General features: G+C 32.8%; 9 protein-coding genes across 13 annotated transcripts; 4 read left to right on the top strand and 5 right to left on the bottom strand.

The window, feature by feature from the left end:
* Nucleotides 1-25,597: 25,597 nt before the first annotated feature.
* On the top strand, nucleotides 25,598-26,509 carry LOC146996254 (uncharacterized protein F54H12.2-like). The gene is made up of 2 exons (XM_085821398.1): nucleotides 25,598-26,150; nucleotides 26,238-26,509. The coding sequence occupies exons 1-2, from the start codon at nucleotides 25,598-25,600 to the stop codon at nucleotides 26,507-26,509; spliced, it is 825 nt and encodes a 274-aa protein (XP_085677524.1).
* Nucleotides 26,510-65,580: 39,071 nt separating this feature from the next.
* LOC146996253 (uncharacterized) lies at nucleotides 65,581-126,520 on the bottom strand. Its single transcript, XM_085820560.1, has 2 exons — nucleotides 126,399-126,520; nucleotides 65,581-69,654 (listed from the first exon to the last, which is right to left on the bottom strand). Exons 1-2 carry the CDS (start codon nucleotides 126,501-126,503, stop codon nucleotides 68,929-68,931), a joined length of 831 nt encoding a protein of 276 aa, XP_085676686.1. The 5' UTR covers nucleotides 126,504-126,520; the 3' UTR covers nucleotides 65,581-68,928.
* Nucleotides 126,521-171,715: 45,195 nt separating this feature from the next.
* cN-IIIB (cytosolic 5'-nucleotidase IIIB) lies at nucleotides 171,716-229,876 on the bottom strand. The gene is made up of 9 exons (XM_085820559.1): nucleotides 229,847-229,876; nucleotides 228,873-228,971; nucleotides 217,253-217,322; nucleotides 211,589-211,635; nucleotides 200,877-200,962; nucleotides 196,980-197,069; nucleotides 195,513-195,675; nucleotides 193,196-193,396; nucleotides 171,716-184,192 (listed from the first exon to the last, which is right to left on the bottom strand). The coding sequence occupies exons 2-9, from the start codon at nucleotides 228,969-228,971 to the stop codon at nucleotides 184,091-184,093; spliced, it is 858 nt and encodes a 285-aa protein (XP_085676685.1). The 5' UTR covers nucleotides 229,847-229,876; the 3' UTR covers nucleotides 171,716-184,090.
* A 61,599-nt stretch (nucleotides 229,877-291,475) lies between these two features.
* Nucleotides 291,476-547,944, top strand: LOC118198163 (BMP-binding endothelial regulator protein-like). Of its 5 annotated transcripts, none has more exons than XM_085820555.1 (16): nucleotides 291,476-292,084; nucleotides 415,070-415,158; nucleotides 461,248-461,350; nucleotides 466,682-466,764; nucleotides 479,498-479,591; nucleotides 485,425-485,507; nucleotides 485,632-485,731; nucleotides 487,409-487,515; nucleotides 511,611-511,760; nucleotides 517,109-517,265; nucleotides 522,473-522,660; nucleotides 526,005-526,143; nucleotides 526,467-526,654; nucleotides 534,294-534,460; nucleotides 538,524-538,657; nucleotides 546,105-547,944. In XM_085820555.1, the coding sequence occupies exons 1-16, from the start codon at nucleotides 292,009-292,011 to the stop codon at nucleotides 546,281-546,283; spliced, it is 2,037 nt and encodes a 678-aa protein (XP_085676681.1). In that variant the 5' UTR covers nucleotides 291,476-292,008; the 3' UTR covers nucleotides 546,284-547,944. The 5 variants fall into 5 exon arrangements, with proteins under 5 accessions (XP_085676681.1, XP_085676682.1, XP_085676680.1 ...); XM_085820556.1 differs by having other exon boundaries at nucleotides 485,632-485,743; nucleotides 526,482-526,654; XM_085820554.1 differs by having other exon boundaries at nucleotides 485,632-485,743.
* A 1,695-nt stretch (nucleotides 547,945-549,639) lies between these two features.
* Nucleotides 549,640-601,346, bottom strand: LOC118198162 (uncharacterized). Its single transcript, XM_035369776.2, has 6 exons — nucleotides 600,889-601,346; nucleotides 600,483-600,556; nucleotides 574,247-574,323; nucleotides 569,824-569,868; nucleotides 564,843-564,896; nucleotides 549,640-564,348 (listed from the first exon to the last, which is right to left on the bottom strand). The coding sequence occupies exons 1-6, from the start codon at nucleotides 601,099-601,101 to the stop codon at nucleotides 564,269-564,271; spliced, it is 543 nt and encodes a 180-aa protein (XP_035225667.1). The 5' UTR covers nucleotides 601,102-601,346; the 3' UTR covers nucleotides 549,640-564,268.
* A 227-nt stretch (nucleotides 601,347-601,573) lies between these two features.
* Nucleotides 601,574-659,553, top strand: LOC118198164 (polymerase delta-interacting protein 2-like). The gene is made up of 11 exons (XM_035369781.2): nucleotides 601,574-601,729; nucleotides 601,811-601,871; nucleotides 614,932-615,029; nucleotides 615,917-616,025; nucleotides 621,405-621,474; nucleotides 621,639-621,746; nucleotides 628,156-628,292; nucleotides 641,732-641,758; nucleotides 644,038-644,163; nucleotides 653,869-653,948; nucleotides 659,250-659,553. Exons 1-11 carry the CDS (start codon nucleotides 601,629-601,631, stop codon nucleotides 659,326-659,328), a joined length of 996 nt encoding a protein of 331 aa, XP_035225672.1. The 5' UTR covers nucleotides 601,574-601,628; the 3' UTR covers nucleotides 659,329-659,553.
* Nucleotides 659,554-664,103: 4,550 nt separating this feature from the next.
* Nucleotides 664,104-740,879, bottom strand: LOC118198165 (deubiquitinase DESI2). Its single transcript, XM_035369782.2, has 6 exons — nucleotides 740,726-740,879; nucleotides 740,292-740,358; nucleotides 728,301-728,373; nucleotides 709,366-709,459; nucleotides 690,520-690,661; nucleotides 664,104-681,717 (listed from the first exon to the last, which is right to left on the bottom strand). The coding sequence occupies exons 2-6, from the start codon at nucleotides 740,325-740,327 to the stop codon at nucleotides 681,535-681,537; spliced, it is 528 nt and encodes a 175-aa protein (XP_035225673.1). The 5' UTR covers nucleotides 740,328-740,358; nucleotides 740,726-740,879; the 3' UTR covers nucleotides 664,104-681,534.
* Nucleotides 740,880-741,295: 416 nt separating this feature from the next.
* On the top strand, nucleotides 741,296-910,743 carry LOC118192638 (WD repeat-containing protein 27-like). Its single transcript, XM_085820553.1, has 23 exons — nucleotides 741,296-741,523; nucleotides 743,569-743,695; nucleotides 777,610-777,734; nucleotides 816,248-816,349; nucleotides 816,642-816,693; nucleotides 819,175-819,336; nucleotides 834,183-834,270; nucleotides 835,424-835,524; nucleotides 835,609-835,691; nucleotides 838,513-838,682; nucleotides 845,979-846,043; nucleotides 846,859-846,946; nucleotides 848,715-848,816; nucleotides 852,975-853,081; nucleotides 858,148-858,243; nucleotides 858,763-858,917; nucleotides 866,424-866,557; nucleotides 875,626-875,718; nucleotides 878,495-878,618; nucleotides 885,094-885,191; nucleotides 906,497-906,599; nucleotides 906,734-906,835; nucleotides 910,609-910,743. The coding sequence occupies exons 1-23, from the start codon at nucleotides 741,380-741,382 to the stop codon at nucleotides 910,666-910,668; spliced, it is 2,481 nt and encodes an 826-aa protein (XP_085676679.1). The 5' UTR covers nucleotides 741,296-741,379; the 3' UTR covers nucleotides 910,669-910,743.
* Nucleotides 910,744-974,030: 63,287 nt separating this feature from the next.
* On the bottom strand, nucleotides 974,031-1,046,157 carry LOC118182551 (protein MEMO1). The gene is made up of 9 exons (XM_085820552.1): nucleotides 1,045,945-1,046,157; nucleotides 1,034,062-1,034,146; nucleotides 1,033,124-1,033,192; nucleotides 1,009,036-1,009,148; nucleotides 1,001,000-1,001,111; nucleotides 1,000,704-1,000,840; nucleotides 995,149-995,225; nucleotides 983,380-983,484; nucleotides 974,031-974,396 (listed from the first exon to the last, which is right to left on the bottom strand). Exons 1-9 carry the CDS (start codon nucleotides 1,046,003-1,046,005, stop codon nucleotides 974,259-974,261), a joined length of 897 nt encoding a protein of 298 aa, XP_085676678.1. The 5' UTR covers nucleotides 1,046,006-1,046,157; the 3' UTR covers nucleotides 974,031-974,258.
* Between the last annotated feature and the right edge of the window lie 107,276 nt (nucleotides 1,046,158-1,153,433).

Genomic DNA, 1,153,433 nt, shown 5'->3' with positions numbered 1-1,153,433 from the left:
CAATAGATAGAACGAAGTCCGGTCAATTAAAGGGGTAACTGTCAGTTTGGCCAGTCTGCCATATGCTATTAATTGTGATATTGGGTGCTGAATTTGTTAATGTAAGCGAGGATTTGAAAAGCAAGTTAAAACAAAATCACTTCCAAACAAATTCTGAAAGTATGACTAAATCGCAACGCTTTGAAGAGCCAGGCACATTAACAATCCTACAGGAGGGGTTTTGTTCAATCAGTTTTAAAATCAATTGAAAGGAATTTCGATGTGATTTGCGCTTTTCTGATAATTATTTCTTTTTAATAACAAGCAATTGATATATATATTTATATATATACACACAGAGAGAGAGAGAGTGCAGGAAAGAAGTAATGAAAAAGGCCGACACATATTTCGAAATCAGTGCAATTAAATGTACTTAACATAGCTCGGAGGAAGAACCCAAAACGTTTTGTTCGCCAGCGCGAAGATTTTACAACTTTAAGATGTCTGTCTGCTGCGTTTGATGGACTTCACCTTTTTATGTTTTCCCCTGGGGTTTTAGGAAGGTAAGAATGCATCGTGAGCCTGTGCCGGTGTTGCACGTTTGAGTCTGAATTACGAATATGACGATAGGATTGCTCTCAGACTAGTGATGCTTTTGAATGTACGGCATGAGACTGAGTGTCGCCTACATATATTCCGACCTATAAACGGTACTCACACAGAAGTAAACTGAAACATTTTGAGTTATTATTTCCAGCTATGTAAACCGCAGTGCAATAAACATGTCAATTTTGGATGCAACGCAATAAACATATTAATGTCGTTCTTTTTATCACGTTCCTCCGGGACACTATGCATATGTGATGAAGCAATGTTTAATGCAATACATACGTAATGAAGCAAACTTAGATGTAATGAGGCTGTAGAAATATTAATCACGTAGCATGCTAAATATTCATCTTCCTTTTAAGAAACATGTTGCGGTCACAGCAACTTGACACACTACTCGTGCCTATTTCAAAACGTTTACATTTTTGCAAAGGCGTAACTAGGGTTTTCAGCGCCCGGGGACAACTGAAAATTTTGCGCCCCTTTCTCTGTGCCAAGAACGGAAAAATTTCATTCTAAAATTTCGTAACATCAATTTGGCGCCTCCTGAATGCTGCGCCCGGAGACAGATGTCCCCCCTTGCCCCACCCTAGCTACGCCACTGCATTTTTGATAGCTTTTAGTAAGAAGAGAGCAGCATGCAGTAGTCCAACTAGGTCGAAGTGCAGAAAGCAAGTGACTGGTTTGAATTTTAGTTCCATTTACATCACCAGCGTTATATAAGTCATATGACATTGATTTAGTCTCAAAATGACACAGTGGAGAGAAGATAACTGTTTTTAGAGTAGAAAGGGAAAATATCAGATTTAAATTAAGCATTAAAGGGATACTGCTAATTTAAATTATGATTTATATCTACATATTTTTTCATTTTACATATATATGTAATGAAGAAAAGTTATATGTAATGATGTAAGAATTTTGATTGCGTTGATATTGAAGATGTTGCTTTTGTAGATGCTGATCCATAATGAACAGCAACGTGGCAATCAAGGCAAATTAAATGTTCCTTTTTATTTCGGTAAACATTTCATGGCCACAAACAAACTGACACACAACTCCTACCTCTTCAAGAACATTTTGGATAGCTTTGCGGTTGAAAGAGAAGCAGCAAGTAGCAGTCTGTCTAGGCTGCAAGTGCAGAAAACAAGTGACGGGATGAAATCTTAATTCAGAATGAGTTAGGTCAGTTTTCAATGGATTTGATTAAATCAGGATTTCTCAAACGGGGTCGCGGGACCTGCAGCAGGGAGTCGCCAAAAAGTTTAGCAGTTTTGATATTTCTTTAACTTATTATCATAATTTTACATTTACCAAATATTTTTACACAATGTATCCGAAAATAGGTAAAGATAAGACAATACAGACAAAGAAAAAAAAAAAAAAAAAAAAAAAGAAGAAGAAGAAAAAAAGAAAGAAAACGTTTCGACGTATTCTTTTTATAATATAAACGTTCATTTCCCTTGCTTTGCACGTGACGCTGTCATTTCGTCTGTTACTTATTTAAAAACTTTCACCTTGTTCTATGTCTTAAAATTAGAAATTAAAGTTAATGACCTAAAACTGCAATAGTATATTACAGTACAAGTGAAAAAATTGACAGTTTCATTCACGCGTGTGTCGGATTTGCGCAATAATTATGGCGTCCCACAAAATTTTTGTAAATATTATGGGGTCTTGGGGGTCGCGAAGAAATATCGATAAAAAGGGGTCGCGAATGAAAAAAGTTTAAGAAACCTTGGATTAGATAATTAATAAACATGTGAAATTATTATTAGCTGTTTTAGTTCCATTTACGTCATATGACATGGATTAGTGTCAAAATGACACAGTGCCGGAAAAGGTATTACTATTTTTAGAACAAACAGAGAGGGGAAATACTCAAATTAAAATTAAGCACTAAGGGGCCATTATAATTTATATTTACATAGTTCTTAACTTTCTTACATATTTATATGTAAGATATAAATTACGAAGCAAAATTATAACAAATTACTAATTTAATTCAGCAACAGCTCTTTTAATTTCCAATTTTATTTGCTCACGTCCCCCCTTCAAAGAATCTGTTATGCGTCTTAGTTCTCTTGCAATAATCCGCAATGCTGTAAACTCCTCCCCAGTTGCTGTTCAGTGTTCAAAGTAAGCCCGCAGAGCTTGTTAATAATCCAGCTTCTCAATACGCAGTACTTTTCTCTCCTGCTGTCGCTTCTCAAGCAATTAATTAATTGATAGGATATATCTAAGGAAAAAGATGTAGGGCCTATTTTTGGCGTTGTTATATTAAAAGTGATAAGCATTGCAATTTACGTTGCTAAAAATTCACCATTTCCAATAGATTTTATTTTTTGTAAAGATGATACTGTACAAAAGAACTGGAGTTAAAAATTTGGTAACAGACATGTAATATACTGTTAGAAATGCACTTTATTCATCACTCTAATGGCATAAAGTGACATTTTTTATAAAATATTATTAAAATGCGTATAAAGATAAAAATTTCTTTTCGAATTAATATTATGATCAGAAATGCGTTTGTATAATATGGAAGATAAAAAGATGCCAAGGCTCCTTGAAGCAAAAGCTTCTTTAGCTTAACTTGTAGAGAATAGAATTGTTAAAAGAAAGCAGCAACACCAGTACAAAAAAATTATTAACAATTTTTTATATTTAAATCGTTTAATTTAATAGATAAATAATTATTTGTCGAAGTTCAAATGAAAAATTTAATATCATGATGTCTGAAATGACAATAGCTTTTACATTTGACGATTTGCAAGATGCCATGAAAGACTAATGCAATTACATCGTAATGTGCCTTGATAAAAAAAAAGCCTAGATTCCAATTTCTAACATCAACAGAAATTTTACTAATTTCTTAATGCCCCACACTCCCACGTTGCCCCCATTCTACACGCTTTGAGTTAAAGAAGTGCTGAAAATCAGAAATGATCGAATGGCAATCCGAGACCTCTTTAACTTGTCAATGAATTCTGGGTACCGAAAATTGTTAACATAAATGCTAAGATGTTTTTATTTCGCCTATTTAAAAATATATATTTTCAGCAAACATCAAAGTATTTTAATACTTTTGCTTCTTGATGAAGGCAGATTCATATCAAAGTTCCCTCGAAATGCACATAGTTTTTTTTATAAAATCAAACCTCAGCTTGAATTTTGCTAAATTTTAAAATCCAACTGTCTTCAAAGTATTTAAACGGTACAATGAAAACGAAATAAACTTATCTTTAAATTTGCATAACTTACTTAAATAGGTCAAACGGATCAACGAGTGGATTCCTGTAGAACGTCAAAATTCGGGTTCTGATGATAAACGTAACAATATGTTTAAAGAGCGAGATTGTAATTCTAGATGTAGCATGTGACATTTTATAGCTGTTTCTCATATTACTGCAGCTACAAATAATTAAATTTTATAATTATGTTTAAGAATTTGAAAATGAAGTCTCGGCTATTCCATTCATTCATACTTTCGGACGTTTTCTATGCACACTTCTGAAATTATGACAACCTGTATGCGTAATAAATCAAATAAATACAGTAAAAAGGGGACAACTTAAAAAATAAAAGTCTATTTCGTATCACTCGAAAACTGACTGTTTTTAATACAACTTGTTTCCGCTTTATCTAAACTTCTAGTTATAGATATTTATCTTGCCTAATAGCAAAATGCTTTACAAGAAATCTCTGCAATACAGCTGGAATCCGTTAATCCTTGCTCTTTCATGTATATTAATCTCACTTTTAAAAACCTTTTCACGACGTCAATTCTAAAACAAAACCCTACTGTACATACTGATGCCGATAAACTCTATATTTTTAATTCAACCTTTAAATTATAAAAACTGATTAAATACATTCACTGCTTAACTCTTTCCACAAAAGGGAAATTCCTTTCCTCTTTTTTAGCTCAACTACAACTCCAGTATTCACAGCTGCTACTACTTCGTACTAGCACACTGCCATGATCTCAGTTATTTGGTCATATGATCATCGTGACGTAATTTATACAACATGGTATTTAATTTGAAGGTGGTGTCATCTGGTGGTCAAATGTACAATTTTAAACTATGATACAGAGAAGATGTAAAATAATACAAACGCATCATGGCTGGTTTAAGAACTTTTGGGCTCCCTCCGCCACGGTCAGACTGTTACACAAATTATTATTATCAATCATTTTATTTTGAAAGTTTATTAGCAATTGTACAGTATTTTCACTTGTGAATAATTTTCAAAATAACAGAATAGAAATTTATTAAAAAAAAAACTGTAATGCAACATTTTTATAATATTAATCTTATATAACAAACAAATCTAGCATAATTTCACTAAATTCAATATTGTAAACACTTTCTACATGGAAAATGTTTAAAAAATAAAGTGTCCTTAATATATGGATATAGCCAGGACCGAGCGAGAGGGATGCAAACTATCTTACACCGAGAAAACGAAACTAAAATATGGCTAGAATTCATGCATGAGTCAATCCGTGGATAAAATTGCTGCGCACTGGGTATGTTGGTTTAAGAGAGTTTATTTATTTATCACAAGGCCTAACAAGATAGATGCCATCGTGGAAGACTTTCTGAGGAGAACTAGCTCATAATACACATTAGATATGGGGAAAATCATGAAAATGCCCATGCAGTCAGTCAGTGCATTCTCCCGGATTCGAACCCTGGACCGAAATACCATTATTCAGTAACGTTACCGTACGGCCGCTGATGGGTTCAGTTTAAGAGAGAATTGTTAATGTGTATAAATGTTTTCGGTTTTTCTCGTGTATTATAACGTGAATAATATTATAAATACCACTGTAATCCAACTACGCACTTTTTTCTATGCTTGCTAACGCTTAATTAACTCACATCTGTTTTGAAGTACGTACCTCCTATTGTTTAAAATGTAATACGTCATAGTTTTCCAAATTGCACTTTTAACCCTCTGAGCACTTTTCCTAATGCACAAATCATAATGCACTTTTAATTATGTGCAGAGTCGTAGCTAGGGTTTTTCAGCGCCCAGGGACAACTGAAGATTTCGCGCCCCCTACTGCTTGCCAAGGATGGAAAACATTTAATTCTAAAATGTCGTAACATCAGATTGGCGCCCCTTGGATTCTGCGCCCGGGGACAGATGCCCCCTCTTACCCCCCTCTAGCTACGCCCCTGATTATGTGTCTCCAGAATTGCTTTATTCGAGAATAAATTAACGCTGATTTCGCCCACGTCTTTTTCTGCCAGTCGATTACAGCTGTTCCCAAGTTATCACACTGCAATCAGTCGACAGGATTCGAAATCCATCGGAGTTCCAGCGGAATTCAACATAATTTTATTATTGAATACAGTAATTCTAGAAGCACATCACACACGATTATGGGTGCAATATACACACTCCAAAATTTTGAAAGCTGTGATGTATTACATTTTAAACAACAGAAGATCCTGCAGGGCGGCAATCAAATTTGAGTTAATTAAGCATGAGAAAGCATAAAAACTTAGCGAGCAGTTGCATTGCAGTGCTATTTATAGCAAAATTTTTCTTTAATGTGATTGGCTAAGAATTATACGTAATCCAGAAGGTTAAGATGTCATAATACGGAATTAAGTTTCAGATATGATGCAGAAAAAAGCAAATGCTATTTTTAGAATAGAGAGAAGGAAATGCTCAAATTAAACAGAAGAATTAAGAGGCTATTGTTAACTTACTGTATAATTCCTAGTTACTTAATTTTTATCTTGCATATATACCAGAGGTTTATCTCAGTATCAAAATTTTTCAAATTACAAAAATCATGAAATCAGTGCACCGTCAAGTACACGAAAGGAATTGTAGAAGACTCTAGGGATAAAAATCTTAGAGCTTTCTGCAAAGAGAAAAAGCTGGATATATGAATGGTCCAAAAATGGCGATCAGAGTACAATAATCTGAGTCAATAGGTCGACGAGGGGAATGCCAAGAAGTATAAATGTGGATCAGGCTGGCAACCATAATTTCCTAAACTAGAATATATTATCTGTGAATGGATGCCTGGATAGAAGTGTTTGGTTGGTCGCAAGGTTCATATTAAAGCATTATCCCTTGCAATGGCACCACAGCTAGACTGCAATGGCGCTAGGTGAATTCAAAGCATCACAACACTGGGTGGGTGGCTTCCTTCAGCGATATGAACGGTCTCTTAAAAAGATCGACAATACTGTTCAAATTGAAAGACACGGCAGTGATTAAACGTGTACTTTCATTCAAAAGTTTCGTTGATCCCATCGATTTCTCTAAGTACCAACACCAGAATATGACTGCTGTACATGAAACTGCAGTGTTTATGGGTCAAGGGTTTCAAACTACCATTGATCGAAGGGATGTCTATGCGATGTATACTTCCAACACTGGTTATGAAAGTGTACGTATAATACGTATTTTGGTAATTCGTCTTGATGGAAAGAAACCCACCCCCTCTCAATCATCTCTAAGGGAAAGTAAGAGGAAATCAAACGTCTTTCAGGTATTTATGTTCTTGAAACTTTTGGTGCACACAAGCAGCAATAAGAAATTCAGTCGATTTGTTTCTACCACTTGTTTTGCAACGTGGCCAAAGAAGTATGCTAGTGCGGGATTCTGCCAGCTCTCACAGTGTTAAAACCATGAACTTCTTTGCAGAAAGAAGAATTGATCAAATAATGATTCCAGCCGAAATGACTGCATATCTCCAAATTCTTGGTATTGCAATAAACAAACTATTTAAAGACCAGTTGCGCACGGAAATCAATGATGACATTGAAAATAGAATGGCGAAAAAGCAATAAGCCTTAAAATGAAAATGCCTTAAAAGCAGACTAGACAGAGAAGAAGAGTTCATTTGAGGAAAGCTCTGTTGCTCAACATGAGAGGTACTACCAATTGTCTTAGAGGGAATGAAGTTGCAAAACAATTCAAGCCGTTATTCGTGATTTAGAGCTTTATGACGATCTATGTTCCAGAAGATGACAATATGGCTGTATTAGAATAAATTATTTTGGTACATTTTTGAAAGTTTCTTGAATGTGAATAAATGTATTTCTTGAACGCAAAAAAAATGTTAATTATCGAGATGAAAAGTAAGACATTCCATGAAAATAAGTTGTAGTGTATCTTTTGCAACAAATTTACTATCAGACCGGGTCTTATTTTCGGGAAGACACGGTATTTTTTCTCGCATATTTTCCCTCTTCCCGTATTATGCCCCTTATCGTTTTTATTACAAAGTTCTGAAAACTTTTGAAGTGTTTACGTAATTTACCCCTTTCTCAAGGCGTTCATGTCCTAAATTGTAAAAAATGGATTCCTTTACGTAGTGGTCGTTTTCGTCTTACTAATTGATTTGCTCGTGGAATTTGGGTAGATGGACTCTGAGTGATGAAACAATAATAGTAAAGAGCTTCAAGAAAGCGGAAATGCCTATTACTCTTCATGGTTCCGAAGATGACTGCACATCGAAAACAGATTGAACACGATAATGACGACCTGCAAGCTCTAGCAGACGACACAAGCAGCAGTTCGAGCAGCATTAAATGATTTGAGCTGTAAGGAGTAGTAGCGGAGAGCAGTAACAGTATGCAACATTACAAAAAAAAAAAAGTAGAAATGAACATATTTTTTATTAAATAATGTAATGTTAGTATTACTATGTATTTTTATTTAAATATAGGTATCTTTTCAATAAATGATATTGTGATAGTTACAGGTAGCTTATCCACGGATAATTTTTCCTTGTTATATTTTTATTATAACCGCATCTTCAAAATTAAATTATTCACCTAATTTTCCACTTTCGCACCAAAAAACTAGTAAAATAAGGGAGAGGAATACGCAAGTAAATATGGCATTATTTAAATACTCCGTAAAATTCCATTTATTATTTTGTTTAGTAAAATTTTATTAGAAATTTATTAAAAAATCATAAATAAATTTATCGTAAAATTCATTTTTGGCAGAACCATTTTGGTGGCCACAATTCAGCAATTGCTGTAAATTCAGCAATTGCCGCCGGTCCGCAAGAAATATTTGCTGGTCCTCGAAATATCCAGCTATCTGTTCAAAATCCAAAGTATCATCGGCTGACAACCGATGTTACAACAGCACCTACATTACAATAACAATAGTTTACTATTTTAGAAAATAATATGATCGATGATGATTTATTTATGTGAAAAAATTGTGCCAATGGGTCGAATTATTAAACGTACCGGTCCACGAGAATGTACCGAAATATTTTATCGGTCCTTGGAGTAAATCCAGTTGAGAAACACTGGACTATGCGACATCGCTATGAATAGCCAATCACCTCTACTTTGTAAGAGAGGCATAATGATGGCTCGATGGAATACGCGGGTGAAAAGTGCAGTTGGTTGCACTACCCTAGCTTCAGCGATTTCAAAAGGGTGTTTTCTATCCAATTGCCCAAGCAGTCATTAGCTGACATGTTCTGCAAGGTATACAGATGCTTCCTTGGTCACCAAGGTGTCCAGATCTCATACAGATCGAGCAATTGTGGGACGTGACTAGCCGTCGTTTGCTTGATCTGCTCCAGCTTAAGCATATGGTCGGTCACCCATACCTAGCGTTGCCACCTCTTGGCTGTCAAAATTCGGGAGAGGAAAAAAAATTCCGGGAGAAGAAAAAAAAGTTTTTTTTCAGTCGGAACTGAAAAAATCTCTGCCTCCTTAATCTCGTTTAAAAGCATTTTTTAAGCTGCCGGAGCAAGCACACTCTCGCAAATACTTGTTCATTTTGTTCTACCACAAGAAATCGTTTTTGGCAAAGAAGAATCTGGAAATAGAGTGCTATACGATTTGTGCAATCCTGTCTATTAAAAGTGTGATGGTGCTTAATCCTATGACAGACTGAAGTAATTTAAATTGCTGATATATTGTCCTGTTCTTCTGAAGATTTCTTCACGAAAAAGTTCGAAACCGATTGCGAAGAATCCCTATTCAATATTAACGACTGGTGTTTCTTGCTTTGGGAATGTACAGTTAAAGCTCTAACATCCTCGTACTTAATATTAATCGTTTTCCGACATACTTTACATTATTCTCCGTTAAAGTTAATCAAATTGAGTTAACTACATGTCTTGAAACGACGTCGAATATTTTGTCTTTTTTTTTTTTTTTTTTTTTTTTTTTTTTTTTTGGAGGGGGATACTTGTTTTACTTGCAGAATGAGAATCGGGGTTTTTTTTTTCCCCAACTACATATTATTATGAAAGCATTTAAATAATTTCAAAATACGCACTTGTTTGTAGATAGCTAGCTAACTACAGATTAAGAATGGATTGAAAATGAGAGGGTGAGGGGCGGTGAGGGCGCGTGCGCGCGACACGCCGGCATTAAAAACCACGACTCATCATTTAAGGCGCTTACTCAACGCTCAACGTAGATCGCTGTTGCAAAGAATATGTGTTGACATAGGCGTTCTTTGGCTGCTGTGCGCGGTCGTGTGATTTTCGATGCTCTCAATCATTTCGTCCGTGCATATTGTGTCGTTATTTTCGAGAAACTTGATATTCTGGGAGAGTAATATTTATTTTAAATTCCTTCCGGGAGTTTTTAATTTTCAGTACTCAATTCTGGGAGAGGCCATACCTCAGGGAACTCTCTACATGCTGATTTCATCTGTATGTTGAAGATCTGTTTCTTGCATCACCGCAAGAGGTGATTCCTATTTCGCAAGAGGTGATTTTCTATTCATTCTTTCATGGTGTTGCATTTTTTGTCAAAAGCAGTACATTTTATATCATCAGTTTACGTCATATACACCCAGGAGTGGGGATGCACATGGAAATATTCAGACTGCACAGTATTTCCAGTACGAACGAAAACATGTCAACAACAACAACAACAACAAAAAAAAAAAAAAAAAATTACATAAGATTGAAAGACTAAATGTACATTAAGTATATAAGTAATGTTCATATCAAACGGTGTTTCAAGATAAATAGGAGAACCATTATTGGGTAACATGAAATCAGCTCTAGTTTTTCGATTATTTAAGACTATAAGGAATAATTAAACGGCTGACAAAGATTTGGAGATTAATTGAAATCATATGCTCACACAAAAGAAGCTACATCAATAATCTAACAAGTTTAATAATTTGAAAATATGTAACACAATACAAATTACTTCGAAAAGGCTGTCACTCATCCACATATATTTTTTTTTAATCGTAGATCTCTTTCTTTTAAAAAACTGTGGGGCTACAACAAAATTAGAACATACTGCAATATATACAGTAGAACAGGATTTCCAAGCCTATGCTCGCGGGCACCATGGCGCCTGCCGATCGTTTAACGTGTGCCCGCCGCTGTGCGATCACAATAAAAATGTCTTAATTTTCAATAAAATCTTTTATGAAAGTTTTCTCATTTTTAATGAATTTTTAATTGCGTCCAACACAGATACTAGCACAAAACGAAATGCAACCGATCTTGTTTTTTTTTTTTTTTTATGTTTAAGTTTTATTAACTCTATCATCTAAAAAACCATCTAAAAAAATTGAAACCTTTAGTGTCATCACTAGAAAGTACTACTACTACCACCACTCTTGTACAAAGCTCAGATCGCACAAATTTACAAGTGTTAGAGAAAAAACTCAATCAGGATGTTGGGGTTTTAATTTTTGAATTTAATAGTTAAAAATACTTTGCTTCTTTGCGTACCACCTATTTTTTTTCTTGCGTACCACCAGTGGTACGCGTACAACCGACTGAGAACCTCTGCTCTATCCTATAAATTCACCTTGAAAAAGTGAATGGCGCCCGGCATCCAACAGATATTCTAAAATGTGCTCTTAAGGACAAAAAGGTTCGGGACTCTTGCAGCAGAATTTCGTCTCTCCCAATTAAAAATACAGATGAACTCAATTTAGACCGTATACTTTTTTTTTGCGCAATTTTGATAATCATTTTGAGTGTTTAAAGATAAAAATAAACATATGATATTAAGCGATAGCGTGTGTTAATAGAAGTGATGTTAATCAAAAATTATATATATATAAAACTGTGCTTTCATTACAAGTATCGCTTTTAACTTACTGAACCAGTGTTCAAGAATGAAGTTGAGAAAATTCAGTATAATTATTACTAGGCTAAGTGCAAAAGTTCTTTGAAAAAAAAAATCTAATGCCTAATACAAATAATCATAAATTTCCAGTTTTCGAAATTCATTCTTAGAACACTGTCTACATCGTGGTTGTCACTGGCAAAGATATATGAAGTGTTTTTAAAATTGATCGAAATCAATGAGGGCAACTTAACTGACTCGAAGTTTAACTGACGCCATCCAGCAATGCACGCAGTTGCATACAGCCATTTCCTGAAGAGAGATTATATCAGATTTCATGTTTTTATGCAGGATAATGAGGTCATTTATTTTCATTATAAAATACGAATTTAATTCTGGACAGTAAAAAAAAATATTTCAAAAAAAAAAAAAAAAAAAAAGGAAAAAGGAAATGACTGGTTTTCTAACTCTACAATTCAATGCTATTTTCCCTCATCCCTCCCGCTTAAGTAAGATTCCAATTAAGAAAGTTTCAAAGTTTAGTTAAGGGGCTATGTTTTATCACGTCAAATCACAAAATTTGCACGCGTAATAAGAACAAAACTGATAGCTGTACTTTTTCATAAACAAGAACATAAATCTCAAATATGCAGCTATAAGAAAAATATAATAAAAAAAGAAAAGGTAATCTATTTCACGAGCAGGAAGTTCAAATATAAGGAATGGAATCCACGGCATAATTCGTTATGTTAAATGAAACCCAATTTTAATATCCTGAATGAAAAAAAGTCAGAAACGGGGAATTCCCCTTTCTTTCGCTTTGTGAAAAGTTTCTGTAAAACCTTTCGTTAATTAATATGGCGTACAGGAATAATTACCGCTTATTTGTTTGAGAAGATCGTTTTTTAAGCATATTAAATCATACACAATAACGCGTTAGACCTAAAAGCAAGAATACATGATATGATAAATACTAACCTCTTACGAATGTTGTGTATAGTGAGTGTACAGAGCTTCTTGCAAAAATTGTGAGAACAATGAACACAGTGCAACTTGATCAGAGGTGTCGGAGATACTTTTAAACGACGGAGGTTTAGGGGTCGTTATTGCGAAATCATACGACTGGGTACTTACTGTCAGATGACAAATGTTATCAATTGTTATAACTGCTCGTCTTGGTGTTGAAAGCAGAGATTTGCCACATGTTCTGGATGATGTGAAAGGCTTGAAATACGACGGCATGATCGACGGCTTAGAGTGAGATTTTTCTTTTTTTTTTTTTCTTTCTAGCTTGCGGTTCTTTGTTTGCAATGGTATCATTCTGGAAACGTGCCTTAAACCTGTGTGCTTTTTCAAAATTAAAGCCACACTTTTTTTACTCAATAACAATACCCTCGCAAAAACAACAGCAAATCTCATCTTTAAGGTAATCATTTAAGGTAATCGGGAAAGATACTAATTAATGTACCGTATCTTCCGATGCGAACCTTGAAGTTTTAGGCCAAAAAATATTCTCTAGAAAATCTAATGGACTTATAAGCCGGATATAAAGTATCACAACGGCTTCTTCTAAAGTTAACGATTATATTGATAAAAGTAATTAATTACAAATTTATCATTCCAAATCAAATATTAAGCAAAAGCAAATATTAAGCAAAAGTACTTTTACTTACAAAGTTTGAGAAAAGGAAAGTATTATTCTATGAAAATTTCACGAACGGACTACAAAAACAACAAAATAAAAAAAAAAAGAAAAGGCAGCCGCCCTTTAAGCTTTCGAACAATTTTTTAAAATAAATATATGCAGATGAAATTTTTTATGTACTGATTTGAGACGCAGATTTTAAGGATCATTATCATCTGAAATTAAAATGTTTAAGCTGAATAATAAGCTCGTGTTGCAACTATAGCATCCTTATTTATTTTCCTTCTATAAACGGAATACAACGAACAAGACCCTATAAGGTATTTCTCCCAAATTCTTGGCGTGCCTTCGTGGTGTAGTGGTTCTGCAGGCTGGGCCGGTATCCAGAGGCCCGTGGTTCGATTCCCGGCGAAGGCGTTGCATATTTTTCATCTTTCCTGCTTCCAAAATACCTAATGTCTCTACAACCCTAATACATATACTCTAGTTTTAATATATAGTCTGGATTCAGCCCAACTAAGCCCCTGCCCGTGATATGCACCATAATTGTCGATTTTCTTAAATCCCCTTTACGACATTTTCGAATACAGGCACTTATAAATTTTTTAAGTATATTTCAAATTCGGCAGACTTTACAACAAACAGTCTTTCCTGCCTCCTCGCCGCTTTATATAAGTTTTTATTTTATACCAGGCCTCGACAACCTATGAAATGGACCACTGAGATATCCATTTTATAATTTCAAGTGACCCACCCGAGTTCCGAAATTAAAGTGTAATATGTAAAAATAAATGATGAAACATACTTGACGAATACATAAAATACTTGAAAAATACATAAAAATAACCCGAAATAAATAACAACAATGACATTTTTGTTCGATAATTAAGTTGCAGTAACGAACACTAAAAATAAAAATTCTAACATACTTTCAAGGACAAATAGATAAGTTTCGCAACGCCGATCCATAATTCGTAACTCCAAAAAACTAACTTTGCCATTTTGTGCGCATTCGGTTCAACTTATAGAGTATTTTCACACATGAAATTTCTTTTAAGTAAGAACAGGAGCAGCTTAAATAACAAATATTCAGATGCTTGAATTCGTCTTAAAACGGCTAACTTTAAGCCAAACTTGACTAGATTCAAGTCACAATTTCAGCCCAGTTCAGTCACCAAAAGCTAAACACAGAATGAACTACTAGTGTTCAGCGATTTATCTCAACAGAAGTCAAAAAACGTTAGTTTGTATTAAAATTTCAAGAAATATGAACTTCCTATCATCAGAGGAAATTTAAATACTCTGATGAAGGGAAGCGAAATAAAGAGAAATAATGAATAAAGGAAGGGTTTAGTTGTACTTCCGACATAATCGTCAGAATACGAAATGACGATTAAATTCAACAAATATCGAGGGCTAAATAATAAAATTCGAATGACTAAGTGGAGATATTTCCCACATATGAGGTTAAAAAAAAAAAAAAAAAAAGAGAGAGAGAGAGAGAGAGAAAGAAAGAAAGAAAGAAAAGAAAGAATACTGAACTTGCAGAAAATATAAAGAAGCCATTTAATAGAAGTACATTTTCTCCATTAACATGAACTCATTGGATACTGCTAACATGTAGAAGAGGAACAACTGAAAGTACGGGCTTATTGGAGGGGGGGCAAATGATTTATATTTCAAAATGCTACATTTTGCAAACCACTGCAAATTTTTTTTTAAAAAAATAAATAAATAAAAATTGCATGAAATAATGCATGAAAAAGTAAAAGCCTTTCAGATTTTAGTCATAAGACGACATCTTTTTGATATGCCCTTCTCACGTTAACGATGCACGCCCAAACAGTAATTTGGTTTCGTCCACACGCGTTGTCATTTCTTCGCTGATGGCAACCAAACTGTCCTGGGGATCCTCTAATGTTATTGACAGTACAAGCAAATAAACAATACCTTTAGAATGCACATAAAGAGAAAAAATCCGATGTGTACACCATACAACTTCCTTGTACGGAATATTAAATTATACGCACTTTTTCTTGTATTTCATTTAAACTTATTGGATTGAATTAAATCTACTTCGTCGATAGCGCATAAACCATAATAGAATAAATGTACTCTTTAAAATTCACTATATTTGTTTACCAAAGAGACACTCTGGCGCTAGGTTCACTTAACAGAAGAATTATCTAATCGTTCCCACATGTTTTATTCAAATACTATAATAAATCTAGAACGATGTATAAAAGAAATTAAGCAAACAAAAAATGTTTTTCACAGACGATTTAGTATTTCTCATTCAATTAATTCAGTTCGCACTTCGCGACAAGGCAAAAATACATAAAAACTCAAAATATCTATATTAAAAATTACGAAGTAAATCTTAAATACGTATTTCCTCGAAAAAATTCCAGAAAGGATTAAGCAGGATTTAATTCGCAATAATAAATGAAGGCGTTATCTTTGTTGTTGCAAAGGTTAGTCTGTCTAGATTGGCAACAAATCTACTATTCTGCTGTTTCAAGTGAAACAAATATGTCCGACATGTTATTTAAAAATTAGGCTTAACCGCACTTAAACAGCTTTTAAATTGTTGATAATTGTACAAATATTGCTTGCACATTTACTAAAGGCATAAAAACCTTAACCGGAAGAAAAGAACAACATAATTCAGTCATTTTTAAAGCAAAATATGCACAATTTACAAACATATAAGAGTAAACAAACTGAGATCACAGAGCCGGGTGACAGAGTGGATATATATATAAATATATTTATATATGTTCTATGCGGCCAAAATACGAGGTGCAAATCTGCATGTTATAGCAGTCCTATATACAAAATTTCAACGTTCTGAGGCTACTCGTTTTTGAGTTATGTGAGATACATACGTACGTACAGACACCACGAAAAATTCTCTTCAGAATTCATTTTAAGGCAGCTTTATAATTTTTTTGGAGGAAAAGAGGCTTTTATTCTGTCCTTACGTACAGATGTCAAGCAAAAACATCGTTAAGTTGCATTCGATAGCAGTCAAAATGGATATTTTCGTTGAAATATGCTGCCTGAAACTTTTACATACAGTATTGCAGTACTTCCTTTTTACTTCGTACAAGGAAGTAAAAATACTGGTGTTGGAGGATCTTGCTAGCCATGTGCACAGTGTTAAGTAACATTGCTCATGTGTACTAATCCAATGACGCGGGAGCTTATCATTCAATTAGCTATGTTCGTGTGCCATTGAGGTGGCCTATGAGGCCCGTCTTGTTGGAAAATGAAATTGTTTTAAACATCTTTCATTTAGGGAAATAACCGTGTAAGGTATATCCTAATTTTATAACAGTTATTTTTTAGCTCCTTTCCTGTCTCTTCTAGCTTCATCTTACAATTCCTTACCAGAATGAGTTTTTAGAAAATGCGAATGAGTAGCAGAGAGTATTTAAGTCAAAATTCATTGACTTCGATAGAGAGAATTAGGATTCCTGAATAGCGCGCGTTTGCATTTTGGCTGCGTCTCTCTAAGCTGTTACTAGGCTCGGCCGTATAGCCCTTGATAGCTTCACTAGCTAATTTAATATTATTGGTCAAATAGTTTAGAAATTGTGTTAGCTTCGACTAAATTTCTTTATTTAAGTTCTTATTTCTTACATTTTTGTGTTTAAGCTAAAGTGACCAGGTTTTTAACACTGGTAAAGCAGGACGCTATTTACCGGAAGGGGGGATTTTTGATTAAAAATTTGGTCTATATGGAGCAACACAAATTCTCATAGAACGCAAAAATGGTATTGTAATATTTTTAAATTTCAGCATAAGTACAATTTACAAATATAATACATTAAAAATTACGTATAGTATTAATTTATTCTTTGGCATATTTCTCATTTGAGTAAATTCTTTTAGTATATTGCTGTCGTTTTTGTTGAATAACTTTTGGACAACTTGTGATGTACAAGAGTTGAAGGAATGATTGTGATTATTACCATGAAAAGACAAAAGTCCTTTTGCTAATGCTAATTTCTTTTCTTCGTCTGCATAAATTGTTTTCCGAAAGAATTCTTGCATTTTGGAGGAAGATGCAGTAGTGTTTAAATATCTTTTATGTTTCTGTGTCCCCAAGTGCTTTGAGATATCATTCTTCCAGCCGAGCGAAATAGAAAATTTACCATTACATTTCTCACATTTTACCATGTAATCGTTTTTGGTTTTTTAACAAAAGGAAATTCACTTCTTAGATCATATTTGAATTTGCATCCTCTGTTCTTACTCATTATGTTAAACATCTAAAGAAGTAATTTATTATAAATTATATTATAAATTTTTATCTACATATATTACTGAAAAACACAGTAAGTAGGTACATAATTATATGAACATATTTTATTGTTAGTTTATTAATTAAATTAATTTGTTTTTTATAAAGTAACTATATTAAAATTTTAATCCTTTATTTCTTTCTAAGTAATAACAATACTGTTGCAACTCAACTCTTGCTGATATCCGATGGCTGAGTGACGTCATCTCGAACTATGAACTCTCGTTTAGAGATCGTACGAGAACTCGGAGAGAAGTCGCACGCTGCGTCGTGCGAAAATTAAAACCTTTTCCATTGTGTAAATATTCTGTAACCCGTTTGCGTCTTCATTAAAATATATTTTGCTTAAAGAATGTATTTATCATTTATGGATTATTCCCTTCAAGATTTTGCAGACAGAGATGCACAGAGAAGATCAATTCAACCAGTGGCCCTGGTAGAACCCATTGGGACAAGGTAAGCAGTTTTGTTTTACCTTGATTAATTAGTTAGGTTTAATCCTAGTATCCGGTGCATACGGGATTTGGCTACTTTTGGCGAGTAGTATGAGCAGTAAAAACGAGACATGAGTAGTCAACGGGTCATTCAAGATACATAGTATAGTGTAGTATATACACACATACTAGTGTATATAGACGTTCTTTGGATAAATTTTGGTGTTGGTGATAATTTTCAAAATCGCGCCAAGGCTGCACCGTATACTAGGATTTTACCAATTAGTTAGAAATAACGATAAGGATAATAAATAATATCAAATACTAACTTATATTATTTTTCCTCTGAATTTGCCGTAAGTCGTAAGCGTAACTTTCCAAGTTGACGCTAGACCTTTCGCGGTCACTATAAAATATAAATAATAAGAGCTAATAAATTAAATTCAAGAAAATTTATGTGTTTATGAAATAAATAAATAAATTACGTACTAAATGATCTGAATAGCTGATTTGCTGACATCACTTGTTTAACTAGCACTAGCACGCAGTACGATGTGTATCGTCTGAGAGACAGTTACAAAATATTTTCATTATTGCCAATACCAAAAAAAGCCATTAAGTCCAAACAATGGTGGTCGAATTCTAACAACTGATCAACAATGCGAACTTTGATAAGCCGTTCTCGATAATCATTTGCTAACAATTAGTTGTTATTATTAAAATTTAACATCATAAAATTAACAAAAATAATCTAAGACTCATATCCTCGCGAAATAGCCATATGTCCGCAAAAACCGTATTCTTCCGCTGTGCCGTAGCTTGTCGTGCATTCTTTCCAAAAATCGGGACTTTTTTAAAATGCCGTGGGATGCGGGAAAATTTGTTAAAAATCGGGACTCTTTCGCCAAAAGCGGGAAGTCTGGTCACCTTGGTTTAAGCAAAAGTGGAGGCTTTGTTGTACGTCCCGAGAAAGGGACCATCTGTCAACTTTATTTTGAGCAATAAAGGATAATTAACCCTTTTTGAGTTTACGTTTCTATTTTTGGACTTAAGCGATTATTCTCTTAATAGTTCACTAGATTCCTCAAACACTTAGTTAAGAAAGATAAAAGTGAGGATCTCCACGACCGCAACCGTACCATATTAACATACATCCCATGTCCTGCAGAATTCTTTGGGGGTGAGGGTCCTTTCACCTTTATCAAATGGCGCAAAAGACATTTGGTGAGTTCTGATTTTGCTCAACGACAGCATGACTTATTAAATTCCTATTGCTAGATGTAATAATCTGGCCCTAAATACTGAAACATCCGCCAATAACATGCTTCAATTACAGCGCCCGTCGCAAAATTTTCCAGGTTGTTGGCTGCAGAAAATTAAGTCCGCAGCTAGCCTGATTTTAATTTGTGCGCGAAATTTTTCTCTACTGTTTCGTTAGAAATATTGGGCTCTTGCCTTGTAAAGAATGTCCACAAACTATCGATACTCATGTACATCTGAAGACCAAAATAGAATTGAAATACCAACTCCGGAATTTTGAAGTTCAAATCTGCCCGTCAAGTTAAAAGGAAACTTTTCCTCTTCATATCGGAACTCGCAACAATTATGGGGGGAAAAAAAAAAGAATTTTTAGACGATACTTTTGAAGACTAAAAAACAATATTGCATTGGATCAAACACATGCAAAATACAGCGAAAGCTATTTGCGAGTAATCGATTTAAGAAAATGTTTTACAAACAGTGTCTACGGAAAATAATTTCTCAAGGTTTAATCCTTTTACAATAGAAAACCGGTCAAATAATAAATAACTAAATAACAGAAATAGAATTGGCACCACAAAGAGCCCATGAAGTACAAAATAAATAATTAATACTAAATTTAAATAAAAGGAATATTTAAGGAGAGTTTCCCGAAATGAAGTGGTTAAAAATGGAAATGTATGTATATATATATAATTTATTTACTAAAATAAAATTGATTACATTATCTCCTATATATATATATATATATATATGAGTATGTGTGTGCATGTCTATGATGATAATTTAGTTCCCTGCAGATAATTTATACGTTTTTTGAACTTTTAAATTTAAGTAACATTTGTGCAATTTTTGTACAGTACTGTTTGTATAACACAAAAATATTTTGCAAAGTATTGCTTATATAACACAAAATCTAAACCTTGTAAATGTGTAAATCAATTCATATCATTACAGAATTAGTTAAAAGATTAAATTTCTGTTGTTAGTTTTAAAATTTTATTTCTGAAATTAATGCTTTTAATTATTGTATATGTGCCCCCTAATAAGAGAAATGATTTCTTAATTATAATTAAAGTCTGTCTGAAAGTCTGTTTATTTTTATATAAATAATTTTTAAAAATAAAAACGGTACTTAAATTTTTCACTAGGAAAAAAATTCATATCAGTTCCGGAAGCTTTTACAAAGGCTGTTCGCACATTTTTTAGACGATTTTGGTAAGCGGTAATAAAAACTCGTTTACTGCAAAAGAAGTAATTGGAATTGTACTATATTTTTAAAAGCCAAAATTATCGTCTGTGGCTTGAAAGTTTTGTTTTTACTCAAAATGGCGAATTTAGCAAAGCAGTGATTTTAATCCTTTTACAATAGAAAACCGGTTAAATAATAAATAACAGAAATAGAATTGGCACCACAAAGAGCCCATGAAGTACAAAATAAATAATTAATACTAAATTTAAATAAAAGGAATATTTAAGGAGAGTTTCCCGAAATGAAGTGGTTAAAAATGGAAATGTATGTATATATATATAATTTATTTACTAAATTAAAATTGATTACATTATCTCCTATATATATATATATATATATATGAGTATGTGTGTGTATGTGTGTGCATGTCTATGATGATAATTTAGTTCCCTGCAGATAATTTATACGTTTTTTGAACTTTTAAATTTAAGTAACATTTGTGCAATTTTTGTACAGTACTGTTTGTATAACACAAAAATATTTTGCAAAGTATTGCTTATATAACACAAAATCTAAACCTTGTAAATGTGTAAATCAATTCATATCATTACAGAATTAGTTAAAAGATTAAATTTCTGTTGTTAGTTTTAAAATTTTATTTCTGAAATTAATGCTTTTAATTATTGTATATGTGCCCCCTAATAAGAGAAATGATTTCTTAATTATAATTAAAGTCTGTCTGAAAGTCTGTTTATTTTTATATAAATAATTTTTAAAAATAAAAACGGTACTTAAATTTTTCACTAGGAAAAAAATTCATATCAGTTCCGGAAGCTTTTACAAAGGCTGTTCGCACATTTTTTAGACGATTTTGGTAAGCGGTAATAAAAACTCGTTTACTGCAAAAGAAGTAATTGGAATTGTACTATATTTTTAAAAGCCAAAATTATCGTCTGTGGCTTGAAAGTTTTGTTTTTACTCAAAATGGCGAATTTAGCAAAGCAGTGATTCGAAGGCTACATTTACGCTCTTTCCGAAGACAAATATGTATACTCCGTTATCCAAAAACGATGTGAGAGTCATGGTTTTGTGATATCTAAAACGTCGATAGGTAATATCATCAACAAGAAAGGAAAAAAAAAAAACGTCAAATTGGAGCCTCAAGTGGGACAAAAATTCCAAACAAGTATCCAAGGAAAAAACGGACATCTTTCGACTATTGCAAAGTCACGTTATTTAATGTTAAAAGAAAATCCCCTTAGTTAAGGAAAGTTGCAAAATCATTAAAATGCTCGATGTCCACTGTAAACAAAATGATAAACGTTGATTTAAATCTTAAGAAAGCGAAAAAACGCAATGTGCATCGTCTTCTTCCAAAGCATATCGCTCAACGCAGGACACGCTGCAGAATTCTATATGAGAAACACTTATCCAAATAAAAATGGAAAACAATTGTCACAATAGATGAAGCGTAGGTGTATTTAAATGATTGTAACAAAAAAGAGCCATTCATTACCATAAAAGGGGAGGAAAAAATTTAAGTACATTGTTCAAAGAATCGAAAGAAAGTTTTTCTAAGGGATTCGTGATTGTTGCTGGTTTTTCTTATAATGGCAAGTTAAAAATAAAGAGAGTGCAAAAAAATGTCAAGATTAACTCCAAATACTATCAGGAACATATTTTATCGCCAATTTTTCTGAATGAAATACCATCGCTTTACCCACATTGCCATCAATCTGAGACTCCATCAGGACAAAGGTAGCAGTCATACATCAAAATCCACTGTGAATTTCCTAAAAGAAATGGAACAAAAAACTGGTATAAAGGCCATAACCTTCACTGATATCCCTACTAAATCTTCCGATGTGTCACCTATGGATTTTTGTGCTTACGGACTTTTAAAAACTGCGTTGTCCCAAAACCCTAACAGGACTCTGGAAAGCTGTTCGGGAGGAATGGGATAGAATACCTCTTCTGCCACTTCAAAAGGCGTTATTATCCTGGAAATTGCGGTGTCGAAAGATAGTTCAGAATAAGGGATGTCAAATAGAACATTTAAAACACAAGAATTTTATGTAATTTAGTTTCGTGAACACAATATACATCGTCTAAAAAATGTGTGAACAGCCTCTGTATTCCCCCAGTAGATAGAAAATGGGGGTTCTGCTGCACGCGGTGTGCGGTGTGGGCGTGGCCAATGACGTCACACAGAGGGCGGGACCAAAGGCAACGTCATCACACTAGGAGGCGTGGTCACGAGTGGAGTTGAGGTGTTCGTAGACTACTGATTGAGTTGTAGACCTCCTGCTTTTCATTTAAAGTTAGTTTTTTTAATTTGGCAACGGAGTCATGGCGTCCTCTAGGGACGAAAAAAGAAAATAATCTGTTTAGAAATTGCTCATGGCGTCCTCTACGGACGAAAAAAGAAACTAATTTATTTTATAAATTTCTTTTTTAAAAAAAAATATTCTATTATTCAATTCTATTTAAAAAAAAAATATTCTATTATTCAAAATATAGAATTGAACTCTCAAACAAAATATCTCACCAGCTCAGTAGTTTGAAGATTTTAACCATTAAGCTGACGAGATACATTTAGATTTAGGTAAAAAAAAGCCTATATAAGAAAATGGAATTTGAATTAGCTCATCAATTGCAATTATGCCTGCCCCAGGAGAAGCCACCGTTACGGTGTGTTTATACACTGTTTTATGTGTTATTTTATCATCCATCTATATTTTTACAGAATTTCATAAAATTCCTATTGATTTTACGCTACGTCTTAACGACAGTGGGAATTTATCATTATCCATATGAAGAATAATTCAATAGGTTATGAATACGAATTTATCGTATCAGGATCCGGCTCATGTTGCAAGTTTTGGTGGTGTTGAAGCTTTACATCGTGCTGCAGGAGGTAAAGTTTCCAGGAAAGAGATTCAAATATGGTTAGAGGGAGTAGATGCGTACACGCTTCACAAGCCGATTCGCCGAAAATTTCCAACGAATAGAGTAATCGTGTATTCTATAGATCAACAATGGCAAGCTGATTTAGTGGATGTTTCACATTTACGTGATCATAATGATGGTTATCGATATATATTAACCTGTATTGACATATTATCCAAATATGCATGGGCTGTTCCTCTGAAACAAAAGAGAGGAGAAGATATTGTGAAAGCGTTTCAAAAAATAATGAGCCAACGTAAACCAAAATTACTTCAAACGGATCAGGGCACCGAATTTAAAAATAAAGTGTTTATAAAATTTTTAAAAAGAAATCAAGTTAAACTTTTCAATACATTCAATACTACTAAAGCATCCGTGGTGGAAAGGTTTAATCGCACTTTGAAAACAAAAATGTGGAAATACTTTACGACTCGAAATACATATAAATATGTAGATGTCTTGGACAAATTAATAGAAAGTTATAATGCTACTTTTCATTCAAGTATAAAGCGAGCTCCCATAGAAGTCAATTCAGAAAATGAGAGTGATGTATGGTTTACCTTGTATGAAGATCATCCTTCTAACGTTTCTAAATGTATATTTGCTGTAGGAGATGTGGTACGTGTTTCCAAACTAAAGCTTACTTTCGAAAAAGGTTATGAAACCAATTGGACGGAAGAACTATTTGTGGTGACAGAGTGTCTTAAAAGACATCCAGCCGTGTATAGAATTAAAGATTTACTTGGAGACTCAGTAAAAGGAAAGTTTTATGCACAAGAGTTGCAGAAAGTGAGACTGAAAGAGGAATATCGCATTGAAAAAATTTTAAAGAAACGTATGCGTAAGAAACAGACAGAATACTTTGTAAAATATCGCGGTTATCCCGACAAATTCAATCAATGGATTCCAGCTTCTAATTTACTCTCGATATAAAGTGTGAGAAAATATTGTATCCGAATCATTTGTGAAAATGAGTTTCTACGTAACACTTCCGAGCGATAGCTCTATGAATTATTTCCCCGAAAATAAAATTTCACATTTTATAACACGTTTACCTGTTCCCATTGAATTAAAAGGTATGTGGGAAGTTGGTTTGGTTGAATTGCTATATCCGCACACATGGCACAATGTGAATGCAGACAATAACTTAATTGGATTTGTTTTAGAGAAAGATGGTGAAATGTTAGGTCGTAGATTACCTCCAGGATGTTATGAAACAGTACCTGATATTTTAAAAGCTATTTATATTAAAGAACATCAAAACAAAATAATTTTTAATTATAACCCAGTAACAAAACGAGTGAAAATCAAAGTGAAAATCAAAGTGAAAAATAACGCTAAAGTGATTTTACATGATGGGTTAGCACAAATGTTAGGTTTTGAACCTATGGAAATTACATCTACAGATGATAGTTCCGAAACTGTTGTAGAAAGTCCTTTTGCAGCCGACCCCTGTGCACATTATCGTGTATTAATGATATATACGGATATTGTAGAACCTCAAATCGTAGGAGATGTTTTAGCTCCTCTACTTCGAATTGTAAGAGTAACTGGTAGCGATGGAGAAGTGGTGAGTGTACTATTTGATAGACCTCATTATTTACCTGTGAATCGGAAAATGATAGACACTTTGGAAATCGATATAAGAACGCATATGGGAGCATTTACGCCATTTGAACGAGGAAGGTCATACGTGAAACTTCATTTCCGTCAAAAATACTTGTCATAATGTATGTACCTTATCAGTGTTGTCAAAAATCTTTTGAAGATTATTATGTACAACAAACAGGACATGGATTGAATTATTATCAAGGTAATCTTTATCAGAGAGGATACGGATTAGGGGGTCTATTCAGATCCTTCTTTCGCGCTGCCGTACCTCTTATTAAATCAGGAGCCAAAGCAATTGGAAAACAAGTATGGCATAGTGGACTGAATTTGTTAAATGATGTATCACAAGGACAAGATGTAAAAGAGGCTGCTAAGCGTCGACTGAAAGAAGCCGGAAATATATTAACGGATAAAGCTGCTACTAAAGTGAAGAACATGATTGGTTCTGGACGAGTCAATAAAAAGCAGAAACGTAGGAAAAAGCGTACCATTTCTCACCGATCAAAGAAGGTGAAAGCACAGGATATTTTCTCTTAAAAAAAAAAAAGTATGACTTCTTATATTCATCGAGACTCTCCCGTTTGCGTCAAATCTGAATTAGATTTATTTACCATTCCTCCTACGCAAACAGCTATAGAAAAAGGACAGTTTGTGGAATATCACCCTCTCGCAAATATACGAGATGGAGGACCTATCGAATTTAATATTTCTGGCAGTGGTGAAGACTATATTGATGTAGCTGCTTCTTATATACACGTGAAAGTTAAAGTAGTTAAGGCAGACGGATCCAGTTTAACAGACAAAGAACCGGTTGACCCTGTAAATTTATTTTTACATTCTCTCTTTTCGCAAGTAGATGTAAGTTTAAATGAAAGAAACATTTCATCTGCGACAAATATCTATCCCTATAGAGCCTTCATCGAAACATTATTGAATTATGGGGAAGATGCAAAGAAAAGTTTACTCACCTGCGAAGGATTTTTCCAAGACACTTCACCTAATAAAATAGATGTCTTAGCTCAAGATGCGGATGCTGGACTAAAAGCTCGCGGTGAACTTATAAAAAACAGCCAAAGTGTGGATTTGATAGGACAATTACATTGTGACATTTTTCAACAAAATCGACTCATGTTAAATTTAGTTGATGTGAAAATTAAAATGGTGCGTAGTAAATCTGCTTTCTGTCTAGTTTCTACTGAGAAAGATGCCGATTATAAAGTGATCTTGGATCATGCTTCTTTGTTTATCAGAAAAGTAAAAGTAAACCCTGGAGTCTCTCTCGGACATGTAAAAGCGTTGGAAAAAAGTTCTGCTAAATACCCTATAGATCGAGTATTATGCAAAACATATTCAGTATCTAAGGGAAGTTGGTCTTCTATGCAAGATAATGTATTTTTAGGATTGATGCCCAAGCGAGTCATTATTACTTGTGTAGAAAATGCTGCAATGAATGGACAATAATCAATGAATCCCTTTCTGTTTGCCCATCATCATGTCAACTTTATATCGATTTATGTAGATGGACAACCCGTTCCATGTAAACCAATGGACCTTGATTTCGAATCTAATCATTATGTGCGTGCTTACCACAGTTTATTTTCTGGATTTAATCGCGACAAAGGCATCTATTTATCTCGAGAAGAATTTGTTAAAGGACATGTGTTATATGCTTTAATTCTTTTTAATTTAACTCCAGATATGTGTGATGGATCTCATTTTAACTTACAGCATCAAGGCAATTTGCGAGTAGAAATTAAATTTGCTAAAGCTCTCTCTATGACTCTCTCGGTGCTAGTCTATGCAGAATTTCAAAACGTGATTGAAATAACAAAATCTCGTCATGTACTATGCGATTTTGCTAATTAAGCAATGGGCAGCCTTGAAATAAACAGAGCACTCTCTCAGAATGCAAAGACACAAAAAGCATTTCTGGGAGTTTTTGCAAGTGATCGACTCCCTATCGAGATCAAGAAATATCCAAGTTGCTTTATAGCTAATGTAGATCGTGCATCTGAATCCGGTAGTCACTGGTTAGCCTTTTACATTTCATCCCCACAGCATTTAGAATTTTTCGATTCCTATGGACATGACCCATCCTATTTTCCTGGACCGATAGCCAAGTATGCAGAACGATTTTCACAGATGGACTTTAATTCGATGACTCTCCAAACTAATGCAACAGCAGTATGTGGTCAATATTGCATATACTATTTACATTGTAAATGTCGTGGACAATCTCTCAATGATATATTGTTATCTTTCATACCTCAACATATATCTAATGATATTAAAGTATATAATTTTGTAATCAAGAAATTTCATGTAAGATCTTCTTTCTATCAATAAATACATTTAAACTTTATACATTATGTGTCTTGTCTCATTTAATATGGAATTTCCAAAGCTACAACATCCTTTCACAATGGTGATTTCGGGACCCACTGGATGTGGGAAAACCTATTTTGTACGAGAACTGTTAAAGTATAAAGAGGAAATGTTTTCAACGATTCCCGATAAAGTAGTATGGTGTTATGGAATTTACCAACCTCTGTATAATGATATACCGAATGTTACTTTTGTCGAAGGTTTACCAATTAAATATCAAGAATATTTAGGTTCCAACACATTATTCATCATAGACGATTTGATGAGCGAATGTGGGAATGATAAACGTCTGACTAACTTATTTACGAAAGGAAGTCATCATTTAAATTTAAGCGTTATTTTTATCACACAAAACTTTTTTCACAAGGGAAAAGAAATGCGTGAAGTGACTTTAAATGCACACTATTTGATTTTGTGTAAAAACAGAAGAGATGTCAGTCAAATCGTACATTTAGGAAAACAGCTCTTTCCGCGTCATTTAAAGTTTTTTCAAGAAGTATATGAAGATGCAACCAAGAAACCTTTTTCTTATTTATTCATTGATCTGAGCAGTGAAACTCCGGAAGAATTACGTTTACGCACCCAAATTTTACCTAACCAAGTACAGTATGTTTATCAAATGAAACATTATTAAAAAATAATAAAAACAACAGCTTTATAAAATGCATCATCATTTTATAAAATGACGCTGGTCAAGAAACAGCTAAGACAGTTACAGCTGTTAAACATTTGTCCGTTAAAGTTACGGAAACAGCTATTAAAGAAAATTAATATCAATTGCATAAAAGCTATATGCGAATGTAGTTTAAACATACTCAAAGGAAACGTTCCATTGTCAGAGCAACAAAAGAAGTCTCTCTGTAAGCATAAAACAACTTTACGAAAATCAGGAAATCGTAAGATTTCTCTTGTGAAGAAACGGAAATTAATTTTACAAAAAAGAGGTTTTCTAAACGTTTTGATTCCTGCTGCTCTCAGTGTTCTTACAGGACTAATCAATGGAGTTCACTAAGAAATATGTGTTAGTTCCAGAAGAGATGATGACAAAGCATACCATTTCTGATAAACAGTTAAGTGAGTTGGATAAAGCCATGATGCATATTTTAAACAGTTCAGTTGACGATCGTGAGAAATTGGTGCGTTATTACGAACTTTTACAAAAGAAATTGAACTTAAAGGAATACAATTCACCCTTTAAACCTCCTAAAGACGATTCACAAAATTCTTTAGACGATTCAGCTGAGATCAAGAAAGTGAAAGAGGAAGAAGCCCCCTCATCTGTGACAGACGGCGACAAACAGATGACTGTAACTAATTATTCTACTGTTATCTTAGACAGTGTACCTTTACGAATGAGAAGAAAAGCACAAAATGCATTAGCTATTTTAAAGCGACATCCTGATATTCTTAAGTGGAATGATAAAGGCGAGGTACTTTATCATAAGGAAAAAATTAAGCACTCAAATATTATAGACTTATTCAATATCCTTTTTACAACCAAAAAGAAAAAGATTAATATTCCTGCTAAAAACGAATTTTTAAAAGCCTTGACTGAAATCAACATGCCAATGGATTATATCAAAAATGAAAATTTACAGAATCATGATGTTAATATGAAAAAAAAAATATTGCATGTTAAATCTGTAAAACATATACGTTCTCCACGAAAATGGGAACCTTATTAAATGAATAAAATTATTATTTTTACATATAGACTCTTTCTTCTCTCTACAATCAATATTTGTTTTACATCGTTTTTAAATGTTATGAAAAACATTCATTTCACCAAGAAGCTTTTACCTTTCAATACATTTATTTTCAAAGAATAAATTTCTGTATTATACATAAAATATACTTGGAATTTTCTTTCATTAGTTAATATCAAATTAACAGCAATATCCATTTACTGACATTTGATATACACGTTTGCTTTAAAATTAAAACTAAAATTTCAATATATTTCTATTAAAAACATAAGGAAAAAAAATAGTCATAACATCAACCAAACACAGAAATTTAAATAGAATAGCTGTACTTATATTAATGCATTTTTATAATCTTCATAACATTTCGATTCAAAAAGCCTATCACAAAATAAATGAACAATTTTTTTCTGCCTTAAAGAATCTCTTATATTTTTAAAATTAATACATAAAAATATATCTTCACCAATATAATTCATCAACACTTATCGTAATACATTCTTGTCTTGTCTTGTTTGGGAAGGACAGTCTGTCCGGCGTCATATGTATATTACGTTATCATGGTAAGATAGGTTAATGGAAAACTCTGATAATCACTGAAAACTTATTTGAAAGAGTTGTTATGCTTAAGTTTGACATTACATATATGCATAAGGGGAATCTTAAAAGCATCATCCACTTATCATGATAGAGTAATGGAAAATTTCTAAAACTCTGATAATCATATGCGAAAGAATGTATTATCTTAAGGTTGTTGTTGCTATTCCAAGTTTGACAATACATACAGAAGTGAAGGAAGATCCTTGATAAGCGTTGTAGACTTCACGTTATCATGATAAGGGTTAATGGAAGTTGAAATCGTATTCGAAAGAAAGGGTTATCCTGGTTCAGATTACACAAATCTGGAATGTTGGAAAACATTCTTTAATCCCTATAAAACGCTGTGTCAGAAATGGAAGAAGTCAGTTCGCTCGACAATCTCGGAAAGAGCAAGTCTTCCTGATTAATATTTTCTAAATTGAAAATGTCAACTTTTGAAAATGATGTTGCTGGAGATCTGATAATCAGTATGGTTCCGGAACATGTAAGTTTTTTTTTTTATATATAAAATATTTTATTTTGCAAAAATTATTTTAGCGTGGATCATTCCTTCAGGACTTTTTATGTGAGGGAAAAATTTTAAAATGGATTATTACAGATTAAGTTTTTCAGTTTGTTAGGTATGTTTTACATGATTTACGGTGTGAATTTTTAGTATCAGTGTATGTTTTGAAGTTTTAGTACCTCATTCGAAAGTTTAAACTTATAACGTGAACTTAGTTAACGCTGATAAATGTTTCTTGAAGAGGTATTGATATTTAATTACATGTGTATAGTTGTGATTTTTATATTACATTTTCAGTTTTATGTATTGCATATAATTTGTAAAGTTGTTGTGTTTTAAGAAAGGTAGCGGTACGGTATCAGAAAATGCAGTATGTTAACAATAATCCTTCTCCGTTACACGCTTAAGACATGAATGAATCTTAAATTCTGAAATAACTATGTTTCTCAGTACTTGAAATGCAACGTAAATCCATGTATACATTAAATGTTAGAAAAGAAAAAATATCGGTAGTTAGTTAAATATTTTTGATACACACTTTCTATTGAAAATATATTCTTGTTTTGGGGTAGAAGAATTCTATTTGTTATCTTTTAAGTAACGATACAATTGGCAATCTTGCTTTGTGACTTTAACCAGCTTTGCACACGTGACCCTTTTGTGAAGAGTTTCTACCTGATCATTATCAGCGATCGTTTCCGTATTTGTAAAGATTCTCACTTAACTGCTCGCTTTCAGGGTATTATTACACTTCATGTTTTTCCGTATCTTTGAGTTAAATGCGAAAGGATTTAAATCTTGAGGAAACTATGTTTAGTTATATCTGTTATGTTTAAGCGCGTTATGTGAAATAGTTGGGGTAGATGAGAAATTTTTATTACACTTTGCGTGACGCATATTTATATAATATGTAACATACACCTTGAAAAGATGTATACTTATAGGGTTCCCCTTTAATTTTCCTACGTCTGTACCATCTGTTCTAAATTCTTTACCCGCAAGGAGAGTTTAACCAGACATATGAAAACTCATACCGGAGAAAAAAGTTTTACTTGCGATGTTTGTCAGAAAGCATTTGCAAGAAATTCTGACTTGAAACGTCATGCTTTGACCCATATCAAGCCTTCTAAAGAACACTCTTGTAATATTTGCAACCAAGTGTTCACTCAAAAGAGTGAATTGCTACAACATGTGCGCACGGCTCACTGCACTAAAAGGAAGGTCGATGCGCTCTATCGTCCCGTGAAAAAAATGAGGAAAGAAGGTGCTTTAAACGTATTTAGTGTACATACGTTTACACCCTCTGAGGAAAATGCGTCCGACTTTTTGTTATGTTTTGAAGAGATGCGCCCCCAAATTACATCAAAATTACAAGAAGAATTAGCCGACAAATCCACTATTAAATGGTATGTCGTGGCAAAAGTTCATTTAACACGCACAACACGGGATGGGGAATTAGATACTATTGCCCCCCATTTCCGATCTAAATGTGCTATTGAATTAATGGAGGAAACTGTGGAAAGTCATGTGGAAGAGGGATTTCAAAAAATCCTAAAGTCCTTCGAAGCATTTACTCAGCGGGGATCGGGATGGATTCTCGATAAAATAAATCAATTAGATTTATGTGTGGCAAAATATCATCCGCTCGCCCCGAGTAGTTACATCCCCCTTCCCAAAAAGCTGGCTGATAAGAAAGCCATTTTAAATATCCAGAACATGGACTTAAAATGCTTCGTATGGTGTCTACTAGCACATAAAATGAAGATAGACCGGAAAAATAACCCTGAACGAGTTAGTCATTACATACCCTATGAAGCAGATATTAAATTAGGCAAGATCCAGTGTCCCGTTCCAGTCACGAAAATACCAGTCATTGAAAGACTAAATAATATCCGTATTAACGTCTTCGGATATGAAGATGATGAAGTGTTCCCCCTCTATGTATCCCCTCAAGAAAATGAGGACTGTATTAATTTGCTCTACATTTCTAATGAAGGAGGCAGTCATTATTGCCTCATTAGAAATTTTTCGCGGTTAATGGGAGATTTAACACGTCATAAGACATGCACTTTTTACTGCTATCGCTGTCTCCACAGATTTTCAGAGGAGCGAAATTTAAAAAATCATATGACTTTCTGCAAAAAACACTCACCGCAGCATATTAAAATGCCTTCAGAGGAAGACAAATTTCTTTCATTTAGAAATCAACATTTCCAACATCCAATTCGAAATTTAAAAAATCATATGACTTTCTGCAAAAAACACTCACCGCAGCATATTAAAATGCCTTCAGAGGAAGACAAATTTCTTTCATTTAGAAATCAACATTTCCAACATCCAATTCCATATATCATATATGCTGACTTTGAGGCTATCGTCAAAAAAGTGCATACGTCGGAACCGAGTCATGCTACCTCATACACACAACCCATTATGAAGCATGAAGCTTGCGGGTACGCTTACATCATAATAGGTCCCGATGGCAAAAGTTTAAAACCTGCTCACGTGTATCGAGGATCAGATGCGGTAGATAATTTTCTGCAAAATATCATCCGTGAAAAAGATGAACTTGCGGAAACATTAACTCACATCGTTCCATTAATTATGACACCCCAACAAGAGCAGGACTTTTTAACGGCTACGATTTGCAATCTGTGTAAGAAGCCTCTTTATAAGGATCGCGTTCGCGATCACGATCACTTGACGGGGCATTACAGAGGAGCATTACACAGTTTATGCAATCTGAAATATCGCTTGCAGAAAAAGATACCGGTGGTCTTCCATAATTTGAAGCATTATGACGCTCACCATATAGTGCAGGGACTGGGAAAGATCGAAGACCATCAAATTGAAGTCATCGCTACGAATATGGAAAAATATATCACTTTTGCCCTTAGCAAGAAACACAATAAGATCAAAGTTTCTTTACAATTCATTGACAGTTTCCAGTTTTTGAATACATCTCTTGAAAAACTGGTACAAAATCTGCCTGCAGAAAAATTCAACATTTTAAAGGAAAATGTAAGAGAAGGGGATCTTTCTCTTCTCTTGAAAAAAGGCATTTACCCTTACGATTACATCCAGTCCTTTGAGATGTTTGAAGAGACGGCGTTACCAACTCCTGCCGCCTTTCACAATAGTTTAACGGACGAGGAGATTTCAGCGTCAGATTACGAACATGCACAGGCAGTATGGAACAACTTCAACATCCGTACAATGGGGGAATATCACGACTTGTACGTGAAATCAGACGTTTCACAACTGGCAGACGTATTCGAAAATTTTAGGAAATTGTGTTTGCAATTTTATGAAATCGATTGTGCTCATGTAATGACATCACCCGGTCTGTCCTGGCAAGCGTGTTTAAAAATGATTGAGCAGCCTCTACAACTTTTAACCGATGTAGATATGCATCTCTTCATTGAACAGGGGATACGAGGGGGAATTTCAGTGATTACAAAGCGGTGGGCGCAGGCAAATAATCATTATATGCCAAATTACGATTCAACAAACCCAGAGAGCTATATCATGTATCTAGATGCAAATAACCTGTATGGATGGGCGATGTCGCAAGCATTACCCTATGGCGAATTTGAATGGATTTCTGCGGAAGCTGTAACCCCTGAATGGATTCTTTCCATTAGTGAAAATTCAACAGAAGGTTATATTTTAGAAGTTAATTTGGAGTATCCCCCTGAACTACATGACGCTCATAATGATTATCCTCTCGCACCTGAAAAGTTAAAAATTAATTTAGAAGATCTTTCTCCTTTCTCTCAGAACATCCTCTCCTATCAAAATTTCAATAGCCAAATTAAATTAATCCCCAATTTGAAGCATAAACAAAATTATATTGTGTATTATAAGAACTTACAATTTTATTTAAAGGAAGGTTTGAGATTGACTGCCGTACATAGGATTTTGAAATTTAAGCAGAAGGCCTGGTTAAAACCATGTATTGATTTTAATACAGAACAACGCAAGAACTCAAAATCTGCTTTTGAGAAAGATTTCTTTAAACTACTGAATAATTCCATCTATGGTAAAACTATGGAAAATATAAGAAACCATGTTAACGTGGAACTTGTGAATGAACGGAAAAAGGCAGAAAAATTGGTAGCATGTTCCACTTTTAAACGATTCCAAATTTTCAGTGAGAATCTTGTTGCAGTGGAGAGATTGAAAAACACCCTCACTTTGAATCGACCAATCTATGTAGGTTTTGTGATTTTGGAATTAAGTAAAATTCTGATGTACAACTTCCATTACAATATTATAAAGAAGGAGTACGGAGAAAATGCGTCATTGTTATTCACTGACACAGATTCTCTCACGTATGAAATTCGTACGAAGGATGTATATGAGGATATGAAACATCGCAGCGACATTTATGATACATCAGACTATCCCCCCTAATCATCCTCTTTACAGTCAGAAAAACATGAAAAAAATTGGATGTATGAAAGATGAATTTTCATCTAAATTGGTTTATGAATTTGTGGGTCTGAGAGCAAAAATGTATTCCTTTTTATCGGAGACGGGGGAGAAGAAGACGGCAAAGGGCGTTTCACGTCACGTCGTACGAAGTAAAATCCTGCATGAGAATTACAAGCACTGCCTTCAAAACCTGCAGTCTAGACGTGAGATTCAATATAGAATTGCAAGTGAAGAACATCATCTTTTCACTCTTCGCCAGAATAAATTAAGTCTCTCCCCATTCGATGATAAAAGGTATATTTTGGAGGATGGTATTCATACACTGGCGTACGGTCATTATAAAATAGAGGCTGATAAAGAAAAAGTAAATTAATATTTTTTTTGAATGTCATCATTGGTCAATGACTTCACAGTGGAGTTGTGGGAAGGGGCTGGCACCTGGGAATTCAAAAAAACCCCATGACTGTGAAACTGTGAAGAGAGACCCTCAGGTGTCAGAAAGCTGAGGCTTTCGATAAAAGCCCCTGTGTGTGTGTGTGTGTGTGTTAAATTTTAATGAGTATTATGTTATTCTTTCCAATATTTTTAACAGTTATTTCTTTGCAGAAAAGCAGATATTTCAGGGTTCCATTCTAAATTTTGAATCATAGAACATTTTTTTTAATAAAAGAAACTTCTAAATAAATTATTTTCTTTTTTCATCCCTAGAGGACGCCATGACCCCGTTGCCAATTAAAAAAAAACTAACTTTAAATGAAAAGCAGGAGGTCTACAACTCAATCAGTAGTCTACGAACACCTCAACTCCACTCGTGACCACGCCTCCTAGTGTGATGAGGTTGCCTTTGGTCCCGCCCTCTGTGTGACGTCATTGGCCACGCCCACACCGCACACCGCGTGCAGCAGAACCCCCATTTTCTATCTACGTCAAAATAATTTCAAATTTAGGTTAAAAAATCCTATTAAAATACGAAAATTTAATTCATTCTTCTTAAACCTGAGAAAAAAAATGTTAATGCTACAATGCTTTTAAATACTTTAATTATATTTTATAAAAAAAGTTATAAAGCCTTTACGATCTTTTTAAAAAATTAAAGCAAGGACACGCGTTTAAAAATCTTTACAATCTTGCCCTAATTCCATAAACTGAATCTGATATTTTTAATTGAATTCTGTTAGTTGATTCTGTGCAGTAGATTCTACATACGGGACCTTTGGAAATTGTACAGATTTTCACAGAATCTCTGCAAAACGATCTGCAGAACATATACACATATTTCTGTGGCGTTCTTAACTTATATAAGGTGTAGAGTTGCTATACATAACATATATATATCTAAAATTTATAAAATTTTATAGAAGATCTCTGACCTAGTTTATAAAATATGGGCCATAAATCTAAAGGATTCTGAAGAAGTTTAAAATAGATTTTCTTTTTAAGTAAAATTCTATAAAGTAATTTTCTTAAGGCCAATCTTAAGTGACGAGACGTCCTAAATTGTGCAGAAACATCCAGCATTCAAAATCTAGCGTTCCGCCTCAGGATACGTCTCTGAAAATGTATTTTGTAAATATAGCTGACATGAATTTTGTTGTTGCCTCTCCATAGAGTCATGAAGAAGTATTTATGGATTCAGAAATATATTCTATCAAGTACTACTCGTTTTTTCTTGATATACGTTTTAAGCAACTCGAGAGATCTGCAAAAAGACCAGTTCTTAAAAAATTTTCTGGCTTTTTATTTCAAATGTGATTTATGCTTGAAAATAGACAGTAAAATTAAATTAGATAAAGAGTTTTAATGGATCTCCTTCGGAAAATGTTCTAATATATAAACATGTGTAGAAAAGATTAACTTCCGAGAGAAAGTATTTTGACGAAAAAAATTATCTAATATTAATTAATCATCGAAATATTGCACTCAACTAGTGTAGAATCCCCCCCCCCCGTAGAAAAAACTTTATAGTTTCAGCGGGAAGTACGATCAGCTTTTTATTTACCTATTAAGCATTTAGTTTTGATATAAAAAAACTACTTTTATTCAAGTTTTGGTATTTATCAACACTTTTACGCTTTTCTTGTTTAATCAGTAAAACACTTTAGAAACTCAAAATTTAAATAAACTGTAAGGTGTTTTTCCACTTTTGAAAAGATCGTCCAGCAAAGGTAAAACAGGTGCATGGGGCAAAAAATGTTGAGAACTACTAAATTTAAAATGATAATTAAATGTCGTCCAACACATTGTTCGGATTGTTGTAGTATTCGTTAAGATGACACAATGGATGCTGACTGCGAGCAAAGAGTGAACATTAAGTTCTGCGTTAAGCTCAGGAAAATCCCTTGTGAACATGGAGGCTTGTGAAAGGTGGAACAGGAAAGCAAGCATATACAGGCGAGGCACTTTCATGAAGTCGTGTTTTCGAGTGGTACGGAAGGTTTCGTGAAGGCAGAGATTCAGTGAAAGATAATCACAGAGCTGGTCGCCCATCTATAGAGCATACCGATACAAACGTAGAGCGTGTAAGGCAGTTATTGCTAGAAGAACCGTCGTGTAACTGTACGTATGATATTTGAATCGTGATGTGTGTCATAAGATTTTACGCGAACATTTAGGGAAATGGAAACTTAATGCAAGAATCGTCCCTCACGTGCTAACAGATGAACAGAAAGAAGAAAGACGAAGGATTTCTGCACTTTACTATTGGATAGAGCCAGACGTAATCCCACATTTGTGTCAAAGATAATTGTGATTTTTTTCTTGTTTCCGTGAGTGAAACGGTGTCTGAAAGGAAAGCATCGTCAAGATTATTGCGGATATCCAACGGACTGTGACAAATGAGATATCTCAGTTGAAGACTTTTCTGCTTGCTTCCAATACCTCCAAGAAACGTTGGCATTTGTTTATAGATAGCCAAGGGGACTACTGTGATAGTAGCTAGGGTCATTACTTGGCAAATGAAATTTTCTATTTTTTACGACCTCTGTCCTGGAACATTTCTGACAAAGGATGTACATCAAATTGTGCTGTGGTAGTAGTTGTCATATGCCAAATTTTAACTAATGAAATGCTTTGAATTAATATTCCATTCAATAGCAATTTTAAATTGAATGAGAACAAATGAAATTTTGTTTCAAAATATTCGGGATCTTTAGCTTCTAGAATTTTCAGATTTAAAGATTTTCCAGTGTCTGAAACAAAAATTTCCCTAGCAACTGAATTTAGGCAACATAAAATCCATAGACGATGTCTGGGTTGCATATAATATGAAAGAACTTCAAATTGGAAATGTCTAAAAACTAAAAACCCAGATATTTTTAGAATAGAAGAATTAAGTTAATTTTAGAGATTGTTGCGGAGTGAAAAAAGATGTAGCGGTGAGAACTCAGAAAGGTATGCTAAGATGGTTTGGATACATAGAGAGCATGAGCGAAAGAAAATACACGAAACGAGTACGCAAGACAAGTGTGGAGGGGAGAACTGGAAGGGGGTCGACCTCAGCAAACGTACGTTGATCAGACTGAGGACGTTCTTATTAAAAGTCAGCGTAAGAGTATCTTAATTAAGCGAATAATAATATACCTACCTTCATAATATAAGTTTAAAAAATGTGGCTCTCGAAAGAGATTTCAGTCATTGAACGGTTGGTAATTGGCTTTGTTGACTAATTAGTTTGCAGACCACTGGGCTAGCCAAAAGTCCTCAGTCCTTTCGTGTGGATTGGTGGAAGGGGAGACGGGTGGGAGAGCATAGGATTCTCTCCCGGGGCGCTCTCCCTCAAAATTGGGCTTGGAAAATAGAAGTCCAGCCTCTCTTAGTAGGTTCTGTCAACCATTGTTCCATTCAATATGGACAAGACAATAATTAGATAGGATTAGATTACGACAAGCACACGAAGTCTGTCTGTCTCATTAACAGCTGAACTTAGTTTGTTGGCAAAGACTGCAACATTAGCAGTATATCTCTCTGAAAACACAGATAGATCATTTCGATTAAGTGTTTAAAATAATAAAATTACGGTTTATTTATTTTTTAAAAAATTACTTTTAAGTTTGTTCCCTCAAACTGTTTTGTACCCAGTGGCATAGCTAGAACTTTTACCGGTCGGCCTCTGAGTTTGCCACTCTTCTTGATATATAGCCAAATAAGTAGAAAAAATGTGAAAACGGCCAGTAGGAAAATCAATTAAAACTCAACATTTATTTTTGAAGAAAAATTTCGAAATTCTAAAATTATATTATAATTCTGCTTCCTTATGTTTGCAAAACCATTCATGACATTATAAAGATTATTTGATTGTTCCAGTTACTGTTATGTAGACAGTACAGAAAAATGTTTAAATGCAAAACATACATTTTTTGTTCTTAAATACATCTTAAATGATTTTTCTTTAGAAAGAAGCACTTCTCATAACTAGCAACAGTCGCAGCAGTTGCGAGGAAAGTTCGCACTATTATTACAGTATTTGGAACTTTGTTTAGAGATTGTGTTTTAGAACAAACCAAAAATTCAAAAGGACTACTTTTCTACGTTCCTCATTTTTCCCTAGCAATAGCAGAAATAAAACTCCGAAATACTTTCTTAACGAGGAATTGTTGTCGTTGTCTTGTCCATGTGTCTTGTCCATTACAATACGCAACTTGATGTGAGAAAACGCAAACTGATGAGGGGGGGGGGAAAGGAGCAGGTTTTTGACAACTGCCATACTGACAGTTATTTCGCGCCAGATGTCGCACCAGACTACTCGCTTTTCAGGAATACCAATCACAGTCGAATTGGTCGAGTTTGTAGGACATGAGTGCAGCATATATTTATATTTTTTGCGGTAAAACAAACTTTAAATTATTAATTACCATTGAACTCCCGATTAACCGGAGGCGGATCAATCAAGTTGTAGGTTAATTGAGCCTTAGCTAAAAAAAAAAGCTTGTTTATAACGGATGATGGAAAAGGAATAAAACAAACTATCAGAATTTACAGATACATTGTTAACAGATTCGTTGAATTTCAATACGATACTGTTTTCCTCCTTACTGTATTTTTTTCACTGCTCTTAGTTTAACTTGATTTTGAGTTACTGTGGACGTCGTTCCCAGTTAATTGGGTGTCTATTGTATTAAATAAAATGTACTTTTAAATACATTTAACTCTTAAAATTTTTATTTTTAAGGACTGGATTGCAAAACAGAAATCTCAGGCAATTAAAAATTTCAGTCAGACACATTAGGAGTGAGGGGGCTAATAAGTTCAAAGTCCGGTCATTTTAACTACAGCGGTAAAAAGTGCTGGATTAATTAAATTTCATATTGTTAACATCGCATTTTGGTCTCCTACTATACAGTTTTCTAATCATAAGATTCTCATACTCTTAAATCTTAAGTACTGTGATAACAGTTAAAACTTTGATTAAATAGCTTTAAAATTTTTATTTTTTAGAAAAATGCAGTCAATGATTATAAAATGATTTTCCAGATCGTAAATTCTTAGTGTCAGTTGTCTTTCTATGCCATAAAGAAAAATACATAGTAATTTTTTACTAAACTCGAACAGGGTGTTTGTCGCTATTGTCAAAACTTTTCTGTCGATTTTAAAACTATTTCCTGATAAGCTGTCGAGGCTCTTAATTTTATACACACACTCTTTGGGCTTGATAGTACAATGTGGTGAAGGAATTTTTTTTTAATTCGATTTTCTATTTTTAGTTTATTAATTATTTTATCTATTTTTAAAAAAACATTATTTTTGTGTTTATGATAGACATTTCATTCGAACTTTTTATGGTAATTCATACTCATTATACACACTTCTTATGGCAAATAATAATGTTTTAATTTTACTAGAATTCTCGTAAATAGTTTCATATATAAATTTTGATGATAATGATAAACTGCAAACGGAGATTATCAAAATGATGATAATGATCAACTGCAAAACGAGGTTATCAAAATAAGTTAAATTATGATCAAATTAAAATTATTCCTTGCTTAAGAAATTTTATTATTATAAATATCATACTGGAATGACACTATATACATCACTTAAATTTTCACAACAATTGTTAAATATTTAAAACATATATCAACTTTTCATTTATAAAAATATGTATTGGAATTTGCTTACTTTTAAATCCATCTTGAATTTATTGGCAGTTCTGTCTTTGGTAAGCCTGACGTTTCGATTCTGTTTTGAAGATTTACAGGATTTGCATTTTGATTTTGCAACTCTTAATTGCAAAGCAGAAATTTTTAATCGTTTTGGAATAGTTTGACTTTTATATTTTCTTTTCGGTACTAGACTTCGTTTTCTAATCTTCTTCATTTTTCTTTTTGACGGGCGAACCATAGAATCGTTTGTAACTCGTGCAATCTTTGATCCCTCCTTCTCGAAATATCGCCCGTTGTTAACGAAATGCGTTAATGATTCGGAGGCACAATCGCCAAATGTGGCAGACTCGGACGTTTAGAGGCTTATTTATGCGCAGATGTTTCCTAATTTACTGCGTGCAAAATATTGTTTAAGCGTACTTTCTCATCTTTCATGGATGCTTCTGCAACTACTGACCGTAATAAGAGAAGCCCCGCCCATAGGACTGTGGACTTAAATTTCCCTGCCTCAAAAATGGAAAATTTTTTACCTGTTGTATAGACAATATTTGTACTGCTAACCTACAACAGAAAAATAGGTTTTCCTATTTTTTTCCCTACCTTAGCCAATGGAATGAATATATATAATCTCCAATTTACTCAAGAAAATTTTCTTCATATTGTGCATCTATGGGCCTTAAGTCTTCATGGAAATTTGAAAAGAGCAATTCTTAATTAAGAGCTATTGTATTTTATTCTAGTAATTTTTCTCATTGCTAAAGCCAGTGAAAGGACTGTGTGCATCACGTGACTTTTAAATGAACTTTGAAAATTCTCATGCCAGTGTAAATATGTAAATATCTCCTATATAATCAAGTATTTTTCAAACTGTGCATCTATATATTTTTAATTATAATGGAAATTTGAAATATCACAACTCCTGCTAACTGTTATTCTAAAATCTGCTATTTTTTGCTAAAGCCAATGAAATGACTGTGAGTGATCAAACACCAAATTGGACTTTGTTTATTGCTGGACTTTGATAATTTCTAAACTGTTTTATGAAGTCGTGTAAATATTTTGTATTAATCAGGATTATTGACATCGTAATATTCCACCCCACGATGACAAATTTGTTCAGTGTGCAATGAGCCACCTTCTTTTAAAATTTTTCACATCTTATCCCTAGGACACCTTTAAAAATGTTTTTACTTTCAAGATCCCATATCTGATGACAACTGGAATAAAGCCTGCAAAGTCACGCAGGCTACATCCAGTATAACAGAGGAAAATGGAATGGAAAATTTTCACAAGAACATGGAACCATTCACTAATGTTTGTTCCCTAAATCACTTCCTGTCTTTCATGGTAACGCCTTTTTTAAGCATCATCCTTTGAATCGTAGAAGTCCTCATGTATTCTGGAGACAAATTTAGATGATTTTCAGATTCCTTATTACAGCGCTTTCTTAGGTACAATCCCTTTACATTCTATGTGAAACGCCCTTATAAAGTTTTGTCACTAAAACGATCCAAAAGGTCTCAAAAGTGGATGAGTTAAGACCACTGAATACTGGGAGTTTGATCCGGGTTCGATCCTAGCCAAACGTGCTGGCTGAATGTTTGGGTTTCGCGGTTTTCCCCATATGTAACGTGAATACGAGCCAGGTTCTCTTAGAAAGATTCTTATAAGGCAACTTACTCTCTAGGCACAGAGCCCTCGTGACCTTTGCCACATTCAATTAGTCTAATCTAACCTGTTTGTAGACACCTTGTGTCGGTCATATATATCTTTTTAAGATGAATATTTTTACGTTATACATAATCAACCCTTGAATATCATGAAATAATCAAGAGAAACAGTGAAATGGTAAACACCTCCCTAAAACGATCCTTTCCGAAAGTGACTAGCATCTCTGAGATTGTCATGAAATAACGGTATCAAAATATTGCCGAAAATCACACCATCATGATCCGCTCCACAAAATGCGAAAATCGCCTGAAATGACAAATACCTGTCTTGGGAAGTTTTTCACTGTAATTTTATTTTGAATTTGTCTAAATTTTTTCTGTGTTTTCCACGTCGAGAAATTTGAAAGAAATTAGAAATACCAAAAACGTGTATTTGCAAAAAATATTCGCACTGATCTATTACGTTTCTGCTAAAATAAATTGTTCTGAAAAGTCAGTTTCACTCAAGTAATGAATTATTAGTCAAAATACAAGAAATTTATTTTAAAGTAAATGCTTTTTTCTTCGTACATGCTTTCCACTTGGAACGTTGGAGGATACATATTTAATTGAATAATCCAGTTATGACTTTTTTCTAGTCATTAACTACTAAAGAGTTTTCTCCAGTAGATCGCATTAAAGTGCACTAGGCAAAGATATTTTCAAATAAATAGTACTAGGGAAGTACCAACACCCGTGGGCTAAGAAAATTCAGCTGCGTGAGCAGGCATATCTTAATACTTACGAAAGCAGGCGTTCATCATAAAAATTGTGCATGATAAGCAATGGCATTAAATTGAAGCAGGCAGACAGGTGCAGTGGCAATGCAGATGGTGAGTGCAATATAGCTAGTAAGAGTGCAGGATAAGCAGTAGTGAGACATCATGAAAATGGCGCGAAGACAGTTTGAAGCTGTGAATGGCATAAGAGTTCAAAGTCCTTCAGAAGTATGCAGTAGTTAGATAGGCCGTAAAAAGTTCAAAAGTTGGTAGAATCATACGATAAAGTAAGCACTCATACAAAATAATTTTAAAAAATGAAATAGTAACATAAAAATCTTGAATAAAAAGTTTCTTGATTAACATAAGTATAAGATGCAACACGAAGAATAAGAGAGTCCAATTTCAGAGTTCTAGTACATTTTTAAATTAAAATTTACAAGTTACCAACCATGACGAATTGTGATGAATTGTCCTTGGGCGTTTGACAGTGTATTCAATGGTTGGATCATAATCCAACAATTGTTTAATTGCGTTATACTGACTATGCTTCATCTTCTCGAAGAAGTTGTGAGCTGTCATGAATATAAAGTTATGCACAGATGGAATATCCAGGTCGTTATGAATTATAGAGTTTCTCACGTACCATGGTGCATTCACAATGCTACGTAGAATTTTATTTGAAGTATATCCAGTTTTTTGCGCTCACTTTTATTGGCGATTGCCCAGGCCGGCACTGCATATAGCATGATCAGTCGAATTAGAGACATGTAAAGCATTTTCTTTATTTTTAGACTGAGCTTTGATTTTTTGCCGATAATAGGATAAATTGCCATGTAGGCTGCATTTGCTTTGTTTAAGATATAAGAAATATGATCTTTGAAGTTGAGAGACTTATCTATGTAAAATAATCTAGTTCATTCATTCATTCATTACAAATTATGCCGAAATATTGCATTAGATGCAACGTGTCCGGCTCATGACAAGTATGCCCGAAGGGCACATGACATATCAGTGTCTGGACCAAGTGATAGGAGGTATCAGAATTGGGAGAAAAAGGGAGGTGACCACTGGACGCCACAAGCAGAGTATCGAACTTAAAGCCCAAGACCAGGAGAGGCAGCAAGATGTGGAGTGTCAGAGTTTATGTTGTTCATGATAGGTATGTTGAGAAAAAATATGATAAATTTGCAAATACAATTTTATTACAGAAAATAGATACAAATTAAAATACAATAAGGGTGAGCATATACAAATACAAAATACAAAAGAATTCAAGTTGCAATACGAAAATTTATGTACAATATATACAGAAAAAGATAAAGTTGCATGAAAAGACAGATTAAGTAGGGAAATTTGTGTCCCTGGTGAGGAAGGCCGCTAACGGTCTGATTTTGATATCTTCCGGAAACACGGCATAGTCGAAGACTTTAAAGTATTTCATATGCGAGCAGTTTCTCGCCTTATCGAAGAATTTGAGGTTAGCATTATGGAGGAACTTTTCAATATTTTCTATTTTTAGATCTCTATGGAGTGTAGTGTATTAGAAACATAAAAATGAGCGTTCGTGATGAGTCTTAAAAATTTGTTTTGAGTGATCTGCAATTTTTTGAGGTCATTATTCGAATAGGTCGCCCAGGCAGGAGGCGCATAAGAAAAGATAGGCCTAATGATGGCAGTATAGATATGTTTCTTTCTACGTAAGTCAAGTTTCGAATTTCTTCCGATTAATGGAATGAGATCTCGGATAGCCGCAACTATTTTGCCTCTGACTTTTTGAATATGGTCTTTCCATGTGAATTTATTGTTTAAAACAACACCAAGGTAAGTAGCTTTGTTCACAATCGGAACTTCAACATTAAAAATTTTAAGTTTAAGGACTTCTGGAGTGTCTTTTTCCAATGATGATAAGCTGAGATTTCTGTGCATTGATGGCTATGCGCCATTTCGTACACCAGTGCTCGATTTCTGGAATTTTATCCTGCAATTTAGAAATGGCAAGTTCTTGGTTATGAGATTTATATGCAAGAGCCGTGTCATCGGCGTAACATCCTAAGTAAAAATTAGGGTCTGTGCATATTTTAGGAAAGTCTGCAACATAGAATATAAATAAAATAGGTCCTAAAATTGACCCTTGTGCTACACCAGCGTTGAGTCTTCTGGGATCGGAGTTGTCGTTACCAATGTTGACAAAGAATTTTCTGTTTTTGATAAATGAATAAATAAGTAAGATCAGGTCTCTGTCAAAATCCAAAAAAATAAGCTTGAGAATTCCAGACGCGGTCGAAAGCTTTCGCCACGTCTAGCATGAGTAAGGCGACACTCTGATGTTTGAAAAGTGCAGAACCGATGTACTCACAAAGTCGGACAAGCTGCTTGTCGTAGACAGATTCTTGCGGAAGCCAAACTGTTCAGGAGGTATCTTATCCATGTAAGGCTCGATTCTCTTATAGATAACGCGTTCAAAGATTTTGCCCAGATCGGGCAGTAAACTTATTGGTCTGTAACCCTCCGGGGAGGTAGCATTTTTACCAGGCTTGGGTAATAAAATAACTTTAGCATTTTTCCATTTATCGGGGAAATAATTTCTCTCAAGACAAGCATTTAAAATACTGACATATTTCGTGATAACATTAATAGGCATATTTTTGATAGCGATAAAATCTAAATCAGAAGTCCTTCATCGATATCTATTCGTAGAGCGGTGATGAGACAAGTAGATAAAAAAATCACTGAAAAGCTAACTGATGGTCAGAAAATTGTTGTTCATAAATATGACCTCCATTAACTCCCTGAGTAATACATGTTTTTAATAAGTTACTGAAGCGATGCAACAGTAAAATCCTTTGTACAGACTCGACTCACATTTCAAAGCAGTAACTAAAATTCAGCTGCAGCTTCAAATGAGATGACCTTTTTTTAAAATTGAAATAGTTCTGTTATTCATGAAACATTTCTTTTAGCTGTTTAAATTATATTGATATTTGCTATTACATGCTATGCCTCACTTTCTCGAGAAGAGCAAAATACACTGAAAAACCTCAATAAGCGGGCAAGAAGGAAGGAGAATAAGTCTACATTCAATGCCCCCAGGAAATAGAGTATCTACAGCCTGTATCCAGCTTAGTTGAAATCTGTAAGAAGCATGTCAGAAGTCAAAACAAAACAGCAGTTTTATCTGACTGCGTAAAATTTTTCAAAATACATTTTTTTTTCTTTGAAATCTACGGCACTATGTCGTACTATCATTAATTTGCTCATCTTCCATTTGTTTTTTATTTTATTTAATTTTATGACTCATTTATCTTGATTACATTTATAATTTATTTTTATAATCATAATTTAATTACTTTTTAATATTTTACTTATTTTCTGTACACTTTTTTTACTTACACGTTACTTTTTATTTGCTCATTTCTAAGAATTAAAAATCACCCGACTATTGATTGAAGAATAACTGTTCAAAAGTATTAATGTTGTGAAATTCAAAAGTGCGACTGTCTGAAATTTTATGCACCAATAACATCATTTTGACATCATTTTCAATGACATTCCTACATAATTAAAACTTATTTTGGCTAACAATAAAATTATAGTAAAAAGGAGAAATGAACCTATATACAGAAATACGTACCAAGAACATCATTGTTTAACTGTACAGCTTAGGCAGGACAGGACAAAGTATGAACTGAGCCAAGTCTATTAGGGAAGGGAACGACCAGAAAATCTCGAAATTTACTTTATTAACCTGTATCTAATTTTCAAAATATCCTTAGAAATATCCTTAGAAGTAATAGTTCTTATAGACTTTTTCCTCTTTATCTAGTGGAAGCAGGCTTTAGGAAAAGTCAGGCTCAGGTCAATAAATGAAAACAAGAAACAGGTTGAATATTTTTGAACGAGGAGATTTTTCATGGATTTTTTTTGAACGAGGAGATTTTTCATTCATTTCACATTTCAAGTTAAGCAGTTTTGTGCCAAATATTAAAATAACTGCATCACTACATCAAACACAGTCGTCACATCAATTAAAATCGAAATTTTGGGCGATTAGAATTTGTGATTTTGTGTCTGAAAACGTGTTTACATTTGAAAAATTAATAACAATAATAAAACGAAAAATAATAAAACATCAGTGTAATAAACCTTTTTTTTTTCAAAACTTTTATCGGTATTCTTAGTCTTATTGTTATTTCAATTTCCGTAATTATGATTATGTTTTATGCTATATGTAATAGAAAAAAATGTAAGAGGTTAAAATGAAAAAAAAAAAAAATTATATTCTTTTAAAATGGAGTCGATGGAGGGAAAATGTTGGGAATTCCTGGTTTAGTGTTTAGATTTATTTACCACAGGGATAAAACTATATTAGCGTTTCTAAAAAAAGCATAAATGTTTCTTAATACCACTGTTATGCAAAATTTTAAATATTTTTTCTATGTTTTAAATTAAAATTGTCTACTTCTATGCATTTTTACATATTAATGCGCATTTAAGTGAGTAGTTAAAAAATAATTTGATGATTTATCATTTTTATGAAAAATGGAATTGTGATTATTTTTTTTTCAATGATGAAGGATAAATATTGTTGCTTAATATGAAATGTTTCCCTAGCCGTTACTAAAAAGGATAATCTGGAAAGGCATTTTTTAACTTTACATAAGAAATATCAAGTTGTAAGGATTATGTTAATTTTATTAACAGTTAAATTTTAAGTTAAAGTTCCTTTCCTGTCAGATTCTTAACTTCAACTTACTACTTCCGGCCAGAACGTAGTTTTGGAATCTTGCTGAATATTTAATAAGGAGGAACGGTATTTAAACCACGAAGTTAATTACAGAGGCAGAGAGAATCAGAGTTTCTGATTTACGCGCGTCTGGCTTTTTGGCCACTCTCTCTCTGTTATTATACGCTCGGCCGTACTCAGGCCCTTGCTAAGCTTCGTAGTCAAATAAGTTAAGGGGCCAATTCGATTTGAACCTTGATAGCTTCGGCTATATTTCTTTAGTTAATCTTAGTTTTACTTTAATTCTTATAATTCTTAGTTCTAGCCCAAGTGCGGGCTTTGTTTGTACACTCCCAGGCGGAGTTTTGCTAAATCTTATTGAAATAATGAAGGGTTAGTTACCCTTCTATCTTTTTGTTTCTTGTCACCGAACTTAAGCGATTATTCGCTCATCAGTTCTTAGATTCTTCACTTCCAACATTAACTTAGAATTACAAAGTGAAGAACTCTACAAAGTATATTATCCACAAAATAGCGACTTTAGAAAAAAATCAAATTAAGGGATCTTAAGGCTCCGTTAAGAGAGAAAAACAAATTAACAGTTTTAAAAATCTGATATTGAAATCACTTGCATTGATTACTGAATCAATGAAAATAAGGCAAAATTTAGAAAAAAAATTGCAATTATTTTCTGACTGGGAATTTACAAAAGAAAATTTCTTGATAATATCATAATTACATTTCAATGATTTTTAAGAACAAGACTGAAAGTATTGCTGCAGTTACAGATTTTTTTTTAACAATAAAGTCGAAATATTTTGATTTGGCGGGTTCAGAATATGAATGAAAATGTAAAGAAGACAGTTATATAACGATATTAATAGATTTTCTTGTTCAGCGAAATTGTTTATTTCTTTTCGCATGGATTTTTAACAATTGCACATTTAAAGAAGAATTGTTATGTATGATTTCTTTGAATGAAAAATTAGAGGTGCAGATATAATGAATTCTTTTAAAAATTTCCTCTCTAATTTGAAACTAACATTTTAAAAATTATTTTCAATAGCTAAAGATGGAGCAAGTACAAAGACAGGCCACATGAATGCTCATGCCAAAATGATGACGAATTCCCAAGTATTTTGAACTGCCACTGCATAATTCACCAACAAATGTTAGCCAGCAAACGAATACAAGAGAAGCAATGGACATAGCTTTTAAAATCTTTAAATCCTTTCGAGGAAGTTTAGAGTCTCTTCCAGTTGCACTTTAATGAAGGACAGGCAGAATTATTATTTCATAAAAAGGTATGATTGTTAAGTAGAAGTAACTTCTGCAAAAATTTAGTAATTTATGAACTAAGATAAAAAGAATTTTCTCGAAGATCAAGATCAAGAATGTGCAAATTTAAATGATGAAACTTGGCTCAGTGATTTAGCATTTCTTGCAGAATTTTTCATTGAAATTACGTGACTTAATGTCGCAAAGATGAACAAGACAGTAATCGAAATGAAGCATTTATTATTTATTATCATGTTGTTGTTACCAGTCTCATTTATCTGACAAAGGTCCATACAAGCCCACGACATTCATCGTGGCAAAGAGTCAAATGCGCCTATCGTTGGCAAGAGCCTTGGGCACTATGCAGGTGACAGTACGACTCTAGCTCGGGTCCGCTCAGTAATTTTGAGACAGAGCACTCTGGTGGGGGAAATGGGTCCGAGGGTCTCCAACCCTCTTTCCCTATCATCAACCTCTCGACAGGACTTCCGGCTCGCCGCATGTTTAGAGTGCCCCATGCCACACAGGCATTATGCATTTACAAACATTCATGCCTTCTCCGGGATTTGAACCCGGACCCTTAGGTACGGCAATAAGCGTCACTTAACACTATCCCGGTTGGAGGGCATGGTACGTATAGTTTTACATGATATACATGCAGCGCTAGGATGACGACACGTATTACAGACGTAGATGAGGGTCATTACCACCTTGAAGTGCCTAGTTTAAAGTAACAGATTGCAACAATATTAAGTCATGAATAATTAATTATTATTTAACATCGTATATTTCATTTGCCATAATATTTAAAAAAAATTTAATAGTTAAATACTTTTTTAATAGGCAATTAATGTAGACTTCTGTTAAATAAAAAAATGAAGGGGGGGTCGATAAAAAACCAAGAATCTCCTGAAGAAATTAAAAATTAACGAAGCTTGGTCACTGTTTTAAATAAGTAAGATGATTCACTATTTCCGAGCATTATATTAATGCGGAAAAAAAAAAAAAAATTACAGATGTTTGTTCATTCCCTGAAATCTTGTTTTATGTAATGTCTAGTCGATTGAGAAATCGCCGAAAATATTCCAAAATGCTAAGGAAAAAAACATATGGAAACGTTTAGCGCAAGATTTATTGCATGCTTACATATTAATCTTCCCAGCTTGACGTCTTGCGTACAGGTTACTATAAACTAAAGTGTTTTTTTTTTATTATTATTATTTTCTTGAAGTTGGCGTGCGCCAATAAAGCCAGTTACGTTAATAAAAGCTGTAGCAAAGGTTCATACTTTCATTTTTGAGGAGGCTCTAAAAGTCGAAATAAATAAAATTTGCAACAGTTCGTATGGTTTGATTTTTTAAAAGTATCGCTGATATTATTGTATAGAGATTAGGGTTAGCTGCCCGTGCGACTTGTCAGACCACGACTGGCTGGGAAGTTAACAAGATTCATTTAATTTATTGTCAGTACTAACATCATCATCATCATCTCTCTCTCTCTATATATATATATAAAAGATACAAAATATGTAAATCAGCTTTATAATTTAATTTAGTAATAGTGTTCTAATTTGTCATTTTTAATTTGGGTATTTCCTCTCTGTAAATAACTTTTGTGGACTGCGCAGTTTCTAGATTTATCTATGTTACATTGGCTTGCGTAATGGCGTAATCCTCATAACGTTACTAATTCGGAACCTAAACTCAGAATTTTGAGAATTGAAACTTTTCTTACCTAATCCGAAACCGTCTTCTTGGCGAGCTACTCAGTTGGATAGTTGCGTACTTTACTTCTATCTTTGTTGCTGTTTGATCGAAATATCTGTGTACTCTTTTTCTCTCGCAAAGCATTAAAAACTGTAAATGTTTCAGAAATAGGCACGATTAGAGTGCCAAGTGAATTGTGACCACAAATGTGAATTAAAATAAAACTGGAATTTAATCCACTTCGACTGCCAGGTTTCCTATTCCTTATGGATTAGTATTCTACGCAATCAAAATTTTCCCTCTTCAAAATGTCATCAGAATTTCTGCGTTTCTACATCAGTACTTCTCAGTTTTTTTTTTATTACACACACATATATATGTATATATTACTTCTCATAATGTATAGCAAACAGATGTGTATTGCACAAATAAAGAGCAATCCTGGAATCCAACGTACGACATAATTTCAAAGCCCCCACTGCCCATTCTATCTGCTTATGAAAAAAAAAAAAAAAAAAGATTATGACACTCTTGCAGGATGATCAGGGCTTTAGGCTTTGGCTTTGAGGGTGGAGGATAAGTCAATTCCTATAGACCGAAACAGAGAGCATGAGCAGATTTCTAATAGCGTACAGTTTAAATGTCTCTAAAGAACTTGGTGTTTCTCATAGTTCTCTTAAACGCGTTTTATATTTTAACGATTAGAATTCCAGGACCTAACATTTTACTAAAAAAAAAAAATTAAAAAAAAATAAAAATAACATTGGAAACAGCATTCTGAACTGTTTGTGTATGTAATGCTTTATCTGGCCTCAGCTCTGTTGCCTGTGAGAAATTAATTTGGCTTAGCATTGTTCTCTTTGAGAAACTCATTTGGCCTTAGCATTGTTCTCTTTGAGAAACTGTTATAAATATAGTTCGAAATATAAATAAAATTTTTGAAAACTTTCCTCCACGCAAATACTCTGAAAATGGCAATACTTCTGAGAACATAACTATTTATCAGTACTGATATTGATAATAGCATTTTCGAAGATGACCATCACGTATATAGTACGACGATCATTAATTGTCTGATTTCGCTCTCAAATTAATGTATTTCATGTATTACAATCAAAGAGCTATATTTCCGGTTCTTATCGTAGCATCAAAATTAATTTTATGGAAGAAAGAGGCTAATTCAGTATGGTTTGTTTAATTGAATATGGTAAAGCATAAAGAACGCTATCCATTCGGCATTGTGTAATTTATCAAACAGGCCTACTTCTGATTAATCACATTTCTTTACTGTACATTTCTCCCGCCTTCTTAGCCAGCCTTCGTGGTGTAGTGGTCTGCACACTCAGCGCGTAATTGAGAGGTCCGTGGTTCGATTTCCGGCAAAGGCGTTGCATATTTTTCATCAAGCCTGCTTCTAAAAATATACATAATGTCTCTACAGTGGCGCCCGAACTAAAAGGGTGTTGGATGATGCTTCTCCACGCCCAGGATTTGGCGATTGGGTGCTCTAAAAACCCCATTTGCCGTGTTAAGTAAATGTATGTTTGTAGATAAATAATTATTTTCGTTTATTTCTTACCAGCTTGACCCTTATTGGCGTTTCGATTTTGACAAAGTCTGCAGCCTTGGAGAGAACTTACTAGACGTTATATTCATCGCGGATTGTAGATGCTCATTTGATAATCGGAGTCTTTTTATTAATTTTCAATTGGAAAAAAAAGCTGTTTACATATTATTGCATTTTACGGGTTCGTGGATTTGGAGTAATTGATGATAACACTTGATAAAGAATCAAAATATCGTTTATTCGTCAGTATATAAAATATCAGTATTACACAGGACAGTTCTAAAGGCATACATTTGTTTACAGTTGTCGAAAAACTACGATAAACACGCTGAAACAATCAGCAACACAGCCTTCAAGCTATAACGGCAAAGACAGCTTCACGACAAAGCACTAAAGTACAGCTACCGATTTGGTCGATCGCTCTCAAGCTAATCTCTGAACTCAAGACACTACACTAATGAATTCAAGATACTCCTACTCCGCGTACAGAGAATATATATATATATATATATATATATATATATATATAGCTTTAACCTAACTTCGAGAATATTCTTGGAAAAAACCGCTAAGAATGCGTTCTAGATTGTTTTCACTCAATTTATGGCAATTTTGTTGCCAAATGAGCGATTTCGCACCAAATATGGCAAACCTGCCTTCCCTTGCCATTTCCTGGCAACCCTAAAAATTTTTTATCTGTTTAATAAAATAGTAAATATTTTAACCTTTTTAATATATTTTTGATTTTCTATACTGTTGTAATGTTTTGTATTTTTTACTTATAAATTTTATTTATTTACTATTTTTATGATTTATTTTGTGTTTAATGTAATTTGTAGCCACACAGCTTATAATTGTGCATATTTAATACATACAATTAAAAATATTTTAATTCAGTGCAATGGCTTTGGCATTGTAAAAACAATTCACTTAGAACTCGAAATATAGGCAATATCTCGCCAAGTTGACGAGATTAAATTGTTTAAATTATTCATTTAATTCAACTTCTCTAAACTTACTCTCTTTCTTACTTGTCTGAACTTTCTTATTCAAAGAAGCACTGAACAATCCCGTAGTTCGCAAAAGTACTTATTTAGCATATACTGCTTTTAAGTTACTCAATAGTTTTTTGCTTCGAGAATTCTTATATATATATATATATATATATATATAATTTATTTCCTAAACAGTATTGATTAATTGATTATATTATCTCCTAAGTTTAATAAGTAGAATTATAAGTAGAATTATTTTAAAAGTGTGCATCCATACTGGTAAGTTATATTTTGAAAGATGTTTTGAAGTAATTTGAAAGCAAAATGTTAATAATGTTTTAACGGGGACTGGAGTTAAATCATCACGAAGAATAATATTTCAATTGTAAAAGGAAAAATTAAAACATGTAATCATTGTCATTGATCGGAAATTAGTTGACTTTTCAAGGGGAACAAACCAACTCCCGTTTAATGAACAATAATTGATAAAAATACGTAAATACGAAAGTGTTTCGTCTTTACTCGAGTTATAAGTTAAAGCCAAATCGGCAATTCTAGTCAGGCCAAATATTTCCGCGAATAGTAGGAATTATGAACCAATGCTGATACTCAAATCTTTTTATTTGTCAAAGAATTTAACTTCCAAAAAAATCTACAACCACAAGAGTTAAATTACTACAAACACACCTACAGATATATTGATGACCTTATTACAATTAATAATTTTGGTAAAATTGAAAACTCCGACATTTATCCGAATTGTCTTAAACTTAATAAAACTAATAATTCACAAAATAGCATAGACTTTCTAGATCTTCAAATCATTAACTACAAAAAAATTTTACTTTTTGACAAAACAAGAAACTTCAATTTCAATACTAACAAATTAATAAATTGGAACTCCAACATATCCAAAAAAGTAATTAACAATGCTATAATTAATCAAATACAACGAATTACAACTATATGCCCAGATACAATAGATTTACAACGCGAAATTTTGATCCTTATCAAAATTCTCAAAAATAATCTAATTCCCTTTCAATTTATCAACCATTGCCTTAAAAGAGCAGGCGTTAAATACTCACTCTAAATCATTTAACTGATAGGGATATGATAATTTATTCCTAAACCTGAGAAGGCGGTATAAGTTGGATGACTGTCAGTTGAAAGATTTGTATATAGTGTAATTACTCAATTGTATATATTGTAAAAAACTAATTGTCTTCAGACATATACTGTTACTATACTGTTACTAAAAAAATGGGCCTATTTCCTGCCTTTAGACTATCTATTAGCTCTTGGACAGCGAAAATGCCTTTTTCCTTTCTTAAATTCTTAATCATTGCGACACGACAATTAGGCAGAAATTAATTAATTTCCATTCACTAGTATTTTAAAAAAAATCTTAACAGACGGTCTCTCTCAGATAAGAACTCCACAAAATACATCCCTCAAGAATTCCAAGTCCCACCCACTACCATAAATTACTTCACCCAAGTCTTACCGACTGATATTATTCAAAGCCCCTACTGCCGCTAAGAATTTTCGGACACCCTACACTTCTGAGTCAGACACGAAGAGAACACTTTCCCAACTCCCCCACTAGAAAGAATGTAAGTTACTTAATACCTTTCTGGCCTTTATATCTTCATATACATTCACTGATCTTATTTATATTATTTTCTATATTATTTTTATATTATTTTTATATTTTCTTTGATTTGTTTTTACAAAGTTTGCATTATTTATCTTTTTTTATAATCTTCTATGTTTATTTCAACTTTACTTTGAAGTCGATTTCATAATGACAATTTCCAATGTTTAATTTCTACAAATAATATAGTACTCAAATGCATAAAGAGGAAAGTGTCGGGGACGGTTACTCGAGTTTTACAGAATTTCTCTAAATTGATTTTTACTCCAAACTGAATTGACTAAAATGCTTCATGAGAATAAGTTCTTTGAGTATCAGCATTGGTTCATAATTCCTACTATTCGCGGAAATATTTGGCCTGACTAGAATTGCCGGTTCGGCTTTAACTTATAACTCGAGTAAAGACGAAACACTTTCGTATTTACGTATTTTTATCAATTATTGTTCATTGAACGGGAGTTGGTTTGTTCCCCTTGAAAAGTCAACTAATTTCCGATCAATGACAATGATTACATGTTTTAATTTTTCCTTTTACAATTGAAATATTATTCTTCGTGATGATTTAACTCCAGTCCCCGTTAAAACATTATTAACATTTTGCTTTCAAATTACTTCAAAACATCTTTCAAAATATAACTTACCAGTATGGATGCACACTTTTAAAATAATTCTACTTTAATTAAACTTAGGAGATAATATAATCAATTAATCAATACTGTTTAGGAAATAAATTATTATTAACTAACTTTGCAGCAATTGCGCAAGTAATAATAACTTATATTCGCACTAAATGGATTTAAGATCATACAACATTATATATATATATATATATATATATATATTTTATACAACATTTTTTTAAATTTAATGTCACGTGCAGTTAATTATACTTTAATAATTAATTAAAATTGAAAGAAAATAATATTTACTTTATTGCAGTTTTAATGGATTTGAATTAATAATTTTAATTACAATAATTTTTTATTTGTGGCTTTCTTTTGAATTATGTTCAGAATTAACAATCATCCAGATATTCTTCAGAAACGTTGATCAGTTGAAAATTCTTAGGCTGTTCTTTGAGAAAGACCAAGGCATTTTTAACAACTTGTTACATTAGTGTTACTATGTTATATTAATTTTATTATATTGTTTTATTAAAATATTTTGCTTTTGTTTCAGTTTTGATATATGTACTTCTGGTCCCCTTTTTGGAATTAATTATTGTCTCTTTATCATTTAATTAATTCGCAGCATTTTGCGTGACTTTAATAATTAATAATCTTAATTTGAAATTCTTAAACTTTATTTTAGTAGCCAAATTTTCAGATTTTAGAGCATCTTCTGGATTTTACTTTTAAAATTTTAGTTATATCATTATAACGTGGTTAACTTTCTTATTTGAATCTTGGTTGTAAGATTTTTAATAATTATCTTACTATGAATTAGGCTAGCTGCCTGTCATGTATCTGGCAGCGGTGAGCCAATCAGCTGCCTGGCAGAGCCCAGGAAGTGAGAGAGGCCAGTTGCATGTTAGCCTCAGAGGAGGCAGGTTGTAGGTTAATTATGTTGTAGGAGCGAGGTAGTGCTCCGAGTTTGCCTTTATTCTTTAAATGTTAATTTTTTTTCATTATTCTTTGAAAGTTAATTTTTAATAAATGTTGGTGTCGTTTTCCTCATGGTGCCTTATTAATCCGCAAGGTCATTACAGCACGCTCTCTTTCGAGAACCAGAGCTAACGAAGCCGACTGGATTTTGGAGAAAAGGTGAGAAATTTTTGTTGTAACTTTAAGGAAAATTTCTTCTAAATATGTTTAAAGGAGTAGTTAAAAGTGATTTGATTTCAGTGTTGAAGGAACTAGGTGAAGAAGCCGATTCTAGTTTAAAAGTTGTAGAATTAAAAAATAAGCTTTTAAGTTCTAAAGAATATTTGAAAGATAAAGATTTTGTTATTGAATTTCTTAATACTACGGTTGAAGAAAGGAAAAAGTCAGAAGAAATTGTGAAATTGCGTTTAATGCAAATCGAAAGTAGCAAAGAATCTAGTAATAACGTAGAAAATACACTTTCATTAGATAAGCTTTTGAAAGCTGTACAGGCATTATCGATTTCTGTACCTAAAAAGGGTGAAGCATGGAACTTATTTTTTGATTCCATAGAAAGGGCTTTTAAGCATAAGAACGTACCAAATGAGTTTAAGTCTGAAATTTTACTTAAACTGATAGGTGATAAATCTTCTAATATTCTAGTATATATTAAAGATGATGATTTGAAAGATTATGAAAAAATTAAATCTTTAATTCTTAAGGAATATGAACCATCGCCAATTATGTGTTTAGAAAATTTTCGCCAAGCTCAAAGGTTGACGGGGGAAACTCATTTGCAGTTCGCCTCTCGTTTAAGATCATGTTGGATCCATTATTGTAAAAGTAGAAACGTCAATGATTTTGAGTCTTTAATTAATAATTTCTGATAAACTTTTTCAAACATTGGATAGTGATTTAGCGTGCCATGCTGCAGTTCGACAAGGTGAAAGTTGGCTACGTCCAGAAGAACTAGCGAAGGAATGCGACACTTATTTCATCGCAAAAGGTAAATCTTTTGATGACATAAGAGGTGAAAAACGCGCTAATTTTCGTGATTCATACAACAAAAACTCTAAATATATTCCACCAGCGCTAAGAAAAGATTTAGTGGTAAATGAACAGAAACATTCGTTTAAACCGCGAGAATGTTATGTGTGTAGTAGCAGTTTACATTTGGCTAAGGATTGCCTGAACAGGCGAAATAAATTTGAGAGGTCCAATAAACAGAACGATAATTTCCCGGTCAAACCGAAAGTTAACACTTCAACTAAACCGAAGGACAATGCGGTTGTTACAAATGTAAATTCTAAACATTTACAAAAACCCGAGTGTTCCGACGGAAAACTTAATTTTTATTCCTTGGAAAAGATTACTATTTACATTGCAGGGAAGCAAGTAGAAGCTACAAAAGATTCAGGTACGGAAATACCAATTTTGAACACTACATTAATTCCTGATTTAAAAATAGAAAGTAAGGGTAAAATCATTTTAAGTTCCGCATTTGGCGACGTCATAGAGGCAACGTTAGCAACTATTCCCATTTATTACAAAAAAACAAACAGTTGTCTATATTCGCGCGTAGAAGCTCTTTTCGCGTTGACAGATAAGCTAAATGTCCAATGTTTAATTACACCAGATGTATGGGATCGCATATTTGAAGACGAGAATGAATCAACAGTCTTCCCCGAGACGAAACCGGAAACTCATAAACAAAAACAACTTGAGGTTGGCGCCGTTGAACTGTCAAATGTAAATCTTTTTTATAGCTCAGTTGCGAATCAGAATGATGAAAGACTAAACAGTTATTCGGAATCGAATAAATTTCAGGTCGATCAGAGAAACTGCCAAACGTTAATAAATTCTTTTAAGGATGCAGAAGTAGGAAAGAATAATTTCTTTTTACAGGACGAATTATTATTTCATAAAGAAAAAATTTGTGGGGAAAACATACAACAGTTAGTTTTGCCCAAGAATTATCGAAATAAAGTCCTTCAATTAGCTCATGATTCCATATTCGGAAATCATTTAGGTATGAGGAAAACTAAAGAAAGAATTAAGCTTTCATTTTATTGGCCGAACATATCCAAAGATGTAGAAAATTATTGTAGAACATGCGAAAGATGTCAATTAAAAAGTCCGGAAAGACAATCGGATAAAATTCCGATTACTCCTATTGTTCGCGCGCCATATCCTTTTCATACGGTAAATATAGATATTATTGGTGAAATTTCACCTCCTTCAGGAAGGAAACATAAATATTGTTTGTGTTTAATAGATAATCATTCAAAATGGCCAGAAATCATACCTTTAAAAAGTCTTTCTGCTAAAGCTACTTGTGAGGCTCTTTTAGATATTTTTATGAGAACCGGTATTCCAGAAATAATTTGTAGCGATCAAGGCACTAATTTTACCTCACAATTAACTCAAGAATTCGAAAAAAGGTTAGGAACTCATCCTCGTTTTTCGACACCTGGTTACCCAGTATCAAACGGCTCAGTGGAAAAATGGAATCGGGTATTTAAACAAATGTTACATCACGTAATTCGCACAGATCCTGTTAATTGGGACAAGCACATACCTTATTTACTTTTTGCGTATCGTGAAGTTCCAAATTGCACTACCGGTGTATCTCCATTTATGCTTATGTACGGTCGTGAAGCTAGAGGTTCCTTAGCTGTGTTAAAATCATCATGGTCCGGTGAAATACCATTACCTCTTAATCTGAGTAATTCAGCAGTTGATTATCTACAAGAATTAAAGATAAATTTAGAGAAAGCATCTGAGCTCGCTTCTTTATCTGCCGCGGAAAAACAAGAAGCTTATGCATATTATTTTAACCGTCGCAAAAGTTTGAAAGAATTTAAAAATGGTGATCTAGTATATTTACTTATACCAGACTCTAGCAACAAGCTATATGCTAGGTGGACAGGTCCAGGTGAAATTGTTGAAAGAGTAAATCCTCATTCTTACAAAGTTAAATTACCCGATGGGAGTGTGAGGCATGTTCATGTGAACAGAATAAGAAAATTTTATGTTCGAGCACAAACTGTGGGAGTGATATTTGAAGATGATTCTGAGTTTGGGGAAATTCATACCACTCCAAATAAAGGAGATTGCGCAGTAACTAGAAGGGACATCGAGGTGGATATTAGTCATTTAGAGGATAGCAAACAAAAGGAATTACACGAGCTCTTACTCAAGCACATAGCGTTATTTTCTGGGGAGATCCAAATAGCCAGAGTTGGTGAACATAGAATTCGGTTGTTACCTGGAGCTGAAAGAAAAAAGCCATATATCTATAAGATCCCAGAATCTTTGAAACCTGAAGTAGATAAACAGATCGAGGAATTGGAGAGCTTGGGTCTTATTGAGCCAAGTGAAGCTGAAATAGCATACCCAGTCGTATGTGTTGCCAAGAAAGACGGAAGTATGCGTTTATGTATTGATTTCAGGTTGTTGAATCAAGTAACCAAACCTGTTGATTTTCCAATGGAGAATGTGACTGATCTAATCAATAAAATTGGACACGCGAATGTTATCACCTGTTTAGATGTCTTGAAAGGTTACTGGGAAATACCTTTAGAAGAAGAAAGTCGTGATTTAACATCATTCAAGACACATCGTTCCCAATATCGTTGGAAAGTGATGCCTTTTGGATTAAAAAATGCAGCTTCTACTTTTCAGTGAGTGATGAATGATGCCTTAAGAAAACATAGTGATTTTTGCAAAGCATATATTGATGATATTGCTATCTTTTCACCAGATTGGAATTCGCATCTCAAACATTTAGATGCTGTGCTAACTACATTAAGTGATCTCAGGTTTACGGTGAACGTGAAGAAATGTGTTTTTGCACGTTCGGAGATAAAGTATTTAGGACATATAATAGGAGCTGGAAGACATCAACCTGATCCTGAAAAATTACAAGCCATTGAAATTATAAAAAGTCCTAAAACAAAGACTGCTCTAAAGAGTGCATCAGGCTTATTCAACTATTATCGTGATTACATAAAGAATTATGCAGAAATAGCTCGCCCATTGACGGAGCTTACAAAAAAGAAAATTCCTGAGAGAATTCCATGGACTGATGTTGAGGAATCAGCATCTAAAGAACTGAAACGTCGACTGTGTGAAGCACCAAAACTGTACACTCCAGAACCAGAAAAACCTTACACTATACAGTGTGATGCTAGTTCATATGGTGTTGGTGCTTGCTTGTCACAACGAGACAGCAAAAGCTTTGCCAGTCAAAAACTTTCGAAAACTCAGCAGAACTGGTCAACTATTGAACGCGAGGCTTATGCCGTTGTGTGGTCATTAAAAAAGTTCGAGTGTTGGGTGTTTGGATCGAATATCGAGCTGATCACAGACCATAATCCATTATTATATTTGTATAAGTCGGCACCGCATTCAGCCAAATTACAGAGGTGGGCAATGGCACTTCAGCGCTATAATATTCATATTTCTCATTGCCCTGGTGAACAATTAAAAAATGCAGATGGTCTTTCAAGACTAGTGGGTGAATGAAATAGGTGTGAACTAAGTATGAACTAATATGTTTTAAAACTTTGCATTAGTTACTTTCTTTTGTTCCGGAATTGTACGAGAGCTACTTTCCATCTGTTTTGAAAATCAAATTACTGGTTTCCATTTAATATTGCATTATAATAGTGTGTTTTGAAATAGTATTGCATATATGTTTTATTACAGAACTCCGGTATTGTGTCAAGCCATCTGTTCATCTGTTGCGAGATGAATGTTTATTGCATTTATTTCAAAGTATGTTATGTTATTATGTCATGTATACATGTTCCTATATTTTGAATTAATTTGGTATGCGGAGTATACAATTTAAGTTTGTATTTGCTGGTTCAGTTTTCAGATTTTGCTTCGCTTTGGCGTAGCACAATCTTACCGGGGGGGTGTCATGTATCTGGCAGCGGTGAGCCAATCAGCTGCCTGGCAGAGCCCAGCAAGTGAGAGAGGCCAGTTGCATGTTAGCCTCAGAGGAGGCAGGTTGTAGGTTAATTATGTTGTAGGAGCGAGGTAGTGCTCCGAGTTTGCCTTTATTCTTTAAATGTTAATTTTTTTTTTCATTATTCTTTGAAAGTTAATTTTTAATAAATGTTGGTGTCGTTTTCCTCATGGTGCCTTATTAATCCGCAAGGTCATTAGACTGCCTGTTTACTTTTATTGCATTGCTCAATTAAAAAAAGATTAATTAAATGGAATGCTGTAATTCCAGTTGTTTGACCCATAAACAATAGCATCCTTCCTACTCCAAATGCTACCATTAAATGCTCTGAAAAACATTTAATCGCATTCATCGTATCATCTGCAAAACACGAAACTTACAATACGTTGGACACGCTAAAAATAACCTTAACATCAGAATTGATAATCACTGTGTATTAATTAAAAATTTCGCTAATAACAAAAAACAAAAAATATTATGCTGCCGAACTTAATCATTTCAAACACTAGTTTTGAAAATATTAGCATTGAAATTTTAAACGTTTGTTACTCATGCCAAAAACAGAATTTTACAAGAATCACTTTAGATATTCAAACTCAAAAACGTTTAGCCTTTTGAATTAAATTGTCTTACGAACAACGTAATGAAAATCCAAAACAGCTCTAACATTTATGGTAATTCCAAAATTTTCAAGAGAAAACTAAAAGAGGCATTTAGTGTAAAGGTAGTTACAATAATTACAATCCACGTAACTTGCAATATTCCTATTATTACATGCATACAAATTTCTACAACTAAAATAATTTTATTCAAAAAACTAATTTTCTCACTAAGAAAATAAAACACTTAAAAGTTTTCAAAACTGTTAAACGCTAACTTTGTTAATAAACAGCAAATTTTACTAGTGTCAAAGATATTATTACTGATTTCTTAAAATGTAAGTTATCCTCTAAAAAGAATTACTGAGAACTTTCGCATCAAATTGATTTTTTGTACCCAGTTAGGGATAAAATTAGTTTTAAAAATAATCTTTCGCAATAAAAATTCTTTTTTCCTGTTTCAAATGTCAATACTAAAATTTGAATTGCTGGACTCTGCTAAATTTAAATTTAGATAATTTTTTTGTGTGTTTCATGAGTTAAAATAAGAAATATAGATGTTGATAAACACCAAAAAACTTGAATAAAAGTAGTTTTTTTACATTCATAAACTAGAATTAAATCTCTATCAGGTAAATAAAAAGCTGGCCGCATTCCCCCTTTAAAATTATGAATTGATAGATAATTATTAACTTAATAAGACTGACCCTCCGGAAGTTTCGACGTTTCGAATGATAACTGATGTAAACTTTTCCTTTAACCCAGAATTTGTCTCTTGTTTTAATCTATGTATAAATTTATATTTGTCTCTGTTCCGTCCATTACTAGGCAAAAAAAGAGTTAATTTATGGCATTAGTTAAAAAGGTAGATCCCGAACTCATATATACTCGGTATATTTTTTTCCCCACGTATTTGCTCACCATATCTGTAAATTGTAATTATTTGTAAAATGTAAAATATGAATTTTCTTTTGAGTCATGCTAGCACATTTTGCTAAATTTTAATTTCTTAAAAAAGCAAAATTAATTTTCAGTATATTTGTTTGCTATTCTTTTTTTCTTTTTTTTTAATTTCATCCTGGTATATAATATCCAAATGATCTATTGATCATTATCTTCGCTGTTCTTTGATAATTAATGAAGAATTATTGGCTTTTCTCATTGATTCTTTTCGTTTTGCTTTTATTTTAATTTAACTAACATATACATGCGGAAGCTACACGATGGAAATGCAATGCAACAACAAACCAATAAATACTGGGAATTGGAGACATTACGCACCGGCGGTCTGGTACCGCTTGATATCCAAATGTATTTGCGTTGTAATTTTTATATTAATAGTTAAAAAGCATTAAACGCGATGACTGACCAAGCTGAAATGGCTAAAATGCACCTATTTTCCAGCGGACAAGCTGTTCAGTCGAGAATGTAAAGGGGGAGAGGTAATTAAAACATCGACAAGGATTGGATTAACTTCTGTGGATAGGTATTGTTGCGTTTTTCTTTTCTTCTGACACCAGTTCGTACGGGGTTCGTATGGATTTGGAGTGAATAACGACGACACTTGATGAAGTATCGAAACACTTTATTGGCCAGTATTGTCAGGACAGCTCTAAAACACGTTTACGGTCGTCGATGAACTACTATAAACACGCTGACACGATCAGCGACACAGCCTTCAGGTTATCAGGCTATCACGGTGGAGACAACTTCATGGCAAAGCACTAAAGTACAGCTCCTGACTCTGCTTAGTCGTTCTCGAAACTCCACGTACTCTCGAGACTCTCCACGCTACAACTCGCGATGCACACGAAGACACTCAGAACACAGCTCCTGACTCTTCAGTTCAGTCGTTCTCGGAGCTCAACACGCTCTCTCGACGACGCACTAATCGCGATACACTACGAGACTCTCTCGGTGCACTTGACGACCCACTCGGCACTCGCTGCCCGGCTGTGAACTCGATCCACTCCGCAGGGATTGACTCGCTAGACGAGACACCAACTCGATACTGACTATCTCGCACTCTGTCTCGCCCTCTCGATGAAGCACACTAACTGAGTGCGAACCAGCAGGGTTTATATAGCTTTCGGCTTGTATTCGAGAACATTCTGGGCTAAAACGTTAAGAATTCGTTCCAGAAGGTTCTCCATCCGTCCATGGTATATCGCCAATTTTGTCGCCAAATGGGTGATTTCTCACCAAATGTGGCAACCCTGCCTTCCTTTGCCATTTTATGGCAATCTATCCTACCGCGCCTGTACATTTCGTAACAGTATTGTTAGGATTTAATAGCAGGTTTTAAATTATTTTATGCCATAGAAACAAATTCATTTGGAAAAGTGTGGCTAACTTATTTCAGTTTGCCTTCAGTCCGACAAATAAAAAGAATAAAGATGACGACCAATATGAACAAAAAATTTTGCATTTAAATTACATGCGAATGCAGATTATGGGAGAAACTGCGAAAGTAAAACTAAATGTGTTCTGTTTTAATACATTTTTTAGAATGTATATATAGCTTATTAATTAGGTACTATCAGTTACAAATGTCAACCATTCCAAACAGAGCAGAAGTTTTCAAAATACAATAGTAATTTTATTAAACTTGCATTTTTATTGTCATAATCATGAATTGCACAAAAATTTATAATTTTTTATCTTTGATTTCAGTAATTATGCACACAATGTAAGGATATTTTTATTAATTTTATTTCATACAAATAAATAAAAATATTTCATTTATAAACAATAATCAGCAATGTGAAATAAAATTTTTTTTTTCTTTTCTTCAAATTATGCATACAGAGCAGCTATAATTAAAGTTACCATATTTAGATATCTGTAAAGCCCGTTCTGGTTCATTAACACATGATATAGACGTTATATAGGGTACGAAGAAAAGTAAACTGCAATGAAAATTAATAGTTTAAATTTCGACCGACATATGGCGCTTTTCATGCAATATAGAAAGGATGTTATGCAAATTTACAGCATTTTAAAAAGCCAGTAGTCAATGCCGTAAAATCATTCTTAACATACGTTTAGAGAATAAAGATCAAGATTTACAGATTAGGTTGTTTTATTAGAACGGCAGTATGCAACTGCGAGAGAATCGACTCTTGAGAGGTTTACGAAAAGGGCCTATTTCGAGATTGGATTTGAAAAAGATGATTATTGAATTTCAAAAGAGTGGGGAAATGTGTATGCTGCGAGGAAGAGTACAGAAAAAGATTTCAAATGAAACTGCGGAAGAAGTCGTTCTAACCGTGGTTTAAAAAAAAAAAAAAAAAAAAAAAAAAAAAAAAATCCACTTTTCAAGATTCTTCGATAAGCGCTCGAGCACGTGTCACATGATTTATCTCTCCCTTTGTAGACAATATGAAAGGTTTCGCAGTCCATTGTAAATTGGTATCCATACAAGGTCCAAGTTCTGCAAGAGCTGCATCCTGCAGACCCGGACAAACGCACTGATTTTGCCAACCTTCTTTTGACCAGAAAAGCCGTTGAAAAACCATTTCCTTGGAACATTTTGCGGTCGGATGAGTTACATTTTGCTCTAGACTGAGCACTTAATACTGAAAACTGTCGCATATAGGATACTGCATGCCCTAATGTTGTATATGAACGGTCTCTGCATCCTGATTACATTCCTGTATAATGTGATTTTACTACTGACTTCATTCTTAGTCCCTTTTACTTCCAGAACACCTCAAGCCCCTCAGATATGTTCCATCACGGGTGCTCGTTACTGCCAACTTCTTTAGCAGCAAGTCATTATTGCCTTACGAGAATGTTTAGAGACTACTATCTTCATGCACGATGGTGCACCACATCGTGTTGCTTGACTAGTGAAGGCACTGCTTTGTGCTTACTTTGAACATTACCGATTAATTTTGAGGAGTTTTCGAACTGCCTGGCCTCCTCGTTCTTCGGAGTTGAATCCTTGTGACTTGTGGGTAATCTTGAAATATCGTATCTGTCGAGGAAGCATAAGAACTATGCCTGAACTGAAAGCAAGCATAACAAGTTATGTTGCTGCAAACGAGAGAAACCCTTCGCGTTACTGTTGAACACGCTATAACAAGCTTTAAACGTGCGATTAACGCAAATGGAATGCACATTGAAAAAATGATGTAATTAAATAAAGTTTTGTGTTTCCAATTTGGGTTTTTTGTTTCTCATATGCCCCCTAATCATCTGGTTATTGAAATCTGAACTTTTTTTTTTATTATTATTGGAGTTTTCTTATCTCATGGTCCATATAACGTATATACCGCGTTTCAATAAAATAGGTCTCCCAGAACGGGCTCTACCTAGGTCTAAATAGGGTAACTTCAAGCACACTGTATATTAAATTACACATCTGAAATAAACAATCATCCTTATTTTTGAAAACATATTACATTACAGGATGTAATATGATGTAATCTGGAACTGTAATCTGAAACTGTTTATTACTTCCATTACAGGATGTAATCTGAAACTGTTTATTACTTTCAAATTTTAAACTCGATATAAATATATCAGTAAATAAAAAGCATATATAAATCATAAAAAAATATTCTTGTTTACTAAGTCTTTCTTTCAAAAGAAAAATAATTTAAAGAATAAATTACAGCAGTAGTACCATATATAATTTTAAGTTATTAAATACAATATTTGCATGTTATAATTTATAACTAATAGATATGGTTAATTGTAAAATGTTTGTCTCATATTTTTCGGGTGATTTCATATGTTTCATTTCCAAATTTAATAGCCCTGCCTGCCATCGTTAAAATTATCTCTTAAGATCAATGCATCATTATTTAATGCTTATTCATATAATTAAATATTTTATACATATAAACACGTACAATATGTAATTCAAATATTCGCAAAATAAATAAAATTTGAGAGAAGTGAAATGATTTAGGAGATTTCTTTTCATTTTTGAGCATCAGACTATAATACTTAAGAAACGAAAATATCACTTTTGTTAACTCTGTTGTCTTGGTATACTTTAAGAAATTTAATTAACGTAATTGCTTCTAAATTCACAAAAATGCTAATTCAATAACATAAAAACTAATAAGGAGATACCAGACAGTTTTTTTTTTTTTTTTTTTTTTTTTTTTTTTTTTTAGAAATGCTAAAAATACAGCTTAATGATACTAGTACAAATCTTTTAAAATAACAGCTTCCTTAAGTTGTTCCCAAATTTCTAAAGGCAATTTACTTTACTTTTTAAGGAAACGTTTTCATTTTTTAAAGTTACTTTAAATTTGAAATGTTATGAACTAGAATCTTGTTGAATATACAGAATAGTAGAATATTTACACCCTGCCAAAACAAATCGACTGATTTTATTACATACCTTTTGGTTTCTCTTATTCCTTCAGATTTATTCTTTGGCTTTTTTTAATCTCTCCTTGTTAATGCTCATCTAATTTCAGAAGTTAATAAAAGGAACAAAATTTGCTCATGATACCAACTGTATTCCCAAGTATACGCTTAAATAATATAAAGCTTCATTCTATCCTTTCTTCAAATTACAATTGTTTGGTGATTAATTCGTAAGAAATTTCTGAAACTGTTTATTACTTTCAAATTTTAAACTCGATATAAATATATTAGTAAATAAAATGTGTAACTTAAAAGTGGCAGTACAGCTAAATATTGAGCCTGAGACATACATTACGCAAAAAATGTGAAAATGATTTATTCAAAATTTAATCATTCCTTTGTGATCTGTCTCTCAGATAGGCTTAGATAATAGTTTATACTAAATAAGGAAAAAATAAATAAATAATCAAATGAAAAAATAAATGAAAACGTATCCGAAATACGCTAGGAAACTAACCAGTTAAATATTTTCGAAAAAAAAATTTTTTTCACAAAAACCACATCATTAACGTCTTTCCAGAAAACATCTAAAATCTAATTTGTTAATCTGTAACTTTATTCTTTTAGTGAAGCAACACATAGGCAACAGTATGAAGAAATGTGAATATTATCGTAGTCCTTAAAGGAAAATACTGTTGAAGTTACAAAGCTAAAAACTATTGAAATCCACAGCAGTGCAACAGATGACCATTATACGAGTAAAGCCATCGTAAATTCTATTTTTTTTCTCATTTTACTTCAAACTTTCTTCTGTGTAGATCATATCAAGTTAACCTATTCCGAACTTTACAGTTCCGAAAATCACATACCGTAATCACAAACATTATAAAATCACATATTCATTTTTCAAACAGATATCAGACATTAATAAACATTTTATATTTTGATCGTTTTTAATGTAATGACTAAAATTCAGTACTACCAGCTTCTTAGCTTCTTCATTTGTATCGTAGCTCAAACATATTTCACTAAATATACTGGCAACAGAAACACAAATATCGATGCTTAAATAAAAAAAAAAATATGACGTTACTCATACTACAAAGGAAATGCATGTCTTCAAAAACATATGAAACTTTCTTAGCATTCACTACAGAAAAGGGCCAGTTTTAAACTCGGCAGATGTCTGAAATATTACCTTTCCACATTAAAGTAAATGCGTATCTAATTACTCTAACAGCAATAAAGCACACATTGCGTTGAAATAAAGGAATGGAGAGATCCATAGTGCGGAGCAATCCTCTTTCTTAAAGACTGGAAGCAAAACTTTCTAGTCTTTCCATCATGTGCTCAGAGATAGATTTCCAAACGTCTAAAACACTCAGTTTCATCTTGCCTACAAAATCTAACCAATGATTCTGAATTGTTTTCATGAGATGATCAAAAATATCGTGTCCTTCTTCGGCTTCAACGGGTCCTTCGTTAGATCCAGCATGCAGAGGTTCACTGTCGTTAGCGTGTGTTAATCCTAAATCTTCTTTAACAGTTGAATTTTCTTGTACCAGTGTTGCAAGTGATTCCTTTTCAGTACCGTGCTGATCGGCTTCTTTGGGAGTTGTTTCAGGAAACTGTGATGAAACAAAAGGTTGTTCGCTAATTGTCTTAGTAACGATATGAATTTGAGGAAACGTTACCTGATCCGGGCTTTTTAAACTGTCATTATCAGACTCCACTTCATTGCTCGCTGTTCCTTCTGATTCACGATTAAGATCATTCTCCGAATGGTTAGTTTCATCTACCTTATTGGAGAACAAGTCCGTTGATTCGTCTGTCGCAACTAAGCGATCCACTGAAGAATTGGATGAAGTAGAACCTAGAAGTATGTCTTCGTTGCCATTCGGAACAAAATTTTCGGTGTGTTTGTCGACTGTTGACGGAGTGAAATTAAGAGCGTGGATGCTGAAGATGCCGTTATATGCAGGAAGATAGCTAGGAAATCTCTGGTGTATTCCAACTCCTCTTGCCTCGAGTCCCTGAAATATTAAGAAAGATAGGTTGAGAAGTAATGATTTCTTGAAAATGTATTTCTTTAGTCGTTTTAAGAATCTATATGTTAAATGAAAATAGATAATATGATTAAAAATTTTGAAACCTGATTCTTCAACGTGGATTGATTTATCGTAAATCATTGCAACAGAATAAAATGATGCAACGCAGTTGATGTTCTGCGCTTTAATAGACTGTGATTGTAATTATATTTTCACGCTTGTATAAAACTTTTCATTGATTCAATTAATAAAAATATTTCCATTAAGCATCTGAAAGTTTGATAGAATTACGTGTAATAGAACTATTGCATACATTGATGATTTGCTGTCACTGCATGCAGCTGTTGCTCACAAATGTCTGATTTTCCCAAACTCTGACAAGGAGAATTTGGACTATCATTTGTATTAAGTTTGTAGTTCCTGATATACGTATCATTTTATTTTAGGAATTACATAGATCTAATATTAAATCCACAGCCCACTTGCTTCTCATAAATGAATAAGAAAGGCAATTTCTAAAATTAACAAAGATCCATGAAATTTTATTACTACAAAAATCTACACAAGCATTTCTCATCAATATTAAATAACGGAATGTATTTTAAAGATATATATTATGTCATCCATATAAAACATTACCAAATTTAATGTCCTGAGCTTTTACAAATTTTAAAGTCTATGCACCCAATGTTCCTTAACACTTTTATTGATATGGCTACTCAGAAAAATTTAGAAAGAATTAGTTCAATTTTTCTCCATTTCCAGCGTGAACTAATCAAGTCTTTCCCCCCTTGAGAGACTTTCAGAAGCCGAAATACTGATCGGTGTTTGTCAGAATAATGGCATAGGATGCCTTTAGTAGTGCCACTATTCGGAATTGTTGTGTTTCAAAAAGGGAAACTCGGCGCCTGAGTAGCCAAGAAAGTGATAGCAAATCTGGACCTGGAACTGAAAATGTGATGAAAATAATAAAGGAAACATTTAACTATTGATAATTCGCTTCATGACAATTCTTCGGCTCATAGAAGTGCCTAATCATACAACAAGCACACAAATTAATACTAACAGCAGTAAGTAAATAAAGGAATGCTTTCCTGGAGGACATTTTAAGGGAAAAGTAAATAGCTCTTATTTACGTTAACATAGGGAAAATCTAAAACCTCCCGTATGGGCAACCCACTAGGCAGGATTTGAACTCGGATCGAATTATCAGTGTTCAGCGGTCTTATCGCTCGGCCGCTGGTGGGTCTGTTCGCCTACTTACAGAACCCAGTTAAAATATACTTTTAAATTTCTGCTAAAGCAGTTGTGATGCATTGGTGACGCCAACTAACGAAATGCGTAGGGCGCGCGAGCCTTCAAATTGAGATGGACCAAAAGTTGAGTTTTTGAGAGGGAGACCTAGAGACAGGTGACAGAAAATAGAAAGGCTCATGACAGCCGTTATTTAAACAAAATTACCATGTAATTAAGATAACTGAGGTACATATTTCAGTTATTCGTAACCTAGTTTTAGTGATTTAGTCTGTACTTTTTCATGTGTATAATAAACATTTAAAAATATAAAGAAGTATGGATAATTTCTTTGGCGAAGAGACAAGTCTGAGTGACATTATACACACCCTTTCTTCAAACCAGATATGTCAAACTGACCGCAGAGGCACAGAAACTTCATGTAGGCAGGTAGGATCTTGATTTAATTTTACTTAGACATAAATTTACTGGTTTTACTGGTAAATTTACTGAATTTTTGTTTCATATAAGTAACTTATATGAAACAAAAAAAAAAAAAAAAAAAAAAAAAAAAAAAAGATCGCCAGAGAAAAAGACCGGAAATAAAAGGAAAAGCAAAAAATTGGATTCTCCAATGTTTAAAATCGGATTATTAAACAGCCATTGCAAAGTGTAAATATTTGCGTTGTGGATAAAGAGAGCCTAGCTATAATCGATACCAGTGCTGAAATTTCTATTTTGAATTCGAAACACATACCAATTTCTATTTAAAAACTATTTCAGCCAAGGTAGCAAGAATTCCTATTTCTGTGCCAAATGCTGATAACCCTAATTTTTTTAAAGCTGTCGAAATATTGGTAGCATTAACAGAAAAAGGTCTGTATTTCTGATGAAATAACTCCAAACGTTTACGATTTACTTACCTAATTGAGTTAAATCTGTTTCACGCAAATCGAAATGCAAAACAGCATCTCCATCGCGTAGATACCGGAAGAAAGGAGTCACCAATCGAAACAAGTCGAAGGTGAAAGTCACGCTGATTTATTTATGGCAGAAGAAGAGAAAAATTTAATCCTACCTTGTAATCAAGGCGAGTTTAAAAATTAAGATAAACACATCCTATTCCCGTTATTCTCTTGCCGAAAAATCCCAAATTGTACTATTGGAGTATTACCATTTAAATTAATGTATGGAAGAGAGGCTAGAGGTTCGTCGACAGAATTAAAGCCTTCGTAGACAGGAGAAATTCTGCTACCTATAAAAATTAAGTGCTGCTGAGTAGTTACAGGAGCTAAAATGAATTTAGAAAGAGCAGCAGAGAAAACATCTATGATAGCAGAATAGAAGCATACGCAAAATATGCTAGTCGAAGAGCGATATATAAAAAATTCAAAACAAGAGACCAACTTATAAGGTATTTCTCCCACTTCCCTAGCGTGCCTTCGTGGTGTAACGGTAGCACGCTGGGCCGGTATTCCAGAGGTCCGTGGTTCGATTTCCGGCGAAGGCGGTTGCACATTTTTCATCTTTTCTGCTTCCAATTAACCTAATGACACTACAAGTGGCGCCCGAAGTAAAAGGGTTGTGAATGATGATTCTCCGCACCCAGGATTTGGCGACTAGGTCCCCTAAAACCCTAGTCGAACTTTAAAAAAGGGTAATATATAAGGTATTTCTCCCACTTCCCTAGCGTGCCGTCGTGGTGTAACGGTAGCACGCTGGACCGGTATTCCAGAGGTCCGTGGTTCGATTCCTGGCGAAGGCGGTTGCATATTTTCCCTCTTTTCTGATTCCAATTAACCTAATGACTCTACAAACTGTACCTGCTGATTCCAGATCCTAGTAACAAATTATATGCTAGAGCAGTGTTCGGCAAACCGTAGCTCTGTGAGTATGGCTTTTCCACAAAACAACACATGCGAGAGCGCGCATGTAAAAGCAAGAAAATCTTGAAAATACAACACGAAAGCCGTCAAATTTGACAGAAGCACGAAAACATATCACTAATGTTATTCCTAGGAATTCTTATTTTTTTGTATGATTTCGGCATTTTGATTGTGCAGATTATACATCAAATTGCGCTGTCGTATTAACTGTCATATGCCAAATTTTAACTGATGAAATGCTTTGAATTAATATACCATTCAACGGAAATTTTAACTTGAATGAGAAAACGGATATCGTAAAAATGAGTTTAGTTTCAAAATATCAGGAATTTTGTCTCCTTACACCTTTCAAATCTGAAGTTTTTTTTTTTTCCAGTGTCTGAAACAAAAATGTTCCTAACAACTGAATTAGGCAGTATAAAATACATAGACGATGTTTGGGTTGCATAGAATATGAAAAAACTTAAAATTGGAAATGGCTGAAGACTAAAAACCTAGATATTTTGACAGGGAATTCCATTTTTACGTTATTTGGTATATCAAGTTATATACTTACCATTGTTATCATTCATCAGGAAGCGCTTTGTCCGCATACACTTGCAGAAAAATTTGCAGAGTTATGGAATTGGTGATTAAGCTTATCAACTCCATTATAGCTAAAGCTTTGTCATCGCCAGTTTTAAGAATTTTTAGTTGAAATGGAGAGTGAGTACGCAAATGTTCTGCTGCATAACAAAATACGTTGGTTCTCAAGAGGAAACGTTCTGAAAGTTTCGCGTCCTTATTAATAGAAATTAAAGCATTTATCCTTGAAAAGAGTGCTTATTATCCAGAGCTAACGAACGGTCAGTGGATCTAAAAGCTTTATTTCATGGTAGCCATTACATCTCTTAATCAAAAGCTACAGGGGAAAGGAAACGGAATTTTTTCGATGTTAGAAGAAGTTATTTCATTTGAAAACAAACTATCTCATTTTGCTCAAGATTTTAAAAGAGAAACTTTCTAAGTCTGTTTAAACATCGACAAGAATTTAGTTCTGGGATTCACAGTTTTAAATATGAGAGAAGTTTTTCTGAGCAGGTTTCAGGAATTCATTAACAACAAAGCTTTGTTGAAAAACCTCTTACTACTACTGTAACAGAATTAAATTTTACTGTCTTTATAATTAGCACTGGCAATTCTGCAATCCAATTGTTGGATTAAAAAAACAGAGAATTATGGAACTCGAAATTTGAACGTCTTACAAGGTATTTCTCCCTTTTTAGCATACTTTCGTGATGTAGGGGTCAGCACGTTCGACGCCTATTCGAGAGGCCCGTGGTTCGAGTCCCGGCGAAGGCTTTGCTCATTTTTCATCTCTCCAGCTTTCGAAATAATCTAATGTCTCTACAGTCTTACCGCTGTTATAGAAACACTGAAGAAAAACAAATGTGAGCTTAGCAGCACAAATGATCTACATTGAAATACCTGGAGAAGGAAGATACGTTGAGTTTTAACATATGGAATAGTATTCCTGACTCATATAACCAGCTGAAGAAACTACCGTTTGCTTTCCTTTCCTTTTCCGAATCTGCATATTCAAGCTAACAATCATTTTCAAGCATGAACCTTATCAAGACTAAATTGAGGAGTCGTCTTTTTGATGAGAACATGGAATCATGCTTAAAATTAAAAACAACAGCATACAAATCTTAGTTACACAAATTTTCCAAGGAGACGCAAGGCCATTGCTCGCATTACTGTTGTTCGTCATTATCATGATTTAAGTGTTTGGATACTGAACAATTGTATTTTATCAATAAACAGTACCGTTGTTTAATTTAATATCAAGTTTTGTTCGACATACCTATATAGTTTAACTAAGACTTAAAAACTGAAGTATGAAGTTAATTTTAAGGAGTATTGTGGAGGGAAAACAGATATAGTGTTGAGAATTGAGAAAGATGATTTAGACATATAGAGAGGATGAACGAAAGAAGATACATGAAACGGGTACGTATGTGGGAATCGTGCCTCAACGAAGCACCAGATGTCGCTATCTATCTCTACTTTGTAGGAACTCTCCAGGTAAACACATCTTCACTTGGTTCGAGAAGTCCGACAGAAGCGGTCTGACAGAACGCTCGCGGAGAAGCTACAACTAGACGCTTACTGGTCGCGCGTAGGCGATCGGACTTGGAACTTATCTAAAGTAACCGCACGTAGGTGGTCAGACGTCACCCTCACAACTATGGGGGCTCCAAGCCGGAGAACTTCAAAATAGGTACTGTGAAAACTTTTCCTTCTTTAAGATAGTGATACTTGTGTTTCGTTTCAAAATGAGTTTCTTAAACAATTCAAACAAGAGTGATTTAAAATTAATTGCCGAAAGAATTCGAGAGAATGTTCCAGAAAATGCTAAAAATGCTGACATTAGAAAAATTATAGAAAATTCTGATGTCTTCAAAACGAACATTGAATTTGTTCGTGGCGTCGTCAAATCGATCGTCGAGGATCGGATGCCTAAGACAAGTAATGAACACTATCTGTTAGAAATCGAACGTCTTAAATTAGCCCAAATTGAGAAGCAAATTGAGCTAGAAAATTTAAAATCACAATCATTATCGGGTGATAGAAGAAACGCACAGACTCGCGTTGAAAATTTACTGAAAAGTGTTAAAACGCTTACAATCTCGGTTCCTGAGCGGCCAGAAGCATTGTATTTGTTTTTCATTCATTGGAAAAAGCTTTTGCCACCAAAGAAGTTCCCAAAGACTTACAAGCTGAGATACTAATCAAATTGCTAGGGGTTAAAGCGAATAATGTTTTAACGTATGCAACTGAAGGAGAATTATTGAATTACGAAAAACTAAAAGAGTTGTTTTTAGCTGAATTTCAGACGACACCAAGAGAGATTCTGAACACCTTTAAACATGCTCAACGCGCAGCAAACAAGTCGCATGTTCAATTTGCATCGCGATTGACCGCAGCATTTGAATACTACTGTCAGGTTAGGGAAACACAGAAGGATTTTAAAAAGTTATTTGATTTAATTGTTGCAGATAAATTGTATGAAACTTTGGATTTCAAAACGAAAGAATACATAAGTGTTCGCAAGGGGGAGAACATGGTTTAATCCAACACAGTTAGGGCGAGAATGTGATTTATATTTCTCATCCCGAGGAAAATCATTGTCTGAAATACATAACCCTAAAGTTCAGTCTAATGAATCGAAAGTACCAAGTGTTCAAAACCAAAGTATTAAGAATGACTCATTCCGTCGTAGCAAACCTAAAAGCAAACCGGATGTCATTTCGTCGACGGCAGAGAGATCATGTTACGTCTGCGGGGAAAGGGCATGGACCTTATAAGAGATAGACTAACCCAGTGGGCGGGGCGCGCGTCACCGACATGTCGCCAAGAAAGAGTAGGGACGATCTGGTTTACTTTAACACTGAAACCTACGGCGTTTGTATCACACAACTCTTTTTAATTACTAAATGTGATACGTTGTATAGAGATGAGATTGTGAAAGCCACGGTTTTTTTCCAAATAGGATTTAATATATCTCATTAAAGCACTTTTTACTGCATTTCGCGCTTTTTTTTTCACGCGTAATTCTTGTACAAACATCTTTACTTTGGTAAAACGGTAAAAACTCTAAGCACAAAATATATGAACTTAATTTTGCTTAAAAATAAAGTAAAATTAAATAAGATTGATAGTACGCGATGCTTTGAAATAAATAAGGTAAAATTAAACAAGATCTGATTATTTTTTTTAATTTAATGAACATTTTCAGGCAGTGATTTTCCAAACTATAATAACATTACAAAACGATCATATTTATTTGATTATATGATCATTAAATTATTAACATTAAAGTGGGTTAGTTATTTTAATAATTCATAAAATTCGGAGCATAAAATTTTCTGAGCGTAATGAAGGAAAAAAAAGATAAAATAAAATCTAGAAGCACTCTTTTTTTTAAAGTTTTGTGTGTTACCTATATTTATTGAATATCATATTCTTCGCCCGTAAATCAAATACATTTGAAAACAGCATATCTTCAGAATTTCCACACTGGAGATAAAACTGTTATTTTCCGTGCAGTGCTCGCTCTGAACTCGTTCAGTTTGTTATTCAAAAATTCATTAAAGTTTTACAAAATATGAAATAGATAATAACAAATTCGAAATTCGGCCGTCCAGATGCCTATGTTCGGGTGGAGGATTACATTATTCAGAATTTGATGGTTCTAGATACTGTCGTTTTTGTCACAGTGCGAGAAATATACATGTATTCATGCAGATTTTTCATTATTTAATTTCTTTACATATAATACAGGGCGATAATATTTGGTAACAGCAATTTGCAAGGAGACACGGACATTTATAGTAAAACAGCGCAAAATGCCGCTTCGAAACTAACAGCCTTTCTAGGCTACCGCTACTTTGGGCTAATAAATTAAATTAACAATAAATTAAAAAAAAAATTATGCAGAACTAAAAATGAATTTAAAAAAAAATAATCACTATAAAATACAAGCAAAATTAATTATTAAGGTTAAATACAATTTTAATATTAGAGTTAAATGTATAAAAATTTTTAAGGAGTCAAAAGTGTTTATTACTATTATTATTGTATATGTTATTGATGTATTATGAAATATAATTTAAATAAAATTACTTTATAGAAATTGTGCTATACTCATATATAATATTTAAAAAGCAGCACAATTTAGAATTTTAAACAAAACTTTCAAAAATTCGTTTTTAAATATTTTAGTATTTTTTTTACTTATTTACACCAATAAAAAGCATAAAAATTGTAAGAGAAAATTGCTTGTTTGAAATTCTATTAGTTCAGATTTAAAATATTATTTTCTAAAATAAGTGGTTACAAATTTTCTTACAGCATCGGAAAAGCTAAAAAAATATCCAGTCCTGAAAGCATGCAATAGCTTTATAATTATTTGGAACGTTAATTATGCTCTATAAATACGCTAAATTTTTAAAAATCAATCTCAATTTCAAAAATAAAACTATGTAGAAATTCTAATTTGAGAAATGAGGCGCTACAACCAGCTTTTTCTTGACAATTATATACGCTGCAATAGGCAGCCAATGTTAAATTTCTGCAAGTCGTCCCTACTCCTCCGGATGTGATCAAAGTGACAGCCGGCAACGCCTCAGAGGAGGGAGAAAACCCGTTTGGGTTAGTCTATTTCTTATAAGGAATGGGGAAGGGGTGAAAGTTTTCATTTCGCTAGGGATTGCGTAAAACGTAAACAAAGCGAATCGCATAAGGAAACAGAAAGAAAAAACAAAACAATTGTTAACAACGTCAGTTTTATTCATGAGTTGCAATATGCTGATATTTTTGTAGAAAATAAAAAAAAAAAATAAAAGCCCTTATCGATTCAGGCGCTCAAGTTCCGGTCATAAATTCATCATTTATTCAATAAAGACACAGCTGGACAGTAAAATAATACTTAGCTCATGTTTTGACGAAAAAAAAGAGGCAGATATCGCTAGAGTAGAATTATCTTTAAATAGCAATTCACCAAAGTTAGAAATCATTGTTGCAGCCGTAAATAAATTATCTGTTCCTTTAATTTTAACACCAAACATTTATTCTCAATTTCTAAAAGTAAGTCGGGAAGAAAAAAATGAAACATCTAATCCTGATACCGAAAATGATTTTAAAAGTGATTCATCATTACAAGAGTGTTTTTTATTAAATTTTGCAAATGTGATGTGGATTTCTTGCATGTTACTGATGTGAACATTCGTAAGGATTTATCGTTATTGATTCATAATTATAAACCAAATAAAACTAAAGACACGAATTTAAAAATGAATATTGTGTTAAAAGATGATATTCCAGTATCGCAACGGTCTCAGAGATTACCGTTTGCTGAGCAAAAAATTGTTAATAAACAGATAGACGAGTGGTTGCAAAAGAGGATAATTAAACCATCTTGTTCCGAATATGCATCTCCAGTTCTGTTATGTAAGAAACGTGATAAAATACATAGATTATGCGTAGACTTCAGACAGTTAAATAAAAAAGTAGTGAAAGATTCTTTTCCTAGGGCCCAGGTAGAGGAAGTACTTGATCATTTGGGGAAAGCGAAAGTTTTTTCAACTTTGGATTTGAAAAATGGTTTTTTCCACGTTCCAGACGATGAAAGATGTACCGAATATTTAGCATTCATTTGTCATGCAGGTTTATTTGAATTTTTAAGAGCACCGTTTGGTTTGACCACAAGTCCTAGTGTATTTTTAAGATTTATCTATAATGTATTCAGGGATAATGCAGTTGTAATTTACATGGATGATTTTATCATACCTTCCCGTGATGAAAAAGAGGTATTAGAAAAACTTAAACGAGTTTTAAAAGTAGCTTCAGAATATGGACTAGAAATTAATTTTAAAAGATGCCGATTCCTTAAAAGAAAAATTGAATTTCTCGGTTATTTAATTGAAGAAGGTACACTTCCTCCATCTCCAAATAAGACCCTTGAAGTTAAAAATTTTCCTCAACCTAAGAACGTTAAGTAATTGCAAAGCTTCCTAGGTCTCGCAGGCTATTTCAGAAAATTTGTACCTGGTTATTCGAAAATAGCCAAACCATTGAGTGATATGCTTCGGAATGGTGTAGAATTTGAATTTGGGCCAAGACAGAAGCAGGCATTTGACCACCTTAAAGAACTTTTGAGCAAAAGTCCTGTACTTAACATCTTTCAGCAGGGAAAACCTTTGGAATAAAACACGGATGCTAGTAGTCATGGTTTCGGTGCAGTTTTGCTTCAACGCTCAGATGGTGGACAGCTGCATCCAATCCATTACATGAGCAAGAAAACATCACCTCAACAAGAAAAAATGTCAAGTTATGAACTCGAAGTGCTAGCGATCGTCGAAGCCTCGAAAAAATTTCGAAGTTATCTCTTAGGCACAAAAATCAAAATAGTCACAGACTGCGATGCATTTCAGAAGACAATGCAGAAAAAAAGATCTGACACCAAAGATAGCTAGATGGGTACTGCTACTCGAAGAGTTCGAATATGAAGTTATCCACAGACCCAATCAACAGATGAGACATGTCGACGCATTAAGTAGGCATGCTGTGTGCATGGTCACTCGTTCGCAAAGAGAAATCACTACTAAGATCACAACAGCGCAACAGGCTGATGAGCGTCTTCAATTATTGAAAACTCTGGTCGAGAAAGGACTTAGAGATGACTATCTGCTAAAAGATAGTGTGTTGTATCTGCAGGAGAGAGGTCGAGAACTCATCGTTGTGCCGGAAGCGATGGAATTCGAGATCATCCGTGGCATACATAACAAAGGACACATTGCTGTACAAAAGACAGAAGATCTGTTGAGAAGAGAGTTTCATATTTCAAATGCTACAAAGAAAATAGAGCACGTTATAATGAACTGTGTCGAGTGCATCCTCTGTAATAAAAAGCGAGGCAAAGCAGAAGGTCTATTGAATCCAATCCCAAAGGACAATATTCCGTTAAGGACATATCACATAGATTTTGTAGGACCCCTAACATCTACAGATAAGAGATACCGACATATATTTACAGTGGTAGATGCTTTTACAAAATTTGTCTGGTTTTACCCAGTCAAGACAACATCAACGACAGAAGCTGTACAGAAACTAAAAATCCAACAAGCTGTCTTCTGAAATCCTTCAAGAATTATCTCTGACAAGGGATCTGCTTTCACTTCAAAGGACTTTGAGGAATACTGTAAAGATGTAGGAATTCAGCACATACAAATCACAACAGGCGTTCCAAGGGCCAACGGCCAGATCGAAAGAATTCATGGAACCCTTATCCCAGTGCTTGCAAAACTGTCGGTAGATGATCCTGCCAAATGGTTCAAATTTGTGCCTGACGTCCAAAGAACTATCAACAGCACCGTCAGTAGATCAACGAAATTCACTCCTTTCGAGCTGATGGCAGGCGTGAAAATGAGAAATAAGGCAGACCAAAGAATTAAAGAAATTCTCGATGAAGAATTCCTGAACTCGACCATCCAGGAGAAAGAGTCTATTCGTGAAGAGGTTAAAGCGAATATCTTAAAACTGCAGGAGGAGAACCGGCGACAATACAATCGACGTCGTAGAACCGCTCCACTCTACAAAGTCAACGACCTAGTAGCCATTAAAAGAACCCAGTTAGTAGGCGGTTTTAAGCTAAGACCTAAATTCTTAGGACCTTATAAAGTGATCAAGATTAAGCCACATGATCGATACGACGTAGCCATAGTAGGATCTCATGAAGGCCCTGAAGCAACTTCCACTTCGACAGACCACATAAAGCTTTGGTCTGATGACATCGCAACTTGAGATCATTTTGCAAACTATTTTTCAAATGTTTCTTTCTTTTTTTTTTCTTTTTTTTTTTTTTTTTCTTTTTTTTCTTTTTTTTTTTTTTTTTGTATTTTGTGTTTTACAGATGTATTCCAGTGTTCGGAGGTCCTCACCTGTCGATGGCCGAGCATGTGGGAATCGTGCCTCAACGAAGCACCAGATGTCGCTATCTATCTCTACTCTGTAGGAACTCTCCAGGTAAACACATCTTCACTTGGTTCGAGAAGTCCGACAGAAGCGGTCTAACAGAACGCTCGACTAGAGCTACAACTAGACGCTTACTGGTCTCGCGTAGGCGATCGGACTTGGAACTTATCTAAAGTGACCGCACGTAGGTGGTCACTTTAGTGGTACTGTGACTTTACATATCCATACTGGAACCAGTGTTCTCTCCAAAACATATTTAATCCATTTGTTGCATACTCATTCCGTTTATCTTTTCTTCTATGAACAAGGAATAAAAAACCTGATACTTTGAATCATGAGTGTGATCTCTGTTTGATGATAAGACGTCACCCTCATATGTATGACAAGTGTGGGTGGGAGAGCTGGAAGAGGATCGACCTCGGAGAACGCACGTTAAACAGATTGAGGCCGTTCTTAGCAAAAGGCAGCGTAAAAGTACCTTAATTAAGTGAATAGCAATATTAGTACCTACATATATAGTCACCTGGCTTTCACCTACCTATATAATTTAAAAACGTGGCTCTCAAAAAAGATTTAAATCATTGAACTGTTGATAATTGATTGTTGACTAATGAGTTTGCCGATCATTGTGCTAGAGATACTAACTCGTTGTGATCCAGATTCTTATAGAGTAAAGTTGACAGATGGGACAATAAAGACAATAATTCTTCAGTGTCACATCATTCTTGTAGTCTGGATAATGCGTTTGTAATATTTCAGCGGACTAAAGACAAATTTAAAATTCTAATTTTAAGATGCAGTTTTTCCTGGCAACATTTATTCTGATAAAAACATGGTACGGAGAAAGCCAATTAATTTTTTTAAATTTAATTAAAATTCTTTCATTATGTCAAATTTTTTAATTAAAGTTTGCGTAATTCATAATTTCATACAAGAGGCCTTAAATTTCATTTAGGCTTAAAACTTCTTTTTAAAACTTTTTCCAACTATTTCGTAAGAAATTAAAGGAAAATTTAACATTAGCAATAAAAATTCGGTGATTATAAGTTTAAAAGCAGAGAAGTTAATTTCTCAAAAAATGATGGCAGTAATTAATTTCTAAATTTAAAATTTATTTAACACACTAAAGCTATCAAATTATCAGTTTCGCAGAAAGAAAAGCTAAATGAAATATTCGTTATAAACTTTTGAAGAAATTTCATACGGACTTGTATTAAGAATATGGTCCCGTACGATTGATTATTTATGAAAAAATTCTTTCGTTTCGTGTATATTTTGACAAAAGTTTGCTTTAGAAATCGGTAAAATGTCATTTTTAATACTGATAAAATTCTAATTCTATAAATTAAAGCAGACTCGGAGAAAAGTGCTGATGAGCTTTAAAATATTAAAATCTTTCATAATTTTTATTGTGTTTATATCTAATAATAAATATGAATGACACATGGCAATAACAATAATTGCCCATCTATTACAGATTTTGACTGAATCTCATTGAATGCAAGGAATGCTTGCAGTACAATCCTCTGTGAGTTCTATTTTATATGACATAACACATAAATTGGAAATTATTATCATCACTGAAAAAAAAGGAACAATTTTGAAAGAAAACCCCATCAAGTAGGTTTTTGCAAAGTAATTTCCTGAATTTTATACAGCAGATATTCTTAGAAGCCTGCCTATGTAATTCTTTACACGAGAGAAAAATATAAATGAGTATCTCTATTCAAAGTATTCCAGAAAGGCTTTATTTCTTAAGCATTGCGTCTTAGACGTATATTTTCAGTTCTGAATTTTCTTAAACTACAGCAGAGAATTTCATGAGGACAGCTTCAGTGCCGTAGCGAAAGGATTTTTAAAATGCAGAATTTAACTTTTGTTACGGTTCTCTGTAGAACAAACAATTAATCCAATTAGTAAAATATTCGCCGCCAACAGGAATAGTGGTTAATGACTATATGACTATTTGTTATACTCTGATTGCCGTACCGAAAGGGCCGGGTTCGAATTCCAGAAAACGTATGGATGTTTGTAAATGTATAGCGTCTGTGCGGCATGGGACACTCTAACTATACGGCCAGTCGAAAGTCGTTTCAAGAGGTTATTGGTAGGGGAAGAGGGGTGGGAGATCCGTTCCCCTGAGGTGCTCTCCTTTAAAACTGGGGGGCGGAACTGAGCAAAGTCGTACTGTCACCTGTATAGTGTCCAACGACAGGCGCAGTCTTGCACTCCTTGCCACAATGAATTTCGTAGGCTTGCTGTGATATCAGATAAGCGAGATTAGTCAGGTAGACATGAAGAGTAAAATAGTCATTATGCTTTGGCTAGTTAAACATAAATGTTCCTCGACTTTATGTGCAAAACTTGGAAAAATTTCACAAACCTTAAATTACGCTTCAATCAATATTTCGAGCACAATATTAAATATTCTTAATTTTCCCTTAAGAAAGAATTATAAAACAGAAACAGATCATTTTGATGATTAATGAAACTGTATTGACTAAAGTAATTTGAAATATTTAAAAGCATTAACTATTAAATTTCTTGGTGGTCCTGAGAAAGTATTAGTTACGCTTATCACACTACACTGAAGATACACAGTAAACTCTTGCCGAACGCGTAGGTTACGTCATTAACGCATTGCGCGTAAGGCGAAACCGCGTTCTGCAAAGGTAACTTTCTATGGAAAAACGGGTTAGGTATAATTCAGATTAAGAAAATTTGTATAACTTATGCAAACCTAAATATTATTGTAATTAAACAGGAAAAATGAAGCAAATTCATGATACAACTATTTTTTTAAATAGCTATAGATTTTTGCTTGGGACAATGTCTGACGCAGCTCATTAAATGATTCGTGGTAAAGAGTGCTAATTTTTTCAATATCACTCGTCAAGCTTCCTCTACTTTCATTTGGGTCAATCTACATTCAAAAATCAGATAGTTCTTTTGCCTTTTCTAAAAATTCGCTTAACTTCTTGTACATTAAAGACTCTTTATCTTAGCTATTGCTACTTTCACCATCGGCCGGTGAAAGAAGATGATCCAATTCCTCATACTAGAGAAGGGGCATTCGAAATCAAAAATCTTAAAATGATTCGAAATTTAAAAATTCGAATCTTTTTTGAATCTCTCGTTTCGTATTTATTCAAATTTTTAAAAATCTGAAAACGCCATAATTGTTTTAACTCGGAACATTCGCTCTGCTGATATTCATTATCAGCAGTCATTAAAATTAAAGACAATCGTTGCTCATTGAGTTGACTTTAGTTTCCAATATCACATCATGACGCTGTCGAGTGCCACAATCTGATTTTCTGGAAATAAAAACTGATATCTGGCTCAGCAGTTATCTGTGTTAAGTGTTGAAAAGAAATTAAACAATTTGAATTGTTAATCAAATATATTTTCTCAAATTATATTGAGAAAATGAAACATAAGATTCAAGAGTTATGTAATTTTTTTGCTAAATTTCATTTTTATCTGCTTAGTAAATGTAGTTAAAATTAAAAACTGTACTTTTATATTCATTTTTCATTAAATACTGATTTCAGACTTTTCTTTAAATACAAGCCCCCTTTTTCTTCTGATTCTGTTACGAAAGATTTGAGACACTCAGGATTCGAAAGGTTCCAGAATCTTTCATAATTCGGATTAAAAAAAATTCAGAACTCAATCCCCTCAATTTTTAGTATTACCAAGGAGGACTCTCGAAAGCAACGTTCATTTTCTCTACTCAAACGAGGAAAACAATTTTACGCAGTACATTTTAGGAACAAAAGCTTACTGCATTGGTAATATTTTACATAGGAAAGAGTATTATAAAAAATATTTGTTTTAAAAATATTCCAATTAAACTTACGATAAAAATTAGAAAAAAAGCTTTTTAAATTTCTGAAATTAATAATGATTTCATCAACCGCTTTTTTTATACGTATATACATTTTTTTGCGATATCAGAGTGACAACATAAAATTATATATCTTAGAAAATATTGAAAATTTTTAACAATTATCATTTTTTTTTCTTGTTCATGTAAGAAAGGAACTAAACTTTGAACTGGGACTCAAATCACTCTAGATACGGCCATGAATACAACTTTACTAAATACAGTTGAGGTCCCTAAATGTGGACTGAGAGGAGGACGAGTCTCCAGAAATGTTGAGTTTTGTGGTATAAAGGGTGGACTATTCACAACTCATAATATTTTAATGTATCTTTTTTTTTTTTTTTTTTAATTATAAGGAGTAATCAAAGAAACCAGAAACTTACTAAATATGTAAGCAAAATTCTATTAGACGTTACTGCTGAATCGAAATTGCGGTAACTATCTCTGAATCTGATATATATATTGCATGTAGGAAAAATAGCGAAAACCTCTCGCAGCTAGCCAGTTCAGTCGTTGGGAATAGAAACGAGTAATTTGTAAGCTTGGATGTAAATTGAGGAACTGCACCCGCACTGACATGAAGATTTAGTTTACAATAGTGTACAACAATCATTTTCAGGCAAGCCTGGTATCGGCCCGCAGCAAAAAGGAATGTGACTGATGATTGATAGCGAGTGCCTGATATCTTCTAGCCGCTTCTTTGCTTACAGGAGGGATGGGGTAAATTGTAATTTACACGAAAAAAAAAAAAAAAAAAAAAAAAAAAAAAAAAGCCTGTCACCGAATTCGTTAGATAATTCCAAGAATTAGCCACACAAAGGGAAAAAAACTGTAAAAACAGAACACTTTAACGATTCTTTGAATAGAATAAGAAAACGTGTGGATATTCATAGACATAAATATGTACTGTAATTACAATAATATAATAAATTAAAGTGTATGTATCCTGTTTTAACTTTCTGCTTGACCAGTAGTAATCATTTAATGATTAGAAAATGAGTGATCTCTGAGTTATACGGAATGTCGAGGTATCGAATTAGGGGGATCCTACTGCAGAGGAAGTTCAGTACTGGCTAATAAGTTTCATTTTGTTGCGCCTCTCCAGTTTTAAGTATACAGTGTTGCAAGAAAAATACATGTCATTTAAAAGGCCTGGAAAATTTTAGATTCTGTTCGTAGACTATTGCATGAATAAAATTATACTGTTACTATGATTTTTTAAGCTTATATTTCTTCAATTAGGAAAATGTTGAACCATTTTCCTGGTTTATATTTGAATAAACAGTGGAAATGGCTCAAAACTTCATACTTTTAACCTTTCGCGCTGGAGGCCTTTTCCGTTCGGGCAAACCAGTAACTCGAGACCATTTTCCTCATATTTGGTGAATTTCTTGCAGCTAACTAAAAATGATTTCACACACAACTCAAAGCAATCTAATGTTCTTATATGTCTAAAAATACTTGCTGTCCTGCTGCTGTTGCGCCTAATACATACGGTAAGCTTTGAGATATTTCTTCAGATTCTGTGCATGTTATCATTTCTGAATTTTTCGTCTTTTGTGCGAAATCATTGTCCTTTCACATTCATTGTCTATTACCCTGATTTCTCGCCTTCTTACACTTCTTACTTCATTGCTATCTTCATCACTGATTTCCTTTCTGACATCAAGTAGTTTATGCATAGATATCTTTTGTTCTTTAACGAAAGATCGAATTTATCTTCATAGTATGCTCCTTGATTTTCCGGATTTGTTCTATGCTCCTTGAGCTTAGTAATTTTGAGAATAATATTTCTGATGCCACGACTGTGGAGTTCGAACTAACGTCGAAGACGCACATGTAATAATAAGTCTAAAAAACGCAATTAAGGTTAAAGATGGGCAATTGTTTTATACGCATGTATTATTGAAGATATTCATGAAGCAATAATTGTCCAAACCAAACTGAAATAAACTTCGTTACCTCTCGAATTATCACGTTAAGTCGAATGGTGAGGGAGAGTCACTTCTCGATTTATCGCATCAAATCAAGTGATGACCAACAGTCACCTCTAATTTTGAAATCGCCCTAAAAATCCAACAATATATATTGCCAAATATGCGAATCATTGGTCAGCTAGTCCAACTAGACCAGCCAGAGCCGAAGGTGTGTGCCAATTATCATCAGCAGCATCCATTCAAAGAATAGGAATGAGAGCATTGTAGAACGAAAGAGGAATGAAGCCAATAATTTTTGTTTCTCAGTTCTCTTAACATTTGGGCGTGTATATCATTTGACGCTTTAATAAAAGCGTGAAGAATTTTGCATTGAATCACAGTATTATTATTCTTAATCAATTACAAGATTTCTTTCTCTTTAGTTGCACTCTTGCATTAACAAGTAACTCAGCTCATTTCACTTACATAGTCAAAGATGCAAAGGGAAGAAAAAAAGATTAATCTTTTTTTTGAGCGATAGGGATCTTGATGGAAGAGCAGATGATACTAGCTACGAGGCGGATGATAAGGATATTTTAATGCTAAACTGAAGACAGTAAAATTCACCAGATTCACCTCTAGCAGTTAGACTTCCGAGAAAAGTTGGAAAATTTCGAGTCTCATACCGCTATTACAAACGTAAGGAATTTAAGGAATATACAAAACGTACATTAAGATAAAAAAATAACACTTTTCTAATTATTTAACCTGAATATTTTCGTGATAAATTTTGAGCTCGTATACAAGCCGAAACCCAACTTCAGTGGTAAAAAATTATTGAAAATTACCTTACGCACGAAAATACACGGTATTTAACAAAAGCGCTTGGCGCTCTAATGATACAGTAAGAAAACCAAGGAAAAAAAGACAACGCGAGACAAAATAGAGTAAAAACAAAATAAAGCTAATAAAACGCAACAAAATTAACCCAAAGAGCTAAGGTAAAAAGTAAAGAGCAATAAAAACAGGAAAATAAAAGAAAAATAAAAAGTAAAACATCCCAGAGCGGTTAATTAGCTGAGTATTTTGAATTCCTTTCAGCCCGTGTTGAATTTCTTCAAAATATAATCAGTTTTTCCTCTAAAACCGATGTAGATCTAATTGCTGAATTTGTTTATTTTATAAAACTATGTTTAATTCAAGGAGGTTAGAATAGAAGGAGGGAAGGTTCAACTCAAACGGTGAAGCTTGGCGGCCATGTTACTGTTATCACTGTGACTTGTGCAAGGAAGTCTGTAATTGTAACATTTTTTTTTTTTTTTTACCTTTTCTTTTTGAAGCATGTCTGCTTATATTGCATATGGATGCACAAATAGATTTTCGAAAAATATTTCTGGGATTACTGTTCACTCGTAAGTATTTTCTTTTTTTTTTATGTAATTTCATAAATATGTTTAAAAAATGTCACAATGTCATGTTGTTTTCTTTCCAGATGTGACAAAAAAGACTTAATAATAATCGAAACATGTTAAATACAATACATTTTAATGCTTTTGCTTACAGCTGGTATCTTCGTTCCTTAACATACAATGATATATGCTAGGATTATATGCTTGCTGTATAATTTGAACGCTTAGATAATTCGTTTTACAATTTTCATGAAAAGTAAGAAATTAATTGTTGCTATTTTTATGAATTGTAAAGGTGTTAAATAAAGCAACGCTTTTCCTTATGTATTAATTATTATTCATTCTTAAGTTCTGTGAACTGTTACGAATGTAATTTGTGCATTTGATCAAGATAAACTGTTCTGTTGTTAAAATGTTTTTGCATAAGCTGACAAATTTCTGAGCAGTATAGCGATAAACGTAAGTAAAATATTTACACAATTGAACATGTGAAAAGATATATCCAAAAATTTATATAGGTATATTTCTGTAATTCAGTTTAATTCAAGGTAATTTCTTTGAGATTCATAAATATGAAACGCGCATAAACTGAAATCATTGAATTCACATAAATCTGTTTTATTTTATTAAGATTTATTTTCTTGTTGATATAAGGTTGTTGATTGTGAAAAGAATCTATTTAAAACTTTCATTTAAAAAAAAAAGCAACATGTTACCATTTTTTTAGATAATTATCTGCTATTAATTTCAGGTAAAAATGATTCTTTAATAAATTATAATAATATTGCGAATAAATCAGAAATATCACTTCTTAAAGAAGCAATTGGAAAGTATACCAGAGAAGTTGCTAATAAAACCTAAACAAATTCTTGAAATTATGCAGAAACATAATTTGTAAAGGCTTTAATGTTATGCACATGCATTTAGATTTCGAAATATTTCTTAATGATTTTCTGTACTTAGTAAATTACAGATATCACCTTTATAACTTTAAAACAAAAAACTAACAATAGCGAAGCATTTCATTATAAATTTAACATATTTTTACTGGAAAATTCATGCATAGAACAGCTTACAAACACGTACGTTTCACTACCGTATTGCAATGTTTTGAAGTAACAAACATGGACGCCGCTTGTTCCGTGGAGTTTCATTCCCCGATAGTGGAGGAAACTGCGAACCCTCCCTCCTTCTATTCTAACCTCCTTGGTTTAATTATGTTGTATCATAAATTATAATACGACGTTTAGCTTAAGAGAGCTTCTCCTGACGTTCGCGTTTATCCGCGCGGTGATGATGACGTAACTTTTTATTACGTATGTATGACTAGCGTCTACGGAGAGAAGGCAACTTTTGGGATCATGATCTGATCCTCCCGTGCGCATCTCAGTTTGCGCATATATTTCCCCGCTCTTCGTGAAAATCTGTTTATTTACGTGTAGTACCGTGTTGCTTGGAAATTTGTCCCATGTGTTCAGAGTGCATGCATTTGTATTATGTATTTGTATTAAATCTGCATTACGCATCTGTATATGATTTACAGTTGAATGAATAAATAATAAATCGGTGTTTGTTTCAAAAAAGTAATTTATGTTTGGAGATAAAAAAATAAAATTTTTGCTACTGCAATATGCTAGTTTAATTCTTAGCAGGTAGGACTATGACAGAGAGTGCCTATTATTTGTTCCAGAAATTTCTTTATTGCAGTTATATGCTAAGCGTATGCGTTAAGGGGTATTAAACCGCTTATTTATGACACATATGAGCACATTCTGTTGCATCAGCACATAGCTGAGCTTGTGGCACCTGAACAATGAATTGAACTATTGACATTTCATCATCTGTACAAAAGCAATGAAGTGCACTGTTTTTCATATATGCTGCCTATACTGTTAAATCAGTAAGTCGTGCATGTGAGACAAATGCATTAAATTGCTATTGCGATGGTGTGAAAACATGAATATTAATGTGACTTTTGAAAAAATACTTTAAACATTCATTTTCATCATGTTTTTCTCTATACATTTACAATGTCAAGCTATGTTGGTAACTTACCTAGGTATTTGTAATAATATATCATTTTGAAAAAAGTATATTATATGTCAAGGACCAGGTTGACAAAGAACTGAAAAGAATTATTTCTGTAGCTGCCAATGAATCGATTATCTGTGCAACAGCTGGAGAACAAAATTCTCAGAATTATTAATGCTCTGTGTTTTGTCTTAAAACATACATCGACCTGGATTTACAAATTAAAATTAATAAACCAAGAGGCTTAAATAGAAGTATCTAATTTTACAAGAACTGTATGAACCATAGCTGCAGTTTGCTTAATAACTCAGATGTCTGCGATTTTATAATTGAGCAACCTTTAAATGGCTAAGGAGTATATAACATAACATTAAGCAATAAACTACAGTTAGCAAATTTTCAAAATTTTTATTGCTAGTTGTAAAGTTTATAATAAAGATGTTAGTGATGACCAATCCAGGTAGAATGTTAACTATAACTACTTACATTACTTCAATCTTGCATGTATTTTTACTTACTGTCGCCAGAGGGGTTGTTTTTTTGTTTAGATCCAGAGCTTTGATAATGTTTGCATACATGACAGTTCCACACAAATCGAAAAGTGCGGACACTTTCGCATAAAAGAAACATTCATTGCTGAATGGATAATAGCAATTTGTATAGTTATCTAAAAATCATATCTTGGTTATTTTTCGATAACTTGTAACAGTGATATTTATTATAAATTTGTTTTATAAAATTCTAAGTTACTGGACAACAAAAATATAGATTTTAGCAAAATGTTTATATTATGTATAAAGAATGAAAAATAACTTAAGTTGCTTTTAAAATGTGAAAATATCCAAAAAATATAACAATCTTTAAACCTCAGTTTCCTTACAGTTGAGTAATATAAGCATGAAAATTTGTATAATTTATATATTTTTAATTATTTGTAATAATGTATGTATTTGTGAGTTTAGATCAATTAGTTGTTTTAACTGTTTTAAAAAATGAAGCAATATTATGCAGAGAAAGGCAGTGAAGATTGTGATCCAATGACAGTGAGATTAATGTTTAAATACGAAATGAAAATTTGTTATTTATTATATTATCAGAGGACTATTAAACTGGGCATAATTACTATTGTAGGTATTGAATGCTTTGCCAAAATATGCTTACTAGAAAATAAGTTGATAATCAATGTGACCAAACACATGTTTTAAGTGAAAAGTTTGAAACTTGATGGCTAAGTGTAAATATAAAATTATGGATGTTTAAATACTTGTAATTAGGCACATAGATTAGGTCAAGCTTTTTAAATAAGGTAATGCATGCAAGAACTATATGCCTAAAGAAAGAGATGCCTTCGTGGAGGAATTTTGAAGCAAAACTGACTTTTGAGTGCATATTAAAAATAATGCATCTAATTTTCATTTATTTTATACAAATTCCTTATGTAAAAAATTCTGCTATATGCTAAGTGATTGTTAATTACTTTAGTCGAAAAATATAGTGAATATACAGAAATTAAAGATTTGCGCATTCCGTAAATAAAAAGTATTAAATATATGAGTATGCATATCCTTGTGAAAAGCATGTATTTGCCTCTAAGAAAATGCATAAATATTTATTAAATTATTTATAAATGTATTTGGAAATGAAGGATTTATTCATTCATAAATTCCTGTAAATGTTATTGTGAAGAAATCTGGTTATTAAATAGTATCTAAATATATAATAATAACCTTACCATTTAATTGTAAACATAAATTGAAATTCTGTTGATGAATATATTTATAAAATTTTTTAAGCAAGAATTGTTCGTACTGGAAAGCAATCTGATAAAAAGTGCTGTAAAGCATAATTTATGAGATGTGTACTTAATTTTATTTATCAAATGCCTGGCTATTGACCATTAGGTCATTAGGCAACAAGCTCTCCAATATTTTTTACAATACAGTCCAAACTCTTAAGTGCAGAGCACATGTCCAGATGAGCAGCATCCATGACTTGTCCAGAATCACATAAAACACATCAAGGTGAGGCAGTCAGATGTGTACTTAAAGAATTAGTAAAGAAGAATTTTTAGAATATGTATTGTTCAAATTAAGGATATAAAAATTTATAATAAGTATTAAAAGAATTACTTCCTTACATTTTATAATAAATCAGTTACAAGTTTTAAATAACATTAAAAAAACATTTTTAATCGCTTTCAAAAATACTCATAAGAAGTTAAGTACATGGAAATCAGCAGCAATATTTAATGTATTTCACTCTTGAAATGCAAGCTCTAATTTGAAATGAACCGAACAGAGCATTAATTATAAAGTGACTTTTTTATTTAAAGGATGCCTAAAAGAATAATTTTCTATTTGAGAATAATTATCTATTATTATATTTGAGAATAATTTTCTATTTATTATTTCTATTAAGTATAGGAAGAAGCTCTGTAAATTGGAAAGGAATATTGTGTAATTTTGATATTAATAATATAATTGTTGTATCATAAATTATAATACGACGTTTAGCTTAAGAGAGCTTCTCCTGACGCATGCGCCGTTCGCGTTTATCCGCGCGGTGAATGATGACGTAACTGTTTATTACGTATGTATGTATATGTATACCATTCTTACTTCTTCGCCCTTTTTTCTCTGCTGTACGCAACTATGTTTAAGTTAATCTCTGTCATTAAAAATGTTCATTGGTATTACAATCTATTTAGGCTCATTTATTTCTTCAATAATAAACTTTGATCTTAATTTTTGTAATCATTAACCAAATAAAATCAAATTACCTTAAAATTTCTTTCTGATGTAATTAAAAAAAACTTGTGAAAATATTTTATTCAAATTATATAATTTAATTCTGTTCAGAATTAAACCTTGTTTAAAAAAATTTTCTTTCTACATACTTACAACTCTAAAGTATTATGAAAAAAGAAATTTACAGTATAATTACAAAATGTTTACCTCTGATCATGTCAAAACCTATTGATTTTAATAATTAAACAAAATTCTCCATCTATTATTTTTCCCTAACTGGGCCATATATTTTTCTCAGTATTTTTCTCTCAAAGATTAGAAGTTTTTCTTTATCTGTTTTTGTTAATGGCTAGCATTCACTGTCATACAATATAATAACGTCTAATAAAAGTTGAATAAAGGTTTATTTTTGTCTTGAAGTTTAATAATTTAGACACTAATAAATTCTTTAAACCATCAAAACATCTATTAGCTCTAAATAATGCATTGAGAATTTCAATTTTTATATTGCTGTCAAGAGATGATAGTACCAAGATACGTAAACCGAGAAATGCCGTCAAAAGTATTAGCTCTAAATAATGTATTGAGAATTTCAAGTTTTATATTGTTATTGAGAGATGATAGTACCGAGATATATAAACTAAGAAATACTCTGAGAAAAAATGAAAGTATAAGAATTTATTCGCAGTGGGAGAAGATTATGTACTCTTCTAATTACTGCCATAAATTTTTTTTTAACATTCATAAAACCGTCTGGTCCTGCAGCCCTGTTTTGATTAAGACTTTCAATAGCTTTCTACACGTCACATAAGGATGGTGCATCAGGTTTCTGAGTTTGATCATTTTCAACAACATTCAACTCGACAGAGCAAACAGCACGTTATAAACAGCACCTTATAAACGTTTTTCTACTGGAGCTGATGTATTTGGTAAATGGATAGCACATCCTACCATTTTAAAAGTATTTCTGATTTCTGAAGCTGATATCAAGATGTAACATAATATAGCTAGTATAATAAAGATGTATCATAAATGTATATGTAAATAACTTAGGTAATACATTTGGATATCAAAAACTTCAACTATGATATATGATAAATATTATATGTAAGTTTAAGCACATATTTATTCCCATGAAATGTAGTTCATATAAAAATATTTTATGTAATAAAGAACTGTCATCCAGCTTATGCCTGTATAATTTTGCATTACATAGCATATTTATTATCACAGGGGCCAGATCTTGCAAGCATTCAAGCCTGCACCTCCTATTCACTAACACTAACCTCTCTGAAAATGAAACTAAATCCAAGATGTCAGACATAGGCAGTGGACTTTTTTTTAAACCAAGGGCATCTTTGTCGCTTGCCTCATCATTTATGAACATGAGCATAGGCCGCAGTAATGTCAGGGGCCTAGCTAGAGGGGGGCAAGGGGGCATCTGTTCCCGGGCGCCAAACTGATGTTACGACATTTTAGAATTAAATGTTTTCCATCCTTGGCAAGCAGTAGGGGGCGCGAAACCTTCAGTTGTCCCTGGGCGCTGAAAACCTAGCTACGACTCTGAGTAATGTTATTTTTATTTTTCCAGGCAAGAGGTGACCTCTTTCAATGTGAATTATTTTTGAAAACCATGGACACTGCTTTCAAATTTCACATATTGGTACAAAAAAGTACAGTACTTCATTCTTATATTATGGCTAATTCATTAGCTGGGTAAAGTTTGTTAGACAACAGAAATATAATACAAATATTTTCCACACTGAAGTCTTCAAATTATTAATCCAATATTTTTTTTTAAATCCCATTGTTCTAAATTTTAGATTTATAGCTTCAAAAATGCAATTATTTTGATATTGCTGGTTGCAAGGGTTTAAAGCTTTACTGTTGAGTTGGTCAGGATGGAAATTGATGTTCTTTTTACAAGAATCTTGTAAAATTTCACAAATCAGTAGCAGATTTCTTATAGACAAAAATACTATTGATTTAATTTGAGCTTCATGTTCTTTTCCACAAGAATAACATGACACAGTATCCAGAGGCAACTGATCTTTGTTATAATGATAACATATCATGATTAGTAATTTGTTATCTGAAATTCTGCAAGTTTTGTAGGGGTGGACGATCCTTCTTCAGGAGGATTTATAATATTTGCAGGCACATGTGGCATCTTCATGAGGTCAGAAATTTGGCATCATGAACCCGTATAAGAGATAGACTAACCCAGTGGGCGGAGCGTGCGTCACCCACATGTCCGCAAGAAAGAGAAGGGACGATCTGACTTACTTTAACACGGAAACCTATGGGGTTTGCATCACATAACTGTTTTTAATTATTAAATGTGATACGTTGTATAAGTGATGAGATTATGAAAGTCACAGTTTTTGCAAATAAGACTTAATATAGCTTATTAAAGCACTTTTTACTGCATTTTGCACATTTTTTCATACATAATTCTTGTACAAACTTTACTTTGGTAAAACGATAAAAATTCTAAATGCAAAACTTATGAACTTATTTCTGTGTACAAATAAAGTAAAATTAAATAATATTGATAGCACATGATGCTTTGAAACAAATAAGGTAAAATTAAACAAGATCTGATAGTTTTTGATTTTATGAGTATTTCAGGCAGTAGTTTTTAAAATTATTATAGCATAACAAGACGATCATTTATTTGATTATATGATCATTAATTATTAACATTACAAGATGATTATTTATTTTAGTACTTCATAAAATTCGGAGCATAAACTTTTCTAAGTGTAACAAGGGGGAAAAAAAAGATAAACTCAGATTTGATTTTATATTACGCCCAAAGGAGCGTTTTTGTAATGTTTTATGTGTTGTAGAGACATTAGGTATATTTTTCGTAGCAGGAAAAATGAAAAATAGCAACCGCCTTCGCCGGGAATCGAACTACGGACCTCTGGAATACCGGCCCAGCGAGCAGAACCATGAAGGCATGCTAAGAAAGTGGGAGAAATACCTTATAGTATTACCTTTATTTATTAAATATCATGTTCTTTGCAAGTAAACCACATAAAATTCAATTCAAGAGCAATATCTCAAAATATTTGAAAATGGCATATCTTTAGAATTTCCACGCTGGAGATAAAAATGTTATTTTCTGTGCAGGGTTGCTATTGCTGTCTTTGAACTAGTTGAGTTTGTTAATCAAAACTTTGTTAAATTTACAAAATATGAAATGGATTAAAACCAATTTGAAATTAGACCAGGTGCCTATGTTCGGGCAGACGATTACGTTATTCAAAATTTAATGGCTCTAAATTACGTCGTTTTTCCGCAGTGCAAGAAACATACATGCATTCATGCAGATTCTTCGTTATTTAATTTCTTTAAATATAATACAGAGCGATAATATTTGGTGGCCACAGTTTGCAAAGTGAAACGGACATTTATAGTGAAAGCAAAATGCCGTTTCAAAGCTAATAGCCTTTCTGAGCTGCTGCCCCTTTGGGCTAATAAAAGAAATTCACAATAAATAAGAAAACTTATGCAGAACTAGAAATAAATTTTAAAAAATAATCACTATAATATACTAGCACAAGTTAATTATTGCAGTTAAATACAATTTTTAACATTAGAATAAATGCATAAAAATTATTAAAATGTTTATCACTATGATGTATTATGAAATATTATTGAAACAAAACTCCTTTGTAGAATATCATGCTATAATATTCACCTATAATTTTAAAAAAGCACTACAATTAAGAATTTTAAACAAAAACTTTCAAAAATCCATTTTTTTGTATTGTAGTATTTTTTCTTATTTACACCAATAAAAAAGCATAAAAATTGTAAGAGAAAATTGTTTGTTTGAATTTTTCTATTAGTTCAGATTTAAAATATTATTTTTTAAAAGAAGCAGATACAAATTTCCCATGTTGCTGTATATTCATATAATGAGAAATAAAGTAAAATTATTATATTTTGGAATCGTAAATTTCTGAAAATATATTCATGTCTATAAATCTGAATTACTTCTTAACCAGGCAAGCCATAAGCAAATGGTACATAAAATATGATAAATTATTTAAGTAACTGGTTTTATTTCATTTCACTGATGAGATTACTTATGAAAATTTTAAAAGATACGTGAATTTACTACAGAAGTATAAGCTATCTACTAAACATAATGTCATAATAATTAAAATCAATATATATATATATATTAATATATTGATTTTAATTATGACATTATGTTGTTAATAATTAATATGTTGTTAATATGTCACTAAAATATTATAGCCATTATAATTCAGGAGGACCTACAACTGTAATTTTTAAATGTTGAAAATATGGAATTTTTTTTTTTTCACTTTCATATTAATAAGCACTTTTTCTTAAATTTCAAAATATTTATATAAAGCAGCAGAACACATACATGTAAAACTAGAGTATTTGTTAGAACATTTACAGAAATTTTGTCATTTTTTATTTTCATATCTTGGATACTGAATTAGGCCTAATGCAGTATCCTGAGCTTCTACCGCTGTCAGCTTTGGAACAGAAGTTGCTTTCCTTTTTCTCTTCGTTGAAAACAATCTTCTTTGAGTGTCAATATTTTTATTTGAAGGTATATTTTTTGGCATATCAGATGGATTTTTATTTAAACGTATTGCACCTAATTTTGCTTTTAATGATACAATATTTTTTTGAAGCAATTCATATTCTTCTGATGAAGAAAGCGAGGCAATTAGCATTGCATATTCTTTTTGCAGATTATCTTTAAGTTTCGATGGTGATACACATGATTGTTTATTTTTTTAAATCCTTCAAGCAAAATATCAGATTCTTCATAAGCTAAATCAATTTGAAAAGACTGCTCATGATTATTATCTTCATTTGATTCTGGAAGTTTACTTTTATTTTTTAAACAAACTGAATGAATATGCTTACACATATTCCAGCGGATTGCAGAATCAACACAAGTGCAAGTATATCTATGAATACAAGCATTGCATTCTTTGCATAATAGCGGACAGTCGCATTCTTTTGTTATCTCCTGTACATGATACAATTCTGTATTTTTGGAAGAAGATATTACCCACCCATCCTCCTGCTCCAAAATTTCTGCTTTTAAGAGCATGCTTGCTTTATGCCTTTTCCTCAGTTCCTTTAGTTTACTAATTAGTTTGCCTTTGTGAAGAATGATCAGTCTGTCTATTAGTTTGTCCCTGACAAACTTCATTATAGCATGCACTGCTTTGTCGAGCCTTTTGACATTTTTGCCATGCAAATATATATATTTAAGGGTTCTGTGCATGCGCTCTATGTGCATATTTGTGTTTAATCCACTGTGCAATCGGTAGCAATATGCCCAAGAATTTGTATTGTTTCCATAATTATTTCTGAAATTAACTGCAAAATCTTGTGTATCTTTGTCTTCAGAAAATTTTTTAATTGCACTTCCTATCATTATTTTAAAAGTGTGGATATCACACTCTTGCAATAGTGTTCTTAGAATTTTATACGCTTCAATTTGTTTTTCTTTTCCATTTATTTTTTTTAAGTTATTCCTCCATGCCCTGTCTACGTGCCATGTACAATACAAACGCATTTCAGGAGCATTCATTTGTCTGACACATGCATTAAAAAAGCATTATGCCATGTCAGACATAAATACTTTAGGTGTTAATTGCCCTACTTTATCCTTCACATGTGCAAAGAACACTGACAAAACTTCCTGGTCAGTTCTGTTCGTAATAAAAAATGCACAGGGAAAGCCCTGACGCAAATCATCCAGTACGAGCAGTGTGATTAGTTCAAATCCATAACTGTTCAACCCATGGGTGCCATCTATACATATACAGTCTGCTCCAAACTTCTGTAGTAAGTGCCTCTGGGAGTCATTCATTATAATTAATGCAAAATCATCATTTTTAAACTCGGGATAATTTTCTAAAATTTTATTTTGAGGCTTGTAAAATAGAATACAGTTGTTGTCCTCACTCGCCATTTCATTCACCCAGGCTTCTACACTTACACAATCATTTTTATGCCTTACAGCATTTGATTGCAGATTATAAGAATTTTCAATGTTCCATAAGTCTTTCTTTGTCAAAAGATGCAACCTCTCAAGCCCTGTATCAGATAAAGAATCCCGAATTTCATCTAAAATTGCGTCGAAAGGGACTTTTCCAGCAATTTTAGTTGCTAATAATTGTCGTTCTGATTTTGAAAGAGGCAGATGACCTATATCATTTTTGTGACCTACGTGGGTTTTTCTGATATAAGCAGTGCACTTTCCATTATTAAATTGGCTTACTTTTATAGAGGCTGGGCAGTAAGAGTTTATTTTATTACTCCCTTGTATTTTTAAATGTCGCATACCTTGCGCTTTAGATATATAATGTCCTGAACGATGGCATCCAAAATAAATATACTTTACGTGCAATTGGTCATGCTCCTTTGTAAATTTAACAAATTTAGATTTTGTTTCTCTTTCAAAACTCTCCTTCCACAGCATGAAATCCTCAAACGTAGAGAATTCTCTCTCTTCTTTTTCCATGGGTATTTCGTGTTCCATTTGTAAGTGTAGAGTATAATGGGCATTTATATAAGTTTTTACGCCGAATGCTTAAGGGCAGCGAATGCACTCTCCGCTTGTGACACAACAAATTTTTGTTATTAGAGTCAAAAGTCGTTAATCCAGACTCGTCGGGACTTCGGCGATTCCGGATTATCGATTTTTCCGGATTATAGATCATCAGTTTAAATCTCGTAAGATTGCATGCAGAAATTCTAAAATTAAAAATATGAAACCGTAATTTATGAAATAAAGAACAATTATGATCTAAAGGGTATCAAAATTTGCAAAAAGAAAAAGCTTAATATTTATTTGTTTACTTTATTAAACATTTCTTTCAATGTAAGTTGTTTAAGTTTTGCTTCGTTTCATGTGATAATACTTTCTCTTTAATTCTATTAAACAGACATAATTTCTTGTTCAGTTACAAAGTTCCGCTGTTCAAGTCCTATAATTGCTGTGTCGAGAACACCGACTAATTTGTCAATCGAAATTTTTTCGTTTTCACTAACCTCTGTTACTTTCTTCGCTATCGGAAGAGAACTATAATGACGAGGAACTTTTTTTAAATCATATCAAAGACGGAGCACATCGAGATGAAATACTAATTTGGTAAGGAATGATAAGCCAAATAAAATAAAAACATCTGCCCTGAAGATAAGGATAGTGCTGACAGATCAACTTCCAATTCATTACGCGCCCGCCGCCGCGTTCCCCCCGCCGAGCAGCGTGAAATTGATAAACAGATTTCGGATTTCAAAACATACTTTCGCTTTAGATCCTTTACATATTAACAAATATATATCGGAAATTCTATTTGATATAATCGAAAGTTTAAGCTTACTTTTATAAAATTGCTCTTACAGTCTGCAAAAAATAATAAGCCGGATCCAATTCGAAAATTAAGGAACAACGCAATCATCAACATTAACTGAAATAGATAATTAGATAATTTTAGCTTATACGTCCATTATACATAAAACGCTCACGCGAAAACGTATTCTGCACTTGCGCACACTCAGATGCGCAGTCGTAAAAGGTGTTACGCGCACGCGTAAACGCCTATGCCATGTGTCAACGCGGCGCATGCGCAGAAAGTTTTTAGTTTTGATGTCCGGATTACAGATCATTCCGAATTATGGGTGTCCGAATTAACGACTTTTGACTGTATTAAATTGACGACTACATAAACTGCATTTGAATGTAAGAACTTTCTTTTTAAGCATTGTTTGTTGTGGCATATGCAATTTTATGCGGTGACGTTTGAGATTGCTGCTATTAGCGAAACATTTTTTGCAATCAGGGCAGTTAAAGTTTTTTGAACTTATTGTGGATTTTGTAGCCAATATATTTGAAATCGAATTACCATTGAAAATGTCATGCTTTTTATAATCTGAACTGGAAACTTCTGAAGCAGAAATGTGTTCTTTATTGCAATGTATGTTCTTCAAATGACGCTTCAAATTGCTGGCATTTGAAAAACACTTTTTGCCTACGGAACAGCTGAAAGATTTTGAAATTGTTTTCTGAAAGATGTTATCGCTCGTATTCAAAGCGGAACTGTGAATTTCAGATGCAATGTCTAGTTCATCATGGGTACCATCATCTAGCTCGTTTAAACTGGTATTACATTTTCTAATATTCTGAATCAATTGATCAGAATATTCCGAAGTATTTGGCCCTGAAAAGGGCCTTTTATTTAAAAATTCTTCACTCATTATAAATACGTGAAAGAGATATAATAAGGATAAAGCGCACGAAATCAAATAACAGGAATTATAAACAAATTTCAGCGTCAGAGAAAAACGTCATATGATGCGCAAAAGCGAATGCGCATAAGAAATGAGGATCAGATCACGATCCCAAAAGTTGCCTTCTCTCCGTAGACGCTAGTGTATGTATGTATATGTATATCTTTCTTACTTCTTCGCCCTTTTTCTCTGCTGTACGCAACTATGTTTAAGTTAATCTCTGTCATTAAAATTGTTCATTGATATTACAATCTATTTAGGCCCATTTATTTCTTCAATGGTTATGGGCCCAGGAACGTTTCAGCTGTGCCTAATTAGTAAAATACTTATTTTAAAATGAACATTTTGAAGTTTTCGAGCATTAAACTCTTAAGCCTAATTCAGTGCAAGAACTGTTACGTCTAATCAACGGTAAGAACTGTTCAGCGTTCAGTTAAGCCTATTTTTATAGCGCTCAATCTTGTTTTTTTGGGCTGTGATATTACATTATGTCGCATTTGACTACTATAGAAAAGCTCGGAAAAGATAATTTTGACAGTTGGAAATTACAAATAGAAGCAGTATTGATTAAAAACGACCATTGGGATTATGTGACCGGTAAAGAGCTAAAACCTGCTGAAGGAACCGAGGACGAAAAGAAATGGCTCCAAGCTGATCAAAAAGCTCGCGCAGATATAATTCTTGCTATTAATCCTAGTGAACTGTGTCATATAAAGCATAAAATTTTAGATGCGCCATCGAATCAAGAGATCAGTTACCTAGTCCCGAATCTTTGAAAATCAAAATGTTAGAAGAATGGGAAGCAAGAAAAGGAAAATCGTCTCAATATTCACAGAATGCATACTATACTGATTATAAAAGAAGAAATCAAGAACAGAAGAAAAATGAAAAATGGAAGGTAAATTCAAACAAAAATTTTCCTGCTGAAAGAAATTTTCGAAACTTGAAGTGTAACTACTGTTCGAAAATTAGGCACAAGGCATCTGAATGCAGAAAGAAAATAGCTGATGAAAAATATGCGCAATCAAATAAAGGAAATCAAGGTTCTATGATGGCTGTAGTGTCGCTTCAGTTCCGTTAAGTTTCTATTTAAATTTAGTTAAAGCGGAATGGCAACACCTTCTAGTCTCCGCGAAGAACGAAGTAAACAAACTTCGAGTTTTTGTCACGCGATGCTACGTGCATGTAAAATGTAAATAAATCTTATGAATAAGAATCTATAACATCGTAAGGAATAAAATATTGGTTCCATAGGAGTCAGAGAAGTGTTAGTTTTCTATATTTGCACACCAGACACTTCACTGGTGTATCCCGGCGTGATCGAATTCTACAATGGCTGACGAAGACGAAACCGAAATTAAAGCAACAACTGCATCTGTCGCCAAGGTAAGCGTTAAAGTTCCTCCTTTTTGGAAGCCAGATCCTAAAATATGGTTTATTCAACTAGAAGCACAATTTAGAAATGCAAAAATTAGTGCAGATCAAACAAAATGTGATTATGTTATAAGTTCCATTGAACCCGATATTTTGTCTCAGGTATCTGATATTTTGCTAAGTCCACCACAAGATAATAAATATGAGGCAATTAAAAATAGACTAATTTCATTATATGCTGATTCAGAGACTCAAAAAACCCAAAAATTACTGAGTGAGTTAGAACTGGGTGACAAAAAGCCATCTCAATTACTGTGTGAGATGCGTAATTTGGCTGGCGATAAAGTAACAGATACTTTCCTAAAAACGTTGTGGCTACAACGTTTACCCGTTAATATGCGTAGCATTATATCTGTTAGTAGTGAAGATTTGTCAAAAGTGGCTACAATGGCCGATAAGATTTGGGAATTAAACCCTGTTACTCCCCAAATAGCTGCTGCATCATCCATAACGGTAAAAAAGGAAGTGATTGAAAGTTTACAAAAACAGGTTAGTGAACTTAGCTTACAAGTTTCTGCTTTAAACAAGCAACGCCACAGTCGTCCCTATTGTCGTAACCGATCCAAATCACGAGATAGGAGTTACAGTGGTAACAGATCTAGTGATATTTGTTACTATCATAAAAAATTCGGTGATAAGTCATTTAAGTGTAAACAACACTGCAACTACTCATCAACATCACAGACAAATAGTCCGGAAAACCAGCTCCCCGTCTCTCATTGACGACAGAGGGACAAGGGGTGCAGCTGAGTCGTCTTTTCATCAGCGACAAAGAAACGGCTACCCAATTTTTAATAGATACCGGGGCAGAAATTTCTGTCATTCCTCCCTTGCCTGCAAATAAAAAAAAACACCTCAAAATTAGAACTCTTTGCTGCAAATGGTACGAAAATTAAAACATATGTCAAAAAATTACTCAAGCTTGATCTTGGACTCAGACGATCATTCACATGGCCTTTTGTAATTGCGGACGTAAACAAACCGATAATAGGCATGGATTTTCTTGCAAATTTTAACCTTTTGGTAGATTCTAAAAATCGCAAGTTGATTGATGGTACTACATTCTTAACAACCAATGGAACTCCTTGTTTTCAAAATAACAATAATAATATTCCGATTTTAAATGCCGTAAATGATCCATATAAACGTATCATTAACGATTTTCCGGATTTGTTGAAACTGAATGTAGTTAATAATAAAGTTAAAAATCATAACATCGAACATTATATCGAAACCAGAGGTCTACCAGTTTTCGCTAAAGCCAGGAGACTGTCAGCTGAGAAACTTAAAGCGGCTAAGAAGGAGTTTGGATTTATGCTCCAAATGGGTTTATGCAGGCCATCCAAAAGTAACTGGTCGAGCCCGCTACATCTCGCTATGAAGAAATCAGGTGATTGGAGACCTTGTGGAGACTATCGAGCGTTAAACAACGTCACGATTCCTGATAGATACCCTCTCCCATTTTTAACAGATTGCAGTTCCATTTTAGCTGGAAAAAAAAGTTTTCTCATCCATAGACCTCATTAGAGCGTACCAACAAATTCCAGTTCGCGAAGAAGATATACCGAAAACGGCCATTCTCACTCCCTTTGGCTTATTCTAGTTCCCATTCATGACGTTCGGCCTACGAAATGGGCCCAAACGTTCCAACGTTTCATGAACAGTGTGTTGAATGGACTAGAATTCGTGTTTTGCTATTTGGATGACATTCTAATAGCCTCTCCAGATGAAGAAACTCATCGAAAACATATACGAGCAGTCCTCGAGAGACTAAACGAATATGGCTGTGTATTAATGCGGCAAAGTGTAAATTTGGTCAAACAAAACTTGCATTCCTGGGATACGAAGTGTCAGCTGAAGGACTTAAACCTCTCTCAACGAAAGTTGATGCCATCAAAAATTTCCCAGAACCAAAGTCATTTACTAGTTTAAGACGATTTTTAGGTATGGTGAATTTTTATCACAGATTCATACCAAATTGTGCGAAATTGCAACAACCTTTAACAACATTGCTCAGTGGTATTAAAAAGAACTGCAGAAAAGAAATAATCTGGTCGGCAGAAACAAGAAACGCCTTCCACATCTTAAAAGATGCACTTATTCATGCCACAAACTTAACTCACCCATCCGAAAAGGCTGAAATATCGCTAACAACTGATGCTTCCGATACTGCCATTGGAGCCGTTTTACATCAGATTGTGAATAATGCAAAACAACCCTTAAGTTTCTTTTCTTGAAATTTGACATCAGCACAACAAAAATATAGTGCCTACGACAGAGAACTCTTAGCCATCTATACAGCAGTAAAACATTTCAAATACATCTTAGAAGGGCGAACGTTTGCAATGTACACGGATCACAAACCACTAACATTTGCCTTCCAACAAAATTTGGAAAAAGCTTCGCCACGACAAGCTAGACAACTGTCATATATTGGCCAGTTCTCAACCGATATCCGATTCATACAAGGGCATGAAAATACCGTCGCTGACGCTCTCTCTCGCATAGACACCATTTCTGTACCATCTGCAATAGACTTACAAACTATAGTAGACTGTCAAGAAGACGACGACTTGGAGACACTAAAAAACAACCCAAACTTAAAAATCCTACAGATCCCTATACCGGACAGCGACAAGAAAATTTACTGTGATACTTCTACAAATTATAATCGACCATACATCCCTGCAAAGTTTCGGCAGAAAATATTTTCTTCAATCCATAATTTATCTCATCCTGGAATAAGATCCACGATAAAGTTGATAACACGACGTTTCATATGGCCCAATATGAATAAAGACTGCCAACTATGGACTAGACCATGTTTATCTTGCCAAAGATCTAAAGTTCACAGACATACACATTCATTTTTGGGAGAATTCAAAGTACCTCCACACAGATTCCAGCATTTAAACACAGATCTGGTGGGTCCGCTACCTCCTTGCAATGGATTAAATTCCTTATAACCATCATCGATCGTTATACACGATGGATCGAAGCGGTACCGTTAGAAGATCAATCAGCAGAATCTATTGCTAAAGGTTTGATTTATACTTGGTTTTCACGCTTTGGAATTCCGAATCGCATAACATCTGACCAAGGTCGGCAATTTGATAGCCAACTTTTTCAAGCTTTAGGAAAATATCTTGGTTTTCATACAAACACTACAACTGCGTACCATCCACAGGCAAATGGCCTGATCGAAAGACAACACCGAACTTTAGAGCAAGTCTCAAATGTCATCTACTCGAATCAAAATCATGGCTGGAAGCATTGCCTTTCGTTCTTTTAGGCATAAGATCTGCCATCAAGGAAGACTTAGGTTGCTCATCCGCAGAACTTGTATACGGAACTCCTTTAGCATTACCTGGTGAATTCTTTTCAACAGTACCTCATATGAAACAGTCTGAATTTTCTCAAAACCTTCAGAAAATAATAAGAGCTATGAAGCCAAGTTCTACCACCACCCATGGAAATAGAACAGTCTTTGTTTCTAAACATCTTTCCGACTGTTCTCACGTATTCCTATACAACAACATTAACAATTCGTTGCTACAGCCTGTCTATCTTGCACCGTATCCTGTAAGAGCAAGAAAGGATAAATACTTCGATATTGAAATCCAAGGAAAAGTTAAAAGAGTTTCAATAGACAGACTAAAGCCATGTTTCCTAGTGCAAGATTCTGATATTCCTTTACAAAACTCCCATTCCAAGACAGCGGAACTTGGGGAAACACCTGCACTCAAGAACACTGAAGAAAATTCAGAAACTCATCATGAAACCAAGACTACTAGAACCGGCAGACATGTGAAGTTCCCCAGTCACTTTAAAGATTATCTTCTATAATCGCTGTCACTAGGAAGGGGGTGTGTAGTGTCGCTTCAGTTCTGTTAAGTTTCTAATTAAATTTAGTTAAAGCGGAATGGCAACACCTTCTAGTCTCCGCGAAGAACGAAGTAAACAAACTTCGAGTTTTTGTCACGCGATGCTACGTGCATGTAAAATGTAAATAAATCTTATGAATAAGAATCTATAACATCGTAAGGAATAAAATATTGGTTCCATAGGAGTCAGAGAAGTGTTATTTTTCTATATTTGCACACCAGACACCTCAATGGCTTCTAATTATGAAGAGCAGATTAGTTTAGCAGTAAACAATGCTTATCAGAAGACCTCCTCAGGGTGCTTAGATAGTGGCTGCACATCTCACATGTGCAATGACAGAAGGTTATTTTCAGAATTTCTTGAAAAAACAGCAAAAAATTGAAAAAGCAGCAAAAATTACAGGAATTAGAACTGTCCTTATAACAGTACCTAACGGAAATAAGACAATTAAACTTACGCTCAAAAATGTGTTATGTGTTCCGGAATTAAAATGTAATTTGCTGTCAACATCTAAAGCTACTGCAAATAATCGTTCAGTGATTTTTACAGAACGACATGCTAGAATAATAGAACCAAATGGATCTATACTAGTGCAGGCTATTAGTCATGGTGATCTTTATTATATACTTCCAAGCACTGAAACAGCTGCAATAGCACAGGTAAGTGATTTTGTAAAGTGGCATCTTAAATTAGGTCATTTAAATGAGTCTGATTTGAAAAGACTTAAGTCTGATAACATGGTTAGAAATTTAAATTTTAATAACACTGAATCTCTAAAAGACTGCAAAGTCTGTATCCGAGGTAAACAAACTGTGCAACCTTTTCAAAAAGAATCAAAATTTCAAAGTGATGAATTACTGAACTTGATTCATTCAGATTTGTGTGGACCTATGAGAGTCTCATCCCATGTTGGTTTGCGTTATTTTGTTACTTTCATAGACGACAAATCGCGTTATGTCGAAGTCAGTTTTCTTAAAACTAAAGATGAAGTGAAAAATGCATTCATTAAATACAAAGCTGCGGTCGAAAATCGTCTAGGAAAGAAAATAAAATCCTTCGGACTGATAACGGTCTCGAATATCGCGGAGAAGAATTTAATAAATATATTCAAGAATGCGGAATTAAACGAGAATTCTCTGCAATGACTCCTCAACAGAATTCGAGAGCTGAACGCATGAACCGCACTTTAACTGAAATGGCCAGATGTTTGTTACTACAAAGTAATCCTCCCCAATCCTTTTGGGCTGAAACCTTGAACTGTGCTGTTTATATTCGTAATCGTTGCCCGAATCGAAGCCTGGGAGTAAACAAAACACCTTATGAGTTATTTTTTGGCATCAAGCCAACTATATCTCACTTCAAAGTATTCGGAAAGAAATGTTTTGTACTTAATAAAAGGTCTAAAGGGAAATTCGATCCTCGATCAGAACATATATTTGTAGGATACTCAAATGAATCGAAAGCATACAGGCTGTGGAATAAAAATTTCAGAAAAATCGTTATAAGCCGAGATGTTAAATTCATTGATGAATTTGAAAACTGTACTAATTATGATAAAGATTTAGAAGTTTTATTTCTCGAAAATATTCCTGATAAAAAGAAGGAAGAACCTCTGAATGTAAAGCAAATATCGGCTGATGAAATAACAGAAGACCCCTCTAATATGGCAGAAGCATCTGCTGAATCATCTGATAATGAAGATTCTGATTCCGAAGCAATACCTGAAATGCAGATTAAAAAGGGGGCAGGTCGTCCAAAGAAAGTCAAGACTGGGAAGCCAGGAACACCAAAAAAGGAGTACCACAATATAAACATAGAAAAGGAAGAAGCACAAATTGCTGAAGAAGATACAAATCCGATATTAGAAGAAGCATTAAATGGAAGTTATGCTGAAGAATGGCATAAGGCTATGCAAATTGAGTATGAAGCACTTGTTAAAAATGGTGCATGGAAATTAGTAAAGCGACCACAGAACAAAAAGATAATAGGATGTCGCTGGGCTCTTAGAACGAAATATAATGCAGATGGAACAGTTCAAAAGAGAAAAGCTCGATTGGTTGCTAGAGGATTTGCACAAGAACCTGGAATTGATTTCAATGAAACCTTTGCTCCAGTAGCCAGAGCAAGTTCTATAAGAACTGTGATTGCATAGAGTGCTGAACAAGACCTTATGTTATATCAGCTAGATTTTGTTATGGCTTATGTTAACGGAGATTTAAAAGAAGAAATTTTCATGGAACAAGCTAAAGGTTTTGAAGACCCAAATAATCCTGATTATGTTTATGCTTTGCAAAAGTCTCTTTATGGTTTGAAACAAAGTGGAAGACAGCGGTATGAAAAATTAGACAAAAAACTAAAAAACTTTGGATTACAACCATTACAATCAGATAAGTGTGTATACAGGATGAAAACATCTCGAGGTGAGTTAATTCTAATTTTATATGTTGATGACTTAATAGTAGCAACAAATAGCTGTGATTTATATGCTGAACTTAAAGGTTATCTTTCTAAAGAATTTCATGTTAAAGATTTAGGCAAACTTCATTATTGTCTTGGAATAGAATTTAATCAAGATGTAAATAATAATTCTATTAGTTTATCTCAGCAGAAATATGTTGATAATATTCTACGAAGGTTTAGTATGCAAGATGCAAAACCAGTAGCAACTCCTTTAGATCCTAGTGTAAAATTAAGTAAAGAAATGTGTCCTGAAACTGAAAAGGAAGAAATGAACAATTTACCTTATCGCCGTCTAATTGGTTCGCTTATGTATCTTTCTGTGTTTACTAGGCCGGATATTACATATGCCGTCAATCACCTGAGCCAATTTAATAACAATCCTGGAAAATTACACTGGTTGGCTGCAAAGCGCGTTCTTCGATACTTAAAAGGAACTAAAAATTATTGTTTAAAATTTCAAAAGACTGGAAAAGCACTTATTGGATATACCGATGCCGACTGGGCGTCTGATGTTAATACTAGAAAATCGTATACAGGTTACCTATTCAAGCTAGCTGGAAATCCGATAACATGGGAATCACGAAAGCAACAAACTGTTGCATTATCAAGTACTGAAGCAGAGTACATCAGTCTTTCAGAAAGTGCCAAAGAAGCAGTTTATTTACGTCGTTTCCTTAAAGAATTAAATTTTACTGCTGATTATCCAACCATTGATAATCAAGGTGCACAGAAGCTTATGAAAAATGCTGTTTATCACTCACGCACTAAACACATAGATATTAGACATCATTTCATTCGTGAAATTTATGAAAGAAATGAAATAGACGTTAAATATGTGCCAACAGAGAAAATGCCTGCTGATGTACTGACAAAAACATGTACTGACAAAACTGCTTCGAAACATTCTAAGTGCTGTAAATTAATTGGAATAACTGTAAATGATTAATGTTTATTTTTTTTTTTCAGCCGCCAAACGTCGAAAGGGGGATTGTTGTATCATAAATTATAATACGACGTTTAGCTTAAGAGAGCTTCTCCTGACGCATGCGCCGTTCGCGTTTATCCGCTCGGTGATGATGATGTAACTTTTTATTACGTATGTATGTATATGTATATCTTTCTTACTTCTTCGCCCTTTTTCTCTGCTGTACGCAACTATGCTTAAGTTAATCTCTATCATTAAAAATGTTCATTGATATTACAATCTATTTAGGCCCATTTATTTCTTCAAATTACATTGACAATTTGCAAATTCTCAAATCCCGTGCTGGCAAATCAATGATTTAAAATTTATAAATTATTAACAACGATTCTATTAATATATGCTATTGAAAATTTAGGAAATTATTCACTGGAATGTTAAAAAACGAATTATGAAATACTTATTATAACTAAAAATGTAGTCTTTAAAATTAACTACCGGACTATTTCGATTTCGAAAGATTAATATTGATTTATTTGTAGTTAAACTACTAAAAGCGTAATGTAAACAATAGATATTTTTTAAATATCAGTTTAATCATTTAGATAATGCAGCAAAATTTGTGAGATTAAACTGTATTACAACCACATAAATTTCGTTTAAGTGTGATACACTCAATAAAAAATAGACTATGGCATTTTTAGATGAAAATTCTTCGCATCCAGCCAATCCTATTTTATTAAACAAAAATTATTACACTTTACAAAATACATTCTATTTTGTAATAAGGGATAATAAATAGCTGGAATTAATTAAGAAGCGGAAATTTTAATTACATGGAAATTTTTTCTATTGGATATTGAATCCCACTGGGGGGAATTAAATAAGAGTGCAGAACAATTATATTTCGATTCAGGCTCTAATACTGGAGAATGAATCGGCTGCTTGATAGCTTTCGTAGTTTTTCCTACCTATGACATGAAATACGAGCCAGTTTCCTTTGAGAAATCTCAATTTTGTCTACTCAACCCGTAAAACTATGGATTTCGTTTTCGATAAAATTATAAAATTTTAGAGAATGGAAAAGTAAATGTTAAAAAACCATTCAAAATATATTAAGATCGCATTCACTTTATGTCAAAAAATGAAAGAAAATATTTCTTTCGTTATAATTTTTTAAGAACAACTTCAGCGAAAGTTTCATAAGTATAGTTATTAATTTATTATTCAAGAGAATAATAATTTTTCAATATAGCAGGAACAAAAAATTATTATATTAGTTATTTTAAATTTTTGGCTCTGTGGTTTATATGGTTGTAGGGATTTATATTTATTTTAAATAACCAATTTTATTTAATTTGTTATTCTTTCCTATAAGCCTTCATTCCCATAAATTGTCAGTGCCGGAATATTTAAATTTGGCAGCGCGCGTGAAGGAATGAAAATTCGACGTTGAAGAAAGAGTTTAAAAACGGAGTTTCTGTAGGAAAGAGAGAGAGTTAGGCTACTGCCTCACCTCTGCTGTTTAAACGTTTGCTCCCAGAGTTATTGCTGGTTCGCGTGGCCTAATTGCATTTATTTGCTGCCACTAGTTTTCGACGGGGTTAAGAAACGAGATTTAGCTGAGCCCTGTAGCGTAGTTATATAACTTGTACATATTTTCAAAGCTTTAGTTTCGTTATCTGAATTTCATTTACCGTCCAAGAAGAGGCGAAGTTTGTTAGCTTCGAGTTGATGCACTATAAATTTTAAAGAGTTAATAAAGGGTACTTTTAATACTTCTTCTGTGCAGTTACTACTCTTCTAGTTTTCACACAAAAGTGAATGAAATGGACTCTACATGGTATTAAAAAACACTTCCAAATTTTGATTCGGATTTCCCGAAATCCTACAGAAACTGCATGGAATCACAAGATTCTTCAAAACTAAACTTCATCATTGGTACAATTAAAGAAGGTATCAAGTTTCAAGAAATTTATCTCCAGCAATAGTTACTCACTGCATTGTATAATCAGCCTTTAGTCTACACTGGTGATTGATATAGTTTCGCAGTTTCGCAAAATAAGCAGTGAAACATGTGATAAAACTGTGAAGAATAAAATCGTCCTCATATAAATAAAGGGATATACTCCAGATAACAAAGTGACTAAAATTTGTAGCACAGTTTGCACTGTTTATAGATTTATTTTACGTGTATGCAGAGAGTAGAAGCTTTACCAAAAATTTAATGCATCCATATAAACAGAAGAAATTTTAAAAAGAAATTTTTATTCATTTGGGAATTCATTTGCTTTCCTTTTAGAAATTTTGGAACATAATTTATGCAAAGTATTTACCTAATCACAGAAGGTAAAAATTATCCAAGAACACTACAAGTTACGCATTCTATAGACAAGTTCTTTCACCCACCTTCTGATCATACTACACAGACTACTGATGACCCCGATACCCAGTTTCATTTATAATAGTCACAATGTCATGTTTATGAAGTTTTCAGAGGTCCTGGATGTTTCGAGAGGCATGGTATATCTTAATTATAAGTCGCACGAATTTTATTATTGTCTATAAATAGCAGTGAGTTTCCGACTCTCCTAGCCAGCATAGAATTAAAAGTAACCAAGCTCCTGCATCACCTAACATTATAGATACCAAGATTATTAAAAAATTAATATTGTTCTCAGAAAACATGTTTCAATTTCAATTATTATTATTTGATACTTTAGACATCCGATAGCGGATATCAGAATATGTGAAATACAGGAAAAGTCGCTTTAATGAATATTTCATACCGACCATCCGCCATCCCATAAAAAACGCTTCCGTTGCAAACAAGTGTTTCCACCACTGCAATCCACTGGGGGAGGGAATGAAACATAGAAAATAATAACACGAATTGTCACCATTTGACTTTTAAATTTTATTCACTTGTGAGTTCCATGCATCATTGACTGCAAAATGAAAAATATTTTGCGACCAGATCTATTGTCCGGTCATTCTCACAATCCAACTTGTTATTCTGCGAATGAAATACTGGAACACAATATGTTCCACTTTTATTATATGGCACGTCTGGAATGCAGTTTTGAATAACTAATAGAATTTTGTGCGGCAAGGTATGGCATCGAGAATGCTGCAAAAGACCATTTTCCAGAATTTTCTATTAAATGACTGCTCACTTCGCTGAAAATCATTTGTATCATCTGAATTCCTTAATGATGAGCTGTCTTAAACAGCAAGGCTATATTTTTTTTTTTTCGTTAAAAGTCACAACACATTTTTCAAAAATTTATTGCATTATTTGTATATTAAATGGAAAAGCTTAAGAAATGCTATATTAGTGCAAATAACGAAATGGATAACTGAAAGCAAACAGGCAGCTTTAGTTTGTTGAAACTTTTCCTATTTCAAGATTTCCATGCTTTCATACCTCAGCTATTCAGAATGTTTGAAAATGAGAGCTACGTAATTTCTCGAAGTATCATAGAGAAATCTGGGAAATCAGTTTTCACACCGATTTCCGTTCGTGAAAGGAATCTGCAAAAATAAACAAAATGTGTCCTATCGAGTGACGTCAGCAGGGAATTAAATTTTGTCAATATGCTATTAATTGCTGTTACTAGTTGTAAGAATACAAAATATATTTTAAAAATTTCCTTTTCTCTAATTATATGAATTTGGAAGTCCAAATGCGATGTCTTTATACTATTTGTTAATATTTGGGTGTAGATAATTTTGTCATTGATAACCCACTGATCTATGTTACTAAACCCTTTCCAAATTACATTAGTTTCAGCGGTTCATCCAAGAATGAATTTCTGATGTAAAATGAGGATTAATTTCTGCGTTTATTTTATTGATTCATTTAATCTCAAATGATTTCGAACAAGAAAGAATAACTATTTATATATTTCAAACATTAAATTACAAACGCTAGTTCTGTTCTTTTTTGGAAAAATGTTTTCCAACTGTTCTAGATTCAATAAATAAAGAAAGTTTCATGTATGAATATATAGAAAATAAATACTTAAAACTTCTATGATAATGTCAAGAAAACAGCGATATGATATAAGACTTAAAGACATTCCTTCCATAGACCCTTGTGGTACAATAACCAGCACATCGAACGGGTCGTTGGCAAATTGCAGTTTGTAATGTTGAGTCAATGTTCTGAAAATCTCTTTGAACATGCATATCATGTAACTAGTCATAAATATTTCAGATGGCTGTTTGATAAGTCATTAGACATTTCTTAAGGAAGCAGCGCCATTTTTTCCCTTCTGAAAAGAAAGTAACTGTGCTTTTCATAGGGAGATGAGGAAAAGACTCGGAACGACACGGACTCAAAATCTCGCTTCTGAAATTCGTTGATGATACCACCCAGGTTGCCTTTCTTCCAAAAAAGCTAACACATCTACTTAAATCTAAGCAAAAAAATATTATTAATAATCATTACAAGTTCAGTTCCTAGAGGACGCCTTGTAGATTTTCCAATAGTGAAATTAAACTCCGCACTATCAGATTGAATCGACCATGTTAATCTCAGAGTTAAATCCTTCTCTTTCTTTCAAGACCACACATGGAAAAATCAGATTTATTGGAATTCCGCAACAAAAACATATGCTATAGATGAAAAAAAAAATAGACTTACAAGGTTATTGATGTACAGTCAGTATTTTGTTGGACCTCTTTTATTTTTTATCACTGCTGCAGTCCTTTTAGGCATGCTATAAACAAAAGACTGACAGTAAGCTTGAGGCATCTCTGTACACACATGCTTTATTGCTTCAATAAGGTCTGTAGCACTGGATGGTAGAATCTCCGCGACTTGTACACCACCGATTTTTCACAGTACACCACAGATTCTCTATGGAATTCAAATCTGGACCGTTACCTGGCCAATAAGCACTTGGATTTGAGTATCCCTCAGATCATCCTTAACATTTCTTGCCCTGTGACGCGGAGCCTCATCATGCATGAAAATTGAATATCTGCGAACATCCAAGTGAAACTTCAACTTGTCACGTAACAAATTAAAGCACCCACTGCCGTTCATCGTAGTTTTAGGTGGCAGGAAATATACAGCAGCAGTAGCAGACGAAGACATTGCCCCCCATATCATCTGGCTTGGAGGGTGTTTCAATGTCGGAATCGTATATTTGTCATCATATCTTTTTCCAAATGGGCGGCACAGCACATTTAGCACGTGCAGAAAATTGCTGCACACTTGACTCATCGAAAAATAACACTGCACTCCACTGTTGTTCGGTCCAATTCTGATATTGCCTGGCGAAAGTCAGTCGTTCCTTCTTCATACTTTGAGTAAGTCGAGGTTTTCTTGCGGGTTTATAGGAAAGTAAACCAAAATCTTTAGTCAAACGTCTTGAAATAGTACTCGAACTGATGCTGGTACACTTTACAGCCAGAGAAGCTGTAAATTTTATCGAAGAATGTTATTGGACATCGAGTGATTATCCTTTTTATCACACCATCATCACGTGCACAAGTTTTTCTTGAGCGACCGTTTCTCTTAAGATCCGTATAATTTCCCGAAATTTTGAATTTACTGATAGATTGATGCATACCAGTCTTGCTGACATTTACCTTCAAACTTATCTCACATTTAGAAAAGCCAGTGTCATGCAGGGCAACTATTTTTGCTCATTTTGCAAGAGCAAGTGAAGGTTTTTTTACCCATTACAAGAATTATACAACAGCACTCTGTACGCAAAATCCAAAAACGAACTACTGATAAACGAGACCACGTTATATTAATAGCAATAGAAATCATTTGATGCAATCAAACCATGAGATCAATCACGAGGGAAAATGATGTAATCTGTTAAAATACAGGAAAACGGCTACTGGGCTTAAACTTTTGCACGTGACTGCAGAACTAACAAACATGTGTGAGACATTTCAAGCTCGAATTTAGAAGCTTCTAGGAAATATAAATTTTCAGGAACTAAAAAATCTAACAAAAATTCCAGGAAAAGTTAATGTAGTTTCTTAAAAATGATGTTTTTTCCTCAGAAACGGATCGCCATCATTGAAAAAACTAAGGAAACATGAGCCAAATGTAAAAATTAACAAGAATGAAAGAGGAAATATGAAAACTCGGTGCGGAATTTATTTATTTGATTACTTAACTTAAATCCCATACTGTAGATCTTCTTATAGGATTACTTCTTGAGAGATCCTTGGTGTAGAATTTGGCATCTCTATTTTTCTAGACTTCCAGTTAGAAATCCTAAAACTCCATATCGCTAAGTGAATAATTACAAAAAGACATGATAATGCATGTTACGAAAAAGTTACAAAACTTATCTGAGAGACAGAAGTGATTGCAATACATTTAACGAAAGCAACTATAATATCTCTCCTTGGAAATTGAGTTTTAACAGTAAGGAACAAATTCGTAAAGTATTTATTCTAAACGCAATAACCCATCATATTCATTCTGCATTATTTAAATTTATTCTTTTTTTATGTATATTGTTTAAGACTCAGAAAAAGTGACGAATAACATTCTTTCCATTCAGTATAAAAAATTTTTCATAATGCCTCCTTAAATGGGGAAAGCAGATAGTATGGCGAAAAGCAACTTTTGAAAACACACAAAAAAAGAGTTCAGTGCTCAAGTATTACGTAGAATTGTAAAACTTATATGAACATGTAATTGCACGAGATACGAGTTTCTTATTATGGTACAAACATTACACGAATATGCAATGAAAGAATTAAGATCCATGAATAACTGCAAGATAAATTATAACATGGTGCAAGAGAAGGTATTTATAAATGTATGATAATTAGAATAGAATGACTATAGTCTGGAAAATTAGATTTCGGATATTAAAACTGCAATAATTAATAAGGCAAATTTTAAGTAGGTCTAGCCCATTGCGAGTCCAGCTGTTGATCTGGTGTACATTCGTCTTACGAGTTATGTAAGCTTAGCATACGTAACTCGCTAGTAAAAGAGAAAATGGAAAGCAATGTCTACTAAAAAAAATAGAAAAGTTACTAAGAAATATATTTCATCATTTTTTGTTTTAAAAGAAGTCGAAGAGTTTATTTTGTAACCCAGGAAAATTTGAAAATTTTACAACTGATAAATTTTCAGATGCTGCGCTTTTAATATATGGATGTAAAATGGTCGAAAAACAATCGAGAGATTTTTTGAAAATTCGTCAAAAATCCAATTTTGTCATTAAATTGTGTTAAAAATTCGGTATCAATTCTTTTCAAATATTTTTCCCGCTCTCTCCGATAATAAAATTCTGAGATTTTAGTTTGCTGATAAACCGATAATATATGTAAAGAATTGAAAACAAATTATTTCAATATTTTGTAAAAAACATCCAGACCCATTTTTGAAAAAAAAAGTGCCATTTCGAGATGACCAAATTTCGTAGTCCGTCTCTGCATTGTGCAAAAAACTCGTATACTTACATATTCTTTATTTTATACTAACAGAGATATAGAGATTGTAAAAAAGTTTCAGACACTGAAGATTTTTGTCAAGGAAACTTTATCAATGCGTTGGTCGTTGAGGCATAACTCGAAATCAGGAATCTGAAGGGAGTTAAAGCACTCAATATTATAGACACCTTATTGAAAGCAAAATCATATTTCCATTAAATATAAATTTTGAACATAAATGAAAGTTGGAAGAGGAAATCGGAGATTAAGAACATTAATTTTTTTCTCTAAAACTAAAAGAAATCTAGGCCAGGCAACAGTCGATTTAAATAGTTGGTACATCATAAATCAGATAGAACACGACGTCGAGAATTTTATGTGAAAGATTTATTAACGACAGTGTGCGAAACAAAAGTCGCTAATAGCTGAAGTCAAAAAAATATTAAAATATATATAATCTGCATAATCTATATAACAGTATGCATACTGTAGAACATATATACAGTCACACGGACATATTGTATTGGAATAACCAATAATGTACAGATAGTAGAAAAGAAAGCAGAAAAATTAAATAGCGATTTAGTCCGTTATTAGTTTCCTTTCGCTTTACTTTTCACCAAAGAGATCATTTACGTGTGGAGAATTTCTGTAGAAATATATACTATGACTGCTCTGTTCGACTGTAAAATATGACAGAAAGGTTATGGTAATATAAATCACTGTGTCTTCATCATAAATTTTCAGTTTGTCAAAGCCTTTAAGTAAGTGAGAAGCATTTGCATATTTTTTTAGTATTTTTAATATTTATTGGCTCAATAAAGTCTCTTGATGCCTGCTGCAAGAAATTAGTTGCTGATACCATTCATCGTTCATTACTACAGTATCAACAAAGGGAATTTCATTTTTTACTGACTATATAAAGGGGAAAGTGAAGAATGTATTTATAATTGTCCATTTGTTCCCCAATTCATTGACGACACTGCTTTGTTCAAATGGAATAAAGCATGACAGAATTTTGTTGATCTTTATTGATGCAGCAATATACATGAGAAAAGGGGCAAAAGTCTTCAAAATATTTTTTCCTTTTGTTTTTGTTTAATGTATCTAACTTTATACCAAATTATCTAAAATATTACAAGTTTTTCATCTTAGAGTTGACTTGATGTTTCTTGAAACGGGAAAACACGTATTGCTTGAAGCGCTTTAAGCAATACGTATTTTCCTTACCTGTACGTTCAAGGAAAGAACTCTAGATATAATCTTTTACTAACCGAATTCATTACAGGATGAGTGACATGGCAATCTTCAGTTGATAACTCTGTTCAAATTTCGGATAATCGCATAAATTATAAACAGTTTCCAAATGATGAAGCGACGGCCATAAAAAGTGGTAAAACACTTTACAGCTTCGAAAGGAAGAATAAATTAGAATCAACTTCTGTATCTCCTGACTAAATGCTTAAGTCAATTAAAAAAAAAAAAAAAAAAGTTACAGATTTTAACCGTCACCCAAAAGGTATTATTAAGGTTTTTTGGCCACTCGCTGAGCTCACAGCCTACCAGTTTCGATACAGCATTAAATGTTGGTATACATTTTTCTATTTTTTCAGTCTTTTTTTAGTTCATCATATCAATGTTCAGTTTTCTTACTTAGATGGCTTTACAAAACACTTTTCTGTCTCGTTATCATTAACGTTTTTCGTGTTTATTTAATCTATTAAATATCACTTTCTTGGCGCTTACGCCACATCAAACTCAATCACAAAATATTTAAAAACAGTACATCTTTAGAATTTCTGATAGGCAGTCTCGCGCGCTGATAAAAAATAAGATAAAAATGTTTTATTCCGTACAATATTGCCATTGCTCGCTTTGAAATTGTGAGCTTGTTAATCAAAAATTCGTTAAAGTGTTCCAAAAATGAAATGGATAATAAAACAATTTCGGCCTTCCAGGTGCCCATGTTCGGGTGAAGGACTATGTTATTCAAAATTTGATGGCTCTAGGTATCGCTGTTTTTTCACAATGCAAGAAACATACATACATTCATGCAGGTTCTTATTATTTAATCTTTTTAAATATAACACATTGGTTTATTGGTTTTAAATATAACACATTGGCACATAATATTTGGTGTGAACAATTTGAAAAGTATTGCGCCATTTACTGTGATTCAACGCAAAATGTCATTTCGAGAACTTGCGATTCGGGACTAACGTCCCTTTTGGGCTAATAGTAGCTTTTCAAATTAATGGGAAAACTGTCACCAAATTTAGCAATAGCCGAACATTTATATCACGTCTAAATATTGAAAAAATTCTCTTTGTTTCGGTGATTAGACTGCAAAATGGAACCATTCATGCTATTGCTGAAGACGCAAAACATGTTAGAAATGTTTAAAGGGCTGAAATGCGATGAGAAAGACAAACAGACGCGTACACTCGATTGCTCTCGGTTATCCTCACCCCTTGGTTGCATACCATTTTGGTATACTCTAAAGTTCAATCAGGTGTTTATTTATATTCTAAGAATGAAGTCGCTTTCAAAGGTGGTCGCTACAGGAGCTTTCACCGTATATTCCTGATACTTCCCACACTTATATAGCGAAATTACTGTTGCACTATTTTTATCATACTAATTTAAAATAAAATAAAGATATAATATTTTATTAATAAAGATATAATATTTTATTTTCCAGTCCCCTTTTTTGGGGGAAAAAATTTAAATAAATAAATAATATATAAATTTATATAAATAATAATATATAAATATATATAAATTTCCGTAAGAGATTACGAAAATTTATGGAGTGATTAGAAGTTGGAAGAACATTTGTGAAAAGAAACAGTAGTAAGGTGAAATTCTTTCCTAATTTATAGATAGTAAATACTTTTGTTTAGTTCTTCTTCACTGATGTGAATCTAAATTAGGGCTTGATTTTTAAAATTAGAAGTGCCCGAGACCTATCTATTTAAAGGCTGTCAGGAAAAATGAAAATGAATAAATAAAATAAAATAATTAGTAATAATTAGTAATTGAAATTAAATTAAATTTAAATAGACCAATAAATTATTAAGTTATTTAACAAAGTTAAATTAATGACAAACAGGTAAGTAATAAAATAAACTACCGGATCTCATCTTAGTAGAGACTCCGACTGGCGTTACAATTTCAACCAGAAATTAAGAAGTACAGAAGCCAAGTTCTAATGGACTCCTTCAGAATTTAAGCCTTAAATATTATGCACTATTTAAAGTGATGGTAGAGACAAATTATTATATTTCCAGCATACCAATGAAAAAATAAAAGTGCCATTAACCCTTTGCGGCACAGTGTGTCCGGTCTAGACACACCTAAAAATTTCCTTCTGTACGCACAGAAAAATTGAATGAAAAAGGATTTATAGGTTACTATAGATTACTCTGAACCTTCTTTATTTATAGTAGATGGCAGCTCAACACAAACCGGTCCATATATTTTAGCCATGTTTAGTTTTTTAAGACTCTCATTTTTCAAAGAAATCTTCCAGATTTTTTTTTAGGGTATAAAAGAAATTGTTTGAAGAGAAATTTCTATGTTATTGTTTTGGTTGTATGCTAATCTCCTTATTTTATATCAGTTTTAAATTTTTACCTTGAAATCTTGCCTAAAATCAAACGGCAAATGCTAGGTGTGTCCAGATCGAGCTCACCGATAATCTAGGACAACTGATAATCTGTATTCTTTGTTTCTCCGCATCTTATCGGTCAGTTCATTGACAACAATGCTAGTTTCAGCACTCTTTTCGAAGTTCTATTCAATCAGTGTGCCACTTTGGGCACACCCACAGAATTAAAACGTTAAGTGCTATCTTCACAAAATTTTACTTGTGTACTCCTCTAGGCCTAATTAGACTGCCTACCTTTTCTTTTTCTTTCTTTTTTTTTTTTAATCAAAACTCCGACTTTAAAAGGTAGCGTACCAGAAAAAGTTAATGATGGTAGAGAGAATGTTAAGTGTATGAGAATATGGAAGAAAATTTTAACTAAAAAACATGCGTAGAAAAACAAAAATAGTCAAATACTCTCCGTCCATCATCGTCTTCCAAAATAATAATAGCTGTCAAGCAGAATGGAAGATGGGGGTGAGAAATGTCTTCAAATTCTAGTGTTGATCTGTAAGCTAAGAATAAATATCAGATGGTGTATAATTGATTATTTTTAATCCCGCACATTTGGTTGCATCGGTCCACAAATTTTACAAATGATCTTTTCATGGGAAATCGCTAGTACTGGACGTGTCCGAGCCGCATTATCTCAGGCCCATTATGTTGGATCCGTTCTCACCTGACGCACATTTAGGAACGTCAAGAATACTTTCCCTTTTCCGTCCTGCTGCAAATGTGGATAAATAGAATTGCCGATATCGAATAAGCAAGTTTTAAATTTGAAAACTTTTTAAAGATATAAATATCGCTTAAATTCATAAACGCTTGTTGAGATTTCAGGCTGCACAGGGTACTACTTACCAGAGATTATTCGAATTTCCTACAAAGAATTTAAAATTTCAAAATTTTAATATTTTAGATTTACACAGATAAGTGTACATTGGGGATGCCAATATACACTTATCTGCCAATATACTTCCGTATGTCAATATACACTTATAGATTTGTACTTTTGTACTTTATTTTCTTCGCACTTATGCCCCATACAATTCAACAACAATGTTTAGAATTCCCAATGAAGTGTTATGTATTGGCATGCATTTTCTATTTTTTTCAGTCTTTTCCCAAATTATCATATCGATGTAAAGTTTTCTTAGTAAGATCGCTTGCAAAATTTATTTTTGTCTTTTTATACTCAAAGCTTTGTGTGTTAAATTTATTAATTAAATATCATGTTCTTCGCACATACGCCACATAAAATTCAGTTGAATAGCAAGATAACAAAATATTTAAAATCACCATATCTTTAACATTTCCGATATACAGCCTCGCGTGTTGGAGATAACTATGTTTTAATCCATACAGTGTTGCCATTGCTCGTTTTCAAATCGTTGAATTCTCTTAAACATCATTAAAGTTTTCAAAATACGAAATATAAAATTCGAATTCAAAATTTGGACTTCCAGGTGCACATGTTCGTATGGAGGACTACGTTATTTAAAATTTGATAGCTCTAAGTACCGCCGTTTTTTCACATTGCAGAAACATACATAAATTCATTCAGATTCTTCAGTATTTAATTTCTTTAAAAGTAATACAAATACACAGCGATAATATTTCGTGGCGACAATCTAAAAAGTGATTCAGATATTTATAGTGATATACCGCCAAATCCCGTTTCTAGACGAATAACTCATTCAGGCTAACACTCTTTTGGACTAACAATTGCAACAAAAATTTGAAAATAATGAGAAAATTTCTAAAATTCGCGAATTTTCGGCCCAAATGCGGGTTACCCAGAACGGCTATTAGTCTCGAAATGGCATTTTGCATTCAAGCACTATAGACGGCTGTTTCAATTATCAGATTGTTGCAACAAAATATTATGGACCTGTACTGTATTTAAAGAAATTAAATTATCTTACATTAACGTATGCATTTTTCTCGCATTGTGAAAAAACAAGGGTACCTAGAGTTATCAAATTTTGAATAACGTAGTCATACACCCGAACATGGGCACCTTGGAAGCTCGAATTTTGAATTTCGAATTTGTTTTATTGTTTATTTCATATATTGCGAAACTGTAACGAATTTTTTATTAAAAAACTCAACAATTTTACAGAGACCAATGACAACAGTGTAGGGAATAAAACACTTTTATCTCCAGCGCACGAGACAGTCTATTCGAAATTCTAAAGATACGCTGCTTTTAAATATTTTTTGTCCAAGTGGCGTTAGCCCAAATGCTTTGGAAATGTGCATGTGAAAGAAAAAACGCCTGTTTGGAGTAATATAATATTTCTCTTTTCTTACTTTCTAAGCCTAGAAACATTGATGCATTCATGGAGATTCTTCATTATTTAGTTTCTTTAAGTATAATACATGGCGATAATATTTTGTGGAAACAGTTTAAAAAAGGAATCCACGCAAAATGCAGTTTTGAATTGATAGCCCTTCTAGGCTAACGCTTTTTGGGCTAATAATAGTAAGTAAATATTCAGTTAAAAACTTAAATAAAACTTCGTTGTTTCTTCAAAGAAAAATATTTTAAACATATGTCCGTTTATCCAATCCACGCTTTAAAAACAGTAAATTACTTACGTGTAAATATACTACTGTGATTTTATTACGCAAAGAACTATTTTCCTTTCGGGGAGCCCACCAGCGGCCGAGCGATGACGTCGCTGAACACTGGTAGCTCGGTCCGAGGTTCGAATCCCGCGAACGGGCTGCCAGCATGGGTGTTTTCGTGGTTTTCCCCATGTGTAATGTGTATACGATCCAGTTTCCCTTAAAATCCCTTAAAAAGTCCTCCACAAAGACGTCCCTCCCTTAAGGCAGATAGCCCTCGAGTGCTTTGCCGTAATCTAATAAACCAAACCCTCGAGGACCTTTGGTCTGGAGACTGGGGTATGCAGGTAAAGTCGAATCAGGCATTTTCATAATTTTTTATAAGTTGACAATAGACTGAGATTGTTTTAAGATTATTTTAGACTAAAGAGACCAGATTTTAAAGTCCTCAGTGTAAAATAATGTAAGTTTTAGGTGGTTTTCTTTCAAATTTCAGGTTTACAGCATAAATAGTTTCTAAACTGAAATGAATTGAAATAATATTGAATTTTATGGTGAAAATTCTGAAATAAAATAACAAATATTTAAATTCTCGTTATAAAGCATTTTGTAAAGTGATATAAGTATCACATAGATGTTAGAGTGGGTTTTAAATCCGTTATCCATATACTTCTAGGAATTACATTAATTTATCAAACGCTCGGCAAAAATGTTATTTTGTTGTACTGTTTCGCATAATTCCTTCCAAAATTTAAATTTCCCAATTTACATCTACGGTTAACCAATTCATGGTTTTACAAGTAAGTAACATTGCAATCTCCTCCATAACGTTTAGGAATTTAATGATATTGCTCCATTTAAATTCCAGTTCAGTGTATAAACTGTGTTCAATATATCTTTAAAAATTTATTCATGTATTCTTATTTTGTTGCCATTTATTATCGTTGACATTAAAATATCTCTAGCTTAGCTTTCCCAATTTTTAATATGTTGTTACTTATGCTCACTTGTCTGACAGTAACATCATCCCAAGCCCACGAAATTCCTCGTGTCAAGGAGCGCAAGATACGCCTGTCGTTGGCAACAGCCTTGAGCACCTTATTGGTGACAGTGCGATTTATCTCAGTTCCGCCTCCAATTTTGATGGAGAGCACCACGGGTCTCTCCCCCTTTCTTCTTCTACCAAACCACGCGGCTCGTTGCATATTTAGAGTGCCGCCATGCCGCACCGACACTATAGATTTTCAAACATTCATGCCTTCTCCGGGATTCGAACACCGGCCTTTCGGCGCGGCAGTCAGCGACGCTAACCACTGTACCGGTTGAGCGGCATAGTCGAGATATACTTTATGCTATTAACCCACATATCAGTCACGCAGTCTGGCAAGCATCGCCATTCTGCGAGGTAAGTATCTTTCTAAAAATATTACTACATCCTAGGGATATTCTTCTTCAATATGGCATTAGTTCTTTAATTTTTCTTCCAAATTGGTAAAATTATACATTGCTATTTAAGCTATTTTGAAGCTATGTGCATATCTGATGATGCATATATAATTGCTGCTACTTATAATTCATCAAATTTGTAGGATTATTAATAAAATGCATTCTCTAATAGCGCCATTTCTTAAGAAAGAAGCATTTCTGAGAGTATAAACAAACATCAGTATGGAGCAGCTGGAACATAAGAAAGTTTCTACTGTGTGTATACGAATAACCTCATTCATCATCCGAAGTAAAATTTAACAAATTAAACATTTTGAAAGTAATTTTAACTTAGTTTTATTGTTCCGTATGCAGTTTCTCTTCTTAATAAATTACATGAAAGCGTTCGCAAAATTTTAATTCTGAAATGAAAGTTTGTTAGAGCTGTCAAATGGCCATCATTGCAGTTTCAGTCACAGAAAATGTCTGGCGTTTCGAATCATCATAAATACAATGTAACCGTATTACAGGAATTAGGTTCATAGTGTATTAAAGACTAAGGGGAAGAGAAGTTTTGCTGTAACTAAAAAAAATCAAACAATAAAATATTGAAAATCGGATAAAAACCACCATACAATGCGATTTCATGACTATAGTGAAAACATTAAAATTTTTCAGTTATTGCTAGTTAAATACTTTTTCATGCATTTTAATAGAGAAATATAAAACGTCTGATTTAATCAGAAATGTCAGTTCAGTAAATTTGGGGAAGTTGACAACTTTTCTTTAACGTTTTCTAATAAAACATTTCCAACGGGTTGTATATAAAATCAAATTAAATATTCAATTAGAAAATGTCTAAATATGGATATGAATTTCATGTAAACAATAGCTAAAAAGGTGTACGTACTCATTATTTGGAATAACAAACTATGCATTCAAGCAATACGATTTTACAACAGATTTGCTTAAATTGCGGATTAACATGAAATAACTGGAATTGTACATATTACATTGGAGACTTACCAGTGGATACGAGCTTACAATGGTTAATTGTATGCTTAATACCCCAAACACAGCAAAAATTCCTAAGTCACAGAACGAACCTAAGGTATTTGAACTTTCCATCATGACCAGGACTAATATGAGGCTGTGGTCGACTGAAACGCAAATGATTCCGTGCGGACATTTTAAACGAAACAATTTCTTTTTTAGAGAGGGGGGAAGCAAACCTTTCGTCCGTATGGGGGTCAATGTGCATCCCTCACTATCGTCAAGCGGAAGAGGTGGACTCGACCGGAGGTTAACACTTGCCGATTGCGGATTCCATTGTCCAAGTGACGTCATCGTGGTTACCGCCCATGCATAGGAAACATACGATATTTGACTGTGGAATGGAAATCCAAATGATTTGACAGGCAAACGATGTTTTTTGTGTACCTTTCAAATTCAGATCCCTGGCGGTGATTTTTTTTTTCACTCGCATTTTTTCTTGCATAATAGAGTGTGGATAGAATCGAGTCGTGAAAAATACAAAAGAGGAGGGTGATGGGAGAAATCAGAGAAATTTTTTACTGCTTTTACTCAAGCCTTAGTAGGTACAACTTTCGTTGGTTTTAAAGAGATACCTAAAAAAAATTTTTTTAGCCCTAGGGAGCAGAAAGATTTTGAGTTTGTTGTTAAAACTTCTTAAGCGAAATCTTTCTAAAATTTTTTGGAGCGCTACATTATATTAATTGCGCTACTTTGGCAATAACATTGCATCTTCTTGACTTGGGAAGAGTTCCCACTGTTAAGAATATTGCTTAATTTATTTTTCACATGGCCTATGGCTCAATTCGCATGACTCTCAGTGTGCTGTCATCTTGCAAAAATAAAACATTTCGTATTTCGTTCATCTTTCGAGTTTAATCAATCTAATTACTTAACAAACTGAGCAATTTAAAAACGGTAAGCGTGTTTCTTAATAATTTAGATCTGGTCTCGGCAACCGATGACTCCATGGCAACCGATGTGAATCATGACTTTGGTTATTATCTTTCTATTCATTTTATTTTCAGAATTATATAAAGGTAGTTTAAAATTTTGTAAAGAGAATTTATACAAAAATTTGGAATATGTTTATAGATATTGACGTGCATTAAGAAGGACGGGCTCGTAGGCTTCTAGATATTTTAAAATTTTTATTTATTCGCATTGAGTTTTATTTAAAATTACTTTACATGCTTTCTCCGCAATTTAATTCTGTACATTTCATCAGTGCTAATTATGTACTTCTGCTGGTTTATGTTTTTATGGAAATTTGATTTACAGTTCTGTTTTTGTGTATTGTTTTTTATAGGGATTCTGTATATGGATACCCTCTTCTATGTACGATTCTATGTATGGATACTCCACTATGGTATAATGCTATTGGTTCTGTTTATGGGTTTTGTGCAGCGATTTTTCTAAGAGGTACCTTTATTGGTCTGTGGATTTTTGTGTAGTGGTTTTTACAGGATTTGGCGTATGGGTGCCTGTATAGGTGTACATGCTTTTGTTTACTGGTTTTTACAAGGCATAGACCTACGGAATATCCATTTTTTTAATGGAAATTTGGCCAATGGATGGATATGCATATAAAGTTTTGATTTTTGGCTATGGGTTTTTACTGAGATTTTGTTTATAGTGCCTACAGTTCTACAGAGATTTGGCCTACTCGTAACCGTACAGTCGTACGGGTTTCTGTTTACAGGTTTTTTACGGGTATTTAGCCTACAGGTACCTATACAGCCATGCAGGTTTCTTTCTATGGGTTTTTACGGGTATTCGGCCCATGGGTACCCGTACAAACGTACAGGTTTCTTTTTATGGGTATTTGGCCTACGGGTACCCGTACAACCGTACGGGTTTCTTTCTATGGGTTTTTACGGGGATTTGGCCTACGGGTACCCGTACAACCGTACGGGTTTCTTTCTATGGGTGTTTACGGGGATTTGGCCTACGGGTACCCGTACAGTTGTACGGGTTTCTGTCTGTGGGTTTTTACGGGGATTTGGCCTACGGGTACCCACAGAGCTGTACGGGTACCCGTAGGCCAATTCCCCGTAAAAAAATTTTATGGGTTTCTACGGGGCATTTTTAGCAGGGTCGCGAGTCACCGAGTGACCCATTTTATAATTTCAAGTGACCATTCGAGTTCGGGAAGTAAAATATAGTATATAAATAAGCTATAAAACATAAATATGAAACAAATGCTCGAAGAATACATAAAAAAATTAACTGAAATTAAGTAATAGCAATAAAAGTTTTACGAAGTTGCAGTAACGAACATGCATTTTTATTTTTAAAAAACAAAAATTGTAACATAATTTCAAGGAGAAATCAATAAGTTTGGAAACGCCGATTCATAACCCATAATTTCAAAAATTTGGCTTTGCTATTTTGTCCTCATTCGTTTCAACTTGCAAATGCGAGCAAATATTTTCACACATAAAATTTACTTATGTATTATCCCGTCAACCCAAGTATCACGATTTAGCGCCAATTCTCGATGGTCACTTCCTATAGGTGTTGGTGTTGGTGTATTTAATTATGGCAAAGCGGACCAGGGCTATCTGCCTAAGGGGAGGGATGCTTTTCGTGGAGGACTTTCTAAGGGAAACTGGCTCGTATACACGTTACATATGGGGAAAACCACGAAAACACCCATGCAGCCAGCCCGTTCGCGGGATTCGAACCTCGGACCGAACTACCAGTGTTCAACGACTTTACCGCTCGGCCGCTGGTGGGCCACTTCCTATAGAATTCCGTAGTAACGACTGGTGACTGGCAACCGTTGCCTAAATTTCCGCCAACTGTTGACGGGATGATACGTACCTCATTTTAAGTAAGAACAAGAGCAGCTTAACTACTGAAAATTCAGATGCTTGTATTCGTCTTAAGACGATTAACCAGACTTAATTAAAGCTAAACTAACTGCACTGGTGGACATTTGCTAAGGACTGATCACAAACGGTTATTCATCTCGTAAAAAAGTAAGTTTAGTTGGATGTCAAGGGAAATTAAATAATGCCAATATACTAGGACATAACAATAAAGATAATTTATTGTGTTCTGAAATCTAGAAGGCTCTGAAAAGTGTTCAAAGGACAAAATGGTCATTTTGTGCTGAATACGTAAAAGTGTGTGTGTGTGGGGGGGGAAATTGCAGTTATTGTCCGTAGGCATTTTAGCATAAGACGTCAATATGGCCACCATGGAGGGCGATGCAAGATTCCATACGTCCGGTCATGCTTTGCACAATTTTATCTAACAGCTATTGGATATAAATTTTCAGCTCTACACACTGATTTGTATTTTTCAATGTCAACTTCAGTTATCAGGCAGACCATACATAAATTAACTGTAAGCGAACTGTAAATAAGTGAATAACACAAGTGATTACTATGCAATTTTTCAGGAGATCGGCTTGCCAGTAGCAGCAAGTAACTGATTTTTGCTACCTCAGTAGCCATGCTGCGCCCGCTCCTTTTTGTCAATAGCTCTGTGTACCTATCTTCTGCAGGCGTTGTACTGCAAACAAGATGCCGCCCGTGACGTTTACTACCCATTCCATTTGTCTGAAATGATTTCCAAAGCCTTGAAACAACACTATAGCAACATCTGTTATCTTTTGCCCTTCTTCAATCTTGCCAACAATACGACTATACATAAAATCCTCTAAGTGATGTTGAGAAGACATGACGAAAATTGCAAATTCGTCAACTGATTCTTTTCGGTTAAATTTTGCTTTTGAACAACAATTGGTAATATGCGTCAAGCCCTTTGTACCTCTTATTAGCGCTATCACGTGCGCTTCGACAATCCAAATTTGCATACGCACAGCCTGTCTTACTGTATCCCGCACTTATGCTAGTTTCCTCATCTTCCTGTCTTCCATTTTGTGAGTGCTATCGCTGCTAATGTCATCCGTCCTTAGCAGTTGTCCACCAGTGCATAAGCCAGACTTGACTACAGGTAGTTACAAGTTCACAATCAGGGAAGCCATTGATATTGAAGAGAAAAATAAAGTTCCTAAAGACTGTTTTAAAATGAAAATATCACTGAATCTAAGCATCTTCTTAATGCACACATTTGGTTGATTCTGACCGGCAGCCCAAAAAGTTTGCCGACGCCTGATTTAGATCTTTATTTTATTTTAAGAGTATATCTAATTGATATAAACTAAAATACATGTAGCGTACTGTAATTAATAAAAAATCTGATGTGTACACCACATGACTTCCTTGTACGGAATATTAAATTATACGCATTTTTTCTTGCATTTCATTTGAACTTATTGGATTGAATTAAATCTACTTCGCCGACAGCGCATAAACCACAATAGAATAAATGCATTTTTTTAAAATTCACTCTAGTATTTGTTTACCCACAAAATTTTTATCATTTAAAGAATAGAATTACCTAATCGTTGCCACATGTTCTATTCAAATATTATAATAAAGCTAGAATGATGTATAAAAGAAATTAAGCCCCCCCCCAAAAAAAGAAAAAAAAAAAAAAAAAAGAAAGAAAGAAACAGTTTTTCACAGACGATTGAGTATTTCTCATTCAATTAATTCAGTTCTCACTTCGCGAGAAGGCAAAAATACATAAAATCTCAAAATATCTATATTAAAAATTACGAAGTAAATCTTAAACACTTATTTCCTCGAAAAAATTCCAGAAAGGATTAAGCATGATTTAATTGGCAATAATAAATGAAGGCGTTATCTTTGTTGTTGCGAAGCTAAGTTTCTCTAGATTGGCAACAAATCCGCTAGTCTGCTGTTTCAAATGTAAACAATCAATGGCCGCCATAAAAAAAAAGGCTTAGCGGCACAACTTTAAAATTGTTGATAATTCTAAAAATATTGCATACAGATTTACTAAAGGCATAAAAACTTAACCGGAAGATAAAAACAACATAATTCAATCACTTTTAAAGCAAAAAATGTACAATTTACAACATATAAGAGTAAAGAAACTGAGATGACTGAGCCGGGTAACAGAGTGGATATATATATATATATAAATATATTTATATACGTTTGGTGCGGCCGATTGCAACCAAAATACGAGGTGCTCATCTACATGTTATAGCAGTCCTATATACAAAATTTCAACGTTCTGAGGCTACTCGTTTTTGAGTTATGCGAAATATGTACGTACGTACATACGTTCGTACAGACGCCACGAAAAATTCTCTTCAGAATTAATTTTAAAGCAGTTTTATAATTTTTTTGGAGGAAACGAGTCTTTTATTCTGTCCTTACGTACAGATATCACGCAAAAACATCGTTAAATTGCATTCGATAGCGGTCAAAATGGATATTTTCGTTGAAATATGCTGCCTGAAACTTTTCGCGATTACAATACTTCCTTTTTACTCGTACAAGGAAGTAAAAATGGCTGACCGTATTTCCATAAGACAAAAACGAGACAACGGAATGGTAAAAGTATGACTAGGATTAGTGCGACAAAGGGAAAAAAAAAAAAAAAAACTGTGTGACAGAAATTCGTTGAGCTTACCGTTATTTTTAAGTAATAGAACTCATATAAATATTAAGGAACACTATAAAAATGAACTATATTTTTTCTGCATCATATCATGAATTCTCCTTGCGTATCAAACTTCGTTCCTTCAACATGTTATCTTATCCTATCCTTCAAGCATGTTAAACTCGTCATATATCATGACACAGTTTTGTCTCACAACTAGCTTAACCGCTTCTCACCGCTTAACCTTGTAATTTCTGCTATTATTACTTGCTGTTCATAACAGCAAATATTCTTTCAACGGTTTACAATGGCTTTCTTGGAAGATAAAGAATTAACTCTACAATATTGCAAAAGTGTTGAAGATTAGTCGCCTAAAAAAAAAAAAAATCTTCTACCTGTTTACCCAATATACTCGCAGGAACGTTCTCTTTATTTCACGTATCTGACCATCTCACATTTAGAGAATTTATGAGGATTCTTTGATGAAACATACGAGTTTCTCTGGTTTCCACGAATGTGATGAGTTTCTTAATCAAGCTTTTCCACACTTCTTTCCATTCAGGTGTCTTCCTTCGTAGCACGTCTTAATGTTTCCTAAACTATACCTCCGTTTGTAGATATATTCTAATCTTGTTTCATAGAAATTCTGAACTCTCTCAGGAAATTTAGTTTGATGAATTCCTCTTAAATCTACTATATTTTTCAATATTTTTATGCAACTTTCGGACATCAATAACGAGCATTTCACTTTCTCTGAACTATTTATAAGATTTACTTCTGTAGCTGATACATTTTTTTTCAGTTAAAGATATGAATATTTGAAACGTAGGATACTTAATATTTTGTACATGATTATCACACTTTTAATCAGCGAATTCTCTAAACATTTCTCGCACGTTAACGACATTTTTCTTGCGCAAGAAAATAAAAATGAAATCCATCAAAACTTCATTTCATTGATCAGCACCATCAGTTTTATTGATCAGCAGCAATCTAAAGCGGTGGTAATAAAATGCGTTTAGTATTTTGATACATTGTCACAGATTATGAATGATAATTTATGGATGACTAGCGACAAACATATTTGTAACTTTTATTGAAACGGACAAAACTGACATTAAGGACGGGACGATTCTGTCTCATTCAAAAAGGGTACATATGGACAACCAACTGAAAGATGTTCCTAAAATCAAAAACATCATGTAACCTGATAAGAATTACTTGAATTTCTATGAAATTAAAAAATCTGGTGGGGAAAAAAAAAAAAAAAAAAAGTTGATAAAAATTTCCTGCGATCGAACTCTAACTGAAGTTTTAAAAATAACACTTGTCAACTTTTGGCTGAACAGAAAAAAAGAATTTAAAGGCATTTCAAATAAAGCTATTAAATTTTTATCACGGTTTTGCAGAACTTATTTGTGTGAAGAAAAATTTTCTTTCATGTTATATTTGAAAAATTAATACACAAGAAAATTAAAAGTGGATCCTAATTTACGGTTAGAGCGAAGTGAAATAAGACCAGACATAAATAAATTGATCTTCCTTAAACAGACCCAAATTTCACACTAAATTTTAGAATTAAAGTATTATAACTTAAATTGTGATAATTAAAATGGTAACCAATTTTCAATCTAATATAAATTTTCAATCAATTTTTATGTGTACATATTTAATACGAATAGCCAATAGGTTGTGCAAATGGCAAAATATTTTTATTGAGAAATTGAAAAATAATCACTGTAAAATGTAATACTGGTATACTAAGGTTTTCAAATTTTTGTTTAGATGGTACTCTTTAGTCAAAAGGTTGAGAACCGCTGGTCTACGCTATTATTGCTACTAAATTTGAACCTTATGTTTGTATTATTTTTTTTAAAGTGCTACCTAGGCTTGTTTAACGATGTTTAATACAATTGACTCCCTCATGCGCTATTGTTTGCATTTAGTTCAGGCAAGAACCGAGCCTTCGAATTAAAAAAAGAAATTTTTGAGCTCATATACTATATAACGGAAAAGAGTTTTTACCTAAATATTATTAATATAAACACCCTTCCTAAACATAGTTAACAATTAAAATCAAATCTAGTAGTAATTCCAAAGTTCTGTAGCTATATATAAATTAGTACAGAAGGTTAGAATAATAATATAGTAATAGGTTAGAATAATAATATATATAAATTAGCACAGAAGGTTAGGTTTAAAATATGATTAATATTTCTAAACTTTTAAGAAGTTCGATTTGTTTTTAAATGAAAGAATTGTTTTTGTTGTTCTTAATCTCACTTGTCTGATTTAATAACAAGTCCTTGAATTATTATCGTGACAAGGAGTACAAGATTGCGTCTGCCGTTGGCAAATGATTGGTAACCTTCTTTTGTTTACATGTTAATTTAGCCACTTTTTTATTGAGGATAAATGTTGCTGCTGTGTGCTGATTTAAAAACATTAAGTGGCAAGTTCTTTTCTTCTTTCCTTTTTCGCCTAAAATTATATATTATTGCTTTCCCTCAGAAAAAAAAAAAAAAAAAAAATTCAGATTTTAAATTACGTCCAAAGGGGCGATTTTTTAACGTCTTGTGTGTGTTACATTTATTTATTAAACATCATGTTCTTCGCACTTAAACCATAAAATTCATTTCAGTAGCAATATCGCAAAATAATTTTTAAATGAGCCTATCTTTAGAATTTCCGATGCACAGATACGCGCGCTGGAGATAAAAAGGTCCCCCCCCCGTAGAGTGTTGCCATTGCTCGCTTTGAAATTCTTTGAGTTTGCTAATCAAAAATTCGTTAAAGTTTTACAAAATATGAAATCGTTAATAAAACAAATTCCAGATTTCAAATTTGGTCTTCCACATGCCCATATTCGTAGCAGGATTACCTCATTCAAAATTCGATGGCTCTATGTACACTGCTCAAAAAAAAAAAAAAAAAAAAAAAAAAAAAAAAAAAAAAAAAATTGGGACATCTCCCGTTCTACTGGGCCGATTGACAAAATTCAAATTGCGTTCTTCATGTCCCGAAAGCGCGACTTAGGATATATATTAGGTTTATATATAGCACTATTCTAACATAGGTATTTTGACACAAAATCGGACTTTTTCTGAAACAACATACCAATATTTTTCTATATTTCGATTCTATGACTCAAATTATGCCAGAATACCAAATTTTGTAAAAATCGTGCAAGAAGTTTTTAAAATATTAGCTCTCAAAATTTTAGCTCCTCAATGTTAATTGAATTTGGCAAATATTTATTAATATCTCTTTTTTCATTAAACTTTTTTGATTTTTTCTCTCACATTTCGAAATTTAGGTTCATTCCAAATAAAATTTACCCATTTTTTGTGTTTTATTTTTTAAATTTATATTTTTAAATAATTTTTATAAATTCTTCGAAAAAAAATTTGAATTATAACCTATAAAATTTTTACCATCATCTTAAAGTAGGTGCATTTTTAAGCATATCTGCAAAAAATTAGATTTTTTATTCAAAATTTTCTAAGATATACACGAATTTACATATTTTCGCGTTTTGAAATTTGGCATCTTTTTTTGAGCGATAATAACGCCAAGTGTGGTCTATGGATTTTTGTTACAGTGAATTGCCACAGCTATTTTTAACCTTAAATTTCAAGTAAAATTTTACGGAGAATTAATTATATGACATTTTTTCCCTCAAGGATGCGTAATAAATATTTATTAATACTATATGAAAAGCTTTTTTTTTAAATTATAGATGATATTATTCAAATTTTTAACTATTTTTTTAAATGTTTCTCTCTTTTTTTTTTTTTTTTTTTTTTCTCTTTTTTAATAAGAATAAATTTTTACCTTCGGCGTTTTATCGTCTGCTACTTTACTTCGTTTAAATTGAATTGTCTATTTTCGTTTGATGTTTATTTGAATTTTATGACATAACTGCATACTTTATTTTCTAAACAAACTGTTGCTTTTGAAGTGGCTGAAAGAGCGGCTGATACTACGAGCAATGCAACAATGCATGCAAACAATGTCGGCAAGGAAGATGATGGCGACTGTTTTTTGGGACAGAAAAGGTGTAATTTTGGTGGACTTCCTGAAAAGAGGCACTACAATAAACTCTCAAAGGTATTGCCAAACTCTCCAAAAACTCAGAAGAGCAATTCAAAACAAGCGCAGAGGAATGTTGAGCTCTAAGATCTTGTTGATTCACGACAACGCCCGGCCCCACACGGCAAATGTCACTCGTAAAGTTATTGAATCTTTTAAGTGGGAGTTGTTTCCTCATCCGCCGTACAGTCCCGACCTGGCACCGAGCGACTTCCACCTATTCCCAGCAATGAAGAAGTGGCTGGCTATGCAGCGTTTTGATGACGACGCACAGCTGCAAGAAGAGGTAACGAAGTGGTTGAAGGCGCAGGCGGCCGAATTTTTCGACGAAGGAATTTCCAAGCTCGTACATCGCTACGATAAATGCCTTAATTTGTATGGTGACTATGTAGAAAAGTAGTATTTGAGTGTGGCTTTCATCTGTATATAATAAAATTTGTTTCCTATACTTTGTTTATTTTTTTATTCCAAAACGTAATCTACTTTCTGGATAGCCCTCGTATCATCCATATTTTTAAAGCACAGTATATTTTTATAGAAACATAAGATTTAGAATAATCATTTTTTATAAAAGTCAAATTATGATATAAACATACAACCCTCTAGAGACTGAATTAATGGAAGTTCACTGGTTATGTAGAAATGATCTGCAGCTACTTAAAGGCTGAATATGTCAACAGATTCTGTGGACAAGTAAGAATAATTATATAAACGACACCAACATTCTGGATTCAATTAACAACGAGGATACGATGTTTATTAAAAGAATTTAAGAAGTTTTAAAACATAAAATATCAACTCATTTTTTATCCCAAAATGTATTTTTGTGCGTAGCGTATTTTCATTATATCCTCAAAATTCCAATTTAGAATGTAATTGTCAAGAACTGAATCCTAATCATCAGTAATATAATAAATAATTATTACGGTTATTAATAAATCCTCCTTATAAAGTAATTGCAAATATTTCAAAAAACTTTCTGTCTGAATTCAAACATTTTTCTATGCAAATATTTTTAATTTTATAAGATTGCACACCATATTATTTATTTGCACTTCAATTCTTACCGTCAGTTCTAGTAGAATTTACAAATCAATTATATTTAATTAAGGATTGGATTGGATTATTTAATTATGGCAAAGCACACGAGGGCTATCTGCCTAAAGGGAGGGATGCCTTCGTGAGGACTTTCTAAGGGAAACTGGCTCGTATACACGTTACACATGGGAAAAACCACGAAAACGCCCATGCGGCCAGCCCGTTCGCGGGATTCGAACCTCGGACTGAACTACCAGTGTTCAGCGTCTTTACCGCTCGGCCGCTGGTGGGCTATTTAATTAAGGAATGACCATCTAAGTTTAGAAACAGCGTACCGTAACAAAAATTCAATTACTGGCGCTGTATCTTTCATGTTACTCCCGATTGGCAAGGGGCCCACCAGCGGCCGAGCGGTAAAGTCGCTGAACACTGGTAGTTCGGTTCGAGGTTCGAATCCCGCGAACGGGCTGGCTGCATGGGCGTTTTCGTGGTTTTCCCCATGTGTAACGTGTATACGAGCCAGTTTTCCTTAGAAAGTCCTCCACGAAGGCATCTTTCCTCTTAGGCAGATAGCCCTAGTGTGCTTTGTCATAATTAAATAAACCAAAACCTCTTGATGAAACCAGTCTTTCCTTTCATCTCATGCCTTCAAAATGTTTAACCTCTAAAGACTGATAAAGGTTCTGACGAAATGCTTTGTGAAGAACTTTCTAAGGGAAACCAGCTGTCATACACGGTACACATGAGAAAATTCACGAAAACGCCCATGCAACGAGCCCGTTTACCGGGATTCGAAACCCGGAGTGAACTACCAGTGTTCAGCGACTTTACCGCTCGGCCGTTTGTGGGCCTTTATGAAATGGAAGGCGATAACTTTATTTAAAATGATTGTCAGAAATATCAAGATATTTCGAAATGTTGGATACTTTTTAATATACTTGCAGAATGCCTAAAGGAAAAGAGCAAGAATAAAGTAGAATGCCTGAAGAAAAAGAGAAGAAAAAAATAAATTTTTGCGTAAAATTTAGTATTAGTATTTTTTTTAAATTTAAAACCTTTTAATCTTATGATATTTAATTCTTGCGATTTCAAAAATAAAATATTTGACTAAAATATGAATAATATTTTAAGAAACTAAATGTAGGATAAAATTGTGTAAAGCAATGGGCACAATGACAAAACTGTTTAAAGCAGTGTATGCAAGTCATCCTAAGTTAAAATGTCGGTTATACATCTCTCTTATTTATATATATCTTTTCTGAACGGAACGTTGAAAGGCGTGTTAACTGTGTTTTACTGTACTTTCTCTTTTAATATATGCAGTTTTCAAACGCATCGTACTCTGGGTTGCAAGTATTCTTCCGAAAGAAACGCAATTCAAATAAATAAAATCAAATTCTGGAAGATTAATATTAATAAATATATTTAAAACGCTCAGCTCGAAGGAATAAATAGAAAATTTTAAAATAATTATCTGAAGAGATAATGCAACACAAACAATTAAAATAAGAGTATAAAAATTTTAAAATTACCTAAAATAATAACTATGACAAAAAATATATATAAAGAAAACTATTTGAAAAAAAAAAAAATAAAATAAAATAAAAATAAAAATAAAAATAAATAAATAAACGCTGCACCTTTATTTACGCAGTTCGAATAGGTAAATAGAAATTTTTAAAACAGTTATTCGAAAAAAACATGCAACTTAAACAAATTAAAATGAAATTCGAAAAAGTTACTTAAAATAATAAGTTATAATTAAAAATATAATATAAAGAATATCATTTGGAAAAAAGGAACGATGGTAACTTTTTTTCCTCTTTCCGGAAAGGAAACTAGGTTGCCATATATTAAGAAGTTCGCCAAGTGGCGCAAACTGAAAAAAAAGTGCCAACATAAATTTGTGAATTTCTCCGTAAATTTCGCTCCAAATTTTACGAAATTTTATATTTAGGCGTAATTTGAGTTGTAGAATCGAAATATGTAAAAAAAATTGATATGTTATTTCAGAAAAAGTCCGATTTTGCGTCAAAATACCTATGTTAGAATAGTACTATATATAAATCTAATATATATCCTAAGTCGCGCTTTCGAGACTTGAAGAACGCAATTTGAATTTTGTCAATCGGCCCAGTAGAACGGGAGATATAGCACTGTCCCATTTTTTTTTTTTTTTTGAGCAGTGTACCGTTGTGTTATCACAGTGCGAGAAACATACATACATTTATGCAGATTTTTCATTATTTATTTTTTTCAAATATAATGCAGGACTCTAACATTTGGTGGCAACAGTTTGAAAAGTGAAACGGACATTTATAGTGATTCAACGCAAAATCGCAAAACGAAAACAATAGTCCTTCAGGGACAAAGCCACTTTAGACTAACAAACATTAAACGTTATCCAATAATTAATGCATCATTTTTAAAAAGAATAGGTAATAAATTTCGAAGTCTTAAAGCACTCAGCAGTAAGACACGAAGCACTACAGAAAAGCTTGAAAGAGGTTTTAAAATCAAGAGAGGGGAGGGATGAGAAGAAAATCAATTGCATTACAGAAGAGATAGCATAGAAGAATATAATTGCAATTGCATTATAGAAGAATATTAATTTAATAGTCAACGATGAATGAGCATAAAATAAGGTCGATTAATTCATACTAAAAAAAATGGACGATACGTCATTAATAATGTCAGTTAGGGTATCATGTATACAACGATATATGAGATTCTGATGTTTAACGAAAATATGAGTAGCTTATATTTCATCATTAGATTGCATTAAGGGACAGTTAAAAAAAGCCATGCTTTTGTACTACCATAAAGCTGATGTTCTTTGCTTCACCGCCTAACAGTAATAAAGGGCTCACGAGAATTTATGCAAGAGAATCAATGGATGTCCTATATTTTTTCAACAGAAATTCTGCGTCTGTCTGGCGAATATCGAAACGAAGTTTTAGGAGTAAATAAATTAGCCATCCTAACGCCGCTGGAAGAGCTGTTGTAAGTACTAAAATTTTTTTCCCTGTGTCATATAATGTGGTGATTACGGCAAAGCATTCGAGGGCTATCTGCCTAAGAGGAGGGACGTCATCGTAGAAGAAATTCTACGGGAAATTGGAACGTATTGGAAAACCACGAAAAACCCTATGCAGCCAGCCCGTTCACCTAGATACGAACCCCGGACTGAACTACCAGTGTTCAGTGACTTTACTGCCTGGCTGCTGGTGGGCACCCGTGTGTCACATGACTCTGCAGAAAAAGAGTTATATGTATACTGAAGAAGACTTGTTTCAATTTACTAATTTTGTACATAAAATCTAGACTATTTGATAACTAAAAATATAAATTAAATTAAAAAAAATCTTGTTTTTTTCCCTATTATGACAGTTTAGAAATCACATAAACATCAATATTCGATTCTTGAATTCCACGCAACTGGAATGCAGAGTTCAAAATGTTATAATAACGTTATGAACACGTAGTGAAACGTGCGTAGGGAGAGCACGCACGTTCAAAATCAAAACAAATAAAGCACGCTGGTCGAACGGTTTCGCATGGTCTTTTCACACGCACCAAGGTCACCGACATTTTTGTATTCCGTGATTCGCACACACATGTAGTTCTTAACTTATATTTGAATTCAGGGTCGGATTTAAGAGCAATCAAACTGGGAGTCGCCCGTGGGCTCTCAACACAAAAGTCGTAACAATAAATCTTAGAGATAAGGGTAAAAAATGTAACAAAATATGTTGATTAAGAACTAAATCGAGCAAAATGGATGTTTTTGGCTAATAGGAGAATTAGACTATAAGAATGTTTGAGGGTCATTACTCAAATATCTGAATTCATTTAATGCACAAATATTATTAAAGTTTTTTTTTTTTTTTTTCTACAAACCAGAGAATTTCATACAGGCCCGGCTATAGGCTTTAGGCCATCGGTATAGTTGGCACCCTATTTAAATTGAACATATTTAAATAAGGTGCCAACTATACCGATAAAAATCCTTTATTTAGCGGGAAAAAACCCCTTTATTTAGCTGTCGCTAAATAATAACTTATCTGGCGCCCTCCATAAAAAGTGCTGCACGAAGCTGCCAATGATGCTTATATGTATGTTACCATAATGGAAAATAAAATAAATTTTCGACGCAATTTTTAAGACTTGCTGAAGCTGTAGAGACTTAAAAGTAACAAAAGATTTCTAAATAGCAACACAAAGTTAACAATGAAAAGAAGTAGCTTTTATTAGTAATCGGAATATGTTGAAGTGAAGTAAATTCAGCAACCAGAACGGAAAATTAATTGAAAACATTAGCAGTTAAAGTAAAGCAAGAAAAAGGGAATAAGAAAGAAAGAAACTGTCAACTCAAAAGAATTAAAACAACATCGTTAACAATAAAAACTTGAGGAAGCACATAAAATGGAAATGAAGATATTACTTGAAAAATAACCTAAAACTGACTGAGAATTAATTTAAGAAAAAATGGATAGCTAAGCAATAGCAAACTAGTAATGTAGTTTTAAGATTTTCGTTAAAGCTAATATACATGATAAACAACTAAGAATAGAAATGCTAGTAACTTAAAAGAACCACGGAGACCGAACTTTTATTGAAGTCAGAGGTCATGTGACTTACGCGCATATGACGTCACAAAAATCATGTGATCTCTGGCATCTTACCCTACTTTGTGCTATTTTTCGATTCTTCTGCTGATACTTTAACTAAAAAACTTCTAATAACGGAATATCAGTATCCAGGAAAGAAGATTACAAGAATCCGTGTACCACACATGCCGCTCTACATTAAGGGTTTTTGTGCATAAAATAAACATTATTATTATGAGGATTTTTAAATAAACAAATAATATTCAAGAACAAGGCCGATAAGTTAAAGGCCTGTTGCTGATATAATCTCCAGACCAGTCTCCGATTATCACTGCTTTCGAGACAAAAGCAAAACTCATCACTGAAGAAGATAATCGTCCACTGTCGTCTGAATAAATTTGAAAGCGATGGGCTTGGTGTTAAGTTAGAATACAGAGCCACTAATTGTAGGGGGAAAAAAAAAAGAACAATTAGCCACTGGATTCGGTTAAAACAGCACGCAAGAGCATGTCAGCAGTAAGTATGTTGCTAGTAGTTAGCATTAATAAAAATGTTTTGTTTATTTATTTATTTTGATACGGACCGCTCATTTGGTTTACAATACAATAGTAGACACAGATACATCAACTGAACATCATTTTGGCTCGTAACCCAGTATTGCTCAAGATACTTCTCGTGGTTTTTATAAAATAATATTTCCCAATGTGGACGCTACCGCCCGCTGGTGGTTGCTGAAGGAATTTAGAAGAAGTATTACTAGTCCCAAAGGCAGTTAGGGTGTGTTGAGAAGCAATTAGACATGAAAATATGTTTGAGATAGTATTTGTTTGTCTAAACGGTTTAAAGCCAAAATTGAAACATTCACTTGATTATACAAATATTATTGTGCCTATTATTATGCATCTTCAGTGCCTATAGAACATCTACTATATCAATCAATTATACCATTCACACAACTCCTACTATAAGGCTCCTAGTATATACCAGGTTGAATCACCAACTTTTCTATCTTGGCGAGAAAGGAAAGGCGCTGCCACTTTTGGCGCTTTTATCGCAGACGCTGGCTGAGTGTCTGCTGTTTTTGAAAGACTGATTTTATAGACGCGCGAGATTCCTCGCATATAAACTTTTCGAATAATTTATTAGTTTTCGAATAGTATATAGACATTTTTACTTAAATAAAAACTTTCACTTATATTTTGTAAAATATATTCAAAATAACGTATGCTTTAGATGTTTCAGTTTAGTTAGCAGAGTGAAATAAATAAGATATGAATAAAAACGTTCAATAGTGTCAAATGGGGAAATAGTTAAAATCTAGAGTGTGCAAATAAGTTTAATGATATTTTAACAAAAATTTCAATAAAAACATTGTAAATTCATACTCAAAAAATAACTTTAGAACATGTTGTCAATTAAGTAGGAGGAAAACATGCTTAAAATCACGTTTATGAAAATAATTGTACAAGACTCTGAAGAAACACTTTCTTTTAAATGTATGTAACATTTCATAGCATATATGGGAGAAGAAAGTACAACATTCTGAGTTTTGGATGTTTTTTTCAACTCACACACACATACACACAAAGGAAGACATTTTGGACATTTTTCATTTTTATCTATATCTCATTCATTTATCCCTCGGATCTGTTTGCAAAACCCTAATTTGGGAGCACTGTGCCAGTGTGCATTTAAAAAAGCATCAAGGCCAGTTTAAAAGAGAATTTTTTAAATTACGAGTCATTAAAAACTAAAGAACGTAGTTCAGGAACCTTCTGAATGTGTACTTAATTTCTTCTTTAGAGATTGCAACACAAAATAATCAGAACGTTTCAGAAAATATTATTTATCATGTATTAAAATTCTGTTTTGTAACAGATCTCGCTGACTGAAGACAGACGTTTAAAACATTTGATTACATCTCTTAGATACACTTATACTAGACTTCCTCAAATTTTCGTGACCTTTCAGATATTTTCTTTTTGGCCCTACAGTTTCAGTATTGAACTGTGTATATAAGAATATCAGTTTAAAAGTTTATTTTAGCTATAAATTTTTGAAATTCTCTTATTCGGTAGACATCAGAATAATTTGCAAATAAACAGAAATTGGAAAAGAGAGTATTTAAATCATTTTGATTTATTCAATATGGAATATGACCAGTTTGCACGGAAATACGCACACTTATTTATAAAGATGTTTATTTTAGTTATTTTTTTAGAAATCGAAACTATTGAGCAAGAAAACTGATCCGCAAATAAGCTTGAAGAAGCTCTTGCACGGAGAAATTCTACTCTTATAAATCTTAGCTCCTAAGATAATGTTCATCGAAGTGTTGGTGCTTACTTCGCCAAGCTTTACCTATTTCAAGTGGGCTCTAAGTGCTCATTCGTATTCGATTTTTAATTGTACACAGTATTTTTAGTTGTATTAATACAAAGTAATGCTCCAAATGAATTTGATCAATTTCTTTTAACGATCTTTGTGAAGTCCGTATTTTGTGCGACTGAAATGATTTCCGATGTCAGGGTATTTGAAGAAATGATTAGGAACATTATTGTTTCAAATTTATATTTCATTGACGGACTTTTTTTATTAACTTTTAAGGTAGCGGTATTTTTTACTACATTTGTTGAAATGGTTGAAAATTCTTTATTTTTTGCATCTCGAAAGTCTGCATGTTTTCGTTAAAGCAGAGTCGTACTATTTTCTAGATAATTCTAATAAGCTGTTTTGAATTTCACAAGTATTTTGATATTTGTTCAAAGATACAACTTTTTCACTTCATGAATATGGCTTCTTTGAAGGGTTTCATATCGCAAAAGCTGTTTACATTTTTAATTATTCGGCCTTAACTCAAAATTTTAATTTACAACTTAGATCTCATTTTGCTGTTGACAGGCTATTTCATTAACAGCCAGAGATTTTTTATTTGCTTATACAAAGTAAAGGGTGTATTGTAAAAGCGAAAAATTTGGTGTATCATATTTCAACAGAAATATCAATTTGGACCTTTCCGAATCCATTTGGACGACTTTTTTGCGTTATGTCTGTATGTACGCACATAATAAAAGACTGTTTTTCCAAAACGGATTGTAAAATGGATTTAAAGTGGCTTCAGAAGCGGTTTTTTTCCTTGACGTCTGTACTTACATAGGTATGTATCTCTCATAACCCGAAAATCATTAGCCGTAGAACGTTGAAATTTTATATATGGAACTGCTATTAGTTGTGCACATCACTTTCTTATTGTAATCGGCAGAACCCAACATATACATATATAATTCCAATCCCTTAACCGGCTTACCTGTGCTTTATTGATCGTAGTCATATACTTCCAAGTGTATGACTTAATTATATGAATGACTTAAGTGTATGACTTAAGTATATGAATATTCCAAGTGCATGACTTTATATGGCAAAAATATTCATATTTTGCGATGTCAGATTTTTAAAAGACTTTAATTTTCGACAAATAACGAAATCTAACTTTTAATGCGGTCTCCCGATTAATATACTGTTATTTGGGAAAATTTTATACTCGTTATGAAAAATTAAAAATAGAAGTAGTTTGACTCCTGTACGACAAAAATTTACCAGGATATTTAATTCCAAAATTTGCAATTTGTTGTCAATTAAGTAGGAGGAAAACATGCTTAAAATCACGTTTATGAAAATAATTGTACAAGACTCTGAAGAAACACTTTCTTTTAAATGTATGTAACATTTCATAGCATATATGGGAGAAGAAAGTACAACATTCTGAGTTTTGGATGTTTTTTTCAACTCACACACACATACACACAAAGGAAGACATTTTGGACATTTTTCATTTTTATCTATATCTCATTCATTTATCCCTCGGATCTGTTTGCAAAACCCTAATTTGGGAGCACTGTGCCAATGTGCATTTAAAAAAGCATCAAGGCCAGTTTAAAAGAGAATTTTTTAAATTACGAGTCATTAAAAACTAAAGAACGTAGTTCAGGAACCTTCTGAATGTGTACTTAATTTCTTCTTTAGAGATTGCAACACAAAATAATCAGAACGTTTCAGAAAATATTATTTATCATGTATTAAAATTCTGTTTTGTAACATATCTCGCTGACTGAAGAATTTTTGATGTCATTTTTTACTTGCTTAGAAAGATCTATTAATTAAAACAGAACAATTTAAGAAATTAAGCTTAAATAAAGTACAGAAAAAAAAAAAAAAAAAAAAAGTGTAATTTAATATAGGCCGTACAATGAAGTCATGTGGTATCAACAACAGATTTTTTAAATAGTATTTTTCAAACTTGACTCCCTTTATCTGCAATAGTACTACTGCTAGAAATCGAAAATATTGAGCAAGAAAACTGATCCGCAAATAAGTTTGAAGAAGCTCTTGCACGGAGAAATTCTAGTCTTATAAATCTTAGCTTTTAAGATAATGTTCATCGAAGTGTTGGAGCTTACTTCGCCAAGCTTTACCTATTTCAAGTGGGCTCTAAGTGCTCATTCATATTCGATTTTTAGTTGTTTGCAAAATACAAAGTAATGTTCCAAATGAATTTGATCAATTTCATTTAACGGTCTTTGTGAAGTCCGTAAGAAAAAGTTTAGAAAACCAAATAAATCTACCATATATATATATATATATATATATATACATATGGTAGATTTATTTGGTACTATATATACCTAATATATATATATAGAGAGAGAGATACCAGGTCATATATATCTATGACGGATCTGGTAAAATATATATAAAAATTCATAAATATATAAACATAAATTCGTAATAAAAAGGAATGCACGGGAAAATTTTCTGTTTGCGCCAATATGGTCAGAAAAACATTGGATTTTTCCCATGTAAAAAAAAAAAAAATAAATAAAAATAAAAATAAAAAATAAAATAAAATAAAATAAAATAAAATAACCGACAGAGGGCGCTCACACGTCATTCTGAGACGTTTTGTTCAAATCAAGCAAACAGAAACAGACAATCAAACAGATCACAATGCAATAACATGACACTATGCATTTATTTTATAGTAACAGATGTTCAACATTACCACCACCACAAGTACTAGACAAGTGAGGCGCGTCACTGGGCCTATTACAACGGAGTGTAGCATGTCGCCATCGACGGCAGCGACAGTCAGTCGAACGGCATTTTCAGTTTCACCAGTGTGGTTGGGGAACCCCGCTACACACGAGACTTTAAGTATCCCCACAACCAAAACTCTGCCGGTGTCAAGTCTGGTGATCTTGAGGGCCACTGAATCTTACAACCGCGACTTATCACTCGGTCTTCAGTGAAAGATTCCAACAGGAACGTCTTGACGTCGCGTGCAATGTGGGGCAGGGCATCATCTTGCATGAAGGTGACAACAGGTAACGCATATATTTCCTGCAATGCAGGCACAACGTGGTCAGGCAAAAGCGTAAGATACCGTGCTGCAGTGACTGTACAGGTTTTCACGTCGGATACAGGACAGGGCTCTTCAAAAAAGAAAGGGCCCAGAATAAAAGATGCGGTGTAGCAAACTTTTGTCTTGCATCTGTATCCGGCGGTAATCACTGGTGTCGCTGGATTTTGGACGGATACAAATCCAACATTCCGTAAAGAATACGTCGAATCGACGCTTCCGGAATCCCCGTTTAAATTCCGTATCCCATTCAATGAAATAGGGCTTTTTTGCGCCTTCAGTCCTTTCTCCATGCGAAACTTTCGCAATGTAACAGTTGTGGATTCACCATTCTTGTAGAACAATTTAACCACCAACGCCCGATCTGGTAAAGAAAGCGGCTTCCGAATGACGGATCCGTCTATGCCTATGTATATGTCTTATCACTTAGTAAGAGGCAATCGGCCATTAACGGCCTTTACCAATATATGATACTTGACTTTTAAATGCTTGAAGAATCGAGTAAGTTGTATCCAATAATATGGAAGTACTTGTACACGTGCTGTGCTAGAACTCAGAGATTACTAGCGACGGAGGCTCCTGTGCCGCTGTCCGTAGAATAAGTAAACTTTGAACAAATAAGGTGCTCGTGGGGCGCCATCTATTAGTAGTGATCAAAAGCATCTTAGTTGACCGGAGCTCTGGTTGCGCCATCTCTTGCAGGATGTATTGTAAGGCATTTTTTAAATTTCTTAAAAATTATTCTTTTGATAAGCAATAATGGCAATAAAATGATGAAAAACACAATTTGCAGTACATTGAAACGTTTCACAAGAGTAAAAACTATTTACACACAAAGTCTACCTGCTTTGGCAGGAACAAAGTCCATAGCGCTTTGTAATTTGATAAGTAAATCTATAAGTAAAGAAAATGAAGTAAAATCTTGGCTAACTAAGAAGAAAACGAAAATATATACATTACCACCTACTATTATGTTGAATAGTGCGGGGCCTCTTGTGGCGTTGTTCAACTGTCAAATCATAATTTCCTAGTTTTTTGATGACATTCTTAGAATGACTGTCACATTTCATAAAAAAAGTTATGAGAAGCTTTTAGAATTTCAGAATCTGTGGGTTTAATTTTTAAATCATTGTGAAGAGTGCTGTTTCGTACGAACCAAGGCGCATATGTAATTATTCGGATGGCCTTGTTTTGAATTCTTTGTATTTTTTCGCGATGAGTTCTTGCAGTTGCAGCCAACCTGGGAAAGCATACAGTGAAATCGGGCGGATAGCTTGCAGATAGATAACTCTTTTTGTAGCAAGACTAAGTTTAGAATTTCTCCCTATGAGTGCATAGATACTGCCTTTTGCTTGGTTGGCTTTTTTACAGATACTTTCGATATGGTTTTTGAAGGTTAGTTTTTGATCGAGATAAACGCCTAAATATTCAACACATTTTTCATTTGGGATGGAGATATTATTAATTGTGATATTGTTGAGATGTCTTCTGGAAGGGTTCTTTTGGAAATAAATTGTAGTGGATTTGCTTTCATTGATTTTAATTTTCCAAACGTTAAACCATGAGAAGATATAGTTTATTGCATTTTGGAGGTTTTGGATGGCTCTTTGCGGATTGATGGATTTGCTGAGAATTGCAGTATCGTCTGCATAGCAGGCGATAATGGCATCTTTGTGGCTGGGAAGATCATTTATGTAGATGTTAAAAAGAAAAGGTGAAAAATTCGAGCCCTGAGGGACACCTGCTTTCATTACACTGATATTAGATAGATCGTTCTTAATACGAACTTGAAAAGTTCTGTTTTCCAAAAAACTTGAAATTAGAACGATTAATCCAGGTGGAAATTTGTTTCCGATAAGTTTCATAAGGAGGCCTGGGTGCCAAACCTTATCAAACGCTTTTTCAATATCAATGAAGATACCAGCAACAGTTTCTTTTTTATTAAAAGCTTCTCCGATCATTTCAGTAATTCTTGTAACTTGTTGAGTGGTGCTAAATCCATGCCTAAATCCAAATTGATGTTCCTTAATAATATTATTGTCTTCAGCGAATTTAGTGAGCCTATTGATGATTAATCTTTCAAACAGCTTGCCAACAGCTGAAAGTAAACTGATGGGTCTGTAATCTGAAGTGGAAGATCCATTTTTCCCAGGTTTCTTCAAGACAATGATTATCGCATGCTTCCATTGTTTAGGAAGAAATCCTATACGCAGGCAAGCATTAAAGATGTAATATAGTTGCAGGATGGCTTTTCTTGGTAAATTTTGCAGGGTTTTATTAGTAATTTGGTCATAACCGGGAGCTTTCCTTGGTTTTAATTTTCGAGTTAATTCTGTAATTTCTCTGGGTGTGGTAAGTGGGTTGGTCTGATTCTTGAAACTTTCTGAGTCACGTGATCAATGAGTGCCGAATCATTAGCGTTAACAAAATGATTGACAGTGAATTGATTTTCATATGATTTGGCAAAAGCGTTTGCAATATCTTTTGGATTAATTAGAACTTTTTATTGTAATTAATAGGTTTTATTTCATCTTTATTTCTTTTAATAGCTTTAGCAATTTTCCACACGGAGTAATTGATATGTGATAGACTGTTAACGAAGTTGTTCCAGCTGTCGTCTTTATATTCTTTGATGAGTTTTTTAACCGTTCTGTTAGCTTGGTTGAAATTTCGTTTATCGGTGTCTAAAGTTCTATGATAAATTTTTCGAAGCCTGTTCTTTTCTTTAATCTTGTTAATAGCCTGATTGGCATAAAACATCTCAGTATGACGTGTGAGCGCCCTCTGTCAGTTACTTTTGGAAACCTTTTTTTTTTTTTTTTCCCCATGGAAAAAAAAAATCCAATGTTTTTCTGACCGTATTGGCGCAAACAGAAAATTTTTCCGTGCATTCCTTCTTTTATTACGAATTTTTAAACTTTGCACGAATTTATGACGCACCCGGTATATATAACTGAGTCGCTTCACCCGAAATGTGAAAGCTTGTGAAATTTTTGAAAATTCTAAGCGGGAAGGAAAATTTATAAGGTTCATGTTTATATTTCGTATCTCAAACAGAAATATTTACTTGAATATGTGTGGCAACAGTATTTTGTAGACAGTGGTTATAGAGTCAAGCATAATTACACTTCAATGATATTTCGATTTAAGTAGACCGTCAATCAGAAATCTAAGCTTATTTAAGTCCTGATCTGAAGGTTTGAAGAACTAAAAATAAGCTGGTCACAAGTTTTGAAATGGCGATTTATATCTCCTTCTCGATGTTTAGTCTCGACATGGATTTTTGTTTTTGACAATAAACATATTGAAAATTCTACCTCACATAATTTAAGTTTCAAAGGAATTTGATATATTAAGAACCCTAAAAGAGTATCTGACAGCCATTCAGAATTAGGACATATGATAAGATTTCATATTGAGAATCTGTATATCCCACCAGATGCCACTTTGAAATTCAGAAGCTGTAACTTTGGATACTTTAGTTTTATTGGCGTTCAGAATTGTGGTAGAAAATACTATATAATGTCAATTACAGACTGTCAAGCCGCCTGCGGGCTACAGACATTTGGTTGCTTCAGTTAGTGTAGATCTCGAGTCGATTCAACACCGAACACAATAGCATGCTTTATAACAGTTTCAAAATATAGCTGAGAGTAAAAAGAAATTAAAATAGCTCATACATTTGTTTGAATTTTATTTATCTCTTTTTAATTCATCAGTAACATCTTATAATTTTAAATTTTTGCAAAACTTCTTTTCGGTTGCTAATAGTTCTAGCACATTAAACTTTCCATGAGTCATTTTCGTTCTCATGCTTTTACAAGTCTGAGAATTGATTAACTTCTTTCATTTGATGCTACACTACGTCAGAAAAAATTTTCAGATTTCTTCTATAGAATTATTCGGAAATATAATTTTATAGAATTATTATTCATTGACCAATAAACATAACTAAGCAGTATAAGCGTAAAGATGGGTGGACCTGATATTCAACAATATCGCATACAGGTTTCACATATTAAGCACTTACAAATGCAGTGAGAGACGGCGGACTACATACTTAAAAGGATAAAGACATGCATGAAAAAGTGAAGATCATATTTCTATTGTTAGATCAAAAATAGTGAAGTTACTCTGTTTTTAAACAGTAGGTCATTATCGCCATATGAACATTATGTAATAAAAGTTTTGGTTAAACCACATACGAAGATTTCCGTATCACTTTTGCTGTTAAGTCCACGAGTGATTAGCGCAAACTAATGGGGAATTTGAGACTCAAATTCTTATACAGGGTGAATCTGAACAAAAAGCAAAACTTTTAGTAGGTGATAGGAAGTAGCTATATGAGCAATATTCGTCATAGAATGTATGGTCGGAAAGCAAGCGGTGAGAAGTTAAAGGGTAGTTTTCCACTGTCACATTTAAAAAATTAACACAAGATTGAGAGTAGATACTTCAAAAAACATTTTTTTTAACAGGAATATAACTGATGCACATTCTGAAAGAAATTGCTCAAAAGACTTTCCGCCAACAATAATGCAGGCAACACACCTGTGGAACTGACGCACATTTGCGAAGACACCAGGCATTTCCCGAGTATCGCCGCAACAAAGGCGATCCTGGGCGACTAGCTCCATATTGTATAATGCAATATGAGGGTTTACTTTTTAACTGACGTACTTCAGAAATATTTATTAGAAGCATTTTATTATTTTCATAATGGAAAATGGAAATAACTAAATTAAAAAAAAAAAAAAAAAAAAAAAAAAAAAACTTTATGGGCTTTTACAAATTTAAATAAAAATTTTTATCCTATTTATATAAAATATGGAATATATTTAAGCAATAAAGCATGGAAATAAAAAGCAAAATATAAAGAGTGGTTATCCCTCTTTACCACCACCATATTCTCATGCTGGAGTTTATTATATAGTCTTAAGGAAGATTCAAAGAACTACCTTTTGAGTCCCATTATTAAAACTAATTAACCACAGATATCACTTATGCTGTACATGAAATAAGATAATTAAAAAACTGAATTTTATCTTATATAAGTCTCAGATTTATATTCATTTTTATTAAGCAGTTCTTATTCAGATCATTCTTAACAGGAAAGGTTGTTAGAGACACTGCAACTATCTGAAGGTACGTGTTTTCTAAACATGCTTAAATAGAGACAAAATTTTAAAAAATTGCTTTTCGTGGAATATTATCTATTTCCTGGTTGCTGTCCATACTATCCATCAATGGGCAGTCAAATTTTGAATATTTTATTTATTTAAAAATGGCATCATCCATTTATCGTACCGCTTAACGGAACATATGTTCGAAATTTTAAACTATTTCGTATGAATCTCACAAAACAACAGAGCGGAACTCTGCTGCTTTGACGAGCGTTGAGAGATTGTTGAATGGACTGACAGGCGAACAAGGCATGGATGGTAGAACCTGGATTTTTTGCAATTGTGCGCTGTGGTAGAGGGAGTTTCGGGGGGTTGAAACAGTCAGGAGGTTTACAAAGACGGCGATCGGAAATGCATGTTCTATCCTTCAGCCAGATGACGGCTAGATTAGTTATCTCCGTCTCATTGTAAGTGTCTTTCAAACACTAGGGTAGTATGTTACGGTGACTAATATATTGAGAAAGAAATACTTCAGTGGTCAATCGGGTATATGACATTCATGTAATATGTGACGAGGTGATTTTTCCAGGTTAAAATTATGATGCGGAACTGTGTGGAACTCTGCGGTTTCAAAATTCAGGGGTCAGGGTTGGGAATCGGTGCTATAAGATACTTTCTATATTTGTTGTTGTTTCTGAATTCGTAGATGAATAAGGCCATTGACTATTGATTTTCTCTGCATACCACTGTTCATTACCTTCTCATTAAATCCTTCTAAAATATTACTAAAAGAATATGAAAATTTCAACAATCCATCACGTGTTGGCATTATTTAGAGTTGTAATATCTGAATGGTAAATGAATTGTCTTTTATAGAATTAATGCCACATTTAAGAATGGATGTTAATAGGTTAACTGCATGGATATTTCGCGTGTTACTTGGGTGTAATATAACATTTTACAAACATTCATAGTTGTTATCGCGTGTTTAGGGCTAGGCCTATATTTCTAATTACACATGACTGATTACGGGTAAATGCTTAGTTTGCAAAGAAGCAATATTTATATGAGAAAATTTGTCCTTGTATTTTGTTTTTCCTTACATGAAATACCGTAATCCTATCTTTCGTTTTCAAAACAAAAGAGTAAATCTTTAATTGCACGTAACTCTAATTCACTAATTTACATGTACTCATGATAGTTTGCTCTATTTAAGCACCTAGTACATTACAACAATTATATGAAATCACGAAACCTGATTTTTTAACTTAAGAATATAAAGTATTTCTCCCGCCTTAGCGTGTCTTCGTGGTGTAGTAGTCTGGACGCTCGGCGCCAATTCAAGAGGTCCATGGTTCGATTATTTATTTAGTATGCGACGATGGGTAGCAAATTTTGCATTCATAATAATTTTTTCTTTCATGTGTTTTCATGTTTTTTTCCCTTTTCTGTTTCAAAGTATAAGGGGTTTTTTTATTATTCGTTTATTTATTCTGAGTGTAAAGTTTATTTTCCATAAAATACTTGAATGGAAGCCTATTAAAGAAAATAACAATTTGGAGAAATTTTTTATTTTTAAATACTTAGTTTATATGTGAAATAAGCGTAAATAAAAGTCGCATAGCATGTTCGTTAAGTTAATAAAATGGGCTGCGTAATTCGATTTGTATTACATGGAACGAAGAACTGTTATATCTATATATATGTATTTTTAAAAAAAATCTGTATTTAAGTAATTAATTAATTAATTTTTGCAAAAGAAGGAAAACAGAAAAAGCAGGGTCAGATTCCAGAAATGAATAAAACTGCACTATTTTTCTTTTGTAGTTATCAGAAATGTATTTATTAAAAGAATCAATAGATGATAGAAATGCTGAATATTAACTCTCTGGGTGACACAGCGTTTTAGATCTGGTCGTAAAGACCTGTGTTTAAACAGCTTCTGTTAGTCAAATTTTTAAAATTACTCTATTTTCATAAACTTTCATTCATTAAGACAGTATTTGCATTATTAAAGACAGTAAGAAACCAAAAGATTTTAAATTATATTTCAGTATATACCAAATGAAAAAAAAAAAAAAAAAAAATTATCATAGACATGCGTCCATGATAATGATTTAAGGGCGGTCATGCCATTTTAATAACTCATACTTATTTTTCTTCTTCAACAGCATGTTGAACTGATAAACGGGAATAAAAATATGTTATTTAAATAAAAATATATTATTTTTGTTTCTTTATGTTTTCTTTACAGATCTTTGTAAATTTCATAGCATGCAACTAAGTTATTTATGAAACTTTCTACTGAAGTTTTGGCTTCTTTTACTGGAAGCATGATCCGTATTTACAAATTACAATTTCATTTGTTCGACTGTTACTTTTTGTACGCTTTTCAAGCTAAAATTCTAAACCTTAAAAAATTTTAAATATAGCATCACTCATTGAATTTAAGCGAATCAGCTCAGATTCTACCAGGTTTGCCTTATTGTTCTTTTTTCAAAGTAATTCTTAAATCTCCTGGATTTATCCTTTCAGTTCTACACATTGAGTAAATTCTACAGACAAGACAAGTTTTCTAACCACATCTATTCTGTTATTGCTTCTGGATCCACTACATCCGCTCCTAACAACAACGTTGAGTGGCCAACATTAGATGCTCATTTTACAATATACAGTAAAAACATTGTCGAGCGCGGATTTGCGGAGCGTGATTTCGCATATACGCGTTACCTTAATTATCAGTCGTTGAATTTATGCAAATCAGCTCAGATTCTACTAGATTTGCTTTATCGTTCTTTTTTCAAAATATTTCTTAAATATCTTCTGGATTTATATCATCACATCCTTTCAGTTCTACACATTGAGTAAATTCTACAGACAAGTTTTATAACCCCATCTATTCTGTTATTGCTTCTGGATCCTCTCCTAACAACAGCGTTGAGTGGTCAACATTAGATGCTAATTTTAACAATATACAGTAAAAGCATTGTCGAGTGCGGATTTGCGGAACGTGATTTCGCATATACGCGTTAACTTAATTATTTGTGTTTAATTTGTCGAACAAGAGAATTTCATTCATATTCCGTTGAACGTCCGTTCGTCAACGCTGGCGTCAGGTCTGGCTAGAAGTTATCCATAATTTTAAAAGATCCCCATGGACCGATAATGAAGCCGAAGAAATTGCACAAGCTTCAAAAGCAAATGTCCGTGAAAGATTTTTTCAGATATAGAAGAGGAAGTAATCAAAAAACGAATCGAAAAATAGCGAATGAAGAATTTCATGATCTTATAATATCAGCCGACAGTGAAAGTAGTGAAAACTTAGAACTGCGTTCAGTTCTCAAGAAGTTAAACGAATTGCTAGAAAAGGCACATGAATTGCCTGATTTTTTTTTACTGGAGACTGACCCAAATGAAAAAGGAAAAGGACATTTTATGAGATTCATTGAAAAACTCTACGTTCCTTACAGCGAAACTTTTGAATATTTGCGTCAGTCCTTTTCCCGATCAAAAATCACCAGATTTTTTAAAATATAACTGTATCCTATACTTACTAAGCAATAGAAAATATCCTTCAGGTAGCATTTGTTTCATTTTTTACTTTTAATTAGAGCAGTATTTAGCTTTGTTTAAATTATGTATGCTTTCTTAATCTGAATTACACCAAACACATTTTTTCTATAGAATATTAATTTTGCGTTAGGCGATTTTGCCGTGCACTCAGTGTATTAATGACGTAACTTCCGCATTCCATAAGGGTTTACTGCATATTTAATGTTGATGATTTTACTCTTTTAGTGTTCGACAAAATGATAAACACGAAGCAAAATTAAAAAAACATTTTCCTGCTTTCTTGGCTTCCGTAGATTTCCCAGACTTTTTTAAAAACTCTTTGCAATCATTGTCTGATACAATGAGTTTTAAATATATATATAATGGCTTGCTACAATATCTGAATTCATGGAACTGTAGTCGTTGGTAAGAACAGTATTTCGTTATTTGGGTAATTTAAATACAGGGTGCTGAGTTTAAAAGTGGGCAGCATATTTGTTGATATTTAAATTTTTTTTCGTAGAATAAAACACGAAACATCATCATCATCATCGGGACTCGAGTAGCAGATCTACCAGTGCTAGCTGAAGATGTTACCACTTACACGACAGAAGCACGCATGGGGGTATGTGATACTTCTTCATACATTCATGCACAATTTTGTGCATATTTTATTTACAGTGTTCTCCGATTTCTGTATTATTCCGTCGTAAGTGAGAGGTTAATTAAATCAGTTTGGCAGGCTAGAGTAGAATTCTTCAAAAGCAAGAAAATATCAAATGAATCTTAAGCAAACAGCAGGTATGTGAAATTTCATAAAAATCTTTCACATTCATAAAAATCTTTCTGTTCTAGTTAACGATCCTAATTCCAATCCAAATTTGCCTTCGGCCTTTAAAGAAATTATGTCTTAGTTTTGGTTTCACCAACAGATGGCGCCACTTGCTTATTCTTGTCCAGCCTTTCTTATCTTATCTAATCATTTTTTTTCTATCTTGTTCATTTGCGGTTTTGCAGCTGAGGATGGTGGTTCGGTAAAACCATCGATACTAGTCCTGTGAAAATTTTGTAAATATAACGCTAATTTTTGTTGTTGGTCTTCTGAATCAGAATTGTTTGTTTACAGTGCCAAAGAAGGGCATCTACGAGTGGGTTGTTTCACAGAGCTTTTGGGATACAGAATTGTTTGGTTTACATGTCGCCCTGGTGATAAGACGCGTTGATATTTACACATAAACATGCATGCATATTAAATACATACACATTCATAACATATACAAAAGCATATACGCATGAGGCCCATATCACACGGCGTTTGTTTCACACGAACAACTGTTTCGGACAATTTTTATGCCTGGTTTACAGCAATTAGGTACATGTATAAAATCTAATTTTTGTATGCTCATCTTTTCCTTTGTTTAAATCTATCATTTTCATTTCGACGTATAATGCGCACAGGTAAATTTCGATCTTATTTTTTGCATTAAACGTGCGCATTATACGCCGGGATATACGGTATGTTATTCCTAAGGTAACACACATAGTAAAGGAAACTATTTTATAATTTGGAAGGGTCATCTTGTTTGCCATGCAGCATCGTTATAGAGCAGAAAATTATGCCTCTAGTTAATGCTTCATTTATCATTTCTCCCGTATATTATTTTTCAGTTAAAAATAAATCAAAAAATTAATTTTTCATTGCCTTGTACTATAAAACTGTTATGCCCTCAAAATATAAATGCTGGTAATACTCACAAGAGTGCAATACGTTAAGTCGCCTAACGTAAAAGAATAGCAAAGGAAATACACTAGACAAATGCGTATTTTTTATTACAAAACTCAGATCATCATAAGAAAAAGCTAGCAAAAAATGTAAAAATTCTTATATGATACCGAACTTATAGGTTCTCTAGACTATTGATAGAAAAACGTGCGACTTTTTCCTTCCTTTCCAAAAAAATTGTAAGTTGTTTGTTTTCAATCGATCACATCAGCTTCGAATGAGCTTGCTTGTTCGAATGAGCTGAGCTTGTTTGTAATGGGAAACCAGCTTCTCCTGTGTTAACCCCAAAGCGATCTATGGTGATTGGCTGCTGTGACAAAGCAGAAAAATTGTTCCAAACAGTTGTTCTTTCGAAACAAACCGACCATACTAAAATTACACATAAATTAACACATAAAGAACATACATTAAATTATATATATATATATGGGTGGCTTCCTTGTAGTTTTTATTTATTTATTTATTTATTTTTCTATTATTTTTTAAAGACGGGGCAATTTAGTGGTTCAGAGTTCATTGAATGAGAAGGTTGTTTATAATAACTGAATGCGCTGATATAGTTACTTGGAATAGAAAATGTGCCTAGGTAAAAAGCATAATACATATATTTATGTGATCTAAAACCCAGCTACATGAACTTGGCAATTAACAGAATATAAAAATACAATGAGTAGAGTACAAGCAGGTTATTTGGGTATAAAAAGAGTTAGTCTAAAGGTGCGTGAGACTAGTAATGATTAAAATAGTACGGAGCATTATGATTAAAAGGTCGAGAATGCTAAATGCTAAAAGAGACAAGTAATGTGGTGCTAAAGATTGGAGGAGGGGACTAGAAAGTCCTTGCATTAGTCAGATATTTGCACACGATAGTCCGTATGTACTCGCTTTCACACATTGAAGCACTGAGATAATTTAAATTCACGTTATGTGAATACCAGACTGCATGACCTGACAGATGTCCTGTAACAGAGCTGCAATTGGGATGATAATCTGACATATATCCTCAGTCACACGATTTTGTATAATAAAGAATCCGTGAGTGTCCACATTACTGAAGCACTGCCGTAGATGAGTGTCGTTGGTGAGATGCCCATGATAGTCGTAGTGGAAGCCTTCTGAGCCTCAGACAGACCTTACAGTTTCCGAAATGTCAAAACTATAGATATAAAGAGGAAACGGTCCGTGGCCCAGGACAAAATTGGTAATTTGCGGGACGGACACTTGTCTATGTAGGTTGACTTTCGAGAAAAAGGTCGTGTGCACGTCTTCCGGTATTACTCAAGTCTCCTACCTGTTGCTATTTCTGGGTGGGTTTTTGAAGCAGCTGCTTTTTCAAGTAAGAGAGAGGTGGGCGGGAGATTGATTTTTTTCTGCGTTTATGTTGCTACCTGCCTCTTTAGCAAATGTGTCGGTTGTTTCATTGCCTGCAGGCCTGTCCGTGCTTTGACCCACGCTAGTTGTTTGTACTTATGTGTACTGCTTTGCAGAGGGTGTTGTATGTTGACAATGAGTGGAGAGAAGATTTAAGATTGCCAGATGTGTGGGCATGCTGTCTGAGTAAACAGTGATGGAAGGAGAGGACGAAGCCAGACGGTATTCAGTAGCGTCTGCTATGGTTAGCGTTTCTGCCGGCAAAACTTTGTTCTATGGCTGTGGATAACCAAGTGTGAATTAAACGTTCCCCCTCGAATTTTACAAAGGCGCTGCCTACTCCATGGAAGATCTTGGAACCATCTCTAAAGATAGTAAGGTTTGCTCCTTGTGCGAGTTGATAGCGCAAATTACTATTGATCTCAACATGCGTGCCCAAGCCCCAATCTCTAGATGCGTGAGCGTGAGAGGTTAATAGGATATTCATACCATACTGAATGAATATTATGAAAACTGGCCTCCGGTCTTAGCTGTATGATTCTGGTGTAGGCGGTCTCCTATTCTGCTCGAATATGGAGGGGAATCAGTCCTGAGGAGAATATGGCCGTATTGGTGGCTGTTGTCCTGTATGCCTTGCACTGATTTACGGGAAACGCGCGTTGGATTGTAAGCAGCTGGTTTCTATCCAACATATAAAATTTTCTAGATTCTGATGTGTAATCATTTGATTTATGTTTAACAAATTGTCAACTTAAAACTAAGCTGGAAAAGTTCTTCTATATATTAACGTTGCAATTGTTAAAAAATATGCTATTTTTATTCTCATCGTTTAATCAACCGGAAAATTTGGAATATTCTAATAATTTTAGCAGTTTTTTTCTAATTTTGAAAGGGAAAAACTAAATATAAGGTACTGATTTAGAAAAATTTATAAGGTATTTTCTCCCTACTTTACCGCAAGCCTTCATGGTGAAATTGGAACCGCATGCCTGGCTAGAGATCATATGGTACGGAGTTCGAATCTCGACGAGGGCACTGCGGATTTCTTCGGTTTCTTGACTTCGAAAAATTCTAATAGATTCTGCAAGTGGTGCCTGAATTTAAAGATGGTGAACGATAATGCATCATCACCAGGATTTCAGTCGCCTGTTAAGAGGAACAGAATGTAAGATAATTTCTCCCTCTTTTTCCTCATGCCTTCGATGTATAATTGGAAACACGTCTGGTAGGCAATTGGAAGGTCTAGAGCTCAAATCTTGGCGAGGGAAATTAAATTCCTTCGGTTTCTTGGTTTCGAAAAATTCTAATAGGTTCTGCAAAATAACTGTAGAATGATATTGCGTGGTCAATTTTCTTGAAGATGTTAAAATATTGTTATTTGTATCTGTCGAATACAGACCGAAAATCAGCTATTTAAGGGTAATGAGTCGATTTATTTTCTACAATATTCTAATTTTTTGAATCTAAATTGGAAGGTTTCCTCAGTTCTCTGGTCACGCACAGGACGATCGTAAAATAGGAATATTGTATGGGGTTTACTTATTCTTTGGTCAAAAACTTCTGCTTCAAAGAACTTTTGTTGGAAAAATTTACGCATTGTATGCTCCTATGATTGTAAATAAATAAATTTAAAAAAAAAAAAAAGTATGAAGGTAGATGTTTAATGCACACTTGTTCTGTTTCTTTTATTCCCACGAGCGGCAGAAAGTTACCCAACTAGTAGAAGGACGTTCAAAGCAAGTGCTCCACGTTCGCGCCAGGAATGTTCGAGCAAAACGTTTTAACTCAAACTTATATATTACAGTTCTAAAACGTATAGTAACATGCCAAATACTTGTGCTTATAATAGTTCCAAATAATGCGCATAAATGTTTACCCATAATGCTCCGGCATGTTCTGCCGGAATATTTTGGGAGAATATTCCAAACCTCCTCTCAGTTCATTAACAGACGTCAAAAAGTGTCCAAAGTGAATACTTTTGTATAACATTCTAACAACGTTCTCTGAAGGTTCTAGCTGGATGTTCTGAATGATGTCAATCAGTTAAAGTTCAATAAAAGACAGTAGAACTTCAAAACTTGGTACTACTAACACTTTTGTTAAACTCTTCTAGAACGTTCTACGAGTGTTCTTTTAACATTCCAGCAGAAAGCTCTACGTCACGTACCAGTCCAAAACGTACCAGGATTGTACGGTGAAATGCAATTTTACTACACAACAATTCAATTATCAACAAATATTAACAGAGAGAATTCGGAATAAATGGTAGCAAGAGTGTGAGATGAACTTTCGTTATTCAAAGTTGTCATTGAAAGACATTTATCTGAAAGAAGAAATTATTGTGTTGGTGCATGGAGATCCCAAGGTTGATCTGGAAGATGAGAGTCATTGCGGAGATTTGCCCAGAACGAGAACGTCAGAGTCTGTTCTGTTCAGTTGCGTGATGATAACGGAATTAAAAGAGCAGTTTAGCTGCTGTATGCAGTGGAATGCCATAAGAAGCATTTCAACAATTGTACTTCCGAACCGGACATAAAACTCACGGCATTTCAAACTAGATGTAGGGTAGAAGAAAATAAATTTGCCTATCTCTTACACGGGATCGATGAACTCCCCATTTGGTTGTGTTTTCTTTATTTGGTAATCGTTTTACTAACCTGAAACTAATAATCCACTGATGAACATTGAGTTGCATATAACACAACATTTAACTAGGTCATTTTTAAACACACACATCTGCAGAAAGTATTTTAAACATTTAAGTTAATTATCAGACACTACTGCCTTTTACAGCCTTTAATGTTAGGGAAGGAAACTTTTTAACACAGCATGCGAAAAATTGCGCTTTTCCATTGATCTGTCAGTAACTCTAGATTCTATAAGAATAAGAAGCGACAGTTCTCTTGCGGTCACATCAGAGGCATTTGGCGATGATGTCTCTAGAATCGCGATACAAGCTCCTGAATTTTGTGCCAAGTAAGTATATTTTATACTTTCTTCATGGATATTTTCATTTTCTAACATAGCAAATTCTAAAACAGTACATTTTCCTATATCTCCTTTCCAATAAACTTAATTATTTGCCCTTATAATCGTTTCTAAGCAACTTAAGACTTTCACCTAAAGAAAAACATAACCTAAAAGCACTCTTCCAATGCACAGAACGTTTAAATGTATCCAGTCCTGAAGGTATTAAGAAATAATCGAAAGCACTGAAAACTTTTAGTATTTCCAGATTGATGAGTCTAGAAGCTGGCATCTAAAAATCGGAAAAAAATTAACATCTTCCAGATATGAGCGACAAAACTTAGGGTAAAATGACTCAAACGGGGTAAAATGAATGTTGAAGCTTATATTAAAATGCAATTCTTATTGCATTTTATAAATTGAGGCTTTAGACAATTTTTTTGAAAGCTGTACCTAATTTAATGCTGCAGGAGATGCTACTACATGGGAAAGTAAAACTGAAGCATTTCAACATGCACGATATCATTTAAGAGAATTTTAGGATGCACTTCGTAAAATTATGGATTATGACAATTTTAATTAAAAATATGTTACGAAGAACATTTTGTGTTAAAATAGCAGAGCTTAAATTTATATTTTCTTTGATAATTTGAGTTCTTTTTCATATCAGAATGAATACTGTCAACGAATAACTGCAAAATAAATTATGAATATTAAATTTATTTTAGAATTCATTGAAAGATAAAAACATTTTATTCGAATACATGACAGATTTAAACTACAGGAATGTGTTTGAAATTACGATAAAAAATAATAGCAAGGAAGAATCAGAATTAAAACCTGCAGTTGAAATTCTATGAAGAATAAAACAAGACAGTTTGAACACAAACATAGTGACGAATTAAACTCATTAATCCATTTTATACGCTCTTGGGTTACTGAATATATATATTTTTTTAACTCACAGATTTGAACAACTAAAAAATGGCGGTAATTTTTCTTTCTCTCATATTTTCTCAAAAATAATAATCAAGATTTATGGAAAATTTTTTATAAATTCAAAGATATTTTGAACGGTGATAACGAAAAGACATACATGGAACCAAAGTGTGGGACGAGATATGTGGTTATAAACAGATACCAACAGAATGGATAACTTAAGATCTCAAAACATGTATGACATTGTCTAACTACTTGTTCCTGCTAATTTAACACTTCCTAAAATTTATTGGAATTGCTTGAAAAGTTTTTATTTTACCTGTTGACGATGCGCCTGTTGATGATGAATAAGCATTTTTGAAATCAAAATTAATAACTGAAAATTAAACTTTCACGTACGAATATGTCACAATACACGTATACGAGCGCAGAAAATCAGAAGGGGAGGCTGTAAATCCAAATAAAATGTTTAAAAACATTTCACGTAAACTGAAGGTACAGATTTTTTTGCTTGATATCCCCCTCCGGAAATATTTCATGATACAAAAAAAGGGAAAGTTAAAATTCCCGAGAACCGCCATTTTTTAATTCGCAAGCAGACGCTAATAATCCCCAGCACCGGTCTTGATACAGATAATACAGATATCAGTGAACCTAGAAATAAATGTCCTCGTTCTGCTTGGATGTGCTGTTCGACGCGATGTGGGAAGATTTCCATTAGGCGTCTTAATCTGTGGAGTAGTACGTATTTCATGAGTGATGCAATCTTCATTTTTTCAATTATCTGGGAACGATGTGCCAATATTCTTCTTCCCTTCGGGTAACTCTAGAGAAAATATACTGGAGCTGTCAAATTTGGGAAGCAGGATGACCAAATCAGTTCGCCAAATCGAGAAATCAGACGATTTAGTAATACCTATTCGGAGTACAGCTGTACTTGTGCTTGCCTGTGGGAAGCTGCCTATTGGATTCAGATTGTATCCACCAACAGTTTTGCTTACAATCCATTGTTCCTTCGCAATACGCAACTGTACTCACCGACAGCCAATGGATCTTCTTCACTTAACGAACTCTTCAATTCGAGCAAATTATCTTACAAATAAATTATTACGAACAAATTATCTAAACAAAAAACACCTTGGATGACGAACGGAATCTCGAGGTATGAACGCACAGATCAACAGCACATGATTTTTAGAGCTGATTGGAGATAATCTGTATAGTTTAATAAACACTCAAAGTCTTCTGGAAATATCACCTTAATATCTTCACTTGCTTAGCTCTCATTAATAAAGCCTGGCATAAACATACTTACCATTAATTTGGGGCTGGGGGAAATTATGACCAGATTGGGTTGCAGACAGACTTTGAGCACCTCAACTCTTAGGGCTTTTCTTGTTATGTATGGTACTGAATCTCTAAGGAAAGTCATGGGAGTTAAAAGTAAATGTTAACATGAAAGTGAACAGTGAAGACATGAAAAAGTTACTAGAAGACCATAAAAAATGAGCTCAACATGAAAGAACTACACCAACTTTAGAAGCAGCAACAAAATGCAATTTATAATTTTCTGATCTGCGAAATTTGTGCAGAATGGCAAACGCTTCTGAAAATAGAGCACTTCGGAGATATCTTTTGAAGTGTTTAAGAAAGACATATACGATGTTTTATTTTATCCTATGAAAAAGCTCGACTTTTTTCAATTGGCAAAATTTCACTTTCAGTTTAACATACACGGCTTTATAACGTGTATTTAAATCTGGGCCCCTCTTGTTATTTTGTTGCCATTGAAAAATATAAAAATAATTATAAAAACTATATACAGAAAAATATATTGCCAGAAGCTTCCCATTCAATCACGATACGATTCTCTTCGCCGAGTGAAATCAACACCTCTTTTAGATGTTAATAATAAAAAACATGGGTTATTTTTTTTCTATCATGGCAATGAATACGTATGTAAGCATAACGATGCATAAGCTACAGGAACCGGTTAATTTCATAATAAACTAATTACGAATTTTTGTCACCCAGCCGTTTGCATGTAATTTTCACGCGTAGTTCATTTGTTAATTTACCTTGATTTTTCGACTCTGTATTCAGCCGGTCAAAACAGTTTAGCGAACCCCGACCCAAATAACTCGAAGAGTCGTCTAATTTATCTCTTTATTGAAGTCGCTTCGGACTCGATACTGTTTTGTGCCGAAATATGTCATGCATAGAGAATGCATTCAAAACAGGCTTAGTCAGCGAATGTCGAACGTAACAATAATTGAAAGAATGAAGATAACAATAAAAGTATGTAACGTATGACAATGCAAACGGGAAATTAAAAAAATGCCTACAAAACAATTTTTGCGCGCGTCGTCTTGATTGGTAAATATTCACAGTTGACGTATTTCAGATTGAAAAATTTTGCAATTCCCCAATTCATTTGAGAGCATGTTGCTAACTAACACAATGGACATGTTAAAATTACAGTATTTTCTTGATGAAATGCTGCTTGATTCACCGCTCTTTTTAAAATCATGTTTAACAAACATCATTTTAGAATAATTTTCTTAATAAAATAAGTCAAATAGCTAATAAAACTGAGAAACAAAGCAAAAGAAAACGAGAAAGAAGATGCAAATTAAAAGTCAGTGACGTAGCCACAGAGGTAAGAAATAGAAGAGAGGAACGAACTGGTTTTTCTCATAAACTGCCTTGAAGTAGCGACGCACCCCTCTTGGTGAACAAAACATTCAGCGACTACCATTAATATCAATATGTTTTTTACGCGGATGTAAACATTTTCTAGTTACACTGCAAATATAATTTCTAATTACACAACATATTCTCACCATGCATTCGTAAATACAATGTTACATATAACGTAAACCACAGCCCGTTGCTTGGGATTTGATATCCCAAGCCGAACTACCACCATTCATCCATTATATCCGCTGGGTCATCGTGAGGTGAAGAATAAAAAAATGCCGAATTATGATACGAAACTGAATTTAGAAAGGATGTTATATCTTTCTTAATCCATCGAAAATTTTGAATGGAAAATACGAATGGCATTTAAATTACGATCACGATGGCCTAACAAAGGCAGAAACAATTCGAAGTTTTATTTTTTTGCTGCCTTAGAAGACGAAACCGAGCGGTGGAAGAACAGTAGTTTTGAACTTTTACAACTTATTTCAAAACAGAGTTTTCAAAACGAAGTTCAAAATATCGTAATGCTACTTCGAGTTTCCCTCACAATTGCTAAAGTGTTACTTATTGCGAGAGAAGTTTTTCTAGATACAAATCAGTTAAGAAGCTTCTAAAAATAAGTATCTTGTATTTAATAAATACAATATTTTCTAGAGAAGAGAAAATGGAGTATTGAAACATACTTCTAGAATGTTACCAACGATTTTGCTAATAAAAAAACGAGCAGAATAGCAATTTAAAATGGTGGAATTAAAGTTTTGTTTAAAAAATTAATACAAAGCTTTTATTCGTTTTTTTGTATGTCATTTTGACATTTTATAGACAGGGTTCGTAGCTGCATTTTAGTTAAAAAAATAAGCACCTATAAGCACTTTTCAAGCACATTTTAAGGAAAAAAATGTCTAATTACATTATACACAACTGCATAACCTTAAAAGAAAAATTAGACTTGCAATTTAAAATATGAGCAATGCAATATTTATTAAGAGAATGAGCATTACCTCAACCATGGAAAACAATTAACTTTTTTTTTTTTAATTTTAAATGACAGTTCAATTTACAGAATTTATTTACAATGAGAGAAAAAAAAAAAAAAAACTATGCAGAACTAAACTATATTACAAGATTTAATGATGAAATTTCAGTTCAAAATATAGAAAATAAATAATAATAAGCTATATTAATTGTATTCGCTTGGCACCTAATAATAAATACAATTTACTTTTTCACTCATATTAATATTTAAATAATTTAACTTAAATCAAAATTCTGAACATTTTCTAAATTTTCATTGCACAACAGTTTTCCCTTAACATATATTCCAAGCAAAGTAATTTAAGTAAAAAAGAGGAACATTTCGGAAATGAGGAGACGGGAAATTGCTTCATGCAGTCATCCTTTAACAGTAAAGCTTAACAAACCCGCATACTTGGAAATTGCCGAATATTCCGTATAGTCGAGCGTAACTGGAAAAAGGGGAGGAGGGGAGATTGTAGCCGTTCTTTAGATTTCTCGGCTAAATAAATGATTTTGACATTTCGATATGTGCATCATATAAAAATAGACCAACGGAACTGAGAAATATTCTGCTTAGAAAGTACAGTAAAACTCTTTTAAGTGTTCATAAATAAATCTCAGACTGAACATCAAAATTAATTATATCTGAAAAATAACGCAAACCTTATTTCGCAATACGTGCGAAACGTGATATTACGCTTCCATACGTGATATTACGCAATCGGAATCAACAGATGCCGGTATTCGGAGAATAAAGAACTAAATAAAGAAAAAGAAAGAGACTTACTAATCGGGTGCTTTTAATTTTGAACTGACTGCGTTAAATTTCCGGAATAGAATCATTCTTCGCTTGGGTTGGCTATCCCGAAAAACTTTTAGTCCTATTCAATCCAGATTGGACAGTGACAAAAAAAAAAAAAAAAAAAAAAAAAAAGTCCGCTGCTTCAACATTAGAGATTTTCGGAGAAAGTGGAGAACCTCCCAACCTCCGTACTGTATAATGTATTAACAACAACAACAACAACAACAAAAAATTACTATTCGATTACTTTCCTTTTATTTAAGCCATTCTGAATATTATTCCATAGAAAGCTAATTTGTGTAAAAATACACCCATTTTTGAAAGTTTATCTACACTTCAGCAGCTACTGCAACTATATTATTATTAATATTCATACATATGCTCATAATATAAGCATAACGATCATAATAAACACGAATATGAACTGACCACGCGGAACGAGAATGCAAATTATTAAAATCTTGATAGAAATTCAAACGTGAGTAGTATTTGGGTGGGAGGAAAAGAATACCGAATGTACCGGAATTTTCTACGGTTTTCGCAATTCTTTGACCAATAGAGCGACGTGCACCTGTCTGTACTCTCGCGCGCACCATAGGTTACGTTAATGCAGAGGAAAGGGGGGGGAAAGCTATTTTCGGGAGTATGGTTCACCATCTGACGTTCCATATAAGGAAGAAAAGTTGTTTATTTAGTTTCGGCTTTGGTACGGGGAAAAAACACGCGTTCATTAGAAAAAGCACTAAAAGCAAAAAAAAAAAAAAAAAAAAAAAAAAAAAAAAAAAAAACAAGGGCTTTAAAGAAAAAGTAAGCACCTATAAGGGCCTTTATTTTTTATTTTCTAATATAAGGACTTGTAAGCACTTGTAAGGAACGCTACGAACTCTGATAGATCTTATTTTTGGGTGTGAATTGACAGAAGCGGCAAAAGCTCTAGTTACGCCAATGAATAAAATAGCATTTTCGAACAAGACCTTGCAAGCTGTGGGTATATTCGTTAATGCATAAGGTGAATTTCATTAATTTGAAGGAAAAAAAAAAAAAAAAAAAAAGTGCTTTTTTCTCTCTCACACACACACATGTGGGTATGTGTGTTAAAAAAATACATAAATAAAAATTCTAACTTTAATTTGGTTATTCTCTGTTTCCATCCAAAAACAATAACTGGTTATACATAACCTCTCCAGCTTGTGCCATTTTAAAATTGATCTATTTCTTATGATTCTTCCATAACACTTATAATGCAGGTTTTTATATAAAGCTTCTGCAAATAATAATTTCAAATTTGGGTACTGAAACCTAAAATTAGTCAATAGCGACAATTTTTAACCGACATTAAATCATTTTGAACGAGGAATTTCATCTTGAATACGCGGCATTCTCTCTTTCTCTTCACTACTGCCACTTCTCAATGCCGGTAGTTTGGCATATGCTATCAATTTCTGCTACCCATAAACTTAAAAAAATAAAAGAAATGGTACCTGTCCAAGTTATCAAATTTTGAGTATTTTGTAGTACTGCAAATATACCTGCTGGTCACTTGCTCGTTAAACATTCGTTGGGAGTGACCAAATCCATCACTCACTGAACCAACTTATCATCAAGAATGCTGCCCACAGTGCACATAGGAGGAGATTACTGTTACTTCTACAAAGAGAGATAAAGAAAGATAATATGACAGCTAAGCCTGAAAATTATTTTGGCTTGGAATACATATCATTATAAATTTTGAAAATAATTCAATGATAGGTGCATTAGGAGCAACAATTTATTATGAGTATTATAAAGGAATGTTATGAAAGATGTACATAGTTTTAGTATATTTTTGAAAAAAAAAAAAAAAAGAGTAAATAGTGTAAGATACTGTATATTAATATTTCTAGGCAAGCTTACTACAGGAATTTCCAAATGTTATACACACGCACCCACAATTTACATAACAGATATCTTATAGTAGATTGGTAGTAGCTGTGTTGCATTATTTCAGTTTTTTTAAATCATAAAAACAGAAGATTAAAAACTTCCTTGCTTTCAAATAACCTCAAAGAAAAAAGTAAACGGGTTCAGTTAGGACTCTGAGATGGCCATACTCCATATAGGTTATGCTTCGCAGCTTGTCTAGTCCAATTTGAAGAAAATCTTCATTGAAGTAATTTTTCATATTGATATACGAATGCAATGGCATTCCCTCTAACTGAACAATGAAGTTGTCACTATCTCTACTTTCAGAATCAGCCAAAGACTTAGAATTAGGAAGTCATGAAAGAAGCTCTAGTGAAAGTTGCTTTCGTAAAGAAGGAACTATACGAAATGATGTGAAAAAATATCATACCTGCATGTACTTACACCATCAAGTTTCATCATATTTTTCATTGCAATTTCATTTTAAAATAAATTATTGAAATTGTGTACTTCTGTAATAACCCTGTACTTTAAATCCTATATAGAAGCATACATGAATACATTTAAATACAGACACCTAGCATTACCAAATCTATTACTATTATCTTTCATTCCTTAGTCATGCCAGAAATGCAATTAGTAACACCGAGAAGCTCAAAATGAAAATTCATTTGGCAGTTCAAATTACTCTGTATTTTTCATAATCTATTCATTTTGCTCTTATAAAACTATCAGATCACTATTTGAAGATGATGATAGATTTGTGACTTTATGAAAGTCAAGAGTTTTGATGCAATGAACGTCAGTGCTATAGCTTGGAATGAAGTTAAAAGCTTGAAAACTAATTTATGGCAGAAGAATAAACTAATCACAAATCTCTAGTACTATGAAACAGAAAGGCTCGGTTGAAAAAAAGAAATATAAAACTTGTAGAATGTATCAAGCTGAAATTATTTCTGATCTTCAAGGATTTGAAACAAGAAAAAAAACAGAATATGATTGGAGAGCGATAATAATGACAAATGTTTTAAGATTTTATACACCAAAAATGCATCGACACAGTTACTTAAAAAAAATGAAAAGGATAATGAGAGTGGCAAAATTGAACATGGTGGAGTAATTAATTGTGTTTAAAAGCTATTAAACCATATGAGTAAACTAACTAGCTTTTATCTTTTTTTCTTATCAAGCATTCCTCGGTTTAACTCACCTTGTCTACAAAATGCAGACATCACATATTTAAGAATATGCAGTAGATTCAAGTTCTAGCTAGTAGCAAACACATTTTTCTCATGGAAATACCTAACAGCCTCTTTATACAGTTAACCATAAGAAGGAAATAGTGCACTTAGGATAAAAATTTACTGCAACTTTAGTAAGTCTTTTTTAAATTCCTATAGATTAAATGGAGGGCATTAAGAGTAGATACTGAATCTTGATAAAGATTGGAAAGCTAGAATGAATGGCACTCAGAATCATTTCCTTCCTCATCTAAATCCTACTGAAAGTTTGATAAAGCTATTGAAAGTTTTATTCCAAAGATTAGTTTTATTAAAGTCTAATAGAGGCATTAATTATAAAAAACAGACGATGTGACTGCAATGATTCTAGTGATACTTCAGTCAAAAATACCTCATACTGGGAATACTGATTGCTACCTTATAAGAGTGCCCCTCAACTGGTATAACGGTTAGTGTCGCTGACTGCCTTGATGAAGGGCCTGGGTTTGAATTCTGGAGAAGGCATGGATGTTTGCAAATATACAGTTTTTCTGTGTTAACTCTAAAAACAATCCTCCCCCTTTAAGCTAACTTTGGTTTAAAAAGAGTATGGAAAATTGTGGAGAGTTTGAACTGTTACACAAATGCTTTTTTTACCACTAATTATGATGTGAAAAAATAGTCAGAAATTTTATGAACTTTATTTATTAAATTTATATTTTTAATACACATGCATTTTTAAAAACAGAATTCTTAAAATTGTTTCGTCATTAATAAGATTTCCAATTTTGTTTTATTTAAAACATCTTTAATGAAGAAAAAGATTTCCTACTTTTATTATTATTCCTATATGAAGGATTGAAAGATTTGAGAAAGTTTAGGATTTATTCAAATTATTTTAGTTAAGAAAAAGCTATGCTAAAATAACCATCTCTTTCACTTTTATTATTAGTTGGTTAGCGTTCTTGAGTTATTTTTATGTGCATTATATTCTTGAGTTCCTATTTCTCCATGTAACAGTAAAACTTGGTGTTTTGGCAAAACACTTTGGGTTATAAACTTCTACATTCAGATTTAAAATTTCTATAATTCTGCAAACATTGAAAGCAAATAAATATTTAAATAAAGGTGTTTCCTTTTAGTTAGTGGAAAAACATATGTGAGAAATTACAGGAAAACATGACACCTTCTAATTTAGTTAAGAAATTTTAAAAAGTTTCAAGCTTTGCAAATGGATGTACACCTGTTTAACATTTCAATCAGCAAATAAGACATATACACTGATATAATGGTAGAGATACTTTTATTTTAAATAATATTTGAATAATTAAGATGCTTGTGGAGTGTAAATACGTGAAAACGTAAAAACAAGAAATTGCACACAGTGGGATCCTAATCTAATAAATGCGGATCAATGGAATTAAAGAAAAAAGGGATAAACATGGAATAATTATTTAAACAAGAAAGACACTATAAATAAGTAACATAATAAATAAATAGTTAGGACAAGAAATTATATATAGTGTAACCCTTGTTTATTGTTTTTACAGGAAGCAAGGGAAGAAATGAATGCAGGAAAACATACAGGATACTAAGCTGGAAAACTACTTTGCATTAAAAAAATAATAATAATATACTGAAAATTAACATTTACTACTTTAAACATGGTTAACTAAATTAAATAAATACATTTTAACAAAACATTAAGGACAGATCCTTTGCTTCTCGGCAGAATTTTGCCTTGCTTTTACAAGGTTTCTCTTACTTTAAGGTAGCATACGAAAATGCATTAAATCTATGTAAAGCTACCTAAGTCCCTATAAAGTTCCCCATCATTTTTTTCTTTTTAAATTTTCATCGTCTTCCATAATCTTATCCATTATCAACTCAGACTGAAAAATTCTTAAAAACTCTGAAAATAAATTAAAAGCAAAATTTTAAATTAATAAATAAAGTAAAATTCTATTGACTTCAAGAGCTACTAGACATAGATCTCTAAGAAGAGGGACTTTGATGGAATTTTGTTCAAGATTTATGCCAAACTAAGATTTCTTTTTTGCCTAGCTCTTAATTGTACACTGGGATGTTTTTTTTTTTTTTTTTCCCAGTCTGATGGATTATTATGTTGGCAGATTTATAATCCAGACAGAGGATTACACAATTAATAGATAGGTACTTAAAAAGACTTTTTAAAGTAATCATGCAGGAACTGTTGGGCCAGGAAATGTGATTTATAAAATGTTGTAAAATGATAATTCCATAATTCTGCAAATGATGAATGTAGGAATAAATAAAATTATTTATACAGAACTTTTGATAAATTACATTTAGGGATGAAAATGACAAACGATTATTGAAGCAGTGACAAATTGTGTTTTTGCCTTGTAAACCTTAAACGAATTTCTCCATTTTTGCCTTATAAACCTTAAATGCACTTAACTGGTTTATGTACTTGCCCTAAACATGTACTGAACTCTACTGAAATAAAAATAATACATATTTTTGAAATAAGCTTATATAAAAGTAAAACATAAACTATTCTTTTCATACTGTTTACTTCTATATTACAATTTTTACATGTTGTATAACTGAACATCATTAAATATTTTAACTATGAACACACCATATTAAACAAATATTCAAACTAACGTGAATGAAAACAATTTAGCTTAATTTTCTAATATATAATTTTGTGCAGTATAAATAAATTTAAAATCATACATTTAACTGGAATTCTTAGAATTATTAGATACATTTGATCAATGTAAGATACAAAATTTTTTTTGCAAACAATACACAAAATGCATAAAAAATTAGCACTCATTTAAATCTAATCTGAAATTCTTAATCACACTCGTCATGATTGTATCAGGCATTTGTGTTTTATTCCCCATATGAAAACAAAATTGTTTCACAACTTAGAAAAATGCTCGAGAAAACTTCGAAATAAATCTTATACAAGAATAATTACTTGTTTGCATAACTAAATACATTACAAAATTTAACATTTTTATAATATAATTTACATTTCTTGACCAATTTCAAAATCTATAAGTATGCAAAAAGGCAAAACATTTTAGTATACAGTGTAACATTCAGGAAAAATATTCATCATATATTGAATTACAGGAAAAATTACAGAAAAAATGAAACTATGATGATAACAAATATGAATTAACAATAAAGTGAATATCCAGCCTTTCAAAATTCAATATACCCAAAATATTTCTTTTACTGTTATTTTGATAAATTACAAAGTATTAATCCTGACATTATGATTATTACATTTATCCAAAATAAATTAAGAGATCTTAAAATAAGTTAAAAAATTAATGCAAATTAGTTGTAAATGAAAATCCAACAGATATTATCACATTTAGCTACCAGAATATAACTTGTGCTGCCGGAATATGAAAATGAAAAGATCCATTTGTGCAGCCTAAATTTTGAAGCAATTTAAAGGCAAATAAATAAATAAATAAAATATCTAAGAAATGTTCCATTCCACCCATAGTTATTTCAGATGCAGACAGATTTCTATTCTCATTTTCTTAATTCATGATTATTTTTAACATTGGTATCAATGAATTTGCTCTATGAAAATATAATTATTGCATTTTCATAGGTGGAACTAAACACAGTAAACTCCTGAACAGCATACGTTTTTAACTGTAGGAATAAATCAATATGAAGGTATTTTCAAGAAATATGGAAAAAAGGTTATGGAGACAAGCAGCAACTGTGGCTTGAAAATTAGAATAAATAGGTCAGAAATACATAAAATTTTAAAAATTAGGTCCATATATGCATAACATGCAAGTAGAAACTTGCCTACTGTGTCATTTATTACTCTAATATAAGTAAAGATAATACTTGCCCAGATGTTACACACAGACATTTGCACTCTGACACCATTCATAGAACAATAAATATAAACAAAAGTAAAGATGAAATAAAAAGTGATATCTGTATAAAATTAGCAATAGCACATACTGTGCCCATGTTTTAATCCTGCAACCAACATCTGCAGGTAGCCGCCCAGATGGGAAAGAGGTTACTGACTTTGACTACTATACCAAAGGCCCTGGGTTCAAATCCAGGAGAAGGCATGGATGTAAATTGTCTCTCTCATCATATGAGAGAACAGTGGCCCACCTATCAGGTGTCTCCACAGTTAAAGTGACCACTGCTTCCAGACTTAGTAGTGGCCAATGCCTCTAATAGCTAGTGCCCACCAATGGAAATAAAAAAAAAAAAAAAAAAAAAAAAAAAAAACTACCAGTAGCACTAAATGTAGATCAATTATTGTGCGTAAACATCATGTGATTTAATAACTTCATTGTGAAACATTCATTATTCCAGTAACAAAAGCCTACTAGCAAAATGTGATCATCCAGATTTTTTACAATCTATTTCTTCATATTTTATCCAATACTCATACATCTTATACTAAATGCCATTAGTTCCAAGAAAAAAATTAGATTGCTTAGCATCCAAAAATTTTTATTAACGCAACAATGATTCTAGCATTCTATTATGGATAAAACCATAATATAATATGTGACAAAAATTTTATGATCAGTTCATTACTCTATAGAATATGTCATCATGAAACAATCATATCAACTCGATTTATCAAGATAAATGGATAAATAGATCACTGAAAAGCGTGTGTGTGTGTGTGAGTATGGCAAAGCCTCAAGGGCTATCTGCCTAAGAGGAGGGATGCCTTCGTGGAGGACTTTCTAAGGTAAACCGGCTCGTATACACGTTACACATGGGGAAAACTACGAAAACATCGATGCAGCCAGCCCGTTCGTGGGATTCGAACCTCGGACCAAACTACCAGTGTTCAGCGACTTTACCGCTCGGCCGCTGGTGGGCCAGATCACTGAAAAGCAATCATATTACCAGTGCTTTTATTATCAATGTCTAAATCTGTACTTTTACACAAAAATAGTTTTTTTGCATACCTTTTTCTTGTTTTTCACTTCTAGTATTAGGAACACATATAAAATCTAAAACATTTGTATCATACAAGACAATATTGATGCAGGTGCTGAGAAACAGATGATTTGTAAACAGAATTTATAATATCAAAGAATACAACATAGTTTCATAGATGCATTTTCTCTTCTGCACAATTAAAATCTTTCCTTCCTCAAACTTCTTTATTGCAAGAATGCAGCATATAGCACATAAGCATATAAAATATATGTTAAATTCTCATTTATGTTACTGGTAATGTTTCAGCTCAATACCAGGCTATTTACAAAAATTTTCTTTCTTCAAACTTAGTTTATTGCAAGAATGCAATAAAGTAAGTTTAGACAAACTTATTGTAAATTCTTGTTTATGTTATCAATAATGTTTTGGCTCAGTATCAGAGTCAAAATTTATATGCAAATTTCTACTTGCATAGAATCAATGTTACTATAGTACAAAGTGTGCTCTTTCCAACCAGAAATTTGTAAGCATGTGACGTCACTGATTGACAATCTGCTCCAAAGCAATTACTCCCTATTCCCTTTGTGTCTTTTTCTCTCATTTCTGTAAGACAATTGATATCATTTAACTTGAGCATTAGGAAAAACATAACATTGTGTATCTACTAACCTTGGGATAGAATGTTGACATCTTTACTTCCTGCATACTTCAACTGTAGAGAAAATATTAATAACTAACTGTCATTAGATAGCTATATTTATTAATCCTTTGAGTAGGACTGGTTTTATGTGGTCATGGAATTTTCTGTCACTTAGCATTTATTAATTTGTTATTTAAAATATTCTGAATTTCTAGTCTTTAATGATTTAAATATTATCCTAAGACATGAAAGTATATGAAACCAAGCAGGATCATATGTAATTATATAAATATAGCTCATAACTATTGTTTGAATAGAGCCATTCATCAGTAAATCCTAAAAGCTGTGCCAATCAGAGGATTAAATTCAAACGTGAAATATTTTAGCAAGAATATTAAGTTTTCTCCATAGTTGCTGACATTTTAAAATCTGGTAGCATAAGAAAAACAGGGAGAAAAAGGGGGACAGGGAGTTCTGATACATCTTATAAAAGTCTGTAAGATTAGAGTGGGAAAATGCAGTACAGTAAAGCCTTGCCGAACAAGAACTTGTGGAACATGATTTTGCTTATTCACATTACCTTAATTGCCTCCATTTAATTTCCCTAACATGAGAATTTCAATTACATGTGGTATGCTGCAGGGTGTCCATTCATCAAAGACATCAGAAATTGCTTAGAACAGCAAAACCTGAAATTACAAAATCTCCTAATTCTTAATAATACCTCAGAAAATTGTGCTGAAGTGCTCACAACATCCAAATGTAGAGATTTTATTCCTTGTCCCAAACACCTCTTTTTTAATCTAGCCAATGGATAAAGGAATCATAAAAACATTAAAAGCCTAGTATGTTTATATCTGTGCAACTAAAGCACAACACACTAATTGCACACTGGAAACAATTCAACATAAGACACTACACAGAAATGTTTAAACTCGCATGGCAACAAGTGAATTCATCAATAACGAATGCTTTCTAGCATCAGTTATGGCCAAAAGTTGTCAATAATATTAAACGATTTCTCTCCATTTAAAATAAAGCCAAGGAAAACAACCAAACTGCAAAAAAGGATTTTCAGATATGGAAGCAGGAGACATCAAAGAATTAGTTGAGAACGGCAATCAAGAAATGACAAATGAAGAACAGCAGATCTTACATCATCAGCAAGATCGTGAAGGAGATAAAGAGCCATTAACAAACATGAAGTTATTAAAACAATTGCTAGAAAAGCACAGAAATTGTATGATTTTGTAATGTAGACTGACCCAAATGAAAAGAAAAGAGGATACTTTATGACAGATACTAAAAAACATTGCATTCCTTACCACAAAATGTTTAATGAGTTGCATCACACAAGCAAAAATCACCAGCTCTTTAAAAAAGGGGGGAACAATATCATGCACACTGCGCAAAAAAAAGGGAGGAAAGTTCTATATCTCCCATTCTATTGGGCCCATTGGCGAAATTCAACTTGCGTTTTTTACGTCTCGAAAGCGCGACTTAGGATATGTATTAAATTTAAATATAGCTTTGTTCTAATATAGGTATGTTGATACAAAATCGGAATTTTTTAAAATGACATGCCAATTTTTTCCATATTTTGATTCTACCACTCAAATTACGCCAAACTGCTAAGTTTTGTAAAAGTAGCACGAGTAGTTTTTAAAAAATTAGCTCTCAAAATTTTAACTCCTCGGTGTTAATTGAATTTGATACATATTTATTAATGTATCTTTTTTTTTTTTATCAAACTTACTTGATTCCTTCTTCCAAAATTCGAAATTTAGGTTCATTCCAAATAAAATTAGCTCATTTTTTATGATTTATTTTTTAAAATTTGTATTTTTAAATAATTATTATAAATTTTTGAAAAAATATAATTACAACTATAAAATTTTTACCATCATTTAAAAGTAGATGTATTTTTAAGCATACCTGCGCAAATTAGAGATTTTTAATAAAATTTCACACTGACACATTTTGAAAACTTGGCATATTTGTTGAAAGCGGTAATGACATCAAATGTGTTTTACGCACTTTGTTAAAATTATTTGAAAGAAAGAACAATGTGACTTTTTCTGCTCATGCACAATGTAAAAAGGGAAGGAAAATAGTCTGCCGTAAATTAAGAAGTTTGCAAAGTGATTTATTCTTCGCACAAACTGAAAAATATGTGCCAAGATAAATTTTTGAATTTCTCCTTAAATTCCACACCAAATTTTACAAAATTTAATATTTAGGTATAATTTGAGTCACAGAATCAAAATATAGAAAAAAAAAATGGCATGTCATATCAGAAAAATTCTGATTTTGTGTCAAAATACCTATATTAGAACAATGCTATATATAAATCTAATACATATCCTAAAGGCCTGTCCACACGACTATGCTCGGAATGTAGCTAACTAAAGTGCATTTACATTACCAGTGAAACAGTGTCTAGACACGTATGCTTGCGAAGAATAACCAATTGAATTATTTGGTGCAAAAATCACGACACTGTAATATAGCATTATTCTCTTGGTCAACGTAACTGTCAACTTGTTACTTTGCTGTGTTTCTCTATGTTTGCGGCAAGATGTCAGAATCAGATGCTTTTTTGATAGCTGGAACTTTACTACAGTACAAAGTCCGAAATCCGGACTGGTCAGGATTTCGGGGATTCCGGATTTGGAATTTTTCCGGATAATAGATCATCAATTTAAATCTGGTAAGATGGCATGAAGAAATTATACAATTGAAAATTTGAAATCATAATTTATGAAATAAAGAACAATTATGATCAAAATTTACAAAAAGAAGCTTAATATTTATTTGCTTACATTATTAAACATTTCTTTCAGTGTAAGTTATTTAAGATGCTTCCACAAAAAAATCAAAATGTTCCTTTTTCTTTTTTCTTGTGTCACATACAGTGGACTTTCCAATGCCATACTCCTCGCATAATTTTGAGACGGATATGCTTTTATCCATTTTTTGGAGCAATTCCACTTTTCCTTAATGGACATCGAAACATGGTTTTGATTAGTAGATCCTTTGGCAACTCCAGAATTGGAAACACTTTTCGACATAATCGAAAGTTCAAGCTTAGTTTTTATAAAATTGCCGTAATAATAAAAGTCTGCAAAAAATAATAAGCTGGATCAAATTAGATTATCAGGGAGCAGCACAGTCTGCTACATTAATTGAAATGCCTTAGAATCAGTAAAGATAATTTTAGTCTAGCTTAATAGCATCCATTATACATTATTGGCTGTGTATCACAAGACTGGCGACGAAAGCCAAGTTGTTTTGCTAAATTTTGTCTTGCTCTTATTGCGTACTGAAATTAAGCCTGAATTGTATTAGTTATTTACTATACCTATGTTTATTTCTTGTACATGCTTCAAACTAATCAAAGTCCTGAATAAACAAACTTCCACTTATACTTAAGGCTTTATCTACGGCCTGTGCTCAATACCGCCTGGTTCAGTCTCTATGGATCCTAAATTCCGCAACAAAGCACTTTGGAAAGTTCTACATTTTCACTGTGCCTAAACTTTGAATCCAAGTGCTTTCCCTAAATCATAAAAATTTATCATCCCTTAATTTTGCCACTCGGTGCTTCCCTAAATCATAAAAATTTATCATCCCTTAATTTTGCCGCTCGGTGCTTCCCTAAATCCCAAAAATTTCGTTTTCCCTAAATTCTGCCGTCTGGTGCTGATATATTCTGCCGCTGCTTCTGGGTTTATGGTAAATAACATTTCAGTTATTCTTAATTAAAATAGCACTAAATGTAATTTTTTCGCCTATGATTTTCATTAACAAAATCCATTTTTAGCATATGAAAAAAAAAATTTTTTGTTGAATTTTCCCTCATCAATATTTCTTAGAGCGTTTAAAAATCTATAATCATCGCCATAAAAGGTTGCCATACTCTTGTTATTCAATTACTAATATAAAAAAGTTTAGACATCGTAGCATGTGTTATTACTGAAGCTGTCATGTATTGATAAACATGTGGTGATGAAAGCAAAATATAATAAATAATCACTCACCAGCAGGGATATAAAATAGGTGAATGTTTCTGTTTGAGATGTATGCCAAGTGGATACTCAGCTTTAGAGCCAAATTATTAATCTCACAAATTTATGCTTACATGATTGGTTTTCCATAATGAGGTATTTTATTTAGTGCCTAAGTGAAATTTCGTAATTTTTAAGTGAAAATCTCCACATGTTTTATTATGGAAGGAAAAATCAAATCTGCATGCATAAAGCATTAATAAAAAAAAGTGTTTGTGGCTTTGAGGTACGGATTTTAGATCATTCCGGATTTCGGACTTTGTACTGTATTAAGCACAATCATTAAGCAGAGGCAAAAATGCAAAAAACGGCGGGAATCGGTCTGAAAGATTTATTTAGAGGGACATGTTCAAGACCTTTTTTCTTTACCGCATCGTTTATGAAATGAATATCCTGAATTATTTTTTAATTACTTCAGGATGGGTATTGACCAGTTTGACAGACTTGCAGATTCTATATTGTATGAAAATTAAGATTTATAAAATTGGTTTGGAATACAGTATATAAAGAGAATTAAATTACTTGAAACACCATCCATCATATAATAAAATCATCTTCATATTTTTTAATCTTCCCCCTCCCTTGGTTTGCTGTTTTTATGTGTGCTATGGAAGTATTTGTAAAGGAATCTGTGTAATAAGTAAAGATTCTATAATTTGATTATTTTCTATATATTACTACGCAAATAAAATTAGAAAAAAAGTTCATCCAATAAAATTTCTAATATATGCTGTTTTTAAAAATTTTTTTCACAATGTAACATTATACCAAATGCTATCGAAACATGCATGTGCTTGTAAATGAAAAAGGAAAAAGGCCCATTTGAGTGTAATATAATATAAGATATGAAAGCTTTCAGATTTTTTTCTTTTTATTCATTTTTGAATTTAGAATATGGTTCAAACTTTGGACAGTTTATGTAAAATTATGTGCAGAATAAAATGTGCAATGAGGTAAAAATATAGAGATAATCTATGATAACAAAGCATATCATTACATAAGGATGGAGATGCAAACATGTCATTACATAAGGGGTTAATGGTTTCTCTTTGCAGTGCACATTTTTAAACTAAATTAAAAACAATAATAATTATAGATAAAACAAGAAATGAAAACAATAACAATAATAGATAAAATAAGAATGTAATGATTCATGATTAAATATAAGAAACACGCTTCAAAATGAGAAAAGCTAACTTAATTTACAATGGTTACAGATGAGGTTAGAACTTCCAAACTTTCCGTTTGCAATCCAGTAAGCTGACCATTCAGCTAATCTGCGACAGCAGTTTTTACGAAAAATAACGTAAGAAGTAGAAGTCACTGCAAAGGTAATTTAATTAATATTCAATTAATGATAGCCATATGACTTAAGTTGTAACTGTCCTTGAAAATTTCGTAACTGTATTTTCTTGAATACTTTTTCACAGTCAACTGCTTTATTTTAGAAGTTGTTGAAGTTAGTTTTTGCAGTACTTAATATTGGAACATTTATAGAGATTTTTTTACACACGAAATAGAAAACATTTATAATAATTAAGGAGAATTTTGTAAGACAGAAAATTTGATTTTGTAGAAACTGCAATTTATTTAGGTTCCCATTACTTATGATTTTATATACAGGTGAAGCATATGGATATACTGGTTGGATCACTGCTTCATAAATATGGAGTTTTCTTCCATTAATGAGAATTTGAAAAATATACCAATATATATGGTTTGAGAAATCTGAGGATGCTGTAAACAATGCTGATGATTTTATTGCTGTGTACAGTTACGATCTCTTTAAGCAAAAACTCATCTCTGTGTGGTTCTGACTCCATATTGAAATGGGTAAGCAAGAAGTTTTCTCTGATTATGACATGTGATAACAACTGAGACAGATATTGGTTGTTTGTTCACATTGTGGGTAAAAAAGCTGAACACGAGCGAACTAAGTTTTACGACTTCTGCATAAGGAGAATTTACGGCGGTGGGAAAAAAAGCAGCAACTACGTTGCGAGCGTACTCGTGTGGACGGACTTTAACTGCAATTTGAATTTCATCAGTCGGCCCAATTGAATGGGAGGTGTAGAACTGCCTTTCTTTCTTTTTTTTTTGCAGCATACCTACTTGTAAAACAGTAATAGAAATCCTTTCAAATTATCATTTGTTTCATTATCACCTTTAACTGCAATAATATTTAGGTTTGCATAAGTTATACATGCTTTTTTATTCTGAACTATACCAAACTTTATTTTTTCCATGGAAGGTTAACTTTGCAGAATGCGGTTTTTACATATGCACAATGTGTTAATGACCACATTTTGTAGAAGTTTACCATGGTAAAAAAAATTAAACTATGAGAAACTTAACATTATCTTAATATTCAATAAAATTATAATGTTAATAATACAAAACTATTATTGATAAACAGACTATACATTAAAAAACAGAAAAAATAATTTACAGGAAAATTTTGATGGTCCTAAGGTTAGAAAAGTATATGACACATACAAAGATTTAAAGCCACCAAATGCAAGAAACTCTAAATATCAACTAAATAACAGTAATAATAAACAACAATAATAATATGAAAGAAAATTCACAGCCAAAGATAAGAATTTTCAAAGAATTTCTTCAGCTTCTTCTTCTTCTTCTTTTTTTTTTTTTTTTTTTTCATGTAGATATGTTCACCTACTTTTTAGAATGTAAACACACTATCAAATATTCAAACATGTTATGTTTATTTCCAAATTAATTAACACTTAACTGTCAGACTTTCATTAATTCATTTATTTTACATTACTCTTTACTTTTCCACACTGAAATTCAAGTGTGATTTGCAATTTTAGTTTTATGTGGATGTTTTTTGCCATATTAAAAAAAAATACCCCATTCAGAGATAAAATCCTGTTTCAGAAATCAATTTTTTTTTTGCATAAAATAAATAAAATATTGCCATTAGCAAGAATTTTAAACATTTAATATCTAAGTCGAATGAAATCTGAACAAAAAAAAAAAAAAAAAAAGCAATATAAAAACAAAAGCAATATTAAATGCTAATATGACTATGTTTAAACTGCATAGCTGAGCATTGAGCAAGAGAAGTTTTAAATTTTAAATCTCCAAATGAGTTCCCCTCCCCCTCCTATCCTCAAAAGGGAAAAATTCATGTGACTTAAATATGGAACATAATGTATGTAAAAAATAAAAACTTGTACCAAATGTTTAAAAATTTCAAGTTACAAACAGCACCAGCAAGATGAATAATACCTCAAATAAGTAAGTACTCTTTCATAAAGAGACATTTTCCAGAAATTCCATAAATATAAACTTTAAAAAAATAAGTACACAAAAAATCTAATGCATAGAGGATAAATAAACTAAGTTATAAGCTAACTATTTTAAGGTTCCAAGTACATTTACACTAATTTTAAATTTAAGAAAAATATTCTTCTCATCTAAACAGTAATTAAAATAAATGTCTCTATGCAACAGATTTATATGTATAAAATGGCTAATCTCTGCTCCCCCTTAATAAAATGTATTATTGAAACTTCAGTATTCAGAGCATAAAAAGTTTTTGGTATAAACTTTTCAATTATACAGAAAACAATATAAAATATATTTTAAATTTGTGCTTAAAACAAATAGCAGCATTACTTAATCCAACAGAAAAATCCAAATCTTCAGTTAATATTATGTAAATCAAAACCAAATTAGCTTTACTAAATAGTTTTGATCCCACTTAATTTTCCTATCATATGGATAATGTAAATTAATATTAACATGTGCAATGAATTACATAAAATATATCAGCACAAACACAGCTGGAAACAGAATACAATAAATTCTCATATGATGGCATCTGCAACTGAATAAATAAAAAATAAAACTCTTCAACAGCATTATTTTTACTGTTCAAGGTAAATGTTCAGTATAAATTTATATATATCATTCATTTCCACTATATATATATATATATATATATATATATATATATATTAATTTGAAAGAGCTACTATTTACAGGACATTTTTTAACAGTCCAATTAAAACATCCATTGTCTGATCATCTGTCAAAACTATATCAAAAGCATCAAGGTATTCAGGCAGATACTCCTCAATCTGAAAAGAAACAAAAACAGTATTTAAAATATTTTAGAAAATATGATATTTAAAAAAATTTTTTTCATCAAGCAATTCAATATTACTCACGACTCTAAATACGTCAAATGCATGAATTATGGGGTGGGGGGAACTAGTCGATGAAGATTACTTTTTTTAAACACTCATAAAAATAAAACTAATTTTACAGCTAACTCTATGAGAATGAAAAATACACTGCTCAACATTGAAATTGCAACACCAAGAAGGAGTGGTCAGAAATTTATGCAAATTTTAGAGTAGATGCACGTCACTGAAAGGGAATGGAGAGCCATCCCTCAGGACACCATTCACACTCTTATTGACTCTATGCCTAGACGTGTTTCTTCGTACATCGTTGTCCACGGTGGTTCCACATCCTACTGAGCCGACGACGTTCTCGCTCTGTATTCTGACTATCATTTTGAAATAAAGATCACTTATTGCTGCTTGCTGTCTCTGTCTTTTTTCCAAATTTCATCACTTTTTGACCACTCCTCCTTGGTGTTGCATTTTCAATGTTGAGCAGTGTATCATCAATTTTAAAACTGTAACAAGCTTTCAGTATGAAAGAAATAATGACAAAGTGAAACTACTTTAAGATGATATCCATGCTTCTAAACAATTAGTTTCAAAATCTCTATCTTCTGCACAGGTCACAGCTTTAGAAATTTGACATTTAATACTTGATGTTTATTTAAATTTTTATCAATAATCACTTTTGAAAGAGTTAAACTAACAGGGATTCACTGTATTGGGTTTCAGATTAAAGGTGGACACATTACTGAAACAAAAATGAACAAATTATGAGACACAACTTGATTACAACATTGGGAAGAAAATCATGTCCCTTTAGTTCAACACCTCTGTCTACACATTTCATTATGTTCATAGCATCTTATAGAGCTTTTCTTTTTTATGCTTTGGATGACAGAACCTATGTTCATTTACAACTCTCTGCAGCTTCCTTTCCACATTTACTAGAAAACTGTATATTACAGTGAGCAAATGAATTTGTCTTGAAATAACATTCTATTAGAAAAATACATTTTTAAATACTGATCTGCATCCATCATTTGCAAGATTAAAATAACAGTCAAACACATGATACAAAATGAGACCTTGTTCAAAATCTGCTCTCCATCAATGACACATTTAATATATTTCTACTTTTAAAGGTTTCTTAAACCTCCTAAAAACATCTCATAATGCAACCCATCTCTTACTCACAATAATGCAATGCAAGAATAAAAAAAACCACTCGATTAAATTATGTATTCTTTTACATCCACTTTAAAATTGATTGAACAACCTGTATTTCAATTTTAATCTTAAAACTAGAATTTTTAAAAGCCTGAATAGTAATCATAGACATCCTGCAGGAATTCTGTTATCTTACAGAGCTTCACAAAATCGAACTATAAATATTATATAAGCTAACTCTTTACAAGGAATGTAATCAATACTTATATGAACCTAAAACTAATTTCGTATTAAAGGCAAAAGAATTTGATATTTGAATACATGCTGTATTTTACATTCATAAATTACTTTAATGGTAATCACAAAAATGCCAAATACTGTAAGTAAATCACATAATAAGGATTATTTAAACTATTTACACTGGATAAAGATTGGTCCAGTTTTCAAAGAGAAAACGGGGGAAGATGTACAGATTTCTCAAGGAGGAAATGTGTACAGATAAAAACTATGCTATGTATTTCCTGATTCAGTTCTCAAAAGTTTGAGTATTGGCTTTATTAATAGATATAGATGGCATCGGGAACCTGTTTTTTAACTGTGGGTGAAAATCAGGCATAATATGTGTATTAAGAACACGTTACGAGTCAGTGGTCAGTATTTTCATTTTAAAACAGTCTTTCTTGGTGAATAATGAGATAAATTTCATTGAGAAAATAATTACAGTATTCTTTAAACATCAAAATTAAAATTATTATAAAACCAACTAAATGAATTTTATTTCTCTTTTCAATATCAATAGCTTCCCTGATGAAGTGATGTCAATTTAGTCAAATCTGGCTTATAGTTAGTTAACTTAAGACAAATACAAGCATCTGAATATATGGTAGTTAAGCTGCTCTTGTTCTTACTTAAACAGATTTCATATGTGAAAATATTCACTTGTATTTTTGTTGAACCGAATACGAACAAGATGGCAAAGCAAATGTTTTGGAATTCTGGATTATGGATTGTTGTTGACAAACATATCAATTATCTTTGAAATTATGTTACAATTTTTATTTTTTAAAAATATAAATGCATACTCATTATTGTAACTTTGTAATCAAACAAAACGTTATTGTCAGTATTTATTTTTGGTTTATTTCTTATGTACTCTTCAAGTGCTTATTTCAAATTTATTTTTTATAAGTTATTTTTACATATTACACTTTATTTTTGAAATCAAGTGGGTCACTCTTTGATCAGTCGGTCATAGGTTGCCGAGGCTTGAGATAGAAACTTTCGAGTATGAGGTACACATATCACAAACTAGGAATCATTGCCTCACAGAATTGTTAAAGGCACCAGTAACAGCAAAGCAGTTGTGAAACAAAATTATTAAATTTAATTGGAACCAAATGAGACCTTTATATTCATAAATTTTTTATTCAACACATCCCCTCTTCAAGGATACATTTTCCATCATTTTGCATCACGCTGTAGTATGTTACATTACTCTTTTTCTACAATTTCTCTATACTTTGAAAATCTTTTGTCAAGCCACTGCTCAGAACTAAAACAATAGAAGCCAAGCTTTTAAATACTATCAGCTACATTACTATATTGCACTTTCTCACTTACTGCTGTTGGTATAACATATGTTTGCTGTTCCATTACCTTTTCTATTATTTAAGATGTAATATGCAGATATGAAATTGTTCGGGTGCAGTTTGCACCAATTATGCAAACAATTAAAATGTATTTAAAAGATGTTTCAAGAGTTATCAAAGAATAAACTACATCTTGAACTTGGCACATATGTCTTGCAACTTCCTCATTTCGCCTACTATACAGTAACTTCAATGTACCATGATTTCAGACTTCTAAAATATCACATAAAAATATTGTTGATAAGATTCAACCCCCCCCAAAAAAAAGTTAACATCAAGAAGTATGTACAAATTACTGTTAATAAGAGCTAAGATTACTACTTTAATAAGGGCATTGCTCATACAGTATACTATATAATTTTTGCATTTCTATAAAGCAGTTTAAATGTTCTTTGATTTATTGATAATAATATAATAATAGTCTAATTTTAAGTCATCAATTTTAGTATTTGAAGACTTATTTATAATGTTTTAATGTTGTTTTTAATTTTTCTTAAGCAAAAGATCCATTGATTTTAACAAAATTCAAAATGGGAACATGATATCAGTTCAAAATAACCATACAGCAACCTGAAACTGCTTCTGAAATAGTTTCTCTGGACAAAGCGAGTTCACTTGTCCAATCTTTGATGGAATAAAAGACCATCCCATCGACAGAGATTTAGCATTCTTTGAGGACTATCCCACTGACAGATATTTAACATTCTTTGAGAAACACTGTAGTTTGAAAAACCTCTCAGAGGGGGGGGGAAAAAAAGCTTTATTTTCAAATTTTTTGAAAGAAGAAGCATTAGTATTCTATATTCACAGGTATATTGATAGTCGGAATCTATTAAAAGATAAATTTCTAGCACCTTTTTTTTCCAGTTATAATATGTTAACTGATAACTGTGTCTCAGTCACTTACAGTTAATTTAAACATATATAAATATTTCAGACAAAAACTAAAATTACAGTCTGTGTTGAAATTAAGTGATCATATTCTAATTAAGTCGCTTACTCAAGGAGTTTACCAGAGCAGTTATTATCTATCCAAAACAAAACCTCCATTCAGAATTGGATTATGGTAGTACGAAAATTATTCTCAACTTCAAGCTCACTTGAAGAAACACAAAGCACCAGCAATGTGCCCAAGTCTTCAGTTCCTACACAAAATCTACTTCAAATATCCTACTTCAAGACCATTCTAACTTAGGTCTTATTTCCCTGAAAATCCTATATGAAGAACTGTTCAAATTCCTAGTATCCCACTATAAATTATCACAAACTTCCATCCTATCAAAATCAAATTTGACAGTATTTCAAGTTTGATTCTTAAAATCAATGATATTATTCTGTCATTTCCAAAAAATGACAGGATTTCAAGTTAAATGTTTGGATAGGGAACAATAGCTTTCCTCCTATTATTGATACAGGTAGTCAAGTTAGTGAAATTTTCTGAGAACACTTTATTATATTGATAATATTGAAAGCACTGAAAATGAAATATCAAGAAAGTTACTTCACCTAATAAATGACAATATCTTAAGTTAAATGCTTAAGGTAGGGGAATAAAAACTTTCTTGTTATTATTGATACAGGTAGTCTAGTTAATGTGATTTCTAAAAATACTTTAAAAAATAAATAAATAAATAAATAAATAAATAAAAGTCGTATTGATAATTTTGAAACTACTGAACATGAAACCTCAACACAGTTATCATCTTTATCTAGAGGTATTTCTGTCATTAAATTAATTAAATTGTCATGTAAAGTTGGAAGAATACGTAGAAATGTGACATTTTATGTTGTTAATTTTCGCCTGAGCTTTTCATTATTATCTTTATCTTGTATTCTGTTATTTAAACTGAAGTTGAACTTTACTGATCATGACATGTGTCAGTTTAGTTTAAGAGAAAAATAAGTAAGGATGCATGTTTAAATACCCCCTTAATAAGAAAATACTCAAAATAAAAAAGATTATGCTAATCATGTTACAAATAACGAGTGTGAAATTTTCTGAGCAAATAAGTATTTGCAAAAATTAACTACGGTGTCGGTTGTATTAATATTGCACTTCTAAAAGTAATACTGATTTCAGAATTTCCAGTTGTTTAATCAGCCATATAGAGCATCCCCTATAGATAATATGGAAATTGAAAAACTAATAGACGAGTTATTACATGCAGGTATCATAAAACCATGATTTAGCTCTACTGCCTTAACTTGCTTATAAAAGAGATGAAAATACGAAAACTAGATTATGTATGGACTAGAAAAAACATAACCAAATTACTTAAACAGATTCATGAACCCATATCTAGAATAGATGCAGTGGTAGACCAATTAACAAATGCTAAAGTGTTATCTACATTAAGATCTAGCAACTGTTTTTTTGGCTTATCAAGTTAACTGGAAAAGATATTGAAGAATTACCATTTATAACTAATTTTGGTGACATGATAGTATTTTTCCAAAATTTTGAAGAACATTCAGAACATCTTAAAATAATACTTGACATATGTGAAAAAGAAAATATTAAATTAAAACAGTCAAAGTGTTATTTCACTTAAAAAAAAAAAAAAAAAAAAAAAAAAAAAAATTATCGCCCTCCATATAATATTTGGTGGCCACAATTTGGATTTATTTTATTTAAAGAAATTAAATAATCAAAATCTGCATGATTGTATGCATGTTTGCACTGATTACGAAAAAACCTCCACCTGAATATGAACCCCAAGTTTTGAATTTGTTTTATTATGTATCGGGTCAGTCTATAAGTTCGTGCACATTAAGAGTATGTGTGGAATTCACTATGATGCATTTACTAAAACAATACAATTTTGAACCTGTTGAAACTTGTCATCGTTTGACTAAAATATTATTCAGTTCATCATCAACTTTTGTAAATATCGAATGCATTTTAGTACCCATCGAGGATGAATACAGACAATCAGTACAAATGTGCTGTGCTACATTTTTTATTTTTGTGTGGTGAATCAGCCAGGTTTGCAGTGATAAAAATTAATAGTGTACATGGTGAAAACACTTTTAGTGTAAGGACTGCCCAGAAATGGTTTAAAAATTTTTAAGTTGGAAAAAGCAGCATTGATGATGAACCCCGTTCAGGACGTTTTGAATTGTTAGAACCAAATCAAACAATCAATTCAGAAGTTTATAGTGAACAACTTTGCTGTCTAAACTCAGAATTGATCAAAAAACGCCCACGATTGGATCAAGAAAGTGCTGTTTCATCATGATAATGCTAGACCACATAGAGCTTGAACAACGCTGCAAAAAATTAGTGAATTTTATTGGGAGCTTTTTCTACAACCTGCTTACTTCCCAGATATTGCCCCAAGTGATTTTCACTTATTTCGTGCCTTACAAATTTTTTTACTGGGAAAAAAATTAAATTCTAAACAGGATGTACAAAATGAACTTTCAAGTTTTTTTGCATCCCAACCAGAGTTTTTCTACAGCAATGGCATAAAAAAGCTGTCTGCAAGATGGCAAGACATTTTAGATAATGAAGGAAAATATATAATTGATTAAAATGTTAAATTGTGTTTTTTATATTATTTAAAAATTTACCAAAAAGTGCGCATGTATTTATGGATTGACCCAATATTTCATATTTTGGAAAATTTTTGATTTAAAAAATAAAACAACTTTTTGATTAAAAAACTCAATGATTTCAAAGTGAGCACGGCAATACTGTATGGAGAAAAACAATTTTATCTTCAGCACACGAGAATGTTTATTGGAAATTCCAAAGATATATAGTTTTTAAATATTTTGTGATTTTGTTTTTGAATTCAATTTTATATGGTGTAAGCACCAAGAATGTGATATTTAATAAATAATTCAAACACATAAAATATTAATAATAAAAAGATAGAAAAAAATTTTGTAAAACCATCTTAGCAAGAAATCCGAACATTGATACGATAAAGTGAGAAAAGACTAAAAACAGAAAAATGTGTGCCAACACTTAATGCTGCATCGGGAATTCTAAACATATACTGCTATTATGCTTTTAAAATTTTCGTAATTTTGCTGTTGAATTACATATGTTGTAAGTGATGATGCTTAATAATAAAGCTAAAGAGAAAAAAAAGGGGGGTGTTAATAGGAGTGACTGTAACAGCAGACTGCAAGCCCAGCAAGAAAGTAAAAACCTTAACAAATTCTTTTGGGTGATTATTGAAATCGGAAATCTTTCAGATTTTAATGTTATTATTTCATAAATCCTCATGCTTAATAAGATACACCTGTTTCAAAATTTTATTTATAAGATTTAAGAGATTTTTTTTAACTAGTATAGTCAAATCCTAGTCTAGTGCAATTACTATCATAGGAACACTAATAATTATAATTAAATTGCAGGTTCATTTTTAATCAATTTAAAGTACAATATATATTATAAAAAAGAATTTTTTCTGGTACAGTCAAATCCTGATCTAACAATAATCAAAGGAATATTGAAAATATTATTATATTAAGGTTATCCTTTAAATCAATTTCATATATAATATATATAAATTACATAAAACTTTTATACAGTCAGATCCTGAACAAACAGTTGCTATAGGAATGACAAAAATATTATTAAATCAATGATATATTTTAAATTAATTTTATATACAACAAAAATTTATCGTGCTCTAACATTTTTATATTAAAAAAATAAAAATATTACTTTTTTAAAAGAATTCTTTATTACTGTTCTGCATTGTTCTAAGTGTTAAAGCAATATTGGTCTTTGCTTTATCAACAATAATGAATGTGTTAGATCTCTATCAAACGCCATTAAGTATTCTTTTTTTATGTACCGTACATTCATTTGCTTCAGAAGTGACCTTTTTTTTATATGTATCATAACTGTTTTCCTTTCTGCAGTGGCATGAATACTTAGACACATTATACTTATCCCAAATTCGTCAAAAGTGGTAGACATACAAGTTTCAACATATGAACTGCAATACACATTACCTATAATGACTTTTAGTGTGACATTATGCCATGCAGCTGACTCAGCAACCTACAAATTATCATCTCGTTCCTGGCCAGCAAAAGTATAAGGATTGATGAAATGAAACCGGAACAGTAGCCACAAAATGAAAAAATATTATTTATTTTCAAATGTAATCACCAAAATTACATAAGCACTTGTCCCACTGTTATATCAAGTGGTGACTACCTTTTTCATAGAAAGAGTTTGCTGAGATTGAAACCAGTTTCAAACTGTGTCAATGACTCTGCTGTTCAAATGAAGATCTAATAAAAACAGAGCAGTAGTCATAATTAGATATTTTTATGTGACTGTCGCGAAAACTGTGTGTAAAGAAAGTGCGGGAGATTAAAAAAGACAACCTCTATTGCGGAATGGACTTGTTCTAGGCAATTGAGCAGAACAATGTGATATGTGCTAGCGGTCAGCCAACAGCATCATCTGGCACTTGTCATTTCATCTGCATAATGTTTGAGACTGGTAAGCAGTTGCTGGTGAGTGATAAAGAGTAACATGATGTTATTCATATTTTTGTGCAGAAGGTGTTGGTGTTCATGTAGTGCACTGGCGAATGAAAAGAGTATGGAGAACACTCACTGTCACTGAGTCGTGTGCAGGACTGGCACAAGCATTTCCACAAAAGGCGGGAGTCTTTGAAAGATGATCCACAACCTGGTCAAAGTCACCTCGTCAACACTGACACTTTAGTGAATGAAATTGACCAGATCATCCATGCAAACAGACGAAGTAGAATAATATTAACATTTACTTTCATATTTTTTAAATAATTAAGATTTGGGTAAGCAGTGTAATGGTCAATAAGTAGAAATTCTATTCCAGAAAAGAAGGACAAATTTTGTATGGGTGAAAATGCAAACTTGGAAGAATATTAGGTTCAGCATGAATGCTGCAAATGGCTTTAGGAGACAATAATATTTACAAAATTTTATTGCTAAATCAAGAAAACCCATCATTAAATCAGGGATAATTTCAGACTGATTTTATAGAATTGGGAACAAATTACTGAAAAGCACTTTTTTAAAAAACATCTTGAATTGTGTTATAATTCAAGCTGTATCACAAAATAATTAACAGTAAAGAACAATTATTACGGATTTTTGAAAATAGTAAAAGATTTACCCTATGATTAAGAAAACCAATCCTCAAAATTGAATTAATGTCATTTACTCCTTCTGTCATGTCGAGATCACCCAAGGAATCGCCAAGAAGGATAATATTGTCTCTAGACTTTAAATGGTTGAAATAATCACTGTTTTCTACAGAAGTTAAGTTTTTGTTAAAAGTATGGATGAAAGCACCTTTAAATCCAGCAAGCTTATCCTGAAAAAGAAATACAACATATTAAAAATATTTAAGAAACTCTATATATTACACTTCACTTACAACTTTTATAACATATTTAAACACAACAGCTTATACTCTTTTCCAGGAAGTTATCTTATAAACAAAATTTTTATGACAAACATTACTTAATTATGCATAAGTTTTCTGCTTAGTATAAATGTAATTAATAAAAATAAATAAAATTCTAATACTTGAAAAAAAAAAAAAAAAAAAAAAAAAAAAAAAAAAAAAAAACAAGTGAAAAATAAATTTATTATTAATTTATACAAGTATGTAAAATGAAATGATATAATGCTCCTATGTTAAAAAAAATTGCAGAAAATACTTATACGACAAACATCAGTTAAGTTACACAATCTACAGATTTTGTTTTTCTCTGTATTCACTGGGTTGTTCACAAAATAATTTCTTTTCTTTCTATCTTCCTTTTTTAAACCACTGTAGGGATTGACTGCATTTTTACCCAGACAACTTCATTCTAAACTGTATTGTCATTCCACACTTTGACAGTTGACAACAAGGCTTATATGTAAAAAAAATTGTTTGATTCAACACAATTTTTGGGAGGTATCTCAGCAAAATATGGGAAATCAAAAGCATTATCAGCATGTTTTGCTGTTTTTATTACTGAAAAGTTTGGAATGCAGTTCAAGAAAGAAAAAAATTGCATAGCATGTATGGAAATGATATGCTGATAGAATATCAGTGCTAAAAACTGGTTTACAAAATGCTTCATGTTCTGGAAGGCCAACTGAAGCTGATGAAGACAAAATAAACAAAATAAAGATATTGATTGGAACAAACTTCCAAATAACTACACAAGAAACTGTGAAGAGATTAAATTTTTTGTATTTAACCATTTATGATCACATGAAATGACTTGATTTCATTTCAAATCTTGGTACATGAATTCTACATATTAATGAAATACATTTGTTCAATCGCATTGATTCCTATGGTTTGCTTTTCAAACGTCAAGAAAACAATCAATTTTTGAAAATGATCATTATCACAAAAAATAGATTGCTTACAATATTCAATGCAAGTAATCATGGAGTAAAAGAGACTGGCCAGCTCAAAACACTTCAATTCTTGATATTCTTAGAGGAGGAAGTGACGTTCTCTGTTAAGTGAGATTTTGAAGAATCCTTTTTTTTGGGGGGGGGGAGGACTTTACCAGACAATTTTACTATCAATTCAAAAGTGTACTGCCATCAACTGGACTCTTGATAATAGTAGACCTTATACAGTAATATAATAGAAGCCTACCTCAGCAAAAGATCACTAGTACTAAGAAAAAAAAAAAAAAAAAAAATAGCACTGCAGTACTTAAATATTAAAAAATAACTGTGAATATCTGAGGACTCTTAGCAAAGATTAGTGGTGATATATAATGCACTATAAACACTAAAAGATATCAGAATTATTCACTAATTATTAGAAAAAGACTACACCTATGAGAATAATTTGGTTACAGCAGAAACAAAAGCAAATAAACAAATAAAATTAAATGTACATGAAATACCACATACAGAAGTAAAGTATGTATTTTTTAACTTCACAATTGGAAATACAATTTAATTTCAGTAAACCATGCTTACTACAGACAAATTCTCTTTAAGTATCTTATGCAAGTTTAATCATTATTAAATTCATCCTTAATTATACTGTATTTTATAAAAAAAAATACTTAGAGCTGAGAGTTTGTTCTTTTAATTTAGAAAATCAGCATAATATTGTATCTCTCAAGTTTGAATTTATTACTGGGCTAGATACTAAAAATCGATCCCAATTTGAAATTTAATAATTAATAAACTGGAACTCTATTTCATATTAATTTCAAACAAAAGATGCAGATGAAAGCAAATTTTACTGAATAATCTACCCTTGAAAAAATATGATCTATCTTTGAGAAATGTATTCAGCCTCTTTACTTGAAATTAACAAATCTGAATACTGACTTTAATAAACAGCTGTTATCAAAATAGCATAAAATTACATTAAAACTGCATCAGAAAAAAATATATTCAGCATCATAAAATAGCTTTAAAAAAAAAAAAAAAAAAAAAAAAAAAAAAAAAAAACCTCATACCTTTTCATCAAACCGCATAAAATTAGCAATAATTTTCATATTTGGATATAACATATTCTTTTGTCTGAGCACTTCCTTCAATAGATCACCCACTCCAGCAGAAAATATGAGCAAAGGCACATTATGTTGATGCAATGATTTAAATACAACATCACAGCCATCCCTGTTATAAGAAATCAGCAATAATTTAAAAAAAAATTAGCAAAATTTTCAAAGGCATACATACATATCATTACAAATTTTGTATATCGACTGAAGATTTTAGTGCAGTTATAAGTAAAATTGTATTTTTCTGTATAATGTAACATAAAAATCTATAGAAGCAAAGCTTGCTGAAAAAGTAAGAATTGTAACGTCTGAACACCCGTGTTGAGTTAGAAAGAATAGTTGTCTTTTAAATATTTATTTTAAAACTTTATAAGAATTTCTTGATTACTAATAAATAACATAATCAATCATTACAGCCATAATTCACACAATGGGTGCTGGATGCAGCCACGATGCTGGATTGCGTCTTCTTCCGAGTCTTTCATTACATAAAAAGCTCACACAAAAGATCCTCTCTTTCGTTTTGTTAAAAGTCTTATCAGAAATACCTGAAATGGGGTAATTACTAAGTCCCTTATGTCCGGGGGCCACAACAGGGGATTTCCGCAACACCTTTCCTCAAAGTTCTAACTGAATTAGTCTCTGCACAAAACAGGAAGTTCTTCTCATTAAGCACCTGTGTGTCAGAGGTGTGCATATGTTACAGAATACAGGAGCAAGTCCATTTAACACTGAGTAAATCGGTATCTCACTAAATTGGTAAGATATCACCAAACTGGCGACCGTTTTGGTGACTAATTTTTGTTGGCAATTTAAGGAAGAAATTGCCAAATTTGATGACCATTTGGGTCCATTCCCTGTATAACTGTGATGGATATTGTAATTAAATAACTGTTCTTGATGCTTTAAGTAGTTATGTAACCATGATTTGGGCCTCATATGCCTTCCAGTGGTTTCAAGAAGTAGAATGTACTAAAAGTATCTTGGCGACCAGGGGCAAACTATATAAGACTAGACACAGCATTTCTTCTCAGCTGTTAATTCAGTGTGAATTTGGAGTACTGAGATACCTTCAGATTAGTTTCGATCTTTAGATGCACTATGCGTTGTGTTGTATTTAGTGTTCTTAGAAGTTCGAAGTCAAGTGTAACTACTGATTGTATTCTGTGATACTATGAAGAACTGTATGACTATTTTTGTGGAAAGTTTCAGAACTCTGAAGTGTTTCTTTTGATAAAATAAATTTTATCAACTTATCATTGGAGCTGTGTGCATTTAATCTATTATGAACCAGTATGCAAACAACAATATTTTGCCTCTTTGCGTGTTAATTAAAAACATTTAGATAAGAAGTATGATAAAATATTTGATTATGCAAATACTTTCTTATATTAAAGAAATAACTAAAAGGTTATATACCTGAGTTGTACATTTGAAGATTCAACCATTTCTGGTACTTGGTCTTTCTTTATTCCAGATTTTGGCATCAAATTCAGGCTTTTTGTATACCTTTTAGAAGTAATAAAATTTTTTAAAATGAAAGAGCAATTTAAATTACAGAAGAAACATCAAACTTTGTTGCATTAGCAGGGGTGGCAATTAAGCATATTACTAATATAGTATATTGCACAGTTTTTTTGATTTTAACACTTATAAACAGAAAAAAGTCATCTCATGTAGTCTGATGATTTTGTTTACATAAGAAAAGCTATATCTAATGCAACGATTTTCTGTCCTTGCATTTGCAAATATTCAGAAAATAATGAACTTGCATATTCAAAAATAAACAAAAAAATCAATATATATATATGTAATTTTTTGGGGGAAGGAGGATCAAAGAATTATGTAACATATTTTGAAAAGAAATTTTAAGATTGAAGAAGGAAATAAAATTTAAAAAAGAATTTAATACACTATTAAATTTAAATATTATATCAACATATAAGATCAATTAACCTTTTTAGTATTATTTTTTATAGATAATGTCTAGTTTCCTTTTGATTTATATGCATAATTTGTGTCGGGGAAGTTTCTGTAGGCAAGAGTTTCTAAATTACTTTACACATATTTTTATTTTTAAATTACTACAGGTTTTCTACTTTTATTTATTATTTTAAAATTTTAATTCTGGCCTTTTTATTGTTAATTTCTCAAAATACCACTTGTTTAAATTTTTCTTTTTAGTAATTCACCACATTTGATATTACTTTTGGTTTTGACTTTTACCCTTGTCTACATGGATGACGAAACCCTAATTGAATGATTTATAAGAGTTAGGTTTGGAGGCAACTTCCCCTTGATAAGTCTGTCTCCTGCCTGCTCAACAATCATTCACTTATGCACTTTCAAAAATAAATTTTTTAGGATTAAATAATTTTTGGAATTTTATATTTATTAATGGATTTTGATACTTGCACTTGATTTACATATGCTCTCAGAATTTAAATGATATTGTAGATTAGTTTGCAACAATAATTAATCATTTATTTGTTTGCATTAAATTTCATTTAAATTTATTAACTTTAATTTGCTTTTTATGAATAGAGAATGTTTGTTAAATATCAATTAAAAACAAATATATATGTATATATGTAATATTTTTGATGCGTAGTCATGATAGCAGAGGAGCAAGATGGGACGAAGATGTTGATACTAAACCAAGTTCAGCTAATTACCATCTTTATTTCTAAGCAGATTACAATAATTCTTCATAAGCAGTATGTTTTTTAATCATAAACAATTACAATAATTTCTTATATACACAGATTAAAGGGGCAATATTATTTTAGATGGACAAACAAGCAACATGGATCTTGACATGGCGGAAGCTAGGAAAAGAGGATGACGCAGTTTATTTGTGAACAGTATTTATACAAGTACATGCAGAAAGTACTCTAAGCTATGATTGGTTAATTTGAGATTGTTATATAATCATGGAAGTATCTCGAATTTGGGAAAACAGATGAATTTAGGGGGATGGCACCAAATGTAGAATATTAATTTTGAGGTCGGCAATAGTACATTTTGCCAATTAAGTAATTAAATTGAATTCTTTGAAGAAATTCGACTTTTGTAAAGAATTTGATTTACAAAAATTTGGTGATCAAAAACTTCATGTATTTTATTTTCATCTATGGGATCTAATCTACAAGAACTCAACTACAAAAATTTTTAACTACAGCTAATTTTAAATTAATAGTTTTTTCCCCCCTGAGGTTATAAAATCAACTGTATTACCCCCCTCAGAATCAAAGTTCAGTAATGTGTAGTTGAAGGTTAGTTGAAAAATTGACTGAGAGAGTGTTTTCAATAAAACATTGAAATTATTGGAAACAGAAATTTGCAAATACTTTTGCCCATTTAGAAGTATAATTATGTTTTAAAAAAATTAACTTTGAAAGCAATACAAACAAGAAACTGGGAATATACAACTAACTATATCTAGTGAGATGTTTTGGAGATTTTATAAATTCTGTCAGAAAGTTTGCCACTGGTGATCAAAAAGCTTATATTTAATATTTGTTTCTAGACTGCATAGAGAATATTACCATTTTTTGTGATTATATATTCCATATGAGAAGATTCATATATGTATCTTTTGTGAAAAAAATGAGAGTTCATGGTTGGGAGAACTTTCTAAGGAGCTTTAAAATTTTTTAGCTGTACTGTTGTAATGATAATCTGTATTTTTGTTCTGAATACTTCAGCAGAAAACTGACTACCAATGGTTGTAAATGAGCACAACAAAATTTAGATAGCTAAACAAAATTAGAATAAACAATATTGATTTTTAAACAAGGATAATTATGAATACTAAGTAGATACAGAAGATGCACAATGTTTGTGAGCATTAGGCATACATTTACTAATATATGTATCATGTATTTTATATTGAAAAGGCAGCCTCCTCAGTGAAGAGCTGGCTTAATAATCAATGCGCTTGGCCATCCTCAGTGATTGGTTAACAAGCAAGTATCAAGCCACTAGATAAAAATTTTGTGGTGAGTCTCGCCAATTTCTTAAAAGGAAACTATGATGTCTTACAGACAGGAGGAGCCATATGACTATAGCACAGATTGTTCACACTGGGGTATTTACTGTTTGCACTTGCATATGAACAACATCTACAAGGAAAGCTTCTGACTTGCAGATATAGGTTCCTTTCTACCTTTGGAAGAGGGTGCATGCTAGCAGCTAATAATATGTTATATGCACTCTGTTAACTTTGTGTTTGTATATTATGTCAACTAATATTATTTGGCTGTTATTGGTTATGCTTTAATGCATCAAGAGCATTAACAGTGGTGAAAAAAATATGGCTGACATCGTAAATGATTGATTCTAACTCAAGTTTGCGCAGACAGGTTAAGACAGTAAGAAAGTGAAATAATACTAGATACGAAAATATACTCTAAAATTTACTTATGATGTAGATTCAAGTTTCTGAACTATTTATAATGTAAAATACATTAAAATTTAATTTGATATCAAAATCCTTATTTTATTTAGCTAATTTCCTTTGGTAAATTCTTATACCTTTATACGGAAAAAGTCCCGAGTAGAGAAGTTTAGCAATGCACCATTTATTGACGTATATTACAAACATTAACTGATTAAATAAATATTAATTGTATCTTCATAAAAAATCCTACAAATACCTGCAGTAGATTAAAATCAGATGAAATCCAATTTAATAGGAAAAATTAAGCTGCAAATTACTAGGGGTGAGGAAATGGAATTTTCTTAATTGAAGTTTAATTAATTTACTAAATTTCATTTATTGCAGAAAAACATTTTCCTTAATGTTAAAAATTAAAAAGTGGTAGAACTGACAGCTATAAGATAGGTTAAATTGCTTATTATGGCAAAGTACTTAAGGAACATTTGCTTTGCTTAAGATATGCTTTCATGAAAAGCACTTAGTGAGAAACTAGCTCATGGATATAGCTGGACCACAGAAATGCCATGAAGCCAATGCAATTGGCTACGAAAAGTAAATCCAAGAAAAACTATGAGCATTTAGGAGATTTATCACTTTAGATACAGCTATACAGATTTGTCATTTTTATACTAGACAAAATTTACGTACTCTGTAGATACAGATAATCTATTTACTCTACTTAATCTGAAATTAAAGGTCACTTTTGTACTTAGCTTCCATCACTCTGAATATAACTTTACATACTAATTTTTTTAAATTCAGAACAATAGCCAAATGTACCAGTTAACTGTAATATTGAATTAGCTATTTACAGAAATGAAATACAGTTTAAAAATATATTCTAATGGAACTGTTGCATAAGTAAATAAACTTACCATTCAACCATGTAAGGTATTTTCTGCACTTTAGTGAGATTAGGATCAATTTCAATTGGATGATAATATTCAAATAAACAAGTAGTCTTAAAAGAAAATAAATATATTTCATAAAAAATATATTGAATGTAAATCACTAAATAAGTTCTTGATTTAAAAAAAATTTTTTTTTGTTATTAAAGAAATTCAAGTAATTTGCACATAATTACTTGAAATTCAATGATCTAGTTACTAAAATAATGAATACTAATAAATAACATTAAAAATAAAAAAGGAAATTACAAAATTGGAATAAATAATGAATACATATTTTACACTGATTACACATCCAAAGCAAGAGTATCTGATGTCCCTCAGCAAAGATATTTAGGCATCCTTATTTATTGTATATCACACAAGAACTTATATATTTAAAATTCATATGTATACAGATATTTTAAAAGAATATTTCAAAAGATGTTATTAATAAATACTAATACATTTTTATACATGTATACAGCACAAAGTATGAAAACCAGACATCCACATCCGGACTTCTGAATCATCAGCAAACTTTTCTCCCCCTTTCCTTGAAATTCTTTTCAGGCTTTATGCTTACCAACCTGATATTTTTTTCATAAATAAACATGTGCAGAGTCTCGTTTCTTATTTTCACTTCAGAACTGATACCAATATTTATTATTTTTTGCTTTTATCACTGCATGACTATCAACACGTTGCAACTCAAAAAATGTTTCTTGCAGCAATGTCTAACCATTTTTTTTTTAATACAGTACAAAGTCCGTAATCTGGACGTCCATTATCCGGAATGATCTATAATTCGGACCTCAAAGCCACAAACCTTTTTTTTTTGGTATGCTTTACGCATGCGTGTTTAATGTATAACGGACGGTATAAGTTAGAGTAAAATTATCTTTACTGATTCTAAGGCATTTCAGTTAATGTTGCAGATTGCACTGTTCCTTAATCTTCTAATTGGAACCGGCTTATTATTTTTTGCAGACTGTTAGAGCAATTTCATAAAAATCAAGCTTGGACTTTTTATTATGTCAAAAAGAGTTTCCAATTCTGGAGCTGCCAAAGGATCTACAAAGCGAAAGCATGTTTCAATGTCCATCACACAAAAAGTGGAATTGCTGCAAAAAATGGATAAAGGCATATCCATCTCAAAATTATGCGAAGAGTGTGGGACTGGATGACACAAGAAAAAGGAACTTTTTGAATTTTTTGTGGAAGCATCTTAAACAACTTACATTAAAAGAAATGTTCAATAAAGTAAACAAATAAATATTAAGCTTTTTTTTGTAAATTTTGATACCCTTTAGATTATAATTGCTTTTTATTTCATAAATTACGGTTTCATATTTTTAACTGTATAATTTCTGCATGCCATCTTACCAGATTTAAATTGATGATCTATAATCCGGAAAAAACCCCTAATCCGGAATCGAAGTCCCGATGAGTCCGGATTACGGACTTTGTACTGTATTAGTAATTGAATATCAAAGAGTATGGTAACTTTTTATGCTCATATTACACTGGGCAACGATTACAGACTGCAGCTTATTGCACTCTACAGTGCTAAGACTGTTCATGAGGAGATATATAACAGAAATTTCTATCCATAATAATAATAATAATAATAATAATAATAATAATAAACTGAAAATGACATTTATAGGCCAAAGCAGTGATCAGCAAACCTTGGCTTTTTGCCTCCTTTAGTGTGGCTCTTCCATAAAATAGCACATGCAGCCATGTGCACGAAAGAGCAAGAAAATCTTTAAAATACAACACAAAGGGCACAAATTTTACACAAGCATGAAAACAACTGAAACGAGCCAATGTTATCCCTAGAAAATTTTCTTTGTACCGATTTCACCGGTTTGATTGTACTGATTATACATCAAATTGTGCTGTCATAGTAATTGTCATATATAACTAAAAACATATCTTTTAGTACTATATATACTGCCGGTGATGTAAGGCAGAAAGCAGTTGATGAACTTCAGAAGTCAAGAAAAATTAAATTCTATATCAATTATTGGATGCAATCTTCCAATAATGTTAATTTTGCAAGTTTTGTGGTTAGTTAAGGAATTCCTAGAAGAGGGAAGTCAGACAACGAAGTTGCTTTATAAATGCATCCAGAGAACTATTTCGAGATTTTAAGAACAAAGTGGATATTCTAAAAAAAAATTAAAGAGTAACATTGTCTGCTAAAACAGTGAAAGATAGAGCAGTCAAAAAGTCCTCAACTATAACTCATCAGCAGGTTGAAGATCTTAAATTAGTTTCAGCTTTATCAGTAGCAGTTGACAAGTCTTGTGACATAAATGATATAGTGCAAGATTCACTTTTCATAAGATTTATTTCATCTAGAGGTCCCAAAGAAGAACTTTTAGGCTATACTCCAATACTTTTAGGTCCCAAAGAAGAACTCAAAGGTCAAACACGTGAAGAGGATATAGCAAATGCTGTGAAAAACATCATATTTCACTCAATATCATTGTCTCAGTTGCAACAGATGGAGGAAAAAGTATGACTAGAGAAAAAAACAGGTTTGTTGCTATTTTAAAAGAAAAAGGCAGTCATGAGATATTTACTTACCATTGTATCATTCATCAAGAAGTGCTCTGCAGTTATTTCCAGAAGAAATTTGCAAAGTTATGGATTTGGCGATTAAGGTGATCAACTTGATTACAGCTAAAGTTCTTAATTATTGCCAGTTTAAGGAATTTTTAGTTGAAATGGAGACTGAATACACAGATCTTCTGATGCATAACAAAGTATGTTGGTTATCAAAAGGAAATGTTTTGAAACGTTTCACATTTTTATTAACAGAGGTTAAAGCATTTCTCCTTGAAAAGGGCATTTATTATACAGAACTAACGAATGATGAGTGGCTAGAAAAATTTTTATTTCATGGTAGATGTGACATCTTATCTAAATCAACTTAATCAAATACTACAGGGAAAAGGAAAGACATGTTTTTGGATGTTAGAAGAAGTTATTTCATTTGAAAACAAATTATATCTTTTTGCTCAAAATTTTGAAAGAGAAACTTTGATTCTCTTTCCAAGCCTGTTGAAACATCACCAAGAAAATAATTTTGATATTGATATTTGCTATTTCAAAACAACAGTTTTAAATATGAGAGAGGTTTTTCTCAGCAGTACTTAGGAATTCAGAAATAATACAGCGACATTAACCTTTGTTAAAAAAAAACTTCTTAACATCCCAAAAAGCCCACGACATTGCAAAGATGTTGACAACTGGTCCGAGAGGTTGCAAAGCGGTCATGGTAACTTTTACGACATCTTTACAACGTTGCGAAGATGCAAAATATTTGCTGTAGCATCTTGGCAATTTGTCGACATTGCTGAAATGTCATGATATGACCGCTTTTAGACGTAGTCGTTTTAGCATTTTTTTTTTTTTTTTTTTAGTTCATCAGCATTACTTTCAGAATGAAAAGAGTCTAAATCTGCCCTTTCAAGAATCCGAAGGCCGCATAAGATTTACTTTGCAATGTTTCATTACTTTATTTCATCTAAATATATTAATCTAAGGTATATTCATCTAATGAAATGCAAATTTAATATAAATACTTTTGATTTATTAAATTTAATTAGTATTAAAAATGTGTGCTAAATAATTGTATAAAATTTTGTTAAAATGGATGCTAATAATTAACGAACATCTCAAGATTTGCGCGCTTTGGCTAGCTACCAAATTCGAACAAGCAACTGCGCAATTAATCAAGATTCTAGCGGTTTTTTCAAGTAATTTAGTAAAGATGCCATTTGTTAGGCGTTTGAAAAGACTGACTGACTTCATGTTTGAAATTGAATCAAGCAACGACTGATATAAATAATATTGCTTATATTAAAAGTAAATGTAATACACTGTCAATCAAAGAACGCATTGCGAATCTTCTCATTGTTCTGTATCTACTTACTTCAGCGAGTGAAATTCCATTGCTGTGAGCTCCTGTTTGGAAATCTCTGAATTGAGGAGAAATCATTGTGAGAATGCTGAATTTGTGTTTGTTTTGTTTGCGAGTATCTGCTCTACAAGAAATGCTACAGTTCTAATCTTGAATCTAGTGTTCGTGAATAGTGTCTCTGTGGTTATTTTCAAAATACAAAAAAATTATTGGACTGGTACCAGTAATTAATATGACTGCTGAAGATGAATTAGATATATGTAATATCAAGAAGCAATACATTAAAATTAACAATAATGCACATTTTATAAGTACAGTAAGACCCCGCTTAACGCTGTTTCGTATTTAGCGCTCTTTTATTTCAACCCGGGGATTCCCCAAAATTGCTCGCAGCACTACGGGGATTCCCCAAAATTGTGCACAGCGCTAGGTTTCCAAATAACATATCCGAAACAGTGTAGTTGTGTTTCTTGTTTTGTGCGGTGCTGTACAGACGCATTTTTATCATTTGAAACAGTTGTTGACATTATTGTAAGTATAAATTTATATAGTACTATAATTATTAATACAGTGACAAATATTATAATAATCTTTAATTTTTATCATGGGTGATAATAAAAAACAAGAACAGAAAGCAACCAGAAAAAGCATTTCACTGGAAACTAAAATGCAAGTAATTAGAAGATTACATTCTGGTGAACGTCAATCTCAAATTGGTGCAGCATTGAATTTGGCAACTTCAACAATAAGGACAATTCTTAAGAATAAAGAAAAAATACTGTCATTGGCAATTTCAACTACGTCAAGCTCTGCAACTAGAATTACCCGTTCTAGAAATAACATTATAGAGGAAATGGAAAAGCGACTGTCTATACAGATTGACGACGAAATTGAACGCAATATGCCATTAAGCCAATCTATCATAATGCCTTCTTGACAAAAAGGCAGAAAATTAGAAACACAGAATAGACTGAATGATCTGACTGAGAATTTTATTTGTTTTTATTAGTATATTCGTTTATATTTTTTTATATTTGCAAGAAATAAATGTTTGGTTTTATTTTTATTAAAAAAACATTATTAAATATAATACCTAACCAATTTTCTATCCATCTTCCCCTAACCCCATTATTTACATTTTAAGATAGCCTCGTTTAGCGCTGTTTCGTATTACGCTCTACTTTGATGGAACATATCTCCCGCGTTAAGCAGGGTTTTACTGTATGTTGTTTTTTGTATAGTATGCAGAAAAGGTTAATGATTTTAAACAGTGTATGAAATGTATGATAAAAAAATGGTGTTAAAGAAACATTAGCATTTCTAAGAAATACTGTAATCTATAATTATGTGATATTTAATTGTGCAACATTAAAAAACACTAAATATTTTTTATTGATTGCAAATTGCAGTTTTATTACTTTTTGTTTGGTATTTATTCTTCTAAACACTGTGTAATTCGTGTTTTTTTAAATATTTGCCGTTATGTATGTTTATTAGATTATCTCAATAAATGAATGTTGAAAATTAGATTATATTTTTTATTAAAGTATATTATATTGACGTTGTGTATGTTTATTAGATTATCTCAATAAATGAATGCTGGAAATTAGGTTTTATTTTTTATTAAATTCAGTATATTCTATTTTCTTCGCTTACTTTTTATGTGCTTGTGATAACAAAGAAATTCATAATAAAAAGAAACAAAATGTTTCATCGTGTGCTATTTAACGAAGAACTTACTTTAATGTACTTAGCTTACTATTGTATACTATATTATTTAAATTATTTCTGTACAGTAACAAAAGGAAAGTTATTGATTATAAAAAGTGCATGAAATAATCATTGTAATCTACAACTATTCTAAAATGTAGAAACTAAAAATAAGTAAATACATTAACATATGATCGAAAGAAATGCTGTTAAGAAACATCAGCATTACCAGTAAATATTGCAATCCATAATTATTGCACTTTTAGTTGCTTATTATTTAAAAAACACAAATATTTTTATTAATACAAAATAAATTAAAATTTCCAATTAATAAATTGGAAATTTTAGAAATTGGAAATTTTAGTTTTGTTACCTTCCTTTTGCTATTTATACTTTCAAACACTACTAGTTCATGTTTTTTCTTAAATAGTGCTGTAATGTATGTTGTTTGTTAAGTTATTATTTCGTTTTAGATATGAATATGAGAAGTTATTAGATTTAGGTATATTTTTGTATGAAATATTTTTTATCACATTTATTAACTACATTATACTGTATTTCATTTGCATATCTTGGAGATATATAAGTTAATGGTTATATTTTTTACTGTGAAAAACACGAATAAATTTATACTTGAGTTCAGGTAAAATACTGGTTATGTTACCTTGATAACCGCTTCCTAATTTAACATGACAGGAGCAATTTTCAATGTCTCTGAGATTTAATAGAAATAAATGTGAAATGCTGTTATCAGAAACGCTCTTTTTTTTACCCACATATATATCTTTACTTTTATTTATGTCTAATTGAGTTTTATTTACTTAAAACCTATTATTAATGTTATATTTATAATAATCACTTTCCTAATTACTCTCACTTAAGGGAAAAAAAATGATGAAATCTTAAATAATCGTAACTCAGAATTGAAGTTATTTTAAAAATATAGTTTAAAGTACTGAAAATAATTAAGGCTATTATTAAATATGCATATTTAGTCTAAAGAGAAAAAATTGTATTGTCTTCTGGTTTTCAGGAAATGATAAAATATTTAAACTTTAGAAAAATACAAGGAATACAAATTTTTTTTAATAAATTATATTAATTATTAAGCTTATTTTTCTGCATAAATCAATATGTAACACAAGGACGTAATACCGACATTTTCACAACTATTGCAAAAAGGTGGAATTTTGCGAACATTTAGGCGTCGTTAAGATGTCATCATACGATGATTTCTCAACCAAAATATCACCTGCAAAAGATGCAATAATGACGTCTATGCGACAAAAATCTCATCTGTAAAGATGTAATAGAGACGTCTTTGCAATGGATGCAAAACAGTGGAGTTTCATGGACATCTGGGCATCTTAAAGACAACATATTGCTACATTTTTGCGACGCCATCTGCGACGAGTTTGCAACGTCATAACTTGGGATTAGTAATTAGTAATGTTAGTGTAACAGAAGTATTTTTTCTCCCTTTAATATTAACCCTAACAACTTTTAGAACTCCTTTCAAGATAATGATAAATGTCAACAATGTGTTCACCCACACTTATTGGTAATGAAGCTGACCTTTTTCAGCTGCTAAATTTAAGAGGTGACAGGTTGCAATCTTATAACTTGAAAATCTGAATTTTCCTTTTTTAAGATGCCCGCAACACTAGTCTTAAGTTTACTATTACTGGTGCATTATTGGCATCAAGTGCTAAACAATTATTCAGAGGAATAGGATTTTATTTTAAAGTTTTAATAGCTCTGATATATGAAAACCTGTTAAATGAAGTGGGCACAGCAAACTACACTTAAATCAGAAGACACTGTAATTAAAAAAAAAAAAAAAAGAAATAACAATTGGATACAGTTTTGAATTGGTATTATTGCTTTCATCTGTACAGAGGCAGAATGGAGCTGTTTTAATGCAATTAGTAACTGAAGATTTATTTTTCATACCCATTTGTTTATCAATTATATCTGCTTTGGTCCTTGTACTTGAGTATTTCTTAGTGATTTCACCATTGGGAAATATTTTTCTAAATGTAGCTGCAGCATGATCCTATGCATTCAGTGGCAGGCTGTGCTCCAGTAAAAATGCAAAGAAGAGGCATTCTACATTAATGATATTTTGGTGCTTTGTTTCCCTAGAAAAGTTTGATTTATATTTTTTTTACAATAGAACTCATGTTGTCCTCATGTTTTTGGGTACAGAGATGTTTAAGAACATCGGCCCTTTCACTGTGGGAAATCAAAAAATTGCAACGACAAACGGTACACATCACAAATGTATTACATTTCCTTGAGGAAATTGAAGGAAAGTCATGTGCATATGATTTTTGAAAATTACATGAGTATTTTACCTTTTTGCAGACTTAACTAGCACAAAATATTGTAATTTCTTACACTATTTCTCAAAAGTACATGCACTCGCTCCACTCAGAGGCAAGATGAACAAAATAACAACCTTGATCTTGCTTTGTGCTCATTGGCTAATACGAGGGCTGTTCAAAAAGTATCGAGACTGAATTTATTATACAAAACAGGTTTTGAGTCAATCTCCTTCAAAATATGCTCCATTGGCAGTAACACACTTGGCCCAACAATGTTCCCAGTCCTCGAAACATTTCTGGGACTCTGACTTTGGGATGGCCTGAAGCTGCTGCGTCAAATTCTGTTTTATAGTCTCAATGTCCTGAAACTGGTGTCCTTTTAAGGTGTTCTTGATCTTGGGAAAGAGGAAGAAATCTGGAGGTGACATGTCCCGCGAGTAGGTAGGATGTGCTACTTGGATTGTTCCGTGTTTTGCCAGGAACTGCTGCACAAGATTGCAGGCGTGAGCTGGGGCTCCGTCATGATGAAGCATCCAGACAACACCAGTCATTTTCTGCGAACCGCCTCTCTTAATCTCCTCATGACGTCCAAGTAGAATTCCTTGTTTACTGTCTGGCCCTGTGGAGCGTACTCATGATGAACAATTCCATCTGCATCGAAAAACACAAGCATCATGACTTTGATCTGGCTTTGCACCTGCCGTGCTTTTTTTTGGCTGAGGAGACCCAGGGCTTTTCCATTCTGACGACTGCTGATTTGTGTTGGGATCGTATCCGTAAATCCACGACTCATCCCCAGTAATGATGAGCTTCATGAACGCCGGATCATCTCTTGCACTTTGAAACAAATCAGATGCGATTGCCAGTCGTGGAATTGCTGATCCTCAGTGAGGAGACAAGGCACAAGCTTTGCAGACACTTGGCGCATGTTCAAGTCCTTTCTCAAAATTTCATCACATGATCCTATGGAAACGCCCCACTCCTGTGCAATTTCTCGGACTATTAAACAATGATCAGAGCACACCACAGCCTGCACTTGTGCAATCTTGTCCTCATCGCGAGAGGTGGACGGGGATCACTGTCCACTGATTTCCGACCCTCCTTGAATCTCCGGAACCACTTGAAAACCTGAGCACGACTCATCGCCTCATCTTCAAATGCTGTTTTCATCATCTCATAGGTTTTGGTGCCTGTTTTACTGAGCTTAAAGCAAAAATTGATACAGATTCACTGCTCTGTGTTTTCAGACATTTTCTCTTTTCGCCGAACACACACAAACACTCCCCATGAAAGAAGTCAGTGTGACTGAACGGCGCACTGAACAATCAGGGCTGCTGGGTTTTGTGAAACAAGGTGAAACATGCACGTGCATGATGCACACGCTAGAGGTTTTCTGGAATAAATAGAATAAATTCAGATTCAATACTTTCTGAACAGCCCTCGTATATACCAGATGACACATAGTGGCGCTCAATGCTCATTGGAGAACTGGAACATCTTGGAATTTCCATTTGCAACAAGTGTTGATATAATTTCAAATTCTCTGTATGTTATTATTAAAACAATGAACTGATCAAGAGCCATAAAAATTAGTGTATAACTCATCAAATTTGATTCTTGGGGGAGGCACTTTATTACATTATTATTTATTACTGTTAGAAATTAAGTATGTACCTTCATTTGTAAATTCCATGCACAAAATTCTGTAATGCTTCAACAATGCCTAATTCATCCTTAATTAGAATTACATTATTTATATTTTTAAGCAAATCTTAGTCTAATTATCTACAGAGAACAAGAAAGAATGTGTTTATGTGTCACTATTATTTTGTTCTTTCTAAATTATTTAGAAAAGTTAAGAGAAGATTTTAAAGAAGGTTTGACTTTTGATAATAAGATACAGTCAAAAGTCTTTAATCCGGACTCGTCGGGACTTTGGCGATTCTGGATTATCGGTTTTTTCCGGATTATAGATCATCAGTTTAAATCTGGTAAGATGGCATGCAGAAATTATAAAATTAAAAATATGAAACCTCAATTTATGAAATAAAGAGCAATTATGATTTAAAAGGTATATTTTTTCCATTCAGTAACACTTCTTACTGCATAATTATATTATTTAATTTTAAATGATATTCATGGTACAAATCACTAACTGTACTCTCCAAAGATGCTTTAGAAATATGCCTGGGTATTAAGAAAATTTAAAAAATACAACAAAATTTTGCAAAAATGTAATTAATCACACAATTTAAACTATGCTGATTTATATATCTTAAGTTTTTAATTAAGAATACTAGTCTCTAAAATGCATTGAAAGCATCTTAAATTTTCCTGATGTACATACAAAAATTCATAAAACAAATTTTTATAAAAGTTTTTTCATGCCTATTTTTCATCTATGCTTTAGAGACAGAAAGCGTACAGAAACTCAGAAATGAAAATTTTCTCACTACATATCGCAAAAGTATTTAAATGGAGGAAGCTATAACTTGAAAAACATTTTCACACAGTACACAAAAGAATTAATTTTCACATTAAGTAGATTAAAATTAGAAGAAATTGCATGTAAAAGAACTCGTGAATAATTAAGGAGCCATTAGAAGCTAGTAAAACACAGACAATAAATGGAGGAAAAAGATCACTTTCCATATTTAAAACTAAATTTACATAAAAATATATTTTAAAATTTTATTCATAAGCATTCTAGAATTCTTAATACAAACCTGTATTTTATAATCTTCTGGAACAAATGGTGCTTTCTTTAGAATGCCTAAAAGAAATTAAGCATATTACACACTTAAAGATTGAGTTACAGATAAAGTAAATGACAGCGAATATATATATATATTTCATTGCAAATAAAAATACAACTATGAATTATTTTCTTCATTTGAAATGCATCTAACATAGGATCTTTTTCATTATAATGACCCACTAAATTAATCATTATTAACATAGGATCTTTTTCATTATAATGACCAACTAAATTAATCATTATTCTAACCCATATATTTAACACATAATTTCTTTAGCACCACGTTTTACAGATTTAATCTCCCTCAGCATGCTTTATAAATTTTGAGGTAAGGTATTGTTTATTTTATTATTCTTTTATATGCATTTAGTATTATTTAGCTGTTGCATAAATTCTTAAGTAATATAAAGTGTCATTATTTATATTTTCCAAGAAACAAAATACATCTGCAAGTTAAGAAAAAAAAAAAAAAAAAAAAAAAAAGGACTACATTCAAATCTAAATATGTCTTTTGAGCTTGACTAAACCGCAGTCCCTCATTAGATTAATAAACAGAATATGTTCATGCTATTACGACAGTTACTTCTATACTGCAGATATTAAGTTGGTTTATGTGATTATCGCAAAGTCTCGATGGCTATCTGCCTAAGAGAAGGGATGCCTTCGTGGAGGACTTTCTAAGGGAAACTGTCTCGTATACATGTCACACATGGAGAAAACCATGAAAATGCCCATTCGCGAGATTCAAACCTCGGAACGAATTACAAGTGTTCAGTGAATTTACTGCTTGGCAGCTGGTGGGCTCATAGATATTAAATACAGTGCAATAACATGAGAAATGAGTTTAGAAAGCAACAATACATACGTTTTACAAAAACCATATAAAGCTCTAATATATCAATTATAACTGTAGAGCATTAAAGAAAATTATTATATTTCTTCACAGTGACATTTCTATAAAAAGGTTTGAGCCATTAAGAAAACAAGCATGAATATTCAGCTGGTAGTTCTACACTATTAAGAATTTAATTATGAATTTCAGTAATTATATATATCAACTAATACCAAATACCATGCGAATATCATACTATGCGAAATCAAATTTAATACTTGATACTGAAATCAAGTTTAAGTAAATCTTGATTGTAAGACAAATTATATACTAACATAAAAAATTATAACAGCCATATATTATAATTATATATATCTAATATGTATACACATATTAAAAAAATACAGTGATGCCTTTATGAAAATATTTCAAGTAAATAATGACTGCAGTTCTTTTATGTAATTTCTTATAAGGAATTAAGCTATAAAGATTTGAGATTTAATTCAACATTATCACCTGTAGGCAAGTACCTTATACTTGTAACTCTGGAAGTGAAAGTCAGTCTCTAGTAATATATACTACTATCTCTACCAACATTCAACATGTGCTTATATTTTCCTTTTTATTTTAAAAAGGACATGTTCCAATTACATGCAAAGCATTGGGCGGGAAGCCTCTTCTATCTAATCAAGGTTTTTGCTTTTGCTTGTAAGGCCCTATATCAATCGTGTCTTTAAACAGAATTTAAACCCAGAACCTCATCATCAACAAATGAGCAAGCTATTACTGTATTATCATTAATTATTTTTTTAAATAATTATGTGAATGGTTTCTCTAAAAAATGTTATAAATAACAAATCTATTCATTCTCACATATTAATTCTTTGGAGGTTGGAAGAAGATGTTAACTCTCTAAGCGGCAAGATATTTATTGTGATATCTGTAAGAACGTATATATATGTGCATATTAAAATATGTCAACGGAATTAAAGCAATATATCAAAAGAAAACAAATCCAGGTATGAAATACTAGGAGAGTTTTTGCATTAAAATCAAAAAAATAATTTGTTCTCATAGTAGTTCTTGAAAATTAAAGGTGGCTTTCTTAACGAAAACCCTGGCCGCCCAAAGGGTTAAAGATTGTCTGACATTTTTTAATCAACATATAGTATACAAAGGGGCACTCCAAAATAACCAGAATTTTCTAATAAAAAGCATGGACTATTTATTTATTTTTGTCCTCGGTTCATACATTTCAAGGACAACTGGAACAGGCTGATCTCAAATGATAATTTCCCCCTTTTTAAACTGAGAACACCATTTATGCACTAGCATTTTACTGAGAACATGTTCTTTGTAAGTGCTTTACATCATCACCACAGTCTCAGATGTGTTCTTGCTGAGTAAAAACCACACATTGTTCATGAGAATCTGCCATTTCTTCATGTTACAAGTACATTACAAACACACGCACAGAACTTCCAAAGAAACCACGTGTCGTTGTCTGTTGATACTACTTGGTATACTGACTCATAAGAGGTCCTTCCACCACGGTCTAGTGGTGCCAACTTCGTACTGCAAGTATACAATGTGGAGGAGTACAATTCTGATTATTTTCAGGTCCCTCTGTGTATGTTTAAGCATCAAAATAATAATTAAAAAACTATAATTATAAAAGTAAATTAATTATTACAAAATTATTATTTTGATTTAACATGGACTCCAAAAATATTTAGTATCACCCAAATATTACTCTTTACAAAAAAACTATATTAGGCACCAGAAATCTGAAATTTACCCATTAGGTTAAAAACTGAAATTGAAAATAAAATAAAATATCCAGAATTTAAAGACAGATTTTAATATAAATATTAAATTGTTGCAAAAAAATTGATTTATGATTGAAAAACTTATTCTAATCATAATATAAAAAAAAATCAGAAAATTCCCAATTATTTATACCAAGATCAAATTTACATCATGTGAGGTGAATGAAACAAACAAAAAAAAAAACAAAAAAAAAAAAAAAATTAAATGTTTAATAATAAATATATCAATGTAAAACATCTTAATCTTAATAATGAACATGCATGTTTATTTGAACAGTCATAAAAGTAAAAATAATTACATACATCACTTTCAATATTTAAAGGAATTTGATGCTTGAGTATTAGCTGGCACCTGTCAATACATTGCTAACAATACACTGGTATTTTTGGAGATGAAATATTTTGACATAAGCAGATCAAGTAAATAGGTTTTATGAAACTAAGGTAAGCTATTACAGCTATTGTTTAACAAGCACATTCAAAACTGCATCAAACAGACTGCTAAATTCCATTAGCTTGCCCATGGATCCCTGTGATTTCTGCTAAATAAGAATTGGATGACTTCCCTCAAATTAAATTCTTATGGTAATTTCCTGTTATGTTTTACCACCAATCCTCGAATTCCATATCACAGATTGTGTTCTTACTGCATTAATATAAATATTAACGAGACATAGTGCACAATAAAAATTAAGTGATGGCTTGTAGTCAAAACCGAAAGTGCTTGAGAACTGTTCATACGATTTAACACAGTCCGGGTCACCATTATGGTAATTTCCTGTTATGTTTTACCACCAATCCTCGAATTCCATATCACAGATTATGTTCTTACTGCATTAATATAAATATTAACGAGACATAGTGCACAATAAAAATTAAGCTTTATTTAGGAACATCGCGCATACTCCCCGACAGCCTGCCTGTTTCGCTTTGCTCGCTACTCGTAAAAAACTTCTCCTCTAGGGTTGCCACACTTATCGGAGGGCGCAAGGCGCGCTCCTTATCGCCATCACCACATTCTCACTTTCATTTTAACCTAAAACCAGCTACAGGTTTGGCTTGGAAATTCCGAAGTTTCCAAATCTACCATGAGAAAGAGATATTTTCTTGATCATAACAAAATATCACTGGTACACTTTATAACTGCATTCATTTACTTTTAATACATTGTCTTAATTTCTTGGACATATTTCAAGATGCATGTATATATATACAAAGTCATTACAAAAAAATATTCTAGGATATACAAGGGTTGGAACTTTAATAGTGGCAACTATTTATTTACAAGGAATACAAAAGTGATTCATGTCACCATGTTTTACAGTCCTTCAATATAGTCGCCAGCATTGTGTACAACCCGTTTCCAACGATGTCGAAGTCGCAGAATACCTGTAGCAGCGCCTGCTTTGTTGACAGTTTAAATGGACCGGTCTACTGCCGCAAGAATCTCAGGAACAGTTTGGAAGCGAAAGCCACGAAGTGGTTCCTTCATCTTAGGAATTAAGTCATAGTCACAAGGGCTTAGATCTGGGGAGTATGGTGGATGGTAAAGAACTTTCCAGCCCCATCGCTTGAACAAATCAGTCATTGCGCTGCATGCGGCCGAGCATTGTCATGCAAAATGAGAGGAGTGTTCTGCAGAAAGTGTCGCCGTTTTTCTCTCAAAGATGGTCTGAGATTGTGCTCCAAAAATTAGCAGTAATACTGCGAAGTGACGGTCTTCTGTGGGGGAACGGTATGTGTTAGGATGACACCATCACAGTCGTACACGAGAATCACCATAACTTTCACATTGCGAGGGTTCTGACAAAATTTCGAACGGCGTGGTGACCCGTGATGACGGCATTCGTTTGATTGGCATTTCAGTTCTGGCTCGTACAATTGGGCCCAAGTCTCATCCAGTGTAATGATCTGGCATAAAAAAGCATCTCCTTCGCGCTCATAACGCTCCAGGTGGGCTCGGGCAGCATTGTATAGTAGCCATTTCTGCATTTCCGTCAATTGATGTGGAAGCCATCGTGAAGCAATTTTTCTCATGGGCAGGCGTTCCTTCAGAATGTGCAGCACACTTGTATGCACTAATCCTGTTTGTCCGGCCAGCTGACGAATCGTTTGGCGGCGATCACTGTCCTTTAGTGTGGCAACAGTTTGCATGTCTGCATCGCTGACACTCGGATGACTTGGCCGCAGCATGTCTGCCACGTTTTGGCGTCCTTTATTGAATGCTGTACGACCTCTGGTACATTCAATTTTTATCCAACATTGTTGTTCTTGTTTTGAAAACATCCTGACAACACTTACTTTACACCGCGAGCTAGTACAAAGATCCGTTCTTCGCGTCATTCCGCATGCACGTGACGTAGGCAGGACGAGTCTTTTTGCTGAGAGGTAAGGTAGGTATGTAGTTCACGTGTGGTATACGCGATATTCTTTGGTTTTGTTGCATAGCGTTTTTTCAGCTGTGTTGCCACTATTAAAGTTCCAACCCTCGTATATATCAGCCTGGCTGGCTGAATGATTAACATTCTTTCAGCAGTTATAAACACTGCATTTATGTCTTCAATTATGTGCAGTTTTTTTGTAAATGAATTGTAGCACTAATAATTTTGTGACACAATATCACATATCTGAAAATAATGTATTGCTTTCATTTCATGGCTCATCAAATCCAATAAATATAGAAGCAGAATGCAATAAAAGTTGATACAAAATGAATAAATGTTGCACCAAGAACTTTCTGCAAGGGATGGATTACTCCCCCTAAACAAGGATATAATGCAGATATGTGCTATGTAATTGGCTTGAAATTAAGCCTGAAATAAATATATATAAATAAGTCTCACTTTTCTTTAGCTACCCCCTCTCCAAAATGCATCTTTCTAGTTTCTATAATTGCTGAAACATATGTAGAAAAGCAGTCATGTGTTAAGATTGCTGGCAGTATATTGGTTGCTAAGAAAGAAATTCTTACCATACGTGGTATCACATTTGACACCATCCTTGTGAGCACGTGATAACGTATAATCAAAATCAGCTATAACCTGCAATGGAAAAATAACATGTTGCAATATAAGACATTAAGAGAGAAAACTGAAAACTCAATTTTTCATGACCATAAAACAAATTATTCTAACACTTCAATTGCAAAGTAACACTATTTTTACAAATTTAAAAATATCTCCTTAATTAAGCCCCATTTGCCTGTGATATTTATAGATACAAAATTTAAAAACTTCATCAAAATGAAAAATCTATGACTAATTAACAAAACAGTTTAAAAAGCTTCTAATGAAAAAACTTGAATAAAATAATTTAAAAAATATTAAAAAATACAAAAACTGAATACACAGTATATTTGCTCAATTTTTATATGCATATAAAAGAAATACACAGTTCGTCACAAAAATGGAAAATGAAAACAACAGCTACTCACATAATTGGAATACACCAAGAGTATGTTCCAAATTTATTACTTAATTTTATTAAATTAAGAGAAAAATTAAAACAAATCATTTAACCCTCTCAGCATTACAGATGCAAAATTCCATATAGAAAGGTGGCTTTCTTTCATACTACACATGAAAATTTCTAAGAGCTTTAATTGTATCCAATTTCAAGTTGGATGTATATTGAAAAAAAAAAGGAATCAAGGTACAAAGAGAAAGAGTTGTTTTTTTACAATCAAGAAAGAGTTGTTTATCAAGACAATATGATTTATCCACGACATTCTTAGGAACTTTAAAATTTCAGAGCTAAGCCCGTAATGCTCCGAGGGTTAATATGACTACTAAGCAATAAATTAAAATATTGTAAGCCTGAGAGACAAGACAAAACTCTAAATCAATTCAAAGTTTCTAACAGCTTCCTATTTACTTATACCACATACCACATAGTCAAGAGGAGAGAATGGAATTACCAGAACAATTGTTTTTATCTTTTGCTTTACATATATAGGTGACTAGCTTTCTAAGTATCAAAAATCTCCTTTTTGAAAATTTCTAAAATGCTCTCAGCTTGGCAAGAAATTTTCATGTGGGCCTAATTGTGACAACACCCAGTCAATTTCAAAAGCCTACAACTCTGATTCTCCTCCAGCTATTTATAGGGATACAATTTTGTCTACTCATACATAAATACAAATATAGCAAAATAATAAAACAATTACATGCATAAAAATATAACAAAAGTACCATTTAAATACAAAATAAATTGCATAATAAATAAAATTGCCAATGGACAATAAAAGCAAGTCTACAAATAATATTGCTATCTCATGAAATGCATATTGGCTATTTAAAATGATGTGCACATTTTATCAATATTTTTTCCAGGATACCATTTTCAAAAATAAATAAATAAAATACTAAATAGTTGACTAATTACATTAATTTTCTTAATTAAAACATATTACACAATGTTACAAATAAACATTAAAAACTAAGTATTAAATCATACAATGACAGTCAAACTTACAATAATAATAATAAGAAGAAGAATATTATATGCTATGTCAGAAGGAACTTAGAGTTAAAGCAAAAATGGATAATGAAAACAAATTTCTGATGCAATGATAACCAAATATGCATGATATCGAAATTTCAAAGTGAAAGATGTCAAAAAATCGTCGACGCTAATATTGTAGAAAAATTATCTGTCAACAAGCAAAAAATCAATGTTATTGTTTTAAAATAAATAATAAATGGAGTACATAAATACTCTAGTTTATGAATATATAAATTGATAATCATAAACTCTTGCAGAAATTTAATCCTTTTATCAAAATTATGGTATATGGATTAACTCCCGCTAACACAACATTTGTTACCTTTCTAACTTTATTATTAAACTTTGTTTTCTTTGCACTTATGCTGCATAAAATACAACACGAAAATCACAAAAGTTTTAGAATTCTTGATACCGAGTTAAGTATTATCATACATTTTTTTCCAGTCCATCACATCAATGTTCAGTTTTAACAAGACGGCTTATAAAACATTGTCTTTTGATGTTTTTACCAATCTTTTCTCAGTTCATCATATCAATGTTTAATTTTCTTAGTAACCACAACTTTTTTTTTTTTGTCTTTTTTTAACTTAATTTAATATATAATACTTTCTTTGCATTTATGCCACATAAAATTTGAAAGCAAAATCACAAAGTATTTAAAAACTGCATATCTTTAGAATTACAGATAGAGCTACCATATATTTTTTAATATTATGTGCTATTCAATATTTTTTAAAAATAACAACTGATTGCAACATGCTTTTATTTTTGCTGCCATGTTTTTTTCACATTTATTATGTTATTCCTTTAAAAATTATAATATGGCAATGACTTTTGGTGGCAATATTCTTTTATTTGAAGCGTTACATGGGAAAAAAGTGAGATGATTTAATAAACCTCTGTGATTAAGAGAACACTTCATCAAACTGCAAAATAGAACTAAAAACCTTTCTTTTGCATGACATAATTAGGTACAATTCGATTATTAGGACTGTACAAAACCAGAGAGAAAGCAAATGTGCAAATTTGACAAATGTAGTAAATGCACCCATTGAATCATATTTTAAATTTTTTGATAGCTCTAAGAATCTAATGATTTTTGAAAAGTCTGCCATAGAATTTTTTCAAAGAAAAGGCATCATTCATGAGAATCATGGGATGAAATTGCATTTATCGATAACTCAACAGCGAAATGGCTCTGCAGGAAAGAGTCCTGTTAGGAGAAGAAAGGATTAAGCATTCAGAATTGGTTTGAAAATCCTCTTCCTTACAGCCATGAAGTTCACATATTTTTGGCATCAGGAGATGACATCTATATAATTTTTCAAATTTCAACTGAAGAGGGTCACATAGATGGTACAGTGGTTAGGGAGGGCCTACTGCAGTACTAAAGGGCCTGAGTTTGAATCACAAAGAAGGCATGGTTGTAATTGTCTGTCTCTTCATAGCAGGTAATGGTGGCCCACTCATTAGGTGCTTTCATAATAAAGTGGCTGCCACTTCTGGCCTTACTAGCAGCTAAAAAGTTATTGACTGGAACAGTTACATGCACGTAGTGTGTCACAGCTTTAATTGCTCAACCTTTGTTGAAAATCAACAGAAAATGTGACAAAATTATAGAAGTAGATGAAAGCCTTTTAACTTAAAGAAAGAACATTTGGCGTGTTCTTCTGTCACAGTGGCTTTTACAGAAAATCAAATAAATGTTTTCTAATTGCTGTTCCAAATCAATAAACGAAAATATTGAATTCATAAAGGAAAATATCACAGAAGGAAGTATTTTTTATATCGATTGTTGGAACATACAAATTGGATGAATTGCTATATGATGGCTTTGAACATTTTACTGTCAACCACAATTATAATTCCGTAGACCCCAAAAGTGTTGTATACAAACAATACACTGGCTGTGGGGCAGAGCTAAAAAACAGTGTAATTAACACAATTGGGACACTGCTCAGTAGCACTTTGATTCTTATTTGTCTGAATTTATTTGGAGGTGTTTATATATTACACTCACATATGCACACACACACATCCCCCTCCCCAAAAAAAGAAAGAATGAAAAGGGAAAAAAAACTGAAATTTTTTTCTGTAGTGCTGAAAGCGATAAGAAAATGTTATGTCTCCCATTTAATTTTAACTATGTTTAGTTGCTTAATTTTCTTTTATTATGGACCTATAATATAAAATGTAATATATGAAATTACCTTTCATTTAAATCAAAATAATACTCTTAGATAGCTATTTACTATTATGCTTTATTATTATTTATTATCAGAGTTACCATAATTAATTTTCACATCAACAATAATTTGGCAATTTTTATTGTCCCAATTACTAATAACCCAATATTTATGGTCCTAACTGTACCTTCAATTATTTATCAAGTTATAATTTATTATAAAAAAAATAATAATATAAAAAAAATCTTTTTGAAACCAGTTAGTTAAATTTTAGCAAAGCAACACTGATACCTTGATTTTTTCACATTTTACATGGATTTGTGGCATTCGTGAAGTTTTGATTATTAGCCCAAAGGGCATTAGCCCAGAAGGGCTATCAATTTCGTTTTGGCATTTTGCGTTGAAAACTTTAAAAAGTCTGAGTAACTTTTCAAATTGTTGCCACTAAATGCTATCGCCCTGTATTATATTTGACCCTCCGCATACAGCCCACGCAATTTCCACGGGATATGAAATCTGTCTTGTAATATGGGTCGTGTAAAAATAGCATGCGTAATTTTATTTCGCTTATTTTGAATATGGATTCCGCTTTTCTTAGATATAGGCTGAGAATATTGTAATATATATATTTCACATTTCGTTTTGTACCTAGATGTCACTACAGGTTTATATCATTGTAAGGGAGTACTAATGTTTCTTCACAGCCGAACACGATGGATGCTGTTGCTTCTTTCATTGTGGAATGATAAAAAAAAAAAATAGTAAATATGCTTAGTTCTTTTCAGGATGCATTATCTGTATCAATTTATTCATGGACGGCAAAAGAAAAACTAAAGTCAAAAGTGGTTTATGGGTTTAACAATGGGTGGTGTCGACGAATGTGATCAGGAGATGTCGTACGACCCTAGTACCCAAAAACAACTTTGTAAATGTTACAAGAAAATATTTTTTCCACACATTGGATCAAGCAATGTGGAATTCCTATATAATATACAGAAAAAAAAAAATCCCTTCTTGATTTCAAGCTAGCTGTGATCAAGGAAATCTTTGACAAATACTCTTCTGCTATATGCTCATCAATATGGTCTAGTGTTGATAGTTATGACCTTTATTCACCTTGTAGGAAAGCATTTTGCAACCCACATACCACCAAATTCTATAAAAAAAGGAACATAGGTTGGAAAAAGGAACAGAACATAGGATTCTGTAGAAGGCAATGTGCTGTGTGCTGCTCCAAAAAAGATAACAATGGAGGAAAAATATGTAAAGGGACATGCATTTGGTGTAAAGAATGTAAAGTTGGATTATGTTTACAGCCATGTTTCAAAGTTTACCACACTAAAAAATATTTATATAATAATAAATGAGTATAAGTAATATTATTAGCTATACAAATTAGTTAGCATGTATATTTATCAAAATCAAAAAGATCTTGTGTATTTTTATTCCATGCACACTAAAATCACGTGAGCCATACTGAATGTTTTTTTTTAAATTAAAAAAAAAAAAAAAAAAAACTATTAAAATGCCTGCATTATACTAATTTTGTTTATAAAGACGTTACTAGTATATATGGAAATAGAGAAAATTTTTAAAAACCGCCCCGTATTTCAGGACTCAAATGTATCAAAATCGAGCAGTACATGGAAGGTTAAAGAAATTAAATAATGAAGATTCTGCCTAATTCTTGCATTGTGATAAACAACCGTACCTAGAGCCCTAAAATTTCAATAACGTACATCTCCATCCGAAAATGAGCATCTGGAAACCCAAATTTGGAATTTGTTTAACTATCTATTTCATATTTTGTAAAGCATTTATGAGTTTTTGATTAAGAAACTCAACAATTTCAAAGCGAGTACTGGCATCACTGTACACACACACACACACACACAAAAAAAAAAAAAAAAAAAATAAATAAATAAATAAATAAATAAATAAATAAAATAAAATAAAATAAAATTATTTCCAGCGCGCTAGGCTGTGTATTGGAAATTTTATGCTCTTTTTAAATTATTTTGCGATACTGCTGTTAAACTGAATTTTTATGGTTTCAGTGTGAAGAACATGTATTTAATAAATAAAGGTAACACACAAAACGTTAAGAAAACCCCCTTTGGGCCTAGTATAAAATCTGAAAGCTTTCAGATTTTGCTTAAAAAAAATTTTTTTTTGTTGCTTATTTTACTTTTGTTTCAACCATAAACTATCTTAGTTACTAAAAATAGATAGGCAAACTCTTTTACTGCATTAAAATACTTTACCAATTCATGCCACATAGTCAAAAAGCCATTCTTTGTCATTGGAAAAATTCTGGGTCAGAACTCTTTTATAGTATTTATTATTTATGCTTGACCTTTTTATTTATACCTTACAACTAAAATTTTTTTCTTATGTTTATAACATTATTAACTGCAATGAGCACTCCGTGTGCAGATCCCATGGGCTCCATGGCCATTCCAGACAAATAAAATAAATGAAAACTGCAGAATAGAGTATATATTATAAGTAGAATCAAAATAGAAATTTGGAAATGACATTCTAAAAGTGGACACTTGTGAGATTGAATTTTGTGCCTTTGGTAACAGATGATGCTTGGTCATTCCTTGGCACCATTCATTTGACAAGCTTCTATCTCCTTCTCGATACTCTGAGAATTCTTGAAATCCGCATCTCAAAACTTAAAGAGACAAATAAATACAGATGGTTATTTAAACTGGAGTCAACAGACAGGAAATGTTTATAGTTATAGTGATAATATTGTGAATTCTTAGCAATTCTTCCACGAGTCTTCTGTGCATTTTATTTCTTTGTTAGGTTTAGTTGTGAAGCTAAATAAGTGTTCATTAATAAATTCAATAATAAAAATAATAAATGCAATATCTTAAAGGCAGGCTCTATAAAATAATATGTGAAGAATATGGTAAACCACCATGAGTCCCTACTGTTACATACTGAAGCAAGGTAGTTGTATCAAGAAAAAATACTGACATATTTAATGAAACTACATGCACACATAGTAGCAATTTTAATTGACCATAGCACAGTGTAGACAGTGGTTTAAAATGATGTGTGTAAAATAGTGTATTGGGCAAAATTTGTAGCTAATGAAAAGACATATCCATCATTTTGCATTGATTGGAGTACATGGTAAAGGAAGATAATAACTGCATCCCACTTACAATAATGCTCTTACAAGAAAATAGTGTCATGATTTAAGAAAAAATACAGAAAAATATTCAGGCACATCTTTGAAAAATTCATTTGAATTTCATTTTCTGACAGCTCAAGAGAAGGCATGTGGATGATTACACACTGATATTGAATGAAATCACAGCAAACAAAAAATTATTCAGCTTCAACTCAGTGGCATATGAAATCCTCATACATTTGACATTTCACAACAAACTAAAAACTATGTTTCAAAACAATAAAAAAAACTATGTTTCAAAACAAAGTCTGTTGGAGTTTTGACTGCATACATGATGAATTCAAAATGCTACAACATAAATCAGAATTAATGCTCCTGTTTTTCTCAACTACACATCCCCGATGAAGCAGGATCCTCTGCCTGTACAGATATTAAAACAATACTTTCCAATTAAATGCCCAACTCTGAGAAGAATCACCAGGCAATGCAATATGTCATTAATGCTTGTCATTAATGCTTAGAATTTAATGAAAATGTATTATCTTGCAACTCATGACTGGTTGCGTACACATTATACTAGTGCGAAATTCGGCTTTGAAATCGCCAAGTTGTGGTTTCATTTATGGTAGGTAACCTGAGCAGTTGAATGTTATGGAAACCCTGTTATGACGTGATTGGTTGTAATGCTTGATTGCGGTGATTTTGATTGATGGGAAAATACTTGTAAAAGCTTACTTAGCTATGGATGTTGGCTACGAAGTACGTTGCTTATTTTGTGCTTTACACCAGAAAATGCCGGCTGGATAAACTGAAGTTTCTGTACACTTTGGAACAATTGAAAAAGAAAACATTGACTGGTGTGTAAATGAAGATTTAAATGGCTTTGTTCACCTCTAAGAAAATTACGCAGTGAGATTTAAGGATTTTGAAACTGAAGCTCGTATCAACACTATGAAAAGTATGTGGGGTGTAATAAAAAGGGATTTTTGAAAGAGAAATGCTACCGGCAGTACGGTGGATATTTAAAATTTTTACATTTGTGAATTCATGTCACAACGACAGTATAGAGATTCTAGTTTAGATAATCTTAAATAGTTTTTGAATACTGTTAAGGAATTCTCTGCGTCACACATTTCGAAGAAACAGAAATTTTTAAATAAGGTAAGTCCCTATTTCCTTTTTGTACTGTGTAGATCAGATAACATATATTTTCATTTTTGTGGTATTTCCTTGTTTGATTTAAGATGCAGTTTGGTACTTACGTATTATCGCAACCAGGTTGGCGCAATTTGTAAGTTTGAGTAAAAAAGTATGAATAGAAAGAAAATGTACATTTATTAATTACAGATAATTTTAATACAGTTTTTTATATTATTTTGTTTTAAAATATAAAATAGCAATTAAACCCTTCCGGTTTCGAATTTGAATAAGTTGCAGAATTATTTTTTCGGCGGAAATCTTTTGGCTATTTGCTTTCTTTCTTTTTCATCCATTTCAAGGGCACATATCTCCCGCATGTAATTATTCCAATCTATAACAGTTTTGTCAGCAATTCCCATCTCTTCTGCACAAAATTTAATTGAGGTTAACTCTTTACACCAACAATAAATGAAGCGCACCGCTGTCACAAATGAAATTCGGCTACCTTCAAACCAATTTCCGGTTCTCACACCCAAATGTTGATTGCACTCTTCGACGTTATATTTCCAGAAGATTTGCTTTCCAAAATACAGTTTCATTTTATGAGAATTTTTACAAGTATGTTCGTTCGGTATAATTCCATATCCCTGCAACAATTCAACAGCATCTTTTTCACTCGCAGGCAGATCCCAAATACCTATAGTTAAAGTATTTCAGGGCAGTCAATCTAACCAGTAAGAAAAATAATTTCTTTACGAAAAACTACGTATAACACATAGGGTTGCCGTAAGTAGGGTCGCCAAATTTGGCGATTTATGCGAATTTTGGCCTGGTTGCGTTAATACGTAAGTACCTGCAGTTTTTTTTAGATTATATATTTTTTGTTTTAATTATGTTTTAGATGCCATTTTACTGGGGAGAGCTTTGGACGTAAACAGGAATGGCACCAAAAAATCACCAAGTTTTGCCAAGGGATACCCTCAAATATATTTTTACCCAGGGCCTTTTTTTAAATGGCTATTTTTTCAACATCTGAGGTTGGTGAAAAATTAGGTTAATCTTTGGATTATGGTAACTTGGCGATTTTGGCGACCAACCCTGCTACAGCAACCTGCTAGTTTTGTTTTGGATGCCATTTTGTTTTCACGAAGTAATGGCATTTTTTTTTTTTTTTTTTTTTTTTTACACAACATTTTTTTCCAACAATCTGCTAGCTGAATTACGCTTATGCTAGAACTTTTATGGAACAAAAGTGCTTAATCATGACGAAGAATAGGTGCGAAATTGGGAGAAAGTGCAGAATCAACCACTGCTTGCCGCGTTTTTAAGAATTGCACATACATGGTATCATCCATGTACACGTCAACCTATTTTCACTTAAAAAAACATTCCTGAATTGCACAAAAATGGCATTGTGCACACTCGACTTTATCCATGTACACTGCTAAAGTCCTAACTAGTAACCTTTATCGCCTTACCAAAATGTTGCCAAACTACACATTACCATATTCCAAAGATTAGCTAAAAATTATTAGAGGAGAGCAGTTAATCACAGAGTATCACGAAAACAAACAAACAAAAAAACAGTATACAGAACATATGTCAATGTAGAACAAGGCATTTGCTTGGAACAGCTGAATCTCAAATAAGAAAATACAAAAAAAGCCAGTACCATTACACAGTTATGTTACTTTTTAATTTAGGCCTACAGTGTTCTATAGTTACATAATAATAGTAAAATTAAATTGTAAACAAACATTAAAAACAATGAATGAGCGTGTATTTGAATTGAATTGCACATAGCAATTAACTTGCAAAGAAATGAATTTATTACAACAACCTTCCTAATGCTCTCAGCAATATTATAAAATATCTGTTGTAATGAAAATTCCTTTGATTTATTAAACTTTATGAATGGCTAACTTTTGAAAACATCATGTTGAGAAAATACTGAGATAATATGATAAGCTTCAAATTAAAAAAAAAAAAATATGATTTTATTTTAATGACAATCAGATAAACATTCAGATATCTCTTTACATTCAATTAATAGCTATACCTTTTTAATATTCTTGATAATATGATTCTTAAACATCATAACTTGTAAGACACACCACTTCTAGACTAAAGGACTATGATTCTGAAAAGGGTTCCACACAAAAAGTTTGAGAACTGCTGCACTAATATATCAGTGCCAACTTTTATCTTTTCTAAACTCTTGACATATAAGTCTAACATTACCAACTAGCAGTTAATTTTGAGATCAAATTCTTTTGAAAAACTATCAAAGTACACTGTACAATACCTTAAAGAAAGTAAAAGAAAAAAAGAAAAAAAAAAAAAAAATGCTAACTGAAAGAAAAGGTCTCTTAAATGGAAGGAGAAGAGAAAAGGTTACTTACATGTTAACAGACAAGGACTGGTTAGCTTTGAAGGTAATATGATATAATTAGCTTTCCTTTATTTCAGATGGAAAATATTTTGTGATCATTTCTAAAATAGCTTCAAAGTGTTTTTTAGCCTGAATTACAACTCTCTGCCACCAGATGAACAAGTATGCCTTTGAATGGTGTCTTGCTGTTGCAGCATCACCATGCAATCTTCGATTTGCTTGAATAAAACTTAATTTCGTGCAAAATAGAATTTTGACAGTTACTCAGCAATGTATGAGAACGCCTGAATGAAACTAATAGCATTATCTTGCTTGTTTGGTAGATCCCATAAGCCCATGATAAATGATCAACTTCGGGAAGGGGGAGGGAACCTTCTGTTTTTAAGACTGCAACGAAAACTTGATAATGTTACACATTTGCAATAGTGATTATTTTGTGTACGGCATTATTTATGTGAAAGTTGGCAATTAACTGTTCACTCTTTTCTGGCAAAATTTGTCGTTTTCTCTGTTGACATGCAAGTACCCATAAAAGTATTTAACCTACTATTAAAATAATTTAACAATTCAGATGAAAGCAATAGATGCTTTGAAAAATATATTTGACCAAATAGGTCAAATTGAAATATATCTATGTTACAAAATGCAAAAATACTACTTGAAAATATATATAGCGCAACACAGTATAATTATTATATTATGTATTATGATAAAGTTCTATTTTGTATTAGGAATTTTTTTTAAAAAAATGTGTCTTAGTTATAATTTTGTTGGCACTTTTCATATATCAAATAAATTTGCATTCATATTCAGAATTTAAGCTATTTATCATTATCTTCCAACTGTAAGACATATGATTGAAAAACCTTAAATTTAGAGTACTATTTTAACACTTTGGCATCAAAACCAAGCAATATTTGTATTTATTTTTCTATATTTATTCTATTTGCATAATAAAGTATGCTGACCAATAATTACTCCTTGAGTGATCAATAATTATTCTAGGAGTTTTCTGCAATCTTGAAATAATTCCTGGTGACTAAAAAATTATAAATAATTAAAACTACACACAGAAATAAAAAATTTATAACATGGATACCTAAATGTATTTAATCCATACCAAAATTTGGCATTGCATATAATTTGATATTGTTGATATCTGACACACAATTACTCAGGAGAACCTCCTAATTTTATAGAAATTTTGAAATCTTACTTGTAATTTCGATGCACCACCTTTAACAAACTGTGACACAATTTCTTCCACATGATCATGATCTTTAATATGAACAGTTTCCTTTTTAAATGCTTCCATCTAAAATTTTTTAGAATGAAAATTAACTACCAAATCATACAAGTATTAAAATATAAAATTTTATCCGATCTCATACATATGCTTGATATGTAAAATACAGAACTGCATTTAATGACAAATACAATTTTAATATAAAGTAAAAGATAAATGTAAAACTTTCTTATGCTTGACCTGTATTTCATGGCATCTTGAATATAAAAGTTTGAAAGAAATTAACTTTTCATTATGAAATATGCTTTTAAAATATAAGATGAAATTTCTGGCACATTTCGTAGGTTTCATAATTATTAACATAATGAAACCATTTTTATTATATGCACATATAATGGATTTATCAACAGATAATGGTGACAGAAATTTGCATTTAACTTTGAGTCAAAGTAAGTTACACAGTATAAATTATTTCAGTTTTTATGTGATGAAATATAACATAAGGTGAAAATACAAAGCTCGTATCTTTTCTCAAAATTAATTATTTAATTATTAGGAAATAATCTGACAATATATATGATGAGATCATCAGAACACATCTTTTGCAGAATGATTTCATATCAGTATAATAATACAGCAGATAAAATTGCAAGACAAGATAGCATAAGCTGGAAATCAATACTTAACGCTTTTACCGTATCAATAGTTCTAGTTATCTTCGTTTTATAGATAAATTGAATAATAAATAGAGATTCAACTGCTTAGTACGAATCCTTATTAATGATTCTGCGCCGTGATTCTTAATATAGAATATAGCATTGCACGCCATTTACAAATGGCTATTATATAACACTAAATCAAAAAGTCACATAACGTAAACAAACATCAATCAATCAGATAACAGTACACCGGAAAGTAAACATTAAGTAAACAAACGTTCATACCAAAACTACACGCGCTATAAATTGAATACAAACTTACACTTTCAGTTCACTTCTTTTCGTCTAATATTTCCACGACGCTGCATTCAAATATTGGCGGCACACTTAATGCAGGAAAGGAAGTTTTCTGGAAAAGGTTTTAAAGTTTTAGTGGATGTTCTTATATGAGATTGACAGCTTATAATTAGATACGCATAGTTTCATAGAAAGAATAAAACGCGTTGGCGTTCAGCGCCACAGAGAGGCGAAAAGAAGTCAGTGTAAGTTACCGAAGCACAATTCTCTAAAAGGTCCTGCTGTAAAATCTGAAGAACCTTGATTCGGGTACATTTCTTATATATATATTTGTGTGTGTATAACTGCATGAAAATATATGCGTATGTGTGTGTAGAGTTCGAAAGCTGAAATGAATTTTGTTCTTTGAGTTTAATTTTTTTCAATTATTTGTCAAAATAATGTATTTTCAATTTTAAGGAAATACGCGTCAATTTCTACTTACTCAAGTTGATTTTCTTATTTTATGATATCATAATTAAAGGGCCTGCTTCATGATCAAGGCCAGAGCTCACAAGTGTGTATTGTATAATGCCATCAAAATGCGTTAAACTACGTTCTTTCTGACGCATAAAAAGGTACGAAGAGACATTTTGACTGTGATCTGTTGCAGAGGGACGCTTTTTCATTAGGGAAGCCATTAGATTGCAATCAAAGACAATATAATTAGGTGACAGAGTTCCAGAGGGCAAGAATGATAGAAACTAATTGATCAGCTTGGCGAGCAGCTTGCCATCTAGGCTGGGACTGTGACGGCTCTGACTCGAGACTGTCAAGAGATGTTGACACCAGTGGACAAGAGAAAAATCGTACATACGGCGGCCAGGCTCAGGTCGTCCCAAACAAACCAGTAGCCGAGAGAACCATCTTATCACCCGAAATGCACATGCAGAGACAACTGCATCGTTGTCCGCTATCCAGACACAGACAGAGCTTTCAGTATGGGCCTCTGTGTCTGCCTGTACATCTCTGTGTACTTTCAGTATGGGTCCCTGTGCCTTGCTGTAGGACGTGTCTTATCGCGGCGCCCATATCGCGTGCAGCTTATAACACTCACCTGCTTCCCTTTGGATTCATATTACGGTGAATGAGACTGGACTGCAACCGAATGGATACAGGTCATCTTCACCGATGAATCGTGATTCAGTCTGGGCAGTCATGAAAGCCGTATGGATGTGTGGAGGTCCCATGGTGAAGGCCTTAATCCTGCCTTTAGTTTACAGCGGTACTCAGCTTCTATAGCAGGTAAGATGGAATCTAATCTAATCTGTATTTGAACGCCCACCCCATTCATTGAAGAACACTCTGGCAGCGGCGTGATAATACGAGGTACTGTCATATATAAAATCGTGCTACTTCTAATGTTGATCCAGGGCACCATGACTACTCAGCAGTACGTTCGTGATATCCCTCGGTCACATGTATAGTCACTCATGACAGGCATCCCAGAAGGCATTTTTAACAGTACAATGCTCAGCAACATACAGCAAGAATGTCAAAAGAATGTCTCTCCCCCCACATTACCATCCTTCTCTTGTCTGTCCGTCCGATCCCCATATTTTCCCATCGACCCTGTTTGCGACCACGTGAGACTTTTACTTGGACCGCTTACAGGAGTTTGGCCGAAACAGAGGCGCGCTTACAGCAACTATAGAATAAGATAACGCAGAACACCATACAGGAACTTTATGCCCGAGTGCTCATTTGTATCGTATCGTGCATTCATGCTAAAAGGAGCTCTACAGATTACTAAAATTTCCATTCATTTCTAGATTTTCTTAATGAATGCTTCTTTTGCTTTGAATATGTAATCACCAAATTATGGCCAGGTTTTATTCACATATATTAAATTTCATTTGATTCTGATAGTTTTTTCCAGATTTTTCTGGCAATGAGAATAATATATGTATAAAATACAATATTAGCTCCAATAAAACACTATCTACTCTTAACCTTTTCCCGGGGGCTGGGACATATGTGTCCCGTACTAAGGATACAGCAACTGGGGGCTCGGGACAGTTTGCCGCTGGTGGCAGGGGTAGGAATTCTAGTGCTTGAGGCTTTATGACTATCACACCCGGGAGAGTGCACCACAAAGGCATGCTACCTAAAGGAAAGCATGCCTTCGTGAGAACTTTTAGGAAAAATTCGCTCGTATTTACGTGTCACATGGGAAACACAACGAAAAATCAACCATGCGGCCAGCTCGATCGCTTGACGTCGAACCTATGTCTAACTGCCAGCATTCAACGGCCTTAACCTCTCAGTAACATGTAGTGTTCAGAAAGTAATTAATTTTACGTGAGAATCGTGTTTTGGAGAGAATCAAACAAGATATTGGAATACTAAGCATGTATACAGGAATTCAGATGTGTACTACTTTTTAGTTCCCTGAATTTAATCCTCAGCGCGAATCTTCATTAATATTCATTAACTCAGTACGAATCTTCATTCCCAGCTTCATTGCTTCATAGAAAGCAACAGTAAATAGCCTGAGATCTGAAAATTTCGCATAACAGTTTGATACCTCAAAGGCGATTTTAGCATTCTGAAAATGTAGATCATAAAAAACTGAAAAAATATTTCGCCATTCGACAAAGATGTTTACATTTTGAAATTTCAATGCGTTCCTGTATATGCAATTTTGCATTCAAAGAAAAAAATGAAGTGTCAATATAAATCATCGAACACCTGTTCCCTTTCTATTCTAAGGTAAAAGTAGTATTGTAAAATTTTCTTAGTGCTGGCGTTGTTCAATAATAATTTAGTGCAGTACAAACGCAGTGAGCAAATTCTATTTCTCCAGGAATGAATATTACCAGAGGTGTGAAAGTATTAACACTCATTTTGGAATCCGAAAATGCTTCTTAAATGGCACTTGTAATAAATAAACTCTATTTAATTTGCTCTTCAACATCAGAATAATAGTACTATTAAAAATGAAAATGCATATATTGTTTGAAGGAAATGTTTGAATATATTAAATCACTGAATTTTCGATACGATGACAAATGAATATATTTAACATTGATTACTTCGTTAGTTTTTTAGTTCATAATATAGGTGCAAGTTTAAAAAACTATTTTAATTGTAAAATGGAACATTTTTTAGAACAAAATTTCTAGTTATAGCATACATTTCATTTGAAGGTAAAATAATACATTTTTTTCTTGAGAAAACTGTACTCATCTACCTGCAGTGTGAAAGCGATTAGAGTACATCCCGCATTCTAACGCCTTGAGCGTTGGAACTAGATTGAAAAGAAATCCTGAGCGTTTGCCTGCCTGCCGACAAAAGAGCACTAATCACCCACTCGTTATGGACTCGATTCGATAATTTTTCCCCCTTTCATAACCGCTGAGCCAAGAGTCCCCAGTGAAGGTACACAACTGTTTTTCGAGCCCACGGGAAAAGGTTAAGATAATCTTCAATTTTTTTATGGTTTTTTACTAGAAAAAACTACTTGGAGATGAGATGCTTTTACATATATGAGCTTTACAAAGTTGTTCTAAAGGAAAGTAGATTATAAAAGTCATAAGTATTACACATTGAGAAGTTATAGAATTATTAGGTATTTTGTGAAAAGAAACTCTGAAAAATCATCAGTGCTTTTGCCGGAAGCTGAAACAAAGATCTGCCGATGTTAGGGAGATGTTTTGAGCGCAAAGACACATAAGAAAATGCCTTTTATTCTTTGCGTTTTCTTCTTAAAAAGAATTTTGAAAAGAGAAGGTGAGACCCGATTGGCCAAATACAGTGGTTTTCGTTCACCATTTTATTTTTGGAGGCAGCTTAGAGTTATAATATTTTGGAATGAGCAAGAATCTTCAAAAATTGTCTATACTCTTGTGGAAGTTAAAAACGAGACCTTCCAGTACTAAGGGAATTGCTAACCACCCTATCATTAGAACACACAATAGAAATGCTGTTAATACACTACCAGATAAAATTAATCACAGTCATTTCAAATAGGAATATATGTGTGGTAATGCCGCATTAAAGCACTAGCACGTAAAGCAGTATGAACCACAGGAAGCTGAAAAGACAAAGTCTAAAGAAAAAAATATTAACAGTTTACAGTAGGTGATCGGCCACCAACAGCGATACAAGATTCACAGTGGTGGCGCATGGATCAGCGTACTTCGAAAAGACGTCAGGCATGTCGAGCACATGTCCAGCAACAACTGACAAGCGGGAAACAAGATCTTCTGCAGATTCGACGGGACTCCCGTACACGAGACCTTTAATATGACCCAAAAAAGAAGAAAACCAAGCAAGTTAAATCATGAGAACGCGGTGGCCAGAGAACTGGCTCTCCCCTTCCTATCCAATGCTGGCTGTAGACAGAGTCCAGGTGATTCCTGACTTTCTCGCTGAAGTTAGCTGGGGCTCCATCGTGCTGGAACCACATTCGTCTGTGAACACCTGGTTTAGGTAAGAACTCCCTGTAAAATCGCTCCTCGTACTTTCTTTGAACAGCTAATTCATTTCCTTGTGCAGTTCCATATATGAAATGCATGTCGGCAACTCTGTATTGGTGTAACGATGCATGCTGCTAGAGATCCGTGCGGAATGCGTGCATGCTCCTCGAAATCCGTAAAGAATCCAGCTAGCATAGCGCTTTTATACGCCGTACTCATTAGCGTTCCCTATCGGCTCAAAGCGGCATTACCGCATACACTTTCCTATACGAAATCTGCTTATTTAGGTCCCCTATACCTCTCTTTACATTCTTACATATAGTTTTGAACCACCCTGTATATATTGTTCCTCCTTTTATGTATTGTTCCTAAAGTCCTTTCCTAAGTAGCACATGACGTAGCAAAGATATTGCAAACTGGTCTGAGAGGTTGCAAAGTGGTCGTGGTAACTTTTACGACGTCTTTACAACGCAGGGAGCCGCCCAGTCGGTAGAGTGGTCAGGGAAGCTGACTGCGATGCCGAAGGGTCTGGTTTCGAATCTCGGAGAAGGCATGGTTGTAACTGTCCGTCCCTTTATAGGAAAGGCGATGGTGGCCCACCTATTAGGTGCCTCCATAATAAAGAGACCACCACATCCGGCCTCGTATAGATTAATGGACTGAGTTGCATTTGTAATTGTTCACAGTCTGCCATTGGAAAAAAAGAACAAACAAACAACAACCAAAAAAAAAAAAAAAAAAAAAAAAAAAAGCGAAGACGCAAAATATCTGCCGTTGCATCTTGGTAATTTGTCGACGTCGTTGAAACGTCATGATTTGACCGCTTTTAAACGTGGTGGTTTTAGCATTTTTTTCATAGCTCATCAGCGTTACTTCTAGAATGAAAAGAGACTAAACCTGCCCTTTCAAGAATTTGAAGTTAGCATAATTCCGCATAGTCCATGTTTCATTATTTTATTTCATCTAAATATATTGATCTAAGGTAGATTCATTTAATTAAATATAAATTTAATATAAATACTTTTGAATTATTAAATTTAATTAGTACTAAAAATACGTGTTAAATTATTGCTTAAAATTTTGTTAAAATAATTAATACTTAAAATATTTTTTATAAATATTATAGCAAAATATTTTAAAATGAAACTAATCTATAAAGTAAGTTATTAATTTATGTTCCGAAATCAATGCAAATCGCATATTAGGAATTATTTCACTACTGAAATATGATTTTATTTATTATTTTTGAAGTAAGGACGAATTTATTTGAATTAATATGCTGACATAAAACATTTTACTGCATACAGTGCATAAAGTACAATTTTCGCGAATATATGATTGTGCGTAAAGATGTATTCACGGATAAAAATGAGGCGATTTTAAGAATTCCGAGAAAACGACCAATGTTAAAAGACGATGCATATCCATGCATATTTAATGGCTGTCCAATATATGTGATGGAAAACTCACCGGCAGTCAGGAGAGGCAGAAAAGGACAGTCAGGAGAAGGGAAAGGGAGAAAGAAATATTAACACTTTTCATGGAAAACGACAAAATTAATGGCATTGATAAATTACTAATAAATGTTGACATCAAAATTAGAGAAACTGTGAACAAAAATACGAAATTCATTACCAATAAAAATTCTGATGAACTGTTTGTTATGTCTTTACGTTTTTGTCCATCTCCATGCATTCAAAAATGCTTGATTTAATCCTAGTATACGGCACACTCGGGATTTGGCGAAATTGACATCATAAATTTTTTAGGAGCCCGATAAATATTTTTTTGGAAGTATAATCTTGTGAATATTGTTGGTAATTCTATTCAGTTGAAATAATTTTTCTAGACCATTTGAAAAAAATTCTATTAAATTATGAGAAGAACAGTCGAAAGGTTTAACGCAAACGTATAAATCGCTGAACGTTACACTGCATTGCTGTTCAACCGATGTCATTCCATGTATATTATTTAGCGGATGCCTATGTAAACGAACATCTCGATGTTTGCGCGTTTTGGCTAGCTACCAAATTCGAACAAGCTGTTAACTGCGCAATTGTTTGAGACTCCATTTTATTTTCGTGAATTTTTTTCTTCACGGTTTTCCAATTCACCGTCGGAATTAAATACTAAAGAGCTTCAATATAGAAAGAGGACGATGTACAGGAATATAATGATGGCCAGTTTACTTTGGAGCAAATGAAACTGTTCGAAAAATCTGAGAAATGAAAACGGTACTGCAGTTATCTGACGGCATTTGTATATACTTTATACATGAAATCTGCGTCATATTATGAAGCAGTTCTTTCAAGGAATTTGGTAAAGATGCCATCTGTAAGGCATTTCAAAAGATTGACTTCATGTTTGAAATCGAATCAAGCAATGACTGTATAAATAATATTGCTTATATTAAAAGTAAATGTAATGCACTGTCAATCAAAGAACGCACGGTGAATCTTCTCCTTGTTCCGTCCCTATCTACATACTTCAACTACCTTCAGCGAGTGAAGACGCATTGCTGCTAGCTCTTGTTTGGAAGCCTCTGAATTGAGGAGAAATCATCGTGGGAAGGCCGAATTTATGCTTATTTTGTTTGGGAATATCTGTACCAAATTTCTAAAATTTTCTAATTCCCAAATTTTGAATTTTGGATACATCGTTTAGAAAATACCGGATGCAACGTGCTACAATGCTGATCGTCCATAGAATGAAATAGTGTTCTGTTTTGGTGTTTAATGTATTTTCAGTGATTAAGGTTAGGTTAGGTTATTTAATTACGGCAAAGCCTCGAGGGCTATCTGCCTAAGGGGAGGGATGCCTTCGTGGAGGACTTTCTAAGGGAAACTGGCTCGTATACACGTTACACATGGAAAAAACCACGAAAATACCCATGCAGCCAGCCCGTTCGCGGGATTCGAACCTCGGACCGAACTACCAGTGTTCAGCTACTTTACCGCTCTGCCGCTGGTGGGCTTTTTTGGTGATTAAAAAGTTATATGGTGGTCTTCAGTGGTTCCAGGGGTGCAATATTTGGATACTTTGATTAGCGTTATGCTTTGGTTATAACGTCCTAAGTGGTATATGGTATATCATTCATATTAATCGATAATTTTGTTCATAGTGAAAGGTTGGTGCTCAATTAATTCATATAAAACCAAAAATAACATACAACGATAAGGCAATTTCTGGTTTTGCAGAAAATGCAATCAATACAGAAGCAACAACAATTCAAGCTGTTACGGTATGTTCATTATTTTCAAAATCCAAAGAAATTATTGGACTGGTACTAGTACTTAAGATGACTGCTGAAGATTAATTAGATATATGTAATAACAAGAAAGCACTACATTAAAAATATTATGACATGCTGTTTAAGGAAGAACCAGTTTTAATGCACATTCTATAGTATGCTGTCTTTTGTATACTATGCAAAAATAGTTCATGATTTTAAACAGTATATGAGATGATTATGGTAATCTGCCATTATCCTAAAATGCAGAAACTAAAAACATGTATATACATCCGCATATGATCGAAAAAATAGTGTTAAGGAAACATTAGCATTACTATGAAATATTGTAATCTATAATTATGGGATATTTAAATGTGTAATATTAAAAAAACACTAAATATTTTTTTATTGATTGGAAATTGCAATTTTATTACTTTTCGTTTGGTATCTATTCTTTCAAACACAGTGTAATTGGCGTTTTTTTAAATATTGCCATTATGTATGCTTATTAGATTATCTCAATAAACGAAACGAATCTTGGAAATTAGATTTTATTTTACATTAAATTTAAGTATATTCCATTTTCTTCACTTACATTTTATATGTTTGTGATAACAAAGAAATTCAGAATAAATAGAAACAAAAAGTTACATCATGGGATATTTAATGAAAAGCTTACTTTAACGTACTTAGCTTACTATCGTATTTTATATTATTTAAATAATTAGTGTACAGTATCAAAAGGAAAGTTATTGATTATAAAAAGGGCATGAAATAATTATTGTAATATACCACTATTCTAAAATGTAGAAACTAAAAATAAGTAAATACATTTACATATGATAGAAAGAAATGGTGTTAAGAAGCATCAGCATTACCAGTAAATACTGCAATCTATAATTATTGCACTTTTAATTGCTTACTATTTAAAAAACACAAATAATGTTTTATTAATTTTAAATTTTAGTTCTGTTACCTTCCCTCTGCTATTTATACTTTCAAACGCTGATAGTTCATGTTTTTTTCTTAAATAGTGCTGTCACGTATGTTGTTTTAGGTTATTTTTATTTCATTTAAATATGAATATGAGAAGTTTTTTTGGTTATTAAATTTAGGTATACTTTTATACGAAATATTTTTGATCGCATTTATTAACTACTGTATACAGTCTTTCATTTGTATATTTTGGAGATACAGAAGTTAATGGTTATATTTTTTACTATGAAACGCGAATAAATTTATACTTGAATTCAGGTAAAATACTGATTATGCTACCTTAAGACCCGCTTCCTAATTTATCATGACAGGGGCAATTTTCAATGTATCTGAGATTTAACAGAAATAAATGTGATAATGCTGTTATCAAAAACGCTCTTTTTTTTTAACCCAGCTTTACATATTTTTATGTCTGATTGAGTTTTATTTACTTAAAACCTACTATTATTGTTATATATTTATAATAACCACTTTCATAATTACTCTCACTTACATACTAAAGTATTAAGAAAAAAAATGATGAAATCTTAAATAATCGTAACTTGATAATCCATTAAGATTTTTCTTTTTCGCTGGCGGGAGTGATTAGTTAAAAATCAGGCCACTAATGATAAGTGACTGAAGTTAGGTTTTACAGCAAAGTATTTGAGGACACTTTTCGAACTCAAATGAGTGAAGTTTAAAATTTGCAATAAAACAGTGAGTTTAATATCCAAAGTTTCTTTCCCAGCTCTCATATTTGTAATTGATTTCTCTATCAAGATAAGTAATTTTTTTTTTTTTTTTTTTGTGTGTGTGTGTGTGTGTGTTTTGATGAAAAAGAAGCAAGACAAAATAGGTAGGAATTTATGAAATAATAATAACGATCTTCCAAATAATAAGGAATATTTCCTAAAGATCTTTTAGCAACCTTTAAAAACGTTGTGTTGACATTCTGCAAATAGTAAGATATTTATGCTTCAAGTTTGATCAGAAAATTCAACGATATCAAAGAAAAGCATCACCGCTTGGCAGAAAGCAATACATTTGTTTTTCGAATTTAATCAAAAAACTCCGTGATTTAAAAGAAATTTGCTGCCACTGCCCGAATAAAATATTTTTATCTTCCATCTGACAGTGTGTTGTCGTTCAGCAAACGCTACGATATTTAAATTTTCTTTCAAATTTATTTTATTATTAACTAGATGAAGTACGCAATGCCAGTTAAGCTAGATTGAGATTAATGTATCTAACAACAGATAGAACCATACCGCTAAAATCCTTCTCTAATAACGATGCAAAAAATACGATTCATGGTCATACATTTTATGCATTCATAGTCATACATGATGCAATATGGAACCCACATAAAAATTTCGATAGAAAAATAAACTAATTTTCTCTCATTATATCAGCAACAATGGCACGCAATTTTTAATGATTTTCGTCTTTCTAATCAAATAGTCGTAAAAGCTCAAGTTCCATCCAATATTTCACCTATATTCAATTTTAGTCCATTAAATGTGGGGGAAAATTTATCATGATTGATCAGAAATCAATAACCTGAACAAACAAACAGAAAGACATTCGTGTTTATATGTATAGATTTTGTAAAATTTACAAATTTTTTATTGACAAACTCTACGATTTGAAAGCGTGCAGTAGCAACACTTTTCGAAATAAAGCATTTTTTCTCCAACGCCCGAGACTGTTGCCACTCGGAAAAATGAGTGCGAAAATGAGCGCTTTCAGAATTATTAATAAATATTTCGGCTGATAAAAGCCGTGCGAAGATGGGAATAAAGTGGGTGATCGGTTAATGAACAGTTCGGACAGAGAACAAATCGGACAACGAACACTTTCAGGAAAGATTTTTGTGTTCAGACAACGAACAATATTCGGATAACGAACGAAAACTAATTCTAACGAAAACCTCTCGGCTCTCGGAACACCCGAGACCAGTCCTCAATTCGTCCTGAAAATGGATGTGCGAGTGCGCTGACACGTCAACATTGGATGTGCGCGTGTGCTGATACGTCATCATTCATACTATGTAGCAGTTAGGCAGCACCGTACGACGCGTACAGTAGTGTGCGACGACAATTTTTCATTTCTGTACCATAGTTGGTTTCTGTCCTTGTGATTTTCGTATGTGCATCTCTAAACGCCATATAAAAAAACCCCTGAAAAACTGACAATATTATGGGACCCAAAAAGAGTGGAGTGTCAAGAACTGTGCTCACTATAAAAACCAAGCAAGAGATTATAACTAAAGTAGAGCGTGGACAAAAAATGACTGATGTTGCTAGACAGTACTGCTTGAACAGGTCTACAGTAGGCACAATAACAGCTAAGAAAGATATCATCAAGAAATCATTCTGAAAAAGAGGAAGACGAAAGAGGAGCAATGCCGACATCTGCTATTAAAGATCTTTTGAAGAAGTGGGAGGATGTCAGAGCAACGGTCTTAAAATGGCACCCAAACCAAGCTGATGTCAATAGGGTCGCTGATCTCTACAACGACACTGCTATCAATCATTTCCTGAAAATCCTGAAGGGGAGAGAAAAACAATCGACATTGGACATGTTCTTTAACACTCAAAGAAAGGAAAAGGACTGATTGATAAGTAAGACTATATGTATGTATTATATTTGTAATAAATAAACTTACTAAGAAATTATACTTGTATATGACATTTTTTTAAAATTTAATTTTTAGGATCTCCACAACGAATTAATCGAATTCCCGTTAACATATATGGTAAATCGGTAATCGGTTAACGAACGATTCGGATAGCGAACATAATCTTGGAACGGATTATGTTCGTTAACCGATCACCCACTGTAGTCGAAATGGCTTCCCACGAATTTTTGGAATCGGGAATAATGTATTTAATGTTTGGAACTGCTGTTTTTATGTCATCGTAAAAGTTAGAAATTATTTATTACTATGTTATTTAAATTACACTCTAGGATTTGAAAGTAAGCAGTGGCAACATATTTTCATTTCCAGCTTGCGAGACTGTTGCCTTTCGGAAAAAATGAGGGCGAAAATTATCTTTTTTCCGAGTTTTTAATTAATATTTCTAATTTCAGCTTTTTTTTTTTTTTTTTTTTTTTTTTGGAAAAAAAGTGGACGTCGACCTCTCCCAGGACCCAGAAAAGATTTGTAGAACGTTTAGTGACGATAGCTATAGTTGTGACTGAGTTATTAGAGGACAAACAGACTTTCTTCTTTATATATATAGATTAAAAACATTAAGAACAATAAAGAAAGATTCATTTCAGTCATTATTTCTTACTAGCTGGATATGTGAAATTATATTAACTGGACTCATTAAAAGCATTATATATTTGTTTTTTTTTTTCGTAATAATTATATTAGGTGATGGCCGCAAAAGTAGCTAATCGTAAAAAATGTTTGCATTTCTTTGTAAAAGAAAAAAAAAAAAAAAAAAAAAAAAAAGAGAGAGAGAGAGAAATTATATGATTTTTACATATTTTAGTTTATTATTTTCTTAATTTTTTAAAATTTCTTCCTGTATTAAAGAAAATGACAGAAAGGTTTTTAGTTGAAAGATCAAATATTTATCGAGCTAAAAATTTTAAAAATAGGTTACTAATGAAAAACGTTTAAATTTGTCATTAATTTATAATCAATTTACATGAGTGCACATAAATTTTGTAACGTGAAGGAAGTTTGTTTATCTCCTAAAATAAAAGCGTAGCATATAATAATCCTGAACAGCGCATATTGTTTTATAGCGTTTATCAGGATAACAAGGTCTAATTTTTAACACATTTCCAGCATAGAAAAGTAAATGCAGTAAGAACATAAAAAAATCAAACAAAAGCAAAATTTGTTACTGCTTACCAAATTAAGAGAATTCTTCGGTTTCCAACGCCAGATAAAATACCACTTGTATTCTATTTGTACTCCCCATAATGAAAATTAAACCGCGAGGAAATATCATTGTATTTATACCAGACAACGTTCTTGTAAACCTCTTGAATGAGAGGGTCAAGGGATGTCCTCTCGGAAATTAATCTCTTGGTACTTTTTAATATGTCCATATTTGTATTCAGATAAGATAGGTTAAGGTTACGATTAACCTAATAATATCGATTTAATGGAAAGGTGGGGCAGCTAAAGCAAGGCCAGGAAGTTTTCCAAGCAGTTCAAAAAGAAAATCTTAGCATATGATGAAATATGTAAATAAAACTATAAATATTATGGATCATATTGTAAATTACACTTACATTTTTCGAATGTATTGTCAGGACTTTTAAATTAAAAAAAATTGTCCATAGTTTGTCCATTGTCCATTGAAAATACTGTCCATAGTTTTACAGTTTAAAAATAAGTCTGAAGCATTAGATATGTACGAAAATTAAAATTTGAAGTTCTCCAATTAACAATAAAAGATCTGTCAATTAAAGTAAAATTAAACCTGTCATGACGATCACCTCTGAAAACAACTATTTCTTCCTAGAAGATAATTAGATAATGACATTTAATATCATTAGCAATCATATTCTCTATTTTGACCTCTCGCACAATCATGTTCTGTGTGGTGTCCTGTATATTTCCGTACCAAAAGTTTTAGCACCCAATTACTTTTGTACTTTGGTACCAAAAGTGTACCAAAGTACTGTTTTCTGTATCAAAAGCAAAAATTCAACTGCTACCGTAAGAAGCATCCTTACAGGAGTTTTCCTAAACGCTTTAGGTCTTTTAATTTCTTTATATTACATCATATTAATAAGCCATTTATCATCCAGATGGCAGGTTTTTCTGTTGTATGAGGCATGAATTCTTTATCTTCATGAATTCAAGGCAGTTAATAATTGCGATGTGCCTCATATTTGACGTTTCAAAATCAGCAGGCAGAGCATTGTAACGGCAGGTTTCTTATTGGAGGAAAATAATAGGTCGCCTGCGTTCAGTTAAAAAGTGAAAGCTAAATAAACATAATCCAATTAAAAATGGTTTATGAGTAATGTTTATTTAATCAAAATAAAATAATTATAGTTTTTGAATAAAATGTATCGCACGACACACATTAAATTAATAAACGGGTACATATGCGAATGGGTCAGATTCCGTTATTGGTTAGATTTCAGTACTTAACATAGCAGAATTTTCTAAACTGACTGGGTAGGAGCCATTACGAATAATACAGCATGTGCAAAATTAAGAGAATTTGTAAATAATGCCTAATTTTACGAAATGTATTGAAACAAAGGTACTAATCGTGCTGCCAAAGATTTATGCAAATATTCAGAGACGAATGCGTAAGCGTACACGCGCGTATCTGCAGAGCTGTGATTGTGGAAAGGGTATAAGCGCAGGAGAAGTTTCGACGAGTTGTTGTGTTCGTACTCGTTCACGACATTCGCCGTGTTTCTTGCAAGACTAGGGTAAATTTTATGAGGTATTAGGTAAAAAAAGCAGCTACGAATGTATGGATGACGGAACGAAATGGAGAATTGTATGTAGACTGGAGGTAGATCAATCACAAACGCAGGTGGTTACAGAGCTCAACGTAACACCCGGTGTCGTCTGCAATTTGTGGAAACAGTTTTAGGACACGGATCTATATCGAAAAGACTTGGTCGACCAAGATCCATAACGACGAATGAAGATCGTGATTTGGCAATTTTAGCGCGGTGAGCCAGGACTGCTACAGCTTCACAGCTATCATGTGAGCTGTTGCCACTGGAACCTGAATTTCACAGTTTACAGTTGTCCAAAAGTTTCATGAGATAGGGTTGTATGGGAGGAGACCTGCTGTTGGTTTTCCGCTCACTGCAGCACAAAAGAGCGCGCGTTTAGCCTTTTGCAGACAACATGCGCCTTAGACCAGACTTCAGTGGGGCATCAAGCTTTTTTCAGATGAAAATTTGAATATTATGAAAAGCTGAATCGCTTTGCGCTATTAGCATTGTGTTAGAATCACGCGAGAAGGATTAATTTTGAAATGACGCAGTTTAGATAGATTTATGAGCAAAAGTTACTTTTTTAACATAGGTATGGGGTATAGCTAAAATAAAAAGGAGATTTATAGGTCTATTGCAACTTAAAGTTAGTATTTTACCTTGACCATTTGTTATCTAACGAACACACACACACGTACTATAATATACTATAGACACTGGTTATCAAAATTAGAGGGTAATGAGAAAATATTCTCACTAAGTTAATGTTACAACCAATGCTCAACTGTGTATTATTTAAGATAATTAAATAGATCTGAACACAAAATTGTACTTCCGCTCATACGTTAACGGAGGAAATGTGCAAATTCGGTGCGTGAGAATGTGGTGCGCAACGGACGCCAGTTGGAATTCCGTTCTATAATGTTGTTTAAAGTGAATGTGGTTTCTGAGAGTGATCAATATTCAGTAGTTATGGTCAAAGGCATCATTTAAGTTAAGGTCAAAAGTGGCGAAAAATTGGTAGAATCGAGGAAGTTCAAGCACTAATGGAGGTCGCCGAAAATTTCAATATCTCTTAAAATGCCATATCAAAGGCAACTTGATTAAGGGCGACCGAGAGAAACAACAGCATCAGAAGACAGTTTTTCTAACGTTGCCGGGTCGAAGAAACCGCGAAGCGACCACAAGAAATTTGGTTTTAGATCTTCAGGCTGCCACAGGAACTTGAATTAGCCATTTTGCTGCTTAACGAAGGCTTAGCGAGATTGCATGTATGTTCTACTGCTGCACGAAGGCTCAACGAGCTCAGTATGAGAGAAAACCCATGGTTTGTATCCCACTCACTCCAGCTTCCAGAGGAGTTCGTTTAAACTTGTGCCGTCGTCATGTTCAATGGAGCCAAGATGACTGGGCGCGAGTATGGTTTACTGACGAGTCCAGATTTAGTCTGAACAGTGATTCTAGGCGTGTTTTGATTTGGAGAGAGGAAAGAACATGCAACTTGCCTTCCCTTGCCCGTGAAATATTTGCCGTTTCCACGACCGCGGTTTAATGATTTGGGGAGAAATCATAACAAATGGCAGCACCGAGCTGTATATATTTCAAGTAGGTTCTGTAATAGCTCAGAGATAGTAATGAAATATATACATGATATATAAAAAGGGCAAAGTGGCAAAATGAATATAAATATATATAGGTACTGAAATCCCACTTATACTGCTTACCAGTGCTGTTGACCCAGAGTTTTTACTAATGTATGACAATGATCTGCCTCATCGAGCAATATGTGGTGTCAGAATACTTGCAAACAGAAGATATCAGTCGAATGGATTCGCTACCTTATTCATCCGACATGAACTCGATTGAGCGAAGGCGGTTGCTCGTTTTTCATCTTTCCTGTTTCCAAATTACGTAATGTCTCTAAGGGAGTATATAAGGTATTTCTCCCGCCTTCTTAGCATGCCTTCGTGGTGTAGTGGTCTGCACTCTGGGCGCGTATTCCAGAGGTCCGTGGTTCGATTCCCGGCGAAGGCAGTTGCTCATTTTTCCTCTTTCCTGCTTCCAAATTACCTAATCTCTCTACAGAGTGCTTAGGACCTCTGAAGGTCTTAATCTGGCCCTAGCTACAGCGTGATGATTTTCTAAGAAAATGCCACGTTTTACTACAGAAACACTTTAAAATGTAAATCACTCTAGACAAAGTTCGAGCAAAACAGAAGTCTAGGAAGTCTCAAGCAAAATTGAATGGCGATTAGAGACAAAGAAAACGTAAATGAAAATGCCTTCTGACGTTTTTAAGAAAGGGGAGTTTCGAATCCAAACAATAACATCTTCCTCATCGTTTTTCACTTACGTAGTCCACTCTCCTGCATACAAGTACACTAAAATTACATTACGTTTCCGTCTATTTTGTCCGTTTAATATTACGTTTAATTTTTCTTTATATTTAATGATTTTCATTTTTGGTTATCCATTTACGCTTAGTTATGATTTTAGGTTATGGAAGTGTGCCAAAAGTACTGTTATAAAGTTTAAATACGGACCAAAAACGAACTAATCCAGGCAAAAATCAAGGAGCAAATTCACCAAATTAGTTTCTTACAAGGAAAATTGTTTCGGTTGACGCAGAGTCTTCAGGAACGAATTAAGTTCGTTAACCGAGATTTCACTGTATATAAAAAGAAATATTTTAAAAAAAACATTTGAGAAGAAGCAATTTCTCAATGTATAAATAAGAAGAACTGCAAATACCAATAGCAAACGACATTCTAGTATGAAAAGCATTTCTGCAATTTCTGTTCTAAGAAGCATGATCTCGTTTAATAAAGGAGTGCGTTTCTCCAACTATAAAAATACTGATTCGTTGAAATAATTCATTCATCTGATCGTTTGAATTATTTTAAATTTAGGTAATCAAATATCTTATAAATTCAACAAAATATTCAGATGGATTTTTCATTGTCATTTGCACTTAATTAGTCGAAAGTAATTATGATTTAATTTCTTTGTAAATAAGCTAATAATATAAAATTTACTAAAAGTAGGTTTCTTTTAGTTAATTTTATTTCAAAGTAAACAACATTTTTCTAGAGTATTTATCATATATTGGAATATTAAAATATTGACAGTGATAGAATATTAATGACGGCAAATCAAATCATTGAAACAAATAGAGATAATACTTAAAAAAATTACTTCATTATATTTATGAAAGGAATTTTAATAAAATAACTATACATTTTTAATAAATTACAAAACTCCTTTTGAACTAACAAAGTATTATTATTTAAATTTCATCAACCTGTGACAACAGTCGTTTTTAAGCAATTATAAAAAGATTAGTATCAAATAACTGTCAAATAAAAACTTACATTTATTCCAGATAAATCTATTTCATAAGTTTTGAATTTGAAATGAAATACATTTAGAAAATAAATTTCTCTAAAGACGAATAAAATTTCCGAAGTCTCAGGTTTAAGACGAATTTTAAAGATTTCAATTTTATGCTTTCCTGTTATTATCAAGAATGTTATTACATAAAAGCATGTTAAATGAACATTCAAAAATTTCTAAATAAATAAGTAAGCAGATAAAAATAAATGAAATAAAACATATTAAAAAAATGGAAGCATTCAGATTTTATATTACGCCCAAAGGGGCCTTTTTTTTAACTTTTTGTGTGTAACTTTATTTATTAAATATCACGTTCTTCGCATCTAAACCATAAAATTCAATTCAACATCATTATCACAAAATATTTAAAAGAGCATACCTTTAGAATTTTCGGTACACAGTCTCACGCGCTGGATATAAAAATGCTTTTTCTTTCCGCACAGTGTCAATTGTAATTATCCCATCTCGTGCTTGGCGGGCTAGAATCATCTTTGGTTTTGCGCCGATAACCTCTCACTCACTCACTCTTTCCGCACAGTGTTGCCATTGCTCGCTTTGAAATCATTGAGTTTCTTAATCAAAAATTCATAAATGCCTTACAAAATATGAGATAGATAATAAAACAAATTCAAAATTTGGGCTTCCAGAAGCCCATATTCGCATGGAGACGTACGTTATTCAAAATTTGATGGCTCTAGATACCGTTGTTTTATCACAATCCGAGAAACATACATATATTTATGCAGGTTTTCCACTATTTAATTTCTTAAGTATAATACAGGGCTCTAATATTTGGTTGCAATAATTCAAAAAGTGGTTCGCCGTTTATAGTGAATGAACACAAAATGCCAAAACGAAATTAATAGCCCCTTTGGGGTAACAATGTATAAACCTTACTTACAGATAATTAATAAAAAATACTATTCTGTTCGATTTTCAAAGTAATTTATTTTCTCCGATAAAGTAAACTTTTCTTTGCACTAATGAGTTATTAATACATATCTGTCTAAATTCATAAATTGTGAAAACAATAGCTTAAATTTAAGAAACATCTGTATCAGATAAATTTAAGAAACAGATCTGAATAGGGTTAAGTCCAGTTTACACCTTTGAGAATCTCTACTATCTTTTCGTACGGTCGAGTTATTTACTGCCTTGGCCTTTGTTAGTTAACAGGAGAAAGAATTTCAAATATTTCCTGTAATTTAAATAGAGTTATTTTCTCACTCTGAGAAAATTGTTTCCGTACATTGTTCGTTTGGCCAGAAAAGAATTTTCACAGATCGTCTTGAAGAGAATTGTCTTGCAATCTTCTTTCGGCCTCGAAGTGGAACTTAAGGTGTTTTGCGTATTATCTTTCATACAGGAATGCGCGGTACGGTTTCGAAATTTTGCCTTACAGAGGGAACTTATCCAAGCAAATGTGGTATCTGCTCTTACTTCCTTTATTCATTTTCTAAGTGACAAGCAGACCACACGCAGAGGTTAGATTTTATCTTGACTTGAAATGCACTAGAAAGGACTTCCATCAACAGAATGGTTCTCTATCTTTTGCCTACAGAAATATTCCTTGAGTTTGTTACAGTGAGTAATTTTTGTGAAACAGCGAGTCATTATGAAATAGCAATAAACATTTTGCACATGTCAGTCCTGCGAGTATCAGTTTATTACCAAGTGGAACGTTATAGTTATAGAACTTTATTATTATGTGTTTCATTGCTCAAATTTTGATCAGGCATGCTTTTATTAACTCATGTGCTAAATGTGTTTATTAAGCCATCGTTATCAGATTCATGTGGATGTGTAAACAATAAAAATACCGAAACACCAGGGAGCAAAATCTATTATTCAGAGTCCTTTTTATTTCAAAACGCACTACGATTTTTAAACGAAACTGAATCAAGTCAAAAGGATTCTGAAAAGAAAATTCCAGTCTTTATGGAAAAACTGCTGAACACTTTTTATGAATTAAACTGCTGAACTTAAAAAATAAATAAATAAATAAATAAATAAATAAATAAATAGTTTTTCTATCAAACAGAAATTTCTACATTAAATTACATTTGTGCATGCATGCATGTTATGTTAATTCTACATTAAATTACATTTGTGCATGCATGTTATGTACTAAGTATTTGCACACACAATTTTTGGCAACAAAAAATCAAAATGAAATTAAAATAAGTAGAAGGAAATATTGAGAATGCAATATTTAGTGCTTAAGAGTATTTTCACTTTTGTTGAATTTTATTAAAGATATAATTTTAATACTTTTTTTTACTGAGTTAAACTTTCCTCTTGCTGATTTGCTATGTATTAGAAAATTTGGAAAGCTAAGAATTAAATTCACGAATGTTTCTCCTGAATAATCATAAAAGTTAATAACGAATTTTTTAAAAGTAGATGATGTACTTATGTGTTAATTAATCTTCCATGACAGACTAAAAATTTATATTTTATTACATGGCTTTATCTTCTTTACTTTATCTTCTTACTTCTTTACTTACTTTATCTTCTTTAACTTTTTATCTCCTTTTTCTTCCCTTTATTTCATTAGCTAATACCGGTACATGCTGCAAATAAAAAAAAGTCAATCTCGATATTTACATAAGATTTTACATTTAAGATCTTTAAGAAAACAAAAATTTTTCAACTTTTGTGTCTGTGCGTAAGTTATTAGATTATTTAACTATTGCTTGACTCAGTCACTTTCAAGTTCTTTTTGGCGACATCACGATCTCATCAGAAAGTAATTCTGGTGGTGAATTACACTATTTGGTGCTGAGTTACACTATTACGCTCCTTTACTACTTTATTATTACCGTCATTATTACTACTATTGTTATCGCTATATTAAAAAAATCACATAATTAAGGTGAAGCGTGTGCTTGGTATGGTCCACAGACTTTAAGAAGAATAAGTTGAAATAAGTCTCACCTTTGATAGAAATCTCTCTTTAGAAGGAGGATTGATTTATCAAAATATCATTTGCATTCAAAATCATGCCCAGGCATTTCGTCAGCCGAGGCAAGAAGATAAATCAAAGCTTCTTTATACTATAATAAAAAGAGTACCTTACGACGTGGATAAGTTTATAACTTGTGATTTGGTATTCCTTTAGTTCTGCTGCTCTCGCCTCATCCTTGTTGCGCCTCATGAACTTTCCTTCAATACAGGAAGTTAAGGAAATACACAGTCAAATTCTTCTTTTCTTTACTTATTTTTAAATAAAAATAATTGCAAAACACAGGTTATATTAAATCTACATTCAAGTCACAGCTTTTAAAATAAAAAAAATTAAAATTTAAAAAAAAAAAAAAAAAAAAAAAAAAAAAAAAAAACTGAAAAGTTTCAGATTTTAAAGGTCGCCCAAAAGAGTTTTTTAAATTATTTACGCTCTCGCTGAGCTCGCAGTCTACCAAACTGCTATTGCACCGACTACTACTAACCCATTTTGTTTTATTTTTTACCTTTATTATTAACCCTCTGAGCGGCGCGGGTTTTGGATCTGTTATGAAGATTAATATATAAACAGCCTTTATTAGCTAAATTTGTATATTTACTTATTTTTGTCTCTATTTTCATAAATTTACATGCTGAATACATTTATACTATTAAAAAAAGTAAGAATGTAAATATTATAAATTATAAGCTAATATATACCAAGCGGCAAAAAATCTCATGACTAGAAAAGCCGGTCATGGTGCTCCAGAGGGTTAAGTATTGTTTTCTTCACATTTCTTTGCAAAATCACAAAATATTTAAACATAATGACCCGTGATGGAGATAAAAGTGTTTTACGTATTCCATATAGTGTTGCCATTGCTCGCTTTCAAACAGTTGACTTTGTTAAGCAAAAATTCATTAAAGTTTGACAAAATACGAAATATATAATAAAAAAGTATATAACGCCATTCTATGAAAATATTGAATACTTTAAATAAAATAGATCATGAATTAATGCATTTTTGTAAGTCTATCCGAATCAAATATAAGAAAAGAATGTTCTTAAAGTTATTATTTATTATGTTAATCCCATAGGTATAGTTATTACTATATTCATGGTTAATAATCTGTAATAATTAATGCTATCTATAATAATTATTATTATATCTATGTTAATCCAAAACAGCAGATTCAGTCTGAAGGATCTTATATTTTGCCGAATGACAACAGAACAAAATGAAGAATTAAAATTGAAAAGGTACATTTATAATGATTCGACGCAAAATTGAAACTAATAGCATTTTTGGATTAATAATATACGCAAACAAATGAAGTAAGCTTAATATTTGATGATGAAAGCATTATACATAATACTTATTAATTTATTATATTTTAAGGCAGTAAAATTCTTAGTGACAATTTTTGACTGACGTTCATTTTTTCAGTACGTTAGTTTACTAGTTACAAATATTAGGGTTTAATTATTGTACTTTTTGTGAAGTTTTGTTCAATTTTTAGTTCGGTGACGACGATAACCGTTTCGTTCAGTGACTAATCAGGCAGTTAAGCATTTAAAAACAAGCTAGACAAAAGGCATTTTTTTAAATCTAGTTGAAATAGGCAACAAATAATAATTGTAGTTAATTTAATTCGGTGTATTAATGTTAATTTAATATGCTGAATTAAATTAACTAATAACATTTATCAACTCGAAATAATAAAAAAAAAACTGGAATTTCTAAACTGCGTAACATCTTAAGAATTTGCTACGGGCTATTGCTTTTAGTCAGCAGTTTTGTAAAATAATAATAAATAAATAAATAAATAAATAAATCCCAGACATGATGCAAGCTGATGACTTGAAAAGAATTCTTAGTATTTGTTGCAATACTCGTAATCTGAAAAAAGAACCTTTTAATAAAGAAGAGCAAATTGTGCTAAACTTCTTCAGGGGGAAACCCTTGTCAGATGATGTATCCGATATACATAACTTTCAAAGAGATGAAGTGGAGTGAAAACTCCGTTTGTCATCTTGCTTCTCCAACTCCCCCGCTGCTCGTGACACATAGGAAAATGCAGCTTTTGTCCGAAGTTCAGTAAGAAGTAAGAGGGAGCGAAAGAAGAAAACTAAGAGGGAGTGAAACATCGATGCAATAATGTTTCTTCCGCCCACATGCGGAAAGTTTGAAAGAAAGCTTGAAAGAAGTTTTTTTACTTAGTAAATCTCTAGAATAATTTGTATGTTTAATTTTATTTTGTCATGTAAAGTTAAATATCAAATTCAAATATGTTTCACATGGAACTAATATCAGACTAACTAGGCCTGTCGAACCCAAAAGACTTTCCGGGCCGCTTTGAAAATACATTTTATTCAAGAGTGCAGCATTGTACACTCAGTCCCAAAAGTTTATAGACTCAACTATATTAAGTGTTTTAGAAGAGGGAAAGGAACACAAAGACCGAATGAAAATCTGTTTGTTTACATCACATGCGATTTGCATTCCAGTAAATATTCAACTAAAATAGCAATGTGTATTTTAGAAAAAATAAAAACACAGAAGACTATGCGTCAAAAATGTTTATAGAATATTAATATTTTAACATCTTGTGATCAATTTCAAATAACTTAATGCTTCAATGTCGTCCTATTATTCCGTATGACGTCGACTACAAGTTTTTCCATCGAGAGAACCAAGTTTTGTAATAACTCTGGTTCTACATTGTACCATGCAGTCTTGATGGCTGATTTTAATGCATTCACGGAAGAAAACTGCCTTCCATTCTCGTAAACTCTGCGAAACATAATACCTTACACATTCTCGATCGGGTTAAAGTCGGGACTCATCGGTGGCCACTCAAGCGCAGTGACATTTTCCAAATCTAAGAAATTTTTTGTAGTATTAGAGGTATGAATGGGAGCATTGTCTTGCTGACATACTCAAGTCTGTCCTCCAATGTTTTCTGCAGATGACATAAGGTAGTATCTTAGTGTTTTTATGTATTTAGAGGAATCTTGCCGACCATCGAGAAAGGTAAAATCCACTTACCAGTTGAAACTGAAAGATTCCCACACTATAGCATATCCACCTCCACTATTCCTATTGAAATATCTCTGAGACTCCTTTTGTAAGGCATGCCAGTAGTATGAATACCCGTCAGGACCATCTAGATTTAATGTTTTTTTCATCACTGAAAATTATAGGGATCCATTTGTCACCATATGCCATTTGGTTACAGGTCCATTGCAATCTCATTCCTTTGGGATGCTTTCAGAGCGGTAATGATAGAGCTATTTTTACATGAATCGTATTACAGATGCCTTGATTCGCCTATGAACAGTGCTTTTGGATATTTGCAATCCATAATCCCTCGTAATTTGGCGAATCGACTTTTTCTGTGTCGAAGCCATTCTTTGTATTCGCCTATCGCTGCGACTATCCGTTACTCGGTGCCTTCCTGAACGTGGTTTTGGCTGATGTGGCGTCTTACGAAACATTACACAATAAATCATGCTTACAAACTGATTCATTTCCCCAACATGATTGTTGCTAACTAGTTTGCATAAAATTACATTTGTCTATAAACTTTTGGGACACATATTTTTTCTATTTTTATTTTTTTCTAGAAGAGAAATTGACATTTTTGTTAAATATTCACTCAGATGCAAGGCACATGTGTTTTAAATAAATATATTTTTATGGGGTAATTTTGTACATTTTTTTTATCTTAACCATGTAATTTACTTGAGTCTACAAACATTAGAGACAGAGTGTATGTATAAACATATGTAATAAACATTTTTGAAGCGAAAATTTAAAAGAGATTACCTTATTAATGCAGTTTTCATTATTATTCATTGAATTAACAATAGTACGGTTAAATATTTTTCTTCAGTTACGGATATCCGTGATTTATGTTGAGTTCCAATTCCAGAAAAAAAAAAAAAAAAAAAAAATTTGCGGCCACACATTGATCCAAACAAAAGCAGTTACAACTTCTATGACGCACTTCACAAATTTCGTGTATTTCTTTGAGAGCAGCAAAATTGTAGAAGGTGATCCGCGGGTTCAATATCTCCGAGCTAAACTGTGTGATGTAACTCGAAATTTTGTGACATATACTGTTCCTATATAAAATATTTTGAACCTTTCAAGAGTCATTATGTCTTAACATATATAAATACTGGTATTAAAAATCACCATTTTAAAATGAAATACTTCCTCAGGTCAAAATGATTCGGAACTGTGAGTAGTCATCCTGGGAAAATTGTATTATATTTAGAATCAAATCATTTCGACAAGCATTGAGAAATGCTGCCTTTCGTCCTATCACAGCTAAGTCAGAAATCCTATGGGTTGGAATGGTGACAGCTCATAAAACTGGCAAATATCCACATGGTATATTAAAAAAAAAATAATTGACTAAAAGAGTTTATGACTACGATGTGACGGGAAAAAAGGAAATATTACTCTATAAATGTTCCTAAATGACAATATTATAGACGTTTATGAATGAAAGTATTAGGTATAACGATTATTGCCATCAAGAAATGGCGGTAACGAAAGTCCATTAATCATCTATTTCTACTTCCATGATTTGATAAATTTATTCATTTATGTGTTATTTAAATGATTTTTTTACATACATCAAATCGAACTGCACATAGTAAAACACATGATTTTCATTACATCGTTACTGCATTCTTATCAGTTGCAGATGTTACTCTTTAAATAATTTTACATAAAAATATTTGACAGAAACAAAGTTAATTTAAAGGTTGATAAAAGTGGGGTGAGGCTGGAATTAAAGCTTTGGCTGTATTCTTAATTTTTTTTTTTTTTAATTTCGCAAATACAGAAACATATATGGTATTGTTATAGCACATAAAGGATATTATTTTCTTCGGGATAATTTGAAGTAAAGGTCTACTAGCTGTATTTTGTATATGAAAGTATTGTTGCGTGCGTACGGGTTCGTTATGAAATGAATGCACAAGTCCGATGAAAAATGAACAAAAATTTATTATTATCACAACAAAAATGCTTAAATTTTCTCAAATTATCATGCAGTATTATAATATCTCACAGTAGTTATCTTTTAACTACTCCAATGTACAATAGAACGTAATTCAAAACAGCTAAAGAACGCGAATTCGCTATAATCAACAACAGCAGTTTTCTAAACAACAGCAAAGCAGCAACTACTACAAACTGAGATGTTTTCCTCCTTTTATAAGATTTTAAAATCACGCGCTAGAATTTTCCAGTACTTTCTCGAAATCAAAAAGAGATATTTATTTATTTAACGCACGCGCTCTTGTATTTTTAATTTTTCCGGCTTAGCTTTCTTTTAATATTCGTCACGCGCTGCACTGCGCGAGAAATAAAACCATTTAATTTATAATTGAACTAACATTAGCTTTTTAAATACCAAATTCGTAACAGTATTAAGTAATATGTATTCTCATAGAAATTTATGACCATAAGAACGTAAGTATAATTTACTTAAGGTGGATAGATATGTTCTACTAGGTAATGTCTTTCTAATGTTTATACTCCCATTTTTTACTCGTTATATTTTAATATGATTTTTCAGCAATAGTTAAATTAAAAATTGCAAGAGAATTACAACCACAAGTCTGATTAATTTATACATACTCGAGTCGTAATTAACTTGAAAAGATAAGTAAGTAAAGGTACGAGCTATGTAATCGCCAAGAATGTAATTCGATTAGCTATTTTAACAAAATCATATGAGTTGCTGAAATCGTTTGAAGGTCTAATGAGTGTTTCATTTCAATTTTTTTTATCCAATTTTGGCTATGTTTTTATTAATGGTTTTCTGACTCAGAGCAGAAGCCATCGAAAACTTAATCCAGTATCTTTACGATTCGTCGAACTTCTCATAGTAGTAATTTAATTTATATTTATTGACTCCTTCAGAGATTAACCAAACACATAATATTTTTTTATCTTATTTTTATTTATAACGCTTCATGCTACTGTTTTTGGTATTAAAATTAGAGTGCAAAACCAGCAATATAGGAAATTCCTGTTTTCCTTCTTGTGAAATCATCTAGCACCTGAAGTCCTATCTTTAATTATATTTTTTTTATCTGATCAATTGCTTATCAATTAATATACAAGGAGTGCCCGTAAAGTAACCGGGCAAAGAAAAATATTACTAGCCTTCTACCAAATTTATCTCCTTCAAAATAATCGGCAGAGCAGTCTATACACTTTTTTCCCGACGTTTCTTCAAGTCATAGAAACACTGTATAGACATTGGAACTAACAGATCGCAAAATAAGTGTAACATTTGATTTAATACCCGAAGTGTTTTCAAATCTCTGTCCTTTCACGGCCATCTTAAGCTTCATAAAAAGGAAAAAATTGGCTGGAAATTAATTGAGAGAATATGATGTGTGATTTATCACTGCAATTGAATGTTTGGCAAGATATTGTTGTGCAGACAATGCTGTATGGGGGCATAGCTTTCTCGTGTAAAAGAAAGCATTACCCAGAATCAAAAAGTTCCTTCCTAATTCGTCTTCTCCTGTTTCTTAATTGAAAAATCCCATCCTTGTAAAAATGCTTATTAATTAATTGATTTTCAGGGACCAATTCAGCGTGAATAGGTCATTTGTTATTAAAAAAAAAAAATGCAGTCAGCATTACCGTAGTCCAGGGGCTCTTAACCTCGTGCCCGCAAAGCTATTTTTGTGAGCCCGCGACTGTGCGCTATGTATACTATATTAGTACTATTTTGAATACTATATTAGCAACTATTTTGAATTTTTTGTTACCTTCTTAATGTAGGATATTGTTTATGATGCAATAAAAAAAAGAAATATTAAGAATCGTTATACTTTTTAGTTCAAAGTAACTTTGTCCCGAAGGACTATTGTTTTCGTTTTGCGATTTTGCGGTTGAATCACTATAAACAGTGAATTACTTTTCAAACTGTTGCCACCAAATGTTAGAGTGCTGCATTATATTTGAAGAAATTAAACAATGAAAAATCTGCATAAATGTATGTATTCTCGCAGTGTGATAAAACAACGGTACATAGAGCCATCGGATTTTGAATGACGTAATCCTCCTACGAATATGGGTATGTGGAAGACCAAATTTGAAATTTGGAATTTGTTTTATTAGCGATTTCATATTTTGTAAAATTTTAATGCATTTCTGAGTAACAAACTCAACGATTTAAAAGCGAGCAATGGCAACACTCTACGAGGGAAATAAAAACCCTTTTATCTCCAGAGCGCGGAACTGTATATCCTGAAATTCTAAAGATGATGATCATTTTAAAATTATTTTGCGACATTGCTATTGAATTGAATTTTAGGGTTTAAGTGCAAAGAATATGATATTTAATAAATAAAGATTGCACACAAAACTTCCAAAAAACGCCCCTTTAGACGTAATTTAAAATCTTTCAGATTTTTTTTTTTCTTTTTCTTTACTGCGCCCTTCAGTATTTCCTGTTTGTCAGACTGGGAATAAAGTTAAGAACCCTGCCGTAGTCTATGATTTCGATAACTGAGCTTCTTTTTTTTTTTTTTTTTTCCTGGGTCATACTAAAGATACCAGGTCTCACTCTCACTATGATACAAAATAAGGAATTATTGTATTGTTTCGCAGTAAATAAGAAATATTGTCAGCCCACGAACCTTCAAATTCAGTTTTTATCGTTTATATATATAAATGCAAGAACAAATATTTTTCATTGTAAAACAAACCATTTCCAGTTTCTTTACAGTATGTCTCACGCTGCGAAAGCAAAAATTTATGTGCCCTTTAATTTATGGATTCACACCTTAATCTTGGCCCACCAGCGGCCGATCGGTAAAGTCTCTAAAAACTGACAAACCGGTTAGTGGTTCGAATCTCACGGACGGATTGGCTGCATGGGAGCTTTCGGGGGTTTTTCTCATGCGTAACGTGGATAGGAACCAGTTTCCCTTAAAAGTCCTCCACGGGGCATCCCCTCCCTTTGGCGAATACAACTGTGTGCGTCGCCATAATTAAATGTGAAAACAATCATAATCTTTGTAGCATTTTATTTAGAGTCAACTTTTAATAACTGTTTGTCTTATAAGGCGTTTCTAATACTTAGAAATATAAATAAAGTGTGAAAACTACGAAATAAAAGAGCATACGAGTTGTATACTTTTGCATTACCGCGGATTAAGCACACAGCAATATGTTAACAAAAACTGGCACGTTTTCAAGAAACGCTAATGTTATGTTACCATTATGGTGAATACTAAACACTAAACAAGGTACACAGGAATACCAAATTATGTATTGTTATCCGAGGTTTAAAAGGGGGACCTCCGAGGAGCTCACCAGATGCCGCGTTGGACAGAAAATGAATTACAGGTGACGCAGAACGCCGATCTCTCGCTTTCTCGGCCACAAAAAATGGCTCGAATCATTAACTTATCTGTGATACCAAAGGAGGCATTTGTTTCCACGAGTTACGAGTAAGCAGCAATTGCGTGTTGAAATCGTCTCCTGTCGGCTAGGATCGACAAAAGGTCTCTTCGAGATGGACTTGTTAGACATTTCCAGTCTATACATCTAACCTTGAGATAAAACTAAGCAAATACATTTAATATTTATTGCAATATTAAGAAAGGCCTGATAAATTATCTTAAATTGAATTATCAGTTTTGAAAGTTCAGATTGTTAATATGAATTAAGCATGACACTCAGAGGTGCATTTTATTGAAATATTTTGTCATATATCTTGGACAATTATTTTATGCTTACCTTAGCAGATTTTAATTTAAAAAAAAATGACCTAAAGAGTTTTAGTAGTATTTATTTCTACCTTATGTGCATTATTACTAAATTTCCTATTTCTGAGTGCTCAAAACACGTATCACATTTTCAGAAATTCCTTTAACACTTTAAGGTTTAACACACCTAAACGAACACAGATTGCTTTTAATGAGATTTTAAAGGTAGTACGTAAACTTGATTCAGTTTCTCTAGGAACTCACTGTCAACTGACTGTTTGGAAATATTGAAATTAACTCGAGTAAACCATACTATTGTGTCAAACAACTATCATTAATGTGATTATATCTATACATGACTAACATTAACCTTCCTAAAATCCTCCCACTGAATAATTTATTTACAGTAATTATTATTATCATTCTCCATTAGAAACGAGTCCCACTAAATTTGAATGTATAAATAATGATAATAATTCTTCATGGTAATTTTGCTATCACTTCCTGCTTTTAGTCCCCATGTTTTTCACGCACCAAAAATTAAGCAAAACTAATTTATTATGCTCTTTGTTACTTGGAAAAACGCCAATGGCCACGAAGATTTAAAAATGAGGTATCACCTTCGAATCTTTATGGAACTAATAAATAAATGTGAACAAATGTGTCAAAGTCATTACTGGCGTGTACATGTCACAGTCACGTGCATCTGTAAGCAGAGCAGAAAATTGCCTCAAATATGACAAAAGAAGTGTAATATGACGTTTTAAAATGGTTAGCCATTTATCAGTGAAGGTGCTGAAAATATGATTTTGATAAAAATGATGTTACTGATATTATGTAACTGTGAATGATAATGCGATGAATATTTCAGCTTGTTAAAGCTAGAACAAGCATGAGAAGATCGTAGTTTTTTTAACATTTAAAAATTTTTATGTCTTTTAAATTTTTATAGAATTTTATCAACTTTTTTTAAACATTGATGGTAAACTCTTCGAGGTTTAATTGCAGTCTTTTTATTACGTACTTTTTTACATATTGCTTTTTAAACAGAATTTTGTGTGCTATCAAAAATTGTTTCCACACGATTCATAAGTATTATTTCAAGTTTAGAGTGTAGACGGTTAAATGAGAAAAATGCACAGCCATATCTTAGGTTCAAAGCTTTTTTTTTTTTTTTTTTAAAGAATGCATATATTTAAAATATCATGAAAAATATGTATTATAATCTACATATATTATAAACTCAAATATTTTCACTCGTCTTATATATTTCCACCACATAAATTCTTCTACATAGCAATCCAGAGTTAATGAGCCATTCGTCATTTTCTTTTGTTTCACAATTTGGCTGCAGCCCAGAATTGCTTGGTTTTCTATGCATTTGCGTCCGATGTTGGATCTACAAAGTTACATTTATGATTCATTGTCAAGTGCTGAAAATCGGTCTTTTCTAACTCCTGCTTTGACAAGTACTCAGGCAATTTATGTTTATTGTACTTTATTCAGGTACATGTTTTTTTTTACATGTTCTATGCATGTTAATCGCCATTAGAGTTTTGGCACCTGCTCAAGGAAACAACCGTTCTTTACTCTGTAGATTCGTTTCAAAACACACTGACAAAATTCTATCTATATTGTCCTTTTGTTTGAAGAACAGGCTTGCAATAACATCTTCAGGGACACCAACTTTCAAGTATTTGTTAAAAAAAAAGGCAATTTCTTTTCATATTCTTGTTCCAGTTCCCCGTTGTTTTTCACATTTTAGCTGTTTGTTGCACCATCTGATGGAAGTTAGTTCTTTAGCCCTGCAGTATAAGAAATGCAAAGCGATAAGAAAAGGTTGCTTTGTTAGTTTATTTGATTACGGCAAAACACACAAAGGCTATCTGCCTAAGGGGAGAGGTGCCTACGTGGAGAACTTTCTGAAGAAAACTGGCTCGTATACATGCTACATGTGGGAAAACCATGGAAACGCACATGCAGCCAGCCCGTTCGCAAGATTCGAACCTCGGACCCAGAGCTAGTATTTTTAGCGCCCGAGGACACCTAAAGATTTCGCGCTTTTGCTGTTTGCTAACAGTAGAAAACATTTCATTCAAAAAATTCGTAACATCAGTTTGGTACCCACTAGACGCTGCGCCCGAGGACAAATGTCCTCCCTTTCCCTCCTCTAGCTACGCCCCTGGTCACAACCGAACTACCAGTGTTCAGCGTATTTATCGCTCGGTCGCTGGTGGGCCAGCCGCTAGTCAGGAAAATAAATCCTGGAATCATGAAACTATTTATCTGCATGCGGAACTTTTTTCCCCCCCTGAATTTTTTCACTTTGCATCTCTAGATAGTTTGATTCGCAATAAATGGGTTTTCGGAGGAGGGGAAGGACTGCGTCTATTTTTAGTTGATAATAAGCTCTATGGATATTACATTAGGGGAAAAAATGATGTTGAAGGATGTGAAAGAATGGACGATGTCACGATTAAACTACTGTTTATGTTCCAGCTAATGTAAAGTTAAAAATGTAATATTTTAGAGAGAAAATAACTAAAGAACTATATCACCCGATTTAAAGCGAGAGAGAAAATTAAACTTGTTGCACATTATAAATATCACAAAAAGTTAATTCTTCTAGTTGATTATAAATTAACTATGCTGAATATTTTCCAAGAAACGAGAAATATTGAATCGATAATATCACACGGACAGCATAATAATCAAAACAATCTGAAAATTAAATTCGTTGTAAGCTAAAAATTTGGGACAAATTATTTGGATTACTTTAAGTAATCTAAATAATTTTAGTATTTTATTAAATTTGGATTAAATTTGCCAAGTTTGACCATCAATCCTCTGATTTTGGCGACTGACCGAAGTGAGTGCTTTAAGATGGGGGTACTGAAAATACTCGTATTTGCAAATATTAAAAAAAAAACTTTATGTTTACAACAAACATCATTCAACTATTTCAACAAAATAAATTTAACACTTCTGGTAGAGTATAATACTATAATACTTAAGTGCGCAATGAACCAAAGGTCCAAATCAAGAAAGAAGGGAAACACACCAAAATAAAACATGAAATTATGCAAAGCAGTAACCTTATGTTTGATTTTATTTAAGACTCTATCGATTTCGAGGAAAAATCCCCCTTCATGAGGTGCAAATAAATCTGCAACCAATGGTAAGCCATGGTTGTAGCTGCAGATTTCATTGCTTCTGATGAAGAGGGGCCTGTACATGTGTGCCATTGAAATCGACAGTTTTAACTAAAATCTGTACCCAACTCAAGATTGTTACTTTGCCTGATTTTGAATATTCCAAATATTTATTGCTGTATATCAAATTACATCCCCCCCCAAAAATAACTCAGATCTTTCTACAAAACGTTGTTATCATTTTGAACAATAGTACCTATAACATGATCAAATTAATACACAAGGATGTTATTTAAAATGCAATAAGTAATGCATAAAACATTGGCGAAAATTTTCTTTAAACATTTAAAAAAAAATTCGTGTGTGTAAAAATAGCTGAAATATTAATTTTTCAGAAAACACATTTAAAGATTTCATTTTAGCAGAAAGTGTACTATGTTACATTCTCATATTTAAAACTCGCCACATTTTCATGCATGTTCTTCTATCTTCATACTTAAAGTAATTTCAATGTTCTCAATTTTCTTTCTTTTACTCTTTTTTTCCATCTTCTCCTCAACGAGTGGTGAATGGAGTTTCGAATCCCTTACTTCACGTTTCGAATTTTCAAATAATATTTTACCACCTGCTGCTAACTGACAACTCTGAGTATTCCAATACAGTTAAGAGCTCAAGATAAATTGTCATATTTTACAAAATTAAAAATTGTCATATTTACTCAGAGCAATATAATCTAAAGTTTCATTGAAATTTTCTTCATATATCCATATAATTTTGTTGAAAACTCTCATTGCCGTTTTGAGTTATTTTGAGAGTAAGTTTCTATTAAAAAGCTTCGTATATCTGGGTTAGATCCTGGATGGCTAAGAAATTTATCTAAAATTTTGAGTACATCCTGCAATGATCTTTAATATTTGCAACAATTTTCTGTCCTATTAATATGTTTCTGTCCTCTTGCCACAATTGAAAAACGCTGCTCGATTGTAAAAGCTGCTGCGATGTTTTGAAAAATTTCTTTATTGTACCGAAACAATTTCGTAATTTGCCAAAAAATTCAAAGTAGCTAAATATTGCTAATTCTAAGTCGTGAAACTACGCTATATAATTGTTATGGAATCTAAACTGGATTAGAAAAAGATAGAAAGAGTGAGATTTATTAATATTGTGATATAAATAAATAAACCTCTCTGTTTACTTTTCAATGACTCCTTAAAATGCTATTTTTTGTCTCTCAGATATCAATTCTGGTTAATTAAATTGATTACAAATTCTCTACATATAACATTACGCGTATAGCACTTTTTTTAATTCTAAGAAATCACAATTTCCAGCAGAATAATGAAAGTATTTTCGAGAATTTCACTAAAATGGTACATTTAAAATAAGCAAGATAACTTGCATCTTTACTTTAATAAATCCAATCCGCAAATCTCTAAGTGATGTTAATTTATGCTGCCATAATATCTTGACAAGTTTTTCTTTTCCTATCATTTGTTACTGTTACTTTGAATAGCTCGTTTTTAAAGATGCGATTTAATGTGCATATCTTGGACAATCAGCAATGTAAAAAGAACAAGTTCCTCTTTGGGAGAGATGAAGATTGCTTTCAGAGAGCTTGTAGAGACATTAGGATTTTTTTTTTTGAAGCAGGAGATGTGAAAAATGAGCAATGCCCTCATCGGGGCTCGAACCTGGACCTCTCGAATACGAGCCGAGTTTGCTACCGTTACACCACGAAGACATCATCCACCACCTTCTAGTTCGAGCGCCACTGTAGGGTCATTAAGATTTTTTGGAAACAGGAGATGTGAAAAATGAAAAATGAACCGAGTTATGTGAATAATGTGAAATGCACAGTTCTCCAGCGCACGTTGAAGATAGAAGGGAAGGAACCTGCAGAATGTTAATCTTTCGTTCCGTTATTTCTGCATCGTAGAAAATTTGTTCTTGTCGCAGAGGACGCGCGTAATACCAGAGAATGCTAGGAGAGGCAGTCTCATTGACTCCGTACCTAGACGTGTTGCTTCGTGTATCGCCGTCCAAGGTGGTCCTGCAAACTACTGACAAAGAATCTCTAAGGATTCTTTGCTACTGAGCCGACGCTGTTCTCGCTCTGTATTATGCATATCATTTCGAAATAAAGATCACTTATTGTTCATTGCTGTCTATCTTTGCCGAGTTTCATCACTCTGTAGGGTTTATATTTATTTTAACTAACATTTATTTTAAGTTTAAACTATCTTTCCTGTCAAGCCTTACTTTCCCCTGGAACTGCCAATGCCAGAATATGTAAATTTGAGTAGAACGCGCAAGCATTCAAATTATCAGCGGAAGTAGTATGATTTAAATAGAAGGAAACAAGTTCGGTGAGAGAGAGTTATTCTTACTTCGCAAGCGCGGAGGTAGAAATCGAGAATTAAAGAACCCCGCGTTGCGGCCTATGTGCTTGGCGGGAAGTAGTTGCAATTGTTCCAGTGAGCTTCAAGTCTGCTGAATTAGCTGCGGTATTTGTAAAACGCGGTGAGTTAGTTATTTTAGAGAGCCTCGTAGTTAGAATCTTGTCTTTACTTTCTTTTCAGGTTTTTATTTTTATTTGACTGCCTAGTTGGCACAGTTGTAAGCGTCAAGAGGACGCAATTGTAATTTAGTACGTTGAATAAAAAGGGACTTAAACCCTTTATAAGACTCTGTGGTTTATACAAGCTTTCACAGTCACCTCTAGGTTGCGTGCTAGTTAGAGGCGCGCAACGTTATATTGGCGCCCGAACACTTATCGAACTGAAATGGCCGAAAATTGGATGGAAGCCGCTGGACAACACCAAGAAATGACAACGCAGTTAGAAGGATTTGGATACCTGGTCCAGACTTTGAGAGCATCAATCAAGCCAAACGTCTATTTCGACGGAAAAAATTCGGTGGCGGTATTTCTCGAAGGTATAGAAAACCACTTTCAGCTCTATCCTGTGCCTGAAAGACAAAAAGTTGCCATCGCCACATCAGCACTAAGAGGACAGGCCGCGTTATGGTGGAAAAATATAGGCAAATTTCTTCTAGGTGAATTTGGAAGCCCGACGTATACATTTGAAAATTTCAAAAAATCGTTAGTAAAGGCCTTCCCCATAGTGAAAGATCGCGCACGGCTGGAAGCCGAGCTATATAGTTTCTATCAACAGGATACAGCACAATTGACGGACTTTATTTTACGAAAAATCAAGCTAACGGATATGCTGTATGGCAAGAAACCCGATGCGGAGATTATTGAAATAATATTACCAAGATTGTTACCCGCTGTCCAAGACTACTTTGAAATTAGAAACCCAACCACATTGCAGGAACTTTTCGAATTGGCGGTGAAGTTTCAAAATCGCAGAATCGCGGAAAGAGCGAGAGGGGAAACATATTCTCAAAGTACCAGAAGGAAGGAGGAAACAAGAAATGGAAATCGCTCATATGGGGGAAAGAACTATCAAGCTAACGCATCGAAACTTGAAGGGCAAGGCCCAAAAAGAAAATTTGAAAATAAGCATCCGCGTACCCAGAAGACACAGATTGAAAGGCACAGAAGCTTTAAACGACTAGAGGGGCCTGTGAAAGGGAGGGTCCAGACCCCGAAAGTTTTAGAAAAACTCTCAAATAGACATCTAAATACAGTCATCGTAAAAAACTCACAGCTACCAATTATACAAGTCCTGGTTGGCGATGTACCAGTAGAAGCCCTCATCGATACAGGAGCAGAAGGAAATTTCATGAGTGAAAAGTTCTTCAAAAAGAATTTTTATAGGATACGACTCTTTAAAACCAGAAATACGGAAATTATAGCGGCGCAAGGAAAAACATGTCACTGCATCGGGAAAGTATCATTAAACATACAGGTAAAAGAGGAAAATCTCAAAGTATTAATTTTTGTGGTGAAACACCTCCAACTCTCTCTTATTTTAGGTATGGACTTACTCTTATTAGTATTATTATTACTCTTATTATCTTTATTTTAGGTATGGCGAGGGCCAAATTAAATTTTCAAGATAGTTCCGTGGTGCTGGAGATGGACCAGAGGGTGGTGGAACCGGTGGAGACACCTGAATTGGACCTTAGCCATTTGAATGACCAGGAAAGTAAAGCAATACAGCAAGTGGTGAGTAATTTTTCTCATTTGTTTTCAGAAAAACCGGGAAACTGACAGATCGTGACTCACAAGATTCAATTAAATGCCGAAAAACCTTGTAGGACTAAACCTTACCGCTATGACAAACAAAAAGACGTAATCATCGAAGAACATATTCAAGAGATGTTAAAGAATAAAATAATAACGCCCATAAATAGTGAATACGCGAGTCCAGTCGTATTATGTAGGAAAAAGAACGAGTTTCCTCCTTCGGATAAAAGGGCTTGGAGGTTTGCTATCGATTATAGAAAACTAAATAGCATAACTAAATTCCCAGTTTACCCTTTGCCGGTTATAGACGAGATCATTAGACAGATCAAATCGACAAGATATATGTCTACTTTGGACTTAACGTCTGGCTACTATCAAATAGCTATGAGACCCGAAGATATACATAAAACCGCGTTTATAACAAAATCGGGCACTTATGCATTTTTACGCATGCCTTTTGGGTTGTGTGGGGCCCCATCAACATTCCAGAGAGCTATGGACATTGTTCTAAAGCCTGTCCTAGGAAAATCAACTTTAATTTATCTAGATGATATAATTATAACGAGTAGTACGTTGGAACAACACGTTAATGACCTCGAACAAGTTTTTAAATTATTAAAAGAGGCCGGTCTTACAATTAACGCCTCAAAATGCAAGTTCGCAACTAAAGAACTTAAATATCTCGGTTATAAAATTTCGCAAAAGGGTATAGAAACGCAAGATTCAAAAATAAAAGCTATTAAGAATTTCCTACCGCCCAACACCGCCAAGAAACTTTCGTCTTTCCTTGGACTATGTTCTTACTATCGATCTTTCATAAAAGATTTCGCTAATATTGTTGAACCACTCTTAGTAATCAAAAGAAAAAAGAGTAAATTTACGTGGACAGCGGAAGCTAACACGGCTTTTGAAAGATTAAAAGAAGCGCTTATTAATGCCCCTGTTTTAAAATTCCCTGAGGGGGACGAAAACCTGGAAATTGCGGCAGATGCATCAGACTATGCGGTGGGTGCGGTTCTTATGCAAAATAACCATCCGCTGGCATTTTTTAGTAAAACATTGAATCAAACACAAAGGAATTATACAGCTACAGAAAGAGAAACATTAGCCGTATTAATGGCTGTACACAAATTTCGAGTTTATTTCGGCAAATCGCCAGTAACAGTCTTTTCGGATCATGCGGCTGTTGGTAGACTTTACTCGGGAAAAAACCTAACGCCCAGGTTAATAAGATGAGCTTTAAAACTCCAAGAATATAATATCACAATAAAATATAAACCGGGTAAGGAAAACAATGTAGCTGACGCACTTTCTCGTATAAAACTGGACGATGAAGGTAATGAACTTAAATGCGCTGTGTTGACTTCAAAAATTTTAGATTCTAGAGATACGGTTATTACTGAACTGAAAGCTGATCCTGAATTTGGAAATATCTATGCTTATTTGAAAGACCCCGAAAGCTTTGAGCACACAGATATCGATGCGATAAGAAATAGAGCAAAAAACTATGAAATAATAGATAATTTATTATTCTATACGAAAACAACGAACGAAAATCTTGAGTATAAGCCAGTCATCCCAGCCTCGCTTCGATTAAGCATTTTGAAGGAATTGCACGAAAAAAAAAAAAAAAAACAGCGGGCCACCTCGGGGTCAGAAAGACTTTAAAAAGGGTACGCGAGGCGGTATATTTCCCGCAATTATACAAAATAGTAACGGCGTATGTCAGGTCCTGCAATCAATGTCAGTTAATAAATGATATTAATTACAGCCCGGCCGGGTACTTAAATAGCATTCGCGCTACATTTCCGAATGAAATTTTAGGCATAGATCTCCTTGGTCCCTTCCCCCAGAGCGAGTTAAATAAAAATCGTTTTCTTTTAGTAATAGTAGATCATTTTTCAAAATGGATAGAAATTGTTCCACTTAAACGCGCGTCAGCCAAAACAGTCGCAGATGCATTCTTACACAGATACATTTTAAAATACGGTGCACCGATAAAAGTCATTAGCGATAACGGAAAACAATTCATTAGTCAAATATTTGAAAACATATGCAATGGACTTGATATACGCCATATCAAAATGGTTCCGTATAGACCACAGGCTAACATAGCAGAAAGAGTTAATAAAAACATTGTAAAAATAATTCGCAGTTACGTTAGCACACATCACAAGCGCTGGGATGGCTACATAAATGAATTAGCTTATGCTTTAAGAACGGCACGTCATGATACTACGGGAAAAACTCCAGCAGAATTATTTTTAGGCAGAAAGTTAATTACGCCTTTAGATAAATTATTCTTTGTGCAACAAAGAGAGCAGGAATTTAGACAAAAGGACGTGCAAAAACTAATTGATCAGGCGCTTAAAACTTCGGATACGGCAAGAAATAGACAAAAGTTATATTACGATAGAAAACGCCGTGAAGCAGATTTTAAAGTTGGGGATAAAGTATTGAAACGGAAATTTTCTTTATCAAGTGCCCCAGACAATTTTATGGCAAAGCTAGCTCCAAAGTTTGAAGGCCCCTATGTAATTCAGGAAATCAAAGGAGTAGTCTTATATCTTAAAAACGAGAGAGGGGAAATCTGTAAAGCAAGTCCCGACCAGGTGAAAAAATACTATAATCCAAATGATTTTGAAATCCTTAAAAGTTTCTTGCAGGACTCAAGTCTAAACGAAATAGAAGGGCCAGAGACTGCAACAACTATTCCACCACCCAAGAAACGGAGAACTGAAGAGAGACCTAGCACTTCTACAACCCGGACGTCGGTATCAAAAAGAAAAAAGGATTTTCAAACTCCGGCGTTTAAGAAAAACAAAAATACAGATGAACCGGGTAAAGAAACCGTGGTAAAGACGAAAACACCACCTATAAAAGATTGCAGGAGAAATTACACATCAAGGAGAACGCGCACACGGCCACAGAGTCAGGTGCCAGCAAGGCCGCCGTTCCGGAAACTGAAACGCCAACAGGAGGCACAGAAGTACGACGAACAGAAGAAATTCAAGAAGGACTCCAGACCGGAGGACGTCAACACCAGCCGTCCCAGGCAGAAACGCAAAGGCCAACAACCGGACGATTACTCCGTCAAGAGGCCAGCATGTAGAGGACGCAAAAGAAAGATCAACGGGGACGACACGCGGAGATCAACAAGGAGAAGATTGACATCCATGACACCTCTAACTTGGGATCAATTTTGTCAAAAACGGATGACGGAGTTTCAAGCATCGAAAACTCAAAGATAAGTTAAAACCTTCTATAAATTTTTTTTCTCTTTTGTTCCGAAATGTTATGCATAAGTACGAAGTTCTATGTTTTGACGAAAGTCAATATGTCTCGGTTGAGACTTAGTTTTGTTTTACTTTATTTAGCTAAGGCAAAAGTATTATTTTCTTTAAGTGTAAAAGCTAAAAACAAGCATTTTCTGTTGGTCGAAAGACTAATTCTGTTATGTTAAAGCCAAAATTTGGCCGGAGATAAAAATAACTTCGTATTCTTGTACTAATAAGAATTTTAGTTTCAGTGCCGCCAGCTTGGCGAAGAATGAGTAAAGTAAAAATTTATTTTCTCTTATTCATTTTATGGTAAATTTTAAAAAGCATATGTATTAAACTTTTGTAAATGTATGTAAATACTTGCATGTTATGTAAAAGTAGAATTTAGTCTAGAAGCATAAAATTGTAGATGCTAAAAGTGAATGCTTAAAAGCAATGAAGTCAAAATTTAAGTATTAAACTGTAAAGTCATGCTTTAGAGCGAAAGCCTGCATGTTTAAAAGATGAATGAGGGGGAAGCTAGAATGAATGTGTTTTGTAGGGTTCTCCACCTACATTTGAATTTTTAAGACTGTTAAAGTAGCTCATTGAGTTGTAGAATGTCGAGTAAGGTGTGTCTATTTGGTTGTTGAATTCTAACAAATCATGGTGGTTAGGGGAAGTGTTGTAAGACTAAAACACGAATATTCCCGTTTGACACCACACACGGTGGAGAGCCAGGGTAAAGTTAAATTAATGCTTGAAAAATTGAATGAATGTGAAGTAAGCAATAACTAAGAAAAACGAAACGTTAAAAACAAAAATTTATTGTGTCAAGAAAGTGTAAATTATAATGTATGTAGAAAGATACTGATACTTATTCCTTCCAGATGCTGGAAGGAAAGACTAAGATTGATTGATGAAGTCCAGGAAAAGTTGCTGTAAGAAGAAAGCTTTGTAACGACTAACAGAATTTTAATTGTTACATAAGATTTTTTTTGTGTAAACGAGGCTTTCGCCAGTTAGTTCAGAATTAGATAAACTTACAACAGGTCGTTTGTAGGACCTGCTTCCAAGTTTTCCAAATTCTGGCAGCGGCAAATGTAGGGTTTATATTTATTTTAACTAACATTTATTTTAAGTTTAAACTATCTTTCCTGTCAAGCCTTACTTTCCCCTGGAACTGCCAATGCCAGAATATGTAAATTTGAGTAGAACGCGCAAGCATTCAAATTATCAGCGGAAGTAGTATGATTTAAATAGAAGGAAACAGGTTCGGTGAGAGAGAGTTATTCTTACTTAGCGAGCGCGGAGGTAGTTATCGAGAATTGAAGAACCAACCCCGCGTTGCGGCCTATGTGCTTGGCGGGAAGTAGTTGCAATTGTTACAGTGAGCTTCAAGTCTGCTGAATTAGCTGCGGTATTTGTAAAACGCGGTGAGTTAGTTATTTTAGAGAGTCTCGTAGTTAGAATCTTGTCTTTACTTTCTTTTCAGGTTTTTATTTTTATTTGACTGCCTAGTTGGCACAGTTGTAAGCGTCAAGAGGACGCAATTGTAATTTAGTACGTTGAATAAAAAGGGACTTAAACCCTTTATAAGACTCTGTGGTTTATACAAGCTTTCACAGTCACCTCTAGGTTGCGTGCTAGTTAGAGGCGCGCAACGTTATAACTCTCTGACCACTCCATTTTGGTGTTGCATTTTCAGTGTCGGTAGTGTATTTCGGGTAATTTTGAAAGTATTTTCTTTAAAATTTCCTCTGTAGATCTGCTTAAGAAAAATTATTTTTCTCTTGAATTCATCCATCTTTCTCGGATTTGTTCTAAGTCTTCTGATGTTACGACAATGTCTTGCTCCTCGCCCTTGCCTGTGACATGCACGAAATTTTCAAGAGCTTTTTCTCTCGTTGGGCACTCTTAGATCCACTTCGTAAAGTTTATCGGATCGCAGTGGTGATTAATCAAAAACTTAACGTGATTTCTAAAAATTATAACCCTCTCGTTTAAACAGCTTTATTGCTAATTTGAAGTTACAGATTTTTCTATTTTAAAATTATATTTTCTGTATTATATTTTCTATTTATGCTTCTATTTTATTTCTATAGTTCATTCAACCTGATATATTTCCGGTTAGCATTTATGCGGGTTTAAATGCGATTCATTATCCGTAGGTGCCCATACGCAGTAATCTCAAGAGAGAAGAAAGTGCCTTCTATCTGAATTCCATTACTTACACATTTATATCCTAGTATCATATCGTGGATTTTGAAAATTATAATTAACATGCCAATCGTAACTGCTTAACTTAAAATTTTTAAAATAGCTTGAAATTTTAAAAATTGTTTTAGATGCTAATCTGGAATCTCTATGTGAAGATCAGATTGTAGTATTTTTTTAATATTTTGAAATTTTTAACAGTAAATTTCTTTTTAAGGTGTTAAATGAGAAATTTACTTACATCTTTTTTCGTCTGCTCAACTAAAATATTTTAAATTTCTTACAGTGGAATAGCTCCCAGAAAACAAAGCGATACTTGAAATATACTTCCATGTGCTTTGAGAAAGAAATTCTATTTTATATCATGAATATATGCTTGTTATAGTTTGATGAATTAGTTATTCAAATTCCAACTTTGTAAACAATTTTATGCGACTAGTTACTTTAGCTATCTTTTTATTTATTCTTCTCCCCCTTTCTTTGCCTGTTGGAGGTATTTCAGTTTTATTGCAGAAAACGTAAATGAAAGGATTTGCTGTGATTTATGTCGCCTAAAACTGTGATCTTGATATCAGCCTGCGAATAATTCCAGTCACGACAATGATACAGTTGTGCAGATGAATCTTGGCATCTCATCATTCTATATTTGTATGACTTAAGTCTCTAGTGAAATTGCCTTAAATTCAATTAGTTGTTAATAACAGGAGTTTCATTTTTAACATGATTTCCTTTGACGATAATAATAACCTCAAATTAAAATAATAATAAGACGTATTAAAAATAATATTTTAAAGATTTAAATGATAATTAGTGCGGTAGTCACTGAACGCAAGAAGGTCATCATAAAATTATTACTTAGCTTAATTTCAATGCAATAGAAAGCGGAGCCTTCATTTTGAAAAGCTTCATATGGTAGTCTAATAGCTCAGGACATCGTTTGCCATCAAAGAAATAAAAAAAAAAATACTGGTTTCAAATTATCACACTAAATTCTTACAGTTAAAATAAATTTAAAGCTGAACTCAAGAAAGGATTTTTGATTTAAACTTTCCTGGATTTCTTTTTTTTTCAAGCAAAATAATGTAAGTAGGAAGGTAATCAATAAAATAGCATTTCAATAAAATAAAAAACAGAAATGTATAATAAAGAGAAATACAAACTGCTTCTTGTTTCAGAATTTCATCACTAGTAAAAGATTTTATTTCTGACATAGACAACAGTGCATACAAGAACTTCAGTGCCCTGCCCAGACGGCATAGCGGTTTGTGGCGTTGATTGCCGTACCTATGGGCCCGGGATAGAATCCCGGGAAGGCATGGATAGTAAAGTGTCTACGCGGCATGGGGGAACTCAGAGTATATGAAGAGCCAAAGTCCCCTCGAGTGGCTTGGTAGTAGAGAAGGAAGGGTGAGAAACCTTCGAACCGTCTCCAGGAGTGCTATCCTTCGAAACTGGGCGGGACTTAGCAAGTCGTACTGTCACCTACTTTGATCCTTTGCTATGAGGTTGATACAGCGATACTTATGGTTCTCAAGGTTTATGCCAATGACAGATGCAATCTTGCACTCCTTAACAAGATAAAATTCGTAGGCTTGTCCTGATTAGGCCAGGGAAAGGAGATTAACCAGAACACAAGAACTAGTGTGAAATTTATATTCGACGTAGTATGTAGTTTTAGAAATGTGTTTTATTTATTTTGCTAATGATATTAAATAATATTGTCAAAAATCTTATTAAAATCATCTGTAAAAGACTTTTCTTTTTAAATAAATTATTTTGCTAATTCAGAAGTCAAACAACAAAAATCAGCGTTATACCTACAAAATTTTCACAGGACTAGTTTCGATGGTTTTACCGAACCATCATCTTCAGCTGCAAAACCGCAAATGAACAAGATAGGAAATAATGATTAGATAAGATAAGAAAGCCTGGACAAGAATAAGCAAGTGGCGCCATCTGTTGGCGAAACCAAAACTAAGACATAATTTCTTTAAAGGCCGAAGGCAAATTTGGATTGGAATTAGGATCGTTAACTAGAACAGAAAGATTTTTATGAATGTGAAATGCCTCTAGAAAATCCAGTTCTCCAATGGAAGATGTTTTTTGAATAATTTTGGCAGTAGAAAAATTGAAAGAGTGATTTTCGGACCAACAATGTTGAGCAACAGAAGACTTCTGTGTTTCCCTTTTTCTAACATATGCCTCATGTTCTTTGACGCGAAATTTTAAGGCTCTCTTAGTTTGGCCAATGTAAATTAAACCACACTGGCAAGGAATCCTATAAATACCCCAGGAATTCATATCCGGAATGGGGTCCTTGAGTATAGAAGTTGGAATTTTATTGATGGGAGAATAAACAACCCGAAAGTTAAATTTCTGCAAAATATGTGCAACTTTATAGCTAATTGATGGAAAGAAGGGAATGACAACAGAATTTTTATAATCTCCTAAAATAAGAGTGTGGCTTTTAGTCTGTTGAGATGAGAATTTTTTAACTGCTTGATTAATAATGTTGGGTGAAAAGCCCCTGTCAATAGCTATTGCTTTTAAATAATTTAGTTCTTCATCAAGGGCTAGTTTGGAGGAGCAAACTTGAAGAGCACGGAAAACATAGGAATAAAATGAAGCTAACTTTTGTTTAGTCGGATGACATGATTTAAAGTGTGGTGGAAGGCAAACCGATGAAGGTTTACGGTAAACTGTAGTACTGAAGTTGGATGTGTTACGTGTGACCAGAATGTCGAGAAACGGAAGAGAATTGCAAGTTTCAAGTTCAAAAGTGAACTGAATAGCAGGATCAATAGAATTCATTGTTGAAAGAACTTTATTTAAATCATCTTTATTACCTTCAAACAGGGTAAAAGCATCGTCTACGTAGCGGAACCATGCCGGGAAGTTTAAAGTTTCAAACAATTTTGATTCATAATAATGCATGTAGATATCAGCCAGGATGGGACTGAGGGGCCTTCCCATGGCTAATCCCTCAGTTTGCTTGTAATATTTATTTTGGAAAACAAAATGTGTTTGTTTCAAACAGAGTTGAGTGAGAGAAATTAGCTCATCAATTTCGATGCAAGAGAAATGAAATTCGCGAAGTCTGGTTTCTAGACATCTTAATGCACCCTCCACTGGGACATTGGTGAATAATGATTTTACATCAAAAGAAACCATGAGTAAATTACTAGGAGAAATGTTTTTAACCTTTTTTACAAACTCTATTGAATTTTTTATGGTGTAAATGTTGTTGTCTAATAGAGTGGAAAATCTAGAAACTAAATATTTAGCTAAAGGATACGAGGCAGTACCTAAATTTGATACAATAGGGCGGAAAGGAATACCACTTTTATGAATTTTGGGAAGAGCATATAATCTGGCACAATTCGCAACAGATGGGATAAGCGAATGTTTTAAGTTGCTTGAAATGATTTGCGAAGATTTGATCGCAGTTTTTATTTTGGATAAGTCCGAAGGTGAAGGATCTTTAGGGATCGGATTATATGGTCCTTCGTTTAAGAGTTTAGTGACACCATCGATGTAAGTGTTCTTATCCATGACGACTATCTGGCCACCTTTGTCGGCCTTTGAAATGATAATATCCGGGTTAGAATGAATTTCGCGCATTGTAGCTCTTTCTCTCGCAGTTAGATTTGGTTTCAAAGGTTTATTATTGAATTTCACATTATGAGCGATAAGATGCCTAATCATTTCTTTCTGTGAATCTGAAACTTTACTGAACTTGAAAGCTTTTTCGATAGGAGCCAAAATCTTTGGAATCGAAGGTGTACAGGTTTGTGAGAAGTTAAAATTATATTTTAGAATTCTCTCTTGTTCTATTTTAGGAGATTATAAAAATTCTGTTGTCATTCCCTTCTTTCCATCAATTAGCTATAAAGTTGCACATATTTTGCAGAAATTTAACTTTCGGGTTGTTTATTCTCCCATCAATAAAATTCCAACTTCTATACTCAAGGACCCCATTCCGGATATGAATTCCTGGGGTATTTATAGGATTCCTTGCCAGTGTGGTTTAATTTACATTGGCCAAACTAAGAGAGCCTTAAAATTTCGCGTCAAAGAACATGAGGCATATGTTAGAAAAAAGGAAACACAGAAGTCTTCTGTTGCTCAACATTGTTGGTCCGAAAATCACTCTTTCAATTTTTCTGCTGCCAAAATTATTCAAAAAACATCTTCCATTGGCGAACTGGATTTTCTAGAGGCATTTCACATTCATAAAAATCTTTCTGTTCTAGTTAACGATCCTAATTCCAATCCAAATTTGCCTTCAGCTTTTAGAGAAATTATGTTTTAGTTCTGGTTTCGCCAACAGATGGCGCCACTTGCTTATTCTTGTCCAGGCTTTCTTATCTTATCTAATCATTATTTCCTATCTTGTTCATTTGCGGTTTTGCAGCTGAAGATGATGGTTCGGTAAAACCATCGAAACTAGTCCTGTGAAAATTTTGTAGGTATAATGCTGATTTTTGTTGTTTGACTTCTGAATTAGTATTTATTCGGCGTGTTATTGTGTCTAAATTATTTTGTTTTGAATAACATGCTTCTATAACACAATTTAAATAAAACTTTTTTATGCCTCGTCTGTTGTCAACAATTTCGAAGCTGTGTAAAACAGAGTGGTAAAAAGCTGGAAACGATATAATACCTCTACGAAGTATTAAAAAGTAATATTTTTATATAAATATTTTATTATAAAGTACAGATAGTCTAAACAAATAAAATTATGCTAAAAAAGAGTTTAATTTCTTTTATTCTTTATGTTATTCTTTGTTGTCACATATTTTCCTTTAAAATGTCTTCACATCTTCATAATAAGGTTATAAGGCATTTTCTCCTACTTTACTAGCATGCCTTCGTAGTGTAGTGGTTCTGTACGCTGGGCCGGTATCTAGAGGTCCGTGGTTCGATTCCTGGCGAAGGCTTTTGCTAATTTTTCATCTTTCCTGCTTCCAAAAAAACCTAATGTCTCTACAAGGTTATTAATTTCAGTTTCTGTACCATGGTGTCTGATGTACGAGTTAATAAGGTTTATTTTTAAACTTTTCTATTTAATGTAATTCAACAGTATTATTTTATATACTTTTAATTATTTTTTTAGTATTCAGTACTTGACTTCTGCCTAAGAGGGCCTTGAGGCTGTTCATTTTAAAAAGCAAGTTTGACCTCCGCAGTGCCCGATCAGTCAATTGATAAGTAAGGCAAATGTCTAGAACTCGTAGTTCGCAGAAGTCAGGCTTCTATACAGAAAAAAATTAAAGTAAATAAATAAATAAAAAATCTGAAAGGTTTCAGATTTTAAATTACGTCCAAAGCGGTGTTTTTCCACATTTTATGTGTTACCTTTCTTTATTAAATATCATGTTCGTCGCATTTAAACCATAAATTCAACAGAAATATCGCAACATAATTTTAAAATGAGCATATCTTTAGAATTTCCGATACAGACTCTCGCGCGCTGGAGATGATTTCTTTCTTTCTTTCTTTCTTTCTTTTCATTTTTCTTGGAGTGTTGCCATTGCTCGCTTTGAAATCGTTCAGTTTGTTAATAAAAAGTTCTTTAATGTCTGACAAAACATGAAATCGATAATAAAACAAATTCCAAATAAAGGCTTCCTGATGCCCACATTCGGTGGAGAATTACATTATTCAGAATTTGATGGCTCTAGGTACCGTTGTTTTATTAAAATGCGAGAAACATATATACATTTATGCAGATTCTTCATTATTTAATTCCTTTAAACATATACAGCGCTGTAATATTTGGTGACGACAGTTTAAAAAGTAAATCAACGCAAAATGCCAAAACGAAATGATTAGTCCTTCTGGGCTAACAATAATAAATTTAAAAATAAAACCAAATATATTATATAAATGTTTGATAATATAGAATATTTCTGTTATTATATTTAAATAATGCAAATGAATACTATCATAATAATTCATAACATATTAAAATTGGATTCGGTGCTAAGTAGTGTAGCAGTGCGTGAGTTATGTGCACGTGGACATTCCAAACATTCATGTTGTTTATTTGTGTTCACTATTTACTTCCATTTGTTTAGAATATACTCACTATTGTAATGGGTAGCGTACTCACTTTTTCGTTTATTTTACAATTCATTTAATTTCTTTAGTAGAATTCCACACAATTTTGACCTATTAATTAAATCAAAATTTCCAAAAGGAGAGATAAAAAGGATTAAATTAAATTAACAAATTAAATTAAATTAGAAGAAGAAAGAAAATTAAATTAACAAAATGCATTGCTCAAGTATTAAAAAAAAATTAAGAAAAAAAGATCTGGATCAGTATATAAAGATGAGAATGTAGGAAAAGAAGCAAATCAGTGGTTGTGGGGAGGAGAAGCCGGAAGAAAATCTAGGTTGCCATGCGACAACAGCTGAAAATAAAAAAATAAAAAATAAATAAATAAATAAATAAAAAATAAAAAATTAAAAAAAAAAGTGAAAATATATATAGTTGAAATTTTGATGCATGTATATGGCGGCCAAACATTTATTTGGATTATGCAAGATTTTTTAATTAACCGCCAACCGCTGCCAAAAGCCTACACCGAAAGTAACTGTTATAGAAGCTCGAAAAAAAATTACAAGATCCTAAAAAAAAAAAAAAAAAAAAAAAAAAAAAAAAAAAGACAAACACGAAAAGAGGAAACCTAAGACTCTTCTTACTGTAGTCATCTATGAAGACTGCAAGACTGCTGTTTATTTGCTGTTTTATTAGCTTAATTTTTCTATTTACATTTAGTTATATGGAATTTAAATATAAATATTTTATTTATTTAATATGTTAATTACATATGTTCTTGCGTAAAAGAAAATTAATTTATTCATGATTTTTAGCATAAATTAATTCTCACAAAATCATAACATCAGTTATTGATATACATTTTAATTTTTTACTTTTCCAAAATATAAAAATCCTGAATTATTCCTCAATGGATTTTGTAATTGATTTCTTATTTTATCCTTATTCATTGTCACAGCTGGAAATATAATTTCAGGGCTAATGATGAACGAGGGAGGTAAAACAGAGCTTTAGCTAATATTGCTAAATTACGTAAATATTTTATTCTTACAGCATTTTTCATTTCAAAACTTATATTCCAAAAGTACACGAACTTTTTATCCTTTTTAAGATCAACTACAGTCCTCAATAAATGCCTTCTTTATTAAGCTCTTTATAGTTATTTTTTTCAATAAAATTTGGAAACTGCAAAATACATGGCATTATAATTTGGAAAGAATTTGTCCATTTCAGTATTCAGCACTGTTAAAACATTTTAATCCAAAGTCTTTGAAATTTATTTGTTTGAAAATTTAGCTAAGAACTCAGCATTAGATGGACGAATGTTTCGCCTCGAAGTGACTTAATGTCTCTTTTTAGAATTTCGGACTTATCTGAACTCATTTCAAAAGAACTTCACTAGCTAATAGACCAACATTTTCAATTTCGCAGTCATTTAAACTCATTTCAGAAGAACTTCACTCTCGCTAATAGACCAACTTTCGGATTTTCTACTGATGAAATTAGAAGGCGAAAACTGTATTCAGCTAAAAACAATAATAGAAGTTTAGACTTAATACTTTTTGGGTATCTCACTTAAAGAATTTTACAGTATGCAGTTAAAACTGATTTAGCTATTTAATGCCATCTTCAAATGCACTCAATCTAAAATATATGCCTAACTCTCTCATGTTATTCTTTTTGTTATTACTCGAAAGGGAGAAAGTACTGAATCTGATAATAAAAGTACCAAAGGACCGAAATTTTATAAGTAGTATATATATATATATATATAATACAAATTCAAAAACACTCTCTTAATTTACTTGTTGTTAATTGATGGTAGATTGGTTTATCCCCTTGATAAGTCGATTAATCTGCGATCAATGACAATAGCTGTTTTTCATTATTTAAAAATTTACTTTTGGTTTTGATGTTTTGCGATTAAAGACTTTTCTTTGCCGATTTTTAAACAAAAAGTTGAAATTACTTTTTAAAATACTATTTACATCTAATTTTTTCTTTCATGATTTTAAATTCAATTTTGTTCCTTGGAGATGGTATAGGGAAAGATTTCTAATTATAAATTATTATGAATTATATATATATATATATAATACATATACATTAAAGACATAAAGTAAGAAATTTAGAACTGATGTTTCACAAAGACAAAAATTTTGAAATTCATAATTAATAAATTTCAAATAACCTAATAAATGAAGCAAAGAATTTAATAAATGTAAAAACCAAAACTTTACAATCACTTGGAGCTCTGAGCGAAAATACTAGGCATATTTATTTTTTTAAAATTGTTTTGTAATTATAATACATATACATTATATTTATTGAATTAATTAATTGAAATTCATTCAAATCGAAATAAATTTTCTAATACTTGCGCAATAGCTGTAAAGTAAGATAATAATATATATATATATATATAATATATAATATATATATAATATATATATATAATATATAATATATATATATATATATATATATATATATATTAAACACTATCTCGCAATATATATATATATATATATATATATTGCGAGATAGTGTTTAAAAACGTGATTGCTGTAATAAAATTAAGGAAATAATTAAGGAAGAGTTTACACAAATTTCATGGCGCTAACAAACTTTTCCTACGACCAATTTGATCTAGTGCAATGACTTTCAACCATTTTTACCTCACACATCCCTTTTACCATTGCTAGAAGATCATCCTCCATCCTTTTCTAAAATTCTAAAACTACACATTTTCGATTGACATATCTTCAATGTACATCTGTTTAAATTTAGATCAATTTTAATGGCACAGCAGGTAGTATGTGGAGTCAGGCTGACCGCATTGACACCCCTCCCCGCTCGGAGACTATGAAATTCCGTTTAGTGGAACGATATGGAGTTGAATTTGATGAGTTTTTAACTTCTCAAATGCAAAAAATATGACTCAAAATAAAAACGAAATAGAAATTATATATCATTCACAATATTTGATATATTAATAGATATTATTAATGAAAATACGAGGAATACGTTTTAAACTAAAGTTAAGCTATCACTGTCCAGGTTGATCTATTTACTGTTATGATATTCCTCAATTTGTTAGATAATGGCTCAATGTGTAGAGTGTTTTTTTGGGGGGGAGGGGGATCTTATCTGCATCTTCGCATATCAAGGCATTTCAGAAACCATATTACTGGACCAGCTAAATTTGTCACGTGTAAAGCCTGCAGAGGTTAAAGCTAGAATAACACAGGAAACAGGTCTAGTCAAGCATTAAACAGTATAAGAAAGCAGCACATTTTGTACCTTGAAGTAGCACTTTCATTTAATTTAATTAGAAATACCGTTGCTCAATGTTGTCTGCAAGCTGAATTACATTGTAGTCTAGTAGAAAAAAATGTATACATTCTTTTCTGCGTCGTCTAACTGTTCAAATCTTAATTTGACAAAAATGGAATACATTTCACTGTTAAGAGACTGTGTGACGTTAGACGCCGAACACAGGCAGTGAAAACAATTGGAAATGGATGAAATGATATGTGAAGTGCCTTGCTTCCCTGCTCTGAAGATGAATCACAAAATCCTTTTATTTAAACGGAAGCAAAACACGCTGAGAAAAAAATAAGAAAACAGGATTTTGTTCTGAAAGCTGTTATTTGGGACAAAACATCAGGGCTTCGAACCGGAACTGAACCGAAAAAAATATCGATTTATTTCGGTTCGATATATCTTCAGTCATTTTTTACTGAAACTTATCAATATTTTCTAGTTTAACGTCAACCACCATTAAAATCAAAAAGCGAAAAGTTTAAATTTATAAAGCTAACCAATGACTCGAAATCATGTATATTTTTCATTATGTGTGAAACTCTTTCATAACGCAGTTATTGCTGTATTAGTGTCTACGTTTTTTGTTGTTAATACAAATTTTAAGTCGTATAATTTAAGAGCTCGTTAGCAACTTATATAAATGGGATACCAATTTAAATTTTATCTAAGACTCGCTAGAAGCTTATTTCAGGACTTCATCTTCGTTTGTTAACTCACCCATATTTATTTTAAATACAGAGTAGATAAAAATGCATAAACTGTCGACTTTTGGAAGAGAGGATGTATTTTCAAAGTTTAAAGATTACTAGCATAAAATCTCTTTCTTTTCACGAATAGTCAATAACTCTTTTTTTCCTGTAAAATTTTAAATATTTAAGTAATTCTGAAATCTCTCGCCGAAATCTCTTTACTTATTATCTTACTACTAGTATTGGTAGTTAAAACTCGGAGTTGCCTAAAGGGGCTATTACTTCTAGCGACGCACGCGGCTAGGCGGGACATTTCCGAGAAACGAGACTCTAGTAATCGGAGGCTTCTGAGAAATGCTTCGTCTAGCTAGGCGAAATATGTCCCGGCTATGCCAAACATTTTGAAAATTTTCCGAAAATGTTTCGTCTGGAGCCGTGTTCCACGTAGAGATCAACCAATCAGACGAAAGTTCTGCTTCTGAAGAATCACGGGGAATTTTCAATATGGCGATGGCTCTCGTTGTGAAATCATGGACTATAGAAATAGAATCCGATTTAATTGAAGAAATACGGAAAAAGCCGTATTGCTGTTTTGTTGTAGTATAATTGTCTAAGTCATTTTTAAAACGTTTATATATTCATTAAATTTAGAATCGGGGAAATTTCGGAGTAGACAGTATTTTATGACGTGCTATTTCTGATGATTTGTTTACAAATTATTCCTCTCCAAAAGTTCGCTAAACTTGTCGTATTTCATGCTGTTCGTGTGAAAAGAATGTTATCGCTATATAATAGAATTTTTTAATTAAATTTAAGGTGAATAATTTTTTTAAAAATATGTTTGTACATGTGCTATTTCACTTTTTTCTGCTAATTACTTTTATTACTTTTAAATTGAAATTGCATAATCAGCGATTATGTATATTTATTAAAACATAGATTATGTAATAATGAGAATACACATTAAATGTGTATGCTATTATCTTCATGTTATTAATGAAATACTTTTTAAATTATAAACACATTAAAAGAACTATATTTTTATTATAAATGCTACATATTGAAACATTGGAAATTTATGGATTTATTATTATGAAGGATGAAAAACATTTGTATATAGTACATTCATTAATATAAATCTTATTCATTACATTAATACTAATAAACATACATTAACAGCTTCTCTCTCTCTATGTGTATGTAAATATATGACTTTTGAGACGTGTGTTATGAATACAAAAACGAACATTGCCAAAAACTTTATTTGAAGGTCTAATTAATATAACGATTATATAATTGGCAGCAAATGTAGTCATCAGTTCTTTGCACATGGATATGGAATACACAGTTAAAAAATAACTGAAATGCATTTTGTGCATTAGGCTAGTCATTAAAATTCACCCACTTACACACAACCTTTGCATTTGTCATTTACTAAGGAATTTAAACTAAGAAACTGAGCAAGTAGCCTTTACGAAATATTTAACATTTTGGGGACATACTAAATATTTTTCATTCATCGACAAAACAGTATCAGTAAATGACATTATATTGTGTGCATAAAAGTTATTAAATAAATATATGGATACAAAAATATTGTTTACAATAATAAAATGAGAAATAATGACAAACAACTGAATGTGCGATGTAAAAGTATTTATAAAAATAAATCAGAGTAAAGAAATATACAATTTAAAAGTAATAATTAATGTAATAAACACGTCATTTTGCCAAGGTGTTCAACCAACAGTATTAAAATAATTACAAAATATATTTTTCATATACACGGAATTTGAAAGCAAACGTCTCTTTCGCCAGTCTGAGCGATAGCTGATTTATATGATAAGGGTTTAAGTGTTATTCATAACAAAAAGGCCCTTGTTTTGATGATAGAAATGTCTGTAGCTAAGCAAAAATTATATAAAGTATTGTAATTTTATGTTACAGTTCGCTATCATGCATTTAGATATCAATGAGTCTTGGCAACTATTCATAAAACATGGAAATCTTCAGCTCTTGCACCGATGACTGCCAAAGTTTAGGTTACCAAGACCATTGATTTGACAGTCACTGGTGCCACTTTGTCTAATTTTAGTCCTTCGGTTTAGTCCTAAGTTAATAATTTACCGAAGTTTGTTGCACTGTTCCACACTAGTGACCATCACTCAGCAGATTACTGGTGAAAAACGACTTTGACAGTATGTTTCGTTAAATTTGGCGTTAGAAACACCTAGAAAATCTTTGCTTGTTTGCTTTATTTATTTATTTATTTATTTTTATTTAAAGAAAAAGAAATCCTCGTGCACCACAATGTATCACTCGAGACATACAAATCGTAAGTAAAAAAGGCAAAATTGTAAGTAATAACATCAATTTTCAATAATACAATAAAATGATACACAAAGAAGGAAAAAAAAGTAAATACAAAAATATAAAAATGTACAAAGAAATCATTTACAATGTTTAAAATAAAAGTCAACAAAATCGTTGAAAGCTTGGTAGGCCGAAGCCGAAGATACAGAATCATAACATTTCGGCGGCCAATGAATTCCAATTAATTTTAATCTGCATTTCAATAGATTTCTTGCTTTATCAAGCAATGGACAGTCAAAAAACACTTTGCTGAACGTTAAGGTTGCAGTAACACAAATTGGAAGATGTCAGCTTAAATCGTTCAAGATAAACGTTAAACTTACCATGTCCAGACAAAAATTGCGTAACTTAAAAATTGAGCAACAAGTTCTTACTTTTCAGTCTTTCAAAATAGTTGGGAAGAATGTTTTTGTAACAGATCCCTTATCAGAAGAGATATAATCATAGTTCCACTGCTCAATCATTTTAGCTTTGAATGTTTATTTGAAATAAGATTTTGGAATATTTACATCAACATTAATATCATTTTTAGTTGCATTCTTAGCAAGCCAATCAGCTCTCTCGTTTCCATAATTACCCGAATGACCACGGACAAATGTAAAAAACACTGAAATACCCTTCTTCTCCAGATCTCCGAGAAACTGCTGTATATAAACAATAATATCATTACATAAAAAGGTATTTTTAAGGGACTCCAGGGAAGAGAGTGAATCCGTACAGATTAAGTAGCTGGAACTACGTCCATTCTGGCTAATTATCCACTTATTTGCAAAATTAATACACAGAAGCTCAGAAATATATACAGTGCATTCATTTCTAATGCGAAATTGGTGGCACTCAATCTCAATATCATCTTCAAAAATAACATAAGCAAAAACAACTTTATCATCAATCCTACTATCATCCGTATACAACACAAGTGAGAATGAATTTACTACATCAGTGTCCATACTATCCAGAATCCGTACTGATTGTCTTACAGAAGGATGTGGAAGAACAGACAAGGGCAATAAACGATCAAAATGAGGACTGGAGCAGTTTGCAAGACTGTTCTTGTAATCTATAAAGGTCAGAATAAACAAATCCAGCGATGGAAATCCGGTAAGAGAGAAAACAGCATTGTAAAACTAATAGTTTGGTAACCCCATATAACTCGCAGTAAAATTCGTCTTTGAAACTCGAAGCTGGCGCTTAGAATTAATTTTCTTTTTTCAATCCAAAAGAGACAATCCAAAAGCTCTACATCCATATGAAACAAAGGGTACAATGCCTTGTTAATAAATAATTGCTCTAACATTCGATTTAACACCAACACTATTACATGCAATTCGATTCAGTCCACGCTGAAGTCTCTCACATTTATTAGAAATGTAGGAAATATGCTTTTTCCAGTTTAATTTGCTGTCCAACAAAACACCTAAATATTTAACTTCATTCACCCTCTCAAGGGGATTGTCATTAAAAAGCAATTGATATCCATCATAAGTAGTATTTTTTCTATCAATAAACATGGTCTTGGATTTGGCATGGTTAAAGTTTAACATCTATTGACCAATGATAAATGAAATCTAAAACATCTTGGACGTTTTGCCCAAGATTTTTTTCTTTATTTATCATGTATTTATTATCAAAAACTTTTCAAGTGAGCATATATAAAATTTTTAATTTAGCTATCAATGAGTCTCACAGATATCAATGAGCCTCACAGATCAGTTCTGAGTATTGCAATTGGACAAAGCGTAAGATCTTTATTCTAATTTAATCAGTCTTTAACTGCTTAATAAACTAAGCGATTTCGCAAACAACAAATACACTCCTTTGTAATTTATTGCTTTGTACCACACCAGCGAATGCTAGTCGACAGGTCATCAGTGACCTTCTGCTTTATTTTATTTCAATAATCTATATAAATTTACTGCGCCGTTCCACCCGATGGCCGTCAACTTGTAGGTCAGTAGTGATCTATAGCCTTGATGGTAACATTCAGCTTTATTTTATTTTACAAATCTATCTAATTGAAGTAATTTTAAATGCATTTAATTTATTACACATCTAATCGATAATTTCATGCACATTGGCAGCATTATTTTAATTAATAAAACACGTTTCTAAAGCCGTAAGTTATGTCCAGTATAGGATCGTTTGAGTTTTATTTTAGTTTATTTTTACAGCAATGTAGTTAAGGAAGAAAATGACTTCGTATGTTTAAAGCGTAAATATGCTATCTCTGAAATGCAAAATGAGTGACTAAAAATGATGGCAATTAAATGGTAATTAAAAATATTTAATAAAATTTTTACTTTATGTAACGTATTCCGTTATCTTTGTTCAGAACATTAAAAATTTTGCAAACAGTAACCAATAATATTGTTTGTCTGCTGTAGATATTATTACAATCTTTCTAAAATTTTGTCCATCAACACTTGAGAGAATAAAAACATTCAAAATTAGTATCAACATTTAAACTGAATAATTAAGACACAATAACATATTGTTGTTTGACTTCTGAATTAGTATTTAAACTGAATTCAATGTTTCATTCACTAGTTTTCTGCGCGACTTTTTCGACCCCCTTTCCTCTTCTGGAACATAATTAAGATCCATTTTCTACAGAATGTTCCCCGCAGAAACATCCTTTAAACTAGGTCGATATTAATCTCACGCTAATTACATTCAATTATCTGTTTTGCTTCCTATCGGTTTCTGATGGCAAAACAATTGAACTTGACATTTCTTCGATCTCTTATTAAATCAGAAAACTTCCTTCATTGAATTGTAAATTTATTGTAAACCAAGCTAAATCATTATATATAGTATCATATATAATGCTGTCAAGCATAGAATCTACATACGCGAATACAGTTCATTCGTCAGACGCAAGAATCTTTAAAATTTTTTTATTGTTAAGTCTTTCTCCCTTTCAAAAGAATCTTTGACCTTTAATCGATTCTTTATTATTTTGATCGATAAAATTCTTCATAAATCATCAATAAATTAATTAAAATATATAAATGCAATCGTATATTGTGGTTAAGTAAACAAACTAATTTTGCGCCTGATATTGTTAACAGAAAAGAGATGATTTAAATTAATTATATTGAAGGCTTAAATTAATAACTCTGAAGAAAAATATAACTTTTTGGTTGAGAATGATTACCTTTATTCTTAGCTAGTTTCTCAATTTTCAGTTGTTCCCGTTCTTTTTCGGAGGAATTCAGAAGGTGAAAATGACAGGGCGTTTTATCAATGTAAAATTTGTTTTAACAAAACAAAATTACTTGTGCGATAAATCGCCTTGTACCTGCCTTGAAATTTGTAATTATGAATTATTAAGTTCTGCCTTAACTTCTACTTTCCGTTTCCTCACCAGAAATGTAAATGAGTTAGACAGTTATTTAAGCTGAGGTTTTTTGAATAATAGGATTTCTGCCTCTCGAGGCCACGTTACTTGGTTTTGCCAGTTCTGATAAGATTGTAATTATACGGCTTTGTATTATATCTGCAGTCACTTGAATCGTTACTCCATTGAGAAGTTCTGAGCCAACTTAGATTTAAAGTTAATCCTGTAGTCTTTGATTACTAGTCTACATTTTAAATTTCAAATTTAACTTTTACTTTTAGTTGCATAGCGACGAGTGTGGTAGCTGATCCTGTGTGTTAAATAAGTAGGTTCGTTTTAAATCTTTTCAAGGCTTTCAGTTCATTTCAGATACAGCGATAATACATATACTCAATAGCTATATATTTTTAGTAAAATATGTGATTGATAAAATTCAAAAAGTTCTTAACTGAATATTTTGGATATTTCGAGGATTGTTAGACTTAAATATAGATGTTTTTCTTCTTAACAGATTCGTTTGATTTTTCTGTCCTTTTAAAATTAAATTGTTTTCGTTTTTAATTACCTCGAAAGAAAACTAGTTTATTTATTTTCGACATTACATAACTGTGTTGCTCTGTATACTGCATTAATAATTTAAAATCATTTTCTGCATTAATTATCTGCACTAATCATTTTACTTTAATCTCTTAACAATATTTTAGATATGCTACGCATGTCATTGAAAAAATTAGGTTTTTAACATCCAACAATCCACGGAATGAAAATATTTGTAACTGGATTTCTTGGTCATGGCATTATCTACGTCAATAATCTAATTGTGAAATTTTATAATAATACATTTTATATTCAGGAAAATACAGAAATAGAATTTTTAGACTGAAATTCGCCTTTGAGTTGACATTTTATTGTTTCAATAATAAAGATTAAATGTGATGAGGTGGCGACAGAAGATGCTATTTTACTTAAGGAAAGGGTCAAACGAAATATTTATATGAATTCCATGGCCCCCTTTTTAAATATTCCATATACTTTTAGTTTTCTAAATGCTTTCTCAATAAATTTTACTGCGAGCTGTCAAATTGCAAACTGAAGCTTTCAGATTGAAAGGTTTTTTTATTTAATTATTTACTTCTTCACTAGCTCATATCGGGTTCCGAAGGAGGGGAAAATCTATTACCAGTCTACACTGCAAAAATCTTATCCATTTATCCAGATAAGCAAAATATTCTACCTTTTAAATATAATTTTCCCATTGTAATTTTAAAACTGTTTTAAACTGTAATTAACTTCACTTTTAAGGTAAATTTATTTAGTAAAAGTTACTTATTAAAATAATAATAATAATAATAATAATAAAATAAATAAATTTAAAAAAAAAAAAACTGAAAGATTTCAGGTTTTAACGGCTGCCCAAACGGGTTTGTTAAGGTTCTTTTACACTCTAGCTGAGCTCTGAGCGTCGTAGCCTACTAGAATTGAGTACTATTGCACTTACTTCTGATAACCCGTTTTGTTTTGTCGTTTTAGCCTTATTATTAAGCATCGTTTTCTTTGCACTTATGCCATATACAGCAAAATCACAAAAATTTTAAAAGCGGCATAGCAGCATATTTTCAGAATTCCCGATGCTGTGTTAAGAGTTCGTATACTTTTTTTAAAGTGTTTTCTCAGTTTATCATTTCAGCGTTAAGTTTTCTAAGAAAGAAGGTTTACAAAACTCTTTAGCCCAAAGGTGCAGTAGCCCAGAAGGGCTATTAGTTTCAAAATGGCATTTCGCGTTGTTCCAATATAAATGTTCGTTTCAATTGTTACCACCAAATATTATCGTTCTGTATATTTAAAGAAATTAAATAATGAAGAATCTGCATGAATGTATGTATGTTTCCGGCATTGCGAAAGAACGGCGGTACCTAGAGCCATTAAATTCTGATAACGTAAGCCTCCTCCCAAACATGGGCAGCTAGACACCCGAATTTCGAATTTACTTTATTACCTATTTCATATTTTGTAAAATTTTAACGAATTTTTGATAAAAAAAAATCAACGATTTCAAAGCGAGCGGTGACAACGCTGTACTGAAAATAATATTTTTACCTTCAGCGCTCGAGACTGTCTATCGGAAATTCTAAAGATGTTCTGCTTTTAAATATATCTTGCAATACTGCTGTTGAATTGAATTTTATGTGGCTTAAGTGCGAAGAACATGATATTTAATAAATAAACGTAACACTCCAAACGTTAAAAAAAAAAATTCCTTTAGGCGTAATACGAAATTTGAAAGCTTTCAGATTTTATTTATTTATTTTGTCTTTTTATTATTAATGTTTTGCTTGTTAACTTTATTTATTAAACGCATTTGCGCCATATAAATTCAATTCAACAGTAAAACTTCAAAATACTTAAAAAACTGCGTACCTTTAGAATTTTCGATAGATATTCTAAATGTGCTAAATGTGTTTTTTCCTTATTTTACTGCTCGCTTTCAAATCGTTGAGTTTGTTAATCAAAAATTTGTGAGAGTTCCTTCAAAATATGAAATGAATAAAAAGATATATCGTTATTCTATGAAAATATTAAATATTTTTAATTAGATAGATCACGAATTACATTAATTTTTATTGTTTAAATCAATCGGATTTAAAGGTAAGAAGCGAATATTCTTATATATATTATTCTGTATTAATTGCTTTCAAATAGCTTAGTTTGTTAATCCACAACGGACAGATTCACTTTGAAAGATAAATATCTCACATTTTGTCGAATGGCAAAGGATTCGAGTGAAAAGGGAAACGACACATTTGTAGTGATTCGACGCACCATCTCCTTTTGAGGCTAGGAAGAAAACCATTGCCTTCTGGTTTCTCCGTTTTGTTTCATTTATTTAACAGTGAGAGTCTGGGATCTTATTTGTCAAAATGTGGCAAAATTTCAGATGGAAATTGTTTGAAAGTAATATATATTAAAATTAAATTTAGAATTAGATTGCGAATAAGGAATTTTCTCAGTTTCCTAAATAATATTTTTTTCTATACGCAGCAAACTTTCGGTAATGAAACCTTAACAAAATTATTAACCAATCAGCTTTTAGGTAATATTTTTATCCCGTTCTCCAATACCCCCCCCGCATGGGCCAAAATTTTTATATAAACAATCTATAGTAAATAGTAAAATTTAACAAACAAGCCAATTAATACTTATTTATGCAACTGAAAGAATTCAGGAAATCTTTCTGGATAACCTAAAAAATGCAAGATAAAAAAGTGTATGATTGTAAGAAATTATTTCTCCAACAAAAAAAATAATGTATATGCATGTGTTATTGGCAATGTGTTATTGGCTTAATTAATGGCCATGACGAATTAAAAAAAAATAAGTATTTCGTACTGGTAAATTACATTATTGCTTATTCAATAATACACAAAGTTTGCTATATTTAGATATGCTATATGAATTATGCAACGATTTTTTGAGTAATATTTTATTAAATTTTTTCTTTTTTTTTTTTTTTTCGGGCATCAGGATCGGTTTTAAATTTTGTTGATAATAAATCAGAATGTAAAATGTATATGAATTTCGACACATAAGGCATTATGCAGTGCTCCTTACTAAAAATTCAGTAAGTGAAGCATTTTATAATCTTTTTATTTATCTAATACGTAATAGAAATAATACCAAAATTAAAAGGGCATTCTGCATGAGTAAACTCCTACTTGATGAATCAACGGGAAATGTATGATGACTCAGAAGTTCTCCAATAGATGGCGCTACGAGCGACCTTTAGAAGCATCTCGTCCAACAGAGAGGAAGAAAGAAAAATAAAATAAAAGCCGCTTCTTTTCTAACAAAAACGCTTCAGCGCTCGACCAACCGAGTTATAAAACCCGCTCTACAAAAGCGCTCGCGGGCACAGCGCGCTAGTAACAGTTTAGCGAATTGGTCAGCGAACACTCTCAGTGGTTAACACGGACCACCCCTCTACTTATTAAAAAGCTATCGGAACTAGAAAAAGGATATTCAGTGGATGGACCGGCAAAACTTTTAGCACAATTTAAGCAAAATTCCTTTTGTGTGAAGAGAGAAATAAATTAAATGTTTGGAAATTAACAGAGGAAAAAAAAAAAAAAAAAGAAAGAAAAAAGAAAAGAAAGAAAAACTGTTTTCTCCCCCTTCCCAGAAATTGCTTCTTTTCCTTCCCCCTGTCTTTTATTTCCCTCCTGTTTTCGATATTGTCCGTGGTTTTTGCCACGAGCCGCGAGCGTGCCAAATAGATTTTGTATTTATTTATTTATTTGTTTACTTGTTCGCGCTGAACTGGCGACGTGTTGTTCTGCTGCGGTTATTGCGCTGTGAGCGCTTCGGTTTCTGTGCGCGAGATGACAAAGTTGGCGATTTTTGTTTTATTGACTTTGACGACTCTATCTGGGACATACGGCAGCGGTTTGAATGGAGGTAAGTCATACGCTTTTTATATAAAACTAATTGAATATATATTTTTTTAACTTTTCAGAGGCAACAAAAAATATTTTATTACTTCTATACCCTTTTTCTACTAATTATTTAAGTTGCCAACAAACTGCGCTCATGATTTTTCAGATTTATGCCCTTTTTGTGTGTGTTAATTGTATTCTTCGGTTTTTCAATTTGCCGTCAGCATCGATAACTTTAGTCTTTAGCCATTAAATACAGATGTATTTAATGATGAAATTTAAACCCAGTTATTAAATACTGTCATTAATATATGTATTTTCTCACTTTTGCGTTTTTCATGATGCTGAATTTTTTTTAATGACAAGATATTTTGAACATTTTGATATCAAACTGTGATTTATAGTTCGAAGTGTGTAACGCGTATTCTAAACTAGGGAGATAAGCTTGTAAGATAGATAATTTCCTGTCAAAAGTTTCAAAGGTGGTGGTGGGAGGAAGGCGAGGTGTCTAAAAACACCTTGAATAATGAGAATTTTGGAAGATATTTTCTTTCAGATTTCAGTTAATACCGTTTTCGTTATTGCCTTCCAATACCGTAATTAAAAGCATATTGCTTTTTTAAATAATTTAAGATAGAAAATTTTAAATGTATCAACTATTTTCCCCCTTCGATAATTTATTTCTTTGTTTCTTGTATGTTATGTTCTCGGTCCGTATCAGAGCAGTGATATTAATTGAAATGCGTTTCATATCTCGAGTCATATTTTCACTTCAGAATTCGTTGGCGCGGATAGAGTATTCATTCGGTAGCAGTGAATAAATATATTATTTCTGCAGTTGAAAATACAGGTATACGCAATAAAAGGCTTTAGAAAAATCTTTTATGAATTACAGTCATACTGAAAAAGTTCATAATTATCAACTGGATATATGTACTTTAAATTACACAGTTAAATATATATCGAAAATAAAATAAATATTTAGGGGGTAAGAGGTGGGTTCATTGCTTTCTAAAATGCTCTCTAAGCTGTTATAATTAGAAAGATAAATTAAATACCTTATATCTTGTTCAATAGCAGGTCGTGGCACCGTGTTTGGTAAAGTAATGTAACTTAGTAGATCGACAATTTGGGAAGGTTTTCCAAACACATTTATAATGTTAAAACTGTTGAAGAATTTAGTACAGTTTAAGATAGCAGTATGGATGAAAAAAGAAAACTTTCTCAGAATCATGTGAATCGTTTTCCTGCTATGTCCAGGAATGTGTAAAACGTATAATGCTGGACATACCAAACGCATTTCTGATATCTCTGGAAGAAAGTCTATCTAATTTGTTTTCGAACACCTGAAAAATAAATGCTGTCTAACCTCTAATTAAAAATGGTTACTTTCAGGAAAAACTTGCAAATTTAAGCCAGTAAAAGTTTTAAGCCAGTAAAAGCGGTCTGCAAAGTAAAAATGCATTACAGTATGAAAAATCTTATGGTTCCTGAGTTTGGCAAAGCTCATTTATTTAAATTGGACGGATTTAGATTTTCCGTGAGATGACTGTCTCTTAGAATATCTTCAGGTTTTAATATAAAATAATCAGTATTAGTAGAATAATAAAATACATTTTAAATATGACAACGATTATCCCTCTGCTTCCAAACAATGTTCAATACTCATCTGAAGCAACGATTACTTAAGCATTAAATTTCAACAAATGTGCAAGATTGAAAAGCTGGCATGAGTTGCCATCCACAAAGAACAACGTATTCCTGTTTGGATCTAACGTACTTGCGAGGTCTCTTTCAAGTATGTCATCAACAAAAAGCGAGCCGCCCAGACGGTATAGTGATTAGTGACTCTGACTGCTGTAAAGGCCTGAGTTCGAATCCCGGAGAAGGCATAGATGTTTGTAAATGTATAGTGTCTTTGCGGCATAGGAACACACTAAATATATGGCGAGACAAAAGTTCTCTTTTGTGGCTTGGTGGTAGGGAAGAGGCTTGGGAGACCCTCTGATCCCCCCCGGGGTGTTCTTTTTCAAAACTGTAGTAGAAAGTAGAAGTTCAACCTCTTTGAGGCTGTGGCAACTATTCTTCCATGAAATATGAACTCGAAAATAACAACATGAACTGAAGACAAGTCTTCAAATAAATTAAACTTATAATTAGATCTTCACAGATCGCTGAATCAGGGTGTTGAGCCAAACTGTTCAAAATTCATTTTTACACACACAGTGTGGAAAGTGCGTCGTTGTAATCGGACTTTACTATAACATATTGGTATTTTACTATGAAATATGCTGCTCTGATCGGTGTAGCGGTTAACTGAGCTTGGGTTCGAATCCTGGAGACGTCTTAAATGTGTCTTTGCGAAAAGTCTTAGATGTGTCTTTACATAGTGTCTTTACGGAATGTGGAACTTAGAGTATATGCGAACTTTGCGGCATTTAAAATACACGACGAGCCGTAAGCCTTCTCGAAGGGCTTGGTGGTAGGCGAAGAGGGGTGGAAGACCATTGGATCCGTTCCCCCGGCTATTATCCTTCAAAACTGGGACGGAATTAGGGAAATCGTACTGTTACCTGTTAAGATGTCTCAGACCCATGCTAATTACAAACGCAATCCCGTGTTCTTTGCCATGGTAAAATCCGTGGACTAATCTGATGTGGCAAGTGAGTTTGGTTTAATTCATAATAACAGCTATCGAGTAAAAGTGAAATCTACACAAGTTTAACATGTGACATAATTTCAAATTGTACGAAGGCAGCGAATTATCTTAGTACACTGCTAAGAATGTATGATTTTGACTGCTATTTAATTGTCTTGAAATAACCAGAACACCTCTACAATGTTCATATTTAACCTTATCCCACATATTTAAGAAAATAGGAATATAAATTCCGAAAACAAAACAGATCTTTTAAACAACTATTGAAATTAGATAAATAAAGCTTAAACAAAAGTAATATAAAATCTAGGCGAATCTATGCCAAACGGAATAAATGTATTTTGAAAGGCTGAAATTTTTGTTGAGTCTGAAAAAAATGTTGAGTTATAAATGAAAATTTATAACTCAACATTATTATTATTATTATTATTATTATTTTGTTTGACAGAAAAGTGAATATTCGTTCACTTTTATTCCCATTATTTTTGAATCTAATATCCAGCTTGCTACTTTTATTTTGACTTTATATTTCGTTATTTAATGTACAGAAATAGCCTAAAATATCTAAAAATTTCAATGTCAGATGTAAAAAACATTGATTTTTTACTTCCTTGTAAAGGGAGTATTGTAAGCGTAAAAAATGTCGGGTATCATATTTCAACGGAAATATTCTTTCTGACTGTTCCCGAATCCATTTGGCCGACATTTTTGCTTGACGTCTATACACGCACTGAAAAAAAGGACCTTTTTTTTTTTTTTTTTTTTTTTTTCCAAAACGGATTGTAAAATAGATTCAAGAAGCATTTTTTCTTGATGTCTGTATGTATACAAGTATGTATGTATGTATAATCTCTCATATCTCTCAAAACTTAAAAACGATTAGCAGTAGAACGGTGAAATTTTGTGCATGGAAGTGCTATAACATCTAGTTATGCATCTCCCTTATTTATTGCAATCTGAAATAACAAACGTATATATACTTATATACCTTGTAGGTTATTTTGAAGCAGGGGACCCGAAAAATGATCAATGCCCTCACCGGGACTTGAACCTGGACCTTTCGAATACGCTACCGTTACACCACGAAGGCATGTGGAAAACAGGGAGAAAATACCTTATATACCCCCTTTTAAAGGGCGATGGGAGATTAGGGGATCCGGCTGGTGACGAATTATCATCAATCACCTTTATTAGTTCGGGCGCCACTGTAGAGTCATTAGGGTTTTTTTGAAGCAGAAATCGTGAAAAATGTGCAGTGCCCTCACCGGAACTCGAATCTGAACCTCTGGAATACGCTCCGAGTGTGCTACCGTTGCACCACGAAGGCATACGGAAAGGAGGGAAAAAATACCTTATAACCTATAAAGAAAATACCCTGCTTAAATATCCTTACCTGGATTTTATTTTCGCAGTTGTAGTCATATATTTCCAATTATCTTTTCTAATGGCAAGGTATCTGTTTCCTAAAAGTCAAAAAGTGTGCTATATGACGAAAATATTCGCATTTTGGAAATGCCAAATTGAAAGAAAAATTTTTTTTTCTGGACAAATAAAATAACGAGCCCTAACTTTTAATGCGATCTCTGGGTTCCTGTGCTTATATTTGGGAAAGTTTTATACTAGTGATGGAAATATATATATATATATATATAACAAGTACGACTCCCCTATTTAACTTAAATATCCCGACTTTCGACTCCCGATATTTAACTTCAAAATTTGCAATTTTTGATGTCATTTTCAACTTGCCTTGAGGAATCGGTTAATTTACTTACAATAATACGAGGAAGTAAGTTTAAATGAAGTGCAGCAAGAAATGTATACAGTTTAATAGGCCGTACAAGGAAGTTATGTGGTGTCCATATCAGATTTTGGTACTCTAATCATTAGTTTCGTTTTGGCATTTACGTCGAACACTTTAAAAGTCTGAATCAGTTTTCAAATTGTTGCTACCAAATATTATAGCCCTGTATTATATTTAAAGAAATTGAATAATGAAGAAACTGCATAAATGTAAATAAACCTGCATAATTCTCACATTGTGATAAAAAACGGTACCTAGAACCATCAAATTTTGAATAACGTACGTCTCCACCCGAAAATGGGCAAGCATTTATAGTTTTTGATTAAGAAACTGAACGATTTCAAAGTGAGCAATGGCAACACTGTATGGGGAAAAAAAAAAAAAAAAAAAATCTCTCCAGCGCTAGACTGTGTAACGGAAATTCTAAAGATATGCTCATTTTAAAATTATTTCGCGATATTGCTGTTGAATTGAATTTTATGGTTTAAATGCTAAGAACATGATGTTTAATAAATAAAGGTAACACACAAAACGTTAATAAAACGCCCATTTGGACGTAATATAAAATCTAAAAGCTTTCAGATTTTTTTTTTTTTTTTTTTTTTTTTTTTTTTTAATGTTTTATGGTATCGGAAAGACCTTCATGAAGACAGTGACAGCTTCCTCCCAAGGGTTCACAGTCTTATATTTTATCGTATTTTACCTGCTAATCTAATATTTTTTCCAGTATTTTTTAATAAAAGTAAATGCGAATGTGAATACAAGAACTTAATATAAGTAAACAGTTGGAACTGTCAACTGGTTCTTAAGTCAAGAAATTTGTAACCTATTACTTGCTCATGTGTTGTTTGTCGTGATAAATGAAATAGGATTTAGTTCTGTAATCACTAGTTGTATTCAAGCAAGAATAAGTCTTCTTTTTAAGGGATTTTTGACCAAGCCTGCCCCCTCTCTCTCCTTTTGAAATACTGCTTTCTGCTTCACAATTTTTTCCAAAGCGTCCGGTTTCGCTCACGCTGAACATCTGTTATGGCTAGTGGATATCCCATAGCTGCCTTGAGACGGCAGGTGTTTTTGAACTTCTTTTCAGTAGCAATACGGCCGCTCCATCAGTTTTTTCCGATGGCATGTTGAGTTGCAGAGTACTAAATTTAACTAGCCGTGGTTAAGCTGAGGCATAATGAGGTATTGTCAGCTGCGGTATTATCACATTCATCCGAACTAAGTGGGACGAAAACATAATTTGATTTCATCCGGATAAAAATCCGGCGGATAATAATTTGCTTTTGAATAACTAATGACAATGCTTACTTTCATTCAAAAATATTGGATTATTATAGTATTTGTTATATTATAAAAAATATTGGATTAGTATAATTTCATTAAAACTATTGGAAAGGTAATCTAAAAAAAGAAGAGGGGAAGAGGAGAAAGGAAGCATTTTTGTTTCATCATTTTTTATGGTAATATTATTTCCGAACACGTTTTGCATAAAATAAGTTTTGGAATTTTGTTTTTCAATATGTTACTGATATTAAATCCTATAAGATAAATAAAGATGATCTGTAATCACAGCAATTGCGGTCGTCATTTATAACGAATTAAACTAATAATGAAGATTTAAAAAGTTCTGAATGGAAACTAATGCCGTTATTTAAATCTATATATATATCATAATTTTATATACATATCATAATTTTAAGTGCATAGACGCCAGTGGAACTTGAACAGCTTGCAGTCGTCATGGCTGAGGATGGATATTTTGATGCTCAGCTAACACCGGTTCATTTAGCAGCTTTCGATAGTCGAATGGAAAGATGACGCTGGCACAAATGAATTTTGAAGAAGTCCCAATCTTTATTTTTCACGCATATAAAACCATCTTAGTAGACATTTATCCAATCTTAATGAAATACGATAATTTTTATGTACCTTGGTATTTTTTAAAAGAAATGACGTAGGCATTTTAGCGTGATAAAGCAGCGCGGTGTTGGAGAGCAGAAGTTAGCGAAAGGAAACTTGCGAGTGGTATTTTTACCGAGCATATGCAGAAAGTACTCTAAGCTGTCATTGATTAACTTTAGTTTTTAGTTACTTTTTTCAAGCAGTGTTATGTAACATGGAAGGATCTCGAATTTGGGTGAAAAAATGAAATTAAATATTAATATTTCTACATAATTTCAATTCTGAAACCGTTAAACGTCGTCGTGTTAATTTACACTTGAGATGTGTATTGAATATTTTTACTGCCGGACTAGTGAACTTTTTTAAAGCACAATTTAAGTGCGCTCTCTATCATCGTTTTTTCGAATGTTTCAAAAACAGTGAAGAAATCGGCCATTGCGGATGATAATTTGGCACCCCAAAAAGGTCATAATTGATAACAAAGCGAGTGTCAGTTCTTTCTAAAACCGATAGATGAAGCCCTGTTAGGTATCTTTTTAGAACAGTGTAGAATTTTCCAGAACGGTGTAGAACCTTTAAAGTAGAATTAATGTGGTGTCTAATCAGCTTTTCGCGAATACATCGGCTTACGGCACAAGCGATGCAACGAATAAATACGAAATGATTTTGTACCAGGTACGTAATGTATGGTAACAGAAACCTCTTTTTAATTAAAATAACGCTGAAAATGTTCTTAAAATTTAGCAATTGAATATGTTGTTCATTAATTGTATTTCAAATCTTATAAGTTATATTATTAAAAAGCAAAATAATAAGTTTAATATTATTAAGAAGTTAGTCTATTTCAGTTGTCTGGCTCGCGGGCCGCTTGAGGCTCTCGAAGCAATTTTAGGCGGCCCGCGAATACATTTCCCGTAGATTATTCAACACTATTATGACAAGAATTGGAAGAGAAACTAAGATTTTAATATTTGGTGTTCAATTTTTCATTATTTTCATTACCGAAAACGAGCATGAATAAACGCGTCGGAAAATCTAGGAAACCAGCTAATTGATTTACACTGTGATATAAGCTTTATTCATAGATTTGAAGATAAAATTTGATTAACATTTAATAGTATTTGTTAAAAGATAAATATCCTTAATTACGAATATTTGCAATAAGAATAATCGCTTTTTTGGGCAGTTTTTAGTCCAAAGGAGCTTCGTCCCTGAAGGACTATTGTTTTCGTTTTGCAATTTTCCGTCGAATCACTATAAACTGCGTATCACTTTTCAAATTATTGCCAACAAATATTACAGGCATACGTTATATTTAAAGAAATTAAATAATGAAGAATCTGCATAAATGTATGTGTGTTTCTCGCATTGTGATAAAACAACGGTATCTAGAGCCATCAAAATTTGAATAACGTAATTTTCTAGAGAATATGGGCATGTGGAAATTCTAATTTTAATTTGAAATTTGTTTTGTTATCGATTTAATATTTTGTAAAACTTTAACGAATTTTTGATTAACAAACTCAAAGATTTAAGAGCGAGCAATGGCATCACTCAACGGGGGGAGGGGAAACCTTTTTATCTCCAGCGCGCAGAACTGTGTATTGGAAATTTTAAAGATATGCTCATTTTAAAATTATTGCTTGCTTTGAAATCATCGAGTTTGTCAGTCGAAAATTCGTTAAAGTTTTACAAAATATGAAATCGATAATAAAAAAATTCAAATTACGCCTTCCAGATGCCCATATTCAGTGGAAGATTATGTTATTCAAAATTTGATGGCTCTAAGTACCGTTGTTTTATCACAATGCAAGAAACATATATACACTCATCAAGATCCTTCATTATTTAATTTCTTTAAATATTGCACAGGGCTCTAATATTTGTTAGCAACAATTTGAAAAGTGAACAGACATTTATAGTGAACCAACGCAAAATGCCAGAGCAAAATTAATAACCTTTCTGGGCTAACGCCCATTAGGTTAATAAGCATAAATTTCATTTTTTTTTCTTTGCGTCATTTTTATATGTATATTTTGAAAGTCAATAACTTATATATAATAAGAAATTTTGAAATTTAGTAGCATACTTTGTTTTGTTAAATTTTTCTATTTTTTCCTTTCTTTCTTTCCTTCCCCCCCATTTTTTCTTTTAGTCAGTCACTTACTTCCATATCGTACATTTGGTCCATTTGCAATTTAAGTTTGAGACCAGTGATCTATTGCATTAAATCCTTCAGTTTTTCGTGCAGTTTCTAATTTTATACTTCATTTCTTAAAATTATATTTGATAAGATTTAAACCTGGGCATAGAGAATTTATTTGAAGTATTCCAGACTATAAATCAGCAGCTGGAGTACGCACATTTAGTACGTATGCTTGAAATCATTGTCTTGATCGTCCATAATGTCAAATTTCATTTTAAAATATCAATGTGTATATACTAATTCACTATTACATCAATAAATTTAAGATTATAATTTCAAGGAGCAACATATCATAATTTTTTACTGTGACTTTCTGTTACTTAAATTAACTTTAGTAAAAGTTCTATTATTGAAATTAACAACTTACCTTCTGAAAATTCCTTGTCCTTTCGGGCATGCTAAAAATTGGTAGTTCTAACTAAAGGTATTAAATTAGCTTTTTCTCATCGTTTTAAAATTAAGACTTCTTATTTTTCATATATTTTGAGAAAGAAAAATTGATGTTCTTTCACTGGCTTAAAATATTTAACTTATCCTCTGTCAAATCTTCTTGCATACTGAACTCGACCTTGTTTTGAATTGAATTTTAATGAGACTAAATTAATTAGCCAATTAAATTTACGAATTTATAATTGCGCGTGCTTTTTAAAAAACGGTGAGAAAGCCTTGAAATGACTTGCATTCTAAGATTTTCCTGAAGATTACTAAGATTAGATTTTACTGAAGAATCTGAGAGAATTATTTTCGAGATCTTGCTTAATAATGCAGAATAATGTAATAAATGCAGGAATGGTATTTATTGCAGATGATTTTACTTGCAGTCCCTATAATTTTAGTGTCGATAAATTTTTGGAGCAGAATTTTCATGCTCTTGAAGAGAGGATATTAATTTTTAAGCTCAAAATGTTACGTTTCGAAAATATAGGTTTTATGTTTTATGTTTTTAAAATACATGAATATTTGTGTATATTGTTATTATTTATGTATATTTAAGATTATGTATACTATATTTATATTTATGTATCGTATATATTTAAACAATTTTAGTTTCATTTTAGGAAATTGAAAATATCCGTTCATTTATGTGTGTCTTATGTTTTTATTTTTAATTTTTGGGAATTCATTTGTAACCTATCGCAACCATTTAGTTACAATTATTTCAGGTATTAAATTGGAATTCCAAATGCGTAAATCATACCGCAGTATTTCTTTTTTCCGATTTAAGACAACTGCATGTAGTCGCAATGAATATTTTAGAATCATGTTCATTTTAAAGATATTTTGTAATTTATTTCGGCTAGGAACTCATTTTTTGTCATATTTGGTACTTGTTCGTTCTGTTAGTAAACATGTTTTTTCTCTAATACTTCAACTGACATAGATTTAAGTTAAATATTCATCGAAGTATGTTTAATACATTAGTTTAAGTAAAAAGTAATATTTCTTAACAGAAAGATAAATTAGTCTTTGTAAAATCGGAAAATATTTTATCTATTAAGAATGAAACACATTTACATACGCAATTCCATCTGTTTCGCATCAATATTTTGCATGATAGTTTATGGCATACTAGAACTTACAACGTGGCTCTAGGATATGAATATTAAACATCTCAAGATAACCCACTTCAGTGAAAAAAACCTTCCTGAATGATAGATATCGTTTATCAAGTTAAAAATACACTTACTGAATTTTTTGAACTCTTTTTATTTTTAGTAAAAGTAATCTATGTATTATGCACATATTCTAAGTATATTCCAGGACTACAAGAATTAATGCACTTTGTCGTCTAAGATTAATATAACATTTATTAGTGATTAAATATGTAGGTTTATACATATGTAGATATTGTGTAGCAAAATTCATGGTATTTTTTCTTTTGTAAATACACTTATGTGTTCATTTTCTTTGCACTTATGTTCTAAAGGTTTTATCGAATTTGGCATTAAAATATTTTTTAGCGGCATCTTTTCCAAAACTTTTGTAGCATTATGTTATGTTAATCTACGAGATTTGTCAAGTGTTGCGACTGCACGAATTTTCATCGCAGTCCTGCATATAACCAGTTCGCAGAGTGTTGCTAGTCAGTAAACATAACATCTGTAATTTATATTTCAAATTTTATCAATCTGTAGTTACTTAGCAGACTGAACGATTTAAAAGTAATAAAGGCAGTTCTTAATAATTTAAAGCTTTATTTTAGTTTTTAATAAAGAAGCTCTAATGAAGTTTAAAAATTTAATTTTTAATATATCCTACAGATAATTTTTATCTATATTTGCAGTATTATTGACACAAATTAAAAGTTACTTTTCCTATATTATATATGTCAGTGCAGAAACAATCGATTATTTAGCGTTATTAGCCCAATAGGGATGCTAGTCCCGAAGAAGATATTATTAAGTCCCTATCACACATGCTTCTGCTACGCGGGACAGGACGTCGAAAGGGACATTTCTCAGAACCCGCACATTTCCGCGAAACCTACGTAACTAGGTTACTATTTTCCTTTACTTAACAGACTTGAACGCCAAACAGTAATCGATTATCGCTCAGATTCGGATCGCGTGGTCCTTCAGAAGCAAAACTTTCGTGTGACTTGTTGATCTCTACCCAGGAGAGAGCTGCAGATGGAATATTTTCGGCGAAGTTTCAAAATATCCCTCGTATCCGGGACATCATTTCTAGAGCTAGGTGGGACTTCGCTTCCAGCAGAGCTGTTTTTTCTAGGAATTCTTACATTTATCAGCGTTGTATTTACGTTTACCACCTATGTATTTATATATAATGTGATTGTTTTTTTTTCTTTTACGGCGCGTGTATCATTTCCCTATACTTTAGCGTCACGAGACGCCACCGCGAATACCCATACTGCGAATACTCATATATAAACCCCGTCACACAAGTAGTTTAGTCAGTTCTAACTTTCAAGCGGGAATTGGATGAACTAATCCTACTGCATCTCGGTCTGTTCAGTGTTTTAACCAATACACAAAACTTTTAATGCAAAACGTGTCCGACGGAAATTAAAACAAACAAGTTACGAAATTTTCGCTAATTTGGTATGAATATACATTTATGATAAAAAAAGAGATGTGAATGAGTCATGTCTTCCATTATGCGCCCCCGCAAAGTAGAAGTTAGGACTCTAAGATCTCCTCTCTATACCTCATAGTAGGCAGGGAGCCTTATCAAACGCATGCAGGGCTGTGCGGCAGTTCAGCATAATGCCTGCCCAAACCATTACACCTCCACCACCATAATTATTCTTTTCCCTGAGAAGGGACGGATGGTATCGTGTTCTAGGCTCTCTCCGGGTACAAGTACCCCGAGAATCAGTATCCAGGCTGAATCTCGACTCATCTGTAAAAAGCATGGTGATTCACTGAAGTCTAGTCCAAGGCGCATGTTGTATGCACGAGGCTAATCGCGGTATCTTGTGTTCTGCAGTGAGCAGGACGCAAACATATATTCATGAGATAGGGCTATTGAGCAACTCTAAACGTTGAAATTCAGGTTTCTGTGGCAGCATACAGCTCCTGTGAGAGCTGTGAAACTGCAGCAATCCTTTGTCGCCAGTTTGAAAGTTCCAAATATCAATCACCATTCGTTGTTGTGGATCTTATCCAAGTCATATTGCTATGAATTCCAGTGTGCTGAAACAAACTTTCCACAAACTAAAGATGACACTAAGTATTACACTGAGGTACGTAGCTACCGGCCCGTCTCCAATTAACCGACAATTCTTTATCTCATATCATTCTCGTTCGTGGTTACCTGATACCTTATAAAATTTATCGAAGTCTTGCGAGAAACTCGACGAATGTCGTGAAGGAGTACGAGCACGCAAATAGCCGAAACCTCTCTTGAGCTTTTAATACTCTCCACAATCACTGCTCCGCTGACACGCACATGTACGTTTAAGTATTCGACTCTGAATACTTGCATGATTCTTTGGCGGCATAATTACTACCTTTGGTTCAATACATTTCTTAAAAATTGACATAAATTGCAAATTTTCTTAATATTGAACACGAATAGTTGCAGTCATAGCTTATTCAGCACTTTCGTTTATGGACAAAATTCTTCTTGACATAGATTCTCAATCAACGTAATCTGTATGTCCATTCTCGATCACATCTGTTCATTTTTTACATTTTTATGATTATATAATTGGAGACAGAGAGGTAAGCAGTCATATATTGGCAGAACAGCAATCAAAAGCTGGTATGCGTCGTGCTCTAGGTAAAACGTCAGTTTAGAACGATCTAATTTTAGTTCAGCTTTAACCGTACTCGTTAATTTTAAATTTCGATTCCAAAAATTTCAAATTACTATTGACTGAAGATTTGAAGAAATGGGTAAAAATCTGGGTCATTAGCGTAGTGTAAATATAATGCGAGAAAGATTTATATTGAAACGACGCAGTTTAGATCGTTTTATCTTAATTAGTTACTATTTTTAGGACAGAAAGTGAAATAGCCAAATTAAAACGTATAGTTAAGGGACTTTTGCAAATTAAAGTTAGGATTTTGATTTACATATTTTCTCTTATTTGTGTCTTATACACACATATTCACACAAAGCTATGTATGTATATATTATATATGTGTGTGTATTTGTCTGTATGTGCGTGGTGTATGAATGTATAAGGTTATAAATGGTAGCGTAACATAACGGTCGAACAGCTTTGTGAAGACTGTATATTTTCGTTTATAAAGAAGGTGACAAAACTCATGTTTAATTTCTTGTTAAATGTTGAAGTCGAAGCCGCTTGTTGACGTTATTATTGTATTAAGTAGAGTTACCACAGCATATGTTGGATAAAATTAGAACTATAATAAAGGAAAAGTACCATAAACAGTACATTGTTGGCTATTCAAATTGTAATAAAGCAAATAAAGATTATTTTCTTGGAGAATAGCATTTTTGTGAAGATTTTCGAAGTTGCAAGTAGAGTTTGCTATAAAAAATGACGAACAGGCACTTTATTTCCTAATTTGAACTTTCAGTTTCAGAATTTCTTAAACTGAGAATTATTTTTGAAAACAGATTCGATGCTGCGTGGGCGAAGGTTCTTTTAAAGCGAAATCTAACGTTTTATTGCATTCTTTACGAACCAGATAATTTAACTAGTAAATTATTCATTAAATTTTAGTGAAATAAAACAAAACTTCGTATAACAATAAAATAAATTTGTATAAAGATATAAATAAAGCAAACTTTGTATTTTCCACGCGTAAAGTTTACATGCAGAGATGTGCTCAATCAATACTTTTAAGAGAGCCAACTACACATGTGATAAAAGTTGTTTGATCCAAGGTAAAATGGAGCCAAACTATCTGCTATTATACCCTAAATAAGCAACTTCTGTATTGTGATACTTAAATTTTTCCACATGTGTCTAGAATTATGTGACTCGGAAAAATAGTTCAAGACATTATAAATTTGCACGCGAATTTGACTGGTAATATTTAAGCATAAAGTTATTGAACGTAATCTGCTGTGTATGAAGAAATTTTGAGCAGAGCTTGTAGAGTTATTAGGTTTTTTGGAAGCTGGGGAGATGAAAAATTAGCAACCGATTTCGCCGGGAATCGAACCACGGACCTCTGGAATACCGGCCCAGCGTGCTACCGTTACACCACGAAGGCACGCTAGGGAAGTGGGAGTAATACCTTATAAGCTTATCTGAGATGAATGTTTTAGAAAAATACCCCTTTTTCAAATACTTTTTATTCTAAAGGCTTCTCATTGAAACATCTCGAAGAATTTTCAGTGGAGGATCAAAATCCTTTCCATTACAAATAATGATGAGAATATGTAATCACATTATTCTCAGTCAGTTATGGATAAGATCTTTTATTTATCTTTGATATTATAAATGTGCATTTCTTAACAGTATAACAAAACTAACCACTTATAAAGTTATTTGTCGAAAGGATACAAGTTAATTACGCGTATGCGCAAAACAGAGCGGGTGGATCGCATTTGCTACAAAAAGAACATTATTTTAAAACTTCAAAATTTCAATTTTCTAAGGTGAAAGACATTCACTTTTTTAAAGATTTAATAAATTAAAAGGTAAAATGCGTATTTCAGTAACCACATTTCGAGTACTGATATGTGTCTTGTTGCTGACGACTGAACTGATTCCTCTCGGCTCAGCTGCTTTTCTTCTCCCCCTTTTATTCTTTTTTACCCCCTCCCTCGCTATCTTTATTTCTTATTTGATATAAACAATTAAAAAAAAGCAAAACAATTTGTATTATCATCTGACATTCGATATGTTAAAAAAACGAAAGCTAGCGAAAATGTCCGGAAGCTGACGCTTTTCCTCATCCGATAACGATTTAACAAGCGCAATCAATTCAATCATATCGCCGTCTTGAGTGCACAAATTCATTGTTATTCGTTTTCACTTCAATAAATCACAGGGAAGGAGAATCGTGAATGAAACAAATAACGGAACGCGAAATTTTACTAGATCAAGATTCCGCTCGTCAGTTTCTCATTCACGACCGCTGGACCGTTGCCAGATTACGTTGAGCTATTGTCACGGATCTGCTCCGGAGGTTTCGTTCATGCCCCACGTGACCGCCGGGATGTCATCGCTCCAGACTAGACATTAATTCGATTAATAGTTCGTTAAAACATGGGCGGACGTGATGCCAACACCTGATGAAAAGATTAAAAATAAATTATTATTTTATTCAGATAGCTGTTGACTTATAATGTAAGACTGAACAGTTTCATTTTTCTTTTAAGTTCCTGTAGTAATTACGCATTTTCATACTGAAGCTTTTTAAAGTTTAGTAAAAAATAGTGAAGTTTTAATGAAAAATAGTGAAGCTTTTTAAATTTTAATGAAAAACAGAAGCGGGTATGTTTACAACATTCTGAAAAATAAATAAAAATGAGAAATATTTTCTTTTTCTACAAGCATTACATCGAAATAACAATAATTCTCATATTTTCCCTCTTCTCCATTCTAAGAAACTATAAAAAATAGCGGGTTTACACTGAAATTTTGCAAAATATATTTTTATCAAATCAAAGGAGTCACCTTTAAGTGCAATTTTCGATAGAATTTAATCAAATTATTGATTTGTAGACAGCGTCTGTGCGAAGCATTTTGCGCCCAGTGCAAACTTGGCCTATCAGCGGTTCTACCTGTAGCCGAATTCTTCGGCTGTAGGCAGAACTGGTGAATGGCAGAAATTAAAACGCTGATGTTTAGCTCTTTTCCCGAATAACTCGACTGGAAACGAAACAGCTATTCTCCAAACGACTAGTCTCTTTACATGAAAATTCAAGTTCTAAATGACATGTTAAGTCACCCTAGAGCTCAAGAAGTGAATTCCATTAAAACCTTGCGGTTATCAAAGCTAGAATTTTTAGGCTGCAATTTTAATTTTATGGATATCCTATGTGTCAAATGATATCCAACGTATATACATCATTTGCTATATACGAATATGTTATAAAAAAACTAGTTTTTATATTATTGTTTCCTATAATAAACCCAAATATTTTGTATAAGAATAACCAGAAGAAAGGTAAACCGAGTAGATTATTATTTAAATTAACTGATTTTCAAATCAGATTGAATAAAAATTGTGAATATCTTTAATTTTTAGAACGTAACATTCCCATATTGAAATTTTATTGCACAATGATTACAAAACGTATATTTGCTGCACGATATTAAATTTCATGATTATTGGATCAGATATCGAATGAAAAACGCGCATATAACGAGAAAACAAGCTCTGTATCTGATAAAATCTTATAAGCAGTTAGATGTGCTATTTGTAAATATTATTCGTTTTTCCTTTGCCATAATGCTAAAGAGCTGAAAAGAAACTTTTTCTGAACACTGAGCATATATTTGTACGGAGCTGAACCAAATTAAATGCTAATTATTGGCTTCGTAAAAGCAACCAGACAACTTATCGTCCCCTCCTAAATCTTCCAGCAGTGAACACCAGGTCTGAAGAAGGCTTTAAATAAACCTTTGTATTAGATATTCAGCTTAACGATTTACACAGCTCATGTAACGGCAGAAAGCTCTGCTACTTGTTTGATAATCAGAATGTTAAAATAAATGTAAATTTGAATATAAAATTCACGAGACAAAGTCCAACTTAAAACTTTAGCTCAAGCCCTCGACTTGCCGTGTGAGAGAAATAACGGCTAGTAAAGGGCTTATTCAAATATATGTAGATGGAAGAAAACAGTAGTAACACGGCGAGCAGCCGCTGCCAAATGTTTTCTTCTAACTTCAAGAATTCTATTTTTGTATACATTAACTAATTTGCCTCCTGGAGAGAGCCGACGAATGTAGATGTTGTAATGCAGCCGAAATAATAAGACGAGTGGTTAATAAACATACCCCACAAGATATAGTAATTATAATAATGGAAGAAAAATTAACAAATGACTGTTACTCGCTATCTGTAGCAAAACAAAACCGGGGGGGGGGGAGTAGACATTATCCCGACTCCGGTGTTTTCTATTTCGAGTGTTTAAGTTACCGAAAGTCGTATTTTGTGATAAATTATCTTAAGTTTTCCACTTTGTCTTAGGATTGTTTTCTCACTCTCGCTATGTGAGCAATCGACTGACATCTCAAGTCCTTTTTCCCTTTATAGCAGTCAGATAACGCGTTTGTTATACCGCCACCATCCGAGATATATTGTGTCTATCTCGATGATGGCAGCTATACTCGGAAAAGAGGCGGCCGGTTTGCATATCAGTGGTAATAAACAGAGAGAGAAACTGTTCGAGAATAACTAAAAATAATTAAATAGATGATAGTAAATATCTGTTTTCACCTTTCGCTTTCTCTAATTCTTCAATTCTAGCATGAGATTTATTCATCTGAATTGATTTCTGACTCTACATTTTAGTGAAGAAACACCGGAACCGTCTTGGCATTAGAAAATACTTGTACTCAACTTTTTCAGTTTCTATAGTTACTATGTTACCTCATCAGGGCCTCAAAACTGGCCACTGTTCGAGTGATTTAAAAGCAATATTAAGTATTTCTTGATAACGGTTACATTTGTTTCAATTTTCAATAGTCTAATTGATTTTAACTTACAATACGTTTAAAGGATAATTATTAAAAACGTGTGCAGTATCAATACAATTAATAAAAGAAGTTTTGTTTATAAATTAATGAATTTCGCACTTCGGTACAAAATAACAATTTTCGCGCTTTCTGACAGAGTTTACCTATTTAAAAATACTAATAAAACATTTAAAATACCACTAAAAAAATACTAGTGGAAAAGGAGAATTATTTTGTATTAGATCTCCGTATCTAAAATCATGTTTTTCAGTTTTATTGTTAGGCCCTTTCTCAAAAAAATAAAAGTAAGTTTCTAGGATTTACTTCAATTATTAGTAAATTAAAAGATCTTGCTTACTTTTAGAAACCTTTATTGCATAACTCGAACAAATTCTAAACGGTTTATATCAAAAGGAAACTTTTTAAAACCATTTTCGTACGATTCGGATAAAAAAATTCTGCTTAGTTGTAGAGACATTAGGTTATTTCAAAGGAGAGATGAAAAATGAGCAATGCCCTCGCCGGGATGATACATTCTCTTGGCCAGCTGAACGGAAATTACCTACATCAAAGCGTAAAACTGGTGCTTAAAAAGCTTTTTACTAGCAAGAAAATGTAATTCTCAAAGAAGGGACTATAAGTGTTGCTGAAGAAAATATTAAAATAGGGTATCGATCTGGAGAATAATTCTTGCACGTTTACCAAAATTATTATAAAGTCGTTGCATTAAAAGGTGTGGGAAAATGCTTGAGAAGATGATACATAATATCTGTATGAAATAATTTATAAATAGTAAACTTATAACGTAGAACTTTTTTAATTGTTATTTTATTTAAATGACATTTGTTTGCCAAGAGATATTTGTATTTTTTATAAAAATAGTGTTGTAACACATATTTTACATGATATGGCTAGTCTGCATTACTCATCTATTGAATAATTAGATGTGATTATATAACCTTTTATCCTACAGGTTATCTATTTAACTTGTAAAACGTTAAGTAGAAGAAAGTATTTATGTGAATCGAGCAATCTTTATTACGCCAAATTAATCTTGTGAAATTATCCTGCACCAGATTTCCAGAATAAAACTTATGTTTTAGCTAATTGCTTTTCTGTAATCAAAACAGAGAGAAGAATTCACAATGAAAAAGAATTAAACTTCAGAATTGAAGTTCTCGCTTATATGTCGAATTAAAAAGTGAAATCTACTTTAATTAGTGACAAGCTCTTGACCTACATCCTGCTGTGCCCAAAAGATGTAACGGACCGGCCCGCCTCAAATCCAGGCCAGGGTCTTGTAAGGAATCGACAGCCTGAATTAATTGGGTTTAAAAACTGTACCGTCTGTCAACCTAATTCAAAATTAAGAAGGATATCTTATTGTAGGTTTCTATTTTAGTAACATTTTATATTGTACTTTCATATATATATTCCTTTTCTCCAGCACCGAGTAAAATTGAAACTGTGTGAAAATGACATGAAGATTTATTCTCCGGTGAACAGTCACTATTAAACACACGACTTGATCAATACTAATTTTTCATGCCTCACATTTTGAAATTTTAAGTATTGACTAATGTTTTAAATCTTCGAATTGTCTCAAAATTTGTTAATATTATAGTTAGGTTTTTATATATGATGCCTAGATATGCTGGTATAAAGAGTTTAGAAATCCACTTTATGGGCCATTTTATATTTAATTTATAGAACGACTGCATAACGGTACGAACGCATACTAACGCATATACTATATGAGGTTGTTCAGTGTATGCAGGGCGAGAATTATTACAACAGATCCAGCACGCGAGCACGCAGTGTAAGTGATGATAACTTTCGTAGGTAAATCCGATAACCCCATTTCATAGACTGGATTTTTATGGCAAGGTATTTTTACACATATACAGTGTTTAATCTGTATTAATTTCCTCAATTGTTCAGTTTAATGAAGATGCCGAAAGGAAGGATAACACGGCAAAATTATTTCACTTGTAAAATGATATTGTGATATTAAAAGGATATTGATTGCAAAATGATATTGGGGTCGATAAATTAAGAAAAAAGGAATTAAATTACTGTTTGCATAACAATGCATTAGAAATATCTGCAAAAAATAAATAAATAAATAAAAATCTGAAAGCTTTCAGATTTTATATTACCATTATTTTTATATATATTTTCAGATTTTATAGATTACTTATTAAATATCATGTTCTTCGCACTTAAACCATAAAACTCAGTTCAACAGCAATACCACAAAATATTTAAAACAGCATATCTTTAGAATTTCCGATACACAATCTCGCGTGCTGGATATAATTTTTCTCCCCGTACAGTGTTGCCATTGCTCGCTTTGAAATCGTTGAGTTTGTTAATCAAAAATTCTTTTTAGTCTTTAACAAACTATGAAATATATAATAAAACAAATTCCAAATTTGGTTTCTAGAGCCCCATATACGAATGGAGGACTATGTTATTCAAAATTCGATGTCTCTAAGTACCGTTGTTTTTTTTCACAGTGTCAGAAACATACATATATTCATGCAGATCCTTCATTATTTAATTTCTTTAAATATAATGCAGGGCTCTAATATTTGGTGGCAACAACTTGAAAAGCGAACAGACATTTTGGTTTGTTCACATATGCAAACATACATATTTGGTGGCAACAACAGAAAGTGAACCGACGCAAAATACCAAAACGAAATTAATAGCCCTTCTAGGCAAATTGCCCCTTTGGGCTAAAAATAAGGGTTCTCTGATGCAAGTCAAATGTTAATTCTTATAAGGTATATTTTACATCGTCGTATGGCTTTTCTCCGCATATACTCGGTAGCAGCTATAATAATGTTTCTTATGTATGTGAAGTTAAAATATTCTTTTCAATGCCACAGAACTGAAAACTTTCATAAAACAAATTAAAATATAAAAAATAGTAAAAGCTTGCGATTTGGAAACTTTAAAATGCTTACTCTAATACTTTAGAGAAGGTGTTTATCATTAATGGCTCCGCCTTTTAGATCTATTTATGAAAAGTTGTATTTGAACAGCATTAAGCTAGATTTATATAATTATTCATTTTATTCATTGTTTTTATAACTTTCCATTGCCGTTGTGTGTTGTCCGCTCTGGTGGCAATTCTAAGTTGAATAATGTGTACACAGATCAAGAACTTTCCATTCATTAAGAAGACATTTAGATTATTAAAATTAATAAGAAAACAAAATGTTTTAAATAACAAGATAATATGTACGAAGTGATAATTAATCATAGCGTATTAAAACAGTCTTGCCTGTTGAAGGGTAAAAATAATACCTGATATTGTCATAAAGAAAAACTATAGTTTTAAAAATTAAGAGAATTTTCACGTTTGGTTGATTATCTCCAGAACTGACGGACAGATTTCGAAGAATGGACAGACTTAGAACATACAGCGGATACGGAATAGGGTGATGTGATACAGACATATAACTAAATACACCGCACAAAGGTCATGGTACAAACGCATGGTCAGGTGTAAGGCTCATCGGAGCAGCAAGTTCTAAAACAAATGTTTCAACATCGAAAAAATTTTGACTACCTTGTAAAAGTCGTCTAGCTTTCACATTGTCATTTCATACTGAAAATGAGGCACTTTATCAGTTCTTGTGGCAGTCAGTGCCTCTTTAGCGACAACGCTGTCTTCATATCCTGAAGGGAAGGGGGGGGAACACGAATTATAGTTGTTAGTAGTATAGCGAATTAAGTCAGTTTAGGTCTACCAACTTTAATGTCGCTTTACCCAGTGAGACCAAAATTTAACTTAAAATTTTTGTGGATAGAAAATTTTGCCTTTCCGTCCGTCGGCCGAATCGCTTGTTTTTGCGTAGAAACGCTAATTGTAATTGCAAAAATGTTAACTGTTTATAACTATATTCGGTGTTTTAGGTTTTTTTTTTTAAATTTTATTTTTACAAATTTTAATGAAGATGTTTTGAGATTTATGTTTTTTAACCTTGCTGCAAAATGAGACCTGAAGTGATTGAATAAGAAATATATCTCTAATGAAATTCGAGGAAATATATTTTAAATGAAGCGAAGCAAAAACATATATAATTTAATAGGCCGTACAAAGAAAAATATGTGGTGTCCACATCAGTCCACTTTTTTAAATACAAAATCAAATATTATATATGTTTATGCAATCTCAATGTTTAGTATTTTATATAGTGTATATGTAAATTTATATAAAGCTGAAGGCAGCCGATCATATAGTAGTAATATGAATATATATATATATATATATATATATATAGCGAGAGAGAGAGAGATTAATTTTGGGAGGGGGGGATTTGACTATCCACATAACAAAAGACATACAAATGTAACCAGAACAATGCAAGTCACGTAAGCCATCTAAATCTGTAATTTTTTTTATTTGAAGTCTGCATAAATGCCGTTTGGCATCTGCAGAGATGACAGCATGTGGTTAGGCTTAAATTAAGAAATGCCAGCGGTCATCCTTAGGCAGTGTTCAGTTTCAGTGACAGTAGATGATGTCACAGTATTTAGTAGTTGTATCCACATTAGTGCGTAACTTAATTCTGCATGGTCTACAATATATGAACATTATTAAATTATCTATTAAAAATAAATTGAAAATATAAATTAATTATACAGATATTAATCTCCTCCTTCTCCATTAAATTCTGTCGAAATACAGAGTGATGCAAAAGCATTGTTTTTTCCTAACTTGAAGCATATTCTTGTTTTGAATGCTAATTGACTTCGCATGGCCAAGTAAACTTATTATTGAAATTAAATTGCTTAAAACACATGTAAAGTGTTACTAGTATTTTCTGTTAATTAGAGTTTATCCCGGTTAATCAGGAATCTAATATAGGTCCTTATTCTAATTTTTAATACAGTTCTGATGCTAATAGGCTGATACTGTCTGGAAAAGCATGCGAAGACTACGCAGGTCAAGAAATTTAATTTGCTGCCAATTATTATTACGATACGCAACTGACGAAACGTGAATTTGCGATAACAGAAATTGTCAAACAGATATATCTTCGAAACAAATGTGGAGCAAACTTCTCGCATCGCCGAGCTTACGGCTCTACTGCGGAGCAGCAGAGATGCAGAAAGAAAAGAAAGCTTTCACTATCATTGCTTTCTTTACTTTATTAGTATCTTTTTTTACTATTATACACTTTTCCTTTTCAAAGGGCATGCGGCGCATATCATGTGGTATCATGTTACTTGAATTAGGCTTGAAAACTTTTTTAAAACAAGGAAGAGGAGAGGAAAAAAAAGAAAAAAAAAAAAAAAAAAAAAAAAAAAAAAAAAAAAAACAGATAGAAAGAAAGAAAAAGTAGGGGGGATATTTTTTATTTATTTTTTAAATGAAGATAAGATTAAAGAAACCTGACCTTAATATCTTTTAAAAAAAAGTTCGGATATCATTCTCATTAATGTAAATTTTGCGATTTTACGGCTATTTCTGTATAAAATAAACTAAATACTTTGATTAATTTTCTGTCTGCAAAAATGTTTTATTACAAATACTGTAATCTATTTTAGTCTTTCGTTTATAATTAAAGGTATGTAGGAAAATGACGATTTACGTGTAACATTTATGGTTAATATCACTTTTTTAAGTAGTACGGATTTTAGTTTTGATTTTTTAATGGTTTATTATATCTACATAGGTACTTAAAGTAACACTTTATCTGCCTTGATTAAAAAAAGAGCGATAATAATTTAAGCAAAATAATTTTAAAAAAATCTGAATGGTTTCAGATTTTAAATTACGTCTAGAGGGTCGTTTTTTAACGTTTTGTGTGTTACCTTTATTTATTAAATGTCATGTTCTTTGCACGTAAACCATAAATTTCAGTCCAGTAGCAATGTCGCAAAATAATTTTAAAATGAGCGTATCTTTAGAATTTCCGATACACAGTTTCACGCGCTGGAGATAAAAATGTTTTTTCTGTACAGCGTTGCCATTGCTCGCTTTGAAATCGTTGAGTTTGTTAATCAAAAGTTCGTTAAAGTTTTACAAAATATGAAATCGATAATAAAACAAATTCCAAATTTCAAATTTGGTCTTCCACATGCCCATATTTTATAGAAAATTACGGTTTCAGATTAGACTACGAAGGCATACGATAAGGAGGTAGAAAATACTTTACATTATGCTCCACTTAAAGGGTAACTGTGAAGAACCCAGTCACAAATACTGGAGATAACGAATTATCGACGTAACCTTTTTAATACTGCGCCACTATAGAGACCATTAGGTATTTTATTTCAGGACAGTTGACTTGAAAAGTGTGCCGTGCCTTCGCTGGGGTTTGATTTCCGGAACTTACGACTACTATCGGAACGTGCTTTCTGTGCGGACATTACGAAGCATGCGGTATGGAGGGAGAAAATACCTTATAATCTTACCTTATAAAAATGTATTTTATTCTCCGAACCTTCTACCTCTTTTCGTTTCCTTTTACGAATATACTGACCGATACTGCTTGGAGTTAATTGATGTACTAGAATATCTTTACTATTCCTGTTACAAATCTAAATTTTATGCTTTTTAATCAGTCATGCGAGTGTATCTGTAATTAATACGGAGCTACTCGTATATTATACGTTTCCTATTACTGTTGTATACAACTTAGGCATACACTAACTGAAATATAAAATGTATGGGAAAGAATTTGGCGTTCGTTAATGATTCCATACTGCTTTGAATGATATTAAAGGGTCATGTTTAAAGAAATCCAGTAACATGTGTACATAATATTCGAAAGAAATGTTATCTGATGTCATTTTTATGACCCAGCGAATTTTTTGTTTCTGGATTCGAATATTTAGGTAACGAAAGAAAATCATGGCCCCTATGCACAGTTGTAACCTGAGAATGTTTATGTTGGCTTCGCTAGTTTTATTTTCTGCTTAACGCAATAAATAATAATAATAAAAACAGCTTCACTCCTTTCGTATCCATGGTTTCCCCCTTTACGCTTTTGGGTGTTGATGAGATAATTGAATCTAGATAACTAGGAAGGAAATTATAAAAACATTAAATACTTCCACTGCTATTTATATTACATATTAAAGTATATATATTATAGATACATTACATACTAACACATTTTAATACCTTGTGATAGTTAAAAACCATCTTTAATAGTTACTCTGAAGAAAAAGTAATGGGAATTTGGAGTAGTTTTCCGGCTTGGCTGTTCACTAATTGTTGTGTGTTTAAAGCTTTTCCCAACCAACAATTTGACCGGACATAGTGACCATGCGATTCAAACTATGGAAGATTCAAACTAGTTCTTACTTTCTAAAATTCGAAATACCGAACTCTATGGAAAATCATCAGAAAAGGCGAAAACAGTCAATAAGTAAACTAATTAATAATTTAAATAATAATTAATAATTAAAATAATACAAAAAGAAGTTAAGTCATAAAAAATCTGAAAGTTTTTAGATTTTATATTAAGCCCAAATCTTTTTTTTTTTTTTTTTTTTTTTTTTTTTAACGTTTTGTGTGTTACCTTCAGTCATTAAATATCATATTTTTCGCACTTAAACCATAAAATTTAGTTCAGCAGCAATATCGCAAAATAATTTAAAAAAAAGCCTATCTTTAGAATTTTCGATGCACAGTCTCGCGCGCTGGAGATTTAAAAAAAAAAAAAAAAAAAGAGAGAGAGAGAGAAGAGACTAACATTTTCTGATCATGATCCTCTTCCGATATCATTCTAGCTGTCAAGCAGAATGTAGCAGGGAAACAAATTGCCTCCGAATCCGAGGATTAATCTGTAAGTTGAGAATAAACCTAAGCTTCTGTACAAGTGCACTTATGCACTCCCTCCATATTTTGTTATATCGTTCTGAAACGTCACGCACATTTAAGAAATTTTACATTATGGAGCTATCAGGCTGTACGTGTAGCTCTTAGTGTATTCGTGAAAAGTTTTATTAAGATCGTTCTAACATTATTCCCTATATTCGATCCACATTCTATATTACAATCTTTCTACATTTCCAGGTTACTCCTCAAACGCGCATTTAGCCTGTTGATACCCGCCCACCAGTGGTCGAGTGGTTACATACTCTGAATGCTGGCCTACGTTCGATCCCAGAGGAACAGGCTTGCTGCTTGGTTGGTTTTTATGGTTTTCCCCAGGGGTAACGCGAATACATTCAGTTTCTCTCAGAAAGTTCTCCACAAAGGTACTCTTCCTCTTATATAGATAGCTCTTGTACCGTTTTGTTGAAATAACCTAACCCAACTTAGCTTATGTCCTTGTTGACGATTAAAAAAACTTTGAGAGAGTGTCAACAACCAAAAGATTGAACTTAGTGCTACTCCTTGAGGTACTTGCGGTCAAGGAATAAGTAGTATTTAGGAAGACTTAAAATATAAATATGGTAATACGAACAAGCTTTTGTTTTTATTTTATATTTGGATAAGATGTTACATTATTGATGATATCCTTCATGTTGATGTGCACTGTGAAGGTATCACTCTGGCACGTGATATTCCCAGTATGACAGTGCACGATTGCATATTGCTGCAGTATTTAAGGAAACCTTATTAGGATCACTCATCATAGTTAGATCAGCAAGTTTATTTGCTTTGTCTCCCATTCAGCAATTTTTGGAATGTAACGGGTAAGGGCTTGAAATTACATATTTCTTAGGCTTGAATCATGCTAGAATTGACCCAAAAAGTCCTGTTGGTATGGAAAGGTGACAATTATATTAATTCTATTTTTAACTAGATGAGAAAATGTGTTAAGGCTAAAGGAAGATCCGCATCTCATTAATTGCTTTTCTTTGCAATTATAAATGGTTTCCCAAGGAATCCGAATAATGAGAATTTAACCTATATTTGTTCATATCTGCCTAAGGAAATCTGATCGCTTCAAATATTAATGTAAATCTCTTCGGTTTGTAAAACGCTTTTGTCCCTTCCCCTTAAAGACTATATTACTATTTTTAAGCTTAGAAGTTTTTTCTTCCCTCTTCAGATATGTAAGGAACTAAATATTTGTAACAAATTCTTAAAAATGTCTCACACTTTGCCGAGTAATTTAATTATCTCTAATTACCACCGAAATAGTTTTCATAATAGTTTTATAAACATAAATTTCAGAGAGTCCATTCCAGTTGAATCTCTTTCGAGTGTCACATTTAAACATTAATATCAAAGAAATACCCAAAAAAACTTTGTTAAATCCATAATTTGAATACGCTTAAAGTTTTCAGAAAGGTAGACAAGAAGATTTTAGAGAAAAGCATCAGTCTATTAGCTTTTCTTCCTTTTTGCCGCGTGCTTTCGTGGTGTAACTGGAAAATGCTTCCGGCTCCTGATCGGAAGGTACGGAGTTCAAATCCGGGCGAGTGCGTTGCACATTTTTCACAATATAAAAACTTAATGTCTCTACAAGGTTGCTTATTATGCTTGCTACTCGGGGGTGGCTTGTTATTTTATTATAGAAGATAGCTATATTATAAGTAAATATTCTTGACAATAATGTCGTAAGTAATCGAAGTAAATCTTAAACGCTTAATTTCCTCGAAAAAATTCCGGAAAGGATTAAGCATGATTTAAATAATAAATGAAGTCGTTTTCTTTGTTGTTGCGAAGCTAAGTTTCTCTAGATTGCCAACAAATCCGCTATCCTGCTGTTTCAAATGTAAACAAGAGCAATGGCCGCCATGAAAAACATTATTAGGCTTAGCGGCACTTAAACAATTTTAAAATTGTTGCTAATTCTAAAACTATTGCATACGGATTTACTAAAGGCATAAAAACCTTAACCGGAATATAAGAACAACATAATTCAATCATTTTTAAAGCAAAAAATGTACAATTTACAAATATATAAGAGTAAAGCAACTGAGATCACTGAGCCGGGTAGCATAGTGAATATATATATAAATATATTTATATACGTTTGGTGCGGCCGATGGCAACCAAAATACGAGGTACACATCTACATGTTATAACAGTCCTATATACAAAATTTCAACGTTCTGAGGCTACTCGTTTTTGAGTTATGAGAGATACGTACGTACGTACATACTTTCGTACAGAGACCACGAAAAATTCTCTTCAGAATTCATTTTAAAGCAGTTTTATAATTTTTTTGGAGGAAAAGAGTGTTTTATTCTGTCTTTACGTACAGATATCACGGAAATACATCGTTAAATTGCATTTGAAAGAGGTCAAAACGGGATATTTTCGTTGAAATATGCTGCCTGAAACTTTTCGCGATTACAATACTTCCTTTTTACTTCGTACAATGAAGTAAAAAAGAAGAAGAACGAAGGAAGTTAGTTCTTTTTATTTTAAAATTAAATAATTCGGTCCGTTATTGTACTGAGGTATCTATCGCACGGAAGCACTTAATCTTACTGAGAGACGAATTTTTGTAGACCCTCATTATGGATTTTTACCACTCCAGCCGATTGAGAAACTCAGTCATTCCTTGCTGGAGGTATGTGATGTCAGTACCTAAAAACCTTTACTAATTTCACGAAAACATAATAAGTGCTGGGGCGCGAGATTCGGTTTTCTCAGTCCTCTTTTCCAAATCCTCATTTAAACAGTTTACAAAGAAGCTTTTACCGAAGCAATTGTTCAGTGGATGGGGCGATACGTGCTTGGGTATTATCTTGCAAACTGATCACGTTTCGTTGGAAAACGCGAGCAACGAAGAGTTCCAGCAAACGATAACTAAATTTCTCAATGGACTTGCCGCAGAAATGTACTACAAGGGTCATGCAAAAACCCATGTTATCTTCTTGAGTAATTCCGTGACTGCCTGTACAAAATAATAATCCTAAGTATGTACCTTCAAAATTAAAAAAAATATTCCGTTTCTTTTTTCATTACCATACCAGTATTACTTTCTGCATGTGTCTGGTATTTCAACCTGGATTTTGTAATTTTAATTGAATACCACCCCTTTTGCAGTGTTATTTAAATTTCTCTTCTAACGGTTGGTCTTTACAAGAAGAATGTACGAACAAAAAGAATGCATCTTCAGCAAAAACACACAATATCCTGAAGAGTGTGGCAGCGGAACAAAAATACTTTGAAAGTCGTTTACTTTCACCTTATTGTTATGCTTCCTCATTTACTCAGAAGCAGAGATAACAGCTGTGCTATGCACAAACACATCTTCCTGTCTTAAGTAGCTTGACGAATTTTCTCTAGAAATCTGCCGTTTATTTTTCAAACTCTTTACGTGACTGTGTCCGCTTTTTTATGACTCAAAGAGATCCGTTAGAGAAAGGGTTTGTTTACGTGTTTCAGGAAGTGCTTCGTTTCTAAGCTTAAGATGAAGAGGAAGTATGCTTCTTCTTTCACTGAAAAATAGGGACTAGACACCCACGACAGGACTTTTTTTAGTTGCTAGTATTTAAAATATTCTTCTGACAAACATTCCGACGTAGAATTTAGGACCATGGTACTGATGGAAGAAGATGCTAGAATTAATAATTTTTTTAAAATATGAAACAAGTAAAAGTCTAATAATGAAAATAAAATCTTTATTAAAGATATTAATGAAGTACCGTTATCCCTCTCTCTCTAAATAATAATAATAATAATAATCTTATTGCATCTTTACATTTTATTTAGAATTTCTTTAATCAGACTTCAATGAAAGATTTAAATGAGTATGTTTCTAATAAGCAAAGTATAAGTAAAAATCTTCTTCCCCGAAGTGAGGATTTGCTAATGAAACCGTATCAATGAAATGCTAATGAAATAAAAGATATTTAAAGAAAATCGTGCTGATGATAAAATATGAGCTTTATTTTCTAAACATTATAGAGTCATAAGGTTTATCAAAACAGAAAACATGATAAATGTGCATTGCCCTTCCCGGAATTCAAACCCGGATGTAACACTAGCCAGCCGGACGCGCTTATAATTACACCACGAAGGCATGCTGTAAAGAGGGAGAAATAAATTGCATTCTGCCCCTCTTAAGGGCAACTGAAGGGAAGGGAATTAAGTTGCCAAGTACCGGCGGTGAGGAATTATTGACCACCCTCTTTTAATTCGGGTGCCAGTTGTAGAGATATTTTATAAAATTATTTTGAAACAGGAGATGTGAAAAATGAGCAATATCCTCGCCGGGATTCGAACTCAGGATCGCCTGATTTTCAGCCTGGCATGCATCCTTACACCAAGAAGGCACATGTTAAGGAGGGAGGGGCTAACCTTACACAGTCACAAATAGATATTTGTTATTACGTTTAATCTGCATCACCTGTCTCACCTGTTATGGTGAGATATATTATGTATGAGATTGTAATGTTCTTTATTCGCTTCATTAATGACTAAGAGATTAAGACAATTCATCCGATCTCTTTCTGTGAGATAATAAAAGGGAAAGATCATGTTTTCTTTCTAGCTGATTACAACAATTCGAATACTGTTTAATTTTTCTGTATACGGAAATCTATTCAATGGAGCAAAGAACGTTACGCCCCCCCATCCGTATTTTTATATGTTTAATAGGGCTTACGAAAGCACGCGGACAGGAGGGAGGAAAAAAAAACAGCTTATAATATGATAGTATTATGTATGCGTATATATATTTTTGCGTACAAATTAAGCTTTAGTATCTTATAAAAACCGAATGACAATATTTCAGACCATAAACATAATTTTTCATTGATACCGGAAAAGACATATATAAAATATTCTGGATACTTTATCAATCTGGCATCCATGGTAATAATATGTTCGAGTCATTTGCTAAATCTTCAGTTTCTTGAACAATATCATTATTAACCTTTCCCTTTTCTTAGACAGTTACCAGAAGTTTGCTTATAAAAGAATTTAGATTGGCAAGAAGAATGGAATGATGGAGATATAAGAAGGGATGTGAATGAGGCGTTAACGCAAGTGCCTGAATCTGATGGTCAGATTTTTATTTGTCTCAGGATATAACAAGATATGAAATTTTTCACAGTGTGTCGATCGTTTTTGTAATGTGAATATACTGTGCAAATGTGGAAAAATAAAGGAAGAGGCAGACATAAATCGTTATATGTCGGCATGTCCATTTATTGTGATAGTAAGAAGAAAAGTCTTCATTCTGGCAAGCAAAGATTAACGGAGCTTATTACTAAAGCATACGATAATACTGTGTACGCGTAATGGTGAGGATATTAAAATTCCTAATCCTTTTTGCTGTTGTAGTACAAACAATGTTTTACAGAATCTTACGAGGTTTTATTTGTTAACGCTATGCATTTTTATGAACGTAAACTTTATTTATTTGGTTTTGCTTGCTGATGCTATGTATTTTTATGTTGGTAAGTTTTACTGTTGAATATCGTTGCATTCTATGTTGCAAAAGTCAGATTTGATATTTTGATGATACCATTGCATTTTTTAAACGAAGGACAAACTCATCATCTGAGTTTTTGGTTTGCTTTTGTGGTTAGGTTAGGTTAGGTTATTTAATTACGGCAAAGCCTCGAGGGCTATCTGCCTAAGAGGGATGCCTTCGTGGAGGACTTTCTAAGAGGAACTGGCTCGTATACACGCTACACATGAGGAAAACCACGAAAACACTCATGCAGCCAGCCCGTTCGCGGGATTCGAACCTCGGACCGAACTACCAGTGTTCAGCGGCTTTACCGCTCGGCCGCTGGTGGGCCTTGCTTTTGTGTCTAATGTATTATGTTTTAAGGGAAGAGGCCTTAATTTTTCTTAGCTCACTTTGGTGAAAACCATTTATTCCTTAATTGCAGTGCTCAAAAATTAATAATTTTACGCATGATAAAATGGTATGTATAAATATTTTCATGATTGCATAATTTTTAAATGTACGCAAAAATAAAATTCATGTTGTTTCTAAATTCCATTTTACTTTCTTCATTTTCTCCCTTTTCTCTATCATAATCAACTGCTGCTTCAAAAGAATTTAAGTAATAATAATAACAATAATAATGAAAATAATCTTCCAAGGTAAACCGCTGTTTCCTGCTAACACGACTTTAGATATAAAATTCTAAACATCATCAACTTACATAAAGACATCCACGTATCTTTTAAAAAATGAGGTATTCCACAAGCCAAGTCAGTTTCTCACACATTCTTCTGCAAAAAACATCATGCAGATTGATAGCAAATGTAATGCATCGAGAAGCATCCCATTAACCAACGCAGATCTTATCAGATGGCAAAAGGGAATGCATAATAATGAGATATAATTAATTCTCCATCTGAAGTTCGCGCTTTTACAGGGATGTCGTAGCAATCGGTAACATGACTTAAAAACGGGGACTATTAAAAACGTTTTGACTTATCAAAAGCCAGTGATTAATGCATAGCAAATGTAAAACTATGGAGTACAATTCATTAACATGGACCTTGAAAAATAATTCTTCAATCTGGTTACTTTTATTTACGTAAAATTCACTGATAAGTATTCTAATCGCGCAGAATTACAACACAATTTTTTAACTGTTCTTTACGTTTCGTTATCTTTCTGCGATGTGATAGATTTCTGCATAGTTATCAATGAGGTTGTTCTGTCAACAGGTTGCCAAATTATGAATTATGTTTTAAAAACCTCGCATTAGGATTACAATTGTTAACTTCAACGAAATAAATTTTGTTAAAAATGAGGACAATTAGGAGAGGAGAAGATAATTGTTTGGGACGAAAGAGAATAGCTTTGTTTTGAAGCTCTAAACCAAGGCTGTCCAACTTATTTGAGTTAATGCCCTGCGGGGCCCAACAAAGAAGTGCCAAAGACAGCGCCCAAAAAAATATGGCAAGGGCCGAATATATATTTATTAACGACCACAGCATAATGCATATTACTGTAGCGTTTTACACAATTACGTTCACTATTTAATACAAAATATATTAATTAGGAAAAGCATTACATTATTATTATACAGCATTTTTAATGTGAACATTAAAACTTGTGTTTGGGGAACCACTCCATTTATATACCTAGTTTGTTAGCGATTATGAAGGATATTTTCAAATGTTCGCTTTAAACTTTTATTCTAATTTTATTTTTTGCGTCCTTCGTATGATAAATATTTACTTTCAATTACACATACTTTTAAGAAAAGAAATCTTGAACATGAGTGTTTGTGAAATAGACAGGTTTCGTTAGGTAAACGCAGTTTATATAAAACTCCACTTTTATAAATTTTCTGAATTGCAGTTCCGCACATATCATCTATTATGTTCTCAGATAAGGCCGCTGTTAATTAAAAAAAGTAGCAATTGCTGTCTAAACCTATAAATCTATTTCAATCAAATTTTTTGATAAAATATAAATCAATACTACATATTTTGGGCTACCTATATGACTTCGTCCAGACAGAGTGTCTGAAGGAACTAAATTTCTACTCTTAATGTAAGAATTGTCATTAATTGTTATAATTTCAGTTTGATTTCGAATCCCCTCATTCTTTGAAACGTCATTTATTAGATAGCTTTGACCTTAAAAAAGCTTATTCAGTTTGTTTAAATAAACTATCAGTATCCTGTTAAAAAAACTATTAAATTAATTCTCCTTTTTAAATTCAACGCTGCATGCTCTCAACCTTTCGTTGTTGCATGCAGGGCTGCATGTTTCGGCTAAATTCTGTAGGCCGCATCAGTGATCTATGAGAGCCACGGGCTGAATATGTTTATTTCAAACAAATTAATGTAATTTTCAGTTGTTTTCTATCACATTCCTGGAGATTAGTTGGAAGTAGGAGCACAGAGCAATAAATATCTTTGAAAACGTTTGCAATAAAATGTCACATAGTATTAAACTGGAGGTTGAGTTGGCCATTAAATTTATGAGTTAATTCCTCGCCTTTTGTGTTCTATCCACTTTGGTGGCGAGTTTAAATTGAAATATTCTCTCAAATGGTCTTTCTTTTTTTAATGGCAAATTTTGAGTGAAATACTTGCATATAGTTTTAGTAATGATTTCGTGGTAAAGAACCGGACATAATCGTGTTGAAAAAAGTAACCATCTGTATTTTTTTTGCAACTGTAGCGTCAGCTAGCTTTTCAGTTTGTCAAGTAAATTCTCCTAGTCGTGCACCACCATTATAGCGTAAGCGAACACACAGAAAGTTTGTCTTCACCATACTTTTAAAGAAAAAAAGTGAAGCTTTACCGAGCATGTTTTTTTATCAGAACGGTAATAAATTTTCAACTGCATCGCGAGAAAACCGACGCTTGAAAGGCTGAGAAAAAGGGCTTATATAGAGGTGGAGATTTACTAAATTTGAAGAGACTGAGGAGTTGTGTGCGCTGCGAAGAAAAGGACGGAAATGGATTTAAAGCGGAAACTGTAAAAGAAACTGCTCTTGCCTTGGTCGAAAAAGCGTCAAGTTCTCAATACTGTTTGACAAGTGTCACTTGATTTGTCTCCCTTGGTCGGCAGTAAGAAAGGTTCTGCAATCCATTGTAATATGGCATCCATACAAGATCTAAGTTTGCTAGCCTCCTTCTTTTGGCCAGAATAGCCGTTGACAATGCATTGCCTTAGAACATTTTGCCACATTATCATTTGCCACACGAGTCACATTTTACATTGGATGGAGCAATTAATACTCAAAACTATTGCATATGGGGTACTGCAAATCCTAATGTTGTGCATGAACAGTCTCTATACCCCGATTACATTACTGTATGGTGTGGATTTACTGTTGATTTCATTTTTAGTCTCATTTTCTTTGCGGACACTCCTCAAGACCCGCAAAAGTGTTTCATCATAGGTGCCCATTATTGAGAACTTCTTCAGCAGCAAGTCATTCCCGCCTTATAAGAACGAGAATGTTTAGAGATTACAGATTACTGTAATCATGCAAGATGATATATGAACTAACATTGCCGGGCCTCAGAAGGCACTGCTTAGTGCCCACTTTGGAGATGTCTGTGTAATTTCAAGAAGTTTTCTGATTTAAAAAAAAAAAAAAAAAAACACTAAAGTTTTTCAATTGTTTGGCCTTTTTGTTCTCCGGACTTGAAGCCCTGTGATTTCTGGCTGGAGGATTCTTGAAAGATCGTGCCCGTGGAAGCACACGGGTTATGCCTGAATTGGAAGCAAGCATAACATGTCATGTTGCTGCGATTGATCGAGAAACCCTTGATTGCTGTTGAAAACGCTTTGGACGTGTGATTGACGCAAATGGAATACACAGTGAACACATTCTGTGATTAAATAGAGTTTTATGTTTCCGATTTATGTTTTTTATTCTCCATGCGACCCCTTGTCATCTAGTGGTCGAAATCTGAACTATTTTTTCTTATCAAATTTTTTTTCCCTCGTGATTCATATACCAAGTTTCAACGAAATCGGTCAACCAGAACGGGCTGTACGTAGGTCTTAACAGAGTAACTTTAATTATAACCATCCGTTTAATTTCCATTTAATTATAACTTTAATTATAATCCATAACGTTTATCTCAGTGTAAAAAATTCAGTATCGGTTGGGTGAATTAATGATTACGAATTTTTAAAATGATTCGCACGCTTATGAATAACCTTTTATAGAAGAAGTACGGCAAATATTATCCTGGCAGTTTATACCTTGAGTATAATTCAGTATATGGTATCAGAATAAATGATGCAAGGGAAAAACATTTTTTTTTTTTTTTTTTTCCTGGTAGCACGGTGCTCTGAGTTTGTGGACTTTGAGCAGAACTGAGTGTTAATGACAATGTCAGTTGTAGTTGCAGATGGGATGTTTTGCTTCACTTGTTGGATTCCATGTATTTCATTGCTATACAAGTTTCACCTCAGCATACTATATTAAAAGAAATCTAGTGAAAAGAGATCTAAAAACTTTAAAATGCTGCAATCTGGGAGACAGCTCGTTGCATCTTTTATGGAGAGCGTTTGGAATAGGAAAAAATTCCATCTCTACATGTAGCTAATCGTCGTCTAATTAATTAAAAATACGTTGATTAATAAATAATTAAAGCACAGGCAATAAATGCATGTGTTCATTGCCATTTAATTAAAGAAAAAAAAAGATGTTATGGATGTGGCTATAATCTAAGGATAGTGTAAGGGCCATCAAGGCCTGCAACTGTTGCTTTTTACGATGTCTAGACCTTAAATTTCGTTCTCCCCCTAATTCATCCGTTTTTTTTAAGCGCCTAGAAAATAGAAAATTCTAGGTTCGGTAAATATAGTAGAACTTTAATAATTCGAAATTTTCGAAAGTCTGGCTGAATGACTGAAAAATAATATTTATTTTTTTAATCGAATTTCTTTAACATGAAATTTTGATAAGTTTAACTTTTATCGAAAGACGTTTATTTATTTTTATATTTTATCTGGATAAGATGACTGTACAAATTATTTCTGTATATAAATATTATTTCCAAAACATGTATGTCATGCTCAAACCTCGTTTCAAATGCGAAGTGATCTGAACAGCTGCGATTTTATAATCATTTAATTCGTCTCACAAGGAAATGTATGCTTACTTTTATAGATATTTAAAAATAAGAAAGTTAAAATTTGTATCGAAAAAAGATTTGTTTTTATTTGAAATAAGATGAAAGTGAGTTGTGTCAAATTTTTCATTTTAAATCTAAATTAGGAAAATTGAGGTATTCTATATTTACTTTTTTATTCTAGCCTTTTAAAAATTTAGCATATTTTACTTGAGAAACCGAAAGTTAACTTCTTTAAAATGCTATTTTTGCTACACTGTTTGTAGAGACATAAGGTAATTTCGAAGCAAGAGATGTAAAAAACTATCATTTTCAATTATCATTTTGAAATAAATACTTGCCATATAATTCAGTATAATATAATTATATACCACTATACGTATTATTTTTCTAAAACACACAATCAAAAATTTTCATTTCTTGATTTTAACTGCAATTCAGCATTTCTTATTAATTGAACTAATTTTTGCAATAATTTGTCTATTAAGTTTATTATGTGCTTTTTTGAAGTAGAATTCTTGGTACATTTTAGTCCAAATGTAAAGGCTTAAAAACTTTCTTGTGTTACCTTCAGTTTCAGCTCAAGGATGTTCAATTACACATTTTATTTTTTCTCTTTCATTGGTTTGGTTTGGTTTATTATGGCAAAGCCCACGAAAGCTATCGAAGAGGATGTCTCTATGAATGTATTTATAACTGTCTAACTATCTTATATCCAAGTTATACATAGGAAAAACCATGAAAACGCCTATATAGCCAGTCTGTTCGCCTGGAATCGAACCCATGTTAAACAACGAATGTTCAGCAACTTTCGCGCTCTGCCGCTAACGGACTTTCTCCTTTTCCAGACTAGTAAAAAACCAGAATATTCTCAAAATGCGCAGAAAAATTTCTTTCGTAGGTAATTTATTTAAATGATGATAAGGAAGAAGAATTTCCGTTTCCTGGCTCCGTGTCTTATTCTATGGAAAGTTAACGTCTTCAGTATTTCTTATATAACATTTAGCATGGCAATAAATAACAGTTAAGAAACTTTTTTGAATTCGTACTATAAGACAAAACGAGATTATAAATTTTAACAGCTTAGCAACAGCGTGAGTGACCTCAAAAGACTGCAGTAAACACCAGATTTGATGCCATTTTCAGTTTGGAATCAAATAATATGACCTATGTCGTACATCGCAAAATCTCTTCAACTTTTCGAAGTCCTTTGTTTAGTGGAGGCAAATTAGAGTTCGGGGGGCGGGTGACACGACTCTTATCTGACATGCATGACGTGGTCGATCAGTTGGCTGAAGTTGATGGCATGGTTTTTAAAGACAATGTGAAAGCAAAATGACGGTTAAAAAATAATTCCGGAGGGCTAACAAAGGTATCCAGAATTAAGATAAGGGAAAACCCTGCATATAAGTAATTACCCAATCCAGCCACTTTTTGAACGTATTCATCTTGTCACCTTTAACTACCCAACTGGCGTTTGCGAAACCATGTGTGACTTAAGATCGACGGAGAATAAATTTTTAAATCATATACGTGACTGAGATTGATAATCGGGACTTACGTGATTTGAATAATTTAAGAGCGACTTGGATCAGAAAGTAATAAATTTTTAGAAAACATGTGACTTAGATAAAAAAACCGTTATGTTTTTTAAATGGAAAAACATTGAATTATTATTCAAACAGATAATTTCTGTGAAGTATACATTGAAGATTTTAAGCAGGACATACTTAATTCTGCATTAATATCGAATTACAGAGGTATAATCTTAGTTTTGATATTTTATCAGTTATCATATCTATAATTAAATTACATTAAAATTAGGTGATGAGAATAATTTAAATTAATTATTCATCCCAGTTATCTTTTCTGTGTGCTTTGCCGTATTTTATTGAACAAACAAATAATTGCCGGACAGGCCAGAAATTGTTATATCTCAAACATGGTGTTTTTATGCATAAATAGTACCCCTATTATTTTGTCTATTGCAACTTATCTGCGTAAGCATTTCGTAATGCGAAAAGGTAAAATTATCACATAATATCTCTATGAAGGAAATTTCAGAAGAAAAATAATTCCTTTCTTCAGTGTTATTGTTTACTACCGAAGTTTTTCTGGAGCGTCAATCTTATTCTAGCAATTGTTCAATTCAATTAATTTTCCTTTAAGCATTACATTTTTTTTCCATATCATTGTTGTTCTTATTTATCCTTAATCCTTAATTTCTTTGAATATTTCACTATCCTAAGGATTATAGTTTTTTTTTCAAGTGCGTATAAATTTTGATTTTAAAAAACAAAGAAAAACAAAAAAAGAAATCTAAGATTTAATCCTTTTCATTTCCAATCATCTTGGCATGATGATTTTCGCACCGAAGCATTTTATATACTTTTCTTGCATATACAGACTGCAGTTACAAATGCCTAGGCAGCCTGCGTCCTTCGATTTAAAAGGAACGTCCACTCCCCATTAAAATGAATTGGCGGCATTCTTTACGAAAGGTTTCGTGAATATGACAATAAATGAATTGTTGTATTATAAATACTGGAGTTTTGGGAGTACAGCGGATGATAGTGAAATATTACGAGTACGAAGAGAATAGCGTTATTACGTTAACCTTTTCCCCCGTTTCACTTTCTAAGCATCACAGTTTTTTCATATCCAGTCGTGAAGCTTTGTGTTTGTTTAACATCTGTTAGTTTGGTTTATGCAATAATTAATTTATCTGCTATTTATTTTCATAATGCTGAGGTCAATAGGAGGATTTTTTAATCATTTAAAGAAATAAAAGGGAATGAATTATTTATTGACAATATATATATATATATAAATTGTAGTAAGCTCGCCTAAAAGTTACCAAGAGCTGCTGCTCCAAAAGGTTTAACACGTTTTCAAAAAATTAATACACATGAAAATCAAATCATTAGACATGTAAAACATTAAAAAAATTAAAAAACAGAAAAAGTTAAAAAGTAAGCGGAAAATGGTAAATTAGCCCAATTCGACTTCCAAACAGGCTTTTCAAGGGAAATTTCATTTATTTGAACGTCGAATCAAGCTAACCCCATTACGCGTTTCGCCGAAACAGACAATTGAAACTTTTTCGCTAAAATTTTTTTTAAAATTTAGACAAAGTGTCTTGGAAATTTTAATAGTCTCAATTTTCTGTACATATAATACGAAAGCAGCTTTGATAGATTTATGTAGACAGTCAAGCCACTTGCTTTTTCATAAACTTCCAAAAGTTCTGGTCGTAAAAATTTGTACTTCCTGTGATTTTATTTTTAGATGCATATTTATTTCAATTATTGTTCTTCAAGGAAATCTCCCTTAATACCATTAAATGATGCTTCAGTATGCGGCTAACTTTAGTCTCAGAGTAATCTCTATTATTAAATAATGAAGGATATATATACACGCATTTACGAACGTATCTCACTCTCTCTCTCTATATATAATTATAATTAAAGGGGAGTACTTTTAAAATTATTATGTTTCAAATTAAAATTAAGAAAGCCTATAAAGTAAAAGAATTGCAATGTGAATTCTAAATAAATTCCAATTTACAAATTCATAATTAACTAATATTTAAAACATTTTTAAAAATTTTAAATTTTGAAATGTTTATTTTTTTAAAATTAAAAAAAAATTTTTAATTTATTTATTTTTTAAAAAATAAATATTATCTAATTTATTTTTTTAAAATATTTTAAAATTTTTTATAAAAGAATTAAAAAAATAGTAAAAATTGCTTTGCAGGCAATGGCTAATAGTGCTGGATATTATCCACTGCTATTAGCCACACCCACGATGAGAACTAATATGGTTTACTCTGCAGTTACAGCTGTAAAGTTTATATACTGTATATGTTTCAATTCACATTTATTCGAAAGATGCGGTTGTTCGCACTTGATACAACGAGGTTGGAGCCTGCAATTGTTTTAGGAATGGCCATATTTTGGCAGTTATTGCACTGCGGTATAAAGATTTTAGTTTTGAACAATTTCGACAACCAAATGTAGCATACTGTCAATTTTGTAGATTTCTTTAACATTCTCGTGATTTCCAACTGAGCTTGGAAGATGGAGAGGGAAGACTAAAATTTCGTTATCGTACAACTTTAATTTAGTGAAGAGAGTTCAGGAGCAATTTTGTCGACAAAACAGTTTATTGGTAATCCTTTGATTACTATTTTCTTAGGCCTATCATATTTGTGCTCAACAATGTAGTGTTCAAATGAAATGTAATTTAGGTAGCTAGTGATTCCATTTATTGTTTCAGGAATAATTTTTAGAGCATCTCAGTTGAATTTACCAATAAATTTAGCTTAATATTATTTCCATTTTTGTAAAGAATATTACGATGATCTACTGAGTTTGGATGAGAATATGTGAGATAGTATTCTTTTAGCGGGAAGGATATTACATTTTCTGTTTTCCGCATATTTAGTAGCAATAACCAAGGTTTCTACATTGCCTAACTTAAATAAGTTTATTACTGGTAGGTATTTCGAGAGGAGAAGCAGTCTTAGGCATGTTAGCAACCTTTCGCGGATATATGATTTCGTCTAAAGTAGGTCCTATTTTTATACGTGTTTTACATTAAATTCTGCATAAGGATCCTGAGTATCCGTATTACTAATTTCTTCTTTTGTAAACAACCAATCATTTTGGATGAGTAAACAAGGAAAATATTTAGTACGATTGTGTAATGAACATGCTTTAGGGTGGTTAATCCCAGACAAAAATGTTTCACACCTACCTCTTAATGTGTTGACATTAGTCTTGAACTTGGTCTTGTTGTATCACCTGATCTATAAAATATTTAATTATGTAAGAGGGAAGTCCACTAATGTGTTTCAGTGTATTTTCAAAGTAGTCAAAGGCCTCCTGTATGAGAGACCGAGCTTCAGTTGCAGCATCATAGTCACATACATTACTTAACTTCAATGCACGATCAAAAAATAATATTTTGCAGGTAAAGCGAAGTCGATTAGATAATGTAATTTTCTCCCGAAATATCACATCTACAGTATATGAGATACGTAGCAGAGCCTCTGGTTTTAGATTTTTACGAATAAGTCCATTAACGAGCTCCTACATCCAGGAACCCGGAGTTATAGCCATTTTCGCTCGGGAGCAGTACAACTATGAACCTTCATTCGCAATGGCGAGGACCAAATGAATATTTTTCAATTATAATCAACAAAATGAGTATTTAAAAGCAATGTCTTGCCACTGTCTGAAATAAAATACGACCTTTCTCTTCCACACGCCAGCCTATTGTCGTTCAATAAAATGTAAGCTATTTAATTTTCAAATTTAATCTGTCTGCTGTAGAATAACAAACTAAGAAGTAAATGAAGTTCTTAAGAATATTTTTTTCTACTTTTTTATTTGATTGCTTGAAATAAAATGCATTTAAATCATGAGATTTTTAATTAGAAATATGAAGTATTTTTCGTGAAATTACGCTAGTTGCACTCATTGAAATCATTTTTTTTCGTAATAACTGTTCTAGGTGGCCGCAGAAGCGACCAGTACAATAAACAACAGGAATATTAATAATTCATTTATAAGTTTGCGTAAATTTGAAAACAAAATAAGACATTATATTAGAAGAAGTATGAAAATTATAAAAAAATGAGTAGCTTAAACTTTCATGTAGGATCTGAAAATTTTACTTATTTGTTTACAGTTTTACAAAGAAATTATACAAAAATATTTGAATAATGCTTTTTTTTATCATTTTACCACAAAAAATTAAGCCCTTTCAGAAATAACCAACACTCCTTATTTTTTGAAATCAGAAATAGCATATTACACGCGGATTCAGTTGTTGTGTGTGTGTGTGCGTGTGTGTGTGGGATTATGGCAAAGCCTCGAGGGCTATCTGCCTAAGGGGAGGGATGCCTTCGTGGAGGACTTTCTAAGGGAAACTGGCTCGTATACACGTTACACATGGGGAAAACCACGAAAACGCCCATGCAGCCAGCCCGTTCGCGGGATTCGAACCTCGGACCGAACTACCAGTGTTCAGCGACTTTACCGCTCGGCCGCTGGTGGGCGATTCAATTTTTGAAAGCATCAGGAAGGATATTTTCAAAACCATTACATTATAATTCCAATACAGAATTATGAACCGTGATCCTCCCCCCTCCCAACAATAAAAAGTACGCATACATAGTGAATATTCTTCTTTGTAATAATGAGTACATTCTTAAGGCGGTATCTTGCCATCTTTCACACACAGAAAAACGAAACGCTTTACACAGGAATCACTCTGCTAATAATTACACCTGACCCTCGCTACCTGCAACGGATTAGAGGGAATTCAAAATACCATATGCATATAAATTTATATACAAATACCACACATGAATCATCTATGCTACTTACCAGTGTGAAACATAAGGCCTTTAATGTAACTTCCATCTAGCTCAGCGGAAAGCCATTCGCATTAGAGGACTTCTCTTCTGTAAAACATTAAAATAATTTATTAATCTTTCGTATTTAATCATTTCATAATTATCACATTATACTAACATATGGCATTATCTGTATCAGTTTATCGGTGGTAATTACCTAACAAGCTGAATATTTTAAAGCAACGATGAATGCATTTTTTGACAATATAAATCTTAATTTCTATATTTAATGCATTTAACTGATATAATTTAAAATGCATTAAATTTATTATTTATTCGACTAATACTTTTTTTAACATTTGCAGCACTTGTATAATAAATATAACATGTCTCCAGAGCCACTTATTATTTTTGCCGGAATAAAATCTTTCTTTAAACACTTCCCGCACGCATGCCGTGAGACATGTGTAAAAAGAATTATTAGACATGTGTACCCCTTTTTACGTGTGTAAAAAGAATTATTATTTTTAAACTCATTCCCATAGTAAACTCCTTATTAATTACTTTAAATGTTTTGCATTGCGTCATTGATCTTATTTAAAATTAGAAATTCGAAACACAACGAGTTGCGCGTTGTTGTGTCTTCTCTCATTCTGCCTCTGCATGTCATCTGTATGCCAGTATCGTTAAATGATATAATGCTATTCGTGAGGGCAAAGGGAAAATTTTATCCCTCTTTTTCTTCTGCAGCGTGAGGTAGTTCATCAGTTTTTCCCCAATTTCATGCCGTCTCAGCCCAGCATTCATGTAGAAAGTAGTTATTTCTTCAGCACTGAATTTAGCCCGTTTTTGTATTACGTTTAAAAGGATAGTATAACGCAAAGCTAAGTTTTCTTGCTTGGAAATTTACACTTAAGTTGTTTAATTAAAGTTGGCTTATTTTATAGATTATTCTTATTTCCTGGCTTCGTTCAAAATTTCACATAATGCGTCAAACCTGTAATATTATAAGTAAATCATCGTTTTATAGAAATTTGAAGCCTAGCTGAAAATGAAACGGAGGGGCTTTTAAAGGGCTTAATTCAATCGATCTTTCAATTTTGATCATGCTCTGAAAAATAAAAGTTATTTTAAAGGGATAAAACTTAACGGGCATGTGCGGTAAATATAAAGGTGAAAATACGAGATATACTTCATAATGCAAGAAGACTAGTTAAGTAATTAATGGTTTATGATGCTAAAGAATGGTTTTCTTTTGCCATGATCATTTGTAGTTATGATATTAACGAGTGCAGTGTGATATGAGTGCCTATTTTAAGAAATGAAAAATTTCGCTCAAATCAAGATTTGAATTCAGCCTATGTTCAGATCCGTGCTTCTAAATTGAGTAAAATCAGAATTCTAGCCACAGCGCACTGGAGCTTCAAATCAGATCTCCTTTGTACACATGAATTATAATAATCACGGAGAATACTGTTAACGGAAAATATTAATGCCATATTTTATTTAGCAGTTTGTAAAACTGTTATTGGTATTATAAACAGAAAAAGCGACTGAGTTTCCAATGGGAAGACCAAAATGCGTGGGAAAACTTCATCAGTTGAGGAATACGAATTCGAAAATAAATTTTTATGCGCTATATTCATTTGGTCAAAATGTGTTGATATGGATTAGAAGCCAAAATAAAAGTACGAAGAAAACTGTTTTTCTTTCCACTGATGCATTTTTGTTTTCCCTCTGAAAATATTTCTATTTATTTTATCGTCAGCCTAGACTGCAAAGTGGCTAGAGGAGGCTGCCTGCTAGCCTGAATGATAAGGTAAGGGTTTGAATCCTATTGTAAGGATTAGTTATTTATGCGCTTTCACGCCTTCTCGCGAGCGTAATATTAGACCATTCCTAGTGACGTACTCTGTGTAACGTTGTCGGAGATGAGACAACTATACAACTGATTGGTTAGGCTTTTCTCAATAAATGCATGAAAAGTATGTTTCCGGCCATTTGGGGGGGGGGAGAAAGAAAGAAAAAGAAAAACCTATCTTTCATTCTCTGTATCATGTCTTATTATTATGAACTTACCTTTCATTTTCTTAATTATTTGACTTAATATTTTTGAATTTATGTTAATTTATTATTAATCGATTCCTTTTCATTTAATTTTTGGAATATTTTAATCCATTATTTACTTAAATTTTATTAACTTAATTTATTAATATTTTCATCTATTTATATTTTATTTAATTTTTCATTATTTATTACTTTACCTATTATTTTATTTACTTATTTTTCGTTCCCGTGATTGCCAGCATTGTATAGAATCCCAGCACTTCTAAGTTTAGAAATTAAGTCCTGGATGTAGTATTAGAACACGTTTAGAGCTTTTCATATACAAGCGAAAAAGACTAGATCTTTAGTAAATTAAACAAATGAAAATATCTGTAAAGATACGATAATAAAAGCGAAAACAATATTCCATCGATTGATAAATTACACATATGACTTCGTAAAACAAGAGCTACCTTAATCAGTCTGCTGATTACGCTGATAAAAATTACGTACAACTGATAAATAAAAGTGAAAAATGTAAGCACGCGTTAGAATGAATATGTCATATTGCTTGAAATGATTGATGTTATAAATAGCAATTAAAAATTTATCGGATACCATATAAAGGAAATAGTGATTTCTTAGCTTATTTTAATCAAATGTGTGTGTGTGTGTGTGTGTATTATGGCAAAGCCTCGAGGGCTATCTGCCTAAGAAGAGGGATGCCTTTGTGGAGGACTTTCTAAGGGAAACTGGCTCGTATACACGTTACACATGGGGAAAACCACGAAAACACCCATGCAGCCAGCCCGTTCGCGGGATTCGAACCTCGGACCGAACTACCAGTGTTCAGCGACTTTACCGCTCGGCCGCTGGTGGGCTATTTTAATCAAAAGCGCAGTCACAGGTCACAAAAAAGCAATACGCAAAAGAACAACTTTTCCCCCTTTCCAAAACAGAATGTGTATCGAAAAATGTGAAATCCATTACCTGCATTATGAAACTGTAATTATGTGCATGAAAATAGGCGAAACGGTTCTTGATTCTAATAATAAGCGAATCTGCGAACTTTCTTGAAGGCAGAGAAATGTCTTTCTTCTAGTTCCAATTTTTCCGAAATTTTACTAAGTATATCAACTCTACTCTTACGAAATTATTTAAATTGAATGCTCTTTGGTTTTCGTTTGAATCTGAAAATAAACTTTCACGTAAATTTATAACGTGTGAACACCATCAGCATTCGTAACATGATAAGTGAAATTTAAAAGACTAAATCATTGATTTTTCTGCTATTAACGTTAATTGTATTAGTGTTCAACTTTTATCTGACCCTGGTCTGAATTACTAATTAATTAACATAATTTATTTACTGATTACACTTGGAAATAAATTACTTATTACTTTACTTGATTGATGCGATGGGCATCAATCAAACAAAATTAAATTATGTTCGCAAACTTTATCTGAAAAAAATTGCAAATCAGCATTTCAGACCTTAAAATCTGATTAATTTTTAATTTTTATTGTGGGAATTTCATTATTTTACATGCTCTGGAGTATTTAAGTATATATTAATACGTAAATATGATAGCCAGTTTTCAAATACACGTAATTCTAAACTACATTCATAAGTCCCAATTTTTATAATTTGGTATTCAGCAGCATACCCTTTAGGAAACTCAGGATATGCCCCTGATTGAAAACCTCGGGCACAGACGCAAAGGTGCAAGTGATCAACAATATAGGTACACCTTGAATAATTAGTCGTTTCTTAATTATTTAACACAACGCTTTTAAGTGACTTTTATTTACGATGAAATGCATTGCTGTTTTTAGCAGCTCGTTTTGAACAGCCAGTCGTGACTGTTTAGATTAAATTAGTTTTAACTTAAAACGGAAAAAAAAAAAAAAAAAAAAAAAAAAAAATTAAACATAAAAAGTAAGATTTAAAAAACGATTTCAGATCTGTTCTTGGAATGCAGGTTCCCGTTTAACAACTTAAATAATTATAAAATAAGCAATAACGAGTGCACTATTAGTTTAGGAACATTTTTAACTTGACATTTTCGAAATCCATGAACTGAAAGCAATAAACACTTCAAAGAGGATTTCTTCGAGACGTTTAAAAATATAAAAAGCATAAATTAAAAAAAGTGTAATTTAAAAGTGCGATTTAAGAAAGTTTAATTGTCATAATATTTAACATTTTAAAATATTTGTCATCTTTTAACATTTTGAAATTTTGATGGTAAATTATTTGAGGTATTTCATTGTAACTGGAAATCTTCTGATCGTAATTTGAAAGTTTCTGATATTCTGATTGTATTAATTGAAACCATTTCAGTAATACTGAAGGATCTAAAAAAATTATAGTAGGGAAAAAATTCGGGATATGTGAAAAAATTCTGATAATCACTTATAATAGTTGGAATATAACACCATTTCCCTCAATTTTGCTGATCAGAGCGCATATCACAATTACGTTTGTAAGACTTTCACTGTGTAAATTTCAGTTACTGTAGAAAGTGACGAATCTTAAGAACTAGATAGCGAATAATCGCTTAAGTTCGTGTCACAAGAAACAACAAGATAGAAGGGTAACTAACCCTTTATTATTCCAATAAGATTTAACAAAACTCCGCCTGGGAGTGTACAGTCAAAGCCGACGTTTGGGCTTGAACTTAAGAGACTAAGTATTAAACTAAAACTAAGATTAACTAAAGAAATATAGCCGAAGTTATCAAGTTTCTAATGCCTTAAACACCAGATGACTGCGAAGCTATCAAGGGCCGAGCGTAATAACAGCTTTCAGAGGGAGAGTGGCCAAAAGCAGACGCGCTTAAATCAGAAACTCTGATTCTCTCTCACTAAGACCAAAGAACTTCGCGGTTAAATACCGCTCTTCCTCATTATGTATTCAGACGTGATTCTAAACCTACGTTCTAGCCGCAAGTAGTAAGTTGAAGTTAAGAATTGGACAGGAAAGGAACTTAAAATTTAACTGTTAATAAAATTAACATAATCCTTACACGTTTAGTGAAGATTTCTTGTATTTGAGCAGACAGACGATGAAACCCATTTCAAAATAACCAACAACGGTTCCAGAGGATTTTGTCCTTTTGATCCTCTTACAAAAGCCATTGGCAAACTATTGCCAATGGAGCGTTTAGATTTACCCTTTTCAAGTCTTCTGGAAATTCTTAAAGAAAAGTATTAGAATAGAAGTGCAGTTATCGATTTATTAATAGTACTACTTCAGTAAAGTTGCGGGTTAATTACAGAGGCAAATAAAATAGAAAAAGCTACTTTAAGTTTTTGGAAATATTATTAATAAATGTTATTTTAACTTATCAAAACTGATCTTATATGCGAAGCAAAAGCATTACAAAACCTTCCATTGCAAATTTTGTTTTGAGTAATTTCTAAAACACTCGCTGCTAATTAAAGCATTCCTCTAGTGAAGGATGTCGACTTCCATTGCAAACAAACTGCCAGCAACTTCTTCAGTAATTTCTAAGCGTTTTATCAAGTTAAATGCTTTTTTTTTTTTTTTTTTTTTTTTGTTTTTCAGACATTTTAGTTAAAGCCCACCAGCGGCCGAGCGGTAACGTCGCTGAACACTGGTAGTTCGGTCCGAGGATCGAATCCCGCGAACGGGCTGGCTGCATGGGCGTTTTCGAGGTTTTCCCCATGTGTAACGAGTATACGAGCCAGTTTTCCTTAAAAAGTCCTCCACGAAGGCATCCCTCCCTTTAGGCAGATAGCCCTCGATTGCTTTGCCGTAATCTAATAAAACCAAACCAAACCAAAACCATTTTAGTTAAAACCATTTAGTTAAAATGTACGAAATTTAAAATATAAAAAACCCAATTTTGATGCATTGAACTGTCAACTTAAATAACTAATTGCAATCGCGTTAAAAAGTAGAAATGAATTGATTAGGCGCCACATGAACATTGATTTGTTGTATGGTACTAGATGTGGAAACAAGAAGTGAAGATGTTAGTACAAATAGTCTAGCAGTTTGATGAATCATATGAACAGAGTTGTTTCATAATCCAAATCAAGATAATATGATAAATGACACCACTTTGAATTAATAATTCATAGCTGTTTACCATAAATATAGTTTTGTTGTTATAGAAAGAACAGGAAATGTAACTATTTGCTGCACAAAATTTTTCAATCTCATAGTAAAATTAGATGTTTTTGCCATAGCCTATATGCATGTTTGATATAGTGCATCAATTAAGAAATGATCTTCTTAGAAACTATTATTAAAATTATTAATAGCAATTAATATAAAATATTGTCAGAAACACTGGTCATTTTCAGAGGTTGTTGTCTGTGCGAAGTAGTCGCAGGTTCATTGTATTTTGCGAATAAGGTGAAGAGGTAGTTAGGAATGAATTTCTATGTGTAATAAATGCATACGTTATTTGCTTAAAATACTTTTCTTTTGCCTTTTAAAATGGGCAGAGAGTCAGATCTTGTATCTCTGAAAGCTCATGATCTTTAGCTTGTACGGTTGAGGTTGCGTCACAGTGAAAATTGTGTCACAGCTAGTGGAGCAAACTTTTTCATTTCTTTTTTCTTTTTTTTTTCATGCGTTATTATTTGTTCTTGTTTTTCTCTTCTCTTTTTTTTTTTTTAACCATGGAAAGATCTTAGCAATAATAAGTGGGTCAGATGTAATTTCTGTGGCTTGGAAAAATCAGGGGAAAGGAAATAAAAAATGCTGGACGAATATCTTCATTTTGTTGGCCACGAGGAAAGTGAAACGACAATGAATTGAATAGGTTTATTTTGTTTCGGTTCTTGAGCCTCTAATAACAACATTTGTTGTAAATAACTGATAGAACATGTGCATCGTAAACGTCAAGATTATTGTTTTCTTCTGATTTTGATTTATGGTTACTAAATACCCTTTCCAGCTAAAAATGTCAAAATCCTACCTCCCAAAGAATCAAGTTATGCAGTTTATCTTATTATTACGGAAGAAGAAGTTTGAAATTTAATCAAAAAAAAAAAAAAAAAAAAAAAAAAAAAAAAGGAGTTTTTCGTTGAGTGTACTTTGTAAGTTTTTGTTTGATATCTGAATTTTTGTCTGAATTTGATACCTAAAATTATCATATAACAACTTACAGTAGTTTTATATTTGAAAAAAAATCGATGTTTGATAAATTGTACTCATATATTTTTCCATATCATGCAGTATTTGATTGGAAAAATAGAACCGTTTTAGGAGTGGAGCACGTTGGAAACTAAGGCAGCAGTTTTGAAAATTATCAGAAGAGCATAGAAATGCAAGATTTCGAATGTTGAAATTGTTTTTTTCAGCCCAGAAGTTATATTAGTCTCGAAACAGGATTTTACTTCTTCCGCTATAAAAGGCTGTATTATTTTTCAAATTGTTGCCGCCAAACATCTCCCTACATTATTTTTAAAAGATTTAAATAATGAAAAATCTGCATGTATGTATGTATCTTCCTTGCACTGTGAAAAAACGATAGTATCTATTGCCATAAAATAATGACACAGTTCTCCACCAGAACACTTGCATTTGGAAGCCCAAATTTTGAATTTAATATTTTAAAACTTTACTGAATCTTTTATTAACAATCTCAACTATTTGAAAGCTAGCAGTGACAACACTGCACGGAATAAAACATTTTTATCTCCAGCGCACTAGATTGTATGTCGAAAATTCTGAATATATGCTGCTTTTATGGGATTTTGCTGTTGAACTGAATTTTATGTGGCGTAAGTGCGAAGAATAAATAAAGTTAATAAAGTTAAAATATAGTTAAATAAATAAAGTTAACACGAAAAACGTTGATAATAAAAAGACCCCAAAAAAGTGTTTTGCAAGCTACCTTTACTAAGAAATGTGAACACTAAAGAAAAGTGACATGAGAAAAGTCTGAAAAAAAAAAATTGTTATGCTTAACACTGCTGCGAGAATTCTAAACATACGCTGCTATGCTGCTTTTTTTCTGTTGAATTGCTTACGGCGTAAGTGTGAAAAAAATTATGCTTAATAATAAAGCTAGAAACACACACACACACACAAAAAGGGGGGAGGGGTCGCAGGAGTGAGTACAATAGCAGATTGGTAGATTGCGAACTCAGTGCGGGCGTAAAAAAACCCTAACAAATACCTTTGGGCGATCATTAAATATGAACCTTTTAAGATTTTTTTTTTTCATTTCTTCTCTTTTTTTAATACTTTTAATTTAATATTTTAATGCTTTATTAACAAAGAATTCAATAGAAAAATTCATATAGAATGGTTTGGTATAATGTGAAACATCAGTTGCAGGAGTTTTAATATTTCTAACTGCCACGAATGAAGCATACGAGGAAACAATTAAAAGTACCAAATTATAAATTTAATATAAAGAATTTTATTTTAAATCTCATAAAGTATTTTATTTACAAGAGACTAACTCAAAATTACTCTAAAAATCATTTTCACCTTTACTATTTTATAGAAATTCTTAGTGGTTTATTTCTTTCTTTTTTGGATCAAATGATTTGCAACAGAACATTTTATCTTTTTGAAAGGAAACAGTTATTATATACATTTTCGGTTTTATTTCTTTGCTACGTAAACTTGAAATTTAATCATCGACAAATCTGAACCCGTTTTTCAGCATCAAAAGGAAATCGAAAAGCTCTGTTTATTCCATAAGACAAAATATACTGTAAGGTACTTTCTCTCCCTTACTTTGTGGTGTGATTACAAAAGCACCTCCGGCTAGCAATCGGAAAGTCCGGAATTCGAGTCCCGGAGAGGGCACTGCACATTTTTCGCATCTCCTGCATCGAAATAAAAACCTGATTACTCTACAGTTAATCTGTGTTTCATTAACTTGTTCCTAAATGGGACGCATCAGAGATCCATAAGCAATGCTGTGCCTAAGTAATATTCTCAAGTCATGCAGCATGCCAAAGTTAAGTGCGCCATAGTTTTATATACAGTAATTAGTGAAACACGTTAATTTGATGCTGTATTGACATGTTTCTACTAATAGCTTATGTACTCTTTACTAGTAGTTCAATATTTCAGTGTAAATAGGGAAAAAATGAAAAAATTATGTTTTACAAAATTTAAGCTGTAAAACACTTTTTTCAAATTTTATTGTAAAGCCCACTGTTACTAAAGAGCAAAAAAATTAAGCCACTCTTCGTTAAATTTAAATTTTAGTAATCACTAATTAATTTTTGTATGAGTTTTTAATAATTAACGAAATCTTTGTTCTTGCTTTTCTTTAATTAATTATTTAGCGTCAGATATTGTTTCTGAATGAACAAGTATTAAGAAACTTTCAGCAGCTGTCATGTGTGTCAAAATTCACTGCAGAGTTGTAGCAAAAACCGAAAGCAGAGCACTGTCTTCAAAGTGAAGAACGCCACATGCAGCAATGTCCAGCAGTTGAGAAAATGACTGTTGACATTTTCATGCAATATATTTCAAATTCAAAACCTGTATAAATTTCATCGCTGAATTTCATCCCATCATACTGAAACCATCACAATGATGGTTTCAGTATGATGGGTTACATTTCAAAATTGTCAACAAACATTTATCCCTCGAAGAGTGATTGATTAACAGATTGGTACTAAGATGAAATACATTAGGGATAGACGAAGTAAGAAAATAGGCTGCCATGCATTTTAAAATCTTGATATCCGTTAGGAAATAATTTTTTGAGGATCTCAATATAGTACTTCTGAAATTCATCTCTAGTGCTTTAACATAAAATCAATCTGAATGAACCTATATGTTTAAAAAGCATCTGGAGATATTAATTGTAATACCATAGCAAATCATAAATTTTTATGCAAGTCCTTCCCAGGACTGAAACGTTTCTAGCATCTAACTTAACATTAACATCGAAGTTTTAATCACGCATCATTCGACTAAAAAATCATTCCATCTGCCACTGTAGTCGTTTATTTGCTGACCTTTGTAACAGATCGTGTTATCAGGGCTGTTGTTAAGACAATCTTATGTCCTAGGCACAGCATTATTCCAGGGGCTCTCAGTGCTCGCTTTCTTTGTTTTCGTGAGAGAAAAATTGCGTTATGAGCAGCTATAGGATAAATCTGGAGCTCCTTTAAGCCCGAGGTCTTAGGCTCCGAGCCATATGCATCCGAGTGAGAATCGGGTTCTATGTGCTACTGTTCTAGAAATATGTTGACCATTCTTGGGGAACAGAACAGTTAAAAATTTATTTTAGTTATGATCATAGCCGTAACTTTGAAGCAAATTTCTGCAATTTTTGATTTTTACTATAATTCTTAGATTATTTTTATATTTAAATAGTTTTTATACACCTATCTTTTAAGATTTCTACTAGCCGCCCAAACCGGATAATGGTCAGTTACTCTGACTACCGTACTGAAGAGCTCGGGTTCGAATCCCAGAGAAGGCAAGGATGTTTGTAAATGTATAGTGTCTTTGCGGCACGGGGAAACTCTAAATATAGGGCGAGCCGAAAGTTCTCTCGTAAACTGGTCAACATCATACTGTTACCTATATGGTGCTAAAGACCCTAGCCAATGACAAGCCAATCTTGTACTCTTGTATGCAAAATTATCATTTTCTAGAGCTTTTAATTATTCTGAATTGTGCTGGATTCTGAATGCGAGAAAATATTAGTCCGCTAAGCTAGGTAAACTCACCTTCGATTGCTTATTAATGCTAAATGATCTTTTTTGAAAATATGCAACTTAATAAAAAAATCTATGTGATGTATACAATATAATGTATGGAATCCTGTTAAATCTGTAAACTAAATTTAAAATAACGGTGTTGAATACGTTTTCAAAATCTGTTTGATTTATAAATGTAAATTTTATAATAAAAATTTAGTAATTAAAACATTACTAAAATATTTTAATAATTAAACATATGTAATATAATGTTTAGTAAGTATTAGTTACTTCTTTACTATATTGTTTCTAAAACCCCTCGTCCCCCTTAAAATATATTAATATGAATCTTTGCAATGTAACGAAATTGTTTTTGACCACGAAACTATTAATTTAAATTTAAGGCCCAAAATTTCGTAAATTTTCACTGCTTACATTGCAAAGTTTTCTTTCCATTCCTGCGCCAAAATTCTTGCCATATTTATCAGTATTTATTTCTGTAGCTCGATCCATAAATCAGTTTCCGATTAAGAAGTTAAACCAGACGACTAAAGTGTAACGAAGTACGTAATACTTATATGATATAATAAACATAGATATAATATGATATAATAGACCCAAATATATAGTTCTATATACTTGGGTCTATTACATCATTTTATCATAAATTATAACAATTTATTATAAAACATATACATTTTAATAAATTGAAGGTATAAATCATTAATCATTAGAAGCACGTTTATTGCTTTTAAATTGCTGAGTATGTTAAGGAACTAGAGATATAATTTGAGTGATAATCTTATACCAGGTTAAACAACAACACATTCAGATGTGGTTATTTGGCAAGTGACGTGGAACAGCACATTCAGACAGATAAGTGACAGATACTGTGTGTCTTGAAATGCTTAGGTGGGTGATAAATGGTCTTGTAACTTAACCTAACGTAGAGAGGGGAAAACTGGATAAACTCTGCTCTGGGTATTTTTAATATTAAGCATGACATATCGGAGATTTTATATTTGCTTAGAATTTTTTCTCAAGGTATTACGCTCAACGAATTGCATTTGAAAGCCAGTCTTCAGTGCTGCTAATTTTGAATTTTGGTAATGTGATTTTTTTTTTATTTAGAAAAAGAGTGACTTTAGACGACGGTGATAAGTGACTGGCACCTAAATTTATTTTATTTTATATTTTAATTTCTACATTAAATTGAATGCACGTCCATGTCAATCAACTATCATCCGCATTTTTTATATAGAAAAGTAAACTCATGTATATACATGCTCTTCCGTTTGTCCTTGACCGAAGGCAAAAGAAGGAACGGGTATTATCTAATAATAAATAAGATCTTTTTCAAATCAGAAAAAGAACGAACTCCAGCCTTAAGTGATCAAGGTCGTTCGACGTGGACGCTTCCTAGTCGCACAGCTTGGGAGGAAGAGTATCCGAAAACCTTGGAACCTGTGCGTGAAAAACTATAGCCGAAGAAATGGTGGATAATTTATGGGTTGTTGACTGTAATCTTCCGTAAGCATCGGTGTAGAATTATTCACTCAGCACTGCCGATTATGCTAATGTAAACGGACTATCTTCGGGTCATGATATTTCATTATAACGAACAAAACTTTAACCTTTAACGCTCCATTTTTAACCATCGCCTCGCAATTTTACCGCATTTTTTAAAAGAATGAAATGTTTATACTTAATGCTCTGTTTGCTCAAGCAATATTTCCAGCTTCTTATTTCGTCGAATGGTTTGTTAGTATCATTTATTGTTCATAATGGTGCCTTCTTTTGAAAAGTCTTGCAGACAGTTTATTCTTCTGTCAACGAATAAACAGCTCAGTTAAAACAACGTTAATAAAAAATAGCAACAAGGAAAAGAAGCCGAGAATACTTTCCAAGTCCCAAAATTGGCCTCTCTTGAAAGAGACTGATTTAGAGATGTATTAGGTGACCAGACGTTCCGCAATATGCGAAATAGTCCCGGATTTTGAGCATTATGTATCCCACTCCAGGATAAGCGTTTAATTTTGTAAATATTTTGAGATTTAATAGACAGTTTAACATCGACTTATTTGCAGTTTCTTACAAGATATGATGCGTTCTTTGTCGTATCTGCACTATTTTGGACTACGTAGTACCGAAACCTGCGAATGCAGTAAGACGGGCAGCCGGAACATTTTGTCATTGAATAAGAGATCATCTTTTCGGGTTATCAGCTTTAGTTTACTGCCTAAATGATACACACATATGCTAAAAATAGGACAGCATCTCGAGGACTTGTTACATTTATTACTTTCTATACTACATAGTATGTTGCAACCTTCCTAGACTGTGCGTTTACCCTTAACAATAATCCACCACTTTTTATATTTTTATCATAGCATGAAATATATAGCATATATTTTATATTTTATAATGTTATCTCCCTTGTCAGTTTATGTATAGTTGTGTAATAGAATTGAATATATGTAGATTAAGTACCGTGTAAGGCATCAATATAATTGATATGGTGTATTTGCGCAATGGTTCTTATCCACAGTTCGCAATACTGTGGAATAGGTTTTGCATAAGTATCCGAATCTCTGAATAGAGTTGTTTTGTATTGCCAACTAGAAATATGTGTAAACACTTACAGGTGTAGTGATTATAAGCAGCATACTGAATAATCTATCGTCGCATTATATGTAAATGGTGTTTTTATGTATTTTTATTTTATCTATCTATTTTTATTTTATTTAACGTAATGTTAGGAAGGTATAGCTTATTTACTTAAGATATTGTAAAGTATTAATATCAGATCAGAAATGTATGCACAGGAACCAATGTTGTTATCACATTACATAGATTAGGTTTAGGATTCTACGACTATTCCCCAAGACTATGTAGTGTTCACCACATTCAGAAACACATTCAGGAATAATGAATAACACATTCCGGCAATGTACTGCATTTGCAATTACTATAATACAATTGCTCTCCTCCCGCAATGTATAACTAATATATTATTATATAAATTGTATTTATATTGCAATGTAATAATATAATTTTCGGAACGTTTTGTAATTTATTTATGTAATTTACGAATATGTCTATATTTTTTGTCCGTTATTGCATAGCCGGGTAATAGGCTTAAATGTATAAGATATTTATCAGATGATGATCTCCGCTGGAATGGTAATCAGTTCTACATAATCTTCTCCTAGTTCGAGGGTTTTTCGTCACTGTAAAGTTCAAAAGTATGTACACAGTGGTAGTTTATATCAGCGATTCTCAACCGGTGGTATGCAAGGGAAAAATAGGTGGTACGCAAAGAAACAAAGTTTTTTTAATTATTTCATTCAAAAATTAAATACCCCAACATCCTTTTAAAGTTTTTCTCTAACATTCGTAAATTTATACGATCTGAGCTTAAGGTTCAGCCGCTCATAGACTTTAGCATTTAAGTTCAAGGTCTAGCCGCCGATAGACATTAGCAAAATAATCCGTTTTCATTTTCACAAATATTCTTTTAGCCGTAGACATAACAAAATTTGTGATAAATTATGCTTTTAAAAAGAGTAATAGAAATGGATATTGTACTTAATGGGAAATATATTTCATTAACACTTTTAGAGTTGATCGTTTTATTATGCCTACACTTTATTTGTAAGGATCTTAAGTTTTACTAACGTTTATTTTATTTTAAATCTTTACTATCACTTCTTATTTTCTACTTCCGGCCAGAATTATAAGCGTGAAGGAGTTTATGCAAAGTTGTCTGGCGAACGCCAAGTATTTAAGTGTGGCCTTTTTGCCAAGCAGAAGAGAGGAAGCCGTGAGTTCGAAGCAGGCCGCTTACCTTAGAAGTTACGCAGTTGCTACTTTGCCTTCCAGGCCAGAGGTTTTAATCCTCTTGATAAATTAAACGTATTGTAGTGTTCACAGTCTCTGTGCTACATACGCTTCCTGTTATTATAAGGCCAATCTTATTCTAAAGTTAAATTAGAGTTTAGTTTTATTTTGATATGTTTTAAGTTAGACCCCGAGTGGAGGGTCATTGTATTCCGAAGTACGGAAGTCATTGTATATAAAGAAAAAAATAAAGGGTTTTGTATACCCTTCGTCTGTATCCTGTCTACTTACTACAATTAGTGAACATAGCTTTAGTAAGCTCTCTGTTCTAGTCAGGTCATTGTATGTTTCCGAAGAAGGTTAGAAGAAATATTGAACCTGATATATTCACCAACATTTCCGGGCTCATATTGCTCTATTTTCAATCAGAGTTATTTTTTACATCGATTTGTCTTTAACAGCAGGTACTTTGTGTTCTTGTTGCTTTGTATTCCTTACTTTTCTACGCGATTTGAGAATATCGTCTTTTGTTTTGGAAAAACTAGTAATACACTGGGCATTTAAATATTTGTGGAAAAATAATAAAGAAAACCTAGATTTTCAAAATGGAAAAATGGCTAGAATTGACGAAGCAGAAAAATGATGATTCCCAGGTGATGGATCCAGGGCAATCTAATAGCACTAAAAATACTGAAAAGCAACGAAAAATCCTTTATAGGAAATGTAATGAAAGTTATTTAGCATTTGAGTTTACTTGGAATCGAGATGAAATAGAGACCTCAACTTCAATGTGTTGGTATGATTTCATCGTTTCTTAGAAGATATCTTGAATTTAAGCATGCCAGTTTAAAGGATAAATCTGAAGAATGCTTTAAGAGGAAATTATTGAATTTCAGAAATAGTAAAGAAACATTACCAGCAGCTAAAGAGATCATTTTAAGATTATTCAACGGAAAAGCGGCTGATGAACTTAATAATATTCCGTTATCAAATGATACAGTTAAGTCGACGAATTCATGAAATGGCAAATTCCATAAAAGAGACATTTATTCAAAAAATAAAATACAGTGAGTTTTGCAATTGGATGAAAGTACCCATAAAACGTACTTTGCTCAGTTATTAGTTTACATACGTTTTGAAGAAGATAAACGAACAGCTGAAAAGTATTTATTTTGGGAAGCGCTTTAACAGGAAAAAATTCCTGTGTTATTTCTTTAATAAAGAAAGTCGCACCTTGCTCCATTCATCGTGAAGCTTTAGTAGCCAAAACAATCCCCGAAAACCTGAAAATAGTTTTGAATCAAGCTGTGAAAATTGTTAATTTTATTTAACCCCGAGCTTTAAATTCAAAAGTATTTATGATTTTATGCTAAGACATGGTTACAGTGAACATGAAAGACTTTTGTTACGTTCCAAAGTCAGGTGGTTATCCAGAGCCAAAGTTTTAAATCGTCTTTTGAACTTCGATCAGAAATTCAAATTTTCCTCTGTGATTCAAAATTTGAATTGCAAAATTGTTTGTTTAGAGAATTATGCTTGGCGCGTTTAGCATATTTTAGCTGATATTTTTGGAAAATTAATTAAATTTAGGATTACAAAGTGTTAATTTGTTTACCACTAGAGATAAAGTAAATGCAACGATAAAAAACTCGAGCTAATACTCAATGAATTGGCTAATAATATTTTAAGCTTTTTACCACTTATAGAAAGTTTTCTAATCGAAAATAATTTGAAAATAGAAGAAGAATTAGCATCCGGGATTACAAATAATTGTTTTTCATTGATAAATAATTTCAACATGTATTTTTCTGAGGATTAAGAAAAAGAAAATTGGATTAGAAATCCATTTTGTTCAAATGTACCCGAAATTTTAGCTTATGAAGAAAAAGAACAATTGATAGGAATTTCCTCTGATCGAACTCTAACTGAAGATTTCAAAAATAACACACTTGTTCACTATCGGCTGAACCGAAAAAAGAATTTAAAGGCATTTAAAAATTTTATTGCCTATTTGCACAACCTATTTGTGTGAACTAGGACTTTCTTCCGCGTTATATTTGACAAACGAATACAGAATAAAATTAAAAGTGTATTCTAATTTACGACTAAAATTAGGTGAAATAAGACCAGACATAAAGAAATTGATCTCTCTTAAACAGGTCCAAATATCACACTAAATTTTAGAATTGAAGTATTATAACTTAAATTTTGATAACTAAAATGGTAACCTATTTTAATCTATTATTTTTAGATGTGCATATTTAATGCAAATAGCCAGTAGGTTGTGCAAATGGCAGAAACATATATATTTTTTAATATTTCTATTAATAATTTGAAAAATAATCATCGTAAAATGTAGTGGTGGTACTAAGGTTTTGCAACTTTTTTAGATGGTACGTGTTAGTCAAAAGGTTGAGAACCGATGTTTTACATAATTTGAAAATTCAAGAAAGTCCGTGTATGTAAACCTAAAAGCTGCCCAGAACATCTCAAAATTAAAGAAAGTTTTTATATACATTTCATTTAATACAGACGAATTTAGTTGTGTTTTTATTATGAGGCTAATGATCCCTTTTTCGTAATGGTGTGCAGCTTCTCCTAACTGGTCCGACGTAATGATCGCTGTATTATTCTTACGGTTTTTCACCATGTCCAATAGCCTCCACAGGCTCTTAGAAACTTTTGATGTGACTTACGTGTATAACCGAAAGTGAGAGCACGCAGTATTAAATCTGGAATGGTGATTCTTTTATTTTTTATCTTTGATTTGATTCTAACTGGGCGATTCTTTTAATGAATATTACTGCTTTCTTAAATGAACATGGGCCGTTAAAGAAAACAGTAACTTAAAAATGATGTTGTAAAGAATGTAAGTATAACAAACTAAATTGAAATTGTATCACTTTCATATTAACAGCAACAATTTAATTCACTATAAAAAACTTTGATTCAGTTTTGTAATTATGTGAACAGCAAGAAATATATGATAGTGATTGGCATTAATGAGAAGTCTGAGCACGGATCTCAAAGATTTCAGAAAATACCGACTGTAAACGTATTTGCTACTATTGTATTCATAATATTGTATTCTCTGTTATATCAAACTTAATTTCAAATTTACAAATCAACTGCATAACATACGCAATGTAAAGAAAATTTATTAAGTTTGGCTTTTAAAAAATGTACTAGCCCAATCAAAAATATCCAGCGTTTTACGAACATTCCCTGTTCATGATTGTCTACTTTTGAAAGCAGGTATGTTTGCGAACAACTTTCTCCCTATATGCAGCATTTAAAAATAAAACTAACATTCTGAATATACACGCTTTGGAACACGATGTCTATGATTAACGCACTGGTATTTTAGAAACATAATTTTTCATATCTTATTTTTTTTTCCACGTTCATGCTTCTTACTAAATAAATTTTTCTGAACTAAATAGAACTGCGATTTTCTTTGAACTATTTGATAAAGTTTATGCATTGTTTAAAAGCGTCGATTTTCATATATAAATCTACTTTTTTGCGTGAAATAAAAGTCTAAAATTTCGCGGTTTTTATGACGCGACATTTTTTAAGAAACTTTCATCTTTAAACAAAATTACCTATGTTCTGGCAGTTTTATTGAGTAGTGCTTGATTTTTATTGAGCTTTGCTTGATTTCCATGTATTTAGTATGGCAGCTTAATAAACGAAGAACACAGTTTAGTTTAGATATTTTAAATTCAACGAGTTTATAATGAGAAACAAGATGGCACGAACACGAAACACGATATAATACTGGGGGGCATATTAATGCATACTTGAAAGACATATAACGTAAAATTACGTAACCTAAATTAAAATCCATTTAATTAACTGTCTCGCTTTCCGCTACAAACAAGTGATATCATTCTTACTTAACTCCAACCCCAAACTTGGCAAACTCGAAAGCAATAACAGCGTCAGCACCAGTATTACTCGACGTTTTAAATTCAACCATTAAGGAAAGGAATTTTAGAAGATAGTAGCTATGGTGGCAAAAATTCCCTCTTTTAGGGGCAATGAAGAAATGTTTGAGTATTTTTTAGTTTTTTTTTTAAATTTGGAAATTAGTTAAAAATTACTGAAAAAATTTCAGATTCAGATTCAGTAATTTTAAAAATTATCTTTTAGATTTTATACCTGAAACTGAAGGATTAAACTTTAGATTTTCAGTTTCGGGTGGTAATTTTAAGTACATGATTTGGATTTATATTTGATTCTATTTTAAACACAATCTTACACAGTTTCACAATTTCTCAATTCATTTTGTAGTTATACGGAGGATTACTCGCTCCTTATCACCCTTTGTTTTCATATTGACTTCTAATTTTTTTCATTTTATACATTAAAAACTTTTAGTATACTGAAAATTCCACATCGGCGGCAACTGGCTGAGTCGAAAACGAAAAGAATCTAGTGGAATAAAAATAAAATCCCGAAGTTCCTTCTTAGGTATATATTAATTCTGTGTATTAAAATAGTGAGTTCTATGACTACCTCACAGCCTCAATTGTTAAAAGATTTCTGCAATAAAAATAATTTTCCTGGCAATAACGTAAAATAAAATTGAGTCTATGTTCTTTACTAAATAAAGCGTTGTTTACTGGTGGAAAACAGCATGAAAAAAAGTTTCAAATCAACCGAACAGTACATAAAATGAAACATTTTTTAAAACCTGCATACTGAAAGTAGTATTTTACATAATAGTTTGGCCTAACAAACTTTGTAAATTATCGAACCTTTCAAAGATAATAAATATATAATGTCAATAAGTTTTGAAACATTTTGGCAAAGAGCAGTATTGAAATAATCTTATAAAAAGAGGAGCTTTTAAAATTAGCAGGTAAATTTGCGTGACCATTACGATATGAATATTAAGACAGCAGATCGTAAATAAAGACTATTATTATTATCATAATCATAGCTTTTATACCTTTTTTTACAACCTAGAGTTCAAGTTTGTAGTAAATATAAAAACTGTTATAATAATAATTATTCTAATCAAATATATTACCATTATTATTTATGTTCATTCAGCATAATTACACCATTACAACAATATGATGATTCTTCATCAATGGAAGGTAAGCAGAAAGTTATCATTAGTATTTGATAACGCTTAAATTTAACGATATATATATATATATATATATACATTAACCGATATTTTATATTTGATAACGCTTAAATATGAATTTTCGATAGGAATAAAAATTATCAGTTATATTATCAAAATTTTATCTTGTTTGTTCATAAAAACTTCGATCTAGTGAACGATGAATTATCAACAATTTTGATGAATATTTATAATATTGCAAAAGAGATAGTTAAAATAAAATAATAACTTTGAAAGCAACAGTTTTTGTTCAAAGGATTTTCAGAATTAAAAAAAATCATGACCGTCTTCACCATTTTTCTTTCCTTCTAGAGATAGATCTGATTGTCCATGTTTGGTTGCTGGAATTAAGAAGTATTATTTTTCTTATTTTCCTTTTTGGATATTTTTTTTTCTTTTAATATGGAAATGATGAGAAAAAAATATTAAATGTGAATAAAAAGTTAGAATTATATTATTTGGAACCCAAAACCCTGTGAAGTAATTACATTTTTTTTTCGAACTGATCAAAATATGTTTGTAGCTTTTAAACACTAGTTAAACAAACATAAAACTAGAAGATACGTTGAATCGTAAATTGATATTAGAGTTTAAATATATGTTAGTATGTCTATATTTAAAGATCTAATTTATAGTAAAATTCAATTTTAATCTACTTTATCGCCAGGAAAATTATTTTTTATTATAGAAATATTTTAATGAATGAGGCTGTGAGGTAATCGTAAAGGCCCCACAGTTTTAATATGTAGAAATAAAGTGTACCTGAAAAGGAACTATGGGGTTTTATTTTTGTTCGATTAGATTCTTTTCGTTATGGAATCACACAATTGCTGTCGATGTGGAAAGTTTATACTACAGGTAATATGCAATAAGAATAATCGTTTTGTTTATGAGTACATTTAATTTTGAACAGTTTTTTTTTCCACAAGTGAAAATTAATAAGTAAAAAAAAAAAAAAAAAAAAAAAAAAAAAAAAAAAGAGCCAGATTGACCGATGATTCGTGATGAAGATAGCTTCTGGAAATTTTTCTCCAAGAATACAACATTTTCAAGATAGAGAAACGGTGTTGTGTTGTAACTGAAAGTTCTAATAAGAAATAAAGAAGTTTATTATTATTTATATACAAATATAGGATTTTTCTGTATGCATCAAAGAAAAATGAAATAAATAAAAGAAAGGAAATATTTATCATTATTTGGTCTTAAGTTTTGTCACACTTGGAAAATTTTCATAGTTTGATTAAGTTATTTAGTGTTCTTTCAACAAATTAGAATTGTTTCAAATGAATGCCAATCTGAAAATTGAATCTTTAGCCGTCAGGACATTTGAATTACAAAATGAAGTTATATCAGAAATTTCTTGCAGATACTAATCTTTAAATTTCAGATTGAAAATAAATATAAATTGGAATTGTTTTCTTTGTGTCATTATCATAATTTTTTATGTATGATTTGATAAATATTTAGTAAACAAAATTTAAAATTTAGTTTTGTTAAAATATTTTGATTTTAGTAAAAACATATAACTAAAAGTTCAGCACGTCAGCTGCTTTCAGATCGTGCATTCGGCTCAAATACAATATCAGTTTGAGACCACTGCTTTACATCACATGCAAATTTTCCAACGAGTTCTGTTTTACAACTCAAATGTTTCTTAGCATTACAATTTCTTTGAACGGCAATAAATTTCTATAATATATAACAACAACAACAACAACAAAAAAAAAAAAAAAAAAAAAAAAAAAACGTATATATATCATCCGCTTTACATAAATTTTCACGCGTTACTTAAGGCCCTCGGAACTCTTGGAAATATTTATTGTTTTCATTTCGTGGATTTCAAGTCCTGATGATAAAGTAGTATAGCAGCTTAATTTAATTGCTGTTCATTTTGTTGCAGCCATCATGCACAAGCGATCCGGTGAAGTGCTCGGCTACGCCTTGAATAAATGAGTAATTTCTTTATTAAATAAATTAATAAATCTCCGAGTGGCGTTGATTATACGATGAAACAATATCATATAATTTTTGTTCTCTACCATTTGGCTTCGACGTTTTGAAAAACTTATTTTAAATATAAGATTTTCTGTTCCATATCTTTAATTTCTGAGAAATTAATTTTCCAGAAAATAAAGATAATAATAAATTTTAAATAATAATTTAAATAATAATTTTAATTGATAATTTTAATAAATTTTAAATAAAATGCCTATGATATTTGCTTATCTTAAAAGTGCTTCAAGAGTTGAAATAAAATTTACACGCCTAAATCAAATTGTAATTTCGTTTTAATCTTATAATTTTTATGTTTTATAACTTTTAAAACACTTTTTTTAACTTTTTAAAATTTGTATGCTAATCTCCTTGAGGAGTCACAATTATTTGAAGTTTTCAAATGAATTTTTTTTTTTTTTTTTTTTAAAAACATTTGAGAGCATCCAGTCCTTTGCTTTCTTTCCTAATTTCATTGCTCAATTGCTTTCATCTTTCTCAGTAGAGCCTGGAAAGACGGCACTAGTAACTGCTTTCTGATCGTAAATCCCTTTTATCTCATTGATATCAATTCTGCTTATGCATCTTATTGCAGATACTAATTAAATTTTTTTTTCGTCTAAAGACGAACAAACATATTTAAGAAAGTGCTAACTCCATAAGCGCGATTCGTAGATCATAAAGGAAAGGCCTTCGTGTTGCAAATATGAAATGTATTGGAAGCTGTTATTTTTTGACATTCGGAGAGGTGGAGTTGGGTTGTCGGAATGCTGGTGGTATCGAGAATGGCGGCTATATTTCTCCCAAGGCTGCGACCAGGGCTTAAAAAACAAATACCTCACGCTTCGCAGAGAATAAAAAGAATAAAAGAAAGGTAACATCGAGTTCTCGAAATAGAGAGGAATTTTTATTAGTTACTTTAGACAAGGTTGTTGCCTTTATGTCGCAGCTTTGTCTAATCCTACCCCCTTCTTTCTTTCAATATCAAATTCACTTGCGAAAAGACATCTCAAAGATCAGAATTTACTGAGGTAGCAGCTTTTCCTACAAATTAAGTCTTCATCTAATTTAATTAAAAGTAATGTATTTTTGAAAAATTCTAGCTATCATAGGTAGTGACTGTATGTTTGTTGGTTTGACTGTCTGTATGTTTGTATATATATATTTCAAATGCGTATTATTTATTATTTATGTTTGCAAACAATTAGTATTGTTTTTCTTACGACCAACTATGGATGTAGGAAAACCTTCGCGAGAAAGAAATATTGAAAGTTCCTTGCAAATTGTTTTCTTAAATTTGAATATATGAAAATTTTGGTAAAAATATTCTATAAAGAATGTTTTCAAATAACGATAAAATACAAAAACGTAATGAGAAATGGAGATTATGGAAATGTTTTTTATTGAAATTATGGTTCAGTACAAATCAGTACAAAAAAGCAGTACAAATCATTAATAACAAAATAAAAATAACACTATATACTATGTATGATTGTTCATGAAGTTACAATAAAAAATAATACTTTGCGTAGAAATTTTCAGGTAGAGTAAAATAATTAGGTAATAAATATTCATAGGATAATCCTTAAGAAATCCATCAAATCTGGTTTAATTTAAATCCAAAAATGGTCGAGGAAAAAAGATTTTATTTATTTATTTTTTTGGGGAAGGGCCGAGTGGGCGTGAAAGAAAAAGTTTTAAATAAGTATAAAAATCAATGAAAAACCAGTAAAGAAATTTCTAAAAAATATTTCAGTTAATGTTAGTTGAAAATTGAGACTCTGATTTTAAACGGGCAAAGAAGACGGTAACAAAGTAGGAACTACGTATATGGAAAGGCTGTATTTGACAAATGAACGTTATTCACAGAGCAGAGTCAAAAGATACCCTGAAGCAATAAAACATTTTTAAATTTTTTTCAAAAATTTCAAAATATGTTTGAAGGAAGTGCATGCTAATCAATAAAGATGTTATTCTTCCATAAAATGTACATCTAAAACATTTTATAAAAGCTGATAGCTGAAGAAATGGCAACTCCAAAACATTCTATACCAGGCAATGAAGCGTATGAAGATATGTGCATTTGTAGTTGAATGCTGCCAAAAATTCTTATTTCCTGATTCCAAAAACATGCCATAAATAATTTCCTGGAAAATAAAATAGTTTTAAAATTACGATTATATAAATTATAAAAAAATGAAACGTCAACTGTATCAAATGCAGATTTCAACGCATGATTTCGAAAAAACATTTACAGATACTGTATCATTTTTAAAAGATACAGACCTTATAGTTAGTCATCATTTTATTTTCTTGTATGCATGTTTAAAATTTCATTAGAATTTCAGAGAATTTTCTTTTCCTCTACAGTTACGTAAATCGCAAAACAGTTATTAAAGGCTCTGTTTATCAGCCTTTAACAAGGAAATATGAAACCGCATCTTAATGTTGTTTTCTTTAAACCATTTTATGTTATTTTCATCAGAACAGCGGAAAATTACTTGAAAAACTCATGAAATGCATACTGCATTTCAAAACTTTCACATACATAGTTAGTTATACATGACATATTTACTTCACGTTATGGTTTGAATTTTTTTGTTTCACGTTAACTTATATTACAAATCTTTATATATATATATATAAGCGGCTAAAGTGTGTGTCGCCGATAGTTTATTAAGCGGCTAAAGTGTGTGTCGCCGATAGTTTATTGTTGCCACTCGGAAAAATGAACGCGGAAATTGACGTTTCCGCAGTTTTTAATTAATATCTCGGGCGATTAAAGTTGTACAAAGATGAGAATGGTATCGATGGATTCGAAGAATTTTTTGGAATCCGAGGATACGCGTCTCGAATTTCAACTCGGCAACGTTCCGTAGATATTCGAGAAAAAAGAGTTTGGCACGTAGCCAAATCCCTCTAAAAGGAAAACCCCAAGAAAGAAAGTGTAAAATGTGAAGAAAACGTAGGGGAAAATTAGTTTTTAATTAATATATCGGCTAATTAAAGTTCCAAGAAGAAGCGAATGGTCAAAATAACGTGCCACGGGCCTGCGGAATCCAACAGTGTGCTTCGCTAAGCCCGGGAGCCAGCCGTTTCGGAGGAGATGATGTTACTTTACTCCATATACATAAATGCGGCTTAAGTGTCTGTTTCTCGCCGATAGTTTATTGGTTGCTTGCGTAACTGTACTAGCCAATGGGATGAAGTTGCCACGGCACAGCGTTGCCGTTTCAATTGAGACGTAGGGAATTTCCTGTAAAACTTGTCTTTGCTATGACCCTCCGTAAGTCTCAGGGCCAAACGCTTTAGTGTGTTGGCATTTTTTTACCTGAGCCTGCAGTTGGACACGGTCAACTTTATGTTGCCTGTTCAAGAATTCGTGAAAGAACGGACGTAAAATTGAAAATAATGGGTGGTCCTCTGCAAGGCGAGTTTTAAAATGATGGAAAGATCTATACAAGAAATGTTGTGTACAAAAAGATCTTTGACATGTAAATTAACATTTCATTATTTAAATCACCTTTATTTATTGAGCTAGCGGTGGCTCTTAAGAAATGTACCGCCAGTGTTTTCCTTCATTGCACTCTACTTTAAGCAATTAAGCAAGTAGAAGGGGGAAACCCCGTGGGGCAGTAAGCAAAGGGGCGTCCTCGCCGACTGCTTTGGGTAATTCAGTTTAAATTAGCAGACATCTTTGCACAAATCATTTTAATTACAATTTATAATATCTAGAACAGCGGTGATTTCGTATAACCGCCGGGCTTTCTAGTTATATTATAACAAATTATAGCATCCTATCTTTTTCAGAGGCAGAATTAAATATCTTCTCCGGTACATTAATATAACATGGGTTACTAAATGTAAGATGTCCCAACAAAAGCATCGGATTTAATATGTTCATAAAAATACTTTATTTTTTGAAAACGTAAAGTATTTTTTAACTTATGATAAGTAAATGACCCGATTTATATATGTTCAATTTGATTTGACTTGGCAAGACTTGCATTTTATGAAGGTCAGTTCATTTCTCAGCTTTGTTGCAGTTAAGTTGACTCAAAGCACTACATAAAGGAACAGCGATGCAAGTTCCAAAGAATCCCAACTTAAAATCCCAACTTAAAGAGTAAAAATAAAAGAACTTAAAGAGAAAATTAAACATGCCATTGTTCACTTTGATAGGGAGATATGTGAGATAGTGATTGTGAATTTTATCGAGAGAGTACGGTACTGTCGAACAAGTCATGGAGGACATATATCAGGCATTATTTTTCATCCTTAAATCGGAACATTTACTTGTTATAAGAGTGCAAAAAGATTTTCCATTTTCTAAAGATAAGTTATGTTGAGCATATTAAATCTGACGCTGTTGGGACACTCTTGACATGAATGGTAAATGTAATGCAATATATTTGACTGTCGTGAGACTTAACTTCTACACATTTTATTCTATTATTATCCACCTGTTATTTACATGAAACTTAAAATTCATACTGAGTTTCTATGTTATGTATGAGATTCTTAAAAAAAAAAAAAATAACATAATTCTTTCAGGACTTCTCTACTAGGAAGGAAAGTTGTATAATTAAATTGTTACATTTATGAAGAATCCACGAGTACCGTAATATGTTGCAAGATTAGTAGAGATTCTGGAAAAGGTTCAAGTGCTTTAACAACGTCTTTCAAACGTTCTAATCTATTTGCTAATCGAAAATGATATTAGGCATATCTTACAATTTGTAAACTTTGAGGGTCAAGTTGCCGTGCAAGGTCTTTATTTAACCGTTGATTAAATAAATTATGCTCCCGACATTGACTACTTGATGTTTGATCTGATCCTGATTAGCTCATGATTTCAATGTACGGTAGCTGTATGTTTTTTTTTTTTTTTTTTTTTTTTTTTCTCAGTCACAGTATAGTCGCGTTAATCCAGTCTTATTCAGCCGGAACAATTTCAGATGACATTTCTTTTAATAAAAAAATAAAAAAAGCTGATTTTCTATACATTTTCGACAAAATATATTTTTATTTATGCATAAAATAAAATTAACTTCAAACTTGCGGTTTAAAATTTATCTTTTACTTAAATAACTTAATGAAGATAAAATCTGCATTTGTGGCAATGATGATGATGATACTAGGACTTTTATTTTTATGAGATATATCATTTTAAAATATTAAACCAATGTCTTTCAAATGAAGTTAGGAAGATAATAATTAATATCACTATAATTTAATGTAGGCTTATGTAAAAATGGAGAAACGCGCGGTTAAAAAAAAGTGTACTATAATATTTCATAAATAGCCATAAGTTTCGGTCTCAGATAGCCTATTTTAGGACTTCACAAAACTGCAAATCTTTGCTTGACATGAGCTGCAAGTTTTTTTTAAATTTATTTATTGAAAACTTCGATCTTTTTGTTTTCGACAGTTTTAATCCTGGTAATATTGCGTAATTGGTAAGCCGGAAGATATTTAAAATTTATAAATAAATATAAGTTCTTTATTTCAACACTTAGATTTGAATGTTTGTATTCTGTTTATGTTCTATTTGCGTTAAGTAAACTCTCTAAATTATTAAATAAAGATTTCATAATTAAGATAAAATAGCACGCCGAACAAGTATTAGTTTAGAATTCAAACAACAAAAAATGTGTGAAAATTTGCAAATATTACGCTGATTTTTGATGTTTGAATTTTAAATTAAAAGATTTCATATAGTTATTCTAACTTGTGATTCTGTAATAAAACTGTACTAAATAGAGGATAGTGTACTCAAACTCCTTAATTGTGTTAAAGCACGGCATATCAGTAATCCATAAATAAAGCACACAAAGGTTTCTCATGGATACACAGTTCACGGTGCACTATTGCTGCAAATATGCTGCAATCACTTATTTGTATTGTAATACAGGTATTTAACTTTTGAATACTGAGAAAATGGAATACAGTTGATTTAAAATTATGTAAATGTAGAATGTTAGTGATCTTTTCAGTTAAGTGAAATTCGGTTAGTTGAAGGTTTACTGTAGTTTTCACAGACGAAATTTTGCTGATATAGCCTACATTCCATCACGCCTGTATTTAATTCTTTCCTCAGAGGCAATTCTGTTCAATAATGTAAAGCTCAGAATGGTTAGAGTACTCCTCACGTAACCGCTTCTAGAGGTTATGTGAAAGCCTAAAAATAGATAAGTTTTAATTAAATTTTAACATATTGTATCCAGTCAGATCGAGATAATTTATTTATTTATAAACTCTGACATATTAGCAGCTGTGTGTCACTTACAATTTTAAAATTTTAATTGTTGATTTTATAATTGTTTATTAAATAATTTAAATTTTAAGAGAGGCTTGAATAACTGCCTTACTTAATAACTCTCCAAAAGAGACGTATTGTTATTAGCTAATTGAGAAAATAGCTGGACATTTTAAGATCACCCTACGACATCTTGCTGAACAATAAAGTCAACCCTGTTTGGAAGTTTCTCAAAATGCAAAGCCATATGAGCATTTTAAAATGCCCCTAAAAATGGGCTGCTCATTAATAAACAGATTCTTTAGAAATGCTAAGACCATTTATGTACAATTAACACCAATATGAGATCGACCTTTTTTTTCTAATTTTACGATCAAGGTAATAATTATTTTATTATCCGTAACTAGGAAGATAAAGAAGCGAAATAAAATACATCTAAACTGTAAAAATACTTATCGAAAGATATGCAGCATGTAAACGTAATGCAAACGGATGTAATCGTACTTGAATATTCAATCTCTCGCGGTGTAATTTGACTGTATTGGGCGAGTGTAAATTAAGATGTCTATGTTGCTTTTTGCAGTCAAGAAAATTGGGCACTTCCCAGAAGTAGTGCGAAGTGCCTCTAGCTGTGCGCTGTCAAGAATTCGTATCCATTTTCCGAAACGTCCTATTTTCCGCTCAACCAATAGATGCATCAAAAACGAAGTATGCATCCGTTGCGAAGAAACGCCGTCGATGGTGTTCAGAGGTGTGCGGCTTCGCCGTAGGCACAGAAGGAAAAGAGAATAATCTTTGTTTCCAAATAGAATGTTACGTAACTCAAATTTTTAGATTTTGTTTTGTTTACAAGCTGTCTTTTATGGTATATTAAAATATGCTGAATTAGTGCTACATTTTACGCAAACAAATGCTTCTCGCACTATTCAGAAACAGTGTATATGTTCAGGACTGTTGTATAAAATTGTTTATATACTTTATTTGTAACTATTTCCATTCTTCCGTACACCTTAAATTATACTCAGAATACTGTTCTTGTTCAGTATCTGATACAAAGTATAAATTCTGTATAAAATAGCACACTGATGTATTATGTAAAATGCGAAAATTATTTAATTTTCAATTAATTAAATATTTTGCTCTTATATTTTCTTGGTTCTATCACTTTAGTTTGCGCAGTTTAGAAGTTCTATGTGAATTTTGGTTACACAGGCATTTAACATTAAAATAATGCTGATTGTTGATTACAACTTCTATTTAATTTAGTTTAGTAACCCCTCTTTTATGAAATTTCGTGAATTCCTCTTTTATGAGTGAATTGCGTAACACTCTGAAATTTTCACCTGCGCTGTTCTCTGAGCGTGAACTGTTAGCCGTTTGTTAAATGAGTGGTTGAAATTGAATTTCTATAGTTAGAATTTGACCCTTCCAGGTGGTTAATTGATTAGGTAGTTTATTTATAATTGTTAATAAGGCTTTAAACAGATATTGTAATTGTATGCAAAACTGCAGTTCTTCAAGTTGTATCGTAGTTTATTTTCTGAACCACAAGTTGTCGAAAATGAAATTTTAGTGATTCAGTTGATTAAAAATTCTTTTCCTCGTGCTGTCGGTATTTCACCTTCATATTATTAGAACTAAGGAGGACAGGATAAGTGAACATTGACACCGAGGTTTATGCTAAAGAACTACAAGAAAATGTATATCAATGCTCTGGAAAAATAATGTAGTTATTCTTAAAGCATAGTGTATAGAGAGATTAATAAAAACTATTGTTCAGTACTTACACAATAACAACAAAAGGAACTAAAGCTTAACAAAGTAGATTTGTGATGTATTGATCGTTAGCAGATTTTGTTTTTCCTTCAGCCATTACTAAATGATTTAAAACTGATATAATAGACAGGATACAGCTGTTGAAAGATTTAAAGATTTTATAATGATCTAATAGACAAGAATAGAAATATGTAATAGACAAGAATAGAATTATGTAATAGAATAAGAATAGAATAGAAAGATGGTCTAATAGACAGGATACAGCTGTTGAAATATTACTCGTCCGAGTTTATATTATTTTCATTTCCATTAAAAACGAACATGAATAATGCAACAGAAAATCAATAAATGGAGCTAATTAATTCGGAGTGTAATATAAATATTAAATATATAAGTATTATTCAAAGATTTAAAGATACAGATTTTATTAACTTTTGCTCGTACTTTTTCTGTAAACATCCACAATCCACGATGAAGATAAATTTTTGCAGTTTCTCTCTGGAGCTACAAACTTTGTCAGAATTGAAATGCCGTCAAGTATTAAACTGTATTAAAAAACGTCTATAATTATTTACATACAAATATATGTATCTTTGTTAACGCGTCGAAGAAAAACTTAATAAATAAGGGAAGGAGACTAGGTTGCTATTATTTATTTTTTTGTCTAACTTCGTAAATGTTCTCTGAAAGTTTAAAAAGTGCCCATAATTTTTTTTAATTCTTAGTTTAAATAAAAGTGAGGTATTCAGTGATTAATTAAATATGCTAGATTTATTTGAAAGAAATGTCACTCTAAGAATTTAATATTTAGCTGTTAGTTTATTTGAATTACAAAGCGTAGCCAACAAAAATGGTTTACAGGTAGAACTTATGTCTTAACTTTATTATGTTTTTTGTCTTAAACTTCATTCAGATTTCAGGTAGAAAATAAATATAAATTAGAATTTTTCTTTCTGCGATGTTATTACTATTGTTTGTTTATGTTTTGATGACACTTAGTAAGCAAAATTTAAAAATTTTTTAAAGTATTTTTCTTTTGTTAACAATTTTTTTCAAATTTAAAAAAAAGGAAAATGGAAAAAAATCTGTCACGTCCCCCCCCCCAAAAAAATTGTTTTTCAGGTCGTGCATGCGGTCCGCATGTAGTCTGAGTTTGAGACCACCGGCTTAAACTATAATAGCGTTTCGGTTTTATACGAGTGACAGTCCTGGAGGTGTTTGGTTCTTAAATATCCAGCCAAACATAAATTCTGGGCAAAAATTATGTCAGAATATGTTAGTTTTAAAACGTAATTCATTTTCAAAGCCCAAATTAAAAGTATATCTCAGAAATATGTAAGGGAAAAGCCCGTCTGTGTGGTTAAGATTTTCGAACTCCGTATGTTCACAGTCTTGTCATTTAAAAACCATGAAAGACGCACTGCCATTGATCTTTAGAATTTGTTAATTAGTTGTGCAATAATTATTTATTTTTTTAAATCTAAATTTGCGTATATGCCCCCCCTCCTCCAAAAAAAAGAAAATAGTATAAATACTTCAATTGTAAAAAACTGATAAGCAGTTCTCTGCTTTCCAACGTTTTTAAAACCGACAGCTCATCTGTAAGGCAAAATATTCGAATCTCCTTTCATTGATTTAAAAGTAAGAGGCGATTCAAAGATCTGATAAGGTCTAAATATTTCATTATCTGTAAAAGTAAACCCCATGATATAATCGATAAAATTCAAAATCATAATGAAGTCAGAACGTTTTAAATTTTATTTTTAAAAATGAACAGAAAATATATTAATACCACGGTTGAATTTCAAACCGTGAATCTCTTAATGTTCATCCAAACATACAATGACTTTTATCGAGAATAATATTTATTCTCATTAATTTTTCTTCATAGGTTTGCCTTTCTATTTACATTAACGTTAATGTACTATGTCAAAACAAATCTATACCTGCCTTTGCTTTTCAAAATTTTGTTTATGTGTAACCATCGATTGCTTTATGAAGTGTTCTATAATGTTTCTAATCTTAATTATTTTTATAGTATTTCCGTAATTATTTACTCATACAACAAAATTTAAATTTATGCGCCCGTTACACCACGAAAGCATGTTAAAAGGAGGGAGAAGAAAATACCTTATACATTGCTTTTTATTTCATTTTAAATTCACTTATAGGTTAGAAGGATATGAGCTGGTCAGAGAAGTAGCTGAGAAACAACTCTTTGACTTAAATTGTTTGAGCTCCGTACTTCTAGTTTAAAGTTAATATAATTTTTCCTCTTAAATAAAAATAGTGCTTAATGTTACTATATAATAAAACTAGATCTTTGCCATTAAATAAATCCAAAAAAATATAAACAGAAAAGTGTTTGAATGTTATTTAAAATACTTCACCTTTAGAATTAAATAAGAAAAGCATCTATATGTTTTCAAGTCTTTGTGTTTCCTCAGAATTTTATCATTATTATTAGATTCAGACAACACTATGTACAGGAATTGGACTTCGAAAAGTTTTAGGTTCGGTTAACTGACTGAGGCAAAGGAGATCGAAGGTTATCTGCCTAAGGGAAGGGATATCTCCGTGGAGAGCATTTTAGGAAAACTAATCCTTATTCATGTTTCACATGGGGAGAAGCAGGAAAATACCCATGCAGCCAGTCCATTCTCCGGGATTTGAAGCTGGGTCAAACTGTGAGTGTTCAGAGATCTTATTACATGGCTGCGTTGAATCTAGAAACATTATGAACAAAGTGGGAAATTACTTGAGGAAAATTATTTATTAATTATAAACATAATCACACCTGTTGTAAAATGTTAGAAGTGCACAGCCCTTTTAAGTGATTCATTTCGTTACGCTGAACAATATTGCACTTTTCAAACTTAAAAGATAAAGATGTGAATGGGCGAAACTCCCTTGCACTAAGATACAAACATTTACCTTTCGCGTAGTGAAAACGATAACTCCTAATTTCATGCGTTAAACGAGTGAAAGAACTTTGCTACAAGTAACTGAAAAAAAATTTTTTTTTTTCAATTGCTGTATTAAATCTTATTGCAAATAATTAAAAATTTTTATTCTGTTAACATTTCACTATACAAAGGATAAAATCAATTACTCCAAAACCAATAATTCTAAACGATTTTGCCTAAGATTTACTCATTCAGTGTGCATTTATTTTAAGAATTTTTTATTTCCTTTTGTGAACTGATTCAATTTTTCACATGAATTCAGAAATATTGAATTTCGCGATTGTAATTGGGCTTCGAAGCGTCAGTCTTTTTTTTTTTTTTTTAGACTTCATTTAAGTATCCACAATGAAACATACGCATTTTGTTACTGCATTTTTACCGAGAGCACAGATAGAATTACAAATTTTGCAGACTTTGAAATAAATTTTAAATAAAACTATGTAAAAATGAGAAAAATTTCTGAGTCATATCATGCCAACTTCAATTTTATTTTTAGATCATTAATAACAATTTTCAGCCTTTTAAAATTATTTTAAATAGAAACTGCATCTAATCACTTGTTATTAGAAAATTCTTCTCCATTCAACTACTTTCTTGAAAACAGTAAGTTTCTTTTCATGTTTTCTATATTTGCTTTCCAACCTAATCCATTTAAAATTATGTTCTTGGGTGGATGCGTTCACCGTTGTTTCAGATAAAGAAATGGTCTAGAATAGAAAACTAAATATGATTTCAAAAAGCGTTCCTGTTGCAAATTGCGCGTTTTTAAAAATACATTTTCGAGTACACGATTATTTGATTATTGAACGTATTCTTCATCTTTAGGTGGACTGATACCAGCCAGATTTATACCTACATTCCGGCATATATACGATAAATAAGGAAATATTCACTAACATAAGAAACCAGGGCCTGATTTAGGATGCCCTGGGCCATAGTCATAGCTTTCTTTCAAGCCCTCTAAAATTAAACTTCCTTGATTTTATGTGTAAAAATAACGTTTTGAGAAATATTAATGTGTCTTTTAGGATCCCCTAATATCTGAGGCCCTAGGCTTGAGCCTTGAGGTTTTAGATGGTAGTGAAGCCCTGCATAGTGGAGTCTAGGAATAGATGGTCTTCCTAGGCATGCATAATCCTTGCCGTGGATATTTTTTCTCCCTAAGCAAATGAATGACACCGAAAAACATTCGGTTTACAAGCTAAGTATTTTACCACTCTACGTTTTATCTTGTTCTCTGTGGGAAACAGTTTTAAGGGGGGGGGGAGAGAGAAAGGGGCGCTGCCGAAGACTTATGTTGTGGCTGTTGTAAGTGTGGCCCGCACCGAAAGCATTCAGTAGATGCATGGTGATGGAAAATGCCGCTAGCTTGCTATCTTTAATCAACATCGGCATCCGGAGCGCAGCCTTGACCTCGAAAAATAGCAATTGGAAATCCAGTGTCTGATGACTTCTGGGGTTTAGAAAAAGGGGGGAAAGAACAGCTTGCACTGTATCTCCGCCCCGTCCGGGCATTTCCGCCATCTAAGCCCGGATCTGGTCTTCTTATGATCGTCTTCTGCTTATATTAAAAGTTCGAGGAAGAAGGATAACTACCACTAGGAGTTATAAATAAATAAATAACATCAGAAGGGGAAAAAAATTCGGTGCCCGGTAAACCGGCATTTCAAAGATGGCGGAGCAACAGGGGGATAGGCAGTCGGAGTTTTCTCGTTTGGTCCACGTGATCCTCGGTCCCTGCCATTTGCCGAAGGGACCTTGGGGCAAGGTGAAATTCTTCAAGTGCCCAGGTAAAAAATAAAAAAAAAATTAAAGTAGCAATAACAAAACAAAAAAAGATAATGCCGCGTCCGAGTTTGGGTTCAAGGTCGTTTGACGTCATGACCCTACGTCATAGACTCTCGATTTCGACTTCGGAGATTAGGGATTTTTAATGGCCCTTGGGGAATTTTGAACGATGTCATGTTGTTTGTACGGAGATAATTAAATATCCAACGTTTTCTGCCTCCGTGTTGTTCAAGAGGTCTCATGGTTCCTCCATTTTTTCCATTTAATGGATTTTGTTAACAGGTCCCGAAATTTGTTAACAGTATTTCATTAATTCAAAATACATTAATGCATATTATACATGAAAATTATTGTAGGTGTTTTACGCATGCTTTCTTTCACTCTCTTTACTGATGCAAAATATTTATAGAAATGAGAGATATGCCATTCTAAGGCTGGTATCACGCATCCATTTATTTCAGACGAACAACTGTTTCAAACAATTTTTCTACCTGCTTTACCATTGAAAGACAGAAGCACGATTCCTGTCTTTCTAAGAAAAATTGTTAAATTGTTCGTTTTAACAACCAATCAGTTCTCAGCATTGAATCTCCGTCATCAACCATAATTTGTATTGGATAACTAATTTCCCTTTTACATGGTAAATCCCAAAACGACTCATGGTGACTGACTGTTTCATATCATGTCACAAAGCAGAAAAAATATTCTAAAAAATTGTTCTCCCAAAATGTTTTGAGTGTGTGATATGACTTTAAAATAAAGAAAACTAGATATTTGACTTTCTTTTTTCCGGTAGCTATGATATTTCCAGCCATAATCAAGTGCAGTCAGGTAATTAAGGCAGCTGTTTTCTTATATCTTGGTTTACTTAGAATACAATTAAGTTTAGTTCTACACTATATTTTGCACAGAAATGTACAGAAAGAGTCCAGATGCCACGAATATTAATAATCTCAGCAACTTTCTAAAACACGTTCAGCTCCTAAAGCAAACTCACGGTTTTGAGGGCTTCAAGCTAAACAAAGATTTCCGCAGAACTAATTTTTTTTATTGACAATATCCGAAATTTGATTTTTGAAAATGTTTTTGTTTCCGGTCATAGCTTTTTGTTAATGTTTTTATCTTTGCTGAATTTTAGCGTTGATGGTGTAATGGAGCATAACGTGAAATGGTGGCCTAACATTCATGGTATAATGAAGCCACTAGGTAATGAAAGAAAAATACGTTTCTGCAGTCAACTTTACTTTTTGACTTTACTTACGAATTTAATCTTAACTTGCAATGACCACTTCTCCAAATCTTGAGTGGCATGCACTAGCTATAGTATGGTTCCCACTTGCCATAGCTAATAAAACAAAATCGTCAGCATAAACTTGTAAACCGTTGTTTTGTGGCAATGTTACATTTAATACTATATTCGCTGTAATATCCCACATGAGTGGACCAAATATTGAACCTTGGGGGCACCCCCTTTGATAACTTCTACGATACCATTTGTTACTATCATATAACGAAACTTTCCTATCATTCAAGAAATTGAATATCAACACGAAGATATTTCGGGGACATTTCACGTCCTTTAAATCTTTTAACAAAATAGTTCACCAAACATATTGAAAGCGCTCTTGACATCTAGGGATAGATTAATTGATCCATATTGATTCTTATTTAAAAGAGTATTTGTTAACAAATTATATTGCAATCTTTGTGTCATAAGCTTATCCAGCATCTTGCCCCAAGAAGACTTAGCACCCAAGAAATGGGGCGAAAAGCAGAAGGATCTTCTTTATATATATATATATATATATTTATTAGACAGTTTTCTTTATAAAACAGCTTCCTTTCAACATTCGGGAAAGTTTCCCCTTTGGAGACAATCATTCAAAATAGCTACGGAAAAACTTTTCTGGCATTAAAACATTTCTAAACTATTCTGTATGAAAAGACATTCTTTGCCGGGGGCTTTACCCTTATTCAACATCTTAAAGGTAAATTCTGCTTCATCCAAAGTAAAATCCTAGTCATTAATTGTTTTTGGAGGCATCCTGCTAACTAGTCTAATCTGACGATGATCTGGTAAATCATCCTTAGTATTATTACAAGGAAAATGATACCGTAGAAGAAAATTTACTATCTCTTCTATATTTTAGCATAAGATCCATCTTGGTATTTCAAAGAGGCGATCTATAAAACTGGTTTGTACTTAATAACAGCTATATGATAAGGCATGGCAAAAGGTAGATTAATATTTAATGTATCTCATAATTGCTACCATGAACACTTTTTGCTCACGTTAATTTCTCGTTTATATTCAACTAATTTCTTTTTATACTGAATCATTAGCAAGCTCCTTTCTATTTGATTATGATTCATCTCTGTAGCTTCTTTCTGTAGAGTCGAACTTGACTCCGTAAATGCAGCTAATTTTTCATGCCCCCAGTGCACTTGTTCCCCCAGAAACAACGTTTTGTTTTACACTATTCTTCCTTTTGTTTCTCTTATAAGTATTCACTATTGAATTTGTAAGATTTTTAATATAAAGATTTAGATCAGATATATTTTCAAAGTTTTGTTCATAAGCTGCTAATAAAATTATATACGGAAATTAAATGAGTTCAAATTTCACATGCAATAACATTCGCGAATCTACTCCCTGATAGAGTTACATGGAATCTCAATAGAGATGATAGCTACATGAGATATCAGTAGAAACAGAACCATTTCAGAGCAAAACATGATTTCACAATGGTCAAAATCTACCCAACTTTCGCTCCTGGCGCCGGAGAACGTAGTCGTGCTATCAGGTTTGTTGAGCGCATAATTCAGTCACATTTGGGAGTTGCTTTACACTTCCAATATCTGAATTCAGTTTCACCACACTTTCACCACATATTTGCGTTTCTTGGCATTTTTTGTTTGAAAATGTCGAAACTTTGAACATATAAAACATTTCTATACTTTTAAAAATTCTTTAATTCTAAGGCAGGACCACCTTATATTAATTTTACCACATTCATTAAACTTTTGTATTTCTTTAGTTCTACGTTAGCGACCCAAGTGTGTACATTTTTTTATCTCCTGCGCGAGAGAATGTCTATTGAAAATTCTAAAGATATGCTGCTTTTAAATATTTTTAGCTCAAAGGGACATTAGCCCAAATGCTATTGAAAGTGTAATATGAAACCTGAAAGCTTTCTGACTTTTACTGTCTTTTTTATTATTATTTATTTTAAATCTTTCTCTAAATTTATTGTCTTTGTATTTTTTGTTCCATCGCTAAGCAGTTAGAGGGTAAAAAAGTGTTATTATTACAAGAGGGAGGTGGAACGTCTGTATATATATATTTTTTGGGCGGGGGAAGTCGAGTTTGTGGGCCACTCTCAACTCATTTCACACACACTCAGAGATGGGGACCACTCAGCGCACTTCACACACACGTTTTCATGAACGGATACAAGTAATATATTGTACAAAATAAATTGCTTAAAGATATGTTTATAGTAGACTGAAATACATTGCATGTAATAAATTTCAAATATCAAAAATAAAATGTCATTAAGTAATTACAATGAAAACGTGATTATCTGTCATTCTTTGAATGGTCAGTTTTTATTATCCGTAAGCCATTCATTGTTCTAGTCGATGGTTCAAAATAATGTCACGAAAAATTAATTAATAAATAAATGAAAGACCAAATCAAAAAAATATAATTGTAATTTAAAAAAAACCCATATTTTACAATAAAATGAGACTCTTCTCTCACCACGTTTGGAATAAAAGGTTTACATAACATACTATACTAAATGATATAATGTTTACGATTTTAAAAGTAAGTACAAAAACAGTAAGTACAGAAACTAAGCGAAAACACTTTTACAACTAAAATCGCCGTACAAATTCGGCAATCTCTAGTTAGTTACCGGACAATATGTGAACTTCCGTGCATGAAACTTCAGACGAAAATTGTTGCCACGTACAGTACGCCATCATAATGGCATCCATCCCAGATTCAACCATACGGAATTGAATGTCATCCCAGCGACGTTTTATTAAATAATCAGTAAAATAATTACATATGAGCTAAAGTGATGAGTTTGAGTTATAGTAAATATATCTAATATTCATCATGATGTGATTATATATTGCTTCCAGTTTACGTCAGTATTTACATATGATTAACAGGGTTTTTGAAGTCCTCCTATAATTTCTAAATTATGATAGCACATATTCTTGTTATTCACATAAAGAAAGAAAATATCTTAATCTTATCATGGTTCTGTCTTCTCATAGTCAGTGTTCAGGTAAGTGGCATCGTGTGTCATGACGTCTAATCTTTATCTTAAGGCCTTTCCTGTATGCCTTGTTCTTGCACTACCATATATAGTGGTTTGAAACCTGTAAGACTGATTATTGCATTTATTAACGTAATCCTATATACTCTGGTGATTAAGAGAGCTATCTGCCTTTGCAGGCTAAGTATTTTTCTGACTTTATGTGCATTTAACGTGGTACAGCAAGCTGATGCTCCATGGCAGACTGTTAGCACTTTCACCGTGTGATAACACATTTTTCGAAGTGCTGAGGAGATGCCCCGGATTTTCCCTCTCATCGAGAGCAGACTGTTGTGCTGCACAGATATTTTATCTATCAGACATTCTATATGCGAAATCCATTTGAATTTAGAATCTAAAATAATAACAAGACATTTCAATTTTTTACTTAATTTCACTGAGCGCTATTTAATTTTGAAAACTGGAGGCCTGATTAGGGTTTTTGGATTTCCAGATACTATGGCAACTGTTTCTTAGTGTTGGAGCGTAGTCTAACGCTTAAGCTGCCGTGGTCTCTAATCTTCTAACACTCGCCTTTACTGTTATCAAGATGTCATCTACGTATGGTTGTGCATGTATATTTCGTTGAGACTATTCCGTAGATTAAGTTCTCCATCCACTACGACGTTCCAAAAGGCCAGACCAAGGTAGAAACTTTGTCGGTAGCCTTCGTCTGTGTCTCTTGTTGAAGATGCCTCAATCCGTAGTGACTTTTAATGTTTTGTGGGACAGACAGATGAATGATATCATTATTAACTCCCAGACGATCCAATGAGACGAGTACATCTGTTCACCAAAAGGCGCCAAACGCCCTTTGATGTCAAGCGAGATTACCGCTGTGTAGTTGCCCCCTGCAAAATTGCTGTCTCTCATTGCTTTAAGATTGCATAGCGCATGATGCACTGCAATGATATCTTTTGGGAACAGTTTCTCAAGTATAATTCTAAAGGCGTGAAATAAGAGCGGCGCTTCTTAGATTGCGTCATTTGCCATTTTGAAGGCTATACCAAATTTCGCTGTTATTTTCATACAGAAAGTCCGCCAGGCCGATTTTTCGCATCTAGAATTGTTAACTTATATCTGGCACATTCCCTTTTCAAAAGTATGCTCTTATAGTTCTTCATCTCGAATGATCTGAAAGTGACAACTGCATGCACTGAGCTTTTTATTGTAAATGCGAAGTTTCTCTGTCCATCAGGTAAGGTGATTTTTCCCGTTTGTAAGCTGAATAGCAACCTATCATTATGCTTTCTATAAAAACTTCTGCGGCTTTATCAATAGACCCTGGAGTATGAATGGAAGCTATTTATAAAGTTTCTTCTGCTTCTTTAAAGTGTTTGTGAAGATGGAATGACCTCCCGTATTTAGTCTTAAATCTGAGTTTATAATATTTATCTGTGCTATGACTGATTGTGAAAGAAATGTGTTTGTTTCTTATTGAATCTGTATCGAGGACTTTCCAGTTGTTCCCATTATTTGCTAGTTCTCTAGAAATAAACGAAGCATCTCGCCATCTTTTGCTAGTAATGTTTCGAATGTTGGTGAGTAGTATCTTGAACTGAAAAAACATAGCAACCTATTCTTATGCTTTCTATAAAAACTTCTGCGGCTTTATCAATAGACCCTGGAGTATGAATGGAAGCTATTTATAAAGTTTCTTCTGCTTCCTTAAAGTGTTTGTGAAGCTGGAATGACCTCCCGTATTTAGTCTTAAATCTGCGTTTATAATATTTAACTGTTCTATGACTTATTGTGAAAGAAATGTGTTTGTCTCTTATTTAATCTGTATCGAAGACTTTCCAGTTGTTCACATTATTTGCTAGTTCTCTCGAAATAAACGAGGCATCTGGCCATCTTTTGCTCGTAATATTTCGAATGTTGGTGAGTAGTAATTTGAACTTAAAAAAAATTACCCGATTAGCAGAAATGAACTGGGGAATTTCTGATCCTGTAGTATCTTCAATCGAGTTCCCCCAGACAGGACTTTCGATTTTGCTTCTCCTACAGTTATATTCCAGCATTATTCACTAATGTTTTAGTGCTGTAAGGCTAGAATACATTTCGGTGGGAAACCGAAGGAGGTGAGTTTTGTGAATGCAGTTTGACCTTCTAGAGCAGTGCTTCTCAGCCTTTTTTGTTTCGCGGACCGGTAAAACTCACGAAAAAATTTCGCGGACCGGTGGTTTCCCCCCCCTCCCCCCAAAAAACATTTTACAAGGTATTCAAGAATTATTACATAAGTTAATTGTAATATTCTTATTACTATTTGCCTACAATCATATTTAAATATAAATATAAGTAAATATTATAATTTTTTCATATCAGTAAATAAACCTTTGAGAAAAATCGCACAACATTACAAAATAATAATAATAATAATAATAATAATAATAATCACAAAAAAAACCTTGCATATAAAAACGGATGAGTGACGGTTCCTGGGACAAGCGGATGAGGATCCCTTATCTACCATATCTGAAGCGCTATTTGTCAACCTCTTCTCGTCCTCAAGTGGCAACAACTGAAATAATCACAATTCATAATAATGCTTTCGTTGGAAAGAACATCTCTGAAATCAACACATTCAGGTTTTGGACAACTTTCTTCTGATTGTGGCCAAAGGACAAAACCATATTTCAAATAGTCTGCAATATAGTGCCTTATAAAGCATTTTCTTTTTTTGACAGATTGTGGACTATATTCACCTTCATTTGTATTCGAAGGAAGGGACGACGTACTTGGTTTTGGAGAATCCTTTCTTTGCACAAAATTTAGTAACGTGCCTTTTGTTTCCTTCTTACTCATACTGGTTATTGATTATTAATCTACCTGAAGTTGCAGAAAGAGTAGCTACAGCACAGTATTAAATTAAGTGGTTATTAAAAACGTACGCTGATGTATAGTTTTCAGTTGTCCAAGCGTGCAGAAGAATGTAAGAAAGATAAAAAGCGAAACCTAACCTAAGATGCCTTGAACACTACGATAGATATTCAGCGTTCAAGCAATCAGCGATACTCAAGGCAGACAGGGGCACATTAACTGGTGTACTAAGTGCACGGCACGGCAATTTATGAAAGGCGATTAGGTACACAGTTATCAGTTTGTTATATTTTTAATCATCGATCATATTATTTTCTAAACTAGTAAATCATTGTTATTGTAATGTAGGTGCTGTTGTAATATCGGTTGTCGGCCGATGACACTTTGGGTTTTGGATAGATAGCTGAATATTTCGCGGACTGGCAAATTTTTCTTTCGGACCGGCGGTTCAGAAACACTGTTCTAGAGCTATTGTAACTGAATAAAGAAAGCGGTGAAGAAGAAGCGAATCATGTGACCCAACATAAATTATCCCAGGTTTGTCTTTGTGGGAGAAGAATGCTTTCCAGGCCATAAGAATGCCTGTTAGAGATGCGGTTCAGACAGATGAGGTTCTTGTATGAAAGCAACTTTTATTTCATTTTTTATCATAAATTAATTATGGCAATGTCAAATTTAAAAAAAAATAATTTGCGACAAATAATGAAATCGATGTTTTAATTCAATCTCCCGGTTCCTATATTTATATTTGGAGAAGTTTTATATTCGTTGTGAAAAAATAAAGTTGTAAGAAGTTTGATTCGCGTACGACAAAAATTGACCGGGATATTAAATTCCCAAACTTGCAGTTTTTTATGTCTTGCTTTGAGAAATCGTTTAATTAAATTAGAATAATTCGAGAAAATGAAGCGCCGAAAAAATGTAATAGGCCGTACAAGGAAGTCATGTGGTGTTTATATCAGATTTTTATATGCATATGTAGTTGGATAGCATACATTAAGTCTCTTTGCTGTATCTGGTTTATTTGGAACATAATGCATAATTTCTGGGAATAAGTGCTTTCTTTTCCTTCCAAATTTAAAAGCATATTCAGAGATATTGAAATAAAAAACAAATGATTATACGAATAGTACTGCGTCCGTATAAATAAGTGTATGTTTTTTTTCAAAAGATTGAACTAAACAAGTAATCATCATCATATTTCTCAAATTTGTAATTTTTGCATCTGACCCAAGTACTTCAAACATTCGTGATCATACTATTTATAACTTATATATATAAGTACTGGTATTGGAACGCTGAAGACGTAGAAAAGAACTACTGAATATGCAGCACGTAGACAGCTTAAATCTTCATTTTTTATTTCAATTGACATTTGCGGTCACAGTTCACTTGGCAGGTGACAGGTGACAGGTGAGAGCAGGTCCGGACACCCGGACGGCTTACATAGACTAGTCGGGTATCGTCTGGATCCCGCAACTATCTGAAGCTACACTCCGAAAACAATACAAGGGCAAAGTACATGGCCATACTAGGGCAAAATATAGATTTTTCTGCATGCGAAATTAAACATTTTCCTGGCTGCATCGCATGTTAACACATTGCTACACATACTCGCTACAATAAACATTTCATAATATGCATTGCGTTGATCATTGCACTGTACTTAAGGCACATTTGCAACTCAATGCTACACTTAATACACTATACTTTGCAACATATTACGCTGAACATTATTCTTGACAATTCATCATAGATTCTGAACAATGTAATTGTGTAAATAAGACATAACTGGATTATATAATACATAACTTCGTTATATAAGACAGACTTAAATAAATAACTTGATACAACAGATAAATAAATTAAGAGCTCTTAAATAAAGAGCAAAATTGCACATTACAAACAAATTACACATTTTGCACACAGAAATCCTCTTTGTTTACTTTGTCCTGTACTTATAATATACAAAATACAGATTTAAGGATACAGTACAGCCCATATTACTTTTGATTAAATAACATGTTAAAAGTTAACTGTGGCATAAATTTTGCTGTATTCTTAAAACATACCAAAAATAACTTTGTAATTAAACTACTGGTTACATTGCACCTTAACATACTGCTATATATAAAACATTCAATACACTAAAATTTTTATAATACATATTACATTGAACATTAGTCTTGATTCAATAATATAGGCAGTGGTAGTAACTCTTTGTTATATACAACATAATTCTTAATACAAAAGCAGTCATTTGGCACCTGTTTCCAGAATATTTCCGTTTTTGATACTATTGCGATAGGAAGACAGCATAGCGAAATAGCGCTCAAGCAGCACAGAAGCTGAAGCTAAATTGTGCGCAGTTATCCAGTATGGAAGCTCACAAAGATAAGATTTTGATTTAGGTTAAAAAGGTTTCACTTCTCAAAATTTTGAGTACAAGTTCTGAATTAGCTACGTCATCAGCGTTACGCAGGCTTTGTGTCGTAGATTAATCTAGAAATGACATTGTCCAGAAATGTTATTTTTAGAATAGAGAGACGAAATACCCAAATTAAAAATGATGAATTAAGAGACTAAATTAAATTATAAAAATTGATTTCCATATTTTTATCTTACAAACACACACACGTTTATATATAGATATATATATATATGTAAGATAAAAAAAAATATGAAAGCAAACTCCTAAATTTAATTGGTTATAATCTCTTTTAGTTTTATTTAATTTGGGAATCTCCTCTCTGACTAAAAATAGAGCCATAAGTCTAAACTGCGTCATTCAAATTAATAATGCGATCTTACTTAACCCTTAATGCAGATATATCCTGCCCAATCAAAGCAATGTGTAAACCAAAACCTTTTCTGACTCCTTCCCTTCTTCCTCTGAAGTACTGCCCACAATCTCTCTTTTCGCTTGTGCTTTCCTCGTGGCCAGACGCTTTGTTGCAATAATCTATGTTCGCTTCTGTTGCTATAGTATCAAAATTGTAAAATGTTCCGGAAATAGGCGCAATTGGAGTGTCAAGTGAATTGTGGCCACAGATCTGAATTTAAATAAATATGGAATTTAATCCGGCTCGACAGCTTATTCTTCAAAATAGATGGACGCTCTAAGCATCAACTATCTACGCTAAAGAACATTGCTACGCTTCTACTTAGTACACCAGTTACCGTGCACTTAGTACACCAGTTAATGTGCCCCTGTCTGCCTTGAGTATCGCTGATTGCTTGAACGCTGAATATCTATCGTAGTGTTCAAGGCATCTTAGGTTAGGTTTCGCTTTTTATCTTTCTTACATTCTTCTGCACGCTTGGACAACTGAAAACTATACATCAGCGTACGTTTTTAATAACCACTTAATTTAATACTGTGCTGTAGCTACTCTTTCTGCAACTTCAGGTAAATTAATAATCAATAACCAGTATGAGTAAGAAGGAAACAAAAGGCACGTTACTAAATTTTGTGCAAAGAAAGGATTCTCCAAAACCAAGTACGTCGTCCCTTCCTTCGAATACAAATGAAGGTGAATATAGTCCACAATCGTTCAAAAAAAGAAAATGCTTTATAAGGCACTATATTGCAGACTATTTGAAATATGGTTTTGTCCTTTGGCCACAATCAGAAGAAAGTTGTCCAAAACCTGAATGTGTTGATTGCAGAGATGTTCTTTCCAACGAAAGCATTATTATTCGCAGTGTTCTTCCATCAGTGATTCCAAATTTGTGCTTTTATTACATGTATATATATACATATGTGTGTGTGTATACATTTATATACATAATACAGGAAGAATGAATTATCACAGTATATCACCAACTCTAGTTATGAGTTGATTTAATATAACTGAAATTAGCAACTTGAGGTAATTATTCCAGAAGAATTTCAGTCAGCAGGTGATGGCATAAACATGATTGATTTGTCCATGTTGCTGCAATATTCTCAATAAAAGGTATTGTCTAAATAATATAAATATGGGTAATATGGATCTCTGAACCCTAAAATTATCTAGGAGCAACCTGCCTGTTTGAATGAACTTTATGAACAGCAGTAAAAATTAGTGAAAAACTACCTGTTGACATACAAGAAATTTTTTACAGAAAAAAGATTAGAAGAAAGTACAGAAAATAGCTCATAAAAAAAACTTACAAGGGCTCTTAAATTATCTTGCTACCAATGGAGACGAGACACCCAAGTAGATCGTTGACTGCGCATGCTTAAAATATACTAAAACTCGGTAGCAGCAGATCTCAAGAAATTATCACTTTGTTCTGGATTATTAACCACTACGTCTGCCATAACAGACTGTGACGAACATGACGCAGACAACTACGAAAACATTTTGGCAAACTACCAAACAAAGGAAGAACGAATTACTGTCACAAAAGGCTAGTGACTTTTTAATCAGACTGTCTACGCTAGTCTGAACGTTTTTTAAAGATACAAACATTTTTAATGAAATTTTTAAAATTTTAGTTTTATTATGTTGCCATGAATTTTTATCACCGCGGCTTTTCAATTTTTGCCATTGTGCAAAATATAAGATCTAATCTATCTTCCACCCAGCCTCACAAAATAATCTAGTCTTAGACTATTGCCGCTCAGCAAAGTCTAAAATATTTAATTAATATTTCAAATGTAATCAATTTGTTATTAATTAAAAGGCTGGACAATTTTAAAACATTATTCTTACATATTTCTGATCATTCAGTTTTTTGCTTAAATTTTTGTAATAATGTGTTCATCTGATATAATTTAAAATGTATTTAATTTGTAATATATTCAAGTGACGATTTTGATGAATATCCGCAGGCATTATTGTAATTGTTTAATATTTTTAACATCATGTATCACATAACTAAACTAAGAAATTTTAGTTGCCTGATTTTGACAGGCAAAAGCTGAGAACTTCAGGAATAAATAAATAAATAAATAATTCAGAAAGAAGTGAAAATTAAGCTTTGAAACTTTGAAGACAAAAAAAAAATCTGATGCGGACACTACATGAGTTCTTTATACGGAATATTAAATTATGCGCATTTTTTGTTGCATTTTATTGAAATTATTTCCTCGAGTTTCATTAGATTTTTCATTCAATTTAGTTCTCATTTTGTGGCAAGGCAAAAATACATATAAACTCAAAATATCTTCATTAAAAATTGAAAAATATAGAAAAACATAAAACACCAAATACAATTAAAACAATTTAAAAGACAATTTTTTTATAATCTAAATTAGAGTTTCTACGCAAAAACAAGCAATTCGGCTAGCAGGCATCAAGAAGGCAGATTTTTTGGTGCACAAAATTGAATGTTTACTTTTGGTCCCGCTTGGCAAAAAGACCCTTAAGGTGCAGAAACTGAATTCACTATTCTTATAAGTTTCAAATGTAAATAAATATGGCAGCTATAGTAAAAAAAAATTAGGCCTAGCCGAAATTAAATGACTTTTAAATTGTTGATAATTGTGCAACTAGTGCATGCCGATTAACTACACGCATAAAAACCTTAACCGGAAGATAAGAACAACGTAATTCAATCATTTTTAAAGCAAAAAATGTACAATTTACCAACATATAAGAATAAAAAAAAACTGAGCTCACCGAGTCGGGTAACAGAGTGGGTATAATTACATATTATATCAGTCCTATATACAAAATTTCAACGTTCTGAGGTTACTCGTTTTGAGTTATGCAAGATACATACATACGTAGAGACGTCACGAAAAAATATCTTCTGAATCCATTTTAAATCAATTTTATGATCCGTTTAGGGATAAAGAGTCCTTTATTCTGTCCTTACGTACAGATGCCATTCAAAAACATCGTTAAATTGCATTCGATAACGGTCAAAATGGATATTTTTGTTTAAATATGATACTCGGAATTTTTTGTGAATTCAGTGCTTCCTTTACTTCGTAAAAGGAAGTAAAAACGAAAGCATTAATGCAAAATATTTGCTCCAATCTTCCAAAAGTTAGATTTTTTTAGAAAAGAAAGTATTTATTACAAAATATGCATAAGGATATTAAATGACTGGAAACAGCGAATGACGTCTCTTTCATGTGCTCTCTATCTGTGTCAACTAAATATTATTGGTGATGAATTTGTAAATGAGAAATCTTTTCCCACGAACGTCTTGGTGTTTTTTTTTTTTTTTTTTTTTTTTTTTTTTTTTCCCCTTGACACTCCCAGAAAAAGATAAAAAACGGGGGAAATGAACCCAGCATATTTATCCTTATTTACATAGTACTACCCGGAACAGTGAATAATACTGATGTAGTTTTGAAACAGCTGTTTAAATTCAAGGGACCTTTAGTTTAAAAACTATTGTTTACCATCCATGATTTAATTTCATCATTCGTCATTTAATGTCGTCATATGAGAACGCATTCTATAGCTATCTATTACTCTTTCCGCTTACGGTATTCAACCGTTTTTCTATTGCATTCCTGCCTAAAAGGTAGCTTTGATAATTTTATTGAACAAAATTTATCCTTAATCGATTTTTGGGAATTTCTGATTTATAACGGCACAACTCGAGAGGACTTTTATCTTCCTTAGGAAAAATACTTTCATGCAGAAATTTCTTTAAATGACGACGACGAGTTGTTACTCATTATTGACGAATATTATTATTATATTGGCGAATCCTCAAGACGAGTTGAAAATAACATTAAAAATTGCAGATTTTCAAATTAAATACCTAGGACAGTTTTTGTCGTACAGGAGTCAAAATTTCCTATAATTTTATTTTTTCATTGCGAGTGTAAAACTTTTCCAAATAGAAGTATAGAAACCAGGAAATGGTATTAAAAATTAGATTTCGTCATGCGTCGAAAATTATTATTATTATTATTATTATTAATTTGATATTGCCAAAACATGAGTATTTTCCTCATTTAAAACACTTCAGTAGTTGGACTTATATGACTAAGACCCACGATTACGAAAATAAAGGCCAGGTAAGGTAAAGGGGAGTGGATATATATATATATGTATGTATGTGTGTTATAAAATAAAGAAAATTTAGCAATTTGACGATATAAAAATATTGATGGCGTAGAACGCAGAATATTGAATACTTAATGTAAGCAAGAATTTTGATTGTGTAGAATGCTGAATGTTGATCATTTGAAAAGCATACTTGGTAGCCAAAGCGGATGGAATATTCATCTTTATTTCAATTAACATTTGCGGCAACAATACAAGAATATTTGCATTTTTGATATTGTTGCAATAGGAAAAGTGCTTTCAGGCAATGTGTTAGCGAGATCAGACGTAGAAGCAAACTGCGCTGTTACCTAATATGGCAGCTTATTAACAGAAAATTCCGAATTAGCTACATCATCAACGTTATGCAAGTCATATGATATGGATTAATCTAGAAATAACGCAGTACCGGGGAAGTTATTACCGTTTTTTAAGACATAGAGGGAAAAGAGTATATAAATAAAAAAAAATGAAGAATTAAGAGGCATTGCTTATTTAAATTGTAATTTTTACATATTTTTTAAACCGATGTTTTAACAAGCAAGCCAGTTGTGATATTAGCACCACTCCTAAGAAACTAATTTTCTGCCGTAAGTCAAGCGTGATTTAGGTTTCATCTTCTCCCTCAAAACCAGATGATTACAGAAATCATCTCTTTCTCTCTCTCTCTCTCTCACACACATATATAGGTATATATATATATATGTATATATATAAAACAAATATTCTCTATTCTATAGTATAAAGCTAATTTAAAGTTAATTTTAATTTTAATTTTAATCATGAAACTTTAAATATAAAAGATTCATTCCTTGCAGCAGGGGCACAAGAGAATTATTTAAATTTAAGTTAACTTTACTATATATATGTTGTTACTTACAGAATCATTTATTTCGCATTGAACTAGCTGATTCGCCGTTGTGTGTTTTATGTAATAGTGGACTGCCAATGACGGTGGAACATTTGGACGAGTGTGAAGCACTGACAAATTTTTCTTGTGCATTTCAGCGTTATTGGCAAGCAAGTTTAATGGCCTAGCGGCCAATGCAACTGGCATTTGACAAATAAATGTTGTTACGAAATGTCAAGGCGCGGTGAGATAGCTTCCCCGCAAAGCAGGTTTAGGATTGCCATAAAATGGCAAGGGAAGGCAGGGCTGCCACATTTGGCGAGAAATTGCCTATTTGGCGACAAAATTGGTTATATGCCATGGACGGATTGAGAACCTTCTGCAACAAATTCTTACCGGTTTATCCCAGAATGTTCTCGAACACAAGCTAAAAGCTATATAAACCCTGATGCTACTAAAAGAATCATTTATTTGCAATCTATTCGTCCAATAGTTCTATATGCAGTTCCAGCATGGGCTGCTACCGCCAATACCCACAGATGCAAATAAGTTAGTCCGTGCTGAGTCGATCGAGTTGACAGTCAGTCAGCGAGTGCCGAGTGGGTCGTCGAGTGCATCGAAAGAGTTTCTTAGTGTTTCGCGGTTAGTACATCGTCGAGAGAGTGTGTTGAGCTCCGGGAACGACTGAACCGAAGAGTCGGGATCTGTACTCTTGTGTATCATCGAGTGCATTGCGAGTTGTAGCGTGGAGAATCTTGAGAGTACGTGGAGTTCCGAGAACGACCGAGCAGAGTCAGGAGCTGTACTCTGGTGCTTTGCAGTGAAGCTGTCTCCACCGCTATAGCCTAACTTGGAGGCTGTATCGCTGATTGTATCAGCATGTTTATGCTAGTTCTTGGATGACTGTAAACGTGATTTTGGAGCTGTCCATATTACTATTGGCTAAATAAAGTGTATTTCGATGAAGTGTTGTCGTCATTGTTCACTCCAAATCCGCACCAACCCCGTACGAACGTAAAGGAAGGGGGAAAAACGTAATAATATATATATATATATATATATATATCATTAGAGACATAAAGTAAGAAATTTAGAACTAATATTTCACAAAGACCAGAAACTGAAATTTATAATTAGTAAATTTCAAATAATCATATAAATAAAAGTAATTAGGGTGCTAGTCTAAATGACAGTAAAGTTTATGGAGGAAAACTTTAACCCTTGTCTTTATTAGTTCTTATTCCCTAAATTTGTAAAACTATTAAAATAGTATAAGCGCTAATAGCTGCTCATTAATTATGAATTTCAATTTCTGGTCTTTGTGAAATATTAGTTCTAAATTTTTAACTTTATGTCTTTAATGATAATTTTTATGCAGCTTAACGCACGAAAATACTAGGTATGCTTGTGTTTTGTTTTCAAAAGAATTGTTTTCTATAGATACACACACACATATACATGTTTGATACTACCGACTGTAGTAAAAAAAGGGAGGTGCACAATTAAATGTTATAGAATTTCCACATACAAAATTTCAACGTGGTACGGCTAATCGTTTTTCAATTATGTACCATATTACATACATAAGTACTTAGAGACGTTACAAGGAAATCTCCTTTGAATCCATTTTATATCTATTTTTCAATCCGTTTCAAAAAAATGAGTCCTTAATTCTGTGCGTAAGTATAGATGTGAAGCAAAAAAATCGTTCAAATGAGTTCAAAAACAATCAAAATGAACATTTTGTTTGAAATATGATACCCAAAATTTTTCTCGATTAAAATCCTTATTTTTCCTCGTACAACGAAATAAAAAGCAAAGCTATTTATTCTGTTTTATTACATGAATATTAAGAAAACGTGCAAGCTAAGATCTGGAAATTGTACGAATTCAAAACTCAATACATTTTTTAATTAACTGTTAATTTTTAATTAACTGTAAATTTGTTACTAATTTGCAGTTACTGCTTTCCGAAACAATTAGTTAGTGTACTACTGTTTTTGTGTATTGGTCAGATACCGCTTTTCTGTTGATTATGTAACCAATTATCATGAAGAAGAAATTTCTGGGAAATAAACTTCTGAAGGATATTATTTCAGGAAAAAATAAGAGTCGCAGCAGATAAAAAAAAATATTGGATATGAACTGTAAAGACCACTTAAAAATAAGCGCTTAAATTTTAAAAGATGTTAAAAATTAAATACAAAAAATTATGTTCCACGTAGTTACGGAAAAAGACGAATTGGGGGGGGGGGAGAGAAAGCTGGGGATGGAGAAGAACCGAAAAAGATAAAGGAATAGTGATTATATAAATAATGTATGCATGTTCGGAGATATTTATATGCGATAAGCTTTAAACTTACCCACACTTTTTCATTATGAATAAGTAATCTTGATGATGAACAAACATGCTATCATCAGCGCCAAAATATACACTGCTGTTATCATCATTTCGTTTTGGTCTTTTTGATTTATCCTTTGTCTCTGTCGTCAGCAATATGGGCACCAGATTATGAATGAAGGCGCCGCTACGTCAAGAATAATCATGCATTCAGAATTATCGTGAAATTTTATCCTATCTACGTCCCGGATTGAAATATTGTTTACGGATACACTTCAAAGCAGATACAGTTTGCAGAATTATGTAAATAAAATCATTGCTTCCTCGTTAAGTTATAATAGAGGCATTGATATATATCTCTTGAGAACATTTAACGCTTAAAATTAAAATAAGTTTTCACTGCAGAGATAATATTGTTACGGTTTTTCTTTTCTTCTGACACCATTTGTTGCGTTTTTCTCTTCCTTCACGTTTGTACGGGGTTTATGTTGATTTGGAGTGAATAACGACGACACTTGATGAAGTATCGAAACACACTTTATTTACCAATATTGTCAGGACACCCTAAAACACGTTTTACAGTCGTCGATGAACTACTATAAACACGCTGAAACAATCAGAGACACAGCCTTCACACTGTCAGGCAACAACTGTTGACACAGCTTCCTGCAAAGAGCACCAGAGTACAGCTCCTGGCTCTGCTTGGTCGTTCTCGGAACTCCACGTACTCTCGAGACTCTCCACGCTACAACTCGCGATGCACTCGACGAGACACGAGCACAGCTCCCGACTCTTCGGTTCAGTCGTTCCCGGAGCTCAACACGCTCTCTCGAAGATGCACTAACCGCGATTTACTAAGAGACTCCTTCGGTGCACTCGACGACCCACTCGGCACTCGTTGCCCAGCTGTCAACTCGATCGACTCCGCACGGCTCGCTAGACGAGACACACTGACTGCGGACCAGCAGGGTTTATATAGCATTCGGCTTGTGTTCGAGAACATTCTGGGCTAAACCGGTAAGAATTCGTTCCAGAAGGTTCTCCATCCGTCCATGTCATATCGCCAATTTTGTCGCCAAATATCGCCAAATGGGCGATTTTTCGCAAAATGTGGCAACCCTACCTTCCCTTGCCATTTTATGGCAACCCTAAAACTGCTTTGCGGGGAAGCTATTCTACTGCGCCTGTACATTTTGTAACAATATTTTGTAAAATTATTCATACAATCCAAAATAACAGAGTAAAATTTCTTGGCAAAACTTTTAAATGATGTCTTAAAATGAAACTTGACTTTACTGATGTATATCTATATTCAATTTATAAGTGTATTTCTCCCGCCTTCATAGCGAGCCTTCGTGGTGAAGTGGTCTGCTTGCTCAGCGCGTAATTGAGAGGTCAGCGGTTCGATTCCCGGAGAAGGCGTTGGATTTTTCATCCTGCCTCCTTCCAAAAAAATACCTAATTTCTCTACAGTGGCGCCCGAACTAAAAAAGGGTGTTGGGAAAAAAATAGATTTCAGTGTTTTGATTTATATAATACACTCCCTTACGGGTAAATATTTCATCTTATTGAAGTCAGTTTTTCGAATTCACACTGCAAGGTAGCGGACGAGTGGTTAATACCCCTGAATGCAACGAGTTTGATCCAGTTTGATCCAGGCAAGTGGACTGCCTGCGTTTCTTGGTTTTACCCATCTGTAACGTGAATACGAGCTAGATTTTTCTAGAAAATTCTCCACGAACGTATGCCTACCCCTAGGCAGATAGTCCTCGTGTGCTTTGCCAAAATCAAAATAACTCAACTAAGTCTACGTTAGTTTCAAAGTTTCAGTCTCGAATCTCCCCGCAACCAACAAGTCGGGATTATGCTTGGTTTTTAAAACAACAGAAATTTGAATGTCCCATTGCTTATTTCATGAGCTCACTTTAATCTTCATATTTTTCTGTGAACATTTAGAAGAGATTATATTAACCCTTAAACCATTATAATAAGTACAAAATAAACTGATCAATCTCACATCTGAGCATGTACTAGACTACTGTAAATTTCTTATAACTTACAAAATTGGAATAGTTGAATATGAGAAGTCATTGGAAAACAACAAAGAACATGCAAGCAGTCCTTTTAGCCCTGAGAAACGAACCCCGGAGCAACAATTTACGTTCCACATCTGTAGCCATTTCACAACTTATGTTTCCTTTGGATGTCGTCAGGAAGCTCTGCCTTCAAAAATAAGTAACTAAAACTAATTTCATGATGTGGTCCTTTTCTGAAATTTCTTTTATTACGCAACTTTGTGTTGTATTTAATATATTAAAAATAACGAAATTTCTTTTATTTATTTAAAATGTATTTCCTTAGAACGATAAAAAGGATTCACAGATTCTTCTTTAGGATGATTTACAGACATTAAAGGAAAAATTATGCTACATTAAAAAATAATAAAATATGACATTTAAAAACGTATGAATATCACTTAATAAGTACGATTTTTTGTGGTGGTGGGGGGAATATCGTACTTGTTTATACTGCGATAACATGTTCTTTCATAGAGGTCTTTCCCTTTAAGATAATTTTTCGAACGAATCGAAGTAAGAAAAATATCTCAGGTATCTTTAACACATGCTTAAAGAAATTTTGTTTACGCATACCGAATATAACCTTCTGAACTTCTTCTTTCTCATAAAGTCGAATACCTACAATTAAGAATTTTGATAAATTGTTTGGCCTCTGATATCTTTCTTACAGGCTCTTGCTGGAAAGAATTTGTTTTGTTTTCATTGAATTTAAAATGTGTATTTAATTTCTCGCCGAAGATTCAATACAGTAAATTAAGCCACGGTCAATACATTCATCATATTCCCTTTTTTTCACTAATTTATTGTCGTAAAACTGATTTATATTCACTTAAAATTGATACGTAAGGATTTTATTTAAGAATGCAAAGATGCATCGATTTTTTTGGGCAGTTATAGAAATTTTCATCATTTCGCAATCATAAAGTATGTAAATTTGAATTACTTTCTCCGCCATGTAAACTGTGGACATTTACTCGTATTTAAAAACAGCAGTGAAATTTGACCTAGTTTTACCAGTATATCAAGCAGAATTGTGGATATAAATATTAAATTCGAAAACTAAGTAATTTATTTGATTTATTTGCTTTGTACAATTTTATTTGAGGAAAAATTAGAAAGGAACGCAGCTTCGGAATATTTAAACATTAGTCCGAAGTTAAGAAACGAAGAATAATATTTAGAAATATTGCATAATTTTCATTACTTTGGCTCACTATTGGTGAAAAAGGAACATAAAATAGATATAATTTTCAAAAGAAGGCTCAATATACTCTGAAAATTGAAAAAAGTTTGAGAAGGTTAATAAAATCCGAATCATCTTTCTATCAACAATCCGAATCCGAATCATATGGCTATCAACGACTGCTGACGACTCATTCTAGAAATTCCTAGATCTGGAAATTCTTAAGTCTTCACCTAAAAAGTATATTATCCTTAGTTGTCTTTCAGTGAAAAAGATTCAAAAGCGACCATGTTGCTGTTGCATTTATTAGTAGAATGCTCTGAATTCAATAACTACTAACTGAAGGGGATCCATATTGACGTTTGATTTATTTACGTTACCTTCAATACGTTATAATACGTTACATTCGGATACCAAGTAATCATCATCATCTGCTTTGAAAAGTGCTGTATCAAAACTTTATTGCCCTACACTGTGGTGAGTAGGAACCGTGGGCTTGCTAGCTAGAGGTGTTGTTTCGTTATGACCAGTGTCTTTCAGTTTCATTTAATTTTAATTTACTACACCATCCCACACAATTTATTTTTTATTAATCGCTAGTAACTGTAAGTCACTGGTGATTAACGCGTAATTCACTAATGATAGCAGCTTCAGCAGATGCTGTTGTTCTACGGTTTAATTTTATTAAAAAAATATTCATATTTGCTCCAATTCCCTACAATGGTAACCTATAAGTTAATCTTCATTGACCGTCAACCCATCAGCCACTTGTGATTAACGGCTTTGACGGGCAATGATGTGTTTCTTCATTTTAATTTGAAAATTTATCCATATGTACTGAACTACTCCATATTGGTGATTACTTGGTTACTAGTGCTATGCAATGACTTTCAACTTTTGCGCAGTGATTTTATGTGCTATTCAGTGACTACAAATAACCAACACCCCTTAAATGCACGGATGTAAACAGTTATCTAATTTTATTAAATTTTTTTCCGTTGTGGTAACGTATGGTTTATCCCAGATGCTCCCTCACAACCTTTAGATTCAACACCTTTGAAACGCACGTATGTGCTGCGATTTAACTTGAATTTAAATATCGATCCAAATCTGCTTTAACCGTTCAAATTGGTGACTTAAGAGTTGACTTCAAGTACCTTTCAACTTATCGGTCACCAGTTACCTTGACGAGCACTGACAGACGTTGATTATCTTGGCGGGCATCAATGTATTTCGACTTAATTTAAATTTGCTGCATTTCCTCAGGGTGGGAAATGTATAAGCTGACCGCTAATGATGGCCATGCTGGTGCTGCGAAATACTGGTAAAGGCTGTCGGTCAATAATGGCCAACAGCCTTGACCAGCATTTCGTTTTAATTTAAATTGACTGCATTACCTCAGGGTGGGGATCTTTAAACTGACCTTCAATGGTGGTCAAGATATAAGTCACTAATGACCGACAGCACTGACTAGCATAGATTTGCTTCGATTTCTGATTTTAATCTGAAACCATAGTTCCTGAATTTAATGCACTGCCTCATACTCGTTATATATGGATTGATTGAAGTCATCACCATTATGTAGATGTAGGTTGCAGGTAATATTGTCTTTAGATTTCATTTTGCCGTCAGACGCATTCTTAGGGAAGAATTTTATTGGAAAAGCTCTGAGCCTAATTTTTTCGAAATTTTTTGCCTGCTACGTTGGTATAGACATATTATCCTTTCGCTTTCATAAGCGTTACCACTGTGCAAAATCTAAGATGATAAATTTATCTCCCCGCACCTCGCGCATAACCGGTTCTCAGAGTATTGCTATTCAGCAAAATGTAAAATATTTAATTTAGTGTTCGAATTAAATTGATATGTACTTGCTTAACAGTTTGAGCGATTTATAAGCAATAAATGCATTTCTTAAGTGTATACTTATGAATTTTCTTTTTATCAGCATATCATTGGTGCAAATTAAGATACATTGAAATATATTATCATTAAGAGACGTTTATAACGCTGTACATTATATACCTGATACACAGCGGTTTGGCATTTTCTTTTCTTTTTTTATCTCATCGGGTAATCAAACTGGCGAATAAATTTGTTTGACGAAAGTGTGATGGGGAGACAATTGCCTAAATATAACAATGCATATTCTGAATATGATGCTAAGTTTCGCAATAATGCATACTATATTATGCATTGGGCGATAATACGTTTCGCAACACTGTACACTGAAGAGGCGAAACATGACTATGTACTCAATAACGCGTTGCGTGAACTTTGGCCTGCAAAGCAGCTGCAATTAGTCTTGGCATAGATTTTTCAAGTCCCTGGTAGATGACTGGAGACAGGTTGTACTAAATGTCTAAGTAGTGTTCACGCAAAGGCCGAGGTACTCTGATATGGTGGTGTTTCAGCTCTAAGCTGCCTCTCCGTGACATTTCAAATGTGCTCTATCGGGTTAAGATCCGGCGAGTTCGGTGGTCAGGACATTAATTGGAATTCATTCTAATGCTCTTCGAACCACTCTAACACAATTTGAACCTTGTGACATGGATCGTTGTTCTGCTGGAAGATTTCATTTCCATTTGAGAAGACAGACGTCATGTAGGGTGCAACTGATCCGCAATTATGTTCATGTAGTCCGCAGCTTTCGAGGTCTGTTCTACCTCAAGGGTCCCAAAGCCGCCCATGAGAACATCCCCCAAAGCATAATACCATCACTACCAGCCTATGTATGACCTGCTGTACAGGGGGAAGCAGATATTCTCCTGGTAGACGGTGTACCCTGACATGACCATCGATGTGATTAATTAGAAATCGTGGTTTATCCGACCAGGCCTCTTCCATTTATCCATGGTCTTATCTAGATGTTTCCAGGCCCACTGTAGGCGTAGTTGACAATAAAGCTTGTTGTTCAACAGAGGCACACGAGTCAGTCCCATATCCAACAGTGTCCTATCAACTGTGTGTTCTGAAACACTTGCAGTTGAATATGCATTGTATTGATGAGTTGAGCCACTCTCTGGTGCCAATTTCGCTGTACCAAGCGGGACAGTCTCCTTGATGACGCATGGACGTCCAACAACTTGGCGCCTACTGCTGGTTTCACCATCGTTATCCACTTTGCAAGAATGCTAAAAAAAAAAAAACTCAGTGGCGTAACAGCCCTAATGGGCCAAGGTCTGCAGTGCCCGCTTGCATAAATGCTAACAGCGGCCAATCGTGAACAACCTACCAGTCATGCAGTTTTGGAGATACTAGTTCCTAGTCTTCAGGCCCTTACAATCTGAAATTCGCTTAGATCAGCAGCCTTTCCCATCACGCGCAAACGTTAAGCGCAAGTATGATTCCTTACCTTCTCCAGCAGCAGTTAAATATCATTCCCGCTTAATCACATGCCCTCTACGTCATCCAGTTGAGTTCATTGAAAAATGTAAGGATGTTCATAATGTTTTGGCTCGTCAGTGTATACTATGTATGTAAAAGTATGCATTATAGTATAAAAATATACGCTTACAGTTAAACATCTCTTCTTCGCTACTGTATGCACTCCCCAGACAACAGGCTTACTCACAGCGTCATCTCCTCCATTATATCTGACAGGATGTCTATCATTATTTGTGGAGCTCTAAATACAAAGCACACCAACACTAAGGCTGCAGAATCACTAATTTAAATGGCAAGGCTGTGCATCAATTCATCCTCACTAAGCCATTTGAATTTAGGCGCCTGAGGAAACTTTTCAATCAGAAGATAGGCGGACTTACTTGATTTAATACTTTCTGGCATTCCTTTGATAATAGTCACTGTGAATGCACTCACATCTCGATCTGTCTTCGGGACACATATCGATCATAACTGCATTGTGTATCGCAAAAGCCAAATTGTCTAAGGTTAAAACTGTACAGATTGGTTGCTTTTCCATAACACCCAACAAAAAAAAAAAAAAAAAAAAAAAAAAAAAAAAAAAAAAAAAAGCCTAAAAGCAAATCTCTCTCAGATTACTATGATACCGATTAAACAACTGGTTTAAACGACTCTTATCATGTAACAATGGACACTGAACTGGATAGAACTCTCGGAAAATTCCCCAAAAATGTAAAGCACCTTGAGAAACTGCTTATGTATGAAATGACAACTTATGTAAGATTCGGCAATCGAAACAGAATTAATTCGCGTCAAGAAGATGATTAAAAAAGAAGTTAAGAAATTTCTCACTGAAAAAAGGGAAGAAAAATTGGCAAATATAGAGGGGGAATAAAAATTAAAAAGAGGGGTAAGAAAAATAAAAAAAAGGGAAGAAAACTTGGCAAATATAGAGCTAAGTATTGGGTCCTTCTCGAAATTTTTCGAATACCTTAAGGACAAACTTAATTCTAGTCAGCCTATTACTGTTGTAAACTCTACTGTATACTCGGAAGTTGACAAAATGAGAGTTTTCGCTGAACACTTAGAACAGCAATACACTAACATGAAACTAATGGATATAGAGTTCATTACGCAAGTGAAGAATTTGTTGATTCTTGAACCTGAGCACCCTCAATAAGTCCTATTCCTGAACTCTCTACTCCTACTGAAACTGAAAACATAATATGTAAGTTGTATCAAAATGGCCCCAGGCCTTTACGGAGTTAGCAACAGCATATCACGCAATATGCTTACCAAATACTATGGCAAAATTCACTGGAATTATGAACGCCTGACTGACACTAAGTTATTGGACACTAAGTTTTTGGAAAAGTGCCAAGACCTTTGTTGTTTCTCAAGCCTGGAAAGGACAGCAGCAAAGTGGAGAATTTTCATCCCTGTAAATGTCTGCTTTCCATCTCAACAAAACTTACAGCGCATTACTTAAAAATGATAAATCCTTATCTTTAACTACTTCTCTTTGACCTATACAGATTCAGGAAGCAACTTTCTACTTCAGAGGTTGCCAAGTTGGTTGAGTTTATCTCTGCAACTCTGCACCGTAAGAAATTCGCGACACTCCTTATGCTAGCCGTGGCAAAAACTTTCGATCGCGTTAGGAGATCGTTCGTTTAGCGTAAGAGATTGATCTACAAACTATCCAAGATGAACTGTTGGAAACTTATTTTTTTTTCTCTTCAATTCTTTCCTTTCCGGCTGGACGTTTACTGTCAATCAAGAAAATGTTTATTCAGCCTTGAAATAATTACTGTAGGAATGCTCAAGACCCATTTTTTTATGTAACTTACCTTCCCAGTGATTGCGTGGATCATAACTCTGTATTGACTTGCTACACGAGCGATACGGCAATAGCTGTCAATTCCAACCCAATAATGCAATCTCCAAACTCCAGGATTTTGATTTAAATATTGAACACTGGTCCAGAAGATGGAAGATCAGTATAAATGCCTCTTAAGGCTCTTACTGATCAGGGGGCGCAAAATTCGGCAATTAACACTGAGCAACCTCTACTTATTTGGGGAAAATGTAAACCGTATAAATAATGTAAGTTATCTTGGGGCTATCATTAGCCATACTCTCAAATGGACTTTTCATATGAAGCAAGTCATGGGAAAAATCTGTGGTGTAGCCAACCAACTTTTTGTACTCCTCGGTAACTACTCAGGGCTGTCTCTCAAGAAAAGAAGGATTTACCTATCCATTAACAGACTAATGCTGTGCATCTCCGGTCTTAATCTCAGCCAGAAATATGGACTTTCACAAACTTCAGGTAGTACAGAACTACCTGATTAGAAACAATTTCATTACCTGATTAGAAACAAATTGATCCATAATGACTTGAAAATCAACTCTATAGTGGACCACATTTCGAAATTTAATGAACGTTACATAAACACTGGACTTAGCTGTGATACTGCAAATTTTTCAGAAGTGCTTAGTTACCATATCATTACAGAAGGTAACTTGATCAGAGCATTTGCTACTCACATGCTTAGCGATTGCAATTTCGTGAACTACCTAGAATTGTTGACTTTTACTTCGGTTCATGTGTACTGTTCATTTATGATTGTATTACCGAATTCATGAGCTGCAAATAACTTGTAGGTTTACTTGCATTACTCGTATAGTTTATATTAATTTTATTTGCAATTTGCTTTATGCATGGCGTGACTTTTAGTCGTCAATTTCCAACTGATTGGCATCCTTCAGTACAGAAGACAATGATTTCTCCCCTGTACCTCAATTCTTCTTGACCGTTCTTGGAGTTTTACCTACTAGCTTATCAAAATCATATGCCCTCAGAGACTTCAATAAAGAAGAAAATGATTCATATATCAGTCGGCTAATTAATTGTGAAAAACAACGTGAGAGTAATCTGCTTGAAAAAAGTGACATCTATGAGAAACAGTTTCCATGGTAAGAAATGAATAAAACTCTCACGCACTCAGCTCTTTTAGATGCCGATAAGTGATCTGGAGAGGAATTATTATCTTCTACTGCGTTATCTACTTGGTAAATGCTGGCACAGGAAAATTTCTTGTTTTCATTTTTTTTCCAGATGTGAATAGAGAGAGAAATTTTAAATGTATGGGAGAAAAGGAAATTAAATTTAAATAGAATACGTACAGTTATGTAGCTAGTTAAACGAAAGAATGGTATAATCGAAGGGTATAATAAATAACTCCTTTGATAGTTTGAAATGAGAGAAGGCTTTTTGCGCTTGCGTTATATTTTGACCGTAGGACACTGGAAATGAACATCATGGAAATTGCCGTCATGGAGTTTAGATTGTTCGCTACTATTTTATGGAAAATCATTTCTTATTTTTATTCCTGTTCTTGTTATTGAATATAGTTGCATAAGCCTCTTTAGAAAAAACATCATCACACACACAACCCCCCCCAAAAAAGTGATAGTGTTAACCCAAAAGGGACGCTAGTCCCGAATGAGATATTAGTGTCAAAACGTCATTTTGCGTTGAATCACTATAAACGGCGCATCAGTTTTCAAATTGGTGCCACCAAATATTATCGCCCTGTATTACATTAAAAAAATTAAATAATGAAGAATCTCCATGAACGTAAGCATGTTTCTCGCATTGTGAAAAACAACGTTACCTACAGCCATCAAATTTTGAGTAACGTATTCCTCCACCCGAACATGGGCACATGGAAGCTCGAATTTTGAATTTGTTTTATTATCTACTTCATATTTTGTGAAACTTTAACGAATTTTTGACTAACAAATGCAACGATTTCAAAGAGAGTAGTGGCAACACTGTACAGAGCCCATTTTTATCTCCAGCGCGCGAGACTGTTTATCGGAAAATCTAAAAATATGCTGTTTTTAAATATTTTGTGATTTTACCGTCGAATCAAATTTTATGTGGCGTAAGCGCGAAGAACATGATATTCAATAAATAAAGTAAACACACAAAAAGTTCATAATAAAAAGGCAAAAAAAGTTCTGTAAAGCCATCTTAGTAAGAAAACTGAACATTAATATGGTGAACTGAGAAACGACTGAAGAAAAACAGAAAAATGTATGTCAACAACGCTGCATCGGAAATTCTAAACGTATACTGGTACGCTGGTTTTGCAATTTTTGTATTTTTACCTTTGAATTGTACATAACGTAAGTGCGAAGAAAATAATGCTTAATAATAAGGCTAAAAAGACAAAAAATGGGTAAACAGGAGTGAGTGTAACAGCAACGATTGCAAATAATTGGTAAATTGCGAGCTCAACGAGAGCGTAAAAAACCTTAACAAACCTTTTGGGCGACCGTTAAAAAGTCAAACCTTTCAAATTTATTTATTTATTATTTGTAATTTTTCTTCGTAACAGACTACTTTTTCCAAAACGTGATATTATTCATATTTGATTGAGAATAAGCAATACTATCTAACAAAGATAAGAAAATGTTCCTTTAGATTTTTTAAATAAATTATCGTTTTTTAACAAGCGACAGATTTTTCAGCAGCCTGTGATTTAAATCAACGTCGTGATGACAACATACGAAAAAATTTTGAAAATGTTTTCAAGTCTATGCTCAGTATGTTATTTCCAAAATTAACACCAGAATTTAATTAACGAATTATGGAACGCAATTTTAGTTTATTACTAATAAAATATTTCTGTACTGATGATGAAAATCGTATTCTCTTGTTGAACACAACTTAAAAACTATTAAATATAGTTGCTGTAAAATTTAAATCTGGGTCAAAAAATCGAAACTTCCCATGCTAAACGCAAACATGATGTTATTTTTATAGTCTGTTAATCACGTAATACTTTCATATTCATGAAGATCATGTGACCTTCCCATGAATTTCAATCTGACTTTTGTTTCAGAGCATGATAAATTGTCGAATTATTACGAAAGTACTACTTAATTCAGTTATATACCTTGAAATGGCATCGAATGTCTAAGAAATGCAAATCTCTAAATCATCTGCATAAGAATAGCGTTTACAATTTCTAATCCGTCGAAACGTCATTTATGAAAATCGTAAAGATCTGATGTTGCACAATGATAAAAGCCTAGAACTCAATGAATATGTCAGAGGTCAAATATCTCCGAGAAAATAAATGTAAAAAGTATGCTAAAAATTAAGTCATATTGAAGTCCAGTTTATTTTGATTCATGAATAAGAGATGGGTTATAAAACTTAGAGTTTCCGAAGAATCCAATCAAGTAATTGCGACAATGCAGCCGTTGAGAAGAAAATGTTGCAAAACTTTAACGTTCCGCATTATTTAAGATGATGATGAAGCGCAATTTGCATTACAATAGATGGCCATTTCTAAATGTTTAAAAAATCCCATCCAAGCAAATTTTGTTTACACGTTGTCATGGAAACCAACCTAAACAGATAATTTAAAATTATCGTAAAAATGAAATGTGTTAAGCCATGTATATAAGAACGAAAGCGAATTTTTTATTTATATAGATAAAAAGAAAATTTTCGTAAACTGCATAATTATAAAATTTATTTTCATGTAATATATCTACATAGAAAAACAAATCCCTTGATATTGTCAAATCATTATTTAGCACTCATTCAGAGTCATTTTCGCAGAATCTGAGAGATTCTAAAATGCTTATAAATAACAAACGAAGGAAGAGTGTGAAATAATTTGTCAAGAAAAAGAAATTTAATAGATAATGGAAAAATGACTTTCCTGCAGTTATTTAGAATATTGCATAAAAAGGGTTAATTTATATGGAACAGATGAGAAATAAATTTAATTTTATGACAATTTAAAATAATTTTTTATGAATTTGATGACAATTTGTTAAATTTTTCCGCAATTCAAAATTAATTTTTACATTATTCTGATTTCTATCTTAGACATCTTAAAGGAAACCTCTTCAAAACATTTATTGCCTTCTGTTCACTGCTTTTATGTTTTTGCAGAACAGGAAGTATTGCCATTTAAGGGCAATATTAATTTCTTGAGGAATTTGTTGCATGCTTCATGAGCAAGCGATCTAGTAGAATAAATGCACAATTGCGTCTGAATAATTAAGACCTTTCTTTATCAAATGAGTGAAAAAAAATCTTACATGAAAGTGTTTTAAAATGAAATAATAATTTTGTAAAGGTTTGCTTTTATTATATCTTATAGGTTTTGCCAAATATAAAATTTTGCATTCTGTATCTTTAATTTTTGAGGGACTGATTCTTAAATAAGTAGGCCTGTCGTAATTGCTTAGCTTCAGATTTTTTCAGGTGCTATACTGAAATCTGCGCACCAAGGTAAGATTGTAAAGTCTTTCTAATGTTATAATTTAGGACTTTTTAATGCTTGTTTTAACCTTTTGAAACTTACCTTTTGAAACCTTTTGAATAGTAAAATTTTCAAGTATTAGATTTTACCTCCTTTACTTAAAATTTTGTTATTTAATTTGTCTTGGTAAGAAGTGGAAAACATCAGAAGTGCAAACTTGATATATCTGAGAGATTTTTTTCCTTTTTTTTCCCCTTTCGAAAGGTTCTTTGTCAAAATTAATTTACTGATAATTAATTGCTTTACCCATACTCTCACTTTGATTGCCCAAGGGTACAACCTTTCCGCTTCTAGTATCTACTTTTCAAGTTTTCGTGCGTTAAGCATCATGCATTTCATGTGGTTATTTTTATTAAGTGCAAAGTAGGCTTTTGATATTTTTAAAAAGAAAGAAGTCTACTATATAAATTATATTAAGAGGTTTGGAATACTATTCAAAGTTATAAAGCCTTAAAGAATAAAAGTGAAGAAAAGATTTCTAAATAATTTTACAATAAATAATTATTGCTCACGATGTAGAAGAACGCTGGAAAAGAATATCTTAGAATATTAAAGTAACAGAAATGGGTATTTTTCTCTTTAAAAAAAAAAAAAAAAAAAAAAAAAAAAAATCGAAAGCTTTTAGATGTTGTATTACGCCCAAAGGAGCGTTGCTTCAACGTTTTGTGTGTTACCTTTATTTCTCAAATATCATGTTCTTCGCAAGTAAACCATAAAATTCAATTCAACAGCATTATCACAAAATATTTAAAAGAGCCTATCTTTAGAATTTCCGATACACAATCTCGCGCGCTGGATATAAATTTTTTCCCCGCACAGTGTTGCCATTGCTCAGTGTTGCCAATCGTTGAGTTACTTAATCAGAAACTCATAAATGCTTTATAAAATATGAAATAGATAATAAAACAAATTCCATATTCCAAATTTGGGCTTTCAGATGCCCATATTCGGATGGAGACGTACGTTATTCAAAATTTGATGGCTCTAGGTACCGCTATTTTAGCACAGTGCGAGAAACAGACATACATTTATGCAGATTCTTCATTATTTAATTTCTTTAAATATAATACAGGGCTCTAATATTTGGTAGCAACAATTTAAAAAGTGATTCGCCGTTAATATTGGTTCAACGCCTCTTTGGGCTTAAAAAAAACTGTTTAAACTCTAATATTATTTTTAAATAAAAATGAACACATCTGGTAAAAATACTGTTGCCGAGGTGGAAACTGCTAGCTGCAATGTGCATCTAGAGGAAAAGAAACAATTATAATTTTTTTAACTGTAATTGTTTGGAGTAAAATCAACGCTTCAAAGACAACAGCTGCATAAATTCAGTATACAACTTGGGTTAGGATGCAAACAATTGCCCGATATGAACAGTGAATATTTCAAAATGATGAATTGCTCACATGCCAGATATTATGTAGCACTATTTAAATGATAATTTATTTACATTCTGAGATGGACGCAAATGGTGTTCCTTTTGGGCCAAAATATGCTGTATAGGAGACAGACGGGAAGATTTGGTTATCTGAAGTTTGACATTACAATCTCTGTAGAAGTGTGGCCGTGTGTTCGTTTCCTGGAAGAGAGTTGCATGATATTGCGACAAGAATGGCAGCAAAACAAGTTTTAAAATTTCATTCACGTGGGATCATGGTATGAGTGTGCCATAAATGATTACAAAAGAAATCCTTCTATCAGACAAGATGGTGTTACAGACCGTTAAACCTTCTGTGTACAATTTGGCATTCGACAAAAAAAACTGAGATCGATGCACTGGTGGGCTTATTTCGAGACATGTATTGCAGCCCATTGCAAAACAAAGTTGATTACTGAAAACTGTTCGACATCAGTGAACTGTTTCAATGAACATGAAAAATTTTATTGCAATATGTGTTAACTCTTGAGTGGTGCATACAGTAATAGAGCGTGCTGAATTGAACAATGAATGTAAAATGACCATACAATTTTACTTCAGTATGAAATATTTTATATATTTCAGAAGGAAAAAAAAAAGGAAAAAATAATAATAAAAAGAAAATCTGAAAGGTTTCAGATTTTAAATTACGTCTGTTACCTTTATTTATTAAATATCACGTTCTTCGCACTTACACCATAAAATTCAGTTCAACAGCAATATCGCAAAATAGTTTTAAATTCAGCATATCTTTAGAATTTCCGATACAGAGCTTCGCGCATTGGAGATACAAAAGCTTTTTTCTGTTCAACGTTGCCATTGCTTGCTTTGGAATTCTTGAGTTTGTTAATCAAAAATTCGTTAAAATTTTACAAAATATGAAATCGGTAATAAAAAAGTTCCAAATTTCAAATTTGGGTTTTAACATGCTCATATTCGCAGTAGGATGAAGTCATTCAAAATTCGATGGCTCTATGTACCGCTGTTTTATCACAATGCGAGAAATATTCATACATTTATGCAGATTTTTCATTATTTAATTTCTTCAAATATAATGCAGGACTCTAACATTTGGTGGCAACAGTTTGAAAAGTGAAACGGGAATCTATAGTGAAAGGGACAAAGCCCCTTTGGACTTTAAAAAAAAAAAAAAAAAAAAACCGGAAGCTTTCAGTGTGCAACCTTTATTTACTAAATATCATGTTCTTCGCACTTAAACCATAAAATTCAGTTCAACAGATATCCAAAAATAATTTAAAATCAGCATATCTTTAGAATTTCCGATACACACTATCGCGCCGCTGGAGATAATTTTTTTTTTTTTTTTTCCCTGTAGTGTTGCCATTGCTCGCTTTGAAATCGTTGAGTTTGTTAATCAAAAATTCGTTAAAGATTTACAAAATATGAAACAGATAATAAAACAAAATCCAAATTTGGACTTGCAGTTGTCCATATTCGGATGGAAACGTATTCAAAACGTTGTTCAAAATTTGATGGCCCTAGGTACCGTCGTTTTATGACAATGTGAGAAACATACGTACATTTATGCAGATTCTTCATTACTTAATTTCTTTAAATATAATACAGGGCTGTAATATTTGGTGGCAACAGTTTGAAAAGTGAACCGACATTTAAAGTTTTCAACGCGAAATGCCAAAACAAGTTAGCTTAATTTCGTTAGGATTAACCAAAAAAAAAAAAAAAAAAAAAAAAAAAAAATGTTGAGTAAATTAATTTTTTTTTTTACTGCATATTTTTCAAAACTTACTATAAAAATGATGCAAAGAAAAAATTCAAATGTATGCTTCATTTCTGCTTAAAATCTGAAAGCTGGTATCTGCAAGAAATTTCTGTTGGTTGCAATTTGTAATTCAAATGTATTGCTAATTATTACTAAATACTGAACAGCTAAATATTGAAATTTTCAGATTGATAGTTATTCAATAATTGAAATATATTGAAATAACCGCGAAATAACTTATTTTTAACTTGAACTAAAAAAAATATACGCAACGTCCCAAGAAAGACAAAACGTGAGAATAAATAATGCCATCATAGTCTCTTTCTTCATAGACTTTTCTGTGACGCAGACATAAAAAAATATGTAAATAATTATGAAATTTGTTTCTTGCCCACACCTTTCAGTTACAAGATCTCATAGAGTTTCGATTTCCATTAAGTTTGTAATCTTGGAGGAAAACTGCTAGAAAGTATCTTCCTCACAAATTGTAGATACTCATCTGCAGTCTGGTTATTTTTGTTGTTATTAATTTTCAACTACAAAAAATAAAAAAAACTGGAAACAAAAACTTGTCACATGTAAAGGTACCTCAAAGCAAAGCGATTATTTTTATTGCGAAAATTCTTGAACGAGGGTATTTATCTTTTCACATATACTAATCAAAACTGTATCTTCAAATCTGAATAAGATTCATTTCACAGAGTGTATTAATTAACTCCAGTTCTAGAATTTGAGTGTTACTCAGGTTCATTTTGGATAATGAAAATAATGTAAAATTCGACACCAAACTATTAAAATCCTACACTTTTTCTTGATATTCTTGCCGTAATAATGCTAAACGAAAAATTAATTCGGAGGCTGCATAAAATTGTTTGTATGCCGCATGCAGCCCGCGGACCGCCAGTTTGAGACTATTGCCTTAAGAGCACATTCTAGAATATCGGTGGTGGGCGCATTTATTTCTTCGAGGTAAATTTACAGGATGATATAATTAATAATACACATAATATTTCAAAAAGAATTATTCCAAAAGTATAATTTTAAAATATAAAAATCATCGATTGCGTTCTCATGTAAAATAAATAATTACTCTGTACGGGCAAAAGTTCTTATTTTACAATTCGTTGGTATAAAAGTCGTTTATAAAAATGTTATTCGTATAGTCAGTATGATATTTGGCCTTATATTTCGTAGGCCATTACTTCATTAATTATAAGAGTATGATTATATTCTTTCTCATTAGCAATCACCAACTTGTTTGTCTGTAAGTCGAGATTTGTACTTTGATTTTATGATCTTCATTGTTGAAAACCATGATATTTCAAATTTTTAAATTATAACAAATATCCGGTCAAAATGATAAATTGGACTATACTTTCAAACTAGGATAATCCCAATAAAACCGAGAAATTTGGTAAGTCTTTTAAAATTATAAACATGGGATTAGAAACAAATAATTTTTTAAACAAATACGCTTTATTTCTCTAATTAATTACTAATTATAAAAAATTACATAATATTTTATTTATTTATTTATTTTAAAATCCCGGTTGCACAGCAGCGGGCAATCATAAAATCGTTTGCGGACGCAATGGTGTCCGCGGCATAAGGTTAGGAACCCCTCCTACATAATATCAATTACTCTTAAGTGTTACTTAATTATCATATGTTATTTTTCAATGTATTTTTTTTTCAATAAGAAATCGTATTCTTCGCATAAATGGTGTATTCATTCCGTAAGAATATTGCTCTTTAACATGAAAATGAAACTTAATACATAATTATTATAAATTTACCAACAATAATTTATTAATAATCTAATATTTTGTTTTGAGATTATTTTTAATGAATTATTAATTAAAGTTTATTTAATATTATATCAAATAACAGAATGGATATAATAATTAATATTAAAAGCAATCACTAACTATTATTCTTTTAATATTCGTTGTCAAATATTAAAATGGCTTCGTTTATGAAAGATTTACTTTTTAATGCGAACTTTGTAGCAACTTTAAATTAACTTGAAGTTAAACCTTGAACCACTGTTAGATATGTAGAAAACATTAACCTTTTCACATGGGCTCTAAAGATTAATTTTTTATGTATTAAAGCCATTTAATCAGTTATTCAATCAGCAAGGAGCCGAAAAATGAATCAATAGGTACTACCACTTCCTGCTGTGCAATAAGTAGCAAATTTTAAATTTCCATAGCGAACTAAATTTCTTTGAGTTTTATTAATGAAGTGAATGCGTGGAACATATATGTTCCAGTCCCCCCAGGAAAAGGTTAACGTATTTTGAAAAAAAATCTGCTATAAATCCTTCTTCTTCATAGAACAGAATTATTCCGTAACAGGAAAGAATACTGAACGAAAAACATTTTCATTCTTTGAGGAAGAAGGGACAGGTTCTTTTATAATGCACAGAACTTTTCTATGCAAATAACCCTAATTCCAAACTGAATTTAAACTTAATTTTAAAGATCTCGTCAAAATGTTTATTTCTTTAAAAATGGATGGAGGTTTTTTTCGGTTCTCTTTCATTAAATGAATCTTAGCTTAGAACAGTCTTCGTAACCTTGGATCCTTAATATGAGGCTTCAAAGAATTACAGAAAATATGTGGCCAAACTTTCGTCTCTTACTATTCATCGCGAGAATACTCATCAAACAAAAGCAAGAAAATAAATTAAAGGAAAATATAAATTACATTTTGAAAACAAAAATTTTAAAAATGCAAGCTTTGCTATTATAAATTTTAAATCATTGTACAAAAGTGCTCACGAAGTAGTTTAGTTTCTTAATCCCCGAAGTACTGCAATCTAATTATCTCGGAGCTGAGGAGGTTGGCCGTTCCGATGATCACGAGCCTTCAATATTGCTGAGCAAGACCGCTTTTGGCGGTCGCCACGAGGCGTGTTCCCCACTCCTAGGTAAGTCAAGGTTCTCGAATGACCTTCGGTTTTGGGAATGGTTGGCGAAGAAGCAGCAAACCGGAACCCCGGGAAATCGAGTCGGAGGTTGTTGTTCCTCCTGTGGATCGGCAACGTTGCCGTTATTCGCCTCGCTGATGAGCCCGGCGCAAGAAGTTTTTTTCTTTCGCTTTGTAATCTCTTATCACGAACTTATTTTTGATGGATACAAAATCTAATTTAATAGATTAAATTTATTCCTCCTTCCTCGACTTCGGAAATAAAAGAAGCATTAATCATTAAGAATCTGCCGTTTTATATTTTTAGCATACAGCAGAACTCTTGATCGGAACTGATTGCGATGAAGCCAGTTCGCATAACCGATGGTGAGGCGACTTGCTTCCATAAAAGAAAAGGAAATAATTCGCTTTTGTATGTATTATTTTCAATGACAATGTTTACATATCGTATAAAATAAACAACAGAATTTCCGGCTGGAACCTTTAATTTAAAACAGCTGACGTAAATTCTATACATATGTAAACCCTCCGCCCCCAGTTAATTTTGATTACTACTATCGTGTTAAAATCATTAAAGGTGATGTTCCATATAATTTTTATATTAAGATGCAAAAGGCTGTTAAAAAGCATTTCATTTGTCGGATGACGTTCATGAATTGAAAATGATAAAATGTGCCATCGCCATATTCTTTCATTGCTAGTATGCAGCATCCTAGTTTATATTGGTCAATTTCATTAACAGATTCATTTGCATTTTTTGCGCTGAAAACTGCCATATCGCTTCCTTTGTTGACGTATTTACAAATGTACTTGGTCGATTTTACCGAATTCAGTATTCTACTTTGATGTGTGCTTTGTACATTTTCGAAAGTAATGGTAAATACGGTACAACCCAACGATTATTGACTTCAACATTATTGTTTTGTACTTTTAAAGTGATGGGTTTGCCACCATCTTCAGTTGATCGTCGACGACAGAGAGGATATCTATCATTGCTAATGGTAGTCTCGGCAAGTAAGTCTTCCTTTCATGAATTTCCCATCAGGCATCCACGGTGAATTGTTGCTGAGTAAGACATGTGGTCATGAATCACATTCTTGGTGACTTCTTCAAATAAGCCTGAATAAGTATCGACATCTGGTATTTTTTCTGCGATGATTTGATCAATTTGATCTGGTGTGACATTTTCGATCGACCAAATCAAAATGTGTGCATGTGGCAGTCCTCTTTTTTGCCGTTCAATGATATACATCTTACAGCGTATCTATTCAAAAACATGATGCTTGAGAATGACAACTATTAAATATTTCAGTTTTGTTTGAACACTGGTGCGGAAATATAACGATAACATAACGATCCCATGATGATTGCGCTGGTAATAACAGTTCTTTTATCTCATCCACGCTGGTTTTCACGTAAACGTAATGAACAAATCTGGGCAGTCATATTAACGAACATATGTCACTACATCTTGCTCATATTCATAAGTATACCGTGGACTCTCTGTAAATGTGGCCGGCAGTATGACCATTTTCCCCAATATTGTCATCATTAACAATTCCGTCATGTAAATGAATGTACTCTCCGGAACGCAATTTGGTTTTATTTAATCGAAAGTAGAGGAGTCTTTCGGTTTCGATTTTTGCATGCATATTGACAATATATTGATGGAACAATTTTTGACATTTTAAGACATAATTTTGAACATTTTCACAAACCATTAATTCATATGAATAGCAATTCATGGCACTGACTTACTCGTTTCCTCATCTGTTTGTGGATTTCTCAGTTTGATACTGAAATAATTTCCATCTTCTGCTTGTGAAAATAAAATTGGATATTGTAATCTGTCGTATGGGCAATGAGATACGGAGATTCGCTTAATATCACAATTTCTGCGATGAAGAGTCATATCAGGCAAGTTAAATTCTTCGCTAACTGTAGCAACTGCCATTCCATCAAATGATTGTGCATTGTGCTGTCTTTCATGTTGGTCGGCAGGTGCTTTGTCTGCTCTAACTATATATATATATATTAACACATAACACATAATATATATATTAGCTATCAACTTCGTAGCTATCAGCTGGTATTTGTTCAAGGGTTGTTCTGAATGATCGAATTAATTCATTGTGTTGATAAAATAAAGTTCGTAATGCAGCAAAAATTTCTGATTTAGTGCTCGTATTCAATCCTTTTCAGTCTTTTTATTTTTTTAGCTTTTTTCTATTTGCTTTTGGTTTACTTTTATGTGTTGTTAGTTACTCTTTTCCCCTTTCTGATTTAAAAAAAAAAAAAAAAAAAAAGTACAAAATTATACTAAGATTTTTTTTACTTAATTCCACCCTCCCCGGAATCGCTTAAGACACCTTTTTGCTTTCATATCATGTTTGTCATTAACAAGGTTTAATTTTTTTTCCTTTTCGTCCAAATCTGCATTATTTTCATTTCTCTTTCTTTTCTGGTCTTCATCATTTAGTTTTATTCTTTTTCCATTTAGGAATCTCCTCTAGTCTGTGTTAATATATATATTATGCATTTATCTTTACCGATATTTATCGGATGGATCTATAATTGTTTGACTTGAGAATTCTTAAATGGGGATTATATCTGCTTTTGGTATTGTAACGAAATAAGAATATGGTTCAGGGATAAATTTACGTATGTTCTTCTTCATCCAGAAATTCATCTCTTAAATATTATTATGATAGCAGCTCAAAACCTAATCCAATTTCGTGCTGATAGCAGCAACAAGTGGCGAGAATAATCCAAAATAAAATAAAAAGTACATTTAAAATTCATCACATATTCAAGACGGAGTAAATCACATGCAAAAATCAGAAGCACAATAGAGCATCTAAACTGCAAGTATTAGCGAGCAAAATATGGCAAAACCAAAATAAATTATGAAATTTACATCTTTCGCTGCATCGTTATCAAAGGGAAGGTACAATAAAAGAAGTAAATTGAGGAACAGATACAAAGCAGTTCAAAAGACAAATATAAAGACACAGATTATTTTTATCTTTTTCTAAAATTGTTTTTAAAATTTAAACTTTAATTTGTGGCTTTGTTGGTTCAGAAACAGGGCGTTTTATTTACTTCTTTCATTGCACCAAACCCGTGATGACGATGCAGCTAAAAACGTAAATTTCACATTTCATTTTTGTTTTAGCCCATTCCCCTCCTCTAATTATGGCAGCTTGCTACTGTACTTCTGGTTTGTGTTCTGGAGTACGTGATGAATTTTAAGCGTGTTTTTTTATATTATTCTGTATTATATATATATATGGAAATATTTGGCCTGACTAGAATTGCCGGTTTGACTTTACCTTATAACTCGAGTAAAGACGAAACACCTTCGTATTTACTTATTTATTTATTAATTATTGTTCATTGAACGGGAGTTGGTTTGTTCCCCTTGAAAAGTCAACGAATTTCCGATCAATGACAATGATTACATGTTTTTAATTTAATTTTTCCTTTTACAATTTAAATTTTGTTCTTCATGTTGATTTAATTCCAGTCCCCATTAAAACATTATTAACATTTTACTTTCAAATTACTTCAAAACATCTTTTAAAATATAACTTACCAGTATGGATTCACTCTTTTAAAGTAATTCTACTTTAATTAAACTTAGGAGATAATATAATCAATTAATCAATATTGTTTAGAAAATAAATTATTATATATATATATATATATACATATTATATTTATATACATATTATATATATATATATATACATATAATAATGCACATTCTGATCATTTTAAATAATTTAAAATGTTCTAATTTTTGTCTTTCTTTCTGTCAAAGAAATACAGTGGTTCACAAAGGTGTTCGTACGCTTATGAGTTTAAGTGAAATATTGCTTTACTTATTAGTAAAAACTGATATTTTAGAAAGAAAAGTTTTCAATAATATCTGTAAATATGTCTTAGCAAAACTACATTAATGATCTTATGAACATAATAACACCTTTTTTTGGGGTGGGGAGGGAATCAATAATAAAAAAGTAACAGAAAAATTACTTCGCAAAAGTCTTCGTAAGGTTTAAAAAACTGCATCAATATTTTGTAGTATATCATGCAGTATTTATGACAGCTTTCAAACGTCTGGGCATAGAGTTAACCAGTTTCTTTTGTAATATATGCATCAGTGTTCCTCCATTCTTCTATCATTACTATTTTTAGTTCGATTTTCGTTTCAATGCTGTCTTCGTACTCTAACCTCTAATTCTCTCCCAATATTTTCTGTTGGGTTTAAATCTGGTTACTTGCACTTGTATATAACTAATTTAATTACCTTTCTTGCAGAATGCGTTCAACTTACCACTTCATACATATGAAACCGTTCCTATCTGTGTGTGGAGATTGTATGTGTGTTTGTGTGTGAAATAAATAAAAACAAAGCGATTTCGTACCGAAGTATAGAATGTATGACTGTAGAAAGAATTTTCATCATTTACCGCAAGCTTCAAGTTTTTCATAAATATTAAGCTTTGGATATATATCAAGTTTAATAAATGTATTTTAATTTATTTCATTTACGCATATCATAAAAAATAAAATAAAGATTTAAATTATTTGAAAATGGGGCAATTACTTAAATTATTAAGCGACTGCAGACTAATTAAATACAAAGATTTTTTGTTTCCCCGAACGGCAGCACTCCGCGAACTGGTATTTTGCAAAGCTGCATGGAAGATAAATATTTCTCGCAATGGAATATCTCCCAAACCGCGTGTATAATACGTCTGCGGTAGCTTAATGTAACATAGATCAATGGTAGCCTAATATAACTAAGCGTCAGTGGTAGAGTAATATCTAAAGTCTTGTAAATTGTATCTTAATAACAGATCTAAAGTCTTGTAAAGCCTCCATTAAAGACGTTTTAAACATAAAAAATTTCAGAATGTTGAATCAATGCAATAAATTTGGGTAATAAGCTTTATTTGGCTCAAAACTTGGAGAAAAATGGAGGCCTTTTTTTCGCCTTAAATATGTCCTACAGTTCACAAAGTAAGTGAATTTGTCAATCTCACGTTTTTAAACATTTTCAAGGTTTTCTGGAAGGAGGATTTAAGCATTTCGAGAGGCCTTAACCGGTAGTGGCTCGAAATTCAATTCAGAGAAACGAATTAAAGGCGAAGTGGAAGTTCCCTCTCCAATCTCCAGACCCGGACATCCTTGTGGAGAAATTGGAAAAGAGAAGCTGGGGAGGGAGAACGCTGTATAAAGGTTAAAGACACACAAGGGGATACGGAATTGTCGCTTGGAATATCAAAGATGGCCTAAAAGAGGGCGTTGGTTTGCCCTTGTAGCCCTAACGTAAATTCCATTCGGCTATGGGGGAGGAATATTAATAGTGATATAAAACAGAGGAGCTGCTTCATCTGACATCTCCGTGTTTGAACATGTTACACGGATAACTGATTGCCGTGCTTGGTTTATAAAATGATGAACGAGTTCGAGTGCATAATTTTTAAATGAAAAAATATCTTAAATGATTAAAGTTCCGTATTTTTTAAAATGAAAATATATGATAAATCAGCACTTAAAAGTTCGCAAGCATAATTACTTTACATTAGCCCGTTTAGTGATATAATTAGCTAATTTAGTTTAAAGTGTTTATCATAATTTGCTTTACATAAGTTATAGAAGAGTATATTCTTCAAATATATACGAGTCGTTTATTACTTTTATAATAACTATGTAAATTAAAAAAAGTACTGTAAAACGGGATTTATGCAATTTTCAAAACCTTATAATAAAATAATATATCGAATGAAAACTTTTTTTTGAGGAAAATACACGAAAATAGATTTTTACAGCATTATTTTTAAATATTTATATGTATAACATAATATAAGATATTTTGATGCAAATCTTAAATTGTAAACTGAATTATTTTTTTCAAAATAACTTCAGTTTTGAATTGAATTTTAATAATTCTAAATAATTCATATGTAAGCAAATTGTATGTTACGTAGATATCGTATGTCTTATGCAGCTATAGTACGTAATTATCGTAATCGTGGCCATAATATTTGATAGACATAAATAACAATAGCTTTAATTATTTTAAGTAAGAACGAACCTTAACTGTTTGTTTCTAATGAAATGTAATTCATTTATGTAAGAGACTTGTTGTGTTGTGCTTTATCTGGTAATGTTAATTACTTCAAAAACCTTAATAAAGCGAATTATCGCTAGATCTGAAGTAACTACAAAGTCGTGAGAAAGTTTAAATAACCTTTTTATTTAAACAGAAGTTAGATCATAAACGCACGTGCAACAATATCATCCACATCTCGCGGTGATGCAACAAAATAGAGCAGTGAGATTTAAATCGGACATGGAACAGTAGTCAAGGACTACACAATTAAATGCTGCTATAAGCTGGCTTAGTAACTCAACCGGAACGTCAAAACAAAAGTATCCGTAGCGACAGAAGGCAAATCTGAATAATTACAACTATCACAGCTGGCAGGAAAGTAACACGTAGCGTGCACGTGAAGTCAGAAACACGCTCTGTCTTAAAAATCCAAAAATTTAAGTTTAAATACTAGCTAACTCATTTGCATTCTGGTGAGGAAACTGAAAGGAGAAATTAAAATAAAGACCGACATTGTAATAACTGGTTATTTTAAATGATAACCTTGTAAGCTGATATAAATTATTTCAAAAGGTTTTCTGCACTGAAGCTCAGTGAAAATATTCAAAATTTTTAAAAAGTATTAAGAGAGGAAAAATAATGAGAATGAATCATGATATGAAAATGAAGGCAAAATAAATAAATACGTCTTTGAGAACATTTCAATTCAGCAGAATGTTGCGGACATAGTTAAGGGCCAGGAATTCGTTTTTCATCATGTCGCAAACACCTTCAATCAGGCTTAAAAAACAAGTTAAAGGCTGACCTATATATATATGACGACTACTTAATACGATTTTAATTTCTACATATTTGTAATTAAATACCCGTTCGTGTTGGGTATTGCATAATAAAGGGGAAGGATTAAATTTCCTGTGTTACATCAGAGGAGAACTTGTCGATACTCGTCACCTACAAACACAATAGGTGGCTGTTTCTCAACACTTAATCTTTCTGTTTGGTGGTATTGTTTTATAGATTATAAATATTATATTATAAATCATTATTACCGTAAAATTATATTATAAATCCTTATTACCAAGCATATCGTGGATTTCAAACTTCGAATTCTTTTTCACAAATGCACCGAGAAAGGATTTATTTCAATACAATTCCTTGGTTGAAAAAGTTAATTGCAGCCACACGGTATTTTACTATTACAGTGGACGCTCGTTACTTCGAACTCAAAGGTTCTCAGAAAAGAGTTCGAATTATCCGATGTTAAGAGAAAATATAACTTTAAAAGTGTACCACTGAAGATGAAAAATCTCCTAAGTATGTATAATGCCGGAAAATATATTATACTATCCTATCTAAAGTTAAACATATTGTTACGTTATTGTCTTCCTTCACGTTCGTACGGGGTTCATGTGGATTTGGAGTGAATAACGACGACAGCACTTAATGAAATATCGAAACACACTTTATTGGGCCAATATTAATCAGGACAGCTCCAAAGTCACTTTTACAGTCGTCGAAGATCTACTATAAACACTCGCTGGAACAATCAGCGACACAGACTTCAGGTTATCAGGCTATCACGGTGGAGACAGCTTCATTGCAAAGCACCAGAGTACAGCTTCCGACTCTGCTTGGCCATTCTCAGAACTCCAAGTACTCTCGAGACTCTCCACGCATCAACTCGCGATGCACTCGACACACAGAGCACAGCTCCCGACTCTTCGGTTCAGTCGTTCCCGGAGCTCAACAGGCTCTCTCGACGATGCACTAACCGCGATGCACTAAAAGACTCCTTCGGTGCACTCGATGACCCACTCGGAACTCGTTGGCCGGCTGTCAACACGATCATCTCCGCAGGGATTGACTCGCCAGACGAGACACCAACTCGATACTAACTAACTCGCACTCTAGACGAGGCACTCTCTCTCTCTCGCCCTCTCGACGAGGCACACAAACTAAACTGATTGCGGACCAGCAGGGTGTATATAGCTTTCGGCTTGTGTTTGAGAACATTCTGGGCTAAACCGGTAAGAATTTGTTCCAGAAGGTTCTCCATTCGTCCATGGCATATCGCCCATTTTGTCACCAAATGTGGGAACCCTGCCTTCCCTTGCCATTTTCCCTTGCCCTAAAACTCGCTTTGCCGGGAAGCTATCTTACCGTAACTGTACATTTCATAACAATATTAAAAAGCAATAAAGACTGACCTTAAATCATAAAATGAAGCAGAAGTTATGCAAGTAGAAAGTAAACTTTAACTAAAAATATGAATTACACTTTGAGGAAAAGCTGTATTGAATTTTTGGTTTTGTTTATTATGCCTACATTTTTCAACTAGCTTCTCGAATTGAAGTAAATATTTCAAATCATTTTCAGAGGAAGGCCAAATCTGATTAAATGCTTTCAGAGTTTTTATAGAGTCCATTATGGCTTGATCATTAGGACGCTTAACTGTCTCTGCATTATCTTCTGAGGTCGCTTCTTTTTCATTTTCTCGGATAGTTTTTATTATGTCATCGTCTCTCGGTTTTCCACAGATTTCCATTTCTTCATCTACCCTTACATAATCGGAAAAAGTAACGTTATCACATTTAAATTTTTTGAATTCAAGAAAAGCTGAATTGAATGAAGAAAAGCTTGACAAGGTATTGTTTTTAGTTCCATAGACAGCTGCTAATTTTGTTTTACATTCGCCATTTTCTTTAAAAATTTTATCCAAATCAGAGTTTTGTACTTTCCACGTGTAGACACCCCGAATTTTTACATTATAGTTTATTTTATGAGCAATTAAAATGTTAATCACGCACTTGACCTTTTATTAAATTTAGAATTTACGAGCAGAATGAGAAGAATTCTCAAGAAATGTTTGAGTGTTCCATATTTCAAGGGAAAAAGAATAAACATGTGTAAAACGAGAAGAGTGATTCTTTTATGGTGGAAAAGAAACAGAATATTTAATTAAAACCTTAAAAATGTTAAAACTTCTATAGAGCTGAAGTATTTAATTCTATTAATGTTTCAGTGAAATTTGTTTCCCTCCAAATGGCGGGCACTTGCCTATAACGGTATTGGCCACTACTAAGGCCAAAAGTGGTCGCCATTTTATTGTGGAGGTACCTAGCAGGCGGCCACCGTTAAGCTCCTGTGAAAGGATAGACAATTTTACATCCATGCCTGCTCCGGGATTCGGACCTGGGCCCTTCGGTATCGCAGTCAGGCTCTCCTAAGCACTATACCATCCGAGCGGCTTTAATTGAAACGTTGATTGCGATTAGTTTAGGTACAGGATTTTATAGAGATTGATTTGGGTTTACAATTTTATTATTTCTTACCAATTTTATAAGTAATATAGTATATCTTACTGTCAAAATGTAATTTTCTGAAATATGTAGTTATACTGTCTTTATTATCACTTTTTGAAAAATGTTTTATTTTGCTATATATTAAATATTCCTTTTATTGAATCGATTTTGTAGTCTCGAGTAAATCCCCTTCATGACCTAATTTTCTTTTGTAGGTTCTCCAGTTTACTGTGAGAAAGAAGGAGTTGAGGTTGAAGTTCCTTGGATTTCTACAGATCCATGTATAAGTTGTAAATGTCAAGCTGTAAGTTAGATTTTTTATTTGAAATAATATAATAACTTATGCATGGCCATAAATGCAGCTTTTTAGGCTGATTTGATGCATTTTTTCGATTGTTTTGTTATTAAAACGTTCCTTGATGATAATATGCGAATAGCATTGAAATGTGAATTATAAATTTAAAACCTTTTGATATTTGGGAGCCAGAGTAGATGACGAATCGAATGACCAAAATATTATGTCTGTTTTGGAAATTTCAAAAATCACTTTTGAGAAAAATTTAACAAAAACTGGAATCACCTTATAAATCTATTATAATATATTTAAATTACGTTTGAGGGTTAATCGGGATTTTACTTATTAAAAATAAAAGTAATTGAATTGTTTATTGCAGATTTTCTTAAACTTTGGGCCGTGACCCCCACCTGTAGCAGGGAGTCGACAAAAATTTTAGCGGTTCTCATATTTCTTTAACTTATTGTAATGATCTTACAATTACCAAATATTTTTACACAATGTATCTGAAAATAGATAAAGATAAGACAATACAGACAAAGAAAAACGAAAACGTTTCGACACATTCTTTTTAAAATATAAATGTTCATTTTATTTGCTTTGCATGTGACGCTGTCATTTCGTCTATTGCTTATTTAAAATTTTCACATTGTTCTATGTCTTAAAATTAATGACCTAAAACTGCAATAGTATATTACAGTACAAGTGAAAAAACTGACCGTTTCACACATGGGTGTGTCGGATTTGCGCGATGCTTATGGGGTCCCACAAAATTTAAATATTATGAGGTCCTGGGGGTCGCAAAAAAATCTCAGTGATAAAAATTCTAAGATTCTATTGTGTTCTTTAAAGGGGAGGGTTTTAATGTAAGCTTACTGCTGGTATAGTTTTTTAAACAAGAACTTTCGATATTAAACTGATAACGAAGAAAATGGGATGATGAAAGCAATCTGAGATTTAAAATGGAAAAGGCTTTAAATGGGAAATTTTCAAACGCGTTCTGTTATTCTTCTTCCTCAATTATAACACTTATGTTCGAAATATACATTTGTAACGGAAATTTGATATCCAGTTTTCCTTATTTGGGCTTTGTTTATTTCTTAGCAATGTTTAATAGGAAATAAATTGTTCTTCTGCGTAGGTAGTGCAATTCAATCGAACATACAGCTCTTTTCCGGGGAACGTTCAAGATCACTTTCGCAATTCACTTCTAGGGTTCGCAGATCAGTTTTCCGATGATCAATAGAAATGGGAACGTAAGACATAAATTTATTCCTTTAGCCATTTGTCAACACTCCTTTTCTTAGACTGTAATGGCAGAATTTATTGTTAAGTGATTAATAGCGTCATTAATACTAAACTGAAATCTTAATGGCACTGCCACGCCTTTGGAACAATAAATGAAGTACTCTGCGTATCTTTTGTACATAATGTTAATTCAGAATGTTCAAGAAAGATGTAAATTGATATGCTTCAGGAGTACTGGTAATAGATTTAACCTTTAAGATGTTACGTCATGTTACTGTTTTCTAATCTTTTTGCGTGGGATATACTATAAGCAGAGTTTTTCCAGTGCATTTCATTTAGTTTTCGATTGCAACAGAATTTTTTAACTAATGACCCTATTTTTATTCCTCCTATATTCTAAAACCCTATATTCTAAAATGGTTTTGAATTTCATAATTTTTTAAATTCCAGCGTATTTTAAAAACATATTTAAGGAATATATATTCATTTATATTATATTTGTAAGATACAATAACTGGATAAGGATTTAGGTCACTGACGGCCAGTTTGTAGCACGCAGTCTGCATGCGTCCTGTGGAAAAATTAACATTTTTTCATTGTGATAGTGTCGTCTTTAACCACCAAATTATAAGAAACTTGGCACCGAAATGTTGTAGCAGTACATTGCAATGAATGTGAATGAAACAGATGATCCTTATAATGTGCACTGCGGGGGAAAAAGAGGGGTGGCAGTTCTGTATCTCCCGTTCTACTGAGCCAATTGACGAAATTCAAATTGTGTTTTTCATGTCTCGAAAGCGCGACTTAGAATATGTATCATATTTATATATAGCATTGTTCAAATATAGGTATTTTGACACAAAATCGGACTAGCTGGCCTTTTGTCTTTGCTTGTTTCTTCCAGTTTCATAAGTTTTTGGCAGTAAGCATTTGAGTTCATTGTTTGGTTGCTTGGAAGCTGCTGGAAATACATAACACTTTTGTAATCCCACCGAATGGACAGTATGATCTTTTTCTGATGCAATTTAGCTGTATTGTGCTGTTCATCATCCTTAGACCATAACCTTTTTTAATTAATGTTATTGTAGGCGATCCAATTTTCATCACCAAGATTAATTCATTTGAAGAAAAAGAGTTGATTGCATTATGTTTGAAATGTGTATTGCAAGTATTGATTCGTTAAGTGAATTTCTTTCAATTCATGTGGAACCAAAATATCTAGCTTCTTAAAGAGTCCAAGACATCTTATATGATTTTCAGTGGTTGTCTGTGGTTAATATTCCATAATCGGGGTGAGCGCCAAACTTGGTGAGAGTTTTTTAAATTTTATTTTGCAGTTTGTTTTAAAAAGTTTTACTGTTTGATATTATATGTATATATATATATATATATATATATATATATATGTTTAATATTATATTTATATGAATATTTTCAGAAGGTTAAGCTGTTTTTGGTGGAAAAATGTTGGATTTCAGATGACGTGAAGTTATGAATATTTTCATTTAATTTTATTTAGTTAATTATTTTTTTTTAAAGTTTTGTTTCTTGCATGTGGCAATCGAAAGATGTGGAATATTTAAAGTTTTGAACGAAATTTGATGTGGAATATTTAAAGTTTTGAAGTTGTTTAGTGTGTTGTATTCCACGACGTTGTTTTATCATTTATTCAATTTCATTTACTATTCTGTTTGCACATAAGAATCGCTGCTCAACACTGTAAACAAAAATTTGCTATTCTGTTTACGTTTAAAACTCACTTTGCAGTGCTCTTATCTGATAAGTGTATATATTTATTTACTCAATAATTATTTACAAAAATTGTTCATTCTACTATTTTATGATGAATTACATAGATAGGACTATGTTTTTACTTGCAAAGATGTTGAACTTTGTTTTAGTAATCTAGTATTTTATCATCTCATTTTACGGTACTTTTCCTTTTGCCGGCGCAGGCGATAAAGTTGCCAATAATGGTACAACTGATGCCAAACGGAATATCCACTCTGGTAACCTTTTATTACGCCTTATTTCTTTCAATACTGGCATACGATTACATAGAAGTTTTACCAGATAGTTCAATTTTATGCCCTAAGGTCATTCGCGATAATTAAGTCAATTAGGATGGAATCACACCGCTCACCCGAAGGCGAAAATATAGAAAAGCAAAGTCAAGGGTTAAATTCATCAATTCTAATGAGAATGCTCTAGTGAAATAAAGTCTTACATAATTTCCGAGTAAGCTATTCGTGCGAATTGAAATAATTCTTGCATATAAACTTGTATTCCAAACTAAGATGTAACTTTAACTAATATTTAACTTAAAGTCAAATTAAGAAACTAAGATTTAACTTAAAGTTGAGGTGCTACTTTGGTAGACGGTTGCACAAATTTTTGGCGATTTACGTTGGCGCGGTTTTTACAATCGTCAGCCATCTTGAAAAACGCTGTTTTTACGTATATTACGCCTAGTAAAGTATTCGAAACTTATAAAAAAATAAATATCGTTAAAAATAATGGATTATTTTTTTGCTGAAAACGTTGTTTTTTAAGATGGTAGGCAAATGTAAATATATACATTTTCTACGAGTATAAAATAATAAAGTAAGGTTAAATTATTACTTTTATGTAACAAAGAAATAGAATAAAAACATCGTTATATAAACATTGGCCAACGTTTAATTGGATTAAAATATTACTTAAATTGAATATCGAATTAAAAACATCATACCAACGTTTAAAAGAATTAAAATATTACTTAAATTCAAATACTTTAAAATAATTTATATAGGATATAATTATTTAACATTAAAACGTATGTGGCAATAAATATCTCAGAAATTTTTGAAAACAGTCTATTAATTTTTTTAATAAAAATTGAAATATACAATTATAAAGTAAACGAAACATATGATATTACATTTGTTTTGAGTATTTAACCTGTCGTATATTGATAATTGTCACACAAAAAATATCGGAATCATAATTTAGATATCAATGAAAAAAATTTTACGTTAAAAAGAAGGAATGTCTAATACCTTTTTTTACCGTCACAGCGGTTATTTCTTCCACCGTGACCACAATACCATATACGCCGTCCTCAGAATGGGCTTTTTTAACGATCTTCATCTCTGATCGACATCTCTCGCACTTCATTGAAGAAGCAGTTAGAAAGGTTTCCTCCAAAAATTTAAAATAAATTTCCTCTGACCCTTGAACCAATTTATGAATAAATCTTTGATTAGGAAAGCCAGGTTGGCCAAAATAAGGTATCAAAGGACAATTTTTTTATTCCGATACCAATAACTCTTGGTACTGACCAATAACAACATTCATCTTCGAAACGGACATATCCATTCGCTTTGAAATCTAAGGAATTCGAAGAGATGAATAATAAAAGTTTAAAATGGCGCGGTAATCCACAAATATTCAGTAACCAATCAGGGAGCTGATTACATCACGCATAGAATTAAAATTATTTAAATAATCATACATAATAAAATCGTTTTTCAAAAGAAGAAACTGCAAAATTAAATTGTATTTTAATATTTAACAGCCATAAATAATGTTTAAAACATTAGATTAAATTTATAGATATTAAAACCAATTACTTTTAAAGTAAGGTGACGTCATTGATTACATCATCCACAACATAAAATTATATAAAATATCATAAACAATAAAATTTTTATTTCAAATAAAAATGCAAAATTAAATTGATTTTTAATATTTAGAAGCCATAAATAATATTTAAAACACGGAATTTATGCATAATAAAACGCATTATTTTTAAAATAAAATGACAGCAAAGTATCGGTTACCATAAATAAATTATCCAGCAATGGGTTTACTATAAGTCTTATCGCCCGCCAAAGAAAAATCGCCAAAATCCGTGCAACCGTCTACCAAAGTAGCACCAAAGTTAATGTAAACAATTACTGAGAGAATTAGATTTTTGTAGTGTAGTTTACGTGAGATGAGATCATTTGAGGTCACGTGATACGAGCCGGCGAATCAGGATTTTGAAACATGAAAGCATAGTAAATTCTTAAATTAATGTCTTTCTACAAATTTATTGTCTTTATTTAATTGTCGTTTTACAAAATTTTAAACCCTATTAAAATGGGTACTATTCGGTTCGAGGGCTATAAAAAATCGCCAAACTATTGTTGATGCCAATGCTGACAAAAGTAATTGCGGCAACCCTAACCCAAGAAAGGAAGTATAATAATAAATAATTATCTAAGATTATTAGTGTTTTAATTTAGATGAAAGGTTAATTTCATATAATACTTTTTTATTATTATAATTTATATGAAAAAGGCTAAACATGACTGAAGGGAAGCATAAGAGTAAATAACTATTTTAGATAATTATTATAATTTATATAAAAATTGCTAAACATAACTGAATGGATGCCTGCATCGCTATTTCGCTACCGAATTATCGCTAAAGCATAATTTCATCTCGTTCGTTGTTCAAACGTAATTTTCTATAATGAATGATGCCTTTTCTTTGAAAATATTCTCGGTAAAGTGCAGAATTGCTCACTTGTTTGCCGCTTTTCACAAGGGTGAAAACAATTGGATTTTTGTCAATTTTCTTTTACTTTTTAAGTGAAAATAGGTCGATGTGTACATAGATAAAGCCAAGGGTGTGCGCAGTGCCTTTTTTGTGCAATTCTGGGATTTTATTTTAATTGAAAATAGGTTGATGTGCACATGGATGCTGAGTATGTGCATTTCTTAAAAACGCGTCAAGCAGCGCGTGATTCTGCACTTACCCAAAATTCTATTGCCGACTTTTCGTCATGGGCAATTCCCAAATTGTTAAATCCGTAGGATATTAAAAAAGGATTTAAAATCAAAAAGGATTTAAAAATTAAGCTAGTATTTCAATGGCGTCTTAAGAAATATAGAACTATATAAACTTACGCAATCTGAAATCAGCGCGTACGCTAGATTTGGCGCGCTGTTAAATGGGCGCGTTTGCTAGATTTGGCGCTTTTGCGCATACATTTCGCTGCAATACGGTCCTCAAAACGGAATAGTACCTTAAAATGTTTAGGCCTTCAAAATGAAATATTCTTAGAACTAACATTTGTTAACATTTTTTATGTGTATACTGTGTGTTGTCGCCAATAAAGTCTGCTTGGCGAGATTTGCGCCGGCGAAACGGAAAAGTACCCATTTTACTATTATGTTGACATAAAATAACGGCATTTCACTAGTGTAAAACTTAAAAGTTACTATTTTGTTTACGTTTAAAAATCACATCTTAGTGCTTTCATTGCCGCCAAAATTTTGAGAGCCAAAATAATTTGGCGCTTATGGAATATTAGCCTTGTGTGTGATACATTTAATTGTTTTGCGATCTCTCGCTCAGTTATATGACGAGTATGACTTTAATTTTGTCATCTTCAACATTTGACCAGTTATTTTCAAGTCTCCAGAATGAAATCTTTTAAACCCATTCTGACACATGCGTTCTGTTAATCAGTCAATACTATAAACTTCACATATATCTTTGTGAGGCTCAGCCGCTTTATTGCCTTTATGAAAATAAACAATTAAAATATGTCGAAAATGTTTTTGTTTGCACCCTATGTTGTAAACAAAAATATTCAGAATTAGTTTCTATAGCAACCTAAACATTCATTTGCCAAATCTCAAAAGAAAAAATTACAAGATTTGAATGAAGAATAATAAAACGAAAATTACGCTACGTATTTTTTATTATTTTTATTTTTATTTATTTATTTATTTTGCAAAGCAAAATTACTTTCATGCCAACCCAATATTTCTAAAATATTTATAAGAAAATAAATGTGTGTTAAATTCGCTGTTATGTATTTTAATACATATATTTGTATATTTTTCGAATTGTGTCTCCTTTTAACAAAACACCAGTATTTCCACCGCCAAAGTAGTTTAATAAACCGCAGTATCATAAAGCCACAAAATTTTCCGAAGCCGCATCATTAACCACAAGAAACAGAATTTTCGTGATTGATGAAAGGCTACTGTATTTGATAAGAATATTATTTTTCATTCTTTAGACAAACATTGCGTTTTAATATTGAACGAGTCACCGTTAGAATAAAGAAGGGAAAGACTGCTATCACGGGAAATGTATAATTTCTTATTATATTTTACGTCTTCCACTTCATTTCTAAACTAATTTGGTGAACATAAGATAGATCGAATTCAAGATTGGTATACCAAAATTATTCGTTTCCGATCGCGAATTTTAGCGAATGACAAAATTAAGAATCACGGTATGCAAGTTCTTCTTTTGTGAATTTCAATTACTAACATTTTTTTAAATCTAAATGTTATATCATCTTTTCAAGAATATTATTTGCATGTTTTTGATTTAGCATCGTAGGAAATTATGCTTTCTGAAATGTTTAGAAACATTATATGGTTCTCTTCAGGGCTTAATTTAATTAAGTACGGGAACCTGAAAGAAGGCCATCAAAAGAGGCAGACGATAATGAATAAGTATTACAATAAATAAAATAATAAATCATGAGTAATTAAAATTCAGTTCAATGTTAAAACTATGAATAAAAATATTAATAAATAAAAGTAACTTATTAATAATTTAAATTATTTCATTATAAGAAATGCATTATGTATTAATTTTGCTCATAACCAAGAAGCTTCGACTAAATTCTAGCTCTTCTCATATTCAATTTAAGATCGGAAGACTGTAATTGGAAGAAATACAGGCTCAGAAATATTTCTGAAAACATTTAGATTTCACACGCGTAGCATTTTTCTCTGCATACAAATATCGCCCATCTTAATTTTAAAGTGAAGAACTCATCTGCATAGAATAACTAAAAAAGATTTAGATCTATCAGATGATATCTGACTACAGGATTGGATTGGATTATTTAATTATGGCAAAGCACAGGAGGGCTATCTGCCTAAATTGAGGGATGCCTTCGTGGAGGACTTTCCATGGGAAACTGGCCCGTATACACGTTACACATGGGGAAAACCAAGAAAACCACAGGCAGCCAGCCCGTTCGCGGGATTCCAACCTCGGACCGAATTACCAGTGTTCACGTCTTTAACGCTCGGCCGCTGGTGGGCCTTATCTGTCTACAGACTGATCTTTCTGCGTTTAAGTTTTAGTAGATGTTATTTGAGGAATTTGGTCACTATGAGAAAATTTCAAATTTCCTACTTTACAAAGATAGTTTTCGTTTAAAACCTGAACTATATAATTATGCAGAGTGGTGTATACGAATTTCAGTATGCTTTTCTGGTATACCGCTTTTACTTTATATAACAGAAACTGCGGCACATAAGCACAGCAAATTCACGTGTAAAGAAGAAATTAAATTCTGAGCAATCAAGCTAGAATCAGCAAATTTACATTAAGAATTTAACACACAGATGTTTCTTTTTATTACCGAAAATTCCTAATTTTTAGAAGTAAAAGTTAACATACATGCATCTCAAAGTATTAAATCTTTTGAAATACACATTTTTATTAGACTTTTACAAATTTCATTAGAAGAACGCTTTAGAGCTGCACGTTTTTATATGGTTTTAATTAACGGCTAGTTTGCGCCACCTAATAGTTCTTTAATAATCTAATCTGAATAACGGAAGAAAGAATTTTAATGCGGAAATCATAAGAATCGAACGACGTATAATGCGCCATTTGAAACAAAATAAAAATATTAAAAAAATACTCTTTCATCCGGTCTAGGTAAAGTGTATCTCAATGGGAAAGCTTAATTGAATGCTTCCGTTATTATCGGAGAGCCCAGATGCGGAGAATTTCATAATGAAAATTAGCAGAACTCTCACATCGCGGTTGATTAAAATATGACGCAGTATTTTGGAAAATATTGTAACTGAATTCCGGTAAAAAATGCTTTTTATTTTGTGGTATAAGAATTCAGAAAAGGATTTGTGCAGTTTGAATGAGTTAATTTTGAATCAAATAGTCTTACTTTTAAAATTAATTAATTATTTAACAGCTTGTGATAAGTGGGTTAAAAGTTAAAAATCTTGAATCAGTTTTACTGGACTTGTTTCTAACAAACTCAAATGTGTAATGTATTTAAAGTCATTTACTGCCTTTAACAGCGAGCTGTATTGATTTTCATTTATGTCAATTGAAAATCTAACAAGTCTATACATTACAGAACCCTATATAAATAATTAAATCACATGATTTTCAGAAAACATTTAATTCTCTAAGAATAAAATATCTAACATAAGAAAATATCATAGCATAATGCTTAAGTTTGAAATTTAAATTGTAGGACAACAGTTTCTCTCTGTCCCCTTACGTGCTATGAAATTTAATTTAATTTTTAAAAACCCTCTTACTGTAAAGGATTACTCAGTCAATATGATAGCAGGAATCTATGCATTAAATCGGGAAAAATCAGAATGCGAATGGGAAATAAATTGTAATCATTATACTCTTCATCTGATTTCAATTTATTATAATTTGTAATTCTTCAGCTCCTAAATGGTAAGCTTATAACGAGTTCCTTTCTGTATCCATCTTCACTAATATATGTCTTTACTGGTGTTACTAAATAGCTAATGAATGATATTTGAATGAATTCAATAATAAAAGAAGATATTTACAAAATATATGTTACTTTGCATGATAAAGTACACATTCGTATGATAAATAGCTATGCCATATATAACAAAATAGTGTTTCATCCGAATCACTGCTTTAATTATAATTAACTAAACCATAAATTAAAAATAGCTATGGTTGCATTAAATATGTAAATAAGATAAGATTAATTTTACATCCGTATGACAGGATATTTTTAAACACTTCAGGATTTATCTAATTATGAGCGTTCACATAAATGATAGACATTTAGAGAAATTTCAAAAATGTTATTTCATTTTACTTATTCTAACCAATGCCTTCTCTATAGACCAGCGGTTCTCAACATTTTGACTAACACGTACCATCTGAACAAGAATTGAAAAACCTTTAGTACCACCACTAAAAAGTACTACTACCACCACCACTCTTGAACAAAGCTCAGATCGCATAAATTTACAAGTGTTAGAGAAAAAACTCAATCAGGATGTTGAGGTTTAAATTTTTGAATTTAATAGTTAAAATACTTTGCATCTTTGTGTACCACGTATTTTTCTCTTGCGTACCACCAGTTGAGAACCCCTGCTATACACTAATTCTGTTTTTGTCTAGGAACATATAGATATGCTGTGCATTTTAAGCTTCTACCATACTTTATGGAAAATTCTTTTCCTCGGTTCCTTTTTTGTAGCATCTGGTGAAGAGAGATTTTATCATCGAAGCTAAGCATGAAACTGGTACAAAACTAAGGCTGGGACTTTTTAATAATTACAGTTCACATTTGCATCTCTTTCATTTGAACTCTGCATTGGTACTGACTGTATGTTAATTAGAAGTAGCTTGTCATGGGGCATCAAACCTTTATGATCATCAAAATAGTGTTGACGCTTTTATGCTAAGAAAAGGTGTGTTAAGAATTCTGTACTAATTAACAGAATCAGAGTAACTCGAAAAAAGTTCTAGGATTAGGAGGAAATACCGTGAGTTCATTAGCTAACATTCATTAAAAAATATCTCTTGAACATGGTATTTTCTCTTTCCTTTCTGCATGCATGGTGTAAACGGTTAGCACACTCGTCACGCATTCGAGGGGTCCAGGTTCGAGACCCGGCGGGGGCATTGCTCATTTTTCGTGTTTCCAACTTCAAAAATCCTAATGACTCTACAATATTTGTAACCCCTTTTTATTATTCTACGTAATATTCTCAACTGAACAATCATCTCATTCTCTTCTTGTGATTAGTCAGAAAACCAGTTGGTTGGTGAATGTTGACGAAAAAGTACTCCAGTACTGTCTTATCGGAAAAGAATGTTTCCGCGTGTGAATATTAAGACATCTGTTTACCATTTCATACGGAGAAAACCAAACCTTTTCAACAGTAGAGAATCCAGGACGAATTAATAATGTTACCTTAGAATCCGTAAGGGGGCCCACCAGCGGCCGAGCGGTAAAGTCGCTGAACACTGGTAGTTCGGTCCGAGGTTCGAATTCCGCGAACGGGCTGGTTGCATGGGCGTTTTCGTGGTTTTCCCCATGTGTAACGTGTATACGAGCCAGTTTCCCTTAGAAAGTCCTCCACGAAGGCATCCCTCCCCTTAGGCAGATAGCCCTCGAGGCTTTACCATAATCACACACACACACACTAGAATCCGTAAGATTTTAACCACTAGGTTTTACTGCTGGGTTAATCGGGAAGCTTTCAGAGTATCAATGTTATGCCTTTCATCAAGATGTTTCTGTTGCGTTATGTATACTTCATCCGGAAGTTGTTTTCAGTGTTACGTAGCTTAACAACTTCAGCATTGCCTCTTGCTCAGCAGTTGAGTTTTTTTTTTTTTTTTTTCACTGAAATGATTACCTAGTAAGTCAAGATTCCTCGTAACTTCTATTTCAAGTTAACGTTTAATAAAAATGAAATTATTAAAACAGAGCAAATAAAAGTCACATGAAAAGTCTTGTACTTTCGCCAATCCTAAGTACTTGTTTTCCCCCCAGTTTTTCCCCCAATATTTGAACGTTCCCTCAATGTTTGATTTTTTCAAGTGGGCACTACATCGAAGCAAAGTTGTTTGTAAAAGAAAAAGAAAGAAAAAATATATGTAAAAATAAAATTAGCCACTGTCTCCTCTACATATCTACCTCCACCATCCTAAGCGATCGTCAAATAACTTGATGAAGTAGTAGGTGTTGTAGTGGTAAAAGATGTTTGTAACTGCCGTTTAAAGTGAGCCATTGTTTCCGCCATTTTAGACCACGCTTCAATTATTTCTTTTTTTGTGAAAAGCCATAAAAATGGGAGCTACGTTGTATAAGAAGAACAGAAATTAGTTGCTAGGTTTTAAAAAAGAAATATTATTCTCTTAGATATAATGTAAAAAAAGAACTGGATATTTATTCTACTTTGCTAAAATTCATTTAACGCATCCATTATGACTTATTTTCTCATTAGTTAAATTCTTCTTGAATGGTGAAATGTTAAGTTTGACAATTTTATATATTTAACTGAATTAGTTTTATTAAACTAAAAATTTAAAAAAGTGTCACAGAACAAAAATTGTAAGATCCAGTTTTATAACGACAAATAAGTTTCAGAATACAAGAATTGTGTCAAATAAGGAGTCCGAATTCATGGATATTTCGAAATTCAAAACGAAAACAGCATGGAAAAAGGAGCGTTAATACATTGTTATCAGTAACAGGACAGGTTTTTCGTGGCAACATTTGAAAACTGAGTATCTCTACAGTTGGAGTCTTTATCCATGCGATAGATAGAAGAGTCAGTAGAAATGTTTAAAGAAGAAATTCGTACTAATGCGGAAAAATAATAGTTCGTGAATGAATTTTTGGGAGCATAAGAAGGGTAAAGCACAGTTTTTGTGGTCCAGATTATGTAAAAATTGTACGTTTTTCAATACGAAATGAAGTCAGGCCTCGCCCAGCTGCTATCATGACATCCTCTCCACCTGCACATATGTTGCATTGTCTGAAATTTGCATAAACATCAGTTCCTGTTTTCTTTCCCAGAAGAGGATTCGCTGCATATTTTTTATTGGATGTACATTTCCAAACAATAAATAATATTTACCAAAAAGCATGATTTTCTTTGTGTTGGAATAGCCATTTAATAATTATATTCGTGAATAAATAAAAGCTCTTTTAAACTGAAACATGAAAAGCTCTTTAATTGAATAAAAATGTGCCGCATACAGCAGACCCGCTAGCTTCTGAGTGGCAAAATCATTATATTCTCCATGTAGTATTCCACTGTGGATACGGGCTTTGGCGAACGAGCCGGTTGCATGTGAGTTTGCTTAAAAATCTTTGACAAAAATATACCTTCTATTAGACACAAACAGCCCTTATGTGTATTACCATAAACTGAATAATCCATTCCAATCGTTTGTATTATATGAATGTGAATTAATAACGTATAATAATTTATGTAAATTTAGTAAAAATTTAGAATTAAAATATTATTCTGAATTTCATTACTCATATAGTTTTAAGTTTTTAAAATGCATTTTTATTTAATGAATTATAGAATTTTCATTGAGATTTCAAAATTTATACTTAATAAAAAGTGTTAAAATGTTTTCGTTATTAAAAAAAAAAAAAAAGTATACAAGCTTCTTAACTCTCTATTTAAATTTGCTCACTATGTAGTATTACATACAAAACACAAAGTCTGTTAAAGTAGTATAAAAAGTATAAGTAAATATGTACTTTAATTTCCCGACCTTACAATAATCTATAAGTTGTATCGATCTCACAATAATCCATAAATGATTCTAAAACATATTTGGAAGAATAAAAGAAAATTTTAATTAAAAATTTACGTTTTGTAAAAAAAAAGGGGGGGGGAGAAAGAAAATCGTTTCAAAGTAAATTTCTGTTAAACGTAATCACGAGAATTTTATTTCATAATATGTCGTCGAATTCGTCTAACCAAATACTTTCAATTTTTTGGAGGGAAAAGTCCCTTCACCAAGTTCTCAAGTTGCAACAAATGATTTATCTTCGAACACTGCTGCTTAACACATTCGAAGGAACAAAATGTGGACATTCTCAAAAGGTATCCTTAAGTTGGTACTTTAGTCGAAAATATTCTTTCATACAACTGTTAAATAATTAAAGAAAACTAACTATCTCTTTGCACTACAGTTAATTCTAGCTAGCTACGATTTTACTTTTGAACCTCATTACACTTTTTTCTTCATACTGATATTAGTTACACTGATATTAGTTATACTGATATTAGTTACATCAAACCTAAATTTATTGGCACCATCTTCTAGATAATTTTGAAAGCAACTTATTCTGCAATTAAAGGATAACTAGAACATTTTATTGTAATTTATTTTCACACAATTTGTTTTTCTGAGGTTTGTTAATTACACTGTGGAGACATTAGGTTAACTGAAAGCATGAAAGATGAAAATGAGCAACGCCTTCACCCTGAATCGAACCGCGGACTTCTGGAATACGCGCCTAGCATGCAGACTACTACACCACGAAGGCACGCTAAGAAGGCGGAAGAATACCTTATGTATTCCCCCCTTTCAAAGGGCGACTGGGGTTTTTAGGGGGCCCAATTGCCAAATCCTGGGTGTAGAGAATCATCATCCACCATCCTTTTAGCTCGGGCGCCACTATAGAAAGGGCGCCCACCACTCGGTCGCCACTGCACCAGAAAAATTTCTGGAATAGGTGCCCAGCATGCAAACAACTACGCCACGAAGGCATGGTAAGAAGGCGAGAGAAATAATATATAACACATTACGAGACATCAGCGATGATTCAAAAATTTTTGAGAAAACTACAATCGCCATGATAGCAGCGAGTTTAAGAAATCAAACTGAATGCGTTCATGCCAAATATAACAGAAAAATCTAGAACATAAATGACAGAATTACCTACCACGTAAATGAAAGAACAGCTGCAATTAATATATACGATATAACATCGTTTAAAGTAGATGAAAACATATTGTTCAGTTTCCCAGATTGACATAAATGAACATAAGTACAAATGTAGCATAGAATATAGTGTTTCTGAGAAATGCTACGGTTTCTTCTTTAGAAATGCTTCCAGCAATAATTGGCTGATCTGTAACTTGCTAATGTATCGCTTAGAAAACCTTTAAGAGATGTCTCAGATTTCTTATTTTAAGACTAATTGCTTAGCGAAACTTGCCTGTTTCCTTTCTTAAGAGATTCTTTCAGAGGTTTATTTTATTTATTGTTTATTTCGAAGTGTTTTAAAAATAATGATTTCTAATTCTGGTGTTTCATTACCTTTTTTTGTTCTTTGAATACGGTAGTGTAAGTAATATACTAGACATTTTCAACTTGCTTCTGTATGCATCATATTTTTCCAGCTTCAAGGTTGATTTAAAGATTGCCGATGATTCATTTTAATACCGTTCTTTATTTGGGATGAGCACACAATAAATACAGACTTTGTTTCATTTTAATTCTTTTCACGGAAAAAATCTCCTTGCTTACCTTTCGGGGCATCTTAAACTTACATTTATATTTTCCAGATTGAAATTACATCTACTTTTTTCCCAGAGGTAACTGATGAGAAATGATAGACTTAGAAAGATTATCTGTATTTCTCTTCCAGAGTTCGTTTGATTTTATTATAAATTGATGAATTTGAGTCGCTACGCAGAGATTAAGGAAGACTTGCCTAATTTTGACGTATTTAACTGTAGATTTTAATAAGATACATTATGCTTGGGTAAACGCCGGACATTTTATAAATTTTATAAATATCTGAAAGATAGAGTTGAAAAAGGAAGACATATTCTCCAAAAGCCAAACATTTCGTAACTCAGTCCACAGTAAAACAAATTTCGATTTTCAGCATTGGAGAAAAATGACATGGAAAATGTAGACACAGTTATCTGATTTATAGATACAAACGACCTTAATTCTATCATAGGAACACTGTAAGGCTTGCATCGCTAGCGAATCTCCAATGATTTAACGCACATTTGTTACTGCGATTATCTTTGCGGTCTCCATTATATTTTTTCTCTTTTCAGTTTTGGAAATTATGGTACAGTTTACATATATACGTATGTGTTATATATATACGTGTGGGTGTATGCATATATATATATGATTCTAGATTATAAATATATATATGTAATGTTTTACTTTTGGCGGGAGATAAAAATAATCACGTTCTACTCGTGGCTGAAAATACAACTGCGTAAATGAAGGAAAATTGCGACGTAGTGGAATGGCCCGATGGAATTTTAGAAGAAACACGACCAGCCTGATATTTAAACATCATTTATTTTTGGATGGCGAATTTTTTTAACGCATGTCTTCATAAACATCAAATTTAGAATAGTCACTTTTGAGGTTGCCAATCATTTCTTAACGTAGTCATCGTATTTTATAATATCTTACATATAGTGCAGGATAAGCTAAACAAGCTATAGCTTAGGGCCCCCTCCCCAAAATTTAAAATATAGTATAACAGACTTATAAATGCCTCGTATCTCAAATAGCTTAGGGCTTCATCAAGTCTAAAAGTGGCCTTGCTTAGATATATTGTTATCGTCGTCTGTATGCTTTTCCACTCAGCCCTGTCTATAGCCACAAGTTAAAAGTAATGGATTCCTCTTACGCAGTTAAAAAACTACGTATATATATAACGTAATGAAACAACCTTCGAAGTAATGATGTTGTAGAAGTATTGATTGCACAGAATGTTGATCCATAATGGAAAGCAAGCTGAGCAGCCGAGGCAAATATTTAATTGTACTTTATATTTACATATTTTTTTATCTTTCTGTCATATATTATATCTAAAATATTTTCATTCAAAAAAAAAAAAAAAAAAAAAAAAAAAAAAAAAACTGAAAGTACAAGAAGTTTTCATATTTGTTCCATTGAATAGAGCAAAAGAGCTTTTAAATGAAACGTATTCGAAAACTGGTACTTAAGTTCTGAAGTTTTGGCGAATTTACGAAAATCGCCCGATTTGTTTGGAGAATATGTTTGTTTCAGCTATTTGACGTTTATGATTTTAAATCTTCCATGTCTAAAAATATATCGGATAAAAAGTTTTGAAATTTTCACCGATTATAAAACAAACTCTTCGCTCCCCTTTAAAATTAGAATTATACATAAATAGTAATTGGGCAATTTTCTACATTTATTAAAAAATATGTTGCTTTCTCAAACAGATGGAGATGGATCGGTTCTTCCGGCTATCGCATCTCTTGCAGACAAATTACTCTCAAGGTTATGATTTCTTTAAGTCTTATTCTTATCGTTTCTGCACAGATATCCTTGCATTTACTATATCCAAAACAACACATTAAAACTTTATGTGTTTAATTTTATTGTGGTACATATTATTATGTTGTTTTATGGGGCTTTAAAATTCTGAGATTCAAATATTATCCGTTACAAAGATTTGAAATTTTCAAACGTTGTAAAGCAAATTCTTTACATTCTTTTAAAACAAGAATGATAAAATTATTAATTAGACATAATTTTAGAATTTTAAAAACTATTCACGTTTTTATGAGCTTTTTTATTTTTATTGATTTATTTATTTTTAGCTCTCTCATGGTGTTCGTCACAACCGTCAAAACTTTGTCATCCATGATTTAAACTAATTCTTGATGAGCTATCCAGCTCAAAGTTTCTACAAACACTCATCATAAATGGCAACACAATGTGCAGCGATATGTTTTTCAAACTGATATTTAGATTTTTTAAAATTTAATATTGAAACGAGTTTTCGCACATACCTCTGTTTAACGAATAGACTAAAACTCTCAGAATTTTACTGTTTGTACCATGGGATAGAGGGGAAAATATCTTTTAAATGAAGTTTATATGAAATTTTTTACTTAATTTCTGATTTTTGGATGAATTTTCGGAAATGGTTTGCTTTTATCGAGCATTTGACGTAGTAGGATTGGTGGAAGAGCAAACAATGATTTTTCAACTGAATAATTTAATTGGCAATGTGCCAAAATGTGTATAAAAGGATAAAAATAAAATAAGGTAAAAAGAAAAGCTTTCGCCAACTATTATTTAAAATTCATAAAATAATTAGTGAGTTAAATGAAAAAAATAATTTATCACGTTTCATGGGAGCAAGAGATTACTGATTCTTTTTACAAAATTCGTATATACAATTTAATAAAAACATGGACATCCAGGTAACGAAATCTATTAATCGACTTACATATCATGCCATAAGCCATTATATATACAAATTTATCAAGGGTGATGATGATTATCATTCCTGATATTAAACAAATTTTGCAAAAGGAATTAGTAATTTCCTGCCTCCATGAAACCATATGAGACATTATTAGTCCAAAGGGGCTTTGTCAGTGAAGGACTATTGTTTTCGTTTTGCGATTTTGCGTTGAATCACTATAAATGTCCGTTTCACTTTTCAAACTGTTGCCACCAAATGTTAGAGTCTCACATTATATTTGAAGAAATTACATAATGAAAAATCTGCACCAAATATTAGAGCCCTGCGTTATATTTAAAGAAATTAAGTAATGAAGACTCTGTATAAATGCATGTATGTTTCTCGCATTGAGATAAAACAATGGTACCTAGAGGCATAAATTTTTGAATAACGTAATCTTCCACTGAATATGGGCATCTGGAAGCCCGAATTTGGAATTTGAAATTTGTTTCATTATCGATTTCTTATTTTTTAACCAATTTTTGATTAACAAACTGAACGATTTCAAAGCGAGCAATGGAATACTGTGCGGGGAAAAAAATTATCTCCAACGCGCGAGACTGTGTATCGGAAGTTCTAAAGATGCTCATTTAAAAATTGTTTTGCGATATTGCTGTTGAATTGAATTTTATGGTTTAAGTACGAAGAGCATGATATTTAATAAATAAAGGTAGCACACAAAAGATTAAAAAAAGCCCCTTTCAGCGTATTGTAAAATCTGAAGGCTTTCAGATTTTATTTTTTATAGTTTTTTTTAATAATGAATATCAAATTCACTTACATGTAAGTAAAAAGGCCGGAGAAAAGTATAAAAAGTTAGACTTTGCGAATTTTACAAAACTATCCCATAAATTCGTGAAAAGCTGAATGTAAATCGAAATATGCTTTTTTAAAGAATCCCACAACTGTATAACTAATAACTTCTAGATTTACTTTAATTTTGGTTTTGGTTATGAGGTTTATGAGGAAAGGTAAGGTCGCAATCAAATATTCTGTATACATATTCGCGACGTTATATGAAATTTCATCAGATGGAATAGATCCGGTCATGAGCAAAGTTTATTATTGCTGTTTAGGATATTACTCTCATTGTACTCTTATATCAATCACTATCAAGTTGAATGTATGGAATATGTTGTGGACAATAATGGCTTGAACTTGCTTGGGGTTTCCGCAGGGCTTTCACTCCTCTGAATATAGACATTTTGAAGTGTGTGCATTCAGAACTTTTAGGAAGGAACATTTTTTTTTTTTTTTGTTCTCTTCTTTATTTGTTTGTTGAATTTTGTTCTTTCTATTTTACGAGTGCGTCAAACTTGGCTCGTATAGTAGAAATTGTCATTCAAGGGTTGTTGCGGGAGGACAGAAAGTTGGCGTCGAAATCCAAGTTGCCAAACAATTTTGCGGAACTAAACCCTGATGAAGAAAATTCGATAAGCGTAAAAAAAGAGTTTTAATTTGCTGTATTTTCAAAATTATACGCAAAACATTTTGAGGACTAAAAATAACCAGCCTGAATTACCCTCATCTATTAATTTTACGTCTTTTTTTTTTTTTTTTTTGGTTGTTTTTTGCGTACTGATATATCTTTACCAGATCAAATTAATTTTAATGGCTTTCACAATGTTTCCAAATGCGTACAAAGGAAAAAAACGAAAGAAGAAGAAAGAAATACTTAGTTATAGCTTAAATTCTATTAAAATGATATGGCTTAAATTCGTATGTTTAAGCCCATCAAAGGCCTGCTGAATGAGTTCATCAGTTGAATTCAGTGTCAGTTCCCGAGTACCCGAGTTCAGAGAATGGAATGGCGACATGAGGTATTCACGGCTTTTTCTTGAGCATGTCGTCAGTTTGAGTCAGTCAGTATTCCTTAAAAATATCAAACTAAGAGAACGTAATTCTTATTTTTCTAAACAATGAAATTTTTCCCCTCCTTGAGCTGTTCATTCATTTAGACAAATTTGCTGCTTAGAAAGTCCCACCATTAATTTAGATTTATAAATTATGATTTCTTCTGTTTAAATATATTACAGTGCTGTCGCTAGTTTAACTGGGGATATTAAAGCTATCTGCTATAATTTTATCATTCGTTTATTTTTCCTTCGAGGATCATCTCAGGGGATAGGTCGCCAAATTTGGGCAACCTTACAACAGAAACGTGTGTAAGAGCTGGAGAGATGTATAAAGCATCTTTGACGTCATGTTACAAGTGCCACTTGTGAAAACGTGCAGTGGCCTCTGTCTGTGTCCATTCATTGTCGACACCAACAGATTAAAAGACGCCAGGAAGGTGAAGATATCGTTGCAACATTAGAAAACGCGTTCGTTTTGCTCTATAGTGCAGAGATTTTATTTCCATTTAATGCTTCCATCAGTACACCAGATAATTTTAAGACAGAATTAGGTAGGATCGCTATTCCATTACACGCAGGTTGCATTAATAATGCTGCATTATATGTGCAAATTAGAAGCATTAACTAAAGCATTACTGACAGTTAGAAATAACTACAACTAATATCATGATTTCGTAAAGTAACACTACTTCAACTGATCCTCATAAATTTTGTGTTTTACATTGATTGTAATTTAACAAAAACCAATTAATCTAAATAAACAGAGATTCAATTAACTGACTGGGATCGTTGTCCATGCGGATAATCGGGAATTCGGGATACATGGCTTGCTTTTTCCTGTAGGTCAAATACTTTGTTACTGTAACTTAAGTCTTTTTTTCGATTAGCCTGTTTTATTTCAACATATACTGCAGTGAAAAAAAAAGAAACTTTTACTTACGGTAAATAAAACTCGAAATAAATTAAAAACACATTTATTTCGGAAACTTGAGTAATGAGATTTTTTTTATTTGAGTACACCGTTCCTTAAGAACACATATTTTTCTCAAAATCAGAAGTGGCACATGCACAAAGAGAAAAGGAGTGTCTTCGGGAATAAGTAAACACTAAAAGCCATTATAATGACCATTAAAATTAAAAGCTATTACAAGTGAACAAAGCCATTACACGTGAGCATTGAAATAATTATAGTATACAATGTAAAATAAGAATTACTTGCGTGAAAAGAGAATTAAGGCGAGGGCCTATATGACACTATGAAATTGTTTTTATGTTAAGGCCAACATTTATTTTTGCATTAATGTTACCATTATTTGCAAATAATAAGCAAGGACATATTATTCTTATGGGATGATATGTCGTTAAGTTAGAGAACAAATGTTTGTTGGTTTATAATAAAATTTTTATATTGAAAACTTTATAAAATAGCATACGCATTGATTTAATTATCTTTTTTTGCATCATTAGCTTAATCGTACAATTGGAATTCTGAAGGGTTGCCGTATAATTGAAATAAAAAAGTTCTTTTCATAAGATATTCGGAAGCTGAACATTTCTTAACTGTAGAGAAACACATTCTGAATATGAACTGTGCAGGGCGAAATCTACACACCCGTTTTTGATCATCTTAAAAATGTGAAATACTTATCTGTTTGCTTGAAAAGTATCTTGCTGTTCATAAAATGTTTTTTAATCTACATAAATATCTAACTGAGGGTGCTGAATATTTTACTTTTGAATATTTATATTCAATCTTTAAACTCATGATAATTTATAACGACTGCAAGAAATCAGTTAAAAAACTTCGGTTAAATTTCTTTCCGCAAGTAGACCAGATTTTAGAAAAAGTAAGATGAGATGTGTTGATAATCATTGCCACACTAGTTAGTGTTTGGAAGGTTTGCTTGGATTAATAAAAATTTAATTTTAAGTTTTTCAGATTCCCGAGTGTGACTTTGTTCTGTTTTGCTAGAAATAAGAATGTAAGCAATTAACAAAAAATAGGATCTTTCGTCAAGAAACAGCGTCTAATTTTACACGTATTTTAATGTCTGCAACCAAAAGTTATAAATTCTATGGCCTTAAAATTGCAGAAAAATTCCTTATATATGAACCGATACTCAGTGAATACTGAAACGTTATTTACGCTATCTATGATGATTTAGACGTACTTTCACGTAACCTTTACAGCGTAGTAGCCCCATAACATTCGAAAATTTCACAGAACGAGCTTTGCAGAATACGTGACAAGGCGATGAAACATTGCACAACTCTTATTTTGGGAATCATCAAGTACTCTGGATGTGACAGTCGGACAACTCGACGCCAACAATTGGTGTTTATATCGTCTGAAAAAATGTTCTAGAATGTACTCAAGGTATCTTCGTAATTCGGTGAAACCTTTTTTCTCCCCCCTTTTTTTTAAGGGAATTCTTTTTAGGTTAAGTCCAAACTTTAAATCTGCGTGTTAATTGGAATTACTACTGTTCGATAATAAACATTCAATACGTCGGCAGTGTTCGGGTATTACACAGCGCATCTAAAACCTTTTATGTCTGAATTCATAAAAAATACTTCAGCAGAATAGTCATCTTTACATTACAGCAGAATAACTTGATCACTTTTTATTTTGTATATATTTTTCTTCTAATAATGAACGTGGCATAATACGTTTATGGATGCCTTTGTAAAAGAGATTGGCTTAAATGTTCTTTAATTTCGTTAATTTTTTTCTCCTTTTCCGAAATGTTTCTTAAATGATGGTTTGTAAAGTGAGATAACATTTGATAAGAAATAAGATCATTGGTACCAAATCTAGTGAGTGAGAATTATAATAAGAATAGTTCTATTTTTATTTACAATAATCTATTTGATGATAGCTTGCCGTTTTACAGGTTTTGGAACTCGTAACAATAAATATCTGCGGTATATAAAAATTTTAAAAAAAATCAATCAATTTTTTTTTCAAAAGTCGAAACAAATTATATTTTAAGAAAGGTGAGTTAAAGTATGTAGTAATCATTGCCATTAATTATCATTCGGCAGCTTAGTGATTGAAATATTCAATTATAAGCACTTTGTGAGCATACTATACGCGTTTTTCTTCGTTATTGCCAGTAAATGCGATGTTTGCAAAATATGATCCTTTAACAGTAAAGATTCTGCATCCCGTTTCTTAAACTACATTAAAATAGAATACTTGTTAGAAATTGTAAAGAACGCTCCTGAACTCTACTAGAAAGACCTATGATGCTCTTGACTAGAGAGAACGTCGTTAGCAAACTCCTCACAGTACGAGTACTATAATTCATTTTAACACCTTATTTAAAGAACTGTGAATGGCAACGACTTAACTGAGAATTACGCATGCGTATAGAGATGAGAGTTCTGTTGAGACGCCAGTGTGAGAGAGAGTTTTGGGAAGCTCCGCCAGCGAGCTGAGGTGTGGAGACTAAATTTGTCCTATCTTCGTTAACGTCTCTGATCGTGTCACCAACTCGGATATGTACTCAAGTTTTTCTAAATGTATTAATTAAATGTTGTATCTGTGTTATGTTGTTCAATTAAAATGATAAATCACCAATACCAGTGTTGATTCCGTTTCACTGAAGCATCCACGACGTCACAAAATTTTAAGCTGGCATGCATATTAAAATAATGCATTGGCTCTCAAAAGCGTTAAGACAAGTTCGACTGCGCTGCAAAAATAGTAGGTTGAATTATAATTTTTTTTAATTCTGCATTTTAAATGTTATTTTTATCTTTTCCTTACAAAACTGTGTATGAAATTTATCCAAAGAATGGTTTAACAGTTTAAAAAATTAAAAAAAGTAATCATCAGTTCGGAGAGGGGAAAACATGAACAAAATTTTTGAGACACTGAGGAAGATATGTCCATATTACCATATAAATGTTTTAATTCTAAAATGTCTAGCACTTGCTAAGGTGACAGACCTGTAAAGTGCGATCGACCTGCAAAAGTCGCTGAACGCTGTTAGTCGACCCAACTTTCAATAGCTGCCTGCAGGTTGGCTGCATGGACGTTTTCGCGGTTTTCCCCAATGTATGTAAATACGAGCCTGTTACCTGTAGGAAATCCTCCATGAAGGCATCCCTACCCTTTGACCGGTAAAGTCGCTGAACACTAGTAGAACCTTATGCAATGTTTCTAAAACTTCACAAGTAAGTTTAATGATTTTTCTCATGAAGAAAGCATCTGTTATGTTAATGATAGTGAAAGAGAAGCATATCTGTGTGAAAAATAATAACAAGCAAAAGTCGCTGTCTAAATAAGAGTTATAGGCCAAAGTCAGAGCTAGTTTAGAATCTGATTTGAAATTGCTTAAAATTTTATTTGAAAGCAATTCTAAATTTGCGCTTTTAAAAAATATTAAAAATAATTAAAATTTCATATAAATGAACATCAAGTTGAATTTGACTCTTTATATTTATTAACACCGAGCCTAACTGTGGTACCGAAGGGCCCGGGTTCGAATCGCAGAGAAGCTATGTCTGTAATTGTCCATTCCTTCTTAGGAAGGAACGGAACACCACCTCTCAGGTGCTTCCACAATAAAGCGGCTACCATTTCCGGCCTTAAAGTAAGTAATGGCTAAGCTTAAGTCGGCTAAGTGCCCGCCAATGAAAAAAATATATATGTAATATTTTTGACGCGTAGTCGTGATAGCAGAGAGCCATGACGGGGCGAAGATGTTGATACCAAACCAAGTTCAGCTAATTACCATCTTTATTTCCAGGCACATTAGAATAATTCTTCGTAGATAAAATATTTTTTTATCATAATCAATTACAATAATTTCTTATGTATACAGATTAACGGGGTGGTATCATTTTTGACGGACAAGGAAAGCAGCGTGGATGTTGGCATAGCAGAAGCTAAGAAAAGATGACATAGTTTATTTGCGAGCGGTATTTATAATAAGTGCATGCAAAAAGTACTCTAAGCTATGATTTGTGAATTTGAGGTTGCTATATAATCACGGAAAGATCTCGAATTTGGGAGAACAGACGAATTTAGGGGAAGAGCACCAAATCTAGAATATTAATTTTGAGGTCACCAATTATTTTTAAAGCAATCTTATTTTCTTATATTTTACACACGCACACATACACACACGCATGTATATATATATATATATATACCTTTTGTGTTTTTTTCAATACTTCTACATCGCAAATCCAGAATCAAAAAATAAATAGCTCGATAAATCGACTGTATCATTTCTTCAAACGCTGCTTTATTCAGTTAAGAAATTGCACTGAATTTAAATTTGAAAAAATTCTCACACGTATTTGTTTTGCTGCGCGTTACCATACAGAAATACTCCTTCATTAATAATACCTCTTATCTTTCTTTTCCTAAGTATTCATTTCTTAAATAAATGCATGTATTACTAAATCTCGGGAATGCTGAGCGCAACTGGTTTGAAATAATTTAGGGAATTTTCGTAGGGAAAAATCAGATTTACTTCCCAGAGGCATCTCCGCTAAAGAATGACCTTGCAATGCTGCAGCGAGTACGTAACGAACTGAAGAAAAAAAAAAAAAAAAAAAATTTAAAACGAGAAAAACGAAGACATAATAAAGGGTCATAGAATGGATTCTTCTCCTTTCCTTTTTTGATTTACTTTTAACCTGGCGTAATTCTAAGAAATTACGTTCGTTAAAATTCTTTTTTTTTTTCTCTTCTCAGGCTGTACAAGTGGCTTGTTTTATAACGTTGTTTTCGCGTGTTAGTCCCCCCCTAAACACGTTCCTTTTTATTTTATTATTATTATTGTTATTCAGATTTAACAGCCTTGTCTTTCAATGTGTTGCTGATCGTACTGATGGACAATATAACTTCCAAAAGATATCGAATAATCAAGTTGCCAATTCGAGAACGTAAAATCGTCGAATTAATAATTGTTCATCTGTCATAATGGATGATATAAAAGCAAATTTTGCACTTCAGTAAATTTTCATAGCATATTGACACCCTTAGCACAAAAATTCATAAAGCTAAGGTGGTTGTTCTAAGGCATTTCATTGTTTAACCTTTTTTAGTTACCATGATGCTTCATTCATAGGGAATGCAAAACACCCCATAATAAATGCCGAATGAGAAATAATGCAAAATATCTCATATCATATGCTGAATGCATCAATTTTGAGCACTGCACGGTTGGCCGTTAACCTATAATGATTTCAGAAACATCCTTTTTTTTTTTTTTTTTTTTTTTTTTTTTTTTTAGGGATACTTGATGTATCCAGTCAGATACAGCAAGTATCCCTAAAAATTTCTGAAACTGTAAATGACATTGAGTGATTTGTACGTGCATTAATGACCAAAAAGCCCCAAATCTCCGGTTTTCAAATATTGAGACTTGGATGATCATTCATACTCAAATGAAAACTTTTTGATTTTTGCTAGAAATTGATGTAGTAAAGCTGAGCCGTGACAGGAATAGCTCAGAAATAGGATTTCATGTATTACTAGAGATTCTAAGGGGGAGTAAAATTGTGCTAGCTGGTGAATAAAACTATTATGAAATTCTAATTACGTTAATCACGCACTGTATACTCAATGATTTATATCGTTTTTTATGAAGCGGTTAAAAGCCCATTTCTGTTTAACGTACCTCTTTCGTATTTCTCTTCAAACGGAACATAATAAAACCTCAGTCACGAACTTGATTCGTTCCTGAAGGCAGTTTTAAACCGAAATGTGCTTAAATCAAAACAGTTTTCCCCATAGAAAATAATGCAAAATTGGATTAATTCATTCCTGGACCACAGATGATGGTTTGTTTAAACTTTACTACTTCCTCACAGGGTTCATAACCCTAAACCTAGTCAATTGAACTTTACTTACAAAAAATACAAACGCAATATTAAACAAATAAAACGGAAGAAAACTTAATTTTACTGTATCCGTACAAAGCAGAATGTACAAAGAAGACGCCATAAGTGGAAAATGAAGAGAGAAATGTTAGCGTTTGGACATTAAAATTTCTTACCATAAAAGCGAAACACTAGCGATAAACGGTAAAATCGCTGAACACTGATAGTTCCGACCTGGGTTCGAATCCGGGCGAACGGATTGGTTGCATGTATAGTTTCCTGGTTTCTCAATGTGCAACTTTTATATGAGCCAGTTTTTCAAAACAAACCGTAAAAACCTCAGTTAAATTCGGGGAAAATATTTTTCATCTTTACTTTAAAAGTACTACTTCACTGTTCCTTAGGCCTCTATTTTACTTAAAATATGTCCAGCGTGATTTGTCGTTGCCCACGTTTTAAAATGTGTCTGAATTGATACATTGCATTATTACTGAAATGTTTATGTTGTGGCTTATTACTGCTTTAATCACGATTATACCATTATGTGAAAACTTTCCATTTTACATCATTTAACATAAATTTCGGAGATTAGAGAATTAGGATTTTTTTATTTCTTCCTTTTCTTCTTAGTCGTGTTTTGTTGCTGCTTTTGAAGTTGTAATTCTTTCGTGTTCGAATTATCTTTATTGGTTTTCGAGTAACTTTTCCACGTCTTATTTGTTAACTTCCTAGTCCATGATTTTGTGTAGAGAATAAAAATAATATAAAATAAGAAAATAAAAAACAATATAATAAAAATTATAATACAATAATATAATTATAATAAAAAATACTTAATAAATAATATATAATTAGTAAATAAATAATAATACTATAAAATAATAATAAATAATAATACTATAAAATAATAATACCTATAATAAAAAAATACTTTCTAAGTATTTAGAGTGGTCAAAATCTTTGCCTGCAACCCAATCTGGCCATTATTTTCTTTCAGGCAGAAGTTATGGTTCTGTAAGTCACTTGCTTCCAGACTTTGTTAAATGACTGAAAGTACTTAATAATCATTTTTTTAGATGGCCCTCACTGTTAATTATGTAGCATAGGTTTACCTCAAAAATCTTCTTTGAAAATTTTATTTTGACGTCTTGAATGTTCGTAACTCGAGACACACTTTTTGTCATGCGAGGCTTTTCTGTTCAGACAATCCTGTTCGTGAAATTAAGGCATTCGCTATCCAATGTTCCAGTGTACTCGAATTTTAAGGCAATAAGAAAAGTACTTGTTTACCATAACATGTATAAGCTTTTAAACGTCAGCAATGTTTTTTACGTTAAATATTACTATCTACCCATATTAACCTGATTCCCGCGATACTTCTGTGCATGTGAAAAAAACTCAATCTATTTTGAAAAAAAAAAAAAAAAAAAAAAAAAAAAAAAACAGTGAAACCTCAGCTCACTTTTGCCGAAGTCAGTTTGACAATGAGTCTGCCGAGATGCTTCGGTTTTTTTCCATGCTTGGGTAAGATCTTACTTCAATCTCTCGTTCTTTCTCTACTACACTTCACGTAAGCAACTACTAAATAATAAAGAAAGAATGTTAGTGTATACGTGGGAGGAGGAAATCTTAGAAACATTTGTTTTTTCCTTCGGTAGTTGGACTGTAACAGCACTTAAGGACGGGGAACAAAATGTTACACCAAAATTCAACAGGAACCAAAATGCTACCATTCACATTTTCTCATAATACAAATTTCCGGCTCTGGATGTGTAGTGTTCTTAAATCTTCCGATTTTAACAGTGATGTCTGATTATATATAGTTCGAAAATGTTAAATACGCAGAGTATGGCGCTTCTATATTCCATACATATTTGGAAATTATATTTTAAGAATTATAATTAAACAGAGTTTCATTTTATCATTTCACTTTAGTTAGATACTTTCACATTAAGTGTTGCATAAATTTAGTAGTATAGGAGATAACTTAAAGCATATTGTTAGATGTGAACAGGCTGTGTGTCTAACTTAACTTTTCTACCTATTAGGCTATCTTATCGGCTTAATTTAGAATACATAACAGTGTAAGCGACTTTTCACCTATACAAGAATAAAGAACTTGAAATACAACTAAATTAAAAATAATTTATTATAATGTAATACATATATTATAATAACATATTAAAAATAATTTATTATAAAAATAACCTTTATTTAAACCATAGCTTGGCAATGTAATAATGGTAAATGGTTTATCAGTAAACTGGGAAAAATAACTTAAAGTTCTTTTGTTTCAAAAGAAGAAATAGTAAAGTTAAATTAAATTTAAAAATTCTCTTGAGAGAATGCTTGTTAAATTAAAGTTTTTTAGTATATATTAACTTTTCTTGATTATTTGGTTAATCATATATGCCAATATGATGGAAGTATGCCTTTCCAACACGCTTAGACACTGATTTTCATAGAAACAGCTTGAATTTAGTCTAGAACAATCTCGTGTTATATTTCACAAAAGAAATGTCTAAAAATCATTTCATTCGCTGCTAAATTTTAATTAAAGCAACCTTTAGCTGCAGTTTTTGTGGTTTTATGATTTAACATACTTTATCCTTTCTAAATGTTTGTTCTTAATCAATTAAAAAAAATATGTTTATTTTAAAGCATCTGATCTTTTTTTACCATTTGGCCAATAAATATTAGATTTGACTACTTCAACACAGGGACGAAAAAAGGGTTAGTAAATTTGTGAAAAAGACTAGCAATTTTGTAAAGACATATATCTATATATATTTATCTTCGTAAAGAAATATATTAATCTATCTATTTTCGATATCTATGTTTGCAAGCAAGGAGAAATTTTAGAAGCATATCTCTTTCTCCAACAGCAAAGAAATAAATTTGATTGGTGAAAATCGTCAGTTATCCTGCATATGGAATGCAGATTGCTATTGTTAAAAGTTCTTCATAATAGAAGTAATTTACACGAAATTAAAGTCGGAGATTAAGAACTCTGTGAACTATCGGGTGAAAATTCTAACCAATAAAACGATGTAGATTTGGAAATTTAATGATTTTTATGAAAGCTTTTGAAGCAGTATAGGGCAAGTATAATGATTCTCATTCAAATTTTAAAATGTCCAAATCTGATAACAAAAGTACGAAAAGTAGAAAAAATATTCTGCAAATCGTTAATGAAACGTACTATATAGTTCTAAAAATATGTGAAAGAAGAATTTGGTAATGAATTTTCGTAAATAGCAAATTTTAGAAATTATTGGGATAGTAATTTTAAAAATCATTGGGATCTATATAACTGACTTGAACCCGTAATGCATTCACAGACAATGATATTAGCGCACAAAGAGGAAAACATTGCAACTATGAAAAGTATGCAAATACTTGGAATATCGCCAGGTGTGTTCCTGATCCAAATATGGTACAATTGCACATAATCGTATACCTTGCTATTGCTTTGCAGATACTAGGCTGTCTTATGATCATTCTTGTGCTCGACCCCCATGAACATGAAAATCACCCATTCACGCAATCAAAAATAAATGCCATGAAGATGCTGGAGATGCCGATTTATGCAATTTACAGATCATAAGAAAAACATTAATCATCTTGTTGAAAAAATGAAAGTTATATTGTTGAAAATGATGGAAAGCATAACGGCTCCCACACATAGCGGATTGGAAGGGAGAATTCTAGTACAGGAATCGTACGCCAGGCAAATACAGATACTCTGGCAGCACAGTGCGCTCGCTATACAAGCACATGGAGTGTCTCCTGTGTGACGATGATTCATTTCCAGGTGCATTTTAGAAAAGTGGCTTCGGCCGTGTGCTTCTTTATATATGCTGTTTTAAACACCGGCAGCTCGTCTGTAATCGTGCCAACCCAAACCATTGTGAAATGCCACAGACTGATGAAAGGAGACGTATTTATGGAGAAATGCCGCTTCATTTTTGGGGACGGAAATGCCACAGACGGATGAAGGAGACGTATTTCTACATCTGGACATATTATCATGTCCAGATGTAGAAATTCCCCTGTCAAAGGCACAATCTCAGTCATGCTATTCCGCAAAATACTTTCTCCACTTTAGGTACTGTGGTTTGTGGATCCACAGCGTATGATAGCCGATTCGCTGTAGTAGTGGTATGCGGGAATTTATGCTATCCTGAAATATATGCTATACGAATGAGATCCTATGACTCCATGTACTCCCATTTCTGACTGAGATTTCAGGTGCCACATTTCCCAGGGTAACGCACGGCTGCACATAGTATAGACGAATTGCCCAGAACTGTCTGTGTCTATGGTCTGCAGTGGACTACTTCGATGGCGCATATATAGTTGCATCAAGCTCGTCACTACTAGTCACACGTACCCTATTGAGTATATGTGGGATATGAAACACTCATGCCGCAGTATTCGGGACTTTATGAAACCATCATGCCGCTGTATTCGGAACATCATGCCGCAGTATTCGGGAAATGGTTTCACACTGTTCGTTTCTTTTTTAGAAAAGAAATTTCCACTTTTTCGGGGCACTTTAATCTGTAGATATCCCAGACTTTTGAATTCATGGAATATTATTTATAACAAATTCTAATGAATTAATGCTATAACAGATGCTAATGAATAGTGTACCAAATGTTGTTTTCCTGCTAATTGAAAATAACTCAACAAAATACATAAGATTATTCGCCTAGCTACGATACGATATATCAATGCCGAAATAAAGGATTTTTTTTTCTGTAGTTTTTATTCAAACTGAAATATTATTAAATACTAAGTCTGCCCGTCCCCCTATAATTACTCACAAAACAGACTAGTTTAATTAAGGCATGTCTTATATACAGTAATAAAGACATTGTTAACGTGCTCACAGTTACACAGAGATTGGGCCAGTTATTGTTAAACAGGATCGGACCAAAATGCCGCCGATTTTGACGACTTTGGGAGATTTCTCATCAAAAGGGACCATCGCCAATGTGGTGCTACCATTATAAGGTATTTCTCCGTCTTCTTATCATGCCTTCGTGGTGTAATGGTCAGCACGCTCGGCGCGTATTCGAGAGATCCGAGATTTGAATCCCGGCGAGGGCATTGCTCATTTCTTCAGTTTCTTGACAATGAAAAATTCTAAGTTACTCTACAGTGGCGACCGAATTAAAAAAAGGTGGTGGATGATGATTCTCTACTACCAAGATTTGGCGACTGGCTCCTCTAATCCCAGTCGCCCTCTAAAAGGGAGAATATATAAAGAGTAATTTTCTCCCGCGTTATTAGCATGCCTTCGTGGTGTAATGGTCAGCACACTCGGCGCGTATTCGAGAGGTCCGTGGTTCAAGTCCCGGGGAGGGCATTTCTCATTTTTCATCACTGCTGCTAAAAAAAAAAAAAAAAAAAAAAAAAAAAAAATTTTCCTTCATGTTAAATTGGTTTGCTCCTGTAACCTTATTTTTCGAATAAAGCTTAACACTTTCGAGACCTTTTATGTTACATTATAAAAAAGATGCTATAATTTTACATATAATTTCAATAAAATTATTTTCATATATACAAAATTCGTAACATTTTAAACACCTTACCTTTGAATATAAAGTTAAAAAAAGTATTGGGCATTGCCTTACAAATGTTATAAAGATCCAGATCTAGCAGGCGTTTCTTATAAAACAGTTGGAAGAAGTATTTTAAACCTTAAAAAGTCAAGTTTAAAGTTTAGGAGCTATTGTATTAACACAGGTCGAAGAAATTGAGAAATCTTTTGATGCAACCCAGTTTTTTATTGAAATCATGCCGTTTCATTGGAAAATTTGAGAAGAAAATTGCTGAACTGAATTTAAAATAAAATCTATTGTTAATTTAATTTTGAAATATTGTAAAAAAATTTGCTTACAAATAAATTACGACAAGGCATCCGAGTAGATTCACTGAACAAGAAGCACAGTGGATCGTTAGAAATATGAATTTTAATTCTAAAACCAATGTAAACAGACTGACTTTAAATTCCTAGCGAATATTCAGCAAATCTAGTAATGTAGAAAATGTTACAAATGCCTTGGGAAGGTATAACTAGTATGGCCAAATAGGTAGAAAAATCCATTTCTCAGGAAAGCAAATTGAAGGGCATGCTAATAATTCGCTAAGACCTGCATTAAAAGGCCTCAGAATGTTTGGAATTTGACTGTACTAATGAAAGTAAATTTAATGTTTTGGGAGTGACTAAAAAGCAAATGGCATGACAAAAATTCAAAACTGAACTTTAAATGAAGAATCTTATATGAAAGCCATGCTTAGGTGTCTCAGTGAATTCATAAAAAGGTAAGGCAGCCCAATACATTATTAGGGCAATTTTTATACAGTTTTTTAAATATGTTTTTATGCCGTAATACCTGTTTGACCGTTACGTTCTCGTTTGCGCACGAAAAGTGTAAAATTAAGTATTTTTTCAACACTATTTTAATTTTAAGGTTTTTTGACTTCGTTCAACTCTAAGATATAATGTAATAAAAGTATTTCGTTCAATTTGAATATTTAATTATTCTTTAAAAAATGTCTGAGAGCTTGCACTGCCCCGAATACTTTTTTGAATCACTGTGCATGCAAAAAGTGCAGTGCCGGAATTCTAAATTGGATTACCTATACTGAATTGTCTTATCCACTCAGGTATTTGTAGGTGTCAGCCAAAATGGATCCCCACAGACATTTTATAAAACTTAAAACTTAATCAAAATATAAAATACTATATTTTCAGGTTTCTCGATCTTTTCTTTGGTTACAAGAATTCGTGCTGGTTATTATTATTTTCGTAATAATTAAAAAAACCTGCACCCATTTTTATCTCATAAAGCTGCTTGCAGTTTTTAATTACGGAACAGGTACAATCATGATCAAGCGATTTGTGGTCAAAAGCACTATATCGAGCAATTAAGATACTAGGTCAGGAAACCAAGCAATGTTTTTTTTTTTTTTTTTTTTTTTTTTCCCCCTCTCCAACTTCTGCCTACGTATTATTTTTCTTGCTGGCGCCTGGCCAAGGAAGAAACAAACCACAAGCCGATAAAACAGTCACGGTCGTAGTTATAAACGGGATTGAAGTGGACAATTTTATTTATGCTTTGCCTGTTTTATTTTTACTTCATTCTTATTCGAGAGCCTCGAAAAATGCTTCTGAAAAATACAAAGAAGTTTATTGAGAACTACTAACCTTTACCCTCAGGAAAGAATTCTAAACATTTACGTATAAAAAGAACTGTGAGTTATTTGTACAATATCATCCTTTTTTTTTTTCCACAGAGCAAATGCGGTGGTGGTTGGGGGTATTCACCCGTTTAAGGCGGTTTTAGTTAATTTTGTTTACCCATTTGTGTTTGTTTATTTTTTATTTTTTAATCTGATGCTGTCGATAAAAATCTATAAATGTGTTGAAGAGTTCTCTTTGTATTAGATTGGTAATAGCGTTTATGCCCTATTAAGGATTGAATGAGAGCTAAGCACCTTGTTCGAAGATTAACGTTTAGAGCGTGTAGTAGGAACAGAACGCATTGGCTCTTCCGAGCAGCGGTACTTCTAGCGGAGTTAGTTTAAAAGCAATAATTTTCTTCTCTTTTATTTAAACATGGGAGAAATTTATTCTTAGCTATTTTGTTTTACAGAAATATTAGCGTTTCAGGGAGAGTAGCGGAAGTGTATTCAAGAAGCAAAAATATTCAAGGAAGACAAATATTAATAGATCATTTAGCGTATTTCCTCGTGTATTACCCTTTTTTTTTATTAATTTTATCATCCGAAAATCAAGAGGAGAAAATTATTAAAATACGTTAATTTCCGAAGAACGCGGTTATAGTAAGAACATAACAAATGGAAGCAGTCATGGATAAACTACAGGTAACTATCAAAATATTACTTCTTCAATGAAATACACATTTCACTAAGAACAGATAGTAATAGTAACATTAAAATATCTAATAAGATATCTTCATATATACTTAAATGTAACTTGAACCTGTCCCATTTTTATTGCTGTCTCTCCTAATTCCTTAAGCCTCAAATCATCCATAAATGATCAGGGAAGGTGAAATAGCTAACTCGGTGAAATCGTAGACTGAATGTTCGTTCGTATTTGCTTTGCTGTGTGGTTCTTAAATTAGGTCAGTGTGGGAAAGAGCGTAATCTTCGAACCTTCGCAAATAGTTTGCGCGAGTTTGTTAGAAAGACGAAAACAATAACTATGGGGACGAATGCATTTTTTTAAATTTAGGAAAGCTTGTTTGCTGAATGCATTGAGGAAGAGGAAAATTGTGCGAATATTAAAAAATATTTCAGAGCCTGGCTGTAAAACATTAAGAGGAAAAATATGAGGAAATTCGGTACTTTCTTACTAACGTTCTGATAATAATTTATTAATATCTTTGAAGAAATATAAACAGAATGCTTTTCTTCTTCGAAAAAAAAAGGAATTCATATTAGTCTTCTCCGAAAATATACAGAATTTTTTTCTAAAGTCATCGGTTTAGGAAAAGTAAGATTTATTAAAACTAAGTCTTATTAAAAGCAGTGGTATAGTTAATAAGCAACTTGAAAACCACCATATCATCAAAAGAGACATACGACAATTTCTTAAAGCCATGTGTAATAAATTTATTAAAAATTTGTTTTCGGTTTTTAATAGAACGGTGTAATAAACTTATTTATTTTCGGTGTAATAAATTTATTAAAAATTTGTTTTCGGTTTTTAATAGAACTAATTCATTGCATAAGAAGTCTTCTTCGCAGTGAATAATCACAGTTTCAAGCAGTGGAAGATTTATCAGTCGCAGATATACTTAGATTGTAATATACGTCAACGTTGATTGATTTTTACCCTCAAAACATTACTGTTCAAGTTGTATGTATTTTTTAAATGAAAATTGCGTGTAGTCTAAAAAAAAAAAAAAAAAAAAAAAAAAAAAAAAAACTGCAGTGAGTTCATATTCTCTACTCTTTAACAGAGTAGAGAATATGCACCACTGCAGTTTTTTTTCTTAATTCAAAGATTAGTCAATCGATTGAAAGTAAACGAATTTTCGTCTGCGAAATGAATGCATGCTTGTGTACATATCTCTAAAACTGACTAAACTCGTAACATTTCATTAAAAAGAGGTATTCTATTCTTGTTATAATGGCATTTTCTTGGCCGAGAGAACTTAATAAGCGGGAACTTCAGAAAAAAATAAACTGTGTACGTCTTGTAAGTTTTATATTGAAACTTAAAAAAAGTATCAGATTTCTTAGATAAAAAACATTTTATATGTGAACTTCTTAGCAGGATTCTGTTTTAACTTGTAAAGATGTGGTTTCAGTTGAAATCAAAATCTCTGTTCACTTGACCATAGCCTCTTTCACTGGTTTTGGTTGCCATATTATTTTATAAGCCTCATAGAAAAAAGTAATGGATACCATTATAATATGGAATAGCAATACTTATTTGCTACTTGAAATTTTAATCTAAGTGCGAATATTATGATATGACACATGTAAATGACTCGTTAAATGTGAGTGGTAAATCCTGCGTTTTCGTTCAAGCCGTTAAAGACTGCAGTTACTATTAATTCCTCAATAGAGATTCCTTTTTTTTACGAATTCTGAAAGAGAACCGCTGTAATTGCGTTTTTACTGCCACTTGTTAAAACATCTAAAAATTCCTTTTATATTTTTTCCTTTGCTATGCTATAAAGTCGATGGTAACATGAGTTACTCAGAAGTAATCTATACATTGCTGTTGTTTTACTTATCTGACTCTGTAGCGTCATTATAATTTTTTTTGAAGCAGGAATCGTGAAAAATGAACAGTGCCCTCGCCGGAACTCGAACCACGAACCTCTCGAATACGCGCCGAGCGTACTGACCATTACACCGTGAAGGCATGCTAAGAAGGCGGAAGAAGTAACTTATAACTTCTCTGGCAGTAAGATCAGAAAAAGTCCACGAAATTAATCGTGGCAGGGAGAGCAATATTGCGCCTGTCGTTGGCAAGAGCCTCGAGCACCATACAGATAATAGTACGGCTTTGCTCAGTTCCGCCACCAATTTTGATGGAGAGCAAGCACCCTGGGTTGCAAGTCCGAGGGTCTTTCGTGAGGACTTTCGGCTCGCCGCCTATTTAGAGTAATCCCATACTGCACAGACACTACAAACATCCATGCCTTCAGGATTCGAACTCGGGCCCTTCGGTACGGCAGTCAGCGTCGCTAACCACTATCCTGGTTGGGCGGCGTAATTTATATTTACATACATATACAAATTACTATCACTCCTTACAACTTCCGTCAGCTGCAAAATGATATGATGACTTAATCTGATTTGTATAGACTCGCTCGCTACAAATTCATAGTTCCAACGTAATATATATCATTCTAAATTTAATCCGCAAAGAATGTCTACCAGCAAAATGGGTTTAAGATATGCTCATCGATTTGAGTTACAATAACTAACAAAATCCAAGCTTTGTTTGATTTTGTCTGTTATTACACTTTCCCGATTCTTTAGTGGGCAGCTGAGGGGACTTACTTTTGAGAGTGGTGTCAAGATGCACCCAATTTGTTCTAAGTGTCACAATGCACCCGCACCACCAGCACATATCCTTGAGTGCCTGGAGTTGACTCTTGTGGACCTTTACGGGTCTCCTAAGCTTGTTTTCGATTTTTTAAAGGTGAATGGACTCGTGGATCTCGTCTAGTATATTCCTAGGCATGGAGATTAGTAACAACAACAACAACAGTTATTACACTTCAACTGGAGGGATTTGGTTTCAGGTTCGAAAGCATGGCATTAAAGACGAGTAATGCAATCTCCCCCCCCACCCTCTCTAGTGCTGATTATCTGTTTGGCCAATAATATGAAAAGATTATATTATAAAAGCCATTGTAATTTTCTGTAGCAGTTTCTTAAACATTACGGAGCACAGGATATATAATGTTAGTTGCTTAAAGAGAAACGGGAAGACGGTATTATGCTCCTTTAGCAGTAGAAATAAATTAATCATTTCTTCATAAAAAAATTCGAAGAAAGCTTCAGTTCATTTTCATTTCCATCCAAATAATTTAGGTTCTCTAGATGTGATTTTTTAATTTCTTCTTTACATATGATTAATTATGTGCTGTGAAATCTTCATGAGATGACCATCCCGATGTTGGTCTTTTGTGGAAACGTTCATCTTAGAAACGATATCTTAGAGATCATCTTAGAGATGTATTCTGAATAAAACGGTGACTTTCAGAAGCAGTCATTATGGGAGATTTTACTGTATATGCCTCTGCTGTTTTATAGATATTATATTAGCAACGAGATTTCAGAAATTGGAATTTTAGTAGTCGTTCATAATTGTTCGTAGAGGATATAAAAATGTTGCACAGAATATAAATTTTACAAATAATGTGATAGATCTGTTTGTGATGTACCAATATATCACAGTCATACCTTTGTGATGTATCTGTAGCGTTTCGTAATTTGCCTCCCTTTTTAAAAGTATCAATGAAATACCGTCAACGCTTGTTATTATAGTGACCGGTCCATTATATTGATTGATAGAAAAGGTCCCCGAGTGATGAGAATACTTTAAATTTGGTTTTAGCTTCTGCTAACAATTGTTGCAATGGCCTTTCTTGCAATAAGGAAAAATTCGTATAACGAGCGTCAAGCGTATTAATAAAATTATTTTCGGAGGAAGATTAATTTTGTAATTTTATCTCAAAGTTTAAATTTTTTCTCAAAGTTAATATAAATTTTTGTATGAAAATTTAGAAATCTCCGCAAAAAAAATTATTTTTGAACAAGCGATAGAATTTATTTTTCAGATTACTAGAAAAGATATTGTAAGATTCCAACCTGCGTACTTTTAAGTTACAGTTAAAACGGAGGAACCTTAAGAACTGATAAGCAAATAATCGCTTGAGCTCGTGAGACAGAGAACAAAACGTGAGAAGGGTGGAATGACCCTTTATTATTCCAAATAAAGTTTAACAGATGACTCCTTTCTTGGAGTTGCAATAAAGCCTCCACTCGGGCTTGAACTCAGGAAACTAAGAACTAAAACTTAACTAATCTTAACTGAAAAGATATAGCCGAAGCTATCAGGATTCTAACAGAGTTGGCTCCTTAATGCTATTTAACGTCGAAGCTATCAAGGGCCTAAAGTACGGTCGAGCGTCATAATACCTTAAGAGAGAGCGTAGCCTAAAAAGGCGAACGCGCGCTAGTCAGAATCACTGGCTGTCTGGCGAAGTCAGTAGAACTTCACAGTTAAATGCTTCTCCTCATTTGCAATCAAACGCGATTCTGAAAATACGTTCTGGCCGGAAGTTGTAAGCTGAAATTCAGGAGATAAGAAAGTAACTTTTAAGTAAAAATTAACTATTAGGAAAATTAACATAAACCTTACAAGATTGTTAAAATCTTTGCAAGAGAACGAATTTTTGAATTTGTAAAACTTAAAATGCTTCTTGAGTTTTCTGGAAATAGTTTATGCATCCAAGATTGATGTCTGCAAGTCATTATTTAAGTTTCCGTTTTAGGCTATTATATTGTTGAGAATTCATTAACATTTATTTATTTTGATCCATTATAGAAAGTTTTTATTTGTTGCTAATATTAATAAAAATAATAAATTAGCATACATTAAAGTATTTAAAATTTGTCTGAATTCTCATTTACATTACATTTTTCACATATGTGTTCAATAATTCTGTCAATGAACATCCGAAGCGTCATACATACGCAAATCCCTTTACAAAAGGTGCCTTTTTGATCTTTGAAAGGACACTTTTGTGTTGTTTTTCAAAAGTGAGAAGATGTAAAAAGAAACGAAAAAGATAATATCACTTAGTGAAATAAAGTGGCATTTTTCGTATTGCTACTGTCCGTACGCGCAGTTTTTGAGAGACCAAATATCAGATGATACGATTATGTGTTTACACAGCTATTTCTTGCCAAGACCATTATTCGCAAATAGGCAAATTCTCAAAACACATATGGTGGTCCATAAAAGTTTCCAATTTCCAGGACTTGCGGCAATAATTTTTAATTAAAGCCTCCGATTTTGGAGGTCATATTTTTATTTCCAACATAAATTTAGACTTCTGGTATCTCGCGGCCGCTTGGTTGACCTCAGCCTATCATCCATTGGGATTCGGGTGGGGAGCTCTATGACTAGATTCATTGTCTGTTTAGCTTGTTACACCACCGCTAAACTACGAGCGAAACTTATATGTCAGTATTCATGTTTATTTATTTATTATTATTTTTTTTAATGCTGTCTTAAGTCACTGCAGATGATGAGCATTTAAAATTTTAATTCGAGAGCAGAGAATCAGGGGAACTATTAGACTCCACTAATCTATTTAATATTTGTTCCGACGGAGGGCTGTTCAGCGTTTTTAGTTGTGTGTATTGAAGCCTTACAGAATGAGTCGGGAAGTTCTGCTGTCTTAAGATTTTTGCTTCGTTTTGAATCTCATATTTGTGCGGATATTTAGATACCAGAAACATCTATAAGTTCTCTTCTATGCCGTACAGTATTTTGATATTAGAAACATCTACGAGTTAGTGTTGTCATTTTTATTCCTGTTACATCATAAAATCACGACATTTGTCATGCATGAGGCGTGTAAGATGTTTACCTTCCATGAAGCACAATATAATTGTTCGTTTATCGTTCACGTGACCTAAGAGATTGCTAGTTTTGAGGTTTTGCCATTCCACATTCTGCAAAATTTTATTTGCCTTTCACATAAAATACCACTGGTTATAAATCTCTTGACTAACTGCGAGATTTGTATGTAATTTTTTATGTATTTAATCGCTGCCCAGACGGTAGGGGAGCGTGACTGTGATACCGAAGGGCCCAGTTTCGAATCCCAGAGAAGAAGGCATAGATGCAAAAGTGTCTTTCTCTTCATAGGAGGTAAAGGGGGCCGCCCGTTAAGTGCCTCCACAATAAAATGGCCACCACTTCTGGCCTTAGGCCTTCTGGTTTGCACTTAGGAGTGACTAATGCTGTGTTAGGCAAGTGCCCGCCATTGGGGAAAACTAAAGTAATTCTTAAGAAGTTACATCTGTGTCGCAATGTTAAATTATCATCAATCAAAATATTTTGAGTATCGCAGTATTAATACGATGGATTTCGATTATTTTGATTGGAGGATTTTATGCCCCTTTTTGTTACAAGTGTAACCATTTGAGCAGTAGTGTTAATCATCACAGAATGTTAAATCTTAATTTCCTTCACTCTAATTTCATTGATAACTAAAAATATAATCAAATCCAACTTTAATGATTTTCTCCATTGAATTATTTTATTCTTTTCCATTACAAAAAGTCAGCAAAAGATCTAGATTTAGCAAATAATTTAACACAGTGTAACAAAACGTGAAAAATTTCGTAAATTTTATATTTGTTTAAATGTTTTTTAAGAAATTTTCCTTAAATCAGCTAATTTAATAGTAATTATCTCCAAGAATCACAGAATGAAAATAACGCAAATATTACCAACAATGCTAGTCATCAATTTTTAAAATGCTTTTTACATCAATTTTTAAAATGCTTTTTACATCAATTTTTAAAATGCTTTTTACTTTAACATACAAGAGTTTTATTACCAGGAATAATTGAATTAAATCTATCTCCGTCACAGAAAACTGAAAAAGAATAAACTCGAAGGTGAAATGAAATTGCGCTCGAAGGGAGAATGAAATTTACTGTGAGATGCCGAAATATGATTCCGAGAGACAATCACAAATGCGACTTTGCCAAAAGATGTATTATCTCTACTGGGCATGTTAACTGGAATATATCCTAAGGACGAACAACTTTACGCAGAGGCTGTTATCCCACCCGCCTGGATCACACCTACATAACTTACTTCCTAAATAAATTGGACCAAACAGTGCATGTGCATTTTTGCTAATAGCTATTTTTTTATGGTTGGACGAAATCAGTTTTCAGATAGGTATGTATTAACGCTGAATTTAGGCTTTCGAGTTACAATACGATGTTAATGAAACAAACAGTGAGCGCGATGTTAAAAGTCAGGAGGAAGTGCAACAAATTATGCGTTAACTACCGTATTATTTCGAATTGGAAAATTGAGGGGGGTGGAAGTATGAAAAGCATACGTCGAATTTAAATCCAGTAATTGGAAAAATAATAAGAAAAAAATATTTTATATTAAGTATTGAAAAATAAGAAACATTTTTATTTATCTGAGTACCAGTCTAAATATAATAAACTACCTAATTTATTAAAAATGCTTCAGGGAAATGCTTCTTAGAAAAAAAAAATGCTTCTCAGGGAGTTTGGAGAATAAAATGCAAAAATATTCGCTTTAAATTAAAGCAGAACCGTAATTTTATCTCTTGTTTAAATTCAAAGCGTTAAGATCATTTTTCTTGGAACTCCTTCTGATCTGTATGTCTATTTTAGTATTTTCTTCTTTGATCAATTTTATGGGCAGTTTTAAGGATTTCATTCAGTATCGATTCGGATGCATTCACTATTTAGACACTTTTCGTTGAATAGTATTTTCTAGTTATATATGGCCTGCATAACAGAACTAATTTTTACGGAAGTTGTCCCTAAAATCTCCATCCCCGTCACAGATAAGGTATAAGGAAATGCTTCATATGCAAAGTTTTAGTGAAAGGGGTAACTGACTTTCAACATTCTGGAACATTTTCAAGAATCTATTTACCCTGGCAAAGAACTAACAACCGTTTTAATTTAGAATTAACGGACTTTAGTTTTATTCTCCGAGAAGGACCGAGTCGGTTTTCTGGTTGTTCTTTCATTTCGCCGCATGACAAGGCCAGAGCGCGCAGTTGGCAAGGTGATTTTTTTTTTGTTTTTGTACGCGCAAGTTAGTATCAATCTGCGGATATTTCTGTGCTTCCTGCTTCTTTGTCGATTTCATTGCCCCCTCATACTACCGGAAAAAATGTCCACATGTTGATGACGGCATCCAGTTGCGATAAGGTATGTAAAATAACTTGCAGAGAGTTATAGCACAATTCGTCTTAAAGATATTTAAATTTAATTCTAAATATTTTTGAATGTGTCATATAAGAATAATTTTTAAAAAATCAAATTTCTTAATCAAAGCAAAGTTTCAAATCTGCGTTTAGTTGTGAAAATCTATCTAAGAATACGACATTTTGATTTAAGAGAAATATACGAGGCTCTTTGCTTAGGAGGAGAGGATGCTTTCGTAGAAGACGCTAAGGGGAAGCTCGATCTCACGTCGCACATAAGGAAAACCACGAAACCACCACTATAGAAAACCCGTTCGTGAGGATTTGAACCCAGGTGAAACTTCCAGGGTTCATATGTGTCGTCTACTCAGCCGCTTTTATTCCGAACCTTTAAAAACACATTTATTTAAAAAGATCAACGAAATTTAGTTAATGAAATATGTAATTAAACCTTGATCTAGCAGTTCTTTTTCTCTATAATTTGACAAAAAATATTTGAGTAGTAGTTGAAATTTTTTTCACACTTTTTGAGAACTTTTTAAATTATAGCACATGGAATTGCTGCACCTACCAATTGATACAGAAGAAACGTAGCATTGGATCCGCCACCATACATAAAATTCTTCATAAAGAATTGTATAGGAAAAAACTAGGTTCCCCGTCATTTAACTGAGCACCAAAAACAGGAGCGTGTCAAACTCAGTAAAGAAACCCTTAAATTAATTAAATATAGTGGCCACTGCATTATTTATAAAATCATAATTGGTGTTAAAACTTACATATAATTTTTTGACGTTCCAATACATCAAGAAAGTAAAGTATGGGTCTTTGAAAATGATCCCACACCCACAGTAGTGAAAAGAAAGCGTGCCATTAAAAACGTTTGTAGGACTGGTCAAAGCCATGAAGCTGGAAGAACAGTCACAGCTAACTAGTACACCACGAAGTGTTTTTCAGAATTTTTTCAAGAAGTGAATGTTAGAGGACTCATTCTCCACCCTGACAATGCATCTTCTCATTAAAGCAAGAACTACAGTACACTTTCTTGAGAAAAAACACATCAAAGTGATAGAATATCCACCCCATTAATCCGATCTAGCTATGTGTGACTCTTGGCTATTTTGTAATCTAAAAAAGAACGTACGTGGATGTCGTTTTCATTCCGAAGTTGAGATTGATGAGGCTATAAATGCACTTTTTCGTAGTTTCCAAGAAATGAATGGCTTGAGGCATTTCATCTTTGGAAAATTGGCCTACAGAAGTGCATTGATGCTGGAGAATATTACTTTGAACACTTCTAAAATTTCCTCAGTATAACTTTAATAATCTATGTGTATCTCAAACATTTCAGAGTGATCTTCGTACATGTGATCCGAATTCCTCCTTCTGAATATTTAAGAATACTTAAAATCTAGATAAGACATGATGCCAGCATTTTATTCTAAAATAAGCAATGTTTCATTCTCAATTAATAATCCATGATTGTAACATCTTCCCAATGACAAATCCAATTTCTTTGGCTTCTATTATGAACTCTTGCTTGCGTTGTAATGAGAATATAGCGTTTGTTCCGAAGAAAGTGGACCAGAAATTGCCACTTTTGACAGGATTGGCTGGTTGTAAATGGGGCAGCAAGAGAGGCATTGTTATGGTTATTTACTAGATGTACAGCCTCATCTAAACTACTGTAAGGAATTTATAATGATTTAGCGATACTTTCCAATACCTTGGAAATATTGCAGAACAATGTAGCTTTCCTGCTGATTACCGCACCAGTTAGAACTACTATTGTTGCCATGTAGTTTCTTATTAACATAACCTCAGATAAACGAGAGGTTCACAGAAGTCCAGTAAATTTCCTACAAAAACTTTGCAACAGCTTTGGAAGCTTTTCCTGAAAGCGACTACTAAAAAACTATAACATGAAAAACCCCAGAAATATGGCTGGGATTCAACTAGGCCTGCTAAAATAAAAACTCTTCGTTTTGTTGAAATTATAATCCTTTACTTGTACCATGGTGCCCTTTAAATTTCATCGGCGTTCAAGTGAATCTTCATTTCTCTTTAAAACTGACCGGGAAAAAATATGACACCAGAATCCAAAATTGACTGTCCCTAGGGAACTGAGAACTGTTTTCCTGATGATCAGTGGATGTACATACACACTGAAAGGTCAAAGTTAGCATTTACCAATCAAATGGTATTTTCGTTTCTGTTATAGCTATCAGCAAACCGAGGTACCCAATCGTACGCTGTCGGCGAGAGCGAACATAATAACAAACGAAATGAATCATTTTCGTTCACTTCAATCAATCTTTAAAAATGCGATTAGATTGAAAATAATTCATCTTTGAGGCTTACTGGTATATTTATTCGCCATCCAAGGAGATAAACATATTTTAAGAGAATAAACTGCAACTGATAATTTTCGATAACATTTTTTATTTCCATGGCAACAGAAAAACAAAAATACATAGAACACAACACAATCAAATGTACAATAGAATATAATGCACGATAAGAAGTTAAGCAGCAAAAAGGCCTCTAATAACCAAGACTATTCTGTACGTTGGTTTAGTACAGTCAGAAGAGCAAATCTTTTACAGTACACAATGCGAAATTTAATGTTTTTCATAAAATTTGTTCCTTCACTATCTTTTTCACTTAAAATAGTTTGTTTATGTACAGATAATTCCTACAAAAACGTATGATGTAGATAGTTTCCTGCCCAGAGTGAAACATGATCGTGAACTGGTGATGGTTTTGGCCACAGCATCGTGGAATTCTTTTGCAGTATTTACTGTTCTTGGTGGGAAAAACTATCGATGCATTCTAGGGGGCCAGTTCCACCCAGTTGTTGAAACATTGTATCGCAAAGGAGGTGTTTATCAGGATGGCAATGCCCCAACTAGTTGACACTTCAAAACTGGTAATAAAGTGTTTTGAAAAAATATATAATAAGCTTGAACATCTTTCGTATCTTTCACCTATACTGATTTCAGAAGACTTTCATCTGGCATTTCCGAGAGCATTCAGTGCACAACTAGTTTCTAAGAAAGGACCTACACTGCATCGATGAAAATTATGTTCCAGTCATTGTCCAACCGTTGTATTATTTTTCAGTTTGCAGTAACGTAATATATGAGCAGTTTCGAATTATTTTTTGAGAAATAAATAACCTTTGCTTTAATATTCAGTCTCATACTTTCAAATGGTTTTAAAAGTTGTTATTCCTTAATTTACGATTATTTAATAGCTGCAATAAACTGACTGAAACTTTTGTTTTTTCTTCCCATAGAACAAGCAAGTCAAATGCGATAGAGAGATATGTCCTAATCGGAAATATTGTTACTTGGTGTTATTCGGTCAAGAGAAGAAATCGTGTTGTGACATGTGCAAAGGTGAGTTGCATTTTTTTTTCTGTTCTGAAATGATAGTTTTCGTCAGTAAAAATATCCACACGTCTTTACAAATTTTGAAAATTTTAATCAGAATGCGACTAACTCGTAATCTAAACAGTGATCTAACAGTGACAAAAATTTGCGGAAACTGTGTCCTATACTTTCTGCTTTTCTTAGTGAAAATGCTATGTAAAGTAAATTTTTCATATCATCAAAGCTGAAGATCTTAAAATTATTTTTCTACATCTTGATTACTAAATCAGCATAAACCTCAGAAGTAACATCCATTTCCAGCAACATATTTCTTTCTTTCCGCCTTCTTGCTCAAGCCACAGAATGAAGATTCAGGATGGAAAAAAAATGGAAAGAAAATGAGATAGCAGAAAGTGGGATGCAGTTTTATTAAGTCTTGCCTAGTCATCACCAAAGTGACTGCTGCAATGTTTCTTCACGATAACCGTATGAGGAGAACAGAGGACAATTCTAAATCAAGCCGAGATGTGTTTTATTAAGCCCTAGCCTTTCGCTTTATTCATACACATTTTATTTGTTTTTTTTTTTTTATTTAATAGTTCTTTATCTCCCTCTCCAGCGTTGCACTATCTTGGCGAGCGGATGTGGCGATATTTGGCGGAAATTATTCTTCATTTGGCCACGTTCCAACGTGATATCGGATGTGATAGAGGCATGTGCATGACGTCATTTGCGCATGAAAAAGAACAGTTTGTTTCTGTGTGGCAGATACACCATGCGTTAACTAGTGGTTAACGTATCGCATTTTCTTGCTTGTCAGATATACAACAGTCGCTGCGATAAGTGGTGTTTCTAACAGTTTTCAGTCTTCATCGTGTCATGAAGGAAAATCGATGAGGTTTTTCAAAGGAAAAAATACGTTTTGCATTTCCGTAGGAGGGAAAACAAAGGTTCCGTTAAGAATTTTACGTATGCTCTTGGGCTTGGTAACATTCACCATATTTGAAACATAATTTGAAAAAACAATGGCATAAATTAAAAAATGTATAATTTTTCTTTTTCAAAACTTTTAATGAGGAAAACGTTTTTTACTAGCGCAAAAACACGATGATTCAATTTAGAAGCTTCACTTCTCTTGTGTGAATACAGAGGCGCGACAAACATGCGATCAAACTGTGATTTGCAAATCCACTTTATCGCATTCAAAGTAAATCTCTTGGGAGACACCAATGGAGATAAGCTCCTTTCACTACAGAATGTTGAAAGTCGTCTTGTGGGATCGCTCTCAACTAATCCATGATTGTGCTGTTCATAGTGTTATGATGATAGACTTTTGCTGAAATGTTTAGCTTGGGGAAAATAAAGAAATCAGTGGGACAAAGAGATGTAGATTTGCGGAACCACTGCAATGCCTTTTCTGGTTAAAAACTTGGGGACACATAAACAATGTAATAAAGGAAATTGTTGGAATGGGACAAATTGTCCTTCATTTTTAGGCGAATAACAAGACATTTTTTCCAAAATCATTGAAGCGACGTACGATAACAATGCTGATTGTTTTTACTTTTTTGATATCTTCCTCTGCCTTTGTGATTAAAAAACTTCTGGATCATCCTTCATTTTCCACATTCGCCCTGCCATTAATTATGACATATTTTCTAGATAGGCATTCTCACCATAAACTTCAGTCATTTTCTTATACTTATAGGCCTTTCGTTTCACTCAGAATTATGCTATTCTGTTTTATACGTGTTAATGTATGCTTTTCAAATGTACATTAATATGCACTATATATACAATAATAGTTATGTGAACGCAAATTTCTTGTTATGAAATTTTTGATGTGTTAAAATATGTAAGATGATAATTGTGCTCCGTATTTATTCGATTGCGATATTACGTACACCGAAATGAAATAAAGAATGCTCTTTGCCAATAACATTTATCTTAAAATTCATTTATACGATTCGAATGATTGAAGAAATGAATGTTGAATATCATCTTGTAATATGGAAAGAGTGAAAAATATCAGTTCCCCTTTTATTAGTCTATTCTCTTGTTACTGGTTTTTATTTTCATGTTAATTTCCAGTAATACGTAGTCAATGCATCATTTTTTTTCTTTTTGAGGTACTACGCTAGTAATCTGCTAAATTATATTTTGTTGAAATTATTCACAGAGTTTTATTTTCAATATCCCTCACTACTCCTCATAATATATTTAACGATTTTCTGAAAATTTAGTGCAACCTAATCCTGTGATAATCGTCATGGAAAAATCCTAGACAAGTCATAGATAAATTTGATATCTTATGTTCGTAGTCCGGTCATGGATCTTAGCAGACGCGCCAGAAATTATTAGTATCAGAAACATCAATATTCATTAGAAATTTTTTTGACAGAGTGTAAACAAAGCCCATAACTAAGCCCATAATAAATTCAAAAAACATATTAGAACAAAATATTTAAACTTGTTTCTGGTAAAAAGGAAGCTAAGAATGAATTACATGTAAGCATGATATTTTGTTTCCCATATAATTAATATAATAAAGGTATACTTAAATTTGAAACTGTGAATAATACATTGCACTCGAAATTGATTATGACTTAGAAAAATAGACCCATACGTTATTTTTCGAGATTCAGTTTAATAGTTGACTGTCTGCAGCTCCTCATGCTTTGCATCAGTTTTGTAGACGGTTAAATATACTATTTTGGAGTTTCATTAAAACTCTCTCTTTCCCGTCTGTTTTAACATCAACATTGACCACAGATAACATTTGACCTTTACATGTAATTGATAATACGTTGTTGAATGTTAGAAAAACCACAAATTTCTATAGTATTATACTTATGGCTGCCCTCGGAACTAGCCAACGTTCGCAAATTCGAAAGAGGTGAATTACTTGAATTCGTCACCAAAGAGCTGTTTCGTGACTAGGTAAAGTATTTCACTCTTATGCCTTGAACCCAGGTTCTGGCATTCGAGACCAACGCGGCCTCCTCTAAAAACGCCACGAGCAAACCTCCACTAAAAACACCAAAGCGTTGAATAGCTCCGGGCAATAAATCGCCACAGCCTCCACAGTAGTGCAATTTTGAACGTGACAGGAACACGCACCTCTCCCACCCGCCAACATGGAAAAAACATTGACCAACTACGTCATTCGCGCCACCCATGGTACCTTGCTCCACAAATGTCCAACGGGTTCAACTAGCCACGCCCAACGACGTAGAAACGTAAGACTAGTAGTCAGAGACTACGCAATTAAATTTAAATCTGAGCTGGCTCAAGAACTTTAACCGGCGTAACAATTCACAAGTCGGCCACAAATAACACGAAGCCGAATAATTACAAATTTATCAGAGATGGCAAAAACTACGTAACGTGGCCATGACGAGTAAAAACACGTTTTGTCTTACAGTCCCAAACCCTCAGCTTAAATGCTAAGATGCTATAGTAATGGTTGAATTATATCTACTAGTTAGTTCAAATAATAACGCTACAACGTTATGACATATGTCTCCAAACACCACCCGATTAATATCCGAAACCGCTGTTAACTGAACGGCCACCAAGTATTATAGTTTTTTTACTACCGTTCCGTTCCTTCCACCCCCTATAACAGCGGATGTCATGATCCTTAAATCTGTTCATCGCCTCATCTACAGATATACAAAGTGGCAGGATTTAAACAGTTGACGAAATAGTAGCGGGCGTTCTCTCCTACTCAGACAACAGATGCCAATTAATGTTGGCGAGAGAGACGTCCTTCAGTTGGGTGGAGAGGAGGGGTAGAGAGTTGAGAGAAGAGAAGATCAAGAGAAAAAAGAAGGAAGATCATCGGAGCTGCCGGATCGTAAACTTTTGCCGAATTCATCCATCACGAGGTGCTTTCTAACAAAAATCACGTTTAGCAGATTCTTTTCTCCCACTCCGCAATTCTTTTACTGAGGAGATTTAAAAATGGCGTTCAAAAGAGGGCCCAACACTTCTTTTTCTTTACCAGTTTATAGTTAGAATTTCTCTGAGAACATCATTTTATCTGTAATTCTAAGAATAAGCCTTCCTACTTTGTTTACCTCTGTTAAACTAACTTCCTACTTGTCAGGAAGTTAGTTTAACAGAGGTAAACAATTTGGATGCCTTACTGTTTACTTAATTTTATGTTAGTGAATTCCTTGTAGTTCTCTAAAATAACTGAAGTTACTTAATCCTTAGTATCAACACGTATGAACTTTTGTTTTACCGATGGGTATCATAGTGAGTAAACTTCAATATACATTAACAGGAAAGAACACTCCCTTACCCCACGGGAAACACCAAGCTTGAGTATGGAAAATGAAATACAGTGATTTTTTTAAGAGTGTGTTCTAAATGCATTTAGATCTTTGGTGGAGATGGTCATGATAATAAATAAACATCGATTACTGATGATCTCAGAAAAACTGGACAAAAGTGGTGATCGTAAGAGGTGCCGAAATAAGAATGTTCACTGCGTAGTTATCTCGATTGCATTTGTTCAGTCTGATTCCAGTTTTACGGCATAGTTTTCTTTCTTGTTTGTTACATATATCATAGGATATGCTGCAATTTTAATGCACTGCATATTCATGCATATTATTTTTTAAATAACAGATTATTTCTTTCAAATATGTATGTGATATATAAGAAAGTAATTACGTGTTTAAAAATTGCTGATTATCTTGGAAGAAAGCAGGAAAGTTTAACATTCAGGGAGAAGTATATCGACTCCAGTTCTGTAAAGGAGCTACTGAGATTCAAAAACACTTTCAAGGTTAAATAAAGAAAACAATGTTTCATTCAGAAATGTTATGAAACATATAGTGTTGAATTATTATGTGAAATTATTATTTATTGTTCAAACGCTATGTCGCTTTGGAAGACAACAGCCCTTTTCTGCTATCTATGCCTCTATTCAATATTTCAAGTCGATGTGAAAGTTTAAGCCTAGCACTGGTTTCTAATCCTTAACTTAATGCTATTAGCTGTCTAACTTTAATCTTTGGCGGCAAATTATTGCTTCTTCAGAACTTTTCTCGAAATGAATGAATTTGTTAAGCAACAATAATGAAGATATATATTCGAGCCCATGGTATATATTTCATTACTAATTTTAGGCAACTGAAAGGTATTCTGCTGCTTTCAATTGAATTACAAATAAAGTCTAATTTCCATTTAGAACGCTCAAAGCAATGACTCAGGGTTTTAAAGGTCCCCTAAATCCTTTGACTAATCCTCATACAGTGAATTTTTATTTTACATAATCATCTTTTTTCTTCTTAAAAGCAACTATATATTTTGATGATTCACTACAATTTACAAAATTTATTTCAGGCTGCAATTATAAAGGCAAAAACTATGAAAACGAAGAAGAATGGACGGATGAAGAGGACCCATGCAAGAAATTGTCATGTCAGGTAATACTGTGTCACCATAAACTTATCCAAGTGTTAGCATTTTAAGTCAGGTTAATTGATAAGTACATAAAAATAAATTTAAGGAGTTCAATTTTCATTTTAGCGACCTATTATCAGTATTAAAAAGCATGAAAAAAAGCATTAAAAGCAATTTTACTGGTATATCTAAATATTTACATATGTAGTTATTCTATAGGGAATTTTCGCCTTTTCTACTACGTTCTATCGTACTGTAACGGATTGCAAGTAGGGCTAGCAATCAAAATATTTGTAGTTCGAATACCTACTAGAACATAGTTAATTTTTCGTTCCGATAAAATATAATAACTCTACAGTGGTGCCCGATTAAAACGTGGTAATCGGTAATTTATAACCATCTTTATGGCTGACTGGATCTTAATTCCTTTAGTTCTTTAAACGAGGAAAGAGTGTGAGGAAATTTCGTCTTTCCCACTGCATTCTCTTTATATAGCTAGTAACACGTTCAATTAGCAATTAGGATGGAATATGAAGTTTTCATAGTTTACTCATGTATTATGTGAAGACGAGCCACTTTATGCTTGAAAATATACCACAAATGGAAAGATTCCCTGTGTATTCAATTTTAAAATCAACTAACCAAATATCACTTTTTATTAATGTGTATGGATGAAATGTAATCTGTCTGAAAATAAGGTTAAAGATAACTTTGTTCTCTTTTGATATCAAGAAATATTTTGTTGGAGAAAGGACCTTGCCTTCTCGTAGATGAATTTCTCGGAAAAATCAGCGATTAAACTCAGCTGCCAGGAACCGACTTTCTCATCTGGCAACTTCCTGCTTCTGCCTACTGACCGGAAATAAAGTTCGATCCCAAACATCCTTGCACGCGCTCTTCCAACCTTTCGCCTCTTCTGAAGTATAGGCGATTTCTTTTTTAAAATTATCGACTAACGTCATGCGAGTCTTCTGCATTAGCTAGGCCGCACCTTGTTTACCTACCTTGCATGGCGTTTGAAAAAGACGCTAATGGTCCGGATATAGAGAAGTTCTTCGAAATCGACGCACAAAGTGCGGGAAATGGTCAACGCGATTTGTTGATGAGACCCAAATGGCGGATGTCCAATTTAGGCAGAGGAATGGGAATTTATTATTTTTCTCAATTCATATTTTATTTCTTATTCTTATTTCTTATTTTTCTTTTATTCTTTCATTCTCTAACCATTATTTTTTTCATGCTTACAGTTCAAAAAGAGTAATTTCCTGAAGTTTTGTAACAAATGTTTCCTAAGCTAATGATAACAGTGAGGCAGATATTCTCAAAGGTGTAGTATTAAAGGAAGGAACGTCATATTAAACTAATAATTAAATGAATTTGAAAAGAAACCAACAAAGGTAATGCTTGTTAGCGTTTAAAACTTTTGATGTGAATTAAAAATCAAAATTAAAACATCTGCATGGGATATGAAGATTATTAATACTATAAATGATTAATTTCGTATTTCATAGTAGTTTAATTCTCCACCACCAGGATTTGGCAACTGGGTTCCCTAATCCCCAGTCGCCCTTTAAAAGGGGGAGTATATAAAGTATTTCTCTTAACCGTTTTAGCATGCCTTAGTAGTGTAGTGGTCAGCACGCTCGGCGCGTATTCGAGAGGCCTGTGGTTCGAGTCCCGCCGAAGGTGTTGCTTATTTTTCATCTCTCCTGCTTCCAAAAAATATCTAATGTCTCTGCAAGTATTCGAAAGTTCTGATTGACGACAAAAAGGGTGAAGATTCAAATTTTCGACTTTCGAATAGGGTATTTTCTTCCTTCTTTCCGCATGCCTTCGTGTTGTAACTGGAAGCACGCTTGACGCGTATTCGGCAGATCCGGGGTTCAGATCCCGGCGATAGCACTGCGGATTTCTTCAGTTTCTTCAAATCGAAAAATTCTAAAAAACTCTAGAGGTGGCGCCCGAACAAATTACAAGCAATGTTACAAAACAAGGTAACTTTTAGTATGGCCTTTCAAGATAACAGGCTGCACCGGAACCAGTAAGTCCCATGGAAAGATTCGGATTCATCGTAGATAGAGTGCGAGCGTCAATAAATCCTGTAGCCATTTTTGATGATAGAAATTCAGTAGTGACCTTTTTCAAAGAATTGGAAACTCATTTTATGCTTTACCCGATTGCAGAAATACAGAAGATCACAACTGCAACCGCCACACTGCGAGGACAGGCACTGAGCTGGTACAAAGGCATCAGTAAATTTTTTTTGGATGAGCCAGGCAGTGAGAATTTTACACATGAAGCCGCCCTGGTGAAAGCATTTCCAGTGGCCAAAGATAGAAAGTTTCTGCCTTCCGAGGCCATGTTATACAGTTCTGCCAGCTCTGATAAGTTTGTAATTATTCGGCTTTGCGTTACAGCTGCTGACGTTTGAATTATTACCTCACTTAGAGTTTTTCAGGTATTTAAATTTAATCGTGTGGTCTTTAACTACCAGTCTACATTTTAAATTTGAATTTGACTGTTACTTAAGTCGCATCGCTACAAGTTCTGGTTGACTTTATTAGCACGAAAGTGCATTTATGATCAAAATTTGTGTGTGAATTATTATTTTAAACCCTTCCAAGACTGTGTAGTTAATTTCAGACACAGGGATTATTCCCTTTACGCCTGTTAGGAGCTGGACCTAGTTTATGCTCCCAAAGCAAGCCAAACTCAACAGAAACTTGAAGGTTATGTGAATTCGATGATACGGTTATCCTATTGTTAATCATTGCGTATTTATTGTACTTCGCCTATTTAAACGACATATTTCCGACAAAATGTCATAAAATAATTTTTCCTGCTATCCATGTTGCATTCCCTTGAAACGCTGAGTGTGTAAAACTGATGTCAAAATAAAGCTGAAGTTTTCCTTACGCGTGGTTTTACTTTAAATATGAATTTTAAAGAATTATGCAAGGAAACCTAATCACGTGTGGACAACTTTTATTTGTATGAGCTTAAAATGAGGGAAAATGAGACAATTAACTTTTATTAAATGGATAAAAACATATTAGCATAAATCAATAATAATGCAACAATAATAAGGGGCAGAAAAAGATGCGCTCCATTCAACCTAATAACCTCGGCATTTAGCTCAATTCTTCATTTCTTGGTAATTTCTGGTTGCGTAGCAACGTTATCGAATCGAATTGCAGGAAATAATTTTCCCTTCCCCTTTTTTCTTGTCTCTATCGACGGAAGTATGAACGGGCGACGCAGACGGCGGCTCGTCGGATATTTGGGTGATGAAGAGAGGGAGAATAAATAATAAGCAAACATCTCAGAGAAGAAATATCTAAGAAAGTCGCCGTTATCATTCCTCGGAGGAAAACTTCGGGGTGAACGATCCATAATACAATGCATTAAAAATTTACGATGAATAAAAAATACAGGTTTCTTTAGCATATATGGACGAAGTAGCTTACGTATGCTGTATTAATTTTTTCTATCTTCTAATATTTCTATTTGTGACATTTTAACGCATTCATTTCATTTGTATAATTTCTGAATAAGTTGCTAGAAGTATCTAACTTATTCAATAGCTAGGAGCACTAAATAGATTAAGTAATTTCTCATTTCATTTTTAGCTGTAACCCTCATGAATTAAAAATTAATCTGCAACACAGTTGTACTAAGCTATATTAATTTATTGCAAAAATAAATTACATTCACATAACAAAAGCTAAATTAGTAAAAGGAAACAGTGAATATCTCTAAGACTTTAAGCGGCAACTTTCATTTTAAATCTTAAATACAGAAACATTTCTCTAACAGATAAACTATTGGATTGATGCAAAACTTCATCCGCTTATGCAGGAAGATAAAAGTGATTAAAAAGAAACTTACACACACATATATATATTCAAAGTAATTGTCATCATTTACTAGACCTCTTGTAATATACATGGAGCAGCCATAAACTAACCAGAGAATTTCTTATAAATAAGAAAAACGTTACTAACCTTCAAATAAGTTTATCTCCTTAAAAATAATCACCAGAGGAGCCTATGCAGCTTTTCCACCATTTCTTCAAATAACTGAAACGTTTATAACCGTTGAAATTAACCTTTTTTTTCAAAACACTTGTAACATCTGTTATAACTATTCGAAAGGTTTTCAGACCTTTGTACTTTCACGACCATCTTAAGCTAACGAAAAAAGGAAAAAATCAACTGACGATTAATCTGCGGAATCACCCACTATATTCCGCAATTGAATGTTTAATAAGATATTGTTGTACAGAAGATGCTGTACGGGTGTTTAATAAGATATTGTTGTACAGAAGATGCTGTAGCATTGTTGTGCAAACGAAACCATTGTCAAGAGTCAAAATGTTCCTTCCTTATTCTGCATGCCTAACTGCCTTTATCGAAGAAGCACCGACTTATAAAAATACTGATTAATTGATTGATCTTCAGGGACAAATTCATGGTGAGTAAGTTCTTTGTAATAAAAAAATACAATGTGTATCATCTTAGTTCTTTGCCCTGTGCACTTTGGCTTTTTGCTTCTGGGTGGAATTGTAGATACCAGGTTTCATCTCCCGCTATGATTCACTTTAAGAAATTGTTGTCCTGTTACACAATGGTCAGCAAATCTTCACAGTCAGCTTTTTTGTCTTCACTTTTATATTCTGTCAAAATCCGAGGCAAAAATCAAGCACAAACTTTCCTTATTCCTAGATTTTCAACTAAAATTAATCTGCAGCTTTCTTTGATTATCCCATGCACGTCTGAAAGTTGCTGAGTTGTTATATATCTGTTAGATATCACCAAAAACGAATTTTCTCAACAGTTTCTTTATCCTTTGAAGTTGAAGGGCCTACTATCGCTGGTGCATCTTCAACGTTTTCGTGCCCACATTTAATGTGGTTGTACCACTCATACGTGTGTATTATTGATAACGATGCATCATCATTTATTGTTCCAATGATCTCTAATGTGTCGGTAGCAGAGTTACCTAATTTTCAATAAAATTTAATGTTTTAATTTATTCCATCTCAAAGCCAATTTTTTCGTAAATATCTTATTCTCAGTAGATGGAAATAACTCCGGCGTTTTGATATGTAAACGACAAAATCACTATTTTAAACTAACTTTAATATGCATTTATTCTTTTACTTTTTATTTTCTCATTTGGTCTTCTAATTTGTCCGGTTACTTTATGAGCGAACCTTGTATTAATCCCTCGTAGATAAAAATCTTTTCATTTATAATAAAAAAACTCTTGTAATATTGTTTCACATCCTGCGCATCATCTGAAATTTGAGAGACCAAGGAATTCTACAACCAACGAAAACGATGTCAGACCGACGAAGCAAAGTCCGAGGATAACATAAAACTTACCAAAGACAGTAATTTTGACCGAACAATTAAACCACCATATGGTTTTGCGCTATCATGGTGATTGCACATTTGACCAATGCTAGAAGCTTATCTTCTAGGTTTGCCTCGGTTTGTCCAACTGGTTGGCAGCGCACGTCAGACACAAAGTCAAAAGAAGTTCCTTTTATACAGCCGACAAAAGTTGATTCTAATGTTCACTGCATTCGATGCAATTCAACATTTCCAATTACTTACAGTTGACTAAACGTCGTTATACGACACATTGAGTCCCAAAACCATAAAATAGCTGATCATCAACAGCATCTTCCTATGGTGTCACGCATTATTTTCTCAAAAACGAATTTGGTGAAGAAAAAAGATAGCTTTCACTGACTGAAGCACTATTTTTATTCCATGCAGCATCGGTGGTTTAGCTCTATGTATTGTGCGTCAGAATTAATCAAAATATATTTTGAAAACAAATTTCGTTGTGCACGAACAAATTCTGAGGCAATAATTAAAAATGTGATAAATCCCTTCGCAATCTCCCCTCTGAAAAATAAATTAGAAAAAACTCACTTTATGACCATATACATAGATACTTCAAAGCACAAAGATTTAAAATGCTTTCTCATCCGCGTTAGATATTTTGATTACATAGAAGATATTCAACTGAAAGTTATCACTGTTCTCAAAGAAACATCGTAAATAATCAAATCAACGTTGGATTCAAACAACTTGACAAATAAGTTGGTGGGATTTTTATGCAAACAATACCAATTCAAATTTTTGAGATGTGAATAGAAAAGGAATAAATAACGTATCTTCCCGAACGAATAATCAATTAGATCACTCAATAATTGGAATTAGCTGCGCAGCACACATAATCCACAATCTGATGCTGTTCAAACTGCATTCGATTTGCTTCCTGTAGATATTGAAGGAATAAATGGCAGAATTTATATTTACATAATTCAATAAAAACTCTGCAGGAATTCTGTGCTGGTAGAATATTAGCAACTGAGGATAGTGGTTCGGTAAAACCATTGAAACTAGTCCAGTGAAAATTTTGTAAATTCTACCACCTAGTTTAAACACTATTTTAAACAATATACTAATTTAAAATTTAAATATAGACCAGAAATGGTTTATTAATCAAATTATAAATTTTTATTATTTCTTATCCAGAATTAGGATCTAGAACGGTTATCTAAAACGATTTGAAGAAATTACTCATTTTAAGTAAGTTAATTTCAAATACCAAATAGACCAAATAGACTGGACCAAAACAGAAGCAAAACTTTTCGCGAAATATTATTTGCCTGAAAAGGAATATAGTATGTCTAGGGAAAATGATTTATTCTACAAAATATCATATTTGAAAAGATGTGCAAACTTTGAAAAACTTCAAAAATGGGCAAGTACTGGATGCAAATTTTAAATTAGTTCAGTGAAAATCAAAGTACTTGTGTGCATCTCACAAAAGTTACAGAATTCGCGCTTTGTTTTCCTGGTACCGATGCAGCTGCCGAAAGTATGTTTTCTATTATAAATAGTAGTTTGTGGTTAGCAGAAAAATCGCAGCTGAACAATGATTCCATAAAATTAATATAACTAAGTGCAGTTTCGAGTGCAATACTTGCGAAGAGTTTAAAAAATAAAACTGAAAATTGCTATAACTTACTTCGAAAGATTCATTCTATTTAAATATACAACTAATCATTTGTACGAACTATTTATTCTTTAAATACCTTTTTATTGCATTTATATGTTTCTTTTAAATTTATTTATTTATTAAAATTTTGTTGTTGTTGATTGGAAGGGAGGTTGTGTCCCGGATCGACTTATGAAAAAAATGGGTACCTTTCATTTAGCGTAACTTGTTTGGGACGCAATACTTTCTCTGACGCGTTTGAAGCAGGCTATACAACGCAACGCATAATCCTTCGGTCTTTGTCATTAAGGATGAGTGCCCTTTCTCATTACCCGATATTATTCATTCCAGAAAACGGTTCATTTCTAGAACGAAAAAGCCAAGGCAGGTTTTGGTTCTCATCAGTCCTTGCTTTTCGAATAGCTGTCGTGGAATCTACTGATTCAAATTTGTGATGAACTCAAGTGCGGGCATTCGCCTCTAAACTGTTGTTCTGTATTCGAGCAGCATTTCCGTTAATTTCTGAACACTTGCATAGGAGACATTTTATAAAGTCTGGTCCAGAATCTGCACAAAAACCGTGGATGGACATTCGAAAGGTGGTTGATCTGTATAACGTCTATCTTTATTCCTGAATTTCGGAAATTAGCGACGACCAGTTGTAGTTTTAGAAAGACATGCTCCCTATATACTTGGCTTATGTTTCAGCATGCTAAGGTTGCAGTACTCCCTCTGTAAATTCGTGCAACAAAAAGCTGTGTTTGATATGCTTTTTATCTTTTGCCATTTAAAACAGTTTGAAATTATTTACGAATGATTTATAAGCAAATTATCTTAAATGTCGTCTGATTGCAAGCATATTGCCTGTACATGTTATCTGACTACAAACATATTGCTTTAAATGTTGTCTCTTACAAGCAAATTGGCTTTAAATTCTGCCTCCCTACACGTTTTACTGGTTGAAAGTTCTAGTCATCGTAGTGTCATGTACGACGCCAGAACCACTTGTCATTTGAATCTCCAAAAACGAGATGAACTTTTGCATCAGTCCAATATATTTGTAAAAAAAATTAGCTGCGCAAAAGCATTGTAACTGCATCGTTCGTCAACGTATAGAGAGAGTGAAAGACTGAATATTTCTTAGTTTAAAACTAAAAAATTCGGTAATACAGTCATAGATTGACTGATGGTTTCATAGACAAATTATTTGCATTTAAAGGGAGATTATTAAGATTCCCTCGTCTTCAGGTAACAAAAATATTCTCACTAAATTTTGATAGTCAGATAATTTGAATAACTTACATGTAACTACTTATACTATTTGTTAAAAGCGTATGCATTATTTTACTGTGTCAAAATAGTTTTGCTCCATAAAAAGAGGAGCCATAACTGTTTTTGAAATCCAGAGAAGTTTTCTTAAAACTAAGCGTCAATCTGTATTTGAATTTGTCTTATTTTAGAACTTGAATGCATTTCACAAAAATGAAAGCGCCGCAAGGAGTACATAATGATATTTGACACATAAAAACACGCTTAAACTACATGTAATTAGACATGCCTAAACTACATGTCTTAGAAATAAAACTAGAATAAATTCACAGAAATATTTATAAATAGATTATAATAACAGAAATAAATTCCTTCTACAATAACCAGCAGTTTTAACTCTAAGATCTAATAGTTCATTTATCCTTAACTTGACATCCTCTCGAATACTTTCGTATGAAAAAGTGTAGGCAAGAAATATCTGATTATTCTGCATTATGTTCTTTCTTCTTTTTTCATAAATATGAGCCACGAAAAGCTAACAACTAATGAATATTCCATAATTATTTACTGTTTAAGCAAGTGACTAGATTTATATATTTAATGTACTAAAGTCTGCTGGTACGTATATATTTCTGTAATCGTAAACGTACCTTTTCGCCGCTTTTTTTATAGTATTTTTTATTGCCATAACAAAAATATAATTAATTTTTTAGAAAGTTCTCTAAGATAATAGTTGTATTACAGATAACAATTACATGCTTTGGCATATAATATAGTTAATCCATTTCAATTCATCCACGAAATATTCTTGCAATGTGATTAATTTATTTAAAATTTTTGACGAGTATCGATTTAACATCATAGTCAGTTACATTTTCAATCAACTGCAATATTGCTATTGCAATTAGATGATAAACGAAACCTAAGTACTCCCGCAAATTAGAAACAAAGAAAGGGAGGGGAAACCTTAAAATTTCTTTTAACATCAATTTAGATTTTCCAAATTTACAAGCCCAAAATTCTGCAATTTGCAGTTAGACGACAGAATTATAATTCTACTTAAATCTCATTTGCAATTACAGAATGAAACTTTCTGTAATTGCAAACAAGGATCACGCCCATTTAGGTGTCACGTTAATTAACCTTTACTCCAGTAATTTAATTGAATTTATCCTAAGTCAATAAAAACATCTGGATGCTCAATTTCTCTCGTAGCAGTTATATTTTATTTTGAAACCTTAAGTTTCATTTTAAATCTTAAATGCAGTAAAATTTTAGTAACAGATTAATTGTATTTCTAAATATATGTGCGCAAGAAACGTAACTGCATGCAGCTGCATTCATTAGCGTCAGGAAATATATTTTAAAGCAGCGTCCTCAAGATTTTAAAATTCTTGTAGAAACCTCTGTACTTTTCATCTGCAGAGGAATCTTTAAATAGAAATTCGTGATTTAAACAGACTTAAAAGTATATTACATATGATGGTAAGTCTATTCATCACTATTTCTTTTAGAACTCCTAGCGATTTCTTCCGGAACCTAATTGAAAAATGCTACTTTAAAGCATCAATTTTTCCTATTCGTTTATCTCGGTACCTACAAAGACGTCAAACTTGAAGGTCAGCGGAACATCCACTATTGCCTATCACAGTTGACATGCGAATAACTGTTTTAGTCGAGGTCATTGATAAGACTAGTGCGTAAGTGAAAGAATAATTTATTTTAATGAAAACGCATTTCATAAGCAACATCTAAAAGCTGCTAATTTGTTCTCCAAACAAAACTATGTTATGTCTCTCTTTTGTAAAAATTAGCTCAGTTCATTTAATACCAATACATACTGGTCGATAAAAACGATATGTCGATAAAAAAAATATTAGATTTTTTGAATATAAAACGTTTTTGGAACAAAACCACATTTCACATTTTATGGAAGAATATATATATATATTCTTCCATAAAATGTGAAATATATAATATATATATATATATATATATATATGTGTGTGTGTGTGTGTGTGTGTAAGATAAAAAATATGAAAGCAAACTTCTAAATTTAATTCACTATAACCTCTTTTATTTTCTATTCCATTTGGAAACTTCATCTATCTGTCCTAAAAATAGCGCTTAAGTCTAAACTGCGTCATTCAAATTAATCATGCGATCTTACATAACCCTTAATGCAGATGCCTCTTTACCAATCACCAAATTGCAAACCAAAACTTTTCTCTTCACGTGCTTCCATTTTTCATAACTACGCGCTTCAGCTTTGCTCTTTACTGTGCTGACATGTAAGTTCGCTGGCTTGCTTTCTATCTCAACAATATCAAAAATGTAAATCTTCTGTGGAAAGGGACGACTAGAGTGCCAAGTGATTGTGGCCACAAATATCCATTGGAAATAAAAATGAAATTAAAACTGCATCGACTGCCAAGTTTTATCAAAATTCTTCTTCAGTATGGATCTAAGCACGCATCGACACAGCTCCGGCTTTTCCTTGTGCTTTTAATGTTACACACACACACACACACACACACACACACACATATATATATTAAACTACATAGTTTTAATGAAAAACACTTCATGCAGCAGGAATATTATGATAACTAAAAAATTAACTATCATAATATTCCTGATCATATGTGATTAAAATTAAACTCGTGGGTCTACTAACAGTGATGGATTTTAAAAGGAAATTTTCAAAGAGAAATTGATCCAGCCAGTGGCGGAGTAGTTAAGATCATTGAATGCTAAAAGTTCAGCCTAGTTTAGATTCGATCCCAGGCAAACAGGATAGCTACAAGTTTGGTTTTCGTGATTTTTCTCATGCGTAATGTGAAAACGAGCTAGTTTCCCTCACAAAATCTTCCACAAAGGTATCCCTCTTGTCAAGCATATAGCTTTGGCGTATTAAAATAACCAAATCAAACCTTAAAGAAATTTAAGAAACTGAACATAATCATTCTTATATCTCTTGTATATATACTATCACTTATGTTGTCTTGACTTTCTCCCTCATACAAGTCGTACAGGGCAGATTCCACGATGTTACTTTTAGTCACTTTTGTGACTCGCTTAACCACTTATGTTCATCATCATCAGGTATATTGTGATAGTTTAAAAAAATATAAAAGAAAAATAATAAAGAGTAAAACAGAAATAATAAAAATAATAAACAAACAAAAACATTATTTTTGAAACTAGAAAATTTTTTCTTCCTGTTCTGATGCGAAATTACATTCAGGTCATTTTATACTTTTGTTAAATTAGAAATCCGATTTTATCATCACTTAAAATCTTAGCAACAATGAATGATTAAATCCTTTTACTATTTAAAAATCTATCATTGTCAGAAACTGCACGATAGTTAAAAAAATGGAACGATTTTTAAATCGATTACTCGCTTAACCACTTAATATTACTTCCGTCCATTATTCTTCCTGTTACTAACATTTACTTGAAGCATCGTTGAACTAATTGACTAATACAGTATCAGCTTTTACCTTCATTTCTTTTCAGCTCTGACAACATGAATTCTGTAATTCCTTTTCAAGTTGCGTACGAGAGGTATAAGATATGGATTCTTCTTATTTAGTAATTAGAACAGAAAGTGTTCTACAGTAGAAGTAGAAGCTAGATCAGTACGTCTGTAGTACAGGTAATTCAGGTATTGCTAAACCTAGCTGATTGTTAAGCTTCTTGTTTAAGTTTTGCCCCGATTTTGAGAGAGAATACCATGCAGGAAGGCGGTCCGAGGGTCTTCCACTCCTTTTTCCCTACCACCACGTTCTCTATGGGACTTTCGGCTCGTATGTATTTTCAGACCCCCTTGCCCCACAGGTACTATACGCTTACAAACATCCGCACCTTTTCCGGGATTTCAACCCGAACCCATCGATACGGCAGTTAGCGTCATTAACCATTATACCAGCCGACCGGCTTCTTAGTTTAGTAGTACATGCATTCGGCTTTTAATTATTCTGTCTTAATTTCTCTCTAAAATTTTCGAAACTTATAAGAGCCAAATTTTATATAGGCATTCCTTCATTATTTATAGAAAGTTCTACTTATTCTATGGTATATTTTTATATATATTCAAATATGCATAATACAATGTTCCATAATCTACTCTTGTATTGATTTTCAAATAAAATTTTCTGGAATTCTTGGTGAGTATTTATGATTTAAAAATTAATATTCTTTCCTTAAAAGCTCAATCTATATTAGAAATAATTTCTCTACTGTCCAAAAGGATTACATGTTACATAGCTTAACTTCTTAGGATCATCATACAAATAAAGTATATTTTGTATATCACCTTAATTTAATTAAAAAACTTCGTCGTAATGCTGCAAAAGTCGACGTAATGCTGCAAAAATGAGGTTTTCAATTCTTAGCCTTAAATAATAAATGTAAATTCTTTTCATGCATTCATTAGCAAAATCAAATTTTTTATTTTAATAGGGTGGAGTGGTAACAGAAACTAAGGTGCAATGCTTTGCTTCTTGTAGAAATCCATTGCCACCAGAACCCGGAAGTTGTTGCCCGACATGTCCAGGTAAATAATAATTACATTAGCAATGAGCAGAATAGTAATATGATGTTAGTGTCTTAGGAGATTTAATTTTTATGTTCTCAGTTAAAGTGAAAAGCAAATGGAACTTATACAGCAATTTGGAAGTTTCACAGGTGACGTAACTAATGTTAAGCTTCCTTGGTGAAAGATACTTTTAAGCTGTTATGTAGAGCTATATATTAGTAGAATTTAAGAGACTAAGTTTGGTATTCTTTTTATTTCTTCCCATCTTTTAAAAACCACATGAAAGCTCATATGCATGGTTTTTCTAAAATTATCTTTACAGTGTTGATCCTCTATACGATATACGATATAGCGAAATAGATACGATATAAACGTAACAGGATATCAACTTTCTGTTTATTGATACAATATAAACGGAACAGGATATCAACATTCTGCTTTTTGTTAATGAAAAAGTAATTTATAAAATTTTATTTGCCATGAAATTTTTAGCTTACTTTCAGATACAATCTGCATACTGTCTGCAGCTTGTGAGGCCCTGGACGCAAGTTAAATACAAAGTTCAAAGGAATTTCCATTCAAAATACAGAAGAACTTCACTAACCAGATCATCAAGCAACTATTACACGAAAAGTTAATGGAGACTAGTAATGTGGTTCATTCCACTCCCCCCCCCCCATGGTGGGCTCTAGTCGTTTATATCCCAAGTAGCACAGCAACGACGTAACGACTTTGCAAACTCGTCGCGGATGTCGTTGCAAAATGTCGTCTTTAATACGCCCAGATGTCCGCGAACATCCACTGTTTTGCAACCGTTGCAAAGACGTCTTTATTACTTCTTTGAAGATGAGGTTTTTGTCGAATAGACGTCTTTATTACGTCTTTGCAGATGAGGTTTTTGTCGCATAGACGTCGTTATTGCGTCTTTCGCAGGTAATATTTTGGTTGTGTCGCGAAGCATCGTATCACGACGTCTTAAAGACGCCTAAATGTTCGCCAAACTTCACCTTTTTGCAACAGTTTTGAAAATGTCTTTATTATGTCCTTGTGTTACATATTGATTTATGCAGAAAATAAACTTAATATACTTTTCTTCTTTTTTAAAATTTTGTATTCCTTGTATTTATCTAAAGTTTAAATATTTTATCATTTCCTGAAAACCAGAAGATAATACAATTTTTTCTCTTTAGACTAAATATGCATAATTAATAATAGCCTTAATTATTTTCAGTACTTTAAGCTATATTTTTTAAGTAACTTAAATTCTAAGTTACGATTATATAAGATTTCATCATTTTTTCCCTTAAGTGGGAGTAATTATGAAAGTGGTTATTATAAACATATAACATTAATAGTAGATTTTAAGTAAATAAAACTCAATTAGACATAAATAAAAGTAAAGTACATATGTGGGTAAAAAAGAGCGTTTCTTCTGATAACAGCATTACCACATTTATTTCTGCTAAATCTCACAGGCATTGAAAATTGCCCCTGTCATGATAAATTAGGAAGCGGTTCTTAAGGTAACATAATCAGCATTTTACCTGAAGTCAAGTATAAATTTATTCGCGTATCACAGTAAAAAACATAACCATTAACTTCTATATCTCCAAGATATGTAAATGAAAGACAGTATAAAGTAGTTAATAAACGTGATCAAAAATATACCTAAATCTAATAACTTCCCATATTCCTACCTAAAATGAAATAATAACCTAACAAAACAACATACATGACAGCACTATTTAAGAAATAGCATGAACTAGTATTGTTTGAAAGTATAAATATCAGAAGGAAGGTAACAGAATTTAGTAAAATTTCCAATTAATAAAAAAATATTTGTGTTTTTTAAATAGTAAGCAATTAAATGTGCAATATTTATGGATTGCACTATTTACTAGTAATTTTGATGTTTCTTAACACCATTTCTTTTGATCATATGTAAATGTATTTACTTACTATTAGTTTCTACATTTTAGAATAATGGTATTACAATGATCAATTCATGCACTTTTTATAATCAATAACTTTTCTTTTGATACTCTACAGAAATAATTTAAATAATATAGTATACGATAGTAAGCTAAGCACTTCGTTAAATAGCACACGCTGAAACTTTTTGTTTTATTATGAATTTCTTTGTTATCATATGCACATAAAATGTAAGCGAAGAAAATACAATATACTAAAATTTAATAAAGAATAAAACCTAATTTCCAACATTAATTTACTGAGATAATGTAATAGACATACATAACAGCAATATTATTAAAAAAAAAAAAAAAAAAAAAAAAAAAAAAAAAAAAAAAACGCGAATTACACAATATTTGGAAGAAAGCTACCAAACGACAAGCAATAAAACTGCAATTTGCAATCAATAAAAAAATATTTAGTGTTTTTTAATATTATACACTTAAACATCGCATAATTCTAGATTACAATATTTCATAGTAATTCTAATGTTTCCTTAACACTACTTTTTGGATCATATGAGGAAAGTCTGAGAACCAACTTGTTCGTTTAATATGAATGATATACGATATAGCACTTATAACGTTATAACCGAATCCGTGTATGCAAATATTGCACCGCTGGATCACTGAAGATTGGAGAACACCACCATGTAAGTTTAATTACAAGAAACATAAAACACCAGAACAAAACACTATTTCACTGTGGGACGATTTTAGCACATAGCATTGTAGAGCGGATATTCACAAACAAAATAAGCAGAAATTCGGCATTGCCACCATGATTTCTCCTCAATTCAAAATAAACTGCCATCATTATATTCTTTTCCATCGTTCTGTTGCTGTATTGAAGCTCTCCAGTATTTAATTCCGACGGTGAATTACAAAACCATGAAGAAAATATTTCTGAAAATAAAATGGAGTTTAAAATTATTCCGCCGTTAACTGACTTGTTCAAATTTGACAGCTAGCCAAAGCGCGCAAGCCTCGACCTCAGATGTAGTATAATCAGCCAGTAAATAATATGCACATGCAGTTCAGTCTTAACTTTTCAGCGGTTTATACGATGGCATTAAACCTTTCGACGGTTCTTCTGATAATTTAATAGAATCTATTTTAAATGACATAGAAGAATTATTTCAACTGAATAGAATTACGAATAATATTCACAAGATTATATTTACAAAAAATATTTATCTGGCTCGCTAAAACATTTATAATGTCAATATCGCCAAATCCCGAGTGTACCGTATACTAGGATTAAACCAAGCATTTTTAATTGCATGGAAATGGACAAAAACATAACAAACAGCTCATCAGAACTTTTATAGGTAATGAATTTCGTATTTTTGTTCACAGTTTCTCTAATTTTGATGTCAAAATTTATTAGTAATTTATCAAAGCCATTAATTTTGTCGTTTTCTATTAAAAGTGTTAATATTTCTTTCTCCTTTCCCATTAACTTTCCGTCAGATATTTTGGACAGCCTTTAAATATGCATGGATAAGCAGCGTCTTTTAACATTGGACGTTTTCTCGGAATTCTTAAAATTGCCGCATTTATAATCGTGAATACATCTTCACGCACAGTCATATCTTCTCGAAAATTCTACTTTTTGCTCTGTATGCGGTAAAAATGTTTCATATTATATGTCAACATACCAATTCAAATAAATTCGTCCTTACTTCAAAAATAATATAAAGTCATATTTCAGCAGTAAAATAATTCTTAACATGTGATTTGCATTGATTTCGGAAATATGATTTTTTAAAATATATAAAATGCGTAGCTTAATAACTTACTTTATAGATTAGTTTCATTTTTAAATATTTTGCTATAATATTTATAAAAAATATTTAAAGTATTAATTATTTAAAAAAATTAACAATAATTTAGCACGTATTTTAGTACTAATTAAATTTAATAATTCAAGTATTTAGATTAAATTTATATTTCATTAGATGAATCTATTTTAGATTAATATACTTAGATGAAATAAAGTAATGAAACATTGCAAAAAAAGTCTTATGCGGACTTCAGATTCTTGAAAGGGCAGATTTAGTCTCTTTTCATTCTAAAAGTAACGCTGATGAACTATGAAAAAGATGCTAAAAGGACCACGTCTAAAAGCGGTCATATCATGACGTTTCAACGACTTCGACAAATTACCAAGATGCAACGGCAAATATTTTGCGTCTTCGCAACGTTGTAAAGATGTAAAAGTTACCACGACCACTTTGCAACCTCTCGGACCAACGACGTTGCCGTGCTAGTTGGGAGGCGTTGGCCACCATTAAGGCTGGAAGCGGTGGTCTCTTTATTATGGAGGCACCTAACAGATGGGTCACCGTTGCCTGCTATGAAGAAACGGACAAATTACATCCATACCTTCTCCGTTATTCGAGCCTTGGCCCTTCGGTGTGGTAGTCAGAGTTACTAACCACTTTCTCGTCTGGGCGGCATAATGTGGTATATAAATGGAGTACTAGTTGTCCTAGCGCAAATATAAAAGGATTTAAGAGGATACAGAAGGATTTAATTGAGATGTTCAATATTCCTTGTAGGTAGTAATCTCAGCCACCTAGCAGCCGTATGAAGACTTGTCTGGACTTTGTGTTAAAAACTCTTAACACGCTTATTGAATATCCTTTATTTCTTTGTTTGGTCGGCTATAACCCTTTTTGCCAAGCAGGCTATTAGTTTCAATAGAATTTCTTACACAGTTCGCATACTGAAAGTCTGGATGCAGGATTTCTTTTGTACTTTATACAGAAATTACTTTATATTTAAATAGCTGACTGTTTCTACAGATCAGCTACAGGCATGGTCCTTCCGAAGTAGACATTCCAAATGGGTCATATGAAGATTATAAACTGAAAATACGCATATAAATCTTTTGAACTTTATGAATAACTAAAAAAGAAACTATGAGATCAAAAAAGAAATTATGAGATCTTATTTCGTTTAAATTTTACAAAGAGTCTATATTGAAAAGATCTATCTATTCATTAAGCTGTTTCATATCATATCGTTTTGCAGCAATATTTACTGCAAGTATTCTTCTTTTTAACGTAAAAATTTTATACGAACATTCTTCCTAATCCGTTAAAATGCTTAACAATAAGTAGAAGGTATACGCACTGCACGCCAAATTGAATTTAAATAACATGTAAATTAAATAATATGTTTGGCACTGGAACTTTTCATTAGAAATCAAAGCCATATTGATCCTAAACCTTGCCAGATAATTAAATAGTACAGTACTACAATTTTATATAAGATTATTAGACTTTACAAAGCACATTTAACTAATAATAAATTTAATCGTTTAAGTAAATTTTCAGTTCAGAGGAAATTACGAATGAAGTTTCATTAGTGTTTATATGATAATTCACAGAAGGTGCATTAGGCTAAAGCCACGGACTGCTGGTCGCCATTTCGAATTGGTTGCCGGCATGAAATGAAAACTATTCATCCACTTTATGATAAATTCAGCTTCTTAATGGTTCTGGAACTATTTTCCACAAAGAAAATTTCACTTGAAATTTATTCGTTTTTGATTCACTTCGGATCTTTACTATGAGTTACAAAACAGTCACATTAAATATTTAGTATTATTAAGTTAGGATCTTAAGAAATTTGAACTGCGAAATCTCGTTACATAACTCTCGGAATTTCCTGTTATTCTGCCTCCCACATTTGTAAATTGATAATAAGATCGCTTTGCCTGTATTTCATATTATGTAACTAATATGTTAAATAGGAATAAATGAAAAAGTTGAATAAAAATATGTAACATATATGAAATAAGAAAAAAAAATATTTAAAATACATTAAATAAGTAAGCTGTTAACATTGATCTAACTTTACGAATTTTTAAGATTGCCCCAACGAAAATGAGAAGGATGGTGAGATCCAACTTGCTATGCCTCTTACAGACCCTTGTGTGATGTGCACATGTCAGGTGAGAAAACTCATTTAAAATTTGTAATTAAGGTCCTGTTTCTAAATTTTATAACTCAGGCAAAACATTTGCACTTTTGCATGCATCGATGTTTAATTACGTGATTTTTATTTATTTATTCCAGGGTAACAGCAGCACTTGCTTAAAAAAGGCTTGTCCAGTACTACCGTGTCCATCCTCCAAGTTTATTCACAAGCGTGGTACCTGTTGCCCTCAGTGTACAGGTAAATTTGATGGTATGCCTGAAAAGTACCGAATCTGCGAGTTCTGTTAACACGAACAGCTCACTTTATTTAAATTTCAAAAAGATTTACTTGCAATGCATACTATACAAATGTATCGAAACCAAAATATGTGAATTAAGGTTTTTAGATTTCACTTCGAATAACTTTAATTCATATGATGAAGCTCAAAAGCAGGTATTTCCAGCCTTTTTCTTGTCCTCTACATTTTCCTCCATAACGTACATACAACATAATCATAATACAAATAACCGGCCGAGAAGTAAAGCGCTGAACACTGGTAGTTTGGTCCGGGATTCAAATCCTGGCGAACAGGCTGGCTGCACGGGCGTTTTCGTGGTTTTCCACCACGTGTAAGATGTATACTACCCAGTTTCCTTAAGAAAGTTCTCTACGAAGCCATCCCTTTCCTTAGGCAGATAGCCTTAGTGTGCTTTGCTATAACCAAATAAACCAAACCATAATGCAAATAATTCCATAACAGTAACTTAAAGGAGAACAACTAGATATTCAGATATGAACAAAAGTTTTGAAAAAAAAAAGGGGTTTATTAGATTTATGTTAAATTCCTTTTTATATTATTATTATTTTCAATATAACAAACATAAAGAAGTTTACAGAAACAAAATTACAAATTCTAATTGCACAAAAGTTCGATTTAATTAATGTGATGGTTGTGCTTGATGTATTGATTTTAAAAAAAAAATATTTGGCATATAATTGCTTTTTTCGTCCAAAAATTTTAATCTTTCTTGTTTTTCATTCTAGTTTTTTGTTTTCGTATTTTTTTGACCGAAGTTTTTATGTTCAAGCGTTTTACTCTTTTATATCGCGCATGTTGCATAAAAATTTTTTTTAACGTATATTAAATCATTTTAGCTTACATTTATTTATTTCATGTGATTTTTTCTCTTATATATGATACAGCTTTATATCAATAAACAATTAATTATCAATTTTATTAATACATTTTTTGTTATCAACGGGATCTTGATTATGCAGATCAGTTAACGGTACCGACCCGCTATTGATCTCTCGATAATCATTGACTCCCTTAAAATTTGACTGATTGACTTAAAGTTTCATCCGCCACCAAGGGCTCAATACCAACTCTGTTGGACACCTGTTGTTGTACAGTATAATGATTTCAATTGCTGAATTTTTCAGTTCGGCTGTATCATGAATTGTCAAAGATTAAATTTCGAACTAAGGCATCTTTTAGATTAGTTTGAAGGCTAATATGTGTATATGTAAGATAAAAATATGTAAATATAAAGTATAATTTAAATTAATAATAGTCTCTAATTCCTTATTTTAATTTGAGTAATTCCCCTCTCTATTCTAAATGCAGTAATACCTTTTCTACACTGCGTCATTTCGAGACTAAGCCATATCATATAGGACATTCACATAATGCTGTTGATGTAAATGGAATTAAAACGCAAATGGCCAATAATAATTTTACAGCATTATTAATAGTCTATTGCTATTCAAATGCATTGAACTATCAGGCAGTTTTAATTTATATTTAGTCCTGTTTCTTTAAAATTTTCATAAGAATTTCTTTCCGTTATACTATTTAAATAAATTCATATTTCATCCATTTGCTATTAACATAAGAATTTTGTAATAACATAAGAATATTGTAATTTCCTACAGGAAGCCGTCGTGTTTTCAAAGTAGATGGAAGATGTCTTTTTCGAGGTGAACTTGTCAAATCGGGAGATGTCTTTCAACAGGATGCTTGCACTACCTGTGTTTGTAATGTAAGTCAATAAAATTTCGTGAATTCCAAGAAGAATTTCTTGGTGATTCTTAATTTTTGGATTCTCTAAGTTTCCAAACTTTATTTGTTTTTAGCGAGGTTTAGAAATTGTTGACTGCTTACAGTTTTTTTTAATTTAATAATAATAATAATATCTGTAATTACAAGATTTAAAATTTGCAAGCCATAAAGAGCATCTATGACTTTAGATGAAGTTTAATATTGTTCTAGTCTTTGCCAGAAAAGTGTAAAAGATATCACAATCAGCATCCAATAAAAATGATTTCTTTACGTTATAACGTTGCGCGCCTCCAACTTGCACGCAACCAAGGGGTGACTGTGAAAACTTGTATAAAAGATAGAGCCTTGTGAAGGGTTTAAGTCCCTTTTTATTCAACGTAATAAATTACAATTGCGTCCTCTTGACGCTTACAGACGGTGCCAACTCGGTAGTCAAATAAAAATAATAACCTGAAAAGAAACAAAAGACAAGACTCTAACTACGAGGCTCTCTAAAATAACTAACTCACCGCGTTTTACAATACCGCTGCTAATTCAGCAGACTTGAAGCTCACTGGAACGATTACCACTACTTCCCGCCAAGCACATAGGCCGAAACGCGGGGTTCTTCAATTCTCGCTAACTACCTCCGCGCTCGTGCAGTAAGAATATCACACACCGAACTTGTTTCCTTCCTATTTAAATCATAATACTTCCGCTGATAATTTGAATCCTTGCGCGTTCTACTAAAATTTACATATTCTGGCATTGGCAGTTCCAGGGGAAAGTAAGGCTTGACAGGAAAGATAGTTTAAACTTAAAATAAATGTTAGTTAAAATAAATATAAACCCTACAACGTAAAATAAAATTATAAAGCTCAATGAAATATCTACTGGAATGGAAAGTTAGAAAGCTGATTGTAAGTACTTGAAGACATTTTCATTTGATGAATAACTATTTTTTAATAAAGCACTACTAGGTATTCCAGTTTTAAATTTTTAAATCTGAAATATTATTTAATTAAAAATAACTGATATGATGCTTAAATTGTAGACCAGATTTCCACATGTGTTATTATTTATTCAAGAATATTATATAGAAATATATATTTATATATAATGCAAAATAAATTAAATTGAAAAAAAAATTAAAAATCTGAAAGGTTTCAGATTTTAAATTACGTCCAAAGGGGCGTTTTATTTAACGTTTTGTGTGTTGCCTTTATTTATTAAATATCATGTTCTTAGTTCATGTTCATACAGTTAGTGTTATCTTACTAGGAAACCTGGCGACTTCTGTCACAGGCGTAAATGATACTAGCACAGAAGGTCTAGAATGATACTAGCATGATACTAGAAATGATACTAGCACACGAACCCTTCATTATTCTTCAAACTCCTTAAAAAAATGCAGTTTATGCTCACAATAGCACCGACTACTTACGGTAGGAACTTAAGAATAATTTAACAATAAATTTACATGGTAAAGAGTAGTGCTAGACTACTTAAGACTAAAACAGGTTGACTCAGCAACCTACACCCGCGATAGTCTTTTAACTAAAATGGCCAGATGGCGTAACAGGAACTCGGAGTAACAGCAGAAAGGGCAGAATAACAATATACGCTGGCTAGTGAAATCATGCTCTGACTTTCTCTTTTCGCCTTTTAAATACGCTTTTTCACTTCAACTTAACTTGAATCCTGGCGAGGAAATCGAGGGGAAGTTGACGAGTTTATAAAAGGCAACAAAAATTAGAATAATTGGTTATTCAAACTGAGGAAAACCCTACGCAGTGGCAAACTGTATATGATAAGCGCAATAAAAATATCCAAACCAAGAATCGAAGAAAAAAAATTATAGCGTCAAAATCATAAGCATGCTTAAATAAGTTTAAAAAATTTTAATTCTTTTTTATTTTGAACAGACTAAGTCCAAACAGTATAAATACAAACAATCTAGCGCATAAAAAAAAAATAAAAATAATACATGAAAATTTGAAACCATAAAAGCCGGAGTAAAACTTTTGCAATATTATAATATCAAAATCGTAATCAAACAAAAAAGCTTAAATATCTAATAAAATTATTTTATGTTTAAGCAGACCAAGTCCAAATAAACAAAACATGTAAATAGAAGCTATTCAATATATAGAATAATAATAATAATAATGATTAATATATACTATATAGAACGAACACTCAATAAATGCATGTAATATTATAAGGCGAAAATAAAATTTTGCAATGTAGAAGTACGAGATTGGAAATAGCCCATTATTATGCTAATAGTATAAAGGCTAATGCTACTGCTGATATTACGTATGTTATTTTTATATCAATGAGTTTGTTATAACAACAAAACAAACCTATATCTTAATGCGACGTGGATTAGCAACAGTTCAAAAATTGGTAGTTCGACCAGCAACGGGAAGGATTAAGTCATAATATAGGCGCGATAATGTGACGTAATGCAAAAAATGGAAAGACTAAATTGAAGACATTTCTAACTTCAGAAGAAAAATAGATGTTAAATATATTATAAATTAAATATATTATAAATATATAATAACTTTTATTAATTTACTGTTCTTTTAGGCACGTTTATGTAAATTATCAAATAAGTTAGTAAAAAATGTACTACTGAGTAAGCTATAAATGAAGGATAAGTATTAAAGTGCAATAACTTAAATAAAAATGGTATAGTAGAAAGGAAAAAGGGCGTGAAATGCCGAAGAATGTATTCCTCCAAGTAGTAGAGAACAAACATACAGTGTTTCGTATGTTATGATTAATTACTATAATTTAATTTCCGTAATTTTTTATGTAATGTACATTGGCGCACGAAAGCATTTAAAAATATGCGTTGTGTTGCCTAACTGTTAACATAGGTTCCGTTTATCTAACTATTACATAAAAAGTTCAAAGCTCTGAAATGTTATACTCAAGCCATAAAAACAGACATAAACTTCTTTGCAGAAACTTTCGAGGAGCGAAGGAGGTTTTTAGTAAGCAATGAGATTCCCAAGAAGTACAAAATGCTCGTGAAATACACCACATGCAGGCCGCACGTGCAAAAAATTAGAGCGAAAAAGTCAGAAATATTTATATAGGAGAAACGTAAATAATTTTCACCCTAATTCTTTCTTCAAGAAAGGGCGAAAAAAGAAATGTTCCAGAAATAATAAACTTTATTAGTTCATTTTTTCCTCGTTTTGCCCCTAGTCGTACATAAAACTTTGACTGACGCTTGACGAATGCCAGACAACCGCCGTTGTATCTGGTGTGTGTATGACATATAGTGTATACGGATATGTATGTATGAAGCGGTTGCTGACACACGGCAGTCAGGCTATGGCTTATACAACATTCTAAAATAAATATTTTATCTAAACGCGTTTGTAAGAAATGAAACTTATCCGATATGGACTACGCCATTATTTTTGTTTTACGCTTGTTTGTACTCAGAAATATGGGATTTTAGCTTCCAAGTTCTGAGAATTGTTTTTTTCGGGGGGTTAGTATTTTGGTCTCATGGATAGATTTTGATTTTTCTTGCTTATAATATTCTTGCAAGTCTGTTTGCCGACTTAGATTTTAAAACGAAAGCTAAGTAACGAGGGGGGGGATTATAGAAAAAAGTTTTTCTCGCTTGTTGCATGTTAGATTGGAAACAACTTCGTATTATTTATTTTTTCGTTGGATGTTTTAGTGCGTTTCGCCGACAAAGCGCAAAAAAGAGACATTGGTAGTATTTTCGGAGTTGAAGAATGTGAAGATAAATTTTCACAAAATTGCGCTATAAGCTGAAACACTTTCCCTTCTCTTTTTATGGCAGATGTTCTAAGTCAATGAAATACCACTCTGTTTCCAAAGTTTAAAAATAAGTCTTTTTTTTTTTTTAAATTTTAGGTCTGAAAATATTAAAACCAGAAGCAACTTAAAATTCTAATTATTTTTGCTGAACTATAAAGGGGTTTACATGCATCACATGTTATTGGAGCAATTTCCGTGCAACTGAAATGCAATATAAACCGATTTTATTAGACTTAAATCTAATTTAGGGATTGATTGTTAGCACGTAGACGGAATAGTCATAACGAGGCATCATATTTTTTCTTATTTATGTTTTATCTAGTGTAATATATACAGAAAATAATTAAAGATAAATAAATATATAAATAAAAATAACTAAAATAATTAAAATTTTCAGTCGTCACTAAATGCATGTGAATATTTTTGCCTTGAACTCTTCTATGCCAAAGGTGCAGAAGGTTTCGAGTATAAGTGTGCATTTGCGAAAAATGGAATTACAAAGTAACATTTGAGTTGTGAGATAGCATAGCTAGATAATCATATGAGTTGCAATTTTATTATGGTGGAAATTTCTGGCACAGTGTTTTTACACGAATTTTTTAGACATTTTCTGAGATTTCGTGAACATCAAATTTTCCCGCAAATATCAAAATAAACTCCAAAATTTCAGATATTTTCCTATTATTTTCAAATTTCTTTTAAAATACTTTTCTTTGATTTTTACTTCCTTGTATAGAATGAAGGAAGTATTGTAATCACAAAAAATTTCGGGTATCATATGTCAACGGAAATATCCCTTCTCGCCGCTCCCGAATCCAATTGGACGATTTTTTTTACATTTGTCTGTACATACAGACAGAATAAAATACTCTTTTTTTAGAAGCAGATTGTAAAATGTATTCTAAAAGGATTTTATTCGTGATATCGGTACATACGTGCATATGTATGTATGTATCTCGCATAATTTAAAAATGATTAGCCGTAGAATGTTAAAATTTTGTGTATGGGGCTGCTATGACATCTAGTTGTGCACTTACTTTGCATGTACGTTTATATTTACCATTTGCTACTCAGGTTTAAAACAAAGCGTTCGTAAATTATAAATAGTGCTAACTATGGTACTTCCTACATCGCTCTGTTGCTGCTAGCTATGCCTACGAAAGCCACATCTCTTCCGTCGTTTCATCTTCCTGCTGGCAACATGTCGCTTAGCCTCTGCTAGACAGTTCCCGTTAGTTAAGATGTAATTGCGTGTCTAAAATTGTGGGGCTCATTTAGCACCCTTAGGATTCTGCCAGTTAAGAATACATATATACTAAGAAATTCGTCATCCAATAGTAAAGGATGTTTAACTACCAAGCTGGTCGTACTTCTTACAAATTTCCATCCGGTCATCCACTACACCGCAATTTCCTTCCAGTAATCTACGAAGCAGTTTTCTCGGTCATGACAAAAAGTTAATTGGCTTCAAAGTTATATTGAAGTACCAACAAAAGTTATTACATATGTAAATGTATATCTACCTCCTTAACTGGTTTAAAAGTCCGTACCCGGCCGTTAGTTTCGCAGTCGTTGATCGTAGTCGTATACTTCCAGTTACAGGAGTGTTTTAAATGACGAAATTATTATATTTTGGCGACGTCAAGTTTTAAAAAATATTTAATTTTCGACAAACAGCGAAATTTAACTTTTAATCCGATTTCCCTGTTCGTATATTTGTAGTTAAAAAAGTTTTATATTCATTATGAAAAAATAAAAAATACGAAAATTGACACCCGTACGCAAAAACTGACCGGGAAATTTAATTTCAAAATTTGCAGTTTTGGATGTCATTTTAAACTTGCCTTGAGGAATCGGTTAATGAAGTTAGATTAATTCGAGGAAATAAGTTTAAATGGAGTGCAGCAAAAAATGTGTATAATTTAATAAGCCGTACAAGGAAGTTACGTGGTGTTCATATCAGATTTAATTTTTATGTTTAACTAATGTTAATTCTACCTTCCAGAGAATTTATGATGTAAGCATACGACGGAATGTAATCCTACTCTGAAATCTGAACCAAAATGTTCTCCCTTAATTATTAAACTGTTATGGCAAAGAATGCGAGAGCTCTCCGCCAAACGACAGCCATGCAGGCAAACGAATTCGTATCCTTGTGTGTGCATGAATAAAAAAGCGATAAAATGACTGGATTATTTAGATTTAGGCAACGTAAATGAGGACTGTCTGTTAAGACAACAGGAATACTTAATCCCACTGTTCCATGAGTACATCCAATATCCCCGTGAATAAACTGAATGTAGGTGTGATGAAATTGAAGAAATACAGATTCAGTTACTATAATGGATACATAATACAGCTGTCATTAATCTGATGGAATTTCCCTATAAAAGTGTTGTGGTATTTATTTTTATGTAATTTTTACATAAAATATGAAAATTAGTGTAACATTTTCCTCAAAACTGATGTGAAACTAATCACATATATGAAATTAAATAACAGTTAACATATGTAAAATAAATATACAATCAAATTAAAGAGCCAAGAACAAAATATTTCAAGGTAATTTGTCTTCTAATGATAATGATGCTAAAAGTTTGCATGATTCAAGGGAGAGTGAACGTTATCTTAATCAATATATATAAAATTTATTTTTATGAAGGAAAATTTATCTTTCATCGTTTATGTTTTCTGAAAATATTGATAAACGTGTGGCTGAAAAGAAAGACTGCACAAAATTGCCCATTCCAATCATGCTAAGACAAATCTTAAAAACTGCTACAACTGTAACCTTTCAATTTGACTTTATAATACTGAAAAACATCTACTGACTTTTAAGTTTTCTTAAGCTTCACTCAATGTTTCTATTAGTACGATAGTATGCTCCTAGCTATTAAGAAATAATTATTTAATTTGTGCAATTTTAATTTTAATTTAATTAATCAATTTATGTTCATAATTTTTTCAGATTTATTAAAGAGACTAAATTTTAAACAAAAGACTAAATTTTAAACCAAACTAAATTGTAGACAAAGACATTTTAAACAAAAGACTATATGTAGGTCCTTTCTAATCAAAACTGAGATTCAAAAATTGAAATGCTAAATTATCTATGTAAATTATTTAAAATATTGTTTACAAATTATAATAAATTCACCCATAAGACTAACGTTTTAAAATATTTTGGCTGGGATGAAATTTTCCCAACAAAGTATTAAGTATCTCTTGGGGATATACGATTTCCTTATAAAAATTTTAATAAGTTTTCATTGAAAAATTTTTAATATACTGCTGATAAAAAATATCACACTATATGAAAACGAGGATCCTAATAATTATATTTTCTGTTAGAAATTTCGCAGAAATATAAATTTGCCGAAGAAAAATAAAAATTTTGTAAATGTGTCAGCCATCCCTCATTTGTCACGTTAACACCACAGCTAGTGATAGGTTCTGTCATCTTTTGTCACGATTCTCCATGGACTCGTGCAGAAAAGGTCACGTGATAAATATATAATAAAAATTTCGATCTCAATTTGAATGTTACTGCTTCCAAATCTGGCATGAAATATCTCAGACAAAAGTTGAGCGCTTTCAATGTGAGATTTGCAACACACAATGTTGATTCATGTATTATTTTAAGTACCCAGTGGTTTTTCCAATAAATCAATCAGCATGAACGAGAACCGACTGTGAACTATCGTTTAATGTAGAATTTTGCAGTGAGTTCAGTTCTAAATGAAATCAGAATTTTTTCGTTCTTCAAAATGGTCAACTTAAACAAATTTCCTAATTGTATTTTTTGTCGTTGGCACCCTGTTAAAAAACACTGCTGCCATTTTTAATTTAACTAAATGAAATGTAATTCGTTAGCGGTTTGCTATGCTATTTCCACTTTTGATAGCAAATGAAAATTAGTAGTTTTATAATTTTTTTAAAATTTTGTATGACTTCTTATCAATGCAGATGTAGATAATCCTGTTTGCTTTTTCGTATTCTTGTTCATAACATTATCCATTCGTACTACATAAAAGAAATTGACAGATTTTCAGCTAATAGTAACTGTGCTAAAAGCTTGTTTATTAGCATTTCTATTCTTCTAACTATCGCCAATAATTTTAGAATTTTTCCTTTTCTTCTTTTAATAATTTTATGTAGAATCCACTGTTCAGATTTTTAATAACTTATATTTTTCCTGTGTCACTTAAAGATATATTTTTACGGTTTCTGATCTCAAATAAACCAGGAGAACGAAAAATATTTTCGAAACCTATTAGTCGACTTTTATGAAGCTTTAATTCACTTTCCCCTGATGAGTTCTGAATTGGAGTTTCAATAAAAAAAGATTAATTTTTATTTGTATAATTTTGTTTATTTTTCTTTTCGCAATTTTATTGTTCGAGATTTTTCTACTACGAATTATCTCTTTAATTGGATTAGTTTTAATGTTTTGTTAAACTACTTATACACGGTTGCAATTATTATATTATAGAAGAATTGCCTTGCTTTTATTCCAATTTATTAATTATTTATATATACATATATATATGGATAAAAGTAGCTGCTGTAGTAATCAATATTTAAATAAATGACGTTATTTTTTTTAATGTTTTAACATCTGCAGAATAAACCATGAAATCACAAATGCCCTAATGGAGTCATGAGATTGTGATAAAAAAGTATGTATTCGTTTAATAACATGTATGAGTCACCATTAGAAATTGCAGCCATAAACTTGTCGCAGAGACTCGCACGCAATCCTAAAACAATTAAAATTTAGCAAAAAGAACTTGCACGATGATTATGAGTATTGTGTTTTCAGAGCAAACCAAACTTGCACGTGACTTGCAAGTCCTGAAAGTCCACCATCTTTGGTCTTCATCACATAAATAATCACTTAGAATTCTCTATTGCTAAGAACTGTTTCTCCATAACAGATTGGAGAATTTCTACATATCTATATATCTATAGGGAGAGAAGAGCCATTTAATTAAAAAATTCTCATCAGATGCTATTAGTAATTACTAGATCTGACTCTGAAATAGCTTTGAAAGATTTAAGCTTTCAAAGATTAAACTTATAACAACTAGTATTCGAATAATGAATAACAGTAATATAATAAAAGGTAAACAATAGATTCAATCGGAACAAATACGCTAAAGTGTGCATTTAATTTACCTATTTGAATAAAACCAAACTTTTATGTACCCTAGTACATAATATGTGTCATTAGAGGCATTTAACGGTTAGAATAATTCTGCAAATATTCATAAAAACTATCAAATGGATATACGAATATTAGAATTTAAATGTGTTTTAAACCATGCCAATTAGAAATTTATTGCAGAAAAATAAAAAAAAATTAAATTGTTGAGAAATTAGTTTTGTTTTTAAATCGTTCAGCTAAGGGACAAAGATTTCACGAAATCGCAACACTTTCCAAATTGGTAAACAGTATCATAACGTAAAACTTTTAGAAACTTTTAGAAAAGCTCTGCTAAAGACGTTAAGGTATGTGAAAATGTATTTTTTGATATCATTTCCCCACCAAGTACATTATATCAAGGTGGCCGAAAATGAAGGCTTTAGGAAGAAGTCTTCGTCATTTTTGACTTCATGTCCACCCATTAATCACACGAATGCTTCCAAACGGTACAATTCGGTGTTTCATGCTTCTCGCTCTTAATGCGAATATTATGATGATGAAGCCGAGTTGTACGCCTCTGCGTGAGTCAATATTACTTAGTCCGACCGCAATCGGACTTAGTTTTACTTACGCACTCATTTACATTGTGAGTCATTGCGGGACTCGGGGAGATCCAAATAATGGGAGTTTCGAGGTTTGTGGATTTGTTTCGTTGCAAGTCTGCTTGGCATTAATTGCGTCACTCCTGTGGTTAACTGTAACACTATGACTCCAAATGCACTCCTCGACAAATAGATGGAACATAAATACCGCCGCAAATGAAGTTGCATGTAAGAAGACAAAGTCCTTGCAAGCTACCGCAACAAAATTATAACTAGGGGTTAAGAACTGGAATAGTAAGGAAGTAGAAAAAAAATTATTAAAAATGCTTTTATTAAGGCTGAAAAAATTAAGTATATATTCCTTTAACTATAACAATGAGTCCAAAAACTGTATTCTATTTTGGAAACTCTTTCCAAATGGAAACAGCAGTTACCTGCATTAAATATTTATTCTTGATTACTTTTTCCCGAAGTAAAATTTGAACAAGCAGAACGCTTCAAAAAACCATCAGATTTTCTCGATTCTTGACAAAATATTATCGCGCCAAGGAATAATCATAATTTTCTTTGTTTTATACATAATTATTCTTTTTTGCAGCACTTAATCTTTTCAGAATCTTACATGCCGTTATTTCTAGACGATCATAATGCCCTTCAAACTAAAAAGTATACTTTATTAATAAATTTGACGAAATTTAATTTATAGTTTCATAATGAAAAGAAACTAGTTTTCAATTAAGTTTTTGACTTACAGTAAGTTTTTTACTCTTCAATAAGTTTATAAAAGTTGAAATGCAGCATTTTATTAAAGAAATGAAAGAATATTTTGATGTCACTCTGGATGAAATACTTTTATTTTAAATCTTTGATTATAACAGCTATTTTTAAAAAATTAAACTTAATTTTATTTTATTTATGGTTTTTACTGATTCCAAATAACAGACAATCTCTAGGGGACAGACGAGCAAATGTTTTAAAGGGATGGCAAATCTGGGTTTCTTCGCCTTTTTTAAAATTGAAACAAATTGTTGCAAAAAAGTAGATATAGCATGGAAATGGGCAATGGTATTATATTCATTATACATATCATAATAAAATAGTTACGCACATCTCTAACCTAATCAGATTGGATTAAAATATTATTTTTCAGCCATTTATTATTCCGATTTCAAAGAGGAGTTTGAATTTTATAAAGAGTAAGGAGAATTAAGTATACAACACTGTATTTTAACTATATGCTTGCTTGAGATTTAAAATTATCAGAAAGGTATTGAAGATTATAATGAATATAAAGATTATAAAATATTTACCTCGTATGCACTTGCTTGAGATTAAAGATTATCACAAACATGAAAAATAATTAATGATTGGAAAAAATAGGGAAAATACTATTTTATTTTAATCGCTATAAATTAATAAAAATTGCGCGTTTTTCTTTAAATATCCATGTAATTATAATTCCATGTTGGTGTACAGAAAATTCGATGCACTTTGCAAAATTTACTTAATCATGATGGGAGGTGATAATTTTTAGAACTTTGACGTCCTCCAAATATTAATAAACTAGTAATTTTTCAATAATGTAACGTGGTGTCTGATTTTGTTTTGTCATCTCATTCCTCATTCATACGAAAATGCGATATTTCCTCACAAAAGAATAGAATAAAGTTGATCTTAAAATCGTTTGCATTCGATTTTTCACAAGTAAAGTCATTTGTAATTATGTTATGACTTTCCTTTTTTATGATTAGCTTCTGCGATATTAGAAACTAAGTATAATTATTGTCCCAGCCTCGATTAAGAAATTCTGTCCTCCATAGCGAGAGTACAAAATGGTTTCAAAATTCATTCGCCATGTTCTGTGTCTAAATTCCGATTTACGGGACAGTATGTTAATACGATTTTTTCTACCGGTAAATTAAGTTTTTTCTAAAGTTCAACGTAATTATAACATTTATATAATTAATATGATAATTGTTCTTCATACAACACAGCCACCGGCTTCAAGGAAGCTTATTTACTGCTGTCATTTTCAGTTACGCATTACGGGTTTGATAGCTCTAAAATCGTTGTATGTGACTCAAATTTACTTCTCCTTCATTATGCCGAAATTTATAATTAAAACATTTTTATGATTTTTATATGAGGTAATAAGTTTTCTTTTCATCTCGATATGCCATGCTCATGGAAGAAGCCTATTTAACTTTACGTTGGCAGCATTGCGACTGGAAAATTATTTGTGGCTCTTTTATTACATATTTGCAATTATGTTTTTATCATTAATTTTACTTATACAGGTAATCTCATCACACACAGCGGAAAATAGATATGAAAAATTGAAAATTTAACAGAGTGTGTAGCCTGTCTAACGCCATATCACAAAGAACTGTTCCTAAGATGATGAGGAGTAATTGGCCTGAACTATTTACTGACTTCAAACATAATAAACAGATTAAAGTTAAATAACCCTTCATTTAACCACTCCTAGTAGTGTACAACTCAAACTGAAAATGCATAACACAAAGCAAGTCGATAATGTTTCGATGTAAGTTTAAAAAAGAGGGGAAAAGAAGAAGGCCGTTTGCCTTGTTGAAAATTAAATTTACAAAATTAAGTTATACTTGATCATTTTCTTACCAATTAAAAGTAAATTATTAATTTACTCAAAAAGGGACTAAGCTTTCTAAGAATACAGTTTGTGCTGCGCTTCTTCTAGGTAGCACGTGGCATTCTAGCGAATTTATGTGAAGATAACTAGAAGAAGATAGGGCAGAGTTTAGTTTCAAATTAACTGTTAGAAAAATTTAAAAATAATTGTCACAGGTGGACAAGAAAACATCTATTTGTGCTACTGAAAGATGAAAAGTGTATTTTATTTATCAGGAAGCTGACTAGCAAGTCTGTTCAGCAAATGAATCAGTTTGCGACCAAAATTAATTGAACAAAATGCCAGTTGTAGTGTAATGCATTGCTGGACTGATTACAGTATTTCGACTAACATTTGACCTTTATTGTGCTAGTTTATGGCTGTGCAGTAAGAATTAAACTCGTTTCAGAAAGATGTAATGAACTGAACCATCCACAGACCATCAGTATAAACTTCTTGTGAAAGTTAAAGTTTGAAAAGAATCAAAGAAGGCTCTCCCATATTTAATTACCGCACTGAAATTTTCCGTTTTTTAATAAATATTCTGTATCGCTTGTTTTATCACACATCAGTATTTTTTTAAAAGTGGATCGAGCAGCGAAAGATACGCTTCTTCAACGCGATTTTGCGTCTGTTCTGTTACTCACGGTTAATAATTATGATAGCTTTATCTCTTTTTTACTGCTGTTTAGAAAACATAACTGAAAACTTAACTAGATAACTGATAAAAAAAACCTAGCATATTCTAATAAGCAAAAGCTCTTCTCTATCATTGTTACCATTTTGTGATTTCAATCACGGCATTTTATAGATGTGCTGCCATCTATTAATCGACGGTGGGAAAAAATCTTGTTATATTTTTTCTAATTTCGTGTGTTAGTTATTGTAATATGTGTAACAGTTTAGAAAATACAAATATTTAAAATCCAGTCATTCATTTGTGCTAACTATGTATTGAAAATTATATTTTTATTAGAAAAAACACTAAAATGCAGCAGAAAGGTGCTTACTAGTGAGCCGCAAGTTAGAATGCAAAAATTTTCCATTTTTTTATAAATTTGTTAAATTCGTTGAATAAAATTCTATTTTTTAAACGCTATGTTAAATATTCAATAATCACAATAATATGGCACCTCGCGTTATTGGGAGTTTCCACACATGTGAAATCTATCTATTATAATTTTCTTTAATAAACTCATTCTCGGGTAATTAATACAGATGATAAATTCAAATAAGAAATGTCTTTAATAACATAATTTTAAAAAATAACTACATATGTTTATTTTTATTAGGTTTCTATTTCGTTTATTTCAAAAATAATAATTCACACTTCCTTTCTATAATTTTTAGTGCCAAAAATTTTACTTTCACTATTTATCGTTAATAAATATAAGCATCTTGCAAATGCAAACGTTTTACTGTTTTAGAAGTTTTAAAGCGTTACATTCCGTAAAATATAATTCATTAGTTTTAGTGAGATTTTCGAGGATGGATGCTTTAAGTGGTTTCCGTTTGAATGAGAGAAAAATCACCCGAAAGTTTAATTTATTATTTTATTTATAAGAAGTTAAGATACTTTCTTTTGGGATGTATTCGGCAATCCAAAACTTCTGAATTCGAATCCAAGGAAATGCGCTGTATATTTTCTAATATAAACGTACTGCGAAATAAAACTTTATAGAGTCATATCGACATGATACACATTATGTTAAAACGATAAAGGGATAGATGCATTATTTCTTTACAGATTTGTTTGTTTCATTGTAGAACATTTTTATTGGTAGGAACTAAATCTAATCCTTAATTAATTCACGTACAGTTCATATCTTTTAAGTCTTACACTGAAGCTAGCTTAATGAGCTGTCACTAGTAGATTAACTATTTCAAAATTATTCAACTTAATCTTAATTTTGCTAAACCAAAAAGGTTACAACGCAAAGTTACCGGTAACAGACCCGGAATTAAAATCACATACCTAGACTTGGCGGTGAACACAAACCTGATTTTTAAATGCCTTGCAAGTACAATACTTAATAGTTTTCGATATAGGCTACAAATAATCGGATCAACTACTAACAGTTGCTCAAAATCTGAACTTTCCATCCAAATGTGCTCTGAGATTTTAGTCTTACACGAGGCAGTGGCTCTTCGCCAGGTGACAGGCTGGGTGGTAAGTAGCCAGCGATAACCATGCTGTACATCATTTTAAATTATTTTATGTCAGTACTTCCATTGAGACAAGTTATTCTTTGTGGAAAATGTAAACAGTACACTCCCCCACCCAAGAATAGACTAGTGATATATTAACTTGCTATGAATTATAGCTTAAAGTATGGCTGCAGCATCTTGTCTTTTGATGAGAAATAAGTGAGCTATTGAGAAATTTATTGTAACTGAGAAGAGTAGCTTAGCTGCTTTAAAAAGGCTAAAATGTATGAAGTTATTTGATATTTGTTCGAAATATGTTACATACAATTAAAGGAGAACTTAATTCCTGAGATTTAAATTCGGTGAAAACAGCTTCCTTTCCTCTATATTTATTTGGCACTATCAATGAAAATGTATTACACAATTTAGAACTGTACATTTTTCATTTACTGTAAAATGTACTCTTGTAGAGGCATTAGGTTGAAAGAGAGATGAAAAATGAGCAATGCCTTCCCCGGGACTCGGACCACGGACCTCTCGAATACGCGTCGAGCGTGCTGACCACTACACCACGAAGGCATGCTAAGAAGGTGGGAGATATACCTTATACTTTTTCTTTTTTATTTAATGCTTAAATGAGAAAAAGCTTAAACAGTAATTTTTATTTTTACAACTTATGATTAATTGGAGTGTTTGTTTACGTGAAAACTCGTTGAAGCCAAATAGTTACTAGCAGAAACTGCACATGGTGGTATTACCTCATGTACAAAACTAGCTAAGTGTATGAGGTAAAAATGTTTCAATTCAATTTTTTCAGGGATACATTTTACTATAAAGTGAAAGAAAATTCTTAGATTTTGTTATTAAAGTTTTAACTCACTTGGAGAATTTTAAGATTTCATCTGTCTCTTTTGAGCTGAGTGTGTGAAATGATGGCTTCAGTGATTAATTAAGTATCGTGACACGACGACATCATCTTATCTTCATAAAGAAATTAAAGCGACGAAGCTTTACCAGCTGGACAAACAAATGACTTATAGACTCCATCTTGACGATATACAAGTTGATAGCTGCATTAAATAAATTCATTATTTTTATTGGCATAAAATGACATACCTTTCCTGGTATATATGAAAGTCGTAAATTACTTATTGATAATTACCTTAAACGACTTGCACCGCTCGTGTACTTTTTGCACTAAATATGCTGATATTTCATATGTTTCTTCTATGAGGTCATCATTTTCCCAAATTAACAGCATTTTACTTGTATTATTAATGTTAATATAGTTAGAGCAGATGAGGTAAAAGAGTGAATTTAAAAGTGCGATGAATTAATATACAGCAAACAAGTACTATCATTCACACAACGGAGCTATGTCGTATCAATCTTCCGAGCGTTTTCAACGAGTACAGAAATGTTGCGGATATGTATTGGATACAGCCTTTTCAGTTAGTTGCTAGGATTCGTCTACTGTACCAAAGTGATAAATATGAAATTCAAGTTTAAGCACAATATGGCGATATAGTTCCTTCGAGTGGAACTATATCGCGCTTTGCTTGAACTATAATGCGCTTTGCTTTCTTGAATGCCCATTCGCTTGTCCATAAATAAAATGCACGTCAGCACATCCCGATATTAAACACCAAGGTATCGATCGTCACTTGATATCCTGATTTCGATCACCACTTCTGCTTTCACTATAACTTCCTGCGGAGAACTTCCAAACGCGCTTTAACAGCTGTAACTTTATTGCAACCGGTACTTTTTTTTGAGTCATTTATATATATATATATATTATATCTTTTGAATACGACAGCAATTCTTAGCTGTCATATTCGTAAGCATTCAAAACACTGTATGCCGGCAACAATTTCCCTACGGATCAGGCTGCTATTTAGCTTAGGCGTCACACCGTCTCGTAGCTCATAAACTAAGAATATCTCTTTATATGTTTACACTACACGTTTCTGCTTACCTTAGCGCACAGAATGATCTCACAGATTTTGGTGACTCACTTAATTGCAAGAATACGTAGTACGTTTCCAAAACTATGTGTATTCATTCTGTTTGATGTCTTAAAAATGTGAATCGCATATCTATTTTGCAGAATCTCGTATTCTAGGTATTTTGAACTAAATAGTACTTAAAAATAATGCAAATCATAATCCGCTCAGTTAAATTATAAAAATGTATACACATTATAATTTTACTGCTAAATTTATGTAAGAACTGATTAATTCCCTTGTTTATGCTACCGAAGCGAAACAATATTGCTATAGATCTAGATTCTTTTTACAATATAAATGGATAGATAGAAATTGTATTTCTTTTCAGTGTGTAAAACTTCGGAGATAAGTGAAATAGGATAAATCTTAAATAGTTTTCAATCCCTTAACGCAAGTATGATTAAAAAAACAATCGAATTTAAATGAAATTGGATTCAGTTCGCTATTTTACCTCGATTTACTTTTTCCCATCAATGAACGGGTCACCTTGTTGCGAAGTTGGCTTGTTTGCAAAGCAACTCATCGTGCTAGGAAAACCGTTTTACACCTCAGTTTTCGAAGCAAACGGCACTCCATACGAATGGTGTTCAAATATTCGTTTGGTAAAATTGTGTCTCTGTTTGCTTTACATTAAATCATAGGAATAAAATATTTAGAGCACATAAATTTGCTTCAATGGAAATAGAAATTATTTTTGGGCATTAACCGTTAAAATTGAAAAAAATGATTTATTCTCAATATGCTTTAAACTAAATCTAATGAACTCCTAAAGTAACCAAAACTCTATTTCCGATATCTGTAGAATCAATTGTAGTCAATTTGTAGGTCAAGTGTTTGAAACTAATGATGTGAATATGTAAGGAGGAGAAATAAATTAGATTCATTTATATAATATGTTTAATACCGACAGATTAAATGCATTTATACATAGATTGTTCAGAAAGGGTAGCTGTAGGCTGTATTTCCCTAAACATTCATGCTAGACTTGTATTTTTAGTTGAAAAGTTTTCCAATATAGAGAATTTTTAAGATAGCACTTGCAACACGACTAGGTTATGCAAACACAAAATTTAACTTTTGAAATGGTGTCTGTGGAATAAAAAGTGAATGAATAAAATTTTCATTATATTTTAGTGATCTAAATACAGGACGTTTCATATTTTGTGAACTAATTCATGAAAGTATTAATAGTTTAGCGAGGCCAGCTACAAAATTATGAATACAATTTTATTTAATATTGAAACATTGATCGAGAAAATAAGTTTGTTTCACTTGAAATTTCTTTCTAATTCAAATGAAAATCTTCTAGGAGGCATTTAATAATAAGCAACAAATATGATGCAAGTTGTTAAATTTGTTCTCAAATTTCTCTACAAATTTTACACGTAACAGTATGAGTATCTTTGTAATTAGCCTATTAAAGCATAACAGTCGTTTTGCTAATTGGAGTTTCTGATCTAACCCTAAAGTTGGCTCTTATTTTTATATAACACTGCCATCATCAATGCTGAAACTGCTTTCATAAAACTCTGTACCTTAGAAAAATTCTGTAACTGATGTTATATGTCTAAGGTAAGGGTTTTAGGAAATAAAGCCTGTATCTAATTTTTTCGAGCACAATGTATATGCGACAATGATATTCTTTGAATGCATCTATATGAGATTAATGCTTAAAATGCGCTAGAGAGAAAATCTTTTGGAAAAACATAATGTCATTAAAATGTTTATGTTTCTTGAATACAGAGTTAGTAATGAAAACACTATTTTCAAAGGGAACTCATTATCGAAGTAAAAGTCTTGAATTATCTTCGTCAATTTTAGAAATAAATAAAAATGTAAGACGGAAGTATTCTTAAAAAAAAAAAAAAAAAAAAAAAAAAAAAAAAAAAAAAAAACTTTTATAATAATGTGTTTTTCTTCATTCAGACATTGATAGTATGTAGAATTCTCCCAAATGTTTTTCTAGGAAAATCATCTGAAATTTGATCATTTAAGAAATGAAGTAAATGCTGTAATACTTTTATTAAATATTTTTCAAGCTCTTCATGAAAACACGAAAATATTGGTTATCAGCTTCTTAATTTTTCCTGAAATGGAAACACTTGCTATATTTAAACTGAAAATTGACAAGGAAATTTACGCAAATTTTTGGACTTGGGAAAATAGTGGATGTATTTGACAAAGGTTATTATTTTACATTTGAATCGTCATAACATTATTCAAGTTTTTATTTGAGTTAATTACCTATTTAAGCTTATACAAGCCTATGAGTAAACGTAAATTTTATTTTGTTTCAAAAAGTGCCTGAAAAGAAGTAAGGAGAAGAAAACGTTGAGAAAAATCTTATAGGATAAATGCCACAGCATACATGCTGTAGAAAATATCAGAATTGTGTCTCCATTCTATCAAACCCTTTGGTTTTTAAGAGTTGTTCACGAAGTTCCCAAACTAGGAAAGATTTTGGATAAATGAATCTTTATCATACGAGGAACGAAAATTAAGATAATTTAATCTTATTTACAGGTAAATTGTATATATTTAAACATTTTCAAATGAAGAAGTTACTCGTGTTTAAAATATCGATTTTAAGTGACTTTTATTGCTGATTCTTAAATCAAAATCTAAACGAAATTAGAACGAATATATTTAAATTTTTTTCAATTACGATAGGACAGCTGGAATTTTATAATACATATTTTAAAATTTTGGATATAGTCTCCACATCAGTTATTGATCTTAAAAGTAGTCAGCACATAGCTGATAATAAGTTGTGTGTACGATCTATTTATTACCAGCGATGCTGAAGTTTCAGAATGATTACAGTTGACAACCGAATGAAGTCTCTGTTATTCTATATAAAAGCTTGTTTCAACTCCGGATTTTGTAATTTTTACTTCATCTTCTCATTGAATCAAATGCCGTTATTTTCAAATATTTTGAACCCTGTTTTAAATGCAATTAGAGTAAATGCAAATAAATAAATGTAAGATACAAGTGAGTCTTGGGTTGCAGTTTTATCTAATGATCTATTACAGTATTGACTTCTGACTCTTCTTTCAACATATTTTTGTTAAGAAGTTCTTGTCGAAATTTCCTCTGAAAAACGTATTTAAAACCTTTAAAAATAATACCATAACGTAAATCATGTATGACTTTTATGTGTCATTTTAGTGCTTTCTAATAATGGATACCATAATTTTATCAAAGTTATTAAAGACAAAAATTACAAAGACTAGATCCCACTAAATCATCTGAGATCTTCCCAATTCCTTCCCTTAATTTATATGAATAAATTAATACTATAATATGAAGAAATTAATCCTTAATTTATATGAAGAAATTAATCCTGAACATGATAAATATAGAGGAAGTGTGTAAGGAAACGTATCACATCAGTTACTGAAATGTCGTTCTCCAGATCTTCTAATTTATCACGCCTTGTTTAACTTGCAAGACCTAGATAATTTATCTTAGCTCTTGGAGGATCATTCTTAGAATGTCCTCACTTAGAATGTCAATGAAGCTTTCACGCTCGGCAGGACACTCAATCTTCTTTCGTCTTCTTCGCCGGTATTGCTTTTAGAACATTTATTTATTCATTTTCAAGCGAATTTTTTTCAATGTCATCATTCTTCTTTGTTCCCATTGTTTTGGAATTTAGCGCCATCTACAGGTACTTCTTCTTTGTTGTTTTAGCAATATCAGAGCGATATACTATCCATTTAGCATTTATATTAAATTAATATATAAAATCTGGTTAGCACAGGCAACATTTTATATGAGGAGATACGTAATCAAAACACAAATTATTGTTCCCAATTCTTTTAAAAATGCTTTTGTAAATCGAAAAATTGAATTTATTTGAGGCTGAACATTTTTTAACTAGGGCATCTATAAGATTAAAAAACAAGATTACTGCCGGATATATATTGTTTTCAGTATCTAGAAGAATTAAAACTTTAAAGTCACGTATGACTTTTATGTGGCATTTTAGTACTTTCTAATAATGGATACCATAGTTTTATCAAAGTTATTAAAGACAAACACAAAGACTAGATCACACTAAATCATCTGAGATCTTCCTAATCCCTCCCTTACTCTGATACTTGACATAAATAGCGTTTGTAAAAAAAAAGTTAAAAATATTTTTAGGATTTTGAAACTTTTGCCTACATTATCACAGTATAAAGATATCTGCTACATCATTTTCGACAGAAATTATTGCTAACAATATTTTGATAAATTTTTAATAAATAATTTTAAATTAGCCCGAAAAATTTACTGATTAATTATGACTAAACTTAATGTAAGATAAACAACAAAACAATACATAATTATTCACCGTACGGCAGAATACATTGCGAAAATTTGTAAGGCTTAATTAAGGTATTTTATGGATAACAAAGGTATAATTCGATAGCTAATAATGTTTATTTACGCTGACAAGATGCTTAAACGATTATGCCAGTGCATGCGAGGGCTGTAATTTTAAGAGAAAGCTCGTTGGAGGAACTTATAAAGAAACCTACGTAATAATAATTCGAACGTACAAATAAAAACCAAGAATTGAAATAAAAATCTGAAAAGTTTCAGTTCAAAAGCAATATCGCAAAATAATTTTAAATTGAGCATTTCTTTAAAATTTTCGACACACAGTCTCACGCGCTGGAGATAAAAATGTTTTTCTGTACAACGTTGCCATTACTGGCTTTGAAATCCTTGAGTTTGTTAATCATAAATTCGTTAAAGTTTTACAAAATATGAAATAGATAATAAAACAAATTCCAAATTTCAAATTTGGGCTTCCAGATGCCCATATTCGCAGTAGGATTACATCATTCAAAATTGGATAGCTCTAGGTGCCGTTGTTTTATCACAATGCGAGAAACATACATATATTTATGCAGATTCTTCATTGTTTAACTTCTTTAAATATAATAAAGGGTGATAATATCCGGTGGCAACAATTTGAAAAGTGAAACAACGCTTGTTGTGAATCGATGCAAAATGCCAAAACGAAATTAATAGTCTTTCTGGGAAAATGTCCCTTTTGGACTAAAAACAAGAATACCCTATACAACTAGTCTTTTCACTGTAAATAAAAAAAAGTCTTACTGTGCAGTTGTCTTATCCATTCGGCCGTGGGTGGATATTTCGTATAAAAGAATGTGAAAGCCCGTTCTTATGAATTCTTTTATTATTAATTTTGTGTACTTTATTAATTTTTCATAATTCATTTGGGTAAAGTGTATTTAGCTTTAAACAATATTTTACATAAATTTCCTTGCTAATACGAAGAAAGTTTCTTATCAAACACTTATGTATGTATTTTTACGATTTCTTAAATTTTAAAATTGAACTTTGGTTGCTGCTGAACAGTCGGTTGCTGCTGTTCATCATAATGTGTAGTAATATTTTTTACTAAATGTTACTGACCTAAACTTTTGCATCAAAATACAAAGGAATGTTTAAAAATGACATATTATTTATCGGAAAATGTATCATGATTAAAATGAAAAAATGCATATAAAATGGAAACAAAATGAAAGATGTTTAAAAGTATTCAAAATTTCTTATCTAACTTTTAAAATTAGTTAAAAATTAACTATTTTTAAAAGTTAATTAAGTATTAAAACAACTTTTTGTTTTTTTTGTTAATAATAAAATCTGATTCTTTAATCTTTCTAAAAGACATTTCAAACTAAATCTGTTTCAGATAAATATTTAAGTAAAGTTTCTTCCTTACAATAAAGGTAAGTAAGTTATTTAAACTATTGAAGCGAAGAAGATATTAGATATATAGTCATAGTATTAGGACACCAAAGTATTAGTATTAGGCCATATCATAGTAGTATTGGGACAAGTCATAGTATTAGGCCACCAAAAATGTGTCATTATAAGTTAAAGTTTCTAGACAGATATTCGGATTTACTTAACTTTAAGGAAACAGTAAAAATAATACTGGACGTATATCAGGATTTTCAGAATAATGATTATTTTTAATTTTTTTTCTTTATATCTTCGATAATGTAATCATTGATCAAGAATTTCCAACTGCCTTCCATTTCACTCAGATTTAGTCATCAAAAAAACTTATTCGTCCTATAATTCTATAAATATTTGAAGGAAACGGCATGGTAACTTACAGGACGCAAAACTGAAATCAGTTTACTGATTTTCATTGTAAATCTACAGTAATGCACAATGGAAGAACTTACCAGTTAGTAATAAGTGAGTTCTTTCAAACATAAAATTAAAGTGATGTAATTCTCAGTTACAAAACTTGCGAACACACACAGGGCACAGCAATTTGTATTTCCTACGTAACTGGAAAAATTCATTTTAACGTTATTAAACTTAGGAATGAGGGCTACAGATATACAGATGATTTAATTAGTTGAAATTTGTATTGGCTCTGTGCATCTAACGTCAATAACAGTTGTCAGTCTTACTTAGAAAACTTAAATCCTTTTAGGCATATTAAATTATCTTTATTAAAAGTGACTCGAGTCATCCAAAAGTTCATCTGCGCTTAAACATTGCCGACACTTCAAGTCATAAAGTTAAAATCTGAAATTCGTTGCTTCGCAAAATAAGATTTTATGCTTCGCACGTGCTTGGTATGGAAAAAAAATTGATTTATTATTTGTACACAGTATTGCTCACCTATTCGTTTCACTGAATATGCATTTTTCTCTTTTAGCACATTATGAAACACTGATAAATGATATAGAAAATTAGAAAATTAATGCAAGAGATTGAAAGGAAATAAATTTCGTGATTTTGTATGATCAAATTATATATTGAAAATATGTTGAATTGATCGAGCCAGCATTTACTAAATACTATGCTTATTTCCAATCACTTTAGCATTTTGCTTTCTAAAATATGCTTTTTACTTCCTTGCACGAAGTAGAGGAAGTATTGTAATCACGAAAAATTCCGAGTATCATATTTCAATGAAAATATCAATTTCCACCACTATCGAATGCAATTTAACGATGTTTTTGCGTGACATCTGTACGTAGGGACAGAATAAAGAACTCTTTTTTTCCTCTAGCGAATTAAAAAACTGATTTAAAATGGATGCAGAAAAGATTTTTTTCTTGGCGTCTGTACGTACGCACGTATGTACGTATCTCGCATAACTCGAAAACAAATAGCCACAGAACATTGAAATATTGTATATAGGACTGCTATAATATGCAGTTTTGCACCTCCTATTTTGGTTGCAATCGACCGCACCAAAAGTATATATATATACTCAGCTCAGTTTTATTTATTCCTATATGTTGGTAAACTGCGCGTTTTTTTGCATTAAAAATGGTTGAATTATGTTGTTCTTATCTTCCGGTTAAGGTTTTTATGCTTTTAGTCTAAGAGGCACTGTTTGCATGTGCGACTAATTTCAGTTGACGGCTCTGTTGAAGTCAACGAATTTGCCGAATCTGCGCGATGTAAGTCTTTAATATAACCTCATCACTCCTATTACTCACAAGGTTTCACAATGATCACTGTCTTCCTTGTTACAGAAAGTGAAACCGCTTCGCATATATACTATTTTCTGTTTGTTATAGGCTTTGTATTTATCATAATATTTCCGCTTTCATTATTATGTTTGTGTTACTTTATATTCTGTAGATTTGTGTTATTTAGCATTTTAATCAATTGTTAACAGAAAGTAGAAATAAATGCAATTAATTTTCCTTTTTTAACTTCTGAAAAACCTAGGATACGACGATATCTTGCACTAGGAAGTCTTGCCCTCCTTTAGATTGCTGGCCGGAACATCAAGTTAAATATGATGAAGAATGCTGTGCTCGTTGCAGAGATCCCGAAGAGAAAAGAGCTGTTTGTATGGTCAATGGCAAGTTGCGCGATGTAAGTTTAACTATCCAGATTTCTATGGATTTTTGTGGTCAATTTGTAATAATACTAACTATAACACTTACTTATTAATTTAGAAGTCAAACAACAAAAATCAGCGTTATATTTTCAAATTTTCACAAGACTAGTTTCGATGGTTTTACCGAACCACCATCCTCAGCTTCAAAAGCGCAAAAAAATTTTTTTTCCAATCGAAAATTGTTTTTCAAAAGCGCAAAAAAAAATTTTTTTTCCAATCGAAAATTGTTTTTTCAAAAGCGCAAAAAAAGATTTTTTTTTTTGCTTTTGCAGTTGAGGATGGTGGTTCGGTAAAACCATCGAAACTAGTCCTGTTAAAATTTGAAAATATAACGCTGATTTTTGTTGTTTGACTTCTAAATTAATATTTGTTTGGCGTGTTGTTGTATCTTAATTACTTACTTATTAGTCTCTTGTATGTGATGAAAACTTCCTTCAAAACCGTATACTTTTTTAAAACATTAACGAATTGTTTAATTTCTTATGTGCCATGAATATATAATTAGGCATAAATTAAGTTTAACGTTACTTTTAATTACCTTATACAAAATGGAATCGAAAAACAGAATGTTTTTCTAAAATTGTTTTTAATGATTCATAATTTTGATTTAATAGTAGTAGTAATTGACTAGTAATAGAAATACTGATTTAATAATGATTTGTTAGTAGAAGTATTAATTCTTAGTCTGTAGTAGAAACAATGATTCAATATTTTTTTCACTGGAGAGATAATTGACGCCAGCGATTCTTTCATCTTACTTACTCTCCATCAGTTGAGTTTCTGTACCGCCTGTTCTAAGCACAGTCAGCGTTTGTACTAAATTGGTGGAGCATTCTGTTGTCGCTAGGCCCAGCAAAAAATCTCTGTGAAATATTAAAATTTGTAGAGGAATTTAAAAATTTACTTATGGGTATTTGTGACTTGATTAATGAGACCCTTTCAAGACTTTGCTGAATGAGGATTTTAGCAATGTTTTATGCATTGTGATTCTGAGTTTACCGAGAACATTTACTCTGGAAGTCAGTGGTAACTCGGATATAAGAAGTTATTCAGTTGCATTTATACTGAACAATATCAACTGAGTACATTAATGTAGTACATATGTGCTGTTCACATGTTTGCAGAGTTCCTGTGTAATATTTGCTTGTCACATTCATAGTAGTCACTTGTGTTATTCACTTGTTTACAGTTCACTTACAATTAACTTACAATTAAATTAATATATATGCTATTCGATTACAATTAAATTTATATATATATATATATATATATATATATATATATATATATAATTTAATTAAATAAATACAAATTTAATTAAATAATTCTTTGCGCCATTGCTGCAAGGAATGAAATTTAAATTTAAACAAATTTAAATTTAAATTTTAACAAACACGTATAAAAGTAAAAAAGCAAAATTAAAGCCAAAATTAAATTTAAAGCCAAAATAATTTTTAAAAAAATATTAAAATATTTAAAAAAATGTGCAAACATAAAAAAAGATTTAATTCTCGAACTAATCTACAATATCATTTAAATTCAGAAGTATAAGCAAATCAAGTGCAAAAACAATCCATGAAAATAAATTCAATAATTTAGCAAATTAAAATAAATTCAAACAATTTTTTTAAAAATGCATAAGTGAATGACTGTTGAGCAGGCAGGAGACAGACTTATCAAGGGGAAGTTGCCTTAAAACCTAACTCTCCAATCATTCAATTTGTGTTTCGTCATTCATGTAGGCAAGGGTAAAAGTCAAAACCAAAAGTAAAAAGTGAAGAATGTCCAAAAAGAAATACCAATAAAGTGGTACCCTTATAAATTAACATTTAAGAATTAAAGTTCTAAAAAGAAAAAAAATTAAAGAATTCTTTTGATAAACAAGCAAGTAAAGTCAAGTATTAAATTAAACTTTTTTTAATTAAATTTTTTAAAAAATAATTTTTTATAAAAAGTAATTTAGAAACCAATGCTTTTTTACTTTTACATGTGTTTGTTAAAATTTAAATTTAAATTTGTTTAAATATATATATATATATATATATTGTATATATATATATATATATTTACAAGTAGAAATATTACTGTATTCATGCATCAGTACTTATCATTGTGTAACATGAAGCCGTTTCGCATAGTGTTAAACTAGAATCTTACTATAAAATTAACTGCATTTATTACTTTCTATAGCACTGTATTATGAACCATCTGTTTATATATATATACAATGTACCTAATGTCTGAGAATCTAGTGATTATTATGTGCCTAATAATTGTACATGTATATTAGTATATGTATTAGTTTATCCATCCAATCGCATACAGCATCATGTAACATGTAAAACTAACAGCACCAATTACTTGCCCTAGCACTGTATTAAGAAACTAATATATGAATATGTAATATGTATTATGCGCCTAATGTATATGTACCCAATGACAATTATGCACCTTATAATTGCGTACAAATTCGTTATTTTTAAAATACTATAAAATTAATTGCATCAATTACCCTCAACAGCAGTCTACAATGTACCATCTGCTCATGTATATAAATGTCCGTGTACCTATTGATTATGAAATGGAATGATATAAGTATCGTAAATAGGTAGTACAATATAGCATTGTAAATAGGAAGCTGGTCCCATGCACCCGCATATATTTCTAAGTAACGTTTTAGAGACATTAGGATTTTTTGGAAGGCGAAGAGATGAAAAATTAGCAACTGCCTTCGCCGGGAATCGAACCACGGACCTCTGGATACTGACTCACTGTGCTGACCACGAAGGCACGCTAGGAAAGTGGGAAAAATACCTTATATACTCCCTCTTTTAAAGAGCGACTGGGGTTTTTAAGTGACCCAGTCGCCAAATCATGGGTATGGAGAGTCATCATCCACAACCCTTTTAGTTCGGGCGCCACTGTAGAGACATTAGGATTTTTTGGAAGCCGGAGAGATGAAAAATTAGCAACTGCCTTCGCCGGGAATCGAACTACGGATCTCTGTATACCGGCTCAGTGTGCTGTCCACTACACCACGAAGGCACGCTTGGAAGGCGGGAGAACGTGACACAGTAAGGCAAAATATCAACCTAGTGTCCTATTATGAAATTGATAAGCACCCATTACTAGTTATAACATTATTTTATGGATCTAGAATTTATGTAAGTATATGAAGTAAGTACCAAATGTTTATGTCACCAATGAATATTATGTATCAAATATAAGCGTATATACGCTTTTGTCTATATGTAATTGTGTCTGTATGTCCTTGTTTATATGCAATTGTATCCATGTATCTACTAGTATTATCACATATCTTAGCACTGTATAGTTAATATACATCCATTACGCACTAAATAATCATGTACCTAATGTGTCTGTACTCAAAATGTTTGTATATATGTATATGAATTCATGTTCTGTATATATGATAATGTAACTATGTATCTGCACATTTTATCCTGTAACACAGCACCGTATCGCAAAAATCAAACTAGGGTTCCACTCTAAAATTAATTGCACCAATTATCTGTTCAGCATTGTATTAAGTACCTATTGTATGTTAAAGTAGCACTTACCTAACGCTTGGCTACCCACTCATTACTGTGTACCTAATACACGTGTATTAATATCTTCGTACATAGGTTAATGTACTTAGGAAACAGCACAAATAATTCAGTAGCAAGGCACTGTACCACACAGTACTAGGGTCTAACTTTTAATTCACTGTACTAATTACTTATTCTAGCATAACATTGCGCACCTAATATTTCAGTATATACATGTCTTGTGTATCTAATGATAATGCTTCAAAGGATCATAGTGTACTCAACATATGAGTACACACGTTATGTATATATGCTGCCGTATCCATGCTTTTGCATACACCTTGTAACATGGCAATGTATTATCTAGTGTGTAACATTAATTAGCTTTAACGCCACTGTATCAAGTACCAAATTTTTTTTGTATGTATATTTATGTATTAGTGTATTAGCATAATGACTACGTATGGTTATCTAGATAAAGGTGGACGTGGCGCTATACTGATTAACCGTATTGGTAAAGGGGTGGTGCCCACGTCCTCCGTCGCATGCCGCATGCCTGTTAGCTCTTGTGTCCAGTTAGTTTTCCACAAGTACAAAAGGTCCCATGCCAGTCTTTATTTAAGATGTGTTAATGGAATTGGAAGAAACATGGCTGGGGCAAGTTGTCCGTTTGCAATATCTCTTGCCAGTTGGTCGGCTGCTTCATTGCCCACTGTGGCCCACATCTTGACATTAGCTAGCGAAAGTATTATTCCTATAGGCTAAACCCAACCCATGTGTACGGCAGGCGCTTTTGAACACAAAGTAGAGTAGATTAACGCTGATACCTAATTATGATACGCAGATGTAAATTATTTATTCATAAATTATCCAGTTGATTAATATACAGAACTGCATCTTGAATCTGCACATGGTGGTAATTCTATGGTGGTAACTATGAGATTATCCTATATACGCTGCTATCTGTACCGTCATTATTATTCAGAAAATTATTTTATGAATAACAGACACATTTTATGTAAAGAAACTGAAACGAATATGATACATAGAATAATTGGGAGATTCCCAGTGATGCTTCTTCCTTCTTAATGGTAATCAAATGTTCACTTTCACTTCACTAAGCGTAAGCGAGATAACAGTTCTACAAAACATTTTTTGAATACTCCAGTCATTCTAAATTACATCATATATCGTTTTTGTAAATTTCGAATTACTGCAAATGAACAGGCAGAATATTATGATGCAACAGATAGTGACCAGATGTAATGAATATAGTGAAACTAATACATGCAAAAAAATTATAGTAGAATTTTTTCTGCAATATGTATAAACCGTACATCCGTTGAGACACATGATGTCAAATAATGATAGTAACTATTGAAATTATAACACATTGAAAACAATCATATTATTTTCCTGTTTTTTGCACAACGAATTTTACATTTATTACGAAAATGTGTGTCATTATTCTATTAATTTCTTACTACTGGACAACTTTAAGAGCTAACATCTGCTTGGATCAAAAGGCATCTCCTTCGTCCGGTTGCAATATTTGTTAGATGTTACTAAGAGATTAATAACTTATTCATTGTTACTGGGATGGAAATGAAACGTCTTTTTGGACAAGATTTTTGAGTGGTGAGAAATTCTATAATATTCATGATGCGGTTTACTAGCAGCATTCAGATAAAAGTAGAAATAATAATTTTTTTTCACTTCTGTAACTGCTTATAAAGTATTTCCTAACCTCTGATTGTATTTTTAACTTCCAGGATGGATATCGTTGGCGAATAGACAAATGTACACAATGTACATGTCAAGATGGGCAAGTGCACTGTGCAGTGGAACCATGCGAGACACAGATCACCTGTCCCCCACGTCATGTACTCAAAACACGAAATGGAGACTGCTGCCCTTCATGTGTTGAAGGTGTGTATAACCTTAGAAAGAAACTTTAAATACACACAAAAACTTTAAAATACAACAAAGACGAATCATAATTTCAAACAGATGGATATTAATACAGCAAAGAAATACATTTTGTGTTATCATTTTGTAAAACTACATAATTGGACTCAGAATTTATAAATGCATTTTACTTAGAAGAATTTTACACTCATGTCCATTAAGGATAATGCAAAATCAGGTAAAGGAAGAGTTAGAAGACAAACAAATTTGACTTATTTGTAAAGCTTATTTATTAAACAAAAGGTAAAGAGCAAAAAAAGATGCTATATGTTTGATATTATTAAAAAAAATAGCGAATTTTTCTCCCTGCGAATTTACCCCCCCCCCCAAAAAAAAAAACTATTTACAAAAAAACCAATATTACATGGTTGGTATGATTGTTAATACATTGTATGTCTCCCAGACGATGCAATACAGTCCGTACAACGCCTAGGCATGCCGACTATCAAATTATAGATCTGATTTTGGGGGTTATTAAACCACTCAAAAAGCAATGCTCTCCGAAGTTCCGGTAGACATGTAGGAGGAGGTTGACGGGCTGCAACTCGTCAGCCAAGTATGTCCCACACGTGCTCTACTGGATTCAAGTCCGGTGAGAATGCTGGCCAATCCATACGGGTGATATCCTCCGATTGAAGGCATTCGCTTACAATGTTTGCACGGTGAGGACGGGCGTTGTCATCCATAAACACAAATTGTGCGCCCATGGCGACCCGAAACAAACACACATGTTGTTCCAGAATGATGTCCCGATAGATTTGGCTTGTCATGGTTCCAATTTGAACATGCAGGTCAGTTCTGGAACCCAGAATAATTCCACCCCAAACGAGCACTCCTGCACTACCGTAACAGTGTCGTTCAGTGATGTTTTCTTGGTGGTAACGGGTCCCTGGAGCTCTCCATATGAAAGTCTGACGAGAATCAGACTGCAAGCTAAACCTGGACTCGTCGGAAACATCACACAAGCCCACTGTTGCGGTGTCCACAATGCATGGTCTCTACTCCAGGCTAACCGCAGGCGACAGTGAGTTTCAGTAAGTGGAACGCATCTGACAGGTCTACGAGAATATAGACCAATCTGCCCTAAGCGTCTGTACACGGTCTGCCTTGAAACTGTCATACCAGTGGCTGAAGAGAGCTGACGAGACAGGTCTGAGGCTGTGCTCCGCCTGTTTCTTTTGGTAGTAACTGCCAAATACCGGTCCTCTTTCGGCGTTGTAACTCTGGGGCGACCTGTGCTGTAACGTCTACTCACATTACCATCATCTTGGAATCGTTGCCAAAGCCTGGAGATGACACTCTGGGCAATTCCAAGTTCGTCTGATACTTCCAGTTGGGTACGCCCACATTCCAGACGGCCGATAATTTAACCACGTAAAAAATCATCCAAATGCGTCCTTTGTGTCATAAATATTCGGTTATTGCATTGAAATGCTTACAAAGCGCCTGCAAACAAGGTCTGAGGCTGTGCTCCGCCTGTTTCTTTTGGCAGTAACTGCCAAATACCGGTCCTCTTTCGGCGTTGTAACTCTGGGGCGACCTGTGCTGTAACGTCTACTCACATTACCATCATCTTGGAATCGTTGCCAAAGCCTGGAGATGACACTCTGGGCAATTCCAAGTTCGTCTGATACTTCCAGTTGGGTACGCCCACATTCCAGACGGCCGATAATTTATTTAACCACGTAAAAAATCATCCAAATGCGTCCTTTGTGTCATAAATATTCGGTTATTGCATTGAAATGCTTACAAAGCGCCTGCGAACAATTTTACTTCTTTGCCTGTATTCCTCATATATCACTCTCTTACACTTTCGTTATTGTAACGTACCATCGGTGTCATCTGGTTACTTTCTGAAATTTGCGTATGATTCTTGAAGATGTGTGTAGTGATTTTACAGGTGATATATTTATTTTAGAGTTCGATTTTCGCGTGACTCCGAATTATCCTTAATTTATGGACATGAGTGTATATTTAAATAAACTGAAAATGGAGAATTTATTGTTAGTTTATCATTGGTCTTTATCATTGTTTAGAGGATCCACATGTAGTGAAAGTGTGGTTTTCGATAACTCGCAGCTGAACGGATGCGATTATTGCTATTTTCAATTAATACATACACTAAAAGAGAATATCCTTCTGGCATGTTGTTAACTTTAGAGATGCGGTGTGCTTTAAACTTTAAAATGGAACAAAGTTCATTTCATTATGCAAAGTTTATGTCTAACATCTCATTAATAGAGATAAATGCACATTTCATTAAAATTATTTTTGTAAATCATGCAGCTAATTTACTAAAATAATAACAAAGGGGTGTTATATGCTCGTATGTATCAAGATCTCCAATAATCAAAGCATGTCGTCAGTGCCAGCTGCAGCAGGAATTTGGTGCCATAGATGAAGGAAAAATAAAGCGGAAAACGTAGCGCCGACAAGTAAAATTAAGCTTAAAAATTCCTGACGAAAAAAATGTTATTCGATAAATATCTGTTGGTATAGGCTGTTACTTTAAAAATTGTGCTATCAACTGACCTTCCCCATTTGCGATCATAACATGTTTCGTCGTCACCACACAGCACTTATTTCCTTCGCCGCATTTGTAGTTTATTCAAGTAGTTCAAATCAGTGTATGTGTGATTATGGCAAAGCCTCGAGGGCTGTCTGCCTAAGGGAAGGGATGCCTTCGTGGAGGACTTTCTAAGGGAACTGGCTCGTATACACGTTACACATGGGGAAAACCACGAAAACACCCATGCAGCCAGCCCGTTCGTGGGATTCGAACCTCGGACCAAACTACCAGTGTTCAGCGACTTTACCGCTCGGCCGCTGATGGGCCGTAGTTCAAATCAGATTTTGTTCGTTCTCTTTTCGCGAAGCGAAATGCGCTAAATGGGAATGAAGGGAGGGAAAAAATTAAACGAATCGACCATCTCCCGTAGCTGTCGTTACTGTCAGGAAAAATTGACCCTGAAGTACTTAAAGTAACAGAGTAATGATAAGTCAGAAGCAATTATATATATAACAGTGTTAGGATACACCCAGTGCATATATATGCAGAAATAAAGTGTAAACACCAAATTATGTTAAACTTACATAGCAGTGATTCTCCCCTTTTATGAATTAAGTTGCTAGGAATGCAAACGATTATTCTTTGATCGAGTGCATAATATGCAGTGTTAGAAGTGTCTTTTGTTAATTATGCTAATAATGTAAAAGTTTATGAAAATTAAAATTTGGATACATGATAAATCATGTCAAAGAGATACAGTATATTATCGAAAAATTATTTAAAAAAATATAGGAAACTCTTAAGAATATACATGTTGTTTCTGAATTCTGTTATTTTTTTGTACTGGTACTTGCAGAAGCTTGCTACAGTAATTTCTTAGTTTGCATTGTTTAACAATGCTGTGACGCAAAAAGTAGACAGCCTTAGAGGCAGGAGTTCTTAACCGCGGGGGAAGGGAGAACTTCATAGCTTCAGGAGGAATGCGTTCAGCCTTTTATTTCTAGTTTTGGAAAGGGGAAGAGCAGAATGACCTTCTAAAAATGTGAAAGGGGTGCATGGGCTAAAAAGGCTTAGAAACCTTGATCTAGACTAAAGACATATTCATTATCTAACTAGAAATTAATCGGATAAACTAGAAATTAGCTCATTGGTTCATTGCACCTGAATTGGCTTTTTCTCGGTCTACCATTATTCCTAGCTGGGTTCCCCCCTTTTTATTTGGTTATTTTTTTTTTTCCATTGGCCTTTTTTTTTTTTTGTTTGTTTGTTTGTTTGTTTAGGATTGTTATTCAAATGAAATGCCTTTCTTTTTTTCTAATGTCATTTTTTTCGTTGGGGTCGATATTCAGGTGCCTTTCTTTTTTCTAATGTCATTTTTTTTCTGCTGGCATTTTTTCCCTGTTGGGATCGGTATTCAGATGCCCTTTCTTTTTTTCTAATGTACCGTTTTCTGTTAGTTCCCCCCTATTTTTTTTTTTTTTTTTTTTTTTTTTTTTTTCCCGTTGGGATTGGTATTCAGGTGCCTTTCTTTGTTACTAATATAATTTATTTTGTGTTGGCCTATTTTTACGTTGGGGGTCGGTGTTCAGATGCCTTTCTTTTTTCCTAATGTAATTAAAATTAAATAGTAAACAAATTTCAAAATAAATACATATGTAAATATGTACAATTTTTTTATTTTGAAAACATTATTCATTAAAAATACAGTCAAAATCCTACTACTAGAACAGTCATTAACGATAAGTTTTTCAAACAAAAAAATTGCATTTTTATATGAAATATTGAATTTAGAAAAAAAAAATATATTTGAAATGTTAAATGTTTTAAAAGTATGCTTTTTGTGATTTTAATATAAATAATTCATACAAAATTTCATTTGTTGCGTTATCTTGCTCATATCATCATTTTAACGATCTCTTATAGTTCAAACGTGATTTTCTGTAAAGCATTTTAACTAAATTTATTTTCTAAAATGCACTTTCATATCATTCTTAAGTGCTTCGCAGATGTCAAACAGTATGCCGTCTCTTCAAATGCTTTCTATTATTTTATATCGTAAAACAACATAAATTTTGCTTGAAATGTTATTAAAAGTCGAAGAAAATATATTTATTGTTTATCTATATTTAGTATAGGCTAATAAAATTCTATTTTATTTTTTTATTCCTTACGTACCCGTTGAAGAAAGAGCCCCAATGCGACATATCACCTGCTTCGCGTATTAAGCCGGTGTAGGCTGTAATTTACATGTGTATGTAAATTACAAAAAAATTTTTTTTAATTTATTTTTACTTGTTTGTTATTTGTCTCTTCTGTTTGTTCAATAATCCCTCTTCCTTATTTAATTTTATAACTTCTGTGTAAAAACAAGATGCCTACGTTTTTTAATTATTAGTTTATTTAACATTTATTTCTCTTTTAGTTTAAGGCTTTTATAGAAAATTTTTATAGATTTATGGCCTCCAAAACGTTTTTAGAAATTAGTATAGTCGTATTACTTAAAGTTAAATTACAATATTTTCCAGATTTCTTGAATTTTAGAAAACGGACTGGAGCTTTCCCGGAACGATTCAATTAAATTACGGAATGAAAAATAGCCGTTGTTTATTTTAATTAATTTACTTTTAAGATGTTTTTAATTTAGTGCTTTCATTTTTAGAGGATGGCGTTTGCACTGTTTTCGGGGATCCACATTATAGAACTTTCGATGGTCGGATTTTTAACTACCAAGGTTCGTGTAAGTACGTCTTGTCAAAGGACTGCATTAACCGTTCATTCTCAGTGGAAGTACTGAATGAGGCTCGATACTCAAAGACATTTTCTTGGACAAAGTCTGTTACAATTAAGGTTTGTTTATGGAAGTCTTAATTTTAAATTATGTTTTATTGAAAGGAAAAAAAAGATAGAACAGATAATACTGCATACTGTTTGCAAGTTAAAATATATTTAGAACACAAAAGACTCTGTTTTCAAAATTTATACCGCATTATTTTACCGATAATATTGAGTTTTATATTATACTTGCATTTTTCCATTTTTAACAATTTTTTTGTTTATTTTGTTAGGGGGAAAAATCGTTAAGTTTGAATTTTGTGTATGCGTGCGCGTGTGTGTTTGTGCAAAACAGCTTAATTAATTTAACATAGCATCAATTTAATTAATTTCCCTTGAATTTAATTGAACAGAATATTAAACAAATTTTCAAAGAGTAAACAAATATGAAAAATTTATTCCATTAGAATATCTTTGTTTAGAAAATATGTGCGAGGACCCAAGTGTTTTTTAATGATAAGAAAAATGATACGTGATTATGTTTATTAGATAATTCTATTTAGTACGATTGCTTCACATTTGGATTGCGGCATAAAATAAAATTCATAATATTGTAATAGGTAAATAATCTTACTATTGGCTTAAGTATTCCTTTTCACAAACTCGAAGTAATAAATTTATACGCTTCGTGCATTCTGCAGGCATTGTTTCTCTAGGACATGCAATTTTTTGTTGTTTTGTATCTTGTTGCTTTATATCTTGCATTTGCAAATGAAAAGCAGTATAAAATCTGAGGCAGTCTCTGCGTCCTACAGAACTTGAAGAAATAGTAAGAAGACTGAAGACTTTTCAAGAAGAAATAGATCAGCTATCCTGAAGGCTCCTCTAGAGTTGCTCTTAAGCAAGTCCTCTGTTGAAACGCCACTCAAACACTACCAGAAAAAAAATTCTGACTCGCATAGATACGTCAACAGATGACTACCAATAAAAATTAAATTTTGCGTTGCTAAAAAATTCATGTAAAAGAAAACTGAATTTTGTGAAATACTGACCAGATGCATTCGTAGAAATTGCCAACCTTCTGAACTCACAGACTGACTAATATCTTCATAAACTATAGTAATAGGGTATATCAGGTTGACTACCATTATAATTAGAGTATGCTAAAGCTTGTATTATTTTCGATTCAGTTTAACAAATAAAAATGCCCGAGCCCGAGGAATATGTGGCTTGGATAAATTTAGATTTAAAGTTTGAACAGTCGCCTTCCTCATCTTGCATTGAAATATCGAATGGACGTTTATCAGCCGGACGGACACTCTAAACGGATTATAATGCAAGAAATGAGTTTCCAATATTTTGCAAGTGTGGGATGTTTGAGAATTTTGATAGGTTGTCTGACTCGGTATAATGAAGCTCCCAATAAACAATTTTAGCAACCACGTCGGCAATAACATTATCCGCCTTCGATGACCAACCTTCATTTATTAGCCTTCATTTAATTAGGTTGCCGCTGGACCAACTAGCAGGACCTACTAAATGTTGATTGTAATTCTATGTAAGAGCTGGATGTAGAAAATTTATTGTCTTGAAGTGTTGAAAGCGAATTTTGTTGTCAAAGTTGAAGTGGATTATTTTATTTATCAAACACGTCTGCTAGCCAACGCAAATGAATCCATTTTCCCCCCATTCACTACCAAGTATCCTAGGGTGCTTTGCCATGCGCAAATAGCCTAATATACTCTGCAACCATATGAATGATGAGTTGAGATAATTTCTACGAAGGCTGTGTTTCAAATTCAAACAGGTGTGCCTTACCTGTTTGAATTTGAAAGGGACGAATTGCTTGAAATTTAGCATTATATATTTTCGAATCAGAATAATAGGTAGATCAGAATAAAATACTGCTTTTATTTAAGGGTGATTGGTTCACTTCTTGAAGATATTCTTTTCACTTTTGGTGGAAAACTGATGTATTTATTTATTTATTTATAAGGCTTATAAATAAAATAAAAATAAAAATAAAATAAATAAATTCCTGCGCTTGACCTGCAAAGGATTGGATGTAAGAAATTACTAACATATATTAAGATATTTTTTTAAAAAAGATTATCCTATTCTAGGAAAAACTTTTATAGGGAATTAAAAGTGTGACTAAGCAAAGAGGAGTGAGAATGCGTTATTATGGATATTATTATTTATATTATTAAATTAGAACAATGTTTGGCAAATTTTTTTTTCGTAAAATGGAAATGAGGAAATAATTAAAGCGGCAAAAATGAACAATAAGGTAAACAAATGAAAACGATTAATTGTTTCATTGTTTAATGCTTCAAATAAAGCTTTTCAAGGCGTAAGTATTTAAAATTATTATAATTATTTTTGAGGGCTGAATAAACGTTTCGTTCTTCCTGGCATTTTTAGATACATACCGCTACTAGCTAATTATTCAAAAATATTAAATAATAGTTCTTTTTATCTCAGAATGGCATGAACATCCCGACATGCCTCTGGCTCTATGTTATTGAAATGCAAATGATTTAAAGTTACGCAAAAAACGGTCTTAATTGAAATGCAAAATTTATACATAAAACAAAACTCATAAAAAGAGATAATAACTTAGGAAAACTGTACACAAAATATTCGAAAATGTTATTCAAATTAATGATTTATGAGAAATGTTCGAATTAATCCTAAAAACAATATCTTTTATTACACGAAGCTGAATTATAAGAAACTTTAAATTTTTAACTTGCTATTAATGGAAGAATTGTTCTAAAAACGAGAAATTAAAAAAAAATTCTTATATTCTTTTTCGTGCCGAAATGCTTTAAATTCCAAAAGGAGGAAAATGGACTCATGTCAACTGATTTATTTGGTTGCCGCAAAATGGATAAATATTATGAAACGTAAATGTGGGAGAAAGACTCAAGCTGCCATATTCTGTAAAAACAATTTTAACAGTAGATAACAATTTTTTCCTAGGATAGAATAGTGTTTTTTTTAAATTAATAAATGTTAATAACTTTTTACATATACGTTACATATATATATATCTACACGCACACATAGACAGACACACAAATATATATATATACGTGTGTCTGTGTGTTTAAGATAAAAAATATAACAGCAAACTAATTTTTATTGGCAATAGGCACTTTACTCTTTGCAAATCCGTCTTATCCAATCAGATTAAAGATTTCTGAAGCGATAAAACTTTTAACTCTATCCCTCACACTTCTTCTGAATGTGTAGACTCTTTCCCACTTTGCTCATGAGATTCATGTTTTACAGGGAAAGAAAATACTGCATGTTTTACAAACTCAAATCTAAGTATTGAACGTAATACTAGAATGCCTTAGATGAAATAAAATAATATAATTTTCATATTTTATTATATGTTCCTTTTTTAACAGGTAAATGGTACGAAAGTTCGTCTCGGCCAGTATAATAAAATTCACGTCAATCACAAGCCTGTTAAACTACCATATATCGAATTAGGAGTTCTCACTGTGTTTCAGGAAGAGAGAAATGTGAATGTCAGGACAAATTTAGGTAAGATTTTTTAACAAAACTATATTACAAATTAGCTCGGAAATTTTCTTTTGTAAAACGATTTACTTCCAATACTGTAAATAAACTGACGAGAAATTAAGAATTTCATTAGTTTATTCATTATTTCCTTTGTTTCATTTTCTTTGAAAATGTTTTCATTTCCTCTGAAAATTCCTTTGTTTTCTCATTTCCTTTTAACCTCTCGTATAAGGCATTTTTATTGCATTCATGAAGGATGGACTGTATTTCACTATTTCAAATTCAAAATCAAATAACTTTTTTTTTTTTTTTTTTTTTGAAAATATTAAAATTTACTATTTCAGTTTTTTTTCCTGAAGGTCTTAAAGTAGTGTGGGATGGCAACAGTTACTTAGAGGTGACCGTACCTTCTCACTACAAAGACCAGTTGTGTGGATTATGTGGCAATTACAACGGTGACAAAGATGATGAATTCCAAACAAAGAAGGGAGATATTGTCCGCACAGCCGAAGAGTTTGGAAATTCGTGGAGGGTAAGCCTCATGTCAAACTAACCATTTTCTCGAGAAGTATTTTTAACAAATTTTTAAAGCATTATTAAAGAATTTAATGCATTATTAACGAATTAATGATACAATATTAATTAATTATTAAAGAAATTTTAATGCATGGTTTTCATTGAAATACGTCTGTAAAGTTGTCATTTATATACTGATAAATGTTTTTCGACCAGTTTTATTAGTTTTTTAATTTGAATATATGAATAATAATTATTGTGCTGTGTTCTTCAAATGTTCCGTTGTTAATCATATGTAATTCTATTTGAAAAATAAACTGAATATTAAAAATATTCAAGGCGATTTTACTATTTTTATATAATGAATAAAATACTGTCCATTGTGAATAATATCAAATAATAAAGGAAATTTCACTCAGTCAAAGAAGCATAAGATCTTTTGCTAATGTTCCACTTCATAAAAGAACTATTTCTTAACAGAGTAAACGACGTGAATCATTTAAAAGCGATATTCACTCCTTAATAATATTTTATAAAAATTAGAATTTTAGATCAAATGAAAATACATATGTAACATTTTATAATATGTCAACTACAAAATTTCGGACTCTGTGTTTTCATTTGCAGCCAAATAAATCTAATCATTATAATGAAATTTTGTAGGAAAACGGATATTAATAGTCGCTCTCTCTCTCTCTCTCTCTCTCTCTCTATATATATATATATACACGCGTACAAAATCTGTTTATAACGAATTTCGAATATAATGAACGAATCTTTTGAATCCATCCAGTTTCCTATGCACTTAATGTTATTTTACATTATTATAGCGAACCTCCAAGAGTATGTAAGTCGGATATAACGAATTCGAGTGAAAGTTTTGTGTATTTTTCATATCTTTTTCAGAATTTCTGCGAGTTTTAAATAAAATATTATTAACTATTAAAATTGTCCACGTTTAGGGTATTAGGATCCATGTTCTTTCCATGTTCTTCATTCCATTCGTAAAGGAAAACACCTTTATGTTATTTTCCTTTTATCTTCACCCCTACTTGTTTTAATGTTCTAAACAAAGGCTGAGCAATATAGATGTGACATCCACTCTAGGAAAACGAGAATACAATAAGCATATCTTAGGACACCCTGAAGCGGTTTCTTTAATTCCATTCAAATTCTTTGCTTGAGATGCCAGACAGAGCTCTGTTCAAGGCCGATGATAGAAATTTTGAAATTTTTTCTAATCAGGTATTGAGAAAATAATGAATCTTATGTGCTTGTGGTTTTTCAGGGGATCCTTCTTTTACAAAATGAAAAGTTTTAATTCTTATCGATCTATTTTGTTTGAGTCTAAATGCTCTCCAAGTTCTATCCTTCAAATAATTTTGCAAGAAATAAAACATTCTTTAAAAAGATTATTAAATTATTGTATCGCAACCGTGCATATCTTGGAAGTAATTATGTTTTAAATGGATATTGGATAAGACACGAAAGTGACGAAATGTCAAAAAGTCATCCCCAAGGGGGTGCTGTAAACCTTCAGCCTTGAAGATAAGGTAAACATTATTCGAAAAATATAAAATGGATCCAATCAAATCATTATCTGCCAGAAATACAATTTATCCAAATCTATAGCTAATATCATATGAAAGAATCAAAGTTATATCCGCCCAGTCGGTATAGTGGTCAGGGAAGCTCACTCCGATGCTGAAGGGCCTGGGTTCGAATCCCGGAGAAGGCATGGTTGTAAGTGTCCGTCCCTTCATAGGAAAGGCGATGGTGGCCCACCTATTAGGTGCGTCCATAATAAAGAGACCACCACATCCGGCTTTGTATAGATTAATGGACTGGGTTACATTTGTAATTGTTCACAATCTGCCATTGGAAAAAAAAAAGAATCAAAGTTATATAATTTTTGCTCGTGGAAAAAAATTTCGATACGAGGAAAACGTTGAGATAGATGGAACGTAGAGATGTTGAAAAACATTTGTGAAATGGCTCACCATTCAAAGAAACTGTGATCTGCCAGTATCTGAACAAATACTTTGGATAAAGGAAATGAATTTGACAGACACTTTGGAAAGACTGGAAAAGAAATTTAAAAACTATAATAGTAATTATAATTGCAAATAAGTCTTAATAGTATTTTTTAAACTAGGTTAATTTTTTACATCTTATAATATATGTGAAAATCTTTTTTTTTTTTTTTTTCTTTATTCATCATTCAGTTCTTACACATTTTTGTGAGATAATCCATTTTTCTTATCGGATCGGATATAGCAAACCACCGGAAATAGCGAAACATTCGTTATAGCTCGGTTCAACTGCACACACATTGTTTTTAAATATATTTAAATTGCAATGGACTTTTTTTTTACACTATTTATGGTTACGAAGAGATGCAGAAACAATCGCTTTTGAATGTAAAATTCTTTTTAAATTGAAGTCTAATTTTTTTTTTAATTCTGTAGTTTCATCAGTTTTTAAATGTAGGTATTATTTTTATTTAAGCAGAAAAGCGAAATACTGGTTATTTACTTTTTTAAAGTTCTTTGGTTTATTAGATTACGGCAAAGCACTCGATGGCTATCTGCCTTAAAAGAGGGATGCCTTCGTGGAGGACTTTTTAAGGGAAACTGGCTTTTTCTTTTAATCTATTTTTTATAAATTATTAGTCCTTAAAATTTTTCGATCGACAAAGAGAAGTAAATTTATTTCGTTTACATACTTCTTGCAATACAAGCATGAAATCGAGGAATGCTCAGGTCCGTTTTATAAATATTATTACCAAATGTGATAATAAAACATAACAAATAACAGTACTACATGGCGATACCTGGAGTCGAATAGATGACTTCGGATGGCATTTAAGATATTGCAGTTAAGGTAGCTCTAATAAGTTGTCAGAGTTCACATGTTGTAGCCGCTAGTGGTCTCTATTATGCCAGCATGTGTGATCCATAAATGAGATCTATTCAGTTGGGAAAAGTCTGGTGAACGAGCCAGCCAAGGCAGAATTGTTACTCGATGTGTGTCGAGGAAACGTGGAACGTTGAATGTGACGTTGGTCACGCCTTGTCCATTCGGAAAGGGGCTTTAGGCTATCTTTGAATATATCGGACAACCATAAAACTTAAGATATGTGTAATATAAAGTTGACAAGTCAGAGTAGCAGATATGCTTACCGATGACGCCGATGGGGACTCATATTTAATGCATGCATGTCCGTCGTTTAATGCTTCATTGTAGCTGCAGACGCCATTAAAGACAGGCAAAGCAATGACTGCCGTAGAAACATTTCATGGCCCTCAAGACGACGTCTCACCGTACGTGCGAATGCTTCTTGACATTCCACGAACCATATTTCTGGTGCTAGGCTCGTGATGTGGCAGTCAACTTTTTTTTTTTCCTTCTCATTTACACTGGTGCGAGACTTTCGTATTCCGTGCTATATATAATGCAAATTTCTCTTTGATCAGTTGCTTCTTCAAGGTAAGTGTTGCAATTTTAACAGCCAGCGCTGTAAAATTTTAATCAAAATCATTAACTGAAATTTTTAAATATCAGTATTTTCTTTTATCTTACTTAAATACCTAATGCATTAACCTTCCAGCAGGATTTACTAGAATTTCAGCCTTCCTTCAAAAAGGAAAAAAATATTTCATATTGCTTCTTAAACATTATTTTCAACAAAGGTAATAAATTTTGTACATAACAGACATTTTGTACATATACAAAATCCCTCTTTGCTAAAGGAAGGTAATTATTGCGTATTTTACAAAAACTGCTAAACAGCTAGCGTATTTTAAAAGCTAAACTTAACTACTGGCGACAGCCAAGTTAGATTCTCGCTAACTGAAAGAGCAACAGTGCATTCATGTTTTTCTCGCATGTAAGTGGGAGACATTCGCATTCAAAAAATGTTAAAAAAACACTCCTGAGACAGATGGACATCGCATGCTTTGAAAAAGCTAATTAATAATCGATTTATCACTAAAATTATTATTTGAACTACTATTCAATTATTATTTCACAGTTCAAAATGTCTTAATTATTTTTTATCAAAACTGATAACATTTCTACTATTTTTTTTCTTTCTGTGGAACTATGAAATTAGTGAACCTGGACTTCTTGTCGGTGAAATTTGGAAGCCTGAAAATTTTTTATATAAATTTTAATGCCTTCTAAATTATTAATAATATAAACGCTTAGTAAAAAATAGAGATAGCACATATATATTACAGAATTCCAGTAATTTTGTCTTATTCTTTTGAAGTTTCATTCATTTGCTCCGGTTGTAAATGCAAACCAATCTCTTAGAGAACTTTCCACTAAAAATATCCTTCTAGGCAAATAACCTTGCATACTCAAGTATGCAAGGTTATTTGCCTAATTATCATAATTCAAAAATTCTAACTTACTAGATACTTATTTGATTACTCTCTAATTTCTTACTTGAAACTTGAGTACTATTTATTTTGATGCTGAAGAATAATAAATAAATCCAGGCAGTGTAAGCAATTTTTCGAACTAACTGCAAATTTTCCAAAATGTCAAAATTTAATTGTGTTAATTTGCTGAAAATGTAGTGGCTGCCTTAGAACACTATGAACATTTTTGTTTCACAAAACTAAAAAAACTGGTCATTGCGCATTATGGGCTCAATTTGCGTCGATGACCTTCTGCGAAGACTCAGCCACTATTTTGATGGTATCCGCAGAAAACAATGCGGACGAAAGTATGGCAGAGAAAACAACGCAAGGGAAAACCATCACGGGGAAAAAAACAAAGCAAGGAGAAAACATCAGTCGTAAAACATCGTAATAGAAAATAAAGCTCGCAAGAAATTCGCAGTTTTAAAACATTCGCGTTCAAAATATCATGCGTTTTCCGACGGTAAAACATTTAAGTGAATTTTCGTATAATGCTTAGTGAATACAAGAAGAGGTAAAGAATATTTTTGCTTTTATGTTTCATATTTTTGCATTAACTAATATATAAATCTTTATTGATAAACAAGGAATTAAGTTCATTGATTAAGCACTCAAAACTTGAAAATTTGTAAAAATTAATGCTACGTATAACAGTTAATAGAATTTTAAAATTACGCATCTTCTTCTTCCTAATCTTTTTTATACTATAATTTTTCATTAAAAAATAACGATACGCCTTTATAAAAAGGGTTTATTAAATAGTAACTTTTAATGGTTACCATTATGTTGCTAACCATTAAAAGTTTAAAATTCTTTTAAATGGATAGATGTAGCATTAGATTCTATTAATTTTCAGATTTTTGAATGTTTAAGATTGAATGTTTTAAGATTCCTTTCTGGTTTCAGTAAAAATATATTACCTATCACACAAATATGAAATATAAAGATAAAAATACAGGGTGTTTATAAAGTCCCGGACCCATTTTGATGTTTAATAACTCATAAAATAATGAAGATATAAACAAACTTATGGCATTTATTGATGAAATAACTTATATATTTTCCTTTTCAGGTTTGAATATCTTTACTTTTGTAAATATCGTCTGCGCGTGTGGTTAATTTCAGATAATTTCATTTTCCAGCCTAAATATCTGTACTTTTTTAAATATCGTCTGCTTATTAATTGCATTTCTCTCTCTTTTTTTTTTTTTTTTGGCAACTATTGCAATGTTATGTTCTGATATAACGCCGCTGGACTTTTTCCTTTGGGGATTTGTAAAGGACACTGTTTACAGGAGGAGAGTGTTGAACATTGATGACCTAAAAGCCAGAATTACAACTGCAATAGCCTCTGTGGTTGCCGATATGCTTGCCGGTACCTGGCGTGAAATTGAATACTGGCTTGATATTCTCCGTGCGACGAAGGGGGCACACGTGAAAGTTCATTGACAAGGGTCATGAAACTTTTTGAATCTATCTAACCATTTATTATTTTATGAGTTATTAAACATAAAAATGGGCCCGGGACTTTGTAAAAACCCTGCATTTCTTATCTCTTGCTGTGCTCACAAATCATTATGCAAAAATTCATTTAAGTTTTTTACAATCAGAAAACGCACGTGTGGGATGCTATCATCAGGTGATACTTCGTAGATGCTTTATTTTTTACCACGATATTTTTAAGACGATGTTTTAAAACTGCGAAATTTTTGAACCAATTTCTTTTCTACCACGATGTTTTCTCCTCGTTTTTTCTCTTAGATGTTTTGTACGACAACGTTTTTCCCTTGTGTTGATTTTGTCCGCGATGTTTTCACGTGTAACCGTTTCGATCCCTTCCTTGAAGAAATGAGCCCGCTTGGAAATAAAGGCATCTGCTAGTCACTCCTTCAACTTGATGAAGTGCTGCCCTTCGAAGACGCTATTCAGCGACTGGTAAAAAGTGGTAATCTCTTAGCGTAAAGTCTAGGCTAAATGGTGGTTAAGATAAATTACCCGATATATTTATCAATGTCCAATTTATTAATGTATTTATCAATGTAAATAAGATAAATTATATCTAATATATCTGGTGGATTACTCATGCAGGAATGAATAATAGATGTCCGCAAGCATATCTCAGAAATGTATCACCCAAATTTCAGATTATCAGAGAAAGAGAGAGGGATTGTCAGAAATTTATCACCCAAGTTAGCAATAGCTCAGCAATGATGTTGGTCTTTGTCTAAAACAAGTCTTATAAATCCTAACCCATAAAATATATTGACGCAGGTATGTCTTCGTTTCTGTTGAAGATTAAATGTTTCCCTTTTTTTTGTCCAACTTTATTTTCGCTTTACATTGAACAGGTATGGATTTTTCATTCGCACTAGACATCAGACCCGTAGTAGAGAGCAAAGAAATAGACACTTCTTCATGCTGATAACAGTCAGTACTATTGAAACTTTCTAAAGCTTACTGCCCAGGCTTGCTTACCCTCCAATTTGTATGCAGCTGATCGATCGCAGTGGTGTTTTCCTATTTTAAAGTTTCATCAAACTCACGTAGGTCATCACATATCATACGTGGGTCTGCTGTGATTCATCGCAGGAAGCTGTCTTGAGCAGGGCGATCTTCAAGATTGAAGCTACCGTAACATAAGTGCATAAATCAATATTTTGCATTGGTGACTCTGACGGTGCTGTCACTAAAATGCAGCATTAAGATGAAGATTCGACACGGCAACACTGAGTCTGTATTTGAAGCTGTAAATCAGATAGCTGTCAACAGAGGGTTTATTCAAAGGCACATCAAAGCTCATGTTTATAGAATGCACTTTAATCTAGTGCACTTTGTATTGCTTTATACCCTGCTTTTATGTAGACTTACAAAAAATTTAGAGAATGTTTCCAATGAAGAGATTTTATGAAGTTCTAAAACGGCTAGAACTTTTTCAATCCGATAATTTAATATGATAATTGATATCGATCTCTACTTCCTAGGAAAGTAACACATCGGATGTGATTACAAATTTTGAGATAGTTTAGAAACTTTTACTTATTAAAATAACATTTTTGATATGCCAATTGAGCAAGACAGTTTTAAATGAAAATCATTGCAAAGAGTTTCGCGACATTCTTACGCAGCTATTTTTATCTTTTCGTGAAATGACGTATTTGTTGATATAACAAATATTTTATACTATTTTTGTAAATTTTTAAAGCAATAAATAATATTTAATTACAGGTGGGGCGTATGAAAAGGTGCACCCTTCCTCAACCTGCTAAATCACCTGAAACTATAACCTGGTCGAACCCTGACATCCATGTCAGGGCTCTTCGGGAGTGTAACGTCCTGAAGTCATCCGTTTTCAAACCTTGTTATAGAGCTGTTAGCGCTGTTCCTTATTATAAGTAAGTATAGCAATTCAAAAGTACTTGGTTTCAGCAAATGTAACTTTTTAGAGGGACAAGTTATATGCAGTGTTAATGCAAGTATATGCAGTGTTATTATAAGTCTGTCGTATGTTAAATTATCATCAAATTACTAAGCGATTAAAAGCAAACATATAGAACATTTCCTAATACCAGAAGAAATTAATAATAAGAAAAGGTTCTTTATTTGTATTCCTTTGTAACATATTCAAATGCATTCAAATTTTCTCATATATTTCACACGGTGTAAGATGTCTTAGACATCTAGAACGATGACATGCTTTGAAATCGAAAGTTACCCAAATCCTTCTATCAATAAAATTTAAAAAGTAAAATATATTATGTAAAATCTATATTAGGTATTCTAATTAAGTTAGAGAAGTTGGCAGAATATTAAAGAAACTGTGCCGAGGAATTCTGAAATATATTATAGGAAAAAAAATCTTGGTGAGCATCCTCTGTTTCAGTATAATAAAATCTGGTATCGTTTACGATGTATACCTTTTATGAAATTTTGAAATGTTTCACGAAATTATAAATAGTACGGTATATTTTTTGCAACTGAAATATTATTTTATAGATCATTTTTAAACTTTTCAGCTGTTAACTAACTTATTTGAATATCATATCCAAAATAGTCTCAAGTCTCCTGTTTGTTTTATTTTAAGTTATATTTAAATATTATAAATTTATATTACATTTAATAGTTAAATATTATAAATTTATATTATAATTAAATTATATTTAATAGTTAAATATTATAAATTTATATTATATTTAAAACACTGATGTGAAAAAAATTTAAAAAATTTTAAATCGATCTGATTTTTTAGTCCAAAAGAGCTTTGTCCCTGAAAGACTATTGTTTTCGTTTTGCGATTTTGCGTTGAATCACTATAAATGTCCGTTTCACTTTTCAAACTGTTGCCACCAAATGTTAGAGTCCTGCATTATATTTGAAGAAATTAAATAATGAAAAATATGCATAAATGTATGTATATTTCTCGCATTGTGATAAAAAACAACGGCACATACAGCCATCGAATTTTGAATGACGTAATCCTCCTACGAATATGGGCATGTGGAAGACCAACTTTGAAATTTGAAATTTGTTTTATTATCGATTTCATATTTTCTGAAACTTTAACCAATTTTGGAGTAACAAACTCAACGATTTAAAAGCGAGCAATGGCAACACTCTACGGGGAAAAAACTGTGACTAAAGACCTCTTTATCTCCAGCGCGCGGATCTGTGTATCAGAAATTCTAAAGATACGTATGCTGATTTTAAAATTATTTTGCGATATTGCTATTGAACTAAATTTTATGGTTGAAGTGCAAAGAACATGATATTTAATAAAGAAAGGTAACACACAAAACGTTAAAAAAGGCCCCTATGGACGTAATTTAAAATCTGAAACCTTTCAGATTTTTTTTATTATAATTTTGATAATGTATGAAGTTAATTTTTTTAGTCCTATAAATTGAATTATTTAATTTAGGCAACGTACAAGTGAATTATCTACCGAAACTTAATTTTTAATTTTGTCCAAGAGCAACACATGAAATAAAACTCTTGGCTTATAATATATAGAATAATATCCTTTCTTCCGTTATCATCAACTTCTCTCAAGCATTTTTGGATCGAAAGATTTTTAAGGATGGCCCTTCTTGTTCTTTAACACATTACAGTAAGACGTGTTCCGAATTCCAAACCGATTTGAAACTTGATCCAAAAGAGTGAGAAGTCAACTTTTCTAATGTTTCATCAAAAAATCTTTCCATTTCAAACATTTTTTTACACCTGGTAGAAAAGACACTGGAGAAGGAGAACACCTTTAAGGTAAAATTCGTGCATTTTAAGTTGTTCTGAAGCAAAATGTGTGCGAAACAAGGAAAATCGAAAAAAAGAAAGCTTTCTTAAGGTACATAAATATAAATTATTTCATTCGAAAAAGAAGATATATCCTTTGTTTTAATACCATATTGTTAAATCTTCGGCAGATAGGTGTAAAAAATCCATTTTCCTAACTTTGGCTTAATATTCTCCTCTACGATGAGACTTACTTTTGTAAAATGATGAATCTATTTTATTAAAAACTGTGACAGCAGCCAAATCCTTAAAAGTTTTCAATGTCCAATTTTCAAAATATTTTACCCACGTTTAGTTCTTAGAAATCTACATGATCCTATTTCAGGATAATAATAATAATGAATTATATTAATTTAGAAGTCAAACAACGAAAATCAGCGTTATATTTTCAAATTTTCACTGCGAAAATTTGAAAATATAACGCTGATTTTTGTTGTTTGACTTCTAAATGAATTGTAATTAAATTCTGAAAACATCTTGTTTTCTATATTACGTGTAATCACCAATATCATTAATGATTTATCTAAGCAGTTAAGTAAGAAGTAATCTCTTAATTACCACCATACTTGCTGAGACTTCGAGATGATATGAAATTTTGGTCCATATCATACAAAAACAACTTCTTTTCTCTTCTAGCCAATAGTGCTGTTCAAAATATGCTCTTTTAATATAATTTGATTATTTTCTTATATATCTAGAACAAGTTGGAAAATAATGCAAATGCGAATTACATTTTTCATAAAATAATAATTTGTTATAAATGTGTCTCCAATCTCCAATCATTATAACCATTTCTGCAAGACACTGAAATTGCTAACGTGTTCTGTTTAAAATTCTATAGCAAAAACGATATATAGTACTATTTTTTATAGAATGAAATACGCCAAGTTCGATCAATTATTTCAGTCCTTAGTATTAGAGCAATGAATCAAAATTATTCCATGTATTTTCTTCAGCTATCTGCGTTCTTTTTCACTTCTCAAATACCACCTCCGCTCTTGTTTCATAGAATCCATGTCCATGAAACTTTTACTGCGAGATCTTTAAAGGATTCCACTGAGTTACACGGAATAAAATGCATTTTTAGCAGTAGTTTAGTACAACATGTGTATCAGAATATCCATTCTTTAAAACTCGTCAGTAATAAACATCAGAAAACTTTTTTTTTTTCAAACATCGGTTCGAAAAAGAACATTTTCGATTGTATTTGCTCTTTTATAATTGACCTATCACAGAAGTCCTGTGGCAGTACTGTTTGTCAGAAACACGGATCTTCAAAAACGTTCAGTTTACCAAGTGATGCGGTTGTTCTCCCGCTTTATTATCTACTAGTTTACCAAGTTCTGAATCTTCTTTTTCTAAATAAGAATCGATCAAAATTGTTATCATCTGAAGCTACAGGTAAGTAATATTCACTTGAAGGTATAGGTAGTTATAGGTATTGGTGTACTATCTAAAAATAAAATATATGTATAGTATCTACTTTTCATTTTACACCATTTTTTTTTTTTTTTTTTTTTAAACCTGCCACTTCTAAGCAATGCTTTATGTGTCTAACATATAAAAGCAACCCTGGGCTTACGTTAGTAGAATATAGACGCCTTTCGTCTATTATATGCTAGTTTGTGTTTTGTTTTTAAAAGAATTGTTTTGTAATTATGGATTTCATTTAAGGATGTCTAATTTTTGTTTCGCTATTCTGGTAACTTGAGAGCCTGATATTTTGTGCAGTAGCGTGATACATTTATAGAAGTCACCATAAAATGTCATCTTAATTAACATCGGGAGCGAAAGACTACAACCAGGTAGACGTCCCTCGATTTAAAGTCTTCTGTAGAAAAAGAGAATAATTTTACATAGATCTGCATTTTGTTGCGATGATGCTGATAATATGTGCATTACACATTTCATATAAATTTGGAGTGCAAAGAATACCTTGCTGATCGTAGGACCTTAATATCTGCATATTAAGGCCTTAATTTTTCTTAAATATGCGCTTGCAGTGCTGTCGAAAAGAAGAGATGTAATTACTTCATATCCTATATTCATATTATTAATCCCGAATGTTTCTGCTATAAACATTAATTTCCTTTAACGTAATAATACCAGTAAAGAAACTTGCCATCTTATATTTCAGTATGTTAAATTAAATCCATGTTTTCTTCCCAGCTCCTGTTATCTAGATGCAGGGGAATGCAGACCACGTGATAGGTGTTATTGTCAGTCTCTTACTGCATATGCTAATCATTGTGCTCGTTCCGGAATAAAATTAGGAGACTGGCGAACTGCGACTGGATGTGATGGTAAGTTGCAGAAATAATATTAATTTCGGTGAATTTAATTTTCTTTTAAAGTGTACGAAATTTAACTATTTGTTACATAATCTTTTAAGAGCCTTGAGTTGCTCTTTCATTATAAGTAAAACCTCAGTGAAAGTAAGAACTTTGTATCTCAAACTTATTTGAGTCAATGATCCATTTTTCGTACAAATGGAGGAAAGTATTTACAATATATAAGATTAGCCCGACTGGACGAAATAAGAAAGCCCCGGTTTTAAATCCCAGGTCTTTACAATCGCTGGCCGACCATTTTTTTGAATATCTTGCATCGTAGCAGTGTGCCTAACTGCCGCGTGGGTTGTGACTGCATCTTATTGGATGTTGGAATCGCATTCCCTTACATGTGAGCGGTACAGCTCGAATCATATTGGACGCAAAAAATTGCGAAGGATATCTAAATAGAGCACCGAAGTCACTGTTACTGTAGCCTCTTTTTTATTTTTTATTTTTTTTAAATAATAATAAACAGATAAGATTAAACAATCTCCACTTTGAAAACGCCGCATTAAACTGCAATCGTAGCTCTATGAAGAATTTCTGCAGTAATTCTGGTGAGTTTTGCTTACTTTATTGACATAATCATCCAGTGGGTATGTGCCTCATAACTCATAATCGGTACAAACTCATGTGCAGGATTTCAAGCGTTGTTACATAAAACAATGTGCGTTTGGTAAAATCTCTTTGAAGCAGTTTTTTAAGTAATCGGGATATTGTATGGATTAAATTTTAAGTCGTCATGAGAGATATGCTACAGCGAGCGAAGAGAAATACACATAATTGAAGCACAATACCTAATAGAGCGCCGAGAGTCTGAACAACCACCCTTCTCGCATTTTCTGGACGGCTAATTGATTTCAGCTTCATAACTATTCCAGTTGTGTGAAACCTATCGAAGCACCGATTAACCGTAATGGTAGAGGGATGGCGTCCACGTTACTTCTACTACTACTATCGAAGCACCATGTTACGATCAAGATTCGCTCTATCACCCGCAAAACTGAACAATCGATGGACTCATAACTCGCACCAAATGTATACATATATATATATATATATATATATATATATAAGATATAACAAAATACGATGGCTGCTTTAAGAATAATTGCCTACCTCAAAATTAACGAAGTCTAGATTTTATGCTTTCCCCCTAAATTCATCTGTTCTCCCAAATTCGAGACCTTTCCATGTTACGTAACGCTTAATGCAGCTACTTCTTATTCAATCAAAATAATTGTAAACCAAAACTTTTCTAACTCGAACTGAAACTTTTGGCTCCCACCCTTCTTCCTTTGAATTGCGGCGTCCACTTTCGTTTAAGTTTTCCTCCTCGCAAGATACTTTGCAGCTTCGCTTCTGAAATATCTACGTCATTTCCTTAAAAAAAAAAAAAAAAAAAAAAAAAAAAAAAAAATGTACATAGAAATTTATAATATTTAATTGCGAATGAATAAATGTGTGCCTAACTAATTGGATACGCGTGAAAATAAAAATTGGTATACTTCAAGCTCAGTTGTGTTAAATGCATCATCACAGCTTTTAGCCTTCAGCTATGCCGAATATAGAAAGCTGTTAATAAAATTGCGTTATTATTGAAATAAGATGGCTTGGTGAGAGTTGCAACGGATTGGCGTTGGAGAGAACTGCATCATAACTTGAAGACTTTGCTGCGTAGTTAGAAAGATGGATGCATAAACCAAACAACTTGCAGATATGGCCTAAATTCCAAAAATAATTTTATTGCTGGATAATGCAATTTATCACTGTGGGTGCGCTATGCACCCTCTAATTTTATAAGCAAACTCTACGTAGCGAGCGGCAATGCAGAGCAGCGAAACGAAGCAAGAGAAAGACGGAAGCGAGGGAATTCCTCGTTTCCACTACTGCGTACGAACGTCAATTGAAGACACGCCTACTGCATCCGTGCAAGCGTTTCCACTGCCGCGTATCCGTAGAATATATTCATTTTCCGCCGCTAGGTGTCACTGTAATATTTTGGCGCCAAACAAGCAGTTCGCGAATCGCGAGTTACGACGCTGAACATCTGAATTTTTCCCGCTTAAGCGAGTATTGTTTGTTTTGGATTTGATATGGATCCTGACGTAAAACGCAGAAAAGTTTTGTTTACTAAATTCCATGTTATTGGAAATTTTTATTTCTGCTTATGAACTGCGAAAGTAAAGTACGCTAGCAATTTTTGGATAAGTAAGGTTATAATGCATATTATGAATATCACTAATTCCATAGAAGCTAAAGTAAATTAATTTTTTTTTTTCGTTTTTAGAAGCCTTAAATATTAATGAAATATTATATATATTATTAAAACTAAAATGTACTGTTAGTGAAAAATAAAAAAATAAATAAATAAAATAAAAAAGTTAAAGGAATTAAAAAATAGTTGGTACTTTAAAAATACATACAGAGCAACTGTAAAGAAAGGTTCACAATATTTACACAAAATTTGCTATGCTTGTATACCGCTGACTTCAGGGTCATAGCTGGATAATTTATTAGAAATCTCGTTTGTTTTAAAATGCACTATGAGCAGTTATATTTTATGCATAATCCATAAAATATTATTTTTAATTTAAACATTTTAAATTCATATCTCTTTTTATAGAAGAAGTTATAAAAATAATATTTTCCTCTTTATATATACACACATTAGGTAAACAAAATGGAAATATTTAATTAATTAATTCCTGCGCTTCTGCTGAAGAGGACTGAATTTAAAAGCAATTGTTATAGTAAATTTTTGTTAAAAAAATTTTTAGGGCATTAATACTGTCTCATGTTAATTGGAATGAAAGTTTAGAGTCGTAAACATCCCGAAGTCTGAGCACATGTATATACATTCACATAAAAGTGAAACGAATATATATATATATACGGAGTTTCAAAATAAATTAAATTTAAATAATTCTCTTGCGCCATTGCTGCAAAGAATGAAATTTGAATTTAACAAACATTTTCTACTCGTAAAAAGCAAATTTACAGTTAATTAAATTTAAATGAAATCTAATACAAACAAATAAATTATTAATTATTGCTGCGAACTAATAGACAATATCATTTAAATTCTGAGAGCATATGTAAATCAAGTGCAAGTATCAAAATCCATGAATAAATATATAATTCCAAAAATTTATTTATCCTATGTAAATCAAGTGCAAGTATCAAAATCCATGAATAAATATATAATTCCAAAAATTTATTTATCCTATTATTCATTTATGCATTTTTATAAATTTTTTAGGATTAAATCTATCCTATTATTCACTTATGCATTTTTATAATTTTTTTAGGATTAAATCTATCCTATTATTCACTTATGCATTTTTATAATTTTTTTAGGATTAATAAGTTTTTGGAATTATATATTTATTCATGGATTTTGATACTTGCACTTGATTTACATATGCTGTCAGAATTTGAATGATATTGTAGATTAGTTCGCAGCAATAATTAATCATTTATTTATTTGCATTAAATTTCATTTAAATGTAATTAACTTTAAATTTGGTTTTTACGAATAGAGAAAATTTGTTGTACAAATATATATGTACAGGTTATGCTTTAAATTAGTATTATATAATTTTCAAACTTTTTTGCAGGGGAAAATTTAGATAAATAAAACAATATATTTAAGGCATATAATAATAGAAATAAATTATAAAACACCAAGGGTTGGAGGGAAAGTTCTGTTGTCCTATTTTAAATAGGCAGGTGATTTTTCTTGTAAATAAAAAAAACATCTGGCTAGTGAGTCAATCGGATTTTTTTTTGTTTTTTTAGCTGCTGTATAATATAAAAGGTGCCCTTTTTTACAGTTCATCATTTACTTGTAATATTTAAAGGGAAAAACATGTCCGTAGATAAAGTGCATTTACGACACTGCATTTTATATGAATTCCAAAAAGGAAGCAACGCATCCGTTGCATGTAAAAATTTATGTGCGGTATTTGGAAAAGATATTGTAAATGTTCGTACTTGTCAAAGATGGTTTAGCAAATTTCGTTCTGGGGACCTGAGCCTCAAAGAAAGTGTTCGATCTGGACGACCATCCAAGATCGATAATGATGTTTTGCGATCCATGTTGGAAAATAATCCACATTTAACAAGTCGAGAAATTGCAGAAGAGTTTGGCATTCATCATACAACTGTTGGAGATCACATTAAATCTCTTGGGTTTGTGTTAAAGCAAAGTGTTTGGGTTCCACATGAATTAACGGAAAAGAATTTGTCTGATCGTGTAAGAATATGTTCATCACATCTGATTAGACACAATGTGGAGCCGTTTTTGGACAGGCTGGTTACTGGAGATGAAAAGTGGATTCTTTACGAGAATATTAAAAGAAAAAAATCTTACTGCAAACCAGGAACATCATCAGCAACAGTTCCAAAACCAAATATCCATCAACGAAAAGTACTGCTTTGTTTGTGGTGGGACAAGAAAGGTCCAGTGTATTACGAGTTGCTGAAACAGGGAAAAAACATCAACGCGGATCTGTACTGCAATCAGCTGGATAAATTGAATGCAGCTATCAAAGAAAAAAGGCCAGCATTAGCGTCCAGAAAAGGAAAAGTGTTCCATCACTATAATGGTCACCCGCATACTGCAGTGGTGACACTACAAAAACTGAATGCGTTAGGACGGGAAATCCTTAGTCACCTGACATTGCACCCTCTGATTATTACCTGTTCAGATCTCTGCAAAATTATCTAACGGGGAAAAAATTCAAGTCTTTTTAAAGTGTTTCTAAGGCAGTTGCTGACTATTTTAACTCCATGGATGAGAACTTCTACAAAACAGGAATTTACAGGTTACCTGGAAGATGGCAACAGGTTGTAACAAATAACGGAGCATATATAATTGATTAATATTAAACACATATTTTTATAAATGATTTCAAATATTTTCTTTAAAATACGACAGAACTTTCCCTCCATCCCAATAGATCAAATTGGAACAAAAAGCTGAGAAAGTTGCAGACAGGGTGCAAAAAGCGTATGGGATTCGAACTCACGACCCCCAAAAGTAAACATTATTACCATCAGCTTTACCATTAAGCTAGTATCACTCGGGAATCTTATGCATATTTTGGCTTATATACATCAAGTAAATCAATTCTTAAAACTAAATTTTTTGGTTCTATTTCAGTGTGGCATCGTCTGAAAAATTCCCCAGAGTTTGTTCTTCAGCTTCTAGTAAATTTTTTACAAAAAACATTATCTTTTAAAGTGGATTATCGTTCCGATTGAAGTTAAACGGGCTGCTAAAAATATATTTCATGTGCTTACAAATATATGTTAGCCAAAAAGATATATTTATAAAGGGAAATACAAATTTAACATACTCCTTAATGCAGTGGAATATTTAAAAGGCTATCAAATTTGATTTATAATTAACGTTTTTAGTTTTTACCTGTTTCAAAAGAAAAAAAATAACAAATCTTTTAATCATATCTAATTTGCTATAGCAGTTTGATATAGTCAGACATTCATTTTCATTTAAAGTAAATGACTATGCAGAACGAGGGAATTTTGTCAGGACAAATTTTGCTATTTTATGGACTTGGAATTATAATTTTTGGCCGCTGATTTTCTTGAACTGAATTTCTTGGCCGCCTGGTTTTATTTGCGAACAAGTACTGTAGTTGCAGTTATCTTTTTTTTTAAATCTTTTTTTAACTGAATTCAGCTGATTGCTGACTTTTTCAGTATGCAAATTTCTCCTTATAATGTTAATTCAGCTATAATGTATTTTTTAGCAAAACATTCTTTCCCTAAGCCAGCGTTCATCGCTACTTCTGCTGCCATTAATTGTTGGTGACAACACCTGATTGCTCCTTTTTTACCACGTGACCACAACGCATCCGCAGACATACGGATAGAAGTTAAACATTGTTGAACTCCATCCGTATGTCATCCGTCACCGCACGTCGACCGGATTGCAGATGTCAAAGTGAATTCGCTCGCTGATTGGAAAACGCATAGACACCGCAACGCATACGCAGCAGTGGAAACGGGCCTTTTATTCTGGCATGCAGCGGGGAATTCCTATCCCTGCTCTTTCCAGATTCCTGAGTGAATCCCGAATCGGGCCTGACGCCTGAGAAAGTCCGTAAATAGTATTCTCCTGATGAGTTATAAGATGAGGTGGGAAAAACTTTGAAGTCCATTGCTTTTATACCATCGGATTGCATTTCAGATCACATGACAGTTTAATGTCCAGATGTAGGGTTCAAATTTGATGGGAAACTGCGCAATACATCTTACATGACGGATCTTTTTTCGTTTAGTTAAAGAATTTATTGCTCTGTTATTTTTAGAATGAAGACAGGAGTTAAAGAGCTATTAATTTATAACTTGAAAGGTTGATTTTTATATTTTACATAAGTACCGGATTCCTTCTCCTACGCTTTAAAACATGACATATATATACGATGAAAAAGAGAAAAAGACGCAGCAATTTTCATGGCTTAGCACGTAGATAGCTTAGAATGTAGATCCATATTGGGGGAAAAAAAATCTGATAGCATAGAATGTTAAAATGTTGTATCCGTAATGAATAGAAAACTTGGCAGCCGAGCAAGATTATATTAATTTTTATTCAATTAACACTTGTGACCACAATTTACTTGCTACTTTAATCATGCCTATTCAAGAACATTTATATTTTTGATACAGTTGCGATAAGAAGAGAGGCAGAAGCTAAAATGCGCGATAATACAATATGGAAGCTCACCAAGAGAAGGTTTCAGTTTAGTTTAGAAAGGTTTCCGTTCTCAAAATTTTGAGTTCAAGTTCCGAATTAGCTACGTCATCAGCGTTACGCAAGCCACATTACATACATTAATCTAGAAACTGCTTAGTTCAGAGAAGTTATTACTACGTTGAGAAAACAGAGAAGAAATACCCAAATTAAAAATGAGAAATTAAGAGGCTATTGCTAAATTAAATTAAAAAGCTGATTTACGCATTTTTTTTTCTTATATAGTATATATATATATATATATATATAGTAGAATAGAGGTCGGGTAAGGGAGGTGGGATATATATATATATATAAGTAACGAGTGAGTAGTTTCATTGCAATAACTATCTGAAAGGCAGCGGAAATGGATTCCTGTTTCTTGTCTTTGTAAGTGAACTTGCCTTTATGCGATCTTGATAAAACACGAAGTGACAAGTGTCTCTCGGGAGGGGTAAAGATCCAGGCCACATTTAACCCCAGAGAATGTATGACATTGATAATACCTAACGACAGTTTTCAAATCGACGAATCTCTCTCGGGGTAAACAGTGAAGTTAAGACTATTTTACACTTGTTATAATCTAATTAAGTGAGCTTAATGTTATGTAAATATCACTAACCTAACAGAATAATAGAATTTATTATTTGTTTTCAGGAATTAGGTGTGGCAATGGTCAGCAATACATGAACTGTGCACCAGCTTGTCGTCGGACATGCAAGAAGCCTAAGCGAGATAAGTCATGCCGGAGGCAATGCAGACCAGGATGTTACTGTCCACCTGGTACCGTGTGGCACAGGAAGAAATGTATACCATTAGATGAGTGTCCATCGTAAAAGCATTATCAGAAACTGCTTCTGTGAAGTGGTAGATGACATGTGTTTCCCATACATTTTCTTTCTCAATGCTGCCCCTCCTTCCAAGTGGATCACTTCTTCTGGTCTCAATGTTATATACAAAAGTATTCCTGCACTGCACACATGGAATACCGCAGGAAAAACAATGCAGTTTTTTAACAGCTTCGGAACACCTCAGCTGAGATTCTGCTCCTGCTTGTTCAAGAAAAAGAATTACTTCTGCTTCTATTCGGAAATAAACATCTGCTTTCTGCCTTATAACATTAAAAAGATATTCGTCACAGAATAGCACAACTGCTTCTAATGCTGAGTTTCGATAGCATAAATTATTTTGCGTACTTGCGGTAAGGCTCTAAATATTCAAATTCACCAAGCTTCTGAGGGAAATGATTAAAAATATTCCATTTTTCAGATCCACAGAAAAACTGCTTCTTTTCTCTGATAAATATGAATGTATCACGCAGGATAGCACAGCTGAACCTTTTATAAGTTCCTTATTTGAATCAATTAGTCAGAGTGGCACACATTCAAATTCTTCACTGTTCTACATGTGAATAAAAAATTCATAAATTAAACAGTTGCCAAAATGTGATACTGCTTAAGGAAGTTCAGTCTATCTGAAATTTATAGTTGTCATGTCAGCGCTTTATAAAACCATTAGACATGAAAGATCAAAAGAATGGGATAAGATTTCTTGCTGCAATCAATTCTTTTCTGTATTAACAGAGGGATAAATATTTTCAAATATGCATGTTTGTTCGAGCTTTGGCAAGATTTGATAATGTTAGACATGATTGAATTGTCGACATTTCACACAAAGATTTCATTTTTCTGAACTTCAGTAGTAGAATAAAGACTGCTTCAAAAGAAAAGGGAAAAAAAAAACTGTTAATGGGAAATCTTGGCTATGAACCAAGTGCTTCATATGAACTTTTTATTTTTCCAGCTGGTCTGGAATATCAATTTTTGGAGAAAAAATGATTCTACTGATCTCTCAATTTAATGTCAGTGTATTTGTTTATTTGCAATTAGATATTTGTTTATTCACGATTTTTGTGTTGAATTTTTTTGATAATGATGGAAACAACTTTTGTACGTTTTTAATGATAATTTCTGATATTGAGGGAAATAGATCCGTTATTTTTATTATTATTTTTAAAATTTTATGATGTTTCAATTTTGGATAGACTGTACGTTATATAATGTTTTTCTAAACATAAATTACTTGTCCTAAAGCGAAGTAAGCCATAATATTTTTTTAATATTTTAAAAATTACTTAAACTTTCACGACTTTATCATACCTAAAGTAATTATCATGATCACATAAATTAAACATAAGTATGTAATTTTACTTCTGTTATCGATTTTATCATTAAATGATTAATTAAATAATAAAAGACATTATTAGGTCTTGAAAAGTCTTTCTGATAAGCAAGAAGCATTTATTTAAATTTTATCTGTTACAACAAAATATATTTATAAAATGTTCCTTGAGCTTGTGTATAAATAGTTGTTTGTAAATGCCAGTCTTCACTTTGTGATATAGCATTTGTAAACATATTTAATTGCACTATCCCTTTACAAGCTATTATCACAGGTGAGAGATAAAGCTAATAAACTGCATTTATATGTGTACAAAGTTATCAGTTTCTACCTTTCTCGAATACATAAAAGACTAGAAAAAATCGTCTGATCATGAATTAAACACGCATAATTGAGCCTAAAGGTATATTTTATCTTTCCTCTTTTAAAAGTAAGCATGGTTTTGGAATTTTGCTGTCTGCAATTATACTCCACGACAGTAGTTCCCAAACATTTTCAGTTTGTGACATTCTTGTATCAGAATTTTTCAATAGTCAGAACGCAGTCGTAACTAACAGTTTAGTATGCAGTTAATGAAGCGAAAAAATAAAGCAAACACATATTTCAAAATCAGAAATGTACTAAACAAGTAAATAGTTTGAATATTTAATAAATGAATCATAATGAGTGAAAATGGTAAAACATTTTCCTTTGCACATGTTTTGAAAGCCTGGGGAAAAAAATTAGCTACAGCTACCTCACTTATTGTTCCATGTCGATTTTCTTTTTAGGATACATTTGATTATCACAGCTGCTGCTAAACAACGAGCTTTAACAAACATCGTATCACACATAAACTATGCATCTTTCAATCTAAAAATCAATTGGCTTTAGCATATTGTCACAACACAGTTCAACATGATTTCCTTTTACAGAAGTAAATTCAGATGGAGCTTTAGCTCTTAAAAGATCTTGAATCCATGCATAATTACTGACATTATCTCTTTGAAAGCAATTTTAAAATTAGTTTGTAAATTAATATATGCTTTTCAAAAACAGTGATATGTGCAATGTCTGTTAGATAGTTTTGCAATTAGTGTTACTACATCAGTAGTCTGATTCTAAAGCCATGTGGAGTAGGATTAATATCATTTCTATGAGTAAGTATTGAAATATCTTACTGTGTCTCTCTAATCCACCCACTGCACCTCAAGACATCATGGCACACAGTTTAGGAGCCGACAGCTTATGATTAAAATTACCTTTGAATGAGGAAGACAGTTTTGCAGTTTAATGTGAATATAATTTCTGAGTTAAACTTTCCTCATTAATGGAAACATTTACTTTAACAAGCTCTGCTTTTTCATCCCCCCAGTAAACATGCAGGATAAGTTCAATATTTTGAAAATCTTAAAATGCCATTTTTTTAAGCTAAAACTGTAAATTTTATTTTCCTTTTTCAAATAAACATGAATACTTCTTTAAGGCTAAACATATATACTTTATATTTTTATCATTAATTAGAATGTACTGTCAAAGGCTCTTGACCAAAGTATATCATACACTGAAATTCTCCATTAAATATTAATTTTCTTATATTATGACAATTTAAGAAACCCCACATCATACATGCCTTACATCAGTATATAATTTTTTATCGTACATTTAAATTCTCCATTAAATATTAATTTTCTTATATTATGACAATGTAAGCATTATGTCTTTTATCAGTATATAATTTTTTTAAAGCATACCAACATAACATAAATCCTTTTCTTGCAAATTGAGCTTTTTGTAATAAAAAAAAGAGCTTTGAGTATTTTGAATGTTTCGATTCTGATGCTTGCAATATATTGTTTTCTATTACTATTCATAAATTGCTCTTTGAGTAAACTTTGAGTTCACTACTCATTACCAGCAGAGGATGCCTTTACATGGTCTACTATAAATATAATACAGCTTTAATTGCGCTGATTACTAATAAACTTTAAAATAATTTTCATAAACTGAAAAATAAGCATGAAAGATTAAATAAAGCACATATAAAACTTTTATTTCAGCTATTTACTATACGAATACAAAACGTGCTTTATGATTATAGATACAATGCATAATGCCAATAGTACCTAATTTTTTGGCACTTTAAAGGATACTACTGAACTAATTAACTAATTAAGTAATAAAACTCAAATGACTATGTACAATAAAATTTTGAGAAAAAAAAAATAATATGATTTAATCATTATCACACATAAAAGTACACATGTATGGCAAAAAGCAGAGTTAAAAAAGTGATTGGATATTTGGATCATTTTAAAATAGGAAAATACATTTTAATTACAAAAATATTTAGTATGTTAAACAACATTCAAAAATTATTTCACTCTCATCAGAAGGGAAGGGAACTTTATTTTTGCCTGTTGTATAAAATCTACATATGAACACAAAAAAGAAATAATAATTCACACCATCATCAAAATGAATCACAATAAAATGCTATTAATTTCATACTGAAAGTTGTAATAATGTCTACAGTATTTTTCTGTCAGTAATATACTGAAATTGTGTAAATTTTGTAAGCAAAAAATTAACGTGATTAAGGTATAAAACTTCAGGAATATTATAAAATGCTAATTATCTGCAGTTAAAAAGTTGAAAATATTAACATAACAAAAATGCGCATATGAGTCATATGATATACCAGTATTACAGTATTATATGCTTTTAAGCCAAAAATATGTAGCTAGAAAAGGATCATTTCAAAACAGTAAATTGTTCTTTTAAGTAAATTTATAAATTGAACATAACAATTCTATTAGATAAATATACATATGAACACACAAAACTCCTAATATTACAAAATCCTTCTCATAAATGCATAAAGTTTTAAAATAAAATTTCTCATACTTTTAAAATAGCTGAAAATTGCTTTCTATAGTGTTGGATGGATGCTAGTAATAATATTAGGAAATATAATTTCCGCTAGTCAAAGATGAAGTCTAAATAGATTATACATTATATACAATTATTTTTTTAAATAATAATAAAAAAAAGCGAAACTGCAAACATATTAATACACAATACTTCAAGCAATATGAAATTGCAACAGCATTAATTTTTCTTTCCTTTTATTATGTTTTTAAGTAAATTTATTTATTTCATTATATTATTATATTGCATTATTATTACTGTAGAATATAGAAAATTGCAAGAGTATAAAAAATATTTCTATTTATTATATTTTTAAGTAAATTTATTTATTTCATTATTATTATTTTAATGTAGAAAATTCCAGCAGTATAAAGAAATATTTTATTATATTTTTAAAGAAATTTATTTATTTCATTATTATTCTATATTGTTATTAGAAAAGAATGCTTTAACCTGGTAAGTATTCCAGAACCATTTTTTTTAAATCACAAATAAATATACAAAAATATATGGAAATGAAAACAGTTTTCTTTTATATACATTAAAAGATGCCATATAATTGTTCAACACTGAAGCTGTATTATTCAATGTCATTTTTTTAAAGACTCAAAAGTGCCAATTATTGGGTATTTAACTCACATAATTATTTTGCTATACAAATTTACAAAATATAAACATTTTTAAAATGTTTCTAAAACCACACATCTTTCAATAGCTATACATGTTCAAAACTTTCAGTGAAATGTTAAAAAAAAGGGGGAAGACTTGAGTATTTTCTTGCACTGATTAGAACATTACCACCATCTATATAAACAGTAAGGAAATATCAATTACAGTCTATCCTACATTTATCAATAAATAACTGCTGCTGCATAAAATCGGAAAGAATTTTTGTTTTTAGAAAATTTTATTTTGAAACATAAGTTATGCTAAATTTTATAAATAAATATATCAGTTAGGCATTAAACCTCCGATGCTCTCGAACTAGCCGGTTTGCTGAAAAGATCGTTATTCATGCATAACGTTGTTTTATTGCAAGTCACACAGAATCCGAACTTAAAGAGGAAACTGAATGTGTTATTAGTCACTTCGATGGGAGTTATGAATTTTATCGAAAGAATATGGTGGTGTAGAACAAGCCATGGAGGTCATAATGTTAGACATTATTTTTTATTCTTAAATCGGAACATTTACCTGTTGTACATATGTAAAAATATTTTTCATTTTCTAAAAATAAAGTATTTTATTGGGCATACTGAATACTAAATTAATAAAAGTTATTTGTTTATTTAAAAATATTACCAATATCACATTCCTTAATTACAAAATATTATTTTCATTCTTTTGAAAAAGACAGGAACTGAAACCATAGTATAAATAAATGAACAAGGATGTAACCTAAAGAATTTTGCCAATTCAGGCTTCTTGGAGGTGGCAACAAAAATCGTGCCATTTCAGGCTTTGCTTTTCTGCAGGCCCTCAGGATGACAGCATCGTACCATTTCAAACATTTCTTTACACCTGGTAGAAAAGACACTGGAGCAGGAGAACATTGAAGAAGTAAAATTCACGTATTTTAAACTGTTATGAAGCAAAATGGGAGCGAAACAAGATAAACTGAGAAAAGGAAGCTTTCTTAAAATGCATAAAGAACAATTATTTCATCCAAAAAAGAAGATATATTATTTGTTTTAATACCATATAATTAAATCTTCGGCAGATAGGTGTAAAAAATCCGTTTTCTTAAATATGGCTTAATACTCTCCGCTGCGATGAATGTTACTTTTGTAAAATGATGAATCTATTTTATTAAAAACTGTGATAGCAGCATTATTTAATAGAGAATTAATGCTAGCCAAATTTTTAAATGTTTTTAAGTGTCCAATTTTCAAAATATTTTAGCCTCGTTTACTTTTTAGAAATCTACATGATCCTATTTCAGGATAATAATAATACTGAATTGTAATTAAATTTTGAAAAATCTTGTTTTCTAAATTAAGTGTAATCACCAATGTCTTTAGTGATTTATTTAAGAGTGTCTAAAATAAGTTTAAAGGTGAAGCGTCATTGTGACATCATTACACATATTTCATGTGACCTTCTATCTCGCCTTTGAATTACATGTTGGCCCCAAATGAAAAGGCTGAAATAGAAACTGTTCTTTTATCTATCCTATCAAGAAAGTCCAAAATGGCAAGATTTGAAGGGGGGGGGAGAAAAAAAGAAGAGTCTAAAATGGGACATAACCAAAAGAATGGCATATGAGATGACAATATTGAGTATCTTCATACCTATAATTACTTTAGCACGTAATAAAGCAATATTGCAGAGTTTATAATAGCAGAGAGATATACTAATTCTGAACATCTCATTAAAAGGACATATTGCAGTGTATTATTTGGTTACAAAACAATGAAAACAATAAACAAAAATCTATCACATATAATAGGAACATTTAGCAGCAAAAATTTTAATATATGAAGTAAAACAATAAATATGTTAGCCTTTCAACCACGCTGTTAATATTGACTTATTATTTTCCTTTAAAACAGAATATAAATATATTTTACATGACTAGTTAATATAAAATCAATGCACAAACTGAACAGTACAAATAATAATTCATAACACATTTTCTGATCTTCCACAATAAGACAATTTAAAAGTAAATAACAAATTTTATGCATAACAGCATGATCAAACTAGTTAAGCTGTAGTGAACTAAATCGATTATTTATATTTCAACATTAACAGCAAAACAAAATATGTTTACTTTTTTCTTCTGTTTAATGTATTTTGACTACTTCATACATTTTGCTATTACTAACTGATTGTCAGAGCACAAATATTAGGAATAAATGCATAGGATCGATAATAATTTGGTATTTATATAATTTTTTAAAATGCCATACTGAAATTATTAACATTTAAAACAAATGATGAAGTAAGCTGGTAAAAGAATTTGTTCTTGGTGATTTTTTTAAAAATAACACTAACAGATACGTTAAGAAAAAAGAAAGATCTTTTAAATTAAACTGAACATATTTTAAAATTAAAACTCAAAAGATACTGTAAAAAATTTATTGCTAAATGCAAACTAAATAGCATGAAACAGTTCATATCGAGCTAGTATACATGTAATTCAAAAAGCACCTACCTACCTTATGTTAGACTTTCAAAATAACAACATGGAATGTTGCCTTAAATATGGACATTGGTTGAAACATTTAGTTTTTTTTTTCTTTCTTTCTTGTGAAATACGAGGAGAATAAAAAGGTGACACGTTGATGAAAAAATTTCGAATGCAATTAGAGAAGATCAAAAATTTATTCATACCTATCAAACATTAGGGTAGAATTTTAACTTAATTTGAATTAATAGCATAAAAACTACATAATAAAACACAAACTTGTGTTAGGTAAAAAATAAATTATAAGATTTCGTTTAATGTTAGTGATCAATGGAAATAAGAATCGCACATTTATTTCCATATTTTTCGTAAGCATACCTACATTCTGAAAAACCTATTAATGCTTTTATCATCATGAATTTCAAAAAACAAAAAAAAAAAAACAAAAAAAAAAAAAAACTCAATATATTATTTTAAAGAACATGTTAAAAATTAGATTAAATCAAACAACTCAGCTACTTCTATCAAGAACAGAAAAAGTATCATAGGAAGATTGAATACCATATTTAACTCTCCGATATAAAAAACCCTATATTACTTACACTTCTCCAGATATAAACAAACTTAATCAATTTCAAATGAGAAATAAAAAGAAATTTTCTGATTTTTGCACATGCCAGAATGGCAAAACTAGAGACGAGAAGCATACTTTATAATGGACAAGAATAAGTAAGCTTTGGATTCAAGATCGTAGAGAGAATAATATATAATAAGTATTCAAATGTACACAATTATAGCATCTTCCTGAAAAGCTGGATTAGTAATTACATATTTACGCAACCACCGTGCCACATTTGAAAAATTTTACGCACGGAAAAACACTGACTGTCTCATATTTAAAAGAAGTATCTGATGTCACCACGATTTCCTTATATGCCTATTAAATGCACACATTTTTTTGCTGCACTTAATTTAAACTCATTTCCTCGATGAAATTCATTAGAGAATATTTCTGATTTAATCAATTCAGTTCTCACTTGGCGGCAAGGCAAAAATACAGAAAACTCAATCTTTATTCAAAATTCTAAAGAAAAATCTAAAAACAGGTAAAAAAAAAATTTACAATTAAAATTAGAGTTTCTACACAAAAACAAGCAATTCGGCCAGCAGGCAGGAAGACAAAATTTTCGGTGCACAAAATTGAAAGTTAATTTTTGGCCATGCAGAAAGACACTGAAGTTGCTGCGCCAACTCATTTAATTCACTATTCTAGTACGAATTTCAAATGTAAAGAAATGGCGGCCTCGTTAAGCATAGCGCCACTTAAACTTTTAAATTGTTAATAATTCTACAACTATTAAATGCAAATAAACTAAGGGCATAAAACCTTAGCCTGATCATACGAACAATATAATTCAATCACTTTTTAAGCAAAAAATGCACAGTTTACCAATATATAAGAACAAAAGAATTGGCCTCATCAAAGCGATTAAGAGTGGCATATATATGATAAATAAAACCAAATATATATATATATATATAGCATATATGTCTTTATTTTGGACTGAGTATTAATTGTGACTTATGGTTTGGATCTAGCAAATAATTTGCTGCTTACTTGGAAGCAAGATGAAACACTCTCTATTAATTTAGTTGTTGTTAATTGATGGTGATTGGTTTATCCTCTTGATAAGTCGATTAATCTGCAATCAATGACAATAGCTACTCTTTCAATACTTAAAATATTTACTTTTGGTTTTAATATTTTTGCTATTAAAGATTTTTCTTATTAAATTTTATGTTTTTAAACAAGTAGATTGAAATTACTATTTAAAATACTAATTTAAATTCTGACTTATTTTTTTTTTTAAATTCCTGGTTTTAAATTGAATTTGTGTTCCTTGGAGATGGTATACGGAAAATTTACTTAAAATTATTGGTTTATTACTTTGCAGCTTTAGTGCAAGATCATAGGCTTTAATTTACTTTTAATTATTTTATTTTGAATTTATATATATAAATGTTTGGTGCTGCCGATTGCAGCGAAAAAGGAAGGTGTATAACAACATGTTATAACAGTCCCATATACAAAATTTCAATGCTCTACGGCTAATCTTTTTGAGTTATGCAGATACGTACGTACGTACAGACGTCATGGAAAAATTCACTTCTGAATCCATTTTAAATACAATTTAGAATCTGTTTTGGGGGGAAAAAAGTGCAGATGTCACGCAAAAACATCATTCAAATGGATTCGAGCGCGGTCAAAGTGGATATTTTCGTGAAATATGATACCTGAAATTTTTCGCGATTATAGTACTTCCTTAACTTCACATAAGGAAGTAAAAATTTATTACACACAGATTTTACGTTTCAACTATGTATTTTATTAAAAAAATATCAATATACTTTTTATAAGCGGTCTTTTGATTCGTTTGTTCTGGCGAAAATTTCGCGACGATCATTTTGAGAAGAGATTTGAAATTATTGTTTCTTTAGGAATTTTACAACAAAATACTGTATTCCTGCAGAAACTTTACCAGACTTTCTTCCAACGCAGGCAAATCTCACAAGCACATATTTTAAAATTTAGTTTAAGACAAAAAATAATCATCACTTGTCCATAAAAAGCGTTGAAATTTAAAAATAAAAAAAAGGGGGGACACCAAAATGCCCACGTTTCGGCTGCTAAATTGAAGAATTTTCGTGTGCTTGGTTGCCTGAAGAATTGATATGTATGTGGTTGCTAATGTTTGGCTCATTAATGAAAGTTTTGTGATTTCTACTAAGTTGTAGTTGTGATAATATGGCAGTACTCAATAATTTGTTACATATTAAAAAATAACAGATAAAAGTATGAGAAAAGGAACTCTAGACCTGATTACTAATTCTTTCATGTGTTGCAAATACTTTGTCGTATCCTTGCTTTGAAAGTACGGCTGCAAGGAAATTAACTAGTAAGAGAATTTGGTAAAACTTCTAACTAAAATACTTGGAATCTATTAATTACAAGTAAAAGAGGTGTCGATGGCAAAATATTAAAACTGGAAGTTACAATAATTGACAGAATTAAAAATATAAGCTATTCTATCTATTTTGTATTTTTTAATGAAAAAAATATTAAATTTACTTAAATTCAAGAACACTGTCTGTTATCACACATATTTAAATTATTTACTCGCTATTCCCATCTCATTTTTTAATAATTTTATCATCCAAAATTCAAGATGAGAAAATTATAGGAATAATTTAATTTCCATAACAAATGAAAAGTAAAAACACAACAAATGAAAAGTATTCAAGGATAAATTACCGGTAAGTCTTCACAATATGATTTAAAAGAAACCTACATTTCAACATTTCAATAAAAATATATAGTAATATTAACATTACAATACCAAATAAAATATCTTCATTTCTACTTCTCTATATCCTTACTTTCACCTGCTCTCAGATTGTTGTCCACTGCTACTCCCTAGGCCTCAAATCATTTAATGTTGCTGGAACTGCTGCCTGTGCCGTATGGCTGAAGTTTGTAGGTCGTTGCCATAGTCACTGTTCAATCTGTTTTTTAACACAAAAACATTATATATTCCCCTTTTCTTGAAGCTCTTCACTATTACTGCTTCATTAATCAGAGTCCATTCATCCAAAATCCAAGAGCAAATAAATCGATAAGATAAAAACAATTCACTAACTGGACGAATTCCTTTCAAAATTTAGGAGAGCACACTTTCTGAACGCCTCGAAAAAGTTGAAAATTAAGTGAATACTTAAATTTTCAACCTTTCACACTAGGAAAAATATGCTAGTAAATACAGTAAATCTTTAGTTGTCATTGCCTACTCTCTCTATACTTACATGCTTATTTATAATACATTAAAAGAGAAAATTATTGCATATAAACAGCTTTTTTTATATTTTTATACCATGTATTTAAATAAAAAAATATAAGAATATAATCAATAATTACATTTTAACATTTATTATATTCGGATTATTAGGGCACAATATTTATTAAAAAGAACAGTTAGGAGAAAATTAAAGAGTGCATATGTCTGCAAGTGATAAATAAACAGTTTATCAAGAGCATACAGATTTCTCTTTATATAAGTAATCTAAGATACAGTAGGCATAACAGGTAGTAATGGAAACAACAGTAGAAGAAAATTATGAAAGAGAAAGAAATTAAGTCTACAGTATAAATTACCAGACAGTTGAAAAGCTGTTAATGAGGGTATAGTAAAAATAAATAAAATAAAAAAAAAATGAAATTTTCTTCCAAAACAAGAACTAAAATTATAACTCATAGTTTTAAGATAAAAAAATGAATGAAATAAATATGAGTTACGGAGGAAATGAAAAGTACACAGAAAACTACACTTCAAAAAAACTTTTTTTTAAATGATTATAAAATATTCACTATAGCATTCCATGCTCACTTTTTTTACTTGTAAGTTAAAAAAAGAAAGTTTTTCCCCTCTTTTTTACATGTAGTAAATGAAAATGTGTAATAAAAACAAAAATCAACAGATCAATCAAATAGTGCTATATTTCATCAACGGATGATTTCATGAGAGCAATTTTGAGTATATCCTGTTAACACTACAGAAATTAATTTTTAAAGCTGTTATTAAAAAAGAATAGTCACAAATTTTTATAGCACAAACAGTTTTAATATTTTAACTAATATAAATAATTAATACAAATAAGTATTTTATATTACATATATGCACAAAAATATCTATAAACTTTTATAGTACAAACAATTTTAGGTATTTTAAACTAATACAAATAACTATTACAAACAGGTATTTAATATTACATATAAACTATTTAAATCTAAGTACATAAGCTACAGAATTAAGTATGATATGTTTCAATAAAAACAAATCTATAAATATGAAACTAATTAATTTTTAAAGGAATAACATAATGTTGCCATATTTAAGAATACATATACTGTCAATATCTATCTTTTCATAGATGTTTCTAACATAAAAAAAAGAAAAATCTCTTTCTAAATCTGAAATTTTTACTTTGATAGATCATCATTTTGAATGCAAGAGGAAGGGGGAATAGCACAGACAGGATTTATATGACTTCATCAGAAATATTGAATTATAATAGCTGAACTCAAATAAAAATAATGCTGTCAAAATTCATTAAAGACTGTTCACAATGGATTAAAATTGCTTTTTATATCATATTCCCACAACAATGCATTATTATGCAATATATAATAATAAAAGATCATAAAAAAGTAATAAAAGAAAACCTGCAGACTCATTTTGACTGTGACAATTCCACATTCTAAACGTAATGGCATTTTTAGCCTTGTAGAGCATACTCTATATTTACACTTTTATTTATGAATCAGTTACCCGTTAGAATCATTACAAGAAACTTTCTTCAGAAAACATCAAAATAATAATAATAATAATAATAAAAAGAGTACTATAGCAAGACAAAATATTGAACAATTTTTCAAAGCTGGGGGGGGGGGGAGGGTATTATTATGTATTTAGAATGTTTGTCAAAACTATTGACTTTCATAAGACTCTAAAATAATAATGTATTTACAAATGAAACCCAGAAGGACAACAGTTTTACGCATAACATATACATGGAGGTAACAAAAGATAACTAAAACAATGAGAAATAAAGAATCTCAAAAAATGAATCCCTATTTATTCTATATTTCTTCTTCTTCTTTTTTTATACTCTCTCTCTCCATTTCTACTATTTTCATTAATGCTAATTTAAATTAATTATGATAAGATGATAAAAGTGTTAGTAATATCCAGATATGTAAAATGAAAAATAATTGAAAACTAATCCCTTTCCATTGGATAAATGGAAACTTTATTATGAAAAAGAATTATATAACCTCAAATCATGAAAATAATAATTTACAAAATATGTTATACCCATATTAAATAAAATCTCAATACACCAATTTATTACAATCTTATTTTAAAACACTGTGCACATGTAAAACCCCTTCCAGCCCCCCAAAACTAAAATTACACTTGTAGTTATTTCTAAACATGCATATATATATATAAATTACTTTCAGCTAATTCTGAAGCTACACATATTCAGAAGTTAGGTATAAAACACTGTTTTTAGTGTTATTTGCACTGAAATGAAAACTTTTTTTTCAGCAAATTAATAATATATTAATAGCTTCTCCCTTCATTTTATAAAATAAATAAATCTGCATTAAACTTCATTTTTGTTCCCTAAATTTCAAATATTACACAAATTAACTTGCATTATTGTTCTACCTTAGGAATGTCATCATATCACATATTATTAATGATTCAACACATCGGCATATAGCCTTTGATGTTAAAATATATTAAACTATAAATTTATTACTATTTTTCTTGTAGCTTTAAATATCAAGTAAACAGTATTCAAAGAAATATTGAATAAATTGCATGACTAAATGGATTAACAAGTTAAATTAATATTTTAGAATGTAGGCTAGAAGTTTAACTGAAACTAATTAAATAAATAACCTGACAAAATAAATGAAATCACTGACATCTTCAATTAGATATGATGATAATAATATGTAAGTAATAACTTAGAAATAATAATTTTGAAGAAAAGATGAAGATACTTGCAGTCATGGTCAGTGATAACTGAATGCTGATGCCCACCCCCAAAAGGGGAGAAAGCAGGCATGGAGGCCAGCTTAACATTTCTTTTATTCAGAAAAAGTGTAATACGCACACCCATTCATGAAAAACTACATCAGCACTTTTTAGATTTTTTAAGGATATTTAAGGATGGAGAAGCAGCTGTTAACAAGTTAGCAGCAGTGAAGCAAGAGAAAGAATACAACCTGTTCAAGAAAAAATGCTTGCTTTAGAACAGTATTAGGTCAAATATGTTCCCATATGATGATTTTAGGTTTTGGTTCCCAAACTGGAAATTATTATTGATTGAATGGTTATGTAAGGGTCTGTGTCATTAACATTATATAGGAATCATTTGGCAGTAATTAATTTTGATATGATGCATTTAAAACGATTTATTATAAGCAGTTACTATTTTTAAGAACAAAAAGGCAAGACAAACCAATTAAAAAAAAGCTATAAAATTTATAAGCACTTACAATTTAAAAAACAAATTGTGATACTTGGATTCAAATTCTAATAGTAACGGATTCTTTAAAAGTTAACAGACATATCTGGCTAGTTCAGTGTTTGACTGAAAATGTATGTGATAGTTTTTAACCCCTCAATGCAAAAATAAAAATTCAGAAAAAGGCCTTTTCCCAGCTAATTTTTCAATTCTTTATTTTAACTCAACTTCTTTTAATCTCATTTTTTATTTTAACTCAAAACTGTAGCGGATATATTCTGTAGTATTCATGTCTTAAAAAAAAAAAAAAATCTTGAAAATATTTACTCAGGTGCATGGAAATAACTTAATTCAGTTTATCGGAGTTAACTTGTAGAATGCAATAAGTGGTTTATAAAACAGAAAGAGAGAGTGAAATTGCACATCAAAATGTAATGAAACACTGTTCAATAACTTATTTATATTTTTAAATATATATATATATAATGAAATAGTTACATAGTACTTATAAACAAATATCTCTTTTTACACAGAAATAATAAAAAACAAGCAAGTTCCTGTGTCATTCCAAAATACAATATTAATCATGTCATGCCTGCACTAAATTAGTTGCAAATTTCTGAACTAGAATTCTCATCAAAGATTAATAAACCAAATGAAAGATCTTCAATCATTCATGACCAAAAAATTTTAATGACAGATTTTTTTAAAAAATATACATGTGCATGTTTGTGCATGTGTCCACACATGCACAAACATATACATAAAATCTTATTTCCATTAAGTTTAGCCAACTATTTCATTTTATTTTGAAATTAATTTTGTTACAGTGACTATCAGATATATCAAACACAAGCAAAAGGAAAAAAAAAAAAAAAAAAAAAATTGAAGGCAATTTTCATTAAATAACACAGATGAAATCTGCAAGTAGAAAACCCACAACTGAGCTGGGAAGGAAACTTCATGCAGACACTCAAGATCTGAATATCACCATCAAAATTTTCTATTGCACAATTTTAATAAATATAAATATCACACATTTGGTTAAGCATGAATAAAAGACTTAAAACAACATATTTATTATATACAGAAACAAAATACATCATTTAATGAAACAACTATGCACAGAATATTTACTGTCTGAAATAATGCAACAAACATTTTCAGTTTTTTTTACTTAGTATACACTAACACAAAATTAAAAAAATTAAACTACGCACTTGAAGATTTTACTTTTTAAAGATAAAGCCATAAAAAATGTTATATGAATATGAATAAAATTTCATGCTCTTATTTATTCTAAAATTAAAAAAAAAAAAAAAAAAAAAAAAAAAAAAAAAAGCCTTATGTAAGGAAGTCTCCTCTCCTGAACAAGTCAACAAATAGAAAATTTTATTGTTATACTGGCATGTATCATATAAAAAAAAAATAATAATAATTTCTTATTTTACAGTTTGTACTAAACTACTTACACTTAAAAATTCAAATTTTCTTAAAATCTACCATTTTGTATTAGTATTCAATATTAATTGTAGAATGCAATTTAATTGGTTAAAATGGAACCGTAACGCATTATGGATTTTTGTTTCATTATTTATTTTTAAAAATTCTCTTGGTTTTGAAGCATTTTGGATATTTTACAATATCATACCAGCTGAAACTTTTTGCCACAATTAATACAATCATGTCAACAAAATAAAATTCCTCACATTTTATTGAAATAGCTGCCTATTTAAATTTAAAAATAAAATCACATAAATTTAATAAAACAAACGTTTAACTTTCTTTGGTATCAACAGCACAGAAAAAGACATGAATGGAAAAGAATAAAAGTGAATAATTTCCCTAAAACGAGCTACTTAAAAATTCATTCTTCACACATTTTAATGTTTTGCTAAGTCTGCCCAAGTTCTACATATGGTTTTCACACATTATGAGAAATAACTTAAACATTGTTCTATGAAAATGAAAAATGATGATAAAAATTCAGATCAATACACGGAAGCAAAGAACAAACAGCAGTTAAAAAAAAATTAATTTCTCAGAACCTAACTGAAAGAATGCAATAAAATATAACACTAGTTACAAATTACCAAAAGCAGCAATGGAAAAAAGTTACGGAATTTGTTCAAATAATTAGCCTTTATAAAATATCACATATGCTTCCCAGGCTGAACTTCATTTGTTTCCTGTTAACATTCATTAGGCAATGATAAAAATAAAAATCAAAGTTACACAATGATCAACAGATTTAAACTAAATACATATATGTTAATGCATACCTGCAAAGTTATAAACTCATTGTTTCTATGCTTACATAATATATATTCAGATTATCAAAGATTGATTTTTTTAAAACTTACAATAAGTTTTAAATGTTTATGAATCTTACAAAAGTTTCAAAAGGAGCTTTAAGTTTCTTAAGAGTTTCAAAAATGCTCTTTACAACTGATTATGTTCTTTCCTGTAACTGAAGACATGAAAAGAAATACTGCACTGAACAAAATCCAGGTTTCATCACCTTTTCATTAACAAACAGAATTTTAATCCATGTATTAAATAAACTTCTGGGATTTAATTCAAGATAAACAAAATTCATTTGAACATCACTCTTAGTAATAACAATTAATCAGTTATTATTCACAAACATTTCTATACACATGAAAAATATCAATTAAAAAAATTAATACAATGAGACCCCAAGCAATTATTAAGAAAATTAAATCATGTACAAACAAAATTTTAAAAAAATTTGAAAATGTAAAAGATTAATGAAGTTTGATAAACTTGTTATCTTAGATTTTATAAATATTCATGAAAACTCAAAATCAAATAGAGAGAGAAATTTATTGTTAACTTACAGCTATTTCATTCAACAAAAGTATTCAAACAAATCCGGCTTTCAAGAGAATGTCTTTTCATTTCAGGAGTGAAAAAAACTTTGGTATGTTTCATGCACTTGAGTTTTGCATTAAAACTTTTATCAAAAACATGAACCCAAATATACTTTTCTTCACATCATTAAGTTCTTTTCTCAAATGACTGAAATACTTCATAACAATATATTTTATTCTATATAAAATTAGAACAGGAATAAGATGAAGCTCAGCCTTTTCACATTTAAATTGTTGGCAAAATATTAACAATATATATATATATATATAGGACAATGGAACATACAACAGCAAACAATCAATATCATACACATACACATTTATGAAGTATGCAAACAGTAAGGCAGCCCATGGCACTTAAAAAGTGAAAAGTCACAGTACTGATTTTACAAAACAGTTTTTCTCCCTGATGTTTTTAAGTTAAAATTCAGGTACCCACAACTAAAAGCATATTTCTGTGCTATGGTCAACATAAAATGATCTATTCAAAAAAAATTTTTAAGTAAATATCTCCCCCTTCAGAAATAAAGAATTAATTTTAGCATTATTTCATACATATTCTTACAGATCTATAAATGATCCTGTACAAAAAGTGTAGTCTAAAGTGTTCAGTTGAACAGAGGAAGATTATAGAAGTTATAACCTTGCCTGCCTTTAACAGCACAGTACACATAAACCACATGGTAAGCTGGAAGAAAAGAAAATAAAGTTTACAAGTAGAAATAAAACTACTATATTTTTCAATTAATAAATACAAAAAAATGCATTAATATTAGGTAAAAAAAAAAAAAAAAAAAAAAAGAGTTATATTTTTATAACTAAATATACTTTTATAATGACACTTTTATTGTTTTAACTGCACTTCTGAACCATGTGACCATTATTACCTGGTCTTGGGATTTCTTGCAACATTTTACATATTGATTACCTACTTAAAATAATATATATTTTTATTTTCTTTATGGGCTATTACCATTTTACTGAACAGCTGTTAATGAAAACAAAGACTAAATTAAGTAATTAGACAAATCTAGTGAATATCTATAGTGCAAATACAGCTTTTCATAAGAGACTGTTAGACTGCTCTATAAAATACACATTTAAAAGAAAGTATGTAAAACTAACCAAAGCAGCAATTTAAAAAAAAAAAAAAAAAAGGTGAAAGGAAGAATAATTGCTTACCTCCAGGTATAAAGCAAATAGCACCAGCAATAAAAAATACAAAACTCTGAACTCCTGGGAGGGGAGAAAAAAGATATTTTGTAATCTTAAAAGTATAAGTAACATTCCATTTTTAAAAATTTTCAGCATCATTACATAACAATATATTAGGTCCAGACACAAGGTCTGTTGCATTTTGTATAAGTAGACTGTAACTCAGGTATCTGCCAGGATTCAAAAAACAGATTTGTTCACCAAAACAGCTTCTATCACAATCCATAGCTATCTGCCAATAATCTGACAACATAAAGTCACCACAATTTCTTGATTTAGAAGAGAATAAAAAATTCTTGCAGTTTTCAAAACAAATTCTGCTATTAATTAATTTCTATTGCATACATGGTTATCTAATGAACTACAAGATACCATATGCAAGTTATGATGTATAACTTGTCAAGCAAAATACTTTATCTTTACAAATTTCAAAGCATTGTGATAGCTACAAAACAGTCCTTTGAAATTAACTAATGGTGGTGGTATTGTAATGTTTATCCTTTGCAAAAGACTTCAGTATACAGATGTTTTTTTAATATTAATATTTTTATTCAGAAGGGAAAAAAATTTAATTTCTCAGATCTATGTCTCCAATTACAGTCAAAAGTCGTTAATCCGGACTCGTCGGGACTTCGGCGATTCCGAATTATCGATTTTTCTGGATTATAGATCATCAGTTTAAATCTGGTAAGATGGCATGCAGAAATTACAAAATTAAAAATATGAAACCGTAATTTATGAAATAAAGAACAATTATGATCTAAAGGGTATCAAAATTTACAAAAAGAAAATGCTTAATATTTGTTTGTTTACTTTATTAAACCTTTCTTTCAATGTAAGTTGTTTAAGTTGCTTCATTTCATGTGACAATACTTTCTCTTTAATTCTATTAAACAGTCATAATTTCTTGTTTAGTTACAAAGTTCCGCTGTTCAAGTCTTATAATTGTTGCGCCGAGAATACCGACTAATTTGTCAATCGAAATGTTTTCGTTTTCAATAACCTCTGTGTCACTTTCTTCACTATCGGAAGCGAATTATAATGATGAAGAACTTGATTTAAATCATATCAAAGATGGAGTACATCGAGATGAAACACTACATTTAGCAAGGAATTATAAGCCAAATAAAATAAAAACATCTGCCCTGAAGATAAGGATAGTGCTGACAGATCAACTTCCAATTCATTGCGCGCCACGGCGTCCCTCCCCCCCCGCTGCCGCAGAGCAGCGTGAAATTGATAAACAAATTTCGGATTTCAAAACATACTTTCGCTTTGTAAATCCTTACATATTAGTAAATATATATCAGAAATTCTATTTGACATAATCGAAAGTTCAAGCTTACTTTTATAAAATTGCTCTAACAGTCTGCAAAAAATAATAAGCCGGATCCAATTCGAAGATTAAGGAACAACGCAATCTGCAACATTAACTGAATTAGATAATTTTAGCTTACCTTATACCGTCCGTTATACATTAAACGCGCATGCGTAAACATATTATGCGCTTGTGCACACGCAAATTCACAGCCGTAAAGGTCTTACGCGCACGCGTAAACGCCTATGCGCATGCGTCAACACGACACATGCGCAGAAAGTTTGTAGCTTTAAGGTCCGGATTATAGATCATTCCGGATCATGGGTGTCCGAATTAACGACTTTTGACTGTATATCATAGATACTTAGAATTAAGGGTTAAAAGCTTTTCAATATCTAAAGCTAATAGCTGATAAAGTTAGAGGCAAAGTATTACACTTTTTTAGAGTAAAAATTTAAACGAATAACGCAGCAATCCACAGAAAGGGTAATTTTATGTATTTCCCTTTTCTCATCTAATTCAAGCACAACCTTTCAAAAGCTGTTGAAATGATTAATAACTTTTTTTTTTTTTTTTTTTTTTGTAAATTACCATACTACACAGAAAATGATTTTATATATATTTAAAACAGGGTTTTCATTCTGAATTTGAATTATGGCTGGTAAATTTTTGCCAAAATGATTAGATCAGTCATTATACATGGCAAGCAATCCTTTTCAAGATATTAATAAACATAATTAATGAATACATTTATAATAATTGGAAAAGAAACATTACCCTTTTTTAACTTCTAAATTAAAAATGCGATAAGAACTTTTGAGTTTTCTTAAAAAAGGTTAAAAAAATAGCAACAAATAGACACACTTTTGTATCAGTATTATTTCTTCTATCTGTAGAAAGGTAGAAAACATCTGTTTTTATGGAATCAACAATTGAAGTTTTTAACACTCTTTCTTTAACAGCTGCAATCATTTTTGCTCTTGAGCTTAGCAATTTCACTTTTAGGGAAGATTTTCCTAAATAAAACTGCAGCATGGTCAAGGCATTCAGTGGCAGACTGTGCTCAACATAAAAGGTAGAGAACAGACATTCTGCATTAATAGCTCCTTGGTTTCCACAAAAACTGAATTTTTGGTTTTTTTCTCAATATAATTAATGTTATTGTAATATTTTTGTATATGCATATAATTTTTACTTTCTTGTACGAAGTAAAAAGGAAGTATTGTAATCGCGAAAAGGTTCAGGCAGCATATTTCAACGAAAATATCCCATTTTGACCTCTTTCAAATGCAATTTAAGGATGTATTTCCGTGATATATGTACGTTAGGACAGAATAAAACACTCTTTTCCTCCAAAAAAAAATTATAAAACTGCTTTAAAATTAATTCTGAAGAGAATTTTCCGTGGCGTCTGTACGAACATATGTACGTATGTATCTCGCATAACTCAAAAACGAGTAGCCTCAGAACGATTTTGTATATAGGACTGACATAACATGTAGATGTGCACCTCGTATTTTGGTTGCAATCGGCCGCACCAAACATATATAAATATATTTATATATATATCCACTCTGTTACCCGGCTCAGTGATCTCAGTTTCTTTACTCTTATATGTTTGTAAATTGTACATTTTTTGCTTTAAAAATGATTGAATTATGTTGCTTTTATCTTCCGGTTAAGGGTTTTATGCCTTTAGTAAATCTGTATGCAATATTTTTAGAATTATCAACAATTTTAAAATTGTTTAAGTGCCGCTAAGCCTAATTTGATGGTGGCCATTGCTCTTGTTTACATTTGAAACAGCTGAGTAGCGGATTTGTTGCCAATGTAGAGAAACTTAGCTTTGCAACAACAAAGATAACGCCTTCATTTATTATTTAAATCATGCTTAATCCTTTCTGCAATTTTTTCAAGGAAATAAGTGTTTAAGATTTACTTCGTAATTTTTAATACAGATATTTTGAGTTTTTATGTATTTTTGCCTTGTCGCAAAGTGATAACTGAATTAATTGAATGAGAAATACTCAATCGTCTGTGAAAAACTGTTTCTTTTTTGTTTCGTTTGCTTAATTTCTTTTATACATCGTTCTAGCTTTATTATAGTATTTGAATAGAGCATGTGGCAACGATTAGATAATTCTTTAAATGATATAAATTTTGTGCATTCTGAGTTATAATATGAATGAAATATAATACTGTTAAGTGAACCTAGCGCCAGAGTGTCGCTATGGTAAACAAGATGAATTTTAAAGAATGCATTTATTCTATTGTGGTTTATGCGGTGTCGGCGAAGTAGGTTTAATTTAATCTAATAAGTTTAAGTGAAATGCAAGAAAAAATGCGTATAATTTAATATTCCGTACAAGGAAGTCATGTGGTGTACACATCAGATTTTTTAATTTTGTCTTCTTTTACACCATCCAAACTGAAACATCACTATGACAAACAATACATAACATAAACATGTTATATTTTCTTGATGAAAAATATACGGAAGTCAACAGTATATGTTTTTTAGAATGAGAATTTTACTTTTTCCACAAACATAATTAACATAAAAGATCGCAAATCCTTAAACAATTTCAACAAGCACATAAAACTGATTCCATTCAGAAATGCATGATTATTCTTGCTTTAAACTCATCGGCTGATGTGCACCAGACAAGTTGCAGCTGCGCTTGATGCTCATAAGAAAACTGGATCATGCTGCTTCATATGCATCTTCTCTCACATAGTGGTAGTGACTGATGAAACCTTTCCTTTTTTAAAAAAACATGTTATTGAGAAGGGGGAAAAAAAGATTTTGAATGCTGAAAATTATGATTTTGGGTGAAAGTAATGAAATACTAAGTTGAACTAATAAAAATTATGAGTAAAGAATAACAGAAAGTTGAAGGAAATATTTTGCAAATTGAGGCAGAAATGTAAAAAAAAAAAAAAAAAAAAAAAAAAAAAAAAACCCTACCTCCACAAATAAAGACCAGCTGGTTCTTTCAAATTGCTACCACCCCTTGAAAAACATTCACCAGGCAATACTTAACTACAACATCGCAAAAGTATATTTATGTGATAACACAGATTAGTGTGTGCAGTTTTGTTTTTGTTGTAATGAGAGTACAATTTCCTCCCCTTTTTCCATTTTTTTTTTTCCCTTTTTCCTTTTTTTTTTTTTTTTGTGTGTGTGTGTGTGTGTGTGTGTGTGTGTGTGTGTGTATTTGTAATGAATCACAATGGGACTGCTGAGTTTGCAAACTGATGAAAAAGAAAGCATCATAAATCTTACAAGATGCCAAATCTGTGTGATGCTTTGGTTGTTTTAAGTGAAAACAGATCACTGTGAACACATGCAGAACAACAGCACTGTAACAAATGCCAAGTTTGTGAAATTCTCTGATTCTTTTTTAAACAAAATTTACATAAGGATGCTTTAAAAAGGGTAAGAGTTTTATAATGGTTTCTTGCTTTTTAAACTCTGACTGATTGTTCTTACATGGATTTCTTAGTATGTCACCATTTTCAGAATGGCTGTTACCTTTCATGTGTTAGAAATGAATTGTCAACTTTTTGGAGAGTTGGTGGATAATCAGAGAGTACCGACAAATTACATAACAAAGCCTTAATACATACCCATTTCTGGCATGATTAGTACAATAATGCCTGTAATCAGTAAACCTATATTGTAAAAAAAAAAATATAATTAAAATTAATAAATACACTACTTAACACCAAACAAATTTAGTAAATTTAAAAGGAATATATTTTAAAAGTAAAACATAATTTATTTTAACACTAGAAGTACCACAGCAGATATTTTGACTGTTTTCACCATTTCACCTTAGATTCCTAAAAATCCCTTTATCTTAAGAAGTCACATTTTTTTTGGATTTCCCTAAAAAGCCCTTGAAAATGATTGGTTCTAAACATGTAATGAATGAAATTAAAATTAACAAATATATTATTACTAATACCTAGAAGTGCCATGAACAGTCATACTGATTGCTAATAAAACTGGGTAGATTCATCATATCTCCCTCAAACACCTTTTCTTGGAAAAAGATCTACCCTACACCTTTTATTTACTTGTTATTTACAACATGAAATACTTCCTTCCCATCAAGGATCCACCCCTTTTAGCGAAATGCTATAGTCATTACATGTCATTATTTCATTGTGTTTCATTCTTTCAAGCTCAATGCAATGGCAGCTCGAAGACCACTGCATCTTAGAAGGAACTGAGTAACTTTTAAAGAATTTATCTGAAAATGAATTAGATGTTAAAGAACATAGTACAGATGATGATATGGATTACGAGCCTCCACAAAATTCTTAGGGAAAAATAAATCTAGTGATTCTGAAGAAAGCACAGACAAGCAATTCTTGGGCAAAAAAATTCAGTCCATCGGAATTTCCGCAGCAAATATTTTGTCATCAGTAACAGCGGTATCCCACATCCACTGAAACAGGTAAGAAATATTTATGTTTTGTTATTTTTTGAATAATTTTTGAAGCACTTATTTTTTTAAAAAACATAATGTGTCATTCATTGTCAAAAATGTATATGTATAATATTTTTAAAATTTTACTTTAGGTTCTACTAATGCATAAGATAGAGGATGGAGATTGTTTGTTGATGAATAAATGTTATGCCATATAAAAAAATGCATGGAAGCAGAAACAGTTGTGAACAATGAAAAACCCGTGTCTTCTCAAACCATACAAAGGTGCCTGGCTGAAGGACAGTTGGTATCGTGGCACCCATTACATGTGCTGCCCTTGATGCCCACCCATCGACGCCTCCGTTTGGAGTGGTGTTGAGCCTGAAGAAACTGGACTGCTGTGGAATGGAGCCAGGTCCTCTTTAGCAACGAATCCAGATTCAATCTCGGTAGTGATGACAATCGTGTTTGTGTGTGGAGAGCCCGTGGTGAATGCCTCAATCCTGCCTTCGCTGTACAGCGACACATCGCTCCCACACCTGGTGTGATGGTATGGGCTGCCATTGCCTACAATACACGGTCACCCCTAGTATTGTTCTGTGGCACCATGACAACAAAGCGGTATGTTCATGAAATCCTGCAACCACTCATGCAATGGCTCCCAGGAGCCATTTTTCAAAAAGACAACGTTCGGCCTCATGCAGCAAGGGTGTCACAAGACTGTCTCCGACGACGAGTTGGGCATCCCACAAGTTTGAATGAATTAGAGGCAAATATGGAACGTAATGTCTCAAGACATCATACAGAACTTGTATGACTCAATGCCCAATCGTATCGCATCATGCATTCACACTAGAGGGGTCTCTCCGTTCTTTTGCCTTTTTCTCTGAAATAAATTATCCTTTTTCTTTGATTTTCTTATCATTTACTTATATCAAAGTAGTTATTACGTATGTAAAATTGCATTTCATTTTGACGACCCCTTCTTGGTGCACTATTTATTATTACTAATTTTTTTGTCCATGAGTATATTATAAAGCATTTACATTTTGATACATAAATTTAATTTGAGCAGTTGATTCGACTGCCACTAGCACTTCTATGTAGGGAGAAAACACGGTGCTTCTAGTGTTAGAAATAATGTATAAGCAACAATTTTAATAAACTGACAAAATGAAGTAATCATATTGTAAAGGCAGTAAAATTTAACGTGTTTTACATGCATGTAGGTTGTAAGGCTTAGATTGTTCTCATGGTTACAGTAGAAGTGACTTAAACTAGAGACTTTGGTGTACTTCTCAGCCAATGAAGGCATATCCAGAGGGCAACAAAACAACAGATCGCAAAGCAGCCAAGGAGCATTTGGGATGGGGATAGCCAGCAGTCTCATGGAGAGCACTGTGGTAGGCCAATAAGAACAGAGGTAACTTCTGGTTCCAGACCTCTTGGTTTCTGGAAACCACCAGCGAGACGTTATTAAGGATGGTTAAATTGAAATTCTCTATCATGCCGTTTGACTAAGGATGCATAAGTGTCGCTTGAGATTTGTCTGTGTTGAATAGTTGACAGAGTTCTTTAAGTATAGCCAACATAAAATTCGTTCCTTGATTGGAATGTAGTTGCAGAGGCACACCAAGGCTGGAAATTCAATGCTGTGTCATTACCTCTCTTACTGTGACAGCCTCTTGATCAGAGATAGGATAGACTTCAGGCCACTCTGTAAAGTAATAACTGAAAATGAGGATGTATTTATTGCCATCAGCAGATTGTGGCACAAGTCCCAGGATGTCAAACATTGTGCATTCAAACAGCACTTCCATACTGTATTTTTGCAGCTTCCCTCAACTGTATTTCTTCGGTTCTTTCTGGCCCTCAGGGGCATCACAAGATTGGCACAACTTTTGCACATCAGCCCTTGCTTTACTCCAGTAGAAAAGCTCTCAAACTTTATACAAAGTCTTTATTATTCTGAAGTGGACTCCTGTCAGACAGCTGTGTAGTTCTTCAAGGACATCTAGGATCCTTGAAGTACGAGATGCCTTTTCCATCATCCGATTCAAACTTCTAGTACAACACATCATTTCAAATGTGGAATGTGTCCCAGACAGCCCAATATTGTTTTGTCATATGATTATAAATTGATATGTTCTGCCGGGTCGGTTTCTTATTTGAAGACTCCATTAGGTCAATTATCGGTTTAATGCCACCATCTTCCAGCAGGTCTTTCTTGACGTTTTTGTCACTCCATGGGTATGTGTCAGACAATGTTGAAGTTGTGATTTGATTGTGTGACTGGATTAACCAGCTCATATTTTGCTTCGATCCTGGAACAATATTGGCAGCTTTCTGGGCAGGGTCTTGTAGACAGGGTTTTGATATTCCATGTGATGATCTTTTCCTGTGATGGATGGGTTGGCTACTTGGGCCTCAGGATTCTTGAAATTTAAGACTTAGGTCAATGATGCATGATCTATGGGGAGTAGAAATTTTCTGCTGTAGAAGTAACAGTAGAAAGGTTCTACAGTAAAGTTCTACAGTTCTACTGCTACTGCGAGCAATTCTTTCCTGGTAACAGAGCAAATCCTCACTAGTTTACATAGACACTTGCTCCAGTGTGCTATGACATGTTCTTGACCATTTATTTCTTGTGACAAAACAGCACCAACACTCTCCAACGCTCGCATCTGTATCAAGAATAAATGGTTTGTCTAGCACTGGATACATCGGGATTGATGGAAAAAAGTCTTTCATAAATTTCCTATAGTAGTTGCAAAGCCCAAAGAAACTTCTCAATTGATGGATATTTTTGGAGTATCTCTAATCTTTTAACAGGACATTTTCTGGATCTGCAATCCGCACACACAGTTTTGGCAAGAATTATATGTCCAAGGTAAGTTACTTCCTGTCTGAACAATTTAGATTTGGCAGGAATGAACTTTAGATTGATTTCCTTTAACTTCTGAAGCATCTTCCTAATATATTCTAAAATGCTCTTCAAAACTTTTCTTGATGATGATGATGTCATCCAGGCATATCAGACAGGCATCGTAGGAAAGAACTCTCAGTATGGTCTCCATGAGGAGCTCAAATGTTGCCGGCTCATTACATAATCCAGACTGCATCACTCTGAACTGACACAGTCCTTGTCCAGTAGTAAATGCTGTCTTTCATCAGTCATGAACTTTTACATCCTATGAATATATTCAAAAGGATTTCACTTATGAACGTTATAGGCTGTAATAACCTGCTCCAACATAGCATTATCAGTATTTTTTTTTTAAAACTGTGTTGATATCTTATCAAAATATTTTTGGTATTCCCAGTGTCAAAATTAATTTCTTTATTCCCAAATCCCTAAGCTCTCAGATTCTAAGAGTATTTTTTTTATGCTACTTGCAACAGATATGATCCCATGGATGCTTTATTAGTAATACCATTCATTATAACATTGTATTCCTTCCATTCTTTTTATTATGCTTATCTCATAATGTCCATTTATTATGTTATTTACATTAAAACAAATGTTCTCAATTTGTGAATTTTATATTGCTGACTTAATGTTTAAAAACCTTAATTAAAATTTAAATTATTATCTCTCCTTCCAAAATTATTACCTATTCCTATGATAAGCAATCCAAATGCTGCACACATCACTTTCCAGTTCTCTCGGACCTTTGGATGCTTCCACCAACTAAACAGAAAGAGTAAAAATTAATAAATAAATACACATTACACACCTTTAATAAGAAAAAACAAACAAATGCTGAAATCAAAACAGAATTTGACATTTTTCCTAAAGCAGGGTTCAAATGTTAGCAACAGCAAATTCTTTGACAGCAGCACACCTTGCCATCTTTAATTAAAAAGTTAAAACATGTACATCAGTTGGGAAAATACAAATACATTGAAAAAACAAAAATAACTTTCACTCAATTCATTTCATTTAAAAAAACTGTTTTAATAAGAAATAATAATACCATAAATTATATAAAAGGCCTTTTCCAATTATACAAATGAACAACATTTAAATGTCAAAACAGCATTTGTAACACATATGTGTAGAAATGAAAAAGCTACTGTTTTTCCTTACTTCAATTAGGAGGCTAAAAACTTTTAATATCATTTTGAACTTACTTCAGTTGTAAATTAACCTCACAGATGCTAAAAGTACTCAATCTCAATTATTCAAAACATGTTCCATTTTTAATATTCTGTTTGCTATGACACACAACAAAGCTGTCTACAATTTCCTTTGCCATCTACAATTGCTAATGCCATCTACAATTTCATTTCATGATTTTTCATACAAGTTGCATAAGTAAGCAAAATACTTTTTCTTGGGGGGGACAAGAAAAAGGAAACAGCTTGTTTCTCCATCATAGGCAAGTTTCAAATTCTTATCATAAATATGGACTGAAAACCTGGTAAAATAATCAAGCATTGCATAAAATTAGGTTAAGCAACCAATCTGGTGTTTTGCATAGATTTAAGTCTTGACTAAAATCTACTTTGGCATGCTTTTCTTCTTTCTTAATCAAGCATGGGTTGACATTTATGACAAATCTAGAAATGAAATTTAATACGAGGAATACAAATTAACTTTTAAACATTGTTACATGCATATCAGTTTGTAATGGACTGAATGTATGCAGAACGGATGATAGCTTGGCAAAATTTATTTCATTTCCCCTCCCCCCCAAAAAACACTTTACAATTCTGGAACTTTTCACAGAAGTACTTTACAGCTTTTCTTACTATGACAAAGAAAAATCATTAGCTACCATTTCAAACTACTAAGAACGCTAAACACAAAACAATATAAAAAGCCTCAATGTGTAATCTCACACAGTAATCTCTTCATACTCTCAATATTTTGAGCTAAACTCTGAACTCAAATATGAACTAACTAATGTTCTCTGTTATGGTACATAGTTTTTTCCTAGCCACTGAGAAATTTCCAGTATCTTTGGTTTCTTGAAACTGCTGGAAGGCATACACAGTTTGTTACATACGGGCAGATACAGTTAACAGTTAGAGATCGAATCAATCCTATTTACATAGAGATTGGACCAAATACCTATGTAAAGCAACTTACAATCATCTAACTCTAAAGCAGGGGCGGGCAATTGTTTTGGCTTGAGGATCACATTGTGGAAGTGGTGTGGATACCGGAGGGTCACACCTTTTTAAAATGATTACATTCATTAGTTAGCTTTGCATCCCAGAAAAAGTATGAATTGTATTATAAAAATCAATAAATATAAATTAATTAAAATAGTGGCAGTTTTATTCAATTTATTTACTGTTCTAATTTCATATCATCTATAGCTGCAAACACATTTAATTTTAGAATCAATTTAATGAGACAAATGCACCCTATCACACCTATCTAATTTTTTTTTTTTTTTTTTTTTTTTAAACCAGGAGTGAGATTGCTTGCTGAAATTCTCATAACAGTCTGCAAGTCAATGTCAGCCAACTTGCATCTATTTTTATTCTTCATGCAAGAAAAACTTTGCTCACATATATATGTTGACCCAGTTAGACAGAACATTTTCCCAGCAAATTTCTTCATACATGGACATTTTCCAGTACAAGTCAATTAACGTCATAGCATTAAAAATTTCCTTTACACTATGATTTGACTGCAAGTCAAATAATTTCAAGCTGCAGCTCCCTAGGTGCTGTATCAATATCAGCAGTTATGGGATAAAAGTGCAAATTGAATTTGGATTCATTTTTCTTTAAACCATGAAATCTTCTTGTTACCTCATCTTTCAAACTTTGCAAATGATCTCTAATCTTAGTAGAAACTCTTTCAGGTACTTTGTTTTCCTAATAAAGGGAAATGACAAAAATTGCTCCTGCTTGCCTTGCCAACAGACTTAATTTTGTTTTCAGTGATTTTACATAATTCCACAGACTCTTTTTATCACTTTGCACAGGTTCAACCACCTCACACTATTGTGTTAAATTACATCTTCATACTGTGCCTCGACATTCTTAAGGATTTGGCCTGAAGGTCTACAGATTTGAAGATTTTAAGCCCTGAAGATTTGAACTGTTGGCAGTGGAGTGCCCTTGCTCTAATTGTATTCACCCCACTAACACTAGGATCTACCACAAGCTTTAAGTCCAGTGCAGCCTTACAAAGGCTCTCTTGATGCAAAATGCAATGAAAACACACATATCACTCTTTATGTGTTGTGCCTGCAACTCAATTTTTTAAAAGCTTAACCATGCCCACATTTTTCCCACTGAAAGCTCTAGCTCCATTTGTTGTAATGCTTACCATTTTGTTCCAGGACAAGCATTTTTTTCCACACAATTCATAGCACATTCAAGCAAGTCCTGGCCAGTGGTTCAATCTTTCATTAATTCTAGGCCAAATTATTCCTCTGTGATAATGAAACTTTCATTAATTCTAGGCCAAGTAATTCCTCTGTGATAATGAAACTTTTATTAATTTCACAGATAAATAGGAGCAATTGTGCAGTGTCTTTGTTACCTATGCTCTCATCTATTGACAAAGAAAACCAAAGTTTTCGCTTCAGCTTCAGGTTTTGCGAGTTTGTCACTAATTGAGTCAATGTGTTGGACAATAGTCCTTCTTGACAATGAAATGCTTTCATATTTGCTCATAAACAATACACCTGCACACTCTACCATACACTGCTTAATAAACTCGTCATACAAAAAAGGCTTGTTGTAGGCTAAAATGCAATTTGCTTTGGTAGCACTAGTTTGAAATGTTGGTTACTTTTTAAATAATGTTTGTTACTTTTGCCTTTTCAAACACTCCACAGCTTCTGTTTTGCAGTCATCCTCAGAAAGTTTGCAACCAAATTCGCTCCCTGTATTACCAAAGAAATATTTGTTTGTCTGCCCTACATTAAACATACAACATTCATCCCTGATTTTATGTTTTCTCAGATGGTTCATGATTTCATTAACCTTTTAACTGTGCCCGAGATAATCTCGGGTACAGCACTGGTGTTCGAAAATGTCACGCCCGAGTATTACTCGGGGTAATTTTTTTTTGAGTGCATCGTATTGTTATACCCGAATATATATCGGGAGACGTTTATTTTGGCTTCATCTCTTTGTCAAACCCGTCTGTATCTCGGGAAAAGTTAATGTGCGCTCAGTTCAATAGATGACAGCACTTTACTGAAGATTTCAAACGTTAGAGGTTATTTGGTTCAAAGTGCATGGGGTCTTTTTGTTGTAAAATAGCCTCCAGTTCTTTGAAACGTTATATAGATGATTTAGATTCTTCAACCGAAGGTGAAGGATGTGTGTTTGATGAGCAGTATTCATGATACTTCCATGGTCAGCCTCAAAAATAAAAAATGGAGATATACTCAAGCCGAAGATTGTTTCTAATTACGGTCTAGCTATGGGTGGTGTAGATCGCTGTGATCAGGAAATATCCTTTCATCCAACAATCCGAAAACGTCAGAAAAAAATATTATAAAAAAGATATTTTTACATTTACTAGACAAGGTACTCTGGAACTCATATTTGCTCTATAAAAATGTAGTTGAGAAACGTATTACATTTTTAGAATTTCGAATCCAAGTTGTAGAAGAGCTTTTACATAAATATGATGATGCAGCTTCTGAACAAAAGAATGTTGGCAGACCACCTACAATAGATAACTCTGCCTGTCTTACTGAACGACATTTTATATCCCATTTTCCTCTTACTCCTGCGAAACGTGAGCCTACAAGACAGTGCAAAGTGTGTTGTTCGAAAAAGGATAAAAATGGGGAAAAGATAAGGAAGGAATCACGATTCTGGTGTAGTGATTGTGGAGTTGGTTTGTGCTTGGAAAAGTGTTTCCAGATGTACCACACAAGACTGAATTACTGAACTACTAATAGGTATTCACTTATATTTATTTATGTTTTAGAAAATAATTAATTTTTTTCATTTTTAGAAAATAATGCTCCACTAGAAGCTAACTTTGCAACTGCCATGTTGAGTGGCAGCCGCCTCAAAGCAAATATGCAGTGGCTACAAAACTTTAAAATTTTACCCATGTACGTCAAAATATCAATTTTTAACTACTTAAGTATATTTTATTTTGTACTAAACATTTAGTTTTTGCAATAAATAAATTTGACAATTTGTGTACCCAAATCATCAAAATAACTTGACAGTTAAAGGGTTTAAATTAGAAATTTATATATTTACTGTTGCAAAGATAAAATTGAAATTAACCATATAAACTGAAGAAGCACTGCACATACATATTTGCTGGATTATTTTAATACTTCCATTCTTCCCCTATCGAAAAAGAAGTGAGAAAATATAACCCTATGAGCACATGAGCACACAGAAACGATGTTTTACTTTCAGATGATTTCCATGTTCCAAGTGATGCAACCTTTCCATATTATTCTGATTGGCCAATTTTAACTATATTGTAAAATATAGCAACATGTATTAGACTAAAAATAGATCACTAACTACATTCGACAGAAATGTTATATAATTTATTTTTCACTCTGCATATGTTGTCAGCATGCTAGTCTTATTCATTAATTTTTTTTCTTTATACAGTACTAAGTCCGTAATCCGGACATCCATTATCCGGACCTCAAAGCCACAAACTTGCGCATGCGCGTTTGATGCGCGCGTCCGCTACACATGCGCCTAAAGCCAGTAAAGCGTTTACCCATGTGCGATTCCGATAGTGAAGAAAGTAACAGAGAACATTATTGAAAACAAAAAAATTTCGATTGACAAGTTAGTCGGTATTCTTGACACAGCAATTACAGGACTTGAACAGTGGAACTTTGTAACTGAACAAGAAATTATGTCTGTTTATAGACATAAAAGTATTAGCACAAAAAATGAAGCAACTTAAACAACTTGCATTGAAAGAAATGTTTACTAAAGTAAACAAATAAATATTAAGCTTTTTTTTTTTTTTTTTTTTTTTTTGTAAATTTTGAGACCCTTTAGATCATAATTGCTCTTTATTTCATAAATTACAGTAGTTTTAATTGTATAATTTCTGCATGTCATCTTACCAGATTTAAATTGATGATATATAATCCGGAAAAACCCTTAATCCCGAATCGCAGAAGTCCCGACGAGTCCGGATTATGGACTTTGTACTGTATTTACTTGTTATAAAGGTTTCATTTGTGTACGTGTGTTGATGTGGCCATCCTAGTGGAAAACACGAGGCGAATCTTTGGTCACGCATGGGAAAGAAATTTTGGTTCAAAGAGGACTTTTCTGACTGTCTTGGCAGACTGAAAAAAAAAGTCATTTTGAACTGCTACTAACTCATCCCAGCTCTAAAGGATATCTGCTCCAGGCCTCAAAAGTCTGTAATAAATTAGATCTTCATATACAACTAAATGAAAGACAAATTTTGAAATTGATCATGAAATTTCATCCAAGTCTAGTCATTAGAGTGATCTTTTTCTGTTAGTCACATAATAAATTTTCTGAAACAAATCACCACTGAGTTCAAATATTGCTTCTGTTCTACAGTAGCAGCTAAGCGTACCCTTCTGTGCTAATTCGTTTATATATTCTTTAGACATTTTAACTTGTAATATCTTGGTTAGTTTATTAACCAGTTATTTTATATTAATTTGCTTTCTTGTCCTCCTCATATCTATTATCCTGCCAGAGTGTCAATTTCTAGCTCATGTGATGTTCAAATGAGGTAGAAATGAAATACTTCTTCTCGTCGTCGAGATGACATCTGGCCTAAGGCTGTGAGGCCTAAGGCCTAATGGATTAATATCACTCTGAAGAAAAAATCAAGCTACTGGCAGACACACATTCTCTGATTTATGTGTTGCAGATTACATACTGTTAAATTACATAAAATATTACATCGTGCACAAGTGCATGCTTTGTTAGACTATTGCATTCATTATTTGCAGTGATAATTTCTAGCATTGCAGATTACACATAATTATGTTATACACAACATTACAATACACACATATTCGTGCATCTTTAGGCTTTTACATTATTCACAATGGTTTTTATTGCTACACTGTGTGTTTAGAATATTACAACATTTAATGCTTGAAGGGAGTGTATATGTATATATATATATATATATATATATCGGACTGCTTGTGGTAACTTGAACACAATGATCTGTCAGATAATGACAAATCAGATTCAGTATTGATGTTGGACATTTTATAGATTTTAAGATATTAAAGACATCCAGCCACCAAAGTGCATAAAATGCTCTCTGTATGTCCAAAGAAATCACTATTGTATGCATATTTTTATCCTTATTTGAGCTTATTGTTTGCAGCAGGTCGTATGGTGCATATTCTGTTTATTTATTTTTTTAAAATCCACATTGCTGTTCATTGAAGAATTTTACTGAATCCAGGAAATGGTGAAGTCTTAGCAAAATTGTGCAGTCTTAAAAGCTTGCCAAATGCAGGAAGCAGGCTTATCGGTCTGTATGAAGTGGGAAGGGTTGGATCTTTGGCAGCCTTTAGAAATAATGCGACCTCTCCAATTTTTTAATCATATGCAAAGTACTGTAGATGGCAGCAGCTGGCTATTAAAGAATGTATCAATGAAGGAAATTGCCTATAAAGTACCTTGATGATCTGGCTATCTCCTGGTGCTGGGTCCTGGTGCCTTCTTTACAGCCAGATGTTTTATTAGTAGTCCAATTCATGTTTTGTGAGGACTTTAACATGCGACGGACTAATGTCTTCTTTATATTCCTCAAACTCTTTTCTTAACTGCTGCTGTACCATTGAATCTTCCTCAGCAGGATTGTACTTAAAAATTGATTGAAGGACAAAGTCAAGGAGCTGGTCCTGCGAGCTGGCTGTTGGGCAGACTGAATAAGGGATTGCGCATGGACGAAATACTTTACCCATGGCAATTTTGAACGCCTTTCCAAATGTAGCTTCTATATCTTTTCCAGGAGTCATGCTGTGCCATAGTGATGGGCTTTTTATACTTTACTTGTTCTTTTTTATATGCTGAGATCAAATTCAGTTGTTGTCTTTGGTCTGTTTGGCTTGTGTGCAGCATTTCAGGGTTCTTATTCTACTTTGCTGTTTTCTTAGTTCCATATACCACCATGGTGTACTTTTGCATTTAGGAAGTGACTTTGTTTTTAGGCCACCATCAGAGGCCACCAGCACTCTTTCCACTAGTTCTCTATAAGCTGTATCAAATTGTGTTTTGTCCCAGCTAGCAACAAGTTTAGAGATAAGAGTCTCTCCACATGGAGACAAAATCTTTACAGATCTGTTAAAATTAGCATGCAGGGTTTTATATCTTTTCTTGGTTTTTAGTTCTATATTTGATTTTATACTGAAAGCGACAATTCTGTAATCGCCTAGACTTTCGAAATCTTATCTTACTTTTCAATCTTTAATTATTTATACTGCAGCTGTATTGGATAGAGTTAAATCAAGCCACCCCTCTGCCTGTGGGGTCCAAAATGTAGGAGGAGAGTTGCTGCAGTTAAGGATCAAAAGTCCATGAGAGGATGTAAAATCATGTACAAGTTTTCCTCTCTCATTTTCAGTATGTCCACCCCAGAGGGGACTTTAATGCTTAAAGTCACCAGCTACAATATGACACTTGTAGCTAGCTATGTTATGTTGAATTACTGGCTTGATTTCTTGTTAAGTACAGTCAAAAGTCGTTAATCCGGACTCGTCGGGACTTCGGCGATTCCGGATTATCGATTTTTCCGGATTATAGATCATCAGTTTAAATCTCGTAAGATGGCATGCAGAAATTCTAAAATTAAAAATGTGAAACCGTAATTTATGAAATAAAGAACAATTATGATCTAAAGGGTATCAAAATTTGCAAAAAGAAAAAGCTTAATATTTATTTGTTTACTTTATTAAACATTTCTTTCAATGTAAGTTGTTTAAGTTTTGCTTCGTTTCATGTGATAATACTTTCTATTTAATTCTATTAAACAGACATAATTTCTTGTTCAGTTACAAAGTTCCGCCGTTCAAGTCCTATAATTGCTGTGTCAAGAACACCGACTAATTTGTCAATCGAAATTTTTTTGTTTTCAATAACCTCTGTCACTTTTCTTCGCTATCGGAAGCGAATTATAATGACGAGGAACTTGTTTTAAATCATATCAAAGACGGAGCATATCGAAATGAAATACTACGTTTGGTAAGGAATTATAAGCCAAATAAAATAAAAACATTTGCGCTGAAGATAAGGATAGTGCTGACAAATCAAATTCCAATTCATTAGGCGCCCGCCGCCGAGCAACGTGAAATTTATAAACAGATTTCGGATTTCAAAACATACTTTCGCTTTAGATCCTTTACTTACTAACAAATATATATCGGAAATTCTATTTGATATAATCGAAAGTTTAAGCTTACTTTTATAAAATTGCTCTTACAGTCTGCAAAAAATAATAAGCCGGATGCATTTCGAAAATTAAGGAACAACGCAATCATCAACATTAACTGAAATAGATAATTAGATAATTTTAGCTTATACGTCCATTATACATAAAATGCGCACGCGAAAACGTATTCTGCACTTGCGCACACTCATATGCGCAGTCGTAAAAGGTCTTACGCGCACGCGTGAACGCCTCTGCGCATGTGTCAACGTGGCGCATGCGCAGAAAGTTTTTAGTTTTGATGTCCGGATTATAGATCATTCCGAATTATGGGTGTCCGAATTAACGACTTTTGACTGTATTGGATATATGTCCTGACTTGGAGAGAAATAAGTTGAAGACAGCAGAAAGGAATTGCCAGTTGTGCTTAATTTAACAGTTACCGTATGCTGTGTGGCTAGGAATGGAAATAGTGGAATGAAACTTTTAGAAATCATAGCTGCTAGTCCATTTATGGAGAGGAAAGAGTTGAATAAAACTCCTATGCCAAATATTCTATTTTGCTGAGTATACAGTTTCTGGATAAAGGTGATATCTAGGTCACATTCTTGGAACATCTGAATAATGTGACTTGTAGCAGTTTTTGAATTTTGTAGATTTGCCTGAGCAAAGTTAAGTTCCAGTAATAGTCGAAATGTAGATGCATTGTTGCTATTTACAAATTTGGTGTCTCCCTGGTTATGCTGCTAATCAAATCCATTCTTTCAAAGTCTACTTGTAGGTGCAACATGTACATGAGTTTGCTGGATGATCAGTGGCATAGTCAGTGCCCATATTGGTATTAGATATAATGCAGTTTGAACAGTTAGAGGAGTATCCTGGGAATTCTTGTTGGAATAAATTCCAGAGCACTGAATACAAATAGGTTGAGAGCTGCAGTTATTGCTTGTGTGTCCTAGTCCCTGACAGTTAAAGCAATGACTAACTTCAACATAATGTCGATAGGGACAGGAACTGTTCTTAGCCTATTTAAGGTCCAGATCAACGATCCAGTTACTCGTCCGATCTGATTTGATCTGGGCAAGGTCTTTTTGGTAAGGTATCCTCTGTCGAGGACGCTTGAAAACTAGTGTTGAATGCTGTGATTACTTGTTAGTTTGGTACATTTATATTTACCGTATTGGCAACACCAAGTTCTCTCTTCTCTGTGTGCGAGCTATGGATGCCGATGTAATGTTGTTAAGTTTCAATAAAAAATGTGAAAAGATACATTTCTTATTTTTCGATTTGCTTCTTCATATGATATCGATTTATTTAACATGGTAGCAGAGCGTGGTTGGTGAATATGAATGAAGAATTCAGTAGTTATAATTTGTTTTAAAAGTTACCGGTACTAGCGTAATGTAATGTAGTTCTGTTGTATGTAATGTAATGTAGTACTAGCGTAAGAATGGCATGTACAAGAAGCAGAGATATCGGCATACCGCTATTTGATGGTTCGGACTATTTTAATTGGAAAGTGCGTATAATGAAATTTCTTCAATTTAAAAAGTGTAAAGATGTGGTTCAGCGAAAAGTCAGTGAAAATGATGACGTGGAAAAATGGGAAGAAAAGGATATACAAGCTACAAATTGCATTTACGGCGCCATAACAAACAAGCAATTGGAATACATTCACGAGTGTGAGACTGCATTTGATATAATTATGAAATTTGATGCAATGTATTTAAAAACTTCAACATCTCTACAAATTGTTTGTAGAAATAACTTAGAATGTGTGAAACTGAAAAATTATCCTGATGTAAATATATTTTTCGATGATTTTGAGAAGTATGTGAACGAACTGAAACATGCCGGCGCCACCGTGACGGAACAAGAAAAATTGAACTATATGCTAAGAGCATTACCTTCAAATTACAGTCACATTGGTGACTTAGTAGATGTATTACCAGAGAAGGACAGAACAGTCGATTACATAAAGAGCAAAATCAAATCAAAATTACTTGAAGAGAATAATGATTATGAAGATTGTGCACCAGCAGAAAAATCAAATGCGTTCAAAATTGAAACAAGCAAATCGGGCCCACAAGGGAATGTCTGTTATAACTGTGGAAAACCTGGTCACATTAAAAAGAATTGTTGGCATGTCCATCAAAGGAACTATCGTTGTAATGGCTCCACTAATTATCACGGTCGAAGTTCTTCAAACAATCGAGGACGTAGTCGTGCTTTTAGTGGACATCGTGAACGTGGAACATATTCTAACCAGAGAATAAACAGTCATCAAGGCAATAGTTTTCACACCACTGTTATTGAAAGTAACATGACAAGTTCCAGTGCAAATACTGTGACGAATAAAAATGAAATCGATTGGTTACTGGATAGTGGATGCACAGACCACATTATAAACAGTGATGAATATTTCAAAGAGCAAGTCACTTTGAAGGATCCTTTCAAGTGAAAGTCGGTGACGGAAGGATTTTGAAAGCTACAAAGGTTGGCAATATAATAGTTTCTTTTCCTGTACATAACTCTGAATCTATTGTAACATTGAAGAATGTATTTTATGTAAAAGAAATGAAAGCAAATTTATTAAGTTATTCGAAGATTATGATAATCATAAAATAGTTTCAAAAGAAAAGTTTTCTAAAATATATGATGTCAATGGTTCATTAGTAGCAGTAGCAAAGAAAGAAGAAAGATTATATAAAGTAAAGAGTTATGTTAAAAATAATAAAATATTTGCAAATTTGACCAACAATAAGTTAACGTTAAAAGAAAAATTGCACCATTCATTTGGACATGTAAATTTTAAATATCTGAATATTATGTGCAAAGATCAGCTATTAGAAGGAATCCCTAAAGAAATAGAAACCGAATATATGAAGTGTGCCATATGTATTGAAAATAAAATGCACAATTTACCATTCAAGAATAATAGAAGAAAAGCAGAAGATATTCTGGAGATTATACATACAGATGTAAATGGACCTCACAGAACAATTGGATGTAATGGTGAGAAATACTTTGTGAGTTTTATTAATGATTATAGCAAGTTGGCAAAAATTTATTGTATCAAATCTAAGGATCAAGTCTCTGATTGCTTAATTGAATATGTAAATGAAATTCAAAATTTAACAGGGAAGACTATCAAAGAACTAAGATGTGATAATGGTAGTGAATATATGAATAGCAAGATATACAAATTTGCAAGAGAAAAAGGTTTCAAGATAAAGTCATGCCCACCATATGTACACGAATTAAATGGTACTGCTGAGCGTTACAACAGAACTATAATGGATATGGCAAGATGTCTTTTAGCCGAAGCAAAAGTTGACAGACTTTACTGGCCTGAAGTAATTAAAGCTGCTGCTTATTTGAAAAACAGGACATTAACAAATACTATTGTAAAGTACCTGTACACCATATGAAATATTTTTCAATAGGAAACCATCTGCTAATGAATTGAAATTATACGGAAGTAAAGTGTATGTAAGAATACCAGAAGAAAAGGGAAAGTCGAAGTGGGATAAAAAGGCCGAATTTGGAATTTTACTTGGGTATACAGAAGTTGGATATAGAGTTTTGATGAATAACAGAATAATAGTTGCCAGACATGTTGATATTATTGAAGAAGACATAATGTGTGTAGGTTGTGATGATGAAGATAAGAATGATGATACAAATAAGAAGAATGAACCTCAAGAAGTGTCGTGTGAATCGAGTAATGATAACTCCATGGACAGTGTGATAAATGAACATGAAACAAAAAGTGGAATGAGACCAAGAAGGCAAATCAAACCACCAGTTCGATTTCATGAAGAATTCGGGTACTACTGTGTTAGTGCAAATTTTTGTGATGCTACAGTTCCAGGTAACTTTGAGGAGGCGACAACATGCAGTGAGGCTGGACATTGAAAAGAGGCAATGGACAGTGAAATGAACAGTCTTGTTAAAAATAACACTTGGACACTAGTGACTAAACCAGAGGAATAAAGCAATTCTAGATGTGAAGTGGGTATTCAAAAGAAAACCAGGTAATGTTTTTAAAGCTAGATTAGTGGTTCGAGGTTTTCAGCAAAAAGATAGTATTGAGGACACTTACTCCCCTGTCATCAAGATGCAAACCTTAAAATTGTTACTTTCATATTCCTGTCAGTATAATTTAAATATTCATCAAATGGATGTTGAGACTGCCTTTTTAAATGGTTATGTTGTGTCTGAGGTTTATGATAAACAGCCACAAGGCTATAATGATAATTCAAATAGAGTGTATAAATTAAAGAAAGCACTGTATGGGTTGAAAGAAAGCCCTCGTGCTTGGTATGAGTGCTTTAACGAGTATATTGAGAGTCTAGGATTTCGTAGAAGTAAATATGATTATTGTCTTTATGTAAAATCTGAAAATGATGTAGTTGTATATATTCTTTTATTTGTTGATGATTTGTTGATATGTTGCAGAGATACTCAGGTAATTAATGATATTAAGGAACAACTTCATAAAAAATTTAAAATGAAGGATTTAAATAAAGTAAAAAGCTACGTTGGAATTGATATTGAATATGATAATGAGAAAAGTAATATCTTAACACTGAGTCCGGAAAATTATATTGAATCTTTAGCTAAACTGTATGGTATTAAAAATTCAAAGCTTTATGATACACCAATGGAGACTAATCTTAAACTAAGCCAATCTAATTTGAATCAAAATGTCAAATATAGATATCTAATAGGGGCACTCTTGTATACTAGTCATGGTACTAGACCAGACATATCTTTCAGCGTAAATTATTTAGGTAGATTTCAAAATTGTTATGATGAGACACATTTCAAATATGCTTTGAGAGTTTTAAAGTATTTGTACTTAACAAAACAACTAAAATTAACCTATAGTAAAAATCTTAAAACTGATATTATGAATTGTTATGTTGATGCTGATTGGGCAGGTGATATTGTTGACAGAAAGTCAACTACTGGGTTTGTTATTGAATTATTTGGTAATCCAATTTACTGGAAATCCAAAAAGCAAAATTGTGTGACAAAATCTTCCACTTTTGCCGAATATATTGCTCTATCTGAGGCTGTGACAGAAATTAATTTCTTGAAAAATGTTGTGAATGATGTTTTTGCTGATATAACTCACCCCATTAAAATTTATGAAGATAATTCAGGAGCTTTGGCCATTGCTAATTATGGGAACTTCACTAAAAATTCAAAACACATAGAAGTTCAATATCATTATGTTCATGAAAATGTTCAAAATGGAGTAATTGAAATTGTAAAGATTGATTCAGAATCAAATATTGCAGATATCTTTACTAAGTCTTTAGGAAAGATTAAATTTATGAAATTTAGGGAAGGTTTGAAATTGAAATAAATTTTGTGTACTGTTTATTTAAGTGATGTTTATTTAAATATATTTGCTTGAAATGAAATAGATTTTGGTAATGTCCTTATGTAAACTAAATTGTGTTTAACTTTGATTTTAACATTTAAGTTAATGAAAGAAACTTTTTTAAAAATAATTTGTGTTAAGTGTTGAATGTTATTGTTTATATCTATGCTTAATTGTAAATGGTAAAGATGAAAAGATTGCTCATATCTATGTTTGTTTGTAATTAGTAAATATAAATGTAAAGAGGCGTGTTAATTTGGTACATTTATATTTACCGTATTGGCAACACCAAGTTCTCTCTTCTCTGTGTGCGAGCTATGGATGCCGATGTAATGTTGTGCACGTGTTGTTAAGTTTCAATAAAAAATGTGAAAAGATACGTTTCTTATTTTTCGATTTTCTTCTTCATATGATATCGATTTATTTAACATTACTTCTTCTGAATTAACGTAGTCAGAAATATCAAAGACAATTATGGTCTGTTTTCAAGGTCTAGGCTCTTGCAACATTAACATTTTAGAGAGGCTTTCCTTCTCCGAGGTGACGAGTACTCAAATGCACTTTATGGTGACAATGAATCAACATTTCGGTATATCTGGTCTACTGAATCTATCATTTAAAGGAAGATTTTAGAGGGTAGAATTAGAGCATGTTCTGCCTACTAAAAGTCACATTGTTAATTTAATTCCTGTGAGAGTAGTATTCTGCGGTGTTGCGTTTTTCTTGCCATTAGGCTTATCACGCCGACCTTTAAGCCAGAGCCAACTTGTGCAGTATTACTTTATCTGTGTAGCCATTTAGGCTAACTTATTTTTACTTAGTTAAGTCAAATTCATTATCTTTGATTTAAGTCCTGTCTCCTGGCTATATTTTGTAACCATGAGTGGTGCCTTCTGTTCACTTCTATTTGAGTAAAATAAAAGGGTTCTTCACACTCTTTCCCCTGTCTCTGTTGTACTTGATAAGATACAGTAATAATTAATTCACTTCTAGTCTTTAAGGCATTTCATACATTTTATGCTTCCAAAGAACAGAAGACATTATATCCCTTCTTTTATCAACAGCTATAGTTCCACACAGTTCTATGTATTATTTAAAATTCTTTTGCTAATTCTATATGTGTATTTCATGGTAAACCTTTTTTAAATGTCATTTTCATGTTTGAAACTTATTACTATATGGGCCACCTTTAAGTTCAGATATCAAGAAACCATCATGAAATAGAAAAGCATTTTTTAATCTTTACCTGAATCTTCACCAAAGGTACCAATATTTCAACCTCTCTGTTCAGCCTGATACCCTAGTATAAATGAACTTCAAGCATTTTTTAGTTTGATTAATTTGTGAATCAGACAAAGTGAAGCTAAGAAATTATTATGTCAGGACATAAAAGTAAAAACATGATATAAAAACAAAATTCTTTGTAAACTATAAAAACTTCCTTGATGACTCGATAATATATTACAGCATCCTATTGTAATATATATTCACCCACTGCACAGATATTTTTAAAATCATTTGTCTTTAAATACAGGAATAAATTTTAATCATATGTAACAATAGAAATTGGTTCACGTGATTTAGGAAATGATTTAAATTTGGTAAATTTACACCATTTGGGAGCTCTGCAAAGACTGAAACAAACAATAATCTAAGATACAAAATCATCCAACTGTGAGCAGTACTTAATGAAATTAATAATTTTATGACAAAAATATACAGTACAGTAAAGTTATATTTTGTGTTAATTAACCCATTTTCTTATGATTTAGATCTGTACTGTCACTTCTCCTTTTGCTAGTCCTCATGTGGATGCAAATGAAGAATGATTATTTAAGGCAAGGGTTTTAAATGTTTTATATAGTATAAAGCTTTAGGCAGTAATGCTCACAGCTTTACTTCCCTCACCCAGCTTTGCAAAGTTAATATTCTAGCATTAACCACTATGCTAGATGAAGTAAAACCATGTCATTATAAGTTTTGAGCCAACATTTAGTTAGGCAAATTTATGTAGTTCTAGGCTACATAATATTAAACAGTAAATTTAATTTTCTCTTATTTAATACCTGCAAACTGTCAAGTTTGATAGTATGCATAAGTTGTGCCTCTTTGTTAAGCCCAAGCTTTAATAAAAAAAAGTTAAATTAAAACCTTCATAGGACTTCCATATACAAACCGATAACTCACCTGGTAGTTTAGTAGGGTCTTAAGATATTTTAATGCCCTCATAACATAATACCTTCCAAAACTGGACACAACAAAAGTCCAATAATCCAGTGTTCCATTGGTAACTGAGTGGTTAAGACTGGTAGTTTGATATGGGTTCAAATCCAAATGAATGTATGCGTTTATTGGCCCTTTAGAAGGTCTTTCATAGAACATTTCAACCTCTCTCTTTAGCCTGATACCCTAGTTAGTATATATGACTAACTGAAAAATACAGAAGACAAAAAATTTAGCTTGATTAATTTGTGAATTAGATAAAGCGAAGCTAAGGAATCATCATGTCAGGAGAGATGTTTTTAATGCAGCAAGCATAACAAAGCAACAACTACCCTCATAAACTCTTGTATAATAAAAGCAAAAAACACGACATCCAAAGCAAAATACTTTTGAAACTAATAAAAGCTTTCTTGATGACTCAATAACATATTATGGCTCCTGCTATGAAGATAGCTCTTGTGTGCTTTGCTGCATCCAAATAACCTAATCTAACCAATAATTTGAAACACTGGAATTTTAGCAATGTTGGATTTCAAAACAAAGCACAAAGTATTTTCAAATAAACCTACTCTATAGGTTCCAGACTTTTTACAAAAAATATATAAATCATTCCACTGAAGATGAATATTTATTAGTACTGTAATATTATATCTTTTTCCTAAAGGAAATTTTAAAAAAATAATAAATAATGCTTAACCGGCACCCTACCATATTAATGGTACTCAACCTTTTTTTGGTGCTGGGGCACACAAGGCAGTTTCAGAGAGCGAAGTGGGCTCACATGTCATTTCCATCCCAAGTGATAATCAGACCATTCTTTGGCGATATTATCATGTTACTAGTTAACGCTAGCCCATAAGAAAAAAACGTGCCCTTATAAAGCAGACTGAAAAAAAAAATGGATCGAGATAGAAACAAAATATACATTTCACGCACAAAGTTTTTATTACTTACAATATAGTTGTGTCTCTTCTGTTTATGGTGTTGAACTTAATGCAATTTTTGACACTGAATTTCATCCACCAACATATGCACATTAGGTGCATATGCTGAGGTTACCGCATGCAAGCAATTGTCAAGATGCAAATCAGTGAGCTTGTTCCGGTTCTTTAACTTGAAAATGCTCATGGTTGAAAATTTATATTCCTAGAGGTAGGTAGACCCAAAACAAGATTTGATTTTATATGCAACACTTCTTAATAATGGAAACCTGTTCTTTTCCACAAGTTTCCAGAAGTCTACATCTGTGGCATGTGCTTGCAGGATAATATCATTTTTCAGTTTGACTTTTTCCAGCTTGAGGTTTTCTTCTTCTGCGGCAATAATTCTTGCAATTGATGCGGTGGTTTTAGTTGCTTTGTGGTGAATGGGTAGACAAAAAAGCTCACCACTGGCTCCAGGCAACTGAAATCTTGAAATCGCTTTTCAAATTGGTCCAGAAGCGTCTCGAGGTAGCCAGAAAATCTCAAGGTCACAAAATTTTCATCATTTGCCATTTTTTTCATGTTCGGAAAATGAACCAGAGACTTCAATTTCATTTGAGACATCCATAATGTCAATTTGGCTTTGAAAGCTTTCACAAATCCCATCATTTGAGCCAGCTCATTGTCTTTACCCTGAAGATCCAGATTTAAAATGTTGAATTTCTCAGTGATATCAGCGATGAAAGCCAGATGAAGTAGTCACAAAGAGTCACTTAGTTTTTCAGTGTGTTTACTGAATTTGTCAGGGTCAGATTGCATGAACTCTTTTATCTGCTCGATTAGATATAAAAACCTTGATAGAACTTTATCAGGGTCAATGTTCCTTCTTACCTTCTTCGGGAACATACAAGGACCTGACTCGGAACAGAGAGCTTACTAAAGCTATGTTCACTAATTGTGGTAAGTAGACAGGGTACAGACGAAGAGTATACAAAACCCTTTATTTTTCTCTATATACAAGAACTTCCATACTTTGGAATACACTGACCCGCTGCTTGGGGTCTAACGTAAAAGTATAAAAATAAAAATAAACTCTAATTTAACTTTAGAATAATAAACGTGGAAGATTGGCCTTATAATAACAGGAAGCGTATGTAGCACAGAGACTGTGAACACTACAATACGTTTGAATTTTATCAAGAGGATTAAAACCTCTGGCCTGGAAGGCAAACAGCAACTGCGTAACTTCTAAGGTAAGTGGCCTGCTTTGACTCAACTGCTTCCTCTCTCTCGCTTGGCAAAAAGCCACAACTTAAATACTTGGCGTTCGCCAGACAAACTTTGCATAAAAACCTTAACGCTTATAATTCTGGCCGGAAGTAGAAAATAAGAAGTGATAGTAAAGATTTAAAATAAAATAAACGTTAGTAAAACTTAAGATCCTTACAACTTTACCTCTGCTTGAGCCATCAGACTTCTGCATGCAAGGTGAGGTCGACTGTTTTATCTTCGGAGTCTTCCAGCAGTGCTTTACAAAGCCGGTATTGCAAAGGAGTCGCTTGAACAAAATTGATAATTGACGTGACTACATTCATGACATGTTCTAATGGAAGTATCTTTGTGCACAATGCTTCTTGATGAATGATGCAGTGATAAGACTGCATCATTCATCAAGAAGCATTCATTCATCAAGAAACGTTTGGAAAACACTCAGTCTTTTTTGCACAAAGTGACAAAGCCATTGGTTCTTCCTCTCATGCAAGGTGGTCTGTCTGTAGTAATTACCAATAGCTTTTTAAGCGGCACACCAATTTCTGTCTCAAACGTCTTAAAAACATTGTTAATGTCCTCTCATCGCATTCTCATCTTCAAAGACAGAATTTTTAATAATTCTTTAACAGGAAAGTCGTTAAATACCATTCTCATTATAATAGCTAACTGCAACGTATCAGAAATATCCACGGACTCATCAAATTGGAGAGAAAACCATTCACATGTTTCCAAGTCTCTCTTCTGTTGAGATTGCATGTCAGCAATTGCTTTTATTCTGCTTAAAACAGTGCTGTCTGAAAACTGAAGGTCCTGAATCGCATTGATGATTTCACGCTTGTTAGAGAATCAGTCAAAAGAGGCTTTTGGCACCTGCAAGAAATGCTTCCTTCAGCAACTCACTGTCTTGAAATGTTTTTTTCTTCTTCCGCAGCAAGTGAGCAATTTTAAACGAAGCTGTTGTTGCATTTTTGGACTTCGAAACTGGCATAATAAATACCGATTGCTGCACTGAAAGCTTCAATTTCAGCTTAGATACTTTCTTCTTCCTAATTTCCGAACCCTCCAGGTAGTTCGCTGCAAATGTTCTATGATTCGTCTGAAAGTGACGTTCCACATCATGTTTCTTGGCCAATGCTACAGAAGCACCACAACAAACACACACACTTCCCTTTCACATCAACAAAGTAGTATGTTTCTTCCCAGCTGGAATCGTAATTGTATATCTTCTGCCTTTTGCTGAGCCCACTCATCGTGCGGCAGCAATTAAAAAAAAAAAAAAAAGAAAAACTCTTGACACAGACTGAAGATGCCAAACAAAACTGGATGCACCACTAAGACTGTCACTGCCAAAAGCTCAAAGAAAGCTAGTGAAGAACGTGGGTCAAAAGTTGCCCTTTGCACCTTGTTAAATACTTAATATAATTGTGTCATACAGTCAAGAATCGACTCAGACCTGCAGTTTCGTCCACTTTTGTCAGCCTTTTTTGCTGTGGTGAGCTTTATAATATCGTGCCCCCAATCTTAAAAATTTACTGTCATATTAACCCACGAGGATGCACATCGGGCTGTCAGGCCCGGTTGTTATAAAAACATAATACAGAAATTGCTCCTTTCGGTGAAATTTTTCGACCTTCTCAGTAGCTGCATTCAAGGTCGTGTATGTGTCATTAACAGGCATTTCATTTCTCCTTCTTTTTTCAGAATTTGGGTAGCCAGGCCTTCCAGGCCCGAGGCGTGTGTTCGCATTGTCATTTTAAACCAGACAGAGGATTGGCAATAAGAAGAATCAAGTTAAGACACACCATCACCCTCGATGTTTCCGAAACCCAAGACAAGGGCAACCAAGTTTATGACCCCTCCCCCGCCAAACCCGCTCTATATGCAATCTCAATAAAGACTGTTGCAGCCAAAAAAAAAAAAAAATTTTTTTTTATTAAAGCTTGGCAGGCGCTATGTAAGGTCGCCTCGGGGACCGGGTTGAGTACTCCTATACCAAATCATATAGGCTGAATCTTACTCTTTATTTCTTTTTATAACTGTCATTCCACTCAATAATTTTATTTTCTGGAAGTGTGATTAATGGATTGTTCAAAAGAAGATTTTTTAACCTTTCCAATAATTCATAATGATTAGTATTATCTCAATTTTACTCTAAACAGCTTTGAAATAAAAATGGTAACTAAAAAGGTATAATTTACACTAGAAATAACATATACTTTAGTATCCTATCTCCACACAATATCTTTCCAAGTAAGACATTTGCTATAATGTAATAAGTAGCATATATCTTGTAAAGACAAAATTTTAATATGTTCTATATGAATGTGAGTAGTTAGGCTTTTAGACTTTCCACATAATTCCTGGAAAAACCATGTGCTAAACATTTAGGAATGCTCCCATAGCCACACCTGCTCCCCTGGGGCAGTTGAATCAGCATGTCCAATGGAATGTCACAAGTTTAGTATGTGTAGTCAGCAATTGTACCAGACAATGGAGATTTTTTTACTTCTTCAGAAAGCTGTACTTCTTATTGAAATGAGTCCATTCTGCGAATTTGGGAAAGTTGAGCTGTGTCCTGCTTCTCTGTTTACAAACTAAAGATAAACAATTAGAAAGTCTACTGTTCCAGCTGAACAATAGAATCATATTTCAGAAAAGAAGAATCCTACATATTGTGTTTCATGGTGATTTTGGCCAGTTGATTTGGTAGTTATAAACTTGAGTGAACTAGATTGGTTAAAGGCAAGATAAATTACATTTTTTCAGGAAATTTCAAATTGTGAGAAAGTACTGAAAAAAATACATTTGTCATCTTCTTTTTCAGTAGGTAGAAGAGTTACCTCTGAATGCAAAGGTATCATCATTTGTAAAACTTCAGAGAGTCATCATGCAGTGTCTCAGATTTAGTAATAATGCCAAATTACCATTGTGTGGAAGAAATTTGGGATTTCTAACTATGAAAGAATTGGAATACACTATATTGTATTGTGTTATGCAAGTTTAAGTGATAAGCTTTGCTCCTGAACTGATATATAGTCAAGCAGATAAATTGCTAGTTATAAATTCACACAATTTTAATTTGTATTTTTTTTTAGAGAACAAAAGTGAATTCAGAGTTGGTGGTAGGTTAAAAATGCTAATTTAAAATTCTATTATATGCATTGAGTTTAACCTGATAAACACACTTTAACAAAACATATTTTCTTAAGAAATAGTCACATGTTGGTGCTCAATCATTGCTATATCATGCTCAGTAAATTTTTTGGCCATTAAATAGAAAATCACTTTGTAGAAAAGTTGTGCATGATGGTACTTCTTGTTTTAAGTCTAAGCCATTTGGTGCAAATCAACTTTTAGGTAACATTCAAGGGATGTTCCTATAGCCACACCTGCTCCCCTGGGAACTCACAGACAAATCAATATGTCTTGTGGTATAGCGAGAGCTCAGCATGTGTGCATCTCATTGTGCTGATATATACACTCATGTCCATAAATTAAGGATAATGCAAAATCAGGCAAAGGAAGAGTTAGAAGCAAAACAAATATAACTTATTTGTAAAGCTTATTTATTAAACAAAAGGTAAAGAGCAAAAAAGATGCTATATGTTTGATAGTATTAAAAAAATTAGCGATTTTTTCTCCCTGGAGCAAATTAAAAAAAAAAAAAAACCTATTTACAAAAGACCAATATTACATGGTTGGTATGATTGTTAATACATTGTATGTCTCCCAGACGATGCAATACAGTCCGTACAATGCCTAGGCATGCCGACTATCAAATTATAGATCTGATCTTGGGGGTTATTACACCACTCAAAAAGCAATGCTCTCCGACGTTCTGGTAGACATGTAGGAGGAGGTTGACGGGCTGCAACTCATCAGCCAAGCATTTCCCACACGTGCTCTACTGGAATCAAGTCCGGTGAGAATGCTGGCCAGTCCATACGGGTGATATCTTCCGACTGAAGGCATTCCTTATGATGTTTGCACCATGAGGACGGGTGTTGTCATCCCTAAACACAAAATTTGCACCCATGGCGCCCCGAAACAAACGCACATGTTGTTCCAGAATGACGTCCCGATAGATTTGGCTTGTCATGGTTTCAATTTGAACATGCAGGTCAGTTCTGTATACCAGAATAATTCCCCCTCAAACGAGCACTCCTGCACCACCGTAACAGTGTCATTCAATTATGTTTTCTTGGTGGTAACGGGTACCTGGAGCTCTCCTTATGAAAGTCTGGAGAGAATCAGACTGCAAGCTAAACCTGGACTCGTCGGAAAACATCACACAAGCCTACTGTTGAGTATCCACAATGCATGCTCTCTACTCCAGGCTAACCGCAGGCGACAGTGAGTTGCAGAAAGTGGAACTCATCTGACAAGTCTACGAGCATATAGACCAATCTGCCCTAAGTGTCTGTACACGGTCTGCCTTGAAATTGTCGTACCAGTAACTGAAGAGAGCTGACGAGACAGGTCTGAGTCTGTGCTCCGCCTGTTTCTTTTGGCAGTAACTGCCAAATACTGGTCCTCATTCGGCGTTGTAACTCTGGGGTGACCAGTGCTGTAACGTCTACTCACATTACCATCATCTTGGAATTGTTGCCAAAGCCTGGAGATGACACTCCGGGCAATTCCAAATTCGTCTGATACTTCCAGTTGGGTACGCCCACTTTCCAGACGGCCGATAATTCTACCACATAAAAAATCATCCAAATGCATCCTTTGTGTCATAACTATTCGGTTATTGCACTGAAATGCTTATAAAGTGCCTGCGAACAATTTTACTTCTTTGCCTGTATTCCTTATATATCACTCTCGCCACTGTGACGTACCATCGGTGTCATCTGGTTACTTCCTGATATTTGCATATGATTCTTGAAGATGTGTGTAGTGATTTTACAGGTGATATATTTATTTTAGAGTTCGATTTCCGCGTGACTCAATTATCCTTAATTTATGGACATGAGTGTAAAAGGGGAAAGTACACTAAATATTGAAGATATTTTTCTCTTTGTCAGAAAGCTGTACTTCATATAAAAATGACTCTGTCTTACAAGGTGGGAAAGTCAAACAAAGTGATAATGATAATTTTTTTGATGATTTTATTGTAAATAGTTTTTCCCGTGTATTTTATTCCCGAAATAAAGATTTTCATGTCTTTAACTTCACAGTCCTGATTTGATGATTGTCTGTGATATTACAGCTTGCCTGCTGCTGAATCACTAAACCAATCTATTACATACATAATTTAAAGGAAATCATCATCTATTGTTCTGTAATCTGTTCAATTTGTTAAACTTTCAGTACCATTTATTAACCTATCATCCATGTAATCTTTTCATAGGCTTAATTTGCACTGATTTTCAATGACACTTTGGTTTTCACCAACAGGAAATCTAATAAGTCCAACTATCTGGCATTTAACTACGCAGAAAGCTCAAGTAACCTGAATATTTGTGAATTTCAGAAACTTCTTTTTAACGTAAAATTAAGCAAAAAAGATATCTGTAACTCCATTATAAAGCACAAACAGAACTAAGATTTAAATAAAACAAAAGTTGTCACCAAACAGTGCTATTTAGTGCAAATAATGAATAAACGAGACATTACATAAAATATGTAACCCAATTAATTATCAATAAGTCAGTTTAATTTGTAAGTAAAACAATTTAAGTTAACTGCTGTTTGTCTGCTTTTGAAATGGATTTTAAAAAGTTGATTAAAATTGCAGCCTTGTCTTTAACAGAATAGCATGCAGTACAGTATTTTCAAGTTTATGGGATCAACATCACGAAAAGTGCAATTTATATAAAAATGAATAAACACAAGTTAAGCAATGAAAACTTATGATAAGCGATTTAAGTTTCTTATAAATTATGCCTGTAACTCTCATATATTGATTAATTAAATAAAGAGTGTTCTTTTCCTTCAGACTTCTGCTATAATGACTGACATAAGTCTGGCGAGATTTCTGCTAATTTTCCTGGTTGACAGAGTTTTATAATCAAGTATGATTACTTACTTCACCGCGTATGTCTGAAATGTGATTTTTTCTTTTGAAATTTCATGTAACTTAAATGTAGACATTTGATATTCAAGTTGATAACAAATAAATGACTCCTTTCACAATTTTAGATTAGAATTTTTTTCTTGCATTCATTTGGCTTTTCTATGGTGAATTCTATTTTTTACTTGCTCAATTATCTGAAATTTTTGCATATCTGGAATTGGGCATTTCCTGAGCTTTCCAGACAGTCAAGCTTAACTGTAACAAAGTGATTTTTTCACTTGGTTGAACAATCAATTACATCAGACATATGTGTACCCAAGCTGAATTAATTTTGCTCCGTTCATGATTTTTGATATTTTCAAAGAGAAAATTCCACACTTTAAATAAAAAAATACACAAGAAGATACTTTATGCAAAATTTGGCGTAAATGGTTTTCTTAATTTTGCTTTGAAAATATTCCAGGGTAATCGTTTTCATTACTGGAAGAAATATGAAAAACAGATTTACTACATTGTGTCAACACCCAGTATGTCCTTATTCTTTTGAAAACTAATTTATTTTAGAAATTTTAGAAAATAAATTTTCTAATTTCTAAAATAAATTAGAAAATATATTATGTGCAAATAGAATATTCGTTAAAAATGAAATAGACTTCAACCTTTGGATATAACGATGGGTTTAGACGAAATTTCTACCTATTAAAAGAAATTGACGTATAATTAATTTTTCATGAACATTTAAAACTGTTCTCAAAATTCTTTTGATGATTGCACGTATAGGTCACGGACTTTTTCTCTGCTAACATAAACAAAAGCCAATTTTACAAAGAAAAATTCTCGTTAAAGATATACCTTTTTTGCCTGATAGTCCAATGTAATATTTGTTAAAGTTAAATGATTAAACACAACCAATGTATCTCGGATTTTTATTTTTATATTATAATAACAAAATTATCAAAAAAAAAGCAGATTTAAATCTCTGTTATTGCTATGTAAAGCTTTATTATTGCTGTAAGTTCATCTTAAAATCTAATTTCTAATATTGAATTTCATTCTAATCATCTAATGCTAATAAATATTATTATTATTATTATTTCATTAAATTAGTCATTACCATTATTTTATTAATGAAAATATGTTATTAAAAATCGCATTCCAGCCTGCAGACCTACAAATCTAGTCCATATTTACTATATTTTGTTCTCGCTTTCTAATTTCTAATATGAAAATACGCGAATATAAATGAAGAGTGAAAACAAAGTTAAAAAATTCACAAATTATTTACAAGATTGATTAGAAATAGTGAGTGAAATATAAACATTGCATACATTTTGTTCTAAATAAATTGTGCACTGGATATGCATCCAGTACTCCATTTTTATTTATGCACTATTTATTTAGAACTTCATTTAAATGAAAGCAAAATAATCATCGAAAAAATTGCAAATCTAGCAATTCCTCTACTATGGGATGTAAGCGTCCGACAAACATGTAAATTTTACTTCATCCATGGAGGGGGACTAACGACTTTTCTCATTAGGAAAATGTCAAAGAGGGGGCAAAACTGTTTCGGATCGCGCCGGTCTGAAGGCTATATTATGAGAATTTCGGCCCGGTTTTAGAAGGTTAAGCTTACAAATAATTTAATGCACTCAAACAGTATTGTACTTACATTGCTTTAGAATCAAATTTCTCAGCATGGATGCTATCACCATGTATTAATGAATCACTATCCTTTGAAAAACTCTGAAATATATACATACAAATATTACTTATAATCAGCATAATATTAAGATTTATTTACAATTATTACTTTAACAAGGAAAAGAAAATCACATATATGTAAATTTTCATAATATAAACATTTTGTTCAGTCATAATTTTTCCCAATAATCTGAACAATAATCTCTTAAAAGTCCATATTTGCACAAGAAATAAAATAATTATCAAATTGAAAATAAATAATCGATTTGATGACAAATGCAAAATAACATCATGAATGAACGCTGAACAGTTAAATATAAATTTTTTACAAACTTATTCCGTTCAGAGAAATATATAGTTACAAGTATACTTACATCTCCAGTTAGTTTTAGCTTTCCAAATCGACTTCGATCAGTAGATGGATCATCAATCCGCACAGCGCAATTTGAACTATCTTGACGAAAATTTCGAATAGGTTTCAAAGGCGTACTTTCAGTGGTACTTCCGTATGTTTTAAGCACGTCATCGTCATCTGCTTCAAACGCATCGTCAATTGTAAAGTTCGATTTGTTACCTAAACCCAACATTTTGCAATTAAGAAAATATTCTAGGATAATATAAAAGATCCAAATAGAAAACGCAATAAATACGTTTAAAAATATTTCATTTCCAAGATTTATTCCAACGATTTTATCACTTATTTTATATTATATGATAATTTTTCAAATATCTATCAATCCAATTAGCGACAGTCAAAAATATCACACAAAATATCCATCCACTGACGAAACTCAGTAATCAAAACATAAACAAACTTTGTCAGAACACAGCTTCTTCTCACTTCTCCTTAATATAATCAGAATCAGGGGTTACCAAAAAAAGAGAGTGGGGAGCTAATGTTTTTTATTCGGTAAACGTTAGATTCAGAATTATGGTTTTTATTATTTATAATTTATTTTATTATTTATTTCTTTTCGAGTTCTCTTAGCTATCGAAAGAAAAGCTCAAAATGAATTTAGGAATTTATGAAATGTTTCGAGCTGCAAAACTGGCAATACTGAATTTATATTTATTTATTACGTAAATTGATGGATATGTAGTATATCAGTTTAAAATGAATAAATTCAAATTAATTTCATTTATTACCCGGAATGAGAATTTACTTTTAGGGGTTTGTTGTAGTCCACAATTTGCTGCAAATGCTCGTTTCGCAAGGTTCGACAATTTTGTTAAAACTTACCTTTCAAATTATATAAAATTTGTCAGTTTTTTTTAAGTTAAATTTTCATTCCTTAGGCTAGCAGAAGTCGGTAAATTAGAAACACCGAAATTAGATGGAAAATATGACACTGGCCAGGTAAATTATTGGAGATTTAATTTAAATAACGCAGAAGCATATGTTTATTTTAGTGTATGACGTGAATGTAATGTTCCCTAATTGAGTTGTCTGTAATGGACAGTATGATCTATTTTTTTGGTGTGCATTACTAATGACAGATCACATACATAGCATAGCAACTAGTATAAACCACTCTGATATCAAATAAATCATTGTGTGAAATTCCATTATTAAAATACGCAGCATTTTGTATAAAGTGTAGTGGAGCTTTTTAAAAAATTGTTTTTTCCCGAATTATAAATCTGACTAAAATAATTAAAGATATATTATTAATTATCGTAACTGAAACATTTTAAATAAATTATTGATTTCTTTTTGTAATCTTAACCTTGTTGAATGGTTTTCTAAGCTATCAATTTCAATATGAATAATTTGTAGTATAAAAAAATAGCAGTGCAAGAATATAGAAAGAAGTTTTTTTCGATTTTGGATGATATATCCCAAGATTTTTATCCATGTATCTTCAGGGCAATTTCTGTTCCATATATTTCCATAACTTTACCATACATTAAAATGTATCATTAAGATATTAATCATATACATGTTATTAGCCAATAAAAGGTAGCATGCATATATATGTATATTATGTGATCTGTCATTGTCATGTTGATCACACATATATCATTAAGCAATAAAAAATGTCTGTCACGGGTGAAATTTAGCTGTGAAAGATACAGGCTTGATACAGACTTAATACATGGACAGTGGAAACTTCGGTACATTTCCATTTCGCCAGCACAAATCTTGCCAAGCAGACTATTGGCGACAACAGACAGTATACACATAAAAAATGTAGACAAATATTAGTTCCAAGAAATTTTATTTTTAATTATTTATTTATTTTTTTAATGTCATTTAAAATTTTGTAAAAGAGCCAATAAATAAAGACAATAAATTTTTAAAAAGACAATTTAAGAATTTACTATGCTTTCATAGTAAAACATCCTGATTCGCCAGTTCATATCACGTAACCCCCCCCCCAAGTGATCTCATCTCGCGTAAACTACGCTACAAAAATCTTAATTCTCTCAGTAATTATCTACATTAATTTCAAGTTAAATCTTAATTTGGAATACAAGTTTAAATGCAAGAATTATATCAATTCTGATGAATAGTTTACTCAGAAGAGTCTGTTGCTACAATTTCACTGCAGAATAATTGAATTATTCTGCAGTGAATTAAAAATATTTAAGAATTAAAAATATTTGCTGCATTTTTTAATACAAACAACTGATTGCCATGCGAGATTATATATTTTAAAAATGTGCCTTAATTTTAGGGTGTAAATGAGAATACGTGATAGCATTAATTTCCTAAGGATCATAGGTGGATATTTTATTAGAAGTTTCACTTATGTTTGAATATGTATTATGGGTAGTTATATTTTATGCACAATGCATAAAATATTATTTTTTAATGTAAAAAGTTTTTTTAAAAAAAAGCTGATGTGTACACCACATGACTTCTTTGCGCATAATGTTAAATTGGCTAATCTTTGGAATATGGTAACAGGTAGTTTGGCGACATTTTGGTAAGGTGGTAAAGGTTACTAGCTAGGACTTTAGCAGTGTACATGTATAAAGTCGAGTGTGCACAATGCCATTTTTGTGCAATTCTGGGATTTTTTTTTAAGTGAAAATAGGTCGACGTGTACATGGATACCGTGTATGTGCAATTCTTGAAAACACGGCAAGCAGTTTACGATTCTGCACTTTCTTCTGATTGATTTCGCACCTAATCTTCGTCATGATTCAGCACTTTTGTTCCATAAATGTTCTAGCATAAGCGTAATTCGGCTAGCAGATTGTTGGAAAAAAAATGTTCAGTAAAAAAAAATGCCTTTTCTTTGTGAAAACAAAATGGCGTCCAAACAAAAACAAGCAGGTTGCTGTAGCAGGGTTGGTCGCCAAAAAATCGCCAAGTTACCATAATCCAAAGATTAACCGTTAAATCAAACGCATTTTTGCCTGCATTTTATTTAAACTTATTTCCTTGAATTTCATAAGAGCTGTATCTCTCATTCAATTGACTAAGTTTGCATGTCATGGCAAGGCAAAATTGAAAGATATAGAAAAATATAAAACATCAAATACAGTTAAAACAATTAAAGAAACATTTTCACAATGAGATACATTCCGATGATATCGGGGGCCCACCAGCGGCCGAGCGGTAAAGACACTGAACACTGGTAGTTCGGTCGGAGGTTTGACTCCCACGAACGGGCTGGCTGCATGGGCGTTTTCATGGTTTTCCCCATGTGTAAGGTGTATATGAGTCAGTTTCTCTTAGAAAGTCCTCCACAAAGGCATTTCTCCCTTTAGGCAAATAGCCCTCGTGTGCTTTGCCGTAATTAAATAATCCAATCCGGTGACGTCAGAGATCATGTGATGTAAGAACTGCTAATGTAAACAAACAAGCTTGTGCTGTGGTAGATATGTTGAAAATTTGGAAACTTTGTTTATTTTTAATTGGTTATGAAATTTGCATTTCATCTTTAATTATTATTTTATCCATTAATTAACTGTTTATTCATTTGGTTAGTATAATTTTGGTAACTCATATGTTATTGTTATCTTCATGGTACTCTTCTGCTCGCTGCTTTACCATGGTTTGATTGTTAATATTTATTTATGAATTCTTTTCTTGATCTGATAATTAATTCATTTATAAAAAATGTAAAAATGAATACATTAAATCATGTTTACATAGAGTGTTCTTCTACACTGAAAAGAAAGTTACAATAAATATTTTTAAATCATAATTTTATCAGATTAACAAGCAGAATGGTAAATATAAATAGTTTCTGAAAATCGTAATAGTCAAATTTCCAGCCAGTTGGCCCTTAAATCATGTAAGAAACACGATGCCAGTGTTCTGCACAGTTCAAAATTAATATATAATTTTATACAACTTAAAATTTAATTTTTAGCAACTGACTATTATCCTATTGATAGTATAAACTGCAAATTAACACATTTTGTATACTATAATATAAATGTCACAAAGAAAAATATGGAGATTTGTGCAACTGAGTTCACTGCAGCACTAGCTGTGAAATTAATAATTTTTCATAATACACTTTCATTTTATAATAATCAATAATAAAAAAGTACTATTTGTTTACATTTTAAATATTCAAAAAATAAATTTGAAGTTATTTTTATTCTTGTAAGTTACATAATTTTGTGCAGAATTTTTTATTATAAAATCATGTTGCTCAAAAAGATTTTTAAGTGTATTTATCAAAAAGATCTATGGAATTTTCAATAAATACACTTAAAAATCTATGGACACTATGGACTGACACAACCACCGATTTTCAAGAACTAAATGTACATGCTAATTTAATATTTAAACTAAAAAACTCAGCAATCTCTCATGAAAATTTAGAATTAAGTATAAATTCATATAAAAGCATCCTTTTATATTAAAATGTTCCAGTATTACTGATGTGTCTGATATTACAGCTTGGTATCCTTAATATCTACAATGGAAGGTATTACAAAAATTAACATTCTGATATTTATGTGTATTCATTAAAAATCGATTACAACAGCTAAAATATTAAAACATAGCCTAATGAAATTAATATAATTTTAACACCATAAAATGTTCTATGACACTAATTAATATTAATGAGAGAAAATTGGCTTTGTATTTATGTTCTTGCGGATAAACAAATCTTTCCCGAATTCGGCTATTTCAGTAATTTAGAACAACTATTCATGAATTATGAATATACTATTATTACACTTACATTTAAAAGTTTGGAAAACGTTATTCAAGATCTTGGGAATAGTTTTCAATTAACTGATATACACTTAATAAAAACATTGTTAATACTGGTAAGCATCACGCATAAGAAAAATTTATAAATCTTACCTCGTTTTCTGCAGAAATTTGCACAGATGTTTCATAATTAATTGATTTCCTCATTTCGGCCTTAACACAGCTTGCTATAAATACCGTGATATCCGGCATTACTTTGAAACAAATATTGTTCACGTGTTTTGCCTTGAATAACAAAAGACCCTATATGTTGACATCAAGAAAAGATAAATCATTTCCAAGCATATTTTTTAATTTCTCGCAATAGTCATAAATTTCTAAATTCGAAAAATCAATTCATTTCAGTGGAATATCTGCTATCAACTCCATTGTAAACATAGCACATGTGGATGTTGTTCTTAAACATGTGACCACAGGTTTCCTCCTCTTCTCTTGCGGAATGTATGTCATTAAAATTACAGTTTCTATGCAAATACAAGCAATGCGGCCAACAAGCAACAAGGCAGATTTTTCAGTGCACAAAACTAAAAGTTTCCTTTTGGTCCCACTTGGCAAAAAGACACTGAAGGTGCAGAAAGAATTAATTCACTATTTTGCTGTTTCAAATGTAAACAAATATGGCTGCTATGGTAAAACAAATTAGGCTTAACCGCACCTAAACAACTTTTAAATTGTTGATAATTCTACAAATATTGCATGCAAATTAACTAAAGTCGGTACTTTTCCATTTCGCTGGTGCAAATCTCGCCAAGGAGACTTTATTGGTGATAACATACAGTATACACATAAAAAATGTTAACAAATGTTAGTTCTAAGAATTTTTAATTTTGAAGGCATAAACATTTTAATATCTTTTAAAATTTTGTAAAAAGCCAATAAATAAAGACAATAAATTTGTAAAATAACATTAGTTTAAGAATTTACTATGCTTTCATAGTTCAACATCCTAATTCGCCGGTTCGTATCATGTGACCCCAAGTGATCTCATCTCATGTAACGCTACAAAAATCTAATTCCCTCAGTAATTATCTACATTAATTTGAAGTTAAATGTTAATTTGGAATACAATTTTAAATGCAAGAATTACTTCAATTCGTACGAATAGCTTATGTAAAACCGCAGTGCTTTATTTCGCTAGTGCATTCTCATTAGAATTGATGAATTTAACTTTACCTTTACTTGACTTTACTTTTTCTATATTTTCGCCATAGGGTGAGCGGTGTGATTGCGTCCTAATTGACTTATGGCTCAATCCGCGAATGGCCTTAGGGCATAGAATTGAACTATCTGGTAAAAATTCTGTGTAACTGTATAGCAGTATTGAAAGAAACAATCAATCTGATAAGAAATGGCTGCGACTTGTTTTGGAAACAAGACGTAAAGGGTTACCACGAGGATATTCAGTTCGGCATCGGTTGTACCATTATTGGTGACTTTAATCGCCTGCGCCAGCAAAACAGAAAAGTACTGAAATTTCTATGATTTCTGTTGCCATCAGGATGTTTGTGTTGCCATTCCTTATTTAAAGAGCATTTAGTTTCACTTTTAAGATTGGTCCATCTCCATTCTAGAGAGCTTTGTAATGCTCATCTGATAAAGATTTACTAATTCATATTTGATCTTATTCACATAATATGAGTGTAGTAATATTGGTATTGTCATTAGTGCAGCATAATTTTAAAATGAAGAAGAAATTACGAGAAAACAATTGTTTCAGCAACATGCCAAATATCGCAGCTCAAGCATTTAACAGTTGAAATATCGTGTGTCAAGATTTCTAGTTTTCGTTTGAAATATTGTCACTCGTTATTTGGATTTAAAAAAATTTTTTTTTTATTTTTTAGTTTGGAATATTGTGGGTCGAGTTTTTTTAGTTCTCCTTTGAAACAGCGTTGCTCTCTCTCTTTTTTTTTCATATTTTGCCATTTCTTTTAATATGACGGATTACACAATTCCACAATTACCTAATGACAAAGAGGCTGAGATAAGATTCCTTCAGGACAAAGGAATAATTCATAGTAATAGAGTTAGTTCTCAAAAGCATCTGATGAACTTAATTTTTGACTCAAACAAAGCTCGTGTAAGGCATTGCTACATATGTTCTTGCTTTGGAAAAAAAAAAGGATTGAAAGCCAAAACATGATTTGAAGGTTTGTGTCTTTCTTTTCCTCAATGCCATTCTTTTCATCTATCTGTGGTGTCAGAAATTGACGTCAATTGAGTTTTGCCAACTTCAGTTAGAAAACAGCCATAGCGTGAAAAAAAGTTGTAATAACTACTTTAAAGTCTTCAAAAAAAAGGTAAAACAACTTTAGACATGTTTTTGCGGAACAACGGGTATTCGAGGGTTTATGCCGAAAAAGCAAAGAATGTTTTCTGGTCGCTATTCCTGATCATTGTACTACAACATTGATGACAGCCATTCAGGAGAACATCACAGATGGCAGCATTACATTTTCAGACTGATAGAAAGGATATAAGAAAGAGGAATTAAGAAATGAACGTTTCACTGTAAATCACAGTTATAATTTTGTAGACCCTGAAACTGAATGCCATACCCAAACTGTGGAATGCTTGTGGGGCAGTGCTAAATGGAGGAATAAACGTCAGCAGAGTACTGCTCACCACCTATTAAAAATTTTTTAACTCTATTATTCTTTCATAATTTTATGCTTGGCAACAACTGCTGGGGGGGGGAACTGATGCTGCTCTAATGGAATAGTACTGTAATATTTTCCTATCAAGCCTTATAATATCTTATATTCCAAGCAAATTTTTCTTATGCAGTTATAAAAGAAACTTAATAATCTGATAGCATCAAAATTTCGGATATTTATAATATTTATCTCTAATGATAATCTAGAATAAATTAAATCACCTGTAGCACCTCTTCACTGTTCAGTGATCTTTTGCTCTATGCAAAATAAAGTTTCAAAATAATAGCTTTTGTAAAGTGCAGAATTGCCCACTTATTTGTTTGGCGCTTTTTACAAGAGTAAGAAGAATTGGATTTTTGTCAATTTTCTTTGACTTTTTTAAGTGAAAATAGGTCGATGTGTACATGGGTAAAGTCAAAGGAGTGCACAATACCATTTTTGTGCAATTCTGAGATTTTTTTAAAGTGAAAATAGGTTGATGTGTACATGGATACTGAGTATGTGCATTTTTTAAAAACGTGCCAAGCAATGGGGAATACTGCACTTTCCCAATAGCTTTTAAATATCTCTTTTCTGTTTACTCTTATGTAGCTGTAACATGTCAAGAATTAATTGTTTTAGTATTATACAGTAGAATCTCTCACAACCAACATTCAGTTAGCCATTAATGTCAAAATTATAAAAATATTGGAAGTGTAAATTTAAGCCTTTGAGATAAAAACCCATTTAATGGACTTGTAGTCTGAAGACTTTAAGGTGAAAAACATTTGTGTTATATTTTGCTGCCCAACATAACAACCTAATTCAACCAATGAATCAAGAAATTAAGAAATAAACTACTGATCCCATATCTTTGAAGGCAATGGTCATGATTTTCAGAAACAATTCACACTGAAAGATGCCAGAGTTATCTTTTTTTTGTACTTGTAAAGATACAAAGAATGTTATTCTGCTTTACCATTGGCTTAAATTGTGGCCTATGATCATAATATAGATGACAAGTTGAGTGTTAAAGATTCTGATCAGACAGATCTAGGATCAATTATCCCCAAAGAGTTAAGCTATAGGCTGCACAATGCTGCATTCAAATTAACCTTCTTGATCAAGGAAAGGTAACCGCAAAAGAAAGCACTTCCTGGTGAGAAATTTGCGAAGTTTGAGGTCATGTATAAACGTGCTTCAAAATGCAGGTAGAATTACTCCCTCATTGCAGGCTAAAGTTAAAAAACTAATTCAAAGCAGCTCTGTTAAGTGCAAGTAAATCAAGTGTTCCACCCAAGACAAAGGATAAGAGTATCACAGAGGAGAAGAACCCTGCAAAACACACAAAAGAACTGTTAATGAATCAAAAGGTCCAATAGAGCAGTCTAATCAATTTGAACCCTTACTAGCTGATGATGAAATTGATTCTGAAATTGAAGAATCTTCAACTCAGTCTAATGCAGAAAACTTTACCACACCTAAAAAGAAAGCTTCTAAAATTCCGCCATTCATCATTCCCGAAGGTGAAATTAACTAGAAACAGTTTAAAGTAGAAATCGAACCCCTTTATGCTAGAAAAGTGATAGGAAATCTCAAAGGCAGCACTCTGAATATTAAAGTTCATGAAATGAATGACTACAGAAATATGATGCAACATGTAAACAAGCAAGGAGTTCTTTATTACATGTTTCAACTTAAATAAGACATGTCTATAAAAGCATTGATAAAAAAACTACTAATGAGTAGCAAAACTTGGACCCAATATCAAAGAGAAACTTAGAAGTCTCAATCACCAGATTTAAAGATGCCAATATCATCCCTTAGTGGAAGTACCATGAAGAAGACAAGAAAAATCTATGAAATAGAGTACTTTTCTATCAATGCGCATCATTGCTGAGACATATTGAGCTAAAATGGTCCAACGCAATGCCACCAGTGTCAACAATATGGAGACAACAAAGAGTATGTGTTCCAATAATTTCCGTTGTATGAAATGTGCACTGTTTTACAAAACATGGAAATGCACCTGTGAAAAAGAAGATGGACCTGGCAAATGTGTCCTTTGCTGTGGTAATGACTTTTCGGCCTATAAAGATGTCCTGCACCCCCCCCCCCAAAAAAATCAACCAAAGTCTGCAAATAAACCTGTATTTATCAATAATGGAAAAAAAAAAAAAAAAAAACTTTCTTTCCTTACCATCAAAAATTGACACTGGGTGGAAAAACTCCTCGGAAGAAAACCGCTGATGTAGCTGATACTATATCTTCCACTGCTCCAACAACTGAACATACCAAGCACTCTTCCAAAAGCAACGAGGCCTCCAACTCAAAATTGGAAGATTTAAGTGATACTGCAATGATAAATTGGCATAAAAATACCAAAACTTTCTTAACAGCAATATGAGAATACTAAATCTTTCATAGATAAAATCCAACTCGGCATCATAGAAACAATAATAGAATTCAAACATGGCTTTTCATTCTAAAAATCAATGCACAAGAACTTAATTTCTTTAAGCCAAAAGTTCATTAAACTCTTCTTTTATGTTTATCAACGTTTTAAAGCATCTATAATTGAGAAATAATAGCCAAGCGGTAATATACCAGGCCTCATTAAGTTAACAGGTTTGGGCTGCATGAAAGATTTTTCCTTTTCATATCAAGTATCATGCCTGCAAAAGAATTATGTATTTAAATTGCACCATATATATTTCAAGCATATTTTCTAATATTTTCAATAACACTTTACTTATCTTGATAAAGTGCTGTAGATTTTGATTTACTAACAAAGCATAATAGACTTTATTTCTTCTATATTTGATTTATTCCATTGTTTATTGAGCTTATTAATTCTAATTTTCACATCATATTTACTGGCAAAGTTAGTAAGTATTTATGTGTATCCATATTTAACTACACAACTATCTGATAGTTCCAGGAGACTCCATCGCATCACCAGCTTTACAAGTATTTGCTCCAGTGAATCTTTCTATTCTCATCCACCAGATAGAGCCAGGGGCACAACGGTTTTCCAACTCAGCCTGTTTTCAAAGCTTTTCCCACCAGCTCGACAGTTTTACTTCTAATTCTTGACTATCAATGGATTTGATATATCTTTTTGGGGACTTGTGCCTGCTCTTTGTTTAACTTGGAAATTTGTGCTATCGCGCTTATTTTAAATTACCACCAACAGTCATAGAACACTTTGTCAAAGTACAGGTAGTACATCCAGTAGCTGATGCCTGAGTACCACCCAAGGATTACAGATTCAAAGTTTATGTTGGTTCATCTGGCACCTATGGCCATCATTTTGGATTGGGATACATTTTCAAGGAAGGTTACTATTTAGTGAAGATGTGGAACAACTTTGGCGGATGTAGACAATTCTCTTTCTATCAGACTCTCTCAAGATCACAATGAAATAATTGGACATGTTCTGCAAAAGGAGGATGAAGATGACACATAGAGTAATGAAATTACATGAAAGGAAGCTGATAAAAGATTGCAGACTTTCAGAAGATTTGTCGAGAAATGTTTATCTCTGTCAGTGATGTTATGATGCATCATTGTATGCACAGTATTCTTTTAAAATTATGATAAATATTGAAGGGTGAAAATGTATTTACGACTGCCCCTTGTCGATTTTTCGTGGTACATGGACACCGAATTTGTGCAATTCTTTGACTTGTTATTTTGGCTTTGTGAAGCAGTGATTTTTGAGCCAAAAATTGCTGCTACACAAAGCCAAAATAACGAGTCAAAGAATTGCTTAAACTCGGTATCCACATACACATTGACCTATTTTCACTTAAAAAAAATAGAGAATTGCACAAACTTGGCATTGGGCTCTCCCTTTACCCATATGCACATCGATCTATTTTCACTTAAAAAGTCAAAGGAGCAGCCAATTCTACACTAGAGTCAAACAAAAAATATATAATCTCAATCAACTGCATTTTAAATCAAGCAATGAAATAGCATAAAAAAGGAAATTCGTCTTAGCATTTCTCAAAAGAAATATCCACTTATGTTATTTAGAAATTTCTGTGTCTTCATTCAAACAAAGTTCCTTAACAGCATCCAAAAGCTTCCTAAAATTATCTGAATTAGAATCTGTATATTAACGCCACCATATAATAAGAGTAAAATAATATCCTTTATACTGCCGGGATCCTCCGATGTTCGAGCATATGCATTTCCTTTGTACAAATAGGATACTTATTATGGCTGCTAAGTAAAGCTTCATTGGTAAAAGTATATTTACGGGTACCTCTTGGCGAAAAGTGGCGGTTCAAGGACACCGAGTTTGTGCAATTCTTTGACTTGTTATTTTGTCTGAAAATCACTGCTACACAAAGACAAAATAACAAGTCAAAGAATTGCACAAACTCAGTATCCATGTTCACATTGACCTACTTTCACTTGAAAAAAATTGCAGAATTGCACAAACTTGGCATTGCGCACTCCCTTGACCATTGCCCATGTGCACATTGATATATTTTCACTTAAAAAGTCAAAGGAGCACCCAATTCTAGGTAAAAGTATATTTACGGACCATTCAGCTACTCAGCTTACTTACTATAAATGAAAAACAAATTGGCAATAAATGAAACAACAACTTTGAGATAATACAAGAGATACCCTTCAGTCTAACCACTTCATTTACACACCAGTCAAATAATGCATTTTTGCCCTTTCTTTCCATATTGTACAGAACTTCAAATTAATCTTGCCGCATTCAGCCATTTTACCGTGTAAACCACAAAATAACCACTGTACTTCCTAACCAACATTGAACACACAAACAAGCCCTTAAGCTTTTCTCACCATTCAAATGCACTGCAATTACGCAACCAGTTACATCATAATAGGGTTTCCATAACATTCAGCTACCCAGGTTACCATAAATAAAACAACTTTCCAATAAATGAAACAACTTAGCGATAATCCAGTGGGCACCTTTAAATATACTATAACCCATTGAAGTCATATGCCATCACACTAAGAAATTTGGGTACTATTTGGTTTTGAGGGCTGTCAAAAATCGCCAAACCGTTGTTAATGCTAGTGCTGCCAAAAATAATTGCGGCAACCCTAACGCAAGAAAGGAAGTATAATACAGTCAAAAGTCGTTAATCTGGACTCGTCGGGACTTCAGCGATTCCGGATTATAGATCATCAGTTTAAATCTGGTAAGATGGCATGCAGAAATTATAAAATTAAAAATATAAAACCGTAATTTATGAAATAAAGAACAATTATGATCTAAAGAGTATCAAAATTTACAAAAAAAAAAAAGAAAAAAAAGAAAAAAGCTTAATATTTATTTGTTTACTTTATTAAACATTTCTTTCAACATAAGTTGTTTAAGTTGCTTCATTTTATGTGATAATACTTTCTCTTTAATTCTATAAACAGACTTAATTTCTTGTTCAGTTACAAAGTTCCACTGTTGAAGTCCTATAATTGCTGTGCCGAGAATACCGACTAATTTGTCAATCGAAATTTTTTCATTTTCAATAACCTCTGTGTCACTTTGTTCACTATCGGAAGCGAATTATAATGATGAGGAATTTGATTTAAATCATATCAAAGACGGAGTACATCGAGATGAAATACTACATTTAGTAAGGAAAATCTTAAGTAAGTTAAGTAAGTTCAAGCTTACTTTTATAAAATTGCTCTAACAGTCTACAAAAAATAATAAGCTGGATCCAATTCGAAGATTAAGGAACAACGCAATCTGCAACATTAACTGAAATAGATAATTAGATAATTTTAGCTTATACCGTCCGTTATACATTAAATGCGCATGCATAAACGTATTTTGCGCACACGCATATGCGCGGCCGTTAAGGTCTTGCGCGCATGCGCAGAAAGTTTGTAGCTTTGATTTTCGGATTATAGATCATTTCGCATTATGGGTGTCCAAATTAACGACCTTTGACTGTATAAACTTTTGAGTTTATGCTGTGTATATTGGAAAAGCTCTTTCGATTGACAAATTAGTCGTTATTCTCGACACTGCAATTGTAGGACTTGAACAGCGGAACTTTGTAATTGAACAAGAAATTATGTCTGTTTATAGAATTAAAGAGAAAGTATTATCACATAAAACGAAGAAACTTAAACAACTTACATTGAAAGAAATGTTTAATAAAGTAAACAAATAAATATTAAGCTTTTTTTTTGATATCCTTTAGATCATAATTGTTCTTTATTTCATAAATTACGGTTTCATATTTTTAATTTTATAATTTCTGCATGTCATCTTACCAGATTTAAACTGATGATCTATAATCCAGAAAAATCGATAATCCGGAATCGCTGAAGTCCTGACGAGTCCGTATTAATGACTTTTGACTGTATTTCATCTGCAGAAGATATCCTTTAACTGAAAATGGAAGTGCTTGTCTTAGTTTCCGTAAAAATTTTTTACATAATATGTGAATTGCTATATGTGATTTTTATATGGCATGATAACTTTATGTATAGCACTTCTGTTAATGTCTATATACTTCACTTGTTCAATGTGTTGCATTAAGTTTTTCAAAAACTGTAGAATAATTTATATTTTCCATTTTTTGCAGTTATTCTTGCACAGAGTTTTTGGCTATAGGGGTGTCACATTGTTTCCATGGATGGCTCGTGTGTATGACCGAGATGTCCCGAATAAAGATTTGAATAGGTATTCCCTGGAAGGGGGAAATGTTTATTAGATATGTATAAACTAAGTTTTCTTTCTTTTCTTTTTTAATTATGTATTTCATTGCAATATTAAAATTATAGCTACTCTTCTGTTATCATGACCGAATTCAGAAATGTATATATTCATGTACATACAAATGTATGTATGTGTATACATATACATTTATACTTTTGTGCATACATATATATATTCAGAATCCAGTCCCGATGATAGAAGAGTACCAAAATATACATCATAAATGTAACATCATAACGTTTAATAATTTAATTTTTTTATTAATTTGAATGATTTTTAACTTGGAAATTTATGTTTAAATATAAGCTGTATATGATATCTAATATGAAAATGTAAAAGGTATTAGATAAATTTACAAGAAATATATTTTTTTATTTGAATGCCACATGTAATTTAGCAAAATTTTGTGATATTTTAACACCTGAAGCAAATCTCAAAATTATGCTCTCTAAATATTTTTATTACTTTCAAATTAATATTTAATTGTATTTTAATTTATGCCCCTTGTAACTTTTTAACTGAGGTAAGTTCCTCATTTGCTTCAGTATTAGCATAGTTTTGATTCTTTTTAACTGAGGTAAGTTTCTCATTTGCTTCACTATTAGCATAGTTTTGATTCTTTTTAACTGAGGTAAGTTCCTCATTTGGTTCACTATTAGCATAGTTTTGATTATCAGTCCTTTATTTAAATAAAATATTAATTTTGCTGTAAGTTTTAATTTAAAAGGTAATTGGAATAAACACTATTTTGAAATACAAGAATTTGTAATCACTAAAGTATTATTTTATCATACTTATTATATAGAATAATAATTTAAAAAATGATTTGCATTATTTCTTATCATTTTCAGAGAAAGTGAAGAATCTAGTTCTGGTTATAATCATGTAGGAAAAGAAGTAAAGAGTCACACACATACATTTTATCAAGTTCTTATAGATTCTAGAGATTGTCCATATGTTGTAAGTATTTATACCTCTTATTAATTTAAGATTGTATGTTTTTATTATGATTTTTTCTTGAATTATTACTACTAAGTTCATGATTAGCCAATACTTGTCAACAAAATTTGTTATTGGTATTTATAATTTTTATGATTCGTTGTAACTTTGCCATTTGCACTATTTTTAAGTATCATTTTCTTTTAATTCTACAGTATTCTTGCATATAGCATTGTAAAATAAAATTGATCTTTGCAGTTTGGAAAGTTTTAAAAAATATCAGTATATACAGTCAAAAGTCTTTAATCTGGACTCGTCGGGACTTCGGTGATTCCGGATTATCGTTTTTTCCTGATTATAGATCATCAGTTTAAATGTGGTAAGATGGCATGCAGAAATTATAAAATTAAAAATATGAAACCGTAATTTATGAAATAAAGAGCAATTATGATCTAAAGGGTATCAAAATTTACAAAAAAAAAAGTTTAATTTTTATTTGTTTACTTTATTAAACATTTCTTTCAACGCACACATGCCTAAAGCATACATTACGCATAGTCGAAATTAGAAAATTGCAACCAGAAAACTATTTGATGTGTATTCGTGATATTTATAATGACGAGGAATTTGATTTAAATCATATCAAAGACGGAGTACATCGAGATGAAATACTACATTTAGTAAGGAATTATAAGCCAAATAAAATAAAAACATCTGCCTTGAAGATAAGGATAGTGCTGACAGATCAACTTCCAGTTCATTGGCCGCCGCAACGTCTCCCCCCTTCCCGAGAGCAGCGTGAAATTGATAAACAGATTCGGAATGGTTAGAGAAACAAAGGATATGCCTTTATCCATTTTTTGCAGCAATTCCACTTTTTGTTTGATGGACATCAAAACATGCTTTTGCTTTGTAGATCCTTTGGCAGCTCCAGAATCGGAAATTCTTTTTGACATAATCGAAAGTTCAAGCTTAGTTTTATAAAATTGCTAACAGTCTGCAAAAAATAATAAGCCGGATCCAATTAGAAGATTAAGGAACAACGCAATCTGCAACATTTACTGAAGTAGATAATTAGATAATTTTAGCTTAGCTTATGCCGTCCGTTATACGTTAAACGCGCATGCGTAAACGTATTATGCGCATGCCTAAACGTGTATGCTCATAATACCTTTGCGCAATTGCGTTTACGCATGCGCCGAAAGTTTGTAGCTTTGAGGTCCGTATTATAGATCATTCCGGATTATGGATGTCCGGATTAAAGACTTTTGATTGTATTTCTAAATTAAATTTCATTAATATCTGCAGTGTAATATGTGATATAACATTAATTCTGAACCACTTACAATTTTAACAGTAAAGCATAATTGCAACATTGTCTTTAAACAAAACAAAATGAAACAACAAAAAAAAAAAAAAAAAAAAAAAATATTAAGCTTGGTCTATTTGAACTTTGTTAAATTCACTTATAAGAAAAAAAAATTATATGCAAAATAAATTTTGAGCTATGAGACTACTAAAGTAAAAGCAATAAATCTAGCAAAATGCTACAACTACAATAAAAAAGGAACTTTTTAGTATAAACACAAAAATCTAACTATATGAAAAAAATATGCTTTCATATTCATGTAATTTTAACATCTTCTGAATTATATGTTAGAGAAGCCATCTTAATTGTATCTGAGTAATTTGAATTACCGTATTTGATGGCATATAAACGCACCCTTATTTAGAAGGCCACACACAAAGGGGAAAAGTTTCAATAGTCCGCATAAGAGCGCGGTACCACAATAACTTAAAATGTGTTTTCTTTTAGTTCTCATGTTTCATAAAAGCCAAATAATGCAATTACCAAACATATCTTTATTAAGGAAAATTAACAAATGGCAAGCTATTTTGAACATGATATGTAAATTTCAATAATGAATAAATAAATGAACGGCGAGCAATCAAACATAACACAAAATAAAGCAGAAACAACAAAAAACACAGATTCAAGGAAAACGTTGCCTATCATGAAATTAGACTTTAATCACTTTAAAACCATAAAAATTCTTTTCACTATGATCATCATCGAAAACGAGAATATTGTCATCACTGCTGTTTCCGTCATCGCTAGTATCACCTTCTTCGTATAATGCGTCGTCTTCTGTTCCATCAAGAGCATTACTGATTCCACACTTCTTGAAGGACTTAACAATTGATTCAACATTTACGTCCTCCCACGATATTTTTACCCACTTGCACACTTGTGAAATAGAGGGCCTCTTCATTCTACCTCAGGGCGTGATGTGGCTCCCTCATCCACTTGTTCCATCGTTCTTGAACTTTTTCCTTAAATGGCTTATTTACCGATACATCTAAAGGCTGCAATTGGCTAGTCAGTCCACCAGGAATGACAGCTATCTGGGTTTTTAATTCTCTCGCATAAAGCAAGAGGTTTTTATAGTTTCAGTTCTGTGAGTGCTAAACTGATCCAAAACCAAAAGAGAGGGTTTTCTTAAGCCCCTCGCCCATACGTTCTGTAACCACAGTTTCATTCCAGCTTCGTTCATCCAGCCTTTCGGATGAACATGAACAATTACACCGTTGGAAGTTTTTCTTTTGAATATGAAAAACAGCGGTAGTTTTGTGTCATCAGCACAACATGTTAGAACTACCGTATATTGTGTTTTTTCATGACCTGTGGTTTTTATGGTTATTGATTTAGACCCTTTAATACTCACAGTCTTGTTGGATGGTACATCAAATGTGAGTGTAATTTCATCCATATTTCCTATTTGACTGAGCTCAAAAGAAGTATTCTTGCGTGCATTTATAACAAAGCTATGAGATGCTAGTATTTTTTCTTCATAATCTGCTGGCATTTTCTGTGCAATAGTTGTTTTTGTGCACATTGTTAAGCCTTGCCTTTTCATGAACCTGTAGCACCAGCCCTCAGACCCTGAAAAGTTCTGAGTCCCATGTTTTTCTGCAAATTCTTTGGCCTCATTGATTATCATTTCGGTTGAAACACTTATCCCAGATTTCCTCTTATCTGTCACCCACATTTTTACGACATTTTCATGTTCAGGCCAAGATGGAGCTGGGCATTGAAGGTTATGTTTTTGTAACCTGTGTCCTTCATGTATAAGACGCAAGTAACTTTTTTGAGATAAAATTTAGGAAAAAAAGTGCATCTTATATGCCGTCAAATACGGTAATCCATTTTTATTTAGGTTAAATATAGTAAAATTAATGTTTTTATGAAATGTGTTGACAAAGTGACTGTGCACCATGAAGAGGTGTGTAATATTTAAAAGCTTCTCATACAAAATTTATTTTGTGCAGTCTCGTAAGAGGAAGTTGTTGGATTTCAATTGTATTAATTTCCAGATGGAGAATATTATTGGAAAATAAGTCATAGGTGTTCCTCTGTTCATCCACCTGGCAGTAACATTGTGGAATTTTGATATAAAACATCTGAACGAAACATTATGCTATCAAAGTATTCTAATAGCATTTTCTTTCTTCTTTCCTCTTGAGTACACCATATAACATTATTGCATCCTGCATATGTATATATAGAGAGATAGATGGTATGTTTTTGCTGTTTAATAAGGTTATCTTATATTCATAGCTTTATTATAAGTTTTCATAGCTTTATTATTAGTTGGAAGGGCATTTGCTATTGTGATGGCTACAATAAATATCTGCACGATTAATTAATGCATGCTGCTGCCCTTTTTTTTGTGTGTGTGTGTGTGTGTGTGTGTGTGTTTCCCTGAAGTTCTGGCCTGGGTCTTGAGATGCTGAATTTTTGAAGTGCCTTCGTATCTTATTTTCGACAGTGTTCTTTTATCTAGGCTTGGCTTTTTCCTCGGTGACTCGGTGATGATCATGCTTAAGACAACTTACCAATGTGAGGTGGCTTGCCTCTTAAGATGAAGGTTTCGAGTCACAGGCGATAACCAAGGCACTGACAATGAACATTGCATTAGATGTTGTAGGTTTTGTAGATCGTGCAAAAGCAATAGAAATACACCCCAGTGTTCATATGTCTCAAGCACAATCACCGCAGGGCAAAAAGCTAAGCTGGGGAAAAAGAACACTGTCGAAGATAATACATTTGGCATTTCAAGTCCCTGACAGATTTTCATGAAAATAAAAGGCTGCAGCACACATTAAATTGGCCATGGAATAACTGCAGCTATCACATCAGGAAGCATACCTGCATAATAGCACTCACCCATTCAGCTACACTAGAAGGCAGTGGAAAGCAAAAGTGAAAAAGATTCAAGGTTTTCAAATTCCTGCTTTTTGTAAGCTTGTTAAGTTGGCAAAGTTAAACCAGCACTTAAGCATCTCAGCCAATGAACAAAGGATCAAGGAAGTTTAATTTGTAGAGCACTTAGGCATGGGGCCTTTATTACCACATTATCAAAGATTAAAATTTATCATTGTCAAAAGAGAGGTTCATCTGATAGAGTAATAATTTGGAAAAGTCAAAATAAAAAGCTTTAAAAGATTTACATTTGCTTGAGAAAAAAGGTTAAAACTCAAGAAGATTTTTTAATTAAATTTTGCATTGAAAAGTTTAGGGTCAGAATCATTCCATAGTGAGAAGAACAACCAAACATAAAATTCTTGCTTATCAGACAAACTGAACTGAAATGAACTATTGTCTGATGAAATTGCTTACTCATTTTACAACTACACATTGGCGATTAACCCTGTCACCAATGGAAACTGATGAAATCACTTAGCTGTTAACATCAAAATCTGATGCAATCTCTCAACTATTTTTATAAAAGTTGCAATAATCCAAAAACTTAAGTCCAGTGTGCCTTCATCAAAACCCTTTTCCTGCAAAGAGCCTTAAGAGAGTATTTATTTACCTTGCATTAATTTTTACTTTATTTTTGATTTATTAAGAAATAAAGTAGAAGTAACCCATTGCTTCTATGCATGGGATCTTTTGCCAAAAAATCATGTGTGATCCAATTATTGCTGTCTGAAACAATACATCAAAGAAGATGTTAGTGGAAATATAATGTTTTCAATAGCTGACAAGACATTTGAGCAAGAAATTTGAAATTATTTAAGAGAAATCACTTGCCTTCTATTTTAGCAGAATTTGTATGGAAGCAGTGTCAGACAATATCTACTGAAAATCAGAAAATCTGTTTAATCGATCTGTTGGTCTCAAAAACACATTTCATTGTGAAAAGGTGCCAACTAATGCCAGAGTGCCATTAGTGGGAAAAATCATCACCGAAATTTGAAAAATTTACGAAATCATGTACTAAAGTTCTTCCCTTCCCCTAATATAACAGATAAAACATCCTTGTATCTTTTCTTTCATTTATCTTTACTCTACTCAGTAAATTTAATAAATTAAAATATTTTTATTTATTTTAGAGAACGCAAACAGAAGCAGTCACATTCTTAGGTAATCAAGATAATAGCCGTTCACTATATGCTATTCCAGGTAGTTCAAAGATTTAAATAATTTATTTGCTGTTTCACCTATCATTTAAATTTAAGACATTTGTTTTTATTTCATAGTCTGAATATTGCTATGTAGATAGTACTCATATGTAGTTGTTATAAAGATGTACGATTTCATTTTCTGAAAGAAGCAATTTTTTACAGGCTTGGATTATGTTGCACATGAAGATATTATACCTTACACAACTACAGAGAAACAACCTATAGCTCATGAATTGTTTGAAAAGTTCTTGATGTATGATCCAGAAAAAGGTAAGGATTTTCCTTCTTCTTCTTCTTCTTTCTTTATTTATTTATTTTGAATAATTTAAGATGCTAGAAAGCCTAATAAATTACTGCCAGTCTTGGAAAGAAAAGCAAACCCTAGATCAAATGGGAAAACAAATTCTTCATTAGCCTTTTCCATTTGTTGCAGCATAGTTCTTACACTTAAAGTAAAAGGGATAATTAACTTTTTAGGAAAGAATCTGGCTATGTTTAAAAAAATTAAATATAAAAAATATGCTATTAGAAAAATGTCTTGAATAGAATATCTAAAGCTAATTAAAATCATGACAAAATAGTTTTTCCTTCGTAAAGAAGATGGGTATTGCTTGTGTTTCTTATTTTTGAATTACACTAGATGACAGTGAAAATGCAGCACCATGACTGCGTATACCGAAAGTGATGAAAATCAACAAAAGGAGAGACACCGCAATGAACAATAAGTGATGTTTATTGCAGCATGGTGCACTTACAAAAAGAGTGACAATGCAGTATGCTCAGTAAGCTGTAGGGCTGTCACTGGTGGAGATACAAGAAGCAACACATGTAAGTGTTGCTAGATGCATCTAGATGCAAAGAAACACATGTATATGCAAAGAGTGTGTGGATTGTGTCCTGAGGGATAGATGCCCTTTCCCTGCTGATCATTTGCCACAGTTCATCTTTTAAACATAGCGGTAGCAATGCACGCAAGAGACATGCAATCATGTCCCAGTCATATTTAATGGAGAGACAGGTGGCTAAGAGAAGTGCGGAATACCTTGCATATAATATTGGTTGATGTGCACCATGTGTGGTCTGGCAGTATCATGCTGGTAAATGTCATTTGGTGTCTCCTGACGGGAGGGTAGTGTTTCCAGGTGGAGCACATCATTCACGTATTGCTGGGCCATCATACTCTGCCAATGATACGGACTAGTGGTGATTTGCTGTTTTAATTGATGGCACCCCAAATCATGATGGTGCATTGTCACACAGTGTAGCATTCCATATTTTGTGACCGGATTTTACATGTCACTACTTCACTGCCAGATTTGTAAACATTAATTGTCATTCCTTAAACAAGAGCATGACTCATTGTGAAATATCACATTATACCCCTCCAAAATACACGTGGCTCTATCATGACATCATCTCAAATGAAGGTGCCTGTGCTGTTGGCTCAGTGGCAACCTTCTTAAAAGATGCCATACATGTAGGCCACCAGTTGCCAGTTGGCAAATAATGGTCCGTGTCGATATGGGAGCATCATGAGTGTCCACCACCTGCCTCAAAATGTCGACGGAATTAGGCTGCAGGATCACCGACACATGCCTTCAGATGTGTCAGCCTGCATGTGCTGAAGTGACTCTGGCAGCACTGCTACTCCTGGAACATGCCATATTTTTCAAACCTTCTTTGCCACAGCCAGTGCATTGTAGATGCGTGAAGGTGCCTATCCATTGCAATATGGCACAGGAACCAACCTCTTCTCAGTCCAATCACCATACCCCTGGTATACTTATCTTTTTGTTGGAAGTGTCTTGGTTGTTGGCATTCTGGCATTTTCTGTACTAACACTTCCTCTGTGATAGAAAAACAATTTCCAAAATGATTACTCTGTTTGATGACCAGAACTGTTGTTAATTCTGCAAATTCCTTCTCTTATTTCTGGCGTCACATGCGTGAGAATGCAACATATTTCACATCATTTGCATAACTATCTGCAGCTGTCTACATTGCAATTTGAATATTCTTCGGATCATGCATTTTCACTGTCATATTGTGTATGTGTTTATATTAGTCATTAATTGAATTTGTGTCTATCTAGCATTAAATAATTTATGTTTTTCCATTGTTTCTAAATAATTTTATATAATTTTATTTCTACTTTCTGTGATTTTTATATAAAAAAAGGTTGCAAATGTATGTTCTAGAAGAAATAATTTCAGCTGTAAATAAATAGTATACAGTACAAAGTCCGTAATCCGGACTCGTCGGGACTTCGGCAATTCCGGATTAGGGGTTTTTCCTGATTATAGATCATCAATTTAAATCTGGTAAGATGGCATGCAGAAATTATGCAATTAAAAATATGAAACCATAATTTATGAAATAAAGAGCAATTATTATCTAAAGGGTATCAAAATTTACAAAAAAAAAAAAAAAAAAAAAAACTTAATATTTATTTGTTTACTTTAGTAAACATTTCTATCAATGTAAGTTGTTTAAGTTGCTCCGTTTTTTTGTGCTAATAATTTCTCTTTAATTCTATAAACAGACAAAATTTCTTGTTCAGTTACAAAGTTCCACTGTTCAAGTCCTGTTATTGCAGTGTCGAGAATACCGACTAACTTGTCAATCGAAATTTTTTCGTTTTCAACAACGTTTTCTGTTACTTTCTTCACTATCGTAAGCGCGCATGTGTAGCGGACGCGCGCATCAAACATGCATGCGTAAGTTTGTGGCTTTGAGGTCCGTATTATAGATCATTCCGGATAATGGATGTCCAGATTACGGTCTTTGTACTGTATTTAACTTTAGCTTTTGTTAATTATTAGAAAAGTGCAATATTGCATTTTTGGTCTGATGAATTTCTAATTTTATTGCTGCTAAGTTGTATTCTAAGCTCTTTGTTTATAACTTATTAAAAAATAGCATTCATATTAATCGTAAATAAAATGGTACATTAAAAATGTGTTTAATAATTTTATAAATAAGGCACCTAGTGAAACTAGAGTTTTCTTTCTTTTATATGTATAAAAAGAATGCAACAATAATGTAATTTTTATTCAAAATGCACAAAAATTTAATTTTAGAAAATAAAATGCGTTACTGTTATGAAGAAGGTGATTGAATGCTTTTCATTTAACTTTTATATGATTAATCTGCAATCTAGTTAGCAAATTAGAATTTGATGTGTTAAATATGTGTATATTCTTATGGACTAAAGCAGAGTTTAGCTGAATAAAACAGATGAAGTCTCTGTATTTAAAGCAAACTGATTGCACGCCTTAAAATATTTTAAAAAACTGATTTTATTAATTCTTTTATGTTAAAATCAATTTCTGTTTTTAAAAATATCTATATATTGTGTATTTCTGCGTATACTTAAAAGAGTTTATGTATCCTTAGTTTGGAAATAACTTCTCTAAAATGCTTATTAGTATACACATAAAGATCAGTAATTTTACTTTTAGAAGGCTATTTTATATTAGCTTGAAGCATGCCTTTAGCTTGGATGCTATAGCATCATACCATAGCCAAGATTGAGCATCACATTAGCAGAAAGACAATTAATATCAATTTTTGCTGATGGTGCTATCTATTGGCAAACATTGCCAACCATAACTTTATTAACAGTTTGTGATAAATGCAGATAGCATTGCTATAAAAACAAAATTGAATAGCAAGATCTGAACCGTAGTGATGACCTGAAAGTAATTACTCTACTTTTCATCTTAGTGATTTCCAGAAAATTGGTGCCTTCTCTCTCGTATAGGAAAGCAGCTGCATTACAGTGGCATGAAAGAGATGCACACATTCTTCACATCATAACCTAAATCTGAAGCACATGCCAATAGACTAGTCCCTCATAGGCCCACCAGCGGCCGAGCGGTAAAGTCGCTGAACACTGGTAGTTCGGTCCGAGGTTCGAATCCCGTGAACGGGCTGGCTGCATGGGCGTTTTCGTGGTTTTCCCCATGTGTAACGTGTATACGAGCCAGTTTCCCTTAGAAAGTCCTCCACGAAGGCATCCCTCCTGTTAGGCAGATAGCCCTCGAGGCTTTGCCATAATCACACACACACTAGTCCCTCATACATGCTCATGAGGTTGAGAGGCATGATTACATTACAGTATGATGTCTAGCAAAATATCTGACTGTTAAATAGCAGCTTCGTTAGTTTTATAAGGCAATAGATAGCTTGGGATTAGAAGATAAAGCCTGATTTTAGTTTGAACCCTAAAAGCATCATGTTTTGGCTTCAGTGTACCATCCACTGCCAGAGTAATAACTTTCACAATTCTTGTCGTCAGTGCCATATGAAACATCAAGTATAAAAACATTCTGAGTAGTTATTTGTTCTCTGTAAGAAATGCACATGGTGACACTAAAGAATTAAGTTGCATGGCAGCATCCTGGTGTATTAGTTGAATTTTTCCTACTTAAGATTTTTGGTACTATTATGTTAGAGCAACATTAGTTAAAAATGAAGAAAAAATAAGAAGAAAACAATGCTACAACAATATCTTGGTTCGAGATTTCCAGTTTTCGTTTGAAATATCATCATACTTTTATTTGTTTTCAGATTTTTTTTTTTTTTTTTTCCCCCAATGGACTACACAGTTTGGAAAACTAATGACGAAGAGGCTGCCATAAAGATTCAGATTCCAAGGAATTATTCATAGCTATTGGCTTTGTTCTGAAAATCATCTGATGAAGTTAACATTTGACTTAAACAAAGCTGCTATACAGCGTTGTTACATATGTTCTTGCTGTGAAAAAAAAGGATTGAGAACCAAAACATGGTTTGAAGGCTTGCATCTTTAATTCTTCAGTACCATTTCATCTATCTGTGGTTTCAGGAATTGACGTCAATTGAATTTTGCCAACTTCAATTAGAAATCAGCCGTAATATGATAGGAGATTAGAATAACTACTTGAGGGAGGTACGTGCAAAAACTTTGATTTTTCATAAAAAGAAATAAAATCGGTGGAGCCAACAAAATCATAGAAATAGATTTCTTTTCACAAAAAGAAAAAATAACATTGGATAGTTCTTCCGTAGCAATGGATTTATGCCAGGAAAGCGAAAAGTGTTTTCTGGTTGCCGTTCCCGATCGTTGTGCTACAACATTTTTGACTGCCATCCAGGAAAACACAGCGGATGGCAGCATATTATTTTCAGACTGCTGGAAAGAATGTAAGAAAGAGGAATTAAGAAATGCTGAACATTTCACTGTGAATCACAATTATAATTTTATTATTTTCAGACTGCTGGAAAGAATGTAAGAAAGAGGTATTAAGAAATGCTGAACATTTCACTGTGAATCACAGTTATAATTTTTTAGACCTTAAAACTGGATGCTATACCTAAACTGTTGGGTGATTGTGGGGCAGTGCAGAATGGAGAAATAGATTTCAGTGGGGGTACTGCTCATCACCATGTCATGCTTGATAGAATTTATTTGATGTCTGTTATATTAAAAAACTGAAACTTTTTCTATGATATTGAATGACATTTGTAATTTTATGCCAGCTGTTTAGATTAAATTTTGTTTTGTTTCGTTATTTTTTATTTATGTGCAGAATACTCTACATTAAAAAATTAAAAAGAAAAATTTTCTTTTTTTAAGAATTATGAAATTAAAAAAAAATGTACTTTTTACAGAAGTAAATTTTTTTTAGTCTTTTGAATATCATTATTTCATGATTTTATAATTGGCAACAATAGGTGGCCAAAAAAAAGGGGGGCACATTTTTAATTGATGCCACTTTAATGGAATAGTTCTAGATTTTCTTATTTTCATTTTTAGTGGTTTTTCTAGTTTTTTTAAACAGTTTATTTATTAGTAAAGCATAATTTTGGTTAAAAGTATTTTCATGTGTACATTCTCAGTCTTCTCATTTTTTAATGCAGAATGGAATTTTTAATTCCAAATAATGTGCATACTAATTGCATTAAACAGCCACTATGTAAGATATCTCCTAAATAGTATATTGGTCTTCTACTAACATGAATAACACATACTTTATGCTGTGGCATCAGCTCCATGTCTGACATATTATGGAAGTTTATCGAAGGAATTCTAAGCCATTATGTCTTTTGCAATATAATCTGCAATTTCATTGTAGATGCGTTCAGTTCATTTAAGTTCAGTTCATTTATGCTGTATGTCATTTAAGAATATCTCCTCACACATTATAAATGTTCCATGAGAATTATAAATGTTATAAATTAACATTATAAATGTTCCATCTCAGCTTCTTATATCATCACGAGAAAGCTTCTTATATCATTAACTTGAATAAAATGAACTTAGCAAGATAGGTTATGATTTCTGTGCTCTGAAGGCTATATCCGTATTCTCTGATAATCCTGATACAGCATGAAATGGGGTGGGTTCATATGAGTATATGAACTTGTATAAAGACTGAGCTTTTATATTCTAATTTCCAGGAAAAGTGTTCTTACTTCAAAAGGTGTATAAGTGTGTTCTTCAGAAGTTGATGCAAATGATAAATTTTGTATGAAATATTTATAAACTCTTTGATTATTAACTGTTTTTCAGATATTGGTACAAATCATAAATTATGTATGCTGTAGTTATAAATTCTCCTTTTGAAATACATATGTAAAATATTTTAAAATTTTTATATTATGATATTATTCAAAGTGTTGTCAAATATTTCAGATCCTCCATTTAGTTCACGGGAAACTTTACGAGCTTGGCAAGAAAGGAATCATCCTTGGTTAGAGCTTTCTGATGTTCATAAAGAAACAACTGAAGATATACGTGTTACTGTTATACCTTTTTACATGGGCCAGAGGGTGTGCTACATATTTATTTTTCACTATTATTTTATATTTAATATTTCTGTGCTATATTAATACTAGTACACTCTTATTTACTGCTTTTGATTAACTGAGAGTAAAATATTGAAGTTATACTGTGAATACTAATGAGTATTGTAAAGTTATTGAAAATTTAAAGTAATTTTATATTGGAAATGATAATTTTGAGGGAAACTGTAATAATTATTTCAATTGTGTGCTAAAAATAACTGTATTAATTCATATTATTTTTTCAAAAGTTTTGAAGGTAAAGTTTGAATCTCCATGTAAAACATTCTTCATTATGATATCCTCATCCTCCCAAAAAAACAGTGTATTTAAAATTTAAATGGATAACTCCTCTAAATAAACTTTAATGCAGTATAAAATGTTAATCTCATGTAGTAGATGGTTGCAGTAGAAATATGGTATGCCTTTCAACTTAAGGTTTTCTGTTTTAACAATCAAATAAGCCACTGCCTAGGAAGCATGAACCAGAAAGAAAAGGGTGACGAGAACAAGAGTTCCAGAAGGCGACTTGTAATATACCAGGTTGTTCAATAAGTTCACGGAAATGAAATGAAGAAACCAATTTTTATTTGTAAAAATTTTTCAACGTAGTTTCCCTCAACTTCAATACACTTATTCCAATGGTCTTCTAATTTATGAATCCCTTGACTGTAGTGGTTTTTCAGCAGCTCTGCAAAATATCCCTCCACGGCAGCTATTACCTCTTCGTTTAAAGAAAATCATTTTCTACGGAGATATTGTTTAAGGTGTGGGAAGAGCCAGAAGTCGGAGGGAGCTAAATCTGGTGGATAGGCTGGATGTTGCAACAAATCGTTCTTCAATTCAATTCAATGGTTTTTTTTTAGCTGTGTGCGCAGGTGTGTTATCTTGGTGGAAAATGACTTTCTTCTGTAATCCGGGTCTTCTTTCACGAATTTTTTCGTCTAATTGATTCAAAAGGTTACAATAATAATCTGAATTAATTGTTTTGCCAGTTTGAAGGTAATCTATAAACAAAATTCCTTTCGCATCCCAAAAAACTGATGCTAACACCTTCTTGGCTGATTTGCACACGAACTCGCTTCGCTGCCGAAGAGCCGGGTTCACACTGCTTAGCCTCCTGTTTTGATTCAGGATCATGATGGTAGACCCAAGTCTCATCCATTGTGATAAATCAATGGATAAAGTCGCGTTTATTCTTCTTAAAACGCTCCAAATGTTGCTGGCAAAGTTGCATCCGAATGTGTTTTTGCTCCATCGTTAGAGAATGAGGCACCCATTTTGCACAGAGTTTTTTGAAACCCAAATTAACACTCAAAATATTGCTTACTGTGCCCAATGAAATGCCTAAAGTCTCTGTAAATCTCTTTCAGTCAATTGACGGTCTTCCAATACCATATCTTGTATTTTTCCGATGATTTCTGGTGTTGATGCAGTTTTTGGACGTCCCTCTCGTGGATCCTCTTCAAGACTGGTACGACCACTTTTGAATAAACTAGCCCACTTGCAAACCATTGTTTTCGAAGGAGCAGATTCACCCAACACATTCACCATTTCGGTATGAATTTCCATTGCCTTTAAACCTTTTTTTACAAAGAATTTGATAACTGCATGTTGCTCAATTTTATCCATACCTGAAACAAGGCACAGCATGTTAGATATAAAGGGCGGTTAAACAATGAATAAATTAACAGATCGAAATGAAACTTTTGATGTGTTCCTAAGAAAGAACAAATATGAAAATGCCGTCGAAGTTTTAGGTCTAATATTGAAGAATAGATGGCACACCGCGAACTTATTGAACAACCTTGTACATTCTGCACAAAATAAATAAATAAAGGTCAGTTCTATATCTCCCATTCTACTGTGACGATTGTTTAATTTAACTTGCATTTTTCATGTCTCAAAAGCGTAACTTAGGATGTATATTAGATTTATATACAGCATTGTTCTAACATAGATATTTTGACTCAAAATTGAACTTTTTCTGATATGACATATGATGTTTTTTTTTTTCATATTTCGATTGAACGACTCAAATTATATCTTAGTATTTTGTAAAATTTGTTGAAAAACTAACTAAGAAATTCAAAATTTTATCTTTGTGCACTTTCTTGAGTTTGCACCAAGAATAGTTCACTTGGCAAAATTCTTAATTTATGATAACCTATTCTCCTTTCCCTTTCATTGTGCATGAGTGGAAAATGCAACATTCATGCTTTCAAATAATTCTCTTTATATTGTATTTTTTAATCATAGTTGTTATTTTTAGATAATTTTTTCCTTTTTAGAATTTTATGTTAATTGTTTGAGTTGTGTGGTTTCTACAGATGCAGTAAACCCTCTTAACATGAATTCGCGTAAGTTTAAAACTTTTCCGTTTTGTCATTGCAGGCGATAAAGTCGCCAATAATGATACAACTGGTGCCAAATGGAATATCCTCACTGATAACCTTTGACATCTCGCTCATCTTCAAAACAAGTCACAGCCATTTCTTATCGGATTGATTGTTTCATTCAATACTGGCATACAATTACATAGAATTTTTACCAGCTAGTTCAATTTTATGCCCTAAGGCTATTTATGGTTATTAAGTCAATTAGGATGCAGTCACACTGCTCACCCGAAGGCAAAATCAAACGTTAAATTCATCAATTCTAATAATAATGCTCTAGCGAAGTACAGCACTGCAGTTTTACATAATTTCTGAGTAAGCTATTTGTTGGGAATGGCATCACTAAGCCAACGAATCAAAAGCCAGATAGAGACTGACGTCATGGGACGCCAGAGGAAAACGAACAGTTCCGGTTTAGTTAGCTAAGAACGATGTTTGCATGATGTGGCTAGATAGATATTGTAGCTAGATAAATATTTTATATTCTTTTAACTTGTCTTTATGTGTAAATAAAGCTTTTTGCTTAAGTTTAAATGAAGTACTCCATTTATGACAAGATAGCTGTTAATTCATCGGGTAGATGACTTACGAATCCCTTCTGAGCTAGCCATTGTTCGAACGTAACGCCTTACGTAACATATCACTATTCATACTAATTGAAATAATTCTTGCATTTAAACTTGCATTCTAAATTAAGATTTAACTTGAAATTAATGTAGATAATTACTGAGAGAATTAGGTTTCTGTAGCTTAGTTTACGTGAGATGCGATCCCTCGGGGTCACGTGACACAAACCGGCAAATCAGGATGTTGAACTATGAAAGCATAGTAAATTCTTAAATATATCAGGGTTGCCACGCTACCTGGAAAACCGGGAGAACCGGGAAAAGTCAGGGAATTCGAAAATTGACCAAAATATTCAGGGAAAAGTCAGGGAATGTAAGTATTTTTGTCAAAATCTGGAAAAGTCAGGGAAGTTCATACAACGATGCCGCCAAAAAAAGCGATTTTTGCGCCGACGTCGGAAGAGATAACTTTTTTGGCGAATTATGTATCACGTGAGTGTCATTCGGGTAGCTGGCATAGAGCCAATTTTCGCAGCTCCAATTTGATTGTCTTTTAGAAAGGCTAAGCAACTTTCCCGCAACTTTTGGTTTCCAGTATTCTCGAGAATCGCATGTGCAGTGCATGAACTAAAGAAAGTACCTGTTCTCGTATAAAACAAAATGGGTTTAATCCTAGTATACGGTACCATGGAGGTTAGAATCAAAGAATATGTATTGTAAAGAAGGAAAACCTCTCTGCAACAGACGTGGCTCCGTTCCATCATAGAGGGAAACAGCTGTGCATGTCTGATATATCTGTCGCCGAAGCTCGAAACCGGTGTCGAAGTTCAAAGGTCACGTTATCAAGAGTTCATAAAATGAATATCGTTTAAAATTTCTTGAACGATTTGCGCTAAAAAGACGTGCCACGCACGTCGAGATGCTTTTGTCTCAAACCGTGAGCGACGTGAACACCACGTCGATAAGCATTTATCGCAAAAATGAAAATAACGTGGTGCACAAGTCGTCTAACAACGAAATTGTTTATTTCTCGAGTTACAGCTCTGGATTGCACTAGCAGATGCGGAGCGGCGTAAATGGGACACTTTACCGCTTGTTATATTGTAGCGCACGGCACCGCAACCGTGAAGTTTAGTTTTAGCGCAAGTGGTTAAACTCTAAAGGAAAAGAAAATATTTTTTGGCGCAAGTAAATTAATTCATGGATTAGTTATTTTCAGGGGAAAAAAAAACTACGAAAATCCTTTTTAAAATTATTGCGTGGATTTTTCGCAATAATTTTAAAAACGGATGTTCGTAGTTTTCTTTTTGTCAAAGAGCGTTTCTTCTTAACACGTGTTTCTCAATTTCCTGTACACAGCGCGAAGAGAGAAATTCTGGCCGCCAGGTTCCGTCGCCAAATCCCTTGGCAAATTTTCCCTCCGCATTCTAACGGCGTAATAGCATTTTACTTGTATGGAACCTTTTCTTCTTTACATAGACGTTCTTTGTTTAGAATAATAATGGGATTTGGCGACATCATGATGCGCAGTAAACGGGTCATTTTGGTCTTGGCGACAATTTTCAAAATCGTGCCAAAGCCTTACCGTATACTAGAATTTTACCGCAAAATCTTTTTAAACCTTTTTTTTTTTTTTTTTCTTTTTAATAAATACCTTGCCATTTTGCAGTAAAATAAAAAAATAGTAATCAGTCATCTAGGCTAGCCATGTAATATAACTATATTCGCTAAAATATCGTTGATTATTCTAATTCAATTTTTAAGTAATTATTTTTATGTTATTCATATAATTTAATGTTGCTTCTTCCCTCTAAATTTATTTATTATTAGTAAATAATATTTCCAAATTTCAGGAAATTTTCTCTGGCATAATCCTAAAATTAATTATAGCAGTATGATGACATACCGTCACGAAATTTAATGCACATATTTTTTCCTTATGTATGCTGCAAAATAAATATAAAATACCTCAATTTATTAAAATAGATTTCTTTCTTTCGTTTAGCTGCAGAATGTCTGCAAAAAAAGCCTTATTTTATTCCAAATTGGGAAGATTCTAATCTCAATCTTCAGTGGAGAAAACAACAACTATTATAATTATATTTGTGTTTTCAAGTGTTAAGGTGCCTTTTAAGAACATACCTCACGCAAATTAAATTTACCTAAAATCTAACCTAACTATTTAGCATTGCGTTGTGATTTATAAGGACCGGATTAGCCTCGTGTTGAACTGGTGATGATCATGAGTAATAATTAAATAAAACATACATTTGTTATCCAATGTATATATCTTAAATTTTATTAAGTTTCTTAAGTGGAAAACTAAACAAAATTATCAAACAAAGTATACCAAGAATAATTAAGAATAAATGTCCTCTAGGATTTATTGAATAATTAAGTGAATTTGCTACACAATATAAGTAATACCATAATTAATTTACCTCTTAGCACAGCCAACGTACATTACGTACATTACGCGGATAGACTGGAATTTTCTTGAAACACTCCTGGAAAAGTCAGGGAATTTCATTCTCCTGTTTGAGTGGCAACCCTGATATATGTCTTTTTACAAATTGCCTTTATTTATTCGCTTTTTGCAAAATTTTAAACAATATTAAAATGGTTATGCCTTTTAAAATAAAAATTTCATAGAACTAACATTTGTCAAGATTTTTTTTTATGTATATACTGTGTGTTGTCGCCAATAAAGTCTGCTTGGCGAGATTTGCACTGGTGAAACGGAAAAGTACCAAACTTGGTTAAAATTTGAGTCGTGGCAGCAGTGTATAAGATCTTATAAAAAGTTTTATCAGTTAACATGTATTTTGCTTAGCATGAATTATGAAATGTTATATTAGTCTGCTGCGTCATTTTATTTTATCATCGAATGTGCATGCAAAATGCATACCAAGAAAAAAAAAAAAAAAATTTACAAAAAAGTTGTTAGTGGCTTTGAGGTCCAGATTTTAGATCATTCAGGATACTGGATATCCGGATCTCGGACTTTGTACTTTAGTTAAATACTTAGTTTGAAACTATGTGCTGCAATATAGGTATACTGTGCATAAGAGTTTTGCTCTTATGGAAAAAAGCCAAGAAACAATCCAAATATAATTAAATTTCAATTAGCCAAAACTGAATGAACACACCCTTGAAAAAGTATTAAAAAAAAAAACTGTGAATCAATATCAGTTTCAAAGTTCACTTTGACTTGCCTTCTAATTTCTAGTTCCGACAATCATTCCATCATATATTTCAACTAACTGAGTCAAAATCGAGTAGTCAAAGTTTTACTGTATATTCACAGTATGGTAATCTGAGTATCTTAAAAAGAATAGAAACATTGTACTATTTACATTGATGCAACTTCCTGTCTTAATACAAATGGAACAAGTAATTAAAGAGAAGGTTTGTAGAGGTCTGTATTTGGCATAACTCTAGGAGTAGAATGTTGCATTCCTTTTATATCTTCCCTGACAGGAAAAACTCTCTTTTGAAAGGACTCTCGAGTTTGTGAAATAAAAATAACCACAAGAGGACAAATCTAGAGAATATACTGGAAGAATAAAAACATAATACTTATTTGCAGGATAGAGTGGTTCTATGAAACGTTATTGACTGGTGGAAAGATGTATTATTATGCAATTCAATGGTAAGATGATGGTAAAAGGTTTTTGGTGATAATTCAAAATTTTTTGTAGAAAATCTGCAAAAATTATTCAAAAATACAAATTATGAAAATAAATCATAAAAATTGTGAGGATTTTATTTGGAATGAATTTAAATTTTGAATTGTGAAAGAAGGAATCAAGCAAGTTAATAAAGAAAGAGATACTAATTAATATGTACCAAATCCAATTAACATTGAGGAGCTAAAATTTTAAGAGCTGTTTTTTAAAAGTACTTGTGCAATTTTTTACAAAACTTGGCACTTTGGCATAATCTGAGTCATACAGTATGGAAATGTGAAAAGAAGCCAATACGCCATTTCAGATGAAGTCCAATTTTGTGTCAACATACATATGTTAGAATAGTGCTATACATAAATTTAATATGTATCCTAAATTTCAAAACAACTTTTCTCAGTCAACCCTAGAATGGAAAGATACAGAACTGTCTTTTTTTTTTTTTTTTTTTTTTTTTTTTAAATAAGCCCAAGGGAGCATTACCTTAAAAGGGCTATTAGTCTCAAATTGGATTTTGAGTTGAATCACAGTAAAAGGCGGAATCACTTTTCAAATTATTGCCACCAAATATTATCGTCCTCTATTATTTTTAAAGAAAGTAAATAAAGGAGAATGTGCATGAATGTAAGTATTTTTCTCGCATTGTGAAAAAATGACGATACCTAGAGCCATCAAATTTTGTTATCAGTCTTATAGCTCTTTTCAAGCAACTACTGCCATCTTTCATGCTTACAATCCTAGTTTGGCAGAATTTCATTAACTAAGGAGCCATGCTGGATTCATTGCAACCAATATATTATGCTATATTAATGTCCCCAAAAAATAAAATAAAATCTTCAGTATTCAATGCTAGTGCATCACCTTTCGTATGAAGAATGAATTGCACAAACCAAGTCATTGCATTATTTCTTACTAGGCTTCCAAATAATAGTGGTTCTCAGCATGAAGCAATTTTACCCTTGCAAGAATGATACAATATCTTGTAATGTTGCTGGTAATTTTTTACATTACCGTAAAGATGCCTGTGTACTTTAGCAGATTTATCAGTAGACTTTTAAGAAGGAAATTAGTTACAATTGCAGATAAACAGTGGCAGCTCATATCCAATTGCAGATCCAAAATTTAAAGAAATCAACTCTATAAATATCACTGTTACTATTATGCAGTATTTCCCTCCCTACTTAGCTTCCTGCAAAAGACCTTTAAATTCATAATCCCCTTGTCAAGATACATTTTATGTCACTTTGCAGCATGATATATCACACTTTTCCTGCAGTAACCAGAGTGGGCAATTTTTTGTCCAGCTGCTACTCAGGATTAAAACAAAGACTTTACAAACTTATAAATATGACTGCAGTTTGTATGCATTGCTTTTTGCCTGCTTGTTCTGACTGGAGACGTCAAGTCTCTTCGCTACACTTCTTTTTGTATTATCTAAAATATGAACTGCATATATAGAAATTCTAGGGTGTGTTTAGCATGCCTAATATTGTACTAGTTTAGGCAAAAATGTATCTCTTAGAATTTTTTCTCTTCAAAATAAAACTGTTGTTTTAACATTCAAGCCAGTTGTAATTTTCTCTCCAGTTATATATGAACAGCAGTTTTCTGAGCCACGACTAAAAAGTGGATTGTTTTCATCTTCTCTAGTCAGCTCTCTGCTGGATTTTATCAACATACCATGGCTGTGAATCTCTAAAATATCACTCTTTGAACTCATGCTACCTTTTTGAAAATATATTTTAAGATATAGAACAGCAGATCGCAGTAGAAAAAATGAGAAAATATATATCTAAAATGAAACCCATTTTAGAATGATTTACTTTTGGTTAAGCTTCAGTTTGATTGGTTTTAAGTTTTGGTTTCCATAAGTAATTACTAGTTTTTAGGCCTTAAGATAAAATAACCAATTTAAAGGGAATGTTAAGGAGGTATTGCAGACAAAAGCTAGTATTTTATCTATTTTCTTATTTTACAGACCTTTCCCCCTTCCAGGAAAAAAAGCTTTACTAAGAGAAAAAGCTTGCTTGCTTTTTTTTTTTTTTTTTTTTTTTTTTTAAGGAAAGCATTACAGCTGTAAAAAATTATTGTCCTTCTTGCAGTTATTTTATAAAAAGAAATATAGCATTATAGAAAATATTAATCATGAAATTTTGAACTAAATAATTATTTGTTAATGTTGTAGAACATAAATTTTGAACACTGTCAAATATATGTAGAGAGAATGTTCACTCTCTCTCTCTCTGTTATATATATATAGAAAGAGAGAGTGTGTTCAAAATTTATAACTATAATGTATAACACACGGAGAGAGACACACACACAGCCAGAGTGTGTGTTTAACATTTTTTTCCTGGTATGTCAGTAGAACTTAGTAAAAAGTTGGCTAGAGAAAATGAAAACAGTCACTGTTTAGCTATGGCTAAAAAAAACTGCTGCATTAGACTGGAGGAAAACTCAGAACTGATTTGATGGATAACATCATTTTTGTTTTGAACAACAGAAGTTCTTCAGAAATACATTTTCTTAATTGGTACAACACTAGGCTAAATGTGCCCCATAATTTCTGTATATACAGCTTACATTTTTAGGTAGTAGAAAAAGAAGCTTTACAAAGAGGCATTGACTTTACTAGGTAGAGCAAGCGGCAAAAAAGTTATGCGTAATTAGTTGCGTCATGGGTATTCAATTTATAAGTGTGGAAAGTCTTTGTTTTAAGCAGTGATTAGGCAAAAGTCTGCATCAATACAGATACTGCAGCGAAAGTGTGATGTAAAATGGTGCAGTATGCATCCTTGAAGAGTGGATGTACTTTAACTGAAAATTAGAAATTTAGACGTCTATTGTCACTTTGTTCCAGTTACACTAACGAGCCAAAACATTCTGACCATTCGTACATTTTTCAATAAACTCATCTAGATGACGTGGAGGGCACATGATTATGTGGGAATGATATTTAACTGCTGCTGGAGAAGGTAAAGAATCATTCTTGTACTTAACTCCTGCGAGTAATGGAAAAGGCTACTAATCTAAGGTAATTCAAGTATTAATTTAATATAAGGTAATTCAATAATTAATTTAATATAAGGTAAGATTCGAAACAAGTATCTCCAAAACTGGATGACTAGTATGTTGTTCATGATCTGCCATTATTAGAATTTATGCAAAGTGGATCAATGACAGTGAAACCAGCAGTAGACAACAAGGTGTTGGGCATCCACACATCATCAAAATGAAAGGACATCTGCTTGGTTCTATAAAATTGGCACCTGAGGTGTCTCAGCTGACAACCCAATATAATGCAGGTTGCAAGTTTTTTGGAACACACAGGTCAGCAGACACTGTTGGATATGGGACTGCACAGCAGATATCCTACTTGTGTCCTTCTGTTGACCAAGCATCATTGTCAGCTATGCCAACAGTGGACTTTGGAATATCGAGACTGGTCAGTGGATAAGTGGAAGACAGTTTGCCTGGTCTGATGTATCACGAATTCTCATTCATCACGTTGATGGTCGTGTCAGGGTATGCCATCTTCCAGGCAAACAGTTTCTTCCCTTTTGTACATCAGATCATGCATGGCCTAGTGATGGCGGTATTATGCTTTGGGGGATGCTCTCATGGGCAGCTCTGGGACCTTTAGTTGTTGTAGAACAGGCCATGAAACCTGCAAACTATCTGAACATAATTGCTGATCAGTCGCACCTTACGTGGCATCTGTCTTCCCAACTGGAAGTCTAATCTTTCAGCAGGACAATGCCCCGTCTCATGAGGCTCGAATTACGTTGGAGTGGTTCGAGGAGCATAATGATGAATTCTAGGTAATATCTTGGCCACCTAACATGCCAGATCTTAACCTGATAGAGCGCATTTGGGATATCATGGATCGGCAGCTCAGAGCTCAAACATCGGCGCATATATACTTTGACTTTGCATGACCGCTGCTTAAACATTTGGTACAACCTGTCTCCAGTCATCTACCAAGAATTTGTGGCATCCTTGCCAGGCAAATGACAGCTGTTTTGCAGGCTGAAGGTCATGCAACCCATTATTGAGTAAGTGGTCGTAATATTTTGGCTCTTCAGTGTAAGTTTAATTTGTTAATAAATTTGCATTTTATTTTAATATTTTATATATGTATTAAATAAACACTTGTAGAGTCCTGCTGAAGTACTCAGGTATGCAGTCCAGTTTCAAAGGCCTTTCAGACTTTTTTCACAGAATACCACGAATAAAAATACCCGTAATTGTTTATATACCCGTAATTGTTGTTGTGTCTGTGATAAATCCTATTCAAATAGTGCCATAAAAGAAGATGACAGCCCTGGCAATCTGCAAAATGTTATCAACATAGAGGTTTGCTTTCTTAAACAAGACTCCAATTTCAGCAATTTACCAAGAATGCCCAAACAATCAAAAATATGCAATTGTCAGTTCTGTGTCCAGGCAGTTATCATAGTTTCTGTAAGTTTTCATACCTTCTTTCTCAATTTTCAATCCTCTGTGATAGCCAATTCTAACAATGGTTTTAATTGTAAGCCGATTTCCAGCTGGTGCTTTATTGGAATTTGAAGTTCTTTCAATCATTTGGCCATGACATTTGCATTCGAAAGGGTGATATTTACATCATTGTTATTGTTGAGATTTTGTGCCTCTTTTGCTAGTTTATCTATGCTCTCGTACCTGTGATGTTGATGTGCGCTGGAATGCAGAATGCAGACCTTATTTAACTGAATTGTGAAGAATGCAGACCTTATTTAACTTGAAGCTTGTTTAGCCGAAAATGGATTCCATTGATGATCTGGGAGCTTCCATCCAAGATTGCTTGTAAAGTTACCTTTGAATCGCAGAGGACAACAATTCCTTTTTCTTGTGCTGAAATGGGAAGGGATCTATACATGTCAAGGGCCTCCTCTATTGCCAGAAGCTCACAAGTGAAATTAAGAGACTATGGCCCCAGTGCCAGTTTTGTATTGATAAGTAGTATCACCTGAGGTAGTAAAAAATACTTCAGAATCTCCATTACTGATCGTCTCATCTGATGAACTATCTGTATAAGTGTGTACAAAGTCTTCTTTTGGATACTATTCAATAGTCCTGATTCATTTCGCTTTAATAATATCAGTCAGTTTTATATATATTGCAGAGCTGGGTCGATTACTACTTTAGAGTTTATAGAAAGCCTGGAAAGAAATTTTGGATGGAAGATGGAAAATTAATTTTGATATAGGGCCAAAAACTGCTCTAATATCTTTGTCAAACTGCATAGAAGATGATCTTTTCAGTTTAGTGCTGCCATTATAATTTTATTTCCCTTGCTATTCTGGTACACAACTTCTTGCCTTGTTTGCAAATTTTATTGCATTATATTGTCTCCTTTTTCTGAGGCTTTCAATGCCACATTCCTGAATTACTTTTAAATTATTGGTGGAAGACACTGCACCAGTAATGACTTTTGTGGCCTTTGGCTGGACACTTTCTAATTTTCCCAAGACAGTTCTGGAAGCATGAGCCCAAATAGGAGAAGTGTTCTCCATGATTGGCTTAATTAGTGAGGATATGGTATTCTAAGTGTCTCTGGAAAAGCTCCTCACTTTGTTCCGCAAAGACTTTTAATGATTCTTAGTCTTTTCAAAGCTCTGTCAGCACAGATTTTTACATGCTTAGTGAGTCTCAGTTCTGCATCTGAGGTGATTCCCAAGTATTTGGGATGTGATATCTTCACTATGCCTTCAATGCATAATTTTGAATTTATTAGATCTCGATAGTTCCTTGTCTGTTGAAAAGACGCAGATAGTCTTTTCAGCATTGAGCTTGAGTTTTAAGCTCTGCGTCCACTTTATGATCCCATTTAAGGATTTCTGGAGCACTCTTTCAGATTCATGAGTATCCCTGTTGGAGTGCCAGATCATGATGTCATCTATGTGGCAGGCCACTTTAATGTCTTTTCCGAAGTTAGGGTAAATGTTGTTTACATATAACAAAGAACAGGGGGCTCAAAACAGAACCCTGTGGAAAAGGATTATCTTGCTCTTGAATGAACATTTATTCTAAAATACTTTAATTTTTCTGTCCTTCAAGAAATCATTTATCACATACCCATTAATTATCTTGATATATTATAAAAAAATTGAGAATGTTGTAATTTTCATATTTTTAATTTGCCACATTAACTTTTTACTTGTAATTTGATTGTTGACTAGATTTAACTGAGAAATGGCTGTACTGTCATCTGCAGATAAAGAGTAATAAATTTATTCTCAAAACAAATACATTGATCAGTGTCTGTGTGTTATGCTTGAGAAAATTAGTTCAATAAAATAATTTCCTTTAAAGCCATGATAATGTTCCCCCCCCCAAAAAAAATGTCACACCTTCCTGCAATGAATAATTGCTATAGAGGAAGATTTTCTGTAATTAAAATAATAGTGAAGAAATTTGTGTTTAGTAGTTTACAGAAGCCTTTAACGTAATTTTTTAATTAATTCTAAATTAGTGCTGTTAAGTTTCATTGAGGATTTTCTAAAATTAAAACTTCAGTTTTAATACTGTTACTGTTTGGGAATCACCGTTGGAGAGGAAGAATATCTCTAATTTAAATAATAATGAAGAAATTTGTGTCTAGTAGTTGCCAGAAGCCTTTAATACCAATTTTTAATTAGTTCTAAATTAATGCTATAGGTTTCATTGAGGATTTTCTACGATAAACTTAATACTTTGTGAATACTAAATGAGAAGGAAAGATCTGCTGCTATCTGAACCTTTTTTCTTCTTTTTAGGTTGCTCAGAATAATGGCATATATTGGGTAAGTTCAAAATTTCTCTTCATCTTTTAAAATACTTTTGATGTGGTAACATTTTTATTCGATTGTCTGGTTGAAGCCTTTGTTATTTGCAACAATTAAAATACCAATATTTTAATTGTTTTTTTTTCAATTAAAATATCAATATGTATTTTCATACCTAGAACAATATCCTAATGTTTGATTAAATATTTATAGACTGTTCTCAAGAATATTAAAGTTATAGTGTAATTGACATTAAAGTCTTAATTTTAAACTACGTATTCTTTATTTAGAGTATTAAATGCATTTATAGCGAACCATTTCTGAGATGTCCAGTAAACCTTTTCTAAGAGATTCTTTCTGACAGCCATGTTTCCAGATAATTTTTGTCTTCTACGAATGTGAATGTGTTAGAGAAGTTGATTGTTAGTAATCAAGTTTAATGATTTGATTTACTCAAAAGAAAAATTTTGAACCAAAAGAATTCAGAAGTAATGTGAATAAAATTCATATTAATGGAATTATAAATTAATTTATATAGTTAAGAAAGTGAATAAAAAAGAAATAAAATAATAAAATATTTATGTATAATTTTCTAAAATATAAGAAGTGAATAATACTTTAAATTATAGTGTTTTTTTTTTTTTTTTTTTTTTTTTATGTGGAACATGGGAAAACACTTTATATTATTACTGCAAAAGCAATTATTATTATATGATTGGAAGAGAAACATGCCAGTGTTGAAATGGGCAAAAAACAATCATAGGTTTTTCATAGATTGGGAAGAGGAGGGGGGTATTCAGCTCAAGAGCAAACAGTTATAGAACTCTCTTCTTCAGGAGGAAAAAAATTTGCTAGATTACAACAACCTGATATTAACTTATGTGCATAATTTAGAGTATGATTCAAGGGAAGTGCCAAGATCTTCAACTTCTTCCTTCACTGGGGTTCCTTCCCCTTCTTAAGAAGGTACTGGCATTCAGTTAAAAGATGTCTTTCTGCCAGTGAGATTCAACTTTAAACTCATTTTTGTTGTTGTTTTAAGATCATGTGGATATCAATATCTAACTATAGATTTAGCTTTATATCCTTGTTTTATGTTTTTATGCAACCTGCAGTTAATATCTTTCTCCTTAAGACTCTTTTATCTCCTTTATCATATTCTTATCTACACTCTCTTATATCTTTTTTATGTTTTTGACCACACAAGAAAACAACAAATTACTGTTAATGAGATAGGAAAACAAAAATTACTATAAAAGGTATAGGCATGCAATGAATTATTAAAAGAGTGCTGTGTTCTAACCAATATGGATTGAAACATGTAGGACAAATTAGATTGAATGACAGTAAAATGATAGATTGGAAAGCAAGGAGGGGGGATTTTATATATCAATCACATTGTTTAGGAGAAGAGTAGGCAACAGACTATGCTAGTCAGTCAACTGTCTTTTGGGTGTTTGCATAACAATTTAATTTTTCTGTATGCTCTTTAATTCTGTGTACTGTTAAAACTTTGCAGGAAATTGGAAAATTTTGTACACATCTTGAATATGAATGGAATTTTAAAGAAAATCAACAGGTATTTTTAATTACCATGACCATCAGTACATGCATTTATGGTTAGGTATTGTCAGATGTTTTGGGGGTTCTCAATAGTAGGTATAAATTGTATTGTCAGTATATTGTCTACTTAATATCATACCTGTATTCTTCAAGAAACTTGATACATATCCCTTCCTCCCCCTCAAAAATATTGGATAAATCAACCTAAAAATAAAGTCAAAAACTTAACTAAAAATTAGACAGCTGTATAGATATATCTTAAAGTGCTCTTAATATCCACATGTAAAATTAAACTCATGTTTAGGTCTTATCCTTGAAAAATTAGATCCAATTAATTTGTTATCATTCTCTGAGATAATACTACTGAATTATTTTCACTATGCTGATTGATGCATATGGGCTATCAGGTGACTCTTATTACCATTTGTGAAATAGCCCTTTGTGTACCAAAGCAATAGCAAAAGATTTGAAAAGTGTGTCATTTTTGACTTGACTTCCCTTGCAGTTTGTTAAAATGTTTTGTATGAAGGCTTTTGTAAATAACATTAATATTTTGGATGAATTGATTAAAAAGATATCTCAATGAAATGTGAATATCTTTTATTGAAATAATTTCATTAGACTAAAAATAAAAATATGTTATACTTTATGAAATAATAATTTGCATAGTTTGGTATTCGCAGATTATATATTGTGTAAGATCTTGTTTAAAAATATGTGTTACTTTTATGCAGTGGAGATATTGCATACGATTAGAAAACTTAGGAGAATCAACAGTTCAACTTCGGGAGAGACACTGGAGAATATTTTCCCTTTCTGGTCAACTGGAAACTGTTCGTGGAAGAGGAGTTGTTGGACAGGTTAGAAACAAAATTTATTATTAGTCTTAAAATAACTATATTAAAAATTAAAGATAAGAAGACCTATTACATTGAGTTTTTAATGTAATATTGTTCAGTGTTAAGTCTTGCTTTAAAACCTATGCCTAAGTCAATATTAATACATTTTTTATACGGTAGAATTCATTTCATTCATACCCCTTTGGTACCAAAGCTTGTGTAGATTAATGAATTTTGCAGATTTGAAGTCTTTTTTTTTTTTTTTTTTTCCACTTCCCCTGAATTCTGTTTATATTTTTCCCTTTCTAATTTTTGCTCTAACATTTGGATTATTTACACATAAATAACTAAAACAAATGCATGTTATTAAAAAGTCTTTAGTAAAATAACATTTATTTTTTTAAATATAACTATATATATATGTAAGATAAAAAATAAGTACGAGGTTTGGAACTTTAATAGTGGCAACACAGCTGAAAAAACGCTACACAACAAAACCAAAGAATATGCGTATACCACACGTGAACTATATACTTACCTTACCTCTCAGCAAAAAGACTCGTCCTGCCTACGTCACGCGCATGCGGAGTAAAGCGAAGAACGGATCCTTGTATTAGCTCGCTGTCTAAAGTAAGTGTTGTCAGGATGTTTTCAAAACAAGAACAACGATGTTGGATAAAAATTGAATGTGCCATAGGTCGTACAGCACGACAGTGTCATCAAGGGCTTCAAAAGGCTTGCGGGGAATCTGCATTGCCTTACAGAACCACAACAAGATGGGTGAAAGCATTCAATGAAGGACGCCAAAACGTGGCAGACATGCTGCGGCCAGGTTGTCCGAGTGTCAGCGATGCAGATGTGCAATCTGTTGCCGCACTAATGGACAGTAATCGCCGCCAAATGATTCGTCAGCTGGCCGGACAAACAGGATTAGCGCATACAACTGTGCTGCATATTCTGAAGGAACGTTTGTCCATGAGAAAAATTGCTTCATGATGGGTTCCACATCAATTGACAGAAATGGCTACGATACGATGCTGCCCGAACCCACCTGAGCGCAAAGGAGATGCTTTTTTACGCCGTATCATTACACTGGATGAGACTTGGGCCCGATCGTACCAGCCAGAACTGAAACGCCAATCAAACGAATGGCGTCATCACGGGTCACCACAACGTTCGAAATTTTGTCAAAACCCCAGCAATGTGAAAGTTATGGTGATTCTCGTGTACGACTGTAATGGTGTCATCCTAACGCATACTGTTCCCCCACAGCAGACCGTGACTGCGCAGTATTACTGCTAATTTTTGGAGCACAATCTCCGACCAGCTTTGAGAAAAAAACACGACACTTTCTGCATAACTCTCCTCTCATTTTGCATGACAATGCTCGGCCGCATGCAGCGCAAGCTGTGACTGATTTGTTCAAGTGATGGGGCTGGGAAGTGCTTTACCATCCACCATACTCCTAAGCCCTTGTGACTATGACTTAATTCCTAAGATGAAGGAACCACTTCGTGGCACTCGCTTCCAAATTGTTCCTGAAATTCTTGCGGCAGTAGACCGGTCCATTCAAACTATCAACAAAACAGGCACTGCTACAGGTATTCTGCAACTTCCACATTGTTGGAAACGGGTTGTACACGATGCTGGCTTCTATATTGAAGGACTGTAAAACATGGTGACATGAATCACTTTTGTATTCCTTGTAAATAAATAGTTGCCACTATTAAAGTTCCAACCCTCGTAAATCAAAATTATAATTTGTACTTGTGATAATGCATTTATTCCCCCTTTCTATTCTAAAAATAGTATTACCTTTTTTGGACTGTGTCATTTCTGAATCACTCCATCTCATATGACTTGCATAACGCTGATGGCCTAGCATTAGCTAGGAACGAGAACTGAAATTTTCTCTTAATAAGCATTGTAAACCAAAACCTTCTCTTAATAGTCTGCCACACTGGATACTGTGCAGAACACAAACAAGGGTTTGATTATGAATGCAGAAGATAAAATTAATAGGTACAGCAGAGACTTGCATTAAAATTTTTGGTGAAACAGGATTTTCTGCATAATTCACTGTCACACGTAGAATGATAAAGGCATGTAGATTATCTTGCGAATCAGAAAATTGGCCGAATAAATTTTTATGCTACAGTTTCGAAACACAAAAAGCCATCCTATTGTCTCATTTAGATGAAAAAAAGTCTTTGCAATGTTGATGACGTAGAATGTTGAATCTGTAATGAGCAGTAAACTTGGCAGTTGAGGCAGATTAAATATTCATCTTTATTTCATTTGACATTTGCAGCCATAATTTACTTGGCACTATAATCATGCCTATTCAAGAACATTTACATTTTTAATACTGTTGCAATTGGAAAAGAGCAGAGTGAAAATAGCATCTTATCAGGACAAGAGGTAGAAGCTCAAGTGCATAGTTATCCAATATGGCAGCCTATTAAGAGAAGGTTTCAAACCAAGGCATTTTCATTATGGAGTACCTTTGTAATTAAATGCAATTACCTCCAAACCTTCATTAATACTATATGAAATAACTAAGAGAAGGTATTGGCTAAAAAAAGTGAAAGAAGCCGTTAGGGGCTGAGAAAAGAGCTTTATAAGAGGTCTCCTGAGGACAAGATGGAAGACTGTGTGTGGTTTACCTCAATGAAAGGTGTGTTAAGCCCCCTTCCACTGTGGCACACTTGCAGAAGTCGAAGTGATAATTCAAGTCAACAACCTGCATACGACCACCATGAATGGATGCAATAAAGCTGAAGGTATGAAGAGCGACTTGCTAGGAACCAGTCTTCGGGAAAGGTAAGAGGTTCGTAACAAAGCGTTTGCTAAGAGCCTTGGTGGTGTGCAATGAGGAGAAAGGTCAGTGACCTAAGATATGGAGAATATGAAGGAAAGATTGTGAGAGGCTGTTAGTTTGTTATTCTGCAGATTTTGTATGAATTAAACTGAATAAGATTGAGAGTAAGTTAAAGATGTACTTAGAATCAAAACTAAAAATTAATGTTGAGAGTGTATAAATTTTAAGCTGAAAATTGAATGAAAAGCTATGGAAAAAATGAAAATTTACAAATTTAAATTCTGCTAATAAGCTTGCAATTTAGAAACATAGGAATAAAATGTATTGAATTTAAAAGAATTAAATTAGATTCTCTAGCGTGGCAAGTAGAATAAAAATTAAGTTGCACTGGTGAGTAATTTAAAGTAAAATTCTTAGATTCGTTGATTGAGAAGAGATCTAGGTAAAGATGGAATAATTTGTATGTGCAGCATGGGAGAAAAAGCCGAGAACTATGCTGGATTAGGTCTAGCGGGAATAAAAAATAATTAAGATGTAGCCGGATTAGGCTCATGAAGTGCTGGTATTAATAGAAACCCTAGTCAAGCAAACAAACCTTTCGAGGTTCCTAGGGAATACATTAAAAAATCTGTCCCTGATGGCCCTAGGTTGCTTGGCAGAACTTGGCGTTATGCAAGTCATATGAGATGGATTGATGCAAAAATGACGCAGTCCAGAAAAAGCAGAAAAAGGCATTGCTATTTCTAGAATAGAAAGGGTTAACTGATGGGTTATCACTAGTATAAATTATAATTTTGATTAACATATTTTTTATCTTATACACAAACACACATTAATGTTATGATTATTTGTATATTTTTGAAGCATTATTTGTAGTGTTGTTTCATTTAACACTTTAGGTTTCTCTTTAATTATTTTCTCTTAAAGTCTACATACTGCTATTATTTCCTGGTGTGATGCAATTTTTTTCTCTCTAGAAAGTTTAGATATGGTTCGCGTAATGTTGAATTCTCATCGAAAGTAATTTTTTGCTTCATCATTGTTAGACTTAAAACATGAGTTTTCATCAACTGAGTTTAATATACTTGAAGTAATTTCATTGTCAGTTAACTGTATTGTAATAGGAGGCTTATCTTTGGAAGTAGTCTAGTTTAAAATATTTTCTTCCCTTAAAATTTCCGAAAGCGCACAGTCATTTCAATAGCATACAGAGCTACAGTGAATTCAAACCCAGAACAAAAATAGTATGAGTGCCCAGGGCAAAACTTAGAGAAAGAAATTTTTTATTGTGTCAAAACATTTGACATAAACAAAACTGTATATCCACAGCAAAATTCTTTTTAAATGACTTTTATGATCTAAATTAATTCAAAAATAAATACATAGTTTTCAGACAGTGTGTCCACAAAAACACTGCTCGATTTTATTTAATTATAACTTTGGGGAATATTGTGTTCATCTTTTGGGGTAAATGTGTAACAACTCATAAAGTTTCATGTAATATATGTTCATTACAGGCACTCAACGTGTGCTCCACCTGTCACAGGAGAAAGATCTAAGCGTTAATCAAGCTCATTCCAATCTCTGGAAAGCATATTCGGCATGATTGTATTTACAGCTTCTGTGATTCTGTACTGCTGAATTTCCATGAATGTAGGTAGGGGAGGTACGTACACTATGTGTTTGATATACCCCTACAAGAAAAAATCACAAACAGTAAGGTCTGGTGACCTAGACGGCCAGTGAAGAAACACTTGGTCATTGATTCCAGAACAACCACATGTTTGGCAGGATCTCATTGAGAAACTTATGGACATTACGATGCCAGGGCAGTGGTGCTCCATCTTGTTGAAGAAGGTAGTCACCTACCTCAGTAAGTTGAGGCATCAACCTGTTCCGTAAGATATCTGAGTAGTCACCAGACACAGTTTCACCTTTAAAGAAAAAGGACCACAAATTCTCTGTTCTGGGTATGGCATAAAACACATTACACTTAGAAGAATCATGTTGTATCTCCATCGTGGTGTGGGTATTCTGTGATCTCCCATATCCACACATTGTATCTGTTTACCTTATTATGCAGGTAGAAGGTTGCTTCATCACTAAAAATAATCTTCGATAAAAGATTATCATAATTTTCAAGTAACTGGAGACCTGAACAGAGCTGCTGTCGCCTTGGATGGTCTTCGGGTTTTAACTTCTGCACCAATTGCAGTTTATATGGATGCAAATTCAAGCATTTTCATGTCACCTTGCTAATCATGCTTTTTAGTTCTCTACATGCTCTGCGCACTGACGTTTTGGCACTCCGGAGAAAGGTTTCCCTCATACGATCAACAACTTGCAGCAGGACTGTTGGTCACCCAGAGTGCCTTTTCTGCTTGTTACAAATGCATTCTTCGATGAAATCCTTATACCACTTAAAAATTCACATGCTTCAAAGGTGGTTCCACATTAAATTTCTACCTAAATGCATGTTAAACAGACACAACACTTTTTGTCATGTGGAATTTTATCACACACCAGCTGCATTGCTGTTTGGAAAGCGCCATCTTGATTTACTCTCTTCTAACAGAAAATTAGTAAATATTACAACCTGTAAGGTAGAAACAAAACTACTTTGAGTTACTAAACTTTCTGACACCTTACTTACAAATATATTGCAGAAAGTTTTCATTTTACAATTAGTTCAAATCGGAGTGTTTTTGTGGACACACTGTATATCAGATTAAAAAGATTTTTTTTAAACGAATCTCTATGCAGTACTTTCCATGCATATCCTCTGTTAGTAATTATGGAAAATGCTAGAAAAGAAATTTTAGATTTCTTTAAAAAAAAAAAAAAAAAAAAAAAAAAGGTATTCTTTAGGCTTTTTTAAGGTATTTTTTTCAAGTTGCATACTAATAAAATCCCAACATATGCTATTAAAACTTAATTCCTGTTTGCTTTGCAGTGATTGTAAACAAACTAGATATGATGAGTCTTAGAAGCTTGTTTTAAAGTTTAAACTCAAAAAGACAAATAAATTCTTTGCATATTTACCATATAAATTTAAAAAAAAAAAAAAAAAAAAAAAAAATGGACATATTTGATATTATGCCTTTGGGCATATTTTATGTGATGTCCAAAGGGGCAATTTTTCATTTACACATACATACACATTTTGAGAGCATTTGGACTAATGCCCCTTTGGGCTAACACTATTTAAAAGCAGCATATCTCTAGAATTTCTGATAGATAGTGTCATGCACTGGACATAAAAATATTTTATGCCATGCAGTGTGTTGCTGCTGCTTGATTTGAAATTGTTGAGTTTCTTGATCATATATTCATTAAAATTTCATTAAAATATGAAATACCGTATTTACGCGAATCTAATGCGCATCGTTTTTGGCCAAATGTAGTACTCAAAATTGGGGTGCGCATTAGATTCGAGTGCAAAGTTCGTCGATGACGTCAACCGAATTTAAATTGTAACAATGGATTACTGTATTTCTCGACTACATTTACCGTTACATTTATCGTTGACACATTATTGCATACTACAGAGTACGTAGTCACGAAATGGAGGGCAAGCAGAGAAGAATGTCATATGACGCTACTTTCAAACGTAATGTAATTCTTTATCCTGAAAGAAATGGCAATAGAAAGGCTGGGAGAGAGTTCAACGTAGCTGAGAGCAATGTTCGCTTGTGGCGGCAACAGAAATTGGCACTGTTTGCAACTAAAACTAGTAGAAAGAAATTCACTGGCCCTCGCAAAGGAAGACACCCTAAAATTGAAGAAAAAGTTTTGGAATTTGTACGTGAAAGGAGGAAGAATGGACAACCTGTGACTAGCGACACTATAAGAAATAAAGCAAAAGAGGAGGCTGAAGTTCTTGGAATACCGAAACGAGAGTTTTAAAGCTAGCCGTCTATGGGTGGATCGGTTTATGAAGTGGATGGGCTTATTTCTAAGACGCCGTACAACAATATGCTAAAAGCTTCCTGCAGATTTTGAGGGAAAACGACTAACATTTTAGCGGTATGTCATCACACTTCGGAAGGAAAAGAATTTTTCAATGGGGCAAATTGGCAACGCTGACGAGACGCCAATTTGGTTTGATATGCCTCGTAAATAAAGACGTTTACTATTAATCACTGATTGTAGAAACTGTTAGCTAGATAGAAATGTTACCATTTATTTCATGTTCATACTTTACGATATGTACCGTATATACGGTAGTGGTAATTAACAATGATTGTTTCACATAACAATAGCCCACTAATAGGTTAATTCTATGTTCTGTTACTTTATGTATAAATCCATTGTTGTATAAAATATGGTATCTAAATTTAAATAAAATTATCATACCATTGATTGATAGTTTATATACAAATCCATTGTTGTATAAAATAAGATTCAATAAATTCCTCATACCATTGATGCGCATTACATTCGCCGACAAAAAATTTTTTTTATTATTTAAAGTTTTAAAATGGGGATGCGCATTAGATTCGATGGCGCATTAGATTCGCATAAATACGGTAGATAATAAAACAAATTTGAAATTCAAGATTCAATCTTCTAGGTGCCCATATTCAGGTGGAGGACTACATTATTAAAAATTTGATGGCTGTAGGTATCGTTATTTTTTCACAGTGCGAGAAACATACATACATCATTCAGATTCTTCATTATTTAATTTCTTAAAATACAATACGGGTGCAATAATATTTGGGTAGCAGCAATCTGAAAAGTGATGCAGGCAGTTATAGTGATTGAATGCAAAATGCCGTTTTATAGATTAATAGCCCCCTTTGAGCTAATAACTTTGAAAGACTGGACTTAACATCTAAAAGCAAATATTTATCTAAAATGAAGAAGTTGCAAAGTTCTTGTGTACATCCAAAAACATGAGCATTATGGGCATTCCTAGATTAAGTGTTTGTAGATTATTGGAATTCCACTACACTATCTCCATTACCTACTAATGCTTGGATTATTTTCATTTCTTAGCTTTGTGCCTTGAAAATGTTCAATAAAAGATTGTGGCAGAAACCTACCTTTATTTTTTAGAGGAGTGTCTTTAATATCTGAATTTTAAATGTATACAAAATAAAAGTAGAGAAAACATGATTTTTATACTTTTTCCATACCTTGAGAATAAATGTAACTAGTTATAAAAGATAGTCTCTAATATCTGTAATAAAAAATGTTCTGACTCTAATGTTTTTCATGTAACTTGTTTTTAATATCTTTCTTTTTATCGCCAATTTTACCAAATCTTGCATTGTAATACTGATAGCTTTCATGAACATGTATATATATGTATTCCCATTCACCAATTCATTATCACTAATTTGTAAATTGTAGTATTTTTTAGACCTTATAATCATGAATGAATTTCTAAAAACCGTGTGCTGTTGTTACATCAATGTTAGAAATGATGTATAATTTTAAAAATTCCATGCAGCCCTGTCATTAAATACTTTCATAGTGTAATAATTTTGAGTTTTTAATGTGAAATTTTTAAAAATTATGATTGTTTACTATTTCATGCATTTAGTGTTCTAAAATTTTCTTCTGTGAATGTTAAAATGTTACTTGGACACCTTATTGCTCCACTAGTGGAATGGTTAAGAGCGCTGAATACTGATAGTTGAATTTGATTTCAAATCTAGGTGAACATGCTGGATGCATGTTTGGTTTTTGTGGTTTTCCCTTTGTGTAACTTAAATATGAGCCATATTCTGTTAAAAAGTTTTCTCTGAAGGCATCCACTCCCTTAGGCAGATAGCTTTCATGGGCTTTGCAATATTTAAATAATCCAGCCTATAAATACTTTACTGCTATCTTGAGTTGTTATAAGTAGCCCTGAAATTTTCTCTGCCTAGAAAATTAAATTTTTTAAGAAATGCATAACCTTTACTTGTTTAAATCACATACCTTTCTTATGTAAAATTGTATAATTCATATGAGCAAATTATGGGACATTGTGCTATTTTATTTTTTTTTTTTTACTTAATCTGGTATGTGCCTAGAAAGAGCTTCCGGAATGCATTATGCCCACAGTAAAGGTTAAATTATGGTCTGAGGATGTTTCTCCTGGTATGGACTGGGATGTTTGGTCCAGATTCATGGTAAGCTTAATGCCAATACCAACTGCACTGTTTTGGATGACAGTGTGCTTCCTGTGGCAGTTGTAGGGGTTAGACCCATGTTATTCGCAGGATGAGAATGCTAGCTGTCATGTCATCCACCATGGATTGGATGGTAACAATGAGGTTAATTGAATGGATTGGCCTGTTCAGAACCTCTGGGATGAGTTGGATTGCTGAATTAAAGGGTGGAACAACTGTCCAGCATCAGAGAAGGAACTTGTGTGTCTTCTCCAACCCGAGTGGAAGAGAATACAAATAGCCATCATACAAGGATTTGTGAAAAGCATGCCCTGGAGGGTTGAGAATGTAATTGCCACTCGTGAAGACTTTACCAACTATTGAATATGAATAAAATTTGCTTTTATTTTGTATCACACATATCCAAATACTTAGTAGTGTAGATAGTGTAGTTCTAATTTAATACTGCCAACCTGTGTTTGTCTAATGAAATATAGAAATAAAAATAAAAAAGTAAATTCTTGTTGAATAGTTTTGAAAATAAATGTCAGTGTTCAGTGTCAGATATTTTTGTTGTTATGTGTCATGTTGTCTATTTATTTGATAAAATGTTGTTATACCTTATTACCTCTCCAAACTTATCATTTGAAATCAACTCTAAATATTTAGGACTGCTAGTAATGGACTGCTGTAATGTATCCATATTCTGATAAAAATATCGATATGTTGTTATTATGTTTTTGTTATCAAACTGCTTTTGCAGTACCCAGTACCTTTTTTTATTATTATTTATTTATTTAGGAACCTATACTGTCCAAAGCTCAGCCTGCTTTTCAGTATAGTAGTCATGTGAGCTTGCAGTCTCCCTGTGGGCACATGTGGTAAGTATTATAAATATTCACTGTAAAATTTGTGAAACTTGACAATTCATTATACATAGTGAATACTATTTACATGTATGTGGTTAAAACCTGATTTCACTCTTTATATCAACAACATGCAATTTTGATATGTGTAGATTATCTTTGACAGCGTGAGAAATTTATTAGCATATGAATTATTAAATATTCAAAGTTGATTTCTGCTCATTTACAAGCATATTAATGCTGTACTTACTGAAATTTCTTTCTGAGCTACTGTGGATGACCTATTTGCTTCATCAGCACAAACCTTAAGTGGTGTCTTTTTTTCTTCCTTTATCATTGCTTTTACATAATCTATCCTTTGGTGACTGAAATTAATCTTTATTGTGTGTTCTTCGGATGGCCGCCAATCCAAATATATAGTAAAATGAATGGAATTCCTATGTTGTGAATAACCGGGGCGTAATTTCTATTATACCTGTTAATGTAAGACTTTTTTATGAGTATGTTTATCTTATTACTGATGTTCAAAGTTCAATAGCAACACTGCATTGTAAACATTATGAAAAAATGCATTTATTTATTTATTGTTCTTCTGATGTTGTTTTTTTTTACTTATTACGTGCTCCGCCCTTAGGCACTACACGGAAAGGGAGGGTGGAGGCCCCATGGAGGTCTTTTTAAGGGAAACTGGCTCGTATCCATGTTACACATGGGAAAAACAACAAAAACACCCATGCAGCCAGCCTGTTCGCCGGGACTCGAGCCCCGGATCGAACTACCAGTGTTCAGCGCATTTACCGCTCGGTCGCTGGTGGGCCTTCTTCTGATGTTGAAATTGAAATTTACAAGCCTGTGTTTCAATTATTTTTATTATATTTATTTTTTGATGTTGCAGCACAAAAGTTTTAAATGTAAGACCAAGTATTTTAGTTTGGCAATATAAAAGCTTAGTTTTAATAGTAATGAGAAGACTGTGGTAAAGAAGTGATTATTTGGAAAATTAACGCAACCACCTTCGTGTAGTGTGGCAATTTTTTATAGATGAAAAGGTAAAAACTACTTATCGGGTGCAAGCTGGTGGTTTTCGTGCCTCTTTTTTTTAAAAAAAAAGATTCCCAAACTATCTATATTTATTGTACGTCAGTAAACATTATTAACATAACAAAAGAAAACATACTTTAGGCAATTTAAAATACAAATTTTAATTATTAAATAAAGATTGCATGATGCATTAAAATATAAATACATTCTTTTTCCAATCTTTCTGTTTTTTTTTTTTTTTTTTGTTTTTTTTTTTCAATATTCTTCTTTTGAAGTACACAGCGATCTCTTTGCTTAAAAAGAAATATTAAGAGAATTGTGGACTAAACATTTCCCTTTAGAAAAATTTCAACAAAATTCTGTATTCCTGCAGAAATTTTACCACAGTTGCTGGCAAATTCAACAAGCTCATATTTTAAATAACAGGCAAGAAATATCATGATTTGTTTATAAAAATTGTTGGAACTTAGAATGCAATGAAAAAGAAAACATACAAAAATACAGCATTGCTTTGACTGAAGAATTGTTATGAACATGGTTGCTTGAATGGTTATGTTTGTGGTTGCGTTAATATGTAAATACTAAAATTTGAAATTAATAAATTCATACATTGAAGAAACACAGGTTCAGAGCTAACACATGTTATACTGGTATGCAAAAATTAAGGAGGAAACAGGTTTTGTATCTAATGTCATGTATCAGTGTTTTAGATCAGTACAGAGTCATAAATAACCAAGATCTAAGCGAAAGGCAAACAACACTGGACAGAGAGATGAAAATTCTCAAAATAGCATATGACAGGCAGCCGATAAGAAAAATACAGTTCTCCTTAGCTGATATAACAGCTCTTGCTATAGTGAAAGATGTGCACAATTTTTTCATACTGAAGTATGAGTTCATAGACAAACTGTTGAGGCTTCATGACCCATATTTCTTGTAGTGCAAATAGCACCTGCAGAATCATTATGGGCAGATGGCAATATGCTGCCAGACACTTCCCAAGAAATTCTACATGTATTCAATTGGATTTAAGTTTGGGTACCATGATGGCCAGTTCAAGAGGAAAATCTCTTGAGAATGCCTAAGACTCATATATATTCTCTTGCATTTCTGTCAAGGAATAGTGCACAAATCTGTGTGGCTAAATACCTCATTTTCTGGTAGCTCAGCAATAGCTATTATATAATGAGGTATAGCATTATCATCCATGAAAAGAACTCATTGCCCACACCATCTGAAAAAGATGAACGTGAAGAAGGAGAACCTCAAACCTAAGTACAATAGCAGTAATCACTGACTGAACTTCCATAAGAAGATGTGAAGCTTTTAATGGACACCAAACGTAATGCCTTCTCAAACACTAACTCTGCCACCTCTGAATAATGTCTTTTGATGGTATTAAAGGAGAGATTTTATGTTGCTTTGTCTCTCTAGATATTGAGTCATCCAGAATTACTAGTGAGACTACATTGACTCTCATCCATAGAGAGCACTTGACTCCATTGCTGAGGTCTCTAGTTCTATGTTCCTGGCAACATAAAAAATACTGTCTTCAAAAAATAGGTTTCAGTGGCATCAATGGCTAATCAATAGGCACACACTGTAATGGTTGGTGAATGAACAAACTATCTGTGTCTCAATTTTGGCCATAATTAAATGCTATATTGGGTGTCTGGTAGGGCATTGTATGTGTCTTGTGGTTTTACTTGCAGGCTGCTTTCTATCTTTTCACCTATTAGACTAGTGTGACGGGAACTAGTTATTACTGATACTCTTTACAGTTTCATATTACAAGTAATAAAAGCATGGGCGCTTAAATAACTGATTCTAGTAATTGAATTGCATGTGAAATGTATAAGCCATTGTCTTTGTAAATTTATCAAGGGCACCCCCATTCTTTATATAAGATATTAAATTGTAGATGAATTTTGTAAAAAGAATTAGTAATTTCCTGTTTCCATGAAACTGAAAGATACATTTCTTAGTTAATTTATTGTTTTATGAATTTTAAACGAAGGATTTTATGAAAGCGTTTTTTTCCTACCTTATTTTATTATATTTTATAATAAGTGTCAAATTCTCCTAAATGTTAGATTTTATGAATTTCAAAAAAATTGATTTTTTTTAATTTGAAAAATGGCAAAATATTTAAATATTTACATTATTAAAAACAAATTTGTCACTGACATTTTCCAAGGCCAGGTAAGGTCTTTTGTGGACTTGCATATGACTCATACTATATAAAATAAAAGTAATTATGCCATTTTATTTCATGAATGTTTTGAAGAAAGCTTTACTTTAAAGGACGAAAGCTCATACACTGAATCCCAAAAATTAATTAAAAAATTAAAAAAGAACTGAATATTGAAATGATTAAAAAATTAAAAAAGTGTATGTTATTTAGAGAATTAACTTCTTTTATTTATTCAAGGCAGGAGGATGTAAAAAATAAATTATAAGTGAATAAAGTAATGCTTCTGGCTCGAGTTCAAATTGAATAAAAGTTATCAAATATCTTCTCGGGCTGATTTATGATTTTAGTTTCAATACTTATTTAAGAAACTATTGCATCCAAAGGGTAACATTGTTCAAAAACATTTATTCAATGTGGAAATAACTTTAGAAGCATTTGCTTAAACTGAAAAGGAACATAATTTGATAAAAGAATATAGGATGTATATTCAGCTGTGAAAGATAATACTGATTTGGCCATCTTAAGTATGACTGAAAGAATAAAGTTAAGATTAAAAGCCTCTTTACTTATTTCAATATAGCAAATTTTAAATAAAAACACTTGTATAAAAAATGTTTAGGTATTTTACTTATGTCACAGATTATTGGAAGGAAGATTATACATTTGAAACTTACTAAAGAATAATTTTCTAATAGGAAATATTTTTAATATTTTAATTTGGTCAAATTTGAAATCTGAGTCATGCTTATCTAAAACATAGAAATAATTTTAATTCTTATTATTTATTTAGTTATTATTGCTAAACTCAGAAGTGTTTATTGTTTTGAGGAATTTAATAAAATTATTAATCTGTAAAAAAATTAGTATAATTGAAGGATCAAATGCAATAATCAGTTATGTTTTTTTCTTACATTATTAGGCTAACCTGATTATTGCACCCACCCTCTCAACTATACAGGATTTGAATTCTCAGACAAAACTGGCACTTTTGTAGTTTCCTACCCTTGCTTTTAACACGTTGACTGCCAGACCCATTTTTGATGGTTTGCCCACGGCGACAACATGAACTTTTCATTATGCAATGCATATTATGCTGAAATATTATATAAATTATGCTTCAAGTAGTTTTTGTGGTGGGGGTCATCGGTGACCCCCGCGGCTCGGTATGCAATTGTTACGATCAGCCTTTTTTCAAGCAATTGTACTTCGATTGCTAAGTGATTACTCTCGTTCTTCAGTTTTAATTTGGTGTGTTCTACAAGCAAGTAAGTGCATTTGTTATATTTTTTCACTCTACATACGTTTTTGCATTTTATGTCTTTCATTCAATTTTTTTATTAGCCCTTAAAAATATGGCTTCGAATGAAAATTTATTCATGAAGTACATCATCTGATGGTGCAGTTTTACAAAGACCTTCAAAAATATTGCGACTGCTATCAGACAGCGACAAAAGTAACCTGGAAAAATATTGCAATTTCTGTTTTAGGGTGTAATTAGCAATGTATCTAATGAAATGCTCTGATAATGATTGTATTTCTCAAAAAAACTGCTTACAGAGCAGACCTCATCATGAATTTTAAAAAATGCCAGGAAATGCACGAAATGTAAGGTGTGCTATAACAGAAATTCAAAGCAGCTAGGAAGAACTAGAGCAAAGAATTTGACTAAAAAAGTGGTGACATATTCTTCCGATTGCGTTGATTCACCTTTTCTTTGCCTTGAATGTTTCAATCTGACTCATCACAATATGCACTGATAAAATGCATATTTTTCATGTACTAATAAAATTATTTTTCTATGTTCTATATTGCATTAATTTCTTCAAACCAATATAATAACAATGGTATTATTGAAAAAATTATCAATATCCATATTTACTATAATTATGTACTTTTATTATTTGCTACGTTGCTGGTCACCCCCACAGCACTGTAGCCAAGTCGAGTGCCGGTCACCAGTGACCCCCATGGCAGTTAATGTGCTAAGAGAAGCACTTATCATACAGTATTTCAGAAAGTATATAATTAGTTATTCTGTTTTGAATGTAAATACAAGATGGTAATTTTTTTCTCTGTTTTAGGGGAACATTCACCATGGAAAGAGATAATGGAGTAAATTTTGAGTGCAGAATTCCGCCATTTTCATTAGAAAGCAAGTGAAATATCATTGTACATGGCATACGAATTCTGTAGAAAAACAGTTGTATCTTCAAAAAGGACAGTTATATTAAATATGAACTGAATATTGAAATGATTTTCTGAAGAGCCCTTATTACAGTCAGATGTATTTAACTTAAAATGTTGTGATATCTTTTACACTATTCTAGGAAGTGAAGAAAAACTTTTATTGCATACTTTCAAAAATAAATACAGAATTTCAGTACATGCAGTACTTCTTTTTTTATAAAGCGTGCACTAATATGAAATTAAAATTAGAAATTTTCTAAAATTTATATTGCACTTGCTGCTATAAATTAGCAATGTATTAGGCAAAAGTTTGTTCCAAAGTGACATATAGTTTAACTAACAAATCTTCACAAATTATTTCTTCTCTAACTTTTATGCTCTTTTTACCTCTAGAAAATGTGTGTGTAATTAACTAAAATAGATAGATAAAGCTATACAGACAGCATAACAATATAAAATCATTTAAAAAATGGAAGCAGGAATAAGAACATGTGTAGTGAAACTTACTTAAGAGTCACTCTTCGAGAAAATTTTAGTCCTCTATTGAACAGATCATTCTAAGGATACCAAGAGGTGATGTTCAATACCTGTGCTTTTTTACATTTTCAAAACTATTGTTTACACACATTAGAGATTGTCTGTATATATTCAGAATGGTTTTTAAAATTATTTTGGTGAAATTTGTTAATACTATGATGTGTTCTCTCTCTGTATGTATGTATATATTTACATGTAAAATATGAAACAAAATTATTAAATCTGATTGGAACCAATTGGCAATTGGAAACCTTTAAATTTATAAATTTTAATTAAATACATCCCCCACTTCAACAATAGGCTTTGCACCATTTGTCACTCTATAGTAGGGGTTTTCAACCTTTCACGTGCAAGAGCCACATCAATAAATTTACAAAGATCCACAGGCCATATGTCTGTCAAAAAAATAGTGTCAGAAAATTTATACAGTCAAAAGTCGTTAATTCGGACACCCATAATCCGGAATGATCTATAATCCGGACCTCAAAGCTAAAAACTTTCTGCGCATGCGCCGCGTTGGGACATGCGCACAAGCGTTTTACGTGTGCGCGTAAGATCTTGACTACTGCGCATATGCGTGTGCGCAAGTGCAGAATACATTTTAGCCTGTATAACGGACGGTGTAAGCTAAAATTATCTAATTATCTATTTCAGTTAATGTTAATGATTGCGTTATTCCTTTATCTTCGAATTGGATCCCACTTATTATTTTTTGCAGACTGTAAGAGCAATTTTATAAAAGTAAACTTGAACTTTCGATTATGTCAAATAGAATTTCCGATGCTGGAACTTCCAAAGGATCTACAAAACGAAAGTATGTTTCGATGTTCAACAAACAAAAAGTGGAATTGCTGCAAAAAATGGATAAAGACATGAAGAATGTGACAGAGAGGTTAGTGAAAACGAAAAAATTTCAATTGACAAGTTAGTCGGTATTCTCGGCACAGCAATTAACGGGACTTGAACAGCGGAACTTTGTAACTGAACAAGAAATTATGTCTGTTTATAGAATTAAAGAGAAAGTATTATCACATAAAACGAAGCAACTTAAACAACTTACATTGAAAGAAATGTTTAATAAAGTAAACAAATAAATATTAAGCTTTTTTTTTTTTTTTTTTTTTTTTTGTAAATTTTGATACCCTTTAGATCATAATTGTTCTTTATTTCATAAATTACGGTTTCATATTTTTAATTTTGTAATTTCTGCATGCCATCTTACGAGATTTAAACTGATGATCTATAATCCGGAATCGCCGAAGTCCCGACGAGTCCGGATTAACGACTTTTGACTGTATAAAAACGGGAGGCAAAATTTGACATTGCTTATTCTTGATTAAAGCTTCAGTATCCGGTTTAATCTTGTTGTTGCAATCCGTAAAAAGCTATTCACATATATAGGTACTGCCAAAGATAGAAGACATGAAGGGTGCATGTTTATGAACTCCTGGATACTTGTCTTCAGTCACGTACTTCAAATAAAAATCAATTAATGTAGAATTTTCAAGAAACTTGCATTTTACTGCAGAGTCACACTGTGTAAATTCTAATTGAAGTTCAGGTTGAACACTTCCAACGTCTACTGAAAATGGCGAGGATATCATTTTGATAAAAATTTCAGTTTCACGAAAATTGGAAAATCTGCTTTTGAATTCCTCTTTAAAATGTGAAATGCATTGTACATAATTATTTTAATTAAATGCTGTAGAGTTCTTCACACACTCCATCAATTTTGGAAAGTCAGTGGAATTCTTATATAGCAATTGACTTACAGACAGGATTAATTTTATCTCAGAAGCTTTTATAAAGTAATAAAGATTGCGAACAAGTAGATCTTTTACCAGTAAGCAGTATTTCAAATCATTGAGATCATTTTCAGAAACGTTTATCTCAAATAATATCAGGCATGTCAATAAAATGCTTTAAATATCAAGAATGAGAGGGATTTTTTTTTATTATTATTATGGCAAAAAACTGACAAAGCAATTTTTCTTGAAATCAAAATTTCTTAAAATTTTTCATTGTTTCCTCAAATTCAAATGTGGGGCCACTACTCTATAGCATGTTATATCACTGCTCTCCTGCAATTTCTCTACAGAGCAAAATCTTAGTCCAGTTGGTGCTCAGGATTGAAACAAAGATTTTTCGGCTTTTAAATATGATCGCATTTAGCATGTATCACTTTTTCTCACATGCTTCTGCTTGAATAGACATCTCTCGCTTTGGAAAGCAGATTGCCCCCATTATGATGTGCTACTCAACATGATGTTTGAACAGTGAATTCATCAAGTAATAAAGATATATTGTGCTTATCCAAGGACTTTTATGGTTCTTCTAAGAGTTTACATCTATTATATTGTTTGCAATGTGCATCACATCTGTTACCACTTCAACCATGATTGATAAGTTGAGCATTTTCATCTTCTGCAAAAATTACAACGTAATATATATATATATATATATAATTTAAAAATTTTTTCTTCCGATTTTGAGTTCTGACATCGATTTTCCTGTTTTAATTTTAGAACTTGATTAAGCTGAACTTGCAAATTTTCAGTTTCGACCTCTTTCTTAATAGATTTTTTGTCTTTAACTTGATTTGATTTTATGTTTTCTAGATTTTGCATGTTTGCTATGCATTATCTTTTTGATTTTGTAGATATTTTCTCATTTCACTCTTTGCATCAGTTTTCAGGAAAGTCTTAGCATTGTGTTTTGAATGAAAACACTTACTTACATGGTTATTTTTATTACAGTGAGTACAGTATTGTGGAACATTATCTTTGCTTTCACTTTTTAAAGCAGTTGAATCATACTTTTGAACTAGCTTAATTTCAGCACATCAATAGGACTTGTTTATTAATTTATTAACTACTGAAAATTCAGTTTCTAATTTACTCTCTGTTGTGGTTATTAAGGAGTTGTAAGAATTTAGCAAACATAACAAAATTGCTATTATTTTAATTTTAAAACTGCCTTAACATTTTCAAAAAAATTCATTATATCTAATAGAATATAATTTTCTAAGAAGAAAGAAGTTTGTTAAATTTACACATTGCGCGTGAAATGATCTTGACTTTTGCCATATCTCTTTGACAGATTTCTTATGTAAAACATAGGTAATTTGTAAACCTGAAATTATCATCTTCATAAAATTCTGTACTTTTTAATAATATCAGATTTAGATGAAATATAAACATCAATTTCTTTTAAACTTCCCCCCAGGAATCATAACCAAATATGTTTCCTTTTTATTTGATATTGTAAGGGAACTGAAATAAATTACCGTGTGAAAAGATGAACAACACACAAAAGTTAAATTTTTAAGAAAAAATAAAAGATGTTAAAGTCTAGATTATTTTATTGCAGAAGCATCAATATATTCAGCACCTACATACACAACTACCCCATCAATCCAACTGCATATATATAACTCATCATTTGAATTCTTAAAAGAATACTTAAGGAAACTATCCCTTTTCACTCAAAGATACCACCAATAAAATTGTGTTAATTTAAAATTCAGTTATTTATAATGGTTCAATGTTTTCATTTTATTGAAATGAAAACAAAACATTGAACAATGAAACATTTTCATTATTCATTTACATAATGTTTTCATTTTATTGAACAGATATCTAATAAAATGAAAACAGTGATCTTTTAATACTGTTAATGCCATGTTATCTGTCAGTAGAAATTGCAGACTATTTCAGTAAGAAACAGTTTTCTAAAATTCTCATCAGATTCAATAGAATTCTGTTTTCTATTTCTTTTATGGCGGCCCACCAGCGGCTGAGTGGTAAAGTCGCTGAATACTGGTAGTTTGGTCCGAAGTTCGAATCCCGCGAACAGGCTGGCTGCATGGGTGTTTTCGTGGTTTTACCCAAGTGTAACATGTATACGAGCCAGTTTCCCTTAGAAAGTCCTCCACAAAGGCATCCCTCCCTTAGGCAGATAGCCCTCAAGGCTTTGCCGTAATTAAATAACCTAACCTTTCTTTCATGGCCTCAACTTAAGAACTTGTTAATATATTACACAGTTTTTAAAAATGAGTCTTAATTTATATATTTTCAGCTCTCTATTGCCTTTAGTTAATACATAATGAGGAATTAAAAATGGGCTGGCCACAATGTACACAAATGTGCAAAATTAAGAGAATTTGCACTTTATTTCAAATTTATAGTTATAGATGAAAAATACACAGTACATTAAAAAAATCATTTTTTATTATTAAATTCTTTTAAATATACAGAATTTAGTAATTAACTAAAAGTTTTGATAAAGTAAAGAAAATATATAAATATCATTGAAAAATATTTCAATGCATAATATTCATATAAATAGTTGCAACGTTTTCTTTGAAAGCATAATATAATTTCTGTAAAGAAATCATACCTTACAAGTTATTAGAAGATAAAACGAAATTGTGGATTTAGCTTTAATTAGGATAACAGAGCAATGTTTGGCACAATTATTTTTAAAAATACTTTTCTTTTTCAGAATTACTGGAAAGAGAATCTAATAAATACTATAAAATTTGTACAGAACATCAAGGTGGGAAAAAGTGTATTACGGATGTAAAAGAGTATAAGCATATTCATAAATGTATGAGTAACAGCATTGCAGACATTTAACTCTGTAAGCTTTCCCCAACAATATTTTTGACAAATTTAACTAGTTAATTTTTAAGATAAAAAAACACAGTTGTGCTGATGCTACCTATAATAATTCTATTCATTTATTACAAAACTATTTGCTAAATTCCAAAAGATGCAATTTTTCTATTGTGATAAAAATATCTATATAACAATCATTTAAATTGGAAATTTTTTATATTATTACATAAATTAAATTAGTAAAAATTTTGAAATGAAAATTTATGTATTTCTAAAGGGAAGATTAAAAGTATTTTTTTATGTTAAATTTTGTTCATGATTGATCAATTATTTTCTTTGATATTTATAATAATGTGTGAAATCTATTTTCCATTTCATCATATAATGCTGAGTATAAAACATTTTAAAGCTAAATTTTAGTTATTCTATTTTGTATGTTAAATTTTCTGTCCAATAAGGCTTAATACCTGGGATAAATGTTAAAAAAAATCTGCTTTCTGTTACTTTTTATTTGGTTACTTAAAATCCAATGGTAACTATTTAACCATTAGTAAAATTCTGTCTAGTACTGATTTCAAATGCAAATACTTTACACATTTTAAAACAAAGAAATGCAGTCCCTTCTCTTTGGAAACAAATTATCCTATCAAATGTTGAATATTCCAACTCAAGCACATATTTTTCAGAAGTTCTTAATAATTTCCCAATATCCAATAACAACTTGTATTATTTTCTCACATTTCATATAAGAAAATTTTGAAAATAATGCATATATATTAAGTTGGGAAACACATTATCAGTAAAATTTGCATTATAAGAGAATTTCTTTCCTAACAAAATATATACTAAGTTACAAAAACTGGGGAGAGGGAGGAAAATTACATGAAGTATTTTTGCAGATGGCTTAACTGCATACATTGCTTACTGATTGATACAGTACAAAGTCCGTAATCCGGACTCTTCGGCGATTCCGGGTTTTAGATCATGAATTTAAAGCTGGTAAGATGGCATGCAGAAATTATACAATTTAAAATATGAAACCATAATTTATGAAATAAAGAGCAATTATGATCTAAAGGGTATCAAAATTTACAAAAAAAAAGGGGGGGACTTAACATTTGTTTACTTTATTAAACATTTCTTTCCTTGTAAGTTAAGATGCTTCCACAAAAAATTCAAAAAGTTCCTTTTTCTTGTGTCATCCAATACCATACTCCTCGCATAATTTTGAGACGAATATGCTATTATCCATTTTTTGCAGCAATTCCATTTTTTGTTTGATGGACATCGAAATATGGTTTCACTTTGTAGATCCTTTGGCAGTTCCAGAATTGGAAACTTTTTGACATAATCGAAAGTTCAAGCTTAATTTTTATAAAATTGAGTCTGCAAAAAATAATAAGCTGGATCCAATTAGAAGATTAAGGAACAGTGCAATCTGCAACATTAACTGAAATGCCTTAGAATCAGTAAAGATAATTTTAGACTAGCTTATACCATCCATTATACATTAAATGTGCATGCGTAAACACATTATGCGCATGCGTAAAGCATACCAAAAAAAAAAAAAAAAAAAAGTTTGTGGCTTTGAGGTTTCAGATTATATATCATTCCGGATAATGGACGTCAGGATTACAGACTTTGTACTGTATATAAAATGTAAATATAATCAGACCTGGTTTTAATAAACACCATGATGTGTAAATTTCCTTGACACAAATTTACTTACTGTTGAATTAAAATTATATGAAACTATGTTTAATTTAAAATTATCACGTCTTTTTGCTCAATATGGCTTTGATTTCATTATATAACTAATATATAGTTTTTAAAGAGGAAGAGAATTTGGAATTATGACATATTCTAAGAGTAACATTTTCCTTCTTCATGGCAACAATAAATTCACTTCCATTTGTTCCTCATTAGCATAAAATAAAATTTAAGCTTTTTCAGTAACCTTGAATAATAATAATGATAAAAGGTAAAATGTTAAGAAGTGTAAAAAAGTTTATAAAATATAAAAGTTACTTAACTTTATACGTGATGTATAAAAGCTAGCAGAAATCATAACAGGCAGCATCAGTTCAACACATTAAGGAGACATCAAAACAATTTTTTCAATAAATCACTATTTTAAATATTACATACACAACAGTACCTAACACTTAAAATTTTTAAAAGCAATTTCCATACAGACTAACCTTCATTATTTTAAAGAGAAAATTTGATTCAAATTTAGAATAAGCAATATTCTGAAATATTGAAAAGTTCAGAGTAACATCACAATAATTAAGACACAATAACACGCCAAATAAATACTAATTCAGAAGTCAAACAACAAAAATCAGCATTATATTTTCAAAATTTTATATAATATAACGCTGATTTTTGTTGTTTGACTTCTGAATTAACATCACAATAGTTTTTAAATAATTTCTCTTATATTAATAAACTTCAGTAATAGTACATTTTAAATAGTTTTTACAGAATTACAAATGTGAATACACAACATGTATAGTTTTAAGTTCTTTCAAGCAAAAATATATACATATAATTTAAATTCAGATAGTTAAGATTCATGATCAACAGTTCTTAAGATTGTCCTTTCTGAATAACCTTTGAAATTTTGCAAATTTATCAGGCACATTTAAATACACCGCTGTAAGAAAGATTTCTCTTGTTAGAAAAGTAAGGTGCAATTACATTTAAATCAATCAAATAATACATAGATCTGCTTTGAAATGTAAGTTTACATATATATTAGCTTGTAAACAAAACCTGCTTAATTATACTTGTATGATGAAATTAAAATAAATAAAGCATGTTTGATAATAAAAGTGACACAAGTTAAAATATTTGAAAGCAAATATATATATATATATATATGGATGTAGAGATTCTGGTTTTCCTTTACAAAATGTCAATATGCTATAAGAATATAAAGAAACGGTAACCCCTCCCTCCCAATATAAAAAATATTCAAAATAAATCAAATTTATTATTCCATAGACTTCTTGAAATATGCAACTGTTCTTTGCTACCACGAAAATAATTAAGAAAATAATATTTTTTCTAACTTTTTTTGGAAGGGCAGTATGTTGAGCAGTAAAACCTTTAAAACTGGTAGTTTCAAGTAGATTAAAAACCTGACAAACAGGCTGACTGCGTGGGAGTTTATAATATTATCTACGTATAAGAGTACATGAGCCAGTTCCTCTTAAAAAGTCCTCCATGAAGGTGTCCCTTTTCTTAAGTAGATAGCCTATCAGTGCTTTGCAGTTATCTAACACGTAATACAATACAAATCCATACATGCATTTTTAGTATTACACAACTTCAAAGTAAAATGCATGTAGCATTGCAACTGAAATAATTTTAAACATTTTTTTTATTGAAAACAATTACATATTATTAACATTATACGCAATAGTGTATATATATATACATTTCAATGATCTCGCATCTTTCAAAAACTATTTAACACCACATCAGTAAAGCCATATTAGCACAGGGGGGAGCACAAAAAAACTGATAGTTCCACAAATTCAGCACTTTTCATTTTTAGTTATAATACCTATCATAATCTCACAAACAAACAAAACCTTAAAAACAGGTCCTTAAATTTTTGCATTACATTATGCTAAAAAAAAGATATAACTAATGAAGAACATTCAATAATATTAAAATTCGTTTCATATGGAATTAAAACTGGGATACATTTTTTTTTATATAAATATGCATAATACAAGGTGTTTCAATAAGTAAATACTTCTAAAAATGCATTATTTCCAACGTACTATACATAAAAATATGGCATTTAATTTACAACAGAAGCTGTGTAGGTCATACCCCATTGATTAGCCTGAACTTGTATCACGGAGCAGAAAAATGAACAAAAGACTGCATTTGTGACAGTGAATTTGAAAATAAGAACAGGATAAGTAATTTTTAGTATGACTTATTTACTTAAATGAACTGAATATGCATCTTTAAACCCAAAAGCAACTAATAAATGATTATTAAAACAATGATAGCCTTCAAAATTAATTAAAAATCTGACAGTCTTAGATTTTGGCTACCCTACTATCAGTAACAGTTGATGCTTTGGAGAATTACAAAAATAAACACCAAAACACTACTTGATGAAACACATTATATTAAAAATAAGTATTATTTTAATGTAAAGGTCTATGGGTACATATATGTATATAATCAAAATAATGAAGTTTAAGTAAACTGGGAAACGTAATCCTGATTAACCTATCTAAGGAAAAGGTGTGGTGAAGTAATTAAAATAGTAATAACAAGTAAGCATTGTGAATACGTATCTTGAACAAGTTAAATCCTAATTGTAAACTTAAGATTAAAATTAAAGAAAAAAAAATCCACGTAAACAAATGAATATATGAAACTTACAAGAGATAAATGGGGAGGTGGGGATTTTCTCTGTTTACCATTTCAAAAAGAACTTGTCAAATGGTAAGTTTATGAAACTTTAAACTTGTCAATTAACGAGTTCTGAATACATGTTTTGTTTCTTTGGATATAAAAATAAGATCATATCGAGTCTTGAATATGTTCAGAGCTATAAAGTATATATATATGCGTAAAATATAAAAAAATAGATGGCTTTCCTCTATGTGAACAGGCAACCTCTAATTAACTTTCCGCAATTTCAGGATCTTCACCCTAAACCAGTACTTTCGAGAACATTCTTGGCATGTTATATAACCGCTACTATAAATGCAGAGTTCATGTCATTTTCATTTCCATATGCAGAGTTCATGTCATTCAAACATAATGCAGAGTCATTATGTTTACTGGTTAACATACCAGTAATCAATACGAAGAATTTACAATGAATATTTTAAATAAAATAATTCATTATTGCTTCCTACTATCGCTGCTACAAGACTCTGTGCTGCTCTGTCCATTACTCTTCTCTTTGTTAGAATAGTTATGACGTCAAAAGCCTAAATTCAACCTTATTTTAATTTAAATCATTATTGGATATGTAATTTGGAAAATATCATCTAAAGTAAAAATTATCTGCCATTTGAATTGAATAATGATATGGAATCAAAACAGCTAACTTCTTTGTTGTCATTGGATGCCGCCTTATACTCAGCCACAACAATGTCCGAATTTTGATGCCAAGCTTCGTCATTCCTGTGCCTGACTGCCAAAATTATTACACATATATATATATAATAAAATTAAAAGGAAAAGTCAGAACTTAAATGATAGATTATAATTTCTTCCCTACGAAGGTCCTAACCAATTCTTTCTCAATCAAAGTTGTAACCCAAAAGAAGTACATGCAAAATTAAAAGAAACTTCAAATATGTGTACAGAACTGAAAGTAATATAAAATAGAATAAACAAAAAATATGTATTAATCTCCTCTGTAACGTAAGTATTAGGTATAAAAATGATGTTTCCATTTTTACCACAACTGGGTTTACAATCTGGGTTTAATAATATATAATTTCAGTATATATATATATTCTAATATAGATAAACAACTTATTTATGTCAAGAGGCATGCTTAGGAAAGTTTCGAAACTTCTGCTATACAATTTAAAATAATAAAAAAGATTTCTTTGTGAATATCAATATTTTTAATCTTGATAAAAGGATATATACCAATGGGCAATACATTGGAAAACTTCAAAAATATTATTAAAATTTCTCTTTATACTATAAATATATTTTAAATGTTTTATGACCCAGCTGAAAAATTATCTCAACTTGTGTCACTTTTCTGAAGTCCCTCAGTAATGTTCATAATTTAAATGCATTGGTCTGATAAATATCTTAATTAAATTTCCTACAAAGATTAAATAAATGGTTCTGGCAAAAAGAATTAAGTTTGAATGACAGCAAGTACCATGAGTAATTATAATTACAGAGGATTTTAAGTTTTTTAGTAACTGAAGAGAGATTTAATTGTTCTTTTTGATCAAACAAATGGATATTTCTGATCTACAGATCAAATACATTACACATGGATATTCCTGATCTACAAGTCATACAACATTATAAAAGAAATTCAGACAAATATTAATATGGCATTTTTAACAATATATAATCATCCATCATTAGCTTCATATCTGAATGCATTATTCTTCAGAGTTAAAACTTTACTTCCATTGGCAGCAGATAATTTTATAATCTTCAAAATTTTGAAAATTGAAGTTATGATGCAATACTTTTACTTCTCCTAAAAACAATTTCATTGTTTTGAAATGTATCATTTAGAACTATAACATTTCTAATGAATTTTTATTGAAACCTATCTATGTAAAATGAATGTAGACTAATTAATAGTAAAGAGTTAATTTTTTAAGTAGTGTAATATAATTACTAAGATAGAATATTGATTAAAAATGAAATTAAAAGAAAGGATTTTTTTTTAATGTCATCTTGATTGTAAATTTAAAATTCATACTGCTTTCACACTAGGAATTTATTTGAAAAAGTTTCAAATGTGACCATTCATAACAAATAATAAAATGCTTTAATATTTTCATCTCAAGATACCAAGTTGATATTATTTTGAATACATAATTTAATGATAAAAGATGGCATTGAGAGAGACATGGGCTGATCAGAAATAATAATAATAAATGCAATCAGAGATTTTCTCCACATTAAAACATAGTCTTTTAAAATATTACAACTAGTAAAATGAAAAGGGGGCCAAAAAAGTCTAGTTTGCATTTTTAATTGTTAGCCTCTAAATTTATTTTAGGGGGCATTTAAATTTCAGACCACTTTTTAAATTACTTTCTAAAAATGTATACTTACTAATACAATATTTTATACTAGGTAATCACCCTTAAATTCTAATCATACTAAAGAATCAAAAGTTTGTAGTAGAAAATAAAAAATTATTTAACAAATACATCTGTTTAAAAAAATAATTTTGCTATTCATAAAGCAAACTTGATTTCAACTGTAAAATTACAATAGTGTACGTCATTGCATTTTAAATTTACAGTAGGGTTACCGTAAATGTAATTTTAAGAGGGAAAAAAAGGTTTCAGTTACAAATCGTGAAACATATTAATTATCAACCTATGAGTTATGCTGAATTTTGATTCATGTTCTAAGATTTGAATGTGATTATATAAATCATTTACTGAGTTTTTGTTAACATACCAGTAATCAATACGAAGAATTCACAATGAATATTTTAAATAAAATAATTCATTATTGCCAAAAATATATATTGAATAATTTACATAAAATACATATACTAACAGAATGTACATATTATTATCTCACATTTGATTCTTCCTCAATATTAGAATTAATTAGTGATTGCATCATTGGTATACTGAATACCGATACTTTGTGCTATTTTGTAATTTCGTGAAACCTGTATTGTTAAGATAATGGTATTTATGATACTAGTTATAAATAATATTTTTTTATTAAAGGTTTTAATTTAACTTTTTGGGCATCTACTGTTATTTGATATATGTATTTTTTTAATCGACGAGGCAGTATCAACATCAGTCACTTGCTGTCTCACTTGTTACGATCTCCTCTTTTTTTCAGAAATTCAAAAATATGTTAAAATATTTTATTCATCTACTAAAAATGACATCTTACAAAAGCATATGCTTACTAAAATGAAAAAAAAAAAAAAAAAAAAACTTATGCATGCTGATGTTAGATTTAAAAAAACGCCGGAACAGTTTCTTCTTAATGATGGAACAATCTTCAAATAAAACAATCCAATTCAGAAAGAAATAATTTACTTGAATTTACAAATTAATTTTTCCAGTGGTGCATTCCATTTAATATCTACAACTGCATCAGCTCTACTTGCAAAAAAGCTGGTTGTGGAAGCATTATGTTGGAAGGATTCCAACTTATTAAAAGAAAATGCAACAATAAATTTTATGTTGCAATCACTTAAAGATCATAACAATCACATAGAGAAGGAATAGCGAACTAAAAAATATTTTAAGGTATTAAAATGTTCTAATGTTGGAAAACAGTTGTCTTTTGAGTAGAAATTAAAATTACCTAAAAATAAAAAATAACCACAAACAATAAACAAGAGTAATTAAAAAAAAATAATAAATAAATAAATAAATAGAGACAGAAAGAAACGAAAAAAGATTGATCTTAAATCATCAGATGAGAGACCGAGTTGCAAAATGAAGGACTTCAAAGCAAATATTTAGACAAAGTATATCACTCATTATTGATAGTACCACCAACCAGTGTGGATGCAGAAAAAGCATTTTGAACTGTACGTAATTTTTGCACAAAAATACGTTCCAGGCTTCATGACAGATGCATTATGTTTTTATATTTTATATTTGTACATAACAAAATTTTTATTTTATATTTTTACTATAATAAAATTATTTATATTTTCATAGTTTATGCATTTTTTCTATAAAACTAATATATATGGCAGGGAAACTATTGTGTTTTTGTACCTTTTTTTAAAAAGTACAACGCTTAAAAAAATGGGTAATGTATTTTGGGTCTGGTACTGCAATCACTACAATTAATACATAAAAAAATGTATTAAATTATTTTTTAAATTCTTAATTTTCAAACTCATATTGCCTCAGTATGCCATAAACATAAAAGAATTGAGAATAGGAATTTAAGTTAAAACAAGATTAGCCATTCTATACCTCAAGATGAATTTTTTAAAATTTCTTTCTAAGATTATTTTTCAAGTCATGACCATTAGCTCATGATGACCATGATATTTTTGAAGTCACCTAATACATATTTTGTGTAACTTAAGTTTTGTACCATTTTCATTCAATAAAATCCGGTAATGTCACTTGTTGTAATAATCTTAGCAGGATTGAATACTTCAGTTTAAAAAAAGGCCCTTTTAAGAGACATTTCTAATGTTAAAAATATTTTAATTGATTGGCAAAAAATTGGTATAAGATAATTTGTTTCTTAATTTTTATATTTGTTTCACAATTTTAAAGTTTTAATATTTTTCTAATGCCTTGAAATTTTTAATGATAAACACTTTAATTGTTAGACTGCAATCTGAAGATCTCAGTTTCCAGTCTGTTTATTAATTTTAAACAGCAATCAGAAAGATAGGATTAAAACTTACTGTAGGAGGATGATTATCTGGGCTAAGTGTACGTATCTTAGGGGACAATTAATACAGAATACAATTTTTATAATGTCTGCTACATAACATGGTCAGAGTTTATATAATGTCTGCTATATAACATAGTCAGAGTTTTTTAAACAATCACCAAGTTAAAATCAAATTAATGTCTTTAAAATATAAAAATTGGAAATTTTCCCCTAGTTCACTGATTTGGAAGCAACAAGCTGCGTAAATTCTTAAAAATTAATAGAAAATTAACTTACTACCAGAATTTCAGAATTAACTTACTACCAGAAAAATTAATAGAAAATTAACTTACTACCAGAATTTCAAAATTTATATATATTTTACTTCTAACCAAGCAAGCGGTCTTGGGAAAAAAAATTGGCCCAAACTACAAGGAATACATTGTTAGCTCTTCCGTTTCAAGTTTTAAGTCACGATTCGGGTTTTAAATGTCATCAAATTTGTATACCTCACAGTTAGATAATAGTGAAAAATTTCAAATTAAGACAATGAATAACATGCCCTACATTTTATACTACAATGAACTATCAGTTTCAATTGCAAATTTATTTCATAAAAAGATTGTTCTTTAAATACCCTGGATTTGGCACAAGAAGTCACCAAATGTGCAGCGCATTGAAGGAATTGAATCTCCGCGGGCAGTTTGCTGCGAACGAATAACTTGAAGAACAGGGTGAAATGGTCATTCTAGCCTTGTATGTGTTCTCAGGTTAGCTTGTCAGGAAGTAGAGTTTCAAATCCTTAATATTTTCAACCAAGTATTTTAGAAGTGTTTAATCAATCAATTTCTAGTTTTTTTTTAAATCCTAATTCACAAACAGAAAATCAAAAGATAGTTTGAAAAAGGTGTACAATTTCACTTGAAACTAAAGTAAAAATTATGGACTGACTAAAAGGACAAAAATTACAGTTGTTGCAAAGACAGAGAACTTGAACGAGGCTACTATTAGTACAATAAAAAAGAATGAAGAAAAAATAACTGGGTATTCATCAATAGTACCTTTAGGTGTTAAACAACATTTTTGTTCAACAAATGTAAATATTATGAATACTGAGAAAGCACTTTCAATATGGATTGATGATTATGTAAATAAAAGAATGCCTTTGAGCGGAAACATTATCAAACAAAAAGTGCATAAGATATATATGCATTTACAAGAAGGCCAGCAAACTACCAGAGAACAACAACTGCAATCATTTAGTGCAAATAATGGCTGAATAGATAGATTTAAAGCAAGGTATTTTCTACACAATATCAGGCTCCATGGAGAATGTGCTTCTGCAGATGAAAAGGCAACTTATCAATTTGCAACAGAATTGCAGAAAATTCTTAAAGATTAATATTATGCAGTGGACCAAATTTTTAATGGCGATGAGACTAGTTTTAAACTAGAAAAAACTGCCATCTCATACATGTATTTTAAAAAAAAAAAAAAAAAAAGAACTTTATGCTTGGATTCAAAATGTCTAAGGAAAGATTCACTCTGCCCTTATGCAGTAATGCATCAGGAGATTGTTGTATGACAAATCAATGAAATCTTATTGGAAAACTTAGATAAAGAGCAGCTACCGGTTTATTGGCGAGACAACAGAGCTTGGATGACTCCACCTATGTTTGGAGATTGGTTTTTCAACTGTTTTGTGCCTGACGTAGAAAGGTATTTAAAATGTAAAAAACTGAGTCTCAAAGTATTATTACTACTAGACAACACCCCTGGACATTTGAAAGAGTTAGAGCATCCAAATGTAAAGATAATATTTCTACCACCAAATACTACATCACTAATGCAGTATTGGATCATGATGCAATATCAACATTACATATGAATGTCTTTTCGGTCTATTTTGGATAATTTAGGAGCTGTAAAAAATAAGACACTTACCCAAGCTTGGAAAGAATTTTCAATCGTGGATTGCATTAATACTCCACCTTCATCTATAAGTGATCTTAAAAACTTCGACACCGAATGCAAGTTGGAAAACTCTTTTACCGGATATGGTTTATGAAGAGCCAATATTCCATGTGAACACACTGAATATAATCAGATAATTAATGTTGTATGTTTGCTATGCAGTACGGGGTTTGATGATATGTCTGCTGAAGAAGTTGATGAACTATTTTTTACAAAAAAAAATTAGATGAGGAATATTTGTAAGGCTTCCAGAAGAATCCAATTCAAATTCAGTGACTAAAAAGAGGCTAAAGAAAATTATGAAAATGCATCTAATCAAAATGTTTCTGTTGGTGATGTACAATGTGCATTACGTATGGCAGACAAACTGGAGATTTCTTAACAAAAAGGAATCTTTGCAAGATATGGAAAACAAACAAAACATTTGCAGCACAAATTAAGAACTGCATTAAGGCATATGTAAATTATTTAGGTGTTGGTGTTGGTGTATTTAATTATGGCAAAGCACACGAAGGCTATCTGCCTAAGGGGATGGTTGCCTTTCGTGGAGGACTTTCTAAGGGAAACTGGCTCGTATACACGTTACACATGGGGAAAACCACGAAAACGCCCATGCAGCCAGCCCGTTCACGGGATTCGAACCTCAGACCGAACTACCAGTGTTCAGTGACTTTACCGCTCGGCCGCTGGTGGGCCCGTAAATTATTTAGAGAAACTGCAACACAGAAATGAACCATCATGTAGTACTGCTACATATTTAGATGAAGACGAAAGAAGTGACGTGGATATTCAACCTCCTACAAGAAAATATACTAGAATTACAACATTCCTAGATGACTCCTGTGATGAGGACTAGATGGCATGGTAATGTAATTTTAATTAAAAAAAGTAATGCATTGCAAATTTTTTTTGCTTTATTTTTCTTTTATTTTGTTAATAAAAATTTAGACAAAATGTTTCTTCAAAACTAATTAAAAATTAAATTGAATTATGTAATACAAGATTTCCTAGAAGTGTTTACCAATATGAATTCCAAAAATAAAAATTTTTATTTTTATATTTAACAAAAAAAATTTTAATGTAACTTTTTTTTTTTTATTATTTTCACACTTGAAAGGAAATCCGGTTTCTTGTAGTGTCGAACAACGCGGTTTCAAAGAACATAGAACCAATTAATCATGTTCTTTGGGGATTATCTGCATTAAATTATGAAATATTTTTCTTCCTTGCTTTCTTTAATTATGTGAATATCATCTTACCGAATAGAAGTTTACAAAAACAGAAACTAAAGTAAGTAATTATGAATATTTGGCCAATAGAAGCTGCTTAAACATTGGTCTTCATGAGCAGATCCAAAAAGCCATGCTACTCATAAGATTAAAGAAAGTTAATTATCTACAAACCAAATTAAATACGGTTCATTTATTGGTATATATACGTATATATATATATATTGATGTGCTGTAAGGAATTTATATCCTTCCACACACACATACATACATACATACATTTCTGTATATGTGCATACATGCAATCCATGTTGCATGCATTTAATTAATTAAAATGAAAATTTTGATAAACTCATGTTTGTTCTTCCTGTCCCCAAATACAAAGACAATCTGTAATGAATGAAATCATACAATAAGGATAAAACTGGAAGAGAAGTGGAGGAAAAAAAGAAAGAAAACATGAAAGATAAATGGTCATTGTGATTTTTAATTCCTCCTCTATCCTTCTCCTTTATATTTATTTTACATTTAAAAATATTACCAGGCAAATTTGTTAACAAAAATAATTGGCAAATCAACATGCAATAAATTGTGAAAAAATAATACATAGGAAATGTCAAACTCTGGTTAACAAATTAGGAATACATTTCAATTATATATGGTTAATGACGGTGAAAAAATAATAAAAAATAAACATATGTAAATACATATTGTTATTTAAAATATACTCTTTAAGTATTAAATACTGAAAAATAATGTTTTTATTTTTTATTTTTATTTTGATACCAGCTGCTGGAAGTTTAACATGCACAATTCTCCTTCATGCATATTACTTGGATATATAAAAAATAATAAAATATGACACAGCATTCAAAATTGAGGAAAGTTGTCAAACAATATTCAGTTTCTATGAAATTTCTCTATACTTCATAATCAGTAAAACTTTGAAAAAAGTCTAATTCATGCCAGCAACAACTTATGTATGACTTAATATTATAAAATATTAAAAACTTAAATATTATAAAAGTGGCTAAAATGTTGTATAAAACAGCATGAGCAGAGTAACATGGTGAAGAAAAATCACCCTATGTATGGGATGCTAAATTTGAAAACTATTTCCTCTTAATAAAGCCAGTGTACAAAATTAATACTGACAAGAAATGAAATCTAATTACATGTTTACTTTGCAAGTTTTAGAAAAGAACAGCAGGAATGGAAAAAAAGTATACACTCAGTTGAACACACTTTTAAGATAAGCAAAATATCCAAATATACAGTTTCAAGAACACAGAGCCTGGATACAATTTGATGGAAATAAATATGATATATTAACGACAAGGACTAGGCACAAATTATATGATGGCAAGATGATGCAGCAGCCAGAAGTTCAGGGCTTACATTAGGATAAAAGTTGACATTTTCTACTTTTTTCCATGATGATAAACAGTAAAAACATATTAATATAATTTATGAAAATCAACAATTAATTTTATGGCATTCACTCAATTCTAGTATTCAATGTTCTCAAAACAATCTATCCTTTCACATAATTTAGCAGCTAAGCTAATTTTCCTAATAAGAAAACTTCATGACAGTTAACATTTAATTTTTTTGTGAATTAAAAGAAAAAAATATGTGTACACGATATATGCACAAAAGAAAATAAAAATAACATAAAGAAGAAACATAAATACAGAAACACACATATATAACAAATACAGAAGGAAGGGGATTATATTAAAACCCTCAGTAAGATTTCTAATGTGATGATAACATTTAAAAACTAGTTCACAGTCTACAGAACTAATATATTAGACAGCATAAATCTTCATTTTTAAGAAAAATTTCTACTTGAAAACTTGTACTTTAAATTGAAAGAAAATATTTTTAAATACTGTAACATTACACCAGTAGAAATATACTATGTTTAACTAGAATTCCTTCATGAATAAAGAAAATACATAAAATATATAATTTATCTATTATCTGTAGTGGGTTTCATAAGCAAACGATTTTAATGAATTAGTAAGGAATTTTTCACATTAAAAGCAAAGTAAGCATAAATTAATCTGACACCTAGAATATAGAACCTGATTTGCCTATCTATATTTCTGTAATGCTTTCATTGCCAATGATCATATATATTCCAGATTATTAACTTCTTGACTATTGAAATCTAATATCTAAAATTAGGCAAAAACACAACCTTACATTAATGGTGACTTTGAATAATACTTTATCAGCTTTCAGGGTGATCAGTTACATAACCCCTCCTTGTGAAGGAAAGCATTTCTGTTTTCATAACTGGCATGTATCTCCTTCTGTTTAAATCTAACATGTAGTTAGCAAAATTTTTATGTTAAAATAGAAATTAGAAAAATAAAAGTATATATAAAGTTTTCAACATTCTCTGATATTTTACATAAAATACAATGACATTTAAAAATCAAATTTTTATCATTTAAAAATGTACGAACAAAAGCATCAGATATTTCTGGTGAACATTCATATGCCGTTTTAAAGAAAATCCACATTGTTGTTATATTGATGATAATGCTACTTTAAAAAATTTATCAATTCTAACTTGTAACAATCATTACATACTGAATTCTTAAATTACTTAAGCTCACCCCATTCAGATCTGAGAGTATCAATATGTTTCAAATTAAAAAATGCCCAAAATCAGCTTCTCTCGTGTAGGAAACATTATAGGTGAGACTTATCAGCTGCATGCAAAAGACCTCTTTAAATGGGTCTGTAACCTCTAAAGACTAATTTTTTATTGCTTATTCTCACTCACGAAGCAGTTTCAGAAAAAATCAGAGCAATTTCCAAATTCCTCATTGTAAAATCAAAATAATTAAACAGCAAACAATAAATACAACTGACAATGGTAATAACAATGCAAAACTATTCACACAAGCTACAAATAAAATATATATCTCTAGTCCTTGAAATGATTAGATCTCATTTAATAAAGATTGAGCATTTCTGCAACCTGTTATGCAAATAATAATTTTAACATATACCACCATCTTTTATAATACGGTAAACTATTTATTTTATTAGTAAGGAAGAAATATTAAAATATGCTCATATTAATTTGCTAATATAATTATTTCCAATACGAAAAAATCTTCTAAATTTTATCTTCAGAATAATATACAGTATAAAGTCCATAATCCGGTCCGGATTAGGGGTTTTTCCGGATTATAGATCATCAATTTAAATCTGGTAAGATGACATGCAGAAATTATACAATTAAAAATATGAAATCGTAATTTATGAAATAAAGAACAATTATGATCTAAAGGGTATCAAAATTTACAAAAAAAAAAAAAAAAAAAAAAAAAAAAAAAAAAAAGCTTAATATTTATTTGTTTACTTTATTAAACATTTCTTTCAATGTAAGTTGTTTAAGATGCTTCCACAAAAAAATCGAAAAGTTCCTTTTTCTTGTGTCACATATTATGGACTTTTCAATGCCATACTTCTCGCATCATTTTGAGATGGATAGGACTTTATCCATTTTTTGCAGCAATTCCACTTTTTGTTTAATGGACATTGAAACATGCTTTCGCTTTGTAGATCCTTTGGCAGCTCCAGAATTGGAAACTCTTTTTGACATAATCGAAAGTTCAAGCTTAATTTTATAAAATTGTCCTAACAGTCTGCAAAAAATAATAAGCTGGATCCAATTAGAGGATTAAGGAACAGTGCAATCTGAAATATTAACTAAAATGCCTTAGATAATTTTAGCCTAGCTTATACCGTCCGTTACACATTAAATGCGCATGTGTAACCGCATTATGCGTTTACGCATGCGCAAAAAGTTTGTAGCTTTGAGATCCGAGCTTTGAGATTTATAGATCATTGATTATAAATCTCAAAGCTCTCTCTCAAAGCTCAAAGATTTATAGATTTGATATTTATAGCTTTGAGATTTATAGATCGCAAAAAGTTTGTAGCTTTGAGATTTATAGATCATTCCAGATTATGGAATTTTGGATTACAGACTTTGTACTGTAATGCAAAACAGAATGTGATGGTAAAAGGCCAATGTGTAACTAGAATACATAAGTATCATTAGAACTCTGCATATGTTAACCTGAAAGATGAATTTCTCAGATACTTCTAATAAATAAATTGCATAAGACCTTCCATTCACATTTATTCTGAACTATACTAAAGATAGGAAAACTAATTTTCTGAAGCTGATCAGCTTTTAAGCGAAATTTATTTTGGGTGCAAATATTATTTATTTTTTAACTGGAAGTAATACAATAACAATATCTAAACTGCAAGTATATCTTTTAGAGTAAAGATGATACATATTATAATATTCCTTTTTCCACAGCTGATAACCCTGCAAGCACTAATTACTTTCAACAGATGTTCTCGTTTACACATACATCTTACAAAAATGTACTTAATTATTTATCCCTGTATGGAGTTAAAGTATACCTCCATCAATTAAAATATGTTAAAATACTGGAATGTTATATAGATAAAATTATTCTTGCCTCTTACTCATATTTCGCATATAAAAGTAAAATAATTTATTCAACATATGACATAAAAAAGATTCTGTTATTTAAAATAACTTTTAAGATGTGATACATTTAATTTTAAATAATGAAACCCTCAAATTCTGGCTACAGCTTTGGTTTCAGAAGGTTTCTTCTGCTGCATAAAATGGCACTTTAGGGTTGCTGAGCCCCTGGCCAAGAGGCCGATCGTCAAAGTTGATTTTCCTCTTTTTGTTGCTGACTAGTTGAAGATTCAACGTTCTCCTGTATAGATGCCTGAAGTGCAATGGGAGTCAGCCATTCCTTTGGGAGACATCGCTGAAGAAAAGGTACACGGGAACTCATATCAGCTAGTCTATTTACCCAAGAAGGAATGTCTTTTCCACACAGGATCTGGGATAGGAATTTAAATAAACAATTGAAAAATAACTGTAATGAATAAGAACAAAATCTTATATTAAATAATTATTACTTGTTATGAATTAGATCATAACTTTCTTTGCCAAATTACTGTCTAGAAAGCATATAAAAATATTTGAATAAAATTCAAAATATGAAAAACGTAAAACTTACATTAATAACAATATTTTATCATATTAAGAAATATATATTATCTATTCCCCCTATTTTCTATCTATGAAGAATAACGAAATAATCTTCAGATATCAGAAAATCACAGCGAACAGCATGATATTCACATGTTACCAAAACTAGTAATTTGGAAGGTCAACTATTAACACAGATAGCTACCTGTCTATATCTTAAACCTCACATAAGAAATATCAACTCTAAACTGTAATACAAAAAAAGTTATTTCTACATCCACTTTTTAGCTCTTATTTTATGTATTATAATATTTTCCTAATAAAGCCAGCTATTTTTAATGCCATACAAGCTTATGTCTTTCCCTTTGCCTTTGGTTCTGTAACAGATTTTTTTCCTGCAAAAGCTTTTCTCTTTTCCTGTTTTTCCCCTCTACTTTTTACTAAATTTCCAATGGTAAAAAATTTTCTCAATTTCTTCTGATTTCATCATTTAAACCCTTTTTCAAGAAAAGGAGAAGTAGTAGACAACAAAAAAATGGTAGTTAAATTTATTGCTTCTTAAATGACTAAATAAAATAAATAAACTAAAACAAAAAAATATTAACAGACATTGCACTAAAAATAATTATATATGACTAAATAGCATATATAAAGTTAATAGCATTTAGCATAAAACAAAACATTTCCCATTTTAAATGCATGCGACATCCATATGAATTTAATTAAATATTAATTTAAATGTTGGCACACAGTGCCTTTTACACATTTATTGTGTGTTAGAAACACAATTGTTCTGACTTTATGGAAAAACAAATTACACTGCATTTATTTATTTTTATTAACCTTTTTTCTTTTCTTTTAAAACACCTTAAAAGCAACCCCTCAAACTGAAAGAAATTAATACCTCTAAAAAGCATTCATTTTTAGTTTCTGATTCATATTAGCAATAAACTGATGCTGTTGCTAAACAATAATGCATTAAATAATTCATTTGCTTTCAGTATTATGCAAGTGCATCGCTCAGTAAAACAATCATTTAAAAGGTATTTTACATGTACATCTTAATAATATTTTATAATAAGTGTTATTTAATACTGTAAATGTCACAGAAAAGTTTCTAACATCTTGTAAATGATAAATTGCCAAATTTCTAACTTTAATCTTTGGAGTACTCTTCTTATACTACATAATAAAATATTTGGTGCATTTTTTATTTCGAGTATTTCCTTTGTGCCAGGCATCACCAGTTTGGTTTGGCCTTTTTTCATGACAATATGTTTTATAATTATCATTTGAATAGTCACTTTTTTTAAAACTGCAAAAGTTTTCCCAACATGAGATTTGCCAAGAGATGAAAAAGAGGTTATTCTGCCCATCCCTTCCCCAGAATGAAATGTCCTCACACAAAGAGAAATTTTGTTTGAATAATCACTTCATGAATTTAAAATCTGACTCAAAAGTGAAAGCAACCTTCACTCATATCAAAAATGGTGTTTGAACAAGCAGTTTGTTAGACCATGCATTCTTTTCACTATTGTCACATAATTCATTTACTCATGATAAGAAAATTAAGTTTTGGAAACCATGGCTTGCTTCAAATGAATCACAATACAAAGGTTAATTGGCATAATTACATAGTCACTAAATGCAACACAACTATGGAAACTAATGAAAATTTATTCACAAAAAGGAAAATAATGTAGACCATGCTTTTACCCCCAAAGGATTTTATTGTGAAATTAAAGAATGTTCTCAGCTGCTGTTCCTGATTGTTCTGTTTTGTCTGACAAGCTAAACGAATGTGGAAAGAAAGAAGTCAAAATGTGACAATATGGTACCAAAAATGTGTAGTATGGCTTTAACAGAAAAGTTTTATTCTTAGATATATAATTGTCTATTATACTATTGTCTGTATCTGAAACAAAAATTAATTACTATAATGGAATTCTGTGTAATATATAGATCGCAAGCTCTTCTCTATTTTCCTCCCAAAACTTTTTTACAGTTTGCTTAAACTGTAATATTTTTTTCATATTTTGATATTTTTATACCATTTTACATTCAAAATAGGAATGCAAACACAGACAGAGCTTTTAAACTGAAATTTGCTTTAAACTATTAATTTTTTTAACTTCCTTGTACAAATTAAAGGAAGTACAGTACAAAGTAAAGGAAGTACAGTACAAAATTTGTAATCTGGACGTCCATTATCCGGACTTCAAAGCCACAAACTTTATGTACGCGCATAGAGAATGTGCATACATTATGCATGCGCGCATTGAAAGAAATGTTTAATAAAGTAAACAAATAAATATTAAGCTTTTTTTTTAATTTGACACCCTTTAGATCATAATTGCTCTTTATTTCATAAATTACAGTTTCATATTTTTAATTTTATAATTTCTGCATGCCATCTTACCAGATTTAAATTGATGATCTATAATCCGGAAAAACCCCTAATCCGGAATCGCAGAAGTCCCGATGAGTCTGGATTATGGACTTATCGTGAAAAATTTGGGGTATCATATTTCAACGAAAATACCCATTTTGACTGCTTTCGAATCTATTTGAATATGTTCTTGCATGACATCTGTAACTACGGACGGAGTAAAGGACTCTTTTTACTAAAACAGATTATAAAATAGATTCTGAGATTTCTTTCATGACGTATGTATGTACGCATCTCGCATAACTAAAAAATGATCAGAAGCAGAGCACTGAAATTTTGTATATGGGACTGCTATAACATGTAATAGTGCACTCCCCCCCTTTTTTTTTGTGTTGTTGTTGCAATTGGCCACACCAAATTATAAATAAATATACACATTGCTACTCTGTTACCTGGCTCAGTGAGTCGTTTTTTAATTCTTATATAATGGTAAATTGTGCATTTTTTTTCTTTAAAAAATGATTGAATTATATTGTTCTTATGTTCAAGTTAAGTTTTTTAATGCTTTTATTTAATCTGCATGTAATACGTGGAGAATTATCAACAATTTACAAGTGGATAAGTCTAATGAGGTTGCAATTTGTTTACATTTGAAACAACTTTTAGCAGAATCGTGAAATACCGTAATTTACAGAAGAAACGCCGCGGCGTTTACGTGTTTAAAACTTAAATTTTCAGCGGGTGCGGCGTTTCTACCCATGCGGCGTTTAGGTGCAGTAAAAATAAAATATTTCCTATGATGGTCATTGTACATAGTTTGGATGGCCTTGTCATTGTGCATAGACTGGTGCTGTTCCCACACATAAGACCACTCAGTTGCTTTTTGCGAACGTTATTTCGTTTACATTCTTTCCCTTGAACGGACCTACATGCCTTATTCACCCTAAACGAGATCTCAGAACAATAACATTCTTCCCCCTTTCAAATCAACATTCTCATCAGTTTGAATAGTCTCTCTGCTCTGTCATTCGATGAATCTTCCAGGACCCATCCTCTTTCCACCCTTAACTTTTCTGCAATTTTTTTCAAAAGCGGACACGACTCCACCTGCCTCACAATAACGAACTCTGGCGTATTTCCCCTTCAGCAGGAATGGATTTTTCTTGGCATTCTGCCAAATACAAATCCCATCAGTTTGGGTACAAGTACTTGTTGAATAGTTTTTAAGTAAGAAGGGAGCGGAAAATTTTTGAAAATGTCTCTAAACAGCATAGAAGCTATACATTTCTTACCTTTAATTTATTTTTGAGTTATGGTTTCATTTCATGCATTTTTCTTAACTGGTATGTCATATATCAGGACTTGGTTGAGTTTTTGCATCTATACGACCCACGACGATGTAACGCGCAATTTAATCTATTGCGGCGTTTACGCTGATGCGGCATTTCTATGTAATTTTAATTTTTTTCCCGCCATTTTTCTCGAGTGTGGCGTTTACGCTGATTGCGGCCTTTCTTCCGGAAATTACGGTAAGCCAGTTGGAGCGCCAACTTCGGTGGCTCTATACCCAGTGACAAGAAGTTAATTTTTATTTCTGTGCACAGAAATTTTTGTGCCCTGCCTTCTGGCTGAATTGCTTGTAAACTCAAGATCATACAACATTTGATATGCTAAATAGCAGCTATTAGCGCTATTTATCTCTTACCTAATGTATCCACTTTATATATTATCTCCATTCTTTTTTAAGTTTTAAAGTTCTTATACAAAAACTTTACTGTATTGAAGGTTAGCAGCCTCCTTACTTTTATATCTTGCTAGTGTAACTCATATTGAAATCATTAAATGTCATTCCACTAGATGACAAACTTGAAAATTTAACACCATGCCTGCTACAGGTAAACCCAAAAAACAATTTCTATGAAAAACATTTAACTGTATTTACATGATTACATGCGGTACCTTGACATATTAAATATATAGGACAGACTAAAAACAATCTTAACTTTCGAATCAATAACCATAGAGCTCAAATCAAAATATTCAACGCAAAAAAAAAAAAAAAAAAAAAATAGCATTAAAATAAGTACACCATCACAACTTAATACAGCAGAATTAGAACACTTTAAACACCATGACTTCAACTCTATTCAACTTCAGATACTAGATATGATACCCAATCACAAAACACGAAATTTTCAGGAATCTCTCTATATACTAAAACAACGTTCACTTTATCCATATGGACTTAACACTTATATACATAGTCATAGAGATACTTCTAAGAAGTCTATTTTCAGCCAATTTAAGCTCTACAGCAACAAAACGCAGAGAGGAAAAAGAGGAAGCAAAATAAAAAATAATGCGAGATTTTTATCCACTTTGGATACACTTGCATTGAAAAAACAATTGAAATGTTTTTTTTTGACTCAGACTACTTTCCCAAGAAACTTCTCAACTGGTTACACTCCTGTACTAATAAATTCCTTATCAAACTAAAAAAATTCATTCAAGAAAGCTACGACGACATACAAATCATTAAAGACATGATTCTTGATTTTAGTCTTTTCAGACTCTCTAATAGTCTCACTCAACGCAAAATTTATTTTAAAGTCAATTTTCTGCATCCGCAGTTTGACAATATTCATTTGTCAAGAATCATCAGAGATTGTAAAGATTACTTCCCCGCAGTTGACACAATACCAATGATTGCATTTAAATATCAAAGGACCTTAAGCAACTTGCTCACTAACCACAATGAAATAGATGAAACTGCAGAATGACATTGTAAGACACCAATTTACAGCAATTACGTAGATTCTCATCACCAGCACATAATTACTGGCAACCTGAATATCATACAAAACCATCAACTAAAAACACTAATGAGTTATGGTACAAAATTTAGACCAGTCAGAAACATGACTACAAATTACTGTTACAAGACTTTCGAAAACAACATCAACGAATTTATAGTTAAAGCAAGCTATCAACTGAATTTACCCATAGATACCTTCTTAAAATGGAAAGCTAAAATTCTTCAATGCATATCCACCAAAATCAGTCACCTCAAATTTAAAAGTACACTGAATTGGTCGCAACTTACATCAGATATTAATAAATTAAAACAGCATTTTACTATTACAAAAATAGATAAAGCAACTAATAACTTTAGCATTATATGAAAACAATTCTACGCTGAAATTATTCATAAAGAACTTCTCAACGCAACTACTTATCAATTAGCCAACCTTACAGAAACATCTATAATAAACAGGATTAAAACTTTTCATAAGGAACTCAATATTACTTTCAATGCAAACTACAACAGATTTACTAATCTTTATGCGATTCCCAAATTCCATAAAACACCATTAAAATTTAGATTTATAACTAATGGAACTAATAATTACAAGAAAAATGTAGACTATTATTTTTCAATTCAACTCAATAAAATCTGTAAATTTTTTTTCAATGATTGTAACACTAATCATAACTATTGCTGGATCATTCATAATAACACTCCTGTCATTAATACCATTCAAACCATTAACATCCAAAACATTAACTGCTATGATTTTGAAAACTTATATACTTCACTTCCTCTAGAAGAAATCTATACCAGTCTACTTGATCTACCTAAACTTTTCCCTAATACACTCAATATCATGACTCTTGACAAATGGAAAACCTACCTAAAATGCACACTTTTTCATAACTACATCAAGTTTCAAAATCAACTTTTTAAACAAGTCAGAGGATTGCCAATGGGCTTACATTCCAGCACCTCGATCTGTAATATCTTTTTATTTGTCAAAGAATTTAACTTCCAAAAAAATCTACAACCACAAGAGTTAAATTACTACAAACACACCTACAGATATATTGATGACCTTATTATAATTAATAATTTTGGTAAAATTGAACACTCCGAGATTTATCTGAATTGTCTTACACTTAATAAAACTAATAATTCACAAAATAGCATAGACTTTCTAGATCTTCAAATCATTAACTACAAAAAAATTTTACTTTTTGACAAAACAAGAAACTTCAATTTCAATACTAACAAATTAATAAATTGGAACTCCAACATATCCAAAAAAGTAATTAACAATACTATAATTAATCAAATACAACGAATTAAAACTATATGCACAGATACAATAGATTTACAACGCGAAATTTTGATCCTTATCAAAATTCTCAAAAATAATCTAATTCCCATTCAATTTATCAACCACTGCCTTAAAAGAGCAGGTGTTAAATACTCACTCTAAATCATTTAACTGATAGGGATATGATAATTTGTTCCTAACCTGAGAAGGCGGTATAAGTTGAATGACTGTCAGTTGGAAGATTTGTATATAGTGTAATTACTCAATTGCATATATTGTAAAAAGCTAATTGTCTTCAGACATATACTGTTACTAAAAAAATGGGCCTATTTCATGCCTTTAGTCTGTCTATCAGCTCTTGGACAGTGAAAATTCCTTTTTCCTTTCTTAAATTCTTAATCATTGCGACACGACAATTAGCCAGAAATTAATTAATTTCCATTCACTAGTATTTTCAAAAAAATCTTAACAAACAGTCTCTCTCAGATAAGAACTCCAGAAAATACATCCCTCAAGAATTTCAAGTCCCACCCACTACCATAAATTAATTCACTAAAGTCTTACCGACTGATATTATTCAAAGCCCCTACTGCCGCTAAGAATTTTCGGACACCCTACACTTCTGAGTCAGACACGAAGAGAACACTTTGCCAACTCCCCCACTAGAAAGAATGTAAGTTACTTAATACCATTTCTGGCCTTTATATCTTCATGTACATTCACTGATCTTATTTATATTATTTTCTATATTATTTTTATATTATTTTTATATTATCTTTGATTTGTTTTTACAAAGTTTGCATTATTTATCTTATTTTGTAATCTTCTATGTTTATTTCAACTTTACTTTGAATTCAATTTCATAATGACAATTTCCAATGTTTAATTTCTACAAATAATATAGTACTCAAATGCATAAACATGAAAGTGTCGGGGACGGTTACTCGAGTTTAATAGGATTTCTCTACAGTAATTGATTTTTACTCCAAATTGAATTGACTAAAATGCTTCATAAGAATAAGTTCTTTGAGTATCAGCATTGGTTCATAATTCCTTCTATTCGTGGAAATATTTGGCCTGACTAGAATTGCCGGTTTGGCTTTAACTTATAACTCGAGTAAAGACGAAACACTTTCGTATTCACGTATTTTTATCAATTATTGTTCATTGAACGGGAGTTGTTTTGTTCCACTTGAAAAGTCAACTAGTTTCCGATCAATGACAATGATTACATGTTTTAATTTTTCCTTTTACAATTGAAATTTTATTCTTCATGATGATTTAACTCCAGTCCCCGTTAAAACATTATTAACATTTTACTTTCAAATTACTTCAAAACATCTTTCAAAATATAATTTACCAGTATGGATTCACACTTTTAAAATAATTCTACTTTAATTAAACTTAGGAGATAATATAATCAATTAATCAATACTGTTTAGGAAATAAATTATTATTAACTAACTTTGCAGCAATTGCGCAAGTAGTAATAACTTGTATTCACACTAAATGGATTTAAGATCATACAACATTATATATATATATATATAACTGTATTTGGTGTTTTATTTATTTATTTTTCTGTATTTTACAGTTAATGAAGATGTTTTTGAGTTTTTATGTATTTTTAGCTTCCTGCAAAGTGAGAACTGAATTAATTAAATGTGAAATATATCTCAAATGAAATTCAAGGAAATAAGTTTAAAAGAAATGCACAAAAAAATGTGTATAATTTAATAAGTCATAGAAGGAAGTCATATAGTGTCCACATCAGATATTTCCATATCAAAAACATTTAGTTTCATAAGCTGGCAGCAGCAGATATTTAACTAATAAAAGCAAAACATTTATATAGATTTTTCACATTTTAAAATTTTTAAACTTTTTCAAAGCAAATTATTTTTTAATGCATACAATAGTAATTTGAACTTTTCAGAACAAATATTAAGTATTGGGATACTATTTTCTAGTACTATTGATTCGGACCCCAATTTTTTTATCATAAAATGTCGTTTGTTCACAAAACATACTATATGCTAAAGTATTATGTGAAAAATTGTGATTTTTATGAAAATGTATTTTCAGCAATTTCTATCTATACTGCTCTTTTCCAACACAGCAAACGCTAAAATAAAAAGATACCTACTTGAGTAAGAGCACCAGAAAAATGATTGCAGTTTTTTGTTATGAGATGATACCAGTCTCCTCTGAACTGTTTGCCCAGTTCTTCAACTATTTGACGAACATCGCTATCTGTGAAATCTGTATGGCCTATTAATAGAGACTGTCTAAAATGGAAAAAAAAAAGGCTAAAGTTAAATGGTACAACATTACGCATATTTTTCTTATGTTTCTAAATTTTGAAGTACCAAAAACAATAACTAAGTGTAAACATCAGAACTTAATTTCTGCTTGTAGAATTTTATCTAAACCAAGGGTTTCCAAACATTTTATCTCATAGGCCATATTTGGCTCTTTCATGAAGCTTCGAGGGCCAAGATCCAGTTAATTCATCATACCATGGTGATGCAATTAAGATTAACAGTATACACTTTTTAAACGAGGCAGTAAGATTTCTGTGACTGGATTTATAAGCTGCAATCTTACTTTGTTTTTTAGATTTTTCAAAGAACTTTGTTATTTAGATTTTACAAAGAACTTTGTTTTTTAGATTTTCCCGCAGTTTCACCTAACATAAATTTTTTAAAGCTGTTTTTAAACATTTGCAAAAATATATTTTTGTCCCAAAATATTAGAGACTTCTTTGGTATAATATGTACTTTACTTTTCAATGTACAATCTACATTGTCACAATCTATCGGTGCATTTTGTTTATATTTTGATCAGGTGCATACTTTCGCCCATAAGTTTGTTTATATTTGGGGCAAGTTTTACACGGAAAAAATATCTCAAAAATGAAATAAATTACAACATATACATAAAAAAAATTAAGCTTTAAATAAAATCGCTACTGAAAATTTCTATGAACCAACATAAAATACTACTATGAAAGTAGGAAAAATAACAAACAAAACCTTTATTCTTGTAAAAAATACAATGAGAATTTTTTCCTTGCATGAAGTTAAAGCAAGTATTGTAATCGCCAAAAAATTAGGATATCATTTTAAAGGAAAATATCTGTTTTGACCTCTTTCGAATCCATTTGATTTTTTTTTTGGGGGGGAAGGGGGTTATTGTTGTTGTTGTGTGAGACATCTGTATGTATGGACAGAATAAAGGATATTTCCCCCAAACTGATTATAAAATGGATATAAATGAATTCAGGAGAGACTTTTTTGTGACGTCTGTACATACATATGTATGTATCTTGCATACCTCAAAAACGGGTAGTCTCAAAACTTTGAAATTTTGTATACGGGACTGCTATAACACATAGCTGCACACTTCTCTTTTTTAGTTGCAATCAGCTGCATCAAAAATCTACATATGTATACATACATAACCACTCGGTGGTTACCCACCTCGGTGAGCTCAATTTTTTTTATTCTTATATGTTTGTAAATTCTGCATCTTTTGCTTTAAAAGTGACTGAATTATGTTGTTCTTATATTCTGATTAACACATTCGCTGCCACTAACGCGCTGGCGCGTCAGCATGGCGCTACCTCCCATGCCGGTGACGCTCTGGGGCGACAATCGAGTATGATAAGTAAACTGCTTTAGTTTTAGTTCGGATTTGGAGGTTGAACGATGAGGTTTTTGTGGCACGTTAGTGAAGCATTATTTTTATATTTTCAGTGCGTGGTTTTTAAATTTTGTGTTTCAATTTTTTTTTTGGTGCATTTTTAAAAATGGCGGACAGTACAAGTATTGCAGGACCTTCACAGCCTAAGAAAAGGAAAGTAAGTAAAAAACTGACTGATGCCAAAATATTAGAATTACTAGAAAAGAGTGATCTTTCTGATTATGACAGCGTAGACGATGAAGATTACGGTTGGGATTCTACGAGCGAATCGGAAGGAGATAGTGATGTCGCTGTGGATAACTTAGAAATGTCGGATTCTGACACAGAAGATCAACGATTACCGGTAATCCGACAGGTTGACTGGAAAACAGATTCAAGTTGCATGGTAAGTCATACATTTACAAAATCTGAGTCCTTGCTAATACAGCCAACTGAAAGTACTCCTATCGGATATTTTCGCCTTTTCCTCACTGAAGTATTTCTGGAAAAAATAGTCGAAGAAACAAATCGTAACGCATTAGAAATACAAAATAGCGATAAAACGAAAGAAAAGTCACGAATAACGCTTTGGAAAGATTTAAAAGTGGATGAATTTTTAGTTTTTTTGGGAGCATTCTTGCAAATGGGGACAGTAAGAATGAATAGACTTCAGGACTACTGGAAGAAGGACCCATTATTTCATAATGCAGGCATTGCAAATAGCATTAGCCGAAATCGGTTTTTATTAATTTTACGTGCATTACATTTTGCAAAAAATAGTGAACCTGGAGAACCTCAACCTACAGACAGGTTATATAAAATACGCCCTGTTATCGATTTTTTTAACGAAAGAATGTGCGAGATATATTATCCTAATACAGTCAAAAGTCATTAATCCGGACTCGTCGGGACTTCGGCGATTCCGGATTATCGATTTTTCCGGATTATAGATCATCAGTTTAAATCTCGTAAGATGGCATGCAGAAATTCTAAAATTAAAAATATGAAACCGTAATTTATGAAATAAAGAACAATTATGATCTAAAGGGTATCAAAATTTGCAAAAAGGAAAAAGCTTAATATTTATTTGTTTACTTTATTAAACATTTCTTTCAATGTAAGTTGTTTTAAGTTTTGCTTCGTTTCATGTGGTAATACTTTCTCTTTAATTCTATTAAACAGACATAATTTCTTGTTCAGTTACAAAGTTCCGCTGTTCAAGTCCTATAATTGCTGTGTCAAGAACACGGACTAATTTGTCAATCGAAATTTTTTCGTTTTCAACAACCTCTGTTACTTTTCTTCGCTATCGGAAGCGAATTATAATGATGAGGAACTTGTTTTAAATCATATCAAAGACAGAGCATATCGAGATGAAATACTACATTTGGTAAGGAATTATAAGCCAAATAAAAACATCTGCGCAAGATAAGGATAGTGCTGACAAATCAACTTCCAATTCATTACGCGCGGCGTTCCCCCCGCCGAACAGCGTGAAATTGATAAACAGATTTCGGATTTCAAAACATACTTTCGCTTTAGATCCTTTACATGTTAACAAATATATATCGGAAATTCTATTTGATATAATCGAAAGTTTAAGCTTACTTTTATAAAATTGCTCTTAAAGTCTGCAAAAAATAATAAGCCAAATCCAATTCGAAAATTAAGGAACAACGCAATCATCAACATTAACTGAAATAGATAATTAGATAATTTTAGCTTATACGTCCATTATACATAAAACATGCACGCGAAAACGTATTCTGCACTTGCGCACACTCATATGCACAGTCGTAAAAGGTCTTACGCGCACACGTAAACGCTTATGCGCATGTGTCAATGCGGCGCATGCGCAGAAAGTTTTTAGTTTTGAGGTCCGGATTATAGATCATTCCGAATTATGGGTGCCGAATTAACGACTTTTGACTGTAGAGAACTTTCTTTGGATGAATCTATGGTTCTCTGGCGAGGTAGATTATTGTTTCGCCAATACATAAAGAATAAAAGACATAAGTACGGTATAAAACTTTATATTTTGAGCACATCAAGTGGAATAGTGCAAAAGATTGCCGTGTATACTGGTTTATTAGATGATTATGGAGGGCAAAACCATACACAAAAAATTGTTTTACATTTACTGAATGAAAATTAAATGTCGGTCACCATGTTTTCACGGACAATTATTATAATAGCTTTGACTTGGCCAAGTTACTGTTAGATAAAAAGACACACTGCACAGGCACATTGAGAACCACTCAAAAAAAAACACTCCAAAGAATGTTCAAACTACTAAATTGCGAAAAGGCGATACAATTGAAAGGTATTGTCAGGGAGTAATGATCGGAAAATGGAAAGATAAGCGTGAAGTGTCTTATATTTCTACGGAATACAAAAATGAAATGGTTGACATTTTAAATAAACGAAATGAAATAAAGCAGAAGCCTCTGCCAATCATCAAATATAATGCGTTTATGTCTGGTGTAGATCGGCAAGATCAAATGCTGTCATATTATCTCTCGGAGAGAAAATCACTACGCTGGTATAAAAAATTGTTCTTTCATACTATTGAAGTAATGCTAATGAATTCACATGCTCTTTATAATAAATATTCCGGGAAAAAAATATCACTTTACGAGTACCGACTGAACGTTGTAAAATCACTTTTGCCATCAACAGACGAACAAAAGCCGACTCCCAAGAATCTCAGACATACTCTTCAGAAAAGAGAACTTGCACCTGGTAAAACCAAAATACAAAGAAAAAGGTGTACATCTTGTTCCTCTCAAGGCAAACGCACGGACACTACGTATGAGTGCCGTGACTGTCCCGACAAGCCAGGATATTGCTTGAATTGCTGTGAAATATACCATAAGTGATAATATATTTATGCAGTACTGTTCTACACTGACATTTTGTTTGTAATAAGTTTAATTTTTTTTTCATTTTCTATTATGTTGTTTATGTACATTATACAATATTTGTTACATTTTATAATCTTACATTTACATTTATACATATTTATGTTTTACTGTTACATTTTATAATTTTTCATAAATTTCACTTCTCTTTATCCAATTAAACGTTTTATTTCTTTTAAACTGTGACTTTATATAATGTGTCAATAATTTCGCAGAAAAATGATGAGACGCACCAGAGCGTCAGTGGCATACAGATAATAAGTTGAACGTGAGGTGCCACTGACGCTCTAGAGCGTCCGAAATTTTTTTAGACTAAACACGAAAATAAAAGGTTTTTCTTTTTTTCTGACTTTACTATTAAAATATTAGGAACGTTTTTAATCATTAAAACACTTTTTTTAAATTCGGCTTCTGAGGATGGATATATAAATTTTGGTGGCAGCGAATGTGTTAAGGTTTATGACTTTAGTTAATCTACATGCAATAATTGTAGAATTATCAACAATTTAAAAGTTATTTAAATGCTAACAAATAACTATGCCTAACAAAGCTGAACTATGCCTAACAAAGCTGCCATATGTTTACATTTTAAACTCTTGCTTTGGTTTGAGTTTTTATGCATTTTTGTCTTGTCACGAAGTGAGAACTGAATTGACGTTTAAATGAAGTGCGGCAAAAAATGTGGGTAATTTAAAGGACGTATGAGGAAGGTATATGTGTCCACGTGAGACTATTTTATACAAAATGTTACTGTATTTCACTCATTGTAAATTTAGAAAAGGTTGCAAAACACATGTACTTCCAACTGCTCATTCTCACGATCCAAGAAACAATATCTCGGAATATTAACATCTATTAATTTTCTAGTTTCATTACACCATGCTTTCCACTTTTGCTGCAAGTCCTCCGGCAACGCTTCATCCCAATCACACACTCTCTCCCAAATTTCTCATAACCATAACTTTATATGTATCACAAATGGTGCAATCAAACCAACAGGATCAAAGATTCTTGCAGCTGTCTGTAAAACACATCTTTTAGTGAGTTGCAACATTTTCCACGAATCCAACAAACCCTTCACCTCCAACAACAACTCATCTCTATCAGGATTTGAATTCAACCCTAGGACTTTCGGCTGTGTAACTCCCACTATTTCACTGTCATTAAGTCCATTTTCTATCCACAATTTTCTAATTCTCTACTGTTCGACCTCAGTTTCCTCAAATTAAATCCATCATTCTTTAATATTGATATAGCATCAGACGACAATTCAAATGATTCTCTCACACTCTCTCCACCATAATATAAATCGTGTAGGAAAAGTGATGAATTTAACATTTCAAATGACTTCGGTTTACTTTTCTCATATTTTTTTTATGATGCTTTATCATAGGACTCAAAATGAAAGGGGAACTTTTACATCCAAAGGGTAGTCTTTTCATTCTCATAATTTTATGTTCTTCACTAGGGTTACCTGAATACCAAAGAAATTTTAAGAATTTTCTATCTCTTTCAGAAATTTTTATCATTAAGAAAGATTTTTACTATTAAACACTATTTTGTAATTACAAAATTTTAGAATAACATCAAGAATATTTGGATTTAAATTTGGGTCAATTTCCAAATAATCGTATAAAGAAAGATTACCTTTAGATTTTGAACTACAGTTAAAGACAAACTTTGGTTGTTTCTTTATCTTCCCTAACAACTGCTCTATGAGGCATAAAATACTCACGCTCATCTCTCTCACATTCCTCAATAACTCCATTTTGTTATAGGTCATTTATTACTCCCCTATACTCATTAGCAACCCAATCATTTTTAGAAAAATCCTTTCCTAACTCATCAAACTGCTTTTCAGCTAAAAAATAATTATTTCCTAATTCATCATAACTAAACTTCCATAATAAATTAATTTCATATCTCATTCACGAATTTTAAATTTTTCTCAAATTCATCTATCAACACTTTATCAACTACATTTAACTCTTTTTTTTTCCCTTTAATTCCTAAAGCATCAAGCTCCCACAATACCTGAATATCTGAAGCGGCTACACAAAAATTCGCTGAAACTGCAGTCTTAACATTTGGCTTGTAAACATCTAGACTTCCCTATAAAGCAAACCCGAAAATCGTTGGCACCCAAGTAATTTCCTGGTTTAGTTTTTTGAAAGAAGAGGCTTCAATAATTTGCCAAAACAGATCAGCCCCAATTAATATCTCAACGTTTATATCATTGTCACAGCAGTCGGCTAAGACTAATCCGCGGTATTGAATAATATTTTGTACTTCCTCATTTGGAACAGAAAGAGATGCCACTGTAATAGTATCGGACACTAGCACTTCAATTTGAATACACTGATTAGGGTTGTATCTACTAGATAATTTTAATTCTACTACAATACAAAGTCCGTAATCCGGACTCGTTGGGACCTCGTCGATTCCATATTAGGAGTTTTTCCAAATTATAGATCATCAATTTAAATCTGGTAAGATGGCATGCAGAAATTATACAATTAAAAATATGAAACCGCAATTTATGAAATAAAGAGCAGTTATGATCTAAAGGATATCAAAATTAAAAAAAAAAAAAAAAAAAAAAAAAAAAAAAAAAAAAAAAAAAAAAAAAAAGCTTAATATTTATTTCTTTACTTTATTAAACATTTCTTTCAATGTAAGTTGTTTAAGTTTCTTTGTTTTCTGTGCTAATACTTTCTCTTTAATTCTATAAACAGACATAATTTCTTGTTCAGTTACAAAGTTCCACTGTTCAAGCCCTGTAATTGCTGTGTCGAGAATACCGAGAAACTTGTCAATCGAAATATTTTTGTTTTCAATAACATCTCTGTCATTTTCTTCACTATCGGAACTGTGCATGGGTAAATAAATGCTTTATTCGCATGTGTAGCGGACGTGTGCATTAAAAGCACATGCGAAAATACTTTATGCGCATGCGTGAGTTTGTGGCTTTGAGGTCTGGATTATAGATCATTTCAGATTATGGACTTTGTACTGTACATCGTATTATTTCTCAGTAGGCTTTGCTGAGCCAAATGAAAAAACTGACAGCCTTTCCTTTCTAACTGATTTTAATTTTAAGCAATTTGCAAGGGACTTTGTACACCAATTTCTTTCGAAGCCATTATTGCATAAAATTCCTGTCATTTTACTGAATTTTGTTTTATCAACAGAGCTAACATATACACTGCAAGTGAGTAACAGCACAGATGATTTATGTAATCAGCTTGACCTTGACACTGAAGAACTGCACTGAGTTTGTTTGGCACCACCATTATCTTTTTCGGAAAGAGGTTTATTTTGTTTACAGAAATGAATCATAGAATAATGCCCTTTCCCACACAAACAATTTCTGACTCTACACTTTTTCGCATTACACTCTGAAGAAAAACATCTGAAACAAAGGTTATTTTGCTTAATAATTTCAACACGCTCATTTACTGAAAGCCTTTTAAAATTAGGATAATTTTGTGTCGAGTGGTTTGGATTAGTTTTACACAAAATACATGTTTGATCTTTTGCTCCAGATACATATACACTGCTGGCCACCCAAATTGCAACATCACGAAAGACACGAGATATCACAACAAAATTTATTTAGTAGATAACATGTTGACCAAGTACCAAATGATTAAATTTATAGACTTCTGTGAAGTGTGGTTCCTTCCAGAATCAGTAGCCACAGTAGCCGCCACTGTTGGAGATCACCGCTGCCACACGCCTGGGCATTGATTCAAAGAGATTTTGGATGTGTTCTTCGTGTACAGCAGACCAAGCAGCTTCCACACGTTGCCAAAGTTGATCTGGTGTGGCAGCTTGGGTCAATCGTTCAGGAACCATGGACCACATGTTTCCTATCACCAAAAGATCCGGAGAGCGAGCCGGCCAGGAAAGCAATTCAATCTGGCGATTGATGAAGAACCCTTGGAAAATGTGTGCCACATGTGATCGCGCATTATCATGTTGAAATATGGCTGTGGGCAAGCCCTGAAGATAAAGAAGGAAAACTGGCTCCAACACCTCAGAGATGTAGCGCTGGCTGTTTAAAGTACCGTCAATGCATACTAGAGTAGTGCAAGAGTGACATTCAATACTGCCCTGTACCATAATACCCGGTGCAGGACCATTGTGGCGGTGCATAACACAGCTGTTCAGCATCCTGTCTCCACAGTGTCTCCAGACTTGAATCTGACCATCGTGGTGTTGCAGACAGAAGCGTGACTCATCAGTAAAGACAATTTCATTCCATTCTGCCATCGACATCCTTCTTTCATCACACCATTGGCGGGGGAGACATCTGTGGTTCTGCATCAAGGATAGATGAAGCAATGAACGTCTTGCGGACAGACCACTCTGCTGTAAACGGCGTCGAATGGTACGCAAAGACAATGGATGATGCTTTACAGACTGAATGTGCTGTGCTATGGTTCATGATGTGACTGAGCGACCCGTCACTGCCATGTGCACAATGTTCCTGTCATCACGTGAAGTGGTGCACTGAGGTGGATGCGATCGAACATGTCGATCCGTCGTACCCTCCTGCATCCAACGGTCACATATCTGCACTACAGTTGTTTGGTTTTGTCGAACACGACTACCGATTTCCCTGAAAGATAATCCACACTCTCAGTAGATTGCTATCCTTCCTCGGATACTTGATCAAATGATGAACGCTGTTTACTATGAGGCATAATTGATCTTTAAAAAAAAAAAAAAAAAAAAAAACCACATGAAAAACACAATGGTCAAACTTAAAATCATTGAAAACTCCAAGCCTTAAATACCGCTTTGAAGTGGTGCCACAGGCGCACGTGATGTGCATCTGCGCTGAAATTCTAATCATTTGCATATCTCACCTCCGCTAATGCATGTTGTAAATTTCATGTTATTTGCATGCTTCCTTCAGGGTGTTGCATTTACGGTGGCCAGCAGTGTAAATTAGAAATATTTTTGTAATTATAATTATGAAGTTTATTGACATTATTTTCATCGCCTCTTTTATTATCGTTACCTGTAAATGATTTTGCAAAAAGGGATTCTGGTTTCTGTTTACCTTTTGATGATAAATAAATATCGCATTTCCGACTTAAAGTTTGGGGTTCAAACGTCTCTCCCTGTTTAACTGCTTTATGGGTTTTTAATTCATGATCAAGTTCACTGAATATTTTATCCGAAACCATAAGATTACATAACGATTTAAAATCTTTTACATTTCTCAACTGACAATAATATTCAAAATTTGCACTTAACCTTCATGCAAACTGTACAAAATTCTTAGATGATAATTTTTGCATAGAACAAAACTGATTTAAGTACTCTTGAGGGGTTGGCTATTATTCCTTTACAATTTTGGACTTTATCATAATTATTAATATCTTCTTCCTTCACATATACCATTAAATTAGTGACCTTTTCTCCCAAAATCTTTAATAAGATTTCTTCTTTTAAATCTTCAGGTACTTGTTTTGTCCTAAAACCCCTTTCGATTGACTGGAAAAAGAGATTAAAGGATTCTGCTTTAGTAGGTACAGAAATTATTAATGTTTTACATTTTTAATTAAATTTCCCATATTTTGATTTGAGGTGTCCATCTCAATATTTGAATTTTATAGGAAGTCTTTCCTCGTGCTAGCTAAAGCCAATTCCGCCTCTAACTGAGAAAGTTTTAAGACACAATAACACGCCGAATAAATACTAATTCAGAAGTCAAACAACAAAAATCAGCGTTATACCTACAAAATTTTCACAGGAGTAGTTTCGATGGTTTTACCGAACCATCATCTTCAGCTGCAAAACCGCAAATGCCATTTGCGGTTTTGCAGCTGAAGATGATGGTTCGGTAAAACCATCGAAACTAGTCCTGTGAAAATCCATTTGCGGTTTTGCAGCTGAAGATGATGGTTCGGTAAACCATCGAAACTAGTCCTGTGAAAATTTTGTAGGTATAACGCTGATTTTTGTTGTTTGACTTCTGAATGAGAAAGTTTTATTTACTCTAACTCTAATCTAATTTCGTTTTCTGATTTTTGTTTATCAATTTGTATTTTCTTTTCCTCTAGAATATTATCAATAACATTTTGCACAAATTCAGCATCATTTGCATAAACTTCTAAACTTTCTATTAAAGTTTTCAAAGTAAAAATTTTCGCGCCGCTCGGAATTACTAATCCCAACTCCTCCACCATGAGCATCAAACAGTCTTTTTTTCATGACTTAGAGACTTCAGACTCATCTTAATTCAAAGAAAAATACAACAACCCTAAATTGGCAACTAGAACACAATGAGCACAAAAACAAACCCATCAAACTCAACACAGAAACTATCAACTCAAATTGTCAAGTAGGAACACCTCAATACTTAACATTAATAAACAGAATTTAACACTAAACATTATTTCAACAAACCGAAGTAACTATTCACCATAATCTACACAATGGAAACATCATCTTCACTTTCGATTTCCGCGCAACACATATTTCCATTTCACCACACTATTTTTTCAAACAAAATTTGCTGATACATATTATTATCACCATATTCTCGCATAATCCCTCTTCCTGACACCAAAAAATGTTCACCTTTTGTGAAGGAGGGCGGAAATTGGGTTCCACACTCAATAAAAAATCAACGTCGCCATTCAGGACAAGAGATTTATTCCTACTCACTGTACTATAATACAGAAAAACTAGAAAGATCATCCAGCGTTATCTCTCAGCGGCAGCGGACGTCATAACACCATTCAACCACCAAATATAAAACATAGAGCAAAACAGCCATGTTTCACAGATTTAACCACATGGCAGCCAGTTTAATCTCAAAATGCATTTAAAGCCCTTCCCCTTTCCCCATAATTTGTTTTCATTACAAAAATAAAGAAACTAAATTCACAAGGTGGAAAGTTTTTCTTAAAATCTGTATTCTTTTATCCATAATATATAACAAATAATATAATGAGGCCCAGTTTTATAGGAAATTGAGGTAAATCAATTCTCTTGACTGGGATGACTTCTATCATCATATTTTTCACATGTTAAAGTATTTTTATAATTTTTTTTTATACGTACAAAGGTTTGGGAAAAAAAAATTGGATCCCCTTAATATTCTGCACAGTTTCATAAAAATGTATATTCTGTTAGGCTGTAATTAGATGATGATGTATATTAATTAAAACTAAAACTTTATTTCACATTACTTGTAATATTATGTATATCTGGCTTACACTTCCAGTGGTAAAACTATCTATGACAGTTTAGTTTTGCATTTGGAAGCAGTGTTGCTACATTGATTTTACCACCACTATGAAGCAGTGTACGAGATAATGAAATGGTTTCATTTGTACAGTAGATTATTTGTGTGAATACCACTCTGTAATACCATTAAGGTGTGCTTTGAGTATGTAGCCTTTATAATATATTTCTAAAAAATTATACAGTTAAAATCAATTATTTAATTGATTACAAAAAGTTTAGCTTTCCAAAGTAAAAACTTATTTATAATTTTACTGATATTAATAACATTTATTTGGAAAAAAAAAAAAAAAAAAAAGCATTTCAGTAGTTTTTAATCAATTAGTATCAGAGAAAGAACATCTATCAAAACTTTCAAATTCAGATTTTATATGAATATTAACTTTTCAACTATCCATTCTTGCTCTCATGACAGTGCATCACAGATAGATATATCTGCATATGAGGATGCCTTTCTGCCTATGGAGGAGCAATCAAATATGCAGATTGATCTTACCAACAAGGAGGCCAACACTTCTGCAGAGGGAGGTTTGGACCCAGATATTAAAAACTACTACCTTGAGAAATTAGAGCAGTTGGAATATGAATGTAAGCACATCAAGGACACATTACATGATTTACAGAAACAATTATTCCATATTACAGAAGTACCATCTGAAAATTAAATTAGGAATTATTTCCAGAAGTTCAGATTTCAGAAATATGACTGGTCTTCTACAATTTATAACAGAAAACAATATACAGCCTTTAATTTCAGAGGTCTACAAACTGTTGCTATTTATAGTTACTATTCCAATGACCACTGCATTTCGTAACCCGCTCACGAGTTGTTTTTCTTGAGTAACGTTTTTCTTTGTTTGGCTGTTTTGCCTACTGGTTTTTTGAAGCAACCAATCATGAAGCAGCATTTATCCAAGCCTGTAGCCTCCCTTTCAAACAATAAATATGTGTTTCCATTTCCTGTTCAACGAATTTTTTATCAAAGTGTTCAGAACCCCAGCAAATCAAAATGGCGGAGCACAAAACGAAAATGATACTAGCAACTGATGCAGTTAAGTTTTTATTCAATATCGGATCAGAAAATGAAAATAGTAATGGTTCTAGTGCCACAGATGTAGAATCGACTGTTGAAAGTGCTTCAGGAGGTTCCGACAATGATAGTACTTTGACTAAACCTTCGTGTAGTGGTCGTTCACGTGGCAGCAAACAATCCCGGATTTCCCGTAATGTACGCAATGTTCATGGCTGTAGTACACTGGATCAAGTAGTGGCACTAACATGTGAAATTCAACAGTACAATAACCAGTTGTGGATACATTTTCTGGTGAAAATGCTGTGCAGTTTAGTTTTAGTGTATTAGCCCTGTTGACTGTTTTACTGCTTTCGTTACTAAAAGCATGGGTGAGAAAATAATTGAGGAAACAAATCATTACGCTAGTAAAATCGTCAGCTCAGGAAATTTCACTGATAATTCTTATATGAACAACTGGAAAGAGAGAACAGGAAGCGAACGTTTTGCACTGTTTGCACTTATTATGCTCATGGGCATAATAAAAAGGCCAATGTTGTCAATGTATTTTTCAACTGAGAACCTGCTTTCAACACCATTTTTCAGATTTTCGATGGCTAAAACCGATTTCTCTTGCTACTGCCTTGCCTACAACTTGCCAATTCTGAACCAAGTGAAAGTGACAGACTGAATAAACTACGTCCAGTAATGGACTACTTGAGAGAAAAGTTCAATACTGTATATCTGCCTGCAGAACATATCAGTATTGACAAATCACTGATACTGTAGAAAGGTAGGCTTAGTTGCCATCAGTATATACCCACTAAAGATCCCATTTTGGTATCAAAAGTTATGAACTACGTGAAAGTTTGACTGGATATGTGTGGGATTTTTTTTATTTACACAGGTAACACAACTGAACACACAGAACAAGAAGATGGTCAGGGAGAAAAAGTTGCTCTAACTTTAGTTAAACCCCTGAATCAAAAATATGTGTTTGTGGCACTGTGAATAAAAACAGAATTGGCTTGCCAAAATACTTTTCCCTCAAAAAATTGAAACAAGGTGAACATGAGGCCGTAGGAAAAAATGGTATGTGTTTTTTTGAGTGGAGAGACAAATGTGATTATTTTTATCCTCAGTACAATGCACTGTGATAACTGGTGTGAAACCAGAAAGGTTGACATGCAAAGATAGTAAAACCAAGCTGTGTTGTTGACTACAATTCCCACATGGGTGGTGTTGACCTTTGTGATAATGTAATGCTTTGTGATAGTATAATGTGTATCCAAGTATGAGGAAGTGTATCAAATAGTAGAAGAAAGTTTTCTTTCACACATTAGATATTGCACTGTGTAATTAATTCACTGGTAGTGTACAAAGCTTGTGGGAAGAACATGTGAATATTGGATTTTCGAGTTAGTGTAACATGATCACTAATTGAAAAGTACCATGTAGGTCATGCGCGATTCAGTAGTGGCCATCCTTCCCATGAAAACCCACTACATTTACAAGAACGACATTTTCCTGCATATATTCCAGCTATAGAAAAGAAACAGAGCCTCACTAGAATGTGCAGAGTATGTTCTACAAACGGCCTAAGAAAAGGCAGTCGTTACCAGTGCCAGCAATATGATGTAGCACTCTGTGTTGTGCCATCTTTCGAAGTGTTTCACACAAGGGCTAACTTTTGAATTTTTAAAATTTTTTCTATCGTGTGTTTCATGATTATTTTTGGTGTGTTGAATAAGTAGCATGTTTCCTTCATGGAAATCTTGTTTTTATCATTTAAAACGTGATAGTTTATGAGAAACATATTTTTACCCCTAAGCCATGACGCATGTTTGGCTTAACTCAGAAAAACTCGGCTCAGCACAGTTAACGCTCCGAGTTAAAACATGGCACTGAATAGGTTAACTCTTATTAGAGTTAAGATATTTTTTAGAAATACTATGAGCAAGAACAGACTAAGCACTCTAGCCATGCTCTCAACTGAAAACAGCATACCTAAATTCAATGAAAACAGTACTGATTTGTTTGCCTCAAAAAACGATAGATGAGTGTATTTAATTTACAAAAATTGCACTTGACTATTTTGTAATCCACATTCAAAGATATGTTGTAAGTAATATTACGGATTTATTACTTTCCATTTTATGAAGTAAAATGCTACAATTTTTTATTTACCAGAACCTGTTTTCTTTTAGTTGCATTTTTTTCCTTTAGCTTGTAAAACTCAAATGTATTTTACCTTGTAAGTTATGTCATATATGTATATTTAATTTTCGAAATTTGTTTTGTGAACCCCCACTTAAATAATCTAAGAGCCACCACTGCCTGACATAACAGACTTTGAATGTTTTATGATTCATTGATCCACTAGTTGGAATAAGGAAGTGCTGTTCAATTGGTGGAATAAAATCTCTGCAATTGGATGCAATGTTGTGAGGGTATCAGTACCACATCCTGAAGTATTTTCGAGAATTAGAACTCAGATCAGGTTTTCCTGCTCTAATACTCAAATTCTTTACAGAATGAATTTTCAATAATTATTAAAGAAGACTGTTGCAGTGCAGCCGACGCTCTGTGGCATAGGTAGTTGAAATTCTCACGCTGGAAAAATTAAATGGAGACAATTAAAATAATGCACATACTCAAAATTGCATTCCATAAGTCCATTTTTGGCAAGGGCTAACTGTGTTGCAAACAGCACACTGGGCTACCAGTATAATACGAGTCATGGTTGTGCACAGTTTGGCAGTTTAATTATGTCACATGAGGCATATGTTTAAGCAGTGCAGAAGGTATAGTAGTATAAGAAGCATAAGAGGTATGGTAGTGTATGGAGTGTACAAGGTAGGTGTTTAAGTAGCTACTTTGTTGGGACAATTGGATTACATTCATATATAAACTAAACCTGACTTCTAGTGTTCTAGAATATTTATTTCTTATCCACTTGTCTACTGATGTGTTTATGAAATACTTTTTCAAAAATTTTATGTGTAATTGCAATATAATTCTATAGAATTGTCAATGTTCTTTTTATATGCCTTTTATAAAAATACATACTACAACTTTTTTGTGTAGGGAGGTAGTCTTCATAAAGCATTTTTTGCTTTCTTTTTGCTTTTTATTTCTAAAATTTGATATTTTTTAAAGAAAATACAACAAACACAAGAAAAAAAAAAAAAATCTATACAATATGAAAAGAAATTCAAAAATTTACTACCTTTCTAGTTATTAGTTAAGGCCCGTTTCCACTACTGCGTATGCGTTGCGGTGCGTATGCGTTTCTCCAATCAGCGAGCGAATTCACTTTGATTGACATCTGCAATCCGGTCGGTGTACGGTGACGGATGACATACGGATGGAGTTCAAAACAATGTTCAACTTTTATCCGTATGTCTGCGGTTGCGTTGGGGTCACGTGGTGAAAAAGGAGCAATCAGGTGCAGTGACTAAAAATTAATGGCGGCAGAAGTAGCGATGAACGCTCGCTAATAGGGAAAGAATGTTTTGCTAAAAAATACTTATTTCTGAATTAACATTATAGCGAGAAATCTGCGTGCTGAAAATGACAGCAATCAGCTGAATTTAGTTTAAAATGATAAGAAAAACAAGATAACTGCAACTACAGTACTTGTTCATTCAAGAAAATCAGCGGCAAAAATTATCATTCCAAGTCCATGAAATAGCAAAATTTGTTCTGATAATCATTTTTTAGTTCTGCATACTCATTTAGCTTTAATGAAAATGAATGTCTGACTATATCAAACTGCTATAGCAAATTAGATATGATTAAAAGATTTGCTATTTTTTTCTTTTGAAACAGGTAAAAACTAAAAACGTTAATTATAAATTAAATTTGATAGCCTTTTAAATACTCCAGTTCATTGAAGAGTATGTTAAATTTGTATTTCCCTTTATAAATATATCTTTTTGGATAACATATATTTGTAAGCACATGTTATATTTTTAGCAGCCCGTTTAACTTCAATTGGAACGCCACTTTAAAAGATAATGATTTTTCCAAAAAATGTACTAGAAGCTGAAGAACAAACTCTGGTGAATTTTTCAGACAATAGCAAAGTGAAATAGGACCAAAAAACTTAAGTTTTAAGAATTGATTTACTTGATGATGTATATAACCCAAAATATGCATGCGACTTACGTGTAATCCTAGCTTAGTGGTAAAGCTGATGGTAACGATGTCCACCTTTTTGGAGTCATGAGTTCGAATCCCATACGCTTTTTGCACCATGTCTGCAACTTTCTTACCTTTTTATTCCAATTTGATCTATATTCGTGTTTTATAATTTATTTCTATTATTATATGCATTAAATATATTGTTTTATTTATGCTCTTATTTATTTAAATTTTTCCCGCAAAAAAGTTTGAAAATTATATAATACTAATTTAAAGCATATCCTATACATATATATTTGAATTTAACAAACATTCTCTATTCGTAAAAAGCAAATTTAAAGTTAATTAAATTTAAATGAAATTTAATGCAAACAAAGAAATGATTAATTATTGCTGTGCAAGTATCAAAATCCATGAATAAATATATAATTCCAAAAATTTATTAATCCTTAAAAAATTTATAAAAATGCATAAGTGAATAATGGGATAGATTATTAATCCTAAAAAAATTATAAAAATGCATAAGTGAATAATAGGATAGATTATTAATCCTAAAAAAATTATAAAAATGCGTAAGTGAATAATAGGATAGCTTATTAATCCTAAAAAAATTATAAAAATGCATAAATGAATAAAATGATAGATTTAATCCTAAAAAACTTATAAAAATGCATAACTGAATAATAGGATAAATAAATTTTTGGAATTATATATTTATTCATGGATTTTGATACTTGCACTTGATTTACATATGCTCTCAGAATTTAAATGATATTGTATATTAGTTCGCAGCAATAATTAATCCTTTATTTGTTTGCATTAAATTTCATTTAAATTTAATTAACTTTTAATTTTTACGAATAGAAAATGTTTGTTAAATTCAAATTTCATTCCTTGCAGCAATGGTGCAAGAGAATTATTTAAATTTAATTTATTTTGAAACCCTGCATATATATATATATATATATTTTCGTTTCACTTTTATGTGAATGTATATACATGTGCTCAGACTTTGGGATGTTTACGACTCTAAACTTTCATTCCAATTAACATGAGACAGTATTAATGCCCTAAACATTTTTTTAACAAAAAATTACTATAATAATTGCTTTTAAATTCAGTCCTCTCCTGCAGAAGCGCAGGAATTAATTAATTAAATATTTCCATTTTCTTTACCTAATGTGTGTATATATAAAGAGAAAAATCTTATTTTTATAACTTCTTGTATAAAAAGAGATATGAATAAAAAATGTTTAAATTAAAAATAATATTTTATGGATTATGTATAAAATATAACTGCCCATAGTGCATTTTAAAACTAACGAGATTTCTAATAAATTATCCAGCTATGACCCTGAAGTCAGCGGTATACAAGCATAGCAAATTTTGCTTAAATATTGTGAACCTTTCCTTACAGTTGCTCTGTACTTTTAAAGTACCAACTATTTTTTAATCCCTTTAACTTTTTTATTTTATGTTATTTATTTGTTTACTTTTTCACTAACAGTACATTTTAGTTTTAATAATATATATATTATTTCATAATATTTAAGGCTTCTAGAAACACAATTTTTTTTTTTTTTTAAATTTAGTTCAGCTTCTATGGAATTCGTGATGTTCATAATATGCATTATAACCTTACTTATCTAAAATTCCATATCAAATCCAAAACAAACAATACTTGCTTAAGCACGGAAAATTCAGATCGTAACTTGCGAACTGCTTGCGCCAAAATATTACAGTGACACCTAGTGGCGGAAAATGAAAATATTTTACGCATACGCAGCAGTGGAAACGCTTGTACGGATGCCGTAGGCGTGTCTTCAATTGACGCAACGCGTTCGTACGCAGTAGTGGAAACGAGCCTTTATACTTAAGTACATATGTCATAAGTACTACTACTGGTAGCATTTTGAATAGCTTATTAAGATAGCAATAATGTTTAAAAATTTCTGATGAAACTCACTTGAATTTGAATTGTTCACCCAAATCATCTGCATCTCTTGGACTTATTTCAAAGATTCCAGAAAATGGAAAAGGGTGACCACCATATGCAAATTCTACAATAAAAATGATATAACTCATGTAAGCCATAGTAACAACTTCAAAGTATTTAGATAATGTAAGATGAACAAAATGCCAAATGACCATAAAAAATGGGGCTACTCAACATTTATGCTAATATAAGCTCTTTTTTATTCTATTGACACAATGGTAAACCACTGCCCAATATAAAACTATTAACCTACTAATATAATAGAAAACAGCTTTTCATGGATAGTCGGACAGTTCCAGAATAAGATATTAAAATTGCTACATTCTTTACTTCCTTAAGCAGTGATTCAGAACATGCATTTGCAAAAACAGTTTCTTAAAACAACGCAAGAAATTGTATGAAATCAGTTTCAACACTGCTCATGGGAGGGTTACTACAAAATAAAATATATCTTTTTATGTATTTATCTATGTAGAATTATATAAATAGTCATTTGTTTTAATTACTGAGCATAATACACAAAACAAAATTTTATGAAAAAATGGGCAGGTCTTGCACAAGAGAATCAGCATAACTACTTGCTGATGGCTGTGGGGTGCTTTAATACAATTAATGTTCCTTACACAAGGTAACTAGTCTTTAATATAATAACTAAGTAATTTAGTATGACAAAAATTTTGAATTTAGTTTTCATGGCCAAATTAGTCTTTAGATTATGTCCTTGAAATAAAAACTAAATACACAAAAATTAAAAGTTCAAGTTGAGACAAATAACTGTTATACCCAGGTTATGTCTTGGAAATTTAGTAAACAGAATTTAGCATTATCTTATAATAATAATTTAATTGTGTATGTATGCCCATATAAGTAGTAGCACTTCATGCTGAAACTGCAGTTAAAGGATTATGAACTGGCAGGGGGGAAAAATGCTACTCAGTCAGGACAACAGTAGGCCTTTGCTATTGCTGCTTGTATCCCCTCTAAGGAGAGACTACAAGGAGTAATAAAAATAGTGTAAAAACTCGGGTCAGGTTGCAGCAGAATAAAGTGTTATCTTTGTAAAATCTGGTATGGTATCCAGATCATACAATATTGGGTAGAGTTTCTGTTTTCTCATCTCTAGGCTTTGGGGATGTACACAACAAATTTTCAAAGGATGGTTGGTTTTGGTTTATTTAATTATGGCAAAGCACACTAGTTGTTGGGTTCTAAGGAAACTTTCTAAGGAAAACTGACTCGTATACATGTTACACATGGGGAAAACCATGAAAACGCCCATGCAGCCAGCTCGTTCGCGGGATTCGAACCTTGGACGACCGAACTACCAGTGTTCAGCGACTTTACCGCTCGGCCGCTGATAGGCCAATTTTGAAAGGAAAAGAAGAAAAGAAATGGCAATAAAGGAAAGGAGCTAAACTGGAAGAAAATCGAAATCGCGATTAATTTGCCACAATTATGGTTTTAAAAGTCTTTATCACATTAAAAGGTCACAACTGGATTATAAATAGTTACAAAAGTTTGCAGAAATCTTAATGAATAATTCTGGGAGAAAAATTAATTTATTTTGAATAGCAACAGGTATTCTACCATTTCTAAGAACTTAAATTCACTTTCTGGAATAAAGCTCTGAGCCTGGTAGAATGGATGATTTCCGATTCCTTTTTAATATGGGAAATTGGTTTATATATTTTAAAAGTAACTTTGTTTCATGTATTAGGATATTGAAATTCTTCATACATGACTAAATCACCAGGTTTATAATTACTTGCTTTATAATGGGTGTCACATCTATTTTTGTTTACATTCATCAAACCTTCATATATCATCAGACTTTTTCTGAGCAACTTTTCTAGCTTCTTCAACAGGTAGATACAAACCTTGCTTTTCAATTAAAGGATTTCTGCACATAAAATAAAATTTTGTAACAGAATATGATATATTATTGTATTCTCCAGTAACTCAGGGTTCATGAAAGAAGATAACCTTGATAAGAATTTAATTTACATTTTAATCTAGTGATAAGAGTTTGATTAACTCTGCCTATTTTAACATTATCTTGTGGTCTATTAGCAGTAGCTAATAATTTGTTTCTCAAAAAGTGCTTAAATTCTGAAGAAGCAGCATTTCTATCACTTAAAATTTTCATTGGGATTTGAATTTGAAAAATTTATTTTAAACAGTTTATGTAAGTATCAATAGTTACATTCTTAAAAGCAAAAGTCCATATATAACATATAGATGATCTATAATTATGTGAATGTACTTTTTAGTAGAGTTATAACAATTTAAAACCACGTACAGTATCAATAGAAAACACCTCAAGAGGTTTACATACAGATGATAATACTTGCATGAAACTAAATTTCTTTTTACTTTTCTTATTAAGCTAACATATTTCAAAATGCTTACAATAATTCCTAATATCTTTCACTATTCCTGCCCAAAAATGCTTAGGAAACAACAGATTTAACATTGAGGAGATGCCAGCGTGCCCAAATTCAACATGAGCTTTTTCAAGTAAATTAGTACGAAGAGATATAGGTATTATAATTTTGTACAAATTTTGCTTCTTTATAGTTAATACATCATTAATTTTCTTACACTTAAGAGTTACAATCATTACCTAAATTCTGATGATCTTTAATTTCTTTTAATGATAATAAGTTATTATTATCATTAAAAGAACTTCTTCAGTTCTAGTATTAGTTTCTTATAGGATATTTTAAAGTTCTGTATTAGGTACCCATTTGCGAACATTATACATAAATGTTGGCAAATGGGATTTCTAGTTAATATACCAGCTTCAGCATTAGTAGAATCCTTTTCATATTTTACATCAGAAACATATATAGGTCATTTTAATGGCCATCAAAATAGTCTACCTGTAGGATATTTTATAAAATTAAGCCAAACTAGAGCATTATTTACAGTAAAAGGCTTACTATGTAAATAGTTATAAAATTTATCAACAGTTGAACATTCCAACTCAGTAATTGCATAATTTCTTTCATAAGATCTTAATTTTCAAAAATGGTTAGGTATGGGATGTAAATTATCATCTGAGTGTTCTTGTTTTAGAATTGCACCAGCAGCTTTATTTAGATGAATCTCAAATACATGACAAGGATATTTTGGATTAAATAAAGTTAGTCTGGAAATTAAAGCATCTTTAAAATTTTAAAAGGCTGTTTGGCATTTACACATCTATTTATATGGAGTATCTATTTTGAGTAAATTCATTAGAGGGGTTCTAACTCTTGTGTAATTTGGTATAAATTTATGATATAAGCTAAAGTCACACTGGCAGCATAAAGGTAATAATTTGTCTATGTGTTTTTTAATTTGATTATTATCTTTAGGGGATGCTCTATATGGTTGATGAGTGCTAGGAAGTTCTGTGGTCAATATCACTCTTAGGAGTTCAATATTAATACTGTTAGGAAATGTCCAGCTGTGTTAAAGATAGCTTCCCCACAAAGTGTGTTTAGGGTTGCCAGATTTGGCATGAAATCAACCCCTTGACGACATTTTGCAACAAAATTAACGATATGCCATAGACAGAGTGAGAACATTCTGGAACAAATCCTTCCCGGTTTGCCCCAGAATGTTCTCGAAGGCAGGTCAAAAGCTGTATAAATTCTGCTTGTATGCAGAGTAGCAGTCTATCTTGAACGTCTCGAGCTCCGAGAGCGATCAATTGAGTCGGGAGCTGCATTTAGTGTTTAGTCATGAACTCGTCTTTCTCGTTATACCCCAATAGGCCGAAGGCTGTGTTGTTAATTATTTCAGCGTGTTTGCTGTAGTTTTTCGGTTACTGTAAACCTCTTTTTGGAACTGTCCTGAGTAATACTGGCTAAATAAATTGTGTTTTGATTCTTCGTCAAGTGTTGTCAATCACTCCAAATCCATGAGTCCACAGAATGCAACAACTAATGTCAGGAATCTGCAAATGAATGTAGTGACCCACCTGCAAGAGAAATCAATGGTGTAGGAAACACTTTTAGGGACTTCTTAGCAGCTGTAAAAGCCAGACCAAAAGAGATGAAAGCTGGACAATAAGAGCTGAAAGCTGCATATGAGGAGATGAAGGCTGCAATGAAAGCTTGATATAAAGAGATGAAGGTTGGACAAGAAGAGTTAGTGAATGAAATAAAATTGTGTCAAGAAGAAATAAAAGAAAAGCTGCAAAAGCAACTCCAATGGATGGAAGTGAAACAAAAGAATATTAGAAGCGAAACCGTAGAGATTAGACAGAAAATTGCAGCCAAAACAGAAAATGCGAAAACGACAGTAGTGGCATCTGAAAAATCAAAGGATGAAGAAATGAAGGAATTAGCTAATCAGCTGTCTGAGAAAGATCAGCAAATGAAGGATGGAACATCTAAGGAGATTAAAGAAAAAGAACGAAAAGATGAAGAAATGAAAAATGGAAAAGAAGCTTTTGATTCTCAAGTGCCTGAAGTTGAAACTGAAGAAAGTAATAATACTGTTTTGTAAAGATGTAGAAATAAAAAAAGTGGCTAGTTAAGAAAAGCATCCCAAAAAGGTGAAGAAATACTTCATGAAAATAAAGCTTTTGATTCTCAAGTGCTTGAAGTAGAAGTGGAAGAAAGTGAAACTGTGACTGTTAAGTTTGTAGAAACTGATAGTGAAATTACAAGGTCACAGTTATCAAGTATCGATCTGAAAATTCATGTGATGAAGAGATGACAGAAGTCGATGTACAGCTTAAGCAGACTGTTCCAGTATTGCAGAAAAACACATCTACTTCACAAACTAAATGTGTGTCTCATAATACAAGTTGTACAGACACAAACTTGATTCTAAATCAGGATACTTCTGTTTGTAAAGAAACGGATTCTATTCAGAACTCTAATGCAAAATTTGGAACCGATTCCCAGAGAAAAATAAGCATATACCAACTGCTAAAAAATACTGTGGTGAACAGTACACATGATGCGAATAAACTATGGAGTTGTGAGCAAAATGGTTCAGATCTTCCTGTGGATGCAAAATCAGAAAGAGCTGAATCTTCAGACTGTAATATGCAAAACAGTCATCAAATAAACATCTGAGAACTGCAGTGAAAAAGTATTTAACCCGGGTACAACTTAATGAAAAACCAGAGACAGATATTTATTCTGAACTTTTAATTTTTATAATTTAAAACTTATGTGCTTAATTTCAATATATAACTTAAGAATAGTGTCAATATTTGTTTCTTTTTTTTATCTTGTTTGTTTTATCACCTTTTGTTTGTAATGAATTTGGCTTCTGATCAAGGACTGTACAGCCCAGGACAGGCAGTCCTTGGGAGGGGGCGGAGTTACGAAATGTTCAGCTGCAGTAAGATAGCTTCCCCACAAAGAGTGTTTAAGGTTTGCCAAAAAATGGCAAGGAAAGGCAGGGTTGCCAGACTTGGCATGAAATTGCCCTTTGGGGACAAAATTGGCAATATGCCATAGACGGAGCAAGAAAATTCTGGAACGAATTCTTACAGGTTTGCCCCAGAATGTTCTCGAAGGCAGGTCAAAAGCTATATAAACTCTGCTTGTACGCAGAGTACAAACGGAGTTTGTATGCAGAGTAGCAGTCTGCCTTGAGTGTATCATTGAGTGCATCGTGAGTTTTATCGCGAAGAGTATCTTGAGAGTGTTGAATTCTGAGAGCGAGTGACCGAGTCGGGAGATGTATTTAGTGTTTTGCCATGAAGCTGCCTTCCCCATTACAGCCTGACAGCAGGAAGGCTACATTGCTGATCGTTTCAGCATGTTTATCGTAGTTTTCCGACAATTGTAAATGTGTCTTTGCAACTCTCCTGTGAAATACTTACGAAAACATTATGTTTTAATTCTTCATCAAGTGTTGCTGTCAATCCCTCCAAATCCACGAACCCGTAGAACGCAAAAATACAATATACATCAAATTTAATTTTTGAAAATATATGACTATAGTTATTTAATAATTATTTTATTGGTTATTTATACTAAAACTTTCACACTAATAATTTTCAACATGAACTACATAGTCCTTTTCATTCTGAATATTTTTACTTCCTTGTACGAAGTAAAAAGGGGTAATCCGGTCAACCATCTTTGCCTATTGAAAAAAAGAAGCCAAACTATGCGATATTTCGCCAAAATGGAAAAGACTTTCAAACACACTGGGTTTGGTGTAACCTTGTAACCTTGATTACACGTGTTAATTACTATTCTTGAGAAAAGACTCCTTTTTTCACCTCTATCACGCATTTTCGAAAAAAAAAAAAAAATGATTAAATTTTGGGAACTGCCTACTACAGAAGAGCATGCTGTTGAATAGGTGGGAAAAAAAGCATTTCGCGAGACTTATGGAAATTTTTAATGAAAAATTAAATATAAATAAATGGTAATATAATAAATTTGAAAGAAAAATAAGAATAGAATGTTTTTTCTTGTATCTAGTAACTGGGTTTTTCTGGTTAGGCGCTGTCTCTTGTGGTTGGCGGGATTTTCCCTAAGTACTGTAATCGCGAAAAATTTCAGGTATCATATTTCAACAAAAATATCCATTTTGACCACTATCGAATGCAATTTAACGATGTTTCCATGTGACATCTGTACATAAGGACAGAATAAAGGACTCCTTTCCTCCAAAAAAATTATAAAACTGTTTATAAATGAAATCTAAAGAGAATTTTTCGCAGCGTCTGTACGTACATACCTCGCAAAACTCAAAAACGAGTAACCTCAGAACGTTGAAATTTTGTATATAGGACTGCTATAACATGTAGATGTGCACCTCATATTTTGCTTAAAATGCACTGCACCAAAAGTATATTAAATGTATGTACATATCCAGTCTGTTACTCGGCTCAGTGATCTCAGTTTCTTTATTCTTATATGTTCATAAATTGTACATTTTTTGATTTAAAAGTGATTGAATTATGTTGTTGTTATCTTCCAGCTAAGATTTTTTATGTGTTTAGTAAATTGCATGCAATATTTGTAGAATTATCAACAATTTAAAAGTTGTTTAAGTACCGCTAAGCCTAATTATTTTTTTCCATGGCGGCCATGTTTATTTACATTTGAAACTTAGCAGAATAGTATATTTGTTGCCAATCTAGAAAAAAGTAAACTTGGCAACAACACAGATAATGCCTTCTTTTATTATTGTGAATTAAATCATGCTTAACCCTTTAACTGCTTAAGATGTGTTTAAACGTTTTCAGAGTTCCTTTAAAAATGCTTTAGACGTCTTTACACGAATTTAAAATCGCTCGAAAAATGCTTAAGACGTGTATACACGAAGCCCAAAATTTGCCAAAATTGCTTAAGACATGTTTAGATGATGCGCTCTGGTGTTCTTTCTCCTACCTTTCTGCAGGCGGTTGTCAGTTGACACAAAGCGCTTAATGGGGAGTGAAGTCTCTTTGAAAAGAGCACTTTACAGATTGTCAGACAGTGGGTATGTATTATCTGTGTGGCGACTAAAAGTTTGCGAATGAAGATAAATTGTTTTACAACTGTTTGCCTTGTGGTACTTTATACAAATGAAAGTCAAACAGGATTAGACGTTGTTATAGTACATTTCCGAATTTTAGTAGAAACAGGAAAAAATAAGAATTGTAACGAAAGACGTCCTTTTTACTAAATCATGTTATACAATCAAATATTTTACTTTTGTATTAAAAGTTGATTACAAAGACACAATCATTTCGTACCTACGGATTCTGATTAAGTTCGGAACTTAAAGAATAACTTTCATTCGTGCTATTGCTGTTAGCATCGACATTTGGAGAGATGTTAATTTATTCGTCAGGAAAAAATATAAAATGTAGCAACCAGCTTTCTTGTTTGCACTCGTATTTCAACCAGCTTTCTTGTTGCACATTATTATGATGGTATATTCTTCTTTTTACATTCTGAAATGTTACAACTGTGCTTTCAGCATGCCTGAGTTTTGTACTCGTATGTGTGGCTCTGTGTTCAGTAGAAATGGCGAACCGACATATAAAAATGTTATGAATGTTGAAAGGAAGATGTTCTACTCGAAAACCTCAATTAAATGGAATAAATCAATACGCCGAAGGAATTTCTAGAAATGTTTGTTTTAAATATTTTATTTTTAAGATTTTAAATCAACAATGTCTTAAAATTCAAGGAAAAAATATGTATTCCTTGAAACTTTTTTGGAAAGAAATCTGTCGGTATAAAATCGCTTAAAATTAATGGAGTGTAAATTAAGTAAAACAGTTAGTGTGGGGGAAGGGTTAGACATATTCCGAACAAAAAAATTACAGTCAGAAGAACAATTACCTAAAGAATTAAATTAATTACATTAAAAGAATTTAAAATAAATTAACATCTCTCCAAATGTCGATGCTAACAGCAATAGCACGAATGAAAGTTATTCTTTAAGTTCCGAACTTAATCAGAATCCGTAGGTACGAAATGATTGTGTCTTTGTGATTGCTTCTCATATAGATACTACAAAAGGCTGCCAACGACATAGCAGTAAAATCGTTGAATACTAATAGTTTGAAGCAGGTTCAAATTCTGGCGAATGGATTGCCTGCATACCAGTTTTCGCGAATTTTTGCTGCCCATGTTTAATGTGAATACAAGCCAATTTCAGTTAGCTTTTCATGATGACGTGCCTGGACTACGAGTCCTTGCTCGGGTTGTGTTTGGTTTGGCTTGTTAGATTATTAAGCACGCGAATGCGATCTGCCTAAGAGGAGTTATGCTTTCGTGACAGGTTTTCTAAAGGACACAATCTCGTACTACATAGAGTTAAAACCATAAAAACGCCCATGCAATCAGCCTGTTCAAGGGGATTTGAATGCAGGTCAAACTACCAGTATGTTAAGGGATAGCCCTCGTATAGTTTGCCATAAGCTAAATAAAATAATTAAACATTCTTGAAATCACTTCACATTACTGAAATGACAATAACTTCGTATTATACTATGCTAGCATTTTTTCTCTAATATGAAATTTTGAGCTTTTCCGTTATTGGGCAGCCCACCAGCGACTGAGCGGAGTCTAACATAACAACTGGTGGTTCAGTCCGGGTTTCGAATCCCGGCGAACGGGCTGGCTGCGAGGATGTTTTCTTAGTTTTCCATATGTGTAACAAGCCAATTTCCCTTAGGCAGTCCTCCAACGAAGGCATCCTTCACCTTAGGTAAATAACCCTCGAGTACCTTGCCATAATCAAATAAACCATTATCCATAACATGCTTCAAATATTTTTCTGTTGAAAAGTGCATGCACCAAAGTTGGTCCCCGTGAATGAAATATGTTGTTTATTTTTTCTTTGTTTTTTATAACAATGTTCTTGTTTTCAGAATCTGAATTATCAATAAAATATTTTTAATAATATGCAATTCTATTTTGTTTTTTGTTTAATGAAAAATTAATTTAAGCGACAAATTTCTTACGTTTAGAAAAATTTTCGATTGTCGAAATCGCATCTTCTCGTTGCTGCATATATTTATTTAAAGAAAACTGCTTGGCGCGTGTGCTTTTATAATTGAAAAGATCCAGAGAATTTTCAACAGGGAAATAAAGTTATTAATTTTATTGAAGTTTGTGGATTCTTTGTGTTTTGAGGTAAAAGTCAAACCATCAGATATGTGATAACCTTAAAATAAGTGTATATATAATCAGGATTTTGCGGCCAGACATTCTCAGCGAAATATATTACAAAAATTTATCTATGTAGAATTAATGTATATTCCATTTAGTATTTGAAGTTATCAGTATTATTACACATCAGTTTATCAGTGTAAGTTATATCGAGATTTAGTTGTGTTCGATATAAGAATTTTCTTTTGTTTATATAAATCCAATTCTTCTAATAATATTATATTTATTAAATACTATTTATTAGGTTTCCAAATATGTCAAACCCAATCAATGGCCTCCTGGCTATAAGATTTCTGATTACCGCTAGTACGATTCATATTCGAACCCAAACAAACAAACTGGTTGCATGGTTGGGTTTTGTGATTTCCCCTATGTGTAACATGAACATGAGTACGTTTTACCTAGAAAGTCGTCCATGGAGACATCCATTTCCTTTCGGCTGATAGATCTAATTTTCTATGCCATACTCAAATAATCTAAAAATTTTTCAAAAAGACTAACAGATGCATATAACAAAATAAAATTAAGTAAATGCATGTAACAAAACTGAAATATATGTATATAACGAAAAAAAATGAGCTAAAAAACAAATTTTAAATAATTTTTTAATACAGTAGTTTTAAAATTACTTTGTTTTCAAATTTCATTTCATTTTTATGTATGTACTAATATACAGTTTATATGTGCAAAAGTGTGCTTGTTCAGCATATCCATATATATTAATTAAATCAATCTGATTTCAAAATGCGTGCACTAACGCGCTATTCTCATAACTTGAAAAACACTACATGTAAAGTATTGTCTGAGAAAAATATTTATAAAGAAAATTAAATTTCTTCTCCTTACTCGGTGCCATGTGAAACAATTTAAATAAGCTTATTAATTTTTTTATTCTTTATTAAAATCAAATTAGTTTCTTTTTCATCTACATATGAAAAATACCAAAATCTTGCTGTCAGACTGGAAATTCTTAAAAATATAAAACCCGTTTTTTTTTTCCGAAAAAAAGTTTCTGGGAAATTTCTCTAGGTCAGCAGGTAGTAACAAGACCACTGAATGCTTTGTTTGAAAAACCCAATGAAGTGGGTGATTTCACCCTCAAAAGTTTTCTTTAACAAAGCAGATGCGGTCCAAATGGCTTCTGAGAAGCGTTCGTATTTGAATAGCTAGAAGCTTGAGTTGGAAGACTTATTGTTCCCGAAGCAATCAGTCAGACAGCAATAAAATTTGTTATAGATATTTCTCTCTGTGTGTGTTCTTGAGGTGAAAGTTTATATTGTTTTATATACTATATAAGAAAACTGCATGTAAAGCAAAATAATTCCAGGCACCCATTGTATGTTAATCATTTTACGTCCCCTCAGCTCTTTGGTTGGATATTAAGAAAAGAAATTCTTATACTGCTTTTGTTTTACTTGTATAGTGAAAGATTTGAAAAAATTAGCTTCATATGAAAAGGTTTTCTCTGATGAACGAATGCTGAAAACATGTCTTCCGTATATACACAAAACAACTTGAAATAGTACTGTACACTTTCGTGTTGCATTACATTTTTATATTACTTCGTGGTAAATTTTTCAATTTTGCTTTTATTGTGTGTATATTTATGAATACATGCCTGCAATTAATACTAAGAATACTATTGATAAAATTCGTGATATAATTAATAATGAAAATACTGTTTAAGGTAAAAACCAATTTGATTCTTTTTTTCATTATAGGGTAACATGAGCCAGTTAGTTTTCTTTACAAACATACAATTATGCTAACTTAACACATCAGATAGAAAATATTTTATCGTCATCATCGGCTATGATAAAAGGTTTTTACGCTTAAGATTTTGGATTATGATAAAGCACACACGACCTATTTGTCTAAGGGAAAGGAAGTCTTCGTGGTAGATTTTTTTGAGGGAAACAAACTGTTAATTCACAATTGCACTTCTGAAAAACTCCTAAACCTTCCATGCAGCCGCTAGAATTTACCGGTGCTCAGCCATCTTACCGCTTGGAGACTAGTTGGCTTTCTGAACTTATGCAATATCTATCTGAATTTGGATTTTTGCATAAAAAACGAGCAAAATAAATTGGCACACTGTAAATAGTACATTTTACTGAAAAAAAAAAAAAAAAAAAAAAAACTTTCTTTGACGAAGGAAAATTAATTGTATGGAAAAAGATGGATGCATTTAATTAAACGGCGGCCAATAACAGCGCTGATCATATGTTTTTGTATAGGAAATCATTTTGTTCGCGTTATCGTATAACGAAAAATATGCACAAATTATGTTTTACAGTTTTTAAGAAGTCACGTGTTATCTGTTTTAAGAGAACTCCTTCGTGGGTAATTTCTAATAAAATTGGCTTGAATTCAGGTTATGCATGGGGAAAATCATAGACACCAAGCAGCTAAACGGTTGCCCACAACAAACTATGAACATCCAGCAATCTTATTCACTCAACTGTAGTGGATTCAAATAACTGTTTGTATATTATCAGTAGTATTAAAATAACGAAAATATTTATTCTAATACAAATTTTTGTTTAAATATCCTCCCTAGTAAGGTATTTCCTTTGGTTGGAGATTTGGTGTCAATAATTAATGCTATGTTCAAACAAGACATTTATTTAGAGCATAATGGTTCAAAAATGTATGCTGGGATCCCTAGAAAAAAATATCGCCGGAAAATATATCTGCGAAAAAATATTTAATTATTCATATTCTTATGATTAAATATTAACTAATAACTGTTATAATTATTAAATGCGATGCTTATTTATACTTTACAAAATGCACAGCAACGCTTTTTCTTTAAAAAAATACCATACTGAATAAATTATATTGTAAGCTAATGAGTAACAACATTGCTTTGTTTAATTAAGATACAATAACACGCCGAACAAATATATATTAATAAGTCAAATAACAAAAATCAGCGTTATATCTTCAAATTTCCACAGGACTAGTTTCGATGGTTTTACCGAACCATCATCCTCAGCTGCAAAAGCGCAAATGAACGAGATAAGATATAACGAAAATTAGATTGTGAAAATTTCACTTCCAAATTAATTGATTTGTTTGTTATTAATATGTCTCATCTTTCTTATTTCAGGAAAGCAAGAATTTTTAAATTGAGTCAATAAATTTATAATACACTGAAAACAATTTCAGGTTATAATTCCCTTTCTCAATATCTTCAATGTATATAAAAAAGTAAAATGCAAATTTAATATTAATATTATCACCCTTAAATAACATGTTCCGTTTATTACTCTTAAAACTACGTAATAATTAGGACAAAAAGAAATTATTTAAAGTAATTATTATTTGCATGCAAATGAAGAATGTAGGAAAATGATGAAAGTTTTAAATATTTTTAATTAACGACAAAAATACAGACAGAAAATCGGAAATAATACGAAATGTTTCAGCAATATCTCAGAATGAAAGAGATATTTGTCAGAATAGAATTTAGTGATAGCAGTTTAATTAGTCTGCATTGAAATTCAGGTGATAACAGTGACATACAGATTTAGGTTACTTAGGTTAAAAATGCATAATAATTAAAAATTTAACCGGTTAAATTTTAAAACCAATTTATTTGAAAATAAGATTTTTTTAGGGAAGTAAACTTTTAAGTTTCGCAGCTGTACCCTGCGGCACTGAGATGGTCATCACGGAGATTCTCGCCTTTTGCAATTCTCTTGACAGCTGACATCTACGAGACAATATCTAGTAGTCAATCTCACTTAGCGGAATCATTAAAGTAAAATTCTGGGAGGGATGGGAAATAACAAAAGAACTGCCTGACAATTTTCAGAGGTTTAGGGTTATTTTCGCGACATTTTAGGGGAAGTTCGGTCCAAAACTAGCGACAGTTTTAAAGGGATTTGCAGAAAATCGCTCAGCAGGCTAAGGGTTAATCCATTCTGGAATTTATTCAAGGAAATAAGTGTTTAAGATTTACTTCAGAATTTTTAATATACATATTTTGAGTTTTTATGTATTTTTACGATGTCGCGAAGTGAAAACTGAATTAACTGAATGAAAAATACTGAATCGCCTGTGAAAACTGTTTCCCCCCCCTCCCTTAATTTTTTCTATACATCATTTTAGATTTAGTATAGTATTTTAATCGAACATATGGCAATGGTTAGATAATTCTTCAGATGATATAAATTTTGTGCATTCTGAGTTATAAAATGAGAATGAAATGTAACACTGTTAAGTGAACCTAGTGCCGGACTGTCGCTTCGGGAAACAAATATAATGAATTTTAAACGAAATGCAAGAAAAAATGCACATAATTTAATATTCCATACAAGGAAGTCGTGGTGTACACATCAGATTTTTATATATGAAATTTTTCTTAAAAGGATTATTTAGACATATATTTTTATTAATATTTCTCTTAAATTGATACACATTATAATCAGTAAAGTTCAACTGCAATTTAAACATAGGAACACAAGATGAAAACAATAATAAATAATTCAAATGAGAATTAACAATATAAAATATCAGATTTCTACGAAGTCTTCCAACTTTATAGGGCAATTTAATTAATTCAATGATAGAAAGAACTCTACATAGAGAGTAATTTTCTTGAGATTTCATGTTGACTAGTTCACAAGTTTCATGTTCACAACTATCAATACAACTTAAAGTACTTTCAGAAATTACATTAACTACCTGCATGAAAAATCTGATGTGCACACTACAACTTCCTTGTACGGAATATTAAATTATACGTATTTTTTTCTGCATTTCATATAATTTATTTCCTCAAATTTGATTATAGATGTATTTCCCATTCAATTAATTCAGTTCTCAAGTCGCAGGAAGGCAAAAATACATAGAAACTCAAAATATCTTCAGTAAAAGTTGAAAACTATAAAACAGCAAAAGGACCTGAAGGTGCAGATCCACTATTCTGCTGTTTCAAATGTAAACAAGCAATTTCCGCCATCAAAAAAATTAATAGGCTTAGTGGCACTTAAAGAACTTTAAAATTGCTGATAATTCTAAAAATATAACATACAGATTTACTAAAGGCATAAAAACTTTAACCGGAAGATAAGAAGAACATAATTCAATCATTTTTAAAGCAAAAAATGTTCAATTTACAAACATAAAAGAGTAAAGAAACTGAGATCACTGAGAATGGGTAACAAAGTGGATATATATATATGTAAATATATTTAGATACGTTTGGTGCGGCCAAATGCAATCAAAATACAAGGTGCATATCTACATGTTATAGCAATCCTATATACAAAATTTCAACATTCTGAGGCGATTCGTTTTTGAGTTACGCGAGATATGCACGTACCTACATACGTTCGTACAGATGCCACGAAAAATTCTCTTCAGAATTCATTTTAAAGCAGTTTTATAATTTTTTTCGGAGGGAAAGAGTCTTTTATTCTGTCCTTACATACAGATATCATGCAAAAACATCGTTCAATTGCATTCAATAGCAGTCAAAATGGATATTTTCGTTGAAATACGACACCCTAAAATTTTCGAAATTACAATACTTCCTTAACTTTATACAAGTAATTTAACAGCAGGAAAGTTATTACAGTACAAAGTACAAAATCCAGACTCGTCAGAAAATCGTCGATTACGGATTTGGGATTTTTCTGTATATTAGATCATCAGTTTAAATCTAGTAAGATGGCATGTACAAATTATAAAATTAAAAATATGAAATCACGATTTACGAAATAATAAGGAATTTATGATCTAAAGCAGAGCTTCTCAACTTTTTGACTAACGCTTACCTTCTAAACAAAAACTGAAACCCTTTAGTACTACCACTATAAAGCACTACTACCACCACCACTCTTGAACAAAGCTCAGATCGCATAAATTTACGAGTGGCAGAGAAAAAACTCCATTAGAATGTTGGGGTTTTAATTTTTGAAATTAATAGTAAAAAATACTTTGCTTCTTTGCATACCACCAGCTGAGAACCTCTGATCTAAAGGGTATCAAAATTTACAAAAAAAAGCTCAATATTTATTTGTTTATCTTATTAAACATTTCTTTCAATGTAAGTTGTTTAAGTTGCTTCGTTTTTTGAGCTAATACTTTCTCTTTAACTCTGTAGACAGACATAATCTCTTGTTCAGTTACATTGTTGAAGTCCTCGAACTGCTATTTTGAGAGAGTTCTGACTAACTTGGCAACCGAAATTTTCTCATTTTCAGTAACTTCTCTGTCACTTTCTGCACTATTGGTAGTGGTATTTTCTGCATTTAGAACCATACTACAGATTTTGCCAATCATTAATTGACTAATTGATGATTTATCCGTTAATTGGAAAATTTTACCTTTGTTTTGCGAATTCCGAAAACCTTTAAAATTAGCGGCTATCATCATAATCAATTTTAGCTATCCTTCACTATACATATTTGGCTATGCATTATGAGCTTGGCGACTAACGACAAGTTGTTCCACTAAATTTTATCTTGCTTCTATCGTGCACCGAGACAATTAAGCCTGAATTGTATTAGTTATTTATTATACTTATGTCTATTTCTTGCACATGCTTAGGGCTTACCAGAATTCTAAATAAATAAATTCCCACATATACTCAAAGTCTTATTGAGGGCCAGCACTAGATATCTTACACCCTGATGCAGTCTCTGAGGGTCCTAAATTCTGAGATTCGGTGCGGCCATATGAGCCCTGACGCTGGTTCTGGGTTTATGTGAATAACAAATCGGTTATTCTTAATTCGGTTAGAGTTGACTTTAGAGTACCCCTTGTATTATCGCAAAGTTGTTGTTTCATTTATCGCCAAGCTGCTGTTTCGTTTATCACCAAGTTGTTTTTTCATTTATGGTACCCTGAGTAGTTGAATGTTATGGAAACCCTATTATGATGTAATCGTTTGCATTATTCCGGGAAATTTTGAATCATGGGATGTTTTGTAAGGGCTTTTGTGGTGTGTGTGGTTTCGGAAGTACATCGCTTGTTTCATCGTTTCGACGGTAGAATGGCTGAATGTAGTAAGATTAATTTGAAGTTTCTGTATGATTTGAAATAAAAGGGGAAAACTGCAGTTATTGACTGGTGTGAAAATGAAGGTTTACTTAGTAGCCATTTTCCGGACAGTTCGGAATACGTAGAACATTTTTTACTCTTATTATGTGAAGATGCCAATATACGGATTCTAGTTCAGATAATTTTAGGAAGTTTTGGGATGTGGTTAAGGAATTTTGTGAGCCACAGATTGAATACGAACGAATTTCTAAAGGTAAGTTCTAAAGGTAAGTTTTTTATGTTATTTTATTGTTTGATTTAAAATGTAGTTTATTGAGATTATGTATTTTTTGTTTGCCTCTACAGTAGAATTGGGTGCTCCTTTGACTTTTTAAGCGAAAATATATCGATATATACGTGCATAAAGAAGGAAGTGCGCAATGCCATTTTTGTGCAATTCTGGGATGTTTTTTTAAGTGAAAATAGGTTAATGTGTACATGGATACTGAGTTTGTGCAATTCTTTGTCTTGTTATTTTGGCTTTATGTAGGTGTGATTTTTGGCGGAAAAGTTGCCGCTACACAAGCCAAAATAACAAGTCAAAGAACTGCACAAACTCGGTATCCATGTGCCGGCAAAAATCGCCAAGGGGTATCCTAAAATATACTTTTACCCTTAATTCAAATAGCCCTAAATGTAATCTTTGGGTCTATGAGTATCATCAACAAAATCTATTTTTAGAATTTGGAAAATTTTTCCTTGTCAATATTTTTTAGCACATTTAACTTAAATCTGTAATCATCGCCAAGCGTAATGTCAACATGAAAGGTTACCATACTCCCTTATTATTCAATTACTACCGTAAAAAATTTAGACATCACTACATAAGTCATTACTCAAGTTGTCATGTTTTGATAAACATGCGGTGATGAAAGGAAAGTATAATAAATAATGATTCGCCAGGTTGGCGTTAGATCAACAATGTATCTATGTGGAATGTTTCGGTACCAAGCAGATCTGCAGCATCGGGGCCAAATTACTGATCGTACAAATTTATGCTAAAATGACTGTTTCTTCAATAATAAGGTATTTTATTTAGTGTCAAAGTGAAATTAAGAGTCAGGACTCTCCAGATGTTTTATTATGCGCAGAGGGGGAAATCAAATGTGCATGCGTAAAGCCTATGAGAAAAACGTTGTTGGTGGTTTTAAGGTTCGGATTTTAGATCACTCCGGATATTGGACGTCTGGATTTCGGACTTTGTACTGTACTTCCTATCTTAACATTTAGCTTGAAATATTTTTATTTCTGTTGTTGCTATTGAGACTAATTTCACTTGCCTGATATCAGAATAAGCCACAAACTTCATTGTGGCAAGAATGAAGATTACACCTGTCGTTGGCAAGAGCCTTGGGCACCATACAAGTGACAGTAAAAAATTTTGCTCAGTCTCTCCCCCCCCCCCCAATTTTGAAGGATGGTACCCTGGGCGGAGGGTTTCGAGGGTCTTCCATCTCTCTTCTCTTACCACTAACCTTTTAAGAGGACTTTCAGCTCATCGCATAATTAGAGTACTCCCATACACAAACATCTATGCCTTCTCTAGGATTTGAAACAAGACTCTACAATAAGGCAGTCAGTCGCTAACCGCTATTCCAGCTGGGTGGCATTGTCATTTCTTACGTGAAGTAGTGACAGAAAGACCTCCAGATAAAGATAAAAACTTCCTTGAGGTTTAATGTTCAACGGTTTCAAAATTTTGAATGAAACCAATGCAATTTGAAAGTATTTTCAGAAATTACATTAATTTGACCACCTGTATCAATTTTTTTAATAGCAGGAAAGTTATTACTCCCTACCTTATTTAGCTTAAAAATACTGTCATTTCTTATGTGAAGTAGTGACAGAAGGACTTCTGTATAAAAACAATGACTTTCTTGTTGTTTCATGTTCAATAATAACCAATGAGGATAAAAGAAAAAGTTTTATTAATCGCAATCACATAAAATATTTTTATTTTAATAATTTATGCTTTAATTCAAACAGTTTGATTTCTATCTGTACATATTAGTTTCTTTTGACAAATGGCATGCTTTTAACACATATTCTAACATTTAATGATTTAATTTTTTAATAAAAAGCAAAGATATTAAGCAAACAAGAAAAATCTTTATTATACCTGAAATATTCTTAAAGATTTATACATAATATCACCTAAATGATAATGAAAATATAAATTTAGAATGTATAGTTAAAAAAAAAAATCTCAACTATTACCTGTGCCATAAACTTCTACACCAGAATGGAAAACACCGAGGCCTAATGCAGATGTGTACTCATTTATCCAGTACTAGAAATAAAAAAAAATACTTTTTAAATATATAATAGAACAATACTGTCATATTCAAATGTTTATACAAATTTTCTTATTCATAACTCTATCACTGACAAAATGCACTTTAAATGTAAATAATAACCAGAAGTAGGTAAAAGTTACTTATAACGTAAGAACTGAATTTAGTCAAAAGTTGTTAATCCGAACTCGTCGGGACTTCGGCAATTCCGGATTATCGATTTTTCCGGATTACACATCATCAGTTTAAATCTGGTATGATGGCATGCAGATATTATAAAATTAAAAATATGAAACCGTAATTTATGAAATAAAGAACAATTATGATCTAAATAGTATCAAAATTTACAAAAAAAAAAAAAAAAAAAAAAAAAAAAAAGCTTAATATTTATTTGTTTACCTTTATTAAACATTTCTTTCAATGTAAGTTGTTTAAGTTGCTTTGTTTTTTATGTGATAATACATTCTCTTTAATTCTATAAACTGATATAATTTCTTGTTCATTTACAAAGTTCCGCTGTTCCAGTCCTATAATTGCTGTGTCGAGAATACCAACTAATTTGTCAATCGAAATTTTTTCGTTTTCAACAACCTCTGTTACTTTCTTCGCTATTGGAAGCGAATTATAATGACGAGGCATTTGATTTAAATCATATCAAAGACAGAGTATATCGAAATGAAATACTACATTTAGTAAGCAATTATAAGCCAAATAAAATAAAAACATCTGCCCTGAAGATAAGGACAGTGCTGACATATCAACTTCCTATTCATTGTGCACGCAGCAGCGTTAAAGATAAACAAAGGATATGCCTTTATCCATTTTTTGCAGCAATTCCAATTTTTGTTTAATGGACTTCGAAACATACTTTCGCTTTGTAGATCCTTTACATATTAGTAAATATATATCAGAAATTCTATTTGACATAATCGAAAGTTCAAGCTTACTTTTATAAAATTGCTCTAAAAGTCTGCAAAAAATAATAAGCCGAACCCAATTCAAAGATTAAAGAACAACGCAATCTGCAACTTTAACTGAAATAGATGATCAGATAATTTTAGCTGAGCTTATACCGTCTGTTATACATTAAACGCGCATGCGTAAAGGTATTACGTGAATACGCAAACGCCTATGCGCATGCATGAACACATTATACGTTGACGCATGCGCAGAAAGTTTGTAGCTTTGAGTTCCGGATTATAGATCATTCCGTTATGGGTGTCCAAATTAACGACTTTTGACTGCACTTTTTCTGATGGTGGCCATTGCTTGTTTACATTTGAAACAGCAGAGTAGTGGATTTGTTGCCAATCTAGAGAAATGTAGCTTTGCAACAACAAAGATAACGCCTTCATTTATTATTGCGAACTAAATCATGCTTAATCCTTTCTGGAATTTTTTCGAGGAAATAAGTGCTTAAGATTTACTTCGTAATTTTTAAATACAAATATTTTCAGTTTTTATGTATTTTTGCCTTGTCGCGAAGTGAAAACTGAATTAATTGAATAAGAAATACTAAATCGTCTGTGAAAAACTGTTTCTTTTTTGTTTTGTTTGCTTAATTTCTTTTATACATCACTCTAGCTTTATTATAGTATTTGAATAGAACATGTGTCAACGATTAGATAATAATGATATAAATTCTGTGCATTCTGAGTTATAATATGAACGAAATACAATACTGTTAAGTGCACCTAGTGCCAGAGTGTCGCTATGGTAAAAAAATAAAGTTAATTTTGGTAAAGTAAACTTTAAGGTACCCCTTGTATTATAGCGAAGTTGTTGTTTGATTTATCGCCAAGTTGTTGTTTCATTTATAGTAGCCTGAGTAGTTGAATGTTATGGAAACCCCATTGTGACATAATCGGGTGCATGAATCAGGAAAATTTTGAATCATGGGATGTTTTGTAAGCGTTTTTGTGGTGTGTGTTAAAACCGTTTACATGGATTTGAATGGTTTTGTAGGAAGAAAGGCTCAGATGGTCACTATATGAAGCGTTCGATCAGAAAGAGTACCTGATTTGAAAAAGTCATTTGAGTACGATTGATATTTTGATTTTTATGTGGCTCTGGGTGTACGAAGCGAACTTGAAAATCATAGTAAGTGAATATTTGCTTTTGGTAGTGCTTAAATGTATAACATGTTTTTCCTTTTTTATGTTATTTTATTGTTTGGTTTAAAACGTATTTTATTGAGATTATGTATTTTTTGTTTGCCTATATTGTAGACTTTGGTGCCTGTCCGCGGGATGATTGCTCCAGAATGAGTTCCTTGGTTCATATCCATAAGATCCAGAATAAAGTTCCTTGGTTCCAGAGGCTACCATATGAGTGACTGCTGTGGGCGGCATCCATGTTCTTCAATGAAGGCGGCAATTAAAATACGTGTGCAGCGATTCCTTGTGCAAACGGAGTTAGGCCGGTTTTAAGTGTTTTCAAGAACTTGATTTAAATTTCAGGTGTTTTTCTCGACCATTGATTATGGACTTATTGAATGTGTAGCCAGCTTCATTTTGAGGACGCTTAATTAATGTTTAGGACATTTTTGTTTGTATTGAATGCCAGTGTTTTGGAGACCAGGTAAAAATATTATTTGATGAATGATGGTTATATTATATTTTCCTAAGACTCTGATATTGTTGAAATTTATTTTTCTGTGTTTTTATTCTTTATTATATTGTTAATAAATTGGTTAAGTTCAAAATCTTTTATTGTCTTCAATGTCTGCACAACATATCTCAGGGAGCTTTTATTGCTACTACTGCTAAATGTTTAATTTCTTTAAACTTTAAACTTTGCTTTAGCATCAACATGGATAAAGTTAAAAGAGTGCGCAATGCTATTTTTGTGCAATTCGGGGATTTTTTATAAGTGAAAATAGGTCAACGTGTACATGGATAAAGTCAAAGGAGTGCGCAATGCCATTTTTGTGCAATTCGGATTTTTTATTTTTATTTTTATTTTATTTATTTTTTTTTTTAAGTGAAAATAAGTTGATGTGTACATGGATATCAAGTTTGTGAAATTGTTTGTCTTGTTATTTTGGCTTTACAAAAATTGCCGCTTTGCAAACCAAAATAACGAGTCAAAGAATTGCACAAAATCAGTATCCATGTGCCACCAAAAATCGCCAGGTTTCGCCAAGGGGTACCCTAAACTAGACTTTTACCATAAATTTTAAGAAATGCATTTATTCTATTGTGGTTTATGTGCTGCCGCAAAGTAGGTTTAATTCAATCCAATAAGTTTAAACGAAATGCAAGAAAAAATGTGTATAATTTAATATTCCGTACAAGTCATGTGGTGTACACATCAGATTTTTTACAAAAAGATCACAAAACTATCGACATTTATCATTATTTGACAAGCATTATCAATACATGAAAAGTAAACAAAAAAACAAAATTTACAAATTGGAATTGTTAAATAAGGATGATGGGATACACTATGCATACTATTTTGTATTATATTATCCATCACTATTGTTCTGTCTTGTGTTAACAGCAATCTGTTTTTTTTTTTTTTTTGCTTAAAAGTATAACAGCCCAAATTTGGCATTGTGCACAATAAACATTATATTACACGATACATTACTATTTATCTTCTCCTGTACAAAACTGTTTTTGCTTAACCCATTAGCCGCTGGTGTTGCGTTGACGCAACAGTCAAAATAAATGCATATATAAATATAACTACCTAAGATATTTTATACCAGCAGATGATTTTGTGTAGGGAATATTATGAAGATTATTTCTGTAGAAAAATATTTGCCTTCAACAATCATTTTGTTTATAATAATTAATCTCATACTTAAAGCAAAATTTTCCACCGGGAATTTTTGCTGAAAATATTTAACGAAAGATTCGCCATCTTTATGAGTGATCTATTTTTAGTCAAGGTCACCGTTTATCAGAACATTACATCAATCAGATGTTTATATTTGTGTTGGGAAGCAAGAGAAAACAGGTGTTGCCCTGAGGCAGCAACGTCAGCAGGAATTGGGTAGTCAATCTCCTTTTTCACTCATTCCTTTTGATGTTCTGGTTCATGTTGTTGTTGTTTAAAAATTTCTAGAACGAGGTATCTTACACTAGAAGAAGCCCTTCAAAGATTTTTTGATGAAGAAACAGATGATGATAATGTTAATTATGACCAGAATGAAACTGATAGTGTTATTGTTCCCCAGAAATTGCAGAAACTAGTGACGAAGAAGAAAGGAATGCCAATGTTTTAAATAACGATAATGATATTTTACCAAATGATACTGCTGGGGAAGTTGAAATTCACGTAAGAAGTAAGTTTCAGCCTTCTAAAAGCAGTTATAGTCATACTAAAAAGTTTAAAAAGCAGAAAATTGAAATCTTTAAGTGGATAAAAAAGGAACTATTAGTTACGTCTCAGGAAGAACATGAAGAAAGAGATAGAAGAGAAATTATAAAAGACAAAATACAAGGTAAAACTAGTGCACAGATTTTTGATTTTCGTTTTGGTTTACACATTTACTCTCTTCTCGTTGAACAGACAAGTATATACACTCAGGAAAAGAAAAAAAAAAAAAAGGCCCAGAATTTATTTATTGCAACTGAAGCCTATATGAGAAGATTTACTGGAATATTACTGCTTACAGGATATTATTCTTTATCTCAAGAAAAATGCATTGGTCTTTTGATTTTGATAAGAACATTTCTGTTCCTGTTGTACGAGAATCTATATCACGTTTGCAGTACAGGAATATGAAGCAGAATTGGCATTTGACAATAGTCAAACTGACAACACTGATAAATTATATGAGGTGAAACCGTATCTAAACTTGCTAAATATCACCACTTTTTACTACTGGAAATATGAAGTCTCTTTTAGATTTCAGACGGGAGAATGCATTATTTCTTTTGCAAACTCCTATTGAGAGTGTAGAATTAGACAAAAATAGATCAGCAACAGGAAGATCTAGTAAATTCAGCATTCAAAAACCATTGCATGGAGATGGTATGTATTTTATCGTAAAATCCGTTGATAACAAAAGACTTTGTTGTAAAGAGTACCATAGCCAGACTGTTTAAAGATTCAAAGGTATGTAATGTAGCTTTTCATGCTTGAATCTTTCAATTGAAATAATCTGTATTTGTAAAAGAAATACAATGTATATTTTAATATTAAATTAATTACAAGTAAAGTGATTTGTAGATTTATAAAACGTTATACAGCTAAAAAGTAATCTTGCGTTCCATTCAAAAGAAACATCACACGAGTACAATCCTACTCACTAAACATCCGTAGTGTAATTCCGCTGACGTTGCGCAAACGCAACACTCGCATTTTCCACAGGTAAGAGCACTTGGTTGATCTTTGGATTATGGTAACTTGGCGATTTCTTGGCGAAAATTTGGTGACCAACTCTGCTACAGCAACCTTCTACTTTTTTTTTCGGCGCCATTTTGTCTTCACGAAGTAAAGACATGTTTCTTTTCTTTTTATTTACTAAACACTTTTTCCCACAATCTGCTACCCGAATTACACTTATGCTAGAAATTTTATGGAACGAAACTGCTTAATCATGACAAATATTAACTGCCAAATTGGGAAAAAGTGCAGAATCGCAAACTCCTTGCCGCGTTTTTCAGAATCGCACATACACAGTAACCATGTACACATCGACTTATTTTTACTTCAAAAAACATCCCAAAATTGCACAAAAATGGCATTGTGCACACTCTTTACTTTATCCATGTACACTGCTTTTTTCTCATAAATTAGAAAAATTTGCACGAAATTGCAGGAAAATTTTGTGAATCTTTAAACTTGGTAAAAAGCACATATATGAAATTAACCTGATCGTGAAAAAGTATATACCCTTTCAGAGGATGAACATTTCCACGTATAAAATAAATAAAATATCAAAAACTTTTCCCTCTAAATCATCTATTATAAAACATCACCAATGAATTTATAACGCAAACATTAAAAATGGTTTCAAATACTTAGTGTCAAATATTTAAATTATTTCCATGCATGTTTACTTCTACTGAAACGTATTCCAAATTGCTACAAACATATAATTCACAAAATAACTATCATTTAATTAAAATATAATTAAACCATGTACATATCAACTTATTTTTACTTAAAAAACATCCCAGAATTGCACAAAAATGGCATTGCCCACACTCTTCACGATATCCATGTACACTGCTTCTTTCTCATAAATTAGAAAAATTTCACGAAAATGCAGGAAAATTTTGTGAATCTTTAAATTCGGTAAAAAGGACATTTATGAAATTACCTGATCGCAAAAAAGTATATGCCCTTTCCAAGGATGAACATTTGCAAGTATAAAATAAATAAAATATCCTAAAACTTTTACCTCTAAATTATCTATTATATTATAAACGTCACCAACGAATTCATACCGCAAACATTAAAAATAGTTACAAATACTTAGTGTCAAATATTTAAATTATTTCCATGCACATTTACTTCAACTAAAATGTATACCAAATTCCTACAAACATAAAATTCACAAAATAACTATCATTTAATTAAAATATAATAAAATTCAAAAACACTACTTAAAATATAAATAAGCACATACATTAAATTAATAAAAATTAGCTTACAATCCTAATTACTTTAAACTAAATCATTGCTAATAACAATTTTCCCAATAATACCAAATTACTTTACTTCCACCTTGCATTTAGAACAATGCATAAAAATAATATCCTCAAATAATTAAAAATACTAACTTACCTAATCTTCTTCAGAATCTTGATTACGTGTCCGATAAACTTTTCTTATTTCCTCCGCTAAATAAAAGGCAAGCGTATGTGCGCCTGTTTTAGGATCTTTAAAATCATACTTATAGTTCACAGCAAGGTACCAGGTAAAATAAATAACTTAATAAAACATCTTTACTTCTATCTCGCACAACCTTAAAGAAACACTTATTACTACCCCTTTCAATCCCACTAAATACCCATTTCGAATTCACTTTAGTTTTCAAAATAACACATACACACAAACCATGTACACGCCGACTTATTTTTACTTAAAAAAAAATCCCAGAATTGCAAAAAAATGGCATTGCGCACACTCTTCACTATATCCATGTGCACTGCTTTTTTTCTCATAAATTAGAAAAATTTCACGAAAATACATGACAATTTTCTCAATCTTCAAACCCGGTAAAAAGAACATATATGAAATTACCTGATCGCGAAAAAGTATTTACCTTTTCCAAATATGAACATTTCCACATATAAAATAAATAAAATATCCAAAAACTTTTACCTCTAAATCATCTATTACATTATACACGTCACCAACGAATTCATACCGCAAGCATTACAAATACTTAGTATCAGAAATTTAAATTATTTCCATGCACGTTTACTTCAACTTAAACGTGTACCAAATTCCTACAAACATAAAATTCACAAAATAACTATCATTTAATTAAAATATCACTAAACCATGTATACGTCGACTTATTTTTACTTAAAAAACCTTCCCAGAATTGCACAAAAATGGCATTGCGCACTCTTCACTATATCCATGTACACTGCTTTTTTCTCATAAATCAGAAAAATTTCACGAAAATACATGACAATTTTCTCAATCTTTAAACCCGGTAAAAAGAACATATATGAAATTACCTGATCGCGAAAAAGTATTTACCCTTTCCAAATATGAACATTTCCACATATAAAATAAATAAAATATCCAAAAACTTTTACCTCTAAATCACCTATTACATTATACACATCACCAACGAATTCATACCGCAACCATTACAAATACTTAGTGTCAGATATTTAAATTATTTCCATGAACGTTTACTTCAACTAAAACGTATACCAAATTCCTACACACATAAAATTCACAAAATAACTATCATTTAATTAAAATATAATTAAATTCAAAAACACTACTTAAAATATAAATGAGCACATACATTAAATTAATACATACATAAATACCCATTTTGAATTCACTTTAGTTACGGCCATGGGATCCAAAAATTCAGGAACACTGTTTCACACAACACAGAATAAAGCCAAATACAAAATTTCCAGATTTTTTCCCGATTTCCCCCCTTTTTCGATTAAAGAACCGTAATTCGTCCATTAATATCACATGACATATCCCATGATCTCTCATTTCCCTCACACAAAATAATGCGTAATCGGAACTGAGTACTGCTCACATTATTACCAAAGTCCCAGGTAGTAACCTTTATCGCCTCCAAAATGTCGCTAAACTACCAGTTACCATATTGTAAAGATCAACCGATATTTTTACGAATTTACCCCCTTTTCCGATTAAAGAACTGTGATTTGTCCATAAATGTCACATATCTCATGATCTCTCATTTCCCTCACACAAAATAATGCGTAATCGGAACTCAGTACGTCTCACATTATTCCCAAAGTCCTAGGTAGTAACCTTTATCGCCTACCAAAATGTCGCCAAACTACCTGTTACCATATTCCAAAGATTAGTCGAGCACCTTTTTTATTTTCAATGTAAATTTATGATATAAATGCTTAATTTAATATTTGTTATCATTTTCATGAGAAAAGAAACATTCCTTGTAGTTTTGGCGGTTAATGGGTTAATAGAAAACACTAAAACTTAATTGTACAATCTTGGTGTTACATACTAGCAAGTAGGTTAGAAGATTAAAATCATTATCTAAATGAAATCAATTAATTTGGCAAGCCCCTTATACTTTACTCCAGCACAGCGGTATATGAAAATTATTAAAAAATTTTACAGTTACCTTAAATGGCAGAATTTTTTTTTCCAATAAAATATGCTTTAGGTTTCTTTTCAAATGCAAATTTTCTATGGCTATTGTCAAATTAACATTCAAACAAACGCAACTTTAAAACCTACCATGGAGGAATTTCGCTTATCTATACTTTTTAATTACAACACACATTTAAACTTTTTTTTTAATGTTAAGATTTAAAGGAAAAATTTTTACGAATTCTTATAATAATAATAATAATAATAATAATAATAATAATAATAATAATAATAATAATAATAAAATTGTTTCTGCTAATTCAAATATCAGCTTTCTTCTTAAGTGATGAAATAGAGATTGATATTTTATTTAAAGTATTAAAATTATGACACTTTTCTAATATTTAATTTGGTACTTTGCCTTCTGTAAAGGCCTTGGCAAAAATGCTGATATGGTTCATTTCTACAAAAAGAATCTATCTGTACATCTCTGAGAAACAAACAGTTGACAATATGATTTTTCTTAATTACATTGTGTCAACTGTTGTGTATTCACTATAATCACTATTTCCAATCTTCTATCAAGAAAAAGAGGCTATAGTTGATATTTGAGACATTATTAAGTAATTGCTAAACTCTGTCACTAAAAAGAGAGGGTAAAGAGTGAATTTTTCAATGTTAAATAGGTTGCGATAAATTATGTTGTTTTGCCAATTTATCTCTCATTTTTTTTTACATTCATTATTTCGAGAGCATATCATTATCTTTTATTACCTAAAAAATTACTGATTTATCTTTTATTGTAATCAACTTAGTTTTCAAGGACATCTGCAAGACATTTTGTAACAAACCGTATTTCTTACGCCCCAATTGGGCCATCACTGCTTTCTCTCCCCAAGGCTGTTACATAAGACAAGTATCTTAAATTTTGTCATTATAGTTTTGAATCAACAAATCATATTTTTAATGCTCACATATAATTAAGCATTCATGTTAATTACACATTTCATATTTTAATATATCAATTTGATTTTTCCATCCTCTGTATATTAATTATGGTGCAGCCTTGGCATGATTTTGAAAATTATCGTCAACGCCACAAATGATCCAAAGAACGTCAAAGATACACTATCACTACATACATAGTACAGTCAAAAGTCGTTAATTCGGACACCCATAATCAGGACCTCAAAGCTACAAACTTTCTGCGCATGCGTCGCGTTTACGAGAGCGCGTAAGACCCTTATGGCTGCGAATATGTTTGTGCGCATGCGCATTTGTGTAACGGCGCGTTTAATGTGTGTGATACGCTAAGCTAAAGTTATCTAATTCAGTTAATGTTGCAGATTGCGTTGTTCCTTAATCTTCGAATTGGATCCGACTTATTATTTTTTGCAGACTGTTAGAGCAATTTTATAAAAGTAAGCTTGAACTTTCAATTATGTCAAATAGAATTTCCGATATATATTTACTACAAAGCGAAAGTATGTTTTGAAATCCGAAATCTGTTTATCAATTTCACGCTCTGCGGCAGAGGGCGGGGGCAGAAACGTCATTATTAGATTATGATAGATTAGAAAGATTATGTCAAATAGAATTTCCGATATATATTTACTAATATGTAATTTGTATCTACAAAGCGAAAGTATGTTTTGAAATCCGAAATCTGTTTATCAATTTCACGCGGCGGATTGGAAGTTAATCTGTCAGCACTATCCTTATCTTCAGGGCAGATGTTTTTATTTTATTTGGTTTATAATTCCATACTAAGTGTAGTATTTCATCTCGATGTACTCCGTCTTTGATATGATTTAAATCAAGTTCCTCGTCATTACCATTCGCTTCCGATAGTGAAGAAAGTGACCCAGAGGTTACTGAAAACGAAAACATTTCGATTGCAAATTAGTCGGTATTCTCAACACAGCAATTATAGGACTTGAACAGCAGAACTTTGTAACTAAACAAGAAATTATGTCTGTTTAATAGAATTAAAGAGAAAGTATTATCACATGAAACGAAGCAACTTACATTGAAGGAAATGTTTAATAAAGTAAACAAATAAATATTAAGCTTTTTCTTTTTGTAAATTTTGATACCCTTTAGATCATAATTGTTCTTTATTTCATAAATTACGGTTTCATATTTTTAATTTTGTAATTTCTGCATGCCATCTTACTAGATTTAAACTGATGATCTATAATCCGGAAAAATCGATAATCCGGAATCGCCGAAGTCCCGAGGAGTCCGGATTAACGACTTTTGACTGTATACTATGTATAACTATATATACTCTTTGAATGACCCGTTTACTACTCATGACACACATGTAACGTTTTTACTGCTCATCATAGAAGTCGCCAAATCCCGCGTGCACCGGATACTAGGATTAAACCAAATTCTACTGATAAGGTTGTTGAAATTCATATAACCTGATAGTTTGACAGATTTTAAATATAAATATTTAACAACTATATTTATAATGAAAATTACACTTAACAATGATTAGATTTATCAGAATGATAATGTATCAATTTGTATTTTACTCAAACTTATCTGCATAAATGAAAATACAGGAAAACTTTATGGAGTCCTATAAAACTGTACATTACAATTTCCACACTATAGTTCTTTCCATTTTTATAAATGAAATTCTTATTGTTTTTGTCAGGGCTAGAGTGCAGAATTGCCCACTTATTTAATTGGCGCTTTTTCCAAGAGCAAGAAGAATCGGATTTTTGTCAATTTTCTTTGACTTTTTAAGTGAAAATAGGTCAATGTGTACATGGATAAAATCAAGGAAGTGTGCAATGCCATTTTTGTGCAACTCTGGGATGTTTTTTTTAAGTGAAAACAGGTCGATTTTTTTAAGTGAAAACATGGATACCGAGTATGTACAATTCTTAAAAACGCGCCGAGCAGTGGGCGATTCTGCACTTTCCCCTTTATCAGTAACACCTTTCACAAAAAACAACAATAAACAAAACAAAAAAAAAAAAAAAATTGCAGCGATAAGATCAATAAAATTATTTTAAACATCTTTGGCAGTTTATTTATATGAAAGATAATTCTGCTTTTATATACATATATATGACCACGAATTATGGCATGAAATTTCAAATATATCTAAATTTATATCAAAATAAGCCGCAGAATATGAAATACTTACCATATCATAAACATTTAAAATTATTGGCTCTCTCATCTTAAACTGATGTAGAAATATATCCGACTGCCTGTAAAACACAGAAAATGATAATTTACTCAGTTTTCGTGATTATTAATACCATTAATTTAATAACTACAAAAATTAGAATATTTTTCCATCCTAAAATGGGATCTTATTTGTATTCTAAACTTATCAAACAAAGTTAGAATCAAGTACACGAAAATGCGACTAATCAATTAACCATTAACAGTATACGTATTTCAGTTTGAACTACTAAAACTGGTAATTTAAACACCAAGATGTCTACTGAATAGAATGAAAATGATGCAATACAAAGGCATTAAATCAAATAAACCTAATCACGGAAAAACCAGTACATAAGAAATTATTAATTGGCAAAAAATAACATTCTGCAAATGATTCGTAAATATTACCCTTTCTAAGTGCTCAATGAATTTTGATGTATTTCTTTTAAAATATATATGAAACACGAAATCACAAATACAGCATTATTAAAAAATTTACATAGTACGAAGCGAGAATCCCTAACAGATTTAAACAATTACAATTCAAGGAAATTAAAATCTTTCATTACACAGCTTGTAAAATGTTTTATAATCCAATCACCTCTATCCCCACCTTTTTTTAAAATTAATGGTATTTTTCGGAGGCCAAAATTACTCCCGAATGAAATTTTTAAAGTATTTGTTAGATATCCTGTTGAAATTTTATACAAATTATGTATTTTAAAGAATTATAGCGCATGATGAAAGTTTAAAACAAAGTTCGGTCAATTATGTATTTTATCAATCACTTCTGTTTTGATTATAATCAAAATTAATATATTATTTATCATATGAGTAATATTTTGAGTCTCATTTTCAAAATTAAATATCAAACATTTTCTACTCTTACGTGAAAGTTTATTCCTTTTTTCATAAAAAGTACTTAACTGCTATTATAAGTTTCCATGGTTACTGATATTGTAAACAAAAGTTACGAACCGTAGTTCTCAAGTCAGTTTTGTTGTTGCTAGACTTCAAAATTATTTTTATTAGTTAGCAGAATTTTATTTATTTAGAAGAAGAATGTCGGATTTAGAATGCTATCGATTGCCTTGTCCTGCCCAGATGGTAACAAACGTTTGTGTATGTTCAAAAAATTATGTTGCCGTTCCATTGAACGAAAGAGGCCATATTGCTTTGTGGCTCATTAATTTCCCTTTTAATCAGGTATCTGACTATTCTGTTCAATAATTAAAATGATATTTGTTGTTTACGTATTTACGAAATATTTTAAACGAAATAAAATCGAATCGATTAAAGATGATCAACTTATTTTTCATAGTCCAAAGATTAGTTGGTACTTTTCCGTTTCGCCGGCGCAAATCTCGTAAAGCAGACTTTGTTGGCGACAACATACAGTATACACATAAAAAATGTTAACAAACGTTAGTTCTAAGAATTTTTTATTTTAAAGGCATAAATATTTTATTATGGTTTAAAATTTTGTAAAAAGACATTAATTTAAGAATTTACTATGCTTTCATAGTTCAACCTCCTGATTCGCCGATTCCTATCACGTGACCCCAAGTGATCTCATTTCACGTAAACTATGCTACAAAAATCTAATTCTGTGAGTAATTATCTACATTAATTTCAAGTTAAATCTTAATTTGGAATACAAGTTTAAATGCAAGAATTATTTCAATTTGTATGAATAGCTTACTCAGAAATTATGTAAAACTTCAGTGCTTTACTTCGCTAGTGCATTCTGATCAGAAATGATGAATTTGATGAATTTAACCCTTGATTTTGCCTTTTCTTTATTTTCACCTTCGGGTGAGCGGTGTGATTACACTCTAATTGCTTTAATTACCACGAATGGTCTTAGGGCATAAAATTTAACTATCTTGTAAAATTTCTGTGTAATTGTATGCCAGTATTGGAAGAAACAATCAATCTAATAAGAAAGGGCTGCGACTTGTTTTGAAAATGAGGTGTAAAGGGTTACCAGCAAAGATATTCCATTTGGCATCAGTTGTACCATTGTTGGCGACTTTATCGTTTGTACTCGCAAAACAGAAAAGTACCAATTAGGTTTTTTGTGTGCCTACGGCTAGGAACCATTTACTTCCATATCAGAATAATTAAAAAGTGAGCAGAAGGAAAAAAATACACAAAACATAGCTATGGAAAAACTAGCGGGAGCCACATGGCTCTATGGCTTAGATAGAAGAAAGAATTAACATATTTTTTTATAATTTTTAAAATTTTGAAACTTTATTTGTGTATTTTATTTTTTATGATTTTTTTAATGCTATAAAATTTTTTGATGTAAAATACAAACTCTAAAGCAGGTAGAATAGCAGTTAAAGATTAAAAAGCTGCTTAGGCAATAGCACTTAAGTGTAGTAAATCATAAATGTTTGCAAGGGAATATCCAAGGCAGAACTTAATTCTGCAGCTATATTGTGATTCTTAAAGTAACAGATAATAACAAGCATTTCAGAGGTTGTTCAGGTGTTGTGGAGCTCTGAAAATAGCAGTCATCATTGGCAGCATGGCTGCTGGAACTGAGGTGGTGGGGACATAGCATTGCCTTCTAGCAGTTGGGTAGATTCTGCACTCTCAGTGAATAATGGATATAGGTCTTTTCTGCGAGCTGCAAATAGCATGGTCGGTCTATACTGGTAGCTGCAGTAGTGCACAGTTTACAATCTTTTAAATTTTGAAAAAAAAAAAAATATTGTCAAAAATTTTTAATTAAAACATCAACAGGCATAATGTTGAGGTCAAATTGAATCACATTGTTATGGATGTATCAGGATTAAATGAAGGTCTTTGCTTTGAAAAATTTGAAGCTTTTTTATATGAATTTTTGCTCCAGAACTCTATATGGTATGCATATGCATAAAAACTGGTCTGATGATGGCAGTGCAGAGAAAAGCTTTGTTTTTAATAGACATATGACTCTTTTGAGTTAAGAGGGGGTTTGAGATCTCACAGCCTTGAATACAGCATCACTATAAAGCCACCAGATTATTTTTTTAATCAAGTATCACTCCTAGATACTTATAAGGATTTGACCAGGGAACATAGTTGCTGAGTAAATTAGAGGAAAGGTACAGGAGAGGTGTTCTGGAAAAAATAGTGGCAGCAACAGTAGTTTGAATTGTTTTGCATATAAAGTTTGCTAACTGTCAAATTGCATATCATATGTATTGTAATTTTTCATTTCATGTTTAATATAAATGTAAATATGTATTCTTTTTTAGCCTGTTATACTTATTGGGCATCACAACACTGTAACTTCTCTTGCATTTTCTCATGATCCTTTCAGTTTCTACCTTTGTTCATGTTCTTCTGATTATATCATCTTGTGGGATTTGCTGCAGAATGAAGGTAAATAATCATATAATGAGTTGTTAATGCATTATTATTATTATTAGGATAAGTGTCTTATTATGTTATATATAACTAAGCAAAATTCAGTCTTAGATTGATATTAGTTTCATGAAAAAAACTCCATGCATTTCAAAATAAATTGATGCAAATGTCCCTTCTTCAATAATAAAATATTCAGAGCATATTTGTCAGAATGTTTTCGCTTTTTGAAGAAGAGGGATGTGTGTCAAATCCCTTGGAAACAGATAAATTTGTTCAGTAAAGAGGATGTAAATCTAAGACCGATTGCTATCTGATTCTGAATTTCAAAATGATATACTATGACATCAAATGAAAATCAAAATGACATATTCCATTCCATATAACATCCATATGGTTATTTTATGTTATACGACTTCTTATAAAATGGAAAATTATAGAATGAGTATCAGAACTGGGCAGAGTTGAGCAAAATGTAATTGCAATTACAATTACATTTTGCCAAACTAAGACAATTACAATATAATTGTAATTAGATTATATAATTACTTTGTAATTACCATATCAATGTAATTGCTTTTTCAATTACAATTAATATATAATTACATGTAATTGTAAAATCTAATTACAGTTACAATGCAATTTCAATTACATTGTAATTATAGAGTTATTGTATAACTTGATTGTAATTACATAGCAGTTGTGAAATCTAATTGTATTGTAATTGCAATCATGCTGTAATTGTAATTATAAATTAATTGCATAACCTAATAACAATGTAATCATGATTGTAATTTAATTACAATGTATTGTATATTTCAGCATATAATGTACACTTTTAATACAGAAAATGATATCAAAATTTATAGGTATGTGTTATACTCTGGATATAAAAATGATAGATTTAAAAATTAGAATAAGATGATAATGCAAAAATCAGATTTCTTTATCTACCCAAATGTCGTTTCTGGTAATTCTAGCGATTTAATAGAGCCCATTTATCCATTTCGCAATACTTTCTACTAGGATAGGCCATTTTATTACTCCTTTACGCAAAGCATATTTTTTGGCATACTGATTACAGTCAAAAGTCGTTAATTCGGACACCCATAATTCGGAATAATCTATAATCCGGACATCAAAACTAAAAACTTTATGCGCATGCGCCACGTTGACACATGCGCAGAGGCGTTTACGCGTGCGCGTAAGACCTATTACGACTGCGCATATGAGTGTGCGCAAGTGCAGAATACGTTTTCGCGTGCGCATTTTATGTATAATGGAAGTATAAGCTAAAATTATCTAATTATCTATTTCAGTCAATGTTGATGATTGCGTTGTTCCTTAATTTTCGAAATGCATCCGGCTTATTATTTTTTGCAGACTGTAAGAGCAATTTTATAAAAGTAAGCTTAAACTTTCGATTATATCAAATAGAATTTCCGATATATATTTGTTAATATGTAAAGGATCTAAAGTGAAAGTATGTTTTGAAATCCGAAATCTGTTTATCAATTTCACGCTGCTCGGCGGCGGGGGCCTAATGAATTGGAAGTTGATTTGTCAGCACTATCCTTATCTTCAGCGCAGATGTTTTTATTTTATTTGGCTTATAATTCCTTACCAAATGTAGTATTTCATCTCGATATGCTCCGTCTTTGATATGATTTAAAACAAGTTCCTCGTCATTATAATTCGCTTCCGATAGCGAAGAAAAGTGACAGAGGTTATTGAAAACAAAAAAATTTCGATTGACAAATTAGTCGGTGTTCTTGACACAGCAATTATAGGACTTGAACGGCGGAACTTTGTAACTGAACAAGAAATTATGTCTGTTTAATAGAATTAAAGAGAAAATATTATCACATGAAACGAAGCAAAACTTAAACAACTTACATTGAAAGAAATGTTTAATAAAGTAAACAAATAAATATTAAGCTTTTTCTTTTTGCAAATTTTGATACCCTTTAGATCATAATTGTTCTTTATTTCATAAATTACGGTTTCATATTTTTAATTTTAGAATTTCTGCATGCCATCTTACGAGATTTAAACTGATGATCTATAATCCGGAAAAATCGATAATCCGGAATCGCCGAAGTCCCGACGAGTCCGGATTAACGACTTTTGACTGTATTATGATTTCATTTTTCTTCCATTCACATATGAAGCTACCACCAACACCTTCAAAAGATAAAAGCATTGCATCTCACGTTCAAAAGATAAGAACATTGCACAAGTTATGACCAACACTGCAGCATGATTTCCATTTTGTTTCACAAACTGAATGGCTTTGCATTTGAAACAGTGCTGTGTTTGTTTTATTTTGCAGGATCCATATTTGCTACTAAAAGGAACATTAGATCAGCTGTATTTCAACTAAAGCAAATGCAATTTATTAAAGCCTTCGATGTTCACATCAAAGTCACAGCTTCAAATGACTACAAAAAGAGGAAATATCTGACTTCTAATTCTGCAAATCTGCTAATTCATATATTCGCATACCAAATTAAATTCCCCTTTTCTCAAACCCATAGAACAGCATTTTTGTGCGCACCTGCACTGACTACAACCCACCCTCCTTGCACAATTATTTACTCTGTCAAGCAACCCCACTCACAAAAGTATTGTTCCCCTTATCGCTTGTCATTTCAGTATACCATTGTTCGAAAGCCTGGGAAAAGTCTTTGAATGAATGACTTCAAAAGATAAGAGCACTGTACAAGTTATCTTTCATATTTTTGTAATGTAAAGGGCATGCTTTATATGGTGAATATATCTAAAAATCTTTTAATGTAGTTTGAAATTATAGGTGTGTGTTATACGCCAGAATATAGGGTAATTATAATTCCAGTAGGTAATTACGGAAGTAAGAAAGCTGTTTCATGTAGAACTAGATATGCATAACTTTGTTAAACAAATATTTGCATTAATGATGTTGACTGACAAAGCGAACAAAGACTGTATGCTTATGGAATGAGATGCCTTTTTTGGATGATGTGTAAGGGAACTTGTCTTTTTTTATTTTACACAGGAAATAAATCATGAAACTTCATTTAGTGTTCTCGTTTGTATTCCATTTTTTCTACCTTAGCTGGTAGAAACATGACTGATATCCATTATCATCCTGCTTAATTGCTAAAAATTTCCATGAGGATATTGAGTCTGAATAAATATAAATACAACACAATAAATAATACAATACAATCAATAAATTAATATTATAAACAATATTTTCAATAAATTAATGTTAAAAACGTTATTTTACTTACAAGTGATAACAGTCTATTTGCTAGAGCTTCAGGTAAAAACAATATTTTTTAAGCATCTGTAGATTGACTGTTTTGATAAAAGGTTAGATTTTGTGGATTACTGCAAAGCACACAAAGACTGTATGCCTAAGATGAAAGAAATTTTTGTGAAGGACTGTCTAAGGGAAACAGTGTTTTTCACATTAAAGTAGGGAAAACCATGAAAAGGCATATCCAGCTAGCCCATCTGCTGAGATTTAAACCCAGGGTCAAAATATTAGTGTTAGTGATCTTATTGCTTGGCTTCTGGTGAATGCTCAATGTAGAAAAATTGCTTTATATTCCATTCGAGACCATTCTACATAATTATTGATTAAATTTGCAGTAATGATATTAATTATGAGAGAGGCTTTTATTAAATATAATACATATTAGTAGTTAAACATATTATTTTTATTGATGGACTAGTTTCCATAGTCCTCAGGTAGAGATAAACAAACATAATGTTATTGAAATGAAGTGTCTCAAGATGACAGTTGCAGGCAGAAAAATGGAACTATTTTCTATCCGAGAACATCCTCCATAATTACTAAGTGAATTTTAACGTATAGTAATAATATTAACTATGAAATAGGTTTTTATTGAATATAATCCATATTTTAAATAGATAGTTTAAAGGTATTATGTTTTACAGTTGCATGCATCTGCTTGAACTAGTTTCCATAGCTTTAGATAGAAATTAACAAGCATACTGTTAATTTAGTATTTATAATAAGTATTTAAAGATGAGAGTTGCCATCAGAAAAATGGAATTATTTTCTATCCGAGACCATCCTGCTTAATTATTGAGTGAAGTTCAACTTACAGTAATGACATTAAATAATTATGAAATAGGCCTTTATTAAATATAATACATATTTTTAATAAATATTTAAAATACATTATTTTTTTTTGCAAGTTGTACTTGCCAGAACTATTTTCCATAGCTTCATGTAAAAATAAACAAGAATCATATTATTAAGAAGTCTTCTGAAGATGACAGTTGCTGGCAGAAAAAGGGCAGTTTTCTATCCGAGATCATCCTCTTCAAATAATAATGTTGATGGTCACGCATTTTTTGGCCTACAACTTCATAGAGTTTTTACCAGTACGTTAATTTTATACCATTGACATTTGCTTGGTTTTAGAAATATAGCTGCACCCATGTACATCTTCACCCGTAGGTGAAAATAGCAAGTTGAATATACATGAGATTATGTTGGAAAATTGAAAGCAATTACATGGCATAAAGTCTTGGGGAGCAATGCAATTAGATGTTGACAATTCGCAGGCATCTATTACAGTGAAAATTCGGACGTGAGAACAAGGTAGTTTAGAGTTTAGTGCATGTGACAGCATGAGCGTATGTAAATAAATGTATGTAAAAAAAAAAAAAAAAAAAAAAAAAAAAAAAAAAAAAAAAAAAATGAATGGGTAGTATGGTAATTGTTACGAATTATGTACAGGTAAGGAAAATTTTAGTGAAATTATATGTGAAATTGGTGTATTTTTTCTGTATAACGTAGTGAAGTGTCTGGTATGCAAATTTAGGAAAATAACACTTCTCTGACTCCAATAGAACCAATATTTTGTTCCTTACGAAGTTATAGATACTTATTCATAAATTTATTTACATTCTACATGCAGTTGAATCGCGTGATAGAAAACCGTACTTTGTTTACTTCGTTCTTCGCGGAGACTAGAAAATGTTGCCTTTCCCCTTTAACTAAATTTAATTAGAAACTTGACAGAACTGAAGCACGGCCAACTGGATATAACATGGCTTCGTTAGCTACATGGACCTTAAGGTCCATGGCCGCGTGCGCATGACATCATGTGAGTGACAGCATGGACCTTATAACATGGACATTATAAGAAATAGACTAACCCAAACGGGGTTTCTCCCTCGTTTGAGGCATTGCCGGCTGTCACCTTGATCACATCCGGAGGAGTAGGGACGACTTGCAGAAATTTAACATTGGTTGCCTACTGCAGCGTGTCTAATTGTCAAGAAAAAGCTGGTTGTAGTGCCTCACCTATTCCAAAACCAGGCCAAAGCCTTTCAAACCCTCGAAATTATAGACCTATCAGCCTCCTATCTTCGTTATCAAAGATATACGAATTTGTGTTACTTAAACGCCTGAATGATTTTCTCCGAAATCACAACGTTCTGATTGATGAACAATTTGGATTTCGAGCAAAACACTGCACTACGCACCAGCTGCTGAGGACAGTGGAGTTCATTCACGAAGGGTTTCGTAACAAAATGCTTACTGGCGCTTTATTTCTTGACATAGCCAAAGCATTTGATAGGACTTGGCATATAGGAATTATTATCAAGCTCATACGACTTGACGTTTCGGCCCATTTAATTCATATAATTAATTCGTACCTTACTAATAGATCTTTTTCTGTACGAGTTAATTCTTCCATTTCGACACCCCGTCCTATACTAAGCGGCGTCCCCCAAGGGTCACTTTTAGGCCCAATTTTGTTCAACATTTTCATAAATGACATACCAAAATCACCTAGTATCACTCTTGCACTTTATGCAGATGATACGGCCATCCTAGCCCAACACAAACGCCTTGAAAACTTCGTCCAAACAATTCAGAGTTACCTCTCTAGCCTTGAGCACTGGCTCATCACTTGGAAAATAAAAATTAATGTTGCTAAATGTGCTGCTATGATCTTCAAACGTAGCCCCCTCCCGTACCCTTCCATTAACATTAAATTCTTTGATGACTATGTTCCTTGGTCAAACTCTTACAAGTACCTAGGAGTTGTACTTGATTCAAAATTACTCTGGCGCCTTCACATTGAAAATGTTCTCAACAAAGCGAAAGGTGCTAGAGCCCAACTTTACCCCTTTTTAGCTCGAAAGAGCCATCTGTCAATTAAAAACAAAATTCTTCTCTATACATCAATTATAAGACCTGTCTTTATGTATGCATGTACAATCTGGGGTACTGCTGCAAAAACTCATGTGAAAAAACTTCAATCTTTTCAAAGTAAAACCTTACGTATGGCCCTAAATGCAGCCTGGTACGTCCGTACAGATGTGATTCATTCGGACCTTAACATTAAACCTGTGGATTATCTTATCAAAAAACATAGTCAACTCCAACTCCAACTTACTTTATTTGCCGCGATTAACCTGCGAAATCGCAGGTTGTGTTCCGGCTATCGAACTTTGGTGCTTCTAGGAGCGCTGCAGGTAAGGAAATGCCGAACGTAGTTCTCGTGGAGACAGGATAGCAGATGCAGGTGGTGTGACCAATGTCACGTGATGAGCGATAAGACATCTGGTTGGCGATGAGGTATCCAGGCATCGTAGCGCTGTAAATCTGAAGGTTTACAATAGTTATACATAAAATAGTACTAAATCAGTTCAAAAAAGGTGTGTGTTGCAGTCATAAATGCAGAAAATAAAATACGATTCCAAAAAGTAAAATAGTATATACAGGAAAAATATAAGTAATATCTTGTGGGCGTGGCTGTGTGTGTCACATGATCATCCGGCTAAGATTTCTAAACATTATTATTTACAAGTCAAATAAGTTTTTCAGAGTACTACATACTTAAAAACACAAATTATGTTGGAAAATCCTGGTTTCCACTGAGTAGAAAAGCGGCATATGGACGGAGGTGCCTGTCCTCGTGTAAAATTTCATAGTGAAATAGGTTGAAAATGTCCATATGTCGGCACTCCTTAGCGGCGTCATAAAATGCCGTGTTAGTTCTTCTTAAATATTCCACTATTGTATCCATTTTTAAATCTTCATGGAGACGTTTGTTCTTCACATACGGGTGTGCATTTGTGATAATTCTTAAAAATTGGTTTTGCACAACTTGTAATTTTTGGATTTCACCCTTCGTAGCGGTAGTCCATGCTTGCGAAGCGTACGTCATGATGGGTCGGATTGTGGCTAGATAAATAAGTCGTTTCTTGTCCAACGAAAGTTTTGAATATTTCCCTATCATAGGATATAAACATTTCATGACTTTAATCGCTTTATCCCTGATTTGTTGGATGTGATGCTGCCATGTGAGCTTGTCGTTGATGGTGATGCCCAGATATTTGGCTTGTTTCACAATAGGCACAGCCTCGTTAAAAAGATAAACACTTTGGCTGATCGGAACATTTTTCTTCCTTTTCCTTATGAGTAGGAGCTGCGATTTTTGAGCGTTAATTCGTATCTTCCAATATCCACACAATTGTTCTATGGAGGGAATAGTGTCTTGGAGTTTCCGAATAGCATGATTGATGTTAGCAGACTTCACTGCCAGGGCAGTGTCGTCTGCATAACAGGCTAGCATAGAATTATGATTTAAATGCAATCTCGGAAAGTCTGAAACGTAGAATAGATAGAGTATAGGGCCAGTCACAGAACCCTGTGGAACACCGCTAGTCATTATTTTAGTGCTGGATAATTCATTTTTTACCGAGACTCTGAATGTCCGATCCCTGATAAAAGAATGGATTAGCAGAATGAGTTCTCTGTCCAGTTGAAGGTCAATTAATTTAGCAATTAAGCCCTCATGCCAGACGCGGTCGAATGCTTTCGCCACGTCTAGCATGAGTATAGCAACATTAAGTTTGCAGTGCAAAGCTGCACCAGCGAATTCGGTTATTCGGACAAGTTGCTTGTTGAGAGGTGAGCACGGAACCCAAATTGTTCCGGCGGAAGATGCTGAAAATATGGTTTCAGTCTATTCAGGATAATTCTCTCAAAAATTTTGCCTAAGCCCGGCAGTAGACTAATAGGACGATATCCGTCTGGTCGGGTGTGATCTTTAGCCGGTTTAGGTAGTAAAATAATTTTAGCAATTTTCCAAGGTGTTGGAAAGTAAGAAAGAGCAAGACAAGCATTAAAAATACTTGTCAGGCTGCAGATGATGTTAGGCGGCAAATTTTTAATTGCTGTATTGCTGATTTCATCAATTCCTGGAGATTTCTTTTGTCTCAGGTGTTTGATAATATTAGTCGTTTCAGTAGGAGTGGCATATTTAATCGGAAGTCTGACTGAAGGGGCGTTGAGCCAATCCCTCACTCGTAGGAGGGTCTTTAATTCGAAATCAGAGTCATTTGGCCAATCATTTGGCGAGAACTGTTCTTGGAGGTGTGCTGCGAAGATTTCTGCCTTTTCCTGATTAAAGATGGCAATATTACCTCTGTCATAGAGGGGTCGATTACTTGTGAAGGAAGTTTTAAAATTTTTTATTAAAGACCAGAATGTACCTTCTCTAGAATCCAGATTTAACATTTTATCATCCCATAGTTCTTCTTTGAAGGTTTTAATGGCCTTCTGAATTTGCTTATTTTTACGATTTATTTCACGTTTAAGTGCCAGGTCCCACGTTAAATGATAACATTTCCTGAGTCTATTTCGCTCTCTCATAAGCTGTCGTATATTAAGGGGCAGTCTGAAAGCCTTATCACGATTAGTAATTTCAGTACTGGCTTCCTTAATTGTACCTTGAATGCTTTCACTTAAGGCATTAATTACGGTGTTTATGCCTTGTTTGGTATTGAGATTTTGCAGTTGAGGAGGTGAATTTTTCATGATATTGCTGAAGAGATTCCAATTCGTAATTCGCTTAGTAGAGAACTCAGAAGTTTTTGTCACTCCTAATGTTGCGATTACGGGGAGGTGGTCAGAGGACAATTCATGAAATACTTCCATTGCAACGGGGATAGTCGTTGTAGTGACTGCAATGTCTAGTATATCAGAAAATTCAATTCTATTATGAAGCCGCGTGTATTCTGGTGGGGCATGTAGCGCCACCGGATGCTGTAAAATATATTCATGGAGGATTTTACCATTTAGGTTTGTTCGACGACAGTTCCAGTCTATATGCTTAGCATTAAAGTCCCCGGCAGCAAGGGTAGGTATGTCACCCGGTAGAATGCTATTTAGAAAATTATCACATAGTCTATTCGTTGGAGGGTTATACACAGCACAAAAATTGATGTTATTAAACACAGGAAGAGTGACACACACAGTAGTTTGCTCACAATTAAAATTTCTTGAATCAGATATAAGACAAGATGCATAATTACGTTTCACATATACTGCCACACCACCACCTCTGTGTGAAAGTCTATCACAGCGGTATGAATTATAATTTGCAATTCTCAGGCGTTGGCATGGTTTTGCATGAGTCTCTGATATGATTGCAATGTCAATATCATGCTCACTTAAAAAATGGTGCAGTTCAGTAATTTTGGTGGGTAGCCCGCAGGCATTCCATATCATTATTTGTACGGGAGTACACTTTTTCATGTAATTAGCCATTAACAGGGGCTGCAGGAGTATGATCTTGAGATACGTTTGATTTTGCCATCAGAGTAAATCCAGTTTCTTTTAGAGCAGAGACAAGCATACGTAGCTCAGCTGCAACTTGTTTTGCTTCAGTTAGAAATTCAGGAGCGAGGCCGGTGTTTAAAGCTTGTGCATAAGTTTTATTATGCACTACCCGATCAGAGAACGTTTTCACAGCCCGAGTGGCTTTTGGTTTTGGAAAACTCACACATAATCTGTAGTTAGCTGTATGACCTATCTCATGACAATTGGCACATTTAGGCGGAGTTGCCTTATCCTTGTCACAGTTAAATGATTCATGAGGTTCACCGCAACGAACACAACGTGGTTCGTGATTGCAGTGCGATTGGGCGTGATGGAACCCTTGACAGCGATAACACTGCAAGGGTCCCTTACGGCCACGGTATCTCTCAACACTAATCTTCATTCCCAGCACAAATTTTAACTGGTGTATCTCCTTGTTTTTCTCCTTGCGGGTAAGAGTAACGAGAAACAGGGGAAGCTTAATAACTTCTCCGTTACGCCTGATAGTGAGTTGGTTGACCCGCACGACGTCGAGTCCATGTTCTTTTAGATCCATCATAATTTCCTCAGGGTCCATGTAAGACGGGAGGTTACGTATCACAGCTTTTATATGTTTAGATTCGGGAAGCGCATAGCAGTGATACCTCATGCCTTCTTCTTCTAACACTTTTACCATTTCCCGATAAATGGTGGACAATTTCACTTTAATCTTGATTCCGTCCTTCATGTTTTCTCCATAGAAATCGTGCAGAGAAAAATTCTTATTATTAAACAGCGTTTTTAAGTCATTCCATGTGAATCTGCTGTCTTTGATTATAATTGGCGGCAGTTTTCTCGCACTGTTGATCGGAGCGTTCTGATTGGTTGGAGGTGTCTGCACTGGGGCGGGGTCTGTGTCCATATTCTGTTGCGGAGTGAGATCAGCAACAGGGTGAGTCTTTGGAATTTCAGAAGCAGTCGCAGCAGCCAGGGGTGCAACAGCTTTTTTCGCAGGTTTTCTGGTGCGTCTGGTTATGTCTCCTTTGGGTTCTCCATCGGAGTCAGAGCTGACATCTAAAGCCTTGTATTTTGTAAAGTCCTCATCCGACCTGGCGGGACTCTCAGCACGTCGAGCGTTGATCTTTGGGAGAGGCGGGAAGCCAGGGTTGTCATCAGTTTTGGTCTTAGCACGGTCGTCCTGTGTTCTGGAGTTCACAAATTCCTGGTCAGCAAGAGCTCGGAATTTTTTGAACAAATTCAGGTCTCTTGTTTCTTCAGGGGTAAGGAAACCTTTGTCTTCTTGACGGAGTTCCAGCTGAGTAATCTCAGCTGCAATGAAGTCCAGGAAACGTTCCATGATGCCGGTTGATGAAGTAGTGAAATGCAGAAAGTCTATGCTTAAAAGGCACAGGGTAAAAGCAGGTCGTTTTACAGCATACTAAACATAGTGGTTTGCATGCTGACCTGAATGCACAGTCGAGAAAGCACAGCAGTTTCTCAGTCACAATAGTCAAACTCAGAAAAACGAGAGGTTAATACTGCAGAACAGCGAAAACGCAGAGCGAGGGGACGAGCACCTTCACGCTCAGGAGCAAGCAGTCGAATCCAAACATAGTCAAAATTTATTCCTTAAAATTGAACAGATTGATAACCGAGCACTTCAACAGATGCCAGCATACGATCCTGCTATTCGCAGCTCACAGAAGAGACCGAGAGCCGTGATTGGCCGAGAGTTCGGCATCTATCCACCATCTAAAAGGGCAAGACACGCCCTCTCAACTTCATGCTGCTCGGCGTCATTTTCTGCTATTGTAAATTGTCGCTGCGGTCCTTGTTCATTGCTTCTTTTTGCGCAAAAATTCAAGCTTTGGAGTTACTGTGAGCTGGTCGCTTGGTGAAGTGTTCCTGATCGATCGTGCGCGTAAGTAGTTTTCGAGTTTGGTTTTTGATTTTTGCAAGTGTTTTCGTGATGGACTTGCCTTTCCGTTAGGGACGGTAGGCTTTTTGGACTGTTGCAATGAATCCAAATTTAGAGTACATTCAGACTTTAAACTTAATTAATGATAAAAATGTTATCGAAAATCTTATTGAAAGTGGTTCAGAAGAAGAATTAGATGCTATATCTACCTATTTGCAAATCCAAAAAAATCTTATTGATAGTGGTCAAAAAATAGTTGATCCAGAAGTTGAAAAATTATTTCAGGTTATGGTAGCCAAACTCTTCAGTAAACGGCAATTAAAAAATGTTAAATCTTCAAAGGAAATTGATGAGATTGTAGGAATTGGTCAGATTCTTACCCAACAAAACATGAATAATGTCAATGTGCAAGACAATAACTCTCTTAAGCAGGGCGAAACTTGGATTAAACCCAAAAAAACGCACAAGCGTACTTTAAGTGATAGCAGTAACTCATCTGTTACAACAATAAAAAATAGATATTCTACCCTTAGAATAGATGACAGCATGGAAGTCAATCAAACGCCCAACACAAACCCTCAGGATATGGATCAATCAGAAGAAGGCGAATTCATAGCCCCTAGAAAAACTGCAAACCGTGTACCGCCGATTATAATATCTGATGTTACGTCTTGGAAGCCGCTTAGAGATGAAATTAAAAAATTTACCACAGCTATGGAGTGCGTACAAAAAGGTGGAGACATCCACATAAAAGTCAAATCTGACGATGACTATCGCTCAGTCACAAAATGTTTGGATAATAAGGAAATACCTTATCACACTTTTCCCCTACCAAGGGATAAGCCCATTAGAGTAGTAATAAAGAAGCTTTCAGTGCATACTAAACCTGAAGAAATATTAGAAGAACTCCAAGAATTAAAAATTCCAGTTAAAACGGTTAGACAGATAACCAAAAAGATTGACAATGAAATTGTCAAATTGCCAACTTTCCTTGTAGAAGTCCCACGGACTGTTGAAGGAAAAAAGATATTTCAGGTAACACATATCTTGGACCTTGCGGTCAAAATTACCTCTTTCCAACCAACCCCAGGACACAAACAGTGCCATAACTGTCAGAGATATGGACATAGTCGCTCCCACTGCAAACATAAACCAAGATGCTTAAAGTGCGGATTAAACCATATCACCACTAGCTGTACAAAAGATAGAAATCTTCCAGGAAAGTGTTGCCTTTGTGGGGGACCCCACGTCAGTTCCTACAGGGGTTGCGAAATGCACCCTGACAATATTAAACGTAAGATTGCTGAAAAAGAAAATCAAAGAGATGCCTGGAGAAAGACAAGAACAAATCCTCCAGAAAACAACTTGGAGAACTTCCCCCCATTACCGAGTAGGAGAAACACTAACGAAAATGTTAATGAAGCCAGTCCCTCATCAGTCAACCAGAATGAAGCTCAAGAAAGAGAACAATTAGGCTCCGCCCCGGATTTCCTGAAATGGATCAAAAATCTATTTACTCAAGGCAAAGCGCTATTTGAACGCTTTTTTAAAGCCAAGTCAATAATGGAAAAGCTCCAGATAGGGTGGGAAGCCTTTGAACTTTTAGCAAATTTAAATTATGAGTGTTAATATTGTAAATAACTATGCAAGCATCCAACTTACTGCCTCCAGCAGTTTAAATTTCGCCTTCTTTAATGCCAACGGAGTTCGCGGCAAGAACACTGAGATCATAAACTTTCTTAATTGCCATGACATTGATATTTTCTTAATTAACGAGACACATCTTCGAGCTAGTGATAAATTTAACATCCAAGGTTATAGAACCTTTAGAAAAGACAGAGAAAATAACAGGGGTGGTGGCACCCTGATTCTCATCAGAAGACACTTGCAGGCCACCTATTTTAATCTCCCAAGTTCTAGTAATATTGAAACTACTGCCATCATAGCTCACTCTCGCAATAATGAACCTATTGTGATTATTTCTGCTTATAATCCCCCGGGACATAATATCAGCAACAGTGACATGAGCATCTTTAGCGGCATTATGCTTCCCACAATACTAGCCGGAGACTTAAACGCGAAGCATCACTCCTGGAACTCTCGACGTGCAAATGCAAACGGGAACTTCCTTCATAATTATGCCCTTACAAATGATTTAAGTATCTTTGGACCAACGGATCCCACCAGATACAGCCATACTGGCAGCGCTGAAGTTCTTGATATTGTTATCACAAAAAATATTGCACAAATTCCCTTCCTACAAGTTTCACACCAGCTAACTTCCGATCATCTCCCTGTCAGATTTACTTATTACGGCTTTGAAAAAAATATTCCACTTAGAAAAATCACAAACTGGGATAAATTCATTCATTCTCTGGAAAAACTACCAGCGCATCCTGCTTTAGCCGATATTACTGACATTGAGTATCAAATCACTAAGGTCAATAATTGTATAAAAAGTGCTCTTGACAAATCTACTAAATATGAAGAACATAAAAAAGAAAAACTTCCGGATGACATTATTGGCAAAATTAAGGACAAAAATCGCACCGCTAAAATTTGGCGCCGTACTGCTGATCCTGATATCAAAAGAATTCTTAACAGAAAAAATAGGAATATTAAAAATCTTCTAAGTGAATACAGATCTGATAGTTGGAATAATTTATTAGACTCAATGGACTTCAACCCTGATACAGTGTGGCGTATTGGGAAAGCGCTCAGAAAAACTCATAGCGACAACATTGGACCGTTGCACACAGATACTGGAATCGCATATTCTGAAAAAGATATGGCAGAAGTTCTTGCAACACATCTTGAAAAAACCTTCACGACAAATAACTCACAAGATGAAGATACAGGAGTGGAAGTTTTTAATTTCATTATTCACCTCCTGATAGAACAGATGAACAGCATATTGGTTACACCTCGCCCATTGAAATTCAAAACATTATAAAAAATCTGAAAAATAGAAAGGCCCCCGGCTACGACGGGATAACAAATAAAGTGCTCAAAATTCTCCCCAAGGGATATATTGTCCTAATTACCAACATAATTAATGCCTGCATAAGGCTTAACTATTTTCCGCAGCAGTGGAAAATGGCACATATCATTACTTTTGTTAAACCTGGCAAAGATGCAAAAAATGTTAACTCTTATCGCCCAATTAGCCTGCTTCCAAGTCTTAGCAAAGTTTTTGAGCGAGTTCTACAGAAACGGCTGACGAGACACTTGGAAGATAGAGGGATAATTCAAAATGAACAGTTTGGTTTTCGCCCACAGCATAGCACAGTACATCAACTTCTCAATGTTACTGAATTTATTGCCGATTCCTTTTCCAAAAAAAAAATACTATTGCAAGCTGTTTCCTAGATTTAGAAAAGGCATTTGACAAGGTGTGGCATGAGGGACTCCTCTTTAAGCTACACCTTGCTCATCTGCCTATAAATTTTATCAAACTAATGCAAAGTTATCTAAAAAATCGCAATTTTCATGTCAAAATCAATAACACTTTATCCTCAAGAAAAAGAATCAAAAGCGGCGTCGCCCAGGGAAGTGTTTTGGGGCCAATTCTCTTTAATATCTTTACTAATGATATGCCAATCCCACTAAATTCAAAACTTGTGAAATATGCAGATGACACCGCTATTTTTACAAAATCTTTAAAACCACAGTTTGCCGTAGACAAATTAGAAGAAGCAGTTGACATCATCGCACATTACCTCAAATCTTGGAAACTTAAAGTCAATCCGGCTAAATGTCAAATTCTGCTCTTTAGAAGGTATAGAAAATTTACTCCAGTAAACGTAAATATAAAGATAGAAGATCAGCCACTCCCCGTCGTCAATAGTACTAAATACCTGGGTGTCATTTTCGATTCACAACTCCTCTTCAAGGAACAGACTGCATATGCCTTACGGAAAGCTACAGTCGCAAAAATGGCTCTGTACCCTCTCATCAAAAGAGACTCAAAATTAAACATTCAGTTAAAGAAAAGAGTTTACATGATGCTGATTAGACCGACACTACTTTACGCAATTCCCATATGGGCTACAGTGTTCAAAACGTACAGACACAAGTTACAAGTCTTTCAAAACAAGATTCTAAGAGAAATAGTTAATTCTCCTTGGTTCGTTAGAAATTTACAAATACACAAAGAATTAAAAATCAGACCAATTGCTGACCAAATTATTTCAACCTGCCACAACTTTTATAGTAAAATTGAACAGTCTCAATATGATCATATTAAGGAACTAATCAATTATGATCCAACACTTGAAAATGCTGCTAAGCGTCCTAGGAGCATTTTTCATAATCCAAGGTGGTGAAACTTGTAAATAGCTGTACATACTGTAAATATTTCCCCACTAGAGACTTTTGTGTTTTTTTCAACTTATTTAGGACTTAAAAAAGCTCAGTGGATTACTACTTTATATCATTATTTTCAAGAATTTTATATTTTATTAGTGTTCCTATAAAAAGACTTTGTTAGGGACACACAAACTGACTTAATTATGTGTGTTCACCATCCCGCCTTCTAAACTGTGACTTATGCTGAAATACTGTGTCTTTTAAAATTACAAGTGTTTCTTAAAAAGTGTGTTTATTCCAGAACTTTGTACAGTGTGAACTGTTTGTGAATACTGTTAATTTATATGACTTTAACATTTCTCGTACGAGAACTCTTGAAATTCACCAGAAATATGCTACTGTTGACTTATTCCTCATTTGAGCCACTCCCACCAGTATAATTACGATCCATTTCATTCTGAACCTGTTTCAAAAGCATACTTAATTTAAATTACTTAATGTTTACTTTTTCAAATGCTTTATTAAGCAAACTTTTCAGCTAGTTATATCTTTCGTCACAGCTCGAACAGCTCCCAGATGCTTTTTCACTCTACATACCTTTGTATTTGCTTCAGCTTCGCCTAGTAGACGCGGCGTTACACGCCCATTTTTTCAATTATATATACCAACGCCTAAGGGCATTTTTTCAAAAGCGGTGGTTAAAGCAGCAGAGGCTGCTAATTGCCTCCTAACCATTCAAAAGACAAAAAGACAGACTCTCAACTTCAGTTCCAGCCCCCGCGCCACGAAGGAAGAACGTCTCTTCAGCGAGCTGCCATATAATTGCTTATTTTATCTTTTACCACTGCAATCAAGATCTTCAAGCAAAGTTATCAATCTGTTTACTTAAGAATCACATCTTCCGCAGATTTTAAATCTGCCTTAGAATATTTTCATCGCGATCCCATTAATACAAGCCACATGCCAATGAGCCTATTAATGGTAAACTCTTTCCTATCCGCTTTTTGCTTTATTGTTTGTACTGTGTATAAAAAATTATAAAAACCAAAAAAAGTATAAAATATAAAATACAAAAAAAAATTATAAAAACCTAAAAACCTATAAAAAAAATTATGATATTTAAGTTTTTATTTTCTCATCTCTATCCCTAAACTTTCTCGAGCCTGTGGCTCCCTCTATTGAGCATCAAGTAACTCACTTATGCCAAATTTTTCCAATTTTTGCTCACTTTTAGTAACTCTGATGTGGAGGTAAATGGTTTTGAACCATAGGCACTCCGAAATTTTTAAATCATTGGCATTGGCATTAGTGCCTCATTTCACAAATTAGAATTTATACATATTTTTATTTTTGAAATTGAGATTGGTTTTTAAAAATTTACATATTTATCAAGCATAATTAATGTTCCAAATATTTTTAAAGCTATTGCATGCTTTCAGGGCTGGATATTTTTTTAGCTTTTCCTATGCCATATGGAAATTTGTAACTACTTCTTTTAGAAAATAATATTTTAAATCTGAACTAATAGAAAATTTCAAACAAGCAATTTTCTCTTGCAATTTTTATGCTTTTTATTGGTGTAAATAAGTAAAAAATACTAAAATATTTAAAAACGAATTTTTGAAAGTTTTGTTTAAAATTCTAAATTGTGCTGCTTTTTTAAAATTATAGATGAGTATTATAGCACAATTTCTATAAAGGAATTTTATTTCAATTATATTTCATAATACCTCATAGTGATAAACACTTTTGACTACTTAAAAATTTTATACATTTACATACTAATATTAAAATTGTATTTAACCATAATAATTAATTTTGCTTGTATTTTATAGTGATTATTTTTTTAAATTTATTTTTAGTTCTGCATAAGATTTTTTTTATTTACTGTTAATTGAATTTATTAGCCCAAAGCCGCAGTAGCCTAGAAAGGCTGTTAGGTTCGAAGCGGCATTTTGGGCTGCTTTACTATAAATCTCCGTGTCTCCTTGCAAATTGTTGTTACCAAATATTATCACCCTGTATTATACGTAAAGATATCAAATAATGAAGAATCTGCATGAATACATGTATGTTTCTCGCACTGTGACAAAAAGGACTGTATCTAGAGCCATCAAATTTTGAATAATGTAATCCTCCACCCGAACATGGGCATCTCGACGGCCGAATTTCGAATTTGTTTTAATCTATTTCATATTTTGTAAAATTTTAACGAATTTTTTATTAACAAACTCAACGAATTCAGAGCGAGAACTGTACGGAAAATAACAGTTTTATCTCCAGTGCGGAAATTCTAAAGATATGCTGTTTTCAAATGTATGTGGTATACGGGCGAAGAACATGATATTCAATAAATATAGGTTACACACAAATCTTTGAAAAAAAGGTTCCCTTTGAGCGTAATATAAAATCTGAGTGCTTCTAGATTTTATTTTATCTTTTCCCCCCCTTCATTACGCTCAGAAAATTTTATGTTCCGAATTTTATGAATTATTAAAATAACTAATCCACTTTATTATTAATAATTTAATGATCATATAATCAAATAAATATGATCGTTTTGTAATGTTTTTATAGTTTGGAAAATCACTGCCTGAAAATGTTCATCAAATTAAAAAAAAAATTATCAGATCTTGTTTAATTTTACCTTATTTATTTCAAAGTATCACGTACTATCAATCTTATTTAATTTTACTTTATTTTTACGAAAAATTACGTTCATAAATTTTGTGCTTAGAGTTTTTACCGTTTTACCAAAGTAAAGATGTTTGTACAAGAATTACGCGTGAAAAAAATGCGCGAAGTGCAGTAAAAAGGCTTTAATGAGATATAGTAAATCTTATTTGGAATAAACTGTGGCTTTCATAATTCACTATACAACGTATCACATTTAATAATTAAAAAGCGTTATGCGATACAAACGCCATAGGTTTCAGTGTGAAAGTAAACCAGATCTTCCCTACTCTTTCTTGTCGACATGTCGGTGACGCGCGCCCCGCCCACTGGGTTAGTCTATCTCTTGGACCTTATAAGAGATAGACTAACCCAGTGGGCGGGGCGCGCGTCACCGACACGTCGGCAAGAAAGAGTAGGGACGATCTGGTTTACTTTAACATTGAAACCTATGGCTTTTGTATCGCATAATTCTTTTTAATTATTAAATGTGATACGTTGTATAGTGATGAGATTATGAAAGCCACAGTTTTTTTCAAATAGGATTTAATATATCTCATTAAAGCACTTTTTACTGCATTTCGCGCATTTTTTTCACGCGTAATTCTTGAACAAAAATCTTTACTTTGTAAAACGGTAAAAACTCTAAGCACAAAATTTATGAACTTAATTTTGCGTAAAAATAAAGTAAAATGAAATAAGATTGGTAGTAGGTGATGCTTTGAAATAAATAAGGTAAAATTAAACAAGATCTGATATATATATATATATTTTTTAAATTTAATGACCATTTTCAAGCAGTAATTTTCAGAACTATAATAACATTACAAAACAATTATTTATTTGATTATATCATCATTTACTTATTAACATTAAAGTGGAGTATTTATTTTAGTAATTTATAATATTCGGAGCATACTATTTTCTGAGTGTAATGAAGAGAAAAAAGAAAAAGTAAAATAAAATCTAGAAGCACTCAGATTTTATATTACGCCCAAAAGGAACCCTTTTTTAACGTTTTATGTGTTACAGATATTTATTGAATATCATGTTCTTCGCCCGTAAACCACATACATTTGAAAACAGCATATCTTTAGAATTTCCGCACTGGAGATAAAACTGTTATTTTCCGTACAGTGCTCGCTCTGAACTCGTTGAGTTTGTTAATCAAAAATTCGTTAAAGTTTTACAAAATAGATTAAAACAAAATCGAAATTTGGCCGTCCAGATTCCCATGTTCGGATGGAGGATTACATTATTCAAAATTTGATGGCTTTAGATACTGTCGTTTTTGTCACAGTACGAGAAACATACATGTATTCATGCAGATTCTTCATAATTTAATTTCTTTAAATATAATACAGGGCAATAATATTTGGTAACAACAATTTGCAAGAAGACACGGACATTTATAGTAAAACAGCGCAAAATGCCGCTTAATTAATTAAATTAAAACAGTAAATAAAAAAAATCTTATGCAAAGCTAAAAATAAATTTAAAAATAATCACTATAAAATACAAGCAAAATTAATTATTATGGTTAAATACAATTTTAATATTAGAATTAAATGTTGGATTGGATTGAATTGGATTATTTAATTATGGCAAAGCACACGAGGGTTATCTGCCTAAAGGGAGGGATGCCTTCGTGGAGGGCTTTCTAAGGGAAACTGGCTCGTATACATGTTACACATGGGGAAAACCACGAAAACGCCCATGCAGCCAGCCCGTTCGCGGGATTCGAACCTCAGACCGAACTACCAGTGTTCAGCGTTTTTACCGCTCGGCCGCTGGCGGGCAGAATTAAATATATAAAAGTTATTAAGCAGTCAAAAGTGTTTATCACTATGATGTATTATGAAATATAATTGAAATAAAATTCCTTCATATAAATTGTGCTATAATACTCATCTATAATTTTAAAAAAGCAGCACAATTTAGAATTGTAAACAAAACTTTCAAAAATTCGTTTTTAAATATTTTAGTATTTTTTACTTATTTACACCAATAAAAAGCATAAAAATTGAAAGAGAAAATTGCTTGTTTGAAATTTTCCATTAGTTCAGATTTAAAATATTATTTTCTAAAAGAAGTAGTTACAAATTTCCTTACAGCATAGGAAAAGCTAAAAAAATATCCAGCCCTGAAAGCATGCAATAGCTTTAAAAATATTTGGAACGTTAATTATGCTTGATAAATATGCTAATTTTTTTTAAAAATCAATCTCAATTTCAAAAATAAAAATATGTAGAAATTCTAATTTGTGAAATGAGGCGCTACAACCAGCTTTTTCTTGACAATTAAACACGCTGCAATAGGCAACTACTGTTAAATTTCTGCAAGTCGTCCCTTCTCCTCCGGATGTGATCAAGATGACAGCCGGGAACGCCTCAGACGGGGGAGAAAACCCATTTGGGTTAGTCTATTTCTTATAAGGTCCATGCATACGGCATAATTTTCTCCCGGCACTACGCATCGTTCTTCGGCCACCCCTGAGATGCACCTATGTACTAAATATCGTAGCCCTGGGTCTATTAGCTGATACGCAGCACGAACGAAAGACACACAGACCCTTTCTTTTATTATATGTAGAGATGTTGGTAAATTGTGCATTTTTTGTTCTAAAATGATTATGTTTTTCTTGTGTTCCGGTTAAGGTTTTTAATGCCTTTAGTTAACCTGCATACAAGAGTTGTAGAAATATCAACAATTTAAAAGTTGTATAAGTGGTACTAAGCTTAATGAAAGCCCTATTTGTTTACATTTGAAAGTTAGTAGAATAGTGAATTCAGTTTGTGCACCAACGCCAGTGTCTTTTTGCCGAGTGGGACCAAATGTTTTGTTCACGGAAAAATCTGTCTTCCTGCCCCCTGGCCGAATTGCGTGTTTTTGAGTAGAAACTCTAATTTTAATTGTAAAAATTGTTTTTTAATTGGTGTTTTAGGTTTTTCTGTATTTTATGATTTTTAATGAAGTTGTTTTGAGTTTTACCTGTTTTGCCTTTACGCGAACTGAGGGCTGAATTAATTGAATGAGAATTCTATCTCTAATCAAATTCAAGGAAATAAGTTTAAATAAAATACAGCAAAAAGTATGTATAATTTAATAGGCTGTACAAGGAAGTTATGTAGTGTCTACATCAGTTTTTTTTATTAAACTGACTTGATTCTTTCTTTTGGAGTTCGAAATTTAAGTTAAATCCAAATAAAATCTTAGATAGTTTGTGATTTGTTTTTAAAATTTGTACTTTTCAGTATTCTTTATAAATTTTTTTAGCACATTTTTGAATTATAACCTATACAATTTTTACCTTCTCCTTAAAGTAGCTGTATTTCTAGGAGTACATGCAAAAAATTAGAGATTTTTATTCAAAATTACCCAAGATATATGTGAATTTATATATTGGCGCGTTTTGTAATTTGGCACCAAGGATGTTAGAATAGGAGGTTACAATGTATTTGATTTGATTGTAACTGCAATTGCATTCTAATTTCAGTTACAATTACATTCTAATTACAAGTAATTGCAATAACAATGTAATTAATTACATTGCAAATATAAGTAAATTAATTATAAGTAAGTATTATTTGTAATTATAAGTAATTTCTTTGTTATTCAATTATTAATCAGTTACATTGTAAATGAATTATGCCGAGCTCTAGTAGTGGGTCATTAAAGGGCATTCATTCAATTATCATTTAAAAAGGGAATTTAATATATATATATATATATATATATCATTGTTTAAATTCTTATGTATAATTATCACAGGAAATTATGAATATAAATAAGAAAATGTTATTTAACATTTGATTTCTTTTACTCACCAGCAGTCGGGATATTAAATATCTGCTATACTGCTAGGTGAGATATTCAAAATCTAAAATCTGAAGAGGAAAAAATTATATTTTGTCACATAACATCATTAATATAATTGCCAAAATGTATGCATAAAAATGGTAATTAAAATTTAAACTAGCTGTATTACAAAGCATTTAAAAAAGTTCAGAATATGAATAGGGGGTTTACTTTAAAACAGGGGTTCTCAATCGATGGTACGCGAACCACTGGTTGTACGCAAGAAAAAAATAGGTGGCACGCAAAGAAGCAAAGTATTTTTAACTATTAAATTCAAAAATCAAACCCCAACATCCTGATTGAGTTTTTTTCTCTAACACTCTTAAATTTATGCGATCTGAGCTTTGTTCAAGAGTGGTAGTGGTAGTAGTACTTTGTAGTGGTGTTACTAAAGGTTTTCAATTTTTGTTTAGATGGTACGCGTTAGTCAAAAGGTTGAGAACCGCTGCTTTGGAACATAAAGTAAACACTAAATAAAAGACCGCATGGGCTTACTACTAGAACGATTTGTAAAATTGTGACTCAAAAGTGAGCTTTCCTTCAGAATCAATAATATATTTATTTTATGTATGTTTTTCATGCGTAGAATACAAAATATTAAGTTAAAGAAGAAACAGAGATATTTAATCTCTATCTCTAATCTACATATAATAAAAGAAAGAGTCTGTGTGTCTTTTCGTTCGTATCAGCTAATAGACCCAGGGCTACGAAATTTGGTACATAGGTGCATCTAGACAAGAGCCAGTGCACCTCAAAGCGAGTTTTTCAAAATTCGAATCAGATTTTTTTAAGTTTTATCTTTTCGATTTTATCGCATCATTTTGAATAGTTTTTATTCTTTTAGAAATGTGGTTTTGACAACAGTTTTTCATTCAATTGTATACTGAACTGCTGAGTGTTGAAAATGTTGGCACTATTGCCGTTTGGAAAAATGAGGGCGATAATTCTGTGCAGCTTTTTTAATTTAATGCTTCTCTTGAATACTGGACGTTTGTTGAGAGAAGGCAACGGGAAGTTGGTTGATTTATTTATTAGGATAATTAATATTTGTGTTAAGGGATATTGCTTATTTCATTGTAATTTTGTTATATGTAATTCTTTAAAAAAAAAAATTTGATGAAGATTTTCTGCAGAGTAAAATTCTGCGCAGTTTTTAAATTTAACTTTTGGCATTTTTCCGGCACATTTAAAAGCCAGATGGAGGCTGGCCGCGTAGCTGTTGGTTTTATTATAAAAAGAAACATGCTGAAATATTGAAAGCAATAAAAATGAGCCTGAAAATTGACTTTATATTGTAAGGATCTTAAGTTTTACTAACGTTTATTTTATTTTAAATCTTTACTATCACTTCTTATTTTCTACTTCCGGCCAGAATTATAAGCGTTAATGTATTTATGCAAAGTTTGTCTGGCGAACGCCAAGTATTTAAGTTGTGGCTTTTTGCCAAGCGAGAGAGAGGAAGCAGTGAGTCGAAGCAGGCCGCTTACCTTAGAAGTTTTACGCAGTTGCTGGTTGCCTTCCAGGCCAGAGGTTTAATCCTCTTGATAATTTTTAAACGTATTGTAGTGTTCACAGTTCTCTGTACTACATACGGCTTCCTGTTAATATAAGGCCAATCTTCCACGTTTATTATTTTAAAGTTAAATTAGAGTGTAGTTTTATTTTTTATATTCTTACGTTTAGACCACGAGTAGTGGGTCATTGTATTCCGAAGTACGGAAATTATTGTAAATAGAGAAAAATAAAGGGTTTTGTATACCCTTCTTGTGTATCCTGTCTACTTCCCACAACTATTGAACATAGCTTTAGTAAGCTCTCTCTTCCGAGTCAGGTCCTTGCATGTTCCCGAAGAAGGTAAGACGGAACATTGAACCTGATAATATAACCATTTGAGAAAAAATCCTTTGCAGCTGAAAAACTAGAAGACGTGTTTTTATCAGATAGAATGATATTGTGTTTTTATCAGATACTAGATAAAAAGGTTTTATCTACTTAGGTGAGGGAAGTTCATCCATTTGGTCAAGCCGTAGTTAGTTTAGCCTCAATTCTTGAAGCTAATATATAGCAGAATATTGAAGTCATTCTTTTTGCCACTTAAAGCTAACCACACTTTTGAAAGTTAGTTTCATGCAAAGTAAGACGGAACATTGAACCTGATAGTGGCGCCCAACGAAGAAGAATAACCATGGCCGAGTTTCAAGAAGAACCTGTGCTGCCTGCAGAAGCGGCTCAGAATCCAGAAATGCCAGCTGCCGCCCTGGAAGGATTTGGTTACATCGTCCAGACCATGCGCGCTTCGATGAAACCAGAAGCAACATTTAATGGAAACTCACCGGTAACCAGTTTTTTGGAAAAATTGGATGACCACTTCATGTTCTACCCCGTGCACGAATTTCAAAAAGTTACCTTAGCTACCAGCGCTTTGAGGGGCCAAGCGCTTAACTGGTTCAAATGTATAGGCAGAAGTCTCTTGGGTCAAGCAGGAAGTCCCACCTATACTTACGAGAATTTCAAGACTGCCCTACTAAAAGCCTTCCCTGTCGTAAGGGATCGTGCGAAATTAGAAACGGAACTTTTTAGTATATATCAACAAAGAATCGAAAACCTCTCAAGCTTTATTTTAAGAAAAATTCACGTCTTCAAACTCTTGTATGGAAACCGTCCGGATCCTGAGATAGTTCAAGTGATTTTACCGAGGTTACTGCCCCAAGTGCAAGACTTTATTGAATTAAGAAATCCGACTACACTGGGAAAGTTATTTGAGCTAGCAATCCAGTTTGAAAGTAGAAGAACGGCGGACATTGAAAGAAGACGCCAATATCAACAGCGAAACCAATTTGGTGCGCCAAGACTACAGCAAACTCAAGCACACGGCTACGGAAGCAAAGTGAATCAGTGGGCAAGGAAACCCGAGCATTCAAAAACAGCCGGCGAACGTCGACAGTTCAATAGCAATCCAGGAAAAAAAGTCTCAAGGCCAGTGGAAAAAGAGGGAAAGCACGGAAATAATTTAAACTAAAACGGATTTCTGCTGACGGGAGGGTGCGGAAATCCGAAGGCCAAGAAAACCCCTCTTCCTTCAAGTTAAATACAGTAATGGTGAAAAATTTGACTCTTCCGAAGATTGAAGTGTTGGTGAATAATATCCCAGCCACCGCACTCCTGGATACAGGCGCGCAGTGTTCCTGTGTGGCAGAAGATTTTTTTAGGAAGTATTTTCGGAAATACCGCATATATAATTCGGATAATACGACAGTGTTAGCGGCGCAAGGAGAAAAATGTAAATGTAAAAGTAAGGGTACCGCTGTATGTCCGTATCAAGGACGAACAAGTAAAGGTGATGTTTTTTATAGTAAAGAATCTGCAAGCACATATAATTTTAGGAATAGATTTTCTTTCAGAGGCACAAGCAACGCTGGATTTTAATGAAGCGTCCCTTAAGCTGACGATGAAACCAGTTCGTGCAGAAAAGGCTGAACCGCCGATGTTAAATCTTGACCACCTGCCTAATGACGAGCAAGGAAGAATCCGACAAGTGGTAAATGAATTTGCTTCGTTATTTAGTGATATTCCAGGATTTACTCAGGTTACTAACCATAGTATTGACACCGGAGATTCAATGCCAGTTCGCCACAAAGCATACCGGTATGATAAGAATAAGGAAAAAATTATAGAATGGCATATCACCGCTATGCTACGTAAAAAGATCATAACGCCCATCTCAAGTAGTTATGCTAGCCCGGTGGTTTTATGTAAGAAAAATAATGACTATCCTTTGACACATCCAAAAAGGTGGAGATTTGCAATTGACTACCGTAAATTAAACTCCATAACTAAATATCCGGTATATCCGTTACCTATAATTGAAGAAATTCTAAGGAACATAACATCCACCAAATATATGACGACTTTAGACTTAACGACTGGTTATTTTCAAATAGGGCTTAGGCCTGAGGACGTGCCTAAGACTGCTTTTATAACCAAGTGTGGCACTTATGCATTTTTGCGTATGCCGTTTGGCCTTTCAGGAGCGCCGGCAAAATTTCAGCGATGTATGGACATTGTGTTAAGACCTGTTCTTGGAAAGTCCACATTTATCTATTTAGACGATATCATTATTACTAGTGATAATCTCGACCAACATGTACAGGATTTAAGACAGGTGTTTTCTTTATTAAATGAGGCCGGTCTAAAAGTTAATGTCGAAAAGTGCAAATTTGCAGCCCCTGAATTAAAATATTTAGGTTACAAGATATCTCAGAAAGGAATACAGACAGACGAATCAAAAATAATTGCTGTACAAAAGTATCCGACTCCAAACACGGCGAAGAAGCTCTCTTCTTTTCTAGGACTTTGTTCATATTATAGGTCCTTTATAAAAAATTTTGCAGCTATTGCTGAACCATTGTTAAAATTACAAAGGAAAAAGGCAAGATTCTCGTGGACGGCCGAAGCCAATAGTGCTTTCGAAAAATTAAAACAAGCATTAACGCAAGCCCCTGTGTTGAAATTTCCTGAAAAGGATGAGAATTTAGAAATTTCAGCGGATGCTTCGGATTATGCGGTAGGAGCGGTACTTTCGCAAAATCAACAGCCCGTGGCATTTTTTAGCCGAACTTTAAATCAAACACAAAGAAACTATTCCGCGACCGAGAGAGAGCCACTTGCAGTTCTGTTAGCAGTGCAAAAGTTCCGAGTCTATTTTGGAAAGGCGCCAATAACAGTGCACTCTGATCATGCGGCGGTAACTAGATTGTACTCAGGGAAAAACTTATCCCCAAGGTTAATAAGATGGGCACTCAAGCTACAAGAATATAATCTGGTAATCAAGCATACCCCCGGAAACGAAAATATCGTAGCAGATGCCCTATCCAGAATTAAAATAGATGGAGAAGGTAATACCGTAAAGGTGGCAATGCTCACAGCCTGTACAATAAATTCCCGAGAAACTGTAATAACCGAACTGGGTAAGGATCCTGAGTTTGGAAGCATTTATGAGTATTTAAAGGATCCTGAAAATTTTAGCTACCAAGATATAGTGGCGATAAGAAATAGGGCGGCCCATTACGAACTAATAGATGGTCTATTATTTTATACAAAAACTACGAATTCCAACAACGAATTTCGACCTGTTATCCCAGCTAGTCTTAGATTAAATATCCTGCAGGAGGTCCATGACAGCCCTTTAGCTTCTCATGCTGGTATTCGAAAAACTATCCAACGCGTACGCGAGGCAGTCTGTTTTCCTGAACTGCAAAAGTTAACAAGGGCGTATGTCCAGTCCTGCCCAACATGTCAAGCAGTTAATTATATTAATTTCCGCCCGGCCGGGTTTCTAAATAGTATTAAATCCGAATTTCCAAATGAAATAATTGGCATCGATTTATTGGGCCCTTTCCCAAAAAGTCAGTTAAATAAAAGTCGCTATCTCCTTGTTATGGTTGATCATTTTAGTAAGTGGACCGAAATTGTTTCCTTAAAACGAGCCTCCGCGAAATTAGTTACTGATTCTATTTTAAATAAATATATTTTAAAATACAGGGCGCCCCTAAACGTTATATCGGATAATGGTCCTCAATTTGTAAGTAATGTATTTGAAGACATGTGCCAAAAACTGGGCATACGTCATTTAAAAATGGTCCCGTATCGGGCGCTATCAAATATAGCGGAACGGGTCAATAGAAATATAGTGAAAATTATCCGTAGTTATGTTAAAAATTTTCATAAAAGCTGGGATAACTATGTCAATGAATTTGCTCTCGCCCTTAGGACCGCAAAACATGATACAACGGGCAAAACTCCTGCTGAGTTATTTTTAGGCAGAAAGATTATAACGCCGTTAGATAAATTATTTTATGTGCAACAAAGAGCCCCAGAATTTAAAATGGGTGATATAGAAAAACTAATTAAGGAAGCAAAGAAGAATACTGAAGTAGCACAGAGAAAACAAAAATTATTTTATGACTTGAAACGACGGGGAGTAACTTATAAAGTAGGGGATGAAGTTTTAAAAATTAAGCATTCACTTTCTTCAGCACCAGAAGATAAAACTGCCAAATTTTTTCCACGATTTGAAGGACCATATGTCATAGAAAAAATAACTCACGCTGTAGTAGTGTTAAAAGCTAGAAATGGTGAAACCTGCTCCGCAAACATTGATCAAATCAAACCCTACTATGATCGTAATAAAATGAAAATTTTTAAAGATCTTTTGCAGGATCCGGCACGGCAGACACCGCAGGCACAAGCTCCAGAGGTGGAAAAACGACAAGTACAAGGGCAAGCCATTAAGAGGCAGGAGCAAGTGAAAAGAAAGTTTCCCCGCGGAAAAATTGAAGGTAGCAAGAAAAAGAAGCCGTTCCACCGTCCAGAAAAGAGAGCTCACGATCACCCCCAGAATGAAGAAGGGAGAAGGACGACGTATGCAAAGAGAACCAGGAGAAATGACGGCAACTATAACCCGGCTCTAAAACGGAAGATCTACTCATCCGACAGGACTCTCCGCAGCAAATGTCGCCGAACTGCGGAAGGGCCACCAGCGACGGAGGAAAAGTTACAAGGAAAATTTGAACAGCCAGCAACGAGGTCCAAGCAGGAACGCGAAAGAAGTTTCCCGGTTCCGCCAAGACCAGCTGCCATCAAACGACCAAGACCACAGGCGGAAGCGAAAAAGAAGGTATTCAAGGGTGACCGAACTGGAGAAAAAAGAAAGCATCTAGAGGAAGGCACTGAAGGGCGAGCCCGTACAAGAAGGAGGATAAATCAAACAACAATCTGCACTACCTTTCAAGACTGGGCCCAGAAAAGAATGTCCGAATATCACAAAGATAAGTAAAATTTTATGTTACTTTGCAAACTTAAGTTAATCTTTCATTCTTACTGCAAGTGGCAGATTTCAAGAAGTTTTACCTCATGCGAGGTCTACCTTTATCGCCAAAAGGGCGAGAAATGAGTTATTACCGATTTTGGTATTATGTTTTTCAATTACTCGCGCGTAAAACTAAAGTTGATGTATAATAGCGTTGTGTAAAGAGTTAAATATTGTAAAAAGTTGTTGTATAAATATTATTTAAAACATTCTGGCAAGAAAGAAGTTTTAGTCTGAAAGACTTTTTGAAATGTATTATTTCAATGTAGAAAGAATTGGCACTTGCTTTGAAAAGAATAGAAGTTAACAATGTACTACTAGTGTATGTTTTCAAATGTATAAAATTAACGGCATGTTAATATGTTCTTATATACAATGTGAACTGTTATTTTAAATGTTAAGAAATACCGTGATATGGTAAAAGTGAAAGTAATGTTAAAATTTTTTTTTATTCGTGTGACTGTAAAAAGACTAAATCATGGTGAATATGTGTTAAAGGTTGAATGATGTAGTTAGGCTCTCTGACGCTACACTTCAGAGTTCGCCACTTTCAGAATAGTACCTCAGGGTTTAGAGTTGAAATTAGGGTGTGTTACGAGGTCTTGGTATGTTGAATTTTAACACGTTAGTGTTTTGATTGTAGGAGGAAGTGATAAACACATAGACATAAACACATTCGTGTTTGGTGTTCTTTTACAACACATGTCAGAGAGCACGGGAAGAGATAATTAAAATAGTTATGAATGAAATAAGAATGTTAAGAGAAATATAATTATATATGTTACTTGCCATTTCATTGTGTAACATTTCATTAAACTAGTTTTCCTTCCAGATCTCTGGAAGGAATAAAAGTTCCTGTTTAGATGCAGTACAGATGAAAAAATTGTGTCCTAGGAGCTGCTATTGTAAAAACAAATTTCTTTCTTTTAAATTTCTAGTTTCTAGCGAAAAATGTTTGTAAAAGATTGGCCTCGCGTTAGATTCTAGAGCTAAAAGTTTTCAACAAGGTCGTTTCAGACCTCAGTTTCAAACTAATTAACTCTGGCGGGAAGTATGTAAGGATCTTAAGTTTTACTAACTTTTATTTTATTTTAAATCTTTACTATCACTTCTTATTTTATACTTCCGGCCAGAATTATAAGCGTTAATGTATTTATGCAAAGTTTGTCTGGCGAACGCCAAGTATTTAAGTTGTGGCTTTTTGCCAAGCGAGAGAGAGGAAGCAGTGAGTCGAAGCAGGCCGCTTACCTTAGAAGTTTTACGCAGTTGCTGGTTGCCTTCCAGGCCAGAGGTTTAATCCTCTTGATAATTTTTAAACGTATTGTAGTGTTCACAGTTCTCTGTACTACATACGGCTTCCTGTTAATATAAGGCCAATCTTCCACGTTTATTATTTTAAAGTTAAATTAGAGTGTAGTTTTATTTTTTATATTCTTACGTTTAGACCACGAGTAGTGGGTCATTGTATTCCGAAGTACGGAAATTATTGTAAATAGAGAAAAATAAAGGGTTTTGTATACCCTTCTTGTGTATCCTGTCTACTTCCCACAACTATTGAACATAGCTTTAGTAAGCTCTCTGTTCCGAGTCAGGTCCTTGCATGTTCCCGAAGAAGGTAAGACGGAACATTGAACCTGATAATATAACCATTTGAGAAAAAATCCTTTGCAGCTGAAAAACTAGAAGACGTGTTTTTATCAGATAGAATGATATTGTGTTTTTATCAGATACTAGATAAAAAGGTTTTATCTACTTAGGTGAGGGAAGTTCATCCATTTGGTCAAGCCGTAGTTAGTTTAGCCTCAATTCTTGAAGCTAATATATAGCAGAATATTGAAGTCATTCTTTTTGCCAGTTAAAGCTAACCACACTTTTGAAAGTTAGTTTCATGCAAAGAACATTCAAAGATCCTTTGACATCTTGGGTGATCAGTGGTGCTCCACGTGGCTCAAATTGACTTTTGTTACTCTCCTGAGGTTTAGCAGTTGTTTTCATATTATCAGGGCTTAATTTCTAAACTTAGAAGTGCCGGAGCCCTATGTAAGACTGTCAGGAAAGAGGAAGAAGAGTAAATAAATAAATAAAATGACTATTGAAATCATTAATAATTTTAAAACTAAGTAGTTAATTATTATCAAATGAATCTAAAATTATTTAATTAATATTTATTACTTATTATTTAAAAGCAATTAATTATTATTTATTAATCAATTATTATTTAATTAATTTTTAGTTATTAAAATAGTTATATAATTAAAGATTAAAGTAATTAAATAATTACAATTAAATTAAATCTAAAGAGATAAATTACAATTTAATAAGCGATTTTTAATATAATTTTATGGCTAAAAATAAAATTTTCGAGATAAAGTTTGAACCGAAATGGATGCTCAGTTACATAAAAGAAGTGCCGGAACTTTCTTATTTTAGGGCCCCGGTGCGCTCCGGCTAGAATTAGGTTTTATTCCCAAAACTAAGAAGTACCGGAGCCGGCTTCCGATGGGCTCCGGCGCAATTTAAGCTCTGCATATTATTTGGGTTTGGGGGACATATTCCGTAATTTACAGCTCGATTTCCTCTACTATTTCAACAGATAAGTTTTTTTAATAAATTTTGCCTCGCATTCAGAATTTTTATGTAGCAAAGGACATTTAACACATATCGGAGTGAGGTTTATGGCAATGCGCCACACCACCTTTACATATATAGTTATATGGTTACCTTTCAGATGAAAACAGAGTAAGTTTCAAGAGTCATAGACTTTTTTTTTTTTTTTTTTAGTCCAAAAGGGCAATTTGCCCAGAAGGACTGTTAATTTCGTTTTGGCATTTTGCGTTGATTCACTATAAGCGTTGTTTCACTTTTCAAATTGTTGCCTTCATATTATTATTATCGCCTTGTATTATAGTTAAAGAAATTAAATAATGAAGAATGTGCATAAATGTATGTATGTTTTTCACACTGTGATAAAACAACGGTACCTAGGGCCATCAAATTTTGAATACCGTAATACTCCTCCAAATATGGGAATCTGGATGCCCGAATTTGGAATTTGTTTTATTATCTATCGATTTCATATTTCCTAAAACATTAACGAATTTTTCATTAACAAACTCAACGATTTCAAAGCAAGCAATGGCAACACTGTGCGGGAAAAAAAAAAAAAAAAAAAAAAAAAAAACTCTCTAGCGGGCGAGTCTGTGTATCGGAACTTATAAAGACATGCTCTTTTAAATTATTATTGCTGTTGAATTTAATTTTATGTTTAAAGTGCGTAGAACATGATATTTAATTAATAAAGGTAACACACAAAACGTTAAAAAAACTCCGCTTCGGGCGTAATGTAAAATCAGAAAGCTTTCAGCTTTTATTTTATTTTTTGGTTCCTGAAACATTGGCTAAATGTACCTGGAAAAGGGTCATTAAATCTGTCTTAAATCTGTACATTTGATTCACCTTAATAATATTGTATCCTTCAGCAATCAACTCTTTTAATTTCATCAGAGCTGCAGTCGGAAGACAAGCTTCGTAATAGTACCTTATTAAGTTGACATGTTTAGCATGCAATATATAAAGTTGAATGCTATTTGATTCCAAGTGTCTGGTAATCTCATGGTGATGTTCAGTAATAAGAGATAATAATTTTAAAGACCACATTTAGTTATCATTAAATTTTTCCACAAATTCATTGAATTTAAGTTGAGGAATAACCATGATAGGTGTAATTTTTGGTTTGGGTAAGTCACTGCTCGAAAGGGCATTTACAGAATCTTTCGCTACCAATACTTGCATCATTATCAGTTCTAGTACCCATATTATTCTTAAAGATTTTACATGGCCGGGCGGTCTTCTTAGGGGAAGTAAATCCCTCCGTGGTTTTTTCCTACACACATTTTTTTCGAACTACCCTTAATTTTCGTAGAGGAATTAGGCTTACCTATGTCAATACCATTTTTAACGACATCAGAAAAAAGCGCATTTTTAGATGTACTGGGTATATAAAGTTGGCACTATAATGGTAGTGCAATTAGAAACATTAACAGATTTCTTAATATTATCAACAGACATTTTAGATGGGACACAACTTTCCTTAATATTAGAATTTATTACAACAGAATCAATACTAGAATTATTATACGATCATTTTTATACTTTTCAGATTTTTGAACTTGGCCTCAGTTTTCTTGATCTGTCCCTCACGTGTATCATCCGATGAGATATGCAGTGCATTCCAAGGTTAGCTATGAGAAAAGATTCATAAGCACTATGAATTTTTTCAGAAAAATCCAACGAGCTTTTAAGAAAATTTAACTGCGTTGGTGAAATCGGCGTGACTGAACTCTCTCTTAGCCAACAGGTCTTTTAGAATTTTGTCCATGTCCATAAAATCGATTTCTAAATCACTACACAAATCTTCACTATCCGAAATTAAATCATAAACATCGGTGCTTGCCATAACTCTCTGTAATTTTCCTCTTTAGGATCTAATACTGCATGAAACCCATCATTTTTTGTCTCATTATTCCTAGAACACTGATGAACCTAACTTGAGTATATACTGAAGGATAACTATATATTTAACTTCTGAATGGAAAATTTAAAAATTATTATTGTCAGCTGCGATTTAAGTTTTTACAAACACCATTTTTATTACTTATAGTTACAGTTTGTAAATATTCTTTATATAGGTAAACCAACAAAAGGAAAAGTCTTGTGCAGTGCGGTTGAGAAAGCACTTTTCTGCTGTTTCAGTTCTGATAATTTTATGATAGCAGTTGCCTTCCTCAATGAAGTCTGGATTTATAACCTAAAGGTCATTCTTTTATATTTTATGTTACATATAATTTATAATTGCAATTTTATGTATTTGTATGTTTGAAGGTTAAAATTGCATGTAATTAATTTTGATAAGTACAAAATGCTGTATCTATATCCATTCAAAGTTGTGAAAACTAGAGGATTAGACCAAATAAAAGCAATGCGTATATGTTCTGAATTCATATATATATTAAGTTCAATATATTTTTTCCACTTCGTCAAATCTCTCATTTATTTCTGGCAAATATTTAAGCTGATATTGCAGATCTCACTGTAAAAATAAAAGACCGTAAATTTTAGTTTGAACATTCTATTTAAATAATGTTTAACAGATTATTGGACCACATGTAGTATACAATTATGGGGTAGTAAATAAAAGATTTTCTTAAAATTTAAAACCTTTTTTTTAAAAATAAGTTCAGGGTTTTATTTTAAGTAAAGAAAAAAACCTATGAGCTCATAGTGTGTAACATTTGATGAGTGGGTGACAGAAACTTTTTAAATAACAGTGCAATAACCTGTAGTTATGCTTTTCAATCTTTCAAAAAGTGATGTTTTATTTTTTTAGTGACACATATCGCTATTTATGATTTCAAATATGTATTGAATTAATAATTTTATTTTATGAATGGCATATACTTCCTCATACACAAGTGGCATGGAAAATATGTTTCCTGAATAGTTATTCTTACTAACTAGTAAAGAAAAAAAAAGATTCACAGTTTTGTATTTAAAGAATTTGATAAATGCATCTTCAGTTTTTATTTTATGCTTTAGTTCTTTTATATAATATGACCGTAAATCATTAGTAGGTAAATGCATTATATAATAGTACCCCAAACTACTTTGTATAAATGCATTATATAATAGTACCTGAAACTACTTTGTATGATACTAAATGCATTATATAATAGTACCTGAAACTACTTTGTATGATACTAAATGCATATTTCACTGACAAAAAGTCTTTCTCTAAATTCAAAGTATGATAATTACTGAGGGGAAGCTGTTTTTAAGAAAAGATAATGTTTTTGGACAAGTTTTTAATCATGTAAACTAAGGGTCTTCAACCAGTGGCCTGCGGGCCACGAGTGGCCCGCTGAAGTCATTTTAGTGGCCCCACATTTGAATCTGAAGAAAAATTGAAGATTTTTAGTAAATTTTAATTTCAAGAAAAATTCCCTTGTGAGTTTTTTGTTGTAATTTTTTCCTCTTATTCTTGATATTATTTGAGATAAAAATTATCCGAAAATGACTAATTTTCCAAAAATTTCATTTTATCTTCTTATGTAATTTAAAAAATAAAAACAATTTGACTACACATAAAATCTGAAGTCCATAAAAACGGTAGATTCTTATCTCTAACACGTTTACAACAGATTTCAAGCTTTCCTCAATACTTCGCCAAAGGTGACGTTGAGCATGCTGCTACTATAGAGAAAAGGGGGAATAAATTAACAGAATTCTATTTCTCTTAAATGTTGCAATCAGTTATGAAAGGGAACGGTGACCGTAAACATGCTCTTTGATTTGGTGATAAGCAGATTTTCTACAGTTGATTTTAAGCTAGGTTACTGACGCTCATTCCACATTCTAAAATTCAGAAGCGCTTATGGTCTTTGAATAAGTACACAATGACACAATGGCAAGCCGTGATAACAAACAAAAAAAAAAAAAAAAAAAAAAAAAAAAAAAGAAAAAAAAAAAAAAAGAAAAGTTGAAGGAGAAGTGCGATTTTTTTAAGAAAAGTGGTCAGATCTTTATTTTTTTGTTGTACATAAGGATAAGGCAGTTTGCTTATTTGCATTGTTAGTGTAGCTGTGATGAAAGAATCCAGCATTAAGAGAAATTATGATACTAAGCACAGTGAGAAATATTCTGCATTGGAAGGTCATTTTCGAAGTGATAAGGGGAGTGAATTAAAATCAAAACTAAATTTTCAGCAGTCTTTCTTCACCATAGCAAATAAAGAATCTGAAAATAGTGTTCGTGTTAGTTACATGATAGCAGAAAAAAATTACTAAGCGTGGAAAACCCTTTGCTGATGGAGAATTTGTAAAAGAGTATAGTTGATGTGCTTTGTCAATCACAGGCTCAAGGTCATAGCGAATATTAGCTTGTCTGGTGTGACAATAACGAGACGCATAGAGGATCTCACAACAGGTATATTCAGTAAATTAAAATCCAAATGAAAAAATTTTGAGTTTTATTCTGTAGAGATGGATGAATCAACAGATACTGCACAAGCAACCATTTTTATTCGTGTGTTTGATAGAGACTTCAGAATTGTAGAGAAATTAGCCAGTGTCGTTGCACTTAAAGGTACAACATGAGGAACAGATTTGTATTTGAGTCTGACACAAACTTTGGATAAATGTGAGTTAGACTTCAGTAATATCTCTGCTATAACCAGGGATGGTGCTGAATCTTTGACTGGAGAGAAAACAGGAATAGCAACATTACTCAAATCGATGTGAAGATAAGTGGAAATAATACTATGATGACTTTCCACTGCATCATCCTCCAAGAAAATTTGTGCAAATAGGTCCTTCTCAAACTTTGAACATGTGATGAATGTTGTTGTAAAAGTGGCTAATTTCATTCACTCTAAAGGACTTAATCACAAGCAATTTCAACAGTTCTTGGATATTACAGGTCATCTCAATTATTTTAACTACCACTTACTGGAAAAAGATCTACTTGTTCATAATCTTTATTACTTTGTGTAAGCTTTTGAGACAAAAGTAATCCTGTGTAATAGTCAATTGCTAAATAAGAATTCCACTTACTTTTCAAAAATTGATGGTGTGAAGAACTCTACAACATGGAATTCAAATAATTATGTACAATGCATTTCAAATTTGAAACAGGAATGCAAAAGCAGATTTTCCGATTTTCGTGAAAGTGGAATTTTATCAGAATATTCTCCTCTCCATTTTCAGTAGACGTTGGAAGTGTTCCACCTGAACTTCAATTAGAATTTATAGATTTACAGTGTGACTCTGTGGTAAAATGTAAGTTTCTTGAAAATCCTTCATTAATTGATTTTTATTCGAAGTACGTTGTAGGGTTTATATTTATTTTAACTAACATTTAAAGTTTAAACTATCTTTCCTGTGAAGCCTTACTTTCCCCTGGAATTGCCAATGCCAGAGTATGTAAATTTTAGTAGAACGCGCAAAGTATTCAAAATAGTCAGCGGAAGTAATCTGAGTTAAATAGAAGGGAAACGAGTTCGAAAGTGTGCTTTCTTGCTTCACGAGTGTGGAGGTGGCTAGTTAGAAATTGAAGAACCACTCGTTTCGGCCTGTGTGCTTGCCTCGGCGGATAGTTAAATATTCCAACGTAATATTCAGAAGTTTGCTGAATTATCAGCGGTATCTTAGAACGCGGTTAGGTTAGTTACGTTTAGAGAGCCTCGTAGGTAGTCACTTGTTATTATTCATTTTTAGTTTCTTATTTTTATGGGCCCACCAGCGGCCGAGCGGTAAAGTCGCTGAACACTGGTAGTTCGGTCCGAGGTTCGAATCCCGCGAACGGGCTGGCTGCATGGGTGTTTCGTGGTTTTCCCCATGTGTAACGTGTATACGAGCCAGTTTCCCTTAGAAAGTCCTCCACGAAGGCATCCCTCCCCTTAGGCAGATAGCCCTAGTGTGCTTTGCCATAATTAAATACACCAATACACCATCTTATTTTTATTCCACCGCCGGGTCGGCGTAGTTTGTGAGCGTCAAGAGCACGCATCTGTAATTTCTAAAGTTGAATAAAAAGGGATTTAAACCCTTCTCAAGACTTTGTATACTTTCCAGTTCATAGCAGTCACCACTATTGTTGCGTGCAGGTTGGGAGCGCGCAACATTACATTGGCGCCCGAATACTTGTCGAACTGAAACGGCCGAAAACTGGATGGAAGCTGCTGGACAACGACAAGAAATGGCAAGCCAGTTGGAAGGATTTGGATACCTGGTCCAGACGATGAGAGCGTCAATCAAGCCAAACGTCAATTTCGACGGAAAAAATTCGGTGGCGATATTTCTAGAAGCCCTCGAAAATCATTTCCAGCTCTACCCTGTGCCTGAAAGACAAAAAGTTGCCATTGCTACGTCTGCACTAAGAGGACAGGCCTCGCTATGGTGGAAAAATATAAGCAAATTTTTATTAGGAGAATTCGGAGGCCAGACATATACATTTGAAAATTTCAAAAAATCGTTATTAAAGGCCTTCTCCATAGTGAAAGACCGAGCAAGGCTAGAAGCCGAACTATATAGTTTTTATCAACGGAATATAGAAGAAATGACGGACTTTATTCTGCAGAAAATTAAGCTGACGGATATGCTGTATGGGAAGAAACCCGACGCGGAGATTATTGAAATAATCTTACCAAGATTGCTAACTGCGGTTGAAGATTACTTCGAAATTAGAAACCCAAACACATTGCAGGAGCTCTTCGAATTGGCGGTCAAGTTCCAAAATCGCAGAATAGCGGAAAAAGCTAGAGGGGCATCGTATTCTCAAAGTATCCGAAGGCAATCTTCAAATGAGCAGACCAGAAATGCAAACCGCTTTTATGGGGGAAAGAGCTATCAAGCTAACTCATCGAAGCTCGAAGGTCAAGGCCCAAAAAGGAAACTTGAAAACAACCGTCCGCGTACCCAGAAGGCCGAAGTTGAAAGGAAAGCTTTAAACGAGTAGAGGGGCCAGTAAAAGCGAGGGTCCAGACCCCGGAAGTTTTGAAAAAAACCCTCAAGAAGATACTTAAATACGGTCATCGTAAAAAACTCACAATTACCAATTATACAAGTCTTGGTTGGCGATGTACCAGTAGAAGTCCTCATCGATACAGGAGCAGAAGGTAATTTTATGAGTGATTATTTTTTTAAGAAGAATTTTAATAGGTTACGATTATTTAAAAATAAAAACACAGAAATCATAGCAGCGCAAGGACAAACTTGTCACTGTATTGGAAAATTATCTTTAAAAATACAGGTTCAAAACGAAAGCCTTAAAGTATTAAATATTAAGTAGTAAAAAACTTGCAAAGTATTTTAGGTACGGAGTTTTTAAAAGCCGCGAAGGCCAAACTGAATTTTCAGGAAAGTTCTATTGTGCTGGAGATGGATCGGAGGGTGGTGGAACCAGTGGAACAACCGCAAGTCGACCTTAGCCATTTGAATGACCATGAAAGCCAAGACATCCAGCAAGTGGTGAGTACTTTTTCAAACTTGTTTTCAGAACGGCCTGGTAGTTGTCAAATTATTACGCATGATATTCAGTTAATTGCCGACAAACCCTGTAGGACTAAACCTTACCGCTATGATAAACAGAAAGAGCAAATCATAGAAGAACATATTCAGGAAATGTTAAAGAACCAAATAATAACGCCCATAAATAGTGAGTACGCGACTCCAGTCGTACTATGTAGGAAAAAGAACGAGTTTCCTCCTTCGGATAAAAGGGCTTGGAGGTTTGCTATCGATTACAGAAAACTTAATAGTGTTACTAAATTCCCAGTTTACCCTTTGCCGGTTATAGAGGAAATTATTAGAAAGATTAAATCTACAAGATACATGACTACGTCTGGCTACTATCAAATAGCTATGAGAACCGAAGACATACATAAAACCGCGTTTATAACAAAATCGGGCACTTATGCATTTTTTACGCATGCCCTTTGGGTTGTGTGGGGCCCCGTCAACATTCCAGAGAGCTATGGACATTGTTCTAAAGCCTGTCCTAGGAAAATCGACTTTAATCTATCTAGATGATATAATTATAACGAGTAGTACGTTGGAACAACATATTAAAGACCTAGAAGAAGTTTTTAAATTATTAAAAGAGGCCGGTCTTACAATTAACGCCTCAAAATGCAAGTTCGCCACTAAAGAACTTAAATATCTGGGTTATAAAATTTCGCAAAAGGGTATAGAAACTCAAGATTCAAAAATAAAAGCCATCAAGAATTTCCCACCTCCCAACACCGCCAAGAAACTTTCTTCTTTCCTTGGGTTATGTTCTTATTATCGGTCATTCATAAAAGATTTTGCTAATATTGTTGAACCCTTGTTAGTAATTAAAAGAAAGAAAAGTAAATTCACGTGGACAGCAGAAGCAAATACCGCATTTGAAAGGTTAAAAGAAGCGCTAATCAATGCCCCTGTTTTGAAATTCCCGGAGGGGACGAAAACCTGGAAATTGCAGCAGATGCGTCGGACTATGCTGTAGGTGCTGTTCTCATGCAAAATGGCCATCCTTTGGCAATTTTTAGTAAAACGTTGAACCCTACACAAAGGAATTATACAGCTACAGAGAGAGAAACATTAGCCGTATTAATGGCTGTACACAAATTTCGAGTTTATTTCGGCAAAGCGCCAGTAACATTTTCGGATCATGCGGCTGTTGGTAGACTTTACTCGGGAAAAAACCTAACGCCCAGGTTAATAAGATGGGCTTTAAAACTTCAAGAATATAATCTCATAATTAAATATAAATCGGGTAAGGAAAACAATGTAGCTGACGCACTTTCTCGTATAAAACTGGACGATGAAGAAAATGAACTCAAATGCGCTGTGTTGACTTCAAATATTTTAGATTCTAGAGAAAATATTATTGCTGAATTGAAAGCTGATCCTGAATTTGGAAGTATCTATGCATATTTGAAAGATCCCGAAAGCTTTGAGCACACAGATATCGATGCGATAAGAAATAGAGCAGAAAACTATGAAATAATAGATAATTTATTATTTTATACGAAAACAACAAACGAAAATCTCGAGTACAAACCAGTCATCCCAGCCTCGCTTCGATTAAGCATTTTGAAGGAATTACACGACGCGAAAACAGCGGGTCATTTAGGGGTCAGAAAGACTTTAAAAAGGGTACGTGAGGCGGTATATTTCCCGCAATTATACAAAATAGTAACTGCGTATGGTCCTGCAATCAATGTCAGTTAATAAATGATATTAATTACAGCCCGGCCGGGTACTTAAATAGCATTCGCGCTACATTTCTGAATGAAATTTTAGGCATAGATTTTCTTAGTCCCTTCCCCCAGAGTGAGTTAAATAAAAATCGTTTTCTTTTAGTAATTGTAGATCATTTTTCAAAATGGACAGAAATTGTTCCACTTAAACGCGCGTCAGCCAAAACAGTCGCAGATGCATTCTTACACAGATACATTTTAAAATACGGTGCACCGATAAAAGTCATTAGCGATAACGGTAAACAATTCGTTAGCCAAATATTTGAAAACATTTGCATTGGACTTGGCATACGCCATATCAAAATGGTTCCGTATAGACCACAGGCAAACATAGCAGAAAGAGTTAATAAAAATATTGTAAAAATAATTCGAAGTTATGTTAGCACGCATCACAAGCGCTGGGATGGCTACATAAATGAGTTAGCTTATGCTTTAAGAACGGCAAATCACGATACTACGGGAAAAACTCCAGCAGAATTATTTTTAGGACGGAAGTTAATTCCGCCATTAGATAAATTATTCTTTGTGCAACAATGAGAGCAAGAATTTAAACAAAAAGCTGTGCAAAAACTCATTGACCAGGCGGTTAAAAGCTCGTATACGGCTATACGGCAAGAAATAGACAAAATTATACTATGATAGAAAACGCCGTGAAGCAGATTTTAAAGTTGGGGATAAAGTGTTGAAGCGGAAATTTTCTTTATCAAGTGCTCAGACAATTTTACTGCAAAGTTAGTTCCAAAATTTGAAGGCCCCTATGTAATTCAGGAAATCAAGAGAGTCGTATTGTACCTTAAGAACGAGAGAGGGGAAATCTGTAAAGCAAGTCCCGACCAGGTGAAAAAATATTATAATCAAAATGATTTTGAAATCCTTAAAGTTTCTTGCAGGACTCAAGCGTAAAAGAAGTGGAAGGTCAAGAAGTAACGTCACCCGCTCCACCACCCAAGAAGCAGAGAACTGAAGAGAAACCTAGCCCTTCTACAAGTCATGCGACGGTACCGAAAAGAAGAAATGAAAACGTTCAGACTCCAGCATTTAAGAAATACAAGAAACAACGCCGCCGCGTAAAGAAGCTTTGGTAAAGAGGAAAAGGCCACTTACAACGTATCGCAGTAGAAATTCTGCATCGAGGAAAACGCTTCCAGGGCCAGAGTGGCAGGTGCAAACAAGGCCGCCGTTCCCGAGAACGAAAAGACAGCAGGAGGAACGAAAAGACCACCACCAACAGAAGAAATTCAAGAATGATTGCAGACCGGAGGACGCCAAGACCAGCCGTCCAGGGCCAAAACGGAAAAGACAGCAACCCGACGACTATCACTCCAAGAGGCCAGCATGCAGAGGGCGAAAAAGAAATATCAACATGGACGACACTCGAAGGACACAAAGGAGACGACTGACGTCGATGAATTCCATATCGTGGGAGCAGTTCTGCCAGAAGAGGATGTCGGAGTTCCAATCATCGAAAACTCAAAGATAAGTTAAAATCTTCTATAATTTTTTTTTTCTTTTGTTCCGAAATGTTATGCGTAAAGACGAAGTTCTATGTTTTGACGGAAGTCAATGTGTCTCGGTTGAGACTTAGTTTTGTTTTACTTTATTTAGCTAAGGCAAAAGTATTATTTTCTTTAAGTATAAAATCTAAGAACAAGCAGTTTCTGTTGGTCGAAAGACTAATTCTGTTATGTTAAAGCCAAAATTTGGCCGAAGATAAAAATAACTTCGTATTCTTGTATTAATAAGAAATTTAGTTTCACTGGCGCCAGCTTGGCGAAGAATGCGTAAAGTAAAAATTTATTTTTCTCTTATTCATTTTATGGTAAATTGTAAAAATCATATGTATTAGAATTTTGTAAATATACGTAAATACTTGAAAGTTATGTAAAAGTAGAATTTAGTCTAGAAGCATAAAATTTTAGATGCTAAAAGTAAATGCTCAAAAGAAATGAATTCGAATTTAAGTATTAAACTGTAGATAAAATCATGCTTTAGAGCGAAAGCCTGCATGTCTAAAGATGAATGAGGGGGAATTTAGAATGAATGTGTTTTGTAGGGTTCTCCACCTACACTTGAATTTTAAGAATGTTAAAATAGCTCATCGCGTTTTAGAATGTCGAGTAAGGTGTGTTAAAGTTAATTTCATGTTTGAATACTTGAATGAATGTGAATTAAGCAGTAACTAAGGAAAATAAATCGATCAAAAAAAAAAAAAAAAAAAAAAAAAAAAAACTTATTCAGTGTCAAGAAAGTGTAAATTATAATGTATTTAGAAAGATACTGATACTTATTCCTCCCAGATGCTGGAAGGAAGAGAACAGATAACAGATTGATTGCTGAAGTCCAGGAAAGGTTGCTATAAGAAGAGATGGTAAAATGATATATCTACAGAAATGTATTCTAATTTTTGAGAAAACAGTTTGTTTTATGTAAACGAGGCTCTTAAATTTTAGTTCAGAATTGTGGAAACTTTTCAACAGGTCGTTTCTAGGACCTGCTTCCAAGTTTACCAAATTCTGGCAGCGGCAAATGTAGGGTTTATATTTATTTTAACTAACATTTATTTTAAGTTTAAACTATCTTTCCTGTCAAGCCTTACTTTCCCCTGGAATTGCCAATGCCAGAGTATGTAAATTTTAGTAGAACGCGCAAAGTATTCAAAATAGTCAGCGGAAGTAATCTGAGTTAAATAGAAGGGAAACGAGTTCGAAAGTGTGCTTTCTTGCTTCACGAGTGTGGAGGTGGCTAGTTAGAAATTGAAGAACCACGCGTTTCGGCCTGTGTGCTTGCCTCGGCAGATAGATAAATATTCCAACGTAATATTCAGAAGTTTGCTGAATTATCAGCGGTATCTTAGAACGCGGTTAGGTTAGTTACGTTTAGAGAGCCTCGTAGGTAGTCACTTGTTATTATTCATTTTTAGTTTCTTATTTTTATGGGCCCACCAGCGGCCGAGCGGTAAAGTCGCTGAACGCTGGTAGTTCGGTCCGAGGTTCGAATTCCGCGAACGGGTTTACCAAATTCTGGCAGCGGCAAATGTAGGGTTTATATTTATTTTAACTAACATTTATTTTAAGTTTAAACTATCTTTCCTGTCAAGCCTTACTTTCCCCTGGAATTGCCAATGCCAGAGTATGTAAATTTTAGTAGAACGCGCAAAGTATTCAAAATAGTCAGCGGAAGTAATCTGAGTTAAATAGAAGGGAAACGAGTTCGAAAGTGTGCTTTCTTGCTTCACGAGTGTGGAGGTGGCTAGTTAGAAATTGAAGAACCACGCGTTTCGGCCTGTGTGCTTGCCTCGGCAGATAGATAAATATTCCAACGTAATATTCAGAAGTTTGCTGAATTATCAGCGGTATCTTAGAACGCGGTTAGGTTAGTTACGTTTAGAGAGCCTCGTAGGTAGTCACTTGTTATTATTCATTTTTAGTTTCTTATTTTTATGGGCCCACCAGCGGCCGAGCGGTAAAGTCGCTGAACACTGGTAGTTCGGTCCGAGGTTCGAATTCCGCGAACGGGCTGGCTGCATGGGTGTTTTCGTGGTTTTCCCCATGTGTAACGTGTATACGAGCCAGTTTCCCTTAGAAAGTCCTCCACGAAGGCATCCCTCCCCTTAGGCAGATAGCCCTAGTGTGCTTTGCCATAATTAAATACACCAATACACCATCTTATTTTTATTCCACCGCCGGGTCGGCGTAGTTTGTGAGCGTCAAGAGCACGCATCTGTAATTTCTAAAGTTGAATAAAAAGGGATTTAAACCCTTCTCAAGACTTTGTATACTTTCCAGTTCATAGCAGTCACCACTATTGTTGCGTGCAGGTTGGGAGCGCGCAACATTACAACGTGACCGAAGAAAAGTATCCAGGAACTCGTAAACATGCGCTCTTCATGTCTTCTATCTTTGGCAGAACCTACATATGTGAAAAGCTTTTTAGTAAAATGAAAATCCTAAAATCAAAAACACGGCTGACAGAGAGACATTTGGAGGAAACTTTACAAATTGCAACAACACAGATTAAACCGCATAACGAAGCATTAATCAAGCAAAAACAATGTCAAATTTCATATTAAAACTAAAGTAGCTACCACCTCCCTCCAATATAGTAAGTTTTTTTTTTTTTTTTTTTTTTTTTTACCTATTGTAAATGCATTTTGTACCACCATCGTTCTGTACGATCATCTTTATACTTTTTTCCATAGTTAAAAAAAGTTTCAAAATATTCTAATTCGATTTTCATTTGAATTTTTGCACCAGTCTATACAAATCTGTAACACTATCTCTTCGCTTAGAATCAATTGTAGTCTTTAAAACTAAACCTTTTTACTTCCTTGTACGAAGTAAAAAGGAAGTATTGTAATCGCGAAAAGTTTCAGGCAGCATATTTCACCGAAAATACCTATTTTGACCGCTATCGAATGCAATTTAACGATGTTTTTGCTTGATATCTGTACGTAAGGACAGAATAAAAGACTCTTTTCCTCAAAAAAAATTATAAAACTTCTTTAAAATGAATTCTGAAGAGAATTTTTCGCGGCGTCTGTACGAACGTATGTACGTACGTACGTATCTCGCATAACTCAAAAACGAGTAGCCTCAGAACGTTGAAATTTTGTATATAGGACTGCTATAACATGTCGATGTGCACCTCGTATTTTGGTTGCAATCGGCCGCACCAAACACTTTGTTATCCATCTCAGTGATCTCAGTTTCTTTACTCTTATATGTTTGTAAATTATACATTTTTTGCTTTAAAAAATGATTGAATTATGTTGTTTTTATCTTCCGGTTAAGGTTTTTATGCCTTTAATAAATCTGTCTGCAATATTTTTAGAATTATCAACAATTTTAAAGTTGTTTAAGTGTCGCTAAACCTAATAATTTTTTGATGGTGGCCATTGCTTGTTTACATTTGAAACAGCAGAATAGTGGATTTGTTGCCAATCTAGAGAAACTTAGCTTCACAACAACAAAGATAACGCCTTTATTTATTATTGCGAATTAAATCAAGCTTAATCCTGTCTGGAATTTTTTTTGAGGAAATAAGTGTTTAAGATTTAATTCATAATATTCAATACAGACATTTTGAGTTTTTATGTATTTTTGCCTTGTTGTGAATTGAGAACAGAATTAATTGAATGAGGGATATTGAATCGCTGTGAAAAACTGTTTCTTTTCTTTCTTTCTTTCTTTTTTTATTTTTTTTTTCCCATATTTTGTAAAACTTTAACGAATTTTTGAGTAACAAACTCAAGGATTTAAAAGCGAGCAATGGGAACACTGTACGGGGGGGGGTAAAGATCTTTTTATCTCTAGCGCGCGAGACTCTGTATCGGAAATTCTAAAGATATGCTTATTTTAAAATTAATTTGCGATGTTGCTGTTGAACTGAATTTTATGATTTAAGTGCAAAGAACATGATATTTAATATATGAAGGTAACAAACACACAAAATGTTAAAAAAACGCAGCTTTGGACGTAATTTAAAATCTGAAACCTCTCAGATTTTTTTTTTTTTTTTTTTTTTTTTTTTGTTCTTTGCTCAATTTCTTTTATACATCGTTTTAGATTTATTATGGTATTTGAATAGAACATGTGGCAACGATCAGATAATTCTTAAGATTATATAAATTTTGTGCATTCTGAGTTATAATATGAACGAAATATAATACTGTTAAGTGAACCTAGCGCCAGAGTGTCGCTATGGTTATCAGGACTTGTATTCCTCTTTACTTGCTTTGGAAACATGAACTGTCCTGACTCGGAACAGGGAGCTTACTCAAGCTATGTTCAATAAATTGTGAAGTAGAGAATACACACAGGAAGGTATACGAAACCCTTTATCTTTACAGAGATTTCCGGAACTTCGGAATACAGAGACCAACCACTTGTGGTCTGAACGTAAGAATATAAAACTACTAACTAAAACTCTCACTAAAACTAACTTTGGATTAATATACAAGTGCCTAACTTTAAGATTGGCGTTATTTAACAAAATCCGTATGTAGTACAGAGAGCTACTAAAACTACGATACGTTTAAAATTATCAAGAGGACTAAACCTCTGGCCTTGAAGGCAACCAGCAAAACTACTATGGCAAGCGGCCTGCTTCTAATAACTCCTTCCTCTCTCTTGCTTGGCAAAAAGCCACAACTTAAGTACTTGGCGTTAGCAAGACAAATTTGCATAAATAAGTTAAAGCTTTTAATTCTGGCCGGAAGTAGAAAATAAGAAGTGATAGTAAAGATTTAAAATAAAATAAACATTAGTAAAACTTAGGATCCTTACATACTTCCCGCCAGAGTTAATTAGTTTGAAACTGAGGTCTAAAACGACCTTGTTGAAAACTTTTAGCTCTAGAATCTAACGCGAGGTCAATCTTTTACAAACATTTCTCACTAGAAACTAGAAATTAAAAAGTCGTTTTTACATTATCAACTCCATGGACAAGTAATTTTCATCGGTACTGCATCTATAAACAGGAGTTTCTTAGTTGAAATCTGGTTACACAATCAAATGGCAAGTAACATGAATATTTATATTTCTCTTTTAAAATTCTTATTTCATTCATGACGTTATTTAATTATCTCCCCGTGCTCTCTGACATGTGTTGTAAAGAAAAACACCAAACACGAGCGTGTCTATGTACAAGTGTTCAACACTACCGCCTGCAAGCAAAACACTAACGTGTTAAAATTCAACATAATAAGACCTCAGAACACACCTTATATTCATCTCTAAACCCTGAGGTACTATTCTGAAAAGTGACTAACTCTGAAGTGTAGCGTCAGAGAGCCTAACTACATTCATTCAACCTTTAACACATATTCACAATAATTTGCTCTTTTTACAGTCACACGAATAAGTTAAAATTTTTGGCATTACTCTAATATTTTCTCTTTTAACATATCACAGTATTTCTTAACTTTTAAGATAACAGTTCACATTGTATATAAGGACATATTAACATGCCGTTAATTTTACGCATTTTAAAACATACATTAGTAGTACATTGTTAACTTTTATTCTTTTCCAAGCAAGTGCCAATTCTTCTACATTGAAATACTACATTTCAAAAGTCTTTCAGACTAAAACTTCTTTCTTGCCAGAATCTTTTAAATAAAATTTTATACAATAATTTTTACAATTTTCTTAAGGTACCTTTCTCAAAGATTATCAATGCTTTTACAATATTCAAGTATTTACACATTCCTATTATACATTAATTTTAGTTTTACTCGCGAGTAACTGAAAAACAATACCAAAATAGGTAACAACTCATCTCTCGCCTTTTGGCGATAAAGGTAGGCCTCACATGAGGTAAAACTTCTTGAATTCTGCCACTTGCAGTAAGAATGAAAAATTAACTTAAGGTTTCAAAGTAACATAAAGTTTTACTTATCTTTGTGATATTCAGACATCCTTTTTTCTGCCCAGTCCTGGAAAGTGGCGAAGACTACAGTCTGGTTGATCTTCCGTCCTGTGCGGGTTCGCCCTTCGGTTCCTTCCTCCATGAGCTTTCTTTTTCTTCCAGTTCGGTCACCCTTGAAGACCTTCTTTTTAGAATCTGCTTGTGATCTCGGCCGTTTGATGGCAGCTGGTCTTGGCGGAACCGGGACAACTCTCTCTTGTTGTTGCCTGGATCTCGTTGCTGACTGTTCAAATTTTTCTTGCTTCTTCGCATCTGCAGCTGGTTTTCCTTCATCAATTCGTCGACATTTGCTGCGTAGACTCCTATCCGATGGGTAGATCTTCCGTTTTGGAGCCGTGTTATAGTTGCTGCCATTTCTCCTGGCTCTCTTTGCATTAGTCGTACTTCTCCCTTCTTCATTCTGGGGGTGGTCGTGCCCTCTGTTTTCTGGTCGGTGGAACGGCTTCTTTTTCTTGTTACCTTCAGTTTTCCGACGGGGGAACTTTCTTTTCAATTGCTCCTGTCTACTAATGGCTTGGCCTTGTGATTGTCGTTGTTCCACCTCTGGAGCTTGTGCCTCCCGTGCCGGATCCTGCAAAACATCTTGAAATATTGGCATTTTATTACGATTATAAAATGGTTTTATCTGGTCAACGTTTGCGGTGCAGGTTTCACCATTCCTGGCTTTTAACACCACTACAGCCTGAGTTACTTTTTCTATGACATATGGTCCTTCAAATCGTGGATAAAATTTGGCAGTTTCATCTTCTGGTGCTGAAGAAAGTGAATGCTTAATTTTTAACACTTCATCCCCTACTTTATAAGTTACTCCCCGTCGTTTCATATCATAATAGAGCTTCTGTTTTCTTTGTGCTACTTCAGTGTTCTTTTTTGCTTCTTTAATTAATTTTTCTATATCGCCCATTTTAAATTCTGGGGCTCTTTGTTGAACATAAAATAATTTATCTAACGGCGTTATAATCTTTCTGCCTAAAAATAACTCAGCAGGAGTTTTGCCCGTCGTATCATGTTTTGCGGTCCTAAGGGCGAAAGCTAATTCATTGACATAGTTATCCCAGCTTTTATGAAAATTTTTAACATAACTACGGATAATTTTCACTATATTTCTATTGACCCGTTCCGCTATATTTGATTGCGGCCGATACGAGACCATTTTTAAATGACGTATGCCCAGTTTTTGGCACATGTCTTCAAATATATTACTTACAAATTGAGGACCGTTATCCGATATAACTTTTAGGGGCGCCCCGTATTTTAAAATATATTTATTTAAAATAGAATCAGTAACTAATTTCGCGGAGGCTCGTTTTAAGGGAACAATTTCGGCCCACTTACTAAAATGATCGACCATAACAAGGAGATACCGACTTTTATTTAACTGACTTTTTGGGAAAGGGCCCAATAAATCGATGCCAATTATTTCATTTGGAAATTCCGATTTAATGCTATTTAGAAACCCGGCCGGGCGGAAATCAATATAATTAACTGCTTGACATGTTGGGCAGGACTGGACATACGGCCTTGTTTTAACTTTTGCAGCTCAGGAAAATAAACTGCTTCACGTACGCGTTGGATGGTTTTTCGAATACCAGCATGAGAAGCTAAAGGGGAGTCGTGTAACTCCCGCAGTATATTTAATCTAAGACTAGCTGGGATAACAGGTTGAAATTCGTTGTTGGAATTCGTAGTTTTTGTATAAAGTAATAGGCCATCTATTAGTTCGTAATGGGCCGCCCTATTTCTTATCGCCACAATATCTTGGTGGCTAAAATTTTCAGGATCCTTTAAATACTCATAAATCTTTTTAAATTCAGGATCCTTACCCAGTTCGGTTATTATAGTTTCTCGGGAATGTATCGTACATGCTGTGAGCATTGCCACCTTTATAGTATTACCTTCTTCATCTATTTTTATTCTAGATAAGGCATCTGCTATGATATTTTCCTTTCCGGGGGTGTGTTTAATTACCAAATTATATTCTTGTAACTTGAGTGCCCATCTTATTAACCTTGGGGATAAGTTTTTCCCTGAGTACAATCTAGTTACCGCCGCATGATCAGAATACACTGTTATTGGCGCCCTTGCAAAATAGACTCGGAACGTTTGCACTGCTAACAGAACTGCAAGTGCCTCTCTCACAGTCGCGGAATAATTTCTTTGTGTTTGATTTAAAGTTCTACTAAAACATGCCACGGGCTGCTGATTTTGCGAAAGTACAGCTCCTACCGCATAATCAGAAGCATCCGCTGAAATTTCTAAATTCTCATCGTTTCTAGGAAATTTCAAAACAGGGGCTTGCGTTAATGCTTGCTTTAATTTTTCGAAAGCACTATTGGCTTCGGCCGTCCACGAGAATCTTGCCTTTTTCCTTTTTAATCTTAACAATGGTTCAGTAATAGCTGCAAAATCTTTTATAAAGGACCTATAATATGAACAAAGTCCTAGAAAAGAAGAGAGCTTCTTCGCCGTATTTGGCGGCGGATACTTTTGCACAGCGATTATTTTTGATTCGCCTGTCTCGATTCCTTTCTGAGATATTTTGTAACCTAAGTATTTTAATTCATAGGCTGCAAATTTACACTTTTCGACATTAACTTTTAGACCGGCATCTTTTAATAATGAAAACACCTGTCTTAAATCCTGTACATGTTGGTCCAGATTATCGCTAGTAATAATGATATCGTTTAAATAGATAAATGTGGTCTTTCCTAGAACAGGCCTTAGCACAATGTCCATACATCGCTGAAATGTTGCCGGTGCCCCTGAAAGGCCAAACGGCATACGCAAGAATGCATAAGTGCCAGACTTGGTTATAAAAGCAGTCTTAGGCACATCTTCTGGTTTAACACCTATTTGAAAATAACCAGTCATTAAGTCTAACGTAGTCATATATTTCGTAGAAGTTATGTTCCTTAAAATTTCTTCAATAATAGGTAACGGATATACCGGATATTTAGTCATGGAGTTTAATTTATGATAGTCAATTGCAAAACGCCACCTTTTCGGATGTGTTACTGGATAGTCATTATTTTTCTTAATAACACAACCGGGCTAGCATAACTACTTGAGATGGGCGTTATGATCTTTTTACGTAACATATCTAGAATGTGCCACTCTATAATTTTTTCTTTATTCTTATCGTACTGATACGGTTTGTGGCGAACTGGCAGTGAATCTCCTGTGTCGATACTATGGTTAGTAACTTGAGTAAATCCGGGAATATCACTAAATAACGAAGCAAATTCTCTTACCATTTGCCGAATTTTTTGTTGCTCTCCCTTAGGCAGGTGATTGAGATTTAATGTGGGTGGTTCTCTTTTTTCTTCCCGAACTGGTTGCATGGTCAGCTTAAGGGACGCTTGGTTGAAATCCAGCGTTGCTTCTACCTCTGAAAGAAAATCTATCCCTAAAATGACATGTGCTTGTAAATTTTTTTACGATAAAAAACATGATCTTTACTTGCTCGTCATTGATGCGAATATATAATGGTATTTTACCTATGCATTTGCATCTTTCTCTCTGCGCAGCTAACACTGTCGTATTATCCGAATTATATATGCGGTATCTACGGAAGTACTTCCTAAAAAAATCTTCTGCCACACAGGAACACTGCGCGCATGTATCCAGGAGGGCGGTGGCTGGGATGTTGTTTACCAAAACTTCAATCTTTGGAAGAGTCAAATTTTTCACAATAACTGTATTTAACTTGAAGGAAAAGGGGTTTTCGTGGCCTTCGGATTTCCGCACCCTCCCGTCAGCAGAAATCCGTTTTAAATTTTCTTTCTTCCTTTCCATGCCTTCCTTCTTTTTCCGCTGGCCTTCAGACTTTTTTTCTGGCTTACTATTGAACTGTTGACGTTCGCCGGTTGTTTTTGGATACTCAGGTTTCCTTGCCCACTGATTCGATTTGCTTCCGTAGCCATGTTCTTGCATTTGCTGTGGTCTTGGCGCACCAAATTGGCTTCGTTGCTCATACTGGCGTCTTCTTTCAATGTCCGCCGTTCTTCTACTTTCAAACTGGATTGCTAGCTCAAATAACTTTCCCAGTGTAGTCGGATTTCTTAATTCAATAAAGTCTTGCACTTGGGGCAGTAACCTCGGTAAAATCACTTGAATTATCTCAGGATCCGGACGGTTTCCATACAAGAGTTTCAAGACGTGAATTTTTCTTAAAATAAAGCTTGAGAGGTTTTCGATTCTTTGTTGATATATACTAAAAAGTTCCGTTTCTAATTTCGCACGATCCCTTACGACAGGGAAGGCTTTTAGTAGGGCAGTCTTGAAATTCTCGTAAGTATAGGTGGGACTTCCTGCTTGACCCAAGAGACTTCTGCCTATACATTTGAACCAGTTAAGCGCTTGGCCTCTCAAAGCGCTGGTAGCTAAGGTGACTCTCTGGAATTCATGGACTAGATACAGCATGAAGTGGTCATCCAATTTTTCCAAAAAACTGGTTACCGGTGAGTTTCCATTGAAGGCTGCTTCTGGTTTAATCGATGCGCGCATGGTCTGGACGATGTACCCAAATCCTTCCAGGGCGGCAGCTGGCATTTCTGGATTCTGAGCCCCTTCTGCAGGCACCACAGGTTCTTCTTGAAACTCGGCCATGGTTATTCTTCTTCGTCGGGCGCCACTATCAGGACTTGTATTCCTCTTTACTTGCTTTGGAAACATGAACTGTCCTGACTCGGAACAGGGAGCTTTCGCAAGCTATGTTCAATAAATTGTGAAGTAGAGAATACACACAGGAAGGTATACGAAACCCTTTATCTTTACAGAGATTTCCGGAACTTCGGAATACAGAGACCAACCACTTGTGGTCTGAACGTAAGAATATAAAACTACTAACTAAAACTCTCACTAAAACTAACTTTGAATTAATATACAAGTGCCTAACTTTAAGATTGGCCGTTATTTAACAAAATCCGTATGTAGTACAGAGAGCTGCTAAAAGTACGATACGTTTGAAATTATCAAGAGGACTAAACCTCTGGCCTTGAAGGCAACCAGCAACCGAGTAAAACTACTGTGGCAAGCGGCCTGCTTCTAATAACTCCTTCCTCTCTCTTGCTTGGCAAAAAACCACAATTTAAGTACTTGGCGTTAGCAAGACAAATTTGCATAAATAAGTTAAAGCTTTTAATTCTGGCCGGAAGTAGAAAATAAGAAGTGATAGTAAAGATTTAAAATAAAATAAACGTTAGTAAAACTTAGGATCCTTACATGGTAAACAAATACAGTGAATTTAAAAAAAAATGCATATATTCTGTTGTTGTTTATGCGCTATCATCGAAGTAGACTTTATTTAATCCAATAAGTTTAAATGAAATGCCAGAAAAAATACATATAATTTAATATTCCGTACAAAGAAATGTGTTGCACACATCAGATTTTTTTTAGTCTAAAGGAGCTTTGTCCCTGAAGGACTGTTTTCATTTTGTGTTTTGCGTTGGTTCATTACAAATGTCCGTGTCATTTTTCAAACTGTTGCCACCAAATATTAGAGTCCTGCATTATATTTGAAGAAATTAAAAATTGAAAAATCTGTATAAATATATGTATATTTCCCGCATTGTGATAAAACAACGGTACTTAGAGCCATCGAATTTTGAATGACGTAATCCTCCTACGAATATGGGCATGTGGAAGACCAAATTTGAAATTTGGAATTTGTTTTGTTATAGATTTCATATTTTGTAAAACTTTAACGAATTTTTGATTAACAAACTCAAGGATTTCAAAGCGAGCAATGGCAAGGTGTACTGAAAAACATTTTTATCTCAAGTAAGCAAATTTGTGTATCGGAAGTTCTAAAGATATGCTTATTTCAAAACTATTTTGAGATACTGCTGTTGAACTGAATTTTATGGTTTAAGTGCGAAGAACGTGATATTCAATAAAAAAAGTGTAACACACAAAATATTTAAAAAGCGCCCCTTTGGACGTAATTTAAAATCTGAGACCTTTCAGATTTTGTTTGTTTGTTTGTTTACTTAATTTCTTTTATACATCGTTTTAGATTTATAGTATTGTTACGAATTTGGTATTTAAAAAGCTAATGTTAGTTCAATTATAAATTAAATGGTTTTATTTCCCGCGCAGTGCAGCGCGTGACGAATATTAAAAGAAAGCTAAGCCGGAAAATTGAAAATACAAGAGCGCGTGCATTTAACATTTAATAAATATCTCTTTTTGATTTCGAGAATGTACTAGAAAATTCTCGCGCGCGGTTTTAAAATCTTATAAATAGGAGGAAAACCTCTCAATTCGAGAGTTAGTTTGTTTTTGTTCTAAGAGTTTGTTTAAAAAAACTGCTTTTGTTGATTGTAGCGAATTCGCGGATTAGCTTTCTTTTAGCTGTTTTGAATTAAGTTCTATTGAACGTTTGAGTAGTTAGAAGATACTATTGGGATATATTGTGAAACTGCACGATTATTTGAGGACATTTAATCATATTTGTTGTGATAATAATAAAATTTCTTCATTTTTTTTATCGGACTTGTGCATTCATTTCGTAACGAACCCGTACGCACGCAACAATTTTTGGTGTCAGAAGTGGGATTTGAATGCCAATCACAAGAGCGATGGAAGAGCAGTTAAGACAGCTGATATCAGCCTTTGCTGCATTTAAAGAGGAAATGAAAACGGGCCAGCAAGAAATGAAAGCGGGACAAGAAGAAATGAAAGATGAGATGAAATCTGTTCAGGAAAAGATGGAAGCTGGTCAGAAAAAGATGGAAGAATCCGTTAGGAAGGAAATGGAATCCGTTAAAAAGGAAATGGAAGCGGTTCACGAAAAGTTGGAAGCTGGTCAAGTAACTTTTACAGAATACATAAAAGCTGTTAAGGAAGAGATTACCTGCATAATAGAAAACAAATTTGATTTAATGGAAGACAGAATAGACGCCGTTGAAAATAAAGTTGGAGAAATTGAAGAAAGAGTTTCTTCTGTGAAGAAAAAAATAGAAGAGAAAGTTTCTGCTGTGGAGCAGCGAATCGAAGGAAGAGTTTCAGCCGTCTAACATCGAATCGAACAACAAATTGAAGAAAACGTATCTGTCGTCCAAGAACATATCGAACAACAAATTGATGACAGAGTTTCTGCAGTCGCCAGAGAAGTGGATACTTTAAAGAAATTCGTAGCGACGGCAGGGAGCAATTTGGATGGTTTTAAATTTTTACCAATGCCTGCTCGTCCCTCTCTGAAATTATCTACATATGATGGGAAGATCTCCTGGCATGTGTATAAGACACAATTTTCTATCGTTGCGGATGTAAATGAATGGGATTCCCAAACTAAAGCCTGTCATCTCGCCGCTTCTCTGAGAGCCGACGCAGCGGATATCCTGCAGACGCTTCCCGAAAACCAGAGACTAGGCTTTGAAGCTCTATCCGGCGCATTGGAGCTGCGCTTTGGCGAAAAGTGTTTGAAAGACTACAGCAGGCTTCAACTAAAATCCCGTCAACAGAAGCCCACCGAAACACTTCAGGAGCTCGCCACGGATGTTGAAAGGCTGTCACATCACGCCTTTTCGGAGTGCCCGACAGAAACAGGGGAAATCCTGTCTCTGCAATACTTCATCGACGGCATCAGGGATCCTGAAATACAGAAGGCTATACGAATGGCGGATGTTAAAGATTTGAAAAGCGCTTTAGTACACCATGAAATTCGAGGCAGCCCAGCAAGCCACTCGTCGAGACCGCCACCCAATCAGAGCTGCTCATGTCCAGGAGCCAAGGGATCAAGTCACTGTTCGTCTAGACGATATAACCAGACAACTCAATGACTTGAGAAGAAATATCAGTGAGAAGAAACCAACCCTAAAGTGCTGGAACTGCGGTGTTGAAGGCCACATACGAAGGAACTGCAGAACACCCCAGAGCACGGAAAATAAGAGAGGCGGGTTAAATAGACAATTAAATGCCATGGGAAAGAAAAGGAGTGACAAGAACCCAAAATGCTGGAACTGTGGAACTGAAGGTCACGTACGAAGGAACTGCAGAACACCCCGAAGCACGGAAATTGAGACCATTTCCCAGCGACGACAGAGGAAACAAATGAATGACCACATCGAGGAACGGAGGTTGTCAGAGAATGAAAAACCTTGTTTTAGAGCGCTCAAGATTTCAGCAGTGAGTGGCAACAGTAACGGACTGTCCATCAATAGGCATATCGATGGAGTTCCTTGCAATATTATCATTGACACAGGAGCTAATGTTACCATCATTAGGAAAGATATAGCTGAACAGTTTAAAGATAAACTTATTTGGACGCTGTTATGTCGTGGAGCAAAAACAATTTTACTTTACACCTGACTGCCACTGGCTCCGACATAGCAATGTGAATACTCTACATCTAAAATTTTAAAACACCATTCCAGAATTTTAAATGTTTATTTAATAGAATTCTATTTATATATTTGCAAGTTATACACTATAAACACAATAAACAAAATTTGAACTTATCTGCACCAGCGTGAATAAGCCTGGCATAATATTCTGAACTCGACGCAACTTTAGCAGAAAAATACCGCAAATTCAAACACAAGGTTTCATCCTTCCAACGCAGCTAATTTTCTAAATATATTTTAGTAATATCCGCAGCGGGACAGCGGATTCATTTCATTCACCCAAAACTCAAATGTTTTAACGCAATAGTATCGCAAAGGAAAATTCGACTCAAAAATCAAAATATTAAAAATCTATAGAATATCATCCGCTGTTGCCATTCCAGCACTGTCAAGTTTTTCTTCCTGCAGCTGTTGCCAGACTTATCCTCGCTGTATGATGAGAGGTACAACATCCTCCCACCCTGATTTTCTCAAAATCTGACATTGCACAAAGTTTTCTAACATTACGAATAAAACAAAACAGTACTATGTATTAGTTTAGAAAACACATAAAAGAAACTCGGTTAACATACAATATATATGACAGATCATTCTAAAATGAGATCAATAAAGAATAAACTTCTAATTAAAGTCATTGCTAAAGAAAAGAGGATATAAGTCCAAAACGTCTATATTGTACATTATTTCTATGAGCATGTCTTTGGTTTTAAGAGTCTACCGTATCTAGATCTGTTTTCAGTTGCCAGAGTTAGCACAGGATCACTGGCAGTTGAAACTTCTAGTGGGTACAGTTTTTTGATTGGTCTTACCAAATATCCACTGCTTGGTTTTTTACCTGTATCACTCTGGTAGCTCCATCTCTACTGCTGAATAATTTTACAATTTTGCCCATTGGCCACATTACACGTTTTTTATTGTCTAGTTCTATGAGGACTACATCCCCCACCTTTAGGTTTTGACATGAAGCGCTTGCCTTTTGCACCAGTTGAGCCAGGTATTCCTTGCGGAAGCGACTTCTCAGTTCTTGTCTTAACGTATTGCAGTAATTTACACGCACATTCAGTTTCTGGGAATCGATGTAATCCAGATCTGGTACCCCCACTTGTTTTATGTCTTGCAAAAACAGGGAAGGTGTCAGAGGTACGAGCTCTTCCGAATCATCATAAATGTATGTTAAAGGACGGTTGTTTAATGTGGATTCAACATCACACAGGACGGTCAGTAACTCCTCGAAATTCACCGACGATCTCCCTAGAATTCGCACGAGAAGAGTCTTGATGGAACGAACTAAGCGCTCCCACCATCCCCCCCCAGGAGCCCACCAGCGGCCGAGCGGTAAAGTCGCTGAACACTGGTAGTTCGGTCCGAGGTTCGAATCCCGCGAACGGGCTGGCTGCATGGGCGTTTTCGTGGTTTTCCCCATGTGTAACGTGTATACGAGCCAGTTTCCCTTAGAAAGTCCTCCACGAAGGCATCCCTCCTCTTAGGCAGATAGCCCTCGAGGCTTTGCTATATTCACACACACACACCACCCCCCCACCACGCAGCCGTAGGGGGGTGAATTTCCATTTTATTGGAAAAAACTCGTTTTCTGTGATTTTTCTCCAATCCAGGCATCTCATAGCATTGTCTGCGCCGGTAAAATTGGTTCCGTTATCTGAATACATTGTCACAGGACGGCCTCGTCTGGCAATGAACCGTCTCAGAGCCTGTAGAAACGTTTCGGTACTCAGAGAGGTGACAGGCTCCAGGTGAATTGCCCGGTATACGGCGCAGGTGAACAACACGATCCAAGCTTTACTCTTTGGTCTCAGAAGTAAAGGTCCACAAAGATCGACTCCAGTTGTTTCAAAGACTGCCGAATCTCTTATTCTGTTAAGGGGTAACTGGATCGGAGGGGTAGATAAAGCCTTAGCGGTAAATCTCCTACATACTACACATCGACTTAAGCAAGATCTTATATTACGTTTCGACGAAATGATCCAGTATCGCTCTCTTAACTCAGCAGATAATATCTGCACTCCCGCATGACAGTTCTTTTCATGATACTCTCTTATGAGGCATTCAGTTAAGTAATGCTTGGACGGAAGCAACTGGGGATAAAGGAAGCAGAATTCATCATCACGTTCAATGATTTTAGTTTTAACTCTGAGGACTTCGTCGTTGTCTCTCACTACCAATAATCCATGGACGGAATCTCCTTTCTCTTGAAAGTGCTTCCTTTGCTCTAAACTCCACAAAAATGTTTCGGCGTTAGTTTTTTCTTCTACTGTTAAGGTATCCGAAGAATACGAGGTCTTCTTTAGGAGTTTATTAGTAAAGCGTAGAACCCAGCAGAATACTCGAACTATTTTAAAAAAACTCGAAAAAAACGTTTGTACCACTCAGAATCTTCTAATTTTATACTCAAATTGACAATTACTCCCTTCTTAATTTCTGCTGCAACAGAATTTTCGTCTGGAGTAAACTCAAAGTCTGGCCATTCTTTCGGAGAGCTTTTCAGAAATTTGGGGCCCTCCCACCAATTGCATTGCCGCAAATGTCCAGGCGTACAGCCACGAGATGCCACATCTGCCGGATTCAATTTCCCAGGGATATGTCTCCAACATTCCTGCTTCGAGAGTTTCCGAATCTCCTTTACTCTATTATTCACAAATACTCCCCAGTTTTCCTCTTGTTGTATCCAGCTAAGAGCCACAGTAGCGTCTGTCCAGTAATATATCGGGACATCGACTAAGCACAGGTGACAGGTGACAGCAGGACAGGGCACCCGGACGGCTTTCTATGACTACTCGGGTATTACCCTGGCCCTGCAACCATCTTGAGTCTTCACAGTTGTAAGATGCTTTTATGTTTATTGCAGGCGCCCTATTCCGGCCTGCAGAGGTCTATGCCCATTTTTTCTAGTTTGGCCATTATGCATTTAAGCTTTTGCCGCGTGCCTCGATGTTTTATGAGAAGGCGTTTGAAAGGCAGAACATTGATAGTTGGGAATTTTATGTGCCATTCTGCTGTTAAGGGGCACTCCGTGACATAATGGTCTGGTGAGCCCACGTTGCCACAAACACACATATCAGTTGTTGCTAGACCCCTTTCTGCAAAGTACGTCGGAAAGGGGCCGTGGCCTGTTATATATCGCGTGAGGTAGGGCGATGAGATGAGCCGGTCCACCTCTACCTTGGGCAGGAACTCATGTGCTCTGCGGCCTTGCGGGATTTGGTCCCATTCATTCTGCCAGTTTCCAATGGCGGACTCCTCTATTTGCCTCTTTAGGCATGACCGGGGCAGGGGCACCTGAATCTGCTCCGTTTCCTCATTTTGGGCAGCCTTCTTGGCAAGAGCGTCTGCTGCTTCATTTCCCTGGATTCCGGCGTGCGCCTTCACCCAGGAAATTTGGATTCTCATTGACTTTTCTTGTAGACGGAGGACTTCTTGCAGGTGCGAGATTAGTGCGGAGCGCTGGAGAGGGTTGTTGATAGCATAAATGCTTGACAGGCTGTCAGTAAATATCGTAGCTCGACTCTGCCGTGTGTCAATTGCCCATTTCACTGCCTTTGTGAGGGCAACTACTTCCGCTTGGAACACTGAGTTCTGTGCTCCCAGACGGCCCTTCCATTCCTTTGCTATGTTTCCATTTATATAGGCTATATAGGCACTGCCTACAGCGTTATCAATTTTCGACCCGTCTGTATAAAGCACGGCCCCTGGTCCGTCTAAGCGCGGGGTTAACGCTGGTGAGTGGAAAGTCCTTATGCCCAGTCCATATTCCGACGGATGTGTGCTTAGTTTGGACCTGCGTGTTTCGTAGACTTCTGGCAGATAGCATGTATCCCCATATGTGCATGGCTGTTGGAGTTGCGTCACCTTTGCAATTGAGGCTTCTTGCTGCGCTTTGATTGGGAGCGGCATAAGCCCTGCTAATACCGAAGCGGCCGCAGTCGACGTTGTCCTGTAGGTCATCGTTATGGCCAGGACAAATGGTCGCTGTGCACTACTTAGCAATTTTGCCTTTCTGACTGTCATCGGGGCTGCCCAGATGGCTGCTCCGTAGGTTAGGACCCTCTCCGCGACAGTGGAGTAAAGTATCTTGTAGATATTGGGCCGAAGGCCCCAGTGCGGGCCTTGCATTTTTTGCAGATTGTTTGCGATTCGGCGAGCCTTTTCTCTTTGGGCTTTAAGGTGAGGCAGCCAAGTGAACTTTTCATCCAATATAATACCGAGGAGTTTTAGTTCTCTGACCCTTTTGATGGTCTTCCCATTAAGCTGGATGGTTGGGTTTCTTATTAAAGTTTGGCCTGGCTTATGATAAATTATATATTTCGATTTTGCCTCAGAAATTATTAGCTTTTTCTCCTGACATAGCCGAGAGAAGGTATCAATTACATCATTGCAGTTTTGCTGCAGTTCATCTCTACTCTTGCCGCCCACCACAAAGGTCGCGTCATCCGCAAAGGCTACTATCTGGGTATGGGACGGCCATTCGTATCGTAAGATGGAATCGAAAGTTGCATTCCACAAGTCTGGACCCGCGCACGATCCCTATGGACAGCCTTTTGTCTGGCTTCTGGTTATGACACCGCCAGTGTGTGTTACTATGAACTTTCTATTGGACAGGTATTGCTTGAAAACCTGCAAGAGGTTATCAGGGATCCTTGCCTGGTGCAGTGCCTCTAAAATTGAGGGCCACCACAGAGAGTCAAATGCGCTTTGCAGGTCCAGACTTAGGACCGCTGCATGCTGTTTCCTTTCATGCAAGTGGCTGATATAGTCTCTTATCTTTGATAGGGCAGCAATCGTTGAGCGTAGCTCTCTGAATCCATATTGTGCGTCAGAGATTGCCCCACTCTGCGTCATATGAAATTTAAGCCGCTGGACTAGGAGCTTCTCATAGAGTTTCCCTATTACCGGGAGAAGACAAATCGGCCTAAACGAGGATGGGCTGTTTGGATCCTTCCCTTCTTTCTTAAAGAGCACAACCTGTCCCGTTTTGTAAGGTTCCGGAAAGCTTTGCAGTGCTAGCAGTTTGTTAAAATAACGCGTGAGAAAGCCGGATCTTGCTTTATGTATTGCTCTCAAGATTGGATAGTCTATTGAGTCCGGACCAGGGGCTTTACTTTTCGGGAGAATTTTGATCGTTGTGGAGACTTCCTTCTCCGTAAATGGCATATCATCTGGGACAGATGTGTGCAGCGTATAAGCCTGGTGGTCGGACGGATCTGTAATATCCTCTTCCGGAAGTACGGCGTCAAGAATTGTCCTGAGCGTGATTTCTGTTATGTGTCCAGCCTGCTGCCCTGCAAAGGCTCTTAGCTCCGGTGGTCTGTAAACTTTGTTCGAAGCTATCTTGTGGAGAGCACCATAGACTTCTACATTCTTAGTACAGAACTCCCTCCAGCTGGCAAGTTTTGCGGCTGCAATTGCCCTTTTGTACTGAGCTTGCTCTTTATTATAAAGAACACTAAGGGCTTGCCTCCTGTCTGGGTCTCTTTCGCTCTTCATCTTACGCCTAAGTGCCCTGGTGCGACTGCGCTGTGCACGGAGCTCTTTCGTCCACCAGTTTGCCACTCTTAAAACTTTTGGTGATTTCAGGCCTAGGGTGGCATCACAGATAGATTGAATATCTCGTATCATACTGGTGGTTAAGTCGTCAGCATGCTTTATGTTCTGACATTTCATAAGTGCCTCGTCCACCTGCTCTAGTACTGGTCCTAGCCTGCTTACAAGTTGTTTTAATTTTCTGCCATTGGTTCTATAACGCTTGTTCATAAACTGCGCATGTGGCTGACCTATCTGGAACGTTATATAGCGATGGTCCGAGTTTGAGGGAGTGTCACTTACGGTCCAGTGCTGTATTTTCTGAGCCAGACGCGCTGTTGACAGAGTGATGTCGGGCCATCCTTTTCCCATTTGGGTCTCGAAGGTCGGCAGACTGTCCGGCACGTTATGAAGAATGAGTCCGTTGCATGCAATGAAGTCCACAACTTCTCTACCTCTTGGGTCTGTGGTCTGATATCCGAAATCCTCCGCATGAGAGTTAAAATCTCCTGCCAATACATGGTGTGCATGCGGGTAGGACGTAAGGATATTCTGCAAGGCATCTAATGTGGGAGAAACGTCTACTGTAGGTGGAATGTAGACATTCGTGACCAGGACACTCAGTCCCATAGCCTCGACTGCAATTGTGACCATGTCTCTTGACTTTGCTAGCACAACTGGCAACCATCTGCTGTGGCAACAAACTACTGCCGCTCTTGTTCCCTCACTTCCTGAATCCTGGATGACGGTCCATTGGAGGGGAAATTCTGCTGCTTGCCCTGCATAAAGAAAAGGTTCTTGAATTAAAAGGAAGTCCGCCTCTTCCTCCATAGCATATTGCACTAGCTGTGCAGTAGCCGCGCGCGCTCTTTGGAGGTTGATTTGGACAAACTTGAGCACATTGCTTTCCTCTGTTCTTGAATTCACTTCCATTACTTTTGTAAATTAATTGACTTTTAAGGTAAAATTACTAACTGTGAAAATACTTGACTTGCTTCCTAGAGAGTTGCGCTTGTTATTAAGTGAACTGGCTGTAGTAGTAGGTAGACGATGCCTTGCTTGCTGGGCTATTAAATTAGTTGTCCACGCCGTAGTCAGTACGTGCTTTAATCTTCTGGATGTGCGCATGGAATGTTGGGCAGTTTGCTGCGTACGCTGCATGGTGTGTATCCACTTTAACTTTTGAATCTCTGTTTGCTATGATGCAGTTAATGCATTCAGGGCAGTCCGCCTTACATTCGTTAATGTCATGACAGCCTCCGCAGTAAGCGCAGTAAGGCCTGTGGCAGCAGTCTTTCGACGTATGTTCCAGGTCCTGACAGCGGAAACAGCGCTTGGCTCCTGTAAACTCGTAGATACTATGTTCCCTCCATCCTTGGAACAATCTTCGTTTGGACATGAGGACATGAAAGGCACCAGGGGTACATTCAATCACCCACTTTGTGGCTCTATTCCTTCTGTCCGGGCGCTTGAAGAGGACTCTACACTCTTCATTCCCAAGATTGCAAGACTTTTGTAGCATTTCTTGTACTTCCACCTCCGAGGTGCCGTACGGTACATTGTCGAATGTGCATTTCGGTGTTCTCTTCCGTGGTATACGCGTGCGTACTGTATCCTTTAGGTTATCGTGCTGAGCTAGGAACTGACTTATCTTCTGTACTTCATCCTTGTTGTTGCATCGCACCGCCACACCTCCACTTAAGTTCGTAATGCCCCGAAGGTTGACACACAGATCTTCAATTTGGACATGCTTTTCTAGTACCCCGCGTATATCCGCACTCTGTTCATCACGTTTAGGGAGGATCAGCAGTGTCGGCATGTTCGTGACTTTCCTTTTCCATCTCCGCTTTACCGCTTGCGCGTACGTAGGTTGGCCATCTTTACCCTCTATAACCGGGTGCTCATCCTGCTGTATAGTATCTTTGCTTGCATGGAGCTGCTTCACCTGTCTTTTTGCATTTTGCTGAATCGAGTGAGCAAGTTCACAACAAAGAACCGTCGACGTGTTTACTCCTATGTCTGCTAGGGTTGGACTCTCTGCAAGGTGTGGGCCTCTCAAGGCTAGCGTTTCCAGAGCGTCCAGAGCACATAGCAGTCGCTCACGAAGATCTTGAGGTAGGAGGAATTTGCCCCTTCTATGAGTGCTGGCTGTCTTTCTTATAAATTCGTAGAGCAGGTGAACTTTGCCTTGATGGTCTTGGTCACTGTCGAGTATCTCTTGCGGATCGAAATCCGACCTTTGCATCTGAGGCTCTCCTTCCGGCTGTGCAGATGAGTTACGTGTCATTCTTGAATCACCGATACACGTTGAGCACTTTTCACTTAATAACACATTTATATCACTTTCACGTTAACACTTGTATCACCTTAATCACTTTAAATCAGTGTTGATGAATTCACCACGTAATATCCCTTTCACGTAAACACTTTGGATCACTTTTAAATACGTTAAAACACTTTAAATCACACTATAAATCACCGTTGACAGAAAGTAAAATTTTAAATCACTTTTCGCGTAAATCACTTAACACTTGAAAACACTTTCACCATACAATATCAACACTTAATAACACTTTAAATCACTTTTCACCTGTGCCACGTACATAACTTTCACGTTAATGTGACACAATAACACACTTTTCCACTTTAAGAACACCACATAAATGCCTTGTATATTATTAGAAAGTTCTGGAATTATTGCTGGGTTGGATGTAACAGGTACATTTTAATACATAAATATTGAGTGCTATAATCAATAGTGACCAGCAAGTAAATTGAAGACACGTTAACACTTTGGATCACTTTTAATTACGTTAAATAACACTATAAATCACCATTGACGGAATGTAAATACTTTAAATCACTTTTTGCGTAAATCACTTAACACTTGAAAATACGTACACCATGCAATATCGAAACTTAATAACACTTTCACGTTAACACTTTAAATCACTTTTTGCATAAATCACTTAACACTTGAAAATACGTACACCGTGCAATATCGAAACTTAATAACACTTTCACGTTAACACTTTAAATCACTTTTCACCTGTGCCACGTACATAACTTTCACTTTAATTTGACACAAAAATATACTTCCACTTTAAGAACACCACATAAATGTCATGTATATTATTAGGAGATACTGGTAATATTGCTGGGTTGAATGTAACAGGTACATTTTAATACATAAATTTCAGTGCTATAATCTATAGTGACGAGCACGCAAATTGCAGACACGTTAACACTTTGGATCACTTTTAATCACGTTAAATCACTTTAAATCACACCATAAATCACCGTTGACGGAACGTAAACACCTTAAATCACTTTTCGCGTAAATCACTTAACACTTGAAAACACTTTCACCATGCAATATCAACACTTGATAACACTTTCACGTTAACACTTTAAATCACTTTTCACCTGTACCACGTACATAACTTTCACGTTAATTTGACACAAAAACACACTTCCACTTTAAGAACACCGCAAAAATGCCTTGTATATCATTAGGAAATACTGGTATTATTGCTGGGTTGAATGTAACAGGTACATTTTATTACATAAATGTTGAGTGCTATAATCAATAGTGACTAGCAAGCAAATTGCAGAGAAATGCGCTTGGCTGCGATATTTCTTCTGTGCATCAGCTGTACACTATAGGTAGTTCTGCGGAGTAATCCAATTGATAAACACAGGCACAGAATTAATTAAAAAGCACACACACACTGCATTAATCACTATTGTAGAAGACGATAATCCTAAGTCCTGGTAATGCCGGAAAAACAGTAACTTTTGAAGTAGCAGACCGATCTTCTTCAAATTTACAATCTCATACAGCCCATGGCTTGAATCAGAAGAATCCGTTTGAACAAAATCGCTAGGCCAATTAGGGGCTTAATTAGCGATTCGTTTAATTGCCTCCAGGACCTCTTTCTCCCTTTGTTGACAACAGGAAATCACTCGGGTTAACAGGCGACGGGGGGCCGAATGCTTCTAACTGACCGTAGGGACGGGGAAAAGGTCAAAGTTCACGGTGAAAAACTTGTAAAAGCAATTAAAAATCAATTACTCGGCATCCATTGACCGCACACATACATAATTACTGTCAAATTGCTCAGCGTAAAATACCGCATCCGATGATACTAAACACCAGTGACATCGGGCAACGGCGGCTGCTATGCGAATCTGGAAGCACAGTTCGATATGAATTACCACGTGCACGACGCGTTGAGGCAGTAATTAGTCTCTTCGTAATTACTGGATGATCCGATCTTGACGAACTTAGTGTCTAATTAAAGCTGAACGTCTTGGCTATACATAGCAATTAAAATTAAGACAATCCGCTGAATATTTCCGCTTCTAATGAGGAAAATGCCGGAGCTCATAGAAACAACCTACACTCGTCCCTCTAGGCGGGTGCTTTCACCATCGACTAAGCACAGGGTTTCAACAGTATACCTTGCCAAGCGTGCACCTAGAACACAGGCTAGCAACTCCAAATGCGGAATAGTTATTTTCTTTAAGGGCGATACCCGTGATTTTGCTATGACGAATTTTACAAAAACTTTGTCTTCTTCCTTACTTCGTAAGTAAATGACAGTTGCATAAGCAGCTTGACTGGCATCGCAAAAGACGTGTAGAGTCCATGAATCCTTAATTCCATGACCCATGCGACGAGGTAATTTAAGACTGGAAAGACTAGGCAACTTTTCGTACCATCTCTCAAATCTTGTTTGAAGTTCATCCGGTAATGGCTTATCCTAGGTCTATTTGTTGCCCAAGCCTCTTGAAGAATTAATTTCGCAGGTAATATGACGGGCACAAAGAAACCTAGCGGGTCAAAATCAGCATGGATTAGAGACAATAGTCTCCTTTTTGATAAGTCTCTTTTAACGATTTCTCTTTGGACGGATATTGTCATCTCGTCGGTCCCACTGCAAGCCTAGAACTGCGGAGACTGGATAACTATCTTCAGCTGCTAGCTCTTGATCACCATATTGATTAAAAGTCCACATTCGAAGATCCATTTTAGCTTCTGCCATAATAGTAATCGACTGGCTCATAAAAACCTTTAGCTCTTCGTTATCATCGACTGACGTGACACAATTGTCAACATAAAATGATTTGGCAAGTTTATTCGCAACAGCTTTGAATTCAGGTGAAACGTGGGACAAATGAAATGAAGTCACAGCTGCCAATAAATAGAGGCTACTAGTTAACCCAAAAACAACCCTCTTGCCTCTTGTGACGAAACACTTCAATTCTATTATTTACCCACCACAAAAACTTTAAGTAATTTTGATCCTCACGCTCTACCTCAATCTGTAAAAAGGCCCGTCTAATATCGGATGTTACACCAATTGCCTTTTCCTTAAACCGCATTAGAATGGCTGAGGTTTCTTCTACAAAGTTTGGACCTTTTATCAAGCAATCATTTAGCGAAAGCGAACCAACGACTTTGCTCGACGCATCGAATACAGGCCTGATCTTGGTAGTGAGGCTACCTAATTTTATTACTGGATGGTGTGGTAAGTACTGCCCTCCGTCATTCTTTACTGATTTTGGGACAATTTCTATGACATCTTCCGCTAGCCATTCGTTAAATACTGTACTATACTCATCAAATTTATTTAATTTTCTCAATTTTCTCGTAGTAGCAAAGAGCCTCTTTTCTGCAATATGCCAGTTAGAGGGAATATCAGGAGGGAATTTTAGAGCCCAAGGTAAACTCACGCAATATCTACCATCTCCGGTTCTGCGAAGGCCCCTAAGAAACTGCTCTTTCGCTGCTTGATCTTCTGTGACCCTGGAAATGCTTTGCTCATTATCTGCAATGCCGATAGTTTCTAACTTCCACATAAAGGAAGGCTCCATGTCTTGAATAAGAAGATTAGTTACTAAAATAGATGGGGTACCCTCGAAATTTTGGATAATCGTTCTTTTCGATTCCCCGCACAGCGCCCATCCCAGTTTAGTATTTATGGCTGTCAAACCACCCTCAAGCTGAATTACTTCACCAGTAAGTATTTGCCCATAAATATCACTCCCTATGAGGATTTCTATTTCCGGGTGACCCTCACCGACATCTGAAATCCAAATTCAGTGTCTTTTTAATTCCTTCAATAACTGTCCTTTAGGTATGCGTGGTATGCCTCCACAAATGGTATTTTGATCCAGAAAACTAAATTGGTACACTTTGTTTTTCCCAACCGGGCTTAGACCTATAGAATATCTCTTGTGAATTTTTGACTCAGTCCTTGTTCCGCCAAATAACGCGTGAGTTAAAGTTTCAGAGAAGGTTCTTTTCAGATTTAAAGCTTCAGCTGTGGATTGTAAAACGTAAGATCGTTGGGATCCACAATCCAAGAGGCACCTGACCACCTTCTTTACAGTGCCTACAACTATTTCAACAATTAACGTCATAAGAGTGACTTCATTCATACATAAGGGAGAGGACATTGTACTTTGTACCATTACTGACTCGTTTCGGTTTTCCTTATTGTCAGCATTGTTTTCTGATACCTCCGGGCATAAAATTATAGGGTGAGATCGCCTACACAAATAGCATTGAATAAACTGTGGACACTTCTTCGCAAAATGCCCTAGTTTAAGACAGCGGAGGCAGCATTTTAATTCTCTTAATTTGTCTAATCTTTCCTTTAAGCTCATCGATCGAGCTGTAAAACATTCTTTGCTTTCGTGAGATTTTCCGCAAAAAACACATTTTTGTTCTTTGACAGCAACTAGACTGCTGCGCTAGCGATTGGTTTTTTGGTCTTAACTTTTACATCTTTAGAATGCTCATTGCGCGAAGTAGAAGAAGTTTCAAATCCAGACCTGGCTAGTTTAACTCTCTGCTCTCCTTCGACCTCTTTACGGAAAAATTCCAGGAGATTTGTGAGACGTGATCCTTCTTTACTGAACAAAACGCTTCTCTGCCATACTGGAAGCATCTCAGCAGACAGACAAGACTCGACCATGGGATATAACCAGGAAACATTAGTATCCAGGGTTAATCCTAAAGATTCTAGAGATCTGAGCTGGGATTCGATTTTGTCAAAGAGTGACACTAGCGGCAACCGATCCTTCCCTTGTGAGCGTACATTTTGGATAATTAATTTTAACAATTCCTTCACATATATCTCAGTTAAAATTTCCTTGTTTTCAAAACGCTTCTCAAACGCAGAAATAGCTTTCGGGTAATTTTCAGCCGTTAAAGGATAACTATCTATCAACTCACTAGCCCGAGTTCCGGGTAACATTGATTGAGCTAAATAATGGAATTTGTCAACGTTATTAAGCTCCTTATCCTCATGGATCTTCTTAAATTGACCCCAAAATGTAAGGTAACTTAATTATTGTCCATCGAATTTTTTAATTTGAATTTTCGGCAACTTGTATGGTTTTCCATTAGAAGCACTTATGCTACTATCCGTGTTAGAACTCGTATTAACGCTACGGTCAACCGCATTATCTATATTCTCTTTCACCCGACGATTAAGCATGATAAACTCATCTGAATATTCTTCGCAGCCTATGATCTCTGTTTCCAGATCATCTTCAGCGGCTTTTTCCTTAATCATTGAATCTAGTATTTCTGAATCGCATCTCAACTCAGCAATTATCATCTGCAACTTCAAAATTTTGTCTTTCAATACATCTTTATCCGCTTGAACATCTTTACAAAGTTCGGTTTTTAGAATCTTAGCCGTCCTAGTAAAGGCACTGCGTGCCGTTGCACGCTTTTTCTTCAACATATCAACATCCATTTTTATCTTTAAATGCAGACCCACTTAAAACTCAAAATCTGTAATGTTATCATCAATCAAGATCGACATAGCTGGGAAGTTAAACGTGAACATCACGTTCGGAAGTGCCGCCTACCATCACACGGCTTATGTGGCGGATATTACAGATCCATGCATACTCGGATTGCACTTTTTAAGGAAATACAATTTTTCCATAGACCTGAAAAACAACAAACTGCTTTCAGCATAGCTCGGGAAGCTGCCGAAATCATACTAGGGTCGAAAAGAAACGCAAGACTACCAGCTATTCCCCATCACAAATGCTCTTCGGTAGTGACCTTCGTCTGCCTTTTGACCGCCTGTTTGATCGCCATACGGATGCGCCTTCATCGACTGAGGAACATATCCAAGATGCGAAGGCCCGTTTTGAAGAGATGCACCGTTACGCACGAAAGCGAGTGAACTTGACGACGGAGAAAGTGAAGTCCAGATACAACACGAGAGCTACTGGACATAGATCCAACAAAGGAGACAAGGTGTGGTTGTGGAACCCGATTCGACGAAAAGGAGTCAGGCCTAAATTGCAGTCACCTTGGGATGGTCACCACACAGTCCTAAACAGGCTGAATAACGTTGTGGTTCAGATCCGTCGGAACTCTAAACCTAAAATCGTTCATTGCGACAGGTTAGCTAATTACTATGGCCATAGTACGTAATGTAAATAATTGTAAATAGTGTAAGACCATGGTCCTTTTTGTTTCTGAATGTGTATTTGATTTGTATTTAGTATTTGTTTTGTATTTAGTATTTGATAGCATTTGATTTGTATTTAGTATTTGTATTGTATTTAGTATTTGATAGCATTTGATTTGTTTAAGTTAGTTATTGCATTTATTATTCATGTTGTTTATTATTGTAATGTAATGCTTGTCATTTATGCCACAGTTGGTTGCTTATCATTTATGCCACAGTTGGTTGCTTATCATTTATGCCACACTTTCAAATCATTTATGCCACAGTTGTAAGTTTGGCTTCCTGTACAGGGATTGTACTGCCCAGGACGTGCAGTCCTTGGGAAGGGGACAGTGTTACGAATTTGGTATTTAAAAAGCTAATGTTAGTTCAGTTATAAATTAAATGGTTTTATTTCCCGCGCAGTGCAGCGCGTGACGAATATTAAAAGAAAGCTAAGCCGGAAAATTGAAAATACAAGAGCGCGTGCATTGAACATTTAATAAATATGTCTTTTTAGTTTCGAGAAAGTTCTAGAAAATTCTTGGGCGCGATTTTAAAATCTTATAAATAGGAGGAAAACCTCTCAATTCGAGAGTTAGTTAGTTTGTTGTTGTTCTAAGAGTTTGTTTAAAAAAATTGCTCTTGTTGATTGTAGCGAATTCGCGGATTAGCTTTCTTTAGCTGTTTTGAATTAAGTTCTCTTGAACGTTTGAGTAGTTAGAAGGTACTACTGTGATATATTGTGAAACTGCACGATTATTTGAGGACATTTAATCATATCTGTTGTGATAATAATAAAATTTCTTCATTTTTTTTATCGGACTTGTGCATTCATTTCGTAACGAACCCGTACGCACGCAACAGTATTTTAGTAGAAATGTGGCAATGATTAGATTATTCTTCAGATGATATAAATTCTATGCATTCTGAGTTATAAAAAGGAGCCATGAGATTGCTACTACTCAAGAGACTGATTTTAAAGATGACGATTTCACATGCCATGCTCCAGCCATAGATTTTCCTCCGAATTTTCAGAATTTCACGAACTTACGTTTCTCAAAGCTATGAACTTTAAGTGATACTTGGGACATAACTTCGCTACATAACTGCCAATCTATCGATCTACCGTTATAAAAATGAATGAAATGTAACGCTGTTAAATGAACCTAGGGGGAAAGTGCAGAATCACCCACTGCTTGGCGCCTTTTTAAGAATTGCACATACTCTGTATCCATGTACACATCGACCTATTTTCACTTAAATAAAATCCCAGAATTGCACAAAAATTGCATTGCGCTTTCCCTTGACTTTATCCATATACAAATCGACCTATTTTCATTTAAAAAGTCAAAGAAAATTGACAAAAATCCAATTCTTCTTACTCTTGTAAAAAGCGCCAAACAAATAAGTGGGCGATTCCTCACTTTACCCGAACCTAGCGCCAGAGTGTCGCTATGGCAAACAAATATAGTGAATTTTAAAGAGCGCATTTATTCTATTGTGGTATATGTGCTATCGACGAAGTAGATTTAATTTAATCCAATAAGTTCAAATGAAATGCAAGAAAAATGCGTATAATTTAATATTCTGTACGAGGAAGTCATGTGGTGTACACATCAGATTTTTTTCATTTTAAATTCATTATTAATAAAAGACTCTATTTTAGCCAGTTTGTGGTTCAAAAACATTATTATTGTATAATTTTAATTAATATTTTTTCTCTCAGGAAAATACCTGGTGCATTTGTCTTAAAGATATCAACTTCAACGTGTTCATCTTCGAAGCAGAGAATAAAAAAATGTATGGAGTAGATGAAAATATTTTAAAGGTAAAATTAAGAATTTTTAATACTGTAAAAAGCATGTGCTTCGAATTAAAGATATTTTCGGGGGCGGTTTAATTTTAATTACAAAGCATTCCATATTAAATGCTGATTACACTGATATTGTTTATTGGAACTGTTCTGTGAAATAATATCCTCATTAGTATACATTTGGAAAATATTCGAGTTTTAAGGTATATTTTATATAAAATTTTTTATCTGGTTTATTCTTTTGATAATGTAATAGCATTATGTCTAGAATTATAAATTATTATTCTAAATAATACCTGTTTTTCAGATTTATGATTTGTCAAGTCAAGAAATTCTAACAGAAAAATATATTTCTCCTGGTATTCTTCTCATAATTTTTATTTCTTTTTCTGTGAATGTTTCTCATTTTTTCCTTTATATAAAATTTAATATTTTAATTATATATTAATTTGTATTTCTTTTTAATATGTTTTGCATACTTTCATGCACGGAAAATTTCAAATTTAGAAGAATTTTTATAAAAACTTCATGTTTGGAAGATTAACCTATGAAATGAATTACTTTGGTCCTAACCATTACTGACATTTTTATTTCAATTTCTATATTTTGTTATTAAAAAAAAGGGAGGAAGGGGCTTTATGATATTTTCTGGTTAGTTGCATCTCTGGTTTCAATGTTTGTTGGTACTGCCTTGTTTATGGCACATTTTTTAGTATGCATGCAAAAATAGCTAACACCAGCAATATTCAAATGCATATACTGCATATATGTTTGAGTACATGTGGATTTATTCACTTTATGTTTTGCCATCATTTCACTGATCAATGTTTTCCCTGCCTGCTGTAAAAGTAGAGATACTGGCTGTATGTATTTCCGTTTTTTCTTGCATTTTTGCTCCTTCAAGTTTCTAATGAAATGCCTCTCTTTATAATTATTTATGAATCAAACAGTACTTATGAGCTGTAAAGTTGCCAAACTAAAGTTTTTCAACAATGTATGAAGTTGTCATTAAGCTGGCAACTTTTCATGGGGATGCAGATAACCAGAATGTACTGACTTTGAAATGCTATCTTATTCAAAGTCTTAAATAAAACTGCAGTTTGGATTTTCAGTTTCTTTTAGAATCAGATACTGAATTATAATATTAATACTCAGTTAGGCATTAAAACCATGCTAAATGATTTAATCGATTTCGTGGGATTTGGAAAATAGCTATAGCATAAGTTATGATAATTTTTACTTAGACTAGTTTTCCTCATCTGATATTTCATAAATCTACTTAGGACGTATTTTTATATTGACTAATTATGCAAAAGTATGCAGAACTTAAGTTAAACATTTTTTGTAAGAGATCTTTGGAGCTTAAAAATTGTTTTGAGTACATGATAAAAAAGACATTTCTAGAGTTATAGTATTTCAGTTAGTATGACAATAAGAAGCAAGTATCTCATTGCTCAATGTGCTCGTATAATATAAGGAAAGAATGTGCCATCGAACGAAATCTTACAGACTTTTAATACTTGAACATTTGAAAATTTTTATGAAAATATTTTGGTCATGAAATATAGTAGAAGAAAATTACATTCTTATAAGTATAGGGAGTCGTGTTGAATGGGGTCATAAAAGACTCCTGTACAGTTTAACAATAATTTATTACAATTGTTAAGTTTACACACGGATATAACATATAATTTTAAGAATTATACAGGAAATTATAAGTAATATACATATTTTATATTTACGAATTATGCACATTTTAAGAATTATAGCATGGGTCTGATACAACCTAACAGGTTCATCACTTGGCCTTTACTGAAGTCTTTCTCTGGCTACTCACCAGACGGCACCCTCGTTGCTAGAGTGAATCCACCATAGTTTATATCAACAGCAGAGTTTATATTAAAGGATTGGTTACATAAGTAATTAAATTTTAAAATGATTAATAATGTCTATAAGTAATATTTGATTAAAATACTATTAATGAAATGCAATGAGATTCTAAAATCGCTGTTCGGTCAATAACGTAGTCTTCTAATACACTAATAGCAGCTAAAAGTTGTAATATTGTAAAAAGCATTTAAGTGTTTTTTTATTGGATATGTTATTTCTATGGTGTTGACCCTTTAATAATGAATATACAAAGTTCTTGAAGTGTCACATGAGAGAAAATATGCCGGGGAAGAAAAGTCTGTCTTTATGCCATTCAGTGAGAATAAAAAATAACCCACAAATACTTGTATGCATATGTTCAGAGGTAAATTTATGTTGTAATGTAAATCACAAGTGTAGTTGTCTTGCATTTCTAGGTGCCCCGAATAATTTTTTAAAAAGTAATAATTGCACCATCTATTTTAAGATAAGGGGCCACCAAAATTTTAGGTGAGGTGAATTCTGAGCTTCAGAAAATCGCGTTTTAATCTACCTTATCAAAGAATGACTTATTATCCTTAAAGAAGAAATTATATCAATATAGTTGAAAGAATATCATTATTTATTGATAAATTTTTATTCAATAGCTCCTAAAGTATACAATATGGATAGTTTTAAGTAAAAGCAACATTATGGACTGAGGATTAATTTTTTAATAAGATTTAAAACTATAAGTTGCCAAACTTAGTTTAACTAAATCTGTAAAGTGCAAAAGTTCAGAATCATAGATGGCAGATAAGTATGCTGATCTCTAAATTCTCCGAAATATGTTTATTTTCAGGCTTTAAGAAGTGTGTGTCTTACAGGAAAGAAAAAAATAATGATTGAGTGATTTATATTGACATTTACTACAGTATTTTCAGAGTGATGCATTTTTAAAATTATTGATACTCATTTATTTAATCTTATAGGTTTTCCTACTGTTTTGAGCATTCATAAAAATAGCAGCTGCATAGTTATAGGGACAACACATGGATATTTAAAAGTTTATGATGAACAAAGTATTTTGATAAGAAATATTCAGATATGGAGACTACTAGTGCAGTTTTTGAAACCAGATTACCCAGATGATGGTAATTTTATGTTAGTCTGAACTTTCAATTAATTATCTCTCAAAATAACGTTTCTTTTCTCCTTCTTCAAATCTGATTCATAATCCTATTTATGTTTACTACATTATTGTTTTAATGTATAGTATGTAAGGCATGATAACTGTGCTAAGAATTATATAAAATATAAATCCAATATTTTTAATACCTTTAATTTGCAAATCTGGAATTTAATAGTTTTTAAACAATACCTCTTTCTCAAACATTCTGACATGATGATTAATGTAATTTCTTTAACTAAATAAGCCTAGCTTTATATTTACGAATTACGGTTAAATTAACTGTTATTCTAATAACTTCCTTTGAACATGATTCATAGACAGTTTCATTATTTCTTTGTATGATTTAAATAACTCAAAAAGAAAAATCAACCATTATTTTACATTTTTTCGTATATATTTTGCAATGCTAAAAAATTTTTGTTTGGAGAATTTTATGTTAATTAATCAATTATTTATAATTTCAGCCTTTACTATAACTTCTCCGTTCCGTATTCCTCACCAGAATGCAAATGACTAGCTGCTGTTTAAACTGAAGTTTTTGTATTTAAAGGCAAAGCGTGTTTCTGGCATCGCGTGCATTACCAGATCAGAGTGACAATCCAACAAATTACGGATCATGTCACAAGACAAAGCCCACCTTGCCATCCTCACCCCTAAGAATTCAGGCTCCATTGACACTAGGAAATCTAATAGAAGGCTTCGGTTTCATCCTAGACACTGTGAGCTTGGATGAAACCAATCATTATGTTTAATGGTAGAATTCAACAGTGACATTTTAGGAACATTTAGAGACGCACTTTCTACTTTTCCTGGTAGCAGAATTACTGAATGCCACCATAGGTACCGCCGCGCTTCGAGGACAGGTATTCAGCTGGTTCAAAGACATCGTAAATTTTTGTTGGGTGAATCAGTTAATAAGAATTACAAGTATGACGTATTTAAAACCGCCTATTCCCAGTGGTGAAAGATCGCTCAGCCAGTTATTTGAGCTAGAGAATGAAATTCCAAAGTAGGCGAGTATCAACGGGTATACGCACAGCGGGATATGAGCAGAGGTCGAGCGGATATTTCTGTAGAAGAAGGAAGCCTAGGTCTTGCAGCAGTAGACGTTTTGATAAACGGAAGAAACTTTCACAGAGATTTTCAAATGCCGATCGCCAAAATAAATCGCAAACGAGGAAATTAAGTGAAGATACTAAGGATTTAAACTAATCATGAGTACTAAAATACAGAGGGCACAGTCAGCCCGGAGAGGGAAAAATTTCTCACATATTCAGTTGAAATAATAATTATGTTGATTAAAAAATTGTTTCTCCTAATGATTCAAATTCTGTTAAACGCTGTACTAGCACATGTATTATTGGACAAAGGAAGCGCAAAGTAGATTTTAGGGTAAAGCATTTTTTTTTTAGGAAAAACTTAAAATGCTATAAAGCAAGGATTCTCAACCTTTTTTGGTCCTTTCTCCCCTTTCACCATGGTTAGACGAGCATCCCTCCCATTCCAAAACTCGAAAAATGCATATAAAATTATTTAATTTTAATGTATTTTATAAATTAAACTAGAAAAGTGTAGAAAATGTTAGTAAATACCATAACTTTGAAAAGTAGTTCTTATATTAATGAAATAAAACTAAATACTTAACTTTTGGATATTTTCAGATATGTGTGAAACCAGAGAATCTTCCCAAACCTACGTTTATTACCAAATCGGGAGTTCAAGCTTTTCTTACACTCTGTAACAACAACAACAAAAAAAAAAAAAAAAAAAAAAAAAAAAAAAACAGAAAAATAAAAAATCGATTAACCAAGAAGGAATCATCCGATTGCTTTGAAATTTCGCATCTTTGGACTAAATATGCAAATGGTTAAAGTTTGGTGTCTAGTGAATGAATAGTGCGATCACCAGCACATCGGAACCGCGCATCCAGCAGATGTATATAAGGAGCTGTTCTTAAACTGTTGGTTAAAAATTTCTGTTTCATTGCGATTTAGGATACCTTTCAGTAACTGAAAAAAATGCCTCGCCGCAGGATTCGAGCTCATTACAAGCAATTGTCAGAGTTTGAAAGATCTCGTATCACTGGATTGAAAGAGGCAGGTTGGGCAAATCGGAGAATCGCTCGTCATATGAGTCCATGCAATGTGGCGATTAGAAGATGCTGGCAAAAATGGGATGACAATGGCAAATTTTAGCATCATGATCAGTCGACCTAGGGCCAGAAAAGATCGGGAGGACAGAGTAATTGTCAGATTAGCTGTCACAGCGCCTGTTTCATCGCCTGTTTCATCAGACGTGCGCCTGTTTCATCAGACGTGCGACTCGCACACGAGTGTTCACCATGACCATTCACAGACGGCTGCTAGAGCGAAATCTAGGCTCATACCGACCGTTACGCCACTCACGCCTGCACACTGTCGAGCCAAATTACAATGGTGCTTGGCTTGATCAGGTTGGAATGAGACTGACTAGGGACGTATAGTCTTTAGCGACGAATTCCATTTCCAACTGTGTTGTGACGATCATCGAAGACGAAGACGTGTCTGGAGACGCCCAGAGCAGCGTGCCGATCCTACTTTCACTATTGCATGCCACACAGGCACTCAATCAGGCGTTATGGTCTGAGGTGCCATTTCCCTTGATAGCCGAACCCCTTTGGTCGTCATTAGAACCAAAGCTACAGCACAGCGGTACGTCGACGACATTCTGAGACCTGTTTTGCTACCGTTCCTTTTGGAGTACCCTGTCCTTATTTTTCAGCAAGATAATGCCGGACCACATACAACATGTGTTGTTATGAACTGTCTTACGGCTTTTCAAACACTTACTTGGCCAGTCAGGTCGCCAGATCTCTCTCCCATCGAGCATGTCTGGGATATGATGGGAAGGCGACTGCATCTACCAGGGAATGTTGATGACCTATCCCTACAGTTGGAGCAAATTTTGCAAGAAATACCGCAAGAGACCATCCAGGAGCTTTGTCAGTCTATGCCACGCCGTGTGGCAGCTTGCATCCAAGCTAGGAGGTGGGTCAACACCTTACTGAGATCCACCAGTTTTTGTCTCTATCGGACAACTCCTTCTTTATGCGTCGATTTTTTTGTTATAAAGTGTAGAATGCCGTTCAGCTTATGCGTAGTACCCTGCGCGTTTCAAAGAGCTGCTGGTAAGACCTGCCTTCAGTAAATCTACGTTTATTTACTTAGGCGATGTAATAGTTACTAGCGAGACAATTCATGGACATATTCGGGATTTACACGAAGAACTTCGTTACCTGAGCTATAAGATATTTCAAAGGGGAATTGAAATAGAAGATTCTAAAATAGTAGCGATAAAAAATTATCCGCCACCTAATACAGCAAAAAAGTTGCCTCGTTTTGGGGTTTGTGCTCCTATTATAGGGCTTTTATCAAAGACTTTGCTCGTATAATAAATAGAGCCACTAAAAAATTTAATAGTCTTTTGTTAGTTACAATAATAATAATATTTTGTTTTACTCCAAAGTAACAAATCATAATAATGAATTAAGAACGGCTGTCGCAGCGAATTTAAGATTAAGTATTTTGCAGGAATTGCATAATGTGCCAATTTCAGACCATCTCAGAATAAGAAAAATACTCCAGAGAATAAGGAAAGCTGTTTATTTTCCACAGCCACAAAAATTTAACAGAATATGCCAATCGAATTATTTCATTAGAAACAAGTACCTAGCCTTATGGCTGTTCACTTGTATTAATTTTGGTTGAGCATTTGTAGTGAGCAGAGCGCCTTCAAAAATAGGCAATAAACATTAGAGGCTGGCATCCCAGGATATTTGGTGGTCGATGAAGGGTGAGGTAGATGATAGCAAATGATGATGAATAGGGAATTTAATGGCAGTTCCAGATTATTAAAAATATTGCGAATTTGCAAAACATGAAGTTAGTTGCAAATTAGTAGATAAGTATTAATGAATCAATAAAGTTTTGTCAATTTCAAGCATTTGAGGAGGTGAGGTTTTAGCTCAAACGTTACAGCAGCGTTTGTTTACATTCTACACCGAATGAGTTTTTTACGTAAACAGGAAAAAAAAAATTTCTTAGTTGATTGAATTTGGGAAAAAATAAAGTTTCTTATGTACGTAGATGCAATCTTGCAACAAATAAGTAAAATTAGGCTGAAAACTTGCCAAATCCTGTAGCATTTGCCAGTTATTGAACAATATTAATTGTAACTCGGTGGCTATCTATAGTCCGGCCAACTATAGGCCCGGCTATCTAAGTAGTATAAAAGCTACATTCCCTAATGAATTAACAGGAATTGATCTATTAGGTCCCTAGCCATAAGTGAAAAAATAAGCATTTGCTTGTAATTGCGGATATTTCTCAAAGTGTGTAGAAATAATTCCTCTCGAAAACGTTTCCTCTAAAAATGTTGCAGGTTAATTTTTAAATAAATTTATATTAAAATATGGAGTTCCACTTAAAAAATATCAGACATTGAAAAGCAATTCGTTAGTTAAATTTTTGAGGGTATATTTTTACGCTTTCGGAAGAGAAATATTCTGATTCCATAATTCAAAACTGTTCTGAAATACATGGTATTCAAATTTTTTAGGGTATATTTTTTAGCTTTCCGAAGAGAAATATTCCGATTCCATAATTCGCAACTGTTCTGAAATGCATGGTATTCAAATTTTTTAAGTGTAAAATAAGCATCGTTATTAATCGGTAAAGGAAAGACTGAAAGAAGGCTCCAAATGAATATCTAAAAATGGTACATACTCTTTCTAAGCTCTCACTTTCTAGGCTCTTGGTACATACTTTTCTAAAGTTTAATCTTTGGTAACGCGAGAAAATCTATTGACGCAGAAATCAGAGTCTTTAAATACATCTATTGAACCAATAAATAAAGTAACAAACCAAAATTTACAACTTATAAAAGCTCAGAAACATAATGTTCACCAGCTTTTGCCGAAGTACGTGGCTCAACGAGGAACAAATTGTAGAACCCTGTATGAAAATTGTTCAGCAGGAGATAAATGGAAATACATTATGAATGATTATGAAACATGGGTTTACTGAAATGACTGCGATAAAAAAGATCTATTCATTACCGAAAATAAAGGGAAAATATTTACAAACCTACTTCCGTAAATGCAAAGAATGTATCAATAAGGAATTTATGATTGTGGCAGAATTCTCTTACCGTAATTAAAAATAAGAAAAGTGGGGAAAAATATTTAGATGAACTGAACATTACTACGAACAGAATGTTTTACGTCTGAGATTTACAGAAGAAATCCCATTTTTTTATCCCAATGACTTTCAAAGTGTGAAACTTCATAAAAACAAAGTTAAAAGTCATACTTCGAAAAGTATTCCTTGAAAAAATAAAGACTGATACTGGTATCGCATATATACCTTTTCAACGCATTCCTGCCGAGTCCACTGACGTTTCACATATGGAGTAGAGTACTTTTGTTCTAAGCGCAAACCCACTGGGATTGATGGACTCTTCAATATAAGAGGAATGCGGTTAAGCGGTGGTGTACCACCAGGGGTGCCTGTGTCAGAGATCCTACCCCTCATCAAACAACATAAGTAATTTTCGAATTATATAAGGAAAATAACCAACCATAAATTATTAAAGTATATACATATTTACACTATATTTATCTATCTATATATATTTTAACACATTTTTAGGCGTATTGAAGTAGAATTAATTCATGGATAAGAATGAGATTAAATGATACATTAACCATAGCTAAAGCGTACAAATATCAACAGTCAAAGACCTGAAATGCCATCTGCAAGAGCTGAAAAGAGAGGCTAAAGAGCTGGTATGAACCTGTTAAAAGACATTTAGTAATACATAAAGAAGCAACAGGCATTTAAGTTTGAATCCCTTGGTGCGCGTTTGAAGAAATTGGAGACTGCATTTTACATACTTAAAGTAGGCACACCACATAAAAGGATGCAGATCACTAAGTAGCAAAGCATTACACTTGGTACACTCTTGTAAGATTACATTTTGCATAATATGTAATTAATTTGCATAATTTGTTTAATATATCATAATCATGTAGAGTATCATGTAGAGTATAACTCATTAAGTGATAGGTTACAGAAGGTGGAAGGATTATACATTAATTTTTAGAACTAAAAAATCCTCGAATATGGCAAATAAAATAAACATCTTATCAATAGCAGGTTTTGCAGCTTGCAGTTCAGGCATTTTTTTTTTTTTTTCCCCTGTTAATTTACGGGGGACGCTGGTAAAAGAGAAACCTTAAAATATATCTACTAATTCTTTACAAACTTAAATATGTCTATAAATTCATTTGGACCTACATCTGTAGAACGCTTTTTAATATTATCATTGTTAATGCGTTCAGACAGTTTATCACGAGAATCAGTTTTGCCCTTTGCTACGCTAGTGTAGGTTACACCTGGAGTTACATTAGCAGATTTATTAGCAATACTTTCATCAACAGTAGGTTTGGACACATTGGATTTTTCTTGAACATTTTTTAAAGTTCTAATAGATGGGAATTTAGGACAACATGATAGTTCGCGGTATGCCCTGATTGATTACAGTTGCAACACATAACTTTTTCTAGTCATTTTGCTTTACAATTTTCAGTTTTATGTGGCCTCGTGCACTTAACGCAACAGGGCTTTAATTTGCAGTTATCTGATGAATGATGGAAGTGTTGGCGGTTGTGACACTGCACAACATTTCTAGTTGCATTATAGGCAGTAACATTAACATAGAAACACATAAAGTAAGATAGGTTATGAATTTCATCTACACCAAGTACGTTTTCTAGGTGAACTTGAAATAAAGGCATGAGAGCCTTTGATTTAAACCTGTACATTTGCGATATTTTCCTCACCTTATAACCAAGATTTATAAGTTCATCATGTATTTTGTCCTTCGGATAATCAATAGGGAGCCCCCTGCGGACTACCTTGATAGAACGTTCCAGTTTGTTTACAATTAAGTAATGATCAATTTGATTGTCCTCGAGGTATCTTGTAATTTGCCTATGGTCGGTTTCAGTTTAAGGAAAAACTTTCAAGAACTCGCCATTAATTTTGAGAGCAAACTCAAGCATAGGGTCATTTTTAAGTTGTCTGAGAAAATCAGAAAATTTCATAACTGGTTTAGCCAAAATCGGTTTGATTTTGGGGGCACAATTTCAATAACATCTAGCTCACCCTGTATATCCATATTATTTTCATCACAAGCATCATTATCATTTAATCCACTAAATTGATTACACACATTCGTCTTTGCCACATGAAAAGTTTCAAAATCTTTTTCGGACTGTATACGTGCTCCATCTTAATTGATTATCCCATATCTTAAAATGTATAATTTTTCAAAAGAATATCCTCTATTCTGCGGAATCATGAAAAAATTGCTAGGTAAGATGCTACAAAACGATCTTTTTACAACATACGTGCCCGCTGGAGAACATCCTGAAGGTCAGAACTGTATTCAATAGCTGAACTCAGAGGATTCCACTCGGAGGTTCTGTCCGTCTGGTGAGCTGAAGCTATTTTGGTTAATGAAAGACAGCTGAAAATTTCGATCATTACAGAGGATGCTCCATATACTTAGCATTTGGACAAAAAGAAATCGCATTCCTTAACTTAATTGTATTTATATGTTTTACAGCTCACATGCTTAAAAACAGAATCCAGAAAAATTTCTATTAGTGTTTACCAAACATATTTGCATCACCGTTTGTTTGTATCTTGATAAAGCTATCTGCCTCTTTTGCATATATGTATTCATGCATATAGATTGATTAAATTAATATATAATTTCATGAATTAATTGTATTAAATAGATCGATTTAATTAATATATTTCTTTTTCTTTCTCGCTTTTTTTTTCCAAACATTATCAATACGAATAATAAGTAACATAACTTTTTAATTTTGTTCCAATAAAATCACATAAGTTATACAAGCAAACATTTTATGCTGAATCCAGGCATCACCTCTAATATTTACAATGTCACGCCGAACAAATATTAATTTAAAAGTCAAACAAGATTCCCCCCCCCGCGCTTTTGCAGCTGAGGATGATGGTTCGGTAAAACCATCGAAACTAGTCCTGTGAAAATTTGAAAATATAACGCTGATTTTTGTTGTTGGATTTCTAAATTAATTTACAGTGTGTTTGCTGATTAATGCACAGGCATGCACGATTTAGAAAATAGTTTTTTGAAATCGTAACTGACGTATGAGTACCGTATAAAGAAGAAATTTTTAATCAAAATATTTCACAAAGCATACCATGTTCTCTTCAAAGCAGGATTTAATTAAAATAGCTATAAAATTTATGAAAATTGCAAATTTTATTTGCAATTTATGCAAACTTTTCTTCTGCAAAATGTTCTAACGCGTTCTTTCTCTCATTTTCTAGACACAGTGTTGATATTCTTTCATACTATATGGAGCACTGAACAAGCACTAGTTATAAGACCACTCAACAAACTTATGATACCATTACATTTGAAACTAATTTAATCATCTATACAGTTTAACAACTTCTCTGCACATTCCAGAACCTCATAGTGACCATCGTTTCTATTTCATTTTCCTTGTTGAATGCAACGCCTCTGCAAGTCGTTCTGAGTCTAGTCTTCGTCAGATCACCAGTCTTCGTCTGAAGTAAACCTATACACTTATTTTTCCTTTTCCCTCTTTATCCACACTTCTGTGATTTTTTCATTTATATTTGCAAATATTCAGCAACACAAGTAATTTCAAAGAAGCCCGACGTTGTTTCCTTCATCTAAAGAAACCTTATTACAGTTTCAGGATTCAGTTTTTCCAGCCAAGAATGATAATCTTTTAACTAAATTTCAGGTTACTACTCAGTGCATCAAATATGTGAGTTTCTTCTGAAAAATTATTTAATAATTTTGAGGAGCAATGAAAAAAATAATTTACAAAACTCTTATTTTCCACTCAGATAATCGAGAATTCGGCCTAATGAGGAAAGAATGCTATTTCATCTAACATGTTCTTATAATACTTAAATCTAATCGTATAATATTATTAGTCTAAATGGATGTAAACCAAAAAGTTAATCTCAAAGCGGCATTTTGCGCCGAATCACTTTAAATGTCCAAATCACTTTTCATATTGTTGCCACCAAATATTATCGCCCTGTATTATATTTAAAGAATCTACATGAATGTAGTTTTTTTATACTTGTCACATAATAAAGTGACCATAAATAAAGGAAGTCATAATTCGATGATGAGAAAGCCACTGTATCCGATCAAGAAGGCGAAACTCCTCTATTTACGTATGATAAAAACCTGCCTAATAACCTGCCTGATAAAATACCTGCCTAATAACATCTATAATAATCTTTCATGCTAAACCAACTACTGGTCACTTCCAGGGAACATTGGTGTGAAATGATTGCATATGTGTTAAGAAAGAACAAGAAATAATTCAATTTTTTTCATATAAAGGAATAAAGAAATTAAATAATTACTAAAGGAATTAAATATACCTAAATGGGAAAGACGACCATTTACAGTTCGAAATGATTTACCCTTCTATGAAGGTGGTCATCTTAGAAGGATGAGATTTGATACCAAAGTTTCATACCTATACTGGTCACTTACAGAGCTGTTCGTCTTAGGAAGCTGCCTCACTGTATGTTATAAAAATTCAATCAATGACTAAAACATTTTCGAATAAAATTTATCCACAAATTTAAATAATACTTTTAAAGTGCTTATAAGAAATGTCTAAATGTAAAGAATTCTCTTCAAATCGATCACTCTGGATTTCACCACATCTCTTTAAAGTTGCGTAGATGTGCTATCTTCCATAATAATTAAAACTTATGTTTATTTCTGTTCTCAAAAAGACTAGTAGTCTTAGGGAGGTACCAGTATTTTTGAGAAGGTTCACTGCAATTACATATTATTTCTAAAATAATAAATAAATAAATAAAAAGAGATTGCGTTTAAATTTTCTGAATATACTTTTATTTTTGAGTCATCCAATGACTGATGTATAAAAACGAATTAGTTTCCGTTAATACTTCCCCGCTGAACTGGCCACCAGTCCCCGAGCGGTTAAGTCGCTGAGCACTGGTATTTCGATTAAGTGTACGAGCTGGTTGCATGAGATTTTTCCTAAAGTATAACGTAAATATGTGCCAGTTTCTAAGAAAGTACTCTACTAAGATATTCCTCCACTTAAAAACATAGCCCTAGTGCGTTTTGGCATAATCCAATAAATCCAAATCCCATACCGACATATTATGTAACTGACAATCGTCGTAACTATCAAATAGACGTCCAAATAATTCATTACACGTTATACATGAAAATGTTAACGGAACTTTTAAGAAGAAACGGAAACAAAACAAGATATAATTTTCACTAAAACAATATCAGATTAACAAACGTGAAAGAAAATAATTTGATAATTAACGGAGTAATTTTTACAGAGTTAACCTTATGCTCTTATTTATCTTCATTTTTCTAAACATTTTTAGACTGTATTTTTCACGAAAAATTATCGGTAAGACATTTTAGAAAATCTGATGTGTACACCACATGACCTCCTTGTATTGGAATATTAAATTATACGCATTTTTTCTTGCATTTCATTTAAACTTATTGGATTGAATTAAACCTACTTCGCCGACAGCGCATAAACCACAATAGAATAAATGCATTCTTTAAAATCCATTCTATTTGTTTACCATAGCGACACTCTGGCGATAGGTTCACTTAACAGTATTATATTACGTTCATACTATAACTATGTCTATGTCTGTGTCTTATCACTTACTAAGAGGCAATCGACCATTAACAGCCTTTACCAATATATTATACTTGACTTTTAAATGCTTGAGGAACCGAGTAAGTTGTATCCAATAATATGGAAGTACTTGTTCACATGCTGTGCTAGAACTCGGAGATTATTAGCAACGGAGGCTCCTGTGCCGCTATCCGTAGAATAAGTAAACTTTGAGCAAAAGAGACGTCGTGTGGCGCCATCTATTTGTAGGGATGAAAAGCATTTTAGTTCATATTATAACTCAGAATGCACAAAATTTATATCATTTAAAGAATTATCTAATCGTTGCCACATGATCTATTCAAATACTGTAATAAAGCTAAAACGATATATAAAAGAAATTAAACAAACAAAACAAAAAAGAAACAGATTTTCACAGACGATTGGGTATTTCTCATTCAATTAATTTAGTTCTCACTTCGCGACAAGGCAAAAATACGTAAAAACTCAAAATATCTGTATTAAAAATTACGAAGTAAATCTTAAACGCTTATTTCCTCGAAAAAATTCCAGAAAGGATTAAGCATGATTTAAATAATAAATGAAGGCGTTATCTTTGTTGTTGCGAAGCTAAGTTTCTCTAGATTGGCAACAAATCCGCTACTCAGCTCTTTCAAATGTAAACAAGATCAATGGCCGCCATCAAATTAGGCTTAGCGGCACTTAAACAATTTTAAAATTGTTGATAATTTTAAAAATATTGCATACAGATTTACTAAAGGCATAAAACTCTTAACCGGAAGATATAAACAACATAATTCAATCATTTTTAAAGCAAAAAATGTACAATTTACAAACATATAAGAGTAAAGAAACTGAGATCACTGAGCCGGGTAACAGAGTGGATATATTTATAAATATATTTATATACGTTCGGCGCGGCCAATTGAAACCAAAATACGAGGTGCACATCTACATGTTATAGCAGTCCTATATACAAAATTTCAACGTTCTGAGGCTACTCGTTTTTGAGTTATGCGAGATACGTACGTACGTACGTACGTTCGTACAGATGCCACGAAAAATTCTCTTCAGAATTCATTTTAAAGAAGTTTTACATTTTTTTTGGGGGGGGAGGAAAAGAGTCTTTTATTCCGTCCTTATGTACAGATATCAAGCAAAAACATCATTAAATTGCATTCGATAGCGGTCAAAATGGATATTTTTGTTGAAATATGCTGCCTGAAACTTTTCGCGATTACAATACTTCCTTTTTACTTCGTACAAGGAAGTAAAAATGATTAATTTATTAATGACCTTTGTTAATCAACTATGTGAATTTAAAATTAAGTACTATAGAGTTGCATTAATTTTCTGCTCATTTTCAGTTTTTAAATATCTAAGTTTCCTTCTCACTTTTTCAACAGAAATTTATTTGTTCATTCAAAAATATAAAATATAGAAGTAAAAATATCCTTCTTGCCTTCCTGCGCTTCCAAATCATTATGCGAATATGCAGTTACAGCTTTTAAAACTTGAAAAACGGATGTGTGCGATGATTTGTAGGCACTTTTTTTTTTTACTGTGATAAGATTTTGAACCGCATTATTTTCCACCACTGTATTTTGTACTATGATGTTTTCTATTTGCTTTATTTTCTCTTACGATGTTTTGTTTATATCCCGACGTTTTCGCCTCGCGTTGTTTTCGTCGCAACGCTTTTGTCCGCGATGTTTTTGCCGAAATGTTTTCGGATGTGTTCTTTCCTCATATGAAATATTTTATCTTTTAGAAACTAAAATCAAAAACTGATTGCGTTTATTTCTATTCTTATTAGTCCAAAGGGATTTGAATCCCGAAGGACTATTAGTTTCGTTTTGGCATTTTGCGTCCGTCGGACGGATAAATGTCGGTTCACTTTTCAAACTGTTGCCATAAAATGTTAGAGTCCTGCATTATATTTGAAGAAATTAAATAATGAAAATCTGCGTAAATGTATGTATATTTCTCACATTGTCATAAAATAACGGTACATAGAGTCATCGAATTTTGAATAACGTAATCCTCCAACGAATATGAGCATGTGGAAGACCAAATTTGAAATTTGTTTTATGATCGATTTCCTATTTTTTAAAACTTTGACGAATTTTTGATTAACAAACTCAAGGATTTCAAAGCGAGCAATGGCAACGTTGTGCAGAAAAAACATTTTTATCTCCAGCGCGTGAGTCTCTGTATCGGAAATTCTAAAGATATGCTCGTTTTAAAACTATTTTACGATATTGCTGTTGCACTGGATCTTATGGTTTAAGTGCGAGGAACATGATATTTAATAAAGAAAGGTAACACACAAAATGTTAAACGCCCCTTTGGACGTAATTTAAAATCTGAAACATTTCAGATTTTTTTTTAAGTGTTTTATTATTATGGAAAGAATATAAAATATTATCTTATTTATTAAAAGGAATTAAATTCTTAATATGAAACTGCCTTTGTTAGAATTGATCTGTATGTGCAGTTCTTGAATCTACATCAGCTAGAATAGATATAAATATCTCCAAATGCAAGTAATAAAGTCTGCCATAAAACGCGTGAATATGCACTTTTGATATATGTTTTCATGCATTTAAAAATGTAAAAGTATTTGTGATTATAATTTATGCTAATCCATTCTTTAATATTTTTGAAACAAGTAGTAATTTCAGTTTCGTGTAATTTTCGATTTAGATTTTTTTTTTTTTTTTTTTTTTTTTAGTACCTCGAATATTGTAAACTTATTTGAGTTCCTTTTCTGGCATAATCTAAATAATGTGGTATGAGAGCAATACCGTAAGTGATTTTTATTTACAAAAGCATACATTGTATGCACATCATTTGAATTAAAAATAATATGAAAATTGTAATATTTAGCTGTGATGTTTAAGGGGCTAGTCTATTATATGCAATAGAAGTACTTGAGCGTTCACATTAATATTCTCTCTGTTTTCTAGTTTAAATTTAACCTGTGGTTTTGGTTAACCGTACTTTCTATGTAAGGCTTTCTGACATTTGGAGAGTTGAAATTTTAAATAGGACGTAGATCCACAACAACTTTTGTTATCATTCCAGCATAAGTAAAATAAATATAGATTTAAGTATAAATACAATTGTATGAATATTGCATAAATACTGTAATAAAATTATTTGTTTTTTTCCCTATGTTAAAAAGATTTATTTGTTTATTTTATAGGTATTATTTTAATTTTCTAATAGTTATATTTAATTCTGAAATATTTTCCTTTAAATTCTTTTCCACCTACAACTCCCTGCCAGAATGAGATTTCAGTATCGCGTTTTATGTAAATGAAGTAGAATCAGTATTTAATGGGAAGTTCAGTAACTTCCGTAGAAGAGCTTAGAAGTTCTCAGTAAAGCTCGTTCTGCCTTCGAGCCTGTCCTGAGTTATTTTTGTACAGCTTCGGCTAAAGTTTAGCTAATTAGATTTGGTTTAATTCCTTATTTTCTACCTTAATCCCAAGCGGAGGCTTTCATGTAAGGCCAAGATGGGCCGTCTGAAATATTTCTTTAAGTGAATAAAAGGGTAGTTTAACCCTTCTTTGGACTTAATATTTTATAGTTGTAAGAAGACCAGGGAATAGTCGCTAGACATTACTGAAGTTCTAGTAGCCAAGAACACAGGTAAATTAATTAGAATTTAATAATTTTATATGTAATAAAAAACAATAATTGATAACTATGATAGCCAGTTTTATAAATTTTGATTTTTTGAACAAAATAGAGTTTTATAGCCATATTGTCATTTTGCTCTCAATAACTAATGCAAACATGCAAGTTCACCATTCTTTAGTACAGTCAATATCATAGTGTTTTCTAAAATACTAAAAAATACTAAAAAATACTTAAAGATATATTTTTTTTAAATTTTGGTTAGACTAAACTAAAATGTATTGACAAAAAAGTAAGAAAATAAAATTTTCTTGTTTAAACATATAGCATTTCAAGTAGTAATGTTATTAAACTTAATTTATTTTCAGTTGCATATCAAGATTTTGGAAGCGATAGTTTTCCTGTTTATGCACTTTATTTATACAGTTTCATGAATACAGAGAAAAAAGAGAAATGGTAATTTATTTAACGCTTAATTTCTGTATTCCAATAGCAAATATATATGCATTAATGAAATAGGAACTCATAAAAAATTTAGAAGTGAATTTATTGGAAATGTAGTAATGGAAAAAAAAATTATTTTTTCTTTCACTGCTGCATAATATTTTACTAAAATGCTTAAAACAATAGAACATGTGTTTTTAATTAATATTAATTATAATTCACTTTTATATACATATTGCATATTTATAAATCGTGATGCCATGAAGCAATAAGAAACAGCCTAAGCAATAAGAACAATTATAAAATCTTAGTGTTGTGCTAATTTTATGTGTTTTGGATAGGATAAAATGGCTTAAATTGTAAGATCATTCATTCCCCCCCCCACTATCATGCAATTGTCGAGATCTTAGTGGGAAGCCTGGCTACATCTCGCACAGGCGTGAAGAATAACAGCACAGAAGAAAAGGTGTAAATAGCCTTTTATTCTCAAAATCTTTAACAAAAATGCACGTACTTCGTACTCACAATAACATCGACTACTTGCGGTGAGGAACTTTAAGGATGATTTAACAATAAATTAAAAAATATCAAATAGTAGTACTAAACTATACAATTTACTTACAGCTAACAAGATGACTCAACAACTTACACCGGCGATAGACTTAAGAAATGGCCAGAATGCGTAACCGCAACTAAGATTAAAAGTTGGAGAACAAAATAGCAAACATGCGCTACACTAGCGAAATCACGCTCTATCTTGCCTTCTCGTTTCGCCTGTTTAAATACTTTCTTCACTTAACTTAATTTTCATCCTGGCGATGAAATGTGAGGAGAAATATGTTCAGAAAACATGCCAAAATTAAAATAATTGGTTATTCAAACTAAGGCAACTCCTACAAAATCACATAAAATCTGCCTACAGTTAAAAATTTTGGTTTCTGTGAAGTTCAACACATACACAGTTATATTTATAAGTAAATTTATATTTCAAATGAGGGCTGTTTTTAACTTATTTTTATGTATAAAATAATTATCAATAATAAAAAGAATATTACTTTTATAGATTTTTATGTTTAATAATCTATAAATTAAATTGTTCACTGCATGGAAGACTATGAATTATTGTTAAAAATCTAGAAAAAATAATAAATTTATCCATTTATAGGTCTCTACCTGACATAGTATATTTGCTAGTTGTCACAAGTACCTGCTTGTTTATCCTCAATATCAACAATGAAACTATCACGTTTTATATCAATTTTAATGGTAAATGAATTGTTCTTTATTTTCTCTTGTGTTTTATCATATAGAATTTCTGTAATTTAATTGACATTCAACATACAATTTTAGATAGTTTTGTAAATAAAGGAGAAGAAAGTACTATTGGTTTAATACGATCTGCTGCTCTTTCTTACGATAAAGATAAAAATATTGTAAGTAAAGAAGTGTTTTGTATTTTTTGATTTAATTTCCAAATCATTGATAAGATTATTTTACTCTGCATTAATTGAATATCTTCGTTATTTTTCTCTATGGATATAGATAATTTAATTAAAGAACAGAATGTTCATTTTATGACATTTTTGTGTTTTTTCTTTTTCAAATATGCAAAAATAATTGTAAACATACAGCAACAACGTAAAGATTAAAAATGCTGTAGATTAAAAGTCATCTTAATCTAGCCTATTGTTCAAAGGTATTTTTCCGAGAAAATTGCATGTAAAAAAAAAGTATTACACAATATTTTCTCTCATCTTGTTTTTAAAACAAAGAAAACATGATTAAAAAACACAGAATTTAAATATAAAGTCTTGTATCATTGTTTAAAATGTATTGGATATTTATTTGTGTTATAGAAATTATACTTTACTTACTCTTGATGAATAAAAGTTCCATAGGAAAAGTGTGAGGAGAACCTGAATTTTATAAAAAGAGAAAACGCACTTTTAAAAGTTTGTGTGTACTCTGAAATATAATCATTGCCTTGATTGAGTTGAAAATTTCACACCATTTGATATGCCAACCAACCAATTTTTCAAACTTTTAAAGTTTCATAAAATGCAAGGTAATTCTGTACTAATTAATATTTATTTAGTTAGAATTTTATAATTCATCAAGTTTCCTTTTCTCTCTTTTATGGATAGAAAAACAAAAGGGAAAAAAATGGGGAAAAGTCTATATTATGTATATATATAAGATTGGTGTTGTGACTTTCCTTAGGTATTTTGAGAATTGTATCTTCTAATATGAACTATTTCATGTCATATGCTGGGTTTTAAATTGTTGCTTTTAGGTGTATGCCTCCATCTATATACATTTATTTAAAATCTTATCCATTTATGGGTAGTGATTTATGCTATGATTTCGCATATACTCTTGGAAATAACTTATCATTAATCATAACAGGCATTATTTTAGTCCTAGGTTTTAGAGGTGTATGCCTCCATCTATATACATTTATTTAAAATCTTATCCATTTATGGGTAGTGATTTATGCTATGATTTCGCATATACTCTTGGAAATAACTTATCATTAATCATAACAGGCATTATTTTAGTCCTAGGTTTTTTTTCCCTCTTTAATTGGTGCAAAAGCATTTTACCGCTTTGTATATTATGCTAAAGTTTTATTTCAGTCATAGCACTGTATCTACCTAATTATAATCGGTTCCGGATATTTAGCCGTTGAGACGCTTAGTCGACAGCTGTTAGCCGATAGGACATTTAGCAGACAGTTAACTGACAACATTTTCATTTAGACAAAAGCTTAACTTACAATATACTTACTTTGCAACAGTTGAACTTACAACACATTTATACAAAAGAATTCGACAATGTTCTAGAAAATTTTGTCCGTATTTATCCAGTAAAAGGCTTTTCCGGCGTACACAAGGAGAAGGTTTATGGAAAATTATTACATTTATGTCTTGCAGAGTTTATATTTTAAAATTAGACAAAAAAAATCATCTTTAGGTTGGCGTGCATTTTGAAATTAATTTTGAGAGCGATCAGACATAGGTCCCTCCATTTCAGTAATAGGAAAGAAAATTTCAGCAATGGGAGGAACGAAGCGATTTTATATGGAAAGCAATAGATGGAGCAAAGCGAAAGCTAATCTAACGTAGTGAAGGAAGGTATTAATGAAACATGAAAAAGATAAGATATTAGGATTTTCAAGCTAAGATATTAATATTCTAGCGTTGAGAAGAGCAAGTTTGGAAAAATTAATGTCATCAATTAAAGTGTAGAGGCATTAGGTATTTTTGGAAGCAGGCAAGATAAAAAATGAGCAATGCCTTCGCCCGGAATCGAACCGCGGACCTCTGGAATACGCGCCCAGCGTACAGACCACCACACTACGAAGGCATGCAATGAAGGCGGGAGAAATACCTTATATATTTCCCCTTTTAAAGGGAAACACCCAGGATTTGGTGATAGGGTTTTTAGGGGACCCAATCGCCAAATCCTGGGTGTGGAGAATCATCATTCATCACCCTTTTAGTTCGGGCGCCGCTGAAGAGACATTAGGTATTTTTTGGAAGCAGGAATGATGAAAAATGAGCAACGCCTTCGCTGGGAATGGAATCACGGACCTCTGGAATACGCGCCCAGCGTGCAGACAACCACACCACGAAGACACGCTAAGAAGGCGGAAGAAATACCTTATAAAAGGAGAAAAATTTTGTTAATGGAAAAGAGTTCAATAAAATTCAATTTACTCATGAAGAAGTGTTTTGGATAATTTTTGCACATGCCAATTCAGAATTATGATTTAAACTTCCATTTGTGATTAGCTATCAAAAATTTGATTGCTTCTCCTTTTCGAACATATAGTTCATGCTCCCGAGGAGAAGTTTCAATACGTTTTCAGTATATATCCGTATACATATATATCAAACCACATTAACATGATTTGATTAAATTTCCCAAGAATTAAAATCAGAGATGGGATCAGGATCGAATAATGAATTTTAATGAAAAAATGATTTGAAAGTTGAACTTCAGAGAATTCGAGCAATTTTGTAATTGACTGAAAGATTAAATCGTTGTCGGATAAATATGGACGAATTTTACTATAGCATTGTTGTTTGTTTTTGTCTGAATGTACGCTTTTCAGCTAAATAAGCTATCGGCTAAATGTTGTGGCCGTTAAATGTCCTATCGGCTAAATGGACATCTCGGCTAAATTTCCTGTTGGCAAACAGCTGTCGTCTAAGTGTCACGGACTCAATTCATGCTGCCTTACTTTTTTAGGTATTTGTCAACCTTTTGCCAATAATAAATGATTCAATGGTTTTGTTAAAAATTTCTCTAAAAAATTATATGGAGGATGAAGCATCAAAAGAAAAACTATATATTTCAAGTGAAAACTCGACTAGTCAACTTGCTGTTCATGATTCTCCTAACCTGACTTTATTTTATAGGTAAGAATTATATTCTATGCACTTACAGTGGTATATCTAAATATTGCTATCAAAAGGAAAATGTAATTAAAAAAATAACTTCCTGAACTTATCAAATATTAATGTTATTTTTAAAATCTTAAAATCCTTAACAATTAAAAAAACTGTTTTGTTATGAGTTTATGATAACAACAATTGAAAATAGATATGAGAATAATTTTACAAGTAAATGTTCTTAGTTCTTTCTAAATTATGCGTATCGATAATAATTCAAATTAAATTAATAAAAATGAAATATTCTTTGGGAACTTGCATGTTTTTATTTTGTAATCAGGAGACTGAAAGTAATATTTATTCTGGAGCTTTTTTACCCTAATACTGATCTGGTTATTCTAATATTTAAAAATAACAAAAGTATGAAAGTTTCATTAGTATTATTATCAATAGCAATTTATCTATTTCTGTATTGTGCTTATGTAATTCTGGTTGTTCAGTTCAATCATCTTTAAAATGCTACATTATTCGTTCTAATAGACAAAACTATGAGTAACGATAAATCATTTCAAAATCAGAAAGAAAGTTCTGAGTTTCAATATTAAGAGAATTTGCAAACTATGTTTATTTTTATAAAAGTATTGAACCAAAAGTACTAATTATGCCGCCGAAGAATAACGCGAGTATTCAGAGTCCAGCATTCGTACGCTTGCGTTAAGCCTACGTTTGTGTGTCTGCGGAACTGTAATTGTGAACGGGATATAAGAGCACGAGGAACTTTTGGGGATTTATGTGCTCGTTCTCCTTTTCGACATTCACCTTGTTTCTCGCAAGAGTTGGGTAAATTTTAAAAAGCATCAGGTAAATGAGTAGCTATGGATGACGGAATGAGATGGAGAATTGTCGACAGATTAGAGGCAGGCCAATCACAAGCGCGGGTGACTAGAGAGCTCATTGTAACGCCCGTTGTCGTCTTCAATTTATGGAAACAGTTTCAGAACACTAGATCTATATCGAGGAGACCTAGACAAGGTCGACCAAGATCCACAACGATGAATGACGATTGTTATTTGGCACTTCCAGCCGGAGACACAAATCTGCTATAGCTTCACAGCTCTCAAGTGAGTTGTATGCTGCCACTGGAATCCGAGTTTCACGGTCTGCAGTTGAAGGCTTCATAAAAAGAGCTGCATGCTAGAAGACCCACTGTATATTTCGTGCACATCCTCAGCGCTCCCTCTCGTGTGCTGGCAGTGTGCGTTCCGTATACTGCAGCATACGAAAGGGAGTGTTTAGGATAAGCACGTAATACACGCATTGAACCAGAGTTTAGTGCAGTACCGTGCTTTTTACAGATAAGTCGAGATTCATCCTGAACACTGATTCTCGACCTATTGCATCTGATGAGAGCCTGGAACGTAATACGATACACGTAACCGATTCCTGAAGCGGCAGTCTATATTTGTCCCATAAGGCAGGTGGCTTCGGCCCTCCGAGTAGGAGAGACAACCAGTCGCTCCGCGCCGTGCGTGGTGGGTCGAGCTCTGCGAGCTCACGACTCTTGCCTGATATGGAGTGATTCAGTTGAGTTTGCACTGTAGTGCAGCTCCATTAGGACATAAAAACATAAAAACAGTTGCCCTTGCTTCTCAGGGTGGTGGAGGTGTATTGGTTTGGGCAGGACTTAAGTTAAACGGTCGCACACCCCTGCATATGTTTTACAAAGGCTTCTTGATTGCTATGGGGTACATAGAGGAGATCTTAGAGCCTTGTGTTCGGCAGTTGGTTCTAGTTTACTGTTAATGGACGACAGCGCTCGTCCGCATAGGACTCAGCTGGTCGACGATTGCTGGGAAGTGAAGATATTCGCCGCATGGATTGGCCAGCTAGATTTCCTGACCTTAACTCTATACAGCATATCTGGTATGTTCTTGAGAGGGCAATTTCATCTCGTCGCCCTCCTTCGAGAACCATCCCGAATTAAGATAAAATAGCACGCCGAACAAGTATTAATTTAGAAGTCAAACAACAAAAATCAGTGTTATATTTGCAAATTTTCACAGGACTAGTTTCGATGGTTTTACCGTACTATCATCCTCAGCTTGGCAGTTTGGCAGTAACCGTAAATTTACGGGGAGAGCACCAAATCTAGAATGTTAATTTTGAGATCGCCAATTATATCGTATTTTGTTATAATATATTTATATCTATATATAAGTAAGTAAGGACATATAACTTAAATGCCTTACTTATGTATATAGATGTATATATAAAGAAACTTAATAAGAGGCAAAAATTAAAAACAAATTTTTTATACCCGTCCAGCGCTATAGCTGCAGGATTGAAGTAAAATAAACTTAAAGCATCTAAAGTAAAAGTAAATCAAAGCAAGGCAGTTCCTCAACAATATTAATAATTGAAGGCTTGTATAAGAAGTTTAACACAATATCTAAAAAATTCAAAATTTAAAAAAAGAATCATAGTACAAATTCGAAAACTAAAAATGCAAAAGAGTAAAATTATGCAAGACAATAGAAATATAAAAATTAATCTCCTTTTAATGAAACTCCAATTCAGAACTCATCAGGAGAAAATGAATTAAAGCTTCATAAAAGTTGATTAATATGCTTCGAAAACATGTTTCGTTCTCCTGGTTCATTTGAGATCAAAAACCGAAAGAAAGAAACAAATTTTCATTACATAAAAATTCGTTCAAAACCGAAAAAGCTGTATATCAAATGTACAAGGATTTTCCCTACACGCCTTCGAAACACTTTGAAAAAAGAATAAAACATAACATTGTTTCAAACTGACTGCACAAAAAAAAAAAAAAAAAAAAAAAAAAAACTTTACATTATGTAAAATGACTATTCGGGGGGGGACAACAAATTGGTCTGAAAACATCATATACAAATATGAAATTCAAAATCAAATATAAATATAGAGCGCAATACAAATATACTTACCAAAATACAAATCAAATAGCCATTTAAACAATACAAACCAAATAACCATTTAAACAATACTCCAAAAATGGGCGGTCCCCGATTATGCGGAACTAAACTTTTAATTCCAAAATAACAAAATCAAATCTGAGCCTATTTCGGCCCCCCCCAAAAAAACCTATTAGAAACAAAATTGTAAAAACGCTAACTTAACTGAAATCATATGATGACCTTCAAACAGAAATTTACTTAATTCTTGAGATGATCAAACTGTGTTTCTTGTAAAATTCATAGTTGCTCTGGAGAAGCAGAAAATGGTAGTTCGTTCAAGGTGTCCAATAGCAGAACTAAGTATTGAAACATGTATTAAAAAAATCCTATCCTGTTAAACATTGTGTGCGGGGGTGTCAAACGTTGGGCGCAGTCGTAAAAATTATTACTACGGGGAAGGGTGATCGTCGCCTCCAAAATAGCGGCGTTAAAAACTTCTAAAAGATGCTGTTTTCTGTAAAATCTTAAAACGTGAAAGTAGTACTGGCTCAAAGTTGAGGAAAAAGAAAAATATATGTTATTAAAAGATAAAAGTCTTCACATAATCGGTGTAAAGCAGGAATATTTGCCAGTTATAAATTTATAAAATAGTAGAAAGAAATTGTGCATAATAATTGAAAGGGAAAAGAAACAAGATCTTTATACATATTTAACATTAAATTTCTTATCGTAGTCATCCAACTATTACCTCCGATTAAGGTTTAAGTAATAATTATCATATCACTATAGATGAGAAATTTTAAAAAAGGAGTTTATTATATAAAAAAGTAGTTTATATACATTATATATATATATAGTATTTGTATATTTGATTTTGAATTTCGGATTTGCGTATAATGTTTTTTAGACCAATTTGTTTTTTTTAGTGGTCATTTTACATAATGTAAGGTATTTTTTTATGCAGTCAATTTGAAATAATGTTATGCTTTATTCATTTTTCCAAGTGTTTCGAAGCGTGTAGGGAAAATCCTCGTACATTTGAGATTCAGTTTTTTCGGTTTTGAATGAATTTTTATGTAATGATTTTTTATATCTTAAATGAACCAGAACGAAACATGTTTTCAAAGTATATTAATCCACTTTTATGAAGCTTTAATTCGTTTTCCCCTGATGAGTTCTAATGAGTTTTTGATGAGTTTCCCTGATGAATTTCAGTAAAAGGAGATTAATTTTTATAGTTCAGTTGTTTTGTATAATTTTTCATTTTTGTATTTTTTATTTTCGAATTTGGACTATTGATTCTTTTTTTTTTTTTTTTTCCTTCTTCAATTTTGAATTGTTTAGATATTGTGTTAAACCGCCTATACAAGGATGCAGTTATTAATATTGTTGAGGAATTGCCTTGCTTTGACACCAATTTCCTTGTACTTTAGATGCTTTAAGTTTATATATACAGTGGTGGCCAAAATTGTGGACACTTTTGGAAATTTTTATGTTTTTGAACTTTGTATGCTTATAGAAAACGTTACGTTTCACAAAATGCAAACTTGTATATATCATTTTAAAGAGAATATTTTACTGAATTCAATACAAAACACAAAATTCAATTATTTGCAATACAAAAAAAGTTAAACGATAATAGTTATCGATATACATTAGATAGTGATGATTGCAGTGAGTTATCAGTAATTAGTAGGGTACCCTTTATTTTTGATTACAGCTTCACATCTACGTTTCATTGAGCTGGCAAGAGTTTTAAGCTCTTCTTTCGTTATTACATGATGCCAGGAAACAATTATAGCCTCAATTAGTTCCCTTTTATTTGATGGGCGCTTCATTCGGACAAGAGTTTTCAAACGGTGCCACGAATTTTCGATAGGATTGAGGTCAGGACTGTTTCCTGGCCATGACAACAATTTAATGCCCTTTGTACGAAACCACTCTTTCGATATTTTGGCCGTGTAGCAAGGAGCAGAATCCTACTGAAAAATAAACGAAGCATTGTTGGAAAAGAGATCTCTGATGGAAGGTACAAGTTTTGGTTCTAGAATAGTGTCAATGTATTTTCTGGCATTCAGTGTCCCATCGATGACATGAACGCGACATATTCCATCTGCTGACATGCATGATCAAATCATAACACTAACTGGGTTCTTCACAGTTGCTCGAATGCAGTCAGGATGTAGCTCTTCTCCTATTCTACGTCTTACATATTTTCGCCCATCACTACCAAATAACGATATCTTAATTTCATCACTCCATATAACTTGTGACCACTGATCATCTGTCCAATTAATGTATTCCTTTGCCCACTGTAGTCTTTTTTTTTTTTTTTTTTTTTTTTCGTTGTTGAAAATTAAGATAAGGCTTTTTTCATGGAATTCTACCTCTCAGTCCAACATCTGTTAATCTTCTCCTGATTGTTCTTGAACTGACAGAAACACTAGCATCATTCAGATCACTTCTGATGGCCGCTGATGACATTTTTCTATCTTGGAGACATAGTCTTTTTATTCTTCTGTCATCAATAGATATGGTGCACCATTTTCGGCCTTTTCCTTCTTTGTTTTTTTATTGAATTTGTCTCCTGATATTGTAAACAAAACTTTCGGACTCCAGATGTAGTCACTGAACCACCTACCTTCAATTTCAGCATAGGAAAGACCACTTTCTCGTAACACAATAATATTACATCTCTTTCTAAGTGTCCAATCTACTCTTTTATTTGATGTCATTGCTTCTTGACTAAATATTAAAAATTTTTACAAAATTTCCTACTTGTAATTGCATTGTATAAGAAACAGGTCCTCCTTCTACAGAACAAAGCAAATTAATGAATTGTTTCAAGTGTAAACATGATGTCAGCTTCTACTGGCAGTTACTAACATTTGATTGGTTCTCAGAACAAGAACAGTGATTGGCCAGGAAAGCTAGACATTACAAACCACTTTATAACTGTGTTTTTTATTTATATTAAAGTACATAAAACTTTTTTTGTATTGCAAATAATTGAATTTTGTGTTCTGTATTGAATTCAGTAATAAATTCTCTTTAAAATTATATATACAAGTTTGCATGTTGCGAAATGTAACATTTTCTATAAGCATACAAAGTTCAAAAACATAAAAATTTTCAAAAGTGTCCACAATTTTGGCCACCACTGTATATATATATATATGTGTGTGTGTGTGTGTGTGTACATAGGTTGGCAGGATGTAAAAGATAAACTTTGCTTTTAAAAAAGCATACATTCTATATGTGCATCTCACGTAATTAACATACTTCAGAATGATAACTATTTTCCCACCATATATGCTGTAGCTGAACAAGAATTAATGTAATACTGCAGTAAATGCATTGCCACATCTCAGAGTGTTAGGTTAAGTGCACTAACATTATATGATAAAATCTCTTAATCTTGTTAGAGGCCTTAGAAGATGATATGATGAGCAGCATGTGGCCCACTGGCCACTATTGACTTAAAACATATAATAAATGATGTAAAAATATTTAAGTTTATATATGTAATCAGTGAAAATAATTTTGTCTGAAGACTATTTAAGGATGTGTAAACTTAGTTAATCCCATTCTTACAGCCAAGATCAGCGTTCTATGTATTTCTATATTTATTTTTTAACTAAATTATCAAAGGGAAATTGTAACATTTTAACAAAACATATTTAAGTTGCCAAAAATTATCAAAATAATTTATACCGTATTCAGGGAGGAAGGAAAATTTCTTTCAAATTGTTAACAAGAATGCATACACTACCTTCTCGCCTTTTCACTTAAATGCTGTTAATAAGTTTCATTAAATGCTGTTTTCAGTTGAACTGACTCAAACGTTTAGCACTCTATATCATACGTTTATCTATTCAACCATATTTCTGACTGGGAAAATTTGAATTGTAACTTTCACACATCATGCGTAAAAATAATGATAGATTATTTTAAAACAGGCAAAATTGCTGAGTGTAGACTAGTATTAATTTCCAATACTCAAATTAATTTCAGTACATTTTGAGAGATTGTTTGACAGGAATTATCATAACTGGAAACACAACAGTTACTCTTGTTAAAGAGAGATATTTGTCAAATATTTTCAAAATGTATTGACTGTGGAAAAACATTCAGACTTAAAATAATACTTGTAATTTTTCAAATATTATATATATGCAGTGCGGTAGTAATACTTATCATTTTTCTTAAACTTCAAAATTCAGTTCACATGATTTAACATTATTTTCTTTACTTAAAAGAATAATTTATTATGGTAGCATTATATAGCTCCTATACATTTAAAATTATGATTCTTAAAATGTAATTATAATCAGGTGCTAAATTTGTTCAAAGCAAAGTGATTTGTACTTTATTTTTCTTCCTTTAGAGGAGAAGCAGAAAATCGAAAATCACTTTTGATGCATAATATGAACAGTTCTCAGGAAATGAAATGTAAGATAAGATCTTTTAGAGCAGGGTTTCTTAAACGTTTTTCAGCCCTTTTTATCACTGAGAATTTTTCGCGACCCCCCAGGACCCCATAACTGTAAGTATTGCGCAAATCCGACACACGCGTGAGTGAAACTGTCAATTTTTTCATTTGTACTGTAACATACTATTGCAGTTTTAGGTCATTATCTTTAATTTCTAATTTTAAGACATAGAACAATGTGAAAATTTTAAATAAGTAACAGACGAAATGACAGCGTCACGTGCAAAGCAAGGAAAATGAACGTTTATATTATAAAAAGAGTGCGTCGAAACGCTTTCGTTTTTTTCTTTGTCTCTATTGTCTTATCTTCATCTATTTTCAGACACATTGTGTAAAAATATTTGGTAATTGTAAAATTATTATAATAAGCTAAAGAAATATCAAAACTGCTAAAATTTTTGGCGACCCCTGCTGCAGGCTTCTCAAAGGGGTCGCGACTCACAGTTTAAGAAACCCTGTTTTAGAGTAATGTTTTATGTATTTAAGTAGTCTTTAAATATTTTTTCAATAATCTTCGTAATACTTTCTTATTAGCTTTTGTTTGATAACCTTGTATTTTGAGCAATATATAATTTCTTTTTCTTGTACTTTGAGCAATACTTTTACTTCCTCTTTGTACTTTGAACATTAATAATTGAATATCCGATGAATTAAACACATTGCCGTGTATTTTTTTAATTGAGTAATTCTTAGATATTTACTGAGTTTGAAAATTTTTAAGCCTGAAATAAGTAATATATTTCAAAATAAGTTATATGGAATGCTTTTGCTTTAGGTTCCAGTAAATTGTCGGCAACTAATTCTGCCCTACCTGTCACATTCCATAAAAAGATAAGATCATCTGGATATGGAAAAATCCATAAGTATGTGCACAAAAGTTTTAATTATCAATACAAAATTTGTTACATTGTGGTTATTCTAAATAACAAAGAAAACAGAATGTACAAACGAATTTTTTAAAAAAATTATGGGGAATACAACTTGCAGTACAAGTTGTTATTAAACTTATATGCAGGTTGTTCAAAAAGGATGACTACAGGCTGTGTTTCATACGGATCCATAAACTTGTATTTTTAAGTTTCTTAAAGCAAAGCAGATAATTTTATGAAAAATTATTCTATGCTATGGATGGGAGAATTTTAAAAATATAAAACTTAACAATTTTTTTGGTGTATGTGTATGGGAAGGGGTGTCCCTGCGGAGTAAAAATTCTAATTAGTTATGCATAATGCTTTAATAAGTAAAATACAAAGCGATTCTTGTTTTTGCTTGCAAAATTTTCAGAGATGTCCATAGGTAATATTTTCATAGAATCCACTACAAATTTAATAACGAGTGCTGTATTTATATAGAAGTATTAATTGCCAAAATGAGCAATTTTTGTTTTACAGTTGCTTCCTAAATTTGGTCAAAAAGTTTATAAATTTTGTTCGGTAATAGTACAGAAAAAAAATCTATGTTAGTAAATTCATTACTAAATCTCTTTGAATTTTGTTTAAAAGTATTGTTACGAATTTGTACATATATAGATTATTTTAGTGTAATTATATGTGAAATTGTATTTTTCTTTGTAATTTAATGCCAAAAAAATTTTAAAGAGTTTGTCGGAAAAGTAAAAATACAGGAGCAAGTCCATTTGACATTGAGTAAATTGGTATCTTGGTAATTTGGCGAGAAATCGTCAAAAGTCACCAAACTTGGCGATATTTTGGTCGGGTCCCTGTGTTACCGTAATAAGTATTGTAACTGAACAAATGAAATTGATTTCATGTGTAACTGTATTTGGCCCTCATATGCCTTCTAAAGCACTAGAAATGTCTCGACGGCAGGTGAAAACTATGTAGGGCCGGAGAGAGCATCTGCTAGTTGTTGTTTTTGCGAGTTATTAGTTCAGCATGAGATCGGAGTATACTGAGTGAGATAGCTCTGGATTAGTTTTCTCTTTAGATGCGTTTTGCATTGCGTTGTGTTTAACATTCTTAGTAGTTTAAAGTAACTATTGACTGTACTCTGCGATTACTGTGAACACTTGTACGAGTATTTCTGTGGAAAATTCCAGAACTTTGAAGTGTTTCTTTTGATAAAATAAATTTTATTAACCTATCATCGGACCAGTGTGTCTTCAATCTATTAACGAGCCCATACGCACGCAACAGTATATACTTTTTTTATTTGGCATTCAAAAGTATGTACTTTTTTTATTTGGCATTCAAAAGTATATACTTTTTTTATTTGGTAATGCATTTATTTTCTGAATATCTTTCGAATTGGAGTTTATTCAGTATGGACAACATATGAAAAGATGGATTTAATATTTGCAGAGCCATTCCATTCACATACCTGAAAATATTTTCATAAAAGTCTGTACCTTAATTTTAAAAACTATGGAATTGGTTAAATGTTTCTATGATTAATACTTATAGAAATAAAACTTGTAGCCACATTTTTGAACACTTGATATATAAATTTAGCTTTCAGAATATCGTTAATGTTAGATATATTGCCTAAGAATAAATATAAAAGAATTATATTTAGCATGATTAAAAATTACTTCCTTATTTTAATTTTTTCAGCAATTATTTCAGCTAATTATTTACACCAAATTTTATTCATGCATATTTCTTGTTTCAGATCTGTTTTGTTCCAGCCTCAAATTAACAGACAGCAAACATATGAATGCCAGAATTTTCACAATGTCAAAAATATCCAAAACTACAGTGTAGTAAAAAAAAGGTTACATGTTTTGTTAATACTTTTTTAATATTTCCTTGCAATATATTTCTAAATGTGAATTGTTCTTTAAATATATTAAATTTATCTTTTAAAATTTTACATTGTCAAACTGAAAAGTATATATTTATAATTTGCTAGAAATTCATGAGTAAATGATCAAGTTCACCATATCCCTGTTTTTGATTTAGTAAAAAAGATAGGCAGAAACTATCAGTATAAAATTAGGAACTTTTTCCTCCTTCTGTCTCTAAATTAGATTTAAAATAATAATAATAATAATTTGTGATTTAATTAATTGTATTAATTTTTATATAAAAGTCTGGTAATCCAACATCCAGTGACTCAGCACGTCCAATAGTTCAGCATGCGTATATCCGATATAAGTGGTATCTGTAATGGCTATGGATATGTTATTCAGAAATAATTAGCTGAATGTTATGTAGCAAAATTCTACTGAAGAAAACAAAAATATTGTTAGGGAACTCTATGCAAAGTGTTCCTTTGAACAATTTTCTGAGTGAAATGAAATGAAAAGAGAATTTGCTAATCTGTTAAAGAAACCGAAGATAAGCTTTTTGGGAAAAACACCGCTGATGTCAAAATTGAAGATTGACAAGGAATTGTTTATTATTATTATTTGAAGGTGAGGCTGCGAAGTATTAAATTAAATACGTTTATGAAATTTTTTTAGCATAATAAGCACAAAGCAGTGGGAAAGTAATGAATCTTCGTATTTTCCTCAATGAAGAAACGACTAACACTGCCATTGAAATAACACTGAGGTCAGAAAGATGGTTTCAAATAGCTCTTTTTATTTAGTTCTTTAGTTTGACAAAGCTACACAGCGCATGCAGTTCAATCATTTTTCAGCCTCATAAATGAAAGTTTTTTCATAATAAATTTATGGATCAATTAAATCGGGGGGTTCTTGACCTGTTTATGCCATGTACCCTTTTCACCATAGCCAGAAGATCACCCTTCCTTTCCCAAACATGAAAAAACATACATACAGTTATTTAGAATTAGATTGTTTTTAACATGCTAAGTTAAAAACAAAAAAAATATAGAAAATGATGATAAATGCCAAAGCTTAAATAAATGTAGTTTTTTTTATGTTTATAAACATAAAACAAAATTTTTAACTAAATAAAAAGGCTGATTGCATTCTCCCACCATAGGAGAGAATTTCCCTTGCTTCAGAACCCCTTAAGTATTTCATTATTACAATTATAATGCCTGCTCAAGGTACCCACCGTTAATTCTGTATAGCTGTATTTATTGCTTAATACTTCTACACTGTTTATCATTAATTAAAGAAAAATCACAAAGATGACGATTACTCAAACGATACGTAGAATTTAATATACTGCACATAGTAAGGTATAAAATTACAAGAAAAGAAATTACCAGACAATTAGGGTGTTATAGAAATTAGCATATGTATGAAATGAACAAATCGGATGCGTCAGTTTGGTGTAGGAAAATTACCTTGGAAAAATATGAAGTTTTATCTTCCCTAGAAGCAATACAACACATACAGCGATGTGTGATTCTGTCAATTATACGGTCTATCAGTTCCATAGGAAGTAAGAGGAGCCATTGCTGTTGCAAACAAGTTGCAAGGTTCTGAAGAGGAAGAATGAGAGCACCTATATATCTTCGTAAAGTATCCCAAACATGCTCGATAGGATTCAGGAACGGTGATCGTGCTGGTCACTCCATGCGTTGAATCGTTTGCTGCTGAAGATAATCATCCACGATGCGAGCCCTTTGCGGTCTAGCGATGTCTCCTGTAGCAAGAAATCATCCCTTATTGCCCAGCATAAGGGCGTCCATAAGCATCAAGATGTCATCTCTATAGGCCTGAGCATTCACGGTTCCATGCGGAAAGACATGGAGGTCTGTGCGTCCACCCAAAGGGATACCACCCCAAACACAGATACTTCATCTTCCGTATACATCTCTTTCACGGATGTTTGAGGGATGATAATGGGTTCCAGATTCTCTCCAAATCAAATAATGCCTACTGCGGCTTTGGAGGTTTAACTTGACGCATCCGTAAAGAAAAGAGCCCTTCATTGATCAGCTATCCAGGGGACATGTTTACGTAGCCTTCTCAAACTTTCCTTTCTATGACGTGACATAACAACAAATGTCGGTCAGTCCTGCCACTAGTTTCCCGGTAGCTCTCCATTGCAGCTGTTCGGACAAATGATGCCTGGAGGTCATTGTTACGAGTTTGCTGTTCCAGACTTCTTATCTCAGTATCACAGCGAAATTTACAGGCTTTCTCTCAAACATGCCATTTCATGCTCCTCGCAAATGACGCATTCCGATTGCAGCGCCACCGATTTGCATACTGCAGGTTTACTTAACATTTCATATTTGACATCATATTCAAATTTTATACGAATGCCTTATTTTGGGGCGAGTTATCGCTATTTTTGTGACTTTTCCTTAATTTTTGGAAACTATTTATTCAATGCAGCGCAATCCTCTGAGATGCTATGATAAGCCTTGGTATTCTGTATATGAACTGTAACTTAGATGATCTCATAAGTAAAATGTTTCCTCCTTTTGTCCTATGCTTAGTTGGTTTTTAGTTAAGTTGATGAGCTTATTTCTGTTTTCCTCGATAGAATTTCTTTAATTTTAAGACATAGTGGTAATCTCTGTTCATGAAAATTTAAGATCGAATTAAGATGCTTAAAGTAATGTGAATTTGATTTTATAATAGCTTTTCTAATTCAAACTGTCTTTCCTTCAATGATGAGACTTCATATTATTTGTCTTTGTTGTTAATAAAATTGTTCATGACGAGGTCCAAATTACTATACCTGGTGCTCCAGTTTAAAAAGAAAAACATTGCTATTAATCCAGTGGGGGAGGAATTGGAATAAAAGTACTGAAATCATTCCTACGATCAAAATTAAACAGCATTTTAAAACTCGCAGATGAATATTCCTCATATACTTTATTTACTGAAAAGTGTTAAAAGTGTTTGATCTGTGGAAGAGCACAGGCTTGAAGAAAATTGTAAAACTCTGAAACATATTGGAGCGGACTGAGAGACAATTCTTTCAGCTGAAATGGTCACAAGTTTAGTTTAAAAGTTTTCGAAGAAAATAATTAACATACCTGTGATGTTCCATTTGTTGACTCTTGCCATACTATTCTGAAGTATTTAATGCTCTGAAGAATTCTGTGTGTTACAATTTAAAGACTAGATTTTCATCGCTGATTGGTGAAAACCCAAGTTTTCTTGTCCAAATGCCACTTGCTCAAAATGCGATAATGCGCCAAAAGTTCGAAAAATGTTTTAATTTCATTTGCATTGCAACACGAAATTTTAATGCAAAATTCACTAATGCTTTCTGATAGCCAAATTGAAGTGCTGCAATCTACACGTACATGAGATGATTTTTTTTCGCAAAATTTAGCACATACAGATATAGTTATACAATATAAATCGGGGTTCGGTAGGCCTAGAAACATTTTTAACATGTATTATGCATGCTTTTTCTTATTCAGCATATTTGTGTTTTCGTATCAACATTTTACCTACGAGGAAATGGCTTTTTGAAACAGGGGATGAACATTCAAGGCAACTCTAAACTAGTTAGAGGACCCCTCTTTTTTTAATTCTGAAAGCTTGATATGGGTTTCTCCTCCACTAAATAGCAATCCAGCTAAGCATATGTAGGATTCAGCCGCGCACGTGAACAGTCATTCACATTCTTAATCACGACCAATGAAAATGCTGTTCAACAGATACAGTTTACAGTACCTTTAAGGTGGCCGAGCGGTTAAAGACTGCTGAATACTAGTATTTCATCCCGGGCTCGAAGCCAGGCAAACGGACATAATAACTTTTCATGGCTTTATCCATGTGTAATTAGAATACGAGTTAATTTCGCTTAGAACTTCCTCCGCGAAGGCATTCCACCTGTTAGGCAGCCCTTGTGGGCTTTGCCATGTTCAAGTAACCAGTCATAATACCTTTACAGCAGTTTAGCATCTCGTAAAAATGTATTCCCATGTAATTGCTACCTGCTACCTATTGGTACAGATAGCAAGATAATAAATAATTTTCAATATTTTGGCTCTTTGGGTGTATTTTTCTTTCACATATAAGTACCATGATTTTATATATTGCAGAAGTTTTCTTCAGCGAAATTCTGCTAATTTCGAATGCAAAGAATTAGATTTACTTTGTAAAGTTGAAACCGCTGAAAGTCCTGCTGTGTCATCACTACAAGTTACAAGTAAGGAAGTAAATACATATAAGTAAAAATTCTGATGCCAAATATAATAATTTCATGCAATGTATTTATTTACAGATAAATGTTTTATGAATATGTAAGCTAAAATAATATTTTAATATTCATTTTGTATTTAGATTTGTAAATATTAGTTTCTATACTCAAATAAATCTGACGATTAACAATTTTTCTTACTTTAAAAACAATTTTGGTGATAATTTAAGTATCTAAAACGATGTATATTACTGAACTGCATAATCATCTAGTTGACGTCCAGTTTTATATTCTGAAACTTTTAGTGACTTTATCTGAATGTCTCAGACGACCTAGGTTTCTGAATAGTATCAAAATGAACAATTGTATTTCTGTCACAAAAGCAACTTAAAGAAGGAGGTGTATGTTGCTAGGCTAATAATAATTTAATGATTGTTTAGTTTGCAATTTTTAGATATTGCTCTGATTCAACGTTAATATATGACATTTTTATTTCAGAGAAGTGAAATGTTTGCACTTTTTATCTATAGTAATTATAGTATCAAGAAGCAGTACAGCCACTATTTGAAACTTTGTGCTTAATGCATATATCAAGTCGGTAGGTTTAAAATGAACATTTTTATGACGTTTAATAGCTGGAGATTTTGTTAACTGTATATATCTTGAATGTATTTGGAAACGATCTTTAGTTGTCATATTTTCACTGAAACTCCATCCTTTTTGTACAGGAAACCTTCAGGGACAGCAAGGTTTGGAAATAAGAATATTGACACATGTTTATTTTAATGGACTTGCATACAGTGGCTGTGCAGTAAAACTGAAACACATGATAGCACTCTACAGCACTAAACATTTCATACCAGTGTGTGCACTTCCAACTGAAAACCTTAAATGATTTTGAATTTTAGCTATAGTTGTATTTCGAAGACTGAATTTTCAGTGATATTAAAAGTATTAATTTCACACATTGAGAACCATGAACATACCATGTAAATGGAAATGTATCAGAGTTCAAAAGAGGACATATATTTGGTTCACGTTTGATTTGTACACCTGTTATCAAGACAACGGATCTATCTGCTATCCTAGCTCAGGTCTGTATAACCTGAGCTTGGATACTTTGGCCCTCAATGTACCAAACAGATCTGCTGTCTTGATAACAGATGTACAAATCAAACGTGAACCAACTATATGTTCTCAACCCGAGCATGGATACTTTAGCCTGACTAACAGAACTTCTGGGTACCCAGAAATACGATAAACTTCATCGAATAATAGTAATAGCCAAAGTCAGAGGAAATTATCTGGAAAGAATGTTTACTTTAAAAAAAATAACTGAAAAAATATTGAAAAACTATTATTTAAATTATAACCGGCTGAACATACTCCTGAACTCATCCATTGCTACAGAAATTGCTTGTCGAAAACTTCAGATGGTTAATATTTGCAGTTCGGTAGGCACAGCAAAGGTACTTTTGTGCCTTTGTTGTGCCAATGCTGTTTCAATGCAGTATATTGCAAGGTGTAAAGTCTTTCATTAGCTTAAACTGTGACGAAACCTTTGATAGACGTAAAGCGACACCATATCTAGAAATACAACAAAGACTTGGGAAGGGTGTATAAGACCCTTTATATTAAACTAAAATAGATGAACAGAAGGAATACAAGTTCTTATAAGTCCGGCAGCAATCGTGGCGAGAACTCAAGGTAGAAATTCATATATAAAGCTAAATTTATATAATTAATAGCCAACGACTACTCAGAGTAATTTATCGCGAAGTTGGCTCGGACTTCCGGCGTGACTTTAGTTATCGGCAAGTATAATGAACGACCGAAGACTGAAAGAATAGCAACCTAATAACGTGGGTTTCAAGAAGCGCAACACGTTCTGTCTAAAACAATCTCAAACCCTAACTTAAATACGCGCTAACTAATTTGCATTCTGCCCGGAAAGAGAGAAGTGACAGTAAAGATTCCAAACATAAAATAACTGTTTAAACAAATTTAATAGACCTCACACTTTTACCAGCAAGAATTTAAGTAACCGCAAGGAAGGTCTAACGACCTTGCTAAGATCTTAAATTTTAACCAATCAAGAGCCAATTTTTTTATAAGCAATAGAGCTTACAACCTAATCTTACAACAACTTAATTTTACAACAGCTGGTTCTCCGCAAGACAAATCTTTATCTTACATATTAATAGCAGCTGTTCTCCTGACGAAAGATTCCACTTATCTAAAAGGTTAAGAACGTTGTTCTAAAGCATGCTTCCCCAGCGTAGACGCTACTGGTTGGGATGATTATTTAAGAGGGCATTATTGGTCCTGAGGGATAGAAAAAGACATTGAACAAAAGGGTTAAACATTCCTATATTATGAAAATATTACAGTCCCTCATCTTTACAAGAATCATACCAAATCATGTGAGTTAACTCTTCACACATGATGGTCCAAACGTGTACGTGATCCCTTTATTATCATAATTTTTATTATTCCAAAAGCACAAAAGTTACAAGTGCTTGTAGTGATATCCATGACGCACAAGTTTTATGCTCTTTTAATATATGGCACTGCCCGTACGATGGCAGGAATCTTTGCGTGTTTAGTCAGGTTCATTAGTACTTCTGCTTTGAGAAATCGTTACTTTTTACCATTCTGTTCCGTATTGTAAGGTGCATTTCAATAAATAATTTAAGGCAGTGTGAGTCCAATAAATATCTAAAATTGTTTATGATTTTTAGTCAGTGCGAAACAGATCATATTTAAAGGAGAACTTATATATCATTATTGTAAGGGAAGGGGTGCTGAAAAAATGAATTGCAGATAATGGAGTGAAACCAAAAAAGATCGGAAGTGTTCAGTATGGGATGTCCGAATATCTATACACATCATATTGCCGCCCAGAAAGGATTGTGTTAGTGACTCTGCCGTACCGATGGGCTAGGCTTCCAGTTCCGAGGAAGGAATGTATTGTTTGTAAGCGTATAGCGGCATGGATTATTTGTATGCGTCGAGAGGGCACTAAAAATACTGAAATGCAAAGCCGAAATCCTCTCGAGATGGTGGTAAAGAAAGAGGGATGGGATACCTCCAGACCGTTCTTCGGAGTGTTCTCTCTCAGAATCCTAAATTTGGGCGGAAGCTTAATAGTCAGCTAGGAACAGCAGTTCTTATTTACCAATGGTACTACAGAGATGCTGGCCTAGTGTCCACATGTTCCTGCATATCATATACTAGAAATGACCTTGAATTTTTAATAATAAGAGCAAAATACTGTATATGTTTCTTTTTTTTTCCGTATTAAATCTGTTTCCATAGCATAGAGGCTTATGAAAAAGATAGCTATTTTTATACGCATGCCCTGTCTTCCTTCTTAACTATAAGCTGTAACTTAACGACTTAAATGTAAACTTGTAAGGTTTTAATTGAGCAGAAGCTTAGATTAATATGGTTTCAGACCTTACTAGACTGACAAGCGAGTTATCGCTCCCGTCTGAAATAAGGTTAAAAAAAGCTTTTTGTTAATTCTTTAAATTAAATAGAAACCACCACTTGTGCTTACAAATAAAATACGCTGCGAGTAATTAAGAGAACATAAGTTGAAATTCAAATTCAGCGTAGTCGGAGATTACACAAAATGGTCTACTTAAATTGGCTAAAATATTTTAATGGCGTGTTTTAACGTTGGCTAGCGAAAAGGACTAAAACCAGAATAATCAGTGGCAGAGTTTGCGATCGGCCATAAAGTTCAAGGGAGGCTGCTAAAACCTCTAATTCTAAAACATTCAGAACTCTCAATTCAAACAATTAATTAGCATTCTGGTGAGGACTACGGAAACCGGAAGTTGTAGTAAAGGTTTAAAACATAATAATTGGTTAATTAACATAAAATCCTTAGAAACAGTCTTAGAATATACAAGAAACTTTCATGGGTGTCCGAAATTCCTCTGACCTCGACTTTTGAACTCCAAGGAGAAATCAAGTTAGAAAAGAAGACTCGACCAAGACGCCAAAGACATTGTAATGGGCAATGAAGATCGCATCAACTGTGGCGGAAGAAGAATTCTCCTTCCAGAGCTACAAGAATGATAGCAAAAACTCTGAAATTTCTGATAATCTTCAGATCTTCAGAAACTCCAAACTCGTCTTCTTCTGCAAAGACTGATGGAATTTTCAGATAAATGTAAGTTTTGTAATTCGCCGCTCCAAAAATTAAGGTTTGGATTACACGCTGGTTAGTTTCTTTAGAAATCTAAAGAAGCAATGAATTTTGAAATGTTCGAAGTTACATGGCATGTTCTCTTCCAAAATGCCCTCTCAGCTGAACCAGTATTCCTTGAGGTAATGTTGGTTGTGTCTATTTCATCTTTACATTTCTTTTTCGAGGGGCTAAATGCATTCTTATACTGAAGTGCCCTAGTTGCTAGTAGCTGCCCGCCAACTTGTTTATTAAAATTCTTGGAACCCAAACTAGCTATAATTATTAAATTCAGACAACAAAACACTTTCCAGACAAAAAACTATCAAAGCGGAGCCGAGTTTACAGCTGGTAGGAACAAATTGAAAATCTTATCTGAAGTGCAATACACCTTAAAATCCTTACAGTAAGTTTTCTAATAATAAGGAAGAATAAGATTCTGTGCTGGCTGACATGCTTCGGTTTTTTGTTTTTGGTTATACATATTCTGATTGCTTTTACTTTCTAATATCGCCACTTTCATTAGTCTAATTCCATTTAATCTTCATATTCCTAAACGAAATTCTAATTTAAATTTTACTTATAAGTTATTGATCTATTAGTTTACAATTGTTAATAATTTAAGTGTTCCATTTGCTCTGCGTCAATGTGATTTACGTTTTAATAAAAATGTCTGAATAATGCCCATCAGTCATTTAAGTTTAAAAAAAATGATTTGCATCTGTTTCTAATTCCTTCCTCTCCTTTTTCTAAATGTAATAAAAGATGTTTTATTAATTATATTATAAAATTGTTCATCATAAAAAATTTTATTAATTAAGTAATTAATTAAATCAGTTTAATATTTAAAAGAGTATTTTATATTGATTCTTCCTAGCTGATGGAAATTTTGCTTGCTGCACATCTGCTGAAGGCCTAGTACACGTGTTAAAAATCGGGAAGCAAGCTACTAAAATACATCAGACATTTAACTGTAAGTATTTGCTGAAATAAGTACACAGTACAGTACAATTCATATAAATAAACAATCGGGAAGAAAGCTACTAAAACTACATCAAACATTTAGCTGTAAGTATTTGCTGAAATAAGTACACAGTATAGTATAATTCATATAAATTAAAAAATGGGAAGAAAGCTTCTAAAATACATCAAACATTTAGCTGTACGTATTTGCTGAAATAAATACACAGTACAGTACAATTAATATAAATAAGAAATCGGGAATAAAGCTACTAAAGTACATCAAACATTTAGCTGTAATTATTTGCTGAAATAAGTACACAGCACAGTACAATTCGTATAAATAAATCTCTTTCGATAAGATAATTAGAAGTATCTTTAATGCTTGAGAAATTTAGGAAATTAAATGACTCTGTTATCATGTATTTTGAAACCTTTTATTTAAGTTGCGTATTCTCTATGCATTCCTTATTATAAAGAAAATTATGCATTTTTATTTATCATTAAAATATTATTTTTATAAATCTAATAGGTCACAATGACGTTGTTAATGCATCCAAATGGAGCTACACGGGGAAAATGATAGTAACTTGTGGAGAAGATAAAACAGTGAAGATATGGGATTTTGAACACCTGAAGCAGAATCCATTACTTATTATAGGCAGAAATGAAGCACTTGAAACAAAGGTTTGAAAGTTCATGTGTTTGTAAAGTTAAAATTACTATGAATTACATAAATGAACTATTTTTCACAATTGAACTACTGATGAAACGATTACAAATGATGTTTTATCGAAAGTTAGAAATATGTACCTCTAAACATACACATATTCATGTATATCATGCATCATAACAGGAAAACATTTCTGTCTTTACATCTTCACAATAATAAACAAGGTTTCTAAACTTGAGATTATTACATATGTTCAGAAGCTTCCCCGATTTGTATATTGTTTATCGCTGCTAGCTGCTGTATTCACCGACCGTAGATGGCCTGGAAGTTTGTACGTAGGTGTATAGTGTCTGTGCGGCGTGAGGCCATTTAAAATACCCGCGATTCGAAAGTCCTCTTGAGAGGTTTGGTGGCAAGGGAAGAAGGTAAGAGACTCTCGGATTTATCTCCCGCAATGTTTTCCATAAGAATTTTAGATAGAACTTCCCCGCTTCTGCTGATATAAAATTGCTCGCACCCTGGGTACTGTTCTGCGTGAAAAGATGTCTGAATGACTAAATGGTTATTGACGATTTCCGACGAATGCATTAAGTTATAAATGTCCAGGCAGTTGAAAGAACAACGTATTTGTTCAGAATTGCTTAGGATATGAATAATAAGCTTTCGTTAAAAGAAACTAAAAAAAGAAAAATTAATAATTGTTAAAATCAAATGATTTCTAATTTTTCTCAAAAATAAATTAAATATTTTTCTTAAATCTTAAAATAAGCATATAAGTTTTCATAAAAATAGAGCATGTGATTTTTAAATGGGAGAAGTATGCCTTAGCCAGATGAGAATTTTAAAAAGCTGTAGAATGATTTCCAATATTTTCTTTCTTGCCCCCTTTACCTCCGTCTGCGCCTGTGTATATTTCTGAAAGAAAGTTTTCTGTTTCTCTCTGTATATATATATATATATGTGTGTGTGTGTGTGTGTGTGTGTGTAAGAAAAATAAAGAATATATAACTATTTTAAAAATAGCATTCTCTGCACTGCGTCATTTCGAGACTATTCTATGTCATATGAGTCTTACGTAATTATGGTGATGTAAATGGAATTAAAACTTAACCAAACAATAATAATTTTACAGAAATATTAACTATCCAATCAAAAAGCTTTGGGAACCAAAACTTAACTCAGTCTGACTTGAGATTCCATCCTGAACATTACGCACTTGCTTTCTATGCTTTACCTTAGCTGGACTGTAGACTGTCCGCTGCTAATTTCTTGCTACAAAGTTATCAAAAATGTAAGCCTTTTGGAACAGTCACATTTAATGTGCCGACTTCTGTGTAGCTGAAAATAAAACTGAAGATTTAATCTGCATTCGCCTCCAATTTCCTGGTCATTGCTTCTGCTCCTGAATATATTACAACTGAGTCGACAGGATACATGTCCTGTGCGTTGGAATTCCAGTGGGAATGTCTGTAATAACCAACCGACCATCTCTTCAAATTTCCATGTGTAACGGAAACTCATAATGGATATCGAGTACCTGCAAGTCCAAAAATGCTAACGTCAGTGAAAAACGAAGTGTATGGCCATCTCTTAAATGTTTAGAAGTTAAAAAAAAAGTGTTTTAAATCATCAAAGTGTGCCTGTTCTTCACAGAAGTGTTATCATCCAAATTTTGGCTTCGACTGTGAAAGCGAATTAGTTAATTAATGCTTTCATGTTATAATCTTCAAGATATCTTTGGCTCCGTCAATCTGTGTGCGCAACCTGGAATCGGCAAGTTGTGTTAAAAGTTTTAAGTCAAAATCCATTCTTCGAAATTTAATCTAGAATATACGGTAATTTAATAAGTGCAACTTCGTAATTGAACAGTGATATGAAAATGTGAAAAAAAAATTCGGATCATAGAATTGCTAAGAGTGCTTAAAAATGAAATCTAGAGCCTGTCTTTCAAAATGAATCCAGCGTTTGTTTATAGGGGGTTAAATTTACACTTAAAACGTAGGTACCAGAAAATTATTTTCGCTTCTGCTTTTGCGTAATTGAATCTACATTAAGAACTAATATTTTTTCTTAATAAATTGAACATTAAAAATGTAACCCTGTGATATGAAGAAATGTAATTTAATTATATTAGAAATTTAAATTCTAATAATTTAGTAAAGTAAGTAAAGAATTCTTAGATTTTTAATTATTTTTGGGGAAGGCTATTAAGGTAAGTTTTTATTTTTGAAATTTTGTTGAAAATTTTGAATACGAATTTTGTAATTATTCTGAAAATGAAGTAGATGTAAAAAATAAGTGAAATTAATACAGAAAAGTAACATGAAATTATGGTAAAAGCATGTTAAAATTTGTGGGTGATTGTGTGTTAAGTATAGAGTATGTTGAGGGAGTACTGGTTCCTAAAACAGAGGCCTGTAATTACCTCTGTACAATTGTTCCTTTTACCCTCTTCGTGTAAGATAATGTTGGAGGCTCTCATTTTAAGAGTGTAATTTTTCTTAATATTATTATCCTTTTTTTTTTTATTGTGGAATGTATTAGTGCAGTTCTCAAAGGCCAGTTACCTTATGCAAGGAACAGAGGCCTTTTCAAGTAACTGCCTAGGCACCCTGGGCCACCAGTGCAGAGAACAAACACACTGGTTAGCTCAAGAGGACAGTCCTATTGATGGATATGTTTGTTTAGAAGTATTGCGAGGCCTTCCAGTTTGTTAAAATCAGGAATTGTAAATAAAAGATGATAACGGTGAAACCATAATTTCTGAAACTGTTACTCCTATTATATTTATGGTGTTAAAATTTAGTTTATCAGTATTGAAATTAGTATCATAAATATTTATGTGCGTTACATTTAATTATAAGTAATGATTATGTAAAAGTTTTATTTTGTGATATTCTATGATAAAAAGAACCTTCCCTGAAGAACTATGATTATGCGAACTCTCAAACAAAAAGACTTTTGGACTGAAATGCTGAAAAATTCAATAGGACTCTAAAAATTAAAATTTTATTTCAAAAAATTGATATTTATAAATTATACTTTATAAGATCAAAATTTTATGATTTTTTTTTTTTTTTTTTTTCATTTGCTAGGGTTTTAGCGCTTTTTCTTTAAAAAGGCTTCTCTTTCGCTACGCCTTTTTAAAGGGGGGATATGTAAGAAAAATAAAGAATATACACTGCTCGACATTGAAAATGCAACACCAAGAAGGGGTCAGACAGTGATGAAATTTGGAAAAAGACAGAGACAGCAAGCAGCAATAAGTCATCTTTATTTCGAAATGATAGTCAGAATACAGAACGAGAACGGCGGTGTCTCAGTAGGATGTAGGACCACCGCGGACAGCAATGCACGAGCAAACACGTCTAGGCATAGAGTCAATAAGAGTGCGGATGGTGTCCTGAGGGATGTCTCTCCATTCCCTTTCAAACATTTGCTACTGTTCATCTTCTGAACGAGGCAGGGGCAGAGTCTGCAAACGGCGTCCAATCACATCACACATGTGTTCGATTGGTGACAGGTCAGGAGAGTACGGTGGCCATTCAAGCATCTGTATACCTTGCAGAGCATGTTGGCAGATGCGAGCACTGTGTGGTCGGACGTTATCCTGCTGAAAAATTGCATTAGGCAGCCCCTGAAGGTAGGAGTTTGCCACCGGCCATAGTACATTATCCAAATATGCTGTAAGGACATCTGTTCTTTAAACGTGTGTATGAAATTTAAAGAATTAGAAGAAAATTATAAGAAAATATTAAGAAGAAAATTTACGGAAAAAGTATAAGTTGTGCTTTAGTTCCTTAAGTGTATTAGTATTTAAGTGTATTATTTTTTCTCAAAAATATAAAACATTGCTTCGTTAAAAATACTTAGTTTTGGCTACGATGAAAGAGATTCCAGTTGCTATGTTAAGTTCTAATGATTTAAATTCTAATGCAGTAGCATGCTGTTCTACTAGAAGGAATCGGAAAGTGGTATTGCTTCCTACAGCAATCATTCCCATACTCAACTGGCTCAGCAAAGAGCATAATTCTGTTCTTTTATACAGCGGTAGCGAATGTAGTTTTATTCCGAAGACTTATAGATAAAGGTTGGCCCTGCGAAGAATTAATGCGCGAATATTTGTTATGGATTTATCATCCAGAAATGGTGGTATTACTAAAAACAGGGTCAAACAGTCCATGATTCCAAAATTGAATTCTGAGAAGGAATTTGTAATTGAAGCTGATGTGTTAAATGCGTTAACCTGCCCTCTTCCTTAAATTGATACTGAACGAACGTAATGCTGCTGTACGCATCACAGATTGCATTAGCTGATTGCATTAGTGTGATAAGAGAAAATAAATTGGCATTATTATTGGCAGTGATTATTTGTTTTCACTTCTGTTCCCAGGCATATTTCAAAATTCATTAATATATTTTAAAACACGTATTTTGGATAGATTCTCTTCTCTGTCCTAATTTCTTATTGAAAATTCAGTTCAGAATATGGGGCAGTTACATTACATAGCTTCCATGCTGAGCTAAATTTTGATGAAACCACGAAACAGTTTTTAGAAACTGAAGAATTGATTTGAAAGGTTACTGGATTAACATATGAAGAAGAATATTGTAAAAGGCGTTTTTAAGCAAATTACCAGGTCAATTCTGGCGGTAGATTCATCGTCAAGCTTCCATTTCAGGATTCCACTAAAAAAAAACCAGGGGACACAAAAGAGGTGGCAATTTCTACTTTATTTGTCATGGAATGCAAATTTAAGCAAAATTTTAGCTTGAAAAAGAGTTATAAGGAATTTATAACCGAATATGAAGAGCTGGATCATATAAGTAGTTAAATCACAGATCGATTTTTCTAAAAAATACATGTTTCTTCCACATCATTCTGTATTTAAGCCGGATTACGACAAAAATTGCTTGTGGTGTTCGATGCTTCGTTTATCAGAAAGTTCCTAAATTCTATATTATGTGTATATCCAACTATGCAGCGTGATGTAGTGTTTGTATTGTCTGTATTTAATAATTTTAGAACGCATGCTGTAGCATTTACGGCTGATTTCGCCAAAATGTACCGATAATTTCTTATCGGTACATTTTGGCAAACAAACAGAAAAGAAGAAGACAAACTATGGGAGTATGGATTAAACAGGATAACTTACGGTATGGCTTCTTCTTCGGTTCTGGCAACGAGATGTTTGAAACAAATTGCCGTGGATTTGGAAAATGACTCGGCGTGTATCTCCGAGATAATAAGGAATGATTTTAACATGATTCGACCTTTTGTTTGGTTAGAAATGTATTGAAGACGCTTTTGATATTTACGGTTATTTTTATTTCTGAGACATTAGAAGCTAAAGGTTTTAAAGTAGTGAAATAGCGATCAGTTGACATCTTTAAGTCAATATTTGTTGAACCGCGGAATTGGTCACCTGATCTAGAACTTAATAAATGATTTAGGGTTTGTCAACTGTATAGCTGAAAGTGAAAGCAGCTCAGCTGACACTCTTGTGGAGTTAACAAAAAAGGTCCTAGGGCTATGCTGAAACTCAGTGTCGGATGCTTTTGTATTATTTAAGACTTGCTCATGCTCCATAAAAATGTTACCAAGTGAAAAATGTTATCTTAATCAGTGAACATACTCTTGGTCTGCTATCACCGCCTATGATAATGGTGAAGTTTATATATCAACAGCTTTGGATTTCTTATACCGACTGGCATGGTCTAATTCCTAATGATACTTCTGGAAAATGGATTCAGTTTCAGAGGGATTTTCCAGTTGTTGAATCTATTAAAATTCCCAGAGAAAATGCAATTCCACACATTTTGTGATGCTTTAGAACTTATGTAGTAGAACATATAGATACTTTATGATTCTTCAGAACGTACGCGATAGTGATTTATTCACGGCAAGAATTTGAAGGCGAATGTAAAGTAAATATTGTAGCCATAAAGACTTGGTTTGCTTCTATTAAGCTCTTTATGTATTCCTAGATTAGAGCTGAGTGCAGTTACTATCAAAGTTGGTAGTTCTGTTCGGAATTTCTGAATAACTGCAAATTTGAAATCTTTACTGGATCGATTCTAAGGTTGCACTAGTATGGTTGTCATCATAGATGGAAAACTTTCGTCGCTAACCGAACGTCAAAAATCTTAGAGATTTTGCTGAGGTTTCATTGGAATCATGTTCCATTGGAATTTAATCCAGCAGATCTTCTTTCTAGAGGGATTTTTCCAAAAGCGCATGTAATAAATCGACAGAGCCCTAATTGGTTGAAAACCCTTCGGCTTGCCGATTTCTGAACTACCCAACGTCACTCAGGATAAGGGGTGGCTCACAGATAAAAAGGTTAATACTATATTTTCATTTCATACTTGTTTGGAAAATGAAAGTTTAGGTACTCTTTTAAATAACACATCGTCCTTACCCAAAATTGTTTTAATTCTATGCTATTGCAAAAGATTTATTAAAAGTTTCAAGAGGCAAAATTGTTTGCCAAGTTGTAAACCTTTGCATGAAATTCTGCCTGTAACGGCTTTAGAACAACACAAAGAAACATTAAGGCATTTAATATCATGAATACAACAAGTGTATTTTAAAGATAATATACATTTATTTAATTTCAAGAAGCCTTTGAAATTGTACATTGGTGGCACTAAGGCCTTTCTTTGAAGACGATCTCTTACGAGTGAAAAGTCGCATTCAGCATTCTTTGTTATATTACAATGTTAAGCGTCCATTAATTATTTTACCGTCTAGTAGACTGAGTGAACATTTGATTAAAAAGTACCATATTACATACTTGCATGGACGCCCTTCAGTGTTAGATAATAATTTTTTAAAAATTATTAGATTTATTGGAGCAAAGAAACTCATTAAACGTTTTATAGTTAAATGTGTAGTTTGTATAAGTTATAAAGCGAATATAAAGGAACTTTTATTTTCGAAGGCGGACTCGCAGTTGGGCGACAAAATCTTTTTTAGGCGATGTTATTAATGGGAAAGTTTCGATATGAAACATTCGTATTAGAACTTTATATTAAAAAAAAATTATATTTCTCCAATGAATCATCATTATCTAGTGTAATAAAAATCCTAAGAAACTTGGGGTTTTCTCGAACAACATAGCCAGTTTAAAAATAAAAGTAATATTAAAAACACAGGCAATTAATCATAATAATAATAATTAGAAATTACAGCAAAATTAAAAACTTGCGTAATTTTAAGCTTAGAATTTCTCTTGATATTGGCTAAAAATATTAAAATGAAAGGAATTTCATAGCAACGTATCTGTATGTTTAAAAACGTTAGGCAAAAAGCTCTTGAATTAATTTGTTTACCCAATGCCTAGTATTGAAAAAAATGAGATAAATTATTCTTGTTATAAATGTTTAAATTGCACATTGAGTAAAACTGCATGAAAACTTCTAGATACATATTTAATACATATTACTGTAGCTTAAGTTTCATACTTAATACTAAATTACTAACTTGCTTTTTATCCCCTCTCTTTTTTTCATTGTAGCGGAAATTTAGCTTCAGAGATGCTGTTGAACAAGTTCAGTTTTATTACCTTGATAAATTCATATTAGCAGCTGCTGGAAATAAATTGCATTTGTTTAATTACATGATCAGCACAGAGAAGAATGATATAAAGAGGTATATATGAGAATTTTTATTCAAATTATGCTTGTGAAAGATAGCTCGAGTCTTTTCAGAGAGGATTTTTTCTTTAAGCTGAATGTTACTGTGTATTTATTTACATTTTATGAAAGAGGGTGAGTTTTTTTTTTTTTTTTTTTTTTTTTTTTTTTTTTTTTTTTTTTTTTTAAGTGGTATATATTTTCGGCTAAATGAGGCAGTAGAGTGAAAAGTACAAACCATATTGTTTCATTGAAAATAATAAATCTTATTTTTAAAACAAATCAAAGATAAAACTTTCAGACAGAAAATGGGGGATCAATCAATTAAAATTCTTTGACTATATAACTACTTTAAATTTAATCTGTATTTTAGTATAAATATGAATTTATAAATAAATTTTAATCAAAACCTGATGTGACACATAAATAATGGCATTGACTGTATTACGAAGAAGTTAACAGTGCCATTCAGGAAGTAACACATATTATCTAAATTTATAATTTTGCAACATTCCAATGCAACCCTTTTAAGTATGGTGGGAAATATGACATCATTTCATTTAGTTAGTGAGAGAAATTTGTTACATATTAAAAATGAAGCAAAAAGAGAACATTAATTTTTTTAATCAGAAAAATTTTACTGATTAAAAACTAAACAGATTTACTAAAACTGTGGAATTTATGACATAAGTATATGGGCATAATTATTTATTCTGCGCTCAAATATTCACGTAATGTATATAGTTCCAAAATGGTACAGAAACGATTGAAGATGCAACTATACTTGGATCTCCTAGTTTTGTTTATAATGAGAGACTCTGTGCAAAAATCACAAACTGGTTGCAGGAAGACCGTTGTTTGACTGTGATGACAGATGCGTCTAAAAGCAGTATTTCAAATTTGAGTGGAAAACTTGGGCAAGGAAAAACATTGCTTCCCAATTTGTGCTATATGCTCTGCCTGACGATCAAAAACAGGATTGTGTTTATTATGCAAAAATCCTTTGAAACTTGTCAGAGAAATCATCGATTTTGTTTTTAAATCGATTGTAGAAAACTAAAACATGGTATTTTAAATTCCAGTGTTCTGAATGGAGATTATCATCATTTATGGGTAAAAATTTTGTAAGTGAAAAGGGACGACAGTTTTGGCTTGCTTCAATCAATTTATCCAATTTTTTCCCTTGGTACAGACTGCAATGCTATTTTTATTTAAGCATTTTGGAACATCTGGGAAAAGTATCATCTAGGGACCATTTCGTCTGAGTAATAGCTATATTCTTGTCAGTTATCTGTGAAATAGATATGCAGAAATCATTCTAAACTTTGCTAAAACAGGGCTGCTCGGTGTATGGATTCAAAGGGGTATGCTTTGAACATAAAACAAGTAATATCCGTGACTTCTGTTACGTTTTTGTTTTACAAACTAAGTCTCATTATTTTAACGGGAGATCAGCCATGGTCTGCGGGCCATTCGTGGCGTAGGAGACCATGAAAATGTCAGTCAGATTAAATATTTTATTTACCAACAAAGCTTTCTTTTTTTTTTTTTTTTTTTTTTTTTTTCCTTCCGCACTCCGAAAGGGATTGGTCTCGAAATGCGATTTTGTGCTGTTTCACTTTTCATTCTATGCCATTTGGCAAAACTTAAGATATTTATCTTTCAAATTTAATCTGTCTGCTATTGATGAATAAACTAAACTATTTAAAAGCAATAGATGCAGTTTTTAAGATTTTAATCTCTTTCAGTTAAATATAAAATATAAATTATGACACAGCTTATTAAAAACATTGAATATTTTTTTAATTACATTATATATATTTTCATTTTTCCAATATACACAAGATACATAGCATTCTCTCATTGCTCGAAATGTGTATTCATCTAGTATCCTATAAAATGTTTCGCTATTCCTTCTAAGCCATCTTTACTAATAATCTATTTTGATAAACAATATTAAGCTTTGAAAAAGTCCTTTTGGGCGAACGTTAAAATCTGAACCCTTTCAGAAATTATTATTAAAAAAATATTATTATTATTATTTTAATGTTTTCTTGCCTGTTTGTTTTTCGGAAAGGATAGTAGATTGCGGTATTAGGTGATTCGTGACCCCTTCATCACCTTTACAGTTTGTGTATTAATCTGATCAAAGCTTGGCACATATGCGATTATTCAGCCTCTTCCATTCTGAGAAAAATTGGAGAAGATATGAAATATGATAGCAATTATATCAAGTTCGAATTTATAGCGGCTGAAATCAGTTGAGAAAGGGGACCTCAGTTCGTGTTATAGGCTACTGTAATGGATCACTCAAATCTGCTAATCTGAAGCGACATTTAACATTCATACACTAGACTTTACCTATCAGCCTCCATCATTCGTCGCATATAAATCAGAAACGTTTTAAGAAAACGAAGCTTGGCATAAGCAAGTCAAAATTTTGTTGCATCTTTAAAAGCATTAGACGCCTGATACGAAGTTTCAGATCTAATAGTGAGGCAAGCAGCTATTAGATTGCTTATAAAAATAATAAGTAATTAAAGGAATTAATAATTAAAATAATAAAATAACGTATTAGAAAACTACACAATTAAAATTAAAGTGAAATGTAAAGCGATAAGTAAAAATTGATAAATAATTAATTCGCTGCAGAATGTGACAATGGGGAAAGTTTCTCTCCGAGTCCGAGGGTTAGCTGAAAACAAACGTATAGTTCGGTACAAATTATAAATTTCATCCCCCCCTAGTAGTTGGTTACTCGTTCTAAAAAAAATCTGCATATGCTTTTTTACACGGGAAATCAGTAGCGTAGGACTTTTAGCCTCTCTTATAAATTCGCTACATTTCCTGAAGAATAAGCCTCCGACATATGGAAGGAATTTTTTTTTTTTTTTTTTTTCTGGCTGAGAAGTCTTAACTTCTTTCCTAGAGTTTTTCTCGGAGAAAGAATCTATTTTTAAGACTCACTTATTATTAAAATAAAATTTTCGAGATCGAAAGAATTTTCTGCTGAAAACATTGTTTAATTACATAAAAAAAGTACCTGAACCCTCTTATTTAAGGCTTCGGTGCACTTCGGCCAAAGTTAGGATTTATCTCAAAGGTACAGAGCCAAGCTCTGGAGCAATTGAAGCTCTGGAGGGAAGGGAAAAAAAAACTTAAAATCGCTGAAACATTAAAAAAAGTTTTATTTGAGTTGTGAAAGAAATGTTAATACGGAGAAGCTAAAACGATAATGGAAGAAATTCCACTGTCTAGCAATAGAATTGAGAATTGAGAAAATAACACAACATATGTCGAAGGACAGCTTCAAAAAAATTTTAGAAATTTCCTTATTTTGATTTTGCTGTGCAACAAAACTACCGACACTTCTGAGTGTTGCCAGTTGCTCCTCCTTGTCCTATTTTTAGACGACAATTAGCATTATCAAAGAACAGTTACTATTTTGTGAACTAGAAACTACATCGAAAGGAAAGGATGGTATAAATAGTAAATAATTATTTCAAGAAACATGAAATCAAGTGAAAAAGGCCTGTCCGTTTCTATTTAGTCAGGAATTCCTGTGTTGAGATCGCGCGCAGATTCGACACTGCTATTGACAGCGAAAGATAGCTCAACCATAATGACGTAGTACTGCTTATTCATCATAGAAATAGATGTTTTTAGAAAATAATTAGCTTCTAAAAACATTCCCAGAAAATTTAGCAGATATTACTTTGTAAACTGTGAATTTTGTCAAAAATATTGTGCTTGTCGGAGAAAGGCTGGCGCTAAAATTTGTGCATCCGGTGAGGCAGAATTTAGGTTCGAAAAAAATTTTGAAAGCAGTACGGGACACGTATCACACTGGGCGGAAAAAAGCCTAGCACTGAACCCTGTAAGCAAATTGCTAAAAAAAAAAATGTGCTGGGTTGGATACCCAGCATGAAATGCTACTTTTTACTTCCTTGTACGAAGTAAAAAGGAAGTATTGTAATCGCGAAAAGTTTCAGGCAGCATATTTCAACGAAAATATCCATTTTGACCGCTATCGAATGCAATTTAACGATGTTTTTGCGTGATATCTGTACGTAAGGACAGAATAAAAAAACTCTTTTCCTTCAAAAAAATTATAAAACTGCTTTAAAATTAATTCTGAAGAGAATTTTTCGTGGCGTCTGTACGAACGTATGTACGTACGTACGTATCTCGCATAACTCAAAAACGAGTAGCCTCAGAACGTTGAAATTTTGTATATAGGACTGCTATAACATGTAGATGTGCACCTCGTATTTTGGTTGCAATAGGCCGCACCAAACGTATATAAATATATTTATATATATATCCACTCTGTTACCCGGCTCAGTGATCTCAGTTTCTTTACTCTTATATGTTTGTAAATTGTACATTTTTTGCTTTAAAAATGATTGTATTATGTTGTTTTTATCTTCCGGTTAGGGTTTTTATGTCTTTAGTAAATCTGTATGCAATATTTTTAGAATTATCAACAATTTTAAAGATGTCTAAGTGCCGCTAAGCCTTTTTTTCATGGCGGCCATTGATGTTTACATTTGAAACAGGGGACTAGTGGATTTGTTGCCCATCTAGAGAAACTTAGCTTCGCAACAACAAAGATAACGCATTCATTTATTATTGACAATTAAATTATGCTTAATTCTTTCTGGAATTTTTTCGAGGAAATAAGTGTTTAAGATTTACTTCGTAATTTTTAATATAGATATTTTGAGTTTTTATTTATTTTTGCCTTCTCGCGAAGTGAGAACTGAATTAATTAAATGAGAAATACTCAATCGTCTGTGAAAAACTGTTTCTTTTTTGTTTTGTTTGCCTAATTTCTTTTATACATCATTCTAGCTTTATTGTAGTATTTGAATAAAACATGTGGCAACGATTAGATAATTGTATTCTTTAAATGATATAAATTTTGTGCATTATGAGTTATAATATGAACGAAATATATAAGTTAACTGTTATATAATTATTAAGTGAATCTAGCGCCAGAGTGTCGCTATGGTAAACAAATACTAGAGTCAATTTTAAAGAATGCATTTATTCTATTGTGGTTTATGTGCTGTCGGCGAAGTAGATTTAATTCAATCCAATAAGTTTAAATGAAATGCAAGAAAAAATGCGTATAATTTAACATTCCGTACAAGGAAGTCATGTGGTGTACACATCAGATTTTTTACACAGGGATTCGTTCTCTTTCAAAAGATGCTGAAATGCTTGTATAAAGCGTAAATGCTTGTATAATGCTTGCATATTACGTAAAAAAAAGAAAATGACATTTTGGAGCAATTTGTGATCTATAATTGGAACATCGATTCTGACATCTGGTAGATATTTTCGCACATTTAAACAAGTTTATGCATACTTTAGGAATAAAAGTTTAGAAAGTGTCGCAAACATTTTCGCATATAAACATTATGCTTCGCTCGATGAATTTACACGTTACTTTAGAGTGCAGTTAAAATTAAAGCAATCCGAAAGATGATAAGCCGACTCCTTCGTTGTCAATAGGAGTTCTTCCCTTTGAAATTCAAGTAAAGGTCATAAAACCACAGTCATTACAAGGATTCTTTTGAATTCGACAACTGAAGAATTCTGGTGCGAAAAGATAATACCTTATCGAAAAGTTCGAGAATTTATCTTGTGATATCTATTTGCTTTTTGTACAACTTATTTGTCTCAGAAATATTTTCCTGTCTGTTTTTGATTAAAAATAAAAAAAAAAAAAAAATGGTTTACATTTCAGTGATAATACGCATTTTGTTTTCAGCAATAATATTAATCCAAGGGTTTCGTTCCTAATCAAAAAGATGGAAAATTAAAAATCGCCTTTAAAAGAGAAAGAAAGAGAATGTAATAATTTTAATATTTCGGATTATTTTCAGAGTAATATCAAATTCTTGTGCTAATTATTTATTAAGCATAACTGAAGCAAGTAGTAATTCTTATAAGAGAGGCTCTTCTTGTATATCTAGAGAGTAGGAGGAGGTGGTATGCAGTGTTTCAAGCCTTGTTATTTATATTTTTGTTTTTCTGTATTGTTGTTGTATTTTGTATTGCTTTATTTATTGTTTTTAGAATGGTAATTTTGTTTATTTTGGGTTTAATCTAATTTGTGTCCACATGTCTTACATTTAAGTGTTTATTTGTTGCATAGAGTTATAGATCTTTTAATTCTGAGTGTAACGGTTTTGAAATTGTTCAGTTCAACAGATTTCATGCTTATTATTCAAGTGACTTGTTATACTAGTGACTCTAATTTTCAAAGCCTTTATGTGGTGTTTCCCCTTCATTTGGACATTGTTCACCTATGTTTTTGCATCTGAACTTATAAGGTATTTCTCCCACTTTCCTAGCGTCCTTCAAGGTGTAGTGGTTCTGCACTCTGGACCGGTATTCCAGAGGTCCGTGGTTCGATTCCCGGCGAAGGCGTTTGCTATTTTTCATCTTTCTGCCTCAAAAAAATCCTAATCTACAAACTTAGAAGAAATTTTTTGCACTTATTTTCAAAATCGACTTTTACATATTGTTCGATTTGGAGTAGGGCACTATGCCCAGGCACCTTGATGTCTAAGACCATTTAGTCGTGGAAGGGAATTCAGTTGTGAATCAGTTTCGAATCGGCTGTGAGACTTAACGGTTGGCTGAACTTGTCCTAAGAATGATCTTGAGGCTTATTGCGGCTTATCCTGAGAGTGATTTGAGGAACATTACGATTTATTTCATGTGCTAAAGAGGAATAGTTAAATATCTGCCTCAAGTTATTTCCAGCTATTGTGGTGCTGTTTGGGCTATTTGAGCTTACTTTCCTAATAAATGATTCATTTCCTTCTGCTTATCTGGACTTATTATTTAAATAAACATCAACAATTAAGTGGTAGAGAAAAGCGTTCTGCTGACGTAAAACGTCATTCCCCATGCAGATTTCAAGCGGTAGATATCACTACAAAAATGCGGAGCTCGACGACATACAATTTATCTGTAGAGCTTCGAACGGAAAAGGATTAGTTGCTTAAAGAAGATACTCAGGAATAGTGTTTTGTATCCCTTCTGAGTAGCTAGCTGCTCCTTTTACATTTCACAGGTAAAATTTATGTCAACGAGCCCTTCGTTCGTGTAGCAGTACATACCGCTCAAAATTCGTGAGGAGAATGAAGATTTGCTCCAGCAAGAACGCTTTTACCTGGACGCTCAACAACTTCCTGTACCACCAACGCATGATTTTCGCAAGGGTGCGTTCCATCACAAAGTCTGCTTGTTTCGATTTCCTGTACTTGCTCTTACATTTTTGAAAGATAGTTTACTTTGTCATCCTGTGTTTATTCTAAAGACGACGTTACTACTTGGAAATACTACTGTCTGCTTTCAATATGTCTGATATCAGTAAATCAGATCCGTTATTACATAACACCATAGTTATCAGTTCCTTAACAGAAAGAAAATCATAATTTTATATCTATTTCTTTCACCCTAAGTGAGTGACTGAAAGGCTTAATGAAAATATCAATTATTTATTCAAAATGTTTCATAATTTTGCTCATTTAATAATTTTAGAAACGGAGAAATTGCTTGGAATTAGATGGTTCTGCTACTATCGTTATATTATCAGAAATAAGTACAATTTGGAATTTTAAACGTTAAGGATCTGCGAAGATCTTATCATCGTTATGAATTCTGTTCCAAAGTTTTTATTATACCAAAAACACAAACTAAAAAAATCTGATGTGTACACCACATGACTTCCTTGTACGGAATATTAAATTATACGCATTTTTTCTTGCATTTTATTTAAACTTATTAGATTGAATTAAACCTACTTCGCCGACAGGGCATAAACCACAATAGAATAAATGCATTCTTTAAAATTCACTTTGTTTACCATAGCGACACTCTGGCGCTAGCTTTATTTAACAGTATTATATTTCATTCATATTATAACTCAAAATGCACAAAATTTATGTTATTTAAAGAATTATCTAATCGTTGCCACATGTTCTATTCAAATACTATAATAAAGCTAGAATGATGTATAAAAGAAATTAAGCAAACAAAACAAAAAAGAAACAGTTTTTCACAGACGATTGAGTATTTCTCATTCAATTAATTCAGTTTTCACTTCGCGACAAGGCAAAAATACATAAAAACTCAAAATATCTGTATTAAAAATTACGAAGTAAATCTTAAACGCTTATTTCCTCGAAAAAATTCCAGAAAGGATTAAGCATGATTGAAATAATAAATGAAGGCGTTATCTTTGTTGTTGCAAAGCTAAGTTTCTTTAGATTGGCAACAAATCCACTACTCAGCTGTTTCAAATGTAAACAAGAGCAATAGCCGCCATCAAATTAGGCTTAGCGGCACTAAACAATTTTAAAATTGTTGATAATTCTAAAAATATTGCATACAGATTTACTAAAAGCATAAAACCCTTAACCGGAAGATAAAAACAACATAATTCAATCATTTTTAAAGCAAAAAATGTACAATTTACAAACATATAAGAGTAAAGAAACTGAGATTACTGAGCCGGGTAACAGAGTGGATATATTTATAAACATATTTATATATGTTTGGCGCGGCCGATTGAAACCAAAATACGAGGTTCACATCTACATGTTATAGTAGTCTTATATAAAAAATTTCAACGTTCTGAGGCTACTCGTTTTTTGAGTTATGGGAGATACGTACGTACGTACATACGTTCGTACAGACGCCACGAAAAATTCTCTTCAGAATTAATTTTAAAGCAGTTTTATAATTTTTTTGAAGGAAAAGAGTTTTTTTATTCTGTCCTTACGTACAGATATCACGCAAAAACATCGTTAAATTGCATTCGATAGCGGTCAAAATGGATATTTTCGTTGAAATATGCTGCCTGAAACTTTTCGCGATTACAATATTTCCTTTTTACTTCGTACAAGGAAGTAAAAAAGAAGAAAAAAATTACTAAAATTGCACATATATTACAAAAAATTCCATATATTTATAACTGTTTCACATATTTATATAGTTGTAATATTTATATTTTTGTAAAATGTATTTAATTCATTTTAAATTTTTATTGAAATTTTATAGGTACATGAATAAAAGTGCTTTGAAATTAATTAAAACAATTCCTTTGGAGTCTAAACGGCTAATAAGCGTTGCTGCTGTAAATCAGTTTTTTTCAAATATCCTTTTTCTTTGATAATACTTTGGAAGCTTTGTGATATCTTTGATGCCTAATATTAGTATTAAATTTTGTTTTTTATCTTTAATATTAATTAAATGTATAAATTCAGGAGCAAATATATAATTGCATCAGCAAATAAAATTTGAAAATATTTGCAAAGTATTAAGATATTCGAGGATTATGAGACGAACGCTCACATTAATAATTGGCAAATTCAGCTTGTATTCTTACTTTTTATATCCATAGAAAAAAGCGCTTTTTCAAACGAAAAGCACTGTTTTCTTCGAAGGAAAAAAATTATTCTGCGTATCTTCACACATTTTAACACCAAATGGTATTGTTGAACAGTGAAGAGAAATGGATATTAAATTCATGGGTTAGTTTATAAATATTTAGATAAGAATAGTAATTTTATCGCAAGGTGCGGGGAAAGACGAAAATTGTTAAGCAGTCACTGTATAAATGAGAAAATTTTATGTTTTCTTTACACTAACTATAAGATTTACTTACATTAACAATAAAAAAAGTATTGTTAGCGTAATAGCAAACTAACAAAAACAAAAAACTTTTTTTTTTTACACTAACAATAATAAAATGATTTAGACTAACCGTTTTCCGGAAAAGAATTCACGGCTTAGATTTGCTATAATAATTTTGCGAAATGTTTTTGAGGAAACCCGCTAATGCTTTAAAAATTAAGTCTAGTATATACGATTTATTAATACAGATAACTAGTAGTATGATGCATTAATAAGTATTACACGCTGCTGGCCTTAAAAATTGCAACATGAAGGAAAGCAAATACAAAAAAAGATATTTATTGTACGTAAACGGTATGGCATGAAGACAAAATGATTAAATTTGTAAGCAGTTTGAGCTTTCACAGGTGTGCGAAATTAGTAGAAGCGACTTCCACCTCTGGCGGCTAAAACGGCCGTTACCCGGTTAGGCACGAAGTCGAACTCGGCTTGGATGACAGAAACGGACAACTGCTGGTTCAAGTCTCTGCCACATTTCAACAACCGTATTAGCCGGAAAGGGGTGGCGAGCCAGTGTCTTAGCAACCTATGACCAGATGTTTTCAGTGGGTGACAGATCTGGAAACCGTACTGGCCATTGCAGCAATCGAATACACCGTGTATCGAGGACGAACAGAACACGACGTGCAACATGTGGTCATGCATTATCTCGCTGGAAGATGGTGTTTGGCAGGCCTCGAAGATATGGCAGAACCACTGGACGTAAGATGTCAGAAATGTACCGATCTGCATTCAAATTAGCGTCGATCCGAACTAGAAATGTGCGTGTCGTGTACCCAGTGGCTGGCCAAACCATTACACCAGGTGCAGGACCCCTATGACGATATCGAATGCAAGAAGATGACGTGCGGTCTCCTCGGAGTATCCAGACACGTATACGGCCATCAGAATACTGCACGCAGAACCGGGACTCGTATGAAAAGACGACATTGTGCCACTCCTGTATCCAGCTTTGTCATTCGAGGAGCCAGAATTACTGTCTCTCTCTATAGTGCACTGTCAAGAAAAGACGAAGTAATGGTCACCGTGCTGATAACCCACACTGTTGCAAACATCGAAAAACCGTACGAGCGGATACTGGGCGTGCTGCAAACATGCCTGTAACTGTTTATCATCCTGTTCCCGTGATGTGGTTGTACGGTTTTGCAGGGCTGACTTCACAATATGTCTGTCCTTTCGGCGTTAGTCATGGGAGGGCGTTAAGCTCCTGCATGCCGTTCAGTATGACCCTCAGCAACCCATTGATTCCATATTCGCATGATAGTGGTAGGATGTCGACCAGTGTGACGGACGATATCACGAAACAATAATTCACATTCTCGATAGGCAATGATCCTGTCTCTATCAAATTTCGATACTTGGTGATAAGCATTTCTTCGTCTTATTCGATTCATAACACGATACTCTGAGCGAACTCCGACCTTACAAAGCGCTTTCCGAATGAGAAATCCACTACGCGGCTTTTCTTTTATACAGTGCTTCAGATGTCGTTTCTCCCTCCTGCGTCGTCTAAATGCACTGAAATACTAATCATTGCATATCCCAACCCCATCTTCCTTTTATGTGATTTTGACGTTCGTCAGATCATTCCTTCTTGGTGTTGCAATTTTAATGACTAGCAGTGTATTATACAACATTACGTAATTTTTGTAAAACTATATTTTTAATTTAATAATGCCTAAATATGAATATTTGCATCATTTAAAAACATTTCTATAGGTGGAAGTATGTGTCTACGACCACCATTTACGAAAATAAAGGCCAGATATGGACATTCGTGGACACGGTTTACATTTGTTAAACTAATACTTTAAAAATCATTCAAATCTTGGAAATATTACAAGCTTCGTTACATTAGATCAATATTCCCTGTTAAGAGGATGACTTTTTGATAAATTATGCTCTATTTATAATTGTTTTCTGCTTTAATTTGTTGTCTTGTTTACACGTTTTAGAATCTACAAAAACCTTTCGATACCGATACTGCTTGGGAGTACTGACAGATGATGTCGACACTTTTCCGTATTTCGGAAGTACAGAGTGTTTCAAAAGTGCTTCTATAAGTAATTTAAATACCTGTTGAAAACATTTTAAAACTAGTCTTCAATATTTTAGAGAAAAAAATGTTTTGTCTCAATAAATTATATGCTAATTATTTTAGAATATTGTAGCAATTAACTACAATTTATGGAAATATTCAATGTACAAATTACTGCTTACCTTAACGTATTTTAAATATTGTGCTATGTTCTGGTACTTCCAAATCTATCGACGTAATTGACATGGCAGTTGGAAAAGTTATATGGCACTCGGATAATATTGGCACTCGACCTGCTCACTTAATTGCAATAAATGAAGTAAGTAATAAAAATTTTAGAAAGCTATTACCTAATGCTGTCAATGAAAATTTTACAAGAACTTAAATCCGTAAAATAATTCTCTTTTCGTTAAAAAATATTTCAGAAGTCTTAATTTCACTGTACAAGAGGCTATTTACTACTATTATTTTCAAGATTAGATTTATTCTCGTTAAATTTAGCATGCCAAATAAATTTTGAGAAAGTACAAACAAGCTACAAAAATTATTTCAGAAATTCAAAATGATTTAAAATTAAATAAAAATGCATTATTTCATGCATGGATTTCATGTTTATCACAAAGAACAAGTATAAGTTTGGTTTAATATTAATACAAAACCCGATTAATTTTTATTAACCGGATTCTATATTAGTAGCGATCTTTAAGCATGTTAAAGGATCATGTGCCATTTAAACATTTGAAAATAATTCTCGGGTCTGTGTAGCATATACGTGGTATTAATCGTTTGGTATTTTTCATTAATAATCCTTGATTTTCTTTAATAATTAATATTATCAATAAATTCTGAACATCAGAGAAGACCGAAATGCGAGCTTGAGGCATTTAAAAGGACAATACAAAAAAAAAGCAAGATTTCTGTGTACCATGTAAAGAGAAACGGTATCCCATGTTCCTGTGTTCAGTATTTAGAAAGAGATACAAAATTCTGAAATTTTCTATGCAAAATTCTCAATAAAATTATTGTTTCGTAGGTACGGATTCGTAATGGACTGAATGCACACAAAACCGATTATAGCTTTATAAAATTTATTTTTACCAAAAGAAACACTTTACAGTTCTAGAACTTCCCCAAAAAAATACTCTTACTGCTTTTCTCAGTATCACAGACTACAACCAGTAATTCAAACTAGTAAGAACATTAAATACAACGCATCTAAAAAGACGAAGCTCTTTCGGAGATCTCTTAATAATCCGAACTCACGCTGAACTTAACAACTGAGAAAAACTGAGAGCTGATGATCTCTCTGGTCTTATATAGTTTTACCCCAGCCGCGGAGAAATCTTTTGTACTTCTCGAAATTACTCGAATGCATATGACGGCCGGATACGGTTACACTATGTATTGAGATCAATTGCAGTCACTCAATTACAGTTATACAGGAGCCGAACAAGAATGTTGCCATGTTTGGCGACTTTTGGAAATTTCACGCTAAATTTGGCCACAAAAATTTGTCTCCAAAACCATCGCCAGCTTGGTGATATCTTGCCAATTTAGCGAGATAGCCATTTATTCTATATTAAATAGACTTGCCCTTGTATTCTTATTTTTCCGGCATAGTTCGGTCTCTTTCAAACATTTCATGTTACTTTATTTATAAAAAATACTGCGGTTTCACATATAATTTCACTAAAATTATTTACATATGTACAAAATTTGTAACACTGCCTCCTTCCCAATGACTCCACGTCCCGAATAGTGCAATCCCTAGACAAGACGTCATATTTATATCTAAAAAAAATCAGTGCAATACTAAAACAATAATTTCAGCAAATCAAAAACTAAATCAATTAATAAACGCGTGAGTTTGCAAATTTATATTCATAATAGGACCATGGTCTTAATATACTTTTTACATTATATGTAGGCACTATGGGGACTACGTACTATGGCTATCGTAAGCGCTACCCTGTCATAATGAACGACTTTAGACTATAATATGATGACTTACAAATCCGAACTCCGACGTCGTTCAACATGTTTAGGACTGCTTAAGGACTGTCCCAGGGTGAATGTAGTTTAGGAAAAGTCCTTTCCGTCGAATCGGATTCCATAACCACAACTTCTCACCTTCGTTGAATCGACGTTCTGTACCCTTTGTGTCGTATCGCTTCTTCATCTTCTCCGTCGCCAAATTGACTCGCTGTCGTTCAAAATTGTGCATCATTTCAAACCGTTCCTGGAGATCTTGATCGTACTCGTCAGGTTATGCAGGCGCGTCAGGAGGGTGATCAAACAAGAGATCACGAGGCAGACAAAGGTCACGACCGAAGAGCATCTACGATGGGGAATAGCCGGTAGTCTCGTGAACAGCGCTGCGATAGGCCAGTAAGAACAAGGGTAACGTTCAGAGATAGGATACGTTTCAAGCTAGTTTGCAAGGTAATCATTGACAACTAGGATGCATTCGTTGACATTAGCAGTTCGTGGCAGAGGTCCCAGGATGTCATAGGCGATGCGTTCAAAAGGCTTTCCTAGATCGTAACGTTGCAGCTTTGCTTTGCTTTTTCCATTTTGTTTCTTCGATACTTACCGAACCGCACAAGCTTTGCATGATTGGCTCCATTTTTGCACGTAAGCCCTTGCATTACTCCATTACAAGCGCTCTCGAACTCTATGTGAACTATGTTTTAGCTTAGGATTATAGATCTAAATGTCCTGCCAGGTAGATTTCCTAATAGAACATTCCATTAAGTCATTATGGGTTTAATTTGGCCGTCTTCCAACAGACGTTTCCTGAGTTCTTTGTCACTCCATAGGTCTGGGTCAGGCGATTTTGAATTCGTAACTTGACGTACGACTGGATTAAACAGCTTTCATTTCGCTTCAACTCTGGAACAATATCAGCAGGTTTCTGGGCAGGGTTTCTAGACAGAGTGTCGGCTTTTCCATGTGATGATCCCTTGATCCCTTCGAATGACGGATAATGATGTCATATTCCTGGAGTTTCTGTATCCACCTGGCTATCTGGCCTTCCGGATTCTTGAAATTTAAAAGCCAGGTCAACGATGCATGATCTGTGCAGAATAGGAATCTTTAACTCCTATTCCTATTCCAGAATAGGGCCCACCAGCGGCCGAGCGGTAAAGTCGCTGAACACTGGTAGTTTGGTCCGAGATTCGAATCCCGCGAACGGGCTAGCTGCATGGGCGTTTTCGTGGTTTTCCCCATGTGTAACGTGTATACGAGCCAGTTTCTCTTAGAAAATCCTCCACGAAGGCATCCCTCCTCTTAGGCAGATAGCCCTAGTGTGCTTTGCCATAATTAAATACACCAAACACCTATTCCAGAATAGGAACAGGAGTTAATGATGGAAATATTCTACGGCTTTAATTATAGCAAACAACTGTTTTCTGGTGACACAAGTAATTCCTCTCCATTTTAGATACACACTTGTTCTAGTATGCCATATAGAGAGCTGTAGTATGCCGTATAGAGAATAAATTATATGTCTGCAGATGTAATTATATGTCTATAGAGAATAAATTATATGGCTGAGGATACGTCAGGATTGGCGCAGATGTTAAAGCCTTCTTCAGTTTGTGATATGCATCCTTACATTGTTTTGTCCGAAAGAACTTTTGCTTGCTCTTTCTCAGCTTATAAAGGGGTCTTGCGATGGAAGAAAAATCCTTCATAAGTCTGCTATAGTAACTGCAAAGCCCCAAGAAACTTCTCAGCTAATAAACATTTTCGGGCGTCTCCAGTCTTCAATTGCTGATACTTTTTCTGGATCCGCACGCAAATCTTCGGGCAGAGATGACATGTCCAAGGTAAGTCATTTCCTGTCTGAACAATTTACATTTGGTGGGACTTAATTTTAGATTGGCTTCCTTCAATTTCTGAAGTACCTTCCTAATATTTTCTAAATGTTTTTCAAAACTCTCCCCGATGATTATGATATCATCTAGGAGTGTCTGACAGACTTCGTAGGAAAGGTCATTCAGCACGGTGTCCGTGAGGCGTTCGAATATTGCCGGCTAATTACATAATGCAAACGACGTTACCTTGAACTCCCAAAATCCTTATCCGGTAGTAAATGCCAGCTTTTCTCTGTCATCAGGATATATCTCTGCCTGCCAGTGTCCACGTTTTAAATACAGCTTCGAAAATCACTTGCTTCTAGAAAGAGACATTATTTTTCCGGCAGAGCTTCGTCTCTTTCAAGCAATTCATGTTACATTACACACACACACACACACACACACACAAAAAAAAAAAAAAAAAAAAAAAAGTACAATTTCACATATAATTTTAGTAAAATTATTTACATGTGTACAATACTCTTAACATTATATACTACACAATTCTGAAAAGTAATGTTGCTTTTTGCATATTCCTCCAAGTAATAGAAGATTCTGCTTGAATATAAATAAGAATATTATGTGTAGTTAAGAATTTTTTATGTAAAAGGTTTAAATAAGACTAAATCAAATAACCTTCTTTTTAGACAGAAAAAAGACTTTGTACAGACAGGACAGGACAGGAACAAGTACAAGGGGCACCACGCCATCGCCATTGACAAAAATGGTATAGCCCCCATGCACTACCTCTCTAGCGTACCGCCCCTTCCACAGGGGACCTGATTACGGTATACATAGGTCATAGTACTAACAACAAATAAGACATAGGACATCATACTGTTGCAACATACTTCGACACATAGGACATAGCATTAACATATGGTTACAGATTATTTACAGTGCAAGAAGTTATGTTCATTATAGAGCTTGTTGGTTTTGGCACCGCCCCTTCCACAGGGGACCTGATTACAGTAAACATAGGACATAGCACTAACAACGTATAGGACATAGCGCAACATACTGTTACAACATACTTCAACACATAGGACATAGCATTATCATACTATTACAGATTATTTACAATGCAAGAAGTTATGTTCATAGGACACAGCATTATCATACTATTACAGATTATTTACAATGCAAGAAGTTATGTTCATACGATATAGCATTATCATACTATTACAGATTATTTACAATGCAAGAGGTTATGTTCATTATAGAGCTTGTTGGTTTTGGCATAGCATATGCTTTATGATACCTAGGCATAGCATATGCTTTATGATACCACCCTGATATGTTATATTTGAATTATGTATTGAATGTTGTACTGCGGTAATTAAATAGGTAGTGTTCCATTTGGTCTAAGTTCAATGTTCAGATTTTAACGGTCCATGGGTGCGCTACTTTAACATGTACTTTGATGAATTATTGCATTTGATGCACTGGTCAGCTGTTCAGTGCACATGTGAAATTGGTACGTTCTACCTGGTGTATATTCTGTTACCTGTTTAAGGTTTTAAGGTGGTGTTTGACGAGTTGTAGGCACCCCTGTGACGATACACTTCTTCTCTTGTGGAGTATGTGAACACTTTACCAGTGACACAATGGCATAGTACCAGTGGATGCAGGCACAGGTACAATATAAATTGTTAGCTCGCATTATAGCTAGTCCTTTTGGAGGACAGTTATTATGAGATACAGTCTTTGAGATCACGTTGCCGTTAGGGGGTTTGTGCTTGTTTCTTATTCTGGGGAGCACAGCTCGAGTCCATATTGGTGTAGTGTGTCTATTAACTTTCGAAGGTTCTCATACACATTTCTCCTCTTGATAAGTAACCTTAGGAATTCTATTCCAGGGTTTGTGGGATGGCGCACATGGTAAGTTGTAGTCAGGGGACATTGTAGGATGTAGTGATCAGAGTCGCCCATCTCCCCACATACACACACATTTGTTGAAGAGAGATTTCTTTCGCAGAAGTATGTGGGGAATGGACCATGACCGGAGATAAATTGTGTGAGAAAATAGTTGGAGATTATGCGTTCTTCATTAACCTTGGGTAGCAGACTGTGTGTCCGACGTCCGGTATGTCCATTCGTCCATTCCATTTGCCAAGCCTCGTTGGCAAGTTGGAGATTCTGCGTTCTTCATTAACCTTGGGTAGCAGACTGTGTGTCCGACGTCCGGTATGTCCATTCATCCATTCCATTTGCCAAGCCTCGTTGGCAAGTTGTTTCAACTTTAGTTTGATTGCTGATTGGGGCCATGGGACGCGGATAAGGTCGCCTCGCTGTTCTATCACAGCTTGTTTTGAAAAGGTGTCTGCCCTTTCATTGCCCTCGCTCTGCCCTCTCATTGCCCTCGCAGTTGCTGTGACCCCTTGTCCATGTGATGATAAAAGTTTTATTGCTGGATGAGATGATATTTTGAATTTCATGTGCTATTGGAGAGCTGGTAGTTGGAGATTTTATTGCATATATTGATGATTGGCTGTCCGTAATAATATGAATTACGTTGGTACGTGCCTGGAGATAGCTTATGCTGTGTTTTATTGCTGCCAGTTCAGCTTGGAATACGCTATTGTTCGGTCGTAGATGCCCTTGCCATTCAGTAGTGGTTTTGTACAGACAGATAAAACTTAGCATTATTCCTTTTCTTTCTAAAATTGTTCATTGTTGTACATTATTTTCAATAGCAGGGGAAACGTTTTTAACGGCATTTTTCTTTTTCTTTCATATTTGTGTCTAAAGAACGTGTGTTACATGTATCTAAAAAAATATACTATATGTATATGTACTTAATGCTTAGAATGAAATATCACAAAGTGTGCAAAATAAGTATACTTATAGCAATAGACATAAGTATGTACTTTTAAGCAAAAGGTAATACATATCTGTATTAAAATATGTCAATTTTGATCAATGTTGCAGGGATCGCCTTACTCGAAACTAACTAAGCATATGTATGATTTATTCTTGACATCTTCGATATTTGATGGCATAAAAGTTTGGGATTTGAGAAGTAGGAAGTAAGTTCAACTTTGCATATATTTTTACTGAACCTGATTAATGCTTAAATTTTTTCCACGTCTTTGATTTAAAAATCAATTGCAGTAATAATGATGTTTACTGATATAATATTCTCTAGTGTGTTTCTCTCCCCTATACTTATATTATTCAATGGCTAAAATCCTAATTAACATGTTACTTGAAAATAAGAACCCCCTTACATATCAGAATAAATTCTAAGAAATAAAAATGTAGGTGAATATTTAATGAACATATGTCTCTAATTAGAGTTCACTTGGTTCTGATTAGAATACAAGATAAGCTTATAAGATATTTCTCGTTCCTTCTTGGCATGCCTTCGTGGTGTAGTTGTCTGCTCCAGAGGTCCCCGGTTTGATTCCCGGCAAAGGCGTTGCTAATTTTTCATTTTGCCTGCTTCCAAAAAATACCTAATGTCTTTACAGTGGCTGCCGAACTAAAAAGGGTGGTGGATGATGATTCTCTGCACCCAGGATTTGGCGATTGGGTCCCCTAAAAACCCTTTAAAAGGGAAAATATGTAAGGTATTTCTCCCGCCTTCTTGGCATGCCTTCGTGGTGTGTTGGTCCGCACGCTAGGCGCGTCTCTCAGAGGTCCGTCGTTCGATTCCCGGCGAAGGCGTGGCATATTTTTCATCTTTCCAGCCTTGAAATAATCTAATGTCTCTAGAAGCTATGCAATTCAATGCGAAATTTTTACCAAATTGTGGGAGGGAAACAAGGAAAAATGAGTGATATATTGTTACATTTTGTTTCAAGCATACTAGTTACCACTATAGTGGATGCAGGCGTACGTTAAAATCGCTCATGTAGACGTCGCTGGGTAGCTATGCATTTTATAACTGCTCGACATTGAAAATGCAACACCAAGAAGGAGTGGTCAGAAAATGATGAAATTTGGAAAAACGACAGAGACAGCAAGCAGCAATAAGTGATCTTTATTTCAAAATGATTAGTCAGAATACAGAGCGAGAACGGCGTCGGCTCAGTAGAATGTAGGACCACCGCGGACAGCGATGCACGAAGAAACACGTCTAGGCATAGAGTCAATAAGAGTGCGAATGGTGTCCTGAGGGATGTCTCTCCATTCCCTTTCAACCATTTGCCACAATTCATCTTCTGAACGAGGCAGGGGCAGAGTCTGCAAACGGCGTCCAATCCCATCCCACACATGTTCGATTGGTGACAGGTCAGGAGAGTACGGTGCCCAAGGAAGCATCTGTATACCTTGCAGAGCATGTTGGCAGATGCGAGCACTGTGTGGTCGGGCGTTATCCTGCTGAAAAATTGCATTAGGCAGCCCCTGAATGTAGGGGAGAGCCTCCGGCCGCAGTACATTATCCAAGTATCGTTGGGCCGTCATAGTGCCCTGAATACGAACTAGAGGTGACCTGGAATCGTAGGCAATAGCGCCCCAAACCATTATGCTACATTGTCGCGAGGTGGGGCGTTCCACAGTTACTGCCGGATTAGACCTGTCTCCACGTCGACTCCGCACACGTATGCGGCGACTGTCACTGGATAAACAGAAGCGTGACTCATCCGAGAACACGACGTTTCGCCATTCTGTCATCCTCATCGCTCCATTCTAAACGTTGCCGTGTATGCTGTGAGGTCAATGGCAGTCTTCTTAACGGACGCCGCGAGTGCAGGCCACGTTCAACCAATCGACAGGAAATGGTTCTGGTCGACACGAGAATATCTAGGGTATCTTGCACATGCTGCAGAATCGCGGTACAAGTGACTTGCGGGACCGCCACAGCTTGTCGGCGGATGCGTCGATCTACGCGAGCTGATGTCACTCTGGCTGCACCTGCATCCCTCCTTCTTCCCACATTTCCTTGTTCCAACCATGTTCGCCATAGCCAATGCCCCGTGCTCGCATCCATGTGGGTATCAATTGCGATTTGACTTAAGGACCAAACCGCCCTTCTCAGTCCGATCACCATAACCCTCGTAAAATTCTCTATCTGCTGGAAGTGCCTTCGTTGACGGCAGCCTGGCATTCTCTCCTATTACACGTATCCTCCGGGACAGAAACCAACTTTCTTCGATAATTCGTCTGGCAGAAATAACGACACGAATGTTGCCCATTCTGCTCGTTCCTTCCCTTATGTCTTACTTCACATGCGTCGGAGAGCTGCGCATTTCACATCATTCGCATAACTCAGTGACGTGCGTCTACTCTAAAATTTGCATAAATTTCTGACCACTCCTTCTTGGTGTTGCATTTCCAATGTCGAGCAGTGTATATTACAATAGATTAGGGGTTCCCAACCCTATGCCCGCTGGTACCATGGCGCCCGCAGATCGCTTAACGTGTGCCCACCGCTGTGTGATCACAATAAAAATGTTTTAGTTATTAATAAAATTCTATGTGAAAGTTTTCTCATTTTTAATGAAATAGAAATTGCGTCCAACACAGATACCAACACAAAGCAAAATTCAATCGATCTTTTTTTTTTTTTTTATGTGAATGTATTATTAACTCCATCCTACTATAAATTCACCTTGAAAAAGTAAATGGTGCCCGCCCTCCAACCGATATTCTAGAATACGCTCTTAGGGACTAAAAGGTTGAAGACCTGTATTAGATAATTATCTGTGTGGTTTATTTACTATTTAAATAGCGTAATTGTGATGTGTAGTGTGATAATTAAAATCCTTCCTCTCATTCTGCATTTTTTTTTTTAAATACTTATTTACAAAACCGTAAATTTTAGAATCAATGAGGTCTTCCCGAAACGGGACATCTTCAAGCTGCTAGTAATAGCGACTGAGCTTAGCTCGCGGAAACTAGCATACACAAATGTGTGAATGTTTAAGTTTTGAAAGTGATTGGCCGAGAGCTCTACGTAATGCAGATGACACTGTAGCCTAGTTTTCAGTGGCGCAATTAAGAAAAGCTATTACTGATTTTAGAATACAGAGGGGAGGTACCCAAATTTAAAAGAGGAATTAAAGGGCTATTGCTAATGTAAATTATAATTTATAATTACGTGTCCTATATACACTCTATTACAAAAAAAAATATATGCATCCAGGAAAAATTGCGGCAGAGCGGCGAAGTCGCTGAACACTGGTAGTTCGGTCCGAGGTTCGAATCCCGCGAACGGGCTGGCTGCATGGGCGTTTTCGTGGTTTTTCCCATGTGTAACGTGTATACGAGTCAGCTTCCCTCAGAAAGTCCTCCACGAAGGCGTCCCTCCCCCTAGGCAGATAGCCCTAGTGTGCTTTGCCGTAATTAAATAAACCAAACCCAAACCAAGAAAAATTGAGCCGCAACTACGAAACTCGGCAGTAGTATAATGTTCGAATGGATAAATAAACAAATGATCAAAAACTGGGGCGAATTTTTCTTTCTTTCTTTCTTTCTTTCTTTTTTTTTTTTTTTTTTTTTTTTTTACCCCGAGTAGCAGTACAAAGAATGTGAAAATCAGTAGGTGGTAAAGCCACCCCTGGCTAGTTATAAAGCCGATACTCGGTTGAGCATGGAGTCTATTAAGCTGTCAATGTTCTTTTGCCGTAGATAGTACCAAAAGCGATAAGCGACGGAGGACGTGGGCACTGTCCCTTTACCATTTGGTTTAATCAGTACAGCATCACGTCCACCTTTATCTTACATTTCATATTACATTATATATTACGATACATGATTTACACATTGCATTATATACTACATATCAAATTAATACCTTATCCTAACATTACATTATATACTACATATCAAATTAATACCTTATCCTAACATTACATTAACTTCACATCAGCTTATTACATTAAAATTCTTTTCTAATAAACCCTATATTGGTACATTATAAAAGGGTTATTTTGCACAGGATTCGCATTAGACACAGGATACGCATTATATTATCATTATACACTGGGTACACATTACATTATATACGGGGAAATTAATAATACATAGGAACATTATACGCAATAGGGGGTTATAAGCACGATACGGGTTAGATTATTCACAGGAAATTAGTTATACACAGGTATTGCATTATACAGGATAACTTATTCACATGATAGGCTTCTCGATACACTGCCTACATCGTTATGCATAATACTATTATAAAGTTTGCATTCACATTTCTTCAGTTGGGCTTTGCATTCTGTGTCATGTTGCTCATTAATCAGTACATACTACATTACATATTACATTGCATATTATGATACATATGACACTATTACGATTACATTATATATTATGATACATATAAGACTATTACGACTACATTACATATTACATTATATATTATGATACATATGACAATATTACGTTTACATTACATATTACAATATGTATCATGATACATATGACACTATTACGATTACATTACATATTACATAATATATTATGATACATATGACACTATTACGATTACATTACATATTACATTATTTATTATGATACATATGACACTAATACGATTGCATTACATATTACATTATATATTATGATACATATGACACTATTACGATTACATTACATATTACGATACTTGGCTTACGTATTAGATAATGTACTACATATCAAATTAACAAGATAATTTATCAGTACATACTACACTACATATTTTATATTACGATACATGGTTTACACATTACATTATATTCTACACATCAGATTGACAAGACAAAATAACGCCTTACCTTAACATTACATTAACTTCCCAATACTATTACATTAATTTTCTTTCCTAATATACCGTATACTGGTAACAGATACATTATCATCAGATTGTAATAATGTTGTTTTGCACTGGCTGCGCATTCAACACAGGGAAATTAGTGATACGTAGAAAAAACATTATGCACAGAAGGGGGTATATACATGATGCGTGTTAAGTTACACGCAGGGAAATTTGTTATGCACTGGTGAAACATTATGCAGGATAAATTATACTGACTAACTTATACGAAAGTGCATATTACATTACTCCTTTTAATTAAACCGGTAAGCTTTACAATATTATTCTGTACCGAAGTTCTTTACACTTATAATACATTGCTTAATCATTACATTAATATATTTACCATGTACAAAAACATATAATGGATTACATTAGCATTCCTAATATACATAGATTACTTTTGCATTTACAGTTAGCATATTACTGCAGAATTTTGCATCTGTGCATTTCTCCATTACTTACATTTCGCACCTTAGAATAGGTCGCGGTATATGGATGTGATGGTATTAGTACGCGTAGTACATGAACTGTCCTGCATTGCGTAATTTGCCAGTATTGACACGTTGCTGTTCTGTTGAAGGCAGTTATACGCGCTGCAAAGTGCATAGTTATATGCACGATAACTGACCTCAGTGCGTAATGTTCATTACTGACTCAGTTCATTTGCAATATTTACAGTTTTAGTTTGTGAGCTGCTCGTAGCACATCATGCCGATAGTTATATATACATGGAGTTTGTATGACATGGTTTTTAATTTGCACGATACATGACACATGGTAAATGGCGTTGCACACTCCACCTTGCATTTGCATATCATATCTTAGCACGTTTGCTTTAGATTAGACATAAGTCTGTGCCCACGTTCATGAGTTTATCAACTATCTTGTTGATTTTTCGGACAGTACGTTTGTCTTTAACCATAAATCTGCAGAAAGCCTGCGTGTTTGTAGTTGGAATTGGCAGGTGCAGATCTGCTGTAAGCGGGCATTGGGTAACATAATGATCTGGGGTGCCCATCTCACCACATATACAATGTGCATTTTGTGCGATCCCGTGTTTTTCATAGTACACGGGAAAAGGACCGTGTCCGGTAATGTATCGGACCATTTGTGCATGCACTATGAGACGGTCTGAGTCTACCGTAGGGACGTGATAGTGAGCACGGCGTCCTGTCTCACCAGTATCCCATTCCTCCTGCCAAGCGGATTTTGCCTTGTGTTTCAGACTTTTCTTTAAATATGAAACTGGCCAAGGGATGGTGATATGTTTCGCATTGATGTTTCTTGCAGCCTCCTTTGCAAGTTGATCTGCTTGCTCGTTCCCCCTGTTGCCGACGTGGGCCTTGGTCCATTCTATCCTGGTGTTAAGATGGCTGTGGTCGCGCAGATGTGTCTGAATCTCTGCAATCAGTGGGGAGCTGTGCACAGGGTTCACAATTGCATACAGGGAGGAGAGGCTGCCTGTTATAATGAAGGTGTCTCTTTGCCGCTGTTGGATTATCGTAAGTAGAGCTTGTTTGATGGCCATTACTTCACTCTGGAACACGCTGTTGTTTGTGTCCAGGTGACCTTTCCATTGTGCTATTGTGCTTTGCTGTCTGAGGGCAACATAGGCGCAACCTGAATTTTCCTCTAGTTTTGACCCGTCGGTATAATAGACTAGATCATCCTTTACATTGGTGTTTTGCTTGATGCTAATCTTTACTCCCTGTCCCTGCGTTGAGGAGTGATCGGCAAGGCGTATCATCTTTTGTTCAAATTCGGCTGGTGAGTATAGCTCGTCTCTGAAGGTGGTTAGATTGCCAAGTTGAGTGATCTCCTGATAGGCTGCTTCCTTTTCTACGCTCAGATGGAGCGGTAGCAATCCCGCTAGTACGCATAACGCATTTGTAGGGGATGTTCGGAAGGCCTTGGTGACATTCAGGAGAAAAGGCCTTTGTATGCTAAGTAGATGCTTGACTTTGCGGCCCTGCATAGGCGCTGACCAAACAGCCGCTCCATAAGTTATAACTTTCTCGGCTACTGTTGTGTAAAGCGTTTTCTGGATATAGGGATTGAGACCCCATTTATAGCCCTGCATATATCTTAGTTGTTGGGCTAATCTTGCAGTTTTCTTTTTCAGCTCCAGCACATGGGGGGATCCAGTTTAATTTGGTGTCGAAGAGAATTCCTAGATATTTCAGCACTGGAGTGATGCGGAGGCGATGTCCGTTTAAAGTTATCCTTGGCTGTCTTGCCAGCGATCCGCCTTTTTTTGGGACGAGCAAAATTTGAGATTTGGCCTCTGCTATTTGAAGTTTTAGGGCTCTGCATCTTTCCTGAAAAAGGGAGCAGGATTCGATTGCATTGGCCTGGAGCTTTTCCCTGGAGCTTCCTTTGACGATTAGGGCTGTATCGTCTGCGTAAGCGATGATCCTTGTATGGTCAGGCCATGGGTTGTTGAGGACTCCGTTGAAGGTTATGTTCCATAGGAACGGTCCGGCGCATGAGCCTTGCGGGTATCCCTGTGTCTGATCTTGTTCTATAATTCCGCTGTTATGTGGAAGGATCAGCCGGCGGTCCGCTAAATAGTTTACGATGGTGTTGTAAATATTGCTTGGGCAGTTAGCGGTTCGTAGAGCTTGTAATATTGCTGGCCACTACAGCGTATCAAAAGCGCTCTTAAGATCTATTGTAATGAACGCTGTGTGGTAGCCAGAGGATCTGTTAGCCAGTATTTGGTTTTTGACTTCCATCAGGGCATGTAGTGTTGATTTACCTGGGCTAAAGCCAAATTGAATTGGACTCAGGAACCGGGTTCTGTGCAGATGGTGTCTTAGCTTTGTCATGAGTATCTTTTCGAAAACCTTACCCAGGGTAGAGAGTAAGCAGATCGGTCTGAATGACTCTGGTCTCGTAGGATCTTTGTTCTTCTTCAGGAACAAGACTACATGACCGATTTTGAAACACCTGGGAAATGTCCCGGTACGAAGAAGCTGATTAAATAGCAGTTGGAAGATGTTGACATTTGTTCGCACTATTAATTTTATTATCCGGTTGTCGATGGCATCTGGTCCAGGTGCTTTACGCTGCGGAAGCTGGCGCAGGACCTGCAGTATTTCTGCAGTTGTAATATCAGGGTCATCCATGGTATTTATTTCAAGAGGCTGGTTTCGGACGATGGTATGAAAGGCTGTGTCTTCTGTCGGGTTGTCCTTGGTGAAGACTGTCCTAACGGATCTTCGATAACGTAGCCTCCGTGAGATGGTCATTAGTATTTGGCGTTGGCTGGAGGTAGAGAGTTGCCGGCTTGAAGAGTTTGCCAGCTGCGATTTTGTGGTGGATACCAAAGGTGGTCGTAGTTTCTGTGCAGAATTTTCTCCAGCTGCTTATCTTAGCTTTCAAAATCATTCGCTTATAGAGTGCTCGCTCCCGTTCGTAAATGAGCAGGGTGGAAGTTTCTAGGTTATGTCTGCGCTCTTGCTTTAGGCGTCGCCGTAGAGCACGACACCGTTGTTGTTGACTTCGAAGCGTGCCATTCCACCAATTCAGCGTTGTGATTCTTTTGGCCATGCGCAGGGGAAGATTTTCATCACATGCCTTTTGGATTGCGGTTAAGATGTCTTGGGTGAGGTTCTGGAGGGCCTCTTTGCTGTTGGCCTGTCTTGTTGCAAAAGGTGCCAGACGGGCTCTAATGATGGCTGTGAATGCTCGAACTTTCCGTCCAGGGAGATTGTACCGTTTAAGAATAGAGGTGGCTGTGCTATTTGCTAGATTAAACCGTATATAATTATGGTCGGAGATACTAAGGTTTTCGACGACTGTCCAGTCTTGCAGTATGGGTGCCATCTGTTGGGTGGTGATGGTAAGGTCTGTCCAGCCGCGAGAGTGTAGTCTATTGAATGTAGGCGGTGCATCCGAACGATTGTGAATTACGAGGTTACTGCTGTGAACAAAGTCCTCGAGTATGCGGCCTTTAGGAGCTGTGATTGCATAGCCCCAGGTGGTGCTATGTGCGTTAAAATCTCCAGCAAATAGTATGTTAGCTATTCGGTGCGATATCATCAATCGTTGTATGCGTTCTAATGTGGGATCTGCTTCTTCTGTTGGTGGAGAGTAGATTGAAACCAGAACCACTGTTAGATTTAGTACCTCTAATAGTATTGCTACAAAGTCCCTTTCGGCTGCTATCATTAATAGTGACCATTTGGGGTTGCAGTTTGCTATAAATGCTCTTCGTGGTTGATCGATATCTTCTTTTTGATAAATGCTCCATTGTAAGGGGAAGCCGACTACTTTACCATTCCTGCAGTATGGTTCTTGACCTAAGATTAGGTCTATTCGTTCCTCTGCAGCGTAGAGAGCTGTCTGCGATGTTGCTGCACGTGCATGCTGTAGGTTGATCTGCAGGCACCTGGTTTCTGATTGTCGTTCCGACTGCATTATGTTAAGTGCATCCTTTGTCGTTGATGGATCTTTCATCTGCTTACTGTTTTCACATAACGAGGTCGTGCAAGCTGGTCTGTCATTAATAATCCGTATTGCTGCGGATTGTATCGACTGTCCGCTGGTAGACTGGGCATTCGGTAGCATAAGTCGGGTGAAAGAAGTTGTACCTTGTGCCCCATCTACAGTTTGAATCCCCACAGTTAATACATGAGGGCTGCTCAGCTGTACAACATCTGGTTGGATGCGGGCCGGAGCAGAAGCCGCAGAAGACCATCTTTGACCTGCATGCATCTTGACTGTGCCCGAACTGCTGGCAGCGATAGCATCGCCTGATGCCAATGAATTCAGAGATGCCATGGGATTGCCATGCAGTGAAGATGCGTCGGGCTTTGGTTGCGGCGGCAAATCCTTCTGCTGCGCATTCGATAATCCACTTGACTGTCTTTGGTCGCCTTTCTTTAAGTCGGAATAGCGCCTTGTAGAGGTTAGACGATGTTCCCGTTGTTCTACTAAGCTCGGAGATGATCTCCTCCGGCTTGGTGCTCTCAGGAACGTTGTGTATGGCAATCCTCGGTCGTCGTCGTTGGCGTCTCTTGACGTCGACATCTATGTTGGCTTTTTGTATATGCTGTTGCAGTTGGTCAAGTTCCTCTGCTGTCTGGCAGAATACCTCTAATCCTCCTTGTGGCGTAGGTTGGATCTTTTCCACTGTGATTGGGATCTTTGTAAGGGGAACTTTTGCTTGTAGTTTTTCCCTTAGCTCTCCAGTGGGTTTCTTAGTGGTGGGCTTGATTATGATGCTAGGTATTCTGGATTTACGCACTACCTCAGCGAACGTCGGAATGGAGGTATTGGACTGCGAAGTCTGAGTTGGTTCGCTATTGGGCTGTTGCACAGAGTGTGTGGAGGCGTGAACTGCTTGACAGCTCACAAAGGTAGAAGTATTAGTGCCTGTCTCTTCAGTTACTGGCTTTGGTGCGTATGCTGGTCCTGCAAGTGCTAATTCTTGTAGGACGTCTAAGGACTTTTCCAATTGCTCCCTTAAATCTTGTGTTAATAGGAATTTATTTCTTCGAAACGTTGCAGAGATCTGCCGAATGTTTCCTGCTAGGACGGCTACACGTTCTTCGTGCGATAAGTCCGATGCCAATAAAGCTTCAGGATCTAAAATGCCTTGTGACTGGGTATTCTCTGTGTCGGTCGGTTGAAACGAGGGACGCGACATGTCAGAGCGGATACGTTGATTCTTGAAATGCACTGATTAAAAAGGCCCTTGTTATGTTGGACACTAAGGTATGCAAGGTGGGAGAATGCGTGATGTAAGCACTTAATATCACAGTGTGGCACCACCAGTCATATGCTTAATTTGTGATACCACAGGACATTAAAGTAAGTGAATCAGACAGTACACATCAAGTGTTGAGGATAGCAAAGTTAGTAAATAAGAAAAATGCACTTTGAATGTATGCAGGAATGTAGTTTCACAAGTATGGTAATAGGTAAATGGGTAATTCAATGCAGAATAACAACAGTATTTATCAATTCAATACAGAAAAGCAGCAGTATATATCTTGACATTCCCAGGAGATACGCCAGAGGCTCGGAAATGAGGGTGGTGAGTACTGATGCGCAAGTCCTACGTTAAGATTGGAGTGTGTGTATGTGTGTGTATTTAATTATGGCAAAGCGCACTAGGGCTATCTGCCTAAGGGGAGGGATGCCTTTCGTGGAGGACTTTCTAAGGGAAACTGGCTCGTATACACGTTACACATGGGGAAAACCACGAAAACGCCTATGCAGCCAACCCGTTCGCGGGATTCGAACCTCGGACCGAACTACCAGTGTTCAGCGTCTTTACCGCTCGGCCGCTGGTGGGCCCTCGTTAAGATTGGAAAGTGGGGGGAGAATCTACGGAATAATTAGTTAATGTGTTTTAGGGTAAGTCAGGAGGGCGCAGGGGTATAAGAGAAAAGCTGGGTTCTGTTGTGTAGTTTTGAGACTGTTACGAGTGCTGATTAGTGGAAATTAGAAGTGAAAATGAGAGACAAGAAGTTAATTAAACTCATTGAAAAAATATTAATTAGTATAGATATGAGGGGATGGTGGTAGAATGAAGGAGGGAGTTTGTGTTGGTAAATAGAAGTGGTACGGTGGAGTTACTACTATTAGTTGGGAAGTTGGAAGAGAAATAAAATGCTAATAAGGAGTGATTAAAAATAGGGAGAAAATAAATTTGAAGGGAGGTTCTAAAGTGTAATATTGTTGAAAACCTGAGGGCAAGCTGAGAGAGAGAGACTGAGTGGATTAGGAGGGAAGATATAGGAGAAATAAAAAGTAAAAAACGGAAAATAAAAATGTTAAAAAAAAAAAAATTAAAGATTAAAAATTGAGGGGAGGGCTTGTAATTTTGAAACTATTGAGTGATAGGTTTTCAGAAAGAGGAGGAAGAGAGGATTAAGACATTTTAGGTTTGGTTAGTATCTGGGGGTTAGGGGCTGAGAAATAGGAGAAATTAAGTGAAATTAAACGAAATTAAAGTTAATGAAAAGTATTTTTTGAGGGGTAACTAATAGGAGAGATTCAATGAAAGTTATTTATTATTGAAAGGGGAAGACTGGGGGATCTTTTATTAGAGTTTGGTGTGTCTAGTACTATAATTAAAGAAGGGGGCTTAGGGTAAAAAGTTGAGATTTAGGCTTAGGAACCTCTGGTGATAATTATAACAAAAGTTGTCTATTTACTTTGCCCGACTCCGGACTTAGAAATTTTTGTAAATGCTGTTGCACACTATACAATACATGATAGCAGACACAGTATATAAAAGCAAAAATTTCAATGAGAGGTCAATGTTAATAGCAATTAAATACAAGGCAGAAGTTATATCCGAACTACATGGACGGACCCTGCGCAGCTACTGCTGAGATTTTGGCAGGGTTGGCAATATGGCCGCCCTGTTGGGGACTTAGAATTTATCTAGATTGTGCACGGTAGTGAATTAAGACATACAACTATTACAGATGCACATAAAAGAAATATATGACTATATATATATACAAATAAAAATACGATACTGATTTAAAATCTGTGCAGAAGAAAATTCTAGGATTATTTTAAGCAGAGATATTGGTTTAGGTATTTAGGCAATTTTAGCACTTTGAAAGTATCATACAGTATAACAATAGCATTAGCGTTGCATGTATACTAAATAAACAAAACACAGAATAGTGAAAAAGAATTAAAACAAACACATAATCAGATGGAGCATAAAACAAGCTAAAACTTATTTAGATGAAGATTCTACTGTAATTATTAAACAAGATATGAATGTATTAAGAATTACACATTTTAAAACTGGTAGATTTACCGCTGAATTGAACGAAGAATTTTATGTCATATTATCAAAATTTGAGATTACACAGTTAGAGGCTATTGAAGTTTTTAGGAGGTAGATTATAAGAACCCTACCTTAATCTTCTTTAGATGGGATTCCTGCGATGATTATATTCCAAGATATTGATTTTTTAAACTTTTAAGCACTTTGTGGCACTGCTGGAAATCACTAGATTCTTATGCCTACTACGATAACTACGTGGTGGTTCCGCGGCACCCTTCCGTCGCAGTGTCGACTTAGTAGGTTGGCACACTCACCGTAAAATTGCTGCTGCCTGTTTTCCCTTGTTGATGGCGCAAAAACACTAGTAACTCAACTAATTCAAATCGTACACACACATATGAGGTATCCAAATGTACAGGGATACTTCAAGCACAATTTAATGTGAGAATTATATTCGTAGGATTAAAATTGCTGCGAAAAAACTCGCTTTTTCGGGAGCACACCAAAATGACGTCCTACATCATTTCCGTTTCCCCTCTCTAGATAGTACCAAAAATGGAGCAGCTGGTCAGCGAGTTATGACGTATTCGTACACGGCTGAATTTGTTTGCTCAATCTGTTCCAGCCCAACAGCGGCCGAGCGGTAAAGTCGCTGAACACTGGTAGTTCGGTCCGAGGTTCGAATTCCGCGAACGGGCTGGCTGCATGGGCGTTTTCGTGGTTTTCCCCATGTGTAACGTGTATACGAGCCAGTTTCCCTTAGAAAGTCCTCCACGACGGCATCCCCCCTTATTCAGATAGCCCTCGAGGCTTTGCCATAATAACACACACACACACAATCTGTTCCAAGCATATTCGGTACCCGATAAGTCTGGAGATCTGGCAGGCCAGCTGAGGACATTAAAGGCCCGTTCCCACTGCTGCGTATGCGTTGCGGTGCGTATGCGTTTCTCCAATCAGCGAGCGAATTCACTTTGATTGACATCTGGAATCCGGTCGGTGTGCGGTGACGGATGACATACGGATGGAGTTCAACAATGTTCAACTTCTATCCGTATGTCTGCGGATACGTTGGGGTCACGTGGTAAAAAAGTAGCAATCAGGTGCAGTGACTAAAAATTAATGGCGGCAGAAGTAGCGATGAACGCTCGCTAATAAGGAAAGAATGTTTTGCTAAAAGATACTTATTTCTGAATTAACATTATAGCGAAAAATCTGCGTGCTGAAAAAGACAGCAATCAGCTGAATTTAGTTAAAAATGATCAGAAAAACAAGATAACTGCAACTACAGTACTTGTTCGTTCAAGAAATTCAGTTCAAGAAAATCAGCGGCAAAAATTATAATTCCAAGTCCATGAAATAGCAAAATTTGTTCTGATAATCATTTTTTAGTTCTGCATACTCATTTAGCTTTAATGAAAATGAATGTCTGACTATATCAAACTGCTATAGCAAATTAGATATGATTAAAAGATTTGCTATTTTTTTCTTTTGAGACAGGTAAAAATTAAAAACGTTAATTATAAATTAAATTTGATAGCCTTTTAAATACTCCAGTTCATTGAAGAGTATGTTAAATTTGTATTTCCCTTTATAAATATATCTTTTTGGATAACATATATTTGTAAGCACATGAAATATATTTTTAGCAGCCCGTTTAACTTCAATTGGAACGCCACTTTAAAAGATAATGATTTTTCCAAAAAATGTACTAGAAGCTGAAGAACAAACTCTGGTAAATTTTTCAGACGATAGCACACTGAAATAGTACCAAAAAACTTAAGTTTTAAGAATTGATTTAGTTGATGATGTATATAAGCCAAAATATGCATGCGACTCACATGCAATCCTAGCTTAGTGGTAAAGCTGATGGTAAGGATGTTCATTTTTTGGAGTCGTGAATTCGAATCCCATACGCTTTTTGCACCCTGTCTGCAACTTTCTTACCTTTTTATTCCAATTTGATCTATATTCGTGTTTTATAATTTATTTCTATTATTATATGCATTAAATATATTGTTTTATTTATGCTCTTATTTATTTAAATTTTTCCCGCAAAAAAGTTTGAAAGTTATACTAATTTAAAGCATATCCTGTACATATATATTTGAATTTAACAAACATTCTCTATTCGTAAAAAGCAAATTTAAAGTGAATTAAAATTAAATGAAATTTAATGAAAACAAAGAAATGATTAATTATTGCTGCGAACTTATCTACAATATCATTTAAATTCTGAGAGCATATGTAAATCAAGTGCAAGTATCAAAATCCATGAATAAATATATAATTCCAAAAATTTATTAATCCTAAAAAATTTATAAAAATGCATAAGTGAATAATGGGATAGATTATTAATCCTAAAAAATTATAAAAATGCATAAGTGAATAATAATATAGCTTATTAATCCTAAAAAATTTATAAAAATGCATAAGTGAATAATAGGAGAAATAAATTTTTGGAATTATATATATATTGATGGATTTTGATACTTGCACTTGATATACATATGCTCTCAGAATTTAAATGATATTGTATATTAGTTCGCAGCAATAATTAATCCTTTATTTGTTTGCATTAAATTTCATTTAAATTTAATTAACTTTTAATTTGCTTTTTACGAATAGAAAATTTTTGTTAAATTCACATTTCATTCCTTGCAGCAATGGCGCAAGAGAATTATTTAAATTTAATTTATTTTGAAACCCTGCAGATATATATATATATATATATATATATATATATTTTCGTTTCACTTTTATGTGAATGTATATTCATGTGCTCAGACTTTGGGATGTTTACGACTCTAAACTTTCATTCCAATTAACATGAGACAGTATTAATGCCCTAAACATTTTTTAACAAAAAATTACTATAATAATTGCTTTTAAATTCAGTCCTCTCCAGCAGAAGCGCAGGAATTAATTAATTAAATATTTCCATTTTCTTTACCTAATGTGTGTATATATAAAGAGAAAAATCTTATTTTTATAACTTCTATAAAAAGAGATATGAATTAAAAATATTGAAATTAAAAATAATATTGTATGGATTATGCATAAAATATAACTGCCCATAGTGCATTTTAAAACAAACGAGATTTCTAATAAATTATCCAGCTATGACCCTGAAGTCAGCGGTATACAAGCATAGCAAATTTTGCGTAAATATTGTGAACCTTTCTTTACAGTTGCTCTGTACTTTTAAAGCACCAACTATTTTTTAATCCCTTTACCTTTTTTATTTTATTTATTTATTTATTTACTTTTTCACTAACAGTACATTTTAGTTTTAATAATATATATATTATTTCATAATATTTAAGGCTTCTAGAAACACAATTTTTTTTTAAAATTTACTTAAGCTTCTATGGAATTAGTGATGTTCATAATATGCATTATAACCTTACTTATGAAAAAATTGCTAGCGTACTTTACTTTCGCAGTTCATAAGCAGAAACAAAAATTTCCAATAACATGAAATTTAGTAAACAAAAATTTTCTGCGTTTTACGTCAGGATCCATATCAAATCAAATCCAAAACAAACAATACTCGCTTAAGCGGGAAAAATTCAGATGTTCAGCGTCGTAACTCGCGATTCGCGAACTGCTTGTTTGGCGCCAAAATATTACAGTGACACCTAGCGGCGGAAAATGAAAATATTTTACGGATACGCAGCAGTGGAAACGCTTGTACGGATGCCGTAGTCGTGTCTTCAATTGACGCAACGCGTTCGTACCCAGCTTGAGCGAAAGCAGCACTATGCAAAACGACACTCCTTATAGTGGAATGTCAATAGCAAGCGTTTTAATGAACATGGGAGATTTGAACCCAGCGTCACCTAGTCTTCTGCGAATCGTATCTCTGGATATCCCGGGATCCCTGCGATTTGGTAAATGGCATTGAATCGATGATAGCTTAATTTGTTGGTGCACACGTGTCAGCTCTTTTAATTTGTGATCATCTCGCGCACTGGTGGCCCGGGTACGTGAGAGACACTATGGCGGCTGACTATGCATGCCTTCACTGAGCGACTTTTTCCAACAACAGAAAACGAGCATATCACTTCAGCCCATATGACGGACGATCGACCTGTTCGACCATTCTAACTCTTTTAGCCTTGTGATGCATCTCCTCTCAAAGTCTGACAACTGTTCGTAATAACGCTGTCGAGTACGTCTTAAAAGCATCTGTCGTTATGTCATGTATCCAAGCCGTCAGCGCGGTTGTAAATGCTTGTTACTCGTCGCACCTCCCTTTTGCATTCTACCAGCTGCGCACTTCAGACGTTGTATTGCTTCACAATGCTGGTGCTGTAAGTTTTATCATTTACATAACTCACCAAACCACATTTGCATACTGCATTTCTTAGCCACGGCTCAATTTTTTCTGAGTTCATATATTTTTGGCAATAGAGTGTATATACTATGTGTATCATTAAAACTTCTTAATAAAATACACAATTTTCGGAACTTTTAATTTTTTGAAAATTATAAGATGATATGAAAGTTTTTGTAGATTTTAATTTTAAAAATATTTTTTAAACATTTATGATTTTTTTGTCAAATAATGTCCGAATTTTGTATTAATCCGAAATCGCAGAATATACAAAAAGAAAGCAACAAAATTTAATTAAAAAGGCGATAATATCAAACATAGCAAAGTCACTTAATATAACGAAACTAACATTTTGTGTGATATTTTTGAAAAATTACTTTTGCGAGGTGCATTAAATACAGATGGACAAAACCACTCTTTATGGGAACATATCAGAACTGCTCACACACCGAGAAAGCTCTTTTTTTATTACTACGCTCTCACTAACAATAAACTTGATGAAAAACATCGCGAACGAGGAGTGGCGAACGTTTAGCGAGGATGCACCGAAGAGCGGAAAGAATCGAATGGTCTGTGAGATAGGGAACGGTTAATCCGGTTGGAGTGGAAAGCGAAAAGACTCGAATGAGCAGTGGGATCGGAAGAATCGAATCAATCAAACGTTAACTCCCAGAACTAATTTCTTTCAACATCCTAAAATTTCTTGAACAGCGCACTGAGATTCCTTCAAACCTCCTTTCAATATAAAAATAGTAATAAAATTCTAGAATAAAGAATTTTCAAGAAGTATCGAAGTGATAAAAAATTAAACTCACTTTTAACACGGTAAAATAAACATTATTTTCTTCCCTAAAATGGGAATCGAATTTTCTGGCATGCTTCCAACAAGAGCTCTTGGCAGGTGAACTCTGAAAAATCTTTTTTTTTTTTTTTTTTTTTTTTTCCGGTGTTTGCTTCTTTACTAAAGGGAGTCAGTTTGTGAAAGATAACACAGAATCAGAGAAATAACTCATCTCTATTCCTGGCATTCTTCCAGCAAGAGCCCTTCGTGAACTATAAAAGTGCTATCACTCTGTTTCCTGGAATGAATTATTCATTCACTCAGTAAAGTGAATCAGTTCTAGAACAGATTGTCCAATTCCGATATAATTTGAGGCGTTCAGTTTAACTATGGAGCAAAAACGGCATGTCATTTCAGAAGAAGTTCATCTTTTGTCAAAAGACGTATGTTAAAGCAAAGCAATATATATAAATTCAGTATGTAGTTTGAGTCGTGCTTTCGAGACATTAAAAAAAAAAGGAAACGTGAATTTTGTTGATCGACTGAATAAAATAGGGGATATAGAACTGTCTTATCCATTTTAAACATTGTACGCATGTTACCTAAGTTATCGATACTCGAAATATAAATGCAATTAGTTAAAATTGCTTTGAGAAGCTAATGAGGTTATCACATGTAATAGCGCGTGAGGTTAGAAGAAACCTTTTCGAGAAATAAGCTTGTCCGTCGCCTACCATTGGAGAGTTTCTAGCGAAAACTTATTTCGTTGAAAGCCGCATGCGCCTAGCTACGCGGGAGTTTTAGAAACTGAACTGTAAATATTTCGTTTGAAACGGTAGCCCATGTACGATTTCCCCAAAGATTTGATTTTCGCATATGTCAACTAATCAGATATCCCAACAGTAAATTTCCTGAGAAAAGTTTCGTTGACGCGCTGTTGAGGATAGCTTGTACCTTACATACCGGTTTCAAAGATCTAAGAATTTTTGTTAGGACATAGTCTGCAGTGATTTATAGTAAATTTCAAGGTGGATCTCCAGCGGTGACGAATATTGTATTTCTACAAGTATAAAATGAATATTTCTACCAAATATGCATGCTATGTCGACCATCAGAAAATTTCATATCTTCTCTACTATATTAAATAATGAAGTTTCTGTATGTATGTATGTATGTATGTTTGTATATTCCTCTCATTGTGGAAAAACGACGGCACCTAGAGCCACCGAATTTTAAACGTGCATAGTTCTTCACCCGAACATGTGGACCTCGAATTCCGAAATTTGTATTTATTTATTTCCTGTTTTGCACTAATTTAATGAATTTTTGATTTATAAATTCAGCGATTTGTTAGCGGCACACTGTGACAACACTGTTTGAAATAAAACATTTTTATCTGCAATGCTCCAGACAGTTGCCATTCAGCAAAATGTAAGGTATTTCAATTTTAATCAACAAACTAGCTATTTGAAAGCAAAGTGTTATACTGCCTGAAATAAAATACGCTTGCTTACCTTCCACTCACCAGCGTGTTGCCATTCAATTAAGCGAAAGATATTTAACTTTCATTAATCTGTTTGTTACTAAGAAACTAAGAAATTTAGAAACTAAGTAAGAAACGCAGTTCTTAATAGTTTTTCTATTTTACAATATAATTTTTACACATAGCATTGTATGGTATAAAACATCGGTCAAAATTAGTATTTGCTAAATTTACTTATCAACAGTTATAAGGTATTTCTCCCGCTTTCTTAGCGAGCCTTCGTGGTGTAGTAGTTAGCACACATCACGAAGAGAGAGGTCCGCGGTTCGATTCCCGGCGAAAGCGTTGCTAATTTTTCATCTTGCCTGCTTTCAAAAATACCTAATGTCTCTAGACAGTATTTCAAAAAATAACTGTGTTATTAATGTTAAGAATTTATCTTTTTTACATTTCATAAAATTTATGATGCATGCTAATTATTGTCGGGAACTTTTATTTACACAGGTAAATTTATTGATTGCACCATTATTAACAATACTTGATTTTCAACTTTCAGGTCCCTATATTAAATTTTTCTTCTTTAAGGTAAATATTATAATTTTATACTGAAGAGTCCCTCCCCCGAAAAAAAAACTGGGATTCCTGTTTAATTATAGTCTATCTCTAAAATTCAGAATTGTAAAAACGGGAGGGAGCATGGACTTCGTGAACTCTCTGAAGACTCTAGAGATCGAAAACATGTCTGTCTACAATTATGCAATATTCATAATTAATGGATTGAATTTACTTTGAACTAATCGTTGCATGGCATCCAAAACTTGCTTGACTGTGTTCATATCTGGTTAATGGGGGGGGGGGCGTTTCATGGTTCTAAACACAAACAAGTCTTTTTCTAATCATTACTTAATGGTTGCGGACATGTGAAGGGGACAACATTTTCTAGAAAAAGGTCAAACCCTATAATATGAACTAAAGTAACACGTCTGAAAGGTATTACATAATATTCCGATCAGAGAAAGTTACAGAAAGTCAGAGAAAGTCTAAGGGACTTTAATTCGTTCCAGTTCAACCAACAGTTACCTTTACAGTACCTTTAATGTGCTGGATACTTTTGATTAATAGGACTTTTTTTCACACATGAACTATTCACTCAGTGCAAATCATATGGCTCGACGAGGTGACTCGAAATAAAAGGTGACTCGTTTCCAGTTTTCCAAAGTCAATTGGCGGTGTTTCCGAGCTCAGACGAGGTGTAAAATACTTTTTGTCATAGGGTAAGCACGGATGCATGAGTACGTCTTATTTTTCATATTCGACCATTTAAATAATTGTTTCGTACACTTGCTATTTTCAGGTGCCTTGAATACGAGAATTCTAGTAAAACATCGTACATATGGCAATAACTTAACTGTCAAAAGACTGAATAACCATAACAAGTTGTCAAGAGTCATTTCACAGATGAGGATTCACACTATTGCAAATAACATCGCATTTTAATATTGGAGGCTATTCATATTTTATTACAGGTCATGTTTCAATACTGTTCTTGATTAAGCAACAAGACACTCGGATTGGGCGCTAGTAATTAAAAGCAGTATTGTACAATTTCACACCAGTATTGAAATGAGATTGTATTTGCGATAGTGCTCGACTTTGATCCATAAAAAAAAATGATTCTTGACAGCTTGTTTTTTCATATTCATTTAGTCTTTTGACGGCTAAATTGTTGCCATATGTTCGATGCTTTACTAGAATTCTCGTAACCAAAGTACCTGAAAATACGAGTATATGAAATTTAGTTATTTAAACTGGTCGAATGTGAAAACTCAAACGTAACTTGTGTCTCCGAAATGCCGTGACTACGAGCACTTACTTCTATATTTCTTTGAAAGTTGTTTAAATCGGGATAATGTACTAGCTTAATTGTGCCCTCATAGCTCATAATAGATGTCTGACGTTATGCATACCCTGCTTATAAATGGAATCGTTTACAAGAAATAGCTTGTTGCTAGCTCTATCCCAGTTCTTCTTGCACTTCAGTATATGCTGATACTGCGTATAATATTCAATACAATGTTCAAATGGGCTGTGGAAGTTGATTTATAACAAGGAATCAATATCAACAATATGTTCGGATGGTAAGATAAATCAGTCCGAGTTTGGTGGGCATATAAATAAAGTAAAAATTCGAAAATTCTTAACAAAAACTATAATTTTAGGCCTGCTATTTGTTACAAAGAACATATGTGCCGTTCCCTGCCTTGTGGAGCTGCGTTTTCGGCATGCGGGAAGTACATTGCTTCTGGAAGCGAGGATAAATCGGTGAGATATTTTGAGTTGAGTTTTTTCAAATTGGATGATTTATAAAAATTTTAAGATATAATAAGTACTATAAATTGAAGTAAAGCTCTCATTCAAGTGGTCATAATTTATATCAACATGCTTTGTTTTTCTAGGTGTTTGTTTATGATTTGAGACAAATTACTCACGCATATAGATTAAATGACCATCAGATGGATATTGTCACTAGTGTAGCATTCGTACCAAAAAATTCTCAAGTAAGTAATTTCGTAACAGTATAGAGATGACAGTCTAGAGCAGGAGTTCCCAACCTTTTTCCTACATCGACTCCTTTTAAAAGAATGATTTTCTTCATCGACCCCTTACATTTTTATCTAAAATATACAGCACAGAACGTAATTTATAATACTAACAGTTACACGTAAAACACTTAAGGATAGCATTTTGATTGAGAATAGTAACAAAAAATTAGAAAAAGTAGTTCATTAGCTTTATGTTTTATAACTTTTGAAATATTTTCATTTTTAATTGCACAAAAGTTCGATTTCAATTAATGTAGTAATTGTGCTTGATGCACTGATGCAATTTTTTTTAATGTTTGCCCTGAAATTGCTTATCATAGTATAGTCATATTAACTAACATAACGAATATAAATATGCATTTTACTAAAAAGTCTTACTGACTTATATGTAATTATAATATAATTTTTTTTAATTATATGTGATGGTTGTGGTTGGTACTTTTCCATAATGCTTTTTATATTAGCTGTAGAATTAGTTAAAAATAATCGTAAATCACCGCGTTCTGTAACATTTAATCGATTTCTAGTTTTTCTTAACAAATTGTTAGCTTGACTAAATCCTTCCTGAATCAAGTAAAAGCTAAGAAAATCTAGAAAAACGGTTGTGTAATATGGGTTAATTTGACTTTTTTTTTTTTTTTTTTTTTTTTTTTTTTTTTTGAGAATATCTTTAAAATTCCAAAATTTGGTATAATCACAATTTTGAAAATTCATTTTATTTTCCATATTCTCCTTTAATTCAGAAAATGTTTCTTCTTGTAACGAAAAATCAGTATTGGTTGAGTCGCTTTCAAATTAATTTATAATCCAAGACGGGATATCCAAATTTTCCAAATCTTCATAACAGGCATTGATATCTTCTTTTAATTGTTTCAAGTGATTATTGTAGATTTGAATGTCATCACCATTAATCTTATCCTTTTCAACAACAGAAAGCTGCGTCAGATGTTCAAAGTATCGAAAATCATTTTGATTTAAAGTGGAAATAAACAAATCCATTTTGGAGCGAAACCCAAATTTCGAGTTTCGAATTTTCGAAATTTCGAAACCAAATTCGAGTTTGAATGAGATTCACGTTTTCTCATTTAATTCATTTTGCTTCAAATAAATAAAATATGTCTATATTATAAAATATATTCTTAAATATATCTATATTATATAATATGATTAAATTTAGAAAATATGTCTGCTAAAACTTATATGCTTTTTTGATTCAACATTTTTGTTGCCGTTAATTTTCAAGAGAAACTCTATTACAGAATTAAAGGTTTCAACGGAAGGTGCAAAGAATTGCCTTTCGATAACTTACGAAATTCTGTATGAAGAAGTAAATTATCATAAGTTCATCATTACTTTCGCATAATTGAGCAAAAGTCTATCATTCCTTAGCTTTAATTGTGTTTGTTCCTTTAATGTACAAATGCAAAACAGAATCAGGATTTTCTCACAATTTTTGGCATTTAAATGTTGCCGATGGAAAAAGCAGTACACTACTGTCAAAATATCAATAACTCTAAAGGAGGAAAAAAAAAAAGAGAGAGAGAGAAAAGAAAAGAAAGAAAGGTTTCAGATTTTAAATTACGTCCAAAGAAACTTTTTTTAACATTTCGTTTCTTACCTTTATTTATTTAAATATCATGTGTTTATTAATGCATGATATTTATTATTACATTTTGTGTGTTTTATTAAATATCATATTCTTCTCACTTGAACCATAAAATTCAGTTCAAGAGCAATAGAGCAAAATAATTTTAAAATGAGCTTATCTTTAGAATTTCCGATACACAGTCTGGCGCGCTGGAGATAAATAAATAAATATATATATATTCTGTGCAACGTTGCCATTGCTCGCTTTGAAATCCTTGAGTTTGTTAATCAAAAATTCGTTAAAGTTTTACAAAATATGAAATATATAATAAAACAAATTCCAAATTTCAAATTTGGGCTTCCACATGCCCATATCCGCTGGAGGATTACGTTATTCAAAATTGGATGGCTCTAGGTACCATCGTTTTATCACAATGCGAGAAATATATATACATTCAAGCAGATTCTTCATTATTTAATTTCTTTAAGTATAATACAGGGTGATAATTTTTGGTGGCTACAATTTGAAAAGCGAAACAACGTTTGCAGTGAATCGACGCAAAATGCCAAAACAAAATTAATAGTCCTTCTGGGCAAATTGCCCCTTTAGACTAAAAACCCTCAATATTTTTCCATCATTGATGATGCACCATCGGAAGATGCAGCAGTAATATTAGTTGTAAAAATTTCATTTTGTTGCAAAAAATTTTCAAAACAATTAAATATATGTTAACCAGAGCATGTTTGTAACAGTTCTGCTGTAAGAAATTCCTCTGTCGTTTCTCCTAGTCTGGAGCTATAATACCAAACATATAACATCAAAATACTGTTTCTACCAAAATTTGATTCATCCAACTGCACAGAAAATTTTCTTTTCCCTAATTCGCTAATTAATGATTCTTTAGTAACCTTCTGACATTTCATCTATATGACGTTGTATGGAGTTATTACTGAGCGGAAATTTTGAAACTGGTTCAAGGCCTATTTTCATGACAGTTTTTATTACCTCTTGTATTCTTGGTAATATTATTTTTTCGCCAGTGGTATGTGGATATCTAGCTTTCGCAATAAGCAAAGAAATACTGTAAAAGTTTTGCATTATTTACAGAAGTAAACTTCTTAAGAAATGATTTAATCCCCATTTTAGAACGATATGCAAATTTTTCTTTAAGATTTTTGAAATAACCTAAATTCATATCTTTTTTTTAGCAGGATGCATTCTTTCTATATGGTCTTTCATCTTTGATTGTTTTATATAGTCATTGCTGAATGTTTTTTCACAGATCAAACATCCTGGGAGACAATCGTTCCCTGGAGACGCAATGAAACCAAATTCATGAGAATACTGCCGACACTTTTTTTTTTTTTTTTTTTTTTTTGGCAAGCGACATGGCTGATGAATAGTTGAGTATATATAATAGTTTTAAAAATTTAATAATGAAAACACAAATTAATAATATCTATGCAAAGAACAATTTACAAATATGTTTGTGCAGATTATTTAACAGTGAAATAATTTGAAACGTCTTACTATACTATACGCCGAGAAGACTACAGACAACTAATATTAGAAGGGAACCCTTAAACAGGCCGTTTTAATTGTGCGTTGAAGGGAATTTCCCCAGTCCTGCCAAGCAACCGAAAATAATTCAGCTTCAAAAAAAAATTTGAAAAACATCGCCCAGAGAAAAATGAAACTGCTTCTGATTGGTTCCATGTGGAGGACCCATGTTCTGTTTAAGGTCCTGTGGTTTTCCCAGTCCTGCCTATTGTTGGTACACAAAATCCAACAGCGGCATTCGACACATACATAAAAGCATCATAACATTCGACTTAGTTGCGTGGATCCCTCCGCTCTATGCAAATCCGTATTTATACATATTAAAACGATTATTATTATGTAATAATTACGTTCCTAAAAATTAAAACAAAAAATTTTATCATTGACCCCAGTAAACCCCTGGGAACAATATAGACCCATTTTACTCTTCCATCGACCTCCAAGGGTTCCATTCCACTTGGACCTCGTTGAGAATCTCTGATCTGAAAAGTCTTATTATGTAAATTACTTTTCCTTTCATATTAGTTTGTGGATTTTTATTATTTTTTAATTAATATATATATATTGATATTTCTTTCAGATTTTAACATCATCATTAAATGGGATAATTAACTTATACGGAAGAAAAGATAAGCAGTAAATTATGTAACAGATTTATGAAACTGTATTATATTATTTTTTCATAATAAAAGACTAAAAAGGAACTATGAAACTTTATTATAATAGTAATAATTATTTCCTGAATGCAATATTTAACCTTTTTTTTTTTTTTTTTTTTCATTAGTATGAAAATCTTTCTCTGGATGAAATTTCTGTTTCTAGGTACAAATTTTTATCCTTAGGTTCTTCGAAAGGATTTAAATTGATGCTCTGTGCCATAATGACGCGTTACTTTAAAGAACGAGATTAGTGGTATGAACGTGAAGAAATCTACAATTAAACAAAAAAAAAAAAAAAAAAAAAGATTACCATTACGCCCTACTAATGCAGGGTGTAGGGGAAAATGAATATTTGGGTTTAAAGCTGTTTAATTTCACTGTTGTATTGTAAGTTAAAGAACTTAACAATAATGAATTATACATGAAATGAAATAACAAATATTTTTTCCCTCCAAATGTTTAATGTAAGAACCTTTCGTCATGCGGCACATATCTGATTGATAGGCGAGTTCTTCCCAGACTTAAATCAACATGTCTGGAATAATTGAAACGGTATCTGCTTTAATTCTGTGTTACAATTCAGGTAATAGTGGGTGTGCGTAGATAGCATGCTTAGTTAGCGTAATAATAAACAAGATGCATTTATTAACGATAGCGTTTAATTATTTCTTCTTAAAAACAATAGAAACAGTTATTACATCGAGTACATTTTGTAAGGAAGTATTCTTCGCTCAGTGGAGTATACCAGTTGCCAATTACCGAGAAACTAATACATTAGTTTCATGTTGCCAGATCTAACAGATTAACATAATAAATGCACAATAACAAAAATGCTACGGAAGAGTCAAAGGATAAAGTTACAACTACGGAACAGTAGGAAAATTGCAATACTTAGCAACGCTACAGCATCTTTGACAAAATTCTAAAAGGGAAATTTCCCTTTTAGACTTGTGCTTACAAGTCACATTGTAAGCATTTATTTTAGGCTAACCAGTTACTTTTGGTTTACTGTCCCTCCTGATTTCGCTCCTGAAATAAATTTTGCATGGCGTAGATGCCAATTCTAAACGCGTTTCAGAAGCAGTATTTAAACTACGTGTGATGAGTCCAAAAGCAGTAGTAGCGGACTTAGTTCCGGTGTTTATGCTGCGAGTTTTAAAATTAGCTCTCCAGTTCGGCGTTCGACACCTTTCAGTTTATACTGATATTTCTCGGCTCGGCTTTGCTGTGTGCAGCCGATTTAGCGTTAGTTTAAGCTAAGGAGCCGGTCATTAGAATTTCTTAATATACTAGTGATTTATTACATTCTTCTTTTCCTATTAAAAGGCACTATGAATTAGCCACAAGTGGTGGTGATTTATGAGCACGAAGTGAATGCATCTGGTTTAATTTAGTTTTAAATATAAAGGTCATTCTTTCTTCTGCAGTATTTATTCTTAAAGACAGCAAGAATTCTACTTCTTCTTCATTGTAGAGTTCAATGTGTATGTTACCAAAGAATACACATAAACTCTATAACATGGAGGTCAAATCGAATGACCTTGGGAGCTGCGAGAAACAACCCTGTCATTCGGACTATGCCAACAAATTCAGCGGTTGGCCACTATTTCATTCAACCATTTCCATATAAAGACACGCCAATGAAACGGGGAACGGAAATGCTGGCAAATCCATCTTGCTGGCAAATGCTTGTTTTTGACGAATCATGCTTGCAGCATATCCAGACATGTCCTGTCATACTTGCTTCAGTGTAAAAAAAATAACTTACTGTCGGAATACTGCACAAAAAACATTAACTTTTGAGAAATTTCATTCGCATATTATGCGGTCATGGAGACTTTCGGACCTCCAGATAGGAACATATTATGCGCGGATCTGACGCATAAGGAGGAAATGAAGATTCATTACTAAACATAGTTTGATACTCAAAGTCATCTTCTTCATGCTGCAACATTTACGTTACAGCCAACCTTGAAATATGGAAAACCAGCAGGCACCATTTCAAAAGAACTCCAAACTTAAATTTAAATTTGCTCTATAATGCATAATTCAACTGTTCATACTATGATTCTGTTATAAAATAAATTAAAATTTAATTAAATATTCTAAGTTTTATATTTTTCGACTAATATCATTTTGTAATTTTCTTGCACTTTTATACCGAGAAAATCCTGAGTAAGGAAGGAAAGCTTAATTTATCAAACTACTTTTAAACATGATGAAAATAAAATCAATAATTAATATACATACTATTTTGTGGATAAAATTAGTAATGTACCATACGTTAACGTACACCAAAATACAAATATAAACTATCAATAATAATTAAACACTGGTTGAATCTTCATATAACGTTCCACAAATGTCTACAGTTAATTAAAACAATTCAGATCAAATGAAGTTTAATAAGGAAAATTGTGCTGAAAATCTCTAGGGGTGGGGAAATGAAATTTGCACAACTTTAATCTTCATTAATCAATATTCATCAGAAGAGAGCGGGGAGCAACAATCACAGTTCCAGTACCATTCAAAAGTCTACCTGGAGGTGGAGAAGTTCTCCTTTAAAGAGACAGACACACCAGACGAAGGACCTCCGACCCAGGTTCTCATTATACGGAGTTTGGAGAGTTTGGAATATCCATCGTCCATGGGACCTCGTACCCGCGGGCGCAACCTCTGCAGTTCCCGCCAGGCTTTTACAAAGCATTGGGGAGAACTAAAACGTTGCAAAATCAAAAACTCTGTCGTCCGTGGGACCTAGTACCCGCGGGCGCAACGTCCGCAGTCCCCGCCAGGCTTTTACGAAGCATTGGGGAGAACTAAAACGTTGTAAAATCAAAAACTCTGTCACTTTGCCTCCGGGGCCCACTCCTTCGGCAAAATTTCATTGTTAATCGGTGCTCTGACCACCCTGTCAGTCCCCGCCACGAGAACTGAAAGGGGTCAAACCCCCGGGGACTTAGTCGACGATCTTCAATATAGCTCCACCACAGCCAGAGGAACAGACTAGTACCTCCTACATACATGTATGTAGGAGGTACTGAACAGACACGACAGTACCAGTACGGTTTCTGCCAAGCCTGAACCAACCTGAGTACAATACTCGGGCTTTAGTCCTGTGAAGTCGAATTATATACCCCCGTGGTTGAGACTGCCTAAGTACAGATTCTAACCAGTACTTCCCAAGCGTTAGCCTAAGTCAACCCCCGGGGGGGGCCTTTAAAGAGACAATAATTTGCTGGCCGCATGGAACTCTGCGTCTTCCACTGGATTTTAGTCATCTCAGACATTACTGTAGCAAGGTTCTTGTATTTCGCATTAGCCTTTCTAGGTATGTTCTGGGACATAACTGCCTCTTCATAATGTGCATCGCACAGTGGCTGTTACTGAACTATCGGAGAATCAATGCATCACATTTACTTGCATATCCCCCCTTCTTTTTGTTAATTTTATTGTACGAAAATCGTGCGAGGGGATCGTAATTTTAATAGAGGGGGGGGGAGTTATGAGAAGGATTTTATTTTGAACTACACAGTAACAGTAAGAGCATAACAAATGTAAAGTATTCTTTGGCAAAATACTTATAACTACCACAATATCATTTACTTAAAAGAAACTAACATAGCATTAAAAATGCACAGTAATATCAACATTACAATATCTAATAAGATATTTTCAGTAAGATTCCTGTACCTTGAGTGTCCTCTGCTAAACCCAGGCTTCAGATCATTCAATGCTGCTGGAACTGCTCTTAGTGTTAGAACCAAGCCTCAGGTGTTATCTTTCTTTCATAGTTTGTCATTGTAAGAGTGGCAACCATCTGATCTTTGTTGTAGTTCTACGGATTTTGAAAACAAGCATGAGGCTTTGGAATATTAGATGTAAAACTGTTTTATTTTAAGTTTATTAGGAGAAAGGAGAACAGTTAGTGCTTGCAAATCTCGAACAGTTGCTGACGAAGGAAGTGATCAGTGAAACAAGTCAAGTTGTTTTATCGAATTTTATTTTACTTCATTTTATTGAACTCATTTTCATTGAAATGAAATCGTTAGTTGAGAAACGAAAACCTGTCAGAGCGTCTTTTACGAAAACAATTCATGCAATTTTGCAGGAATTAGAAAAGGAAATTCCTGATGAAAAATCTGTGAAAACGAAACTTTGTACTTTAGAACGTTTATCCGTTGAACTTGATACATTTGATACTCAGATATTAAATTCAAAATTTTCTTTAAATGATCAATTTGAAAGTTAATGGGTAAAAGTTGAAGAATACAAAGAAAAATTAGATTTATTACGTGTAGAAACGGAATTATTCTTCAGTCGCTAAATGACACAATCCATTGGTAGTGTGCCTCCAAATTCGAACAAACGGAAACTGAATAGAGTTAAAACAATTCGGTGGTGAAATTAAAGATTGGCTACCGTTTTGGGGACAAATTTCGGCGAATACATGAAGATAAAGAAATTTAAAACGAGAACAAGATGCATTATCCCGGTACGAGACCACGTGATATTGTAAACAGCTTCCCTGCAACTGCCGAAGATTATGAAAAACTTATAGAAAGCTTAAGAAATAGGTTCAGCAGGGAAGAATTATTGGTAGAATTCTATATTCGGGAATTATTAGGTCTGATTATTAAAAATGTTACTCATCAAAAGGATTAGGTTAGGTTATTTAATTACGACAAAGCCTCGAGGGCTATCTGCCTAAGGGGAGGGATGCCTTCGTGGAGCCCTATCTAAGGAAAACTGGCTCTCTGATCAAAGAGAAAATGCAGTATATCCGAATTGTCTGACAAGTTAGAGTAGTATTTACGTTCGTTGGACTCCATAGTAATGAAAAGCGACAAATACGCTACAATGTTGTTTCCGTTAATTGAATCCTGCATTCCCGAGGAAATTTACGAGTTTGGCTTAGAAATCATGCATCAATAATTACAGTTGAAAATTCTCACTTAGAAAGTGAAGCAGTTATTATTGTTTTTAAAGAATGAAGTGGAAGGAGAGCAGAGAATTTCTTTGGAAATGCTGGATTTTAATTAATTGATTCGGGTGCAAAGAAAGAAAGTAGAAGACATAAAAAGTACTAGGGTGAACATTTCGTGCTTGCAGCGAATGAATTTATCCTCAGACCATAATATAGCAACCAGTTATAGTGAAAGAATTCTTGCATATTTTGCGATAAAAATCATTGAAGTCGAGATTGTTTTGTGGCTCAGAAGATGACTCCGAGTCAAAAGAATGAAAGAAAAGGAAATTAAGAAAGGAAGAGTTGCTTTTTCTGCCTCAAAATCGGACACAGGGCCAAGCAATGCAAGACAAATGTACGATGTTTGATATGCTCGAAAAGACATTGGTGTGTCATGTGTCTGGATTTGCACGCCAATCAAAACAGCAATGATGCTGAAAAGAATAAAGAGGAAACATAAAACGCATCGCTTGCGCACACCAATTTCCTAGATGAAGTGTTTTTTCAGACACTATTAATAAATACCGACGCGAACAAAAGGCACAAAACAGTAAGGACACTTATCGACACAGGGTCGCAACGTTCATACATATTAAAGGAGACTGCTGTTGACATAGGGTAAGTGGATCTGAATCTTTAATTTATGCACTTTTTGAAGGAGTAACAACGAAGAGAGAAATTCACAAACGCTAAAGTGAACGTTAGATGCGTGAAAGGTGATTTTTCTAAACGACTAATCTTGTTGGAACAGTCGAAGATTTGTGGACCAGTAGTCAATTTACAGTCTGGACCATGAATAGAAGAACTTAGGCAGAAAAATATTCATGCATCTGATCTAAGAAGAAGGGATTTGAAAATAGAAGTTCTTATTGGAGCTGACATCGCAGATGCACTGTTAACCGGAAGAATTCAGAAATTAGAAAATGGGATGACTGCTGTGTAATCACTACTTGGATGGACAATCATGGGAAAGATAAATGATTACATTTCAAAAGGAAACTCCTTGTCCATGTCATCAACAATAACGTCCATGTTGACTCACAGCAGTAACATAGAAAACTTGTGGAAGCTAGAAGCACTAGGAATTGCAGATGCTAATGAAACTAGAACTGATTCAGAACTACAAGAAGGAGTGTGGGATCACTTTCACAAGACTGCCTTACCAAGTAACAGAGAAGTTGCTAAAAAATGATTGATTTCCACGACAAAGAAGCTCATGTTGAAAGATAAATTTGGAACATACAATGCAATGTTCGAAGAGTGGCTCGTAATAATCATTATCTTCCCTACAGACCGGCCTTCAAAGATAACTGTACATCACCAGTAAGACCTGTATTTGACGCCTCATGCAAGCAAAAGGTTTCCTGTTACTTAATGGATGTTTAGCAAAAGGTAAAAATTTAATTGAATTGATACCTAGATTGTTTCTTGAATTTAGGCAAGGAAAAATAGGGAATATCTTAGATATTAGAAGAGCTTTTCTTCAAATATCTGTTCAAAGAAATGATCGTGATTTTCCTAAGATTCCTGTGGGGGGGGGACTCTGAACAAAAGCAAATAAAATAATTTCGCCATTGCAGCGTAGTCTGCGAACCAAAATGCAGTCCTTTTCTTTTAGGAGCAGTGATCAACTCTCATGTAGACCAATGTGAACCTTCTTTGAGGCAAGTGGAAATGAAATTGAAATATTCCTTCTATGTTGACAACTGTGTCACTTCACTTTACTGCAAAATCAACTCAGTTAATGGCAAGTCTTAACTTTGACTCAAGAAGATGGTAAAAAAACAAAACTGAGCAGTGAAAAATCTACAGTTAGCGAACCATTGAAATTACTTGGTCTTCTGTGGGGATAAATATGAAGATTCATTGTTTTGTGACATCCCTAATATCGACTTGATTCATCTTTCAGTGCCAAGACGAAACGTACTATCAATTGTTCAGAAAGGTTTTGCCCCAAAAGTTTCACCTGCCCTTTTACACTCCTTCCAAAGTTATAATTGCAAAGCAGCTGGGAAATTAAACTGAGCTAGATGTAGAGCTACCTGAAGATATCAAAAGAAAATTCTGGAAGTAGGCCAAAGAATTGCCCTTCTTATCATCAATGAAGATTCGAAAACTAATTCCACTGACAGAAGGACAATCTTCTATTGTGCATATGTTTGCCGATGCTTCATAGGGATCGTATGTAAGTGTAGTATACTTGAGAAGTCAAAATAAAGAAGGTGACTCTACTCCCAAAGCACAAGTAGATCCTTTGAAAAAAAAAAATCAAGTATACCACGACATGAATTGCTTGTTTGTCTTATTGGACTACGATTAGCTTCATTTGTCAAGCAGAACCTCAATGTCGAAATTTCAAATGAATATTACTGAACCGATTCTTCAACAGTACTATTCTAGATAAAAAAATGTAGAAGTTTGGAGTAGCTTCAGAAATTAGAATCCTATCGGGCCGCGAAAATTGGCACCATGTACCGGGTGCAGAAAACCCAGCCTATATGCAAATCAAGAGGATGTTCTGTGAAGAAACTTATTGAATCAAGATGGTGGGAGCGCCCACCTTGGTTGGCACTGCCAAAAGAAGAATGGCCTCGTTCTATCCGAATCGATAATAAAGAAGAGGTTAATACTGAAAAACGTAATGAAGTTATAGTTTCGTTAAGTAACGTTAGCGATATGTCTTCACGATTCTTTGGCTATTTTTCAAAGTATAAAAAATACTGAGAATGATTGGGTGAATACACAGATTCATAGAAAATACACGAAAGAAGAAAGAGAAGCAGGAGAGTTAAAAGTTTATGAATTAACAGGAGTTGAGAAATCTATTGTGAAGATCATTCAGCATGATTCTTTTTCACCTGATGATATTAAGAAACTGAAGTCAAGGAAAGACCATGAAAATTTTACATATCCGATGCTACTTCCAAGAATCATAAGAGTGTGGAGAAATTCATAATTGATAAACATCTATCTATATCTCATGCAGGAATTCACGTACTTAGAGAGAAGTTTTGGATCCTGAAACGCAGAGCCACGATTCGAAAAGCCTTTATGTGCGCGTGGCAGGTACAGGAGACATAGAAGTAAATGATTACAGACTGTGTCTGCTACTCTACCAGGAAACAGAATTAGAGATTAGTCTTTCGAGATTGTCGGAGTTGATTTAGCTGGCTCATTAATTTTGAAGCATAAAAGATTGGATTTTACTTTTCACCTGTACTGTTTTCAGGGCAATTCATTTGGAACTGATTTTGTCCCTTTCAACTCAAGGATTTTTGCTTGGCCTTAGAAGATTTATTGACGGTAGAGGGAGGCCATCGATAATTTATAGCCACAAGGGAGACAATTTTTTCGGATCCAATAATCTCTGGAGATAAATTATTTGAAATATCATCGAGATAGAAGCCGCCACAAACAAGATCGACTGGAAGTTCAGTCACCGGCAGCACCATGGGAGACGACTTGTACAAATAATCAAGAAGCTTTTGCATCGAGTCCTAGGCCAGGCGTCTCTCAATTATGAAGAATTGATGAGTGTGCTGTGCGACTGCGAATGCCAGACCACTCACTTACGTGTCAGAGGACTCTGATGATCTCATCCCTTTGACATCGTCCTTATTTTTATGTGAAATTCCAGTCTTTAGATTTCCTGACTTGGATCACCTTGATAAAGTTGATTTCAGCAAGAGACTGAGACATCTACGGAATTTACGAAAGTTGAGAAAGAGATTTAAAAATGAATATCTTGGCCTGCTAGTTCAACGTCCATCTACAGTACCGATTTGTAAGCTGGTAAAAATCGGGGATATAGTTCTCATAGAGTGTGATGACAAACGCAAGGTGCTGTGGCCTATAGCAAAAGTAATTGAGGTATACCCAGGGAAAAGACAGTAACATTCGAGTAGTTCATGCCAAAACCATGTCTGGAGAATTAGTTCGCTCAAGCCAGAGCTCAAGCTCGAAATACGTTCATCTTTGGAGTCAGATGAGGCAAAAAACTGAGACGCAGGGTGAAGACAGTTTAGTTTCAAAACTATAAAATTAATTTAGATCCAAATTTGTCAAAGGACATGAAGATTGTCGTGACTAGAAGCGGACGACAAATTAAAATTCCATCTAGATTTCTAACCTGAACACTACTTGAGTTAGTGTAGAAATTTAAGAACTTATTAGGAGAAAAGAGAACAGTTAGTTCTTGCATATCTCGAACAGTTAGTGTCGTCTGCTAGAGCTTGCAGATCATCACCATCGTTCAGTCTATCTTCTCACGCGCAATTATTTTCAGAACCATCAAGAGTAATAGATATTTCCATTTTCTTGCTGCTTGTCACTGTTATTGCTTCATCCGTCGCAGCCCATTTACCCCAAACCCACGAGCACATCAGTTAGTAAAACGAAAACGACCACTACGTAGACCTTTAAAATTTTTAAGAGGTTTAAGAGGTTTGAATACACTACAATAAGAACTACAACGTACATAGGCATTTCTATACACGAAATGTCTAACTTAATTGATGGTATGGAAAGATGATTCAAGCTCGCATTCACATCAAGAGTAACGCATTCCGTATTATTCTCTCTCTCTCTCTCTTTTTTTTTTTTTTTTTTTTTTTTTTTTTTTTTTTTCCCAGTTAGTTTTTTGCAAAGTGCTTTTGTTGCTTTTTCATTACTTATAACATATTTGGATAACAATATCTGATTTTTTTTAAAGTGCAAAGCATAAAATCACTGAAACGTATAATAAATTATCATATCATCTATGCATGAATGCTAAATTTTATATTTATTTCTTGCATATATTAAGAGTTAGGACCTAAAACTTATTTGTACTTAACTTTTAGAGGGCAGTGTCTTATGTCAGTACATATTCTGAACCCAAAATTATTTAAACGTTATATTTTCATTTTAATATGCTTACAATGTTTTTATGCTTTTGAAAAATCATCCTGGATTTGCGCTACGTTTTTACACTTACTGTTATGTTTTTGACTGTATACTTGTACATTTTTAAACACTATAAAAATTCCCAATTTCTCGCTCTTAAGAGAACTCAAACATTTACACAGGTTAAAAGTTTAGTAAACATATTGCGAAGTCATTATTATTAATTTTCGCATTCATATGCATTAGCCGAAGACAAAGCACTCAAAATTCAAAATACACAGCAAATTTAAATACATTTTGTCATTCAAATGTTTACATTTTAATTTTTTATATACTAGAAGTAAAAAAAGTATGCAAAGACAGTCACCAGTCTACTACCATAATAGACCATACAGTTCTAAACATATGGCTATGCTATAAAATTTATTTTAAATAGAATTATAATTTATTTCCAGAAAGTATAAATAATTAGCTTCTAGCCTACAATGTGTTTAATTGAAAACTGATTTCAATCTTTGATGAATATAAGAAAATTGTAAGAGTCGTAATTTCTTACTGCGTGCGTATTTTCATTATTGCGTGCGTACGAGTTCGTTATGAAATGAATGCACAAGTCCGATGAAAAATGAACAAAAATTTATTATTATCACAACAAAAATGCTTAAATTTTCTCATTATCATGCAGTATTACAATATCTCACAGTAGTTATCTTTTAACTACTCAAATGTCCAATAGAACGTAATTCAAAACAGCTAAAGAACGCTAATCCGCGAATTCGCTACAATCAACAAGAGCAGTTTTCTAAACAACAACAAAAACTAAGCAACTACTACAAACTGAGATGTTTTCCTCCTTTCATAAGATTTTAAAATCACGCGCTAGAATTTTCCAGTACTTTCTCGAAATCAAAAAGAGATATTTATTTATTTAATGCACGCGCTCTTGTATTTTCAATTTTCCGGCTTAGCTTTCTTTTAATATTCGTCACGCGCTGCACTACGCGAGAAATAAAACCATTTAATTTGTAATTGAACTAACATTAGCTTTTTAAATACCAAATTCGTAACACTGCCCCCTTCCCAAGGACTGCACGTCCCGGGCAGTACAATCCCTGGACAGGAAGCTAAACTTACAACTGTGGCATAAGTGCAACTGAGGCATAAACATTACATCACAATATCAAACAACATGAACAATAAATGCAATAACTAACTTAAATAAAATGCTATCAAATACTAAATACAAAACAAATACTAAAAACAAATCAAATCAAATATACATTTAAAAACAAAAAGGACCATGGTCTTATACTATTTACAATTATTTACATTACGTACTATGGCCATAGTAATGAGCTAACCTGTCGTAATGAACGACTTTAGGTTTAGAGTTCGAAGACTTACGAATCCGAACCACGACGTCATTCAGCCTATTTAGGACTGTGTACGGGCCATCCCAAGGTGACTGTAATTTCGGACAAAGTCCTTTCCGTCGAGTCGGATTCCACAACCACACCTTGTCTCCTTCGTGGAATTGATGTTCAGTAGCTCTTGTGTCGTAGCGGGTCTTCATCTTCTCCGTCGCCAAGTTGACTCTCTCTCGCGCAAAGTTGTGCATCACTTCAAACCGGGCCTGGAGATCTTGAATATATTCCTCAGACGATGAAGGAGAATCCGGAGGGCGACCAAACAATAGATCACAAGGCAGACGGAAGGTCACGACCGAAGAGCATCTGTGATGGGGAATAGCCGGTAATCTCGTGAACAGCACTGCGGTAAGCCAGTAAAAAGAGTGGTAATTTCTTGTCCCAGTCCTGCTGGTTTCTGGAAACCACTAATGAGAGGTTATGAAGGATGGTTCGATTGAACCTCTCTGCCATGCCGTCCGACTGGGGATGCAATGGCGTCGTTTGAGTTTTGTCAATGCCAAGTAGTTTGCATAGTTCTTTGATTACTGCCGAGGCAAAATTCCTTCCCTGATCGGAATGTAACTGAAGAGGCACCCCGAACCTGGAAATCCAGTGCTGTATCATCACCTCAGCTACTGTAACAGTCTCTTGATCAGGAATAGGATACGCTTCAGGCCACTTGGTGAAGTAATCAATGACAACGAGTATGTATTTGTTACCATCAGCAGTTCGTGGCAGAGGTCTCAAGATGTCAAAGGCGATACGTTCAAACGGCGCACCTACGTTGTAACGTTGCAGCTTGCCTCGGCTGCGTTTCCTTGGTCCTTTCCGACCTGCACAGGCATCGCAAGATCGGCACCACTTTTGCACGTCATCCTTTGCATTATTCCAGTAAAATCGCTCACGAACTCTCTGTAAGGTCTTCATAATTCCAAAGTGACCTCCTGTAGGGCTGTTATGTAGTTCTTTGAGGACATCAGGAATCCGGGATCTTGGAAGTATCAGTTGCCATCGGAACGTCTTCCCATCATCCGACTCGAATTTCCGGTATAAGACGCCGTTTCGAATGTGAAGTGAATCCCAGAGTGCCCAGTATTGTTTTGTTGTAGGACTACAGATAGAAATGTCCTGCCATATAGGTTTTCTGTTTGATGACTCTATTAAATCAAGTATGGGTTTAATGTCGCGGTCTTTCCTGACTTCATCATCACTCCACGGGTCTCGATCAGCCGATGTTGATGTTGTAAGTCTTGCGACCGGAGTCAGCAGCTCGTATTTCGCTTCCACCCTGGAGCAATATCGGCAGCTTTCTGGGCAAGGTCTTCTAGACAGGGCGTCGGCGTTCCTGTGTGATGATCCCTTTCGATGACGGATAGTGATGTCATATTCTTGGAGTCTCTGTATCCACCTGGCTATTTGACCCTCAAGATTCTTGAAATTTAAAAGCCAGGCTAATGAGGCATGGTCCGTGCGGAGGAGGAATTTTCTGCCGTATAGATAATGATGGAAATGTTCTACAGCTTTGACTATGGCGAGCAACTCTTTCCTGGTGACACAGTAATTCCTCTCCGGTTTAGACAGGCACTTGCTCCAGTACGCTACTACACGTTCTTGGCCGTCTATTTCTTGGGACAAAACCGCACCGACACTTTCATTGCTCGCGTCCGTGTCGAGAATAAATGGTCTGTCGAGCTTAGGATACGTCAGGATTGGAGCAGATGTTAAAGCTTCCTTTAAGTTGTTAAATGCATCCTCGCATTCTTTTGTCCACAAGAACGTTTGCTTGCTCTCTGTCAGCTTGTGAAGCGGTCTTGCGATGGAAGAAAAGTCCTTCACGAATCTCCTATAGTAGGTGCAAAGCCCTAGGAAGCTTCTCAGCTGATGGACATTTTCGGGATGTGTCCAGGATTTAACCGCTGATACCTTTTCAGGATCCGTGCGTACACCTTCTGCAGAGATGACATGTCCCAGATAAGTCACTTCCTTTCGGAACAATTTGCATTTAGCGGGACTCAGCTTCAGATTGGCTTCTTTCAGTTTCTGAAGCACCTTCCTAAAATTTTCTAAATGTTCTTCAAAACTCTTTCCGACGATGATGATGTCGTCCAGGTATATCAGGCAGGCTTCGTAGGAAAGGCCTTTCAAAACAGTCTCCATAAGACGTTCGAATGTTGCCGGCGCATTACACAGTCCAAACGGCATCACCTTGAATTGCCAAAGTCCTTGTCCCGTAGTAAATGCCGTCTTTTCTCGGTCATCAGGGTGTATTTCTACCTGCCAATACCCACTCTTTAAATCAAGTGTTGAGAACCACTTGCTTCCAGAAAGAGTGTCCAAAATGTCGTCAATTCTAGGAAGACGGTAACTGTCTTTCTTCGTAACCTCATTCAACCGACGATAGTCAACGCAAAATCTTGTTGAGCCGTCTTTCTTTCTGACAAGAAAGATGAGAGATGCCCATGGATTTGCTGAAGGCTCGATAACATCGCTTTCTTCCATATCCTTTAAAAGTGTTCGTACCTCTTCCTGGTTAGCAAACGGTAGGCGTCTTGGATGTTGCTTGATCGGGTGATGATCGCCGGTATCGATTCTATGTTGTGTCAAACTAGTTCGACCCACGTCAGAAGACGAGCGGGAGAAAACAACTTGAAGATCTTTAATGACGCGATCGGCAGCATTCTTCTCTTCATCGTTTAATTGCGCATTCTGCAATAACTCCGATGTAATGCTCTCTGAGGACACGAGTTCTGGGATGTTGCTCTTTCTTTCAACGCTGGTTACTGGAGTACATGCTGCAACCACGTCGCCTTTCTTAATAACTCTCGCCTTCTCAGTTACATTGGCAACTCTCACAGGAATAACCATTCTCGATAGGTCGACGAGTGTTGAGGCTACTAGTACTCCTTTCGGGCTATTACAGTTATTGGGATATTCTATGATGCCGTAGCGAAAATCTCTGTTTTCGGCTATAGATCCAGGGAGTAAAATTTCTGTTCTTGCCGGTATTGTGATATTGTCTTGTGCTATGATTCTGTGGACAGATTTAACTTCTTCATTATTAATTCCAAATAACGTTATGTCCTCAGACGCAGAATGCAATTCATTATTTTTAAAGTCCAAGGAAAAATTATATTTCCTTAAAAAGTCTAATCCGAGTATGCAAGGATCTGTAACGTCTGCTACATGTGCCATGTGATGGTAAGCGGCACTTCCAAACTTGATATTAACGTTCACTTTCCCCGCGATATCGATCTTCTCACCGGACACAGTCTGGAGGGTAACGCAGGGCGGCGTCCAGATAAGTTTGCTTCCCAATTGTTGAGCTAAATCTTTTCGGATGATGGTAACGTTGGCTCCTGTATCTATTGTCATATTGCAGGGAACTCCATTAATATGTCCTATTATAAAAAGTCCATTACTGCCGCCTCTCACTGCAGAAATCTGAAGCGTTTTAAACTGGGGCTTTTCATTATCTGGCAACCTCCGCCCCACGAGATGGCCACTAATTAGTTTCCCTGCTGCTTGCTAGGAGCGGTCTTGACATCCTTGCCCTGGGGTGTTCTGCAGTTTCGTCGTATGTGTCCTTCAGCACCGCAGTTCCAGCACTTAACGGTCGGTTTCTTATCACCAATATTCCGTCTCAAGGCGTTGAGTTGTTTAGTTAAATCGTCTAGACGAGCAGTGACTTGATTTTATGGCTGCTGGACTTGAGCAGCTCTCACGGGGTGGCGGTCTCGACGAGTGGCTTGCTGGGCTGCCTCGAATTTCATGGCGTACACTAAAGCGCTTTTCAAATCTTTAACATCCGCCATTCGTACAGCCTTCTGTATTTCGGGATCCCGGATGCCATCGATAAAGTACTGCAGGGACAGGATTTCCCTCGTTTCTCTCGGGCACACCGTAAAGGCGAGGTGGGACAGCCTTTCAACATCTGTGGCGAGTTCCTGGAGTGATTCGGTGGGCTTCTGTTGACGGGATTTTAATTGAAGCCTGCTGTAGTCTTTTAAACATTTCTCGCCAAAGCGCAGCTCCAATGCGCCGGATAAAGCTTCGAAGTCAAGTCTTTGGTTTTCTGGAAGCGTCTGCAGGATATGCGTCTGCTCTCAGAGAAGCGGCGAGATGGCAGGCCTTAGTTTGGGAATCCCATCCATTCTCATCCGAAATGATAGAAAATTGTGTTTTATACACTTGCCAGGATGTCTTCCCATCATATGTGCATAGCTTCAGAGAGGAGCGATCAGGCATAGATAGAAATTTAAAACCTTCAGAATTTCTTCCTGCCATCGCTATGCACTTCTTTAGGCTGTCAACTTCTTTGGCGACGGCAGCAGAAACTCTATCATCAATTTGGGATTCGATTTGTTGTTGAACAGAACAAACTCTTCCTTCTATTTCTTCTTTGACAGAATCAACTCTGTAACCTATTTGTTGTTCCACTGCCGAAACTCTGTCTTCTATTTGCTCTTTCACAGAAAAGACTTTTTCTTCAATTTGTCCAACTTTAATTTCAACCGCGTCTATTCTGCCTCCCATAACCTCAAATTTATTTTCTATTATGCAGGTAATTTCTCTTTTCATCTCTTCTTGTCTTGCTTCAATCTTTTCCTATCCTGCTTCAATCTTTTCCTGATTAGATTTCATATCTTCTTTCAACGAGGCAAAGGCTGAGATCAACTGCCTTAATTGCTCTTCCATCGCTCTTGTTATTGGCATTCAAATCCCACTTCTGACACCAAAAATTATTGCGTGCGTACGAGTTCGTTATGAAATGAATGCACAAGTCCGATGAAAAATGAACAAAAATTTATTATTATCACAACAAAAATGCTTAAATTTTCTCATTATCATGCAGTATTACAATATCTCACAGTAGTTATCTTTTAACTACTCAAATGTCCAATAGAACGTAATTCAAAACAGCTAAAGAACGCTAATCCGCGAATTCGCTACAATCAACAAGAGCAGTTTTCTAAGCAACAACAAAAACTAAGCAACTACTACAAACTGAGATGTTTTCCTCCTTTTATAAGATTTTAAAATCACGCGCTAGAATTTTCCAGTACTTTCTCGAAATCAAAAAGAGATATTTATTTATTTAATGCACGCGCTCTTGTATTTTCAATTTTCCGGCTTAGCTTTCTTTTAATATTCGTCACGCGCTGCACTGCGCGAGAAATAAAACCATTTAATTTGTAATTGAACTAACATTAGCTTTTTAAATACCAAATTCGTAACAATATATTTCATACAATTATAAGGAGAAAAATGACTTTAAACATTTAGCCGTTAAACAGCTGAAAGCTGTTACATACACAATTACGTAAATATATTGGATTTTCTCTGAATGGCAAATATTTTACTTTTGTTCATATTTTAAAATAATATGAAAACTTTTTTTCCTATAAATTAAAAACAATTTTAATTATAAATATTTAAAACAGAATCTCCATTCAATTTAAAAATGAAGCTAACTTCTTAATGTATATCCAAATCATATACACTAAGCTTATATAGCTACATTGAATTCTCAGTTATCCGTTTTTCAGATCATCTGTGCATTATCCTCCCAACCACTAGCACCAATAAATAAATATCATGTTAATACTCGGAAATGATGGTAAATTTTTGATATATTGCAAGAAACTTGCGATTTTCGTTGCAGTGAATTTCATTTCTTAGACTGAATACTATTAAAAGTTTAAAGCTAATTCACGGCAGGGGGAAAAAATATTCTCGACGTTGTAAAGCACAAATGTGAAATTTTCTACTAATGGTGAATAGCTATGGACCACCAGCGGCCGAGCGGTAAAAGCGCTAAACACTGGTAGTTCGGTCCGGGGTTCGAGTCCTGGCGAACGGGCTGGCTGCATGGGCGTTTTCGTGGTTTTCCCCATGTGTAACGTGTGTACGAGCCAGTTTCCCTTAAAAAGACCTCCACGGGGCATCCTTCCCTTTCCGTGTAGTGCCTAAGGGCAGAGCACGTAATAAGTAAAAAAATAATAAAAAAAAAAAAAAAAAAAAAAAGATGAACAGCGTGAAAGCCTTCCTGGAATTACTTCTGGTTTGAGCACTAATAAAAAAGCAAGTGCAGCTGCTGCTCGGGGCTCTAGGATTAACAGTAGTTAGGAATTCGTAAATAAATAATTTTTTTTTTTTTCCTAAAGTTAAAAGGCGTCAGAGATGTCTGCTCCGAACAAGAAAAATATCTTTATCCGGTGTTATTATCAGCTTAAAAGTATTAGTGGGTAAAGGAGAAGCATAACCAGAGAAGGCTGCAAGATATTCAAAAGATCAAGGCATTCTTAAATGACATAGAACACAGACGGAAGTAACAGTAAACGGGAAAAGAAAAATGAAATAATAAAAAGGTTTTAGCCACAACGGTGCAATGAGGTAAAAAAAAAAAAGAATCAGCAATTGCATCCTTGATTTCAAAGCATTTTCATTAGATACTAATGAAGTATTCCTGAATCTGCAAAGCATACTTCATTACATAGTCCATTAATTATCATAAATAATCGGGAGCTCAAGGCATCAGATAAACAGTGAACGTGATATTTTACTTCTTGATTCACTGCATGTCGATATTTTATTTATTGATTCATTATATATAAACTAGAAAGCCCGGCGGTCATACGAAATGACCGCTGTTCTAGATATTATAAATTGTAATTAAAATGATTTGTGCAAAGGTGTCTGCTAATTCAAACTGAATTACCCAGGGCAGGCGGCAAGGACGCCCCTTTGCTTACTGCCCCACGGGGTTTCCCCCTCCTACTTGCTTAATTGCTTAAAGTAGAGTGCAATGAAGGAAACCACTGGCGGTACATTTCTTAAGAGCCACCGCTAGCTAAATAAGTAAAGGTGATTTAAATAATAAAATGTTAATTCATATGTCAAAGATATCTTTGTACACAACATTTCTTGTGTAGATCTTTCCATCATTTTTAAGCTCGCCTTGAGGAGGACCATCCATTATTATTAATTTTACGTCCGTTCTTTCACGAACTCTTAAACAGGCAACATAAAGTTGACCGTGTCCAAATGCAGGCTCAGGTAAAAAAATGCCAACACGCCTAAGCGTTTGGCCCTGAGACTTATGGATGGTCATAGCAAAGGCAAGTTTTACAGGAAATTGCCTACGACTCAATTGAAACGGCAACCCTATGCTGTGGCAATTTCAGCCCATTGGCTAGTACAGTTACACAAGCAACCAATAAACTATCGGCGACAAACAGACACTTAAGCTACATATAATAAAGATATTTATTTATTTCATTTTATTTCTTTTTTTCATCGTTACCGGTTGTTGCCGGTTGCATATTTCCGAATTCTATTATATATAGATGTTAAATTTATTTATTAAATGTTAAATGCACGTGTTCTTGTATTTTTAATTTTTCCGGCTTAACTTTCTCATAATATTCGTCACACGCTGCACGGCACGGGGAATAAAACAATTTACAGTTACGCAAGCAACCAATAAACTATCGGCGACAAACACTTAAGCCGCTTATATATAAGGTTTGAAAAAAATCACTTTTTTTTAAAAGTATGCTTTATATTTGGAACTAAAATGAATATCCAATAACTATAGGTTATATAAGATTCAAATGCTCTCTTCCATTTTGATAATAGATTAATGGACAACATATTACCATGGAAATTACATAGAAATGGTAAATTTACCCACAGAGATATGAACTCAAGTATCTAACATAAAATTTCTAAATGTGAAATAAAAAAATAACGAAAGGGGAGAAAAGCACCATGCTCATTATGCAAATATGATAGACTACATTTTAATTCAGTGTGTTATGCAGACTTTACACATACATGCTCAAACAAAGATGTATCTTTCCAAGTCAAAAATCATCCTAAATTAGAAAGAAAAAGAAATAAAATTTAGCACCTTTAAAAAAATGGGAACACATAACGTCTTTTTGCAAACCATACCTGTCTTTTAATAGTACTTTGTGGATGATTTCTAGAGCTAAATGGTGAAATGCTTCATAAAATTTATCTTCTCTTAAAGATCAGTTCCTTTCACAGGAAAAAAAAATCCATGTCTTATGCCCTTCTCTATCTTTCATAAAAGAAAGGAATTTTTCAAAAAGAAGAAATTTGATGTGGACATCGCATGACTTCCTTGTACAGCGCCTATTAAATTAGACACATTTTTTCCTGCACTTCATTTAAACTTATTTCCTCGTATTATTTAGACTTAATTAACCGATCCCTCGGGGCAAGTTGAAAATGACATAAAAAATTTTGAAATTAAATATCCCGGTCAATTTTTGTTGTACGGGAGTCAAACTTATAACATAATTTTTTCATAATTAGTATAAAACTTTCCTAAATATATAAGTATAGAAAGCGGGATATCGCATTAAAAGTTAGATTTCATTATCTGTCGAAAATCTATTTATTTATTTATTTATTTATTTTTTAAATTTGGCATTGCAAAATCATGAATATTTTCGGCATTTAAAACACTTCTATAATTGGAAGTATATGACTACGACCAACTATTGCGAAAATAAAGGCTGGGTAAGAGAGCGTATTTCATTAGAGATATACTTCTCATTCAATTAATTCAGTTCTCACTACGCGGCAAGGCAAAAATACATAAAATCTCAAATTATTTTCATTAAAAATGGAAAGATATAGAAAAACATAAAACACCAGATAGAGTTAAAACAATTAAAAAAAAACTAATTTTGCAATTAAAATTACAGTTTCTACGCAAACAAAAAGCAATTCGGCCAGCACACAAGAAGGCAGTTTTTTCAGTGCACAAAACTGAAAGTTTACTTTTGGTTCCACTCGGCAAAAAGACAGTCAAGGTGCAGAAACTGACTTAATTCACTGTTTTGCTAAGTTTGAAGTGTAGACAAATATGGCTGCTATGGTAAAAAAATTAGGCTTAGTTGCACTTAAAGAACATTTAAATTCTTAATAATTCTACAACTATTGCAAGCAGATTAAATAAAGGCATAAAAACCTTAACCAGAAGATAAGAAAAACATAATTCAATCATTTTTAAAGAAAAAAATGCACAATTTACCAACATATGAGGATAAAAAAACTGAGCTCACTGAGCCGAGTAATAGAGTGGGTATATACTATATATATATATAATGTTGTATGATCTTAAAATTAACTTAGTTCGAAAACAAGTTATTCTAATACTTGCGCAATAGCTGCAAAGTAATATAACAATAATTTATTTACTAAAGAAATATTAATTATATTATCTCCTAATATTAATTTTAGTAGAAGTATCTAAAAAGAGTGAACCCAGAGGTAGGAAGTTTAATTCCGGAAATTTTTTTAAAGTAACTTGAATGTAAATTGTTAAAAATGTTTTACGGGGACTTGAATTAAATCATGAATAACAAACTTTCAAACTTTGAAAAAGAAATTAAATTAAAATCAAGTAATTATTGCTATTAATCGGAAATTAGTTGACTTTTCAAGGGGAACAAACCAACTCCCGTTCAATGAACAATAATTAATAAATACGACGGTGTTTCGTCTTTTACTCAAGTAATAATGGTGATGCCAAACTGGCAAATTAAGTTAGGCCAAATAGTTCCGTGAAGTGAAGGTATTTAGAATCAAAGTAGAGTACCAAGGAACTCATTCTGAATTAAGCATTTTCGCTAATACAAATTTTGAGTGAAAAGCAATTTATGTAGTAAAATTGATAAAATACTTGAGTAATTGTCCCCCGACACCCTCGTTTTTATGCATGTTAATCCAAAACTATTTGTATAAAAATTAAACATTGGTAATTTTAAGTGGAATAATGAAATAGAACTCAAAGTAATTGAAATAAGCATTAGAAAATTAAGAAAAACATAATGCTATCTTTGCAAAAACAAAGCAAATAATAAAAATTGAAATATTAATATATATAATAACAAAAAAGTGAATGTACATGAAGATATAAAAGGCCAGAAAAAGCATTAATTAACTTACGTTCTTCCTAGTGGGATGATGGCAAAGTGTTCTGTTCGGTGTCTTACTCAGATGGGTTATGTGCCGAAATTCCTTATCGGCAGCGGGGGCTTTGAATTACTTCAGGCGATGAAACTTGTGAGAAGTAATTTATGGGACATGGGAGGGACTAGGAATGCTTGAGGAACGCTTGTTGCGGAGTCCTTATGTGAGTGAAAACGTCTGTTAAAATTCTGAATGTACTAACTAGTGAATGTAAATTAATTAATTTCTGGCTAATTGTCGTGTCGGAACAATGAAGAAATTAAGAAAAGGAAAAAAGTAATTTTCACTATCAAAGAGCTATTTGACAGACTAAAGATTATGAAATAGGCCCATTTTTTTAGTAACAGCATAAGAAAAGTCTGAAAACAATTAGCTTTTTACATTATATACAACTTTGTAATTACACTATGTACAAATTCTCCAACTGATAGTCATCCAACTTATACCGCCTTCTCAGGTTTAGGAACAAATTATCATATACCTATTAGTTAAATGATTTAGAGTGAGTATTGAACGCCTGCTCTTTTAAGACAATGGTTAATAAATTGATTAGGTATTAGATTATTTTTGAGAATTTTAATAAGGAGCAAAATTTCGCGTTGTAGATCTATCGTATTTGACAAAACAAGAAACTTCAGTTTCAATACTAACAAATTAATCAATTGGACTTCCAACATCTCCAAAAAAGTAATTAGTAATACAATAATAAATCAAATACATGTACATTCCCTTTTTCGTATTATATATATATATATATATATTATTTTTTAATTTTTATTATTTGATTTGTTTTTGCAAAGATACCTTTGAGTTCTATTTCATTATTCCAATTAAGATTACCAATGTTTAATTTTTATACAAATAGTTTTGCATAAAAACGAGGGTGTCGGGGGACAATTACTTAAGTATTTTATCAATTTTACTACATAAATTGCTTTTCACTCAAAATTTGTATTACACTATATATATATGAACAGAATGAAACAGTACCATTACTTGTTCGTCATAAAAATACAAATCTTGATGAAAGACAGCTAAATAGCGATTCATTACAATGCTTCAAGCTGCATTATTTAGAATATGGCTGTAAACACCAAAATGTAACATATAGTTCCATTATTTAGAATATGGCTCTAAACATCAAAATGTACCAGAAATCATATTTCTTTTTGTTTCAGTATGAATATTTTTATTTGATGATTATGTATGGATAATGTCCAATCTGGAAGTAACACGTAATGCTCATTATATTTGCCACAGGAGCAGTACAAATAGTCAAACACCACTCTTGACATAACGTGGTCATGGTCGTTTGTAGGGATTTAGCTTGCTGATTTTAGCAACTTTGTAATAATCAAATAACTTGCAGAGACATAAATTCGTAAAAAGCATTTGGCTCACCCAGCGGCCGAAAAGCGCTGAAAACTGGTAACTCGGCCCTGGGCTCGAATCCCGGCGAATGAGTTATCTGCATTAGGGCTTTCGTGGTTTTCCCCATGTGTAACGCCTTAGAAATTCTTCCAGAAAGGCATCCTTCCCTTACGCATATAGCCCTTGGGTACTTTGCCATAATCAAATAAACCAAGCCAAACCATGAAAAGCATTTTCTACAAACTATTGAAAATTGAAGATTTCCTCTTGGAAAAAATATTGTCCAGAGCTGGGAAGAGATGAAAGTTTTACTAATGCAAGATTTGGGGAATGTGGTGGGAGTTTCCAAAGTCAGCTTCTGTAATTTCAGCATCACTTAGCAAGTGGTATGAGGGCATGTATTGTTTTGTAAATGAAATGGCTTGCTTCGATTGAAAACTCTCAACTATTTCCTCATGAGCATCCACATTATTTCGATTGAACTGTTATAGCAGACACTATCTGTAATCAATTGATTGAGTTGATTAAAAAGCTGCACTAGTGCTAATCCACCAAATACACATTACGAGCATTATATAGCGCAATTTCAGACTGTGTTTTAACATTTCATCTTCATCCAACTATTGTATCATACACTTGCAATTATTGAAAAGAAACCAATTTATACATTGCACATGGTAATATGATGCAGGATGAGTTTAGCTTTATAATAACAATATAAGAAAACATAGGTTTTAAGAAGAATTCTCTTGCTGCTCATTTTAATTCGTGCAAAACACATTTATCTAGCTTTTCTGCTTTGTCTGTTTGCTTCATATGGCCCTTCAATAAACGTATTTTTGGAACTTTCCTTATAATTCATCTATAGTTTGAGACATTACAGCTTTCAACTCCTTGTAATTCCACCTTGAAGCTCTGCATTATCCATACAGCTAATTTTCAAGATTGAAAACTATCCACCCGGAAGTTATAAACTAACACAGTACTAGGTATACATCAGCGACATCCTTGCTAAACACTTTATTGATACTATGAACTTTTGTACTGCATTGGTTTCACAATGACATTCATATGCAAAAATAGCAACAAGTTTTTCCTTGTCTGTAATTTGATACAATATATTCTCAGTAAACTACTCGTATTTCAAAGCATATTCATACATCGACATGTGCATTTGACTGAGTACGGATGTATTAACCTACACAATGCGAACATGCCAAGTCAAAGAGATTAACTAGCAAATCTCCTACTCCTCAAGATTCGATATTTTAAATCCTCAATTTTTAAAGGGCACTCAAAATATGTAGATCCATGAACTGTCAAAGAATAGTCAAAGAACTGTCAAAGAACCATCATAATTTAATAAATTCAACCATAATTAAGACTTCAGAATCATAACCTTTTCAGCTAAAAGTTTCTTAACAGTAGACTACCAATGATTTTCATGTGACTGTATCCATTAATCCATTATCTTTAGACCATTTCTTCGGAATCTGTATGAGGAAGAATGATGATTTTATACATATATGTCATGATATGAATGATTTGGAACTTGGTGGTGACGTAATAGATGCCTAGCGAAGAAACTTGGCAAGGCACACATGGCCGGATTCAAGATTTCATTATTGAGGAAAGAAATTCTGATTCGCAATATTTGGTTCACATATGGACGCGCGTCTTATGCGCTCTACATTTTCGTTAACTCAGCACATATTTAGTGAAAAAAGAAGGTAGCCGCAAAGAGTCCTCCCAGGAGAGGAGCATAAGCGAAAGTGTCGCAGGAATTCAGAGGAAGAAGGAAAGGAGTCAAAACGTTTCTGTTTGAGTTAAAAAAAAAGTTTTGGTTTACAATTATTTAGTGATTGAAGCAAGAGGTATCTGCGTTAAGCGTTACGTAGGATAGCATAATTAATTTGAATGACTTATAGCGCTATTTTTAAAATAGAGAGAGGAAGGCCCCAAATTAAATAAAAAATAAAATAGGTTATAGCCAATTAAAATTAGAAGTTTGCTTTCATATTTTTTATCTTGCATATATGTACAGTGAAGGCCCGGTGGCGCAGTGGCTAGCGCATCGCGCAGCAGCACCACAGGTCCGGGGTTCGATTCCCGGGCTGGGCAAGGTCGATTCAGCCTTTCATCCCTTGATTTCTATCACATGGGTCGATAAAAGGAGTACCAAGTTCGCTTGGGGACTAAACACTGCGACAAGCTGACCATTTGTTCAGGGCATATGCTTACGCAGCCCGGGACCCACGGTCAAGAAAGCAGATTTCGGGCACTGCAGGCCTTGGCCCATTAGGGCTGTTACGCCACTGAGTTTAGAGTTTATATGTACAGTAATTTCTTTCTATTTCGCAAAAATATTTCTATTAAGAGACACTTCCTACACTTTTAAAATTTTATTAATTATTTTACACTACATGTAAAAGCCTGCCACAAGCTGTATGATGGCTGATGAATGCTAATCAGTTTGGATTTGATCTCCACGTAAGAACTTTTTTGAGAGAACAGATTTCTTTATCGAATGGGAGCATTCGAAATCCATCTGCTCCACAAAATTTCATTCAAGAGATTGTGGTAAAGGAAGAGAGATACTAGATCCCAGAATTTTAACTTTTATAGTGCTATTAGCAAAAATGAGAATAAAGACTGACAGTCCTCATGGATTTAATATTCAAACTTATATTGAAAAATTTTAACGCACTCAGCTCATTTTCAAATAAAAATAGTTTTACAGTGGTCACCGCCACAGATGATGGATGTTATTGTTCAGATAATGTTATCGAATCGCTGAAGTCCGGCACATTTGCAGTGAAAAACATTAAAATACATCGCTTACTGTGACCAACAGGAAAATAATATTATCAAAATATTAAAGAATGAATATTTTAAACTGAATATCTCCAATAAGGTTAGCCAAATAAGGTTCAAATAAATGAGATCACCAAATGTATTTTTTCTAAAATGATAAATTTTCAAAAAAAAAAAAAAAATATTTTTGATTCAAGTCATTTTAAGAAAAATTCTAGAAACTTACTCTGCAAAATAAGATATACATCTTGATTTTAATTTAAGGCAACATTAAAGTCTTGGAACTGCGCCTCTGAAAATGACAATAAAGATCTGTTTTAATCATGTCAACCTTTTAATAAAACGACTAATCAGTGGGAAGGAAAGTTTTCGAAACGATATTTTTACGTACATATTTTAAGCAAATGAGAATTAATATTACTTCATTTTTCTCTTACGTAGAAAATGATGAATGAGTAACTAGCTTTTAAAAAAGTACGATGAATAAGTAAAAAATCTGAAATGTTTCAGATTTTAAATTACGTCCAAAGGGGCGTTTTTTTAATGTTTGTGTGTTACCTTTATTTATTAAATACTATGTTCTTTGCACTTAAACCATAAAATTCAGTTCAATAGCAATGTCGCAAAATAATTTTAAAATGAACATATCGTTAGAATTTCCGATACACAGTTCGACGCGCTGGAGATAAAAAAAGTGCCCCCCCCCCGTAGAGTGTTGCCATTGCTCGCTTTTAAATCGTTGAGTTTGTTACTCAAAAATTCGTTTGAGTTTTACAAAATATGAAATCGATAATAAAACAAATTCCAAATTTGGGATTTCAGATGCCCATATTCGCAGTAGGATTACGTCATTCAAAATTGGATGGCTCTAGATACCGTTGTTTTATCACAATGCGAAAAATATACATACATTTATGCAGATTTTTCATTACTTAATTTCTTCAAATATAATGCAGGACTCTGGCATTTTGTGGCAACAGTTTGAAAAGTGAACTGACATTTATAGGAATCCGACGCAAAATGCCAAAACGAAAGTAATAGTCCTTTGAACTAACAATTAAAACCGAATACGTGAAATTCGCCTGTTTATAAAATGTTGATGCAAAATGCTCAAACGTGGAGAAAAGAGAGTTTTATTTTTAAAATTTTGGATCATCAGCTCTTCATTACTGTCCCAAATGAATCTGCTTTTTCATCAATCAGATTTTAGGTTTCGCGAAACACGACTGTTTGAAAGGATATATGGGTGTAGCTGCTGCTCATAACTTTTCATTGAAGCATTTACATTGAGATTTAATTTTATGCATCTTAACTAGCCAGTCAGACATATCAGTATTTAATTATGAAATCTGACTCAACTACCATGTACCTATAATTTGTCATTTTGTCGGAGCTTTTATAGTCCTCCTATATAATAATTTTATAGTTCAATATAAATAATTATTTTCAGCACGGGATCTTTGATTTTTCTGATGTGGGGCAGAAGCTAAAACTGCTGCCCTCATCCATCATGCTTTAAGTTTCTCTAACAAGTTTTAATTTGTTTAATAAATACAGAAATAGGTAGGGTATGAGGTAAAAAGCTAAGCTCCATTAGTAGATAGAAAATGGGGGTTCTGCTGCACGCGGTGTGCGGTGTGGGCGTGGCCAATGACGTCACACAGAGGGCGGGACCAAAGGCAACGTCATCACACTAGGAGGCGTGGTCACGAGTGGAGTTGAGGTGTTCGTAGACTACTGATTGAGTTGTAGACCTCCTGCTTTTCATTTAAAGTTAGTTTTTTTAATTTGGCAACGGGAAATATTTTCTGCATCTTAATTTTGATGAAATGTCGATGCTGCCCTCTCTTGACGAAAAAGTGAATTATATGTTTTAGAAATATATTTTTTAAGTCTGGTGTTAAAATTATTCAATGCGCGACTCTGAAAACAATGTAAAAGAAACAAACAAAAAAAAAAAAAAAAAGACTTTCCTTTAATGAAACTACAAGATAATTTTTTTTTATTACTCAATTTTATTCTGATACTTTTATATTTTCTAGTTTTCCATGAAACTTTAACTTATTTCTCAGGTTTTCTGTTCATAATAACATATTTATTTACTGTCATATTTTTTTAATACTTAACGTTTCTAATTTGTAATATTTTATTTAATTTCCACATACTAGTTTTTTTTCATACCTTTCATACCATTTCAGCATACCCTGATTTTTAACTTATATATTATATTTCACAAACGTTCCCGCACATGCTGTCTATTTGTTACACTACTTAATTTTAGATGCAATTTCACACTTTTTTTAACGTTATAATGTTCAATATATTCTGAATTTTAACTTCATTTACTTTTTTTAAACCATTCTAGTATTCTATACACACTTTAACTTAGTGGTTTGAAATTCTATTTAAAAAGAAACGTTTATTTTTCGTGATCTTAGTTCTTTTACTAAATTTTCTACAGAATTTCTAATTTCTTTTACATGTTTAACAATATTTTCCTTACATTACCGAATATTTTTTTAAAAAAACTTAAGTCTATAACTGTTAATTGCTTTTCTTACGTTCATGATTTCCCTTCTGTGTTTATATTTCTTAATTCTTATTTAACTTATTTATTATAATGTTTTTATTTCCGTCTCATCACTCGTAATTCCAACATTTTATCCCTTTTTATTCATTTTAACGATATGGATTGTTTTCATTTACTCCATATTCAAATATTTCCTTACAATTTTTAAAATACTTGTTTTATTCTCCGATCATAATAGATCATCTACAGGTTTTACTCAGAAATTTCCATTCACAACTTTACAGTTTAATACCATTTATATCTAAATGTATTTCTTTCTCATATAGCTTTACGATCTTCAGAGTTTCTAACATCATGTTTAGTTTTAAATCCCTATTACCTTTATGTGTGTTGATAATTTTCATTTCTAATTTTACAACCACGTTCAGTGTTTCATCCACACATACCAAAATATTTCTTACATCTTCTGGTATTTAGTCTATGTCATATTTCAGTACTTCAAATGAATTTACACTGCTCACATTATTATTTTTTCATGTTTTAGAGACACTGACTATACTAATTTTACTATTTTTCATACATTAATTGCATCTATGTCAGCACTCATGATAAAGTAGCAATTGTTTTGCATCACATGCATAAAGAAATTTTTAAAACCAACTTTTTCAATATCGTAGTCAAATTACTGTTTTCCAGATGGGAATTACCAGTAGTCTTTGGTTTTACTCTGTTACATCTTTTTAAATTTTAACATCTAACTTTTAATTCTAATATACATCTTTCGAACAGTTTTTTCTTTTAATGATAGCCTTACCTTATTTGTTCAAATTAATTCTTTAATTCACCTTCTTTACTATCTTTTAATACCTTCATAATTCACTATGCAAACGCAATGTCTTTCACTGACATTCTGTCTGATAATACCACAAGTTTCCTTAATTGACAAAAAGCGAATTATTTCTCATTTCAAAATAGAACTACTATATTTTTGCACAAACATTACCTTCATCCATTCAAGACGCCCCTTAACCTGTAACTGATGTAGCGATAGGAAAGGAGACTCTTATCATATGCTCTTTCGACTTTTGAGGTTTTTAGAACTTCTTTGGCAAGTATATCAGTACCATCAGAAAATATACTTGACATTTTTACTCAGTTTAAAGGCAACATACTGTTATAAGAATGGTTTTAGTTAAATTTATAACACAAATAAACACATTTTGTGCTAAATAGGCATAAAGATTTAGATTCAGAATATTTCTTTTTAATCCGATGTAAGACTTGAATTTCATTCATGATACGGATTGTCTCTTGATTTTTTTGTTTACCTTACACTAATAGAAAATTTTTATTTTACAAGTTCAGCTTTTAACGAAATAGAAATAAAAACTACGATACACCTGGTGTTTTTAAGAAAAGGAACTTTGATATATTTCTGGAAATGTAAATGCTTTTAGAGTTTTTTTCTTTCAATAATGTTGATTTTCATTACTTTACTAACTTCAATAATTCTCTTATTAGCTAATACGAATGAAAGAAGATTGTCAAAAATGTGACACAGTATAATTCTTACGAACATATGTACCTTTACCAGCATACAGATATTACCGATTGAAATGAAGAAAGATACAGATAATTTACTCCAATCTACATTAAATTAAAAAAAATATTTAAACTTTCATACATTCCAAAGAATAAACGAAAACTCAATAGATATTGTCATGTTTGTATATATGAGATAAAAGTTTTATGAATGGTATTTAAAGTAATGCTTAGAACTTCATAAAAGCGAACATTCACTATGTTAATACACATATCATCAGTTATTTACATAATTCAATGTAATATTAATCATTACATGTACTATATGCATATATATTTAAAGTTTAATTGTCTTACAATTGAATAATTAACTATTGAGAGAAAGAGGTTCATATCTTACACTATTTAATTCACATGGAACAAATTTTTCCATCAACCACATTGAACCGCGTTTATTAAATTCGCCAAAGCTCTTTTATTTCTGCATTTTCACACTCACGACACATTTTTAATGTAACTATTGATTACCATTTCAAACACCGATATCATAACTCAGTGTAAAATTACATCATAACTCATTTTTTCCCTACTAACTACAATTTTATATATTCAAGAAGTACATCTAAGACATGATCATTTTCTATGTTCTAGCAAATCGATTCAATTGTGAACATACTATTAAGACTTGCGATTTTAGAAGACTTTCATGTATTAACGATGTCAACGTTTCTTCGTTTTTAAAAGATTCACATCAAATCATGTCGCATTCGAATGTGGTGTAAGAGATCACTTTTTCTTTTAAACACTTGTAAACAATGGATGCAATTTATAAGAAGAAAAGTAATACAATACATACAAAAGTGAAGGAAGACCCTTGATGAGTGCTGCACGTTATCATGATAACGTGAAGTCTACAGCGCTTATCAACGATCTTCCTTCACTTCTGTATGTATTGTCAAACTTGGAATAGCAACAACAACCTTAAGATAATACATTCTTTCGCGTATGATTATCAGAGTTTTAGAAATTTTTCATTACTCTATCACGTTAAGTGGATGATGCTTTTAAGATTCTCCTTATGCATATATGTAATATCGAGGTTCAGAATAACAACATTAGGACACTATAACTCTTTCCCACTATCCTATCATGATTATTTTTACACATATGACGCCGGAAAGACTGGCTTCACAAACAAGACATGACAAGAATGTATTACGATAAGTGTTGATGAAATCATTTCGTTAATGTATGTTTTAGATAATTTTTGCTATTTAAGAATGCTACGTATTTCTATATCATTCAGAATTGTCGTTAGATTCAAAAGCGAATATGAGGAATATATGTGATACAGAGTTAAATGTGGAATTATACGAAGAATTTTATTCACGAAATGAAGCTGATATTTTGCTAGATGAACTATCAAATTATGATTTTAAAAATATTAGTTTTGAAATTAATGGGACTCAGTATGTTCCACGAAGAAAAGTACTCGGTTTTGGTGATGAAGGACTTAGTTACGAATTCTCTGGAACGAGCATTTGTGCAGAACCATGGACTCAAACTCTTCTAAATGTAAAAGATTATGTTGAAACGATAACTGGAAAAAAATATAATTTTGCTTTATTGAACTATTATCCTGACGGAGTGGCGAAAATTTCAACGCATAAAGACAATGAAACTTGTCTCGAACCTGAAAGTGATATACCTATCATCAGTTTAGGTGCAAAACGTCAAATGGTATTTACCAGTAGAAATTTCACATCTCGAAGCGTGGACTTAACTCATGGAACTCTCCTTGTAATGAGACACCCAACGAATCAATTTTGGATGCACGGAATACCCTCTCAACCTGACGTTAAAGATCCTAGAATTAGTATCACATTCCGAAACATAAAAAATTTCGAAAATTAAAAAACGACGCTTGGAAGATAATGAGGATGAACTTCCAGAGGATGACTGGTTTGCCCACTATATGAAGTCTGTTCCTGAAAATATCTTCATGCCGAATAATCGAGAACAGAAAAAAGAAAGTTCGAAGTTGATTGCACAGTGGACTCTTGGTTGGGGATATTTTGTGTCCATAAATCAGTTTGAAAACGGAATGAACATTCATCTACGTGAATGTGTGAAACAAAATAAAATATTATACCCTACTACACGCGGTGTTGTTATAACTCCTGCAACATGGCAAGAATTTTCCTCAAAAATATATGAATTTAATCTTGTCTATACGACTGCCAGCATCATTTGCAATAATGAGTTGGTAGTTTTCAACAAAGAAGGTGAGTGTATTTTTCAACAAGTTTTTAAACAAGATGAAAATTCTTTTAAACTAAAACCTACATACCTAAAAGTAAACTGTGATATTTTAAAAAAATTGAAAGAAATTATTCCTGATGTATCTAATACTTTATATAAAAGTATTTTTGAAATTATTTTACCGTTGCAAATCAAATGTAAAAACAATTGTTCGGATATGGTAAGTGATGATGATGAACTTTTTAAAGAACTCATAAACTCTATCAAAACTGAATTAAATTCAGTGATAAAAAAGCTATATAAATGCGAAGGTTGCATTGTAAATCATCCTTCACAAACAAGACATGATTGCATTATAATAAGTGTTGAGGACAGAATTAAATATATTGGTGAAGATATATTTTTATGTATTAATTTTAAAAATATAAGAGATTCTTTAAGGCAGAAAAAAATGTTTCATTTATTTTGTAATAGGTTTTTTGAATCGAAATGTTATGAAGATTATAAAAATGCACTAATATAAGTACAGCTATTCTATTTAAATTTCTGTCTTTGGTTGATGTTATGAGTATTTTTTTTTTTTTTTTTTTTTCATTACGTTTTTTTTAATAGAAATATATTGAAATTTTAGTTTTAATTTTAAAGCAAACATGTATATCAAATATCAGTAAATGGATATTGTTGTTAATTTGATATTAACTAATGAAAGAAAATTCTAAGTATATTTTATGTATAATACAGAAACTTGTTCTTTGGAAATAAATAAATGTATTTAAATAGAAAAGCTTCTTGGTGAAATGAATGTATTTTTATTTTTTATAACAATTTTTTTAAGTATTGTATGTTTACAGTGCAGTATATGCTTCAAGTGATTCACTCGTGTTCAAAATTTAAGAGTTTATGAAGCGATTATTCGCTGAACTTATGTGATATATTTGTAAGGTTTCTTGAATACGAGTAATCTGAAGAGATATTTGAAATCTCATGAAAGAAACATCAGATGTAGTGTATGTCCTAAGAAATTTAAATTTGTAGTTTGAAAAGTCGCGAAGCTTCTCGTCTTAGAATTTTGTAGTGAATAATCACAAGTTCTTTTCATGTAAAAAGGATATGAAAACTTATAAAGTTACTTTTAAGAGTAAATCGTGATAAAAAATATTTAGTGAGCATAAGAATTTAAAACAATATGAATCTTTACATCGTATTGAATGTTCGGACATTTTTTCAAGTAAAACAGAATTTGAAGAATATCTCAGGAAACTTTTTTTTTAAATGTTGCTGGTGTCTAAAGAAACAGAAATAAGCTGATTATGATGTTTTGAAACAGCATGATACTTTTCTTCTTATAAATTGCATCCATTGTTTACAAGTGTTTAAAAGAAAAAGTGATCTCTTACACCACATTCGAATGCGACATGATTTGATGTGAATCTTATAAATAGTATGTTCACAATTGAATCGATTTGCTAGAACATAGAAAATGATCATGTCTTAGATGTACTTCTTGAATATATAAAATTGTAGTTAGTAGGGAAAAAATGAGTTATGATGTAATTTTACACTGAGTTATGATATCGGTGTTTGAAATGGTAATCAATAGTTACATTAAAAATGTGTCGTGAGTGTGAAAATGCAGAAATAAAAGAGCTTTGGCGAATTTAATAAACGCGGTTCAATGTGGTTGATGGAAAAATTTGTTCCATGTGAATTAAATAGTGTAAGATATGAACCTCTTTCTCTCAATAGTTAATTATTCAATTGTAAGACAATTAAACTTTAAATATATATGCATATAGTACATGTAATGATTAATATTACATTGAATTATGTAAATAACTGATGATATGTGTATTAACATAGTGAATGTTCGCTTTTATGAAGTTCTAAGCATTACTTTAAATACCATTCATAAAACTTTTATCTCATATATACAAACATGACAATATCTATTGAGTTTTCGTTTATTCTTTGGAATGTATGAAAGTTTAAATATTTTTTTTAATTTAATGTAGATTGGAGTAAATTATCTGTATCTTTCTTCATTTCAATCGGTAATATCTGTATGCTGGTAAAGGTACATATGTTCGTAAGAATTATACTGTGTCACATTTTTGACAATCTTCTTTCATTCGTATTAGCTAATAAGAGAATTATTGAAGTTAGTAAAGTAATGAAAATCAACATTATTGAAAGAAAAAAACTCTAAAAGCATTTACATTTCCAGAAATATATCAAAGTTCCTTTTCTTAAAAACACCAGGTGTATCGTAGTTTTTATTTCTATTTCGTTAAAAGCTGAACTTGTAAAATAAAAATTTTCTATTAGTGTAAGGTAAACAAAAAAATCAAGAGACAATCCGTATCATGAATGAAATTCAAGTCTTACATCGGATTAAAAAGAAATATTCTGAATCTAAATCTTTATGCCTATTTAGCACAAAATGTGTTTATTTGTGTTATAAATTTAACTAAAACCATTCTTATAACAGTATGTTGCCTTTAAACTGAGTAAAAATGTCAAGTATATTTTCTGATGGTACTGATATACTTGCCAAAGAAGTTCTAAAAACCTCAAAAGTCGAAAGAGCATATGATAAGAGTCTCCTTTCCTATCGCTACATCAGTTACAGGTTAAGGGGCGTCTTGAATGGATGAAGGTAATGTTTGTGCAAAAATATAGTAGTTCTATTTTGAAATGAGAAATAATTCGCTTTTTGTCAATTAAGGAAACTTGTGGTATTATCAGACAGAATGTCAGTGAAAGACATTGCGTTTGCATAGTGAATTATGAAGGTATTAAAAGATAGTAAAGAAGGTGAATTAAAGAATTAATTTGAACAAATAAGGTAAGGCTATCATTAAAAGAAAAAACTGTTCGAAAGATGTATATTAGAATTAAAAGTTAGATGTTAAAATTTAAAAAGATGTAACAGAGTAAAACCAAAGACTACTGGTAATTCCCATCTGGAAAACAGTAATTTGACTACGATATTGAAAAAGTTGGTTTTAAAAATTTCTTTATGCATGTGATGCAAAACAATTGCTACTTTATCATGAGTGCTGACATAGATGCAATTAATGTATGAAAAATAGTAAAATTAGTATAGTCAGTGTCTCTAAAACATGAAAAAATAATAATGTGAGCAGTGTAAATTCATTTGAAGTACTGAAATATGACATAGACTAAATACCAGAAGATGTAAGAAATATTTTGGTATGTGTGGATGAAACACTGAACGTGGTTGTAAAATTAGAAATGAAAATTATCAACACACATAAAGGTAATAGGGATTTAAAACTAAACATGATGTTAGAAACTCTGAAGATCGTAAAGCTATATGAGAAAGAAATACATTTAGATATAAATGGTATTAAACTGTAAAGTTGTGAATGGAAATTTCTGAGTAAAACCTGTAGATGATCTATTATGATCGGAGAATAAAACAAGTATTTTAAAAATTGTAAGGAAATATTTGAATATGGAGTAAATGAAAACAATCCATATCGTTAAAATGAATAAAAAGGGATAAAATGTTGGAATTACGAGTGATGAGACGGAAATAAAAACATTATAATAAATAAGTTAAATAAGAATTAAGAAATATAAACACAGAAGGGAAATCATGAACGTAAGAAAAGCAATTAACAGTTATAGACTTAAGTTTTTTTAAAAAAAATATTCGGTAATGTAAGGAAAATATTGTTAAACATGTAAAAGAAATTAGAAATTCTGTAGAAAATTTAGTAAAAGAACTAAGATCACGAAAAATAAACGTTTCTTTTTAAATAGAATTTCAAACCACTAAGTTAAAGTGTGTATAGAATACTAGAATGGTTTAAAAAAAGTAAATGAAGTTAAAATTCAGAATATATTGAACATTATAACGTTAAAAAAAGTGTGAAATTGCATCTAAAATTAAGTAGTGTAACAAATAGACAGCATGTGCGGGAACGTTTGTGAAATATAATATATAAGTTAAAAATCAGGGTATGCTGAAATGGTATGAAAGGTATGAAAAAAAACTAGTATGTGGAAATTAAATAAAATATTACAAATTAGAAACGTTAAGTATTAAAAAAATATGACAGTAAATAAATATGTTATTATGAACAGAAAACCTGAGAAATAAGTTAAAGTTTCATGGAAAACTAGAAAGAATAAAAGTATCAGAATAAAATTGAGTAATAAAAAAAAATTATCTTGTAGTTTCATTAAAGGAAAGTCTTTTTTTTTTTTTTTTTTTTTTTGTTTCTTTTACATTGTTTTCAGAGTCGCGCATTGAATAATTTTAACACCAGACTTAAAAAATATATTTCTAAAACATATAATTCACTTTTTCGTCAAGAGAGGGCAGCATCGACATTTCATCAAAATTAAGATGCAGAAAATATTTCCCGTTGCCAAATTAAAAAAACTAACTTTAAATGAAAAGCAGGAGGTCTACAACTCAATCAGTAGTCTACGAACACCTCAACTCCACTCGTGACCACGCCTCCTAGTGTGATGACGTTGCCTTTGGTCCCGCCCTCTGTGTGACGTCATTGGCCACGCCCACACCGCGTGCAGCAGAACCCCCATTTTCTATCTACTTCCATTTTATACTAAATTCCTAATAATAATAATTAGATCTTAGAATAATAATAATAAATAATTAGATCTTAGAAAATAGTTACAATGCTTCTCCATTTCCCAGCAGACTTTGCTATGGAAACCAGGCGACTCCTTCAACAAGCTATCGTCCTATTTTACATTTACACTCTGTGTCCATAAATTAAGGATAATGCAAAATCAGGCAAAGGAAGAGTTTGAAGCAAAACAAATTTGACTTATTTGTAAAGCTTATTTATTAAACAAAAGGTAAAGAGCAAAAAGAGATGCTCTTTGTTTGAAATTATTAAAAAAATAGCGATTTTTTCTCCCTAAAGCAAATTTAAAAAAAAAAAAAAAACTATTTACAAAAAACCAATATTACATGGTTGGTATGATTGTTAATACATTGTATGTCTCCCAGACGATGCAATACAGTCCGTACAACGCCTAGGCATGCTGAGTATCAAATTATCGATCTGATCTTGGGGATATTACACCACTCAAAAAGCAATGCTCTCCGAAGTTCCAGTAGAGATGTACGAGGAGGTTGACGGGCTGCAACTCGTCGGCCAAGCATGTCCCACACGTGCTCTACTGCATTCAAGTCCGGTGAGAATACAACAGTCCATACGGGTGATATCCTCCGAATGAAGGCATTCGCTTACGATGTTTGCACGGTGAGGGCGGGCGTTGTTATCCATAAACACAAATTATGCCCACATGGCGCCCCGAAACAAAAGTATATGTTTTTCCAGAATGACGTCCCGATAGATTAGGCTTGTCATGGTTCCAATTTGAACATGCAGGTCAGTTCTGGAACCCAGAATAATTCCACTCGAAACGAGCACTCCTGCACCACCGTAACGGTGTCGTTCAATAATGTTTTCTTGGTGGTAACGGATACCTGGAGCTCTTCATATGAAAGTCCGGCGAGAATCAGACTGCAAGCTAAACCTAAACCTGGACTCGTCAGAAAACATCACACAAGCCCACTGTTGCGGTGTTCACAATGCATGCTCTCTACTCCAGGCTAACCGCAGGCGACAGTGAGTTGCAGTAAGTGGAACGCATCTGACAGGTCTACGAGCATATAGACCAATCTGCCCTTAGCGTCTGTACACGGTCTACCTTGAAATTGTCGTACGAGTGGCTGAAGAGAGCTGACGAGACAGGTCTGAGGCTGTGCTCCGCCTGTTTCTGTTGGCAGTAACTGCCAAATACCGGTCCTCATTCGGCGTTGTAACTCTGGGGCGACGTGTGTTGTAACGTCTACTCACATTACCATTCATCTTGGAATCGTTGCCAAAGCCTGGAGATGACACTCTGGGCAATTCCAAGTTCGCCTGATACTTCCAGTTGGGTACGCCCACATTCCAGACGGCCGATAATTCTACCACGTAAAAAAAAAAAAAAAAAAAAAAAAAAAAACATCTAAATGCGTCCTTTGTGTCATAACTATTCGGTTATTGCACTGAAATGCTTATAAAGCGCCTGCGAACAATTTTACTTCTTCGCCTGTATTCCTTATATATCACTCTCTTACACTCTTGTCATTGTGACGTACCATCGGTGTCATCGGGTTACTTCCTGAAATTTGTATATGGTTCTTGAAGATGTGTGTAGTGATTTTACAGGTGATATATTTATTTTAGAGTTCGATTTCCGCGTGACTCCGAATTATCCTTAATTTATGGACATGAGTGTAAATACACCCCGGCCAGGCAGGAAACGATAGAGGGACTTGAGACGTTACTCATAGGGTCAGTTTGTTTCTATCAGTGACGCCTGGAGTCCCTCTATTTGCATCTTTATGATCTTATATTTATAGTTGTAATCAGCTGCACTTACTTTATTTTAACTCATGTTCCTTTAAAAGGGTTCTTAGTATTTAATTATAAACCTTCTTAAATGAGGTTTCTAAACTTGGCCTTAAAACTATTAACATTGTACTAAAATTCGAGAGCTGTTTTAGCGAACAACATACCAAATACGATCCAGCGTTATATTTGAATTTGCCGCCCAAGGCAAGAACCCCGGCTTTTCCCCCGCTAGATCCGGGACTGGTTATTTTATAGTCCTTCTTTAACCTAAAGGACAAAGATAGCCAGAAAAACATTACTGGCCAAACATCATTACAATTGCCCATATATATTGTTGCGTGCGTACGGGTTCGGTATGAAATGAATGCACAAGTCCGATGAAAAATGAACAAAATTTATTATTATTACAACAAAAATGCTTAAATTTCCTCAGATATTCGTGCAGTATTACAATATCTCACAGTAGTTATCTTTTAACTACTCAAACGTTCAAGAGAACTTAATTCAAAACAGCTAAAGAAAGCTAATCCGCGAATTCGCTACAATCAACAAGAGCAGTTTTCTAAACAAACTAACTAAATTGATCTTTTTGATGGTATCTTTATTTCTGGCTTCAACCTCCAAGGAAATGAAAATTACAACCATTATATATTTGCTAGGTTTAAAATTAATAAAGATGTACATTAATACATCAGCACACAGGGGCGAAAGTCAAACAAAATGAAAGTTCATGAGTTTGTAAAGTCTGTACGAAGGATGTTCTGAGTCTTGCGCTAAGATGGCGTGAAGGCAATCAGAGGAGAGTCATGTCATCTTGAGAAGGCACCTGGTTGGTCAACTTCGAAGTAAGCAAAGTTCTTAATTAAGCTAGAAAATTGCTTTATTTGATAAAATGTTTTGTATTTTGCTTTAAAACATAGTCCATAGGAAAAATGGCTTATGAGAACCAAAGCAGTGAAGTTAGAGCTCGAAGCATAAAATCATAAAATAAACTAAGTCCAAAACAGGTAAAATTTGAAGTAAATAAAACTATTTACAGACTACAAGTTGAAAAATGATATAAACAGAATGAGAATGAGTTGAAATAATAAGTTGCAATTGTGGAATTGTAGTACATTATACTAGAATTCCAAGTCAATACTCGTAAAATAATCGAAAGCGGCTATGCCTACTTCGATTTTACTCATCATTGATTTCGCAGTTCTGAATTTTTGAAGGAATTCTTTTGCTTTATTAATGTGTACTTTAATCCATGAAAATATCAAAGTTTCATTTTCAGTATTTGGATTATTTTTGTCCAAGCTGATTTATTTGTATTATTTGGTAGCTTGAAGAAGTCAGCGGCTTTAAGTTGGAATTTATTGCTTGCTTCTGCTTCTATTTGGGCTTTCGCTGCAGCGATGGCTTTTTGTACATTATTTGGGTGTTTAACACAACCCTTATAAATCGAGACGTGATTTTCTTCACAAAGAGCACAGTAAGCAGGTTTATTGTCCTCTAAGGTGCAAGATTCATGAGGTTTAGCACATTTCATGCACCTCGCTGAATAATGACACAGCTCCCGTGTATGCCCATGTCTTTGACATTTGTGGCATTGCACGGGGCCTTTTCTGGATTTATACGGGGTGATAAAGACATCTAATTCTCTTACTTTCGTTATGTCATAAACTTTTTTTGCCTTCAATATCTCGTTTGCATTCAACTTGAAAAAGCGGTAATTTAAGAAACAGGAATACCTTTCTGTTGAATTTCTTGTTTAATTATTTCTGGATTAGAATTCTTTGGGAGTTTTTAATAACCGCTTTTAGTGGTGTTCCATTATTAGCTTTAAAGCTGTGATATTGTATCTACGCTCTTGTAGGAGGCTAGTGATAAATCTGAAGTGATCAGGATCATAGACTCGGATAGTTAAGCTTTCGCCTTTCATGTTTCCTAAGTAATGAGTGATACCATTGCTTTCAATTTCTTCCTTAAGTGCATCTCAATCCCCGGTGAAATTATCGAGAACAATTGCGGAAATGTGTTGTCTTTTTATTTGCGGATTCTGATTCTCACAGGAATTTCCTCGTCCATTTGGTCGTCATCACTAAGATTAGCGAATTTATTCGACTGAGTTGGTTCATTTTGATTCTCGTCCGATGAACGTTTAACTGAGTTACGAGGGGAAATAAATCCTTCGCTGTCAGTTAGTGTGCGTTTTCCTTTTTAGTAACTTTAGAAGTGGATTATTATTGAAGTGGAAGGAACATTTTTATCAACCTTTTCTTGCAACCTGTTTTCTTTTGTTGTTTGTGTTAAGGTTTATTTCTTTTTGAGATCCCCAATCAAAAGTAGAGTATTATCAATTTCTTTCCGCACCTTTTGCCAATATTCGGCGCGGCGTCTTTTATCATCTTCGGGGCATTTACTGTCAGTCAATTTAGCCGTCTCGGCAAAAAACCTTTTGATATTTAATTCACTAAGCTTCCTTTCAAGTGACTCAATGGTTGGTATAGGGACCGAATTCAAATCCGTCTCGTCCTTATCCATAATGTCTACCGTCGTCTAAGACGACGGTAGACATTATGGATAAGGAAGCAAATGTTAGATGGCATAATTAACAGTATACTCATCAGCTTTCAAGTTGAACAGATCCATATCGTAAGAAAAACAATCAACAAAAAATAGCGGAGCAAAGAAAATATTAACTGAATTGATATGTCTATGTCTTATCACTTAGTAAGAGGCAATCGACAATTAACGGCCTTTACCAGTATATTATACTTCACTTTTAAATGCTTGAAGAATCGATTAAGTTGTATCCAATAATATGAAAGTACTTGTGCACATGCTGTGCTAGAACTCAGAGATTACTAGCGACGGAGGGTTCTGTGCCGCCGTCCGTAGAATAAGTAAACTTTGAACAAATGAGGCCTCGTGTGACGCCATCTATTAGTAGGGATGAAAAGCATTTTAGTTGACTGGAGCTCTGGTGGCGCCATCTCTTGCAGCATGTATTATAAGGCATTTTTAAAATTTCATAAAAATGATTCTTCTGATAAGCAATAATTGGAAGCTAACTGAATTGAGAGGTATTCCTCCTTTTTATAAGATTTTAAACCGCGCGCGAGAATTTTCTGGAACTTTCTCGAAATCAAAAAGAGATATTTATTTATTAAATGTTAAATGCACGTGCTCTTGTTTTTTTTTTTTTTTAATTTTAATTCACGGGGAATAAAACAATTTAATTTATAATTCAACTAACATTAGCTATTTAAATACCAAATCCGTAACAATACATATTTTTTAATTAACATATCTCTATATGTTCCTATCTTATTTTAATGTCAGTTTACAAAATCTCTCTTTTTCACGGGGGGGGGAGAACCTCCTAATCACGCACAATGTTAAGAAAATGAATTATATGTATATATATATAGAATTTTTACCGTAACTTCAAAAACTGAACTTTATAGTAACAGAAGATAATTTAAAATATTACTACCTAAAAATTTTGCTGCGACAGGAAGTGTTATTATGTTAATTAGTTTAACATTATACTATGACTGAATCATTAACCCTTTGCGGCACGGTGTGGGCCCACCTAAAAATTTCCTTCTGTACGCACAGAAAAATTGAATGAAAAAGGATTTATAGCCTGTTCACACCCGAAGTTAAAATAGTTAATTTAAAAATAATTCGTGAAGTTTATATGCTTGCTTTCTGTCTATAGATGGGAAAAAAGGGATTTTTTTGGTACATGTATATTTGGGAACCAAAAAATTTAGGTACACATATGTGTACCTTGGGATTCAAATAAGTAAATAATCTCATATTTTAACACTTATAAATTTTAGTATTTAAAGCCGTCATTAGTTAAAATGTGAAATAAAACATAAACATAATATAATTTCACAGTAACATCCTAATGTATGATTGTTTTAATAATTTTAAGTTACTTTAACTAATATTTTATCTTTATCAATACATTATTTTGTATGATACTTTTCAAAATAATTGTTTTTAATACACATAAATACATTTTGCATTTGATACAGAATATTCTTGTTCTTTATGTGCACTCTGGCATTCTACGTTTAGATGCATTTTTGTTATCTACGAGTCTTGGTAAGTGATTTACCCCATCCGGACTCGTGTTCTTTACAGGTTGAGAACTTACTCTGCTTTCTTAGGGTATTCTTCCTCACCTGAACTTGAAGGGAGTCTTAGCCTCTTTCTATTAGTTATTAAATTTCCTTCATATCTGCGCAATGCTGATACATCTAGCATGCGATATTCCATGAGGAATTTAGTACCCGTAAGATTATTTCGCTTGTAATAGCGGACATGCATCGCCCAACACTTTGTTATCACCAAATCCACAAAATGTGAGAAGATTCGAACTGGCTTTTTTTTTTTTTTTTTTTTTTTTTTTTTTTGTCTTGTCTATCATCTCAGTACACCGATAGTACGTAAAAGGAATCATTTGCTCTTCCAAAGAAATGTTTTGCGGTCAAGGCAAAATAAGGCATTTTTCCTTGATGGGATTTAAAAAGGTTTGTACTTTCCAAAGTTTATCATCATTTTCATGGAATGCTAAAGCTGTAAAATGTAAATTTTGGGGCAGAGTGAATAGACTTTCTCTTGCCATTGTTTCATGAAAACATCTTATTGATAGGTTTCGTGACTAATATAATTCTGCTTGAGGGAATTTCAGTGTGTCCATCCAAGTATTGAGATCGACAAGTCGCATTATTTCATTCGCGTTCGTGTTTACAGATATATATTTCTGATGAACAGACTACAAATTAGTTTGGGCAGCTACTTCTTCAAACTACAGCTACTACGCTCAGGTATTCAAAACACAAAGGCCAAGGGTGAAAAAGGCTCTGGAGCATTCTAAAAGTCATCCTGCAAGCATGTTAACTTGAGTTACTATCAGTTACAACTAATAACATGAAGTAACAAAGAAATTACAAACAATAAATTACATTAAAAATATAAAATCAGGTCAGTAATAGCTATGCATTGTCTTTATTTTAATGGGTCAAAGAATATGAAGAGTAGAAGTCCAATATTGTGAATATTATATTTTAATTCAAAAATAAAACGAGAAAAGAGTAAAAAAAAACCTGTAAAATACAAATAATTTAAGATTACAGTTACATACTATATGTATATAATCAGTTATGCCATCAGTGAGCTGTTTATAAAACATAAACTTCAGAAACAGTAACTGAAATTACGTAATATTAAAAAAGTGTATCACAGTAACCAACTGAGCCTAATTTCCCTAACGAACTGACGTCCACGTATGTGGACCTATACACATTTCAATGCATTGCCACAAAAAATAACTTTGACGAACAAACAACAACGTTAAACAAAAGCTCTAACCTAAATAGCTCTAAATATTCACTTTAAACATTAATTAAATTATTAATTAATTATTTATTACTTACGTTTTCGAAGACTTTTCGACGGCGCCATTTTTGCAAAACAATCCACTTGTAGCTCTGATTTCTTCAAAAGTATGCACCTGCTCTGCCATCCATTGGTAAAAAGGAAAAGCTAAAACATCCCTGTACGTGGGAATCGAGTTGCAATAGAGTAAAAGTGTACTGGAATATTTCCAGCATCGCAAAATCGAAGGTTCACATATGTGGACCTGTGGAGTGAAGAGGATAGGTTACTATGAACCTTCTTTATTTATAGTAAATGGCAGCTCAATACAAACCCGTCCATATATTTTACCCATGTTTAGTTTTTTAAAACCCTAATTTTTTAAAGAAATATTCCAGATATTTTAAGATACAAATATAAAAGGAATTGTTTGAAAAGAAATTTCTATGCTTCTATGTTATTCTTTTGGTTGTATGCTAATCTCCTTACTCTATATTAGTTTTAAATTTTTACCTTGAAATCTTACCTAAAATCGAACAGCAAACCCAGGTGTTCCCAAACTGGGCTCACCGAGACTCTAGGACAACTGAGAGACTGTATTCTTTGTTTCTTCGCATCTCATCGGTCAGTTCATTGACAACAGAAAGGTGGATCCACATCTGTGTTTCATTTCCTGTTTTTCTCTTTCTTCTCTCTCCTTTTTTTTTTGGGGGGGGGAGGAGGAGACGTTTGGTTATAAACTAACAAATTGTTGGGATGATTTTCTGAAGGTGTCAAGGGTAATTTTATCAGTTAGCTGTTTGGTTTTTCACTAGAGCAGTTCTCTTTCGCTTTCGTTCAAAGTTTCGCTAGCGCTACGTTTAGTAGTTTTGGGTTGTTTGTAGACGTTTATTTAATTTTATTTTATAGTTTATAATTTATAATTGTAGCTATAATATTAGTTTTTTTTTTTTTCGGATTTTTAATTATTTTCCAAACAGATCGGAGAGGGCTTACCATTTTTGAAGCACTGAAAGTGCTACACGAATTGCTTTCAGATAGTGAATCTGATATGGATCCCGGTACATGTGCAAAACATTCAATATTGGATTGTGCTTTTTTAAAGGTGGTGTCACTTTCTTCGAAAAGTACCACCATGCAAAAAATAGACTAAAGTGTAAATTTGAAATGTAAATAATGTAAATATCATATACCCATTTCTTTTTTTCATTCATATGCATGTAATCATCATATAACCAAAAAAGAGCTTTTTAGGAGGGTGTAGAGTAGCAGGTCTACCCGTGGCACACCCTGAGTAATGCTAAATCTGCTACGGTATTCAGAATCTACTGTTTTTTAATCGTAGGCAAAATCTCTTACTCTTTTATGCGGTTCCCAGCAATGCTCGTTTCAGCACTCTTTTCGAAGCTCTATTCAATCAGTGTGCCCGCTTCGGGCAAACTCACAGAATTAAAACGATAAGTGCTACTTTCACAAAATTTTACTTGTGTATTCCTCTAGGCCTAATTAGGCTGCCTACCTTTTTTTTTATTATCGAAATTCCAACTTTAAAAGGCAGCGTACCGGAGCAAAAGTTACCTGAAATTTTAAAAACTTCGTTGCCTTTTTTATAAGTAAAATTTATTATTTTGTTTTACTTATATTTTCATTTCTTGCTTGAAAAAATTGTAAAATATTTTATAAGAATTTTTTAAAAATTCTATGTCCTAAACACACCCACGAGAAAAAAATGTTGTAAGGGAGCTTAACATCTCCATAGATTGTCTCATAATGAGAACACGATCTGACATAACTTAATAAGTTCCATAAAATAAAGCTTAAAAATATTCAGATGAACATATTTTGAATGAAAAAAAACATCTTGTTTTCATAAACCTTTTGATACATATGTGAAATTATATGCATTTTTGCAAGTAAGCTTGATCAGAACATCAATAAAAAATTTAATTTTCTCTAGTTGCTTAGTTAATAGTACGTGATGATGATAAAGAAATAAAGAATTTGCGTCAGACACAACTGCACTGCCAAATGAAAAAACAATTATAAATGTATAACTACATTGAATGCAAATAAATGCCAAATCAGAGAAATCTAATTTCAAAATATGCTTTCAATTAATTAATACTTTGAAAACTGCACAGAATCAAATAGTATATTAAAAGCATAGCAAAAAAAAAAAAAAAAAAAAAAAAAGAGACTTCTATGTTTCCTAAGCAAATTAGATAAAAATAATTATGATTTTTAAAATCTATCAAAACATATACAGAGGGCCTTAATAATGTTTTAGCAGTGCTTGCTTGTTTGAATCTTTTAACTTTTGAATAAAATGAAACTGAAAATGAACATTTAATATACAAATGAATTTGCAACAATATTTGATACAAATATAATTGCAGAATTTTAAAGATATATTAAATTATGTTTGATTAAAATTAATTTTTAAACAATTGTGAAACATGCATTCTTGTGATAACAAATGCAATCCATTTTCTCTACTCAATATGATTAAAACTTATGGCTAAGAGAGTTCAAAGTCAGTAAAGTTAAACAACTAAACAGAAAAAATAATTAAAATTATTTCGAATCAACTAGTTCTAGAAAATTCTTATTAACTTTGCATCTGATCATACATTCATTATATTATGTGTGAAAAAGTGATTCATAATGACAGTTATTTTCCAATTTTACAATTTGAAATGATAAGGCCTAAGACTTTAAAAATTTAAATTTTGCTTTAAAAGTTTTTCTCAGACATTTAATTCCAGTCTATACCTTATTATTAATGGCCGATGCTTTTACTTTTTTTGCCAAAAAATAATATCTATTTCTTTTTATTTCCAAGGTCTAAAATATGTCATTAGAGCATTCTATTATTTAGACAACAAAGAATTTATAATTTTTTAAATAACTACTTCCTTACTTTGATAAAAAAATCTTCACAACATTTGCAGATTTATTCAGTTTGTATATATGCATTCAATCAATGCAGCAGATAGAAACAAAATGGTAATCTTGATATAATTCTAGCTATATCTTTTATTTTACATTAACCACATTATCTATTTTGCTTGCAAAAATTCCTCACTCTAAGGAAACTTAAATTCAACATATTTTTATCCATAATAATAACATAAAAACGTCTTACGCTTCATGCATACAATGGAAAATCTTTTAGCTCTGTCTCCGGAGACTATTTGTAATAATAAATTGACTGAAGAGCAATTGAATTAAGGATAGCTGGTGTTATGCAAATTCTGAGCTGTGTGCAAGCCTGACTTGCAGTGCTGCTCATGGTATCAGTAATAGTCAAAAGCAAAATGGTAAGAGTACAGATCTAAGCACATTTGATTGTGGCCAAATCGTTGGGTGGTCATTGCATTTCGAAAGTAGTGCAAACACTTGGGTTTTCACACACACTGTGTTAAGGGTGTACCATAAGTATGTCGATTCTGGTAAAACCATCCCTGCTAGGGTCAACTGCTGCAGACAATAGTGCGTGGATGACCAAAGTTGTTGTCGACTAGCCCGCGGAATAAACGGGCCACAGTGCAAAAAATCGCTCATCAATTTAACGTTGGTGCACAGCAACATGCAAGCTGCCACACCATAGAAAATTATCTTCTCCCAATGGGGTACAGGAGCCATCATCCTACAAGAGTCCCTCTGCTGACAGCACAAAACATGGCACAACAACTAGCATGGGCATGGGAATGTTGCTGGTGGACTGTCAAGGTGTAGAAAAATGTTGTCTGGAATTATGAGGCAAGAATCATTTTAGTACATGCCAATGGCAGAGTATATGTACAGTGTAAACCACATGAAGCAATGGATCCTTTGTGCCAGTAGGGGACTCTTCAAGATGGTGGAGGTGGTATTCTTGTCTGGTGAGTGTTCATATTGATTGAAATGGTAATGAAGTAAGTAAGTGTGATATCATCTCTCACAGGTTAACATTACAAGGATATCCTGGAGGATCAACTGCTTTTTTTTTTTTTTTTTTTGACAACCCACTACAAAGATTATCTTTCAAAAAGACAGTGCACCACGCCATTGCTCCTAAATTTCATCGGAATGGTTGGATAAACATCCTGACATTGTGAGCTGTACATGCTTTCCTGACCATTAATGTCACCTGATCTGAATCTAATCGAGCACATACGAGGTTGTTGAGGAGTTGTGGATATATGTGGCTTTCCACTGCTTCCAGTGTCTTCTTCCATGCAAAGATGAATCACAGCTGTCATCAAAGCAAAAGGTGGTGCTATGTGCTACTAGACTGATACCTCTAATTCAATTGCTTTTCAGTGTATAGATGAGTTCAGATAATTTTTGATACTGAATTACATAATGCATATACAAAAACATATAATTTAAGTTAAAACAGAGACTTCCTTCATACATGCCTATGATATATTGAGGGGTGACTTACTGTGTTATACTCTTAATTCTCATGGTGATTTCCTTGATCCTTTCTAACGAATCTGAATTACAAATTCTCAACTTAAAAGAAATCTCATTCTAAAACTAAGTACTTAAGAAAAATCTAGTCAGTAGCATCTGCAATTTTTACCAAGGAGTAAGATAACTTCTATTAGTTAAGTATTTGTTTATGTTTTCACTGGAAGATATTGTTGCTTGTAATTGTACAATAAAACTTCCCTCAATATGTATGCTACTGTAATAAAAGCCCACCAGTGTCCAAATGCATAAAATGAACACTGGTAGTCAGCCATGGCTTCAGATCTCAGCAAGCGGACTGGCTACATTGTATATTTTATGTCTTTTTCAGATATAATATAAATATGTACCAGTTTCCCTTAGAAAGTTTTCCACAAAAGCAGATAGCTCTAATGTACTTTGCTATAATCTAATAAACCTAAATATTTGTTATAAACTAATAGCTTAGAATAATTATCTATTCTACATTCAGTTCACATTATGGATGCTTAAAACTTAAAAGTATCCATTATTGAAACTAATATGTAAAATATGTTTGCTCTACAAATTAATCTAATTAGCAAATTGAATTTCTAAATTAAAGATTAATAAATGCCATTAAAATATTCAATTAAAATAAAAAAATTTCCAGAATAAATTATGCAGAGAATATTTGTATCTGATTAAAAAGAAATCCTATGCTGTAATACAGTTTCTTTCCATCTAGAATTTTTTTTTTTACATACGTATTTCTAGCATGTATAATATTTTAATGTCTAAATTCCCTCCCCTCCCAATCATCTAAAGAACTTGCTCATCTCAAAATAGTTTAAATATTGAAAAATGCTTACATTTTTTCCTTAATCGCAAAATAGTTTTGTTACATTTTTTACATACAACAGAAATATGAAATAATTTCAAAAGACAAGAAAATCTCTACAACTATGGATAATTCAAAACAGATTATAAGGTCAACTTTGGAAGTCTAGAAATGATATATAAAATCTTATATGAGAAATTCTTTATTAATTAAATTATTAGAAAATTTCATATAATAAAATAGGTCTTATTACTTTCTGAATAATATACACAGAACCATAACGAATAGCAGAATTCAAAATTTATAAATTTACTAGAGAAAATTAATTAGAGCAAAATATATGATTAAAATATTAATGAAAAGAGAGAGTATAAAACTTGCATTTAAGCAATAAAAAATTTTAATAGATAAATTAATTAAGAAAAGGTAAGTTATCTCTATAGGGTTTCAAATCAAATCAGGACTTTTTGCCTAATATGTAGAGAGAGAGATCATAACATATGTTATGTCATGCTCATTTGAAAAAAATTGTATTATATCATATGGAATGCTACTATACAGTTTCTTTAATACAGTAATCATACAACAAGCAAGTCTCTTTAACAAGAAGTCCAATCTTATGAGTGCAAAACAAAACAATGTTGTGATGTAATTTCTTTGAATAAAGGCATAAGATCAACTGAAATTTACAGAAAACTTCAACACAGTACAGGTGAGAATTAGGCACAATAATGCATCTGAATGACGCAAAGAATCTGATTCTAATCAATATTTAGGTCAAGGTGGCTTAGAGTCTACTTCAGTTATTCCAATAAGCAAAATGTCTCAAAACTGATGGATAACCAATCAGTGAAATAAACATCTTTTGGGGGAAGCCTTGAATTCTTCATTCATGAATATCTACAGTTCTGGAAATTTAATTTAAGTTAGGTATCAAGAAAATCTACCTTCAGCTGGCAAGGAAAAGTAAAAATCTGCAACCTGCAAAATAATGCTTTGGAGTGGGAGGCCACTGTTTTTTGAACAGATTGTCATCTGTGATGAAATACACTGCTACATTTTGAAACCAAAACAGCAGTCCTTGGACTCCCATCAAATTTTCACCAATAATGGAAGCAGGTAAAGTTGTGGCCTGTATTATTTAGGAAAAAAAAAAAAAAAAAAACTAAATTCATGCATATTTTCTGTCTCAAGGTGTCATCATCAACAGTGATTACAGTTCTAGCGCGGCGTGGTGCTAGTAACCCGTGGGGATTTCCCCCGGGGTCGCTGGGTAATGTCCCGCCGCGACTGGCAGGAGCAATTGACGACCGGTGCTGCCTGGTGTCGTATCCAGGTGGTGCGCGGCTCTGCTGGAGGGTAATAGTGGAGGTTGAACCTCCACGACGTGCCCGAAGGCAGAGTCGACCTGTAGTGAGCAAAGTTCTCGGAACAGGGAAGCCCAAAACCTATAGTGATTACAGTTGTCAGTTTCCTCAAAGATGTACATAAAGCTCTTTAGATAAAAACAGCCTTACCTCTAAAGGCATTCTATTTCTACAAAGCAATATATTACACAATCATGTAACACTCTACTGCATGATTTGCACTTTATGGGAACCTTATTGGGAACTAAATGCCAAAAAGAGTCCTTACAATCTGGATCTCATTTTAAGAGATTTTTACTTGCTTGGATCCGGTAGCTTCTCGGAGGCTTCAGCTGTGATGATGAGGTGAAGTAAGACTTCTGATAAAGGCTATGGATAAAGATAATTTTTTACATTGCTGAGATCCATATTTTAGTAGTAAACTACTTATATAAGTGAATTAGGATGGAGTAAGATTACCTTGAGAAATGAAAGTCATTCTCACTCATTTACATATTTTTTGTTACTCTGAAAATCAAATTAAAAACCCTGGTTTGACTTGAACCTCTTAGTGCTTTTAAACACAGTACTTTAAAACAACAGGTGGTTTTTTTTTTTTTTTTTCCCCTATTGTGAAATGAAGTAAGACAGTTCAACAAAATAAACTGCATTTTTATGAGTAAATTAATGATATTTAACATTTATACTCTTACGGTTACCATCTTTTTAAAAATGTATAGTGGAAAGCAAAAAATAACAGTTGATTAGCGAGTCTCATGCACACCTATAAATACATCAGTTAACTGAATTACTGAGATTGCTTTATTAATGACAATTTATGTATTTTCAAACTTTTTTACAATCTAATATTCCATGCTGTTAAAAATGCAATTTCACAATAACAAAGATAGCATTTTCTATGCATGCCACATAATAGCTTCAAATAAAATATACACTCTAAATTATGCCACAAATTATTCTAAAAATTTAACTTTGATATGTAATTTGTCACAAGAAACACAAAACATTTTTTCATGTGCAAAAATAACTTCAAAATATTAAGCTCCACAAAAATAAGTCAATTATTTCTACAACTAAAAACTGTTTATATTATATCCACAAATCTGAAAAAGTGGCATATCATATATGAGAATTAGTCCTTTTAAGCTAAAGGAATGCACTAAATAAATTGAGAGATTTTCAGAAAAGTTTAAAAAGAATATTCCTTACCTAACAAAAAAATAACCACAATTTCTGCAATATTTCACTGCTCTCTTCAAAACGTTTTAGCATGCATTAAAGTACACAGTTTTTAAATGTTTTTAAATTAAGAAATGCTTTACAAAATAATTCAGAATAATATAAATGAAAGGCATGATAAATCCATAAAATACTGAGAAACTTCCTCTGTTCTAAAGTATAATATTTTACTAGCCATGATAAATCAATATAATCTGGAAAGACGTCCTCTGTTTAAAGTATCAATATTTTAGTAAAAGTAATATGCATTCTCAAGTAATATTGAATGAATTAAAATTAATTTTCATACTCTTATAAATTTGTTAAATACTGCTTTAAAAAAAAAAAAATAGATGTTTCAGTATAACTTCACAAATAGAAATCAAACATAAATCATCCCTCCTAATTCTCCTGTTTTCTATGTATTAAAAAGTAAATGGAAACTGACAAAAACATATATAAAAACAGCAGGAAAATGAATTAATGAGTTACAGACAAATAACTATATATAAAATTTATACGAAACATTGGAAAAATTAATTTCTATCATGCAAAAGGCATATTCATCAGTAAGAAAAGTACAAAACTTATCACATAGTCATTTTATAGTCAAGTACATGGTACTACAATCAAGGACGAATTAAAAATAATGTTTGCCATTTTACAAATGTTTAAACATTTGAAGCAACTTCAAATTTTTATAAATTGATTTCTAAAAAATTATACTGATTATGAACATTTAAGAGCAACTACCAAAACCATCTGCAAAGGCAAGATATTTACAGATTGTTAACATCAAGCTGCTAGTTTTAAAATTGCTTCATCATGCCCTAAGACATTTATTTAATTTATTAAATAAAGTTAGCTATAGTTGAAATACATTTGAATGCTTAGAGTAATTTTTAAAAAAATCACTTCAGAGGAAAATATCTTTTTTATGCAATTCTAATATCATGATATTCCAACAGAAATCCCAATGGCATGTGTATAATTATTAAAATGAACAACTAAAAGAATATATGTTTCTCACTCAAACAAGTCCCCCATGCAAGCGCAATCATAATGTTTCGCTAAACTAAAAACACATTAAAATTGTTTAACAAGAATAAAATAACTGGCACATTATACAGCATTTGCTACTTCAAACTAATAAAATTAATAAAATTAAACTAATAAAATTAACTTACCTATAAAATATACAACACAAACATCATATACTGACTGTGTACTGCGCTGAATTTTTGTGGTACAGCAAATTGGATGCACTAATATTTTTTACACTTCTCCTTTTACTGTGTAAATATTAAATAGGTTAAATCTTCAATAGTTCAAATTAATCCTCTGAGTGGCATGGAATTTTGGATCTAATTATGAAGACCTTATATCATTTATAAACTAAATAGTTGCTAATTTAAGTCTCTGTTTTCAAAACTTCCATTCCTTAAAATAATATTTAGATCCTTAAAAAAAGTAAGAAAGCAAAATATTTTGAATTAGAAGCTATTATATACAAAATAACAAAGTCTCATGACCAAAAGGTGTCATGATACTCAGATAGTTAAATTATTATATTATGCATATCCAGTTTGTAAAGCTTTCTATTTGTCTTCGAATATTCTAATGCAGTGATTTTATTTAATTAATCATTACTGCTTAAATAAATTTCAGTCATTAATTTGAAACTTGAAGCTTATTCATATCCATTATCAATCAACTTAGTATGGTGATTAGCATAACAAGCCAATGAGCTTAAGTTCAGGTACTGGATAAAGCATTGGATGTATGCAATATCTTTCTCCCTTATATATGTCTACATCTTCAATCCTGGATATATGATTTCAGAGATGAGATGACACCAAAATGTCCGATAAGCTAAATCATCACCTGAAGAATGCTTGATTGAAAATTGTCCAACCATTATTATTATATCTTCAGTAAAAACTTGTTGTGTTTTACAAAATGTTTTAAAATAAGGCAATTTGGATTAAAGAATTGAATTACTGGATAAACATTCCAATAACATCTGCATTCAAAGTGAGATTAAAAAAAGTTCCAGAATTGAATTCTTATTTCTAATGAAAATAAGAATACCTTCAAACCTTATCACTGTTTTCAATTAGGAGAAGTCTGCTGTGCTGAATGTGGAGGTTGTGGAAAAGTTGCCAGTCCATAATCAGCCAAGAATCACTGAAATGCAATAGGAGCACACAGCTGTGCATTATATATTTGCGGCCAATTTCTCTGCATCTTCCATCAGATACTTCTCTCAAAGTTATTTTTTGATTTTTTAGACAAAAACAGTGACTTCCTCATATTTAGAATCAGTTACTGATGTTGTCAGCAATTCTGAATAAGCGTCATCTTCACTACATTCAGTCTTCTTTAAAATGTTTATGTCATCCAAAAACCTAGTATCAGAACATGAGTTTTTATTTTTGTTAAATTTTACACTGAATTCAATGTAAATTTGTTGCTCTTCCATTTCACTCATTTTCTATGCTAGCAGAAATCATGAATGAAAATATTTCTCCTGTGCAAAGAGGGCAGTAGCAGTATATGGTGCTACCATGTATCAGCACATAATTTCTTTACTATGTTTAGAAGCCTTTAAAAGATACATTGAAATAATAAATACATTGAAACAAACAAACATACAAACAAACAAACCAAAAAAAAAAAAAAAACTAATTTAAATTCCAAATGTGGCAAGGAAAAAAGAATTCAATCTCAGAATTTTTTACCAAACCTTGTATATACATGAAACTAGCACAAATTTCCCCCACAATGAAAATGATGCAGGCTATATTAAAAAAAAAAAAAAAAAAAAGTTAGTGCAAAGGTGGCTTTCAATGATTTAATTATTAAATTTATCAGAATCTTTATACATATTTATGAAAAAATATGTATCCAAATCAAATAAAAGCCAGAAATCCTACTATAAAAAATTTAACAGAATTTAAACCAGAAATTACAAAGGCTTGGATAGAAATACTGGCAACAGTGACTTAATTTTGATTATGCAGGCTACTTGTACTAGGTGTTTATGCAGTTTTCCCATGCAGGATTTAAATATAAAGAAGTTTCTTTCACGAAGATTTTACGTAATTAATCAGTGAACCATATCAAAAGGCTTATACTTCTATTTCAACAACTGCTATAGGCTCAGCTTCACATCACTTATAAATATATTTTTCAATAAGAAATATTCAGAAATGGCAGTGGATTTCAGAATTTCTTCCCAAATGATAGCTTTAAAGACTAGTATATTACAAATTTTTTATTTTACTTTTATTTTTGATATTAAAACACAAGTTAAGAGAAGTGGTAATGTTTTTTAAGCTTTGTGGAATTTAAAACAATATCTGCAATTCTTATATTTCCAAAATGTTTTTATTTTTGTGGATATAATACCTTGCAGATATGTTTTATCAAAATCAATTCTTAGAACAAATAGAAATAGACACTTTTATAGGAATTAGCAAAAGCTCGCTGCCTTGCTGATCAACTACAGTTTGAATCTCACACACATCACAGATATTTAAGTTTACAAATAGGCAAAGTTTACAAATTTTTAAATTTTATTAATCTGAAAGATTGGTGGTAGGAAAAAGATACAAAGCCCGAGATTTCGTACTTCAAAATGTTAACTATTAAAACTGGGCAAGACCCAGAGCCAATTTTATGATTGTATTGTAGAATTCAAAACTGCAAGAGGCCTTGCTTTTTAAAAAGCCCTCTCCAAATTATTAATGGATCATAAACATACCCAATGTCTTAAGCCTCCAAAATTTCGAGCGAGATGAATTTCTCACTTCATAAATCCAATGCAGCTTACATTTATTTTGTCAGGCAATAACTGAATAATCCAATCTCAATTATTATATACCTATAATCCAATCTCAATTATTATATACCTATATATGTACATGTGTGTGTGATAATTTAGTTGTTTACAGTCATGGTATGGTGATAGCATTTAGCAGAGAGCTAGCTAGAGAAGATGAAACCAATCAACTTGTTAATCCTGGTCAAAGTGATAATAGATATGATGCACATGCAGATAGTGTAGTGGATGGCTTAAACTCTTAGAACAACAGTCTTTGAACTGTGTTCTGCAGAACCCTGGGATTCTGTGAGTCAAACCCCAGAGTTCCACACCAAAGTAAAAATTCCAAAAGAAAATTACAAAGCACTCTGCACTAGCTGACCAGTGTTTTTAACTAAAAAGTATAAAGATATATTTAGTTAGAGATTAGTTTTTAAAACTTAACATGCACTCATCATACATAAATGAGAATGACATGCAATGCTTTGCAAAATTAAATGTGCTTCTAATGGAAAATGAATTGAATTTAGAAGACAGTGTTGACAATTACACAATGGAGTACCTTTTCAATTGATATTCAATTGACCTATCAGATAAAATGTCAAATCTGATAATCCTGCACTCAAAATACAGAAAAATTACAATAATCAAGAAGTGGTCTTTATATTCAATTTTAATATAAGCCAATATAATTGGCAAATAAACTATTCAAATTTCTAAGGATTAATGTATTTAATAAAATAAATATATAACAAATAATAAAATCACAATTAAAAAAACTGCACTATAAAAACATTTTATTTCGTATATCTGTTTTTAAAAAAATTATCAGCTAAATATTTAAAATAAAAATGTATCAGTATTACATGGTAATCATAAATAGTCAGAAAACCAAGAACTAAAAATTACAGATATAAGATAAATATGTCTCTTCCATAAGATTCTGCTGTTCCTCTCACATTGCCTCCTTTTAAATTACAGAAATGGGGGAAAAATCAAAGTATCATTACTGATTGATAAACACTGTAAGAAAACAAAATATAACAATAATAAAGTACATCATGCCATTGGGAAAATTAAACTCGGTTTTATCATTTCACATTTTTTGCTCGTTTATTATTTTAATTAACACTGAATATCACAGTTATGTTAATATATATTGATATATGCTATTTTAACATTTTATGTAATGTTAGTAGTAATCCATTTAATCTACAACTTTGTAAGTTACTTTGTAACTTTGTAAGTAATACATTTAATCCTTCAGTAATCCATTTAATCTACAACTTTGTACTACAATAAAATTTATTTCATGTTCTGTGAATTTATTTCAATAAAAACAATATTGCTTTCACCTTTAATAACTTGTGGTTACTTTGGAATGTAAAAAAAAAAATGAGTTTAGTGACACAAAATATTATTAGAACTAAAAATATCACTGCATTTAAGAAAAGTAACAAAATTTATTAGTTAAAAACAACATATTTACAAATGACAATCACATTTTCAAAAAACAACATAAATATGAACAGATGTAAGAGCAGCAGACTAAGTTTAACATTAATAATTGAGAAAATTTATATTCTGTCTGAAAAAGCTTAACACAATTTTGGGAGATAGTTGCCCTATTTTTAGGACTACAAAACTCTGACAACTGGAAAAATACTGTTTATAGATAATAAGATATTGACTTAACAGTTTTAAACTGCAAAATGAATATGCTTATTTTAGAGCAGTGTTTCTCAAAGTGGGTAATACTTGTTTCCTTGGAGATATACGAGTCATCAAGGGGTCAGCAGAAAGATTTTAGGTCAGTATAATGAGAACAATTTTATCCCAAGTAGCACATGCGTAGCAAAGATGTTGCAAACTGGTTCGAGAGGTTGCAAAGTGGTCATGGTAATTTTTACAATGTCTTTACAACGTAGCGAAGACGCAAAATATTTGCTGTTGCATCTTGGCAACTTGTCGACGTCGCTGAAACGTCATGATATGGCCACTTTTAGACGTGGTCGTTTTAGCATCTTTTTCATAGTTCATCAGCGTTACTTTTAGAATGAAAAGAGACTAAATCTGCCCTTTTAAGAATCTGAAGTTCGCATAAGATTTATTTTGGAATATTTCATCTAAATATATTAATCTAAGGTAGATTCATTTAATGAAATATAAATTTAATATAAATACTTGAATTATTAAATTTAATTAGTACTAAAAACAAGTGTTAAATTATTTTTTAAAATTTTGTTAAAATAATTAATACTTAAAATATTTTTTATAAATATTATAGCAAAATATTTAAAAATGAAACTAATCTATAAAGTAAGTTAAGTTATGCATTTTATATATTTTAAAAAATCATATTTCCAAAATTAATGCAAATCACTTTAGCAATTATTTCACTGCTGAAATATGACTTTGACGAATTTATTTGAATTAATATGCTGACATAATATGAAACATTTTACCGCATACAGAGCACCGTATATCTGACAAAAAACTCACTGACAGTCAGGAGAAGCAGAACGGAAAAATTAACGGAAAAGGAGAAAGAAATATTAACACTTTTCATGGAAAATGACAAAATTAATGGCTTTGATAAATTACCAATAAAAATACATAAAAGTTAAAGAAACTGTGAAGAAAAATTCTTATGAACTGTTTGTTATGTTTTTACATTTTTGTCCATCTCCATGCATTCAAAAATGCTTGGTTTAATCCTAGTATACAGTACACATGGAATTTGGCAATATTGACATTACAAATGTTTTAGTGAGCCGATAAATATTTTTTTTTGTAAATATAATCTTGTGAACATTGCTCATCATTCTATTCAGTTGAAATAATTCTTCTAGGCCCTTTAAAAAAAGATTCTATTAAATTATCAGAAGAACCGCCAAAAGGTTTAATGCAATCATATAAATAACTGAAAAGTTACACTGAACTGCTGTTCAACTGATTGACATTCCATGTATATTATTTACTAGCTGATTATATATAAACGGACATCTGAGCTCAAGGCTTGCACGCTTTGCCTAGCTGTCAAATTCGAACAAGTTAGTTAACAGCACAATAATTTCAGATTCCATCTTATTTTCAAGGTTTTGTAATTCACTGTCAGAATTAATACTGGAGAGCTTCAATACAACAAGAGAACGGTGTACAAGAATATAATGATGGCAGTTTATTTTGAATGGAGAAAAAATCATCGTGGTAATGGCGAATTTCTGCTTATTTTGTTTGTGAATATCTGCTCTACAATGCAATGTGCTAAAATCGTCCCACAGTGAAATAGTGTTCTGTTCTGGTGTTTTATGTGTTTCCGGTGATTTAGCTTATATGGTGGTGTTCTCCAATCTTCAGTGTTCCAGTGGTGCAATATATGTATATAAGGATTCGGTTATAATGTCCTAAGTGCTACATCATATATCACTCATATTAATCGAACAGATTGGTGCTCAGGCTTTTGATCAAAGATGACATTTGATCAAAGAAATAGTGTTAAGGAAACATTAGCAATACTATGAAATATTGTAATCTATAATTATGCAATATTTAATTGTGTAATATTAAAAAACACTAAATATTTTTTTATTGATTGCAAGTTGCAAGTTTATTGCGTGTCGTTTGGTATCTATTCTTCCAAACACTGTGTAATTCGCGTTTTTTTAAATATTGCCGTTATGTATGTTTATTAGGTTATCTCAATAAATGAGTGTTGAAAATTAGGTTTTATTTTTTATTAAATTTAAGCATATTCTATTTTCTTCGCTTACATTTTATGTGCATGTGATAAGAAAGAAATTCATAATAAAACAAAACATTTCATCATGTGCTATTTAACGAAGAGCTTACTTTAACATACTTAGCTTACTATCGCATACTATATTATTTAAATTATTTCTGTACAGTATCAAAAGAAAAGTTATTGATTATAAAAAGTGCATGAAATGATCATTGTAATCTACCACTATACTAAAATGGAGAAACTAATAATAAGTAAATACATTTACATATGATCAAAAGAAATGGTGTTAAGAAACATCAGCATTACTCGTAAATACTGCAATTTATAATTATTGCATTTTTAAATGCTTACTATTTAAAAAGTGCAAATATTTTTTATTAATTGGAAATTTTAGTTCTGTTACCTTCCTTCTGCTATTTATACTTTCAAACACTGCTGGTTCATGTTTTTTCTTAAATAGTGCTGTCATGTATGTTGTTTGTTAGGTTATTATTTCATTTTAGATATTAATATGGGAAGTCTTTTTGGTATTTAGGTATAGTTTTGATCACATTTATTAGCTACTTTATACAATCTTTCATTTGCATATCTTGGAGATATAGAAGTTAATGGTTATACATTTTACTATGAAACACGAATAAATTTATACTTGAATTCAGGTAAAATACTGATTATGTTACCTTACGCTTCCTAATTTATCATGATAGGGGCAATTTTCATTGTCTCTGAGATTTAACAGAAATAAATGTGATAATGCTATAATCAGAAAAACTTTTTTTTTACCCACATATATAGCTTTACTTTTATTTATGTCTGATTGAGTTTTATTTACTTAAAACCTACTATTATTGTTATATATTTATAATAACCACTTTTATAATTACTCTCACTTACATACTAAAAGATTAAGGGAAAAAATTATGAAATCTTAAATAATTGTAAGTTAGAATGTAAGTTATTAAAAAATATAGTTTAAAGTACTGAAAATAATTAAAGCCATTATTAATTATGCATATTTAGTCTATGCATAGTCTAAGAGGGAAAAATGTATTGGTTTTCAGAAAATGATAAAATATTTTAACTTTAGAAAAATACAAGGACTACAAATTTTAAAAAAGAAGAAAAATACATTAATTATTAAACTTATTTTTCTGCATAAATCATTGTGTAACGCAAGGACATAATAATGACGTTTTCACAACTGTTGCAAAAAGGGCGAATTCTGCGAATATTTAGGCGTCGTTAAGACGTCGTGATACGACGCCTAAATGTTCGCATAATTCGACCTTTCACAACCAAAATATAACCTGAGAAAGATGCAATAACCACATCTATTCAACATAAACCTCACCTGCAAAGACATAACAAAGACATCTTTGCAATGGTTGCAAAACAGTGGAGTTTCACAGACATCTGGGCATCATAAAGATGACATAGTGCAACGTTTTTGCAATGACATCTGTGGCGAGTTTGCAACATCGTAACGACGTTGCTGTGCTACTTGGGATTATATTAAAATTTAAATATAATTGTCAAAAAGTTAACATTTTTTATAATGAACATCATACCATTTTTTTCCAATATCATTCCCAATCATGGCTCAATTAATGCATAAGCTGCCTGGGCTGAAAATGGCAAAATGCATGGAAGAAATGACTAGTTATGTTTTTATATACTTCCTTTAATTTGGAAACAGCTGACAAAATTTTAAATACTTGCTGTTCTAATATAAATTGTACAACTAAATGGCAGAAGCTACAAAGAGAATATAGCCAAATATCTCAGTAAGATAGCATCAATGCCTTCCTAATATCTGAAGGAGATACTGTAGCAAAACCAGATTCAAGAGCAGATAGAGCAGAACATCTAATTTACAGATGTCAACACTGACATCCTTTCCCTAATCCTGAAAAAAGATTTTGAGAACACCCCCCCCAAGAAAACAAAAAGCTATACTGGCAAGGATTTATCCGATTTTATTTTTAAATTCCTTTCTACATGTAAATTAGACACTCAGACATACCCTGGTTTGTCATATGGCAATGCTGTTACATATTTGAGATTTTTTCTAGCTTGCAAAGTAGATTAAAAATAGTCAATCTATTAATATTTTATGTGCCATTTAATTATGTTTTGTCCATTCAATTAACTTAAAGGGATACAGTACTGCAGAATGAATCTTTGAATTTTACAATTCATGATCAAACATTCTAGATCATTCTTTGATTTTTTACAAACATTTAATTTTTTTTCCTCTCTCAAATCACAAATGCAACACTTTAGCGATGTTTTTTTCAATTCTAAATTCCTTCAAAACTCTTCCTACAACAATCTACAGGAGAGATATGTTACTGTCTAAATAAATATTTTGATGCAATTGTCAAAATTCTTTTGCATGTCACAGAGGATGGAAACACATTCACCAGAAAAAGAAGAAAAAGGAATTAAAATTTATTTGCCTTGAAGCAACACAGATAGTAGCAATGTTGGTGCATTCTTGAAAGATGTGACTTTCAAGTCACACAATACAATCACAAAGTATAAATGCTGAGACTATTGTTAAGCTTTACATCATTTTTAAATAAAATGAAAAATATGCTTAACTTGTACAAAAAGATTGGTGGCACTAAAGTTAAAATCATCTTAAGGTTCATTAACAGAAACAAAGCCCCACCTACATCATAGGTAATAAGAAGAAAGAAGTTTTTGATGAATCAGTAACTGATGATGAAGAAGAAGAAAGGACTCTTACTCAACTTTTCATGGAAGTAAGTTACTGATCAAGAGACGAAAATACTAATCAATACTGGCATTTTAAACAGACTCTTATTCTTAAATAATATGAAATCTACTGATATTAGCAATGTTACAATACCTCACAAAATATTCAGTCTAATAATATTTGATAGCAATAACTTTCAGCTGAATGCAGTCTTTTGAAAAAACACTCAATGAGATACTGTAAACAAAATTTTGACAAAAAATAATGTAATGAATTTATATCCTAATGTGATAAAATGACAAAATTTATTTATGTGCATTTCTGCTAGAAGCTGCTGAGCACAAAGATTGTTTACTACCTCACTAACACTGAAAAAAACTATATAAGGGCACAGTCTGCTCAAGTAAAAAAGATCAAACAAACATTTTTATTAATTACAGAAAGATATGTTAAAATTTATATATTGCAAAGATTTCTCTTTTTCTTTCTTAAATTTATAGTATGTAGCACAGCATATAAAAGTACTTTGTAATAAATTACAAACATGTTATTTGTATTTGTGAATAAATGCAACTATTCTTAAAACCTGTGAACACAGTAATAAAGAGATTTTAAAGTTTTTTTTTTTTTTTTTTTTTTTTTTTTTTTGGGACTACGAAAATCTGGCAACTGGAGTTTATGAAGTTTGTGTCTATCTTGTATTATTAAAAGCCTGCACAGCTTTTCTTTGATAAATGAGGAAAGGAAGTGTCATATTTGAATAGGCTCACAGGCACATAAATAGGAAATTCAGCCCTGCTTCTAACAGCATATTTACTTGAACAAATTTTTAGTGTTGTATGTCAGTTTTTGAAAGCATATGAGTGGACCCCCCCCCCAAAAAAAAAAGCTGCCTATAACTTACTGACAAATGCACAATTTCTGTTAACATTTACTCCTATATCGACGAGCTATAGATTTTTGCCAAGCTCGTGCAGTTCACAGATTAAACATTTAAATAATAATATTACTATATATTATGTTACTAATAATTTGTATAGATAATATTTTGCCAAGAAAGAATACATGTTATTTTCTAACATAAAGAATTATATATTGTGTTTTTATATATAACTGTATGATATTAATTAAATTAGAGAAAAACATAAAAAGGGTACATGCTTTACAAAATAACAGCTGAAGTACATCACTGGTAAACCAAAACAGTATGAGAAACACTGTAGTTAAGACTATCTCCCAATTTCGATACTTTAACGGTATGTGAAGTTTGGTGTTAGTTAAGAAAATACCATCTATAAATCTCCATACAATAAATACTATTACTGCATTTTGCTCTAAAAAGTTACAGTATTCTTCTGAAAAGCCAGTTTAGTTTTGATTTAAAAAATAAATACAAGAAAGTTTTCTAGGAGTGCTAATATTCTCATTCCTGATTTGCAAAATTGTTTTTCACATTAAATTTTCCATGTATAAACACAGGAATGAAAGAATTCTAGGTCAGATGTTTTAAGGACTTTTAACAATATTATGTCATGCTTACATTTAACTGTTCAGTTCCTTAAAATAAAATATCATGAAAGACCTGTAAATTAAGTACCAGTACATTTCCTTAAGAACTAAAACTAAGGTGTTTTAAGAATTTTTATTAAAAGGAGAAAATGTTCTTTCAACAAAGAGATAATGTTTTGCAGGAAACAAAATAAAATATGAATAAAAAAACTTAATACACTGATGTCCATGTGTAGTACCAATTTCTTGATTATGCATTGCAAAGGCATTGTCCAACAACTATAAAAAGAAAATAGCTCTTGTACAAATGTCATTTTAATTATCCTAATTTACAGGATCATTACTATCAAGCAAATACAAGTGATGCAGCAGCGTAGCTCACAGATGAGTCATAATTGTTAAGGCACTTGCTGGACTGAGCATACTTAAGGAATTTTAAAGAAGGCTTAATACCATTCCCCAACTGCTGCAAAGATGATATAGCCTGTAAAGTTTAAGAAAAAGATAAAATTATGGTTTAAGAAATTAAATAAAGTACTCTTACACTACACAGTAATATTCCTTACACTACACAGTAATATATTATACACTACACAGTAATATTCCTTGATTTATACAAATTTATTTATTGAACACAAATTACAATTCTGTAACAGTATTTATCATTAACATTAAGAAACAATGAACACTATAGTCAATTAAAAATGCATTTTTTGCTACCATTAAATAAAGGATGGTGAAATGAAAGAATACTTGTACATCTGAATAGAAGCTTATTAAGTCTACGCAGTTTAGGTTTACACAAAGGGTATTTTACATGTGGTTTTGATTACTGCTTCCATATTGGAAGACTGCCTTAGATATCATTTTTCTTTGGAAGTTAAGTTTTTATGCAACTCAAATCTTGCGCTTGACAATCATCATCAATAGGGATATGCAGTGTTTATATTAAAAAATGGGGAACTACTCTGATATGCACAATCAAGTGGCCAAATTTCTGCCATATTGCTATCTAAATTTTTTATCTACATTTCGAACTTTAAGCCTAAAATGTCTCCAAAAACCATGTTTTGAACACACAATTTAAGCTAAAAATCCGAAACAAAAACAAAAAATTTAGATAGCAAAACCGTAAAGTTTCTAACCAAAATTACTTGACAAGAGTTCATGTGCACAGCGATATGTTTTAACTTAAAAAAACATCTACGAATTGCATAATTTAGACAACAAGCGAATCCACGAACTACGCACACCTCACTTTAATACATTAACATAACAACAATAAATTTCAAAGAATACCATGTACACAACGTCCTGTTTCAACTTTAAAAAAATCTATGATTTGCACAATTTACACAAAAAACGAATCTACGAACTACGCACAACTCACTTTAATAAATTAACATAACAACAATAAATTTCAAAGAATACCAGCATGACGCAAACCAACGAACTTCACCGAAAGATTTTTCAACATCAACAGGGTTGCCATACAACACGCAATCGCGCCAGAAACCAGCACAGAATACAAATCGGCACATTTGGTGAAATTAAGGCGTATATCAGAGTTGTACCAAAAATGAAAATTTTTCAAAAATGTCGAAAATGAAAATTTTGTATTTATTTGCAAATAAATAAAAAGGAATGCAAATCACTGTTTTTGAAGCTATAGCAATAAAAAAAAAAATACAGCAGTAGTATAAGGCAAAAAAAATGATTCAAACATGGTTGTTATCTTAATACTTTTTTTTTTTGTTTTGTTGTTGTTTTAGTCTTTTAACTATAATTACGATGTTATACATTCTACAATATTTCTCAACATCCACTATGAACAAGACTACTTTTGTGAAGTTTTTTAGACAGAATGCTGCTACTTTAAGAATCTATATGGCATTAAAGCAAGTGTCTTCACGAACCACTAATAGAAGTTATTTATGAAAGCGTTTGTATCCATCACTAAGCTCATCTTTTGGAATGTCTTAAAAAATGGTATTTTAGAGAAGCTTTCCAGTAAGAAGTTTGGCTTACAGTGCACATGGCTACAGATGGATAAAATAACCTGCAAATGTGTTTATATGTAAAATTTATTGCATTGTACAGCCTGTGTACTTTATTTAATTAAATTCTTCTTTCTTAATGTCATCAATACCATTTTTTTGCTAATGAACGTCTGACTGCACAAGATGAGAGTGAATGCACATATTTATCCTTCTTCATCCAGCATCAGTTTCAGAATTTTGGAACAAAATTCAGAAGTGAAAGGCGACTGAACCTGTATTTGAAGAGACAGAATTTCATTTCTGAAACATTCTTTTATGAAACTTACACAGAAGTTGCAATTCTCGTATTTAATGACAAAAGCAATATTATGCTCCATATATTCAGTTAGATAAACAGCGATATAGTTAGATAAACAGCGATGGTAATAACGATATTTAATTCTTTGGATTTTTTTATTAATTTGTCACCAACAAGGTTCACTTTATGTGACCAGTTGCAATGCAAAATATGCCAAGTATTTTCATTAAGTGGAAATAAGCAGCCATGTAATGCACATATTACCATTTACTTGGGAATGTTTTATGTAACACTCCTTCCACATATTAGGAACAAGTAAAAAAAATGACTGCTTTGTTTATGAATCAAAAGTTGACTGCAAACACACACATTCTTTGTTTGTCTGATGCTACTTCTTATTGTTCTTTCATTGCTTTTTTTCTCAAATTATGCACAAGTTGGTACATACTTATATCTCAAAACATCTCCAGAAGGAAAATGATCTAAACAAGGCACAAGTTTTACAAAATAGATCACAAAGCCAGTAGAATATTGGCTTTTAAACAATTCCCACCACATCCTAAACATTTCCCTCCCCATTTGAAAATTACTGACAATAGTAGCTTGCTGCAGTTCTGACGGGCTTGGATGAGTACATTTTTCTTCATTAAATGACTATCACTAGTTTTTCCTTTTATTAGGGCAATCTCTTTCTGGCCTTCTAAAGGAAAATTAAAATATTTACAGATAATGATATGTGTGTTGCAATACAGTAATAGCCTGACTATCCAGCATTCAACTAAATTTAATATTTTTGTTTTAAAAGAAATTTTCGGCAAAAAAATGTAGCAAATCTGAGATTTGCAATATCATTATAGAGCTCTTAAAGCTGATAATACATATACCATTAAACACTAATTTAGTGCTAATAATGGATAAGCATGGCATCACAACACAGTTATAAGTTTGTTTTGGTTTAATGTAAACTGGATTAATTCACAATGCTTATGTGATTTAGTTTTTGTAAAAAAAGGGCACAAGTTTCATTTATTTTTTTTTTCACATTTTGAAAAATTATTAATATTTGGGATGAAAAGATCCAGTGTACAAGTCCCCGCCGTTAGGCAAAAGATGGTGCCACCAGTTTAGTTATGTTTAAAATTGTCTCATGTAAAACATCACATCATAAGGTTGGGCATCTACCAACAACATAAATACAAAATATTAGCAATTCTGTATGAATACTTTTTGTGAGAAAATACTATTGTATTGAAAATGTTGTTAATTGAGGTGGATAAACATCATTTGCAGGGAACTTTTGATTTACTTTTTTAATGCAGCTGAGGTAAATCGATACTTACAAATATGCAGCAGAGGCACATCGACTGCTCACATAAGCATATGGTGAGGCTGCCTTAAGTGAGAGAAGTTGTCATGAGTGGTTTTAAGAAGGGACAAGTTGATGTTGAAGACAAAGAATGTAGCAGAAGGATGAAAGTATGTGAAGACATGGATTTGGAACCATTATTGGATGAAGATTTGCGCCAAATGCAAGCTGAACTTGCACTTACATTAGTAGAGACTCAAATGCAATTTCACATTGTTTAAAATCACTAGGAATGATTAAAAGCAAAGAAATTAGGCTCCAAATGAAGCCAAGAAATTTTGAATGGCAATTTCTTACATGTATGAAAGGGTTTTCTGCATTGTATAGTCACTGGTGATGACAAAAGGATCCACTATGATAACCTATAAAAGCAATAATGGGGAATACCTGGCCATGCTTCAACACTGACAGGCAAGCCGAATATTCATGGAAAAAAAAAAATAATAATCATGTTGTGCATATGGTGGGAACAGCTTGGTGTCATGCATTCTAAGTTGCTCAAACCAAATGAAACCATTACCGGAGCTCTCTACCAAACACAATTGATGAGAATGCAAGAAAAATACTCAAGGAAAATCCACGAAACACTCAAGAGAAAATGCACAAAAAATGCAAGGAAATATATCCAGCACTCAAGCAAAAATGCGCCCTCTACTACTCCAGACATGACAAAATTATTTTTCCGCATGATAATGCTTGCTAACGTTGCGTCATCGATCCTACTTAGAAATACTCAAATGGGAAGTTTTACCTCACTCGCCATATTCATCAGACATGGCTTTTTCTAAATATTAATTGAGTCGATCGATGGCGTTATGTATGCCTGCCTGAGCAGCACTTCACATCATATGAAGATACCAACAGTTGGTTCGATTTGTGGATAGCCTAAACAGATCAAGTTTTCTACCGACAGGGTATCTGCATGCTGCCAGAATATGAGAAAAAGTACTGGCTAGTGATGGGCAATACTTTGAATAAAACATAAGGTACCATTCTTTCACAATAAATGCCCAATTTTTGATAAAAAAACAGCAGAGACTTATTTTTACTCCCGAAAGGATTTTCATATTACAGGATCTGTACACAATGTACGATTTTGAAAATGAATAAACAATGAAAATGTAATGTGAAAAATTATAAGCAATTTAAGTTTTTTATATGCTATACTCGTAATTTGTATCTGTTTATTATCTAACGAAATAAAGATATATACTCATATCTGTTTGTTTAAACTTTTTGTTGGAATAATTGGCAACATCTCCACCAACTTTCATGCTCCAGGATTTCATAATCAGATCATATGTTTTACTTTCACATTTAAGGCACATGCAAAACATTGGCTTACATGTCGAAAATGCATTTTTTTTTTTTTTTTTTTTTTTTTCAGAATCTTACATAAATTTAAATGCAGGTTACTGACATTCAACATGGTAATAAATAAGATAATTGTTTTTAAAATTTAAAAGTGTAATTTTTTTCTATTCATCTGGCTTTTCTTACATGAATTCCATTTTTTTATGTATGACTATCCAGAATTTTCACTTATTTGGAGTTTGGCATTCTCCAAGTTTTCTGGATAGTCAAGCTTTTATTGTATTTAATCATATCAATTACAAACTCTCTTGTGCAAACACCTTTATTCTGATAATTATTTCTTTTCTGTGGTGGCACACACTGATACAAGTTTACAATCACATTTCTTTTGTTTTGCTTTCTAAATGATTCAAATAAAAGAAACACATGCTTGTTCAACTAGCATAAATGAACTGGTTGAGTAAAATAACTACGAGACAAATGAGTAATTAGACATACAAGAGGAAGGCAACTTTTGCAACCTGAATTGGGAATAATGAAGCATTAATATAATTAACTCATTAAGAGTTAAGTACAAGTAAGCAATATTACAAATACATAATTAAAGAAAAATTATTACAAATTTTTAACCAAATCTACTATTTTACAATGCCTGACCATAAAAGAATCAAACTTTTAAAATACACCCATATTAATCACAGTAACATTTAATCAGACTTGTCTCTTCAAAATATTCTCTTCATCTATTAATGCACCACTCTCAAAATGGCTTGAATCTCCAGAATGCCTCCTAGAAATCATTTAGTGGGATCACATGCAAATCTTGCAGCAAATTTTCTTTATTCTCTTCTATTGTTTTAAACTGTAAACTGTGGGAATGAAAAAGTCTGGAAAAGCTAAATCTGGAAAGCAAAGATGCTGCAAAATTTCAGTCACCCCTTGTCAAGCCAAAAAGTCATGGATAAGAAGTGACGAGTATGCAGGTGTATTATCATAACAAAGTATCCAGGTCTTTTTTTTTTCTTCCAACTTCTAGGCTCTTGCATCACATTGCTTCTCTTAAACGGCTCACAATGCCAAAATAAAAGTATGCTCTGATTTTCTGACTTTATTTGACAAACTCATTAACCTTTTAACTGTCATGCCTGAAATAATCTCGGGCACAGCACTGGTATTCCAAAATGTCACGCCCGAATACTACTCGGGCTATTTTTTTTTTTTTTTTTTTTTTGAGTTTATCGTATTGTTATACCCGAATATATATTGTGAGAAGTTTATTTTGGCTTCAGTTCAACAATGGCAGCATTTGACTGAAGGTTTCAAAGGATTGAGGTTAAAGTTCAAAGTGCGTGGCATTTTTTTGATTTTTTGACTTTGAGGCAAACATTTCGTTTTTGGAATAAAAAAAATTTACAATTTATGCACCCAAATCATCAAAATAACTTGACAGTTAAAAGGTTAATCTATTCAGGATAAGGAATTCCTAGCCAATCTGAAAAAAGCAATTCACCTTCACAATGGATAAACTCTGATGATCACCAAGACAAAAAAAGCCTCGGTGATGATGCTCTAACTGCAATGACTGCCTTCTGTTTTTCATGTTATATGGTTAAATCCACCTTTCATTACATTTGAACGATTTAACACAACATCCATCTAGCTGTAACTCATTTCACTTTTTGCTCATCAATTAAGAAAATATATCTGTGGATTTCCACTCGAAAATAGGTGACATGAGTTTTTGGTAGTGCCTAGATCTTCAGTGGTCTCCAAGCAATTAAACAAGGATTTAAATGAGTTACAGCACTTTCTCTGCATTAAAAACCCCACAGTGATGTGAATATGCACCCATTTTTTAGATCATCTTAGGTGGGTGTTATACCTGATTTGAAATACTGGTGTTATTTACAATAACAGGACTGGCTCAAACAATCCTTTCCGTAAATCTGCTGCAACATTTGAAATTTTGCAGCACATTTTTTTTTTTTCCAATTTTACACAAAACTTCACATAAACTCATTACTCTTTAGGATTTTCATTTTTTAAATGCAAATAAACACACAAAGTACTGGTTCATTCCACCATTCACAATTACAAAATGATGTGGCATTCTCAAGTAAATAGCAGGTGTAAGTTCAAGGGTAACGGCTAGACAGCATAGTTGCTAGCCTGGCGCACTGGTGCTCTTATTTCAGAGTTCAGTTTCCTTTTCAACAGAGACAACAGGACTTTTCAACATACTTCAGGAGACAACTTATTTTCATATAACTTAAGATAATTTTAGAATATCTAGAATTTCTCATATACCCTCACCTCAACCTAATTCAACATTTAATCTTCTAGTTTAGGTTTTAGAACAGCATTATCTTCAAGTGTATTTCTGTATAAATTCTGGAAGAAAATAACATAGGACATTTTATAATATAATCCAACAACTAAATCAGAAATTTTAAAAAAATCCAAAATTTGAAGGTTTATTTGACATTTATAGAAAGATGTCATATTCTCAAAATCCGCTAAAACTCATAAAAATAATTGCAGAAATTTATGCTATGATAAAATTACTATCTTGGTTTTTGCTTCTTAATATTCATGGTCTCCAAGTTTGAATGAAATATGTAATTCTTTTTTGGCCCCCATTTTGTATCTTAATTTTCCTACTACAATATATTTTATTTTCAAAGTCAAAACCATCAATTCCATTTTTTTATTTAAACACACAACAAGCAACACGTGCAGAGCAACCATGCATATATACAAATGACATATCAATGGATGAAGACTTCTAGAAGCTATGGCCTATGATTCAACAACAAAATTGAATCAACTCCAACTATAAGAAGAAAGAAATTCCCCTTAAGCAATTGCTCGAAAACTAAACAGCAATTATAGCATTATTATTTCTATATTTCATTTTTGATCATTTATTAATGAATGATCAATTTTTATAGTTTATTATCATCAAATTTTTTTAATTCAGAAAATTAAATGAAAAAGTTTAAGTACACTTTGATTTTGATTTCAATCTATTTTGCAGAATTCAGTCAAAATGAGTAACAGGACACATACTTTGAAAGAAGACATAGAAAAAATTAAATTTCAAATATCCAAATGAATCTGTCAAATATCAAATTATGATATAAAGGAAAAGAATATCTTCCAAGAAAGCAGACAAACTTTCAATTCAAAAGAATATGAACCAGTATCAAGATATAAAAGATAGTAACTGTTTGAGGTAAGATAGTGATTCCCAGAATAATATGCAATATGGTGTACCACGGCACCATGCCCACTCTATCAAGGATGTCCTACAGCCAACATCAGATTTCTTGACTAGCCTGTACATTACTGGGTTGTTTGTATTACAAAAACCAAACTCACTAAAAGTATAATTCAAGCCTGGCATCACAATCCTTATATTAACGAACTATCAAATACATTACTGACGTAACAGTTTATTGAGGATCCTACCAAGCTACAAAGTGGTTCAGCAAAATACAAAATATTAGTCCAGTTTGTTTTCTGGGCCAAGTATAAAAATAACAAAAACATTATAATCAAATTTAAAGGAAAGGCATGACTATATACACATGCAAATAAAACATTAAAAAAATTGATAAGAAAATTTGTTAAATGGATCACATTTGAACAAGATTATAAACTGACAGCACAAACAGTAGTTAGAATTTAGCATTGATATAAACATATCATAAATGATAAAACAATTCATCAAGGAGTAAAACAAGTATTTTTCACAAGAATTTTAACCCTTTGCACTTGAGGCCTTTTTTGCACGGTGCATCAGCAAATTGAGACCTTTCGCATCCTTTTTGACGTATTTCTTACCAGTAACTTACAATCATTACACACACAAATTAATGTATAAAATTTTTATATTTTAACATTTTATATATCTTTACATCTTTATAAGCATAATTCCTTAAATATTAATCTGTCATTTTTCTGTGTATGATATTTCATGTAACAATTCCCAGGATGCATGCCCGGCTTGTCAAGGCATGTATTACAATAATATGTCGTTTGTTGGTGCCTTTTTCCAGGTTCATTTCTCTGAGAACAGACATTGTGATAGATAAGAAAAGATAAGATTTCAAATAATGAAATCTTATAACCATTACAGTGGTATCATTTCACACTTCATAAGATTATACATAAAGAGCATAGGAACCCGCTTCGAAGAAACTAAATGTAAACAGTTATTGTCGCACATCGAGTTTCTACATCAAACTAAGTGGTGAGCGACAGTCACCTCTCAAGTTGCAGCATCAAATCACATGAAGAGTTTAATGCTTAAAGATTTAATGTTAAGATAATTTAACATTAGTTACAAGTTTTGATCATTGACATATAATCCAAAGTATTCTAAATTATGATCAGAAGCATTTGAATAAAACACATATTTATAATTGTAAAACAGATATAACATATGCACAAACAAACATAAAATACAAAATTTAGAGATACTTACATTTAATAAAACACCGATAGGATGTCTCCCACATATTGTGTTTCCATATTTTTTCAAGTATGCAGTAAAAGCAGTTGGAGACATTTCTTCAATGATATTCATTCCCTGTAAAACAAACAATACATTTAACATGTAAAATCTATTAGCAAGCAAGTTTACTGCATCTTTATTCTTTATATTTAATACCCCATATTGGATTTTAGCTATTTTACTAACAGTTTTTTGGGGGGGAGGTAAGTGTTAAATACACATTGAGTAATGTATAAGTATTTCTTTCCAGCTATGCCTTGCTTTACTTTCAATACTTTGCAATGGCAGTTAAATATATTATCATGGAAGAATATTTCATTATTGCCAACATTATTACTTTGGGTTTCCCCATTATTTTACACTTCTTTATCAATTTATAGCCCAAGATTTTTTTCTGATTATTATTCAGAGTTGTGATCACTTTCTGCAAAGTATTTTTTCTCATTTCATTGTTTTTGTTGCATTCTTACACCTTAAAAACAATCAAATTAAAAGAAGAATCTTTGTAAAGCAACTTTCTTGAAAATGCCTGAACTTCGCTTATGATAACATATCACCACTGCGAGACGTCACAAACTGCACAAAAATGCTTATTGGGCATAAGCTTATAAAACAGAAATTAAACGGGTCCAACATTTTTGCACATCTTAACAAATATTGTTTTATAAAAGATAACAGTTAGGTCAAATTTATGCTAATATGAAATTTCCAGAAAACAGTTTAATCACGATTTGAAAAACTGCATAAATGCATATAAGAGTTAATACATGGTGTTCAAATTAACCCTTTATCTGAATTTTTCAAGAAATACTGCAAAGTATGCAGTAAAATATAATGCATTAAATAGAGTGTAATCTTGGTTCATGAATGCAGTTAGTTTCTGAAGGCTGTCTGTCACCCAAAACTTTCACAAACTGCAAAGTAATTGCCTATAAAAGTCTATAAAGTCTATAAAGCCTATAAACTGTCTATAAGAATTACTGCAAAGTAGATTAATCCATTCCTGGATGCGTAATGGCAAACCCCACATTGAGTTGATCAATGTTAACGAATTCCGCTTACTGCTCATGCTCAATGGTGTACCGTTGGCATGGGAGGAAATACTAGCAACTACAGCAGAAGCAACCCTACACAAGCCTGTTAGTCACGTTCGTTTTACTGTTTACAATTCCAATACTACGGAAATTTGTGTGTGGTTATTGCATGCATTTCTGTTTCATTTCATTTTGGTTTATTTTGTTCATAAACATTACATTTAATATCAGTTACTTGACTTTAATTCAGTAATTTAAACTGGATTTATTCCTTAATGTGTTAAAGTATATACGAATGGACGTATGGTAAATACTCAATTGTTTTTATTCCTCAGAAGTATAATAAATAAGTATTCAGCTGATTCATCTTGTAATGTTTCCTGTTTTGTAATCCTTCTTGCATGAAAATTTGCATAGTTTACAATCGATATTTACATTCTAAGAAATGAAACAATTTACAACCTAACAAATTTTAAAAACCCGAACTATTTGCACTTACATAACACAATATCAACCATATATCGTATTTGTCTTCTTTTAAAATTGCACCAAATTTTATTCTGGGCATGTGCAGAAAGCAAAATTCATTTAACATTGATCAACTCAGTGTGAGGTTTGCCATTATGCTTCCTCTGGACAGACAATTGCTTATTTAAACTTCATGATAGTACTTTGTGCACAAGTTAAAAACACAAAACCAATAGAAAAAATTAATTCTAAGATGATAAATAAATAACATGATAATACAAAGCCTTTTGAACTCATTTATAATGAAGATGATATACATACATACTTACATTACAATGGTACTAAAACCAAACCAGATTTACTGCTAGTGACTTCTGACCTGAAGGCCATTTGTAAGAGAAGGATTTTTAAGATCCAGGCTTAGAACATTGCCAAGTTGTCGCGGCATTCGCCTTTGAGACTTCCCAAAATAGTAAACCAGTTCCTACAATTTTAAAAAGGCCAGGTGGAAAGACCTTTGAATCTCTTGTAGACAGGGAATTAGATCCCAGTTCTTCAGACTATGACCAAAACATCAAAAGACTATATGAATCATTTGGCATGTAAAAAAAAAAAAAAAAAAAAGTTCCAAGAAGCAGAATTACAAGATGCAAATGTTCCTGACCAACTAACTTAATGAATCTAAAGATGAAGCAAGATAGATTTAGACCTTGTGCAAAATTGAGCAGATGTTTACAGGATGTTCAGGTCAGCAGATGTTTACAGAATGATAGGTTGCAGTTTAAAAAAAAAAAAAAACTCTACTACACAGGCCCGCGCCGACAATAGGTGCAAGATCGTGCAATCAACAAAACAAGCAGTTCGTATCGCTGCCTGTCTGAACAGGAAAATTCTTGAGGTCTTGTCTTGTCTTGACATCCTCCGGGGGTTGACTCAGTAAAACCCTGGAAGCTACTGATTAGGAAGGGAACCTGGGAAGCTACTGACCTCGTATCATATATCTTGTAACATCCTGCAATATGTAACCTATGTTGTAAAATGTAACCCTGTATGTTTTAACAAATACCTCGTATCATCCTGTAATATGTGTCATATATCTCGTATCCTCCTGTAATATGTATCATATATCTCGTATCATCCTTTAATATGTAACCTAATTTGCACTTTCTGTTCTCAAGTATGTGTACGTCATCTCATATATGTCACCTTATGTATCTATTGCACCTTATGTTCTACGTATCATACATCTTGGCACCTGCCAATATTTGTATCTTCTGTACATTGTAGCATATATCCCGCATAATCCTGTATCATCCATCTTATTTCGCACCTTCTACCATGTATCTTGGCACTTGCATCACTCTGCACCTCGTATCATGTATCTTGGCATCTGCATATATCTGTATCCACAGCATCTTCTATCATATATCTCGTAACATCCTGTAACATGTAACTTATTCTGCACCTATATAGCTTGTATTCATAAGTATGTGTATGTCACTCAATGTGTGTCACCTTAGATATGTTCTTATGAATGTCACCTTATACATCTCATGCACCGCATGTTCCTACATAACATGTATTTAGGGATCTGAATATATATGTATCTTCTGCACAGTATATCTGTAGGCACAGTATTTTCTTATGTATCATGTATCTAGGCAACTGCAAATACTGGTATCTTCTGTACCTCGTATCATATATCTAGCATAATCCTGTAGCATATAGCTTATTCTGTACCTAGCATCATGTATCCAGGCATCTGCATATATTATCTCGTAACATCCTGTATCATGTAACTTATTCTGCACATTGTATCATGTATCCAGGCATCTGTATATATTATCTCGTAACATCCTGTATCATGTAACTTATTCTGCACATTGTATCATGTATCCTGGCATCTGCATAGATTAGTATTTTCTGCACCTTGTATCATATATCTCATAATGTGTACCATACTCTACACGTTATATTCCTAAGTATGTGTATGTCATGTTACGTATGCCACCTTATGTAGGTTCCTATTTATGTTACTCTACATATCTCACACACCTTTTGTTCTTATGTATCATATACTTCAGCATAGCGGTACCATCATCTGCAGATCATTGCATCTACTTATACCTGTATCAGCATATATATACATACTACTGCATATAACATATTTATATATTCATATCTGCATATATCTGAATCCGCGTATATTTTTATTAGCAAGGATTTCATAAGCAAGCTGTAAGTATATATACACAGGCCTTACATGCACACATTACTGGATCAATAAATATTGAGGCCTGGGCAGTTGTGTTGGGGTGATTTCCCGGGGGGAGGGGGCGCTTTGGTCTGCTAGACTGCCCTCAGGGATGCATCAGGCGCTGGGTTTGCAAGGCATAGACAAAGCCTCCGAGTTGCTATCTAGATAAAGGTAGACGTGGAGCTATATCGATTAACCGTATCAGTAGACGGGCAGTGCCCATGTCCTCCGTCGCATGTCTAGGTCTTGTCTTATTTCTTGTCTTGTCTAGGTCAAGACACCCTCTGGGGGTCCACTCAGGTAAAACCTGGGAAGCTACTGATTAGGTTCTGTACCTAGGCAGTCTCGGCCACGGATGTGTAAAATCAGTCTCCACAGGACTGGAGTCATCGTTGGCGATGGCTGTTTCAGGCTCGATAGGGACCGTATGGTACTGTCTTGTCCGTTCCATTGATTGTAGTAGAGCCATATAGTCAGATATTCAGTCAGCCATATAGTCAGATATAGTCAGATGTCCGGGGTGAAACATCCCCGTTGACAGGGTTACGAATTCAGCGTGCCTTTAAACTGCTTGAGGTTTCCAGTGTGACTGGGGCCTCAAAACTGCATATTCATATACTTCCTTGGTTTTTCCCTGGGGGCTCCTAAAGCCGACATCTGTATACCATGACTTAGTGTTAGCACGCCAGATTGGTGGCACGGTCTGTCCAGTGTTTGAATGACTTTGTTCTGCTGTGCGGGTTGGGGCCCCTGTTGATGGCAGATGTTTTTACCATCCCTCCAGGAGTTGCTGAGCAGTCCTGTCAACTCAGCTTAGCTCGTCTACTGGACCTATAGGTTAGCACCTCTTCGATCGCCTTTAGGGGTTGGGGCATTTAATGGTCTTAGGACAGCCTCGAGCTTGCCAGCTCCGAGTGCCCCTTCCTCCTAGCACACTATCTTATTTGACCAAAAATTATAATCAGGGCAGGAGTTCGTCTTTGGTGTTCTCTTCTGTCTTATTTGAACATACAAATACTTGATGACGATGCGTATGTAAGAGTAGATGCATTCGACAAATTGCTTAATAGTTATTTTGTGCCTACTGTTGCAAATGTAGTAATTTGTGCAATATTTATCTTTTTTGTGATTGCTTATAGTTATTGTTTATCTACATAAAAAAGGTAAGCTATATATATTATGTTATACATATTATGTTAAACTTAAGTTAACTTTTTAATTCAGAGAAGCAAAGATTTGGGCATAATTACTCGAAAACTGTTTAGCTCTTATGTCTGAACCATTGTCGTATTCTTGGCCGCGTAAATTACTAACATCTAAACCATTTTCCTTTAAAGTCTTTAATAAGAACGTTGTTCGTCTTCAACCCATCATATCTGTTGTAACACAAAATACTAAAAACCTTTCTTCAATACTCCTGTCTGTATTTTCTAAAATGGATTAAAATACCTCATACAAATTAATACTATCTGCTCTTGATGGCTGGCATCAGGGGTACAACCAATTAAAATAGAAAAATGCTTTGCCTGTTTGACCTTATTTAAAATAATTTGCTTTGTATTATTCCCTAATAAGCTAATTATTTTATTTTGAATTTTATCTCCAAGATAATGAAGCATTAGTTTTTAGTTTGCATTTTATTACTATATACAGACATGATAGGGTCAAATATTGTGATTATTTCCATACACTTAAAAAAAATTATTATTTCTTTCAAATAATTTGTTACTGGAACCACAGAAGGCTAAGTTTTGTTTGGCTAAAAACTAAATGGCATAGATAATTCTTTCAATAACATCGCGCCAATGCTTAGTCTCTTTTTTTAAATAAAATTTGAAATTCTGAATTAACAGTTTTATTCTTTCGTAATCGTTCTAAGAAATCGGATTAACTCTTTCGTTGTGTGGCAAGATTCGACATCCAGAATCATCAGGCACAGGCAAATGCATATCTATTGCAGAAATTGTAGATTTCAATAGTATTACTTCTGTTTTTTTGACCGGCTGCACTGAAGTTAAAGGTAATTCTCAGGTGAAAATGCTTCCTAAACTCTTTCTGATTACGAAGTTCTTTTGGTAATTTCAATGGTACCGGCTGCGTTTGACCGGCTGCGTTGAAGTTAAAGGTAATTCTCAGGTGAAAACACTTTTTAACTCTTTCTGATTATTAGGCTCTTTTGGTTGTTACAATGGTAGCTGAGACGTTGATGAATAACTATTGCTAGCAGCGTCAGCTTGGGTATTCTTTGGGTTTTGGAAAAACAGAATAATTTTAAAGTTCTGGTTTATTAAGTCTCCCTCTCACCTTTTTTTTTCCTTATTACATTCTGATACTCAAACAGTTTTTTTTCTGTTTGTCTTCTGATATCTAGGGAAAAACGAAAACAGAAAAAGTGGAAGTAAAAATAAAAGCAGAAAATAACTATTATAAGAACTAATGCATAAAACACTTCTTAAAAATATTTGGAAAGTCACTGTTTCAAATAATTTACCTTGCTTCTGAAAAGAGCATATCTTAGACGGAGAAAGAGAGTAGTTCTTAAACCATTGCTTGGAAAATATGTGAATTATTAAATCAATACTAAATAATTTAAGAAGGGGGTGGTACTCTTTTGTTTATTAAAGTAATTAAATAATAAATAATAAATCAAGTAAATAAATCAAATTTAAAGATGTAACGAAACATTTTCCTTCGGTTTTCCGTATAGCTAAAAATCGGAAAATGGTCAATTTTTAATTTAAGAATACCTTGTATATTTTTATTTGACTCCAAATCTCAAATAGGTCTTTTTTAAACTCAGTGGTACATCAATTCAGTGGTAAATATGTCAATCCTTTCTTCTCGAAAGATAATCATTTTTAGTTTAATAAAAAAATGGTTCCTGTTAAAAAAAAAAAAAATTCCGGGTAATTATGCTCAAATCGCCACTTTTCTGAATTAAAAAGCTAACCTAAGTTTAACCTAATACGTAACTGTACGTAACTTTTTTTACGTAGAATAACAATAACAACAAGCAATCACCTCCTCCCCCCCCAAAAAAAAACCACAAAAAAGATAAATGTTGCCATATTACTACGATTGCAACAGTAGAACAAAATAAGGACTAAGCAAACTAGTCGAATGCGTTTACAGCGCCCACTGTACCCTTACATACGCATCGGCATCATGCATTTTAGTTCACATATATTTACAAGATCAGCTCAACTTATGCCAAAAACTACAAAAAGCATTAATTGATAAAAATCAAAGTGGTATAAATAGTAAAGATCTTATGCATGAACTGCAGGTTTGCAAAATTTTGGAGGAAATGTAGCATCGCCAGTTGAAACCCTAGGTTATATCGTTGTCAACAACATAGCGGTGTGCAGAAAAGAATTTTGGATATATTCCTAGATATCAGCCCTAGCACATTTTTTGTGCTCTGTTGTAATCACAGTTTGAACTTTGTCATAAACTACGCTGCGAACAACAATTTATTCAATGTAAACTTATTAGATATATATATTAATTTGTTTTTAATTTTAATTTGGTATCCAATGCATTTAGTATATTATTTTGCTTCGCTCAGTGTTACTTTTGTATAACATTTTGCTGTTGCTAACTAATGATCACTTGTCTAGCCTATAGTCAGCCCAAGGCTACGAAGGTCGTTTGCAACAGCTTTGAGCACGTTGCAGGTGACAGTGCGATTTAGCTCAGTTTCATCCCCAATTTTGATGGAAAGCACCCGTCTCCAATCCCTCTTCCCCTACCACCAACTTTCAAAAGGACTTTCGCCTCTCCTAGTTATAGTGTCCCCATGCCGCATGGACACTGTACATTTACAAACATCCATATCTTCTCTGAGATTCGAACCCGAGGCCTTTGCACGGCAGTCAGCAACGCTAACCACTATACCGGTTGGGGGCTTTTTACAACAAAAATGAATGTATAATTCTTCAATGAATATGTTTGAGTGTGGTTTTTAACAAAGCACAAAATGTTTGCATATTTAGACAAAAATAATATATATGTTTTTGGTTCTTCATATTATTATGTTAATAATGCTTCATTTTATATGTTAATCATAAGCCCCATCCCTTTAATATCGTCACTACATAAAGGCGCTCGCTAGACATTTGCACGACGGCATCTGCTACTACAACTTTTGGAAAATTCTTTCCAAACATTGATTTTCAAAGGGACGGAAAAATAGAACTTTTAGCTTTTTAGCAAAGATTAGGGATGGTTACAATAAAGACTCTAAGCGGCCATTTTGTTTTAACAACAGAGCTTTGGCCTCTGATATTGAAGTAGCTAACTCTTTGGTACAGATTTTTGCTGAGTCAGAGAGAAAAGAAACCACTGACAGATGACAATCTAGGATAATTGGGTAACTATTCAAAAATTAAAATATAGAGCAAAGTTAGGGTTCTTAAATATTGGTGTGTCCATTTCCAGTGCTCCCATTAGCTCATCTGAATTGAAGAGTTTGCTCAAGAGCCTCAAAATATGCAAGTATCCAGGTGAGGAAAAATTTCCTAACTTTAAGCGACCTGAAAAGCCTTCTCTAATCGATGCAATAGTGTGAGTTATGCTCAGGCTTTCAAATCAGGCAGTGATGAACAAAATGCAAATCCCTCTTTGGAATCTGCTGCCATGGATTTAATTTTTTCCACAAATCTCAACAACAGTAGAAATGACATGAACTCTAGTAGTTTGCTATATGGCAGTAATCTCATGGAATTATTGGAACCAATGAAAATTTTATCTGAATTTCTAACAGCATTTGGAACTAACCTACACGCAGTCACACAATTTTTAAAAGTAAGTACTGCCTGTAATGCAGGCTGCAAATGACTTAGGTACTAAATCTAACATCCTCTACTCTGTTATGGAGGAAATAAATGCAGTATTCAAATATAATTTTAGTTTATATTGAATTTATTAATTAATGTAGCATTTTTCATGTTATAAAAATAATATTTTTTTATGTCTTTAAGATAATAAGTTGCAATAAATAAAACAGGGTTGCCACTCAAACAGGAGAATGAAATTCCCTGACTTTTCCACGTTTTCCACGTGTATTTTAAGAAAATTCCAGTTTATCCGCGTAATGCATTTTGGCTGTGCTAAGAGGCAAATTAATTATGGTAATACTTGAAAACACAAAAATTTTCCAATTACATATGACTTATATATATAATTAATCCCCAAAGGATTACTATTTTAACTATAAAAGGAATTTTTTTCTCCACTGAAGATTGAGATTAGAATCTGCCCAATCTGGATTTTAAAAAATCATTTTTTGCAGACATTTTGCAGCTAAACGAAAGAAATATATTTAATGATATTTTTAAATAAATTCAGATATTTTACATTTATTTAGCAGTATACATAAGCAAAAAATATGTGCATTAAATTTCATGATGGTATGCTACTACTGCTAGAATTAATTTCAGGATTATGCCAGAGAAAATTTCCTGAAATTTGAAAGTATTTTTTACTAATAATAAACAAATTTAGAGGGAAGAAGAAATATTAAATGATACGAATAACAAAAATAAAGATAAATTAAAAATTGAATTAGAATAATCAACAATATTTTAGCGAATATAGTTAGTTATATTTAATGGTTAGCCTAGATTAGTATTTTTTTATTTTATTGCAAAATAACAAATAAATTTTGTGGTAATATCTTAATATACGGTAAGGCCTTGGCCCAATTTTGAAAATTGTCACCAACACCAAAACGACCCGTTTGCTGCTCATAGTAACGTCGCCAAATCCCGTGTGTACCACACATTAAAAAGAAGAAAAAAAAAGGTTTCAAAAATTATGCGATAAAATCCTCGTATATGCTAAGGCCTTGGCACAATTTTGAAAATTATCGCCAACACCAAAATAACACAGTTACTGCTCATCATAATGACGCCAAATCCCGTTGGTACCGTACATGGAAGTTAAAACAGAATACATGGAAACAAAAAAAAAACAACCAACGAGCATCTACGTAAAGAAGGAAAGATTCCATAGACGTAATGCTATTATACACCGCTAGAAAGCGGAGGAAATACTCGCCAAGGGATTTGGCGACGGAACCTGGCGGCCAGAATTTTTCCCTTCGCGATGTGTACAGGAAATTGAGGAACATGTGTTAAGAAGAAACAGTCTTTGACTAAACGTTTCTTCTTTGATATTTCGCAATCATTTAAACACGGATTTTCATAGTTTTTTTTCCCACAAAATAACTAATCCATTTATTAATTTACTAGTGCGAAAAAACATTTTCTTTTGTTTTAAAGTTGTTTTAAAGAAATTTTAAACGATATTCATTTTATGAACTCTTGATAACGTGACCTTCAAACTTCGACACCGGCTTCGAGCTTTGGCAATAGATATTTCGCGCATGCGCAGCTGTTTCCTTCTACGTTGGAACGGAGCCACTCCTGTTGCAGAGAAATCTTCCTTCTTAACAATACCTATTCTTTGATTTTAACTCCCATAGTATCGTATATTAGTATTAAACCGATTTTGTTTTATACAAGAAAAAGTATTTTGTTTAGTTCAACATGCACTGCACATGCGATTCTTGAGGTTACTGGAAACTTGCTTTTCCTTTCTAAAAGATAGTCTAATTGACTTATGTCGAATGGCCTGCGAAAATTGGCTCTATGCCAGCTGCCCGAATGGGGGGATCGCCGTATGAAATTCCCTGACTTTTCCAGATTTTGACTAAAATATTTAAATTCCCTGACTTTTTCCTGAATTGTTTGGTCAATTTTCGAATTCCTTGACTTTTCCCGGTTTTCCAGGTAGCGTGGCAACCCTGATAAAATATTTAAACAGAAAATGTTAAATATACAGCAGATTTATGCATCTTTAGAATATGTATAATTAGAAAGTACCTAAATTTTTTTTATTGCTCAAACTGAAACACAAATGTTCATAAAATTTTGACACAAATACTACAGTCAAAAGCCGTTAATCCGGACTTCGGCGATTCCGGATTATCGATTTTTCCGGATTATAGATCATCAGTTTAAATCTGGTAAGATGGCATGCAGAAATTATAAAATTAGAAATATGAAACCTTAATTTATGAAATAAAGAACAATTATGATCTAAAGGGTATCAAAATTTACAAAAAAGAAAGCTTAATATTTATTTGTTTACTTTATTAAACATTTCTTTCAATGTAAGTTGTTTAAGTTGCTTCGTTTTTTATGTGAAAATACATTCTCTTTAATTCTATAAACAGACATAATTTCTTGTTCATTTACAAAGTTCCGTTGTTCCAAGTCCCGTTAATTGCTGTGCTGAGAATACCGACTAATTTGTCAATCGAAATTTTTTCGTTTTCAATAATCTCTGTCACTTTGCTATCAGAAGCGAATTATAATGACGAGGAATTTGATTTAAATCATATCAAAGACGGAGTACATCGAGATGAAATACTACATTTAGTAAGGAATTATAAGCCAAATAAAATAAAAACATCTGCCCTGAAAATAAGGGTAGTGCTGACAGATCAACTTCCAATTCAAAGTTTAGATAAACAAAGGATATGCCTTTATCCATTTTTTGCGGCAATTCCACTTTTTGTTTAATAGACTTCGAAACATACTTTCGCTTTGTAGATCCTTTACATATTAGTAAATATATATCAGAAATTCTATTTGACATAATCGAAAGTTCAAGCTTACTTTTATAAAATTGCTCTAACAGTCTGCAAAAAATAATAAGCCGAATCCAATTTGAAGATTAAGGAACAGCACAATCTGCAACATTAACTGAATTAGATAATTTTAGCTTAGCTTATACCATCCATTATACATTGAACGTGCATTCATAAACGTATTTTGCGCACACGCATATGCGTCAATGCAATGCATGCGCAGAAAGTTTGTAGCTTTGAGGTCCGGATTATAGATCATTCCGGATTATGGGTGTTCGAATTCACGACTTTTGACTGTATATAATAATGGTAAGCAATCTCACCATTTCATCCAACTTTTCAATGGACTGATAAATTTGTCCCCAAGATTTATCATAATATTGGTAATGGAAACGAGCACCTGAAATTTAAAAAAAATTTCATTTGAAATTATGAGAACTTTGTTCAATGACACAAAAACCTAAAAAGTAATTCATGAATTTTTCTTTCAATTCTTTTTTAATGATTAACTACCAGAACATATATTAGTTTCAAGTCCAAGATGAGAAAGAACAATTTTCTATTCAAAAGTAGAGCACTGGATACAAATTTCATTATGCTCCTAAATGTACTCCACTTAAAAAAAAAAAAAAAAAAAAAAAAAGTAATTAAGTAATCTAAAGTCTAGTATCTTCATAACAGAACATGCAAAACAATACTCATAAAAATCAATGTACTAATCAAAATAGTTATTCTCTCACACGATAATTTCTTACCTCTGGAGAAAAAAGCTTAATGCAGTAGAATCTTGATAATCCACATGCCTAAGACCTAACTTTAAATTTATACCGTCTGCATACAAAGAACTCATCAAATTATAGTTCAAGAACTATTTAATCAGGATTTATTGCATACATACTTTTTTAATATAAATACCAAGAAAATGTCACACAAAGGGAAGGGAAAGCATTATAGTTTGTTCTAGGAAGTGAAGAATTCTTTTTTAGAAACGCATTACAATATTTTACATACCAAAAATTGTATATCCACCAGTGAAATTCTTTTTTAAGTAGCTTTTGTACTTCTAAATGGCAGGCTTTTAGATACTATTCCATTTTGAGGACCGTAAGAAAATTGCAACGAAAATGTATGCGCAAAAGCGCCAAATGTAGCAAATGCGCCAAATCTAGCACACGTGCTGATTTCAGGTTGCGTAAGTTTATATTTCTCAAAACACCATTGAAATACTAGTTTAATTTTTAAATCCTTTTTTGATTTTAAATCCTTTTTTGATATCCTATGGATTTAACAATTTGGGAATTGCCCATGACGAAAAGTCTGCAATAGAATTTTGGGTAAAGAGCAGAATCACCCACTGCTTGAGGCGCTTTTAAGAATTGCACATACTCGGTATCCATATACAGATTGACCTATTTTCACTTTATTTTAAAAAAAATATCCCATTGCTCAAAAACGGCACTGCGCACATCCTTGACTTAACAAAGCACAAAATATATGTACACATCGATATATTTTCACTTAAAAAGTAAAAGAAAATTGACAAAAATCCAATTGTTTTTAATCTTGTAAAAAGCAGCAAACAAATAAGTGGGCAATTCTGCACTTTACCGAGAATTTTTTCAAAGAATAAGCATCATTCAATACAGAAAATTATGTTTGAACAACCAACGAGATGAAACTATGCTTTAGCGATAACTCGATAGCGAAATAGCGATGCAGGCATCCATTCAGTAATGTTTAGCAATTTTTATATAAATTATAATAATGATCTGAAATAGTTATTTACTCTTATGCTTCCATTCAGTCATGTTTGGCATTTTTATATAAATTATAATAATAAAAAAGTATTATTTGAAATTAACCTTTATCTAAATTAAAACATCAATCTTAGATAGTTATTTACTACAGTACGAAGTCTGTAATCCGGATGTCCATAATCCGGAATGATCTATAATCTGGACCTCAAAGCTACAAACTTTATGTGCATTGTCTTTATGCATATGCATACTCATTATCTTGAACCTGTTAGTAACAATCTTTAAAGAATTTATATTTATTATTTATAGCAACCCTATAACAATCCTTTTGGGGGGGATAAATAAGTTTCTTTTTAGAAAAACTGTTTTTAAAATGCTAAAAAGGACTACTCAATTTGGTACAGTACAAAGTCCGTAATCCAGATATCCATTATCTAGAATGATCTATAATCCGGACCTCAAAGCACAAACTTTTTTTTAATGCTTTAGGCATGCACGTTTAATGTATAACGGATGGTATAAGCTAGGCTAAAAATTTTCTAAGGCATTTCAGTTAATGTTGCAGACTGCGCTGTTCCTTAATCTTCTATCTAGATCCGAGTTATTATTTTTTGCAGACTGTTAGAACAATTTTATAAAAATTAAGCTTGAACTTTCGATTATGTCAAAAAGAGTTTCAAATTCTGGAGCTGCCAAAGGATCTACAAAGTGAAAGCATGTTTCGATGTCCATTAAACAAAAAGCGAAATTGCTGCTAAAAATGGACAAAGGCCTATCCGTCTCAAAATTGTGTGAGAAGTATGGCATTGGAAAATCCTCTATATACGACACAAGAAAAAGGAACTTTTGAATTTTTTGTGGAAGCATCTTAAACAACTTACATTAAAAGAAATGTTTAATAAAGTAACAAATAAAGATTACGCTTTTTTTTTATAAATTTTGATACCCTTTAGATCATAACTGTTCTTTATTTCATAAATTACGATTCATATTTTTAATTGTATAATTTCTGCATGCCATCTTACCAGATTTAAATTGATGATCTACAATCCGGAATCACTGAAGTCCCGACGAGTCTGGATTACGGACTTTGTACTGTATTATACTTCCTTTCTTGCATTAAGGTTGCCACAATTATTTTTAGTAGCTCTGGCATCAACAATAGTTTGGCGACTTTTTACGGCCCTCAGAACCGAATAGTACCAGATTTTATTTATTTTTATACATGTTTTGCTCCTTTTTGCACCTTTTTTTTTTTTTTTTTTGGTTTGTTTAAATAAAATTTATTTATTTATGCAGTCTGATAATTAAATACATAGTTGCAAAAATCTCAGGAATATGGTTTTCCCTAAACTGAATCCCATTCTAAATCCATCATGAGATTTCATGAATGTGCTGTTGACTTAATAGCACACAGAATACACATGGTAGAAGCTTATAAAAAGTGCTACAAGTGAAATTTTGGACATACCAAAAGACTTTTTTTTAAAAACACTGTTAGCAGGTTTTCGATTTTTAATACCGAATAAGAATCTAGCCTTATTTGCTGGTGATGTAAATTAGTTTGCATTCACAGCGTAGGATCTAAACAAATTAGTTTACTTAATGTAATACATTTCAGCTACAATTTATGAAATGAAGTGCATTTTAGCTAGAAGTTAACATCTGAAAAGTTGTAAATAAATAATTTCTTACATATGTTAACCTCAAAAATTTGGAACTAATATTAAAAAATAACAAAATAAACACTCAAAATAATAACTAATCTAAAATGAAAAATCAGCAAATTCATGATATGTGATTACTGCAAAAAAGAAGTTGTACAGAAAATTATAATTTCAACAATAAAATAAATTACCTACTTTAATTAAAATATAAGCATCATGCAATGTTGCTAAAATGTTTATTTGCATATTTATATTAGAAAATTTGCTATTAAGTTTGCTGAATTTTCTGAAAATCAAAATCTTCTTTGTTTACATCCAAAAATGTTACAGGAATTTGTGGATTAAGTGGTGACAGATTATCTTAAGTCTACTATAATGCATTTTCTTCATGTGATCGCCCACCAGCGGCCGAGTGGTAAAGACGCTGAACACTGGTAGTTCAATCCGAGGTTCGAATCCAGCGAACGGGCTGGTTGCATGGGCATTTTCGTGGTTTTCCCCATGTGTAACGTATATACAAGCCAGTTTCCCTTAGAAAGTCCTCCACGAAGGCATCCTTCTCTTTAGCCCTCGTGTGCTTTGCCATAATTAAATAATCCAACCCTTCATGTCGTAAGTTTCCAAAATTGGAAAATTTTTCATCTGATTTTTTACACAGCCTCTTGATTTCTGAACAGTTGAGTCTCTAAATGATTTTTAAAAACAAGTATAATGCAAAGTACTAGTTCTAGGAGCACAAGGGGAGTGCGAAAAATACTGTTAAAAATTTTAAATTGGTATCGTAGGTAACAGAAACAACATGAGATCTTACATTATTATGCAAATGAGTGCCTTTACAGTTCACAAAGTAAATAAAAGCACTCCCTTGCTATGGGTAAACACTTTTTCATTCAGTAATTTTTTCGTTTAGTTTTTTTAGTTTTCGTCATGAATGACCAAACTCATATCATTTAGCCATCTCATATCTGTGAACATTTTCCTGAGTGCACCACATGCTATGAACCGCTATTACACATGCAAAAAGGGAAGACAGGGAACTGCAAACACTCATGCCTTTCCTGGGATTTCCTAGCCAATGTATTTATACACAAAATTATCTTTTGTAATTATAGTTCAACATAGGAGATATCCACAGCAACAGCTTCCACAGTAATGAACAGATATGGTTTAAAACTTCAGCTATGGTTTTCATGCCCACATTAATAAAATCTAATAATGCTAACTTTATGGACATAAAAATTTGAGATTTTTGTTATTGAATATAAACACAATGCTTTATACATGCATTTTAAGTTTGACATACTGAGGCCATACAGTCCCATATCATTGTTCTCAATGCAAATGATTTTTAAATTTAAAAAAAAAAAAAAAAAAAAAAAAAAAAAAAATGCTCATACCTACATTAACCATACATTAAGGTAAACAGGTAGAAATACAAGACATTTTGACCAATTATGGGGGGTCAAAAATTTCTAGATATTTTAAGAAAATGTATTTAAAAGTTTTACAATCATTTAAACACACTAATTCTAGTTGTAAGTTTCAAACAACCAGATATCATGGCCTAAAACATAAACTTTATTTTTTTTTAAATTGTATTTCATTTATTTATTTGTACTTAACGTATCATTTCATCAACCATGAAAGATAGCTACTACTGAAAGATGAAAACTGTACGAAATCCCACCAAAGGTGTGCCAATTATTCCTATGGAATTCTGAAGGAATTAATGCCTCTTTATGTAATAAACAATATTAATGTCTCTTTATGTAATAAACAATCAATATTTGTTCTTTTTTTTTTTTTTTTTTTGTTTTGTTTTTGCATTTTTGTAAAAAGGCTTTTGTCAATTTCTACTATTTTGTTATGTCATCTAATTTTACTGGAAGTTCTGTTTAGAATACTATGAGTACACCAATCCTGCAGGTAACTATTCCAATCTATTACTGTTTTGTTTGCTATATTCAGCTGACAATATCGAATTCGTTAATACACACTTTATTTTTTATAGCAGGATCTCGTAACTTTGAAAATAATCCACTGTTTACTATTCTGTAGGGTTATATTTCAATCATTTAATTTTCAAAATGGAGGAAAATATACAGCAATAACAGTTGATTTATATTCTTGTTCATAAAAACAAAAGGTGGCTTATTGAAAGTCAATCAGGTTACATCAAACAAAAGCATGCACATTATGGGTGTTGTTGTTACATCATGCTTATCAATAATTGGTGCTCCATCAGGCTGCTTGGTGACAGTTTCATGATTCATGGGATGATACATAGATACTTTTTACTTTGGAGGAGGCGCATAAAAATACTCAATATGCATTTCTACACACAGTGCAACCCAAAATATTTTTTCTAATTTATTATAAATTTTATACTTTACAGCATGTTACGGAAAAATTATTTCAGCACTGTTTCTAAAAAATAAATAATTTCATACTCACCCCAATGACAAAAATCAGATGAAATAACAAAGAGGTTACTGGCCTCGCCAAGATAATGACTGAAAATTTTACCATAAATACTTTCACGCTCAGTTGTTAATGAACCAACCAAAACAGGCACAATGGTGAACTGATGGCTAAAAAATTCAGGAATTCATAAATCAAAATTACTTTTATGTCATGTTTACTTTTTTCAGTCATTTACAAGAATATAAAGAAAAGCGTTTAATTTGTTATCACAATTTTTAATTTTGGTAAACTAGTGAAATTTCAATATCCATTTTCAAATTACTTACTTTTCCATCACTTTTGCTATAAATGGCAGATGCATTTCAATACTATGTTCATCTTCATCAGTTAAAAGACTCATTTCTTCAAACTGACCAGTGCTGTACAATTCGTCATAAACTGGAAAGAAATGTAAACATTTTCAAAGAAATATCTAAACTCTTATACAGATTTTAATATCTATACAGACCAGGGGTTCCCTAAAGGGGTCAATGAAGAACTGAGACTATAGAAGACTGCCTTCTATATTCATTACAAATGAAAATTTCTGCTAGCTTTTAATGTATTTGATTTCGGTTTTGATATATGTTGGAAGAAAAGGAATCAAGGTACAAAATGTGAGATTCATTTTTTAATTAAAATTAAAAAAATACCACTTATTCATGACATTTTGAGGAACTTTGAAATTTCAGGGCTAAACTTGCTTGAAGGGTTAATTAAAAACCTATAAATAGCTTGAAGGGTTAATTAAAAACCTATAAATAATAAAGTGGAACATGTCCATGGTCAGTTAAGCCTTGGTTAAGGTACTTGCCACTTAAGCATCTTCTCTCACTTCAGTTTGAGATTAAGTTCTATGTGAATTTTCCTTGGAATCTGATCTTTCCATTTTGCTTGCCAAAGAGTCAAACTTCTTCTTTTCAGCAGAGATTTCAAACTATCAAAAGAAGTCTAGTTCAAAATCAATGATTTGATTTACAGTGGCACCCTTTGCCAACCTATCTAACTTGTTTCCAATATGGCTCTTTGTCCAAAAGAGTTTAATATCTCTGAAAACGTTAAGAAAAATGAATACATCTTTTATCTGTTTAGTTAAATTGTTACTAGGACAAACATCTGTAATTGAAGCAATTGCACTCTGGCAGTCGCTGTAGATTTTTACAGGATCTTGCATAAAATTTGAAATAAGCCAAAATAAGACCTCTTGCAAGGCCACTAACTCTGCCTGCTTGAGAGAGAGAGATGCATTATCAGATAATCTATACTTTCTTTGTGTACTTAAATACTTTACAATGTAAAGGGGTCCATGAAGAAAACTATTCTTTTAAAAAAGGATCGATGAAAGAAAAGGATTGGGAATCCTGATATACTCTTTAATATCTATACAAGGAAATACATAGAGACTGTAAATGCAGTACCTAGCAAATACGAAGGCAAACTGCCACTTACATCAGAAGATCAAGTTTGCAGCTGGAAACAAACATTTTTGCACAAATTCACTAATTAATATATGATTTAGCCTCACTAATTAATATGTGATTAAAAACTCCTGAATTAGAGAGTTATGTTTATAGACAACTGTAATAAAAAGCGACTTTCTTGGTCATTTTTCTTGTTTAAGTGTAATGTAAACTTGTAAACATTTCATTAAGTTTTACATATACTCCTAAGGCAGTCAGATATATAACTACTAAACTCGTATTTTGGATTTGTCAGTCTACATGGAGATTGAAACGTGAAGGTTATAAATTTCTTAATGAAAATATTATACACCACATTCACAAAAGTCCTTAACTGGTCTTTATTTTCCCAACCGCCTGGAGACAGAAACGTGAAGATTCTAAATTTCTTAATGAAAACATTATGCATCATGTCTACATAAGTCGTTATCTAGCCTTTATTTTCCAAACCATAGACCAAAGACATACTTCTAACAGCAAAAATACTCTAAATGATGCAGAGATTCATGACATGATTTTGTATTTTTAAATTTTAAAAAAATGTGTAAAATATGAAATCTAATTTTTTATGCATTACTCCAGTCACTACATTTGTAGTTAGAAAAATTTTGTACTTAACTTATAATACTTACTTTGTATATTTCTATATACAGTCAAAAGTCGTTAATTCAGACACCCATAATCCGGACCTCAAAGCTAAAAACTTTCTGCGCATGCGCCGCGGTGGCACATGCGCACAGCCGTTTTACGCGTGCGCGTAAAACCTTGACTACTGCGCATATGCGTGTGCGCAAGTGCAGAATACGTTTTCGCCTGCACGTTTAATGCATAACGGACGGTGTAAGCTAAAATTATCTAATCTATTTCAGTTAATGTTAATGATTGCGTTGTTCCATAATCTTCGAATTGGATCCCGCTTATTATTTTTTGCAGACTGTAAGAGCAATTTTATAAAAGTAAACTTGAACTTTCGATTATGTCAAATAGAATTTCCGATGCTGGAACTTCCAAAGGATCTACAAAACGAAAGTATGTTTCGATGTCCAACAAACAAAAAGTGGAATTGCTACAAAAAATGGATAAAGACATGAAGAATGTGACAGAGAGGTTAGTGAAAACGAAAAAATTTCGATTGACAAGTTAGTCGGTATTCTCAGCACAGCAATTAACGGGACTTGGAACAGCGGAACTTTGTAACTGAACAAGAAATTATGTCTTTTTATAGAATTAAAGAGAAAGTATTATCACTTAAAATGAAGCAACTTAAACAACTTACATTGAGAGAAATGTTTAATAAAGTAAACAAATAAATATTAAGCTTTTTTTTTTTTTTTTTTTTTTGTAGTTTGTAAATTTTGATACTCTTTACATCATAATTGTTCTTTATTTCATAAATTACAGTTTCATATTTTTAATTTTAGAATTTCTGCATGCCATCTTACGAGATTTAAATTGATGATCTATAATCCGGAAAAATCGATAATCCGGAATCGCCGAAGTCCCGACGAGTCCGGATTAACGACTTTTGACTATATTATATTATAAAAATAAAACACAAAAAGTAACTCCCAAAATGAAAAAACCTGATGAAAATCCGGTTATTAAAATTAAGAATCATATTTAGGGGAAGCACAAAAACTGAAAAGCAAAATATTTGCATTTCAATTTATTTTGTACATAGCTAAAATATTGCTCAGAAAAAGGTCAAGAGATTACATGACAAACATTTCTATTCAGATTATTGTGAAAAATATTGAACAACATATTTTTTTTTAAAATGGAGATACCATTTATAAAATCTTATAGAATTCATTTCCAGGAAATGCTTGCAAACTTAAGTAAGGGCATGTAGTCAACTTATAATATTATTTGTATTAATTAAAAATGAAAAAATATTTGTACTTTAACAAATTTTCTGTACGATTACCATTATTATGATTCTAAAGTAATAAAAAATTTTAATGTCACGTTTTTAAACTTTAAAAACTTATATATTACTTGCATGAAAAATCTTTTGGCATACCAAATGTAATAAAATTATAAATTAAAGAGGCTAGTAAACTACAAAATAATATCAGCGAATGGCATTTAAGAAGAGGGAATTAACTTTGATTATTTATTCTAATTTATTAATAATTAACTCCTCAATGCAAATTGAATATGATGTCAAATATTGATTTTGATATTAAATTTATCAGTCAAATTTTATCATAGAAGTCAAACCTTTCATATTTTACTTTTTCTAAATATTAAAGTTAAGGAGTGGAAGAATGTATAAAAAATCAGATTTCATAATATTTAAAAAATCAATGTCTTTAAAAATGGCAAAACATGAATCTTTGCATTATTTAACCCGGCAGAAGGTGTGCACCCAACACAGACGTTGGAGATCGCGCAGGGTGACTGGGTTACCCCAATCAGATTAATTAGGAAAATATGTTATACATTTTATAGAAACCATTTGATTATAAACAATAATTGCAATATTTCATTGAGAAGCTATACTTCTTTACTTAAGAAAACTTATTTCAATATTTAAGAAAAAATTCCATTCAAAATAATTACATACCTAATCAGGGATCAGAAGCTGACATACACTTCAGGCAAACATAGTAAGAATGAATTTTACATGAAAAATTATAACATATTTTGCAAGAAATTGCAGTTTTATTGTCTTTGGACCTTGGACACATAGCACATCGGCCTTTGTCGAGTTTTGGTTTCTTTGATGGACATTCTTCTGATCCACTAGAAGTCGCATTTTTGATGCTTTCATGAAGCACTTTAGGAAGCATTAGCATATTTTTTCTTATCTCTATGTGGGGCTGTATAAGAGATATAGCCAATTTTTTTAGGAATTTCCTCCTATTTCAATATTGTAAAAGAGGGGGTCTTTGTTGACAATAATGCAACTCGGGCATTTATTGCAGCGATGTTCAACACACAATAAAAAACAACCATCGGCAATCTGTTGGTTTTTCGAGCTGTTGAATATAATGATGATATTTCATCAACTTTGTCTACACCATCTTTTGTTGCATTATAAAAGTGAATTATTTCTGGTTTCTTGGTATCATCACTTTCATCAATGGCATGATCGTGATGCATTGTAGATAACAAAACAACACATTTTGATTTTTTAGGCATATATGATATTAGTGTCACGTTCTTTTGGAACCCAAATATAGAAGAATAAACTTTCCTAGTTTTTGTTTTTACAAACTCTGTGGGAATTTCAGCCTTGTTTCTCTTCAGGGTTCCTACAATAGTTAGCTTCTTTTGCTAGAGGATAACTGGTATACCAATTATCCATTGTTACGTTTCTGCCTGATCCAAACAAAGGGCTACACAGGCATTTTGTAATTTCAAATGGTGAATTTTCAACTCTAAAGGGACCTTCCAGTTGTTGTCTTGCGTATATCTCCATGTTATAGCCGTAAAATGTTCTTGAATCTACTAAGGCAAATATTTTTATTCCATATTTCGCTGGTTTGCTGAGTAATATATTGACGAAAGAAACACTGCCCTTGAAATTTCTCTAATTTTTTGTCGATAGTAACATATTCACCAATAATGTATATCTTTTGGCAATTTTCGTCGAAATCGACAAAAAATTCTCTCACAGCCGCCAGTTTGTCCAATTTCTTGCGAGCTTCACGATTGGTCACATTGTCTAACCATAAACACCTGAGAAGAAAATTAAATCTTTTATATGACATTGTGTTCCATAAAATTTCAATGCCTGATCCATCAGTAGCCCACAAATCTTGCGCATGTGATGATTTATGCAAGCTGCACAGATATAAAAGCCCAAAAAGTGCTCCAATTTCCACATCATTTGTCGTTTTGGCATCTCAATCTCTGGTGTAATTTACCGATATTTTTTCAATATAAATATTTGTACACTCTACAATGAATTGTATCATTTTAGCAATGGAAAACAATTCCCAAATTTCTAGAGGCTCCGTTATATTGCGTGTAGTTCCTTTTAATCCTGTAAATGAGTTATATTTTGAGAAGACGTTTTCACTTTTTGATTTGGTTTTCCTTTTTGCCAAACTGTGCTATTTTTGCTAATAAAAATACTTTTTACTAAATCAGGATTTCCGTCGTCTTCATCATTCTGCTCAAATTCACTTTCGCTGTCATGAGAACTGTATATTTCTTCATCAGATTCATTTTCACTATCTTGATCAATTTCTTCTTCAGAAGACTCAACTTCATCTAATAGGGTTCTAAAACGTTCCATCTCTTTTTCATGTTCGGTAAATTTACGTTTGTAAGCCATTATTTATCAAATAATCCAACAGACCAACAACGGAAACACTCAAGAGCAAGAATCTAAACTGCTATTAATTAAAAATTTCAAAGCAGTAACAGTCGCATAGGGTTACCGAGTCACTCCATTCCCTCATGGATTCCAAGGAACGATTGCTTCTCTCGCAGAAAAGTAAAACAAGAAAAAATAACAATACACATTCCAAGGGGAGTGTCAGACAGGAGGATACCAGAAGGATGATTCATTAACATGAAATATTTCCGGTCAGGATTGTTGATTTTTGATGCATGGGGTGACTCTGTGCCAAGCGCGACTTCTTCCAGGTTAAAACACTTCTGTAGCTGGAGGTATATATCTATGAACAACAGTTGTAAAAATAAGGGCTGAGAAAGGATTTTCTACAGTCTTACATATAACTAAATTTAAAATATGTCGAATATAAATGAATCATGAAATTTACAATAAAGAAAATTTTTAATGAGAATTGGCATCAACATTGTTTCCCCTTCTAATTATGTATGTGCATCTTGACAAATAGTTACTCAAAAATATGTTACAACAGAACTATATAATATGAGAAAGATCATATCTGTTTATCCAATTGAATATAATTTTTTGCTTTCTTTAGTTTTATGAAAGCCATGTAGTTTTATGCTTCATGATTGCTATTTAGGAGCTTCTGTCACGATTCTCAGAGTATCATGACAAATCATAAACTAAAACTGTTTAACCATATTCCAAAATTATACTCCATCCACTGCACAGCTTATATTCATTAAAAAGAAAAATATATTTTTAAAGAATCATACAGAGTATGGGCAGTACAGTTCAAATTATATGGATATTATTAGCACCAGAGGTGCTTATTATGCTCAAAACTCACCTTTTTGCAGCCTAGCCTGCAAGAGATGATGACCATAGAGAAGAATTCATAAGATAAAATTACTGACAGAACTACTGCCAATACACTAGTGGTGTTTTTATGTTTGATAAGGGTAAACTGCTCATTAGGGAAGGAAAGAACTCATAGAAGGAAATGAACTGCTCATTTATGGGCAAGAACTGTTCATTAAGAAAAACACTATTGGTAGATATGAGAGATAGGACAAGGACCTACATTAAATTTTACCACAAGAAATTCAAGCTGGTATTTAGGGTTTGAAGTTTTATGACAATGCTCCATAAAACCATAACATTGTGTATTTAAATAAATGTAAATTTTTATGGATAAATAAATGTAACTTTTCTGCATGAATATATGAATAAATGAAGATTATTGTAAATGAATAAATACAATTTATTGTGTATAAAAAATAATATAGCCCCTGTTAAATAAGCACTCTTGGAACAAAAATTAATTAATGTGTCTCTTGGAGCAAAAATTAATATAAGACCTTGTCTTATTTTCAGGCAAACATGGTAAGATGTCTTTAACGAATTTTTAAATAAATTTCTTCATTGAAGACATAGCTGGTTTCTTGAGCTTCATAAATTTGATGCTAGACATCCTAATTAATGCTAGCAGATAGAATAACTTATCCATATATATATGTGAAACAATGGTACACTTTGTGGAGTTATCCCCCAAATTCCTGTGCAAAGCTTGTCCAAGATCGCAAAGCATAAAACGGAAATAAAGCCACATCAAATGAAATTACTGTTCTGTATTGTATGCGAATCAATCTGAGTTGCCTATATGTGGGAGTTGTGTTTTTTAAACCTCTATACAGTAAAAATGAGCATCATTTACTTGAAAGAATATTCAAATTTTAGGACTATTTTACACCTGAGAGGTAGCTGCTAATAAAAATTGGCAAAATAATTACAATACTTAAGGATAAAAATTCAAGACACAAAGAAAAATACACCATGTGGAGAATACAAATATATCTAATAAACATTACAGATTCACATGCACTGTCCACTACATGTTGCCAGTTCATTACTTCAGAAGCCACAGCATGATGGTAAAAGACAGTTATCCACTTTGCAGACAATACACAAAGTCACAAAATTTTTTCCAAATCCACTCAAGATTTGATAATCTAACACATAAAATGGCATCTTCTACCAGACAGTTTTTATCAGAATTTTATAGTTTCTGATCTTGTTATTCTCTTTACATAAAAAATTTTTACAAATAAGCCTTTCCCTACCACTCGTACAGAAACATGAACAAGTTTAAATTAAAACATCAAAATTTATTATTATCATGGATATGCATATTTTACATGAAAAAAAAATGCAAAATACAGTTAAAAATTTTTAAGAACAATTTATAATAATCATTTTCAAAATCCTTGCAAGATACTTGTAATTAGTGTAAAACATTACTCTAATCAACAATTATTCAGTAAATTTTAAATTTAAAAATAGCAGAACCATTAATAAATTTGTAAAATATGTTGATCCAAATTGGAAAAGCTTATTTTTTTATCAGATATATTTAAAAAAGATTACATGCAAATGTTAGGAACACAATTTTCACATGCATATACTTTATTATTATTTAAAAAAAAAGTTATATTTAACGCTTCAGTTAAACCTTGCATCAAAACAGCTAGCAGAGTAATGAGAAACATACTTGTCTGGTCGATGGAAAGGTCCCCAAAGGGTGTGCGATAAGTTCTTACAGGAGACAAGGCACAACCACTTAGGCGGACATGGTGAGAAGGACCCAAAATGAAAACTCGTTTTCTAAAGAAAGATACTGATTAAAAAAACTATTAAGACAAGTAATAATTAAGTAGTTCAGAAAACAATTTTTGATAATTGATTCATATGATCTTTTGAACAGATACAAAAAAAAATCCAATCAAGAGAATATAAAACTTAAGATTAATTTTGAAAATTAAGCTTGGTAACAGCGGATTTTCATTTTTGTAAGATAATTTATATCTTACAAAGTGAATAATATAATAAGTTTTCAATTATTTTTACCCTTATCAAACATAAAAACACCAATAACTTCAGACTTAATTCTGATGTGGCAAAGTTACTGATATAGAATTAGGTCAGTAATTTTATTACTTATTTTAGAAGATAAATGAAGAAATCCTCTCATACCCAAATGTTACCAGTTATCATTATATCATGTTAAATGAGTAATACACAATATTAATCAATACTACTTTACAATACAGTATGTCTATAAAATTAATACCCTTACAGTAAGTTACTCTGCACAAGAGAAAATGTGAAAAATAGTATATTTAGTTTTGAATTATTTCTCACCATACATAGTCTCCTCACAATTTACCAGTATCAGACTAGAGACAACATATGCAATTAATTTGAGGGTGGCTGAAAAAACACAGGAAAGAGGAATAACCCATATTACAATTAACAGAATATTATAAACAATGCATAGACAAATCTCTTCTAACCAGCTCCCAGTTAACTTGTAATATCAAAACGACGATAATGTTATAAGTCTACACTTGAATCAAAATTTACACCTATGAAATAGAAATAAATGTGAAAAATGTCTATAATATGCTTTTGCCACCAAATATAATAAGCTTTATCCAGCCAACGAATCAAGGAATTACCTAGAACAGTGGTCTCAAACTGGTTAGCATTATTTTGAGATTTAAAGAAAGGTTTAAGACTTCAGTGACTCCAGTTTTACAATATTTTTCATTACCATTAAAAATGGAGTGAGTAACACCTCCAAAAATGTACAAATATAACTCATTAAATTACATGGTAATATAAATCTTATTCAAAGATTTGAAGATACAGATTCAATTAAAATTTTTGTGCATCTGTTAAAGGAGAAATACCCTCAGTTATGAATTTTTGCAATAAGAATAATTGCTTTGTTTAGGAACTTGCTCATATGTGAAATTTTTCCGCAGGCATAAATTAATAACCACACTGATTGATGAGCATCTATAATTCATTATAGTTTCTAGTAATTTTTCTCTAAGGTTAACAACTTATCAAAATCAAAATAAAAGGTGATGTAGTAAAAAGCTGTCTCACATGGAAAGTTTTTGTAATCTGTTTAGTTTAACTAATTTAATTCAAAATGTTATAAAGTAAATTAATTCAACACACTTGAATTACCTGAAACAAATGTAAATCTGAAAATTGAATATTTAGCTATCAATACATTGGAATTACAAAGTGTTATAAGGTATTTCTCCCACTTTCTTGGCATGCCTTCGTGGTGTGGTGGTCTGCACACTGGGCACGTATTCCAGAGGTCCACAGTTTGATTCCCAACAAAGGCAGTTGCTCATTTTTCATCTTTCCTATTTTCGAATTACCTAATGTCTCTATAGTGTAGCCAAAAAAATTTTGCAGATCCCAACCTTCAGTTTTCAGACAGAAAATAATGAATTGGAATTTTTTAGGTACTTAAGGTATTATCCCATCAATTTGGGAGAGTTGGCAGCTATCATATCATTTTCATTATTTAATATATAATCATTATTCATATCCACTTCATTTTTGCAGTTCATAAAAAGGCTTTTGTCAATTTCTATCATTTTGTTAGACCGTCAGAATTTATCAGATGCTCTGTTTAGAACACCATGAGTACAAACTTTTCACAGGTAATTGTTCCAATCTATTAGTGTTTTATCAGCCATATTCTCCAGATCAAAACATGTCCATTAATAGATTGTTTTGTGGTAGGATTTTACAACTGAAAATAATTCAATGCTTGTTGTTCTGTAGGTCCCAAATTTTAAGAATTTTTTTAAAATTCAAGAATACAGCAACAACAGCTAATTCATATCTTTGTTCATAAAAATAAAATATAGCTTGTCAAAAATCAGCTGGGGTTACATCAATTGAAAGCACAAATGTTATGAGCATGTTGTTACATTATGCTAATTTACATGAAATCGTGCTGCTTGGTGGGAGCTTCTCAGTCGACGGGATAATATGTAAGTACCTTTTCCCTCTAGTGTCATTATTATCACTGTTTATAGATGATTTCACAAACATTAAGTAAAAATATTAAAATTAAAACACTTTTTAAAAATTTTTTCATTTTTGTAAAAAAAAAGAGCTGTTATCCGCTTTTAGATTGCGTATTCGATCTACATGTAATCAGAATTTGAAACTATTGATCTAGAACATAAAGATGAATAACCAACACCTTTTTATGCATCCATGTATCAACATTGAAAGGATTAGTATTATATATGGTCTGCAAAAGCAATTCACTTTGAAAGATGCTATATTTACTAAAGACTCCTGCTCGGGGAAAAATAAAGAATAACATGTTATTGGTTATTGGCCAAGTGTGACTTGTGATGATGTTCACAGATGAAGAACTCAGGGGCAAAGACTTTCTTGGTTTAAAACACATCTGTTGCCTGCGACCGACTGCTGGATTCAGTTATATAAGTTTGGACAAGGTTACTGTTAGTAAAGAAAAAGGCACAAACTTGGATGGATATGAATAATTCTGTTCCCCTCAGACTTTCTCAGGATGACAACGAACTAATCAGACATGTACTGAGAAAAATTTAAGATCAGAACAACTACGAGAAAGATGAAGACGACATAGAGAGCAAGAAAATTACATGGAAGCAAGCTAATGAAGGACTGCAGACTTAAACTTTAACACAGGTTCATGTATATCCTTACAAAGATATGAGTTTTGCTATACACATAGTGAATTTTTAAAACTATAGTAACTATACTATTTTATGCAGACAAATATCCAAAATTATATCCCATCTTACTAAAACATTCATGACTTTCATGTGATAATTTTATATGGTTGTTTAATATATTTTTTTTTTTTTTTTTTTTTTTTTCTGAAATATAAAAAACATATGTCTATGCTTTACTTTCAAATAATCTGTATGATTTTGAGTATTATATTATGTATTTTCAGTATTATGTATTATGTATTTTGCAAGAAAGGAAACATAACAGTAAATAGCTATCTAAGATTATTGTTTTAATTTAGATGAAAAGTTAATTTCATATAATACATTTAAATAACTACTTCAGATTATTATTTTAATTTAGATGAAAGATTGATCAGGGTTCATAGCCACATTTTAGTTAAAAAAATAAGCACCTATAAGCACTTTTCAAGAACATTTTAAGAAAAAAATAAGCACCTGTCTAATTACATTATACACAACTGCATAACCTTAAAAATTAGACTTGTAATTAAAAATATGAGAAATGCAGTATTTATTAAGAAAAAATAAGCATTACCTCAACCATGGAAAATAATTACTTTTTTTTTTAAATTTTAAATAATAGTTCAATTTACAGAACTAGTTTACAATGAGAGGGGAAAAAAACTATGCAGAACTAAACTATATTACAAGATTTAATGATGAAATTTCAGTTCAAAATAGAGAAAAAAATAATAATAAGGCATATTTATTGTATTCACTTGGAACCTAATAATAAATACAATTTTATTTTTCCACTCATATTGATATTTAAATAATTTAAATCTAAATTCTAAACATTTTCTAAATTTTCATTGTATATCAGTTTTCTCTTAACAGATATTGCAAGCAAAGTAATTTAAGTAAAAAAGAGGAACATTTCTGAAATCAGAAGACAGAAATTTGCTTCATGCAGTCATCCTTTAACAGTAAAATCTTAACTAACCCGCATACTTGGAAATTGGCGAATATTCGGACAGTCGAGCGTAACTTGAAAAAGAGGAGCGGAGGGGGGGGGGACTGTAGTCGCTCTTTAAATTTTCCCGCTAAATAAATGCTTTTGACATTTCGATATGCGCATCATATAAAAATAAACCAATGGAACTGAAAAATATTCTGCTTAGCAAGCACAGTAAAACTCTTTTAAGTGTTCATAAACAAATCTCGGACAAAACATCAAAATTAATTATCTCTGCAAAATACTGCAAGCGTTATTGCGCAATACGTGCGCCGTAATTCTTCCCTACGTGATATTACGCAATCGGAATCAACAGGTGCCAGTATTGGGAGAATAAAGAACTAAATAACTGGGGTGTTTTTCATTCTAATTTTCAACAGACGGCGTTAAATTTCCAGAATAGAATCATTCTTCGCTTGGGTTGGTAGACTGCAGAACTTTTAGTCCTATTCAATCCAGATTGGAAAGTGACAAAAAACAAAAAAAAAAAAAGTCCGTTGCTTGTTTTGCAGCGAACTGTAACAGTTTCAATATTCGAGATTTTGCGGAGAAAGGGGAGAACCTCCCAATCTTCGTACTGTATAATGTATTGGCCAAAAAAACAAAATTATTTTGACTATTCGATTACTTTCCCTTTATTTATTACTTTCGCATTTCTTTGACCAATAGAACGACGGGCACCTGTCTGTACTCTTCGTGCACACCAAAGGTTATGTTAATGCAGAGAAAGGGAAAAGCTATTTCCGGGAGTATGATTCACCATCTGACATTCCATATTAGGAAGAAAAGTTGTTTATTTAGTTTCGGCTTTGGTACCGGGAAAAATAGCGCGTTCATTTAAAAAAAAAAAAAAAAAAAAAAGCACTAAAAGCAAAAAATAAGCACTAAAAACAAAAAAATAAGGGCTTTAAAGAAAAAGTAAGCACCTATAAGAGCCTTTATATTTTATTTTCAAATATAAGGACTTATAAGCACTTATAAGGACCGCTACGAACCCTGTTGATTTCATATAATACAATATCTATTACTTTAATTTATAAAAAAAAATTGCTAAACATGCATGAAATTAAACGGAAGGCATAAAATTCTTCCAACATAGCAGAAAAAAACATCAGTTTTTCTTTGTGCAAATGTCTGTATATAAACTTGGATAAATAAGAATCGAAATGGTGTTGAGTAGTGCCACAATGGTGCTTATTATGCCATTTAGCACATCCGCTCTACTCTTTGTGTATAACACCCACTTTCGGGGTCCAGAAAATTGCAGTTGCGGTTGACAGTAAAAAGTTCAAAACCGACATGTTGCAGTTCATCTGAACTGTATGATTTCCAGTAGTCAGTATAAAATAATGCTTCCTTCTGCGGTATTTTCCTTTACGATGTTCAATAAGATTTTCGCAGATCGATCTGGAACAGCAACTAAGAAATATTCCTTTGATTCTCTGCATAACCCATCGAAAACCTACTGTGGCAGAAGAACACGTCCAATGTTATTCTTTTTTTTACTGAAAAGGCTTTTGTGTACTTCAACAATTTTGCCACATTTGCCAATTTTCAACTTACGCCGAGCAATTAAAGCTACAGCACATACCTCACACATTAACTATTCCAGTTTACAAGTGTATTGTGGTTCATCTTCAGCTGGAGTTCACAAAATTCAATAGATGTCATTTCCTGATACCAAAAATAGGTGAAACTAACGGCTATAAGGAAGGGGGATTTTCGATCCTTCAAACCAAGTTTGAGTCCTTAATCCTTTCTTCTCATTACAAGTTTCTCTCCTGCACTGCCATTTCGCTACCGAGTTACTACTAAAGCATAATTTTGTCTTGAGGTTGTTCGAACATAACGTTCTATCATGAATGATGCCTTTTCTTTGAAAATATTTTATTGCATACTTTTTGCCATTGGACAATTCCCAAATTGTTAAATCCATAGCGTTATCAAAAAAGAATAAAAAAACTTAAACTACTATTTCAGTGGCGACTTACAAATATAGAATGCGATTTGAAATCAGTGTGTTCGCTGGATTTGGCGCATGGTTAAATAGGCACGTTTGCTAGATTTGGCTCTCTCGCGCATACGTTCTCGCTGCAATTTTTTACAATCCCCAAATCGGAATTGTACAAAAAAAATTTAGGTACTATTCAGTTTTGAGGACCGTAAAAAAATTGCATCGAAAATGTATGTGCAAAAGCGCCAAATCTAGCGAACGTGCCCATTTAACAGCGCGCCAAATCTAGCGTGCGTGCTGATTTCAGATTGCGTAAGTTTATATATAAAGGCATTTCGAAAAGTAAAGATACACCGTACGCCAGAGGAAAAGAAAAGTTTTGGTGAGCAAGTTGGCAACACAGGTGTTAACTTTGAATCATTAGCTTTTTCCTCGCGGTCGTTCGGCATTTCAATGTTGATTCTGGTTGGAGTAGGTCATGTTTAAAATGGCTGCGCCAATTCAGAATACCGCCAAATGCAAAGTGCGCTCCGTCATAAGTTTTCTTCAGGCAAAAGGTCAGCGACCAGCAGATATTCACAAAGAAATTGTTTCTGTTTATGGGAACATTATGAATCGATAAAATGTAATGAAATGATGTCGTCATTTCTCTGAAGGTAGGACCGATGTTCATGACGAACAAGAATAGGTCGGCCATCTGTGATCTCTGATGACCTTCTTCAGAGAACAGAGGAAGCAATTCGTGCAAATAGACGTCTCAAATTGAAAGAATTGCATCAGATCATACTGGAAGTGTCGATGACAACACTTTATAAAGTTGTGACTGTCAAGTTAGGGTACAGGAAATTGTGTGCGCGCTGGGTTCCAACAGGCGACAACCTTCTATGACTGTGGGATACAAAAGCTTGTGCACTGACTTAACAAATGTTTGGATAATGGGGGTGATTATGTCGAGAAATAATAGAGTGAGTGAGTGATTATGGCGCAAAAACCAAAGATGATTATGACGTGCCAAACACAAGATGGGATGATTACAATTGATGACATTAAAATTCAATAAATAAAAACAAGTAGACAAATGTACCAAATCCAGAGGATGAAGTCATATAAACACAAGTTAAAAGTACACATTAAAATTCAAGACACAGTCTTCAAAACAAATTACATTAGGTAATAAAAGCCAGTCTCTTTTAAATAGTAAAATAAATTACAATTGACCTCTCTTCCGATTAAACGGTCAAGAGGTAAGTTACAGCTATTAAAATATTTCTGGCGAAGACTATTAAAACACGGACACTCAATTAAAATATGACGAACAGATAAACAAACATTACAATTAAAACAAACAGGCTCATTTTCAGCTTTGAGAAGATAGTTATGTGTGACTCTAGTGTGACCAATTCTGAGGCGAGTCAAAAGAACGCCCTCCTTACGATTTCCAGCAAAATCCCAATGCTGAATTCTAGGCTTGACGTTTCTCAACTTATTGTGATGCTGAACATCCCAAATTTGCTGCCATTTTTTTTCGGACCTTTCCCTCGATGACACAGCAAATGTCTCTAAAAGGGATAAGGCGACTGGAAGGTTCAACAGCAGACTTGGCTGCGATGTCTGCAAGCTCATTTCCCTTTATTCCAGCATGTTCAGGAACCCAGCAGTACAGGACTTCATATCCTCGAATCGTTAAATTTATATGAATTTTGAGAACATCCACTACCACAGGATTCTGAGTGTTGGGAAAAGCTTCCAAGGATTTAAGAGCACTATACGAGTCTGTATAAACTATGAATTTTTTGTGGCAGAGCTTTGAGATATACAGAAGACCATAATCTATTGCAGTTAGTTCAGATGTTAGAACTGAGAAAGCATGGTGCAGGCATCTGCCCTCTATGTAATTTTCAAATACAAATGCCATCCCAGCATGATCATTTGACTTTGATCCATCTGTGTATATCGGATGATAACTGCTACATTTGTGCCTGTGCTCAGCGAAGAGTTGTCTGTAAACGATCTCGTTAGTGCTTGCCTTCACGTGATGTTTGAAAACATCAAGAAGCTGAATCCGCGAATTTTCCCAAGGTGGGATTTCAAAATTCTGTACTGCTTGGGGGTGCATATCAGAGAGGGAATGTTCCTCAACGACAGGGCGAACTCTTAAAGCAAAGGTAGGAACACAGGATGGACGTGTTTCAAATAATGTGTTACAGGCATTATCAAGTAAGCCCAGCTTACTAGGATGTTCAGGTTGCGATACGATATTAAAGTATTGCAAAAGGGACAATTGCTCACGTCTCAGATAAAGTGATGCTTCGTTAGAGTCAACATACAGGCTCTGGACAGGAGAAGTCCTGAAAGCTCCTGAACAAATCCGCAGAGCTTGATGGTGAACAGGATCTAGTTTTAACAATACTGATGACCGGGCAGATCCGTAAACAACTGAGCCATAATCCAGTTTAAAGCGGACAAGCGCTCTGTAGATGCAAAGTATAGAGCAACACTCTGCACCCCAGGAGGTGTTCGCCAACACTTTTAAGTTTTTAGACACTTCTTTCTCAGGTTTAAAACTTTAGTGTTTTTAGACACTTCTTTCTCAGGTTTAAAACATGAAAAAGGAAAGTCAATTTTCGATCGAACGTCACTCCTAGAAATTTTACTTCGGCCGCAACTGGAATAATTGTACCATTTAGATATAACTCAGGTTAAGGATGGAGACCTCGCTTCCTACAAAAGTGCATGCACACAGTTTTTTGTTTGGAAAAAGTAAATCCCTGTTTGTTTGACCATTCCTGGATCTTATTCAGAGCCATCTGCAATTGCCTCTCTATGTATTTCACGTCTGCCCCTCGACAGCTAATTTGTAAATCATATAGTGATCCCAAGATATATAGTGATCCCAAGATGGTGGGAGGAAGTTCTTTTAATACAGAATTTATTTTTAAACTGAACAGTGTTACACTAAGCACACAGCCTTGAGGCACACCCTCTTCCTGTTCAAAAACATCTGAAAAAACAGAGCCAATCCTTACTTGAAAAGTTCTAGTGTTCAAGAAATTCTGAATGAAAATTGGTAGGTTGCCGCGCAAGCCACTATCGTGAAGATCCCGAAGTATACCGTATCTCCATGCCTTATCATAAGCTTTCTCAATGTTGAAGAATATTGAGACAAGGTGACTTCTTCTGACAAAGGCTTTTCAAATAGATGTCTCTAAAAGAAGCATATTATCTATGATCATTCTACCCTTTTGAAAACCGCTCTGATAAGGCGATATAATATTATTCTTTTCCAAGAAGTAGACTAGGCGGCTGTTTACCATCTTTTCAAACAGTTTGCAAACACAACTAGTAAGGGCATTTGGCCGATAGTTGGAGGGATTCCTCGGGTCTTTCCCTGGCTTAACAATAGGAATTACAACAACTCTCCTCCATGCACTGGGAAAAGTATGCTCCTTCCACACTCTATTGTAAAGTGTTAGAAGGGCAGACAGTGACTTATAGGACAGATGCTTTAGCATTTCATAATACACGCCATCCGGACACGGACAAGACCTATGTGTCTGCAACAAAGCTCTCCTTAATTCAAGCATAGTAAAGTCTCTATTGTAAGGCTCAGATTTGGAAGAGTTGAATGCGATGGGATTTACTTCCGAGTGCTGCTTGATAGAGAGAAATGCAGGTGAATAGTTTCTGCTGGAAGAAACGGCAGCAAATGTCTCACCAATAGTATTTGCAATTTCTTCTATGGAGCTAATCACTCGGCAATCTTTTTCCAGAAAGGAAAGTCTTTATGTATTCCGCATGCTTTTCGAACTCTTTCCCAAACCCGCTTACTAGGCGTAGAGGATGTAATTCACGACACATAGGAAATGCAAGAATTCCTTTGGCTCTGCCTCCTTACTTTTCGTGCATTTGCTTTGGCTCTTTTAAATGCTATGAGGTTTCGCAGAGTTGGATATCTACGAAAAATACCCCATGCTTTTTTCTGTTTTTTCAGTGTTTCATGACAGTCGCGATTTCACCATGGTTTTGTATATTTGAGCATTTTTCCTGATGTTCTAGGAATGGACAGCATAGCTGCCTGAATAATAGTATTAGTAACAGCTTCAACAGCATCATCAATATGCACATCTTCTACCATTTCATCTGTCAGCTCTGCAATGGAAGAGAAGAGTCTGCCCTGTCCAGAATAAACCGAGGGACTCTCGACATGGGGTTTGCTCCTCTTCGTGCAAGAGACATAAAAATGGGATAATGATCGCTGTTGTACAGGTCATTTCCGACACTAAAAGTGCAAAATGGCAACAGAGATGGTGAACAGATGGCAAAGTCGAGAGCGTGGAATGTCCTTGAAGGCTCATGGAAGTACGTATCCTGCCCATTATTCAGGAGACAAAGGCTATGATCTTCAATCATCTGCTCAATTTGTCTTCCTCGGCAATTTGTATCTTTACTACCCCAGAGTGGACTATGGCCGTTAAAGTCTCCTATTATTATAAAAGGCTCAGGCAGCTGCTCTATAAGACCATTTAAATCTTCCTGATCAATCTGCTCATTTGGAGGCAAATACAGAGAAATGACTGTAACAACAATATCAAAATTTGTTTGAGTAGCGACAACTTGGAGGGATGTCGTCAAAGAAAGGAAACTTGAGGGATAGTCGAGTGAGGTGAGAAGACCTACACCTCCACTGGCACGCTCACCTGCAAGGTTATCCTTCCTGACGAAAGAAAACCTCCGAAGTTTTGCATGTTGTTCTGGTTTCAGATTTGTTTCCTGTATTGCTAAGCACACGGGATGATAAGCATCTATTTATAGATTTGACGTCAAGCAAATTTCGGTGGAAACCGCGACAGTTCCATGAGACGAGGGTGGCCTTTATGAATGGTTTTTGTTCTTTCTGTACTCTTGTTTGGTTTTTTGTGGAAGTAGATGCTCGGGAACTTCCAGACCCTCTTCTACTTCCATACTATCTGAATCCGCAGATTCAGAAACCATTCCATCAAGAGAGCTATTGCTGGAACTTCTATTTTTATTTGATTCTTTTTGTGTGGTAGTTTTGGGTTTGCTTTGAATTACTATTTCTTTATTTTGTATTGTATGGGTTGGGTTTTCTTTCTTCCTGTTGTTTGTAGTCTGTTGATTTTTGTTTGGTGGAGTCTGCATACTAACTGAGGTTTGGGTGGCAACTGTACGAGATCTTTTAAGAGCATTGGCGTAAGATGTATTTGGTCGTAGCTGTGTGCTTTGGACTAATCTTCTGGCTTCGGCATATGAGATGTTCCTCGTAACCTTTGCAGTCTGTACTTCTTTTTCCAGTTTCCATTTTGGGCACAGGCGTGAAAATGCTGGGTGCTCACCCTTGCAATTTATACAAAGAGGCACAGCGGTACAATTTTCAGAATCGTGGCCAACCTGTGAGCATCGGGCGCATGTGAGGCTGCCAAGACAAGACATCTTAGAATGGCCGAAACACTGGCACTGGAAACATCGCATAGGGTTAGGAATATAAGGTCTTACAGGAAGATTTAGATATCCGGCCTTAATATTCTTAGGCAGATCAGGTGTGTTGAAGGTCAGGATCACGTGTTTCGTGTCAATCAACTGGCCTTCCTTTCGCATCTTGATCCGCCTAGCACCACAGACATTTTGGTCAGCTAACTCGGAGACGAACTCTTCTTCTGAAACACACAGAAGGTCGATCTCCGAGATCACACCTCTACAAGAATTAAGTGTTTTGTGTGCTGACACAGTTATAGATATTTCTCCAAATTTGGTTAGTCGAGAAAGGGAAGCAGACTGGGTGGCCGATACGGTATCAATAAGTAGGTCTCCAGAACGGAGACGCTTTATGTTCTTTGGCTCACCTATGCTTGAGTGAATGTATTTGCTTACGAGAAAAGGAGACATCTTTTGCAGTTCACCAGAAGGACTAGAGACAACAAGGAAGCGAGGATTTTCAGAAGTTTCCTTGGCCTTTGCATTGGTGCAGATCTTCTTGCTAATCGTTTTGTCAACAATTTCAATATCTTTGGCATTTGCATCTGTACAGATCTTCTTGTTGATGGATTTGTCTACAATTTCAATATCTTTATTGGTTTCATTAGACTCAGGTTTTTTAAGGATAAAGAGAGAAGCCATGATTGAAAGAGAAAAAATTCGGGTCCGACGGCCCCGCCCACCACGGAGCCCAACAAGGGAACACAGATTCCTGTGTTAGGGCTAGCCAGACCTATACGCAAACTGAAGCCCCACAGTCGGCTTTCCCGAAAGCAAGTACTCCCGAGAGCTTGACCCCAAGCCACTGACACAAGGACTAGTGACCAGCCAATTGACACCCGTGAGGACGACTAAGGTGCCTCCCATTTAGCTGAAGCAGAGGCCAAAGTAGTGTGTTGAGGACAGTACCTCGCCCCTCAACTACCAGGACCCTCCTTTCCAGCGACACGGGTCTCCACGCACGGCAAACACGTGGGCAGTTTTCTCGCCACTCAAAAACTAGAGACAAGGGCTGCTCCAGTCTCTCGTGACGAGCCCCAAACTCCGTAGAGAGAAAAAACGAGGGAGAAGGGAAGGGAAAAAGTTCCAGCTAAGAGGAGAGAAGACGGAAAAGAGGATAGATCACTGGGGCTCCAGGATCGTGACACCCGTCTCACCAAGAAGATGATCCCCTGAAGGGCTAGGGTACCTCGGGATTGCCATACCCATACTCACAAAAGTGAGCCCCCTGAGGGGTGAAAAAATAATAAATAATCCAGTTAATAAGATGTAACTGACATTTTCTAAATAAATGTTTTTTTTTTTTTTTTTTAAGGGAATGTGAGCCATTGGATCTTTACTTTTCGAAATGCCCTCGAAATACTAGTTTAATTTTTAAATCCTTTTTTGATATCCTATGGATTTAACAATTTGGGAATTGCCCATGACGAAAAGTCTGCAATAGAATTTTGGGTAAAGTGCAGAATAACCCACCGCTTGACTCATTTTTAAGAATTGCACATACTCGGTATCCATGTACACACCAACCTACTTTCACTTTAAAAAAAAATCCCAGAATTGCAAAAAATGGCACTGCGCACACCCTTGACTTTATCCATGTACACATTGACCTATTTTCATTTAAAATGTCAAAGAAAATTGACAAAAATGCAATTGTTTTTACTCTTGTAAAAAGCAGCAAACAAAAAAGTGGGTGAATCTGCACTTTACTAAGAATTTTCTCAAAGAAAAGCCATTATTCATTATAGAAAATTATGTTTGAACAACCAACAAGATGAAACTATGCTTTAGTGATAACTCGGTAGCGAAATAGCGATGCAGGCATCCATTCAGTTATGTTTAGCAATTTTTACATAAATTATAATAATGATCTGAAATAGTTATTTACTCTTATGCTTCCATTCAGTCATGTTTAGCCTTTTTTATATAAATTATAATAATAAAAAGTATTATGTGAAATTAACCTTTCATCTAAATTAAAACATCAAGCTTAGATAGTTATTTACTATTATACTTCCCTTCTTGCATTAGGGTTGCTGCAATTATTATTGGCAGCACTGGCATCATCAATAGTTTGGCAATTTTTTATGGCCCTCAAAACTGCATAGTACCAAAATTTATTTACTTGAGAGATGATGAAGCTTTTATAACATATTTACTCAGATCATGCATCGTAAGTCTTAAACTAGTGCACTCATCATCAGATTTATGCTTGAGATCAGACAGACATGGAAGTGACTATTTGAAATGTACTAACATGGCTTGTTTCTTTGAATCTGCTCATGAAAAAATGTATTTAAATATAATTTAATATCCAAATCTGTATATATACATATATTTTTCAATTTGTATACTTATTTTAGTCTGTTTTTATAAATTTCTCTTCATTAAGATTGACATCATTAAAATAAAGTAAGAAAACAAAATATTTTAATTATAATATTTTAAACTAATATATGCCAAAAAAATCATGATTGGATCAAGGCAATCAATCATGTCACTCATGGGTTAAAATACTTTAAACAATTTTACTTCTTAAAAGGCTGTACTTCTTGAATGAAAATCTTTTTAAAAGCTCTACAGATTTACACAGTCTTTGATTTTAATGCATTTTACATTATTTAAAAAAGAAAGAAGAGTAGCTGATTTAAATTAATGATTTCCAAAAAGAAAAAAAGATCCTCTAATTAAAATCATTGCTGTTGTAAAATTTCATTCAGTAAATAAGATACAATTTTCACAATTGATCTTGCTTGGAAATAATATACACAATACAATATTTTAAAAAGCTTGACAAAGGTTGTAGCTATATGCCATGAAGCATAATTCTGCCAAAGATGGCAAAAATATTCATGATCCAATGCCCAATTACTCTAAGTAATGCAATTATTCTGAAAACAGCTAAAAATATTTCTTCAAACAATACATCATGCTTTCAAAAAATGAAGCTACTGGAAGATAAAAATGGCTCAATTATGAAAGAGTTAAATGACATCATGATGAATGTACAAGTAACAGAAGGAAATTATGAGTGATAACGAAAAAAATCCAACCAAGATCACTCAGTTTCAGGCTGGTGAAGTGTTTATGAAATTCATGAAAAAAAAATCTGATGTGGACACGACACGACTTCCTTATATGGCCTATTAAGTTATACAGATTTTTTGCTGCATTTTATTTAAACTTATTTCCTCAAATTTCATTAAAGATATATTTCTCATTCAATTATTTCTGTTCTCACTTTGCAAAAATGTAACATAAAAAAAATCTTCATTAAAAATTGTAAAATACAGATACACATAAAACACCAAAGTCTATGAAATTTTGCAACTAGTGGAGCAAGACTGGCAGGCAAGCTGTCAGGAAATAGCGGAGGCACTAAACATCAACCACATGACAGTTTGGAATCATTTGAAAACAGCAGACTACAAAAAGAAGCTCGATGTTTGGGTGCCACATGAATTAACACAAAGAAATTTCATTGACCAAATAACCATCAGTGAAATGCTGTTGAAATGCAACGAAATTGAACCATTTTTGAAGCAAATCATTACAGGTGATGAAAAATGGGTGAAATACGAGAATATAAAACACAAGCGATCATGGTCAAAGGCCAGTGACCCTCCACAAACGACTTCAAAGCCTGGATTGTCGACAATAAGGTTATGTTGAGTGTTTGGTGAAATTGGAAAGGAATTGTCCATTATGAGCTGCTGCAGCCTAGCGAAACCATCAATTCGATGCTGTACTGTGCACAGATCGACCGTCTGAGCGAAGCAATCTAGAAGAAACTACAGTTAATCTTTGGATTATGGTAACTTGGCGATTTTTTGGCAAAAATTTGGCGACTGACTCTGCTACAGCAACCCTCTATTTTTTTTTTCGCCGCCATTTTGTCATTTTGAAGTATAGACATGTTTCTTTTCTTTTTATTTACTGAACACTTTTTCCAACAATCTGCTATCCGAATTACACTTATGCTAGAAATTTTACGGAACAAAACTGCTTTATCATGACAAATATTAACTGCCAAATTGGGAAAAAGTGCAGAATCGCAAACTCCTTGTCGCGTTTTTCAGAATTGCATATACACATAAACCATGTACACGTCGACTTAGTTTTACTTAAAAAAAATCCCAGAATTGCACAAAAATGGCATTGCACACACTCTTAACTTTATCCATCTACACTGCTATTTTCTCATAAATTACAAAAATTTGCACGAAAATGCAGGAAAATTTTGTGAATCTTTAAACTCGGTAAAAAGCACATATATGAAATTACCTGATCGCGAAAAAGTATATACCCTTTCCAAGGATGATCATTTCCACGCATGAAATAAATAAAATATCCAAAAACTTTTACCTCTAAATTATCTATTATATTATAAATGTCACCAACGAATTTATACCGCAAACATTAAAAATGGTTACAAATACTTAGTGTCAAATATTTAAATTATTTCCATGCACGTTTACTTCAACTGAAACGTATACCAAATTGTACAAACATAAAATTCACAAAATAACTATCATTTAATTAAAATATGACTAAACCATGTACACGTCGACTTACTTTTACTTAAAAAAACATCCCAGAATTGCACAAAAATGGCACTGCGCACACTCTTCACTATATCCATGTACACTGCTTTTTTCTCATAAATTAGAAAAATTTCACGAAAATGCATGAAAATTTTGTGAATCTTTAAATCCGGTAAAAAGAACATATATGAAATTACCTGATCGCGAAAAAGTATATACCCTTTCCAAGGATGAACATTTGCACGTATAAAATAAATAAAATATCCAAAAACTTTTACCTCTAAATTATCTATTTTAAACGTCACCAACAAATTCATAACGCAAACATTAAAAATGGTTGCAAATACTTAGTGTCAAATACTTAAATTATTGCCATGCACGTTTACTTCCACTGAAACGTATACCAAATTCCTACAAACATATAATTCACAAAATAACTATCATTTAATTAAAATATAATTAAATTAAAAAACACTACTTAAAATATAAATAAGCACATACATTAAATTAATAAAAATTAGCTTACAATCCTAATTACTTTAAACTAAATCATTGCTAATAACAATTTTCCAATAATACAATATTACTTTATTTACTCCTTACATTTAGAACAATGCATAAAAATAATATCCTCAAATAATTAAAAATACTAACTTACCTAATCTTCTTCAGAATCTTGATTATGTGGCGGATAAACTTTTCTTATACATTAAATAATCCAGTAGTCAACTGGCATTCTATTCACCCACTAATAAGAAATTAATAAAATTTCCCCCATACTCAAACGACTTTCAGCAGACCACGTAACCTTCCTTACACTCCGTTTCACAAAATGTCCATTTTCACCAGATTTCTTGCACCGCCATTCAAACTTATCTGTAATATCCTTCCTTTCACACAATCTCATTTCATTCCCACATGTTGGACATTCATACTTATCCGCAATTAATCCTACACTCATACACCATTCAACCAATTCTTTTCAATTATCAAATAAATGCATTAAAAATTTAGAATTCACTTTAGATAGCGCCATGCAATCCAAAAATTAATCAACACTCTTTCACACAACACACAATGAAGCTTAATACAAAATACAATATTTGTATTTGTACAAATATTTTTCCAAATTTTACCCCCTTTTCTGATTAAAGAACTGTAATTCGTGCATTAATGTCACATGACATATCTCATGATCTCTCATTTCCCTCACACAAAATAATGCGTAATCGGAACTGAGTACTTCTCACATTATTCCCAAAGTCCTAGGTAGTAACCTTTATCGCCTCCAAAATGTCACCAAACTACCTGTTACCATATTCCAAAGATTAGCCGAAGCTACCAGAATTGGCCAACAGAGAGTTGTGTTCCATCATGACAATGTGCAGCCACATTACATCTTTGATGACTCGGAACGAATTGACGGAGCTTGGTTGGGAAGTTTTGATGCATCCATTGTATAGCCTAGACCTTGCTCCGTCTGACAACTATTTGTTTCGGTCTCTGCAAAACTCTCTTGATGTTAAAAAACTGGCTGACCAAAGCGCCACTGAAAATCACTTGGCCAAGTTTTTCGATGATAAACCATAAAAGTTCCGCACCGATGGAATTATGAAACTACCCGAAAAATGGCAAAAGGTCATAGAATAATGGTCAATATGTACTTGATTAAAAATGATTTTCACTACAGAAAATTTTTCTTCAAAAATGTACCAAAAAAGTATGGAGACTTTTTATATGACCCAATGTATGGACACATTTATTTATATATGACTGATGCAGCCATTCGCAACAAAAAAGGGACGTGCACAAAAATGTTATAACAGTCCCATATACAAAATTTCAATGTTCTACAGCTACTCATTCTTGAGGTATGCAAGCTACATCTGTAAGTACAGGGTGATTATAATTAAAGTTTAAGTTTCAAAACGCTATAAAAAAAGAAGCACTCATGAAAATGACGTCAAATTTGAAAGGAATGTTATTGAAGAAGGCGGAAAGCGTATGGCAGAAGAAAAAATTTAGTTTCAAAAGTTAGCAACAGATGGCGCTGCAAGCGGAAGAAGACGTAAATTAAAATGTTAGTTAAATTTCAGCCTTATAAAGCCGCCAGGTACCAGGCTGTTCCTCATTTCGCGTCTCAGACGTTCGCCATGGGTGTTTCACTGCAGGACCGCGCTCTGCTGGTAAAGCTGTATTACAAGAATGATGATTGTGCAAGAATAGCTCTGCAAAAATTCAGGACACTGAAGGGTATAAAAGAAGGCGTTGGCCCAATGAGTGTCGTATGTCTAAAGAAAATGATGCAAAAATTCGAAACGACAGGTTCGTTTGATGTGCAATCTGGTAGAGGGAGAAAACGAGTGCATTCAACGGTAGTTGAAGAAGTGGCCACAGCATTACAGGAGGGGTCGGCCGGTGGTGTGCAACCGTGCAGTGCACGAGGAATTGCCCGAACATTTGACAGGCCTACGAGCATGGTGCTGAAAATTGTACGAAACATCCTGCAATGCTATATGTACAAAATTGGCCATGTACAGGAGTTGCTTCCGTCTGACCTGACAGCTAGGGAGACGTTTGCGTTAGACGCATGGAAGTGGATAATGAATGGCCGTGGAAAATTTTGTGGACAGATGAAGCCCATTTCCATCGGACAGGATACGTGAATATCCAGAATTGTCGAATATGGGCAACAGAAAATCCACTGGCAACGCACCCCGTACCACTTCATCCTGAAAAGGTCACAGTATAGTGTGGCTTTACGGCATCATTCATCCTACAACCATTTTTTCCGAGCAGACGGGTGCTTCTGGTACTGTTACCGCAACGGTCACTGGTCAGAGGTACGCGTCTCTTTTGCGCAACCACGTGATTCCAGCTCTACAACAGCGTGGATGAAATCATTTTTATGCAAGATGGCGCTCCTCCGCACATCACATCCCCTGAAGCAGCTGCTGAGGCGCCATTTCGGAAATGCTCGAATTATCAGCTGTCATTTCCCTACAGCCTGGCCGTCCCGATCACCTGATTTCTGGCTCCGTGTGATTTCTGGCTGTGGGGATATCTGAAGGATGTTGTGTTCCGTGCTCCAATTGCAAATTTAGCGGAATTAAAGGCACGCATTTCGCAACACATTCTGAACATCACCCCGCAGACACTGAGATCCGTTGTGGAACATGCTGTTTGTCGCTTTCAACTTGTTGCACACAACGGTGGACACCATATTGAACATGTTTTGCGCCAGTTCCGAACTTCTTTGATGAATGGTTCTTATGCGGTATGTCGCCGCAAAACTCTTGAAACCGATTTGTCCCTTTCGATGTGATATGTAAGAAATGTATAGTCATGCAAATAAAATTATTCAACAATTCTAATTGGTCAATGCGTTTTAATGTGTAACTTCCACCTTAGCCATCATTTCTCGTTTCTCGTCATGATTCTGCCACTTACAGCGCCATCTGTTGCTAACTTTTGAAGCTAAATTTTTTCTTCTGCCATACGCTTTCCGCCTTCTTCAATAACGTTCCTTTCAAATTTCACATCATTTTCATCAATGGTTCTTTTTTTATAGCGTTTTGAAACTTAAACTTTAATTATAATCACCCTGTATATGTCAAGGAAAAAAAACCTCTTCTGAATTCATTTTACTATTCTTTATGGAAAAACAGTCTTTTATCTCTGTACGTATAGATGCCACGCAAAAACATCATTCAAATGGTTTTGAGAGCAGTTGATATGGATATTTTCATTGAAATACGATACCTGAAATTTTCACGATTACAATACTTCCCACAAGGAAGTAAAAATTTATACAGTCAAAAGTCTTTAATCCGGACGTCCATAATCCGGAATTATCTATAATCCGGACTTCAAAGCTACAAACTTTCTGTGCATGCATAAATGCACAATACCTTTATGCATGCACATAATACGTTTACGCACGAGAGTTTAATGTATAACGGATGGTACAAGCTAAGCTAAAATTATCTATTTCAGTTAATGTTGCTGATTGTGTTGTTCCTAAATCTTCGAATTGGATCTGGCTTATTATTTTTTATAGACTGTTAGAGCAATTTTATAAAAGTAAGCTTGAACTTTCCATTATGTCAAAGAATTTCCGATTCTGGAGCTGCCAAAGGATCAACAAAGCGAAAGCTTGTTTCGATGTCCATCAAACAAAAAGTGGAATTGCTGCAAAAAATGGATAAAGGCATATTCTTTGTTTCTCTAACCATTCCGTCAATTTTATGCTGCTCTGCGGGGGAAGGGGGCGTCACCGAAATCCCGACGAGTCCGGATTAAAGACTTTTGACTGTATTAGAGAAATAATGAACATTAATATCCTATGTATTGTAATTAATTTTGCTTTTTAAAATTTTTAAAGAGCACTATCTATGAGAGCTGAAGAGTTTTCTTGGGGAAGACCTTATGCAAACTGCACTAAGGCAGTTGCATTAATTGTTAATACATAACTTTATTATTATTATTATTATTATTATTATTATTTTGCATGTGTGTATGTGTTAATTTAGAATTCATAAAATAGTCAGGTAACAAATTATAAAAGCTGAACTTAACCAATGCACAATCAGCTAATTAAAAATGCATATAAGAAATTCTGAATAATTAAAAATAAATATAAAAGTTAAAAGATAATTAATGGTAGTACTAAAATATTTAAAATGCTTGAAAACAAAAGAGACTACATATTTGGGTTCCACAAAGAGCAATATTTATTTAAGGATTATTATTATTATCATTTTGTTGTTGTACTTGAAATAAGACGGTAGGAAATACATCATGAAATGAACTGAGGTGGAAAATAACAAATATTTGTGACTTGTTGGTGCTTCAAGCATTCAACCTCAAAGGTTTTTACTTGTCAATGGAATGCTTTTGGCCAGTCGTCATATAAAAACAAAGCGTTCTGCGCAACAAATGCGCTGCTTTTGATAGAAGATACAGGAAAGGGTAAAATTACCCTGAATAGTAAAACTACCCAGAATCCAAATATAGTGGAAATAAAGCTTTTTGAGCTGGTAGCAGTGATGGTAGATTAAATAATCAGTTATTGCCGAGATCATTAATACAGGAATTTCAATGAAATACAGTCAAAAGTCATTAATTCGGACACCCATAATTCGGAATGATCTATAATCCGGACCTCAAAACTAAAAACTTTCTGCGCATGCGCCGCGTTGACACATGCGCATAGGCGTTTACGCGTGCGCGTAAGACCTTTTACGACTGTGCATATGAGTGTGCGCAAGTGCAGAATACGTTTTCGCGTGCGCGTTTTATGTATAATGGACGTATAAGCTAAAATTATCTAATTATCTATTTCAGTTAATGTTAATGATTGCGTTGTTCCTTAATCTTCGAATTGGATCCGGCTTATTATTTTTTGCAGACTGTAAGAGCAATTTTATAAAAGTAAGCTTAAACTTTCGATTATATCAAATAGAATTTCCGATATATATTTGTTAATATGTAAAGGATCTAAAGCGAAAGTATGTTTTGAAATCCGAAATCTGTTTATCAATTTCACGCTGCCCGGCGGGGGGAACGCCGCGGCGAGCACATAATGAATTGGAAGTTGATCTGTCAGCACTATCCTTATCTTCAGCGCAGATGTTTTTATTTTATTTGGCTTATAATTCCTTACCAAATGTAGTATTTCATCTCGATATGCTCTGTCTTTGATATGATTTAAAACAAGTTCCTCGTCATTATAATTCGCTTCTGATAGTGAAGAAAAGTGACAGAGGTTATTAAATTTCAATTGACAAATTAGTCGGTGTTCTTGACACAGAAATTATAGGACTTGAACAGCGGAACTTTGTAACTGAACAAGAAATTATGTCTGTTTAATAGAATTAAAGAGAAAGTATTATCACATAAACAACTTACATTGAAAGAAATGTTTAATAAAGTAAACAAATAAATATTAAGCTTTTTCTTTTTGCAAATTTTGATACCCTTTAGATCATAATTGTTCTTTATTTCATAAATTACGGTTTCATATTTTTAATTTTAGAATTTCTTTCTGCATGCCATCTAACGAGATTTAAACTGATGATCTATAATCCGGAAAAATCGATAATCTGGAATCACCGAAGTCCCGACGAGTCCGGATTAACGACTTTTGACCGTATACAAATTGCATAGGGCCAGTATGTTGATGTTACATATATAAAAGGTACATAAATAGAATATAAATTAAGACAAGAAATGATTGCACTTACAGAAATTTTAAGCAGCTAAATACAGTTAAAACTGTGCAATGTAGAAATAATAAGTAAAAATTCAAAATGAGTGTCTTTTAGATTCGTGATAGAGTAGTTAAATTAAGGCAAAACAACTCACAATGGGTGGTAAAACAAAATTTAGAATGCGAAAAAAGAAAAGCAAATTGCAGATTTCACAAAATCATTATTTTACTATTGTGATGAATTGTTCAAGGCCTTATTGTACAACAATAAAAAAAATTATTTGATTTTATTCAAACAGCATATAGCAAAGTAAATGGCAATCAAAATTTTAAAATTAAATTTATACAACAATTTTTGGTGCTACTTTCGTAGATAGTTACACGGATTTTGGCGATTTTTTTTTTTTTTTTTTTTTTTTTTTTTGGCGAACGATACGACTTATGGTAAACCCATTGCTAGATAAATTATTTATGGTAACCGATACTTTGTTGTCATTTTATTTAAAAAATAATGCCTTTTATTACACATAAATTCCATGTTTTAAATATTATTTATGGCTTCTAAATATTAAAAAATCAATTTAAATTTGCATTTGTATTCGAAATAAAAATTTTATTGTTTATGATATTTTATGTAATTTTATGTTGTGGATGATGTAATGAATGACATAATATTACTTTAAAAGTAATTGGTTTTAATATCTATAAATTTAATGTTTTAAACATTATTTATGGCTGTTAAATATCAAAATACAACTTAATTTTGCATTTTTTTAAAAGTGATGTTATTATGTATGATTATTTAAATAATTTTAATTCTATGCATGATGTAATCAGCTCCCTGATTGGTTACAGAAAATTTGTGCATAAACAAGCTGTAATCAGCTCCCTGATTGGTTACAGAAAATTTGTGCATAAACAAGCTGTAATCAGCTCCCTGATTAGTTACAGAAAATAGTGCATTAACAAGTTGTAATCAGTTCCCTGATCGGTTACTGAATATTTGTGCATTACCGTGCCATTTTAAAATTTTATTTTTCATTTCTTCGAATTCCTTAGATTACATTTTTCAAATTTTTTTGCCTTAGATAACATTTTTAAAATTATATTACATTTTTCAAATTTTTTCATCGATACCTAAATGATGATTCCGATTTTTTTTTTGTGGTACTTATCAGTATACAACAGGTTAAATACTCAAAAAACTGTAAGTACATATTTTTCTTTTACTTTATAATTGTATACTTCAATTTTTATTTAAAAAATTAATACTGTTTTCAAAAATTGCCAAAATATTTATTGCCACATGTTTTAATGTTAAATAATTATATCCTATAAAACTAATTTTAAAGTATTTGAATTTAAATAATATTTTAATTGTTTTAAACGTTGGATGATGTTTTTAACTTGATAGTCGATTTAAGTAATATTTTAATTCTTTTAAAAGTTGGTATGATGTTTTTAATTCAATATTTAATTTAAGTAATATTTTAATCCAATTAAATGTTGGCGCAATGTTTTTATGGCGGTGGTTTTATTCTAGTTCTTTGCTATATGAAAGTAATAATTTAACCTTACTTTAGTATTTTATACTCATAGTAAATGCATTTATTTACTTTTGCCTGCCATCTTAAAAAACGACATTTTCAAAAAAATTTTAGTCTTATTTTTAACGATATTAATTTTCTTAAAGTTTGGAATACTTTAGTATGCATAAAATACATAAAAACAGCGTTTTTCAAGATGGCTGATGATTGTAAAAACTGTGCCAACGTAAATTAACAAAAGTCCGTGTAACCGTCTACCAAAGTAGCACCCAATTTTTATACAAGGTAGGATATTTATTAAACTGACTTACATGATAGATGGATCAACTTGTTTGTATGCATAAGCTGAACAGGCACCACAATACTGATAACCAGCATGCCTATATAAAATATTAAATGATGCATTACATGTAACATCCATATTGTTAAGATACTAATTTCTGTCATGTTTTCCCCTTCCTCTAAAGTATAATCATATTCTTTTAATACATAATGCATATGATTTAGTAATACAGTCAAAAGTCTTTAATCCGGACTTGTCAGGACTTCATTGTAACTTCAGGACTGTCTGGACTTCATTCACTAACACCATTTGTAGATCCTTTGGTAGCTCCAGAATTGGAAATTCTTTTTGACATAATTGAAAGTTCAAGCGTACTTTTATAAAATTGCTCTAACAATCTGCAAAAAATAATTAGCCGGATCCAATTAGAAGATTAAGGAACAATGCAATCTGCAACATTAACCGAAAGAGATAATTAGATAATTTTAGCTTAGCTTATACCGTCCGTTATACATTAAACGCGCATGCGTAAACGTATTATGCGTATGTGTTGGCGCATGCGCAGAAAGTTTGCAGCTTTGAGGTCCGGATTAAAGACTTTTGACTGTATACATAATTTTTAATATGAATATTATTAAATCATTCATGCTTCAAAACAAAAGATGTAGAAATGCAATTGTAAATGAAATATATCATTCAAAATAGCTACATTTCAGTTTTAATACTATTGACTTATTTCAAATGAACAGAAAATTAACTGCTTAATTTTTTAGTTACTTCTAGCTTAACTTTAATTACAGATTAAAATAACTTGTTCTAAAAGTTTGGTACAATTTCACAATATGTGACGACAAAATATCCTGCTAATGAACTGCCTTTATCCTGAAATACATTTTGTACATTTATAGAATTGAAATAACTTATGTTTGCCCCTAAATAATAATAAATACGAAAAACTATACTTACGGTGCAATAATAGCTCTAGCGGGACTATGATTGGGTTCACCAGCAACGCTGAGCCAGTTCTCCAGTTGGTTACTTAATTCAGAAGCTAAAATAAATTATAAAAAGTTTATAACATCACAGTTCATGCATTTAATTCTTATAACAGGAAAAATTTTAAAAACATTTTGCCTTGTTCTTATTACGTGAAATATAAGTTTATCTATGTTTTTAAAAAATTCAAAACTGTCTTTTTAATCAAGAATACATAAATATTCTCTTTTCAAAATAACATTACAATGAAGCCTGACATTTATAAGTAACAAATTATTATTTCCATAGAAAAGTACATTCAGCAATTATTAAAAATATAAGCTCATGTATAGTACAGTCAAAAGTCGTTAATCCGGACACCCATTATCCGGAATGATCTATAATCCTGACCTCACAGCTACAAACTTTCTGCCCATGCGTCAACGCAAAATAAGTTCGCGCATGCGCATAATACGTTTACGCATGCATGTTTAATGTATAACGGACGGTATAAGCTAAGCTAAAATTATCTAATTATCTATTTCAGTTAATGTTGTAGATTGCGTTGTTCCTTAATCTTCGAATTGGATCCGGCTTACCATTTTTTGCAGAGTGTTAGAGCAATTTTATAAAAGTAAGTTTGAACTTTCAATTATGTCGAGTAGAATTTCCGATTCTGGAGCTGCCAAAGGATTTATCTACAAAGCGAAAGCATGTTTCGATGTCCATCAAACAAAAAGTGGAATTGTTGCAAAAAATGGATAAAAGCATATCTTTTGTTTTTCTAACAATTCCAAAATCTGTTTATCAATTTCACGCTGCTCTGCAAGGAGGGGAGGAAACATCGCAGCACGCAATGAACTGGAAGTTGATCTGTCAGCACTATCCTTATCTTCAGGGCAGATGTTTTTATTTTATTCGGCTTGTAATTCCTTACTAAATGTAGTACAATCAAAAGTCTTTAATGCGGTCAAAAGTCTTTATACGCACCGATAACGGTGGGGAATTCTGTAACAGGCAATTCGAAGGGTACTTAATCGAAAATGGAATTAATGTAGAACGCACAAACGCGTACACCCCAGAAGAGAACGGTGTGTGTGAACGTTTTAACCGAACGGCATTAGACGCAGTTAAAGCTATGCTTAATGATGGTAAAATGGGAAAAGAATGGTGGGCAGAAGATCTTGGCTGTTTCGTACATATGTGGAACAGAGTATGTCATAAAAGGAACCGAACCCCTTATGAAATGTTCCTAAATAGAAAACCCAGTGTTGTTTATTTTAAAATATTTGGTTGTAAAGCCTATGTTGGCATGCCAAAACAGATTAGAAATAAACTACAAATGAGGTGCAAAGAAGGAATCATGGTAGGATATGCGAAGGAAACTAGGGGTTATCGGATATGGCTGCCAGAAGAACGTAAATTAATAGAAACCTGTAATGTGAAGTTTGATGAAAAACTGAACGCAGCAAATGGCATCCTGGAACAGAAATCAAAACCTAAATTTAAAAGACTAGAAGAATCTGAGCTATTAACAGAATCAGATGAAGAACAGGAAATTTCTAGAGAAGAAATAAAGTTGTCAGATGACAAATCTACTCCGAAAGAAGTATCAGACTTAAATTGGCAAAGAAAAGCAGTTAAAAGGCCAGATGGAACACGTACAGACATATATTATTATGTAAAGGGAACAGACACCCGTTTTAGATCGTATAATGATATTGAAAAGTATTCTGAGGCAAAAAATATTAAATTTGAAAAAGATAAATTCGATTTTAGTTACAAAAACGAATACTCCGGGAAAGTTAATTTCATAGAACAGGAGACTAGCTCCGTGTCTGAAGAGGCAAATTCCGTAGAAATTGTTACCCACAAAATTTTAAAGAAGCACGAAATCAGTAAATGCCGAAGAATGGGATTAGGCAATGAAAAAAGAAATTGACACAATGAAGAAAAGAAATGTTTGGGAATTAGTCAAAAAGCCAGAAAATAAAACTATGATAGGAAACAAATGGGTCTATATGCTAAAAAGAAATGAAAATAATCAAGTGATTAGATACAAAGCACGTTTAGTAACACAGGGGTTCAGGCATAAAAGAGGTGAAGATTTTGATGACGTTTACAGTCCTGTAGTAAATTTTTCAATCGTAAGAATATTTTTCACTATCCTGGTATGCTTATATGGATGGACTAATTGTCAGTTAGATGTAAGGAACGCATATTTATATGCAAACCTAAATGAGAAAATATATATGACCCAACCAGAGGGATTTATCGAAGAGGAAAATAAAGTGTGTTTATTACACAAGGCCATTCACGGTTTACATCAAAGCGGCCGTGAATGGTTTTGTGAATTTAAAAGTAGTTTAGAAAATCTACATTTTAAGAAAATACAATGGTGTAATTGTGTTTATAAGGGTTCAAATGTAATTCTCTTGTTATATGTAGATGATATTGTGATTTTTAGTAAAGATAAATATAGTATAGATAAAGTAATTTCACAGCTGAGTAAGTTTTTTGATCTTAAAGTATTAGGCAAAACTAAAACGTTACTTGGAATTGAATTCTTAGAGAATGAGAATGGGGTTTTTATACATCAGCAAAAATATATCGAAGAAATTTTTGAAAAATTTAAACATTTCCAGATACCAATAACTTCACTTCCCATAGGTAAGGGCACTATTCTTACAAAATTAGATTGTCCATCTACAAGTGCAGAAATTGCAGAAATGCATACATTACCCTTTAGAAATCTGTTAGGATGTTTAGTTTTTGTAGCTAACAGAACAAGGCCTGATATTACATATGCAGTGAATATCTTATCACAATTTCAGAGGAATCCTGGAATTACACATTGGGAAGCATTGTTGAAATTGCTTGGTTATCTCAATAGTACTAAATTATATAAGTTAAACTTATCGAAGATTAAATATCTAAATTTATATTGTTATTCAGATGCTGATTATGCAAGTAATAGAGATGACCGCGTGTCCATGGGAGGATTTATATTATATTTAGATCAAGTACCGGTAATCTGGAAAACTGTTAAACAAAAATGTGTAAGTTTATCAACCATGGAAGCGAAGTATATCGCCTTATCTGAAGCAGCGAAAGAATTAATGTGGACGAAAAATGTCTTACAAGATGAAATTTTAAAGTTTAATTTAAGAGAGTGTAAACTATTTTGTGATAACAAGTCTGCCATTGATTTTTCTAGATTGCCAATAGAAAACCGCCGAACTAAGCACATAGACGTAAAATAACACTTTGTTAGAAGACTAGTAAATGATGGAGTGTTTGACCTTGAATTTATCACCAGTAAATTAAATACTGCAGACTTATTTACAAAAGCAGCGACTGCTGTTAATTTAAGAAAGTTTTGTTTAGATGTTTTCAGTGTTTAAAGACAATAAGTGTTTTCGTATAATAGAATTGAACTATGAACTTCTGTGCAAGTTTTGTTTTTGTCTTTGCATTAGGAAAAGAGGGCCGTTTGTTGGCTTTAGTTTTCCACATGCAAATTTTGATCGGAGGTAAGCTAACGTGGTTGCCGCTGATTGGCCGATGACATCAAGATCGGCGGGTTAGCCGAGTATTATATATATGTACGCCGGTATCGGCGAATGTTCTTGTTCTCTTGTGTGATTATCAGTTAGCATTATGCTAGTTTTTCTTTCACTTAATGGTTTTAAATGTAAAGGCTACAGTGTTATCTCCTTTATTTTATTTACAGAATAAAGCATGAATTTTATTTAGATTAGTCTTAGCTTTATTTAAGGGAAGCAAAATATACCACTGCCAACAATATCAAAGACGGAGTACATCAAGATGAAATACTACATTTAGTAAAGTATTATAAGCCGAATAAAATAAAAACATCTGCTTTGAAGATAAGGATAGTGCTGAGAGATCAACTTCCAGTTCATTGCACCGCCGCGACCCCGAGAGCAGTGTGAAATTGATAAACAGATTCGGAATGGTTAGAGAAACAAAGGATATGCCTTTATCCATTTTTTGCAGCAATTCCACTTTTTGTTTGATGGACATCGAAACATGCTTTCGCTTTGTAGATCTTTTGGCAGCTCCAGAATCGGAAATTCTTTTTGACATAATCAAAAGTTCAAGCTTAGTTTTATAAAACTGCTCTAACAGTCTGCAAAAAACAATAAGCTGGATCCAATTAGAAGATTAAGGAACAACGCAATCTGCAACATTAACTGAAATAGATAATTAGATAATTTTAGCTTAGCTTATACCGTCCGTTAGACATTAAACGCGCATGCGTAAACGTATATGCACATAATACATTTGCGCAATTGCGTTTATGCATGCACCGAAAGTTTGTAGCTTTGAGGTCTCGATTAAAGACTTTTGACTGTATTTCATCTCGATGTACTCTGTCTTTGGAATGATTTAAATCAAATTCCTCATCATTATAAATATCACGAATACACATCAAATAGTTTTCTGGTTGCAATTTTCTAATTTCGACTATGTGTAATGTATGCTTTACGCATGCGTGCGTTGAAAGAAATGTTTAATAAAGTAAACAAATAAATATTAAGCTTTCTTTTTGTAAATTTTGATACTCTTTAGATCATAATTGCTCTTTATTTCATAAATTACGGTTTCATATTTTTTATTTTATAATTTCTGCATGCCATCTTACCAGATTTAAATTGATGATCCATAATCCGGAAAAACCGATAATCCGGAATCGCCGAAGTCCCGACGAGTCCGGATTAAATACTTTTGACTGTAGTAATTTTCAGATTAAAAATTTGGATGTACGATGTATCGTGTTTAGTGAATGAGCACAAAAGACTAATGATCATTGAGACTGTAAAATATTTTAAAAGATATATCTCACTGGCCTTCAAAGTAATTCCTCTCTGATGCAATGCACTTCTTACAATGTTTGTTTCACTGTTGAAAAAACATGAAGAAATTCTTCACCATTCCAAACTAATCTTTTTTCAGCTAAAGATATTACCCCAAGTTATTCAACAGCCCTGGTCAACAAGGTAAAGATAATGAAACTTTTCTTACTACTTAACAAAATTTATAATCATGGTAAAACCTGCATCTGTCAGTAGATTCTAACACCATTTATCAAAAGTAGTTGATTGATTACATAATATTTTTGGGGATGTGCCACCAGAACATTCTATCCTAAAGAAAAACTATCAAAAGAAGTACAGTACAAAGTTACTTTTCAATTTTGAAAAAGAGCTGTTCACATATAAATGTATTATCATACAAAATGATTATTCTTAGTGCAAAAATTCTTACTTACTTTTGGTCAAATATGAATAAAAATTAATAAAATATGTATAATATCAAAGTACTTCAATAACATATACATTATTTTGTTAATTAGTGCCATTTATAGATTTTTCTGGTGCATTATTCATGTTCATTTTAATGGTAATGGAAATAACGTAAATTCGTACTTCACATAACCAAAATCTCGAAATCTTTGCTACAAATACATAATAGAAATCTATTTAGGGCCACATAAAACTCCTTCTGCGACCTCTATTTTGAGATCACTGTTATAAAGAATAAATAAGTTTCTTTGATTTTCCTTATCCTAAAGCTTTAATTAAAACTTTTCCTTTCAATATTGGATATAAATATTTAATAACATAGCATTTCTTTAAGATCAGTTAAAGGTCTTTGCTGACCGAATACATTTGCATTCTAAAAATAAACCAGACTTTCATACTAGTCATACATCTAAATTTAGAAGTTAACACACCGGATGCCTCGACTCTCTTATCATAGATCATCTTGCTGCGATTCCCGAAAAGATTTGTTGATTAGACGGACTTCTCAAATTTTCAGCTACCTAAAAATGAATGCTTCAGAAGAAGAAAAACAGTTTGGATTTAACGTGCATTATTTTACGATTCTTTGATACTATGCAAGTTCACACATCTACAAAAAATAAATCTGCAAAATTTTCTCCCCCCTCTTATTCAAGAGTAAAATGCATGCATTTTCCCATTGTTTTACAAGTTTAGCAATGAATGTTAATTCTTTTTATGTTTCTCAAAATTTTATAATTTATTAGAGGGGGGAGATGGCTCGCTATTATTTTGCCTAAAATTTAGTCTAAAGTAATAAAACTCCAATAACCTTTTATTGTAAAAGTTAGAATGAGCATTGATTAAATACTGAAAATCAAAATAGAAGATCTTTAAAATTTTAAGATAAACTAATTTTCGCTATATAATCAGACACGCGTGCACCAACAAGCTTGGTTAATATGATCCGACATAAATTCTCGAAGACAAATATACGCTGCACTGACTATGTATGGGTTGTGCACAAAATTCCGAACCCTTTTGCTAGTGAAAAAGAAAAGTGAATAAAAAAAGGGAGAGTTTTTATGTATATAAGATGGCGGCACTCTAAATATACGGCGAGAAGTTTTGAACATTTATCTGTGAAAGATAGTATCAATTTTGTGAATAATGAGTCTGGCTGTCATATAAATAAGATAGAGATTACGTGGCGGCATGTTAAAGCTATGCTGCCTACTTATAATCGGAAATGCAATTTTGTGTTTTATTTGGTGATTTACATATTTTTTCATCGTTGTTCTGAAACGAGAGAAAATGATTTTAACAAATTTGTGGTGAAATTGTTTTGGTTATGTTTGAAATTGGTATTTCTGCTGTTCGAAGAAACTTTCATTCATGGCAAGTGCATTTTATTTTATTCTTGTTCTTATTTTGTAGAATGTTATGTTCATTGTTTTTTTAGCATAAATTTCTGTTTTTTTTTTTTTTTTTTTTTTTTAATTGTTTAAAATTTACTTATTCGAGTTTATTTTGTTGATTAGCGCACAATGTCTAGATTGTGCAATTCGTAGATGTTTTTTAAAGTTTAAACAGAACGCTGTGTACATGGTATTCTTTGAAATTTTTTGTTATTATGTTAATTTATTAAAGCGAGGTGTGCATAGTTCATAGATTCCTTCGCTGCAATTTGTAGATTTTTTTTAAGTTTAAACATATCGATGTGTACAAGGATTTTTGTCAAATGTTTTTGGTTTCTTTTTTTTTTTTAGAAACTTTACGTTTTTGCTATCTAAGTTTTTTGTTTTTGTTTCGGATTTTTAGCTTAAATTGTGTGTTTAAAACGTGGTTTTTGCACATGAGAAAACCGCACTTTTTTAGACATTTTAGGCTTAAAGTTTGAAATGTAGAAAAAAATTTAGATAGTAATATGGTACCATGGAGTTTCTCGCCAAAAATATTTGACAAGAAATTTCTCGCCAGGCAAGGGTGTATATAAGAGTAGTTCCCCCACTTTATAATAAAACTTGCATTTCTCAGTGGATTCTGACACCTTTTATCAACAATAATTGATCGATTACAGTTACTAAAGACATGTTGTTTGACTAAATTTTTTCTTGCTTCTATCGCATGGTGAAGATGCTAAGATTAAATTAGATTATTTATTACACTTAATGTATATTGCAGCATATAAGCAAACTTTTAATACAAAAAAATAAGATCTAAATTTATGGATGTGTACACGGTCATTACAGTGGTTGCTGTTCGATCTGGAACTGCAACAAGGAAATATGTTTTGTTTCACAACATAACTTTCCAAAAGCCCACTCAGATGGAAGAATGCGTCCAATACTATTTTTTCTTTAGGTGAAAACACATTCATCTATTTCAACTACTCTCTAGACTTCTCCAATTTGTTGAGTTTATTTTAACAACAAAACATTGGCACAAACTTCCCTCATGTAGTTGTTCCAGTTGACAATCATATTCGTGGCTTCTTTGAGGATGAAGTTCACAAAATTCATCTGACAGTAACTCTTGATACCATAAGTATGTAAATCATAAAGTAACGAGAAAAAAGATACGTGATCCACCAAACCAGGTTTGTGTCCACATTTCTTTCTTTTCTCTGCATTGCTGTAGACCGTATAGCCCTCTTTATGGCAAATCACTCTTATATAACCTCATGGGATAATCATTTGAACATCATCTCTCTTCAGGAAGAATTCCATTCTTTGGAAAAAAATTGGATACTTGCCTCTTTGTCTTTAGGCAATTACAGTACAAAATCTGTAATCCGGACTCGTTGGAATTTCGATGATTCCGGATCAGGAATTCTTTCGGATTATACACCATCAACTTAAATCTAGTAATAGCATGCAGAAATTATACAATTAAAAGTACGAAACTGTAATTTATGAAATAAAAAGCAATTTTGTTCTAAGGGATATCAAAATTTACAAAAAAAAAAAAAAGCTTAATATTTATTTGTTTACTTTATTAAACATTTCTTTCAATGTAAGTTTTTTAAGTTGCTTCCACAAGAAATTTAAAATGTTCCTTTTTTCTTAGGTCATATACAGTCAACTTTCTAATGCTATACTCCTCGCATAATTCTGAGACGGACATGCCTTTATCCATTTTTTGCAACAATTCCACTTTTTGTTTAATGGACATCAAAACATGGTTTAGCTTTGTAGATCCTTAGGCAGACCCGGAATTGGAAACTCTTTTCGACATAATCGAAAGTTCAAGCTTAATTTTTATAAAATTGCTCTAACAGTCTGCAAAAAATAATAAGTCGGATCCAATTAGAAGATTAAGGAACAGCGCAATCTGAAACATTAACTGAAGTGCCTCAGAATCAGTAAAGATAATTTTAGCCTAGCTTATACCGTCCATTATACATTAAACGCGTATGCACAAAGCATACTAAAAAAAAGTTCTTGGCTTTGAAGTCTGGATTATGGATCATTCTAAATAATGGACATCAGGATTATGGACTTGGTACTGTACCAAATTAAGTAGTCCATTTTAGCATTTTAAAAAACAGTTTTTCTACAAAGAAACTTATTTATCCCCCCCCAAAAAAAAGGCTTGTTATAGGGTTGCTATGAATAATAAATATAAATTCTTTAAAGGTCGTTACTAACAGGTTCAAGATATTTAACTTAATTGTTACTTTCCAATTTTTTTAAAAAAAGGTTTATTTATGTGATACTTTAGTAAAAGTTCAGTTGCAGTCCACCAGGATCAAATATTCTGGTACTCAGCTAATAGAAAAGTCCTGTCATATACAATTAATGTCAATTTTCTCGGCCAACTGTAAATTACCTAAAGTGTAGTCACATAATGATTTTTTCTTTTTTTTCAAACTGCAATAAAAAACAGAATACTCTCCTGTTATCGGGACCAGATTCAGAAGTATATGTAAGTAGGCATGTAGGTGCTTATGTATGCATGTATATATGTACATACATAATGTATGTGCATGTACACACATATATACATGCACATACATATATACACTTTAGAATCTGGTCCTCATAGCAGAAGAGTACCAAACAAACAACAATAACAGTTAATTTATATCCTTGTTCTTAAAACCAAAAGGTAGCTTTATTTAGAATCAATCAGGATTGGATGAAACAAAAGCACACACACTAGCACCTTGTTATGCTAGGCTAATTAATAATTGACACTGAATCCCGTTGCTTGGCAACTTCATGGTTGAAAGGATAATACTTAAATATGTCTTTTTTTTTATTAAGTCAAATTTTAAGTAAGTTGCACATTACATTATAATTTTCATGATATACCATAGTAAAATATTCACAAAACATTAGTGTAACAGATGGAATACCCATTTGTATGATAACTGTCATTTGTATGATTTCACGCCATACAAAGTAATTTTATTGAACACTGCACACTATAAAATTTTTCAATATTCTGAAGAACCATATTCTACGGCTTCTCAAAAAAAAAAAAAAAAAAGAAAAAAAAAAAGAAAGAAAGAAAGAAAAGAAAACTTTATACTAAGAGAAAGATCTCCATCTCCAAACTCATTAGCAGGGCCGGATTTAGACTTGATAAAGACCTAAACTATTTGAGATACGAGTTCCTTTTATACTATACTATATTTATACTTATTTTAATTTTTGGAGTCATTTATATAAGTCTCTTATACTATACTATATTTATACTGTATTTTAATTTTTGGAGGGCCCTAAGTTACAGCTGGTGCAGCTTATACACAAATCCTGCACTGCTCATTAGAGCCAAAAACGTTTTCCTTATCTAAATGTTAAGTTCTACTTCTAACTGATGAAGTCCAATATTTCTGGGTTCTTCATATGAGAATTCTCAAGCTTTGTTGAAGAAATCATTCATATGGGTTTCCATGTCTTTGCTGATGTCTCACTGATTTTCTTTACTAAAGGCTGTTTTTCAAATTTGATCTTACCTACACTGAATTTAAAATTCTGTGCCCCATATCACTTTCTCCAAATCTTTGCCACTTGTGAGACTTCTGGTAACTGTATTCTTCAATACATCAGTAACATTATTATATAATGTTATTATAAGTTATTATTAATAATTCTTATAATATAACAGTTATTACATAATACTGTTAGGAACAACATTTTCAAGCTAATCGCTGATTTCAGCAAAGAAGTGGTAAGTCTACCACAGCTCAGATCTTTAAGCACCCCAATCATTTCAGGAACATTCAGTGACATTTTTTTCTTAAATACACTGCACTGGTTTGCACTCTCATACTTTTCCCTCATGGTCACACAAAACCTGAGCAAATCCTAATTTGTTGTTTATAATATGTTTAGAAAGTTCTCTTTAATAATTCAGAAGAAAATTATTCATTTCAAACAGTTATGTATTTTTTTGTACATTAAGTACCTTTCACTAAATAGTTGGCAAATAATATTCCAGACAAGCAAGCTGATCTGATACACTTTTAAGAAAGCATAAAAATGAATTTAAAAATTACTAATTTCAAATATCAGGAAAACTTCAAATAAACTATTTGCTGTGTGAAAAATTAAATGAAAAACAGTAACTTATAAATTATACTAACATTTCACTCATTCAAAATTGAGGAATTCCTACATCAAATGATATAATAAGAAATATATTTAACAAATTCAATTAGCAATTTTACTAACAAATATGGCTTTGGAGGTTAATGTTGTGATGTATATTTAAAATAACTATAACTGTAATGGCGTTCATGCTATGCGATTCTGTTGTTGTGATGCATGTGTTATTGTGCTAGCTGAATGTCATGTGAACTGTTTAAAAATGTAATAATAAAAATTTTGAATTCTTGAGATATACTCATTAGTTGAGTCTACTTTGAAAGTATAGAAGTTATTAAGTTTAACACACTAAACAAGAAGTTACAAATGTAATTCAAGACTTCCATCGTTATTTTTCTAAATAAACCGAGACACCATCAGCATTTACTTTTAAATGGCAACCACATACTTTTCCATAAAATAAATACAGATTATCCCAGCAAATATTATAAACTTTGTTAGCATCTTTGCTCTATAACAGTGTGCATTAATTCCCTTTTAAAATACCTAAAACCTGGCAAAAGATTATTTCATAAGAATGCATTAATAAAATAATAACCTTTTTAGTTAGAAAAATACTCTCGAATTTTTGTAAGAAACATCTCATTCGATGTCATAGGCACCCTAGGACAAAAGACAAAATTTTCTGTTATCATTGTATAAAAAATGTGTGAATTTGTTTACCCCCTAAAAAAAAAAAAAAAAAAAAAAAAAAGAACCAAATTTATATATTAATTAGCGGTAATAAACAATTAACATAAACAACGCACAGTAATCGTGAAAAATGAATAAACTGAAACAACGCACAGTAATCGTGAAAAATGAATAAACTGTCTATAATTTTAAAAGGCATGGCACTCTTTTATTTAAAGTTTTGAAAATGTAGGGACTAATGATAATGGCAATTGTATTAATTCTGAAAACTGCCAGGTACTGAAATTCCACAGTAAGAGTAACAAAGGAATCCCTACCTGCACTAACATACCAACTACCAGCATGTGTGGCTCTCCTCACAGATGCCTGGCAAGACATTCTGACTTCCCAGTAATTAGTGCAAAGTGTAAATATATCTTTGAAGTCCACTGAATCGAAACAAATACTGATTTATTTTATAAAAAAATACAATTCACAACCACTCCGTTCACATTCGGAAAGAGCGAAAACTTCTCTTTAAACGATTATGATGAGAGTTGAGTTGAGTGATACCTGAGAATTTCGTAAAATTTCCGTGGAAATTAAAATGATTCTAAAATACTTTTCTGAGGGTCTGTTCGTGTAATTTGGCTTGTATGCCCTTGCAATTAAGTCAAATCTTCATCTCTTTTTAAGAAATGGCACTTTATTAATGTGTAATACAAAATAACTCAGTTTCCTAAGAGTCCTGCAACATCGGGCAACATATACCTTTGAGTTTACACTAATGAATTTTTTAGTTATGTAAATGATGTTGCAGGATACGCAAAATAATAATAAAAGATAATAAAAATCCGAAAGCTTTCAGATTTTCTATTAAGACCAGAGAGCCTCATTTTACATTTAAACGAATACGCGTTTCGAAAGTATTCGGGCTAACGCCCTTTTGAGCCAAAAATTTTAAAACAGCATAACTTTAGAATTACCTTATTTATTATTATTATTCTACGTCAGTCTGTAGCGATATCTGCCATGAGACTTCTGGCAGCCCAAAAAATTTTGCCTTGGTTAAGTTGGTAGAATTAAAAGTCATAAAATCAGGTGCAGTGCAAGTTGTCAAATGAAGAAAGTCCATGCTTTCACCCGACAGACAAAGAGGACGGACATCATCAACAACTACAGCAATTCGGTGCAAGTGCATGTATAGAAAGTCATGCGATAATGGAAGATTTTCCGTAAAAACTGAACCAGGCATGTCCATTGGGATAGACGAAAATAGAAGAGTATTCCACACTTTGTCAGTTGAAAGGAGTTCATACTTTTGTTTTAAGAGTTTGTACACTTTCCTCTTTACCTCAGAATTAAACTGATAGTTGGATAGAAATAAATGTGGCTGGGGTAGCTTACAGCCATTTTCAGCCAAATGATCAGCCTTTTTCGTTTCCAGGCATCCCACAGTGGCTGAGGATTCACTGAAAAACTAGCTCCAATTAATGCAATGATCTTTGTTGTATTTTGTTGCAGCTCTATGGATTTTGAAAATAAATATGACGCTGTAGAATTTTATATGTAAAGTTATTTTATTTTAATTTTATTAGGAGAAAGGAGAACGGTTAGTTCTTGCAAATCTCGAACAATTTTGGTGATGACGGAAGTGATCGGTAAAACAAGTCAAGGTAATTTTGTTGGTTTTATCGAATTTAATTCTATTTGACTTTATTGAATTTATTTTTATTGAAATGGAATCGTTAATTGAGAAACGAAAACCTGTCAGAGCGTCTTTTACGAGAACAATTAATGCAATTTTGCAAGAATTAGAAAAGGAAATTCCTGATGCAAAATCTGTAAAAACGAAACTTGTTACTTTAGAACGTTTATCTGTTGAACTTAATGCATTTGATACTCAAATATTAAATTCGGAATTTTCTTCAAATGATTAGTTTGAAAGTGAATGGGCGAAAATTGAAGAATACAAAGAAAAATTAGATTTAATACGAGTAGAAACGGAATTATTCTTCAATCGCCAAACGACACTATCCATAGGCAGTGTTCCGCCGAATTCGAACAAACGGAAACTGAAATTACCTAAAATTGAGTTAAAACAATTCGGTGGCGAAATTAAAGATTGGCTACCGTTTTGGGGGCAATTTCGGCGAATACATGAAGATAAAGAAATTCAAAACGAGGATAAGATGCATTATCTCGTTCAAGCGACCGTACCCGGTACGAGCCCACGGGATATTGTAAACAGCTTCCCTGCAACTGCCGAAAATTATAAAAAAGTTATAGAAAGCTTAAAAATTAGGTTTGGCAGGGAAGAATTGTTAGTAGATTTCTATATTCGGGAATTATTAGGTTTGATTGTTAAAAATCAAAAGGAAAACTGATCAAAAGGGAAAATGCAGTATATCAAAATTGTATGACAAGTTAGAGTCGTATTTGCGTTCGTTGGAGTCAATAGGAATGACAAGCGATAAATATGCTGCAATGCTGTTTCCGCTCGTGGAATCTTGCATTCCTGAGGAAATTTTACGAGTTTGGATTAGAAATTATGCATCAATAATTACAGCAGAAAATTCTCACTCTGAGAAATTGAAACAATTATTATTGTTTTTAAAGAATGAAATGGAAGGAGAGCAGAGAATTTCTTTGGCAAAAGCTGGATTTAAATTAATTGATTCGGGTGCCAAGAGAGAAAGTAGAAAAGATAAAAAGTACCAGAGTGAACATATCATGCCTACAGCAAATGATTTATTCTCAGGCCAAAATAAAGCAACCAATTATAGTGAGAAGAATTCTTGCATATTCTGTGAAAAATTTCATGAAAGTCGAGATTGCTTTGTTGCTCAGAAGATGCCTCTGAGTCAAAAGAATGATGAAATTAAGAAAAAGAAGGTGTGCTTCTTCTGCCTCAAAATTGGACACAGGGCGAAGCAATGAAAGACAAATGTACGATGTTTGATATGCTCGAAAAGACATTGGGGTGTCATGTGTCCGGATTTGCCCACCAATCAAAAGAGCAATGATGTTGAAAATAATAAAGAAGAGGAAACACAAAACGTATCACTTGCGAGCACTAATTTCCTAGATGAAGTGTTTCTTCAAACACTATTAATTAATATAGACGCAAACAAAAAGCAGAAGACAGTAAGGGTACTTATCGATACAGGATCGCAACGTTCATACATATTAAAGGAGACTGCTGTAGACATAGGGTGCCACGCAATTGGATCTGAATCTTTAATCCATGCACTTTTTGGAGAAGTAACAACAGAGAGAGAAATTCACAAACGCTATGAAGTGAACGTTAGAAGCCTAACAGGTGATTTTTCTAGACGACTAATCTTGTTGGAACAGTCGAAGGTTTGTGGACCAGTAGTCAGTTTACAGCCTGGACCATGGATAGAAGAACTAAGACAGAAGAATATCCATGCATCTGATGTAGGAAAAAAGGATTTGAAAATAGAAGTTCTTATTGGAGCTGACGTCGCAGGTGTTCTGTTAACCGGAAGAATTCAGAAAGTAGAAAATGGGCTGACTGCTGTGGAATCACTACTTGGATGGACAATCATGGGAAAGATAAAAGATAACGTTTCAGAAAGAAACTTCTTGTCCATGTCTTCAACCATAACGTCGATGTTGACTCACAGCAGTCACATAGAAAACTTGTGGAAGCTAGAAGCACTTGGAATTACAGATGCCAAAGAAAGTAAAACTGACTCAGAGTTAGAAGAAGCAGTGTGGGATCACTTTGACAAGACTCTGAAGAGGGTGGATGATCGCTATGAAGTCAGTTTACCTTGGATCAACGATAAAGAAGCTTCACCAAGTAATAGAGAAGTTGCTGAAAAGCGATTGATTTCCACGACAAAGAAGCTCATGTTGAAAGATAAATTTGAAACATACAATGCAGTGTTCGAAGAATGGCTCGAATTTGGAGTAATAGAAGAAGAGGAACGAGTTAACAATCATTATTTTCCCCACAGATCGGTCTTCAAAGATAACTGTACAACAGCAGTAAGGCTTGTATTTGACGCTTCGTGTAAGCAAAAAGATTTCCTGTCACTTAATGACTGTTTAGCAAAAGGTCAAAATTTAATTAAATTAATACCTAGATTGCTTCTTGAATTTAGGCAAGGAAAAATAGGGATTATCTCAGATATTAAAAGAGCTTTTCTTCAAATATCTGTTCAAAGATCTAATCGTGATTTCCTAAGATTCTTATGGTGGAAAAACTCGGAACAAAAGGAAATAAGAAAATTTCGCCATTGCAGAGTAGTCTTTGGACTAATATGCAGTCCGTTTCTTTTAGGAGCAGTGATAAACTCTCATTTAGACCAATGTGAACCTTCTTTGAAGGAAGTGGCTACAAAATTGAAAAATTCCTTCTATGTTGACAACTGTGTCACTTCAGTGAATTCGAATGAAGAAGCAGAATACTTTATTGCAAAATCAACTCAGTTAATAGAAAGTGCTAACTTTGACTTAAGATGGTGGGAGCAAACAGAACTGAACAGTGGAAAATCTACAATGAGCGAACCATTGAAAGTTCTTGGTCTTCTATGGGATAAATATGAAGATTCTTTGTTTTGTGACATCCCTAATATCAACTTGATTGATCTCTCAGTGACAAGACGAAACGTTCTATCGATTGTACAGAGAGGTTTTGACCCAATAGGTTTCACATGAACTTTTACACTCCTTCCAAAGTTATACTTGCAAAAGAGCTGGGAAACTAAATTGAGCTGAGATGCAGAGCTACCTGAAGCTATTAAAAGAAAATTCTTAAAGTGGGTCAAAGAAATGCCCTTGTTATCCTCTGTGAAGATTCCCAGACTACTTTCATTGACAGAAGGACAATCTTTTACATAGAAGGACATACGTTTGCCAATGCTTCACAGGGATCTTATGCAAGTGCAGTATATTTGAGAAGTCAAAATAAAGAAGTGAAAGTGACCCTAGTGCAAGCCAAAGCACGAGTGGCTCCCTTGAAAAAAATAAGTATACCACGACTTGAATTGCTTGCTTGTCTTATTGGGGTGCGATTAGCATCATTTGTCAAGAAGAACCTTTAGGTCGAAATTTCAAAGGAATATTACTGGACCGATTCGTCAACAGCACTGTTCTGGATAAAGAACGTAGAAGTTTGGAGCACTTTTGTGAATAACAGAGTTTCAGAAATTAGAATTCTATCGGATCGTGAAAATTGGCATCATGTACCAGGTGCGGAAAACCCAGCCGATATGTCATCAAAAGGATGCTCTGTGAAGAAACTCATTGAATCAAGATGGTGGGACGGCCCACCTTGGTTGGCAATGTCGGAAGAAGAATGGCCTCGTTCTATCCCAATCGATAATAAAGAAGAGGTTGATACTGAAAAACGTAAAGCAGTTTTAGTTTCGTTAAGCAATGTTAGCGATATGTCTTCACAATTCTTTGGCTATTTTTCAAAGTATAAGAAAATACTTAGAATGATTGGGTGGATACACAGATTCATAGGAAATACCCGAAAGAGGAAAGAAGAAAGAGAATCAGGAGAGTTAAAAGTTTATGAATTGATAAGGGCTGAGAAATCTATCGTGAAAATTATTCAACATAGTTATTTTTCATCTGATGATATTAAGAAGCTGAAGTCAATAAGTGTGTTCAAAGATGACGAAGGCATTTTACGTGTCAAGTCTAGGTTGACTGAAAGGAAAGACCATGAAAATTTTATTTATCCGATGTTACTTCCGAAGAATCATAAGACTGTGGAGAAATTGATAATTGATAAACATCTCTCCATGACTCATGCAGGAATTCACGTACTGATATCAACACTTAGAGAGACGTTTTGGATCCTGAAAAGTAGAGCTACGATTCGAAAAGCTTTATATGCATGTGTCAGGTGCAGGAGATATGGAGGTAAACGACTACAGACTGTGCCTGCTACTCTACCAGAAAACAGAGTTAGAGAGGCTCGTGTTTTCGAGATTGTCGGCGTTGATTTAACTGGCCCATTAATTTTGAAGGATTAAAGAAAAGCTTGGATTTTACTTTTCACGTGTGCTGTTTTCAGGGCGGTCCATTTGGAACTGATTTTGTCCCTTTCAACTCAAGGATTTTTACTTGGTCTTAGAAGATTTATTGCTCGTAGAGGGAGGCCATCGATAATTTATAGCGATAAGGGAAGCAATTTTGTCGGATCCAATAATCTCTTGAGATCGATTAATTGGAATACCATTGAGATAGAAGCCGCCACAAACAAGACATCGTCCTTATTTTTATGTGAAATTCCAGTCTTTAGATTTCCTGACTTGGATCACCTTGATAAAGTTGATTTCAACAAGAGACTGAGACATTTACAGAATTTACGAGAGCTCTTGAGAAAGAGATTTAGAAATGAATATCTCGGCCTGCTAGTGCAACGTCCATCTACAGTGCCGATTTCTCAACAGATAAAAATCGGTGATATAGTTCTTATCGAATGTGATGACAAACGCAAGGTGTTGTGGCCTCTAGTAAAAGTAATTGAACTATATCCCGGAAAGGACGGCAACATTCGAGTACTTCGTGTCAAATCCATGTCTGGAGAATTAGTTCGACCAATCCAGAGAATATTCCCTCTCTAAATACCTTCATTTTTGGAGTCAGATGAGGCAAATGAAACTGAGACGCAGGGTGAAGACAGTTTAGTCTCAAAATTACCAAAGAATAATTCAGCTGCAGATTTATCAAAGGACATTAAGACTGTCGTGACTAGAAGTGGACGACAAATCAAAATTCCATCTAGATTTCTAGCCTTAAACACTACTTGAGTTATTTTAGAGTAGAAATTCAAGAACTTAATTTTTTCTCTTGTTTATTATTTAGCCTTAATATTTGTATGGACAGTATTTTTTATTATATTTTGTTTTGATTGATTAAGTATATGTCATCAATCAAAAGGTGGGAGTATTGTTAGAACCCAGCCTCAGTTGTTATTTTTCTTTACATAGTTTATCACTGTAAGAGTGGCAACCATCTGATCTTTGCTATAGTTTGTTGCAGTTCTATGGATTTTGAAAATAAATATGACGCTGTAGAATATTATATGTAAAGTTATTTTATTTTAAGTTTATTAGGAGAAAGGAGAACGGTTAGTTCTTGCAAATCTCGAACAGCTCCCAGCCAGACGCAATTGCTTTGGATGCATTTATCCTAGTCTTTTCAATAAGAAAGTAATCACTGGCATATAGGAGACAGCTACCATAATTACAGCCCGTGAGTCAACAAATATAACTGCCTTGCTAAAGTTAGTACGAAGTCCAAGAAGATTTAAAATTGCTTTCCCGTTTCAAAGCTCTCTGCATCGAAGTTAGGGGCATTAAAAACAACAGCATAGGCTTCCTCAAAATATCCTTCACAGTTAAGCCTGGCACCAGTATTTTCTTCAGATACATAGCCATCAGTTTAAATGTGGATCCACTCAGAGCTAGTGTAATTTGTAGCTATAACTTTTAAGGAAAAAACTTTAAGAGCATCAGGAACTGTATCACACTTCTTTTCAGGCATACCGATGGCAAGATTATAAGTAGGAACTTAAATAGTAGGAGGAGAGAGGTCCAACTGGAAAGGGTGGAGTAAAGTACACATGATGTTATATAAGGTACAGAGTTCCTCAGCACAAGAGATAAATGATTTGTGTGTTTTCTGTCGGGAGGATACTGTGTCCAATGTTGTAAATTCAACCTTTTACATTTATCATGGAGTTTTAAAATCCTGCTTTTCTCTTCTAAATTTTGAAGCCTCAATGCCAGTCTGAATCTCCATGGCAGCGATTGGAGCACCAGCTGCACCAGATATAATCCTAATTACCTAATTTATCTTTACAGAGACAGTCTGTCGTGCTTGAGATAAAAATGTTTTATTCCGTACAATGTTGCGACTGCTCGCTTTGAAATCGTTGAGTTGTTTAATCGAAAATTTGTTAAAGTTTTACGAAATATGAAAGAGATAATAAAGAAAATTCAAAATTCGGGCTTCCAAGTATAGCCCAAATTAGAGTAGTCTTCTATCCGAATGTATTTTATATTCGGATATAAGACTACTTTATTGAAAAAAATTTGATGGCTTTACATATTGTCGTTTTTTCACACTGCGGAAAACATTCATACATTCATGCAGATTCTTGAATATTTAACTTCTTTAATTATATATTTGGTAGCAAAAATTTGAAAAAAGATTCAACGCTTTTCTGGGATAACACTCCTTTGGGCTAATAATAATAATAATAATAAATCTGAAAGCTTTCACATTTTATATTACGCCCAAGGGGCTGTTTTTCTCATCTGCATACATATACAGTATTTGCTGGCGTATAAAACGTACCGGCCTATAACACGCACCTTCTTTTTTATACATATTTTTGAAGAATAAAACTTTATTACTGATCATGATAATGAATTTACGGTATTTTAAATACAAAGTAATACTTTCTGCAAATACTCAATCTATCTAGGGAAAAAACACTTTTTAATCTTATTTTTCAAAACCCAGACACGCATCTCCAGAGCTGAATGAAGAGTCACTTGAAGCCTTCTAAATTAGCATCTGAGTCCTCATACAACAGGTTGTCCTTTGTACTATCCTGTGCATCACTACCTCTTCCTGATTCCGCCAAGTTCTTGTCATTTTCTCAGTTGGGGGTGGCCCGAAATGCATCTCTGCAGTTCTGTTTCCATATTTAGCATACGCAAACACACGTAGCTTGTATGCTATGTTATAGCAATGTCGACTTGTTTTTGAGCCATAATTTTCCAACAAATTTTAAGAAAATTGAACAGTAGAAATTTCGCACACTTTAAAGTTGTTCACAAAAAATGAAAAGTTAAACGAATCCAGCTATGGTCGTCGAAGACGCGTATGCGCATTCACTGAACTCTACGTAGCTGCAATATTCCCACACTCCGCAAGGTAACAAGAAAAAAATCGCATAACGCAGAATAAACTGAGTATCGACGCATAAGATGCATCCCGTTTCTCCAGTCCTATTTTCAGAGAAAAAAAGTGCGTCTTATACGCCGGCAAATGCGTTACATGTTTCGAAAGCATTTGGGCTAACGTTCAGTAGCGCAACTAGAACTCTTGGGCCCCTAATCAAAATATTTTCCTGGGCCCCTTTCCCAATAAAATTTAACGTGCTTAAAAATAAATTTAAAAAAAAAACCGCGAAAAGTTTTTAAAAAAAATCAAGGATTCCAATCAAGGAGCCAATGTTTTCATGATTTTTTATCACATCTGGATTAATTGTTAAAAAATAAAAGCACGTTTTTAGGGAACCAGTTGAAAGGTACGTAACATGAAGAAAGAATAAAAAGGAAAATAATTTCCCTTGACCAACTGGTGAAATGAAAATTTGCTTTAGTCTGGGTATTTGACGTCAGATGATTTTAATTCAGTTAAGACTTTTTGTGTGAGTGCGAGAGACAGATTTTTCTCTCCTTTCACTGAGATGCATACTGATAATAAAGGAATAAGTCTATATAAAAAAAGGAACGTGTCGATGTATAGCATTAAGAAAAGGAAGAAAGCCTAGATTTGCGGAGATTTTTATATAAAATCCAAGAAGTTTTACATACTAATGTTTTAAATTTTTGTATAAAACCTGCCCCTATCTAAGTTTTCCCCCTTAAGTTAGCAAACTTATAAATAATTAGTTACATTATAAACTGACAGACAAGATAATTGATAAATGTACAGAAAAGCTATTGCATTAATGCATTTCTGTGATTTACTCAGCTTACGAACATGAGTTATGCAATAATATACAAGTAATAAATAAGAACTTTTATAATGTAAATGATACATTTGTTAAATATAAAACATATTTATCATAAACTTCATAAAGAAAACCATTTGAACATACAATTTTGTAGAAAATATGTATGGTAAAGTTTTTTCCTCTCTTTTTAAGAAACCTTTTGGTACACTAAACTACTTGAATACATGATTTTTATAAAAGATATGAATGCTAAAGTTTTTTAGTGTTTCCTTTTAATTTTCCTCAGTCCGTATTGCTCTTCTTCTCTAATTTTTTCCTCCCTCAATAAGTGTAATGATAACATTGGTGGCCAAAATTCATCATAAAGAAAAAATCCTTCTTTTAAAATTTGCGTCTCCTAACCTTCATTTCTGCAAAATTATTTATCAATACTTGGACGTCCATTTTCTCAGCTATCTCAGCTTCAACGCTCTATAGTGAAAGGTTTGACAACCGATCTTGAGTCATACTGTTTATTAAATATGATTTTATTAGTTTCAGTAGTGAAAATGCTAATTAATGTCTTTCCTTCAAGAGATACATGATTTGCTGCGCTAATCTATAGCAGCAAAATTTTCCACATAAATATTGATTAAAAAATCTTTTATGATCATGACAATTTATTTTGTTTAGATAATAGACCAGAAGAAAAATGTTTCTTTATTAGTATGTGATTGCACAGATTTATTTATGCCTTACTATTTTCCAAAATATTAAAGTAAGTTACCTCTTTAGATCACTAAAGCATACAAAATAATTTGTAGCTAATATGTTCAGTAGATGGCGCTACAAAAATTGAGACTTACCATATTCCAGAAGATTTCGCCCCTTTTTACTTCCGCAGTGGCTAATCGCACCGACGGTGCGAATAGCTAACAGGCAATTCACACCACCTACGTTCTCGCATACGCACAATCAGCCCAGGTACCAGCATTTTACGCCGATTTCTGTAAGGCAGGCGGTATTGAGAGTGAATGTTGTTAATAGTTCACCAGCAAGAGAATAATTTGCAAGTAATAATTATCAGTTACAAAGACGAGGTCAATCTATATACATGATAATGTTCAGGAAATGATTAGATAACATAGGGATTTAATGATGGTTGTAATTGCAAGCGAGGACGAATAATTAGTTAAAAAATCTTTAGTGTGTTGACAAAAAGGCTACAGAAATTACTTAAATTCTTTTATTTAACAGAGGAATTTTTATGCAAACTTAGACCCTATTCTTATAGCATAGGACTGTCAGAATTTATTATTCAATAAGAAAACTTATTGAAAATGATAATATTTTTATATATTTATTTCAGTATCCACATAGGTTTATAGGTTTAAATGCCATATTTCAAAAAAGTTATTTATGTAATAAAACCTTACAAAATCTGATAAATCATTTGTGTGTGCAAATTTTTAAATCCAAATCTTTTACATTAAATTATTACTGTCTTTTAAATTACATCCCATTATTTATTTCAATTTAATTGATTAATGTGTTTGTACTAATATTTCAAAGTTCTTTGAAGCACTTTTTGTGTCCTGAAAATGCCAAGTATTTCCATAAAAAAAAATAAGCAGGCATACAGAATAATTCATTTAAAAGTTGATATAATCGCTTTTAACTTATTTCATGTCTAAATTTTCTACACAGAAATCTTCTGTCTAATTTTTAGTATCTTTTATCGGACGAAATTTTTCAAAGAAGAATGAATTAAAGTCTTGATTGCGCAAAACACATCTTTAAAGCTAAATGTATTCTAAGAAGTACAAAAAATGTAAACAAGATTTTGTCTCTCCCCCAAATCAGACATTTAAAATATTCAAACTGTTCAGCAAAAGGATAAACATTGCGAACACAAAAATTTTGCTTCCTTGTACGAAGTAAAAAGAAAGTATTGTAATCGCGAAAAGTTTCAGGCAGCATATTTCAACGAAAATATCCATTTTGATCGCTATCGAATGCAATTTAACGATGTTTTTGCGTGATATCTGTACGTAAGGACCGAATAAAATACTCTTTTCCTTCAAAAAAGCTATAAAACTGCTTTAAAATAAATTCTGAAGAGAATTTTTCGTGGCGTCTGTACGAACGTATGTACATACGTACGTACGTATCTCGCCTAACTCAAAAACGAGTAGCCTCAGAACGTTGAAATTTTGTATATAGGACTGCTATAACCTGTAGATGTGCACCTCGTATTTTGGTTACAATCGGCCGCATCAAACGTATATAAATATATTTATATATATATCCACTCTGTTACCTGGCTCAGTAATCTTAGTTTCTTTACTCTTATATGTTTGTAAATTGTACATTTTTTGCTTTAAAAATGATTGAATTATGTTGCTTTTATCTTCCGGTTAAGGATTTTATGCCTTTAGTAAATCTGTGTGCAATATTTTTAGAATTATCAGCAATTTTAAAGTTGTTTAATTGCCGCTAAGCCTGTTTTTGCCTGGCGGCCATTGATGTTTACATTTGAAATAGGAGACTAGTGAATTTGTTGCCAATCTAGAGAAACTTAGCTTCCCAACAACAAAGATAATGCATTCATTTATTATTGCCAATTAAATCATGCTTAATTCTTTCTGGAATTTTTTCGAGGAAATAAGCGTTTGAGATTTACTTCGTAATTTCTAATATAGATATTTTGAGTTTTTATGTATTTTTGCCTTCTCGCCAAGTGAGAACTGAATTAATTGAATGAGAAATACTCAATCGTCTGTGAAAAACTGTTTCTTTTTTTGTTTTGCTTGCTTAATTTCTTTTATACATCATTTTAGCTTTATTATAATATTTGAATAGAACACATGACAACGATTAGATTATTTTATTCTTTAAATGATATAAATTTTGTTCATTATGAGTTATAATATGAACGAAATATAACACTGTTAAGTGAATCTAGCGCCAGAGTGTCGCTATGATAAACAAATACTAGAGTGAATTTTAAAGAATGCATTTTTCCTATTGTGGTTTATGCGCTGTCCGCGAAGTAGATTGAATTCAATCTAATAAGCTTAAATGAAATGCAAGAAAAAATGAGTATAATTTAATATTTCGTACAAGGAAGTCATGTGTTGTACACATCAGATTTTTTTCTTCTGAATTTATGAAAATGTCAGAGCTATTTGCTCAAGAACTTTGTATTTCAATTATTTAGCCTGACACTTGCTTTTAGCTAATTAATGTCTTTCCTTCAAGAGATACATGATTTGCTGCGCTATGCTATTGTAGGAAAATTTTCCACATAAATATTGATTAAAATATCTTTTATGATCATGACAATTAATTTTGTTTAGATAATAGACTAGAAGAAAAATGTTCCATTATTAGTATGTGATTGTACAGATTTATTTATGCCTCTCTATTTTCCAAAATATTAAGGCAAGTTACCTCTTTAGATCACTAAAGCATACAAAATAATTTGTAGCTAATATGTTCAGTAGATGGCGCCACAAGTACAAGGCTTACCCCATTCCAGAAGATTTCGTCATCGCGATTACTATCACTTTAGTTTTCACCCGTACGTTGATAGTAGCGATTATAAGCGTATTATCTGCGAAGAAGCAACAAGTTGCTTAATCGAAAGGTTGTCAATTCAGCAAGAAAAAAAAATTTTAAATTTTAATCTAAGTCTACACTTTCAAAAACAAAAATTATTTAATATACTTTTTGGTTGTTTATTTTCGATTGCGAAGCATTAGTTATGCACGATACCCAAAATTTTAATTAATAACATTTGGGGTACTTTTACCGAAAAGAATAGGTCTTTTTATCTATTCATTCTGCTCCAAAACGCATTTTATTTATCTCCAATTATGGGCTTTTTGGTACGGGGCTTGCGTGATAATGTGGGTTCCGTACCTTTTTATTAAATCATATTCCGAGACTGAAATTGTCGCAGTTTGAGTGTCGACTTTCTTCGATTTATTTTCTTTAACTTAATTCACGGGTTTACAATTAATCGGTCGAAGATATTTAGCCGTGCAATCTTCTAGAAGCATTCTGGATTTTACTTACCCCAGCCAATTGGGCCGAGCCATTTCTTACAACATTCGTTTACCAAAGACTAACGAATATTTCTTTTGGCAAAGAAAATACTAAATACAAAAAAATACCTACTTAAAACATTGTTACGCACAAGTATGGATACAGACACATGGATTTGGCAGCAAATTTACAAATCTGCATTATTTAAAACAACGAATGAAATTTTTCAGTCTTTGTGCAGCGTAACGTTTTACATGTCAATCTCATTTTTGTGTACGTCATTTTCAATCATAATATTCCTTTTGAATACATTTTATATGAAAGGATTTTAAAAGGGTGGCTCTTTTTTTTTTTTTTTCGTTTGAACTGTATAAAAAAAGTAAAAGTGATTGGTGATTAAAAATCATGTTATATTTTTATTTTTATATTATTTTTATTGCATTTAAATTACTGAACTGAAATTAAAAAACACGTAATGAAAATTAGTACTAAAAAAAGAAAACCAATACGTTTTTAAAATATTCTTATACAATCACAAATTTCTGAAACCCTTTCTTAAATACTATCTACATCAACAGCGAACAGATTTCCTCGCAAAACAATAAAAAATCGCTTAGGATGTACTGCACCAATTTTTATAATTTATTGAAATTTTAGATCTTTTCAGTTTTTATAAATAAGTTCATTTGACTTCATTTTCTTAGGCAAAGCACTTTTTAATTGGTATGATGTAAGAACGAACCTAGATACCCAGGATTGTCCACCCTATCAGTGAATGTGAACTATTATCTCCCCCCCCCCGGTAAGATCGTAATCTACAGATGTCCAGAAGTCATAATCCAGTGATTTAACAGATAGATAGCTCGCGATCGACTCAAAACCATGTCATAAGCGACGGATTGGCCAGTAATTCTTTAAAGCTTTCTTTAAAAAAAAGTGTGGTTTGATTGCCTCTCTATTTTATTTGTCAGTTAATGATTGCCCGATATCAAGACAGCTTGACCACCCTGTTCGTTTAACAGGTAACTAATACTTCTCAACAGATTTTCGATAGCATTATTATTAGGCCTGTTTCTTTTTTCTTTTCATATAACAGAAACTAATTCATTGATTACTTTAATAAACATAGTTTACTACGCTATTGAAACCTTTGAACTTCATGGGAAACATTCAGTAAAAATTAAGTCCTTTAAAATAAGGTAAATGAAAATTAAATGTTGTGAGCCAATTATTTTATCTCTTCTAGACTTTGTAAAGGAAGAAATACATAGATCAACACAGATTCAAAGAGTAATTTATTTCATGTTTTGCTGTCATTTTTAACAGTTGCGTACAGTTCACGTATTAGTAGCACTTTCATAGTAATATCGAGCAATCAAGGTTTCAAGAATTGTGTTGCAGAGAAATCGTAGAGTCAGGAATCTTTGTCAGGTAAACAAGATGTTGAAGAAATCAGTATCAGGGAAACGAGCTGATCAAAACTTCGCTGACAAATTGCTTTTTTTCTTCCCCCTTTTCCTTCTTTGCCCCCTTTCCCGCTCACCATATATTTAGATTACTCGTTTCCATTTTAAAATAGAACCAACCTTGAATGTTGTGAGAGGAGGAGCAGAGAGTCAAAATCCGACATAGTTTTGCAAATCATTGTATAATTTTCAATTATCAATAGCCTGTTGTTGACCAAAGGCTTTCAAAGTAGATGAACGCGCACTTTGCATATTGGATGTAGAGAAAAGATTTAAGGTGCAGCATCTTTGAATAAATATAGCTGTATTCATGAATATAGTTTGAGATTTGTATTTAGCAGTTTTCTCTTTCCTTTTTTTTTTTTTTTTTTTTTTTCTTATGTGTCAATCGCTACAGCCCCAATATCTCTATAGCTCAAGTAAATCAGAAAAGTCTCCTGAGAAGAAACATAAATTTTGCCTTTCTTCTCAAACTCTAGCGCTATATACGATAAAAGATTTTTTTACTCCTTATTTTCTTTGCAGTCTATAGTCTTGAGCAGTATATAAGAGGGGCTCAGCAGACTGATATCTCAGACTCCGTTGTGGCTAGTTGGTTGAGCTACAGGAATACATCTTAATTCAAAATATTTTTTTTTTTTTTTTTTTTTTTGATAAAATCTTCTGCATTAAGCCAGTTATAGTATTTCAAGAATTAGTTCACCAAAACTGGTTATCCATCGACGCACCATCTGCAGTGTAAATATTGCGACCGTTGAGAAGCATTAAAGAGACAGAACAAACCAACTCACCCAATAAAAAAACAAGCTTGCGGAGAATGTTGAACTTCAGAGTCACACACTAAACAAAACTAACTACCTTGGCATATCCTTTATTTCAGGACCTGGAGAGAAACAGTTATTCAGAGAGTTCAGTGGAAATCTTACCGTGGCTTTATTCCACTTCAAGTTTTCCAGTCGATAAGGTAAAAAATATAGCATTCACATCTTTCCTCCAGAAATACGTGCAAAGGTCAATATCGGATGAAGCCATTCAGAAAAAAAATTACACAAAGCCAGTTTACGAAAATATGATAGGAAAGAATACGGTATGGTAAATGCTACACTGAAGAAGATTTATATAAAGATCTCCTAGTCCTAATGTTTTGAAGGGAGAAGTTAATGGCCTCCATTTAACCGGTAGTCTTTGTTATGATCAGATGGGGTGTTTGGATCGGTTACACATTCTTTTTTCGTGCGAAAATGTCGACAAAATCAGATGCTTCATAACTGATTCAGTGGAAGCAGCTATCAAATATGCCAATAACGAAATGCTCAGTAAATATGATGTTGATGATGAATGCGATAAATGTTCAATGATGAAAATATTGTTAATGATAAATGCGGTAAACGCTCAATGGTGAAAGGTTGAAGTTTTAAGATTTTTGTTGTGAATAGTTGCAAGTATTTGCAAAATATTCGGAGTCTGGAAAAAGATACAGATTCCCCAGCGGCTAGTAATAAAGTTGCTAAACGTTGGTAGTTTGACTTATATTACAATCTCGGTGAATGGGGTGGCTACACAGGAATTTTCGCGAGTTCTCCCACATGTAACGTGGATACGAGCCAGTTTTCCTTAAAAAGTTATAACTAACGTTGAAGGTCTATAAAAGATAAGTTTGCAATTTCTTAAAATATTGCTGAAACTTTTTCTCTAAATGTGAGGAACTTGGAGTATCAATCACTGAGAATGTTCAGAGTTCTTGAAAAGGAATCTTGAGTTTACATTATGAACTTTACATTCAGCTGGAAAGCACGTAATACCATGTGTTATCAATATGAAATCAAAATGTTTCTAATACAAAGTGAAAATATTACATTTTAACGCAGTATAAAACAAATTAAGATTTTGTAACTATAGAGAATATAACAATTAACATATGAAAACGAACAAAAATATCTCATGTGCATACCCCATAACTTCCTTGTACGCAATATTAACCTTATACGCACATTTTTTTTTTTTTTTTTTCATTTCATCTAAACTTAATTCCTCGAATTTCATTTGAGATATATTTTTCATTCTATTAATTCAGTTCTCACTTCGCAACAAGGCAAAAATACATAAAACCTCAAAATATCTTTATTAAAAATTGAAAAATATAGAAAAATATAAAACGCCAAATACAGTTAAAATAATTAAAAAAAAAAAAAAAAAAAAACAAATTTTACGATTAAAATCAGTTTTTACGCAAAAACAAGCAATTCGGACAGCGTGCAACGAAGACAGATTTTTCAGTGTACAAAACTGAAAGTTTACTTTTGGTTTCACTCGGCAAAAAGACACTGAAGGTGCAGAAACTGAATTAACTGTTCTGCTAAGTTTCAAATGTTAACAAATATGGCTGCTATGGTAAAAAAATTAGGCTTAGCCGCACTTAAACAACTTAAAAGTTGTTTCTGCACCTTCAGAAAATTCTACAACTATTGCATATAGATTAGCTAAAGGCATAAAATTCTTAACCGGAACATAAGAACCACATAATTTAATCATTTTGAAAGCACAAAAAATGATTGAATTATGTTGTTCTTATGTTCCGGTTAAAGTACACATGTACTCAAAATAAAGTAATTAAAAGTAAATTAAAAAGCCTATGACTTGCGCTAAAGCTGCAAGTAATAAACCAATAATTCATAATAATTTATAATAAGAAAACTTTCCATATACCATCTCCAAGAAACACAAATTCAATTTAAAACCATGAATGAACAAAAATTTTTAGCCAGAATTTAAATAGTATTTTAAATAGTAATTTCAATTTCTTTGTTTAAAAAATCAGCTAAAAAAATCTTTTAATCTCAAAATTACCATAACTAAAACTAATTTTAATTAATGAAAAAGTAGCTATTGCCATTGATCGCAGATTAATCGACTTATCAAGGGAATAAATCAATCTACCATCAATTAACAATAACTAAGTTAATAGAGAGTGTTTCATCTTACTTCCAAGTAAGCATCAAATTATTTGCTATATCCAAACCATAACTCAAATATAATACTCAATCCAAAAAATAAATGGAAATAAGATGAAACACTCTCTATTAATTTAGCTAGGCAGGCCCAAATTTCCCACTAAATTTATAATTAAAGTATTATAACTTAAATTCTGATAATTAAAATGGTAACCAATTTTTAATCTAATATTTTTTTATGTGTGCAATTGTGTGCTTTGCCATAATTAAATACACCACACCACACCTATATGTGTGCACATTTAATACAAATGGCCCATGGGTTGTGCAAATGGCAAAATATATATATTTTTAAATATTTCTGTTGAGAAATTGAAAAATAATGAAAATAGTGATTGTAAAATGTAGTGGTGGTACAAAAGTTTTTCGATTTTTTTAGATGGTACACGCTAGTTAAAAGGTTGAGAACTGCTAACCTAGAGATAAAAAAATGAAAGAAAAGGTGAAAGAAGAAATTTTTTTTATTCACGAGTACATACAGAGATTAGTACTATTCCGTTGGAGCGGCGTCAGTTAAAAAGGAAGAAAAATTTATAAGAAAACCATGTTTCAACAACACGCCAAATATCATGGCTCGAGAATTTAAAGTTTGAAATATTGTGACTCGAGATTTCTAGTTCTTGTTTGAAATATCATGACTCATCATTTCGTTGCCATATTTCGCCTTTTTTTTTTTTTTTTTTTTTTTTTTTGAGTACGATGAATTGCACAATTTTGAAATTACCTAATGACGAAGAGGCTGTCATAAGATTCTTTGAGGACAAAGGAATAATTCATAGCGATAGACTTTCTTCTCAACATCATCCGATGAAGTTAACTTTTGACTCAAACAAAGCTCCTATATGACGTTGCTACGTATGGTTCTTGCTGTGAAAAAGGAAAAATTGATAACGAAAACATGGGTTGAAAAGGCTCGCGACTTTCTTTCCTCAATGCCGTTCGTTTTATCTATCTGTGGTGACAAGAATTAACGTCGATTGAATTTTGCTAAAATCAAGAATCACTCAAAATACGACAATAGATTGGAATAGCTACTTGAAAGTCTTTTCACAAAAAGAAAAAAAAAAGTTGGACGTGTTCTTGCGTAACAGTGGGTATTCGGGGGTTTATGCCGGGACAGCAAAGAATGTTTCCTGCTCGCTGTTCCCAATCGCTGTGCTATAGCACTGATGATTGCCATCCAGGAAAACATCGCGGATAGCAGCATTAATATCTTCAGACTGCTGGAAAGGATATAAGAAAGAAGAATTAAGAAATGTTGGGTATGAACATTTCGCTTTGAATCCCAGATATTAATTTTCTAAACCCTGAAACTGGATGCCATACCCAAATTAGGGAGCGATTGTGAGGCAGTGACAAATAACTTTTTACAGAATTCATTTTTTTTTTAGTCTTTTGAATTCTATTATTATTTCATAATTTTATACTTGGCAACGGAAAGAAAAAAAGCAACGCATTTTTAATTGGCGCCGCTCTACGGAATAGTACCACAAAGATTTATGCATTAATTATAAAATAATAGTACCTGCTTCGTAGTTACAAAGTAAATACGATCTTTTCAATATCATAGCCTATATATTGATGAATGATTCGTGACAAAAGGTTTATGGCTTGCACTGTTACCGTCGTACTAATTTATTATTAGAAGAATTATTGCAAAAGAAAAGTCTGCATAAGACACAATTCAGTTTCTTCTTGAATGTCATAACTTGTTCGAAACAGTTTCGCATTTGACTGATTATGCTATTTACGGTTGGCTATATGATATTAAACACGATGAAAAATATCAAAATCCGAAAAGTGTTGGTTCAGTTTTGACCAGATAAAAGAGCTATTCAAGAGGGCCAAGAGCTAATCAGATCATACGGTTTTTACGTAGGTACTCAGAACATCCGAGCTCACCACAGAATAAGCAACAACAGATGGTTGGAGAATTATTAATAGAGTACGTCTTGCAATAAATTTTATGCAGATATGACTTATCTTTACTTCTGTCAGAGCTAATAATACTATGAGAAGACGACGAATGTTTATTTATTATTATCTTCCAAATTCTTATTTTCTGTAATGATCTGCGTGTATTTTATAGCGATAAATGATAAAATAGACTATCTACACGAATTTTATGTATTCACACCACATTTATTTGTTTAAAGATTTTATAGATATATATTTATTTTTCAGGTACCTAAATCTTAATGCTTTTTACAAATCTGATGAATAAACAAATCAGAAGAAAAATTAAACCTTTATCGTAACTTCAAAGAATAATATTTTTTAAATGCATTTTATGTATTCTCACCACATTTATTTTTTTTAAGATTTTGTATATAGATATATGTTTATTTTCCAGATTTCTGTAAATCTTCAAAATAAAATTTCCGAAACATTTGTTCAAAAGCACTATGGCTCAACCTGATATGCGCACTTAAAAATTCAACTATATATGTTTGTCACTAAAGAAAAGAGCAAATTTTTGTAGATGTAAAATTTAAAAAAAATGGTTCGTACTCTAAAAAGTTGACCACATAGGTCTATTTTCTTTTGTTCTTTTACTTTAATTAGTTATATATATATATAATTCAGAAAGATATTTGGAAGATGATAGTTGAGGCATTATTTACAGATATCTCTCTTTTTCTCTTTGGCAAAGAAATAAATATCCAGAAATTCACGGTGTCACTTTTTATGTTAAATTAAGAATATTGGAACTCAAACAAAGAGAGAAAATTAGAAACTCGTTTAGCTAGCAAAGGCTGAAAATGACTGAACTCTTGAATTGATAAGAACTATAACTTGCAAATTAACTAATTCTCAATGTTAATTTATTAATACGCCAAACAGAAAGCACTTTTTATGCGTCTTCAACGGAACCTTAAAAATACTTCATAGGAGCGTTGCTGAGACACCAGTCGGCAAAGTATGATCGCTGTTGACCAATGAAAAGAAAACGTTACATTCAAGAGAAATAAGACTAAGATAGACAGAACCGTGACTACATATTTTTGTCACCTGATGTAAAGATATCTATGTGCTTCTCTATATACAATGCAAGGTGTCCGGCCATTTCAAATAAATAAATAAATAAATAAATAAAAGGGAGGGAGGGAAGAGGAAAAAAAGATCACACACACACAAATAATATGCATACAGTAAAAATTAAATATATTTATACATTTTTATACGAATAGTTCATTCATTATTATATTTCAGATTATAAAACCAAAACTCTTATATTAATTAATATGATATTTATTAATATTATTAATATTATTAATATTATTAATTTTATTAATATTGTTACAATAATAATAATTAATTTTTTAATTAGCTTTATAATATTTCAGAAAAATGAGGAGAGTTTTGAAATGAAAAAGTTTAAAAAATTCCCTTCAGATAAATGGCAAATAATATCGATTATAGTATAAATAGTAACGTAACTAATATCAAAAGCATTGCCATTTATTTTTTCAAGCATTTAATTTAATTTTTCTTTTTTTCAATGAAGAAAAATCATTAATAATTTCCTCAAAATCTACTTGGTCACTTAATTCCATAGCTCCACAGAATGACTATGCTTAAAATAAAATAACTATGTTTGAAAAGATAACTTTGTTGAAACAGAATGTTGATGTTTGGAAAAATCATGTTCATAAAATAGTCATGTTTGAAAGTTTTCTTGACTAAGTGGAGATTTTATTCAGATCCTTTGTATCATCTTAAGTTTGCTGAATCATCTTTCCCTACTTGAAACATTAACCAGCAAACTAAAAATATTCTTAATATTGCTTCAATATTCGGATAGGATTGAATTAAATTACATTTGTGAATTATTTTTAAATGATACATCTACTTTAAAATACTCAGAATTATAGAAGCAGGAGAAAGATTCCTGATTGCGAAAATTCTTAGCAACACTTGAAAAATATATCCTATGTTCCCGCTTTCCCGGCCTTACCAGTGGCCAAGTGGCTACAAGCGCTGCAAACTGAGAGGTCGACCCGAGGTTGACACCAGGCAAATGGTGCATGGTTGATTTTTGTGGGTTTTCCCATATGTTGAATGTCTTACGTTCATTTCTCCATGCCCGGTTTCTCTTAAGTCATCCAAGAAGGTATCTCTGCTCTTAGGTAGATAACCCTCGGAAGCTTTGCTATTCCAACCTAAACTGCCCTTTCTGCTAATGTTCGTGTTCACAAATGGCCGAGTGGATAAGCCTGGAAACTTGTCCTTATATGGTTCATGATGAACGGCTTGGCTGCGTATGACCAACTAGTTAGGTCTCATGTGCATATGATACGCTTCCTATAAAATATCCTCCAAGAAAACAACCCTTCTACAGCAGATAGCCCGGCATGCTTTACTACATGAGACTAATCAAGGAATGTTAATGTTGGTACACCTTTTAACCAATCAAAGCAATTTTCCTTGTAAGAAAGACTTGTTTGAACTTGAGCAGAGCTTTATAAGCCAACGAATTCTGATTTAAATATGGTTACTAGACCAAAACTACAGTTGAACGTGTTGAAAGTTTCACTGCTGTTCTAATATAACAAACAGTTGAAAGATGCTGTATTTGTTTCAGAGTTCAACATTTTGCCGTAAGATGGCAGAATGAATGGCGGAATTCAACATTCTGTTATCAGATGTCTCGCCTAAGTCATAACATATAGCGTAGTACACACACACACACACACACACACACACAAAAAAAAAAAAAAAAAAAAACCATGCATAAGTGATGCAGAGTGATTCACGTAATCCAAAGTGGCCTGCGTTTGTTTCTTTGGAAAAAAGGACACTTAGCAGTATAAATTTTCAAGTAACCAGTGGCTGTATGTGGTAGGCACTCACTTGCACGAAGCTTTGTATTTAACTGGACTAGGAACTTCAGCATGGGAAAAGACAGTATATTAATAGGGATGAGCAGTGATAGATCAATGGTTGAAGGTACATCAGCCGCAGTGTAGGAGATGACCAACTTCATACTTACAAATAGAAGTATTAGCTTCGAAGGGCTAAAATGATGTGAAAAGGATAGTGTCAGAAGAACTCTACACATAAAATTTAATTAAAAAATTTAAAAGATTTTAAATTTAACAGATTTAAAAATGCGTGCTCAAAGCTTATCTCAGAGGCTCACTGACCTGCAGAAATAACATAGTACAATAATGTGACAAAGAAACTGTCGCATCGAACTACGCGCGTTTCGATAAGATGGAGGAGAATCTGTGTGATCAACCATTCCCTAGTGGCCAAGTGGTAAAGTCCCTGAACACTGGTAGTTCGGTCCGAGACCCGAATCCCACCAATGGGCTGGCTGAATGGACGTTTTCGTGTTTTTTTCCATGTGTAACAGGTTAATACGAGCCAGTTTCCCTTAGAAAGTCCTCCACGAAGGCATCCCTCCCTTCGATATACTGTCTGAAGACGGAGCACGCAAATAATAATAGTAATAACCATTCCCCAGCAATGAGAAAGTGCAACGGGCCGCCATAAGTGAGTCCGCATACCTAAAACATGGTTTGCTGCAACCTTTAGAAAATTTAGGGCGGAAAATGAGAAAGCTGCTTCTATTTAGATGGGAATTGACTGTAATATTCATGTATGTATTGCGATAATTAAAGTATTTTCTATTCACTCAACTGTCTTTATCTATTACTGAACGACCCAATATTATTCAGTTTTCAGATTTTTTTTTCTCGAAATGACTGGTGGAATAATGGTAAAGTCCTGCCGCTACAAATTCAATTGAACACGTAAAAAATGTGATTTACTAATTAATTTATAATTGCTCTATAATAGAAGTGAAAAGTTTTAAATATATATCGAGAGTTAAGAGGCTATTTGTCAGACACATGAAGTTCAGAGAAATGCTGCAATATTTTTTAATCTGAGGGTTTGTGAGTTGGACGATATCAACAAAAGGCAAAATTGACTACAAAAGCAGTTTTTAAGACTTTGTAGAGTCATTAGGATTTTTGAAGCAGGAAACACGAAATCCTGGTGGTGAAGTATCATCATACACCACCTTTAGACCGGGCGCCACTCTAGAGTCATTAGGATTTTTGAAGCAGGAAACACGAAAAATGAGCAATGCCCTCACCGGTACTCGAACCTGGACATCTCTAATACGTGTAGAGTGTGCTAACGGCTACACCAGAAAGGCATGCTAAAAGGAGAGAGAAAATACCTTATAACTTGAGCAGTACAATCTTTTTCATTGACGACTCAGACGTCAATTTATGAGTGCTGTTTAGTCTCATTTTTAAATAACAAGAAGGGAAAAGTTTGAAATAGTTGAAGAATGATCAAAATATACATTGCAAGGATGCAGCTTATTTCTCTCGAAATATTTAAAATAAATGTTGTGTTTTAACAGTTTTTTCTTCAGTTATAATAAGGCTTTTATTATTAAGTTGACAATTAGCCTATCGTTTTAATAGCATATATGTTCTGTTTTTTTCTCATTTTCTCACGAATTATGTAAGTGAAGAGTTAAGTACAAGAGTTGATAAGATGATACAAATGTGCGGTGGGCTGAGTGACTTATCATTTAGAAAGAAAATATCTTCTAAAGCACATTTTGCCTACCAATACTATATCCTGTGAATGTGATAGTTGCTGAGTTATAGAGAAATAACTTATCTTCTGTCATATAAACGGCATGAAATTAATTTAGTTTCCAAGAATGAGAAATGAGGAGCTAGAGACATAGGTGCTCTACCAGTGGTGCATCTGTAGAGGCGAAACGGGCGGTCCGTCCCGGGCTGCAAACTTTTTTTCAGTGGAAATTTTCATCTGAAACATTATTTTATAACTAACTCACGCAGACACTCGAAGCAGCTGAAGAGTAATGAGATTCTGATACTGCCAAGTGAAGTTTTACACCCAGTAGAAAAATAATTTTTACAATGCAAGAAGTACCCAAAGGAATTACTCCGAGATTTTAAAGCTACATATTCTTGTTACATTTTCTTTACTTCCTCGAAATGTTTGATTGAAAAATATGAATTGCAACTAAATTATGATCATGATGACATTAAAACGGCACAATTCCCCCTTGAAAGAGTAATATGCAAGGGTTCTATTTTCCCGATTGCTAAGGAAAACAAAACAGAAAGGCATTTGAAGGCAGTCCCCCCCTTTTTTTTTTAAATACAAAGTCCAAATTAAGTATCCAGATATTCTTATACCGCGAACTTTCATAACAATTGCTGTGAGTGTTGCTAGTTACAAGCAGAATATTCTAAATAAAAAATCCTTTAAGGAATATTTAAGACCTCAAAATGCATATTCTGCATCTAAAAAATCTTTTTGTAGTGTATATATAACAGCCAATTGGAGCAATAAAGTTGACTTCTACAGTGTCATCGATGGTTTTGTGAACAAAACTTCAAGCAAAATAATAATATAATTTTAAAATCTTCGAATTCAGGTTTCACTATTTTTGTAGATCATTTAAATATTTTTTTTTAACTTTTTGGTTGAATATCGTGAGAGGCGGAAAATTCAAGGACCGCTCAGGGCGCAAAACTCAGAGATCGCCCCGGGCAGCAAAAGCTCTGGCTACGCTACTACGTTCCTCTCACATTTCAGCTAACTTCTATATTAATTAACACATTACTCATCTGTATTATCATTCTGCTAATAGCAGCGCAATGGTTATTACTCAAAGTATTGTCGGAATAAATTTTAGTTGTTAATAGAAGCCTGTAGAGATTTAATTTTAAAACTCTACACCAAAACTTGCAGCAAAGTAGCCAGTTATTATCTTAAAATTTAGGCCACTTAAAACAGTAACTTGTCAGAAGACTGCAAGAGTCTGGCTGTGATCTTGTTAAAGAGTTTATAAAAATATGTTTTCTTTTCAAATTTTAACACTTTAAAAAATAATACATATTTAATTGCCTTGTAAAGCGATGACAATAACATCTTTCTGCCAATTTCTTGCGCATAACATCAAACGTAACATCAAATTAAACATAATAACATCATACGCATAGTTTAAATTTTCATAGCAGGAAAATACAGAAATTTCGTTTCAAGTTATGATGCAATTATTAAATTACTGAGCTCATTTGAGTTACAATAAAACGTTGTTTAAAAAAAAAAAAAAAAAAAAAAAAACCCTGCAGGATTTTGTTATAGAAAATGTTATTTTAAATGCACTTCTGTAGAAACAAATTTTGCTTCTTTTCTTTTTGAAATATTACCTACAATAATTTTGGAAGCTTACAGTTATATTTTTATAATGCTATTACACGCATATATTATCCACTCGGTTTAACACCTGTAATTATTCTGCAAAACATAAAATCTTTAATTTACCTGTGAAGCAGCTTTTCAAATAGCCAAATCTCATTAAAATTAGTATCGATTTCGACGGACATCGGACGCAAGTATCTCTTCTTAAGTAAAAAACAATTTTGCAAAAATTTCATCTTCTTTACTTCTGAAGAGAAGGGACTTTTGTCTGATCACCTTCGAAATCGACAGAAGTATTTGTCAAAATCTACGCCAGACTAAGGTTACTGTTTTGCCTCATTTTAAGCTTTAATTTATCTTTCAAATTTGAAGAATGTATAGTAGCCTTGTAGAGACATTAGGTATTTTTGGAAGTAGGAAAGATGAAAAATAAGCAACACCTTCCCCGGGAATCGAACCGCGCACACTAAGAACGCTAAGAACACGGGAGAAATACCTTATATACTCCCCTTTTTAAAGGGCGACTGGGGTTTTAGAGGACCCAGTCGCCAAATCCTGGGTGTGAAGAATTATCATCCAACATCCTTTTAGTTTCGGTACCAGGGTAGAGACATTAGGTATTTTTTGGAAGGAGGAAAGATGAGAAATAAGCCTTACCTTCGCCGGGAATCGAACCGCGGACCTCTGGAATACGCGCCCAGCATGCAGACCACCACACCACGAAGACACGCCAAGAAGGCGGGAGAAATACCTTATAGCTAACAAACTGAGCTATCTAAAAGCACTATAATAACAGAAAATTTTGTTTTGACGTTTAGAAACATCAAGAGTCATCCAAAGTTGTTCAACCAGTACGTATCATCCACACTACTTGAAACATCAGGTTTTTAAATTTAACTTCAGGGCCTCCTCTGTAACCACTTTTCAGAGTGTTGCCGTTCGACAAGTCATAAAAATTTAAGTTTATCTTTTAAATTAAATACCTCTATAAATGCTGAAAATCAGAAAAATATATAACTGATATTTAAATATATAACTGATGTTTAAACATATAACTGATATTTAAATATATAACTGATATTTAAATATATAACTGATATTTAATTGATAGTACATCCAATTGATAAATTTGCAGAATATTAGCGAAGTTGCGTGATTAATAAAAGAAGTTTCTAAAGGCTACATATTGTATATTTCGTACAGAATCTTTCTACCTCTGCACTTTTTAAAATTATTATTCTACATTTACACAAAATGAAAGAGGATTTTTAAAAATTATCAGAAGTAAAAACGAAAGTTCACTTGATTTGAAACGTGTAAGTGAGAATAAAAAGGTGTATGTTTAAGCAAAGAAAGATATTTGAAAAGTAAAATAAGTTTAGTTTTCGCCAACAATCTCAACCTAGTTTTTGGTAACGTACTGTCGAAGAAAGCTTGCTCTGTTGTCACTGAAATACGCGAGAATCAGTGTAAAGTATCTTAATTTTGTTATCTGATTTCTCAAAAAACTTGTTTCTGTCGTACTTCATATAAATATTAATGGGAAATATCTCACATTGAATTTTAGGCCAGATTTATCAGAACAATAAACTTTTCAAGATACTAGAACTCTAAAGATAAATTAAAAGGGCCACTAGGATACATGGTTTCGAATAGTTTATATATAGTTATTTGTCATATATTTTCAATAGCTAGCTATAGTTTAAAATATAACATACATGCAAGCACCAAAAATATACTTTCACCAGTATTGTTTTAAAATTTTATCATATCAATACTTTTAGACGTCAAGCTTTTTTAGAAAATATAACATATATTGTGCAGAATGCATATTAGAATGTAAGGAACGTATATTATATTATCAAACTAACTATAAAAGTTATCATTATGTGTATTCTACATTTGTGTTCATCTAATACTGATTCATCTTTCTACATCAAGAGCAAATTTAATTTTTTTAAGGAGCCAAATGTATTTGAAAGGGAGGAGACTGTTTATCTTCGGAGACCTTTAAAAATGATGTCAGAGGTCATATCTCATGAAGCGAATGAAACGTTCTCTTGGTTTATTGCTAAAAAGATAATGAAAATGAACAGACTGAAACTACACCTAATCTGAGGGGTTTTGTAACGCATCCAAATACGACAGGAAATTTATACATTCTTTTCTGTTGAAAAAATGGCAGATTTGTTTTAAATACCTTTCAGTGATAGTTGAAGAAAAGTGTGGCTTTAAAATCGCTGCACAATTATCTACTTTTATTGTGAATGATTTTTTTAGTTGTTTATTTAATTTGCGTTCAAAATTACAAAACTGACACTTTGCTGAACTGTAAAAGTTCATGAAATTTGTGTTGTTTTGAGGGCTTGTATTTTAATTTCTATGCGTTTTCTTATATTTTTTGAAGTATCTGAAAGATTCTAATTTTCTGGCCTTGCGAATATAATTTTCCGAATAATTGCCTATTCCGAGTAGAAGTTTGGTACATTGTTCCATATTAAAAGTATATCGATATTATGTCAAAATCACGAATTTGCAATTTGGGTAATTTTCATTTACATTTTTTTGGGGGGAGTTACATTAGTTATACTAAAAAGAAGAAGCAGATATTCGCGTATTATATGCAATAAATATACCTCAGCTATGGCGTTAATCAGCATGTCAAAGAATGATTTTTTTTTTTTTTTTTTAATCAACGAATTTTGTAGATTCGTGGTTTTAATATGAGTTTTCGAAGATGTTAATATAATACAATACTATACAAAATTATGGGGAATAATCCAAATATAGATAAGTAAATGGTTGGATAGTATATAAGTAATAATACAGTAAATAATACTTGGACAGTAAATAAATTTTATTTTAGTCTTGTACCACCCACTGTCAGGAGTCATGTTGAGACAATAACGAAATGTTTTACTTACCACCCCTTTAATATGCTATTTAGCATTTTTTTCCAACAACATGAGATTAATTAATATTATTTTTAATTATCAGAAAAAATTTGAATTTGACAATGAAAAAATGTATTATTTTACTTGCGGCGACATCGCGAATTCTTCCCAAATTCAGAAGTTGAAATGAATCAAAATCTTCCTGTCGCTTCAACCACGTCATATCTTTCTTTAAACATACAAAAATTGAATCTAACTGTCAGAACTGGAAAGCTCGAACAGTATGAGATATTGTTATGTACCTTTTGCCAAGTTATTGGTCTATATAGTGGCTAGTGATGTTGGTTGGCTTATCGATTGGCCTGGAATGAAATCTCGGAGAAGGTTATGATAAGTGTATAGTTCTGTGCGCCGTGAGAGCACTTAAAATACTATGAAGTCAGAAATTCTTCTTGAGGAGGATTGGTGACAGAAGAAAATAGGTGGAAGACTCTCGGATCAATCCCTGCATGCTCTACATCAAAACTGGGTCTGAGCTATATCCTCTGGTTGGCTATGCCCTCAGGGATGAGACGGCTAAATGATAGATGGATACTGGTCATTCCCGAAAAATCCATTAAGTTTCAAGGGGCAAGTGTCCAGCCATTTGAAACAAAAATATATTTCAGAGGTGCTCAGAAGACGCTCTGAAGGGTGGGTTTCTCGAAATTTGACAAACGTGGTAGTTGATTATACTTACCAAGTTAATTAGTTATATGGACGAAAAAGCCACTAAAATTGCATACTTTTCTGCCGATTTGTTTGTTTAGTTAATATTTTATTTCTTCTTAAGGTTATTTCGGTTAGTTTGAAGTTTGTTATTGTACAGGAGTATTTGTTGTGTTCGGTTAGCTTGAAGTTCGTTGTTGTTCAGTAGTTGTTTGTATTTGCTCAGGAATAAAGTTATGCTTCTGTTATATTTAGCTGACACGCTTCTCAATACTTATTTCAGAAAATATTTTTTATTTACTTTACAAATATCTATAATGAAGGCCTTCCTCTTTTCTCTTCACATTACTTTACGTTACTCCACTATTTATCTTTTACGCTGCCTGAAAAACTGTTAGTTCCGACAGTTTTGTAAATGTTGAAGCGGAAAGTTTTAATTAGCTTTCAGATTATAACATTACACTGCATATCAGTGTAATAACAAATTAAGCGATTTGTAAACATGGCATATATGTATTTCTTGATAATTTTTCTGTTAGAAAATTTGTACGTTTCTATTAGAAAACTTGTACGGCTCAGTTTCAAAATTTTTATGTCTTATTACGTTACCAAAGTATTTATCAAACACTCAACGAAGTAAACTGCCAGTTTTCTAAGCTGTCAGATTAATTTTTCGACTTGCTTAAGTAAGTTATAGTATAAGATATTTCTTCCACTTCCCTAGCGTGCCTTCGTAATGTAACGGCAGCACGCTGGGCCGGTATTCCAGAGGTCCGTGGTTCGATTCCCGGCGAAGGCGGTTGCATATTTTTCATCTTTTCTGCTTCCAATTAACCTAATGACTCTACAATAGATTTAAAAACAACAATTGTACTTCTTAATAATATGCACATTCATCTCCTTTTTCGATAATAAACTAATCTCTATTATATATATATATATATATATATATTACATGATTAATAATATATTTATAAATTAATAATATATAATTATTATAAATATTTACACCGTTATTAAAATAAGTAAGAGTTCTAACACTATGCAGTGTTTTCATTGGCGCAAAATAATCGTTTAATAATTTAGACGTTTTATCTCACTTTGTAATAATATATCTATTTGATATAATTTATAATGGCAATTCTTATAAGCGTTTGCTTATAAAAATTTCATTATTAGTGAAACTAATTAAAAAAGATATGATTAAATAATCAGCAGCATCACCTCAGAAAATCATTACTGCCAGACTGTCAACCGCCGCAATTCAAAAAAGAGAGTCCAAAAAAAGTAATTTAGATGTTTCCAGTATGACCTACGGCAGCGCGATTCTGATTTTTGATCGGTAACATGAGAGGTTTGAAAAGATAAACTAGTATTGGAATACAGGCATTAAGCTTGGAAAGATTAAACAAATATTTCAATACATGTATTAACAACATTTAAGCACCTAAGTATTACAGCTATTTTAATTAATACATTGCAAATGATGAAATACATACACTTCAAACACTAGCGCCACTTATCAAAAAGCAAAAGGTACGTTAACAACCGGACAAGCTTGACGTTTTTCTGGGGGTCCATAACACTTAGCCGACAAGACTTTTAGCCGGTAAGATAATTAGCCGACAACATATTTAACTGACAGCCCGTTTCGCTGACGACTTGTGCAATTAGATAAAACATGTCACGATATTTTAGTAAAATTTGGCTTTATATTTATTTAGTAACATTATCCGACAAGTATTTAATCTTTCTATCCATTACCAAATTGTTAAAACTCTCCGTAAGTTCAACTTTCAAGTCATTTTTTCACCTATCAGTAAAATTCATTGTTCGATTCTTGAATATCTTATCTTCGATTTTATTTCTTGCGGAATTTTAGCATATCATGTCAATATGATTTAACATACAGCGGCCAAACTGAAACAGCGTTGAAATTTCTCATCAGGAAACAAGAGAATCATATAATTCGAAACGAAGAAATAAACAACGTAATCATAATTTTGGTTTGATATCTGCAAAAATAATCCGTAAAGCTTCTTTTGTTAGTAACCTTGATTTTTTCTGAAAGCTTTCGATTTAACAAAAATGTTTCTTCTTTAGTTAATGACATTAATTTTCCAGTTTAGCTCATCCCCCGCTTTCAAAATTCTAATATCTTATCTTTTTTAAGTTTCATAACCATTTTCTTCGACAGATCCCACTACGTTCATTTTCGCTTTGTTCCACCTATTGCTTTCCATATCAAATGGTTTCGCTTTTCCCAATACTGAACTTTTCTTTCTTCTTAAATAGAGAGATCTATGGTCGCTCTGGAAATTGATTTCAATATCTACGCCAACCTAAAGCTGCTTTTTCTGCCTAATTTTAAAATGTTCATATAGCATTATAAAACCACAACTATAACTATGGTACTTATCCATAAACCTTATTGCTGGAAACTTGCAAATGACCCTTTGCCGGATAAAATGGACTAATTAGACATTATCGCCTGTTTTTGTCTAAATGTATCCTTGTCAACTCTAGGCCATTAAACTTGCTGTCGGCTAAGTGCTTATGACGAATAAACGTCCTGTGCATTAAATGTCCTGGCGGCTGAATATCCACTTCGGCTAAATGTCCTATCGGCTAAATATTTATTGGTTAAAACTTGTTGTCACTTGAATGCTTTGTAAGCTAAGTCTTGTTGATTAAACATCCTGCAAACTAAATGACCTGTCGGCTAAATGTTCGTGCCCACTAAATGTACGTCTCGGCTAAATATCCGCGTCACTTAAAGGAACATTTCGGCTAACATCTGTCGACTAATTGTCCAGGATCAGTTTTCCTGAGATGATATTGCTATTGAGAGAATACTGTCATTTCTAACGTCATATATTACATATTCGGTTTCAGAATTATAGTCAAAGCATTGCCTGGCAATGTATTTCTCATATTTTTAACCTTTTCTCCCCTTAAAGGTTATTATTATCAATGAAAATATTTTGCTACTAGATATACAATACTCATAATCTACTCTGATAAAGTATTTCAGAACCTAAATTTCAGCACTTTAAATTAATAGCATATGAAGAGCAAATTTAAATTTTTATATTTTTTTAGATATTTACATTATTATCATTCTTTATTCAAGTACTCCAAATTAAAGTAAGACCTTTTTCAGAGTCAGAAATTACAAAGACAGAAGCACTTACGTGATCATACTATAGATCTTATCGTGTAATTCGTGTCGATAATTGTTTTTTAAGCTATAATAAAAGCTGTCAACTGAGATTTGAAATAAGAACACTGAGTTTCATTTAATTAACTAAGAAATTTATCTTGCTTTAGCATTTATGCATAAGTATTATTTGCTTTATGTTTATTTACTTTATATTATGGTAATTCATTTCTTAATTTAAGAGGCTATTTTTTCATATCCTAAATTATTTCAAACAGCAAACTGTGACTAGTTTTCAGAGTTTTAGATATATAGCTTCACCTAAAATTTTGATTTAAATGAATTCACATTTATTTAAAATCTTAAATGAATTATTTGAAAGTTTATCTACTTATTCAATTTTCGTTTTACTTAGTGTAATAGCAGTTTTTGCAATTAAAATACGTGTATAATACTTGCATTGTAATTAAACTGCATTTTAATTAAAATTTTCTGCTGAAAAATAAGCCTTGCATTTTAAAACTAACATAATTTTAATCAGCTAAATTAATAACATGGCACTTATAATAATTAAAATTTCAGTGATGTTTCGATATAAAAATTCGTCTCTTTATTCTTAAAGAGCTTCGAAAGCATGAACTGAATTACTATGTATGAAACAGAAAGCGCAGAATTCTTCTTCTTTCGCCTTTGTTAATAAATATATTTTGCGTAAATTAAAATACTAACTTCCTTTTATGAAGTTATATAATTTAAATTACTTAAAAGAGATAACACGTATCCATAACAAGATTATCAAAAAATAACAAGAAAAATATTACATTTGAATATCATTATACTTGTCGCATTTAAATTTTTAATAAACATGCAATTAATGAAATTTGAAAAGTGCATATTGAAATTTAATTATATTGCAGTTTGGAGTACGATCAAAGACAATTTTCTTGGAAGCTTAAAGTAATCTTATAAGGAATCTTATGGTATTTCCCCCTCCATGCGCCCTGTTAGAATCAATAGGTAGCTCATCAGGATAGCAATCAGATAGTCCGTGATTTGAATTTCGGCGAGGGCATTTAACTCATTCTGTGTCTTGAGAAAAACCTAATACTTCTACTGGCTCCTGATTTGAAGTATGACAAATGATAATTTGTAAACACCTAGATTTGGTCGACTGAATTTTTACCTGCCCATAGTCGCCCTTTCAGCTGGGAAGAACATAAGGAATTAATCGCTTTCCCCAGTATGTGCTCTAGTGGCGTAACTGGTAACATGTCTGACTAGAAAATCAGCAAATCCACGCTTCGAATTCCGAAGGCTTAGCTAATTTTCTTCTCTAAAAAGTCTAATAATTTTACAATCTACCTTCCATATTTCTTAACAGTGTTATTCTTTTAAGGCCCTTTTCAAGGGCAAACAAATGAAAAGAGAGAGATAAATGAAGCGTTGATATTTCTCCATAAACATGCGAAGTTAATATAAATTTATGAAAAATCTAAATTTTGTTTGCATACGCCTAATATGGTGAATTTTTTAATAGGGTAATTTTTTCATAATATTACGAATTTTCTGTCATGTAACATGAAAAGCCTTAAGAGAGTAAAAATCTGTCGGAAAATTAAAGTTACAGGGAAGAGTATATTTAAAATTGAGGTAAATCGTTATCTCGTTAAATTGGCGAGATGGTTATCACCAAGTTGGCAATGATTGTGGCTTTTAATTTTTGTCATTTCAGAAAAAGCCCGGCAAAATACCTATATTAGAACAATGCTATATATAAATCTAATACATATCCTAAGTCGCGCTTTCGAGACCTGAAAAACGCAAGTTGAAACGGGAGATATAAAATTCCCCCCTCCTTTTCTCAGTGTACATGTAACCGTACCCAGCCCTTATATGGCCCACGCATGTCGAAAGGCTGTCTCATCTCGCCTTTTCGCACTGCAAGAAGGGAAATCCTGTGCCTGTAATACTTTATCAATGGCATCCAGAATACAGAGATACAGAAAGCTCCGCGACTGGCTGAAGTTAAGGATTTAAAAAGCCCTTTAGTTAAGTCATGAAATTCGAGACAGCGCAGCAAACAACTCGCAAAAACCGTCACCCGTAAAGAGCCGTCACGGTCATAAGTGCTCAAGTCCATTAGCTAGTATATCAAGTGATTGGCTTGTGCAGAAGATTTAACCAGGCAATTCAATGCCTTAAAGCGAAATATGAGTGCCAACAAGCCGATCCTAAAGTCCTTTAACTGCGGTGGAGAAGGCCGTACGAAGACACTGCAGAACACTCCAAGACTCGAAAGATGAGACGGCTCCCAGCAACAAGGAGGGAAGCTAATTAATGGCCATCTTTCGGGGGCGGAGGTTGCCAGATACTGAAAAGCCTTATTTTGAAATGCTTCAGAATTCTGCAATGAGTGGCAGCAGTAACGAACTGATTGTCGTGGGACAAATAAATGGAGTTCCTTGTAATATGACCATCGATACAGGAGCCAATGTTACCTGTACCGATGGAATCATCATCCGTAAAGATATTGCTCAACGACTGAAAGGTAAAATTATCTGGATGCCGCCCTGCGTTACCCTCCAGACTTTGTCCGGTGATAAAATCGACATCAATGGAAAGTTAACGTCACGTTTCGAAGTACCGCCTACCATCACATGACATATGTGGCAAATATTACAGACCCTTGTATACTCGCATTAGAGTAAGGAAATGTTCTCCTTTAAAAATAATGCGCTCTTCTGTCTCTGAGGACATAACCTATTGGAATCAAAAATAAAGGAGTTGAATCGATCGACCGAATAATAACTCAAGATAATATAGAAATAGAAAGATAATATAGATAATAGAAAGAAGGAATTTTACTGTCTGGATCCAAAGCGGAAAACAGAAGTTTCTGGTACGGCATAATAGAATATCCTAAGAACTGTAACAGCCCGAAAGGAGTACTAGTAGCCGCGGCACTCATCGACCTATCGAGGTCCGTCATCCCGGTGAGAGTACCAACGTTAAGTGATAAGGTGAAAGTCACTGGGATAGGCGAAGTGGCTGCATCCCATGTACTCCAGTGACCTGTAGTCCTCAGGAGTTTTGTCTTCAGACTGCCTAACATCGGAGTTATTGCAGAACTAAGCGATGGAAAGAGTGTTGCGGTACAAGTCATTCAAGAATAATGGAGCCTGCCTTCTTTGATTAGTTTATGTAAACTTATCTCATATTCTCTTAGGTCCTTCGATACTTTAAGTTAATGGTCTCGAACTCAAAGTGCATGCGAGCTAAATACAAGATCTAAAAGTAGCTGATGGGTTAGAATTCTCCTCTCACCCTTTTTTTTTTAATAAAATGAAAAATTTTTTTAAAGCAAAACAAAAAATATTTTAAATAAATTTTAAATTTCCCTTGCTAAATATTTGTCACTACATACATAAATAACAATAACATTATCACAAAGGACAAAAAATCAAATTTATGCTTGCTTTCCGTCCGAAATCTAAAGTTTAGCGCCAGCAAGACATTTTTGTTGGTTGCACTTTGCTGCTCAAATATATTGATAGCTAAATATTAATATTTAAAATTTTTAAATTTTAAAACAATTTTATTTACAATAATAGCGTGTTTAGTTAAACATTAAATATCTTACTTAAATTTAAACTAAAAATAAACAAATTATAGAAACTTCAAGAGAAAATTTTCCACGTTGGATGAAACTCGAAATAATGACAAAATACAGTCTTCCTCATATTTATTAAATATTCCTTCGGCGCATAACGGCGTTTCTATTCTAATAAATTTTGTAGCTTTGGAGAAAAATTACTAGAAATTATCTTCATCATGGACTGTAGATGCCCGTTGGTCAATCGGGTTCTTTTCAAGTTAATTTTCAGCTGTGGGGGAAAAAAAGTTGTTCACGTATAAATGTGTTCCCAAACAAGAAGATTTCCCACTAGCACCATTAGCCCACTAGCACCACTAGCCACTAATTACCGAACACTGGTAGCTCTGTCCGGGGTTCGAGTCCCGGCGAACGGGCTGGCTGCATGGGCGTTTTCGTGGTTTTCCCACGTATATGAGCCACTTTCCTTTAAAGAGATCTCCACGGGGCATCCCTCCCTTTCTGCGTAGTGCCTACGGGCGGGGGACGTACTAAGTTAAAACAAAGATTATTATTAGTACAGAAACTCTTAACGGTGCTTACTTGTTTTTTTTTTTTTTTTTTTTTTTGTAGAAATACGAATAAGAATTAATTAAATCTGTTCCTTGAAATCTTTGAATAAGATTTAGATCACACTGTAAATTAGTTAACTCCATTTATAGACTTTCTGCCATGTTTGTTTTTGATGTTAATGAAAATAATGTAAATTCAGACTTCAAATAACCAAAATTTTGAAATCGTTGTAACTTCGCATTTGCAACAAATGTGTAATTGAAATATATTTTCGGGCAGCATAAAATTGGTTAGGAGGCTGCATCCGGCCAGCGGGCTGCAAGTGTGAGACCACTGCATTAAGTAGCTTCAAAAACATTTTATGAGGCAATCTTTCTAACATTTACAATAACAAGAATAATAATAATAAACTTTCGCGTTATACAGAAAATCCATCTTAACCGAAACAATGAAAAATGGATTTTCCCTAATTTATTTAATAAGTTGTCAACTCTAAATTTTTTAAAGAATTTGTTTTGTTGTTTCATTTCTTTAAATAAAATGCATATTTTATCATGAAAACAAGTGATCTAAATGCATTGTACGGAAAGACAGTGAAATGAGCAAAAGCTGCCCAAAAAACAGTTATAAACTATGTGGAAAACGCAAGGGATTAAACATTCATTATGCTCAGTGTAATATTTATTTTAGAACATTTTTTTAACTTAGCAATATTTAAGCATATTTAATTTTAATATTGAAGATAATTCACACTGATTATTCGAACAAAGCGTTATGCGAAATAACTTCATACCTTTTGTTTGATTCGGGTTAAATGGGTTTTCAATTACCCAATTTCTGATTAACTTACAGTTATGCCTTCTAGAATTATTGTTTATCATTGTTTGGATGCTAACACTTAAATTCTGTTGCATTTTTAAAAATTAATAAAAAAAATAAATTATATTTCAGGTTCTCTAGAAAATAAACCTTCAGACAATATAAGCAACTTTTTGTTACTCAAAAGTATTCGGTTTCGTTGGAACGTTCCAAAAAAGCCAACTTAACGTGCCTTTCCTCTCGTTCGGATCATAAAATGCGCAAATGAAACGGGTTGAAAACGTCAGTACGCTTGTTATGACGTCATCATCTGTGACACACTTTCCGTTATCTCGTTTCTTTCCTCGTACAAATCTGGTCTTTGCGGCGACTGAATTTTAAAGGATCTTCCTTCTTAACTCCAGTTTAAATGTTCTTCGAATATAGAGCAATTTTATGGTTAAAGGAGCCAAACAGAATAGCGGAAAAAATATCTCATGTTATGAAGTAGCTGAAATTTTTGGTATCTATATGAAAACTTTCCCCAAATTTTGAGCCACGTTTTGAGCTTTGCAACTGCAGACTTTACTATCTAAGATATATATTCGAACAACAGATTTCTCTAGTTAGTCTGCAACTGTTGAATCGCTGACAGAAAGCATTCTTCCTTATGTTCTTCATATTTAACAGTGTTTTACAATGTAGCAAAGTAAATAATGAGCGTGTTAGCAAATGAATGAAAAAAAAGAAAATATTCATTTTAAGAATTTAGTTTCTAAATGTTAAAATCATAGAAGATAGTAAACTTCATGACAATAACTCTTTTCGGATTTAGGTGTACGTCTTTTGAGGATAATGCTTTTTGCTGAGTTCTCAGTATATGGTGTTGATGAACATAATTCTGGAACAGTAGAAAAAAAGTTCAAAATTAGCTAAAAACAGGGAGAAGCAAGGAGAAACAGAAAGTGAAAATCCCGATGGGAACGTTGCTGGAAAAGGCCAGAGAAAAAATACATTAACTGTAGAAAGAAATGTGATACTTGTAAACGAGTTAGAATAGAAGAAGATCTTCGAATAACAAGCGAATATATATCTCCAAGCTTCAACAATGTCACCAGCATCAGTATATCTTTTTTGAGAGAAAAGCTTTATAAAAAAAGAAAAGATTGAATCCTTACTACTTCACGCATCTTTACTGAAACGAAGCTTTTTTGATAAAGGTGAGAAATTTCAGTTTCGAACAATCTGAGGAAATATTGTTAACTGACTTATGACCATATCTTATATTGTAATTTAGTCCAATAAACAAGTCCATCCTCCCCAACACACTCAAAACATGGTCATATTCAGTCATAGATGAAGTCACTGATTATCTCCGCGACGGTCACCAAGGAAAACTATGGTTAAATTACAAAAAGTATAGTTCCAATTAGAAAAAAATGAGACTGCATATTCTTGCGAGTGATCGAGAAAATCTTGCAGAAAAATGCTTAAAAACTTCTTTACTTGCTTAAGACTGGACATAAAAGGGTTGTAAGCAAATACGAATAAGAAGTTTTACTATAAGTCATTATTAAGTCATTAAGTCAATACATGAGTTCACCAGATCTCAAAATGGGTGTACTCCAACTGCTCTAATGATCCTCCCCCCGGGTCGAGCTATAGTCCAACTGCGCCAATCAAAATTTCTCTCCACTGTTGCCTACAGGGTTACAATTTAACTTTTCGAAGCCAACTGTAGCCAAGAGGGAAATAAAAATAAATAAATAGAATTAAATATCACAAGAACAAGTAAAAAATATCTAACAAGCAGGCTAATTACTTGAATAACAGTAATAAATGCGAGAGCTAACAAAGAAAATAAAAGGTATTGGTAAACATACATATTAGCATTACAAACATCTTTCATTTATGATAGAGGCCCACCAGCGGCCGAGCAGTAAAGTCGCTGAACACTGGTAGTTCGGTCCGAGGTTCGAATCCCGCGAACGGGCTGGCTGCATGGGTGTTTTCGTCGTTTTCCCCATGTGTAACGTGTATACGATCCAGTTTCCCTTAGAAAGTCCTCCACGAAGGCATCCCTACTCTTAGGCAGATAGCCCTCGAGGCTTTGCCATAATCACACACACACACACATTTATGATAGTAATATCATAAATTAAATAATTATAAAGCATACAAATTATATTTTTAATAAATTACATCAATAATAGTCAAGATGTCTGAACTAGACTGGAAAACTTAATAGAGTGCAAAAAATTATTCCATATCAAAGTGTGTTAAAATGTGCTAGAAATATTTTTCGTTAATTAAAGCAATGTAAATGTTTGCAGAAATTAATAGTTAAATTTTTAAAAAAAAAGCTTAGCGTGAAATCTATTATAACAACATTACTATGCGTTTGGATCACTGACGTATAAATTGTAAATAAATTTAAATTATTATGCTAAGAAGTTTTTCTAAAATTTATGTAGAGGAAAAGAATTAGATAAACAGTACTGCAAATTAATATAATCAATCAGGCCTCTCAATAAATAAAAGCTTATTTTTTTAATCAAAAACTAAAAATTAGGATGCAAAAGTTTGTGTAATATACTTGGAAAAATCTGAACATATAATTAGTTAGAAACAAATTAAATTAATAACAAGCTAATTAACAGTAACATTAACCTTAATTTCATTCAATCTAAAACAAGCAATCGATCAGGAGCTCCGCATAACTGAAGTTTTAATGCTATTTTACGTAGCTTTGCGTATAAAATAAAAGTTGCACTTGTGAAACAAGTCTGATGTACTGATAGTCAACAGGAATTAAAATACAGTGGTTAAAAATATAACTACTTGTCAGAAGGTATGCAAAGTTGCCATAGCTAGAGAAATTGAATGATTATAGAAAACTCATAAAGTTAAGCGCTACAGTGTGAAAAGAAAATTCTGGAATAAACATGTTAAGAAAATTAGATGGAGAAATAATCCTTAATTTATTGATATCTATATAAACTCTATGCTTTTGGAAAAATGTTACATATAATTTGCATCAAGGTATCAATCACCGAAACTGAGTTAATTTCTTTCCTTATTTTTTTCTTATTAGAGGGATTTGTAAAAAGATATGCTAAGGTAAAGGTGAAAATTTTTGCAATATTTTTAAAGAATAAATTAAAAAAGTATTTTTACTTCATGAACTGAAATTTTTACGCTACATTTTTATACAGTAAATAAGTACAAAAAAAAGAAAGAGCTGGGGGAACACTTGGACTAGAAACTCGGGTCGAACTACCAATGTTTAGTGACTTTTCTACAAGACCTTTTGAAATTAGGCTGAACAATATATTAAAGAAAATAGAAGATACAGCACACGTAAGAACAAAAGTGAACTGAATTAGAGATTTACATGTTTGGTGAATGAGTTAAACTTACCTGTATGCCATTATGAAATATTAGGAATGTAGTATAAAAGCATGAGTGAAGAAGGCAATGGCAATCTAAATCATTGTAATCTAAATGTATATCATTATCAGTATCTGCTATTAATTTCAATACTGTTGAAAAAATTATAAATGAATTATATTATAAATCACATGAACTCGTTGCATTATAAATTACAACAGTTAGAAATATTATTAGCGTGATTTAGCGACCATCTTTGTTAACAAATAATTTCAAGTAATTAATTTTACAAATAATTCAGCCTGAAACTAGATTGGAAAATAACCTACATGCTGAAGATTAAGCTTTGCCAAGGTGTTAGAAACATCTTCTGTTAACTAGAGTTGTGATGCAAGAATTTGTAAAAATTATCATTTAAATATAAATTGGCATAAATACAATACAAAGTATATAAATTCTACATACATGAAAACTTGAGTACAGTGCAACAATATGTGAAAAAGGAATGGATTAAAAGAGAACTGAAAATCCCAGGATATGAATATAAGGGAGTTTATTTTTATTTATTTATTTGTTAATTATGAAAATTCCGCTGACGCTCATAATTATTAATTTATTAATTAAATGTGTATTAGAAATTAAATGTATGCCAAAGTATATCAGGTGGAAAACAGAATAAATATTTAAACGTTTCTAGTATTAAAATATGGAATTTGTAACAAAGTTAAATAACCTTAAAATAACTTCAATGATTAAAAATGGAAAGCTTAATACGGGAATATATTGCAATAATATTCGTGTGAATTTAGAACGACTTAAGAAATCCCATTTTTAGATTTAATAAAGATAATTTTTATAATTAAATTAGAACTGTTTACCTAAAATGGTGAATTTGAAAGTTAAAACCATTCTGCTATCTAAGAAGATTTGTTAATATTTATCTAGACAAGAAGCTTATTTAAGGTGAGCTACAAATCCGATATTTGATACGTTGATTATGTATCAGTTTTGTGTATCTCAGTAGTCTATCAATTTTACTATTCAAAACTGATCAGCGACTAAAATTTACAACTTGGAAAGTTTTTAATTCTTACAAAGAATAAAGTCTATCAATTTTACTATTCAAAACTGATCAGCGACTAAAATCTACAACTTGGAAAGTTTTTAATTCTTACAAAGAATAAAAAAGATCTGGCTCATCATTCCTTTAAGCTTCACAAAACTTTAAAATGAGTGTAAAAGAAATTTATTTTTTAGCATACGGCAGACTTTAAATTAATATTTGTTTTTTATGAACTATTTTTACAATATTGATAAACGAAAATAAAGGCTTGCAGTCTCAATAGAATGTCCCATTAATGGCGATAAATTGTATGTATTAAATGTAGCACCCAATCTTCTTGGAAAGAAATGGGGGACAGGAAACGTCGCGCAGTTCGTGGATTAGAAAAGAGGGGGACGGGGATTTTCGATCAAATTTGGCGCAGTTCGTACCCTACCCTCAAAATACGTCTCTAATTTGAAAAAGGTCTTACGTGGACTGCCTTCAGTAATTGCCCAAGCCATTCGAAGAGAGAGAAAGAGTACCTACAAATGGTCCGAAACACTAAATCGCGATTATTGAGAAGCAGGGAGATTAAAAGAATTGCAAGAAGAAACTGCCTGAAATAGCATGAAACCTAAGAGGGAAAAATTACGCTTCAGTATTTTTTATGTGACTCACATTTTGTGTGCTACCCCGATGGCAGTTATCTGCCTTAAATATAGTATGGTCATTACAATATGATTCACAGAAACCGAATTATTTATTCTCTTGTTTACAAGTCTGACGATTAGTGCACGATGAACAGTTTGCAATCGATAAAATTATTATGCGCATAAAGTTATTCAAGAAATTAAATTACTGACTGATAAGGAAATGTGTCTTTGTACGATTTGTGTTTCAAATGCAACTGTATTTCAAAAATAAAATAACTGTTTGTTGCAAGCAAGTCATATTTAAGGGTCAAACAGCCGCAATCAAGGGGTCTGAGAGCCTCATGCGGGTCGCCAGCAGCAGTTAAGAGGCCTGACAGCTGCAGTTTGACCATGCCTGAAAGCAAGGGAAGTTCGTTCCATCAGTTAATTTTTGTGCCAGCAGGTTTGTAATCTATTTCAAACCATCTTGAGATTACGGCCACTGGGAAGTGCAAACGAATTATGTTTAACATTGATATCCTTAAGGATTTCAGTCATGTGTCATGTGTAACGTAAATGAAGGGACAAAAACTTTGGTTTCTCTATAGTAATCATTTGGTCCTAGGTATCCAAAGAGTCCTTTTTTCCAAAAAATCTTCTTTAATTCATACCAGGTAAATCTATTACGCTAGGGCTGGCTCTGACTCTATCATTAATCATTTATATCTGGAGAAGTTGGCTGATCAGCGGAGAAAGGCTCTTCGTCATTAATAGCGGTTTCCATCTGGACGTTAACGGTTCAAGACTGGCCGTGGCATCAGCGCTGTTCTCTTGCTAGAGGTTTCAAGATGGCAAGTTATTTGCAGTCATATTTCGAAGTTCCTTTGTTTGTACAAGAGGCTGTGGCTTTCTTTTAATTTTTGTACCAACAGTCTCGTCTCCATGTCGAATATTCAATGCGGCATCATCACAACTCGCATTCTGGTTTAGGGGCCGTTCAGCAAATTTGAAGTCAAAATCTCAGAATCTGTAGTCGGACTCAATGAAAGTTTATTGCTCGTCTCAGAAGAGGCTTTTACGTAACCAGCATCGAAATTGAGTAACTCTCCTTTCTTGAGTAGCTTCATGAGTTGCCAGGACAGTCGTTCCTGTGTGGGGGGTGATTTAATTCTCTACGAGTTATTCAAAAGGTTCTTTAAATTTTAGGTGGATTCCTCCCGTTCATATTCCGCTTATGTAGCTCTAATTCCTTTATCACGTTATTAAAAAGAAATGATATTTGCATCCTGATGGCAATAGGCCTGTTTGCTTGCTCTCATGATCATGATGGTGATGCGGAAACCATCTGTTATATGTGCGCGCCCGAAAGCGTTCTTTTCTTTTCCGTTCCGAAAGATGTCATGTGTGTGGAAATAAAAATGCGCCCTTCAGTGCCCAGTCGTCCTGTCCCTTATGCATCCTGTGATCAAAACTGCTTGTTTTGGTGTACTCTATAACCTCTTAAAAAGTTTGTTTCGTTAGCTTTGAAATACCTTATGCATCTTCTCTACATATAGTAAAAGAAATAGTCTGTCTATGTGTTTGTGTGTCTTTCGTTTGTGCTTGCGCGTAAACTAATAGACCCACGGCTACGAAATTTGGTACATAGGTGCATTTAGACAAGAGCCAGTGCACCTCGAAGTGATTTTTTCGAAATCAAATTCGATTTTTAAAAAAATTTTTTTTTTTAAATTTTTTTTTATTTTATTTTATGCTTTGTGACGAAATCGCGTCGTTTTGAAACATAATGGGCTATAGGAAAGCGAGATTTTACTCTACACACTCCATTTTCACATCATCATGAATCGTAGGCACTTAGCTATTTTACGAACTTAAAATAAATTTCGTGTTTTAACAAATCGATTAAATACGAATTTATTTAACAAAGGGAGCTTAACACCTTTTCAACGGGATTTTTTCTATAAAAGTGTATTTTTAAAAATGTATAGTTTATTTTTCTTTGATTTTTGGACACGTTAAACTTTCGTTCTTGCGACTGCTTTTACAAAAAGAATTTTAGAAAAATGATAATATTTTGTATTTAAAAAAAAAATTTAAATGAAGCTTCTGAGTACGCTTCTCACATCTTTAAAAATGTGATTTTGGCAACAGTTTTCCTGTCTTATTGTTGTTGATAGATTTTTGATGAAATCGCATCATTTTGAATAGTTTCATTCTTTTAGAGACCCACCAGCGGCTGAGCGGTAAAGTCGCTGAACATTGGTAGTTTGGTCCGAGGTTCGAATCCCGCGAACGGGCTGGCTGTATGGGCGTTTTCGTGATTTTCACCGTTTGTAACGTGTATATGAGCCAGTTTCCCTTAGAAAGTCCTCCACGAAGGCGCATCCCTTCCCTTAGGCAGATAGCCCTAGTGTGCTTTGCCATAATTAAATACACACACATTCTTTTAGAAATATGGGTTTGGCAACAATTTTTCATCGTATTTCTCATGTCACTGTTTTTAAGAAATTGCCATATTTCATTGTCATTTCTATATATATATAATACATTTTTACTGATTTTTTTATAAAGTTGTTCTGCAGAGTAAAATAAAATTCTGCGCGGAGTTTTATGTTTTTTTGAGTTGCTTTCATATTATTTTTTGCTTATTTGACTGTTTGTAAGATATTGAAAAGTTTTGCATGATTATTTTCCTTCAACGGAAAGTTGGTTAATTTTTAGATTAGGATAATTAATATTTGTATTAAGGGATATAGCTTATTTCATTGTAATTTTTTTCTCTTGAAAATATAAGATAAAATATCATTAATTATACTTTCTTTTCAGAATTTTTTGTTTTTTGTATTCTTTTATGTTATTTATTGCTCATTTCACTGTTTTTAAGATATTGAAAAGTTTTGAGGGATTTTTTTAGGAAACAAAGTTTCTAAGATTTTGCAAAGGGAAGTTGGTTAATTTATTTATTAGGATAATTAATATTTGTATTAAGGGATATTGCTTATTTCATTGTAATTTTGTTATTCGTAATAACTTTTTTTTATGAAGTTGTTCTGCAGAGTAAAATTCTACGCAGTTTTTAAATTTAACGTTTGGTGTTCCCTTCAGCCATTTTTCCGGTACATTAAAAAGCCAGACGAAGGCTGGCAGCGTAGCTGCTAGTAAGTAATATTTTGAGAGAAAAAATTAATTTGCGTATAATACTCGTACTTAATATTTTTTTTTACTAACACTTTTTAAAAATTGCATCCGAAAAATGCGTTACTTTACCAAACTGTGATAAACTGTATTAAAAAAAACATGTCATTTAAATGAATTTTCTTCTAACGTTTCGCTACTGAAAGCACTCCATTTCCTTTTTGACGAACTTGCTTTAAATTTGCTGTTTTCATCTTTCATCTTTACTGGGAATTAAAGTTTTTCTTATATAGCAATAGGCGTCAAAGAAAATGGATACAAAGAATTTTCGGAATTAGTATCACATACTGTTTCTGGTAATAAATTACCAAAAATAATACGCAATATTGATTCTAATATATACCACCTCTTTTATCCTAATATATGCATTCAATTAAGTTCATTTTTTTTAATTATAATTTTACTGTATTAAAAATTCCCTAACCATCATTATTCCAGGTTTAATAAATTAATATGTTCATTCTGCTTTTATGCACCATGCAGGGTACGACTCGAGCGTATTAAGAAGAGGAAGAAAACAGGCACATACGCATCATACTAATATATGTTATTCACCAAATAAGGGAAAAAAAACTTTAATTCACCAGTAAAAAAAATAGGCTAGTTTCATCATTTCTTGGTAAACTGACTACCTTTGAATTGTTAAATTGGAAAAGGAAGTTATCGCATTATATTATTGGCTATTTAAATTTACGATTTGAATTCTCTAGGACACTTCTACTTTTATTGCTATACACAATTATATGTATCTAATATTCCACTTCTATTTTCAATAGTATACTCATACAAGCATTATACATTTCCAAATATGCCTTATTTTCTGCAAAGAAAATAGTGAAATCCAATCGCAGTAAATATTTTAAACAGCTTGAATGACAGTTTGGGTGTCGCCACGGAGTTTTCGAAGACTGCATATTGAAAATTTAGTGTTAATACTAGTCTGTTTCACCAGTAAATACCAGGTACCGACTTCAAATTAATAAATGAAACGATTTCGAGTTCAAATTCACAACATAGCGTTTAGGGCAAAAACAACAATCATAATAATTAAAAATTTAAATCGCTGTTTAGGGTTTCCCTTAGTTCACTAACCAGTTATTTTGATTTGGGTATCTTTTCTGAATTCTCTATTTTCCATCGCATTTCCTCGCCAGGATACAAATTAAGTAAGTGAAAGAGAGTATTTAAACGGGTGAAACGAAAATGTTAGACAACGCGAGATTTTGCTAGTGTAGCACACGATTGCTATTTTGTCATAGAGCTGTTATTCTTAGTTGTGGCTGCGCATTCTGGCCGTTTAGTTAGTCTATCGCCGGTTTAGCTTGCTGAGTTAGACAGTTAGGTTAAATTAAATTGTGAACTCCAGCACAATCTCTTAGAAGTTCTCACCGCAAGTAGTCGGTATTTTTGTGAGCACGAAATCAGTGCCTTTCTATTAGCGCACGGAAATAAAAAGAGCTTTTGACACCCTTTCCCTGTTGTGTAACTCTTCACGCCTGTGCGAGAAGTCGCCAATCTAAACTTTGAGATCTAGACGCTAAACTTCTCAGTGACTGGGAAAGAGTGAGAAATACTAACCTAAAGAATGACGCGCATGAAAAATATAAATTTGCAACCATTTTCTGGAAGATAGTAGGGTAATAAGAGGAAAAATGTAGATGTTGTTAAAAATTAAAATTTTACTCAACATATATCCTTCTCCATGCATATATATATATATACGGAAACGGAAGAGTGTATATATATTCTTTTGTAAAAAAATCGAAGCACCAAAAAGGAAGTAGTTGTTTTCGATGAAATTGAACATGTGTATAGCTCATACACAGATAATAAAATGATTAAAAAATCAAGGTCATAGTACCTGTTCACGGCTCACAATCATCCACTGAGTGTTGAAACTAGTAGTTCAAATTACTAATTAGTGGAACCGCCCCTGGCGGCGATGCATGCTTGAATTCCTCGAGGCGAGGAGTGGTAGATGTTCCTAATGTCATCCTGCAACACATTCTGCTAGGCATTCATCAGTTGTCGCTCCAAATCTGCGATATTTTGCGGTGCCCGAATCTGGTGGCCTATCATATCCCAGACATGCTCGATTGGGGAAAGGTCTGGGAACCTTGCTGGCCAAGAAAGAGTATCAACCGCATGGAGACAATCCAGAGATATGAGAGCGGTATGTCGCCTAACATTATCTCGGTTGGAAAATGGCCCCAAGATGACGTTCCATGAAGGGTAATGCAACTGGCCGCAGGATGGTATCAGCATACCATTCAGCTGTTAAAGATGTACGGAGGATGATTAAAGATGACCTGCTGTCATAAGAAATAGCGCCCCACATCACACCAGAGTTACGGCTGTATGCCTTTGTAAAACAAAGGCTGATTGAGACCGCTGGCCCCGTCCTCTCCAGACACGAACACGATGGTCATCTGCTTCAAGAGTGAAGCGGGATTCATCGCTGAACACTATACGATGCCGCCATCAGACTGGCATGATAATTGTTGGAACCAATTATCATGCCAGTCTGATGGCAGCCATGATAATTGGTTCCAACACCACTTCAGACGACTCCGCCGATGTTGTGGGGTCAAAGGCAAACGTCTTAAAGGCCTCTGTGAGCGTAACCCCGCCTCAGACAAGCGCCGTGAGGTGGTGGACGATACCATGGGAGGTATAGACGTGGCTGTAGTGCGTTGAATAGTCGACAATGGTACCGCTGGGGCGGTTCATGCCTGGCGAACAATCATCCTATCTTGCCTCGCAGTTGTGTTCCTTGGCCTTCCAGAGCCTTCATTTCGTCGGCAATTTCCTTGTAGCATCCATTGCTGCCAACATCTTTGCACAGCAGTGTCTGTACGCTGCAGGTGGCGGCCTATTGCTCGGTATGACCACCCAGCTTCACACAACCCTACAATGCGAACACGTTCGAAGTCGTTTGGTTGTCTGTAAGGTCTTCAATATCGTCGCAATGGCATCTTTAATTGCTTCTTTACGGATTTACAGTGGAAGCAACAAGAAAAGATAAATTTTTCGCCCCTGTTACTGGTTTTATACTTTGCGAATTGTGCATTAGAAATGCGCGCTATGATCGCAATGCCTATTCATTTGGCTTGAAACTTTGATCATTTGCATGTTCGATCAAGATATTTTCGCATACCAAATTTCGTCACGATTGCAAAATCCTTCTTGGTGCGTCGACGTTTTTGCAAAAGAGTGTATTTTACCTTTGTTCTGAAAAACTGAGTATACTTAAAACACTGCTGAAATTAAAAATATGAACTACTAGCTCAATACCAAATAATTCAGGGAGCTGATATGGCACTCTTTTGTTTATTAAAATAAATAAATCGAATTTAAAGTATGTATTTAAGAACGTAATGAAATAATGAAACATTTTTCCCAGCTCATTCAGCTATGATAGTCGGGCAAATATCCATTTTATAAGCAATTAGTAACTTTTAACTTAGTTAAGGGCTCGGTTTGTAGGGATACATTTAATCTGGTAGTGCTGTTTTAATCTAATAACTCTAACGGATATGAAGCGAAGTATTGCTATGCCCCAAAACAATTATAAAGCCCTGAGAAGGTTAAAAAGTAGCCTTTTTATTTAAGAGAATTTAGAACATACAGGCTCTTTGTTGTGCTACAGCATAATCAAATCTTGTGATGGTGCAAATACATCTAACAGTTCAATTTAAAACAAACGCTGAAGAGTAATTAACGACTACACAATTAAATATTACTAAAAGCTGGCTCACTAACTTTACCGGATCGTCAAAATTAAAGTGTCAGCAGCGAGAAAACGCAAAGCGAAATAATTGCAACTATTAGAGCTGGCAGGAAACTAAGAAGGTAGCGAGCGCAGGATGCCAGAAACTCGCTCTGTCTTAAAATCCATAAACCTCAGTTTAAATACTCGCTACTCATTTACATTACGTACATTATACGGAAACATTTATTTACTTACATTATATGGAAAGGAGATGTTCTGCTAAAAGCTGAAATTAAAAGTAAATAGTTACTTAACATAAAATTCTCTACAAGTTTATTATTCATAATAAAAAAGATTAGAAAATTATTTTACTAATTCATTTGGAAGAAGTAACATCTAGCGAATTTTCAATCTATTGGTTCCCTGCAAGAATTATGTAACGTCATATATTTCCTCATATCATTAAATACTACATTTACAATGTAAGAATATTGCTATGAATAATGAATAAACACTTTAAGTAAACATTTAGAAACTAAAATATGATGTTTTGCATCTCTGGGGTTAGGCTATAAGTGACAGAATTATACGTTAGCTAAAAATTCGAGATAATAATATGGAAAATAAGGTCATGATAAAAACATAAAACAATTTAAGTTATTTTTGTTTCTTTTATCTTAAAATGTACAGTGGATATTATTTTATTGAAAAACTGACTATCCCTTACCCTATGTAGCCCTTACCAAAACGTCTAAGTAACTTTTTTGCTTTATTCCGCCCCTTGTCAGTTAATTAATTTGATTAAAAATAATTAATTCATTTATTGCAATGGAAATCAGAATCTTTGAAAGAAATTAACTTACATTGCATGAAGTAAAGAATTATGAACTGTAATTTTAAAAATTATAAAAATATTTCCTGGAAAACAGTAGCATTAATCAAGATTGAAAGTTTAAGAATTTATCGAAAACTTAACGAAATCGAAAGTTTAATAAATTATCTCATTGATAAAGATTGAAAAAGTAATTACCGTCTTGCAATTATTATGCAAAGAAAATTCTTCACATAAAAATTTTATGATCTGCATTTTTTTGGAAAAATTTGAGATATGTTTCTGTTTTTGAAAACATTTGTGATCTCTTCCAATTTTATCACGAGGATTCACTCATTACAATTGAATTGAGTTACTTCAGTTCGATTGATAATTAAATATCTTAGTTCAATAAATACAGAAACTTTGTTTCACGTTTACGATGTTTTTAATATAAAAAATATAAATGTCATGTTTTCAATATAAAAATTTGTTTCTTTTCTAAGATCTTCCAATAGTTTATAATATAGTATAAACTATTAAAAAGTTATATATAAAAGTTATATATATAAGTTTATAAGGTATTTTTTTTCTCTTCGTTCCGCACGTCTTCGTGGTGTAATTGAAAGCATACTTGACGCATGTAAGAGAGGTCCAGGGTTGGAGTCCCGACGAGGGCATTGCCCATTTTTTACGTCTCCTGTTTCAAAATAACTCAATGATTCTACAAATTAAAACAGTTAAAGTTTATTCGTTTTTAAAGTTAGGTGAGTATTGCAATTTGAAAATAAACAATTCAATATTCATTTAAATAATAACTACAGAAACAATCGAAAAAAATTAGCTTTTGCAATCTTTAGATTTAATGCTTTTCCAAATATTCTTCAAATTAAAACTTAATTTTAGTAATAGCATTTGAGATTCGGAAAGCAACAAGAGTAATTGGAACTTTTACAAATGATTAAATTGGATAAGATTATGGCAAAGCACATGAGTGCTAATGGGAAAGGTGTATTCATGGAGAACTTTTTGAGAGAAACTAGCTCGTAATTTAGGTAGCACACAAGAAAAGATGAAAAAATTTATTAACGAAATCTCAATAAAAGTATACCGTACCTAACATATTTCATGCTATACAGTTATCATAAATGTTTACAGTGCTTCAATAAATAAAAACGTTATTTGTTTAATTATTCATAAAAGCTTTTGAGGTCCCATCTGATTTTCATACATCTCCCCCTCCTCCTGGTTCGCGATCCTTTCTCTAATATTTTTCCATAAATAACAGAAATAATCATCGAATTTCCACTAGAAGTCCAGTGATTAGAATACACGAAAGAATACTCGGAACTTCTCGTATAATTCCTGTAAGCGTTTGTTAAAATCCTGACCGATTGCCAAAACTCATTTTTATATGGCTCAAATACTCTTGTCACGTATTATTTTCTTTCAGGCAAAGAATTCATTTTCAATCCCCAGTCACCGGGGAAGTTTGTCGGAAACAATGCATTAAGTCAATGAAAATATCACTTGAATGAAGATGCACTGACTTGCCTTTTTTTACTGCAGAAGTTTATAGTACTACGCAAACACCTGGTCATAGTTTTCAAACTACCTGAAAGTCGTAACTCATGACAGTAACGACGGGGAAAGGCCGAAGTTGGTTTCTGCTCTGTTAACTTATGGCACACTGATCCTATTCCACGTAAGCGTGGAACAAAAGGAAGACGAATAAACAAGCTGACATTTCTCTCTACAACGCAGATCGAAGTGTCATTCCTAAAATGTTTAGTAGATATTAACCTGACACTTATAACTATTCATGTTTCAAGATCTAAACAGTGCGAAAGACATAACTGTTTCACATTAGCATATCCAAAGTAGCAAAATACAATAATTATTTTCAGATGTTTGCTTATGACTTTGATAACTAAGAGCAAAATCTGAAATAGCATATTTCATATTACTTTAATTAAAATTACTATCGTAATGCGTCTAAAGTTATGCAAGTTAAGAAACTAGAATTAATAGAATAATAATAAATAATAAATTACATTCATAAAATTTCAAGTTACCATCCGCACCTTGGAAACGTATTAACCATTAAATCACACTTTTAAATTAAAAAGTAGAAAAATTATTATCTAATTTTCAACTCAGTTCTCGCTTCAAACTAGAAACCTTTTTAAAGTTCAACATTTAGAACAGTCTACTAGTTTACGGATTAATCCGGAGAAATTAAAATATAAAGCATACATTTATATATTTAAAGCGAGTTTTTTTTTAAAGTAGCAAAGCAATTCACATTAATTTTGAATGAATGTAATATCACAGCTAAAATATTTTGCTATGATATTATTTCACTGCGACCTAATGCCACTTAGCACCTATCTAATTAAAAAAAGAATTTATAAGTGTTTTCTCCCTCCTTTCCGCATGCCTTCGCTGTGTAAATGGATAGTACATCCAGTATAGCCCAGGATCGGACGGTCCAGAGTTCGAATCCCGGCGAAGGCACTGCACATTTTTCATTTCTCCTGTATCGATAAACCTAATACTCTACAAATGGTTTCCAAACTAATCGACAGTGGACGATAATTCCTCACCACCAGGAAATGACGACTGGGTATTCTCATCATAGACCTTATAAGAAATAGACTAACCCAAATGGGATTTCTCCCTCGTCTGAGTCGTTCCCGGCTGTCACCTTGATCACATCCGGAGGAGTAGGGACGACTTGCAGAAATTTAACAGTGATTGCCTATTGCAGCGTGTATAATTGTCAAGAAAAAGCTGGTTGTAGCGCCTCATTTCACAAATTAGAGTTTCTCCATATTTTTATTTTTGAAATTGAGATTGATTTTTAAAAATTTAGCATATTTATCAATTGTGCTTCTTTTTTAAAATTATAGATGAGTATTATAGCACAATTTCTATAAAGGAATTTTATTTCAATTATATTTCATAATACATCATAGTGATAAACACTTTTGACTCCTTAATTTTTGTACATTTAATTCTAATATTAAAATTGTATTTAACCGTAATAATTAATTTTGCTTGTATTTCATAGTGATTATTTTTTAAATTTATTTTTAGTTCTGCATAACATTTCTTTCATTTACTGTTAATTTAATTTATTAGCTCGAAGCGGCATTTTGCACTGTTTCACTATAACCGTGACCGTGTCCGTGACTCTTTACAAATATTAAATTACATGGATACTTGTAGTATGTTTCTCGCACTGTGACAAAAACGATGGTAGTATCTAGAGCCATCAAATTTTGAATAATGTAATACTCCACCCGAACATGGGCATCTGGACGGCCGAATTTCGAATTTGTTTTAATCTATACCATATTTTGTAAAACTTTAACAAATTTGTGATTAACAAACTCAAAGAATCTAAAGCGAGCAATCGTAACACTGTACGTAAAATATTTTTATCTTCAGTGCCGAAATTCTAAAGATATGCTGTTTTCAAATGTATGCGGTTTACGGGCGAAGGACATGATATTCAATAAATATAGGTAACACATAAAACAAAAAGGTTCCTTTTCGGCGTAATATAAAATCTGAGTGCTTCTAGATTTTATTTTAACTTTTTTTTTCCCGTTCATGACACTCATAAAATTTTATGCCCCGAATTTTATAAATTGCTAAAATAAATATTCACTTTAATAAGTTAATGATGATATAATCAAATAAATGATTGTTTTGTAATGTTATTATAGTTTTGAAAATGGTCATTAAATTAAATCAAAAATTATCTGATCTTGTTAAAATTTACTTTATTTATTTCAAAGCATTACGTACTATCAATCTTATTTAATTTTACGTTATTTGTACCCAAAATTAAGTTCACAAATTTTGTGCTTAGAGTTTTTACCGTTTTACCAAAGTATAGGTGTTTGTACAAGAATTTCGAGTGAAAAAAATACGCGAAATGCAGTAAAAAGTGCTTTAATGAGATATAATAAATCCTATTTGGGAAAAAAAACGTGGCTTTCATAATCTCATCACTATACAAAGTATCACTTTTAATAATTAAAAAGAGTTATGTGATACAAACGCCATAGGTTTCAGTGTTAAAGTAAACCAGATCGTCCCTACTCTTTCTTGCCGACATGTCGGTGACGCGCGCGCCGCCCACTGGGTTAGTCTATCTCTTATAAGGTCCATGATTCTCATCCGCAGTCGTTCGTTAAAAAGGAGGAACATATAAGTTATTTTCTTCTTCCTTCCCGGGTATTTTCGAGGTAATTGGAAGTAGTTTCGAGTAATTGGAAACACATCCAAGAACTAATCGGGAGATCCAGAGTTCGAATTCCTGCAAGGGCAACGCACATTTTTCGTGTTTCCTGCATCGATATTAGCTAATTATTGTATTAATCACTCAAGATGAAGCTGTGCATGCATTTTTCACTAAACATTTTTGGAGTACAATAAGTGCTTTCCACGAATGAAATGGAACGAATTCTGCTTTGCCTGAACACGAATTCAACTACCGAAAACAGAAAGACCTTGTTCAATGTGCTATTAATAATAACTTTAAAAACAAAAAATTTTAAATACAAAAAAATCTGAAAGTTTTCAGATTTTAAATTACGTCCAAAGGGGCGTTTCCTTAACATTTTGTCTGTTACCTATATTTAATAAATATCACGTTCTTCGCATTTAAACCATAAACTTCACTTCAAGAGCAATATCGCAAAATAATTTTAAATTGAGCATATCTTTAGAATTTACGATGCAGAGTCTCGCGCGCTAGAGATAAAAATGTTTTTCTGTACAACGTTGTCATTGCTCGCTTTGAAATCCTTGAGTTTGTTAATCAAAAATTTAAAGTTTTATAAAATAGGAAATCGATAATAAAACAAATTCCAAATTTCAAATTTGGTCTTCCGCATGCCCATATTCGCAGTAGGATTACGTCAATCAAAATTCGATTGCTCTCTGTACAGTTGTTTTATCACAATGCGAGAAATATACATACATTTATGCAGATTTTTCATTATTTAATTTCTTAAAATATAATGCAGGACTCTAACATTTGGTGGCAACAGTTTGGAAAGTGAAACGGACATTTATAGTGAACCAACGCAAAATCCCAAAACGAAAACAATAGTCCTTCAGCGACAAAGCCTCTTTGGACTAATAATATATAATTTATTACCTGAATTTTGGAGGATAGAAGAGGATAAAATTAAATGAAAACTAAAACAATTGAAAAGTAAAAGAAACAAGAATTAGTGGTCGAAAAGAGTTGTGTTCTAAACGTGCTGTAACCGAAGGAAAAAAAATTAACTCATTTGTATTATAGGACCCTAGATAACGGGGAAGCATTTATAATGCTTTAGGCATTGTTTGAAGACATTACATTTATTATTTTATGTGTTAGAACAAGAAATTAACTGATTATTTGGTACTGTAGTATTTAATTAGAGCTGGAACACGAGAATGCTCCTAAATTTTCTTTGCTTAGAAGCAGCAAAGAAAAGTTAGGAGCATCTTCCATTTATATTCAGCTACTGCCCATTTCTATCTTAAAATAGTAACTGGTTTAAAAAAAAAAAAAAAAAAAAAACAAAAAAAAAAAAACCTCTAAACTGCCTCATTTTCTATTTAATCCGTGTTTTATCGTTTCTTACTTAAAGCTCATGACGCAAATGACTTACAAAAGCCTTCAGTCAATAATAATTTTAGATCCTAAAATTTAACCAATAGAAATTAAATCGAAAGTAAAAATAATTCATCCTGAGCGAAAATTTCGTCTTCAGCATATCGAACTTATTTCTTCTTCTCTGCTTAGCTAGAGTACTGCCTACTACTTGTCTTCTTGCTGCAGCATTAAAAAATTTTAGAACAGCCGCGTTTACTGGACCCCTTGTTACGAAATGTACAGGCGCGGTAAGATGGTGTGACGATACAGCTACTAGCAACCCCCCCCCCCCGCTGGCACAGGTGCTGAAGTATAACTTCCTGTTTGTTCGCGGACGAAATGGACCATACCTGCAATAAGCAGGACTGCAGATAAAACCCCCTGGGAGTTTCCGGACACAAGGAACTAATTATGTTTCTCTTCGCAGATAACAAAACGAGTGAAATCTTGGTGTGAGAGTTCTTCATGTGATTTTGAGGTGACAGGACGCATCTTTTACGTTCTAAGCCACGCCAGTGGTTTCTGTAGAACAATAGTTTTTTTTATGCTGTAACTACAGTAAAAAGGACGCCTTTTTGCGTCCAATCTGCGTTAGCGGATATTGTATGATTTAGGGCTGTAATGATCAGATTATTTTTATGTTTTAATGTTATTTTTATGTTAAGATTATTTTTATTGTGGATCTTTGACGACTGTAAAAGTGTTTTGGAGCTGTCCTGATTCATATTGGTAAATAAAGTGTGTTTCGATATTTCATCAAGTAGTGTTGTCATTATTCACTCCAAATCCTCACGAACGCCGTACGAACGTGAAGGAAGAAAATAACGTATTTCTTCTTCTCTGTTTTATAGACTGCTGCCAACTGCTTGTCTTCTTGCAGCAGTATTAAAAAGTTTTAGAACAGCCACGTTTACTGGACCCTTATTACTTGTGTTGGATTATAGAAATGTTTGTCAACGAAAATAAAAAGAAATATTTAAATCACTCATTGAAATAATTTGGAATTTTGAAGATCATGCGAAAGAAAAAGTTTTATAAAAGTTACAAATCATGGCCGATTTTATTCCTTTTTATTTTCGTTATTTTTACTACTTCCTCCATTTTATTTTCTACTGGCTAGATTAGATTTCAACTTTAAACTGATTCTGGCCATACTTTTTCTAGCAAAATTTAAGGCTGACGATCTTTACTCCTCCTTTTTTTTTTTTTTTTTTTTTTTTCTTTTTCTGGGCATCTTAATTTTATTTCGACAATTCATTGTTATGTTTTAGTATGCTATGATGTCGCGCTATCAGCATTTTTTATATAGGAACTCGATAATGACAATTTTCTAGGATGAAAAAGATTAATAGGCAAGAAAGGTTAGGCTCTTCCCAACGCTGACGTCACTTACTTACAGAAGTGGTGGAAAAGGAAGATATAAAAGGAATAAGGAAGGAGTTGATTTTGAGCAAGGAATCAGTGGCGTCATACAAGAGCAAGCCTTGTAGTAGCGTAACCTTGGGTTGAACGGTATTAAAGTGAAACAATGATCGTTTTACTACATAACAAACGCCTGTATCTCCTTTGGCATCACGATGGAAGTTGCTTAGGTAAGTCATAATTTCGCTTAGAGAAGTGAAAAAGTGTCTAATAGTAATCTCAAACTGTATTGAATTTACTTGTTAAGAAAGAATAAAAGCTATACTAGAGTAATATTTTGAAACTGCAGTGATGATAGAAAAGTTTGTAGTTTGCATGTTGTATTTTTATCCGTTATGAAATAGTGAATGATATAACAAATAACTAAAAATTAAATAAATAAAAGTCCAAATTTTTGCAAAAGGGTGAAACTTCTGAAAAGTATCAACAGAACCCAGGGCCCAGTGAAATGTCACTAATTTAGAACCGTAGCTTTTTGTTAACTTTTGTATCCTCTCGTTAAGGTTTCTTTTTCTTCTTCTTTTCTTCGTAACAAAGAACCCGAAAAAGAGTTTTGTGATAGGAAAGAGGGATTCTTTTTGCTTAGTAGCTTAAAAGATTATCCCCTTTCCCCCATCCTGCCGAATTTTGATGGGACACATTTATACCAGAACAGAGTGCCTAAGATGAGAAAGAATAAATCTTTGCAGCTGATTTGAAGTTCTGCGGCTATTACATACACTAAGGCCAAACGACTTCGCCGGGAATTAATAATAGCAAGGCCCAGATAACTTGTGCTATCTGCCGTAGACAAAACGAAGGGAAAAAAATTGAAAAAGGAACTCAAATCTGCCATTACTAGTGAGAGGAAAAAAATTAAGAGTTTTAACTGATTATTTGAAAACGACTCTTAAATTAGTGATAAGCAATATCTACTAAAGCGTGATTCTATCGGTTACTTCTTTCAGCCGAAGGACAACTAACAAAAGTTCAAATCAGTGCAGCCAAGCTACGCGACGATTTGTTAAACTTTTTTTTAATGAATCTTATTATTTCATCTAAAAGAAGAAGAAAAAATCGTTTCCTGGGCGCTTTCTCATGTAGTTCAAGTTTTTCTTTCGATCATTAAATATGTTTTCTTACGTTGTAATACTTTTATCAGTGACCTTCGTAAAGCTAAAATAAAAGTGTTAAAACAATATTTCTTTGTAAACATGTCAAAAACATCCTATCAGCATCGCGAAGTTGTGTTTCAAAAAATGGAAAAGATTAATGATTTTTCTTTGTTGCAGAATCTAGAAAGATTAAAATAAATTGATTTGTATTGGCAAAACACAAAAGACTGCAGTATAAATTAATTGACATATTATTCCATTAATTTATAAATTAATTAAAAAATTATTGTAAATTAATTTACATATATTTTAATAACCAATCAAGATATTTTTGAATTAAAAAAATGTGGGAATCACGAAATATTCATGTTTACGCATTTGATAATTAACTTACATAAATAAATTTGAACTGGAAACTTTATAGTTTCTTCTACTCGTAAAGAACTTACAAGGTATTTCTCCCGCTTTCCTAGCGTGCCTTCGTGGTGTAGTGGTTCTGCACGCTGGGCCCTAATTCCAGAGGTCCGTGGTTCGATTCCCGGCGAAGGCGTTTGCAAATTCTTCATCTCTCCTGCTTTCAAAAAATCCTACCCAGAGCTTCTAGGAAACATCGATAGGCTAATTTTCTTTTACCCAAGCAGATAGTTGTTAGTACGCTTCTGTAAAAAAACAGTTTTCATAACCCTTTCATAATCCACAACAGCAGAAAAAAAATTTTCATAAGGAGAGATTATGATTGAAGGTAAAAGTTGAGCTACGTTAGTAATCATCACATCTAATTATTATTTGGTAGGTCCATACAGACTTACTAAAATATCAATAATAAAAATTTATGACGTATTGTATAATTAACAAATAAAGTTTTCAAATTGCTCTGTTCTTTCATTTTTCATTCATTTTAATTTAATTTTTCATTTCTGTTCTCTCTCTCTCTCTCTTTCTTTTCTTTTCTTTTTTTTTTTTTTTTTTTTTTTGTTTGTTTGTTTTGTTTTGTTTTCCATTTCTTGAATAACATTTCAAGTGCGTAGAAAATATATAAATTAAACTGTTCTAAGAAGACATGAATGGTTAAGACACAATATATGTTAATTGTTCGAAATTATAAAAGGATCACCTTATTTTCGCTGCATATAATGTGTAAAGTTTGATTAAAATATATTGAATACTGAAAGCTTCAAAGACATCAAAAGAAGACTTTTTATGCAAAACAGCATCACTTATATCAAAATACGTAATCGTAAGAATTCAAAAATACCAGTTGGATTCGGATTTCCGTATTATATTGCTTTAATCGCACAATAACCGCGTTTGTTGTTTGTTTTGCAGAAAGATCTCGGGCAATAATTCAGTGTCAAGATTTACAAGAATCAATATCTTAGCGAGGTAATGGCCATAGGAAAATGAGTGAATCAAAAAAAAAAAAAAAAAAAAAAAAAAAGTTATAAGGTATTTCGCCCGCCTTCTTTGCATGCCTTCGTGGTGTAGTGATCAGCACGCTCGACGCGTATTCGAGAGGTCCGTGGTTCGAGTCCCAGCACTGCTCATTTTTCATCTCTCCTGCTGCGAAATAACCTAATATCTCTACAAAGTAAAGAATTCTTTTTCGCGTCTCATGTAATTCCTCGATTTTGAAAGCGATTTCAAACTGCTAGGAAAGTTTACAGAAGGTAAGGCTAATGTCGACTACCGTTTCCTGCCCGTAACAGCGCTTCGCAGTAGAGCAAGAAATGCCAATTTCCTACTAAGGGAGATTTTCCGAATTACAGGATGAAATATGTTCTGCACAAAATCACCTTCACCAGTAAAATTTACATGCATGTAATATGAGAAATGGGTTAGCATTAGACATTGTAGTTGTTACTTATGCTCACTTGTCTGATAGTAACATGAGCCCAAGCCCTCGAAGTTCCTCGTGGCAAGGAGCGCAAGCTACGCCTGTCGTTGGCAACAGCCTTGAGCACTTTACAGGCGGCAGTGCGACTTAGCTCAGTTCCGCCCCCAATTTAGATGGAGATCATAACTGGAGAGGACTGGTCTGAGGGTCTCCCACTCCTCACTCCTTCCACCAAACCCCACGTTAGACATAGGCGAAGCTACTCTTTTATGAGATCAGATCAGAACCGTTCGCTCACTAAACTAAACCGGTTTAAGTAATCCTTTTTTTTTTTTTTTTTATGAACGAACCCTCATTAACAATAAACTTGATGAAAAAGATCGAGAACTGGTAGTGAATCAAGAATCATGTCATTCAAACCGTCAATTTTCCTTGGACCGATTTCTTTCATCTATAGCTATGAGATTCCCTAAAACCAGTGAAACTAACCAACACTGAAAGTCTAGAATAAATTTTTTTTCTAAAAAGTTGAGAAATGATAAAAACTGAACTCATTTTTAACAGAAGAAGATAAACATTCCTTTCTCCTTTCCTAGCACGCTTACAATAAGAGCTTTCGGTGAATGAATTTTAAAAGTGCTACCGTTCTTTTTTAAGGAATTAGCATTCACTCGCTCAGTAAAGTGAATTGGTTCTTTGAATTAGCTCGTAATCGAACAGCACATTTCTAGTGAGCACAGTTATATCTAATTAGCACTGTTAATATCTCTTCACAGACGACTCAAGATTTTGTTTGGAGCCAAATGATCATTGTATGGACACATGGAGATACCATTACACAAGAAACAATTTAAATTTTGTTACCAAAATCGAGGCGGATTGAAGGTTTGGACAAGATTGTACACCACCGATGTACACCATCCGGAATCAGAGCTTGGCTTTCTAAAATTAGAAGTGCCGGAGTCCTACAGAGGGCAGTCAGGGTAGATGAGGGAGATAATAAATCAGTCAATAAATAATAAAATAAATAATTATTAAAATTCAGTAAAAACATAAAGAGAGGAATAAACAGTAATAAATCAAGTTAAGTTAATGATAAGTAGTTAAAATATAAAGGCGGGAGAAATACCTTATAATACAACGCACGTATTTCTTCAAAACATGACTGATCTTTTATTTCAAAGGCAGTGTAGCAAAGCTATTGACTGATTGTCGAGAACGTAGGCCTTTATCTTACGGCGTTACTGTGAGAAGGCAAATTTTCGAATGAGCAAGATTTTTCAAAAGAACTTCTTACACTTTCGATTAGAAAAATGCAAATCAAAGTTCTTTCCGAATTTAGTGAAAGTTAAACTAGAAGATTATCCTTTTCGAATAAAGAGCTTGGATAAATGTTATACTGTACATATCTGCTGAATGTTAACAAATTTGCATCTGCGAGTAAAAAGAGCTTTAATTTGTTTATGTAATTGTATAATACTTTTATGTAATTGAAAATATCGAATCATCTCCACAGTTTAAGGCTGAATGTTTTTAGTTACTGTTTACTCGTTTTATATATTTATTTTCCGTTGAACTAAACTTTTGTAAAGGCGATCGGCTTTCGCAAGCACGGGACAAACACAGAACTTATAATCTACAGGATTCAAGTCAAAAGTGCATCTTCGTATTGATTAAAATTTGCCTATATATGTTCTTAAAAAGTGTTTTTTCGTATATGTGTTTTCGTATTGATGAAATCCTTTTTTTATAATTGCTTGCAATACCTTCACATTAAATAGTTACAATTTTTTTTATTGATGTTGTTATTTGCCTCCAATCATTTCTATCTTATCCTATAGAAAATTCACTCTGATACCAATGATGAAGGCAGTTAATAAGAAGCTTAATAAGAAGATGAAGAATCAAGTTAGAAGAAGAAGATTAAAAGAAGAAGAAAGAAGAAGAAATTAAGGAATTGGTACATTTAAACTATTGGCAGGCTGTTAAAACGGAAATTATCTTTATCCGAACAACTATTGGAATTATATATAATGCCTCATGCTTCTTTTCTTATCAGAAGCTTGTTCTTACGGAGAAGGGTGTGGCCACTATTAAGCCAAATTTAAAACGTCGAAATTTGACGTTTTAAATTTGGCTTAATAATTTAAATTGAAATTTAGAAGATTAAATTTAATTGAAATTTAGAAGTAATGTAATTATTCATTAATAACATGATACAAAGAAAACATAAAAGACTTCAGTGCGACAAACTTTTCAACTTTCTAATATACTAAGTTGAATGGCAAGTCTAAAAACAAAACGTAGAATATAAAGTTTAATTCTGAAATTGCAACAGCAATCATTTGACATTTTAAGGTTGGTGAAATAAAAATCTCTGTAATTGTTAACATGTAATTTTGAAAGCCCAGCATGGGATTTGTTGCAGAAACTGGCAATGCAATTAACATTTGTGGAACACTGGACTTATGTTTCTTATTAATTTGCATCTGTTACGTTAATTAACCTTCGAAATGTATAATATACCGCAGTAAGGGCGTGTGTCATCGTTCGCTGGTAAAGGTTTGTCTTGCCACTCCGCAAAGGGTAAGATATTTATGGTTCAAATATAATCAGAAAATTCGACCATTTAAAAAACGTTTATTGCCACCCGCAGTATACAGAGGGTGTTTATATACTTTTAGAACAGTTTCGAGAGAAAATTTTAGAAAAGGAAATGTTTGAAATAAAGATTGCTGGCAGTAGCTTATTATTTAAAATGAGAAATATCGTTTGCTCCTATCAAATTTATTCTTCTTTTAAAATATCGCATGTAAATAAGCTATGGATTGAAAGATATGTTTTCTGATATATATAAACGAGATATATTCTATTCCATAATTCAAAAACAATCAAAACATTGTGTCAAAAATCAAAAACATTGTGCAGTGCAGGGTATAAAAATTTCTAAGTGAAAAATAAACAAAATTATTAATCGGAAAGAGAAAAACCGTCGATAAATACTTCTACAGGGAAAGAAGGCTCGAAATGAATACCCGAAAAAGGTGTTCATTGTTTGTTACATTTCTAAAGTTAGATCATTGGTAATAAAAGAAAATCTGCCGACGCAGAAATCAATTGTAAAGTCTTTAAATACATCTGCAGCAGTAATAAATAAAATGATAAACCAAGATCCAAAAATGCTAAAAAACATAATGTGCACCAGCTTTTGTCGAAGTATATGGCTCAATGCAAAACAATTTGTAGAACCCTGTATGAAAACTACTTAGCAGGAGATAAATGGAAATACATTATAACCCTTGATGAAGCATAGTTTTATCTAAATGACTGCAATGAAAAAAACTGTATATTTATTAGTGGAAACGAACAAAAAAAAATGTACACACCTCGTTCCGTCAACGCAAATTTTCAGTAAAGGGCTTGTAATTATCGCAGGTTTCTCTTGAAATTTGAAACTAAAAATAAGGAGATTGGAGGAAAATGTTAAAATCAACTCAACGTACTATCAAATGAACGTTTTACGTCCGATATTCACGGAAGAAATTACATTTTTCAAATTACATTACATCTAACTTGCTTTAAACTTGACAATATTAGCCCACAGCAATTAGAAATTCTCTACTTTGATTTACAAATATTAAACTACAAAAAAATCAGAATCTATGACAAACGAAGAGATTTCAATTTTCACACCTTAAAATTCATCAACTGAAATTCTAACATCTCCAAGAAGGTTATTATTAATAATTATTAATATCCACATTCTTAGAATCAAAAGAATTTGCAATGAAACAGACTATCTTCAAAAAGAAATACAAAACTTTATTAATAGCTTCTTAGAAAATCAAATTTTAAAGTTCACAATTTCGAACACTTTAAAAAAAGCTGGCATTAACTTCATTTTTTGAATTATTTGTTTAAAGTGAAATGATATTTTTTACACAAACCTGAAAAGGAGGTAACTAGCGGATGCCTTTTACGAGTAATTTAATGTGTACATGTAATTAAATTTCTCTTTTCTCTTTGAATTTGGCTAGAATGATAACAGCTTTACGCACTTTATGGAATTTCTGGCCGTTCCTTTTTTACTAAACAAAAGGACTTGTTTCGATTTCTTAAGACGTTTTTCTAGTTCGATTGCGTAAAGAATTATGATATTTTTAACCCCTTATTTCATATTTCCCCTGTTTTTGGCCAGTTTTAAAAATACGATTGTTTAATACTTCGCCATCTTGGATGATTTCTCTTTAAAGACAAGCATCTAGAAACGGCGCCATGTTGACACTTATTACCTCTTCCTAAAGAAGCCCCCCCCACCCCAAAACCCTTTCCCGAATAGCCATCAATTGCTTCACAACAAGAAAGCGTGGGCTTTTTTTATCGTTTACGTCCCTTGTTACTCGTTGTAAAAGATTTTTTCATTTTCTGGTCTCTCCTTTTGGTTCGTTTCAAATTCTGGCAACCTATTAGGCGTCTGTACTTTTCGCAGCTGACACATACTTCGGCTCAGGCAAACTCGATGAGTTGATCGCAAAAGGGTTCCCGCGTTACGACCAAAGAATCTGTAAGGAGTTCCTTACAGATTCTTTGTTACGACGCTATCCCGGCATAGGAAATTTACGATTTTCGAATCTTTGAAAGTCGAATAATTGGAGAAAAATTCGAATGCACATAGAGTTTATAACATAAAGAACCGATTATTGAGTTCTGAAGAAACAACTCCAGCGGCTGTTGGCCTTAGGCGGAGATAAGTGTGCATGGCAATGGCATAGGTGAAAAAGAAATTGCCTAATTCTACGCTGAATCGGAGTCCATGTGACCACTCAACATATATACATTACATGGTTAAATAACATTCACAGAAATAAATATTAATACATTAAAAGAAAATACATAAATGCAAAAGGAGAGATATATACACTATATACAATAATTGCATCAGGCGGTGACCCAAATCAAAAAAAAAGAGAAAGGGAGAGTGCTTAATTAATTATAATTTATAAATTGCATTACACAAGGTACCTTAAAACCGCAAGCGGCCTTTTACTATTTACATCATTTGTGAAGTCATATTGTGGCACAGGTATAGAGCTGTTATTTACATTTGGAATATTGTGAAAGAATTTTTCAGCAAGAAGTGCAAAATAATTTAAAATAGTTGGTATTTCAAACTCTTCATGGATAGCCGTATTTCTAATAAACCAACGGCTGCTGGTAACTTGTCTGAGTGTTACGTTCTGCAACACTTGAAGTTTGTTTACATTTGTACGGCTGGTATATCCCCAAACAGGGCAGGCATAAGAAAGTATGGGACACAAAAGGGTTTTGTAAATGAGCAATTTATTATCAATAGAGAGAACGGAGTTCCGGCTAATTAAGGGGTTAAGTGTTCGTTTACGAGCACGGAACTTGGCAATAAGCTGTGTAATGTGTGGGGTCCAAGTGAGTCGCCTATCTAAAGTAATGCCTAGGTATCGGGCTTGCCTAGTCCACTGCAGAGGGGTGTTATACATCAGGATGGAGTCTGCCGAGTCGATGTTGACTCTTTTTGTAAACCAGATCGCCTCCGACTTGTCCACATTTATCTTGAATTTCCAGGCTGTGAGCCAGGACTCGAGTTTGTTAATGTGAGATTGGAGTGCTTGTATAACTGGACCAGGAGATGCATTTTTCGAGAGAATTGCCGTGTTGTCGGCGTACATAGCCAGGGTGGTGTGTAGTGATTGTGGGATATCGTTCGTGTAGATATTATAGTAGATGGGCCCAAGGAGGCTCCCTTGCGGGACACCGGCCCTGGTAACCCGTGAGGTTGAGTATGTGTTGTTTACACGAACGATAAAGTGTCTATCCTTAAGATAGGAGTAGGTGATGGCTGTAATGTAGTCTGGGAAACCCAGAGAGATAATTTTGTACATGAGGCCCTCCAGCCAAACACGATAAAAGGCTTTAGCTACATTGAGGAAGATGGCACCTGTAGTCTGACGTTCCTGCAATCCTTGAGAGATGTACTCTGTCACTCTGTACAGCTGGTGGACCGAAGAGTGTTTCTTCCTGAATCCGTGTTGTTGCGGAATGATGATGCTGTTCTGGTCCATGTACCCAAGGAGTCTTTTCAGGATAATGTGCTTCGCCACCTTGCTGAGTGAGGACAGAAGACTAATAGGGCGGTAGGAGGCTGGTTCTGCAGGAGGCTTGCCAGGCTTAGGTATAGTATAGGGATGTATAGGTGTAGGGATAGGGATGACGATGGCTGTTTTCCAGGGCGTTGGAAAATGTCCCAGTCTTAGCATGTCGTTGATAATAGATACAAGTTTGAGGAGCATGAGAATTCCCATACACTTATCATTTTGTTGGAGATTTTGTCTATGCCTGGGCTTTTCTTGACCAGAAGTTTATCGATGTAGCCGTAGACCTCCGAGAGTTTGACAGGAGTAATGTTGTTCGTGTGTGGTTTTGAGAGGAATTCTGTTAGTGGGGTGTTTACCAGGTGTTCTGTTTGAGGGTGAGAAATGTTGTTTGTGCAGAATTGAGAAGCATAGTGATCAGCTAGTGACTCAGCTTTCTCAATTTCGGTGAGGGCAATATTCTGTTGGCCCTTTAAGGGCGGAATATTGGTGTGGCATCTCTTAAGCTTAGCAGTCGCCTTCCAGACAGAGCTTTGATCTGCTGAAAGGGAAGTGAGATACTTGGCCCAGTCGCGTTGTGTGTGTTGGTGAGTGCGAGCCCTGAGCTGATGGTTGAGTCGGTTGAGTACAGTTTTGTCAGCAGGAAACCTGTACCTTTGCCATTCCTTGCGGGCAGCATTTCTCTCCTGGATGAGTTTCTTTAGTTCAGGATCAGTGGCTTTTTGCCTGTGAGAGACAGGGATGCTGTTGGCATCCAAGGCAGTTGTTAAGTCCATGGTGAATTCTTGGACCAATGCATCTAACTCATCACCCGTGCTGGCTGTTGGAATGTGTAGTGTGGTGTTGTTTAAGGCTTTGGCATATCCTGCCCAGTTAGTAATGAAGGCCTTTTTGTGTGGTGTGCTACAGACAGAGGTCCCCACCTGTATCATGACCGGATTATGGTCAGAGGATAACTCGGTGAGGGTTTGGATGGATCTGTGGTGGCAGCCTTTAAGGAGGAAAAAATCCAGTACGTTGGCTGATCTGACGTTGTAGCGAGTTGGGGTATCTGGAGCTGCAATGGTAATATCCGCCTCAGTGGCAAAACGGTGAATTACAGTGCCTAGGTAGTTTGAGCGATTGCAGTTATGGAACTGCAATCCACCGCGCATGGGCGCGGTGGTGTGCATTGAAGTCTCCGCCTATTATTGTTTTTCTGTTGAGTTGGAATAGCTCTGCAAAATCCTGCGCAATATTCGCTTGGGATCTTTTGTTGCTTGGTATATAGGCGGAGATAACAGTGAGTTGGTGTGAAGTGAGTGTGGTGACTGTAATAGCTATGGCCTCGAGGCCTAAAAGCTGTGGCAGTGTTGTGTGGTGATGAGTGATGGAGCGCTTGACGAGAATAATAAGTCCTCCTCCTGGATGTCTGTTTGTCCTCTCACGGTCGACAATAGTGGCAATCTGGACAGTAGTGTGTGGACTAAGCTTGTGTTCCTGTAGGAGTAAGATGTCAGGGCAATGCTCATTTACAAAAATGCGTAATTCATCAAGTTTGTGTAATAATCCATTTGCGTTCCATGTTAAAATTACAAGTTCATTTACCATTATTACTCATTATTTACTAGCCCGTGAATTTCTTCTAATATTAGGTGTAACACTTGAATCTTATCCAGAATGTTATCACACTTTCTAAGTTCGGGCATTTTACTTTTATAAACATTGATAATTTCGCTAATATTGCATCCAAAACTAGTTTCAATTCCTTTCAATATATTCATTAATTCAAAAATATCATTGGTACCATTACTATTTTTTTAACAGGGTTTGCAGTATCAGGTATAAATTTAGGAGTATTAGCATTTTCATAATTACTATTATTCTTATTAGCATTAATAGGCATAACAATTTTCTGGGAGCTTTGCATTTTTGCCTGACCCGCATCCGCAGAGACACTTGTAGCAGAGGCATTGCTTGGGTTGGTAGAATTTTTAATTGCCTGGGCGTAGCTAACTCCTGGCTTGATATTGACAGATTTGTTAACTTTTTTGTATGTAGGGAACCTAGGGCACCCTCTATAAGAAGCCACGTGTGGCCCAAGACAGTTAACACAAACGGGATTTTCAATTTTCCCAGGTTTGTCACAATTGCCAGTTTTGTGAAAGCCTGCACATTTAACACACCTAGGTGCGACATGACAGTTCTCGGAAGAATGGTGTCATTTCTGGCAATTGTGACATTGTGGAACCTGATTTTTGGCAATATATTTTTCAACAGTTACATTGAAATACATAAAATGTTTAATGTTATAGATATCTTCTAAATTTTTATCCGGGAATATTTGTACTTGGAAGAGCGGCATTAAAACCTTAGTTCTATATTTAGTAAGTTGTACAACTTTATTGATGTTAAAGTTTGATTCCCGCAATGCCTCTGTAATGGTGCTGACATCTGCGTCAATTGGAAGGCCTCTGATGAGGACCTTTACTGGTTTTTTATTTTTTGGGTTAACCACGTAGTGCTCAATTTTGTTCAGCAAAAAGAATTCACTTAGCGTACGATGATCATCTGGAGTGGATGGTTCCACTTTCAAGAACTCCCCGGTGACACGGCCAAAGAACTTGCAATCTGGTAGTTTAATAGCAACCTCCTTGAGGAAATCATAATATTTAGTGCCCACTTTGGGCCTGACCATAATAGGGGGGGTTGCAAGTCTGTCTGCGGGTGCGAGTTTCCTGATTGGGGATTTACAACACCAGCATGATTTTCAGAATTAACAGTATTACTCACATTATCAGAATTTACAGTATTATTTACAACATTTTCAACACATGCATTAATATGTTCGTCTCTTAAATCGTTACATGTTTCAACATTAGGGTTTTGAACCGACAAATTTGCAAATTTGTTTTGCAATGGTAGTATGGCCTGAGGCTGAGTCAGCCTGACACCTTTGGCCGTCTTAGATGGTTTTTGAAACCCATCATCATCATTTTTTTCTGCATATTTGGCAGAGTTTTTCCTCTTATTCTTTACACTTTTACTAGCAATAGAGTTACCATTATCATCACAATTTACATCAAGTACAAGTTTAGCAGAATCATATAAATTATAGCAAAGCCATGCACACTTACCTTGCAAGTCAACGGAGAACTCCTGGTATATTTTCACATTATTTTTGATTTCATGTATAATTTTTTCAGATAGAAACACTGGGGTATCCAAAAGCGCACAATCTCGTTGAATTGCTGATTGTAATTTTTCGAGGCACACACCATAAAATTTAATTACGGCATCCGCATGGGTCTGATCAAGCTTCTTCGCGAGTTGCACGTTTATCGAAACACACTTTTTCACGATGTTAATATCCGTGGGATTTAATCTATTCACATTTCGGAGAAATTCCAGTGATTCGTTTTCAGAGAGCACATTTTCCACGGGTTGAGCAGCCGTTTCCGTATCCATTGTATCTTGACTTTCCATGACATCGGACCACGAGGAAGGCTTAGCGCCTTCGCCATTTTCAGCCGGGGTTACACGAAGCGGGGGAAAATTTTCTTCCGAGGGAGAAATATTTACCGCACTATTCGAAGATTCCATATCAATCCGAGCACAAAACACTTAAGGCAGCACAAAAAACGCACCTCAGAAAAGCAAGAAGTAATCCATAAACGAAGAGAAACGCATAAGAGCAGTTTCTTCGGACATCTTACTCAACGTTATGCACATACTTCTGACATATAAGTCTTCAAGAGAGTAAAATTCTGTAATCAGAATTTATTTTAAATTTTATCTTGAATTTAGTTAGTCTTTAGCCTATAAGGTATTTCTTCCGAATACTTAGCATACCTTCGTAGTGTAGTGGTCAGCACGCTGGACGTGTATTGCAGAGGTTCGTGGTTCGATTCCTGGCGAGAGCGTTGCTCATCTCCTGCTATCAGGGTCAATTTTCCTTCTTACCTTCTTCGGGAACATACAAGGACCTGACTCGGAACAGAGAGCTTACTAAAGCTATGTTCACTAATTGTGGTAAGTAGACAGGACACACATGAAGGGTATACAAAACCCTTTATTTTTCTCTATATACAATAACTTCCGTACTTCGGAATACACTGACCCGCTGCTTGGGGTCTAACGTAAAAGTATAAAAATAAAACTAAACTCTAACTTTAGAATAATAAACGTGGAAGATTGGCCTTATAATAACAGGAAGCGTATGTAGCACAGAGACTGTGAACACTACAATACATTTGCATTGTATCAAGAGGATTAAAACCTCTGGCCTGGAAGGCAAACAGCAATCTAAGGTAAGCGGCCTGCTTCGAACTCACTGCTTCCTCTCTCTCGCTTGGCAAAAGGCCACACTTAAATACTTGGCGTTCGCCAGACAAACTTTGCATAAATACCTTCACGCTTATAATTCTGGCCGGAAGTAGAAAATAAGAAGTGATAGTAAAGATTTAAAATAAAATAAACGTTAGTAAAACTTAAGATCCTTACACTGCTTCAAAAATATCTAATGTCTCTACAAGCTTTTTTTAGGCCTTTTTTGATTCTTTTTTTTTTTTTTTTTTCAATTGGATATAATTTTTTAAGTTACATGAATGCGAAAACGTGTAGAGAAGAGATCTGAATTTTATGAGACTTTTAAAATAAATTTTGTTTTGAAATCAAAGTTGGATTAAATTAAAGCGGTTTAGAGTCCCAGAGAATTCAGTAGTAATTTCAACACTCATTAATCAACTTGGTTTAAGGCTTGAAAACACTCTTCCCTTGAAAAGTTCTGTTTGAAACGTTAAGCAAAAGACTTACTTAACTTACTAAAGACTTAAAACTTTTATTTTTTTCGTTTTTATTCTGTACAAATTTCCTGTTTTTTACATGATTTTACTCGTTGAAGTGATTTTTTTTTTTTTTCCAATTTTGTAATTTTACTTAATTTACGTTTTACAAGTCTATAATATAACACAGAGCAATTATGATGAACGTTAAAAAAATTTTAATACGGAATTTTATTCTTTTTCGTTCCGATTTTTTTTTTTATTTATTTTTGATGATTTTATTTATTTATTTTGATTTTTATTTATTTATTTTTGATATATAGAAGAGTGTCCGTTTATTTGTTTGTGTGTCTGTAACTCATACAAGTTTATAGTTTATTCTGATCTTGATCAAATTTTGCGCACTGTACCTTCAGTGCAAGAGAAAGGCCATTGTCTATATAGAAATTCCAAAACAAAAACTCTCACGAGGTTCACACTTAGGACGTGTTTACTAGAAAGTTCACCTCTTCGTTGTGACGTTCCCGCTGTCAATGGAAGTCATACATGGTAAGCAAGGAATTTATAATTGTTCTTTTATAAAAAATAAATATTAATCACAGATTCTATTTTGAAGTCACGTCGCCATAATTGCGCTCCCGCTATTAGTTTCTACTAAAAACATAAGATCGCGCCAGATAGTAGGAAAAAGTTTCAAATTATTAAATGTCAAGAAAAGGAATTACCGATTTTTCCTGTTTACAGAGTCATTTATTTAACTGCCGAACTAGATTAGAAATGGTTCCCACGGAGAACTTAAATGATTCACAGAGTAGAAAGTTTCATTGCATGTAGACTATTATTCCTTAATGTAGGTTAACTTTACAATTTTTACTGTTGCTAATTGGTGAAATCTAGTATTATATGATATATATGTATATTCAAAAAAGAACAATTAAATTTCAGTATGAAAACTTCCGATTGCAGCCTGAGATTTCGAATAATTTGACTTTAAATGTTTGTTTCGAATAATTTGACTTTAAATGTTATGTTTCAAAGAAATAACATAAAATTTTAAAAATATGAAATTTGTACCATTAAAAGAAACTGAAATTTCTTCTTCGTATGCAGATTTCAATTTAACACTTAAAAAGGAGTTACGACGGGCCTACAGATTTAAAAATTCATTCATCAGAAATTTAAATTATAGAACATAAAATCTTTCATTTCAAATGAGGTACCGAAAATGGCAAAACCAAATTATTAAAAAAAATTACTAAGATATGATTTCATTGCAAATTAAGGTCGTGGGAAGACTTGGACACTTATTTAATAATAATAATTATAATAAATATTATTATTATTGAGTCTATTATTATTTTTTCAGGACTAGGCATTTATTTCTATGGATCGCTTGGGCATGATGCTCGGAACAAATACTTCCCTAAAGTGAAAATACTACGTATTTTGACAGCACACCAAATCTGAGACCTGGAAACAATAAATACCTCGAACAGATTTCGTTCGCGGTAAGAAACAGTACATTTTCTTAAGTAGCAATAATAATGTAAAGTTATGGAAGAAAAGTTTTCTTCAAATGCGAATGCAACGATCGTTAATTAATTCATAATTGCTGCAGGACTAATAATTCATCTAAGACTACTGAGTATGTAAATCTTTTTCCAGAAGTTAAATGGTCTCTTTTAATTTATCTTATAATTCTCAAAATAAAATAATTGTTATTTATATTTTTAACATTATTGTTTTAAGCCGAAAGCAATCATTTAAAAATAATAATGATAGAAGTATACATAATACACTCACACTCGAAGAAAAAGTGTTCTCAGTGCATTAAGCCTAAAAATTAGAAATAATTTAGCCATTTTCAATAACTGCATAGTAACATTTCTTTTCTAAATTGATCTACTTTGGCAAGTTTCCTTCGGGATATCATTTAATGCCATTTTTTTTTTTTATATATATTCACGACATTTCATTACTTAAAAATAGCTGATCTCTAAAAAATCTGATCACAAGCTTATTAGCTTATTTTTGAGGCCATTTTTATCTTTATCTGGTAAAATACAGGCATCTATAAAATTTGATTTTGAAATCTTTGTTCAAGCTGTTACTCCAATATGTACCATACATTAATTAGATACAAATTTACTTCCACTTTCATTACTGCTAAGAGTTGCACAATGCTAAAATTTTATATGGTAGTCAACTCCGGAAGGTTTCTAACAGTTACGCAATTGCAGTGACAACATTTACTTTTAACGCAAGCCTTACAACCGTGTTGTTTCGCTTTCTCACCTTAATAGTGTGAACATTCCTCTTCCCATCATCCCTTTGTTGTGCTCTGTAATCTATTTAAAACCCTGCTCTGTTATCAAAGGATGGTGAACGAGACTCTGACAGTTCTTTCTAAAGACTGAAAGGAAAGTTAGCAAAAATTTCTCCGCTATCCTGATTACATCGGGTTTTATAATTTCTGCTTATCCTTGAAAAAGAATATTACGCGTTTATGAAAGAGGAATGTCTATGAATGATCAATAAATGAAACTACATAAATCTGAATATTCAACAGATTTAAATAAATAACCTTAACGTAATTTCATACATTTATCAATCTTATAATGTGCCTTAATTAAATAATTTAATTAACAGCAGTATTATTTCGTTAATATGAAATATAACACAAAATTTGCTGACCTCTGGAACTGCTGTTTTGGCTTCAGTTTTCCAATCTGCGCATTTTCAATCCATGACACATTTATCATCATTATCATAGTTACAGAATATTTATTATAGTCAGTGCAGGTTCGATTCCATTCCAAAGCAATAAAATAAATATCAAAATAAAACGATTTACATGAATATTTTGGCATTTTATTGTATTTAAAATTTATGAATAAAAATGCGAAAATTATTTAAAAACTGCTCTTATGTCTGAATATTTTTACGTTATTTCGTAGCGTGATATTTTTTAGAAATCCGATTTCTACTTGGATTACCTGAAGCATCATTAAGTAAAATATGTAAGGAACCGTACACAAATATTGCTACAGATGTCTACAAATATTAATGCGTCGAAAGAAAATTTCAGAAGATACCTTTACTTTGGAAAAGAATATTATTTAGATTGGATAAATGCTTATTTAAAAACAACCTTACTTTCAAAGTAACAAATATAGAAATGCTAAAATTCAAATTTTGTATGTGAGTGTGCGATAAATACCGGTTTTTAAACGATTTGAATCAAAATGTCTCATCTCTTTTTTTTTCCCTCTGCATAAATGTACGAGTATAAATCGTAAAATTTTCATAATTATTTTCAGGGACAATTTTGCATATTGCGAATTCTTCCCCCCGGTAGAATCTGTAATAGAAAAAGAATCACTTCGTACAGAGCTGGTACACTAGAAATTTAAATTTTGTGTATTCTTACTGAAAGGCGTAACATGCTAAAGTTATCGCAGTCTGGAAGCCTGTTACATTTGATTCACTTCTTAAGCTAAAATGATGGGACTCATGATTGTGTTTTCTAGAACGCCTTGCGTTTAAAAGATTCGAAAGTTTCTGAATTATAAATAAATTTATTTCTCGAAATACGGGATTTAAAAAAAAAAAATCCTCTAAAATCTCGAAATTAGACATAAAAATTTTAAAAATTTTATTTTTTTTAAAAAAATAAAACAGTTTCGGTTAAAAAAAAATTCCTGTACAATATAAGAAAAAAAAATGTGATGTGGGCACCACATGATTTCCTTGTACGGCCTATTAAATTGTTCACATTTTTTGCTGATCTATATTTACATTTATTTCCTCGAATTATTCTAACTTAATTAACCGAGTTCTTAAGACAAGCTGAAAATGGCATCATAAATTGCAGATTTTCAAATTAAATATCGCATGCAATTTTTATCGCACGGAAGTCAAACTTCTTATAATTTTATTTTTTTCATAAGCAGTATAAAACTTTCTCAAATATAAGCATACGAACCGAGAAATCGCATTAGAAGTATAGTTTTCGACATTAAAGTTCGTTATTTGACAAAAATTATTTATTTTTTTTTTAAATTTGGCTTTTCCCAAACATGAATATTTTCGTCATTTAAAACACTTCTGCACTTTTAAGTGTGTGACTACGTCCAACTATTTCAAAAATAAAGGGCGGGTAATAATTTATATATGTGTGTGTGTGTTATGGATACGATTTCGTACTGCCGATTGCAATACAAAAGAGAGGTGCACAATTAGATGTTATAACAGTCTCACATATAAAATGTCAACGTTCTACGGCTAATCATTTTTCAGTTACGGAGATACATACACACCTACATGCGTACACATATTACGAAAACAAATCCCTTTTTTAAATTAGGAAATCATGCTGCCTAATAAGGATTTATTTACTAAAGAATATTGATTATATTATCTCCTAAGATTAATTTTAGTAGAATTATCTTAAAAGAGTGAATCCATACTTAGTAAGTTCAATTTCGAAAGATGTTTTGAAGCAATTTTAATGTAAATTGTTAAAATATTTAACGGCATTGAATTAAATCATGAATAACAAAATTTCAATTGTAAAAAGAAATAAATTAAAAAGAAATAAATTAAAAAGAAATAAATTAATTAAATTAAATGCAAGTAATCATTGCCATTGATCGGAAATTAGTTGACTTTTCAAGGGGAACAAACCAACTCCCGTTCAATGAACAATAATTAAGAAATAAATACGAAGGTGTTTCGTCCTTTACTCGAGCAATAAGGCGATGCCAAACCGGCAATTCAAGCTAGGCCAAACATTTCCGTGAATAGAAGGGTTATGGTATGGTCACTTTACTTAACCTGTTCCGCCAAACTAAGTTAATGGCACTACAGGTTTAGGAAGTCATCCTAGTCATTGCTAGCAATCTGACGGTTAGGCCGCCTTTCTACATTTTACATTAATCTGTATTTTCTTGGATACAATTATTTTTTATTCACTTGCTTCATTATCTAAGATGCCCTTGTTGCAGTAATAGTCCGTGAACAGTCTATTCACAGGATATGTGATGTAGTTGGAAAGAAAGAACTGCTGTCGAAGGTGCTCTGTCAGAGGGCAGGAGAGCAGGTAATGAAGAGCGTCCGCGTCTTCCCCGCGAAAACCGCAAGAACAGTTGACTTCCCGTCTGAGGAATCGTCTGTAATACGCTGGGAATTTCCCGTAGTTGGTACAGGCTTGGAGGAAGAGTCGGTTGCATTTGAGCCTCTTGAGAGAAGGTATTGGGAAGATGTTGTAAGTAAATCTTCCTGTCTCTTCTTCCTGCCATCGTGATGACCATGTCTCTTGAAATGTTGTCTTGAGGAGCCTTTTTGCCACTTCTGCGGAAAGCGGAACTTCCTTGCAATTTCTGGTTTGAGAGCTGCAGTCTTAGCTAGTTCATCCACTCGTTCGTTGCCTTTCTGCCCGGTATGTCCTTTTATCCAGTTGATTTTAAAGGTATGGAAGAGCCTAACGTCAAGAGGATCTCTCTAAGTGCTGCCGTGTGCGGATGTTTTGGAGGAAAGGAATTCAGCGCATTCAGAACGCTCATGCTATCTGTGAAGAATGAAGTGTGAGCTGCTGGTTGCGTACCTAACCATAGTGCTGCTTCTTTGAGTGCTAAGGACTCGGTTTGGAAGACTGAAGCATGGTTGTTTAGACGGAATTTTGCTTGATAAATTTCTTCATTGTTCGAAAAGACCGTGAACGCTGCCCCTACTCGTCCTGAAATTTTTGAACCGTCAGAGAAAATCTCTCTTTGTTGTCCTGAGGGTGGCGATTTGCACCAGGGAAGGATGGGTAGATCTCTGGGTGTAAGTCAGGGGGATCTTGGAAGCTTTCTATGCTGACATAGGATAGATGTAAATCTTCTTTAGTGTGAAGGACCTCTTTATAGTGTAGAAGCCGATAGATTGATCTTTCTAATTCTGCTTTTAGGTCGAGTGGGTGCGTGCCAGCTAAAACCTGAAGTGCTTCGGTTGATGTAGTGCTATACGCACTGGTGATTTTTAACAGGATTACTCGCTGTATTTGATGTAGTTTTTGACATATTCTTGCTGTGCCATTCATCCAGACTGGGCAGCCGTAGAGGATCATGTGTTCAATTGCAGTAAGGTATAGATGTTTTAACAGGCTCCACTTGTCTGTGATTATCCTGTTTAGTTTATTGATGATTCGATGCGTCTTATCTCGGACTTCCGTAAGATGTAATACCCACGTGAGCTTCTTATCAAGCGTGAATCCGAGGTATTTAATTAAGAACCAATGCATGCAGAGAACCAAAGAACTCATTCCGATTAAGCATTTTAGCTAATACAATTTTGAGTGAAAAGCAATTTCTGCAGTAAAATTGATATCGCTCGAGTAACTGTCCCCCGACACCCTCGTGTTTATGCATTTTAGTTCAAAACTATTTGTAAAAATTAAACATTGGAAATTGTCATTATGAAATAGAATTCAAAGTAGCTGAAATAAACATTAGAAAATTACAAAATATAAGAAAAATAATGCAATCTTTGTGAAAACAAATAAAAAAATAAAAATTTCTAAAAAATGTATAATAAGAAAAGGGAATGTACATGAAGATATAAAGGCCAGAAAAAGTATTAATTAACTTAATACTTTTTCTGGTGGGGAGTGCGCAAAGTGTTCTCTTCGCGTCTGACTCAGAAGGATTGTGTTTCCGAAATTCTTTATCAGCAGCAGGGGCTTTGAATTATATCAGTCGGTAAGACTTGTGTGAAGTAATTTATGTTAATTTATGGTAGGGACTAGGAATTCTTGAGGGACGTAGGTTGTGGAGCTCTTATTTGAGTGAAACCGTCTGTTAATTTTTTTTTTTTTTTGAAAATACTAGTGAATGGAAATTAATTAATTTCTGGCTAATTGTCGTGTCGTAACGATTAAGAAATTAAGAAAAGGAATTTTCACTGTCAAAGAGCTCTTTGACAGACTAAAGATTATGAAATAGGCCCATTGTTTTTTAGTAACAGCATAAGAAAAATCTGAAGACAATTAGCTTTTTACATTATATACAGCTTTGTAATTACATTATGTACAAATCCTTTAACTGATAGTCATCCAACTTATACCGCCTTCTCAGGTTTAGGAACAAATTAACATATCCCTATCAGTTAAATGATTTAGAATGAATATTTAACGCCTGCTCTTTTAAGGCAGTGGTTAATAAATTGATTAGGTATTAGATTATTTTTGAGAATTTTAATGAGGAGCAAAATTTCGCGTTGTACATCTATCGTATCTGTGCAGATATTTTTAATTCGTTGTATTTGATTTATTATTGTATTGTTAATTACTTTTTTGGATATGTTGGAATTCCAATTTATTAATTTGTTAGTATTGAAACTGAAGTTTCTTGTTTAGTCAAAAAGTAAAATTTTTTTGTAGTTAATGATTTGAAGATCGAGATAGTCTATGCTATTTTGTGAATTATTAGTTTTATTAAGTGTAAGGCAATTTGAATAAATCTCAGAGTATTCAATTTTATTAAAATTATTAATTGTAATAAGATCATCAATATATCTGTAAGTGTGCTTGTAGTAATTTAATTCTTGTGGTTGTAGTTTTTTTTGGAAGTTAAATTCTTTGATAAATAAAAAGATATTACAGAACGAGGTACTGGAATGGGACCCCCTTGGAAGACCTCTGACTTGTTTAAAAATTTGATTTTGAAACTAATTTAATGTAGTTATGAAAAAGTGTGCCTTTTAGGTAGGTTTTCCATTTGTTAAGATTCATAATCGTGAGCATACAGGGGAAGAGTTTAGGCAGATCTAGTAGACTAGTATAGATTTCTTCTAGAGGAAGTGAGGTATATAAGTTTTCAAAGTCATAGCAGTTAACATTCTGTATGTTAATTGTTTGAATGGCATTAATGACAAGAATGTTATTATGGATGATCCAGCAATAGTTATGATTAGTGTTACAATCGTTGAAAATAAATTTACAGATTTTTTTAAGTTGAATTGAAAAATAATAGTCTACATTTTTCTCGTAATTATTAGTTCCATTTGCTATAAATCTGAATTTTAATGGTGTTTTATGGAATTTGGGAAGTGCATATAGGTTAGTAAATCTGTTGTAGCTGAAATTTAAAGTAATATTTAGTGTTTTATGAAAAGTTTTAATTCTGTTTATTATAGATGTTTCTGTAAGGTTGGCTAATTGATAAGTAGTTGCGTTGAAAAGTTCTTTATGAATAATTTCTGCGTAGAATTGGTTTCATATAATGTTAAAGTTATTATTCGCTTTATCTATTTTTGTAATAGTAAAAAGTTTTTTTTAATTTTTTTAATACCTGATGTAAGTTGCGACCAATTCAATGTACTTTTAAACTTGAGGTGATTGATTTCGGTGGATATGCGTTGAAGAATGGGTTCGAGATCTGTTTCTTTTATTAGTCTAAAGGGGCTTATTCTCTGAAGGACTATTGTTTCCGTTTTGCCATTTTGCGTCGAATCACTCTGAATGTCCGTTTCACTTTTCAAACTGTTGCCACTAAATATTATCCCCCTGTATTATATTTGAAGAAATTAAATAATGAAGAATCTGCCTAAATGTATGTATGCTTCTCGCAATGTGATAAAACAACGGTACTTAGATCTATCCAATTTCGAATGACGTAATCCTACTGCGAATATGGGAATGTGGAAGCCTAAATTTGAAATTTAGAAATTGTTTTATTATGAATTTCATATTTTGTAAAACTTTAACGAATTTTTCATTAACAAACTCAAGGATTTCTAAGCGAGCCATGGCAACATTGTAAAGAAAAAACATTTTTACCTCCAGCGCGTGAGACTGTGTATTGGAAATTCTATAGATATGCTCAATTTAAAATTATTTTGCGCTATTGCTCTTGAATTGAATTTTATCGTTTAAGTGCGAAGAACATGATATTTAATAAATAAAGGTAACACAGAAAATGTTTAAAAAAACGCCCCTTTGGTCGTAATTTAAAATCTAAAACGTGTTTTTTTTTTTTTTTTTTTTTTTTTTTTTGGTCGTTTTTTGTTTTTGTTAATAAATTAATATTTCTTACTTAGCAAGATACTACTTTAATAGACGAAACACATACAAAAAGAAAACATACACAATTTCAGAAAATAGCGACGTCTTTCATTTTTAGAAGTCTTGTTGCTAATTTTATATATCTTAAAAGTTCACATTATTGCCATTTTTCATAGACGATTATTTGATTTTGGTTGATCCCATAAAATTGAAATTTGAAGGTAATCTTAAAAGTATGCGCTGAAAAACCTGCAGACGTGTCATTACCTTTTGGATTTTTTATCTCAGTTTGTTATCCTTACAAAAGTTTTGATGTGTTTAAAAACATTCGGACATTAAAATTTATGTTCATCGAAATATTAATAATATTATAAATCAGGTGTGGCTAAATTTCATGTTAGTAAGAGCTTCATGTAGCAATTCGAGAAAGTTCGAGAGCCGTTATTAGATTTTCCACAAGCTACCAGTCCATATTTATATCATTTTAAAGGCAGTAAACCGGGTTTCAAATGGAAAGAAACGTCTAATTTGGCTTCAGCATGTGATGATTGCGTCGGAACCAAGGCAAAGTTTTGTGGTATCCTTGTTTCTCTAATTACAGCTTGCTGCGGTAAAAAGTACTCTTGTTCAGTTTTGAAATTCTCCTATTCTTCCTCGATAGCTTCTTGTAAATATATCTATCACAGCTTGGTAATACTGTAAGGATCTTAAGTTTTACTAACGTTTATTTTATTTTAAATATTTACTATCACTTCTTATTTTCTACTTCCGGCCAGAATTAAAAGCGTTAACTTATTTATGCAAAATTTGTCTGGCGAACGCCAAGTACTTAAGTTGTGGCTTTTTGCCAAGCGAGAGAGAGGAGGGAGTTAGTCGAAGCAGGCCGCTTACCTTAGAAGTTTTACTCAGTTTCTGGTTGCCTTCCAGGCCAGAGGTTTAATCCTCGTGATAATTTTTAAACGTATTGTAGTGTTAACAGTCCTCTGTACTACATACGGCTTCCTGTTAATATAAGGCCAATCTTCCACGTTTATTATTTCAAAGTTAAGTTTAGTTTTATTTTCATATTCTTACGTTTAGACCACAAGTAGTGGGTCTTTGTATTCCGAAGTACGGAAATTATTGTAAAGAGAGAAAAATAAAGGGTTTTGTATACCCTTCTTGTGTATCCTGTCTACTTCCCACAGTTATTGAACATAACTTTAGTAAGCTCTCTGTTCCGAGTCAGGTCCTTGCATGTTCCCAAAGAAAGTAAGACGGAACATTGAACCTGATAATACTCATGAAACTTCGGATTCGCCTTAAATCTCCGCCACAGAGATTCAAATCGTCTTTCATCTACCTCAAAATTATCCCGGTATTCCCTTATGTACTCGTTCTACGGAGAGCAAGCCATATATCTGTTGTCCTCAAGTTTTCCGAATTCTCAATTTTTTCTGTTGTTAATATTGTCTTCTAAGCTGCAATTGTCATCAGTTTTTTAAAAATTCCCAAAGCTTCCAACTGCAATACATTTCTCATCAATTGGGGCTCGAATCAACTTCTAAATTACTTTTAACTTGTATCAAATTATGTATGATATTAAATGTTTCTGATACCTTACATGTTTTTTGGTTCCGCACACAGAGTGCCCCAGCTCAGTTTCTATAGCTAGTAACCATTCAGAAATTCCGCAAGCCCGTCTTATTAAGCATCCACAAGCAAATCTAACTTTTAAAGATTTTATTTACAAAACTGTCTGATAACATCAGTATGATATTTTTATTATTTATTTATTTTTATGTTTTTGAACAGTATTTATTATATTTCGCACTTTGCAAGAAATGAAATAAATTGATTAGGTTTGGACACTAATCAGTTTCAGTTTACTAATAACGTTGTAAAAAGAAGTGAAATAAATTATTTTATTTTGGGCATTGACTAGTTTTGGTTATTTTATGCATACGTTTTATTTGCATAAGAGTTGCACCGATCGCTAGCAAAGCTGTGGCCACGCCTGTTAAAAAATAATCCTTTTGTATATTTATTGATTCCTTTAGATAATTGTTATTTTATATTAGCATTTCTAGTTTTTTGTGTTTACGGACGGATTTTAATCAAGTGTCATTTTTTCGCACATATCCTGTTAAGCAACTTAATAATCATTTTTAATCTAAGATTCTTTATTTTATTTAGTATTTATTAAAATGTTCATTAGTTATCTCGGAAAATGTTTATGATTTTTACATTTCTCGGAACACTAACCGCCTGATGAAGATGTTTCGAGAAATGTAGAACTTGTTTTGTTTTTTATTAGCTTCTGAGTTTCACATTTTTTAGTCGACCTGCAATAGTTCTAAATTGCCTACAATGTTCTTTTTTTATTTTGCATCATGTTTTATTATTGTATTTTATTTTAGCTGTTTCATTGGAATATGAATTATAAATTAAGAAAATTTTTTTAATTATATATATGTATATCATTTATTAAAATATTTGATCATTAAACACGTACGATTTGCATTATATGCATACATCTCAAACTTAATTCTACTGATACTAATCAACATGTTATAGACTATCTTGACTTGCAAATTATTAATCATTACACCACTAAAACTTTTGACAAAAGAAGAGAATTTAAGTTTACTGCTTAAGTTAATCAATTTCTGAATTTAAGTTAATCAATTGGAACTGCAATATTTCCAAAAACTAATAGAAAACACCTTTACCAGTTAAATTATTAAGAGAATAAGGAATATTTATACAGACATTCAAGATATTAAAAGTGAAATCTTCTTACTAACTAGCACTCTGAAGGATAACCTAATTCCTTTTGAATTTGTTAATTTTTATCTCAAAAAGGCAGCCATTAATTTTAAATTTTAGTCTTTTAGTACAGGAGATATGAAGGCTTTATGACCTTTAATAAGGAAGGTAAAGTTCTGGATGGCTTAAACTGGAAGATTTGTACAAATGTAAAATAGTACGATGTATGTATAATATTCTTTTACTGCCTTCTAAGCTTTTACTAACAGCCATTTGTTTTCTTAAGTCGCAATTACAGCTCGTCGTTTTGTGTGAAGATTTTTATCCTTTTCTCTATCTGTTTTTCTGTTCCATGACTTTTAGTCAGAAATTTTAGAAATGAATTTACTTGTTTATTCGATTTAATAGCTAGTCACACTGTCTAGCCATGCCATAACTTCCATTTTTACCTACCTAATATTTACTGTTCTCTTAAACCAGACAACTTCAGATTTACAAGCCTGCCCTTGGAATTAAGCAAAAAACCCGTTCATTGCTAGTAGCCAAGTACGGTGTACTGAGTAATTTTATTATAGTTTTTAAAGTTATTCTGGTCTAATTTATTATTTTAAATATGAGAATTTCATTTAATTGAATATTTTTGTAATATAGGGTACACTCCTTTTGTGTATAGTTGCATTTTCATGTTTTATTTACACATATTTACATATTTGGATAGCTTTATTGATTTGATACTTACGTATTGTTCTAACTTTCTTTTCATTTTTAAATAATATTTTTTCATTTTATATGAATGTTCCAAATAATTTACATTGTATAGGGAAATTCTTGACATCCATATGAGTTAATTAAATTTGATTAATTTAAGTTTAATATTTTTAATTAATTAAAATTGTAACTAAATTAATTTATTAATAATTACTTAAACGTTCAATTTAAGTTTATAATTTTTTACTTACATATGCATGTAAGAACGAAACACGATGTCTAAGCAATTGGGAAGTGTGGGAAATAAGCTAATTCCCCATCCTGAAGATTCAATATTATTTCGCTATCTTTTCAATTGTTCATCTTTCGGTAATTTTCTATGCTATAATTTTTATTTGCAATTTTTGCATCTCAGTTTAGATGCTTTTTCACTACAATTAGCTAGTGCTTGTAAGTCGATTTTTTTTTTTTTTCCATCTGTCACTTTTTCTCTTTCTTTTACAATATTTCAAATTCTTTTCAAAATAATTCTTACCTTTTAGTTTTTATAAAATCAACTTTTATTTTACCTATATGGTATTTCTCCCACCTTCTTAGCATGCCTTCGTTGTGTAACTGTCAGTACACTCGGCGCGAACTCAAGAGGTCGGAGGTTCGAGTTGCGCCGAGAGTACTGCATATTTTTCATGTCTCCTGCTTCGAAATAACCTAATGTCTTTTACATACCTTTGGTTTTAATTTTTCTTTCTTTCCTTTCCTATTACGACTTTGAAGAAAGGAATGTATGTAGTCTTCAAACTGTAATTCTTAGTTTTCTTTATTGGTATTCTTAAATTTTACATTATTGGAATTTTAAAAGAAGTATTCCTTTTTCATTCATTTGATTATGTTTAATTAAATTATTGCAGCCTTTTCATGACTTAACTTTTAGCAAAACAAATGCATTTAAACACAAAATACAGTTGAGATATGTACAATGAAGCAAACTGAGATGAAGAAAATATATACACTATTTACAGCATACGCAGCTGTATTTGATTCTTTAAAAGTCCACTCTCACTTTATTAGAGTAAATCAGTCTAAATAATAAAATATTCGCCTCCCAGTAGATAAGCTACGAAGGATCTTAGTAATTTATCATTTTCAAATACTTCGTATTGGAAGATCTCAGAGTAATTTACCATGGGGACAGTTTACAGCTTTCTGAAAAAGGGTTTCGTTGAGTGCTCTAAGAGTTTTATGCTTTCTGGGAACTCCGAGCTCCCAATGGAGAACATCCATACTGACTGCAAAAGGATTGTTTGTGATAATTCTCAGTACTCCATTTTGTAATGTTTGAAGAATTTTGACATTGCCGGGAGTAACTACAGCCCACGCTGGCGAAGCCTAGGCAATAATTGGCTTAATTACTAAAACGTAAATATCCCTTCTGCATTTGAAGTAGGTTTGAATATTTTCCAAGCAGAGGACTGTGAATTATTGATTTCATGTTGCTGCGAATATACATGGTATGATCAGTTTAGGTGAATTTTGGTTTAGTATACATGGTATGATCAGTTTAAGTGAATTTTGGTTTAGTAAAACAAAAGTACATCAGTAAACAACTCCAAGGTAGTTTACTGATGTACTTTTGGGACGTTTTCATTGAATAAAATGATATTACAGTTTTCAGCTTGCTCTTGATTTTACGCCATTGCATAAGGAAAAGCTGTGATTTAGAGGCGTTGCTACTAATTCTCCACTGTTTATATCACTATTTCATATCGGCAGTCTTGGTTTGTAATTTTTGAACTGCGTGTTTTGAGTTCACAGACTTGACCGATTTGCGGTGTCGTCTGCGCAGCATACGAGAGATGAGTTTACATCAGCTCCAGACTTCTAAAAATCGTAAATGTAAAAAAAAAAAAAAAAAAAAAAAAAAAAAAAAAAAAAATCTGGTGTAGACACCACATGACTTCCTTCGATATATAAACGTACGTATAGACGTCACGAAAACATCTCTTCTGAATTCATTTTAAATCTATTTTACAATCCGTTTGGAAAAAAGAGTCCTTTATTCTGTCCGTATGTACGGATGCCACGCAAAAACATCGTTCAAATGGATTCGAGAGCAGCCACGCTCGGTAGAATGCTTTATAATGTCCACGAGTAAAAGTCAACACTCTATTTATTGTGAATTGCAGCTCCTGCAAATTCAGTAATCCTGACGAGTTGTTTGGTTGTACACAGATTTCAGCAGAATCTATCTTGCTTGTTTGGAAGCAGTTCAAAGTAGTGTTGGATCCTTGCATATATTATTTTTGTAAGTCTAGAGAGGATACTTATCGGACTACATGCCTCGGGTTTACAAGTGTCTTTGGACGGGGGGGGGTTGAAGGAGCGTAATTAGTGCACTTTTCCATGGTCTGGGAAAATATAAATATGCTAAGCAGGTATTAATCATACTTAGAAATTTAGTAACGCAATTCCTCGGGAGATTCTAAATCCATAAGATTTGTCATTTGTTCCATACCTGGAGCATTTTTAATTTAATTTTTTTCAGTATCTTTGCGATTTCTTTAGGGGTAACTTATTTGATGTATTTATTTCCTACTGATGTCTTAAGCCAAGATTCAACCTTGTATTTAACTTCATCAATGAAAATGGGATTGCTGAGGATCACGTTCGGCGAAAATTGTTCTTTGGAATGATCTGCAAAGACCTGTGCTTTCTCTTCATCAGGATGTGCAATGTCATTTTCTGCACGCAGTGGCTTGTTACTAGAGAGTTTCTGCTTACGTCTGCATAAAGTTCCAAAAGGAACCGTCCACTGTTTCCAAGCTGGCGATTTTGTACCCCGAGGACTCTTTTCTATGTTCGTTTATTAATTTCTTGATTGTTAAGATTTTATTTTGTTGACTTCTCTTTTGGTAGCTGAGTCTGAGGTAATCTGTAATCTTTTTCTGAGGTGAGTTAATACTTTTTTAATCGTGTCTTTGTTCCTATTGAGAATTTAGTGATTTTATTCTTAGTGACGATAGTTGTAGCAGCATTTCCATGTGCTTGCTTTATGTTGTCGGTAATTTCTTCTATTGTTGTGTCAATCCTCTTCGAATTTCCAAGGTTTTGAATATTTGAAGGATTGATGTACACTGTAAAAAAAATTCTGTAAAGTTACTAAGAAAAGTCGTGGAAACTGGGATGCCATGGATTATTTGAGTAATCAAAACAGGAATTTTCTTAGTAACTTTACAGAGATTATACCTGTAATGGTTACAGATGTTTGACATGTAATGTTATAGGAAGTTATTCTGTAGGCATAACAAAGTTTTTGTATGTTGATTACCGAAGCATATGCCTGTAAAGGTTACAGATCAAAGATCTGTAATGTTACAGGAAATTATCGTGTAATGTTTTTCATATGTGATTTACCAATGTAAACATCTGTAAAGATTACAGGAAATAATAGTGTAAGTAGATCGTAATTTTTGAATGTGAATTACTAAAGGGAATATTTGTAGGTTACTAGTGTTCTGCTTGTAAGGTTATTGCAAGTGATTATGTAAGAACATGTATTTTCATGTGAAATTTTAAAGGATATATATGTAAAAGTTGCAGATAATTTACTTAAAAGTTCTTCCAAATAATTATGCATATAGAACATATTTGTCTTATACAAAATACAAAAATGATGTATTCCTAAATATTAAATATTTTGATTGTAATATTACTATAAATAATTACACATGTAGAACATATGTTTTATGTGAAATGTCTACAGCTACTGCTTGTAACAAAATATGCTGCATTTATTTATTTGTGGGGAAAGGGAAGTTATGTAACTTTAAATATTAAGTTTTTTTTTTTTTAAGGAAAAATACCTTAGATTTTCTAAAAGATATACAACATTTTCTTTCAAAATATTTCCAATGTTAAAAAGAAGCTCAAATTTTATGTTTTTCTTACATCTGCATTACTTTCCTTTATTGAATTTTAAGACATCTCAAAGTTACATATGCATCACGAAATAGCTGGAAAAAAAACTTGTGTATTAGACTTAATGGTTTTTTGGCAATAAATTAGTAATGTTCTAGAATTCCCCCGCTGAACACTGGTAGTTCGGTCCGAGGTTCAAATCCCGCGAATGGGCTGGTTGTATGGGTATTTTCATGGTTTTCTCCATGTGTAACATGTATATAAGTCAGTTTCCCTTCGAAAGTCCTCCACAAAGGCATTTCTCCACTTAGGCAGATAGTCCTAGTGTGCTTTGCCATACTTAAGTAAACTAAACCAAATCATTCTCCTTATACCCAACAGTGTAATCTATAGAGACTGCAATTGGATATGATTACAGTAAAAAAATATTTTAATGAAATTGTTTCAATAAACAATTCTAAATATTTTTTCAAATTCTAAAAAAAATTACTTATGTAACTCAACAATGAACTTAAATTCAGTTATCACAAGTTATCCAAAATTATTTTCATGCTTAATTGCATTATTCATTTTAATTACAACATATAATTCTTTTAGGCATAAATGCTTTTTAATCTCTTCTGCTACTGACCATTAATTGAAATAATAGATTAATTAATCGGACAGTTGTACAGATATTTTCCCAGATTTAAAACTTTATTAATAAATTACATTCTTCTCATTGAATACAAAATTGAAGAATTAGTTAGTCCTAAATTTAATTTTGCAAGTATTCCTTCTACTAAAACATTTATTGCCTACAGGCAGCCAGACAGTAAGCTGAACACTAGCATTTGGCTCTAGATTTAAATCCTAGAGAATGGGCTGCCTGTGTAAATGTTTGTGTAACATGAAGTTTTCCTTAAAATATTCCTTTCCTTGGACAGATGGCCCTCTTTTGCTTTGTCATATTTCAAATAATCAATTCAAGCATTTAATGTAGGTATGACTTCACAACTTCGTCCCAAATTCTAACTGAAAAATTGAACAGAATCCCCTGATACTGTGTCTATAATACATGATGAATATAGAATGATCTTAAAAATTTAAGGAAGAAAATATAATGTATTTGGAAATGCCTTGATCCTATAATTATATTTTTCTCTGCTATGCCTAGAAAATTAAGAAAAGAATGTAAAAACTGAAGATAAAGAATTCAGCATTAATAATTGATATGATAGTAGTAATAAACTAAAAATTTTTTAATGAAAAATTGATAATGCATAATGGCTCCTTAAAATTTTAATTTTCTATCCTACTATTAATGGAACTAATTTATCACTATAATCAAAATGACTCAGATTTTCTTTCTTTAACTGATGTCAAAAATACGATGATTATTTCAAAATTCCTGTGGATGATTTAATTGTTCTCAAAATTTTCTATTCATTTATTAAATGCTTCAGATTAATGTTTTTGTTATTATTTCAAACGACTTTTTAAATCTTCGGGAAAAATGTTTAAATCTTCATTCAACAAAATTATATTTTTAGATAGATTTTTATGGAATAAAAAATTCTGTAAGATAATATTCATTCACACAAGATATTAACTTAGTATTTGCTCATTACTTTACAAGTATTCGATGAAGCCTTTTAGTGTAACATACAGGTTACATAAGGAACCACTTCATTTTAACGTAATATTCCATAATCATATATTTTATTTCAAAAAATATCATATTTTGAAAATATTGGATATTGCAATGGATCTCGACTCTTTATTCCAATACACAGAATATAGAAACAAAAATACGTTTATTTTTATTTGAAAACTATCCAAAAGGAAAATAAAATAAAAAATAGGTAAAATTTATATTATTGTTATTTTTAATTAACTAGTTGTGAAGGTGCAGTCCTCTTCTTCTTAGGATTCAAAGCATGGCTCCTAAATAAAGAAAAAATCACATTCGTTAGAAGTACATAACATATTCTAAATTTGTTATGTGACATTTTAATTTAGAATCTCTTCATAATAATTGCATGCACTTGCACATATTCCAAATGATTTAAATCTTTTTTTAAATTAAATAATTAAATTGCAAACAAGATTCCTTTTGGTCCTTTCATGAAATCATAAATTGCATGTATCATCCATTTTTGAAGCAAAAACAGTACAAATTTAAATAATTCATTTTGCAGAAAATAATTTGAGGTTTATTAGATATTTACTATATTTATTTGTAATATAAAATAAATCTGTAAAGTAGTTTTAATAATGATCAGATTTTTTTTAAGATTAATTTCTCTAGAAATTGAAATGTATTAAAGTAGCACTTCTCAATCTGTGGATCATACAGCTTGCCCTCATGGTCCTCCGAAGTTTCCAAAGGAGACAAAAAAATTTAGTTGAAAAATCTCAGAGTTTAAAAAGTTACATATGACAATCATCTATCACCTTTTCTCGTAAGATAGACATTTTATGAAATTTATTATTGGTTACCCTACTTACAGACTTCCCACTCAGTCTTAGCAGTAAAAGATGGATTTAAAGCACTATAACTGTGGTACTTACCACCATATATCCAAATATACTATCATATATCCACTAAGACTGTGGTCTTACCATCATATATCCAAATATAGAAGAGCCATGCAAGAATTACAAATCATCCTTCTCATTAATAATCTTGAAATATTAGAAATATAACTTTTCTTCAATGGACTTAATTATGAAATATAACGGATTTTAATTATATATTAAAATATAAGTGTACTAGTAGTAATATATGCTAAAAAATTGCTTTCGAAGGGAACAGCAGCAAGGTGATTCACAAATTATGATAATTCACATAATCTCTATTCGAAAAAAGTTTGAGAAACGCTGAAACAGGAGAATAATTAAATTATGGTTAATACTGGTAATTTCAGCCATATGCTTTAAGCTTGATGATCAACATTAAAAAATTCTCAGAAAGTGTTAGATCAAAAACTACTTTTCCACATAATATGAACTTATACGTAACAGCATTTAATACTTAGCTCACTGGCAAAATATACAAAATTTTGAAATGCAAGTATATATATATAAGGCCAATAATATAGTTATCAACAATTAATGCATGAACTTCAATACTTACACAATTAACAAACACATGAACAATGATGTTACATGCATTCATCCTCTGAATTAACTAGTCAGTTTGGGTATTTTCTATCTTAGATGTCGCAAAAATTGATCGTGGATTTAATATTTTAAATGTTCCTCTCATAGACATTTTAATACTTGTATTTTTTACATAGAGTGTCATCTTTAGTTTTACAGATATTCATTTGTTCACTTATTACGATTAAGTTTTACAGACAGAACAGATGATACCTGATTACATTAAGTGGTATTTAAGACAAACTTACTTACTAGTACTTAACACAGTTGCTAGAAAAATATTACATTGTGAAAGACAGGGTACAAAGTCAGAATCTGAAAACTTATTGACTTACACTAAGCTATTTAATGTTTGAAATATTTATGATTAGATAATATCTTTTACATCATCAATATCTAACAGTGATATGATATACTTTAAGTATACAGTAAAACCACTCTATAACGTTTCCATAATTTTGTACAATTTTGATATTTAATGGAGGTGGTTACTTCACAAAGCATGATTCTCAGTGATAATTAATATCAATGTTTGTATCACCAGAATACTTGACATAATCACTTAAAGAGGTATAGTTGCTAAGGAAGGTTTTTCTATACTTCAAACAATGGTTTACATATTTTAAAAAGTATATTTTTCTGACACTGTTATTTAAAAAGTGTATAACTCCTTCTACTCTTAAGCATAAAAATTTGAAATTTTTATGCTTAAGAGTCATTCATTTAGTTGTAACTTACAGGAAGATATCTTAAATGCCTAAAATGTTTTAATTTATGAAAAACAGCAGTTAGAGTATATTGAAGGGTGCTTCCTGTATTATCAAGGGAGCGCATGTTTTCTTAAGTGAAAATAGGTCGATGTGTACATGGATAAAGTCAAGGGAGTGCGCGATGCCAAGTTTGTACAATTCACAGATTTTTTTTTAAGTGAAAATAGGTCGATGTGTACATGGATACCGAGTATGTGCAATCTGTCTTCGTGTAGCGGCGGTTTTTGGCACACAAATCGTCGCTACACAAGCCAAAATAACATGGTCAAAGAATTGCACAAACTCGGTATCCATGTACTGCCAAAAATCGCCAAATTTTGCCAAGGGGCACTTATAAATATGCTTTTACCAAAACAAGCTTTAAGGCATACTCTCAATTACTTTTTAAATTCCAGTGATTTTTCAACACTAGTTCAAATACTCTAAGCATATGTTTGCATAAGTTACATAACTTTTGCATCAGCAAAATTTATAACTTAGCAAATATGAACTATGAAAAAAAATATTTGAGCTTACCTTGACCCTTGGATTTACTAAATCTATGACACTTTTAACGCCAAAGAAATTCGATGACCGAAAATACGCGATGATTTATTTAATCTGGTTTTAAAATGGGTCATTTTAAGTTTGGCTATATCAACAACATATTACTCAGTATTGTTGGATAGTGAATTTGTAATTCTTTTTCATTCTTGATATATATACACATGACAGAATTGGAATAAAAATTTTAGGTTTTTCAGATGAACTCATAGATTGAACTAATTTGTTGAATTTTATCAAGTAGTTCTTAAAAATACAACCAACGATTAATTAAAATCAACTGCAATTCAAATGGATACTCTTTGTCAAAAAGGAGCAGTAGAACTTATTTTAAACATTCAGCAATAAATAGTTTTCTGAATATATTTTTTAGCGTAACGGCAGTTTCAAACATAATAAAGAGAACAACATTCATTCTAATGAGGATAATTTTGAAAATAATTCACATTAAAATATATCTGAAAGAGATTTTTAAATGAAAAGATGACACAAAATAATTATTTTCAAAAAATACATGTTATCTCAGATATAGAAGAAATTTGGCATTGAGCTGAGTATTGAAATTAATATATGCAACTGACGTATCATTACTAATATTTCCATGATTTGATATTGAATGCTATAACTATTAAATATTAGCAAATGCATTTTATAATGAACTTTGCACCAAAATTTATAGCAAATTTATATGTAAATTTACATTGTAAGTACTAGAATGAATGTTGTACCATTTTATTAATATTTTACTTTTCAACAAGCATAAAGGAAAAAATAGAATTTTTTTTCTTTAATGTCCCTAGTATGTTACATCATAGTTAAAAATATGTCAAAGTCACGGCATTTCGATTGCCTTTTGTAAATGTTGGTTATAATGTAACTTAATAGATGCTTTATAAGTTGGTAAAGACTGTCCTGGATTAAAACTATCTTTAACACAAAAAATAATATACATTGAATACTTTTACAAATATGTAATTGCTATCCGACTATATAATCTTTTAAGGCGAACTTATCGCATGTATTAATGAAATGATATTCCATTTTTAATGTATGTTAAGTTATTTTGTCGAATTTTTTAAATATATTACATTTATTTTTTCTTTTTCGTTGAGATTAATAATAACATACATAGTGTAATAATGCTCTGAAAAATATTCTAAAGCAGTTCACGCTGGGATTAATGATAACATGTATGGAATAATAATGTTACATCTGTCAACAAAATGAAAAATATGAATATTCTAACGCGATATGTTTTAAAAGATACATAAATATTTAACATGAGAAATTATTAGACTATAGATAGAACATTAATATTAAGCTTATTTGTTTTTAAACTAACATATTAACAAATTTGTTTCTGTTTATAAATATGAGCAGTTTAACTGCAGACACCTGCAGATGTAACGAATAAAAGTTGTTATTTTACTAAATGGAACACAAGCTCTGTGATTTGAACTCTAACAATAATTCAACACAGGTTTATTTAGGAGCATTAGAATTATAAGCTAAACATTAAAAGAATTTAATTATAGATAGTGTAAAGAACATAACAAATACATTACATAAAATTAGTAAAATACACGTCAAACACTATTTCGAACTTACCTCGACCATAGCAAAAATAATGGCTAACATGGCGACTATCGTTGAACTCTCACGCTAAGACGCTGTTTTTCCACCTTCTTCCTGATTGGTTCTTCTCTCTCAGCCGTTTTAAGCCACGTGATCACACGCTACGGACAAAATCCAAGCAAAACTTCTTGAAAAACTCCTGTAGAGTTTACAGTTTCGTTTGGTTCTGTGTTCGTTACAGGTATTTCCTTCGTAATTGTTCGCATTTCTGTAACTATACAAGACTTTTGTCTGTAAACTTCGAGGTTTTTTTTTACAGTGTAGAGGGATTATAATACAACCTCTAGTCAGTAACGAATTTCCTAGTTATTGCAGCAGTCTGCGGTACTCCTAGCATAGTAGGGATTGGAATAGAGTCGACGAGAGTTCTGTTTTGGTATTTACTGCCATGGGAGTGGAAGCGTTGGAGAGAATTAAGTCAAGAACGTCTAGTTGCAGTCACAAGTTGGCCGGTAAGTTGCTTCTTCTGGTGCGTAAAGATCTAAGGTATGACTTTGTATGAATTGATGAAGGATTTTCCCGTTTTTGTTAGTGCTGCGGCATCCCAATTATGTATGTTTCGCGTTAAGATCACTTGTTAGAATTATTGAAGAGCTATTCGTAATCAGCTCGAAGAGAGTTCCATTTGACAGTCTATTATCCGGAGTGTTATAAAATGCATTAAGAAAAGTATTACGATATTTAAGGAGAATCAGAGAAACCGTTACAATTTTGTATCCGTTGTCTCTGGATACAAAACTGGACTGAAATGAGCTTTTTTATGCTTAGATTGCCCCATCGCCACCTCTACGGCAGATTCGGTAGCATCGGTACTTAAAATATTTCCTTATTTTTATACTTTGGATAGGATTTGCAAAATTCCGTGATATTTTACATTAATATCATAGTACAGCATAAAATGGTGTAAGTCGTCTGGCTTGTTCGTTAGGCAGCAGACGTTCTGCACCATAATTTGATTGGTAGCGCTTTCTGAATGAGCTTATCCCTGATAGGTGGAAAACTAGTTGATTGTTTCAGGTGCGTTTACATCTTGAACTTAATGTTTTTTGCAAGTTTGGTTATTCTTGAGATTTTGATGAACAGAGCCAGAGTTTGCAAGACTTGCAATATTTTCCTGCTTTCTACAATTTCGTTAGCAGGAGGCTTTGGGTTGCTGACTGGCACTAAGAGCGCAGCGTAGGATTTATTTATGACGAAACTTTCTTGATATTATTTAATAAAGTCTTTTTCTCTTTTCCGGGTAATTCCTCACATCCACGAAAATTTGAAGCAAGAGAACCAAATCAGTTGGCAGACGTTGGTGCGATATCCTTTGGTTTTTCCATTGATATGTGAATAGAGATATGTTTCACATGAAAAATGTCCGGCACCACATTTCACGTAGCGTGAGTGGTGATTACAGTGGGCTTGTGAATGATGAGAAACCTAATATTTGAAGCATTAACCTGGCCCCTATGCCCTCGGTATTGCTCCAGTTTGACTTTCAGATTTTGGAGAAAATAAAGGTCATAGATGCACTTCCTTTTATCTGTTTTTTTTTTTTTTTTTTTTTTTTTTCATGGTAACAAGGAATAGGGAAGGATGGTGTTTTCACAGTTCCTTCTTTTTATCTTTTGTTTGATACTGTTAACGTGATATCCAATTTCTAGGAGACCTTGCATGATTTCTTCGGCGTCGGTAGAAACTGGAAGGCTTCTAATGACGAAGCAGTGAAATAAGATATCTATGCTTTTGAACATGCTAATGAGAGTTTTGTAGATGTAAGGATCATCTATATTGAAAGTGTAATGACCACCTTTAATCAGTTTTCCTCTCCACTCATTTTTGTAGATTTTTTCCTCAAAGATCATCTTTCGGATATCTTTCCAGTTGAAACGTGCATCTGGATCGTGATTGGTGGCAATCTTGCTGCGCGTTTAGGGTAGCTGAATTAGTCTTGATTTTCCTTATTCTCATCTTTGTCAGCATTTATCATTTCTCCTACGTCTTTTGGAACGGCTGCTCACGCAGTAACACCGGTATTTATAGACTCCGTTATTTTGTTTAAATTTTAAGATGCGAGCGAATAAAAAATATCCGCAGTGTTGTTCTAGCATAATGGCGCTATGCGAATTAATTTTCAGATGACGCAATTTAGATTCCTATATTAGTATTTTTCGGTGTACTCCAACTGCTCTAATGATCCTCCCCCCGGGTCGAGCTATAGTCCAACTGCGCCAATCAAAATTTCTCTCCACTGTTGCCTACAGGGTTACAATTTAACTTTTCGAAGCCAACTGTAGCCAAGAGGGAAATAAAAATAAATAAATAGAATTAAATATCACAAGAACAAGTAAAAAATATCTAACAAGCAGGCTAATTACTTGAATAACAGTAATAAATGCGAGAGCTAACAAAGAAAATAAAAGGTATTGGTAAACATACATATTAGCATTACAAACATCTTTCATTTATTATAATAATATCATAAATTAAAGAATTATAAAGCACACCAATTGTATTTTTTATAAATTACATCAATAATAGTTAAGATGTCTGAACTAGACTGGAAAATTTAATAGAGTTCACTGATGTGCAAAAGATTATTCCATATCAAAGTTTGTTAAAGTGTGCTAAAAACATTTTTTGTTAATTAAAGTAATCATTTAAATGTTAGCAGAAATTAATAGTTAAATTTAAAAAAACCTTAGCATGAAATCTATTATAACAACATTACTATGCGTTTGGAACACTGACGTATAAATTGTAAATAAATTTAAATTATTATGCTAAGAAGTTTTTTCTAAAATTTATCTAGAAGAAAAGAATTAGATAAACAGTACTGCAAATTAATATAATCAATCAGGCCTCTTAATAAATAAGAGTTTATTTTTTTTAACCAAAAATTAAAAATTGGGATGCAAAAGTGTGGTGGGTAATATACTTGGAAATATCTGAACATATAATTAATTAGAAATGTATAATTAAATTAATAACAAGCTAATTAACATTAAGCTTAATTTCATTTAATCTAAAACAAGCAATCGATCAGAACCTCCGCATAACTGAAGTTTTATTGCTATTTTACACAGATTTGCGTATAAAATAAATATTTGCACTTGTGAAACCAGTGAATAATGTACTGATAGTCAACAGGAATTAAAATTCAGTGGTTAAAAATATAACTAATTGTCAGAAGATATGCAAAGTTGCCATGGCTAGAGAAATTGAATGATTATAGAAAACTCATAAAGTTAAGCGCTACAGTGTGAAAAGAAAATTCTGGAATAAACATGTTAAGAAAATTAGATGGAGAAATAATCCTTAATTTATTCGCATCCATATAAACTCTATGCTTTTGGAAAAAGTTACATATAATTTGCACAGAGGAATCAATCACCGAAACCGAGTTAATTTCTTTCCTTATTTTTTTTATTAGAGGGATTTGTAAAAAGGTATGCTAAGGTAAAAATTTTTGCAATATTTTTAAATAATAATTTTAAAAAGTATTTTTACTTCATGAACTGAAATTTTTACGCTACATTTTTATACAGTAAATAAGTACAAAAAAAAGAAAGAGCTGGGGGATCACTGGGACTAGAAACTCGGGTCGAACTACCAATGTTTAGTGACTTTTCCGCTTGATCATAAGACCTTTTGAAATTAGGCTGAATACTATATTAAAGAAAATAGAAGATACAGCACAAATAAGAACAAAAGTGGGCTGAATTAGAGATTTACATGTTTGGTGAATGAAATAAACGTAACTGTATGCCATTATGAAATATTAGGAATGTAGCATAAAAGCATCAGTGAAAAAGGTAATGGCAATCTAAATCATTGTAATCTAAATGTATAACATTATCTGCTATTAATTTCAATACTGCTAAAAAAATTACAAATGATTTATATTATAAATCACATGAACTCGTTGCATTATAAATGACAAGAGTTAGAAATATTATTAGCGTGATCTTTGTTAACAAATAATTTCAAATAATTAATTTTACAAATAATTCAGCCTGAAACTAGGTTGGAAAATAAACTACATGCTGAAGATTAAAGTTTGCCAAGGTGTTAGAAACATCTTCTGTTAACTAGAGTTGTGATGCAAGAATTTGTAAAAATTATCGCTTAAATATAAATTGGCATAAATACAATACAAAGTATATAAATTCTACATACATGAAAACTTGAGTACAGTGCAACAATATGTGAAAAAGGAATGGATTAAAAGGGAACTGAAAATCCCAGGATATAAATATAAGGGAGTTTGATTTTTTTTTTTTTTTTTTTTTTTTTTTTTTTTTGTTAATTATGAAAATTCTGCAGATGCTCATAATTATCAGTTTATTAATTAAATGTGTATTAGAAATTAAATGTATGCCAAAGTACATCACGAAGAGTAACTGGAGAACAGAATAAATATTTCAACGTTTCTAGTATTAAAATATGGAATTTGTAAGAAAGGTAAATAACTTTAAAATAACTTCAATGACTAAAAATAGAAAGCTTAATACGGCATGTATTGCAATAATATTAGTGTGAATTTAGAACCACTTAGGAAATCCAATTTTTAGATTTAATGAAGATAATTTTTTAATTAAATTAGAACTGTTTACCTAAAATGGTAAATTTGAAAGTTAAAACCATTATGCTATCTAAGAAGATTCTTTAATATTTATCTAAAGAAAACTTATTTAAGTTGCGGCGCAAATCCGATATTTGATAGATTGATTATGTATCCGTTTTATGTATGTCATTAATCTATCAATTTTATTGTTAAAAACTGATATATATAAATGCAGCAGCTAAAATCTACAACTTGGAAAGTTTTTAATTCTTACAGAGAATAAAAAAGATCTGGGTTATTATTCTTTTAAGCATCATAAAATTTTAAATTGTGTGTAGAAGAAATTCATCTTTACTTTTGCACACGCCAAATTTTAAATTAGGATTTGATTTGTATGCACAATTCTTACAATACTGATAAACGAAAATAGAGGCTTGCAGTCTCAATAAAATGTCCCATTAATGGCAGTAAATGACTTTTGTAGCACCCGTCTTCTTGAGAGTTTAAGTTCTTAGAAAGAGGGGACAGGAAAACGTAGCGCAGTTCGTGGATTAGAACGACGGGGGGGAAGGGATCTTCGATCAAATTTCGCACAGTTCGTACCCTACCGTATTTTTAAGACAAGAAGAGACGTAGCCAGAATAAAATGAAGAATTAAAAAGACTATTTCTAAATTAAAGTTAGTAGTTTTCTTTCATATTTTACACACCCACACACATATATATATATATATACATATATAGTGAGATTATCTCTTCAGAAAAGGTAGGGTTAATAATATATAAATATGTAATATATGCAAAAATGATTATAATATGGATAATTAAAGTTAAAATCTGGCTTACGCAGGTAAGATTAAAATAATTTAATCAATAAAATTCTAGATAATTTAATCTGCATTATTGGCTAAAATATATGTGTACGAAAAACATTACAATTTTTTTCACACATTGTTTAAATATTAAATAGCCTGCAATTTTATTAATTAAATTGTAGGCTTTTTCTTTATTTTTCTAATAGTTATTTTTATTTTGGAACAAGCTTTTCCTTTTAATTTTCTGCGCTCGTTTCCCTGCCAGAATGAGTTTTCAATGTTAGGATTATGCAAATAAGGTAGAAACGAGTATTTAAGCTGAAGTCTGAGTTACTTCAGTAGAAGAGCGTGTTTTGCCTTTCGATTACGTTGTTGCTTGCTGTTAAAGCTTGCTGTTCTACGGCCGTACTTAATACGTGCCTGCTAGTACACGCCGGTATCATTAATTAAGGTCCAACTCTACGAATGTGATTCTGTGCAGCTCCGGCTGAATGAATTTATCTAGTATTAGTTTAGTTTTATATTTTCTATTTTGAGTTAAAGCCCAAGTACAGGCTTCTTGTACGCCAAGAAGGGCCATCTATAAATATATTTTGAATTGCAGTAAAAGGGTAATTTAACCCTTTTCCAAAGTTGTAACTTACGAAAATGAACTCAGCGAATAGCCGCTACACTGTTCTTCAGTATTCTAGCTTTCATAGAATTCTATTTTAACCAGGATATTTCAAAATTATATATATGAGTGGTGTGTGTAATAAAATTTGTAAGAAGATGCTCGTTATAATAACTTGGATGCATAAACCAGAAACTTGCAAACATGGCCGAATTCAATTATTTACTTTAATTCGTGGTTGGCATATATTTTTGCTTTATCCAATAAAAGTCAAATTGGCGCTACAGCGCCTTGTTCAAACGTTTTACATCCGATAAACTTGAAAAATATATTTTTTCAAGGCAGCAAACAGCAGCATGTCCTTACAGCAAAGTGAAAGAGTGCAAAAAGATGCGAACAAAAAGAGAGGGCCAAGAGAAGAGGTGTTTAGAAAAGAGCCGAAACCAAGGACCAAGGATTGTATTTAAAGGAGTACCTATGGTTCAAAACCATTTACCTCCACATCAGAATATACTAGAGAGTAGAAATAGGAAAATTACATAAAGATAGTTAAAAAGGAAAAAGCTAGGGGGAGCCACGTGGTTCGAGAAAGAATAGGTATAGAAGAAATAATAATTTTTGCTTTTTTAACGGGTTTAAAAATATATACATTTATTTATTTATTTATGTTGCGAAGCAAAGACTTTTTATACAGATTACATGTCAGATCACATTACAAGAATATTGACATTAAGCAAGTTAAATTTTAGATATATGGCATGCTGGGTTAAGTTTTCATCGCCTTCCAGGAATTACGCAACAGATATCAGATGGCGGATTACTTTTCAGAATTACAAGAAATAAAGATAACTAGCGGGCAAGGCCGCCAGAAAGCAAAATTTATATGTTTTATGAACCACATGAAAAGCAAATGTATAAAAAAAACATTTCAGTATGAATGAAATCAGTTCTACATATTTTAACACTAATAAATGGGCCGTGGGATTCCATAAAAAAATCTATTTCAGTTTAGAAAAGATGGATTGCAGTTTTAAAATTCCAACATTGTTGTGCGCGGCCCACCAGCGGCCGAGCGGTAAAGTCGCTGAACACTGGTAGTGCGGTCCGGCGTTCGAATCCCGCGAACGGGCTGGCTGCATGGGTTTCGTGGTTTTCCCCATGTGTAACGTGTATACAAGCCAGTTTTCCTTAGAAAGTCCTCCACGAAGGCATCCCTCCCTTTAGGCAGATAGTCCTCGAAACTTTGCCATAATCACACACACTATCTCGTGCACGTTTCGAGGCAACACGCCTAGCAGTAGTGAAGTTCAGAGAAAATAGATACACTAACGTATACACTAACATATGATTTACGTATACACTAACATACGTAAATCATTTCGTGACTGAAAAGTGCTTGCGATAAATAAATTTCTTAAATAAATGTTTGTTGCCAAGTCGTAAAACTACCCACGGAAATTTGGGAAGTTACCGTTTTAAAATCCCAAATTTTAGTATTACATTACTGAGCAGTTTAAAATTTGGGAAAAAATAAGAAAAGTAATAAAATAAATTACCAAAAAGTAAGAAATTGGTCACTGTATTGAATATCTTTGTAGTGCCAGCTTTCTATACAATACGTGAGTTTCACCCCTACCCCTGGTAACGTATAATGAGATTAAAATTTGTAGAAATACATTTATGAAATGGACGATTTTAACGGAAGATTAAATTTAGCAATAATCTTTTTGAAAACATGAATATGTTGATATCACAAAAAATTTGGTGGCCATCATATGATTATTGCTTGGAATAATTTCAGAGTAATAATATTTATTAATAATGAAAAAGGTTGAGACGAAGTGATGGTACCAAAATGCGATTCAGAAGCACGATGCTTCTGAATGAAAAATAGCACAGATCGACTGGCTGAATGCAAGACTACCAGAAACCTTCGATTTTCGAAAAATTGCAGTATCTGTAAAACGCAGGAAAACGAAGTATGAAATGAACAATGCTTGCATGTAATAGCTTCTTGTTAACAGGAAATATCTTATATGCCATTTCCTCTAATAGACCATCGTTACAAGAGTGTAATGTATATATGGAACATCCGCTCTCTAGTGCCCTACTTAAAGGCTTCGTTGCATTGATTACAAATGCAATGTGAAGATTTCTATTCACACTTATCACAAGACAACTTGTCATTTGCTTCAGGGATCAAATTTTCGTTACTTTTTATAGTTTCCTTATAAATAAGTAGCTTTGTCCACATTGTGATTTCATTCTCAATGCACTGTAACAAAGGCAGTCTTTTAATAAACTGCAAGATTTATATTTCCTGTATATGTAAAACGTGAATTATTTTATATCAATTTAATTATAATTTCAGTATTTTATTACTTCCACTGAATTACGTAAAATATACAGCAGGCTACAGTCTGATTAGGGCTCTTGAACAAGACATAGCTATTGACCAGCAAATTAAATTAAATCTATTTTTATTTCTTCCAAGGATTATTTGTTCGCAATTCCATGTAATATGAAGAGCGCCTCTCAGATATAGATGAAAGAATATGTAAATATCAAAATAGCAAGCTTCTGGATTCAAGCCAAAGGATCTGAATAAGGTTCTCAAATGTTTTATCTGTTTAGAGTTTACTGGTCATTTTATCCCGGTGTTATAAAATGAGTGTGCACATTACCAATTTAAAATTCTGACTTCTGGATACAAGAAAGAAAATAACTTATTATAACGTCGTGTTGCGCTATAGTTTTGGTGAAACATGCTGCACAATAGAATTCTGTTGAAATAGTTGAATGAAACCTGCATCTCAATATTTTTTGGAAACTTTACTCTATAACTGTATGTTGTTGAGCCTCCTTGTCCTTTGCAACAAAGCTTTAAATTTCTCATATATAAAATAGGAAATTATTTTTATTCACTGTGCCTATCAAAAATTGAAAACAAAAACCTATATTTTTGTTGATCAAAGAATTGCATAACTGAATTGAAGAAATCTGAAATTTTCGAAGAATATTGAGAGATCAGTTAAATACAACCAAATCTTTTTAGTCGAACTGACCGAAAAAATGTAACATTTGATGAAATTAAATCCATAAAGTTTGACTTGCTTTGGTTGCATAAACTAGTATCAAACCCCTGATAAGTGTTAAGCGAATTATCACTATGTCTGGACAGAACTACAAAGTCTTACGAAGGTTTTAAAGCAAATCTTTTATTAAATCACAGCCTTGAACATAAATGCTCGACTTGTTCTTACAAATTAGCCAACAGCTTGTGGCTATGTAACGTATAGAAATAGTGAATTCAAATTTCAGATTAAAAATTAAGTCTCGTAGCGAAGGGCTGCACAAAGTATTTAATGCGAAGTTGGCTCAAACTTTGTACCGGCGTAACAATTTAAATATCGGCAACTATAATGCAAAGCTGAATAATGCCATCTTGTCTGAGCTAGCTAACCTAGTAACGCGGCCTTGAGAGAGAGGCAGAACACTCTCTGAATTAAACTTCCGAAGACTTTCTTTAAATATTATCTCTTTCTATATCATTTACATTCAGGTAGGGAAACGGAAACGAAAAGTGACACTAAAGATATAAAATGTAAAATAAGTGGTTAATGAATAATAATAATAATAAACCTTACAAATGAATTAATTAGGGCAAAGCATACAATACCTATTTATTCCGTTGCAGATGCTATTTTGAATGAAAATAACTCTACGTACCATGCTTATATTGCACATTAGTGAAATCACGAAAACACTTTTACAGCTAGCCCGTCTCATACTATGAGTGAAATTATCAGACGCTTTATGCAGTCGATTGTTAATGGGCTATCAGTATGGTTAAAAAAGTTACAGAGAGGGGTGGCTCTTTTGAATGCACGGTATTGAAACTTACAGCAGCCCGACGTTTAATTATACCGTGCATAGCTGACAACTACTATGATTAAGAAGATATATAACATGCGTACTGATTTGATGGAAAATATAATAAACAGAAAGAATGACAGAAGGTATCATGATATGAAATCATTTGTTGCTTATAAATGGCATTAATTTAGTTTCGAAGAATTTTTGAAATATTTTCAATACATCCACTGAATACTATATTAACTTTAAAAAAGAAAAAAAAATTGAAGTTCATAGTTATAAAAGTTTCCGACTTCACGTATAAAAACTTTTTGACAATAAATTCCTTTTTCAGATATGTAGTGGCAATACTAAAGGAATAAATTGAAAATTTCAGTTGAGAAATCGTATGCATTCATATCTGACTATCTAACTGAATGAAGTGATATGCTAGTTTGTTTTGAATGTTTCAAACTGAGAATCGCTCTGTGATTAAATTTTTGACTAAAGGATATTTTTATTCCATACAAAGAAATGAAATAACGCTTGAATCATGTGTATGCTGATTCCACACTATCCTATTCTACAGCGAAAGAATATGCAAAACAATTTTATATGGTCCGAGAATTCATTAAAGATGATTCTCATGAAGGCCAACCGTTTGAGGCATTGACATCAGAAAATATTGCTTGTGTCTAGGAGGAAAATATTGAGGAATAAGAGAGAAAAAGTCAACGAAATAGCAGCAAAACTAAATATATCGAAAACAAATGTTTTGCACATTCTGAGCATCTTCATATGAACAATGTTCGTGCAAGACGTATCTGCCGGCTTCTTTCAGAAATTCATAAACAACTGCATGAGTTTACGGATTACCCCCTTACAGCCCAGATTTAGTTTCGATTAGTATTTGTTATGCAAAGTCAAATATGATTTTACTGGAGAAAGATTTAATGATGGAGAGAGCAGTTATGGAACATTTTGCAGTTATGGAACAGTTATTAAAAGAGCAGTTATGGAACATTTTGCCTTCATATTATTTTTTTAGGGTCATTAGGTTACTCGTTAAAAGATGTGAGAAGTATTTCGAGACATAAGGGTGATATAAAAAAATGACTATTAAAATTTTCTCTTTTTCAGAAGTACATTAGGCCGGAAACTATTGGATCTACCTTCATATGAAAATTCTTTTGAAATGCTCATGATAAGTGTCATTTTATCTTTATAAAAGTTCCTTACGGTAACAATAATCCTCTAAAACATTTACTACTTCTCCACTGGCTATCAGTTTAACTTATTGTAAACGCTCGGAAGAACTTATCTTGGCGCAGCTGCCAGTCCACTAATAAAATGTTAAAACATTTAAGATCAAAGTATGCAATGAGATTGAGTAAAACTGAAAGAGAATGTTTACTCCGCCTCATCCTAAATTATTGCATACAGAAGTATGCAATAATTTAGGATGAGGCGGAGAAATTAACATAGCAACGAAATGAACAGGCAGAACTACTGAAAGACAACTAGGAGATCACTTAGAACAGCGGTGGCCAACCGGTGGTCCGTAATAACCTTTAGCTCGTCCGCAGAAAAACTGGGACATTATTTATATTTTTATGAAGAATCAATTTAAAAAATGACGAGTAACAAAATTTATTATGGAATATGGATTATACTTTTTTTTAACTTTAGCTACTACTTTTGGTGAAATTCCTTCTGAATTTAGCAACTATTTAGCTACTTTTGCAGGTGTATCTAGCGACATTTGAAAGTGAGAGTTGGCATCCATGGATATGCTGCTGTTATCAATATTAGCGCGAACTGGAATTCTCTTTCCTTTTGAATTACAAACATATGCTATTGTAGTCGTTACTAACACAGTTTTTCTTCGTGTCACTAGGCAACTTGATGGATTTTTATGAGAACAATCTGCACTCTTATTTATAACTGCATCGCTGGAAGTTGTTTTGTCTAACTGTTGATCGATGGCGCCATTTCTCAGTTAGCGATGATTATTATGTTTACAATAATTAAAAATTAGCGGCATAATATTTTCAGTTTATTGATATTGCTTTGCTTTTGCCGATTTGTTCTTGCTTTTTGTGAAATTCCTTTTCAGTGATATGAAAATGTGAAGCTTTCTGTTCAAGAAAGAAAGGTTTTTGTACTTTTCGTGTACTTTTTCAGTGTGAATGAAATATGTGTAGTTTGCTGATTATTATTGTATAAATGTATTTACCTTTTTTTTAATTCATATTTAAAAAAATTGCAGAGATTAAAAATTGCTATTGCAGAGACGCATAGATTTCAACTATGCTGCCGTCGAAATGTTATATGTTCCACAGATATTATCCTATAGTTAATGTCCGGACCTTACCCGTTGTCGAATCATAGGAAAGTTTGTAAAAAGTCAAAAAGTGACTACGTAGCGGAAGGATTTAGAATCGCATACTACATCACGTCACGAGTATTTCAAATGAGAGGACCATCGGAAACGGCATTTTAAAGACAGGAATAGTTTAATGGTAATCATTCAAGAGTACTCAGTGAGGTATAGGACGCTGCTATTTGTTAGGCAGACCAGAGAAAACTGTCCTCATACGTTAGTTGTTAACCTAAATATGTTAACAAAACTCACAACAGTTATTGGGGATCTAAGGAAATGCTGAGTGGATAATTCTCTCGTTTTGGATTGGATTTTGCGAATTTCGAGAAATCGACTGGCGCAATGTTGAATGCAAACAGTACAATCGTGCTTGATATTTTTTTTCGTCACACAGAGAAAAAAATAAAAAATGCCTTACAACGCTTTAAGATAAATCTTATAATCATCCCTGGAGGCTTGATATTCATGCTCAATCCTTCCTTTAATGTTTAGTAATAAACCATTGAAAGTACTATGAAAATTCAGTATATTCAATAGATAGCAAAATGCACACACCTTCGGAAAACATAAAGCGTCTGAAAATTGAAATGATGCATAAATGAAATAACATAGATTGGATATAGGTTTCATCACACTTGATTGTGAAACAGTTTAAGAAATTCAGTATTTCAAACATGTTCAATGGCCACAGAAGCTTACTTTAAAATAAACCCGACAAGAGTTTCAATGAGGGTGTAATATACGAAAGTTTGTTGATGATAACTTTACCTTCAGAACCAGATTTAGACTTGATGAGTCCCTAAGCTATTTGAGATAAGGTGTCCTTTATTAGGGATACTGAATATTTTCTATTTTTATACGGGATATGAGACAATTTTTTGGAAGTGCCCTCAAGAAAGTGGGGCGAACCTAAGCTACAGCTTTGGTAGATCATACATAAATCTGGCACTAGTTGCTTTTAATATAAGTAAAAAATGATTCGAATAAATGCCTCTCCTTCAGCTCCTTGTGCTACACAGATTATTCATGTTAATCCTTTTTCTGATTAACACCTGAAAAATATGCATTACGTATGCAGTATGATACATATCTCTGTAAATTCTGTAGGTAAAGATGGTGGAACATGTTTTGTGAATTTATTAAAACATATTAAACAATTTATAGTTTTGCTCTACGGAAAGTTAGATTTTATATTTACAGAATTCTCTTAATGTCAATATTTAAATTCTTCCCACAAA

Source organism: Stegodyphus dumicola, chromosome 7, assembly GCF_044657685.1.
Source record: "Stegodyphus dumicola isolate Sdum_Otavi_A_Nest chromosome 7, ASM4465768v1".
In the NCBI taxonomy this organism is placed as follows: domain Eukaryota; kingdom Metazoa; phylum Arthropoda; class Arachnida; order Araneae; family Eresidae; genus Stegodyphus; species Stegodyphus dumicola.
This window is presented reverse-complemented; position numbering and strand designations above follow the sequence as displayed.

Excerpts from the sequence above, each read along its gene's own strand:
- LOC118182551 (XM_085820552.1), bottom strand. The coding sequence starts at position 1,046,005 with ATGTCTTGCCAGGCATCTGTGAGGAGAGCCACACATGCTGGTAGTTGG. Across the intron at positions 1,033,193-1,034,061 it reads GCTAGAGCTATTATTGCACC|GCATGCTGGTTATCAGTATT; the intron begins GTAAGTATAGTT and ends TATTTTATATAG. Across the intron at positions 983,485-995,148 it reads TTGAAAAGTTGGATGAAATG|GGAATGAATATCATTGAAGA; the intron begins GTGAGATTGCTT and ends TTTGTTTTACAG.
- LOC118198163 (XM_085820554.1), top strand. The coding sequence starts at position 292,009 with ATGACAAAGTTGGCGATTTTTGTTTTATTGACTTTGACGACTCTATCT. Across the intron at positions 461,351-466,681 it reads GTGTTGTGACATGTGCAAAG|GCTGCAATTATAAAGGCAAA; the intron begins GTGAGTTGCATT and ends AATTTATTTCAG. Across the intron at positions 538,658-546,104 it reads AACTGCGACTGGATGTGATG|GAATTAGGTGTGGCAATGGT; the intron begins GTAAGTTGCAGA and ends ATTTGTTTTCAG.
- LOC118198165 (XM_035369782.2), bottom strand. The coding sequence starts at position 740,327 with ATGAGAGAGCCAATAATTTTAAATGTTTATGATATG. Across the intron at positions 728,374-740,291 it reads TTTTAAATGTTTATGATATG|TACTGGATAAATGAGTACAC; the intron begins GTAAGTATTTCA and ends TTTTATTTCTAG. Across the intron at positions 690,662-709,365 it reads GGTGAACAATTCAAATTCAA|ACAGTCTCTATTAATAGGCC; the intron begins GTGAGTTTCATC and ends TTTCCATTTTAG.
- LOC118198162 (XM_035369776.2), bottom strand. The coding sequence starts at position 601,101 with ATGTTGGGTTTAGGTAACAAATCGAACTTTACAATTGACGATGCGTTT. Across the intron at positions 569,869-574,246 it reads ATTGCTTATCATAGGAATAG|GTTTACTGATTACAGGCATT; the intron begins GTAATAATTTTG and ends TTTACAATATAG. Across the intron at positions 564,349-564,842 it reads TATTTGCTTTATACCTGGAG|CTTACCATGTGGTTTATGTG; the intron begins GTAAGCAATTAT and ends CTTTTCTTCCAG.
- cN-IIIB (XM_085820559.1), bottom strand. The coding sequence starts at position 228,971 with ATGGAAGCATTTAAAAAGGAAACTGTTCATATTAAAGATCATGATCAT. Across the intron at positions 193,397-195,512 it reads TTATGCGGTTTGATGAAAAG|GATAAGCTTGCTGGATTTAA; the intron begins GTATGAGGTTTT and ends TTTCTTTTTCAG. Across the intron at positions 184,193-193,195 it reads TTGGTTTTCTTAATCATAGG|ATTGAGGAGTATCTGCCTGA; the intron begins GTAAATCTTTTA and ends GTTTCTTTTCAG.
- LOC146996253 (XM_085820560.1), bottom strand. The coding sequence starts at position 126,503 with ATGATGGAAAGTTCAAATACCTTAGGTTCGTTCTGTGACTTAGGAATT. Across the intron at positions 69,655-126,398 it reads TTGTAAGCTCGTATCCACTG|GGACTCGAGGCAAGAGGAGT; the intron begins GTAAGTCTCCAA and ends TTAATATTTCAG.
- LOC118192638 (XM_085820553.1), top strand. The coding sequence starts at position 741,380 with ATGTCGGATTTAGAATGCTATCGATTGCCTTGTCCTGCCCAGATGGTA. Across the intron at positions 816,694-819,174 it reads AGAAAAATATATTTCTCCTG|GTTTTCCTACTGTTTTGAGC; the intron begins GTATTCTTCTCA and ends TTAATCTTATAG. Across the intron at positions 835,692-838,512 it reads ACGATAAAGATAAAAATATT|GTATTTGTCAACCTTTTGCC; the intron begins GTAAGTAAAGAA and ends TTACTTTTTTAG.
- LOC146996254 (XM_085821398.1), top strand. The coding sequence starts at position 25,598 with ATGACTTCTTATATTCATCGAGACTCTCCCGTTTGCGTCAAATCTGAA. Across the intron at positions 26,151-26,237 it reads TTTGATAGGACAATTACATT|TTTCTACTGAGAAAGATGCC; the intron begins GTGACATTTTTC and ends CTTTCTGTCTAG.
- LOC118198164 (XM_035369781.2), top strand. The coding sequence starts at position 601,629 with ATGAATAAATTCAAATTAATTTCATTTATTACCCGGAATGAGAATTTA. Across the intron at positions 621,475-621,638 it reads TTCACTATATGCTATTCCAG|GCTTGGATTATGTTGCACAT; the intron begins GTAGTTCAAAGA and ends AATTTTTTACAG. Across the intron at positions 653,949-659,249 it reads TCTCCCTGTGGGCACATGTG|GGGAACATTCACCATGGAAA; the intron begins GTAAGTATTATA and ends TCTCTGTTTTAG.